At 38.9% G+C, this 840948-nt stretch overlaps 15 protein-coding genes, 5 long non-coding RNA genes and 1 other non-coding gene across 30 annotated transcripts in view; 13 read left to right on the forward strand and 8 right to left on the reverse strand.

The window, feature by feature from the left end:
- Window positions 1-3129: 3129 nt before the first annotated feature.
- LOC113219185 lies at window positions 3130-494313 on the reverse strand. The gene is made up of 5 exons (XM_026444616.1): window positions 492539-494313; window positions 313857-313938; window positions 213101-213418; window positions 19258-19330; window positions 3130-4995 (listed from the first exon to the last, which is right to left on the reverse strand). The coding sequence occupies exons 2-4, from the start codon at window positions 313870-313872 to the stop codon at window positions 19311-19313; spliced, it is 354 nt and encodes a 117-aa protein (XP_026300401.1). The 5' UTR covers window positions 313873-313938; window positions 492539-494313; the 3' UTR covers window positions 3130-4995; window positions 19258-19310.
- On the forward strand, window positions 17604-17709 carry Mir3769 (microRNA 3769). Its single transcript, NR_039463.1, is given in 1 exon segment — window positions 17604-17709. It is a non-coding gene; the product is annotated as a microRNA 3769 (primary transcript).
- LOC726545 (sialin-like) lies at window positions 340729-343213 on the forward strand. Its single transcript, XM_001122272.5, has 5 exons — window positions 340729-341139; window positions 341496-342081; window positions 342352-342484; window positions 342584-342825; window positions 342991-343213. Exons 1-5 carry the CDS (start codon window positions 340892-340894, stop codon window positions 343123-343125), a joined length of 1344 nt encoding a protein of 447 aa, XP_001122272.2. The 5' UTR covers window positions 340729-340891; the 3' UTR covers window positions 343126-343213.
- On the forward strand, window positions 344706-346971 carry LOC726560 (putative inorganic phosphate cotransporter). The gene is made up of 5 exons (XM_001122287.5): window positions 344706-344980; window positions 345289-345868; window positions 346049-346181; window positions 346297-346538; window positions 346757-346971. Exons 1-5 carry the CDS (start codon window positions 344733-344735, stop codon window positions 346889-346891), a joined length of 1338 nt encoding a protein of 445 aa, XP_001122287.2. The 5' UTR covers window positions 344706-344732; the 3' UTR covers window positions 346892-346971.
- LOC726578 (putative inorganic phosphate cotransporter) lies at window positions 372979-376796 on the forward strand. Its single transcript, XM_001122304.5, has 6 exons — window positions 372979-373303; window positions 373641-373917; window positions 374122-374707; window positions 374962-375094; window positions 375219-375460; window positions 376410-376796. The coding sequence occupies exons 1-6, from the start codon at window positions 373300-373302 to the stop codon at window positions 376545-376547; spliced, it is 1380 nt and encodes a 459-aa protein (XP_001122304.3). The 5' UTR covers window positions 372979-373299; the 3' UTR covers window positions 376548-376796.
- A 66858-nt stretch (window positions 494314-561171) lies between the features above and the next one.
- Window positions 561172-562415, forward strand: LOC726590 (3-hydroxyacyl-CoA dehydrogenase type-2). The gene is made up of 3 exons (XM_026446270.1): window positions 561172-561345; window positions 561615-562041; window positions 562219-562415. Exons 1-3 carry the CDS (start codon window positions 561172-561174, stop codon window positions 562413-562415), a joined length of 798 nt encoding a protein of 265 aa, XP_026302055.1.
- Window positions 562416-563854: 1439 nt separating this feature from the next.
- Window positions 563855-564993, reverse strand: LOC408608. Its single transcript, XM_397512.5, has 3 exons — window positions 564839-564993; window positions 564470-564572; window positions 563855-564266 (listed from the first exon to the last, which is right to left on the reverse strand). The coding sequence occupies exons 1-3, from the start codon at window positions 564902-564904 to the stop codon at window positions 563890-563892; spliced, it is 546 nt and encodes a 181-aa protein (XP_397512.1). The 5' UTR covers window positions 564905-564993; the 3' UTR covers window positions 563855-563889.
- A 122696-nt stretch (window positions 564994-687689) lies between these two features.
- On the reverse strand, window positions 687690-695662 carry LOC410736. 2 transcript variants are annotated; one of them, XM_016910982.2, is made up of 13 exons: window positions 693980-695662; window positions 693619-693807; window positions 693297-693532; window positions 692977-693188; window positions 692725-692801; window positions 692379-692575; window positions 692171-692288; window positions 691572-691717; window positions 691270-691463; window positions 691066-691195; window positions 690697-690886; window positions 690422-690564; window positions 687690-690336 (listed from the first exon to the last, which is right to left on the reverse strand). In XM_016910982.2, exons 1-13 carry the CDS (start codon window positions 695178-695180, stop codon window positions 688228-688230), a joined length of 5142 nt encoding a protein of 1713 aa, XP_016766471.2. In that variant the 5' UTR covers window positions 695181-695662; the 3' UTR covers window positions 687690-688227. The 2 variants fall into 2 exon arrangements, with proteins under 2 accessions (XP_016766471.2, XP_016766464.2); XM_016910975.2 differs by having other exon boundaries at window positions 691572-691740; window positions 692128-692288; window positions 693980-695659.
- A 4230-nt stretch (window positions 695663-699892) lies between these two features.
- LOC113218747 lies at window positions 699893-701348 on the reverse strand. Its single transcript, XR_003304596.1, has 2 exons — window positions 700111-701348; window positions 699893-700036 (listed from the first exon to the last, which is right to left on the reverse strand). It is a non-coding gene; the product is annotated as an uncharacterized LOC113218747 (long non-coding RNA).
- A 519-nt stretch (window positions 701349-701867) lies between these two features.
- Window positions 701868-706758, forward strand: LOC726646 (probable cytochrome P450 6a13). Its single transcript, XM_026440425.1, has 5 exons — window positions 701868-702320; window positions 702571-703141; window positions 704377-704598; window positions 705521-705772; window positions 706245-706758. Exons 1-5 carry the CDS (start codon window positions 701973-701975, stop codon window positions 706400-706402), a joined length of 1551 nt encoding a protein of 516 aa, XP_026296210.1. The 5' UTR covers window positions 701868-701972; the 3' UTR covers window positions 706403-706758.
- A 735-nt stretch (window positions 706759-707493) lies between these two features.
- Window positions 707494-717842, forward strand: LOC413425 (phosphatidylinositol 4-phosphate 3-kinase C2 domain-containing subunit beta). Of its 2 annotated transcripts, none has more exons than XM_396869.7 (25): window positions 707494-708050; window positions 708565-708818; window positions 708939-709145; window positions 709242-709476; window positions 709922-710183; window positions 710282-710502; window positions 710578-710683; window positions 710774-710932; window positions 711051-711280; window positions 711355-711454; window positions 711550-711969; window positions 712052-712253; window positions 712342-712515; window positions 712576-712836; window positions 712914-713102; window positions 713175-713400; window positions 713494-713640; window positions 713714-713962; window positions 714063-714499; window positions 714581-714737; window positions 715346-715581; window positions 715654-715854; window positions 716671-716867; window positions 716955-717202; window positions 717334-717842. In XM_396869.7, exons 2-25 carry the CDS (start codon window positions 708565-708567, stop codon window positions 717505-717507), a joined length of 5292 nt encoding a protein of 1763 aa, XP_396869.4. In that variant the 5' UTR covers window positions 707494-708050; the 3' UTR covers window positions 717508-717842. The 2 variants fall into 2 exon arrangements, with proteins under 2 accessions (XP_396869.4, XP_026297743.1); XM_026441958.1 differs by lacking the exon at window positions 707494-708050 and adding an exon at window positions 708106-708125.
- Window positions 715603-716401, reverse strand: LOC107964114. Its single transcript, XR_001702291.2, has 3 exons — window positions 716350-716401; window positions 716062-716281; window positions 715603-715715 (listed from the first exon to the last, which is right to left on the reverse strand). It is a non-coding gene; the product is annotated as an uncharacterized LOC107964114 (long non-coding RNA).
- A 1185-nt stretch (window positions 717843-719027) lies between the features above and the next one.
- On the forward strand, window positions 719028-720328 carry LOC102656327. 2 transcript variants are annotated; one of them, XR_003305774.1, is made up of 3 exons: window positions 719036-719530; window positions 719589-719871; window positions 720231-720328. It is a non-coding gene; the product is annotated as an uncharacterized LOC102656327 (long non-coding RNA). The 2 variants fall into 2 exon arrangements; XR_410161.2 differs by lacking the exon at window positions 720231-720328 and having other exon boundaries at window positions 719028-719530; window positions 719589-719946.
- A 4085-nt stretch (window positions 720329-724413) lies between these two features.
- On the reverse strand, window positions 724414-734345 carry cad (homeotic protein caudal). The gene is given in 3 exon segments (NM_001252430.1): window positions 724414-724686; window positions 725209-725354; window positions 733688-734345. Coding segments are annotated over 3 exon segments (1077 nt in total).
- LOC102656453 lies at window positions 725361-730579 on the forward strand. Its single transcript, XR_003305775.1, has 3 exons — window positions 725361-725521; window positions 725738-727386; window positions 728593-730579. It is a non-coding gene; the product is annotated as an uncharacterized LOC102656453 (long non-coding RNA).
- On the forward strand, window positions 731642-735052 carry LOC102656426. Its single transcript, XR_001702282.2, has 3 exons — window positions 731642-732169; window positions 733856-734349; window positions 734629-735052. It is a non-coding gene; the product is annotated as an uncharacterized LOC102656426 (long non-coding RNA).
- Window positions 735053-747692: 12640 nt separating this feature from the next.
- On the forward strand, window positions 747693-751430 carry LOC100577481 (protein arginine N-methyltransferase 9). Its single transcript, XM_006565301.3, has 7 exons — window positions 747693-748223; window positions 748287-748413; window positions 748534-748935; window positions 749049-750050; window positions 750175-750331; window positions 750803-750868; window positions 750955-751430. Exons 1-7 carry the CDS (start codon window positions 748061-748063, stop codon window positions 751294-751296), a joined length of 2259 nt encoding a protein of 752 aa, XP_006565364.1. The 5' UTR covers window positions 747693-748060; the 3' UTR covers window positions 751297-751430.
- LOC100576770 (serine hydrolase-like protein 2) lies at window positions 751319-753166 on the reverse strand. 3 transcript variants are annotated; one of them, XM_006565299.3, is made up of 2 exons: window positions 753122-753166; window positions 751319-752435 (listed from the first exon to the last, which is right to left on the reverse strand). In XM_006565299.3, the coding sequence occupies exon 2, from the start codon at window positions 752388-752390 to the stop codon at window positions 751500-751502; it is 891 nt and encodes a 296-aa protein (XP_006565362.1). In that variant the 5' UTR covers window positions 752391-752435; window positions 753122-753166; the 3' UTR covers window positions 751319-751499. The 3 variants fall into 3 exon arrangements, with proteins under 3 accessions (XP_006565362.1, XP_006565363.2, XP_003250615.1); XM_006565300.3 differs by lacking the exon at window positions 753122-753166 and adding an exon at window positions 752563-752944; XM_003250567.4 differs by lacking the exon at window positions 753122-753166 and adding an exon at window positions 752595-752940.
- A 1178-nt stretch (window positions 753167-754344) lies between these two features.
- Window positions 754345-759737, forward strand: LOC413754 (polycomb protein Sfmbt). Of its 4 annotated transcripts, none has more exons than XM_026440364.1 (11): window positions 754345-754473; window positions 754983-755160; window positions 755669-755961; window positions 756105-756339; window positions 756423-756622; window positions 756709-756903; window positions 757052-757316; window positions 757412-758148; window positions 758274-758529; window positions 758868-759217; window positions 759391-759737. In XM_026440364.1, the coding sequence occupies exons 2-11, from the start codon at window positions 755139-755141 to the stop codon at window positions 759718-759720; spliced, it is 2883 nt and encodes a 960-aa protein (XP_026296149.1). In that variant the 5' UTR covers window positions 754345-754473; window positions 754983-755138; the 3' UTR covers window positions 759721-759737. The 4 variants fall into 4 exon arrangements, with proteins under 4 accessions (XP_026296149.1, XP_026296166.1, XP_026296175.1 ...); XM_026440381.1 differs by having other exon boundaries at window positions 755693-755961; XM_026440390.1 differs by lacking the exon at window positions 754345-754473 and having other exon boundaries at window positions 755130-755309; window positions 755693-755961.
- A 4842-nt stretch (window positions 759738-764579) lies between these two features.
- Window positions 764580-840948, forward strand: part of LOC726729 (helix-loop-helix protein 11) — a 166157-nt gene continuing 89788 nt past the window's right edge. The window contains exons 1-2 of the mRNA XM_001122450.5: window positions 764580-765195; window positions 779662-779986. Of these exons, the coding sequence (XP_001122450.1) occupies window positions 765113-765195; window positions 779662-779986 (408 nt within the window). The 5' untranslated portion in view covers window positions 764580-765112. The remainder of the gene's footprint in view (window positions 765196-779661; window positions 779987-840948) is intronic.
- LOC102656747 lies at window positions 775760-776901 on the reverse strand. 2 transcript variants are annotated; one of them, XM_006565305.3, is made up of 2 exons: window positions 776229-776901; window positions 775760-776073 (listed from the first exon to the last, which is right to left on the reverse strand). In XM_006565305.3, exons 1-2 carry the CDS (start codon window positions 776551-776553, stop codon window positions 776033-776035), a joined length of 366 nt encoding a protein of 121 aa, XP_006565368.1. In that variant the 5' UTR covers window positions 776554-776901; the 3' UTR covers window positions 775760-776032. The 2 variants fall into 2 exon arrangements, with proteins under 2 accessions (XP_006565368.1, XP_026302032.1); XM_026446247.1 differs by having other exon boundaries at window positions 776160-776901.

Genomic DNA, 840948 nt, shown 5'->3' on the forward strand with positions numbered 1-840948 from the left:
TTCTTCCGTCCCTTTCCCCTCCTCCTTCTCTCACAATTCCTCTTTGTATTCGGATTTTCGCCTCCGCATCCTGGAGGATGCTGTTTCGAATCGGCGACGTTACTTTTTACTTCGTAAAAAAATTGAAAAAATTATTTCCTCGGTTCGAGATCGAAGGATGAATCTTTCCAGATTTTTAAATATTCTAGAATTTGAAAATTTTGTAATACTTGGAATTCTAGGAATTTTTGATTGGTAAGCTTCTTAACCCTTTCTACGACCACAGATCGCTCCACACAAAGTGCTGATGGCTGTATACACACGATATTTTAGACGATGATATTTTATTTCTATCATTTGCTTCGCAAGATTCCTCCAAGATAAATAAAAATCACCACGAATCTTTCCAGATATTCTAGAATTTGAAAATTTTGTAAAATTTGGAATTCTAGGAATTTTTGATTGATAAGCTTCTTAACCCTTTCTACGACCACAGATCCACAAAAAATGCTGACGGCTGTATACAACACGATATTTTAGACGATGATATTTTATTTCTATCATTTGCTTCGCAAGATTCCTCCAAGATAAATAAAAATCACCAATTCTTTTTGAGTTGAGAGAGAATTTTTCAAAAGAAATCGCGTTTCGCGGGGAAAGGGTTAACGGTGGAGGCCTCGACTTCCTCTTCCCGCGACACACAGAGAGAGATCTTATCGCCGGCCCGTATCTCACATTGTTTTCCAGCTCGGGGTTTGCGAGCGCCGGTCGTCGTCCCTTATTTCGCAACGCGCGTGTACGGCCACCAGTTCCGGCCTATCCCTTTTGCCCCTCGAGAGCTTTATGGCCTCGGCCGCGGAGGGAGAGGAGTTGCTCGGCCTCGGGAGGAAGGCAGGAAATCACGGCAAGGTTTCCTTCTCGCGTGTCTCTTTCTTTCTTGGACGGGAAAAAGGAAAATTCGAAATTTTTAAACGCTTCTTCCACGAGTTCGTTGCTTCTAATATTCTTCGCTCCTAGAATTTTGATTTGTATATCAATGCAAGTATTTTTAAATAAATTATAAATAAAAGATTTGTTGGATCATTAATGAGAAGAAAGATAAAAAAGAAAGGAAATTCTTTCGATAATGCGAATATTAAATTCTTAGATAGAATTTTGACTTGTACATCAATACAGGTGTTTTTAAAAAAATATTATAAATATTAAATGGGAGAAAAGAGGTAAAAAAAAAAAGAAATTCTTTCGATAATGCGAATATTAAATTCTTAGATAGAATTTTGACTTGTATATCAATGCAGGTGTTTTTAAATAAATTATAAATATCAAATGGTAGAAAAGAGGTAAAAAAAAAAGAAATTCTTTCGATAATGCGAATATTAAATTCTTAGATAGAATTTTGATTTATATATCAATGCAAGTATTTTTAAATAAATTATAAATATTAAATGGTAGAAAAGAGGTAAAAAAAAAAAAGAAATTCTTTCGATAATGCGAATATTAAATTCTTAGATAGAATTTTGATTTGTATATCAATGCAGATATTTTTAAATAAATTATAAATATTAAATGGTAGAAAAGAGGTAAAAAAAAAAGAAATTCTTTCGATAATGCGAATATTAAATTCTTAGAATTTTGATTTGTATATCAATGCAGGTGTTTTTAAATAAATTATAAATATCAAATGGTAGAAAAGAGGTAAAAAAAAAAGAAATTCTTTCGATAATGCGAATATTAAATTGATAGAATTTTGATTTGTATATCAATGCAGGTATTTTTAAAAAAATATTATAAATATTAAATGGTAGAAAAGAGGTAAAAAAAAAAATATAAATTCTTAGATAAATAGCCATCGATTTCTGTAATGATTTTGTAAACGAGCATCGGTTTGTTTGTTTGTTTGTTTCGTTTCGTTTCGTTTCTCGTTTTGTTAATATTAATTTTAAAGCGGAGCTAATATTGGCCGAGCGCCATAAAACTGCGCATCCTGTTGCTTTTAATAATAATACTCCCTATTATTGTTTATGGGAATAATTTCGTTACGGTAAATTAGTTGCGATTGCGTGTGCCGTTTGCCGTGTGACCCGTTCCAAAATGGTAGGAGAAATTGGGACGGCGGTATACAAACTTATGAATAATTAAATATTTTAAAGCGAATTCTATTCGCCGTATCTCTTTTCCAAGTTGCAGGATAACGCATATCCTTTTGAAAGAATATTATACTCGACTCCGTTCTTCCAAACACGATTGTAATATATTCATATTCGTGAATAATGATTAATGGCCACCAAAGGAGCTGATCAAGGATTCACGATTCTTCAGGATGGACCACCAGAGATATTAAATGACTGGTAACTAAAAACTGGCCAGACCTCCTTAGATATACCTTCTGGCGCTTCCTTTCTCACGAAAAGAAACGTCCAACTAAAAAGCCGTAAATTTATTAATCGAATCTTCAAGATGTATTTTATTTTACGCTTCATAAAAAACGAATAATTTCAATAATTACTCGTCTTTGATATTTTTATTTTATTATCTCGTCGTCGATAATACACACACAATCGTGCGAAGAGTTCGCCAAAAAAATCGCTCCCAAGCGATCAAAAGTTCGCCTCGACGATTTTATCTCCCCCAAAAATTGAAACTCGTAATCGTAAAAATCTCAATAAAACCGCGACTTACGATCCTAATAAAACATCAAGACTCTTTTAAAACAAAGTAATATATTTTTACAACTTGTAAACTTCTTACAACACCGCAGTGAAAACTTGAAAATTCATTATTCCTCATCTCTATATAATTTAAATACAGGGCGCGCATCATATATCCCCTGCGAACTACTGAAAATTACAATTTCACAATTTCGTAATTTATTTACGGCCTACTATTTAATACTTTAATTCCACGATTCCACCGTGATATATATATACGTGTGTTTTATTTTGCAATTTTATAATTTATACGTAGTCCACTATTTAATGCTTTAATTCCATAACTCGTCACGATATACATATTTCACTCTCCAATTTCATAATTTATACGTGGCCTTCTATTTAATGTTTTAATGTTATAACTCTCCATGATACATATTATCATTCACAAGTTTGTAATAAATTTAATATATCCGACGTATGATGTTTTCATCCGAATTTCTTTTTTTTTTTTTGCAGTTTAAATATTAGACTGATACATGGAAAATGTATCACGTATATGTGTAAAACGTATGTCAAAAAGTGGAGGAAGCCGTGCCATCGAAGCTCCTTTTTGTTTTATCTAAATATCTCGATCGGTTGCCGAGATACAAGGATTCAAAGTTTTTCGTAATACTTGAAATTTATGAATGGGCTCGCGACCCACTGACCTACATTTTTTCCTAGAAACGCGTACTACGTTTTTCCTGGAATCGCGTCTGTAAATTGGAGAGATTGGCATAGGTCAGTGAGACGAGGCGCGAGTAAGCGAGAGGTCCGAGTAAGCGACGAGGACGAAGATATTAAACGATTAAAAAATTACCTTTTTCTTTACACGATGATATCTTGGCAACCGGAAGTCGTATTGGGATAAGTCAAAAGGCGTTTTAAAGGGCAAGATCTTGCGTTTCTAACGATCGCTCACTCGTCGACCGGAAGTCACCATCTTCGAAGTTACGACGCTTCAAAGTTTTTCTAATTTCAATAGGATTTAAGGATCGAGGTGAATGATTAAAAATTACTCTTTTCTTTATGCGATGATATCTCGGGAACCGGAAGTCGTATCGGGATAAATCGAAAAGCGTTTCAAAGCAGAAGGTTTTGCGCTTCTAACGATCGCTCACTCGTCGACCGGAAGTCACCATCTTTAAAGTTACAGCGCTTCAAAGTTTTTTTAATTTCAATAGGATTTAAGGACCGAGGTGAACGATTAAAAAAAAATTATCCTTTTCTTTACGCGACGATATTTCAGAAACCGGAAGTCGTATCGGGATAAATCAAAAGGCGTTTCAAAGGGCAAGATCTTGCGCTTCTAACGATCGCTCATTCATCGACCGGAAGTCACTATCTTCGAAGTTACGGCGGTTCAAAATTTTTCTAATTTTAATAGAGTCTAATCACACGTGTAAAGTAAACGATCGAAAGGCAGTCTTTTCTTTACACGACGATATCTCGGGAACCGGAAGTCGTATCGGGATAAATCAAAAGGCGTTTCAAAGGGCAAGATTTGACACTCCCAATAATCTTTCGTTCGTTGTCCAGAAGTCATTACTTTCGTACATTACATCGATCCAAAGTTCTTCCAAATTTCCATACTCTTTCAATCGAGTTTTAAGCTTCAAGTTTACGCGATTCGACTGTTCGCCTTTAAGGATAGCAGCAATAATCGATAATACGCAATATATCTGTATCGCAACTCGCTCGAAACTCGAAGATTCGACGACGAGCCGACAAACAACCGGGCTGGCCGAGCAACAACAACGCGGCGCGTTAATAAATACTCGGAGAAAATCGTACGCCTCTTTACCGACTCTCGCGGTGCTGCTTCTCCTCGCATGCCAAGCGGTCGAGGCGTGCCGCGTACTAATGATAACTAACGGGCGTCCGAGAACAAAGGATTGGAATAAATTTTGGGCGGTCGACAATGCGCGGGAGGGGCGCCTCGGCTTATTTTCTGGCGTTTACCGGGCGCCGATGCTAATCTCGACGCGAGAAACCTCGTCGACGGGGGATCGGGCGGCCCTCTCAGCCGCCGGCCGGCTTCTTCTTCATAGACCGACGTCCACCTTACGCTGGAATCTCGAATCGGCCGCCCTTCAGCCTGAATTATGCTAATGCGCCCTTCACCCACGTTCGCCCGCCTCCGTCGATACGTTTCGGATCGGTCCATCGGTATTTCTTCTCTCTTCCATGCGTGTGTCAGTCTTCCACGGGTATTGAAGGTATTGTTTCGTTTTCATGTACATTTCGTGTTGTACATGGCCGAAAATCTTGAGCAACACCGTTCTTTATTATCGAATTTATCGAAGCTTTCGTCGCGGTTGGAATTCTAGGATAGAAATAATATTTGTTTATACTTTTGATTATCGTATTATGCGTTTTTAAATTATGCTTAAATCGTAAAGATTTGAAGACTTTTCGTCTGGAATCTGTGCAGTTCTTGGCACAATTTCATCTTGATGAAAGAGAGAAAGGAAGGGAAAATGGGTAGATGTATCGAAATTTTGCGGATCTCTGACAATTTCAAAACGCTCCTTTTACCGCGTCGAGATACATAAAACGGAAAGATTCCTCTACGGAATAAAACCCGTTGCCAAAAAAATTTAAATACAGAAAAGTATGGTTTCTGCCCGTTCTTCCGTTCGGATCCAATTCCACTCGCTCGGATATATTTTCGAAAGGAAATCGAAACGATTTTCAATATCAATTATCGATGCAAAACGCGATACGATGAACGATATATTCGTCGAATAAAACAAAAAAATCAAACGTAACTGGACGAACGATAATAATTAAGTAACGATATTACAACAATATACATGTTCCATATACATGTATAAAACATCGACTGATGGACAAATTCGAAATTCTACGATTTGGTATTTGAATTTGCGATATGGAAACGATATTTGCAATTTCAATGAGATAGAATTCATAATCCTCCTCCCTCTCCTATTTTTAGAAATTTAGAGAACACATAGAAATATTCGATATATACAACGATATTAATAGCAAAACAGTGCTTTTATCTAATTCCTTCTCCTCCCTCGAACAAAAACTTCCTCTCCCTTTTCAGAAGCTTCGTGATTTCGAGAAGTCGGGAAAACGCTTGGCCGACAGACAGAACGGCCGGGTCCCTTCTCTGCCCTATTTCATGCGCGAACACGTAGAGCCGAAAACGTAGAAAACGTGCAGCAGGAAACGTCCCCCTCCTCCCCCTCCGTTTCCTCCGAAAATTTCGCACGTGAGTCACGCGCCTTCTCCGGCATTATATATCATATACACGACGAATATATCCGTCCTCCTTTCCTGCTCTTTTTCCACGAGAGGGGAAAGGAGAAGAAGAGACGTTTAATACGGTGACGGCTCGGTTTCGTGATCCGCCGCGAGAAAGTATTTTCCATTGTTGCAACGGCCATTAGCGGGGAATTTCTGAATTAAAAGCGTGAATGATGATGATGATGATGATGATTATAATTATGGGAGAAGGAATTGAACGTTGAATTAGAATCAAGAAATTTTTTCGAAGATTTCGAGAAGAAGGAGTCGCCTATTTTGGGAGATTTCGAGGGATAAAAAGATATTGCTGAATTTGAAAGGAAAAACTTGGCAATTAAACTGCGAATTTATATCAAATAAGTCGTAAATTCGAACGTTTCAAGAGATCAAAGATCGTGCTCTCTTTAATCTTACTCTTTTCGATTAGGAATATTACAGGGCAAATGCTGCTTAAATAAATGTGCGCACTTTAAATGATTTATCGAGGGTATTGCTATATTACTACGTTGTTTGACTTGTTATTAGAATCGGCCAATCGTTAGAAGCATCTCTAACAGTCCAGAGGGGAGGCCGACCGTTTGAATGGAACTGAAATTGTTGTAGGGGACGATGTGCACAAACTGCAGACCATTAATCGTCTTACAGATTTTCCAGTTTCGTTTTTTCGATTCTTTCCTTTGATTCGAAGAGTTACAATTATCCCATCCTTTGGAATCAAAATTCTCTTCGACATCTTCCACCACATCATTTCTCGTTAATTAACATAAAAAGATCCAAGTAAAATTTCCAATACTGCTATTGCAAAAAATAACGCTCCTAAGAAAAACCTCAACTCCTAACCAAACAACCCTCGACAACCGATTGAAAAGCCCGATCGAGTCGAAAAAGACACGGGTCCACGTGAGCCTAAAAGTGTCGAGGGCCCGAGAACGGATCGGTGTCCGCGCAGGCGGGCAAAGAAAACGAAAACGATCCGTCCACCGATTGTCCGCCTCAAATGGGCCGTAAACTAGCCGCTGGAACAATGCCAAACCGTCCGACGGCCGATCCTCCCCTCCTCGTGCAATTGTTCCTACACCATTTCCGAGAATCGATCGTCATAACCGATAAAGAGATACTCTTTTTTATCGACAGAGATGCGAGGGCGCGAGATTCGAAATGGAGGATCCCCTCTCGCCAATCAATTCGATATGCAACACGTATCTCTTCCTCGATCATTTTTTATTTAAATCCAGAATTCGAAGATCACTTGATCAATGAAACAGTTAGAATAGTTCGAAAAGAATAGCAAATATATATTTGACCTCTTTCGAAGAAAGAATGAAGAACATACGGCGAGATAAAGAGTTAGAGAGAGAGAGAGAGAGAGAGAGAAAAGGGGGTACGCAACCCTTTTTTCGAGGGGAGCGAGGCGTGTTTGCATTGTGACGTGTGATGGCGGGCCAAGGAACGGGATCACGTTTTCCGGTGGGAGCTTGCCGCACTCGAAATTGCCAGGCTGCCACTCAAATTGGCCCGGCGCCGAACAATCGGGCTTATTACCGGCCATTTGTCAGCGGATCTCGCGTTACCTTTTTCCCTTTTTCTCTCTTCCTCCCCGCGCGCGGGGACATCCCCGGGGCAACTCGTGTTCAAGGGGTTGTTTTTCCATTTAAAAAGGCCGCGATACATTGTAGCGGATTCGAAAAGGAGCCGGGGGGCTCTCTTCTCGCCCCACCTGCTCGAGGAATTAGGGGGCTATAATATTATTTTCCGAAGGGTAAAGTAATAATCTTTTTCTTTTTCGTGCAAAAATACACAAAGTGTTTGAAACGAAGAAAATAAATATGTATTGAAGCTTTTCTAAGCTTTCTCAGAATAAAATTAAAATTGGAATTTTTATTATATTACACGTTTCCTAAAGAATTATACATTTATTCTAATGTTTGCGAAGATTTCGTTATCTTCGAGTTCTTTTGATTAATTCTTTAATTAAGAAACAATTATGAAAATTGCTTTATATCATTTATATGTCATTTGTGCGAACTCATCTTTGAGGGTAGACGAGAGAAACCGATCTTTTCGAAGCTTCATCATCAATTTTCGCGTTCGAGGCGGATCATCGCTGGGGAAAAAGACAATTTCCTGAGCCGATCGGAGAGAACCGCTTATTAACCATTGTTCCTTTGTGCGACCAGCTGTGAAATCTGTTCGAGGATATACAAGACCGATAAATAAGATCGATTTTGCGCGATGAGTTTTCGTCCAATAATATTTCTGCCCGTCTCATCTCTCTCCTTCCTTTCCCTTCTTGATTCTCCTCTTTCGAAGAGGAGAGGGTTTCAGCTTAGAAATTGGTTAATCTTTAATATATTCTTTTATACTTTTCCAGAATCTTTCCAATCTTTAAATAATAATAAATCGAGAATGTTGAAGCAAGTTGTGGAATCGTCGATGAAATTCTTCTTCTTCTATAATTTAAAGAAACTATATATATATGTTATAGAATTTAAAGTTGATTGAAATTTTATATGTGATTTTATAGTCAATCAACAATACATAAAATAATAAAATTAGATTACAAGCATTTGGAGGCGAGCCACTTTTGGAAAATAGAATGTATAATATCGGTGACGAGATTGAGAGACCTCAGCTCGGAAGAAAAAGGTCGTGACGAGTGGCGTCTGATTGCGTGGCCTTGTTAAAGGTACACGCAACATCGTTTCGAAGAAGACGTCACGTTCGAGGGAACAGCAAGAGGAACGCTTGTCCCATCTTATCTGCTCGTTCGAGGGCCCTGTGATCGCCCTTCCTTTCGAGGAGGTCTCGAAACGTACGTGGGATCATCTGGGAACCGTGTGAACCAAAAAAAAATAAGAATCCTCCGTCACTAATTTTAAATAATTTTAAACCTCGCATTTAATATCCTTTCTTAAACAAAAATTCGTAAACAAAAATTACACGTTCAATTGATTCGAGAACGATACAATTTCTAATAAATATTTCAGAAATTTACTCAGAGAGCGTAATTTTTAAATTCGCCGAAATAACGGAATCGGTTAGGATCTCTCATCGACTTCCTGCGAGAATAAATCGCGGGGAAGGGTTCCGTAAACACGCAGTTTACGGAAGAGGAGGGGGACGGCGAAAATGTTTAAATCCGCTGTCGGTGGTCCTCCAAAAGTTGGATAAATTTGTTCCTCGAAAGCCGTGGATAACTGTCTGGAAACGCTTTTAACCGGGGACACGGTTCTAATAAAAAAAAAAAAAAAGAAACCCCCTCTAATTATCGGCCAGTCTGCCCGCTTTAGTTATTTTAATCCATTTAGAGACCGCGGAGAGAGAGAAGTTGAAAAGCGACGAAGAGAGAGAGAGAAAGAGTCGGGCAAGTTGGATGAAAAAGGGACAGGGACGAACAACGTATTTTAAAACGCGTCCAGATTCGCCGGAAACGTCCAAGTTTCACGGCGAAAAAAGGAAAGAAGAAACCGGTTAAACATCCCCTTATGTTTACCTTAATTTCGTTTCGCGGTGAGTTGGAAAGGAGGGAGGGGAGGAAGAGGGACGATATATCCAGAATACAAAGATCGATGGATAGAGTGAAGAAAATTGACCAACTTATACAAACAATTAATGTACCGTCATAAATAATTGAATTTTAGAGGGAAGCACCTTTTAACTCGCATTCATAAAGTACTCTTAATTATTACTATTAGGTTGGCAACTGAGTAATTGCGGATTTTTTTTAGAAAATCAAAGACAATTTTTTCATGCAACTAAATAACTTTATTCTGTAATGTGTTGCCCATTTTGATCAATGACCTTTTGCCATCTTTCACGCAGCATCATAATCCCACGTTCATAAAACTTGTGGTTTTTATTAGCAAAAAACTGAATCAGGTACGATTTGACATCATCATCGTTATTGAAATTTTTACCATTCAAGGAGTTTTGTAAAGATCGAAACAAAAAGTAATCGGATGGTGCAAGATCAGGACTATATGGTGGATGTGGCGAAACATCCCAACCAAGCTCCAATAATTTTTGCCGAGTGACCAAAGATGCGTATGGCCTTGCATCGTCACGATGGAATACAACACCTTTTCGATTTGTCAATTCGGGCCGCTTTTCTTCAACCGCATCGTTTAATTTCGTTAGTTGTTCGATGTAGACAACAGAATTGATCGTTCGGTTGGGTGGTAAGAGTTCAAAATAGACGATTCCTTTGTAATTCCACCAAACTGATAACAAAACCTTCTTTCGACGAATACCAGCTTTTGATGTTGTTCGAGCTGGTTCACGTGGCCTGCTCCACCATCTTTTCCGCTTGATATTGTTGCAAACAACCCATTTTTCATCGCCAGTTATCACTCGTTTTAAAAATGGATCATTTTCATTACGTTTCTTCTGCAAATCGCAGCTGTTAATGCGTCGCGTTAAATGCTTTTCTTTCAGTTCGCGAGGAACCCATGTATCGAGTTTTTGAACATAGCCAAGTTGTTTCAAGTGGTTTTCAATGCATGTATGCGATACATGAAGCTTCTCTGCAATCTCACGAGTTGTACCGTGACGATCCGAATCGATTATTGCTTTGATTAGGTCGTCATCAACTTTACTTAGTTGCCAACCCAATATATACTTTTTTACACAAATGAAATTAAATTCGGAGTAAAAGATAATTCTTTCGCATCTTCTCTTATTACTGTTCCTATTAGCCTTTTTTAATTCCTCGAGAGTGGAAATTGTTACACAGATTGGGAATCGTCCTCACGAAAGGAAAGAAGAGCAAGTTTTTCGTTTCCTTCTCTGATAGTTAACCGAAGGAGGCTCCACGTCCACCACTCGCCCCGTTATTGGATCCTTATTTCATCGCAGACTTTACCCTCTCGACGACGAAATATGCCCGTATCAGCACGCACTGCTTCATATTGACCGGCCACGTCCTCCTTCTTCCCTTCTTCCCTTTCCGGGGAAGGAAGAGCGCCGCGGCCAAGCCGTGGTGGCGGCGTTTCACGAAATGAGAAAAAGCGGTAAGGTAAGGCGGCCGAGTAAGCACTTTTGCACCATGGCGCGATGACGAGATGAAAAGCGTTTTTCTTTTCCATTCTCACCATCCGAGATACGAATACGGGGCTCGACAAAGTGGCAATAAAGGAGGGGGAATCGCTCCAAGAAATCGTGTATCGTCGTAACTCGGCCGAGGAATGACCGATATAATCCTATAATACGGGGATTCTACGATTCTACGCGTTTTATTTTCATTCCTTCTCCGATTCGATCGTTCGACGATTACTAAGAATTTTGTTATTTTTCTCTCGCAACAGAGTTCTGTTGAAAAAGTAACACTAACACAACCTCTATTATTATTAGTATTTCGAACGTGATAAATTTTATCCAAGATAAACGGATTAGCTAGTAAAAAAAAGAAGAAGAAGAAATTTTAGCATATCGATGCTAAAAGGATTTCTCGGCGTATCGTTTAACGAAATGGAAGAACCGGTTGTCCGATTCGTCACGTTCCAAATTCAAGTATAAGGGATATTGTTATCGAGACTCGATTCGAGAGGATCCTCTATCGAGATTCATCGGGGAGAAGCGGAGGGACGAAGGGATGACTGTTCGACCAGGAATTTTCGAAGGGTGTCTAATTGCTTTAAAACTTGTCACGCGGCTTCGATCTCGATGGATCGCGCGGTGAATGATTAATGGAACGAAGAAGAGAGAGAGAGAGAAGGAAATATAGAAGAATTTCAACCGAGGCGTCCATTCTCAAGCTTATTTCAAATATATTTCATCTTCCAAAATTTACACGAGATTCGATGAGAAAAATAATTTTCAAATTTCCCCCAACTTTCGATCCATCCTTAAGAAAAAGAGACACCTCGTTCACCGGAAGCGTTTCTCCGATTACTTCTACGAATTCAGCACGCGTCGGTGGCCGGCAATGGAGACGGCGCGTAGAGGCTGCGTAACAGCGTGTCGCTCTCCAACGAGACACAAAGAGATGGGCCGGCCAAGTTTTAAACCGTGTGCGTGTTGTTTGAATAAGTGTCCCTTCCCCCGCGACGCCTCAAAGTCGAACACCGTTGCATCCGGCTCGCACAGGGCGTGTAACAGATGTTACCTACGAGCTCAAAGTCCGATTAGTCGCGGCGAAGCACCGCCGATTAACCGTGTAAGACGCTTCCCTTTCTCGAGGAACAAGTCTCTCCTGCGGATCCAACGCGATTAGACGGGATTAGATACACGTCGTAATTGAATTTTTCAATTTTTAAAACGAGAAACACGTATATATTATAACATATTGATAAAATTATCGAACGACAAGAATTTTATCATAAAGAATATTTACGTTACACAAGTTTGTTGCAAATTGAACTTGAAATCAGTACCATATTCTTGTACAGAAAGGAGCAGATACAAAAATTGCCACCTCGAACTCTCCTCGTTCCTTTGTTTCGAGGGATTCGCGTGCGTCCCCCTGTGGACGGAAGCTGGATCGGATTACCGCCCTTCCTCGGCAGGGGTGGCACCGATGCAAGGCATTCGTTTCGGTATTCGCGACGGGTGTTTGCGTGATTCCACGGAACGAAACAGGCGCGGCCTCCGCTATGCCGTACGCGCGGCCAACGTTTCGCACACATCTAGCACGGCCGATCGTCTGGAGATCCCTTCGAGGCGGCCCATCGTTCAAAACGTCGGGCATTAACGCACGCACGCGGCCAACTGCTCGAACGATCGTGGGGCCGGATTCCGATTAAGATTCCGGACGGTGCTCGCTTCGAAAACGCGTACATGTATGTATAGATGTACGTATGTGTAGATATTTTTCCGTTGGCAAATTCGAGAGGAAAAGGAATTGGCGCAATTGTTTGTTCGAGGATTTCTTCTATTTCCGTGGAAAAATGTAAATTCTTCGACTCTTTTGGATATATTGTAGCGGTTTCTTAGTTGTTATTTATTGGATACGAGGAGAATTTAATTTGGTTTGATATATGTTCAATGTGAATATTTGTATTACGAGGATTTCTTGTGTTTCTGTGGAAAATATCCCTCGACTCTTTTGGATATCTTATAGTCTTAGTTATAGTCTTAATTAAATATCTTATATCCTATAATTTTAGTTGTTAGTTATTTATTAGTTAGTTGTTATTTATTGGATACGAAGGGAATTTGGTTTGGTTTCATACATGTTCAGTATGAATATTTGTATTACGAGGATTTCTTGTATTTCTGTCTATCTCTGGAAAATATCCCTCGACTCTTTTGGATATCTTATAGTCTTAGTTATAGTTTTATAGTCTTATAGTTATATTTTATAGTCTTAGTTAAATATCTTATATCCTATAGTTTTAGTTGTTAGTTATTTATTAGTTAGTTGTTATTTATTGGATACGAAGGGAATTTGGTTTGGTTTGATACATGTTCAGTGTGAATATTTGTATTGCAAGGATTTCTTGTATTTCTATGGAAAAATGAAAATCCTTCAACTCTTTTGAATATCTTATAGCGTGTTTTACTTGTTATTTATTGGATAGGGGAAAAATTTATTGGAAAATGAGATTGTTTAATATATTCATTTCTTTTTAATTTCTACCCCTTTGGAAAGTACATACACTTTCATGGACAAATGAGAGAGTAAAAGTCAGGAGGAATCCCTCAATTCTTTTGGATATCTTATATCCTATAGTCTTAGTTGTTAGTTATTTATTAGTTAGTTGTTATTTATTGGATATGAAGGGAATTTAATTTGGTTTGATACATGTTCAGTGTGAATATTTGTATTACGAGGATTTCTTGTATTTCTGTGGAAAATATTCCTCGACTCTTTTGGATATCTTATAGCGTCTTAGTTATTTATTAGTTAGTTGTTATTTATTGGATACAAAGGGAATTTAATTTGGTTTGTTCAGTGTGAATATTTGTATTACTTGTTATTTATTGGAAAACGAGATTGTTTAATGTGTTCATTTCAATTTCTCTTTAATTTCTATCCTTATGGAAAATGTTGAAAGTTTGGAACTATTTTTAAAAAAATAGTAGATGTATGTATATGCAGTTTCATGGACAAATGAGAGAATAAAAGTCAGGATGAATATTGAATATTTGTATTACGAGGATTTCTTGTATTTCTATGGAAAAATGAAAATTCTTCAACTCTTTTGGATATCTTATAGCACGTTTCACTTGTTATTTATTGGAAAACGAGATTGTTTAATATGTTCATTTCTCTTTAATTTCTACCTCTTTGGAAAGTATATACAGTTTCATAGACATTTCATTTCATGATATAGTTATAATAATTATTATTATAATTTCAACATTAACTGTTTACATTATTTTACACTTATTTTTAAATAAATTCTCAAATTTATTTTTATTAAAAAATCATAACATTGAAATTATTTGAACAATTATCCCAATTATCATTTTATTAATTATTTGTTTTCCTTCATGAAAAATTTTATATATTTAATTGATGAAATTGTAAATCCTTTCTTTTCACAATTAAATCAATTGGTCATCAATGATATTGATCATATGAATATCCAGAATGAAATGAGAGAATAAAAGTCAGGAGGAATTTCCCTCGACTCTTTTTTATAAAAATCTAGTAGCATATTTTACTGGACTTGGAGAAAATTTAAGTCGAGTCAAGATTAAACAAAATACCTTTATTCGAAATCGGAATTGAATAGATTGGCCGATCATTTTGGAAGAAAGGAAATATTGAGAAATCCGAGGGAAGATTCCCGTTTCGAGTGGAAGCGAGTTTAGGGTACGAAGTGATGGATGGCAGCAACGATTGGTATCAAGGGATGATGCTGTACACTCGGGGGACGTAATGCGGCAGCGCTTGGAGAAATTGCTAATCCGATATCTGGCTTTCACACGTTCGGATGCAAGCCAGAAATTCTTCAATGAACGATCCTTTTTTATATAACAATCGAAGAATATTGTTTCGAAACTCAAAAAATTTTCAAATCACGTTCTAAGTAAAATCACGCGACATTTTCGAGAGTTAAATTATGCATAATTACATATACAATAACGTGGAATTCTTTAAAGAAGATAACTCTTCTAAGAGACTCTTCCAATTGCGATTAGACAAAAAGGAACAAGAGATAGAAAGAGAAAGAATAAAGAAGAAGCATCCTCTCGAGGTTATTATCCATGAAAAATATTCGAAACGTGGAAAATGTAGCAAAGGTCGAAACATCACTGGGAGGGATATGTTTTCTTTCACGTCGAAAAACCCAACGAATTTTCTTCTTCACACTTGTCCCAGTCACGGTTGGAATTGTCCGCGTTAGAAGAAGAAGTGTCGTTGTGTCCATCTGGATCCCTGGTTCAGGTTCCAGGTCCACAGGATGTACATACAACCCGTGTACGTGACCCACGTACAAACCGAAACGCGCGATATTCTGTCCCCTCCTCGACCCCTTTTCCTCTTTTTTAATACACTCTTTTTAACGACAGAGATTAAGATCCGTTTCGAATACACCGTTTGAAATATTTGAACAAATACTTATATATTCTCCAATATCAACCTATTATATATTTTTAAATAATTATTGTAAAAATGTTTACATTTACCGATATTTATAATTACAAATAAGATTACATGAATAAATGAATCATTAAATCAATCAACCGCGACCGAAAGACAAATTTCTTCGATTCTTTTAATATTTAAATTCATTTCACGGAGGAAATCCTTTACAATAAATATATTTTAAATAATTATTGTAAAAATGTTTACATTTACCGATATTTATAATTACAAATAAGATTATACGAATAAATGAATCATTAAATCAATCAACCGAAAGACAAATTTCTTCGATTTTTTTAATATTTAAATTCATTTCACGAAGGAAATCCTTTAGAATAAATATATTTTAAATAATTATTGTAAAAATGTTTACATTTACCGATATTTATAATTACAAATAAGATTATACGAATAAATGAATCATTAAATCAATCAACCGCGACCGAAAGACAAATTTCTTCGATTCTTTTAATATTTAAATTCATTTCACGGAGGAAATCCTTTATAATAAATATATTTTAAATAATTATTGTAAAAATGCTTACATTTACCGATATTTATAATTACAAATAAGATTACACGAATAAATGAATGATTAAATCAATCTAAAATAAACTGCGACCGAAAGACAAATTTCTTCGATTCTTTCAATATTTAAATTCATTTCACGGAGGAAATCCTTTCCTACGCGCTCAAATATTACCAGATCTCGTCATCTGGTATCCGTCTGCGATTGTTCTTCGTCACGTTCTTAGCCCCCTCCTCTCCAAAAAGCATCGGGTCATCCCATTTCGTGAAGAAGGAGTAGGAGGAGGAGGATGCCGCGATATTGGGCACATTTGGCGGTGGCGTCTGTCCCACCCAAGGCGAGCGAGCGTATTGTGCCACCCCCCGCCCCCCTCTGCGTGTATTTGCATTTAAAGGCATAAACAGTCCTGGCGCAGGACACAATGGGAGACGTCTCCGGTGGCCGCCAGACGCCGTGCCCCGCTGGGCTACCTTATCCTCCCCCTCCTTTGGAGATGGAGAGCGGAGGAAAGGTTTCTATACTAATTTCACGATACACTATTGTCGCCTTTGGAAAAAGGGAAGCTCGTTTAAAAGAAAAGGGGACCTTACTTTTAGAGAATAAATATACCGATAAACGGTTTCGTTACCTAAAGTAATATACTGAGGAGCTTATATTATAATATTGTATATATGAAGATTGGAATATTGTATCAGTCATTTCTCACGAAATTCAAAAATTGTCGTCTTTGAGAAAAGGGAAGCTCGTTTAAAAGAAAAGGGGACCTTATTTTTAGAGAATAAATATACCAATAAACGGTTTCGTTACCTGACAAAGTGACATACTGAAGAGCGTATACTATAGTATACATGAAGATTGGAATATTGTATCAGTCATTTCTTACGAGATTCAAAAATTGTCGTTTTTGAGAAAAGGGAAGCTCGTTTGAGAGTGAAAGAGGGAAAAGAGAACCTTTTAGAGAATAAATATACCGATAAACGATTTCGTTACCTAAAGTGATAAAATGATGAGCGTATACTATAGTATTGTATACATGAAGATTGGAATATTGTATCAGTCATTTCTCACGAGATTCAAAAATTGTCGCCTTTGAGAAAAGGGAAGCTCGTTTGAGAGTGAAAGAGGGAAAAGAGGATCTTACTTTTAGAGAATAAATATACCGATAAACGGTTTCGTTACCTAAAGTGATATACTGATGAGCGTAAATATATACTATAGTATTATACATGAAGATTGGAATATTGTATCAGTCATTTCTCACGAGATTCAAAAATTGTCGCCTTTGAGAAAAGGGAAATTCGTTTGAGAGTGAAAGAGAGAAAAGAGGACCTTACTTTTAGAGAATAAATATACCGATAAACGGTTTCGTTACTAAAGTGATATACTGAGGAGCATATACTATAGTATTGTATACATGAAGATTTTATTGTACACGAGATTCAAAAATCGCCAGAAAAAAGTCTAATCTTTCTCGAGTATATCTTCCTGTTATTAAATGAAAGAAAAAGATGAAATCGACTTAAACAAGCGAATTTCAGTATTTTAACAGTATTTTAAAAAGCTTCTTCGAATAGCCCTTTCTGCAGAGGATAACCTTATAGCCTGTTGGTTCGGCTTATGGAAAATTGGGAAAAAAAAGGAGATCGGAAATCGAGTCGGCCCTCGTAATTTTAGGTAGCTCAAGAGAAGGTTGACGAGAGACCACCCTGTCAGTCCTTGGAAAATAAGATTATCTTTAACGATCCTTCTTTTTTTCGCGAAGGCAACGCGATTAGCTTTTTGCGAATCTTAAAACGAAATAACCTCGAGTTTCTTTCTTCCCTTCTTTCTTCAAACCGTTGCAAACCGTTTCTTCGTTGGAAAAATTGTTTTAAAAACTGTCGCCTCGTGGACAAGACGAACGAGAGGACCGGAAAAATCGTTTTCTCTTCCACCAAGAGGCGTATCGAATAACGAGCAGGATATATTTGGCGGTCATTTTCTCCCGGTTGGCGTAAAATTGGTTGGACAAACATTCGTCTCTCTCGAGACGATCCAGGTGATCGTTGTCCGGATAAACCGTCCAGGAGGGGGGCGGCTGCGCAAACAATTCACGTGGAAATCACCGAAGACAGGTCAAAATTCTGGGCCAAGATTTAAGAGGAGATGGCTCGAAAATGTTAAAACTCGATTGCATCATCCTCGAGAAGTGGACGACTCTTCTGTTATTCTTCCTTGTTGCCCACCATCCAATGATAATAATGGAATAACACGATCTATCTGTTCGAGCCACGTGGATCAAGGAGGGAGGGAAAAGCTTCTTGGAAGGCCTTGCTGTTTTCTTCGTTTAAAATGTTTTTCCAAGATGGAGAGAAAAAAAAAGTCCATGTTTTCTCTTCCTCCTCTTTTCTTTCGATATTCGTTCGTTTCCTTTTTCTTTCCCAATGGAAGAAATTTATTTTTTCTCGAACAGAAAGAGACGATCTTTATTAATGATAATTCTTCCAAAATTGTGCGAACAACAAGCTTGGAACGATTAACAAATTGCTTCCAGGAATCACCTCGAGGAAAGGAACAATGGTGCACGCCAATTAAAAGAACATTAGAAGCCCGTGAACGTTTCTTCTTCGAGGAAGTCGAAAAAAAGGAAAGGATAGAATCGTTCCTCCTTAAAAAGGGCCGACCACATGTCGTGGGAGCGTTTTGTGAACCCGTTTATACTTTTGAAAAATCACCATCACCGGTGATTCATTCAGTATTTAGAGTCGTAAACAAACAAGCCGACCATTGCGAGGATGAGTTCTCTGGTCGCAGATGTCGAGGGCCGCCTTCCGTATGTCGGATAGAACAGAAATTTTCAGAAGAGATTATAAATTTTTCTCCAAACTTCTGGAATTTCATTTTCGTAAACAACGAATATTCGAAAAATGTATCGATCCTGACGCCCTTATCTATAATATTGGATAAAGAAGGGGGTATCGAGTTTTATTCGCCGTTCGAGCGTGAAAATGTTAAACGAGGCGGAGAAAACTTCTCATACAATATTCTTCTTCTCTCGTCGAATGTTAATAAGGTTGCGCCAAATTTTCTCTCTTCTTAAATTTCCGACAACTTTTCAGGATAAAAAAAAGAAAAATCGTTTCACAGTTGGTTAAATCGATGTCTCCCCGATTAATACGTCGAAATAACGCGCGATTAAAAAATGAGAGAAGATCAAAAGGAGGAACGTTTGAAAGGGAAAAGAGAATATTCGTACAAATTTTACTTACACGACGTCTCGTCCGTGTCTGTATTAGTGGAGCGCATCAGTGTGCATCGTATGTTAAAATCGTGTGTACGTACCTGGAACAAAGGAAAAAATTCTGTTAGACCGTTCAATTTTTTCGAATGCGTTTATAATTAAAACGATCGAAATTGTAATGGTTAACCCGTGGATCGTTTGTATATTTCGAAATTATGTTACACTACACGATTTATTATTATAACGCGGTTTAATCTGTTATTACGATTGGCACGGTTTTAACAAGTTCCAAGATGGATGAATATTTCATACACACGCGCAAATTCGTGCTCTGTAATTCCCGTTCATTTGTTTATAATTCGAATTGTCAAATCGTTAATATATTCCCCTCCCCTTCCTCTCTCGTTTCGATAGTGGCTCGTTCAACTATGTATTGTATATATATATATATACCTGGTGCGGCATAAATTACGATATTGTTAATTTTAGTAAACGCAATAACGCAAAAGCTTGTACGACACGCGCAATATCATCGTATTATTAATCGCGTAATTTCAAGCGATTATTAATTAAATTGCGAGAATCCATCTTTTCCTCTCGAACTTGTAAAAGAAGAGTTTCTTTAAAATTTTAAATCTAAAAGCCTTTTTTTCTTCCTCCTCCCCCAATCTCTTCGTCATTGCACATCTAAAAAGAAACGGTTGTTAGGCTTAAGTGTGTTTAAGAGGCAATGCGTGTTCACTCGGGAGAAACTTTAAACTTTCCCTCTCTCGAATCGATGACTGTCCCTGTCACCATCAATCTTTGGGGTTGGCGAGGGTGGCACAGGTTGCCACGATCCCATTTCGGTTCCAAGGTGTCCAGTGACTCTGACTCACGTGTTCCTGGCTAGGATTAAAACGCAACCCTTTCGGGGAAGGGAGAAATAAATCCAGATAAAAAAGGAGATTCCTTCCTTCTTCTCTGGAGCAATTGAAAAAAAGACTTAGAAAATACGAATGTCTTTTTTTCTATAGAGAAACGTATATAATTTTGTCTTTGAAAAGTGTCGAACCGTTTCGAAAATCGAGTGTACTTGTGAACCTGGCCTCCGCGGTTCCTTTGTCTTTTCGAGTTCTCGCCGCGTCTAAAGACGGTGCAGCTGCGAGCGAGCTGTTGGAAAGCATCTCGAGGGCCGATGCGGCAGGTGACCATGGCCGCGTAACATAACTTATCCCCCTTAAAGTGGTTGGCAGCAGCGTTACTCCTCCAGGATGCCTAACTAAAGGATGCCGGCCCTGGCTACGTAAATCAAAATTACTTGCCCGGTTAATTGGCTTTCGAGGCAACTCGAGGAGAACTCTTCGTTGTTGTGGGTCCGTTGAAAGAAGCGTGCTCCTTTCGCACAAAAATCGATAAAATCGAGTTGGAGGAAAAGTTGGAAGGATCAGGGAAGCTCGATTGATCTCTTCGTTATAATATCTTTCGTTGGAAGTTTAATGGATATATCGATTACGTTAAGAGAATCGTATATTTTTATTTTGAGTTTCGAAATGGATGGAGGAAGTAAGAACGTTCAAAGGTGTTTCCTTTACCACGAGCGAGTCACGATCGTGTTATTCGCAGCAACGATTGTATATCGCGTATTTAATAAAAAAAGTATTATTTTCTCATGGATACGTCGAGAGGGGGATCGATCCTCCCACGAATGGCTCGACCCTCGAGGCGAAGGCCATTTACCAACAGGTAGAATAGACGGGTATCCCCCGGACGGAATTATCATGATGATCGCGGCTTAAGAAGCTTCGCCTCTGTAACACCGTAATCTCCAAGAGTTCCCGATGACTCACGATAATTGCGGGTTGAAATTGCGTGGATGGAAGCATTCCGGCCAAATTGGTCGAATAGGAATTACGGTTTCCTTTCCCCCCGATTTTTGACACTTTTCAAAGAATGGTACGGTGAGAAGAATGGAGACAGGATGGTTTTTGACATTTGTATTTTTCAAACAGTGATTGAGAAATTGGGGAATTTATTTGGGGAATTTCAAATGTTGATCATATGAAGAATGGAGACAGGATGATTTTTGATATTCATACTTTTCAAAAAGTAATTCACAATTATTTGAAGAATTTCAAATGTTGACGATAAGTATGGAGAATGAAGATAGTGACACTCATACTTTTTAAAGAGTGATTTACAATTATTTGGGGAATTTCAAATGTTGATAGAATAATGATATTCATACTTTTTAAAGAGTGATAAATATGAAAAATGGAGATAGAATGATTTTTGATACTCATATTTTTCAAAAAATGATTCACAATTACTTGGGAAATTTCAAATGTTGATGATACGTATGAAAAATGGAAATAGAATGATTTTTGACACTTACTTTTCAAAGAGTGATTTACAATTATTTGGAGAATTTCAAGAGATAGGATGATTTTTGACACTCATACTTTTCAAAGAGTTATTGACAATTATTTGAAGAATTTCAAATGTTGATGAAGAATGGAGACAGTGACATTCACATTTTTCAAAAATGTGATATGTATGAAGAATGGAAATAGGATAATTTTTGACACTCATACTTTTTAAAGAGTGATTCACAATTATTTGGAGAATTTCAAATGTTGATAATACGTATAAAGAATGAAGATAGTGACACTCACACTTTTCAAAGAGTGATACGTATGAAGAATAAAGATAATGACACTCACACTTTTCAAAGTAATTCACAATTATTTGGAGAATTTCAAATATTGATAATATGAAGAATGGATATACTGACACTCAACACTTTTCAAACAGTGATATATATGAAGAATGAAGATAGAATGATGATTTTTGACACTCATACTTTTTAAAGAGTGATTCAATTATTTGAAGAATTTCAAATGTTGATGATACGTATAAAGAATGAAGATAGTGACACTCACACTTTTCAAAGAGTGAAACGTATGAAGAATAGAGATAGAATGATGTTTAACACTCGCACTTTTCAAAGAATGATTCACAATTATTTGGAAAATTTCAAGAGATAATATAATTTTTTATACTCATTCAAAATGTGCACGATGCAGAGAAATACTGAAATTCAGTATGAATAATGAAAAGATTGTTGCTAAATACAAAATATACATCTCAACAAATAAAATTCCTGCTCAAAATTGAACAAGCCCAATCAACTATTCCTAATTTCGACGAAACCCAAATAATCAAAGACATTCTTCCTCATCATCCCCTTCCTCCCTTTCCCCTCAAAATCTCTTCTTTTCTTCCTTCTTCGCTCTTCGAGGATATTTCCCACCCACGTAGGAATGCATATATCCAAGATCAAGCGCGAAAGCTTTTTTCTTTTTTTTTTCGCAACGGAGGCGGCGGCACGATTAATGGAAATTCGCGTCCGGCCCGGAGGAAATGGGCGATGGACGTGTATGAGAAAGACCCGGGGGCCAGGGGCCTCTGATTGATAAAGGCAGCTTTTAACCCTTAACTGCGGTGTTCCAGGCCGTAACGATGATATACGACGTGGCGGGATCACGCCCTGACCTTGATGCCTGCCTCGAACGGGGGAGGATAAACGGGGGAGGGGAGGGGGTTTACGTTTCTCATCAACATTCTCTCGCTCGTTCGACATCGATCGCTCCCTCCTCCCTCTCTCTCTCGTGCAAGAGAGGCTGTTTAATAGCCACACACCGTCGGCTGTTTGTCAGAGATCGGTATCGATATTGAAAGACAACCATTCCGCTCGATGCACGCGTTGTTGTTGTTGTTGGAAGCGAAGTAATTGTTCGATGATCCGGCAAAGGCAGGCGTTATTCAACAGGTGTCGCGATAAGAAGCGAGCTAGTTTCTTTTTTTCTTCTTATATGTATATATTTTTCTTCTTGTTTACATTTTCGTAAATAAATAATTAGATTTCCAACTCGACTTTATATTTTTCGTTTCGAGATCGTGTACATTTTTTACTACTTGGAATTAGAAATATATATATCCTTTGTTCCTTTAATTTGTAAATTAATAAATAAATATTATATAATTAAGTTAGCATAAAATTTAGGATTTAATTATATTAATTTTTAAGTTAGTAAATAATAATTTGAATTTTAATTAATCTTATATTAATCTTGATGATTATATAGTTTGCATTTTTAACTTTATTAGAACGAAAAATTATATTCAAGATCGTAAAGGGCCAAATAAAATTATATTATTTCTTCAATCTTTTAGTGATGTATTAAAATTATTATCTAAGAGAGTGATTTTTTTTAATTATTCAAATTGGTTTATTTACAGACCAATAATAATATTTTCTTTATCATCAGCAATATGAATTTTGTATCCACGATCGAGGTCGATATATTTTATAGAATTTACAGACCAATAATAATATTTTCTTTATCATCAGCAATATGAATTTTGTATCCACGATCGAGGTCGATATATTTTATAGAATTTAGAATTTTATTTATATTGTTGGCTTTAAGAGTTTATCCAATATTATTCGTTGGATGAATTTCTAATTATGCAATTTTATATGGGTCTATACGATTATTTTAATCCTCGAATTACAACTCTTCTCTATTCTACATCACCAACACATTCGAAACCGAGTCACGCCGTTCAAAGCTTGGATCGCCGAATTAAATGCGTCGAATCGTGTATTATCATCGGTCGATTCGTGGCAGCGCAACAAGTCTTATTGTCGAAACCTTTAAACCCGGTTTAAACGTGAGTCGATCCAATCCGCGGATTCCGAGGATTCGAGAGTGGCCCCCCTTTCCTTCCTCGTAATTTGCTTTAGGAGGGGGATGATTTGGACACACGAGTTGCTCAAATATTGAACCGCGTTTCGAGAGAAGGGGGTAAGTCGATACGCAAGGGGTAAGAAAGAAGGTAAACAGAGAAACACTCTAGACACTTTTCCAAAAGGGGGGATAATGTTGCTCCCCTCTCCTCCTATTGGATTATATTTTTTGAAGTTTTTTTTGAATAATCTTCCGATTAGCACTCGACAAACTATTTAGAACCTAATTCTTTTATCGATCAACGAGTATTTTTATTTGAATAAAATTTTGACAGAAAAGCTTAATGATACGTATACTCTTTTGGATATTATTATTTTAAATTTTACGCGTTGTTAACACCCTTAAATAAGTACTCTTTGATTGTAATATTCGACAGACGATTAAATTATCTCAAACTATTTAAAAAAAATAATTCCTTATCGCTTTATTGATTAATGATTATTTTTATTCGAGTATTTTGCTCGAGATATTATTATTTTAAATTTTACGCGTTGTTAACAGCCTTAAATAAATATTCTTTGATTAATATTCGACAGACAGTTAAATTATCTCAAACTATTTAAAAAAAGTAATTCCTTTATCGATCAACGAGTATTTTTATAAAGCTTAATGACACGTATACTGTTCTGGATATTATTATTTTAAATTTTACGCGTTGTTAACACCCTTAAATAAGTACTGTTACTGATCGTACTATTCGACACACGGTTGAATTATCTCAAATTATTTGAAACCAATCGCGATTAATCAAAGGCCAGGAAGAGAATTCCACTTGAAGCAATTCAACCTCCCCAATACATATATACATATATATTGTTCGTCAGTTTCAACATCGACGACTCTCCCCCTCCGATCTCTCTTTCTCGTCTCGCTCATAAATTTTTCAAGAATCGGAGTGGTCTGATCGCGGCCGGGCGCTAATCTCGCGAGCAGATGCCACGCGATGCCTCGCAAAACCGATTACATTGGAGAGAGAGAGAGAGAGAGAGAGTATCGTAAAGAGACAACACGTGGAGGATGAAAGTGACGCTTTTAAATCCATCGTCCACCGCCTATAAACCTGGATAAAGCGCCGCCGAGAGGACACTCGTACACCGTGACTAAACCGATTTCTCCTCCTCTTCCTCCTCTTCCTCCTCTTCCTCTCTCTCATTGAAACGTGCACGCGTCGAATTACGTCCAAGTCGAGTCTATCGACCCAAATATTCGGAGATATTTTCGGGATCACCTAAGATTTTTCCTCAAACGTATCCTCCTCCTCTCCAATAAAGATTCTTTTCTTATTGTCAATGAATTACGAAATTGTTCATTTAGTTTTCTAGATTATATGATGAATGTTTATTAAAAATGCTGGTGAATTTTGTCATGGTAATTTAGTATAAACTGTCTGAAATTTCTTCTCGATACGATAAATGAATAATAAGATCAATCTTGTAATATTTGTAACGTATTAAGATATGCCTACCTAATGACAGTCGTATCATCGAAACAATCTCTCCTACTACAACTTGATTCCCCTTTAATTAGAAGAAAGATCGGAAGTGATAAATAAATTCGAGCCTCCACAAATAAATTTTTGAAACGAAAAGTCTCCCCTCGAGAAGTGGTGCTAATTGCTTCGAACGATTCTCGAGCTAAGAAAAATAGTAAAAGTGGTCAAAAAAAAGAGAAGAAGCTCTGCAATCGTTACGTTACACGATTTTTCGACTCCCGAAATAAAGGGAGGAGAAGCAGGGAATTCTCGTCCCAACCCTTTCCCTCCTCTTCTTCAAGGAGAGGGGAAGGGAGAGGAAAGCCATGCTTCTTTCATCCACGAAACGAAACGAAACGAAACGAAAGGAAAGGAAAATCGTGCAACGCCCCATTTGCACCGCTGTTTCCGTAAATAGCTAATGGTTCGAGAAACTCTGTTGAACGCTCGGTGTCGTGTTTCCTCGGCCCTAAACCAACAACAGTAACCCAACCCTCTCCCCTCCTTTCCTATAATTTGTCTCTCCTCGCTCCACCCCCCTCCTTTCTTTTGTAACGACGTGACCCCCGCGTTACTCGACGCCCCGAAGAACACGCCTGCCTCGGATTCTTCAAATCGCTGCGCGTCATCCACGCGACAGAGCTCCTTCCTGGTGGTCCTCCTCCTCTCCTAGAGGCTTGCAGATTGATATTCCGTATTAATTCGTAAGATGTATATATGTTGATCTTCGTTGGAACAAATTTCGAATATAAAAATATACTTAAATATACTATCCAGATGTTTCATCTTCTATTCGAAAATAAAATTCATAATTTTTTTAATATTGGATATTAAAAGGAAAAGTTGGAGAGAATTTTTGGAAAGATGATTAGGAAAAATCGTTACTCTATTTTTATCATCCAATACGTCCCCTAGGAAACGTATTTTTCCTCGAACGATATACGTATAATATAATAGAGTTACAACGGTGTTGTCGACATAAATCCCGAAATTCTCAGGCGTCGGCGAGCGAAGAGAGGAGAGGGAAACGTAGCGAGCACATCGTGGATTGTTTGTTTTAAAGTCGTAAAGTCTAGGAGAGCCGCCTTCGAAAACCTGGACTCGTAAAAATACGCTATCCAGAGGCTCGAGGAGTGGAAGGCCATAACCTTCTCGGCCGTAAAATTCAAGCACTACTTTCCCCTTTCAACAATTTCAGAATTTGTTGTGAAAGTTGGCCGACAACTCTTCCGCCGAATTAAATAAATCAAATTAAACCGGAGAATCACGTATTCACCTTTCTCTCTCTCTCTCTTTCTCGAATGTATAATAATCCGATCCTTGCATCCTCGATCGAAAAATCAAATCCTAACACGATCGTTTAAATTTCATTCTTTTAAAATTCCATTCATTTCCTTTCTACGATTCAAATTTCTCCATCTCTCTGTGAGAATAAAGAGAAAAGGAAGATTTACTTTCTCGCGAGAAAGAAAAGGATCGATATATACCAGGCATTTAACATTCGCGAGAGACGTAAAGAAATATGGACCCTCCCCCTTTCGAACGAAGTTACGCGGCAGATGTTCGAAGAAAGAGGATAAAACAGGGAGGGGGCAGAAAGAGTCGGAAGGAACAATGTACGAATCTCGCAATAAGATGCAACCGGAGATAAGCTAGGAAGAGCCCTGCCCCCCCAAAGAGGCTTCCCTTTCCCGTGGAAGGTCGAGTTATTATTACGAATGACAGACTTTCCGTGCCAGGTGCCTGTGACAGATCAAAGGGAGAAGAAGGAGAACACTTTCCGCGATACTCTCTCTCTCTCTTCATCTAATTCTATGTTCTCGAACGAAGGTTGTTCCCTGTTGTCGACGTGTGTGTGTGCGCGCATCTCTTTTGTATCCTGGAAATTGGGACATGGTGTTCTGGCCGAGGCACGATGCGCCAATCGATAGCGACCAGTGTTACACGGCCACTTCCCTCCCCTTCTCCACCTCTGGTGGACGACACCTTTCTTCCTTCCTCTTCTTTTTCTAGTTTTTAACGAGCCAGAGGAGAACATCTCACCGCCACTTTGAGAACGTTCAACGAGAATTGCCGTTGGCAATCTCGAGTTTCTTCTTTTTCTTCTTTTTTCGAGAGGGGAATTTGAACGATTAGATTTAATAGTAGCAAAGTATAAAATTTTCCTCGATCGAATAGTTTGTTTTTGCAACAATGATCTGAACAATCTCGAGTATAACACAGTGGATATTATCGGCCAAATGGTAACTCGTTGTGTAATTGGCAGGCCATTACAATTGCATCAATCAGGCAGAATTAGAGAGAGAGAGGGAGGGAAATGATTTAGCCTCCTCCATGGAGCTGGATCTTGGACTTGGGTTTGGTTACGAGCAACATAATTATTAACCCGTTAATTAGAGAGAGATACAGAGTCTGTTATTCTCCGTTTATTTCTCTACTTTAATTATGGATCGTAAATCGGTTCTCGGAGAAGAATTGGAAGGAAAAGATCGATCGATTTTCGCGCAAATTTTCACAAAAGGTCGAGGATGTTTTTGAGGATGTTTCGTGGTCGAAAATATTTCTAAACGAAGAATGGAACGTATATCTATTATTAAAGCAAATTTCCTCGATCGAGCTTTTCAATTAAGCCTCCGAGGATTATCATCTCCCCCTGAAAGTAGATTAACGAACGGTGGATGCTCCTCCTATTAAGGATTACAGGAAGCTCTTACAACAGAAACGAATTTCATATAAAATGGAAGGAAGGAGTCGGGTGGAGATGCGTTGTTAAGGAAATTTCATTTATTTATGAAATCCGCGAGCAACGATATCGAGTTATGTGTATTCTTTCTTTTTCTTCCTTCTCTGTATTTTATTAAATTAAAGAACGATTTTTCGTCTTAAATTTAGAAATTTTACATTTAGGAGAATAGAATGTGGAAAAATATTTTTGCCACCGTGTCATTTTTTTTCTTTTTTTTTATATTTATACGAGAGGATTAACATTAGCATTTGTTACGAGAGAAAATAATAATAATAATGATAATTTACAAACTCCGCTTTTATAAAATTTCAAAATTACCGTATGAAAGTATGAAAGTAGGTTGACTAAAAATCTTGCAGAGTGGCATAAATATGAAGCTTCTCTCTCTCTTTCGTATTTTCGAAAATATACAAAATTTTAAACGTAACAAATTTTATATTAACATTTTATTTCGTGAAAAATTATATTTCGAAGAATGCATTGAAATCGATTCGATAGAATTTACGATATCTTTAGTGTAGCGATAAATAATAAATTATGGTGCAAGATTTTTCGAAAATTTCGAGAGGATGTTTAAAAATTCCTATTTCGAGTAATCGCAAAGTTGCATCAAGTGATCATCGTCCTTCTCTTCGATGAAATGATCGATGATCACATTAGTCGATGGTTATCGTTATGGCTATAGGCTAGGATAATTAATATCAAAGTTACGAGTTTCGACGCGCTCGAATATTATCCTACGGCATTCAAGATCGACTATGCTCCGAGCACTCTTCACTCTTAACGCCCCAGTTAATTAATTCCGATTTAAAACGTCGCTTCGAGGCGAAGTACATCCACCGAGTGTTTGTTCGATTCGAAGCAGTTTGCGAAAAAGTGATGAAAATTTCTTCCTTGAACGGATTATTAATTATTATCACGTGTCATATTACGCGTTTTATTTATTTATTTATTTTTAAATAAATATTTAATACGAAATTTATTTAAACGAAATTTTAAATACAGAAAGTTAAAAATATTCAATGCAATGAATGAAATGTGAAACAATATAATGTCGTTAGATATACTGCGGATTTTTATGCAATTAATAAAAAATATGTTATACGTATAACGTCATTAAAACCCACTCAGAAAGTGCAGAATGTTATCCCAATAACGCTCGTTTTTGTTTTATCCCGATATCTCAAACGGTTGCCGAGATATAAGGCTTCAAAGTTTTCGTAATATTTAAGATGGCGCGTAGTCTATAAATAGACTCGCGACACACTGACCTACTTTTTTTCCAGGAATCGCAGCTGATGTTTGGGATAGGTCAGTGAGGCGAGGCGCGAGCGAGAGGTCCGAATAAGCGACGAGGACAAAGATATTAAACGATTAAAAATTACCCTCGTCTTTACACGACGATATCTCGGCAACCGGAAGTCGTATCGGGATAAACGAAAAAGCGTTTTAAAGGGGAAGCTTCCGCGCTTCTAACGATCCTTCATTCGTTGACCGGAAGTCATTATCTTCCGAGTTATAGCGATTCAAACTTTTCCAAATTTTAATAAGGTTTAATCCGGTTAACCGCGAAACGGTTAAAAATTACCTTCTTCTTTACACGACGATATCTCGGCAACCGGAAGTCGTATCGGGACAAATCGAAGAGCGTTTCAAAGCGGAAGGTTTTGCGCTTCTAACGATCGCTCACCCGTCGACCGGAAGTCACCATCTTCGAAGTTACGGCGGCTCGAAATTTTTCTAATTTTAATAGAGTCTAATCGCACGCGTAAAGCAAACGATCGAAAAACAGTCTTTTCTTTACACGACGATATCTCGGCAACCGGAAGTCGTATCGGGACAAATCGAGAAGCGTTTCAAAGCGGAAGGTTTTGCGCTTCTAACGATCGCTCACTCGTCGACCGGAAGTCACCATCTTTAAAGTTACGGCGCTTCAAAGTTTTCCTAATTTCAATAGGATTTAAGGATCGAGGTAAACGATTAAAAATTATATTTTTCATTACACGACGATATCTCGGCAACCGGAAGTCGTATCGGGACAAATCGAAAAGCGTTTCAAAGGGAAAAGTCCTGCGCTTCTAACGGTTTCTCACTCGTTGTCCTTAAGTCATTATCTCGAGGAGTTACAACGGTTCAAACTTTTCCTGATCCCTCTTCTTCTCATCGTCGCAGAAAATTCTTTTATAACTACGAGGGGAATGAAAATTTGTCTCGGGTCAAATAAATCCTCGCACGGAGGGGTTAAAGCGAATAATTATGCATCATTTCGTTGTTCCATCCTGGAACAAGGTTTCACAACGACATATATTGTACATTTCAATAAAAACGTCGTTGCCCGGCCTCAAATTGTTATAGACCGTTGCTCGCGTCGCGCGCGTTATTCACGCGGCGGCCATATTTCCTCCGATTACATCGCGGAACGCCGCTTTTACTCTCTCCCCCCTCCCTTCGCCTTCCTTCCTTCCTTCCTTCCTTCCTTCCTTCCTTCCGCGTGTTTCACGCGTTCTTCTTGCCCTCGAGCTGACAACGCGCCCGTTTAAAATGTATCCCAGACGCTAGGCTCTCGGCGATATTACAACGAGACGAGATAACACGCGCGGGCGCGCGCCATCATCTTCCGAAACGTTGATGGCGAGAATCGGGGAGGGACCAAAAATATAATGGTTCCTCTTTCGAGAGAAAGATATACATGTATTCATGGGGGAGGAATGTTTTAATATCCTATATGGGGAACTTTTAACTGGAGTACACACTTACTTGATGAATTGAAAAAAAAAAAATTGTCTAAAACGATTGAAATTATATAATAATAATAATAATAATAAAATCGTTTTTGCAACTAAACTCTACAACAACTGTCCCCGCTCGTTTCACGCGTTCTTCTTCTCGGCTCGGTGTTAACACGCGCGCAAACAAAACTGCCCAATTAACGTAATAATTAACTGACGACTTTTTAACGAAATAAAGCTAGCGCGACGACGATGACGACGACGACGACGGGGAAATTAAACATCCTTCATCTTCTTCTTCGTTCCCCCATCTTCATTCTCCTTCCTTCCTTTCCTTCTCCCGTGATTCTCTCCTCGTCTCGCGTCTCCTCGTCAACCTCCATACTCTGCTTTGCACGGCTGCTGCCGTGGTTACAGGGAAAATATCGCAACACCCGGCTCGCAGCCGAGCAAGGATTAGATTTATAAAGCCCCTTGTTCGGTGAAAAGGTTTAAATGAAGAAGGACGACGAGCTCCTTCGCGCAGCCTCGAGATATTTTTCTTTCAAACCCTCTTCTTGCGCGTGTGTGTGTGTATGTACGTGTGTTGCGTGGGTGGGCGGCCAAAGATTTAGCGCTACTTGTTAAATGAATGCACTAATTGACGAGGCATTTCGTGTGGAGAAACTTTGATGCGATGATTTTTCCAAGAAAAAAGAGACGATCAAAGATTCTTTTTCAGTTTCGAATTTGTTATTATTATCATGTAAAAGAAATTAAACATCTCCAAGATTTTTATAATTATAATTACAATTTAAAGCAGGATCTACTACACTAATCGATGAATCGATCGCAACAAGGAAAGGAAAAAAAATATTTCGGACCAGCGTTATATCTCTTCTCAATTTACCCGCAAACGGGTCGAATATATATATAAAATACGAAGCCTGGAAAGGCTTTCGACAAAGAAGAATCGATAACAAGAAAAATACCCGAGGCCCGGAGTTTCAATCATTCTCAACATCGTCAGAACAACGATTTCCATTTGTCCCTTAATACACGTCGATTTTTCAATATTTTTCGAAAAGCTCCGCTCCTCCCCCCCCGACGAAGAACGCCCATCAGTTTGTCAGATTGATTCCGGAGAAAGCGGTCAAACGGTGTTCAATTTCGTTCAATTATCCGTCCCAAGTCCAAGTTCCGTTTGTCCATCCCTTCCCTCCCACCCCGTGGAATCGAGTTCTCTCTCTTTTTACTCTAAAATTCAAAATTCCAAAAACATAAAGAGAAAAAACGTAAAAAGAACGAGAGAGGAAGTGGAGGAGGATCGATCGTCCGCTTATGCAAATCATCCCTTCGCGTTTGTTTGCCCGCGAATCGCTTGCGCCTCCCTTTGATTATAGCAATTAAACGGCCAATTAGAGGGGTTGACCGCGTTGAAAGGGAATCCAACGCAGCGGAGGCCGCCAAGCATCAAAGTGGAAAGAGAAGAGGAGGAGGAAATTTAGGGTGACGCGTTATTTAAAGATCCGAAAGAGAGGATGTTGTGTGGATCGTCTTATGAGGAGACCACATACGTATTTCTCTCGTCATTACGAGAGAATCTGGAATTATTATTACCCAGCACCGGAAGCTGCCCATTCTTCGCGCCTTCATCTTTCGTCGCCCCGCTCGTCTCTCATCCTTCCCCTTTGATTTTTGCTAGAACGTGGAAAGCAAGTTTTGGACGAACCTCTTTTACTCTTCCTTGCGATCGAATTCTGAAAATTTCTTAGATTAATTACTCTTGAAAATTTTCTTCCAGTTCTTAAGAAAATTTACTTACAGTTGGAAGGAAAATGAGGGATAATGGAAGATAGAGACACGAAATACTGGAAATTTATCGGCACGAAAAAAAATTCCACCAGTGTTTTGTTCGAGAGTCGAGCCGCTGTCAGAGGAAATCGATCGATTATTATTAAATGGGAAGGGAAAGGGTTGCAAGAAATCGAGCGGGTTTAATTAAATTTAATTAATCGGAGGATCGCGATGACGATGCGTAACGATGATGCAAACGTTCGAGAATGAAACGTTTCCTCCGAATATAATTACAGTAATCGACGATTGGAATGGATATGTTTTAAAATCGTTTACCTTTCGTCTCGTCTTCCTGCGAATTTTCTCAATGAGAAGGAAAAAAGAAGATATCTCTATTCGCGAAATGTTTCCATTGTAACATTTTACAACAAAATCAATTCAACATGATCCAAGATATCTTTCTTTACATCTCTTTTCCAAGTAAAAAAACAAGTTCTTCGAATTCCATTTCAACAAAGTGAAAATAATAAATTAATCATCGCGCGGAATCGATCGGATCTCGAGGATATCGCACCTTTTTCCCTCGAGATGAGCCCCTCCTCCCTGCGAGGTGAAAAATAGTCGTCGCGTTTTCCGTGAACGGGACAAAAACACCGCGGGGAGGCCGGTGGTGGCTTCTTTACCGGGCGGACGAAAGACGAACGACCTTCTTAATTTCGTTGGACGCCGGCGAGGAGGAGAGAAAAAACCGCGGCGGAAGTCGTAAAACCGGATAAAGGATTACACGTGGTGCTTGTATAGACTCTCTAGCCTCGAAATTCCGCCATTTCGCAATTTTGCCGAATTTGTCGTCGTCTTCAATCTCTTTTTAAGTTTTCAAGGGATTTTCTTTGATCGATTGAAATTGAAAAATAGAATTTCTTCGATTTCTTTATAAATCGTAATTTAATCATTGATTTATATTTTCATCACACGAGGGATACTTTCATAGCTTTCTATCTTTTCGACAGTGTTCCATCAACGAGACTTTATCCCCCTCGATTGAATTTTTCCACGGTTTTATTCGGAATTTCACGCGATCCAAAATGCTACGAATTGAACGTTAAACGCATTATGCGTACATAGGATATTTATATTTTGAATTTATTTATCTCCTTGCATGTGTACACGTGTATATATGAAATTCTCTCGACGCAATAGCGAGAGCGCAGATATTGATGTTATTATTGCGAATGGGGAATATTTCGTAAAAATCCATTTCGATTTACGATTATTTCGTTACACGCAGGCCAATGTGTACATCGCTCTCTATAAACTAATAAATTTCGTATTTTTCAATGTACCACGATCGTCAATTAAAACCGACTCCTCCTACTCGCCGCCGCGTCAATACGGGACGACACAATACACGTTGCATTCCCTCGAATTTATCTCGTGTCAAATAATTCTCCCAGCAGTTTCAAATCGCACGAGATGGAATTACTCGTCTCTTATATAAATCTCTCTCTTTCTACGTAATTCTTATATATATATTTAAAGGCCAACTATTCTTCGTACACAGGAAAAGAGAAATTCTTACTTTTTTACAAATACAATCACATATCACAACTTTTACACATTTATTTCCCTTCCAGATTATGAATGAACGTAGAAAACTTGTGCAAAATACGAAAAGGAATCATTGAAAAATCTTAGCATCCACTTTATTCCCTCAACGAGAAAATCTTTCTTTTTTCTTTCTCTTTCCTTCGAACGGGGGTAACAATTTTGCAATGAAAATCGAGCGTTAAAGGGGTTGATCGTTAACATTTCCCAAGCAACCACCCCCGCTCCTTTATCTCGAGCAATTTAGTGGACAACGAGAGCGCGTTTGACCGCGAGATTTTTAGCCGGGTTCTCGACGGGGGCGGCGCACACAACCAATGGTGACAATGGCCGGGACAATGGCGTATGCACAAAAGGCCGGCAATATATCGGTAAAAAGGAAACCGAGTAAATACGGGAGGGACCTCCCATCTCGTACATGGGAATTACATTAATGAAACTAACTAATACCGGGACAATGGAGGGAAAAGAGCGACCTGCTTTCACGCTCCTCTGCTCCAACCCTATCCTTGCTTTTTTTTTTCTTTTTTATATCATTGGATCAAACGAAATGGATATATATTTTATCGACAGTTTAGTTTAGTTTTTTAGTTATGATTTTATGTGGAACGGTAATTTCATTAATGGAATCTGAAATGGTGTTTCTAAACAATTTTAAGGGATTCGTAGCGTATTTCACGATTCGATCAAAGAATGTTTGTTTTTTAATGTTGTAACAATTTTAACATTTTCTCAGTTATTATTATGAGGAAATAAGGGATTTTTTTTTACGATTGGATCTATATTTTATCTGGAAAATATTATTTTGAATGAAATTCTAACAATTTTTGAAAATTGATCGCAATGATTATTCTTGCTTTTATCATTTTATTAATGGAATCTAGTTTTCAACAATTTTAATGATTCCTCAGCTAGCTATTATTATGAAGAAATAGGGGATTCATAATTTTGTGTATCTAATTTTTCTACAATTTATACGAAAAAGATTGCAACGATTATTCCTTTTGTTTTTTAAGTTTCGTTACAATTTTAAAAATTTCGTAAATGGATCTATATTTTTCTAATCTAAAGTTCGACGAACGAGACGAAATTTTTAATATTTCCTCAGCACGTTGAACGTGCGTCTCGATAGTTTCGAAAATTTTGAGAGAAGGAAGGATATTTATCGATTATATCTGGACATTTTATTATTATTCGATGGAATAATTTAATATCTTACGATTGATTTTCGTAATCGAAAAGATAGCTTGATGACACTACGAAATTCAGACATTCAAAACGATAATTAAGGGTCCCTGTAATTGTCGACCTGTCAAAATTACCACGTGGAAGAACAAATAATCGGGCTGCACTCGATGGAGAATGGTTCTCGATCAGAGTTTGGATCGCCAAATTATTATCCCTTCACCGGCTGGACCCTCCAAGACGAGATTTGCTTCGTTGCAAAGCTATTTCTAGAAGAAATTATACTTATACAAAAAAAGAAAAAAAAATATTATAATAAAATAACACGTGTGTATATATATCAATATATATTAAGCAACGAAGAAAGAGAGATTTAAAAATATTGAAATCAAATCAATAATTTATTCCATAAATAAATAAATTCTTTTAACTTGAAAATCGAACGATCCAATTCCCATAATTAAATATTAAATTCCTACGTCTATATATAAATCTATATATAAATCGAAATATTAAAAATACATGTGTAATAATAATTACAACACGAATCTCTTCCATCCCAGAAGAAACAATTTTCAAAACAATCGTAACTTCTCCATTTTCTTCGTCGAGCAACGAGAAGGAACAGCAGAGATTCGGTTAACGGTAAACCAGGAAACGCTCGAATTTATCAAAGCGAAGGGGGGAGGAGAGGGGACGCGAAACAATACCCAATTCTGGCCCAGAATAAATGGCGAATAGGCCACAACACACGCTCGTACATTTGCATCGAAGCATTTTTTTTTTCTTCTCCAACGGGTATCGAGTTGCCTCGCATCTTTATTATACGCCCCCTCTCCTCCCCCACCAAGCATCGAGAACCACTTCTTCTCTCCTCCTCCTCTTCTTCTTCCTGAAACGCAATCGCTGCAATAAATTTCTCTATCCACAGTTTCATCTCTTCTTCTCGATACGAAGAAAGGGGTCGAGAGTCCGAGTGCCGATATATATTTGCCGTCCATGAGAAATCTTCTTTGCATCTCTCTCGTGACACGTTAGAGGGAAACGTGGAAGGAACGAGGAGGTTAAATTTTTTTTTGGCCATCTCTTATTCAATGATATTCGAATGAAAAATTCATCTTATTCCCAACGAATTTGTCCATTCAATTAAATATAGAATCTTAATTATTAATTTCATTTCCAAATTATTATGTTTCGAATTTTAGGAAACAGAAACGAAATATCTGCGCTTCACTTACAATAATTATCTAAACAACCTCATCAGCGTAATGAACAATCAAACCGAATCGAAAACGTCTCCCGTATCTCGAAATTAATTAAATTAGTTCAATAATCGAACTTTGGCGAACGAAGAAACACGCAACAACACCCATAATAATTATTACATATTAAACTTATCAAATTTAATTGTTCGAGATAAATATAATATTTAAAATTTTCAAACATCTAATTCCTCCATTTTCTTCTTCGTCCCCTCGCGAATTGCCAATCATATTTATTTAAAAATCTAGTAAAGAAACTTTACATCCATTCCAAACACCGATTTCCTTCTCTTTAAATTTATACCCTCGAATTAACAATCGCACATAGATTTATTGAAAAATCTAGGGAAATACGATTCGAAGAAGGAAAAAACCCTCGATTTATCAATCGAACTACTCCAAGGAAGGCTACTCCAAGAATATTCCAAAAATTACTCCCTCTTCCTCTTCTCAGATCGATATTCCCGCCAGAGAGGGCGTAAAAACTTGGGCCGAGACGATAACTCAACCCGTGCAGCTCCAGAAACAGGTGGAGAGAGGAGAGAATTCTGAAGAAAAATATAGCGAACAGCCATCGTCTCGATTACGCGCTTGCCATTCTGAGAATAACCGAAAGGGGACAGAGATAGAGGAAACGGCGGATAAAGAGAGAGAGAGAGAGAGAGAGACTGACTTCCTCCTCCTCCTCCTCCTTCGTCGACGGGTTCGACGATCCGCAAGAGAAGAAGAGTCGTCTCCTCTGAGGCGGAGGGAGGACTCGAGAAGGGAGGAAAATCTGATTGCCAATACATTCCATAGCCCCGCGAATTTCAAACCAATTTCCTCGGTCTATTGCCAATCACAAAGAGGCCGAAATTCCTGGCTGTCGGCCGGGAAACGAAATACTTCCCGCGATTCCTTTCACAAACCTTCCCCAAAAACTCGCGGCATCGTACCAAATCTTCTCCCGAGGGGTTACCTTATTATTCTTGGGCACCCTTCCATCTTCTAAGGATTATCCTCTCTTTCTTCCTTTATATATAATATATATTTAACGAATGTATCTACAAATCGATAGTTTCGACGAATTTCGAAACGACTTTGAAAATTTTCCACTCTCCTTTCTCGAGATTCAAGGAGGTATTGACTCGCATAGTTCTATATTTTATTACTGTATTTATATTACATTCTAAGAACTCTTTTCGTCATCTTTTTAAATATAAATACGAAAAGGGTTTTATATATAATTGGAAGAGAGAGGTTATGTCTCCCTTCGATATCGATCGAGTCACGAACGGACGGAGGAGGCGCAGCTGGACTCTATCGATCCGTCCACTTGTTTAGAATTTCTTTCTCCGAGAGAACAACGAGCGGAAGAAGCCAAGCGAAGACGGCAGGGTTTATTTTGACGTATCGAGCGCCACGTTTCCACACGGTTGACCGGGAAAATTGGATCTAAGAGATTAATAAAGATTCTTCGATTCTTTCTCTTCCATTTTCAACCCCCGACGACGAACGATTTTTTAAAGATCGGGGAAATTTTGATCAATCCTTGGAAGAATGGAAAAAGTATTCAAATTATCCACGAAGAAAGGACAACTTTCGTATCGAGAAGACAAAGGAGAGTTGGGCAATCGTGTATAAACGATTACACCTTCCCTTCCACTCTTCGTGACGTAACCGATAAGCGATCGTTGCGTGTTTCAAAAATTTTGACAAACATCCTCCATTATTCATGGCGTCCCTCTCCCCCCCCGCGCGACACGAAAGTGTCAGTTTCATCCCTCGTCTGCTTGCGTATCGAGAAAATTGATTTCGAAATCGTTCATTTCCAGACATCCTGCTACTTCAACTCGGCCAGATTTCGCAACTCCTTCCCCGCCAATTTCGTCGAACATATATTTTCTGTAATTCCATATCCTTTATTAACTTTAAGAGAGATTATGTATTAACCAATTACTTGAAACAGGTTTTCATAAATAAGAAAAGTAACTTTTTTTTGCGTCCATATCGAATTGAATCTGTTTAAAATTTTCTAAATTCCCTTCCACCCTTCAAAAGTTTACCTAATCGTTCTCTTTTCTATTATATTCTTTTTAAATCCTATCTCGAGATCTGGCCGCCAATTATTTCGAAATATTAGTTTCCCTTTATTGGAACATCATTTCTCCGGTTTCAACTCGTGGTCGATTCGCAACGAAAAAAAAAAAAAGGAAAAAAACTGGGTGACCTAGTCGATGACCCGGGGGGATAAGCGTCTGCTGTTTCGTGAGCTTCGAGCCTCTCGTGCCACGAAAATCGACGTGTACACACGTCGCGTATTACACAGCTCTACGTAATAACAACACCGGTGGTCACGAAAACGTATCGTAAAAAGCTGAACACACTTATCGCGCGTGATAACCGATCCCGGATCGCCAGAAATATAACCTTCTTCCTCTTCTTTCTTATTTCTATCATTCACATCAACGAGCTTTGTATTATCTCCGTTTTATAAAGTATTATTGTTTTATGAAGCCAAGTTTAGGCGAAATTATTATCCGAGGAGGATAGAGACATTGTTTACACTGTTATCAGAAATGCGTCAGGTGTTGTGGAGAACCAATAAAATTTTCTTGTACACGAATACGTATATATACACACGTTTGATTTTACGTTTAAACGCGTTTAAACAATTTTCGCGCTCGCGGGGACAAACAACAATTGCGTTTTGAATAAACCGATTTGAATAAACATCGTGATTTCGAACACCGCCTCGGGCCAAACAATGGAATCAATGGAATCGTTTGGGCAAGAATTTATTATACGTATATACTTTATTTGTTACGGAACTAAAAAAGAAAACTCTTTAAAAAGAAGAATAATAATAATAATAGAAAGAGTTCATTCCAAATTATTACAACTCTCTCTCGAAAAGGAAATCGATTTGTACAAACAATGCAACCAACACTCTTCGATTAAGGAAAAGATCAGAAGAAATTGCGTACAAGTAACCCTGTTTGTCGTTCGAGGAGGAGGGAAAGCAAGGAGGGCTCGATAAAAACTACCCCCCGCGGTGGGTGGCCGCCACGATGGAATGCATAAAGGCATCGAGAGGAAGCCAATTTTCCCCGGCGGGCGCGCACGGTTACGTCGCTCTCTTTCTCGGATAATAATTGGCAGCATGAATGGACGGCAGCAGTGTACCCTCGAACATTGTTACAATTGAAATTGCGCGTAGAGTACGTACCCTCCCTCCCTCCCCGTCATCTGAATTTGATTCCTGGATGCGTCTGGTCATTAGCAGCAGGCTGTAATGCCGGGTGTATGGGTGAGCAAAGCCTATTCACGCACGCGTCTCCACCGTCTCTCTCGAAAAGGGAGAGTACCGCCACCGCTACCTCGTGTCATATCCGACGGGGACACGAAAAGGGGGAAATAGGCAGCCGATAGGCAGCAGATCTGTTGAAACGTTGCGTTTACGAGGATTTGCTGTTTTTTTTTTTTTTTTTTGGAAGTTCGTAGATGCGCAAATAACTATCCTCCTCCATTTTTTTTTTTTTGTAGTTCGAATGAGCGGATTCTTTTTGTTCCTTTTTCGTGATGAGGAGAAGAGAATTTGTTAAATTATTTTATTTAATCGCGTTTAAAATATCTTCAGGGAGAGGATGATATTATGTTAAGTTGAAAGTGTTGAGAAGGATTTTATTTCAAGGTATAAATGAATTTTGCTTTTTCCTTTGCAATCCTTATATTTATTTGGTGTGTCTTTGTAGGAGGATGAAAGGGTTAAGAAGAACTGAGATGAGTGCGGAGAAGCATCGTTCACTTTTACATTTCAGCTTAGGAAATCGACTGTCGAAGCTGAATGCTGTATCTTATGGAACATGCGAAGATTCGAGAGACCGGAAATTTTAATTCTGAAGACGATCGTTCCGAGAAAGTTGATTTTCCTTTTCATTATCGATTAAAATTCTCTTGAAAGTAAACACAATTCTTTAATCCACTATAATTATGCGAATGGACGAAAAGTGTGGCGCGTACATTTTGAAAAAAATAAATACATTTCTCCCTTCTTTTCTTCGATCTCATTCTTCCTGGTTCGATTCGTTGATCGAGCAATCATCTTGACGGATGATTTTCCATCCACGCGTGTAATTGAATCTCGCTCCTCTTCCTCCTCTTCCTTTCTTTAATCCCGAAAAATGTTTCCCTTTATTAAACACGCGTGCTTATAATCACGATTGAATTAACGCTCATTCGAGGAAAATTTTCCATTCACTGCTTCTTTTATTTTCCTCCTCCTTTTTCAATTTTCAAGGAGTTTCGCTTTCGTGAATCGATGGAAAAATCCTCGAGGACCTGGTCCAATCCCGTGGATGGAAAACTACCTTTCCATTTGTATTCATGTTAACCGCCGCGCTAACGAAATTAATGGGCGGCCACGATTGGGCGAAACTGGTGATAAAATGCGGGACAATATAAAATCTCATCAAACCGCGGCGGGCAAATGCATTTTCGACGAGAGCGCGACGATGATAGCCGGGGAGAGGGTTTTTGGAGAGTTAACTTCGTTTCGAAGGTGGTTAATTAAGTCGGACGATTTTAACATTTTCGATTTCCGTTCGGATTCACGGGAATCGTCTCTCTCTGCTGATTTTTTTTTTTTTTTTGAGGGGAAAATTTTATATAATTTCGTTAAGAAGGGGAGAAATTACCTCAAACAGATCGATTTCACGAATATCGTAAAGGATTTCGTTCATTTGGAATTTAAAGAATAATAATCGAATTTGAATTCGTTTTCTTTTCTCATAAAGATTCAATGGATGATGACACCTATGAAAATTGAAATTTTAAAGAAAAGGAGAAACGAGATCCATCATCCACAAAAAACGAAAAGTGCACAAATTTCCGTTGAAATTCTCACGAAAAAAAATTTCGTCCCTGAAAACTTACGATAATCCTTTTTACCTAATCCTTCGAGATTCAACGATAAATTCTAACCTTTCACAGGGGCCTTCGTTTGTGCTCGAAGAGAGAATTATATACTCGAGTTTTAGGCTCGTGAAAGAGGGCAGTATCCGTAATATCCGCTTTGTTGTGCCAAGTTGGCGTAAGCCAACCTACTTTTGTCGTTTCGAGGGTGTCTCTTTTTCTTTCCTTCCTCCCCGATTGTCCCCAATTTTCGTCCCCGGCAAAAGAGAGACAGGTAACGTTTAATGCGCCTTTTATCGATTTCGTTTCCACGGAGAAAGAGAAGAAAAAAAGAAAAGAAAAGAAAAAATCCCGTCTCTCTTCGTTACCTTAGAGGGGAGGACACGACACGAGAAGACATTTGGTAAACGCAAATCTCGTTCGAGTTATTGAACCATTTTTGGTACCATAATGGCGCGCCACCCGGGCACACTTTCCATTGTCGATTTTACGGCGTTATTAGGGAATTAGGAAGCGGACGACGACGGATTAACCGGCGTACTGTTACGTGTTTCAATGGAGGAACAGGAGGAGGCTCCATGTCAATGGGCCTTTGGACCCTTAAGCTCCGTCTTCCGCCTTTTACTCGCCGCCCTTCCGGTTTAGCCCTCCCCCCTTTCCTTCAATCCCTCCTCTCCGTGAACTGTAACTGTAGGACACGTTGTAATTAATCAGAAGAACTCGTACTTATCTTTGCAATCAATATATATACATCTTTGAAATAATAATAAAAATGAGCTTGGATTCTTTCCTTTCTTCGATTTAATTCAGGTTATTTTTTCCTTTTTGGATTCTTAAGCGAAATTTCGTTTCGGTTGAAAGCAATGCTTTATATTATTATTCAATCGATAACGAATTAACCTCGAGCATTACGTTTGCACGATAATAACAAGCATCCTCTCCTCCATTTAATCCGAATAGATAATGGAAGAACGCGTTCGCGATAATTATTTCCAACGCTTCGAGCGTTATTTTCCCGGCAAAGAAAATTGTAAACTTGTGACACGTATTACACGAGACAATATTCTATTAGAGGAGGTTGAAAAATTCTTGCAACGAGATACGTTCGAAACGAGGAATTTTTTCTCGTATTCACAGAGAGAGAAATGACGCACTATCTACGAAATCACAGAAGTATGTATGTATATATATATATATGGGACACGCAAAAATATATATTTAATAATAATGAAGTAGAGAAGCGTAAATATAACCGCAGATTATAACTTGGAATCTCTCTATTTTCTCTGTACACACTGCCTCGTGGCTCAATTTTCAATTTCCCCCGGTTACACAATTCACCGTTTCTGCCTTGAATCCACTCGAACGTTTCTCCTCTTCTTTTTTCTTTCCTCTCTTAATAAAATCATTCTTTCGATCCTTGCGTCAATACTCAAAAAATTGTCCCCGTTATTCCGCCATCTTCTTGATTAATGATGAAATTAAAAACAAGGAAAGGAAGGCAAAAGATAATTCTCTGGAAAGAGAGGATACAAACGATGACGATCCAATTGGGGATGATATCGAGGGTTTAAAAGAAGAGAGAGTATTCCATCAATCAATTCTATGAATTAATCCGTTCTCCTCAAACGGAATTAGCATGTTTTGCGGTCAAAATTCTTTTCCACGGGGCGTGTAAGAGGCGTCGTAAAAGCTGTAATGTCTACGTCCTTTTTACAGAGCACACGACGGGTCCTTTTATTTCTCCCAACTTCAAAAGGGCTAGTATTAGCATTCGTTTTACGATCGAGCGTTCGCGCCCTTCCACATACGTGCCATCAACAGAAGAAGAGAGACCTCTGTTGAAAACAGAAAGAGAAAAAGGGAGAAAGGATCAACCAGACTGATCAACTCTCCTCTCTCCTCGATATATTTTTTACCGCCATTCCAAAAATATATCCCTTTCTCGTCCCTCCTTTGATCTCTGATCGAAGCTTCTTATTAGACCAAACATTTTCCAAAATTAATCTCCTTCTTCCTTTTACTTCAAACACGTTTATATTTTCGATAGATTTTTTTAAAATTATCCAAATTTTAATAACAAAAGAAAAGATGCTATCACAAAAACAAATTTTCTTTTATTACATCATCTCATCAAATTCTTGGAAAATAAGATCGAAATTAATATTGCTCGCGTGAAACACGAACGGTTACAAATAGATTTTAATTTCGTAATTACGCGTTCAATTATTAAACCGGATCGTATCCGGTATCGGCTCCTCCGATAGAGTTCCAATATATTCACGCTTGTTATAAAACGATATATATATACGTGAGTGTGTGTGTGTGTGTGTATATCAGTTTCCGGGGCGGCGGATTCAACGTATGCAACGCAAAGATTTTTACCAGTTCAAATATTTGACGATGGATCGAAAATATGCCGATATTTAAACGAAAAATTCAATGCGCCCGCCGATTTAACTCTCGCGTCTGCTTATACGCTTTTCAAATTGCGATGCATTACGTTATCCAATTCGACGGGGAGAGGAGAGGGGATACAAAACCGATGCAAAAGTGGTGGTTGAAATTAAAACTGCCGATTGAACACGAGCAGGAGGAAGGCAGAGAAAGAGAGACAGGAGAGGGAGATACGAAGAATATGGAACAGACACGTATTCGCGGGGGAAAAATCGATTCCTATTGCGACGCTTGAAATACCCTCTTTTCGATTATTTGTAGACCGTTTTGGAAATGCAGGATTACACAAACAAGATATCGATTTCGACATGATAAATATATAATTGTACGTTTAAGAAGATAAGTGAAATCTCTCTTTCAAAAGGAGAAGATAAAATTACAACTCTTCGAAAAAAGAATCGTTCGATTTCGAAATATTTCGTTAAGGGGGTTGAGAGGGGTGCGTCCTCGCAGGGGACTCGTTTCGATTTTCCACCACCTCCTGCTGGATATCGGCGCACGTGAATATCATTATCCAGTGTTTTATAGGATTTTGCGGACGCGTGACAAATCGATCCGGGAACCGCGACGCCGGCGTTTCGACGAATTCGCCCTGTCGAGACATTAACGATACAACCGTGTCATCTCTCCTCTCTCTCTCTCTCTCTTTCGCGTGTGCAGCGTGCGATTTTTTTTTTATTCCTTTTTTTTTTCCCCCCCGAACATCGTCGAGAGAATTGGTCATGGTTGGATCACGATGAAATTGCAGTTTTTCGCGGGAGAGAGAGGAGGAGGCTCGTCGTTGGTGATTTATCGTTCCATCGCGCGATAGTTTAAATTGGGGAGGGGATTTTGGAATTTTTTTTTTTTCTCTCTCGAGTCGAGAAGAGAAAAGAAATTTCAAGAATTTTTCGTATATTTTTATACCACGGTGAAAATCGCGTGGAAAATTGTTACGATTTTTTGTTACGATCGATCATCATCGAATCGAGTTAACTCTTCGAGAGAGATCAGAGACAAAACAAGGTTTTATTATCGTTTGTTCGACGGATACGATTCGACGATAATATTTAATCCCGTAACTTTGACGTTGACGCGATATTATTATTCTCCTTTCCTCTTCTTTATCGCGCGTTTAATTTTAAATCGTTCCCCTCCCCTGTTTGATATTTATTAAAAATGAAATTCCTCCGCTTCTTCCCCTTCTCTCTCCACCTTTTAATTCCTCCGTAGGATAACCTAGATTCAACATTATTAAGATCCAATAGCCAGGGGACAAATCGTTTCGCCGGTTCTTTAAATTTATTATATCCGTAATAAAAGGTTTCTTTCTATATTGCGTCAACAGCGTTTCTTTTTCTTCATTCCAAACCTCGATTCGTGGATTAGATTCCAAAAATTTCTCTCCTACGTATGATAACTGATGGACAAGGAGAAGATACAATGATCGTGGAAGGAGATCGAGGCGGAAACGCGGCAATAATCGGGACAACAAACTCGATTACGAAGGAAATCCTGTGTTCAAGGAGGTGTGGACGCTCGACCATTCTTCTCCTCTCCCCCTCCTCTCCCTTCCAATCTCCCCGATCGATGGGTTACAAATAACGCAGGAGGGTCCAACCCCTCCCCCGCTTACGGGGTGTAACTCGCGCAATAAGAAGAACTTAATGACGTTGCAACGGGACGGGGAATTATCTATCGTGCACGCTTTGTTGGGGAGTTCTCGAGGGGATGCACAGCCCCCCTCCTCCACTTCTCATCCCTCTGAATCCAAAGAAAATCGAACGCAACAATTCTTACGCACGTTCACAATGTTTCGAATTATTTTCTTTACGATTGAAAATACACGTCTCCTTTTCTCCAGGATAAGGAGAATTGTGAAAGAGGAAATTTTATAGAGTTTAAAAAACATAAATCTCTTTTGTCGAATTTCGTAAGTAAATATTCGATAAAATTGCATTAACCTTTCTCGACAACACTAAGACTACGAGGGAAGAAAGAGAAACTATCTCTCTCGTTCCCTTGTTTCGTGCCAACTTCGTCCTTCCTCCTCCTTCTCCTGTAATTAAGGGAGAACATAAGAATAGGCAACTTTTTCTCCAAAAGGCTGATTGGCTCTTCAAGATTCGAGGCACACGTGCTCTCCCCGCGGTACAACAGCCCCGAAAAGGGGTGGTCATTCGTATCGAGGAGACGATTCTTCGAGTTACAAGGGAAAACTTTACCCTCCTGTCGATGATGGTATCATCAAGAACTGATGAGGAAGCGAGTCGAGATGAGAAAGAGAACGAGGGGAATATATATATATATAGGGGAAGAGATATTTTCGCGCGAAAAGGGATGCACGCTGCTCGTAATTAGTGCCACTTTCGAGTATCGAGTTCCTATATAATTACATATATTAGTATAAAAATTTAACAATAAATTTAATTATTATATAAAATTATTTTTTTGTAATATATATTTTTATTTATATAAAATATTTATTAAACCATTATTTAAAAAAAATTTAAGTTAATTTTTTATACTAAATAAAATAATCATATATAAAAAAATCATATATGAATAATATGCATGATAATTAATTTTTTTCATTTAAATTCAAAATAAATTTTAATATATACATAAAAAATTAAATGAAAAAATTAGGGTTCCCCAACCTTGAAATAACGCATTGTTCTTCAATTATGATGGCCTCTTTGTGACCCAGTAATTACCAATCCTTTTCCTATAATGATTTCACGTTTGGAATTTTATTATATATATATGAATTTGTTTCTTTTAATATTCCTCCTTCTTTAATCAACTTTCAAATAAAATAATCATATATAAAAAAAACATGAATAATATGCATGATAATTAATTTTTTTCATTTAAATTTAAAATAAATTTTAGTATATATATATAAAAAATTAAATGAAAAACAAATTAGGGTTCCCCAATACCTTGAAATAATTGTTCTTCAATTATGATGGCCCCTTTGTATAATTGCCAATCCTTTTCCTATAATGATTTCACGTTTGGAATTTTATTATATAAATACATGGATTTATTTCTTTTAATATTCCTCCCTTGTTTAATCAACTTTCAAATTTACACTTATGCCAATGGTCCAACTTTCCACGAATCGAACTCGAATATAGAGATATTACGAAATGGAAAATAATAATTTTCAAGGATTCTGGAGCCTGATTAAAATAAGGATACTTTCTCCACGAGAAAGAGGGTAAAATATCCCGTGCACACGTAGCACGCTTTTCACGACGAATTTCGCTTCGAGCCCTGTGTATTAGGTCTGTATTTCTGGGTCGCGCGTATAGCTGGAAAGGTAAACCCGCGGCTTGGCAGCTGGTGTAACGATAACAATAGCCGGGGTGCTTGTACAGAAGTCTCGATGTGGGCCGCGCGTTTTCCGCGCATAATGCGAGACTTCGTATATACTGAAATCTCTGAGCTGGCCCGCGGCCGTTCCATTGCATTTATAGGATCGTTAGCAAGGAGGAGAAACCTCTGTTATTAACGAACCGGGCCTGGAAAACTGCTGTAAAAATATCCTACATCCTTTTGCGGATTCTTCTTCCCCCTTCGTTATTCTTTGCGTGTATGGGGGCGAGGATTCTTTTCCCCTTTGTGAAAATGACGACGTTAAAGGAAAATAATAAGCTTCTCGTCTTATTTTTCCAAAACGTGTAAATGTATATATCTCTCTTTCTTTCTCGTTTCGTGAGACGAATTATTATTATTATTATTATTGTAATTGAATACGCGTCTGGATATTCTTCGCTCGTGGAAGAATTCGATTTTTATTAACAAAGTTCGATTCACACTCAACATTTTTTAGATTTAATATCAATACGACGTTACTCAGATTATCCAGACTCTTATTATTGTTGAAATTCAATTTCATTAAATAGAATAATTTTTTAAGCTTATTTTCCTTTCCTTTCTTTCTCTATTTCTTCGATCTGTCGTTTTAAAATCGACGAGAAAAGTATCAGTGTTCAACCAGATGCGTGCCATCAATTCTTTTCCAATTTTTGTGTATACGCGCTATTTTATTCGCGTTCAACCCTTTGCCCTCCCTCTTGTTTATAGGATCAATGATTTCATTAAATAGAATAATTTTTTAAGCTTATTTTCCTTTCCTTTCTTTCTCTATTTCTTCGATCTGTCGTTTTAAAATCGACGAGAAAAGTATCAGTGTTCAACCAGATGCGTGCCATCAATTCTTTTCCAATTTTTGTGTATACGCGCTATTTTATTCGCGTTCAACCCTCCCTCTTGTTTCGCTCGGCGGATCAATCGATTAAGCCGTTTTATTGAAATTTTACAGGACAAATCACGCGTCTGTCCGACGCCAGTCACCGGCAATGACGTGATTAGCGAATTCATTGGGCCGAGTGTTCGGTTTAATTAAAAAGTGGAACAGGTGCTGCACGCATCACGATCATCGCTGGCCCGGAATAATTCCGTTGCCCTATCCCTGCCTCTTCTTTCCCTTCTTTTTCTTTCTTCATATTTAACGCTACGATACGCTACGAACGTGTGATCCTCCTCTTTTCCTTTCTCTTCATATATTCTTTTCATATATTCGTTATTTTTTACATTTATTCAAAAATTTTACTTCTATATATATTTAGAGAAAAAAAAGAGAAAATTGATTTTATTATTTTTGATTTTTATATTTTTTCGATAGCCAAAGAAACATGATAATTATTTTCCGTTTTAATCGACGAAGCAAACACATTCCCTTCATTTCGCATTTTATTATAGCAAATATTTAAATTAAAATTGCGTTACATACGATCCATTTTACGTTATCTATTTATTTTCACGAACCCGATATTATTAAATTTTATTTTATATTTACGCTCGATGTAGGGGAGAAAGGGCAACGAACTCGACCCGAAATTAAAGCCGATGGGGAAAGATATAAAGAAACGAAATAAAGAAGAAAAAGAGAAAAATGAGGGAAAGAATAATGCGATAATCCGGCTAGAAAAAAATACAATATCGTTTTATTAGCACGATTGACGAAAGCTTTCACCGATTCTACTTTCCATTATTTGGAACAACGACAGATAGCCGCCGTCGAATTTTTAAAAATCGTGATTTTTTGGTTTTTGTATCCTTTGCGAAAATATCTACGTGCATATCTCTCTGTGTCTAAATCGACAAATGGAAACGCAGTCGCATTATATCTGTACGCGCGTGATGAGAGAAATGAAGTTTGTTTTCATCAAAGCGTTCTAATAAAACTAAAAAAAAAAAGAAGGAAAAATGGGAGGAGGGGGAGAAATTGATGAAAAAAAAATCGCGAATTAATATTTTCCCTTCTGCTCTATAGCGTTGTCGCTTCTTTTTTTTTTTATTCGAGAGTGAATTTTTAAAATCCGTTAGTTGATAGCAATTTAAAATGAATGGGCGAATTTAAAATGTATACATAACGTATTGGTTGTCAATTTCTCTTCCTCCCTCCCCGGTCCCTCGGGAACATTTTCCAACGAGATTTAAAAATTGTGGAAGGGGAACGTTCTCGAAGAGTTGGATCCGAATTTTAAAAAAAATTTGGAAAAAGGGTTGTCGAGAATCTCGAAATTCTCAATAATAATATAAACGCGTGATGGATAAATAACGAGATAGGGAAGAATTTTAGTAAATTTTGGATCTCGAAAAAAAAAAAATAAAAATAAAAGAAAAATCTCAAAAACGAATTTTCAATAATACAGATATGATAAATAAATAAATAAATAAAAAAAAAAAAATAGGAAAAAGTTTCTACCCAATTTTCCAACGTTTTAAAAAACTCTCTTCGAAAAATTCAAAAACAAACGAATCTCCCAATAAAATAAAGAGACATATAATAAATAAATAAATAAATGAAAAAAAAAAGGAAAATAGAGAAGAATTTTTATACAATTTCGTTTATAATTTTCCAATATTTTAAATTAAAAGAGAAAGCAATATATGTATATATATTTTAACGATAACGTTTCATTTTCCTCGATTCTTCCAGTTTTCAAGGCCAGTCGCTTAATAAATGACAGGTCGACAGGAGGTCGGGGCGTTTTATGAATTATTCACCCCTCTCCAGGCGATATTATTTCGTGGCCTTGGATCTTTCTCTTCGAGGAAAGATGGAACGAAAAACAATCGGCACATCGTGATACGTAATCTCATCTGTACTCAAGAGAGAGAAAAGTAAGAAAGAGAATAGATGATAAGAATAGGTGTTCAGAATTCATCGCGTCTCATTCAGAAATGAAATTTTCCGATTGAAACGAAGTCGATTCTCGATTGATGATCGTTTCGTGTGTCAAAGATCACACACAGGGACGAGATTGATTAATCGTCGAGTTTAAAGGAGTTTAAATTTTGTCCAAATTGAAAAAAAGAAAGAAATGAAACGTGGAATGAATCATTTTATATTTAGTCCAAGTTGAAATAATTTCGATGAATATATATATAATATGAAAAATTAACGATATATTTTAATTAAATAAGAAACATTGCACATGAATTTTGAAAAATCTAAAACTAAATCTAAATTAATCGAATCTTGAAAATAAATATTGATAAAAAAAAAAGCTCTCTTTCCTACTCAAATATTTCTTAGAGGGAATTTTTTTCTTTACTGCTGATTCTACGAAAATCATTAAAATCTTAAATAAACGGAAAAATTAATTTCACGAAAAAAAAATTCCCTCGAACAATGAAATTGACGATCTCGTCGTTAATAAAAAAATCGAAATGGCCAACAATGGCTTATAATATTACATTTTTATATATATATGTATATTTTTTTTGGAAAGAACAATGTCAAGGGATTCTCCCTTCGAAATACGCAAATAATACGAACCCCTCTCCTCCCCCTCCCCGGCTTAAATTTTAATTACACGGTTTCGAAACCGCGTTTTGTTGTTACCGTTTATTAATGCGTTCAAACAAACAGCGAATGCTGCTGCGTTTCATCATTCTTCCTTTTTTTTTTTTTTTTAGCAAAAATTCGACGGTAACGAGTTGATTTCGATACGATACGAGGAAACAAGGCATGATCTGACAAAAGGTTCCGGCTCGTAGCTTCGTTTGCATATTATATCGGCGATAAATAATCCCCCGTTCATACACCGTTACACCAAACTTCTTTTTTCTCTTTTTCATACCCAATCGCCGATTACATCGATATCGTTGTCACAATTTTCGATCCACGCTCTTTTCTCCTCAACTCTTTCATCCCTCCTTAAAAATCTTGGCTTAGAAAGATGAAAAGAAATATTGGACAGAGAAATCGAGGAATCATCGTAACACACGATATATCCAAAATCATTTCGAATTCTCTTCTCCAAGAGACATATTCTAAGAGAGAAGAGAGAGTCAATTCCTCGCCCCATCGAGCGATAATCGTTGACGAGGGGAGAACGCAATCTTTCCGCCGGGCGGATTTTCGAACACGCGAGATTCAGCGGGCGGACAGCCGGCGCGCGGTTTTCAATCGGCCGGTATCCATCAATCATCCACGTTTTTCCCTCCAATTTTTTTCCCTCCGCCAATTTTTACCGTACATCTCCTCTCCCCCCTTCGCCATCTTTGAATTTTTATGCGGGAAAAAATGTATCATGCAAACGAGGCGACGCGGCTGGTGCGCCTCTCTCCTCCTCCCCCTATTATCAATTAAATCCTATCGATCGCTTCCCGAAGCGGGAGTAGGTCGTCGTCGTCGTCTTTTCAACCACGATCGTTCAACTTTATCGTAAAAATACGTAAAAAGCTTTCCAGAAAATGGAAAATTTCTTGCATCTTGTACTGCATTTATTTATATCCTCCTCCAAAAAAAGAAATAATAAGAAATGTTCGACGATTTATTATTTCACCAAAGATAATTTTTAACAAGTTTCCATTAAACTTCCGGTTAAATTCAATTTATGGAATATAAAAAAATCGGCGTGAAAAATGCGCCACGTTATATTCTCGAACGAGTATCGGCGGGCAGCAAACGAGCAGTCGATTTCTCCTTTTGTTACATTTTCTCGGCCCCATTGTTGTGCTCGCAACACAGAAATTCAGCCGCCGTTATTGGAAACGTAATTAGCGATTGTTTGGCCTCCCGTCAACAACGGGAATGATTCTCGCAGGTGAAGAAGGGAAGAATGATAAAATCATTAGCATCGAGTCGAATCGAATTTTACAATCTCGATATCCTGTTTTATATATTGGGTTGGCAACTAAGTAATTGCGGATTTTTTTTAGAAAATCAAATTTTTTCATAGAACTAAATAACTTTATTCTGTAATGTATTGCCCATTTTGATCAATGACCTTTTGCCATCTTTTAGGCAGCATCATAATCCCACGTTCATAAAACTTGTGGTTTTTATTAAGCAAAAAACTGAATCAGGTACGATTTGATATCATCGTCGTTATTGAAATTTTTACCATTCGAGAAGTTTTGTAAAGATCGAAACAAAAAGTAATCGGATGGTGCAAGGTCAGGACTATATGGTGGATGTGGCGAAACATCCCAACCAACATCCAATAATTTTTGCCGAGTGACCAAAGATGCGTGTGGCCTTGCATCGTCACGATGGAATACAACACCTTTTCGATTTGTCAATTCGGGCCGCTTTTCTTCAACTGCATCGTTTAATTTCGTTAGTTGTTCGATGTAGACAACAGAATTGTTCGTTCGGTTGGGTGGTAAGAGTTCAAAATAGACAATTCCTTTGTAATCCCACCAAACTGATAACAAAACCTTCTTTCGACGAATACCAGCTTTTGATGTTGTTCGAGCTGGTTCACGTGGCCTGCTCCACCATCTTTTCCGCTTGATATTGTTGCAAACAACCCATTTTTCAGTTATCGGTCGTTTTAAAAATGGATCATTTTCATTACGTTTCTTTAGCAAATCGCAGCTGTTAATGCGTCGCGTTAAACGCTTTTCTTTCAGTTCGCGAGGAACCCGTGTATCGAGTTTTTGAACATAGCCAAGTTGTTTTAAGTGGTTTTCAATGCATGTATGCGATACATGAAGCTTCTCTGCAATCTCACGAGTTGTACTGTGACGATCCGAATCGATTATTGCTTCGATTAGGTCGTCATCAACTTTAACTGAAATCCGCAATTACTTAGTTGCCAATCCATATATTAAACGAGGTCTTTTCTGAAGCGTTTTAACGACGACTCGAATCGATCGGTTGAACATTTTTTATTTATCGAGGAGGATTAGCGATCACTTCTTTCCTTTCCTCACTTTTGCACGCCCCGATTTCCAATATTGGATTGATCCGGTTTAATTTCGCGACCGAGTACGGGATTACAGATTACGGGAGGATAGGTTGCGATCGGTTAATTTAAAATAATGCGAAATTATAGGGTAATTTCATTTTCTATCGGTCGGACCCATGCCATGATTCACGGCCCTCCATTTATACGATATGATAATATAATAGTCCGTGTGTGTATATACATACATGCACACGCGTGATAAACGATACTGGTATGATGTATCGTTTTTGAGAGAATCAAATTTGAAAATTTATCAAATAACATATGGATCTGGCCGGCAATTCGATTAAATTAGGATACGTTTGATAATCGGTGAACACGTTGACATAGTCGACGATTGATAAATAATCGACGATATATTCGATTTTTTTTCTTTTTTAAAACTCGTATTATAGAATAATCTTTCCGCGAAGATATTCTACAAATGTATCATTCGATCGACAGTAATTTCGTCGTTCTTAATTTTCATCGCGACACACAAGCGCGTACACGAGTAATAATAATAACAATAATAATTTATAAATGTCAAATTTAATTCGAAATTAATAAATAAGTAATTGGAAATTGTTTTACGAAAGAAATATATTCTATATACGAGGAAAGAGTATGCGCGATAATAATTACGATAGAAATATCGTCGCGTATTAAATATATCGCGATTAAATGAAAACGATAAGCTCTGAAGAGAGAGAGAGAGAGAGAGAGAGAGAGAGAGAGAGAGAGAGAGAGAGAGAGAGAGAGAGAGAGAGAGAGAGAGAGAGAGAGAGAGAGTTCAATCAAGATAATTAGGTGGAAATTTATTTAGAAACAATTTTTAATATCCTTTCGATTCGAAAGTAACAACAGGTAAATAGATGTACAAATTTATTTCTTTCGCGTATAATTCAAGTATGTATTCGAATACGTGATTACGCAGCGACTTTATACGCGTTTCATTCCGATCGCGTGTAAATCAATATTGAATTACGAAGATACACGAAGAAGAATAATAAAGAATATGTATCTCTCGCGATAATATCCTCCTCCTCGAAATTTTATTTCACAAAGCTCGTTGTGATAACGCGCCTCTTGTCAAATTTCGATCAATATTATCGGGGGCAAATATGTGGCGGCAACCCACTCGTTTGATGAATTTTAATTCCCCGTTTCGACGAGCGCCCTATCCTACATTTCCCCAAACAAAATTCCTATCCACTTTAGAAACTCGGAAGGTACTTACGTCTCTCAAACTGCTTTCGCCAAAACACTTCATCTTCCCCTCCCTCCTCCCTCGAAATCCTTAACCAACCCTTCCTCGAGAACCATCGAGTTGCAACAACCACCCATCGGAGAAAATAAAACAAAAAAAAGACACTTTCGATCTAATAAAAATCCTACAAAAAATTCCACCATAGTTTCTAAACCAAAAAACCAAACATCAGAAACGTTACAACGCATCCGTTCCCTTTTCCATCTTCCCCTCCCTCTTTCGTCCGCCAAATTCCATCCATCTGACAGGACGAGAGAGGGAAGGGGATGTCCTTTCAAAAGGACCAATTCGAAAAAGAAGGAAAGAAAGGGAGAATTGCGGAGAATCGAGAGAAAGAGAGATTCGTGATCACGAATAGGGAAGGGACGAGGAGGGGGTGGAAGCGAGCGCAAGAACGAAAACATTGCACTCTCTCGGCCAACAAGCCGGGCTTCGTTGTAATTAGTTTCTGTAGAGCAAGAGTTCAGCCAGCTCAGCACACAGAGGAAAACACAGAGAGGGCCCGCCGCGCCCCCACCCCGAACGTGTATCCCGCCCCGACGAGAGAGAGGCGCGCACAACCCCCTCCGTCGTGTCACGAGCGTATATAATACTCCCTCGGTGTACAAACACACGCGCGTACGTGGTGGGTCGGATAACAGGGAATCGGGCAAGCAACGGCTATCCAACGGTGTCGTCTGGTTTGGCGCTATTGCGGCCACGGTGATGGCGGAGGAGCAAATAGGACGCAATAAACATGGCGCTACATCATCCGCGAGCAACCCCCTTTATCCGTGGAGGATCGCGCGCGATACGGGATTCCAAACTCCCCGCGGATAGTTGGTTACGCCCGTGGATGCGGGAATTACCCCCCCCCCCCCTCCTCCTCCACCGTGGCTTTCGCAGAGGGAGAGGGGGTGGCGAAAAAGGACGGGGAGAGGACGAGGATTGATTAGTTTGCTCGGATGCTCGTTAACCGGATACTATGCAAGAGAACGGAAGTTTCGTGAGTTTTCAGCGAGAAGAGTGTTTGGGTGGGGAGAGGGGGAAGAAGCTGGAAAAAGAATTGAATTATATTTTGTTATATCGTGTGGGGAGGGAGTTTGTTGGGATTGTGGAAAGAATTTGCGGGGAAAGTGGAGTGGAGAAATTGTCCAATTGGTTGGTAGTAGGGTGAATGTATATATATATGTTGAGAATTCGGGATGATTGATAGAAAAAATTGTTGGACGAATATTCTTGGGGGACAACGAGCAAAAATTGCTAACCCTACGATGACTTTAATGGATTCTTTGGACGTACAACTTGCTCCAAAAATACATACAGGATAGTTTATGCCATTTTCATTGAAAGAAAGAAAAATCCAAATTTATTTTAAACGTTACCATTCCCCCAAAAAGAATCTTGCCATCTATTCGATCAAACGAGTTTCGAGCACGATGAAAACTACATTACGTTACTGATAATTCGAGAAACGAGGATAACAAAAATTGCCAAGTGCCTTACGATGACTAATATGGATTCTTTGGACGTACAATTTGCTCCATTTTCGTCAAACATCAAAAAAATACATAGGATACATAGGAACCTTACCATCTATTCGATCAAACGAGTTTCGAGCACGATGAAAACTACATTACAACGTTACTGATAATTCGAGAAACGAGGATAGCAAAAATTGCCAAATGCCTTACGATGACTAATATGGATTCTTTGGACGTACAACTAGCTCCATTTTCGTCGAACATCAAAAAAATACATATAGGATAGTTTATGCCATTTTCATGAAAAGAAAGAAAAATCCAAATTTATTTTAAACGTTACCATTCCCCCAAAAAGAACCTTGCCGTCTATTCGATCAAACGAGTTTCGAGCACGATGAAAACTACATTACTGATAATTCGAGAAACGAGGATAGCAAAAATTGCCAAATGTCTTACGATGACTAATATGGATTCTTTGGACGTACAACTTGCTCCAAAAATACATACAGGATAGTTTATGCCATTTTCATGAAAAGAAAGAAAAATCCAAATTTATTTTAAACGTTACCATTCCCCCAAAAAGAACCTTACCATCTATTCGATCAAACGAGTTTCGAACACGATGAAAAATTCGAGAAACGAGGATAGTAAAAATTGTCAAATGTCTTACGATGACTAATATGGATTCTTTGGACGTACAACTTGCTCCATTTTCGTCGAACATCAAAAAAATACATACAGGATAGTTTATGCCATTTTCATTGAAAGAAAGAAAAATCCAAATTTATTTTAAACGTTACCATTCCCCCAAAAAAAACCTTATCATCTATTCGATCAAACGAGTTTCGAACACGATGAAAAATTCGAGAAACGAGGATAGCAAAAATTGCCAAATGCCTTACGATGACTAATATGGATTCTTTGGACGTACAACTTGCTCCATTTTCGTCGAACATCAAAAAAATACATACAGGATAGTTTATGCCATTTTCATTGAAAGAAAGAAAAATCCAAATTTATTTTAAACGTTACCATTCCCCCAAAAAGAACCTTACCATCTATTCGATCAAACGAGTTTCGAACACGATGAAAAATTCGAGAAACGAGGATAGCAAAAATTGCCAAATGCCTTACGATGACTAATATGGATTCTTTGAACGTACAACTTGCTCCATTTTCGTCAAACATCAAAAAAATACATAGGATAGTTTATGCCATTTTCATGAAAAGGAAGAAAAATCCAAATTTATTTTAAACGTTACCATTCCCCCAAAAAGAACCTTGCCATCTATTCGATCAAACGAGTTTCGAGCATGATGAAAACTACATTACTGATAATTCGAGAAATGAGGATAGCAAAAATTGCCAAATGCCTTACGATGACTTTAATGGATTCTTTGGACGTACAACTAGCTCCATTTTCGTCGAACATCAAAAAAATACATACAGGATAGTTTATGCCATTTTCATGAAAAGAAAGAAAAATCCAAATTTATTTTAAACGTTACCATTCCCCCAAAAAGAACCTTACCATCTATTCGATCAAACGAGTTTCGAACACGATGAAAAATTCGAGAAACGAGGATAGCAAAAATTGCCAAATGTCTTACGATGACTTTAATGGATTCTTTGGACGTACAACTAGCTCCATTTTCGTCAAACATCAAAAAAATATATATAGAATAGTTTATGCCATTTTCATTAAAAGAAAGAAAAATCCAAATTTACTTTAAACGTTACCATTCCCCCAAAAAGAACCTTACCATCTATTCGATCAAACTGTCTCAATAATATTCCATTCCAAACGGCGAAAAATAACAAAATTTCGCATCGATCGTTGGACACGTGGATCGCGAACATCCCTCCTCCCCTCCCTTCCAATTACCCCGGTCGCTAGTTGGCGAGATAAAGGGGCGAAAGCCGGAAAGAAAAAGCAAACAAAGGAAAACACGATCCTTTGACCGAGTCCAAGTATTACCGATAAAACGCGGGTGGGAACAAACGTAACACCGTCGAGAGAGAGATCTCCCTTTTGTTACCCTTCCCCTCTCCCCCCTCCCATCGGTGGATAAATATCGATTGGCGGCGTTGCACACACGTCGTCGCTGTCGAGCCCGATTTCGCCGCGATCGTGACGAGTGCGCTCATCGCATTCCCTCCTCCTCCTTCCTCCCTCGCCCATACTTTTGTTCGTCCGTTCCTTTTTTTCCTTTCCTCTTTTCCTTCGTCGAACGTCGAGGGAATCGATGGCTGTCGCGAAACGGGAGGAGGAGGAGGAGGAGAATCCGTCGAAAAGGAAATCGGAGCGAAAGGATTTTCTTTCGGAGGGAAGCGCGTCTCGGCTAAATCCTGGATAATGCCGCGTCTTATTTGTTCTTCTCTCTTTTTCTCTCTCTCTCTCTGATCGGCACAGTGAGTGGATATGAAAGCGCGCGGATTCACGACGATTCACGGGCTAATTATTTCGGGATAATTTGCTCTTCTTCTCCGTTAATTATTTAGAAGTCGTGAAGAGTGAAAGGGAAAAATTCCTGTTTGTTTCATTTCTCTCGCTCCTTCTTTTTCTCAAATCAATCCTTGATCTAAATCAAATTTTATAATAATACGTATATTTTATACGAAACGATTTATTTTGTATAAAGTCGAATGTTTAGCAAGTTTAATCTCTGTAAAGGGAAATTATGTAGGTAAAAATTGGAACGGAGAGAGGATTAAGATTTATATCGTTACAGTTTCTCAGTAGAAATTGATGACGATGGTAAATTCGAAACTGTTGGCTAATTACGTAAGGGAGGTAAGACGATTGAGCAAGCATTGTCGTTGACTAATTAAGAGATGAGTTCGGTTTACTGGAGCCACCTAGCAGGGATTAATTAAACTGAATTGCTCGGCGGGTGGAAGGAAGGCTGCAAGATATCTCGATCCGACTTGACTCGAGGTAAACTTTTCTCGAGGGTTCATCGCTCCAACTTGACGGTTCTTTAAAAATGGCGGCGGACGTTTGACGCGCGCCGCCACTCCGTTGATTCGCCGCAATTGCGAAATTTAACGTCGGACGCGCGAGAGATTCCTCGATGATTTCGACAAAGTCGTACGTGATTTAATTAAAACACCCTCGCGTTCTCCAATCTTCTTTTTCTTTCTTTCTTTCTTTCTTCTTCTTTTTCTTTTTTTCGAGGGATTTTCTTCTACACGACGAATTAATCGTGGAGAATTATACGGATCCGCAAACCGGATATCGTATTTAAAACGGCGAAATCTCGTAAGATTTATAGATTTACAACATTCCAACATTTAACGAGGTTAAAAAAGTATTAAGCCTCTTGCTTAGCAAAGATTTTAACAGATTTTCCGGGGATATGTAGAATATAATCTTTATGAACTAATCGTAAAGAGCAGGAATTTCTAAATTCAGAAATTTAGAAATTTACCATGAATAGTATCCACCATGCATCCAAAATCCAAAATTAATTAATGTAGTAGATAGTCTACACTGGTATTCGATTCGATTCGATAGATCGATCACGAATAATAATTCCTTGATTAAAAATTAAAAAAGATTCTCCGATATAAAATGATTTTTTAAATACGAATTCTGGTTGACTTTGACCGTTGTCCATAAATTAGCCGCGCAAGCTCCCTTCATCAATTTCTCAATGAAAAATATCTCTTCGATCTAATCGTTCCTGAAAAATAATCGCAACTTCCTTTCCTTTCCTCTCGATTCAATGCATTTCAATATATTTACGAGATATCTTGAATCACATACACGTATTTTTTTTCCTCGCTGTAATATTCTTCTTCTAATTTTTCTCGATTCATCATCTAATAATATTCTTCTTCCAATCGATTCATCATCTTCTTCACTCACTTTCGAAATAATGAAATTCAACAATATTTTTTAAAATATGTTTCGAAAGAAATAATTATTCTTCTTCCAATTTTTTTCGATTCATCATCTTCTTATAAAAAAAATCCCATCGATTTCGCGCTATTTTCTCCATTCTCCACCAAACTACGACAATATGTTTCGAAAGATCGAAGCGTAATAATATTCTTCTTCCAATTATCAAGTCATCATCTTCTTATAAAAAAAATTCCACCGATTTCGCGCCATTTTCATTCTCCATCAAACTACGAAAACATATTTCGAAGCGTAATAATTGTTCTTTTTTCCAATTTTTATCAATTCATCATCTTCTTATAAAAAAAACTCCACCGATTTCGCGCCATTTTCATTCTCCATCAAACCATGACAATATATTTCGAAAGATTGAAGCGTAATAATATTCTTCTTCCAATTATCAATTCATCATCTTCTTATAAAAAAAACTCCACCGATTTCGCGCCATCTTCAATCTCCACGAAACCATGACAATATATATTTCGAAGGAAATAATAAAATTCATCATCATCTTCTATAAAAAAAACTCCACCGATTTCGTGCCATCTTCATTCTCCACGAATATATTTCGAAGGAAATAATAAAATTCATCATCATCTTCTATAAAAAAAACTCCACCGATTTCGCGCCATCTTGATTCTCCATTAACAACATGTTTCGAGAGATGGAGGCGCAACGAGGAATAATTACACGTGCACGGAGCAGCTGCTGGACCCAACCGGCGTACAAGTCGACCACTGTGCTCGTTCCAGCCAAGCATCGCGCTTTCCTTCGCACGAGGAAGAAAGAAAGAAAGAAAGAAAGAAGAAGAAGAACGCGTACGCGATCTTCCCCCACGCACAATGGCGTCGATTGTTTATCTCGAGATCGCAGCGGGCAATATTGAAAGCTCACTCGAGATCGTGGTGGATGCGCCCGTCCAAGAGAGTGGCGCAGTGGGATCAAGCGGCGTCATTGTCTTCCCTTCCTCCCCCCGTCGCCTTGTCCCTATCCTGTCCACGTCTCGACGAGACACTCGGCACAAGAGGTCCAAACGATCGACTCGTTCTCTCTCTCCTCCCGACTCAGCCCTTGCATAGCCCGCTCGCCTCGTTATTCCGCGAGAGATTCCTTCGAGGATCGGGATCCGTCTGTCTGCGCAGAGAGATCGAGAGAGAGCCGTCTGTGATCCGTCTCCAAGACAATGGGCGAGGGGAGGAGAAGTAGAGGAGAATCGGGGGAGATTATTTCCACGGGGTGGTGCGGCGCCCGCAGTTTCTTTCTAAACTTTCTTCCCGATCGTGCGTGGGTGTACGTGTCTTTTATTCGATATTTTAATACAGATGTATATGTATATAGGAGATATTGGATATTTAAAGGAATACTTTATTTTACTTTCATCCTTTCTTTTCTCAATATTAAGAGTTATAAATGAAATCTTGAATAGTTTTGGATGCTTATTAAAACTATATATTATGTTTCTAATCTTTTCTCAAAAAGTTTCATTGGAATGTTCACTCTCTGTACTCGATGTCTTTTCTTCTATTCGAAATTGGATTTGGAAAACCATCCAGTTCGATTACAAGAAATCTTATCTTCTCATTCTTATTGTCTAAAATATACACGTTGTATTAATTTACACGGAGAAAGAAAAGAGAACGATGGCAATGTATTCGTAATGCAGCGAGAACGTTTCGCACGTTTCGTGCGGATAACATCAAACTTGATCACAGATTCGAAATGATACGAAATGGTTGCGCAATCGTTAAACCCGACGGTTCTTCGTGCCCGTTGTTATATTTCCACTGTCGATGGGGAGGGTGGTAAAGTGTGATTACTTATCAGCGATAAACGGGGGAAGCCAGCCACTTGACACGGAATGTTCGTTACAGTCATTACTGTTTCGATGAGGACACGCGAATCGATACGAGCGGCGCGAGGGAGGGTTAAACAGCCAGATAAACCGATAGAGAAATAACGCGTTAAAACGAGACGAGTTTAACCGTTGAAATAGGTCAAATGCCCACGAATTATTCCATTATTATTATTCTTCGGATGGGTGGATTTAACGAAGCGAGATTTAAAAAAAAAAAAAAAAAGAAATATATTGCAAATACGAAATGCACAGTTTTCTCGTCAAAAGGAACGAATTAGAGAATAAATTAATCGTTTCTCCTTGAAAGTATAAACATTTTCACGTAGTTTCCAATCTCTTGAAAGACTCTAAAAAGTATAAGAAAATCCTTTTTCTTTTTTCCAAAATTCAAATTTTCCTAACTTTTCATTTTTCTAAATGTGAGAAACGTTCATTTATCTCATTATTTAACCCTTCTTCCCTCCCCAAATTCCTCAATTCAACGTAACGTGTATCTTTGTACAAATATTTTCCTTCCATTCTTCATTTTATATTATTCTTAACTTTTAGATTTTTCATCTATCTATAAAACTTGTATAGGAAGGGAAGGAGAAAGGTATAATTGTTGGAAAACGGTTGAATTCAACGGAGAGGGAGGGAGGGAGGGAGGGAGAGTGAAGATGGTCCACTAATATTTCCTTAAACGAGTCCGCAATTAATTTTCGTGTCACCGCATATTTCATCGTTCATTCGGTTTTTCATCGAACGCTTCTATGGGATCCTTGCACAAGTATTTCCTCCCTCCCTTCCTCCTTCCCCTCTCTTCGCCGGGTGAAAAATGCCGGTGTATTAAACTCTTTGCCGGGGAAGCAACGATGACGTTGGAAAAGCCTCGCGATGATTAATTATCTGCTTAATGAAACGGGGGTTCGATCGGGAATATCTAAAATATATTAAACCATTAAATATTTCGCAAATATTTTCCTACCGTGAAATGATAAATTTCGCGGATACCCGATCCCCCCCTCCCCCCTCCCTGCCCCCGTGGAATATTTCAATCCCGTCACTTTAACGCGAATACAACAATGTCTTTTTCGAACAAAGAAAATTTTCGAACAATCGAAAAATTCGCAAACACATTTCGCGTTATTAATTAATATCGATATCGTATTCGAACATTCGATCTTCGAATAATTTACTCGTATAACAATAGATGTTCAAAAAAAAAAAAGTAGTAAAGTATCCATTATTGGATAATTGTGTTTGGTAAAAAATATTCTTCGATTCTTCGATCCTCCGCTTCGTAATGATGACGCCAATTTGAAAATTCTCTCTAAACTACGATTCTACATATTATAACACGTGATTATCACTAAACGTTTTCTTTTCGATCCTGCTTCCCAAAAATGGCACCTTCATTCGAAAATTCTATGTATCAACACGTTCAAATATCTTTAAAGAGGATATCATTCATGATTATTCATTTTTCAATCTTCTTTTCCAAAATTGACGCCTTCATTCGAAAATTCTACGTATCAACACATTCAAATCTTTTTAAATAATAAGATATCGTTCTCGATTATTCATTTTTCGATTCTCCTTTCCAAAAATGACACTTTCATTCGAAAATTCTATGTATTAACACGATCAAATATCTTTAAAGAAGAGGATATCGTTCGTGATTATTCATTTTTCGATCCTCCTTTCCAAAAATGGCACCTCCATTCGAAAATTCTACATACCAACACGTTCTAATATCTTTAAATAATAGAATATTGTTCGTGATTATTTATTTTTCGATCCTCTTTTCCAAAAATGGCATCTCCATTCGAAACACGTTCAAATATCTTTAAAAAGGATATCATTCATGATTATTCATTTTTCGATCCTCTTTTCCAAAAATGGCATCTCCATTCGAAAATTCTATGTATCAACACGTTCAAATATCTTTAAAAAGGATATCATTCATGATTATTCATTTTTCGATCTTCCTTTCCAAAAATGGCACTTTCATTCGAAAATTCTATGTATTAACACGATCAAATATCTTTAAAGAGGAGGATATCGTTCGTGATTATTCATTTTTCGATCTTCTTTTCCAAAAATGGCATCTCCATTCGAAACACGTTCAAATATCTTTAAAAAGGATATCATTCATGATTATTCATTTTTCGATCCTCCTTTCCAAAAATGGCGTCAATCACGTCTCCATTCGAAAATTCTACGTATCAAACACATTCAAATATCTTTAAATAATAAAATATCGTTCGTGATTATTCATTTTTCGATCCTCCTTTCCAAAAATGGCGCCTCCATTCGAAAATTCTACGTATCACACATTCAAATATATTTAAATAGTAGGATATTATTCATGATTATCACCAAACGTTCATTTTTCGATTCTCCTTCCCAAAAATGGCGTCAATCGCATCTTTATTCGAAAATTCTACATATCAACGCATTCAAATATCTTTAAATAATAGAATATCCTTCGCGATTATTCATTTTTCGATCCTCCTTCCCAAAAATCGCTCGTTAATCAAATTAATAAAATCGCGAGTTAATCCCAAAACATTGCACGTGACGAATCCAAAAAATTCATCATATCGTGTATCTATTTTTTCCTTTTTCCGGTTCGATGACGCGGAAAAAGCTGGGACTCGGGTTGATGATTAATCGTTCCTTTTCTTCTTCTTTTTTTCTTTTTTTCGACGAGAAGAATTAGGCCGGGCGGAAAGGAGAGAAAAAAAAAAGAAAGAAACACGGGGGGGGGGGAGAGGCATTTGTCCCGATGCTCGTTTCCACGCCACTCGTGAAACGTGACGAGGTATTTGCACCTTGGAGGCATGAAAGACGAGGGTGGCCCGAATGATTAACGAGCGTGGGCGGCGACGAGTTTTGATTGTGGCGGGCGCGAAGAAGGGTGGCCTCCCCCCTCTCCCCCGTCATGCAATTAGAAGATGAATCATTTGTAGGCCGAGATCGCGGCAAATCCGCGGTCGACGACGAAGGTGAAATCGAGATTTCGAAAGAGTTATGAATAATTATCGGATCCATTTTCGCTTCGACTTTTAAATATCCGTGTCCAACGGATAATTGTTTGTTTTTGAGGGTATCTATTCAGCTTCATTCCCGATGAACCTTCTTCCTTCTCTCTCTCTCTCTTTTTAAGTGCATTTTTAAAAACCACCATTTGTCCGTTCTTTTTTTTTTCAAAGCGCGTTCGCAATTATGCAAGGTGAAATTTTTATCGTCATTATCCACGCACACTCTTTTATATTTAAATTTTGCACGAACGGACGAACGAGGCGATACAAGGATTTGTTTTTTTTTTATATATCGCAGAGGAAAAGAAATTTCTGCTCTCGAATCTAAATATCAACGATATAAACATATCTTTATCTTGTTTCCAAGTCGAAAAAGAATTTAGAACAAAATTAAATTAGACTTTAAGAGAGAGAAATATATCTTCTCCTCTTCCAATAAATACACCGAATCTTGGATCTCGAAATTATTTCTAAAATATTATTGCAAATATTATTGTTCGAAACGCGGATCCACCCTCGTATTTAATACACACCGGAAATTGGTAGCTACCATCGAAACTCTCGGTAAATACGTAGGCCAACTGTGGCAATTATACCGCGGCCCGATGATATCGATTGCGGAAAGAGACGGATAGATAGATAGACGGACAGATAGAGAGAGAGAGAGAGAAGGGGGACCGATTTTAACCGATCGACTCTCTCTCCGGTTGTCTTCGAGTTCCGTATAACGAGGCATTGTCTCGCTTTCAATTTGTATCCGAGTCATCATCCAAGCAGTCTGCCGTTACGAGAACGACGTTGGTAAAAAAAGGAGAAGGGGAAGGAAAAGGGAAAGGAGGGGAAAGGTTCGAGTGTCCTTTAATCTGTCGGCGATTTATTGAAAATTCGTCGAATTTAAAGTTACACGGCTGGGACGACCGTTTCATATTCCGGAAAACCGGGTCGAATGAACGAGTTGAAACAGGAGATATCGGGGAGGGGGTGGTCGATTTGATTGCAAAAAACACGAGTATCTCTGGCTTTACCTTTGCCTCGTTTACAAGTTTGTTTTTTTTTTTTTCTTTTTTTTTTTCTCGGTCGTTTATAAATAAATGTATTGCCTGGGAAATACGCATGCACCCTCCCCCTCCCCTACTAGCCGGAAAATATACCCGATCGTCCATTAAAAATTTCTTCGTATATTTAAATGTTTTAAATTCTAACTTCTTGAATATAATCAAACGAGCTCGAACAATTTTGAGACGGTTAATAAATTTATTTTCGAGAAATACTCTTTTCTGCAAGGATATATTTCTTTTGGAAAATTTCAATTGCCGAAAGTTTCCTCGTACGTAGGAAAATATTGCGAAAATATTTGTATTAAACTAACCGTTTCGAATTTTATTTTCGCTTTTATTTAATCCATCGGCCACCACTCCGTACTTTAGCTTTAAAACGTTTTCGAAATTGCTTCGGATGGGCAACAACGATGAAAGATAAATTTAATACCGTTATTTTGCTTTTCGACGCTTTAAAACCATAATCTAAATTTTATTTTTTTAGAAAAAGCGCGGTGTCGTCCACTGCTGCTGCACGAGGAGAGAAAATAAATAAATAATAATTCGAGCGAAATGCGTTATTGTTACGAGAGTTAAAATTTTCTTCCCCCCGCGCAATTAGAGAATTATTCTTTCTAAATCGATATAACGATTCCACGAAGGAGAATTTTTCGAAAGAACGGAACGGAATTCGGGCGCAAACAAGCAAACGCGGCAGATGCACAGACAATGGAAATCGGCGAAGCGCAGCTGCATTTAACGAGTGATGGATCGCGCCGCTGCACACTTCACGAGACGCTCTTTTGCCGGTTTGCACGATTGCTCGTACTTGTACCAGATTTTCAAAACGGCAACATGACGCTGTTGTTTATCGTGAAAACTGTTCGCCGCTCGAAGATCCGCCTTTTTTTTTTTTTTCGCGGCTCGGGAATCGTGTTCCCCCTCCCCAACACGGTATATTTTCGAAACGCACGTGATACTTTGAAAAACACTTTTGCCCGACGTTCTAAGCGATGCAATTTCCTCGAAAATTCGCTTTCGAAATCCATCCTTGTCGTATATCGATAAAGAAGAAGAAGAAATACTAGTTTTTTCGAATCGAAACTCCTCCATTTTTCCCTCCATTGAGAATTATATTCGATATCTTTAAGAGAGAGAGAATATAATAGAAAGTTACTTACTCGATTCGTCGAGGATGTGATTTAGAGAGAGGATTATGCACTTAACGCGCACTTCACACACCGCGTTGAAATATTCGATTCGACCCGTTTTATCAATCATCGGACCGAACGAAACGAGAGCGTTAAAATATACGGATAAAATATTAATTTGGAACACGCGGAATAATATTCTAATGTTTCTCGAACGACGACCGCGGCGTGAATGATATCAACTCGAGAGAATTTCCTTTTGTCCTATTACGTACGCCGTTTCTGTTATTCGAGTGGGACGCGAGACGTTTGTGGAAGTGGATCTGTTTACAATTCGTACGCAATGTATGTACGCAGTAGGAGATGTCTATTTCTAAATGTAATATTTTGTATATACGATAACACAAATTCTTGGAATTTCTTGCCTACGAATTTCTTCTTTGTTTACGGGACGATTCGACGATGGGAATCGCGAAGACACGATAATTGTACGTGTTAAAATATTTTCTACGTTATTTAATTCGATTATTACTGTATTTTAAATAATTTAAATGTATTTTTATATATTTATATATGTAATTTTTTATATGATAAATTAAAAATCTAATTTTTAAATCTTTAAAATTATTATGCTATTTTCTGGATTAAAGAACATTAAACATTCGATCTTGAATTTTTTTATTATTAAATTTACGATACAATTTGTCCTATAAATTTTATACGTAAGTTAAAAAAAGGGAAAAAAATGGTATAAATTTAGCAAATTCACTTTCGAGATTAATTATTATTAAAATAATTTTAATTAACAAAAATTGATACGAAAAGGTAAAAATTAAAACTTTTACTTTTTTATGTTCAAACTTATATTCGTGATTTTTCAAATCAGGAATTTTATTAGTTTAAATAATATTAATATTCTACGATATTACGTATTATTGCAGAATCTGAAGAGATTATAAAAACGAATATTTTTAAATTTTATAAAGTATCTATTTCGATCGAAACGTTATCTTAACGTTATCGAATAAGGATCAAATTAACCCTTCCTCCTTTTCCTTTCCATCTCTAGAAGAAAATTTTGAAATTGCTCGTTTCCAAGTTTCCAATTCAAACGATCCACAAACGAAATCTTTAAAAACTTTCCTCCGATAAAAATACCGAACTCGAACTTTCAGATCACGGAGAATTTTCCCCTCGGTGATTCGAAAAAGGGGGTTGAAAGAAAACGGTACACGGTTATTCAAAAGTAACCACCTTTCGAAATTGATCTGCTGCAATTTACTGGAATTAAAAAAAAAACGAGATTTTCCTCGGATCTTCTCGTCTCTCGAAAAGGAAAGAAAAAGTTGGCAATTCGAATAAGATTTTCGGCATTTCCCCTTTTTTTAATCAACGGTTAGAAGGGCAAACAGCGTAAGTCTCGCAACCCCTAAATGGAATCATTCGGCCGTAATCAGAGCCATTACTGGCCGGCGAGCTTGTGTCGGAGTGCATTGTACACAGAGAGAGAGAAAATCGGTGGCCCAAGGCGATCGATATTTCGCGCGAAAGGTGAAAGGGGTAGGTGCGAAACGGACGACGACGACGGCCGAGAGAGCGAAGGTTTTCCACGGATTATACACAGGGGTGGCCGTATATATATATATACTTTATTCGCCGATGGGATGAGTGGAAATCAAATAACGTTGCCCTGTCACGATACTCGCCACTTTTCGACAACATCGCGCCTTAATGAACGACAACTTTGCTTAAATTAAAACACCAGCGTCGAAATTTGAGTCGAGGCCACCACCCTCCACATCTGTGAAAACGGCACGAGGTCATTTCTCTCGTTATATCCTCCCATTTTGTATGCGCGAAATTTTCCGATAGATCTCTATACGAACTATAAATATACGTGTTATGTATAAATTTGTAGTATCATTTTTTTTTTCTGTTAATATCAACTCAGGAATTATTATTATCGAGTCGCGTTTTTGTTTCGCGAAATTTTTTCCACCAGAGTTAAAATAAATAGTTTAAACGTAGATATCCTTTATTTCTCAAACATCATAATACTGTATATGTACTGTGCTTTGAATATTTTATCCTTTCCTTTTTTTTTTTCCTTCTTTTTTTTTACGTACATTTTACGTAGGTTTTCCGTACATATTCAAATTTTGCATAAATGCATAAATATCCACGGCACAGCTCGCTCGTGATATTTGAAACGAGATAAAAATTCATGGGAAATTATATGAAGGTTTAAGTAACGACGTGTTAAAAATAAAATCTTATGAATTTTTTTAATTACGATGCAAAGAATGATTGCAATATTTGAGAAAGATTTTTAAAAAAAAAAACAATCGATATTCGCGATATATCATCGAAAATTTACTTACAATTTAACCACTCACACATGTGTCAGAGAAGTTCTCTCTTAGAGGTCTCACTTACCTGTCAACAAAAAAAAAATATATTCATTAGAGTCTATTTCATTAAAATCAACAACGAAGGAAGAAATAATAACGCTCGATCACGAATATTTTATTTTAAATCTCATTTTCCGTTACCGATTCCAACGTTAAAAAAGAAAGGAAAAAATCTCAATCGAATAAAATTTCAATCGTATTTAAAAACATTCCGAGCCGACACACCCCCGCGTGGAATCACCATTCCATTCGACCGACAAATTCCACGAATCTCTATTCCAACCGCACACAGAATCTCCCCTCCCTCCAAGGATTTGACACTCAAAAGGTTCTCCTCCCCTCCCTTCGGAGGAGGCTCGGATCGAACGCTATTTTAATATCCCCTCCCCTCCCCCTCCGCTGCCGGTAATCTATGACGAAGCTATTAATTAGAGCGGAGCAGGTGATGAGACTGAGGGATCGGCGAGGGTAACGAGGGTAACCAGCGGCGGTCGAGAGGGGTTGGAAGGCAAGCAGCAGCCATCCACCAGCATCCCTTCGCGTCGCTCCCATTCCACACCCTCCCCTCCCCCATCCTTTCTCTCGGCCAATCTCCTTTCTTGATGTTCCGCGCTCGCGAGCGCGTATATTGAAATATAATTAGGGGCGGTTTAATAAGCGTCGGTCTGTGGCTTTCCGCCACGAGTCTTGAGAAGCGCAAGCTTTGCCCTGTTAACCGGTACGCTTGCTCCGCTTCCGTCTAACGAGCTTCGACCGCCCTCTTAACCCCTGCTCGTGACAGGTGGCTAAAAACCAGTATCGGATGAATGCGTGATTTTTCTGAAACGGAGAATTCCTCCACCCCTCTCCCCGTTCGAAAACAATAAGAATAATTTAATTTAAAGTCGAAAGAAAAGGAAATTTTTCAATAACCGATGGAAACGGTTTTGGTTCAACCCTTCACAGCTTTCTCAGCGAGATATAAATTTGCGAATAAAATTTTACAAAATTTTTATATGGGATTATAAGTAAGGATGGAGATTATTTTGTTTCTCGAGATATGAAATATAATTCGTATAATTTTTGAGAATGTATATTCTACTCGAATGAATGAATGATTCACGAATTGAATTAATTTGCACAATCGTTGGTTTCGCCGATTCTTTTTCACTTCTTTTTCGTTTTCCAAAAATCTAACCGAAAGCCCAGATACAGGGATGGCACGAGTTAATAAATCATGCGCGGTTGCACGAAGGTAAACGAGAAGAAAGTTTCGCAGAGGGGTTGGCGAAAGCCGCTTACTCATCCGGCAAGGAGAGAAACAAGCCACTCGTTGTAAAACCGGCTCGACTACGCAAGTGCACAGACTGTGCCGGCAATTAAAGTTTTTCAATATGTTAAGCAGAGACACCAGAGTCACCCTCCCATCCCCTGAATTTTTGGTTTGGAATCGTGACGAGAATGGAAGAAGATAGATAAACACAGGTGTAAAGATTGGAAAAGTATAAAAAAAGTACAATCCTTTGGATCTATTATTTCAAACGACGAAGTAAGAATTGTAATATATTGTAAGAAAAATTTCAGATCTTCTTCTTTATTCTTTCTAATTTATTATTAGTTATATAGCAGATTATGAATATTAATAAATTGAATGGGTATAACATTCACTAATTATTCAAAAATTTGATCTTTATTTCATAACACTATATGTAATCTTTATTTTTTAATAATAGTAATTATTATTAGACTATATTATTTTTATATTAAAATTAATTAAATTCATTTAAGAATCATAAGTTTATTCGTTATTTATATATTTCATAGTGCATTTTTCATTTTGAGGTCTTATAAATAAAAAATTACACCTAATTCTTTTTTGTGTAATTAAATTAAATACATATAATATAATGCTAATCTGGAAATTTCATCATAATATTCGTTCAAATTTTGAATCTTTTTTATCGTTAAGAATAAAATCCTTTCGAAACAAAATTCCACGATACCCAAAGATATCGAAATTGAAATTCTTTTCTTTCCTCGAAACTGCGGTTTCCACCCCTCCCTGGTCAACGCAACGTTTGTTGCCGTAGGTCGTAATCTTTCGTGTCGAGTCAAGCGGAGCGTGGACGAGAGAAGCGGCCGCTTGCGATTAATTCGCTACGAAATGAAGCCATCCCCCTCGAAATTGCACGCCCGAAGAGGTGCACAATTTTCGAGTTTATTAACCAACTCGAACAAACGTTTAATTTAAAGGGAGTGGGATTACTCCTTTTTTTCTTACCAGAGTTAGTTCGCTCTTGGATCGAAAGACAAGTATAAGGGATCCTTCGAAGCTTCTCCTCGATCGACGATGAAGATTGATCGATTTTGGAAAGAGAGAGAGAGAGACTTTTACATCATTTCAAACACGATGAAAATATATATAACGAATGATCGATATCCCTTTGCATTTGATCAAAATCACCCATACACGAATCAGCGAAACAATCACGAAGCATCCTCCTCCACATCATCTCTCGTCCATCCATCCATTTATCACCGCTCGTCGATTTAATAATACACCCTTATCCGAGGATTAATCGTTTCGAAGCCCGATTTTTCCCTCTCCGCGTCGGGAAAATTGGCGAGGGCGTGTATTGGAAGGCGTCTTTCGTCGAGCGTACACGAGGAGAGGATTTTCGATATATATATATATATATATATATATATATATATATATATATATTTTCGAGCAATTAGTGTCACGATCTTTTTCTAACTCGGGCGCGCTTAACTTTGACACGGTCTGTCACTCCGTGCCCCGGTACCCTTCAATCCCAGTTGTCTGCTATTCGGATGCGAGTAATTACGCGTCACTCATGCCTCTTACGTTCGACGAGCGTGCCGGCGAAGTTTCCTCGCCTCGAACACAAACTTCTGTCGCGCGTGCACGCCACCCTCCCCGCCATTTTCACCTCGAAATATCGGGGAAAGATTTCGCGCGCGGCGAATCGTCGCTCGAAGGAGGAGGAGGAGGAGGAGAGTCAATTAATTCCTTTCTATTCTTTCATTTCTTTACATTTGAAAGATCGTTTTGTTGAATTTGTGTGAAGAAGAAGATAGGAGAGGGAGAGAAAACGTTTCATCGTCGTTTAAGCTCCAAGATTTGAGATAGAAAAGTAAGGATACGCGTACAATAATAGAGCAATAGAGGAACAAAGGCGAATCTATATCTAGGATAAAACGTATGAAACGAGCGTGACAATGGAATAATATTCGAACGAGTTGCGCACAAACAGCTCCATTCATCGTGTATCGAGAAGTTTTTCGAAGAAACGTTCGACGACCTCCTGCTCGGTTTATCCGAAGAAACGAATGATGTCGATGTACAAAGAGCATCGCGTTTCTGGAGAACAATAAATGCTTCGTTTAATTAAAAGGAGGGGGATTCGTGCGCGATAAATATGTTTTTTAACGCGTTTAATTTAACCAGCGACTCGTTCGAACATCAACCGAACACTTTAACCGAATTCTTCGGTTAAAAAATCCTTTAAAGAAATACACCACGTGTCCTGTAAACGTGAAGGGATGAAACGAGGCTATATACGCGCGATATATAATCTCGTTTATTTCGATCTTCTGAAGAACCGCCCTTTAAATATCCGACCACCCCGTATATATCGGAGTTGGAGAGAGGCTGGACGCGTCGATGGGGCCTCGAATCAGTTTATTACGCGCATCTAGTCTGCGCAGAGGTCATCAATCGTCGATTAATCAACCGGAAATGGTCGATTTAATGCGTTACGGCCGCTGATACGAGTTAGCGTATCGGGCTGGTGTTAATTAATGTAATATAGACACGCTCGTGTAATATACATATTTTCGACGCATCTAGACGCATCGTCGTTTTGCAACTCTCTCTCTCCCTCCCTTTTTTTTTAATCCTTTCGAGGTAAATCAATTCTCCAGCTGTAACGCTTTTTCGACGACGGGGGCCCTCTCGCTTTTTTCCCTCCAATTTTTTTTTTTTATTCTATTTTTTACTCTTTTTTCGCCGATTCCGCCGGTCGATCGTTAACCGGCACGTGCGTTATATATCGGGGAAAAAAATATCGCTGTGAAAGTCCGGTCTGCACGATCCAGTTAATCTCGAACGACTACAGAGGATGGAGCGTCGCCGGATGCAGATCCGTTTCGCAACAGTTGAATTTAGTGGAACCGACGCGGCGTTCCTCCCTCCCTCTTCTTCTCCATCGAATTTTATTTGCTCGAAATAATAATTTTTGCGATATTATCATTTTCCAAATATTGAATTTTCTATATTTTATTCTGCACGAAATGTACACGCAAATCATCAATGAATATAAATTCCCTTCTTGCGAGAAATCGGTTAAGATTCAAATATAATTCAAGCTCGTTCAATTATTTATCTCGATCAAGGAGAAAGATCCATCCAGATCTTTTGGTAAAGATTCTCCATGCTTCTTAAACCGGTCGATTCACGATTCCAACTTGTTATATCGCGAATAATCTCTGCGGTCGAGAGTGCCATCAACGAACGCAAGCCACCCCCGATAAGCAGGAAACGGTCGCCCATTCATTTGCACGTTAATTAAAAATAAATTTCACTCGTACACCGGCCGAGCGTGCACGATGATCGGTATATATCGGTGCCAATCATTCCACGTGTAATTCTGTGTGCCCTTTCTTTTTCCCGGTGTATTATTCCATTTCGAGGGAAGAGAAGAAATTTAAATAATGCTTGTTGAAAATATTTTAGGCTCGCTTTAAAATTTATATCAATGAAGTGTATATACGGTGATCGTATTATTTTTGTACGGTTTTTAAAAGTATTCGAGAGAAAGATTCGGATTTGGAAATTGTGGGTCGTAATGGTTTTGTAATGCAAATCGTTATTAATAGAGGAACGAGTTAATTTTGAAGGTTTTCGTTATCTTGAAGAAGTGTAAAGGTCACGAGGGAATTGAAATAATATTCTTCGAGATAAAGATATGTATGACTATATTATCTATATTTTGCTTCAATGTCGAGCGAGGCTCGAGTCTAATAATAATTGTATCGTCATCATCGGTATTTTGAATATTATAATCTTTGCAAATTTCGTAATGTGAAATAAGATTTCAGGGTAATTGCAAGTATTAATATTATTGATGACGAAATACTACTGCTTCAACTTATTATTTTTCACCGATTTATCACCGTTCGTTTCCACAACAAATGTAACAAAGTTCCATTCCGTTTCTCCTCTCCCTCTTCCTACTGTTTCTGTACATAAAAAAATGGAAACAAAAGAAAAAGGAAGAAAAGGGAAGCGCAGAGCAAACATTCCAACTTTCTCGCGAAGAAGTTTCCACGAATCTCTCGAAACGTCGTTTCGACTCATCTCTCGGAAGAAAAAGAGTGTCCCCTTTGGAAAAAGATCTCGAGAAATTAAAAAACTATACCGTTTCCCTTCGAAAATGTATCGAAACAATCTTTTCGGTTAATTAACCGATCGAATCGGAGAATCGAGAGAAAGGAAAAATGGCGCCGGTATAGATAAAGAATCGCACTGTTCCCCGTATCTGCGAATAGAAGATGCGAGTCTCGCTCCCCACGATTTACGACGTCCTCGAAGAAGGAACATCGTACATCGTGGCGGGCTGAAGATGAAAGGGATCGGCGAGCAGAGTTAACTGGAAAAACGAAATAAAACGGTGACACACGACTAAAGCGACGTTGAGAGCGTGTCACCTATTAATAGTTCGTTAGCTGGATCCTGATTCCCAAAGTTTTCAAGGTTATCCCGCGATTTTTACCATTCGACGAATACTTGGAGACAAATTTCATTATTCGTTCTCCTTTCTTCAACGAAGAAGAATTATTCGTGTATTCAAGGATACTTAATTTCCATTATTGATTCATTAACTGGATCAAAGGATAAAATGCATAAATTTAATATAAATTTTGGAAGAATTTTCGGGATGAATCTTGAATTTCATTATTCGTTCTCCTTTCTTCAACGAAGAAGAATTATTCGTGTATTCGAGGATACTTAATTTCCATTATTGATCCATTAACTGGATCAAAGAATAAGACGCATAAATTTAATATAAATTTTGGAAGAATTTTCGGGATCTTGAATTTCATTATTCGTTCTCCTTTCTTCACTTCAAGAAGAATTATTTTATCAGAACATGTATTTGAGGATTAATTTCCATTATTAATTGGATCAAAGGATAAGACTCATTTAATTTGATGATACGAATATGGGTTTCAATAAACAAATTTTGGATTTTGGAAGAATTTTTGGGATTGAACTATTTAAATATAAGATGAATAAATTATTAATTGAAAATCCTCCTCAAATTCACAATACAATTGTATACCAATATAAGCAATTGCTGATAGAAGATTAGTAATAACTGTTGCTCCTCAATATGATATTTGTCCTCAAGGTAATACATATCCTGTAAATGCAACTGCTATAGATATTAAAAAAATAATAATTCCTCAAACTCTATGTAATGAACAATAAAATATATTTCGTCTAATGTGAATATATATAACTAAAAAGTAAAAGGATGCTCTCCATTTATATGAATTAAACGAAACAGTCAACCTGAATTTATATCTTTCATAATATCAGTAACTGATCAGAATGCAATATTAATCGTCTGTATTCTATAATTTCCGATATTTACGAATTCTATGAATAATTTATAATTATTCGGAAAAAAAGGCAAAGGTATCATTTAAAACGCCTTCGTTGAAATGAATTTCTCAAAAAAAAAAAAAAAAGATTCCTCTTCTCTCCCTTTTCCATATTCGTATTCAATGAATGCATTATGGCCGGGGGATTTGCTTTAATTTCCGGAGAATTCTCGGCCGGTCAAGTCGGGAAAGGTCGAAATCATTATACATATATATCTCTCCGCCTCTTGATTAATTCCACACATTTTTGATACGGGATTTCCGCCACGCTCTCCCTTATCCCCGACGACACTTATCGGGTTAATTATCTCTCGGCCCGATACCAGGTAATTAGACGACGGAAACTAGATCACGCGTGAGAGTGTGGTGCTGGTGGCCGGAAAGATTGACCGGAAACGTTGTTTTCCGCCTGCGATTCGCCCATCTTTTTTCCTTCTCCTTTCTGATATCCTCCTTCCTCCTCCTCCTCCTCCTTCCCAGGAAATGGGGAGTAAGTTAGTTCGCAGGTGAAAATTCTTCTCGTCTTGTATCTTCCTCGAGGAAATTCGATATAATTTCTCGATAAATGAAAAACTCGTATCTTTTAATCTTAAGATATTTATATTTAAAAATTTGGATTAATATCAGTTAGGATTTAAAAGACGAGGTATTTTGATAAACTGAATAGTGAAATTTCAAGTAGCACATTTCTTCTTCGAACGAAATTTTATTTTATTTTCCTTACAATTTCGAAACCAACGCCAATTAAAATCAATAATCCGTGTCTTTCTCTCTCTTTCTCCTTCCTCTTCCCTTCTCTCTTCCTCTGGATATTATCCACGGCCAATAGAGCTCATTATCGGGTGTCATTATTTACGTTGGCGAACAAAAAATGGATGCCATTGTGAATTCACAAAACTGGGAAAAAACACGCAAACTCTAGGAAGAGTTAGTCTGCCCTTAAAAGGTTTATAATGAAAAGGCGAAATCATGTCTCGTTCTTCCTCCATCTTCATCCCACCGAACGAGGAACAATCGAGGACGAATTGCACGCGGATCGATAATTCGAGAGGGATACGATACCTTTCTAATTTGAATTGTAACCGGTTCGTTACGAAAAATGAATATGGCGCGCTAATTGCGATACATCAATTACTTAGCCGTGGTATAATAAGATAATATTATTTATTATCCTTTATTAACACGGACCGCAATCATCGCTGGCTCGCGCAAATTGGCTCGGTGAGTTAATAACACACACTCTCTCTCTCTCTCTTTCGCTTAACGTGATTAATAATTAATGGATTAAGAGAAAAAAGGGGAGGGAAAATTCTTTCGATCCACTCAATTTTAGTTCCTACTTTAATTTTAACCAACCAATTTTTTTTTTCTTCTACATCTATATATATATATATATGTACGATTCTTGGTCGACCAAACAACGCACCAATTCATCCATTTCTCGCGACATTACGCTGGATACCGTACAAGAACGCCGGGTATTAAGATTAAACTTGGATAGATGGATGGAGGGAGGGCAGGTTGAAAAGGGGAGGGAAAGAAAGAGAGAGAGAGAGAGTTTTTATTGGAGCCCCATAATTGAACCCACATAAGTACCCTTTTCATATCATCGTTGCGAAATGATGGAAGAGGATTACGTCGATCCCGCGGGACGAAGGCCCGCCACGAAGGAGACGCGAAAAGAGCAAAAGAGAGAGAAGCAAAAGTCGTGGGTGTAGGTTCAGGCGAATTTCCAAGACGCACTCTCATCGCCTGTCCAACCTTCTCTTCTCGAGAAGAGACCATTCGAAGAATTCTAGCAACGAACGTCTTCTAGAAAAACTAAATTTATCTAAATCTCTCTGATCGTTCAGATTACGCTTTTATATTAATTCTCTTCCATTGAATAAGAGTAATAAAAATTCTTATTCTAGCTCTCTCTGTTCCTTGCCTCTGTGAATCACGGAGACGACTGCGGTTCGACGCGCAGGTCGGGCGAACGTAAGTGGTCCCGGACGATTTAAGCCGCGGGAAACGAGCTCGAAATTTAGCTTCCCTCTCCTCTCCCTCCCCCTCCAAAGAAGGCTATCGTGTTCGTGACTCGGGGTGGAATGGATGTTTCGCCTCGTTTATAGAATCGAGGCTACGAGTTAAATTGCGCATGTTCGAATCCGTTTCTTCAACCGGTTGGTTAATTTTCCTTTTTCTAAAATTCGGTATTCGAATTTTCGGAATGGAAGAGATAATTTTTATTACTGTCCAATAATTGGTAAAAAATACTAGAAGATGCTATTAACTTTTATCCTTTTACATTCACTTCATTCGACGAATTCAATCGAATAATTTTCCCTGTTTCAATAGCAAATATATTCACTTCATTCGACGAATTCAATCGTTTCCCTGTTTCAATAGCAAATAATTATCACCGTGCAAGGAGAGACTATTTTGAAGCGTGCGAGGAAAGCTCTTAGTTAAGGAAAAAGAAAAAGAAGGGAAACGGTAGGCGATAATGCGAGGATTCTCTTGGCGCGGAACGCTAAACGAGACGGAAGTCGGAAGGCGAAGTTGAGCGGCGCGTTAAGCTGTGGTAATATTTTGTTCGAGCTTGTCCGCGCATAACCCGGCTGGAAACCTCCTCTCCCTCCTCTCCCCCTCGTCTCCATCCCCTGTAGCTTTCTCTCGCCGGAAATTAAAAACTCTTTTTGTCGAATCGTGGGGCGCGCTCGTGGGGAAATCGTGGCCACGGAAAAGGAAGAAAAAGGAGAGGAGGAGGAGGAGGAGGAGGAGGAGCTTGGACTTTTTTCCTTTTGTTTCCATACTTTCACGGGAACGCATCTCGTTTCCCGTGATTGGATACCTCTAATTCCTTCCAACCAACCCTCCTCCTCCTCTTTCATCGACCCTTTGAATGAATGTGATTCGTGGACGATCAGAATCCACGATTCTTTTTTGCAACTCCTCGTGGATATTGAACGATCATTAAGAAATGACAGAATTTTTCGTGAAATTTTTCCGATCTCCAATTGATTTTGCGTAATTTCAAACACTTGCACGAATATTTATGGAATTCAAATTATACTTCGATGATGTGATTCGTGGACGATCAGAATCCACGATTTTCTTCTGCAACTCCTCGTGGATATTGAACGGATATATCATTAAGAAATGACAGAATTTTTCGTGAAATTTTTCCGATCTCCAATTGATTTTGCGTAATTTCAAACACTTGTATTGTATGAATATTTATTTAATTCAAATTATACTTCGATGATGTGATTCGTGAACGATCACAATCCACGATTTTCTCCTGCAACTCCTCGTGGATATTGAACGGATATATCATTAAGAAATGACAGAATTTTTCGTGAAATTTTTCCGATCTTCAATTGATTTTGCGTAATTTCAAACACTTGTGTTGCACGAATATTTATAGAATTATTCAGATTATACTTCAATTATTCGTCTCATCTTCATCGAATCTTATAATACGTACGAGTAATATCCTGAAATTAAAAAATTCTTTCGATGTATTACATAATCGTTTCTCTTCTAATACGTAGAATGGTTCCATGATGGACAATTTGTGCTAGGTGACACGAGGATTTCTAGAACCTCGAAGAAGCTCCCTCCAAGTTTCCTCGATCGGAAGGCGAAGATCATTGCTCGTTACGAGACGACACAGTGTTCCTCTGTTATGCGAGAAACAAGGATAAAAGCGTAGAACGTTGATTGGAACTCGCGATATCCGAGTCGACATCGAGAAAATTGATTCGTATCGATATCGCGATACCGTTTTCATTGCTCTACGCACCGCGGAAATAAAGCTTCGTTCTCATGAGCCGGGATTCTTTTTTTCTTCCTCTTCTATCTCTCTCCTATGCTATTATAGAATACATACGAACATGAAAATCTTTAATAAATCAACGAAAGTGTATAATACGTAAGAGAAGAAGCAAGAAGTTTAAGAATCTATTTACGGATCGATAAATTTTCGTGCAAATATTTCTTTGTCGATTTTTCTTTCTTTCCCTTTCACCCAAGTCTCGCCTGTTCCTGAAATTACACTTTTCAAAATACCGGTCCATATCTTTGAACCTCGTAACTGCGATTTCAACCGTTGAACCGTCCAACCTGTCTTGGTAAAAATACACCATGTAAAAACATTCCTGGCCACGAATCCCTGAAACGATCGGTTCTTCGTTAAAAAAAAAAAGAGATGGATAGATAAAAAAATAAAAAGGAGGGAGTTATTTCAAAAATTCGATTCTTCTCTGGTGGGATACCTGCGAAATTTTCCTGCGATAATGAATTTTTGAGAGATATAAACAGAGAATGACGGAACGATAATCGAGATACGAAATTCTCTCTCAAGAAGAAGAAAGAAAGACTCTGCTCCTTCACGTGGAGAGGCAAATAAAATTTCGAAGAGACTTTTTCTTCTCTTTCCTACATCTTTAAAACGTTAAAATATCCCGCGTTACGCTGTTATCGGTATCCCGTTTCGCCATCTTGCGATAATACATCCGCGACAGTGTGTACACAACGATGCGCGCGCAAAGATGAAAGCAGCTTTCACCGAAACTGTAGAATAGCGTGAGATGTCGCGACTACTACACCACGTTATCTCTACGTGGAATTAACGCGATGGAACCAAAAGTGGATGGTGTCCAGAAGAAGAGGCGTGTTCCTCGCGTGCGTCAGATTCATTTTAGTCGAGTTCAAACTCTCGGGGATTTTAATTTTAATTCCCATTCGAAAAATTTTCATAATCCGTAACCAACATAACTTATTATATTTCTTCTTTTGAAACATTCTTTGAAGAATGTTTCATCTCGATATCTTCACACTGAAAAATTATTCGTCGAAAATTTATTAACACGATGTTTGTTAAAATTGGACTGAAGTCGACGTTTCCAAACAGGAAAGGAGATCGTGTCCAAAGAAAATTGAACAAAGAGAGAGAGAGAAGCGTCGATCTCGCGCGGATAATTAGATCGTGGCCACTTTGCATGGAAGGGAAGGAGGTGTAGGTGGCGGCCGAGGTTTAATAACCTCGTGCCCGAGATTCGACGTCGACGTGGCGGAGGGGGGGGCGCCGCTTCCGGCCGTTTCCTGCATCGGCGATCGCCTTTGGGGACGGCGGACGTTCAAAAGGGCGGACGCGTAAATCGAACGTTGCATGTTTTAAAAGGCTTGGCCACCCGTGGCCGCAGAAATTTTCAACGGTGGGAAAAAAGAGCCGTGTAAATTTCCACCGGCCGTTTACATCCGTTATCCCCCGTCGGCCAAGTTTTCCTCTCCGTTTATCAGGTTTATTTTTCCTTCCTCGAATGTCGATACGATTTTCGGCAACGTTCTTTTTTCTTTTCTCAACTAAATCTTCTCGAAGCAAGATCGAAGAATCGAGGATTTGGGTGGCAAAAGCATTCAGTTACGATAAAAAGGGAGTAGATATTTTTATAATTTGTTGCAGAGATGAAACGAACAATACTAGAATATTGAACTTCTTTGTCTGGACGAATTATCGACACCTCCCTGTCGCAACAAAGAAAATATGTATGTATATATATATTTATCGTTTATTTCGAAACGAAAAACCAAACGAATTCGACGCGCACATACATGTCCCGTTCGATTTATATCCGCATATTAAATTTCTATATTAACCTGACAGAGGCGAAATAATAGGAATACGGATAATAATAGATCCGCAAACAAAACGGGGCAAACGGGAGAAGAGAAGAGAGAAGAAAGAAAGAAAAAAAAAGGAACGATATCGATATCTGTCGCTATTAAAAAAAGAAAACACTGACAAAGAAATCCTCGTGGAACAAGAAACACCATTTTTTTCGTTTATTAGCTTCTCTATTCTCTCTCTCTCCTGTCCGAGACACAGTCGCCAGTAATCAAGCATCAAACTTTTCCTCTCCCCTTCTCCTTCTTCCTTCCACCCCTCTCCACCGTCTATCTTTATCTTCATAGACAGCGGAGGCGGTAAAATAGCGGCGCCGCGTCGAATTAACCGCGTGTGTTCATTGGAAATACAAAAAGGCAAGACCTTGTACGCGGCGTGTTGGAAGAAACGTTTTCGTTCCTTTTGCCAATAAAGCTCGGCGCGTGGAACAAATAATTCTTCAGCGGCGGCCCGGTTTATATTCAACGTGGCCTGCCTGCCTGCCTGCGCCAGACTCAAACGATTCGTCGGCGAAACGTTCGTGGGGGGAAACGTGACGGTTGGGCTTTTCCTAACGGGCTCGACGCGTTAGCCCAATCAAAATGCACACCGAAACTCTGCGCACGTACGGATCGACACAAGCTTTTCTCTCTTTAAATATATATATTTATATGTGCAGTTTTTGGATTTCGAAGGGAAATGCGTATACAAGGTGGAGAAAAAAAATCCAATTGCTCGGAAACGAATTCGTGTAAATTTTTCTAAATTGTTCGTTATTATGAGAAATCATTCAAACCTTTGGAGAAAATCTGATTATAATAAGAGAGCTTATATTTTCGATAAATACAAATTCTAAAAGTAATAATATATATCGTGAAATTTGTTCAATTTTCTTTTCAATAATTACTCGGAAACAAATTCGTGTAAATTTTTCTAAATTGTTCGTTATTATGAGAAACCATTCAAACCCTTCGAGAAAATCAAGAATGCAAATCTTATTGTAATAAGAGAACTTATATTTTCGATATATACAAGTTTTTTTATCCATGAATGTGCAAACTCTAGAAAACTAAGAATATATATCGTGAAATTCGTTTGCTTGTCGATTTTCAATAAAAAAAATTCGTATAAATTTTTCTAAATTATTAATTATTATAAGAAACCCTTCAAATCCTTCGAAAAAATCGAGAATGCAAATCTAAATGTGCAAACTTTAGAAAAGTAACAATATATATCGTGAAATAGGTTTGCTTGTCGATTTTCAATAAAAAAAATCGTTTATCCAATTATTACTCGGAAACAAATTCGTATTCAATAAATTTTTCTAAATTAATTATTATAAAAAACCCTTGGAGAAAATCGAGAATACAAATCTCATTACAATAATGAGAGCTTATATTTTCGATAAATATACAAACTCTGAAAGTAACAATATATATCATCAAATTCGTTTGCTTGTCGATTTTCAATAAAAAAAATCGTTTATCCAATTATTACTCGAAAACAAATTCATATTCAATAATTCGTATTCAATAAATTTTTCTAAATTATTAATTATTATAAGAAACTCTTGGAGAAAATCGAGAATACAAATCTCATTACAATAAGAGAGCATATATTTTCGATAAATGTGCAAGTATATACATATACCAGGTAGGATATGTGTGTGTCATCGTTGGAAATCAATAGTTTCGGGACAAACCACCCTCTCTCCGTTTATTAACGGGCTCGCGTTGCCTTACGAGGAATCTCGTGGCGGGATTAGAGGCAGCCGGTACACGGATGGAGGAGGAGGAGAGGCGCCAACACTTGGCCCTTTAACTCGATTTCCCCGCAAACGCATTGATCAGATCAGCCTGTCGCAGTCATCAATGTCCCCGGTTCGAAAGTTTCCAACCCCTCCTCCTCCTCCTCCTCCTGGACACGGAATTAACGGCCATTATGACCGTGCGCAACCCTCTCCTCCTCCACAACCGGTTTATTTTACAGTTAATCAGCGCCCGCATCTGTGCTCGATATACATACGTATATATCTGTTTGCAATCTCTGTTAATGTACCCTCGAAATATTTGCGTTCGATTCTCATCGAGAGTTGGGGGGAGGGCACACGATGTATTTATTCTTTTCGCGATTCCATTCGAATCTGGAAGGATATACGTACAAGTTTTACCAGGCTTTTAACATCTCGCTCGGTCCAACGATTCTCTGTTATTTTCTCTCGCACACAGACAGAGAAGGAGGGAGGGAGAGAGAGTGCACACGGGCGAATGGAGCAGCTTCTTTGTACGGGGCGATCCTTTGATCTCGAAACAGGATACACAGACACGGAAGCGAGCGAGCGCGCTAGTGTTTATACACGTCGTCGTCGTTGGGATACACCAACGTGTAGAGATATCAGCGTATCGTGTATAATTTCATTCAAAGCTTTTAATCAATGCCGGGGCCCCGCCGTTATATAGGAATAAAATTCGACGGGACGCGCGCATCACTGTTCAACTGCTGGTCGTCGTTGATTAGGGGAAATGTACGTGTATAGGCGGCGTCTTTTCATCGATCAAACGCGTACTTTTTTTTTTTTACCTTTTGAGATTTGTCAACAGCGATCGTGCCGTTCGAATATCGAAAATATCGAAGTTATTAATCGGCGAAATTTTGAAAGGGTTCGAAATATTATTAAAAAATTTCGTAGATTTCTCACGCGTGGAAAATACAAATCAATATAGTGGAACGAGGAAATGTAGAAAATATGAAAATTCCAGGCCTGGAAAATCGAAGGCCTGACACATCTATCGATCCTTCTCTTTCGTATTGGATGCAGGAAGGGAGAAGAGAGATGGAGAGGTTCGATTCCGACCGTAACAAAAGTACTTTTCCACCGTACAAATCACTTGGAGGGGAGAGCTGATATCGCATGACTCGGCGGCAAAAGTGGGTCGACCAACGTGGGTAGTTTCTGGCAGAAAAGAAGGATCTTTTCTGGCGGAAGACGCGAAGCGCGAGCTAAAGGTATCGACCGTGGAACTCGAGCTAGAAAAAAAAAAAAAAAGAAAAAGAAAAAGAAAAAGGAAAGGATAGAGTCGAGAGTAGTACGGCTTGAAAGGAAACGAGGATGGTTACGGATCGATCATTCTCACGTACAATAGGAATGTCCACGTTCGATTTGTCTCTCCAGACCGAGTTTTTCTTTTCTCTTTTCCCGTCTACCCAAGTTTATCGAACGGAGGGGGGGAGGGAAAGCATCGAAGTGCAGGGACAAAATGAGAGTCGGAGAAACGGTTGCTGTAACGGCGCGGGCAAAGGATTTATTATTTTAAATCGAAATCTCGAGATTTGATGAAATGATGTATGTAAAAAAAAATGTGTCATATTGCCATTGAAACGTGCTCGAGAAGTAGAGGAAATCATACCGTTCAACCCGCTTTTTGTTTTATCCCGATATCTCAAACTGTTGCCGAGATATAAGCATTCAAAGTTTTCGTAATATTTAAGACGGCGCGAAGTCTATAAATAGACTCGCGACACACTGACCTACTTTTTTTCCAGGAATCGCAGCTGGTGTTTGGGATAGGTCAGTGAGACGAGGCACGAGCGAGAGGTCCGAGTAAGCAACGAGGACGAAGATATTAAACGATTAAAAATTAGCCTCGTCTTTACACGACGATATCTCGGCAACCGGAAGTCGTATCGGGATAAACGAAAAAGCGTTTTAAAGGGGAAGCTTCCGCGCTTCTAACGATCCTTCATTCGTTGACCGGAAGTCATTATCTTCCGAGTTACAGCGGTTCAAACTTTTCCAAATTTTAATAAGGTTTAATCCGGTTAACCGCGAAACGGTTAAAAATTACCCTTTTCTTTACACGACGATATCTCGGCAACCGGAAGTCGTATCGGGATAAATCGAGAAGCGTTTCAAAGCGGAAGGTTTTGCGCTTCTAACGATCGCTCACCCGTCGATCGGAAGTCACTATCTTCGAAGTTACGGCGGCTCGAAATTTTTCTAATTTTAATAGAGTCTAATCGCACGCGTAAAACAAACGATCGAAAAACAGTCTTTTCTTTACACGACAATATCTCGGCAACCGGAAGTCGTATCGGGATAAATCGAGAAGCGTTTCAAAGCGGAAGGTTTTGCGCTTCTAACGATCGCTCACTCGTCGACCGGAAGTCACCATCTTTAAAGTTACGGCGCTTCAAAGTTTTCCTAATTTCAATAGGATTTAAGGATCGAGATGAACGATTAAAAATTCTACTTTTCTTTACACGACGATAATTCGGGAACCGGAAGTCGTATCGGGATAAATCGAAAAGCGCTCTAAAGGGCAAAGTTCCGCGCTTCTATCGGTCTTTCACTCTTTAACCGGAAGTTACTATCCTCGAATTTGCTACGAGTTTTTAATTTGAGTTTTAAGATAAATTATACGATTAATACTCGCGTACAAGGATATTTTATATTTTTTTCAATCGGGGGAAAAAAAACGTTTTGCTTACGTAAAATACGAGTTGATATAAACAGATTAATAATATATTCGAAGAGAAACTGGAATCAAATCTTCAAATCGTGCGCAAGCAAGCAACGCACAAACTTGTTCGCGACTTGTAGATGGGAATATTTTTCGACGTTCGCATGCATTAATGCATTCCGTTATATTAATGCACGCGAGCAGGGAGATAACATTCGCAGCTGAACGCTTCGCAGTGAAACTCGCGCAGTAATGGTGATAGTTTCATAATGTACGCTATCTGAAGAATCTGGAACGCGTCCCCCCGTGGAAGAAACGAGTGCTACATGCTTGATTTTTCTTGAAGAAGAAAGTACAATGCGTTCTCGTAAGAACTGCATTCTTGAGAGAGAGAGAGAGAGAGAAAAAAAAAAGAAATAAAGAAAAGAAAAGAAAAGAAGCAAGAAGTGGAAGAAGAAAAAAAGGAAAAAAAAAAGAGGGAAAAATATGAAACTGTGACTGGCTGATAAAAAGTGTATTTTATCATGTCGATGTTTTCGAAAAGGATGAATTCTACAGATATCTCGTACCGCCCCAGCTTTCATCCCGCCCCATCCATCCATGTTATATATTTTAACCTATATTTTTACTTTCGTATCCGATATTTCCAACAGAATCAAATTTCACTCAACAGCCACCGTCATCCCCTATTTTATTCCTCTCCTATCTATTAAACGCATGGAACGGGACCCATAATTCCCGAATAATATTCCGCAAGAACACCGCTCTCCTCTGCTTCTGTTATCCCGAAAAAAAATTATTCGTTAATTTCACAAAATTCCATAAAATTCAACACGCAGCACTTATTTCGCCGATTCCTTCGTATGACAATAAAACCAATCAATTCGAAATTGGAATACTCAACATCCCCTCTTCTCTATCCATATCAAGATCAAATCGAACCAGTTGCTCTCCCTCACAATCCACGACGAAAATTTTTCGCGCTGAAAATTCCTTTTTCAAAAAAGTCACAATAAAGATATCCCATCTCGTATCATCATCCTATAATTCCTTCGATTATACATCTACACGTGGACTTATCGGCCTATTTAATATCGGGGCAAGGAGGACAATTGCTATTTCAAGAAAATTCGGTCGACGACTCGCTATATGTATATGTAAAAAAAAAAACCACCACCACTTGCCTCCTCCTCCTCCTCCTCGTGGATATTCACGGCGACCTCGCATTTTCCAATTGGGACGACGAGCCGCCCCGCACCTGGCGCACTATCCGTTTTAATTTGAAGTCATTTAATCAATGCGTCCAGCCGACCAGCCAGCCAGCCAGCCAGCCAGCCAGCCAGCATTGAATCAAAACGTCCGACCGTTACCATGGGCCTCCCAAACATTTCCCTCCACCACCCTTTCGACGCACGTGCGTGCGTGAATGCCACGTCTGTGCGCGCGCAATGAATTAATCAGGCAGAGTGATAAGGGGGGGAGACGAGGGGGACGCTACATACCTCGATGCGAGGAAGGGATAGTGGAATCGCGGCGATTCACGGCCGACGTCACGACGCGTCGCCGATTTTGACCGCGTAGAATCGATGATCGTGATGGATCCGTGGATTACACACACATACGCGCTGCGATGACGACGACGATGATGATGATACACACGTAACGTGGCGTGCCCCTAAATTAAAGCGTGGACGAGAGAGACTCGCGGTGGAGTTATTTCGAGAATTCCCGTTTAATCGCGTGTCCCAATTCCATCAGAATATGTATATATGTATAAATGGTATTTGGAAATTTTTATTTATTCATTCTGAATATCCTTAAATAAAAGAGAATGTGGAAAAGAGAATATATATATATATCTTTCCATTGTCCCTTTAATTTCTAACCGATGATAATTAGCTGTCAATAACGAGGCGAGGCTCTGTCGAAATCAGAAACACACGGGCTCTGTGCTTATTAAATTGCACACGGAAGCCCATTATCCCGATGAACGTGGATCGAACGGTTCGTTCCACTTCCGCTTCCCAAGTATAACGTTATATCCTCCTCCTCCTCCTCCGACAGTTTCGATTCGGGCGTATAACGCTTAAGGGCGTACTCACTTTCGGAACTATGCCTATTAATACCTTTGCCACGGGACTCTGACTGACCGCACCGGGTCAGAGGGATGATCCCGGACGAAAGCGGCGGTGGGGTTGGCGACCAAGCGTGAAGCGTCGATAGTCGAGCCGATATCGCGCTCGATCGTTCAACGCAACGCGCGCTCGCTCGTTGAATATCTGCCAGAGAGAGAGAGAGAGATAGAGATAGGGAGAATTGATCGATGGCGAAGAGAGAACGGGAGAGGATAACCGGCCGAGCAAAGAAAAGACCTCTATTCCTTCGTGAATAAAGGATAAGACGAGAAAACGAGGCAAGGAAGGATGATGGGATATGAGAAAAAGAACGGAAATAGAAAACACGGATATATATATATGTGTTTGTAAGAATAAAGAGAAGGGCTTGAATTAATTTGTGTGATCTCTGCGCGGTTAAAAAGCTGAAAGAAGAAATTATCGTAAATCGAAGTAACAAGAAGTAACATCGAATTCGAGCAAGATCTCTGCAACCCCGTATTCTCCGCCATCTTCTGCGGGGCCACCGCCGTAATGCACCTGCTCGATCAATACTGCTTACGCGGCATCGATGCACGCGCCACTCGGCACCGTTCAATCCGAAGGACATCGAATGGAATAATGTTTCGCTTAACGAAAGTCGTTCGCAGAATCTCGATACACACACACGCGCGCGCAATTCTCTCTCTCTCTGTCTCTCCTCTCTTTCGTACGTCTTCGTACTTGGAGGCGAATGTTTTACTTGGTAACCAGACGAAGGTCTTGATGGTTTTGTTGTAACGAAACTGTGCTTTCATCACAGGTTTCGAACGTGGTCTGAATAGTAAACCGTGGGGCTGTGGAATAGTAATTGAATTTGTTCGGCTCTGTTGTAGATTTTCCTATATATGAGTGAAATGCGCTTGAAAATTAAGTTACAGGTCGGCGAGGGGGAGAAGCTTGAGAGTCAAGAATTCGGATTAATTCCGTGGCGCGATTTGAAAATTGAATTCTTACAATTTTCGAAAAAAGAAAGGAACAACGATATTAATAAAACATTACAAAGTATATATATATATATATTTGCTCGCATTCTAAAGGGAATGCTTTCAATTTTCCTTCCCCTTCCTTTTTTAATTAAAAATCCAAAGATCCATTGAATTTTCCAAGCTCCAATCCAACTCGCTCCCTTTATCCCCGAGATGTGTGTGTATATACATATACACATACACGAAAAAACGAGTAATACGACGACAGAAAAACGGACGGTCGTCCCAAGGATGGCCCTCGATACCCGAGAATCGATACCCGAGATATCCGTTTTCCATGTGCATCGCTGTTACGGCCAAGAAGCTCTCGACCTCGTCGAGATAGCGCAATTCTATCTTCCCCTCCCCACTCTCGCCCGTTAGCCCATCACTCGGTCCGCCTTATCCGCCTACCCATCATTAAGACTATTAAAAATCGACAGAGAGAGAGAGAGAGACGTGGAAGACAGGCACGGGACGTGGGTCGATGAATACTTCTCCACCGATTCCGGCGGAGGTTACTTAACCCCGTTGACGTCGGCTTGCCCAAGGCATTTATACGCGCCCAACCGGTTATGCTCGAATCTGTTTCTACTCCCACGCGCCAGTATCCTCCTTCCTTTTTCAAGGAACGTAAAAAAACGAGTGTATTTGTTTACACTTTATCGAAAATCTGCAACATCGTTAATAAAAATCGAATCGAGAAGGAACTATCACTGGTCGTCCAAAGTGGAGAGACTTTTACAATTCCCTGAAGAGGAGTAGGAGTATCGCGATGCACGTGCGATTAGGTCGTGCGATGCATCCTCTTCTCATCCTTCGCAACGCACGACGTGCCCCGGGATCAGAAATTACTCTGCGCTCTGCCCGGTCAACGTGCATTGACCGGCGTGCGAGCGCAGCCAGAGGATGCAACCGAGCGTGACCCTTAAACGCGCGAGGCTAGTCGTCCATGACCCCCCCTCTCTCTCTTCTCCTTCTCCCTTCTTCCATCCACGCGAATCTCATTTCGTTCGAGCATTCTTAAATTCAGTTCCAATTTATCGAAACTCTGAATCGAATTTATTTTTGGAAATTTTTTTTCCACGATGTTAATCCTTTATTCGATTTGGGTTAGATCTAGTTTCTCAGAGGGATGAAACGGAGCGTGGTTTCGTTTCACGTCATCAGGGATGGCTGGGAAACACGGATACGCGTGTGTCCGGGCAATGGAGGGTGAAAGGAGGGGAAGATTTGTCCCACATTTTTGTCGCGTGCTCGATGGGAAATGGGAAGAGAGGAATTCGTTACGGCAAGCTCGATCGTGCGTAAAACTGAACGGAGGGAAGATTTTCATAAAATTATATATATATAAATAAGAAATAGAAAATTCAACCGATAATATAATATAATGAAATTATCCAAATTTATCCGATACACGCGAATAATCTTTACTTTTTCGAAAGATCCAAAATTCTCTTCCCTGAATTTCCCTAATCGCACATGCAACTTTATCGATCGACGCAAACGTATCCATCATCGGCTACCTAATTGCCCGCCGATTTTTTCCACGCGCCCGAGAAGAAATTGATTATCCATCCGTCCGTCCGTGGCGTAGGTCAGCCGTACCGATTCACCCCCTGCTTCGATACGTGACTTGGCCAACGGTTCGCCCGTTTCACGGCCCTCGAGATTGCGCTATTACGCTTCCCGGACAATCACAGACCCACGGCGAGACAAATGAGAGGAATACTGATTCGAGCCGTGAGACAGGGAGGGGAAAAGAGAGAGAGAGAGACGGCCGTCAAATTCTACCACGGATGGGAGAGAAAAACTCTGGCGTCGAGATTTGCATTGGAACGGGACGAAGAGAGAAATAAATTAGCCGGGCGGCGAAGAAGCGACTTTCAATTGGGGTGGACTTTTTCCTCCGGCGAAAGGGGGAAATAGAGAGATAAAAATAAAAAGGGAAAGACGCGTAGACTGAAAGGAGGACTTTTTGCTAATTGCATCCTGTCTAACGTGCCTCGTTAGCCGACATCCGTGGAAAGGGTGGAGGAATACCGCGGACGGGGAAAAACTTTGGCGGCCTCCTCCTCCTCCTCCTCCGCTTTCGGATCGCGAAAGAGGTAAGCGAGGAGGAAGAAAGTTGAAAGTGGTGCTTATCGAACAAGCTGTGATATTCGTCCGTGAACCGGTGCCCAATTAAATTCCCTCTCCTTCTCTCTCTCTCTGCCCTCGTTTGTGTATCGATATCGACGAGTGGCTCTCTCTCTCTCTTTGAGGAAAAAAATCTCAATGTTTGGTTAAAAACGTTAAATGGGAAGGAAGAAGCTCTCGAGTCGTTCGAGATTGTTATTGAAAACTTATCGCAGCTTGTGAAAAGATTAAGAAGAAATCCATTTTATATAATATATATATATATATGTATATGATTCGAAGCTGCGTAAATTTTGAAGTAGATTAAAAAAAAAATCGATAAATGGAAAACTGTTGTAAACGGAGAAAGAGGAATCACGTTTTGGATTATATTTAAATATTTAAATATTCACGAAAGCTTTCCGCTCCCGTCGAAAATAACGCGTCCTCTCTTCCACATCCCCTTCAAATATTCTCATTTCCTACAATTTTCGAGTTTCGAATTTCTTACCCCTTCGAGTAATAAAAATACATTTCGTTCTCCCTTTTGTCTGCAATCGACACAACAACTTCGATCGGCGAACAAAGTCACGAACCTCGCATCTTCGATTAACGCTTCGTTCCTTTCTCTTCTTTTTCTCGAAGTCGAAGCAAGTCAGTTTCATATCCGGCTGGAATAGCCGCGCTGCTGTCAAAGCAACCATCGACCGATTCGAAAGGAGTAGTAAGCCGACACATGCCACGTCGCGTCCCTAACACGCGAGCCTTTCCTTTCCACCATCGACCGTCTACTACCCTCTCCTCCCCTTTCATCCCTCTCACGCGAGGCCGGACCACTTTTGCAGCCTTGACAAAACGCCTCGAAAACGCCAGGGAAAAATCTCGGCTCTGACCCACCCACCCACCCCTGTGTTCCCGGACGAGGGTGCGCGCTGACCGCTCCCTCCTCTCCCTTTCCGTCGAGGCCGCCCCTTTGCCCGCCACGGGGATTCGACGGTGAATTATCAGGCCTAGGAGGAGCTGCTGCTAATGGAGCAAAAGCTGATACCACCAGGGGGGAGGGTCGGGAAAGGGGTTGGTCGATGAACTTTGACGATGAGGAAGGAATGCGGCGAGGGATCGATCGATCGAAAGGGGATGGAAAGTTTTCTCCATTCTTGGCCGAATATTATTATTTTTCGATGTGTCATCTCTTCTTCTTTCTCGATGGATAATGATTGTGAATTATCGAGTTCTTAATCTTCGACTCGAGAAGAAAAGTATCGAGGAATCTGAAGGAAAGGATTACAACACTGTTATGTGTTGTAGAATGGTTTTAGGAATATTTCGGGAATAGAATAAGCCAATTTTTCCCTTGTCCGTAAATCAACCACCGAGCAACGATAATCCAATTTAATCCGTGGCGTGGCGGGGAGAAATCTGGGCAAGAATTAGCCGAAATTGGTGGAGTTAGCGATGGCTGCGGCCACCGCAGAACGGTCTCTCCCCTTCGAAGGGACGACGATATCCCACACCCTCTGCTCGAGATCGTCTAGGAGGCGTAAGAGAGGTCTAAGAGGAGGTCTAATTTCGAATCAATTTCTGCACGATGAATATTACAGCAAGCACCGGGGAAATAAATAAAGGACGAATCGAGGGCTCGATCTTCCTCCCCTCTCTCTTTCTCTTCTCTCGAAACACGAGTGTATCGATATAATTTCTCAAGTCAACCAAAATAAACGAAGGAATAAGTTTGTATTCGATCCGAGAGAAGGATTCGTGTGAAAAAGCGTCTTATCTTTAAGATAAGAAAGGAACAATTCTTAATTATCTTTCTTTTAAAATTCGATTTTCGGTTTTCCTTCGAGTGTATAAAAGAAATGGAATCCAAGAGTAATTTGAGAAACGCTCGAAGAAAAATCTTGGATATTTATGCAACGATGGAGAAGATTTTTTTTCTCTCTCTCTCTTTAGATTAAGCGCGATAATTCTCCCTTCGTCTATGTTTTTGCAGCGACTTAATAAATGCATTCGCGATTTGTAAATGAAAAATATCCTCTTTCGTATTCACTTTGCTGCTTGCAGCTATCGTTCGACATAATAGAAATATATATATATATACGTATATATTCATTCACCCCTATCTGTCTTGAATCGGAAGCAAACAGAAATCGATAGCATCGCGACCAGTAAACCGCACTTTTATTGACAATCGCGAATGATATGACCGCATTTCGTTCACTTTACCACAGATGCCACTAATCTTTTCGCGACCGCATGGGAAATCACATCGGCTGGAAACGTTTTCGTTTCAACCGATTGTAACGTGAACATTATTATAAAGTTCAGATTCAGAGGGACTTGGACAGGATATGATTTCATGGTGGTGTTAAGAGTTTATTTGCGAGACGAGCATTAGAGAATCGATGTATAATTCCATTCAAAATTGTTGAATAGAAATTTTTCTCAAAAGTTATTATAAGGAAAACGATTGATCTTTTGCTTGAACGTTTCTTATATATTCATTATATTTCAAAGTTGATTCGAGGTGTGTAGTTATTTACGAGACGTAGCAGTTTCGAGCGGAATTAGACGCTTTGTAAATCGATTTTTTTTTTTTTAATTAAACGTGGCCAACGATAAAAGTATCTCGTCGCTTTCTTCCGCGAATGGAAATAATAACTCGACTCCTATCCGATCCATCGATGTTTAATTACGGGAAGGTTGTGATTAAACAATCCAAACTCGTTTATTGGGGGATATAATTGTCAGGCTGGATTTATTACAGGCTATTAATAGCATTGAAACAACACCTCGTTCCAACGAGGTTTTTCTTTCTTTCTTTCAGGACGAGTTAATGAATTCTAGAGATTTGGCGAGAAGCAAAGCGAGGAGAGATAAGAAAGAGTTGGATAACAGACACGCGAACGACAATCTTATAGGATAATATGCTAATTACGATTATATAAGAAAAGTCGAGATAAGAATGAAAATTTATTTTTAAAGAAATGTTGATCGTAGGAATTGAATCTTCTAAATATTTCCAAACGTGGAAAAATAGAACGAAACTTTTCACTTTTTAAAATCCGTTTCCCTTAAGCCGAGTCCACGAATAGACAGACTCCACTGACAGCGAACGTTGCGCAACGAATTGATTTAGATTAATGAACGATTCGTAACAGTTTCTAAATTCGTGTAACGTTCGTCGGTCTCTTTCGTCGATAAAACGAACCATGTACAATGAATCAATGAAACCGTATTATGAATTGTTCACCGATGAGCACCGCGGCCTTCAAGCTAAATTATTGTGGACTCTTTTCTACAAGTTCACAGCAATTATATCCATCGAAATTATCCACAATCGTGAACCGTTCTCTTATTGAACACGCGCTTTTCTATGAGTTCACAGCATTTCTTAAATTATATCCATCGAAATTATCCACCCTTCCATAATCGTGAACTGTCTTTCTTTTACTGAACACAAGCTTTTCTACGAGTTCACGGAATTTTCTAAATTATATCCACCGAAATTATTAACTCTTCCACAATCATTCTCTTATTGAACGTGTTTTTCTACGAGTTCACAGAATTTCCTGAATTATATCCATCAAAATTACAATACGCGCTTTTATACGAGTTCACAGCATTTTCTAAATTATATCCATCGAAATTATCCATTGTTCTACAATCGTGAACCGTCCCAAATTATATCCATCGAAATTATCCATTCTTTCACAATTGTGAACCGTCCTAAATTATATCCATCGAAATTATCCTCTCTTCCACAATCCTGAACCGTCCTAAATTATATCCATCGAAATTATTAATTCTTCCACAATCGTGAACTGTCTTTCTCTTATTGAACACGCTTTTCTACGAGTTCATAGCATTTCCTAAATTATATCCATCGAAATTACAATATGCACTTTTCTATGCTTTTCATAGCATTTCCTAAATTATATCCATCGAAATTATTAATTCTTCCATAATCCTGAACAGTCTTTCTTTTACTGAACATGAGCTTTTCTACGAGTTCAGGAATTTCCTAAATTATATCCATCGAAATTACAATACGCGCTTTTCTACGCTTTTCACAGAATTTTCTAAACTATATCCATCGAAATTATTAACTCTTCCGGGAACAGTTAAACATCTTGATGCATTCTCTACAGAACACGCGCCTTTAATTTAGATTCACACGAGTTGGCAATTTTTATACATTTTTTCAAACCGCTTCTGCGTCCACATTTCGCAACGATCAATTACGAATCGGTCCGCCGATGAATACTCGCCTTTCATCCGCGCGAGACACGCGCGCGTTCCTTTCCCTTCGATTTCGAGGGCCTGTTGTAATTAATCGGGTCGCTGGAGGGGGAGATAAGGAGAGGGAGGAGGGATCATCGCGAGCGTATGCAAATGAGCATCGGATGCTTTCCAGGGCTGGAAAACGGCTGGTTGCGTGCACGCTCGCGGAGATAGTTGGCCGCGATTCGGCGAATTTGCATTTTTAGCGAATTTACAATTTGATTAGGACCCGAGACGAGAGAGAGAGAGAGGTCCTTGGATCGTCGAAATACGTTATCTTATTATGGAACACCACGGATTCGCGGAACACAGATTTTGGATAATACGACTTTTAATCGAGCCCCTCTCTTCTTCTAAAAAAGATTGCGCTCTCTCTTCTCTTTTTCAACTCGCGTGACTAAAAGTTAATCATGTTTTTATGGATGAATTAAATATCAGAGACACGAACGAATTTTTATTCCCCTTTTTCTTTCTTGATAATTATAATTCCACAAAAAATTTTCCCAACGATGCAACGATTATTCGACTCGATTTCAATTTCTTCGATTCCTCTCTCGAAGGCAAAATTCGAGACGAAAACTTGTACTGGTTGGAATCGTAGAAGAACTCGAAAGAAGAGACTAAGACACTTCTTTAAAACACGGTTTCGTTCGTAAAGGATGGCATCTGTTTCAACGATGTTTCCCCGATCCACTTTATAAAAATGTTTCAACAACGGGAGGAAGAAAGGAGAGGGGAGGAAGGATGGCGGCACAATGCTCCAGTTTCGAGTGGAAACGCGAGTAAAAGGGAGTGCAAACATTCTTATCAAGGGGATTGAAAATGTCTGTTAAAGCGCGACGATTTAATCTGGTAATGCGACGTCATTGAGGAAGCTCGAAGGAATTGGAACGACGCGCCGCTTTTTATGCCCCTTCTTCCAGCTTTTATATTTACGTGCCCAAGTTTTCTCTCCTTCTTTTTCTTTCTCTCCACCCAAAGATTCTTCCAGTATCCGAGAAAAGGAACCAACGAGTTTAGAATCGTGTGGATCCCGATTTTTCATCCTCGTCACGGAAATAAGGCTGCCCAATTACCCTTCAATCAGTGAATCGACACGAAAAATAAAATCTTGGATCTCGAGCGAATGCCATCGTTCAAACATCGTATAAATTGCATTACAAATTCGAATCCACATGTTCATCGATTAAACAATAAATTTTCTCGATAAAATAAAAAGAAATACCAAAACATACTCCTTTCCTCTTTTTTATAAACAACAGAGAATTTCTATTCTCTCGATGAAGAGAAAATTCCTCGATGGATTTCAAATTTCTATCGAATAATACAAAAATCGAGAGGATACTTATTCAACAGATCGCAAGTCGAGATCACAAGTAGACAGAGAGAGAGAGAAGTCATCGATGGCGATCTATACCCCTCGAGCCGGTGGTGCTAATTTACATTACAGGTCCAAGTTGCAGCACGATAAATTGTACGGGGCGTAATTCTCGAAATTCCTGTGGGGCGCGCGTTATTAAGGCGGTGCATGCGCGCCCCGAGTGTTCTCTTGTCAAGACGGTGTTCTCGGATGCCTCGTGGCCATTAAGGTAACGCCCACGCTTTCGAAAGGACTCGAAATCCTACGCGCAACACGTGCAACAACGATACTCCGATCGTTCTTCTCCCTCGACTACGCACAAAGGATTTTTCGTACAGAATACAGGTAAGAAAGATATCCCACGGGGTGAAGAAACATGACGAAGAAACTGTCGAATCGTGAAAAAAGTGAAATAGAAAAATTAGAAAAATCATTTAAAAAATATATATAAGATTGGTCAGGATAATTTATTCTTCCATCTTCTCTTTTCTTGAGGACGAATTTTTAAATGGTTCGTTGGAGAATGTTCGAAGGGGAATGGGAGATGGAAGAAGGTAGCGAGGAACGTGTTAAGAAGGATTTATACGACGGAGGAGGAGGAAGAAATCGGGAGGAAGGATCGATGTTTCGAATTTATCACCGGTGAACCGTATCGGCGCGCGTGGCCCGTCATAATTAAACTAGCGTTCATTCATGAAATTATTATTGATCCCGTAAATGAATAATTATAATAACCGGGTTTAATCGGGTCCCTCGTTAATATTAACGCTTCACGGGTAACCCTCTTTGTTGTATCGGAAACACGATCGATCGATCCCGGTGGGGAAGCGCAGGTGCTTGCTCGCCGATCACGATTTCGTTTCCCGGATGATTTTTGATGTTTATCGAATCGATATCTTCTTCTTTTCCATCCAAATATCCCGATATTCGTAAGAGGGATTATTACGCTTGGAAAATTTTTCCCTTCGAAGAAGAAAAAAAATTAATCCGATATTTATAATAATTCGAAAGACTAAACCTTCCAATCAGAAATTTTATTAAAGAACGATAGCCAAAAAGCGGGATATCTATCTCTCAGCTCCTGGATTTTTGGATCGCGAAAGAGATGATTCTTATCAAGAACGGTCTCTTATCTCTCTCTCTGCAATCGTAGCCGTATCATCGTCCAGTTATTACGCTCTAAACGTAACAGTTTGTTACGAAAACGACCCTTCCACCCCTCTCGAGACTTAATATCGCGCGAGGCAACAAGGAATATTGCAAAAGAACGAGAAAGAGAAAAAAAGAGAGAGAGAGAGAGGAAAAACAGAAAAGAGACAGAAGGGAAGGTGGATGTTTCAGAGCAATGGATACGATTAAAGTGGCGTGGATGTCTCTAAGGCTAAGGCCAAAAAGCTTTCCGTGAGTATTCCGTGAGGTTCGTTGCACGTGAGCAAGGGAGGGGGGGTTACTTTCTCACTCCATGCTACGGATAAAGTCTCTTCTCATTTTCCAAGAAGCCCATTCACCCATCCTCCCTTTCGCGCATCTCTTCTGCTTTTCCATTCTTCCTCCTCCTTTTTCCTCTCTTTCTTTTTTCCCTTTACCACGAATGAATTTCGTCGCTCGAAACCAAAGAGAAAAACCGGTCGAACGAATTTCCTTTCTCCCTTCTTCGCCTCCCTCGAAAAATATTTACGACCGTTTCTTTCTCCTCCGTTATTTTGCAAGGAGAATTCGATCGAACCACGCCTCGTTCCAATATGATTTAATCGATCTGTTGATACTAGGCTGATGATATCGGGATCCTCGTCGTGTTTGCGTCGAAACTTTGTTAATCGACGTTCCCCTGCTTCGCGGAGGACACGTATTTATGTATTGAGTAAGTTAAATTGGACGAGGAGGGTTGAGAAGAAAATGTATAAATGATTTCTTAAAATCGTTTGTTCACGAGATTTTATACGATTCTTCTTCGGTGTAGTCGATGAATACGAAAGATAATTATTTTTGATAAGATACAAACATTTCGAGTAATTGATTTATCGTCCCAACACAGGACGATCAATTAAGCGGGAGGAAGTTTTAAGTCGATGAACTTGTTTTGAATACTTCGTTCATCGCTTAGGAAACAATCGTGGCTTTTGAGCGTAACTGCCGCCTCCTCCCTCTAATTGTTATCGTTAACGAGGCTCACTTTAAGCCAATGACGATTCAACCGGAATAAACAGTCGGCCGACAGTCGATTCATTAACAATTACGAATAAAGTACTTTTTCCAAATTTCATTCTCTCGACATTGTCCAAAGGAAGATCTCTCGAAAATTATCGAACCGATTTTTTGCCTTTCGATCTCTTGGAAAGAATCGTTGAAACTCGACGGTGGTTTCTCTCCCTCGCATTATTTCGCGGTTAGAACGGTCGCCCCCTCTATTTATCGCTGGCACCTCTCCCCCTCCCCTGTTCCATCCAACGAGAAAATTTACGGCACGAAATGTCGAAACCGCGTTGTTACGCGCTGCCGGCTCCGCTGATAAAGCGGAGCTCCCGGAAATCGGGGGCGCGCCGGAAACGGAAGCTGCGCCATCCTGCGTTCCTTAGATACCGTTGTCCGCTTTCGATCATTCATCCATTATCCCGGTTAAAAATAGACCTCGTCGCAACTCTCGTGGCCTTGTTTTTCGTCCCAACATCAACTTTTTTCAATTGGATTCAAAGGAGTCTACGTTCGATTCATTCGTAAAGAATCGGAAAGAATATTCGAAACAATTTCTTATTAAACAACGTTTAATAAAATATGTGTCTCGATAAGAGATTCGAAAGGAAGGATTGATCGAAATATATAGAATCGTCGTGCAAAACGTCGAACCACGTTCGAGCCACGTTAGAGGCTGCTCTCTAATTAAAATGCTAATTCGCCGGGGGTAAACGGAGGCCGGAATTATGGAGAACGACGCTTGAAACGACTAAACGAAGAGGGAAGGGGGAGGGATAGGGGAGCTCTATCCTAGCAAAGACGCGAATTAAATAATCCCTCGATCCCGCGCCACTTGAAATTGCACGGTCCGGCGAAAGGGCCCGGGTCCGGCCAAACGTTTTCTGCCGAGAACGGCCGGCCGCCATTTAATTACCGTGGCCGTCGAGTTATATAATCTGTCGTAAAATCTGAATAACTGCAGCCAATTTCTCAAATTTATCTAAATCTCGAGAGCGGACGAAGCAGATTTCTCGGTACACGTATTACCCTCCCTGCCCCTTCCTTCAGCTCCCAACGTTTAATCTCTCTAAAACGCGAAAGAGAAGTAATTACTTCTTTCGCCCCCACCCCCCCCCCCTCGTATATCGCCTTGGACGACTAATTTCCAGAGATTCGTCTACCAAAAACGTGGCGCACGTTTTTGATAAGATCGATTTATATAAATTATTTATATCGTATCAACTATTCACTCTAATTCAAAATTGGCTCAATGAAATTTACAAAAAGATACGCATTAATGGGATAAAATAAAATTAATCAATCAAGGGAAAAATTTTAAAAGAATGAACAATATCCTCCTCCACCCCATTTTAACCTCCCGAAAAATGTTATCACACGAACCCACCCCCTCTCGAAAAGAAATTAATCCGACTTAATCTAATCTCATTGGCCTCTCATTATCTCAATCCCCCTCCCCTTACGAGCCCGTTGACGCGCGAACGAAAGAAGGGAGGCGAAGATTTAGCATTGGCCGTGCTGGAAGGACATTGGAGGAGGGGAGGGGAGGGGGTCAAGGTAGCCCGTTACACGCGCACGATGAATATTCGCCGCGTGTCCGAGCCACATTCGTCAGCCAATACGTCGTTTCGAGAGAGAGGGTGGTGGGCCGTCTAATATACTCATCCAACCCCCTTCCTGATCTTCCCCTCCTGGTCCCCTCCTCCCTGGCCAGAGGGGCGACGATACCATCTCTCCAGTTATGGAAGGAGAGAGGGAGAAGAAGCGAGATAGCGGGGGTGATATATCTCCTTCGTTCCGACTTTTCGAGCCTCCACACATCCACCCCACATCCACCACCACCTTTCTCGCGTCGCTTCTCCGATTCCTGCTCCCGAACCCACCGTGATTTATGACAGTTCTCCCCTCCCCTCCCCCTCTTTCCACGTTATCGGGCGCACGAATCCTCGCGGCTGCATCCCGTGCATACACACTACCAGAAACGAAATCTATACTTGTGGTGGAACGAACGATTTCCATATTTTCTGCACGAGCTGCGTGTCGTAGACGCAGACGCCCGCCTCTCGAGTTGCGAAAATTTTGCGAATCGGGGATTTAGGGGGAGAGAAGGGGTTCGAGAACGTTCGTTCGTTCGATGAAATTGTTCCCGAACCGGTGACGTTGAATTTTCGAGAAGGGCGAGGTGGAAGATGAAGATGGTTATGGGGAGAACGAGATTGTTTTGAGAAGAAGAGATTAGGAGAGAATTGTCTTTGATGCAAATATGTTTATTGCTTTCAATTCGATATAATTCTTTTTAGATTTTGTAAGTATCATGAAAAAGCTTGAAAAATTGGAGAAATAAGAAAATTTTGAATCAGAAATGTTTCGAAGGAGCAACGTTCATGACGTTCAATTTTCGATCGGAGAGGTGGAAGATGAAGATGGAAGATGAAGATGGTTATGGGGAGAACGAGATTGTTTTGAGAAGAAGAGATTAGGAGAGAATTGTCTTTGATGCAAATATGTTTATTGCTTTCAATCGTGGATATAATTCTTTTTAGATTGTTGATTTTGTAAGTATCGTGGAAAAGCTTGAAAAATTGGAGAATTGAGAAAATTTTGAATCAGAAATATTGTTTCGAAGGAGCAACGTTCATGACGTTGAATTTTCGAGAGGAAGATGAAGATGGAAGATGAAGATGGTTATGGGGAGAATGAGATTGTTTCCAGAAGAAGAGATTAGGAGATACGTTTGTTGCTTTCGATCGTGAATATGATTCGTTGTGGATTGTGGATTTTGTAAGTATCATGAAAAAGTTTGAAAAATCAGAAATGTTGTTTCGAAGGAGCAACGTTCGTGACGTTGAATTTTGGAAGATGAAGATGGTTATGCGGAAGTTGTTTCGGGAAGAAAAAATTAGGAGAGAATTATCTTTGCAAATACGATCGTGGATACGATTCTTTTTGTATTGTGGATTTCGTAAGTATCGTGAAAAAGCTTGAAAAATTGGAGAATTAAGAAAATTTTGAATCAAAAATGTTTCGAAGGAGCAACGTTCGTGACGTTGAATTTTCGATCAGAGAAGTGGAAGATGAAGATGGTTACGGGAAGAACGAGGTTGTTTCCGGAAGAAAACATTAGAAGAATTAGAGAGAATTATCTTTGGTGCAAATACGATCGTGGATACGATTCTTTTTGTATTGTGGATTTTGTAAAATTGGAGAATTAAGAAAATCGGTGGAGTTTGAATAAGAAAGGTTGTTTCGAAGAAGATATGGGGGGATAATTACGATGTGAAGATTTTTCGTTCGAAAAATTGGAATCTTGAAAAATTGGTCAACCGGGGAATTAAAAATATGGGAAGCCGTGGTGAAAATCGTATCTGCTCAAATTTTCAATCAACTTGTTTATTTCCGATATACCGTAAAATCGTATGGTTTTCCAACGTTGCGAATCAATTCGTCAGTTTGCTCGCCGATACTTCTCGTTACCAAAACGCATCCTCAACCCCCCGATACCCTGAATGTATCTCGCGCACACGTACACATACACTACACATCTAGCAATTTCAACGAATCGTGTGCCAGCACAGTTTCCAATGAAATATCTTATCTTTTTTTTTTTTTTTTTTTTTTTATAGAACTGTCCATCGCCATATGGATTCGAAACTAGAATCGATACGGGAAAGTAATCACGATTTCGCGAGTGTGGAAATATATTAATTTACCCGTAATCTGTATACAGAGTATTTTTTAAATAATTCGAATCTTGACAATTTCAAATTATCGAATCAGTTGCTTGAGCGAAGAGAAAAACTAAGATATTAAACGGATATTAACAAATTTCTGACAAAGATAAATAAAATCGACGACTCGTGTTTGTAAATTCTTCCAAATTTTATCGAATTTCGACAAAATCATCTTCATCCGAAAGAAACACGAGGAATAAATTGTTAATTTATCAACTTTGCTCCACGAATCTTTCCAAAAATCTTCCCAATGAAACAAAGAGAAAAAAGACACTTCGCAAGCGATAAGAAGAAGAAGGAAATGGGCGTCCAGTCAGCCGGCTGGAGCAAGGCGCGCGCGGTTACACAGAACTCTAAACTTTGGCCGAGGAGGACCTTCTTTCCCTCGGCGGGGGAGGGCGAATCGCGATCAATTGTGTTGCGGAACTGCGGCGAACTGCCATTGTCGGCGGAAAGTTCAGAATTATACATTGGAAAGTTGGAATGGATGGAAGGAAGGAAGGAAGGAAGGAAGGAAGGAAGGAAGGAAGGAAACCTGGATTCGGCCAGATACTTTGGGGGGTTACACTCTTATTCGATCTACTTTAGCCGCCCTCCTTTCCTTCTCCCCACGCGGGGCACCCCTCCCCTTATCGGAAGTTTTCAGACGATTCCGCGCACGAATAAGAGACGAATATTTCGCGGCTTCGATTTAATTCCATGCCGATTCTTGATTCAATTAGCCCATCTCCGGATACAATAATATATATCGATACGATTTCATACGGGAAGAATTGGAGAAACGTTTCTTCTTACGAGTAACTTATCCATCCATTCCATATACGTTTCTTTGAAAATTTTTAAAACTCTCCTCTTCTATCATCGATCGGAATTCTAGCAAGCCTAACCGCGGAGAGAACGCGAAACGAAACAATCGGCCGACATCAATCGGAATTCACTGATCATTGACCAGAAGCGATTTTCGAAACGCGACGCGATAACACGTCCGAGGATGGGCCGGATGGATGGATGGATGGATGGATGGATGGATGGATGGTGTATTGGAGGGAGGGGGAAGGGTCGATGGATCGATGCTAACGATACCACCTCCCCCCCCCTCCCTCCGTTTTGTTTATGCAGGCAACCTCCTGGCACACGGATCGCGCGGCTTAATATTCGGCTCCAACGACACGTAGCGTAGTAGATAAAGCGGGCAGCGGGGGAATAAAGCGATCGGCCCATCCGATGCTGTTGCGCACACGTCCCACCGACAACGTCAGACGAATCTATCCGTTTTAATGTAAATTAATGTATTCCCAGCCGCGGTGGTGGATCATTTGCACGTTTTCCCGGACAATTTTGTTCTTTTTATTTCTCTTTTTTGTATATAGAGTTGTATATATATGTATACATAGAGAGAGAGAAATATTAGAAATGTTTTATGTTCGTCAACATCGCGTGGGAAAATGTTTTTAAACGGGAGAGATATGAAATTCATTTAACGTAATCTTTTTGTAAAAATACGAATGAAGAATGCGACGTCGAGTCGGTGTGTTCGTGCACGTTACATTGGGGGAAGGAAAAAAGGATAGGTTCCGTGTCTGTGTTGCGAAAAGGTAAACACGCGCGCGCATATACAGGGAAAAAGGGGAAATTATAGTTGGAAGAAGCTATCTCGTCGAGAACGACTGTGCGGTTTCACTGTCGGCGTTTTTTAATAGACGTATTCGACTATATTTCGTTTTGCAGCGCCGCTCTTCTTTTTTTTTTTTAAACTTTTATTATATTTTCTGATAGCGTTCGATGAATATAGAAACATAGCGGTTAGATTACGTTGGATAACTTTCGAACCCATTTCCTCTCCATCCACGGAATATCGTTAGAAAATAATAAAAAAAAAAGTAGTTTCCCAAAAAAAACGAAGTTTCCACCGATCATTTCATTCCCCAATTCACGTTACACGAAAATAAAAAAAGGGAAAAAAGATCGAATTTGACTAAAAAATTTACCCTCCTCCCTAAACGTTATAACGTTGCTCGAGAATCAACAGAAATTTCCTCGATTATCAAACTTTTCCTAGCAAATCGTCGCTTACGGGAGGAGGGAGGGGTAAAAAAGGTAAAAAAGGCGGAGAAAAAGTTGCGTCGAAGTGGCGTCGTTAATTCGAAAAAGTGAGGAGAGTCTCCTCTACCCCGAGGAAGGCCCTTACCCCCTCTCCAGAGAGAGAGAGAAAACGTGTTTCACGTATTCGTCCAAGTCCAAGGAAAGGAGAACGGGAGCGAAACGGGATAGTTTGAAGAGGAGAGGGCGGTAAAGGGACGCCTGTTACCCTCCTCTCTCCCCTGTCTGTGCACCGCACACGCTTTTGACCCAGTATTACGCCGGTGGCGCAAGTGGCCCGAGCTCGACGTGCTCAAAAAGCGTATGTAGATAACGAGGAAAACGTAATAGCCACTTTGTCCACGGCGTATTTCCATGATGTATCAACAGCGCAGTTTACCCTCCGTCCCTTCCCCGCCTCCCTCCATCGGTCGTCGTCTCGTAGCACGGTTTTATTATGCATACGACGCGGCCACACGTGCACAGGAGAGAAAGAGAGAGAGAAGGAGGCGTGGATCGGCGTTGGAAATTTTATCGAATCTTTTTACGAACGAAAGGGAGTCGAAGTGATTGATCTAAATACGGAGATTGATATACGTGTATAATGTTTGGCAAGTGACTTTTTTTGCTCGAAGAGATTGCAAAATTTGTTGAGAATTAAAGGGGAAGAGTTTTAATAGAGTTTTAGAAATATTTAAAAATAGAAACCGGTCGAATACTCTAGTTACATCTGAAAATTTGATCGATCATCGATATCCTAGAGGGACGTGTATTAAATGTATAAATGCTTGATTAAAATATCTTGCTTCCGTTCCAACACGATTTTAATCTTTCTTTAATTACATTATATCGTTATACTCTACTGTTAATCGTTAATTATACGAATGTTAAAATATTTTCTCCATTTTTCTGTAAATCTCGAACTTATTATTTTACAAATAATCCGATGGATAACTCCTAGCGCTGATAATTGAATAATAAATAAGAAAGTTTTTTCCTCGAGGAGGGCGCGCACCCTCTTAACGGAGATATCCCTTTCTCTTGCGAATAAACTCATGATTTAAGGTCTGAAAAAGGAAAAAAAAAAAGAGGATCTTTATTTCGCGTGGCGCACTTATTCCTGTAACCGGGTTGGGTTTAAGGGCTGATTAATGGGTGTTGGTTTTATTCCTTCCTCTCTGCCCGAGTTTCTGGCCCTTTATCCGGACACAGGTCCAACACAGGTCCAGGAGGAGACCGGCCACCCCCGTGGAACCTCGACCGCTGGACCGTGAAATGATATAATGAAAAAGACGATGTTGCGCCGACTCTTTATTATTATGTTCCTCCTCCTTTTCCTCCCATTTCTCCCCTCCCCCGCTCTTTTCTTTATCGTTTTCGCCCTCTTCTTCGTAGACCAACCTCGGATGAAGATACGATGAAGGAAGGGGAAGAATTCCAAAGATTTATCAACGTTTCTTGAGAATCGTTATCGAGGAAAATAGATTTTTGAATAATATATACACGTCCCCTGGGATGTCGAGTATAATTCGTATTTTTAAATATTTAAAAATCCTCCTTTAGAAAATTATTTTATTAGAATAGAAGAAGAAAACAAGTCGGGATATAAAATTACCAATCTTTGTATTCCTTTGCAAATCAAAGCAAACAAATTCCTCCACACTTTTAGAGAAAACAATCGTTTTCTCTACGTTTATAAAAGTATAATACACGCCCGTTTCATAATAGAAAAGAAAATGACAAAGAATCGATCATGAAAAAATCTGGAGCCTCGTAAAACTAATATTCATCCTCTTTTCTTCTTCCTTTTTCCTCGTCCCAAGAAGAAACATATTTTTCTTGGAATGGATCATTCCAGCAACATTATCGACAAGATCGAAGGGAAGAAATTTGAACACTTCTTGAGGGATTTCCAAGGAGGGACGACACGCACGATTTGCAGACGAAATCGAAAATCGTCGAATTTTTGCCACGGCCACCAAATATTAAAAAACATACTCGCGCCCTTTTTTCAACGTTCCACCTCCCTTCTACCCTCCGTTATTTTACATATTTCCGCGCATGAATTTAATAACCGTCCCACCACTATTATCTAGGATTCTTGCGTGCAACGAGCTCTCATTAAATTCACCGGGGGCCTTCACGAAAATTTGTCATTTTCCCGGTTTCACATTTGTTAAAAATGTTGTACATACGAATCTGTATATGCATCTCTCTCTTTCTCTCGTATTTTTAACACGGTTAATCGTAGCCTCGAAAGGAAGGACATCAAGGATAACGAGAAACGACGACATTCCTCCTCCTAGCAACGAGAGCACGTTTCGTTGCATCGAGAAGAAGTCGAGGAAAGGAGGGATCGAGGAGGAGAGGCATAAAACCGCATATCCGGATATCGAGGTGCAAATAATCAATTTTCTAAATACCGGGATCCTGGCTGGTTAAAACGATACCCGCCGGTTAACCGTGGAAACTGCGAGACCGGGCCAATTTTTAAACCGTGCGCCAACCACCGCGAAAACCAAATCCACACCGCATCTGGATCAACCTCGATTAGCCTGAATTTGACCCGCAGCCCACCCACGCTCCGATTCGCTCCGACCGGCTTCACCCTCCCTCCCTTTTTCCAAAATACGATCACGTGACCTCCTTCTCCTCCTCCTCCTTCTTTAAAGGAAGACACAAATTAATCACAATTCTTTAGTTAAAGCAAATTAACTTAACTTGATCAAGCTCGTGGAACTTTATGGATCCTCGACGAGTTTTTCTTCTTTCGTTTCTGGAAAACTTGCAACGATAGAATCTTTCGAAGGATACAGGTTTGGCCAACTTGATACTTTTTTTTTTGATTGATCAAAGATTTAAGAAGAAGCTTGATAATTTTCTTTAATTTCATATTGATTGGGCGAGAAGGGTGTTCTGTTTCTCTCGAATAACGAACGATGCAAAATTCGACAGGTGTATACACATATATATGACTTACGTTACGTTCACGGTGTAATGGATCTAATTAATTACATCCGTACAAATGCGATATTGTCGGCGACTTTTACGGGAATCAATTCGCTTCGTAATTAAATGCATCGAGAAATTAACTCGGGTTTTCTTTGCGGAGTGCAATTTTTTCGGAATTTATCGAGTACGAATATATAATTATATATCGATTCTTATCCTTTGATTGGAATTTTTTTTTTCGAAAAAAGGAAAAGAAGCGGCGCATTGATTTCATTCCTCCGTTCAAATCTTACGAGAAATATTCGAGCTATGATATAAGGGAGAATTGATAAAAAAAGAAACGATTCATGCATGCAAAACGAATACCCGAATTTTTTCGCAATCGCGTTTCCCCTTCTTCCTTCTTTTCCAAAAACCCGGACGCGCATCAACCGGGATTTAATTGATCGTGGCCCACGCCCCGTCACCCTTCCAAACATTCCTAAAACGAACGTTTGATCGATCCAACAATCCGAGAACGAGGCGTAAACCCCGACGCCAGCTACCCTCCTCCACCCCAAAAAAGAAAAAGAAGAAGAAAAGAGAAAGACAGGAGAAATGCGAGTCAAAAAATCGAAACTCTTTCTCCAAACGGAATCGATCCTTTCGAATCATCTCGAGAGTTGGCCATCCAAAATGCAGAATCGGAATGGAATCACCTTCCTCGTCGATCGACCAGGAGGATGCGTTGTAAAACGTGACATCCTTTCGGGGATAAGCCGAACAAAATTGAATTTAACGATACTCTTTGGTTGGAGAATTGATGAAATTTCGTTGTAAATCGTAATCGATGAAATGAAAGTGAATTTATTATCAGAGTTAGGTGGTTGATTTCTCGCCACTTATCGATCCATCTTCCATTGAAAGATTGGAAAGACTACAAGTAACTTAACTTTAATCGAGTGTAATAAATTCATTTCTCAAGTTAGAATAATTAGGAAAGATTAGAAATACCTTTGTGTAACTTCATCTTCAAGTAACTTAAAGCGGGGAAAGTTTTCGAGATACACTTTATTAATTTCCAACAAGTAATTATTGTTGTTCCAATTTCCACTTCCTACACACATCGAAATTGATAAATAAATCCGATTGTTGGAATTGAAATTATGCAATTCGATACTTCGTAAACTCCGAAACAAAGGGATACGCGTAATTATATACACCATAGAATCGAATTTGTTAAAAATTTTGATTCGAAAAGGAAGAAGAGCGATTTAATCGGTCTTTCGAAACTGTACTCGTAAACCGACTGAACTTTATAACACGCAGCGAGAGAGGACTGTGGCGCAACTATGGTGACACGAGTTGTAACATCGGTGTCACGCCTCTGGGACGACGCGTTGTCCATGTGTGTATGCGTGAACGAGTAAACTTTTTTTTACGGCCACGATTTTTACGATATCGCCAAAGAGGCCATTCTCCCCCCCAACTCTATCTCGGCTCCGTGTAATGCCAATTCGATTCATGGATTATTTATTATCCCCTCGAAGGGATTAATTTGTAAGAGTATTGAGAATCTTTTTCAATATTTGAAATCCATTCTCTCAAAATCTACGTTTCCTTTATTTCTTTTATATATAAAACAGAAATTTGTGAGTGAGATTCGTCGCGAGGAATTCTTACTTATTTATTTCCCCGAAGCGGATCGATTTGCGTAGGCGGCGAGTTGTTGAAAAGCCGCTTTCGATGTTCGAGGAAAGTTGGAGAAATTATCCTCCCCCGTAAAACGGTTCAATTTATGGGTCTCGCGTGTGACGCGGTTTACAGTTGTTCTCGAGCTGTTCGTGGAGAGAGCTCGAAACCTTACGAGAGGGATTGACAGTCTTTCCGAGATTATTTTCCTCGAATTCTAATTTTTCTTCCCCTTGAATGCAAAGGGGGGTTGAAAGAAGAGTTGGAACTCGAAAGTGAAGATTAAAATTAAAATCGTTTTCCAGGGGGAGGAGGGAGATTAAGGGTATTAACGATGTAGAAATGGGAATTGGACAAGAATTTTGATTAACACGATCGCATAATGGATAATTAACATCTCGATAATTGAAAATCCGTTAAATCGAGATTCCACATTATCGGCAAATTATCGGTATTTGATTTTAAAAGCAGTGTGCAACACAGGCTTTCTCTCCATGTAACCCTGGATCGAGTCGATCTTTTTCGAAACGTTTCAATAGAAATCAAATTTGATTTCTATTTCGGGGCGACACAGACGACGAGAAACAATCCCCACTCGTGGCGCAAACAATTGCGGTTACCATTAATTATTGCTTATCGCGCGTGTTTCATTGGCCAAAGTTTCAATTTCGGATCTGTAACTACGTGCTCGATTCGAAGAGAGAATTAATATCTTTCTTTACGAATCTGGATACAAAGAAAATATTGGATCGCGAATTTTTACGTTGTTCAACCATTCGAGTTTTGCTTTGCGTTCTAAATGTATCTCGATTGGCTGCTAAGATACGTAACGACTTTTTCTTTCAGTATTTCAGAAAATTTACGAATGAACTCGTGACCCGATGACCTGGTATTATATATTCTTCCCTGGAGACGCGTACTATCTCTTTCCATGAATCGCGTCTGTCTGGAGTTTCGGATAGTTTCGAGGAAAGATTCGAGCGACTAACGAAAAATCGCGATAATGAACGATTAAAAATCACTCGTTTATTTGATAAATGAAAAAGCGTTCAAAGGTTTCTCTAATAATCGGAAATTAATGTCCTCAAACCTTTCCTAATTTCAATAGATTCGAGATAAACGATCGAAAACTAATCTTTTCTTTATTTGCACGACGATGTTTCGAGAACCGGAAGTCGTATGGGGACAAATCGAAGAGCGTTTTAAAAGGTAAGACTCGAACTCGAAGTTCAAACTTTCCACTTTCCATTTATGATATTTCACTTTCAAAGACTTTCTAACTATCCAAGTATTTTCCCCAAATATTTTGACACGCTTTTAATTCCATTTCAAAATAAATTCCTCGAATCATCTTTTAAGATGAAGAACGAAGATGTTTCGATTCACGTTGAGATCTTCGAAAAATCGGAAGAGGCGTTCTCTATTCTCGATCGTAGTTGCACACACACACACACACACGTACACGATGGGTCCGCATCGTGAAAAATCGAGGCGGACTGCTGACTTCGGGGTGACCCGGTGCGGCCTCCCTCCTCTCCCTCCCCCCATAAAGGCATTATTAATGCAAGCCAATCCCGGTGCGGCGCGGAACGAATTGCCTCTATAAAATGTAATTTCGGAAGAGTTTCCGATACTAAATTTTGAATAGCGCCGCCGCCTGGATATTTCCATCTCAATGGAGAGAGAGAGGACTTTGGCCGCGAAATTTCCAAAGCGAGGATTCCTTTGTTCTCGAAAACAACTAGGAGGAAAAATCGGCCGATTTTCGGATAAAACCTCCTCACGATTCTATTTCGCGTGTATTTAACGCGATATCCATTCCGCTCCTTTAATTTCCCCGACCCGAAAGCCCGAAACCTTTATTTGGATGTAAATTTCTCCCCTCCATCCTTTGTCCCACGCGTGAGCAATGGCCTCCTCCTCTCCTTTCCAGTATTTCAACGATTAATTTCTTACCAGAGAGAGAGAAGAGGAACTTTCATTTTGTTATCTATTCTCATCTCGACGATTCTCGAGGCAGAAAATTATTAGAGATTTAATTCTTAATTTCTTCCTTCCTCCATCGAGTTTCGATCGAATATGTATCGGTGGAGATAATTGCGAGCAACAAGAATCGAGAGAGTATTCCAAAACGTGGCACACGAGGGAGAGAGGCTTCAAGAAGGATGGTGGCTCGTTCCTTCGATTCAAATTTATTTACATTTGCATCCCTTGTGCACGGGACCGCTTGCCGCGCGCTATGAACAACCCCCGACGCCGCTATTGATTTCGTCCTCGCTCACGAACCTGCACAGCACACCCCTTTCGCAGCGACTCCGCTCCACGAGTAACATCCCCAAGAGCACGCCCCCCACCCACCCCCGCGGAAATTCGTTGTTACGAAATTCATCGATTCGAGACCCTTTCTGCACCGCTTTATCGAGGTTTAATGGCCGATGTCTGAGACGATTCGTGTCGAAAGAAAAGTGCCAAGGAATTCTTTTTTTTATTATTATTTATCATTTTCGTTTCTTTAAAGTTTAATTTAAACGAAGGAGGAGAAAGGTGAATTGGGAGAGGAATAAAACGATAAGTCTTGGAAGATTTGTACGATTTTTTTCCAGAATCTTTGCGAGAAGAATTGCTTGGTTTTTGAATATTGGATTTCTTTTATTCATCCGGAATAATCGAGGAATTTCGATCTATGACTTATGCATAAGATCGGAAAAAAAAATAGTTTCGATGAAATAAAGCTGGCTCTTGGAAATTTGGAAAATTTTCGATGAATTTTTTGGTTTCGAATCGTCGGATCGAGGAAAGGAATTTTCCTTTTTCGAAATTCCACTTACCACTTAGTTCCAGGCAAGTTTGATTAAACAGCGAGAGTTTGTTCCCAGAGTTTGTTGCACGCCATGATCATTGTGTACAGAGAGATTTTTGAAGAATGGATCGTTTCTTGTTCGTACTTGAGAGAGTTGCTAGTTCAGAGAGAGAGGAACTTCTGATAGTCACTTGTTGTTCCATTGTGGGAAAAGTTTTTGTTGTCTGTAGGAATTTAGATTTGTCGTTGTTGCATATTATATCGGTGCTTTGGAACGGTATTTGGAAATGTTTACGCACAAGTAAGAAACAAGTAACAATCGTAATTCATCCCGAACAATCTGCCACCAACGAAAGCAAAATATTGTAAATATCAAAGATATCGATCATAATAATTTTAAGCCATCTCGAATTCACTTCTTCTGTAGCAATAATTAATGAAAAAAAGCTCCGTTCGTAATTTTAACCAACAAAAAAAATTCGAACTTTACGAATCATTAATTCAATTTTTAAATATGAAAAGAAGAATCCAAAAAAATCCAAGCTTTCTAAATCTAATTCGAAATGATCTAGTTTCCAAACGAAGCGAATTAAATTTCCAAACATTCCTACAGGCTTATCAATTTCAACAAATCAAGCATCAAAAGAATCCTTCCAATCTCTTGAACTCGAAAACGTTTGCTCGAAAAACAGAGATTTAACGATATGTGAAAAAACGTGTTCCTACACTCGTCAAATCGCAATTTGAATCGCGCGTCAAATATCAAAAGAAGAGGAAGAAGAAGAAGAACAAGTGGAAGAAAAAAAAAGCCTTCCAATCTAGTTGCGGCGCGCGTCCTTGACTCGAAAACGGTCTGGGGCTTGGTTTTCGAAGACGACAATCGTCGACACCGCCATTACCGGGCCGCCTCCTGTGTTCATTAATGCGCGCCACCGCCGATGAATCCGCTTTTCTTTTGATCACTCGCTCCGTCTCGCTCGCGGCCTCCACGACGCGTGCCATTACGCCGTCTCCGCCGTTTCTTTGTTCCGATCTCGTCCGATTACGACCGATTCGAGCTACCTCGGATAATCGAGAATCCAGCAGAATCGGGGTCCATCGAGGGAGGAGGAGAGGTTGGGTTCAAGGAGAGAGAGAGAGAGAACGAGGGAAGGGAATCTTCCCCTTCTATCGTTGCTCCTGCGGCAATTTCGACGACGGAGGGGGACTTTCCTGTATTTTATGGGATGAAAACGGGAGGATTTTCACGAGGACGCGTGTTACGCGGAATCTTCCACCCCTCTCTCAACACTTTTCGCTCGGATACTGTTTTGGGGGAGGATTCTCGAGAGTTCCTTTGATTCCTCAATCAAGGAGAAGAAACGATTCGTCGAGAGGATTGTTTGTCTGATTAATTTTAAGTAAACGCGGTTGTTGCGAGTAAAAAGGCCAATTAGCTTAAAGTTTATTCGAATTTAGCAGGGGGTTGTTTTGAAAAATATCTTTGAAATTTTAACGATACGTAATTCGCTCGTTGATCTTAAAAATTAGAAACGGTTAGAAACGAATCGTCTTTGTTCGAGAGAAGAAGAATCGAGGGAATTTTCTCGTCCAAAGTTTCTTTTCTTCCCCTCGCCACAGTTCCATCATTTCACGGCTCATTAATCGAATCGATCGCGTTATAAGTTGCACGCAATTTATTCATCCCTTCCTTCTCGATTGTTGCCGCTCGCATTTTTGCCTTACATTTCTTCGTTATAGGATTAACGGTGTCGACTCTATCTGCAAATTTGTCCATGATAATTCTTTTCTTCACATATTTCGACATATTTCGAAATAAAAATGCCTCGACACTTTAAAATAGAAAGAAAATATCACGGCATTAACTTGTTGTAAAAGTTGATTCGAAATTAAAAATATAATAATCTTCGATTATTATTATTACTTTTCGAATAAAATAACTTCAACTTGTTCAAATTTCCTTCATCTTCATCCTCATCCCTCGAAAGCACACGCGCGAGAGAGAACGAATTCCGCGTACTTTCTTTTGGAGAAGAAGAAAAGGCTCCATCGAGCGCACCCCTCTAATGCATATATCCGCCCTCATCCCTACTTTCAACAACAGCCCCTTCCATCCCCGTGGAAGGCGCGAGGATAATGTCAATTACTTTCGCCGAAGCTTTTCGCCTCTCTCTCCCCTCCTCTCTCTTTCTTTCCGTATCTGATTCGATGTAACAGAGATACATTTTCGCGCCCAGATTTTGATAAAGAGGGAATAGCTCGATGCAATTAAAAAATTCTCAAAATTAATTTACACCTCAGAATTAAGTAACGTTTGCTGGTGGAAGGAAACGTTTATTTTTCTTTCTGTGCGTGGATATATTTTATTATATAACAGCTTCAGCAGTTTGTTGTTAATAAATACGATCCTCTTGATAGTGATAAAATCGTGAACCGATTCCGTTCGAAGGGAAAGAAATATTTCCGATTTTATAATCTACTTTCTCTTCTAATTCGTAATAAAAACTCGAGTTAGGAGATCGAGATAGAAAGGAAAAAGAAAAAGGAGAGGAACGTTGGAAATTTTTGGGTTCGTTCGGAGACCGAATATAATTCGTGATAAATATTCTTAGCTACCGCGGTTGTTTCTCTCGAAATTGTTCGCTGCCGCTGTGGAATTGAAGGGAGGGAAGGTGGAGAGGAAAAAGAAAGAAAGAAAGAAAGGGAGGAAGGAAGGGAAAAAAAGGAGAGAGAGAAACGACGTTAAAGCGTTATTCATGAGTCGGCAAGAAAAAGCCAACCACCGTGCTTCGTACTTCGTACTTCGTTCCCGCTCTTTCACCCTCCTCCGCGTTTCCCCACACTTCCTCCCCCTCCTAGCAACGTAACAACTATCCGCTGACGCGATAATAAATTCCGCTCATTCGTCTCGAGGCTTTATTCCGCGATATTATTTCGCCCCCTCTCTCCCTTTTCGTTTTCTTTCCATCGTCGCGATCACACCCTCCCTGTCCAGCCTCCCCCTCTCTCCTTTCCTTCCTTTCTTTCTCAGTCTCGTGGTGGATAATCGATGGCGAGTGCACAGCATCGTTCCTTTTTCTTTTTAAACTTACGTTTCACGTTTGCAAATAATAATCCATTGATCGAGATAAATGATTGATATATTAACAAGGAAGGAATATTATTATTTAACAGCGTGGAATTTATTATTATACTATATCCAGAGAAGAAGAAAATTTAAATGTAGTACAGTTTGTGTAACTATTCTTAAAGTTTCGTTAGAAATTTTTTCAGGCGAGTTTTTCTATTCCATTTCCTAAATCTTCAATTAACGATGTATTGATTTGTGAATGGATCTTCCTTGGAATATTTATTCTTTTATTTATTCCTTTATCCTCTATTTATTCCTTTATTATGAGTAAGTGTCGTAAAAATCATCCGTGTATACACGAAACATTCTCGAATACCGAAACTTTTCTTCTTAAATTCAATCCCTCGATAAACGAATGGGATTCTGGGGGTCGCGTCGAATTTACTACCACTTAGCTCAGCTCTCGCGCGTATCATCTCGAGTATGGGGTTTCCATTCAGTCGGGAAAATTTTCGTCCGAACGCTTCGATTTTTCGACTCGGGAACAGGGGTGAGATTTTAAGCAGAGGTGGATAGACGTTAAGCAGGGACGTTGGGTAGGGAAAAGGCGGGACCTTGGCCGTTTAGAATGCTTCGCTCTCCCTCTCCCTCTGTTCGAGCGAAAGAGGAAGGGAAAGGCAGCCCCGGGGATCCCTCACAACCGTGGGGGCCCCTCCGCGGAACCCTCTTTTCACCATTCGCCGCCATTCGCCCCCAAGAGGAGAGGCGGCCAGAGTGGGGAGAGATAAAAAGGCGGGGAAGAAAAAGGCGTAGATGAATAATCAAACACTCGGGCTCCGACGCTCTGGGACGAGTCTGGACGACGCTCATTCATGCGCGGGCTTAATTAGACCCCGTCTGCGGGAGAAATACAATTAATGATTGTCCTCTCCGTACTGGAATTTCGCGAAATCTTTGGAGAGAGGGAGAAATAACTGCATCTATTCCTTGGAATTTCGCGAAATCGTTGGAGAGAGGGAAAAAGAACTCTATCTATTCCTTGAAATTTTGCGAAGTCTTTGGATAGAAGAAAAATAACTCTATCTATTCCTTAGAATTTCATAGAAACTTTGGATAGAAGGAAAAATAACTCTATCTATTCCTTGGAATTTCGTAAAATCTTTGGAGAAAAGAAAAAATAACTCTATCTATTTCTTAGAATTTCGCGAAGTTTTTGAAAGAAAGGAAAAAGAACTCTATCTATTCCTTGGAATTTTGTAAAATCTTTGGATAGAAGGAAAAATAATTCTATCTATTCCTTGAAATTTCGCGAAATCTTTGGAGAAAAGAAAAAAGAACTCTATCTATTCCTTGGAATTTCACGAAATTTTTTAAAAAAAGGAAAAAGAATTCGATCTATTTCGTGAAATCTTTGGAGAAAAGGAAAAATAATTCGATCTATTTGGAATTTTATGAAAATTTTCGATTCGATTCGGCCATTTTTCTTTTTTTCGTAGGGTTCTTGATCCATTCGCTTCATTCCAAATTATGTGCGATTTCGTTCGTATCATCATTTCTGCTTTGAATGCTTGCATATATACACGTGAACACGAGATCTAAAATTTGCAAAACAACAAATCTTGGCCAAAAGAGCGTGAAATATAAAACGATTCGTCCTTAGGCGAATTTACATTAAATTTTTTACAGATTTTACAGTGGCCTCTAATCTTTTAGATACTTTAATTCAGTTTTAAAACACAATAAACTGCATAATTTCCTCCTTACTCAAAAATATATATAAGCTACGTATCATGTGACCATCACATCACGATATCATTCTTCGAATTCGCAATCACGTATTACTTCTTTCAAACTTGAATAACTTGAATACAATTATATATATATATATATATATATATATATATATATATATATATATATATATATATATACATAAAATCGTTCCTAACTTCAAATATCTCAAACTCGTTTTCCGAGAACTAAAAAAAAAGAAAGAAAGAAAGAAAAAAAAGATACAAGAAAAGTCGTAAACGAGAATATCGCCGTCGGCGTGGAAGACGAATATTCATTCATCTTCCGCGGTGGATATAATCGAGTGGAGTGTGAAAACGAACGGGGGTGGTGGAGAGGGTTGGCACCGGGCCCCAGGGGGTGTCGAGATCTCTGGGTATGCTCTCCTCGACCCTCCACTCTCCTCTCCCTCTCTTTCTCTTTCCGTTATTTCGTTGGCGAGTCGTAAAGAAAAAAAAAAAGAAAAAAGAAAGAAAGAAAGGAAAAGGGAAAGGAGGAAAAAAAAAAAGAAATCACCAAACAACGAGTTGCGCGCACGAGCTCACCATCGAGCTCGCTCATCATTTATTCAGACGGGGAACCGAGCCCGGCCGGGGATGTAATTCGTCTAAGAAGACAATCGGAGAGAGAGAGAAAGGAAGAAGAAGAAAAAGGAAAAAATGAAAACACGAGTTCCCCGAGTTGCGGGAGAACACGTCAACAACGTTTTGTTGTCTCCACCACGGTTTGGGTGGAGTGAATCGAAGAACGAGAGAGAGAGAAGGAAAAACGCCACCGGGTATTTTGCTCGAGCTCGAGGCTTATCGAGAAAATGGATGGAGATGATACGGGGTGAAATGTTGCCAAAACGAAAAGGAATAATTTTCCTGCAAAAATCGTACGATATATCCGATAAATCTCTCCGTCTTCTGAATAACTATACAGAAGAACAAGCTTCCCTTCCTCCTGAAATATCAACATATTCCAATAAAATTGCTTCCCTCGTTATTCAATTTCAATTCAAAAATCTTTCCAAATCTCTATTCTCCCTCGATAACCACACCTCCCTTTTTAATCGTCGCCCAAAATCCTCCCCCTCGACCTTCCCAAAAGTTTCCCGAATTTCGCGACGCATAACCGTATAAAATATCACCCTCCCTCTTTCCCTCCCTTTTCTTCTATATTCCGTGCGCCAATTCACGGCCGAAAGTCGAGAGAAAATATTATACACTTTCTACAAGTCGTTTCCCCGAAATGATCCGGCACGCCAGCAGGCGCCATACATATATATAAAGGGTCGTCTCGTTTCCCTCTCCTGCTCGTTCACCTCTCCTTCTTTATTGCAACGATAACTCGGCTCGAGATGGTGGGCGAGATGCGGTTAATATTGAGTATCGGTGCGAGGTTAAGAAAAAAAAAAAGAAAGGAATCGTTGGAATCGTTGGAGAGGGAGGAAATAATGGAGAGGGGGCGAGTAGTTGGAACGAGGAGAGGCAACTCCCGAAGGGAGCGAAGCTCGTTGCTACGAGGGTTTGGAAGGGCCAAGTCTCGAGTACCAAAGTCTCTACCACCAACCCTCCCCCGCGCAGGCCAATCTTTACAGCCCGACCTTTTCCCTCGATTCCGCTGTTGAATTTTCACTAATTAATTCCCCAAACTTACGCGTGCCTCGATCTATATTTATTAGGAGAAGGAGGGGGGGAGTGAAACTCGAGCGAGCCTCGAAACTGGTCGGTTATTTAATGGGCCGATAAACGCGGCGATGCTCGCCGCGAAAATAACTTACCCCCTAACTCGTCGGAACACGATCTTTTATTATTCTTCGATTATAACGATTATAGATGAATCGGCACAACTTACCTGCAACAGAGGAATTTGAAATGATTTTAGTTAAATTTCAATTCTTCAAACCTTTTCTTTCGATTCAATCGTGTAAAGAAACGCGCGCGCGTGTTAGCTTGTTGGTTTCGATAATTTAATATAATCCAATCTCTCTCAAACTTCTTTCAACAAATTCTCCGATTTTTATTTAATTAATTTTAATTAATTTTATTTCTTCCGATTTTTGTTTGAAAAGAAAAAAATGAGAAAAATTTACGATTCCTCCTTCGTTCCACTTTCAGAAAGAAAGGAAGGAAGAACAACATAGGAAACGGTGTTTGGAAGGCTGGCTCGCGTCCATTATTGCTGATAAAACAATGACGTCTCCGATTTTGCACGGGGCGTGCATTAAATTCGCCGATTACATCACTTAGCGCGCGCAAACTACGGCTGGAACGCTGCAAATTACACGAGCGGGGCCCGACGAGGGAGAAGACAGAAGAGGAGGAGGAGAGAGAGGAAAGGGGGAGAAAAAAGGAAGAGGAACGCAATTAAAGCGCCGGTCATTTGAGTCGATCGAAAGCCCATTTGGCCGGTTTCAACGGAGCGTCGTCGTTGAAAATTCCATTTTTCTCCTCTCGACGTTGTGTTTCACGGCGATCACGGTACACTTTGCAGTTTTCGCGCGTTCAAAACAGAGGGAGAGAGAGAAAGAGAGGAAAGGAAGAAGAGAGTAAAAAAAAGAGTGGAAAAAATGGAGGAAATGGAAGGAGTGTGTACATTACTTGGTCGGTGGCGAAAATATACGCGCGAGCATAGGTTTCGAATTACGGTTACACGTGGATGGAATAATTGAAAGGCATCCGTGGAACAGCAAACGGCCGTGTCAAGCGCGAATTAAAAGAGAATGGGCCTTCTGTGAAATCATCCGGGGATGTCTGAAAAAAAAAAAAAGAAAAAAAGGAATGATGGCGAGGGAGGAGAGCGAACGAGATAATGCGATTGATCTCAGCTTCGATTCGACTTTCTTTCCGATCTTTGATCTTCGAAACGAGAGCAACGTCGATTGATTCGATTTCGCGAAAAATCGAATATGTTTATTATGTTATTTTTCTGATAAATTCGTGCAAAAGAAGGAATAAGCAATAAGTTACGAACAAAGGTACCCTTTTTTTATCGAGGCTCTCCTACTCCTTCCTTCCTCCCCGCGTTTTCGCGGGAAAAGAAGAATTCAAGCCAAGGTTGCGAATTCGGTGTTAAAAGATAATGGAAAGGATGAAAGTTGTCTTTCTGTTTCTGACAAGGTAATTACAGTCTCATTAGGATCCTTACGGAAAAGAAATGTCATTTACAATTATACGAGTTCGTTAATTCACCTTTTGTTACAACAACGCAACCCCCCACCCTTCTCTCTCATCCTCTCTCTCTCTCTCCCTCCTTGCCCGACAAATTCGATTCAAATGTGACGCAGTGAAACAATTCTCTTCTCTCTCGCGATTATTTCTCGAAAGCTCTTTATTTATTTCCTCGAAATAAGAGGAAGAGAGAAGAAACAAGAAAGGGCAAGAAAGACTCGTTTTCACGCGTCTGCCGCGATTTTAATAACGCATCGTTAAAAAAAAAAAAGAGAAGAAAACACTCGCTTTTCACACTCTCATCCATTAACTTTTCCACCCGCAACCTTTGTCGTTTATTCCCACCTACTTTTTTTTTCTTTTTTCATTCAACGTTGTCCCTATTTTTCCACCACGTTCGTTCGACTCGTCGTTCCTGGACATCGCGCGTTATCGTCGGTATTCTAATTAAAAAATTAACGTTAATTACAGCCACGACAGCCGGTGCACTAAGAGGAGAGGGGGAAAAAAGAAAGGAGGCGTCGAGACGAAAAATCCAACGAATGTATTTTTAATCAACGGCGTCGTCCACGTTCTCTCACCCCTTTCTCTTAACTCGCAAACTAGAAAGTATCGAACATTGAATCTCACCACGATCCTTTTTTTTTTTACACACCGTAATTTTAATGTAAGGCATTAAGTAAATATATATCCATTTTTTTTTTAAGAAAAAAAAAAAAGAAAATAAAGTAAAGGTACAATATATCAGACAACAATTTTCATGATAAATAATTATCGATATCTTGTGAAATATCAATTGTTATACATTCCATTATGGAAAATTGCATCGAGAGCGAATATAATCGTTAAAACGATTAAAGTTCGAATTTATCGTGTAATATCGATGAAAAGAAGAATATATATATATGTGTAATATTTTCATCGACGTTTTTTATATATCGTCATTAACGACATCATTAATTTTCATCCTTCAAATTCGATGAGAATCGAGGTAAAGAAAAGCCACGATAAGCTCCCTGCGAACGGAACAAGTTGGCGACGCTTAAGACTGCGATACGACGGGGGAAAAAGATTGATGTAGTATTAAATATGGGGGTAAAACTGGTTGCCAAGAGTGCAGCTATAATTTATAATAAAATACCTTTCGAAAGGTAAGTAATCGATACGTTCCCTCCCCCCCCCTCCCATTTTCGTGAATATACGCAAAATACGCGGTATCAAAAATTTGAAGAACGATACGTACGTTTTAAAGTAAAGTGGTATAGACGATGGACTAGAAAATTTTTATTATATCATCAAATATTTGACGGTGAGAGTAAAAGTGTCGGCGCGGCAAACACACCGACGGCAAACAGATTAAAATTTTAGAGCCACGCAAAAAAAAAAAAAAAAAAAAAAAAAGGAAGAAAGGAAAAAAAAATGAATTAACCGACAATAAAAATCAACAGAGCGAGATAAAACGTAGCGTAGAAAAAAATCGGTGGATATTGTGGCAAAGACGTTAAAATATCTTCCTTTAACTTTTAAACAAAATCAAACCATTTTTCAAATGATATAAAAATCAACTGTAAATTTATTCCGCGTATCTCGAAAAAGAAGAAAATCCCTTCTCTTCACACGCCAGATAAAACATTTTAACCGAAGGAGGGCGATAGAGTTCTCCTCTAAATAAAACTATTACGAAATTCACGAATACTTATGTATATATATATATACACATACACACATACCAACCACGTAAATACTCGATCAATCGAATCGAACAGGGTAACCTCGGCCTGGAATAAAAGGAGAAGTAAAGGCGCCTAGTACCATTTGTGCTACAAGGGTACACTCAACATCTTAACCTCCGGTTCTCGACACCGGTAACCCGATCTCAAGGAATATCCACAAAGAGAGAAAGAGAAAGAGAGAGAGAGAGAGGGAGGGCGAGAGAGGATCGATCCGGCGGCGGTTTAACAGGGTTAACTACCTTCGATCACCAGAGCTTTCAGCCTGGTTTCCGCTTCCCTGGCCGAGGAATCGCGCTGGGCTCAGAAAGGAGAGCTCTCTCTCTCTTGTCTCGAATTCAACACCTTCTCTCCCTTTCTTTTTATCTCCAATCCACTTTGATTTAAATACGCAACCGCCGTGGCTGGTTATCCAAGATAAATCTCTCCATCTCTCTCTCTCTCTCCGTGTCCCCAGGAGAGGCGAAAAGGCCCGGAGCTTAATCGAGTATTTCTCCATTCTCTTACTTCCCCGTTCCTTCCTCCTCGTCGCCCACCGTCCGTCGACTTGATTAATTAGATTTTAATCTTTAACCGGTCGGATGATTCCACCAGCTCGCGTTCCACCTCCGATAATAACCGCGATCCGAACTGGGCTTTTATACTGTTTCACGACACCCTCTCTTCTCCTCTCTCCGTCCCCTCCAATATTTCCAAATCCGTGGGAATGAAAAACCCTTGCAAGATTGCCTTCTCTCTCCGATTTCGACTATAAAGATTCCTGTTGAATATTATCCGATCCCTGAATTACAAAATTCACCTTTGAAATTATCCAAAGTTACCTGATAAACCTGATAAATATATATACAATACACACAGTAATTGATCCAAGGAAGAAGCGAAACACGGACAAAGCAAACAGAAGATATAACGAAAAAAAAAAAAAAGGATTCTATGGCTGCCCTATCGCGTCATCCATAGAAAAACCCTTTTCCTCCTCCCCTCTCTCTGGTTAGCAAACCCAGTGGGGCGCGCGTTTCGCGAGAAATACGGTGGGGCTCTAAACAACGACGACGGCATCAAAGGGACACGGGCATGAAAAGAAACGGTGATGGGCAGCAACGATGACGGATCGACCATCAATCTTGCTGCAAAATGTGCATCGTCGGGCTACGTGTAGTTATATACATATATACATGCCGCTTCGACGACTGTGTAAACCTTTTAACCGTCCTCTGGGCTTATTGGTAGCCGGTGGAGAGAAATTGGGGATCCGTAACCGCGCCCAAAATCATTAGGGGATCGAAAACTGATTAAGGGGGGCGAGGAGGATGATGATGAGGAGGAGGAGGAGGAGGAGAGTTAAGCCCGGATCGGCTCGTATGAAAGAGTCACGGTGGTCCCTCATTGTCGTGCTCTGCCCTATTCATTTGCCGCATTATCTGGCTCGGATCACGTGCGGTTGATACTCATCTATAATTTGCCCGACTGATATACGCATCCTACTGTCCCAACTTTTCCATACTTTTTTGTCATAAATGTAAGTTTTTAATTTCATTACACGAATATATATATATATATATATATATATATATATATATATATATGTGATAAAATTTCGTAAGCGTTAATTAATTTTTTTGTCTGATCTCGTTCCAATTTCATAGAAATTCACAATCTAATTATCGAGCAATTTAACTTGGCGTTTTAGGAATAGCAACTGTTTCTCGCTCTATTTACGTACCACCACGAAAACTTTAATTGCTCATAGCATGATAAATAAAGCCCGGTTCCGTTTGTTTTCGCCCCCTAGAAATCCAAAGATGATCCGCGAATATATTAACGCTCCCTTTCTCCCTCCCCCAGAGAGAGGAAATTGAAAGAAAATATTACCACGCCGGCGAAGTCGAATTCTTCGCACCCGCGGATAAACACTGTCTTTTGTTCGAATCGGAATTTTTTTGATAAGTGAAAAAATAAAACTCGGGAGCCAATCGCAATTTCGAGATTGAGGATGTTAGCGTGGATGGGGATCGATTTTTATGGAGATTGGCAATCATAGATTTGTGCCAATCTTTTCCCTTCGACTAACTGGATAAATAAAATTTTTGATATATAAAATTGTTAAACTCTGAATTTGGAACTCGATATCCATTCACGATTTTTCTTCAAATCTGTTCACGTAACAGGGATCTCTCCCTCCACAATTAGATACACAGACCGCGTAATCCTCCGACGGAGGCACGACAAAAAACCGTTTCCCGTTGCAGGAGGGGGTAAGACGCGTTTCGACCCCCCCGACATATGCGTATGCAACCGTACCCCCTCTTCGTCGAGTAATTGTTGCGATTTGTCAAAACGATACGAGCATATTGAGGGCGGTCAGCTGGCTTATAATCCTCGCTTAGGAAGGGAGAAAAAATAAAATTCGCCTCCGGCTGCGAACTTATCTCTTGGCGAAATTCTCTTCGCCAAAAGGGAAGATTTAATTATACAAAAATGAGACGCGACACAAAAGCAGCAGACAGAGATACTTATTTCGTCCGGAACACGTAGAAAGAACCCGTTCGCGAGAAAGAAGGGAAAATAATTTCGAATCTTTATTCGAGGAAAAACTCGATTAATTGTTCTTGGAAATTGAAAGAAAATGCACGATTCCCTATAAATTCCCACGCGCTTCAAATTTTGCTTTCCCTTCTCTGAATTCTCATCCGCTTATAATAATAAATACAAAATTCGCAATGCGAGGCTAGCGCGAAAGAGTCGTGATATTAATTCGAGGGCGGCGCCGGTTACGCGCGTAAAATCGAATCCCTTTAAACCGTGTCCTTTCCTCGATTGTCGGCCGCGCGAACGCGAGAGATTCGATTAATTCGCCTTTTAATTCGTTCTCGTTACCGAGAATTATCCGGGTCCGAAAGGGCTCTGTGGGCTGAAAAGGAAATAGAATGGGGAAGGAGAATGAAAAGAGAGAGAGAGAGAGGGAGAGAACGATGGTCAAGGGTTCGTCAAAAGCAACTCTACCCCCATGGTCATCGTTTCCTCCCTCCCTTCCTTCAACGTTCACGAACGACGATAGAAACGTACTCGAGCGTGGAACTATAGCCACCTTGGGAATAGTCGACGTATCATCCTACGATACGAGCAGGGATGAATCCCTGAAAATAAAAGGAAAATCGAGAAATAAAGCGAAGAATATAAATTTTCTCCATTGATCATCCTCTCCATTCCTTGACTTATTCAATGCTTCTCGAGAGAGAAAGAGAATCCAGAAAGACAAGGAGAGAGGAAATTTGTATTTAAAGCGGTCAAATACGAATGTTTCGATATCGGCGATTGATTGAGAGGATCTCGATGCTTTGATTCAACAACGGCCGATTAGATGGACTTTATTAATAGGCTCGCGTAAGCGATTGCATAATAACGCTAATAATCGAAGCTGCTCGTATCACGTATCACATAAAGCTGTTGCGTTACGAATATTTCCCCACCTCGAGCAAACAATTGCTACACATACATATTTATCGACGTTCCACTAAAGCCTACTCTGAAAAATGATCACGGATCTATTGGATTATTAATAATAAAAAAAAGAAGGATTTCGAGCGAGGAAACGTTTGAGAGAGCGTAGCAATAAGCGTTATACAGCCTTCGAGATTCCCTCTCCCCTCTCCTTGCACGAGGAACACTTTATGCGTAGCGAGGAGAGAGAGAGAGTATGGCGGAGGGTCGCTCGGGGCCAAGAGTTTTTTCCTAACGGGGCCATTTCTACGAGTTACCACTCGTAGGGGCGAAAGGAGCCCTCTGAAAATCTCGCTTAAGGGATTCGTCCTTAGGGGTGGTTGGTTCTTTGGGATTGTAAACGGAGGAGGATCGTTGAAGCGGAGGGACAGGGAGCCTAGGAAACGAGATCGTGGATAGATAGTAGGCGAAAGATAAAAGACAGAAGGGGCGGCTGGCTCGACCCACCCTATTTGATTTATTTAATTTCCTTCTTCTATTTGTAGGAGAAGATCGTACGATCCGATACGATAGGATTCGGATCGTTCGTGCGTCGTTTAAATTGCAATCGCCAATTTCCATTACGAATTATACACATATATATAAATTTCTAATTCTAACATGCAGAAATCTAGGGTCAGGAATATTCGGAATTTCTCTTCTCGATCGATCGAGGCCCCTAACGGGTAATCCCGACAGGGGAGGGGAGGGGGGCTCTTTCGAACAACGTGGGCTCGTCACACGGTCCCGTGGCACGCTTTTCAATCAACAACGGCAGCGCACAAGCGTTGCATTGCGAATCGAGCCGTCAATAAGCCAGTGTCGATTCCCAAGCCAGATAACAGCCGCGATAACAGCCCGCTTCTTTCTCCCTCTGTGTATACACATATATATACGTGGAACACAGACGCAAAAGGAAGGATCTTTTTCGCCGATCATCCGTGCTTTATCAAGCTGGAATTATGCCGCCCCTCCATCGCCGTATTCTCGGACGACTTGGTCCGATCGAGAATAGGGAAAGAGGCAACCCTTCGTCCCCTTTTCGAGAAAGAAAAATCTATTCCGTTAGGAAACGTTCTCGAGGAAAGCAACTTCTCCTTCTCTAAACTTTTCTCCAATTTCTTTCCCTTCTTCTTCTTCTGTCCTCGTTCTCCTTTCGGTTTCCTTCTTTCTCACTCACAGTAGCTAGTTCCCTTCTTCTCCAGTTGGAGGTTTCACTCTCTCGAAGGTATCGGCCGAGATAGGCGACGAATTCCGGGCACGTAAGCTTTTCCTATTTATTGCACCTTTTTCGGCCGGCCGGCTCGTCTAAATCATTGCGCATCCCCCTTATTGAATGGGAAAACGGGGATACACGGGGGTTTACAGCCATCCCTCCCTCTGTCTCTCCAGCCGGGGAATAAAGTTTCCAATATTCCACTCTTTCGAACACGCCGTGGAGATTGGAGAAGGCGAAAAATCTTAGATTTTTCTCACGAGGAATGGGAAAAATTTTCCCTAAGATCCTTCTCGAAAACACGCAGGGTTAAATTTTAATATTCGCGCGATAATCGAGAATCCGAATTTTATTTTACGAAAGTCCGCATTCGATAGACTTTCGATAAAAATATCCTTTCACGCTCCAATCCCTCCATCCTTCGCGTGTTTCCAGGAGGAAAGGAAAAAAAGTGATTCCACTCTCGACAATGCGAAAGGTGGCTCGAAGGCGTGCGCGTGGAACAATTAAGACCTAATTGCAATGTCGTACGACGATCGGACGTTTCAACGCCGTGGAGATATTAAATCCAGTGTGAAGAAGAAGAGGCGAGGAACCCGATCTCGGGGAGGAGGAAACGAGAAATTCCCTTTGTCCCTTGATTTTTTAAATAATTGGTGGAAATTAAGCGCGGGTTGTCGCTTTCGTTCGTCGAATCTTGGAAAAGAAAAAGTGAATCTTCATGGATGAAGAGATTTCGCTCTCGGGAAATAATATTAACAGAGGGAGGAGCTCGTGAACCCTTGTTTTCTTCGTTTTTTCAATCTCTTTGCATCGAACTCGAAACGAACGCATCGAGAGATCGCTTTTAGCTTTGGATACGTTTATTGACCTCGCCCGTTGACTTTGACGTTAATTCCACGTGTAACGACGTTACGATTCCGCTTCTCTCTGCTTCCAACACTCGAATACACGAGTTTTATTACGTTATTGTTACAGGCCTTGAGAATACGTTGAATCGTAGCCAAGTATGTATGAGAAATTTCTCAAGTATCTTTTACGATCGATCATTTTGAATTATGAAATCTCGATCGACTATATTTCCTCCGATTTTCTCGAAGTGAAATATCTCCATTATCGTAAAAGAAAAAGGAAAAAACTTGAAACGATAAGGGAATGCGTTTGGAACAGGGTGTTAACGGTTTGCCCCACCTGTTAACGCGAATTAAACGCGATTCCCCGACGTTTAAACCCGTCCCTCCACGAGCTTGGGTTACTTATAACTGGGTACTACAGCATCGAGGAATGCGATTCACATGTGAGCCGAGTAGTTTGCAGTACAAGGAACACGTGCAGAGCATAATGTGTCGTTATGTCGGCACTCCTCGTCCGGTTTCTCCCAGGATGTAAAGGCATAAAACGGGGCCTGCATCGAGTCCACCAACGATCGGACTACAAACTTTACGACCGCTGCTCGTCGTGTTGTTGTCGTTAAACGTGCCACTGTTATTAGACAATACGTCCCGATCTCGATAGCTAACACATGGACTCTCCCTACCCCCCCGCGATAATAAAATCTATCAAATTTAATAATCCTTTAGGCTCCCTTAATATTTTTGAAGGAGATAAATTTTCCAGAAGAGTTTTAAGAGAGTTTCGCGAAAAAGAAAAATTTACAATTTTGAGAGAAATATTATTAGAAATCATTTTACCGATAAAATAAGTCTCGAGAAGTGTAAAAAATTATTCTTTGACTCTCCCTTCTCTGTAAGGGCCGATCGATATCGCTTCGTTCATTAACGAAAATTATTAATAAAAAAAAAAGAAGCGTGAAATTACGCGCGTTTCGAGGAATCCAATTGGATTGGACGAACGAATATAAATCTAAATTACACGCACGCACGCACATACGAGCAAACTCCTTTCGAGGCTCGTTAGAGAGAGCCGTCTCCATTTGAAGACCGACATTCCGCAGGAATGCCCATTAAAAATGGCCCCCTTGTAGATGGTGCGTGGCAGATACGAGGAGGCCACCAGACGACAATTAACGCATTTTTCGGTAATTATTCAGCCTGGGGTCTCCGGGGTCTCTCGGGCCGGCTCTCTCTTGTTTAAATCCATCTCGGAACACTTGTAGCAAAACCGAGACCTGGCCGCCAACGATTTTCCTGGGACTCGACGCATCTATCACTTTTCGGCGGAGGGTCGGTTTTTCGAACGAAAGAAGAAGGGACAAGCGCTGTCACGGTTCGTTCGTGGCCGAGTGCTTTCTACCTTCACCGACCTCGTTATAAACCACCCTTCCTCAAATTCCCTTCTCTTAGAGCATCGTCTTATTCCTCTCCTTCGATCTCCTCTTGCGTTTCGCTGTCGCGGTTTCGCGGAACCTCGCCGTTTCTTTCGCTTCCGCGAACAACACCACTACTACTACTGTTACTTTCGGGCCCTCGAGAGTGATTTAGGGACCCGTGCACAATGGGCATACGAGCGTGGGCGAGACATTAATTTACGGAGATAAACCGAGACGCGTTCGTCGTAATTTTGCGGAATAAAGGGTTTACGAGATTCATCAAGAGGTTTTACGTAAAATTATCGAAATGATTTTTATTACCATCGGTTTAAATTCGATCTTTAAACTCTCTTAAATAAAAGAATATTTTCCAAATTGAGAATTTCTTTGGATACTTTACAAACGAATAATCCCGATTCTGCAAAATCAAGAGGAAACAATTTCGCACAACCGGTTTCTAATTGCGAAATAATACCTTTCTCATCGATAAATTGAACGCGGTTGTGTACGGTCTCGCGCATGCGCCGAATAACACGCGCGGGGAAAACCGGTCCGCGATATATAAACTGTTACGGGGCCCCGATTCGCGATAAGAAAACGCGCACGTGGCAGGAGCACGTGGCCCCCGTCGTCGAAACGAGGGAAATAGAAAAGAGCGGAGGGGGAGGGTATAGATGATGGCAAAGTGTTATCGGCCGAGATCGGCGGATGCCGCTCCAGGGACAGCCGCCGGATTATCTGGCGGGGATTTTTCCCCTGATTCGATTTACTTTGACGTGTGGATCGACTATCATCCCCCATTTATCTCGATAGACCGTATGCGATGCATAGGAAAAATCGTAACACGCGCAAGTTGCATCGAATAATTGTAAATAATTATATACGTTAATTGTTAATTTTTGGCAATCTTAAAATTAATAATAATTTTCAAAGGATAAAAAACTGATAACTGATAATCCTCCATATCCAAAGATTATTATTATTATAATAATTTTCGGCTAATGGATTGTTTTAAAATTAATTCCTAATATAACGTGTATATTTTATGCTAGAGTCTCGGCTATCTTCTATCCAAATCTTTTATTTATAATTACGAAATCTTGATCCCATCCGTTTAAGTATCATATCCACAGACGGGGGTGGTGAAAGACAAGGATTGCGGTTAACGAGCGATCATTTGCCAGGGTCAGGCAGGGAGGGGAAAAAAGAAGAGAGGAGGAGTTGGCTCCTCCGAAGGAGGCCAACCTCGACGACTGAAAAACGAGAGTGTTTATATCAGGCCACGTTTAATCTCACCTCCCTCGAGGCACTCGTGTAATTAGTGGGTCGGTCACCGTTTTCTTCCTTTCTTTTTCCTCCTTTAATTCGGCCGTATCGCCATTGTGCAACCGTCTGTTCTTTCCTTTTCCTCTTTTATTCTCACTAATTTAGATCGGGCTCCTCCTAGAAAATTTCTCCAATCTTGCATCATACGTATATATATATACAATTATGATAAAATTTTCTTCGTTTCAGAAGAATGAAGCTCGTATTTTAATTTATTTGGCGCAAACGTTGCTCGATTGTTGCATAACACGCTCCTCCAGGGATATTTGTATGAAGCGGCGTGATGGAAGTGAAACGTTGAACGGCTATTTGTTCTCCGGCAACGGAGAAAATTATCGGCCCGATATATTTAGCGGGAGAGAAATTGGAGGGGCGAGGGAAGGCGACGGGGCAATTTATTCGTCGGGGCGCTTTTTTAAATTCCCTTTCAGGCTTCGTTATTTTTCTAATTTCAATTCTTCCAAGATATTACGCAAGCCTTCTCTAGATCAAACATCATGTTTCTAAATAACGCTACCTAAGAAATTATTATTATCTCGAAGAACTCGAGAAGAACACGTTTATTTATCCAAGAATATTAATTATACATATCTTAGAGATTAAGAAGAACTCGGTATGCGAGGAGAGGAATTAAATTAATATTTTCAGATACAATAATACTGTTGCTCGTTACCATTGCGGAAAATTCAGAGGCCTCGTCGCGGCGTTTGCACGTGGCCCCACGACCAAACAATGGCCGATTCTATAATGACTTACTTTTTCAGCCGGGAATACAATCGCTAATTAAAGTTGCGAAATTCAGGGGGAGGGAATTTCGTATTCGGTTAACGAATTCAATTTGTAAATTTTAGTGGAGCACCGTGCATGATTAAACTTCAAACGGGTATATTGGAATGAACGAACGAGATTTCAGAATAGGGATGGAGAAGGTTCGTTTGGAAGAGGGGTGTTGTATTCTGGAAAATTCGTGTTTTTTTTTCTTTTTTTAAATTTTCCTGAACGGATCTCTGGTCGACTCTGGTCGAACGAAAATAAGGTAGATAGATAGTCGATAGAGTTCTAAGAAATTTTCACCCTTTTTATCCCGAGCAACGTTGCTTTATTATATTTCTTAAGAGAATAAATCCCTCTTCTTTTTATTTATGCTTCAACGAGTTCTAATTTATTCCCAACATCTTGTATTTAAATCATTATTAATTAAGGTTGTTCGATATTTTCTCGAAATAAGAGAAATGACAAAGAGAAATTTTAAAAGCCATAGCTGTTTCGCGATCAAGATTAATTCGAACGAATTAACACCGTTCGATTGGTCCCTTTCACACGCACACACGGTTAAAAATAACCGTGTCAGAGCATTTAATCCAGGAGGAACGAATGTGAACCATTGGGGACATTCTTGTGCATGGCCGAGCAGAGAGCAAGAATCGATAATGTGGAACATGGAAAAGAAAGGAGAAAGGGAGAGAGAAAAAAAGAAGAAGAAGAAGAAAGGAGCGGCGACAATACAATACGAAAATGCGTTTTCCATTATCTACTCGCGTGCAAATCGAACCGAACCGAGTATTCCATCCGACTCGTTCATGGAAATAACGTCGTAGACAAGAAGGGAAAAGAAATTCTATTTTTCCCGGAACATCCGTTTTAATCGATAATCCCGCGGGAATAGGTGTTAAATAAGAAAAAGAGATTTGAATTGGTTTTACACATTTATCGCTACGCATAGCAGCTGGTGGAAATATTAGAGGAATCAATCTAAGGAAATTCGTATAATGATATATCGATAATGTATCATCTCTCATTAATTGGATATTATATTGAGGATAATATCTCTAAGAGAAAATATTCTTAATCAACAAATGGATGGACTCTAAAAATGGATGCCACAAAGTTTATAAATACAACTTTTATAGATAAAATGATCCGAATTAAAATTAAAATTTATTTATATAAATAAAAAGAAAGAAAGAAAGAAAGTATTGGAAAGATTTAAGAATTCGCTTCATCTTCTTTCTTTTTCTTTTTTTTTGGTGATTTATAATTTTGAAATTAATGTATCTTGTTATGATTATAATAGGATATATATATTCAGAATTATAAATCTGCATAAAGGAAATGCGTGTTACGGGTTTTATTTATAGAGAGCCGGTGTAGATGACGTTAAACACCGCTCGATATAGATTACGAATAAGTTAAGGGTCATTCAGGAAAGTTGGTTTCGTTCAAAGCCAACTTCCCGTTCAAATGCATAGCGCTGCCCCCGCCGCTCCATGCAATTGACTTTTTAACTGGCGTTCGGGAAAGCAACAATCATTCCGACGAGATTCCGACCGAAAAACTGTGCCCGGTTTGAAATTCGAGAACCGCGTTCCGCGATCGATACAACTTTTCAATCGAATATCCCCGGAAATGGAAAACTACCCCGAAACTCTCCAAACTCGAACAATTAACATAACTCGTTGTATTACTATACATGTCTTCTCAAATAATATCGCAAAACTCTTCGTTGAAGGAAAAATTGATATACATTCTTAACTTAATTAAAAAAAATCTCCAGTATTTCCTCCCCTAATTCTCGTTCCAAATAATTTCGAATTACTTATAAGCCTTTGTAACAAATAACTTCGAAATTATAAATCGAGAATATTTTTTTCAGCTTACATATAGTTTGAATTACTTACAGCTCTATATATACAGCCTTCAACAAATAACAAATAAATTATAAATCGAGAATATTTTGTCCAGCTTACATATAATTTGAATTACTTACAGCTCTATATATAAAGCCTTCAACAAATAACTTCGAAATTATAAATCGAGAATATTTTTTCCAGCTTACATATAGTTCGAATTACTTACAGCTTTATATATACAGTCTTCAACAAATAACAAATAACTTCGAAATTATAAATATTGAATATTTTGTCCAACTTACATACAGTTTGAATTACTTACAGCTTTATATATATATACAGCCTTTGTAACAAATAACTTCGAAATTATAAATCGAGAATATAAATACAATTCGATTGAAATTTTCCATGAACGATTCCAAGTATCCTTTTCCCCCTCGATAACCGATATTCGGATGATTCTTTCGTTAATCGACACTGGCCCCGCCGCAAACGCGCTTATTTTCAAAACAAGCCCGGATTAGCCACAATCGGCGAGGGAAATGTGCACGCGGAGGGAGGGGTGAACGGCCAGGTGGTCGCGTCAACGAGACGCGATGACGGCCGCCGCGTCCTCCCTCTTTTTTTTCTTTTTTTTTTCTTTGTAATACGCTAATACCTGACAAGCCACAATGCCCCACTTATTTCGTTGTGCGCACTGAACGTTCAGAATGGAGCGCAAGATGAAACTTGCGCTGGGTGTGGAAAGGGAGAGATTTAAGGGACGATGTTGTAGTAGAGAGGGTGTGGCGAAGTCGAAAGAGAAATATATTCGATGCCAGTTTCGTTATTTCTTTTTCTCTCTCTCTCCTTTCTGAGTAAGTACGGTTTAATTTCAGATAGGAGGCGCGATTTAGAAAAGAAAGCAATTTTCTCCGTACGCTGAGATATACGCATATGCACCGCCGTTATTTCTGAGAGCGTTATTAGACACGAAAGGAAAGAAATAGAACGGAGAAAGGAAGAATGCAAGTTTCTAATGTACGGTGTCGCGGGTAATGGGCCTGTATCGAGAGAAATATGGCTTCTTAATGCAGAGGGGAAAGTGCATGGAAATTGAATATGTTCGAGATTGGGGCGCCCTTGGCGTCTCTTTCCGTGTCTACGCGGAAATTCTTCTCGTTGAAATTAATGGACAATTCTAAAAATACGGAATCGAGAATAGAGATTTTTCGAGAAACTTCAAACGTCGATATTTTAGAAAGAGAAAAATTATCGATCCTTCTGGCTTATCGAGAATTACGCAAAGATCGTAAAACGTGTAAAATAATCGATCAAGCGTGTTCCCCTTAAAGCGAAGTGAAAAATGACGGGAAAGGAGAAGGATGAAGGATGAAAAAAGGGCAAGTGGTCGTAAATTATCTAAATGGAAATATAACGTTACAGCCGACGAGCGATATCGCCACGAACACGACTTGGAAACGGAGTCTGTTTTATATACCACCAAGTGGCTCGATGATCTCTCTGGTCTCTGGCCTAGCTTCTTTTTTCAGACGTTCCACAGCCAGATTGTTTTAATGGGACTTTTAAGTGCCCCTGCGGCCCTTATCTGCATACAACCCCACTGGCTCGGCCCACCCACGAAATTTCCTCTTCCACGAACCGAGTGAAAGAAAGTGTTATATCCCCTGTTACAGCCCTGGTCCGTTCGATTCTCACAAAAATCGGTCGACAAGAACCACACCCCTCCTCGCCTATCGAGAAGCTTTTTATCGCTATCGAGTGAAAAAAGGGGCGCGCCCTTAACCCTTAAATTACATTATCGAATAATAACTTCGTTTCGATATTTATTTATTCTCTCGTAACGAACCACTTTCATTTCGAACACTTATTCTTACAATAATAAATTCCTTAAACTTTGGCCGGTTAATGAAAGAATATTTCGAATATTTCCCGATACGAGATAATATTGAAATAAAAACTTCCATTGTTATACATACAACAAACAAGCGAGTAGAATATTTTCCCAGTTCGATCTGGGAACTGGTTCACGTTCCATCGATAAAACCGCCGTCCAACTGGCGAGAGAATGAAAATCTTTCTAGGGGGAGGGGAGGGGGAATAAAAAAAAGCTTCGAATCAAAGCGCACGTTTACACGAAGCGGACACGCGCACCACGGATGAAGATGATATATTATACTCCGTGGACACGCGCGAGAATAACGTGAATAAAGCTTACCGATATATCCCCCCTCCCTCGTATTATCAGCGAGCCCCATCTCGAGGGCAGCGACATATTTCAAGATTTGTTATCTTTAATGCCGTGTCGTGTGCAAGAACGTGAGTCGACGCTTAGGCTTATAAGGGAAGAGGGTACCCACGGGTGACATAACCCCTGTGTATATATATATGTGTATATGTATATCGAGAGGCTTTCATTTGCATCGCGTCCGATCGAAGAGTGGAGAGAAGAAAAAAAGGAAGAAGAGGAAGGGGTCCGTGACGCGAAGATTGGATTTCTTTCAAAATTCGAGACGCACCATTATTTTATTTATTGTTATTGTTATTATTATTACGCGGATTATTTATCACGGAGGCGTTTTAGATTTACGGAGGAAGGAAAATGTACGGGAGGAAGAAAAATGGAAGTTGGCGGAGGTCACGCGTAGATAACCCAGTTTCGAGTGTACGTATTTGGGGGGGGAGAGGTTTCGAGGAAAAAGAACTATAGGAGATGTCTATAACAATGCGTGCAACGTGTCACGATGAAAGATTTTCCAACATTCATGAAATCGATATTTCTCGTACGACGTTCTATCCTTTTGTACTTATGTATATATATATATATATAGAGAGAGAGAGGAAGAAAGAGAAAATCAGAGTTTCTCTCGGAGATATAGGTTCTTTGTGAAACTTCCACTCGAACGATATTATTAGATAATATTTAAATCAATTTTTCTCCCCCTTTTTTTTTTCCTCTTTCGAGATCGAGAAGGCGCGGTTATGAGAATCAGTGAGGAGATCAAACAAGACCGACAATAAAAGAGCAGCAACGCGTGATAATTGGATATCTAATTTAATCTCTGGGCTGCTACAGCTCTGGCCAAGTTTACCGACGAAAAATACACCGGGATGTGTGTTTGAAATCGTCTCGACCGAGAAGTCCGTCCCGCGTTTCGATTCGGTGGAATGGGACGGGGAGAGGAGGAGATGGCGGAGATAAGAAAGATGCCTGTGACGAGATGTGCGTTTGTAAAACAGTTTTCCCTCGACAGGTAGTGGCTCGGTACATAGCTTCTCCCCGAGTAAACCAATCAGGTTGAATAACAATCCGTGCAAACACATCGGGCGTGTGTTTTCCACGCCGGGAGAATCTTCCCTTCCCAGTTTGCGCTCGAATTTCTCTGATCCGTGACGGAATCTATTACCGTCCTCCCCCGAGTGAAAACTCGATCCTCCATGCCGATCTCGATCGTAAAATTTATTCCAATTTGAATCTTTCTCTTTCCTTTTTTTCCAAGTCGAAAATTTTTAGTAATTGTACGATTCGTGATCGAGGAAATATTTCGAAATTTTTACTTCACTCCTCTTTGACGAATAATATCACGCGAACATCTAACGTGATATTCTAATTTGAATCTTTTTCTTTTCTTTTCTTCAGTCGAACAAAATTTTTAGTAATTGTACGATTCGTGATCGAGGAAATATTTCGAAATTTTCATCACACTCCTCTTTGACGAATAATATCACGCGAACATCTAACGTGATATTCTAATTTGAATCTTTTTCTTTTCTTTTCTTCAGTCGAACAAAATTTTTAGTAATTGTACGATTCGTGATCGAGGAAATATTTCGAAATTTTCATCACACTCCTCTTTGACGAATAATATCACGCGAACATCTAACGTGATATTCTAATTTGAATCTTTTTCTTTTCTTTTCTTCAGTCGAACAAAATTTTTAGTAATTGTACGATTCGTGATCGAGGAAATATTTCGAAATTTTCATCACACTCCTCTTTGACAAATAATATCACGCGAACATCACGTGATATTCTAATTTGAATCTTTTTCTTTTCTTTTCTTCAGTCGAACAAAATTTTTAGTAATTGTACGATTCGTGATCGAGGAAATATTTCGAAATTTTTATCACACTCCTCTTTGACGAATAATATCATGTGAACATCTAACGTGATATTCTAATTTGAATCTTTTTCTTTTCTTTTCTTCAGTCGAACAAAATTTTTAGTAATTGAACATCACGTGATATTCTAATTTGAATCTTTTTCTTTCCTTTTTTTCGAAGTCGAAAATTTTTAGTAATTGTACGATTCATGATCGAGGAAATATTTCGAAATTTTCATCACACTCCTCTTTGACGAATAATATCACGCGAACATCTAACGTGATATTCTAATTTGAATCTTTTTCTTTTCTTTTCTTCAGTCGAACAAAATTTTTAGTAATTGTACGATTCGTGATCGAGGAAATATTTCGAAATTTTCATCACACTCCTCTTTGACGAATAATATCACGCGAACATCTAACGTGATATTCTAATTTGAATCTTTTTCTTTTCTTTTCTTCAGTCGAACAAAATTTTTAGTAATTGTACGATTCGTGATCGAGGAAATATTTCGAAATTTTCATCACACTCCTCTTTGACAAATAATATCACGCGAACATCACGTGATATTCTAATTTGAATCTTTTTCTTTTCTTTTCTTCAGTCGAACAAAATTTTTAGTAATTGTACGATTCGTGATCGAGGAAATATTTCGAAATTTTTATCACACTCCTCTTTGACGAATAATATCATGTGAACATCTAACGTGATATTCTAATTTGAATCTTTTTCTTTTCTTTTCTTCAGTCGAACAAAATTTTTAGTAATTGAACATCACGTGATATTCTAATTTGAATCTTTTTCTTTCCTTTTTTTCGAAGTCGAAAATTTTTAGTAATTGTACGATTCATGATCGAGGAAATATTTCGAAATTTTTATCACACTCCTCTTTGACGAATAATATCGCGCGAACATCTAACGTGATATTCTAATTTGAATCTTTTTCTTTTCTTCTCTTCAGTCGAACAAAATTTTTAGTAATTGTACGATTCGTGATCGAGGAAATATTTCGAAATTTTCATCACACTCCTCTTTGACAAATAATATCACGCGAACATCACGTGATATTCTAATTTGAATCTTTTTCTTTTCTTTTCTTCAGTCGAACAAAATTTTTAGTAATTGTACGATTCGTGATCGAGGAAATATTTCGAAATTTTCATCACACTCCTCTTTGACGAATAATATCACGTGAACATCACGTGATATTTTCTTTCATCATCGCCTCTTTCCATTCTCGCGCTTTATCTACCCGACAGGGAAACGAAAAAGAGAAATTACAAAACGCGCAGCGTGGAGAGGAAAAATATTCGAGTCGTGAAAATTATCACGCGCGAGGGATAACGCAACCGCGCGTTCATTTAAAAATTGCGCTCACGCGGCGCGGCCGGTGCAGCGGGGTGTCGCGATCGATCCATCCCTGAAAATGCCCGATTTAAATATTTACACGCGAGAGCATTGTGAAACGGTGGACGGTGTTTCGATTCGACGATCCGTGTCGAGCTTCCTCCGGTAGAATGAAAACGTTTCCATCGATCCAGATCGAAATGTCGTCGTCGAGCCCGTCATCGCGCAAGATTTCTCTCGAGATGGCGATACAGCACGTAGAGGTGGAGGATACACGTCGCGACGTCGTGTCGCGAATTTTCCTCGTCGAGGATTTAGCATAATTCCGTTGGCTGCCTTCGGTCTCGAGAAGAGAAAGAGAGAGAGAGGCGAAGACGGGCAACGAGGGCTGATGGCGTGCCGGTAGAGATGACAGCGTCCTCCTCTCTGCTCCAAGCCAGGCATACCTCTCGACAGCGTGTGGGTCCATTTCAGTTCAGAGGGTCGCCATGGTAACCTCGGCCACCCTCTCTTTTTCTATCGTCCGCTCCTGTCCCACCCGGTCCTCTCAAACTCTCCTCTTTCCATTCCCTCCTCGTTGCACGCGTGTGTGCACGCGCTTCCGTATATCTCGTTCCTCGTCCTATCCGCTTGCCATTCCGCCGCTCGGATTCACGCCCCTTACCCCAGTTGCGCCGACCGCCAGTAGGCTAAAGGGTTAATGGCTCCTTGGACAACTGCCGAGGGCGAGAGAGGGAAAAATTGGAAAGATCTCTTACGCACAATTCTATAATACTCGAGCCAGTGTAACTTCGATCCCGAGAATATTAAAACAATTGTTCTGGTTACAAAGAAGAAGTTCGATAGAATACAGAACTACACGTTCTTTCGACAATGCGTTTACAGTTTCTGTTATCCCATGTATTATATTTCCGTCGAAAGAGAGAATTTCTGAAAGAAGGAGGAAGAGGGATGCTCTCTGGTTTCTCTGCTCGAGGAAAGTTAAACGCGGCAGCGTTCGATCATCTCGAGAGATCGATGGAAAAAAAACCTGGCTTTCTCTAATTGCGATTCGAATTCGTTTCGAATAATTTCTCGGGGGAGAGGACACACAGGCTCGTGTTCGCGAATATTCGAGAAACGCCAAAGTGCAGACTAATCAAATTCACGTGCTCGTTTCGCTTGCTCCACTTATGGCGGACGAGACCTGTTTTCCTCGGCCCTCCTCGCCCGCAGCGATGGCTTGTTTCGCGAAATTGATCGAATTTCCGCAACGGTCAGCCCGACGCGGTACAACGAACCTTTTAACCGGTATCGCGCACCGCAACTAGATTCGATCGCCGCGTGTAATTCGGCCAACTCGTTATTCCCATTTTTCCACCGGCCGTCATTTTCGAAATTTCACGATCGTTTCACGAATAAACTCCTTCGAGAGTTCGAATTATTCTGATATCCGAAAGAGCGGTCTTTCGATTTTAAAGAGTGAGGATTGGCTGTCGAAGTTACTGATTTATACGCTGCATTGAGAGAGAAATCGTTAAGAATCTGATAATCTTGTATCTCATCTATGTAATAATTTATTTGCACATCTAAAAAATGTATACTTGGATAGTTTAACTTCTTAAACGTTGATTAATCGGATAGAAGCAAGTTCAATAGAGAAACGAATATTCGAATAGAACGATGATGTAACATTATCATCAGATCAATTTTTCAAGCGTTCTTCTTTCTTTCCCCCAATGAAAGAGTTATAATCCGGAAATAAAAATACGTAAGTCGAAGCGAATCGATAGAGAAATCGACAGAAAAGGAGAGGAGAGAAGTTAAAGTGAAGCAAAGGGATCCATGGGATCCATCGTAACGAGAGTGAAAGAAGTCGATTTCGCAGAAAGAAGCGCGGTAAAGAAATGAATTCGAGAAAGGGGGTTATCCAGTGGGTGAGCCAGCCAGTATCTATACCCGTACAACCTATCGATCTGAAGCATTATTGCTGCAGGAGGTAGCGACCTCAAATTCAACCATCTGTGCCGAGAGAACACGATCATTCATATTTCATCGTCGAGGTGGTTGCACCGCCGTCCCCGTCGATGCAACCACCCTGAGATATGCACACACGGCGCGGTGGTTTCATCAACCCTTCCTCCTTCTTTGTCATCATTGGCCGGCCGTTGTTTCGCCGCTTTCTTCTCCTCGAAAATAGGTCGACCATTCTCGTTCACCATTGCGCGTATCCATCCAACGTTTATTCGAATTCGTGGAATCTTTAAAAAGAGTTTGGAAACGCATGCAACTTTCGCTTTTATCTCTATCGTATCTGAATTTTGTAAATTTGAAATATCAAAGAGAAAAGATGTCTCTTTTCAGAAATCATCCGCTTTTGCTAAAGGGTTAAGAAACGATTGCCACCACATCTTTCCCAAACTTTCCCTTCTTTAAATTCTTTAATCGCGGCACATCTCTCGATGCCTGTTAATTAATACCAGATATCGGATATCCTGAATCCGTTCAAGGGACGGGAGGAGGGGACTTAAAGTGACGTTTGATTGATCAGCTCTGGAAACGTCCGCGGGATTCTTGCCGTGGCCGGGAGGAGATCGAATTTGGCCGGGCGAAATCCGATCAGATTTCGATCGGTTGTTACGAGATTAGCCCGCCGTTTCGGGATCCAAGCTTTCTATACTCGCGGATCTAAGAGAGCCGTAGACGCTGCATTATTCATGAAAGTCGCGCGGATCGGTCATCGATGATGACAGAAACTCCTCTTTCCACCACTCCCCGAAAGACATTACACTTTCGACGATCGGCCGGAACAAATCGGCCATCTGTCGAACCGCGTCAATAATTAAACGGGATGCGTCATCGAAAACGGGGGTAATTTCAAAGAGAATCCTAGATTCGTAGCCGATCGACGAGACGACAATGTACGTTCTCTAAATTCCTAATTCATCGTGATTTGAAGAGCTCGATTCGAATTAACTCGGTCAAACACTTTTCGACGGATTCGATAATCGATCGAGCTCAGCACAGTAGTCACGAGATCGCGAAGCTACGAGAGCCGAGCCTAATTCAGCGCGGGATTTGCTAATCCGGGGTTGCGGAGTCGGGTCATTATTTGGTGTCGCGTGATCCCGGGGGGGTAAAGCGTAGCGCCGTATTCATCCCCCGTATATATCACCCAAACCCCTCTAAACACCCCGGGAAAGCCCATCCGACCGAAACTGGCCGCGTCACGGCTTCAAGTATTTAGCTCGTGAACCCCCTCTCCTAAATCGAGAACAATTTCCACGATCCCCGTCCTGGATATAAATACGACGACGATTTCTTATTTTTGTAAGAATTACGAACCTCGATCATTTTAATTCCAAATCCATCTTCCTCCAAAAGAGGAGAGTCCAAGGAGGAGAGAGAGAAAGAGCAATCCTATCGTTTTAAAACAGGGGGTGAACGATTTCTATGGGCGGGGAGGGGGGTTAAAATTGGAGAAGAGGAAAAAAAATTCCTGTCCCGAGCGAGCGGTATCTACGTACAGGCCAATAGGTATCGATCCCTGTGCGACTCTATTCAACGTGCACCGCCGATTCTCGGCGGGGATGAGTTATATACCGCAGGCCGCCGCCGCCGCCGCCACGGTAGAGTAACCTCCCTTGTACACGATTGGAAGCGTGTGCGCTTGTGAAAACACCGATATCGTTATTTATGTATCGCGCTACCGATGGTTGGTAGGCGGCAATGGTGTATCTCTCGTCTCCCTCCTCTCTATCTCTCTTTCTCTTCCTCTCTCCATCTTCCTAAACTTGGATGAGGAGGAGGAGGAGGAGGAGGAAACGTTGACCGGTAAACTTATTGCTACGAATTCTCTGGATTTTCTTTCTCTTTAACTACTTTGTTGTTAAACAATGGATCGAGGTGGAATTGGTGGATGATGAGGTACAATTTGTTTATTATTACCGATTTTAGTTGATTTTACTTGTTTCTGTTTTTTTTTTCAAATCTATCTTGAGGAGCCAAGCCTCTCATTATTGCAAAGCCACTAACGAACCACTCTCGAGACCATCCAATTTCTCTCTCCCTTCCTGGCCGTCCATCACAACCTTCTTTGACGCTTCTTCACTCAGGTTATCTCTGTTATACGTTGGTAAATCGAATCGATTCTCTTTCCAATGCTTAATAATTGCGAGCATTGGAATTAAAGTGGTGGTTGTATATTATTTTTGTAATAGATAAAATTATTTTTTTTACGGAGAAATGGATTAAAATATACTCGTTGTCGAAATGTAAAGGAAATCGAAAACGCGTACCACTTTTTCCAGCAATATTGTTCAGAAGTTTAAGATAGGTCAGTGAGAAGGAGTAAGTATTTTTGGAGTTTTATATATAGCAAGTCAGTTCAAAGTTTTTCTTTTAAAATTTTCATACCCTTTTCGATCGAAGTGAACGTTCAGAGATTTATTTTTAATCGAAAAAGCAATTGAAAAGCAATTTGTTTATCGGATAATCCGTATAAAAAATATATGGATACGCGCATCTAATTGAATAGTTGGTCGAAAAATTTTTATTCGATTTTATCGAATCGAAACTCGAATTTTATTCTTTCCTCTCTCTAATACGACAAACTGATCGATAATTATAGAAACGCCGTACATTTAAGGCAATCTCCTGTATATTATACAGGAAACTCGTAGGAGCCAAGCTTATTGACCGATGATAAAAAGAAAAAAAAAAGAAGGAGAAAGAAAAGAGAGGAGGGGAAAAGGGGCACTTCTCGAATGTTTTACTTCCATTTGCACGATAATGAGAGTTTCAGAGAGGGAAGGAAGGAGGGGGGGAGTGAACTTATTCGTCTGGAAAGAGCAAAGTTTCGGATTCGAAGGCTTTCGCAACGGGTAGGAATAATAAAGACTACCGAAGGTAAATGTTTTCGCGCGGGAGGGGAGGGGTAAGTACGTGCGCGGCCCGTGAATATGCAAATCCGCAACAAATTCTCGCAGCTTGCCAATACATCCGCGTAACACGTTTTTCTCGTTGTCTAATTAACTCCTGGTGAAAGTAAGATTACCGAGTTTTCCCTCCACTTTCCTCCACCCCCGCAAGGAGTATTAAACATAACTTTATTCCCGATTAATTTCTTGCTCTATCGTTCTCGATACCTTCTTCTCCTTTTCCTTTTTCCTTTCTCTCTCGAGCAAAACAATGCTTCCTGAAATATTACGAATATCGAAAAAGTATCCAAACTTTCGAGTTTACGAACGGTTATCAACATTTAATCTTTTCCACTACAAGTGTCAAAAGAAGAAGAAAAAAAATCGTACTAAAAACGAGTGAGAACGATTTGTCGGATTCCTCTCCTCGAGTGTTCGAGGAGCAAACTCGACACGAGTATTTTCGCGCCTTTTTCTACCCCTCGCTCTCTCCTCCACCGTTTTCTCCGATCGTCAACCACGTACAACGACGAGGCAAGGCTTGCACTCGGTCGATGGCCCACGGGTAAACCGTATATTGTTTTAGAGCTGCAATCCGAGCATCGAGGGTGGATAAATCTACGGCGGGGACGACGACTCGTTTCTTCTCCCCCGTCATTTTTCCTTCTCCCTCTTCTCTCTCTTCCCCTCTCCTTACAATAACTCCGCTCCTCCTCTCGTCACGTTCATCTTCCCTCCCCCATCTTTTCCCTCGTCTCACTCGTATTTCTTCGTTTCCTCGCCGACCCTCCCCCTCCTCTCCCCAGGTCTTCGCGCTTAACGGCGTCATTTTATGGCAACACTAAATTTCGCCAGGTGCGTGAGACGAAACGATATCAAGCACCACAGTTTTCCACGTACGTACGTGTGCAGAGACGCCAGAGGCGCGTTACGCGGAGTAAATCGAGGGAAATTCTTCCTTCCTCCTTTTTTATTTTATTTCGCCGATCGAGAAGGGTGTTAAAAAACCGGACTAATTGACACCGATGGGGAAAAATTTCGCTGTCCCAGTTACAATTGGCGTTTTCGTTTGGGAGGGGAAGAAAAGAAGGAAAGAAAGGAAAAGGAAAAAGACAGGAAACCGGATGAAAAACGGATACTTGATTTCTTTCATATTTCATTGATCTGAGAATCGACGAAAGAACGTGGAAATGAACTGCTCGATTCGCAATTATCGTCCATTTCCACGGAGGCTCGATTTCGCAAGAGAGATGGAAAATAGATAAATAAATAAATGAAATCGTGTCATCGATTTAATCGTGGCTGCGGCGCAAGATTTACACCGCTTGTCGATTCGCGGATAAACAAGTTTTTTACCATTTGTCAAACGAGCGTGCACACGTAATAGAAATAAATGTCACGGATGGCGATGTTGAACAAAAATGTGGAACAAGACGTTTCCACGCTCTGAAAAATGATTCGAATCATTTCGAAATTTGTAAATGAAAATACACTCCTCGATTGACCGACCAATCACGGAAAAAAGAAAGAAAGAAATGGAAAGAGAGGAAAATTCGAAGGAAGTAGAAGCGGAGAATGCAATTAGTTCCCTTCCCCTCCTCCTCCCTCGCAACGCTAATTGACTAGCAGCCAGCTTCGAAAATACCAGAGCTTCGTTCCCTCTCCTCCCCTCCCCCAACCCGGTGTTTTCTTTAATTTCTGTAACCAAGTTCGTTCTTCGGGCAACGGCTTGATTCCACGGAAGGAAGACCTCACCGGAAGTGACGCGTAGGAGGAGGGGGAGAGGACCTTGTTTTCCTACTCGACGCGGAACACGACGGGGATTTATTAACCGTGTCTCCCGCGGAGGGAGGAGCGGGAGGCCGGAGAATAAACAATAAATTCAGGTTTAAGAAAACGCAGGGGGACGATGGAGAGAGAGGAAAACAGAGCGAGACTGTGTGTGTGTACGGGTCGGCGAGAGCGTAATTGGAGTCGGCGCGCTGCCGCCTCCGCCACTGCCTCCGCCAACCTTAATCCTAACGTGCTTAAGGTGATTTGTGATGCCGAAGGAACGAAGGCTTTAAAGACTCACTCGTTATCTGACCGTGCCGCACTGAAAACGCACTGAATCACCCGGGATCCCACCTAGGATCCGGAAACTAACGCCACGCTCCAACGAAAATTGGAAACTTCCCCCTAACTTAAGAGGATGGGGACCCACTACCACTAGGATCGTGGTGTAGCCTGTTTCCTTCCCTTGACCACCCTGGGCGTGGACGCGATCCCAGACGGGGATATAATAAGTGTCGGGGAGGAGGGGACGACGGGGACAAAGGAAAGAAGAAGGAAAAGAGGAGAAAAAGGGAGAGGAGCGTCACCGATGCTACCGAGATAAACCTTGAAATATTAATATCGGTGCATAATGAACGGGGGTGTCTCGCGGAGAGGTCTTGGGATCCCTTCGTAAATTTTTAATTGAGCCAAGACCGTCGCCTCTCCCTCCGCTCGCCTCCCCCTCGATCGGTAAAACGGAGGGATCGCAGCGGCGCGGCCGCGACTTATCCACCCCCGATAACCTCAACGCTTTTGATAATTTAATCAGCGGTTACATTACCCCCGGCCCGAATCGCGATATCGTATATAATAAGCCGAGGTTTCAACCTGGCTCCTTGATGATATTTCATCATATTATAACGCGAGCCTCCTTTTTCGAATCCGTGCTCGGATTCAAATTAAAACTAGTTCTTCTTTCAAAATTCAAATCTTTCAAATCTGAAGACTTTTTCTTCAAAACTGAAGAATCTTTCAAAATTGAAAGACTTGTCGTATCATGACGTATCATTCTGAAGCACGATTCAAATTTGTCAAGTAAATAATAAAGCCTGCATCATTTTAATTCACGTAATAAATCTCTTTCTTTCTTGTGTAGGATATCTTAAAATCCCATAAATTTACAGGCAACGTCTGTAAACCTTGCGCCGTCGACCTTTCCACACCGAGTAGCGTACAAACACGTCACACAAGTATTTAACTCTCTCTCTCTGCACCCCCTCCCCATCTTTCCCACATTCCAGCTAAATAACGAGGGCGCGCGAAGCGTGTAGCGTAACCGACCGAGTTAATACCGGCTCTAAACTGTCTAAATCGAAAACGATTCGGTTTAATTAACGAACGATTGATTAAATCCATCGCGATAGTTCGATAACGTCCTACCGCGGGGAGAGGAGGAGGAGGAGGAGGATTTCTAGTCTCACGCTGTTCGAAACTTGGAGAGAGAGAAAAAAGAGGAAGAGATGGAAGAAAAAAGAGAGGGAGAGAGGGGGTGGAGGATGCGAGAGACAGGGGTTTGGCCAGAGGGCGTAGCACGGGTTGCACACACTAGGCTATACATTACGAGCTTTAGCAGGGTTTAGCCGTCGCTATATACCGTGTCGTGGTCACCGTCCAGGACCGACCGACCAACCCTCCCTCCAACCTCCTCTCCCCTGTACACACCCGCGCACACACCGACGAATGAACGTATACGTTTGCGTTCGAAGTGTCATCCCGAAATTAATGTACTTGCCTTTGCTCCTTTGACGGATTGACCGGTGGAGAGATGATTCGTATAAAAATAGCTGGAGAAAGGTAGAGTATTACTTCTCTCTTAATACCCTCTCTATTTCTGGTCTCTCGATGCTCGAAAGCGAAGTTTCAAGAAAAACCGATACTCCGATACTGAATCTCGTTATTGAGACGCGTTCATTAAACGGTGAATTTCCTGTTTCGAGCACGGCTAATTCCACAAAAGCCACTCGATGCGACTCGCGAGAAGACCGAGAGCTACGCGTCGTCCTCGCGCGTAATATCTACGTAAACGTGTGTGTGTGTGTGTGTGTGTGTGTGTGTGTGTGTGTGTGTGTGTGTGTGTGTGTGTGTGTGTACGCATAATCAAAAGCAGCCAGCTCGACGCGAGCTGTGCACGCTGCGTAAACCGTCGTGGCGCGGATTCGTCGATGCAACCAAAGCATGCGCGCCAACGTGTGCATGGCGCACTATGTATGTGTGCGTGCGTGTGTGTGTACGGCCCACGACTCGACGAGGTATGCACGCGGGAAGGCTTTTGCTCCCAGCCGTGTAGTCTCTCTGTGACATCCGACCTCGGTGCTCGCGATAATGTCTATCAACTTTGTCACGCCCTACAATATTATGGGCTAATTTAAGACGCGATTGAAATCGATCGATCTCAGAGAGAGACTGGAATTTCTGGGATACGTAGAGACGATCGTTTGGATCGAGAAGAGAATTTTTAGGAAGGGATTTACGGAGGGAAGAGTTATTTTTACCCTTTTTTTTATTTATACCTTTGGGAGGAATATCAAGTTATGGGAAGAAGAGGTTAGAGGAATCAGAGTTAGATATTTCTTTCAACTTTTTCCCTAGCCTATGTAATCGCTAACATAGTTCCCCTTCGGGCAAACATTGTTCACGGTTAGACTTTTATGCCACTTGAAAATATAACACAAGTTTATTTCCCCCGTTGAGAAAACTTGCCCCGCGAAAAGTTCCAACTCCCGCGAAGAAAATAATATTTCAAGATTAGCGCGGAGGAGAGACTGTACTGAAAAGTTGTACTCCACAAATGCGATTGCAACTATGAAATTCTTTCCATACTCGGATCGATTGCCATTTTGTCTCTCCTTTTATTACACTTCTTCGCCCTACATATATACCTAAACGTCACGTTGAATAAATTCCCTCTCCTCTACGTGTATTTCCTATCTATTTAGACGATTCAATGGAACCCTCCCCCACGTGTCCACTTGATTTATCCATCAACGACCCTTCTCCCAATTCCTATCTTACGAATCCATAACCAAAAATCCCGCTCGCGTGATTTCCTGCTCTCCAAATATTTCGTGCTTTTAACAAATTAAAGAGACGACACGCTGGACGTCGTTGCTCGGGGACAGGGGTAAACAGGAAGCGAGGTAAATCGGCGGAAATCAAGGCAGGGGAGGGCGAAAGGAGACGCGGAGAAATAAGAAGGGTCGAAGGAATAAAGAGAGGAATTCCTTCCCCAAGCTCGGCGCCGCCTCGCTATTATCCTGATTGCATTTTTAAACGGGACTGTCCGCCACGCGTGTCTCCCTCCTCTCTCACCTTCTCACCTTCCTTCATCTCACGCGTTGCTCATCTCGCTCCAACGCTCACCCCTCGTTTCCTTCTTCTCTCGAAGCGACTCGAGAGGGATGATATCGTCTCTTTTTTATTATTTTTGTCCGGCGGTGAAGAGAATATCCTCCCCGTTTTCTCGAGATATCCTCTCGTTCGATCGAGATGTTCAAAGGGAGGAGGAGAGAAAATATCGGTCACTGTTTCGAATCTGAGAGAAAGAGAAGATAAGCCCGATTACATTCACGATCGATGGTGTCGAGATGAATATTTACCAAGCACGTCGGGAATATCCTGGGCCAGGAGACGGGAGAATTTCGATGCTTTTTGCGTAATAGGATGCGCATTTCATTCACGCTCGCCCATCTCCAGAGACCTCCTTTGTTTATACGCTGTAATCTACGTAGATAGATACGCGAAGGGATTCCTCCAAGCGCGAAAATCCTATCGAAATATCGTTATTCATCTCCCGCGAAATAAATCAGGATCACGAGAAACGTCTGTCGATTAATTAACGTTAATAATAATGAAAAAAAGAAACGAGTAGAAGGGAGCATTAAGCCGCTTAAATGCTCCCTAACGCGATATCCTTCGAACATGCAATTCGACCAGGAACATAAGGAGGGGAGGGGGCTATAAGTTAATGACACGTTCGAGAACGATGTAATTGGCCCGGCTTCGATTAACCGTTTCATGCCCGTTGTTTGTACGTTGTTCGAGCAACGTTAATCGCGCTGTTAACTGAAATTACCGAATCTACTCCGAATCGGTTATCTCTTCGAGGGGTTGGAAACTCTCGTTACTCGAGGGAGAAGGAGGAGGAGGTGGTTGATAACGACGGTTGAGACGATGATATGGAGATAATAAAAGTCTGAGGGAGGTGTTGGAGAATCGAAGAATATGCATAAATATGCAGGCGCGCAGCGTTTGCATGTCGATGGTATCGGCGATGGCCGGGGGTAGGTCGACGACCGGCCGGTTCGTCGGTTAAGTATTTTTAATAGGCGGTCAGACCAAAGGAGAGCTTCGTTCTCGTATTCACCGCGAGTATTCCATCCATTCTATCAAGAGCAATTGATTGCCACGCAAGCTACCGAGAAGCTAATCGCGGCCATTTGTCGTTGGTCACAAACTTGCTGCCCTCCCCACCGAGCTGCCAATAGCTCTCCTCTCGATCGTCTTAAGGCTCTGTAGTATCGAATACTGTCGCGGTGAATCATCCTCCTCATCATCTGGTGGTTCGCCTTCTGCTCGGCGATCCTCGACCTTTCGCCTCCTCCGCCGCGCTTCCTCCTTCATTTATTTTGAATGTCCGCCCCGTTTATCGATATACAGGGTTAATATACGTTGCCGGCTTGCGATCGGCTTGTTGTGCATCGACTTTCCAAGGAATTAAGGGACGAGGATTTCAGAGGGGAAACATCGATCGTGATGAATGTTTAACGGAGCGTTGTCGCAAACGCGAGCGGTTTCTAACGTATCCGTGTATCCGCAGCTTGATAGAGAGGTGATTGTTTGAATACGATAAGTAATTGATTTCGTGATAGGTCGTTCAACCCGTGCAACAGTTGAACATACTTTATCTCGTTCCAATTTTCAAGGAACACGTAACGGAAACGTTCACAACGAACGATAATAATTTTAATAATTTTAATTGCCGAAAGATAGTATAACAGCTTGCCCTATTTCGAGATAATTCATCGATAAACTCATTGTATATATATATATATATATATGAATCGTATAGATCGAGAAAAAAAATTTCAACGAGGAGAGAAAATCCACGATATCGATTTACTTTCTTCGGCTAAAAGGGAGAAAATTCTTTTGTTAAGGAGCTTATCGAAACTTTCCAACTCGGCTCGATTATATATTTATAATTCTCGTCCCACGTGTAGTGTGTGTATAGTTTTCTACGTGACAGGGAGGGGGGCCAATGGCGTGCCTGGAGGCCAACACACGCCCCGCTATTATATATCCCGCTCAATTTCGCCTTTCTATCTCGCCAACGGTACAGTGTGGCGAGATGCGGATCATTATTTTTCGCGCAACTATTTTCGTAGCTGCCAACGGCACGTGTGACACGCTATCCGCACGCTACGAACGTGCTGCTATCGTTCCGAGCAGCGAAAACGCCACGCGTTTTGTTTCCATTTAAATGCCACCGATAGGTCGCCTCCTCTAATGCAACGTCCCTTCAAAAATTAATTAATTAATTCCATGAAACAATTATTTATTTATTTATTTTTTCCATTCATCTCTAATCGATTCAGTGAACGATCACGAGAATAAAAGTTGCAACAAAGAAGTATTGTTGATAAAAAGAAAATATTGAATGATAATTTTATTAATACACTGTATCGATCAATTATTATTATTATTATTATTAATTCGATAAAAAATGTACGTTACATTATATTTCCATTGGAAATTGGAAATTGCGCGTAGTTTAACGCGATTATAAACCCGCAACGACTTATTATTCATATTAATCGAGATCTACGTGTAATGTAAATAAAAAATAAGGCACGGTGCGAAGAGGTTAATGCATATTTGATCGGGCTGGCGCACGGTGCGGCGCCCTAGGATAGAGAGTGAAAGTAACGAAAGAGACTGATGCAATCAATGGGTACACACAACAGCTAGCTACGTTCCTGTTTAAAAATGATTTATATACGCCACGCGTGTCGTACAAATACGCGACGCGATACACGAACAATTTTGCTTTGTTTAATTATACTTTCTCCCTTCCCCCCTCCTCCCCCCTCCCTCCCCCTAATTTACGAGATCGTTAATCAGCTCGCGCGCAGATTCGAATCGTTAAATTGCACACCTCCGTTTATCCTCCGTGTTCGTTATCGATATATAAGCTCGATATAACGCAATTTAAATAGACAGACTTCTCGATTTATTTTATTCTGGGATAAATGGAACCGTGTATCGATGAAATTAACAAAACAACACGAGAGATAGATTTTTTTTTTTCTCGAAGTAAGATCGAACTCTGGTGTATCGAGCTGATATTTCAAAAAATAAATTCGTTCTGATACGACTTTTTAATTAATCTCGATCGAATGGAGGAAAAATCTGTAAACGTCTATCGAGCCGAAATTCATGTACTTTATAGCGAAAAATTTTTCAATAACTGTTTTCGATGTTAGTCAATGTTGAAAAAAAAGAAAAACGCTCTTGTTTTTCTCCGATACCGCGGGTAAAGGCAACGATACTCCAATCGAATCGAAACAGGACGATGATCTGTTTTGTAGAAAATAATAGTATAATTCGCCTATTATATCGAGAGAAATTCCGCTTTGATAATGATATTTAATGATATTTTATCGTTTATACCTATTATATAATCCCACGAATTATGTAATTGTATTTTACGAAAATGTAATAACCGAGTTATTCGAACACGTGGAAATTTCAAACTTTTGGAAATTTTCAAGGGCGGATCGAAGCTGTACGTTTCGAAGCACAATTCAGAAACTTATTAAATAACCTTGCTTTCGTATTGTCACGACGGCTCATTTTCCTCGACTGTATTTCATCACACCGAGACGTAGAACGATTGAAAATTTTCTTGCGAAAAAAAAAAAGAATTTGGAGAAATTATTGGAATTAAAAAATTTTAAATTTCCTATTTAACTTGTGAAAATTGTTCTACGTATCGGTGGAAATATCAATTGATAATTTGTTTGAAAATTTTATTTTCGAAACGGGGTAGAATTTTCGCTCTCTCATTTGAATTTAGAAGAGATAAAATTTTCTAAATTTGACAAGATACGAGATTCATAAGGTGGTGTATAAATTTTGATAACATGTTCGTCCCGAGCCGTGCGCCGCCACAGGCGAGGATTAAACGAGCACGTTTTCGTTATCCTCGAGCCGAGGAACGCGCTCTAATCAATCTTTTTCCCTCGGTTTTTTTAACGTTATCACGTCGTCGCGTGAGCTTCTCACGTGACGGAACAGCCGAGGTAAGAAGCTTCTACGAACTTGTTCGCTCACCGGGTCGACGTTTCTTTCTAACGCGAACCGTCAAGAATGTCGAGGGTCGCCGAACTCGCTTCTAAACGAATTTACATTATCTGGGAAACGAGCGGGGATAAGGAATTTTTGTTTCGAAGAAGACCGATTTCAAATAACGAAACGCTTTTCTAAACGAGGAAAAGTAAGACGAGTAAAATAATATTCGATGACGAGAGAAAATGTATCGAGTTCAAATAATTAGGTAATATTGGAAAAATAATATATTTTAATACGGATAAAATTCTCGTGATTAATATATTTTATGGTAATCAGAGATTTCGAAAAGCGTAATAATTCTGTATATTTGGAAAGTATAAATATACTAAACGGCCCGACAGTTAAAAATAATAAATCAAATAATACGGATGACAAAAATAATTTTTCCTATTCACTTTCGATGGTTATTCGATGAAAACTAATAAAAATTGACAAATGAAAATTGATGTTGAATTTCCACGTATTAACAATACGCGAATAAAATCTGTTTTTTCACATCGCGAGTTCGTTGATCCCAATATTAATTCATTTAACACATGTAAATGTATTCCACTTAATACGGGAAAAAAATAATACGATATATTAAGATATCGTTTCGTATAATCGAAAATATTTTTATACACACCTTTCGACGTGTAAATAATAATTTAAATAATTTTAAATAATTAATACGATATAGAGATGATAACGAGTGTTTCTACTGCGAAATAATGAAACGAAATATATGAATTTCAAATCAATCGAATGATATCATAAATGCTTCACTCGTTTACAATCTTTAACGTATCACAACCTAACTGTATCACTTATTAAATAATTTTTAAATCGTTCCAAGATGTACGTACTGAATCTACTCTTAAATAATCCGGAAATTTACAATCTCCTAACTCCACTAACTAATAAGAGGCATTGTACGGTAATTGAATCCTCTGAAAAGGAATTTCATAAATAATCGTATTAAGACGCGTTCTTCTAATCCGCCAATAATCGTCGTCCATTGAAACGTCGAAACGCGAAGAAAAAGGAATGGAGGGCGCCGACACAGCGATTTAAAAACGCTCGTCAACTTTTGGAACACGAACTTTCGGGACAACGAGCGAGCAATTGAACTGTGGGCGTGGTGGGGAGACAAGAAACACCGAAAGAGCGCGCGATTGACCGTGAATATAGAAAACATACACGCTCGAGCGAATGTAACAACGCGATAAATAACGTACGCATTATTAGTCATCCGCACAGGTGGCGAAATTCCCGATACAAAAAATCTTCAAAATAAATACAACACTCACCTAATTGGTACATTTAAGATCCTATAACATATACACCGGTTGCCCCTTTGTCATTGCACAACAGCACTTGCACGAGACACTCTTAAATCACCATCATCATGATCATCATGACCATCATCTTCGTAATAAGCACCGATAGTAATCGTCGATAGAAAGCACCAAGTCTGTCGATTTATCGGTCGATTGTGCAATGCGGTGGTAGCAGCAGCACGAATCCGTGATACGGGACCGGGGGGACGACAGCAGTGCCGAACTATATCCAGCCGGTGTATCCTGTCGTTCGAAGGCACAACACATGTACACGCCAATGTCCGACACTACCGTTTCTTCACTCAGCCGTTAATTTCGACCGAAACGACGATAAATATCGCGGGGCGAGCGAATACGTCGTAATCGTAAAAACCGTTAACCTATTAGTTAGTTCGTGAGTTGCCGCGAGATGGAGTCGACGAAACGCTCGAGTCCCCTTCGCGTATATATATATATACATACATATATATTCGCGAGTACGTAGAGAAATAAAACGGGGCACTGTGTAGCGACAACCAGTTAAAGGATAAATTCGCGATTATCGAGAAACGCGTTGCGGGTAGAACGTTCGCGATTCGAGAGCTGGCAATGCACTGACTGGCTTCCCGGTTCGACCCGAGTCCGCGGCTATTACTTCTGTGTGGCGCATGCGTGTGACAACATGGCGACATTGCGCCGTCGTCAACGCCGTCGCTGACATCGTCGCCGCCGCCGCCGCCACCGTCGTCGTCGTCGTCGTCGTCGTCGACGTTTTCGTCCTGTTCGTAGTCCTTGTCGGCATTGTTACCCCTTCGTCCCTACTTACCCACCCTTCGTTGCCCTATCCTGTTTTCCGTGTACGTATACAGGGATACCGTTCGCCTATACACGTGAATCTACTTACTTCCATGTTTCATCCCCTAAATCGGCACTCCGCGCCCCCGTATATAGTGCTCGCCATCGTTGGAAAAGACCAGAGAAGAAGAAGAGGTGTCGGCTTCTCGCGTCCAATACCCTCTCTCTTCCCTCGACCGGCTCGAGGCCGCTTGTAGGTAAATTAGGTTGAAGCCTGGCTCTGCTGTTTCGAAGCGGCGGGAAAAATGTTAAATTTAAAATTAAATTTGATTAGATTATTATCTAATTGAACGCGCAGAGTTTACATTATAGAATAAATAATACGTGTCTTTTTTCTTCTTTTTAAATTTGAAGTGATTTATAGAAAGTGTGAATAAAGAAAAATATGTGACAAATTAATCCGATCTAGTGAGTGTATTTATTTATAAATATCATCGTGGTTCTATTATTTGTCCAAACTCAATTTCGAATGAAATTTATTCAACTCGTTCAAAATTGAAACTACGTTATTGAAATTACGTTATTATAAGCTTAGACGTTTGATACTTTATCGTGTTCAAGTCACAATATGCCTGGCATACGATCTCGTTAAAGATAAAAACAGAGGTAAAACATAGACGAATGCTTCCCGTTGAAGATAAATTGTCAGATTAACGGATAAACCAAATTGATTTTAGACGCGTAAAAGCAGAATTGGTAACGACACGCCCACCTGAAATTTATTTACAAAATTTCTTGTACGTCCTTGTATTATCGTATCATAAATTCGAAATTATTTAAAAGTGATTACTTTTACTTTTAAAAACTTCTCATCGAAGTTCGCGTGTTACATATTAAATTCTTTCGATCAACGAAAAAATAAATCTCGTGCCTCTTCTTTCAGGAAGAACAACTGCCAAGTCACCGTACGTTCCCCATTTCCCCCTTTCTTGAACGTGACACGGTGAATGGACACAGTCAACTCTCGCGATTCAGGCTACACCGTCTTACGAGCAAAATCTACGGAACATCCGATCGGGAAAGTATATATTTAGCGAGTTCCAATTAAGCGCGAAAGCGGATAGGGTTAAGCAAGCGTGAAGAAGAAGCAGGGACTCCTTCTGAGGACTCGGTCTATCTCTTGATACCGTTGGCGGAGCATCGTCTACTGTAATCCTTAATTGGTTCGCGTGATTCATTCGGTCCATTCATCGTAACTAAACTGTTTTCCGAACGGAGAGAATCTCCTTCGTCCTCGCCTCGAGCGACAGAACGGAGCACGCTTCCACGTTCCCTTTCTTTTTCTTTCTCTCTCTCTCTTTGTCCTCTCTCCTCGTGCTCCGCTTCTTATCTCGCTTTCTCCATCTCCGTCCCTCCTCGCTCGAATACGCAAGAAGGTAGTAGCCGCCCCAAGGAGCCACCGGTAGCCTGTCTGTCTGTACTTATAACGTGGGATCAGATAAACAAACGCTGGCTTTAACTTCGACTGACATAATCGGTCGTTCAGGTGAGAGGGACGAGAGGGAAAGGAAAAGAAGGAATAGAGCCGGTGGAATGGAAGTGGAAAGAGAGGCGAAGGGGGAGGAGAGGGAATAAGAGGGAGATACGAGAGGGAAGATTGACGACTGAGGAGGGGAATCCTCGTATCGAAGGTGAAAAGGCAAGGGAAATGGACAAAATGCCGCGACGAGTAAAGGCTTGGGTTGGGTCATTCCTGGATGATGGCTCGAGAACGATGATTGCCTGGATCAAGGAGGGAAAAGGGAGTGGTACGTACGACCAATTTCGCGCGATCAGAGCCATCGAAGGAAAATATTTTAGGAAGAGGGATATAGAATTACGATTATTCGTGTACGATTTTTTTCCACTCGTCCGTTTTGACAGGAATAGGAATTAGGTAGAGAAAGGGTTGAATTTTTATAGCATCGTGCTCGAAATAGTCTTCTTGATACCTATGGAAATATCTCGGAACGTATAAATGACGTTTTATTCGAATGTCAGTTCACGATTCGACAAGTGCATTTCATTCATCACGTGACACGCGTGTCGTTTAGCCGTAGGTAAAAATTATTCGAAAATATTGACACGATTTAGAAACAACTATATATATGTGTGTGTGTGCGCGTGCTATCCTCGGAAGCTTTCACGGTATAAAATATCATACCGATATCGATCCTTTCTCCTCCCGGTTTGTGGTATTTCATTTGAACGTGAATGAAATTGTTTTATTACGTGAGAAAGAGCATAGAACATGCCAGCGACACTCAATATCGTTATACAGCTTAAGTAACGAGAGAGAGAGAAAGCTTTAGAAACATTTTATCGGAGATTGTTGCTGGTAACTACGTTTTAAAAGTGTTCTATCGTTTCGAATTACAGGAAGGATGTCGGTTTTTTTCTTCTCCTCTTTTTTTTCCCTTTTCTTTACTCCTTCTTTTTTACCTTTTTGTCCCAAGTAGAAAAAAAAGCAACTATGTCCTATATTTTCCAATGCTACGATATTACGCTTTAATTTCTACACCTTTGTGATCGACATTATATTATACTCGCAGATTTTCTCGTTCGTCCAATGTAACGTGAAAATCACGTGCTATTACTTTTTCGAGAAATTTTCTCTTCAATATTTTTTTCTTCTCTATTAAATATTTCTTTCCACAATTCTCCGTCCATATTAATCTTCTTGCAGATCGGACTAAAACCTCAGTGGCTTTGTCTCCTCGTCAAAATACACTTCTGATCTCTCCCTCCTCCCTTCTCCTTCGATTGAACGTACAAAGAAATTTCGCCCACCCCGGCCGATATGCGTGAACAAGGGAAGAAGGCGAAACGGAAGGAGAGCAAGAGGCGAAATGGAATCGACAGGAGGCGTACAGGCGAAACATTTCCAACGAACATCTCGAACGGAAGAGGAGGAAGAGGGAGGACGGATGGGTTCCGGGTGCGCACCTAACCGGAAATGCTCGACGAGAAAGATCTAAGATTCGCGGAGGGGGGCTCGCGGAAGGGTGAATAATAACGTTTGAAATTCGAGACGCGGAATAAAATGATGTCGCGGACGAGAGGCGCGCGTTCGAGGAAGGAGTGGAGGGCAAAGGAGACGGAGGGGGGAATATATCCTCGTGTGTAGCCAGGGCAAAGCAAAAGAAGATGCAAGAAAGGGCGTCAGGAAGGAAGGAAGGAGGGGAGGAAGGCTTCTTCTAGGCTTCTCGTTCAATAAAACGGAATATCTAATAAGGAACAAATGCAGTCGAGGAAAGAATGGAGAAATAGAGAGGAGGGACTTGGATAGTTCGTTTGGCGAAGAGAAAGAGAGAGAGGAAGGGGAAGAGCAGCAGAGGCTTTGAGACTTCTATTCCTTTCCTTTTCCCTCTTTCCTCCCTCTGAATATATCGTGTTATCGAGGAAGAATGGAGGATGATCTCTGCAAGAATGAGGAGGTGTGCCGATATTTATATGATTGTTCCTTGTATGAAAGGGAAAGCGAGCGAGTCGATGCGAAATCGGAAAAGAGCGAATCGTGAAAAAGTGTTCCTTTCCTGAAATATCGATTCGATCGATTTTTCTCTTCTTTCCTTGTCTCGTAGCATTGTAATCTTTTTTTTCTTTTTTCTTTTGTGCACGCACCTTTGTTCCGTCATTCAACGTTCCATTCGAGCGCGTCTTCCTCCCCAGCGAGGTAATTTGATTTCGATTTACATATGTAAGAACCATTATCCTATCGTGCTTTTGTATCGTGCTCAGATTTTAAGTGAAGCAATCTACGAATATGTAAATACGGAAGGGTTTTTCCTGGAACGGTGACGACTTCCATAGTCCTCCGTGCATTTCCATACATGCACATTCATTCGTGCATCGATCATCCCCTCGGAGGAGGGAGACTATTCCAATTTCTCTTATTTTCTCTATTCGAGTTAAAAGAAAAGAAAAAAAAAAATGAAAAGAAATTGAATTATTCAATGAGGAATAAGAGAGAACTTTTTCTTCGACTCTTCGAAAAAAACAATGAAAAGCGGAGAGGAACGAAAAGCGTGGAGAGAAAGAGAAAGAGAGGAGACGATCAGTGTTATCGGGAAATAAAAAAGAAAAAGAGAAAGAAAGGGAAAAAAAAGGAAAAGAGATTGGAAAGGAAGAAAATGATGTAATAAAGGGGCATTGGTGTGAACTGGAGAGGAAGATGCCGAAGATTTAAGTTGTCTCGAATGATCCTGAACGAAACGTAGAAGGAAATTTCGTATAGGGCGCGACATCCTTCTCTCACAATCAGTTGCGGAGGCTGACGTTATCGCGCAAAGGAAGATGGGCTGGAGGGTTGGAAACGTACAGAATAAAACTTCTTCAGAGGCGCGTGTATAAGATGGATGGGCACGGCTTGAGATGTGCATCGGTGTGCGCGGGACCCGAGAGTCGATGTGTTCCCCCTTTCACCCGTGTTTCGTGTGCGTATATATCTATGTGTGTGTACACCTCGTTGGATTTGAAGGATGTTAGGATGTTATCGGCAACAACGGGCCCCGTGAAGCTTCTGAAGGACGAAAGCCACGGAGCTACCACCGCCTCTTCCTTTCCTTCCTTCCTCCTCCTCTCTTTGAAATATTCGAGGCGCGGATTCGGGGAAACTTTTTCGAAAAATTGTCCCTTTTTGTCTCTCGAATTCTCTTCGAGATCGATCACTTTCAAAAAAAAAGAAAATCATCGAATTATCATTTTGTTCAACCCGGCAACAGGATTATTTTACTCGTGAATTTTACGATCGAAGAGGAAGAAAGTAATTTAATTAATTTAATTATCGATTCCGAAGAAAGAATCACGTTCGATCAGAATTGGAATCGTAATATTCGACCAAGAATATAATACCATATAATAAGTCACAGAGGATGGAAAGGTTGAATGGAATTATGATTGACGGAAGAGGTGAAGCGGTAGAAGGAAGACGTGATATATTTCGAGTATCACTTTATCATATATCAGAGCACGTCATACACGTGCCTTCTTCCCGTATCGTAATAACTTTTAATTAACGTACAGTTTCATAATAACGAAACAATTACGAAGCTTGTTAAAAATTCTTTATCGAAGCACGGGGGGCGGAATACGGCCCATAAACCTTGATTTTAAGGTTGGTGACAAATGTGAAAGTGACATTTTATACCCATTATCGCGAGCGCGGTTTCGTTACGAAAGGTTGGTAATTTCAAAGGTGGATAGGGGGGGAACTATGGCGGCGTGTCTAATTTATCTCGCAACAATATACAGTAGGCGGCAATTTAAAACCGACTGAATACGGGTATATAATTCAATTATTCACACGGGCACCCTCGTAAAGTTTTGTGCGCGCCGCAGCGAGAGGATTTATCGGCGAGTTAAAGGGTAAAATAAAGGAGACCGTTTCTTATTGCTTTCCAAATTACGTTGGCACGGGAAACGTGTTGTTTCTCGTTAGAGCTCGCCTTCTTCCGAAGGGAAATCACGTGACAAAACAACAAGGAGCCACGAGACGTTCATTAATTCAACGCCGGGGAGATTACCCCGAATAAACTGATAAAACTTTCGAACGAGTTGCCACTCTTCTTCCCCTTAATGATCCCCGAAAGTTCAGAGATTTCCACTTCTTTGCACTCTGTAGTATATATCCCTGTAAAAAACAAAGAATCTCGATCTCCCTCCTTCGAACAATGAAATTTCATCCGTCACACGAATCCGTATCTTGAAAATTTATTATTCGCCAACAACGAAACATTGATAAATTTTTATTAAATCAATCGACGATTTAATTTTCGCCTAAAAGTTGATCGAGGATATTGTCGTTCTACTCGAGTGGCAACAGACGATAGAAATCCGTGCTAAGAGGAGCCGGCACGAGGAAACGGATGGACAAAACCGTGGCCATTTACCATCAGGCGCGAAGAATACAGCAATTTCTCGGGCGGCCGCAAACCGGTGATCGAAGGGCGCCTCTCTCTCTCTTCCTCCTCCACAATCCTTTCAGAATCTTTTGATTCCTGTCTCGTGGCCGCCTTCCCCTCTTCGTAGCCGTGGCGTGTCGCGAGGAAGGACGCGACGGGGGCAATGGCCTGGAATAAAACCAGGACAATCGGGAGGGGAAGAAGGGGTAAAAAGAGAACACACAGGCGAGGGAGGAGGAAGATCGTGGGGTGGATGGGAAGTGGGATCCCGTCGGGCTCTCGACGACAAGTTTTCTGCAATCGGTTCGTTTGATGCGGATTCGCCCACCAAATCGAAGGCCCGAACTTGTGATACTTGGAGGAGGCGAAGACGAAGAGGGAAAAGAGGAAAGGAGGAAAAAGTAGAAAGGGTAGAAAGATAAAGGAAAGAAGGTGGATAGGTGGAGAGGGGGAATGACGAAAACGACTCCTCGTCTAGGAGCCGCGACCTCCGCCGCGAGGAGGACGACTTTCGCGAAAGGAAAATTGAGGAAACTCGAATGTTTACCGCGAGTTTGGTTTAAATCGAAGTCTCAAACCCGTCCTCCTGTTTGTGTTAACTCGCTAAGAAATTGCTTTAGGAATTTCACGTGAGGGGACTGCTAATTAAAAAAAGAAATACGAATGTATTCCTTGCTCCTTCGTCTTCCACGATTCGAATATTCAAATGTGAACTGTGAGGCGCACTGTCGAATCGAGTGTATAAGTTGCGATCAATTTTTCGAATAAATATATAATATAATTCTATTGACGTTGAATTAAGAGGAAAAATTTACTCGATGTGCACGAATGAAAAAATAACGATCGCTCTTGCATCAAAATTTCACGACGAACGTTTTCTGGACGAGGATTTTCGATCTCCAGAGGGTAAACGAGAGTTTAACGGGACAGGCAAGTAGTGATATTCTATTTCGCTTTATGGAAGAGGTTTCGCGGTTTCGTAGCCGTTGTCGCAAATATTTATTCGCTTTGAAGACGAAAGACACAGAGAGGGAGAGAGGATCTCTCGAACGATCGGGAAGATAGTTGACGTGCATGTGCGATGAGGAGAGGGAGGAAAAAAAAAAAAAGGAAAAGGAAAGAGAGGCCGTCGTATTCGGAATACCAAATACCCATTTTCGATTCGTTTGACCACCCTCGAATCAGACTTCGACTAGCGAAACCACCCTCTCTGAAACCGTTCTCCACTTGTCTCCAACATCCTCATTCTTCCTCTTACGGTGTACACGCTCGACCGTGTAAACGATAAACAACGAAGGGGGTGTCTTTTTTGCCTCTCGAAAACTATTGGCAAGTTCTTGTTATTATTAGATACCAGAATGGAACGGGATAATATTGTTCGATTCGAAATTTGTATTTTTATCCCGTCTTGGAATAAAAATATATCTAAAGATCTAATCTGAATGTTTGCTCGAGGTTTATATTCACTCGAATCTTGTATATTTTACAAGATATTATATTTGGGTGATGTAACCTAATTATAAAAAATATGTATCTTAAGAGCTTAAAATCTTGGATCTATTTCATTGCATTTCATCGCACTCTCTTGATATTCTTGAGACGATTTATTTCGGACGATCTTTAATTTCTGCCACTGTTTCGATAATTTTTGCTTCACAGAAATGACCGATGGATGAATAATATAAATCTGGTATATGTAAAAAAAAAAAAACAAGATCAGGCAGGACAAACATTTGCGCAAACTTTTTATCATTTTTATGCGGCGAGTTCATCTCTGAAAAGTAATACATTTTATGAAATACTCTGTGCGCTCGCGATCTTAATTTTCTTCATAGAGCAGCAGCAGCAGGCTCGCTTTAAAAGCAGCTCCACGAGAGATGGAAAGATACCGCGCCTCGTTGGGAACAAGTGAACTCGACGTGTCATCTATGGGAAAACTCGCAATAAATATCCTCCACGTGTACATCCATTTCTGTATCATTCGAGACTTTTATACTTTTCATAATAATAACGTTTCGAATTTAAAAAATCTACTCCTATCGTACGATAAACTTTGCAAAGAAAAAAAAAAAAGTTTTCTCATTCTCGAGATTGAATATAATCAATAATTCGCATAATCCTTTCAAATCATCGCGCTTCGTATTTCTCTCAAACTGATTCAAAAAGAAAGAAAGAAAGAAAGAAAAAAAAGAAATCCAATAAACTACGCAAGAAGAAGAAAAACACGTATTTACCCTCTCGAACGCGATTATCTTATTTTCCATTTGGGGAAGGGGAAAAGAAGAACAAACAAAAGAGAAAGTTGCGTTAAATCGAACATCCTAAGTAGACTAATCCCCCAGAACTTCTTGACAAGAAGTTGCCAAGGATCCGTTGGCGCATAGTTAGGATGATCCATCGATAAACTTGGGGTGGAGGGAGAGGGTTTATATCGAGGATGGCCGTAGAGTGGCTTACACTCTCTACCTCTCTCTCTCTCTCTCCCTCTCTTTGAGATACTTTATTCGTCCATCCGCGGATCGGTAGTTAGCGTGGTTTATTCTAAATGTGGCCTCCTAGGGTGGATGAGGACGCGTCTTGCGTGAGTTAGGGTTGACCGAGCTGAATAATGCATCGAGCTTGCCGCCTCTCTATCTCGCCGTATTCCCGCTACCCACGCGTGCGTGTATGATCCTCACGTGCGCACACGCCCGTGTTTACGAACACACACACACGTATTCCACCGGTGTCCGCGCCTCTTGCATTCTTGTCTCTGTTTGCTCGGCAATTTCGTACACACACGCCTCGTCCCGCGCTTTACTACACAACGACAACAACTGCCCCAACTTTATACACTACTATATTTTACGACTTCGTTAAGTCGATGAAAAACGTCGATGGCTTTCCCCCCTCTCTTTGGACTCTTGTTCCTCCTCCTCCTCCTCTTGTTCGTCGAGTATTTGTCGGCGGTATGGAAGGAGGGAGGAACGTGCCTCGTTCTTTCCTTCGATTTTGATACTCTCGTGTTGGATCGAAAATATATATATTTTTTTTAGAGTCGATAATCATTTCTAGTGTTAATTAATATTGAATTTATGTTGAGATCTTAAATTCTAAATTAGGAGGATCCTCGTAACGATTAATGAAATTATTACAAGAACTCACTTTCGTTCGATCGTCACGCGCATTCTATCTTCTTCTAAGAAGCAAGTTGCTTACTCACCTGAAACAGAGAGAAAAGAAGGTCATTTTAAATTTTCATATCGTAACTTTGTAACCGAGTTCGATCTTCCATAATACTTTCTCTTAATTAAACACGCTTCTCTAGTTGAATTCCTCGTACAAGGAAGATTATTATTTTAAGTAAAACGCGAGGGATAAATAAAAAGGGAGAAAGAGAAAAATTGTAAAAACAGTTCCTTCGCTATTCCTTTGTCTAGATATTCCCCGTTTCTTATTCCTATTCCAGGCTCCATCTGGATTATGGCTATGTACGAGACGTCAGCCACTCTCATTTTCGTTCCTCGCCGGAGTTCGAACTTGTCTCAGAGTTATGAAGGCGTATCGTCTGAAAGGCAATTTTGTCGCTTAGCACGATTCACGATCGTCTCTCCGCTGTTCCCCAAGATTTTTTTTCTTTTTCACTTCTTCTCCGGGAATAAGAATAAGACGGACAAAATATATAGACCAATATCCATCAACCCTTTCTCGCTCCTAGAATTTCTAACACGCTCGATCGTTTAAAAATAGCAGAGACAGGATTTTTTTTTCTTTTTCTTCGATGTGAACAAAATTTTATTATATATAATATAATCTCATCTCGAACCTCTCAATATTTGAAAAGAAAAAAAGACAAATATATACCTGACGAATAATTGACATAAATAAGGAGCCTAGTAGTGATCTGATACAACAAAAGTACGAAAAGGAAATGAAAGATCGAAACGAATGATTGAATATCGAATCGCGATTAATTTTTAAAAAACGCGAAGCGATTCGACGGAGAAATTCGTTCGATTAGTTAAAAACGTATTTCCGAGTACTCCGTAATTCGACGAAATTCAACGGAATAACGGCGATATTGCCTTAACTACTTTACTTTGCACTTGAGACTCTGGCTGCGCGGCGTCCAGTCGAGATTAGAGCAACTGCGGTTCAATTACTTGTTAGAGCAAGAGGGCTTATCCGTGTTCCTCTCCTCTTTGCGAAGGGGAGGCATCGACAATATCGATGCGTTTCCTCGAAACACGATTTTTTTCGACGCAATTTTCAAGATCCCTCTCGTTCGAAACGAATTACGAAGCGAACTTTGCCGCGGCTGTTTAGACGGAACGGGAGTTTAAAATGCAATTCGAACAAGCTGGAGAGAGAAACGGTTGAGAACTCGTGGTTTATCCAATTTCTTTTCGATCGAGTTAAGAAGGCTGTGGTCTTGGATTAAAGGAAAATTCAATCATTTCGATTTTCTTCGGTGAAATGATGAGAATTCGAAAAAAACTATGATACTCTTATAACTCTGAAAGCTGAGTTCTTCGAATTCGTTTCTGTCTCGAAGAAGAAATCAACGAAAGAATTATTTTCTTTTTTTTATATTCTTCTTGATGATTCGTCAAGCAGATTCGAAGGTAAAATAATCGATGACAAATTGGACCTCGTGGACGGTAAGCTAATTTCTAACCACCGAAGGAAACAACGACCCAAGGGTTGCCCCTCTTCCTCCGCGAGAAAGATGGAGAGAAAAAAGGCGGAAGAAGAAGAAGAAAGAAGAGGGAAGGATGGTTGGTCGGGATCGTTGCTCGCACAAGAAAATCCTGTTATTAATAGTCGTAAGAAGCGATAATTGCCACGGGGGTATCTCGTTTATGTTATACGAGGTTACGCAACGCCTTCACCCCCCGCTACACAGTGTTTCGCGTTAATTATCGGTAACGATCGTAATTTCTCACTGGAAAACGCGGGACGAGCCCCCCTTGTCGCTCGTTCCCGCGTGTCGTTTTACTCCGTTTACTCCGATTTCTACTCGAAGAACTCGGAAACGACGTAATATACGCACCCCTTCTTCCTCTTCTTCTTTCCTTTCTTTCCCCATTTTATCGATAATTTCGAAGATATTACCATTTCTTTCCTCCGTCCTCTTCTTCTTCTTCTTCTTCTCGTTAATGAATTACGAGCAAAACTAGGAAAAAAGTCTCTGGTTTCGACTCGAATTTGGAACGAGATTTTCCAGTAAGGGAGAGTAATTACGGAAAGTTGAAAAGTTACGATCGAAACGAAGAGATAGATAAATCCAGAGATGGCCACGTATCTGCAACAAGAATGAATTGAACGATCCGCGAGATCCGGGAATTTTTTCGCGAGGAATCCGTCATCCGTGATCCGCGTGACGGATTATATTTTTTAAACAAACGTTCCTCCACCCTTTTCGGCCCGCTCGTTTCCGATGCGGACTGCTACACATCCCTCCCTCCCTCCCTTTTTTTCCTCGCAATTATGCGAATGCTGCTGCTGCTACGTTGGAATGTACACACACACACACACATATATATATATACACACACAGGCCCAGAAGCGCATAGGCGATGTGTTTCGAGCGGATATATGAATCCTCCTCCGTACTTTGCTTCGTACCTACCTTCGCTTCAACCCTCATGCATGTGTACATAAACTCGGCGCGCGGCTCGGGCTCAGCCGTGTATATTTTAGCGTCTGTGAATAATCAGCAATCAGCAGTAGCTGCGGCAATGGCGGCGGTAACAAATTGCACGTGTACACACACAAACTAGACATGCAAATTCGGGAACCGAGTCCCCCCCCCCCCCCCCTCCCCCTCTCCCGCCGACTTTGCCCCGAATCCCAGCCTACGAGGATGTCCCTTTCGGAGGGCTAACGAGTCATGAAACCGCCGCAGAGAATCGACGTATTGCTCTTCGGGGACCGGTGGAGAAATTCGGCTGGATGAACGAGCCTACCAACCCCTCTCGAAGAGAGAGTTGATGCTCGAATTTTCGTTTCTATCTAATGGAACCGGTAATTTTTTTTCGTATTTTTTTTTTTTTTTGCTTTCTTTCTATTTTTCTTTTTTTGCTACTTTAGCAGTTACGAGAGAGAGAGAGAGAGAGAGAGAAATAAAAATTTGGATCCCAAAGGGAGTGTAAAATACATGTACATCTATATCGAAGGCACGGATTACAACGATATTTTATACGGAAGAATGTGTTATTATTCCATTTGGAAAATTACTTTTATTTCGGGTATAAAATATTCATCCCCGATAATATACAAGACTTACTTTTTTTAATAGATTTCCCGAATATCTGTCAACCGGAATCCCATCAATCACAGAGAGCGCAAACAGCGATATTTTCAACGGCGGTTGAAAATAATTATTACTTTTATGATGCTTTAACTAGAGAGGGGAAAAATGGAGGGGGGAGAAAAATAATATATATATATACACATACACACATGCACGTTTTAAAAGCTTTTCCTCTCCTCCCCCTTCCCATCGAGCCAAACGAATCTCTCTCTTTGCCCAGTTTTTTTTTTTTTTTTTTTTATATATATTCTCGTTTTAAAACGCAAACCGTATTTCAATAGAATTCGTTTATTTGACAGGAAATATTTCGCATCCATCGGAACAATTTTTCGGATTGCTAATTTTCGTGATTTTCCCAACAATCCGATGTTGGGCATCGCTCAACGAAAGGTATACGGATTACTTCGTTACACGGGCGCGCACGTGCCCGTCATAAATCATAACCCGAAATAATATTTTTTCTCTCTCTCTCTATCCCCGTTTCGTTCATAACCATGGTGAATAAAACGGTGTCCATCAATGGCGATCCAAGCCTCTCCACGATTTCTCCTCGTGGAGGAGGCTGGATAATTGACACGAGCCTCCAATCCAACCATCGGGGAATAATTGGTGGATCGTCGAAGATGTGCATCGTGCATGTACTCGAATGGAGACGAAAGGAGACGAAGACTTGTACAACACGAACTCTTACGAGGAACTCCGTGATCGTGGGCGTTGTTGCCCGGCCCGATGATTTCAATCAAGTGGACGAGGATGAAACGAACGTGGGGGAAGAGGAGGAGGTTTCTGTTTATACGCCTCGATCGTGTAAGATGAGATCTGTACGTTTGTATCTAATCTGGGGGGAAATGCAGACGTAAGAAAACTCGGTCGAGGAGAAACTTCGACTTCGTCTAACGACGTCGTTCGTGAGGAGGAGGACTCGGCTCGTGAGATCGTGTGGATTTCATTGTAACTTTTATGGCCGGGACACCTATCCCTCTCCCCCTCCCCTTACGCTCTAACTGAATTATCAGATGGTTATCTGATGGGATTACTTCGAACAACGTTTATTCGATGGTATTTTTTCGAAGGATTCTTATCGATCTCTTGGAACTGTTAAAGACGGTTCCTTGTGAAATTGGATATATATATATTTTGATTCGAAGTTTTCTCAAAATTTTTTTGAAAACGAACGAGTTGAAAATATCGTGTAAAACATGGTGTCGGATTAGAATGCGTTCTCTCATACCAGAGTATCTGAACCGGTTTCGATTCTTATCGAGAAGAAAATATCCATGTATAATCAAACGGATGAAGTTATAGTCGGTGGAGATATTGTTTCGAGATTATTTCTCGAACGAATGCATACTCTGAATAGTTTTTCTTCACATGTATAATCAATCGAGTCGAACAACAACTGCCATCTCTAAAAGCAAGTCGGTTTTTTACTTATAAATTTTATAAGAAGTTAAGAGAAACAAATTCCAGAGTTGTGCATCGTCGTTGATGCAATTATATAATACGACGTGAAATGTTAGTTCATCTCGAAAACGAAAGATTGTGTCATTTGTGTTATTTCAACAGTTGATACTTTCACAACGTGGTTACTTTCGTGGAACTAGAGATGGATATAATAAAAAAAGGGAATTCGCAATATTTTGGAAAAAGATTAAGCTCTAAAAACGATTTTCAATTTTTTATATTAGTATGAATTATTCCACGTATAAAATTTTTTATCTACATTGTTCAAAATGAAAATCTACGACGAACAACTTAATCAACTTAATCGTGTAATTCAACGAATTTTTCAAACAAGCTTTTAAATGAAAAAAATTTTGTCCCACATTTCTCTCTCTTGTCTCTTTCCACGAATGAAAAATATTAAAATTTGACTTTCTCTCTTTTGACGACGAAGAAACTTATTTCTACAATAATCTCCTTTCTCCTCGGTTAAAAAACAAATATTGTAAATAGAATAAAATAAACAAACACTTCGAAATAAATAACCGATAAAATCGATCGACTTTCCCTATCACAATTACAGATAAGATTCCGCGAACTTTCAATTTCAATGCTTCGACATTCGTTCCTCTCGATTCGAACCGTTTTTCCCTTTACCAAAACCGACATAATTTCTTCCCAGACTTAGCTTTAGATTTATCGAATCGGAGAAAGCGTCTGGCCGCAATTTTGGCAGACGACAAAGTTAACGACATGGTCCGCTTCCTTCCTTCCTTCCTTCCTTCCTTCCGGCCTGTATCCGAAGGTGATTTCGATTCGCGGAAATCCCATTCGCAAAGCCGTACAAGAAGCAACTTAATTCCCGGCCTCGCGAATTTCGTGCCAAGTCTATCGTTCCACGATTATCCTCACAGGAGAAAGGTTATTTCGGTTATTTCGAAGACGAAGTCTGCCTTTCCCCACCCACATCCTCCTCCTCCTCCTCCTCCTCTTCTTCTTCTTCGAAGCCACCGGCGGAAAGGTTGCAAAGTCTGAAGGTGGAAGTACCGTGTTATTTCGTAGGTTCGAGAGAGAGAGAATGTGTGTGTGTGTGTGTCCCTGTCCTCCTCTCAACCCCCTCTCTTTCCACGCTGTAGGCGCAGCTGTAGATATTCTCAGGATGCGGAAGACGCGGAAGAGGAGCGACACGAGGGGGACAACGAAATTGAAATGGCGAAAGCGGATCACAGAATAGGTTGGCTTAACCGGGGGAGGGGAGAGGGTGGTGGTGGTGAAGCAGGTCGCCGGACGAGGGGGCTAATCCGTACTACGGCTGCAGCCAGCCACCGTGCACAACTCTGTGGACCCTGCTCCACACCGTGCGCCCCTTTCTACGTGGCTGAAAATTAATTTAAAATTTCGACATATACATATATACATGTATATATATATATCTATACAGCTACGTCTATTAATCGATATTGGCCGAGGAAAATATTATGGCAAATTGGATTCGCGCCGATATTAAACGTTGGGAAAAAACGATCGATCCAGGTGTTTGCGCACGGTGGAAAATTAATCGTGGAAAAATTGTTGGGTTATCGCGACGATTGGCTTACAAAAAATCATTTTTAATCGTGCTACATCCACTCTCTCAATCAATCTCTCGATCTTTCATTTGGATCTTTCATCGTGGAATATCCGTAGACTATTTTCCCTTATATCCATTCGAAAGAGAAGAACACACGAAAATCATTGCTGAAAATCATTCATCGATGATTCGAGAGACAGAAGCGCGAGGAGAGAATAGGCTGAGAAAAGAGACGTCGTTCGAAGAGGAGAAGCTCTCGGGAAAAACCTGACGTTGGAAAACCTGATGGAAAAATTGTTGGGTTACCTCGTATCGCGACGATTGGCTTACAAAAAATCATTTTTAATCGTGCTACATCCACTAATCAATCTCTCGATCTTTCATTTCGTTGTTCATCGATATCTACGAATATCCGTAGACCATTTTCCTTTATATCCATTCGCAAGAGAAGAACACACGAAAATCATTGCTGGAAATCATTCATCAAGAGACAGAAGCGGGAGGAGAGAATAGGGTGGCTGAGAAAAGAGACGTTGTTCGAAGAGGAGAAGCTCTCAGGAAAAACCTGACGTTGGAAAACTTGGATTCCTTTTGTTCAACTCTCTCTCTCTTTCTTCATCCTATACATATTTCCTTTTCCTTCCTCTTCCTTTTCCATGAACACGCATACGCGCGTACGTATCTTCAAATTTACACGCATATCGACAGATATACGCGAAGCGGAGGAAGAAGCGTAGAAAGTTTCGGGTTTTAGCAGGAAGGCAAGCCTCTCTGTAGCGCAGCCTGCCAGCCGGTGCAACGACTGCATCGTATTTATTTCAGCTCCTAATGAGTTTGCAGGGCGCTTTCGCGTACGCATACCTAAATGCTTTGCGCCAAGATGAAAACGCGCGCATTTATGGGAGGCTGGCTGGCTGGCTGGCTTGCTTGGCTGGCTTGGCTGGCTTGGGTGGCTTGGTTGGTTGGTTGGTTCGCCAGGCAAGGGACGGGAGGGACGGTCTAAAGCTTTCCTCTACGCGGAAGGAATCGGTGCATACGTTGCCTTTTCGGCGTTTTCCACGGTGAAGTTTCTCTTTTTCCATGCTCCAAGTACCGTCTACACTTTCAGTTAAGGGGGTTGCCGGCCCCGACCAGACATTTCACCCCACGCCACTTTCTCCCCTTCTCTTCTCCTCTCTCCTCCCTCCAAACACCGTCTCACCTTCGCCTCACTTTCTCTCTCGTTTACTTTTCTTTTCCTGTATTTCATGCTCGCCCCCCTTCTCTCTCTCTCTATATTTCTTTTTCCTGTCCTTTCTTTCCTTCTTTTTTCTTTTTGCACTGGTTTAAACACAGGAAGAAACGAGGCTGTTAAAATGTTCCGCCATGCACAATTTATTATAGGCTGCGAATGGTAAGCGCAGCCGGCTCTCGTCTCTCAAAGTCAAGGGAAAAAGAAGAAGAAGAAAAAAAGGGAAACGCGGCTTAATATTTTCTATATACCTTGGAACCGCGAAACGTTGATGCCAAGAAACGTCTTCCAAGAAACGTCTTCTTCCTTCTTTTCTTCCTCCTTTCGACTCTTTGTTCCCTCGATCGAAGCATCGAGGACAACTAAAAATTTCACCAAGCCGCGGTGAAATATTTTCCCTCCTTTCGGCTGTGTTCTATCGAACGAGGTAACATCGTTTCCATTCTTAAGCACGAAACTCATTGCTCCTGATCGATCGAGCATTTTTACCAGATCCAGGGTATTTTTAACGTTTGAAAAATAAATATGCGCAACCCGTGGAAAGTTTTCCACTTCGATCTGTTCGAAGTTATTGTTAAGTCATTCTTCGACGTTGGAGAGAATAATAATAATAATAATAATAAAAGGACAAATACAGGAAGGGAAATATTTTCTCTAAAATGTCTTCGTCCCTCATTTTCTCTTCTCTTATTCTCTCGAATTTTACCGTTTGCGCAACTTTGAATGTTTCGTTCCAAATCGCATTTTGGATTCAGGAATCATTCGATTAAGAGAAAGATTTTTCGGCCGTTTCATCGATGAATACGTTTTCGACGAAACTCGCGCGTGTTTACAATATGTACGCAACGCCCCCGCCCCCGAACATGTTGTTGATCGACTCGGAAGGACCGAGGTCCTGTTTGCGTTTAATCAGCTTACGATTAAACCTCTTTAAGGACTTAAGCTCGGCTTTCATAGTGTGGAATTATCACGCAAGGTCAACTACCTGCTCGCTCATAGTAATTACATCAAAGAGAAGAGGCAGGGATAGTTTTCGCAAATTGCATCCCAAAAACGAAGTTCGTTCGAATCGTCTCCACAATTTTCCTCCATATTTATATAACGTTCGATGTATAATTTTTCGAGTATATCGCTCTTATTCAATCTTACAAAATTTATCTCTCCTTTTTTTCTTTTCCTTCTTTTTTTTCCAGCAGCAATCGTTTAAATATGAAACGCAAAGTGATGTATATATATATAAAACGATATCGATGAAACGTATTTCTCACAGGACCGGTATTAAACCGGCGAGGTTTATCATCGTTATTACGTAATTCCTCTGCGTTACATCCTTTATATGTCGTTATAAACATTAAAAACGAATCAGTATACATTTTCTCATTATCGCAACGAGCTTTTATAGGATTATATTTTCGAGCTTCATATCCGTACAAAGTGAAAACCGGGATTATTTATTTATACGCCTTCTCCCTCTTCCCCCCTCGCGATACAATGTCGAATAAAACGAGAATTACTCCACACTCTTTGATTTCCCTCCCCAGTCATTAGAACATTTTCATATAATGACGCATTCCATCCCTCTTTTTATCGACAATTAAAATTCCCTTCTTCTTATTAAAAAGAATTTCAACAACACCACGTGTTACACCCTTCGATATTCCAAAAATATATTTAACGATTAATCGTATTACTTGCAAAAATATATCAAATCCTCTCAGACTAAGACGCCAGACCGCTCGCATTTGACGCAGAAGAGGCAGGAATCTTTTTCGAGGCAACGAGACCGTGAAATTTCCGGCAAGTCGATCCGTCGAATTTCGAATATCAAACGAACAAGACACACAACGTTTGCTAAATGCACGAGAACCTCTCTCTCTCCTCGTGTTTACACTCGTTATCGCTCGTTAATCGAGCCCTTGACGCGGATGGCATTTCGCGCAAACAACCCCTCGATCTTTCGTCCAACAGATAGCGACGTCTCTTTCTCGATCTCGCTGCCAATGCCGAACGAAGCAGGTAGGCAAGCAAGCAAGCCTACCGCCGCGTTGCTCGTTTATGCTTCGCCCTCCTCTCCGCCCGCGAGTGGATTTAATTAAACGCGGGAGACACGCGTAGAGGGGGATCGACGGGTGCGAGAGACGAGACGATTATATTTATTCTCGTGCATCCGAGTTAAAATTAAGTTGCAGTTTCACGGGTTTTATGTGTTTTCACGAATGTGTTTTCGAAGGATGAAAGATAGGAGATACGAGATAACTGGTTTCTCGACGAACGTTCGAGGCCCAAAGTTTCGGCGACGAGTTCCTCTCCTCGAGGAGCCGAATGGGTTTCGATGATTGATCGCCTCTGAACGAAGGGATAAAGGAATCCGGGACAAAGGAGGCGAAGCGACGAATAATATTCCGCTATTTCGAAGGCGACTGTAATATCGGATAATATTTTTGAGAAAGCGTAGAATATTTTAAAATATACAACAATCTTTCGAATTGTAAATATAAAGTACAAAAATAATTTTCTCTAGAAAGAAATATAGAATTAATATATCATCATTTTTATGGACTGAGACATGGAAACTCGAGAAATCATTCACACTTTGAGCAATTTTTAGATTTATCTCTGCAAGAGATTTTTGAAGAGTACGAAAAAAAAGGAAATATCGGCAGACGAATGATTAAAATTGCAAACAGCTAGAAGCACGGCCTTAGCGCAACGCCGATTACACGGATTTTTCATCCATCTTACCCCTTCAAAAATTTCCTTCTTTTCCGGCGAGACACCCTCTCCTCTCTCTCTCGCGTCAATAATCGACGCGGTGTCTGTCAACCGGGACGAACACCGGTGGCGGCACGATGACTACGTTTAGGAAATGGCGATGATGCGGCGGCGAAGAAAAATGACGGGTTCGAAGGAAGTCACCGGAATGAAACGCATGGATTGGTTTAGCCCCGAGCGAGTGCCACGGAACTGGTATAGACAGCCGCGTGATGGATTATACCGACGCATCACCTCTCCCCCATCTTCCGTTTCCCTTTGATCTGCGCCACCACTCTGATTTCGACGGGTTCGATCCTTCCTTCTTCTTGCGTAAATACGAGATCGAGAGCCATGCGCGCTCCAGTTTCCAATAATTTCCGATTACCATCCGATATCTTCGATGAACATGGATGGATGGATGGATGGATGGGGAATGCGTGATGAAGAATGCTGGTTAATCGAGGATAATTGTTATTTATATGGTGAAGAATGGAAGAATGTGATCAAAAGAAGTTTCAGACTGAATGGAAAAATGGAACTGATATGACGTACTACTGGAAATTAATGCCCTGGATGAATGCGTAAAGAGAAACAATAAAATTGCTATTGTAATCCAAAACGAAATGCTTTTGCATTTTTATGTATATAAAAAAATATAAAGTTACGTATTTTTACGGACTAGTATAGTGATATGGATATTATATTCAAGATAGTAGATAAAACTGTAAATCTCTGTGGTTATATTCCATAGTTACAAAAAACTGTTGCTGTAAAACAATTAAAAAGAGAAATTTTGTTAATAAAATCTCGTATGTAATAATTGAAGATTGGATTCTTTCGATTTAACGTGTAGTTTTTCTACTAGAATAATAATAAATAATCGATAATAATAAATTATGCTAACTTTGCTTAGAAGAATGAATCCCCTTTTGTATGTCTCGAACGAAGCGAATAACGATTCGAATTCTCCAATTTCTTTCCAATTTTAAAACGAGATTCCAAGCGAAAAAAGGGGGGGAAATTTTTCCCAATCTCCGAAAGGGATAAGACAAACAAAATTTCACAATAAATTTCGCATCTGTGCGCAAATGCAAATGAGATTCCCAGGTCTAATTACGCGAGTAATTAACGATTTCCGTCAAACAACGAGGTCTGCGGCTCGGAGAACAATGGTTTCACCAATCAACTGTCTGACAGAAAGCGGACTCCGAAAGGGGTGCGTTTCTACTACACTGCTACATCTCTATGGAGGGGCGTAACACGGGTTTGCAGGTGTTTGCGTTAGTCGGGAATTGTGCAAAGAAAATGACGTTCGATAACGCGTCTCGATACTCGCTTGTGCTGTCTGTTCAACCACCGCGAAATAAAATCAGACGAACGAAAAATTGGGCACGAATGATTTCGTAATTAGGGGAATGCTGAGTATTTTAGGATGTAAAAAAAGAAAATCGCTTCCCTTGACGGTTACATCCGTTTCCCTTGATTTATGGGACCAACAACGGTTGTTTTGCCCGATATTTTCCGCATCATTTCGTGATTTATAAGTTTCACCATGGATCGTGAAGTCGTCCCAAACACGTATGGTTGTTCGATTCCGTGTATATATATTTTCTCTAATCTTGATGTATGTTTTTGGTAATAAAAAAAAAAAAGAAAGAAAAATAAATAAGAAAAATGTCATAGGTTTCGTGTTTTATGGTTTTTGTTAAACATGGATCGAAGTATCTCAATTTAAATCCGAGTATAAAAATATTATTTGATTAGAGATCCTTATCTTTCGATACTAAAAATAATTCTATCAATAATGATTCGATTCCTCGTATCATATCTCTTCAGAGAAAATTTATCGAGAAAGTTCTCGAATCTTTTGACCACTGTTCAAAGACCATTTAAAACGCTATTACGAACCTCTTCTTCTTCTCATCCAAATTCAAGATCGTTTGATCGAATCAAACCATTAACCATCAATTCAGCCGTATCTCCTTCCATACATTTTGATAAACTGGAATTCCATCGTCTTCCAGGGAGCGTAACGTACGCCCATAAACCGCGATCGTAAACGCGCAAATCGATTACAGACGGACAGGATAAAAACCTTTTTCATTCAGTTTCAGGCTGCTGGCCTGCGCACCAATTCCAGCTCGTAAATTCGAATATACAACCGTTACACCGTTCGTTTTGACAGTGCTCGACTAAACGTGACGCTCCTCTCCCTTCTCATACAGAGAATCTACGAAAATATGGAGTATTCACTCCTCCCCTCCTTGCAAGAAAATTCCTCCGAGAAATTCCTCCCCTCGTAAAAACCCAACGTTCGCCTTTTCATTACCAACCTCCCCAAGTTTTTTGATCGTTCTACCATTAAAACAGTTTTCCCTCTCTCTCTTTCTCTCTTCTCCCATTCGCGAGATCCGCAAGTCTTCCGTCGAGGGCGAAGCTCAAAGTGAACTCGAGGAAGCTCGATTTGAAACTTGATCCGCTCTGAAATTGGTCACTGTTTCCTTGTGTACAAGTGTATTCAATATTGAATCCATGAGGGTTAATTTTTCATCATAGAATTTATTTCGAAGTAGGTAACTAATGGAAGATATTATTTAAAGAGAGAACGAGTTCCAAAAAAAAAAAAAAAGAATCTTACGATAATTCTCTTTTCAATTCTTTTTCAAATTGCAAATTTTCATTTTCTCTTTAACCAACTCTCAATTTATAATCGCCTGGAGACACGTTTTAAATCTGTCACGCACACAGATTTCTCTTTCTTTATTCGTCTCGATGATATTGATACTCGATGGTGCGTTCACCCCTTCGAAAAAGGATTTCCGCGAGGGAAACGAAAGTTTCTTTAACGAGAGAGAGAAAGAGAGAAAGTTGACAGGCAGGTATCGTTGGTTGGCATTCACCTTTCGCAATGGTGGCGGTTCGAGCCGAATCGTTTTGATCGTTCATCCTCAAAAATAGTGGCCTCCGCACAGTGGCTATTTCAATCGGTCGCCTCTGACCGTAACCTTCTCCTCCTCCTCCTCCTCCCTCTTCCTTTGGAACACCACTTTGACGTTATCCTGCTGCTCGACCGAGCCGAGCAGGTTATCTCGTCGAAAGCGACTTTGAAGGCTTGCGTGTAAATAGGCGCCTCGAATAAATGATGACGCCGTGAGGGAGGGGCGGATAGAGAGAAGGGGTGGGTGCGTGGTTTCGAGGATATCGCTTTGCCTTTTGTGCATGGGATACCGGGGGGCCAGTTTAAGCGGATTCATCTTGTACCCGACGTCCCAAGGAGAAAAAGCGTCGCTTATCTGCGACTTTCCAATATGCTAACGAAAAACTTTATCCCGAGAGAGGGTGACTGGCTCCGAGGTAAGCGTTACCCGATACATTCTGGTCGATGGTAATTTCAGATATTTTTTGACAATAGGTCTATTATTATCGTAGAAAAATATATATATATAAGGGAGACGCTTATTTATTTTGAAATCCTTTCAATAATTCTTATAAAATTTTCGCCATGGAAACGAAATTACTGTGCATGAATATATTTAATATATATATTGAATTATCTTCAACAATATTTTTGTTCTTATTCTCTTGTAAGTCTCTCCAATAATTCTAAAATTTTCGCGATGGAAACGAAATTATTGTATGTATGAATATATATTTAATATATATTGAATTAACTTGAACGATATTTTCGCTCTTATTCTCTCGTAAGTCTCTCCAATAATTCTTATAAAATTTTCGCCATGGAAACGAAATTATTGTGTGTGAACATATATTTAATATATATTGAATTAACTTGAACGATATTTTCGCTCTTATTCTCTCGTAAGTCCCTCCAATTCTTATAAAATTTTCGCGATGGAAACAAAATTATTGTGTATGAACATATATTTAATATATATTGAATTAACTTGAACGATATTTTCGCTCTTATTCTTCGTAAGTCCCTCCAATTCTTATAAAATTTTCGTGATGGAAACGAAATTATTGTATGTATGAACATATATATATATAACATTTAATATATATTGAATTAACTTGAACAGTATTTTTGCTCTTATTCTCTCGTAAGTCCCTCCAATTTTTATAAAATTTTCGCGATGGAAATGAAATTACTGTGTATGAATATATATTTATTATATTTATTTCGCTCTTACTTTCTCGTATAATAAGTGAATTATCGGAACGTCTTCCCGATTGAATATCGACTGTATATATTTATATGTTGAGAAATCAAGAGGGAAATTTCTTCTCTCTCTGAATAATAATAATATCAACAAAATTAACGCGTATCTAGACGTAGGCAACTCGTGTCTGCCGATAAAACTAAACAATACAGGTAATTAAATGTCGGGAGAGGCGTCGAGTCGCTGTCTCCGTCGTCTAAATGAGATAAGAGAGAGAGAGAGAGATCGATGGCGGACCCACGATTCTCTCGCAAGGAGGAACTGTGTTGTTCGAATTCCGCCAATTACTAATTGACAAGTTTACTTCTCGTCGTTAAGTGAGCGAAGAAGAGAAAGAGAGAGAGAGAGAGGCAAAGTTTCTCGGGCCGCAATTACGATTGATAAGTTGCCAAACGATCTTCCTCCATCTTTTTCTCTTATACCCGTCCGGCGAACAAACTTTTCACCGGTGGAAAAGTTGTATCCGACCGACACAGCCAGGAAACTCTGTCTACGATTTCTTTGAGAAATTTTAAGGGCACGCGTGTTATATTTAAAGCCGCAACACGATCCCGATGCAACCTTGATCCGCGGGATAGAATCGCAGCTAAAATATCACGCTTCGATCGTTTCAAGGATCAATTGGATCGATTCTTCGGGAGTGGGTCGAAAAATGTAACTTTTTCTAATACTATGCAGCGAATATATACATTTTCCAATGAGAAATTAATTATTATTTTTAAGAAATCACGCCATTCTTTCCTTTCGAATTCGAAATTCGATCGAATTATCATCACGAAGTGCCACAGCACCAACTTTCGAAAGTTTCGCGGAATTTCTCTCTCCCCGTTGGCCTCCATCCTTCCCAGAAAACGAGGGGAGGTGCGAGCCCTTTCGAGCAATACGTCAGAAGGGATAAGTAGCGAGGAGAGGAGAGGAGAGGCGAGATAACGCGAAGAAACGCATAAACTCTCGCCGCAGTTGTAGCGTGTAAACGGATGTAATGAATGAACGAAGGAGTTTTCGGTGTGTTGTGTTGTGTAGGAGGAGGGAAACACCCCCTTGGAGGAAGTTGAGGAAGGGTTAACAAATAATCAGAAACGATTTGTCATGGAACAATAATTTTTTTCTCTCGAAAATCGCACGATCGAGTGAAACTAAAAGATATAAGTTATTACTCTTCGTATTTTCTTGAATTTTATGCAGCTAGGATCAAGATTTGGTACATGGAGATGATATTGGTTTATATTGGGAATTTATGTCGATGAAGGTATTGGAGAGAGACAAAAATTAGTGAAACTCGATGACGGGAATAGAAATAATAATAATTGCAAGTTTCGAGGTTCAAACGTCGTGGAATCATCAGGTTTCTTCGAATATTCTTTCCAGCCTCGTTACTGACAGAAGGAAATTCGGTCGTTCATTGCGTGCTATTGACACAACTGTCGATAAATATCGATGCAGCTGACAAGCGTAATACGTGTTGGAAAGGGAGCGTGATTTACCGCGACACTCGTACGGATATAAAGTTTCTTGGAAGGAGATATCCATGCGCGTTCCCTTTCTCGACCCGATTCAGGTGAGGTGAACTAACGGTTTTATTAAGCCGGATTACTTCCAATTTCGCGCCTATATTAGAAAATATCGTATATCCCTTTCGCAATTTTCATCCTCGAATCCACTGCCAATTTTTCCAATTCCTTTTTTAAGAAACGCGAGTAATATTTTATTTAAAAAAAACGATTTATATTATACAAAATATATATTTTCTTCTTTCTCAAGTTGATCATCAACGAGTAATAAACCGAGCTTCGAGTTAAGATTTCCGAGAAGACAGTGAATACGTCTGTTTGGGGAGGGAAAAAAGGACGGATGGTTCTTTATACAGGTGCGTGCGAATCGACTGGTTATACGCACGGCTGCAATTACGGCTGTTCAAGGCTGTTCTTGGAAAGAGTTGGAACAGATTTATTCAGAGATTTCGCGAGCAGCTGTATCCCACTTCGCTCGACAGCTGATACCGGATCGAATGATCGTAGAGCTGCTTCGTGATCGACAACATCTCTCGAAGTCGTCCTTGCCTTGCCTTGTCGCGAAATTCCTCGGGGAAGAAAAAAAAAAAAAACGTTCCCACGGCTACGATAAACTACGTTGGTTTATGAATGTGTTTCGACGAACAACGGAACAACGGGACGACGAGAAAGGGAAGCTGTTAGCGGCCATTCTCGTAGAATAAACGCGCTTCGCGTTTAGTGGTAGATGCACTGTGACAATAATGGAAAAAAGAATTCAGGAAATGCGACTGCACCGTGTACGGAGTCGATGGCAGGTATTGTTCGTTCGTGAGTAATTTTTAATGCTTGGATGATAGAAGATATTTTCACTTCTCTCTCTTTTTTTCTTTTTTTTTGGAATACGTATGTATTGCTCTTTTTTAATAGCAACCGGTTTTGGACACTCGAAGATTTGTATTGAAATTTTTATATATTTGTTATACATCGTATCGATGTTTCACAAGTGAATAATCCTAGAACACATAGACGACAAAAACTGGAAAATATATATCAGATATATTATTCAAAAGGTATTAAATAAACTTTGAATTCATTCAAAGTTGGAACGAAAGAACTTGCAATTCTTGGATAATCGCAAAATAAAGAAATAAGTGGAAATTATCTTATCGTAAATTATAAAGATATTAAATAAAAATTCGTTAGAAGAAAGAGATAATTCTTTTATTGGAGTTCGAAATCTTTTTTGCAATTACATCCTCGGCCTTGGAAAATGGAGGAACGGAAAGATTTCCAATCGCGGATAATTGTGCCTAGGCTAGGGAAGAAATAACGCGTATTTCGCGTTAATGTCTATCAAGCCAAGGTGCTGAGTTGGCTTTCTGTCGGCGTTCTCGCAGGGTCAGACGCTTCAACGAGCTGTCAAGTGCACACGTTATTCTACGAGGCTATCCCACGTTTAGGTTAACGATTCAAACTTAAGCCGCGCGTGAGCTGACGTCGCAATCTGACTTTTCGAGAATTTGCCCGGGAGTTATTATGTCTTCCTCCATCCATTTTGTCGGCGCATGGAGCCTCTCGCGAGAGGATCCGCGAACCTCGATTTCGTTTCATCATTTTTCCCCTCGAATAAACTCTAAAACACGAGAAAAAACGGGTATCGAAATAACTTAATATACCACGTGGAACATTCGTTTTCTTTTCTCTAAAATATTATTATTTAATTCTCTCTCTAAATTGTTCCTGTAAATCTCGATGAACACGCGAAATTTAATCGTTTGATAATAATCCAATTCATCTGAAACGTGATTATATCATATTATGCGTTCAAAGAAAGAAACGAAAAAAAAAATAATGGAACAAGAAATCTTCCTTTCTGTTAAATCGAACAACAAACTTTTTTAATCTTATCGAGATTATTTTATGTTCCTTTTCTTCTCATCGTCAATATTTTTACTTTATATTCTCGACAATTTGAAACACTTTCTTCATCAACTGTCTCGCGGAATAATGTAGAAACAAAGAACAAAATCGAGCAAAGTGGATCGAAGAAACACAAATCGTTACGAACGAGGCCACAATTTCACAATTTCTGGCGTCACGTTTATTACGCCTTAAGCGGAAATGCAGGCGGCGGGAAATGGAATTTTCGTTTCCACCGTTAAATACCGTACACGCCAAGCTGTCGTGCATTTCACGACACCGCGGACACTGATTCAAGGCTAAGTCGTTTCCTAAGCCCTAATCCAGCCCTTGTTACATTACGACCAACTCGTACGCTATAAAACCGCCTGCTGGCCAGAGCTGCTTTTGGGAACGACTCACTCGTGACATCTTACGTTGCGCTCGAATTGTGCATTTATTTAACCGTTAAAGGGAAAAAAGAAAGGGCGAAAGAATTCGAATCGAAGTCCTCGCTCGGTTTAAATAATTCGAGGGGGTGGAAGGAAGGTGGAGTAAGGAGTAAAAGGCACGAAAATACCGTGACATTTATCGTTACGGAGGAGTTATCACACGGGGGCGTAACTCGATATATAATTGACTTTTAATGCGGCATCAACGAAATATACGAGCGACGTCCGTCAAACGAAATACGACGACGGGGAGAGAGATTAGATCGCGTTCCACGCCACGAAATAATCGGATTACGAAAGTGAAAAAGTTTCCTATTTCGGGGCGAGTTGTGGCTCGCCTCTCATTAGTCTGGTGTTTTTCCTGATACACAGAATCGTGTGGCCATAATTTTTCGGAATGTTTATCGACGCATAAAGTTTTTTTGTGTGCGACGAATCTCGAGAAAGTTGTAACAGATGAGTGGATTATTTTTAAGAATTTCGTGTAATTGCTATACAAGATTCGGGATGATTTTCGCAGCTCGTTTCCATAGCACAAGATAGTTCCACTTGGTTAATACGCTTCTTTGTCGAGAGCGTAGACTGTACTCGAACGTAACTATTCACGGCATGCACAATTTCGTAATCACGTTGTGTCTTGTTTCAAATGCGGTCTGTGTAATCGGGCAATCCCGCGAGTTAAACTTGCATTATGCGGAATGCGGAAAATTAAATTATCAATTTGGCAGTGTAATCGTATCCTTGCTTAAACGTGTACGCGACGATTAGAAGATTTCGAAGATAATATTATAACACGTACACATTTTTCCAGAAAAGAAAAAAAGAATCGCATACAATCACACATCGAAAAAATATCTAATTAATTCTTCGTTCAACTTGAAGAAAGAAATTAATTACGAAAATAATATTCGATAAAAACAATGTTCATTCGTGAAGAATAATCGATCTTCGACCATCAACGACAAGAAAGAGGAAGAAAAAAAAATTCGATCCTCGACTTATTATATCCAATAAAAAGGAGAAAAAATAAAAAAGAGAAAGAGAGAGCAAATGTAGCGAGTGATAAACCAGCTTAGAAACACACGCATGCCGAGGCGTAAAGGCGAGGAGGGTTGGGGCGAGGAATCAAACGCTGAATATCGTTTACACGAAGCTGATATAAAACGGTAAACGAGGCGGGCACGAGGCGAGTCGCTCGCATTATATCCCGCGCCTCTCCTTCCTTTTTTCTTTTTTTTCTTTTTCATATTTCTCTCTCCTCCTTTTTCCCTTCCCGCCACTCCTTTCTAACTCTTCCACCTGCTCGTTTTTCCACCGTCTCGCCACCACCACCACCGCCTCCCTCGGAACGTGTCGGATTTTTTCGACGTCCTTTTTGTCCCGCGCGCACTCGTCAGTCTCGTTTACGATCGCTTAAGTGGCGCGACCATGAAAATTAATCGCGCCCGCCCCCGGGGTAATGAAGTCCTCGAGCCGCCTCGAACGTAGGTAAAAATGTTTCTTGCGTGTCTACCAGCCGCAGCCTTTTCCGATAATACCGCAACGTTCGAGATCCTTAACGAGCACGGATTTTAAACGAGAGAGTCGTGATATTTTTTTTTTCTTTTTTCCGTATGTTCGAAGATGATTCTGTCGATCGATTCCGATCTTCGTTGGGGAAATTTCTTTCGTAAGGTCGTCACAGTCGAAATTGAATTCCGTATTTTTAAATTAATTGGGATAAATTGGAAAATTTTTGGAAAGCAGAAAACCTCGAATCCATTTATTTCTTATCGAAATAATCGATGATAAAGGACGATCGTTGCTCTTTTGAACTTTTTCTGAAAAAGTATTACACAAAATATGCTGAATCATGCCATCAGCTGCACATCAACTACAGCTACACGCAGTTTATTATTATAGATCCATTAAATAACCTCGCGTAAAAGTTCGAAGCTTCGTAAACGTGGATGGATCCTCTCTGAGCTTTAAAGAAAGGTGGAGATAAACAAATCGACCCTCTACTCTTAAGCCTCGATTTATTACAAGATTTATTTACATCCTCCTCGATTCGACGAGTTTTTAACACGGGATTACACGGGAATGATCTTCGCGGAATCCTTAAAAAAAAAAAAAGAAAAGAGAGGATGATATAAAAAATCTCAAGAGTCGCTTCGATCCCCGATTTACCATGGTAGCTCTGAACTTTACGGGGGTTATAAAAAATGATTTCGAATCTCGCGTGTGTAGGCAGCCGATAAATTTTTCAACCCCCTTCCTACCCCTTCGAACCGCTTCCATATCTGAGGGGAGGAGGAGATGGCCTCGACGAACCCCTCGATTTTCCCTCCCCCCTTCAACTCGATATTTTCACCTCTAGAGAAATTACGAGGAGGGGGAGTGGTTGTCTGGCTGCTGCTTATCGACCCTTCCCTCCCTCCCCTCTTCCTTAATCGAATAGTTAAAGCGTAGATTCAACGTTAACACTCTTCTCCTCGTCGTCGAGTTCGAAGAGTCTTTGCGGCGAGTCGATGTTTTTCAACCCCTTCTCCATGGGTTGGAAGGATAGAGATTGCAAGAGGAAGAAGGAGGGGTGGTGGCCTGCACCAGGTGTTGCGACGGTTTACTTTTAAAGGGGTTACTTTCGAGGTTGCCTCCTCTTCCTCCGCTCTTCGTGCAGTGCAGTGGCTGGCCACTCCCTTAAGAAATTATTGCACGATGCAGTTTCGCGAGCATCCCATTTCCCAACGCTCAACGTTTTCTTAATGGTCGAAACGTGGCCGGGAAAAAATACGAGAATGGGGGAAAGAGGAGAGGGAGGGGAAACGTCGGCGATGGGATTAGAGAGAAACGCGACACTTTTCAGAGGCCCTTCTTCTTTCTCTTGGTGAAGAGAAAAAGGGAGAGAAGAAACGTTTTTGAAAATTAATATTCATTCGGGTTGGAGATAATTCAAAATTCTGTCCTTTCCTCGTAATACGCCGCCACGAATAACACTTGTACCCCGACTGCTGTCTTTTTCTATATACATATATATATATTATATATGTGTGTGTACATATATCAGTTTCAAAACTGAAGCGTGAAAGCCGGTTTTGATTAAATTCCAAACATCCAAAGCCCCGATATTTTTGATGGTACCGCGAGAGTGCACGATGTTGAAATTTTATTAAATTTTTCCAGCTTGAAAAAAAGTGTTTCGAGTTCGTTTAAAATTCATCGAACTTTCCCCCTCCTCTTCTTTTTTTCTTCTCTCTCTCTCTTTATAAAACGAATCATCCTTTTATCTCCCCCGATAATAATTATATATACACGCCACGATCATTATACACGATCAGAAATCGTTGGATAATTCGATTATTGATGGAAAGGAGAAGGAGAAATTGTAAGAAATGCTTCGAACAACAAAGTCTCTCTTCAATTCCTCCAATTTCCACAAGAACGAAAGGGGGATTAAAAAAAAAAGAAAAGAAAAGAAAGGAGAGGGGATGGTGCGTGTATGTGTGTGTGCTATTCACCGTACGGCCACTCTGAAAAATTTAGCTGCTAGGTAACGAGTGTAAGCTGAGCAGATGAGGTCGTAGCTGGCAGTTTTCCTTTTTCGTGAAGAGAGTACACCGTTATGCTATCGTTCATTCAGTTCACGATATTAATTTCGAGGGACGATCAAGGAAGGGAGATGGTTGATAAGTAAAATTACACATGTTATCACAGAGTGTAAATAACAATGTTTTCTTAATACGTATCATCTTTTTCCCCCCCCCCCCATAGAAATATTTCACGTTTCGCGAGTTACGTTCATTTTAATGGGACGCGAAGAAAATGACGGCCGACAGACAGTTCATCAAATATGAAAGAATAGGTATACTTGACCTATTCAACGAGATAGTTGAAGTACGTAGCCTTCAGCGACCTTCATTATTCATGGCCAGTATTTCGGTTGCTTCTGGGTTAATAAAGTTCTTATGTATTAATTAAGCGCGATCCTTCTCAACTACTTTAACCCTCCTTCATCGTTCCTTCGTTTCACCAACCAACCAAGTTTCAAAATTAAATTTTACCCTCCAAAATTTCACCTTGTTTCTGAATTACATTTCTTTTTATAACAATCGAAAGAATATCTTTTTTTTTTTCACACGATATACATTATCATTTTGTCTAGAAAGCAGACGATGCTTTTTCGTCGAGTTGATCTTCGTGTGTATATATACGATGATCGTGTGTAAAGCAAGGTGATCCCCGATGGAAAACCGCAGTGAAAAGCGGGAAAGGCACTTTGAGCTTCGCCTTCGAAGTCAAGCGTAGCGAAATAACGTTAAAAAAATTTCGAGACGACATCGAGGCTCGATACACCCATCCCCTCTCCTCGTTTCTCACAATTTTCACGCTCTTTGTGCACGACTTTTGTCGTACATCCATGAGAAAAGAATTTTTTTTTCGAAATTAGAGAAACGAGAAATTCGTACGAGATTATTAGGACGTCTGTTTCGATCAAATTAATCCAGCTTACACGCAAGAGTGTATCGATCATCCTCGAATAAATTTTTCTCTTCGTTCGTTCGTTCGCAGTGAGAAGGCTGGCCATAAGAACGAAACCTGATTGGTCGTTAATCCTGCAGATTCGTGTTTTTCTTTTTTTCTTCAAAGCCCGCTTTAAAGAGGATGAATTAGTCGGTAATTGGGCATAAATCATCGAGCACGCCTTCTTCTCGTAAGCAGAGGCGAGATTTCACCGTGCTTTTGTATTCGTCGCATCATTAGGAGGGACATTATATTCGCCGCCGTGGTCGACCGAAGAAAAATATATATCCCTCGTTGTTTGATACAACGTGCCCATAAATTAGACGTTTCTTTACTTTTATCCCTCTCAATAGAGAGGCAAATCTCTCCCCATTGTGCGAATTGCGATTATTATCGCGTTCTCGTGAAAATCGTTACCTCTATAAAAGAACTTTATACATCTCTTTCTCGTTCATTCATCTACGAGAAGATTTGAAATAATTTTGTAATTCATCGAGCGATTCAATTTTGGACGAAAAAATTAAATTAAAAGAAATATTTATCCGATATCGCGTTCAACGAGCCGAGAAATTGATCCGCAAATTTGACAATTCAACTTTTTTTGAAAAATACAGCCTCCTATTTTTATTTCTCGAGCGTTTCAGAAAAAATAAAAAATCGTCTACCGTGGCAAGCAACGATTAATCCTCCTTCACGGTTCCCCCCCTTTTTTCGAACGAGTCCACTTTTTATCCACCTACTACTAATGGATCTCTTTTCTCGAAACTTTTTTCGCCTTCGCTTTCGCATCGTCAGCACGAGGGAAAATAAAAACAAAAGTTGCGCCAGAATCCAGAAAAGTGTCGATTATTCGGGCGGCGATTAATGGAAATGTCGATTACCCGAAGATGCATTATCCGCGAGGACACATCAAATATATCCTAAAAATAATCCTAAATCATCGTTCAAAATTTATCCTTCCCAATTTCGATACTATAATTCCTTCTTCTTCCATTCTAAAAAAATCATTTCCCCTCAAAAAAAAAAAAAGAGAACAGAAACTCTCTCTCCTCCACTGCCCCGTAATCCCGTAATTCGAAAGTAGTTTCAAGAAAATTTCAACGTTGCTCCATACATCGAAGAAAGGATTTACAAGCAGCTTCTCACCGAAAAACAGAGATATCACGGGCAAGATACACGAATCCCATTATTATACTCTATATATATATATATATATATATATATACATACATACACCAAGGAGGAGCACGAAATTACATACATCGTGTACAGCATCCCAAGGGGAATCGCCTCGCCGGAGGAGGATTTAAATCCTCCTCCTCCTCCTCCTCCTCCTCTCGATCCGGCCGGTGTAAAAATCCGAAGCCAGGTGCATCTCTCGCGCGGTTCCATGTAAATCATGTTCGCCCCGAGGCGCGTGTCCGACCTGCCCCCTCCTTCACCCCCGACTTATCGCCCGTATTAACGCTCTCTCTCCGGGAGGAGAGAGAGAGAGAGAGATGAGAAAGCGGACGGAGGCAGAGGGTCGCGACCTTCGGCCATTAAACACCCGAAACACATATTTTCAGGTTTCGTAACAAGCCTCGGGGGACGACAGCGCCGCCCCGGCGCGCCTGTTCCTACGTCTGTTGTCATTCTTCTCGTTTCACGCGGGGATGGGGAGGGAGGGATATGCTCGACGGGGGTCCACGGGCCACACACGCGTCAAAGATCCCGATTCTGGACCCCGTGCAGCGTTCCCCCTCTCTCTCTCTTCTCCTGCTCGACAACCTCTGGTTTACCTGGTTAACTCTTGCCCCCCAGAGGGATGTTCCCTTTTGTTCTCTTTTTTCGAGAGATATTAAGAGAGAGAGCGTTTCATCGACGGGTTTAATCTTGATCGATCGGAATACATCAGAGGATCTCGTTGAGATTTGTGTTCGAATATGATGGCAATGAACTGTGAATCGTAGAGATCTGTTCGTAACAGCAGAAGCTTTCTTTCTGTTGTAAGCGAAGAGATTTCGTAATTGCGAGGGGTTGTTTCTTTGTAACAATGGGTTAAGCGAGTATAATATTCGATACTACAGAAATTTGGAGGTAGGGAATTTTTCTCTTTTTCATTACGGTTATTATACGGGGTATTTGATCCGTGTTTTGATCGAGGGTGCGTGAAACGGGAAGTGTATTAACGGGGAAATTTATCGCCGACGTGAAAAGTTGACAAATAAATAAATATTGATTATGTTTTTCGGGGTAAACATAAAGTCGGATGGGAATGGGCGCAAACGTTTATGATCGTATCCGCCAATTGAACACGAGCAAATAGCACCATTTCGTTTTGATCTACTGCGCGTAGGTAGTCACTTAATGAAGGTGATCGATGGGATCGGTCACTGTTCAATCGGTGAATGACCGTTTTATTAGCGCACGTCGATAAACACGTGTATTGCGGTATTTTGCAATTAGAGACGTTTTGCGATTGAGTCGTAATAAACGGTTTATTACGGAATTTCAACATCTTCAACATTTTTCGAGAGAATCGTCGAAACTCGCGACAGATAGTTTTTCCTTTAGAGAAGAAAGAATATCAAAATTTCGAAAAATTGTTCACAGAAAATCTCCAACAATTTCGAGACAGTTTTCCTTCATAAACCGATCATCTTTGCGAACCGCAAACGATAAAATAAATCCAAAGGGAGGCCAAATTCGAAGAAAGTCAAACAGGTTTCCTCCTCCTCAAGATTCGAAAATTCCAAAGATCTTTGGAAACTTTGAATTCTCTTGATTCGATCAATTACTCGAATCCCCTAAACTTTGGAATAACAAATTCTTTCAAAAATATCAAATTTTCGAAATTCCAGAAAAAATTCATCCCCTCTAACCTAGAATCCAAAAATTGTGCCACCCCTTCTTCTTATTATTCTAACGAGAGACACCACTGCTTGCAGGATATATGCTTTCTTTCGAAAACGCGAATGGCAACGAAGAAACCGGCGAAATTTCCCTCCCTCGTTCCCTTTCCCTCTCGCGCGCTGCTCGTGACACAATTCGTTCGTTAACCGCGTGAAATAATAATTATTATACGCGGCATAGCCTGGAGCGATCGCGCGGGCCATTCAAGCCGCGGACGGGGTTGCTATGGGGTCGAGTTGGAGGGGAGGCGAATATGATATTTTATGCAGCGGAAACAATCGCCGTGAAAATTGATAAATCGCTCGTTTCTCGTTTGTCTCGGCCGGGGAGGGGGTGGAAATCGTGGATGGGACGCGGAGTCGTCAGGATGGGGCATTGATCGTCCAACGATTTGCGAGAGGAGGAGGGAAATATTTGCGAATAAATCGAAAACTAATGACTCCTCGATAATCATAATTCCACGTATGCGTGTGTATTTATACATGTGCGATTACCTGGAGAGGAAGGGGGTGAATCTATATTCGAAGAAAGGTGGAAAAGAGAGGATGGAGGACAATGAAGAGGAATCTTGAAACGATGGTTTCGTTTCACGCGCGTATTACTGCGTTATAATTAGTTAATAACGTTGAAATAATTAATTAGTCGGAGGACCAGCGTTATTTCGGCTTTCCGCGCGGAATTCTGTCGAATTGTGATGGAAATGACTAATATCCAGCATGGCGAAGCCGTACCTGTCGATTGATTATTTTGGTGGCTGGACGCGCGCGGCTTTACAATAGGACCATTTACCGAATATAATATAATAAATGTAATTATAATGAATTATTGTATAGTGTAGTCGATAATTTAATAATTTTAAAAAGAAAAATTTTAAAAATTTCATCCCTGTTATACGCGTCTCTTCCAAGCAGAAAGTGTTTAGTCTCGATCTCGATTCTCCAACGATTCATCATCCAAGAGGAGGATAAGGAGGAGGAATGGGAAAAAAATCTTTGCGCGGAGAGGTTTATCCAACCATTTGATCTTTAATGGACGTGCTTCCAGCACGGTTATAAGGTCGTCGACTCGGATGCGCCCTCCTCAGGATGCCAAATCCCTGCCGACTTGTCGGCTCGCGATAATTCTGTCCTTGGCAAGACGCATAAGCGCGTCTTTATACACTTGGCGAATAACTGTACGAGCGAAACGATACTTGGAATCTCGTGGAATATCGATTAACTCGTACGTTCTGAGAGATAGGATGGACAATTGAAAGAATATTGACTAACTTTTATAAATAATTAGATTTATATGAACTTTGTAATACTCTCGATTTCAAACATTCGAATTATACTTGAATAATTTCTTACCTAGAAACTTTCAAACACACGAATCTATAAAAAAGTGGAATCTCAATAAATCCGAGAACACAACTTTAATCACGATTATCGTTAACATTTTCCACGGTTCGTTTCTCGAATTCGCGACAACGCCATACGCTCTCGAAGGAGACGATTCTTGGCCGATCCTCTTCCAAACCGTTATACACTCGATGCATGTACGTAAGCGGGATGTACAAGCGTTCACCCCGGATGGATAAAGATCTTTTCGAACGACGACGACGCCGCGGTTGTATGGCCCGTGTTTTTTGGCAGCCGTCCCAACTCGCCTCCTGGTCTAGACGTCTACTCGGTGCCGCGTCCTGCATTTTTGATCGATTCAATTAATTCCTCGGGGGCTGGGCGAGGCAAGGATCGAACGGATATATATACGAATCGACTCCTCGAGTTTCTAGCTCGAGGGAATAGAGCGACGGGGGGTTCGTTCGATTGGCCGATCGACTGACAATCGATTTTGTTTAAGATCGGCCTCCAACATTGGCGAATAGAAAATGGATATTGAACGAATATGATGGAAGAAAGCTGATGGTTAAAAGAGCATGGAAAATTTGTACACTTTCTTTAAATCCACGTAATCTTCTAATACATCTTCACCATAAGTTAATAAAAAACTAAAAGATTCTCCTTTCGATCTTGCATCTTTGTTATCACACACGAATCGAACGAATCAGCGCCTAAACGATTCAGAATGACTTTTGATTGGATAAACACTAAAAATTAGGAATGATATTAAATAATTTAAATTTTTAATTCTCTGATTGCGGGGGTATCCTCCCTGCAGAGTTCAGAGTTGGCCAAGGAGGCGGCGCTCGTTCGATAAACAGCCGGTTAAAGGGCGACCCGTCGCGTCATTTGGCCGCGGTAATAACAGTTGCATTGTGTTGCGCGCGAGATAGGGAGAGGAAATTGGCGGTTTCCAAGTCTGGAAAGCCCCAATTCGGAATATTATTGGAGAGGATGGGAACGAGAGGACGATCGGCACGCGTTCGCGCGCAGACACACACACACACACATCGTCGTCTCTCCTCCATTTTCGAGCCGCCTTAAACAACACTTGTTTAACGGCCACGAAAACCGCTGGCTCTGTCACCGGTTACGACGACACGAAACGCGATTGCACGTGTGCGATACACGCGCCGCAGGAAAAGTGGCACGCGCCAGAAGGGTGTCGTTTTAACCATCGCTGTCGCCACCCGTCCAATCATCCTTCGACAAATTGGTCAACATTTCCCTTACCGCACGTGCTCCCGGTTAACCCTTTTCCCCCGTGCAGTTTTATACGCAAATCGTTTCGAAAATAAATAAATAAATAAATAAAACCTTGCGATGACGATTATATAAAGTATATTAAGGTCAAGGTCGTCGGACTTTCCAATCATCACTTTCTTTTTTTAAAAGTAAGAGATAGTAAAAAAGAAAACGTTACTGCAATTCTATATTAAGGATAATATTACAGCTATAATAGATATGGACGATAACAATGCGATTCTATAATCTGCACGGACAATTGACAATTTCTATCCGCCTAATTACACGTTATGCGTCACGTATATATACCATTCATTCGTAAAACAAAACTCATTACCCTTCCCTTCCTTCCATTATTCCTCTATTCCCATAATTTCCAACAATATACACACATTTGGGATGTGATCAAAGAAATCCAATATACGATACAACTCTAAGAAATAAAATATATATTTATATCATAAATCAATTAGCATTAAAACAAATTCCAACGAGAGAGGTTGCATACAATTGGCAATTTTCCATCGGCCTAATTACCCACACACTCGCGCATATGTATTAGACACGCGTAATGTGATTACTCGTCAAACAGAAACGCCGCCGCCATTACCATCGAGACACGCCACTGAGAGAACGTCATAGAACATTACTATATATATATACATATAGAGGGTTCTCGTTGCAAGAGGCGAATTAAATTTGCTACTTTCGCAACGTGCTACGCGTAACGTTATTAATCTTATAACGCGGGGAAGGGGAGAGGGGAGTAGTCGTGCGTTAATAAGTCGGGATTTCAGTCCTTTCGAAATGCGGCTGGTGATCTGACACACGCGATATTATCCACGCTCCCCCTTTTTGCACGGTTTAAATAGCGGTGTGGCCGGTGGCTGAGTCACGGTCAAAGTCCAGATACCGGCGCGCGATAGCCGAAGGGGGAGAGAGAGAGAGAGAGAAAAAAAAAAGAACGCAAACGACGACGACGACGACAGGGGCGTCCGGTTCCGGCATTGTCGCCGGATCTCTCTTGGGGAGGGGAAGAGGAGAGGAGGGGGAAAAGTCTTCGTTAATTAACCCCGCCGTGCGTTTTCCGCTTCCACACGTTGTGTGACGAGATGACATTCAACGACTATGAATGACCAATGTTTCTTCCCTGCTTCCCTTTCAGAAATTGTATTATCATCGCGTGGAATGAAGGAGGATTTATTATATAGCCTTCGTGTATTTTTTTTTTTTTTTTTTGATTATCGTTGTCCCTGTTGTTGATACAAATTGGAAGGATTTTAAGATAGAATTAAGAGGGTATTGAAAAATATATTGTGAAGATATATTTGTTATAACGAGTTGTTAATTATTATTTGTTGCGAGGATGATTAATGATGGATGAACGAAATTATAATTTTTACAATAATCCTATTACGGGATTAGACGTTGGAAATGAATTTTTAATTAAACTCGAGTTTTGTAATTATAACTTATAAATTTGAATTTAAGCTTTTTATTAGATTGGGAAATTAATTAAATTCCCGTTTTATCACGTTTCAGGTTAAGCTTTCCGACCAAATTTTCCTGCCGAAAGTTAAACGGAATAATTCTTTTTCCTACTAACGGAGACGAAAATATTCTTGACGGATATAATTTTTCTTTTTTCTTTTCTTTCTATTTTTCGACGCGTATATATAATTTGTGAAAAATTGAGGATGGCCAAAGTTTGAAAGTCGTCGAATAAACGAACGTATCTCCGTTGTCCTTCGTTCATTCGTTCATTTTAACTTTTTAATCGTAAAAAAGTGCGTATTGAAAAAAGAAATCTGTATTAATTATTGAGGAAGAAAACGAAGGGAGGGGGAATGAAATATCTACGAGCGTGATTTGTTTCGCGACGTTATCCAAGTTTTGGAAAATTTTTGCAACAGTAAGGTTTCGAAATAGTTCACCGTGAATGATGGTATGGGCACGGTATTAACGATTTATCGGTTTAACGGCACGACTATCGGGGTTGTTAAAAGTAAAACGAATTTTATGATCGTTTTAGAGGCGCGAGCGAAGACAAAAATTCAATTTTATGGGAAAACTATTGATCCTAAAGTAACGGCTCGTAAGGGCCTCTAATACGTTTTACTGTATCTGTATGCGAAATTGAAAAAAAAAAAAGTACCTTTTCCAGTACGAATGATCGATACTTCGATCATTCACAAAAAAATACATGTTTTGTAAATATTTTGATGAATATAATAATTCCAATAATTAATAAGCAAGATGAAGAGTTATTTTTTTTTAAATTTTTCCGAAACGAGTTTATATTTTTATCGAACAATATATTGAAAAGTGAAATGGATTTTTTATTTAAAACGTGGCCTCGATATTATATATAAAATATATAATTCGAACATTAATCCCTTTGTTGTGCTCGGTTTATAAATATTTATTCCGATTTTACTCGAGTTATAGCCTCCTCTCCCTAAGCGAAGGCAAACACGAGTTTTTAGAATTCTAAATTCTTTTCTGCGTTTCCCAAACTGGTTGGACAAATAAACTTGCTTGCGTGTGGAAATCTTATTTTCGAACAAACGTATTTCACATCGGCTCGAGTATTAAGTTTCTATAAATTTGTATAACGTAACACGTTACGACGAATTCGTGATCGATAGAAGAAAAACAAACGAAAGGCACGACTCCAAATAAAATTATATCCGCGCGTGTAACGAAATAAGAAAAAAAAATACATATATTTTTACAACAATAAATCCAAGATTAATATTATTCCTTCGTGAAAAATGCCAACATTTCTCCGTTTGAAACAATCAGATTCACGGTAAATAAAACCAATAAATTATCCAAGACGTGTATCAAAAATAAACAAATAAATAGAAATAAAAAAAAATATGGAAATAAGAAGAGAGAAAATAAAACCACGTTTCCCTTTCAAGATGTTGCATCGACATCGAGAGATGCCAGATCGTTCGTTCGCGATCGAGTCTCTTAGAAATGACGCAAACGAAGATCCATCCGGCTCGACTTAACGAGGATTCATTTATCTCGACCCAGGCAAGGGCTCGATTCCCGGTGGCTGGTATTTATTCCGTACGACGAATGCCATTAACTTGGAAGCTCTTGCATTTAATCGTGGGACGAGTATGGTAATACCCGTTCCCCTTTATTTATATACCGAAAAATCGGGAGTCCACTCCGTATCGAGTCGTTTCGTAATGGCCAAGGTGAAAAATCTCGTCGTTGCGCGAGACGATTCGTCATTCTTTTAACCGTCGATTTTCCCTTTCGATTTTTCTTCGAGAATGGAATCGTTCGATTAGAACTAATATTTCTTTGAGCGAAAGTATAATCACGATTTAAATATTTGCAATTGATAACATTCCAATCCTTTTCTTCGTCCGATTATTATTACAATTTTTATCGATCTTTTTTACTTCGAATATTTAAAAGCATTTTATAAAAAAAGATATTCATGTGTCGATGGAATGTTTAAAATTCACAAAATTCGCGAAACGAGAGAAAAGGTTCGATTTATCTTTCGAAAAAATTGGAGGAAATTAGTTAATCCGTTTTAATTTCTAAATCACGGGGCAAAGATCACTGTAATTATCACCGCGCGTGATGCGGATTAAAGCGGTGGACGATGTTTAACGTTAAGTTGCACCTTTCCCCTCCCCCAACACGTATCGTGCAACGTTAGCCACCTTGTAATCTCACTTATCACGTGTTATTACACCCTTTAAGCGCGGCGTTGCCTCGATACACGGTTGCATACTTGTCTTGGAAAAAGAAGGGAGAGAGAGAAGCGGAAAAGGAAAATTGCTTCCTCTCCACCATTGCTTCTGCTCCAGACCGGAAGATGACAAACAAACGTCGGTTACTCGCTCGAGAATAGACGAAATCGGAACCGAATTTTCTTCTTTCTTTCTCGATAGAACAGCTCGAGTTTTCGAGATTCGAGTGTACGATTGAAATTAATAACAATTTCTTATCACGGATCATCGAGGGGCGGAAGAGCAACAACTTTTCGCGAATGAGTTGCAAATTGTTCGGTCTTGGGTTATTCAAAGGGTAATTTTGAAATAATTAGATACGCCTTGGGTATATACTCCCTTCTTTGACTCGTCTAGTTACCCAATAAGCAGCTATCGGGGAGAGCGAACTATCAGTAAACTATTCTCGTTACAGGTAATAATCCGTTTCTAAAGGCACGGACATCCTACGATTAATACACAGGGCGGAGAGGGTAATAGTGGATAGAAAGGGATTAGCAAGTTTCTGAAGGATCAGAGACCTGGTTAGACTTCAAGACCACATCTCTCTCTCTCTCTCTCTCGATTCTCGTTTTTTCTCTAATCCAAATATATCCATTCTTTTTCTTTATTCTGACACCGTCAACGACAGAGACAATTTTTTCTCTCTCAATTTTGCCACCAACGTGTATACATTAAGCGTGTTCGTCTTCGTGAGGGACCAGAAAGAGAGAAAGGGAGAGAGAGAGCCCGAAATTCCACCGGCTCGAAAAGGAAGGACGACCCCTTAAGGGTCGAAAAGTCGGAAAACTCGGGGCGTCGATTTCCTCCGGGACATCCCCGTTCCTTCCTCGATGAAAAGTTACGTATTTACAACCGCGCGGGGGGATGGAATCTCGGTAGCGTCGTTACTCGCGGAAATATTACCCCGTTTCGACGAGTTTCGACCAATGGGCGAGCCACGCGTCAAAGGGAATTCTTTACTATTTATTCAGACACCTGTTCATGCGTGTGTAAAACCTCCTCGAGATCGAGAAACATTCTCGTGGTATTGTTTTTAACAATTGTTGTATTTGGAATAATTGTTATAAATTATTGTTGGAGATTGTTTGGAGTTGGAAGAAGATTTTATATTATTCGCGTTAAAAAAACACGAACAAATATTATCCCATTTTAAGCGCGAAATTACACGCGTGATTCCTGGTTGAACGTGTTCGCGATTTCGAATTCTTCATTCGATGCAATTACCTTTTTCCCCTTCTTTTTTTACGCAAGGATATTCGACGTTCAGCACCCACTTTGCATTCAAATCCTTCTTCCTCCGGTATATTGGAGGTATTCACGCGCGTAAAGACCGCTTATTCCTTATTCGAATATAAACTATTCGACGATAAATAGGCACTCCAGGAATATAGGAACTACTTATTGGATCACAACGAGTGTATCGAGTATTTCATCTTCTTCTGTCTTTTCGTTTCACCTCGTTTCAATTAGCTTTGAAAAATTTGATATCTAATAAATTCCATTAGTTATGTGAATTTTATATCCTTGATTTGGATTAATATATTTTATTGAATTTAGAATTTTGTTTATATTATTAGTTTTAGGTTTAAGAGTTTATCCTGTTTTGTTTGTTGGATGAATTTCTAATTGTAATTATGCTATTTTAGGATCAATACGATTAGTATCAACAATAATTTCATTTGAAATTAATTTATTTTTTTTTAGTATTTAGATTAATAATAATAATGGTTGAAAGTTTTTCATTTAATGAGTTTTTTTTTCAGGATAATATTAAATTTGCAATTTTATTATATCCATTATATTTAATAATATTTACTAGAATATTAATTGAGTTAAATCGAACTCCATTTGATTTAATTGAGGGTGAATCTGAATTGGTATCTGGTTTTAATATTGAATATCATAGAAGAATATTTGTATTAATTTTTTTATCTGAATATATAAATATTATATTTATAAGAGTTATTTTAAGATTAATATTTTATGGATTTAAATGTTGATCGAAATGGAACGTTATTTTATCTTAGATGAGAAGAAAAATTCGTCTGAACTTGGACAAGGATAATTTAAAAAAATTGGATCGAAGTGTAGTTTCTTCGAAATTTCTCTTTGAAGAAGAAAAAGAAAACGCTGGTCGAATCCTCGCGGGTCTAAATAACGCGTCTATGCAGTCACGGCGATAGGAAGGGAAGAGGAGGGGGAGAAAGAACACTTGTAACGAGGGTTGCCTCGGAGAAAGGAGAGAAAGAAAGCGGTAAAGGGAAATGGGCGCGGGGATGGCGAAACGCGACAAGGCTCCTGGTAATTGTCACTGTTGCTCCGCCATTTTCATCAGAAGCCGAGAGCAAAGCTCCATGAAAGCTCTACAAATTGCGTACCCCTCGCGTTCTATTCGCCCGTCCCTTGGAACCATGGTTTGGGGGGGGGGAGAGAGGACCCATAAATTTTCATTATTTTATAGTCAACGCCTCGTTTATATCCGCAACAAGCGAGGAAAGAGACAGAAGGAAAGAGAGACGGTGTTCGGATGGTCGAAACAAAGAAGGGAGAATACCGGAGGAGACGCAAAGGAGGACTAATGTAAGTTGGAGGGGAAGAAAGCCTCGAAGAGAGGCTCGTGCGAGAGGCCACCTTCCTCTTTCACCTTTGTCACTTTCACTCGTTCGATCCACCTTTGCCCAACCTTACAGGCCGCCTTTTAAATCGTCCTTGTTCCCCGTCGCTCTTAATTTTCCTCCGTGGAAAACATCCCTCGTAGAAGGCAACCGAACATTTTAGATAGAATCGTCTTTCTTTTACGAAATTATCGAGATCGGTTAACGGATAAAATTAAGAAAGGAAAGAAAAAGAAGGAATACGAAATATTAACGTAGCAGTGGCGTAATCTTTAAGAAAACAATTCAAATTCAAAAGGGAGGCATTTAAAAAGAAGGAACACTTTCCAAACAACGTGAAAATGAAATGCATATACTGCTGCAAAAGAGGTTATCCTCGACCACTTGAAGAGATTTAATAAAGCGTAATTTAATTCTCCTTCCGTTCCAACATTTTTTCCTTCCTAAACACAAGATTTACAGATTCTTAAAACCGCCACTTTTCTCTTTCCAATTCTTCTCGAAAACGATCCTTTCGAAATTAATCGCTCGAGATCTCGATTTGAGAAAGTGAACACGAATTCTTCGAACAATAATTCCAAGACTAGGTAGGGCTGGTTATTAATCGACGATATATAATTGCCATGCCTCGTATGGGTCCTCGTAAGGTTGCGTGCCACCCTTCCAAGGTGGTGGCGTTAATGGGGTAGGTTTGTGCGCCGACGTCAAGATCCTTTCCTCCCTCCTCCTTTTTCCGTCTCTCATTAACGCGAATCACCGCGGAATTGGCGTTCGGTGTGCATAACACAGAATGGTAAAATCATGCAGTCGCGTGGCCGCGTCATTGGCGGGCTCGAGGGTCTTTCTCTCGGTCGAGAGTGATTGACGGAACTGAAATTGCGAGGGGTCGAATTCCTTTCCCGTATCGCGTTCCTCCCGTGTTAAGTGGAATTAAGAATTACGAGTGAATTTACTCGGGGTTGTTAGAAAGGAAAAGAAAAGAAAAGAAAAGAAAAGAAAAAGGAGAGAGGTAAATTTTAAAGCAAGGAGTGGATGAAACAGATTTTTCTTTTTTTCTGACTCTGAAATTTTATCGCGTTCTCAAAAAAATAAATAATAAATGGGAATAATTTATTATTTCCTTTCAATCGAACGTCAAAGGGTGTATCGAGAGACATTTCACGTTCCAACCTATGCTCTATCGTGCCATTTGCATTGCGATCTCCGGTTCCCGGTGACGGTGTTCATATTAATTTTTCAACGAGATCGAATAAATTGGTGCGACTTCCTCCCTCGGCGTTGTTTCTCTGCCTGCCTCGAACAAACCTCTTCCCTTCCTGGATGCAATAAAATCGTTTCCCTATCGGTGCCGTGGCCTGCAAGGATCGTGGACGGGGCGTTGGAAGGAAACGATGCACCGCGAGGCCACCCATGCACTCCGATTTATTGCTTGGACGAAAAATCCAGGGAAGAGAAGGCGAGTACATTTAGAAGAACTCTTTTTATAAATTTTATAATTCTCGTTTCCTTAATCGGTAAAATTCTTGGATAATTTTATTATTCGATTCATATTTCGAAACAGTTTAAAGAGGGTAGTAGATCCTCTCGAAAATTATGGAGCAAAGATCGATATCGATCTTGGAGGGTGAACGCGTGTGGGCGTCGAACAGGCAAGGAAGAAATGGTCGCGAACAGGGTGCACGAGGGAGAGAGGGTCTGTTGCTAATAACCTAAGGCCGAAATCGTTGTTCCTTCGGCCACGATGAAATATCGCCATCGAAGGCCCCCAAATTAAAGTAATGGGACACCCTGGGGCGGCAGCGAGGTAGAATAATGTATGGATCGAAATTCTCCAATCTTCTGTTTGCTTTCCCTTGTATTCGTGTTAGAACTCCGTTGCAACGAAAATCCATGGAACATCTTTTGGTCAATTTCGAGGAATAAAATAATACAATAGGAAAAAGTTAAGATCGTTTTACTCGAGTCTATATTTTTATTGACACGATTGGGAGTCGAAAGACTGTTTCAAGAATATTCTACGTGTTTTTTCCCTCCATAATTTTAATCACAATAGCCGAGGACTTTATAGTTTTATCCTCTCTAAGAAAAATCGCTCTCGATTCTTGGATCAACCATTAATATCTCTCGAGTCTCCTATATTCTCCGTTTCAACTTGCAGGAGGAGCCTCAACCGTGGCCCGCGGCTATCGTAGGTAATAAACGAAATTTGTTTTCTTACCTTCTTCACTCCCCTTTTCGCCCCTCGACGCTTTTCTCCCCCTATTACTATCTACCCTCTGGCCAGTGTCGTAGGAATTATGTATCTACAACGTTCTCTCTCCCTGTTTTTACACCTTCGAAACCGTATTCTCGGTTGACGCGTAAATTGAAGAAAATGATGAAAAATTCCCCTCCAAACTTAACAGATTTTTATCTATCCCGGTCGAAAATAAATTTTATTCCCTCAACACGATATATACTCCTCGTAGCACTGTTCCATCATTTAAAACGCACGATTGAAAATGTATAAAAATTAAATAAATTTTCCCTCGACGAAGAAACTCGAATATGTTCAGGATCAGAGTCTCCTCGCAAAGACTTCAACTTTCCTTCGGTTTCACCTGTTCTTTCGTTATTTCCCCGTATTCGCGACTTCTCGCTGCTTCACAAGAGAGAAAGAGAGAGAAAGAGAACGGTACGGTTTTCCGATTGGCGTGCAGGGATCGCGAACGTGCGAGGAATACCGGCGATAATGCTATTGCATTCTGAATTTAGTGGCTCGCGACCCGACCTTTGCCCTCCTCCCCTCCCTTCGGGCTTTTACGCGCTTTGCATGAACGTTTAAGAAGTTTGCAGACGCATAAAGAGCTCGGTTGAAGTATTGGAACGGCCGCGACGTTATTATCCGACCGCGTGAAATCTTGCCGCTCGACCCTCCACTTTTCAACTCGGCGAAACTCGTAAACGGACACCGGTCGACGAATTGATGCCCCTCCTAGTATGGATATAACGCGCGAAACCATCTCTCTGGATTATTATATCTGTGAATTGGAAGGATTGGAAGATTGAATTCTCGAGGCAGATTTAAGATCGATCGAACGTGACGTTGAGGGATCGTATGAAGATAGGATACGAAGAAGGAGTTATAATATCGATGAGTTGCGAAGTGGGTTTGATTTCTGCCATTTGTCTTTTTCTGCTTCGAATTTTAATTTTCTGAAACGGCGCTTAAATTAAATTTTCGAGGGTAAATCGAGGGTAATCTCTTTACGTGTTTCTTTATCAATTGGACGTTGCTTTTAGCATTTTCCAATTGGCAAATAATCGAATGGTTTGTATCAATTCGAACGATAACGTTGATGAACAAGTTTTGTTACGTAGAATCCTGCAATTTCGATCGTGAAAAAACGTGTTAAAAATATTCAGGGAATTGAGGCCATTGATTTAAAATAATGGCAACAAGTTTGTATGATATTCAACGTTCTTATACGTGGCCAGTGTGTTGCAAAAACGGAGAATGGAGAGAAAGAGAGAGAGCGTCAAGAGAGTTTTTAGAGCGTACATTTCAAAGAGCAGAGAGAGTGCATCATGGAAAGTTGTAATTAAAAAGACGCAGTTATTCTTCTCTCTGTTTATTCTGTTATCGCTATATCTTGCATCACGTAATTTTTAAAACATTCTAGGATTCTTTTTTTCTTTGAAATAGAAACAAAAATTTATCCATATCTTTAAAATAGTAATTAAAAATTTATCCGCTCCTTTCTCAGTCTTTCTTCTCATTCAAAACTTGATAAAAATTCCACGAATAATTTTTAAAACAAAATAACATCTGATTTTATCACGTAATCGTGCTTCCTCGTACAATATTACAGGAGGCGGCAATTTTTAACGAATAACATCATCGAGTACACCCCATTATTTTCACCCCTAATAATTGTACCCATCCGATTCGACAAATAAACGAGTCTCGAGAGTTCGTTTCTCAGCCGGGCCAACAAGTTTTCCGCTCGAATTCGACCCCCTTTGCAAAGTAAATCAGAAAAAGTGTCCCATAAGATTCGCGCGGGCTATCTATCTATCCACCCTCCTCCCCCTCCCGATGACTGCGAACTTTTCTAAGTTCCAGTCTCTCTGTCTCGTTATATCTATCGATCGGAAGGGAAAGGGAAATTGTGTCAAGGAGAGGGTACGTACACCCCCTCAAGAATAAAATCTTGCAATTTTGATCGAAGTTTTTCCACGATAATAATTTAATAATAATTTATTGGAAAAGTTTGGAATTTTTTAATCATGGAGGATATTTGAATTACGGAGTTATTTCGTTATGTACAATTATTGTTGTTAAATTATTATGAAAATAAAAGGATTTCAAACTACGAAAGAGAGAGATCTTCGCTTTGTAATGCATTTTGTCTTCTTTAAGAGATCTAACTTGAAGTTAAAAAAAATGTTTTTCCAAGATCGATAATCAACGAGAATCGAGAACGAAGGTAAAAATCGAGCATGGTAGGAAAGACGCCTTATTCCCGCTCGATAAAACACCCTCTCCTCGACTTGTTTTCTCTGCTGCTGGACGGTCGAGGAAGAAATCGTGGGTGGACGACGTGGCCGTGTTTGCCGGGCCGAGAGAAAGGAGGATAAATATTTGCATGGTCGCCAAAGAGGAGGGACGGAGAAGGGGAGGTCGGTCGGTCGGTCGAGCCTCGCTTCTCGAGAGATACGAAAGAAGATAGTAAGGAGGACTCCGTTATTTGTTTCAACTTTGACACAATAAAATTAAAGTTTGCGTCTCGCCGCTTTCCGGCCCGTCGAACGAAAGATTCCTAGTGATTTTAAGAGGCAAACAAAGGGCGAAAGAAGAAATTTCGAAGGTAATACCGGCGCGCGTGTGTGTCCTTAACCGGAAGGAAGGAAGGAAGGAAGGAAGGAAGGGTTCGACACGAGAGTGAAAGAGTCTCTCTCTTTTTCTCTCTCGCACGAATTGCCAGGTCCACGGACCGTTGGAATGCGTAGCTATCCTCGGAAAACATCAAAGCTACGTCTCGAACGATTGAAATTGTTTCCCCGGACTACGCCAGAAAATCCTTGGTGCTCGTTGCCCGACTGCTTTTCTTCCACGGAGAGTATCTGCACGGCCATGATCGAACGTGCTGTGTCTCCCTCCCCTTCCTCCCTCGGCCAATTCTTCGATTGTCTTTTGCAGACAACAAATTACATTCCGACACGTGTGTGTTCCGTCCGATATCCCTCCTTCCCGCAGAATCCAAGGGGATCCTCCTCCTCCTCTTTTTCTTTGTCTCGATTCTGCTAGTATTTTATGCGTTATTCCGATTTTGTGAAACTGTATTTTTTATCTTGCTTGGAGAATCTTCGCGAGATAGTTTTTCGAAAACTGAAGAGAGGATGAATATATCCAGCGACGAGTTCGAATTTTATCATAAAGGAGAGATTTCGAAAAAGAAGATTCGTGGAAATAAATAAGGAAAAGATCGGGGAAAGAGAGGAATTTTTCCGCTCCGCCGGATTTCCCTCCGCAATGCGACGGCGGCCGGTCGACGATTAAAATCTCTCCAAGTCTACATTCTACATTCAGCCGGCACACGTCGCATCGATGGGATTCTAGAAGGGAAAGAGTCGAGCCTGACACAGTTGTTTACTTTTATCTCGCCTGCAAACGGACCAAGTAGAAGAAGAAGAAGAAGAGAGAGGTATCTGATCCGTGTTTTCCAAGCAACGACCACCGATTGCCTCCCTTCTTCTCCTATAAGAAATATAGGTCGTGTCTTTTCCTCGAAAAGAGTGGTGAATGATAACGACGATGGTGAACGATGATGATGGTGGACTGTATTACCTGGTCGAGGTCGTTTCTTTTCGATAATTGGAAGAAAAGAAAAAAGAAGAAATGTTCGAACGATGGAAAATTTCTACGAGAGAACGTTATCTACGCGAAAAAGTAATTTGGTTCCATGTTAATAGGCCGCCTTACGTCCACCCCTCCCTCCTCCTTTTTTCTTTCGAAGCTGGCACACGAAACCGGCCGTCTCTCCTCTATCTCTCTTTTTCTCTGAATAATGCATAGGTTGAACTTGAGCGTGATAACGCGGGGGAAAAGAGGTCCTCGGAATAGAGCTCCTCTCTCCTCGATTATTGACGGAGAAAGGAAGAACATCATTCCCCACTTAGGCACGATATTAAAAGAGATTCGGGTCGTTCTATTTTCCGTTCGATTCCGTTGCTTGCGAATGCCAACTATATATTGGAGGGAAAAATGTTGGTTAAAATTAAGCCAGTCGAAGGACCTCGTCGAACATGCTATTCCCTCCCTCCCCCGTTCCTATTCGCGTACGACTCGAGCTTTCCCGGGTTATATTTAAAGCGTTCCTCCATCCTTTATTCCTTTATGCGTAAGAAGGTAAATTGTACTAGTATTTTAAATAAAAAAGAATTCGAGAAAGAGGAAATGTTTCGTTCGATGATGAAATATTTTCGATATTTCTTCGTGCACAAAAAAGGATCGAAGTGAAGAACCTAGGAAGAAGAAAAGAAGGAATCTCATATATTCAATGAAGGAAAACAATGGCGAAAAGTGTTGTCGTTTCTTTCTACGCAAGTTTCCACAAAGCCTGCTTGATCACAGAGAAGAGGAGGTTACGCGAGTTTCATTAGCCTTCGATCAAACTACCTTGGTCGAGATGCTGCTATGCACTCGAAAAGCGGTCTTCCCTTCCTTGAAGGCCGATGATATCGTGTTATCGTGTTATGGCGTCCGTGGATACTCTTCTTCTTTGGCTCACGATAGGCAATAATCAACTATCAAGCGGTGGCCAACTATTCTCGTTACGCGTGATATGTAATCCGTTTTCAAAGGTTTCGCCCATGTATTGGTTATTCCTCCCGCTCGTTCGATCGTTCTTCGGAGTTTCAAGATTGTTTCCATCCCCCTTTTGCGCCCTCCAATTATGTATCCAGATAACGTATCCGTCCAAGAGAATAGCGAGAAAATTTCTCAATCATCCTGTTTCGTTTTCGATTATATTATAAAAATCTGTCGAACGAATAATCCTCCCTCTAAAAACAATTATAAACAACAACAGAATTCTATTATATTATAAACAATAATGGAACAAGATTGGTGAAAAAAAATTCCAGAAGGAAGAATCTATATTTGATATCGAGTCAATCGTCTTCGAACTTCTCCGAGATTCGACGAGATATCCTGCTGTTCGCGCGAAAAAGGACGAGGAAAATGAGAGGGAGAGGGGAGGCAGATTTGCGAGTCTATCGAAAATTCGGGGGGTTGTGGAGCCCTTGAGACAACCAAGGCCGAGATTACTCTGTCTTCGAGCAGAGTCGACGAAGGGTTACCCGTATTTAATTAAACTGTTACTTCCCATTGATTGCCAAACTTGGGGCCCGGGGCCGTTGCAGCCAGAAGATTATCGAACTTCTCCGCGCTCCCACCTCGGCCATATCGAGAGGCTGCTAAGCAATCTTGCGAACTTACTTCAACCGGCGCGATAACTTGCTTCCTCGCCAACTTTGTTTTATTGTAACGCGAATGTACCGATACGTGTATAAAAAAAAAAAAAAAAGAAAAAGAAATGGAAGAAAATGGAGGGGCTAAATTTTCATCGATTTTTTTAAGTATCCATTTATCTCAATTGATTATATGGTTCGATATTCGAGTATGTAAATAAGCGTGACACGTTGAAGATGAAATTATACTTTATCACGATTCGATATAAAGGAGGATGATCGAATATCTTTGGAGGCGGCCATTGAACGCGATCATCGAGAGAGTAACGTGTAGTAGTTGGAGGATAATCTAAGTTTGTGTCATGATCTTGACAGGAATATAACAAGCAGTTTGTGTAAGCGGTTTCTCAACTGCTCTCACAGCTTTATACGTTCCGAGTGGAAAGTGGGCTAATCCGTGTGTAGGGTTAATCCTATTACCCTGATACGATTTGGTATATTGAATGTGGAACGTGGACAATCTAACGAACGAAACACGTTAACGCGAGAAAAGGAAAGAGAGAAAGGAGTAATCTGAAGATCTAGGTGGATGTCGCTCGCGTGCACCTAGTAAGTTCAAGTGAGAGCAAGTTTGTGAGAGACGGGTCGGTTAAACGATGTGACGTTTATTTGAAAATATACGGATCGCTTGGAGGAAAAAAACCGTGACTTTTATCTTTTAATCTTCGTAAGTGGACGTGAAGCCACGAAAAGGAAAAAAGGTGTGGGGAATAATTTCGGGACGCTCAAGTTGTATGCTTAAGTTCGTTAACTTTTTTCCTCCCCCTTGTCCAGCGAACAAGGATCGCGGCCCACTTTTTTCCAGAGCAAGAAGTCGAAAAGTAGCCAGGGAAAACGTTCTTCTTTTCCTTTGAGTCGAACGAAACTAGAAGCTAGAATTTCTCCAACAATTTTCCATTGAAATATATCATTATTCTAGAATGAGAAACGAAATCAACATCTAAACTTTCTCAAATAAAATATATATATGTACCAAGAAAAACTGGTTTACTATCTTCAACCTTTCAAAGATATCTTTGAACTCGAATCGACGATTCTTACAATTCTCGCATCCAAATCCGACAAAATATTCGCGGAAATAAAACGATAATACACGGATATGGGGGTGGAAGAGGAGCGAGCATTGGGTTGCGTGCACTGGGTCGAAGTTTCGAAGGATCCCTCCTTCAGTCAGGAGAAGAGAGTTGCGTGTAGGCATACGATCGTCTCGGGAGAAGAAGTTCCGCGGGCGTCCCACAGGCGAAGACGAACGAAGACGGTGGTGTATCCTGTCGATCGCGAGGCGAGACGAGGCGAGGCGAGGAAGGAGGAACCGAGCGAGAGGGAGTTTCATTTAAGTTAGAAATTGCTTCTTCCGCAGCGATGATGGGCCGCAAATTGGGCGCGAAACTGAACGCGAGAGAGAGGAGTATGGCGGATGAGTTGGGAAGGGAGGGAGGGAGGGAAGAAGATGAGGCGTTAAGCAACCGCCAACTGCGGAAACGGGACGACGAGTCGAATAATATATTGATTTTTGTTCGTTCGGGAGAAGTCGAAGATTGTTGGGAGAGGAGGATGTTTTCTTTTCCATTTAATTATTTCTTCGTTCAGGTGTAATTTCGTAATTTCGTATATCGTGTTGTTCAAATGTAAAATATTTTTTAACGAATCGAAGAGGGGAGGAAGAGGGTTAGGAACGGTTGAAACAGTAGCGATTGTTAACAAAGATTCCCAAGGGGGTGGATGCTCGTTAATTTTGAGACGAAATTCGATAGCCCTGGCCCCCCCTCTTTTAACATCACGGCCAACAAAGGTTTTTTGCCTTCTGAAACATAAATCACCGACTCCTTAGATGTAACGAACTGTACATCGCACGACAAAGGATCTTCGGATATCGGGTTAATAACCATTATCGGATATAATATGTATAATAAGAGTACACAAGGAAGATAGAGGTTGCGAGAGGAAGAGCATGGCTCATGGCCGTTTACGAAGGTGTAAATTATTCGGTATTTCTTCAAGTAATGACAAGTTTACAAATTAATAATCATGGTTGTTATTCTCCCTTTTTAAAGGTATCGTTCGATTAATGTAATAAATATCGATGCGTTCCGTAGAAAACAAACGCACAATATGTAATTCACACGGTTTATATTATTACATTTCGTTAAATATTACATAATTAACGATATAATAAACACGTCGATAAAATTCTATTCGAGGGTCTAAAGTTTCCGTATGTTTTATACGAAATTAAACACGTTATGAATAACCGATGCCAATCATCCGATTAAATGTTATTGATATCACAATTAATTAATTGTTAAAAGTCTACTTTCAAGGTTTCTATTATACGTTCCGCGTAAAATCAATCATATTTAATCAATTACGGGAATGAATATTATCGATATCGTGATTAATTAATTAACCAATTAATTAATTGGGGGGAAAAAAAGGATACGATGTAAAAATTGGATGAAGCCTATCAAAGAAGAGACGTATTATCAAATACGTTGCAATATAATTTTTTTATTTTTATCCAGAAACTTCTCGTAATAAAAATTTCAACTTCAATTTTTGATACAATTATCGCACGAATCTTTTCCATCTTTTTTATATATTCTTTGAAAACGAAAAGTGATGAAAATCGAAATTTCCCAATCAAATTGCCGATATATTCTTTTCTGGATAATTATAATTTCCAGGAATAATTAAAATCATCGTCGATAAAACTGTCTGACGTCGAAAAATATAATTCCTCTCTCCCCTGGAAAAGAAAACTCTGATCCGACACGCTTTATATAATAAATCGCAAAAGTGCAATCGCTAGTTCCTTCCAGAAAAATTCTTTTCCTCCCCCGCTTATTTTTTTTCTTTCTCCCCCTCTCTTTTTCTTACCTCTTCGCCTCGGACGGACGTTTTCAATTTAAGAGAAAACCTCTCGGCTCGCGTGCTGCGCGACTCTTTGATTTACCGGAGTGTGACAAAGTGTTACGCGTTTCAGAAATCGTCGTGAAACGAATTACGTGTACAAGTTTCGATGTGGTGGCCGGTGATTCATGACGGCCGCAACCCTTTCCAGATCGCGATACGATAATGAAAAGCGAAGTGAAAAATCGGGGGCGTGCATTTAATTCGACGAAGAAGAAAAAATTCTCGATTCTTCGATTCTCTTCCTTTCTTTCTTTTTTTTTTTTTTTTTTTCCTCGAGAAACATCGAATTATTCCGACGAGTTATTCCTTCGAAACTCCGGAATACTCCGATAGGGGTTCGTTTTTTTCTTCCTTCTTTTTCTTTTTTTTCCCTCCCCTCGAGTCGAGCCAAGTTTTGACACAAACTATTCACTAATAATAGTCTGCGATATCGACTGGTATGTAACGTACAATGGCGGCGGAGAAAAGAGAAGTTCGGTGTACCCGTGGAATTCAAGGAAGCCGAACAGAGAGGCAGAGCGGTTTGAAATGGCGGAATGTGTAGATGGCGGAGGTATAGAACGGCACCACAGTTTGTCCGTTCTTTCTTGCCAAAGGGTGGGGGACAAAGAAAAACGAGGGGGTGGAAAAAATGAATGGATATGAAGGTGTGGCTCGCTCTCCACCAGCTTGTGTACACAAATTTTTTTCCATCGAGAATTATATATATATATATAAATTTTCTCCACGAATAAAAAAAGAATCTCTTGTCCGGACGAATCGTTCGAAATTCCAATTTAATATTATTCCGTGGGAAAGGATTAGATTGATTGTCTTGCGAGGCGATGCCACTCCACTCTCGCTGTTTTCCTTCGAACGAAGCTGGAATTTCGTCGTAAATCCGTCCAGGGATCCCGCCATGACCGAGCTTTCAACCAGGATGGATGAATAGCTGAACGGCGGAGGGGAGGGGATTACTTCCGTCTCATTAGCGTGGGCGAGATCGAGGAATACGTCACGCCATATATACAGGATGCCGAAAATCCTAATTCATTCTATTCAAAAACCGATGATTAACCTTTGACGAATTTATTATACCCTTCCACCACCATTAGAGGGTGGAGGAGGCGGAAATAACCGGGATCGAGTCGCGTCGATTTTTGGCTGTTGCATAATTTATGACGCATAGACACGTGTTGTAGATGTATGAATAATGCAGGGAATAAAGTGTACAGAGGAAGAAAGTTTCGTTGATCGTTAGAAGAGAAATTGGCGGATTTGTTTGTGCATCTTTTTTCTTTTTGAGTACGAACAATCATTTCAGATATACTTAATTAATACATTTATGATCAGGATGTAATTCCTCCTCGAGGAAAGTTTTTTTCCCTCTCAACCAGTTACAACAAGATCGCTTGAAACGAAGCAACAAGTAGGTTGAATGAAACATTTAAAAAAAATCTTCCTACGATCAAAGAGATAAAAATCTCGTAAATAGTTCTACAAACTCTTTTTTTTTTAAAAGGAAAAAAAAGGAGAGCGATACCTTTAGTTTTTAAAAAGTTCAGCGTTTAGTATATAATCGTAGAATGTAACCAGGTATTAATTGAAGGTCCAGGTCGGATTGTACATCTGGTAATTTCACACCCATTGACAGCGGGGAAGAGGAAGGGGGAGAGGGTACGTAGAAATTAGATATCCATTGATAATAGTGCATGTAGTAATTATACACACGCTGATGATAGTGGGTGTAGTAATTACATACCTTACAATAACGGAACAAGCAGTAATCTACGCGGTCCTAGCAGCAATACTTGCCACGGATAACGCTTGCCACTGTAGTCTCTATTAACATTGGTAAGTAAGCATGTCGCGGAAGATCCTCCAGGCTTGTTCCACGAGATACAGGGAAACAGACAGAGTAGTCGAACGTGAAATTGAAACCTTGTCTAGCAAACTGGTGTGCTAGATTCTCCATTTTTCTCGATATCGACTAAACTTCTCGCTTGTAATACTTATACCTTCTAATTCTTTCTTTTATTTAACAATTAACTCGACTTCCAAACTTCGTTTAGGAAATAATCTTTGCCTCCAGAAGAGCACTGTATTTTCATCCTCTATAAATACAAAATTGATTGCGTGAATTGGAAGGGGAGATCGTGCACGCTTATCCCGAAAAAGGAAACATCGAACACGTTAATCAACGATTCGTCGCGCATGGCGCGAGATCGTAGAAAGGCAGCCATCCATCGCGGATGACGAACCATTTTCTACTGTGATGCTAATAATCCAACGGATATGATTGTCGATTTATGCAACGGGCAGGAGGAGGAGGAGCATTGGGCATAATGCGAAGGCACTCAACTTCCCCCAAAAAGAAAGAAATCGTGGCGCGTTTGATGGATGAGACCCCCTTCTTCTTTCTTTCCTCCACTCAGTAAATGACGTAACTCGTCGGATTTTCGTGAAACAAACTCGACCGACGGAAAATTCCAAGTTCAATACCTTCTCCTCTCCTTTCCTCGATCGTGCTCACGAGTCACAGTGTCATTGTGATTCAGCTGAAATCTTAATGGAGTATCGAGAGAACGTTGGAACATTCGACGGAGCAAACGTTCTCCATTACGAGCCCCCTCCCCTCCCATTACGGTCCCAATAAAAGGGGGAGGAATCGAGCCGCCGCCATTTTTCCTTTTCTCTTCTTTTTTTCTTCTGCGTGGGTGGGTGGATAGATGCAAGGGGAGGGAGGAGAGAGGGAGCAGCACGTTACGCGTTTGCTGACGTCATTTTTAACCAGCGCGATCCATTCTCGCCGGCGACGAGGCTGGCTGACTGAGGAAGGGAAGGGAGGGGAAACACTTCCATTTAGATGCTCATCTCGTGGAAAAGATTTTCACCGGGATATATTACGGGGGGGAGACGTTATGTCTCCTTTCGTTTTCCGAGGAAGGAGAGATGGTATCTGCGAAATAAACGATCACGGTTAAACGCTTTGCTCGCAATACGAGCCATTAACGGCGCATCCACGCTAATATCCTGCCTCCGATACCTACCCCCTCCCCTCGCCAGACAGTGGTGAGACATAAACACGGGACGAGACGTCTTTGCTTTAATAGATTTCAGACTATCCCCTCCCCTCTTCGAGTAATTCGATCCGATCTCCATCGACAATTCCTTAAAAAAAGGGATGCATGCTCGATTCGATCGAGATGAATTTGTAATTTGTCCATCCAAATGTGGATCAATAAATCGATGCTCGAAAGCTACCACTGCGAATGATATCGAACAACGAAATTTCAAAATGATCGATGTGACGAACAATTATTGGAACCACGATAAAGATGAAAATATCGTGGATAATCTGATCGTTTGAGGAAGAAGAAGAACAAGCCAGGTGTAAACGCGATGTTTTCATCGACCAGGGCTATTATCAATCTTCGTTTAAAAAGAAAGGGAAAAGCCGATATACTTATTTGTTCCGTAACACCTCGTCGAATGATAATAAAGTCGTCGTTCGTTCACCTCGTTTAAACCGGTCGATTGGCTCGTCCTCGCCAAGATGATAAATACCTTTCACGTGCAACTGGCCGGCCAAGGACGCACAAGCCTTGTCCGAATCTGAGAGAGAGGGAGAGAGTTTCCAGGTGTTTCCACGGAGCTCTCTCTCTCTCTCCGGTGGGGTAGAGGACGTGGCAGCCACGCTGCTCTCTGTACCACCTTCGAAGCGATACGTCATCCGTGACAACCCGCCGCGCCGATAACCTCCGTCGTCTCCGTGCAAACCTCCCTCACACCTCGTCGCGGCGGCCCACGGCCCATCCATCATGTTTGAGTAATGTAGGGACACGATTTCGCGTTATTGCGAATGACTGACTCCGCAGGGGGGAACAGGCCACCCGCTTGCTCCACTTGCAACACTTCCTTCGATTATTCCACGCCCAAGAAATTGACCCTTTACAGGGGATGGGCACGATTTCGGAAAGCGTTCAAGGTTAATGTTGCACAACGTGTACATGGAATAATTCGAAAGAAAGAATTATTTTCTTTATTATTGATCATCATCGTTCGAAGCACGGATTAAAAATATTATTTCGAAGGTGTTTTTCCTATCCGGACGATTTCTTTTTTAGTATTCCATCAATAATTCTTTTTCTTTTTCACTCACCGTTATGAACGAGCAGAGCAGAGTCGCGGGCAACAGTGATGAGATCACTGTCGGTGAGGGTTTCGTCGGACGCGTTACCGGAGGTCGGTGTGTCGCTAAGTCCAGCGCCAGTGCTGGGCATATGATACAAGGGATGCTGTTGTTGCTGTTGATAGGCACGTTGTTTATGCTGGCTGGCGTTGTAGTGATTTAGGTGCGATTGCGTGGTCTGGTGATTGTTTTGAGGGTAGGCAGGGGGGGCACGGCCTCGCAGGCTTGGCGAATTTTCCTCACCCTCACTGCCGCTCAAACTGTAGGCCGGGTAGAGCCGTCCCTTCCCTGAAATGATCGTCAAAATGATCGTTTTTCTTTTTTTTTTTCGTACGTGTAATCTCGATAAGGAACAGGACAAGTGTTCAATTTTTCCTTTTTCTATTAAGTAATTAATATATCCAGCTTTGCGTAAGGGGTTTCATAACAAAAATGGAACGATTAAAGCCCTCTCTCTTCTCCCGGGGTTATTGAATTCTCGCCTATGGAATTTTTATTACACTATTTTGGTATTCGACGAATACGAGTTGGTATTCGCGATATTTAAATCATAATTTCACGAATGAAAGAAATCGTTCATCGTGGACACGATACCCATCTTCATCTCTAACCTATTTATTAACAACCACGATCGATCCGATTCTATATATATAATACCTGCATTTGAGAACCTGTTGCGAGATACCATTCATACACCATTCATTTTTATTAATTTTTTCCAGAATAACCAATGCAACGTGATGCGTGAACTGATTAATAGAGATAATAAAATCCAACGAAAGAAACAATCCACGAACGATCGAGAGGGTATTCCGAATTCCGGATGGAAGCTGGGGTGTCCGTTTACACGGAACAGGAGACACCGAAGAACAGAAATACCGTGGTGGTTGCTGCTGCGTCGATAGGATAAGTTTCCACCGGTGGCAAAACAATTCCAACGTGACGCGGCGCCACTTGGACAAACAGACGAGACACGAAAACGAGACTTCCGGCTCGTAAGAGAAGGAGGGAAGAAACCGTCCGAGAGGATTGTGTTCTTTTTTTCGAGCTCGGTCATCGTGACGTCATCCCCTTTCAGCTCCACGAGGCCCAATGCCACGTGAGATTTTTTTTCCTTTTTGCCGCGAAACATAAGACGACGACCGTTGAATCCTCGACAAGAAGACTAATCGATCCCACGGGTTCGACCGCGGCCTGTCATCGTGCTACGAAAACGGAGGCGCGCGCGCGCATGTGTTGTCGGGTGACGAGAGAACAGGAAAACCTTTTTTTTTTTCTTCTTGTGCTGTAAAGATCACGAGGAAGAGAAAAAAAATAGAAGAAACGAAAAAGTCTCGCGAAGGCCAATCTTTTGGGATAAATCGGGCGAAAGCCTTATGATCGATGCCTTTGACCTTTTTCACTCTGCCCACCTTCCACAACCTATCTTCTATCGGCCACTGCATCAACGAACCGTGTTATCGAGACATCGATAACACGCCGCTCTTCCTCTCCTTCTTTACCCTTTACTTCTTCTTCTTCTTTATCGATCGAGTCGAAGCTCGGTGGAGGAGGGATATGACACGTAGGGGGTAGGAGAGGAGTAGATTTGTTGCCGCTTAAAGTCGAGGGAACGTTTCTTTTTTTTTTTCTCTCCTTCCTCCTCGAACGATGGTTTCCGTTCATCGAACGATGCTGAAAAATCTTTTGAACTACAATTACCGAGGGAGGGAAAGGACAGCGGAGCGAAGCTGAAAGGGATGTAAATTATTAATGAAGTTATGGGAAGCGAATGAAATTAGGCGTGTCCATCAGTGATGAGTTGCACGACATTTAATTATGGCCTGCGTGTAATGCATCGAGTTTGCGACTCTCCGCTTCCCGAGTTTTCAAATAATTTTTTCTCTCTCTTCTCTCTTCACTTCTTTTCTTCTTTCTTTCGCCGCAACCTCGGTATTAAAAGGAGGAGGAACGATCGTGGAATGACATCCTTTGTAACTAGGTTTAGACGCTGTTAATGGATGCGATCCATTGGTACGCGGAGTTAACTCGCCTTATAATCGAGTCAACGCTTCGGTTTTTATTTTCTTCCTTTATTCTTTCGCGTGGAGGAAAGATTTGTGACAGAGAAACACGTGGAATATTAAGATAAATTACGGAAGAAAGGAAGAGAGAAAGAGTTTTATATATCGAGCGGAGAGGTAAGAAGAGAGGTCTTATAAATTGTATTGTTGCAAGGATAAATATTCGCGATCCGTTAGTCGATTCAAAATGATTCTAAAAGGTTCTTTGTACATTTTTATGGATTCATCAAAGTTGATAAACAAGTCGAAGTAATATCATCCCATTGTCCTGTCTTATCTTGCAGGATAAGATTCAGATATGAAATAAAAGACATTAACCCCGGAACGGAAATTCTTTGAAGCAATTCTTCACAATCTCTTCTTCGAGCAAGTACACAAATATTCCCTCCATTTTCCATCCATTAAACATTCAACATATTACGAATTAAAGTTTGAATAATTTTCTTAATTAGATTCGAAAACATCCATTCACAGATTGCTTCTATCAAAGAAAGTTTAATACAGAACGTGATTAGACAAAGAGAAGATCTTTGTTTATCTAAACATAGATCGTTGTCAAAGTATACGAAAAATTTGGCGACGAATCGAAAAAGAAAGGGAGACGACGAGCGTGATCGAAGCGTTGAACCGATCTTCCACGACGTGTCGCCTCGAAGCTCGAACACTTTCTATTTTCCGGTTACGCGAGATTCTCGTCGAATTTCACGTATCCATAATACATTATCGAATTACCATGGGGGAATATTGTGGCCACCATAGAGACTCCCGCGATCATATATCCAACGTTTATGCGCGCACGTGCGTGAAGGCTTGTAAATTTCTTCCTGGCCTCGAACGTGGATTGTGTTAACCCACATAATTCCATCATCGTTCCCATGATACCGCAACAACGGGGCAGCCGTACGCGAGAATCTATAATTCCATTAACGCGTCATGGACAATAGTATTTCGTTAACGTAACGCGGAAATGATTGTTATCGATTGTGCTCGCGCAACAGCCCGTTCGACAAGTCAATCCCGATCAATCGGTTTCGATTCTCGGCCGTTCCTCCATTTTTCAACGAGGAGATTTGTCCGCGTTCAATCTCGAATCGGGAAGAAATTTTAATATCGACTCTCGCTCATCATTCGATGCAATTGGACTTTTCCTTTTTTTCTTTTTACGATCAAAAAGAATTGTGATCAATACTCGTGCAAAGATAAATCTCGATAATTTCTCGAGTTTTAAGGTTGACTGAAAATTTGTAAGAATTTTCGCAATGATTTAAGATAATATCGGATTAGGGTTAAAATATTCTGACCAAGATTTTTTAACGATCGAAATTTATCCGAGTTTGATTTTTTACAATCAAAAAAATGTAATTAGCAATCGTGCAAAAATGAATCTCGATAATTTCTCGAGTTTTAAGGTTGATATAGGGGGCATAATTAAGGCAATATCGGATTAGGTTTAAAATATTCTGATCAAGATTTTTTAACGATCGAAATTTATCCGAGTTGGATTTTTTACAATCAAAAGACTGTAATTAACAATCGTGCAAAAATAAATCTCGATAATTTGAAGTTTTACAACAAAGATTCAAACAAGGCTTAAAATAATATGTTCAATATATCCAAAGATGCGATATAAAATAAAAAATTATAATCTAAAATTGTAATATATAAAGAAGATGACTTCCAACGTTCGTAATTTCATTCTCCGCACATTATTCCACATTATTCGAAATCAATTTTAAAATATTCTAAAACGATATCTTTCCCCAATTTAGATTCCCTATCTTATTAAGGCGAAACAATTGGTCGTATTAATAAAATATATCGATTATCGATAAGGTGGCTATACATTTGCCGGGCTGCGAGAGCTCGAGCTTAAAAATATTTCAATATATTCCAACGTGCGCGCCCGATTTTTCAATGTTACGAAAGTACGACAGTTTTCGGCCCGGCAAATGAATTGCGCCTGGCGAAAAAAAAAAAAAAAAAAATTTTCCTCCAATAACAGAAACTTTTCCTTTCCGCTGATATACGACCTAACTTCGCCTATATTCACCGTGGCCACCCCGTATCTATATGCATCAAACTTATTTATTTTTCCTCTCTTCCTTCCTCCTCCTTTTTTTTTTTATTTTATTTTGCGCAGTAAAAAAAAAAAAAGGAAGAATTCATACAAAAAGATCGCTCGAGAAAAATTTCTATCAATCTTTCCAAAAATACGAGCATCTCGAGATTGAATATGTAATTGATTTATCGAGGATAATTCGATATAAATTCCATACAAATCAAGACGCGCTTGATGCGTGTATTTATATTGCTTTTTTCTTCTCGACACGTCAAAGACATGATAATTTGCGTTCTAGGGAATTTCCATGGATAGATCGATTGGATCGACGTATAAATGACAACGTCAAAGATATCTCGTTCGATATCACAGACTTTCGTCCTACGATCATTGACGTCATAACGAAGCGTACGAGATATATATATTCATTCAAGAGAGAACGAGTTTATCTTAATCACGTTTCGTTAAACCAAAAAGGAAATTGATCTGTCAAGATCTCATAAAGAATTATAATACGATAACTTATAATAAAATCATCTTCATTCGACAAAATTCGACTGAAATTCTCCATTAACTTAAATATCCAATTCATTTTTCCAATACGTAACTCTGATTCCGTCACACGAGACAATTTTTCCCCTTCTTCCTTCCAAAACAATCGCTTCTTAAGAGACTTTTTAAAGAATTATAGGCCTAAGAAACAAAAATGAACGGAAATCGATCGTAATCGATTCAGGGATCAATTTCACCGTCTTACACTTGGAGGAGGAGTCCACTCTCACTCAAGGATTAAAGATTAACGATAAACTGACGCTCTCGACGACAGAGAGCAACCTGCTTCGATATTCGTCTCCAAACATCGTTCAGCAACGACGAGAGTGTTTTCTCTTAAACTTCTCCGATTCCATCCATTTTTCCAGCTATTTCTATTCTGCTATTTGAGATCAGAACCTAGAATCAAGTTGCACGTGTCCTTACACTTGACATTTCGGTGACGGCAAATGAAATAATATTCGATAGATCACCTGATCTAATGCCGCATTTGGCCAGGAGGCGAGGGTGCAGCAGCACGGACGGGGCATCGCCGTCCATATCGATTTTCCCCGTGTCTCCTGGCGAATAGCTGCGACTTGACGGGGTTACGGGGTAAACGAGTTCCGTACACGTCCATTCCACGTCCCGGAATGGCGCGTTATCTCCAAGGATTATATCACAGGTGAAAAGATTGCTCTCCTCGGACGGAGGCAGAGGATAGACGTGTTCGCCGTTCTTCGGGGATTGGATCGGGACAGAGCTTTTAGGATCGTCGTGGAAAATGTGGGAGAGAACATTTATTGAAATGTAAGTTGTTTAGAGATTAATCGTTGAACAAAGCTCGATATTGGTTTTGATTAGAATGTTTATATCCTTTCTAGTGTTCTGGCTCGTTTAATTCCTTCTCCATGATGGACATTTTGTTATTTGTTTCTTATCTTTACCATTTCGGGTAAATGTTGGGAGAGATTCGTATTTATGGAATCGTGCTATGTGATAAAGTACGTAGATATTCAAATTTTTACGTGAAAAACGTGCGAAATCTTCCCCTACGTTATTCTCCGGTATGTCGATGCAAACTATTAGCCAATTATTTGCGCCTGACCGATGGACAAAAGAAGATACGACCCCTGCGGGACGTGTGAATCGGTCTTCATGGTAACTGACCTATAATAAAGAGAAGGAAGAAAGAAAGAAAGAAAAAAAAGAAAGATTAAAATGGATACTTGACGCCGGAGCTGTTTCAAAGGACAGTATCAGGTTAGTCAGACGACCATGTTTTAAAGTCAAATAGCTGGGCGAGAGGTCAAGCTTGTAAAATGGGAAAGTGACACCTCTTGCGTAAACTGTTTAACTTGTGAAACGAGGGAACATCGTGAAAAATTCTCAACTATGTTATAAGTTCTCCCATTAGAATTAAAAATCCCGTTAAAGTGACGGGATGACAAATTACCATAAAACATGGACGAACATTGGCAACAAGTTTCCTAACATTTTTTCCCCCCTATATAATTTAAATATAAAAATCTCTTTTACAATGTTTCATTACAAAATTGCATCGTATCTTCGATTTCATTTGTAGATGTAATTAAAAAAAAATCGCGAAACGATTATTCCACGCATTGATAATACGTATCTTAATTAAGAATCTAACGTAATAAATAAAATTCAGTACAGCAATTCTTTCGCAAAAATTATTAATCTGCGATCCTTCCTTCCTTCCTTCCTCTTCCTTCGATTCCCTGTACTTCAACATTATCATTCCAGGATCACACGTTTTCCTCCATAAACATTTCGTGAACTCTGATATTTCTTCCATAAACACTTTAGAAAAATGCTCTTAATCCTTAACGAGTACCAACATCCGAAGAGGATGTTCAAATTTTCACAAAAATGTTAAACAAATAATCGGATCGAAAGAAAACAGTACATTTAAAATTTTCTTCCTGCAATCTTTTCGTGCATTTCACAGAATTAAAAGGAATTAAAAAATTCTGTTTCGAAGATGAAAATGTACAAAGAATTTTATTTAAAAAATAAACAAAAACTCTCCAAAACTCCCCCTCTTTAAAAGAACCCCTTCTGTAATGAAAATTTTCTTTCCTCTTTTTTTTTCTTCTCGTTTCAATTACTACTAATTCTTAACGAGCCACCCTGTACATTCCCCCTCCTTCGTTCCCCCACGTTCAGCCACCCTACACTATTCCCTGGTCGTTTTCAATTTTTCTCACGAAACCGGGCTCACGCCTGGCCTGGTGGTGCACCGTTTAACGAGATCAAGAATAAATAGCGGCGTAACGTTCCAGCCAGAAATACCGGAGAGCAGGTGGTGCGAATCGATGGCACTGGCCGCAGGCCACCGGCCAATTATCCCTGCCGACTTTATGCGTCTTCGAAGGGGGCGCGCGCACGCGTGACTGCATTCATCCACCACCGGCATACACACCGTGTGTCCGGAGAGAACCGGTTTCGTCGAGAGAAAGAGGATTGGGATTATAATATATCGTTGTGAAAAAAAGATTCATTGAGAAAAGTTGGCAATTAAACGAGGGGACCCGAAAATCGAAGGTACGAATTAACGCGATTCTCTTCACCTATCTGTCGACTTTTGTGCCGCGAACTGGTAAACAGATGCGCTTGTAAAAACAAGCCTTCTCCTTCGAGGAATTTCTTATCGAATGGGAATAAATATTGTATATATAAATGTATGATGATTGTTACAGAGTGGTGTTAGAAGATAAATGGATTTAAAAAAAAAAAATGATAGATTCATCGGATCGACGTTATAACGTATGTAAAGTAGATATCTGTCCACTCTGATTTTAGAATAAGCTAATAAGCTTAATAAGATTGTCTCGCTTGTCAAAATTGATTTAATGCGACGCGAGCTGAATCTTGGATTAATTTAATTCCATCCGGAAGAAAGATGTTGCGTCCCAATTATTAATATTACGGATTAAGCTTTTTAATTGTAATAAATTTCTTCAACAAAGATTATCATACGCGATACGAAAGAGAGGACTGGAAATAATTTTTTATTCCTCCTTTTCATCAATTCAACGTCTCGAAAATATGAGCAACTCGTATTGGGAAAAACCAATTCTGAAAATAATGTGCATTTATCTATGACTCGAGCACGAAAGGCGTGACAAATCGGGGCTGACTAATCTTCCACGAAGCATCGTTTAATTCACATCATAAATACGTGAGAACACGCCGAGCCGAAACTCAAGTAAGCGAGGGGTCACGTTTTTCGACAACCACGGTTACACAACGATGACGTTTACGGAATATTTTCAACCGACCCTCCTCCTCCTACGATTCTTTCGTCTCATATCAAGTCGTTGCTTCTATGATCAAACGACACGCGAAATTTATCGTTTTAAATTTTTGTAATCGCATCCTTGGGGAATATCCAGCCGAGTATTCAAAATTTTTAATACAGTATTATAGGAGGAATAGCGACACATGTGTATTCCATTTACGAAGAAAATAAAAGCAACACGAATACACAACGCGAAAATAGGAAAGAAAAGGAAGAGATAAATATAATTTACACGATTGTATACATTCACGAGAATAACGTAATTTTACAGAGAGAGAGAGCTATGCAATTTTGTATTCCTAATTTAGTTCTCATATTACGAGAATGAATTTGTATCTCGCCTAAAAAAAAAAAAGAAGAAATCTCGTTTAAAAATTAAAAAACACATCCGTCCAGAGACAAGAGAGCATTAAAATTATTGAGGAGAGAAGAACCGTTGTTTCGTAACCGCACAATTTATTCCAAGAACGTTCGATTCGAAGAAGGGATATTTTCCAAGGGTATCAGAAGTGACAAGAAATCGAATATTCCCAGTGTTGATCGGGACCGCACTGTGTGCGGGGATAGTTAGAAACGTACTTACAAACGGGCTGACCGTTGACTTCTAGATCGATATTCGAAGCACGCCTCGAATAGCCTCGACACGCTGAATCCCCAGCGCTGAATGCCATGCACCGGGATCGCAAGAAACCTATAATTTTCTCTAAACACCCGTCAGCGGACGGACATCAAACGTTACTCCATACATGGATGTCGAAGATGTCCGACGAGGCCTGTGTTCTTTCTTTCTCGAGCCACCAGCTCTGAAATTCCTCCGCCATTCTTCTCTTCTCTCCTCTCCTCTTCACGTGTCTTTAACCTCTCTCCAACCTCTTATAAAGAGATATCCTATTCCATCCGTGTAAAGACATTCGCTTGGAAAAACTTGTATCACGAGAGACATGCAAAATATTCTACGAATCTTGATACTCGTATTTATTAAGAAACGCAATTGTTAATTTTTGAAAGCTGATCACATGGAATGTGGAAATTGATAGTTACATAAGAGGACAAATCGAAGATTTATCGATGAAAGGAAAATTTAATTATTTTTTTTATTTCTATCGACGAGATATTAAACGTATTTCAAGGTAAATAGCGCAGTCGTAATAAACCTTGCAACGGAGGAGCGTTAATACAGGGCAGTTTTTCTCATTAAATCGGAATGCTGGAACGACTGCTGAATACAAAATTTATACATAATAAATTTACAATATGCATATTTGCACGTTCTTATGCTCTTTTATTATTCGCTATTGAATTTATCATATTTTGTGTGAAATCATTATATATCCGGTAAGTAATTGCGCTGCAACATACGTAAACACATATATACATCGATACAATGATAATACATGTTATAACGAAACGAAGGACGGAAAAATTTAGAAAGATTCGTTAACAATAAACATGTTATTAAATATCGAATATTTATATGATAAACTTGACCTCGCAACAAGATCATGTCACCAGCATATTTAAGCCAATGGACACCAAAAATGGAAGGAATAAAGTATCGAAAAATTATTGAATTAATTAAGGTACATTCTTTTTTCCCTATCTTTCTATCGCACGCATCGACAAACGCGACGACGACACCTATAATATAATTCACCGATATTCACTACCCTTCTTGACTTTGAGGCAAGATATGGGCAAAATGTTTGCACGCAGGGTTAATTAGCGTAGATAACGAGCCGCTGAAAGATCGATCATTCCCCCCCTCCCCTTGTTCTTCGTGGAACTAGCGCTTACCCGGCTCGCGTAACTTTTTCTTCCCCCAACTTCGCCTAACCGGATAATTCGAATAAAACCCGCGCGGTAATAAATATGTTGCGAAGTTCTCCCTTCGTGCAACACGTTCGTGGAAAACGTTTCGTTTCAGAATCGAAAGCGAGCTCAAGAAAGATGCGCGCATTAACGCGATAGATAAAAAGGCATCGATCCGTCCCGTTTCACAATCCACGCTCGCTTTCCTGGCTCGCGATGAAATTTTTATGAGTTGCATGTCGAACACCGATGCGCGAACGTTTATTATTAGACGAAACGATCATGCTTGTGTCCCAGCTGCGCACACTTTCCAAGTTATGCAGTCTAAAAATTCCACGTTTTATTCGTCGTATTAACTTAAAGAGGCTCGACAGATCGAACCTTTCGATAACGCGAGGAATCGAGGACGGAAAATACTCGAAATACTTTCTTTCTTCCCAAATTTTTTCTTTCAAACTCGATCGAAGGAGACGTTGAATCGATTATTGAAATATATTTATATATTTGTTTCATTCGAATAATTGCTCCCTCGATTGTTCTCACTTTTCGAAACCTAAATAATAATAATAATAAGCTCATCATTCGTACAAATGAATCACTGACGCATTATTAATTCGTTAGAGAAGGAGGGGAGGAAAAATTCGACGATAATTAATCCCTCGTTAATCTCGATAGGTGTAACCTGAAGAAAAAAAAAACGGTCGATTACGGCCATCCCAAACACGGCAACAGATCACAATTAATCCACCCTATCACGGTAAATAATACTCGTAATACGCGCCCTCGACGTTATCGCGCATATAAAAAAGGAGCGAGGATCGATTGCAGCGCGAGGGGGAGGGAGGAACACGAGCTTTTCATACGAGCGAGCCAAGTCAATTACTATCATTTACCCCTTCCTTCCTTCCTCCCCTTCCACAATCCTTTTTTTCCACACGGTTATCGGCTAATCAGTCTGAACGATCATCCGTGCAATTATTGTTATTACTACTTGTCATCGCCTGGATACAATATCCTGGATGGGGACAGATCTCTACAGTGTTGTAACGTAACTTATTAACACACGACTTTAAACGCGTTGCGCATCGGATTTATCGATCGTATTGTATCGCGATGGACGCACGCACGCACACAAATCTGGGACGCGCCTGCACACCCCTCTGCTAATAGAATGTATTTAATTTTGAAATTATGCATAAGAGGATCCGGGATGATTTTGTTCCTCGTAATTAATACGAGTACAATGGAATACCGTTTTCACCATAAAATTAATTTACGAAAATTTGTTGTTTTTGGTACGCGTTGTCAGCGAAATAACGAAGAGACTCCTTTATTCCTTTACCTTTTTTTTCTTTTTTAATTTCATTCGAAATATTCTCTTTTTCGCTCCCCCATCAAAAACTAACTAACGCCACCAATGATTAAATATTTTATTTTTTTCAAAATAGAATATATAAAAGAAAAATTAATAAAGCATCTTATCATTCATACTTATCTCTCTCTTATTGTAGATTAATTTTTAACAAATCTATCATCTACAGATATTCGAAAAGAGAAGAATAATTACTTGAAATTATCTTCTCTTTGCTCGAAACTCATAGATATTAACGACGTACGCAAAATCGGTCAAAGCGAGCCGAATACTGGTAACGTTGTCTCTCTCTTTCTCTCTCTCGCGGTGACTCTTTACATACGGCCGGTTCATATTTTATGAACGGTGGAGAGCATGAACCCATGAACTGCCGGAAGGCTCGGGCCGGCTGACAAACTGCGAAACGATTTTCGCGTTGCGTCGTAAATTTCTGCTCGATCGCCGCGCGCGCTCCCCGTTTTCGAAAGCGAGCGCGTGATCGATGGCCCGTGGAGAAGCACAATGCCTCCCCCGCTCGCTTGTTTTAAACCCGCCACGAGTTTTCACAACATCCCCCTTCTCCTCGATTCGAATTAAAAAACGAGCCCCCGAAAACTCGTACTCCAACCCCTCTTTGACAAACCTATTCGTTATTACCCAGAGATTTGTATAATCGTGTTTAGAAATTTTTGAGAGATCGTATAATAAAGTTTGTACAGATTTGAGAGATCGTATAATAAGTTTGTACAGATTGAAATTGAAAAAAGGAGAGAAGAAAAGAGAAAGATGTTTCTCCTGCCAGCCAAATTTATTTATCACGAAGAACTACGAGGGAGGGATGAAATGAAACGAGAGAGGGAGAGGGAGTTTGGCAAGAGGCGGTGGGAGGATAAAGTCGTACGTTATCGGTAACGCAATTTGTGGGGCGCATAATGTTGCTTTTATGCGGTGGTGCACGCATCGGCGTGCGTGAGCGGCGTTATGCGGCCGCCGCGTGATAAAGGCGTCTGCGCAGACAGATAAACGTTTGTCCCGTCCTCCGTTAATTACCCGCTACGTTATTTATCACCGTGGCCGCGCGCGTATGATGCAAGGGGGTCGAAACGAATTTACGTGTACCGCGGCCCCGGTTCAATTGTTCGCCACGTTACTTTCGCGGCGTTCCTCATAATTGATGCGATACACCGAGCACCGATTCTCGATTAATATTAACGGGCCACGCGTATATATTGCGACAACGTTCGACGGAAAATCGAGTCAATATTTATCGAATATCTTATATTTGATCGAGCGAGGTATTGGAAATCTTGAGAGTTTTGTACGAAAGAAAGATTTGAAAAATTTGCGTAGATGGCGTCGTTGAGTTAAGTTAACGATTGAACACTTTGAGAGGAGAGTGGATAGAGAGATAGGTTCGTCGAGAAGAATCACGAACCATTGGGAATTCTTGATGCTTGGTAATTGCTTTCGTCGAATCGACGAACGATATTAATTAGAAGTGCACGTTTATTAATTAAATCTCCGATTATAAGCGTAGAGTATGTTGTTAATTGGATCTTGAAGAATCGGGAGAGAGGGGAGCTGGATATCACCCCGGTTATCGAGAAATGGAAAGGCGAGAAATTTGCTCTATCGATCTCGGATCGTTTTCTAAAATACCTACGGTCATGTACGGTCAGTAATTGTTGGGAACAACAATTACAATTTGGTCAAATGGCGGGCAGCGCAATTAGGAAACTTATTCCGGCGATAATAATTGCATGAATTTCAAGTTTCTCGTGGTTATCGATACCGAATTACCGTGAAATCCAATAATAGACTTGGACTTTCATCGACGAGGTAATAGCCGTGACGTTTCTAATTTCAAGAAATATCCATCGTCTCGATCCCAGAGAATTATTATACCTACGATTAATCGTAAAAAGAAAAGAAATTAAGGAACTATATAGAGAGTTCGTAACGTAATAATAATATCGGAGAATTGTGTAACGGTAATAGATAGGATGATAAATATTGATAATATCGATGATACAATGTTTGATACGCGTAATGAATTAATGGTATTTAACGTATCAATCAAGCTGATTAGGCTACCATTCTGACTGAAATATAGTTTAAATTTGGATCAACGATAGTTGCACCGCCAACGCAACTCGCGACAAATGCAACAATAATGATTAGCCAGAAACTTTCTCCGCGTAGAATGCATCCTGCAAATCATCTAATTATTCCAAAATGACCATGTTATCGATGATATTATCTATTTTCGATTAAGCAAATGCAAACACGAAACTGTAACCTACATATAAATTATCCCATACGATTCCAACTATTTCCCCTCATAACAACAGAGCCAGCGAACAAGAAACAATTATCTAACCGATCGATGGATCTCTTCGAAGAATACGATTTTCGAAATCTGAAGAATTTTGAAGAATAACCGTGGCACGACCATTGCACAAATCATCGAATTTGGAATTTTCAATTAACCGCCTTCGATATTCCGCCGATAGTCGAGGAATTTTGGGACGGCTTGGTCGTAAGGGCACGATCGATAAGAAGGATTAGAGGACTACCTCTAGAGAGCCCTTAACATCCGAATACGTGTTTACGTGACTTATCTGAATAGCTATTACGAAGCACGGTGAGCTATCGGCCAGATTATACAGATTTATCGAACGACGCGTTGACATTCGAATTTGCATAAATCTCGATACACTTGGTCTCGATTGGTCTAAATTGGAGGATCGAAAGCGATGATTTTCAACGCTTCTCCATTCGAATTCATCCCGCCTAATAAACATTATTTTCATCTTCGTTTGATCCAAATTTCGTAGGATTCGAAATAGAGGCGATCTTTTGATAAATCGTACGGATGATTTATCCGTGACAAAGAGAACAACCGCGGTTACTCTCACTATTTCATCCGCCGACATTTTGAAAACGAGTTCAACCAACGAGCCGGTTGACTATGGTGAATATACTTTTACCCTCGTTTCGGTCCAACAGATGGGCCCATGATCCAAATTATGACATTCTTTTTTTCTTTAAGTTCGATTTGAAAATTTTTATCGACGAGAATTCTGGATCGAATTCAGAAGACGAGATGAAAGGAGGATTTATTAAGATTCAGAGTTACAACTTGGTTTTATAACTTCCGCCCGATTTACGATTTCGTGCACGAGGCGAAGAAGAATGCGTTAAAAGCGTGCGATGAGTCAGGAACAAAAGGATGATTCGACTTTCGGGGCCCCGTCTTGCATATTCGCCCGTATTGTATTTATTAACATGCGTACGAAATGGAACCGGGACGAGGTGATGAATAATTCATCCGACCGTTCAAAATCCTCTGGTGGATTAATAGCGGCGTTGCTGTCCGAACGACAAAATTCGGCCTCTTATATGGAAAGACCGAAACAATATGACACGCTTTGCCTGTAATACAAACGACGAGTTTCCGCGCGAAAAAGTGAATTTCATTCGCATTATCGCGCCATTACTTTCCCCTCCGTATATAACGTAGAATTTAAACGTCAAATCAACGTCAAATCAATATCGAAACTGTACAACGTTGCTTATAAATAACATCCCTGATAAACAATCCCTGAAAACAAACCATTCTCTCGTCATCGAGCGTCATCTGTCCATCCGTCAACATCCACCCTTACGCGATCGAAACGAGGCGGCGAATGATAAGGGAAACGAAGACAGAGAAAAAAGAAGGAAAGAAAGGAAGGAAGGAAGCAAATAGAGAGCACAATCTCGCGCAATCTCGCATCATCCCTCGTTCCTTTTTCAGAGAAGCCACGGGGTGCGCGTTTTGCGGTGACCCCGGCCATACGTGTTTAAACTCGGTCCTTTGAACTCCGTTCGCAACCCCTCTCCCGGCTGATACATTTTATTTACCCGGCCAATATCACAATACTAAGTGCTCGGCCCGGCGCATGGGTAAATAAGGGGCCTCTCTCTCTCTCTCTCCGCTCCTGCGTGCCGCCCGCGTTTTAATGCACCTGGCGGCGCGCGTTGCTTGTTTGGACAACGTTACGCCGCGGCGCATAACAGTTTTTCCTCTTTTCCCGCGCAGTATAAAACGGGAGAGCCCATCCTCCTCCCTTCCTTGGGAAAATTACCGACCGCTTTTACCTACGGACCCCTCCTCTTCTCGACCGTAAAAAACAGAGAGATGTGTCGGCGTTTTTTCCCCCCTTTCTTCTCCTGTGTCGATTGTGCGGAAATTATCGTCCAAGTTCAAAAACCTAGCTCGGTTTACGGAAAGAAGAGACGGAATGTTCGAATATTTTCTCTTCTGGTGGATTTATAATAAGAGGCGCCTTCATCATGATTACGAACGAATAGAAAAGGACAAAAGATCATCGTAAATTCGACGATTCTCGAGGCGAGACAAACGTCGCGACGGATTCGCCAACCACGCATTTCAACCCCCCTTTGAAAATCCAGCCCGATATAATAAAATACCTCGGATGGATGGCGCTCGACGGCGCACAATTCCGGCCAAAATTCGCAAGGGATCCCCTCCTCCCGCGCGTTAGTTGTTCGAATCCGCGTAAAAGTAATTCCGTTCCTCAGAGGCGCTTATTTAATTAAGGGGAAGACCGATCGTAATGAATTTCACATCCCGATGCGATCAAGGAATTTCTGGTCTCGTTGAGCGGCACCAGGGCGGAAATTGCCGCGCTTCTATCCTCGAATTTCTCGAAAGTCGGAGGGGAGGAGGAGCGCGTATAAACGTGTCCGTGCAGGTGAATGCGAGAGCGCAAAGTCCCCCTCCCCCTCCTCCTCCTCTTCCCTCGCGTAGCCCCGATAGCACACACCAGCCATCCGGTTTTACGGTGAACGTCGTCGTATACACGGGGAGGAGGGGTGGGGAGGGATCGTTATCCTGCAAAAGCGGCGGAGAGACTTAGCGACGAATTAGCGTGTGTATCTACCGCTGAAACGTCGCCGTCCCTCCTCCCTCCCCCTTTATTCCCTCCCTCGTTAACCGCCCCGATGCTTTTCCTAGCGAATTTGCGGCTCCGCCGTTTTCCATCTTCGGATAGAAAAGAACGATCGTCAATCTCGAATGCGATAAAAATCTGAAAAAACAATTCCTCGAGATCGATATTTTTATCCAACCGATCTATCAATAGAGAGATCGTAGGATGAGCGTTCTCAAAAAAGAAAAGCGAAATCTTCCTCCCTCTATATTCCTCTTTATTTTACTTTCCTTTGCAAAGTGTACCATAGGAGTTCGGAGAGCATCTATATTCCATGTCCTATCTGCTTAACTGCTTATCTAAGGCGCATGGTGGGAGAGCCTTTGGATTTAGTGGATGGATCTGGCGGCGGAGCTGGCCATCCGTTAGTTACCCTCCGCACATAAATTTCTGTATCGGACAATGGGTAATTGTCCACCGATCCACCCACCTCGCGCGTTTACGCGACCTACCTGTCTCCACCGACAACCCCTGAGAGAAGGAGCGCGCGAGTTGCTCTTATTGTTAGATCAGATGGAGCGTGTGGATAGACAGCTACCTTCCTCCTAGCTCCATCGAACGGATCAATCCTGCCGAATTGCTTTGGACGTGTACAATGATACTGTCTCCTCCGGTTTGAAGAGTTGGCGGATGATGGATGGACAAGTTGAAAATTATTTTCGAATGTATATTTATTTATTTATTTATTTAGGAGAGATAGTTGTATACTCGAATAATAAGCTTTGAATATAAGCCAGTGATTTATTTCTGTATATAAGAGAGATAAAAATGGATAAAAATTTCAGCACGATCAAATCACACGTTCCTCGTCTAATGTAATTAATTTCTGTAAAATATATATTGCACGAAAAAAAATATCCACCCGTGTGATATATATATATTTTTTTTTTCACGATATCACGTTCCGCTTGATTGAACCGTAATGATTTCGAAACGGTGTTACGTGTATAACAAGGTGGAAAGAAAGGGAGGAAAATTGTTTCGATGGAATCGATTTGTACGTCTCGTGTATCAAAAGTGGGGCACACTGATGCATCACACAAAAATCGTAAGCCGGTTGCGCCGATGATGTACCGAAAAAAAAAAAAAAAGGAAGGGGGAGGGGGGGAAAAAAAAGGGTATTGAAATTCGACCGGTAAAGGATCACGCGTCGCGCACGAACGAATGAAGTTATTCGCGTATAGGTGGATTTTTCTCGATACGATCGTGTGTATCGTTCAATCGGAAAGCGATACAAGCCGGGGATAGGGAAGGGGAGAGGAGGGGAGGGGAGGGGGAGCCATGGATGCAGAAAGAGACAGACGGTCGCGTTTGTAACGCGTTGTATCTTTGACAGGAATTTTAGGAATGCTCGAACGATATGTGGTCCGATATTAACACGTTAACTGTTGCGCCGGATTTGGTATGTTGTAGCGTGCCTGTTCAGTGCCACAAGTATTTAATCGCCACGCTGTACAACAGGAATTTAAAATTTTACGTCTTTCAAATATCGTGAAAAAGGATATTTGGGCCTGCTTGCGGTACTTTTTCCTTGTCGTTCGTCGTTAAATAGACGATGCAACACTTTGAGGATTTTGAACACTTTCGAAGGTATTAATATTATTCTTCACTCACCATTAAATTTCTTCGAGAAGTAAAGTTTCACGTTTAATCTTGACATTTCTCCGTATCATTTTCCATTTTCATTCGTTTCCTCCCCAATAATCGGGGAGGAGAGATTTCCCTACCGATTACCTTTCCTATCGAAGATCGAATTCACGATCACAATGAATTCAAGAAATCTCCCTCCCCTCCCCAACCTCGAAGAAGAAGCTTACCTCTAAAAATTCTCTTCCCTCTCCATTATTTTCTCAACACCGATTTTGACAAAAGGAGAAGAAAGAGACGAGCAACTTTTCTCCCCAATCTCTCTGCTTGTCCTCCGGAACGGAGAATCATCGAAAGTCTTGCAATTACGCCTCTCCCCGTCGCCTGTTCCCGATTTGAATGTCAAAGGGGGCTTTTCGAGCTCGAATTTTCGAGCTTCCCTAAAATCTGCCTACCTCCTCCTCCTCCTCCTCCTGGCCGATATCACGCGCGGCGGCTTTTCCACCGGCGCGTAGAAATTCGAAAACGCGGAGGAGAACGGGGAGAAAGGGATGAAACTCTCTCTCGTCTCTCTCGCGTTATTGTCGGCTCACGGACACGGATAACTTCCGGAACGGTGAAATTGAACGGAATAACGCGCGAGCCTCGAACCGTCTCTCCCTTTGTTCCCTCCGGATTTTATCGCGTATCCGTGTGTCCAGTTCTGTCGTGTACTCTCGTTACCACCCTCCCCCTCCCCCGAATTACCATATTCCTCGAGTTGCCGCGTTTAATATCGCGTTACACTCGAGAGGTCGCTCCAGGTTGCCGCGGCGAATCATTAGGTTGGGTAACTCGGTCGGAAACGGGGCCAACAGGGACCCTGATATGACGATGGGGAGGAGAGAAGAGGAGCACACTTCACCGCGGCGTGTTACGATTTGGAAAGATTATTTCTTTACTCGCGAAGGGAAAAGATCAGTATTTTCCAACGATAGATAGGATTTCTCGAATACGTATTACGAACCTTTGATTAATTTGTTGAAAAATTGCGAAGGGGATTTGGAAATCGGTTGTAACAGATCGAGATCGAGGAAGAGTCGAATCAGAAGATGTTACATGCACGTACAGGAAGCAAGCAAATGGTAATTGCATCGATGGATGCCCGTCCGTGTCAACGACTTATCGCGGCGAGACGATTTGAAGAGGAGGCTAGTTACTTTGATGATCGCCGATCACGGCGCGCGCGCTATTTTGATTGATGCCGCTCTGAAATGTCCCTACGTTGCCGAGCTTATTTCGTTCCACCCACTGTAGGCCTTCGAGTGAATTGGTTTGTTGGGCCGTGGATTAATCGATAGGGTTAGCAGCGCTACTAGAACGCGATAGGCCAGTTTTCGAGGAGAAAATTGATTTTGTATCGATTGTAATTTTCGATTATTAATGAGAGTAGCTTTTCGTTTGGAAACTTTTCTCTAGAATAAAATTTGAATAAATCTTTCTAAATCTTTCCAACTATAAAACTATATGAAAATTGATCTTAATTTCTTTTTTTTTTAAAACTGTCAATATCTTTCGATATCTTTCGCCGATACGCACTCGACGACGATAGGAGAAATAAATTTCACGTTAAGCAAGATAATGAATTTTCTCTGTAGATTCTCGGCGGGAGGGTGTCTCATGCAAGAAATTTGCAAACTTTCCATTCCACCTGCCGGATCTTCCGCCATTACCCTCTCTCTCCCCCCTGCCGTTTCTACCTTTCATCCTTTCATTCCACTCGTCTCTTCTTTCTTTGAGTCCAGGGGTCTGCGAATTGACTCCGGCCCCGTTTTAAGGGTAGTCGTTTGAATCGATAAGCAACCTCTCTCTCTCTCTCTCTCTCTCTCTCTCTCTCTCTCTCTCTCTCTCTCTCTATTTTAGACCGCCTATCGAGAGATGAAAGCGAATTTGATTAAAGGATTCGATTAATGTTTACCGACTTCCTCCTTCCTTTTTCTTCCCTTCTCCCCTCCACTTTTTTTCTTCCTTTCTTTCTTTTTTTTTATAAACTTCAAAGAGGATTTGCGTTTCTTTATCCCATCTCCCCGACCGAGACGTTTAGACTTAGCCTTCGAATCGACGAGCCATTAGCCACGATTTCATAAACGAATCTCTCCATTTTTTCCCGATATTTTCTAGTTATTTAATATTACTAGACTCGTCAACGATACGTTAAAGAATTGTAATTCTAAAATAATTTATATATATATATTTGATGAATCAAAGTTCGAGAAATTTTATCTTATTACAAACGTGTAATAACGGTGTTCCTTTTCTCGACGACGACACACCTGCGCGTCTCGACCTGGCACTTTTTCGTAGCCAGCGCGTGCGTGTTCGCTTCGTTCCGTTTCCGTATCCGATTTCGTAATCAGACAAGCATACAGCGGAGGCAGGACAGGGGAGAAGTTCGTTAACAAGTCGAGTCCACCCTTTACAACCTCAAGACCATTGTTTCGGAGTCCGAGGACAAGAAAGTCGTGTTCGTTACGCCGGATAAAGATGATACGCGACATCGACCGCACGTAACACGACACTCGTACATCATACATATTAACCAACCTTGTTCACGATGTTGGACAAATTAGTATTGCCGTTCTTGCTGCTACTCCCCCCTCCCCATGCTCCCCCGCGTCATTCCGCCCTGGTTTTTTGTCCTTCCATTCGCTCGCATCCGCTCCGAATCCACCCAAACATCCCACGTTTCCTCTTCTCTCCCCCTTTTTTAAGATTAACGTGTTTATTTTGCTTCAGATTTATTTAAACGCGAATTGAAGCAAGAGAAACGTGTTTCTTATTCTTCTCTCAATTTCTGAATTTATTAATTTTATTTTACTACTCAAATTCTTCTGTTGTATTTTTATTGTTATATTTTCAAGGAACGAACAAGATGGATGAAAAAGTATAATCTTCGTACTTTGATTTATCGATAAACACTTTCAGAGACACGAGAGGTGAGACTATAAATGATCGAACGCGAGATGTTAAGATCCTCTGTAAGGAGAAAGGTAACGAGGATGGGAAAGAACCGGGGGCCGGGATAAGGGAAGGGAAAACGCGGTCGTGGACGACCCAGTCCTGGACGAGGAGCCTGAGAGTTGGTATCCCAGAGGAGTCGTACACGAGCTTAACGGCTCCCAAGGAAGTGGATATAGTGTTTCCAGCGTAGCCTACTACGTGTCCCGCCACTTTCACCCGTACCCTTTACAACCTGGGCGAAAGTATTATCGGCGTGGACGGCACCAACCACGGTGTCGTCCTACGTTTCCGCCAACCTTTTAGCTCCCTCTCCCTCCTCCGACAATATGGACGCGGTAAAACTACTCCCTCCTCTCCTAATCTGCCTCGAGGAATCGGCGATTTATTCTCGAAGATGCTCGAGCGCCACGTGTTTACGACGAAGGTGCCGCCATAAATGATCGACCGTTTTCCCTTCTTCCTTCATTGATTTTCCTTCCTCCATCTGCTATTCGAATCGAGAAGGAGTAGATTTTATTCGTTTAGTCGTCTCTGGAATGTCTTTTCCCCTTGGAAGAAACAGGTTTTGGATTTAGAAAAATTCATCCGAATCATTCAAAGAAAAATTTAACGAATGTACAAACAATTAATTATACGTCCACGTCGAAAATTCGGTCTAAAGATCTGAAACAATCGAGCAAAATCGATAACCGAAGGATATGGCTGCCACATCTCTTATGAAAAAATAAATAAATAAATAAATAAATAAACGAGCGTCGAATGCCAATTCCGCGGGATTCGTAAGATTCTTTTCCAATATCCCCTCCCTTTATTTCGCAGAATGATCGAGCAAGCATATTAATCAACGCGTTCTCGCGAGATTATCCATCAACGATCGAGAAGCAATCTATCATCGCAACAAGAATCGTCGGCGTTCTCTCGAGCGCGCGATAACGATACCTCTCCCTCCCTCCCTTCCCCTCTAACCCGGATCCCCCGTTCCTACAACGGATTATGAAAAGGAAATCCGATGCGCGGTCGCCCAATCCAATCAGATCTACAAATAGGAATTAACGTTAAGCCTCGTGCAAACAATGCTCTCGGCCCGATTGATTGACTTTTTGCTTTTCTCTCGCCCTCTTGATTGCAACGCGCGGCCGGTATATACACAGGCTCATAACCGTGGGCACGACGACGACGACCCCTCCCCTCCTCTTGCCACCCTAGCAGCACAGGACCACCCTCCTGGGTAGGTGCAGGGGTCGATAATCCCGAAACGAGATCCCACGAAATTTTCTTTCGCGAAATGCGCGCAAACTCCCACCCTTGCCTCCCTGAAACTTTCGATCCGCCTCGAGACGTTCTTTCTCTCTCTGCTCGTATTGAAAATAATGAAATCCGGATTAGAATTCTAGACAGTGGAAGGAATATAGTCGTGGATCGGGGTTAGAGAGTTTCGGATTGGGATACAGGGTGGATGGATCGATAGGATGGAAGGTATTTTTCTTCTCTTTTCTAGGTTGTTTGGTTTTTTCAGGAGAGAGATGTGGAAGGGAAGAAAATTTGGAAAATTGAATTATTAATGGGAAATTATTTTCAATCTTTTCGATTATATCGATAGGAATATGTATATTTTAAACGAGATCCGAATAACGATATATAATTTGTCTAATTTTGATTGTCCAATAAATCAATTTGTATAATGCGCTTGTCGCAAGACGGGGGACGTTAACTACACGACAGACTAATTAGCCATTCGTTAAATGAAATTTCTCCGCTTAACGAGATTCAGTAAAATAATCGGTTACCGGTTTTATCGCCGACACCGTTACCCTTTTTGCCGATTTCCCTGTTATTCGGGATTTTCGAATGTCACCGGCGAAATCTCCGCCCGAATTAAACAAGCTACGCGCTTGCATCGATAATTGAAGTTCTCACGGTGTGAGCCTACCGTTTAATTCGTTTATTATTACGCGGTTACGAATGTAGCGACGATCGAAAATGTTTCGAAAATTTGTTACAACGCGGAATCGGGAGCGGGAATCCGTATTGTGTAAACCTTCTTGTTCCCCGTTTCGAACAATTGATCGATCAATTATCCGTGATGATTCGAATTAAAGCGAGTACACACTGTACAGTGAATTTAAAATTATATCCCACGTTATATATATATTTATCCCGTAAAAAATAAAATCACGGAATCACGTTAATTTGTAACGTGAATTTGAATTTTTTACACGATGTTTCGGATACGATTTTACATTTTCTCGCACTCAAGAGTATAATTTATTTTCCTCTAATATTCGATTTTTTATAACAATTTAAAAACCTTCACCTTTGAATATCGTCAACTACCTCAAAAAAAAAAACCAAATTTCCAAATAAACATCATCTCCCGATCCAACTAACCCATCCGTAACTCGAACCAATCTTGTACCACGATATTTCCCAAAAAAAAAAAAAGGAGAAGGTAATCACTTTTTTTTTTTTTTAAATATTCAGCGAAACACGAACACCCCCCCTCCAACCCCTTGATGAAATAGAATTGGAGGCCGCCGATGTTGGATGGACCCGGGGGTTTTCGCCCATTATACGATAGTGTGCAGCGCGGATGGGGGAGGGGAGGGGGAGGGCGGGCAGAGGCGACAGAGAATTCGTTCACGCACGTTGACGCAATCGGACAATGGAGCGATTAACTTGCGTCGGCGGGCCCGTTGTTTATCGTACGGGCATTATTTGCCCGCCACCAATCGCACGCTTAAATTATTCGTCGCGGGACGAGCCGGGGCAGCAGACTTTACATTGCTTTAATCGTTCGCCAATAATTCGACAGCTATTGGAACTTCAACCCACCACTACCACTACTACCAACCAGCGATGGCTGTATCCCGGACACGGAACAATCCGTAGGCGCTACGCGTGTACGAGAGCTCGTATAAAGCCGCTTTTCCATCCCCCTCCCCTCTCGAATTATGCCTCAACTCGTTTCACTCGTATGATTGTCGCCGTTCCGATAATTGCCGCTCGCCGAAAGGAGAACGAGCGCGTTAGCCGGATGTGTTAATGGAGAGAGAGAGAGAGAGGGAGAATGATTTTATGGAGGCGGATTTTATTGCACTTCTCGATATTGGAACAATGTCTCTGGAGCGAGATATATCCATCGTTTCGAATGTGGAACATTTTGGAGATTTCAAGGTTTTGTTCCAGTTTCTCTTGTAATTAATTCTCTTCGATATTTTCTCGATCGCTTATAAGGGAAGATCTTCCCCCCTTCTTTTCTTTCTCTCGCGAAGGGGAATATTATTTTTATGAACGGAAGGATTTTCAAGGTTGTTTGTTCCAGTTTTTGTTGTAATTAATTTTCCTCGATATTTTTCAAGTTCTCGATCGGGATCTAGTTCGAGGGCTGCCTCTTCTTTCTCTTTTTTTTTTTTTTTTGAGGAATCGCAAATATTATTTTTATGAAAGGATTTCAAGGTTTCGTTCCAGTTTTTGTTGTAATTAATTCTCTTCGATATTTTCAAAGAAAGATCTTTCTTCTTCTTTTTTTCTCTTTCTTCGAGGAATCGAATATTATTTTTACGAACGAAAACGGAAATGGAGAGGAGAGATCCCTCGATCAAAAATACTGGCCAGCAATCAGACAAATGTTGGCGAACATTTACCAGTTTCGGCCGACTGTTTCGCGTAACAGAGGGGGCGGGGAAGGGAAAGTGCGGCGTTTTCCACGCACTGTTTGTCATCGAGGGCCGCCCCGATTTTTTTGTCCGATATGTACGAGCAATTTAGCCGACAGCGGGGCAAATTTGTCGAACCAGGTCTCTCACAGGTGGTTGCCACATTGCGATAACCTTCGCCGCCCCCGCGTTCCGGTGTTAAAACAGAAGAGAAAGGAGAAGGAATCTTCAATCATTTTTTTTCACACACAGTGTCTTAAGGATTACAGCCAAGGATAAAATAAAAGCTTCTCTTCTTAACCCAAGACTAACCGTTTAAAACAATCTTCTTTCATAAGCTCTACAATAATCGAATATATTCGAATTAATTCGAACGATCTTTGTTTGTCGAGGATACGAATCGAGAAACGACTCGACAAAAATTCGTTAAAATGGGTTATCGACAAGATTTCTCGAATGATCTGAACAAAAATTTCCAACTGAGAATATACCCTGGAACTCGAGCCAACAAGCTCGAAGGCTACGCGTGATCGAAAGAGGAGATACGCGGGCGCATGTAAACGAAGGAAACGAATTCTGTAAGCAAGAGAGCGGGCAGGCAAGTTTGGCAATTCCTACGTAACGTAGTGCCAATAATAAATTTGTAAAATAAACAGTTCCGCGGAGATAGACAGACAGAGAGAGAGATAGAGAGAGAGAGAGCATGGCTGGTTGCAACGGTGGGCTGCATAATTGGAGTCGTTCGTTTAACTTTCGAACAGTTGGCGCGCAACTCGCGAAACTTTCGCCGATGCTGTTGGCGAAAGAAAAGAGAGAAGCGGGAATGGGAAGGAGGGAGGGAAGGGAAAAAGGGAGAGACAGAGGCCTGCATCACGTAACCGTGAAGTTCCCAGGGAAAATGTAAAAGGCTCCCTTTTCCAAGCGGCCTCGTTGCCGACTGTCGCCGACTGATACGCGAATACAGGATCGATTCCTTGGAATAAAAAAAAAAAAGAGCGGAGGAGTTGTATCCAAGGTAAGATGATTTCAGAGAAGAATTGGTATCAATCGATGAGAATCTTGCATAAATTCGTAATTTCCTTCATTCTAATCATAATCGTATTGCAACACGTGTATTTAAATTATTATTATTATTATTCTTGCGATTCGAAGTTTATCTTTCTTTTCACAAGAACGAAGAAGACGAATCGATGGATCAACATTTATCATATATTAGGAATAATTATTAATCAATGTTAATTTGAAAAGTTATTTATCTTGGAATATTCTATTGATATCCTGCTACTTTTTTAAATAGATAGCTTATCAGTTCGCGTTTAATCATATACCTCGTAATATGGCCGAGTTTATTGGAGACCCTATTGGAATATTGTGCGATGTTAATCTCGATACGTGGAGGGGGAGGAGGAGGAATTATCGGTTAATTAGTTTTGTCAATGCGTAGCGAGATTCCTCTTGGGAGGGATAAAGAATGGAATATTGTTAAAAAGGACGACAATCCCATCGTAAGTAATTAACAGCAAGATAAAAGTTTATCCTTCCGTTCTTATCGATGCGATAAGATTTTTTTTCAGGTCACTGGTTCGTCGAAGTTTCTAGTTAAATTGTAATTTAATGAATTTGCTAAATACACGTTTTAAAAATAAAAAATGGTAACAATATAACGAAACAGCGTTGAAAAATAATCAAAAGTGTAGAATGAAGGAAAAGTGTCAAGCCGTGATGAATGTTGCTGCATCCAAGAAGGCGATACGGATTTCAAAGGGGTAACTCGAGTTGTACTATTATGCGCATAAATCAGCATAAATTCACGCGTGTATCAAAGCAGCTTTTCTTTGCTATTAAAACGATCGTCGAGATATTGCACTCCATTGTTTCGTTGATTATCCACTTGGAGCCTAAGAGAAATTATCGTACGTATATTCGATTATCGCCTAAATCTGCACGAACGAAAACTACGTAAACGCGATCTCGCCAAATTCTCTCGATTCGTTTTTCTCGAGGAAGGAAAAGAAGGAAGGCGCAAGAGATTCCATTCAAATCCAGTTTCAGACGGTCACGAAACACGGAGTCGCCAACCGTTATCTGCCCGTTTAATCGTCTTCGGATAGGACGCGCAGGAAATCCGGCGCGTGTCTCTCGCTATCGGTCCAAGCAGCGCCCACGCGCGTGCACGCTCGTTTTCCTGCAAACAGTCGTCGCTTCCCCGATATATCGCTTCCTTCTCTCTCTCTCTCCCCCACTTAGTTTCCATTTAAGTTCATTGTCGGTATTTGAATTCCAATCTTCCATTCTAAATCACCGGATATTTCCACGAGATAAGAGTGTATATATATATATATATTTAAAACGACGTCTAATTCCAATGATCGTCTAATTGAAATAAAACAGAAATTGGATGTTGTTTTACGGTTAGATTTTATTGATGAAGAATTAAGATTGGAAAAAAGAGAAAGATAGTTTATACACAATGTTTGATAATTTGATAAAGATGTACAATTATTTTTATGAAAAGCAAAATAACAAACGAGCAAGGAATAAATGTAAAAATAATACGAAATTTCGTTGAATAATATTAATCCTATTTTCGAGAATCGTCTCTTATAATGTACGTACTCTCACGTTTCATTAATCCCGCTCCAAACAATTAAACTTGCCCGCGAAATGCAATATCAAGTCTTAAAATTAAGAAACGTCCTCTCGTAACTTCCTCCCCCCTTCTAATTTCACTCTCCTAAAATTCCATATCTTATGTCCCCCGTTTCCAAGACACGTGCGCCACATTTCCTCGTCCACAATCCGAATATATATAACCCCTTTTCTCCCACCCTTGTCAACGATCGCGCACAAGCTCTCCATACGAAAAGTCATTTCTCTCGTTTGCTTATCTTTAATCCACGGTTAAAAAACTTGCTCTCTCTCTCTCTCTCTCTCTCTTGCATTCTCAAGGTTGTTGCTTCCTCCAAACCGAAATCCACGCATCCCTTCCCACTCGTTACCCCTCACCCTCCTAGTTTCCATTCTCATTAGTCGAGGTTGGCGCACAATGCGGCCGGCCACATTCCATCCAAGAGTGTCTTCCACTCTTCTTTCCTTCCTTTCTTCATTCCTTTTCGTCTCCTTTCGTCTCGGAAACTATTCCTTTCGGCGTGTCGCCGCTCCTTCCACACCATCTCACGTCGAATTCTTTTTCTTTCTTTCATCGTCGGCCATCCCACGTCGTTCTCAGAGAGAGAGAGAGAACGCTTCGCTTTTGCGGTTTTGTTTCGCGAATTTGAACTTACTATTCGTAAGTTTGAAAATTATTTTAGCTAAAAAGAAAATTCAATTACTCCAAGATTCCTCTTACAGGTTAAAAAAATAATGGGGTTAATTAATCAGATTATAGAGAAAGAAAAGGAAGATGGAGAATTTAATTTTATTTCTTGACTTTCTTGGTTTGCATATCCATCCAGTCTCCGTAACGTTAAGGAGGCGTAAACGTGGAGAACTTTTACTTTTTAACGGGTGGTAGTGGATACTTTGAACCCCTCTTCACAACGAGTTCCTTCCTTTTTCTCTCTCTCTCTCTCCCTCTCTTCGTTCCTCGCCGATAGATTGAATATGAAAAATTGAGTTTGCTTTGTAATCGGAGCAAAAGGAATCGAAATTAAATCGAGATAGCAGCGGAAGATAATCGAAACACGTGAAAAAAGGAGGGAGGGGAGAAAAAATATAGAACAGGAGAGAACGAAACGCATAGAAGAAATCAGAAGTGGAGAGGAGGAAGGTCGAATTCGAAAAAAGAGAAAGATAGAGATCGACCATCGGTTTTGTCTCGCATAGAGATTAATTACCAATTGCTGGTAGAGAGCAGCGAAAGAGATTCAACGAGCATATTCGTAGCACATTCGATTCATGATGAAGTCCGTTACATTCGCGGTAGAAAAGTTTCTCTCCATGAATGAAGCCAATTTATTGAATGGTTAGTTACCGCGTGCCTCTCTCTTCTTTATTTTTTTCCTTTCCCCTTTTAATCGTCATTTTCATTTTCCTTCCCTATCCCACTTTCTTCTCCTCGACTCTCGCTTCGTTTCTTCGTCCATTCTTCGTGATAATCAATAACAAAACAACAACGAAGAAGATAACATCATCAACCTGTCTTACGAGCTGAATTTCAATGGAAAAATCGAGAAGAAAAAGAAGAAAATCATCGTACAGGAGTTAAGGAAGATCGGTTATAGATTAATAAATTCGAAGGGGGGCTGGCAATTGCGACGAGGATATTCCGGAAGGGGCGCGAAAGGAGGAGGCTGCTCGTGGAGGCGGTCGCACGGAGATCTATTCCGTCGGCCGCGGAATAATCCCCGAGACCCAATTATATTTTACTGCGACTCGACTCCGACGACTTCCACCACCATCCCCGAACCGCGGATGAACGAAGACGAACGAGCGCCGTTTAGGCGATGAAATACGGATTAGCCGTTATAACTGGAAATTGCCACCCTCCGTCTCTCTCTCTCTCTCTCCTCCCCGTTCTTCTTCCCGCCAACCTCTTCCTTATTTCCTTCCTTCCCGCTCTTCTTTCCATCCTCCCTCGTTCCATCCGTCGTTTTTCCTCCTCGAAAATCCCTTTTCCCCCCCCCTCGCATCCCCTCAAGATAATTACATCGATAACTGACGAGGATAACGCGAACCGTTGTTTAAAATCTTGTGAAAGGATCCGGCCGAGGAAAGCATCGAACTCCTATCCTCTCTGCTCTCCTCTCCCTCCTCTCCCGCCGTTGATTCGATTCATCGCTCCAAGTTTGGAAGCAGCGATTCCTGTTCCTGTCCCTCTGTCGATCGAAACTCGTTAAACCGTGTAATTTTATACGTTAGAAGATTATTACGTATTGAAGGAGAAGTTGGTAGTGGTAGTAGTAGTAGTAGAAGTGAAGATCGATGTAAATTCCTTTCCACGTGCGTCTCTCGTCGAAATCGTGGAAATCATTCGCGAGAGTAGTTTAGAACAGGATTTGGATTGGAGGATGAGTATATCTTTCTCTCTCTCTCTCACCCTTCGCGTGATTACGAATCGCGGTTAAAAAAGAAGAAAATAGTTTCGAAAAATTCCTCCGCGGTCTCCTTATCGTTTACAAGAGGAATATTCATGGTTTTCCGCCTTTTTTCTTCGGGGATCCCTTGTAAGCCTTGGAAGATCTTCAAAAGAATAGAAAAATATTGGCTTAGAGAGGCTCGATGGGGTCAGGCAGATTCCTTAGGCAGTGTATTCAAGGCATACCGTGTGCTCTATTCCACGGCCGCCTTATATATCCCCGGGCTCAATTATTAAAAAATTCCCTCCTTTCCTTCTATGGTTCAATATCATGGAAATTACTTGTCTTGCCGTCCAAAAGCTTCGAAATCTCAATATCAAAGACACGATTTCTTTATTGAAACGTGACAAAGAAGTTTCGGTGCATCGGGGATCGGCCAATTAAATTCAGCATAGATTTCATTAAGTTGAAATAAATAGCTTTTCCCGGTGAATGCATGAATAGCAGCGGGGCACACGGGGCACATCTTTTTCCTTTTCTTTCTTTTTTTTTTTTTTCAACACCGACGATTTCGTTACAGTTTTTTGCGGTTTTTATTAAACGTATTGCCGTGACAAAGGTGGGCCAATGTTTTATTCAGTTACTTCGATTACACTCTTCCTTCCTTCCTTCCTTTCTTTCTTTCTTTCTTTCTTTTTTTCATATCGATCGAAACGACATCACATCTTAATAACCGGCTTTGGGTACCACAGCTTACAATTATCTTTTGACCGAGGTTAACCGATCGGATTTCTCTAAGCTCGTTTTTTAATATCTTAGTTTGAATATTTATCGCCAATTCGAGACAACTTGTTGTAAATCGATATTGGAATTCGTTCACATTCACCCTACGATACACGCAATTCTAACGAGTCTTTCTCTCTTTTTTCCTATCCAAGTTAAAAAAGGAATGGAAATAGTCCAAGGATTATTTCTTCCTTACACGATCCTTTCTTATTTTTTTCTCTCGAATAACAATCTTCTTTCGCAGTTCGTTAAGAAATCTAAATCCAAACTTCTTCTCTAAGCTCTAAGCGTTTTTTAATGTCTTAGTTTGAATATTTATCACCAATTCGAGACATTCACTCTATGATACAATTCTAACGAGTCTTTTTCTCTTTTTTCCATCCAAGTTAAAAAAGGAATGAAAATAATCCAAGGATTATTTCTTCGTTACACGATCCTTTCTTATTTTTTCTCTCGAATAACAATCTTCTTTCGCAGTTCGTTAAGAAATCCAAATCCAAAGTTCTTCTCTAAGCTCTAAGCGTTTTTTAATATCTTAGTTTGAATATTTATCACCAATTCGAGACATTCACCCTATGATACAATTCTAACGAGTCTTTTTCTCTTTTTTCCTATCCAAGTTAAAAAAGGAATGGAAATAGTCCAAGGATTATTTCTTCCTTACAAGGAAGAAATCCAAATCCAAAGTTCTTCTTCCTAAATTTAGATTCGAATTAAAAGATCTCGATTCCTTTAAAAAATCGCGTAACCCGGTGACACGAAACCTTCGAGCGAAAGAAGGTGTTTGGAGGAAGACCTGCGTGCAGGAAGAGCATCATCGCGTGCCTTCCCCATTGTCGGCCGAAACATCATCCGACTTTGAGAATCCAGTCAGCTGGGCAACAATTCGAAGGAATTCAACGACGAGGGATCAAGCTCGACGGATTTTCTCGATGAAAAATCCGTTAAAACGTTATATAGCCACGTTGCACGCGGCGTGCAACGCGGTATTACAACGAGGGTTACCCGCTGCCGGTGGTATTGATCGTTGAAGAGGCGCCGCGCGCAACGTTTCCGCTCCTCTCGGCTATCTCCGACGATCTTCGTGAGAATAACCTCACCCTAACCCTTAATGTGCCTGCTATCCACCACTCCTCGGAACACCTCGCCGCGTGCTCCTTCGTCATTTCCGTTTATCCCGTCATTTCGTTATTGGCGGCGGGGCGGTGAGAAATCGACGGACGGCAGCCGCCGATTTTTGATTTTTTCCTTTTTCTTTTTTTTCCGCGGGGAGAGAGAGAGAGAGAGGGTGAACGGGGGTGAGAAAGCTTCCGTCGCGAGGATTGTCGAGATTGGGGAATAAAAATTGAAAATGTTTATCTTTATATTTCGAGGGATCGGCGATCAATGATCTCTCGAAGGTGTTTCGTCGTTGGTGGAAAGTGGAACCGAAATAAAAAAGTGTGTTTATATTGTTTCTCGCAAGTATAAGCAGAATTATGAAATATCAATTATCGTCAATTTCTCTATATTTAAATGCATAATTTCCTTGATTCTAAAATACTGGCGAGGAAAAAGGTACAAATACGAGAAAAGGTTAATTCATCAACAAGATCCCTTTGTTCCAAAAATCTCCATAGCTTCCATATAACAAGCACCACTCCCCCTTAGAAGAAGAAAAATCTTAGCTTTGGATCGATCTTCGTTCCCGTTTTGAGAAGTCGTGAGTGGACTTAACGTTATTTTTGTCGAGCGTTAATTTCAGCGAATTTTCAACCGGTTTCAAAAGCCGGCGGGACGACGAAAGTATGGGAAACGAAACAGCCACGTCGACGAGCACGGGACGGTTCTCGAGAGTTCGACTCGAGAGAACTTAACGAGCAGAGGAGGAAGAGGAAGAAGAGAAGGAGGAGGAGGAGGAGGAGGAGGAGGAGGCTGCCTTCCTAAAGCATAACGAGTGGCCCTCCTCTCCTTCTCGTCGACGATGCTAGTGGGAGGGATGGAACTAAGAGACACCGCCTCAAATTGGATTTTAATTTGAATTAATCTTCCTTTACAGAAGCTAGCGTGTCTGGCTTTTGGGAGAGAGAGAGAGAGAGATAGAGATTAACGGTAGTTACATCGCGGATACATTGATTACAGTCTTTGTTTCTCTCCGATGTCCCCCCCCTCTTCATGTGATTTAACGCGTATTTGATATTTATTTCATTACACGGATAGCGGCAGAGTGTTATGAATAAATTCTCGAGCATAATAAAACGATAATTTGGATTATCGATGTTCCATTTCTTCTCTTCTTCTGAACACACTTTTCTCGCACGAAAATTGCTAAAATTGAAAGTTCGTTTTATGAATGAATTATGATGGAGGCGAACTCTGGTGGATTATTTCATACGACAGTTTTCGTTCGAATGTAGAGAAAAAAAAGAAAAAAGAAATTTGACACATCGATAATAGTGTTACCTGGCAACAAGAAATTGTTCCAAACAATTGTAACTATTAACACGATTATTGCAACAGCCTTCTCCCTCCTCCCCGTTGTAAAACCTCGTTGTAATTAAAATTACAACCTGTTGTAAAATTAAAACTTCATCCTTGCAACCGTGGACGCAATTTCAACGACGCGTTTTAGCCGCAGCGGGCGGCAAATTTTCTAAATTCGACGTAACAATTCGCTCAACTCGTGCACCGCCAAAAACGAAGAGAGAGAGAGAAAGCAACAAGGGATGGAAACAGGTTTTTTTTTCGACGAAGAATAGAAGGATAAGTAACTTCCTCTCATTGGGTAGAAAAGTTCTTCCCTTTTTTTTTATTTTTATTTTCTTTCCTTCCTTTCTTTCTATTCTTTTCTTTTTTCTTTTTTTTTTCATTCTTTCCCTGCCACAGATGAAGGGGAAAAAATTGGAGGTGAACGACGCAAGGAGGATCCTCTCGACCCAAATTTTTTCCCACCGAAAGAAAACGCGAATATTCCCGTCCTTGGATCGGCAATACTTTTTTTAAATTATTCTCAAATACGATGGTATTCATGATATATCACACGTACTCTGTACTCGAGCGAATTATATTAAGAGAAAGTGCAGAGAGAGAGAGAGAAAAAGAGAATGGAATGGAATTTATTAAATAATATCCCCCACGATTCGTTCGTATTTATCCATTCGTTTATAGCATACCATTATCTCGAGACACATCGAGAAGAGAATAATATTGTTATCGCAAAATTTCCCCGGCAATAAGTCGATTATAGATGCCATCGAAACACCTAAATATCCATTTATGGCAAATATTCGCTTTACTGGCTTCCAGGGATACAATTTTAATAAAAACCCTCTTATTATAACAATAACGTTCGAATGTGCTCTTGCTTTCGATTATTAACACGAGTTATCGAGAAGTTGAAGCTGTGCCGCATTAAACCAACCAGGCTGTTAATTCTATTAAAAAAAAAGAGAGAAGAAAAAAGAAAAAGAAACCAAAGGAAAGATGAAAAGATACGATTTTCGAAATGATTTTATATACACGCTCGAAAAATCCTCCTCCTTTTACGCAAGTGTAAGACGAAACAAATTACGAAATATAACGGAGGATAATAATCCTCCGTTATTCATTAATCTCTGGATTCTAGGGAGGGGTAATCCCTTATCGAAAGCCGCGAATCGTATCAGAACTGCTTAACAAACACCCTTGTTCCCCGAATGAAATTTTAATCGAGAAACCGACCGAATTACGCGGGGCGGATTTTCGGTTTTAATAATTTCTCGTTTTCCAAAATCATCCAGGAGCTGCTCCACGGTTCAATTTCACAGTTCTGTTGTCGGTTATATATCGATCCTCTCGGGAGGCCGCCAGTAAACTACTACCCCTTTCTCCCTCTTGCCGAAGCGAGCGCGCGCGCGTATACACTTTGATTTATGGCTTTTAAGAGGACTGCATAAATATAACAATATCGGGGTTGAATTTGGCGGCAACGTTTTATCAAGCCTCGCGTAATCGTCGACGCGCAATGATATCGCGTTTAATTTTTAACCACTGCTTCCGGCAATTGCTCGCATTCCGTTATTTTTTTTCACACGCGCGAAGATGCTCGTAGATTTTTCTTCCAGATGTTGATGGAAGAATAATGAAAAAAAATATTTCGAACTCTTCACTTTTCAGGATTCTTCTAAAACTCGTGATCAAAAGATTTTTTTAATTCGAATATATTGAATGCAGATTAGTCGAAAGTGGTATTTCTAGATTGGTTTAATTATAAAACTTGAGGATCAATAGAATAACAGAGGAGAGAAGTAAAAGACTTTTATCATGGAAACGATTCTAAATGGATCGCTTAAAGGATGATAATAACGTTTGTTACGCGAGAAGGCTAACCTTGTTTCTAGTTTTCCTTTCAGCCAGCTTTCGGCGGTGGCCTTTCGCCTTTCGTGGATCGAACAAGGCACGGAAACCCAGAGGCCCGGATACCCGAAGCGTTATTAGTTCGAGGCTCTAACGCTTCAACGTGAACTTAACCCAAGATTTTCTCCCTTTGTATCCTCCTCTCCTATCCTTCTTCCTTAAAATATTTCGTTTCGTTTAGTGCACGAGAAATCATTGTACTCGATAAAATATTGTTGAAAAAAACATGGCCGTCATTTACAGGGAATAAAATTTCGCTCGAGGAGATATTAGAAGGGAGGACAAAAATTAATTCTCCTATATTTTAATATATCGAGGAAATATTTGCCGTCAAGTTTGAGCAACTTTTATCCCTTCCTTGAGAATTTTGCGGTCGACGAGTAACGAGGCAAATTCCAAAGAGATTGATACATCATACGAACAACTCGCGGTTGAAACAGTGATGTGTAATTAAAGGTAGAAACACGACTGGTTGTCAGGGGAAGGGGAGAGAAGTGGAAAGGGAAGGAAGGAAGACGGAAGGAGGAGAGATGGAGAAGGTAAAGATGGAAAAGGAAACGGTAAAAGCGGGGGAAAAAGCAAACAATTTATGTTAATTAACGGGTGGCCTTTGCTCACTGCGCTGTACTCGTCAGATGGGAACGATACGTTGCTTTGCTTCTTCTAAAAAGTCGCTCGACGACGTTTTTTCGTTACGTATTTCAGAATCGTGGCGTGTCCTTTGATCACTTTTCAAGGCATGGTTCCCATTATAGACCACTTTACAGGGGTAACGAGTTTGAAAAAAAAAAAAGAAAAGAAAAGAAAGAAAGAAAGAAAGGGGAAAGAAAAAAACGAAACAAAAAAAAGAGAAAGAAATTAAAATTAAAACGAAGACTAGAAGGGTACGTAATAAAGTGAAGCGATATACCCATTCTTTTCACTCGAATTTCTACCTACGATTCGACGATTAAGAAAATAAAAACAAGAACCGATCATCTTTTTTCATCTTTCGAAGAAGAGGCGAGTGTCAAATTTTACCGTGAATTTTTTTTTTAATCTCTAACCTAAAGGATATAAAGTTTTCTTTCTCTCAAATATGATAAAATCGAATCGTGGACAGTCAGAACCCTCTCTCTCTCTCTCTCTCTCTCTCAATCGTTCCGTCCCAGGCTTAAAAAGCAGAAATTCGTGGAGAAAACGTAGATTACGGTCACACAGCGAAGCCTGACAAAAACTGGGTCCGTCATCAGGAGCCAGTAGTAATAAGATAAGGTTTTGTACCCGTTCGTTTGTTAAGGGCGATAGGGATGAACGACGGAAGTCAGCCTCGAGAGATTGCCCAGAATAGAATGGTGAAGCGTAACAGGAATGGGAGCGATATCGGCGAGCATAAAAACTACGAGCGATACGCAAGAATTCTATGAGACGCTTGTGTGTACGTACACTTATATATGTGTGTCTGTGTGTATGTATGTAATTCTTAAAACGGCGCGCGTATGGCATGCCTTATTTCACCACGCCGCATTTACACAAATTTTTCACTTATGGGAAAGATAAGAGGGACCTTATTATAAACGCGATAACGTCGGGGGCTAATAATTCATCATGCTTTCTTGCCGGACGATTAATATTCGAGCGACAAGATTAGAACGAAAGATGGAAAATGAATTGATACGGTTTCTCTCGGGTTGTAAATACGATAAAAAAGATATATATCAAGTCACAAAACACTTCGATATTACAGTGTATTCTACCAAGCGTCATAAAAGAAACGAATTATATTTAAAATAAAAAAAATTCTCTACCTTTTCTAGTTTCTAAAATAATTATATCCAATTAGCGACCACGTTTCTCTACTTTATCACACGCTCCACGCTTCCGGTCCTGGTCAATCTATCGCACACAACACGCACTCTTCTCTTTCTGGAACGAATATAGGCTCGAATTTCCATTCCTTTCGAGGGATGAAGAGAAAGAGAGGGGCCCGTATAATCCCCGCAAAAGGATGAAAGTCCTGGAACATCTCTTCCTCCCCCCCACCTTGTCTTATCACGTCACGCCTGCACCTTCCGCGATGCGAATCTCGCCTCTGAATCGTGCATAGGGGGGAGGGAGAGCTTTTAAATTGATGGGACCACCGCCCATCTCTCTTCCGCCCTTCCCCCACGAGCGAATTGCTTGATGGATGTTCTCCGCGACCTTCCACGTTTCGTCCAACGTTTCGTTTTCGCGGGGGAATCGCGGCCTGGTTTATCGATCCGAAGGGAAAGATGCGTGATCCCGGTTTTCATCGAAACAAGGAATGGGAGGAAAAGAAAAATTTTTCTCACTCGAAATTCGATCATCTCGTTGAATAATTTCTTATTTAACGTGTATGGCTCGACATCTACGTTGCTCTCATCAATCTTCCTTAAAGACACTTTAACATCTTTCCTTTAACGTCCTTCTTTCGTTCCCATGCGCTTAAAGATGACAGGAATTCTACCCGATTCAACTGTTATTCAACATGTTCGAAGGAGATGAGAGAAAATGTTCCATTCCTCTAATAATTCTACATAAAATCAATCTCCATTCGTTGAACAATTATTTAGAAACAAAATAAATAATCATCAATTTCTCTTTCCTTCAACGCTTCGTCCGTAAACGTTAATAAATCCGGAGGGTCGTAACGTTTTCTCGAATACCCCAGGAAATCCGGACAATCAGAAAGGAGATAGGAATATAGAGGGGGGAAGGATAAAATGAAATCGTTTCTCAAAAGCTTTCTCTCTCTCTCTCTCTCTTTCTCCATCCACTATCGGTTTCGTCTCGTATCTTCTGGCGTGTCACGCCGCGGCGGCGGCGGACATCTCTATTCCTCTCCCCAACTTCCTGTCGCCGCGATGGGAAGAGAACGGACGCCGGCTGCGAAAATTCCGCCACGGATAAAGAAACGAAAATGGATGCCGGAATATTGGAAGCCGGCTTCGGGGTTTTGACTCGCTGAAATATTCATTGAGCTAAAGTCCGCGTTAGCATTTCGTCGCGCCTCACCTCTCCCTCCTTTCCATTCGACCATTCTAGAGAATCTAACCGCTCGTTGCGTACACTTGGGCGCCGCCAACCCACGACAAAGTCGTCGTCGTCGAAATTCCTTGCGGTGCGAACTGGGAGACTATTGTTATTGCAGTTGTTATCCCACCGGGAATTGAAGGGAGTTTAATCGAATTTAAACACGGAATATTCGCGGTCACGAGAGTGTCCTGAAAAGATTTTTCGAAATCTTTCCCTCCAAGCTTTTTGGGTAAATATTTTTCTCTTTTTTCTTCTCTCGTTTCTGATTAGGAGCTTCGTGAGATTCGAATTTGTGTCCGTTCTTTGTGCATCCTAAATATAAAAATTCTTATGAATATATTTATGTTAAATGTATTTTATCTTATACTTGTCGAAAAATTGTTTTCTTTTTCTTTTATTTAATACTCGTCGAGTAAAAAAATTATCTTCGTCATTGTGACATTTAAAAGTTACAAAGTTTTTCATACGTTTTTCTCTCTAGCTAATAACAAGGAAGCAATATAAAAATTGTGGGAAACTTTTAACAATAAAAAAAAAAAAAATTCCTCGTAACACTCTCTGGCGGGCTTTCTATACAAGTTTTCACATTAATCCCTCAGTTTCCGTAAAAATAGCCTAACTCTGTTCTCGTCGTGTCTAAGAAGCCTTGCTAAATTTTTTAATGAATCCACCATCCAGTAGCAGGTCTCGCAACGCAACTCTCCTTCATTCTCTCAACTACTGCACTTTTCTCTCTTTCTCTAATACCCTCAATTACCAAAACACTGGCTTAATGCAATTCCTTCCGCAATTGGAAACGATTAAATTTAGCCTAACCGACTAACGAGAGACGATAAAACGAAGAATACGAATGGAAACGCATGCCCAGACTTCGTTAATTCTCTTCCTTTATTTCCCTCGCATCCTTTACACGCCATTTACAAACCTTCTTCGAGACTCTGGCAATCATCCAGAGAGAAAGGTGTCGGCCAAAGAAAAGGATAGACGAAAAATTCGACGAGTCTGATTGGTTATTTCGAATACAAATCTAATACAAAATATCGGAAGTGTTATATTTATATCTGAGATTGTCATCACACACGTAAGGATGTTTATATTCAAAATTCTGTTAATCACCTTTCTGTGAGTATATTTTAAAATTCACAAAAATTGATATAAGCAGTGAAACTTTGTTTAATTTTCCTTCATCCTTATGATATTTATGCATAAAAATATCCAATCCGCATAGAAAATTCTGATTATCTATTCTATTTATTTACAATGCTTTCCGATTCAATTCAATTTCATAAATTTATCGATAATTTCCTTTTAATAACAAGAATACAAGACGAAATGTTAATAAAACGCTTATAAGAAACGAAATAACGAAACTCATTGAGATATATATTTATGAATAAAATTAATTTGTACAATTTTTCGTCCATCAATATTGTCCATCGAGCAACAAATATCACGATACAACAGGTGAAAATATTTACGTGTTATTTCTTGGAAACGACTTGTTACACATCGATGATGCGCAAAAACGAAAAGCAAGCCTTTCCAAGAAGCAATCGAGATGTTTCCAAACAATATCAAAATTCAAGGATTAAATCAAGCAACGATGATTCGAGAACACATCGCGCTTGGTACAGCGCGCCATTTGCCTCGCGGTTCGACGCGGGTAACGCCCGTTGAATTCACTTTTGGTGGGAATTTATGTTTTCGCCAACGGCGCAAAACGGCTCGCACAGCTCGGACAGCTACACCGTGGGGGAATTCCACACGCGGCCGGCGCGAAACGCGGGGGAATCCGCGAGCGTGGGAGAAGTCGGCAAAGGTATAAAGGCTTTTGTTAAATTTCTCTCCTGTATTTTTTCTTTCCCCCCTTTTTTTCCTCCCGTTTCGTTTCGTTTCGTTTCTGTTTCGTTTCGTTTTTTTTTTATCACATCGTCGATTGCGACCGTCGAAGGGTCGTCGCTCGATTTATTTCAAGCAAGCTCTCGTTTCTCTTTTTTTCTTTTGTAATTCATCCGTCCTCAAGCATTCGCTCGATTTTAAAAGAGAATAGGAGAAATTTGGATTGATTTCTTATTGTCACGTTGCAGAGTAATTGTGTGGAGAAGGAATGTTGAGCACAGATTTTATAAGAAAGTGTAATTGAATAACGGAATTCGAGAAATTGATAGATTTGTGTGGATAAGGAGATGAAAATTTGAGAAGGAGAATTTAAGTTGGTCAAGGATTGAATTATAAATAAAAATTTATGAATGTACATATAGAGAATATGTTTCAAGTTATATTAATCTGATATAATTTTTCGCAAGTTCGTTAAAAATAAATGGTGAAAAATTGGGGAAAGAGAGAAAGAAGGAAGAGAAGAGACACGAGAAATAAAATGGCGAGAAAAATAGAAAATTGGAGGGAGAAGAAGGGTAATTTGACTCCAAGTTCATACTTTCCCACGCTAATTAACCGCACATTCTACCTATTACATAATCCGCAATGATTAAACGACCGTGATAACAAGTCTTCCCAACTTCCTTCTCTCGTTTAAACTTTCAAGCATGCGGCGCATTCGAATAGATTCAGGGTAAAATAGCATAGAAAAGCGGCTGATGCTCTCAGGGGCGACGTTCGAACCACTTTGTAACGTAACGTAAGAGTACAATCCTTGTTTAAAACGTCTTGGCTACGTTCGATTCGAGAATTTCGATCGATCGAGGCATTCGTTATCACCGGAATTTTTTATCATTTCACTCTTTCCAGGAAATAATACAAGTTAACAGATTTTAAATCCCCCGAAAACGGAACGAAACACGCCACGAATTTTACCCATGAATGTTAAAATATTTCGAATCCCCCGTTGCTCTATGAAAATTATAATAATTCTGGCGTGATAATATTATTTTTTCCTCGTATCTTTCGAGGAAGGAAAAAATTATTACGGCGCGAGGGGTTAACCAGGTCAGATTTCTTCTTTTTACGCCGTGTAATTCCGCGGTACATTCTCTACATTTTTCTTTTTTTTCCCCCATCGAAATTATCGCGTGGAAATTAAATATTTAATTCTTCTACTCTTTTTTTCCCAAAAAAAAAACAAACTCTAAGATCGAAGATACAACAAGAGATAAAAAAAAAAAAATAGTGAGGCGATCGAGAATAGAGTAGAGGTAGTTTTATCTCGACGCGCTTAATTTCTCTTTTTTCCTTTTTTTTTCCCCTTCAAATCGTTGAGCCTTTCGATTAACAAAACGATCCACCCTCTCCCTTCCTCCCCCCACCCTTCATCGGGAACCAAACGTATAAACATAAAGTCTAATTGAACGCGAACTCGAACGGGTCGTTCCCCTTTAAATCTCGAAATCGCACCCAACTGCGCGCCTATCCGCCTCTCTCTCTCCCTCTCTCTGTCCCTCTCTCCCTCTTTTTTTTTATAGACCAAGAGCCGATGGCTATCGGATTTTACGGTAAAACAAATGCATCGGCTCGGTAATCCCGAAACTGTCCTTCCGCCGGCTCAATTTATTTTATAGTTTTGTTTTTTTACCTTCGATTCCGTTGCCTCCGTCGATTCCCTCCTCCCTCCACCACCTCCCCTTACCTCCGGTATAATCGTGCTTTCGGCCGGCTTAAATTTAACCATCGGTCTCGACGTATCAATAATACCTCCGCAATACGGATATTTACGTACGCTTGTCACTCGTGTTGTTCCTTCTCTCTTTCCTTTTTTTTCTTTTTTTAGTAATTGTACTTCGATAATTGTTATTTTTCCTTTTTAAGATAGATGATAATTTTATGGAAAGATTGAATCGAGATACGAATTCTAACCTCTGTGATGAATTTGATTTGATTACACCTGTTTGAAAAGCTGTGAAAAATGTTAATAATCGTAATACCTTTCGACGATGAAAAATAATTAAACGTGCGTTGGAAAGTCAAGAGCTTGATCCTAACCTCATTCTTCCCATTTTTGCAAAGTAGAAGTATCTGCAATTTCTCTCGCGTTATTACATACATATATTCCAATATTATGCAACGAGATACGTAATCGTACTTACGATTTAACCGATAATTCGCGATTCAACGATATCTTAAATAATGCCTCCCCGTTAATCTCGCCGAGATTCTCGATGTCCTCCTCTTGGAAAGACAGCAATCCAAAGAAGTATTTGTTGAAGGAGGGGGCGCGGCAATTTGTTGAAATCGTGTGTACGAAAGACAAACGCCGGGCCAAGTAACGAGGCAGTCTTTTTCCCCGGCCTCATTTTTTGCCGTGAGTAATAACGTTAAATGGACTGGCTTATGTAATATAACCGGCACGGTATTGAATCCCTTCGAGGCTTGTGGCGAGGCTCGTGATTCGATACGGGGGGAAGGAGGTGGATAATTCACCGATGTTACGACATGTCGGATGAAAGATTCATCGAATGACCGAGAAAAATGGTCCTCGATCGGAGGGAGGAGGTTCTCTTCAACTTGGTCAAAAGTATACACACGCACACACATACAAGGCTTCACGTAAACTCGTGTCGGTTTAAAGGTATTGCCGTAAAAGTCGCATGATGGCCGATTTCGAAAAAAAAAAATCCCGACGATGGCTTATATCTTCTCTCCATTATCCAAGGGAGTTTATATCATTTATGACGTTTCGTGGAACGGGGATTATCGATACTCGAAGAGGATGGAATTGATCCTATTGAAATTTATCGAGATGAAGTAGCTCCCTTTTTTTTTTCGAATCATTATTTCAAGTTTACAATATTTCACGAGATACGAAGTTATATAAAATTCCGTTGCGAAGAAGAAGAAGAAAGGAAGAACAAAATACGCTTTCCACACACGCTTTTGATTAAAATCAGTATTTCCAACTTACTTCTCTTCATCCTGTAAAAATATCGTTACAAAGACTTTTGTAACTGAACCCTGTATAAAATGGTACAACAAATGCTCGCTCGAGGAACGAGAGAGGAGAAGAAAACACAAAGAGGCGGAACACTGGAGGGGGAAATATAACGGAAGTAGGGCAATTACAACTTGATAAACTGATAGCGTTAAGCAACGACTCCGTCCACCAATCCTCCCTTTCCCCGGTCAACGAATTACCCCCCGGGAAAAGAGAGAATACGTAGTCGAGGGAGGGGAGGCATTCGAGGATCCGTGAAAAAAAAGGGGGAGGGCAAAGACGAGCTCGTTAATTCCGTGAAAAAAAAGTTTCGTTCGGCAACGTGATCGATAGCGCGACGTATCCACGCGAATTTTTAAATTCTTCCCCGAGAAAGAGAGAGAGAGAGAGAAAACTTTCAGCCGAAAACACAAAAGGACTCGCGCGTCTATCGCGAGTTATCCGTTCTCCGGGTGGTTAGGCGTGATTACACGCACAATACACGCTCTCTTCATCCTCTTTTCCTGTGGACGCAGAGAGGATCCGCACACAACCACCCGCCTCCCAATTCGAGCCATTTCCCACCACTCTCGCTCGGCGACCTTTTAGCATAGACACCCCCGCCCAACTCTCTCTCCCCCCCCCCCGGGGGAGAGACAGATGGACAAAACCGTGCGCACCGTCAGCCCAGTCAGCGTTTCCGGACCCGGTATCCATTTTCCACTTGGATATCGCCTAATAATTTCGGGGATTTTCACCCTAATCCTTTAATGTCCTTACTCACGGGCAACGGGCAAATCGAATATCCCTGGCCGGCGGATCCCCGAACGACTCGTATCACGCATCGGTGCCACGATATCGCGCCCCCTCCCCCGCGGTACAGATTGTATTACTCCGTTCCCGTACCGGGGAGGAATGCGCCGCTGCCACGGGTAATTCACGGGTGCAGAAAAAAAAAAGAGGACGAGGTCAGGGAGATTATGGAAAAAAAGAAAAAAGAAGAGTGAAACGGAGGGGATATATTAACGTTTTGTTCTTTCTTTTTTTTTTTGTTTTATTTTGTTTTCAATTTTCTTCGAGTTTTTTAGAATATACTACGTACGCGTGGATCCTTCTTGATTGGATTATCAATTAGCGGTTGTTCTATCGAAAAAAAAAAGAGAAGGAAAGGAAAAAAAGGAGAATGGAATAAAATTTTATCGGAGAAAAATTGAAATTGAACGTGAAACTGGATTCTCGAGTGGTCGGTTTTCAAATTCGCGAAATATATTCGCCTGTTTCTCTTTCATCAAATTTGCTTAGAATTTGGAAATATCTACATCTATCTACGACTATTTCGACGTGTAATAAAAACTTGAACGACTTTTCGATCGTCTGAAATAAATCATCATCATCATCATCATCTTCCATTCCACTTCGAACGTAACAAATTTTCTTGTAAAATACAAAAAAAAGAGAGAGAAAGAAAAAGAAACGTCACCATTTCGAGGGAATTCGCTAATTATTTTTTTCCCGGAGAATTTTCGATATTTACGAGGCTCTGATCCTCTTGTTAGAAATTTTGTATCATCTCTCATTCGTATCGCGAATTTCATGATTATCCTGTACACGCGCATATAAATGGCGGATATAAGGAGAAGAGGAGATCTCTTCTCTGGAAACGGAGGCGCGATACGAAATTCAAACGGCAGGGGGAGGGGATCTTTTTATTTTCTCGCCGAAGCGAGAGAGAGGCGATCGTTAAACCGGAGTTTTCGCCGGAAGACCGTCGCGATCGGGGGATCGTTTCGATGCTTTGAAGTTTTGCTCGAGTATTTTCCCTTTTCTCTCTCTCTCTCTCTCTTTCCTTTCCATTTTATCCTTTTTTTTTCGAGAGAGAGAGAACCGATCTTTTCGAGAGTTTTCAGCACAACAGTTCCGGTTGAATTTTTAACGGTATTTCCTTTGTCCGCCGAGTTTTCGACCGGCGGGGCGAGCTTGTTACAGGTGGGAAAGTAGATAAATAGAGAACAACTTTTACCATTTTGACGTTAAAATTAGATGGATCGATGGATCGAAAACGGTTTTTTTCACCCGAAATTTCGTTACGTTTTTTTTTTTTTTTCCAACTCGAAATCGCTTATTTCGTTTCCTTTGCGAGAGAAATTGACGATGAAATTGGAAATTTGCTTAGAATTTGGAAATATCTACGACTATTTCGACGTGTAATAAAAACTTTTGAACGACTTTTCGATCGCCTGAAATAAATCATCATCATCATCATCTTCCATTCCACTTCGAACGTAACAAATTTTCTCGTAAAATACAAAAAAAAAGAGAGAGAGAAAGAAAAAGAAACGTCACCATTTCCAACAATCGAAACCACCGGTTGATCGAACACGCTCGCGTGGCGAGCAAGCCGCCGCCATCAATTCTTTTATAATTAATAAACACGGAGAAGGAGAGAGGAAGAAAGAGGGAGCGCGCCAGCAACGAGGCAATTTTTATCCTCGTTGATGCAACGGGGACCGCCTACCGTGCCCTCGCGCGTGCACCGGAACCCCACGCAAGATTTACGACCTCGTAATCATCCGTTGATCCACGAGCTCTGTGCCCCTCAACCCCATCGTCCGCGCCTCCGACCACCCATATTTTCTGTCTCGAGTATCCAATGCTCGTTGCGGGCCCGTGGAGCACGGAGGACTAGCAGGAAACACGGGCGGAAGATGGAGGAGCGAGCTGGAAAGGGTCCTCCTCCTCCTCCTCCTCCCTTGGAGAGGTATGAAGAAGGGGCTGCCACCGCCTGTGTTTAATTCGTTTCGCACCTTCTGCCACCTTCTCTCTCTCTCCGTAAATCGAGAGAGAGACAGACGGCTCGAAGTTTGCTCGCGATCCTGCATTCTGTGTTTGAGATTACGTATCATCGATAACCTTCTAATTCTAAAACGTCAAATTTACACATTTGCTCTGGAAAAAAATAATAAGCGAGGTAAATTAATTTCTAGAAGATTATGGAAGATTAATACGTGAATAGAAGATAAGATTCGTTTCTAAAAATGAAGAGGTGATGAGAATATTTCGTGACTATAAATTAGAAAAATTAAAAAAATGATCTCCGTTGGAAACGAACGAAAATTTCCATTTCCTCTTATTCTCCCCCACGGCGTAGGGAGCGACAATTAACCGAGCATGGTCGAGTAAGAAAAAATCAGGGGCCGAAAGAAGAGAGAAGCGCAAATGGTGGTTGTTTGGGTAACCGGAAGAGGGTGGAGAAAAGTAGTGGTCCGGGGTGAAAAAATTCCGTCTCTGGCAGGGTGTAAACGGAAGTTAAAAGGGAGAAATAGGTTAGACAATAGGCGATGGAGAAGTGTCGGGGGAGCAGGTAAGCTGGAAATCGCGTGTCAACCGAGAAACAGAGAAAGAGAAAGGAGGTGAACGAGGGAGAGAATCGAGAAGCCGCGAGAAAGACGTTGAGGGAGAAATCCGTTTTCACTTTTCGTCCTGAATCTCAATGCCGGATTCTTCTTCCGAGAGAAACGACGGAACAAAACGGTGGCTGGGGCCACCCGTGGCCACTGCACCTCAGCCAGCCTTGCGACTCGGCATGCAAATGCGCGCCGCCCCTTCTCCTCTCCCCCCCTATCGTGTTCCTTTCCGAGTCTTCCATCCTTTCGACATAACGACTTCTCCAACGAGCTCCAAAGTCTCGCGATACCGGAGAATATCCGCATCGGCGACTCGAAGGGGGCTTCGATTCTTCTGCTTTCTTTCCTCGAGAAAGGAAACCGCCGACAAAGAGAGAAATTCCTACCTACTAGTGGTAAAAAAAAAAATTCGAGGATAATTTAATATTAGAAATTCGAGAAATTTATTTTCGAAAAGCTTGATATTGAAAAAAAAAAAAAGGGAAATATTGAAAGTTTCGAAAACGTGCAAATCGAAGCTTTTTTCCAAAAATTCGACGCTAAAAAATCCGAAAAATTTGAAATCTCGATGCGAGAAGGGATGCATTTGGAAATTGTGAAAACCGAGAGAGAGAGAACTTGAATTTCGGATAATTTAAAGAGCTTAAATCGTTGAAAATTTCAAAGAGATAAATTTTTCCAAAAAAAAAAAAAAGATGATGAATTCGAACCGACTCCGAGTAATTAATCGTCACAGGTGTATCGCGTATTAAGGTAAAAGGATATCGTTGCGTCATCTCGAAACGATCCTTGATAGTAGCTGTCACGTGTGCGCGAAGGGGGTTAAAACCTCGTATCGTGTGCATTGTCGAGTAAATCTTTGCACAGTCCGCGAAATAGAGGGGGAGAGATAAAGCGGCCGAGGGGGGAAAAAGTCAGAAAGAAGGGAATTCGACTCGAGTGGTTGGTACATCGACCGAGTTGCAGAGTGCTCGGTTATGGCACTTATACCTCGATCTGTGTATATGCAACGCGTGTAAACGGTACAACGCTTGTTTGACGATCATCGTTTCCGTGTTCCAAGTTGGCCAGCCTTGGCTTCGAATCCTCCCCAAGCCTCTGTTGATTCTACGTCAATCCCTTTCTTCTTATTATTCAACTACGTTAAATTCCAACGATTTCATCTTTCTTATATTTCCAACTATACAATTATATGTATCGTTCAAATCGAAAATTCATACATTCTCAATTCCTGATTAATAACTCGAAAACGATCGTACAATTTTCGAATCTCGTGGAAAGAAAATTGCAATTAACGCCGCCTGCCTTGATAATGCAGCGAAACGCAATCGCTATTTACTCCACGCAGAGAAAGAGAAAGAGAGAGAGGGGGGAGAAGAGAGGGACAAATACTCGCAGTCTGATGATATCTGATAAAGATTTGTTTTAAACGAGTTTCCACCAGTTAAGATTTGTTTCAAATTAGTTTCTGTCTACTTCAACAGAGATCTACGCCGCCGCTCTGTCTACGGCCTTTTCGGTGTTTCTATGTAACTTTTCGCAATTTCCCCCGCACAATAGACGGTACAATGCATCCTGCAGTCGAACTGGGTCAGGGAAAATCTATTATGTATGTAATTACTAGTTACCGCGGTGGATACACGAATTTCGTTGTATTAATAATACGGATATGTTCGCATTAAAATGATATATTAAAAGGGTGCGTGCCGTTTCCTGCACGATATAATCTCTCGGTTTTTTCGTCGATGCTTCATTGATCGGGATTTTTCTTTAACTTCTTCTTCGATATCGAATCATATAGAAAATCAATTATTTCTACGATTATACAATAAGCGAATAATTTTTCGACGAATATATCGAAGACACGAGCGAGGAATTAATAACTCGAACTCGAACTCGAATTCCCTTTGGTCGAGATTTCCCTCCTCCTATTAGTCCCAATTTCTAATTTCCATTAATTAATTATACACCAAATCGATAAATTAGATAATATTGTACCAACTTGATTCTTAATAATCCTGTTCGTTCAACTTGACGCGAAAACTGGGTAGAAATTTCTAGAAATAAGACGACAATAAGAGGTGGAAAATGGAATGGAGGGTTCCATTGGAAATAAAAATGGCACTTTGGACGTATCGATTCCACGGGGGATACGAAGCGATGAGTCACTCGACGACGAGAATTAAGAAAGAAATGGCCCTTATTCCGTTCGAGCTATCGATCTCGCGGCCCGTCTTAATTCCTCGCCTTCCAATTAAGCCTCCTTCTTCGAAGCCGACCCGCCGCTCGGACCTCGCCGAATTATATGGGCCATTGCTCCTTGTACATAGAAGGTATGCGTCTTTATTAGCCCGTCTGCCCGTCTTATTCGATCCTTCGTGGCTCGACGATAAATAAATTGTGGATGCAATTAGCTCATACATTCTTCTATTTACGTTACCAGCCCGAAGAAATTTATCCAATCTAAACGAATGTGATTTCCACGAAACTACACCGAAAAAGAAAGAAGAAGAAGAAAGAAAGAATATAAATATTATTCCCCGTGCGGCGGAAAAACTCGATCGAGAACCGATGGATCTGGAACGTCGCGATAAACCTTAAACATTCCTTTGAAACGAGCAACGATATCGGTCGAGCCGTGCGACACGCGTCCGTCCGCGACCAGAATAAACGAGGGTTACGAGTTCGAGGAGGAGGAGGAGGGAGAGAAAGAGAGAAAGAGAGAATGCGGGCTATCCGGATCCCGTGGCAATAATTAGCTTCTTCATGCACGTTAAGTATAAATCAAGACAATGAACCGAGCATCGATTCGCCGGGTCTCGCGTGCCTCCGGAATTAGCTTCGGCGAAACCACCTTTCCGTGCCCGCGAGCCACGGAAATCAACGCTCGCAACAATTCCCCCGCATAAAATCGTGAATATTGGAGTGACTTGGGCAGGGGGAGGGGGCCGGGCGTACGCATCAACCCGTGTAATTGTATTCGTAAATACGCGAGCACGCATCGAAACGATATCCTTTCAAAGAGCAGTTTGTTTCTCGAGATATGCGCGAAAGAACTAGATTCCTTTTTCGAATATCTTTAAAAGTTGCTTTTCGAGATAATAATAATTTAAGCAAATCGTTTTACGGAAAATATATTTTATTTTATATTGGAAGATTAGGAAATAATTATACGATTTTGATTTTTTCGTTCCATCTTACAGTGCAGTATGAAATCGAGATCCTATTTTCGAATATCTTTTAAGTAGCACTCGAAGATAATTTAAGGAAATGAAATAATAGTTGTTTGGTATAATTAGAAATTATTTAAAAGTTTTTATAATATGATTTACAATTGATATAGAAAGTATATTTCATGTTAAATCTAGAAGATTAGGAAATGATTGTACGATTTTGATTTTTTCGTTCCATCTTACAGTGCAGTGTATGAAATCGAGATCCTATCTTCGAATGTCTTTTAAGTAGCACTCGAAGATAATTTAAGGAAATGAAATAATAGTTGTTTGGCATAATTATTTAAAAGCGTTTTTACAATATGATTTACAAGTGATATAGAAACTATATTTCATGTTAAATCTAGAAGATTAGGAAACGATTGTACGATTTTGATTTTTTCGTTCCACCTTGGTGTGCACACGTGTCTATCGCGATCGCATATTTATGCCGGTCCGTGCCTGCTACAACAAAGTGCATTTGCTTGGCCACATGGTATATTACATGCCGAGGGAGCCGGGGAACGGTGGTCTTTGATAATTTAATTTATACGCCATACCAGGCCTCTCTCTGTTGCGGACCCCACCGTGTCTGGCTAATTGTATAAATTATTGCCGTCAGTTCGTCGTTCGATAAGCACTGCCATTCTTGTTTGTCCGTTCGTGACGCGAAAAAAAAGTTTCAAAGGGCCCTGCTGCTGTGACAAATATCGCGAGACGTGCCCAACCGATTTTTGCCAAACCGAAAAAAGGAGAGAAAAAAAAAAAAACGTTTATCTTTGCGTTGGACATCGAGCAATTTATCTTAATACTCGATTAAAGTTGAATTAGATCATCTTAACGTAACTTTTTATACACGTAACTTTTGCTTGTATTTTGTCAACTTTTTATCATTCGATGTATCCAACTTATTTGCAATATTTCCGATTCCCATAAGGGATATTAAAAATTTCGAAGTGGGAGTTTTGTTACGAGAAAGTTATAAAACTTTATCAATCTATCTATCAAAAATACAACGGAAACTTTTTTAGAGTTGCGTCACTGTTGAATAAGCGATGTGTCTTTGTGTTCCTTGGATAATATCGAACAAACGTCGAGACGCGTCTTTTCTTTAATTCGATAGCACAGATTTTTCTTTTTTCTCCAATTTTTGGGAAGATGTTGGAGATCCTTTTCTCGTTTCCAAGCCCGTGTTCTTTCGCGATTCTCGATACGCGAGTCACGACGACGGAATTTCGAATTTCGGTTTCCGCTCGGCCGACGATCCTATCGAGAAAATTTACGAGGCGCGTTGTCGATCTCGCCTGGAAACACGTATCTTTCCCTCCAGCGGGAACAAAAGGCTACGGGACAGTAAATTAAGCGGCGGTGTGGAAAGAGTTGAGAAGGGGGTAAGAGGAGATGTATCAACGAGCGATCAGCATTGTTTGATCCTTGCAACAGTTGATGAACAGTGTTTAAGGCTTGGTGATTAATCGAAGATGATTCTTTTAGATAGCGGAATAGGATGAATATTGAATAAATTTATAATTGCAATATAAAAGGACAATTGGAGAACAAAGTACAAAGCTTCACAGTCAAAGAATAATAATTTCTGATCCCTTTTATTATTTCGAGTAAAGAACTCGCGATTCTCGATTATAATAACACTTTGATCGAACAATGTACAAATTGACAGAACTATTTTAAACATTCTTTTCTCCATTTTCTTAAAAAGAAAAAAATCCAACGAAGATCTTTTTAAGATCTTTTGAATTTTTCGATATCCTTCGCTTTATAGTTAATTCGAGTTTCGATCCAGGCTGTAAAGCGCGCGTCATGAACCGATCAAACGAAGCGGCGACGTATCGCGCGCCAGCAATTAATTTCCTCCCCATTTATTATCCCTGCCCTCTCCCCCGTTTCCACAAAAAAGGGCGGACAAAAGGAGAAACGAGCAGAGCGCGTGAATATGGACGGAAGGGTGGGAAGGAGAGCGAGAGTGGATCTCGGGGAGAGTAGTATTCGACTAACCTGTGTGGCGCGTGACGTCACTGATGACTTATGGCGGTCATAAATCAACCCATTGAATTTCACAGTGTCGATATTTCGTTGCCATCCTCCCTCTCCCTCTCTCGATGCCGATCAACAACCCTTGAGGGAGCGAAGTTGACGAGGATCATCGGTTCGACGCAAGAGGCAGGAGTCGCGTTTTCGTGCAAGGATGCGGATAATTGCACCCTCGAATGGAGAATTCTTCGCGAACAGAGATTCGTGACTTGTTAAGTAGCTTCTTTTTCTTTCTTTCTTTTACGACGCACAACGGTGTAGTTGCGTGTAGTGATTCGCATGGCGTGAAGTGAAGTTTCGTTCGGGTTTGTTTGATCGAAGCCAAGCAACGTAGCCGGCTGTGGTCATGTAAAATTAACGATGGAAGGCTTTTGATGTACGTGATATTCGTAATGGACATATTCCATGAAACGTTGAATCGTTACGAATGTCGTAAGAAATTATATTAACCCTCTGTAACTCTTAATCCCAATTGCAATTTCAAAAAATAAGAATGCTGTTATTATTTATTTCACGATCACGTTATAAAAATTCATGGATTAACGTCAGAAATCTTTTGATACAACTGACTTCCAATTTCGAGTATACACTACGTACGATGCGATACCACGAATACAAATTGTGAAAAACAAGACGAAGGGCAAAAATCGCTGTGAACTGTCGCACAATAATTCAATAACCCACGCGTAATTACCGTACAATAAAACGATCTTGGTCGCGAGAGCCTATTTATCAAAATCCACAGACGTTTATCGCGTATCCAGAATCATTGCCCCGATCAATCACTATTACCCGTTTATATCACGATCAATTCCTCCATTGACAGTTATCAAAATTCATACCCTTCTGCTTTCACCGCCTGACCTGTTCGTTCGTTCGTTCGGTTCGTCGGAATAAAAAAAAAAATAAAAAAAAGGAGAGGTGAAATTTTTCCCAACCGAATGAAGACTCATGATCGTTCGATGGAATCAACGGTCTTTTCTAGGTGGCGTAATTTTTCTCGCTTAACACGGAATGGAATGGAAATTTTACGCGTGGATTCTAAATTCTTTCGGGGGCGTTGAGAATGGAAAGTTCTTTTTTTTTTTTTCGACTTTCTAGGATATCTTTAGACAGGCGGAGGGGAGGGGGGAAGCAGGCTACTCAACAGGAGCAACTGGGCTATCGGGTTTGCGGTGTAACCGGACCTGGAAGCTACACGAGCCAGTCTTCCCTGTCTACCTCCCTCTCCCTCGCTCTCTCTCGCCCTCTCCTTCTCGTTTTCCACCCGACCCTGCCTCCTCTTATTTCGCAAGATTTCCCCAGATGCTCATTGCCCTCTTCCCTAACGCCAACTCGTTCCTAACTTCCGAGAGGCGAGTTTATCCTGCTTTTCTCTCTCTTCTTTTTTTCCCTCTCTATCTCTTCTCTCCTCGCTCGCTCGTTTTCTCACTCGCGATACTTCCTAGCCACGGGAAGTATCCATTCTCCATCTCCATGGGCCGCGAGAACGAGATTGTGCCGGTGGAATCAAGTTCGCGAATCGTGCAGGTAATTGAAACCTAACAACGTTGGAACATCGATACTTGAAGTTTTTCTTCTTCTTCTTTCCTTCGAAGCAGCGAGACTCGAAATCAGGAATCGAGATTGAATGATTTCGTCCAATTTACGATAAGGAATTTTTATCGAGATCAATGAAAATTGTGACGATTCGAAATTAAAAGAAAGAAAGAATTATATAATGAAAGGAGAAAAAAAAAGAGAGAGATGTTTCGGTGTGAAAATCCGAAAATCGCGGGAATTTCGGGATCTCGGTGAATCTCGGAGAGTTCGGGTATTCGAAGATCTATGGTGATCCCGAAGGATCTCCAAGGTTTTGGCGATTTGGCGAGTTATTGGAGTCTTGTTAGTTCTACGGATCCAGGAGGTGGTCTATAGAGAGGGTATATAACCCCCCTACTAGCCCTGTAAAGGTTTTAGTGGTTCCAGGGGTTCCAGGGATCTTGTGGATTCTGGTAGTTTGGTAGAGGGATGGTCGTGGGGGTTCCAGGAAAATTGTGTCGGTCATAACACAATTCTAATGCAATGGTCCTAAAATAACACAAGTACCGGTCCCTCTAATGAGGCTAAAATTATTTTTACACCCTTCATATTGCTCGTCTAATTTTATGAAGAAGAAAAAGTATAAAATATAAGCGTTATGTTATCGCAGGTTGTAAGTTTCTTGGAAGGAGATTAAATTTCATCTCTTTCCAAAAAATTTGAAAGAAACAAAGTGAAACGACAATATTATTTCTCTCGCGATTCTCAGCAAGTTCAATAGCTCAGGATAAGAAGAAGAAGAAGAAGACATAATATTTATGTTGCCTGTTTATACAAGCCATTCTGCTTTCTACAATATTTATATTTAATTATATCTTATTCTGTTGATACAAGGTATTTATCGATACTACTTAGTTAGTTTTCTGTCGGTTCACTAACAATAACACAATAACTGTACCTCGTTCCGTTTCACAAGGTATCGTGTATATACAATTAAATCGGGCACGAAGAATTTAGTTTCGTTACACGAAATTGTAACGAAACTAAATATAAAAGAAATTCGATATCACACGTGTGTGTATAAATATATTCACATTTTATATTTTTGTCACGACTCTTTATCTACACTCAATGAAATTAAACAAAAAAAAAAAAAGGAAAGAGAGAAATGAGCGCGATAAAATATCGAAATTAAAAAATTTCAAATAATTTGCCTTACTTTTTTTCTTTTTTTTTTATCCGACACCCGTTAATCCCACGATCCTATCAAGCGTGTGTGATAAAATTGAAATCGGGGGAAATAAACGAGGCGAGCGTCAAACGTATAAAATTTCACTTGTCCGCCAATTACGACACGCCAGAACGAAAGTTTCTCCCGTTACAGCGAGAGGAACAACGACACATCGGCACACGTGCCGATTTACGCCCGTTTAAAGCATTATTTACGCGTGGCCGTTGCGTGCTCATTATCCCATCCCGGTTAAAATTAGTACCCGTTATGGGGGGGGGGGGGGAAGGTAATGCGCCATAAGTAATTTTATAGTGTCATTACCGAGATTTCCCTATGATCCCGATTACGACCAATTTTCTGTCGTTTGTAATTCGAAGTATCGTCAACGAATGGGTTCCCGAATCGAACATCCCGTTGTTTCGTCCATAAATCTTTTCTCCTCACCCCCTTCATCCATTCATCTCTCGTTGCACACAGCGAAGGATAAAATGTGGGACAATTTTTGTTTCGAAATCCCATTAATTGTAATCCTATTTTTAAAAAAATGACCTCTCGAGATTGAAAAGAAAAATGGCAAATGGAATAAAGAAGAGAAGATCGATTGGAAATACTCGTGCATAGCGTTTAATGTGTAATGTGTTTGTAACTCGATACAGGATTTGCATCATGGTGGAGGTTGGATCTCCATCGGTACGATTATACTTGGTTGGAAGACGTTTCGAAACAGACGTCGAATCGCTGTTTCTCTAGAATTCACGTCACCCTTCTCTTTCATATTAAGCGACCTAACTGGGGCGCGCACAGCCGAACGACTTATCGGGGGATTAGCCTTGCACGTGTGTTATCCTCGTCATGTATCCCTCCCTTCCTCTTCTCCTTGACGCGTTCCCGATGTACCCTCGCCCCGACACTCCTAGAAACTTTGCTAATTCTATCATGACGTTACCCCGGCGTTTGCGGATGAATGCGAGCTGCAAATTGGTTGGCCGTTAATCCGTTACAAAGATGCGTTTGTCGCTCCGCGTTCCCTCCCTACCCTCCCGTCACGTGCACCGTTTCTTAATTGATTTTGCCGGGATGGAAAATTGGGAATAATTCTTAGTCGGCGGGAAGAGATACAATCATCGATCCTTATATTTCGACTGGAATACACGTCGCGAATCAAAAAGCGATAATAATAATAACGTCTCAATTACGGAGATATTTTTTTCATCAGATCAACGCGAATTCGTTCAACGAATATGATAAAAATTAATACGAGCTCTATGCCTCTCGATATAAGATTCCTCTCATAGAGCGGAAATGTCATTAATATTTCTCTCGTTTCATCAGATCAACGAATATAATAAAACGATATATCAAAACGAGCTCTCTATATAAGATTCCTCTGGTATAGGAATCTTAGCCACGAATTGACAGGGCGGAAGTGTCATTTGTCCCGAATATTTCTCTCGTTTCATCAGATCAACACGAATTCATTCAACGAATAAAAATCAAAGCTGCGCCTCTCGATATAAGATTCCTCTGGTATAGGAATCTTAGCCACGAATTGACAGGAAGTGTCATTAGTCCCGAATATTTTTCTCGTTTCATCAGATCAACGAATATAATAAAAATCAAAATGAGCTCTCTGCGATTCTCGATATAAGATTCCTCTGGTATAGGAATCTTAGCCACGAATTGACAGGGCGGAAATGTCATTAATCCCGAATATTTCGTCAGATCAACACGGACTCGTTCAACGAATACGATAAAAATCAAAGCTAGCTCTGCATCTCTCGATATAAGATTTCTCTGGTATAGGAATCTTAGCCACGAATTGACAGGGCGGAAGTGTCATTATTCCCGAATATTTCTCTCGTTTCATCAGATCAACGGACTCGTTCAACGAATACAATAAAAATCAAAGCTATGCCTTTCGATATAAGATTCCTCTGGTATAGGAATCTTAGCCACGAATTGACAGGAAATGTCATTAGTCCCGAATATTTTTCTCGTTTCATCAGATCAACGAATATAATAAAAATCAAAGTGAACTCTTTGCGTTTCTCGATATAAGATCTGGTATAGGAATCTTAGCCACGAATTGACAGGGCGGAAGTGTGATTAGTCTCGGATAATTGGCGGGTGTGCGACGCGTTTCCTCGAACATGGACGAAGGCGGGATCCGGGGAAATAGGGGATGGCCTAAATGCAGCTTGCGTGCAGGAATTTTCACACGCTCGAGAGGCCAGAAACAAAGAGGAAGGAGCCCCTCCAGGATTTCGGTTGCTTCGGAGGAGGGGTGGGCGCAAGAAGGGGTGACAATGTCTCGCGAGCCTTGTGCGCGCATTGTCTTCTATTCCCTTCTCCACCACCACCACCACCATCGCACTTCTGCAGACACTTGTGCAGAGGGAGGGAAGAAGAGATGCTCGGAGAGCATCCTGAAGGGAATCCACGAGTATGGATGCCAAGGACCCTCTGCCCCTCTTCCCTCTACTCGTAATCGCGCGGTCTCCGCCTTTATCTTTGACTATCTCGCGCACTCCCACCCCTCCTCCTTCCTACCCTCTTTTTCTCTCATTTAACTTAAGATTGGATTGCAGATTACACATCCTTCCCCTTCGCCCTCGCTCCCTTTCCCAACTTCCATTCGGTCTGCTTTCCCTCCTCCTCCTATCTCTCTCCTCCTCTTCCTGCTATCTTATGCACACTTTTTCCACGGTCAATTTCTTTCTTGTTATTTCCTTTCTCTCTTTTTTTTCTTTTTTAATTCAACTTTTTTACTCAGAAATTGCAGAAATTTAGAGAAATGGACAAAATTGAAATTGGAAATTTATTCCAAGTCATCAAGGAATAGATGATATCGATAGTCGTTGTTTTTCGTAATAAATGCATTAAAATTCGGAGGGGAGAATTTGCTTGCATCAAAATGGAAGGAAAAATTTTCCCGTGCGGGAACTATTTCTAGGGAATATGATCAACCTAGTAACGAAGCCGTTAACGAATGAAATAGCACTTTGAACTTGTAGTTGTACATCTAGGAGGGGATGGAAACGGTTTAAAAGGAGAGGAGGCGCAACTGTACAATCATTATCGTAACCACAACCGTTTCTGGAACAGCTTGAGAAAACAAGAAACGTGATCCACACACACACACACAACGTGGAAACGCGTTACGGGGCCTGGAAGAACAACCGTGGTGTGGCATGGATGTGGAAAAATGGCGGTTAGTGGAGGAAAGTGGAGGGCTTGGCGCGCGAAATGGAACGAAAATTTCAGCAACATTTTGCCGCGCGCGCGGCAACATCGAATCGGAATTAAAGTCATTCGTCAAAATCACGGCCCCTGTAAAATATTTACTAAAAACCGTCAACTTAGTTCGGGACAAGTTTGACGTCGAAAATGGAACGAAAATTCTGCCCGTTTCGGCTGATGGGAAAAGTTTGATTAAATTAAAGTTAACCATTGTGCTCGTTCAGGAATAAAATATTCCGAAAAAAGGAAGAGGGGAGAGAGAGAGAGAGAGAAAAAAAAAGAAAACAAGAAAAGGAAAACCGTAGAGGAATATTAGATTAATATTTCGCGCGAAAGTTTGGTAATAAATTTTCATTTACGAGTTAGGCTTTAAATATTTAATTTACACGTAACACGAATATACAAAAAACTGGTTTCAACAAGTTTCTACTAAATTCTACTTTGTTCCAAGGTAATATAACTCTCGTGTAACAACACACATATACCTCCTTCAAATTACGAAGAAGACCTTCGAAACTTAAAAAAAGACTCCTCACCTAAACCATCCAAACTCGTCAAATATTTCAAAAAAAATCCCTCAACCTTCCCCTTCCAATTTGATCCACGATCTCTTACACCACTTTCCACTCTGCCCGATTAATATCCCCTCGAGGAAGGTTAGCAACGTCGTTGGATCAGGATTCTAATTACGATTACCGCGGTCGCGTTGACAGGTTCTTCGTCCACCCGTTGTTTGCCCTTCCGTGACATCTGTCGATTCGGGGCGGTTGGCCGGTCACGCGACCCGGCGAGGAGGGGGGAACGAAAACGCGGGTAAATGAAAAGCAGTAAGCCGAGCTGCTGCAGTGCCGAGGGGTCGTGTTTGAGCGAGACACGTGACCAGGACTCTCGCGGTCCACAGCTGCGAAAAGGCTCTCCTCCTCTTCTTACTTTCCTTCCTGTTTACCCCCGCGATCATATGGGCAAATACGGGCGGCGATCGCGATTAAAGGCAATAATAACGCGACCGCTCTTGACGTGTGCATCGACACGAGAAAAATGAGGACGACGATGTCGTATTAATTGAATCCTCGTAATTTTGACGATCGGTTACGTTGACGCGTAGCAACAGTCGGCTGTTCGACAGAGTTCGGGGCTTTTATTAAATTTTACGCCGCGAGAAAGGGAAGGCGATTAAGGCACCGTGATTAAAGGGAAGCCGGCGTCTAATTTCGCGTGATTATGCGGGGGGTGGATTAAGACGGAGAGAAAGAGAGAGAGAATGCCTTTGTCGCTCGCGCGACACGTACACTTTTGCAATTTTTCTTTTTTTTGGAGAAATTTTAAAATTTTTAAAGAATATCTTGGAGGATTTCAATGAAAGTTCGAGAGAATAATACGTATATTACGCGTGATATCTCAAATTTTGAAAGGGGAGAATCGATAGAAAAGTGATTCGAAAAGTTTCGTTTATTAATTTTCGTAAAATTGGCGTGGAACAATCTCCGCGTTATAACGGAATCGACGTTTCATTCGGCGTGCCGGTAACGCGATAACGATAATAATTACACAGATATCGTATCATAATGTTATATACAATGATGCCGAAGGGATATTTAATTATTGTATGTATCGTTTAAATGAAAGAGGATAATATCCATAAATCACTCATCCACGAACATCAGGTAGGGGGCCATAAAGGTGAGTGTATCATTATACAATCATTAATTCGCACGCACGTATATACTCATACTCGGTAATTATTTCACGTGACTTTTGTTAGTGGAAATATTTGCGTGAAACATTTCGGTGAGCGGGATATTAATGCAAGATAAACACAGCGGGGGAGGGGATAAACCTGTGCCTGCAAAGTCACAACGAATTTTCCCAGAGTAGAACTTGACGATTCCTTTTCAATCTCTGTTACATCTCTTCGTATTTATAAAAAGGGGTGCCTCTTTCTTTCAGAATCTTTCAAAATTCCACGAATAATTCCAAGACACGTTTAATCCAATTACGTGGATAGACGCGCGTGAAAATGATGGAAAAGATGCGCGTATTTTTAATAATCCGTCCAAACCGACCGCAAACCTGCGAATGAAATTTAATATCGCATCTTCGTCGATGCCGTCCTCCTCAAAACGAGAGGAGGTGGTGCAAAGTAATGCAAGTAAAATTTAATCACCACGGGATTAATCCACATCCCGCGCATCACCGTAAAAGCCCAACCACTTGGAGCGATCCCGCACTTTCGACTACGAATTAAGGCGGCCCTCGTCCACCTCTGAAATTTCCTCTGACGAGCCAAAGTAAAAATTTGCATATGCGGCCGCGTTTGAAGATCTAATTCGCCGTAATTTCAGCCTAGATCCGCATGGAAACGAGGAAAATAGTGTTCATCGGCTCTGTAAACTGTAAGCCAGCTTCTCTCATCTTCTCGTATCTTTTATAAAGTCGATCAAGCTTTTGAGCGCGGTTTCCAATTTGTCCTAAAAAATTATATTTTACAATGGAGAATTGGCACAGTCCTCGAACAACTTATACAAAACGTGATCTTTTATTTAAATTCGTCCCCGTTTTCTTTTCTTCTTTAGAGAAGATTTTCAAACCCAACAGGATGATCCTTATCGTTATTCCTGTTACAATATCATAGTTGAATCGATTCTGCGAAAGAAAGACAAATGACGCGCGACTTTAATTTTGATGGGAATTTCGATGGAAGCGATATCGGGTTGAAGCGTGACGATCAAAGGATTTCGAGACTCGTCGAAATAACGCCGATATATAAATTCGCATACAACAACAACACAACAACGATACGTAAAATTCGGGTTTCGATACATATATATATATATTCGATCGAGAAAATCCAGCTGGCGGAGGGAGGAGCTATCGTTGCAATTAAAGGAAATCAAATAAAACAAAATACACGTGCGCGTATGGATTGTCGTGTGTAAATAAATATGAATATATATATATATATATTCGGCACATCGTGTAACCGCTTTACACCCGGCTTAACAGTCGATGGTTATAAGTCGCGGGTAAATATTGTGCCGGTAAACAGGGCCGGGATCCGAAAGGCCTCAGGGTTCGGTGGCAACGAGCCGAAAGGGGTTGCACGGTGGTTTGCACGTGCCACTATTTACGTAGCGAGATACGAAAAGTGTAGGGGGGCGAGGGAAGAGAGAAAGGCAGATTACGCGTATTTTCTAAAAGGTTACGGGGCCTCTTCTTTCCTTCTCTCTCGATCTGAAAGGAAAAACTTTCGAGAAATAAACCGGTGAATATTAATATCCCTTCCTTCGTGACCCGTTAATAGATTAATCAACCAATCGTCTCTTTCCTTCTTAACTTATCGATAATTGTTCAGATGACTCGAATATCATTTGAATAAGCGAATGCGAATCATGGATTTTAAACTCGGATTCCGATTCAATTTTCGAACGCAAAATACACAAAGTTCGGAGGGAAAGTTTGGCGATTAATCAGGCCCGTCTCTCGAGAAGAGGAGAGAATTCTCAAGAGGCATTTCAGAGGAGAGGGGAAGGAAGGAAGGAAGGCCGCGAATTCTCTCCTGTTGGCAATCGAACTCCTTATATCCCAGTCGCTTCCCGGGTCCACGTATCAATGTTTGTGGCGACACTAACTAGGAGAGCATATTTGCCATGCAGATCCCCGGTTATATGCAGTCCAAGTTGGCCAGACGGAGAGGAGGCACTTGCTGCGGCCGCCACCACTCCATCTCTCCGCTTCAACGGAACTATGTCATGCTTGCCAAACTGTTTGAGTAGTCGTCGAGGGTATATCGAAGGAATCCCAATCCTTGTTATAACTACTTACACCGGCTGAATTTGCTTCCACCCTTAAGCCTCGATCCACAGTTTAATTACACTCCGTAACGCGCGGCAATATAGAAAAGAATCCAATCTCGAGTTTGATTCGAAACTTGATAATATTTAATTTTTCTTACCAATTGCAGATGTATATCAAGTAACAAGATAAGAATTAATTATTCGAAATTTTGTATTTATAATTTAGAAAAAAATAGTAAATGTATGTATACGTTTGGATTCCAGTATCGTAATTGGAGTAAAAATATCGAAATTATTATTTGGCGTATCTAATTTCCTTGGGCACTTCTCGTTATCTAAAACAAGGGGTTATCGAATTTTCCCTTGGTACATATCCCGGGTGGTGGAGAAACTATTTAATCAGAGATTGCTGTTTATTCTAAACTCGACGTAATGATAACAATAATTACTCGGTTAATGTTGCTCAGTATTTATGTTTCATACGCGTGCTGTTATAATGATCCGGCCTGTAATAATTAAACGTTTATTGAGGATACATTAACATTTGGAAAGCGAGTTTGGTTAAATAATTAAGACTGTAAGCTAATTATTAAATTTACATGATGGAAATTTTTGAAACATATTATAACCACCGATTAAATATTCATGAATCTTAATCAATAATGCGTCATCATCTTCTTGATATATATGATGATAATTAAAAATATTCCTAACGAAATTGGGAATTAAATTAACGTTTATAAAATAAATAAACAATTGATAGATGCAAATTTGAATAAAATTTGTCACCTTACTCGGTATATTTCGAATTAATAAAAATATATGATATATCGATAAACAGATCAGCGGTTTACCTTCACAATTCTCAGAGAGCATAGCTTTGGGGGGAAGTTTCTTACATTCCGAGTCAAAGGTCGCGCACGCTCTGGCGCACGGTAAAGGAAAGAAACCGCAAAATCAGGAATGTCGTATCAAACGCGCATTCCAACCGGTGGTATGTAAAATCCTTTATACGCGACTATGAATTTTCTCTCCCCAGCCAGAGACAGAAAACAGAGGCGGAACTCCTCCTGACCTCGGCTGTCGAACGGACACTTAGAAGGGGATTATTCCGTACGTAATTAATCAAGCGAATTGGAGAGAAATTCTTCGTTCTTGGAGAAATTTCCTTATGTATTTTTCACGAGGAGCGATCAATCGTGGACGAATCTCTTTATCGGGGGTGGCGAATTGCAGAGAGTTAGCAGCAACGTTACAGCGTACAATTTCATGATGCATAATGACAAGAGGCTCCGTGTCAACGTGAATTACTATCAAGAATCAAATTGGATTCGCACCAGGAATTATCCGATAAGTCGGAGACCACCGACGACGTAGAAACTAAAATACGAGATCTTCCCGGCTACGGAAGCAATCTGAAACGTTTCAAAGGGGACAAATATTGGGAGATAGGATTCATCAAAATACAAAGGGGCGGATTACGGACTACGTTCAATTATTATTATACGTTCACGCGAAAAATTGTATCCTTCGATGGAATATCTAAATAACGAATTAATAAAACACCTTCTTCTAATTAATCAATAATTCTCTTCTCGAAAAAAAAAGAAACTAAAAATCCAAACACCACGCTTACTTTATTTACACGCAAGGAGAAATCCTTATCGATAATAGTGCCATCAGGCGAAAACGAACAGTCTGGTCGAAGGGAAAAAAAAGAAGGGAATAGAGGGAGGGAGAGGAGGTCGCTCTATAAATCTACTCACGCTCACGCTCCCAGCATAGCGGCGTACATATTCGCGTAGATAGGTACGATAAGATCGTAGCAGCTTCGCGAGACGTTTCGAAAAATAAATGACGGGGAAAAATATTCCCGGCGATATAGGAACCGATCAAATTCCTTCAGGAAATTGCCTGTGATATTACGAAGGTCTCACCACCACCACCACCAGCGTAGGCGTCCTTCTCCCCCCGCTCTCTTTATTCCTTCGTTCCTTCCTCGCAAGTTTCTTCCTCGCCCCTCGAAGACGATCTTACCGTCCCCAAGAGAGGCAGCCAGCCAGCCTCTAAGCCGGAGTTAGCTCCTCAGCTTCCGGCCAATCCGTGAACTGCGTTATTGTCGACGTCCTGTTACCTTCTTGTACCTTCGTACGATCGTCATCATCGCTCCCATTGCCGCCGTCTACGTCTCCTCTCAAGACGTGATCATCCTCCCCCTTCTTCTTGTCGAGGAGGGGCAGATGTCTGCTAGATACTGAATATTTTTTCTTTTGGGAGGAATGATTGAAAGACTGTTGATGGCTCAACAAATAAAAGTTGAATTTAGATAGATTCGAATTGCAAAATAAGGGAAACATCAATATTCGAATTTCGATTGTTTAAGAAAATGTGTGTACTGTGAACGATCTTATCGTGTTGTTTATATGTAAAGATTTATGTGTAATACATTTCAGATGTTCTCGTTGAAATTTTCTCGCTTCCCTTTTACGTCGTAATTACAAGACACCCGGTTATTCTTAATAAAAAAGGACGGCTGGGACGACTAGTCTAATAGAATCTGGGTCTCATGGGTTAAACGAAAGAACAGCTTGTAGGAAGTGATATTTCGAGGAGGGAGAGGGATGTTAACGAGCTTAAATGTTGACAAACGTCCACGTTGGTGGTCTGCAAGCGTGAATGTTAATCGTTTACCTGCTTCACAGACGTGTCACTGGATAAATAAGTAGGAAAAAGATGTATGGAAATCGTTTCATTTCCTGATTTTATTATAATATAGTCGGGCAAAATTCGGCGCGATAAACGATACTTTAAGATATCAGGATGCAAGGCAAGGATAAAATTTAAAAAAAAAAATTTCTAGATGACGCATTGTAATAATTCAGAATTATGGAACGGGTATCCAGGCAAGATACTACGCGAGTTTATTATGTATTTTTGGTCGCGGGGTTTGCAAACGCGCCCCCAACTTGGTGCAAAGTTTACTATAAGTCCATGAAGTACGAAGTTGACGTTATAGAGTCTCAAAAGTACCATAGTCTCAAAGTTACTCCGAAGTTGCAAGCCCCCAAACTAACTCCAAGTGACTCTAACTGATTCCATAGCTGGGAATAACTGTGGTATTCATGAGTAACGATGATTATGAGTAACTAAAACATCCTTGGCCACTTGGAATGCCCGTATAAAAGGATCTGTCGCAATTTGCAAACGTCGTGATACGTAATGTACCAAATCATTATTAATTTTCACGATTATTATTTAATCACGACAATCTAAATATCAATTCAACATTTCTTAACCCTCCTTCTTGATAAATGATACCAAGATCGATAATCGAATCAAATTATCCAACGCAGTTCTTCAATGCTTTATTTTGATATCGTTAAAAAGCTTACCAATTTCATTCGCTTTAATTATTTTTCTCTTCCACGATATCATAAACTCTCGCGTTAATTTTCCCCCCTCAGATTCCGAGAATCTACTCGAGGAACGCGTAGAAAACGCGTAGAAAACAAAACGTCCCCAATTTTCGTTACGTTGTAACAAAACTCGCAAGAAATCTCTCCCCATTAATTTCCTGCTCCAACCTCCTCCTCTCTCCGGCGCAAGAGAACCCACCCCTCCACACCTAGTTTTATTCTCGAAATTAAGAAAACAAAGCGGCCTCCTGTAGTCGACGAGGGGCGAGCGTTGGAAAGCCATAAAGCATGGTAGCCGAGTCACATCCGGTGCATAAATCTCGCGGAGGTTAGGCGCGTTGTGCGTGTGGGACGCGGTGGGGAGGGAAGGGGAGCGTGACAGCGCGGCACGCACCGAGAGAAACGACACGACAAACGTGTGCCAGCCAGCCAGCCAGCCGGTAGGTAGGTGGATGGAGGAGCGGAGGACAAGCAGTTAATGGTCATTAGCGAGTCGCGCCAGTTTTAAATCTTCTCCCCGCTCTGCAGGCAGGGGCGTGCACCCCTATCAACTCCCGAAAAGGCTTCCACCTAGCCTCCCCCCTCTTTGCAAATTACCCTCGCTCCACCCCCGTTCGGCCGGCTGGTTATTACGTAATGCGATGTTCAATGTAAGGGAGCGAGGCTGCCAATTATTCGCGTACCCGCGCGTTTCCTCGCGCACAATGCGCCGCACAGAGAAGCGATAAATTGTACACCCCCCTCTCTCTCTCTCTCTGTGTGCAAAACGCCTTTTGTATCCTTTCGATTTTACCCTGCATGCATCCCGTTTATGCGTTATCGTTCGCCGATTAATTTTCCTTCTCCCTCTCTACTTTTTCACTTCCCTTCCGACGGGGTGACAGGGAGAGGGTGACAGGGAGAGGGTGACAGGGAGAGGGTGACAGGGAGAGGGTGACAGAGAAGGAAGGTTCTTTTTTTTTCTTGAAATTTTTTAAAAAAGCTCGTTACAAAATGGAATATCTCTCGAGCATTGCTTAATTTCTCTTAATACGAGTGATAAAACTGGAGTGGAATGGCGAATATTTAATCGGCGGAATAATGAAACGATTAAAAACCGATGGTGGATAAAAAGAGAAGCGGGACGAAGCGTCGAGAGAGCGTGGAACCGTGGCGTGGTCGGGCAGTTTGTTTTTCGGTCGAAAAAATTTTTCCTCCCCCTCCCCCTCCGCGGGTCGACGGGAAGCTAATAACTATTGGGCCGCGGGCAGCGATACGCGTGTAATGTATCAACCGGTAGTAATTAAAAGCTGTTTCGTAGTGTCGTAATGGCCGGGTCCGTTACGATCATCGTCGACGCCGACCATAAATCCTGCGGTAGGTTGGATATAGGCTGCAACATCGTCGATGCTCGTTCTTTTTTCCTTTCTTTTTTTTTTTTTTTTTTGTTTACGCTTGTTTTGTTCCCGCGCGGCTGTGCCACGGCCTTCTCCCTCTCTTCGTGGTTTACGCGCGTCTCATAAATAAAAATGAAACATGTGGCTGATCGCTTGGCTGTTAATGATCGTCACCGCTGGCACAGTGGTCCGATCTTAAAGAGGGGAGGATAGTGCATTCGTTAACACGATTCCTCTTCTTTTTTGGGGTATTTTAACCGAATATTTTCGCGCCTATGCGCTCTCTCGATCCTCGTTTAAGAAGATATTAATAGATTTTGTTCGAGATTTAGAATAAAACGATTTAGTGGAAGTAAGATATACTTAAAAAAAAAATAGATTACCGAATAATTGACCTGTAATCATCGAGGCAAATTGTTAGTTTTTTTTAAATCGACCGTTAATTTTTTGGATTATATCTGGAAAGTTCGACACCGATTTTCCAAGTTCGAAAAGTTCGGCCTGTTAGACACGATGGAACTATGAAGAGTGTCTCTGAAGGAATGCGTTGAACGCGTCTTCAACGATTAATCCTTTTACCGTGCAACGAGCAGGTCCGCGCTGCGAACAACCGGCTGCTCTTAATCCGGAGACAGATTTTCGAGATCCTGGATTTCGTGGATCCTACTACGGGCAAGCGAGGGATCTTTCGAGTCATTCCGCCTTTTGTCGCTCGACGACACGGATTTCCGCCGAAATATCGAGACCAGGGTGCTGACAAAAGAAATTAACGAAATAAGAAGGAAATCTTGTTTACTTCCTAAAAAAAGAACGATTAAATTTCAGTTCGCAGTCTCTGTGAATCGATCGAAACGGGAGAAACGATTGCTCCGTAAGTGAAATTCGATATTAAATGTATATATCGACGCTCGAGATTGTAATAACGGTATATATATATATATATATATATATATATATTTCACAAGTAATATTTTCTCTTTCCCAATAAAGCGAGCGAAATCGAGAAAGAAGAAATCCCAGAACACCTATCTTCCCGAATAATTGATATCGAAAGTTCCAATTCCAATTCCTGTGACATCTAACCAGAATATCTACGACGACCAAAACGTCTTACTAAAACGTTCAATTAGTGCCGTAAAATAATTCATCCTCCATAGATTGATCCTTAATCCTCGACTTATAAATTAAAGAACGGATCAATTTGCTTAAAAAAGTGACAAACAAAGTGAAACGAAAACTAATCGAATCAAATTGGATTTTTCCTTTCGTTCTCACGCTTCATTCGTCAATTCTGAAACTCGTCTCCTTCTCTTCTTCTTCCACTAAACGTTTCTTGAGAATTAGAAATGCGGCAGTGACGCTCATCGTCAAGAACGAGGAGGGCAATTATCACGGGCCAAGGTTTTACACGAATTAAAACCCGGCTACATCTGCGATCCCACTTCCCTTCTATTTATTTTAGGCCCCGGCTCAGTTCGTTTCACACACGCTAAAGGTCGCCCTAAAGGTTCTCCTAAAGGCCGCCGGTTTCAAGTCTCGTACACAGGATGTTCTTGGCGCTTTTCGAGGTTTTACCAAGTCGGCGTTAATTGCCTCCGGTGGTGCTTCACCACTGGCACGGTAATTCAAGCATAAATACGTGAGATTACTTTCTCTTATTTAGGGGCTCGTTAAGCAGATCTACTGTTATTGCCCCCCAAGGAAACCGAAAAGTTTCCGCTCGTTGGAATATCGATCTTTTTGACGTATTCAACAATTGTGCTGAAAACGAAGCACGGTTAGCAGTATCTCGAGAATAGTTCTCAATATCGGATAAAAGAAAAAGAAAAAATGTTTCCTCCTTGGAATTTTAATCGTCGCATTCGCGCGACTTTCGTTTCGAAAAGTTGGACGATGATGGAATGAAACGAAAACGGAAGGAGCCGCCTACGCTTTGCCGAAGAGGAACGATCGATTCGGGGATAGGGGAAATGAAACATCTGGTTCCGTGTCAACGCCTCTACGATAGTATCCGATCCCAGAGTTGTATGCTCAAGTGTTTAATCTCGGTCCGCGAGGGAAGGCTTCGTATCGCGCAAGCTTCTGAAGACGTACAATACTCGGAAAAATAACAATAACACACCCGCCTTCCTCCTTTATAACCGTAATGTACGAGCTTTCTCAATTTTATCGTGACATATTTCCAAGAAGGAAATTCATATAGAATCCAAGACTCGTCATAAAGAGTGTTAGTGTGAGAGATTTTAAAAATGGAAAAATTTGATCGAAGCATTATTATGACATTTGTAATTTAGTTAAAATATCCACGATAACGATTTCAAACATCCTGTGTATTTATATATATATATATGGATTGCGGGTTTGTTATTATTATCAACGATGTAGAAATTGGATAAACCGGCCGCCATTGTAAATACACAACATCGAGGGCTAGGAAATTCGGATTTGTCGAGACGGTAATTCGACCCTTGTCCCACCCCTTGAACACGGGACACGTTCGACTAATTAATAACGATAAGTACGAATGCGTCTACACCGCAGAGGATAAACTCGTGGTCCAACAGATTACGAAAGGGGGTAAGTAACGCGGGCAGGATTTACTTGATAATACTAAAATATATTACAACCTTCGTAAAAGAATAGCTCGCAAAGAGAGAAGAGAAAATCATCAAAAAATTCCATCCTGTCGATCGATAAAGAGATACTTTCTCCCTTTTCGAAATAATAATTCAACGCAAATCCCTCGGATAATTCCAAACACAGTCAAACAAACGTTTAACATCGCTCCAAACGATACGCACGCCTCTTTCTCCTCCCTGCACCACGTCTCATTACTCGAATAACGTTTCTAACAATCCATCTCGTGCTCGTCGACGTCGTCATAATCAACGGGTGCAATTTGCCCCGTTAACATCCATCACAACATCTGTCGTTCCACCTGTGCGCGATACACCGAAAGGTACACCGAAATTCGCGCAACTTTTTCACCCCCCTCTCGCCCTCCTGTGGCACGATGTTTCGTCTCGGCAAAAAAAAGAATACACGCGTATATATACAAGAAGAGTTTACAACCGGCTCGAAAACAATTCCGACGACTTTTGATGGTGTTGGATATTAAATTTCGTTTGCGTCTCCCAGTTTTATTGGATTACGGGTAACCGGCCGGGACACGGCACGGCACTCGAGCGTGCGCCAACCCTCGCCCACCCCTCTAAGTACTCTCTCTCTCTCTGTGCATCGGCGGCTCGACTCGTCGAGTGGTCGGGGGCTGGCTGTTTGTACGAAAATTAAATTCATAACGATAAAATCCTTTGCGATCCGCGATGCGGGAGGGGATGCACGCTGATCGGGCAAAACTCGGGGAAAAAAAAGCCTTCTCCTTCAGCCAGCCGTTTGTGCCCAAGTCGAGCACCGACTGAGTAGCCGTTTAAATGCGCCATTGAATTTCCACCTCCTCAGCCTTGGCCGTGAATACGCGCGTAGAACAACACACGGATGAGAAATGAAGGTTGAAAGAGGAGAGAAGAAGACCTTTTGATACCTTAGACGTGGTATTCGAGTAACAGAAAGAAAGAAACAATTCGAAGATTCGTGGTAGCGGCGTCGATCGACGGTTTTTCGATTAAGAAAAGAATCGAATGCGTGTCGAGTCGAATTTGAGAAAGGAACGGATAAAGCGAGAGAGGTCACGTATCACGTTTTCGAATCACGTTTACGCGCGATGCATCGTTATCGATAAAAGGGGACAAAGTCGTTTCGTATCGAACAAGATTTATTCGCGCAACCGGTGTAAATCAGTGGCTCGGTATAGATTGAGTACACGAGAGAGAGAGAGAAATACGGATTCCAATGATGAAGTAACAAGTAAATAGAGGCGAGGCTCGTTTATCGAGGGAGTCGAGATCGCGCGCAGCTGTTGCACAGTCGCGTTTCTCCCACGCGCCTCGAAAATCGCGGGGGTGAAAAAAGGGGTTAAGCGGAAGAAGAAACGGGAAATTCATCGAACGACTCGATTTCTCGATCGAGAATCTCTTGCCCCGACTTTTCAGGGATGAAAGAAACGAAATAAAGAGGAGGGGGAAAAAATAAAAAAGCTTCCCTTTATTCGTAATGGAAAGCTCGTCACTTTGGACACCGATCTATCGAAAGGTTTCGAATTTCGGGAATTTCGTATCGATATATATATATATATATATCGAATTCACCGGTGAAAAAGCTTCAACTTCCCCGAAGTCATATCGCAGATGGGTTTCTGATCAATCCCCGGTATGGATGGGTCAGGTATTCAAGCTCAAAGCGAACTTTCCCTTATTGAAAGAAGGGCCGGGGGAGGGAGAAAGAGGAGGAGGATCGTCAAATTGGATCAGGCGTCGATACGAATTACGATATCTCGAAATGGAAATGTATCAATGCGGCCGTGATTCATCCTCATCAGCCTCATCCACACAGCTACGAGTATACCTATCTCTCTCTCTCTCCTTCCACGAAGAACAAAAAAAAAGCGAATCATCGCGAGGGGAGAGAGAGAGAGAGAGAATTCCGCGTTGCGGATCGAATATATAGGATATATGGAATATAAACACGAATGAATATCTTTTGGCGGATTTTGAAAACGAGGATGAAGTGGTGGATGGAGGAGCGGTTTAATTAATCAAGCGGTGGATTTTATGGTTTCCCCTCTTTTCTTCATTCGAGAGGTTTGTTTGTTTGTTGCGAAACTCGCGGAGAATTTTTCTTTTTTCTCTCTCTCTTTTTTTTTCTCTATCGTGCGTGGCGCAACGGTAAAATTCGTGCAATTAAACGCAATTAAACTGAATGATCCAGAGATAATTCGTTCGCGTATTGCGCCAACGATATCTTGCGTATACATATCCAATTTTGAAAAAACTGCTTATTCGAATTTTTATTACTTTTATTACCTTCCCATAATTCCACGAGATTATATTTTTTTCGATCTTAAAGCGACCGGTTAATTTGGACTGAAAAAAAAAAAAAAATGCATACGAATTATGACGAGCAGTAAGAATATTCTGGAGAGAAATTCTTCAAGATAAATTTGTCACAATGGAGAGGTTGGAAAGAAAAAAAGAGGGAAGGAGAACGGTGGGCCGACTTTTGGAACCGCAGGAGAGGAAATCGTATCGCAATTCGTATCGATGAAAAACGATAGCCGACCGATTGAAATGGCAAATATTTTTATTGCCCCTGTTTCCGTTCGGCTCTCGTTCGCCCTGAAAATCCTATTTCATCGACTAACAGCGCGCAGTCCTCGGATTGATTCGCCGTCGTTCCATTACAATATCATTGTCACTGTTTGTCACGGGTAGTATTCTATTAAAAAACGTAGACAATCGTCAGGAATGGATTCCATCTTGGAAAATATTATTGGCGAAAAGATGAAGGAAAAGACGAGATTTATTAACTTATTAAATATATCATTTCTAAATTTATTCTCACCGTTTCGAAGGAATGATTAACGACTTAACGTCTTATATATCATTTGTCCATCATCGCTCGGCCAAATATGCAAATTCCACCGGTCAAAGAAACGATATTGGGAAGAAACGATGGCCGATTAATTTTTATCCAATCTCCCGCTGCCGCGCCTTTATTATTTCCTGCCGGGTTAAATCCGATATCAAGTTTGGCGATCGATTCATCTGTATCTCTTTGTTTGCCAGCGTCGAGCGTCATAATTGCTCGGGTTGGTCATTTTTCACGAGGCCAGTTTTCACCGTTTCGCCTCCGACGCCAGTGGTCGAAGGAAGAAAGGTGATTGATGATGTTGTTTTTTTCATTGTTTCATAAATCCTCCGATTATCGATTGATCGGCAACGAAACGGCCGCGGCTCGATCCGCGAAATCTAATCTCCGAGGGAATAACGATCGTTCGATCAAAGAGTCTGACGTTCTCCAATTACAGGATGCTTTTTGGGGGGATTGTTTTTTTGGAGAGCGAAAACGAGAATCCTCCGTTTAACCGAAGAAATCGATTGGAGAACGTAACGATTTCGTGCTTCGGTTGTGGTTGGATATGAAAATTCGTAAAAAAACGCGTGTCACGGTGAATACCTTCGAAGAAAGCGTAGAAACGGGATACTAGATAAATTGAAATAAATATTCGACGAAGTGGCAACCCCCTCTGCAAGTGTAAATTTCAACGCGAGTTCCCCAGCTTTTCCAAGCTCTTCGCAGAGACACGGTTACAAATTCTACTTAATTTCTAGTTTAAACGATCGTCGAGAATGTTATTTCATAGATAATGCAAACGGTACGACGTTTCAAAAATATGAGCGTGTATATGTACACACTTACGTGCGTAGAATTTTAAAAATATCATACCTGGAACCATCCTGTTGAAAAATTTACATTACGGGGAGGAGGAGGAGATAAGCTAATTTATTTTTCGATAGTGAACCCACCTCGAATTTATACATCGAAAGCAATAACGATATTCGATTACGCGTTATTTTCAATAAAATTTGCGCGCGGGAATGGGGAAAAAGGGGAGGGGGGGATAAAAACGAAAGAGAGAGAAGAAGAGGGAGGGGGAAAAAAATAAATAAATAAATGAAAATATTGTCAGCGGTAATAATGAAACGAATGAAAAATTGCTTGTCAATTTATCAGCCGGTACAATGGAAGTAATTAGTGGCGGGGATACAATGGTATTAAATTAAATGGTAACAGCGACCGTTCAATGGGACGCCAGTAATTTGTTCATCGCGGCCAACGTATTCAAATGACAGCCGGTAAATTTGTGTTCGTTAAACAATTTCCTGAAATTCTCGAGGCGCCGTCGTCTCTCTCCTCTCCACAAATTGTGTAGCAGTATACCGAAAGAAACGTGATGGTCAATGGTTAATATTTTAATTTAAACAATGAGCGGTGGTGCTCTCTCCTCGATACACTCTCACACCTGCGCTTTACCGCTCCTGAAGAGGATCCAACCCCTATTAAACAAGTACTAACTGTATCTCGTCTCGAAACTCGCTTTGCATCTCTCAAAACCCTCTCAAAGCTTCCTCAAAATTACAAGAAACGCGCATACGCGGTGAACGAAGAAGATATCGTATCATCGGATGATAAATATCTTTTTTTCTATATAACAAGTTACGCAACATTTTCATTACACGCAATACGAAGCGTGATATATAATAATATTCGAAAAGATTTTTTTCGTGGAAATTTAATAATTATGCATATTTTAATAACTCCCGTCGCGATAAATTAAACGGTGACGTTTTTTCCGATTTTTCTTTATTAAATTTCACGCGATGAATTGTTTCGTTCGAATATTTTTATCACTCGCCCTGTAACAATAAAATATTTAACTTTGGAAAAAAATAATTGTCGGCGAAAAATATATACATATACGTGTGAAGTTTAATAGCCGGTAGGTTTATTCCGGCAGACACGAGTTAAACGCGGTCATTGCAGCGCTGCTAGTTTCGTTGTGTCAAGTATTAACCCCCGTGTACGTTAACCTGCTCGACTAATTTGCATATACCTCCCCTCCCTCCGTCTATTCCCGGCCACTCTCCCTCTCTCTGTCTCTCTGAACGACTTGTATGCGGGATCGCGTGGCACAGGGTTTCCAGGCTTCCACTCGCATAATGGAGCGAACCATTCGGTATCCTTTGTACGCCCATCGTTCGGCTAATTGATTAATATGACATTCCACCGCGCTTGAACACCGGCTGAAACCGGGCGGGAGGGTGTTATATGAAAACAAATCGTCCGATGGCGTCGCAAATGCGCGCGTGAATTCGTGCGACAATGAGACAACAGGGGTGCAAGTATCGTGGGTTAAAAATTTTTAACGGAGGGTTAAAGTGTAATTTGTTCGCTCGTCTTTTTTTCCTCGATGTAATTCGAATTATATTTGAACGTCGAATATCATTGACCGATTTTTGATTTTCCTTCTTGAAAACTAGTCGAACCAATTTTTGTCACGCGATAAAATATTTCAAGGATTAAGCAATTTCAAGATTCTGAAAGTATGTAGTATTTAAACGAGCGAAAATATTTGTCGATTCATCTCTTCCTCATCGAAATTTTTATGGATTTATATCTTCTTGCAAAATTGATCCCTCGAATGTTGATAATTAAGAGAAAGTGTTAAGCAACTTCTTCTCGAATCTCAAAGGGATTAGAATCGAGAGGAAATATTTGAAATTAAAATTTACGACTGTAAAAAGTATCCATAAAATTTCCGAATTTTAATATCTTCCATTTCACGGTTTATATATATATAACAAAAATGTAACAAAGCGCGGGGGAAAATTACTTGAGAAATAATTACATCCGTTGCAAATACGCGAATTGATTCGTAGCTTCGTTCAAACATTTCTCGCCGATTGTTCCCATTTTATATTGTGAAAAAGCTTTTCAGTATTTCCGTTGTTATACTATTTATATTCTCCCCTACACCCCTGGCGGCACCACGGCGCGTTTCACACGCGTTGTACGAAGAAATGTTGTATTCGAACGCATTAAATTGCTTGTGAAAATAAATTTCGATCGATTGCACAAATTGCTTCTTTGTTTCAAAATTAGTCGTCTAGAAAACAACGCGGGTGCGCGCGCTCATGTGTTTTATATGGCGTCGATATCTAGAAGGAGGGGGGGAAGAGGAGGACGGGGGAAAAAAAAGGGGGCACGAAGATTGGCACGTTTCAACGTCTGGCTGGCACACGGCTGTTTTGCGACATCGTGTACGGAGTTTTCGCGTCAAGCAGAAGTAGTTTCCGCTCTTTATACAAATTGTGTAATTTATATTCCGCAGCTCCGAGGATTCCGCGCGCCTCGTCCACTATTCCTAGCGAAAATTTTTTCCATTACACCCCCTACGTATCCGCGGAAAAGGAGAAAAATCATTCTAAAAAAAAAAAAAAAAAATAGAATTTCCACCGTCAGGGTTGCTTACCTTAATAATCCCGCAACCCAATCTCCTAAACGAAAATCGAGGCGAAGGAATCGTGGTTGATGAACTCTTTTCTTTTTTTTTTTTTCTTTTTTTTGGAAGAACATTTTTTCACGAGACGATTCGTGGGATTATATATATACTCTCGAATTTGTCGGGAATGACTGGAATTTTTTTTAAAGGTGTTCCAGTTTCGTGTAATACCAACCAACCACCCCTTCCATCCCTCCCCGTACTTTGCACGTATTTCCCGAGTTTTTCCGAGTTGTTGAAACTTCTGTATAAAATTTTAAATCGGATCGGATCGTCTAAACTTGTTAGAATATTCAACGTCTTTTAAAAAGGGATACTTAAATTTTATGCATCTGAATATTTAATTCACTTTCCAACCAGCATCTTGGATCTTCTCAATATTCATATAATATTTTAAATTTGATCCGGAAAATCTCTTAATAATTAGACGGTTTAGAGCGTTTTCCTGTCTGTTTGCGTGTAATATTTCGAAGAAACAAAGAAACAAATCGGAAGATTATTCGATTATTCGCGCGAATAAAATTTTTCTTTTAAAAGAATTTCGCACGCGATGGATTGCGAAAAAGTGCGGCGAATTATCAGAAATTTCGTGGCAGTAAGCGAAAAGAAAAAACGATAATATCAATGCGCGGAGCCTCGAAGAAGACTCGGCTGTGAATCGATTGGTTCGAAATGTTGGGAGAAAAAGGGAAGAGTTGTAACGGCAGTTCGATTCGAACGCAGTTCGCATCTTCAGTATCGCATTGGAGGCGAGTCAGGAACGGGATAGGTACAACCTCGTAAAGCGGAAACGTTTCGCGGATCTGTGTCGATGCATCTACTCCGATTTCTGGGGTCAAAATATTCTCCACAGTGTAACCACAATCTTGAATCTTTTATACGCAGGTAGATTTTTTTTTATTCCACGCTCCAACACGCGCCATTTTAAACGTCGAATCCACGGCGAATAACAAGATTGATAAATTATGATAATGTAACGAGCGAGATTTTCTATTTATAGAAAATTTTAGAAAGATCTTAAAACGATAGAGAACTTACTCGAATTGACTCGGTCAAACGGGACGATTGACGATTGAGTGAATAATAATTATACATACCTGAAACAAAAAAGAGAAAAAAAGTTATTAAATATCGCATCAGATTTTTCGTATGATTAAAATATGTTTAAATATTTAATTAATATACGCAAAACTAATACATGACAAATTGTGTCTCTACATCATTGCATAACAACGAAATTGGATTTTTTATGTAAAAAAAACCCGTGTAGAAATTAAAAATTTCGTCGTCAAAACCCATTGAGAAAATAGTGGGAAGTGTGCCAATGATATTCCTTTTTGTTTTATCCCGATATCTCGATCGGTTGCCGAGATACAAGGATTCAAAGTTTCCGTAGTATTTTACGCGAAAATTATGAATGGGTCCGCGGCCCAGTGACCTACATTTTTTTCCTGGAAACGCGTACTACGTTATTTCCAGGAATCGCGTCTGTCGCTTGTCTGGAGTTTGGGATAGGTCAGCGAGGCAAGGCGCGAGCGAGAGGTCCGAATAAACAACAAGGACGGAGATAATAAACGATTAAAAATTACCCTCTCCTTTACACGACGATATCTCCGGAACCGGAAGTCGTATCGGGATAAACGAAGAAGCGTTTTAAAGAGGAAGATCCCGCGCTTCTAACGATCCTTCATCCGTTGACCGGAAGTCACTATCTTTCGAATTACAGCGGTTCGAAATTTTCCTAATTTTAATACAATTTAATCGCGTTTACGGCGAATGATTGAAAATCACTCTTTCCTTTGGACGATGATATCTCGGCAACCGAAACTCGTATCGTAATGAACGAAAAGGCATTTTGAAGGGTAAAATACCGCGCTTCCAACGATCCTTCACTCGTAATAAAAAAGTCGCTATCTTAAGAGTTAGAGCGGTTCAAATTTCAAGATATTTTTCAGAATCGATATTCGATTGAACTTAATCCGCTCTAACGAGTCTAAATTCTAAATTCAAGCCATTCTTATTACATCGCTACGCGATGCTCGAAAGTTCAGCTCATTTCGCTCGAGAAAAACGTCCCTTCGCGAAACTTTTCTAAAGTAAGTGAAATAGAAATTCCGAAATTCGTGTAAATTACAGCACAGTGGTTCCAAGAACGATCGGCCCTCCACTATTTCATTACACTCCCTTAATATCCCTCCCCCAACCTCTCCCAGCCTCCCCAGATTCCATTTCTCCCTTTCCTTCCTCTCCCCCGTTTGTTGTCTCAAATTATTAATGAAAGCATTATTCCACCGGCACGCCGCGCCGTCTGAAAACTAGTCCCGTACTTCTCTTCCACCGCGGCCGTAATAATCCAATTTAACGTCGGCGGGAAGCAAATCGAGCGCGAGATAAGAAATTTATAGAGATCGGGGAATTTTTTAATTAGCGCCTACCCTTGTTTTATCGCCTCCTCCCCGTTAAATTTCCTTCGCGCGTCGACAAACATACGTCGTAGCTGCGAAGGTGGAACAATAAGAGAACAGAGAGAGATAGAGGAGAGACCCATCCGCCCATTTTCGGAAATGGTCGTTTTCTCCCTTCCCTTTCGCGAGTTTTAACGAAAATCAACGGAGTCTCCGCTCTCGAGTGTTCCCAACGGATCGAGAATGAATTTTATACGATATACGAATCTTCCTCTCTTTCCATTCCTCTTTCTCGAGGATCCTCTCTTTCTGTTCCTCGACAAAAATGGGATGACGTGGATGACAATGAAATAATCGAGGTATATAACAACCGCGTTCGTTTCGACGGTCACCCCGATGATGGTCGAGGGGTGGATGCGAAAAAAAAAAAGAAATCTGCATACATTACTCCCAGGACGGTCGTAGATTTTTTTTTTTCCTCCTCTGTCCGTGAAAACGATACGAGACGCCCGACTTGGATGTCAGAGCGAGGCGTAACCGTCCTCCCGGTTAAAGGTAGTCAACGAAGTTTCATCTTGGTAGTCGAGCAAGAGGCCCCTCCCCTCCCTCTCCCCCGTTTCACGACACCGGCGGCTACGGAGTCATAATGAACAATTAATATGCAAACAGCGATTACTTGATTCCAAGTTGGACGGGTAGGTTTTAATAGGCTATTCGAGAAGGGATAGGAGGAGATCGTCGGCGGAGGAGAGCCGCTCCACGTATGATGTCCTCCTCCTTTCCGAGGAATAAATGTTTCGATCTTCGCTTAATAAGGATTAATCAATTATAGAGAATAAAAATTTTTTAAATATACGTTTTCTAAAATGTACGATCCACTTTTTAGTGTCTGTAACGATATTTCCCTGATATCTAAATTCTGCCATGTTGTAGAAGCGTCAACCGAGTAGTGTTTCAATTAATTAATCGTATCCGTTTATTTTATATTTTCCACGAGTGAATTTGGAGTGAAAAGTGAAAAAAAAAACGAAAGATCGCAAAGATTATTCGAATCGAGATGTTATTTGTATCGTTGGCAAACAAAATCATATTTCATCGACGGAATTTCATTTCATTGTTTCGTTCAAATTGACCCATTTAACCATCGCGAGTATAAAAAAAAAAACGCGAGGATATAATAATACATCAAGGATCTTTCGACGAATACAAACAGAGAAACGAAAGCTGCGCTTTTATTTAGATTCCGTAACCTCGAACCCTCTTCCCGGTTCCATTTGAAACTCCGTTCTCTTCTTCGATAAAGTAAAAGAGAAAAAAAAGAAAGTAATACCCCAAGTTGTTTTTAATATAATTCCTTCTCGTTAATAAAGCGCCACGAAACGAAACCACCATCTTCGGATCGATAAATCGATGATGAACCACCACCAACCGTTCCGTCGAAACTCGGGTCCCGCTCGCTTTCTATTACCTCGGAAATTAATAAAGAAGCACAGGGAATACAGATTCTTGGTAAACGTAGTCTACATTGACAATATTCCTCATTAAAAGGCGGGGGACGGGCGGGGGAGGGGCGGCTCGTCGCTCGAAGGGTATAGTTCTATTATTGTATTCATGAAGAAGAAGCCTTCTTCTCTTCTTATCGTGCCTATCTCTCTCTCTTTCCCTCTCTGCGTCTCGATCGAATATCCAACATCGAGATACTCTCCCAGACTCTCTATTCTTTCTCCTCGTATCCTCGAGGTCTCCCCCCTCCCCTCCCCGTACAAAAACGCAATTAGACGGAGATGGGCTATCGATTAAGTATGCAAGGGTCACAGGAGGAATCGACCGTGAAATTGGCCCGATTGTTTTGAATTACGAAGGGAGCACCGACCGAGACGTTGAGCCAAGAAGAGGGTCGCTTTAATGACAATCGGGGATAAATATTTCTCTCGCATCTAATTTTTCACTCTCGATACGTCTGTTGTAGTGATCTAACTTTATCGAGATTATTTGTTTCTCTGTCGCAGAATGAAAAATTAGAATGATGATACGAACAAAGAAGCCATGATCGATACATGAAATTTTTTCATGTATTTGTTTTTTTTTTTGTTTTTTTTTTTCGTTCGAAGAATTTTATAATAATAATGGGCCAACTAATTTCAACGAATTCACGGGAACGTTGTGAAATAAATTAGACGTTGCCTTTAGACGGTAGAAAGTGATTTCGAGGCATCGTTCCGCGATATACCGGTTTCCGCGTTACATTGTTCCACAGGATAACAGATAAGAATCGCTATACAAACAGGAACGTGTAGTTGTAATGTATAGCCACCATTCACGGCAATATCTCACGAGATCAGTGCTCCAACCACGTGTTGTTTATCTCCCCTTCGAATCGTTGAAAAATTATCGTTGAAAATATGCGCGACGCGAACATTTACACAACATTTTCACTTCGTTCGTATATAAGAATTCTACAGATTCGTTCAAATTTTCATTACTTGAAATATCGTACATTCTCAACTCTTGGATCGTTATTGGAGGATAAAAATCTATGTAGAACTAATTTTAACGGAGAATTCGAATTTTTCCTTCGCTATTTTCCTTTCACTGTCTTTTAATTTTTCACATCCAAAATTGGAATCCAATCTATTTTCCACGCAAAACGATATATCGCCCCCTCTTCTCCACAATTATGCGGATATCCAGATTGAAAAGGAAGTCGATCGCGTTGTTGCAGGGGTATATCGAAATATCGCCTAGGAAAGTTTCTATCCGAGCGCTGAACGACGCTATTTAACACGCGGGGGAGGAGAGAGTAACAACGATATTAAGCCATCCATTCGCGAGCCGTAGGAGGGATCGAGAGCGAATTTTATCAACTATACGCATCGTCGTGGCGGGGGCGTAATTCAGGAAAATTGGAAACAACCCTTCTCGTCGGCAGTGAAGTTGGGGGATTTCGTGAACGGCGCGCGCGGGCTCTTGAGGCACTTCGTATGGAAGGTTTTAATAGCCAATCTGCGGGGCGCTGAAACGATCTTTTATAGCTCGACACACAGGCCAACTATCCGTGTACGTGTGCGCGCGCGCGCGCGCGCGAGTGTGTAGTTTAATTCAAGGGTGCTGCTGCTCGTCGATTCGAACGTCTCTCGACCGGCTTCACGCACACACGAATTACTCGGCGAGCGAGTGTATACACACGTCGTTTTGCGCCTTTGCCACGGTCCTGTCAAGATTAATAACAAATCGGCCGTCGAAAATGGAAGTATGCGATGGGCGTTTTAAATTATTTCGGTGCGCCGACCCCGATACACACACCGGCGGGTTCACCTCGGCGTGTAAACGGCCGCCGAGCCGGCCGCCATGAATTTTTCATCGTGTAAACAAGTTGATGAGCATTACAGCTACGCTGCCTGAAAGTATGTTATGTAAATTTGCGGAACATTTGATATGAGCACGCGATTTTTCGAGCTTCTGAACTGTGCACGTACGTATGTATGTAGGAATGAAGGACAACAAGCGGGCAAAAGACCTGTTCATTCGATATTCTCGATTAAAGGTAGCAGTTTTTCTTTTTTCAGCTGGAACGTAGATACAATATCGTTGGCGACGAAGAATTTTAACAGGATGGAAGGAAAATTTTTTCCATTGAAAGGAAAGATCTTAACCGATTTCGAAAAAAAGAAGAAAGTGACAAAGATTTTATTTCACTCACAAAGTAGCCGGTATTATTCGACCGCATGATGGGTTGTATTTTCCACTTAATTTTCCCGAGCAATATTGGCGTCGATCAACCGCGTCACCCGTCGAGGAACGGGGTGACGAAAAATGTAACGACTACTACGAGCCACGGCGAAAGCTGATTTCATCCCCTCGATTTCACCGAATTGCAGCCGCCCTCCCTCCAAGATTTCACAACCCCGTGGGCAAGATATCCCAACCTTGTATGGAGGGGGCGCGACTCGAGTGAAGGCACTCGAGACTTCGGTTACCGGCCCACCTTCGACAGATTCGCCGCGTGAACGTTGGCGACGCGTGAAATGGCGCGAGGGATGAGCGTTCAACGACAGAATCTCGAGGGTGGTAATTATTAGCCGTGCCGATTTCGGGATATTGCGTTCGTTGCCCGGGGCGATCCGAAGGAAACGCGTGGAAAGAGAGTTTCTCCTTTAGAGAGATGTGCTTCGAGCAATCGAGAATTTGAAAGGTGATGATTCGACGAGACAATAATTCGAATCGTTCGAATCATTTAACCTTCTCGACTTTCTTTATCGGTGAAAATAAAAGTTTTCGGCGAATATCGTCACGATGCTTGATATTAAACGTTGTTGAAAACGTGACGCGCGAAAATCGGGCGGAAATATTAGAGCACGGAAAAGGAGGAGGAGGAGGATAATGCAGATGATGGGGAGGGGAAGAAATTGGAGCAACGTCGATTGTAATATGGTGCAATCGTTCGTGTCAATATTGGAGAACGTATATCGGCGTTAGAAGCTCGATATCGAAAAAGAAGTCTCAGGTATTGAACTATTTTCGCTTCCGGAACTTTCGTGAACATTCATATTCCTGCCTGCTTGCATAACCCTTTCCCCTCCTCCCCAATTTCTTCCTCCTCCTCTTCTTCTTCTTACCAATCGCAAGGAGAGAGATGATGGGAGCCGTTGAACCCTCGTCTTTCTGTTCGTCGGTCATGCCCTACCTAATCCAGAGGACTTAACCGCTCGACTTTACGTATCCTATGGAATTAGAGGATAAAGATTATTAAGTGACGGGTCGAAGGGGTCTTTCGAAACGAAGGGACAGCCGGAAAATCCCTGGCTGACGTCCCGTGAGATTTCCTTTCCCCTTCAACGTTAAAGGAAACTTGGACCTCGTGATAAAATTTTCTCGTTCGAGGGGGGGGAGGGGATGGATGTATGGACGGGCCAGGGTTGATTACCTCGCTCGAAAAATCGGAACGAACGCACAGCGTTTAAATATTCCGCGAGAAGAAAGGGATATTCTTTTATTCGTGATATTTGAAACAATTTAATTCGAACATTGTGACATTTAATATTCGATTCTCTTAAAGATATCCCTTCGAAAAAAGGTACTTCAAATGAAGTATCTTTAAGAAATCGACATCCAACGATTACTACTTTTTTATATCTTAATAACGGCTCTCCTCTAGCCGAAATTAGAATTGAATTTGAAATTTGCTCGAGAGGAACAACGGCATTCGTTTAATAGCACGCGATTACCGAGGTGTGTTCCGTTCCCAGCCGCGTGAAAACGAAAAGCGGGGCGTCTGCCGCCTCTTGGGCAAAATTTCCGGCCCTGCGAATTAACCGGACATTAAACGGGGGAGAAGGGGGGGCGGGCCTTTCGTTTGACGAAATCCGTAAACGCGTTACTAACTTTCGGCGAATTACACGGTCCAGGAGAAAGTTGGTCCGCTAACTCTGCCCCCCTCCTCCCTGTATCATCCCTTGGGAAAGTTAGCCGCGCGACACGTAAGTCCCCCCGTGTCACGTGATCGTACAGTGATCATGTTAATCGGGTAACCGATAAACCAACTTGAACTTCGCTTACCACGTTGAGAGGGGTTTGATCATCCGACGTTGGTCGGCCAACGACTTCCTTTCTCTCTCTCTGAGATCTCGAGACGATTTTTAAAATTAAGATTCGAGGAGAATTGTGTGGGATAAATTTTGGAGAGGCATCGAACGTATGGTATTATATCATGGAATACGATCGAAATTCTTTTCGCGAGAGCAACGTTACACACCTTACCAACTTAGCTCTTAGCCGAGTGGATGTAATGGTTCGAACGGGGTTGAAAGTTGTCCAACGTGTGGGGGAGGGTGGAGCGAGGAGGAAGAGAGAGATAACGAATCCGTGAACGTTGAGAAGAACGAGAGAGAGAGAGATATATAGGACCGGCAAACTGATAAACTTTCAAGAAGCATAACCGTTACCATAAACCAATGACGAAGTGGCGTTTCCACTTTGGCTAAATTTGCCGCCCGTTTTCGAACGATTTTCGAACGATGCGCAAGAAGTATGTAAACTTTCCGACTAGCGTGGATATTTTTCTTCTCAAAAACTGACGATCGACGTTGCGAATTTCTCGTGGTGATCTAATAATCAAGTTTGAAAAATGGATAGCGATTTTAACGAGCAAATTATGAAACGTAAAAATGAATATATTCTTACAAATTATAAAATAAATAAATACGCCTGATTTCGGATCAATTTAAAGAACAATTTAAAACTTATAATATAAATCAATAATTTCGGATAAATCGTTGACGAAATTCTTCGAGGGTAAAAAACGAGCCGAACGTATGCGTATTCACGCTCATAATATAAACCGCTTTCGCGCGAAACGGCTCGAGCCCCCTTGATTTCCCCGATTGTCGGACTAAAGGGGCAGCCTCCTTCCTTCTTCTCTGTGACACTCGGGGAAAGGGATCCTTTTCAATTTCAAGGCTCTTTGAGCGACGGTAAAAACGAGGTGATCGTGCGAATCTCGTCCAACTGCGAACCCCAACTCCGATAACGAGCTCTCCTCTCACGTCACACGACTCAAAAATGCTCGTTGCTTGTTCCTGAGGGTTGTCGCCGTCCTGGTCGTCGTTCGAACAGATATCTCCGACGATAGAGTCGTGGAACGGGATCAAGAAGGTATACGTGACCTCCCGACAAGAAGAAGCGCATATAAAGAGAAAGAGAGAGATGAGAGGGTTTGAGAGAAAGAAGAATAGATATATATATATATCAACGAAAGCTCTGGTAGCCCAGTGAGAGTTTCGTTGACGGATAAATTGACAGATTAGCTCGCAGCTGCCTGCCCGTCCTGTGTATCGTGAAGACCTCTTTGGAAGACCCGGGGAAGACTGATGAGACTTTGTCACCGTGTATCACCAAGACGTAGCTTCCCATTTTCCACGAATGGGAAACAAAGGTTGCGCGCTATCTATCCGCGCCGAGAGATTTCATCGGCTGTGACGCTCCGCTCGTCTTCGAAGCTGATGTTCCGGGACTGCGGCGTCAAAGTTTCAGATTTCAGATAGGAAATTGAAGGATCTCTTCCTCTTTTCTTTTTTTTTTTTCTTGGAATCGGCAATCGTGATAGGAGGAATTTTATCGAATAGTTTCTTTCCACTCGATCCTCGTTGTATCATATCGATATTTGGATATTCGTTTTAATACTCGGATATCCTCTTTCTCTCGTCCACGTGTTACGAGAAAAGTGACATGCAAGTGTCGTATTCATGGCCTACTTTCCTAAAAGTAAGATACTAGGAAGGGATCTACGAACTTTCATTATTTTTCAAATTTCGAAACGAACTTTCCTTGAAAAGAGAAGATCGTTAAAGCGGGGAAGGAGATAGTTTCGCAAACGCGGTTAAACAGCGTGGGATTGTTTTAAAGATGAATATCTGGAAAAGATTCCACAGGTACAGCAACGTGAAGATGAACGAGACGACTGATCCTGTCATCGGGGAAACTGATAAATTGCCCCTCGTGCCTCCTTTCATCCGCCATGCTCTGTGCTCGCCTACCTAAACCCATAGCATTGTCATTTTTAAACAGATAACAAATGATGCTTATAATAAAGCGCATTCAGAACGCATAACCCGTTCGTGCAACAATCGCTCAACCCGTTTCGAGAGACTTTCTTCTCTTCTCTCTCTCTCTTTTTTCATTTTTTGCAAAGAAACAGTGTTCCCGGCGCGGATAAAGAGGATCCCTCCGTCTTTGTTACTCTTGCTACAGAAGAGAAACAGACGAATATATATCCCCTCGCCCTCGACAATTTATAAATGGTTGCACAACTATTGCGATGTCCATTCGAGAGAATGATTCGATCCTATCTTCGAACTTAATGTATTAAGATGATTTCCGAATTGAAGAGAGCTCGTTCTGAAAACTATTTTCATCGATATTAGAATTAACAAGTTGATCATATTCTCCATTCTCGTCTTTACAGTTACGACTATTTACATATTTATTAATAACACATAGATTGAATATTCCATACAGTGTATCGCATGGAAAAAAAGGCCGATTGTCTCGCTCAACAGTCACATCCGTTTCCCTCTTTCCCTTCGAGATCGACATGTTGGCGAGTCGTAAGCCCCCTTTCGCGCCCCTCCGTCCACTCCACGCAGATTCCTTCCTCCCTCTGCCCAAGTTTCGTTTACCTGCCCGTCTCAAGCAGTCGTCTCCTCGCATTTTCATCCCTCTCCTCCGCCAGTGTGTGCACCGGCGTCTCCGATTCAAATGGGCTCACCAGAGTATCACGATCGCGCGAGTATCAGCTTCTGTTTCCGCGACGTACGACTCCCATGAATAACGCATTTCCTGGGGAGATCGATATGCAGATTGCCGAGTGTACGGTAGATACAGTATAACTCTCTCTTTCTCCGTTTCCCTGTGCATCGTCTCTTTTTTCGCGCTGCGACCGTCTCCTCCTCTCCCTCTTTGTCATTCTCGCGGCGAGGATTTGGGTCAGTGGAGTCTCTCTCTTTTCTTTTTCCTCTGCGAATTCGAGAAAGGGACGAAACGTTGGGAGAGGAGGGAATGGCTGTCGAAATCGAATCGTCTCATTGTCGGTAAATACAAAAGCATTCGATCGCCATTTAGAATAGGAGTAACTTTTAGAAGAGATTGGATGGAATTGGATTTTTCTTGTTTTTGCAATTGTTTTGCGGAAAGTCGGGGAGAAGATCGTCGCGATTTTATCATTCGTTTCGTGTTTTTAATCCCTTAACTCGATCTCCTGTTTTTCCTTTGAAAAAAATTTGGAAAAGTTTCTGTCCAATCCTTTTTAATCTAAGCGAGTCTTCTCAAGCAGCGATATAAATAAACAATCGTCCCCTTCACGAAGATTTCATATCTCCATTGCTAGAGAAATTTTAGAGAGATTGAACTTTGAACTCGTTCGAAATTACGTCTTAATCGAATCTAGATATCAAATTTATCAATTGGATATTTGATCGATATTTTTGACAAGAGTTGTGGAATAAATTGATTCGTTAATATTTAAGATAGGGGAGAAAATATATGGAAATTTCAACACAACACCGTTCAACAATTCATTTGGAACTTTTCAGCGTCGCAATCTGTGTCAACGCGATCTTCACACGGACCCGGATCACTCGGGCTCGAAATGTAGGGATTTTCGATGCGCCGTGATCGTAATTAAACGGCAGGATCGGCAACTAAACGCAACCCAGTTTGTAATAAAGCGGGGGAGCGTGGTGCACGCGTACTCGTTCTCGGTGACAATAGCCGTACGGATCCGGGCACGAATCAATTAACTGAAGTTGACGCAGCGAAACCGAAGTGTCATTATCAGTGCAGGCTAATGCGTGTAATGCTTTCAGAGATTGATTTCGAACGGTTCGTTTCGAAAATCACGGAGGCAAATAACAAGAAGGAGGAGGGGGAGGGAGGGAAGAGGGGAGGAACGATCGATGAGTTCGATTTATCTCTCAGAATTTTTTTTAACGAGAGGAGGAGTTTCTTATTCCCTTATTTTTTTTTTTTTTATTGTTACTCGTTTCAGGAGAATTATATATATTCGTGACAATCGATGATGAACGATGAACTCCAGTTTTATCGTTGAAAATATATGTCTAAATATATTAATAATTAATATTGTTTATTAACACCGTCTCATTATACATCGAACGATTATCCATGTTAAAATCAATTTAAAAATAAATTTCATTCGTTTGTTCCATTTACCGAATAAATTCATCGAATAATTCTAATGGATTATATTTCGAAAGATCGATAGCTGAACCACTCTATTTATTCCCAATCCCAATGATAAAAAGGAAGGATTCTTATCGAGACGACCCTGTTAACGGATAATTTAGCTTTTCGAAGCGTGTAAATTGGAGATGGGGAGGGGAAAAAAGCGATTAAAAGGAAGTAGTGATGAAGAAGTGGAAGAAATTGGGTTAAAACCTGATTCCTAATGCATTTTTTATACCAACAAAAAAAGAAATCGGAGGAAGGAAAAGGAACTCTTGGAATTATTTAATTAAGAAGAAGAAGAAGAAAAAAGAAACCTGTCATCCTTTCGAAGCACCTTTTTAACCAATTTTAACCCACTAGCGGAAAATAACTTTAACTGTTCATATTAAAAATACACACGTATGTATATATAGATACACAATTAAAAAAAAAGAATCTGATAAAAAGAGAGAAATTAAACATCGTCGTGGAGAGAAGGAACACTCTTTCTCTCTCTCTCTCTCTCTTTTACACACACAACGAATCCTCTAATCATCATTGTTACCCCCGGCCAACAGACACCGTTAACGTTTCAGAAGCAACGAGATCTTCCGGATTACAGCGCTCTTCACTTTTCCCTGATTTATAATAAGACTGATCCCCTCGTCTGGGATCTCTTAAAGTTTTAATTACTCTCGCGTGGCCGCCAACGTTCCTCTTTCTTTTTCCTTTTCTTTTTTTCCAACCATCCTTGTTTTTTTCCCAGAAACGAATACGACTGTCAAATCCGTGAACCACTCGATAGAGAAGAGCGCGAATTCCTTTGAGCAATTAACGTATTTCCAAATGGAGGAGAGAGAGAGAGTTGTAAACGAAAATTTAGTTTACATGTACGTGTAGACGAGAGAAGTTCTTGCGCGGTGTCGATACAAACTCGCGTAATCCAGCGGATAGATTATGCATCGCGGTTTTACGCGTGCAACGATCCCCCTGGAAACTGGGTCACAGGATTCGACGAACTGGAGATTAGACTTGGCCTGGCTGTGCTGCGCTCAAATATATATATATATATATATATATATATATATATATATATATATATATATATATATATATACGTTTTAACATTCTTCGCTGACCCGATCCTGCACACCTCCGGCGAATAACCGAGAGGAAGCCCCCCACACGGTCCCCGTTTTCGCAGCCACGGCGCAAGCAACTCACGTTCTGAAACCGACAGGCGATTTGGTGTTACGGCGAATTTTTCCGGCCGCGGGATTTACGGGGTGATTCGGGCGGAATTGAAAATTTTTCGAAATTTATTTGAAACCACCACCCTCTCTCGTGATCCAGAGGTATATTTCCGCGAAATGTAATTATTTAAAAAAAAAAGGAAAGGAAAGAAATGGGAACTCTTTTGGAATTTGCAAGCAAGTTACAAATAATTTCACGAACATTTCGTTTGTATACAATGATATTAAAGTATCGGTGAGACGAGATTGTTAACTCGATTGCAATTCGAAGAAGACAAACAATTTTTCTTCACGGTATTGAAGGTAAAAATTAGTCTCTTGTTTCTTCTTTCTTTCATTTTCTCCTGAACAAAATTATCCTCGATATTATTTTTCCAATCTCAGCTCGGAACGATCCCAACACTTTTTATCGATCTTACGTGTATTTCTGGATAGTATCGAAATTGGTTGAAATTTCTGATCAAAGGCATCCCCCAACTATGGATCCTCGTTAAGTTACATAATAGGACATTGGGGAGAGTTTTTTCTCCTCTCTCTCTCTCACTTTGAAAGGCGGATCGAAAGCGGGAGGGAAAAAGTTGAACGGGGAAATCGACGCTCCCCTCCCCTCTTCAACTGCTGTCGCGATCTTATTCGTCGGACAGCTCGTTTATTCTGAAGAACTCGAGAGAGCACGGCCGAGTCCAATTAAAAATCACGGGGTCATTTATTTACGCTTGGGATACAATCGAGCTTGAATAAGGCTGAGGGGGGTGGTGGGTGAAGGGGATAGGTGTAAATAATGGTCAAACGGCCAGAAAGGTCGGACACTGGCGAAAGAGGGTGGCGAACAAGCGAAGAGAAATTAAGGTGAAAACCGACTGGAGGGTAATGAGCGAGGGGGAGGAAGAAAAAAAGAAAAGGAAGAAATAAAAAATAAAAATTCGAGAAGAGTGGGCGCCATAAACGAGGGAAAAAAAAAAGAAAGAAAAAAGAGAAGAATATTGCAGAGAAATCGGGGAACTAGTTCATATTTTTATGTTCGGGATATTCGGGAGGAACGATGAAGCTCGTTTCGGTTCCCAATTTTTCGTTGCTCACGATTCAATTATAGAAATCGATTTTTCCGTCGGGATGGCCGTCTTCCAGTCACGATTACTTCCATTTCGAGCGAAAATTGTTCCATCGTTAGCGAAAGAATAATATTACAGATTGGACGTATTATCGAGTGATTTCTTTTTATTGTAAAAGAGAGAGAGAGAGAAAGAAAAAAAGAAAAGAAAAAAAATAATTTAGTTTTTTTTAACGTGAATAATACCTTTCCCTTTTCCCTTTTCCCTCGTTTCAATTTATCGTTCAGATTATTTAATTAGATAATTAGTCGGATATCTCTACTCGTTTTAATTCTCCTTACTATTTTTCTTTCTTCTTTTCTCTCGATCGATAGATCGTTATTTTACAAATATTTGCGCTTCGATATCACATTTGTAAAACTCCGTTTGATCACAGCAACGCAAACAACAAACGTTGAAACATTTTGACACGAATATGTACACCCTCCTCCTCCCTCTACGCACGGTAAATATATTCGGATTAACGTATCATTACTCGAGTAATCGAAAACCATTGATAGCCAATAAATTGCACGAGAAGATCTATTTATTATCTCCGCAAACAAAACACGTTTCATCGTGTTTCACAAAGGAACGAGATACGAAAAGTTATCGACCCATCCCCTTCTCTCATCCCTTCCAAGTTCGCACGGTTTAACACGGCCGTGAAGCGTGATTAAACGCGCGAATAATTTTTTCTTTTCTCCTCTCTCTCTCTCTTTTCATCGAGGGAAACTCGATCGAGCAGCGTGCATTAATTCAACGAAGGTTGAAGGAAAAACGCACGTGACGATGAATAGGTGGAAAGGATGGATTAATCGGGGGAGCTAAGGCAGGGGCAAGCGTGCAACCCCCGCTCGATAAGAAGTCTCGTAACGTGACTTGTCGGCGCTGTTGCAATTGCCTCCTGCATACCTGCTGCTGCTGCCATTCAAATTTCATTGCATAGCATTGAGAAATCGTACGTACAACCGGTTTAATTGCGCGTAACTAGCGAGATTGTACGAGAAAAAAAGAAAAAAAAGATACGCTACGATAAGGCGATCGTGTTGCAATGACTTAATTCTGGAGTGGAAAGTTTCTTAAAATTTTTTTGTACGGCGTGATATGATCGATGAAAAAAAGGATAGCGAAGAAACGTGAGATTCTAGGATCAGAGAGTGGAAAAAAAAAGAGAATGGAAAATATAACTATTAATTAACATCGAATATTGTACGATAATTTCAAAATTGCAATCTTTTTTTTTTTTTCTTTCAATTTTACGCATTTCGAATCTATTCTACGCCGTGAAATTTTCATTCGCGAGGGACGTGAAAATCCCAGGGCCAACCACCACAGATCATTTTGAGAACGGAGGGGGTGGAGAAGGGATGTCGCAGGAGATGGGAATCTAAATTCCGGAAAGATTGTTAGCTCCGTTCCACGATAAATTAAGGAGGCCGTTCCTCTCGTATACCAGCCGTTCCACGGCCCATCCTGAAATGACGGTAATAACACTAACTTCTCGTCAACCACGGGTTGTGAACGACCCCTCTTCCCTCCCTAACCACGACATTTACTTTTTCAACGTGCCAGTTTTATAAAGGACCGAGAAGAACTTCGATGGAGCCGGTCTCGAGAGAGGCCCCTCTAACGGAACGAAAGTCGAAAGGAAAAAACGACTTCCTTCTCTCCTCGACACCCACCCACCACCATTTCTTTCCGAAACACGCACCTAATTAAACACTTTTCATCCCTGGTGATCATCCTACGCGTATCCCTCCTCGCGTCTTGAATTAAAACGCAAGACGCATCACGCTTTTCCAAGCAAGCCTCGTTCATTATCATTACTCCCATTCACCGGGGATCTCCCTCGCGAAGCGAGGAAGATACGAAATCAAGGAAACAACCTTTGTTGGAAGGAAGAAGGAGGAGGAGGAGGAGGGCAACGTTAAACTCGCGACGGCCGCGCTTATTCCCTCCAATTACATCCTGATTTCGGGGCACCGTGCATCCTCACGCTCGACTAAACTCGCAAAAAGCGGGGGAGGACTCTCTCTCTCTCTCTCCTCCTTCCTGAAACACGGAAGAACGAGTCTCCACGTCCTCGTGGAGGGTTAACGTTCACCGGAGGATGGCCAGAGAGAGCGAGCCGGAGAGGAGGCGTGCTCGAGGGCCTCTATTGAATTAACTCCATTCACCAAATTGCTCTCGCATTATGCCGGATCACGCCTGAGCTAAGTTCCAACCCTCGGGCGGTCTCGGTGGCGGCGGCGGCGGCGGTCTCTCTGTGACAAAACGGGGCCAAAGACGAAGTTCTGGCCGGCGATTGAAATTCGTGGCCCGTTTGCCGTGAGGAGAGGGTGGGACAGTGATTATGCTCGCGACGCGTATCCTTTTTTCCCCTAATTCATCAAAGAACCGCGCCAAACTACACCTAACTACGTACCCCTCCTCCCTCCTCTTCTTTCCTCGTCTCTCCAATCTTCCTTTCCAGACGAAAATTTCACTCGCTAAGGATAAGAAAGAAACGTTACGCTGAAAGGATTACGCCCGTTACGCCGCTTGTTCAAATTTAAATTGGGAGGAGGGAGGAGAGAGATCCATCTTTCCTTCTCTTCACGGATTTTTCCTCTTCTTCTTCTTCTTCCACTTTCCTTCCCTTTCTCGCGGTCATAATAAACGGGGTAACGATTGTTTGACGATGATTCTGTTAATTCATTAGCGGTGATTTTAGGTTGATTGGCCAGCTGCTCTGATTAGCGGGATTTAGCGCGGGAGGGGGGAATAATAACGCGTTAAGGGGAGAGGACTCTTTAATTCTCTTAATGAAGGGAAGGGGGGATGGATATCCCGAGAGGGTTTGATAAGAGGATAAATTTATTCCTAGTTTTTCGAAAGGGTAGAAAGAAGAATTCCTCATTCGGGAGGAAAAAGGGAGGAAAAAATTGAATATTTTCGAATTTAAATATATCTCGAAGAAGTTTTATTCTTCCATGTTCGTTCCTTCTTCGTACGTTCTTGTATCTGTCGCGCGTTATTCCCCACACACACACAAATATATAAATATATATATAAAGTCTTGGTCACCAGGAAAATACGAGGACGGAGGAAGATAGAAATCTTGAATTGTAGAGGAATAAAGCGAAAAAGAGAAGAACGAGGGAAGAAAAGCAAGAGGACACTCGCCAATTTCTCCCAAGGCTGCCCCGCGTTCTACCACTACAACTGTGAGTAAACGAACGATAAATTTGCCCTGAAAAATAAAAATAAAAGGGAGGATGGCGGTGGTCCCTGGACCGAGGAGAAACATCTCGCGCGCGATGCACAATACGAGCCTCCTCCTCCTCTTTCCCTCTCCCATTTTCTCCCATTTCCTTCACGTGGAACTGTCCACCAATCGGGAATCGTGTCGACGATCAAATTCAATTTCCGTTATCGATTCACTTTCTCCCTCTTTTCTTCTTTCTTTCTTTCTTTTTTTTTTTTTTTTACGATGTAAACAATTCGATAATGAAAATCGGGGGAGGGAAATTAACGAGGTATAATTACCACTGTAATTACCATTATGCAGGATTATGCAATTTTATTGCAAGAAGTTGTTGTACTTTGTTGATTGACAAACGATTACGTAGATGTTTTGCGAAAAGTATAAATATTGGTACAAGCAATGTGAAAAAATAAATCCAAGTTTATTTTAAATTGTTCGTATATAATTTGAAATATCATCATTTTTCGGCCAAATATCCTGTACATAATTCCTGCATAGCTTATTTTTTCTCTCCTCCCCCTAGAAAGAAAACAATTACGCGATTACGAGAATTACGATTTTTGTGCGAAGAAAAAATTTGTAAAAAGAGAGGAGAAACAATTTACAAACTATTATGCAACGTGTTTTATCTCCTTGAACGTGTAGCACGTGTAGAACGTATATAAATATATTCGTCCAAGTTACGCTGTACGTTCTTATAAGTTGAAGATATTCTTCTGCTTCAAAGTCCGCTTCGAATACGGCACCACGTATTTCCATATTGTTCCATAAAGTTGAATTTACACCGTCGTACTTTCTTCATTAAAGTTAAAAAACACGCAAACATTGTTTCAAAAACACGTATGTCTTTGAAAATTTCGAAAACTAAAAAACTTCCGGACAAAATTGTCTCGATATTCAATTTTTCCCCCTCGTCTCTCCTCCGCAAGATGCAAATATTCTTTTTTAAAAACGCGCGTTTCTCTTCTCCCAAGCTTTACAGGTTTCCCCTCCCCTGATTTCCTTCAATTTTTATTCATTACAGAAATAATACACACGTTGCTGCTGCCATATTTTCTATCACAACTAATTTTCCATTTTACTTTCAATACACTCGTATCATCCCAGAAAGTATATTCGAAATATTCATCGAAGTATCGAGGCCAATTTTATATATTCCTTTCATTACATATTTATTTAATTCGAAATCTTCATATATAATAGATATTCGAAACAATCGTGAATTCGCGCACAGCCCTTATCGTGGAATTTCCACGATACCGTGTTATATATATCTCGCTTCGTCCAGAGTTGACCCTCTTTCAACCTATGTACACGTTATATCATAACGTCAGCCCTAATTATCGATTGCACGATACACTGTGCATCGCCCGTCCCACATTTGGCGCAAGTGGTTCTCCCTGCACACAATTTCTTCCCCTTTCCTCCCCACCGTGTACAACCCCCTTTACCTCGAGCAAAGGGAGAGCGCGCGCGACGAGGTAAGCCGCGGATCCCGCGGCTCCGCTATTTACTCATGCCACTTTGATTAAAAAAGAAGGCGTGAAATTTCTTGGTAACGAGCGGACGAGAGAGAGGGAGAGGGAGAAGGAGTTGCGACGTGGCAACGCCCGAGGATTTTTTAATTAAAAACGGGAGGGAACGGTTGCGAAAACATTCAACATCGACGGCAATCGTGAGCGACGATCTTTCAGCGCGACGAGCAAAAAGAAAAGGGGGAGGGGGAAAGAGAGGAAGAAGGAGGAGGAAAAATGGGGGGAGGAAAATTCAGGTCGAAAACACGGGCGATGTTGTATTCTTTGGCCACCACCAGCCTCGGCCCCGTGGCGAAATTACGAGGCAAAACAGAAAGAACGGCGATGGAACGACGGAAATCTCGTTAAGGCAGCCAACATTATCTTGTATTTGCGGAAGAGAGGGAAGGGAGTGAGAGAGGGAGGGGGGCAGGCATTCGTATTACAACGCGTGTGCCTGGTCTCCATTCGTTTCCTTATTTCCTTTTTTCTTTTTTCTATTTTTTCTTTTTTTTTTTTTGATCCAACTACCGTGAACCTTGGCGAGGCCGTGCATTTCCTACTTTTCCTCCGGCCGGAAGATGAATGGAGTTAACCTGCTTTGTTAATGTCGTCACGGGTAATGGATTGTTCGAGCTAATGGCAGCATTGCTTTCTTGTTTGCAATCAATATCCAGTTTTTCTATTTTTTCTCTTTTTTCCTCTTTATTTTTTTTTTTTTTTAATATAGGGGCATCTGTTGGCGTCTGACTTTTTTTTTCTCTCCTCCCCCCCATCGGTTTCTTCTTTGTTTTATCGCGTGTGTCACCGTTGAAAGAGAAATATCGTTTTGATTTATTTTGAGGGGAAAGGTAATGGCGGTTGTGACGTGGATGGAGAGGAATGATTCTTGCTTTCTTTTCCGATGAGATTTAACGATAGATTCTTTTTTCCTCTCCTTTCCTTTTCTTCTCTTCTCTTTTCTTTCCTTTTCCTTCCGATTCCGAGAGATTGAGTTCTATTTTCGTATATTTCGCCCCGCGAACTGATTAACGTCGTGCTATTACAGAAATAAAGGAATCCAATATCGAAATATTATTATTATTATTATTATTATTACAAAAGCAAGATCATTTATTATCATTTTCTCCTTTTCTCCTCGTTGCAAAAGATTTTCTCGCGATACCGATAAAAATTCCTATCTGTATAACCGTATAACCCACATACAAATATTCCATCCTATAGGATCCTCCTCGAGAAGAAATCTTTAAGCGAATCCATTGAACCATTCGAAAACCATTCCGCCTTTCTTCTTCCATTCATTTCACGTCGAATCGAAGATCCGTTTCTCTGAAATGGATCTTCGTATTACAAGCGCACAAACGAAAGGGAGAGAAACGAGAAACAAAACGATCGACGCGTTCGTCACGATTTGTTAATCGACGTGCGGATCCTGCTGCACGCTGGCAGGAAGGGACGAGGAGGAGGGGAGGTTTCGCCGAATTCGCCGCTCTGTCGGCGGCAGCAGATTTTTGGTGCGAATGCGTTATGGGTCACACACAGCCCCGGTGGCGGACAGTCACGTCGACGTGAACAATCGATGTTAGCCATCAGTTGCAGTTTGCGCGCGGGGAGGGAGAGGGGGAGGGAGGGAGGAATAGCAGCTATACCCGGGACAATTGTTATTGACAAATCGTAATGCCGGTCATCAGTCATGGCGGAGACAGGATGGATGCTCGTAGCGCGGCCCGCGCACGTTTCCACGTTTCTCTCCCTTCTCCCCCTCTCACCAAGCGCGTATGCGGCCGTACAAAGACGCGTTCTCCTCCTCGAGAGAACGCGTTGTTTGATCATCCACTTGGATACTTGGATAAAGTGTCAAGACGATGTCCAAGTCGGATGAAAAATTCAACGTGACGGATAATATAAAATGTGTATATAATGTTTAAATAATTAATTAATAACGATCGAAACTGTTGATTTTATAAATGCGTGAAAATCATCGATAAGGTTTTAAGGAAGATAGAATTTCGATATTTGGTTGGCTGAGCATTTGAATCGGTAAATTGTGAAACTGTTAAATCGTTGATTAAATTGTAAACATAAAAGGGGTTATTATTAACTTTAATAATAGTAATTTTAACCGTCCGTTCAGAGAAAAGATCTAAGATCGAATTGTTCTCTAATTTAAATTTCGTTTGCATATAACTCTGTTGTATAATTCAAAAAAAAAAAAAAATCCATGAATGATTATGCGGCAATTGTCGTATTGAAATAACCCGAAGGTAATGAAATAATCTGGTATGTTATAGAGCGTCGTTAAATCCCTTGAAAGGTTGAACAGGCAACTATGCTATATGTAAGGATCTTGAAAGGTTAAAGAAGTAATTTGTGGAAGTAATACGATGAATAAAATGTAAGACGGGGAGCACTAGATCTAGGGAAAAATGGATCACTCGAAACTATGCTGCCATAACACGACGTGTATATATGTATATATACGATATAATAAATTTAATGCGAAGGAAACCGGTGATTAATTGAAACTTTCGAACGTGCAATTGCACAGTAATGTATAACGATTTACAATAACACTGTTCTTCGTGTTTTTGGAATTCTTAGATTTTCAATTTTCTTTTTTTTCACGATTTGGAGGAGTGTTTCTAAAAATATCGAGACAGGAACGATCAATTTTAAAACGTTCGAGAATCGATCCAACTATCATTCTCATCGTATACGTGACGCAACATGGACGCTTCTTTGCGATCATCAAATTCGCACCGAGAAGATCTCGCTAAACAGATTATGACTTATTCGCACCATCGTGACGATTACGAAAGAGGTTAGAACGTACACGTAGCTGATTCATAATATCTCGTTCGCCTATAAATACATTTCAAAATCAAACAACGATATTTATAATTCAAGTTCGGAATGGATAATTTTTCTACGTAGACGAGAAATTCTAATTAAATTTAACGTCGCAGCTCACAACTCGCGGCGCGCATTTATCCAGTTTTCGAAAAGCATCGTACCAATTTATCGTTCAAATATCCATTGTCTATCCACGATTGGAATCTCCACCCGTTCAACCCTGTTCCCCACCCTCGTCGTAAGTGTCCACATACCAAAACCACGAAACCAATTCCTAACTCCACTTCCACAACCCCCCCTAATACCCAACTTTCAACTCTGTTTCCCGGAAACAAAGACACGCCTTCGAAGAATATCCGCTTCGTTCGCGCGAGTTTCTGAATCTCGCGTTTCTTTCTTTCTTTTTTTTTTTTAATTAACCGTATACACGTCGAAAATAAAATCCTCGAATATCTCACCCTCCATCTAAAACGACGAGGTGTTCGTTTCGATAAGATTGAGATCACGTCGAAGAAGGGGAAGGGAAAGGGGCGAGTGAACGGACATTTAGAATCGACTGCGCGAGATCAGAGCGAGCCATCCTGCTCTAAGATGGCTTCGAAGCGAGGTGGAGGTTCGACGTGGCTTTTGGGGTCGGGATATCGCATTATTCCCGGCTGAATGGGGTAAATCAGGATCTCGTAGAGTTTCGACGTGGAATCGACGGTGCTCTCGGATCGCTGATGCTGAGAGGATGAGGATTGGTTGCCAGCGGCTGCCTTGGGAATTCAATTATAGCAACGGAACAATGGCAACCGCGCCGGTAATGAAGGGACCGTCGCCGAGAGGTCATCGGATTACATGGTATTTACAATACATAAGTCGGATGGTTGTCGAGGATCCCCCGCCACCATCCTTTCCTTTCAATTTTATCCCCCGTGTTATCCTCCCCCTTTCCGAGATGTCCGAGTTAAAAGCGTTTCTTATAGCGTAAAATAAAAAGACGAAGAGTAAACACGATCGTCTCTCTCCAACTAATTCGAATAAACTCGTTAAGAAACGCTCGTTATTTATTTGCAAACTGTTCGAACGATCGAGTTTCCATTGGAATTTCACAATTTCGATAAACGAATGAAGAGTAACGAGGAAAGTTTCGTAAAAATATTCCTAATAAAAGATCCAACATCCGATATCGTTCCAATCTTATTCATCTATTCGGAACGCGGCCAGTTTCAGCTTGAACGTGATCGAGATTTGTGGCGGAAGTGGTCATCCGAGTAAACATCGGTTTTTCACGGAGGGAGGAAAAAAATTTACAAAGAAGAAACACGACCCCTTTTTGCCACGGCCGAGGACGGGTTTCGTAATTACGTTATCGGGGTGGAGGGGAGGGGAAGCACGGCTCTCTCGGTCGGCCGGCCATGCGTTTAGAAACAGCAATGGATTCCGTCAATAACCTGTTTAAAAGAGACTAAATTCATTATTTGCCTTCTATTCGGCGCGCCCCACACCGTTTCCCTGAATTTTTTTCTTTTATACATCCCCCTAAAGGAAGGGGGCTTACTACTACTATTACTATTATTACTCTCGTGATAGGAATCTCGCGCTTCAATCCAATATTCGAAAATCGGGATGTATTATCGATATATCGACCACCATTCTTTCCCTTCGAACGAAATACAGATTCTTTAGGGGATTATAATAACGTATGTACGCAATGTGAAATTCAATTGTGGGAAAGGAGGGGAAAAAAGAACTTGGTTATGATTTGTTAACTTTTCGAAACGTTGATCTGTTCATCATACACGTGGACAATTGTAAAACGAGGGAGACACGATAATTATTCCTTCGTATTTATTTTCGGATATTGCAAATAAAAAGAATGACATTTGGAAGTTATTGTTCAAAGTTTAAGATTTAGTTTTCGAAAGTTTTTGAAGGATATAAGAAATACCTAATTTTATTTTCAATGAATTGGCTGCCTCGTAAATAATTCTTTACATGTTGACTTCTGAAACTAACTAAATTTGAATAATTTGCCAATTATCTTTATCACGAAAAATTGTTTACAATGAATTTAAAATTAAATATATACACAGAGCGTAAAAGTTGCAGTAAATTAATCTTTGAAAAGCTTACACTGAAAAGGACATAAAATAACGCGCCCTAATTAAGAGAATTTTATAACCGAGAAACAATAATAAAATCAAACTTTCACAAACGTAAAGCATCGTATTAATTTGTTTGCGATAAAAAAATTTCGGCCAACGTTATTTTCACGCGGAAAGAAGCATTATCGAAAATTCGTTCGCTCGCTTCGCGACGACAAGCCAACATAAATTTCAATTTTCCATCAATCCCTGGCACAAGGAGGAATTCAACTGTAACAGTACGATATCGGATAATAGGCTATCAAGAAAACATTCTCAACAACCGCACCTGCACAGGAACCTTCTTCCCAGGGAATCGCATTTCTCCTCGGGAACGGCCGTTTACGCATTCCACGCACATTGTCAAACGATCGACTCGATTTCCATTCCTAATCCCCCGCATTTTACTCCCCGCATTTCCACTACAAAACTATCAGGAGGGCCGCGGCGACCTGTTAAATGCACGACAACAGGGAAACGGAATTACGTTTTCGAATCCTCTTTACTATCTTCCATGCAATAGACAACCGACCACCGCCGTATTTGCATATGAATATACCTGTAAAGCCACTTGTGCACACATACACACACGTTGGCAAGAAACGTCTCCACGAAACGTGAACAAATATGAGAACAATTATGGAAGAAGAAGAAGAAGAAGAATATATCTTTGGATAACCGCACGTGTCTTTTCACCCTAGAAACGAAATCCAGCACGTGTGATGCTTTTACAATTAAAAACTCGTTCGGTTTAGACGCTTCCCGCAGACTTTTTACCAGCATAGCTGGGTCCAGGAAGGAGGGGAGGGTTAGAGATCGGGGTCTTTTACATAATGGCTTTTCGAGCGAAATTAAATTCTTCGGGCACCGGGGTCCATTCCGAATGAACATCGTGCAAATGATACTGGACGTGTTCCTTCCCCGCATAATATCGATATATATATACATATAAAAACGGGGAATACATCAAGTTTATATTACGTTTATATCGTTGGTGCGTAGCCTTGAAAGAATTGTAATAAAAAACAAAATTGAAAATTTCGACCACAAACTGCACGACGAATATCTTGTCGAATTAAAGGTTTGAAAATATATTTCTCTCTTCTCCAGAAAAACTATTACACCTACACTTGTGTGCAATCTAAAACAGAAATTCCAAATTCGTCCTAAGCATATCCCTATCGCCACTGCATTTTCAAAATTAAAAAAAGAAAAGAAGATTAATCTTTACCGAGAATTTGTGTGTACTTTGAAAGCTTTGGAGAGAAAGAAGGTTAATAGGAAAAGAAAGGAAAAAAAGAAGAAGGAGAAACGCAGACGTCTGGAAGAAAATGGGATCGAGGAATGATTACTCCGCCCGTATATTCCATCCGCGATCAAGAAGGAGTCGGACACGTCTGCGTCGAGTCGTTTCCCCTCGTTAAGGGATTCCGTATAGTGGAGGGAGAGAAAGAGGAGGAGGAGGAGGAGGAAGGTTGAACTGGCGTGCGGATTGCGGAAGCAGTCGCGAGCGTTTTCGCGCTTCGCAGCCGCAGAGCAGTTCGGAGTTGCCATTCGGAGCACGTAGATTGCTAACCTAACTTGTTTAGCGGTTTTAGCGGTATTTGATTAGTTGAGTGAATTTCCGAACTGTTTCAGACCGCCGCCCAGGTTCCCGGCTTCGAGCGAATCTCGAGATCGGACGGCGACAAACCTTCGACGAATTTTCCGCGCGTACACACATCTCTCTCTCCCTTTCCCCTGGTAATACGCGTGGAATCATCGGCGTGACGAAATCGCGTCGCGTCCCGAAACACTATTGAATTGTAAAATCGAGCTGGCCGCGCTAGATTTCAAGACGTAAAACCGCTTACCTTGAGAGTAGTTCATGTCCTTCTTTCATGTAACCAGATAGTTACTCCTTGCCGGAGTTGCACGGATACAAGCTGTGCAAACCTGTAACAATTGTTAATTGAATTAGATGAAAGCAGTAATTTATAGAAATAATGTTAATCAAGAATGGAAGAATGAAATTTGACAATTTTATTATCGAGAAGTATATAATTTTTGATGATTGTAGGATTCGCTTAATAATAATGAACACATTTATACAATTTATATTATACACTTCTATCCATCCAACACGAATGGCGATAAATATCAATAAAGCTTATCATCGATGATGTCTAATCCGGAAATGTTATCGATCAGCTGTTTCGGCCGAATTACGTTCCTCTTCGTCCGTCTTGTTCTCCAATGCCGATTGGAAAATCGAAGTATCTACGAGGGTGGTTACGTAGACCCGTTAAATCCCCCCCTTGGCGGTGGCAATATACGAGAAGGACTTATTGGGCAACTAAGCCAATACCGCAAACGACCATGTCCATCTGGCAAGCTAATTAGCAAGTTATGAAATAAATTGCTATTATAACCTTCAATAATTCGGCTGTAATTCGAAACTTGATATAGTTTACAACACAAATTTTCACAACAGTGTTATATCTGCTAAGTGATACAATATTATTAATACAAATTTTTTTATCAGATCATCTTAATAAGTAATTTTGTTGTTCGAAAGAAAAAATTATTAAATATCACACGTTTGATCGTTCGCTAATAACGATATTATCCTTATTCGTTGGAATTGCCATCATCAAGGAATACGAGGGAAAGGAAATTAGAGGAAAGTGGGCAGAGTTATCTTGGCAAACATCGCTTAGAAAGAAAACACAATCGGATCGGAGTGGTGGTCGAAGAATGGATTTGTGTCGCGAAATAATCGGATAACGTTTCCCTCCATTTCGAAAGGGAGGGAAATCGGAGAAATGAGAATGGGGGGAGGGAGAAACACTTACGATACGCTCGAGATAAATTGATACCGGATGGATTACGAAATATCGCGTAGCCACGGTTAATAACGAATCTGATTTTCATTTTGAAGGATGTAAGATTATCGAGTCTAATTTATCAAACATGGGATGTATTTTTGCTCCGCGTCTGTCAGAACAACTCTACAATCACGAAGATTCCTATGAAGCCACCGGTGGTTTCAGGCGTGTCCGATAACCGTGATTCCATGCCATTCAGATTGATGTCCTTCGAGGTTATCCGATGCACGTTCATTGACCATAGGATAAATTGTTCGAAACATCGATATATATTTTTCCAAGCTATATAACTTCTCTCGACTTTTAATTTAAGAAAATCCATCCCTTAACCCGCCTCGAAGAAAATTCAATTTTCACATATGCTCCTCCCTCGAGGAGATACTCGATGGATGGAAACATTTTGCCCTAAAAAGAAAAAAAAAAAAAGAGGGTAGTAAAGGTCATCGACGAAACGATCGACAAGCAACGGTAAACGTTCCGTGCCTCGTGTACAAAGCCCGCTCTTCGTATCCAAACCGATGTCGAAGAGCGGTTCCTACCCACCTTATACACGATATAAATTTTCTTACGCCCCGGGGCCACGAATCGATCAATTTTCATGCAGTATCCTTGGGGAAGGAAGGAAGGAAGGAAGGAAGGAAGGAAGGAAGCGCTCTCTCCCACCATCCCACGGTTCCCTTACCTACCCCACACGAAGGAGGAGGGGTATTCAAAATGAATTCACGAAAGACCTAAAGGAGTTGGTATTCTGGATGCTGTTCGCGGCAATATAGGGCGAATAAGGTCCGGCCATTTGCAGGATAAAAAGGAGTGGAGTGGAGAAAGGAGTCGGAGGGAGGGAGGAGGGGAGGAGGTATGTGTTAAGGCTGTTGGATCGGCCAAGACGGAAGCCCGGGCCCCGGAATCGGCCGCGATGGCCAACGATCGGGATCGAAAGGGGAAAAATTGAATTATCATAAAGAAATTGCGTCCGAATATTCCATCCGACGTTCTATTGAATGCCGACGAGTAGATGAGAAGGCATCGATAGGTTTTCCAATATCGCCCGCGGCTCGCGCCAGGGACTTTTGCATCGGGAATTTTAAGAATCGAGGCTATCCTAGGATCTTGGCAAGCCGGTCTTCCCTTCTCTGGGAGAAGAGGTCGGCCGCGCTCGCATGTTGGTTCTCGTTCGTGCGTAAGGGTTCCTAAGGGAGGAGGAGGAAGAGAGAGAAGAAGAATTGGCCGGGTTGCTCGCTCTTTGAACCCTTTCGGGATGCGAGTCGCTCCTTGAATCGCCTCTCTATGGGCGGGAAAATAAGGGAAGGAGCGAAAGGTGAGAGAGAGGTGAAAGCTGAAAAGGCAAACCTGCGATCCAATTGTCGCGTATCCTCGTTAAATTCTTTCCTTCCTTTTTTCCCGTCCCTCAATTTATCGCCTTGAGTGGTCAAACTCTCTCTCTGTCGAAACGAGACGCGATTACACAGTTAACGAATTTATTTCGAATCGTTATTGCTCGAAAAAAACGCGCATTGTTCGATGAATAATCGTTTCGAAAAAAGAGAAACTCTCGAAACGATCTAATTTATTCTTAAAAAAAAAAAAACATTCTCCTGTATAATACTATTTCATCGAGATAGTTACTTATTCCCCGATATACCCGAAGTATGTAACAATTTTAATCCTCTTTCCGTAATACTCACCGAGTATTTCAAGTTTTCACGTTTTACAACGCTTTGCGGTTTATAACGGTTCAAAGGCATTATTAACGGTGCCCATTTAAATTTTACGACGAAAGTGTTACGCAAGTTTTATCGTAACAATTTTAACACGGGGGGGAGAAATCCAAAAACTCCGTGATTTTGGTATGGAAAAACCATCGAACCGATTCTTCTCTTCCGTGCCGCCATCGTCGATAAATTTTCGCGCCAAACACCCGCCAGAACTCCAGAACTCGCTCAAAATTCTCTCCTCTCTCTCTCCACCTCCTCGAAAGAAATTTCCCGTTTAGAATTCGAGGCGAACCGTGGCCGTTCGAATGCGCATATCGATATATCGCTTAATTTTAACGATACACGCGCCGCTAGAGCGCGTATATATAATGTAAACTCAATACCTTGGAGCATGCATATGTCGGCATAAGCGCCATACGATCCCGATCCTGGATACCGGGCATCAAATCCCCGACATGGCCATTATACGCTCATTTCAGGTTAATACTTGGCCGATGTCGGTGCATTGACCTAACGACCGGGCGGGCCAGGACATTAAAGTTGAGCACCGCTGAGCCCCATCGCGCGGGCCGCATTGTCTACCCTTATTTGCGCAGTTGGCGAGCAAATTATCCCGAGGATTTCGCGGTGGGGAGGGAGGGGGATATCGATAATGGCGAGAGAAATCTCATGGAAAGCGGGAAGAAGAAGCGTTTGGGACAAAAGGGAGCTCGCAGAGCAACGGTTTCACAACGGTTTAACAACCCGGTTTGGAAAGGATTGTTCTTCCACTTTTTCTTTTCTCCACGATTTTGATTTGATAGTATCGTGAAATAATACTCCCTCAACTTGATTAATTATTTTCGTCTGTGAACTTGATCTTGGAATTTGATCTTCTATAAATTCGTTATCTCGCGGCTAAATTCGATGCTCCAATTTTAATGAAATGATTTTCTCAATCGACAAGAAACGAAATGAAATGTTTGTATCGAAGGATTATGAATTGAAGTGGTTTTAAATGGAAATTCGGACAGTCACGAGCGAACTATTTCCTAAAAAAAAGAAAATCTTTCGAAAGTAGCCACAAATCGCGCGTTATTTCAATCGGATAGATTCGAATTCGCTCGCGAGCTTCAACCCCTCCCCTCCCCCTATCCTCCTAGGAACTAATTAACTTTCCAATTACATCGGCACCATTTCATCCCGAAAACTTTCTCCCCCTAACGTGGAGAGGGGAGAGGGAGGGAGGCGAAAACTTTTTCGAAAATTACACGGCCATCGCCGATCGTCCGTCAAAGGGACGTACGGTTTCCTTTCACTGGCCCCGCGTGTCTTCCGCGTGGAAACGCAAAGAGTGTCGAAAGTTTCGGGCGGAAACTTTCCTGCCCCAAGTCCGAAAACGCGTCCTATCCCCCTGGCAAAATGGAAGAAGGGACGCGGTCGGCCGGCAAGCAGAAACTCGGCTGACTTTCCCCAACCTTTCTCAACGACGAAGGCGAAATTTTAACGGGTCGAAAGTTGGGAATAAAAATGAAGCTGATACCTCTCCCCCTCCCGAACAACTCACCGGTTAACCGCGGTGATTAGCATCGAATTACGCTAGAAAAATTTTATTTTAAATTACTATCCCCTTCCTTGAATAAAAAACAATCCTTTTCTAAACATCAAGCAGAAATTTTAACCAATTAACATTTTCTTTTTTCATCTCATTGGTAGACAAAAAGTTTGAATAATAGGAGTTCGACCCTTGGCAAGGAAAATCAAAAAACAGATCGTGAAATTTCGAAATTTCGTCGTTTGTAATTCGTAATTTCATTTCGCCAATTTCTGCTTCGTCTTCTGGCACACATATGCACGTCCATGACTCATTGTCGGCGCGACCGCGTCAAGTAATCGCGAGATCATGCGCGAGCGAAGCGTCGTAAACAGGCGACGGCGAGAGCGGGTGGAAGGTGCGTAGACGAAACCCCCCCTTTGCGAGCGAGGAGGGGAGGATATGTATGCGCGCATTGCGTGCGATTCGTCAGGGTTACGGTGCACGCTTTATGTCGAGCGTGTCGCGATGAGTCAGAGGAAGGCGAAGGAGATTCATCGCCGATCTGACTTGGTTGGAGAGGGATCGATCGAGTCTCTCGGATACAAAGATTCCAGGTAAATCGTTTGTTCTCGCCTGTTTCCGAGCTTAGATTAGTTATTGAAACGGATTGGAGAGTTTTTAAAATTATTAAAATTTTGTGGAATAAGATCGAGTAGTTTTTGATTATATATATATGCGTGAAATCTTTTCTCGGTTTTGTCTCGGAAGCGTGGAATTATGTGTATTTTTGTATACCTCGTCAAAGTATTTTTATTAGGAAAGTAAACTTTTTAAAATTGTTAAATTACGTTTTCCGATTAATTCCAAGAATGAGAAACGACTTGGCTAACCATGGAAATCAGGACGCGATTGCACACGATAATCGTAGAAATCGGGATTTATTTAAACGTTGAAGCACGTTTCGTATATTTCGATATATATATATATATATATATATATATATATATATTGCGTTGAGATAAGCGTTTTCCCCGCCGCATTCGCAGAAAAAGGATCTCTAATCTCGAATATGAAACGAGAATTTCATTTCCCTCCGCCGGCGAAGGAGCTGACGTAAGCGGTGGGTTCTTGACGACAGAAATTAAAAGCGCCCCGTTGATCCCATTAATCTTGAGATGATAAAACGATTAGCGATCCTAATGGAAAGAGATATTGAGGAAACGGAGGAGGAGCTCGTCGTTCGAGAGCCGAACGGATGAAAAATTCTCAAGAAGCGGCCTCCTCCCCCCCCTCCGTGGATCGTGGAATACCAGCGAAATAATAGTATTCCATCGCAAATTAAAATGGCTTCACGAACAGGGAGAAAAGGAGAGAGAGAGAGAAAAGGAGAGAGAGAGAGAGAGAGAGAGAGAGAGATCGGATATCCAATCCCGTAAGCTGGAAATATATGCGTCGCCGTTTTATAATTGTCTACATCGATCGGTTTAAAACGTGAATGTTCGCGATATATTATTACGTATAATAAAGGAGTTGATTATGCATTCTTTTGTCAGACGAATCGAGCCAGTCGTGGAAACTATTATTCATCGGTTATATATCGTTGCTCAAAATCAAATATCTCTTATTCCAAAGGTTTACACTTCTGTGCACTACAATAGCAAAATGCCTTCTCCTCCCCCCCGAATCTATTTCCATACTAAACATAATTCTACTTATACAATCTTCAGAAATTCGGATCCCGCGGCAGGAGGATTTCACAGGCATTTCACTTCTTCATCGCGTATATCCATAATATCCGCAACCAATTTTAATTTCAAATTAGTTTGTTCACGCACAGCTAAAATCAAATTTGTCAACCATCTTTTTGTTAACCTTTTTCACACCTAATCCCAATTATTCCTCCACTGTATGTCCCTTTTCGCAATGTTAAAATTCAATATCCACAAATAAAGAATTATTATTAATTACGTTTATCAAGATTAAAGTTAAATTATCAATTTGATACAACCGATATCTATATATATATACGACTTTATACGAGCATCATTATCCGCACAAAACGTATGCATGAGTTCTTCAAACGTGTATTCATGCAGTCTGATACATATTAAACTATTTAAATCAACCGGTTACTCTCGATCGACGGGCATCCATTCTTCACAATTTCCGTCCTATAATAATAATAATAATACCCTACGGTAATAATATACGTGTAACGAATTTCGAGAAAAAAAAAGGAAAAAAGGAAAAATTATTCCGCCAGATTACATTTGTATCCTCGGTGACGACATCTAAAGCCTCCCTCCCCTCCCTCCGCCTTTTACTTACATTCTTCGGGATATTATCGGGGGGCTTGCCGCGGATGCAGTTTTATTATCTCATCGCGTTAGGGTAGCTGTACAGCTGTAGCGAAAGGCGCGGCTGATTAAGAATGCACCCCAGCCACGATATCCATGACCCGTGGTTAGGGTTGGTGACATTAATAGCGACTACTATACGAGTCCAAGGATCCGACCCCCGAAGCGTCTTATATTTAATTCAACGCCACCGCTAATTCACTGCGACGCATATTCAATCATTTCGGGGTATAACGTCTTTATTCTCGCTCACGTCCGATTCGGGGAACTTGGCTGTGAGACGGCGAGAAGAGGGCACACACTTTTCCACGGAATTTCCGAGTTTAATTATAGACTTTGAGGAAAAACACGTAATCGCACGATTCTCGCGACGAAAGGGGCGAATTTCTTCGAAATTATGAATGTTAATTTTCCTAGGCGAAGATTCCGTTGGATAAATAAGGTTTGAATCGATCAATCACTTACAGCATTTGTTTGGATGTTGTTGAGATATCAGTGATTTGTAGAAGTGTTTATATTTTATATATTTCGACGGAGGATAATAATAATTTCGCGATATCAAAGACTGTGTTGAATATTGATTGGGGAATAATATTAGGCTTTTCCATTCTACGAGCCACGAAAACGAGATAGTTAACCGTGTTCTTACAACAAAATTTACCAAAGCGGTGAAATTAATGGCCAGTCATTTGATCAAATCGGAATTATCGTTCAATTAACTATCAGGCAGGACACGTATCCGACAGGGGGTACATTATTGGATCAATCGATTCGACATTGAAGTCAATAAATGGCGTAGTTTGTAATGCCAACAGCGTGCGATTAATAATTACGATTAATTAGAGAATCGCGTTGCACCGATGTAGACCATTTGTAGTAAAAGCAAAATGGGCTGTAAATCCTTATTTGACTGTTCCGTAATATACGCGTTTCGTCAAGCCAGGCGTTCCATCGATTCGTCCCCTCCCTCGCCATATTATTATTCGAAATAACAACGCGCTCAACTCGCTCGCTAAATAAAATATATATAGAGAGATTCTTGGATAACTCTACACACGGTAAGATTATAAATTATTCTCGAGTACACCTCCAAGTATCGTTAGAAATATCTTTACCTTTAAAAAACGATCGATCCTCTCCAAGATAATCTAAAGACGAGTTTATGTCCCATCTGAAACCTTTTTCCACGCTGCTGCTCCACTTCTATCCGTAATATATTAAATCTATCGCGACTTTTCGAAGCACTCTGTCATCGCTAGACGACAATGATCGCCGATATATTTCGCGAGGATTATCCCCTTTGTGGATATCTCCCCTCCTCCCCAGTCGAGACGTTCCAAAAATGATGGTTGGGCAACCGTTTCGTGGAGCGGAACGGAGTCAAAAAGAGGATTATACTTTACGTTCCCCAAGATTTCTTTGATTCTCTCCTCTCTCTCTCTCGATATTTCATCCCCTAATTCACTCATTGTCTCACTTTTACACGTCCATTGTCCCATATTCCTCTTCCTTTGTTCCCCTCCTTACGTATATTCCTATTACACAGTCGACCGACTTATCCCTCCTCGCTAATTCCAACCCATTCTTTATCCCTTTCTCATTCGCGCGAAAACTATATACTCCATCTTTCTTCCTCCTCTCCCCAAGTCGTTTCTCTCTCGCGTATATACATTCGACAATTCGTCCAACCTTCGTCGTCGCGTCCCGTCGATTTCCAGGGGCGAACTACCGGTGTTGCTCGTCAGACGGAATACTAATTCGGGATCGCAGATTTACAGGTTCTTAATTTCGTAGGCAGGTTTATAAATTGGAATACGGCGACGACGCGTTGAACGTAATGCAACGACTTGGACCTCCTCCTCCTCCAACCCCTTCAACCCTCGCCGCTTCTTTGTCCGCCCTCTCTCCATTCCACACCTCGTCTCCCGCGCGTAGCCGAGAATACTAATGACACCTCGGGACTAATAAAAATTGTAGCAACGATTTCGCGGGGGGGAGGGAGGCGCAGTCAACTTATTTGTCTTCTCCACCCTGGAAGAGAATTTCATAATTTCTTCTACAGATGTAAATTGAGATAATCTCTTTCTTCCCTTCTTTTTATTTAATTTTTAATTCTTTCCCAATTTTATCGTGTATTTTTTTTTTAATCACATCCGAGAATTCTTTCAATTCTTTTTCCTTTTATTTTATTGAAGGAAAAATTTCATTATTTTTCTCGAAATTCCGGTATTTTCAGAATCTTATTACATCTCCTTCTCCATTCGACGATTCTTTCCCCTGTGTCAATTCCTCTAGCTCCTACCAGCTCCTCTCCAAAGGTATTCGAGGGATGAAATTAGCGGGCAAGCGCGGCACGATGAATGAGCACGACGATGAAATTGATTAGATTTCATTCGTCGTTTAATCAAACGGCGCTTTTAAGTGCCATTAAATCCACGATGGAAATTACCACGCCGCGAGCTCATGGTTTAACCTTGTTACGAGTCCCTCGTTACGTTCCCCGATGCGACCCTTCTTATGCACGATGATGTATTTGTCGATGGTTTGCGACCACTTCCGCGTTAATATTCGATAAAACGCCACGTCTTACTCGAGGAGAACTTTGGCCTTTCATTCTTTTCAAACAGAGCAACCAAGATATCGTAATCGTAATCCTCTCGAGCTCTGCGAATAAATAAATTTAATTCGCAAAAATTTTATAACAAAAGAATATATATTTGTTCAAATCCGTTTAAGATATATAAAAAAATGATTCGATAACGTATTTACACGTGATATCGGGATTTTTAATCAAAAGTTAATTCAACTTTCTTTCCATTCAAGCGTCACTGTGAAAGAATATTTGAAGAATTTTTAAAATTAGTTCGTACGAAAGGTAAACCATGGTTAAAAGGGATTTTTATTCCCGGCATATCTTACTCGTATGTTTTCATTTCACTGCCGGTTGGCCGCAAAGAAAGAAGCACATAGGAAACCGCGCAAAGTCACGGCCAAACGATTTATGCATAGACGTTACTTTCCATGAAAACTTTCGCAATCTCGTTCACCCGTGTGGTATAGGTTAGTTCGGGATCGGGGTAATATCAAGTTACCTTGTTAAATTGGAAGGGTTTCCGTAGATTACTTCCTTCTACTCAGGAATTATTCCTCCGCTTGCTTGTTACCAAAAATCCTTTCGCGAGACAATCATTAATACAACTTGTTATCATTGAATATATACAATTAACCCGAATTTCGATCCCATATTGTAACCAAATAATTCTATATATTTTATAATCGAATCTCTTCTACTCTAATTTCCTGTTTCTTCATTTCCAATCATTTAACAATCATGATCAGGTTTATACAAATTTCTTAATTTAAAATTCAACCATCAATGAAAGCAAATAACGACAAGAATGAAATTAACAAACCTCGAAAACTTCTAAGAGGAATATTAATCATCTCCAAATTCCTCTTCGAACGAACTCGATCCACCTCCTCCTCCTCGTCAAATTTCACATTGCAATTCTCTCCCGGGGAGAGAAGAGAGTATCCGGGACGGGAGAAAAGTTTCTTTTCCCCGGTGGTGGAGAAACGAAGAAGTGGCGCGAAAAGTATGTATCTCAACGACGTCATTTATTATTTACGGCGGCGCGCGCTGTGCACAAATATCCTCGAAATCCTTGTTACCAGCGGCGGGGCTTAGCCGGCGGAACGATTTCTCCACCGCTTGCTCAATTATTTCAGCCCGCTCTCGCGACTACACGCGTACGTTACGGGGTGATGGATGACGCGCTCGCTCGGCAACCCTCACTTCGACCAACCCTCCCTCCCTCCTCTTTCTTTCCCTCCCTCCCTTCCTTCCTTTCCCCCGCCAATCCCCGCCGCCACCCTCTTGCGTGACTCCCCCCTTGCCACGGGAGATGCCGCTTGAATAATTACCCCCACGGTGTACTAAACTCCAGTCTGGCTACGTGAAATCCGAGCACTGAATTCGCCAGACCGCTGTGCGGTACTTTAAGGCTAGACCGTGCAGGTGCTTTAAGGGGCGAGCTTCTAATTAATACGTCGGCAGAGAGAGGGAGAGAGGGAGAGAGACGGGCTCTGGTCAGGCTGTGCAAATTTTGCTGCTGTTATAATACAAAGCGTTACCATCCTAAAAAGGTTCAACAATCAAAGGACGAAGAATTCTCTTCTCTTCGATATTCGATTGTCTCGTAAAATTTCGAGAAGAAAATGCGCGAAAGAGAGATTCTATCTATAAGAATCGATCATAAGAATCGTGCTTAATTATCGTTCGAGAGAGAAAATTCTCTTCTCTTCGATATTCGATTGTTTCGTAAAATTTCGAGAAGAAAATGCTTGAAAGAGAGATTCTATAAGAATCACGTGCTTAATTATTGCTCGAGAGAGAAAATTAATTACCACCATACTGAAAACAACGGATAAAAAAACCGGAGTCGAGCGATTTCGAAACGAGCGTGTGACGACGAGAACACGAGCCGTGTCGCAACACACCCCTCCTCCTCCCCACTCCACCCCATCCCTCGTTGACCGAGCCGAGTGACTATGATGCATCGGCAAACAGCGTAAGTCGGGAGCGTCGAACCTCTGCGGACAAACGGTTGGAGAGGCAGGGCCGGCAAGGATCAATAGCTGAAGGCCGAATTGCGTGGCGATCAGGACCAATCGGTACCCGTGACGACCGCGGCGTGTCGTCCCGTTACCAGGGGGGAGGGAGAGAGAGAGAGAGCCTCCACCAACTTGGAAATTCGATTTTGCGTGGGAGCGCCTTTTTCCTTTTTTTTTTCAATCAGCGTTATCGGCCGCTTGCCAACCCTATCGTCGGGGATGGGACGAGGTAACTAGAGAGAGAAAGGGAGGGAGGGAGGGAGGGAGAAGAGGCCGATTGCGCGTAACCGGAGGGTGTCGAGGGAACGAACGAAACGCGGGGAAACACGCGGAGAGAGAGACACGCGGAGGATCAGTCGTGAAAAAAGAAAGAAAAAAAAGAGAAAAAAAGTGAACAAGCCTGGCCCAGGTTTCCTATCCTCCTTTGGTTGCCTCTCCTTTCGAGGAGAGGCGAGCGGGGGTGGCACGAATCGAGGCGAGGCCGCCTCAAACCTTCGAGAGACTTTAAGTCTCGTCACGTCGCCGATGAATGGCCTGACGAGACTCCGCGAGACTTTGCGAGACAATCGCTGGGGAAATCTGGGGACCCCGCCGCGCTGATCCACCCTTCCTCTTCCCTCCCTCGCCACCCCTCCCTGTTTCGCCCTATTACGTTCCTCCCCTCCCTGTATATCCCTTCGGTATCTCGTCCGCGCGGCCGTGACGTTTAATCGGACGAGAATCGTCCCGCGATTAAATTTCTCCCTCCCTCGCCGCATCTTGCGGACGTCGAGAAGATAGAGACGGTTTTGGAAAAAAAATTAGGTGGGTCTCGAATGTATCATGCTCTGAGTGATATAATATACGATATACATTTCGGTTGTGAAAAGTTGGGAGGAGAAGAAAGGCGAATCGATCCGAATCGTTCTGAGAAATTTTTATGGCAATCATGAATGCCTTTTGGAAAATTATGTATATAAATAGCGGATACGTATCGTGAAGACATCTTGGGGAATTTTTTCGAAAGATATCGATTATTTCTCAATCGCCTCCCCAATTTTTCGCGTATAAATTGCAAGAACGAAAGATACCTTAATTCATCGTGAAAATTCTTTCTACGATTGTTGGGAGGGAGAAAAGTTGCACGAGATAGCATCTCCTATCTACCGTCGCGCGCATACAACCGTTCGGCGAAAACGGTCCCAACTTCTCCGCCCCCTGGGCATAAATAATTCGTTCTCCGTCGGATGAAGCGGCCGTTATGTGCGGTATACATTAGCCGGACAATTGGCGATGCGTCAACTTTGCCCGATAATCGATCGGGGACATTTCATTATTCACAAAGTTACGCAAACTCGTTCGGTCCTGACCCAGAAAGTGCTCTCTCGTTACACACATACAGAGGAAAGAGGAGGGGGGAGAGAGTTTGGCGCGTCTATGACTTTCATTGGATGGAAACGTTTCCGCGAGCCATCGCGTCTAACTTACTTTCTCGTGAACAAAACCGGGGTGAGAAGGGAAAAAAGAGCGGAGCTTGCAGAGGATACACTTCTAGGCGCGATAACGACAGCAATTAGCGAGACTAACCGTATATAAATCTCTTTCATCTGCATAGGGGATGATCGTTGCGGAAACTATAGCCGATTGTTGGGCTTCGGATGTTTGCCGACTAAATCTCGCGAACTAGGAATTGAATTTTTTTTTTTTCTCCTTTAAATCGTGATATTGGAATAATTATACGAAAAGTTGATACGTTTATCCTTTAAATTGTGATACGTTTATCGATAATACATTGGTGGGAGAAGAATATTCGTAGATTGTTAAAAAGAATTGTCTCTATTTCGCTTAATTTCTTGGCTCGATGATTCAATCACGTTCGTACAATAGAAATAAGAGAAATGTCGTGAACGAGGAAGGAGATTAGTAATTAGAAATTTTTGGAGAGATGAGATTGAAGAGTCTCGATCGATTTAAAGGAGGAGAGATCCAGGAGGAGGATGATGTCGCGTATACGTTCCGTCTAGTTCTCGGCGGTTTCGTTGGCACATACCACTTTGGCTGCCTGTCTGTCCGCCAAGAATTATAACGTGACGCTGCGGTTAGCCTGCGTGGAAACTTAACCAACAACCTTTGGTCCTCCTCCATACAGAGGTATCTTGTTTCGTCACCATAGGAGAGTACAGTGTCCTTTTTGACAGTGTATTTTCCGTGGAAAATGTTTCAACGACCAAACTTGTAAGTGTTCAAAGCTTAACTTTAAATTAGCTCGTGTGCTAAAGTGAAACTGGAAACTTTTTCCGAATATTTCCGACAAATACAAGTGGGAACAAATTTCGAGATTGATTGAACGATATGAAAAGAAGAAGAAGAAAGTATAGGAAAAATAAATGTGACTCGAGAGAAACAAAGTTTTCGAAGTTGAATGGTACAATGGATAAAATTATATATAATGTGCCAATTGTATCGAATGGTGGTGAACACGTTTTATTCTAAAACTCGTTCAAAATGTTTACTTAATCGTTCGAGTACACATTCGTGTTTAATTCATTCAAGTTCGAGCCGTTAAAAAAATTTTATACTATAAAAATTCTCTTTCTTCTTTTCAAACATTGCAATACTTTACACGCGCTGAATAAGTTTTCAGAACAGGATTTCTGTTGTAGAGGTTTGATTTTTTAATTGTTCTCTTGGTTCCTTTGCCGCCGAATTATAAAGCGAGCATTCGAAGAAAGTTAAATCGCTTCGTCAATGCATTTTAAAGTCACGTTGTAACAAAAACGTTCGTAATTATTCGACTACCATAATTGCAATGTAGATACAATGCGTCACACGATACGTGAACGATTCCATTCGAACCCCGTTTGTTCGCTTATAGAGAGAAGAATGATATCAGGTGCAAAGTATTTCGTATTTGAATTTTCTTCTTACACGAATATATATAACTTGTTCAGAAGAAAAAGTTAAATACCGCACACAGTTAGATTCTTTAAAAGTAAAACTTAAATTAAAGCGAACTCTTCTACGTACTTCGTTTCATGAATATTCCAAGTAGTCGCTTATACTTGTTCTCCGTTTTAAGAAAAACGTCGTCGATGTCATTGTCGCTAAGATTTTTCAAAAAAAAAAAAAAGGGAGAAAAAGAGAGAAAGAAATAAAAGTAAGGAACGAACGTAGGTAGGAAAAGGAAAGAGAGAGGGGAAAAAAAGGAAATAAGTTGGTGGAAAAGTTACGACACGGTGCTAAAAATGTCGTTATATGGAGAGGCGCGAGAATGGTAATAAGAACGAGGAGAAAAGAAGAAACCGAAATGATAATAATGAGCAAGAGGAAGGGAAAAAAAGGGGAGGAAGGGAAAGGAAAAAGTAATGGTACATTGTTTCTGTAACGCCGTTTCGACTCGAGACAAGAAACTTTGAATGCGTTCGCAATGTAATAAAAGTTGGTTATCAAACTTTTTAAACAACGAAAGTGGAGGAAAGGGAGGGAAATAGTTACGTTTCTTCGGTATATAAATACAAACGTAGCAAGAAAATATCCCTAATGGTGTTATTCTTTAAAGAATACTAATTCGAAAATCTGCTTTCCTTCCAATAATTCAATTTCGATTGTATACATTTATTCGACGATAGGAAAAATGAATGTAATAATAAATACGAAATAAATCCGATTAAAATATATCACGCTGGAAAATAAAGGTAAGAATAAAAGTTTTCAATAATCGGTTACAAATTTTTTTTTTAGTTTCGCCGTATCGACGGTTGGAACAACGGAAGAAATATTGTTTCCTGGAAAGGAAATCGTTTGACTCGGATAGAACGTACTTATCACCGTCTCAAAGAAGCTGCAATAGTTCAATTCCATGCAAATCTCTGGGGTATCCCCGGCACGCCAGCTTCGATACCGTTGAAACGTCTGTTATCGGGACGGGTCTATTTTACGATCAACTCGAACCGCTTCCTTGACTGGCGAACTGAAGGAAATCGGGACATGTTTAACGATCGCACACCCCGATATATATATATATATAAATAAAATGTTTGCTCGAACGTGCGTAAAATTTGAATGATTTAATAAATATCGAAAGAATACTCTTTGATTAATTTCTTCTTTCTAGATCTACTTTTAAATAATTTAATAAGAGAAGAAAGTAATCTGAAATATCGAAGAAGGCATAATTTTACTTAAAAAAAAAAAACTGATTAATCTTCTCTCGTTTCAATTTCTTCCAAAACAGGGAAGGAAATGAAATATGCAATATCCTCCCAGTTATCTACGTCCGACATTTCGATCACGATCGCAGAAAACCGTTTCATAGGAAACGAACGATTACCGATAAGAAAACCCGTGGCTGGTTTCATCATCTGGATCAACAAGATAATGTCAATGTTGTCACGCGACAGTGTGTGTTATCAAAGCGAGCGATGTATACCCCCGGTAGTAACATGTTGACCATGAATTTTGAAACTGGGCGCCGCGCAAACCGCCGCTGGTCCATTCGTCGAGCCGTTAGACCCGGCAGAAATTCGTGTCCACCGTAGTGTGGACAGGAGAAGCACGACGAAACGACCAAATTTGCATTCTTGACCGCAAATAGCGGCAGAGCGGCGGGGCGGGGCGGTGCGCAGAGATGGCGGCACACGTTGAAGCAAGGAGACTGAAGCTAAACTGGCACAAACGAGCTAATTTGCTCTCGTTAGTGTGACTGCGTACATCGTCCTCGTTATGAGCGGCGGCGTGTTAATTACACTTACACGTTGTCCGCGCAGGGAGGAGGAGATAATGCATCCGGTCATCCAAAGTATCCTACCTGGTGCCGTATGATCCTGGCCGACGAACAGGGATGGAAACGGTGGAACCGTTCCCGTGGAATGCGAACGAATGTCACCACTCCTCTCCCCGACTAAGTTAAGACCACTTTTTCACAGGTTGAAACGTACGATCCTGCGGGAAGATTGAGTGGGGCCCCGAGATAGCCCGAGCAAATTCGTGGAAATACGAGGAGGAGGATGATACGGTGGAAAACGGCGAGAGAAAATTAATTTTTCCTTTCTCTTCTATCCTCGTTAATCGGAGATCGAGAGCCAATTTTGATTTTTCTTTTTTTTTACGAATTTTCATTTACGAAAAAAAAAATTACGCTCTAACCTTTTCTAAATTCAAATTTGGATCAAGAAGAATTGAAATTGATCTCCAGATCGTCGAATGGGGAAAGGAATGCAATCGATATTTCCGATATCAAGAAACGATATCCACAACTTCCGGATGACAGAAACAACTGTTGTAACGATTCTTCACGAGGAGAATACGATAAAATCCATCCAGGAGAAACTTTGTCCTCCCTCGTAATGAAAAAAGTGTCTACGCGGAGATGAAGTCTACGTACGAAGCTGAGGGTAATAACGAGATGATAAAGTATGGGGAGAGAAACGATAAAACGAGAAGGCGATACATCGAAGGGAGAGCGCAATTCTGCGGGATGCGGAAAGAGGGCGAGGAGTTGGTGATGAGGTGGTAGCTATCCCACGGGTGGGTGGTACGATGTGGTACAGGAATAAGTGGAGACGCGCCAGATGCTGGGCTCCAGCCAATGGAAATGTAAAACTGTGGCAACTACTCCCGTGGAATAAAGTGGGTGAATAAAATACAACTAAATCCGGCGACGGTCGGTCACCATATACCACCGTGCTATACCTGCCAGCCTAAGGGTGGTTGGAAACGACGGTTGGTTGCAACCAACCCCTGGACCTGCAACCACACGCGTCGTCGTTCTTATACGAGATAAAACACACGTCGACGAAAATTTATCCACGGACGGGAAGGAATGGAACTCGCGCTGATGTCGATACAACGATTCGTTACGGAATCTCTTTTTCTTTCTCCATTCCTTTTTTTCTTTTTTGAAAAGGAATGTATCTACTGAGCGAAAGCTTTCGTGTATTATCTCGAGAAGGAGTATTATTTAAAATTTTGATCTCGACAAAAGAGTTGAAATTTTGATATTTTTCTCATCTTTGAATGCAATTCACTTTCGAGAATATTTTTTATAAATAAGAACAACAGGAATATCGTTAATGATATAGCGTGGTTAACTAGATACAAAGAAGGAAGAATTTTTCTTTTCGTTAATTCAACATTATTGTCCACTTCGTATACCGAATTTGATATCGAAAGAAAGGAACTTGAATATAAAATTATCGTTGAATCGAACGACACCACTTATTTATAGTTGAATACATTCGTGGCGCTCGCGTGTATGACTGTATCTCAGAGCTATTACTCGTAATGATTTAATTATCTTTCTACTCGAAGAAACGTAGAATTCATCCGCCCGTTTATAATTAAAAAGCAAAATACATTGTTAGAAGTTGCAGGAGGCAAAATGCAAATTATATACGCGGGAGAAAAGAGAACGCTCGACGGAGACGAGAGCAATGCTACATTTCCTTCTTCCTTCCCCCCACTTAACAGCGGGGGTGGTATCGAGCCGAGTCTCTTCCTTGTTACATTTCCCCCGCTATTTCCTTCCTTTGCCCTCAGATATTGCGGTTGCTAAATGGATTCATCAGCATTACCACGTCATTCTGAATGTGGCTCGAGCCGTGCGGGAGGAAGGGGAGAGAGAGGTGGTTCACTTTTCATCCTACTGTCAGACTTCTCCCATCTTCGTCAATATACTTCACCTAGTTTGTGGTGTGCGCATAGGATACGAGGTAATCTCTTGCGCTGCATTAACTTATTACGTATCATTCTTAACGTTTGCCTCCACGCAAACGAAAGAAGAAAAATCAACGTCGAATGGAAACTCGATGGAGCAAGTTGTGTTAAAATTATTATCCAAGGAATGATTTCTTTTTTTAATTATTCAAATTTATTTATTTATAGACCAATATATTTTTTTTATCATTAGTTATATGAATTTTGTATCCTTGATCGAGATTGATATATTTTATAGAGTTTAGAATTTTATTTGCATTATTGGTTTATCCAGTGTTATTTGTTGGACGAATTTCTAATTGTAATTATGCAATTTTAGGATCAATACGATTAGTTTCGACTATAATTTCGAAATTAATTTATTTTTTTTAGTTTTTAAGTTGATAATATTAATCGAGAGATTTTCATTTAATGAATTTATTTGTTATATCCATTATATTTAATAATATTAACTAGAATATTGATATATACAAGAAAATGTCTTGATTGGATACTTTAAAAAAAGAACAGCTTTCTTCTTCCAAAGTTTTTAACAAAATCCAATGTCGAAACTTATTATTAACCGACAACATACAATTTTACACGATATAAATTCCATCGATCCTGTCTTATAATTTTACAAACGGAAGAAATATAATATCGAGAAGAAAACGATAAGTTTACAAATATTTGCGTGAAATCGATTTAGCAACTCTGTGCGCGGTTTAAGCAAGTTCACATACATAGGTGGGAGAGTTAATAGAGAGAAGCTAGAAATACCACAATCGGAGCACTCGAAGAAACAAAGGCGGGGAAGAGGGGAGGGTACGCAAATCGGAAATCTGCAATTCACACACAAGTTCCGAATACATCGAGGAGATGGTGAACTATTGAAGAGTCAAACTACTGACACAGTGTACACAGATCCGAAGATTCAAAGGCTGACAATCGCTGGGAACTGAAGATCCACAACCCCGGAGAACAATGCTTTAACAATTCGGAAATTCAGAATATCAGACCTATTATATAGAAGGGGGACCAGAAATGCGACGATCAGCATATTTGGGTTACCTTTCATGGATATTCATGTTTGCGATCCAATGTCTACCAGTGATTAGAACCATTCGCTATAAAACTATGGATGTAATAAGTAACGCGGATACTGAAATGACGATACGATTTTCAAAATTTGTCGAAGATCACGATTCCGTAAAATTACGAAGGGAAAAGTTTGAAACTTTTCGAAATAAATCAGAATTAGAAGAGATCGGGTCGCAATTTTATTTCGACATCGAAACCTGATGGTATTATAATTTATCGTGCAATGTACATATTACATGATGCAACTCGGGTATCCTAATCCCAAAATCCGGTTCGGTTTGCATCCCTTGGCTCCAGAGAGAGATCCAATTTGGGTCTCTTGGTCTCTGGGTAGTGGAGAGCTCGTGTTCCATGTCCTCGAGGTATTCCAATTCGTGTTCGAAAGTCCTGTTCGATCGATCAAACGATAGGGTCAAATCAAGTCTTTTAATCATAGAGGGAAGACGTTGTTGGAATACGAGCTCTCTCTCCCCACGGCAAATTTTCCCAAATTACACATACCAAACGTTATTAATGAATATTCATAGATAGAAAATCAAAATTTAACGTCACAACTCTCCTTAACAACAATAAATTTTTCTCCAAATTTACATTTTTACAAATCTCTCGGTCGTCGATTAAGAATAAAAGGATCCAACGAAAGCTGTCAAGAGTCTCTTCTCCTTTTCTCAGAGGAAAGAGGAACACGCGCTTAAATATAATCGACCTGTCCAAAGAAATTTAAGGGAGGAAATTCAATTTCAGCGCAACACGGTTGTCATCCGTGTCATTTATCACAGTTTTTAACGATCTGCCGCGCGGATCATCAGCTTTGAGAAGCTCGCAAAGGAGGTGCGAAGCGGCCAGTTGTCGGCACAATGGCGCGCGTACAATTAAACGTCTCGTTAAACCAAGCCGCGCGCGCGACTTTGTCGAATAATGCGATTCGAATGCGGCCTCGTGCGCCTCGAAACGCTTCAAGAGACGGCATAAATAAAAGAAAAAGCGTTAACGCGAGCTTACTCTACGTGAAGAGAGAGAGAGAGAGAGGGAGAATCGTGTACGCGTCCCGTTCTACGTGTTGCATGCAAATTATACAGCGGACGGTAACAAGATCTCATTTCGAGCCTCGAAACTGGCCTCGTTCATGGCCGAGTTAAATTTCTTCGCGCAGGACGTGGCGCAGTTCTTAGACAGTGTGCAATTTGTTGCGTGCACGTGAGAATTGCGACACTTGCGATATTTCGTTCGCCGAGGGACACAAGCGTCGAAGTTGTATATGGAGATATTCGATGCACAAGAAACTATTCTTTCCAAATCGAGGAAAATGAAAAGCAAATAATTATTATTAATTATTCCTCTGCTGATGGAGGGAGGGAGAGATTCGAGTTTCGATATTTCAAAGGGGAGACTAATAACGAATTACCACCAGTATCTATCAGCATCCTGAAACTTTATCATCCTACGTTTTCCAAATACTAGAATCCAGAATCGAATATCTTATCAACGTTGGAGAAACCGCGATCATTACGAGCCTTTCGAGGGAACAACCCCTCGAGCGGAATCTCGGTTTTCACGTTCGTAAATTATACGAGTTGCATCGTTTCCCGGTGGAAAGCGATCTTGAAGTTTCCCTCGATCGATATACATATATATATATAACCATCTTGATTTACGTACAAGCGAGCCTCGTGCACCTCGTGGCAGGGTAGACACAGAAGGGAATCCGCATCGCTACACCGGTTAACACAGATCCGCCGTTTATCTTGGCCGTCTAATGGCCGAAGAATAAGCCCCACCCCTTGTTTTGCATTCACGTTGCAAGCACGTTAATAGCGGCGTAGGTTTCCCTTTCGCGATGCGCACGTATTTCGGTGCATAATGGAGTGATCTCGAGGAGAAGAAGCGGGAACAAAGAGAGATCCGCGAGGAGGTTTCCTTGTTACACAGGCCAGGGTCTGCCCTGTAAACGCGGGAAAAAAGAAAGAAAGAAAGAAAGAAAGGGAGAGGCGGATTCGTGCTATACTAATGGAAATTGGACCGAGTCGAATGGCTGGTGTCTTGAGTGTTAAGCAAAGCGAAGCGCATTTGAAATTGCTTCGCCAGGCCGCGATATTGCGTGGAGAGAAAGAGAGGCGGCATCGTCGAAAGCAAAGTCAACGATATATTCTAAATGTTAAATACGGGACGGGATAGTTTTCTGGAAGGGAGATAGTTTAGTATCTGTTTGCTCGTTGGAAATTCGTTAACAAGTAACGAATTGGTCGAGAGAGCAATTGAATCATTCGGAACAAATATTTGCACATGATGGATAATTAAATGTACGTTGCTGCTCGTGCACCAAGAATTAAGCTCCTTTATATCGATTTAGATCGATGATGAAGAAAAGATCTCGAAGACAATCTGAAAGTAAGAAACTAACGTTAAACGCATATCTGAACCTGGCCAAGTGAGCATCGTAATTACAGAATATTCGCGCAAACGGCGGGGTTAGATGGCCAACCATTCGTTCCTCCGCGAGGCAGAAAGGGGCATCGAACGATCGGTCGATCGAGCATTGTTAATTCCTCAATTATCCCCCTCCGGCCAAATCGAATCCCCATTTATTAATTAACGCCGCGATAGGCGCATCAGCGCCACCAAGCCTTCCGCTGCCAGCCGGCCGCCCCCTAACGACACGTATTTTCCAACGAAATTGGGCTGACGTGCCGTATGGAGGGCGCATTGGGAATCGGGAGTCACTCGATTCGACCACCGCCGATGGACGATTGCCCTGCAATACCCGGCTACGCCGTAATACGATGGCCCTGGCCATCGTCATGGGACCGGATCCGCGTTGCTCGCGCAGTTGTCGAGCCACGCTTCCCTATTTAACGTCGAGAGAGAGAGCTGGTGGGAACCGCCGCGTAAACGAGTTACATCGTTACCACCACGAGCCGGCTAATTGTAATATTTACTGGACACCGAGCGGGGAAGGTACACGCTCGATACAGCGGCGCCGTGTAATTTGATTCGGCTCGAAACATTCGGTTCGCGATTAGGAGAAGAGTTCGAGACGGTGTTCGAGGAGGAATTTTTGAAGAGTGTTTGTGGTTTCTCTCGTGCGTGGAATTATTCTAACCTGAGAACAAATATGGAATGATTTTATCAGCGATGGTAAGACTTTTTATCAGAGAGAGTTTTTATAAATTATTATTGGAGGGATAACTTTGATCTTTCGCGATTAAAATTACCTGTGAAATATTTATTCTTTTTTCAATTCAAATCACCGATTTACTTTCGCGTAATTATCGCCGTTAATTAGAATCGCAAAGTATCTCCCGCGCGTACGGAACGAAACGAATTATTTGAACGGGATATCATACGATCAAATATCGAAATTGTTCTATAACTCGAATATAATTCACCCGATGCATCGATAGCTTTAATACCGAAACATATCCCTTGGTAACGTAATATTCTAATATTTACCAATCACGTTCAATAATTGGACGCAAAGTTTGAACAAACAGATCTACCATAAAACGAATCTTCATTCGCATCAAAGAACCGGCGATTTAAATTGCTTCTATCGCGTAAACCGACCCATCCATAAATACCGTCCATGACACTCGCCAATCGAATCGAAAATCACATTTTTCCATTTTTTTCCTCTTTCCTTTTTTTTTTTTTTTTTTTTTTTTTAATTCGAAAAATCCTCGTCGAAGAATCAGCTAGGATCGTCGAAGGAATCGCATCACGCCGCTCTAACACCGGTTAATTATAATATTTATCGTATGCACGTTTAACCCGGGAGCATCTTGCTAATTATACACGCGGCGACATCAGAGCCTGGCTAATATGCCAGTATATGGCGGTCCGGTGAAATACTGGGACGACGGTGCACGGTGCGATGGTGTACGTGCACGCCAGGACACGTGTATGTGTGTGTGTGTGTGTGTGTGTGTGTGTGTGCGCGCGGGGATGGAAGAGAACACGCGCGTGTACTGCACTCGGTGCCCGATCGTTTAATATTTCAGGGTCGCTGCCAGCACCACCACCACCATCACCACCACCACCACCACCAGGTTTTAGCGATACACAATCTATCGCACGCGTTGCCGATTCCCATGAGTTTATTGAAACAGCGACGAACGTGTACTCGAAAAGCCTCGTACTCTTCCCTTGCGAATAATGCATCCCACACCGCACGATGCCGCTACGTTTCGCGAGCCTTCCTTTTCCCTCGAATTGCCCGTGAAAAATGTACACGCTATTTCCGTCCCTCCTTCGCGACGACGTAGCGTCGGCGCGAAATCATGACGATCCAAGATTTTCATGGCACGGCACGTCGTCGTCGTCGTCGTCGAGCTCGTTCCCTTACCAGCAACACGATAAATTCGCGCCCATGAAATTTCCACGATGCCTTTACGATCCGTTTTTTCGCTCGCCATCCCTTCCTTCGCAACTGGTATCTATTAGAAGATTTCCTGACCCGATTCATCTCGTTTCAAGGGATAAAATGGGATAAGATGGGTTCTCGAATTTATGAATCAGTTATGTTATTGTTAACCGGAAGTAAGAACTTACGAGAGAATGTATGGAACGAGGATGAGATAAATTTCTATTGGAATTCTTAGAGACAAGATTATAAAAATTAATTTCGAATTTGCATACTCACGTTACGAGGTTTTTATTAACTTTAACAGAGATTCCTCTTGTTCCTCTTCCATATATAAAGGCATTGATCAATTTTTCCATCCCAACATTCGTTTTTAAATCGAACTAGTTACTAGGACCTCCGCGATAAAAAAATAAGAAAAGTTGTCGAACGTCTCCTATAATTAGGAGACGCAGTCTCGAGCGATCTCGCCTCGTATCGCTTCACTTTCGCGCTAGGTGGTCCGACGAGTGGGGCACGAGGAACGCCAACAGAGCATCGCGCGCTTGTTAGAGGAGAACGGACTTCCACCGGCTAATTGGTATTCCAGCGGCGAGAAGTGTCAGCCTTTTGACTGATTCTATTCCGAGTAGGTTGCGCCCTTTTCCACCGGTTCCACGGTGTTTGCACTGCGGAGGGAATCGTAAGACGGCAAAGTGGCTTGACCAACGGCGAGGACCGCCGACAATGCGCCACATCTCGAGGGCCTCGAATCCTCTCGGACCGGTTCCATCCATCGGGGATTTTCCACCGTCTAATCGGTCACCGTGCATCGCTGTCCCCGCGCCTCGGACAGCTCTTCGCGCCCGTGAGCCGTCGTGAAACGAGTTGTCTCTTCTTACAGAACCCGTCGTCCTCTCCTCTTCGTCCCTCCTCCTCCACGATCCTCCTCTTCCCGCTCCCTCTCTCTCTCTCTCTTTCTCTCTTCGGTCTATTCTCGACCGGGCGCGATGGCGCGTTCATTTTTAACGCGTCGAGGCCTCGCGCTTTCTCGAGTGGAACTCGCGTTTCCTCGCGATTCGTCGCGTCCCGCGAACGTTCGTCCCTCGATTCGAAGGAACGAACGAAGAAGATGGTTTGCCTCGATCTTATACGGTCGCCCTTTTTCAGACCCGCGTCATCCGTCTCACGGCACGCTGTCGACGTAATCACCCCCTATCCTACCCGCCCCCGCCCCCGCGAAACATTTCGTCACGGTTGTCGTTTTGCGTCGCGACGTGAAAAGAGCCGACGTTTAAAGCGAGTCTCAGGCGGCGTATCGATCGGCCTCCGCTCGTTACAGATGCACGTTTGTCGAACGTGTGCAGAGAGACGGCCGGTATGCATGAAAGGAGCAGGTAAATTTTCCTTTCCCGGATCGATCGCGCGAAAGAATGATTTGTAAGCGCGAGCATAGGTTGGAGAATATCTGGTTTTCTGTAATATATGGTGTAATATATTAGACACGAAGGTTTAGACACGAAGCACGAGATTATGTTTTTTGTAAAAATTGTACGTTAAGCGTCACATTTTTTTTTTTTGTTATACAGTGATACGATATTTCTCGTGATAAATCATCTCGTCGAGTTATTAATTATATATGACGCGGTTTTATGATAATATGATAAGGATTATGCATAATTATAAATGTATATTTATCGTAATTAGAAAAATACTTGAGCACGAGAGATTTTGTTTAAACGATTTATCTAAATATTACATTGTATCAGATCAAACAGATAGTGTAATATGAATCGTGAAATGAGGCAAGCCTAATTTTATTCTCTTATTAAACAAATCGCAAATGGAGCGTGATAAATGTATAAACCATTATATCCAATAAGTTCCACTTGGATTAAACGTATCAAGATATCAGCGTAACTGATGTATGCGCATAATTTAATAATTTCTGAGAATCCGGTATTAATTTAGAAGATCTATTAACTTTGATTTTGGATATTTAGCATTCGTCGTTACGAATTCACTTTAAAGGAAGTGAACGTGGAAAGTGAAGGGGCGGAGAAAAAAGGGATTGGCTTTTGAATTAAAATTAAGATTTTGTGACGCGAAGAATAATTTAATATTTCTATATAACTACGTTTCAAATTTATTTTGTACTTTATATACTTTTAATTAATTAAACTAAAAATAATTTTGAAAATTTTGAAAATATTTTCACACTGATCTCCGTAAATTCGTTCGTCGATTGTAAAACATCGACACGGTTAAACACGGTTAATAAAATTCACCGTTCACAATTTCGCGTTATATTTCATCGCGAAATAAAGGAAATGTACAACGCGACGAAGAATTCTATCTACTATACTCCAAACAATTCACTGGCATACCACGAACATACCAATGAATCCGATTTGTTTCCATTCCAGAAAAGCTAATCGTTGTGCGCGACTGAAATTTTCACATGCAGGAACGCGTTTATTCGATATTTATGACGATTTAACCGTTGATAGGAATCGCTAATGTCACTAGATTCATAGAGTAAGCGGTGGAAATGTAATGTATATACAGTAGAGAAGCATTCAACAGGTTGACGTCGCACAATAAAAACTTTTAAGCGGTCGATACCTCTTTGAACATCGTCACCGTATGTTAAATAAGAACGATATCGCCACATTGGATACAAAAACGAGTGATCGAACCTTTGAAACTGTGTAATTTAAAAGTATAAAACAAAAAAAAAAATTTTGCAATAATCTACTGGATTCATGAATGACAAAAAGTATTTGCATGTCTTGAAGAACTGAACTTGCCTAATCGCATAATCGATTCGAAATCCAATGTTAATATTGAAAACAAAAGAAACTGATTCGAATGACGCCACATTCAATCTCATCAATCGAATAAGAAGAAATTCAACCATAAACATCGAAAAGTGGATGAATGCACGGAGTCGATTTTCGTGATCGAAAGGAAACTTATGTTTTCAAGAGCTGGACCATCTAGTCTTGTTTAATATTATATGGATTGATTAAAATAAAAATATATGTTATATCTATAATATATAAAAAATAATAATTAATTTAAATACATTCTACGTCAATTGATTCCATTTATTGTCTGAATGATATTTTAATTACGAATAAGACATATCGATAAAATATCAATAATCGAAAAACTACATTTCTCGTACTATCTTCAATCGATTGCATCGTTAACCATAATTCGACGAGTAATCAATCGATGGATGCATGGAGTTGACTGATTTTTGAGATTGATAAGAAAATACACAAATAACAATCGAAATTTGAATTGAAATCCGTCGAAACTGAATTAAAGAAGAGAAAGAAGATGGGTTAGCGAGAACAAATTATTTTTTAATTAACTATCCTTATCGTCCAATTAAGTAATCAAAACGAATCAATTATATAAATACTCGCAACTTTACCGTTATACCGCTTTATTTATTTGTCCAATGTGAAATTCTTTGCGAAAATTTTCAATGCATTAAATATAAATTTACGATATCCGATTCTTTTTCCTGATTCCTGATCACGCAAATCAAGGTTAACCTAACGTCCGATGCGAATAATATCGAGAAAGAGATTGAAAATTTTCGTACGAAAAATTTCTCCTCGATTCAAACGAATTCCAATATACAACTTATATTTTTCGCAACCACAGCGGGATACGTGAGATATTTCTTCGCCATAATGATCTGCGTCGCGAACATGATTGTCTACGGGTTGAAGGTCAATATAGCCGTAGCTGTCGTAGGCATGGTGAAGCATAAAGACGAAGTGTCAGACGCCTCGGACGAATGCGGTTTCCACGATGTCGAGGTTGTTGTCGACATAGAAGGTCCGTTCGATTGGACTTCGACGCAACGAGGTTTAGTTGTCAGTTCTTATTTCGTCGGTTATTTGGTAGGCATGTTTCCATGCGGATATTTCGCAGACCGGTAAGCGTAAACAATTTAAATTAATCGAGTAAATTTGAGTTTTCCAAATTGTAATGGATGATAAATTGGATATTATTTCAAAAAAAAAATTGAACAAAAATGACCCAGTTTAATTGAATACGATAAAATGGGTATACTTGAAAAATAAAACGTTCCTTTCCATTAAAAAATTATCAATATATCTTTAACACGAATCGTTCGCGATAAAAGAAAATTTCTTTACGTTCTTTCAAAATCTTAGATTTATATATATATCAATTTCGATCAATAAAAATAATTCATCGAATTCATAAAAAACTAGAAGATTATTATTATTAAAAAAACAGCTTGCAAAGTCTTACAAATATATCTTACAGTCTCAACACGAAGAACGCTCTGCTGGTCTGTATATTGGGGAACGCGATTTTGACAATGTTAGTTCCAGTAGTAGCTCCCCTGTTGTGGCTACTTTACATCACGAGATTCGTCATGGGTGTGGTGAGCGCGCCCAATCTTCCCATCGTCGCTATCCTGGTCGGTAAATGGATCGTTTACGAGGAGAAGAGTTTATGGTTCGGTATTATTTATTCCGGTCTATCGGTCGGTACCGTCATCTCTATATTGACGTCAGGAATGATACTGCACGGCCTCGGATGGGAGGCGATCTTTTACATACACGGTTTCCTTCCGTTGATCTGGTGCCTTGTATTCTACTTGTACTTCGACGATAACCCGGAAACGCAAAAGTACATAACGGAAGAGGAGAGAGAGTATATCGTGACCTCGTACGGGCACCGTGGCGTTGAATCGAAGAGGATGAAAGTACCGTGGAAATCCATTTTCACGTCGGTCCCGTTTATAGCCCTACTTTTGACCAATACATTCGGTACCTATGTTTGGTACTTCCTGCTTACGCTGCTACCCTTGTACATGAACAAGATTCTGAGATTCGATATACAATCCGTGAGTTCATTTTCTCATTTCTAAATCTAAGAATAATTTAGTATAGATTTCTTTTTTTAACCGAGATACTACAAGTTAATATTTGACCGAACAATGAAAAGAATATGGTAATGTAATAAATGAAATATATATTGTATCAGTTGAAGCAAGCGTACAAGCATGTAACACCTTCTTCTTAATTACTTATATAATCATATGTATTACTTATATAATCGATAACTTAATTGTAAGAATTGTCACTATCTTATGTATCGTTTGGTAATTACGCAGAACGCAGTTCTAAGTTGCTTGCCGTATCTCTTAAGCGCAATGGTGAATCCGATTTATGGAGAACTATTGGATTGGGGCAGACTGAGGAATTATTGGGATCAGACGATGGCGCGAAAGATGGCAATGTTCACAAGCAAGTTCTCTCTTTATATATACTCTTTCCTATTTTCTTAATTGTATTGTATAAAAATTATAAAAAAATGTTCAATATATTTCTTGATCATTTTCACAGGTTGCGTCCCACCGTGTATTTTTCTCCTCATTATCGCTTATATCGGTTGCTATCGGACAATAGTTGTCGTGTTATTGATGTTGAGCGTAATGTTTGCCGGTACCAATTTTCTCGGATTTCTTTGCAACCACAACGATTTGGCGCCAAATTACGCGGGAATTTTGATGGGTATAACGAACACGCCGGGAACACTTCCAGCCTTTATTTTGCCCGCCATAGTGGGCGCACTTACAGAAGACGGGGTAAGAGATGAAACTTTTTAAATATATCAATACTTCTATCCGATATTGTTTTTTTTTTCCCCCCATTATATCAAGACTTTCTGATAATTAATATGGTTTAATAATTAACACGAATATATAAACTATTTCTTCATCTTCATTAATCCAATATATTTATAAACGTAGCATACTATGGCACAATGGAGATACGCATTTTGGGTGCCCATTATTGCACAGATGATTGCTTTCTTTGTATTCACCATCTTTGGATCGGCAGAGATTCAAGAATGGAATTATTACGAAGAGAACGAAGAAAATTAGCAAACTGATTTGTAACATTATATTTCATAGTGAAAAATGTATTTTTACTAATAATATTATTTATTATAGATTATTATAGATTTTTCTTTCTTTGGATACGATAATAATAACTTTCAATTATTTTTAAGTATAGTAAATAATTCCAAGAATGGAATTATGAGGGATTAAATGATAATAATCAAACCTAATTTTTAACCCTATATTTTTATCTTAATTCTATTATTATATACCATTTAAATTAACGAAAAATGCATTTCTACCGATACTATTATTATATAAATTTTTCTGATTATTTTCTTTGGATACAAAAATTAATAAGTTTTATTAATAGTAATAATAAATGTGAATTTATCGAATGTCGTATCTAAGAAAAAAAAAAAAAAAATTTACAAGATTGACGAATCTGCAAAGAATAATAGCACTGAAAGTATTATTCTTTTCTATTGTAATCTTTGAAACTTTTAATTATTTTATTCACCCATTATTGTATGTACATGGAAAATAATAAATATTTATTTTAGTAAAACATTTCTTTTTTATTCAATAACATAAAATTATATAGAAACTATCTTCAGTAATTTCTAAGAATTAATATTTGATATTCGTGATCGTATCAGATTCACATATCTATTATAATCAACTACAATAAATTCAAATAAAATTTAAAAAAAAAGAACCATTATATTTCCCTTAGATTCTACTTTTCCAAAATTCCATACGTAATACTATCAAAATTGGAGAACCTTCGAAACACAAAAATAAGAATTATTATACACAATTTTGTTAAAATCATAATCTTAATATCAATTGTAATAAAATTTTATTTCTATCGCGAGATCCTTAATGAAGATCGATTAATTAAGGACCATCCAATGGATACGAAAATATTATCACAATGTGACAAATCTTATTATTATAATTAGATCGTGAATTTTGCGACAATCTGCGAAATTCTCGCACGAAGAAGAAAACAAATTCTTGAAGAATATCATCATAACGATATATCGTTACGATATCAATAAGGGTATTATCGATATTAATAATTGATAGTCGGAGATCTTTAGTACACTTCAGTCGGTTGCATCGTTAACCATAATTCGATAAACGTCGGAGGAATCGGTGCATGTATGAAAGCTGACAAGACCGATTTTTGCGATCGAAATAAGAGAGATAGACATGCAACTCTACTCTACCGGATACTATGAGAAACGTAGTGCACGTTAATGAGATAAATCAAAGAGATGGGTTAGCGAGAACAAATTTCCTTTAATCTCCCATTATTAAGTATTCAAAAACAATTAATTTTAATACATTTATCTTTATCAATAATAATAATAATAATAATAATGAAAAGATTCTTCTTTTATTGTTTAACGTAATTTTTAACGTGAAAGTTTTCAAAGAAAAGTCTCCTTTTTTTTCTTTTGAGAATGATGTACAAATTAAAGTTAACCTTAATTAAGGTATCAAAAGTAATTTTCAAGAAGATATTAAAAAACTTCTCTCAATGAATATTTCCTCTCATTGAAAACAAAATTTATCCATTATACATACAATTTATATTTCTTGCAAAACTAGTGGGATACGTGAGATATATATTCGCATTAATGATCTGCATCGCGAACATGATCATCTACGGGCTGAAAGTTAACATAACCGTAGCCGTCGTAGGCATGGTTAAATATAAAGATGATAAAAACGACGCGTCGGAGGAATGTGATTTTGAACCTATAGCCCGAATTATCGATATACAAGGTCCGTTCAAATGGACTTCGACGCAACAAAGTTTCGTTATTAGTTCCTATTTCATCGGTTATTTAATAGGCATGTTTCCGTGCGGATATTTCGCGGATCGGTAAGTGAAAGTAATTAATAATTAATTTCCTTCGAAAGGATTATTTTTCAAATTTGAATCGTAGTAGATGATCCCGGTCGAATACGATAAAATGACTATACTTGAAAAATAAAACTATTTCATTAAATGTATTCTTGTAACCTCAAAAAAATTCAATATATCTCGAAAATTTCTTTACGTTCTTTCAAAATCCTAAGATTTATATATCGATATTTCGACCAATAAAAATAATTCATTTGATAAAAAAATAGAAGATTATTATTAGTAAAAAAAAAACAATTTGCAAAATCTTACGATATATCTTGCAGTTTCAACACAAAGAACGTTCTGCTGATCTGCGTGTTGGGGAACGCGATTTTGACACTGTTAGTGCCATTGGTGGCGCCCATATTGTGGGTATTTTACTTGGTGAGATTCGTCATGGGTGTGGTGAGCGCGCCTAATCTTCCCATCGTCGCTATCCTGGTCGGCAAATGGATCGTTTACGAGGAGAAGAGTTTATGGTTCGGTATTATTTATTCCGGAATATCGATCGGCACCGTCATCTCTATATTGACGTCAGGAATGATACTGCACGCGTTCGGATGGAAGGAGATCTTTTACATACACGGTTTCCTCCCGTTAATCTGGTGCCTTGTGTTCTACTTGTTCTTCGGCGATAACCCGGAAACTCAAGTGTACATATCGAAGGAGGAGAGGGAGTACATCATGAGCTCGTACGGGCATCGTGGACTTCAATCGACGAAGGTGCCGTGGAAAGCCATTTTCACGTCGGTCCCGTTTATCGCCCTGATCTTCACCAATCTATTCGGAAATTTTGCCTGGTACTTCCTGCTCACGCAGCTACCGTTATACATGAACAAGATTCTGAGATTCGACATTCAATCCGTGAGTCTCGATCATTCGATATATCCTCGTAATTTCTTTTACGCCCCTTTTTTTCTTTCATCGAGAGACTTTAACATTTATATCAATATTAATTTAATCGCTTATGGAAATGACTTATGAATCATTTGGTTTGAATTATAAAGATTCGCCAATATCGATTTCGTTTTGATAATTACGCAGAACGCAATCCTAAGCTGCTTGCCGTATCTCTTAAGCGCAATAGTGAACCCGATTTTGGGAGAAATACTGGACTGGGGCAGACTGAGGAACTATTGGGATCAGACAATGGCGCGAAAGATCGTAATGTTTATAAGCAAGTTCTCCCTCTATTTCGTTCATACTCGATATACTTTCTTCCACTTTCTTCTTTTTCCTTTATTATAATCCAATACTTAAAATTTGTACACGTTTCTCCATCACTTTCGCAGGTTGCATCCCACCGTGCATCTTCCTCCTCATTATCGCTTATATCGGTTGCAATAGGGCAGTAGTTGTCGTACTGTTGATATCGAGCATGATGTTCACCGGTACAAGCTTCGTCGGATTTCTTTGCAACCACAACGATTTGGCGCCGAATTACGCGGGAATTTTGATGGGTATAACGAACACGCCGGGAACACTTCCAGCCTTTATTTTCCCTGCCGTAGTGAGCCTATTTACGCATGACGGGGTAAGAGATGAGAATATCAAAGAAGAAAAATATCCGAATATTAAATTTAGTACAACAAACGACAAATTATTATTGTAATAATTGATATCCCTATCTCTATATAATTTTTTTTTCATTGTATCGAGATTTTTCGATTAATTACGTATTCAATAATTATCACAAATTATGGAAATTTTTTCTTAAATCTTTCATTAATGCGGTACACGTTTATAACGCAGCATACCATGGAACGATGGAGATACGCATTTTGGCTGGCTGTTATTGGACAGATGATTGCTTTCTTTGTATTCACCATCTTTGGATCGGCAGAGATTCAAGAATGGAATTATTACGAGGAGAACGAAGAAAATTAGCAAACTGATTTGTAACATTATATTTCATAGTGAAAAATGTATTTTTACTAATAATATTATTTATTATAGATTATTATAGATTTTTCTTTCTTTGGATACGATAATAATAACTTTCAATTATTTTTAAGTATAGTAAATATTTAATAGTAATAATATTTTATAATTTTATCGTATCCAACGGAAAAGACTGATGAATCTGCGAACAGTAATGTTGGAATGATTCCAGTTTTTCAATTATACGAGATAAAATTTATAGCAATTATTTTATTTATACATTATTGTTATGTATATGTATACGTTTAAATATATTTCACGAAACAAAAATAACGAAACATTTGTTCCATTGAATAACACGATATCGACGATGAACGAAAAATTACAAAAATCATCCATCGATACGAAAATCTCCCGATGAAAAAGAAAGTGTTCATCAACTTTCTATTCTCTCGTATGTCAACGATATATGGTTAAGTGTCAATAACACATCGACAATATATTAATATATCGATAGTCGCGCATCTCTGGCAACACTTCAGCCGTGTCGTTAACGATAAACATCGACGAATCGGTGCATTTATGGAGACGACGAGACAGATTTTCGCAATCGATAAGAAAATAAATGGTGCAACGGCCGTACTGCGTGAAACGATTAATGCGATAAATCGAAGAGATGGGTTGGTGAGAACATTTTATATTTTTCATATTCGTATCGCCTATTAAGTATTCGAAACAATTAATCATTTTAATCATTTCGTAACTATTTATCTTCAGCATATAATAACGATAAGAATATATCCTTTTCCCATTCGTAATTTAATGTAATTTCTATAAGAAACTTTTTCAAAGTAAACCCATTTTTGCATCTAAGAAATGACGAGCTTAATCCGAATATAATTTCCTGAAAAACTTTTCACGATATTTCTCTCATTGAAATATGGCTAACATGGCTTATATTTATCCTAATATAATAATTGCACACGTTGGTTAAATATGAAAATGAAGAAACTAATTACTTATATTTGTTGCGCTTCGAGCAATATTTCGTAGAAAGTATTCGTGGAAAGTTTCAATCAGTTTTAACTTCTTTTTCTGTTGTTGATTATAAAAATGTATCCAACGTATTGTATTTTTTTATTCACTTTCACAGGTTTCATCAGAGTATTTCTCTCTTCCTATCAATAGTTGCAATAGTTTTGAATTTTAGCTAATACTCTTTCATGTATCAGGATATCTGCACCGACTTGGCACAAAAACTACAGGGGAATTTTAATAGGTATTACAAATATTCCAGCAACTTTTCCACCCTTTATTTTGTTATAATGGATGTACTCACGAAGATGGGATAAAAATGTGAGAGAAATTATCGAATCAAATCCTGAATAATTGAGAGATCAGAGAGGAAGTGAAATTTTTATAAAAGTTGCTCTCATACATTATATTTATAACTTTTATTTTTATCTTTTTATCTTGTATAATTATATTATTACATGGTGGAGATATTTTGGCTGTTGCATAATCGATTGCATTTCTTATATTCGCCATCTTCGAAGTTGGAATTATGGAATACGAAAATTAGTAAATTAATTTGTATTATTTGTTTTTTTGCGTGTTTATGCTATTTCATTCATATCCGATGATGAAAGAAATTTTTCATAATAAAATTGCTAGATTGACAAATCTAGACAAAATATTTGTTATTTATATTTTATATTTTTCTATTGCAATTTTATTGTTACGTATATTTAAATACGTACATTTTAGAATGAATGAATGAATTAATTGATTTACCAAATCGAAATTATTGTACAAGCTCCAATTTCTTAAAATATTTTCAATCAATTTTTAATGTAATTCATAAAAATTTGCCTAATGAATCTGTACGTTCTATTGAATAAAATCTCTGATAGACTGTCGCAATTACAACATTTACAACTTGTTAAAAAAAAATGGAAATAAATATTTCACCGATAATGAAATAATTTATCACGATCCTTGCGTCGTTAAGTAACCACGTGCATAAAAATAGATTGTTATATTCGCGTTATTATCGTAGCTTTAACGTTAATTGTTCAACGAACACGCGCCACCATCAGCGAGCGGCAATATTTTAACCTCATCTTTTGCGGTATCTGCATGTACATGCGATGCACTTAACAACATGCTAATGCACGTGTTAGTGGCATTTTAGATGGTAATAGTAGGTGGAGCAATAAATTCTCCTATGCGTGATTAATTTTCTGCTTCGAAGTAAAACGATAAAGCGTACGTATTAACTCTAAGGAATAAAGCGATGTTCAAAGCATCCAAATTTTCCTTTATTGTAAGAATAATTAACAATAACATTTCTTCGAGTATGTATATCAGAATCTTATAAAAATTCCCATTTTCTTTTTCTTTCTTTCAATCCAAGGGGACAATTTAATATCAACGAGGATATTTTATTAAAAATCCTCCACTTGCTGAACTCGCTAATAGTCCCATCTTGAGATCTCGCGCGAGCTTCGACGATTTGTCGAAGCATAGGAGAGCATCTGAAAAAAGTCTGGCAGGATATCGCGATTTCAATGTTAATCGAGCATTTCCCCGGTCCAGGCGAGCCACCCAAGTAGCGTGGCGAATGGGCAACACATGTTTCCAGTCGCGAGCAACAGACTGTTTCGCGCGTCGCGATTAATCTTACATGCGTTCCGCGAATTTCGTCTCGCACGCAATTCGAGGGATACAATTTCGGCCGGTCGAGAGAAGAAGAAACGATGAAACGTGCGAAAATTGACAATCGTCGGGATAGAAAAAAAGGAATCATTTATCGTGACAGCCTGAATTTCCCTGAAGTATATAAAAATGTGATTCCTATTCCCTCTTGGTGATAATTTTTCGATTTGTCACACACGTTTTAAACATAGAAACGAGATCGATGAAGATATACTACGAGTAATTAATTGATATAACAATTATTCAAAGCATCATGCACGAGTCATCAAAGCTCCTGCTATTCCACGTTTAAATAACACACGTTTTCGTGAAATTTATCGAAATTTACTATCGGGCGAAAAAACGAGGAACAATATTCCGTTGCCGTTTTAAAAAATCCGGTTTCAAGCTCGCGTTATCACAGGTTTTCAATTTATCTACATTAACTCCTCGCTTTAAGGAGGGCCGTTAACGACGTTTCCTCGAATTCAGACCAATTTACACAACGAAAGGATTATGGAGATTGCGTATTAATCGAGGTCAAGATAAAGCTTTCGAGAGATTTCGAGCCGGGGGACCATCCATCAATGCTACGCCTGGGCGATTAATCAAACTCATTCGATCCACCCCGTCGCTACGACTACTTTTATTCCTTATTAATTACGGCTCGGCTCTACGAGAGGCTAGACGAGGAGGGCTGTACACAACAACGTTTCAGAAAGGGGTTTTCGCGTTAAATATGGGCGTATGGGAAAAGAGGTGCGTGGTCGTTGCCGCTTCTGAATATGGAGATCGTCGCCGCCACCGGTGAAAGAGGAGGAAGAGCATAATTTGTCAAGTGTTAACGCCAACCTTCCAACTTCCCTCTACGTCATCGTATGACTCGTAAAGCTCAGCCTCCTCCCCCTCCTCCTCCTCCTCCTTCGATCGTTTCGCCATGGAACAGGCTCTTCTATTCCTTGAAAATCGCGATTAAACCGAGCATTCTGTCAGCGTAATGGAGTTTACTTCGCGTTGCTTTAACAATGAACAGTTTAAACACGCGGTGTAACCCAGAGAAAAGAGCGAAAAAGATTTTGACGTGCGTAATTTTTTTCTAATTTTTATTAATTTAAAGTGCAAATGATTTAACAATTTAAAATGGAACCAAAGATCGAAAGAACAAACCGAAATAAAATTATTTCTATTTCGAAGATTCATTTTCGAATAAATCAAGTTTGAGAATTGTTTAAATACAAAATTTTATACAATTGAATTTTTACTTTTCGAGAAAATCGATTGAATATAGAAGTACGTTGTATCGAATCAAAATTTAAAATTTAATTTTTCATATGTATATGTATTCATTAAACTTGTCCATATTTTACAAACACCGTTCAGACATTCCTTTTTCTCTCCGGTAAATTTCTCGAGCGATCGCAAGCATAAAGTATCGATTTCGAACGAACCCCACGAACCGTGAAAAAGTTAATCGATCCCCTTTTTTTTCATGTCCCATTACGTACCGTCCCCCCCACTGGCTTCTTCTTATTAAGGAAGTCTAGGCTATGAAGCTATCCCACGGAATGCGAGGAAGAATTTCGAAATTGGGATTACATTGCGAACGGTGAGATTGGGAGAAAGTAAGTTCGCGGGCGAAGGGAAGGAACGTGGAAATCGACGGTTGCGACAGTTGGCAACTGTTCTGCGGTTATTGGAACCGTATAAACAGTCCACTCGTTCCCTAGAACTCGTGACGTCTCCAACTTATTGGAGAGTATATAGCGAGGAAATGAAGCGAATGGTTGGCTAAACGATTGCCGGATAACTTGTAAAAAGTGAAGTATACGTAAGCGTGTATATATCTTTTCCTTTTCACGGTTCATAAATTTTTATGCTCCAACCTTCTTTTTCACGCACCTGACAATCGTAAAAATTGAAAATGCTCGAAAATTATTTATAACGACGAGGTTAACATCTGCATTTCTCTCATTGGATATTGGCGCAGTTTACGAAACTTTTGAAAAAGAAATTTTTAACAAACTTCGAGTGTGCTCGAACATTTCCAACGCGAATGTTTTTGTAAAAACTTTAAATTGGGTTCATTAATATATCTTAATTGACGAGTTTTAAAAGATATATATATATATATATAAAACTGGCTGACGCAACGATCGTTTCCTATTTCGCTTTCTTAAATCTAACCTCCGAAATTACAATATTAAATGTATTATTAATACTTGGTATTTTATGTTATCCATTTTCGTTGTAGAAACGTTCGTTCACGTGCAGCAATAACACTCAACTTTTGATGATAAAACACTGCACAAAACATTCTAAAACCCACAAAAACTTTCACTTAAAAACGAGGAAAAATTCAGTTACGTCCCACTGGGCTATTTGAACCGACAACTGCTTGAAGTCAGGCGCAGCTGCGCGCGCATCATGCCGTTACAGAGCGCCGCTACGTTCACCGCGGGAAGATTACATATATTTTAAATGATTATATTCTCCCGTTCAGAACTCTTTCACTTTTCTCGTGAATACTATCGAACTAAAATAAATGTGAAATGTGAAATTCTGCACAGTTTTTAAAATTATATTCATCGTATGAATTTAAAATATGTATAAGAGAGAGAGAAAAAGTTTCGAATAAAAGAACTACGTACGTTAAAATATTTCTTACATCACGATCAGAGATGGAAAATATGAGGAACATTTTGATAAAATGGCATCGATGTGCGAAGCGTTGAGCATTGATTAACGAGTCAACACTCCGAGAGTCGAGAATCTACATTTCAAGTTGGAATATCGCTTTTACAACCGATATATATATACTCGCTACAATCCTACATTATCCTTCCAAGTTCCAACTAGATACTCGATAAGTTACAGGAAGCTGAGAGAAACTGAAGCTGTAAATATATCATGTACAGAGTAGAGTGTGCGAATATGACCGAGTCAAACTGCTTGCAAGATTCACTATCCTGAAAGCGATAGTTTGTATTTGTAACTGCTATTACAACAATAGTTTATGCATAGTTTACGTTTCTATAGTACAATACGTTATAAAATTTAACATCGAATCTACAATTCAATTAAAGATACGCATAAAATTGTTATTTTTCTTTTAATTGAACAAAACAATTGTTCCGCAATAATAATTTTCAATCTTCGAAATAATGAAACAAACTCTTCGAAGGATTAAAATTTCACGTAAATTTCAAATTTGAAAGTAAAAATAACAATTAATTAAGAGGCGATTTATTATTCGCGGGAAATGATTTTAAAAATGAATTTAAAAGTAATTATTAACCAAACGTTTTTGATTGATTAGTGGAGATTAATGAAATATCAAGCAGCCAACGTAATTAACGATTAATCTTACACCAACACGTACCAACTGTAACATTCGCGCGTTTCCATGCGATAAACGTAGAAACCAGGTCAACTGCTCAACGAGCATAGTCAGCTGGCGTTGATATTCCGTCTTGCTAGATTCGATCCAAAGGGTTCGACTAATGCTTATACGAACTACGGTTATACGAACACCTTGAACGTTCTTGGGATTCAGAGTTGAGGAAACTCGTCCGGCTTCGTGATTACAGCTAAATCGTTGACGGCACCGGCTGGTTGGTAACGAAGTCGGTGCCAAATTACCAACAATGCTGAGAACCGGGGAACCGCTTTCCTGCCCAATCTAAACAAGCGGGGCATAAAGTTAGCAACTTTCCCGACACTGACTCTCTCTCTCTCTCTTTGTCACCCGACCAGGACCGGCTCGAAGTCAAGAATCTCGACCTCCCCACTGACTTGGCCAGTATAAATAAATCAACTCGACGACCACCATAGATATCGAATCCGAGGGAATGTAGCGACGATGGACAACTTGTACGAGATCGATTTCATCCTTCATCTGTGCAAAATAGCAAGGGAAAATTTCTCCACGAATTTTTTAATATTTCATGAATTTATGAATTACGAATTTTCACTTTGAGTGTTTAGGGATCGAGGGCACAAATTTTCTTATCCAACGTGTCCAATTATAACTATCATTCCTAAATTCAAAATGGATTACAATTGACAAACACGGAAATGTAAATTCTCTCTCAACTATAAAACAGAATCAGTCGCAATTATTCCATCGATGCGATGCAATTTCTAAAAATAATATTCGAGGGGTGGAATTTTCCTCGTTTCTTCCCAAGTTACGTGCGTTCACTCTATGTACCAACTTATCCACTCTCCTTCCTCGAGGAATGAACTACTTTTAGACGGACACTGCCCGCTACAATTTCCCGAATTGTATCCCACTTCCTACCTCCCTCTTTGTTTTCCTCTCCTCTCGTTCTTTATGAAAGTCCCGGGGGAAGGGGAGGGGGAGGATCGATGCGCCACGCTTCAAGATGGCCCAGTTTCAGGGGAACGGCACTCGACCATAAACCCCCAGATAACGGGGGCAAAGTTTCGCCTTGGTGAAAAAACTTGGTAACCGAGCATTTAAAATAATCTGTAAATTTTCGTAACGATTCGCGGCTAGAAGTTTCGCCTGCTCTTGGATGAATTTTTAACGAATAACCCTTCTTCCTTCCTTCCTTCCTTCCTACTCGAAAGACTCGTTCGTCATTGAAATTTGGTTTGTCGGATTCTATTTCATAGAATGATGGTTGAAATCTTTTTTATTCCAATTTTGTCGATTCCAAGAAGAAGTTTCGATGTGGTATCAAACACAGAATTCACACAGTTGTGTTTGATGAATACAAGATTCCATCGTAGTCGGTTATTGGTTGAGCACCGATTAACAGATTCGTTGTTGGAACGTAACGTAACACGTTGACTGACAGCGATATTATTAAGGGTTTCTAAGATTTCTGGGATGATGTATACGAGCCATTCCGCAATGGTTACAATGGTAATTAGTCTTATCTTCTAGGATAGGTTGGAAGGGAGGGAGGGAAAGAGAGGATGGGAGGAGAGGATCGTTTCCGAGGCTGGATTCCAACACGTTTCCCTTCAGATCCGCGTCTGCTAATATCCCAGTGTCCAAAATCTAACGTCGAATCTCGACATTCAGATGTCGGTGAGAATACCAATTTCACCCTCTCGGTGGAACTAGTTTCGGGACGAGTTTCGTTATCTTTCTGGACGGAGATGACGCCGGGCTAGAAACGAAATTCTTCCTAATAAAACGGTTTCGAATGGAAGATCGTATCACGAGACGATTGATAAAAATTCACCATCGCTTTTTCGGTTATTCACTCCTCGCCTCGATTTTTATCCCGTACACGCATTTTTACTTTCCTTTATTCCTTCGTCTTGTTTCTCCATCAACCAATCTTATTTCTCGTTTTGTAAACGAAATGATAGATGAAATAATTCGCTCCTTTATTTCTCATCCGTCATTTTTTCTATTTTTAACCAATGCTCGTAAGTTTTATTTATAATTACAGCTTCCTTATTAATGAATATATTTCACTGCACGTGCACGTAATTCCGCAATTTAATTTTCTTCGATCGAGATGTTCGTTCGTTCGTTCGTTCATTCATCTCGGCGCTTTTAAAATATTCCGCTCGGAAATGTGAAATAATTACTCAACCAATAAGATATTACCTACGTTGCCAATGGAGATTCATTTCATTCCCATCTTTATATATACACTCGTTACTAATAAGAAGTGTCTCTTCCTTTTTTTAAACTGCATTCATCGAGATATTTCAACGAAACGCGTCCTCCTCCACTTGACGTGGACAAACAAAGCGCATTATGAATCTCGTACACCCCCATTATCCGATAATCAAACTCGACGCGCAACAAATAATAGATTTAGTTGATATTTAATTTCAATAGCCGCTCTCCCGTCGAAGAACGAAGCGAAAGGGGGAGGGGAACGAAACGAAGAGAGATTTATTCGCTCGGTTCCTATATTTTCGTTGCCTCGTAACCACCACCACGCTGTGTTCCGCGCTGGGATGGAAGACTGCACGCGTGTGTCCTCTCCCCTCCTCTTCAACCTGCCGCCAGTTGAATTTTAATTAAAACTTCTCGACTGCGTTAATTGAAAAAATAATTCACGCAACCCGAACCGATTGTTGCCACCGTGTTTCGCCCATGTCCCCGCCATTCTTTTCGTTACAGACGGATTCGTAGCACCACCACCCCTTTGTATTTCGATACCAATATCCGTCAAATCCTCTTTAACATGACAATTTCAATTTTTCCACGATAATCTTTCCTTGTATCTTTTCTTCGATTGTCATCAAGCTTCCACTTGTCCTCAAATGTGAGCATCTTACGTACAACGTTATACGAATGTATATATTTGTATGTATACGTATAAAAAGGAAAGAGAAAAAAAGTAGTTACGAGTCGAGAAATTGTAACCACTCTCTCAATTCCGCATGATATTTATTCGAGCAAGTTTCTTCGTGTCAACGGACGGTTGTCAATTGCAGCAGCCCGCTGTGTTTCCATTAGCAGACACGAAATATCATGTATCTTTCGAAATTAAACTCTTTGGCCGGCGGTCGGGCCGGTAGTTTGTAGATTCAGAGGGATTCCAGGGGCAAAAAGATGGCGGAGAATTTTAAAGTGGTACGATGGTCGAAGGCATTGCCCGCCCGTGTCCTCATTTACTACTTGAAATTTCACGAGCTTGTACACATCGCGTTCTTCGAGAGGAATAAGATATTGCCACATCGGTTCGCTTGGAATTTTCGACGAACTTGTATTATATATATCCTCATCGATCCTCCACGAGGATCCAACTTTGTCGTAACGTTATTTGAAACGTGATCTCACGCGCTGTATTTTTCGATCGTGAGTACACGCACAGCTTCGTCGAAACTGGGTTAGCAATCGCTTTAGAACAGCATCTTTCAAAGATATTGGAATAAAAATGAAGTCAAAACTTTCTATCTTTTTTCCATACACTTTTTCCTTTTAGTTTCCTTGCTCATTTCGCTTATTTGCTTCCTTCGCGAAATATATAACTTATTCAAATTACGTTCATATTTCGCGAGGAAAAATTTTTTTATCCTACATACGAGTGTAAATCGTACGATATAACCGAGTAAGAAGAGCGTAAGAACAACAACTTTCCGATCGAACTCGATGCAAAGTCGGATGGTAGAAAGAAAATATTCATAGAAGGGAGGGAATGGTAAGCATTTTTTAACCGATTAAAGGCTTTACGTCGCGGAGAGAAAGGTATCGAGAGGGAGGAGGAGAAAGAAAAAAATTTCTTTTCGGGGACATTACCTTATTCAAAAGGCTCTCTCCACTTGGAGTGGTTTACTCGGGACTGATTCTTTCTTTACAGCCGGGATCATCGACTCAAAGGGCAGAAAAGTCAAATTGCCTATAGCGCAGGACTCTCCTCTTTCTTTTCTTACGACTCTCACTTACGGCTCAACTAAAGGGAGATGCTCCCTTCGTCCCTTTTTCATTGCGGCTTCCCCGCGGAGGGAATGATTTCAAAGAGAAGTCTGCTTTAAATAATTTCGTCCCGCGCAACTGTGGGATTTTATTGGGAGAGCAGACGTAAAAGCCCGCCATCTCTCTTCCTTTATATCCACTCTCTCTCTCTCTTCTCTTCTTTATTTCATTAAATTGATCATAACTCAGATACGAATACTCTTTCTCCCCCTCCTCTCTCGATGCACACATGTCGAAATATATTCACGAAATTAACTAACTCGGCACTGTTAAAATTCATCGTGAAAAGTAAATTTCCCCTTTCATTCAATCTCTTTCTTTTCTTCCAAATTATTTTCCAAAGCGGTGAATTTTTCAGATGTTCGAAATATCATCGTCGTTATTCGAAAATATTCCACTTTTTTTTTTTCGAGAATTTAAATTTTCAGAGAGGGAGTAGTTACCGAAAATTTCGACCCAAAACCCCGTCGTGTCGATGATATAGGAAGGTACGGATCGGTTCGCAAGTGATAGTAGTATTTTTATCCTCTTTATCGAAAATTGATATTGCAATATCGTTAAAATGTTTTCACCCCTCCCTCTATCCTGCGTATAGTCGATATTTTACGATAATCGCCGCTAGCAAATTCTTGTCGTGAACGAGACACGCACACACACACATATACACACAGGTTAAAGAGAGAGGAGAGGGGAAAAAAGGTTAAGCCCCCCCCCCCGAAACTTTGTTGTAATACTTGGCAGCATTAACGAAAGATAATAGGGATGCCATTAAAGCGTAACGTGTTTGAAGGAAGCTACGTTTGCGCATCCGCTTAGAACACGGCTTACGAACCTGATACAACCTAATTATCGTCCGCCATACGCGAGAGCGCGTCTAACCTATTATTTTCAACCGATAGCACGGAACTAATGTAATTATATATCCATTCCGCTTTTGATGCGGTTTTAATCCGTTTCCCCTCGCCATCACCTTTCGTCCTTACCTCGTTCCACGAATATAGCCCGCGCGATCTATCCGAAAGGGGGAAACAACCACCACCCCGGCGTATTTCCGGCGGTGCTTCTGCTGCTTCGCGTCTTTGATCGCGATCGTATCGTTCCGCATCGATAGCTCGGATCTTTAATCGATATTGTACCACGAGGATGCATTATTCGTGATATTTTAGAAATTTGATACAGAGATTTTTTTTAAGAAATATATAATATATAAGGGAAAAGTAAAACATTGATTGTTGACGTGGAGAGAAAATTGGAAGGGGAATATATACGAGAGGTATATACACGAGAGCAGCATCGGGTGAAAAATTTACTCGCTGTAAGAGAGGAACGTCTTTGGAAGATGATACGAACAGCGCATAAAGTATAAACGCGCACTAAAACATCGAGCACGAAGCGCGTGAGAGGCACAAAGAATACGCAACGAGGATAATATCGAAAAATATTTGTCTCGAAACATTGATACTTTATTCTCCCCGATTCATCGAATTCTACGATCTGGGAAAATATCGTACACAAAAAAAGAAGAAAAATAAAGGAATAACAGCCCTGTTCTATAATATAAATTTCTAAACATTCTCCTCTATCTTCGTCAATCTGATATATTCGTCATCCGTTCATTTCGTTCAACGACACGTAAAATTATTTATTATTTTCGGGGTTGCGCTCGAGATGGAGAAACACAAATTTCAAAGAAGAACTCGAAGAACAATATATTTCTCGATACACGCACGTACACAAACACACACACACAGAGAAGCGGCTGCTACTTCATTTGCTCGATTAAACCTTGAACGCGTTGAAACGCGCGTTGAAGTTTGTCGAACCGTAGCTGTCTCTCGCCTTCACGAATCCTAACACTTACTCGGCACTAATGAGTCTTCTCCCGAAGAGTGGTACGTAAGAGCGACTTCGTAATGATCGTTTATCCAAGTACTCGGACGTAAGTTTCTGCAAATTGACGTTGAAGCGGGGCACAGAGGGGGGAGGGGGAAAAAGAAGAAGGAAGGGGGAGGGAGGAGGGATAAGAGTGGAAAAAGAGGAGGAACCGAAAGGAGGGGGGGGAACGAAAGAATGCAATAATAGAAAAGGCGTGTACGTCTTTCAAATGTCAAAGCGGCCGAGCCAACGCGCTTAGCGCTCGCAATTATCCTTGGATTCTCGTTAAGATGGAGGGGGGATAGATGTTTTTTACGTTGGGAAGGCCGAGCGCCCTCTCATTAAGAGCTCTTAAAAAACACCTAACCTCGTTCAAAAGACTCTCCTCTCGTTCTTCGTTCCAACGATTATCGATGGACTCCTTCGAATTGGAGGAGAAAAGGGGTCAGAATTATCGAGGATTCGGAAGCTCGCGTTTCTTCTTCCCTTCTCCGTACTTTTTTTTTTAATGACCGGTACTTACTAACTCGGAGGAGGGAGGAGAGGGGGAGGAGAGAGCAATGCAGGGTTAAGATCGATTTTATTATAAGGAGAACGAGAAGTTTCCAAATTGGTTGTTTGGGCTCGGCAAGCGCGGTGAATTTTACGGTGATTACGCGGTTGAAAAATATAGTGGGAAAGGAAACAAGCCGCGCTATTACATCTTAATGGGCACCGGCCGTGGTCACAAATCTTTGGCTAACGAGCGTTCTGACAAGAGAGGCGGTGGATCGAATCGCTCGCCAAGGACTCGATCGACAGGTGGATTCGTAGAAATTGATCCGGGGATGATATTACCGATGTTACATTCGTGGTTTGGCAAGATGGATAGAAAGATTGGGATGGAGGAGGGGAAAAGTTTTAAAAATTAGGAATAACGGTTCGGAGAATCGGTGAATTTTTGTTGAATCGAAATAAATTTGACGTTGAAGCGAATATTTTTCCATTCATCGTGAGACAATATTCTTAATCTCCGTTTCTTTCCACGGTTTTTAAGATTTTTGCTCGTAGTTGATCTTCTTTTATCGCTTTCCTTTTTTTCCTTTTCCCTTCAATCTTTAAGTTTCGCTTCGCTTTATGCAAAGTTGTTTGCAGTGCTTGCTTTATATTTCACGACACGATAAAAGCAAATATTGTGCTAAGTATCGTGTACACGGTTACGTTGTTATTGTATTAAAAGATGATACGATGAAATGGATGTTTTCAGAATCAAACAGATTCTGATACTCCAGTTATTTATACCGAGAGATAATTCCTTTTATTTATTCATTTATTTTTTCTTTTTTTGATCAAGATGCTGTGTCGATTAAACGTATATGCAAATAAATTATTCTACAAACACTCACCCCGTAATCCTTTCATCATCAGAATAAATGGTTAATAGTGTACATACCTGAAACAAAAAAAATATTTTATCATCAGTAAAAATTCTGACGAATTAATGTTCATTTTCTTATTCTTCAAATATATTATTCTACAGAAAATAATATTCTTCGAAATATTAAATATTAAATATTGTTGTTATAAACAGTACATCAAATTCAACGATTCAAATTTCATACAATTAAACGAAATAACAATTTCACGTAGATATTAATGCTAATTTCGTATAAAACAATCAAACAATAAATCAATTTCGAAGATGAAGAAAGTTTTTGCTGAAAGAAAAAAATAATAAAAACGTCAATTTACGATCGAATATAATACTTATATTATTTTATTCTAATTATTAAGAACAGCCCGAGGTTTCTTTCTTTCTGAAATAGACACGAATTTTAATATATCATAACTCGAAACGAGATTTGACAACTTGTATGAAATTTTCTAACATTAGATTAAACAACCGAAGCTTCATCGAATTTAAAGAAGGACTCGAATAAAAAATTGCATCTATCGTTGTAATAAAAAAAAAAAAAAAGAAAGCCTCGAGAGTTAAGAACCTGACGCGACAGCTGGTGCCTTTGTGAAGCCAGTCTTGTTTAAGGACCGATTTACACAGGTATTAGCGTGTAATGGGAACTAACTAGGCCCTGGCCGTTCGTTCCTTTTATCAAGCCCAACGGCAATTTAACACGGTTTAAACTGGCTGAAATTGATGGCGGATCGTGAACAGAGAGGCCATTCTTTCTTTCCGCCTCGAAATAAAAACTCTATGATATATATACAATCGGGCTTAAGCTTTCTCCCGTTCATGCATATTTTTCATCTCGTACGTGGATACAATACATCACATTCCTCCATCCATATACATATACATGTACAAATAATCAAGACTTAAACTTTAACAACGAATTTTAAGCGAGAGTTACCATCACTTTACGCTTTGCAAAAAAACGTTTAATCAAATCGATCCTAATTTCTAAATTCACGAAGACCCACCACGATACAATTAATGCTACGAAATCAACAAAGTCTCGCCACAATTCCACTTTCTCTCGCCTCGAATTCCATGAATATTCTCCTTCATCTTTAATCCGCATAGAGATCGTTTACGTCCACGTAGGGAGAAGGAGATACTCGGTCGCATTTTTCTCTCGGCCTTTATCTGGAATCTTGGCGCCGATGGTGGAAGCGCGCGGAGAGGAGGAGAGGGGGAAGAAGCAGAGGAACCGAAGAACGGGAGGAGAGAAAAAGAGTGTCGCGACAACGATCGAGGAGAAAGAGAAGAAGCCAAGCCCCCGTTGTTCACCGGTTAAGGATTGGGGAGGAAAGGGATCCTAGAAGAAGAAATTACTCGCTCGAAAGACGAGCGACGGAGGGGGTGGCGAAGTGCGGGTGAATCGCGGCTTCTATAAAAATTACCCTCAGGCCTGTGGCGAGGCGGCCGTTGCGGATTGGATTGGACGTATCCATCTCTCCTCCTGGGAACTGTCCACCAATGTCCCCCGCCGAGCTTCTTCTTTCCCATTTAATAATAACGATTCCTTTGTTGCGAATTGCCACGATCCTCGTTCCTAGCTCCTCCTCCCCTCTGGGATATCATCGTGAAAAAGTAGGATGGAGGAAGCGTTTCGTGGATCAGGGAATGATGGGCCTCATGTCGAGTGATAAGCTAAATTGTGGAAAATTGTTATAATTGTTGTCACGCGAATTATCCATTTACGAGATTAAGAATTAAAATTCTCTAGAAAATGGGATTTTTTTGAAGATAATCATCGAGAATTGTGAGAATCATCCAGAGAAGAGAATTGGCATCGAGCGTATCAACTTGAACAGCTGTCACATCCGTCAATCTGGATTTTCGTGCAAGAAGAGAGAAGCACAAAATGGTTGGTCCTCGATGGTTGTACAGATCCACTTGGCGAGATTTAACGAGAGGGAAGCGAAACCGGCTCGAGTAAGATTCGATTCCGAGGCGATCTAGCCACGGAGGAGAGAAATGACGCGGAGATGGAACGCTTTTCTTTTTTCCCCCTCTTCTTTCCTTCTTCTTCCTTTTCGTCCTCCTGAACGTGAGTAATGAGCGGCGTGGGAGGCAGACGCGGCCCGGACGTTCCTTCGCGCGCCTCGAAAATCTTATCGGCACGAATACGCTTGATTTAAGATTTAAGAAGAGTATGAAGATTCAGGGAGATTTTTTTTTTCTTTTCTTTGTCGATCTTCTTTATCAAAGATGCTTCCCTTCGCTATTTTTAGCAGAAAATTTAAAAAAGGACATCGAGAAAGAGAGATTTATTAATTCGAGAATTCGAGATCAGTATTTAATAATGATTTAATAATCACGTCATTCAAAGAATTAAGAGCACCTGTTGTCTTCGCGATCTCACTTCACAATGTCGTTGCGCGCGGTATTGGAAGATGATCGACATTCGAATCCATTATCTATGCCGTCACGTCAAATCAAAATCATAGATTTTCTGTCACGCGGCCCACGTATTTCACGGGCCACGAATTCCGCTAAAAAGAAAAAAAAATAATAATAATAATAATGACGCGCGAAACAGGAAAGAAAAGAAAAAGCACGAATTTTTGCCCATCACACGCGTCGTTTATCGCGGTTGGTTCTCCAAAGTTGGTCCGAAAAATAATAATAATAATAATTCCTTGTTTTAACAGCCAGCAATGTTGGAATATTCTCTGAATCGGCCATCCTGATCCATAAATATAATTTGTATTAAAAAAAAAAAAGAAGGGAAAAAAAAAAGTTCCACAAGTGTCAGTGATTTAGCCTAGCGTGAAACGAATCGAATTCGTTCTCGTAATTTCGCGTTTCTGGCTCGAACGGATTGTTTTTTCTTCCGCCCTAGTTGGTGGAACGGGAAATTGTTGAAAACAACTAGGATGATATCGTGGAACGATATATCGAATAAAATATGAACCCGTGCAAAAACATACTATCGCGAACCGTTGCAAGAGGTTTCGGCCAAGTTGAAAGTTGTTCTTGCCGAGCTCGCTCGATTTCTTTTCTTCTAGAAATCATTCACGATCTACTCTGATTACGATCACTTTATCTCCACGCTCTTCTTCTTTGCCACGCGACGACTCATTTCTGCAAATAAATATAAAGTATTTTATCAAAAATTACACAGATATATCTATTTTATAACTTCGCAAAAAATAAAGATACTTTCACATTGTTTCATCAATATCTCTTTTCGAAAATAAGTCTAGGCTTCGAACTGCATTTGAAATAAGAGATCAAAATCTTGACAATTACGTCTAATGAAACTAATGAAAACGATGAAAGAAGGGCGATAGGATAAATTAAAACTGCAATTGTCGATTCCTTAAAATAAGGACTAAGGAAAATCCTATATATATATCTGGCCTATAGAAACGGAGAAAGAAATGGCTTAGAGAACCAGTTCATCGATCGTTTCACGCGATTCTACGATTACGTTGCCACATCGATCACGATACCGCGACGTTTTGAAAGGAATTGCAGCTCGGAATGGTCGATAAAAGTTCCACGATTTAATTCCAGAAACAGAGGGATTTACGTAGAGATCTCGGTTATAAATTATATTCGAGATTTCCGTTGGAAAAAAATAAAAAAAAATAAAAAGGGAAAACAAAAATCCAGCGTCGAAAGAATAGGGAAACGAGGAATGGCAAGAAAGTATTACCCCTGACCGTATCGGTGAATCTCAGGTTAGAGCCCGGAATAACCTTTACTATTCCCCCAGGTTATCGATCTTCGCGGGCTCTTCGCGGTTCCACTTTATTTTATAAACCTTATTTAGGATTAATGACGCGGGAAAGAGATACTGCGGCGAGGATCGATAGCATCCACAAACGGTTCGTTAAAGCCAGATATTTATTTCACTGGCGAACAACAGTTATCCCCCTTCCTTACTTTTGTGTACGCGATAATATCGAGTTCTCTCTCCCCCCCCCTCTCTTATTATTTTTTAATTCGTTCCGCTCGTTCCTCCTTACCTTATCCTCTCATTTATGCATTAGAGATCCGGAAGGAATCGCTCGAGATCGAAAAAAGGAAACCGATTGTTGAAAAAAGGACGAGAAATATCGGTCCGTAAATATTAATGGAAGATTTAATAGAAGGAATTTCTATTAAATTGGGAGAGATCGTTTAAAATTTTCGATTCGCAGCGGTGCATCAATTTTGATATTATCAAAGCGTAGAACAAGATCTAAGGAAAAGAAAGGAAAAAAGGAATGTCAAAGAAGAACGTTATTGTCGCAACGCGTTTAGAATCGATTATAATACACCTCCGTTCTAAAACTAATTCCTAATATAATATCCACGAATCTAAAATCGTATATGAATAGAATCGAGCCTTCTTTAAAATTAAAACAACAAACTCACCATTGAATACACAGATCTTTATTAAGCAACAGGTTCTGCTTAATTATTTTAAGAAATCGTCTACCAATTCAGATTTCCATCAATGTATGTATGTGTATATGTGTGCTAATAATTTAACCATAAAATGACCGATTCCATTGAAACGTCTCTCTCTCTCGCACTCCTCTCACAACCATCTTCCCTACCCAATGGCCGGCGTAACGAAATCAAAGACTCACGCGATATACCAGGCGCTTATATTCTTCAATCCGAGTCGTGAATCGCTGCGAGATAAGGAGCTGAGAGGGCGTATGTATAGTTTGGGGGGTAGAGGAAGGGCGATCGTTATCGGGCAAAGAGACGAGGAGAGAACCCTTTGACTTTGGAATGTTATCGCGGGAAACAAAGTTCCTTTGGAAAGCATAGTTCATTCGAGGGAGGAGGGAGGAGAGGCTGAGGTGCCTCCCTGCGGGACGCTCAACAGTTCAGATCGAGGAGATACCGGGATATTAAAAGCGACATTTTCTTCGTCCCGCCAACTATATAACTTCGATTCGCGACCGTCTCACCGATGTTCCCGTGCAGATAGAGACCGTTGATCGGAGGGATAAGGCACAGGAATCGTCTCGATATCGTGCGATTTTTCTGCGCATGTCGTGCTTCTTGCTCGTCTTATATATGCTATGTACGATGAATTTAATTTTGGAGGAGAAAATATCGACTCGAGTTTAATTCGAGTGATTCGATGAATTTGTTATCGTCCGATATCTTTGACGAAATATCGATTTTACTCCGAAATTCCGTTTCTCCGTTAAAATCCTTTAAAACTATACAATCAAACGTTGGTATTTTATTCTAAAAAAAAATCGTATCGTCGAACAATTTTGAAATGTTTCGTGTGAACGAAATTTGGAAGTGAAATTTCTGATGAATCCGAGATTAAACTCGAAAGGAAGTCACAAACCTTTCCTTTTACGAACTTGCATTTTTCTGATCAAAATTTCGTGGAGAAATTTTCGTCTACGTTGGACATACGCACTCTCGCTTTATAAATCAATCCTTTCCTGATCTTCGTGAAATAAGTTCAAAGAAACGTGTGTGCTTTCACGAATAAATCACGATACTTGTCCGATAAATTTCGATGACTACAGAATACTAAAAAAACTAATGTTTAAAAGAAACGCAGCTGGAAATAAATTTCTCGATCATGCGATATTGATTGGTCGATAACGAGACATTAACGGACGGGCAAAGGAAGGATCGATGATCAACGATTGTTCCAACCTTGGAACATCGCATTATTTCCAGTCAGAATCGTGCTCTCGTGCATGATCTCGTTGTCAGCATCAATCTCCAACGTGACCCCGTGACCGGTTCAACTTCGTGCGCGCATTCGTCACGCAATCATCCTCCTCCTCCTCCATATATATATATTTCGTAGGAATCTTCCAGGAATTCTTTCACGAACCCCTTGACATTTCCCGCGAAACGGGATCCTCTTCAACGACCCCCGCGCGCGCCGTTCGTTCGAAAAATCGTCTCGCCCACCACAAAGCAAACTCTCCCTCTCCCCTTCTCATCCTCCCTTCTTCTCGTGTTCCCTCTCAAACGAAATCCTCCCACTGATACACCCAGGGATAAAAATCTCCTCGGCCACGACGTCATTATTTTCGCAATTAAGAAATCCGAGTAGGAAACGCGCGAATTCCACGAATAATCGCGCTTTTTCGAGGCCCTCCCTTCAAAGGCAACATCCCCCTTTCTCCTAGCTGCTGCTCTCTCTAATGAGCGCTGCTTTTCGCGACAGCTTCCTCCCCTCCTTTTCTTTTTTTGATCTCTTCTGCGCCGTTTCCCTTTCTTACGTCTCATCAAACGCGCATCGAAATCCAGCAACGGGTTGGTGGGCTTTCGGTTGCATCGTCATCATCACCGTCACTCGCTATAATGAGGACACCTCTCGCGCCGCTAACAAGACGCGTGACGCGCGTCTCCTCCTCGCGCGCGGCCGTCTTTCGACGAAGCCTCGAAGCACGGGAGAGGGTAAAGAGAGGGGGAGGAGGAGATCTGGAGCGAGTTTGGGCGAATCTGCTTAGTCGACGAAACAACGAAACGTTCCCTCTGGAAACTCTGAACGATTTTCGGGTTACGCGGAGGCGGATTACGCGTACGGGGATCGTTGGCGATCAGACAGGAATCGTTTCCGTGGAAATCGGATGATTGCGGCACGTAGCGGGTCGAATAGGCGCACGGCTCGAATTAAACGGTTCGAGTTCTTGGAATACTCGATTGGGATTCGAAGGGATCCCAGCTTTCTAGTTCGTCGATAGAAAATAACACGCGTTACACTTTTTCTCGATGATTAATTATGAATTTACGAAAGTTTCTTTTATACCTGCGTCGTTCTATTTTAATAATTTAAAGAAGTAGAGAAATATCGATTGTAATACGATTACCGATGTTTAATATAAATTGTAGTTTTGCTCGATTTAAAAAGAAAATTCTGTGTTTATGCTGATCGAGAAGGAACCACGTGGAAGAGTTATCGTTTATAATAATACGATTTAAGACACGAATCGTATTTGACGGTTTGCTGAATTTCTCGTACAGAATTGCGAAAAGATTGATTTTAGCGAGGGAAGGAAGGGGGGATGGATTTTTCAGTCGATATGGAAAGTTGTCGATAAACGTTAAATTTGAAGGATAGATAGACGGAATAAAGGTAGAATACGTGAATTTTGAAACGAATGGGCAACGTAATTGGACGAGCACAAAAGAGAGCAGAAATTCCAATCATCCCACGCACTTTCTATGCACTAGAATGCTACTAGAAAATTTACTGGAAGACAACTTCTACCATCTACGACTTTCCTCTTCTTCTTTTTTTATCAAATTTTAATATCCCTCCTTCTTCCACGAAATATTCTCGAATATAAAAATATACTCTTGTTGCGTGAAACGTAACGAGGTTGACGACACAGGTTTTTAAACTTGACCTTAAATCGATTACGAAGTATCATCGAGAAGGAGAAGAGCAATTGTGCTCGACGAGACAATACGATGCTGAGAACTCGATCCCTTCGAGCGCCCTGCCTCGTGTACTTCCTCTCCATTCTTCACCCTTCTTTCCAAGACCAAAGGTTAATTGCCCCTTTAAGAAATTTATTCTCACGCGATATTATCCCCTCGTTGATCAAAAATTTTCTAATCAATAAATTTGTTCAATTGGCCAATCGTACATTTTTTCACTTGCACAGCTTCTCGTATCTTATTAAAATATTCTCGTGTAAAATATCGGCTGTAAACAACTTTCTAGTAATAAATACGCGAGTATTCATACACGTTCAATAGGAGTCAATCAATATGCACCTAAACCCACGTTCGTCGGGGCTTCCTCGTCCGGCTTAGCCGAGGGGGTGGCTCTCTCTTCCACGAGATAAGAATTAGGAGGGAATATCATAATACTCGTATAAGCCGTGGGACATATTAAGAGGATCATATCGTTCGCGTCCAAGATCCGCGTAAGACGTTTTCTGCTTGATCCGAAAGGCGAGAAGGTAGCCCCCGTGTCTCCCTGACAGAATCTTGACAGTGGGTGTATAATAAGTGGAATGACGATACGGCTCTGTCCAATCTGACGGCTCATCGGTGTTAATGCGATAAAGAGTGTCGCGCGTCTGTTTGTATCCCTTTCGCCTTCTGCGAAAGAGTCGGCCGATTAATAAAAAAGAATCTTCCTCCACGGTAGTATTTTCTACGATAATTATTTTTGGTGATAATTAATTATTTTTTCGTACAGATTAAGGGAAAGGGAATCGAAGAGAAATTTTGTTTTTGTAAAAATTAATTCGTACTTTTTCTTCCGTTCCGTAGAGCTCGAAGAAAATTTCGTATTCATGGTTCTTCTACATAATTGAAACGATGGAACGAAGGATTAGGAAAGAATTCGAGTAGAGGAAAAAAAAAAAAGGGAGGAATTCATGCATGAATTAGGTCCGTCCTAAGAAACCAGATCACCGTATTAGAACCACCAACGTTTCCCACTTGGTGTGTTTGACTTTGTTCCCTGCGCCTAATTTGAATATGGAAACGAGCGTCTTGTAAGCTTAATTACAAGGCGAAAAGGTTGTGAAACGGTTTTAAAATATCAGCGTTATTCCATGATGAGCGTGTTTGAACCGTGGTCTCGTCCGCTTCTCTTATTTTCTTTTTGACAAAGGTTTACACGAAAGAGAAGAAAAGGGAGATCTCCCGTTGTTGCCCATCCATCATCGTTAGCATTTCATTCAACGATAGTCGGCCGAGTCGGAAGTTGCCGTTGACTTTGAGAGCTGTGTAAACTGGATGAGCAAACAAACGTTTTATGGACGTCCAATAGTACACCATCGTCTTCACCGTCCTATACATAGAAATATACGCATATATTCAAGACTGCAATACCGAATGAGCTAAATAAAATTGATTCGACGCATTTCGAAGGCGCTTCTCGCTTGATCCCGTTACAAAATTATTTTCAAACGCAAGGTAAATTAAAGTCTCTGTTCCTGCCACGTAATTAATTTTTCAAACGAGCAATATCCTTTTTCCTTTTCCCAAAAACACGTGAACGTTTCTCCTCTTCTTTTCAAGCGTCAAACAGAAATTCCTTATCCTCTACCTTTATTGCTACGATAAAGAAAATACGAGAAGGACAAGAGATTAAATACGCGTAACGATCAATCCATAAATTCCTTCCTTTCCTTCCTCTCCGCTTAAATTTCAATTTCGCTACGAATCCTTTCCAAATTTCCGTGGGAAAGGATGACGACGCTCGCCAGTGTCTATTACGGGAGGGAGCATCGTGCGACTGTTTGTCATTCGAACACCGTCGATTCGTTCCCTTCGTCCTCGGTTCCTGGAGAAATTTCCACGGTCGGCTCGCTCTGCGCCACGCCACGCCACGCCACGGGCACGCGGGCGACGAGAATGGAATAGTAGATGCTCTCGATGACACGGAAGGTGAATTTGGACACCCGAGATCACGGGCCAGGAATGAAAAATAGTGGCGCGGGACGGGATCGCGGGGAAGTTGACGCATTGCGGCGGGGAAATATGGGTCGATCCCGATTATGTCGGGCGTATGTGTATTCCAGGCAATGTGGGATCCAGGCAGAAGGGGTAGGACCAACGAAGACGCAGAGAGAGCATACAGGTACATCTATATCGCATATAACCAATGCCCGCATATATATCAACGCATTTTTACACGAACCTTCGAATTTTCCATTTAATCTGCTCGCAATCGCTTGAATCTTTTATCTTGGCCCCGCGATTCGTTCTTCAAATTCATTCGAGATGGGATAATGAAGGAAAAAATCATGGAAGGAAATCGTTATCGAACGATTAGCAACATAAGACATGATAATTAAGACAATTATTATTATCTGTTTCGTTTCACTGCTCGACAGTAAAACGTACACTGCTTCTCGTCAAAATATAAATTATAATATCATGGAATAATTTAGAAAATCTCATATTTATGCGTGAATATCCTCATTCTGATTATACAGTTTTGTAATCGTTAAACGAGGTCGCAGAAAAAATGATTTCTCGTCCAAAATTAACTATCATGTAAATTTCTATTCGGCGCGAGAGAAGCTTTCGAATCCTTACGAAATTCAGCCGTGAACATCAAGATGAAAAAGAAAGATGAAAAATTGACGGAACGCCTATAATTAGGAGTGGACGACTTGGGCGCCGAGCAACGTAGGAGAGACGAGCGCTCTCGCCTCGTATCGCTTCACTTTCGCGCTAGGTGGTCCGACGAGTGGGGCACGAGGAACGCCAACAGAGCATCGCGCGCTTGTTAGAGGAGAACGGACTTCCACCGGCTAATTGGTATTCCAGCGGCGAGAAGTGTCAGCCTTTTGACTGATTCTATTCCGAGTAGGTTGCGCCCTTTTCCACCGGTTCCACGGTGTTTGCACTGCGGAGGGAATCGTAAGACGGCAAAGTGGCTGACCAACGGCGAGGACCGCCGACAATGCGCCACATCTCGAGGGCCTCGAATCCTCTCGGACCGGTTCCATCCATCGGGGATTTTCCACCGTCTAATCGGTCACCGTGCATCGCTGTCCCCGCGCCTCGGACAGCTCTTCGCGCCCGTGAGCCGTCGTGAAACGAGTTGTCTCTTCTTACAGAATCCGTCGTCCTCTCCTCTTCGTCCCTCCTCCTCCACGATCCTCCTCTTCCCGCTCCCTCTCTCTCTCTCTCTCTTTCTCTCTTCGGTCTATTCTCGACCGGGCGCGATGGCGCGTTCATTTTTAACGCGTCGAGGCCTCGCGCTTTCTCGAGTGAAACTCGCGTTTCCTCGCGATTCGTCGCGTCCCGCGAACGTTCGCCCCTCGATTCGAAGGAACGAACGAAGAAGATGGTTTGCCTCGATCTTATACGGCCGCCCTTTTTCAGACCCGCGTCATCCGTCTCACGGCACGCTGTCGACGTAATCACCCCCTATCCTACCTGCCCCCGCCCCCCGCGAAACATTTCGTCACGGTTGTCGTTTTGCGTCGCGACGTGAAAAGAGCCGACGTTTAAAGGAAGTCTCAGGCGGCGTATCGATCCGGGCTCCGTTGTCGGTCGTTACAGGTGCACGTTTGTCAAACATGTGTCAAGGTACGAGCGGTACACTTGAAATGGAGCAGGTAAAATTTCCTCGGATCGATAAAAAGCGAAAACAATGATTTCTAAGTGCACGTGTGAAAGAATATTTGTTTTTCTTTTTTCTTCTGTAATATAGTAGGGTATATAGATTTAGATGTATGACGCGAGAGAAAAATATTTTGAGCAAAAATATGCATACATAAGTAAGTATATTAAAATAGGTGTTCGATTTTGCGATGATCGCGTGATATTATTACACAATTGGTATTCAAGCATTTTTCGTTATTATTGTTAAGATATTATTTTATTTATTAACATTCGTTCGTGTGTCGATACTTATAATCGGAGGAATAATACGTAATGATTTATACATATGTATATTTTATTTAAGAGGAAATGCATTCGATTTATTCGAACATTACACTATGTTAATGCCAGATTAAACACATAATGTAATATGAATCATGAAATGCCGCGAGTCTAATTTTATTCTCCTATTAAGCAGACCGCAAATGGAGCGTGATAAATGTATAAATCACTATATCTAATAAGTTCCACCCGGATTAAATGTATTGGGACATCTGCGTAACTGATTATCCATCTAATTTGATAATTTTCTGCGAATCCGTGGATAAATTTATAAGATCTATTAACCTTAATTCTTGATATCTGACATTTTACGTTTCCATTCACCGCAATTTCAGATCGAATCTACGAAACGAGATTGTATTGGAAATAACATTCGACTTCGAATTAAGATGAAATAGGATACGATTTCGCGACACGTACGAAAGAATATTCATAATAACTCTTTCTTTCTTTCTTTAATTTAATTTAACAGATACGGCGAAATATTTGAATCTCATTTTCGTAACTGATAAGTTGCACAAATAAAATTTTAATAATCCTTAATAAAATCAATATATATTTTATACGATTTAAATTCATTTAAAACTTTACGTATTCCAATTTCGAACGTGATATTTGAATCGGAATAAATCTGATAATTTAATTTAAGTGATAATTTCTCAGATTATAAATAACAAAATCGACAGCTTAAACCGAATAAAAATCACGTTACAATTTTATCGTAAAATAAAGGAATTGTACGAATAAAAATATGCAATAAAAAATTGCGTGTATTATATATAATAATATAGTAACTGACGTATCACGAACATACAAACCGAATCAGATTGTTCTCGTCAGAAGAGCTAATAAATTTATGCAACTGAAATTTCCACGACAACGGCAAAAGCGGCGTTTATTCGATATTTATGGCGATTTATCCGTTGATAGGAATCGCTAATGTCACTAGATTCATAGAGTAAGCGGTGGAAATGTAACGTATATACATAGCAGGAGCATTCAACAGGTTGACGTTGCACAATAAAAACTTTTAAGCGGTCGATACTTCTTTAAACATCGCTACGAACGTTAAAAGAAGAATTGATATTGCCGCTAGAATGAACTGGGAAACGAGGTCAAACTATCGAATCTCTGGCGGCATATAACTTAAAAATAAAAAAAAAAGGAAAGAAAGAAAAAAGAAAGGAGAAATAAAAATTCTGCGTTTAATAACAGATTTACAGAGGGATCCGTGGAACGCTTTTAAAATAAAAAAAAATAAATAAAAAATAATATCGAAGCAAATTCCTCGACAGCATAATCGATACTCGATATTTTACATCGATACAGGAAACAAAGGAAACACGATAATTCCGATGAATGAACCATTGACGTATAATCTCATCTTGAGGAACCGATACATCCGAACAAGAAGAAACTCATACTCTCGACCATAATTCGATAAACATCGACGAGTAGAGTGTGGATGTATAGAGGTGACGAAACCGATTTTCGCGATCGATAAGGAAAATAGACACGCAACAGCTGTCTGCTGAACTGCTGTAAATGAGAAGCGTGGTGCTCGTCAACGAGTAAGCAAGAGAATTAGAATTTCTGTCGGTCGGAGGATTAAAATAAGGAAGATCGAGAAAGATGGGTAAGCAAATACGAAGAATATTTTTTTGCATCGTTCATACCCACTCCACAAACACCATTATTATCGTATTAAAATTAATATTTCTCCATCCCTATCCCACCTAAAGATAGAACGTTAACAACAATCATGCTTCTTTCTTCCGATATAACAATTTCTTCCCGCCAAACCTTTCGAAATCTTTAAGTGTTGTCCACGATACGCACGTTTGCAAGCTCTAATTATTTAATTTTCGTTTCGCTCTATATTTCCATTCTCCTTCGTTGAAACGCGCTCTCCTTCTTCCTCCTTTATACGTATACTTTTAATCACAATTTATATATTTCTTGCAACGATGCAGTGGGATACGTGAGGTATTTGTTCGCCATAATGATCTGCATCGCGAACATGATCGTCTACGGGTTGAAGGTCAACATAGCCGTGGCTGTGGTCGGAATGGTGAAGCACACGGACGAAATATCAGACGCCTCGGACGAATGTGATTTCGTTCCTATAGCAGAAGTGATCGATATAGAGGGTCCGTTCGAATGGACTTCGACGCAGCGTGGCTTGGCCATAAGTATTTATTTCGCCGGTTATCTGGTAGGAATGTTCCCATGCGGATATTTCGCGGATCGGTGAGTGGATCATAATCGAATAACCGAGCTGAACAACAAGCTTTGAATCGTCCAACAATCGATCAAGAGTCAAAATTTGTTCCAAGTTGAAAGATATCCCCTCCATATTTTCCTCGCTCGAATATTCAATATATTTTTCTCAATTTATCTCGTATTCTTTGACGAAAGAAAGCGATATAATAACACGATATCCGATATTTACAGCTTCAACTCGAGGAACGCCCTGCTGATCTGCGTGCTGGGGAACGCGATTTTGACACTGATAGTTCCAGTAGTGGCGCCCGTGTTGTGGCTACTTTACGTCACGAGATTCGTAATGGGCGTGGTGAGCGCGCCCAATCTTCCCATAGTGGCCATCATGGTTGGCAGATGGGTCGTTTACGAGGAGAAGAGTTTATGGTTCGGTATTATTTATTCCGGGACGTCGATCGGCACCGTCATCTCCATATTGACGTCAGGAATGATACTGCACGCCCTCGGATGGGAGGCAGTGTTTTACATACACGGTGCCCTCTCGTTGATCTGGTGCGTCGTCTTCCTCGTCTTCTTCCGCGAGAGCCCGGAAACGCAGTATTACATATCGGAGGAGGAGAGGCACTACATAGTGACCTCGTACGGGCATCGTGGACTTGAATCGGTTCACATGAAGGTGCCGTGGAAGGCCATCTTCACGTCGGTCCCGTTTCTGGCCCTCATTTACACCAACACGTTCGGAAACTTTGCCTGGTACTTCCTGCTCACGCAGCTGCCCATGTACATGAACAAGATTCTGAGATTCGACATTCAATCCGTGAGTCTCCATCATTTTATATTATAAATATCCCATAAATCTTCTTTTTTTATGAAAATAAAAGATCAGGATTCTACAAGTCGATTGTTTAAAATTAAAATGAAATAATTATTATTAAATGAAGCAATAAATATATATATATATATATATATATATAACCTTCTCGTTAATATCACTCGTGGGATGATCAGTTTTATTAATTAATTATAAGGCTTAAATCGCAATTGTCAAATATCGGTTTGGTAAATTACCAGAACGCAATTCTGAGCTGTTTGCCGTATCTCTTGGCCGCAATAATGAACCCGATCTTGGGAAGGTTTCTGGATTGGGGCAGAGCACGAAATTATTGGACCCAAACCGGTGGACGAAAGATCGCAGTGGGGATGAGTAAGTGAAAATCTAAAAAAAAATCCTATTCATCTTCTGCTCTTCTTCGTTCTTCGAACTCTGGTTAAACTAAAATTTTCTCCATCACTCGGTATCCGAAATAATTCTTAATCCATTTTCACAGGTTGCATCCCACCCAGTCTTTTCCTGCTTATTATCGCCTACATCGGTTGCTACCGAGTAATCGCTGTCATATTGTTGATGCTTAGCGTAATGTTAGGAGGTTCCATTTTTGTCGGCCATCTTGCCAACCACAACGACTTGGCGCCCAACTATGCTGGAATTTTAATGGGTATTACGAATACTCCGGGAACTATTTCAGCGTTTATTTTGCCAGCCATAGTGGGCGCGCTCACGGAAGCTGGGGTAAGAAGATCGAATTTAATCGAACAACTCGAAAATATCGGATCTGTTTCTGAAAATATTTTCAACAATCGATAAATCGAATCGAGGGAAATGATCGTCGAAACGGAAACTAGAAATGAAATTTTTACAGAGAAATTTTGCGTGTGTACAATTGATGGAGAATATTTAATTATGGAAATTATGGAAATCTCGATGAACGAGATTCCTTTCCTTTCCTGGTTCCGTTGTGACGGATATTCCGAGATTTCGAGAATCGTATTTTTCTTTTTCGAGGCGAATTTTCTCGAATACAATCAGTCAGAATGGAAATATTTACGAGCTACTGATCGAGTATTCGAGGAAGAAGTTCGTCTCGAGATCCGAATATTCATACGTCAGAAGATATTTTCGAGAATTCAATCTATCTTTACCAAGTATCCGAAATTTTTACATTTTTCCCGACTTCTCCGATCAAATTTATTTCTCATATATACGTCTTTGACCGCATCTTCGACTATCACGTAATATTATTTATTTTAAACTTGGTGCAATTTGAACATCGAACATTGGTTAATTAACCAATCGATTTATTTTTATACAAAAGATAGACTGTGTGAAATTAATATGTAATATGAACGATACAGGATAGATTAGGGATTTATTAACATTAAATATTAAAGTAATGAATAAAAATTGTAAATAACAATGCGGTCAATGTTTGAACACACGCGTCGTTTATAAATTATACGAAACTCGAGATTGAATTTAGCTCAACACGTGGTGGAATATAAACTGCGCTCATTTTATTCTTTCCGTCTTTAACCGTGATGCTATTATTCTTAATATTCTTGTTAGTCTTGTTATTTCCTTTTTTTCTTTTTAAATATTCGCACAAGCGAATTGCAATAATAATTATCACGCAATAAACGTATCACTTTTTATTAATCGAAACATTATATTTACAACGCAGCATACCATGGCACGATGGAGATACGTGTTCTGGATAACAATTATTGCACAAATGTCTGCATTTGTTGTATTCACCATCTTCGGTTCGGCAGAGATTCAAGAATGGAATTACTATGGGGTAGAAGCGGAAGAAAATTGAAGCAAACTGAATTTGTAACACTCTGTGTTTTATCCCCTTATTTATACCATTTTACATTTCACTTCGAGTATAAATATATATTTTTATCGATATTATTATTATATAGATTTTTTCTTTCTTTCTTTTTTACGGATATACGACAATCAATAATTTTTATTTCAACGGTGACAGTACTTGTAAATTTGTCGATTGTGTATCCCGAAAGGAGAGTGTATCCGAAAGAGAATTTGGGTTAAGAATTTGGATACATCAGAGGTGTATATTATTTATTTTTCTATCGCAATTTGTATTTGTAATAAAATTTAAAGCGATTATTTTATTTATACATATATATATATTATTATTATTAATATTATTATTATTATTATTATTATTGTTATATACGTTGTATACACGTTGTTTAAATAATTGATTTTATGAAAAATCAATAAACTTTCCATTAAAGATTAATCGAGCGATTTCATTTCTACGATTCGTCCTTTCTATCTATCTTCTCGAATCCAAGAAAAATTTCAAAGAGCAAGGAAAATAAAATAAAAATGAAAACCAGAAACCGTTTCAAACGAAATTTTCAATTTTCATATTCCAGAATCATAATCTTGCCATTACTTTTAACAAAACTTGCGATACAACTTTCTTCTTTCGACACAATCTTTCCTATTTTTATAGAAAGAAAAAACGAGAAAACAATTCCTCCTCCATTTTTCCACAAATTTCTCGCGAATCGAGCCGCAGAAAGAAGAAAAGAAAGATCGTGGAAAATCGAAATAATAATAACTACGCGAAGAAAATTGCGCGCGAAACGTTAGCATTTACGCTGGCAAAGCTGGTCGCCTTTCGTTATAAATAATTCATTCCTCCCTCCCTCCCTTCCTCTCTCTCTCTGCACCCGTGAAAATCTTTTGAGAGGCGTGTATACCCACGGCCGTATAAAGGCCGCGCGCGTACAGGCGGCTACAGTAATTAGAACCGCGAGACCACCCGTAATGATGGCCGGCCAATTAAGGGCCACCTGGCACAAAAATCCGTCTTATCCCAATTAGATCGCGACGTTTGCGACCGGCGGCCTGCGAAAGCAGCTCGGTCGAAAAAAAGAAAGAAAGAAGGAAAGAAAGAAAGAAAGAAGGGGAGAGCGAAAGAGAGGGTCGGGTCCAACTTCCAACAGGGAATATTTATGACGGCTGAAATATTACGTTTGTAATCTATTTCGGTGCTATACGTTGCCCGTTTCGACGGCCAGCCCCGTTGAAAAACGGAAGATTACAGCTAAGTCATTTCCCCTCTCGTTTGAAACCGTTTCCTGTTTCCAGATATCAAAGACTCGAGGAGAAGAGAGAGCTTCGTTCCTCGAAATTTCACGAAGATTTTGAACCGCGGAAATTCTGTCTCGTTTCTTTTTTTGAATAGTTCAAGGAATTGATCGCTCGATTATTCTTCTTTTCTCAAGATACGTTCGTCACGTGCAGAGAATCAAGTTAAAATAGAAATAAATATCGTAAGAATTTCCAATTACGAGTAACGTAATTGGTTAACGATCTTCCAACGAGCTGCCAATCCAAAACTCGAATCCTTTCAATCTCGATCGAAGAAAACTTTTATTTTCCCTGTTTACACGGGAAAGAAACTACGCGCGACACTTTAAACGACCAAAAAGAAGAAGAAGGAAAAAAGAAAACGCCTCCTCCAACTATCTCTCCACTCCATCGATCGAGGAACACTGACCCGTCTCTGACGTTTTATTTCGAAAGGCGGCGGGAACCGAAAATTAGCCCCCTCGAGCCGAAAAATTATGGTAGACCTTCGTTAAACAGGCCGTCTCTAAGCCGGCCGACAATCCGTCGAAGAAGCTATTAATCAAGCGTAATTAAGGGCCAGGCATGATCCTCCGCCAGAGGAGGATCGAGACGTCGACTCGTTTGCCCAGACTTGGCACAAGTAGAGTTGAGTTGCTCGCGCGTCGCTCCAACGCCACGGTTAATCAATCCTGAACCTTGTTACAGTCTCGAGCCAGTCTCCTTAGCTGGCCCCGAGTCAACGTCAACGCATCCGAAGCGACATCGAAACGCCAAGGATTGTTAATCTGCCGCTGCACAGCGTGTAAACGTAGCGCAAACTTAACAAAACGAACGAACGAAACGAAACGAACGATTCTTTCATAGCGCGATGATTAAAGTTTTAACATTTCCAGATGTACAACAACAATAATAATAATAATATCGCGCAGTGGAGACGATAATATTTGAAAGAAAGGGGGTTAGAAAGACGTATTGCGGCAAATGGAGGAATCCTTTTTAGAAGAAATTCTTCCAGCGCGGATGTGTTAGGAGTTAATTGCGTGGAAAGAGGTTGTCGATTGCTTTTCGAGGTGTTTGTTCTGGCCACGAATCTGGGTCAGCGCTATCAAAGGGTGAATTGGATACGTGGAACAACTGGAAAATGCAGCTGTGTAACAGTCGGACCGAGCTCCGCTCTCGTGCAGCTTTCCTACCACGAATCCCTTTTAGACCGACCTATTAAGGTCTCGACGTGTCCGCGCCTCGTGTCCCCGCTTCGTACACGCGCGATATTGCGCACCGTATTCAGGTGTAAATGCGTACGTTAATCCCACGCAATTCCCAATTGCGAAGAATTTTCCACGAGAGTCGAGATCGATAAATAAACGAATAAACGAATCCTCGGTGATTTCCAACTTGTTGCTAATTCATACTCTTTTTTTGTATTTAAATCACGTCGAGATTTTTATATTACGAAGGAAGAAATTTATCGACAAGATCGATGCTCAAGACGAGGAGGAATGAGATTAAAAATACGTAAGATGATTTTTAGTTTAATCGATAACGTATTTGTTATCGTTAAAAGTTTCCGTACCAACCAAGCTCGTTCTAAGCTCCGAAATTGATGCAAGAAATAAATTACGTGCGTGCTTGTAAAGAGAGATAATATATTGCTCCACGTTACAACAACGTAACAAATGAACAGCTGCATTATTATACTTTACATTTTCCTCGTATTTTTTCAAACAACGGTAATCTCTCTACTCTAATAAATTCATCGTCTTAGTATTCTAAAATAATTGAAATTTCACCATCAAAATCTAACCATTCGACTATATAAATTCTTCGCACGTTTATCTTAAAATTTACTCCGTGCAATATTCACGAAAAAAAGAAACGTCCGATACGAGAATTACGATCCGCGTATCTCAATTCAAACTCGCTTTATCCCCCCTCTCTTCCTCCGACACTCCATCAAACACCATCAAACAGTCTTTACAAGTCCTCCTCCTCCTCTCGAGCCGCGTTCACGTATACTTTTAACCAGCGCGAGGCTTGGAAGCAAGCGCGGTCGTTAGCCGACTGTTCACCCGTGAGCGTGAACCGGGTCACCGTCTACACCGAGAGAAAAGAGGAGAGAAAGGAGGAGTGGAGAGGAGGCGCGGAATCGGCCAAGTTATTCGGAATTATTTCCTTCCTTCCCACGGGCGGAAAAACGCGGGGTTGGGAAGGTCGATGCATTCCACGGAGTCCGGCAAAGAATCCGATATGGCTCTCGGGCCCGATGACGCGTTTGAAAGCGGCAGGAATCCCGAAACTCGGTCACCCCGTTTCCAATTGACCAAGCTTCCTCCTCCCTCCCTCGATTCCTCCGCCCGGAACCCATTATGCGAACTTCCTGCAGATTATTGATTATTTATTATTGATTCCTGTCGTCGAGTTTAATATTTTACCGGGTTGATTTTCCGACCTGGCTCTCTCGAGTCTGTGTTTAATATCGATAACTATTGCAGCTTTGGAGGGCTTGGTGTTGTTATTGTGTAATTAGATTGCAACTTCTTTTTTCGTATCGAGAAAAGCGGACACGTTCGTTTCTCTTCGAAGAAATATAGAAATACGATGATCCAAGGAAAAGGATGAGAAGAATGAAAACCTTTGCTCGAGTGATGATCGAGTGTTTGAACAAACTTGCGAACTATAATAATTCCGATCGTCAATCTTTCTATTCACTTCAAACAAAAAACTTCTCCGCGTTAATTACTCGGTTAATTTTCCATAATTTCGTTCCGTCGTCCCATTATTCCTCTTGCTCTATTTAAAAAAAAGAAAGAAAGAGAGGAATCGAAGGGAAGTTGGAGAAGGGAACTCATTGTTGCGCGTTCACGCTTTATTATTATTTCAATTACGTCCGAAACGGGGGCGCGCAGCACCCTTTCAATAGGATTGCGCCGTTTTCCTCTTCTCCGACGTAATACACCCCTTCCTCCCCGCCACCCTTGACTCCTTCCTCCCCCCTCCTCCCCCTGTCCGCATCCCGCCCCGGCACCCTTGAAAACCGTCAGCATATTGCGCATGCATAATTGAACGTGTTCAAACAAATAACAAAGTTTTCGCATGCTGATGAGAAACGCATCCGGATTTCGGCTGCCACCGACTGCCGCTGACATATTTTCATTTGACGGAGGATGAGACGACAGGCCGCCCCATCTCTCCTCCCCCCTCGGATCGAGATCCTTCCGCGAAATCGATCTTCCCTTCTTGCTAAGAATCCGATCGAAACCGGAGTCGAATTGGATCGAGAAACAGGAGAAACGATGCTCTTTGTTTTAATATCGAATTTTGATTTTTGTAAAATTAGGTGGATCTCTGAAAATATTTCTTTTCTTATTCCAAAGATATCTATGAAAGTTGTTCGTGCTGTGGATAATTAATATCGAGCGTCGTTTAAAGGGAATCGTAAACTCGCAACGAGGAGTGATCAACGCGCGAGCAATTCTTGGATCGATAAGTTTTAACGCGACGCTCGAAAACGGCAAGTTAGTTAGGAAGGAAATTACTCGTAACCCCCTGAAAGGCTTCCAACGCCGCTCAAAAGGGATTTAAATTTTACGTCTGGTCTCATCCCCACGAACGATCCAATCTAGCCGGGGCCGGGCACGCGAGAAAACTCGTGAATTTTACGAAGCATAATTACAGGGACGTGCGTATCCGGTTATTTTTTTTCCGGCCAACGGTGCTGAACTTCCGCTCGAGCGATGCGATAACCGTTCACGGGTGCTCGCGTGATCGCTCCAATCCCTTTCCCGTTCTTTTTTTTCTGCCCATCAAAAACCGTGTAAAAAAAATATGGGCAGCGTAGGTGAAGATAAAAAGATAATCGAGATTTAATTGATGACGATTTATATGAAACGGGGGGAAGGACTCGATCGATCATCCACGATGGATGAATTCGCGGATTCTTTCGATCGAAACTTTTATATTGAATTTGTTACGAGGTGTGGATTATAAAGAAATAATTCGCACGAGGAAATTGACACAGGTGTCGATGATAATTATTTCGATGCCTCGCTTCGTTTCTACAAATCTTTAAAATAACTTAAATCGATCCTATTCAAAATTGAATTGCTTTAAAATTTTATCTTAAACCGATCGATGTACGGATTGGAAAGATTCCAAGAAAGATTTTATCTATCCGTAGGTGTTTATGCATTATTATTATCGAATAGATAATCTTAAGGGCATACATTTCCGCGATACGATCAACGTTTCAACGAGAGGATTGCATTTACAGGTTTGGTTATTAACTTCTAAAGTAAATTCACTCACTTTTCACGATGGAACCAACACGTACACACACATATTGGCGCATAACGGAATTACATAATGCTCGATGAAAAGCTAAACTCCTACGTAGCTACGTATGGGAGTGCAGCGTGGTATTTGCGAGGCTGGCTGGCAATTTGCCTTCCTGCATACTGTGGTCTCACTCCAAGTATGAATAATAATGACGCTGGATATGTGAATTATGAGACGATTATCTACAGTGTTGGCCGCGTTGGTTATTGCATCGAGGTCCACCGTGCCTACGACAATCGATCCTGCGACTCCATATTATTACACTTCATGCTACTTTCAACGACCTGGATTCAATGAATGAATGCGAAAACTGCGTATCCTATCGTATTCTTGCACGACATTTTAATTAACAATGGTAATTGGATTATTATTTTCATTTAGGAATATTGAAAGCGAAATATAAGTTGTTCGCTATTTGTTCAATTTTAATTTATTCGCGTCTCGAAGATTATCGTAAAATGAAATTGAAAATTCTCGAACGATAAATTCTAATTCATAGTCGTTAAGATTTTTATTTGATATAAGTTTAAAGAATAGTTAAAATTGAATTTCATTATCGAGAGTCAACAATTTTTTGTTAAATATATATATCTGAAAATACGTCAAATATGTTGAAAGAAAAAATACACGTCTTTACTTTTCTAGGATCCTTTAGTACGAAAGTTTCCCAGTCGCGGCGCCACCTATCAGACCCTATTTGGAAATATATTGATGAAATCCTATTATTATTATTAATTTAGAAGATTTAATTTTCCAATATATATATCCACAATTTGAACATTAAATTTAACATTATATTTAAAATTGTAATAAAAAATTTTCAATAAAATTATAATATTTTTAATTATTTTGTAATGGTTTCTGTTTTAAAAAAATGTGATTAATGGATATATATATATCTCTATATATAAAAAAAAAAAAAAGAAAAAGATTTTAAAAAGCGCGTCGTATCTCTCATTCTTCACTGTAGACACGTGTTAGACGAAATTAGCAGGAATTATCGTTCCATTTGATAACATCGTTGCTCTCGTTTCACCAACCCAGCCCGCATTTTCACTTATTCTAAATTGGCTTTTTAATATTTTGCATATTAGTAGCTTATGCTACCCGCAGCAGAATCCTTGTTAGTTGTTTCAACGAGTTTAGTATGCAAATTGACATAAAGGGTATATGCGCGTGGGATGTAACTCAAGTGCGGAACACGCGGATAATGAGGGGTACGTTTTACCCTCGGGGGTAGTATGTTTTACATCCAGCCCGCTTATATATCAGACCGATTCGAAAAATCGTCCCTTCGTTCTATCCATGGAATTTTCTTTCCTTTTTCTTTTCCTTTCTTTTTTTTTTTTAAATTTTCTCCCTCTACACTCAAAAATATATATTTTTCAAAGATCTCGATGGGAATTTTATTTACATCCATTCGTATATTTTAGCTTCAAATTTTTTTTCTAGTTTCGTTAGAACATTCATTTAAATTTAATTATTCCTATTTTTCTTTTATCCAGTCCAGTTTATATATAAGTGAAAGATCGAAGTTGAATAAAACGAATCGATGACACGATTTTAAGATACGAGCTTGGGTTGGGAAAAATTAAATTCGTTTCACATCGCAGCATTTTAAATGTCATTACCAGAGAAAAAAAGTAACACGGATTCGAGCGCGTTCTCGCTTGTTTGTCAGATTTATTTGACCGCTCTGAAACACATCGGGGATTAAAGAATTCATTATCGTTATGCGTTTGTTATAAAGCATTCCCGAAATGCGTCGCGTTGGAATAGCTCTATTTATTTTAGACCGTCATAGGTTCTTCTTTTTTTTTTCCCCCCTTCTTTTTTATTGGATAATTATGCAAACTGCAGCGAAGCGCTGGCTCCACCACACCACACCAACGCGTCGACCACTATTTTTGGATTTTACGATATAACCCCCGTAAGACGTGGTTCCTTAGCAGCATGGGATAAATGTGATAAAATTTCCCCCAAGCAAGCTTGAATAATTAATCTCTCTCTCTTCTCCTGTTAAATATATTCGTTCATAAATCCAATACATAAACTTGTATCTACCTAACAAGATTTCTTGATATTTTTGAGCAGTTTTTAAAGAATTCATTGGAAAAATAAACTCTTTCTAATATATATACATATATACGTATATACCAAGAATAATTTTTCTTTCGCTAATTGAGTTTTTACAATCTATTGTCTAAAAATAAGAATGAAATTAGCGTCTAAAATATTTAAAAGTTTTCATAATTAATTAATATTCTCGAAAGAGAAAGAGGACCCGTCGAGAGTTAGAGATTTTGAAATCTTAATTTAATCTTCTTAGTTTACTCGCGAAATGAAATTTACTCTAGGACAACTCTGAAACGAAGGAGCATAGAGCAAGTAGAATAAAGCTAGAGGGGAAAAAGAAATACTATAAAAACTTAATTAATTGTATCTAATTTAATTAGATTTTCTTATTTATTATTTCATTTATTTATTTTTAATAAATAAAGAAAATATTCTTTTCCTAGAACATTTCCCATTAATATTAAAATCATTCGGTTAAAAATTTGTCAAAATATAAATTTATATAACATCGCCCTATATATATATCTATGCTTTTAGAAACTTCTTCGTTTCAGAACGTTTTTTCGAATAACGAAAACGAAAGAAAATACCTAACTTACTTTCGACCGAGGCACTCGAATGCCACGGATATTTCTTCAACTATTTCTCAATCGTCGACGGGGCGACGACGTTTTCCACGGGAGGGAAGAATTCTTCGATTCGTAGAACTAGAAAGCCACGTCTCTCGTCACAATTACTAAACCGCTGGCAGCAAATAATCTCCCTCCTCTCTTTGTCCACGCGTTGTCTCGAACCGGGCGAGATATTAATTCACCGCGATTAATCACCGGAATCCGGGAGAAACAGCTGAGAATGGCAAAGCCACGAGAGTGGAACAAACATCAGGGGGGATGTAAACGATAAAACGATCCAGCCGTAACTCGTAAGAAAAAAGAAGCGACATTATGATTCATCTCGTTGACAATTTTCCTTCCCTACCTCTTTAAAAATAAAAATTTCGAATATTTAAAAATATTTCTCGTACTCGTTAAAATTTTCCTATTCGTTTGAGTATGAATTTTATATTCATATAAAAAATAAAAAATGCATCGCGCGTTACATATGTGATTAAAACCCGTTCAGAAAGTGCAGGATGTTATGCCAATAACGCCCGTTTTTGTTTCATCCCGATATCTCAAACGGTTGCCGAGATATAAGGCTTCGAAGTTTTCGTAATATTTAAGATGGCGCGTAGTCTATAAATAGACTCGCGACACACTGACCTACTTTTTTTCCAGGAATCGCAGCTGGTGTTTGGGATAGGTCAGTGAGGCGAGGTGCGAGCGAGAGGTCCGAGTAAGCGACGAGGACGGAGATATTAAACGATTAAAAATTACCCTCGTCTTTACACGACGATATTTCGGCAACCGGAAGTCGTATCAGGATAAATGAAAAAGCGTTTTGAAGGGGAAGGATCCGCGCTTCTAACGATCTTTGATTCGTTGACCGGAAGTCATTATTTTCCGAGTTACAGCAGTTCAAACTTTTCCAAATTTTAATAAGGTTTAATCCGGTTAACCGCGAAATGGTTAAAAATTACCCTTTTCTTTACACGACGATATCTCGGGAACCGGAAGTCGTATCGGAATAAATAAAAAAGCGTTTTAAAGGGCAAGGATCCGCGCTTCTAACGGTCTTTGATTCGTTGACCGGAAGTCATTATCTTTCGAGTTACAGCGGTTCAAACTTTTCCAAATTTTAATAAGGATTAATCCGGTAAACGCGAAATGGTTAAAAATTACCCTTTTCTTTACACGACGATATCTCGGGAACCGGAAGTCGTATCGGGATAAATGAAAAAACGTTTTGAAGGGGAAGATTCCGCGATTCTAACGATCGTTCATTCGTTGACCGGAAGTCGTTATCTTCCGAGTTACACCGGTTCAAAGTTTTTCCTAATTTTAATAGCGTTTGATCGTATTCGCGGTAAGCGGTTAAAATTTATACTTTTCTTCACACGACGATATCTCGGGAACCGGAAGTCGTATTAGAACGAACGAAAGAGGATTTTAAGGGGCGAGATTCCACGCTTCTAACGATTTTTCGTTCGTTGATTTGAACTCGGTATATCCGTAGTTGTAAGAGTTCAAAGTTTTTCTAAATTTTTATCGAATTTTTAGCCTAAATCCGCAGGTTTTTCCTGTATCGCAAATTTTCAACGTTAGGAGATTTCTAAATTTCTTACGCGTAACGAGTGAAATTTTAATGTAGCACAGCTGCATTATTCAATTAACGGGAACACGTAGAATAGAACACGTTAATAAAGTAATTAGGTTTCTAATCTTGAAATTTAATCAAGTTTGAACTGAATTCCGTGCGAATGCAAATATCGCAAGGTCAAAGACAGAGGTGAACAGAGACGGTGGTATTTTAATATAAAACACGTCATCCCAATTTAGATTTGCTAAATTGTAAGGGAAATTTATAAAGACTCGATGTCGATTGGTTAATTAAACAGACAGAATTGGGACACGAGCTCGAACTGTCGTTTAATCGAGCAGAAATTCACGACAGTTTTCGCAGCTAGAAATGTCTCTGATCCGACCTAATGAGCAATTAGTAACAGAGTTGTTGTTCCGCCGTGTACGTGAAACAGCAACAAACATGGACGTCACATGCATCACGCGCCCCAGCTCCTTGCCTTCGGAGATTTACCGTCCCGTTTCACGTGAGTTTCCTGCAAATTATCTGTCGGCAAATCCCTGCACGTTTTCATTGGGCAACGATGAATCAGCTTTCGAAACAAAGCCCAACTTTCGTCACACAGTCTTTAACACGCCCGTTCCCTTCCCGTCGCAATTTTCGCGATTAATTTTACGATGTTGTTACACGCGTGCAAGTTATTATTAATTAAATCCTTAATGGAATATAATAACGCGAAAGGAATCACAGAAAATCACAGAAAACAACTCTCTCTTTGTCTTTACTTTTTCTCGAAATGTTTTTAACGAACCCACGGAACGAAAGAAATACATAGAAGAAAATTCGAATTTCTTCTGAATTTATCAACAACTCGATTCTTCGAGAGTAATCCTTGAAGAATACTTAATTCTCGGGAATATTAAACGCACAATTTCGAACGAGGGTGCTTTCGGGCTCGCTTCTCCGTAATCGTGCGAGTTAACAGCAAAAGCTTAAATAAGCTTTTTACGATCACCTCACGTGCCACGGGCGCCTTTGCGTTATTAGGTTAAACGCCAGTTAACTTATGCAGTGATTTAAGATAACGACGAGGCTCGCTGTGATTAACATATGGATTTATTGCGGGGAGGCATGCCTTCGCATTGGACGCGGCTCTTTGCGAGCTGCCTTCGCGTGATGTCTTCCTTCGAAATAGACAATTTCGACAAACTTATTTCTCCGTCCTTCGCAACCCATTCCACGGAAAGAAGAAGAAGAAGAACTGCCAGTTTTGCATAAATCGTGCTACTACTTTTCCAGATCGTTGTTGATCCGATAAACAAAGGGGAGGAGGGAAAAATTTCATCTTGTCGCATTTTTCTCCTCGAATATTGCTCGTTCCGCAACGTTTAATTACGGATTAACTCGGTATCTTAAGATGATGCAAGACTCCAGCAACAAAGTGGAGTAAAAATTCCATTTCTTTCTTTCTTTCTTTTTTTTTTTTTTCTCTTCCCCCATCCAGAGGAGATACATCAACGTAAAAGATAAACTGTTTGATGTTTTCCCTCCGGTAACCGAAAACTACATCCGTCCTTTGAACGTTTTTCGAAGTCAAAAGACGTCTTCTTTTTATCTCGATGCTTTTTATCCACGCTACCACCATACACGCGCACCCCTTTTCTTTTCGCTGCATCGGCGGAAGAAGAACCGAAGGCGATGGATGTTTCGTGCTCAATAGCGCATGGAACAATATCACTCGAAGCAACTGGTAACGTTTCATAAAACTGACGGCCGGTAATAGCCTCCTCTCCTTTTTCTCTCCCTCGGAGAAAGCCTTCGTGTCGCAGCTACCGTTACAACATTATATTTGTATACACGCCTTCTTAACAACAATTTCATTTAACAATTCCAACAAGATCGAACCTTCTGCTCTTTCCTTTCCTCCAACGCGTGTAAAAGAAATACATTTCTAAACTTGTAAAATATTATCCTCAATTTTCCTCAAGTTTCACGTACCTAATTCGATAACACGTTAATTTTCTAAATAATAATACGAAGAATCGTGCGATTAAAAAAATACGTTTTACCTATCAATTTATATATATCTCGAAAAGAAGAAAAAATACGTGTTCACGTGTCCTCATCTCCTTTCCTCCTCTCCCAACACCGTGGAGAGGACACACCAAGCGCGCGAGAATAAGGGAAAGGCGAAGATCGCGATAACATCGGATGTGCGAACCCGAGCGGAACAATAGTTTGGACTTTGTTGATTAAATGTCAACAGAAGGCAGACGCTTCTCGACCTATCCACGTGGTGGCCGAGTCCACGGCTGGGGCCTGGATGTGGCCCTCCCTGCACCTGACGTCGTCGTAAGGGGCGAGGTGTGGGAGGAGGTCGGGTTAATTGGATGTCGGAAGCGCAATCTTGCGGTCTCCATTTGTCATTCGAGGGCGCCGAGAGCCGATTCATCTTTTCCAACGCGCCTCCTTCTTCTTCTTCCCATTTCCATTTTTCTCCCACACGCTTTTCCTCCCCCCTCCTATCAAGTGCGAATTTGGTAATCCGTGGCTGTAAGCCATTATCTTATAAGTTATTCTTCCATCCAAATTCCTTCTATGAATTCAAGAATCGAAAGATTCCGTTCCTTTCCTTTCCTCCTTTCGTTTAATTTTTAATTAGAAGATATGTACGAATGAAAATCACGAAGGAACAATGGAGGATGGGATTTTCAGATTTCATTGACGATGTGTCGTCGTTTTTTCCAAACAGGTTTAATTGTATTCGCTGCGAGCAAATACGGAACGAAAAGCGAGGGATAGCGAGGATTAAGTGCAATTATGATACACGATGAACGGAATGGGGAGAGTGGAGGGGGGAATAAAAGGTGCAATCAACGGAACAAAATGAGTATAGGAGAGAGGGGAGGAGGTTTCGCGATATGACCTTTCGCGCAGGTGGAAAAGCGGGCCCGATGATAATGAGGCTGATAACAACCGAAGCGGGAACATCATCCCGGCAAAGTCCACTTGGCTAACTCTCTCCTCGAACTAATTACAGTCAGTGTTGCAGTCAGAATACGAAACGTGAACACGGCCGCTAAGCGCAATAACGAACGTCGGTTAATCTCGTTTTTGCGAAGTTAGCCTCGGCTATCGTTGAAGCGAGTTCGTAACAAAGAGCCCCGACCATCTTCGGCCGAAATACACGCACTGTGCCGAGAGTTTATCGAATCCCGATTTTTCCAGGCAGCAACTGTTCAATTATACGAGACTCGCGTGCATTTAATTCGCGAAATTCGAATTCCACGAATTTTTCAAATTTACGAGTAATTCGTTCGGTGGCTTAAAAGAAAAAAGAAATATATCGTAATTCTACAACGAATATTTAAAAATTTCTTACCATTTCGTGTACGTGCTTAAGAAGTTAGCGAACAGTGTTTTCCACTTACCTGAAACAAATGGAAAAGAGAGGAAAATTAGTTTTGATTTTTATTCACCGTCGAAGTAAATAAAGAGAATTCGATCGAATCGAATTTTGAATTTCGCGAAGAAAGATTTTATTCTCCCCCGAAAGAGTATCGGGGGACAATGGAACATAGAGAACGATGTGAATGAGCAAATTAATTTACTTGTAATTACTTTATTGAAAGCTACCATTGATTAAACTTCAAGCGTTAATAACGTAATTAATAATGTGCACGCAATTAAGTTTTAGCAATCATCGAGTTGTATACAGTCACGTGCAAAGCGATGACAAGCTTTCAAAATAGTTTGATACGCCGAGAATAGAGAGGGTTGGAATATAATAGGGGACATCCCGATTAATTTTTTATATTTTCCATTAAACGATCTCGCCCGGTGAAGGTTGAAACCGCGTCGAATGAAATTATTTTTTTTTCCATCCACTTTTACATCGTATTGATATTCAACTTTATAAACAAAATGACTTTTATGAACGAGATATTTCCACGAGAGCTTGTCGCGAAGCTTTAACGAGAAACAAAACGAAATAAATTTTTACATTCCATCTAGGAAATTAATCTTTGTATCTCTGGTATAAAAAAAAAAAAAAAAAAACTGAGAAATATAAATCAACATCGTGCATTAAGGATATTAAAATTTAATTTCTTAATTGTAATGTTAACAAAGAAGTGGACGGAGGAAGTAAACGTGTATAATCTTGAAGTAGCACAATTTTCGAAATTATAACAAAATATTGCCTTTCCACACAACGATCCTGTTTCATCCCTACTCTTAATTCGATTTACGATCATCGATGATAGATTAATCTTGCTCAACCCTTTCCAAAATAAAAATTGGTGGTCTGGCAAGTTGTACAAATAACGAGAAAGTTGCGTTTAATTGTGTACAGAGTATAAGTGGGGAAGCAACGCAACTGAAACGCGCAAGTTTCGCAATTTTGCAAAACTCGCATCGCGGATTCACAACGGACGGATAGATGTAAACAGCCGTAAAACTCTCTCACACGCTTGCTCGATAATAACTGAACAACAATATCATACAATGGAACTATATACCTATTCAAGCGAATGAGACACAAAACCATAAATTTGATACTGAAATTATTTTAATTACTTGCCACCGCAGCTTCTAATTTACAAACAATTTACGCCAATAATTTTCTCTAATTGCGAATAGAACTGATCGATGCATGGACGATTTGTGAAATGTTATTACATTATATAGAAAAACTAATTAGTTTATTTTTTGAAAATAATTATTTCCATCCCCGAATAATTACACGATATAAAACAATTACGAAGATATCGAATTCGTCAATCTCTAATTAACAACAATCTTCCCTCACCAACTCTACTTTCACGACACTGACACTAGTTTCAAGAATTTCTCTCTCAAATTCGACACACGATACCACGATCGAGAATTTTCCAAAAAGGGAAATATTCACGAAATTCTTGGAAAAGACGCGCACACTGAATGTATCGATATCGATGACAGCGAAGCCATCGCTTTATTAAGGATGGGGAAAAAATGGAGGGAAGGCACAATCGGTTAAGGACACAGACGTGACGAGGAGGAAACGCGGTAAAGACGACAGCCGACACAGATGCGCGCTAGACATCTGTCATTTCTCTCTCGGTATCGGTCGTGGAAAAGGCGAGGGGAACCGTTCCTTCCGGCGATACGAGAGAGCGTTTTCCTCCAGGCGTTCCGCGAAATCCGTCCGCGAGATTGGAAACGCGTCGATTGCCGATCGATCACCGCGATAGGGAAAACGAACGAACGAACGAACGAACGTGTCTTCCAGGTGTGAAGAAATAAGTTTCTCGGCAGAAAAGGGGATTGCAGATTGGAGATTCGAAACGGGTTTAAAGTTAGGATGGATAATTTTCCTTCTTCTTGCAGTTAACAGTGCAGCTTATGTAGATACTTTTTCAAAGTAGTCCCACATTTAAAAAAATGAAATAATGAAAATATATAATACACGAGAAAGGTGTGAAAAATTACTCGCGATTTCTTCCTTCCTTCTTTCCCAAGTTGAGTAACAATTTTTAAATTTGAAATAATCTTCTTAAACTCTCGATTCTTTTGAGAATCTTATCGGTCTTCTTCGAAATCCTCCCCCGCGCGATTAAGATACAGATATCCTCATCATCCAAGACTCGTTTAGGAGCGAATTCCATTTCCAAGGTATACGTTGCAATAACCGCTGGCATCCGATTCCGACTACACATAAAGTAATTCTTGCGGATTTAACGAAGGAAACCTCGCGGATTATCGGTAGTGGATCAAGGATCCGTGGCGCGTAACTCGAGTTTTGCGGAGATAAGGCTCGAAAGAAAATCGTCATCCTCCTCCTTCTTCGCTCGTTCCTCCTTCGTTACTTGGCCGTCGCGGTTCCTCCCCGCGTTAGTCGAAAGTCGCGCGAGAGATTAAGCTGCCAGCTGATAAAGGGGAGAGGAGCAGGTGTTGGGTCCCGAGAAAGGTTGAGGGTAGACTAAGGAGAAGTGGACTCAGAAGAATAAGAAGAAAAAGAAGAAGAGGACGAGAAATAGGAAGAAATAGGAGGAGAGAAGAAAAGGAAATAAGAAAGAGTTTCCCCTACGGGTCTAAAATCCGGAATAAGAAGTTCCGGGCTGTTCGAGGCTGCGGGCTGTTGGTAGGTGATAGTAAGCTGAAAGGGGTGGGGGAGGGTGAAAGGAGAAAGGCGGAGGGAAGAGAGAGAGAGAGAGAGAGAATAGCGAGATAAATCGAGCACCCGGGGCGACCAGATAAAAGTCACTAACAAGTAACAAAGGTTTCGCCTCTGGCCAAAGAAGGAAGGAACGAAAGGTGGTGGGCGGAAGGAGAGCAAGAGGCGAGAGAGTGGGCTACATATTGGTTCCAGCATCTTCCTTCTCGCCTATCTTCGTCCACCGACCGGCTTTTGTTCTCTCCGTACCCTCGCCTCGGACCCCACACGTCCTCTCTCCTCCCTCTTCCTATACAGAAACCTCCACCACCGGCCACCACGATGAAGCTTCAATTGTTTCTCGCCGCACCACCACCGCCCCCCTTTCCTTCTTTCCCTCCCTCCAAGACTCGAAAATCTCCGGCCAAGGTTACTCGACTGACCATCCCCGTGTGCTCTCCCTCGTGTTCGCCAACGCTGTTCCAACAATCTTTCCACCCTCTTCCATCCTCGTGAACAATTCCACAACTCTTGGGTCGAACTTTATTTTATTGCGCCGTCGCCCCGCAACACTTCCCTTCTTTGATCGCCGATGCCTCGTTTTTTTGCCAGTCGATCGACGATTTAAGTATAGATATTTCACTTTTCTCCCTATCTCTCTCTCTTCAAAAACCCGTGTTCCTATCCTAATGTCGGATTTAGAATATATTTCCAATGACGATATTCTCAAGAATAACGAACGAGATTTTATTCAATCGAAGAACAAAAAAGGAAGAACGATGGAATAGAATATCGTCTAACTACATCTTCTCGACAGTTTCTATATCCGAAAGCGCGATCAAAGCGGAAAGGAATTGTCGAATTATCGAAATTCCATAACCACGTTCGATTGTCCCCGCCTCGATCGCGTAAAATTCACTATACTCGCGCGTTTACGAAACGGGATGGAAAAGTTTTGCTGCTCCTCTCTTGAAAAAAGATTGAGAGAGAGAGAGAGAGGATCATTTGTTATGCGTGACTGGCGGCCAACTGAACTAAAATTGTGGTAGAAACAAGGGTTGTCTGGGTAGTGAAAAGAAGGTGGAGAAAGTATAAACTCGGGGAAGGAAAGAAGAAACTCGCGAGGAATAAAAAAGAAGAGAAAAACTTTAACTTATCGCGCCCCGGGCGAAATCGCGGAACTTGTATCTATGGTGGGCGCGCGACAAAACGTTACCCCGCTCGAATAATATTTTATTCTCTCCCTTTCTCGCGCTCCCCCGCCCCACCGAAAATGCGGCTTGAATACGTAACCTCGATATCGATTAGAATATCGATACACGTCCGTGCGGGAACACGTTCGAAAATGGAATGTACGATTTAATGTTTACAACGACTGATTAACCCCACCAAACGTTACAACGCGACGACTCGAAATCCGCTCGTGTAAATATTTCGCTCCGTGTTATCGTCCCGTTATTATTACTTCGATCGAACTTTACTTTTGTTTTTACATTTATAACATTGTATCACGTAATTATACGAATATTCGAACGTATAAACTATATACGCATATTATGCGATTAAAAATAACTTTTACCCGAAATAGTAATACGCGTAGTAATAATTTTTTATATGTAAAAAAATTTTTATATTATACAATATCGCACGTTGTAATCTTCCAAGGTTTAATGAAAATACACGTTCTTTTTTCAATTTGTACATCGATGCAAAAGCTATAAAGGATATAAAAATTAAATTTATCGTTTAAAAAGTAAACATCGAATTGAATATCAAGTGTCAAAACTCTATTAGAAAGTATATATATATGTTCGACGATGCTTAATAAAATATCGTCCGGATGCTCTTAAAAAAAAACCATTAATAAATTACAATTTTTCGAAATTTATCGCGCGCAACGTGTTTTCACGATATTTTCGATTTCGGCGGAATAAATGGATTTTTACAATCGGGAATCAAAGGATCGTTGTAACGATACGATATTTATCATTTTTATCCATTCATGAAAATGTTTACGGCCCATTCCACGTTACGATCGGCATCGTAACTCACCGCCGTTTCGGGTCCGGAGATTAAAAAAAGAGCTTAGAAGGCGCAAGGTCGCCGAAGCGACGACGTTACGACGAGGACGATATCAACTTATCCGTAACCTAGAGGCAAAGGTGGCCGTCGACCTTCTATGGGCCACGAAGCCGGGCTTGTGCTCTTCTCAGTCGAGCCGATATCCGACCTTGATTGAAAAGCAGATGACGTGGAATAAGGAGTTTCCCGGAGGTGGAGGAGGAGGAGGTGGTCCAGGGAAAATGTCTTCTACCCTTGGGGCTCTCCAATTTCTCAGAAACGCGGAATTTATTTCATTCCCCCCGGTTGCACGGGCCAAGGAACCGAGAAGAAGAAGAAGAAGAAGAAGAAGAAGAAAAAGAAGAGGAAGGGAAAGGAGGATAGAGACGAAAAGACAACCTTCGTGAAATGTTCGTCGACCACGTCTTTCTCTCTCGATTCGTTATGGATATGAAACCGTTTTTTCGTACGTTTGGGGATAAAAAAAATGAAAGTTCAGTCCGTTTTTGTTTCGAATCCATTCGGGAAATTAACATTTGTAACGTTTTAATATTTGCCTTCGTGTCAATACGTGCGTAGGAGTAAAGAATATATATTTGAACACACGATCAATTTGAATCGAACGAAATAAAATAGCAATTTTTTTTTTCCTCTTTCGTTTTTTGTATAACGAGTAATTTGAGGTTTGCATTTATTCGAAATAAATTTAAAATAATATTTTTGTCGGCCATTTTTCAATTTTTTTATAATTCGCGAGAATCACGATTATATATCGATTCAAAGTTATATGAAAATTTTCTTTAACTTAGAAGACAGGATTAAAAAACCAGATATTTAAAAATTATTCAAAACTCTGATAAGCCGAATCTCGAGTAGAAGAGATCTGTTCCATCGATTTATCTTACAGGGGCGGCGGATGTTACACGTGCATCGTTGTTGAGCGCGGAGAATAATATCTGGCTCGTGTGATGCGTGTACGAAGAAATTCTGGCCATGAAGAGTAAACCAAGCCGGGTCACGTACGGTCTTTATGCGAGGAGCCACTTACCGCTTCCTTTGGAATCACCTGGCCCTGTCAAAAGAGGAGACCTTCGCAATTCTATCGAAAAAGAAAGAAAAAAAAAAAAGGGCGAGATGCCTTTTCAACGGCGATGTGCTTTGCCCCGGGCTTAGAAGAATCCTCTAAAAGCCCCGCTTAACCGCCTTAAGCAGATTCGCAAAATTTTGCCCGTAATCTTGGCTTCGTGCGCATCATTCCTTACTCTTGTGTCAACTCGTACGATCGTATCTCGATCAACTCTCAACCTTCTCTGGAAAATTCTCTTCAATTTCGAACGTTTATAGCATAGAATTAACAATGAAAATTTCACAAACTCGGATAAATCAGGTCGTTCAATAATTTCTCCGCGACTCTGGTTCGACTCTCGTTATACAAGACTCGTGGCAAAGGATACTGTTCACGACAAATTTTTGACAATTAAAATTAAAACAATAATAAAATCGACTTAAAAATTCCAAAGCAACCAATCAGCTTGCCACGGTATAAAAGATATTCAGATATTCGAACTTTACTCTTCGAGCTGGCAAGCCGCTTAAGCAACTTGCTCCAACAAAAAACTGTGTCACGAGGAAAAAGTCACGAGCATTAATTAAACCATCCCCCTCTCTTATCAAGAATAACTTTGTAAAAATAAATTAGAAAAAAAAGAAAGAAAAAAAGATATCAAAGGGAAGAAGAACCTTCCTTCCGGTAGAAATGAAATCGTTTTACCTCTGTCGGTCGAATTCGAGAGGTTGGAGAAAAAGAAAGGTGGTAGAGGAGGAAGAAGGAGAGAGAGGGGGCATGCTGGACGTTTTCGCCACGATATATACGGAATATTTTAGAAAAGTATGGAAGTGGAAGTAGGTCATCAATGGCCGAGGAAAATTGTTCGGCCGTGTTACCGGAATTTAAGGTAGCTCGTTCAAAGGATCGTAGTTTTCCGGGGAGCCACGTTATACCAACCAACATGTCGTAAAAAACCTTGGAGGAATACGTTGGAAATTCATGACAAAGCGCGAATATATATATATATATATATATATATATGTGCACGAAGCAACGAGCTTGTTGGACACGATAAAATACAAACGGAATGCGGCGGGGGCAACATGGTGGGCCAAGTTGTACACCATGCGGTGTACACGCGACCGTGTACAGAAATTTGCGATGATAAACCGCGGAGAATTTGGGGGAGGGGGCGGGCTGTGCGTTAACGTCACTTCGAACCAACCTCGTTTGTTTTGCCCTCTTACTTTCAGCTCGAAATACATCGACTAATACGCGAATCATTATCTCGAGAACTTCTTTCTCGATCAGTTGATAAAACATCCTGGATGTATCATAGTTTTCTTGGCAACGGATCTATCCAACGATCCACTTACGATGTTACGAGAAAGTACACGGAAACGGGAGAAACAAGAAGAATACGTTAGCCTTCGTTTGGACGAAGGAGAAGGGATAGGATAACTCCATCGTCTAACCGCTCTATCGAGGCAAAAATGCGTCCTCCTATCGAGCAGCCACCATTTTCGCCAAGAATTTCTATATAGGATGTAAAAAGATTGCCCCTTAACGAGGCAAGATTCCTCGGAGGAGGAGGATAGGAAAAATGCAACGTCGGTCCAGTGCTGGTGAGACGCGACGGTGCTTAGAGGATCCCACGAGGTGGGCTCGTTTGGGGGCGAGGAGTGGGAAGGGGAGGCAACATCGGTGGCTCGACCGTGCGAAGGACGCGTCGTTACTCTTCATCTGGGGAATGGCCTTTAATAGCGATGACGGTAAAATATCGCGGCGGGATTTCAACCCCCCCCGTGGGGTGGCGAGTGAGGGGGTGAGGATGGAGGCCAAGAGGGAGGCGGTGCCGGCTATTATTTCGTCGGCCGCTTGACAAACGATTACGCGAGCGCCACTTTTGCGAAAACTAAGAAAACACTCTCGCTAAATCATAAGAAGCCATTACCAGTGGCGGTGCCGTCTCGAATAATGCACGGGTGCCGGTTCAAGGACCCGGCCCTTCCTTCCTTTCCTTCCTTCCTTCCTTCCTTCCTTTCTTTCTTTCTTTCTTCCTTCGAGGAAGCCGGTTCGTTTATCCTTTTTTTTCCCCCCTGCTCCTCTCCTCTTCCTCCGATTTGTCAAGTTCAAAGGATCCCAGGGTCCAGGGTGTTTATCTTCCCGTTCTAATGTTTCCCTCCTCTTCTTCCGCGGCGCTGATACCCTCCCTCGATGAATTTTTCAGGGGCGAGAGAAAAGAGATCGGAGGCGATGTACGCGGTGATGGTAGCGGCAAGTAAATGGAGTGGATTCTCCGTTCGTTTCTCCCTGATGAGCCGAGATCTCGAACACGGTAAACCACTTTTCGACTTGGACACGTTGTACCGTATATATTTGTCCATTGTTAACGAAAGAAACATCTGGACAAGCGTTGAAAAAACGAAGGGCGTAATAATAAGAGGGAGGAGCCGAATATTGGTATAGATTTCACGCCCGGAGAACCTTTCGCCGGCCTGTTTTATGCCAGTTTAACACGATTCACCGATAATAACGACAGGGTCGTGGCCTCGCCGTCCACTTGGCCGGTTTGATGCTCGTGACCGCAAACGGTCACGCGATACACCGTCACGCGAATAAATAACCAACCTTCGCTTCCTTTCTTTCCTCTCTCCCTTTTGTCGATTGTCACACGCCGTTTAATTATTGTCTCCCTTCGTCTGTGCGTTTCGTACGTGTGTTATCCCACACGTATAACGTATCGGGTGCAGGAGGAAGGAAAAGGAAAAAATTTTTTTCCCTTTAAAACACAATGGTTACGTGCGATGGTTGGAACGACGGTTGATCGTTCCGGCAGATATCCAACCACCCACGTCCAGGGCTCGCTCTATCGTTTGGGTTAAACGGGAATCTTGGGGCAACGATTGACGAAGGAAACCGCCACGGAAGCAGCCGTAATCTCGGCCGATAACATGGCGAGAGAATACGGTTGACGTGACGGGGGCCGGTTTGCTTAACAACGCAACTGTTAATCAACGCGAATCTTTTAGGGTCTTTCGTTGCACGTACCTGCCTCTTATGACTCCGCTGTTCACCCTTATGAGAAAGGTTGAATAAAGAGGACGAATGAATTATTCTTATTAATTGAGAGAAACGATGTTTCTCATTGGTTAAAAAAAAATGGACATATTCGAAGAATTTTTTACGATAAATTTTGTACAAGTATAAAATGTTCAATTCATATCACAATTCATATGCCTATAATAATTGTATTATGATATATACGCGAAATATTTTTGTTAAAATTATTAATAAAATTTAAGAGCAAGCTTTTTATTCTTGTGTGGACGTGAATATATATATACATATATGAAATGATATAACAAAACAAAGGATGAGTCTACCATTCGCGACGTATACCGAGAATGCAATTTCCCGGCAATTTATCCGCTTGTCTTTCATTTTCTTTTTCATTTTTTTTCTTTCTTCTTTTAGAAAAACGGCGAGCAGTAGGTGAAAGAATTGCTGCGTAACGTCACTCCCAACCGCTAAAACACCGGTTGTGGCCGTACGAATGTAAAACAAAGATCACTTCGCGATAGGATACGTCCCTTGCCTTGCGCGGAATGAACCATAAAAACCTCGTAAAATCGTCCAGTTTCACCCTCTGCCAGTTACTCCTCCATTTGCAACTACGTAGATTCTCTTCTCTCGGCCGTTTTTCTATAGATTCCTATTCGACTTTTTCTTCTTTTTTTCTTCATAAATTATTTGCATCGAATTTATACCCTTGCAACGAGACGAGAATATATTTAGAATATATTCAGAATTTTATTTGTCAGCCACGAGTTTTATTTTTGATCTTGTTTATTGTATTTTTCAAATCTTGTGAACTCGAAAGGAACGTGATGAAAGGTTTGGGTTTAAGATTTCTTTCGAGTAAAAATAATTCGATTCGAAAATTGAATAAGATTGGATATAACTGATCTAAATTTCCCCTCATTTCGAACAATTTATTCAGTTTATCTCCTCTTTTGCCTGTATCGTTTACGTGCACGGCATAACGAACGTGTTAATGAAATAAAGAGATTCGCTCATCTCGAGGCTTCCGAGTTTATAAAGTTTATGCAAAAGACAGGATGTCACGAGTTTGTTTGACGTCCTGTCACGTAACCTGCTGTTGTTTAAGAACAACGCCACGCCATCCTGTGTTCAGAAGCTTCGAACACGCTTGTAAATATCCCCAGATAAAGATCTCGGTATCGATGATCGGAAGCTGAAAGTCTCGTCATCGGATTACTGTAAGAAAGATCGTCACGGAATAATAATTTCCTTCGTGGATACCATTTTTCCAAAGAGTGACACGTCTTTAACGGAAAACGAAACATTTCACAACTATTCTGTAAAAATACGACAATTTTTTAAACTTGTCGAAACGAATCTGGAATCTACCTATGGAATGTAGAAATTGAATTACTATGAATCGAGTTTCCATCATTTTTTTCTGTTTGTTTTTTATTTTAAATTAAGTAGAACGGAATTTGGATATGAATATTTAAAAAACCCGGCCATTTTTAACTTTTTTTTTTTCAATCTCATGACATCGTACCGATCACTAAAATTCTACAATGTAAATATTTTTTTCTCTACAAATCTGAACAAAATCCTTCTCTACTCCGAAATAACTATTTTTTTTTTTCATCAATAATACAAAAATTTTCGAAACATCGATATTCGAAATTATCCACCGCTTTTCCTTTATATTTAAAAAAAAGAAATAAAATCGGTCGAGAATCGGTCGCTTCGATCCCATCTCGTGACCCTTTAATATCAAAATAATTCCTTTTTAAACTTTACACACCCGCGCAGCGGTGAAAAGTGAAATGAATCAGCGATTAAAATAATACAATCCTCCCCCGGTTCGATTCCACGAGCTCGAACGCATCGAACGAATAAAATTTCAATCTTCGGTTAATCAGCCATTTCGATCTTGAACTCTATCCCATTAAATTCATTTACACGGTTCGATTGGCCAATAAGTTTTTTTTTTTTTTTTCGCTCACTCGATACAAATTAACAATTAGAAATATCACGATTCTTTTTCTTTTTTTTTCCTTCTTTTCTCTCTCTTTCTCTCCCATCCACTGATAAAACGCGATCACCCGTGTTCAATTACGTTGATCGCGGCGATGCTTTTAATTTGCGGCTAATTCAAGCTCGATCGACTAAATTTAGTCGGTCACAAAGTTTCTGGATTACACACACACGCGCGCGTGCACATACATACATATATATATATATATATATACACACACACAGAGGGATGGAGCATCAAAGAGCGCATTACAGCTCCATTGATTAATTCCGAACGGTTGAATACAGAGAGAAAAGAACTCCTCGTGGAGGAGATCGTTTGATTTCTTTCCACCCTCAAAGAAACCTGTTCCACGGTAACAGTGTCATTTCTACCCTTGACTACTGATCGGGAATTCTTGAAACGAGTCGCACAAAAAAAAAAGAAAGAGAGAGAGAGAGAGGGAGAAAGAAAGAAAAATGGAAGGAGAACCGATCCGAGATGTGAAAAGAAACGGTAAAGAGGAAAAAGGTCAAGGGTTACTTTAGGCATGCGTTCCGATAGAGTAAAGGGCTCTTGAAAGGTTAGGGAGCTTGTTCTATTAGCTTCTAAAACGTCTGTGTCCATTCGAAACTGGGGTAGCTTGTTATCTAGTTTAATGACGACGATAAAAATAAGCGTTTGAAAATTCCGTTCCTGAAATTAAGTTCGTTCCTCTTCTTTTCTTTTAATTAATTGTACATTGTTTTTGAGATAATATGTTATTTGTTGTATAAAAATTAATCGTTCAAATAAGAACGCGTTGACAAATAAATTAAATCATTCTCGTTCCTTTTTTACATGATATACTTTTCTACGAAACAACGGAACGCATCGATAGATGAAAATAATAAAAACGATATGATTTAATTTAAAGAGAAATAAAAGTAGCTTTCAGTTTAAGAAAAAAGTCTGATAATCCTCGAAATTATTTCTTGAACTACTTTTATTACAACGAACACGCATGAATCGTATTTACCGATTAGAATAAAAATGTTTTTTGCGATTTAAAAGGCACATTTTTTTTCTTTTTTTTTTTTAAACATACCAAAAGCTTTTCCACTTCATTTCAGTTTCATTCAACGTAATACAAATACACAACTTTCCGTAAAATATTGCAGGCAGTGTAATAGACTTTCCCCACCCCTCCCCCCTCGTGTAACGAAGGTAAATTTAGAAGACTTAAATTGCAATTGCATTCGTTATAAAATTCATGCAACAGTTTTAATTTCAGCAATAAAAGAATCACGCAATATATATACACGGGGCAAAACGCGGGACACGGAAAACAAAGGGGACGTTAAAATCTCGCTAAAACAGTAATTATGTCCCCGACACTGCTAGCCTGAATTATAAATTATATTCGTACGTGCGAATTAATAAGAGCGATAATAAATTCATAACCGTAATTATCAATAAAGTTTGCGTATCGTTTGTAATTTTGTTCTCGATACACGTTAGAAGGAAACATGCAATTACGTTCCACGCGAAATATAACGAAAAAAAAAAAAAAAAGAAACACTTATAAATTCAAATGCAAAATATTATTACTCTATTACAACTATTTTTCTTATTCAAATTTATATATTTATATCCCCTCCTTTTTTTTTCATTTTAATGCATATATATACACGTACAAAACAAATACGAGACCAGAAGAAAAATAAATATAGGAAAAGAGAAAAGAACAAAAAATTTTATAAATCGGTATTTTTGCACACATGATGAATTACACTTTACTTTACGAGAGAGAATAAATTCTCTCGTGGACAGATTTACATTCTCGACGCATTCTCGACATCAATGATATCTTCCACAAATTTCCACCCCTTATTTTCATTATTATTTATCCCCAAAAATGTCAAAAGAGCGACTTCGAGAGAAACGTTGTTTCTCAAAGACGAATCGTAAATATGGGGAAAGAAAAAAGGGGGAAGAGAAGAACCGCGCACGATTGAATCGAAATATTTAAATATTCCCCGTCACCTCGTTAAAATGCTTTAAAATTCTCTCTTTCTCTTTCTCTCTCGTCTGGCAAGGGACAATCCTTTGTGAAATATATTTATTTTCATCCGTTTCAACGTTGTTTCCGAATCGCGCAAAAGGATATTACGGCCTCCTTTTATTTTTCCACCTCCCCTTCTCCACCCCTCGTATTAATCGGCGCGCCACTCGGGAAGGGGGATGGGGAGGGGGGTGGAAACGGAGGCAAAGGCAAGCCATTTTCCTAATTGGTCGACAAACAACTTCCGATAACCGCCTCAGCATTGTTCCAATTCTTCCTCCCGGCCGAGGAATGAACACAGCTTTTCGAGCGAGTAAGAACAAATAAAATAAAACGGAGAGGAAGAAGTAGGGAGAGGAAAACTGAGAAAGACTATAAAAATAAAAGAGAGACGGAGGGGATGGAGAAAAGGGATGGAGGACTGCTACCTTCTTCTCGTCGTCTTTCGCCTGTCCGCCTAAGGGACAAATGAGTCGCTTAGTTGACAATGAATCCTTGTCAACGAGTCGGTTCGTAAGTAAAAAAAAAAAAAGAAATGTATTACTTAAATAATACGAGAATAAATTTAATAAATTACCGTGAATCGCATCGAAAAGAGACGGAAATGCGAGCGACAAATTATTCCTCTCTTGGAGTAAGGAGAGAGAGAAAAAAAAGAATCCAAAGGAAATTTTCAAAGATTTAAACGACGAAGAAACCGTGAATTGCAGTAAAACGAAAATGGCAAAGGATAGAAAAAACCGTAACGATAAAACACACTTTTATCGCATCCTTTGTATCGAGGTTCCGGACGATAAAGCAACTGTGGCGTGGTGGTTTTACTTTTTCTTTCTTTCTTTTTTTTTTTTTTCTTTTTGTCAAAGCAATTTTCTAACTTATTTTATCAAAGGGGGATGGAACAAGTGTAGAGAGACGCCAGGGTGGATTCCTGGTTCGTTTCATCCCTCTACCCTCCGACGACGACGAGGGCCAAGTCAACTTCTCATGCATCTGCGTGTTCCCATTGCAGTTAATTCCCGTTGAATTTTCTACTGCTGCATAAACAGATCTCCGTATAATGGAAATTTCGGATAAGCTGCATTCCGATAATCGGCATTGTACCATGCAAGCACTTTACTCGAGCAAGTAACAACACAACTTTTCTATTAATATTATGGGACAGAGAGGAGGGGTGGCGTTTCGAGGATGCCTGTATCCGTTTTTCAACATTAACCAGCATGCAATCGAGAATTTTCAGTCTTTCCCTTTCCCTTTTTTTCTTTTTTTCCCCTCCCTCGTTTTTCCAAAAAAAGAAAAAAAAACTGTTTTAAAACTGCTTTTCAAATTGAACGCGGTTAATTTAATTCGCTTCAAAAACATCACGATCTTTACTTTGATGAAAGTAAGCAAGGAAATTTCGGAAGTGACTTCTAATTAATGTCCCTTTTTATCGGAACGAGAGGTGAATAAATTTAAAATGGTGGCGATAAAAATGTGCTTCCCCCGTGGCTACGATTCATCGTCGGAACTTCCTCCCTGAGAAGGGTGAAAATGTCTACGATTTTCAGTTGAAAAATCACTTTGATAAATATATCGAAATTTTCTGAATGAAGAGACACGATTTATCAGTTGATAGAAATGGTAAGAATATACGTGAAGGTTTTAAAAAAATATAAAATCGTATCAGATATTTTCGAGCAAATCAATTGGGCAATTTTAATCCCGTGTAAATTTTTAAATCAGAATAATTTAAAGAAATCTACGTATATATATAAATCTGACGGATTTAAAAGAATTTATATCGATAGAAATTATCCTCGCGAGAAACGTGTTTCGTGATAATTTATATCATAAAAATTAAATACTCGACAAACAAAAGAGTATCGGGTCTGGATTTGCAATATTTGTTTTATTTCAATGTTCTTTTTCCTACGTACTTTTTCCCAACGAACATTTATTCTACTTATTTTCTATATCCCATACGCGCTTCCAACAAAAATCACCATCAATTCCAACCACAAAACTACTATTTAAATATCCATTTATCATTTGTAATTGGCGTTCAAAATATACGAAATCTTTTTCGTAGATATTAAAATGTTTTTTTTTTTTTTTTTTTTAGCCCAAATTGATGATAATATTTATACGTTAAAAACGAAAACATCGCGATAACGATGTTGGACAATATTGTTAATCCAACAATTACACCGTTGGAATTTTATTTTATATTTTTCAGCGAACACGACGATACCCCGCGTTAAATCGTAAGAATATATTTTTCATAAATTTTATTATTATTTTTTTTTCTTCTCCTCCTCCTCCTTTTCCGTGCATCGTTTGTAACGAAACTTTTGTGACGAAAAAAAAAAAAGGAAAAGAAAAAAAGAAAAATATGTGTATTCACAAATTGCGGTTGCAAACTGGGTCGACTGGGGGCGAGCACGTTTACGTGTACACATTTTCACAGATGAAGTTCCAACTATTCTGTCAGTCTCGCGGCGTTTAAAATTGCACATTGCACGACACATAAAGCGCGGATTTATTTTTCGCAACCGCACCACTCTTACGACTCATTCGACGAAACTATAGTAGGGGCCGAGCGCTTTGCATTATGCTAGCGCTAACATTTTCTTCCTGCTCGTGTTTTTTTTTCTTTTTTTTTCGATGAAAAATCCCCGTTCCCTCGCGTAGCATTTTCTTCGAAACATTATGAACCCCCCGTTGCGCGATTAATTAAACTACGCAAATTTTTTATCGCGAGATCAAATTTTTACCAACATAATAAATTAGGGATTTATTCCTTCCTTTTTTTCCCCCTTTCTTCCTTTTACGATCATTTAATCTTTTTTTTTTTTTTTTCTTGAAAAATTTCTCGACTGCAAGGAAATTACGCGTGAAGTGAAAGTAATTTTTCGCTCGATCGCAATTCTTTTTTCGCCAATATGATAATTTAATTTTGTCGAGAAAAAAAAAGGGGGGATAATAGAATAAAGATAAAATTCAAGACAAGTATATCTCGCGTACTCAATACTTTTAATATTCATCGTTCGATATTTAATTGTTGGAAAACTTTTATCAAGAGTTATATTAAAATAGTTACTCGTTTATTATTTAATATTAATCGGCAGGATGTTCAAGAAATTTTTTTGTCATAATTTAATCTCGTTGTTTAAAATCGTGTTGAAGACACGAGTTTAATTGAAGAAAACTGTCGTGATAAACGATCTTTAAAAATTATAACAGATCATTTACCTTACGGACATTATTATTAAAATAAAACAACATTTTTAATTATTGATGCTCCAAATTTAAAAAATTGAAACCAAAGACAATTTGCCAAAAAATCTGCTTCCTTATCATTTTCCTCTCGTAGAGATATACTTCTTTTCTTCGTTAAATCCAACTCAAATTTTAATTTTAATTTTTCGATAAACGAAGCCTGCTTAATAATACACCCCTCCCCAAAATTCTCCCCGCAAGGTTCCTCTACACTTCGTCTTCCGAATCACGCCTCGCGTCCGGTCCCTTCGAAAAAAAAAAAAAAGGATCCAATTAATATGCCGCGATAGACATCGATTTCGTGGTGGTGCCACGAGCTGGAAGGTCGAAAACACGGCTCGCGCGTGGGTGGTGGGTCATTAAACCGCAGCCGGTCCGGGGACCAACGCTGCTTCCGGGACGAAAACAGCTTCGTTTCAAAGTCACAGCTCGTAGACGGAGCCGGTGGTAACCGGAGGAAGAATTAACTTTCTCGCGGCAAAATGACGCGTTTTATTCACGCGTGTTCACGAAGCGTACAGAGTTCACGGCGGCCTAGCGTGCGCGTGGGCGTGTACGTAGAGAAACGTTTCTCTTCTCATTGAACGTTGCGCACATGATAATGAAGGTGGGTGAGGCGTCTCGTTTCTCTTCGTCGCCGGATGTCACGTGATCCTTGGCCGACGCGCCCGCACGCATCGCTCTCTTCTCTTCTCTTCTCTTCTCTTCGTTGCTGGGCCGAGAAATGACCATCGCGGTCGTGTGTACACCCCTTCCCCTCCCCAAGCGTGCGTTGACTTCTCTTCTACGAATTATTTCGTAACGGTTCGTGATCACACTTTCGACGCGAGAGATTTGAACGTATAATTGGAAGATCGATGGATCTCTGGAGCGAGATGTTTTCGTTTCGCAACAATTCGTACTTTCGGATAATATAATAGAAAAAAATTGGATGATCCGTGGAGTGAAATAATTTCTGATCGATGTTGAATGGGGGAGGGGAATTGAGAATTGGAAAAATGTTTTGTACATGATTTTATATACACGATGAAATGAAACGAATGGTATCATTTTTGGACAAATTATTAGCAATTTGAAAAAGAAACAATAAACGAAACAGGAAACTATTTTTATATAAATTTTGTGAACGAGCGATGACAATTCAAAAATATGCGTCCATATTTCTGGAGATGTTGTTACGATAAAAATATCGAGGGCCAATTTCACGTACAGTCAATTTTTACACTTACACTTGCGCATACATCGTTTCCTGTTGGGTAAATCAAAGACACGCGGAGCTGCGTGTCTTCATAAAATCCCTGTCAGTCATCATTAATAAGGAACCACAACTAATATTGCGACTCTATTGTTGCCTCGTTAAGGCAATTGTTTATCATATTAGTTAAGCGGTATATACGTTTATGATTTGAGCTTATCTCTGGTGTGTCTTACCTCGAAGACGCGTTTCTTCCTTATAAGATAGAATTTAATAAAATTGGACGGACGTCTAACGTAACGAATTATGACGTTGATTAATACTTCTTAAAATATTACGGTGTATTTGATTTTATTATGTAACAGGTTGGGAAATATTAATAACGGATATTCATTATTTCTATATTAATGGCGATTCGATCCTCCGTTTGATAGAAATCGAATAATATAATTGATTTTATTTTATTTCATTTCATTTTTTTCGCTCGTGCATCGTTGTATTTCAATGTAACACAAGACTATAAAGCAAAATGAAGTTTATTACGTTGAAATCGATTGTGTTATACGACAAAATACCACGTGTCAACGATGCAGGTTGAATGGTATTTCAGTAACGAAAATGTAGCTCTCGACAAGCCTATTCAATCCTAAAATGGTGTTACATTCAAAAAGGAAGTAAGTAGTTTCTCGTCGATGAAACAATTATATAATGTACAACATGTTTTTCGCGCTTCAGCTTTTGAAAAGGATAATTTGTTTTGAAACAACGAAATAATTATTAATTCATTTATTTTAAACTTGCCACTCTCCTCCTCCGCCAATTCGAAAGTTATAAATCGTTTGGAAAAATAATAAATATACCTAATATTTTTAACATCGTTTGAATTTAAAAATCTTTTGATCTTAATTTTCAAAACGAAACTAAAACGAAAATAAAAGCAAAGAGAAAAAAATGTTTTTCGTCGTATTATTACATCGAATACAATGTATTCTTAATCCTAATTTCGTGACTATCCAAACAATACAAATTGCCACGATACTTGAGAATAATTTATTGCAAACCTATGTTCAGGGGACGAAGCCACCCTTCACAACTACATAAATTATTATACTGCTGCTCGATATCTCTTACCGCAGATTTCTAATCTCCGACCGAAGTAAATAGCTCTCGTTTGCCAAGCCAATTATTACGACTTGTTGATCGTTCCCGAAATTATGACGGTAATTAATTAACGACAAACTCGGAAAGGAATATTAATAGATATCGGGAATACGTTCAATCAATGTAACGATATACAACAACGGATTTAAATGCGGGGAGAATATTTGTTTGTTGTATTTGTATTCGTGATAAAAGAAAAGAAAAAAAAAAAAATTGAATATTTTAGCAGAGAGAAAGGGAAATTATTCTTTCAATAATTGAAATCTTTTAATAAAACAAAAGGTAAACGACGATTTTGCAATTTTTAACGAATGAAAGCAAAGTGAAACAAATTTCCTTATTTATTATATACTTGCACGTATATCGGATTTATTATTTGCATTTTTGATCATTCAATCATGTGGCCAATTGTGAATAATCTAATTATCTTGTAATTAACGATCGAGTGTGATTTATGTAAATTATAATATAACAATATTGATATAATGACGATGTTAACGTTTCTCATTTAATAAGTTTATTAAAAAAAAAAAAAAAAAAACGGTGTAATAATAAACTTCGAATCACCATAATTATATATCGAGTGCCTCGTTTTATCAGCTTGTTTTCGGAAACATTAAAATTTTTTCGAAACGATTTCAATTTTTACTCGAAAGAGATTAAAAATATATACAAAAATGTTTCGAATTCGATTCGTAATTTGAAACATTTTTTTATAAACAAACGAGATATTTATCAAAATGGTCTCGTAATTTAGCAAATTATTACAAGCATCGATCCTTTCATAATTTAAATAAAAAAAATAAAATATTCATAATTATCGCGTAATTTCTTACTCAATTCATTTGAATCGAACGAAAAATCTGTAATTTACATTTAATTCTTTCTTTTATAAATTATTACGAGTATTAATAGAACTCAATGTTATTCACCGTCGTCGAATCAAAAAGAATTAGCGAAACCCTTTTCAATTATCTTGTAGTTGGTTCACAGCCGAGATTTTCTCTTCGAATACGAAAATAAAAAAAAAAAAAAAAAAATTGGTAGGATTTAATACAATCCAAAAGAGATTCGGTCTTCCAATAAAGGTAAAAATAATTATTATATTCCGTGTCCATTAAACGGGCACAAATTGATGGGTTACGCGTCCATTGAGATGCATAAATTTTTCATATTCTCGGAAAGCTATTAACGAAATAATTATATTTTTGATGATGTGTCAAAGACATCGCCCGCTGTCGGTAACACGTTCCACTTGCCACGACATCAAAGTTATTTAAAATATGATAAAAGAATATTTTAAATGATATGCCAAAGAGGTGGTAGTAGTAACGAAAAATTGGCGGAGAAAACGTATTAAGTTTACAATACCATCAATTTGGTTCAATACACTTTCAATCGAAATTTTCCATTCTCCATTTTCCTATGTAAAAAAACGTAAAATGTAATATTCCAAATTTTTCACATTTTTTTTTTTCAATAGAATATGATAGTAGATATTTTGGGGGGGAAAACATAATTAACAAATCGAGTCTAATATCACTTTTGAAAATTGTCCACGCCAAAATCTTTTCCTTCTATTTCCTTTTAAATAAGAAACTAACTTACATTCGAGGCACGATTTTACTCTTTAAATTCTTCCTTTTCCTACAATCTAATGATTGAACGAACGAACGTAAGAAAAATAAATTGTTCCAGAATCCAAAAAACAAAGTGAAAAGTTGACACGATACAATCTATACGTATGAATAATCGATGAAACGAATATAGATCACACACAATTAATAAAATACAATTCATACGCGGAAAAATTCATTCAAAATCTTTGTATCGGACGAACATCCCTCTCTTCTTTCGTAATTATCAATCCAACGTGAAAGTTTACGATTTACCGATTTTCGAGAAGCTATTAAAATTCCCAACGGTGTGACCGTTCGTTAACTGGCGGCGGGTCTAGGTCCGTTGATAATCGTTCCTCGAATTTGTCTTCGTGACGATACCGTGACGGAAGTAAAAGTGGGGGAGGAGAGAGGAGAGGAGGGGAGGGGAAGTCAATCAATCGGTAATTAACAACCGATGGACAGGCATAACTTTATCGGCGGCCGAAACGCGCGCGACGTCCTCGCGCCATCGTCTGGGATTCGAATGGGTGCACGCGGTACACGTGCCGGCAATTAATAATCAATTCCAGCAGGAAGTGACGGTGATTGGACACGTACGATTCTGACAGTCTCTCTTTCTCTCTCTCTCTCTCTTCTCTTCTCTTTGTTCCTTCCTTATTGAGGGACCCGCAGAAATTTCTACCCGAAAATGACGAGTCTCCTCTCGTTTCCTCTCGTTTCGTGAAATAGAATATAATATTCCAGGATTTAAAATCTTGGAGAATTTCCAAATTTCTTTAACGATAACAACAATCGATGCTGATCATCATATTATTGGAAAGATTGATATTCGTCTTATTCTTCTTTCGCTTCTTCTTATATTTTCATCCGCGCGGTTAATGCGAATAAATATTATAAATATAAGTTGGTGAAAACAAGAAGGTGTTTGGCGCGCAATTTCTCACACGATCAATCGCGTTGGTAAATATATCACCATTGTTTGAAGCGCGCCAACGTCAAAATAGGTAAACTGATTAAACACAGAATAATATACCATGAATAACAACAAGCCCGTAGTAGCAATTCCAAGCGGGGGACGAGCAATTTCATGAGAAATTAAACGATCATAATAATTAACGATCCTCCCCGAATCAATTTGATCCATCCGTCTAATTAAAAAAGAAAAAAAAAAAAACCCTCTCCTCTGTTCAACTCGAAACGTTTTTTAAACGTTCGATCCATTTCTCGACAAAGAGAAAGAACCACCACGTAATCGGACCACCAGGCAACGACAATAATTTCCCCTTCCCTTCTCCTCATCCTCCTTATAGAAATCCACGTCCAACACGTCCATTGAACCGTCTATATTCGATTATCCTGCACAAATTTGTACAGGCACAATAATCTACCACGAAACTGCGTGCGTGTGGGGGGAGGCGGTGTACATACGTTATTACGCCGACTATACGCGTACAACTTACCCCCCTCCCTCGATATAATCCAACGGCGGTATTACAACGATGTGATTAGACGTAATCAAGTACGTTGGTGCCTCGAAGAGGCCGGATAGAACTGTCCAACGACACGAGCTACATCAAACGGGTAACGGAATGCCTATTAAACGTGGCGATGCATCATCCACTAATTACACACCGCTTGTAATTTCTCTCGTTCGATCGTTGACGGTCAAAGGAGGAGGAGGAGGGAGAGGGTGACGTCCGAAATGACTCCGTATGACGGCACAACTCGATCGGTCATCGTCCTCCACCAACCCTCTCTCTATCTCTATTTCATTCAAAAGCAACGAAAAAGCAATAAAAAACAAAAGGGTGTTGGTGAACACGGAGAACGAATCGAAGGTGAGGGTATTATATATAGTACGTGTGTGTATGTATGTATATATACGGTGGTTTGTATGCACAGTCGCGATGATTTACTTTCCGGTGAAGAGACGAATATTCGTTTTCCCCGCCGTGGAAATGAACGTCGGGCAAAAATGGCCGCGTAATAAACGTCCCGCGTTAAACACGCACGCCTATTTCATCCGGATGAATTATTGCGGGGGACTATGCCTCCCCTGCCTCCCTCCCTCTTTCCCTCGTGTTGTAACGTCAACTACCACCAGATACACGTATCGGACATTACCGAGTCGCAGCGTTCGTTAAGGCGGTGTTTACGACCGATCGAGGATCGAGCAACCCCTCGAAAATTCGTTTGGGATAGATCGAACTTGTTTAAGCTTCCATTAACACGAGGAGTTAAGGTTCTTTTGCTTCTTCTCCAAGTGTTGGGGGAGCATAGAATGTGGGAGAAAAATACGTTAGAGAAGTTGCGTTGTATTTGAGAAAGAAATAAAAAAGGTATGCGAGGACTCGTTTAATTATGTCTTTCTAGGGGTAGTTTTAAGAATAAGAGATTCTTCTTTTTCCGTAAACATTTCGGAAGTGATTTTTAATAAAATTAAATATCGGGATAAATTCTAGCAATTCTTTGTCAATATTCGTATGCAATTCAGAAAGTAAAGAGAAGAAAGTACCGATAACTTCGAAGTTGCAACACTTTCCCGTAGAGAACGGTCATCACGCGTGAAAAAGCGAAAGCGAATGATCGATCAAACGCAAGTTTTCGACGAGATTTCGAAAGAATGCGAAACTTCCCGGGCCCGATTGTCGCGGTATCCGCGTAATTGCAACCCTTTTCGCTTGCCACATTGCAACTTGGAAGAAACTTTTAACGACCTTTTAAGCTATAAATCTCGTCGGATTAGTGTCCCAGTAAACGCCACGAGTTTGTTCCGATATACCGAGAAGTTTATTAGCACGACGTAAACTTCCTGCAAACTACCGAACCGTTAAGGATAATCTTCAATTTATCGTAAATGATATTGTCGTGGCATAGTATATTGATTAAAGTCGAAGATCTCCATGGGAACCTGTTCTATCTGCGAACAGATAATGATTGCGTATCTCGCGTAAACAGATTACCTAATCACGCGGCGAAGAGTGTTGGTAAATCGAGCCAGGATATATATATATATTCATCTTTCGTCGATCCCGTTCTCCTTTCTTAATCCTCGATAATCACTCGAAGAAATTTGAAACGAAGATTTCCCCCGTGAGAAAATTTAAATTGTTTCCTGATATCAATAATAATAATATTCTTTGATCGAGAAAACACGATGATATCGGAGAATGATTAAATCAAGCAGATATTTAATTTTAATTTCGTTCTTACGTTCTTTTATCCGCACAATGTCTCGTATTGATATCTACATATGTAAATACTTTCTTGTATTCGATTGGTTAATCATATCGATTCAATCTAAGATAGAGAATCATGGCAAGTAAAGTGTAGGTCTAATTATTGAAGAGAAATACAGAAAATAATTAAAGATATTGAAAGTGCAACGAATAGTTGCTTACGATAAAAAATTTATGCAACTTTCCATTCCTGAATAAATAAATTCTACTATCCATATTTATAATAGTCTTCCTATTAGGATAGTTGTCTACACGAAAAATTCTCGAACTAAAAATCGACGAACGATCGATTCTTCCTTCCCCGTCTTAATCCATCCGCAGCTTGGAAAAATCGAAAGAGCGGATGGCAAAGGATAACATTCCTCCCGTTATCCGCATTCGTTTTTCCCCTCCCCCTCCTTTTACCCCGGGCCCGGCCTATTCAGCCTCTCAAACTCTCTCTCTCTCTCTCTCCGCGCGCAGCTTTGACCTCACCGAGATTCCTCCGACGTTCCGGGCTTCTCAGAGCGAAAGGGTAAACTTCAGGGACGAAACTTGCGGAAGTCGGACTAGGTAGAGTACACTGCAGGCTTCGAGCAAATGCTCCACGGCTTTATCGGGTATCCCGCGAGTTGGAGAGGGACGAACAACCGTATCGTGAGAGTATTCGACTTTCCCCCCCTTCCCCATCCTTCGCCCACCTTCGCCAACCAGCCCGGAAACGCGCTACGCTCCTCCAAACTCCTCAGACGACGACGGTTGGTCTCGATTGATTTTTGGTACCGGCCGAATTACACCAGGCCTCCTCCTCCTCCTCCTCGCCCACCAATTCATTTTGAGGACGATGAGGGGGGGGATAGATCATTGTTGATTTCCGGGTGAACCCGAGATCGAAGGGTTCGTATTCGTGAGATTCAATTCAATCTTTGATATCGGAATATTTCCAATATTTTGAAGATGATCGAAACTCGAATATCGAGTGTACACGGGAAAATTATACGCTCGGACGAATGAAAACGAAATTGTTTAAAAAAAAAAGGGGGGGGGAAAAATACAAATATCGTTAGTCATACACGGTTAAACGCACAATTCCGTCACAGTGAAAAGCAAAACGCGTCGCACGATTGTGAAAGCAATCGAGGGAAAAATCGAACGACAAGTGGCTATATATATATATATATATATATATATATCGGAACCGTGTAAGGGAACTAACTCGCGAAAAATTAGTCGAGCTATGAAACAGGCCTTGTTTATCGAGACAGGTCTCGTATAACCTCGAAGCTGGTGTTACCCGAAAATATCGGACGAGAAATCGTGATAGAATCGCCTATATACACCGCCAGAACGACGTTTGTTCCCTTTTTAATCTTCCCGATCGGCCGTCCTCTCTCTCTCTCTCTCTTTCTCTCGTTGCGTCCCGCTTCGGCCAACCTGAAAGCTGATACGATCGACTAGCGGCCAATATTGGTGGACCGGGATGTAATAAACCCTCAGGCGTCGCACAGATCATCTATCTCTCTCTCTTGGCCGCCCGTTATTGAGGCAATATTATATATGACACGGCGTGTCTCTGCATACGCAACGTGTAAAATGGAAGGCAAACGCGTTTATGGGAGAGTCTTAACGCGTGGTGGGTAGAGTTCGCCGTGTCGTTTGTTTCGACTGCCAATTGACGGACTTTATGGTCAGTCCGAGCAGAAACGCGCGCCGACTTCTAAACGGCCGCTGCGCCGGTTTAACGTTTCCCTTCACGTCCGCCACCAACCATCGCGTAATTTCTAGTACTTTCGAGGCTCGTAACCGCGGAATAATCGTGATGGAGTGCCGCAACGATTGATCAAATTGACGATTTCTCGACCCCGTGTCGAGCTATTAGAAATCGAAAAATTTAAAAATTTAAAAGTTGGGAATACTTTGAACGGTTTGCTCGTTAATTTTCGGATATCACGTTCGTTATCTTCTAGAATGGGGAGAAGAGAATTGATCTCTCAAATAAGGGAAACTAAGGTTTCCAAGTTGGAACGAATCTTCGTCGTTTCGTCAAATTTAGAGAAATTCGACGCGCTATTTTCACTCGGCGCACGAATTAGAGCGAGTGCATCAGTTATAACTTATGTGGCATGGGATTGAACGGACGAAGAGATGCAGGTTTCAGGTTTTAAGTTCACTACTTTCTAAAATTCCAAGATACTCGATATTAAATGGATAATTTTCAATAAGGAGCTATTGAAAGCGAATCGATACAAGATACAGTTAAAAGTTGGACCATTTTTATACAGCGTTCGACTTCGTGCAGGTGGAAATGAAAACAGTCATGCGATATCGAGATATATTCTCAGAAGAATATCTCGTGGTAAAAACGAGAGTTCGAACGATTAATAATTTCACAATAATTTTTCACAATAATATTTCTGCTATCAAGATTTCTGTTCATCGATATTTCATTTCAGCGATTCCGAATAAAATTTGGAAGTTTGGAAACAATTGACGATGGAAACGCAAAATTCGTGGATGTTATATTGTTGTGAAACAGGATTCCTTTAAGAAGAAATGAAATTATATGATAAATTGTATTCTCAAACACGACGAGGTTATGAATAAATAAATAGAATGAAAGAAAGAAAAGGAAAAAAAGAAAGAAAGAAAGAAAGATGGGCGGATAAATATTAATAACATTATATTAATTAACTTTGAATCACGTCGGATAAATGAGATATTAAAAACACGAGGAAATAAGGGAAAATATATTAAACGAGTTATTCTCACGTGTTGCACACTCCTTGCGCACGCGGGAACCATCTGTTTCGCACATATTACTTTTCCACACGAGAGTCGTTCCTATTTTTCCTCCGGCTTTCTTTTTTCCCTTTTTCTTTCTTTTTTTTTCTTTTCTTTTTTAAATTACTCACTCTACTCGTAAAATAAATATTAAAACATTAGCACGTTACGTACGTATTATTATTATCACGAAACTCGATGTAAATGAAAAATTGATGAAAGTTCGAGCGATATTTTAATCACGCCCTGTTTCGTTGAATTATTAATACGCTCCCCTCTCCTCTCCTCTCCTCTCCCTCCCCCCCTCCGCTCTTCTTCGTGTTTTTAAAAGAGTAAATTGCTGTGTAAACTGATTAAAAAAGAAATATTAATGGCTTTTATCCCGAGGAATTGAAAAAAAAAAAGAGAGAAAGAAAAATTAAAAATGACGCGTAAAAGCGGACGAGTTTTCTTACCTCGAAATTACTGTCACCACGATGTGGCCCCCGTCCCATTAATTGCACCAGAAAATAAAAAAAAAAAAGGACCGTCACGGCAACGTCGCGCCACGGAATGTAACGAAAGAAAAAAAAACCAAAAGCGAAAAAAAAGGAAAGGAAAAATGAAAAAAAGCTCTCGAAGAAGGAAGAGAGCTCTTTCGCGAAGCAAAAAAAAATTTCCCACCCTCGTCACTTTCTCACTCGTCTCCATCCAATAATAAATCTGTCGAATATCTTTCAAAAAAGGTCACAAGGTTCGACTCGGCCAAGATTCAGGACACATTTGTCACGGATCACTTTGCACGTTCGATCCACGCAGCACACCACCCCCGAGATTATGTATATATATATATATCCAACCGAGGGAACAGTACTTTACTATAACAACAGCCGCTAGTTTACGTATATACTATATAGAGCTCCCGAACTCTCTGCCCAGTCCCGCTAAACTTTTGTACCTTTGGAACTTGGAGAACGAGCGATCCTTCAAGGCCAAGGTTCGTGTCACGTGCCGCCAACCGTCGAAAACGTCTTCATCGGAAACATAACAAATAGATTTATTTCTCTATCGTGCTTACGTTCCACTTCTCCATAAAGATTCAACGCCGCTCCAAGTAGAACCTCGAATCCGTATCCGGCTGCTCAACGATAAGCAAAGTGGTCACGAATGTAAGAGAAATATCCCTTCTCCTCTTGGAAAATGATGAAAAACCACGCGTCGTCACCGATTAGATCGAATCGAGGAAAACAAAGAAATAACGACAACCAAAAAAATCACTTTCTCTCAAAGAAGAACTTACTCCCCCGTCCGAATCCCTCGGACAAGTTGCATCACGAACTTGTATCGCATCTTGGAACGGCGGTAAAAGTAGCGGGAGAGTAGCGAGAGTCAACGAATTGGAGGTCAACGGGCGCGGGTCGGCGAGGCATCAGGTCGTCTCGAGCGATTCGCGGAGTCCTCCGGACTCGACTGACGGCACGAGCAAGGGCCACCGAGGCGGAGAGTGGAAAGGCGGGGGGGCGATGCCACCCCCGAGATAGAGGAAGCGCGAGGGAGAACGAGGTCGCGAGCGTGGTGGAGCGAGACGGAGGCGGCCGCCGGACGCGCCGCCGCCTTGACGGCTTCTGTTTCTCTTCTGCGATATACCTCTGGATACCCCCTTCGCGATACCCGTGGCGAAGGTGGAATGCAAAGGGAGAACACGAGGCACACGAGGAAGAGGAGGAGGAGCGCAGGAGGCTGTCCAAGGAGAGAGGCGAGACAGCCCTGTCTCTCTATCCCAACTTCCCCCGAAAAGAAGTAAGTGGAAATCGTTGTAGAGGTTCCCGGCCAACGAGCATCGAGCTTGCATCGAGCTTGCATCGAAGCAAACCGATACCCCAAATTTCTTTCCCTTCGTCTATAAGCGTTAAATCGTGTATATGTGAATATATATATATATATATATAAAATGGAATCTCGATTCGAGAATTGATTCGTGAATTCGAGGAACAGTTTCAATTACAATATTATTTCGTTTCGAGAGGTTAAATTTTTCTATAGATTTGAGGTAAAGTGTACTCTGAAATTGTGAAATATGGCAAGAGGGTAAAAAGAGGAAAATTATTGAAAATGATTATACTTTTTAGTCTGTGTAAAAGGATTGTAGGATTATTTAAGTATGATAAATTTAATCCCTGATAAATATGATGTGATAAATGTACTGCATTCGGGATATTTTTCTTTTTTGCTGAAAATATATTCACTCCTTTGTGACCATAATATCCTTCTGTATTTAATATTAAATATCCATTCTTGGAGAGCTACGTTGAACTTAAGAAAAGAGTGAACTTAAAGGATCGAAAAAAGTTAAGGGGATCATTAGAATTTCACAGAGGAAGATCAGTGAAGGCAGTGATGTCAAAGACTGTTTCAACTTTGCGTCTTTCTTCCTCGTTTCTTTTTTTCTTCTTCTTCTTCTTCTTTGTTTTCCGTTTCACCAGAAAATACTTGTTTAACGTTTCGCCATTCCGCTATCTTTTATATAAATCAAATCTGTTGACTCTTCGTACGCTCATCGAATCTATATATATATATGGATAAATCGCGTACACCTGCGATGTATCGATATCATAGGCCCCCGACATGATCTATATCCAAAGCAAATATGCACAGATATTACAGACGTGTGACGACGCTTTTATGCGCCAGCGTAATGGACCGTAATCTACGATCTCCTACCGTGCCACCGTTCAAAATGTTCAATCGAATATGAACTGACTGTGACACGTATTAATTACAACATCCATCCTCGCGTCCTCCTCCTCCTCTCGTCCAAAGTTGATCATAGGAATTATTTTTTGCAAAACTGCCGAATATAAAATATATCTTTCTACACTTGTTACGCTTTATAGAAAATCAAACAAATTTTTCCATGGAAAATTATTACACTTGTTCGTCAATTTTACTTTGAAGATATCAAGAATATCCAAAATTGTAGGAAGAGATGCTGCTCGAATCGGATCCAATTATTTTCGAATTCTAATATCCAAAATTTACGATTTTCCCCCTGAACCGAGCCAAGGTGGAACGAAGCTGGGGATCGAAGCGGTGAAAGAAAGTAAGTGGGATGGAAGCGGAGCGGACAGGATAATTAATTTTATCGGCATCGAAAGAAGAATTGCAGTTTCGTCGAGGATTTAGTAGCTGGTCTAGCTGGAAGAAAGAGGAAGGCAGGGCACGGGGCGCTCGCTCGTGCAACTTCCTATCTGCTCCGTGCAGTGCTCCCTCCTCTCCCTCCCCGCGGCCACCGGCATCCCCATTAGCAGGCGCCGCGACGAAAAGGGAGAAATTAAAGCGAAAATAAAGCGGAAGGGAGACGAAAAAAAAAGAAAAAGGAAAAAAAAAAGAAAAAAGTATCACCTCGATGTTGCAGCGTTGAGTTAGATTGGGCTGCTGGTACCCAGCCGGCAGCTGCATGCATCAGACCTCTCTGCAACAGTTTCATTTACCTACCCGTAATTTCATAGTCGCTCTTCCCTCGTCCCTTAACATACCACCCCTTCGTCTTTGCATCACCCCTCCACGTTTCGCCCCTGCGCGCGCGCGCCTCTACGAGGCCACTAACGTGTCTTTTTTTCTTTTCTCTTCGTTTTTCACTTCTTCTTTCCACGCGTACGACCAGAGCAACGGTTCCAGAAAGAAGAAGACGAGAGAACAATTTTGATAAATGATGAAACGAAGTATTGAAATATCAATAGTTTACGATATTGTCTTATAATTTTAATTATACAACAAGAACAGCTAAAAAAATATATTTGTTCGAGATCGTGTCATATTGAACTCGATTATCAAGAATAAAAAATATTCCCAACCACTTTGATTCAACGAAATAAAGGAAAATTCCTTCGTACATTATTATCCGTTAAAATTTTCTATATACCTTGCACGCATATATACACATACGTACGCGGGCATAGTCGTTTTATTTATCGTTCCCTCTTTCCTCGCTGTCCCAGAGTCCATCAAACGTTCGTTTTATCGCGACCCTCCACGGCCGGAAGTGAAATTCACGGTCGAGGAGGGCGTTGGCCCTCGGTGGTCCCTCATAATTCGATTCCGTGAGACGCGGCCGCCGAGGGTCCTCGCGATTTCGTCTGAATTCAGTTAGCGCGGGATGTGCATCAACCTGATAACCAAGCACACGCGGCGGCCTATGTGATGAAATTCTTACGTGCCTTTTTTTCTTTATTTTTTTTCTCGCGATATTAAATCGAAGCAAAGTGAAGACTTCATTCCCCGTAATATTTACGATCAACGTAGATAAATAATAATCCAGTTAGATGACAATCGATTAAAATGATTCAAATAACTTTGCTTCCTTTCATATAGTTGAAAATTTCTTGCAATGTATGAAGATAATTCGCTATTATTTTTCTACGTAAAACGAATATATTTATTCCATCGACAGTAACAACCATGTCCATCCTTTAAATCAGTTATTCTTTGCTTAGAAGCATAGGCGATAATCAGAAAGGGACGGAGACGTAGAGCAGAGTTCGAGGAACATTTTGATTTGCCTCTGCGAGCGGGCGCAACTGTGCAAGGAGGACATAAATAAAAAGTTGGTAGGAGAGAGAGAGAGAGAGAGAGAGCATGTGCATCCAACAGTCGTATTTCTCGGAAGCTCTCCTAGGTACACCCAGGTATACCCTATCCGCCTCGGTTTGCGTAGGAAACGCGGGCAGAGTGGCTTGTTCGTGACAGCTGGAAAATAAATATTTGCGCGTATTTCAACGATTAGTCCGGTATAAGCGACGCGAGACGACGACGACGACGACGACGACTACCGAGACGATTTTCTCGGCTATACCATCTCCTCCTCCGCCCTTCCTCCACCACCCCTCTTCGACCAAAGCCCGGGCTCCATTCCTGACCAGTTATTCCACCCGATATTGAAAAAGCCAAGGGCATAACTCGCGGGGCTGCACAACGTGCTTCGACGTGGCTTTCTTTCTTCTTCTTTTTTAAACGTCGCTATATCTCTCATCCGAAGGCCGTTACAACGGCCGAAAGCTTTCCTGTCGTTCGACGTTCAATTTGGAGATTTATCGCGCTGATTTAGGGATATAGAGTATTGGCTTTTCCGCCCGGCTCAGTCCCCGTAATTTTCGTTTCCCCGCGACTGTTTCTTAGCAGACAACCGGCACGCGATCGTTCGCGCTCGCGTGAGCCGAGTTTTTCGGCCGAAATTTTTACGCCCCTCGCCTCGCCTCGCCTCGTGGATAATAAATTTACGGCCGTAACGCTTTTAATACCATGGAAAATTGAATTTTCTCTTGGTTTATCGTTTTTCAATCCATCCATTGAATTTCCTTCCGTATGTCGGTTCGCAAGTTGGAGAGATGTAAACAAGGAGACGGTTGTAATAATTTTTCCTTTCGTATTTCGGAGTACAATGCTCTGTTCAGCGAAGCTTTTCAAATTGACTTTTAATCGAAAAACGCGCGTGAAATAATATTTTCGAGCTCCAAAGAAAGTGAGATGACATCCTATCCTTTTGGATTAGTTTTTTACAAACTTGATTAAAATGTCATCATACCAAAAAACATATATATACACACACGTAAAAATAAATAAAACATCTGACAATAAAGTTACTCATCATCATATTCAATGATGCTCAAAACTACCGATCAATTGTGAAAAAGAAAAGAAGAAGAAGAAACGTGTCGTTGAAAAATGCAAAAATATATAACCGTGGTACACGTTCGTTTCGCCCATTCCATTTCGATTAAAAAAAGTTCGGTTAAAAGGACGAGAGAAAGGAAAAAAGAGAAGAGGTCCATTTTCACCGAAAATTCGCTCCAACGTTACAGATTTATCTCGCCCATTGTCCGTTTTCCTTGGAGGCACGGTTCACACAGCGAGGCGATACACGTTCGAATCGAACCCAAACTACCCTTTCCCCCTCTCTCTATATATATATATACACGTATATACACCTCCCCTACCCTCGTCCAGGGTCGTCGAAATCGTCACGAACGCGGGGAACGTCGCTGCGGGCCGAATTGAATCTCCACGAAATCCCGGTAGGCGTCCCGCTCGGTGTTGCAAACGTTGCTCCAGTTGACGTTTCAGATTTTCGTGGCCTGGGCATTAGCATGCGCCGTGGATCGCGTTTCGCCGATGCGTGTCACGTCCACGCCAGGGCGTTGCATTCTTGCGGGGCCGGCCTTAAAGGGCGACACGTTATGCCGTTTAGCCAGTCTCTCTGCCGGATATCCGTTAAAGAGAGAGAGAGAGAGAGAGAGAGAGAGACCTTCGACCTCCTCTCCTTCCCTCGATCTATTTTGCAAAGCTCCAGCGCTGATCCAGCCTTCGAAAGCGAAACGTCGAATCGAAACGTCGACAAAGGATAATCGACGTCGAGCCGGGATAAAGGTTTTTTTGAAAAATTGATGAAGGGAGGAGGGAAAAGGTACGTCATCCTTCCAGGATAGCTGCAGTTTTGTCGCCCGTTTGAAAAAAAAGAAGAAGGGAAAGGTGTAATTGTTAAGGGGGTGTCGTTTTGAAATAACCACGATCCTTGATACGTTTAAAAAATTTATCATTCTACGAAGTTTAAAAGTCTGGTTAAGTTTCGTTTTATCTACGAACAAGTTATTAACAATTTATTCTTCGTTTTCGATAATTCTAACAAATGTAACTTCCATAAATCCATCACGATTTATCCATCGATTTAAACACACTTTTCTTTCCATCCGATCCCATAGGATGTACGGACAAAGAACGAATTTAAAAATTGATACAAGGACGATTTACGATTTTATTCCTGTGAAATTACACGCCACGAATCCTCGTTATGCGAGGAGGAGAGGTCATCTTTTAAGTTGTTTAATCGGTTTTAATTCCGCGACCCCGTCCTTCTCCCCCCTCCGTTTTAAATATTACGAAGCAAATGCGAATCGCGACGTTGTAATAATCGAGTTTTGCGCCCGCCGTTCCAAGCACCGAATAAAACTTCTTTTTTTTTTTTCTTTTTTCTCACCCTCGCGAGTTAGGGAATCAGGTCATGGAAATTAGCGGACAATTGAGTTCCACAACTTGTACTTTTCGATACCCGCGTTAACCGAGTTTTGATTGTCGAGATTTATCGCTTTAATTATCCCGAGAAGGGAGAGTACGTTTAACCGGATGCGTTTTTGTCCGGCGAGTTAATTTTGGGAGAGAGAGAGAAAGAGAGAGAGAGAGAGAAAGGAAGTTTAAATCCAGTTCGAAAAATGGTATTCCACCATTTGATCTTCTCTACTGGAAAATATTCGACATGAGAAATTCAAAAGCTTTCATCAGAATCAAAACAACCCCTGTCCAATTTCAATCATAAAGATTATTTCACAGTTTAATCTAAAAATCAAAATTTTTACAATTTAAATGAACTTCTTTTATATATATATTTTTTGTTACAGTATTTATGCAGTAATAGTAGTGACAGTGTGTGATTTTTAAATTTAATTTTATCAGTGAAAAATTGAAGATTTTTAAATATATATATATTTTTTTTTCTCTTCTGGAAAAAGACAAAAATTGGCAAAGATTAATTTTGACGTATAATATATGATATTATTACAATGAGTTTGATCGACAAGAACATGTCCAAAATTAAAAAAAAAAAAAAATGAAAAAAGAATACTCAGCCACGAAAGAAGATAAACAACCATAAACCGTTTCAACTCTGTCGATCGCGTATTATTATGCAAACAATTCTCGAAAAGTTTCACTAGGACGAGTCAAAGGGAGGAAAATAATATCGCGTGGTAGTTAAAAAAAAGTTTAAATTCTTTTACGCGTCTCTCCGTCGCGTATTTCTCTCTCTCTCTCTGAAAAGTTGTTTGTTTGGATCGATCTCCAAAGTTTCATTTCGCACTAGACGTAAGTGTACACAGAAGCGAAAAAGCAAGAGTGTATATAGCTTTCATCGTCGAGGCTGAAAACGATCCCGTGGATATAAGCGCCACGTGAAAGCGCTATTTATAGGGGTGCAGCTTTGCGGAGGGCAAAACATCGTTTATAGCTGTTATACGTTTGTACGTGCATGGATACCAATGACCGGGGTATTATTTACTTGTGCACCTCTCCTCCTCCCTTCCTCATCCTGTGTCTCCCTCCTATCTTAAAAAGTTTTCGACCAAATGCAAAAAATACCGAAACTCGTTAAAAATATTGGAATTTTTCGAAAATATAATATTGTCGAAAGAAGTAAGCGTTATTCTTCGAAAATATATCCCAGATCTAAATCCATCTTGTCGCCATTTCATACCGAACCTTATTATACGCCTTCAACTTTGACTTTTCCTTATTTTCACAGTTACACAGATTTACCATTTACACGATTCACATTTATATAATAATAGACATAGATTCTGAAATACTCTCTTATCGGATATCTCTATTCTTTTCAAGTATTTACCACTATATCCACCGTTTTCCAGACACCCATAATCCCGGGGAATAACGGTTTTTCGGAAAGCTGCAGTATCTTGAAGCTTTTTTTCTATAATGCAGATAGGCTCGGGAACCAGTTCTGTTTGTAACATGGTCGGTGTTGCACTCTTTAAATAAGTAAATGTCTAGAGGCAGCGAGTGTATCGCCACTCATGTTAAACCGAGTTTCGTCGGAACTCTCTTTCTCCCTCCCTCCCCCTCCCCCTCCCTGTCTGTGATTTAAATATTCAGCCTAGTGAATAATGCACGCCAGAGAGGCTAAAACTCTATGAACGGATTCAGTCGGTTCGCTCCGAGTCGTAGGCGCGGAAGTGCGGAGGAATTATTCAGAATATCATTCCGGCTTGCAACGTTTTGTTCTGCATTGTTTCGTTCAAACAATGTGTCGCACGGTATCGCCTCTCCCCAATTGTAATTAACGATATTTCGGAATCTGTCCACGGGAGCCAACTGAGAGCCAAGAGATCTTCACAATTCGTCGATTCATTATTTCTATCCCGACGTAGAATTCCATCTTGATCGTTACGAATAATATCCAACCGTTGCAATATATTATTTATTGCAATCAAAAATCATTTCTCGAATCGTGTGTATGGATGATAAATATCGAGATGCAAATATGAAGAAATAAAATTATTCCTCAATAATTCGAAGATTCATAAACGTACACGTTAAATGTACATAAGTACGAATTAGATAAAAAAAAAAAAAAATATGCGAGGTGATTAAAAGTATCGTTAAAATTAATGTAACGATATAACAGATATATACAGATCGTAAGTAGTGTCACAGCAATAAACGCTAATCCGCCGTTGGAGATGACTTCAACTCTGGACCGTATACAGGGAACGTCTTTAACTCCATTATTCCCCAGGCACTAAATTCAAATCGGGCTAGGACGTATATACAAGAACACGACGAGCAAGCTAAATACCGGCGGCGTGGAACCACTCGGAGCCCACCACCCCTCCAATCGTCTGAACACGATATGAATCGTAATTGAACAACATCGCGTTAGATAACCGACCAAGTAATAATTTCCCTCTCACTTATTATTATCGCCAATCTAAATCCATTCTTTCTTGAATTAATTATCCATACCTATCGATATATACCTGGCAATATATATATATATACCTGGCAAGATTGGCATCCGCCAAGAGGCGTGCACACTCCTCCCGATAAAAAGGCTCCCTCTGGCTGGGCGAGTTTCTATATCTAGGCTCGTAACGTCACGATAAATTCCATTAGCAGAATTTACCGTGCACCTTTACGGCAACGGACAAGACCTAAATCAGCGGGAAGGAGGGGAAAGGCAGCAGTCTCTCTCTCTCCCCCCGCATCGCAGTAATTCTCGCGCATCCCTTTATACGAATCCTCCATCTTGTCCTACCTGACCATCCTCTCTTTCCATCGATCGTTGTTCGTTTGCTACGAAACTGTCGCTTCCGGAATCTCCTCTTCAAGAGATGGTAATTAATCGAGGTAAAAGAAGAAAATATGGGGAAAATATGAGGCACGATCGCGTGTGGAAAAGGGGTAGGTGGTAAATAATACGATAAAACGGTGCTTCGAGAGTGGAAGAAAATTTGTAAACGAAGTAACGGCCGATAATCTCGACAGTTTTTCCGCCTTCCAGAGACTAACGACCTCCTCGCCCCCTTATCTCCTCCACGGTCACGTACACGGAATCGTTCTCACCCTCTTCTCTCCCACCTCCTCCACTTCGCTAGTCCCCTTTTCCACCCTCTCGCGCAGCGTGCAGCAACAACAATAACAAAAGCTTCGCCTCGATCCTTCTCCTCGGCATAGGAGGAGGAGGGGGATAAGAAATAAGGTGGCGGCGTTCCTTCGGTTAATTTAGCTCGGCGGTGGGAAGGTGGCGTAAATAGGAAACGTCCAGCCGCAACTTCCGGAATAGTTCTCATACAGTCGCTTTGCACCCCCTTTTCACGAGTGTGTTCGCACGGTGACGTATATAGGATACGGTGTGGTAATCACCTGGCCGAACGATACCTCCGCATTGCGCAAGCGCCCATCCATGGAATATTCATGCGTTGCAGTTTCTGTCTTTCACCCGGATGTCCCCCCTTTATCCAGAGTCACGAAGTCCCTTACACGCCGCACAGTTTCATCGCTGCGACTGTTCCTCTCTTTTCGGAATTTCGACCGATTAAGGTCGCCTTAAGGAAGATTGGTAAGCTAGGAGGATGTTATTAAGAGGTTGCGCAGCTTTGACGACGAGTAATTATTCGTCTCCCTGAATTTCTTTCCTTCTTCTGTTGTTTCGAATAATTTTGGACTTGATGATGATCCTTATTTGTTTGTTATGAAGAGGAAATTATGAAGGTATTTTTTAAGAGCTTATTTGTTCGCTTCGTTTATATTTCGTTCGATTATTATGGAAAATTCGTGAGAAATTTAGTGCTGAGACAGGGTACACAAATCGCAATAAAGTTGATTGCATTAGCGCGACATCATCCTAAGCCTTGTATAAGATACGATCCGGTATTCGACGGTTTATAAGATAAAGGAAAATCAGGACGAAAAAACTTGAATGCGAAAAGATCGTCTCACAGAATTATCCTTTTCGCGGAATTAACGTAAAGCATTAATTTTTTTCTCTTTTTATTACAACGAAATATCATCGATTAAATATTATCATCTCCGTTCCAATTATTAACGTTTAATCTCTCGTTTCCATGTATAAATAAAACACACTTTTTTTTCCCCCATTTCCCCGTTCAACGCTTTCGTGTCAAGAGGGCGGCAATGGCCGATAATTCAACGGGTCGTTGTATTTGAAACGAAATACTGTGTACACGCGAAACTGGGCGAAGCTTCGAGAGAAACAAATGAATGAACAGATACGGATCCTCTGCGAAATGAAACAAAACGGAAAGAAAGAAAGAGAAAAAGAAAAAAAAAAGGCATCGTCTTTTAAATTAACCAAGCTCCAAGGGAAAATTGATATTTCCGATAGAGTAACGGCCCCTCCGCTTAATCGGCCGTTCATTAAATCACTTAGCTATCCGTGCCCGTTGTTCTTATTTCCGATAAATGTGCAATGTAGGCTGGAACGATTTTAGCAAACATCGGTTTGCTCGCGTTTATACCAGCTATTTACCAACCGTTCGTGCTCGAGACGAAAAGATTTCTATTAACGATCCCGATAATTAACGAATCCTTCCTCCGAATTTTCACTTCCCTCTATAACCCCGAATATCGAACTTGATCTCCGGATCTTTGTCGAAAAATTGGAGGATTGGACGAACTTGAAATATGAATGTACGTTTCTCTAATATTCTCACTCCTTCTATACACATTTTGTTCCTTTTACGCTCGTTACTTGTATCCCTCTCTCTCCTTTCCATTTATTTAAGCATCGCCGCCTCTCGTCGATACTACTCTCTTTCTCTTTCTCCTCGTCACTTTGTCACCCTCCGTTGAACGCAACGGAACAGGGGCAAACAAAGCGAGCACGAGCGCAAAAAAAAGCAAGGCCGCATCAATCATGCGAGCCACTTTGTCACGCCGGGATCAACAGCGCTTAAATTGTATTCGCGATTCGAGGAGAACAGCCCATAAATTCTCATCGCGGCGGCGACGCGCCATCCTCCTCCTTAACACGTTCTCTCGCGTACCCGTGATTCGACGGATACTCAACGCCACCTCCCCTCCATTCTTCTTTATTTCTCGCCTTTCCAAAGATTTACAGCCCTCGGAGTGCTCCTCGTTTCGGCTCGAGCCACCCGTGTAACTCTCTTTATCGCGACTCCTTTCTCCTTTTCCTTTTCTTTCTTTTCTTTTCTTTTTTCTTTTACACGCGCGACACGGATACATCAGACTTGGACGGATTCACGTTCAGGTTTGTGGCCGAGAATTCCAAATTCTGCTTCGCAAAACGGAAAGTATCAAGATGGTTGACGACAGCTTATAACGTGCTTTTCTTTCTCTTTCTAGTCCGTCTAAAGTTTTAATCGTTTTGAAACAGAAGGAAGGACAAGGGTTTATATACTCTTCTCTGTAGATTTTAAAAAAATTTTTCTTTGATATTCTTCGAGGCAAAGACAGGAGAAGAAGCGAGAAGCTTCTTGAATTTTGCATGCAACCTGGACAAACTTGTTGTATAGGATATACGGGAGCATAACTCATGCCCTCCCCCACCCTGACTTAAGAAACCAGCTTGCGATCCTACATGCTCTCTCTATTTTGAAATCTATCGTTTCCTAGGTTTATACGAATATCGTATCGAGGAGCCTTCGAGTTCCCTCCATTCCAGAATTTGGAGTTTTCGGGGAATGAATAAAATCCAGAATCAGGAATCGAGCAACGCATATGTTCATACACTTGGCGCTCCAGAAACTGACGTACATTGCCAATATTTATGACGACATATATATTTATGAGAGAAGATATACTTATAGAAGTATGATAGTTACTCGATTTTCAACTGCTATTAATATTAACGATTACCTATATTCAGATAATAGAACTATAATTATATTAGCAACACGAGTTTGAACATTTGAACGAATTTCGAAAATCTCTAAAAATTCGAACTTAGAATACTCGCGTTCAACTCGAATCGATCCGAAGAATGAAGAAATAAAGCTCAATGATAAAGTTAGATATTTCGAGTATGGATATAGAACGCGTTATATCGATAATCCCCTCTAGAAATCGTGGTACGCTTGCCAATTATTCCGCTGCCCATGAAATTTTCCATGCATCCATGGAAGGGGCATCGCATTATGACCGTTATACGACGGTTGTACGTACGGAATCGTGGAGGAGGACGCGGGCTGATATAACGCCGGCCCCGGACAATTTCTCCCAGGAAACGTTTCGAACACAACGACGAGTTGGTCGCGTAGTTAGCGTTGAAATACCTGTCGTTAACTAGAGCAATTTAGCCCCGAGCATAAGGAAAACGTATTCACGAGGGAGTCGGATATATACACGAATACGTGCGAATGTTCCTCCACGAATAAACACGCGACTATTCTATCTGGAGAGAGAGAGAGAGAGAGAGAGAGAAGAATGTTCCGTGAATCGATCTTTCGAACGATAAACACGCGTTTGATTTCGAAAGAAGGATCGATGATTAAATATAAAGTCAGTTCTTTCTTCTTCCATGAAACGTATAGTTTCGATCTTTGAGAAATTTTGAAGAAATCATTTTTCCAGATCAATTGATCGATCAATTACCGGCCAATTCCAGTATTAATATGTTAATAATGCCAAATGACGATAAACAGCAATGCAATCTCCTGTAAAGCATACCATTGCTAATAACTAAGCTTGGGCCCCCAGGGCGAGCTATTAACTCGGTACACAAAGATGGCTGGCTCCTCGATCTCTATTACAAGATTTAGACGCGCTTTATTATTCCTTTCCTCCTTTTTTTTTAAATCCATCCATATAAATTAATATAATTCTTGTCTTCGAGAAAAACTCTGCCATTTATAATTTCATAATAATTTGATAATTTGATAATTTCAATCGTTCGTCAACAAGGCGTTCACAAATTCTTAAGAACTCGTGATAACTTGTTCGCTGTGCAGAATAAATTGTGCAGAAATATCGAAGAATGGATGTATCGAAAAAGCGGTGTAGCTTTAAAAATTTTACCCATTTTTAGAAAAATCGATAGCATTAATAAAAGTCAAATTTAATTTAACACTTAGCCGGATAAACGTGTATCGCGAACAGTTACGCTCAACGTGTTTCACGATACGTGTGGCTGGATTTTAGCGTTTTAGAGGGCGCACACTCAGAAGGCACGATCGAGTTATAGCCACACGTGACTGCGGTCCGGTACTTACGCAATTAGCGAAATAGCCTTTGCAAATTGAATCTCGACCACGAGCCACGGATATAGAGACGAAGAGTGTGTGCGAGAGAAAGAGATAGAGAGAGGGGGAGGGGAAGGGAAAAAAAGGAAAAGTTAAAACGTTCACGATATTACGGGAGAGACGATCTAAAAAGAAACGGCGAAAGAGATCGTCGGCCAACCGGTATTCCCGGTAGTCTTCTCCGTTTTCAGATATCGGGGAAATTAATGTTGTCTGCAGTCAAAGAATATGAAAAGCACCTTCGTGCACGGGCCATTGATCGGTTGACGAACCGTGGAACACTTATTCAGTTATATCACGGATAATGTGACAATACGGTCAGAAATTACGATTAAACCTTAGCGATTGAAAGAATACGTTTTATAATTCTGGTTTTATATAAAGGAACAAAATATATTTATATTGCTAGAAGGAGAAGAACTCTTCGCAATAAGATAAAATTTGGAGCTTGCCATCGATTTAAAATATCGAAATAAAAAAGTCTTCTTTTATTCGTATTTCTTTTCTACGTAGATATATTAACAGTTTAAAACCAGGATATAATTGCATTGTCGCGAGATCCTCGAAGAGATTGAAAATGTGGACAATATCGGAAGAAAAAATTCAAACGAGGAAAACAACGAGCCGAATATTTATTTCGCCGTTTCGACCAAACAGCCGATCCCGAGCGACACGCTATGGAAAGCCATTACGTCTGTCAATAAAATTATTCCCGCGTCGTCGATAATCGAAATGGACGTCTTAGTCCTGGCGCGATGTTGCGGACGAATTGGCGGCGGTGAAAGTGGCCATGGAATCGTGATATTGAAACAGAAGCGACGGAATAGTTGGCCATTAATTACAGGGGGAAGGAAGTTACTTCTACTTGGACGAGCAGGCGACAAAGTTTCCATTCAAGTGTACCATTAATATTACCCACAATTCTCCCAAACAAAAGATTTCTTCCCTTCGTCTATAAATTTTGTAAAATTTATCACCCCTCCCTCTATCCATCATTCTATTAAAATAGCATCTATACAACAAAATTTTTCGAAATTATTTAAAAAACGATTTCCAAGATATATTTCTAACTCTCTATGTAGAAACTCTACTACTTCGAAAGATACAAAACACACTCTCGAGAGTAGTATCTCTCTCTCTCTCTTCTCTCAAGAGACGGAAAGAGCACGAGCTACTCTTGGAGGATTCTTGAACGAGCATCCCATATGGAAGTTAGTAAGGCGCGAATTCGTAACGGCATTAATATTGAATCACCGCGTTCGTTGGAAACTTGGCCGCCGTGCACTTTCGGAAGGAACGGTGAGTGGGAGAAAGACAGAGTCAGAGAGAGAGAAAGGTGGATGAAAGCTCGGCCGGGTAAATCCGAGCCGAGTAATTCCGGAAGGAGTTTCAAGCTTTGCCGAGGATTTGTTTTGAAGATCGTTCGTCCAACCTTTCTATATCCTCTCCCTTTATCCAGCCGACCGAGTTATACATCGGCGGCGCCGTATCAACCGATTTAATATACCCGATCGTCGTTAATTTCATTATAAAATACTCGCGTTACCGACTCATCGTCGTCAAAGATCCCCCCCCTCCCCCATCGAAGGAAACCCAGCCCCCTCCTCAGTGTATAAACCGCGTGATCCTCAATTACGCGATATTGCTCGTCCCCGTTCCACGGAGACCGATATTAACTACTAATTTAATTACACGCTTGACCTAGTACCGCGTTTCGATCCGATCTTTATTATCCCCCACGTGTACCATCCACGAACCGAGGATGCTTGGTCTTCGTCATGTTGATAACGAGTATCGAGACGATTCGTACTTCTCGGTATCGTTTTCCTTTTCCTTTTTTTTTTCGGTGATTTTATTTAAAGTTATCTCGATTGAATTTTTAAACGGTATAATATACATGAAAATTTTCATATCTTTGTTGTTTCAAAGATAAGTCCCATGTCTATGGGTATAGTGGAGGGGTGGGTAAATTGAGCAATGAAATTTTATAAGACGAAGAATGGGGTCGGTAAACCTGTTACCCTTCTCAGATATGCACCATCGATTGAAGATTCCGCTAGTTACGCTACATTTTTATAGAAATCCCTTTACGTAAGATCCTCCCTCTCTCTTCCCCCATTCTTTAATATCACTCCGTTATCGGAGAGGGAGGAATATTCCATATTGCCCTTTTTTCCTCGGGCTGTAATTCCATTGTATTCCAACTTTTTTTCTTGCACTTTTAAGTTGTCCGACCGACACGCGTCGTTTCAAATTCTGATCACAAGGAGGGGTGGAGACAATTGGAAACGGTTCGAAATTAACGAAAGTTTCGAGAGAGAGAGAGAGAGAGAGAAGTCGTTCGCATAATTCGCAGCAATTCCCGCGATCCCGAAGCCGGCGATTTTACAAAATTCCTTCGTCTAAGTAGAGGCGAACAGGTGCAAAGAACAGTAGCTCTGGGATATCCTCGAAGCCAGTTTGTCGCCAAAGTTTCGCGCGAACCACGGGGAGAACGATAGTTTTTCTCAAACTGTTCCCCGCCGAGCTTTCCCTCGTTCCATATGCACGATCGAGACACGAATTTTCGAATGATCGTCGTACGTCTTCCCCTCGTAACCGGAAATGGGATTGCAGTTTCAACAACACGAAGTATACATCTCGTACTCGTCGAACGAGGAAGGGCGAAGAGTTCATCCTCGATCGAAGGGAAAAAGAAAATCGTTGTCCCATACGTTACTCGTAGTTATTTATACTTTCGATCGATTCATCAACGATATTATTAATTAAAGTCGAGATGCCAAATCGATGGATGGGGGGGAGGAGAATTATATAGCAACAACGTTTATGTATCCGGCACGTCTGTAAGCGTGGAAATCGTATTTGAAACTGCGGGCCCCCGACATCTCTTTTTCCGTATTCGTAATTACTTAATACATTATTAATAGACGGCTGACTTTACATAAGCTCCAGGGGAAAGTCGGGAAATTTCGAGACGAGAAGTTAAGCAGATTGCCGAGACTGGACAATTTGCATACCGCCACTTCCACACCAACCGCTTCCAGCGTCTACTTATTTCTCTCCTTGGCGCCCCGCGCGCTCGCCGCGAGGAGGACAGGGACGCGTCATCGGACGAGTCTCGTGACTTTTAAGAGGCATATCTTTCGATAATGAAATCGTCCCGACGAAAACAGGGCCGCGGCCGAACTTCGCGCCTCCGGACGAATAAAAGGGACGAAGAAACGAGAACCGATATTAAAAATGGCGGCATCTTGCCGATATTAATAATTGTACAGATCGATCGAAACTACGTATGATTTTACGATTCGATCGTGGAATAAAAAACGATAAAATAAATTCATTCGTGAATGCATATACGAAATTTACTTTTTCTCGAAATGAATAAATCGAACGAAATAGAGCCAGTCCTTTATTGTTATTTAATTTTTCGATTCGTCCCAAGTCTAACTTGAAAGCTAACGCAACAGTCTCATCATAAATCAATCATCACGATTATCATCATAAATTGTTTTCCAATAATCGATCCTCTCTCCAAAAGCAAGAAGGAATAAAAGTTGGATCCGTAATCGAGGAGGGGCATAAAAATTGCAAGAGAAAAATCATCCGTAGTTTACACTACTTAGTACTAGACGATGCGGCGCTATTATTCGAGGAAAGGGAGCGGAGAGGGGGAGCAATGGATATCCAAGACTAGAGAGGAGGAGGAGGAGGAGGAGGAGGAGGACAACGAGGCACCCGATGCAACTTTAGTGGTAAATTGCAGGTAATTTGCGAGAGAGGTGGTCGACCGAGCAGTTAGCAAGCCAGCAACCGCCGTCAGAACAACAGAGTCGCTCGTCCAATGTTCTGCAGTTACCTGAACGTTAGCTCACAAAGGGTTAAAAGGAGCTTGCTCTGGACGGCGCATACTATTGCATCCATTTACATCGAACTTGCCCCCTCCCCCTCGAACTTCGCACCTCGTTTCAATTCTAATATCCGCAAGAGAGAGATACCGAAAATTTTCTTCTGGAATTTATTAATTCGATCTATTAATTTGATCCTCGATTTTTCTTTTACAATCAACGACAATGAATAATTGCGAATTTTAGTACAATTTCGTTAAATTTTAAAAAATGAAATCGAGAGTGTCTCGATTTATCAATTATCTGATCCAATCTGGTTGATCTGGACGGACACTCAGTCGTATCATATTTGCATTTTAAGGAAGACGGAACAAGATTGCTGGTAAGATGTTGGGAAGGCAACGGATTAAAATTGAAGCGGATAAGGGAGATAAAACGTGGCGTGGCTAGCGGGCAAGCTTAATATCTTCCCTCCCCTCCAAGGAAAACATCTAAAATTGGCTCCTTATATTTCCTTCGGACTCCGTAAGGAGGGGTGGATCTCTTGTTCACAGATAACACACTTTGAATTAAGAAGAGCTCTCCATCCGATTCTCGTTTGCTTTATCACGTGACTTTGTTCCTCCGCCGGCAGCGTTCTCGTTCACGTGATAAGATTCAACGTGACAAACGAGCCACGATCGTGCATCATTCCTTCGAATTAATTACTTAACTTGTTGGAGAAATCGATCTCGATTATCTCTCTTTCTCTTTCTTTCTCTCTCGTGAAACTTTTCCACCGAAAAGAAAAAAAACTCTTCCTTCAAATCTCGCCTCAATGCTCGATTATCATCCGTCGTGCAAACACTTTCCCTTCACCTTGAGTTGCGAGTGAAAATGAACATGGCGAGCAGAAGCGATAAAATAAAAAAAGGAGGAGGGAAAAAAAGCGGATAGTGTCCCCTCCTCTCCCTCCTCCCAATTATCCCGAAGGATCGTAGTGAAAAATCGCGTCAGTCTCTTCTCACGAAGAAGAACTCTCGAAGGATGAAAGCGGCTGAATACGAGAGCTTAGTTGAAAAGCTGAATCGCACTCCTGGGGCAACGCCTCGCTCGTTTTGCCGCGGAACCCTCCCTCCCTCCCTCCCTCTTTCTGACTTACGAGCAGATTAAGAAACTCCCAGCTTCTCGAAAACCAGCCTCCATCCACCCCGAACTTGCCTCGGGTCACTGCTCGCCCGTGAAAACGATATCCCAACGGAGCACGGAGGAGGACGCGATTCAACGAGATATTATTTTCAGACCTGCTCCTCCCCCACCCTCCCCATATCTCCCTCTCTCGTGTTAATTACAGACGAGCTTTATGTTATTAAACCGCCGCCGCCGCCGACCGATTCAATGCTCCCATGAAATTTTACGATCGGCCAAATTTGTCCGCTCAACGAACACGATTTCCACTTCCTCCGTTATTCTATGGTTTCTTCTCTTTTTTTTTCCAATTTGTTTCGAGGAATTATCGTATAGTTTTATAAAATTGGAGGAGGAGGGATATTTATCGTTATTATTATTTTATTATTTATTTATTTATCAAATAAAAGAGGATTAATTTTGTCGATCGTTTGTCACGGAGAGGGGGAAAAAGCTTCCGATATATTTGTATATATTGATTTTTGATGCGAGAGTTGTGAAACTTTTATACGGACATTTGGATATTTTATATTTTGATAAAATTGTCGTTCGTAGGGGGATTAAAAGTGTATGGAATTTTCAAGTTTCGCGGGGATTAATTTAACCGGGGAGGAGAGGGGAGAAGAGGGGAGGGGTGGAATGAAATTTTAAGGCGGGATCAAAATTATGCAGAACCATGCTCTCGGATTTACCCGTGTTTATAATTGATCGCACCTGTTGATTTCCTCGTGTATTAATTAATATATACCGTTCGTGTACACCGTTGTTGTCTCGAGAGAACTCTGTCCGAAGGATATTTACGATTACTCCTCGATCTTCGTTCCTTTTAAAAAAAAAATCAAGTTTCAATTCTAAACACGATCCCTTCTGATTATTTTCGAAAAATTAATAATTTTTCTCATCCAATATCGTGGCCTGTTTATTGTTGCTCCGTCATACGTTTCGAAGGAAGAGAATAAAGCAAGTTGCACGAAGTTGTAAGAAAGCTACTTGTCACGTTTGTGCTTCCAGTGAAAACGCTTTAATTACCCGCATAATGAGCAGGAAACTTCATGGAGTTTAAGAATTTGCTGTAACAGTGCCCCTCTCTTGCAACAGGGATTATTCAGGGGAAGGTCGAGAAATATTCCGCCAAGTTCCTTCCAACTTGCTGTATAATCCGCAAATAATCCTCCTTCGATTAATCCGGAATCCAGCGTGCAATTCTAACACAGCCTTCAAATTTGCCGAGGAAACCAACGATCAAGCTTCTGGAAAATTCCGTCGCGTAAAACTCGCTCGAGAATCTTTCCTTAATTCGGTCAAAGTAGCGATATAATAATTTCAAATTTAACTTCTTCCGATCTTATATTTCTCGATCGTAATCCTCGATATTTCTCTATTAAATTCGAGGAGACTCGATGGAATGAGAAGGCAAGTGAAATTTTGGATTAATATTTTCTTCTTATGAGCCACGTACAAGTTTCTAATCATCTTGAAAAGAGAAACAGGCCACGTGATATATAAATCTTCTGATTCTGTGAGAAACACGCAACGTAATCAATCGAGATACATCAGAATGAAGAAGAAGAGAAAAGACTCTCATTTCTTAACCGTATCTTCGCAAAATTAACAAATTCTTAATAATTTCTCCCCCAGCAATATTTATCCAACCAAGTTTCAGACGCCGGCAACGAAAATGTTTACACCAGCAGGCGTAAGATGCTCGCTCCCCGGCAAACAATAGGGCCAGTTCCATTTTTACGCGCCGCCAAGATTAAGGTTTTAATTGCGCGGTAGAATAATTACGAGGAAAACTTGGTCGCAATTTTCCCTCTCTTTACGGGGCGGCTGCGCGCGAGAGAAGGGGCGAGCGAGGCGAGAGGGGAGGCGCGACCTTTTCCCGTTCTCCCTCCCCTTCCGGTTGCACAGGCGGTCAAACTCGCGCGGTTCTTCTCCTCTAAGCGACCGAGGGGCAGGGAGGAATATCTACAATAAAATAATATTTGTAGATTGCGAGGCGAATGGAATGGAAAAAGATGGAGTGCGAAATGAATCTCGACCGTGTTCGAGCCTCGAAAAGCGTTAATTACTCGGGAAGAAGGAGATGGAATTTATCGTTATCTCGGCTTCTTTCTTTTTCCATCGATTCCACGACGAGAAATAATTTTCTTCGAGGCTGATGTAAACGCTTATTTCGCACACATTTCGTATGAAAGAATCTTATAAAAGTAACAATTCACGAATTCGAAAAGCGATCAATAGATGTAAAATAAAATATATCAATTTTGGGAGATGATCTCGAATTAGTGAAGTGTAAAATAAAATATATCAATTTTAGGGGATGATTTCGAATTACAAAAAGATTCGAAACTGAAAAATATCGTAACGTGAAATTGTTATCCCTCGAGTTATATTTCTAATCGTATGCTAATTAACGGTACAATAAAAGAATTTCCGTGCTAGGCGAACTTGTTAAGTAAGGAGTTGGAACCCGCGTGGAAACTTGCGAAGGCAACAACCGAGTTGGACGGCCGCGTCTGTTCCATGTACGCGGGACAACTTGAATAATAGACATTGTTGTACGAATTAGGAAAGAGGGGAGAGGGTTACGAGAAGCTCGCGCTCGGACCACGCTCGGCTTTAATTAACGGTGTCTGAACAGTCGAGGCCCCCTCCCCCTCCAGTCGAGGTATTATTAACTCGTCCCTTGTCGGGTCGGTTTCCATCCACGGTGGAAAACGTCCAGGGAATTCGGACCTAGTACTCGTCAATCGTTGGATCCCTTTTCAAACTTGGTCGCTCCTTTGCGTGCCAAGGAAGGGGAGAGGAAAAGAGGGAAAAGAGCGGCTGGACACGTTAATATCTTGTTAATGTTATTATTCGATTGGAATTCTTCCTTTCTCGTTCGATCGTGTGAGACTTTCGTTCCTTGTTTCTTCTTTTCGCAGTTCTTATCTCGAAGAGGAAAGATGCTCGTGTGCATATAACAGTAATACGAATGGTTGCTAATTAGCATAAGAAACTGTCCTGTTTCATCGAACATTTCTTGCATGGAAAGATCCTATCGGTGTTAATCGGGCATAAATAATACTCGTAGTGTTTATATATTGTAAATTAATTAAATTTGTAAACAGTTCGACGAAAAAGAGGCGAGATAATTTTTCACCTTGTTTTCGACGAAAGAAACGAAAGGAAAAACACCTTGATCCGCAATTTCGTTGTACAAGAAAATTTTGATCAAAAGGAAGGAAGAAGGGTAGTATTCCCCCCCGCCCTGAAAATTACGATCAGGATCGGCCATAAATAAGAAACCGAACGTCTCATATAATTCACTGGATTTCCATACGATGATAAAATGGATCCTCGGCCCGGATGATTTATAAGATCCCCTCCTCTCTCCTGGTCCAGGAGCCGGCCTTTTTTCGGCTGTGCTCGATTCCCTTCGAGGCTGTCGGGAATGTTTGCCTCTCCTTCCTCGCCCCCGCCGATAACGAAATATACCGCGTTGTAACTGCTACTACACTCTTCCTCCTTCCCCTCTGGACAGGCACAGGAAGGATTCGTTTCCATTAACGATTCACCTCGTCTTTTCTGCACGGCCTCGTAGTACCTACTACCAGCACCAATGGTTTCGAATGATTTGCACCAATATGTTCCGCGGGATACAGATGGCTCCCGCGAGATCGTGTTAACCGTTATGCTGAGGAATTCTGATACATTGCTTCCGCAGGGACGTAGTAGTTTTTTACCAGTATTCGTAGCGGTATTCGGTGAATAATTAATCCTTAAATGTATGGAAGCGCGTTATAATAAAGTAGCAGACTTGTAGAAGGAGAAGAAGAATGTGCGGGTCGATTGAATTAAACCAATCTCGAATGTATATTTTACGCCGCGTTAAGATAGACCGTGGGATAATTGGAAATAATTCGACGACTTTTATTTATCCAGGAGAAATCGAATAATTAGGATGGAAATTAGAATTTTTGTATTTTATACACACACGAATTTTTTCCTCTCTAATCGATCAATATAGATCGCGTAGATTAGATCTTATTTTATGTATACACTTTGGATGAAATTAAATTATGTCTTCTGTTTTTTTTTCTGTCTTTCTTTCCTTCCTTCATGCCGAATTTCGACTGGAAATTTATACGATGCGCCGACAACCGACCATTTGTCAAACGGGTTGAAAATACCGACGAGGAACTAAAAATGTCCACAGTCGCGCGTGGATTCCTTAGGCCTTCTCGAACAAAAACTTGCCTCATCAATCACGCGTTAGGGGCAAGAATCCTCGCGCTTCCTACGTGTCGAGGATTGAAAATACGCGCGCGTTAAAATTTAAAGAAGAGAGAGAAAGAAAAAAAAAGAAATCTCGCTCTCGCCTACGCTTCCGAACAAGTAGAGCAGGGCGAAATATTGTCAATATTGAGTTGGCGCAAATATTTGTTGTTTACCCGTGTGTAGATTTATATATATATATGTATTATAAACATGGATGATTATTATTTAATGACCGTGTGATTTGATCGAATATCCTACGAACATCCCCCGTATGTAAATTTAAACTTGACAATGATTCGTGGACACGAACGATTAAATCGAAATACATATCGAAATACCACTTTTTCCTACCTTTATCTAGAAACTGGAAAAAAAAAAAAGAAAATCAACAATTCTGATGAACGGCAAACGAGACACATCCTCGATCGAAATAATCGATGAATCGTGTAATACCCCGAGTTTTAATGACGACGAGTTGATTCCAAGATATCATCTTCGAAACTTTTCGGAAGAAAAACAAAAACTGAGGAAGGATAAAATCGGATAGGGACGCGTAGAGAGAAAGAAGAATCCCAAGTCGTCGAACGAGAGAGCATCTCTCCACTCGACAGAGAGTGTTTCGATGTAACTACCCTCCCCCGACGCCGATTAATTCCTATTTATCAGCGAACTCAATTACACCATCCGAATCCATTCCATCTCCCCCTCGTCGAGATCTCCAACATCTCCAAGGAAGAAAAATGATTCCACCCTATCCACCCGATGACCGGTTTACGACAAGTTTTTCCTGCCGCGCAACGTATATCTCGCCGATAACGACGACAACGAGGGGACAACGACGGAAGAAAATCCTAGGAGAGAGAGAAGTTGTGGTTGGTCGAAATTCGAAGGGGGAGGAGGGATATGTCGAGACAATCGAAGCAATTAAAGTCGATAAATAGACCGAAGCGGACGGTTTGCGGACCCACACAAGGGGTGGGAGGGATTACTCGAGTTCCGGTGGATGAAGATCGAAGTAAGAGGCGAGCGAGCGAAGAAGAGGAGGAGAAACTTGGCCGCTGAAAGATTCAAAACGTTCAATTAAAAGTTCCCATCGGCCACTTCCCTCAAAGCCGTGGCCGGCCTCCTCCTTCTTCCTCGCTCGCCCTGTTTCCTTCATTTCGACGTAAACAACGAAGATCGGGAGAGAAAGATGGAAGAGCCGAGCCATGACTTTCCGCGTGTCAGGGAATCTCACCGAGGAGGCATCCAACCTCCGATTATACCACCCATAGCCGGATCCCCAATTGACAACTGCATTCCAACAAGTTTGGCGTCAACGTCGATAACAATTATCGGCAGGATGCTTTAATTATCCCGCCGTTTCCCCCCTCGGGACCAAGTTTCGGTAATCGAACAAACGAACGAACGGACGGACGGATGGATCGAAGGGTGAGGAGAGGATGGTCCAAGACGTCGAAAGACATCCCGCGCGCTCCAATTTTCCATCCCGATCGATAATAACGGCGCGAGTTCCAAGTTTGTCGAGAAGAGGAGAAGGAGGGCGGTGTGTACCCCGCGATGTTAATTAATATCGAACAAAGCGAGCTCCAAGATCCGACTTAGCTTCTTCTTTTTTTTTTTTTGCCTCTCTCTTTCTTAGGAAGAGGAAAGAAGGGAGAAGAAGGAGGAATATTTCTGTAATTTTCCTTCGACTTCGAATCGATGAGATATTCGACAAACAACGTTTATTAAAGATCTCGAATGAATCGTCCCCTCCCTAGATCGGGATGGAAAAGATTTTTGGAGAATTTGTTACGATTGGTATCGGGGAAATGTTATTACAGATTTTTATCTTTTGTTTCATCGCTTTAAGAAGAGGGAAAGTCGAAGCAGAGACATGTTATTATTTTGGAGAAATTCGTTAGAGAAAATTTTCCGCGCGAAAGAATTTATTTACCGTCTCATCACGAGTTACGGGAAACGGACGTTTTTCAGCGGACTTTAACAGCGGAGGAAGCGATCAAGAAGTTTCACGGCTGCTTGACAAGTATTGGTGATGATAGGCGGAGGAAGGCCGCGAACGAATAAAGGGAAAGGAATGAGAGGAACAAAGAAAAAGAAAAAGAAAAAAAAAGAGGGAGAAAGATGGATAAAGCGCGGCGGGCGAGAGAAGACCTTGATGTTAATTAATATCGGGGAAACGGAGGTTTGGGCTCCTGACCAAAAACTTTTCACATTTTCCCGCCATCGTTGTGAATCGCTGACTTAAGAGTTCACGAAACTCTTTTCCTCGTTAAACTCTTAGCTGCATCTCGAATTAACACGGTTTCGTGATTACACCACGAGTTCCCCCTTCGTCTTATTATTATTAAGTTCGAAGGGAAGGAAGATCGATTAACATGTTGATGAAACGATTTGAACGAGATTTTATTTTTTTCTCCAACGATTTATCAAACCTTTCTCCGTCGTAGAGACATTTTCGTATCGTGATACGTTTCAAATTGAGACGCCAGATTAAATTAAATCAAACGTTTGATCGGAACGAGTATTTCGAATTTAATTATTGCGATGGAATAATATTCTCGAAGCAATTGTATATTTCTTCGAAACAAATACGTATATATCTTCCTTCAAAAATCCTGGAATGAACAAACCTCCTATATATCCTTCGCGTAGATATTATCGTTCGTTAGGTGGAAAAAAAATCTCGAGGTAAGAAAATCGCGGCCAACAATTTTACGATTCAACGATGATTCGATGACGTAGGTGCAAAACCGTAAAACTGTACGTCTCGATATTTATTATAGCCGGGTAACGAGATAGAGTCGGCGGGGAGACGGTGTATTACGATAACGAACCATCAAGGATTCCATCCGCTTCTGTCCGCGCGTAAACAGATCCATATGGCAACACAAATGCTCGGCCGCGCTATCATATCAACCGAAGTTAGTTTTATTGCCCGCTTCGTTTGCCCACGCATGGAAAACACAGAGGAGAGAGAGAGAGAGAACGTGCCTTCCTCTTCCTTAATTTATTTCCGTTAGTTCCACACTGTCCTGTTATTGTGCTCGGCTCAAAGTTGTAAAATCTGTGGATAAATTGTCACAGGGTGGAGATCCTCGTCCATGGATTTTAGTACATAGAGGAGGAATATAAGAGAAGAATCACGAGCCCAATCAGAAAAAGCGGAATTACGCTACAAGTTGTTTCGACGTTGATTATAATTTGAAAAACAATACCAAAAATCCAAGAATAAAAAATATACGAATTATTGTATTAATTAACAAGTTTGATTTACGATATTATGAATTCGTTCCTGAATTTAATCACGAGTTATTCCACGAGTTTTCCTTATTACTATTTCGCAAAATCGTAATCGCCACTCGTTAATAACGAATAATAAAGAAATCAACGTGAAAGGAAATACGCTGTATCTTCTTCTTTGATTAAAAAATTTTATTACATCTATGCCCTGCCCGTAATTCAACTTATTTAAATGCACAAGTTTCTGCACAAATGGAAGAAAAAGAAAAGAAGAGAGAAGAAAAAGAAGAAACGAAAAAAATTCCGCGACGGAATGCGAATTACTGGAACGTATATCCTTCTGTTTAATTAAAAGAGGGAAGTGCGCTGTTTTGCGCAATGGAGCTGTCAGAAGTTCAAATGCAAAAATTTTGTTCTGTAAATGAACACAATTCTCCTCCCTCCCCGGGTGTAATAATAAAATTCCGGCTGTTTTATTTATTTGAATCACAAACGCCGCGCTCCTCCTCCTTCTTTCTTCTCCTTTTTTTCCTTCCTCCCCCCTCCACCCCCGTTTTAATGTATAATCTTTAATTCTCGCGATTATTCGAAGGTGACGAACGAAAATTATTATAAAATTATGCGCATATATAATAGAGGTATAATAACCGGATTACAGAGGTGGATTGTCGGTGTGCGATCAGCTGCGAAATACACACACACACACACACACGCACGCACTTTGTGCGGATAATGTACAAGGTGGGTGGAACACGTACGATACAGGTTACACGGACTCGCGGCCAAACTAGGCTTTATATCAAATGCATAACAAAGCTATTACTGCACTCAATTGGTATAAGCCGCAGATTGCGGATAATCCACCCGCTGTCGCCACCCTTTATGCTCTTACCAGAAACACTTACATTTTCCCGTTATTATAACGTTAATGAACCGACAACCGCGAATGTTAATTGACATTATCGATCGAGGAAAATTGGTCGAAAGAAGGGAGGAAAAAAGAAGAACGTGGGAATTATCCGTGAGAAAGCAGAGGAGGGCAATTTGTGTGTTTTTCGAAGAGGGTGAAGGATCAACCGATATATAGGTCAATATGATCATAAATATTAATTAATGTTATCGGTCATCCAATTAACCGAGGATAATATTAAAGGATTTGCTGATAAGAGGATAATACAATTTTATTGGTTAATACGTTTGATTCAGTTTGGATACGGTTTGATAGAAAATAAAATGCAAAATCGTTCTTATTTCAATTCGCGCAAAGAATATTCGCGATTAGAATTATATTCTTATTCTAGTTGTATCTTAGACTTGAAAAAAAAAAGTTTCAAACACTTACTTATTTGAAATTCGGTCGGAAAAATAAAAATCGCTTCGAAAACGAGAGATTTTAATAAATCGGCCGTCGTTAAATCCTACTCCAACTCTTTCGAGAAACTTTCCAATCCAAGACACACCAGATTTCTGACGGACGTCAGCCGGTGGATGCACTCCTCCTCTCCTTTTCGACGGAGCAAAAGATCCGTGGGACAATTTTCTCGAAACGTCTCGATGGAGGTTCGAAGAGATGTTTGATCGCGTGCTTGAAACGAGAAACGGCGCACGGAAAACGTTTAAAACGGCGGGACGTGTCTGCCCGGTTGGGAACCGCGGAAGCGCGCGGCGCGCACCTGTCGAAACAGACGAATGCCTTTCAGCCGTGGGACGAGCGCCGACGAGGGACCCCCCTCGCTGTTATTTATATCCAAGCAATTTATCTTTTTTAACCGAGCTATTAGCCTCCCGCCACTTTGTCCCCGTTTACGTAATAAATACGTTCCTTTCGTTCCTCTTCCGACAACGAAATGACTATCTTGCGACTTTGTTTAATCTATAATCAATTTTTGCCAAATTTCTTTTTTTGAATGAATAATAAATATAGAGCATCTTAGAAAGAAGTACAAAAGGAGTAAAATTTATCCGCGACAATTTTTAATTATCCGTAATACATTCGAATTGACATCCGATTTCATTGAAATTGATTGGAAATTTCATTGGAAACGATTGATTTTCGAAAGATTTGTAAAATTTTTAACGGTAACGAAAAGAAAGCTCCATTCGAAGCTTTCGTTCCTTTTCCGACAACGAAATGACTATCTTGCGACTTTGTTTAATCTATAATCAATTTTTGCCAAATTTCTTTCTTTGAATGAAAATAATAATAATAATAAAATTCTTAGAAAAAAGTAAAATTTATCCGCGACAATTTCTAATTATCCGTAATACATTCGAATTGATATCCGATTTCATTGGAACTGATTGATTTTCGAAAGATTTGTAAAATTTTTAACGAAAAGAAAGCTCCATTCGAAGCTTTCGTTCCTTTTCCGACAAGGAAATGACTATCTTGCGACTATCTTTGTTTAATCAATTTTTGCCAAATTTCTTTTTTTGAATGAAAATAATAATAATAATAAATATGAAGCATCTTAGAAAGAAGTACAAAAAGAGTAAAATTTATCCTCGACAATTTTTAATTATTCATTCGAATTGACATCCGATTTTATTGGAACTGATTGATTTTCGAAAGATTTGTAAAATTTTTAACGAAAAGGAAGCTCCATTCGAAGCTTAAAAATAATAAACGACAAGGGAGCGGAAGAGGAAACCCGAAGGGACAAGTGGAGGACCGGCAAACATCATTTCCTTCGCTTAACGATTCTACGAAACAAATTATACAATCGTACCACTTGAACACGTAACATCGAGCACACCAGATGTCCCTTCCTTCTAATTAGACACCATCAATTTTACACAATCAATTATTCGTTCTCCAATTCGCATCGCGTATTGAAGAAAACGCACTTTCACTCTAATTTCACGTCCGATAAAAGAAGGAGAGTGAGGAGGGAGGGGGAAAAAAGAAGCCTAAATACAAAACGAAACGAAGTATAATCCAAAACCCTTGCTCCCTTTCACGTCTACTTTATAAGCCCGCCAAGTCAGCCCTATTCGTATTCCGCGTATTCCTCTGTGGCCTCTTTTTCACATCGTTTTCAATGGTAGAAAAATAGCCACGGAAGATCAAACGAAAAAACGCGGAGGAATGGAACACGTTTTTCCGTGAGGGAGAAGAAGAGATCGCAAAAGAATGGTGAAAAAAGGGGGGAAAAAATGAAAAACGAATGAAAGAAGAAGAAGAGATCAGCAGAGAACACGCTTCCCGAAAACGCGTTGAAAAATAATGAAAATATTGACATTCGTGGCAACCACGACGCATTATCTCGCCGCATTCTCCCTCTCGCCAGACGCCAATCGAAAACGTCGCACCCAGTGTTTCGAGGAGTCGCGGGGCTTTTAGCGCCCGGTTTTTCGGCCGCGTCCTAAGCAAACAGACGCCGATGTCGCGCGCGCCCACCCTCTCGACCAATTTCCTCCTTTTTTTTTCTTCCTTTCTTCCTTTTTCTTTCTCGCTTCTATTTTGGAGGAGAAAGGAAGAGGAGGGGAGGCCCCCTCCTTCCTTCTTTTCCTCTTGGCCCGCGCGTGTAACAACACGCGGCCGAGTGGACAGCAGCACAGCCAACCGATTTTTCACCCGGCGGACGATCCATCGGCAAATATTCTTATATAACTGTTCGCGCCGGCGGGACGTGGGCAAACAAAACACGGACGCGGTGCAAAGAAGTCGAAACGACGAGGGGAGGGGAAGGGGTGGGTGGCCCGAAGCGAGAGACACGTTCTTTCCACCGATTCTTGCGCGATTCTCACACGATATTTTATTTCCGTTGAGAAAAGAATATTATTATTCTTTCTTATCGATTTCACTCCTTCGAAATCCATTTATGAGGATAATAAAGAATATATTTTAATAATAATAATCGCTTCTTTTCGATTATATATTCTCGAGAATCAAAAAATTCTTTTCCCGAAGATTGTTGTAATTTACGTGAAAAAAAGGAAAAGTAATCAACGAGAAATCGATCCGAATTCAAACTTTCCCCTCAATCTTCGTTTTCCCTATCTTCTCCCGCAATTCGCGGCGCGTGAATCACCCTTATGCAAAGGACGACGGATTGTTCGGTGTTTCCCGTTGCAGATAACGCAGTTAGGGGTGCATTTGTCAAGCGTGAATCGGTAACACGAATCGGATTGCTCCCTTTCAATCTATTCCACTCACGTTGAGCAATATCGAGCACCAGTCACCGGACGGAAATAGAAAGGGAATAGGAAAGTCGGAGGAACGGGCAACGATATTTGTACTTAGATACTACAACACCGTTTCGTGCGGTGCTATGAATTTGCCGCAGATAACCGGTTAAAAAAAGAATAAGAGAGAGAGAGAGAGAAAAAATAAATAACCGCGCGCGCGATAACGAAACGAAATATAGATCGGCTGGAAATAGAAATGCTTGGATGTATAAAAGTGTAGGCTCGACTTTTTCCTTCTCGATCGGGGAACAGTCACGTAAGTGTTGAATCAGATTACGTAAATTACGCTTTTGCACTTTTGAACTTTTCATGCTCGAAGGAAAGGATGCTACGATGTTAGTAACGAGTTTACGTTATAACTACGAAATTCGATAACGATGAAATCCAATTTGTTGTGTGACTCCCGCCTCCTTCCATCATTCTTCTATTTACATTTTTACGAGGGGAGGGTCCAAGTATATCGCGCGATGAATTAATTCTCGAGTTATTTTATATATAATTGGAGTAACAATTTTTTTTTCCAACGGGACAAATTTCGATCGAATCAAGGATCAAGCGTCGTTCGAAAATATATGCACGTTTAAGAAAGAAAGAAAAAAAGATTACCACGATCCTCAACATTTTTCAAACCGAGTAATATTTCCGCGAAAAAATTCGAGCTCGACCGGATTCGCTTCAGAATCATCATCGCACAGACCGTTACTTATCAATGCGAGTGTGCATTCAACGCCGTTCTCGCTTGCTTGCACCTCTGCTCCCGGACGGAAAATAATGCATTTAAATGTAAAAATAACTTGCCGCTATACGCACGCAGTTTTACGATCCCGTATCTAAGAAGATACGTGGCTCGCGTGGAATATAAAATCCACGCAGAGAGTCGTACATTTTTCTTCCTTTAATCCCGCATTCCATGTTTTTCCCACTTCCACACGTTCCTCCCATCCATCCCTCTCTCTCCCCTTCTCCTCTTCCTCTCTCCTTTCCTTTCTTTTTCTTTTTTTTAACGAAAGATGGAAATGAACGTAATAAACGTTCCGAAACGCGAGGAAAAACAGAGAAAGCTCGGCTCACGAGTGATGCAGCAACCCGGTCGATGCGAAGAAAGATCAAAGAATATCTACGAATTTCGTCGTCACTTCGTTCCATTATTTCACTTCGCTTCTCCTTTTTTTCCTCTCGAGGCGTCGTCGAAGAAACGCCAACGCCTAATTTCCAGCCGCATTTTTCGATCCAATTACAAAACTGTCAACCGGTGGATCCCCGCGAGACGTTTTAATTTTCACCGGTCCCGGCCGTTCCATTTCGCCTGCGTGAAGCACACGCCGGCCGTTTCGTTGGGTTAATTAACGGTAATTAATTTAATCATTGATCCAGCTGGTCACGTTGTCACGTAAAGTTTCACCCTCGCCAACCTTCCGTGGATTCTGGCGGCAGGGGAGGAGGTTCGCAGGATTTACGACGCGTGATTAGCGCGCCCCGCTTCGCGATGGATGCTCGCGATTTCACCCGGGTCATCAACGGGAGAAATGAAGGTCCAGCTGGAGTGGAAACATCGATACGGATTACCCGTGAAATTATTATTATTAGAAGATAAAAATTGATAATAATCGGGTGATACTTGGAAAGACTTGGAAATATCTTTCTACGCAACACGTGATCTCTGATCTTGATTTCATTTCTCGAATATTTACACCGAAAACTGATTTCATTCTTGTGATAAAAATAACGATCGTATTTATTTCATTTGTAATTCTGGAACAGAATCCATTCACTTTATTTTTACCAAATAGACTATTCTGATTCGAATGATTAAACAACTTAGAGAGATAATTTTTTAAAAGAAAATCATCAATGTATACAATTCTTAAAACATGATCAAGTAACTTTTGGAACTAGCTGAAACATTTTTCGTTTCGTTCTTATACTGAAAACTGATTTCATTCTTCTGATAAGAATAACGATCGTATTTATTTCATTTGTAATTCTGGAACAGAATCCATTCACTTTATTTTTACCAACTACTTTTTCGACTACTCTGATTCGAATGATTAAACAAATATTAGAGATAATTTTTTAAAAGAAAATCATCAATATATACGTTTCTTAAAACATGATCAAGTAACTTTTGGAGCTAGCTGAAACATTTTTCGTTTCGTTCTTCGACAATGGTTCTCGCTGTTAAGAAGAACGTTGTTACGTGAAAAATCTTTCATCAGCAGCGATCGAGATTCTGATTCGAGGTAGCAATGCTGATGTCGCGAAACCGGCATTTCACGGGGCCAGGCTGCGCGGTTCGCATCTCTAATAATTGGGGCTTGCACAGCTTGCAAACGCTTAAATGCGCACTGAAGTGGGTTGGCGCGGAACACAGCGGTACGCAGTCTACATTACAAATTGGATATTATACAATTACTTAATGATTAAATTAGGCGCCGCTGAGTCTGTAACATCCATACTGATACTGAGAGATGGCAAAGCTGCACGAACCCCCCCCGTTCGAGCAAGCCAAGGCTTTGTGAAATGCCTTCGGTAAGTCCCTATTATGATCAATACAACCGAACGATTCGTTATACCGTTATAACTAATTGCACAATATTGCCACGCTATTGATATTTTAATCTCCCCTCCCTCTCTTTCTCTCAAGAACGTTTGAAAAATTAATTCCAAATTTTTCCCCGTAAGAGAAATGAAATTTTCAACCGCGATCGAATCTAATTCCGATTCTTTTTTTTTTTTTCTTGTAGCCCGAAGAATCTTTCCAAGATTAAAATTTTGTTTATCTCGTATATTTTCACGAACCGAGTTTTAATTTCAATTCGATGGAATTGTGCCAGATTTTTTTTAGAATTCTGATTAACGATGATACATTCTCGATTTCAATCGAGTCAAAGTTTATCCGGTACAAGTCGAACTATTATTATTATTATTATTATTATTATTATTATTATTATTATTATTATTATTATTATTATTGATGTTATTGCAATTATAAAGTGAATCGCGTCGCAAATTATAAATAATTAATCGTTCGTGATTTCTTTTCTTAAAATTATCTCGAATCAACTCGAAAATATTTACGAATCTTTCTTTTTTCTCTCAATCCCGTTATAACCAACATTTTGACGCGTTAAATTTATAAAAAGAGGCGCGCCCATCAAGGAGTGTCCCGGCTATTCTCTTCGTCTTTAAGATTCGTCATTCGACCGATTGAAAAACGAACATATCCGTTTCAAACGTTTATCGTATCTCGCATTCTTCCAGCGCGACGTCTACAGCTGCGTGACAATTTTTTTAAAGGGAAAGGAATCACGATATTTATAATCTCGTTTGAAGCGATTCTTTTTTCTTTTCACTGAATATTTATCCAATTCGATGTGTCTCTTTTAAAATCAAATATTCGATTTACAATTCAATTCATTGAAAGATGGTAAAAGGAATAATGAGGCTCGTTCCAAATTGATAAAAAAAGAGTATTTCATAAGAATATTCAGATTTCATCATGCTACAATAAATCTTTTTTGGACGCAATATTAAACGATCTATTACGAATCACCAAAGTAACCGGCTATAATTAACACGGATAGATAAATAGATAACGCGAAGACTTACATGGCACGTGCACGTGTTACGATCCTCTCGATCGATCATTCTCGATCTTAACTTTCTTGATTTGAAAAAAAAAAAGAAAGAAATTCGGATCGAATTAAGCATCCAGACGTGATGTATTTCAACCGTGGTCCGGTATCAAAGGGGCAATTCGACTCAGTTTTATTCGTCTCTCGCGATTTCCATCACCGAGGCAATTACAAAGTGCCCGGTTGGGTGGCCGATTTTCGCCGTCCATCGTCATCTTCATCGTTTTCGCGCGTCCGTTCCGTCCTCGGTCTCTCGAAATAGTTTTCACTCGGTTTCAACCCGTTATTTCTGTAACGCTACAGAAATCCTCCGAGATGCTGGTATTTCCGCTCGAACCGAGCAGGGTGGTCCGTCACGTCGCGTCGAAATTATTGACAAATCCACGTATCGAGACGTATCCTCCAATCTCGTGTTTTACGAATTTTACGAATATAATTTTTACGAATGTGGAAACGAATTAGAATTACACATGTGTGTAAAAAAAAAATAAATAAATTGCATCTTCTCTCATCGAGGAAAGAAGATTTCTTGATTTTTCTTTCGAAAGAGAGTAAATAAAAATCGAAGATGGGAAAAGATTTGTATTCGAATAAGATTCGTTGTTGACAGCGAGGCAATGTTAAACTGTAATCGCGTTTCACGTTTGTTACGTCTATTTAAACAGTTAATTAGCTAATTAAAACACGCGGCGGAAATTACGAAAATATTCTGCAAAGAAGAGGTTTAATGCGAAGTTTATGCGGGATGCATTATTTCAATTATTAAAACAGCGTGTCGTTTAAAATTAATGCGACGGTCAGAGAGAGAGAGAGAGAAAATATTGGAGAATCTTTCGTGGAAAAATTATTCCTCTCCTTCTTCTATTTTGTTTTTCCTTCAACAAAAATTTCGATATCGAATACGAGTTTTGAAAAAAAATAAAAAAAAAAGGAAAAAAAGAAAAAAGTATCGATACAATTTTTTAATTCCATCATATACAGGAATTTCTTTGTATATTATACGTATTTCACATCTCCACGCGTTGGTTAGTTGATCTGAGATCGATTTCAATGTTTCGAGAGCGGAACAAGTTTACCGTGTTATTCAAAGCCAATAATTCGATTGATTTTGAAGCACGCACGAGGTAAATAAAGTGGATACTTTTAATCTTTCGTGGCAATTTCAATGCAGCTTTTTAAAATAAACCGAAATGCGATGTACTCTCGTTCATCCGCTTTTCGTGGATATTTTCTTTTTTTTCCTTTTTTTTTCCCCCTTTTTTTTCCCCCTCCCCCGATATTCGTGGTTCAATGGATGCGGGTTCCATTTCAAATACTAACTTTTCGAAAACAATGTATACAGAACGGTTAATTCGTTTCCATTAATCCTCTTATGTGTATTTTGTTCGAACCGTGCCCCACGTAGTTTATCAAAATTTCATTTGTTTTATCAAGGATAAATCTTATTGCTTTATATATATATACAGGGAATTGTTTCTTTCCATATTTCCCTGATATTTGTCTTTTGTAAATATGTTTATCGCCCTGCCAAGATAAACACCAAAGTATCCGTCGTGTCTTCCACTTCGAAGATAATAAATATCAGCTACTTGATTAACTTCTTATGTTAATTTCAGAAATCATACTCGCAAGCATATACTCAATTTTCCTCTTTACATTCTCATCCTAATAATTTCAAAAGTATCAATCTAACCTAACCTAATCTAACCTAACCACACACCTATTATATGATCAAATCCATCCAACGTGTGACACAATTTTCCAACGATTTTCCAAAAAGTTCAACGAATTATTCAATGAATATATTTTAACGCGAAGGAAAGGAAAAGGGAGAAGAGAGATCTTTCGAAAAAGCACGATCTATCCCCTCCCCTCTGTAAAATAGAGCGGGCAGACGGCGATCAATTTTCCACGCGTCATTAAACATTGTCTTCCGTGACTTATCCAAACCTCGTTATAAAGGTTATAAATCGCGGTCACGCGAGCCCAAGCGAGCAAATCGATGCATCAGTCACGGTTGCGGAGGATGTTGACGGATCATTTCGATCGGGAATCGTGTAACGTTCTTTCCGAAGGAAAGGGTGAGAAGGCTGCGTCGAGGAGAAGCAGTGTGTACTATTCGCGCACAATGTTTTTGTATCCTTGCCACGATGGCGGGAGGAGAAAGAAAGGGGAGAGAGAGGGGGTCCTCCCCTGTTTTGTTATTTATGGTTGCATTACCGAAAGCGGCGCGAGGATGGTAAATGCGTGAGAGATGCCGCGTGCGGGAACTGAAGTATGTATAAAGTGGAGAAGCACATTTTTACGATGCCACGCTGGGCTTAATCCGCTCCCACGATCGATTTCATCCCTCTCTCTCCTCCCTTCGCCTTCTCGCGTACTTTATAATGCGTTCTTTTAACGCACAACTCGCCCCTTTCCCCCCCCTGTTGTCCCATTTCTTGCACGTCGTTCGATCGAAAATTTTTTATGGTGAAGTTAGAAAAATTATCTAGATATCGACTGACGTGGAATATAATAATAAGCGAGTAGTACTCTATTAAGATATAATTTTGTCTATATATTTCCTATAATATAGATACAAGCTATCCTCGTCGACAACTGATTTTTGATTTGCCCATGAGGATCGTTTCTGGATTTATTTCTCGATTATTAAGTACATTTCGCTTCTCTACGAGGTTACGTGAATTAAAATTGTCCCTATTATTAAGGATACGTGTTAAATCGAAGAGATAAAACCCCATTTCTTCGCGTTGAAATTTAATTAAAGTCGAAGAAGAAGCGAATCGTTCAAAAGCGAGTTCGGATTCGAGAGTTGCCAAACATCGGTGGAAACAAGTCGACGGGCGACGTTTGACGAGGAAAAACTTGACTACCACTCGGTACATAGGCGTGGCCTTTAATTAAAAGAATCTTCATTTGCGCAAGTCGAATCACTCGCGTTTTGTTTAATTACACACAGATCCCTCCCCCCTCCATTTAAAGTTCCGGGAATCGGGGAAATTTGTAGTGCACCCAGCCCTCGTTAACATTTATTTCTCAACGGATCTTACGAATCGCCAACGATCGTGAAATGATTAAACGATGGGGGGGGCCGAGTTTCGTTTCGCGCACTACAACACACTAACGAGGTATTTTTTCTCTCTTTCTCAGATGCACGTACGCGAAAGTAGATTCGAACAAGTATACGAGACCTAGATCTGCCTTATCTGCCGGTCGAGATAGGAATCATGATGTATCGGGGCAATTCGTTTCCACTCACGATCCTTTCTTCCTTTATAAATACGCCTAATTCCTTTTCCCCTTCCCCGAGAATAGAAAAAGTACGCATTAGAACACTTTTAACGAGTTCTATTATCATCTCTGTATATATCGATCAAGGATCTTAAAGAGGTTGCGTCGAAGTTAATCCTTGCTGCTATCTCACAATCATCGGTTCGATCGAAGTTCAAAGTTCTTATAAAGTTTCTCGTTTCGTTTCGTTTTTATTCACACATATCGCAACGAGAGATCGGGAGAAGATAACGGAGTGAAGGAGTGAAAATTCCGCTTTATCGCCTGTATTCGTTGTAACGATTTTGAAACACGTGAAACAACGCCACGTACGATCGAACGCGGTTCGAAAAAACGGGGAGAACGGTGTTCCACGAAATCGAGTGAAACGCGATATTATTCGCGGCGGGTTACACGAGAAGGATACGATTTCGAAGGATAGGAACCGCAATGGCTATCTTCCTCCCCGGGGATAAGGACACACGTTCTCCGGTGTTTTTGCGCTCCGTAAAGTGCGAGGGAAAAGGAGGAAGAGCGGCAAGGTGTAAGGGGTCAGTCGTTGGAATAATAAACTCGATCGTTTTCACCCTTGTTCGAGCATCCGGTCACGTGGCGCCACGTTTAACGCGGCTTTCGATACGATGCGAGTCGGTCACGTTTGAAGAGAGAAAACTTCCAAGCACGAAAATAGCCTCGCATAAATAGATACGTAATAGACTTCTTATACGATCCGAGAGCCGCGTGTATTTGTCGAGATGGGAAGAAAAGAGATACTCTTTCGCGAGAATATAATATAATTTTATTTCCAAGATACTTTCGAGGCTTGCATTATTATAAAAAAAAAAAAATAGAGATCGTAGAAAGCAATTTTATTCAACACTATCCGTTAACGATACAAGAAATTTCGAAAGGTTGTTGGAACATGTATAAAATTAATCGTCCAATGATTTTCTTCCATTTTCCAACTATTACTCTGTCCCAGAAAAATACGAAAAGGAAGGAATAATAATATTATCGATCCTTTATTCGTTTCCTTTGAAAGAAAGGAAATTATATTATCGTCGAAGGTTGTTCGACGCTCGCCTATTAAAATCGAAGAAGGGGGAAAAAAAAAAGTATCGACGACACGACCAGACACGGTTAATAATATTCATTCACCGTCCATTCACGAAGAAGGAAACTTGTGACCGGACGTGTAAGAGTGCGTCGATCGGAAGCGGAAGGGTCAAGATGGAAGAGGTGGTCTCTATGAATAATTAAAATCCGAGCGAGGAAGGCGACGGCGGAAGATAAAGGACAAACGAATCGGAGAAGGAAGAAGAGAAAGTAAATCGCGGCGAAATTCAAAGCTGTTCGTTCATTAATTTGCAGAAGGTTGTGGACCGTTAAGGAGGAACCGAGCCTCCGACAGATACAACGGCCAGATATGTTAAATGTTGGGCATTGTCGAGGCGAGGCAACGATCGCGAACGAAACAAACGACAATGTTATCGTACAGTGTATCCAGGGTAAATGGCCGGATTCGATATAAATACCGATATATATATATATACGAAACGGGTATGGCAGCCTGTTACTAATTTACTGGAAGGCCTTCATGCAGATTTCTTGCCTCGATCCTCGCCTATATACGGAGCTTTGGTTTCGATTCAGTTTTTTGCCCTCTCTCTCTCTCTCGATATGAATAACGATATTGTCCGCTATTAAGTCCGGAATGAGGAAACGCGAGACGAAAGTTATCGAAGAATTCATTTGATCCAAAAATTTTTTTAATGCAAGTTTGTGCTGTAAAAATATATACGTGCGTATACGAGATAATATTATTTAATATTACCTCGAGAAATCAAATTTCAAAGCTTCGGTATAAAAAGGATTAAAACTTGAAAATGTTGTAATTTAAAGTTTTACTCTTACTCGCGTCGTTATAAAGTTATATTTAAAAAAATTGAAAAAGCATTGAAGTAACGTTAAAGAAAAAAATTGCTGTATATTTATAAATTATTACACATTTTATGGATATTTTTATATATAAAAAATGCAAAGTTTCATGAAAAAAATTTTTATTCTTATAATAAACCGATTCGTATCCCTCACAATACAACGATATTCGATGCTTCGTTGCAAGTAATGTTCTTATACGCGTTTAAGATACAGTTTTTAATGATCCATTGCCGAGGAGGGAATAGTTGTCGAAATTGTTTTCGAAAGTTTCGTAAGTATCGTATTGTAAAAGTGAAATTTCTCTCTGGCGTATGTATAGTTTCAGAAACAGTTTTGGCTTCGGTTAGCTAGCGGGGTGCCGTTATTGCCGGGCCATTGCATTTTACGACAACGATCGATCGAAAATATATACGAATACATATATATATATGTATATAGATACATATGTATTTGAAACGCACCGCTGATTGGCATTTTAAATTTTTCAGTCCATTTGATATCTAGCTCCCAGCTAGACGAGTTTACAACGCAAAAGTGTATTTTCACCTTTACAGCTGCCTCTGCCCTATTTGCGCGAATGCCTGACTTCTCTCGAATACATCGTTAAACTAGCTCATTGAAATTTCAAATCCCTCCCTCTCACCCCTCCCTCCTCCGTTCCATTTTATTTCGTTCAACGCATTCCGATTTTATAACAATTTGGCCACCTTTGTGCAGAAATATTCGTATTCGGCACGAATTAATATTCGCGAATTAATACACAATATTATCGATAAAAACAAAAACAAATCTACGGGAATCGTAGGAATTAAATTTTCTACGCGCAAAAAAACACCCCTCTATCTTCTCGTCTATCTTCAAAATAAAACTCTCGGCGATCGATTTAATAATCGTATAAAAAACTTATCAAATACGATCTCTGAAAAAGTTATTCATCGCTTTAATTAATATCGGGGAGAAAGATTTACAGTACGGTCGTTCATTTTCACCTGGCTCCTCTCCATATCCTTACCGGACGTTAAATATTTGACCGTATTTTCATATCACGAATTAATAATACGTACGCTTTTGTGCGTAAAATCCGCTATACTATGGATATCACGAGAAAAAAAAAAAAGAAAAAGAAAAGTACAGAAAAGAAGGAAGAAAATTAATACCTTTGGCATAAATCCTCGACGGATGTTTCTTTTCTCTCTCTCTCTCCCTCCCTTGACGTCATTAATGCATCATCGTGTTCGCCCCGAATGGCCACCTCAATTTTTTTTTTGAATCCGTGTCAACTTTTCGCGAACTCAGCCTCCGTCGCCGTCGAGGGCCGAGCGTTGAAAGCGTCGTTTTCAAGATTGAAATTTCGCGAACGCAACGGCGCGAGAATTACTCCGCGGTGTGTTTACCTTTCACGGTGAGTATCGGCGCGCGAATAACGAGCGAGTTTCCTGTGCCGGGGCCGAACGTTCGCGATGCGCGGCGAACACGGACGAATTCGACGAAAACATCGATAGATCCGTCCGCCCGTGGAAAATTTCTATCTTTCCGCGCGTTATTCCCTTACGGATAGTTGCTCGGTACCATCAAGTTTGCGTTGCACGAGTGTGCGCGATCAGCGTGGACAATCCATCGAGGGAATTTTTTTTTTTCTTCCGTTTAATTTCGAGGAGGAAGGAGAAAATGTGGAACGAATCTTTCGAAAGTAGTCTCCGAGAAAATTTCGAGAGGATCGATCAAATTCGCTTTGGAAATCTTTCGAATTTAATTTTTCTTTTTTTAAAGAAACGTTATGTTTTCTTCTTCTTCGTTTGTCTGTTTGTTCCGCCCTATCCATCCGTGCATTAATTTGATTATAAAAATTATACATAAGGTGAAATTTATATCGTGAGAATGTGTTATTTAAGATATATTAATAATCGATATAGAAAGAAAAAAAATTGCAAGGATGAATATTTCGCGAACTTGGATGTCTGCCTCGTCGTGATTATATCTTAATGTTTGCGAAAAGCGAATCCCCTGAAACCTTTGCATCATCTTCCGCATCGGAAATCCATGACAGTCGCGTGTTTATGTTTTAAAACGGTTTCGCGGAATGGCTTACTACGGAACTGTGTGCAAAAAGAGGAAAAGGAAAAAGGAACGCCGTCGATTGATCTCGAGAAAAAACGAGCGGACGAGGCGAACGAAAAAAAAGAAAAAGAAGAAGATCGTTCGATATTTCGGCTCCATTAACGAGATATCAACGCCTGGTTAAGGGAGATTAAAAATTCAAATTCGTTATATTCGACGTTGTAATTGGACGTGATTTAATTTTACAAAAATATCGAGATAGGTGTCCCCTCCAATAACCATTTTCGCGCGAGTAAATGCAATTTTATTTTTTATCTAATTAAAAAGCATGTAACACACGTAAGAAGTGATGCATAACAAATTTTATGATCGAATTAGAATCATTAATTTAATTATTTGTATCAATATTCCTCTCCTCATTTAATCTATTTATTACAAAATAAATTTAAATTTCATTCTCTGACCAATCTCTCTTACTCAACTTCCGACCAATTAAAATTTACCAATAAAATCAATAAAAAAAAATAAATAAATAAATAAATATTCTTCTAGCCGTATTATTCTCCTCGTATAATATATCTAGAAGAATCTAGAATTTCAAAAAAATGATAAATCCTAAATTATAATTTAGAGAGGACTCTGTCACCCTATTCTACTACTATCTAGTTCTCGCGATCGATGCAAATTCTCCGGGAGTGGACCGATAATTCGAATCGACACACCGAAGCAGCGTTGGAGATGGGTCAAAGGGGAAGAGAGGAGGTATTGAATAAATAACGCGGCAAACGCGGCCAAGATTTTTCCTTTTTTTTTTTTAATCGCAACACGGATCGCACAATGGCGGCCGGCCGGCCAGTGCTCGATCAACGGGGGCCGCCGCCGCCGCCGTTTCACAAATTTTCGCAACGTTACGCAGCATCGTCCGATACAGAGGAATGGAATCGAGTTTGCGGGATGGCAGCCGCTACCACGTTCCGCCATCATCGTCGCCGTCATAGCCGGGCGAGGCCTGCGTGTACACACACCGCCTGTTTTCGTCTACCCGCGTTGAACAGCGGCGGCGGCCACTGTATTTACATGTTGCACACAGAGACGGCAAACAAGCGTGGCGCTGATTTAAATAATGTATCGTCAAACAGCGTCCTGGCGAGGTGCGATGTCGCCCCCCTCCCCTCCTCCCCTCTTTTATTACCGATCTACGCCTATCCTAGCCACGTTCAGGACGATCGTATCATCGTTTCCAAAAGAAAAAACAATGAATTCTTATATAATGTATAGCTAAATTTTTCTTTTTTCCCTTCGACTGGAAGAAAACTGGACAACGTTTTTTCAACACTCTCTCTATATTTATACATTTGCTATGGTAAGATTTATCACAATACTCCTATGCATCGCGAATTATTAAAATATTGGAAAAGAAGAAAATTTCTCAATCGTGAAAGAAATATTTAAATCATTGTTGTGATTGAAGATCGAAGAGAAGAAACTGTGTACACACTATTGTTTCCACGTGTAATAATTAATCTTTACCGAAAGATAATTCGAGCAGAGGGGAAAAAATTTTCAAGAAGAATCGTGCACACATACGCACAGACGAACTAGATCCTCCAGTTCCTCCGGTTCTCCACACGAGACGCGGAGGTACGCGCGCAGTATGGATAGTGGAAAATTGGCAAGCCGGGCGAGCGGAAGATGAAAGCGGGCGGTAACAATGCGGTTTCCCTTCCCGAGGAGGAGAGGGAGAGAGGGCGAGGGTGGAGAAGGACTCGAGGAGGAAAAAAGAATAAGGGGCCGGCATCGGGAGGGAAATTAATATGAAGCAGCGTCATTGTCTCCCCGGCCTCGCGTCGCCCCAATGCCGGCAACCACCGCGAGGAATTGTGGTCGAGTCCGGGGAAAGTTGGAGGGCTCCAAGATAACCGTGGATAATGACTTTTTGATTACAAGACTCGTCGGCGGCGGCGAGTCCTCCCTGGAACACGATGGACGGGGGAGGGGAGGGGAAATGTTGGTGGGATAGGTTACGGCGCATCGACAGCTAGATCATTCCCGTTTCCAACGATATAAACGTCGCGCATTTGTTTCCATCCTTTCTTCCGCACCTCTTCCCATCCTTTCGATCATTGATAGAGGTTTATCATTTCTAGAGTTTTCGTCGAATATTATTGTCGAGAATTGTGTGAAAAGCTCAATTGTATATATGTGTGTATGTATAAATGTTCTGTGTTCAAAATGGAATATATTAAAAAGTTTTGAATTAAGTATTATAAAAGAGCGGGATAGATTCACTTACCAGATCCGATAGTAATGTATTAACGGTATATATAAGTTTGAGGGTGAGTACGTACCTGAAACAGAAAATTAGAAAGATACGATTGTAGAAATGTATGTAAATATTTTTATTATATTTGTTCGAGAATTATTTCTCAGGAAACGAGAAACAACCCTGTCTCTTAAACGCGATCTATGGATTTTTAACCCGAGACGCGTAATTATATTCCGCGTTAAAGGAAAAATTAATAACGCGTTTTATTCGACGAAAAGTATTAAATAAACTTATTTAATACTAAATTTATTCTTTAATTTTCTTTACTCAGCATACTTTTTCATTCTTTTCTTTTTCTTTTTTTTTAAATACTCACTTTTCTCACGGAAATGAATATTAAGAAATAGATTGCAAGATTAAATACATAAATATTAAATTTGTATCCCGCGAAAAAAAAATCTCATAAGAATATTAAAAAATTAAATTACTCTTTTACATCACATTATATTATATATTTTTATCACCAATTATTCATTCGTTTTCACTTCACTCTTCTCCGTTTTTCAGAAAAAATTAATCCGTAAACTAATTAAAACATTTGTAATAAATTTATTTCCTTTAAAATTTGCAACATCGCGAATCATATAATCATATAGAGAGAGGAAGAAAGAAAGTATCGAATAGCGAAGGAATTTCGAAAGAAATATCGCAGATCCGATTTTTCTATACGTGTATAGAAAAAGAGACAGTGAAAATTTCGCGAAAATTTAAAAAATATACAAATTAATTTCCTGAAACGGATCGACATTCCCAAAATTTTTGTTTCACTTCGAAATCGATTCATCAATCATCCCTTTTGGAATATCTATTTTGAATGAGATTTCGAAAAATCTCTTCTCCGTTTCTCAGAAAAAATTAATCCGTAAACTAATTAAAATATTTGTAATAAATTTATTTCCTTTAAAATTTGTAACATCGTGAATCATATATGTATAGAGAGAGAGAAAGAAAGTATCGAAGGAATTTCGAAAGAAATGTCGCAGATCCGATTTTTCTACACGTGTATAGAAAAAGGGCGTGAAATTGTATCGCGCGCGAGATGATAAATAAGCCGGAACAATACGATACATCGTACGATATCGAGAGGCTATGGTGGACACGTACACAACCCATAAAGCGGGATGATCTGTTTTCTCCTATCTGCTTTTCTTAAAGCAACCTTCTCTTGGAGATCCACGGTTCGATCTGCCACGCCACGACTCGAGAAAGAGGATACCACCCGTTTCGAAATTACGTTATAACAGAGATTCCTAAATTCTCGCTCGTTCACACTCGTATTTCCCAATGACGGGGATGATATCACGATATTCGAGCCGATCGAGGTCCGAAATTGTGAACGTTGTAATGATCGTAATGAATTATCCAACAGATGTTAATGAATATTCATATGATACGATAACATACTAGAAATAATATATACGTATTCCATTTGATTTGTAATACGAGTGGTGCATTTATTTGAAATTAGCATCCCGTTATTGTATCAATTTTGATTCCCAACGAGATGTTTGCCCGTTTTCCGCGAATGTATATACGAACGAATGATATTCCAGAGATCGATTCAAGAACAAATTATATTTCTTTCTCTATTTGATCCTGTTTAAGAAACAATTGCGACAATTTTGTACTCTCGTCGATTTTCTATTCGATCATCCACGAGCAATTTTAAAATCATTTTAATACACATTAATCCATGGATCTCAAGATTTGTAATCGATTTATTTATTTAGACTTTGTACGAATAATAAGAGATTTAAATTTTACTTTTTCCTTCTAAATGAAAATATTTTTTATTCATAAAATACTACTAACAACATTGCTCGAAACTAGTTCAACGATGCAGCAATCGTTGTAAGTAATTCCGTTTTACGTCGAAGATCGTAAAATAATGAAGAAGCAAGAAGTCGAAGCAACGCGTGTCGAATATTTAAACCCTGGTTTACCAGGATGAAAGAACTCAATTTCTCGAAACAGTCGAATCACCTTATAAAAAGAACAATTAAGTATCAAACGTATCGATCATTTCGAAATACTTTGAAGAAACAACGCATTAAAAAACGAAAAAAATGTGTTCAGAAGAGGCGAGAAATTTTTCGTACGTATATTTCGCTTGTCTGTCCGAAAAAGAGAAACGAGGGGACAAAAACTTGATACGAGAAGAAACGGGAGAGAGAGAGAGAGGGAGAGAGAAGCGCACATCTCGTAAGAAAGGTAAATTGCCGGCAACAGATCATAGGGCCGGCTTCATCATGGCGTGCTCGCGGCATTTGACCAGGGCGGACGTAATAAACTTTCGTTTCGCCACCACGAGATCCAGAGATCTAATATAAAATGAAAAATAAATCAAAGCTTTTCTTATCAGCCCGCCCATTAACCTCTGTTTCTTTGTATCGCTATCGTACCTCACCCCTCCCTCCCTCCTCCCTCTCTCAGCAAAATTATTAGTCGCCGGAAAATAATTCTGTCCCGATGCGAGTAACGGAGGCGAGTATATAAGTATATACCAGCAGCCGGAGTGTTGATATATTTCTGCACGATTTCTCGTTCTCTTTTTCAGAGGAGAAAACGAAAAATTGCACGGCTTTTTACCTATCTTTCGGATTGGATAATTTAATAATAAACGTTACGAGACTGACAATTATATCTTTATTATACGTACGCATAATTTTTATCAATTGAAACAATTTTGAAACGTGTAAGCGTCACGGTATTTCCGTTAAACGTATTTTACAGAGGAATTATTTTTGACCATCGATCGAGGTTTATGCGGTTTGCGAAGTTTATTTATATCGTTTACGAGTCATACAAGCATTAGTGGATCAATCCTGAAAAAAAAAAAAATATATCAACACTCTACAAATCTATATGTAGACAGACTCGACTCGTTATTCATCGACGATTGTTAAGAAACGAAACGTTTGTGAAACGAAAAAGTTTGCAACACGATTCGTTTTTTTTAATTCGACGAAGGAACGATCGAAAATTGTTTCCAGTGAATCGCGAGAATATTAAGTGGTAATAATTCCATTATCATCGTCTAGGATTTTCTTTTCCGATCGAGGAGGATAAGGAAAGCTCGACCATCGTTAAAAAAAAAGAAAAAGAAAAGGGAGGAGAGACGAAAGTTCGAAACTCATTTCGAAGAATCTCGGAGCGTGCATCCGTAATGGCGATTAATTCCGGCCGCGTGTAAAATGTCGAGCGGTTCCGAGGCACGCGGTACAAGGCGAGCTAGCTAGGTGTTGCCCGATGAATTTTTAAGGTGTACGTATTTTCCGACTCGTGGTGGAAACGGACTCGTTGATGTCCATCGTGCCAGAAATTAAATTACCTTTCAGGTAGGCCACTACCGTGACTTAACTTTTCCTCCACCTCCCTCCTCCTCCTCCCTCCCTCCCTTCCACTCTCCCTGTGCAACGTTAATATGCACTTTGACTGACGTCTCGCTTCCACCACGCTTGACGAAGGAAAAGAAATGAATGTCGGCATAATTCCGTAAGAGGCATAACGAGGAGGGGGATGGACGGAGAGGGGAGGGGGAAAAAAATATAATAACACACACACACACACGCGCTGGCGTACGTTTAAAATGTATAAATAAGAATGAAAAGCGTCGGAACGAGCGACAGCGGGCTGAATGTTGGGGCGTCAGGTGCTTACCTCTTTTAATTCTTCGGCACACAACAAACTCTGGAGGAAAACTGCACCCGCGCGCTTCTCTCTCTCTCTCTCTCTCTCTCCTCCTTTTTCCTTTACTTAACCAACCGTCCCCTCGAAATTTACCATTAAAACTGGGCGGAATGCGCTTAAACTATGGCGTTGAAACGAAACTCTACGCGTGTAATAAACCTTTGTCCAAACCGGCGGCGGACGAAACCGCCCCGTTGAATGGGGCGTTAGGCGCATAATATTCGCTAACGACCTCCGTCCGTCCATCCATCGTTTCTTCCAGTCGAAATAAAATCGAAGCGAGACAGGTGGGTAGATCGATAAACGAGATCGTTAGTTAGATTAGATTATCGACATCGCTTTGATAACAATCTTCAAGATTCGAGCTGAGAATTCTTCTATATTCCGCGGATCGAAGATACTTCTTCTATCGCGAGATTAAGAAATTTTGAAGAGCGCGGATACGTAGAAATATTGGGAAAAATTTTATTATCGAGAAATATGAGCGTTATAATACAAGTTAATTTAACTTGATTTAATCTTTTTTAATTGTAACTTTGATGCCGTTCCACGGGCGCGTTCCAAAGGATTAATAGTATAAAAAGTTAGATGAGAAAGTTTGATCCACCCTCCCCCACGTTATTAGCATATACTTGAAAATTTATAACGAATATATAATGAGACATAAGTTTAAATAATTTCCTATTACTGGGACGCGACACCAGCATCGCGCGACGATGTTCAACAGTTTCAACATTCTCGCTGACAATTTTAAATATCGATCGATAAAAAGAGAGGGAAGAGATCAAGCGATATAACCAATTTATAAAAGTCGATAAAAATCTCTCCGTTTAATACCAATGTTCGCGATTTAAACTGCCGTGGAGTGACTCCGGATCGCGGCCGTATCTGGCGATAATTTCGACAAATTTTTGTCCCGGTGGAAAAATCGACGGGGACGATTTTTTCCATCGGCACGCCCTCACCATAAATCACCACCGTGCCACCAGAGAGCTCGGACCGGCTCTCTCTCCTCCTCCGATATCGAGTAGTCACGGCGCGGCGAGTATAAACGCGGAAACAAAAAAATGCCGGCAGGGTACCGTTTCGCGTGTATACCGCGATCGTGTATAATAAGCTCAAATGTTATATCCCCGGGCTGCAGCTGCAGATACGTTGGCGCATTTATAGAAGTACAATGGCCGGTGTATCCGGCCGATTGTCGACTATAAATATCGAGATTTATCTCGATTAACGTGCCGCCACGCGCGCACGACTGCGCAAAAATGAGCCGCCGCCTATGCTTCTTCCCTCGTTACCCCCCTCCGCGTATAATTACATCGCGGCTACGTGCCCAGCCGATTAAATCGGGATAAAATCCCGCCCCATTAGATATCATAATCACGCGTTCATAGTCGCGATTTGTCTGATTAATTGGTATACAGGATGTGAAAGAGAGATTTCACCTCTTCTTTCTTTCCGTCGACGATTTTAAATAAATTTTAAAAACGGAAAAATTGGATGGAGAAGGAGCGAAGGAAAGGTGAATATCCTTCTTTGTTTCATGCAAGATAAAAAAATAATAGAAATACGAATTTCAAGAAGATTTCGCGACGACACGAGAGAATTCGCTTTAGGAATTTGTTCTTTAAAAAAAAAAATCGGGGATATCTTTATCGTAATTCCGTACAGCACGAGGGGATGTGGCTTCAAAAATCGTGGAGGCCATTACTACGAACACCCCGTACAGGTATAAGTAAATTTGTCATCGAAACGATTTCGAGAACAAATTAAACACCAGCGGGGACACGGTGTACGTGCACAGAAGTTAAAATTTCTGGCGGGCGTCGAATATAAATCCACGACTCAAAATAAATCCATTCTAAGCGGTTCCATATTTCGATTTCATTCGTTTCGGCTTGATTCAACCGTACGCGATGCGCATCGAACCGCTAGCTGCAATTTTCAGTGTTAATATTGACAATTTAATCGCCGTTCCTTCGGGGACCGTAGGGAACATTTTTCCCCCGTTTTCAACCGGAAGAAATATAAACGATATTTTATTTTTATTTTCTTCCCTCTCTTTTTTTTATTATTTTTTTTTCCTTCTCTTTCTCTCTCCTTCCTTTCTTTTTTTCTTTATTTCATTCTATTTTATTTTATTTATTTTTTCTCTCTCTCTCGTCGAAATTCGACGACGATCAGCCGACAGTATAATTCGTACCGGTTGGAAGCATTTATTTTGCTCATCGTGCCTCCCATATATATATATATACACGTGCACACGTATCGGAGAACGTAGCCGGGATAATCCCATAAAGTCAATTATTCCGTGGGGAATATTCCATTGTAGAAATATCGACGAATCATCGACAGAAACGAGTGACTCGATTTAGGCTAGGGAACAAAGCGAAAAAGAAAATTAAATTTACCTAAAATTTCTCTGGTGATCGACGCTCGCTCGACGTGTTCGGACTCTCGACGTCGATCCGGACCAGTGGAAAAAAAAAAATAGAAAAAAAAAGAAAGAAAAAAGAAAAAAAAAGGAAGAAAGAGAGGGAAGAGGAGGAGAAGGATTCGAACGCGCACGTATTCCTATCCGGGAATGTCTAATAACTAACGACGGATGTCGTTTTTCGATAGTAATCCGTCGTTCAACGGTTCGTGCCTCCTCCTTCCCCCCTTCAAATCGAATGCAAATTCGAATTCGGCGAACGTGATTCCGTACTTTGCTTTCTGCCCGCGTTGTAGATCATTGACTTGAATTAATAGCCCCTCGTCCTGGTCTAAAATCTGATTGATTCGTCCGAGAGATTCGATTGAAATTCGGAGAAATTGGAAATTCTTTTCTTCTTCTTTTCTTGAAAATTTAAATTTATTCCCGTTGTATCTCGTCTATCTACAAATTTCGTAAGATCGTTGTTCGACGAAATTGTTGCCACATCGTTTATAAGTGTATCACACGCGAAAATGAAGTTTTTATTGATTTATTAAAAAAGAAAGAAAGAAAGGAAGGAAGGAAGGAAATATTCAGAATGTACATTTTACACGCGTCGAATGAATTTGTTTCACGTGTCTTCGCTTTCAAAATGCAAAAAAAAAAAAAAAGAAAAAAAAGAATAAACCAAACTTGTTTTGTTCGGTTCCCTTTGTTTTCAATGAAATCGTATATTTTTCTTCCCTATAAAAGCTCATTGACTGCAAAATACGAGTCAATCAATTTTCATCGATTCGGCGGTGGTTCCGAAACAATAAACAATTTTCGAGAAAAAAAAAAAAAAAAAAAGATAAAATTGAAATGGGATATTCCCTTATCCGCCACGTGTCGAAATTTATCAAAACCGCGAACTGTAAAATAATACCTGATGATATAATTGTGATTTTAAACGATAAATAAATAAAGACAATTATTCGAGAGACCAATTTGAATTATAATAATATTCATGATCTCGTTTTAGGAATCCGTATATAACAAAATTGGATTATTTTCAGAAATTGTCGCGATCGTGAAATAGTCGATTTCATAAAGTAAGGAATTTATTTGCATGAAATTAACATCGGCCAGAATAAATATAGAAATAATAGCGCGTGGATCAACGCGCGTTGGAGAGATTCATTATTCCGTTGTTTCCTTGTAGTCGTGATACAAATATATGTTCTCATTAATGCGACAATGTAAAAGGGCGTTCCAATTGTCTATCAAATTGCTCGTTATCGAATATTCAGACGTTAACTAATGATACAATTCACTAACTTCCGACGCTGATTAAAGGTTGATTAAGCACAAACAATACCAGACATTTTACTGCGTAATATGAATCAAGCTCCATTCGAAAAGCGTGTAAGCCATTGGACACCAAATTACACAAAATTTCACGTAAAAATCATCAATTTTCTTCGAATTGATATTTAAACGAAACGGTTTCACGAGCTTGAAATAATTACAAACGTCAAGTATTATTTTCGAGCATTCTGTAAATATCACCGCTGTAACGCCGTTTATTTTATTCGATATTGTAATTATTTTTCATCGATTATATACACTAAAAACAAAAAATATATATATATGCATTTCAAATTTTGAAAAAAATACAAGTTCGATTTCACGTACGCATAATTATATCGAAGGATCAAGTATTCAAGACTCGATCCAAAAACGTAAAAATATAAAAAAATACTAACTTCCCAAAATATTGAATCTACTGATACGCTATATTTCTCATCCCATCATCAAAAAAAAAAAAAAGTAAACAGAAAAGGTATATTTACGAACAACGAAACTTTTATAAAAATTATACGTGAAAGTGTATCGATAAATTATTGATTTTTTCTTCAAATTTTTCTTCAAATTTTGGAACAAAGGTAGAACAGGATTTTTATTATCGATCACGAGAATCTTTATTTTTATTTATTTATTTATTTTTTTGTTGTAGAGAGAAAATATCGATGAAGGGGAAGGAGAGGAATAGCCGAATAAAACTATTTCGATCGGGAACGTGGTTAAACAATGTATTCGAGTTGATGAATATGCACTTCCGTCGATATTTCCCACTTGCAGCCAAATACGATTGACAAAGATGTCCTTTCAATTCTATCTCTCTCCTCGAATATCCCAGATATTCGGCGGCAGACGATAAACGTCTCCGCCTCCGTATAAATTACCCGCGAAATTTCGACTGAAAAGATCCGTTCGTCGATCATCATCTCGTCGCCTGTAGCAACCTGTCGCGCGTACAACGTACGATTTATCAGTTACACGCAGCGCATTTCCATCCCCTCCCCTCCCCTTGCTCCCGTTGCGCGCTCGTTAAAAAGGGGGCCCCACCACCGTGGCCGGGGAAGACCTCGAAAAATCCATTCATACCGGTCGAAATATCTGGCTGCGGACGGGAGATTGCGAGAGGCTTTGACAATGAACGAGGAATATACGCGGGATGGAAGGCCGGCTGGATGCGTCATTTAAATGGGCACGGAACCACGGCCATCGATGGACCAGAAACTTCATCTTCCGCAGAATATTCGGTGGAGGGAGGAAGAGAGTGGAACGATTTCTCGATCCACGTTTTTCCGATCGATTTCAATCGATGAAATGCGGAATATCAAAGTAAAGTAGCTCTTCGTCGCTTTTTCTGATAATCGTTGTTGTTTCTAAATTTTATCTTCTTCCTTTATAATCCGCCACGCACGTTTCTCCCCGTCCGCGCACGGATCGTTTGCAACGCGCCGTGTGACAACACGTTCGCCCACCTCCCATTCATGAAACAACGAACGTCCAATAAATCATGCACCGGCCTCCTCTCGCGCGCATGCACGCGCGGCTCACGGAATAATTTGCCGGCCAAGATATCGGAGTCAAATTCACCGATAAATAATTCAACCCCTTTCCTTTCCGCCGTTCCCGGAATTTCGAGAATTCGTTTCGAGAATCAAAGAGACGCCGACTCTGTCGCGGTTTCGAGCCAACACAATCGCTATTGTTCGACGAATCGTAGAAGGAGGAGGAGGAGGAGGAGGGGAGAGGCATGTGCTTGAGTTTAACGATCCGGGGGATTTCACGTGGTCAGCTACGGGTCAACAGACGGATATGCTAATCACCTTGCTGGGGTTAATTAATCTTCCGAGTCAGATGTTCTCAACATCGTATCCTCCTTACTTTTAATGGATAATTCGCGGGATTCGTGACTCGTTGACTTGTTGCGGAAGGGAAACTTGTTCGATAAAGAGTAGATTTGTGGTCGTGCCGGTGGTCGTAGTGTGTAATCTCGGTTTTTTTTTTTTTTTTTAAACGAAGAGCGCTCTTGGTTATTTATTTCTCTCTCTCTCTCTCTCTCTCTCGCTTTCTTCTCGAGTTATCGTGAATGAAAAATATTTATGGCGATCGGCGATCTAGGAACGGCCTAGAACGGCCACGTAGCGTAGGTGTAAAGGAACGGTTGCAATGAATCACAAGTTGGTGCCAGTTTAGATTTTTAAAAGATAGTTTATACAATTACTCGCACTGCGCTGATAAAAATTTAATAGGAAATAATAGGAAAGGAGATAGATGGCAATAATGAAATAAACGATAAGTTTCACTTTTGTATCGATAAATAATTCCGAAGGACTTTAAAAAAAAAAGAAAAATTGATTTCATCGATATTTTCTCTCTACAACAACAACAAAAAAATAATAAAAATAAAGATTCTCGTGATCGATAATAAAAATCCTGTTCTACCTTTGTTCCAAAATTTGGAGAAAAATTTTCCTTTCCAAAGAAAATTAAATACAGAGCAGCATTTCTTGATACATGAAATATATTTATATATATATATATACGAGAATAAACGTAAGATGTATCGTGATCGAGAATGTTCATGGCAGGCCGAATGGTTAGACCGCGAACTTGGTGAATGTCGCGCGTGCTCTCGATCATATCTCGCGGAGTGCACGATAATTCACACGAGACCGAGCTATTAATAATCTCGTCTGACTTGAGTAAAAGCCGCCTGGGACAAGAATGGATGAAGAAGAGCCTACGAAGAAGAGAGGGAGAGAGAGCCAACGTTGGAAAGAGAGAGAAGCGGCGGGGCAAAAATGGCGGAGGGGAAGGCGTTGCCTTCTCACGGTGGAATCGTTGTGAATAGGTAATTAAGCGAGGTGAAGTGTGCATACTTGTGAAGATATTTCTAACGCGACAACGAGATAAATATACACGGGCGAGCAATTGAAAACGTTAAACCCGAATCTGGAAGAACGTATTACGCGCGGTTAAATTTCGAATAAGGGATGCCCCCATTGTCTAGAATGAGGAATTAAGTTGGTGGAAAAAGATTAATGCGAATTTATTTTAAATATATTTCGTCGCGCTTCGTTCGACGAATGACTGAGAGAGATTAGTGAAAATTAAACGCGGAGTTTATGAGGAAAATAGATGTGTTGAGCGAAATATAATCGAATAATCCTGCACCATCCTCTTCTACTGTTATTCTATGTTTATTTCTTCTTCTACTATGTGGAAATTTTTACCTTAAGAATAAAACGCGACGATCGTTGATCAAAAATCCTCCACTCCTCTCTTTATCCCCACACGCATCGATGCGATCGATGCAATGTTTCGCCTTCTACAAAAACTTGATCGGATTTTCTTCAAGTTTTTATCAGAGTTTTGAAAAGATTCGGGGGATTCGGTTGTGTTTGTGAAGACACTTGAAGAAACTAAATCGTGGAGATTCTTAAATATCGAAGTTAGACACCGTAACTCAACCGTTGGAGGAGAGTCGACCTCATAAACAACTCGAAAAACTTCGATTGTGAAACTTTTCGGGGAATAAGGTGGCAAGATGTTTCCAACTTGTTGAGAATCCCAATATGCGTCACACAGGGAGGGATATCCCTTTGAAAACAAACGTCACCAAACTATTAAAAATTCCGAATCCCTACAGATTGAGATCCATATATAATTTTCCGCTCGGTTACAATGTGATTTATCTGCAATTCTAATATTTCGGATATGGATAACCTGATGGTTCGTATACAGGGTATCCCATTTCAATCGATTCAGCAGAATCTACCCTGGAAACTATCGACGATATTGAAAAATATTTTGAAGAAAATTTATATATCACATTTCATTTGATCGTGAAACGATTCTTTTTCTTTTCTTTTTTTTCTTTTTTTTTTTTTCGTAGTGATCAAACCATAAAGATCGATCTATCACATCGAAAAAATTATTGATCGATTCAGGAGATTGAATTTCTCGACTCCAACTCTTCTTTCTTTAAATTCAACGAGCGGAGGATAAGAAAGATATTTATTTCGACAGTTTTGGCTTGAATTATAGATAAATTTAAATAAACAAGAACACCCTGTATATTCGACGTGGCTATAGAATTTGATTTTGTCGAATCGATTATTAGATCGAATCGGATTATGTACGTAAGTGCACGCGCAATGATTTTCTTCTTTTTCTTTCTCACGCGAGATTACATTACGAGATTTTTTATTTTTAAGTTTAATTTAAAAAAAAAAGAAAAGTATTTAAATATTTGAATATTCCTTATCGCGTTGCATATTCATCGTGTCATACATTTATGAATGATATCATCTACAATCAGGTCATTCATATACATATAAATGTAATAATAAATCAATGAAATACCACACAGTAGAATTCCATTTATATGAACCCATTGGGGACGTTTCGTGTAACTGGATCGTCCATGTAATAGAAGTCTAATTACTCCCTCTCTCTCTCTCCAATTTACGTACAGATTTTTCACGAACTTCCGAATCAAATAAATGAATTTAATCATCCAAACTCGTTCCTTGGATCATTTACCCACACGCACACTTACTACGTTCTATAAGTTATAAATATTCATACGATACATGAAAATTGCCGCCGCTAATTTAAATAATATAATAGAGGCTAAACTGTTCGATCGATTATTAACGAAAATTGCATTCCATAAATGAAATTATACTGTAAATAATACTTATAATACGATATAACATTACTAATACCTAAAATCACTGATGAAATCAATCCTCGTCCATGAATAATTAACCCAAAATTCAAACGAACTGTCCAAGTGTCGACGATCACATTTGAAAAAAAATAAAAAAAAAGAACGAAGAGTTCATTTCGTTCACGATCCCGTCCGTTCAAAATTCAGAGGGAAAAACATGGTGTTTTTTTTCTCGGTTTCGACGAGACAAGTGCAGCCGACAGGCGGTGGATCGTAATCGATGAAATACCACCATCAACCAGCGTGAGACGTCCCGGCGTGCATCTCGAATGCAGCTGAGAACGCAGATTGCAGGTGTCAGCGGCTCTAACAGCGAACTTTCGTCAGCCACTATTTCATAAAAGTCTACGTCGGCCAGCGCGAAGCTGGCTCGAGCTATATATATATATACACGCTGGGCGCAGTTTCACGCTGTTCGAGCAACAGCTAGTTTATTCAAATTTGATGTAATGCTTTCCTGCATCACCTTTCGACGCTTCTCGAAAAATCCCCCTCGGCTCGCATCCGAAGTTTTTGTCAAATCTCGAGATTATACAACATTATTACGTAACGCTACTCTAAGGTATTTTTCGGTATAATACTCGTGTTTATACTTGTGTCGTGTCTTATCACCAATAGAATATTCTCTTTGATATCCGTTTACGAAACGTAAGATATATTCACATCTTTTTTTTAAAATACTGATCAGCTTCGAGTGAAAGGAAGACGACAATCTTTCTCTTCGAATTTTTTCTCAATTTTTTTATTCTTCTCCTGCGCGATTCGATCGAAATAAAATCGTTAAACGTTTCACACGATTTTCGACCGAGAAATTCCTTTATCGACGAGATACGTTGGAGGAATCGCTCGCATTGGAAGGCGAGACAGTTCGCAGAAGACAATGGACGAGGGCGATTCGAAGGGAAGACACGGCTACCTATAAAGATACGTCATCGCGTATTCGAAGACGTCGGATTTTCCTTGTGTCCACAGGCTCGAGAGCGAGGATAAAACGTTGTTACGAACTATGCAAAACCTGTAGCTTCTTTCTCCCTCCTCTTTCCGCCTTCTTCTCTCGACCCCCGATGTAAAGAGATCGGAAACGGGTAACGGGAGACGTATTTCAACGTTGAGAAGATTTCACGTGTTGCCCGAAGCTTCTGTTATGCGTTTACTTTTTGCGCTTCTTAGCTCCGCGAGTTGAAGGAAATCCGGTATTTGCAAAAATATTAGATTCATGCCCGGGGAGGAGAGGACAGTGGTATAGTATCGTAGTATTATTCGACGAACGGTGCTTTGACGGTTCGTTAGTCAAACAGAAGAAAAGGAAAAAAATTCGCGTGGATATATGGATATGAAGATCTACGTGCACGTAAATATTTGCGTATTCCTGCGTCTTCGCCGGGTTATTCCCTCCGTTTTTTCCTTTTTCTTTTTCTTTTTTTTTGCGCGTACACGCGATATTAAGAGAGCGAATGATAAATATTCAAATGGAAACAAAAACGTTATTTTGATATATATGTCGTTTTGAATATCGTAGTAGAGATACGTTTATTAATAACTCGAAAAAAACGAAACACGTTAGATTTCGCGACGACGTTTGTCGTGGAACATTCGAATCACGTGTCCCCCCTCGATTAATTTTATCTTCGAAGTCGGGAAAAACTTTTGTTGCGAATTTTATCGTTCTTTTCCGAAACTGAAGTTCCACTAGGCTAATTTACCTAATCTAATTTTTCTAGTTCCTGGAAAATTTTCTTTTCGCGAACAACACTCGAATAATTTAACGATCGAATAATAGTAAAAGGGGGAGGAAAAAAGAGAGAGAGAAAAAAAAAAGTCTAGCTTGCGACGTCTTAATAAAACTTCTGCGCTCGCACAATGTCGCTCATTAATCATAACAAACGAAATTGAAACTTTTCTAATTCCACTTTCCCCAATTTGGCAATTCAACCAAAGGAAAGTTTGGCGACGGATGAAACTCGAGGATTTCGGGCGAAAATTTCAAAGTTCGCGGGAAGGAGGAATTTTTAGGGAAAAAAAAAAAAAAAGAATTCAAGGGGGGCGAAAGTTTATCCGATTGATTGCGACCCTCCTCTCCTCCCATAATGATAAAAAATTCAGAAGAATCGAAATGAAAGTTACTTCTCCCTTTCGAAAGATAAACGGGGGAGGAAGGATCCTGCGAGAAGGGTTATGCAAAAATCCAGAGATGATGCAGCCAGTCGAACCAATCCTTCGTCGTTTCGACCATAAAATATTCTAATAAGGCTTGCCGACCCTCGACAAAGAAGAGGATAAAGGGAATGAAGAGGCACATTCGGATACAAAGATCAAGAAGGCGGGTGCTATAAATTAGCATAGGCAAACTTTACCCGTCCGCTCTCAATTTCCACGTTCGAAATCGGCGTTATTTATTCGCCGATATATGGCCCCCAATTCTTCCTCCGAGCACGATCCTCTTTCCTCCTCCGATTTTTCTACCATGATGATCTCGATGCAAACAGAACAAGACCGATATCTTCGTATCTCTAAGATTATACTTTTCGTTCACGACTTATACATTTCTTACGTTCTAACATTCTCTAAGAAAAATTAAAGTTTTCGAATTAAATTTTAAGAATTGGACGAGAGATTGGACGTAAGAAAAGGGTACGATCTAACAATTTCATCGAATTACAATGGAAATCGAATCGTTATCCGACGAATCGTATGTACGATCCTTCAAGCGCGTCTCCATGTTAAACGTGAAATTAGAATTCATAGTGGGCCGCGGAGAGTCACGTGCAACATTTCCCGATCACTTGAAGGGGTATATATAGACTGGGTGGTATAGAAAAATCGAAATACCGAAGGGGCAACGTCCAAATCACGAATCGAGTTCAGAGACGGAGTTTATCGGGGAGTATAGCCCCCCTCTCCCGATAGAGGATAGCCAAGATACAACAAGCGAATTTCAATCTACAGTCTTTTGTTTCCCGAATCAAAGAAGCGAAAAGCCTTTCGGACTCTTACAGATAAGAAGGACGAGCCGATAGTGGATGAGAAAACCTGGCAAAGAATAGCTCGACCTCTGGAAACGGAAATAGAAAAGACCGAAATCGGAGGGCAAAGAAGAGTCCATCTCGTCCATCCCTTCTTCATTGTGCAAGAGGAAACTTTTGCCACCGATATTAATTAAATTACCAACGAAACACGTTTCTTCTTTCTTTGGCCAAGCAACACAATGGAATAGATAGATCGTTGAACTGTACAACAGAATAGATCTTCCTCTGCATCTCCGTCTTCGCAGATGCTAACTTTTCAACTATCTCTAAATTTTTTATTCGTTCAACAAATAAATATTTCGTAGAAGCACGATGATGGGAGCGATCTTTTTTCACTTGGAAAGATCGAAAGATATTGTCGCAGAATTAAAATCAAAAACCGATAAAAAAAATATATTGAGAATAAATCGTATAGAGAAAGTATAAGATTACAAAAAAAAAAAAAGCAGCGTGGTACGACGCGGTGATAAAGTGGCGTACTTCCACTTGGAAATATCGAAGGTATAAAAATCTTACGCGAACGGCGGATAGGAGAGGATAAAAACAACCCTCGTTAATCCTTGGAACAGCCACAGCCGGACTATTCGCAACACATAAAACGCCCTCGAGACAGACTTGTCGCGCCAGGCTTTAAATGCGGTTCAACATTCCATAAAACATGGCACTCGTCATGGCTAGAGCACGCTCCGAACCACCACCACCACCACCACCACCACCAAGCAGTCTGAGTACGCTACACTGTCAGAGTCATGGGATTATTTATGCGGAACCTCTTTACCCGATGCTCGTTTTCTCGCTATTTATTGGCCCTGGGAACGCTCGCCGACCAAATCCAGAATCGATTTCGAGCAAACTTTCTTAAACTCGCGCTATCGTTATACGAAAACGATATACGGAATAGCTGAACGTATATATTTTCCCGTATATTATTTTCTTATTTTATAAGAGACAAATCACTTCCATCTTATCGATCAAGAAAAATTGAACATTTCTTCCGAATTCGCTTCGAAATTTTAAAATTTCTCAAACTCGAGATTCCGAAAATCGTAAAAATAAAGAAAAATTCGAAATCTTTGATAATACGTATCTCTTTTTAATCGTTCATTTTCATTGTACGTGCGATAATTTATTCAATTAACACGGATTTATTTACGCGTTATTATTCTATCGATCTTTGTTCAAAGTTCAAAAATTTAAATATCACATCAATTATGTTCCAAATTAACAATATCAACCTCAACAACTTTCTGGCATGCAAAAAGAAATTCAATGATTATTTAGGTCTTATCTAAGTTCGCCAAGTTCTGAAAATTTCCTATTTTATAAACTGAATTGATCTGTCTTCATTATTTTAATACTGATCAAATTCTAGAAAAATTCTCACGATAAATTTTATCAAAATTGAAGTTCTCTCATTGATAAACGGCCGATATACGTGCAAAAACTATCTGTACAATGTATCATATCTACATCCTTTCATCTCGAACGAAAATTTGTCCACGTTTTCCAACGTTTTCAACGAAAGAAAGTTTTGTTGGAAATCTGCCTCCTCTTATCAAATTAGTGACGCGACGCCTCGCGGTGCTAATTTATTTGGCCGGCGAATGAATTCAAATCGAAATGATCGGCATTTCTGTTTGCAATGACGTTTCGCTCGGTGACAAGAATGTTTTAATTACGTGGCACGCTGACAGCGCAGAGGTTGAGACCCAGGTTAATGCGGTAATTCACATGCACTTTGACTGCATTCGGCAAACATCGGGAACAAACTCGACAAGCTGGCTCCGATGTCACAAACCGCCCTACCTCCTTCCTCTCTCTCTCCCTCTCTCTTTCTCGTTTGCTTGTGTATCGTTTTACCGGGGAGTGAACTATTCGATACCGATTCCGGACGTACGTAGATTTCGTTTGATCGTGGACATATTACAGATGCGGCGCTTACAGAGTAGGAAAAAAAAAAAAGAGAGAAGAAAAATATTATAAATATTTCAAACGTAACGCATCGCGTTTAAAATAGAAACGAAGAGAAAAAAGCTTCATCTTTCGTGTAAAGAAACGCGAAGAAAAAGGATTAAGAATTTTTGTTACCAAAAAATAGGAAAGGAAAAATACATTTTAATACGCGATACGTTTATTTCTGAATAAATAACAATTGCATTGCGGTCAACCGTTTCAATGGCTAGTAAAGAAAATGGGGAGATAAATCAATTAACAACAAAGTAGAAAAGAAAAAATATTATAAATATTTCAAACGTAACGCATCGCGTTTAAAATAGAAACGAAGAGAAAAGTTTCATCTTTCGTGTAAAGAAACGAGGAAGGAAGCAAAAGAATTTTTGTTACCAAAAAATAGGAAAGGAAAAGTACATTTTAATACGCGATACGTTTATTTCTGAATAAATAACAATTGCGGCCAACCGTTTCAATGGCTAGTAAAGAAAATGGGGGGATAAATCAATTCCAGTTATACGGATGGAAAGAAATAAATGTTATTCCTGTTACAACAAGTTGCTGCTGCTGCTCGTCTAGTTTATAATATAGTTGTCATGTTCAGACGATGAAACGCGTGGATTTGTACAAAGAAAGAAAATAATAATTTGATGCGGACACATTTTTAAATTCAATTCAATTTTACATACGAAATTATACGTGCATCCATATATGCGCATAACGAATAATCTCTATTGTATACCCTTTAATCTTTATTAAAGTAGTAGTATGTTTTTTTTTTTTTTTTTATAGCGTGAGAAAAAAAGGAAAAGAATTGAACGGTTGTACAAACGGTTGAAAGAGGAATAAAATTACTGTTCACTTTCGGAATAAACATGTTCTTTTATACAGGAACACCAGGGTAACTATGGTTAACACCAATGCTACGGTTACTCAGATCCCGTTTTCAAACACGATGCTGAGGAATACAATAGTGGTCCACGCGCTCCCACACATACATACACGCATGCATACACACCAGGAAGGTGCATGCACGATGCAAAACGGGAAACGAATACAAATGTTTATTAACCTCCGGTTGATACCGAATCGAATGCATTCTATATGTAAACAAAATGCGCATGAGAACATTACTTCACGTATAAAGTAGAACTTTGCTCGCGTATAAAACGTGAACTCGACAAAAATTTGCATCCAATTCATGTACCCACGTAATTCACACCAATTCACCGGGGGAGGAGGGAGAGAGATCTATTGGACGACTGTTTAAAAAATCGAATTCGAAACGCATTTTCCTCTTAACCGAAATCTATCTTGATAAATTCCACGTATAAACGAAAGTAACAGCACGCGAGAATAATAATAATAATATTCTATAGAAAGATATTCAATTTCTTAATTTCGTATCGCATTACGAATTCCCTAATAATCCTTACACGGAAGCCTTAAGCCAGAGAAAAAGCTCATGCAAACATGGACGGGATACACATTGTCGGATATACACAATGAAACAGAGTCGATTCGTACACATCCCGAGAACAATTGCTCGTGGTTCCGTGAAGCTCGAAAAATCGAGAGACATTCTCGGCAAGCGATTCACCGTTACCTCCACGGATGGACTCTGTTTGAAAACACCCTCCCCTCCCCTCCTTACAAGGTACGCCGCGAGAAAGAATACAATGGAGCGCCGTGTAGGAGACGTACAATTTGAAGGAGAAACGCACGCTAGATAGAAATGTCGCTTCAAGTCGTGATACCACAGAGTCGAGTGTGTCAAAGGTATTGTCGTGTAAACAGGTCGCGTGTAAAAAACCGCTGTTAGTCACCGAACGGACTGAATCTTTTCACCTGGCTCTATCGACCCTCTCCTCCTCCTTCCTACTTCTTTTCGTCTCTCTTTTTTTATATTTCCCTTTTCTCCTTTTCTTTACCGTGTACACTCGCACAATCTGTTCATTCATTCGATTTGCTCGAATACACTGTACTTGTTTCCTCCCCTCGTTCTTTTATCACTGCTGATCCAAGGATAATTTATCTCGTCGTAAAAAGGGGAAATTTGAATGAATATCTTTCCGACAATTCTAATTCGTCTAACGAAGATATTGGAGTAAAGTATACTTGTATATTTTTATTTGGAGAAGAATGTAATTGATAAGATTAAATAAATCGATCTCCTTTCAATTTTGTTTTTATTTAAAGAATTCTTTCTGTTATTATTTTAATAGCTTGTTTATTTTAATAGGTTATTATTTAGTTGAATTATCATTCGGATCGGTTTCAATTATCGCGCGAAAGATATTGGACTCGAAATTAAGGCGAGAGGAGAAAAATTTATTCTTGGAGTAAATCTCAATCATGTCGTCTATTAATACTAGAATTTAATATATATTTAATACCAATTTACTCGAACCATTTCAGATTTCAATATTAGGGATTGGCTACTACTACCAATCTTATCCGATCCTACTGAAAAGAGTTCAAGTCTTTAATTAAAGAATTCAGCTCTACGAATAGGAATCGAAGATGAATTTTCTATAATTAAAGCTTCGATTTATGCTAGTTAACCGATGAAAATTTATAATATTTTTTCTCTTTGAACGATAATAAAAGATTTCGAAGAAACCCGAACGAAAAATGGGGAAAAACCGTTAAATTAATTTTATAACGAGAACACGCATCCGTTTAATCATTAATGTGAAAATTTCATCAAAATCTATATAATCTAATAATTTTTCTCATCCCAATATAATTTAATACATTCCCCGATAAAAATCAAAAAAAAAAAAACCGATAATTCGGAATCTTCGAGGCTAGAATTTTCGATTTGGACCGGTTGTCGGAGTTGAACCTAAAGATCGACGAGCTCGAGCGAAAAACGAACGAAAAATGTTGGAAAGAAATGCCGAAAGCTCGAACTGCCTCGTAAAGTTTTAACGTGTGCGCCTCATGCAAGCGTTCAAGTAAAATAATACGATCGTGCGTTTCTCCAAAGTGGTCTTCCCCTTTGCCTCCCCAAGCTCCCCAATTCCCCTCCCTTCGTACCCGGCGCGAATTCGTTCTTTAACGAACAACTAGGCGGAACTTTGAATCGTAAAACTTGGCCGTGGAGAAAGCGAGAGGGAACGTCGGACCTCGACGAGAGGCCGGGACCGTTTTTCGGGGCCGTTTCAAAAGGAAGTAAATCTCGGGGATAAATCGGCCCCGTCGAAGAGCAGATCGCAATAACGCCAAAGTTGTGCGACACTGTAGGAGAGACGCACATCTGTGCCGAACAACCTTATCCCCCGTGTACGTACAGGGCGAGGGATAGAAATCGGTTGCCGGGATAGTTTTCATAGTTGGAACTAAAAAATATTTCAGGATCCTCGAATCATGGATTAAAATAAATTTTACACGAATATAATAGAATCTTATTTCTTTTTTAACGGAAGATGGAACGAAGAGGATGGTAAAAAGTTTAGATTTGAAAATCGTTTCGGATAAGGGTAAACTGGATGTACTTTAAGAATCGAGTGATGAAAATTAATCAAAGTAATTTCTTTCCGTGTTACAGGAAAACGTCGATATACAGCGATACATGATGTATCGTATATCGTTTCAATTACCAAATTTTGAAATAATTTCGTTCATTTCGTGACGTGCAGTCGATGATCGTCGATATATAATATATAACGCGTTGATGGACCGCGTTCAGCCGGGAAACAAATGAACATTAACATCGTTATGCAATCCGGCCATCAACTACTGGATTACACGTTATAAATGAATGAAACTATTTCAAAATTCTTGACAGTTCGAATGATACGCGATATCGTTACTGAATTCGCTCTTTTATTCTCTCTCTCTTTTTTTTCTCCCCCCTTATTCGATTTCATTTCATCAAATCCATCACCAGGAAGTTAACATTTAGTAGCGTCATTATACATCACGTACAAATTTTATACACGAATTCGATACGATTTTTATTACGATAGTTAAAAAAAAAAAAAAAAATACAGACGAAAAAATATTAATTTCATGAACGAGATACGTATAATAAACGTGGATGATTAGATGGACGGAACACCGCTGGTAAACTATTCGATCGGGAGATATGGGTTAAAAATAGAGAACAGCGACGTTTTCGTGAAACAAATTGTCGGAATGCAAATCCGGCAGCAGGTGAGACGCGAGGGTTTGGCCGGAGAGACTGACAAAGCGATGCAATCACGATCCACGGCGGGTAATTAGTTAGCTGCGTGTACCGACGCTTGATCGCATTCGATTTTTCTCGGCTCCGCCGGGCGTTAATTACCGTCCACGATCGATTGGCCAGGCCGCGGAGCCCCGAGATCACGCCAATGCGTGCACCTCGGTTAACCTTCCACGCCATTTCACCGACTTATTCGCACCCTCCCTCCCGCCCCTCCAATGTTCAAAAATAACTCGATCCTTTCGAACGACGAGGATGTAACCGAGGAAACGAGGCGGAAAATGAAAGTTACGAAGTCGGTATTGATCCGTATCAACAACGCGATATTACGAATCTAACTCCATTGACAATTCAAATTATTACACGAATTCGTTAATTTTATAAAATTCTAACCTAATCGAAACTACTAATTTATTAATAATATTCCATCCAATTCGAAAAGTCGTCCCGCGAGGAAATGAATAAAAATTCGACAACACCTCGAACTCGGAAAAAAAGAAAACGAGAAGAAGAAACAACGATGAATCGATGAATTTGACGAGAGAATTTATTCGACAGTTTGGCGCGCGGTCGAATCGCGGGAATTGGGTACAACGGGGGGGCGACGGAAGCAGGAGGGAGGGCTGTCGTTTCGCAGAACTCGTTGCGGCGGAAGCCGTTGGTAAAAGTAATGGAAAAGAGAATACATTTTTTAGGTTCGCCGATCCGACTACGGTTGCCGGATTAACAGGGAAAGTGGATAAGCCGGGCGTCAAGGGCCGGCCAGTGGTGAAGGGAGAGGGTGGACTACGTACTGCCAATAAAAGCCGGGGTGTCAGTATATCACGCCGGCTCTGGCTGCCCGTGTCCAACGATACAGTCCAATATATTATCCAGATAGCCATGCTAATTCAGCTCTAGCTCCCGCCGATTCCCCGCTTGGTTGCCTTTGCCTCGCATGCTCGTCCGTTTACGCTCCTCGTCCCTCTTCCTCGCCCCATCTTCCTTTCACCCCCCCGACCCGTAGTTGCGATGGCGATGGCGGTGGTGGTGGTGGTGGTGCTTCTTGCTGGTGGCCCCGAATCGCCCGTACGTGTGTGCACCACCTGTACACCCCCGCCGTTACGTACGGAGGATGCGTTTCGTCATTCCTGTGAATCCAACAATCCTCCGCAGAGCCGCCCCTACGTGGCAGGGATTTCAGATGACATTGCATCCTCGTTACGAGGCATTATACGATCCATTCTGATAAGGGAAGATTACCGGTGCCGGATCTTTGCTCCACCTAAAGCCCGATTTACAAGCCGAGTCGATCGTACCGCCGGCGCAAACGTTTATTGTTTGTTTATTGCGGCTACGAGAGTTGAACGAACGACGCTTTTCTTCCTTTTTCTTCTTTTTTATCTTCGTAGAGAAATTTCTAGCCTCGATACTCGAATACTCGTGTTTTCGGAGGAGTAAAAATTTCGAAAATCCTACGGATTTTTTTTTTTTTTTAGGAAAGGGGACGATATTTATCTCGAGCGAAATGGGAAATCTCTGTAAGATTTTCTTTCTGTTCTTTCGTTTCGTGTTCCATTTCGAGCGAAGGAAACGTAAGTTGTGTGAAGTTGGATCTTTAACTTTAACGATTTATTGTTGAAATCATTGTTTTCTCTTCCATAAATATATCCACGATTTAATAACTTTATTACAAACCGAGGATTTCATCAACTCTACTTTCGAATAATTATAAAAATGTATGGCTCGAGTCGCGGAGGATATGGGGATTCGATATGCGCGCATTCAATATGTACACATTCTAGACGAACGGCGAGTCTACCAAAAGGAACGCGCGCAGTGGCAGGATTCGAGATCTTAGATTTCTCTCGATGAAGCCAACACCGTGAATCGGGAAGAAATATTAAATCCAATCTTACGCGCGAAATTCAATATCGCATTATTCGAAAGAAATCGAAAATACAGCTCTTGATGCACGGTAATACGTTTTGTGCGCCGTATTACGGCCCCTTTTACATCTACGCCTACATCGCGCACTGTCCCCTCTCCCCTCTCACAATCGCACGAAAATATTCATAACTCGATTTTCAATTTGCGCGTTGGAATACCAGACGGTACCGGTTTATCGTACTATTTTCCATCCCCTCTCCCCTTCTCTCCCTCCCCCAACTTTTATTTCGCCGCGCTCGAATAATTAAATGTACAAAAAAATACTGGCTCTCGACTTGAGCCAGCGGGATAATAAATCGCGTTAAACACACTGAAATTGAGAATAAAATCGCGCGAAACATTTTTTTTATTAAATCAATCCTCTCTCTCTCTCTCTGTTTCGATGAAATCAGAGGAAGTGGAAAAAAAAAAAAGGAAAAAAGAAAATCGTCGTAAAAAGAGGGATAAATTGCGACCAGGCTTTCAAAGGGGGAGAGGGGCGAAATAATCAGGTGCAAGGCTAACGAGGAAGACAAGTGAAACGGCGACGAATGATTTGCAAATTACTTTTTTTTTCGCCGCGTCGACATCTTCTCCGACCCTCTTCCTCTTCCTATCTCTCTCTCTCTCTCTTCCCCTGTTTAAGATAATTAGCGCTCGTAAAGCAATGAAACAGCCTCGCGTTACACCTGTCGCTGCCCCGTAAACTGGTTCCGGCAGAGAGAGAGAGAGAGAGAGAGATACAGCCGCGTTTTGCCACAGTCTCAATTAGCTCAGCTTCACAGTTCGTTAGACCTTTTAAAACCGGTTTCCAGGACTAAATGTTTTCAGTGAGGACGCAGGCGGACGCGCGTATATAACGGGACACGGGCGATGAAAGGGTGACAACGAGAAAGGAGTCGAAGAAGGAGAGGGGGAGGATTTATTTCTCGAGCCACCATCGATTCAACGAAATTGCGTAAACGCGCAACAATCTGCCAGAGTGGACCGATGATCCCGCGCCCTTTGTTCTCGAAACGACAATCCATCACGAGATATCCTCATCGTGGAAACGTGGAAGAATAATTTTAAACATTTCTAAACACGGATGATACGTTTCATTACGAATTTTACATTCATACATATCGATATACTTCTCTGGAAATATCTATCCTTTCAAGTTATACATCGAATAACGAAAACTCGTAAAAGGATTACGAGAAGTACTTGCACATTGTATATTCATATATAACGTTCACATATTAATAATCAAGTCTCAATCAATCTCCACTCCATTTTTCTCATTTTCTTTTCAACGGATCTCGAGAGAGATCACGCAACATAAAAATCATTCGACGCGGATCCAACAAGCGCGAGACAAAGCGGAACAAATCGTCGATCACGAATCGTGACGCCGAAAAAGAATTAACGATTAAATCCGTTAACGGCTACAACATAACCGGCCCACGAGTTCTTGATTAAACAAGTTGCGTCTCGCGTTCCCTTTGATTTCTCGACGATCGAGGCCACCCTCGCCCACCCTCGCCGTGATCGCGACTCAAAGCGGCAAGAGGGTAGGTAGCCGGTGGAGGGCCAGGGGAGGGGAGAGGGGAGGTTGTCGCCTCTTTACCTTGCGCAAGTATTTTCGTGGAAAAGTTAAATCCCGCGCTCGCGCTGCGTGCTCGAGGACTACGTCGGGCGTACATTATTTCATTAACCGTACTTTTCCTCCTCGGCTACTACCGTCGCCCCATCCCCCCGTCGTCGTTCCCGCCCACCCTCGTCGTTACCACCAACGTTGCTTCCAACGAAAGAGGGAAGGAGGGGGAGAGAGAATTGGGGGCGAGGGGAAGAGTTGGTTGGCAGAGAGAAAAGGGGGTTCGAGAGGGGACCACGACACGGAGAGAGCGAAGGGGTAGAGCTCCGCGCGCTATTCTAACCGGCTTTTATATTAATTAATTTGCTCAAGAGTTTTAACGACTTATTGCACTTCAATTAACTCGTTTTAAATTGCATATAATCCGGCGACGCGGCCGTGGCCGGAAAATTCGTTCGGTAATAATAAACCTTGCGGATTAACTGGGGGAGGGCGACCATTGTCGGGACGAGATATTCGCCAAACTCTGAGAATTGCTCACGCGTTTATTCGTTTCTAGGGTTTTTCCTTTTTCTTTTGTTTATTCTGGAAACGAATTGTTCGAACAAGAGCCGAGACATTCACGATTCTTTTTGTAAGGATTAAATCGTATCGGAGGGGAACGGTTGTACTTTGATCCGAGTGGCTCTGGATTTATACGATATAAGAAAGAATTTTGTCCGGGAATGAAAGAAATATTTGTTAAATATTGGTAAAATATATATATGGTATGTGGCGATACGATTAATTAAGAGTAATTAATAGGTTTAATTCGTTTATAAGATTCGTTAAATTTGATGGCAATTTAAAGTCTTTTTTTTTTTTTTAATATATAATTATCCATGTGAAAAATTATTAAGAAAATTGTATAAATTGTGTTACAATCATTATTGAAAATTTAATTGCTATTATTATATTTTCGAAGAATTTTAAATGAAACGAAATTTGAATAAAAATTTTAAATGAAAAAAACCCATTAATCTTCTTTCGTAATACGGTATATCTCCTGCTTACGAGCAATTTATCGCTCAGAATAATCGGTTATCGATAAAACCTTGTTTATTAAATATCTGTTCCGATATTAACGAGACCATTGTAATAATTCTTTTACGAGACATTACGGACGAGTTATCACCGTGTAAACGCGTGAACATCGTATCAAAAATTGAATTTACCGTATTGCGAGTGTTGTACAGTAAGCAAAGCGGATTTAAAGTTTCAAAATACACATACACGCGTACGTATGAAGAAGTTGATGAAGAGAAAGCAGAAGAAGTACGAGGAAGAGAAGATTTGCAATTCATGAAGGAAAAAGAAACGCGTTTGTTATCTTTATGGGGTAGCAATCCTTCAGACAATAACAAAAACACATTCCGTTTTAGCCATTTTAATTCAAAATGGCGAGAAAGAGCATAAATGTCTGAATTAATCACGACACGAGTTACCCGCTAATTATTATCAAGAACTTTTTCGCCGTACCAAGCAAAATGTAACCAAGTTGAAATTATTTTTGAAGAAAATGCGGAGTAAGCTTGTGAACTTTTTGCTTATACAAAGCTCTTAGAAAAATGGCGGGTGGGTATTCTGTTTACTTCGAGGAAATTTACTGTAAATTGGAAAATTTGAGATGAATTAACAATTGCAACGCAATAATGCCAGTAATTAAATATTCTCGTTTCTCGCGGAAAATATTATATCGCATATTCTTTTCTTTTTCCTTTTTTTTTTCTTTTTTTAAATAAATATGCAAGTAAACCAGTAGAGGAGAGTACGGAGTGATGAGCGGAGAACGGAGCTTAAGCTTCTTTTTCAGTGATACATTTCATCTCGCGATTATTTTCTTACTCTTAATTAGTCTCATCCTTAGCTTCTTATCTTTTCCTCACAAAGGGCGCGCTTACACACACGTATTTTTACACAATTAAGTAAATCCCCTTTAAGCTGACTAAGTCTAAATTATAGGCCCAGTGAGACAACGCGCGCAAAATTCCGTATTTTTTCCCTCCAAGCTTATATTAATAACGCAATTTCTCTTAAATTCTTACCCCCCCATTCTGATCTACACTTACCTTCATCATTAAAATAATTTTACCCTTTTTAATTCATTCACCCTGTATCACAGGATTAATCTAAAAACAAAACTCTTCTCAAACTTTTCCAACAATTACTTTCAACGATTAAGAAGAAAAACGTTTTTCCTAAATCGAAAACATTAACATGTATACATCATCTCGCCAATTATCAATAAATCTATCTACATCTACTTCGTATATCGAGCCATCTTGATTCAAAGCCAAGCTCCCTCCCTCCCTCCCTCCCTCCCTTGTTATGCACGCGCGAAATCGTGGAAAGAAAAGCGGAAACGGTTGCCTAGGAACCTTTCCCCGGCCTAATACATATTTCCATACCAATACCAATATAATCGCAAGACGCAGAGATTTCTGTTTCAAGATCGAGCGGTTCGATTGAATGGAAAGTCGGATCCGGGGGATCGTGGGGGATACAAAAGAGCGCGACATCCAGAAAGAGGGAGGGGGAGGCGCTGCGAAGTTTCCGGAAACGGGGAGGGGAGGGAAGGTTTTCGGATAGAGCGGGTGGAACTCGTTCGTAACCGGAGTCCGATCCGGGCCGTAATTACAATTCGAACAAAGTTATGCCGGCCTGGATCGGGCGGGGATGTGTCAAGTATTTAATCAGGGCCGAGTCGAGTCTACGAGAGACAATAGATGGGCGACCGACCAACCCTTCTCCTCCTCCTCCTAGAGCCTATCCCCCTCCATTACCATCCCTCTTACCACCGTTGTCTCCTTCATCTCCTGCTCTCCTTCCTCCCTCGTTCTGCCTTCCCACTATGACTAGGGGTGCAATTATGTCGACCTCATTTCAGGACAGCTTCACTCCTTCCTTTGAATCGTACCGCAAGCTCCTCGTATCTCTCCTTCCTACCCCCTCCCATCCATCTCTCTTTCTCTCTCTTTGTGCGTTCAACGAAATCGTCCTTTGCGCGGTTACACTCCTCTTTTTCCTCCTCCTCGGTTATCCTCCCTGTCCTCTTATTCTTCCCCCGGTAATTTTCCTTGTTTCTCTTTTACTTTTCTTTTTTTCTTTTTTTAGTTTTTGCAAGAGTTCCTTATCTTTCTCCCCCTTTCTTTCTTTTTTTTCTTTTCGCGTCTTTTTATTTACGCAGCTTTTTCGAGGTATTACACTCACCTCGTTGCTTTCTTGACGAGCTTTTGTTTATTCCCCCGGATTATGTGCTCCTTATGTGCTCGAACGAATTACGATCTTTTTTATTTCTCCTCTTACTGCCTCCGCTGATGCAGCGCCGTTGTAATCGCGTTAACTCGAGGGGTAATCGCTCGGAAAGAAGATTGTTGCCGTTTTGACAAGTTGTCGTTTCCTTTCTTTCTTTTTTTTTTTTTCTTTTTCTTTTTTTTTCGAGGAGCATCATCCTCGATACTCGAGATGTGAGATCGGAAGGACGGATGGTTCGAACGGAAAATTTTTAATAAGAGTAAAAAAAGAATCTTTTCTTTCTTCACAGTTTAACGCGACACGAACGGGAACGAAGAGACGTTGAGTTCGCTCTTTATTGATCGTAATCTGAACACTTGGTTTACAAATTACGGCAATACGCGCTCTTTAAATATACAATGGATGGTATTTTGTCAGACATACAAAGGTAAAAATACCATCCCGGTATTCCGTTTGTAAGCTTCGTTATCTGATTACAGGAGGCATGCTACTCCTAAGTATTCACGATCTTGATCCGTGTCTGTGACGGCAGTTCTCCGAATCACGCGCGATTTCTACAAATTCTCGAGATACACGCGAACCGACCAACCAACCAGCGATTTTTTTCTCAAAAAGAAAAAAAAAGGAACCTTTGAATTTTACGAATAATCTTTGTACGATTAATCGTCAAAATTTTTAAATTTCCAAATAACGAACAATTTTATCTATTTTATCGCGATTAATAAATGAAACGATTCTCGAAAAGAGAATCTTTCTTGAATTTTACGAATAAAATTTACTTTTATTTTATTTAACCCTCGAAGTTACACGCAATTACATCAAAAAGTTCTTAACGCGCGTATATAACAAATTTGATGAATTATCAGCAATCGTGAAATGACAATTTCGAAAATTCTCGAAGCGTGCAATAATAATTTGTCGAATCGAACATCGTTTCAATAAGATTCGCGCACTCGGATATTTCGTATCGTTGATCAAATTACGGAACGAACGCTTCGTTATTAGTCGCATTTCGGAGGAGGGATGACAGTGGAGGGAAAAGATGACGTAAATACGAGAAACGCATTGTAAATTAGAGTTTCGGAATTGTCACGAAAACCGGTATCAAATTTATGGACAACCCGGAGCTGGAAAATCTAAATCCCTCGTGATTGTCTGTCAATTATTTATGATTGGCGGCAATTTGTCCAATGGAGTATAAGCCCCATTGGGATGGGGGGTTTACCGGCTGTCATCCAACGTTTCGGACTGTATTACCCGTTTTTACTCCTCCTCGCCCCATCCGCTAATGTAACAGCCGCTCGAGAGCAAAAAATAATTTGCGGCCGGCAATATCCACCCCCGCATGTATTTACGTGCGTGACAACCATACCGTCTCGAAAAATACTTGGAAACGTACACACATATATATATAAAACCAATCCCTTGGCTCGATTAACTATTCGAGATAAGTCGTGATAAGGAAACGTCGTGGAGAAGAAAAAGGTCGTTCGTTCGTGGTCTTCGTTATCGAAGAGAATTCTCGCGTTAATAGGGGTTGTAATGTTCTATGTAACGAGATGCCAAGTGTTGCAAAAAAAAAAAAAAGAGAAAAAAGAGAAAGAGAAAGAGAGAAAAAAACGAACACCACGCGTCGGGAATGGAATGGAAAACGAAAGATGAATCGCGGCTGGAATCCCGTGCGAATATTTTCTGGGCCATTTCAGAGGGAGGCCAAGGAATTCTTTCCATCGGCTTCATTCCAACCGGCGATAAGGGAGGACGATATACGAAATGATCCTCGCGTGATGAGGCCGCATCGATTCGCCCCTCCCTCCCCTCCCAGAGGCCTAATGTAACCCTCTCGTTTGACCGATCGTTAAATTATTTTTGGTTGTAATTTAAATTAAACCAAGTACGCGAAGGGATAAGAGTTATTGCGTGTCGCGGGTTTGATCGATAATTCGTTCGCGATTATTGCGACTAGATAGTGAGAAAGTAATAATTCTTCTCGATTTCTTCAAAGAGAAAATCGTAATCCTTTGTGGAGAATGTCGTTTTCTATAATTATATATTTATATAGAAAAGCGTCGAACCCGATTGCACGTATCTTTTTCTATTTCGATAAAGTTTGAAAATCTATTTCTTGTCTTATTGATACCGAGACAATTTTGATTCCGCGATCAAAAGATTGCGTTCGATGGCGGAGCGAGGAAATACGTCGATAAAACGGAACTTATGGAACAGATGTGAAAGAAAAAGCATTTAGAAAATATTTCAAAAGCTATTAAAACTTTTTCAGTCGAATAATCTTTCTTTCTCCCTCTTCCATGCTGCTTAGTTCAGGAAAAGAACCTTTAGGAGATAACTTAATAATTGAACGAAATTGCCTTCGATAAAGTACCACGAAGCTATTTACTCTTTAATTTCTGATTTTCTTGATTCTAACTTTATGTCGGTCTGGTTATCAATATTTACTCCTCCTTTTAATAATTCAGAAATGACAAGTTTTTGCGAAAGACAATAATCAAATATGCAATAATCATTGCCATTTTTGCACGCGTATTGACGGATATTTTAAATTCCTAAAAAAAAATTTTGCACTTAATCCTTTTGTATTATTAAATAGTAGCAGAGTGCAAAATTTTTAATGAAATTGTAATAATTATTAGAAAGTAGAAACAAACTAACGAGAATTAATCTAAATGTTAAGCTAAAATTGTAACAAAATTATATTAAGAAAAAAAAAAATTTTAAAAATTCATTCTCTACTCGATTATATTAGCTTTGTTGAATTAACGCAAGAATTTATAACTTGTTTCGTGGCCGTAAATACTTATCGATGTTCACGATTGATAATGCAATTAAATTAGACACGACTTTTCCCTACGTTACATTATTGGGATCAGCGAACCCATTGTTCCTCGAAGAAATATCTAATTTTGTTCCTCGTTTAACATCGTTACCGTTCCTCTAGCGAGTCCTAAGTTCTCCTTGTTTTATCAGTTACTTTTATCATCCTTATCACGTTCATGAATCACTCATGGATCCGTTCAACGAATTCAATTTTCGGCATTGATTTTAATTTAATTCCGTGAATGTATTTTCGATACCGATTTCTTAATCTTTCTTCGTTGTTTGTTCATCTTGTAAAAATGAAAAATATATCTAATTACCTAAGATTTACCGTATAATTCCGTACGAATGTTGTATCCAACCAATAAAGATTAAGATCATCGATATTACGCAATTTTATTTCAAATTTAATGTGAAAATCAAAATTTGTAAAAAATTAATATATAAAAAAATAAAATAAAGAAATTTAAATCTAGAGACCTAATTACCTTAATATCAAAAAGAAAATTATTTATATTATTTTCAACGCGAAATCGAAAGATTTCTCTCCTTCCTTTGTCTATTTAAATAACATTTAATTTATGAGAAATTATGTTACACATATATATATTTTTTTCTGATTAATACCAAACTCAATTTATAGAAAATACTAAACGAATACTCGAACTAACTAATAGACAATGTTTACGAATAATTCGTTTTCCGAATTAATGTATTCGAAACGAAATTTCACGCAAAAAACTCGCACGTGCCGTTTTAAAAATGTTACGAACCGATCGCGATTTAACAGATTTGATGGTCGCTCGATGTTAAAAACGTTCGATAAATCAGCAAAAAACAACGATGCTTCTTGGATATACGCGAAACGAATAAACGGTTCATTTCACGGTTCCGCACGAAAGAACATTTTTCAACGTTTTTATCCCGGGCAAAATCCGCGTCCATTGTTTTACTCAACACACGGTGATCGGGAAAAATCAACGGAAATCCTACGAATTTCATTCTCGCGTGTAAACGGGCGCGTGCGTGTGCGCTCGTGTTTACAAATTTATATCAAAGATTGTCTCCGCGGTGCAATATCAGCGGCAACACTTGTTGCTCTTTCAACGGAACTCCTTACAAAAGATTGATGTTTCCATTTCACATTCAACGGGACGCATTTTCATTCATGAATCGGTCGAAAATTGCGCCCGTCGCCGTCTCGACACCTCTCGACCAACCGAGTTACCAAACCTTACCGCCTCGCGTGCACGATAAGGACAAGGTGTTTTAATAATGAATAATAATACGGAACTCACCAGCCACGTTGATGAAATCCAAGCTACCTGCCTACCGAACCAACCACGCGTTCTTTCCAATTTCTTCACTCTTCTCCGCCTCTCCGTTTAACCTCTCCGTGTACGATCTCCTCCGTCATGTCACGTCGTAAGCGGGCTTTCGCAGTCCCAAGAGTCTCCTTACCACAGATCTCACTGCACGTCACTTGCGTCCCTTTCTTCCTTCCCTCCCCCGTCTACCTGTCCCTTCTTCTCTTTTCTCTTCTCACTCTCCCCCTATCCCGTTTCCCAAACACTTAACCTAACGCGACAGAAGTTCCACGCGGCCGTTTATTGCGACGCAAAATTGGAACAATGTTCACCAATAACCTTCTCTCTTCCTTCACACCACACGCAACGAAAACAAGGATTTCCTCGAACGCTTCTGTTTCCGGGAAACGTACACGTCATGGAAACAAAGCAAGAGCGTTCCTGGAAACGAAACCTTCTTCTCGCTACTCGGCAGCCAGGTGTATTATTTACCAAACACGCTTTCGAAAATAAGATAACGGACGAGCGAAGGTCCCGCGAGCTTATACGACAACAGCTTGTACGTCGTAATCATCGGACGACCGTTCCACGTGTACGACGCATTAAACTACGCGATACGAAGATTTCGAGGATGGAAAAATTTCTACCTTCGTTCCCCGATTCGAAGGGTTTCCCGACGAGGTACGAGCCATTCGAAGGGACAGAAGAAGTAAGTGCACCGCGAGCCTTGTCACGTGGCGGCAGACGCAGCGGCGTTCATTGATCGTGGACGACGACCTTGGTGTCTCGAGTGCACTTTCCTCCGAGAAGATCGACACCGCGTGCATGGATCGTGAGTAATATCGAAATATATCCGTTATACATATATATATCTTATATATCTAGACACGTGATCGAGGATTTTCTCGAGGCGAATCTCGGGTGGTGTACCGTCGACGATCTAAGGAGGAAGCGTTCTCTGACGAGGGCGCGCAATCTCGCCGGCCTTCTCCTCCGTTATCGTCGACCATGAAGAAACAACGTGTGCGACGACGAAGCGGACGACGACCTTTCGCATGACGCGGCCTCTACTCGCGCTGGCCACGCCACCCTAACGAGGCGGCCCACCCACACGGGAATAGTTGTCGTCTCGACTCGTTGGCCCTCTCGTCGGATCAGGTGGTCCTCCGCGTCTCGCCGTGTTTATACTTGGACGAGAGGCGTTCTCCAAGAGGCCGCAAAGAACACGTCCGTTCGCGAACTGTTCGCCAAACGCACTGACGATCCCGGCGGCTGGTTCGCCGGTGACGTTGTGCCTCCACGGGTTCGATTCCCGGATGGGCATGCGCCACGTACCACGGGTTTGGAGGGAGGCTGCTTCTATTCCTGCTACTCGCGGAGGTGCATCTATCGGCGGGAGGGTGGTTGCCAGGGGGTTCCAAGTTTCTTCCTTTTTCTCCTTTTCTTTTGTCTCTTTCCGTCTTCCTTTCCCTCCCTCTTCCTTTCCTTTCTCCCCTCCCTCCCCCCTTTTTCCCTCTAGTTACTTCACCCCTCGTTATACTTTTTCCTTTTTTTTCTTTTTTTTCTTTTTTTTACTCTTCCCAGCCCGGACATAGCGCGAGACCAACGTTCGCCAACGATCAAACACGCGCGCCAGTTTCGATCTCGACCCTATGTATCGCGCGAATTTTGGTGCAACGGGGAAACGTACTTCTTTTATTGCGTCTTCCATTGGAATGGAAGCATGGGAAGGAGAATCAAGTGGAACGAGGACTCGGTGAATAATTTCGTACGTAACGTTTATTATTATTATTTATATATCGAAAGATTAGAGAGCGATAGATCAATGATCAAAGTCGCATTGATTTGAATACGATTCTTATATGTATATATATCTATTTCACGTTTCGATGATTCTACCTATAATCGCATTTTCGAATATCCCAAAGAAAGAGGAAGAAAGGAAGATCAAATACGAAAAGATTCGATAAATTATACGTAGCGATTACTTTGTAACTTTTCGTCCATTCGAACGTATAGTGTAATGATCAATCGTCGTCGAAGCTCGCGTTAATTTCGATACGATATTTTCTTTTTTTTTTTTATTTTTTTGAAAACACGAGAGAAAAAGGAAAAAGACCGGATGAATAAGATTTCGTAGGAAGTTTTTCGTCTCGATTTGCTTTAAGTCGGTCGAAATTAAATTTACATTTGGACGAGAACGCGTCTTTGAACGTTTTCCCCCTTTTTCGGTAACAGGGCGGATTAGGAAGAGGAATTTAACGAGTTCCTTCGAATCCCCAGCGGAAGTTTGACGATTTATTTTGCTGTTTCTACAGGACGCAGATTTGTTAAACCGGGTAACGGTCTCTAAAGCGAAGTTAAGGGGTAATTACGTCTTGAGCACTTGTTGCTCTTGCTCTTGTTACATTTCTGCTTGTATTCCCCGCGTATACGTTACATGTTTAAACGCGATGATTGGTCTTGCCGATAATGATATCGCGTCAAAGATATTTAATTTAATCTTGATAAGTGTTTAACGAATGGTATCGCGTGATCTTTATAGAAATTTTTCCATTTACGGAATAATAAATCGATTAAATAAGCGACGAATGCAAAATAAATTTTAGAGATTTTATCGGAAATTTCAATCCCTTTCTCGAAAAATGTCATAAATTTTCGCGAGTTTGATTAAAATTTGGATTTTCGTTCTCCTATATATTCTTTTGTTTAAATTTTATTATTTATAATCTATTTTGGCGAATAGTCTTTTCGATCTGATTAACTAGCTATATTATTTCATTCTTGCTCAGAATCGATAAAAAAAAAAAAAAGACACGATGAGCAATCCAATCAAGATATCCGAGCAAAATAAAATAAGATAAAATTCGTCGTCGGTCGTTCCAATCAGTCAGTGCATTCACTTATACCAGACTTCGTTCATTCAACTATTCAATCTCACTGTAGATTTCGAATTTCAAAAGTCGATGTCTAACTTTTTCATCGAATCGAAAAAAAAATATCGAAATATATGTGTAAATTTTAAGACAAAGATATTTGCAAAAAAAGCAAAATAATTTTTCTAATCGATAATTGTATGCAATATTTCGAATCAAAATGCAGAAACTAAAACTCTTCGATCGATTTAAATAATACAAAAATTTACTTTCCTTCTAAATTTGATCGGTTTTTTGAATTTTATACTTTTTATATTTTTTTATAGAATTGAAATATATCGACAGTAAATTCATCTTATTATATTTATTTGTTGCTATTGCTATTATCATTAGATACGGATATTTTATAAAAAATATTTGTCAATTCTGAATACACTTACCAGAAATGAAAAATTATGTATCAAGAAGGCCATATTGATCACGTCAGAGTCGTTATGCCGCCATACTGAAATTTCTTTCTTCTGCGCAGAATGAAATATATTGCAACTTGATTTAAAAAAGATTGAAACTTTCTTCTAATAAAATTTATAAAAATTTCAAATATATTTCATTCTACGCAAAAATATTCTACACTAACGAATGTCTAATTTAATGTACGAAACGATTTTTAACGTAAAATCATCCAACTGCGTAATTGCGTCGCAATTTTTTCGAACGTCCCCAACAAAAGTACGAATATTCCCTATTCGAATAAAAATTCCTAATTAAAATATCTTTTATCAATCTCTAATATGATCCAGCAAACATTTACGAGAATTTTTTTACCGCAAATCACTTTTTCATCTTTTAATTTACACAAATTAACACAGACCGATTAACGCGAAACGTTCGATCGAACTATCGACGAAAACCGTTACATGAGCCACCTACAGGAGACAAAGAGAAATAATTACGAAAATCTACTTTTTATATTTTTCCATAGATTTGAATTATATCGTCAGTAAATTGACTTTATTATATTTATTTATTAGTAAAATGAATATTAGATACGAGTACGTTATAAATAATTTTGCTTAAATTCGTTAATAGCTATCAGCAATGAAAAATTAAGTATATAGAAGGCCATATTGGTCACGTAAGAGTCGTTTTGCCGCCATATTGAAATTTCTTTCTTCTGCGCAGAATGAAATATATTGCAACTTGAATTAATAAAAGATTGAAACTTTCGTCTAATAAAATTTATAAAGATTTCAAATATATTTCATTCTACGCAAAAATATTCTACAATAACGAATGTCTATTTTAATGTACGAAACGATTTTTAACGTAAAAACTGCGTAATTGCGTCGCAATTTTTTCGAACGTCCCCAACGAAAGTACGAATATTCCCTATTCGAATAGAAATCCCTAATTAAAATATCTCTAAACGATCTCCAATATGCTCTATCAAATATTTACGAGAAATATTTAACCACAAATCACTTTTTCACCTTTTAATTTACACAAATTAACACAGACCGATTAACGCGAAACGTTCGATCGAACTATCGACGAAAACCGTTACATGAGCCACCTACAGGAGACAAAGAGAAATAATTACGAAAATCTACTTTTTATATTTTTCCATAGATTTGAATTATATCATCAGTAAATTGACTTTATTATATTTATTTATTAATAAAGTCAATATTAAATACGGGTACTTTAAATAATTTTGCTTAAATTCGTCAATAGCTATCAGCAATGAAAAATTACGTATATAGAAGGCCATATTGGTCACGTAAGAGTCGTTTTGCCGCCATATTGAAATTTCTTTCTGCTGCGCAGAATGAAATATATTGCAACTTGAATTAATAAAAGATTGAAACTTTCGTCTAATAAAATTTATAAAGATTTCAAATATATTTCATTCTACGCAAAAATATTCTACACTAACGAATGTCTATTTTAATGTACGAAACGATTTTTAACGTAAAATCATCCAACTGCGTAATTGCGTCGCAATTTTTTCGAACGTCCCCAACGAAAGTACGAATATTCCCTATTCGAATAGAAATCCCTAATTAAAATATCTCTAAACGATCTCCAATATGCTCTATCAAATATTTACGAGAAATATTTAACCACAAATCACTTTTTCACCTTTTAATTTACACAAATTAACACAGACCGATTAACGCGTAACGTTCGATCGAACTATCGACGAAAACCGTTACATGAGCCACCTATACGAGACAAAGAGAAATAATTACGAAAGCCTACTTTTTATATTTTTTTGTAGATTTGAATTATATCGGCAGTAAATTGACTTTATTAAATTTATTTATTAATAAAGTCAATATTAGATACGGGTACTTTAAATAATTTTGCTTAAATTCGTCAATAGTCATCAGTAATGAAAAATTACGTATATAGAAGGCCATATTGGTCACGTAACAGTCGTTTTGCCGCCATATTGAAATTTCTTTCTTCTGCGCAGAATGAAATAGATTGCAACTTGAATTAATAAAAGATTGAAACTTTCGTCTAATAAAATTTATAAAGATTTCAAATATATTTCATTCTACGCAAAAATATTCTACACTAACGAATGTCTATTTTAATGTACGAAACGATTTTTAACGTAAAATCATCCAACTGCGTAATTGCGTCGCAATTTTTTCGAACGTCCCCAACGAAAGTACGAATATTCCCTATTCGAATAGAAATCCCTAATTAAAATATCTTTAAACGATCTCCAATATGCTCTATCAAATATTTACGAGAAATATTTAACCACAAATCACTTTTTCACCTTTTAATTTACACAAATTAACACAGACCGATTAACGCGTAACGTTCGATCGAACTATCGACGAAAACTGTGACATGAGCCACCTATAGGAGACAAAGAGAAATAATTACGAAAGTCTACTTTTTATATTTTTTTGTAATTTGATCTTTATATCGGCAGTAAATTGACTTTATTATATTTATTTATTAATAAAGTCAATATTAGATACGGGTACTTTAAATAATTTTGCTTAAATTCGTCAATAGTCATCAGTAATGAAAAATTACGTATATAGAAGGCCATATTGGTCACGTAACAGTCGTTTTGCCGCCATATTGAAATTTCTTTCTTCTGCGCAGAATGAAATATATTGCAACTTGATTTCGTCTATAAAAGAATGAAACTTTCTTCTAATAAAATTTATAAAGATTTCAAATACATTTCATTCTACGCAAAAATATTCTATACTAACGAATGTCTATTTTAATATACGAAACGATTTTTAACGTAAAATCATCGAATTGCGTAATTGCGTCGCAATTTTTTCGAACGTGCCCATCGAAAATACGAATATTCCCTATTCGAATAGAAATCCCTAATTAAAATATGTCTAAACGGTCTCCAATAAGCTCTATCAAATATTTACGAGAATTATTTAACCACAAATCACTTTTTCACCTTTTAATTTGCACAAATTAACACAGACCGATTAACGCGTAACGTTCGATCGAACTATCGACGAAAACTGTGACATGAGCCACCTACAGGAGACAAAGAGAAATAATTACGAAAATACTTTTTATATTTTTTCGTAGATTTGAATTATATCGACAATAAATTGACTTTATTATATTTACTTACTAGTAAAGTGAATATTAGATGCGGATAATTTTGCTTAAATTCGTCAATAGTTATCAGTAATGAAAAATTACGTATATAGAAGGCCATATTGGTCACGTAAGAGTCGTTTTGTCGCCATATTGAAATTTCTTTCTTTTGCGCAGTATGAAATATATTGCAACTTGATTTCGTCTATAAAAGAATGAAACTTTCTTCTAAATTTATAAAGACTTCACTATATTTCATTCTACGCAGGAATTTCCTTGACTAACGAATGTCTATTTTAATGTACGAAACGATTTTTAACGTAAAATCTTCGATATTCGAATTGCGTAATTGCGTCGCAATTTTTTCGAACGTTCCCCTTGAATACGAATATTGCCTGTTCGAATAGAAATCCCTAATTAAAATATCTTTTATCGATCTCTAATAGGATCTATCAAATATTTACGAGAATTATTTTACCACAAAACACTTTTTCACCTTTTAATTTACACAAATTAACACAGACCGATTAACGCGTAACGTTCGATCGAACTATCGACGAAAACTGTTACGTGAGCCTCCTACTGGAGACAAAGAGAAACAAAAATAATTATGAAAGTTTATTCTTTTTAATTTTTTTGCAGAATTGAATTATACCAGCAGTAAATTGATTCTATTATATTTATTTATATGTATTGTGATTATTAGATACGGGTACTTCATAAATAATTTTGCTTAATTTTGCTTAATTTTTTATACACTTATCAGAAATGAAGGATTATGTAAGTAGAGGCCCTTATTGTTCGCGTAAGAGAGTCGTTTTTCCGCCATATTGAAATTTCTTTCTTTTGCGCAGTATGAAATATATTGCAACTTGATTTCGTCTATAAAAGAATGAAACTTTCTTCTAATAAAATTTATAAAGATTTCAAGTATATTTCATTCTACGCAGGAATATCCTTGACTAAATGTCTATTTTAGTGTACGAAACGATTTTTAACGTAAAATCTTCGATATTCGAATTGCGTAATTGCGTCGCAATTTTTTCGAAAGTTCCCATCGAAAGTACGAATATTCCCTATTCGAAAAGAAATCCCTAATTAAAATATCTTTTATCGATCTCTAATAGGATCTATCAAATATTTACGAGAATTATTTTACCACAAAACACTTTTTCACCTTTTAATTTACACAAATTAACACAGACCGATTAACGCGTAACGTTCGATCGAACTATCGACGAAAACTGTTACGTGAGCCTCCTACTGGAGACAAAGAGAAACAAAAATAATTATGAAAGTTTATTCTTTTTAATTTTTTTGCAGAATTGAATTATACCAGCAGTAAATTGATTCTATTATATTTATTTATATGTATTGTGATTATTAGATACGGGTACTTCATATATAATTTTGCTTAATTTTGCTTAATTTTTTATACACTTATCAGAAATGAAGGATTATGTATGTAGAGGCCCTTATTGTTCGCGTAAGAGAGTCGTTTTTCCGCCATATTGAAATTTCTTTCTTTTGCGCAGTATGAAATATATTGCAACTTGATTTCGTCTATAAAAGAATGAAACTTTCTTCTAATAAAATTTATAAAGATTTCAAGTATATTTCATTCTACACAGGAATATCCTTGACTAAATGTCTATTTTAGTGTACGAAACGATTTTTAACGTAAAATCTTCGATATTCGAATTGCGTAATTGCGTCGCAATTTTTTCGAAAGTTCCCATCGAAAGTACGAATATTCCCTATTCGAAAAGAAATCCCTAATTAAAATATCTTTTATCGATCTCTAATAGGATCTATCAAATATTTACGAGAATTATTTTACCACACAACACTTTTTCACCTTTTAATTTACACAAATTAACACAGACCGATTAACGCGTAACGTTCGATCGAACTATCGACGAAAACTGTTACGTGAGCCTCCTACTGGAGACAAAGAGAAACAAAAATAATTATGAAAGTTTATTCTTTTTAATTTTTTTGCAGAATTGAATTATACCAGCAGTAAATTGATTCTATTATATTTATTTATATGTATTGTGATTATTAGATACGGGTACTTCATAAATAATTTTGCTTAATTTTGCTTAATTTTTTATACACTTATCAGAAATGAAGGATTATGTAAGTAGAGGCCCTTATTGTTCGCGTAAGAGAGTCGTTTTTCCGCCATATTGAAATTTCTTTCTTTTGCGCAGTATGAAATATATTGCAACTTGATTTCGTCTATAAAAGAATGAAACTTTCTTCTAATAAAATTTATAAAGATTTCAAGTATATTTCATTCTACGCAGGAATATCCTTGACTAAATGTCTATTTTAGTGTACGAAACGATTTTTAACGTAAAATCTTCGATATTCGAATTGCGTAATTGCGTCGCAATTCTTTCGAACGTTCCCATAGAAAATACGAATATTGCCTGTTCGAATAGAAATCACTAATTAAGATATCTTTTATCGATCTCTAATAGAATCTATCAAATATTTACGAGAATTATTTTACCACAAAACACTTTTTCACCTTTTAATTTACACAAATTAACACAGACCGATTAACGCGTAACGTTCGATCGAACTGTCGACGAAAACTGTTACGTGAGCCTCCTACTGGAGACAAAGAGAAACAAAAATAATTATGAAAGTTTATTCTTTTTATATTTTTTTGTAGAATTGAATTATTCCAGCAGTAAATTGATTCTATTATATTTATTTATATGTATTGTGATTATTAGATACGGGTACTTCATATATAATTTTGCTTAATTTTGCTTAATTTTTTATACACTTATCAGAAATGAAGGATTATGTAAGTAGAGGCCGTTATTGTTCGCGTAAGAGAGTCGTTTTTCCGCCATATTGAAATTTCTTTCTTTTGCGCAGTATGAAATATATTGCAACTTGATTTCGTCTATAAAAGAATGAAACTTTCTTCTAATAAAATTTATAAAGATTTCAAGTATATTTCATTCTACGCAGGAATATCCTTGACTAAATGTCTATTTTAGTGTACGAAACGATTTTTAACGTAAAATCTTCGATATTCGAATTGCGTAATTGCGTCGCAATTTTTTCGAACGTTCCCATTGAATACGAATATTGCCTGTTCGAATAGAAATCCCTAAATAAAATATCTTTTATCGATCTCTAATAGGATCTATCAAATATTTACGAGAATTATTTTATCACAAAACACTTTTTCACCTTTTAATTTACACAAATTAACACAGACCGATTAACGCGTAAAGTTCGATCGAATTATCGACGAAAATTGTTACGTGAGCCTCTTACTCGAGACAAAGAGAAACAAAAATAATTATGAAAGTTTATTCTTTTTAATTTTTTTGCAGAATTGAATTATACCAGCAGTAAATTGATTCTATTATATTTATTTATATGTATTGTGATTATTAGATATGGGTACTTCATAAATAATTTTGCTTAATTTTGCTTAATTTTTTATACACTTATCAGAAATGAAGGATTATGTAAGTAGAGGCCCTTATTGTTCGCGTAAGAGAGTCGTTTTTCCGCCATATTGAAATTTCTTTCTTTTGCGCAGTATGAAATATATTGCAACTTGATTTCGTCTATAAAAGAATGAAACTTTCTTCTAATAAAATTTATAAAGATTTCAAGTATATTTCATTCTACACAGGAATTTCCTTGACTAACGAATGTTTACTTTAATGTACGAAACGATTTTTAACGTAAAGTTCTCGGTATTCGAATTGCGTAATTGCGTCGCAATTTTTTCGAACCTTCGCAATGAAAATACGAATATTCCCTGTTCGAATAGAAATCTCTAATTAAAATAACTCTTATCGATCTCTAATAGGATCTATCAAGTATTTACGAGAATTATTTTACCACAAAATTTTTTCAGCTATTAATTTACACAAATTAACAGACCGATTAACGCGTAACGTTCGATCGAACTATCGACGAAAACTGTTACGTAAGCCTCCTACTGGAGACAAAGAGAAACAAAAATAATTATGAAAGTTTATTCTTTTTAATTTTTTTGCAGAATTGAATTATACCAGCAGTAAATTGATTCTATTATATTTATTTATATGTATTGTGATTATTAGATACGGGTACTTCATAAATAATTTTGCTTAATTTTTTATACACTTATCAGAAATGAAGGATTATGTAAGTAGAGGCCCTTATTGTTCGCGTAAGAGAGTCGTTTTTCCGCCATATTGAAATTTCGTCTGCGCAGTATGAAATATATATTGCATATATATTGCAACTTGATTCGTCTATAAAAGAATGAAACTTTCTTCTAAATTTATAAAGACTTCAAGTATATTTCATTCTATGCAGGAATATCCTTCACTAACGAATGTCTACTTTAATGTACGAAACGATTTTTAACGTAAAATCCTCGGTATTCGAATGGCGTAATTGCGTCGCAATTTTTTCGAACGTTCCCATTGAAAATACGAATATTGCCTGTTCGAATAGAAATCTCTAATTAAAATATCATCGATCTCTAATAGGATCTATCAAGTATTTACGAGAATTATTTTACCACAAAACACTTTTTCACCTTTTAATTTACACAAATTGACACAGACCGATTAACGCGTAAAGTTCGATCGAACTATCGACGAAAATTGTTACGTGAGCCTCTTACTGGAGACAAAGAGAAACAAAAATAATTATGAAAGTTTATTTTTTTTATATTTTTTTTCAGAGTTGAATTATACCAGCAGTAAATTGATTCTATTTTATTTATATGTATTGTGATTATTAGATACGGGTACTTCATAAATAATTTTGCTTAATTTTGTACACACTTATCAGAAATGAAGGATTATGTATGTAGAGGCCCTTATTGTTCGCGTAAGAGAGTCGTTTTTCCGCCATATTGAAATTTCTTCTGCGCAGTATGAAATATATTGCAACTTGATTTCGTCTATAAACGAATGAAACTTTCTTCTAATAAAATTTATAAAGACTTCAAGTATATTTCATTCTACGCAGGAATATCCTTGACTAACGAATGTCTATTTTAGTGTACGAAACGATTTTTAATGTAAAATCTTCGATATTCGAATTGCGTAATTGCATAGCAATTTTTTCGAACGTTTTCATCGAAAGTACGTATATTCGAATTGATATTAATATATCTCTTATCGATTTCCATGATCTATCAAATATTTACGTGAATTATTTTATCAGAAATCATTTTTTCACATTTTAATTTACAGGAATTAACGCAGACGGGAAACGTTCGATCGAACTATCGACGAAAATTGTTACATGAGCCTCCTACAGGAGACAAAGAGAAACAAAAAAATAATTACGAAAGTGACCGCAAGAGGATCTCAGTCTTTCGTCGTGAGTGCGTTTGATCCTCGCTAATTTGTGTCTCGTGAAGTGCAAAGTTGATTCTTAATTGTTTTTGAAGCGTGTATATTTTATTTTTGTGCATGTGCCTTTCACTGATTGTCATTTCTTCTTCGCTCAACTGAATTCGCTAAATATCTGCTTATGCTGCCCATATGTGGATGCTGTTTCGAGTGAGTACAATATTTGAAATAGAATTCATTTCAATATGGCGTCGATATACGTTAATATACGTCGTATCGTTTTTAAGATGAATTTTGAATAATTTCTCGTAAAGAATACGATTCTAGTATATCTTACTGTCGGAAAAATAATCGAATTTATTGATATTGTTTATATTTTATGTATTTCTATGGTTTGAATTACATCAAGATCGTTAGATTTAATCTAAATGCGTAATTGCGTAAATGCGTAAATGCGTAAAAGTTCGTAAATTACGTTCACATTTACATCGTTGTGATTTAATTTCGCTCGTATATTCGTAGAATTTCGTTTTATTTTTATTTATTACGAGATATAATAGCTAAACGGAAAGGAAACTGATCTTTCCCATTGGTCGATTGGACTTGAACGTAACGGTCGAAACTGAGACAATATGGCTGACTAGCAGCACGGTTGCAAAAGGAATGCACGTAATGGCACGGTTAGTACGATCGAGAGAAACCTAGTTAATTCGGCAGGTTGATTACGCGCGGCAGGTGTCACGCGCCAAAGTTACCAAGTCTAACCACACGAAATACCTTACGAATTACGAGCAAGAGTTCTCGATGCAGTGCTCGGTGCGCGCTTGTCCGTGCTGCAGTTAATTGCACCCGCGACTGGCGAGCACTTTCCATTCGCAAGGGAATGGAAAAGGCGGTTTGTACGCGCGCGGGTGGCCCTCGCCACCGGAAACAAGAGATGGAAGAGAGGTGTCCACCGCAACACCACTTTCTACGCACCGCAGACTACTCCCTCGAACTTCGCCGCCTTTCTAATTTCCTTGCCCACGACTTTTGATTATACCTGATGCGCGAGGGATTGCGACGAAGTAAGAAATGACGGTTAAAAGGGATCGCGAGTTGTTTGGGACGGTTTTAACCTCGGATTTCATCTCTTATATGTAGATACGAGAGAGTTTGCGTTGTCGTTGGGAGAAAAGCTTTTAAATTTATTGGATCTCGAGATTTATTTTAAATTTGGGATTTATTCTCGCGAATTGGGATTGGTAAAAATAATAAGATAATTCTTGCGATAATTTTTTTTTTATTTATAATACGATTGCTAACGGATAGCATTTGTAGGCATGAAATTATTTTTCGTATTATTATCGCGACTATATATCCATTTCGCGTCACGTAATTAATATATATCAAAGATAATCTCTTCTTTCTCCCATATTATTATTTTTATCTTGAGAAATGCAAATTTTGTTTCGATTTTTTTCACATATCTTTCATTCTCAGTCCACTTCTTTGCTCGGTTTCACAGATACACACAAATTTCGCATTAACGATAATTTCAAAGGATACAGTTCTCGCGGAATATGAATGTTTCGCTGCATTATCAAAGAAAATTCTGGGTTAAATCTGAATATCTGACAGGTTTTCTGTTTGCTCGCGATTCGCGTCGCAATAAAGAAACGTTATTTTCCTCTTTGACAGTGTGCCCGCGCATTTGTGAATTAGCTCTCGTATGAGCGCGTTATATTTTGTATAATTGCGATCAACCTGTTCCACAATTTGCGTAGATGTTTGCGCATGAATATTCATCCCGTGAACAAGTTGTCGTTGGCAGATTTCGCAAAATCGCGTATTGTGTCACGAAATAAGGAAAGGCTTCGCGAACTTTTTTGTTGAATAAAAACTAGAACATTTTTGATGACTGGAAAAAAACAGCTAAGCTGAATGAAAGTATCAATGTTGTAGTCGAGATTATCTTTGCTTAGTAGGTTATTTCGACGTATGCAAATTTTCCCATCAAAGAGATATTTTATTTTAATAATTTGTTCGTATCATCACAGACCGTGTATGATATATTAATAATCTGTAATATTTCCGTTTAATAATTCAATAGAATAATATATCGGAAAAATAAAATATATAATATCTAAATCGCCATATCGTATCAAAAAAAGAAAAAAAAATATATTTTAATCAGATAATCTCGTGCAAAGCGTTCTGAAAAAAAAAAATGGTTTCGCATATATTTTCGATTTATCAAAAGAAAAAAATCCACGAGATATTGTCAACGGATTGAATAATGTTTCCTTGTCAGTGGAAATGATCGAAATAGTTAATTCATTTCCAACACTCGATCCCAGATTGTATCTTTTTTTTTTTTCTTTTTTTTTTTTTATCCCATTCGAACAAGCTGTACCACTGCTCTCTAAAACGAATTTGGCGAGCTCAAGGTTTGATTTCATCGATAGGTAGGGTTGGCTTTTCATCGGATGCGCGTTCCAACGTAGCGAGCAATTGATTTAAAAATAGGATAGGTCATCGATTCGCCGTGGTCTTTCAATCGGGATTGGTAAATGAATCGGTGGATGAAAGGAGGTCCGACGAATTTTCCGTGACTCCGTGTATTTTCCTGTGGCATTATCGAGGCATAACATCGGTTGGTTACGTTTTCCACGATTGGAAACGACATTCGTGGTCGTTATAACTTTAGATCTTTCTTCCAAAACACGTCTCGGTCCACGTATTCCGTTCGAGGACGTGCACGAACTCTGAATTCATCGAAACTTTATAATATATATATATATTCAATTATTGTGAAATTTTTTTTCTTTAATTTATCATCGCCGTTGAACTTTAACATTGAACTAACGCGAAGTTTTCATCCTCCTATTGTGTTCAAATATATATATATGATTCACATTCACTTTCCGTTTCCCAACTTCAATTAAAATCTTCAAATACGCAAATAAATTTTTAATTATTAGTAAAAATTAAGAAAAAATGTTGAATGATGCGAAATTTTATTTGCATTCCCTGTCCCGTCGAATCAGCATTCCCCTTCAACTCGGTATCTTCAATGCGTAAGACAAAAAAGAGAGAGAGAGAGAGGATAAATTCCAGAGTCAAACGCGTTTACCAAAAATCCGATTAAATTTCACGGATCCAGATATCAAAGAACTTGTGCTAAAAGATGCGGGCTGAAGATAGCTCGAAAGACGACGATGAGAGAGAAAACGCGACGGATAAGGTTTAATCCGGAAAGATACGGCGAATGCGGATAAAGGCGTGAAAACGGGGGAGGGAGGGGTGGGCGGCGCAGCCTCTATACATCTTTATTCCCGGTGCCTTGGGTATTAATTTCACGATTATTAATTGTGGGGACATTATTAACTCGGCCCTCGACAGACTTTCATAGAAAGGGTAAGGTGAGGATATAACCTTGGGAGAGGAGGGGGGTGAGACGGTTTAAAATGCGATGAGGAATGCGCGAGGTCGGTTCGTGGGGCGAGGAGGAGACCTCGGATACGGCGAAGGTCACGAAAATACTGCGTTAATGAAAGGGAAGTTAATCACTCCCCGACCAGACGATAAAGACGATCCTGACGATGGTATGGCGTGCCTCTTTTCCGCTTCGGAGTTTAAGGGACTTTAAATATCCTTGTACAGCTGTGTTCCCGATTTCCTTCACTCCGTGTATATTCGAAATATTTTCACGTTGATCGGTCGGTGAAGATGCGAAAAATTTCACATGCAAATTCTCCGTTTCGAAACTAGATGTAGAATTACACGAGTGTATATTCGGTTTCGATGAGAATAAGAGAATTCGAGATGGAAATACATCTTACGGTATATTTTTTTTTATTTCTCAAGCTTCGAATTCAAGAATAATATTGTTTCTCTTCGATTTATTCTCGCGTGTAGAATTATTTTTTGGTTGGTTGGTTGGTTATCGCCGGTTACCAGATATCTTGCGCGTTAATTCCACGAGGGTGTCCGAGGGGCGAAATTTCGGGTATATAATATAAGAAATCGGGAAATGAAATGGTATCGTCGAGGAAGCTACCCCACGAAGATCTTTCGTAGCATTGAACCAAAGAAATAACTTATGCCCCTCCCCTCGGTATCCTTGCTTCCGGAAGAAAAATGCGTTTGCACCAGACTCGCGATTGGGGAGAGGGGAGAGGGTACAAAATGGATGATAGAGATATAATTTTAAGAATGCCGACGGAATCTTAAATCACTCCTTTTATGGTAAATTGAAGAACGCTCTTTCGTTCACGCAAAATCCCATTGAAAGTAATTTCCAAGGGGTTGAAACTTGTTTGCGAGACGAATTAAAGGATCGTCCATAAATTTGAATTCTTTCTTATTGCTACTAATTTCGAAAGGCCTCCCCCTCCTCCAGTTATTCCCCATACGCATATTTCACGATTGCACAAATCGTCGATGATTTAACTGTCTCTTGTTTAACTGACAATTTTTATTTCTCGCCAATGGAATAATCATTCCATTTCGTTTCGGCGTAAAGTATTTTTCCCATCCATCCGAACATAACATTCGAAAATATCTCATCCCCGCGTTCATAATTCAACAAATTCCGCTTGAATCTCACGTTCACGATGTGCTCTTCCGGACGCGGTTCAATATTCATTACAAAACGAGATGTTAAAAACCAAATTAGAAAGAGGGAGGCGCGCGTGTGCGTATGCGCTAATTTATCCTTTCTCTCTCCCCTTTTTTTTTACAAACTTCCCTTTATCCTTCAATTATCCACCGCTCGTTTCGAAAATAAACTATCAAGCTTAAAAAAGAGAAAAAAAGAAGAAGAAGAAGAGGCTGAAAAATACAACAACAGGCAGGAATTAAAACGGTACACGCGAGAAAATTTTTTCCCCCCAAATTCCACCCCTCCCCTTTTTCTCTCACTTGTAATTGGTCTCAATCTCGATGGTCTAAATCACGCTCCCGCTCCGCGTTTCCCTTCTTCCTTCCCTCCTTCATCTCCTCTCCCCGCTGTTCCGCGAGAGAATCTAATGAATTTAAGCCGTCAATAATACGTGACGTCGGAAGGGCGCGCGGAAACCCTCTCCCCGGGTTCGGAACCCAAAAAGCTGGTACGGGAGCTGTGTCGTCGTGCCGATATGGATTTCACTTGCACCTATACACGCACACACACGCGCGCGTGTGGAAAAGGCTTGTGCAGAACGGGGGAGGGGACGAGGAACAACTGGTCGTAGCCAGTCACTGTGAAATTAACGAATTTTTCACGATAGGCACATTAACTGCTGCCGGTTGGGTCAGCAGAAGCGTCGAACCGTTTATGACAATGATGCGACCGATCCCGCGGAATGACAGGAATACAATCGAATGGGCTTCGTGGGTGGGTTGTAACGAAAAACACGGTGGTGGTGGTGGTGAAAAAAAAAAAAAAAAAAAAAAAAGAAGAGGAAGATTACACGCGGGTACAAATTTCACGAGTCGTTCCTGCGTGATACGATACGAGGTGGGGGGAGGGAGATTGTAAAAATCGAACCGCGAATCGTGATCCATTGGGAAAACTACGTGAAAAAAAGCGGTCAACATTTATCGGGGAAAAATTCGTTTTAGAAGAACGCCGCGGCGATTTATTTAATTTCTCCATTACCGATCTCTCTCCCTCGATGATTTTTCTCGAACTCGTTTAAAGATTCATGACGCATCACACGCGAGAAGGAATCGATATATGTACGCGCGATGTCGAGTATCGACAATGATAAAAATATATTCGAATCTTGGAATATTCAATAGATATATATATATATATGGAAATTGAAAAGAACTTCACGATGTTAATATCTACTAATATCAAGTAGGAAATAACGATCGAACGTTTAACCGTGATTCTTGGCCGCTCGTTTCCAGTTTAAACTCTCCAACCCCATTGACGTAATAACAATTCATTCGCTTAGCAGATAAAATCGTATCTCCTCCTTCTTTCTCTCTTCCAAATTACATTTTAAACTGCGTAAAATCGGTCCGTCGGAGTCCACCGCCGATCCGACGCGGCGAGATTTCGCGTTCGATGGGGGGAAGGGGAGGAGGGGGGAGCCGGTGTACAGGAGTGGAGTTTAGAGAGAACGATCCAATTAAACGAATACTTTCGAAACGTATAATCGTTGCACGCTTCGAAATGAACCCTCCCCGGCCGGGACACGGGGACTCCACTATTGGTTCGAAAGTCGAGAATCTCGAAAAGTCGAGTATCGCGGGTAGGTGGGGTAGGAAGTGGGCAGAAGGGAGAGGTGGCTACCAGTAGAAAATTTCCGCCTTCCTGCACCCACGACCGTTGGGCAGGGCTAATAGGATTCGCGAAATTAATTACCTGCATTTGCATAAGCCCCCGTAAACGTTTTTCTTTTCTACCTTGCCTTCCCCTGGCCGAGCAACGGGCGGGGGAGGAGGGGTCGGCGGACGAATAATTTTCACGGAGAAATTCGTGATTACGTTAACGATATCCTCCTCTCTGTTGCTTCCGAATCCACCTCCTCCTCCTCGTTTCGCCCTCCCTCCTCGTGAAACCTCCTTCTCACCTGGATCGATCTCTCCCTCTTCCTTCCATTCGTCCTTTCACCCTCCTTTTCCTCTATTCTCCTTTTTCTTTTATTCCAACTGGAATCAACCGGCTATGTGCGTTTACGCCGTTGCGTTTCGCATCGTCAAGGACGACATTGTCCTCGTCCTAGTAGTCGTCGTCGTCGTCGTCGTCGTCGTCGTCGTCGTAGTCGACGTCGTCGGGTATGGGCATAGCGCGGCTAACGAGATTTGTCGTCCAGGATAATTAGATTATCCGCACTCTGGACGAGCGGGGGAATTCACGTAGACACGTAGACGGGAAAACGAAAGCATCCATACCGCAAGAGGCGGCGTGGTAACGAGCCGGGCATGTGTTTGATAATTCGTCGGCGGGGGAAAAGAGAAAAATCGGCCCCGTTATAAACGGATATGCGTGGCGCGCGTTAACGAGTATCGAGTCGAGACGCTCGTGATTCTCTCGGTGATTACTGGCGGCGTGGAAAAGTTTTATGAAAAACTTGCCCCTGTGTTGGTGGATGCGAATATCACCCGTAAGATATTGCGAGGGAACATTTCGCTTTTTTTTTTTATCTCGATGATATATACGCGTGCGAAACCTCGTCCACGTTTGTCGAATCGATTGCATTTCCAATTAAAAATTATTTTTCGTAAACCGCCAATTTGACAATACTCGGCGGAAAGGACAACTATTTATTCGAAGAATAAAACGTATGATTGATTAAATTGAAAGAAACGTAGGAGCGTAATATTATTTTCAATTATGAATAACTTAAATGCGTTGAAGATTATTTCTCGATTCAATTTGAATACGATTCCATTTCCATGGCGAGGCAGAAAATCGAAGTATTTGCGATCTACGTTGTGGACAAATGCGTATATATATATATATATATATCTACGATACGTGTAACAAGAGGTTGCCTTATCAACCTCAACCCGGTACCGTGTCCAATCAATTTTCAACGTGACGGCACACGCCGCTTTTGTGGTAATATCTATTATTCGTTGTCCCGGGGCCCACTGTCACGCATCACACGCGTGATCTCCCCGTGCCAATAGGCCCGCGAATGCCGCCGGTATCCCTCCGCTTTCTAGATCAAAAAGCGCGCGCGGATCGCTCGTAATTTCGGCTCAACGTCCGCTTTTCGTAGGGGGACACCGTTCCCATCCGATACGTGGCGCATTTTCTTAAAAGCCTCCGATCGAATGGAACGGAGGCTTTCGATGGACCCCGCGATAAAGAGAGGAATCGAGATTTTTTTGAGGAAAGAGAATTGCGTTCGAGTCGAGGAGACGATCCATTGAGGGAGAGAAAGAGAGAGAGAGAGAGAATAGTCGAAAAGATGAATGCGGTATTTAAGTATCGAAATCTTACGATCGTACGCCCGAGAGAAAGCAAATATTGGAATTGTGTGGATCTCCTCTGATGATTTATCGCAACTGCTTGTAAATGTAGTACGTAACTTTAAGCATTCCCGTGATAACGTGTCAAAGAAAGCAAATATTGGAATTGCGGAGAGCGGAGGAGAAGAGAATATGGTGTTGGTATTCTTGCATGTTCCGAGAAACTTCAAACTTTAAGAATTATGGTCGACGAAATGGCATAAACGACGAAAGCAAAAGTAAGAAACGCGATTACGATTCTTCGTAAATAACGTCCATTCTTGCACAATCGTCCATTAAATTTCCAACGAAAGCGATACCGTTTTTTTTTTCCCCTTTCTTTTTTAACAGGATTGTTATTACGATCGCGATACGTACGAGTGTATACGTAACGGTGAATGAATTACGGCGCACTTTCACCGCTTCGATATAAACGGATCAATCTCGGATTTAATCGAAAGTGAAAGCACGACCGCCAAATATTCTCGAGTACCGTGTCAATTTCTTGCTGGGCCAGGTGGCAGTGAATTCGCTGGAAATAATAACATCACGATTCTCTCGAAATTGATTGTTCGCGGTTATTACCGTGATTGGCGCGATCCAAGTTGAAGATGGCCGATTCGAGTCGGTGTTTTACGTAATAATATCCCGTCGTCGTACAATCGGACGAAACTTTCGCGCGGAATTATTATTTCCAACGGCATTCTACGGAGATGTGACGTTTCTTAGCCCGGGTGAAAGGAAATGATCCCCGCGTGTGTAGGTGTGTGTAGGGACACTGCTTATTGTACCCACCTTTTTCCCATTACACGAACGGAGAATAAAAATAAAGAAGGGGGGAAACGAGAAATGAGAAAGGTCCAAACGTAATAGCCTTCCAGCCTTCCATCCTTAATACAATATCGTCCAGTATATATACTCGTGTTAATGCAATAAAACCTAATATTATATTCAACAATTAATATACATACGTTCGTTACATTTTTCGATGTAATTCGAATAAACGTACACTCGAAAATCGTTTACAATTATTATTGCCCGCGTGGAGGGAGAAGTTGAATCGAGATGAAGGGAGACGCGAAGCGAAACCGGTCGGAAATCGATAGATACAATGCGCCTAATGCTCGGTGGAAACAGGAGGAGGAGGGCCCCTCTCCTTTCGTCCAGTCCCTCGCGAGCCGACACCATCCAGAGATTGAAAGTCGATTGAATGGCGACGCTCGACAGTGGCGGGCGATAGATACACATCAATTGTACCTGTGAACTTGAATTCGGGGGGAAGGGCACAATGGATCCAATGAAACGCATCATTATTGTCCGATTCCTCTCCCTTCCCGGCTTTCTCTCTCTGTATATATATCCCTCCTCGCCTCTCCCCACCCCCGCTCTCGAAAACGCGATCAGAAAGGTCTCCGAGCAGAGATCGCGGCCAGCGTTATCGATCGTGGCTCGTATCAACCGCGGGATCCGTGCTCGACACCAGAAGAGTCTGGTGTATCCGAACGATTGATCGGAAAGTTGGCGGCACGGGCTGTCGCGATAACCGATTTTCCAACCCCCCCTCAGGGGACGCACTTACGTTCCAAGTCGTTACGAATGTCGGATTGACAAGCGGATCGATAACGTCCACGTTTGCGAAACGTGTATTTATCGATGTTTTACGCCACGATGATGATGGCCCGGCGTCCGATTTTCGATCACGGTTTACGCGGATCGGCCTGGGTAATGTCGTGTTAATTGCCCTCCCGATCAATCCTTGATAAACGCGTCCCGCATCAATAATCGATGACATTATCACACGGATGGAGGAACGAACGACACCCCGCGCTCTTTATTTATATATATGTATATATATATCCGAGCTCGCAAAAATCTCGCCTATACTTCCCCAAGGGATCGGTGTTTAATATTTCTATCTAATGTTCGGACAACGCGGAGATTGATTGGACGTAAAATTCACGATTGTATGATAAGTTGAACTTGTTGGCGATGAGTTATCCGCGATTTTTTTTTACGCGCCTCCACGTTTCAGTTCAATGAAGCTTTATTCTTGTTTCTCTTTGAAAGGTGAAGAGATTAAAAGTTAAGTTTTAACCCTTTAAAGAGATACCTTTAATCCAATATCGCGTACGAACAAATCTCCTCGATCTTTCCGATCAATGAAAACGCGTTCGAATATTTTCAAAGGCTTCGCTCCCGTAGCGAATCGTTGAATCCTCGATTACGAATTACACAGGAGAGGGGAGGGAGATAAAAGGAAAGAAGGGAAGGAAAGAAAAATAGTTCGAAACTCGGAGCGATTAACCTTCGGAGCGGGCGAGGGTTAATTTCGATGATTAATAGGAAGAGAGGTTAAATCATTACGCGGCTCGCATAGAGGCTAGTAACGAGAGAGAGAGAGAGAGAGAGAGAGGAGGGGAAGTGGAAGGGCCGGACACAATACGAAGGAGGAAGAGGCAAAGGAGGATAAGGGCCATGGAGGTTCCTCTCGATGAGGGATCCTGTGCCGTGGGGCACAAAGGGAAAGAGGAAGACGGGGGAGAGGGGTGTATGGCATTGAATGCTGCAGCGCCGGCCTTCCTCTACCGGCCCCGCAGTCGAGCAGCTCCCTTTAGTTTATTTTTCCATGCGTAATGAACTCCTCCTCCTCCTCCTCCTCCTCTTCCTCCTCCCGACCATTCGTCGTTGCATCGATAGGGCCGGCCACCCTGCTACTCGCCACAGAACTAAACCCTGTTTCGGAATTCTATGCTTATTCCATCCGTCCGTTTCCCTCCATTTCCCCTCCGCCCCTTTTCATGCCTGCACGGCCAACAGGCTCGCGGATATTTTTGTCCTAAGTTCCGCTCAACTTTGTTGCCCACGAAGCATGACGGCGGGGGAGGAGAGGGCATCCGGGCGAGATGGGCGGCATAAGCGGCGGTCTCTCGATGGGTTTGGGAAAGTGGCTGCTAGGCAAGTTTGATTTAACGTAGTTGTCCATGTTAATGGTTTATCGGCGGTTCCAGTTTCCCCGACCAGTGTGTATTAAAGACGATCGATTAATCTTTGAAATCTCGGCGGCGGTTCCCTTGGCAAATCTGGAAAATTTGAAAGGATTTGTAACGAATAGGATGATCATATCGTGCTCATGGGATGTATTTTAAAGATTCGATTATTATCGAAAAGGTGGTTTTATCTTCGTCGTACTTTCGTTTGTTAAACGGATATCTATCATCAAGTGTTTTATCTTATAGAATCGATTTTCTTTAGTAACATGTATACGATAGAATATTAGAAATAATTACAATGAATCAATCGTTCCTATATTTAAATATAATATATAATAAACGTACGATGTTAATTGATTGTTCGAACGATCGATGTTCTATCCCAGTTCCTTCTTTTTTCTTTTCCATTTAAGAGATAATTTTTATTAACTTTTCTTTGCCAGATTTGTCAATAAGAATTACGACTCTCGAAAAATAAAAAAAAAAGGGATAGGAATTCCGAATAAGAACAGAGGATTCTTCACGCTCGCTCAATTCTTTCTATCCCTCATCTCGAATCCCATCGTTTTGCGTTATCGAGGCCCCTCGCCCTCCGAAGTTTGAACAGCGCGAATTAGTGGCGCGAATATAAATAATACTTTGTTTTTTTCGCGGTGGGTGGTAAATTCGCAGCACGAGCTAAAGAAGGAAGGAAGGAAGGCGTCGGCCGCGAATCCCCGAGAGAATTCTCCGTTGCGAATCCGAAGCCCTCCGCTTTATCGCGTATAACGAACGTCACTGAATTAAACCCTGTTGCAGTGGTAAGCGATGGCGCCGTCGGCTATTGCGTAATCTGCAATTTTATGCACGCCTGTCCTAAAACGCGGGGTGAGAAGGAAGTGGAGAGATTTCGTGGTCCGTGTAATTGCTCGCGCGCGAAAATAGCGCGATAATAAATACGGATACGTTAAGGGTGGGGGGTGTGCAATAACCGACAAAATGGGTATACGTATAAGCGCGGATCTTTCTAATAAAATTAATATCGCTTCTGGAAACGTGACGTGAACCGACGTGACGTTGCTCTTGCTCGAACGTGTGAGATCATTAACGTGTAAGGAGAGATTTCGATGATGCACGACCGTGAAATCAGCCTTTATGAATTTTTGATCGTGAATCGAACTTTCGAATCGATATTCTTTTCAATATACGAAGTTAAAAATATAAAATATATCAGATTATCACAATAATTAATCTGTTATATCTAACCTTCGTTAATTTAAATTCTCTCGCGAAGAATAGATTTTTCGAAATTCGTATTCGGGAAATTAATCGCATGAATCGATAAGCAATCTTAAATTATCTGATCGCTGGCTTATCGCAAGATAGGCAGAGGAGGAGGTTGTTTCAGATTGGCCGGAACAGTCGATGTTGTTGGTCCTGCCGGCCACCACTATGCGCGTGTATGTAAGTGCACGAACAGTTGTATTCGGGGAGGAACGAGAGAGAGGCGAAGGATGCGTCGTGTAGGTAAAGCACGGAGGGGGAAGGAGGGCAACAAGATACCGGTCGTCCGTATAATCTGTAGATCTGACCGCGCGTGTTCTGCCCACGTGAATCCCATGGGTGGTAACCCTCGAGGGCCTGATTTACAGGTGTAATAACGATTCGGAACAACGCAATCGAGAAAAAAAGAATTTCGCGAGTCGATCGATCGATCGATCGAGTAATTCGCGCTTCCACTTTGGACACCGATATTTGCCGAAGGGAAATAGATTAAATTTGATTTTGAAATTTATCAGGAAACGTCTACTATTTTGTCCCAATCTTTTGCAATTATCGCGATATCTGTCAAACAATTCGTTCGTTCTTTAAAATTAGACGTAAAATTAGGAACGATGTGTTTTTCTCTTTGAATTAAAAACAAAATGGAAACGCAAGTTAAGATATATATTTTATATTCGATAGAAATATTCTTGTTAAAAATAAAACTACGAAAGATATTTCGACAAAGATTCTTCCTTATCGATTATCCGGTTAACATCTTCTTCTATTGTAGAATCGGTAATTAAAAAGAAGGAGGAACTGGTTGAACGATATATACTGGTATATTGCGAACTCGCTCACGGTTGGAATCTCGTAACATTGGATTGACAGATGCAAATCCCTTCGCGCGTTCGCGACAGCTATTACGTGATTTCACGATGTACGATCGCATTACTATGCAAGATCGAAGATGCGTCTAATCGATAATCACCGGTCACGTTCACCTGATGAAAGCACTGGAGCGCGATCGGTTGAAACGTACGTGACCAATTCACGCAGAGACGTGTGCCGATATATAACGCTCTCGCTCTCTCGCCCCTCTCTCGTCGAACAAGACAAGTTTACCGTTTTCCGTTCTGTTTGTCCTCTTTAAAAGAAAAAAAAAAAAAGAAAGAAAGAAAGAAAGAAAGAAAGAAAGAAAGAAAGAAAGAAACCCGTTCCCGCGTGTAATCGTGATCCGATAACTTCCGAATTAGCCGCCACTTTGCGAGAATCTCAGGGTCGAGTACGAAAATGATTCATAATTTCGATGCAAGCGACGAACCTCTTAGCGATCTACTTTGCCCAAGTTTTCATCGGAGATACTGTGGAGCGCGGGTATCACGCTTCGATTAATCTCTCTCTCTCTCTCTTTCTCTTTCTCTCCTCAATGTATCCGCTCAAACAGGAAGAAGTTTGAAAATCGGGTTAACTTTTAGTTTACCGTGGCATTAATTATCGGTCTCGGTTTTATTTGCTTCGAGTCAGGATTATGGGCGAGGTGAAAATTTGATACGTAAAATAAGAAAAGCGAGGGGGGGATAATTTTCTTTTTCTTCTTTCTTTTCTTTATGAGGATACTTTATGATTTTGTGTATGTATGTATATATATACATATATTCGCGATTAACGAAAACGTTTAAACGATCCGTTTGATTTTCGCTCGTTTGATCCGGTTTCTCTTTAAAAAAAAGAAAAGAAACGCGAGCCACCTCAAGTATGCTCGTTACCTTTACCGTTTTCAAAACTGAAAACTTCAAAGCTAATAACTTTGAATCGCGGAACAAGTTGTTACTTCGACCCAGATTCCCGAATTCTCGATTTGATACCGCGCGACAGAAGAGTCGGTTTTATTTTTGACATTTTCTTCGCCCCTCTTTTTCCGTTCAAATATCAAACTTTTATATTTTTACGTTGTTTTCCTCGTTTTTTAGATACTTTTCATCCTCTTTCGCGATCGCGATTCGCGGTCAGGATTATTTTTATCCGATATTGAATCAGAGCAATGGGATCATCCGCTCGTTCGAGACTCGCGCTGCGTCACGATTACCGTTCGAGTTTTTACGATCCGGAATATAAGCTGTACGTGGCTATAATCAGGTGTTCGTACGAACGCAAATCGGGAACGAAAGTAACGCAGACGATGGAATCTCTGAATGTGATCTGCATCGTGGAGCGCCGAGAAAAGCAGGTGCGCGTACACCGCTTGAGAAATCGCGACAAAATCTCCTCCCGTCTTTTCGTATCCCTTTTTCTCGGCCAATTTCACGTGCTGAAATTCGAAAGAAATTATTCGTTTCAATTTTCACCATTATTAAATCGTTTGATATGAAACCGAATTTACAATCTGATGAAATAAATTTCTTAATTTTTTCATGTAAAAAAAAAAGATTTTTCGTGAATTACAATGTGATACATTCACAGGCACAAAGCAGAATATTTGTAAATTCATTAAACTAGAGTTAGTTGCTCTATTCACGAAATTGAATTTCACTGAACATGTATAAAAATAGCACCAGAAACTCGATTCGAGAAATCATTTCCATTAATTATCCAATTTATCGTTGCGTTTATTCATTATCTCTGTGCATTGTCTTGTGTAAAAGACCATCGACGGTGAATTTCCCAACTTTCTCGCGAAACCGTGACGCGTGAATCACGTTAAAATTGCCTGCTAGGCAATCCATTTCGCGAATTGTTGCGTAACGAATTGCTGGTCGAGAGGAACGCCCGTGGGTTATCGCTCGAAATTGAAGGATTTATTATATAATTAAAGTTATAACTTCCATCTCTCTCTCTCTCTCTCTCGTTCTCTCGTTCTCTCGATATATATAATCTCAACGGCGAATGGAATCGAATTTCGAAAACGAAGTCGGCTGCGTCATCAGCACCTGGACCTCGATAATCGCTAATTAAAAAATTAGCAACGAGACTCGTTCGTCGGTCGGTTGGAAGAGGAAGACAATCGCGTCGAGAATTTTTTCATAAGTGGGCCGCGACGCGCATTTTTTTCCGTTTTTTTTTTTTATTTTTTTTTTTATTTATCTTTTTTTTCTCTCTCTCCTCCCCCCTCTTTTCATTGCCCAGATGCAGTTGTTGGCCGCGCGAGTGTTCTGGCAGGTGACATCTGCGAGGTTATCGTGTTATTTTTACTGGCGTTGTCGCGCGTGCACACGCGGTGTCCCTGCAAATACACGGCCACGGAGAAACGCTTATTCTTTGGATATATATATATACATATATATGTATGTATATATATATGTGTGTACGGGGGAGGGTGAAGAAAAAACGATCCACCCGAAACGTGGCCATGTTGATCTATCTCTCGAAATCGTTATATGGAATATTTATCAAGTATATGTATATATATATATTCATTCGCGAGTATATTTTCACGAATAGGATTGTGTATCTTGGAATATAATCAAGCTTCGTGCCCGGTAACCCTTTGAGGGCGAATAATACAGCGGTTAAATTACATTTAAATGAAATTAACATGTGGAAATCTCGTTTGGTATGGAAAAATATCCTTCCATCTGTCGGGAATCAGAGTTTCTCAAACTTTCGGAAAATTATGGATAAGATTTTTGGAAATTTTATCGAGTTTTCGAGAACTCATAAACTTATAAAACTTATATAGTTGTATCGTAAAATCGAGTAACAGTAAATTTCGTTTCAAATTAAAAATTTTAAACTTGAAACTCCGCCCCTTTCCTTTCTCATTCTTTCCTTTTGTTACGACGAATCTTGTAATCTCGACTCGATCCAATTCGAAGCAATTGTCGCCGTGACAAAGAGAGGGGGTGGAAGAGGCACGTATTTTTCCTCCCACCGTCTTCTTACCGAGACAAAGATGTGTCGTGTCGTAAAGATCGCGCGATCTTCGCTTTATTTATTCCGAAAGATAATTCTTTAAATTTAGCGGGGAGATAAAGCACGGTACCCGCCACTGTACCATGGATAAAATGTTCCAGCACTCGGTGTGTCTCGAATTCGCCACTCTTCTAAAATTCATACGATGCCCCATTGTTTTGTATCTTGGTGCGAAAACCCCCTTATGAATTTTTAAACCGGCCACACCGTGACGCTCGTCGTCCACGCAAAATTTGTATCTGTTTATCCGTTGAAAAATAGTAGCTGCGTGCTGCAGTTCCCACAACTTTCGTCCCCCCACAAAGATGAATGGACAACTCGAAAACGAACGATTTTAACACGATTTCAAAATTTACAGAAACGATAATACGTCTGTCGAACGAGTCTTCATTTTGTTTAACCTATATTATATCATAGCACTTTCACTTGTGCTTCTTACATTCACAACTTGATACAAATTGATCGAATACAAGATTGAAAGAAAAATTGTATCTGTACATCTAAAAATTTTACTCGTATTTCGCCAAAACTTTTGCCTTTTTGTTTGTAACGTTGAAAAGAAACAGAAAAAGAAAGAGAGAGACGAGTTATGCGGGGAGAGGATAAATTGGCGGCTGATGATCGGTTTTGGCGCGCGTCATCCGGCAGAAATGGCCGCGATAAATGGACTATTTGGGGGGGAAAAAAATATTCCGGTCCAGGAAATTTTGCGTTCGCCGAATGTCCAAAAGAGTTTTGCAGGCCTGACATATGGGACGCGGCAAAGGGTGCAGGAGAATCGCCGCCACTTGAGCGAGAATCGAGCGTGAAACCGGTTCGTATTCGCCGCGGGATCGTACCGGGGCCAACTCTTTCGCCATTGTTCCCTTGGAAAACGGCGTGGGGCGGCCCCACGAGATCGGCTTTCGGATATCTTTCATCTTTGGGCCCCCGACCGTTTGGTAACACGCGCTCGAATACGAGGCTGGTTAAACATTATTTTGTGAAACATGGTTTCGTGTTTTGACAGGAGAATAGGTTTCGGGACGCGATAGTGTTACGGATCTTTACATATTTTAAACGTGAGAGAATGGAGGAGATCGCTTTTGAAAATGTATACGATGGGATAAAGATCGGTTATTCGTAAGTTTGGACGGTTAGATCGATTTGATTGAAATTAATGAGACTGGAATGTACGATACGATTAAATTCGATGGATTTAATATTTAATAATAGAAGAGTCGGAAATCGAACAGAGCTTTTTTCTCGAATAAGACGAAGTTTCGTCCGATTATCTTTCATTATCACGAAACTAGATGCGATTCTCTCTCAACACTCTAATTTTTTTCTCCAACTAATTCGAGCGTAATGAATCTCTCAACGAGTGAGAAAATCTGGACGGTGTGAATAGAGGAATAAATTGTTACATATGTACATACGTGGCCAGGTCCTTTTGTCGACCGATAGGGCATTGTCTCCTTTTGTCACGGAGGCCGAATCAAATTCCGAAAAGGTTTTCATTAAACGAAAAACGTGGCTCGTTCGGCATTGGCCGTGGCATTGTATGCAGGCGTTGCACCGACGAGTTATCGGCGGGTGAACTGCATTCAAAGCGTTCCCTGCAATGGAAAGATGGGGGCGAAAATACGAAGGGAGAAAAGTAGCAGGGTCTTTGACGCCGATGCATTATTTATCACCGTTGTATGACAAGCATTTTCATGTTAATAGCGGCCCTCGGGATCATTACCTCCATATAACATTGTAACCGTGCAAGGATTCGTGCCCCAGAAAGCATACAGTGAATATAAAGGGCATACGGTGAGAGTGAAACCCGTCGCTGGCAGATTGTTACGTTGACGCGATGATTAGCTTCGATTCACTGTCTCTCTGTTAGAAAATTATTTTGAGAAAAGATTCGTCTGTAATTGGAGGAATGGAATTCTTTTTTTGGAAACGAAACAAAAGAAGAATTGATGTCTGTGGAAAATCGATATTGAATTTATTTTACACGAACGCATAAACATTTGCAATTCGTAGTGAGAGGATGTATAATCTCTATCATCGTGATAGATATATATTTTTCTGATGGTTTAAGTTTTTCTTTTTTTTTTAAAAAAAGTCAGGAATAATTCATATTTTCGCGACTTTGAGCAGCGTGAGATTTTTCTATCCGCAATACGGTATCACGATGCTTCGCGCGTATATTAAAAATATTCGGTGGAAATATCGTCGAAAAAGGTTAAAATTATCGCAGACGATGCATCGTGCCAACTTATACATCTCCCCCGTTTGCAATTTTCACCTACGATATTCCGCCTGGAAATCCAGTAATTTGGCGAATCGGTCGGGGAGAGCTCCTTTTTAATTTTCCATATTAGCCGCGAACCTTTAGTCCTTCGCGTATTCTCGTATTTTTTTTTTTTTCTTTTTTTATATATATATGTGCACACGACGGTATCGCGCCACGTGTGTATGCAGTTTTCATTTGCGTAAAAGGTATCTACATATCACCCGAATCGCAAAAGCGAGAAATATCAACACCGATGAAACCTCGATCCGAAAAACGCACCTGTTTCCTTTAAAATCAGGATTTCCAATCCGAAACGAAGAGGGGACGAAATTGCATCGACACCTATGCTGCAATCTTACATAATTCCATCAACGCCACGCGTGTTTTTTTTTTTTCTTTCTTCTTAACGTCATCGATGAAATCTCGATTAATTTCAAAAGGTGAAAGGTATTACGTTAGTATGCCGTTACGTAAGATATTATTTTACAATGTGATCCGGGATTATTAATTATGTTACACGCGGCGAAGTGTATAGAAATTTAAAGGTTTATGTAATACATGTTGAATATAAATTTTGCTTGAGAAAATATTCGAAAGAAAAAAAGTATTACATTTTTATTATACGAATTATTACAAAATTTATCGATAATACTTTTTTCATTGTTTACATGGCACTTGAAAGAAAAATCGGAAGCAGCATGAAATATAAAATAGATCTTTATACTTTTGTTTGTTACGGTATATAAAGTTCAAGTCCCTATCCCTGATAAAATTTCCATCATTTGGCGCGAGCACGGGGAGACTTCGGTTTAAAAATCGTTGGAAAGCGAAACAATGACTCGAGATTTACCGAGCTTTACCCACGGCTCTTTCCTTAGGCGGGGAATAAATTACTTCTAAGACGTTTCCCATCTGCGGTTCGATCGTCAATATATCAGCGACTTATCCGCGAATTCGTAAGATGGCGAAGGAAAAAGGGTGAAGTTCGTGGAACGATCCGACGATTTTCTGCCCTGGTGAATGGGGCATCGGAAGGAAACTGTCCGCGCGAGAGGAACGCCGATTTAAAGTGCCGTTTCGAGTTTTAAACTGCCATTGATACGGGACGTGTGGCGAATAGTTAGGGAAACGGGAGAAGTATGCCGGTAAATGAAATCTTTAACTAATCCACCTCATAGAAATCTGTTTTTTCCTTTATTTATTCGCTGACATCAAAAGTTTGAAATAATGATTAATCCATAAAATTTTCTTTTGCTATGAATTAATTTAATTCTCAAAATCAGATTAATTAATTTTACTTTTGATAATATATACGATATAACGGTATCAGAAAAGATTTTATTGATACTATTGATAATAAGTATCAATCTCGAATCGACAAAATTAAATTTAAGTCTATCTGCATGAGAAATTAATCTCTATATTTAGCGTAAATAAAAGATTTGAATTTTTCGTAATAATTCGAACTGGTTTCGGGATCGTAATGCAACCCTTACTATATATATATATATATATATATATATATATATATATATATATATATATAATGCAAAGTTAATCGATGAAGAAGGAACTGATTGCGCTTTTCGACCGTCAACGAGACCCTTTACAAGGCTATCCTGCACCTCGAATGTGCGGTTCGGTCGTCACATGCATATGGATCGTTGGTGCTTTCATCGTGTACACAAGTCAGGAATAAATATGTATGAGACCGTGTGCATCGAGATTATTCGTTACTACCTCGTTTCCTTCTATACACGGATAGTCGCGATTTTCTTTTCGTACATGGCCATCGTTAAATTCTATGCAAATTTCCATGCCGATCGCGGTCGATTATTAATACCTCCGCGGTTCACGCGCAGGATTTCCTTGTTCCCGTTTTACTTTGTTCCAACGCGCCGTTGTAACGATATCGGGTTCTAATATAATTTTGACGTAAAATCGTTACGCACACACATACACACACGTATATATATAAAATCTATTATTTTATTCATTCGCTTTTTACCTCCCCAATTTCATTTACGATTTCACGCAATAAATCGTGCAATAAGTGGATCGATAAAGGATAAATTAATTATGACATTTCGTTAACGACCATTCAATTTACTTGCGACACGAGATCTAAATTCGAAATAATAAACCTTATGCTAATTAAGATATCGACAAAAATCCGATAATGTGCGTTTACCGTAGAAATGCAAATACGAAATACATTTACCAATACGAAATGAATATATGAAGCGTTTACAGATGCAGTATATGATGCATTCAGCACACTCGATACTTTGAATTAAATATATACATATATATAGGATATAAATATGTCTTAATTAAAAACGAATAAACGAAAGATCGAATGTTTCGAATTAGGCAATGTGTAGAATTGAAGTTCGTTTGATGCAAGATAGATTATTGCGTTATTTCATTTTAAAATTCTTTGCTCAAACCTCCAATTACAATATCTCAAATAGAAAAAAGTAGCGTACAATTCCATGATCGTAAAATATCCCACGATTGAAATGATATCGTAGGTTTAGATGCGGATCCACCTAATTCGAGATCTGAATTGAAAGCGTTCGATCTTGCGTTACATCCGTCCTTAATTGAGGTATCGAGAAAATTCGTATTTATAGTTTCTAACCATCAGAAATACAGGAGGAAGGGGAGATGAAATTCAAGTTCGAAGGGACTCGCAAAAGACCGAACCCCGATAATTAACACGTTGCGTAAATACGAGAGAGCGCGAGAAATCAACAGAACCCTTCCCTCCTCCTCGCTCCCCCTTTCTTTTGAAAAACCTTGCCTTTCGACGTGTACGTGTACGTGTGCTCCTCGGCATCGTTAATTAAAAATTAATAACAAAGATAAATCGTGGACGAGTCGAAAGAACCGGCGTCGATTTTGTAACGTTGAATCGAATGGGATACGAATGACGAGCATCTTTTCTTTCTTTCTTTTTTTTTTTTTTTTATATCAACGGGGTAAACACGTCTGTTCAACTGTTCGAGTCTCCTCGTCCGATCCTCGAGGGAGAGCCTTCGTACTACTACGTCCTTTGTAGCTATTAAAATCTCGTCGGGACATCGATTCGTTTTTCGACCGTGCTCCCCGTTCCTTTTCTTTCATCCCTATCTGACCAACCCATCGGGAGTTGGCTCGTGATTAAATAGAGGAATGACTAATGCGATTGGTCCGTTTCTCCATGGACCAATGATTCCTCGATTAATTTCGACCGAGTCTAAGGAAGATCGTGTCGTAATTTTCGTAACCAAAATGATTATTAACAGAAAAATAAATTGTAATGTAGAGCGTGTATTCGAAAAACGCAATGTTCTCGAATAAAGTGAGTGAAGGGGTGAGATGTAAAAAATTGGGACAAGCGATTATCCACGGTGTACTTACCAGATTACGCAGCCGGGACTTGGATACGACGAAAGTAGAAGGAAGTTGGGGGGGAAGAGGTGGCGGGAGTGTGTATAAGTAGACAGCAAGCGGTGGTGAGATAGTCTTTCAATCCAATCGGGTCTTATTTCACGCGGCACAGACTCATATTTCACCGGTCGGATGTAAAGCCAATTGAATCCCTTTATAAAATTACCTACGAGGCGTCTCGAGTCGGAGAAAAGGTGGCGTAAACGAATTTTGAATGCGATAATCCCCCGTGATTCATTCGCCTCCTCGCCTCTCTCTCTTTCTCTGTGGACTAACAGTGGCGAGCCTCCAATCTGCGAGGTTGGCTTTGGCTTCGACCGATCGATTTCAAGCCTCAAAGAGAGGAGCGTATCACTGTCCGAGGATTTTAATCCCCCCTCCCCGTAAATTCTAACAAATCGACGTCGCCTCCGTTGGATCTCGGTATAATTTTGTATTCGATATTCCGTTCGTGTAATTTTATATATTAAAATATCAAGGGATAGAATTGTTGTAACGGAGGGAGGATAGAACGATGTATATTTAAAGATATATTGGATGGAACGGATCAACTAAAAATAAACCAAAGAGGATAATACTTATTAGAAACCTTATCTTTCGATCTGTTTTTCAAACAGTTGAATTTAGACAGAAATTTTTATATTTACACAGAATGTTTTCGAAACAGATGTTTCGTACGAATTTATATATTATTTTTCACATTTCGCGCTCTTGCTCTTATGTGAATTCAATTAACGTGATGCGAATTTAATAGCAGAGGGAGCAGGAACTAAAGTGTTCGTCGAAAGCGTGATAGCTTGGTTACTTCGAGGCTCTTTTTTTCTTTTTTTTTTTTTTCTTCTTTTTTCTTTTTTCCTTTCCTACTCTCGGGGAATTATAGAGCGAACGAACAAATTCCCTGTCATAATTTATGGCCCTATCCGGCCACGACTTGTCGGATAATCCTCCGTGCCGGTCGCTTGTCGGCGCTACCCCTTGTTTTCTACTCGCCATCGCTACACAGGGGTGGCGCACACGCGCACCAACCACGAAATTCCCCCAATAGTAGATATTGTTATTAAAAAATGATCGATGAATCTTTGACGTGGTTATTATTAAAAAAAAAAAAAAAAGAAAAAAAATATCGGCGCGATTCTTGATCTTTGTCGATCCACGCTTGATGTGCAAAATTATTATTACTTTCATAATGTTGTTATTCGCGAAAGATTGTTAAATTAAGATTTATTTATCGATTTATTTATAAAACGCTGGAATCCCTTTTTCAAAGATATTTCTTTGAATGCTTTTACTTTTATTGCAGATTTACATTTTTATTGCAAGCATCATCGTTACTTTCTTCCCCTTTCATTCACTTCCCCCTCCCCCTTCACCTTTATTGCAGCTTCTTTATTGTCCCCTCTTCTCCCCCTCCTCAGAAACCGCACGCAGAAACGAATGAATTTATTTGCATTTCAGATAGCAATTTGTGAATCATTTACACAGACGTCCCCCCTCGTTTCCGCGTAGAACATTACGCGCAGTTCATCAATTACCTTCTATCTTGCTTAATGCGCGTCTTACTATCTCGTTGCTCGAATTTTCGAGAGATACAGAGATTTCGAGAGACGGTTATCGATACGTCAAGATTTTTCCTTTTCTTTTCTTCTTTTTTTTTTTTTAATCCATAACAATACAAAATCTCGTACATTTCGAAACGTTGCAAACATCTATCAGTACAATCTAATTTCGAATTACGAATATAATTGCTAATAAAAGAAAAAAGAAAGAAATAAAGAAGAAATTTTACTTCGTCATCGAAGTAACCGAAAATGAGATAGCGAACGAAACGAGGGGCGAAAAAAAAATCTTCGCAAGCGAGGCGAATTATCCTAAAACCGATATCGACGCCGATAAGTAAAACCGCCGCCAGGAGGTTGAACGCGTAAATGATGGTAATTAGCTGTAGGCGGGAAAATCGTGGAAAAGTCTCATAGGATAAGATAGCTGGGGCACGATGGGGGGGGCGGGGGATCTCGCCTGGGTATATCGGCTCTCGATCCCGTGGCGACACTCCGCTAAATCTGATAAACTCGCCTAATTTGAATATCCCGGCGCATTATCAAAATGCGATATCGGTGGCAGCCAAGTGGGTAGGTGTGCGTATCGGAACACGCTTTTAATGCATATAGATTAGATCAATTTATAATAAGCCGGTTTCGGTGTTCGAGCCTCATCCACCCTCCTCCGCGCCGCGGAGGCCATCCACCATCCACCACTTTGGTGGCGCAATATCGTGGCCGCGGCTCACTTTCGGCCAAATTTGTATTTATATTTTCCGTTTATTGCTATAACGCGGCCCGGCATTATCGCTATTTATTGGCCGTGCATATGCGCGCAACCGCGCCCATCGTGCACACAACTTTGAGCCGGCCGCGTGTGCGCGCACGTGCCGCGCCGTGCCATTGATAAAATGTTAAAAGCGGCGCTGTGTGTCGCGGCGCGAAATTCCACGGAGATAATAGAATAGCCGGGCAAACAAGCGCCGCCGCGGTGCCACGCGGTTCATTAACACATTAATCTGCGACTTTTTAACTAGCCCGCACGTTAATCCCATTAGCCGTGCACATAAATGAATCTTAATGCCGTTTTCGACTCCCACCACCGAGCGCGCGCTCCCTCCCTCCCCCCACCCAGGGATCGCTCGTTATCGCCCGAATGAAATTTCCCGATTATTTTCTCTACTACTCGTAAAGATTGTACTCTGTCCTCATTCGTTCGTGATCGTTGTCCTTTCAATTTCGAAACTGTTGAAACTCTTCGAGCCTTCGTCGAAAAATCGATGCATCGATTTCCTGTTTTGTTAGCGCGTTAGTGTGGAGAAGAAAGTTTGTATCGAATTCGCTAGAAAATTATTTAAAGTGTATTATTTAGATGTAGTATCGTTGACAGTTAGATTTTCTCATCGTCAATTTCTCTTTCCATTCTTTTTCTCGTAACAAGAATTAATTCCTCCAAGATTCTTCAAGATTTTTTCCCTCCTTATCGCTCTTTTCCTCGATTATAATCGAACCTCTCCCATAAGAATTCTGAAAGACAACAGAGAGAAGCTTTCAGCTGGAATCCGATAGCGTCGTTGGACATCTAGTGAGGCCGAGCGCTTAAGTACAATCGAGATTCCCCGGTAAATAATCGAGGGAATAAACGTGTATATACACGTAAAAGTGTTCCCTCCCCGGTTTAACCAAACAATTTCTTCCATTCTCCTCGTCAACAACACCCCGGCGTTGTATAGCCGCCGCCGCCGCCGCCTCCGCGAACAATTTTATTCCCTATCTGTTTATCTGCGCCTCTCGTAGGAGATTCCGTAGGAGATGTTCTTGGATCCCGTGGTATTCCAATTTCCAAGGGCGATGTATCTTCCCCCAGTTGGCTGCTTGCTCCCTCTCACGGGCAAGACTTGCGTCGGCTTGCCAACTGGAAGTTCATTAACGAACTAAATTACCGTATCCGTTACTTTTATCGTTGCCACCGCGGAGCCCGTAGCCGTGGCTGCGCTCTCCAACCCGCGAAATCGTTTCTGACGATATTTGGCTCTGTACACGGTTTCCCGGACTAACTGGCGCAAACAGAATTTGCGAATATCCCTTATTGAAGCGGGGCACAGTTTCGAGGAGCCGCGACGCTATAACTGTAACTCTCTTGTGCACGAGATCCCCCTCTGTTCTCTGTTCTGCCCAATCCGTGTCATCCGTGATAACGGCGTTTAATTAGGCGAGTTCTATTGGCATTATTCGTCTTCGTTTATATTGATTTAAATTTTTAATTATCGATTGTTAGTTCTTTAATAAGATCATATGGAGTGTATTTGTGATGCTTGATTTATCAGAATTTATCAGAATTTATCAGAATTTCTGAGAATTAGGTAATTGTTTCGAACTCGTGATAACAGTTTCTTTTTCCTTTTTTATTATTATTATTATTATTATAGGATGAAGAAAAGAAAGTTAGTAATAGAGTTGAATCGAACGTTACTTTTATTATCCCAGATAAATAATGTATGTACACAGTGTGCACACTTCACGAGAATTATTTACGAGAATTCATCTCTCCAATTTGAAAGATTAATATTTTTTTGTTACATTTTTTCCCTCTTTTTTTTTTTTTACTAATTAAACAAATTGATATTGGATAAAAAGATTAAATAAATTTTAATTCAACAAATTGGAAATAAAGTCATAGAATTTGATTGACAATGATCCATCAGAGTTTCCGCCGCAACAATGCGCGTGTTTTTATTTTCTTTTTTTTTTTTTGTTTTTTTTATTTTCTTTTTTGTTTTTTGTTTTTTTTTTTTTCCTACCAATTTCCCCGCGCGAGGGAAAATTCGTTATTTATCGCTGGGGATCGATGTTAATGTTTATGCACGATGTAAATTCGCGTATGAATCCGATAATAGACACCGTGTCCATAAGTTACGTTCACATGGGCGTGTCACATATGGTAGCTACAACTAAACTATTATTTTTAATTTATGTTCTCAATTTACCGACTAACGAAGCTCAACACAGGCACCGGAATAATTAATGCTAAACCGCCGCTCTCGTAAAATTATCTGCCCGATAATTTTTGTTGAAACTCGCCATTAAAGCGTGTGTACGCGGATAATCACCCCCCTGTTTACGCACACGCGTCCCTCTCATTTTCTTTATCAAGCGTAATGATGCTAATTTCCACGCGTCCCGGCCAACATTTTTTTTTCTTTCGACTCCCCCCTCCCACGCGAAATAAAATAAAATCCATTCGATCTTTTACATTTTTACGTAAAAGTCCGAAAAATTTTTTTTTTAATCAATTATTCATCCCCTTATTTGTCAATAAGGACGAGGAGGAATTGATAAAAATAAGAACGGAATAACGGAATATAAATCTCGTTGAATAGAAAGAAAAGTTGTCCGTAAAAGCTATATATATATTGAATAATAATCCTCCTTAATTTTCATCGATTCCGAGCTCCGTCACGGATAAATTTATAAACTCCTCCTCCGCAAATAATCCAGACCCACCCCTCCCTCCGTTACACACTACCCCTGAGAGACAATTTGGCTGCCGAAAGTGTACGACCATCGTTCCATCCGTATAACTCCACAGACACTTTCCTCGTGGGGACGTGGATCGCGGCCGAACTCTCGCCCCCGTTAATTGCACGCGAATCGAGAAAGTCTATTTAAATTCACGTTTGCTCACCCCGCCCCACCCCCGAATCTCGTCGGGACGACCCATAAATTACGCCTTTTCTCATTGTTCCCGTAACGAACAGAGCAATCGTTGGATTCCGCTCGCGGCTGCCCGCCAGGTGTTTCTCCTCTTCCTCCCGGATATCGACGCGGATCCGGAATGGAGAGGAGGAGAAAAAAGGCGAAAAGAAGGAAGATGGAGGAGAGAAAAGAGGCAATGAAAGAAGAAGAGGAAGGAGAAGAATCTCTCGAAACGGGTGCCTTCTCCCTCCCCCGTTTTGTTTTCTCCCTCCTCTCCCTTCTCTCGTGGCGTTCACGGCCCTGAAACAATGGGCCTATATATCGTGGGCGGCACATGCGTGCGAAATCGTATTAATTTATCGCTGGGCAATTACAAGGAGCCATATATTAGGCAGCCGGCTACACGTAGGCTTGGCTGCTCAACTCTCGTGGAGGAAGAGGAACGAAACGTAGCCGACGGAAAGGGGGAGAAAATTGGCGGGGGAAGGTGGGATCAGCCACGGTTCGAAAGAGGAGGAGGAGGAGGAGGAGGAGGAGGAGGAGCCCTCTTGCCCCCGAGATTCGAGGGCAGAGTTCATTTCGATTCGCGGGGGCGCCTGCAGCGACAACGCATCTGTCGCCTTCCTCCCCTTTTCCTCCTCCGACTGTACACCCCTCGAACTTTGATTTTTCGTTAATCGTCTTCGCTTTTACAATTCAACGTTTTTCGAATTGGTTTCGGCGCGATTCGAACGGTTTTTTCCTTCTCGAGAGAAATTTTCTTGAAAAAAAAAATTCTCACGAAAATTTGTAAAAAAGAAAAAGAAGGGTGCTTGCTTGGTTGATTGCTACTAAATCGATTTATTACAATGCTCGATTAAATTAAATATTCGGATTGGTGTTTATTTGCATTTTTCGAATGGATCGTAAAATAAATTTTATTACGCAATAAATTCGAATTGGTTAAATTTTTCACCTATTTACATATTTAGGGATTACCGATACAGTTTAAACTGTATTTTGAAACGTTTTTTGTTGCTTGTTTAACGATAATAAAAAGATGAAACGTTCGAAACCGATATATAATGACATAGTCGATAGAAGTTGGGACGCGTTGTATCGAAGTCTGCCTACGCTCGAATTCAGATAAAGTCGGACGCACATGAATGCCTGGAGATACGGCACCCATCTCAGGGGATGGGTTTAGGATTGGACTTGTAATGTGTTCACGAAAAAGAACGTGCCATTCCGTACGGGGAGATCCACCGCAGCATTTCTCGACCTGATCGTAAAATCGTTCGAATTTTAGTCGAATTCGAAAATTGAATTTACGCGGAATTGTTAATTTAAAAGTGAAGAAAAATGTAAATTTGAATTCGAGACAAGGAATTAGAGAAACAGGATTATACAGGAAGATATAGAAGAAGATTGGAAGAAGGGAAATGTTTCTCTTTTCTGATATAATATCGACCGGATTTAATCCAATCACGAAACTAAGTTTGTGAAAAGGGGGATAAGTAATGTACTGAATAATTTGATTCGGATTCGAACATAATATATTTTTCGAGAAAGTGCTTGTTGCTTAAAACGTATCAGATTTAACGTAAAAGGACCTTTTACGATCGCTTTTACCCAAGTACAAAATTGGATTGCTTCCTTCAAAGTGATACCGGTGGCGCCATCTCTCGGGGATCGAATATACCAAGAGGGTTGTCAACTCTAAATCTTGATCCGCACTACTTTCGATCACTTTATCGCTTATTCGAACTCCTTGACAGATAAAATATTCTTAAATATATATAAAAAAAAAAGATCTTGATATTTTCAATCGATCTTGACTCTATAAACACACACTTTTTTTTCGATTATCTCGTGATCCTAAATTTTGCAACCATGTCACGAACAACGTTACATAATCTCCGAATCATCATATTGCATCGTAACAACACAACGATTTTTAAAAAAAGCTACGGATCGAAAGTAAAAAATAAAAGATTCGTTTACATCTGTCGTGGATTCACACACGCGCACGCACACATATACATATCGTCGAGAGTATCTCGTCCACGAGGGGGATGAAACGAAGGGGGATAAAGGACGAAGAGAAAATGGGGATGGATACGATTGCAACTTTGATTCCCTCTCTTAGCGATGAGGAAAGAGTCGGGGCGCGCACACGAAGGAAGAAGGAAGCGGAGACAAAAGCGATCGTGGAGGAGGGGGGGAAAAAAAGGAAAAAAGAAAAGGGTTTAGCCGGAGAAAGTGTAGTAAGAAAGGAACGAGATACGGGTCTTATCCTCGCCTCTGGCCGAGGGAAAGTGTGCGAAGAAGAGGGTTGCACGGCTCCCACATCCATTTGTCTCGTTATAGTTTATCGATACGAGGAACGAGACGAAACGAAACGAGTCGAGTCGAGTCGAGTCGATGTCTCCTCCGGCCGAGAGTGTGCGCTATGACACTTTAAAACCACTTGAAACTTCGTGCCGGACTTGCACGTGAAACGAAACGACGAGCGCAAAAAGGGATCGTTCGATCCGGCCGGCTCGAAACTGTCCGCCCCTCCTAAGTGTTGAGAATTTATCGAGAAATAATGGACCGAGTTTGTTCGTGGATCATCATAGGCGTCCGATAACTCGTCGAGATGGATCCAGACTATTCCTTTTTATATATTTTATATATATATATATATATATCCTTTATACCGTACCAACCCTTTGAAGTCTAAATTGACCCTCGGTCGACGACCATTACCCAAGATCTTTTCCTCCGTCCCGCCGCTCACTCTTCATCCCCCCGTCCAGGATTTCCTATGTTCTTCATTTACCTCGATTCTCTCCTCTCCCACAACCTCCCTTTCTCCTCGAACGCGTTTCCACATTGACCACGACGATTCTCAAAGAATCATCCCCTGAAAAAATTACCGGCCACCATCTTCGGGAACCGGCGATTTTCCTTTCTTTTTTTTTTTTTAACGTGCGAAAATAAGATGCGGGGAATGTAACGATAAACGATTTTTTAACGAGAGGCTCGAAGATTCGGAAAACGTATCTCGTTATACCCCTCGTTGTAATCTTCTTTCCTTCAAGGATAAAAAAGGTTTGTTCGATCTAATTTTTTTTTTCTTCTCGATATTAATTTAAATAGAATTTTCTCGTCACAAAGGAAAGGGGATACGTTTGATCTAGAAATTTCTCCCTCCTTAACATTAATTAGAAAATAATGTATTTTACGTATCACGTGTTTCAAATCCGAATCACTTGCCATCCGTTCGGCTAATTACAAAAATTCGTTGTTTTCCCTTTACCTATTTCATTATAACGAGATTTATCCGTTATAATACGAAATATCTTTCGCTCTAACGAACAGATTCGAACAGGTTCGTTATACATTTTTCCTTTATAAGGAAATCCTTTCTCCCTTTTTTTTCCTCTTTTCATGCTCGTCCGTTTATTTATTTATTATTCTCTCTCTCTCATTTGGATCATACACAAATTTCACGCATGTCTCACACACACATATATTTTCCCGAAGAAATTCTTCGAACCGATAGATCGCAAGCGTATCGAGTTAAGAGCATTAATAACAAGCGTTTGTCTTCGAGGATTTTCGAGAGGGGAAAAATCCTTGATTAAAAATTCCTCGAAATGTTGATTTTCACGATCGATTCGTCGTGACGATTTTCTCTATCACGTATATATATATATATATATATATATATATATAAATGGACACATTTGCAAAATCACGCGATCGTAATTATAGCCAGCATCGTCATAGACAACGCAGCTGCGGTTAATTAGACAAATACAAATGAACTTTATTGACAGACCAACCAACCCCCTCTCTCGTACACTGATGGCGGGACAATCCGTCGAGTAACAATCCGAAAGTGATTACGGTTAACCTTGGACAATGGTCGGCGTTAATGGCGTTAATACCTAATGTTTTCGTTTGTTTGCTGGAAATCGTCAGGTGAATCGAAATCGATCGACGAAAAGAAAAATATTCCACGAGATTTTACGGGGGGAAAAGAAGGAAAGAAAAATCTCTCCTGATTTCAAAAATCGAAGCAAGTTAAGCTCTTCCTATATTGACGTTAATTCTCCCAATGAAGTAGGGACGATTTTGGAGGGATAAGGGTGGAATGGATCGAGGTGTCGTTCGCGAATTAGCATGGAAAAAGGATCCCCCCTCCCCCCACCTTTGGTAGGATCGCGTGCGGGTTGGTGGCGTGTTCGATTGCCGGCGGAAACACAACAGAGAGCAGCTGGCTTAATCGCGTCTTAACGAAACTTGCCGGTACACAAATCGATCCCCTTTCGGGGATGGATTGCGCCCCCCTCGGATGCGAACAAGCGTGCACCCTTCTCATCGCGCTCAGATTCCAATTTGCCGCGCGGCTCGGGACACGTACGCCCGAGGGGCCGTTATTTCTAATAGGAGATTTTCAAAAGTTGCACCCGCAACCCTCCCCCTCGTTAAGGGGTCAGTAATTGCACGCTAGAAACGTGCTAAGACGGTGGACTAGGAGGAGATCTCCTAGAGGAGAAGAGTCTAGGAGGAAGGGAGGAGAGGAACATCCACCACGGGGGATGACGAGAGGAGGAGAGAGAAAGAGGAAAGAGGAGAACGTTATCACTGGAGATCACGCTAATCTAACGCCTACTACGCGTTTCTCCCCCTTCACGAGTGTGCAACCCCTCGACTTGATCCGACTTGACTTTTTGTAACGACTTCCTTCCACCCTCCACCCTTTTTTCCACTCCACCACGCCTCCTTCAGAGGCGGTCTTTCCTCGTGTTCCACGGAGAGAGGGAGGGAGAGGGGCCCTCTCGTTCCATCCCGCGGCAGGATGAGACGATTTCATCCCCGTAATTATCCGATAAGCGGGGAGAAAACGCCCCGTTATCCGGCGGGCTGTTGATACATAGGACGATCCTCGGGACGGTTTCCAATTACAAGGAGAAGGGACGAGGGAGGAGGGCGATTCCCTTCGTTTTCACCTTCGTGTCTTCCTCTTGTTCCTTCCTTCTTTCGTTCCCGTTCGTGTTACGAGATGAACTCTCTTCTTTCGGCTCGAACGTGCGTGAACTCCATCCCGACGCGAATTAGGATCATCGAAACTTGCGATTTTTCTTCTGATTCTTGGGATCTCGTTTCATTCGAGAGGGGCACGCTTATTTTTCTCGAGTAGGTCGAGTACTTGCGATTAGATTAGATATGCGAATCGACGCTTTTTCTTTAGGGATGTAGGATCCTCGAATAACAAAGTACAAGTACGATTTATTTATATATCGGCAATCTTTGGGAATATTTAATATTTAAGAATTGGAAGCGTTTTTTAGAAAGTGTTGGACGAAATATCATGGACGCTTTCTTCTGTTACGGAAAATTTATATTTTCCAAGCTTGCATTAATAACGAGTTGACGAATGAATTATATAAAAAGTTTACCGTTCGAAATTAATAGAACAGCGATAAATTTGTATAAATGAAACTGTTGGACGTGTGTATTTTTATACGGCGGTAATTTTCATAGAATTCGAAGTTTTAATTCCACTTCCGCGCTGCATCATATTTTCATTCAGTTTTTCGAATAACAGTTATTTCCATCTCTAATTTTTTACCTTTCTTACTTTTGCTTGAAAATCTTTAATTACAGAGACGAAGAAGAGGAACGAGATAATTTCGTGAAACGTGGAAAAATTATCATTTATTATCATTTTATATTTTTACATATAAAAGTTTAAATTACTTTCTCTCCTTCATTTAATCGAGTTGTATATATTTTCCAAATTTTTTTACCGCATCAAAATCGCCTATTCTATTGATGAATCTAAATGTTCCTATAATAATAACGATACTTTGATTGATATCTCTTTGACAAAATTCCACTTCGTTAAAAAGAAAAAGAGAGAGAAAGAATCGCAATTATTAAGCCGATCACCATCATTGTTGATCATGGCAAACGGACCATGACGTTGTTTTTAAGAAGGAGGAAGAAAATTCGTTATCGCGTTATCACGGTGGATGATAGCCGTCATAGGAGAATGAATTGGCCCCGTAGCACGTAGCATAACCGGCGTTTATAGTCCACGGTGCTCCAATAATATAAATCCTGGCCGTTATCGGGCCAAATTTATTGGAGGATATTATCGAACGTCGATTATCACGATACCATCGTAACCGTACGTACAGGGCCGGTGATCTGGTTGCGTGGACCCCGCGCCCATCGCCCCCCGCTTGGCCTGCGTAATACGATTATTTATTACAAAAGCATTATTTATTGGTCGGCCGATCCTTGGAGCCGGCCGGCGATTCGTTATTGTTTCGCCGATCGAAATTTCACGGTGGTCCAAGCCCTGAAATCGTCCCCGGATTTCGGTATCGCAGGCCCGTTGTTCCCGATTTTTCAACTTTTCCTCGAAATTCCCACTCTCTTTCGTCACCACGTTGGCTAAATTCGAAAATGAACCGTGTGAACATGCGAAACAATTCAATTATGGAGTACTTGCGTAATCGAGGTGTCTTTTTTCTTTTTTCTTTTTTCTTTTATCGTTGAAGCGAAATCAGTTTTTCCGGTTGAATGGGAATTATTTGGAATTTCTAAGCTAAATATAAGCATCCTCTTCCCTCGATCGTGGCCATGATTATTTTCTCGCGAAATGGATGCGATGAAAATTAAAAATTTCCCTTATAGAGAGAGAGATAATCGTTCTCAACGATAGATATCCTATTTTGTGAAAAGTAGTAGGTTTTCCTTCACGCTTTTATCGTTTCAATATTCACAGTTTCATTTTATATATTCTCTCTTCAGAGGAAGCATATTCGTGTGCATAACACACCGGAATGAAACAGGTTAACAAGTTAATGTCGCAAGAGACTGTCCTTCTTTATTATATCGAATTATTATATCAAATTACGACGACTTTAGGAAGGAATGTTATTTGGATATATATTATATATATATGGATAAAAAAGTAAGTAATGCTTCTCTCCGAATCCGTTTAGATTTTTCGCGCGAGTTTATTAAATAAGCCACCCACTTAAATAGAAATGCCCCAAGTTGTAAAAGCGATGATAACTTGATTCGTGGACGTTTTAGTTATCGCACAACAGCTTACCAACTACATCCTCGCGTTTAAACTTTACGAACTGTCTTTATGACCGCATAAATGTTTCATGTTCATCGACTCTCCTCACAGCTTCATTCTTCCGCTTTTTTCCCTCGAATGTCGAGGAAAATGTGAAATTAATAGAGATGTTTCCGATCATATATATATATATATTGCAAATTTTGAGATAATCTCAACGATAAGTTTTAAGAATTATCTTTCAGAAAGGGATCTTCATGATAAAAAAAATTTTTAAAGAACATCTCAATGAAACACTTGCTAGAATGAAATATCGTCCATCGATTGTTAAATTTTTGTTAACTGTATAAAAATTTAAACGCTGTTCGTCGATCAATGATAAACACATCCCTGAAGGATAAATCACTCGAACTATTTTACGTAATTATTCCTAGAAGGCTCGTTTCATATTATCAGAAGGAGAGAGACACCCCCTCTCTCCCATCTTCTCGTTGCTCCACGTTCGAATCGTTTTATATCGCGACCTAAAATATCGTCATCGTCCGGGCTTAATCGCGTAATAAAACGTTTTTGTTCCCCTGTTTGTCTAGCCGGTCAACGGTCCCCCGTGGATGAAGTTTGCGCGGAGAGAGAAAAATAAATAAATCGGCGATGGCGGAACGCCAAAAACCTTCTAGCTTCTCCCATTCCCTCCTACGTTTCTTCGCCTTCGTTCCTTCGTGAATTCCTTCTCAAAATTTACGGACGGGGGAGGCCAAGGATGACACGGGGAAACTTTTCCTCTCCTCCTATTCCGACGCGACTAACGCGTCTTTTATCGACGCGAGGAAAAGGAAAAGTTCGAAACGAAACAACGACTCGAAGGACTCGTTCGATGAAATTTCACGTAGAATTCGGGGGAGGGTGGAGAGCCAACCATCCTGATTTCGAATTTTCTTGTACGATTGAATACCACACGTCTGCTCGATCTCTTTATACGCGCTCATTTCGATTCATCCGTACATCGATTTTGCAATCCTTCCACTTTCCCTTTCGATATAAATATATTAAAATCGTGCTGTATTATCCAAAGCGTTCGAAGTAAGATAGAATTAAGAGATATGCTCAACATTTATCGAAAAAGAAATAGCATCTTTTATTTTAAATTGTTTATCGACAATTTGTTCGCCACGAATCTTCACAACAATATTCTTCGTTCGAAAGATAACAATCACGAAGAGATGCTCAACATCGAATCTTGCGCTCGAAAGGCATCGTTTGAAGCCTGATACGAAGGGGTGGCAAGTAAAAACTCTTCTTCTCTCGCGAAAGGAGAGATATAAAACACGAGAGAGGGTGCGTGGCATTTAAAACCGCGGTTGGAAAGCGCTTTTAAGGGGTACTTACCGTTTTAACTTTTACGCTCTCGTTAAGCCAATGGCCATACCCCCTCCCCTCCCTCTTTCTCTCCCCGTTTCCTCGCGATCTTAGCGCGCTTGTTACATCTCCTCGTTTACATGGCCTGTGCACAATAGAAGAGTCGAACACAAGCGAGGATCGGTGCGACTCGGCTGGAGAATAAAATCGTAACATCTGTTGTGTGTAGAGAGGCGCGAAACTGCAGTAACTGCAGAAAGTGATTTTTGCCGGAGATTCGAGACGTTATCGGGTCCGACCTCCCTCCTCATTTACATTTCAAATTTTAACGATCCCGCCCCAACTTGAAAACCGTTTTGCATGGGACCGGTAACCGGTTACGTCTCGGGGGTTCAATAATGGAAGACAAGCTACTTGCCTCGAGTGGGCCACCCGCGAAAATCCTTTCAACGCCTCCTCTCCTCCTCCTCCTCCTCCTCCTCTCTGGTATGGTATTGGTATTTCCGAACGCTTTCGATCGCCGCACGATCAGCCCTCTTCCGTTCCATACAATTGCCATTTTCGCCCGTTTCGTTTTATTTAGCCGTCCTTTTCCTTCCGAAGCCTTTTCGAATATCTCTGTATACCCCTCGAATTGGGGGAGGGGGAAGGCACTTATCGTTAGCGATAAGCTGTCGTTAGGGCAATGGATGGGTGTGGAAAGATTTAAGAAATATTAGGGGAGGCTTTCTCTATATATATATATATATTAATTTATCATTTGTTGAGAAGGATTTGTTGTATCTCTTTTTATTTTAGAAATAGCGTTGACATTACGATGAAAATAATTTAGAGAGAGAGAAAATTGTATCCGTTCGATTTATGAATTCTTTTACGTTTGTCAATGTAAAAATAAATTGGTATTGCATCTGCTAATTTCTTTTTTTTTTTTTTACAGCAAATAACTTTAATTACTATCGAAAACGGTAATAACTGACCGTTTCGCGTCATTAATTCATCCTTCATCCAATTTTTCATACATACATTTTGATAAAATTCAAAACTTTCCCGTTACATTGAACTTAATCACACGCGTGTATAAAAAATATATTTCAATTTCATTCGTTTTTCGAGGAGGGGGAAAAAAAAAGAAAATAAAGATAAAAAAAAAACCATCGATCGCCACCATCGATCTCCTTTTTGACCCGTCGATCCTTTGAACCAACGGTGAATCGAGTCACGAATCATTCCCTCTCCCCCCTCATATTCCACATCCCGCCTAATTTCGTGCGGATCAAACAACGAGGCGTTACCTCGTTTCCCGCGGACGCGTTTCAAATTCACGCGAGGGGGAGGGGGAGAAGGGGAGTGAAATCGGGCTCTGGACTCTGAAAAAAGGAAGAAAGAAAAAAAATATATATATATTCGCGGTCCGAGCTTACGGTTCATCGAATACAACAAAATTGCCGGCATCGATCGAGTATGCAAACCTGTGCGCGCATCCATCCTCCTCGCCCCCGATCCGGATGAAAAATCAACCGATCGAATATTTCGATTCGAGAGGGATGGATTCTTGGCGATTTCTGGCTCGATAGGTTGGACAAAGGTCGGCCCAATCAATTTCGTATCGTTTCCCCGAAATTGATCGAAATTGAATCGATAACGGGGGGAAGGGGAGGGTGAATCGAGCGGGCTTTTCTGGTCGTCGTTCTGCGTGAGGAGTGGGGGGGTGTCGCGTACGAGAGGGGTGGCATTGAACATGAGCGGCGGGACAGAACGATGATCCTCTCTCGTTTGAAACGAATTGGGGTGAAGCGGGTGGGGAGGGGAGGAGGGAGAAAACTGTTGCAATTTATTCAATGCCGAAGTGGAATGGCCGGTGGCGCGATGGCGGGCGAGGAATTGGACTCTATCGGGCCATAACAATTATTAGCATTGCGACGCGGCTATGGAAGTGGCACAATAATATGCATAGGGAAGGCTTACAGCGTTTCCATTACATTAGCCTTCGCGCGGGCACGCGGTCGCGTCAAACGATCCGGAAATAAAGCGGAATTGCATATCGGGAGGTTGGCTCGGTTGGCGGCCGGCCAGCCAAGGACCTCCTAATTCTGCTCTTTCGAAAAATCGTCGCTTTATTCGGGGGTGGCGTTCGTAAGTTTGCTGGGGAAGGGCGGATCGACGAGAACAACCCAATCCCCGAGTTGGGGAAGGGGAGAGGAAGGGGTGAAGAAGGATCGGCTATAGGTGCCTAGGTAACGGCCGATTATTATTACCGGAATAGAGAAATCGTGGTTTCGTGATTCAATTTTATGGCCCCGTTTCTTTTTCTTTTTTTTTTTAAATCCTTTCTAGTTGGTCAAGTTTTAAAGTACTTTTCGTTTATATATCTCTCTCTCTGATTTTATCGGTTGGAATTTGGATAAGTAGATTAAATTATAAATGTTTTGGAGAGAGATTGTGTATAACTTTTTTTTTTTTTTTTGGATAATAGGAGATCGAGTAATGATAAACGATGAGATCTACTCTCTCTTTTAACTTTTAAAAAATTTGTAAAACTATAAAATCGTCAAGGCACGAAACATATTTCTCGTTCCAGGACATCAATGTGATAAAACCTCTCTGTTTCGATTCACACCGTGTTGAATTTCCATCTCGATACACGATATTTTCCAACCCCTAAACCGGACGATTGCAAAATCTAATCTCCTATTTTAAAGCAGTTCTGAACGAGTACCATTTAGAGATCTACGTAATGGTACATTGAGCAAGACCGCGTTATCGACACGAGTCATTCTGCGGTGCGTAAAATGTACAGTACGAATCGAAACGAGCCGAAATACCGTTGTTCCGATCGGCAATAATTTGTGTTATTAGAGGAACGGTAAGAGAACTTGATCTCACCCCTCCCCTCCTCCCAGAGTCCAAGAGTTATAGACTGATTAAATCGGTGACAGAGAGTATTTGCGCTTTCACCGAGGGCACGCGACTAATTACCAGTTTACGTGGAACCAATTGCGCGTTAGGTGCAGCCGATTTGTCCGTTCCATTCCTTCTAATCGCTTGCATAGATGCAATTTTATCTGTGTGCATCTACGATTCATTATTCAAACTTCAAACTGTCATCTCGTTCATTGTTACACGAGTTTTAATATAAGAGAAGGCGACGTACCTGTTAAACGAATTCAAGCAGAATTAATAGAATTTTCTCTGATTTTCATTTATCTAAAAATACGTCTAAAACCTTCGATCGTCGTTCAAATTTGGAACGGAAAATAAACAAAGTTAAAACATTTACACGCACTCGCGCCGCTTTCAAAATTCCTTCAAAAAAGAAATAATAAATTCAATCTCGGTAAAATCGAAAAGCTTGGGGTACGTTATATTTGCCCGCGACACAATTTAACATGTCGTAATGGAGATGTTGTTTGAGTTACGTGTTATTACGACGTTTCTTATTCAGCGGAAAAGATTGGAGAGCCGAACCCTTTCAAGCAAGGAAGGGGGAGGGACGTTGGGCGCGACAAGCGCGGATCGAATCGGGAACGCTGATTTCGCGAATGAATCGGGCAGAGTTATGAAAACGCTGTCGGCTACTGCCTCTACACGATGTCTTTCAAAGAAAATCCATTTACTGCAGAACCGGGTTCTGGGCCGTGTCCAAGATACTCTAATGGTAGCCATTCCTATCGGTCCAATTGCCGCTACCGCCCCTGCCACTGGCAGGACCCGATTATACCGCGAGCAGATATCGTTACGTGAAAGAGATGGCAATTGCCGATACACTTTTCAGACGTATTCATAAGCCCCTCCTCCGCCACCGATCCCTATTCCATCGAAATAACGCGATCCCCCTGATCGTGCCAATCAATTTTGTCGCTTCTCGTTTTATTGACGCCACTTGAACGAAGAAATTCCGACGGGGAAGATTTCTAATTTCTCTAATTTCATCACAATTTTTCCATTTTATATATTACGAAGTATCGGAAAAATTTTCGATTTTCGCACGATTGTTAGTCGACAGAAAAATAATCTCCCATAATTATCTCTTCGTATTAGATTTATTCTTCGAACTTACGAAGAATCTCGAAAAAAAAAAAGGAAAGAAATTTCGAACTCTTCCCATTCATTCCCTCGTCCACCACACGAATTCTTCCTCTTTTTACCGGATCCAGGTTACAATAGTTGACGACTTTATCGGGCAAATAGACGATAAAAGACACCAGTCGTAACCCAGTGAACCGGTGGAACAACCCTTCCTTCCTCCCTCTCCTCTCTGCATCCGGCGTCTTTCATAGGAAAGTTCACGCGGCGTGCGAACTCGTAGAAAGTACGTACGGTGGCCGTGTAGAGAATATAATCGGATCGCGGGCCAGTGTAATCAAACGGAGCGCATCGACTTTGTCGGCGGCGGGTTTTCTCCTGTTCCGTGATGGTCGTAATGCCAGGAAATAAGGCTGCGCTAGACACAGGGTGTTCTTGCCCGTTGCTAGCTCCGCGGTTTCCTGTGCACAGATAGAGAGAGGGAGGGAGGAAGAAGTGAACGCAAAGCAACCCGATCCAGCCACGACAGCTAGACACAATTCCATAGGAGTCAGTTCGACTAATCCTCTTCCCTATCCTTCGGCATGGACACGTTTACTTTTCCCGTCTGTCCCGTTCCATATTCAAACCCCCCTCCTTCCCTCCCTCGTAGCTACGGTAAGTCCGTAATAGAATGGACTTCCATCCTCGCCGCCATCCGCGAAGCCGAGACAACGGTATCTGTACACAAAGGTATCTCGTAATCACGCACGCTTTCACGCATTCCGCATCCATTGCAGCGGCCTCCGCCGCTGTATCCGCGCGCACGCAGATTGATGCACGAGTTTCGACATCGGCTCCGCCGGACCGTCCCGGGGAACCCGTACGAATGTCCAGAAGCCTTTTGATCCTTTGTCAGCGGGACGATTCGACAGCGGCGGTATATATTCTCCCTGATTTTGAAATGATGAATTTCCGCAGCAGTGGAGGGGAGGGGAATCCGTGCCTCTCCATTGTCGCGCTCCGTTTTTATTGTTCCCTGTTTTTGTTTTTTTTCTTTCTTTCGTTTTGCATTTCGTTTGCTGATTTGTTTATTATCGTTCTTGGGCACCGTTTTAATAAGCTTCTCGTGTAATTATAGGTGAATGATTATTCATCGAGTTCATTTCTTTTTTGAAATGTATCATCGATTGGAGAGGGATTACGATGATATAAGAGAATTGCTGAAATGTCATCATGTTTCGTTTTCCAAATATCTTGAGATTTCACGATCGATAAAATAGGGGATTCACGAGTGATCTGTTGGAGGTCTCAGGTTCGACACGTTCCAAATGTTGACGTTGCAAATGTCAGGTTTGAGTCAGGTTCCCGACCTCGCGTAATGCGCATGTTAATCGGTTCAGGTTACCGTCGTGTACCAACGGCATAATTCGCTCAATTTACAAGCCTTATCGTAACCGTTGCGTTTAATCGTCGAGAATTAGGTTGTTGTATAGGTTAACGTTGCCTCCATAATTTCATCCGTCAAAAATGAATTTTGACGAAAGCGTGAGAACAATTTGCTTCCTGAAATAATAAAATAAATAGTTAATCATCTGGTAAACGATAAAGTGAATCGAATATTTATATTGCATGTGTTTCCTTTTTCTTTTTTAATAACACGCGTGAAGATGTAAGAAATATAAATCGAATCATGCTTTGTCATTATTTAAAAATTATTACAACGTACGATTTATGACACGTAATTAATACGATTCATTTATATTTATTTTGACTGATTTTACAACAAATGTTACAAGATCGATGTGGATATAGTGTTTTCGAAAGACTGTTTATTGTTTGTTTCGAATCTTAATACTCGCATAATGTCTGTTTACCGATTACGCTTCTTTCGTTTACTTTGGATGAGTCGTGCAAATATCCCCAGGATACAGATTCCACACTATTTTTCTTCTTCTTCAGCTTAACATCTTCAGAAAACTCGCTCTTCTCTTTCTCCTGAATTATCTCCTTATTCCTGAATCATCTTGAAATACGATTTGATAATGCGCAACAACAAATGCAAAAAGATCTTCGACTATATCTCTATGTTCAACATGCATTATACACACATAGAAACCCTTACATTGATTTTCCATTTCCACGTTAACCTCTCTCTCTCTTTCTCTTTCTCTAAATTCCAAATATTCAATTGAATTAAAAGTAGCGTAAAAATAATTCACGGATACAATTATTCAGGGATGGCAAAGATTTACAGTAAATCCGAAGGAGCAATCGAATTCACGATGGGGTGGGTGGGTGGAGGGCATTGTGCGGAGGCGGCCACGGAACCAGTTTGTTTCGGATCGATGAGGATCTTTTTGAAAGTTTGCCCCGGCTCAGAGCGGCGAGACGAAAGTATTGTAGCGTCCACCCTCCCCCTTCTCCCCCCCTCGTCGCAGAGTGGCACAAAGGGGTTTACCGCCGTTGGATTCGTTTGTTTCGCACACGTAACAACCGATAACGAGAAATAACGGTTCCGGGCGTCCCGCTTACCATCCACCACCGTCCACCTCCTCCTCCTCCTCCTCTCTTATCTTTTCTACGAGTGGCCCTCTCATATTATTGTCTCATCTGTAGGTCGGTCAAAGGATAATCGGAGGTGGAAGCGACAAAGTCCATCCGGTCGGACGGCAATTGTCTCTCTGGCCCCGATACTCGTCCCTCCCCCTCCCCCTCTCCCCTCCTCCCGCGAGCCGCTGCCGCTTCGATCGTATCCGCGCGGAGAATCCCAGATGTCAAAAAGAAAGAGGGTCCACTTTTTCTCCCCGCTAACAAGAGAGGAACGCGGAATAACGAGAGAGAAACGTCTGGTGGAATCGATAAACTTGGTGGAAATAAATGGAATAAATTCGTGGGGGAGAGGAGGGGGACGGTCGATTCTCCCTTTGTTTCTTTCTCGCGGAAAAAAAAAGAGGAAAAGGAGAGGAAAAGGTAAGTGATGAAGAGTGTACACTTGCGATCGGAACGCAAGTGGAAGAGACAGGATCCGTGACGATAAAGATTCGTAGGAGTTGATTAATGTTATCGTTTCTTGCCCGCAAAGCGTGAAATTGTTCGTTCGATAATAAGATAATTCGAATCGATCGCTCGAACGAGGATTAAAATAATGGACAGAATTAAGAGTCAGCGAGTCTAGGAGGATGAATTAAAGTGGATTGGTGGTGCACTCTGTCTCTGGGGGGAAGAAACAATTTTTGCAAGGATCTTCGACGTACAATAAATAATGGGATTATTATTTGGTTCTTTAATCGAAAGATGTTGAATTTGTTTGATTCGAAAATAATTGAAAATAAAATTGTCTTCAAATAAAAAAAAGAAAATCATGCGTACTGTGATATCACTTCGAGATTCATTAGGAGGAATTTCTTTCAAATTGATCGAATTTTTTAATTTCATATATATATTAATTAAAATAAGGAATAAGTAACCTATTGGATATTTTTTTATGGTTAAGAGACGTTTAATTTCTTCTTAAATCAATAATAAGACTAATTAAGTCGAACGATCCCTCATTCGTTCCCCGAATATTCCATAAGTTCGCAAAGGAGATCCCCCACTATTCTTCTCGAAATTTCACTGCCATCCATTATCATCGTATCCCAGTAACCTAATTTTCGGATAGGAGATTAATCGTATAATTCAAGTTCGGTCGAACTAGAGACGCAGCCGATAACGGTGTACGCGAGCCAATAGCATTATACGTGGATTCGGGAAAATCGGCTTCGAACGATCCGATCATTCCATGAATGAGAGCGTAAATCAGACAGAAGAGGAAATTAGATCGCGAATACCGTTTGCCCCTCTCGCAGGAACGTGAAGTCGATTCTAATGGCCATTCCCTCCACCGATTTTTCCCTCCTTCGACCTTTCGGATAATCCATAAAATTTTCTCCGACCGATCGTCACGTACTTACTCACGTACCCCTTTATAATACAGTAAAATCGCGTGGAAAGAAAGATCGATTACGCTTCGTCATCCTCGGAAAAAAGATAACGAGTTTCTGAGAATTAAACAATTTTCGTCTTTCCTTTCTTTTTCTCGAAAATACTCGAAAATTGGGATATCTTTCCTCCAAACTTCCTTTCCTTTCTCCACGGCGAAACGTAGTTGTCGTTGGAATGCAGAGGAAAGGCGGGACGAGTGATATACGGGGAAACGACGTACGCGAGATAGAAAGAAAGAAAAATGGGGGAGAGGAGGGAGGTGTGGCGGGGGGAGTAGTAGTAGACAGTGTCCCAACGTGCGATTAGATGACTTGTCAACCTACGAGAAAATTGCGTTTTACAAACTTGTTTCGAGAAAAGAATTGGAGGGAATTGCGGATGAGGGCGGTCGGAAGGAGGCGGCAGGTAAAGCGAAAGGAGTGCGGAAGGGTGAGGTCCATTGCGGAGAGAAGGGAGAGAGAGAGAGAGAGACAGAGAGAAAGAGAAAGGGGGATGAAGATGAGAACGAACGACAGAAAGGAAGAAGAGGAGGGAGCGGCAGCAGCCCCTCTTTATATTAGGGCGAAATAGTCTAAACCGAGCTTCGAGCGATGCAAAGTCGCCGCCTCTGTAGCACCCTGTCCTCCACCCTTCTTCTTCTTCCTCCTCTTCCTTCTCCTCCTCCTCCTCCTCCTCCTCCTCCTTCTTGTCTTCCCCACCTACTCCTTACAAAGAGGGACACAAATTGCCTCAGAACTTAGTTTCACCGGATATAAAGGACTTTCCGATTACGTTAGCCGTACTCCGTGATTGATCCGAGATGACGATTGCGAAAGCAACTCGAATACGTGCGCTTTTGTGTTTCCATCCGTGTGACCTTCTTTCTTTCCTCTCTCTCTTTTTAGTTCGACGTTTACCATCGTGGATGGGCCAAAGGATCAAAAAAGATCTATCAGGGAAGAGGATTCTTTGAACGTGCGATTCGTAATTTTATATACAGGATATTATGTGAGAGACGATGGAAATTTTTCTTGTTTGAATTTTGAGATTCGTCTCGAGATTCGTTCGTTACGTTATTACATTTAAAATAATTTGTCGATCCTTTTTTTCTTTCTTATCACGCGACTTAAATCGCGTAACACGCATCGATTTCGTTCCCTTTCGATGTAAACAAAGTATAAATACATCGGTCATCAGAGCGCAAACACGGATCGAATTGGCGAAAGGACGGGAGCGAATTTCTGATGGTGGAACGCGCGTGCACATATGCCAGCCGGACACGATATTCAAACAAGAAGAGCAAACGTGATGGTAGGCGGTGGTCAGTGGCGGAGTGACAAAAAAAATAAAAGAAGCACCGAACTTATTCAAACAGGGTTAATTCGGTTGAATCGAACAATCGTAGGGAAGGGCGAATTCTGTTCCTTCGAAAAAGAAAATTTCGAAACAAACAATCCTCTGGACCAGCCTCGTTTGACCAGTCTTCGAGAGAGAGATCCTCCCCCTCGAGCAACCAAGGCTATGTTTATGAAGTTTACATTACGCGTGATCGAAAAAAAAAAGACTTCGCCCCTTTATACAGCGGATAAGCTCTCGGCTCTTTTCGCTTTCATCCTCCCTTTCTCTTTTTCCTTTTTTTCTTTTCCCGCCTAATATAACGATAAAATAAGGAAAGGCCGTGGCAACGGACTAAAAATGATTCGTGGCAAAGCTTGTGATTCTTTCGGATTTTACGGTTCACGACGACGGTTCCAGTCTCACGAGTTTCCGCATCGATTGGCGTAGAGGGACGGCTCGATGCAACCACGGATACGGAACAGTTTTATTTATATCGCGTGAACACGGAGTAAAAGGGCGGAATTATTATTTTGGCACCGTTCATTTATTCACGCGTCGAGTCGTTCAATCGTCGAATTAATCGTTACGGGATCGACTCCATTCGCTGATGGATATGTTATTTCACGTAGATTTTTATATTCCTTTTCTTATATCCCTTTATTTCTACATAATCGTATTTTTACTCGTATTGGATCTATTGGGGAAATTGCTTTACAGATTTTTTACACTCAGCCAATCAATGTTGTATTTCGAAAAGTGCGAGCAAATCTTAATCGTAATCTTTCGACAAACAAATATAAATATAAATCTTTTCTGAAAAAAATCTCTTTCACCCCCGCGCGGTACGAATCTGCTTACGCGAGAACGTAACAAGCTTGCGATTCGTGTGTTTATCGAGGCAAAAAAAAAAAAAAAAAAAAAGAGGAGGAGGAGGAGGACGGTGGTTGCACGCTCGCGCGGCTAACGACCATAGGGTGGACCAAAGGGCTGGACAAACGAGTTTTCGAATTTTCCGGCCGACCGCACCGATGCAAGGGTGAACCAGGTTAATGTTTCCCTTCTGCTCGTTTCCCTCCCTCTCCCTCCGTCGCCGTATGCATACACCGTGCCATACTGTCTTCCACACGTCCCCCCTTCCCCTAACCTGTTTTCCCCGTGCAGAAGGGGAGGGGGGACGGTTCACTCCAATTTACGTTTTCAGACGTTTTGACCCGTATTTTTCGGGGCATCGTCGTGGCCGGATGAAGGGGAATGGCGGCGAAATTCGAGGGAAAAATTCCCGAATCCCCGAATGAAATATTCCCCCCGTGGGTCGATTGTGTGAGTATGGACGTTTTCCGGGTGATCGGGCGTTGCAGCGGGGACCGACGACGTGGAAACCTCCATCCTGTTTCCGGCAGACCGCGCCGCAGCCGCGTCACTTCGTAATCTCTGACACCTACTTTCGCCCCGCCGCCTCCCCCACCCGTCACGCGTCCAAGAACAATTGATCCCGGGCGCGTGATCCCCGGAATCAACGGGGAAATTGAAATGATCGCGATTTCATCAGGCGATGGACGATGGACGCATTCTAATGAAACGCGAAATAATGTATGTTTGAAATATTTCGAATTAGAAAAGAATCGATTCCAAGTCGTATAATAATAAAATCGAATTGAAATGGTATGAATTCCGTTTAGATGTACGTGTATAAAATTATTATAAAACAGTGGTCACGAAAAAAAAAAAAGAAAATATCGAATCCTCAATTCTAAACTGAAACGCGTTTAATGGGGAGAAGGAAATTCTAAATATAAATAGTTGGAGGATTAAAATGATTGCGTGGAGGGGTTGGATTTTAGGTCGACGTTCGTCTTCTTTTTTAGCCTAGAGCGATAGCCTCGTTTATCGCTATACCGGAAATACCAGCCGGGCTTTCAGATTATTGCACTTGTGTCGGACGGTTTCGAAATTTACTTGGAAATCGTCCGTTCCATTTTATATACGTCTCCGTCCTCGGTGGACAGGGAAAAGTTGGGGAGGAAACCGGTCGGACGGTTGACCGGTCGCCGAGTTTAACGGTGGTACAATGTTACAAACTTACAATAAGGCGCATCGTTGTGGACGTAAATATCTTGTATCTCCGCTTGGTCAATACTTACTCCCCCATGTCTTTGCCCCCGGCTATTTCCATCAATGGAATCTGGACACAATTCGTACGGTATTCTTGTATACGTTCCGATTATCTTCTTTCTTCTTTCCTTTTTTTCATTCGTTTTTTCCTCTTTTAACGTTATTGCGACGCCATTGTTACGATTTGTATCGCGTATAAAAATTTTCGTCGATGAGTTTCGACGAGAGACGAAGAGATTTATTATATACTCGAACAAATTACGAATTGGAACGAATCTTTCTTCCCTCTCCTCTTTTTCGAATCGAATTTCTTAAACGGATGGATAGAAGAAATATGCGAAATTCGTCATAAAATTTCTTCCTCTGCGTTACTCCAGAATTTGTTCTGGAGTAACAATCTCCTAATTTTCCAATATATCCTCCTCCCCTCTCCCAGTCTCGTTATGACCCCCGATTTATCGAGGTGCGGCCTGCAGATTGCATCGATTCCACGACGTACTTAGAACTGTTCCCGAGCCTGATCAACCTTCTTCCCTCGAGCCAATTGAAAACACAGGTGTACGAAACAATAAGGTTTGCTCGTTGAAGAGGAGCCGGCCTCTAAAGTAGCTGTAGTAAATGTTTAGAACGATTCTGAGGGGTGGGAAAGGGGGGCGAGGTGCGGGATGATTTCACCGATTACGAAGAACGAATCTCTTCGAAGGATCCCTTTCATGCTCCCGTTTCAACGAACGAAGTCAAGTAACAATTCCGAGATTACGCCGCTTCCGAAATGAAATTTCATTCGCGAGTCCCAGAGGAGGCGGCGTTTCAAGGGGGTTCGCTGCCCCCTCCCTCCTCATCCACGTCTCTTTCTCTTATCCGCCCCGCTCGCCTCCTCCTCCTCCTCCTCCTTTTCCTCTTCCTCCTCCTCCTCCTCTTCCAATTTTCTCTTCGTTTCGTTTCGAGGAGAGGGAAAGCCTAGGCTAGGGATACGCCACCAGGGAGTTTACCGGAAAGATTTCGTCACAGGACGATATTATTCCGCCTTTTCCAACGTGCGAGGGCTGCCCCTCGCTCGCACGACGCTCTGAGAACGACTCTCTCGATATTCTCTTTTTCCCTCGATTTCGTTTCGCCATCCTCCACCCCCTTCTAGGTTCACCTTTAAATGACAGGCCCGTAATCAATGCAACCAGGGAAGGGAGAAGGAGGGAGGGGGTGACCCGTAGCATGAAATTCGGCGGCACGAACGAATCCGTCAGAACGTAACGGCGATGGTCCCTCTGTGTGCCGTCTTCGTTTGTTTGCCGACGACGTCTCTTTATTTCCTTCGTTCGGCCTGAACTGCAATTTATTTTCCTGAGGAGAGGAAACTGTGAGCGAGGAAACTGCCTCTCCTTCTCGCCTCTTCCCCTCCCCTCGTCTCTGCAACACAGATGTTGATTCGCACACAGGAGGAATCCAACTTTTCCTCCTCTCGAGGAATCGAAGATCCCCCCGAAACCTAACTTTTTTCCTCCCCCTCCCCTTCCTTCGATTCGGGAACGAAACTGTCGGGGAACGTATTAAACGGGACGGGATTCGAGCGTTCGGGCAAACGTGGAAATAGAAACGAAGATAAGCTCGAAACGGCGATCGGGCCCGTGATTTGTCCCGGGATTATTTCGACAAATCGAGATAACTAGCCGGAAACGTTGAGCGCGTATAGATGTAGCGTCGCAGTAACCCGTTGATTAGCATCCCACCGTACGTAGATAAGCGGCCTAACCGTGACGATATAGTTGGTTGTGACAGGTCTATAGGCTGTTCTATAGGCACGCGACAATTTATATTGCTATGTTTATATAACCATTCGTACGAAAATATAATAATTCGTGTTTACATTAATACGCGTCCATGAAATGGGATTAATCGAGTCGAGTTAATTCTACCAACGCAATGCGAGAGTAAATCGACGATTTTATTATACGCGGTGAACGAAAAATTTCGAAATCATTTTGTTAGAATTTATCAAAGTATCGTGACTTGGATTCTCTTCTTAATAGAATTAAAGAAAAAAGAGAACATACATATATCATTCCACGTATCCATTAATAAATAACATTAATAACACCTGGACGGAAGAATTGGAGAAATATATCTTAAACTTGAGCATCATAAATTATGATATAACGTACGTAATAACGTATATTTAAAAAGTATCGTTGAAAAGAAAAATTTAAATGACCTCATTCAATGCCAAAATGATTATCATTCACGTTCGACGAAATTATTCGAAAGTTGTAATAATTAAGTGAACGAAGCAACATCTTGACCCGCAATTTCGACGGGTGGATACAATTTTACATTCGCGACGTAAGAAATATGCGGGCTTATCGGGGCGAAGGGGAGGCGATAACCGTTATCTCCGGCGGTTCTCTGATATTAGCCCGAAAATGCTGGAACGTAAACATCGTAACGTGACAGTTTCTAGAACACAGGATAGCTTACTTCCTAATAACAGCAGGAAGTGCGGCGAGCTCTACTCAGGCTGGCGTTCGTTGTTGCTCGACGCTCCAGGCCGGCGTGACGTAGATAGGAAGCGAACAATAATTGATCGAACCCTCTAAGCTCCGGCTATAAGCTCGTGATCCTGTTATTGCAGATACGCATGGAGCCACCATACCACTGCCCACATGTCTAAACGCAGCCACGTTTTGCCGACAGATTTGTATCGTTGCTCGCCATTTACAGACAATGATTCGAAAGAAACGAATGAACTCGAGATTTGTTTAAAATTCTAGATTCGAGATCTTCCTTCCAAAGGATTAGGAAGTTATTAGGCTTGCGTCGTTTTATAATTTTTGTAATAAATATATTTCCTATCGCTTGGTTGGATAATTTTGCGGATACGTGCGCTCGAACTGAATTATTGAGCAAGGAGACTAACCGAGCGAATGTCTGAATCGGGCGACCTCTATCCATTCCTAGCGAATTAAGGAGCGTTTCAAGGAGGGATGGTAAGTTGGGAGGATTCGCAAATTGACGATTTACGGTCACCAAACAGGGCGATAAGCGAATGCCTGCAAGCTTAATGGGACCCGGGGCCATAAGCGGCGGGGTTCCGACACAAGATTTGCATGACAATGCCCTGTCATTACGCGCCCGGCCCAATCAAACGTCGAGCACACACCGTTTGCTCAGCAAGTGTTTATTACCGATGCGCCATGTAAATGCTACTACGGCTTCTGTACATGAGCGTACACATGCACCATGCACCGTGGTGGTCGCATTAGCGATTCCTCCTTTCCACCGGCAGATAGGATTCGACCAACTTCCCCCCGAACCTGTCAAATTCTCAATCTTATCGAAAATCTCGTCGTATTGAAATTGAGATTAACCATTCTTCGGGTATCGGCACGGTTAATTCGATTTATTATTGAATTTATATTAAGTTGCTTGAAGAGATTGGAAAAGAAGTATCTATTTTTCATTACGAAGATAACTTTATTAAATAATTTTCATCCTTTAGTATATAAAATAAATTAACTTGAACCAACTTCCATGACATAAATTTTTCATTGCAGATATATAAAACACTTTTAAAAATAAAAAGAATGTCGAATCAAATAATATTCTCCCCTTTCTTTTTGTCGATTGAAAATCAAAGGGAGAGGGACAAGACGCGGGAGACTGATCCAATCCACAACTTTCCCGTTGAAAATGGGTAACGGGAGTCGAACGAAATACGCCTCTCTCCTTTCATAATCGGTCGATTATCGGTAAACATTTTACAGGATGGGTCGCGAGGTGGACTTTCACGAGGGTGGACCGTCGACTTTAAATTGTTGCCACCCCCTACTCTTTCTCGTCCCCTCCTCCTCCCCCATTCCTCGGCAGGGCTGTTAGCCGGGCTCCGGGAGCGCGTCGACGCTATTGAGGAACAATAAATGATTATTGTCGAGACTATTACCGGCGGAGTGGCGAGCAGGCCCCATTGGAACTGTTCGGCGGTCAGTTTCTCCCGGTTCGTGTGGCCTTGTGTGTACAAGCGGCGCGCGTATACGTGCCACCATTATTTCTCGTATCTCGCGAGTCCATGCACAACCCACCCACCATCCACCGTTACCACTACCTATCCGCCTCTCTTCGGTCTTTCGTCCACCCCTCTCTTTCCAATCCCTCTTTCGTTCGCCCTCTTTCCACCCTTTCCATTCTCTCTCTCTGTCTCTCTTTCTATCACCCTCGCTCCACTCGCTCGCTCTTCTTTATCTCTAAAATACTGTCGATACGAGCAAATAAACTGCACTCGCTTAATTCGACGCTAGGATCTGCCGTAAGAAAGATAAAGCGATTTTCGGTGAGATTGCCGGCGAAAGAATGGACCCGGGAGTAATTACTGACAGCGAACCCTCGGGGGGTTCGTTAGGTGACTGGTCACTCGTGATAAGTAATTGTTGCAACTATTTATTTTGTCCGTTACAAAAATGATCCGTTCTTTTTTTTTCTTTCGTCGAATATTGAGGGAATACTTTGCGTAATTAAGATCATAAGATTCAATTTTCGATATCGATTTATAATTTCAATGATGGAACTTTTAAGGGTATCGTTGATTAATTAATTAATGAAAGTTTTGACAAACTATTTTGAACCGTCGGTGTGAACGATCGAGAATTCTTCTTGCACGTAACTATGCACGTTTTAATTTAATTTTCTTTGCTTAGCGGCGTAATCCCACGTGTCACGTACATCAAATGAAATTGTTACCTCATCCCTAGTGCGCGTGTTTGAAAGGGTTGCAAGGCCGTGATTGATCCTGTCGCCCCGCCATGCGTACGTTACGAAACGGACGAAAAAGACTCGTTACAAACGTTCAAATACAATTAGACAGGACGCTTCTGTTAAAGAATCTTAATGCTTCCTCGACTCGAGTAGAAAAAAAGTTAAATGGGAGGTTGGGGAATCGTTAGTGAAATCTCTGCCTAATTTTCTTATCTTCGAAAAAAATAAAAACTCTTTATATTTTTCGATATCGAAACTGTAATACCACTCGAAAAAAAAAGATATACACCAGTATACATCCATTGTCAAATTAGAATCGTGTATACTCGAAACTTATTGTACATTATTGAAAGAGGGATTGGTGAATTAGCATAGGACGAGTGGGACTCGTTTAAATGCGAACTAACAAAGGTTAAGCCGTATTTGCATGATAAAAGGGAGAAAAGTCGAATTTGCTGGGAAGGACACTTCAAAAATCTCTCGTGTGAATCGACGCAGTTGAAAAAAATGAAAATAATAATAAAAATAAAATTAGGCGTGAAATCAGGATTTCCTCTTTAATGCCGCAGATGTTTTCATACGTCACGGCATAATGGTCAAGATCGAAATACTCGAACTGTTCTCCGATCTGATACGATAATTTGCATAAGAAGCAGTATACGAGCAGATGGAATATCGTTCGAGTCGTTGGCCTAAAACGCGTCATCCATGCGGACACGGATCGAGGTATAAGCGGATGCGTTGCGATTGAAATTGTTGATTTCCCGATCGGCGCGTTTATTCGTTTATAACCGGGCCGAGTCGATGAATTTCCGGCCCTTTGTACGTATATATATATATATACATCCTCGTAATCAGCCGTTCCCAAACGCCGTTAGATAAAGCCCGTTGATACGTCTTAAAGTTGTAAAGGTCGGAATTGAAAAGGGTCGTGAAGGGTTCGTGATGTCTATCGTGGAGAACGTGCGTCTATCCGGGCGAGGGAGGAAGGCGTTTGAGAAAGAAACCGTGGCGAAGAAGGAGAATCCGTAGGAAGAAGAGGAAGAGGCGCTCGGGGTTCGAAGCTCGATTATGTGATATAAAGTTGGGTGAACGAGGGGCGGATAAGGGAGAGAGAAGAGGAGCCGAAGAGAGATGCACCCCCGTTGATTGACCCGCCACCTTCAACGTGCCGTGAACACATGTGCTGATGGCAACACTCTGATTGGAAGCCAGATGGGCTCTTCGCCCCATCTTACCTCGCCTTACCACCCTCTGCGTCCCTCCATCGATGATTCCCCCCCCACCCGATCCTTCGCCTCCTCGATCCTCCCTCTTTTTCTCCCTCGACACCTGAAACACAACCCCCTTTCGCAAAGTACCTATCCAGCCTGTATATCCCGACTGTATATATATCATCCCACGCGCGAAACGTTGGCGAACACCAATCGATCGAATCGAATCGAGACGAAGGGGGAGGATAAGGAAAGGATAAGGAAAGCCTCGGCCGATTTCGATCGACGTCGTCTTCTCGAGGCTTCCCGCGGATTTAACGCCGTATAAAATTAACATTTGCCCGGAAGCGGCGATTGGCCGCCGAGTTTCAAACGGATATCCCGTCCATCGAATCGAATCGAGTTTCGGGATGATCCGGGTCATCCCGGTTTTTCCTTGCCAGTTTTCGCGTTAAGAAGTCGAGGTTGTTACTCGAGGCGACGCTGCTGCTATTCAAATTCTTCGCGAGTTGTAACGCGTAGGTAAGAACGGCCTAGTCGAACGGGATCATTCGAGGAATTCGAGGTATTTTACATTAATAGGATTTGGAAAGTTGGCCAAATGCCACTTGCGTATTCTTTTCTCGCGGAGGCGTCGACACGGTTAGCATGTATTAACGTATTGATTTAGTTAAAACTTCACGGCGCGCACTTTGCAACTCGTTCGAGGGGGAAGGGGTTGGGGATTCATCTCACGTTTCTATTTGTATAATTTGAATGAATTTTGGAGGTACGGTGACGAGCTCGTGGAAAATAGAGAAATTCCATTTCTATTTTTGTATACAAAAGTTTGCCAATTGTGAAACTTATTACCATTAATAATTCAAAAAAAGAAAAAGAATATAAATATTGTCATTCTCTATGTAATATATATTATTTAACTCTTTATGATCTTTACTATCTTCTATGATTCGATCCAATTTCGTGAAAAATTATTATTTAACAATTACAATTACCGAATTGGAGAAGCAGCCAAGTTGTAGAGGAGAGAGAAGTTGTTGAGGCACGGCAAGCGTTTCGATGACAGGCGGATCGATCAAGAAAGGATAAGAGACTCGGTAACGAAGCGTGTGGCGTGCTGACAATTAGTCGCCACGATCGATTAACCACCACTTTATTTAACTTCGCCATTCGAAGTCGTCTGCCGGTGGCACCAATTATGAAATGGTTTCTTTTGTAACGCTAGATCCAAAAGTGGTAATTAGAGTGTCCGGTAACTAGACCCCCGTTTCCCGAGGAAACGGCAGACGGGGATTTTCTGTCTTTAACAGGAACGAGGTGATGCCTGACTTTATACTCTGTTGCGACTCGTTAAAGCCCTCCCCTCTCGCTATTGTCGTAATTGTGGCCTCGGTGAAATTCTGCTTCGTTACAATGGGGGTGGACTCGTTCTTGCAAATGTACCCAGGGATTGGGACAACGTTCGAGGTCTTTTTTTCTTTTTCCAACGAAACTCTCCACCATTTACAGATTTTAATATTTACCTCTTTCGCCGAAACACGTATTCCGTGCACATATATATCATAGTGAATATTTCTAATCCTCAATTATTTACTAATTAATTTTTTAAAAATATAACCGTTCTTTCGAAAATTTCCAAGTAAGAAAATTCCAAAAAATTTGAATAAACACCGATATACTGAAAATTGTACATAAAATTCTTGGTCGAACGCGCTTTGGACGGCAATCGTGGTCTATTTCCACCGTCTATCGTCTTCTTCGTTCGTTCGAAACGGGTCCCGAATAAATCCGTGTCCCCTACCCCGTATCGAAAAGCCAGAAGAGCGTGTTCAGACGTCTCGTCGGTGTAAAGGGCGGTGTAACGTCACCAGGTTTACAGGGTGAACGTAAACGGGCTTGTTAGGACGGGTGGGTAGGTTCGAAGGTTTTCACGGCGGGCGGGGTGGGAGACGGAAAGGAAGGAAGCAGGGGTGGGTTTCCAGCCGGGACATGAGGGACAGTTCACCGGCTTTGCCCGCGGGCAGTCCCCAGAGGTGGCAGTCCCGTTGCAAGCTGAACCTAGTCTGTGGTTGCTGGCTTGTTAGATCCAGTTTGGGGTCGGCACGGTCTGAAGAGGGGGGGTTGCTGCCCAGTGGAGGGCGCCACTCTTCAGTAGACCGCAATCGGGTATGCAATTTACGTGGTGTCCGACCTCTGCGACCTCTCGCCCGTCTCGCCGTCCACCCACTCTTCTCCTCCTCTCTCTCTCTCTCTCTCTCTCTCTCTCCAAACCCACAGGTTTCTCCAGGTTCTCTGTGTGCAGAAACGAAGGAAGAAACGAACGCCCTTGACGTTATACACGTTTCGCTCGATGGACGCAACAATGGAAAAGGTGGTGAATATTGAGGGCGAGGATTAGGATGAGGCGATGATTGTCGAGTGTAGCCAGCTTCTAACGATTAGGTTTCTTCCTAGTGGGACGTGGTGCTTCTTCTTCGACCGATTTTACTTACGAATACCGGTAATGACGGCCCCAGGAAATTGTAGGAACTAAGAAGGATTGAAATTGGACGAGCATAGCAGTGAGAAGGTGATCAAACCCGATCCTTCGTTAACGTGACTGATTCCTTCTTTATTTCTATTCTAGTCGCTCCTTCATTTCCTTCGTGATGGATGTATGTACGTCGCAACTATATCTGGAATGTTTCGACTGAACGAGATTTCGATCGAGTTTGACGATCGAATTTTAGTTGAATAAACGAGGAGTTTCAAGAGAATATATAAAAATATAATCTCGTTTATTTTGGATATCTCAAGAATTTCGTTTCATAATTTACAATCAATAAAATTGAGTAATTTGTGGCGCAAGGTGTTGTGGTAGAGGTCTCGGATTGTTCGACACGTTCCAATGCAAATGTCAGGTTGAACGTTGCATTACTCTCGCGTAATGCGCGTGTTAATCGGTTGAGGCTAACGTCGTGTACCGGTACGAACGGCATAATTCGCTCAATTTACAAGCCTTATCGCGACCGTTGCGTTTAATCGTCGAGAATTAAGTTATATCGCCGGTCTGACGTTGCCCGTGTAACGGATCGATTCGTCAAAAACGTATTTTCGAACGACGATGAAATTTGTTTTCTCGATTTAACGATTAAAAAAATATCTTCTACGATGTGATCAATAGGCGAGCAATAAAGGCGAGATAGATTAAATAAAATACGCGTTTTTTTTTTATGGAAAATAATGTTGAAATTTTATCGAAATTTGTTAATAATAATGCGAAGTTTATCTGAAGATATTCGGGAATCGAATTCGTTTCATAGCTCACTAAATTTCCTTCTTTTCGATAACATACGTGAAGAACATTGAATGTGAAACGTAGATATGACAATCGTTCATATTTGACTGTCATGTGTTTCAATTCATAAAATTTCATTGAAATTATTTGAAAATTATTGCAACGGATAGACTAATTAGGGGAAGAGTCAATGAGGAAGTAGGGAAAACGGAAAATAACTTGGTAATAACTTTCGAATTTCGATTTTGTATTCGGATTGGTTATATTTCTTTTTAATTAGTTTATAAATTATATCCATCATGGTGGTGTAGGTTTGAAAAATATTTCATGGAGGGATAAAAAGGAGGCAGAACTCGATTCATCGTATTTTCATCATTTCTTTTTCTTTTTTTTTCTCTTTTTTTTTTTTTTTAATTTTGAAATACTCACGATTCTTGTCTAAATAGGATATTTTTCTAAACTGGACGAGAAGAAGTAAGCAACGAGAAACATCTTAATTTCAATCCTTTAACAAGGAAATGTCAAAATGGGGAAATTGCAGGTAAAATACACGAATAATCTTCTTTTTGACGGATCCTCGTTAAATATTTCGATATTTTCATATTTCGGAATATCGTGGCGTGCGATGATTATAGATACAAAATAACAATAATAATAATAATAAAAATACTGTTTCATATTAAAACATAAAAATAATAATTAATTATTATTAATGAATATTCAGCATATTGTCGCTTACGTTACTGGAGGCGCGAACGGTATTGGAAAAGCATGTGCGGAGAAAATTTTTCAACAAGGTGGTAAAGTAGTGGTAGCTGATATATCTTGTAATGGAGCTAAAGTTGTCGAGAATATGGGTGACAAAGCTATATTTACGTGTACCGACGTAAGTTCAATTGCTCGTAAGACTTTTTTACTTACAATAACCTTAATCGCTATCGTCGAACAAAGATAATATAGAGTAATGATAAATATATTCTTAATTACTCTAACCAACTTTCCAAGTTATCCTTTCTTCAAGATTTCTCTTCTCGTTATACATTCATCATTTGAGGTTCTGTATCTTTAGCAAAAGCAACAAACATTCGTGTTACGAATTCGTGCGACGAACACTCGATAAAGATAATCGATCAAAAATACAAATGGTTTCGATAGGTGAGATTAGAAAAGGATGTGGTGGACAGCATAAAATGCGTGAAGGAGAAATTCGGGGGTGTAAACGTATTGATTAACTCGGCCGGTGTAATCGGATACGAGACGATAATTGATCACAAGACGAAGAAACCGCATTCCGTCGATATGTACCGATGCATCATGGACACTAACGTTTGGGGTGTGTTCAACGTGACACGTTTGTTAGCTCCTTTGATGGCGGAGAACAAGCCCGATGAAAATAAACAGAGGGGAGTGATTATAAATCTTTCGAGCATGATGGCGTACGATCCTCCAGCCGGTTTAGTTACTTATGGCGCTTCGAAAGCCGCCGTTTCTGGAATGACCATGCCTTTGGCCAGAGGGCTCGCGATGAAAGGAATACGCGTTGTTACCATATGTCCCGGTTACATAGACAGTCCCATGACAGGTAATAATATCAGGTGGCAATGCTGCGTGTTTTAATATTAATATTAATATTTATTAATATTTATTAATATTATTATTAATTATTATTATCTCTATCTTATCCGATATATAAGATATTACAATCCCGATTAAAGTAAAATTTAAAATAAAAATTCATCGAGATGTCGTATATCTACAGCTCCACAAAAGCCACCCGAAAGAGCGAAATGGATAAGAATGAAATTGACACCGAAACGTTTCGGGACTTGCGAGGAAGTTGCCCATTTAATCCAAGCTTGTATCGAAAATCCATTAATAAACGGTGAGAATATACGCATAGACATGGGCTTCAGATTCAACCAGATAGAAGATTCGGAACCATCATTCGCTTGTTAAATACTTTTTTTTTTTTTTTTTGTGACAATTAATAATCGTGAATGCATTTTACGATACATGCCAGTTATTGACAAGAGAGATGTGTATCAACAAGAATAAATTAATTTAAAGCGTTCTTATAATTTGAACCCCCTCTAGAACCATCATTGTTTTCTGTAATATTCAAATCTATATTCAAACGGAAAAAGAAAGAAAGAGAAAAAAAAACACGATTCATTTATTTCCTTTGTTCTTTTTCTTCTTCTTCTTCTTCAACGAACGTATCATCGCCATCGATTGAGTCGTGCAATCCTCCCTTCCCTCCACCTTTATTTATTTATTCGCGAGAAACCGATAAATCCTGGTCCAATATCCAAGAATATAAGAAGAATAGTGGCGGAAGAAGGAGGAAGGGGAGGAAAGAATAATGATTCTTCTAAATAAAACTGGCGAAAAAACGGAGGAGGATCAAGCAACAGATCCTCGAGCACGTCGCTCGCGCCCAGGATGCGGCGCATCATCATCAGGGGGTGCGACGTGCAACCGTGCGCCGCCACCCGACCAACCAACCACCCACCCACACTTTCTTCCCGGTATGAAATTTATGTATGGAAATATTCGCGCGAGCATTACGCATGTAGAATATCACGACCAGCAGCTGGAGGCCCTCCCGTGACGACACTTCGTAGGAAAATGTATTTTAGCGCCCGCGACGGAGGCGGCAAGGTGGAAATACGCGCTCGAACGACCCTTCCCTTTTCCCGCGCCATTCGTTTCCTCCAGGTTGCCTTCGCCCCGCGAGCCTATCGTCGAACCTAAACCTCTGGAGTCTTCATCGACAACCCTACAGGCATTCACAACTACCAACCACCTACTACCTATATACTTCCTCCCGTATTTTTCGCCCCGCGTTACACTCGCGCTCCTATCCTCCTCCTCCTCTCATCTCTTCCTCGAAACGTCTGCTCATGTTTTATGCACGCGCGATGACAATTTTACGAGGTGGGAACAGATTGTTAGGAGAACCGGGGGATGAGAATCGGTCAGCGACCGTGAAAACCGTGTTTACCTTCTTCTCTCTCTGTCTCTCGTAAAATATAGAATTTTTTTTAGAATCTTGAGAATTAAGAAATTCTTTCGATTTGAAACGAAATTTTTCTTTAAATTGTCACTTTTAATCGTATATATAGGATGGTTGGTTATGTTTTTTGGATATTATGTTTATGTATAGAGAAGAAGAAAGGTAGGAAGAAATTGTTGTTGAAAGTCGAAAAGTAAGGAACGAGGAAGGAAATATTTTCTTTCATTTGAATTCGTGTGGAAATCGAATAAAATAAGCTTAATCTTTTTTTCACATGATACCTTTTTTATTACTAATATGCATAATTTACAATTTAGTTAGACTTTCGATCGAGAAAAAATGCAATTATAATTTCCAATCGTTTCATTCGTCGTTATCATTTTCTTTCTTTCGTTCTTTCTTCTTTTGTTCTTCTTACACCTTCAAAGCTACCTTCATGGTTTCGACTATGACTTGACATATCAGAACACCGTCTTCGATTATGTTCAGACCAATGGCAATCGAATTATTTACCGCTACGTGGAAATACACGTCCTTAATCGTGTCGAAGATCTCTATCAAATTTTCGATAGGTGTTGAGGCGCGAATAGCTAATTCTACGGCATCCTTGAGAGCGCCGATCAAGTCGGATGAGCCTTCGAGCAACGCGTTTGCAACCTGTTCTCGGGCCGCGACAATCTGTGATTTGGCCTCCTTCGAATATTTCGAGAGAGTCGGCAATTTCAATCGATCTTCCACCGATTTGAGCACCTTGGTCAAATTGACAGTGCCCAAGTTACCTTTTGCTACGGCTACAAAACGAAATATTATTCGGAATACGTTCGAGAGAACAAAATAAAAGTATCGACATTATACTTTTTAATAATCATTCAATTTTAAACTTTCTAAAGATCGCATAGCTGGGTTAAATTAATGATACTTAGCCAGTGTTTGGGATAAACAAGAAAATTATATACGGGCTTTTTAAAGAAAATATATATCACGTGTATCGTACCTGCAAATCCTTTTCCAAATTGTTTTACTATGTTGTCAGCAGATTTGCCAATGTTTTTAAGTGCATCTACCGCTGTTTCCTTCGATTCGCTGGAGCTGGAGCTCTTTAAAAAAAAAAATGTCGTTTAATTTTTCCACAAATGTGAAAATTTGCGATTAACAATATTCTCGATCTTTGTGACGATATATCTAGGAAAACGAGAGAAGAGATGTTGCGAGGAAAATTTGGAAAATTATATAAGCTTTAATAGAGTATTATTGTTTCACAATATTTTTTCTTTTTTTTTTTTTTTTTAAGAATTTCGACAATTTTTGATAGAATCAAGATGAGAGAAAGAAGAATTCGAAAAATTATAATTTATTTACTTACACTGTCAGCGATAGCGTAGGAGATGGTGGCGACAAAGAGGAAGAAGAATAGTACTCTCAATTGCATTTTTGCGATTGGTTTGTAATACTTTCAGGAAGTATCCGTATCGTGTAGTACACGTTCTGGCAAGAAGACGCCGAGTATTTATACGATTCTAATCAATAGCGGTTTGTTAACAAAGAAAACGGCACACAATAGCACACAACTGCTGTAAACAATTTACAGTTATTCTTACGTCAAGATATTCAATTGTATTTTAGATGAAGGAATGTCAAAGACTGCACATATGTTGCATAATTGTGCTTAACACAATACATTTATTCTTCTCGATCTAATTTCATATAATTTCATATAATTTTGAATATCCAAAATATTCGACTTTCGTGCGGGCTAACCATATTTTCTTTCTTCTTCTCTGCAAGTAATCAACAAGTATTATAATAAAATTCGTGTAGAATTGAAAGATACCTAAAGGATATTTTTTTTTCAATACTTCATTAAAAGTAGATCCAAATTTTATATTTCCAATGTTATTATATTATAACACGTAATCGCAAAAATAAATATTGCGCATCAAGATCCTGATGATACCAGGATTGAAAAGATTAAGAAAAAGAAAAAAAAGCTCAATTCAAATATTTTTCCCAATCAATAAGGAAAAATGGAACAAAACTTCAAACTTCTCGTACGTTTCGTAAATATATGGAGACAGGAAATTAAGAAATTCTCTTTTTTCTTACGATCCTGTAAAGAAGAATTTTCAAATCTCGATCATTCGTGCCATCAATCCATCGAGAATATTAATTCCAATTTAAATTCTTTCCCGAGAAGAGACTTGACGAGGAATTTTCGAACGAGGAGGATCGAAAATCTTTGAGGGGGAATTTTCGGTTGGAGAGGAAATGAACACGCGGCATCCCGGCTTGCAAAGTTTTTCCTTTCACCGGAATCCACCGATTCGTGGAACGAAGACAACGTGCCTCTTCTTACGTGCACGTAAACAAAATCCACCGCCACTATGCGGTGCGTGTCGTGTCTAGGGGAGGAATTCCACGAAGAATCTTGACTACCCGGCGTGTTTCGTTGTTCTTCCACTTTCCGTATCCGAAACCGCCCCCAACGCGACGATTCTGTATGCTCGAAGGAGGAGGGTGGGTGATTTTCGTGTGCCTGAATGAAAACGCCGCTACTACGTCCAACTATCGAGTGGAACTCTCAACTATTCCTCAGATCTTCGTCCGCCGTTGAAAAAGGGATCACGGTCAGAGATGAAAGGGAAGTTGGCACGGGGCAAAGAAAGAATGGCCTCGTTCTGCCGACTTCGCCCTTGGAATTCAGCCATTCTCTCGCTCCTGAAGACGCCATTGCTGCTTCCTTCCTTCGAACGTTCGTTAAAAGTTCCTTCGAATTCCGTCGGTATCGATGATGGTGCAAGGATATTTTATTTTATTCCATTCTTTTTTGACGTTTCGTTCGTCAAAATATTGCTGAAGGGAATATGAATTATTATTGATTATAGAATTGTTTCAACTACATATTTCTTAAAATATGTTCCATCGAAAGAAACGTCAAGTTGAAAGAATTAATTAAATTCGTTCATATGGCGGAAAATTTCAAATCGCTTGCAATTTATTTGAATCTACTCCCGTATTAAACGTATATAGATACCGATATATCATTTTTGACAAGCGAATGTAGAAGAAGGAGTGAGAAAAAAAAAGAATTGTAAGAGTTGCTTGCGAGAGGCGAATGAATCTTCCCTTTTGTATGTCCGCGCCCCTTGCATCGAGTACAACGAGGAACAGCATTATTAACAGCTGCGTCACTTGTAACGTCCACACAATCCACGTTATTACAAACGTCCGTGATTAATCGTTACTGCATACGTCAATTTCTGAAGAATAAAATATATCCATGATATTATTCTCCTTAAAAAAAAAAGGAAAAAATTAGTCAACACTCTGATCCGTCTTTTTTCAAACAACCCTTCCAATTTTTCGAATGGAAACCTTTAAAATTATATATCATCTGGCCAAAAGTCTTCGTAGAATTCAACGAGTAGAACTGAGAATCCAAAATCCTAATCGGGACGAAACAATTTCTACAAGCTCGCGCGTATACGGAGAAATTACAGCCTCCTCCGACGAGACTGTCAGAAGCAGGCACGCCTTGCACCCTCTCCGAACCGAATAATACGCGGAGAACAAGCGGCGAGGGATGCATAATGGGGGAGGGTGAATGGAAAGAAAGGCGCGTCTCGTCGATCGAGAGAGAAGATGGTGTACCACGTGCTCCGTTCGTCCGCTTTCACCCTTCTCGTCGAAGACGACAATCGAATGCTCGTCCTGTTCGGTATTTAATACGTTCTCGTCTGTCATCGACGCGATTCGATAACGCGCATCCACGTCACCTTACCTTACGTGGAAGCGAGGAAAAAAAGGGGAGGAGGAGGAGGAGGAAGAAGAAAAAGGAGGGGAAGGGAGATGAGCCTTGACAAGAAAAGGGTTCGCGCCTTTTGATTTATGTAGTCGTGCCTGTGAAACGACGGTGAACATCAATCAATCCATGGAAGCGTGGATGGGAGAGGGGCGATGGCGAGCGAATCCTGCGACCCGAATCGACAGCTCGGATGAACGCGCGAAAAAACAGAGTCTTGATAATCCTGCGTTGCCATCATCCCTCTTGCGCAAGTTGGACGATATGTAAAAGTGACGTCGATGTTCGATTGCGTTTTATCGAATTGGAAGAATATTTTTATATTAAAATTTTCGCCTTTGATTCTTCGTCCAAAATGGAGGATCCAGACGTGTATTATTTTCAAGGTTGGACACGAAACTTTGTTAAAATATTACACAGGCTCGCCGATTATTTACGCTGCCTCTGATACCGTGTTTTACCGAAATTGGAGGGAGCTTGAATTTTTTCCTTCTCTCCTTTTTTTTTTTTTTCGGTGACCGATAGTCGGGCAAACAGTCGAGTTACCCAATGATCGCGGCGTTGACGCACGTGCGTGATTGGCAGAAATTCATTTCACGCGATTTACATGCCACGGAAATTGCGTGTCTGCGCCGCGTATATATGTATATCCCTAGACCCTTTGTTTAGATGGCAACGTTTGTCATCGCGTAGGTGAGCTGTCGTCCCGATCTCAGACGACTCTGAGCTGGCGACGACCCTTTCACGCTCGAATATTGGGCACAGATGCAAAACGTTGAGATTGGCGACGTGTCTGAGGGCTGTTCAAGATCATTCGACCCATTATCCTCGCGGACGACGACACGTTCCTCTTCGAGACCATGTCTTTGTGGAATTTAAAATTTTCCCATATATCGTTAAAAATTATAAATCTAAATATCCGTGGATAAATTTCGTAGAAAAATGTTCTGTAAGATGGAGGGGGAAAATTTTTTATTTCATTATTTCAATTCAACTCTCGCGTCCTTTCATCCCCTCAATCCTCATATCTCTCTTAACTTCATAGATATCATCCAATTGACAATATCAAAAACTGATCGTCAAAATGTTCGAATATTTGCAAAGTGACGACGTAAGTCACGAGAACGTTGAAGAAAGGAACGCATCGAGTTTTTTTTTTTTATTTTTTCTTTCTTTCTTTCTTTTTCAACGCGAAATCAAATCAGTGATCAAGGTTTACGGGATTGGCAGAGGCTGGATGTCCGCTGGATGGCGTGAAATTGTAAGATTATTCGTTTTAGCAGAACCGATTCCGCAATCAAGTGCTACAGAGGGGTTGAAACGGTTTCCTGCCTCTCCTCTCTCCCTCTCCCCTCTCTCCTCCCCCTCCTCCCCCGGTGGCGGGACCGGCCACGCGATGCAGGCAGGCCGCATGCATCGACGCTGCAATGTTTGCCGATCAAACAGACTTTATAACGAGATGAACGCGTGCAGTTTGTTGACGGAAAATATTGAACGATCGTAAGGCCCCTCCTACTCTCTCCCCCCCGCCTCGACATTGTGCTCGACAAAAGGCCGGCTGGTATATTTTCCATTGAATGAGGGGAAACGATTCTTCCACCAGCCACCAGATATATATATATATGTATATGTGTGTGTATATCCCTGATTTCTCTTCCGCTTCTACGTTAAATAAATCCAATTTTATTCAAAGGATATCGTCGTGTGCTCGTGACACCGTTTCGTGGATACGTCGATTTAATGATGGGACACGATCAATGGCCAATTTCTTTTCCAAAGTATGGAAGGCGTTCTCCAAAAAATTCGTGATATGTATCCTCGAGAGATGGTGTTCCTCCATTGTCGTGCTCGACGTTCAGGAGGGTGTTCAGTCGCCTATGGTTTTCCTATCCGGATACGTTGATAACGAGTTCTTACGCAGAGATCCATTGTGAAATCTTCTCTTCAAGAGTTGGAATATCCCGAACGAGGGTGGGATATTCGTTGGTAATTGCGTCTGACCGCATCGTGAAATCCAATTGCTTCTGTAATATTGTATAGGGGCTGTAATTGATCGTCCCCGATAATTTATTCCCTACGCCGACGTCGCTTTGGATTTAGGATCGAATTTTACAATTTTTTTTCCTCGCGAAGCAATTTTATTTATTACGCGAACGTATTATTATTTTAAAAAAAAGAAAAGAGGAATTGAAACGAATCCGAAAGATACGTTTCCAATTTCCAAAGAAATTATACATTTGGAATATTTCGTTAAGAAGGAGTTAGAAGGATTAAGAAAAATCCTCCTCCTATGGCGAAATCTCATAAATTATTAAATTGGGCGGAATACATTGACGACAATGCTCGACGAAAAGTGGAAAAAAGAAAGAGGAAGGGGAAGGAGGAGGGGGGGAGAATTCTCGATAGAAGGTTCAATCGAAGCTCGAGTTAGAAATGCAAATTAATCGGGAACGGGAGTGATCCATTTAGCGAGGTGGGGGAGAAGGGGGAGGGGCATCCTCTAACCGAGACCAAACAGTGGCCTCGTAATGAGATAGCTTGAGCCACAATACACCCTTCATCCGAGCGGAAGAGAAACAAGAGAATAGCATTAGCGGGCGAAACGTACAGGCGATCTCGACCGATCAATCGTTACCGAACCTTGTATCTCTATCATCGTCAAAAGCGACAACAACCGTAACCGCGATCGTTGTCGATTATCCCTAGCCTATAGCCTCCGAAAACGCCTAAAGTCCAATTAGCCGGAGAAGCTTATCGGTTTGTAATCCGATCGTTCGATTCTCTCTTGTTTTCGAAAAAAAAAAAAAAAGAAATAACAACGCGAAGATGAATTCGAATCGAATCGAATCTCTTTCCCTCTCCCTCCCTCGCTCAGGGCAGATCGATCGATATCGGTTCTATCTCGATAAATCAAGATCGCAACGATCGGCGGCGCTCACGTTTGCACGCGTTGCACAAGGTACTCGTGAATTTCCACGTGGCTCGATCGAGTGGACGATCCATGGTCCTCCGCCTCGGAGGAGGAATCGGAGGACGTGTGATCCTTGATGAAGTGGTCATCGAGGCCGAGGCTTGAATCACCACGAGAAAATCGAGTCCTGCGGTGCTCCGTTAGATAGGTTACGAGGCAGTTACCAGGCCGTTACCGTGTCGATGGTGCCACTTGTCTCGAGAGGCTTGCAACCAAACTGCTTCAAACTACTGCCTCGCCCTCGCCTTCGTCAATCGAGTCGATCGAGATGACTTTGACGTGGCGCCGCCGTTCGCCAATAACCGGCGAATGTAATAATATTGTTATAATAAAATAATGAAAAAAATATTTTTCAAGAAATTTGCAAGAAAATATCGATTCGTCAATCGAATTATGGATCGCGTTTTGAGAAATATCTGTCGAGATAGGTTTTCTTAGGTTAGGTTTCGAAGACGAATCGGCGGTGTATTGAGATGCAAGAAAAGCGAGTCGATCGAAGCGAGTTTATGTGCGAAGTGAACGAGAGTCGAAGGTAAGACGAAGGAGACGACTGCTGCACTTGGTAGATAAAACAAACTGGGGTCTGGGAGCAAGCTAGATGCAGTGGTTCCGAGGTCCAAGGCTTGGAGAGCTCCTTAAATCACATGTAATCGTTTCCGACCACTCGCTGTCCAGACCCTTACCGATCGGACCAGCACCAGTTCAGACCAACGTGTAAGTAAGTCTCGCCTTTTTCCTTTCCCCTTTTTCTTTTCAACCTTAGTTGAAACTATTCACACTTTGTTCCGCTTAAGAAAAAAAGAATATATATATGTATGAATCAGATCCAACGAATTTATTCATTTTACGTAAAAAGTCGTGTCGAAACTAAACTCGAAATTCTCGGATAATGGATTGATTCCATTTGCACGATTCGATCGTCGATAATCACAGCTATATACCCTCGCTCTATAAAAATCGTTATCTTCGCGTTGTTAATGGAAGAACTGTCGAACGCAGCAACAAGCAGACGCTCGTGTAACACACTGTCAATGGGATCCCGCCTCGATATAATAGAAATCGTAACCCCTCGCGGAAGATTAATCGTCGTCGATCGGGTCAAATTGCCGATGAGACGTGAAATTCGACGCAGATCCGTCTGCAAATAAAGTTTCGTCTTTCCATTCTCACCGCCGTGGCGGAGGAAGAAAATCTCGAATCGATCGATCGCAGGGGATGGAATTCGCTTTTAACCGAAATACCAATTTCGATTCGAAATTAAGACGCGGTTAAGAAGAAAGCTTTGCGATAGAGAAGGGATGGATGATCGTAGGTGTGGGTGGGAAACGAAGTTGGCCGAATCGAAGCGAAAAGCTGAGCGAGTTGCGGTAACCGGTGACAGAGTTGCGTTATAGTCGCGTGTAACGAACTAGATTAGTCAGTGTGACGGAAGACCGTAATTTCCTAGGCAAATGACACCGATCGTGGAAGCGACGCGGAGGGGCGTCGCACCTACGCCACGCGTTCCTACGGCTTTTCTAAAGCGTTCGCCATTTTTGGATACCGCGAACTTTTTTTGCAAAGATCGGGAACAGGACGATCGATAATTAATTAACATGAGATTTCTTGGAGAATGAGAAAACTACGGTAGTTAGATTGGAGTAAGAGAAGAAGGTAGACAGAGTTTCAGAATTCATTCTGCGTGTATGTAACATAAAAATATCTATGAATTGTATACTTTATATATTTTTTTAATCAAATTATTATTGACTTTTATAGGAACAAAGTATAATTACGTTAGTTCTTCTATATCGGATTAAATATCGAAAAACGACAAATGTTGTAGATAGATGTTGTAGAAGATATACGATTGTTGGTATAATTAGAAAGAATGCTAGATATGTTGGCAATAATAAAAAGAAACTTTTTCCCCCTCGCCTAGATCGCGTCGAAAGAGGAGTAACAATCTACGCGTACCGTCGCGAATGAGATTTATTTCTGGCAAGAGAGCATAAACGAGGTAGAAGTTGCGAAGGGTGTCTCGGTTCGTTGACCACAGCTGATTCAGCTTTGCACCCTTCCGATCCCAAATGCCATTTTATCATGCGTAATAGATCGCAAGGGGGTGCAAGGATGTAGCTTTCGTTATTGGGATTGTACGAAGAGTAAAAAGTCACGTGATCACTTTTCCCTTCTGTTTCAAAAACTACGTAAAATGAAAAAAAACACACACATTCGAGCGATCCATTTTCAAAGGAACAATCTTCTCTCCATTTCTTTTCTCTTACATCGAAACTTACGCACCAGTTAATCATCGATTATTAATTATCGCGATGATGATCTCTCGTATATTGTATTCTCGAAATTGCCGATCATAAATATGTCGTTAAAACTTGTTCGATCGCTTGATCAATTGCTCGGGATGGACAATTGGACGACGTTGCCCATTGTTCCCATTGAACGGCGGGGGAGAGGGACGACTTGTTGCCGATTCCAAGTTGCATACGGATCGTACGGCGTTGTATAAAGATCGGGAACGCGTTGTTCGATTAAACCGGGCGGTGGAGTGGTAGTATCTCTGGAATCAATGATCATCCCGGCTTGTCAGAACATTCATCCCGATGATTCGGCCCTTTAACATTGCATCAGCGTAATGGATTCGTCCGCAATCCCATCACGGACAGAGAGAGAGAGAGAGAGAGATCCGAGTGGTGGTAGCTTAAAATAAGCAGAAAGTTGGATCGGCCCAGACAGAAGTATTGTAATTATGCTAATAGCTTCGCCGCTTCGAGCCCTTCTGTGATGTGGTCTAGTGCCGGGACTCAGCGGCCCGGGTTTAGCTGATCAAACCAACTTTTCCTTCTACTTATTAATATTACCTTGATCTTCCGTCCCTTTTTTCCTCCCCCTTCTTCCCCATTTTTTCCCCTCCTTTCTCTTTTTCTTTACCTCTCCCCCTCCCCCATTTTTCTTCCCAACCAGAAGTTCCCTTTCGGAGCGGAAAACTCTCTCTCCGTCCGTCAAAGTAGTGGTACCAGTTTCAGAGTTATGCTGGGCTAAAGTCTTGAGGATTTCTTCATTACTTATGCTTATGCCGCGTGGAGTTTGCTGCAGCGTGGGGGGAAGGGACGGGAACGCGAAACGGCACGGTGCTTGACCAAATAGAAATTATAGGATGGGAGGGGAGGGGAAAGGTATATGTATATACCGCGAAGAAACGAAGTATTAAGATGTAACGAGGTAAAAATTTCATGCTACATACCTTTTTCTTTTTTCCTTTTTTTTTTTCCCTCTTTTTTTCAAGAGTTTCGGCCTCGCTCCCGGCGAATAAAGTGCCGCGAGTGGTTATATTTCAGTTTTTCCTCCCATTTCTTTCCCTTCCTCTGCAAATTAAACGTTTAATTTTTTAATCTAATAAACGCCCGTGTTAATCGCGATCGAGAACCGTTCGCGATGCGGTCGATAAATTGTCGTTTAAAATCGTGATAATTGTGATCATCGAAGATGAATTTTTCATTTACACGATAGGAGAAAAATTGTGAATAGTAAACGAGAATATTCGAACGAAACTATCGTATATAATATCGATAATATCGATAACAAATATTGATATGAAATTAAATATTAAGCAGAGAGGCATTATGCGAGCTCTTTTCAATTTATAGCTTGCCAAAGAGGATCAAAACGTTCGAACGAGTATAATATCAACGTCCTATTTCACAATTTATTATCACTATTAAACATCCGATACGAGTAACGCGCGATGGACGGGCGCAAACTTTCCTTCCTTCCTTCCTTCCTTCCTTCCCTTTTTTACTCACCTATTCGAAGCAAATGAACCGAGCGCGATAATAAGGCGGAAAAATCTGACGCTTTCCCGTCTTTCGTTCCCGCGAAATCCCCTTACCTTACGTTGGACGGTTCCAGATCGCCTCCTGCGCCTCGTACCTGCCTCCTCGTACCCTACCCTCCCTCCCTCTCTCCCTTCTGACATTATACACAGGTTGAACTTTCCAGGCAAAATATCGTTGCGAAAGTCGAGGCGTGCAGAGATTGGGGAGTGGTAGGATATTATCTAAAGCCGGTCCCTGCGACCCGTACGTCTATCGGCCCGTACGTCTCGTTGCTCCATCGAATCTTCCTTCTCCTCGTCGGATCTCGAGGCGGAGGAGGCAGAGAGAGAGAGAGAGAAAGAGGTAGGATGGGGAGGGATGATCGGCGCGGAGGAAAGAAGTCGGCTTCCAAAGGAATATTTATCGAGTGGATATTGAAATTGATGGTCGCTACCTCAGACATGCTAATCCGACGAGCGAGCGGATTTCTGATAACGCCCGACGACGGCCCGAGAAATAACAGAAGGGTAATTCAAATCGAAGACGCGCCCCCGGCGAGATTACTTATGAGGTTTACTTACGTGCACCCGCGTTTCCTCTCACCCCCGTCTGCCTCTCTTTCTTTCCTCTCGAATGGGGGAGGCGAAGTCATTTTGTCAAAACCGCGAGAACAAACCAAACCACCGTTCGGCAGAAAACCACCCCCGAGGCAACAGGTACAGTTGCTGTTTCTTGCTCTACAATCCCCCGGCCGTCATCGCGGTGAAACTCGAAAACTGAAGAGATAATGGGAGGAGGGGATGTGTGCGAGGAGAGATTAATTTCTGGAATCCTGTGGATCGACTTGGTATTTAGAGTTGGAGAATTAATCCGAGGTGTTGTTAATTTTTCTTTCTAAGGAACGAAGGGAAGAAGCAAGAAATTTCAAATTCCTTTCTTTTCTATTTCTTTTTCGACGTTTTTAACGAAAAGTTCTCGAACTTTATACACTTATGCCACACACGAGCCACGTCGAATTCGTTCTTTCCACGAGACAGGGGTTAATAAGGATAAAAAAATTTCAATTCTTTTCGATCTTGCTCGCGTACGATACGTATTTAACAATTTTTATTTGTCACGCGTATCTAAAAAAAAAAAAAAAAAAAAATTCCACGCCCTTCCCACGCGTGACGCGATTAAACATCCAGCTCGAAAATCCACCGACCGCCCACAAATCCGCTTTATATTCGAACGCGCCCCCGTAATTCCGCGCCGCGTAACTCTTGGAAAAGTGGAGTCGATACCGCGTTCGAACGGTAACGATAAGTTAAAATGGAAAAAAAAAAAAAAAAAAGAGGGAAAAAAAATCGCGGTTCGCGCGTTACAGCGCGATAATGATAGTGCGCCGCGCACCCCCTCGACACCCCCAGCGGCACCCATGCTATAGCTCGGTTACCTCGTTAAAAGTACACAACGGCCGTTTATTCGCGAGCAGATTGTGCATCGTCGTCGTAAATACCTGCCGGCGATTTTATCAGGGGAGATGGAGGCGACCAGAGAAGGTGGTGGAGGAGGAGGAGTACCTCGTACCTCTCTCCCGCAAAAAGGGGTAATATTTCCGTGACGCTATTACACTTAGCGGAATAGAGGGGTTGGTGTCGAGGTAACTACCCAGTTAACGCAACGCGCGGCCACGACGTCGGACGAGAGGGCCCTACAAAAGGTTATAAAAATTCAATTAACTCAGCAGTTTTAATTAATTCCGTATTTATATGACGCGATAAACAGAAACTGCCCCCTCTCCCTTCCTTCTTGGCCGTTCTCCTCCTCCTCCTCCCGTGCACGGCAGTTACGTTTAATCCACGTTGGGAGGAGGAGAAGGGAAGAAGAAGGGCACGCTCTGTCGCCAGAATGGAATCTGATTTCAACCGACGTTCCCTTCTTTTTTTCCCTAGGAATTTTCTTTTCCTCGGGATTATGTAATAACTTTTTCCTTTTCTTTTCTTTTCTTTCTTTTTTTTTTTCGAGAGAGGGGAGGGTTGGTAAGGAAGTGGAATTGTTGTTGGAAGAAGTTTAATCCTTAAAGTTGTTGTTGTTGTTGTTGTTTGTTGTTGTTGTTTGCCGTTGAGTTTTAACGGTGTTCGGGCGTCGCTCAACTCGCTTCATTTCCACCCTTATGCTCGATAAACTGGATAACATCATAGTATCCTAGACTTATTACTTGTACTCCTACTCTTTCTTAACTAGATTATTATAACTTGAGATTGATTAAATTATTATGGAGTGTTGTGTTACTAATAAAATAAATATGCGGATAATATTTTACGAGATATTGAGAAATTTTTCTTTTTCAATTTTTTTTTCTTTTTTTTTATTAACTTTAAATTTTATTTTTAATCGGAAAGCGAGTAGATTATTATATTATTTTATTATATATATTTTCCATATATTGAATATTTATTCTCGTGAATATTTATTACGCGTCTTCAATTCGTGTATTATTTCTTTGTTTTGATTTTGACGCTCAAGCCTAGATAGATAGATAATAATCCTATAATCCGTTTCGAGGAAATTGTCGGTTTACATTCGTGTTCGATACATCGTACGACTTTTCCCCACTCCAATATATATATTTCGTAAACAAAATCGTACGCGACATATTATTCCACCATCGAAAGTTGAACTAATAGGACGCTTTGCCACAAGTGCGCGATTATTTACTGCGTAGAATATTCTTTCCATTATAATTTTACTATTTTACTCATTTTACTAATAATATTAACATTTAACCGATAATTTATCAAATATTATATTTTTTCGAACAACTTCTCTTACTTTTAAGAATTTATTTTCCTTTTTTTTCTTACTCTTGTCTTTTTTTAACGTAATATTTCTTAATTTTTCTAAAGATTTGATTATTTTTTTGTGCAGGTTAAAAGTTGATTGGTGAGAAAAGAGTTTGAAGATGTGATATCGACGCCATAATCGTGGTGGTGTATTAGTGCTTCAGAAGAATAGTGCTTTAGAAGAATAGTGCTTCAGAAGAATAGTGTTTTAGAAGAATAGTGCAAATTAGTGTTTCAAGAAAAGTGGTATAGATTAAACAAATCGTATATTTATTTCGGATATGCTAAAATTATTTTTTTAATTCCAAATTGATTGAATTTATTTCTCGCTTTCGTTTTTAATTTGTAACTTCAAGAGATAACAATTTGGATTAAATATTAAATACTCGATAATCTTCCTTTCTAAAAAATTTTTCTGATCGTGTGCGGGGCGATCGATAGAATCAGTGTTTGCCAATTCGTATTTTTAATATTTTTTTGAGCACCGCTGCTCTCTAATTCAATTTAATTGTAACAATTAATTCGCGAAATTAGAATCAGTGTTTGTTCCCGAATTATAAAGTGAACGGACGCGTCTTTTATTTTTAATTTTTTTTCCTCTACAAATTTTCGCTTTCGAGCCAGTGTTTTCGTAAAGTTAGTGCTTGTTTCAAGAAAGAATCAAGGCGATCATCCATCACGAGAAGAGGTAATTATCTTTGCAATTATTTTCCACCAATATAGTTTCATCTTTCTTTCACTTTTCTTTATTAACCAATATGACGACGGGAATTCTTCGCATTTAACGGTGAATAGCATGCATTTCGATTCTTCTTGTCGCTCAATCATGTCGTGGGATAAAAGACACGGTGTATTATACGTAGAATTTTGCACGGATATTTATTATGAGTAGTAACATTCGCCTGTGTCGATTATTTCAAAGTAATTGGAAGATTTTTTTTGCCCTCAAAAATACATTCCTCGGAATATAAATAAAATTGTCGGATACGCCAATTTAAATATAATATCCCTGAATAATTGGGATAATTGTTAAAATGTTTAAATGTCTCTGAAATACACGATTATTATACAGGCGATTGTTATTAAGCTTGTTACTTTTCGATTTTCGTAAATTTCTCCACGGAGTTTCGTGCGATTTTAAAATATCGTGATAGATGATAACAACAGAATTACAACATGGAGTTACTGCTTGGTATAATCTATTTATAATTTATGACTGTGCAAAATGTCCGGTTAAATGCATTTATCTTGCTCTTCATTATATCCTCGCATTAGATTATCGTATAAATGAATTTTCGTACGTTTTACACGTTTTAAATAATTATATTTTTCATTGTATTAAATGCGTCGTGATATTTGCCATGTTTCACGATTAATTCGTTTAAACGGTCCATTATAATATAAAAGTATTTGTGCGCGCGGAGAATAAATTGAATCGATAACTCGGTAATGAAAGTAAACGTGCGAGCAGCTAGTGAATAACAAACGATCGAAATATCCGAGTAAAATTCCCACCCGTCTAATATGTAAATTTATCAATGCAGGGAAATTAATCACCGCGTCGTCGTTATCGATCAATCCGTTTTAATCCGTTCCCTGTATACCGATTTCGCGCGAGTTCGATTCGCTCGCCGTCTCGGATTTTTCGAAAAATTGCGTTGGAAAAGCTAGAAGGCGCGCGGACGCGGCCCACGCGTATATATGCAAATCCCATGCAAATGTAATTAAAAATAGTGATGGCCGCGGATTTTGTACTTGTCGTTGGCAAATCTGAGAGGGGAGAGGGAGAGGGTTGTAGGAGAAACGCACGCACGTGTATGCAAAATTGTTAATGTCACGTCGATAAAGAGCGAAGCTTTGCCAACGTTTTAAAAATCCCTCGAAATTCGTTAATTAGTTTTCCATATATGTTGAATTTTATATTCGAGATCTTGTATCGGAAAAAAAAAAAAATTTGCTCAACAACCCTTGCAGCAGTGAAAAGCGTTCGATTTCGTCGCGTTCAATATTTTTAAAAACTTCTTAAATATTAATCTGGTTCAAAGATGGAAAATTAATTAAGGAAATTTCTATTTATATTTTTTTCTTTCAATCGAAATATTACCAAATATACCGAAATCAAAAGTCAATTTTCAGGCAGCGCAAGCACTCATCCCTCTCCCTAAAATGAGAAAGAATTATAAGCCCGATTATATCGATGAAAATCCAATTACTCGAATCTTTGGCTCGAAGATATCGATGGATCCACCTCTCGTGCCGTACGTTTCACGTACCGTTTACCACGCGTGAAAGGCTCGATCCGAGAAGGAGATGATCGGCCGGCATTTAAATTCAGACACCGCAGAAAATTCTGAAAGAGGCAATCCTAGATGGGATGAGGAGGGAGGAGGGGGATTGGGGGTGGACGGGTGGGTGGTGGTGTCGGTGGCCGAGTCCGTACGGTGTGGGCGCGGGGTTTGCGGTTAGCTGCAGGATTGGCTGGTTAATTTCACACTCCCATGATTATATAGACGAGATGGAGGGCATTTATATTCGCGCGCGCCGAGGGTGTCTGATTGGGTCCGATATTTAGAGAATAAAAAACTTTGGACTTGCACACCCCGCTCCATCCCTCCGCCCCTTCGTGTTTCGATCCTTCTCTCTCTCTCTTCTCGTGTTTTTTTCTTCCATCCTTCTCCCTTCTCCCTCCCTCTGTAACCTCTGTATGCACACACGCGGGGAAAAGAGCATATGCGGCCAGAGGGAATAACGGTGGATTTCACGGGGTATTATATCCCTCTCCTCGACCATCCATCGAAATATTCGGTGCACACGCGCCGAGGATGGCCATCCACCGCCGTTCGCGTCGATCTTCGTGAACCAAGTCGAGAAGGAAGCTCGAGAGCTGTGGAGCTTCGTTCAAGATGGAATCCATTTTAATTCGATCTGTCTCGAGTGTGGAGAGATAATGGGTACTTAAAATATTACGGATTTTAGTCGAAGAAGGGGAACGAATCTTCTCAAATCGTTGGTTCTGTGAGATTTTTACGGATCGAGTGTTATTTAAGTCTTCCTCCTCTCGTTGATATAATTTTTCAATCCGCGATTGAATTCACTTTTTACACAAATCATTCATACTAAACGATAATAAACCTTAAAATAGAATCCCAATTCTCAACGGAACCTGCTCGCTCGCGAAAAATCGACGCGATCCAAAAACTCTGCCAATTTTGGAGGAAGAATCGACCTAAAAAAAAAAAAAATAAACTCACAACGCAGTGATCCGTGGCCCCGAATCCGCGTGACGAATTGCGCGCGCCCCGTTTTTTCCCACGCGTGTGCGCGGCGACGAACTTGGAAATCCATCGCGTCATCCATCAACGCGGCCTGCTTTCCACCGGCCGGCGAAGTCATCAATATTTTCGCCTCTCGGTGAAAAAACGACGTGGAAAAATTCGGAGGAAGAGCGAACTTCTGAGTCTGAACTATCGTCGCCGTCCCTCCCCCTGTAATCGCGCGAATTTGAGAAAGGGTTGAACCGTCGGCGAGGGGACGTGATGGTGGACGAGTGGCAATCCGTAGCGAAAATGCGACTCGCGCGGGGCTCGTTTCGGGGACAACGTAGCGGGACAACGCCAGCGGCTTTTAGTGTGAAATGAATGCTTGTAATTACGACGGGGGCGAAGGGGTGGTGGTGTTGGCGATGGCCTGGCGGTGGTGGTTGCAAGAACCGGCTTGGAACGTTTGATGGAGGGGGTTGGAACCGGCGAAACTGCTCGATGGGGAGGAGAGAGGGGGGAGGGACAGTATTCCGGTTGCGATAGACTCGGGTTAAAGGGTCGGGGGGGGAGATGGCTCGGTGGAGAGCCGCACGCTCTGTGCACGCAATGATAGACTGTAGCGATCCGCGTCGGTCAGCTCGTTCTCGTGTTGGTACGGTGCATGCCCATCCCACCATAATGTCCACTAATTGTAATAGCCACCCTTTGTGCGAGTCGCCGCTGTACTTTGTCGAAGGTGAAAGAGTGTCGTAGAGAGAGGAGGGGGTGGACGATGAATGGGAAAGGGAGGATTGGGAGGAGAGTATAAGTCGAGGCGGACAGGTACGTCGTTTCGATGCGTGGATGAAAGATCAAGTCGAACGTGTATATGTATGTATATATAAGAGAGTGGGAGGGTGTCACGATTGGAGAAAAAAAGCGGGAAGTCGGAATTGGCGGGCGATCGAATTAACAGGGGTGAAACGAACGGGAAGAGGGATCGAGGCGCGTTTATTTTTTTCTTTTTTTTTTTTTTTTTTCATTTGATTTCAAGTCGCCAATTCCAAGGGAGGAGGAGGAGGCCGAGTTGACGAGGAACGGCGCGGAAAGCGGCGTGATGACTCTGCTAGGACAAATTACAGGTGACCCCGTTGCTTTTGATCATTTTATCAAATTCTCCGGATTCAAAGGGGTCGCGTCGCGCTTCGGTATCCACCCGTTCATCAACCCTGCGCCCGGAATTTCGTTTAATTGCTCGTTGTAGTTATTTTCGATCCGTGAAACGGAAAGGGGGCCCCCTCTCTATTATCGATCTTAACGTGAGTTAACGAAGAAACTCTTTTCGGTGAAATCCGATTTCGCGCGGTGGTACTTACTTACCTCCTGTGTGGTAGGCGGGGAATAAAAAATTAAGTAAACGAGTAAACTTGTTAGAAAACGGCCGAGGAGAGGCGCCCGACTAATCCTAAGAGAAATTTATTTTGAAAGAGTGCAGACTTTGTTCAATTTTACACGAAACTTTGAAAAATTTAACGCTTATAGAGGGTGCTTTTTTTCTTCTTCTTCTTCTTCTTCTGTCCAAATATGATGAAATATCTTGCGAAGAAATCTCGGGAAGGAAATAAATTTTTAAAATTTTATTCAAAATTATTAATATCTTTTGCCGTGGATCAACTTGTGGAAAGATTTGTTAACGAACAATATATTTGAGAAGAAATCGATTTAAATTATAGATACTTTTCCCCGTTCTTTCTTCAAAAGATCACATCCGTGTAAACCGCTCCGATCCGTATCGATTCTTCCGTTTTTCCGCTCGATTCCATTCATAAATTTCCGCTCGATTCGCGAAATTACATCTCGTAAAATCTCGGACAAAATAAAAATAGAAATGAACGCGGCGAACCGCTTAACCTCTCGCCTGATCATTTTCCAAAGGCACAACCAACTGCCTGTTATTAATCCTTCTTCCCAACATAAGCATTCGAAATTCCCGAAACCAATCCGATCCATGCATATTCCCCTCACGCACACGCTTAACACGTAGAAAATCAATAGCTCGTGTGCCGATCGTGAACGGGGAGGGATGAAGGAAAAAAAAAAAAGAAATCCGATTCGACTGAACGTGCCTGACTTATATCGTTTTATTTCCTCTAAGTATTCAATTTATATTCGAGCAAAACTACGCCATTCACGCGATAAAGAATAAATACGCTCGGCCGATGACGAGACGAGGTCGAGTTTGGCCTATCAGGGTTGGCCTGCGTCCGCGCGCATTCACCCGGCGCGGATAAATATTTCCGCGTTTTGAATCGGCCGTTGAAGAGGCCGTAATGCAACGCGTACGCATCGCGTGTAAAGGTACGCCTCTTCGAAAAAAAAAAAAAGGAAAAATAAAGAATAAAAGAGAGAGAGAGAGAGAGAAGTCTGTGTGAAAGGTACGTACGTCGTTGGGCGCGACTGGATTTTTATTACGCGCGCGATATTCCGGCAAATCGCCTCCGCCTCGTATCAATGCAACCTCGTTATTCGCATCTCGGCCCGGATTCTTCCCTACGATAATTGTAACTCGGATCACGATGCACCACCCACGCCCACCCTCTGCTCGGCGACGTGTCCCTATTGACTCGTGTCGTGTCATCGAGGGTCGCTCGACGACGATTAAACGAACGTCGGTCCGCGTAAACTCGAATTGGGACACGTGGATGGATTCCGTTCCCGACTGTTTTTGTATGTTGCCGCGCCGACTTTTCATCACGTTGGATGAAAAATCCCGATTTTTAAGGAGAGTTTTTATTTACTTGGAGCGTAATGGATCAATGTCCCTCCCCTGCCCTTCTGAAAATTTATTCAGAAGCGGGGAATAATTGTTCGATTTATGGAGTTAAAAATGTTTAAAGTCTCGTTTTTTATCTCCACACGAAAAATCTCTCACGTGCGTTTAATTTCAATTTCTGATAACGTTTAATCACGAAAGGTACGGTGAATATTGTTACAAGAGAGTAATCTAATCTCCTTCGAGTTAATCTCTCTTTTTTTCTTTCTTCTTGCAAAAAGGAAGAAAAAGAGAGAAAAATCGCTTCGTTAAAACAAATAATGCCATCGATCCGACGTTAACCCCTCCCTCCCTTTTTTTTAACGAGGAACGATATCTCTCGTCAACGCGAATTAACTTTGATTTTTTACAGAAATAGAAACGTTCAAACCCGACGCTTTATAATGAGACGTGGAGATAATGTCAATTCCGTGAAATATATATTCCATGCCTCGCAATAAATCTCGCGTCGCGTTTTATTTTCAAGGTGAGCGCGGGGGGAGGGCGGTTGATCCGCGTGGACAAAATATTTGCGCGCGCTCAACCTGCTGGCGGCTACATTAATTCACTGATTCCGGGTAATATATTCCCGAGTTTGCCAGCCGAAACAGCTTTATGCGGCAAATTTAATTAATAATCTGGATTAAGATATATGGATCGCGTTACGGGGGAAATGTTCTTAGCTGGCAGATACGGCTTCTGCCGCAATTCTCTCCCCCCCGAGTAATTGGACCGATACAGGAAAACTTAACCCTCCTCCAACCCTGTCTAATCGGTTATCTATCGTGATCGAATTTCGCCAAAGTTCAATGCGTCCCGTAGACAATGTCTGCCCTTCTTCCATACGAGATTTCGGAGATATATACCTCGAAAATTGTTGTACTTGTTCGAGAAGAATATTTTAAAAAAGGAAATATCCTTTATCGCGAAAAAATTTCCTCGAATCTTGTCGTGAGAAAATTTTCGTATAAACTCGTGTTTATATGAAATTTTGTAAATTCTTAAAGAAGTTGATTAAGTTCAATTTTTCTTTCTTAACAGAATGTCGTATTCGTGAAAATTATTTGTACGAAGATTCTTAGGACACATCAAGAGAAAATGCTAAATCTCTTTTAATTCGAGATTTCGGAGATATATACCTGGAAAATTGTTGTACTTGTTCGAGAAGAATATTTTTAAAAAGGAAATATCTTTTATCGCGAAAAAATTTCCTCGAATACGAATCTTGTCGTGAGAAAATTTTCGTATAAACTCGTGTTTATATTTTTCTTTTTTAGCAGAATATCGTATCCGAAGTAAAAATTATTTGTACGAAGATTCTTAGATATCAAGAGAAAATGTTAAATGTCTTTTAATTGCTCGAAAAAATTTGAGATGAAGATGTTCGTTCTTCCCGTTTGCAATTTCAATTATGGTTTTCAAGTGGAGGCACAATTCGAGAGAGAGAGATATATATAATTATGGGTATCAGATTCGAAGCTAATAGTTCTGCGTCACTCGGAGCACGGTGTATTGTTGCCACCTCCCTTCCCGCCTCGAGGCTATGTAATTACCATTACCCACAAGCTGATACCCGCTATGCTTATCATATTCTACGGCAATAATGGCGTTGATACAGCGACTGTACCGTGATTGCCTTCGATTTGAGAAACAGCATCTTGATCGGAAATGCCTCGGAGACGTCTCGCCTAGAAATCTTCTATTTATCCAATTCTCGATTAAAATCGAGATTAAAATTGATGAATCATCGTTGCGCCGCTTCTGAGGATCTGGAGATACTGGGATGTCCTTTGTACATTGACACAGCGCTAGAATAATTTTTTTTTATTCTGGAGGACAAAATATATTTTTACAGAATTGGTATTTGGTTTCAACTGTTATCGTCGTGCTTATTAATATTCCATGGTTCCACGAGACAATGGAAACGCTTTACGATCGCCACGAAGTATAATACAGTTTTAAGCTATGACTTCTGAGCTCTTGAGACCAATGATAAACTGGTGACAATAATAACGGATTTATGCACGGTCAAGCTTGTTGAAGAAAATTCATCATAGAGGATTACTGCATATATGGACATATATAATATTATCTTTAGCATCGTGTTTTATAATCTTATTCTCGTCATATTCAAGAAAGAAAAAGAAAGAAATATTAAAATTACATCCTTCGATATCCTTTTTTCATTTAACTTTCAATATTTTTTCTTGTTCAACTTCCTGGAAGAAGAAAAAAGAGAAACGCTCAAAGTTAATAAGTCGAGAAACACAATCTGTTTTCTCAACATCACAAGGCGTAAATAGCAATTCTAAGAAGAAAAATTAGCTATTAACCGTGGGCGAGATTGGTTTTTTCTGAAGAAATTTGCCACCTGTCGGAAGGATCTTGAAGAAGGCCATATTTAACGAAGTCCTTTTTTTTTTTCTCGTCATGGATATCCGTTAAGACAACGGAGCGGACAAAAGAGCGAGTAAACGGTTTCCTCCCCTTCTCCCTCCTTCAAACAAGAAAAAATAAAAATTAATTACGAATATCGCAAGAGAGTTCTTGTTATAATACAACAACGAGACTCTGCCTCGATCTTTCGTTCTCGTCTCGACAATACGAGAAGAATCTTAAAAATCCAGCGTAAAATACGTAGAGATTGAAACGGGAATCTCTTCAACAAACTTCTTACAACGAATGCAATAATAACTGATTAATATTTTTGATCTTAATCTTTCTTTAATTTATTTCAAACGATAATATTATTTATACGGCATACAAGTTAAAACGTGTGATAATTTGAACGGCTGCACGAACAAAACCATCTCTTTCATTCGCATGCAAATGTACAGCCGTTCGATTACGAAATTAAATTATCGTTTCACCTTCAGTACGATATGTGCTGGTGATATATCTTCCGGGTGCGAGCAAGGTTGATACGAAAAGAAACGTCAAAGAAAACCCGTTTTTCCCGATTCGATTCGACAGAGACAGCAAAAATTTCGCGAAAATTTAAAAAATATACAAATTAATTTCCTGAAACGGATCGACATTCCCAAAATTTTTATTTCACTTGGAAATTGATTCATTAATCATCCCTTTTGGAATATCCATTTTGAATGAGATTTCGAATAAAAAACGTGGACGAAATTCGAATATCCGTAATCTCGAAATTTGCGCAATTCTCGAGGAATTTAATTTACACGAGGAATCTTATCTTCCTCCTCCCCTTTCTTTTCGATCTTGCTCGCTCTCCCGTGAAAACGGGAGCGTAGAACTCTTGTCAGAAGCACGTGTGCACGCCGCAACATAGCTCGACGGAAATGACACGGTAATTAATGGTCACGTATCAATTAGCGGCCGCCTACTATGCCGCCGGTTGCCAGTTTTAAATCGGTCCGCGCCACCGTTGCAAATCTCTCGCTCCTTTCCTCCCCCTGGGTCGGATACGCGCTCGAGCTTTCTCTCTCTCTCTCTCGCAGGTTCTCAGTTCCCTCTATTAATTACGAAGGGGTCCATCAATTTGACACATTAACGTATTGCCCGCGCAGGTGTTGCTCGAAACCGCGCCGCCATATGCGGCGAAAAATGTTCCTGCGTGCGCGCCCGTGTGACTGAATGCCTTTTCGAAAATGAACGAGAAACTAATCGTCTATCGGGCGGTATTTTCGCAACGCGGTATTTTCGTGGCTTGGAACGTCTCGCACGAATTCGAAACACGAGGAACAACGAAACGAATGCATCCCTTCTCTCTTTGTCCAAGAGGAAAAGTAACAGTTTCTTGCGATTTTGAATTAATAAATATTGAATGTATAATATAATAAATATTGAATTAAAGAAAAAAAGGAGGAGGAAGCGAGAACGGAGGAAGAGGGCTTAACGACGGCTATGTATCAAGGTGAAAAGAGTAAGAGAGGAGGAGAGGGAACGGAGAAGGCGAGGAAAGAGGAGGGAGGCGCAGAGGGCGCAGCTGGCACGGGAAGCAGAGACCACCGTGTCATTATTTATGGGGTTTACGGGGGTTCGGTCAACCGCAAGGGCAGCTGAAGGCACTGCGCCCTTGAGGACTCGCGCCTGGCAAGTCTTGTTGCCAAGTGTGAACCGGGGAAGGCGTTACTGTTTACTATCTCGCCGCCAACCTATCCTCCCGAGCATACGTTCGCGTATATTGTTGGCCCGCGGTCGCATTCCCCATCATCTCCTCCCCCGAAAACAACGGGCGCTTGAACAGTGGCCGCTTCTCAAGGGAAGTTAACGTTCACTTGTTTAAGGTAATACGAACATCAACCAACCCTAAGCTAATGAACGCTACCAGGATCCATCCTCCCCGTCCATTAATTGAGCTTCGAGTAAATGGAGTAGATGTATTTATAATTTCGTACCTTTTCTTTATTTTATTCTTTTAAATTATATTCAGAGATATTTGCAACTTTTACACTAAAATTACGATAGTTTGAAGATGAGATGGGAATCAGTATGCAGGTACGTTGAAGAAAGGGAAAGACGATGTGATGGAAGAATTGTACGTTTGACGAGTGTTTATCGAGGGAGGGAGAAAGTTGGGAAGAATTGTCTTGTAACAAGAGAACGTTCTGGACGTTTGATACAGATAAGATTTGAACGGGGTAACTATATCTTGTTATTGCTTCCTAAAGAATCGTGGAACATCGTTAGGGAGCCAGACACCGCGTAACGGACTTAACGGCCCGCGAAAGTTCCGCTTTATTTGACCAACATGTCTTCTAAGTTTCTTTTCTAAGTTTTCCTCGCTAACGATTTCCTCGCAGGGAGTTCTGAATCTTCGCCCTTCGCAAACAATCCGTTATATAGCGCCACCTTTCTTCTTCGACTTGTGCAGTTTCATTAAGGGTCTTTTTATCTCTCCCTCCCAATTATAGAAATGATTACAAACTTATATCATCGTTGTTATTTTCTTTTTTTTTTTAAATACGTTTCTTTATTGGATTTATTGTAGACATCCCCACGCGATTTATTCGTATAAATATAAATTATATTCGTGATATTTCGTGCAATTTTGAATTTGAAATTGAATTCGTAGAACGAAGAAGTTATTAAAAAAAATATCTTGGAACGAATAAATTGTAATACGTTTTTGAACGAGACTGGAAGAAATCGGATAATCAGAGAGGACGAAAAAAAAGAAGAGTCAATCGATACCATCTATGGGAATAAAGTTTTCACCGTTTCTTTCTCTTCCTCCTCTTCTTAATTCCCCTTTCTTTTTCCTTTCTCCCAACTTTCAAGAATGTTCCACAGTGTCACTCACGTGGACATCGGTCTCTTTCCTTCGAATTCCTCGAAAAAAACGAGGCCCTTTTTTTCGACGTATCTCGCTTAAGCTCGAAATCCGCTTGTTTATACAAACTAAAGTATGGAAAGGGACGAGGTAAGGGAGAGGAGATGCCGAACGAGACGAGAGAAATTCTTGCGCGGACGCGTGGCCCGTACAATTTCACCCCTAACCGGTAAACTTTTCTTTTTAGCCCGACAAGCCTCTTATTGTGAGAGACAATTCTAAGAACTGGTGCTCTTTCCTAGCCCTCCCCCACACCCTTGCACGCCTCTTTCCCACGAATTTCCCTGGATCTTCCCTCTGCGTGTGACTCGCGAGCACCACAGTTTCAGACTTTTCCATCTCGTTTCGTTTTCGGTAGGCTCGAACTCATCTTCTCCACCTCTTCTTTCTTCCCTCCTCATCTTCTTCTTTCCATCCCCTCGAAACCTGTTACATCCCCCTCCCTTTCGAAAACCCAGGCAGACTTCGACACCGACGAATTTTTCAACGTTCTTGAGATTTCGATGGAGATTGTCCCTTTTTTCCCGTGATATATATTTTTCCATTGCGTTATTTCCGTTCATCTTTTAATTAGTCGAGTAGTTTAATTGATCTTGTAACGTATTTGGATTAGAATCACAATGAGGAATACTTCGTTTCCTTCCGATTTTTGTAAATTGTATTTATCAATCTTTTCCTTCGATGCATGTAGTTTCTTTCTTACACTTTCTTCAACGCTCATCAGGCGCCACGAATTTTTTATTTACTATCGCACAAACCAGTGCATCGGATGTGGACGTCGAAAACTTCTTTCTCGACGTCCCATGATTTTTTACGTCATAGTTATTCCAACTATTCGACACACGATCGTTAATAAAGCCCAAGATCAACACGAACGGCGCATTTAAACCTCTCCGTGCATAACAAGCGCGCTACAAGCGGAGGGGGAGGAAGGAAAAAAGCGCCGCTCTCAAACACGCACGGTAATGCTAATTCCCCTCGATGACCATTTCATCGTTACACGGCGCCATCAGTGCAGGGCAAACACTACCTTTCGACAGTGATTGTCAGAATCGCATGGACGAAAACCCGATCATTAAACCCCCTCCCTCCTCCTCCCTCCTTTCCAGAACTCGAACTGACCTGGACACACACAGGTCCAGTTTGTTTTACGAGACGATTCAGAAGTGTGTAACAGGCCGATTTGCATTTATATTAGCGCCCGGCGAACCGTGAGTCTTCGACTATTGTCCGCGCCGCCCCGCCAATTTGATCGTTATACCCGTAGCACGCCGACCCCGTTTCTCTAAATCTCTCCCCTGCCCCCCTCCTCCCTTCCTCCTCCTCCTCGATGGAAACTTTAAACTCTCCAGGGGGGGAAGGAGTCTGTGTTTAATCGCACGGAATGATAGCCAGAGATATGAGTGTGCGAAATATGGCGCGCAACAGAGGTATCTGTAGGGAACTTGAGAAGTGGAAGGGTGCGAGAGAAGGGCGAGGGGGAGGAAGAGATGTAAGAGAGTGGCGTTTCTTTCTCTCTTTGATGAAAAGTTGAAAATTCAGGACAAGGAATATTTAATAAAAGCAACCCCAAAATTATATTATATATCGATTTTTAGAATTAAGTTTGGTATCCATGTATTGTAAAGAAATCGTACGAAGAATCTGTGTATTCTCATATTGAAGGGATGGAAGGATGAAGGAGGATGAGAAACGAAAAGATTGGTTAGAATTGATTTTTGTAAAGCTGCGGTTATCCGTATTTAATTGTCTCGGTTTGGGAAGGGAAGGGAAGGGGTGGCACGAGCGCGAAAACTATTATTGAACGTGGTGGTTGTAATGTAATTCGCGAACGAGCGACGTCACCGCGAGAGTTTCGTAAACCGGTTAGAATTATCAATTAATCGCGCATTCCGCGCCGCGAATATCAGGTTACGTGACGCGAATTCGCGGATAGCCTGGTAATATGCTACGCTTGGAACACACCTCTGTTTTGGTTTTGAACGTTTCTGTCGTATAACGTCGACAGCCTCGGAAATTTTAAACGTTTCCATTCGAAATATATCTTGATTCGGTGATAATGTTCCGGACAACTTCGGAAACATTCTTACTCGTTACAATATATTTTTATCTTTATTTAAAACTGGACTCTATATTTTTCTCTTCACGAATCTAAAGAAAAAGGATCGAGAATCGAAATATATTCAATCGGATACGTTTAATTCGATTCATATTTAATAAACTTAAAACAATTTTTATTATTATCATGGATAAAGGCATCCATCGTTTGTTATCATTCTCTGAATTATATCCACTCGTGTGTGATATATAACAAATATTTGATGTTATTAGGAAGGACATGGATGGATGGACGGAAAAGAAGAATTCTATTCCGCGAGATCGTTAATATCCGTTTTAATCGCGCGTAACGGAAACGCACATACGCGTGGGATGGTCCTTAAGGATATTTGTCGGATCGTAAGCAACCGAGGAATCCAGGGGGAGGAAGGGTAGTGGCGGTGGTAACCGACGGTCTATAAAGCAACGGGAGGATGTAGCTTCGCGTAATTGCGAGGAAACATCCCCTGCCTAACTTTAACTCGACCCGTCTTACCGCGCCTTAAACCAACCAACCCTTCTAACCACCTTGCGCTTCCAAGGGGGAGGATATAGTCTTTTTCGTGACTGATATATACGGAGATTTCATAAAACTTTTCTTTTTTTTTTTTCCAACCACGGAGCGCACACTCTTCGCGCGAATTTTTAATGTTCGTAAGTTAAAAAATTTAATCGAATCGAATATTTTTGTCGAGAAATTAAAGGATAGAAATGAATTTGTGGAATCGTGATTTAGGATAATTGAGAGTGTATCAGTTGCTGCAACGTTGTCGTAATATAGTCGCGATATTGTAATACGTAAATGATTCAAGTTGTAATAATTTGTGAGCGAGGCTGTACTCACGTACGTACAGGCCAAAGTATACGACTACGTGACCGAGAGAACATTACTAACGCGAGTTTGCAATGAGAATAGTTCCGTCCTGTCGTGCTTCGTGGAAACTAATATCTGGCATGTGACTCTCCGATGTGTGAACAAAATGAGTCGTCTCGAAATCACGTTTCTTTGCCGGAATTTTAATGTGCGCCCGGCCTGATTCAATTCGTTACGCTTTCACGGAGGAAGGAAATTAAATTTCTCCTTTTAATTATTGGGAGAGAGCAACGTCTATTTCGTTAATAATCTCGAGAGGATTTCTTCAGAGTGTAAAATAATGAAACAAATCGATCTTCGAATTGAATAACACGTTAAGCAACGATCGTATACTCGAATCAATGATAACAAATCATTCTTCCATCGATTCATCCCAAGAAAGAGGAGGAAGAGGAAAATTAAATTTTCTAACGAACGTGACTCGATAATTTTTCCATAAAACGCGTATCTAAACGAGAGTCATTTCTCCCCCTTGATAGCCGCATCTCGTGTGTGCACGAGTAAATAATAATCGTTACTCCCCAAGTTGAGTTAAGGGGTTGAATCGTGCGGGGAAGGCGAGAATTATCAAGTTACGTGTTGCATTTTCAACGAGTGCGCATTTACCATCTGGCGGGGGAGGAGGGGGTTTCTAGCCACGGCAGAAATAGCGAAACATTTTTCTATCCCGCCTTATCTGAACCGCGTTACCTTACCAACGACTGACGCTTGACGGGTTAATTCTACTGCCGCGGCGATTATCCGCGGCTTGTTCTTGCTAAGAAATTAAACCGATATAAGCTTGTTTTGTACGTACACGCGAGAGAACCTTTCTCTCTCTCTCTCTCTCTCTCTTTTCTTTCGTGCGAAGAAAAATCCCATTTAACTGTATATGAATATTCAAGATAAAAAAGGGAGGGAAGGGAAGAAAGATCTGAACACGCTTTTTGAATTTTTGCGCGGTAGATAAACGTAAGAAACGTGGTTTCATTTTATTGGCCGAGCTGCGATTTCCTGTTAAAAGTATTTAACAGGATTTTAATTCAGATTGATTCAGAGAGAGAGAGAGAGAAAAGAATAAAAACAATATTCGTAGCTAAATATTTAAATATTTAAGCTAGATGTTGTAACGTTCAATCATAAATTAGATTATTTTTTAGTTCCATTTTTATTTAAAAAGATAAATTTACGAATGGAACCCTCGAATCCCTTGTGACATCGTTCTATTTCGCAGTAGAAAGAAACACTATTAATTCAACATTGACACTATTTCTGCAATTCTTGGATTCATCTTCGTCCAGAAAGATTAAAACGGATCTTCTAACAACAGTTTAGAAAAGAAAAGAAACGATAACGAATTTTCGAGGCTCGAAAATCGAGAATCAGTCTCGATATCTTCATTGTCGTCTTGGACGATCGAGTGGGGGGGGGGTGAAACGCGCGACACGCCCAAAAACAAGCAGACTGCGTGGAAAATTCGAGGGGAGGAGGTGTACTAATCTAGCTGACTACACGTATATACACATAAACGATGTACACATAGGCATGGCCTACGTAATATTCAAGCCAAGTGCTCGTGACTACGTTCCGCTTTTATGTACGAGGCTAGGCAGGGTGCTAAGCTTGTCCACCGCCACCCTCTCACAGTCGCCGCAACCACTTGAATTAATCGTGGCGCGTTGCGAAAATAATTATTGCTCGTCGCTTGCCTCGCGTGCGAGCCACGATAATTAACGTTTACACGTCGCGCTCTTAAGCGTTTAAGCCGCGTTTCTTTTCTCGTGTTGCGAGGTAACCGCCGGTTACCACCTCGTCGAAGCGTGATTTCTTTCTTTCCCCTTCGCCACGTTTATTATTACTTTTTTCCCATCCTTTTCTCTCTCTCTCTCTCTGTTTCCGTTTCCCTTTCATTCGTTTGTGCGTTTCATTTTCTCCATTCCTTTTCTTTTTAATTCGTTTTTCTTTTACCCTTCTCGCGAGCCGCGACGGAATTCATTGTCGCGGGCGTAGAAAATCTTGTAACGCGGAGCTTGTCGGCTACCACCGAGCCATCGATGAATAAATAACAAGAGCGAGAAAGGGGGCGCGGGATTGAACGTCTCGTTTCGTTTTGCAAAATTAATTAAGTGCCTTTTCAAACCGGTTCAAAGTCATTGTAAGTATCGTTGTTATACGGTTTTATTGCTCGCTGTTATTTCTTGTATATTGCTTGTTTTATTCTTTATCGTTTTCTTTTTTAAAGCGGTTAATCTTTTTCTTTTCTTTTCTTTTTTTCGACGATCGAAGGAATTGAAAAACAAAGATAAATTCAAGTAAAAATAATATTATCGGATTACGTAGAGATTTGATTTGAGATAAATAGTTTAATTAATTTAGAACAATATGATAGATTCAATTAAAATTATATAAATTTTATTTATAAACAAATAAATACTTGTTAAGATGAAATTATACGGGAAATTTTCATCGTTGCGCAACCAGCAGCTTCATTCCAAGAAATATCATCATATCAAGCCGGGAAGGGCAGTAATGACTTTAAAAATTCGCGGTCCATCCTAACGAAGCACGACGTAAGTCCAATTCGCTTCAGGTGACCGATCGTGCCCGGAATCGAAAGATCTCCTCTCCTCTCCGTGTGCTTACGTACACCTGGATCTTTAACCGCCCCCAGTTGGATGGGAGGGAGGGGTGGAGGGCGGCTGGTTTCACCTTTTTCGCCTCGCCCACTCTACCATGACTAATCTAGGTTTCCGTAACGCCTGGCAAAAGACGGTAACTGTCGCAGCTCCTTTTGGCTGCCGATCACGTCTTGACCGCACCTCGTCTCATCGAATCCGAGGGGTTGCTGGCTTCAACCCTACCGGCCTGATTGTCCATATTGTCCAGTCCGGTTTGAAGTTATGGAGATTTCCAAATTGTTGGCCAAATTGTTCTTAACTTGCTCGTTGAAGGATTTTATTGTTTTTAGAAGAAACATATGTACATATGTTTTTTTAATCTGGGAAAGAGAAGAATTATAAGAGAGTTGGCTATTTTGTTGTCAAAATTGGCATAGAATGGGAAAAATAATAAACGATGTAAAAAGAATTTACATATGAGCGAGAAGAATTTTTCAATATTCAAAAATTAATACGCGAATTGTTATAAATATAAATTAGCAAATAGAAGAAGAAGGATAGAATGCTGTTTAAAGACACGATGGTTGACGTCCTTTTATCAACGATGACGGCTCGTTTGGGAACGGCGAGAACCGCATGGATGAACGAGGAGGGAGCACGCAATAAAGGGGTAGTGTCGCGAGATAATTGGAAGCTACGGTTGTCCTAGACGAACGCAAAGACGGGGAAGAGATTCTAATGCGACTCCCGACGTGTCTGCCGGCTGGCACGTTCACGGTTCCCATCGTTATTGCACACCCGATTTACGGGGCTTGCATGGGAGTCGGATCCAGACTTACGAATCGTTAATCCCCCCATTTTATTTTATTCGAACCCGCCTCGTCTCTCCGTTTCCTCGATTTAATTTAACAAGGTTTATTCCTAATTTTTACTCGCCAACAATACGACGTAATTTTTCTCACAAAGTCGCTTTGTCTAAAAATTAACGTATACGCGTTAATTTGGAAAATGTTTTTCGTTTACATCGAAATTATATTCATCGAGACTTATAATTGATGTAAACAAGTCTACACTCGGTATATCTCGACAAAGCAAAGCGTATAACATTTTGGTATTCAGTTCTTGGATGAATACTGCTTTGATCCATTACATGGTAACAAGTCGATAGAAGTCTCATTATACGTTATTACAGAGTTCATTGCACATCCACGTAACAAGTTTCTGTCATTAAGCTTGCGTAGAAAGAGTACAGTTCGCCGCTATAGGTTTCATATCGAAGGTAGCAAAAGGGCTGAAATGCAAACCTGCCTGTATTTTTTCTTTTTTTTTTTTTTCTTTCACTTTTGAATAGCTGACGGCTGCCACTCATATATCTTTTTTTTTTTTTCAATCCATATTCATACCTCGTATTACTTTTCTCTTACTCTTGTCAATCATCAATTCCAATGTAATCGTATAGCGATTATAAAAAGTCCTTTTTATTTCTGCCAACGATCATTTCGTATTGCAATTTCAATTATTTCTCAGAAATTAGCCAAAAAAAGAAACGTAGAGAATCTTTATTTATTAATTTGCCAATTTTTTCCTCTTAAAACTTCCTCCTTTCTACAGAGATGAAAGATCCGTTCCGATCGATACAATTATATCTCCAACAAGGCACTCGAAAAATTTTCCAACGATCTAATTTGCGCCTCGCGGCGTTCCACCAGAAGTGGCTCTTAAACGTAAACAGGTATGAATGCTCGCTACACGTCTCATTCATAGCTGTGCGAAGCGGCGAACTCGTCGTGGTGGAGGAGGAGGAGGAGAAGGAAGACCAAGAGTAAAGAAAACACGCGACCGGATTTACCGTCGAGAGCCTTGTCGAGTTAAATGACGTTAAGACGTGCGCCGTGTGAATGACACTGAAACCAACGACCATAAGAAGGGAGGATGTTTCTAGCCCTCGTTAGTAGCACCACCCTTCTCCCTGCTCTCGTTTACGTGAATGTTCCTCTTCCCGAGAACGTATCCATTATGCGTGCCCAACGGGACGAACAATCGTCCCGTGACTCTTCCCTGATCAATTGTCCCAAAACTTATCCTATTCTTTCGTTCGACTGTTGAAAAAAAAAATGGAGAAAAGAATAGAAGAATAGATGGAATCCTTTTTTGGAAAGATACATAGAATTTCAAACACTTTGCTTGCAAAATATCTATTCTTCTTTTCTTTTCAATCGAATTTAATTTCGATTTTAATTATCATTCGAAGATTATAGAAAGATTCGATGAGAAAGTCATGTATATATAAAAAGGAAATATAGAATTCTTCTACGCTTCTTGTATTTATACTTTATTTATGTTTCAAGTCTAGTTTATTTTATAGCAAAGGTGGCGTAATTAAAGATTCATGAAGGGAAGCCCCGTGAATTAATTAAAAGTATAGAATTCTACGCTTCCTTCGCAATTATAAGACATCTTATTCTACGCCTTATTTGTATTTTCATAATTAAATCTAGTTTTAAATTATTGTTGTTTAAAAAAGATGCTTTAATTACAGATTGTTGTTCCATCTTCCCTTCTTTCTCGTTTCTCGTTCTTTTTTTTTTTTTTTCCTTTCTTTTTCATAATTGAATCCAAGTTTTAACTCGATTGATCAATCCAACCGCCGTGAAAATATTAATCCAAACGTAGATTCGATCTCTTAATATTGGATAGATATAAAATCTGGAAACGAAAAGGGGCGAATAAAAGCGATGGATCTAACCTCTGTACCTCGATCCCAAAGCCTCTCTCTAACAATAAGTGCAGTCAATCGACCGGCAACGATGCCCATTGTGTTTTTATCGAGGCCCCGTGTTAAGGGATGCATTTACGTTTCTTCTCTTTCCCCTCCCCTCATCGTCCCTCGCGCTATTACGCTACAGATTTAGCCAGTTAAGAAAATTGCCACCCTTTTCGAGTTGTAAAAACTCGATTGGCCATTTGGCTCGTGTCAAGGATAAATGGAACACAGAGGGATCTCTCAAATTAATCGTTGATGAGTCGAATATTATAATTCCATCGCGAAAATTTTCCAAGAATCGTTTTTTGACCTCCAAAAAAAACACGGTATAAGTTTACAACGAGATTTTCACAAAAGAAAATCTAATTTTCGGGGGGAAAAACGATCGAAAATTTGTCGAAATTACATTTACATGTCCCGAAGTTGGATGTTCAAAAGTGTTTTCGAATTTTTTCTTCTTCTTCTTCTTCGGGGGAGATAAAGGAAAGGAGAGGAGAGATATGGGGAGAAGGGAGAGGAAGTATGGAAGTGTATGTTTAAAAACAAAGTTCCGAAGTACGTTGGTTGAAGTACCATTGTTTTCCCGGCCGGTTGTTCCCGGCCCGTATTAAAATACGGGGGAAGAAAAGAAGAGGAGAGTTAGGAATTGGCCATTGATAAAGTTCTCGGAAGGGAAACTCGTGGCTCGTAGCTCGGCGAGATCGGAATCGATGGAGGAAAGGTAGCTGCCTCTCTCTCTCTCCCCCTTCTTGACCCTCCCTCCGCCATCCGTGTCCGCGCCAGACCAATTTTATCGACCGACCCGTACCCAACTAGCGTTTAATCTCGCGGTAATCATTAAGCTAGGCCACTCGATGCTAAAAAATTCTCATAAAGACTTCACTTAGTTCTAAATCACGGTTCTTTTCTTCTCGAGTGTCGTTGGAACGGGGGAAGGAAGGAAAAAATACGGGTAATCGTAATAAAACTCGCTCATAATGTTCCACTAAATACCTGCGTCCGCGCCGTTAATAACCTCCTGCATTGAAAGCATTTGTGGATTGAAAACTTGGACGAGGAAAAAAAAAGGAAAGGAAAGGAAAGGAAAAGAAAATGCAACGACAGAGCTCGATAACCGTGTAAGGATTATCGAAATTTCGAGGAACAATGGAACGATTTATTGTCTGGCGATTAATGGTTAATTATTGTCCTTGATCCAGTTTGAATCCTGCGTTCGATGGATTTCCTCCTTCGTTGCATCAAATTCTTATCACGACGCGTTGGAGGAGGAAGGAGGAATCGTGGGAAGGAAGTGGAAAGGAACGTCGACGAGAGCAAACTAATGATATCCATCGATATTAAAGTCGAATGCCTTTACTTACGTTGGGTCATCTGCATTTAAATGAAATCCCATAGGTTACGATCCCCGGTCCTCGATCCTCCACCTCGATTTTCCACGTTTACTGAAACGCGTGAAATCAATCTTTCGAACGTCCTGCATCGGCTTCCCTCTGCCGGAAACCACGATCACGCGATCCGTTCGATGCCACCATTAAGTCTTCCTTGAACGGCATCGCTCGGTTTACGCCGCGAGCATAATTCGAGGAATTATTGCTTCGAGGAAATTGTTTTTTTACCTGTTCGAAATTACAATATCTATCCCCTTCTCCTCCTCTCTTTTTGTTCCAAATTATAGAAACGCTTATACATGGTAATAAGATTTTACTGCGGCATCTAGAGGCACCGCAAATCGATCAATGCATTTGGGATAAACCTCGTAACGAGGAACTGCCATTACCATGGAAGAGATCTACAGTGGAACGGCGAACAACTCGCATAATGGAATACTTTTATCAACGCGGCCACGCCGTTTAATTATTCAAGATGGATCACGTGCGTTAACCAACCGCCGTCGATTGTGTGACGATCGTATTTGGTAGTCGTGTGGGTTAAAATTCTCTGTAGACTCGGTGGTTTAAAGCGATTCATGGCTACTGAATAAAAACCCTACCCTTCCCCTACACTGCTCCCTCTCCCCGTAATTTATTCAATGCAATTTAAATATTGTAAATTTTAATCCGAAAACAACGATGACATATCAATTTAAAAACCGTGAAGATACGTAATTGAATTTGGCCCGGTTGCCGCAAATTGGAATGCATAATTGGAATCATCTGCCGGATGCTAGAAATATCGAGATCCATTATTACGAGTAAAATAATATTTCCATATAAACGAATCGCTTTCTCGTCGAAGGTTCAGCCACTTGTTCGCCCTTATTTCGAAAATATTATCCTTTTATTTTAAAAAACAGTGACAGGATTCGAAAGTTATTCTTAAGAAAAATACAATTTTTGATTTGAAGTAACTTCACAATGAAGCAGAAAGATGATATCTTTCAAAATAGGGAGGGATATTTGCTGCAACAATCGTACAATTTATTTAATCATAAATTAATAAACTATGTTTCATCTTTTCACCAAGGGCGAACGATCTAATAAATCATTCACCACGTAAATTTTCAACACTTTGCAGGATCGGGGCCCAGTGAATTTATGCTTCTACGCAACATTGTTCGGTATAGTTTCTAGCGTGGCCCCGATGTTATTTATAGGCGTAATTTATTGTATTTTCTACGTTGAATGGAAACACACGTCTCCCCTATTATATTTATATAACAGAATTTTAACGAACCAATTTATTTTTGGTATAGCAAATACCGGGGGTAGGTAGAAAAGAATGTGAAAATCCAGTGTATACCCGTGACACAGAAATTCCAATTTTAATTCATAAAACTGTCCTTTTATTCTTTCGTCCAATATCTCTTACTCGATATTAATCTTTCAACGAAATGACCAATCGACAATGACAAACATCCAATCAACTATGCCGATCGACTAAATTTACCTTCATAACGTATACGCTGTACCACATCCCCCGCGAAATTCCACTCGAATCGAAAATATTATTATTTACCAATCTCATGTTATGCACTTACACGTTTCTCGTGTCGACTCAACGTTGAACGGAACGGAACGGAACGGAACGGAACACGCTTCTTACGGAAACTACGGCCAGACGCGTCGAGGGGCCTGGCCGTATACGAATCGGAAATGCAGGCAGAACTGATGCATGGTCGAAGGAAACGTAAGCCCGCGATGCACTGGGAACACGAGAGCTCTGAACCTGACCCGATCATGCGAGCCGGATTTCAGTCTTAACCCAATTGAGGGGAAACGATACACAACATGGTTGCGAACATGGAGGTTCGTAAATAACCGCGTTTCCGCGGCTTGCAAGAACATCGGACGAGGTTGGTGGACCTCCTCCTTTTAACTCGGTGCTCGAAATTTATCGCTTCCTAGTTGAAATTATTCCACGGTTTAACATAAAGATTCAAAGGAGACTGGGCACGTGTGAACGAACGCATCCGAGAAACACGCAATTTGATTTAAGAGATATCGTAGCTACCCAATTTGCAGATCTTTGGAAAATTAGTTTTAGAAATCTCTTTGCAGATCTTATTTTTCCTATATATTTTTTATGATATAAATATTCATCGAATTAATTTCCAGGGGAATATAATAATTGGAAGGAAAGGAGAAAAATGGAATTCAAATGGAATAATCTTTTACAATAGTCATCTTGAACAGAGGCGAATCTTTCACTCGTTGATATTCTATCTTATCTTCATAATTCCTTCCTTTTTTCTTTTTTAGAAACGGTGTAATCGCGGGATACCGTAAAAATCTTAAGTCTCGAGTGAACGGCACTCGATAATTCATGGTAAGAAGGCTTAAGTCGTGCATCCACGTGCGGGAGGGAGTACGAGACGCGTTCAGACGCTGTCGTCTAACAGGTGCCGATGGATATATCATCGGAATGGTGGGGTAGTTTGCATTGGGACACCCCTTGTCGTTCCTATAGGATGGTGACGTCAGCCGGTGATAGATCGCCTGAATTTTAGCCATCCTACCAACGTCCTTACGTCCCTAGATCACCTTCCATGAATATTTTTTCCTATCGTGGAACTAGTTATACTATCCTTAGGATAAAATTAATGCGCTTACGTCACATTTCCCAACCGGTAATTTATTACATTTCGCCAAACTTAAGTAGTTGGAAACTGTATGTGTAATTTTGGATTGGATCAAGTTTGATTGTCTGTCTATTTATTCGTTCTTAATTACTCTAAATAAACTTTATACGTGTAATACATAACAATTTTAAATATCGTTAAACAAACGTGTCTTGTACATATTTTCTTTCTACCAATTTATGAATCATTGAAAGATGGAATTTTCAGTTTAACGATTTTTAAAAAAAACTACATGCATTTTATCTTCTCAATCAATCCGTTTCTAATTCTTCTTCCTTCCTCGTAAAATACAGGAACGTTGTTACACGATCGAAAGGAGGAGGAACGCGTGCCAGGCGGCGAAAATTTTTTCCCCGCTGCGGTTTTTCAATAATCCACATCCGCGCGTGGTTGCCGCCTATCGTCCCTGATGGGGACGGTAGGCAAAAAGAAGAAGAAAAAAAAAGAAAGAAAGAAAAGAAAGAAAGAAAGAAAGAAAGGGAATCGACGGAGGAAGGGGTGAATTTTCGCTGGCGAAGTCTCGAAACCAGGCGGCCGGAGACAGGAATAGCTCTTCGGGATTCTCAGACAGCCCGAATCAATGCAAACAACTGGATATTGCCGGCAATATCAGTTTCCTTAGAGCGGCGCGCCGCTCAACTGCGAAACGCGCCCAGACGACGACTACGGCGTCGAAGGTGGATCGGTTCTTGGGCGAACAAAGCGGCAAAGACGGGGGAAGGAAGAAGCGTGCACCCCATCCGAGCGAAAGTTTGTCTTACCTTCCCTTCCCTTCCCTTCCCTTCCCTTACCGCCCCCTCCTGCCAATCGATCTTCGTATACCATTCCAGAATCCTCACCTCCACCTTCCTCTCCGCCGCCGAGATGCCTAGGCCGAGATCTCTCTCCCTCCCTCTCCCTCTTTCTCTTACCTTTGACTTAGTGATTTATTCAGCCTAGATTGTCATGAGCTTGGATATTTGGATTCCGACTCTCTCTCCTGGGCCTTGTTGGTTTAACGTATTTAATCATTTGTGAGATATCGTTATTGATATTCCACGATATCTTGTTGAAAGCTTGAAGATTAAACTTTCTTTTCTCCTTCGATCGATCTAGAGCCCGTTAAAAAATTGGCAAATTAGTATATTGATGATATTAAGGAGGAGTGAGAGCGAGATGCGTCGATTAGGCATCTTGTAATTGTTTATAGGAGATGTATAAAGAGATATTGGGGAAGAATTTTAGAATTATCCAGTTCATGGGGTGTTCCGCGTTGATCCATTTAGTTAATGAACCCTGGGACCGTTTAATTGTCAGAATTGGGCGCGTAATTAATGTATGCCGGGCCAGATCTATTTAACAGGATCCTAGTGTCAAAGATCCGTTTGACTATCGGAAAGGATAACTAGAGCGTTAAATTTGACGCTTGACGGTAATTTAAAGCGGGATTCCTCTTAACAGGGATTCGAAATCTGTGCAGGATGAATCGGAACAATTTCGATTCTTACTCTTTTTCTTTTTTTCGATTTGTAATCTCAACTTCCACGTTCCATTTATTTATGTCAAGAAAGAGAAGAATATGATTATGTATTTTTGAACAAGCGTGACGAAATAATTATTTCAAACTTCCGTTTCATTTTCACGCGTAAAAAGTTACATGCGTTTGGCTTCGTAATTACGCTTCTATTTTAAATAACTGTAATTTTGGGACAAGCGTGGGAATTGAGAGCAAAAGTTGAATCGTAATTGAAGATTCTTCTGCCTGGCAGTTTGATTCCATTGAATAGAATCGATGCTCGGAGCATTGTTCCATAAGTCGATGACAGAAAGGGAGCAGGAAAGGGAATTTAAAAGGATTTAACGGGCGTCTCATGAATTTGTCAGGAAGATTTGTCTATAATCGTTGATTCGAGCCGAGATAGACTTTCCACCACTGCGTCGCATCCCCTAATATTTATTTCATGATCTAATCTCTCCTGAATTTTTCCATCCCTCCTCCTCGACTCGTTTCCTTCCTTGACGTTTCCTTGTTGTTATTTTCTTCTTTTTTGTGGTAAAATCAACAATCGATCGATTATCCCAATGTATAAATATATTATATTGCAATTTTAAAAAAAAAAAAAGAAGCTCCTCGTGCAGCCTCGCTCTAATTGCACGAGTTTAAGGTTGAGAAAAATTGAGAAATTTTCGAGGCTCGGATTAATCACTGCCAGAGTTTGAGCCGGAAGCTTTATCAAGTTACTTTGAACAAAGCAAAACAATTTATTTCGGAATCTAGACAAACGGGCTTGGATACATTACTTTTCGTTTCGCTTTAACTCTCTGGCCTATCCCAGGACTAATGCATCGTCCGCTGTCACAGGGTTAGCATAATGTGCTTAGCAACCCTAGGATCACACCACGGTCACCCACCGAACAAGTCCTGTACAAGAGCCAGCACTTAATGCTCTCCATATGGGAGGCGGGAGAGGGGGAAGGGGTTGGACATTCCCATCGAGGGATTAATTTTTTTCCCTCCCCTTCCTGGATAGATCAATTGATTCGACGATAAATATTATTTTCTGTGTAACTTTTCAGTCCAAGAATCGATCACGGGATTTTAAATCGAATTTTATTTGCCTCGATATAATTATTGAAGGTGTATTGAAAGAATTGATTTATAAAAAAATATATATATTTATACATATATATTTTTTCATAATTTTTTAGATTAAAGATTTCAGGTTGTTTAATTCGAGTTGTTTCTCATATATCCTTTCTGTTATTTACACGACCAATTAGCACGGGATATTAATGTGACAGAATTTTAATTAATAAGCAACAACAAAGACAGTTAGAAATTAATTTTATGTGCAACGTGACCGGGTAAAAAAAAAAGGAAAAATCAAATAAAATTCAGTGACACTCGCGGTTAGGAAATTATTAATGAAAAATTTAATGATGTTTAAATAAGTAATTTTTAGCGGAGAATTATTAATTAAAAAGTTGATAAAAACGCGAGAAAGATTAATGGTAAATGCCGCGTTGTTCTCCACATTCGTTCGAATAATGCTCGTAACGTTTCATTGCTCGAAAGAAAATGGGAATTGAAAAAGAAATTAACGCGCAATTACGTCATTAAAGAATTTCGTAAAAAAAAAAAAACTCTAAAATTTAAAGCACCTTTCAATTAACAAAATTGATATTCCATGATTCGTTCTTTTCTTTTTTTTTTTCTTTTCACGAAATTATTTAATTCGATAATAATTATCCATTAAGCTTTCAAGTATGGCAAACGAGAATTTAATTTGTTCGGTGAACAACCGAGGAGAAGATCTTTGGAGAGGGCCTCCTTCAATTCCCAAATTCGCAATTAACTTACATAGGAGCTGTTCAACCCTAATTAATAAGTAAGGAACTTACGCGCCACGATTCAATTTCCGATGTATCGGCAAATATTTAACGAACTTACGAATCGTCGATGCAATTACATCAATGAAATTGTATCTCGACAATTTTTTTAACATTTCTTAATTTTCGCGTATCAACATCCATCAATGTTTAAAATATATTTTATTACTAAAAGGATAAAATATTCTTCAAAAAAAATTCTTTTTATTAAAAAAATAATCGCCAAATTTAATTAATCTCCATTCTTAAAATTTCTTAACTTTCGTTACATTCGCGTACAATTATTAAATTCCTCTTTCTCTGGTGATAGATTTGTCTCCACGAATCATTATCATTTTCAAAAGCTGCGTTCCCTTGATCATCCGGCAAAACGCAATCACCGATAATAATCGTCGAGGTTTCCCCTTGAACACGCGGGTACCGAGATTTTTAGCGATGGTGAGACGACGTCAAAGCGGCACCCCTATTTGCCCTCCTCGGCCCGTCATATTCCGGTTCATCGAACCCGTTGGTTATCAGATAAGACGCGGTTCTCTTAGACGGGCCCGCAGCTCCGCCAGTAAATCAAACGCGATATTATTTGTTTCCGCATTTATTAACCGAAGCCGTCGTCTCATTGTAAATTGTATTAACAGAGATGCTCGTTATCCCTTGCCTTTCGAGGTGTATTGGCGAATTAAATATTTATCGAAGAAACTCGAAGAATCTTTTAAGATTTAAATCGGTTCCAAAGTGATTTACTTTGCAACGTTTTTTTTTTTTGAACAGAGGAGAAAGAGTTGTTTAATTAGGCAATTGTTTTATTAAATTATTTGAACGCGGAGTAGTTGAGCTTGTAATTCTATCGTTGAAAATATTGCCTTATTACGATCATTTCCATAATAATATCGAAGAAGAAGATCCCGAATTGCAGATTTTGATTGCAAAAAAAAGAAAAAAAAAAGAAAACAAGGAAGATACATCATTTTTTCAAAAGATATTGAATATGGAACGCGTGTTAAAATACCGTTGAACGAAGTAAGCGCGTATGATCGAACTGATTCCGTTGATATCGGCATGGCATTCGACGGATGAAGGCCAGACAGCGCAATAATTGGTTCGTCCACTTAACACCGGTCCACCGTCCAGTGAATGTATTCGTTGAGATTACGCGAAATGGTTGTAAATGCCAAGAGAACTCCGGTCTGCTGGGGCGACCCTTTCCTCACCCCCGACAAGGGCGGGCCACTATCTCGCAACTGCAGTTACAACTGCACAAAGGTTAATGCATGCCATTGTCGCTGCCAGACCGACAGAACTATTGCGCTTTTGGTGGACACTGGGCAGACGCATTGAAACGAGTCACTACGAGCGCACGGCTTATACATACATACATATATTATACGTATCTCGAACGTCGTGATTTGCTCGTGCAATCGACAGCAACCGACTCCTTCCTCTCCCAACAAAATTTACTCATCCAGCCTTTTTCCTACGCTGTGATGAGCTACCACAGCGAAGGAAATTCCAAAGTTTCGAAGTAAACTGGAAGAAGAAATTGAGGAAAGAAATTAATTCAATGATACCAATATAATAATTTAGAGAGCTATACGTTTTCACCTTCGCGTGGAGCTTTTACACTTATTTCAAGTGTTTACTCTATTTCAAGTTTACTACTTCTCTCTTTATTTATCTCAAGATGTAAAGAGAGAGAAAAGGAAAAAAAATTGCTCGATTTAATCGTTCGATTTAATGGAATCCTTTGCGAGGATTCTGCGTATGCTTTTAAACGTACCTTTATTTTCTTCCCGGTTGTTGTATTCCTCGTTAAAAAACACCGTAACCGCTAAAGCGGCCGGCGTAAAAAGCGTTGCCGCGAATAATAGGTGGCCGTTCCGATAGTGGAATCTCGTTGCACGATGAACGGTGATAAAGCGAAACGAGACTCATCACGCGAATGGAGGAGAGACACCGCCTGTCAGGGGAATCAAAATCAGCCTGTGCGTGGATCAAAAGCCTTGTGGAGCACGCGTAACATCGTAACGGATGAAGAGCGAATCGTAAAATGCTCGAAATTATGTGTATAAGTATACATATATATATATATATATGAAGACCGAGAGAGAGAGAATGGAGAAGACGAGGGGAAGAAGAGTGAAGAGGGTATAAGTCAATTTTAATTTAACAGGAGGATAAATTAAAAGGTATCAATCCGGGGGAGGAAAGCAGTGCAGGAGATTAACAGGAGTTGTCTGTCAAGGATCTGAAGATACAGGGGAGGAGGCCTAACCCTTCGATCAAAACTACCGACCGCACATCCGATTCCCTTCGTAATTTCCGAGGGGAGCAGCCTTCCTTCCCCCTCCCTCCCCAAGAGGGCAGACTCTAAAAAATTCGCGGACCCCACGAATTTCGAACGTTGGATCGATCAATTACCGATAATTACACTCGGCCTACGTTTGCCGAGGAAACTCTTGTTCTTCCCTCCCTTCTACTAACTGTACGATAATGGCTTTGGATCGGTCTTCCGTTCCCTGATTTTTCTAACCGGGGAAAATTAAAATGATCAGATTGAAGAAATGGAATGGACGAGAGATCGAAAAATGTTTACGATCCATCTGCATCAGCGAATCCTCTTTCATAAAATACCGATCCCTTTTAATAAAGAAATTCTCTTGGAAATCGTGCGATTTAAGATGTATAAGATCGTTAAATTTGAAGAAGTTAAATCAATTTTGAATCGTTTCATGATTATTGAAATAACTAAATTATTCCGTTAATCTAACGCGGAAGCAAGAAATTTTGGCATCTATTATTAATACATCCAAACTTTTTATAACACGATATGTATCAAGTATTATTATTATTATTATTAATATGAATTTTTCCAAGAATTTCAAAAAAAAAAAAGAAAAAGAAATTTTAATCAACCGCTAAACCGGATCGTGATAAAACTCGGACCGGTGGCAATTTTCCGGCCAGCGAAAATCCAACAGAATATTTCCAACAGAAATGTTTCGGCCTATTATCAAAATTGATCGTCCCACGGCCGGAGGATTACTCGATCGGCCATTGTAGCATGGAATGTGGCATGAGCCACGTCTCGGCTCGCCTCTCCGACGAGTGGGCAAAACGATTGGGCATCGAATCGCATTGTTCGATAATGGCGGCTTCCCATAAGCCGTGGGAAACTTACAAAAGCCTGTAAAATCGCGGCCATCTCCTCCTCGCTCCCGGCAACTTTCGTTCGCCGGCCATCTTCTCGCCAATAAAGACTAGCTTGGTGGAACCATACCGCTGATAAAACAACCACCCTCCTCGCTTTCGAAAACACTTGGAGATATTATTAGTATTGCTTGGTTATCGAATTAGCGTTGCTATAAATAGGAGTTTGGAGGGAAAAGGTTGTACGAGGCTGTGTAATAGGTATCGTTGGCGCGGCCACGAATTTCTATTGTCGATCGATCGGAGGAATTGAAGCCTGATAACCCGATTACGATTCGATCAGTGTGCGGGGATCGTATCGAGGCGAGAAGAAGAAATCGACAGCGAGTATTGTTCTTCTCTGTAATTGTGATTGATTGCTTTCTGACTCCGTGCTGCGGAATCTCGAGTTTTCGAAGGGATTTCTATTTTTTTTTTAATTATTTTTCGTTTCGCTTTCGATTTGGAATTTGTTTAATGAACAAATTCAACGAATGAAGAAATGTGATAGCGTTTTAGGATATCGTTTTTCACGCTTAATGATGAGAAATTGAATAAAATTTGTAGATAGACGAAGAAATCGTTGGATGAATGACTTCTCCTCGGGATTACAGGGAAGAGGGAAGAGGATGAAAACAGGTGGAATCTCCGAGGGGAGATTATTTAAAGAAAGTGGAAGACTCTTTGGACAACATTTTCTCTCGTTTCCAGCAATTAGCAGTCTTGACGCCAACTCATTAGCGGTTTATAAGGAAGCGAGCACATATAAAAGTTACTTACGCTTTACTTTGAGCCCTCGTTTCCACGGGGGGAAACGAGCGCCAAGGTGGAAGTCGTACAAAGAATTTAAGTGAAGCTAATTTTCAGGAAAGCTGTTACGCTTCCGGCCTATTTCAGACCGCATTATTAACTTAAGCACAGCACTGTTTTCTCCTTACATTTTCCACCACCATCTCTCCGTCCCCTCATTCCCTTTTTATTATTGCGTCTTACCGAAACACCTCCACCTTCCCATTCAACTTCGATGGCTCTTTCCTCTATCATGATTCTCACTCGCGGAAGCACGTTCTTCGTTAACTTAATAATTCAATCGAGTGGAGTTCGAAAATATTATCGATTTGAAACAAATATCGAAACATAACAATAATCAAACGAATTTCTTTCAAAATTCTTTTGACTGTTTGTCAAAGTTTTCGACAGTTGTTCCTTACTTTTATTTTATTCATTCATTTATTTTTACACGAAAGGAAAAGGAATCGATAAAACCAGATAGTTCTTCTTCTTCTTTTTCTTCGACGGGATAAACACTCGAAGCAGCAGCAACATCAACGTTTCAAAATCAACGAAATAATTATCTCGTTAAATTCCAATCGACGAGACCCAACGATCGATCAATTAATTAAGGAAAAGTTTTCGAGAACGGGGCAGATACAAAATTACCACCCGAGCGATAAAGTTTCGTGGAGGAAGAGGAGGAGGAGTAGAAAGACTTTCGTTAAAGGTGAATTTTTAATCGGCCTGTCTCGCCGATGTTTTCAAATAATTGGGCCAAGTTAAAGGGGTGTCACGGTCCGGTGTCGGACAGGTGAAGCTAGGGGAGGAAGACCGGTCGCTAATTATTTCCGAATTAACGGCACATTAGTCTTGTGTCCCCATTACGACGTAGTTCGGACAGCATCCTGAAGCTCGGATTAACGTGAATGCAGAATTACCGGGGGAGGGAGAGGGAAGGGGTGGAGGACAGAAATTAAACCCGATGTCGGGTGTTAAATAGTTTCCACTCGACCCCGCTCTCTCTCTCTCTCTCTCTCTCTCCCCCCCCCCCCCGAAAGTGACGGTAATGATCGTAAATTAGTCGACTACGCGTGCTAGCTGATCATGACATTTTCCGTCTGCGACCGAAAGTAACGGGAGACCGAAAGATTAATTTGTGCTGAAATTTTTTTAAAAGGGAGTCGGTAAAATTTCTGAGATAATTTTCAACAATCGACTGAATTTCAACAATTTTGAATTCTCGTAGAGCGAGATATTAATATTAAAAAGTTTCGAGTAGGAGAGAACAGAAATGAACGCGTCTCTTCTATATTTCTCTCGCGAGGAGGGAGTTTCTTTTCTTCTTCTTTAGAAAAAAAGACCGAGAAATTTAGGAGGAAAAAAAATTTTCGCAGATCGATCGCCGATAAATGGCGGCGGGATATCCACCCACCCCCTCCGGTCAATGGAGTATGCACAATAACGAATCCCATAAAGTAAGAGGATTAAGCGAGACAGAAGGATGGCCGAGGTCCGTCGAGTTTCCCGATGCTTTAACCGTTAATTCGACGTGGATTAATTAAAACAGTTCACAGGGGAGAAGAACCCTTCGTACCGGTTGTTGCCACCGCTCTGAGACAGACAATAACGAAAGTAATATTTCGTGAGCGACGACTAAAACCGCTGTCCCGTACACGTATATATATATACATATACACGTGCACACTTATAAACGAGTGTTAAGCTGGCTGGCAGACGTTACAAGGGCTACTCTCTCTACCCTCGTCCTGATGAAATTCTCCGCCTGGAAATTATTTCCAAGCTTGAAGGCGAATTAACGAAGCACCTCGACATCGAAAGTACCGGCAAGAGAGGGTACTTCCTCCCCTCCCCTGCCCCGCTCGCCTCTACCCGACGAGATTTTTCTTATCGACGACGCGAACGTTAAATGCGTCCTCCTCCCCGGGGAGAAACTTCTTCGCCGTATCAAAAATATAATTCCTTGCCCTCTGTACAGATCTTTCGTTCCACGATAGATAGATCTTATTTCTCTTCCCCTCTCGCCTTTCTTTTCTCTCGAGAAATCCTGTAACAGGGATTTAATAATCGATCGGTTCTCGATTAATCCTTCCTTTTTTTTTCTTTCCTTTTTAAACTTTAAGATTTATCCCTCGATCGACGCATTTATTTTATTGTTTCAGAAATTAATTAGATAACGTGGACGAGCATCAAATTATATCGGAAACAGTAGCCAATTATTTGAACATTAATTACAAATTGAAGGAAGGAGAAAGATCGAATGGATCGATACCGTTTCTCAGGATATATATATATAGATACGAAAGAGGCAATTTATCTTTCTCTCTAATAAATTTAATTCGAATAATAATAATAATCTTTTTTTTTCAAAAATATAGTTGCAACAAATTTTAAAGATTTAAGCCAGCTGTCGTCTAGGCAAATGAACGAATAATTATTACTTGAAAATTACTTCGGAACGGAGAGAAAGAGAGAGTGCGGGATACCAGTCCAAATAATTACCTTTCTTTAATAAATTGCAGAATTTAAACCGCGTCAAAACGTCGGCAAAATGCGCCGCCGTTTTATCAAAGAGCATAAACCTTACGGTTAGTGGAGCAATCCGAAAGCAACAACATACAACAACACACTTTTTTTTTTTTTGCCCCGTCTCGTTCCAGCGGAATTCCAAGCGTTATCGCGGCCGTGGCATCACCATATAGACGTGTGCTTCTTGCGTACGTGTGTGTGTGTGTGTCACAAAGCGCATCGTTTGTCGATTTCCTCTCTTCTCTCTTAGCGTGCAAACGTAAATTAAAAATGCTCCGCTCCTTCCCGGCCCCGGCATTTAATGAACGAACGACAAAAGAGCACCCGTCGAAACGTGGGTGGCGCGCGCAAAGGGACGGCGCGTAGAAACGCCGGTCCCGGCAAAAATTAATATCACCCTCTTCTCTGCCGACGCTTGTTACGCGAGCACGCGCACCACTTGCCGCAAAAAGCGTGTGCAACACGCTGTCTGAAAGGTGTGCGGATTCGTCGGTCGAACGCCCGACCCGCCGAAACGGTTTCCACCCGTTTTTCCGCCCGCAGGAAATCTTCTCGATCGCGGCGAGAGGAGGATACACAACTCCTGGAAAGTATTTAAAAGAAAGAAAAAAAGGGGGAATAAAAAAGATATTCCTTCGAAAAAGAAAGATGAGAATCGAGCCTCGTCGTTTTTTGGCACGCGATGCGGCGTTTCCGCTCGACTCGCGCGTTATTCTTCGCTCGGTTGGGGCGCGAAAATTATAGACGCGGCTCTCAAAGTTCAAAGCGTTCCCCTCTCGTTATTCGGCAAAAATTGTCCGACAACATTCACGGTTGAAACTTGTTTTTTGGTCGACCTGATAACGTTTAAACATTTGTTTTCCATTGTTACGAGCATGCAATTGTGAATTTCGATCGCAATTTCTTATTACAATTTGTAACGGATGAAAATTTTTCCAAGCGAATTAAAATGCGATGGATAATAATCACGATACACTTTTTTAAATCTTGAAAAATTTTAAAGAAAAAGAGAACGAGTAGAGGGGATCGATGATATAACGAGGTAGGAAGGAAAATGTAAAATTTATATTTTGAAATATAAATTGATGAGATACAAGATATATGAGAAAAGTATGCACGAAGTGAGCGTATATATACTCGTTATATTTTTAAAATAACGTTTCTCGAGAGAGAGGATTCCTCTTTCGAGATATTGGTATCGCAAGAAGAATTAAGACGTGACGTCATTTAGGAACGATTCATTGACATTTGCCACCGTTCCCTCGGAATCCTGAAAAGAAATTCTTTTGAAAGCTTGTGCCGCGAGCTTATAGCTTCCTGCCACGGAGGCGGTGATTGTTTGAAATCCGGCTCGCTGTTCTCCAGCGCGAGGAAGCGCACCGAAACTCATTAGGCTTTGCTATTTGATCGCTCGCGTTTCACTCCTTCATTAAGTACCGCTGAAAGGCGAACTCGTTTTTCCTGACACATCCCTCGTTCGTTGTCTGTTGCCGGGTGTCACTAGGTCAAGCCTGTTTTTACATCCTACATTTCAAAAAAAAAAAAAAAAAGAAAAAATCTAGTTTATCGAGCAAACCTGTCGTCCCATTATCTTCTTTTTCCAAGCTGAATTTCTCCGTTCCGTTTTTTTTTTTTTAAATTCGTTTTAATTAATTTCCGATAAGAAGTTTTCGTTAGAAAATTTCACACACAGCGGGATCATCCATAAAGCGAGGAATTAATTAAAAACATTCGATTATCGTTCGGATACGTTTGCGATTCGTTGTTGATACTACGATTTGATTATACATATCCTATATCTCGTTCAATAGTAGTTGAACTATGGAAGAGTACACTCGACGAATAATCCATTTATGACAAGTGAACCGATGATTTCAGTAACGAAGAATCGTCCCCGATATCAATGAAATTTCCACATCGATCAGAAGGGCATAAAAAATTCAATTTCTTTGTCCACTTTTCCAGAAAGGGACAGACAAAGGCTGGAATGATCGCCAATGAATCTCGCTCACTCTGCGAGCTCAACAGAAGGCCCGGTTTCTCTGTTTGAAGTAATTCAAAGAGTGTTCCCCCGGCCGGATCATTATACACGCAGCCTTAATTGCGACATTTAGACGGCACGGTCGAACGATCTGGCGACGCGAGAGAATTTAATTACACGCCGGCCCGAAAAAGACCGCGAAAAGGCGAAAGTGGGTTGCCGTGAGTCCATGTGTGCGGGAGCCGGAAGACGGTTGAAAACGCGGGGTTTACGGAAAAAGCACGATTAGAGCGAGTGGAATTAACCTGAGCGCGAAGCTGCGTTGCCCTCCCTTACACATGTGTACAGTTAGAGCGTAATGATCTTTCCGCAACTGCCATCGGGAAGCTCAGGAGCAAATACGGAAAGAGGAAGAAGATTCAACGCGAACATCGAAAACGCAATTTTGAACGCGACCAGGTAGATATTCTTGATCCTCCATTTGGATTCGAGTTGTTCGTGAAATTGGAATTTGTTTCGGTAAGTGGCACGCGGATATTCATGAAAATGTATATATTATGTATAAATGTAAATGTTCAAAATTACAGAATCGTTGTTCGCGGTACATTCTTCTCAGAAAAGGATACATTCGTTGTGTAGTTTATCTTAAAAGTTGGATTAAAACTTATTAAAATTAGGAAAAGTTTGAACGGTTATAACTCCGAGAATACCGACTTTCGGTCAACGAATCAAAGACCGTTAGAAGCGCGGATCCTTGCCCTTTAAAACGCTTTTTTATTTATCCCGATATGACTTCCGGTTTCCGAGATATCATCCTGTAAAGAAAAGAGTAATTTTTAACCATTTCGCGTTAACCGGATTAATCCTTATTAAAATTTGGAAAAGTTTGAACCGCTGTAACTCGGAAGATAATGACTTCCGGTCAACGAATCAAAGATCGTTAGAAGCGCGGATCCTTTCCCTTTAAAACGCTGTTTTATTTATCTCGATACGACTTCCGGTTTCCGAGATATCATCGTGTAAAGAAAAGAGTAATTTTTAACCATTTCGCGTTAACCGGATTAATCCTTATTAAAATTTGGAAAAGTTTGAACCGCTGTAACTCGGAAGATAATGACTTCCGGTCAATGAATCAAAGACCGTTAGAAGCGCGGAACCTTGCCCTTTAAAACGTTTTTTTATTTATCCCGATACGACTTCCGGTTGCCGAGATATCGTCGTGTAAAGAAAAGGGTAATTTTTAATCGTTTACTATCTCCTTCCTCGTCGCTGATCCGGATCTCTCGCTCGCGCCTCGCCTCACTGACCTATCTTAATTGCCAAACAAGTGGCCTAGGCAATTCCTAGAAAAATATATCGAGCATCGAGGAGAAAGTAGGTCAGTGTGTCACTGTGTCACTGTGTCACGGTGTCACGGACCTATCCTAATATTCGCGTCGTCTTAAATAATACGAAAACTTCGAATGCTTATATCTCGGCAACCGTTTGAGATATCGGGATAAAACAAAAAGGAATTTCAATGGCACGGTTTCCTCTATCTTCTGAGTAGGTTTTGATGAAAAAATTTTTAATTTTTTTTTCGCGTTTTTTTACATCAAAAATCGAAGTTTCATCCGTATATTTCACTTATAAATGTAATAATCGTTCTGATACGAAGTTATGTATATATATGTACATATATTTTGGCATATGTTTTATGATATATTATGAAATATTTTCGGCATATTAATTGGATATTTGAATACTTATTGTAAAAAAAAATCCGTTTGATATTGACAACCCTCTTTCTTCCCTTCCTTGTAATAATTGAAACGAATCTTTTGCAGTTATCATACAGTAGCAGTTTCGAACGATTTTCGAAAAAAAGAAAAGGAGCAATCGTCGAAAAATAAAATTACACCGAGAAAAAATAATCGGGAATAAAAGGAAAGAAATAATAAGTAGTGAGAGTAATAATTCCGAATGAAAAATAGTAAAGAAAGGGGGATAGAGGAACGAAAGCAAAACGGTATCAACGCGAGCTGATGAAAATGGCCGGGTATCGCGGCACGAATGAAATAGCGGGTGTGTTAGGGTGTGCAGCCACGCGGCTCGCGCGCAACGTCGATGAAGTAAAACGTAGCCAGGGTAATTGGCGCACCTTTCAGATGTAAATGCGGTTCGTTAGGGGGTTTCCACGAGCGATGCATCGCCGACGGCCACGCCAGGGTGTCGACAGCCACTGGACTCGTCCAGTTGGAAATACTCCCCAGTCGTCCATATACTGACACGGCTCTACTGTCCAACGTTACCATTACTTCCTACCTCCCATTGGGGAGGTATAACTCGGCTAAGGTGTTAAATGCCGTATGCACATTTTCATGGTAATGCCGGAAATGGAGTGGAATTCTTATGAATAATAGCACGAGCTACGAGATATTTATGTGTAATAATTAATTAACGAGGAATGGAGGATGAATGGAGAGAAGAATTTTGAAGAGCGATGAGAACGACAAGAGAGAAGGGTTTATAGATTGGATAGATTCCATACGTAATTTACAAATTTGTTACATTGAATTAACATCTTTCTCGTAGCTGTTACATTATGATGCAACACTTGGTTGAAAAATAGCATTGGTTGAATATGCATCGTTGTAATATTCTTTATTTCAACGCAATATTGTAGCTACTTTGTAGAGAGGTGAAAGTTTGTAATACTGAAAGTTCGAAATAGCTTATATATCGTGTTATGAATAATTTACAAGTGTAAATATTATTCGACGAATTTCGTATCGTAACATTGCAAAATATTTTTGCTTCATTTCTACCGAATTCGCTATAAAATGGCCGTGCACGAGTGTACGAGTGTGAAATTATCAAGAGGACGCATCTGTACATCTTTATCTTTGAAATATTTATCATGAAATGTTATACCGGATATTAATCGTGAAATGATAGAAGAGATAAAAATATAGAGAGAAAAAAAAAAATATACCTTCCAAATATAAAACGTTTTTAAAATAGAGATGGAATTTTTTCAACGATGAAGTAAATCGCGTATCGCTTATTCTCATAAAAAAAATATTATCTAACGTTTCGAAAATTCGAAAATTATCTAATTAATATTCACGGAACCGCGTAGAAAAATTTAAAAATAATCAAAAAATAAATAAATATTTGTGACATAAATAACAACAATTATACAAAAAAAAAGAAAATTAAAAAGCTTACGATCAATGAGAATCTTCATAACTTTTCCTTCGTATTTTCTATCCATTATCGAAACGTATCTCTCGTTTCCCTCGAAAGAAATATTTTTCAATCGTTATTTAAACTCGATCAAGAATGAAACTTGGAAAACTTGGATGTATTGTCCTCGATCGTCCGTGATAAAAGTAATAAAAGAACCCCCCCATTATTTAATAATGACAGAGTCGGCGAATAAAGGTATTCCATTCGAAAACCACTCCGCCTAAATAGTGAAATAAAACGCGTCACCGGGCTCATCTCCTTTTCACAGAGCGGTGTATCCCCACAATGGGGGAACGAATACGTTTTAGAGATCGACCCGATGGTTGGCCGATTATTGACATAGAGAAAACGCGATATCGATTAGTTACGACCGTTATCAGAACGTTGTATGCCGAGATTCGAAACACACCTCGGAGGGGCCTCGTCACGAACACGATCCCGTATAGACCAGCACGGTAATTATCTGCTCGTAATTGCTAATCGATTGCCGCCAATCTCTGATCACCCGTGAAACAGTATCAATAGAGGGAGGGAATGGAACATCGTAGCCGGCGAGATCGTAAGCACTATTGATAAATTTTCATCAACAGCCTGATTCAATGAAAGATTGGAGAGGAATTTCACGCGAATAATCGTCACACGAACGATTACGACCCGTGTTTTCCCTAAACGCGCATTTTGTAATTCATTCGAATCCCTCTTTGTCCTCCTTCCCCGGGTTCCTATCGATCGTTTATCGATCATTTACTCGCTCAAATATATGCTACTCGCTACACAGGGAGTCTCGTAAATTTAAAAAGTTAAAACTCACGATATCCAAGGCGAGAACAAAATTTCTTTCTTCATTTCGTTAAATGTAAAAGGATTGTTCACTTTTCTTTACACACATCGTGCGTAACGAGTTTGTAAGTGAAAAATTAGAATCACGATAACGGATGATTTTTGGGAAATTCAATTTGGGAAATTTCAAGATATAATTATATATTTAGGAAAATTGGAAAGTCAAGTTTAAACGTTGGACTCGTGAAACTCGATGCGCGATCCCGCTCGTTCCTAATCAAACTTCTATAACTTGGCGTTATGATACGACGGAAACTTAGTGCTTCGTGTTTTGCGGGCCGCTGATTAGCAGAAGTCAAGCTGTAGATTAATAGCATTTACCGATCAGCGTTAGTTACGGTTAGTGCGTTTCAACGCGGTACCTTGAAATTAGGCACGTACGATAATTAGACGGGGGTTGTACTACAATATTACCCTATTGGCTATTCCAGAGATCTCATCGTGATGCGAGGGATAATTCGTACCGTCAATAATACTTGCACGCTGTGACACTCGTGATCGATATGAAGTTGATAGCTGATTGCCCGCCCTCCGTATAACGCTCACCCCCTTAATCTCTCCCCCCTAAAAGGTGACTAAAACGCGTTTCGAATATTCTTGAAAATTCAATTGTACGATTAAAATCACTTAAATATAAATAATAGATCGAATAAGGGAATCCTCCTCCCTTTGATCCTCTCCCGTTTCATCTTGTTTAAGAGAGAGATTATCTCTCCAGGGGGAATTGAAGCAGGATTTCGAGACGAAATTCGACGAGTATCGGAGAGCATTGGGATAAATAGTCACGCTGATTGTAGATAATTTAATTAAAAAAAATATCGTCTCTTATATTATACTATATATCCTGTTAAAAAAAGAAAGAACATATTTTTGCTCTACTCTTTTCTTTTCTAGCAAGGATAACGAGAGACGTGATTTAATTTTTGAAGTCGCACAATTTTGCGAAAAATATTTCTTTTCTTTTCTTCACAAAACAAACTCGAAAGAATCTCGTTCTCCAAATAATTATTTACATTTCATCGCGTAGAATATAAAAATATCGATCGGGATAAAAAACTCGAACGACACCCCCAAACTTCCGGATCCGCGGATAATAATTCCCCTCCCTTCCCCCTCGTCAAGTTTTGAAACGAGGGCCAAAGGCGGAAAAGCGTCTACGTGGGTGGGTGACGATTGAGCGGGGGGCGGTCGATAGGCGCGATACGAACGATTTCGTCTAGACGTTGGGCTCGATCGGTCGGAAACCGATTTGTCCCCGAGGCGGTGCGAGGATGTTCGCCACGGGGATCTTGGTGGATGGGGGGAGGGCCGCGGAAGTCGGTAACGACCAGCTTGGAAAAAAGTTTTCAAAAGTAAATATCGTAAAAATTCATTTCCTACCGGCAATACGTTTCCATTCGTCCTCTCTTGCGTCTGTTTCCTTCGTTTTTGCCGCCCTCCCTTCTCTCTTTCTCTCTTTTTTAACTCTTTTCTACGTCTCCTCCACCCGCGCCCGAATACAATAATCCCGGCTACTCGTATTCGTAAGCGTTAGGGAGAAGGGGAGAGGGGTTAAATCGCGAGGCTAGGCTGAGGAAGAAGGGGGTGGCGGCTGGTGGTGGTGCTGTTAGGGGTGGCTGCAGGTGTTAGCATACATCGTTTAAACGAGTCGGTTCTTTATGATGAAATTAAAACAAGCGAGTACGCGCGTAGACACCGGTTTAACAGGTATTTGTCGACACGGAATCGCTGCACCGCGCCGCCGCTTTCTCACGCCAGACGTTCAATTCGTTCAAGAGGGGCGGCCCTCCGTTAATATCGATGCGTGTAATAAGCGTTCGGCTAATTGAAATCGCGATTAAAATCTCTTTTTCTTTTCTTGATTAATATCAAATGTAATATATATATGATATTGCGAGCGTGTTTTTTTTATCCCTTATTAATAATTTTTTTATTATTATTCTATCCTCGCTCGTCAAGACGATATAATATATTGAAAGCATGATTGCATGGATTGGTGAAATTTAATCTATCCATAATAATATAATTTTTCCTCGACAAATTCTATTCGCATTTCCCTGATAGTGGACTGGAATAGAGCGGATTTTTTTAAAGTTTCGAAAACAAAGGATCTGGAAAAAAACAGCTCTCTCCACCCCGTCTCTTGGACAGGCGGAATTTTTTCGATTCGCCATTGGCAATGTAAACTCGCCTCAATCGTGTATTATGCATGCCGGGAAATAGAGCGTGGAGAGAACGGTTTCCATACGATACGGGTTTTTCGAAACCGGGATGCATGTCCATGGGATCGGTGGCTGCGAATTCTGATAATCACGTTACACCGAACGAGTTGTAAAATTCATGCCTCGTAAATACGAGATCGGTATTGGCGTATTGGTTCGATCCTTCTCCCCCCACCTCTCCCCCCGTGTCACGCGCTTTCTTGCCGTTTCACAAACCGTTGAAATGGATTTATTTGCTTTTCCCTACGTAGCTTAAGTAAAAACGTTTTCGATCGTGGCCAGTTATCGATGGAATTTGATGAACCTCGACGCGGATAAAGCTCGAACAATTCCTCGTTGCGACCAAGTAAATATGCACGTGTAATCGTTGAAAATTTACCGCCGCGTTCGTGCGAAACGTGTTCAATATGCTTTCCTTTTTTTTCTTTTTTTTTTCGAATTAATTTGTAAGGATCGAAATATCGATCGATTCGTATATAATTTTATAATATTTATCGATCTTCCTTGAATAACGAATCGTATCAGATGCGTAATTAAATAAAAAAAAGTTTTACTTTTCCTTGTTTTCTATATGCACTTCTCGTTACATCATCCCTTCCAAAATCGGGTACAACAAATAATACAATTTTTTCGATTAAAGATGATCGAAGATTTCAAGCAATTTTTTTCATAATTTATCTAATCTTTGTTCAGTTTTTCAAAGAAAGAAGGAATTCGTGGACCGTGAAAGCGAAAACGTTCGATGGAATTTGAGTGGAAACGGCGACAGAGTCCCGTATCGGGTCAGAGCGGAGCCACGGGGCTCTCCGGAATCCATCGTCTTGCCCGTTCTTCTTTTCCTCGTCCACGCCTCCCCGTTTCGCCGTAGCTGGCCGAAAGTCAATAATCTAGAGTAATCTGTCTTTCCGACAAAAGCTATTTTCATTGTACTCGAGATCCAGTAGCGAGTCACGGTCGGCGTGCGTTAATCAACTAAAAGCTGGTAGTCTGAGTTTACACACCGCGTCTCAATAACTACTATCGTCTATCTCTCCATACCGATGCTGAACTTGTGCGTTCAACATTAGCCCGTGGAGAATGCAGATAGATCGAATTTCCCCTCGGGATCATTATCGAGATTATAGAATAAATACGAGAAAGTTGAATCTCGCGCTTTTATATCGGGAGAAAAGAAGAAATTTCCGAAACTTGAAATAAATCTAATAACAATTTGTCACTCGTCGATTTGATTGCTCGTTTAAAAATTATTATTCACGAAACAAGATATCCTCGACGAGATCCACATCCGATCCAAAAATCCTTCTAATAAAATTCTTACGCTCTTAACTTTACGCGCATCGACGTCTCGGCTTGGAAACCGGCGATTAACAGCGTCGTAACGTTCGGATTAATATCTGTTCTCGAAAATCGGGTCGGCGATATCATCGTCTCGAGGGGTGATAAAGAAGATAGCCGAAAGATAACCGGATTCTCGGACTCGGACGGTTTGTAGGCGAACGTGTAAATTCACAAGCTGCGATATACTGGGTGCGATACTGGGAGGAGGGGAGGAGCACGAGATATGTTCTCGAACGAATGCCGTTGTAGAAAGAGACGGCGGGAGGGTTGTATCGTGGCGGAGGATACGCGAGAGGAGAAGGAAGGGAAAACGTTGTGCACGCTACCGTAACTTGGCGTCACGGCCGGTGAGCTTCATCGATCACCGGCCAACTCAATTTGTCTCCATTGATACCAATCTGCTGAGCAAGCTCGTTCCTCCCCCTTCCATCCCTCCCCCATCCACCCTCTCTGTCTCTCGCCCAATCTCCTCTCCCCTCCCCTCTCTTTCGCAGACGAAATTCCTACCTAACGGCGTAACACACGCCGTAGACGATGTAGATCTTTATTGGCCCGGCCTTCATTTAACACCAGCCTCGCGTGTGCACCTTCACCTGTTTACCTGGGCTCGAGATGCGTATAGCAAGATGAAGCGAGGTGTCGGTCGATAGCTGTGCACTTTTTTCCTCTCTTTTCTTTTTTTTGACAGAGAGATTTTGAATCTAATCTAATAGAAACATAGATTGATTTGTTTAAATTTCTTCAGGTTCACGTTTCTAAATGGAAATCTGTATCAAGAATTATCAGACAGAATTTTTTCTCATTGAAGGAATAACAATTCATAATCATTTATATATATTTTTTAAATTTTACTGATTGAATCGGTTGAAAACTTGAAAATCATCCAAAATTCAGGGCTCGTTAACATTCTACTCGATCCGCGATTCTTTCTCTCTCATTTTGCAAAAATCGATACGTGTGCCAAGTTTCTCAACTTCCACCGATGATCGACTTAAATGCATGATAAATCGATAACCGGAAAGATCGAGTTACATGAAAACATTCTGGAAGAAAGCTAGCCGCAATCGTAAAGAAAAAGAAAAGAAAAGAAACGATGAAGAGATGGACATTCGGTAAGTGACACGTGCGTGTGGAGGCGGACGGATGGAGGAGAGGAGAGAGGCGCGAGAGGGTAAAACGAGGATGGGTGTCGAAGCGGTACAAGCGCAGTACGAAGCGGGTCTCTATCAAATTATAAGTTGTCACACGGATGACGACGCAGCAGCCGAGCTGACTCCTGGCTTAGCTTTCCCAGTTAACGCCGCCTCCAATCAGACCCACCCTTCCCCTTTCACCCTTTCGTCCTCCGTTTCCATCCAGACCAGCCTCTGTTTCTTCTTCGCCTTTCCTCCTCGGTTTCACCGTGTCAAGTGGCGTCGGTCTCTCTCCCCCTCTCCTCGATGTTTAATCGTTCTCCTCTCCATCCTCTTCCATTCTTTTCGTCTCTCTCTCTTCGTTTCCATACACCGCGCGACAGCGCTGTCTCTTCCGCTTCTTGAGCGCCCACACGGAAGGAAGCAACGAACGACTCCGCTCGTAGGCGCTTCACAGTCACCGACCTGGGGATTTGCATACGAGGAATTTATAATTGGCCACTGTTTATCTTATGCCAGGTAGAGAGAGAGGGAGAGCCGGCACTTTAACCGTTCCGTGGGCAGGAACGTTGATCCATCCAACCTTTCGTTGCCTCGTTCGTTAGCTCTTTGCTCGAGTTCACCGGTGGAATCGGAACGGTATTAAATGACGAAGACCTTGGGAAGAAATTCCTCGCACCACGGGAATCACGGGTCTTAACAAAGGAGGTTTATATACGGTATATGACGTATATTCGTAACGAGGAGGAGGAGGAGGAGGAAGAGTTGGAGAAATGAAATTTGCAGATGATTTCGTGACTGAATATTCATTCGTTCATTCGGGAATATTAACATTCGTCAATTAATTCTGATTAAATTGTGTTATATGTAATAATAGCAGGATATGATATACGTGAAATCAGTAATTGAAAATTTGTGATCAGGATAGTTTGATTAGGACGATTTCTTTCTTCGAAAACGTAATGATTTAGAAGAATAAATACAACTCTCTCGAACTTTGATAAAATATATTTTCATATTTTTTTGAGTAATTTCGATATATACATTAAACACATTTAAACAAACCGTCCTCCTTTTTTTCTATACTTATCGAGTGAATAATTTTCTGAAAGAACCAATAATCGTATCTCCAAAAGTGATGGTCCCGTAGATAATATTATTCCACTTTTGAAAAGAACGTTTCAGAAATTGTTTTCCCCCGATAACACGAAAATTTAATAAGTTATCCTCGCGTGTAATAAGAATTTTCACTGTCGAAGGGAATACGTATGCGCCGGTTTCGAGTGTATTCTTTAAAAAAAAAAAAAAAAAAAAAAAACTATTAGTTTCCGGGGATATCCTAGTTTGCCAAGGATTTTTAGGCGATGTTCCAAGCATATGAGGCTCGAAACGAGCCCTCCACGATTTGGCAGTTCTTCCATTCTGTAGACACACCCATCGGGGGTGAAAAGATATCGCGATATTATACGATGATAATGGGGCCCGTTCAATAACACCGTGAAGAATAATAGCAGCGGCATTGTGTTTAATGGCCGGGGTAGTCTACGAAGGGAATCGAACCTCTCCGGTTTATCGTGACGGGTAGACGTTAGGGTTCCCCGGTGACGAATAGCCACGTCGAATCGCTCTTGTCGGCTCTTCTCTTCTGATCTTTTCGCGATTCGAGTTTGCATTTCGGTTTTTTCTATTCTCTTCTGACGAAACATTCCTCGAGCATGAGCAAATAGAAAAATCGCTATCACAAAGTAGCAATAAATCGACTATCGATGGAGAACAAGTGGGGACCAAGATTCGACGCATTTGTATTACAGTGAAACAAATATCATCCATCGAAATGAATCCTTTTAACCGACTTTCGACAACTATTATCAATTTAGACGAGGAAATCGTCGAGTTATTTTACGAATGTGAGAATATATACTTGATTCTTCCTTCACTCGTTTCAAATCTCGTAAAAACCTGTCGAAGAAAATATCTCTGCACGATTACTTAATCGTCCTGGAACAATTTCCACTTGATCGAATCACGAATCATCTGTTCATCCTTATCACGGATAATCTGCCTGTAATCGGTTGACGATGGAACAATTTCAAGTAGGGAGATAATGTTTGCAGTTTACCCAACCACGATGGATCTTGGCGGTGCAATGCAAACTCGATGGCCGACGCGGTCCCTGAAACAGCGAGACGGACGACGAGAGAGGGAGAGAGAGAGAGGTTGTCAGTATCGTTGTCAACGTGGCAGCGAGTAGCAACCGGGTTAACAACGGCCTACGACTGCGACAAGAAGCAGCAATGGCAACTTTGAGGTCAGGGTGTGTGGCGGTGGTGGATGGTGGATGGTGTAGCGGCGGCAGCAGCACCAGCCTCTACCACCCCTCAACCAACCAGCGCCGCATCAAGTATCACTCTATTTACCCGTCAAATATTTGTGCTTTTACCGTGGAGCGCGTATCCGAGACTCCTCTCCTCGCTTCTCCTCTTAGCTATCTACTCTATCCTCTAGTGCCACTTTGTATACAGTGAACACCGTCGGCTGAATTTCCCTAACGAAAACTTGCCGAAAATTTGCAATTCGTAAAGAGGCAGGGCCGCCCTTCTTGCCAAAGGGACGGGGGTGGGGGAGGAAAGAAGAGGGAACGAGCCTTCTGGAACAGAGGAGAATCAGAAACGTTGAACGGTAACAAGAAGGGAAATGGAAGAGGTTTAAACGGTGTTTCGAAGTTCGTTTCGAGATCGATGGAGGATGGAGGGAAGTTGTCCAGCTATATAATTTTCTCTCTGTTAATATTTTGTGAAGATTGTGAGGATGTTTGTTCGTCGCTTGATTCATCATCGTAGAAAAGTTCGTCCATTGTGTCTTTGAAAATATTTCGTAACGAGTTATGTAAATATTTATGTAAATTCGAATTTTTCGAAATTCGCACAAGAAAATAACGATCCACTTTTTTTCTATTAATTAGGTATTTTCTAATCTAATAATCTTTACTCTTAATCCAAAATACTATTTTCTTTTTTTAAATTAAATTTCTACTATTTAAAGACACATTGAGACGGAATAGTTAACAGAATGATTAATAAAATTCCACGTAAACCATTTCAAGATCTAACGTTTTTTTCCACGGAATAATTGTTAATAGAATGAAATGGCAAAAAAGAGCGCGTCCCAAAAAAGATATAGATTTCTTTCGCGAGGAAATTAGATGACGAAGACCTGTGCAGCCGGGGTAGGCTGGTCACGGATGTGACGCACGAACGGGTACCACATAGCCCTTCTTCCTCCTTCTTCTTTTTTTCCTCCTTCTCCCCCTCTCTTTCTACCTTTTCGTCTTCCTTGGCCCCTTTGGCCATCCACCCCTGGGAATCCTAATATCCACGTTTGACGTCATGCCAAATACGTACCCTTACTCGTCTGGAATAAGTCACGAGCGACGCCGCAATAGAGGATGGAAGCAAAGAAGAGGTCGAGGAGGGAAGAGGAGGGCCTGTAATACAGATGTCCAGAATCTTCTTGACGACGTATTGTATCGGTACGGGGCAGTTATCGTTAAACAACCAAAATATAATAAGTACGATTTCATCTCCCCGCGTGTACACGCGTGGAATTTATAAGCGACCGATGTACGGTTGGTCGGGTTTTCCATCGGAGGAAAATTCGAAGAAAATGAACTCGATAATCTCGATAATAATTAAAAGCATAAAGTGGAAAATATATTTTAGATCGGTATTTCCTTGAGAAAGAATAAATATTCGTCTCGACGATCAATATAAATTGGAGAAAATGTTCATTTTACAAAGCAGAATTTGTTAAAAAATAAAAGAAAATTGAGAAACGGTTAATATATTCAAAGGAGGATCTTTAATGATGGATATAGAAAAACAATTTTAAAATGCAAGGGAATAGCTGTGATGACAACACTCGGTGGTGAAAGGGGAGGATGCAAAAGGAAAGGCGGAAATATGGAAAACTCTTTTTCATTCCCTCATATTTCTTGGAAAAATTCATGACGTAGACGTAGAATAGAAAAATTCTCGTGACGCATACATCATCCACGTTGAATACGTTAACGAATACCGAACGAGCGTAATATTTTTGTCAAAAAATTAACCTCGTTTCTTTGCGATCTCCTCAATTTATCAAAGACGAAAAAGAAATAATATTAATTCGAATTACGAACCTAGCTATTTTCCGTCATTAAATCAATAACCAAAAAAAAAATATATATATATATAAGAGATATCTCGATTCGAATTATCGATCTTATCGTTCGACCAGATGTCATCTTTCTCGATGAGGAGAAGGAAAAATCTCGACATAGCGAAAAAAAGTCGAACGAATTTTCTGCTCCTCGCCGATGCTCCGCGACGGATGGATGATGATTTCTCGATAGAAATCGAGAAAATTATCGCGGACGATGGAAATAGGCGCGGGTCAGGTAAGCGGAATCGTACCAACAGGCTTTCACGCGCACGAGCTGGACTCTGGCCCGATTTGAATACATAACTGGCCGGATATAAACGAGCCTATGAATAAAATTTAAATTCCAATCAACGGGCGAACAATGCGACAATACCTGCGCTTCGTACGGTAGAAATCAAGTCGTATAATGCGCGTCCGCCTGTCTAGACCTACTATATCGTTTATAATCCAGCGATTCTTTTTTCTATTTTTTTTTCCTTCTTCTTCTTATGCACAAATATATTTGTGACGATTAAACTTTCGAATGCTCGTACATTTGTTCGTAATTTAAATTTAAAATCGGTAGAATGTATTCAAAGCACGTATCATTTCAGGTATTTCCGGAATAAGGTAAATTTCTATGATATAATCTCCGTGTCTTTAATCCCGTTTAAATCTTACTTTTATATTTTTTTCATAATAACACGCGGCTCTAGATAAGCTATAATTTATATTCTAAACTCTCTTTAGAATACAAATTATCCCTATCTTTTCAGATTTTATTATTCTATTGAAAATTGTAATATCTTTATTCTTGTTAAAATTTGGCAAAGAATTACTAAGAACTGTGCGTAATCGAACTCTCTTGATTATTTTCCTTCGAAGATGGGGACGTGGAATCAATGCGGGGGGGTTCGAATTACTAACGAAACCGAGGTTATTAACGCGTTTCACGAGCCAGCGAGCAACGGCATCGACGAAAAGCAAACGTCATAATTGCCACGTAATTATGCGCATTTTAATTTGCGAATCTCCCGTCCCTCGATACAAAATCACTCCCTCCCTCTCCCTACTAACCATCCCTCCCCCGTTACTTTGTTCGCGGTGCGGTATCAACGCGGACACGTTGCGTAGCGCGTGCAATCGCAGCAAATTACAATCACGCCTGTTTGACGTGCGTGAGAGTTTGATTTATTAATCATCGGCCCGCAACGGGACAGCAGTCCCCCGAATATTTTCGCGCCGTGTTCTCCAATCCGTAATTTTCCCTCCGACCCCTGCAAATTTATTTCCCCGCGTATTATCCCTACCTGCGTCGCTCTCATTCGTCTTCTTCTTTCGTTTCTTCCGCTTTTTCTATGTAACAGACACTGGTTTCGCTCACTCGCGTTTGTTATTTATTCATTCATTTCGTGATATCTGGGATGGGATTCACGAATCCACCAGAACGGAATTCGATATTAAAAAGGTATAAATCGATGAAATGAATAAAAAAAATTGTCTTATATCGTTGGAGAATATGAATAATTGTGATAGGTTTGATAGTTTGTTTGGAATGAAAAGAAAAAATAAAATAAATATTTTACAATTATTACTTTCGAATAATTTCATGTTTGAAAGTGTATAGATCGTTTTGGTTAATTGACGTTATCTTTTCCAAGAATCGCGAAATGACACGAAGCTAAACACGCCACCGGAACGAAATTTTCAACGAGCGTAGATTCTTAAAATTCTCGCGGAGGGTGAAGAGGGGGCGTGGAACATTGGTCGAATTCCTCGCTGGATCTTTTTCATTTTCGATCGACCGGCCCGTCGATTTGACCGGCGCCGAGTTTCGTCACCCGAGTTTCGTCGGCACGTGATACGTTTCCATGGCCGCCGCGATTAAACGATTATCTGTATCAGCGAATTTTCCTCGAATTAACGGCGACCCGCGAAAACTCGGTTCCGGTCGGCCCGTCGGCCACCGCAGCGGCGGCCATCGGCGCGACGATAATCGAGGGAGGGGGAGAACCTCCCCTCCCTCCCTCCGCTTTCGATTCGCCCAACCCGACGATTTTCGATTTTTCCCGACGCGGTCGGTCGACTCGACTCGACTCGAAAATTTCACTGCTGACACCGAAACGCCTCGTTAATGTCGATGAATTCGAGAAACGCGGCGGGGGGGGGGCGACATAATGCGTCCGGGGTATGCGTATCGAATTTGTGAATGACACTAACGAGTAAATAATACGGGAGAGGGGAGGGGGCGTTGATGGTGGCAAACAAGTTGGTTCATTATGCCCGTGTTTTCGCCGATCGTCGCTACCGTTTGATTACTAATATTTGATCGATCTCGCGCGCTTCGCCTCCATCGGATTGCGCGTTGATTTTCGCGGTGGTCGTCGAAATATTTTCAATTATCGCTTTTGCATTCTCGATTTTCGCTCGTGTTTCCCCCCTCCTGTCGGACGGATTATATATATATTTCGGATTAATAATCTCGTATGCTTTGAAGCTATCTCTTTAGAAAAGAGGGGAGGGGGAATTAAAAGTTTCTAGATTTTGTTTCTAGAGCGATGGAAAGAATTGATGTTGTAGGCTAACCTCGAGTCTGGTTCTTCAGCTTTGTTATATTCTATAAATAAATTATAAATTTTAATTATGACGTTTATCCTTGTTCGAAGAGCAAACGGATCGTTCAACGGCCGACTCTTTTACGTACGTATGGATAATAGAAGTACAAATAAATTTGATGAAATAACAGGCCGATTGGCCCTCCGTTAAACCGGTATTTTATTAACGCAACGAAATCACAAACACGTTAGCGGCGTAACATTACTGCGAGTCCCGTACTTTTGGTCGGTCGGTAATGAATCGTTTCGGTCACGGTCCGATTCCCCGTTCGCGGTATCCTTTCGCGCTAGTTCACGCGATTTAGATCGAGTATAATAACTGGCGGAACGACGTCACTAACATCGACGCCGGTTAGTTCGAATTTTAGTTTAATTGAAGTTAAGTGTCCATTAGAAACTCTCCCTCCCTCCCTCTCTCTCTCTCTGTCAGAGCACACCGCCAACCGATGTTGGCGTTACAATTCAAAAGTATCCTATTCGGAGAACCGCACGATGCCCGTCATTTAAATGCGGTTACCAATATTACCGACCGCGCAGCAATACTCTAGCCCGTTCCATACTTTACGGACACCACGCTCCGCTACCCCCGCGTATTTACAAATTTAACTTTTCCGGCCTCCGTTGTGAAATGCCCTACGACGGGCATCGCCCAGTTTTTAAATCTCTCTCAACGAGATTACAATTCTCTCCTACGAAGAAACTCTTATTATTTCCCATTTACGTATCCCAAAACAAGAGGATCAAACAAGAAGATTTATAAATGCGAATCAAGATGGATTCGAATGAATATCAATAGCAATATTAATAAGATGGCGTATGTATATATTAACGAGCGATTATGAAGTATTATAATTTTTTGAAATATTAACGTGCCATTAAAATATTTACATCGGCAACGAGTGTGATTCTTCTTCGATTTTCGGATTCGAGAAGAGGATTCTTGTAAGAGGAAAAATAGCAGGTTTCGGGATTGAAACGAAGAGCGTTCACCGGGATTTCGAGGAAGTCGAGCGAGACACGAAGTTAGGAGGGTAAAAGAGGGATGGAAAACGAAACAGCAGCCGTTGAGTGGAAGTCGTATACGAGGCTACGGGCAACTTATCACTTTCCCTTAATCCGGATCAGCGGCACGACGATCCGGAACCCGGCGATGTTCAGGGCTTGCACCGTTAAATATTCAGAAGAAGTCTGGCTCGGTGTAAATCAGACGTGGCAACCAACCCGCCCTTCCAACCCGTTCTTGGAACCCGATGCATTGCTCCCACGTGGGATCCACCCGCTCGAAACACCCGTGCAACCGGCCAATGAGATTTAACTACCGACTCTTGTTATTTACACCGACTGTCCACGTGAAAAAGAGAACGGGACAGGGGAAAACAACAAAGTGCGTGCAATTCGAATAAAAGTGCCTCCATTTAATGCGGCCCGGGAGTAATTGTTTAATTCCATCGCCGGTTTTCCGGAACGATGCAGCTTTTTGGGCCCAGACAGTCGGAAAGGATATATATATATATATATATATATATATATATATATATATATATATATATATATATATATACACGAAGAGTATATATGGAAAATTGGTGATATCGATATAATTTGTTTATCGTAGAGATGAACGTAACTTTTTCTTTAACGATTATTCGTTATCTATCTCTTTTTTCTTTTCGTCGGAATACGAAAATACGATTATAATTTGAGATTTTTTTTTTAATAGATCGTAGATCCAATGGGTCCAAGAATTTCTTCGTTTTCCTCCAATCAAATTCGATAATTGGTCTAATGTGAAGCGTATGCATGGTTTCGTGTACGTATCTGGATACATATATATATATATATTTCGAGTAATGGAAGATGATAAACATCTTTTATAAGGAAAACGCGATCGAAAGGGAGAGATTGTACGCTACGTATCTACGCCGAAAGCGTAGAAATCAGCCGGGGGATAGATCAAGATGGAGGGAGTTCCTTTTGTCTCGTTGCGTTTCCTGCGGATAATAACGTAAACGGTGGTAAATCAAAATGATCGATGTCACATGGCGCACGCGAGGATTCCAAGGATGCGAGGGTGAAAGAGGGGAGGGGAGGGAGGGAGGGCGGTGAATCCTCTAAGGAACATGGAAAAGGGACTTGGAAGGTGGAGAGACAGTGGAGGATAGCTATTACTATCAATTTGCATGCCTCCGGTCACTCGACCTGCCTTTATCGTCCTTTCATCTTGACGATGCCAGGGGCTTATTTCCGCCTATATATTTCTTGGACCCCAATAAGAGACTCGCAACTACCTTCCTTCAACCCCCCCCTACCTCCTTTCCCCCTTCCATCTGTCCCTCGCCCATACCACCCTCGAGAATAGCACGAAGAAAGTTCCTCTTCCACCACCGAGAATTTCTCCGTTTCGATCATGAGCTGATAATCTTGGAATTAACGTATATAAGATATGGACCAATCTCAACCATAGATCATCACCGAGATGATAATACATGGATAATTGCATACGATACGAAAAATTAAATAGCGATATAATTGTGATAATTTTTTTCAAAGGAACTTTATTCTACTACCGATTACTGGATCGATCGAAGAGAAGAAGAAAAATTCTCTATGTGGAAAGAAGAATCGTTCCTCCTTTTTTTCTTTCTTTCTTTTTTTTTTGAGTGAAATTGCGGCGATGCATGAAAAAGATTTTGAAGCAGCGCTGTGGCCTTTTCTCCGTTGCTCCGGTCAAAGAACCTTTTCGCCAGGCTAGAAGTTGGCCGGTGGAAAATACGCCTGGTACGTAGGAACCACTCGACCCAAAAAGCGTTCGAGGAGGTCGTCGACGAAATATGAACGACCGGCATGAATATAGCCCGGGGTAGTCGGTCGGGATCGGGTTATTCATTCCTGGCCCGGCTTGTTTCACCAACCGCGCCTCCCTGCAGAAGAGTGCAAAAGTATGGCGACCTCTTCAAAATCCGCGAAGAGCATCACTCGAAACTTAAAAACTCGGGGGAACGTAGTGAAACATATGCTTCTTTGCCTCACGTATTCCATCACGCGGGGCGAGATACGCGCCGCATCCGCTTTTCTCTCTCTCTCTTTCTCTCTCCTTCTGAAGATCTCTCAGGTCTTAGTTCCCATGGAACTGCAAACTCGGCTAGGACAACTTCGGTTTTGACCCTGTTTCACGTATACACGTTTCTTTAATACGTATCGTCGAAGCAATGCTTGAACTTTGGAAAGTGTTTCATAAATATTACCATCCTCCCCGCCTCCTGGAGGAAACTTGCCAGACTTTTGATCAACCGGGTTGAAAATTGTTACAAGATTGAATTAATAGAAGTTATACTTGAATGTAACATACACGTAGTATGTGTAAATAATTACGCGTACATTTTTTCTTGCTTGACATTCGTAAATAATTTTCTGTTCTTCTGTTTCTTAAATTTAAAAAATGAACATTGTTTAATTTTGCTTGAGGTATATAAGAGAAAGCTCGTCTCTTTTAACAAAATGATTCGAATTATTCCATTTTTTTATCATCACGATTATAAAAAAAAGAATCTGAACAAAGATTCGATCCCATCCCTCTTTATATAAATATTTAAATTTTTTAAATTTTTCGCAAATGAAGGAACGTTCGCAATGTATTAACGTCTCGCGTAATACGATGCTCGTCTGGAAAAATATACGCGGGAAGGAAATAAAATAATTTCAGCTCAAAGATTACGGTCGCAAACAATCCGTGAAACCCGACGTGTCAATGGGAGGATTAAGATTCATCGTCTCTCGCCTCGGATACACGCTCACAATGTTTTACGTCACGTAGGAGAATGGTATTCTGGTTGGCTCAGTCACAGTCCCTGATGACTGTGCAAAGAGCTTCGTATCCATCAACCCACATTGTTTCCCTCGCCCTCCCTTTCATCCCTCTCTCTAGCAGCCCGCTCTCGCCACTCTATATACTCTATCACACTCTTACCACCACCGCAGCCGCTGTCGCCTGCCGTGGAACTTCTTTGTCCCCCGAAAATGGGATCGTGGAAGAGCATTGAGAGTAGCTAGATCGTTACGCATTCTTGGTGTTTAAGCGCAATTTTAGACAGTTAAATTGCCGCCATCCCGGATCATCGAAACGATAATCTAATGAAAATTTATTGCGTTTGAAAATTTTACACTGGAATTTGTGAGACGTGATCCAATTGTTTATAAATGATTATTCAAATACTTGATCTTTAAATTTTTCTTTGCGTTATTTCATTTTTGTTTTTTTAGGCTATCATCATTGTGGAAATAACAATCATCTCTTGGACAAGTAAATTTAAACTTAATACGAAGAAAAAAAAAGAAAAAGTGTATTGAAATCTTTTCCGTTTATTCGCGTTTTATTAGTTCCTTTATCGCGAAAGGCTATTGTATCACATCTGAAAGCTTGATCTCGTTAGAGTGTTCTGGAAATCAAAAGGGATTCAACGTTCTTTGGCAATTAAGATATACCGTTCCTGAAGAAACTTAAAAAAAAAAAGAAAAGAAAGAGGGGAGGGGAGGAAGAAAAGGAGGAAGGAAAAAGGAGGAGGCATAACGAATTTCCCAACGAGCTTTCAAGCTTTTCATTGAATATCCAACAAATTTCCGCAACGATCATTATGCCTGTCTACTCGGTCGTGATGAAAATCTCATACCGGATAACGAAAATCATTCAAATTGTATTTATGAATTCCAAAGTTTTTCCGACAAACCACACCAGCCATGTCCGTGTCCGTAAGAAACTTTAAATAAAATTCATTTGGGAGATTCGTGATCCGGTATTACCATAAATTTGCAAGCTACCCACCGCTGACTTGGAATTTATTTCAGCTTCGGCTAGCAGGACAATCCTGAGAGAATCTCGAAATTTTACCTCGAACGCACTTTCGAACTTCTTTCTCATCGTAATGGTACTTATAAGTTGTTGGGCGTATAAGAAAGAACGTTGTTATACGTATACGGGAATGTTGAAATATTCGAAGAGTCTTAGATATTAGAGGTGAAGACGGAAACGTCGATTTGAATTAATAATCGGTAAGAATCTCATCGAATTCGAATCTCTCGTGAACAAAATGAAAAACAAATCGAAATTTATTGATCTGTTAATCGCGGATGATTCATGTATTTAAAATTGAATCAAATCAATTTTCGTTATTTCTACATATTCTAGATTCATCATTATATCAACTGACAAAACTTGAGAAAGAGAGAATTTTTTTTACAATCTTTCCCTTCCTCTTTCTCTCGAGGACAATTCGTTTGAGAAACGAAGTTCATCGTCGATGCGCCAAGGAAAAAATCTCGCCTCGAATTCAATGATCTCGGTGTTAAACGCGGCAAGGGTCGTTCTACTCTCGTAGTTCTACTTGTCTGCCGTTCCGAGGAACTACTATATTATCCCTTGTTGCTACACCCCCCTGACCAATTGTCCCGGACGTAAATTACGGGGGGGCCAGTCCCCTCCCCCAGAAATTCCGCGCGGGATTCCTCCTCGTCGTCGTCGTCGTCGCACTTAGTCGCACGTGTGCGTGCTCTTGAACGCGTAAACATCTCCGAGGTAAGGATTATGCGCGTGAATTTGGAAGGCCGCCACTCTCCACGCCCAACCACTACGAAACGCGGTGCCAGAACCCATCTTGAAACACCTAAAATAATTTCGCGGGGGAATGAAAATGAATTTTTAATTGTATCATACAACACTATATTTCCTTCGAGTAATTTCATCCCCCTTCTCTCTCCCGCATTATCGTAGCTTTTTTTTCATCGCGAAATTAACACGAGGCAAGTGAAATTAGGCGTGTTTTAATTAAACTTCTTATTTAATTCTCGATCCATTATTGCCATATATATATATATATATTTCAAACAAAAGACCGCCATTGTTAATAACCGAACTTGGCTGTAGGATGGCGCCACCGACCCGGCGTGCCAAAATAAATTACTTTCCCCTCCTCGTTATTGTCGCACGGCAACACCGCGAAACGGAAGCAGAACTCTTTCATTCCTCGCTTCATTTTACTTCTAAATCCATACCATAGAGTTTGCCGCGTTCAATCGTGCGAAACTTTCGACTTCGAACATCGCGGGGGACGCGCCAAAATATTCGTCCTCCTCCACCGTGCTTTTCCTCTTCCTCTCTTCCTCCCTCCTCTCCAGATCTTCTTCATCCCGAGGTGGCAAATGGCGGCGCCGTTACAGTCGGAGGAAATCAAGAAGAAGGGGGAGTTAGAGGAGGAAGGGAGAGAGGGAGCAGAAACCACAGCAAGGCTTTAGGTATAATATCTTCGCAACGGCCGAGCCGCGATATTACAACCGCAATGCGTACCGCTTCCTGCGACGCATGCGCGCTTCCTTGGTTAACGGCGTGCATCCGGCCTACGGAGGTAACTCTCGAGGAGATATAACAAGAGGAGGAAGAAGAATCGGCTCCTGGCCGAAGGAGAAAGGGGGGTGGAAGGAACCTTGGCGCAATTGCCGATATATCGTTAGTACGAGAACCGGATGTTAAATGGGGAATTATACCAGGTGTGGAGGAGAGAAAAGGAAAGGGGGTTGCATAACCGTGCAAACGAGGAAACGTGCGAAGATTCCTCCGATCCGAATCGAACCGTTTTCTTTCCTCGAAAAGAACGAGGGAATGGTTTAGTTTAATTATAGGGAGAGGATATTTTCTAATTCGTACACTGTCTTGTATATTATTATTTGATTACTTCACAGAATATATGAATTTTCCTTTCCTATATCCTATTATCGTTACGAGATTTTCGAATAAATTACAATTGCTCGTCTACTATCTCCGTTGGAAAAAGAGGAAGAAATAATAAGAGAGATTCCATCTCTCCAGATACATCCACCGCTCGTCGTATCTGATTACCCCAGTCTCACCTCTCCTCCTCCTCCTCCTCCTCCTTCTCTCAATGATGGAGCAATTAACAAACGGTGAAATCTTAACCGAGCAGGGAAACGGGGGGGGCGAGAAGGTGGTATCTTCCGTTCTCAAAACTTCGCCAACCCACCCCCGAGCATTTAAACTCGCTCGATTTCTCCCCGCGCTTACCGCCGCCGATTATTGTTTCCGCCACGCCTCGGCATATATCCGGCCGCGCATTTGGCGCGGTATTAAGACGCCTATTTCCTTACGCTCCTAACAAACGACGGGCTCTTGGAAGGAGAAAAGGGGGAAAAGAGGGAGACGAAGTTGGGGGTCGTTCCGCGTTACGACCACGGCCCAACAACAACAACAACAACAGAAGCAGAAACCGAGGCCCACGCGAGAACGGGAAACGGAAACGGGAAGCGGGCGTCCGACAGCAGGCTTCTCTTCCTCGAAACGGATCGCCAGGGTTGTTGGGAGGGAGGGAGGGAGGGCTTCCAATTAACCGCCCACATTCAGCCCAGCTTCGAGTACAATAACATAGCCCGGGGATTCCTTGCATCGGTTCGAAGAAGGATACAAGAGAGGAGGAGGAGGAGGAGGATCGTCGGGGGTGGAAGAAGGGGGAGGGAGTGGAACTGAGTTGGAACGAGCAATAGGGAGAAGCCTTTCCTTCTTAATGTAGCTGCATTAATTAACCGCCGAAGTGAGACTTGCCCGGGAATATTTCTCCTGGAATCGTTTCGAGAGAGGAGAGAGAGGGGGGGGGGGAAGAATCCTGGGGATACCCCGGTGAATTTCCGGCACGAGGCTGGAAAACGTAAATTAGAGGCCTATAGGGATAATTCCCTGTTGTTGAGTGTACAACGCGTCCTAAGGGGATGCCATGGTTTTTTTCGGAATTGAAGTTAGAAAAGGGGTAAGTTATGTTGAGCGATATAGATTCGAGGAAAGTGTGAAAACGAAGACGATCCTAATCGTCTTGGATATATATTTTTTCATTAAAGTAATTACATTACTTTATGATGATATTCGAGAAGTTTGAAAGGTTCTTGGGATTGTTCATTGCGAACGAATTACGTTGCGGTAAAATGAATATATATTTTTACATTTGCATACATTCTCAAACTTCCTGGGCCCGTTATTGAATCGTAACTTTTAATTTGAATTTCTACACGAGTCCAGAAAATACGCAAACGGAATCAATAACGCGCCCTACTTCCTACGTCTGATCTTACTTTGAAAACTTCCGCAAACAAGTCCACGCAACTTGCCAAATGTATAACAGTATATAGAGAAGGTAAAGTATCTAGAAAGTTTCAATCGAACAGTCATTAGACTATGAAATTTCATTTCAATAAACCGTTTATTTTCCATAATTGTACGAAACGTCTGTTCTCCTTCTCTCATATTCTATATATAATTAAATTAAAAATACAAGCAAAATCACATCGGCTAACTAAACAAAATCTTCTGAAACATGAGATCTTAAAGAACTCTTCGACATCCTTTCCGTAATGCATACATAATAATAGAAAGAATATTTGAAAAATCGTGAAAATGTAACAATCGAGAATCTTTCAAATTTCCATCATCATAGAATTTCTCTCGATCACACGCGCTATTGGCGGAATATTTCGTTCGGTTTTCCTTGCAACTCGTTTACTTCCAGTTCCTCCAATTCTCGCTATCCGCCGTTCCCTCTCGATTTTTTCCGGAGGAGCCAAGAGGCTGCACGGCAAAAGTCTGCGTCGCCCCATCATTCCCCGGGGTAAAGGCATCCTGGACCCTTACCTCTTACGGGTCTTCACGTTGCAATAAATGGTTTCATTCTTAGCCTTGCGTCTCGCGATATAAAAATCTCTTTCCTTCCTTCTCGAATGAACAAAACCACGGATAGAGAATGAGAGAGAGAGAGAGAGAGAGAAAGGGCAAAGAGAAACTGGAGCAACGGCGTGCGACGATGAACGAATGGAATCAGAAAAATGCAGGCATCTCCGGGGAAATTAACGTAATGAGGTAGTTCGATTCTTCTTAGAAGCCGAACCTTGCTATATCCTCTTCCCTCTGCTCTCCATCCCCCGACTCGTCGTAGTCGTCCCCCCCCGATTCTTCGAATCGCTTACTTCCTTAATTCGTCTGGATCAGCCGGCGAGAGGACACCGGGTGTCTCGTTAAAGAGCAACCCATCCCCCTCATCGAAATCGTCCCACTAATTATCGACCGAATGGACCGCGTCCCCCTGTTTTCGAATTTAGATGGACGATGATTAAAGGGCTGTTTCGTAGCAGGCATGTTTCGATTCCGCCACCTCGCTTTTTAAGCTCAGAGGCGCGAAGAAGAGGTAATTGATGAGTCCGAACAATTGAATTTTTAGTTTAATCGACGCGAGATAAGAATCAACGCGTCTCGTTTGTGATAGAGATTGAGAGGATCGATTGGAATATTTTTTGGAGGATTGGATGTAATATTGCTCTCGAATATTTTTATTTCTTTGTTAAAAAAAAAGTATACTTTATAACGTGATTTTGTGCAAGTATATATAATTTTGAAGTTTCTCATACGTATATATAAAATACCTATCAAAAAACTTTGAATTGTAACGTCTGTATCAATAACGAAAAAAACAGTGATTGAGTAGAGTTTGTTGAAACGCGTATATATTTCCCGAATCGAGAGTATGAAACCGCAAAACCCTCCAAAAAACGCGGTCCCTTTCACAGTTTCGAGAGCTCGTTATTTCGCGACATATCAATAGCGGTATTGGATATTACGATCAGGTGAACAAACATATTTCACCGTCAAATAACTCTCGAAGTTGCAAACTCTCATTACCAACTCTCCCCGCGATATCGTAACATCCGTTAATTAATTCGAACGATATTTCTTTTTTTTTTCTCTCGTATTAAATCGTATATACAAACGAAACGCGCGACACGAAGAAAAAACTAGTTACTACGGATCTGTACGAGAAAAGGATCGATACGAGGGGGGAGGGAAGCGATCGACAACAAAATTCGCCCCTATCGAATTGCACGAATTACAAATTAAACTCACCTTTATTGGCCATTGAAAGTTTGCCTCCTTCGATTCGGCATACGTTAAAGGCAAATGAGATCGGCCATTGAACGCCACGGAAACTTATTTGCCAACTAACGAAAGGAGATTTCTTTTCATCGAAGTCTCCCCTCGAGTCCGAGCAATTACGCCAGAATAGCTGTTGCAAGAGTCAAGATTCTCGCATCGTTATTCGATCCTCCCCTTGCCCTCCCGGTATCCTATTCCCTCCCCTTCCCCCTTCTTCTTCTTCCCCACAGGTTCTCCACGTAATTCAAGATCGCGATGAAAGAAACGTGGATCGGAACCTTTTCAAATCCAGTTAGTTTTGTATACCTCCGTTTCCAATCAATTTCTACCACGATCATGTTTTTCACGTTGTTTCTTTTTTTTCCTTCTTTTTTTTCCTTCCAGATATTTGTCTCCAAATTTTTCACGATATCAGTAATTGATCTTCTTTCATTTATTTATATCTCCTTGTAAATGATGAAATAACAAAATGATATTTTATATAATTATTTACAGTATGACAATATGTATACATCGGACAGTTATTTCATCTCGATTCACATTCACGTTCCTTCATCCGGCTCGAGTAGTTGTTTAAGAAGAAACTTGGTCCATCCTTCTCCCTAACCTGGGCCCATCCCCCTTAAGCTGGCATTGCAGTTCAATTGTCCGGGAGAGGCGGGAGAAGGATTCTATTAAAAGTTGACGACGACGAGGACGACGACGACGACGACGACAGACCCGGACTTGCGAGTTTTAATGCACTTGTTATAATCGGCCCTCTTACCACCACCGAAATAACCGGGGGAACACACCTCTCTTTCACCGCCTCTCCCCCCACCTAATTCTCTTCCATTTGCCCCTCATAGGCATTCTCGCAAATTACGAAAATAATTTACTCTCCGCCTTAACGAACGAATCGACTCCTAGCCAGCCGCTCCCCCTTTCCTCTCCCCCTCCTCAGTTCCCTCGTCTTAGTTCTCTCCCCTTAAGAAATAAATTACCATTTACGCGGAATGATATTTCTCTATCCAACGTTGATAATTGTGTTTTTAATGTTTCAATGTGTACGATATTCTTGTTACTCCTCATATATATATATATATATATATATATATATATATATATATATATATATATATAATATGAGGAATCGAATTCAAACTATCATAATTAAGAAAGTACAGATATAATAATACAAATATAAAGACACTTTATATTTGTTATAGATAAATAAATAAAAAAAGAAAAAGAAAGGCATGATATCTCCAACCATTATAAAACCGGGAGATATTTAATTTCAGTAATAAAGTTTCCAGCATTGCGAAACTCCATAACCTTGCACTCGCTGATTCAGAAGATAAACTCTAACTTTATGAAATTGAAATCGTAAACTAAATCCTGTACACACTTTTGTAGAAACTTTTGTATCATCTCGTGATACGATACAATGTATATATATATATATAATTCAAAAAGAGAGAAAAAAAGAAAATTGCACTTAGAAATCGCTTCGTATTTCCAGAGACATCCGACGAGATTCGTGTGGAGGGGGGGATGAATTTTTAAACAGTGGAAAAGTAAGCGGGGCTGAACACCTAATCTATATAAGGAACAATAAGAGAAGGAGGGAAGGAAAAGCCAGATTAATAATACAGCCCTGGTATCATTAGCCGCGGTAATGGTGTGAACTTTTAATTAGTTGTGCAGTTTCATTCGGAAACACTTGCACGAGCGGCAAATCCATTGTGTTTTTATTCATGGGCCAAGAGATAGGCAACAGTTCTCCTATCTCCTCCTTGGAACCACACCCGACTAACCGGAAGCCCCCAGGGCCCCCGAAACTTTAACTTTCTTCTACCCTCCCACTCCTTGAGAGAAGAGTGGTCAATATATCATTTGTGCATTTGTCCGTGTATTAACACCGTTTCATCCGCGTTTAAAATTCGTCATTTTTCGGAAATCGATCGATTAATCAATTTTCGTCGATAAAGGACGAGTTATCCCGCGTCCCGTTTTATTCGGATGCAAATGTATCGCATTTTTGGAAAATTTGGAATGAAAAATTTCGAAACGTACGATGAATGGCGCTCGATTCGTGAATAGAGAAAGAGAAATCTTTTATTTATACAGGATTGTGTACAGATAAAAATTGAATAAATTAATCTCGATTAATGAGAGATGATATCTCTCTGGTTTATTAGGTTGGAATAACCTGAAAATGAAAAAAAGATATTTCTGTCAAAGCATCTGACGAATGAACATTCGCCATTTCGAATACCAAATTATCGAATCAAAATATTTTTGACGCACTGGAAATGATTAAAACAATTGAGACACATTGAGAATTATTTCCAAAAAAATCGTCTCGCGAAAGAGAATGTGTCGTATTATGTAAATATTCGCAATTAGAGATCAAACAGTTTAGTTCTGCGTGTTGGCGTCACAGAAATTGGCCATGAACGAACAGATCCCTTTTCCAGATAATGGCCTAGTCCCTTAAAAGGATTCGGTTTGCTAATCCCTTCACGATCCGCCCATAAACCCAAACACTCTTTGCCTGAAACCATCGTGGTCCATCGAATAGAACCGCGCCGCGTATAAAACGAGTTTGGATGGGTTTAATTACTCAGCTCTCGACCGGCGATGTAAATGATGGCCATTAAATCGCGGGGCTCGATGTTTACCTCGAAACCACGAAAGTGGAGAGCAATACGTACGAGGAGGAACAGTTGATGGATACCGGACAATGGAAGGGGGAGGGGAGGGAAGGGAGGAAGGGAGGGAGGGTTGATGGCGATGGTGGTGCTCGATTTTTATCGAGCGATACTCGAGCGATTTTCTCGATCCGCGAAATCAATATGAGCAACGATTTCGATTTAAATCGAGTACCTTTCCCGTTAATTTGCTTAATGGGAGAAGTGGCGGGATACGCTGGCTGGGGGAGAAGGGGAGGGGGTATGCTATTTATCACGATTTTAATTGCCCGCTTACACGAGCCCAGCATCCACTGGTAATCCGTACAAATATACGACTTAGGCTCGAAAACTGCGATGATTCTTTCGTCGAATCTCTCTGGTTCTATCTTTATCCCCCTCCCCCGCCCTTCGTTAAACAATTTAGCCGCACGATTTGATTCAATACGAAACGTTCCCTTTTTCAATCCACTTCGATTTTTCGAATTCTTTCTTGAATCGTATCTTAATCATATATAATTCGAAAATTAATAAAATGAAAAGAAGGCAAGAGTTTATTTTTTCATGAAAAATATATCATATATTCAATTATAATTCGTAATACGTATAAATCTAAACACTTCTCGCAATTGATGACCAAATACCGATAAACGATATTAAATTATTCATCGTATAAATAATTAATTTTGCAAAATTTGGAATCGTGTAATTACGGAAATAACGGACAGAGAAATGCAGAAATGGTGGAATCGGTGGATCGAAAAATTGTCGATTTATCAGAAATAGGGAGAAAAAATAGTGAATTGGGGAGGAGAGGCATCTCTCGGAATGCATAATTCGCGAGTTACAATTTTACGGGATATCTATGGGTCTCGGGACCCCCGTATTATGCGTGTATCCACTATATATCAGTCTTACAGCACTCCTGATAACAATTTCATACGAGGATTACGGGGACGTTGGCGGTGGACGGGGATGAGAAGAGACGCACGCATGAGTGCACCACTCTGCTGAAAGCGAAAGGGATAATCCCCTGAATAATGCGCATGCTGTTACTGCAATATTAATCGGTTTCGAAAGGAAAACAGAGAGAATGCTTTTGACTCTCGGCCGTTTATGCAAAAGAAGCCGCGTTTCACCCTCTTTGAAAACAAGCGAACCGTTCCACGTGCTCGGCGTCACGTGCCCCCACGATCGACAAGACGAGAGTGCAAGTGAGCCGTTAATCTTCTTCGGGATCGATGCTCGGGATCGAGGGAAATTTAAAGGGAAACTGCCACGTTTAATTTATCGATAAGGTAAATTTTAAAATTCGTAAAATTCGATTCGTATCGTATCTTTGTTGTGCAAAAATTACGGAGAAAAAATGGATAGCTTTTGCATAAATACGATTTCGATAAAAATCGGTTTTTCACTTATAGACGATACCTCTTATTGAATCAATTTGTTTGATTTTAACGCGTTACTTATATTTAAATATGTATATTATACAGAATGCAAATGGATTTAATTTCGGTATCAAATTTAATGGTTCGATTAATTGGTTGATTAGTTAAACCAGGGAAATAATAACCGGGGGAAGAATTTCATTAAGCTCCGATACCCCATAATTAGAATTATTATATTTAATTCTCGTATATATAATTCTATAATATAATAATCCAATCCGATTTCTCGATGATAATATCCTTATTAACTTATTAATCCATTCCCCTCCGTTCTGTAACGACGACTGAATTGAAAATTTTATTCAAAATTAATAATCACGAATTCACAACATCTCGAACGAAATTTTCAACGCATACGTATGTATCCGTGAAAAATCTTGAAAAATCTTTTTCCACGTCGGCTTGCAATATCGTAATCGAGGCAAATTCCAGATAGGGTGCGTGGCGAACAGGGGTCGTGAGCTTTTTCACGGTCGAGCCGGCTGTGATCGAATTCGCAAGTCGCAGGAAATGACGGGACCCCTTTATCCACAGCCCTGACTGGATGAACTCTGAAATGGTGGTGGATTACGATGTCACATGGTGGCCAGGGGAGAGGGGGCGCCAAATATATTGTCTGTCGCATGCATCGCGTACGTACAATCAGCCCTGAGGCCGGCGAGCGTAACGCTGACGCGACAGATTGGCTCGGATAAATTAATTTCATTTACCGGTGATTTAGGCGATCTACGAATACCGGGGGATTCCCTATTTGACATTCTACACGCGGGGCCCCCCCCTCGTTTCGATTCGGAGGAATCCGCGGCTCGTCATCCCCTTTGCAGCCTCGAGTGCACTAAATTTAGAACGGTTGAAAGTATATATATAATTTTAATCCGTCTGTGTTGGAAACTCTATGATTGTTTTAATTTTTATAAATTTAGGAATTTGTATTTGCAGTTTGCAGTAGTGGATTGGATGGGAAAATAACGTCGTGTTTTTGTACGATGGATACCTTTTTTTTGTATAAAATTTTTCGCAGGAAAATTTGCTTGATATGAAAGTATATCAAAGTTTACATGGTCGATAAAATTATTCGAGTTGAATGTTCTTTTTTTCTATTCTCGGGGAGAATTTTATTTTTAAACTCGCGTCTCTCAGTGATGAATAATCACTGGTAAATTGTTGATCCGATTATTGTGTGATTTACGTTTTCGCGCTTTGTGGTAATTAAAATCGGTGAATTAGAAACACCGCTTGTTTCCGCACATCATCGAATACTGAAGGAAATAGTTTGGCCAGTGGTGATCCGCAACTTTCCAGCTGCGCAACTCTGGTTTTAATACAATTACGACAAAACCTAATACCCCACGGGAATGCTGTGTTTGTGTCAAAGATGGGTTTCCAGATCGCGGTGGAAACAAAATCGATATCGCAAAAGGGAGGTATAATTCATCCCGAATATAATATAATATAATCGAACGCTATAAAATTTTTATTTTTCCGATAAAAAATATTAATTTGCATCGATAATCTGCCTTAAAATTCGAAAATCGTAAATCATTTCCCCTTAACGTAAACGTTGGAATATCGCGTGTTATCGATACGATAACACGTATTGTCGCAACACCGTAACATTATCCACTAAAAGCTTCCATATTTCTTTCACATTTACTACATCCACCCCCTCTCCCTCCCATCGTGCAACTCTCAATCGAGTCGAAGGTGGTGTGTACCCTCTCGGCAACAAGGCGTGTAAGAGAAGCGCGAAGCACTTCATATCCCAACCCCTTGTAAATAGTAAACGGTTTCCTAAATCTCCTTAGAAAGGAACACTGCTCGCGGGAGGAGGAAGAAGAAGAAAATCGCTACAAGCGAGAAATTCGTGGGTCGAACGTCGAGGAACCTCCCTGGAGACGCGTTGCATCGCCTACCGGAGGAAGATATGAATTTTTCTCCGCGAAGAAGAAAGCGAGGGAGGGAAGAGAAAAGAAGAAGAAGAGGGGAGGAAAAGTAGCCGTCCAAAGAGAGACGGGCTGTACAATAAGAGAGAAAGAGAGGGAGGAGAAGGCGATATAAAAAAACTGGAAGCGGAAACTCGAGACATTGCATAGTGTAGCAACGATATTTTAGAAGCGGTTGGATAAAATTATACGGAGGGGGGAGGCGCAATTACAAGTTCAAAAAAAGTTTTTTTCGGGGGAGGAACACCGAGTTTAAGAAGCGACATTCGTCTCGTGAAATTAACCCCGGGTCCCGGCCACGTGCTCCGCGATACGAATGGCCGCCACCTTTTCAACCCTGGTGCGAAAAGGGAAGCGTGGATGCAACATTAGGCGGTGGCACGATGAAATAGAGAAGGGGCGAGGATACGACATCCCCTCGCTCTAACCCCGTCAAGAGATTTGAACGTCCGAAAGTTTACGCGGAAATTATCTCCGTCTTTTCCCCGTGGTGATGGTGGTGGTGGTGGTACGTGTCCACCGTTATTACCACGCGCGGGATTATACAATGGGGGAAGGCGTGGAGAAAAGTTGTGGATTCGGTCGTTATGGATTCTAGGAATGGAGGATGCAAGTTTAACCACCGGTGTTACTTAACCGGTGTTATTTCGTGGCGCGTAATACGCGGTAAAGAAAGGGGGTGTAACAGGTGCGCGTTGCATAATTTAATCTCTCCGCGCTTCGTCACGTGGAGAGATCGGGCGTGGATGGGAGAAGAGATAAAATGTTACCGATCGACGCGATATTAAATTTATAATCAGAGTTTCGTGGGATAAAGGGACAATATGTACGATATGATCTTTGATTTTTAATCAGAGGATTATATTTGTTCGTTTATTTAAACGATATTTAAGGGCGGTTACGCGAAATATGTTGGAATATTGTTTTTTTTTTTTTTTCAGTACTATTTCATCGTGTAATACATTTTTTTATTAATTCGATCGACTTTTATCCCCGGGACAAAAGGGGGAGGGGAGATCAAGATAATTATAATTAAACCAGTGCGCAATGACGTAAGTTTGGAAGCTCATTTTATTCCAATTTGGAGAATTTAAGCGGTGCGACCGACTGCTAAAACGGTCGGGGTATCCCCCCAGTAGCATCGATCAGGTAGGCCAGAACGGTGTAACGTGAAATTGGTACTTTGAAATTTCATTAGTGAAGTCAGGTGGCGTCACAGATTCAATTAGCTTTTTATTGGATTTCGAACTGTGCGAACTGTCAAAGCGATAACCGCGTGCCTACTGCCGTTTCACTCCCGTTCGTTGTATATACGAGTGTACGGGTATAGATCAGACACCTTAAACGATCACTTTTTCATTTATTCTCGACCCTTGTCTCATTATTGGGGAGCGTGGGATTAGAAAAATAAAAGATTAATTTTTAATGGATGATGGTTTCGACGATGAATTATTTAGATGTTTCGAAAAATTTATCGATTCCTTGTGAAACAGACATTTTGAAATTTAGCGTGCAAATAATTGTCAAGGGTTTAAAACTTTTTCCCATGATTGGAATTTTAATTCTAGGATTATTGACGAAGAATTTTATTATGTAAAATTTATTTATTTATTATGCTCTATTATTTCTTTATTAATGCTCTAAACAAATTTTTTAATTGCATAGTTTCGCGAAGACAATTTAAAACGAAAAATTATATCCTGACAAAAGATTTCCCGTTGCGTTGTATTTTTATGAAATTTTCAGGCAGCCTTCCTACAGAATGTGGAACAATAATTTTCATTAAAGAGCTCTTCTAATCGTAACGGGGATCTTGTTTGTGTTGGATCATCCAATGTTTTACTTTCTTACCTCCCGTCTTCCGAAGGCAGTTTGTCTAGACAGGAAAAGGAAACTCCATTTCTCGTTAAGTTTCCATTGATAATGAGCGGGCTTCCCTAATTATTCACCGGCTCTAACAGAACGCCTTACAAATAAAACTACTACCAGTAAATCCGTTTCTTTCCTCCTTCCTTTTCTCCCTTCCTTTTTCACTCGTTGAACGCACGAGATGCCTTTTCATACAATCCAAATCGCAAAAAGCTTCGAAGAATTCAAACTCATTTAATGAAATAAGAAATACACCATAGTCTTGGCTTCGTGAATAGTCCGTATAGAAATGTTTGATCATAATTTCAATACCATTTTAAAATTCTATTCAACAAAATAATTAATTTTCGTCTTAATATATCCTTCCTTCATCGATCGAATGCAAGAAGAAAAAAAAAATAATATCAAAATTAACATTGTTAAAAAGAAAAAGAATTTAATAATAATTAGACGATTTTCTTCTGAAATTGAAAAAAGAAAAGTCGCTCGACATATAAATTATAATCCTCAATCCGAGAAGTATGTTCACGGGTCACGGTCGATCGAGCCCCACGTTCCGTCTTGACACAAGTCCCGTGAAAACGAAAGGGAGAAGACGACAACGACTCAACGATGGCAAAAACTGAAACTTGGCGAGGATGCTCGTGCATCATAGGTTTATGGTTTCGCGATGGCATTTATAAGGTTTGCTCGACTTGGCGGGCAAGTTCCACGAGCGAGCTCAGCCCTCCCCACCCCAAGGTTTGGGGTGGCGATGCTGCAAAGCGCGTCATTATCGTCGTGATATATATACCGGGAGTGCCGTTAATGCGTCTCGGGTTTCCTTATTGAAAAATATTGCGCTCATTCCGCATTAAAGCAACGGCTCGCCCTCGCCTATCCCATCCCCCATTTCCAACTTTTTCCTTTCCACTTCCACTTTCTATTGCTTTGTGGGTCAGCCAGTTTTCACTCGGGCTACGTTATATTTTCTCTTTTCCTTCGAATTTCAACAACAACAAGCCCATAACGATGCATCCTTCTTTTTCTCTCCTATCAATTGGAACACGTTCGTTCGTTTATACGAATTTTATTTCCAATATCATTGACTTCTGTCTGTATCTAATTCGATTTATAATTCCTTTTGTACATTACCTGTTATTTACTTTTATATTTTTCAAATATTCGAGCGAACTTGAATTACGCGCGCAATTGGTGATTAATCTCTTGATCGAGTTACGACTATAAATTAACGAAAACACCTTGCCTCTGTTTCAGGAAGAGGCAAAAGGAGAACAGGATGATACCTATAGAGCCAGAACCATCGGTAGCGTCGAAGGGTCAGAGGTTGCGATGGGCCTGGAACAACAAACATCCGGCTGACTGCGGGACGCCTCCGATAAATCACGGCGGAAACGCGTAACGCGCTCGAGCAGCAAGAAGACGAGGAAGGAAGACGATTCGTCGCGTGAGGTGGTTTTATCAAACGCTCTTATATACGTATATACATTTATATATATACATACGAGTTACCCTCCCAATGAGACACTAAATTTCACCGGCAAAAAGAATTTCCTGTTTTTATCTCGAAACGAGATGGCGTTAAGCTTAATTTTCTTTTAGCGAGCAGAGAGCGTACGCTTTGAATTTGTGTGCAAGCTTTTGGGGAAGAAATTTATTGGCAAAGAACTTTCGAAGATTAACCTTGGACGGTTTTGATATTTATCTTCTCGGCAGATTGTTCGTAACAATGCTATTTTCCTCAAGTCTTTTATATTAACGAATACATCTTTGCGAAATTTTATAAAAAAGAGATGCGCGAATATCAATACTCTTAAGAGAGGTTTGCGAATTTTTCTGAAATTAAAAATAAAATAGAATAATGTATGATCGTGAATACAGGAGCGTGTCAGAATATAAGCAATTAATTCCATCGTTAATTCCATCCGGAACCGTGAGGATATCAGAAACCGTGGGGAGATATAATCCGCACGGGGTAGAGAGAGCGAGCTAGAGAGTGTGACGTTGGATAAAAAGGGGTGAAGGGAGGGAGAAACATCTGTTGCCGTGCTCTATCCCGATTATGGGTGGCCTCCTTGCGCCTTTCGGGAGGAACGTGTTATTTGGCAGCCCTTTGCCCGCGCGAGAAGCCGCGAACGCGTTCGCATCTGAAATTATGTGCTCGTTTACTCCTCGGCCTCCGTTATCATGCGAACAGTTATGACGCCGCGAGCCACGACCCGTGCGGTAAAATTACATTTCCAATTCATGAAACGTCAGTTATACGGGGGTGGGGGAGGGCGTGGAATGACTGAACATGGCCCTTCGCAACGCCATCCCGCGAAAAGAGCACGCAAAAGCATCCCGCTCCTCTCCCCACCCCCTCTTTTCGACCACGTGTTTCGAAACAATGAGGTCGTTTAATCGGATGCCTGTCCAATTCCGCTAGACTAATGTTGCTCTTCTGAAGTTTCCAAATTAGCTGTTTGGAATAGCGGTACAAGCGAAATTGCGATGGGAGGATACGATCTCGTTCGATATGATGGGATCGTCTTTAATCTTCTATATTGTTTTCTTTTTTTTTTCTCTCGAAAAATTTGTATATAATTAAAAATTTTACACGATCGAATGCGTCATTTTCGCGATCGAAGATTAATCAAATTCGATAAATTTTAAAATATTTGGAGTAGGAGAGAAATATTTATTTGGAAATCTTTTACTTCTTCTGGAAAGGGAACGAAATCGAATCTTGGCTTGACAGGGACGGGGGAGGGGCGAAACTGGTTTTTAGAAGATAATAAATTTTTCCCTTCTTTATCTTTTACGCATGAATAAAGATAATGATCTCGAGTTATATTGGAAAACGGCGCGCCTGGAAGTGGAAGTTTTATACTCATAGCCATCGATAAGTATCTCGGGCAATATCGATAACTTTTTACGGAAAGCAAATTACTGGATGGCATTTTGGAGATTCGATCATATACCGATATTAGTAATATTTTTTTCCCCCTCCCTCTTCTTCTTCTTCTTCTTTTTCTTCTTCTTTCCCGAGTCGGGGAAGGATTCCGGCAAATCTTCTCGAGAGCTTTCTCCGTGGTATCGATAAGGTCCCAAATCTAAAGGACAGGAAAGATAAGGCCGCCTTAAGGTATGAATCTTCCAGAAGTCCATTTCAAAGGATTTCTCCTTTCCCTATCGAATCGAAAAATGTTAAAATATATCCATCATTTCTGCGTTTGTGAAATTTAAAGAAAATCTATTTATCTTTTCCGAACGAGAAAATATCTTCTCGAAAATTGTATCATTTCAAGAATTGGAGAGAGAGAGAATCGTATAATTATGAGGTGGTCCAACCTAATCAGCGCCAATTTGTCCGCATCTTGTGAGATTAAGCCTTAGGAGGAGAGCGTAGTGTCAACCGTTAGTATACACAGGGATGACGGCGTCACCCTTGCGAACCGTCGTAATCCGCAGTGCAAACAAATCCTCGGAATGTTCAACGAACATCCGGTAAATAAGCCGATATATGTAACGTCGGTTCATACGCTTAACCGGTGCTTCGTTTCCGCTTTATCCGATGTGATTACGCCTCGTACCGTCATCGACCAGCTTGCTTTATAACTTTGCCCAATTACGTCCCGTTTAAATCCTCGAGAAACTCGCCATTATCCGATTTACAGTTTGTCGTTTGTTTTTTTTTAATCGTTCGAAATAAATTGATTATTTACAAATTGTCGATTAATTTCAGTAGAAGGGAGAAAAGCAATATTGAAAAATAATTTAATCGTTTGAATAATCTTTCATCCGTTTTGGTTGCTTGAAACTAGCCTGAGTTCGCCTCGTCCCAACCAATCTTCCTCCGCTCACAAACCGCGACCAATTTCGTTTTTCTTTGCTCGCGACCCTCTTTTAAACGGGCGCCATTTAAATAAATCATATAAATACAGCTGCGTTCTCGCCTTCTTTTCGCGCCGATCCCGTGTCTCGTTTCAACGCATTCGCCGTTTTAATCTAATCTGGAGGCGCATGTAAGAATATATTAAAGAAAAACTTTGCGCAGTGCTACGACCTGCTCTTGAAAATTATACCGTCTCGAGTGGGGAGGGGGGTCGAGAAGTGGGCAAGAAGGAGGAAGAAAAGGAGAAGGAGGAAGGAGAGGAGGTGAAAAGATGGATGAAAAAGAGAAGAAGAGGGGAGGGTGAGAGAAACTAAGAAGGGATAGAATGAAAGAAGCCAAAGTGGTTTTCACATCCAGCTCCCCGCTCCTTCCATAGCTTTAGTTACCGGCGGCCAACTCCGGCCAGCCAACTATCCAGACCCATACATTTATTTACATGTAATTACGTTACACCCTCGTCGTCTTGTCGAGTCGCTACAAAACTAATAAACTAATAAACTTTCCCATAATTTATTTATGACGACGTCTGGACTGACACTGGTGAAAAGGGATGTATGTATTAAGAAATTTAATGTGTCGCATTAAATAATGGATGATACGAGCCGTTTTAACCGGCTACTGAAATTGGAAGATATTTTTTTTTCAATTCTCTACCGTTCTCTCCTCTTCTTCAACATCTCATTCCATCAACTATGTTAATTCTTGATAAAAATTATTTTAACAAAAAAAGAAACATCAAAAATCACTTAAGAGACTCTTTCAAAAATTATAATTGTAACAATTATCCAGAACGCGAAATGCAAAAAGCCACGGAGAGATACGAGAGACGAGAGATACAATGATAATAGAAAAATTGGCGGATCGAGAATTTTTTTGCCTTTAACGTCCCCGAAGGATGGAAGTATTGACACGCGAATACAAGAAGTCCAGATGATGACTATATATATATATATATATAAGCGAGGGGATAAGGCGTCGTGGAGGCGTGTAAGGCGCTCGGCACACGAACCATGCCATGCAAGCAGACTCCAGAGGGGGGTGGGGGACGTTAGTAAGCGCGACTACGTGGGTCTGGCGAGACCGGAGGAAAACGGCTGCCTTATCTCCGCGCACCGAGATTGACTTCCTTTCTATCCATTCAACCGCTCAAATGAGTTCCTTTGATAACTGTTGTGTGATCGAGTGTGCTGAATACTGAAGGGTTTCGAGCTCCGGCCCGCGAATCTGCCGGGGATGCCTCGCCCTCTGACTTCACTATCGGAACCCAGCCTTCGCGAAAAAGTTTTTCGCCGACAGTTGTCACGCCATCGTGCCCTTGAAATCTCGTCCACTAATCTTCCTGTGAAAACCTCGGCTTGTTCTTTTTCTCCTCCTCCTTCTTCTTTCTCTTCTTCCTCTTCTTTTTCGAGGTAATTATTATTTGATGAGTGATCAATGACGTTTAAATGTGAATCTTTTAATGTTAAAGGGAAAATACGTGCTTGTTGTTTTAGTTTTTGGATTTCTGAATCGAGTGAAAAGAATAAAGTGTTGTCGAGAATCGAAAAAATATTCGAATATCTGTTTTATTTATAGACTGATAGTTGATAAATTGTTTTAATATAATTTCCTTGTTTTATTATCTGATTCGAAAAATTCGAGTAATTGAAAACTAAAATTTCTTTTTTACAAATAGGAAATATCATTAAAAGTACGGTTTTAATTACGCTTGCAATATGATTGTTATGCCTTTTTTATGGTAATGATAACCGAATCGCGTATCCGGACTTCGCAACTTTAGCCATTCCAGCCTGAAATATCATGGACCATGACTACTGTCCACAACGTGGGATTTACTGACAGAGTTTATTACAGGGAATAAATCCTTTTGCCGATGCTTTAGTCACGTAGTTGAATTATTATACGTTGGAATTTGAAACGTACAAGACTTACTATGATTTCCTGACGAACAAATCAACCTAATGTTACGAATAATAGTTATTTAAAATCAAGTAAAACTTTCACAACAATCACGAAACCAAACAACTATAATGCATTAAAACTCGTTCGAATTAATCCAATTTTCTCGCGGAAAATTAAACACGTGTAATTTTCACATCCAATTTTTTCCTTTTACCATTACATCACTTTTCAACATTCGAGTATAAAAATTTCTATCCGATCTGGATCTGTAAACCAATTAGATAACAAGCTTCCAAGTTATTGTTGATAAATACTTTTTTCGTGGACGATACACCGAATTGCGCGATTGCTGTCTCCTCGCGGAAAATTGCACCCTTTCCAACCCTTAGAAGCTCTTAATTAATGGCGCCGACATGCCAACCGAGGTCTTTCGAGGAGTAAGGAGGGTTTGCGCCGTGGACTTGTAATCTCATGATGCCGTAACTTATTCTAAATGCACTAGTGGGACCTGCGAGATATCCTTGCTCTTGTCTAGGGAGGGCAAGTTTCCACCTTCTCCCTTTCCTTTGCCTCGCCACCCCGTTACTGGTCGATGGTTAAACGCACCTGACATTCCGGCGGTGCCGGCCTGGAATGCCGTTGGACACCCGTCTTACGCACTCCATTACCAATTCAACCCTCCTAATTAAAACAAACGTGTCGTTCTCTCTTTAAAAATAAAAAACAAGCGTGTCGTCTCTTAAATTTCAGATGAAGAAATTTAAAAAAAATCTCGAGATACAATATTTTTGGCCATCGATAGATTTATAATTTAAACTCAATGTTTTAATATTAGAAAACTTATTTTATGGTTAATGTGTTTTCGTAATTAATTAAGTAATTTAGAAAATGAAACTATGATGCTATCGATATATAACTGAGATAAAGAAAACGAGAGGAAAAGAATTATTGACGTTTCCAATTACAATTATTATACCCTTCTTTTCAATGGATCGTCGTTTAAATTTTGATGAAAAGAAAATTTCTTGAATGCACGCGTTTTACATTACAATGCGATTGCGATCGCATTGGGAGACACGCGAAATAGGTGCAATCCGTATACGATGTTACAAGAGCGTGTCACCCTCGAGGACACGCTCGCAAAGATTCTTGGAAGGTCACGCGAGCCCAAGGGCCATAGCGAGTAACGAAGAGGTCGAGGGGTGATAATCGCTGGGATACCATGAATTTACCCCTTGGCCCCACGAGGCCGTAGATTACCAACTCTGCCTTCCGTCTTCCCTTCCAACTCGGCCAACCCTTCTTCCCCTCCTTATTGTTGCCCGTTGCCCGGTTAAAATATACATTTGTACGGATGCCATTCTCTCGTCTTCCCCCCTCCCCCCCTTCCCTTTGATTTATCACGGTGACAATGGTGTTATTATGCCCGCGGTTAGATAACGTGACGTTATTTCGTGGACGTCGGCCTTCCTTCAACTTTCTCGCTCGGTGAAACGAATAATATAATACTTCTCCTCTCTCTCTCTCTCTTTTTCTCTCCTCCTTCGGGACATTGAATGAATCGAATATCACAAAATGCGCAGCGTAAGATGGATCGCTTTTAAGAAGACCGGGGAATCAAGAGCTATATATATATAAATACGTATATTCAATAATGAAAATTTAACTTTCTAATATGATTTTGATTTGTTCTTGGTAAAAATATATATAATTCTTTAATTTTTATTTGAGAAAATGAAAAAAATAACCGGATTCGGTTCACACGCGAAACATCAAAAACTGTAGCGTCGATAAGTCACTTGAAACGTCGCCCACCCAACACGGGCGATTAATCAACCGCGCGTTGCGTTTCTCCCTGTCGCAATTAACGTTCGTCCGTGTGTTTCACGCTCGTGTATCTTATATATACTCGGTCGTCGTCGTCGTCGTCGTCGTGGCCTCATCCTCCACCGTTCAACGATGGTCGTTTCAACGAAGACAAAGCGCTTCCTCGCAAGATCCACGACCGTTTTCCATACATTTCCACGTCCCTTCTCCTCCTCTCCCCCTTCTTTCCCGCGTGTTTCGAGTGCCACCCTCGAGTGGATCGCGAAATGAAATCCTGCGATATCGTGCCGTTGGGATGGAGACAAGTATCGAAGAAAAGAATGGACGAGGAAAGAAAGAAAGGAAAAGGGGGAGGGAAAAAGCGGCCGCTTTTCGCTTGATGCTATCATTCTCTCCCTTTCTCTCTCTCTTTCTCCGTTTCTACGGATGGATCGAAGGCATCGCGTGATTCCGCCGCGTATTGGTGGCCGGATATACCGTATGCGAGTACACGATCGAAGGAAGACGTTAGTCGCGGGAGCTAAGCGGAAGGATCGCGAGCACGCGTTCGAAATGCCGACAGCCGTATTTATGCCTCGGTAAACGTTATCACCGTTGATGCTGCACGATTTCGTATAAGATGGAATAAATCGAACCGTGGAGAGAAGAAAGTTCATTCTTTTGGGAGGGGGAGGTGTCTGTTTGGTATGGCGGATGATAAAAGTTTCTCTCTTAGGGAAGCTTGGAATAATCGATTGGAAACGATTGTTTCGTCGTAGAAAATTCGTACGTATTTTGGGAAATAAAAAAATGTTCAAACGTTCACCTTCGATTATAAATTTATTTTCTTCGAAAAACATTGAGAGGAGAAAATACATATAAGTTATAAAATCAGGTAACGATTTTTTTAAAACTCGAGGAATTCGTATATGTTGAAAATGAAACCAAAAGGGGGTGGGTTGGTTGCCGGTTCATTGAATACAAAGTGCATTTACCTCGGCGAATGGCGAGGCCGGAAACGGATCGTAACAAACTTATATCCCGCGCCTATTCCCAAAGGCCGTGCGGCTTTCGATTCGAGATTGTAAATAGTCCCGATGTCGATCGGCCGCCCGCAGGGGAGCCAAGTAATTTCCATCGAATTCGAGAGACGACGACTGTTAACGCGAGAAACGCCCGATCCCGGCGCGGAAATGAAGCTTGTCACTCAAGCCAGAAGCCAGGAATCGGGAGAAATTCCATCCGGCTCGTGAATTTCTCCGCAATTTCTTGTCACAGGGGCCCGCCGCCACGGACCTTCGCGTTCTTTAACAACGCGTGCGTGCCGATATATATATATTGTACCGTTTTGTACATCTACGTCCCGATCTGTCGACAGGGATATTAACATTTTCGCCGAACCCAGAGGCGCGACTTGGGAAATTGAAATGGTTCGTGGGGGTAGGTGATAAGATAGGGTGAATTGCGGGTGAAGGGAAACGATTGCGGGGATGTGCACGCGTGATATGAAATAGAATTCGACGGGGTTTTCTACTTGGAACAATTCGTTTCAATATTTCTTTCTTTTTTTGAGTAAAAAAAACTTACAAATTGTTAAATATCGTTGAATAAGAATCATCATTCGTCCCTATGAACGGACACGTTCTCTATTATCCATTCTTCCTGCCAATCACTTACATCCGATATAGTAGTCAATTTGAATCGATTCAATTTCTACAGCCACGTTCCTACGATATCCCTACCACTTTCTGAAACCACCCTCCACTCTACAAAAAGACGCACAATCCGGAACAGACGTTCACCCTTCACCCTTCAATCAGGCACAATCGCGTGAAAATCCAAACGCGTCCCAACCCACCGATTTCTGAACGAGCATCGGGGGGAAGAGAGGCGAAGGGGGCGGACAAACTGCCGGAACAAACCCGAAGAATTAGTAGTAGTTATTAGGGGTTTCTGGATAAAGGCTGGGTGGCGGAAGAAGGAGAAGAAGGCAAGAAGGCGCCCTATATCCATCCATGGTGGCGCTCGCTCTGTCCTTCCTTGTCCTTGGGCCGTGGCGATGGTGTGCGGACCGGATGATATAGCGCGTGAAATTTGTCGCCATTGTGCCACGGCGAGAACTACGCGAGGGTAATGCGGCGGTGGCGCTAACTAGCCCTTGTTATAACGCCGTTCGTTCGTTGTTCGTCGTTCGTCGTTTCCACCCGCCTCCTCCACGTCCTCCTCCACCGCGCCGAACACCCTTCCAACACCCTTCCTCCAACGCCGAAGCGGAGGCGCAGTGTTTCATTTTGACGGGCCAGCAGCAGCCAGTGTGGTCCTGGTGCCGAGTCGTCGAAACTATAACAGCTGTAAATGCCCTACGCTCCATGGATTTCGCCGAAATCCGGTAATTACCTCCATTCTCGTCAAGTGAGGAAGGGGCGGGGGAGGCGGCGGCGGTCGAAGAGGGTGAGGCGGAATTACTCGAGATCGGCGAAGCTTTTGCCGGCCGCGGTCCGAATTTCACTGAACGAGCAATTTTCTATCGCACCGACGCTCTTCAATGCGAGCGTACATCTATACTTTTCCCTCTCTCTCTCTCTCTCTTTCTGCGTGTGTGTGTTTTTCTCTCCCCTTTTTCCTCCATTTTTCCCCCCTTCTCTCTTCCTCTTTCTCTCGCACGCGGGTTCCATTTCTTTCTCCGCGTTTTTTTTTTTTTCCCCTCTGCGTAGATATTTCTTTTTGCTCGTTGCTCATTCGTTTTGCGCCTCCCTCCCCTCTCCTCTGTGAACGTATACGCGTGTGTCCATGCGCGAGGGGCATCGAAAGCCCGTTTACACTGTTGAGTATATCGTTGCCGCGATTCGATGGAACGTTCGATGCGTTCCTTTATGACTGGTTACCTTTTTTTTGGTTTTTTTTTTTTAGTACCCTTTTTGACTTTGGGCTCTTCTTTTTTTTTTTCTTTTCTTCTTTTCTTTTTTGTGAAGCGTCACGGTGGAAGGATGATTTTTATTAAAAGGATTATGTTGTTCGAGGTTTCAATACTTTTGAGATTAAAGGTGAAAACGATTGGGAAGAGTGAAGGAATATTTATTCGATAGTTTTCGATCCATCGTCGAAAAAATAAGATAGATATTCAAGAGTTGGATTTGATTGTTAATATCCTGTCTCGTGCGATTAAATATTTAATCGATTTATTTTATTGAAATGAAATGATCGTAAATTATTTAACGACGAATAGAAAATTGTACGTCATCGATGTACGCGTGTGACTAAGACTCGTGAAAGAAATAGAAACTCTATCGTGTGACTTAGAGATGGCGGTACAACGTTTCATATTAAATAACCAGGACCTATCAGTCCCTGTGTTACTGCAGATGTTGCCAGGAAATATTGTTCCCCGTTTTCGATATTCAGTCTTGCATAATTCTTATGTTCTATTTCACAGTCCCCTTATCCTAGCTATATAGGTAAAATATTTTGAATGTCACGCTTCTTTTCAGACTTTGGAAATATATATATTTTCGAACGATAAAAATTACAGACATATTGTACACTTCTTCAACTGTGAAAATCAAACGCGCAATTATATCTACTAAGATACCAGAAATATCATTTTGAATTTTGACTTTGTCATCCATATTTCATCCAAAGAACAACTGAATAAAGTTAGAAACGGAGTTGTTTCTACTTTCGATGAATTACGCGAATGATTTAGCAGCAAGAGTCGAATGAACGGACAGCCGCGGCAAACCGCTCGCTATTTCACTCGCCGACATTTTGAAAATGAATTCGAGTTATTCGCCTTTTCGTACTCGTGGATGGATGAATCGAATGTGCACAAAACTCAATTTCCCAAGAAATAATAATCTCCAAACAGATACACGAAACGGATGAAAAAAGAAAAAAAGAAAAAGAAAACATTTCGAAAGAATCCTGATGTTATTGCGATACTCGGATTCAACATTCAGCCCTTTGTCCACAGAAGACATACCACGAGTAAATCGGTTTCTTTGAGCGATAGGAATTCAGCATACGTCTTCCTTTTCACTACCCGTGGAATTTCAAGTACAGTGGACAGTTGTTCGGCTAAGAAATTCAAGCTTCGTGCCCTTTGTGAAACTTTAACTCGCTTGAGACAAAGTCCTCAAATAAATCAGAAGTGGGTTGGCCTCCTCCTCCTTTCGGGGGAGGGGAAGAGGAAAAAGCTCGGTGGCCGCAAAAGAAAAGCGGGAGGAGGGAAAGAGAGGGATGAAAAGAGATTCGGCCCGATTCCATTAAAAAATTCATACGGCTGCTTTACGGCCGCAAAGTTTTTTCGAAGCGGCCATTAGCACGTAAAGTACAATTTTACGGTAAGTGGTTGACTTCTGACAAGCCTCGTTATCACTGCTTTTTTCACTGCCCCGCCATCGGCCACGTGTTTACTTTCGAAACTTCCATCACGATCCGCAATCATCACTGACGACTCACGCGTACGATCTTAATCGAAACTCGTGGATCATGGAAGAGAAATATTCTAATTAGAACGTTGGAAAGTATTCACATATATATATATTTCTTTTATACGCCAACTTTTCCAAATATCTGAATTCCTCGTAGATTGAAGCAAGAACGATGGATAAATTCGTCCGAGGATTCGATTTTCGCCGATATAATTCATTGCGCAAAGAAAATTCCCCACTTCTTGACTTACACAACTCCCATATTTATAAGGAATCGTTGCTTAAAAAATATTCCGCGCGACTACTCTTGCTCCTAAATCCAGAATTATGATTAATTCAGGTCTCGTGTCAACAGGGCAGATTTGACTTAAACGACGGTAAAATAAATTATTTCCACGCCGTCGCATAGGGGAAAGGGGGGAGAGGAGAAGGGTCCACGGGGAGAGACGGCGTGAAAGGAACGACAGAGGAAGCACCATATTGCGTGGCAGCATTGCGAAAAAGCTGGATTTAATGCAGCGATATTGTAGAACTCGGAGGGGGGGCAATAAGATGTCGACAAAAAAGTGAACAACCGGTGCATGCCCTCCGTGTTACGTGGGGCCAGCACCTCCTCAAGTCCTCCTGGAAGAACAGCACGGTGACAGGACAATTTGTGCGCATAAATCACCGCCGGCCTGTTTCTTTATATCGTTTAATATGAATCTACCGGCCTGTCCCGTCCCCGTAACGTACGAGGCGTCGAGAACAACGGTTGTACCGAGATTGATTGCGAGCCGCGACTCCGCTCGACAACGCGACCAATTTGAGAAATCATCCCCTCCGTGAACACCCCCTGTTCGTTCGATTCTTCGATCGATCTGCGTCACGCGGAATCCGGACGCTTTTCATACATCACGATATTTCGAACGGTTAACAAGCGGAATTAGTAAAACGTCAATCCGACTTTTTTTTTTCTTTTTTTTTTAGCTTTTGCGCTCCTTGTATTTTTTTCGAGGCGGCACAACGGGTACGGACAATTTGTCGGGAAGATAAATTCTCTCGTCGATTTTATCCAGTTTGTCGTCGAAAATATGTTTGTTGAAAAACTTCCGATTTTATCGCGCGAGATTTCTCTATGCAGATTATGTATAAGAGGATATTTAGGATAATTATATTATTCGTCGCGTAAAATTTTAAATAAATAATTTAGAGGATGCGAAGGAAGGAATATTATATAAAAATTTCGATCTTTGGGGAAATTTATTCGCGTTACTTATCAATTAAGAAGAATGTTGTATTCTTATATCTTCGAAGAGGAATCGATCTTTCGAACTCGTTGAATCACGATTCTTCATTTTTTTCAACAAGTTGATCGACAATAAAACGAATAAATAAAAATCTTCCACGAAAGATCGAAGGTGCAAGAAAAATAATAATAAGGCACGACTCTCTGATATTTTCCGCGTGTTACGTCATAGACTTGAAGGTGGTGGCGGCGTGGCGGCAGCGCCGATTCGGATCACGTTTACATTTATCCTTTTTGCGAAATGAGTGATAATTCGTTGAAATCGAATTACCGGTCTGGCCCGGCGTGAAAAGCGCCCAAGTTAGCCGCAACGGACGGCAGAGCGGCGCGCAACGCGTTTTCGAAATTCGATTATGACGTAGTGCACGTGCAGAGAAGAAGCCTGGCGTCGTGCCGTACATAACTGATACGAATTCGCAAGGGCGCGTTCAGGCTTGGAAAAATGATCAGCCTGGAGCCAGATGCCTCCCGTTTCTTGAAGGGACAATCTTCTCTTTTTCAACAAATCTTTATTTTCATCGTAGAAATTTTCAATATATCAAATAGTATTAATGATGTGATACGATTATAATTGGTGTTTTTCGACGTGGAATTTCGTTGATTGTTGGAGAAGGAAAGAAAAATTAATTCAAGATAATTAATAATACTCGGAAGGAGAGAAGATTTGAAAAAACAATGTATTTCAAAAGTTTCGAAAATTACGCCTCCCTTCTCGTTTAATCGATTACCAATCATTCGCAACTGCGTGTCGCAAAATCTCGAGGCGAGACACGTCCCCTCCTCCCCCCCAGCCGAGCATTATCAAATAAACGAGTCGAAGACGCACGATCGACGAGTTATCGGGCAAACTCCCATAAAACGGGAGAAGAAGAGCGTAAATCGGCGGGGAGGGGTGTCCTCCTCCTTCCTCGGGGCGAACGATCGCCGGGGAAACGAATTGCCGGACGTTTTAAAGTTGTCCTCCATCCCCTTACGGGGCGCCCCCCGGGCTACGAGCGAATTCGAATTCGGCGAAATATTCACTTTGCAAGATTGACCATTCGTATAAGCCTTCCATAAAACGCGTATGCCCTGTGGATGCACGCGTGGATGCGCTCACGCCGCTCCGTGTGCACGCAGCACCCTCCTCATCCTCCTCCGTTGCTGAAGGGAGAGGATGCAAACTCTGAAAAACGGGTCTGTATATCCCCGTTCGGATCGAATCCGGCTCGGAATCCTTGAAAATTTATATCGATTTATGCCGACGATATCGGGACGAGGGCGGGGTGTAGGAGGGCGAAGGGGTTGGGACTCCGAGACGTCAGTTTGATCCACCCTAACTGCGTCCCCAAGCTCGATTTATTACAAAGACCGATCTGCTCCCGGAGACGCATTATCGATAAGGCGAGAGGAGGCCCGGCTTCGACGGCTCGAAAACGACCCGCTGATATAATTCCGCAAGCTCGATTGCTTCTTTTATTTCTTTTCGCTTCCTCTCCTCCCATCCCATCCCCCTTCTCGTCATTATTACACGAGAATTGAAATTATTCGAGGAGGGTGATACAGCGAAATTGTGCGAGGTTGTTGTTGTTGTTGTCGATGTAAGTGGTAAAAAAGGGGTGTTTCTTCGGGGGGGATGGGATGAAATTCTGTGCGAAGGCGTATATATATTTTTATACTTTTCCTTCCTCTTTTCGAAATTCGTGAATGTGGAATTCTGGAAAGCGTGTTGGCTACGATTATTTATGGTTGCCGAGTGACATAACTCCCTTAAGAGAGAATTGCTAAAGCTTAAAGTGGAATATGCTTTGTGTCGTCTCTCTCCTTTCTTCCTTTTTTTTTCTTTCCAAAATTCGTGAATGGAATTTTTATTATCGCGATATTTACGATCATCAAATCGGTTTATACTCGTCTCTTGGATATAGATAAACTTTATTATTATTTTAAAGTAACGTTTTCTCGAAACTGGTAGAAAGGTAACTAAGAATTTTTCTTTTTTTTTTGGAAAAAAATTAAAAAGGGAGCGATTCAAAAAGGGGGGAAGAAAGAAACGACCCATAACATCGAGAAGGTCGATAAATTTGCTAGAAGTTTAATTTCATTTTATAGGCGTGATACTTTAGCGAAAGCACCTTCACTTTACACTAACAGCGCGCTGCTACCCATCCGCCGCTTAGATGTTCGCCCTCCACCGTTGAGCCAGGAATTATACATTACGTCTCGCCGTCTTAAATCATAGCTCAAACGCTACTTCGTGTAATTATATCGTCGTTTTTGAAACCACTCTTAATACACTACTGTGTGCCGCACGATTCTGTAATTTCGAGTATCTCCTTTCCCCTTGACTTATTATAACTATTGTATCATTTCCTTTACAGATATATTTTTTAAAACAAATTCCTTACTCTTGCTTAAATTTGAATATCTCGGTTTGAAAGAATCGTTTCCAAAAATCTAAATCCAATCTAATTCTGATTTATCAATATATATAATTTAATGAATAATTTTTAAGGCTCCGATTGCAACCATTATTTTTGATAAATATTTTCTCTGAGGTTATTAAAACAGCGTCTATTTACGACGAAGCGTAAGATCGATGCGAGAGATGAATCCCGCGGCAAAGAGCAATGGCAGAATTTGAAAAGGGTGTCTCGAACGAGGCACCCCGGATTGCCTACGAGCGAAGACAATGAATACAAGGAAAAGCAGGCACTGATCAAACACTTGATTAAAGAAAGTTTCCGATAGGTACTCCGCGAGAAAACCGACATCGGCCATGGTGATTGGATAAGGCAAGGCACCAGAATTTTCAGCCGGCTCTCTTCCTCCTCGCGCTTCCAACCCTCCTCTCTTCCCCCCCCCCGTACTTGAAAGTTTTTCGACCGCGCCAGGAGACTACTCGGCTGTTTTCCCTTCTTGCCAATCCTTTGTTTCCACCCGCTGGAAATTCGTAGTTTCGACGGTGCTTTAATTAAATTAATCTTCGACGCCAACAAATTTTTTTTTCTCTCTTTCTTTTTTCTCTTTTCTTTTTTTTTTGGTTTTTTTTTCTTCTTCCTCCTCTTTCACTCTTTTGCCCTTTACACTTTTCACCTGAACTGCGGAACGGTCGAGGTAAAACAAGCCCACTAATGAGAAACCAATAGCACCCGGGCTAAACTTCCCTCATTTCAACCGTAATTACCGTCGAATCGATGTTATTCCTTGATTTTTATTCCTACAGATTTCAGACGATTTCTTTTTTCGAATTATTTATGTTTATTTCGGTCTGAAAGTTATATATAATAAATTAACGATAGAGTTTTTTCTTGGTTAATGAAATGAATATTCGGAGGGAAGAATGTTAATCTTTTTTTTTTTTCTTCCTTAAATCCTCTGCTGTTTAACGCAGCAATTTCTCGAAATCGTAGACATTACTTGCCTTAACTTGCTATAAACGCCATCCTCGTTTATGACGATACACTCTTTACTCTGTATACGATAGGCTTATAGGATTTCGTGGCTCTCGCGAATTAATTTTCTGCTCGATTATCGCTCTAAAGAGGTGGCCGAATTGCACGTGGAATCGAGGATTAAGTCGAGAAACGTTCGATTTAAATAGGATAATCGAACGTTTGATGTCGAAATTGCGATTCGAAGAAGCGCAAACGGTGCGTGGGGTGCCATCGTAAAAGAATAAAATATAAATATCTGAAAGATTTATCGAATACGCGAGAAAGTTGACGAGTGTCGTGTCAATATTTTCCATAATAAGCATCAATTTATTAGGGGGATTTTATGAGAATTGGAGAAGAGTAAAGTCAAGACGGCATATGTTACGGAAACACATCGATGTAAAACGTAGCAAAGTTTAGACAAACCGTAGATAAAGTTTGCGCCTGTGCAAACGACAGACCAATATCGTAATTGACTTCAGAACTGTTGGCACAGAGGTCCTCAACTTAATATCGGTATGTATACATTCGAAGATAGTAGTTCGCAACTTAATTTTATTAGATTTCCCTTCAAATATACATATAACGAGATCAACGTCTGGGAACAGGAAATGAAATATTCCATCGCCTCTTCCGGTTGCTGCATTAGAAAATTAAATCCTATCGCGCGATCCGTACCGGTGTTCGTGAAACGGATGAAAAATAAAGGAATTTCTTTTCGATGTACATTTTATCCGAAATAAATCGATCGACGTGATCGCGCCTCGTATAAATTAATTCATTGCGAGTTACAGAATAATTATTGTTTTCACATATTACGCTTTTCAAGGATTTTAAAGAAGAAAATGAATATGTAAAAATAACAACTGAAGCTTATTATTGAATTGTGAGTTAATAGCATTTTATTTCATCCAATTATATTAAATTTATAGATGTATGTAATATTTTTAACATAACAGGTAAAAATTTGTTGATACATACGGGAAATCTTCTTTTCTCAGCAAAGATGCTTCGGTAGAAGAAACGATAAATTATGTTTGCTTGGTTTTTATTTATTTTCACATGTAAATGGACTATGTAAGTGATAGAAAGAATAAGCAATTATCTACCAAATTGTACAGATATATTATAATATTATCTGCCTAATGAATAAAAAGTGATTTAAAAAAATTGCAATGGAACGAATGACATTCGCATTGTTGAACGATTGAAATTATCATAGTTTAGCGCATAGAATTTTCGAAACATCGTTCCCGGGCATACAACATTTTCGGTACGGTTTCAAGTAATCAAATTTCAAGACGGTGTTAACTGAATTTCGATATGTCAATAAATGCAATTTTCAAGCCCGGACAATCGAATTTCAAGGAAAAAAGGTACCGTAAAAAGGTTAACGATATGCAGATGCGAAAGACCGCAGTTTTTAAATGACCCACCATCCTTGAAAAAAAAAAAAACGAAGGAAAGGGAGAAAAAAAAAAAAGAAAAAAAGAAAAATAGAAATGAACCAGCACCAAGGGCGGAAGTGGGTTGGGATAGATGGGTTGGATGTGGGGGGAGGGAAGGGGAGGGGAGGGGAGCGAGACAATTCCGAACGAATGAAATGTAAATCGGGAAATAAAGGTAACGTTGCGGAAAATTAAATACCATTTGAATAACGCAAATGGTAATAGAATTATCGAGCTGATCGATTAAAGCAATAATACTGCCTATCTTCCCCGCTATACTCCCCCATTCCACTCTCAACCACCTTTCTCTCTCTCTCTCTCTCTCTCTCTCTCTCTCTCTCTCTCTCTCTCTCTCTCTCTCTCTCTCTCTCTCTCTCTCTCTCGAAATAGATCTCCAACCTTTTTCATTCGTTATCCTTCCTTCGATCCTGCCGCACGATAGAATAGATACAATTTTACATCGGTATTCCATGTCAACTTAATCGTTTTACACGCGCGTGTGTGTATGTGTGTGAACACGAACGAAAGATAGATCCCGATAATGATAATGGATATATTCCAGAAAAAGAGAATTTAATAAAGAGAAACAAGTCCGGATCCGTCCTTCTCTCCCAATTCTTCGAGAAGAATGATGAAAATCGATTTATCCTTTTATGTTTATGTTCATTCTTTACGTTGAAAGGTGTTTACGTTTCATGGAAGAAGGAGAAAAAAAAATCAGAAGAATCTAAATTAAGGAAAAAGAGAGAATACGTTGTAGCCGGTCGTTGTAAATAATCACGGTGGGGAAACAAACGTCTTGGTACTCGATGGAGGGTAACTTGACTAGAAGCCGTGAATCTTCGCTATTGCAACGAAGGATGAGGAAACCCTCTCTTACCCCCACAGGCTTTCCTTAACGAATGCCACGCAGGTACGATTGTTTAACGCAGCGAGCGTGAGGAGTGAAGCTTTTAGTCAAGACGAATGAGACGACTAGCTCAGTCTCGGCACCAACAGCAGGAAATTGCGTTTCATTGTAGCGAGACGGTGTTTGCTTCCAAGCTACGATACCTAGCAGCCACCGCTTCGTTCTACTCTAGTCTATGCCCTCCTCTCTCTCTCCTTTCCACCTTTCCTTTTACCTCCACCTCTCGTCCTTCGTCCTTCGTCGCGGCTGCTTGGAATAAGATACGAATGACAATTACACCAGAGCAGATATCAGGGCTCGGTTGGTTCGCCTAAAGCCTCGTTTGCAGGACCTTAAAATTCTCCCGGTCGCCCCGCAGAAAACTCATTTCCATTGTTTCTCCCCTCATCCCCTCCAACTTGTCTTACCAGAGCCAACCCGAACAAATCGATCCGCAATGAACAACCTTCGTTGTATCGACGCGTATTCGCAAGAGATCGCCCCTTCGTGATCTCTCCACCTACGAGACACGGTATTTGTTACGAGGGATCGAATTGGTTCGAGGGTACTCTCGAACTCGGCTTGTTGTTCCTCCCGTTTCCACTTCAACTCGTATCGATCGGGTGATTTTTATTTATTTAAGAACAAGTACAAAGAAGCCGATACTTTCAAGGTGTAAATAGCGTGAGAATGGCGGAGTAGTAATAGTCGAGTTCAAATTCGTGGAATTTTAAGTAAGAAGTCTTTTATGCTTAATACACTTGACACTGTCGTCAACTTCGTAAAAGTTCAAATAAAGAAAAAAGGATAATAACGATCGGCCTATCGATCGTTATGCGCAAAAGAAAAAAAGAAAGAAAAGGAAGCAAACAGATTGGCAAAGGAAGGATGGAAGAGAAAGCGGGCTATGCGGTCGGCTCTCAGTTATTTATATTCATATCGATGCATGGGAAAAGTTGGCAACCTTCTTGCGCGGCCACCGCCATCACTCCCCCTGCCTATCTTCAACCCCCTCTTTTTCCACCGGCCTCCCCTCGCCACATCTTCGCCAGCCATAAATACAAAAAACTCGCAGGGACGAACCGCTCCGCCACGATTTATTGCATATGAGTTCTCGGATTTGTCAATCGCGGCAACGTGCCTCTCTCCCGTAAACCGCAGACCCTCACCTTCCCTCTCGAGCCTCCTCTCTCGGTTTCGAGCTCTGCCTCTCGCGGTCGGGCGCTACTTATTTCCCCGGAACAAACGCCATGAATCACGCCTGCCTCCCCCTCCCTCCCGCTACGAGTGCTCCTCCGCAGATATCAGAAGCGGATGTAGCGTGCCGGGCCGAGACTTCTCGATATCGTGCATTTTCACCCCGTGGCTTCGATACGTTTTTCAGAACGTGTTTCTTTTGTTCGAAAAAACGATTGAATCGTATTTATTTGGAAATGGACGGATATTCGTTGCTGAGTGGAAAGAAAATTCATCGATTTCACGAAGAGACGTGTAGTTTAATCTTGGATTTAGATTGTATCTTAATTTCTATATTTAAGAGGGAAAAGTTTGCTCAGAATAGCTTCATCCTCGAACGTATTTCAAGATAATTGAAATTATTGTTCTTTTAGTTCGAGTATAAATAGCAGAATTAAATATATTGTTAATATATTTCTCTAGATATTACCAGATGTTTAATTGCAAGAGTTTCTCGAGTAAAATTGAAACGATTACCATTACTATTATCGCTTTTTCTTTTATTCTTGATCGGAAGGGAAATTCTATCGGTTTTCCTCCTCCGGAGAAAACGTTTTCACGGTTGTCTTTATTTTTTCCAACATTACGTGCACGTCGTGGGATTGCCTGTGCTGGCCGGTCGATTTATCAACCGAGACAATTTATGGTGGAAGCAGCGTGAAGCTTATCTCAAAGCAGTGAAGGTGGTAGATCGAACTTGCGGCCACCCAGAAAATGGAGTGTCCTGAAACGGGCCGAGCGTGTCGGCCAATTTATGACACGTAATTAAAAAGTCAAGCGCCCGCGGCGGCATCGTTCCTCCCAGGCACACTCTCGATCTGGCGCAAACTCGATAAGACCGATAAGTGGATAACGCCAATTACCAATATTTTGATAAGAAATAAATCAGTTATTCGACGGCCATCGCCAATTTCTTCCTATGCGTATTGTACCCCACATTTATTCTTATAAAAGATTACTTCAGTTTAATTTCGCTCTTGTAATAAGTGTGTATTATTCTTGAAATATGAAGGAATCGTTATCATTTGATTTTTTTTTGAAGATATTCTTTTTTGTTTTATGAAAACGAAAGAATGACGAAAGTTCGATGAAGAATGAAAGATGAAAGATTGTTTGAAGAATTGATTTAGTATAATATTGATTATAGAATTTATGTTATTATTAAACGTAGAAGATATTACGGCGCAGGTTTAAGTAAGAGCTGTTTGATTAAATTTCATTCGTGCATATAATGACGTTAATGTTAATATGTTCAGAGGTAGAAAAGAAGGGCTTGAGGTTGTTAAAGAGAAGAAAGAAAATAGTTTCCTCCTTTCATCATGGGCGGAACACGGTCGAATGCTAGAGTACCATTCCATTGGCAAACTTCCTTGGAAATTCAGGCTGCAAAGCAGAAACTTTTTTTAATTTCATTTACTCTAATTTGTAAAGTAACTTTTCAATAGTAATTCTCTTGCAGCCGCAACGGACGATAGGAAAAGAGAAATGTTGGTGGAAAGGGACCACCTGGAAGGAAGTGGAAAACGACAAAATCAAAGAGTTTTGTTATCCAATCTTTCTATTTTTTTCATTTTTTCACTTTTAAAGATAAATAAAGTTTAATAAATATCCCTCAAGTTTGTGCACAGTGTGAATAAAATATCGTCTTAAAACGTATCTTATTAAGACGTTTGACGTAGCAAATTGGAAGATAGCGAAAGTGGATTCTCTCTCGTTGGCAATCCCTCGAAGGAAAAACAAGAATCGAGGGAGGTAAGAGGATAGAGGTGGAAGAGGGATTTCCCGAAATCGTGCGGGATTAATCCAGAATGGCGTGCCGCAGGCGCAATTACGAGCGCAAACAATGGCGCTGTGACAGCGTCATTGTCCTGCATATGATATTAAAAAGAACAGAAAAGGAAACGGGGGGGGGTGGAAAAAAAAGAAGAAAATGTAAATGTCCCTTAGTTTATAATCACATGCTGCAGAATATCTGAGCTCGCTCGGAATTCGAGGCTGTAATTTAAAATGGCGGACAAGAGGAGCCGTTTATCGGCGTCCGATATCGCGAGTCTATAACAACGAAATAATTACCATCTTTTTTTCCTCTCTTTCTCTCTCTCTCCCTCCCTCCACTTTTAAACACTCGCCCATGCGAAATTCCACACACGTCCATGTCATTTTCAATTTAGAAATTCAATGTTATATACACAGAGCCGGCACGTTTCGAAGCGCGGAGGAAATTCCGCGTTACAAACGCGGGCGTCGCTTTAACCGCGGAATTATACATTCAGAAAAGGTCCTCGCTGAATTCTAAATTCGTTTGCATTCCACCTTTTATTCTTCCTACGTTCAATATGTAACACGGCGAGATTAAGTCGCGGGGAGAAAGTCGGCCGGGCAAATTTAATCCCTAACGTTTCTTACTCGCGGACCCTTTTACAACATCCCAGGAATTAATTAATTCGTCTTTAACTAGAAACCTTTCAACGGATGGAGAATCTCCCCCTCCCCTTCCTTTTCTTCCCCTTTCTTTCCTCCTTCCCACTTTTTGTCGGGAAAGCTTCGGCTATTGGTCGGTATTTAATTAATTGAGAATAATCCGAATTCGTCTCGATCCAAGCCAACTTACCCTCTCTCCCTCCCTGCCCCCAATCTTTGTTTCCCCTCTTTTCACTTTCTCTTTCCAATTCTACACCGCTTCTTCCAGTAGTTTCTGGCGCCCATTGTTCGGAGCAATCTTCATATCAAAAGGTATTTCATAATTGCGCCGTGTGAAAAAGTATTTTTCCATTTGTTTATACGGGAGTAAGATTATTGGTTGTACGAGATCATCGAATTTTGGAGCAATATGGATGGATCAGATTAGGTATTTGGAAGCAGATTCTAATCTGGTGTAATTATCCTGGTAATTGCGACGGTATGAATATGCGTGATCAAAGCGGAAGTACGGGGGGGGGATGTGTGTGAGGAAAGAGAGCCGTTAAACCGTTCCATTTTGGCCTGATGAAAACACTCGAGTCCAATTGAGCGAGTCACCCTGTTATTTCGAGTAATGGCGTGTGTTTATGCACGCGAAGTAACTAAACTTACTTACCTACTCCTCAAACCGAACGAACCTAACCCTAACCTCGTTCCTCGCAACGATATATCCCGTTCCTCTTCCGCTCGTTCGTTTGCAAGTTCCTCCTCCCTACTGTGAATAATAATAAGATTGGACTCGTTAGAAGTTTCATTAGAGCTTTGTTTGTTTATCGTATTTAACTCGGATAGTTTTAGAGATGAAACGAATTAGCAATTTCGAGGCACAATTAAAGAATGAGGGGTTAAATGAAAGACTATGGAGGAGGGGAAAAAAAGAAAAAGAAGAAAATATTGTCAAGAATGAGAAGATGATTTTTGATAATTTCGAACGAGCCTTTTAAATCTTTTTAAAATCGTTCGATGAAATGTAATTTTGAAATTAATTATCTTTTCTACTATTTCATGTCTTTTGCATCTTTTGATGAGTTGCATTAATTTGAATTTGATAATTTCGTACGAAAATTTATATAATTTAATAATTGTTGCTTCCTCGTTTATCCATGTGCAATGCGTAATTGCATTTTCTACTAAATCACCAGAATTAATATTTGTACTAGGAATATTTTATCTTGGATTTTCCTTATCAACTGTTACGTAATATATTATGTTCATTTATTTTGGATATAAAGATTCTCAAAAAAAAAAAGAAAAGAAATTCTACATGTTTCTTTTCCTTTCACGAACGAAGGATACGATATGAAAAGCATAAAAAATTAACTTTGACGTCGATTGCCAAAGAAGACAATGATTTATTATCCTCTTAAAGCCCTTCTCCCTTTTTTTGTCCAGAATTGCGTTTGAATTCGTTTAATTTTAGAGGAGTAATTAGAAAAAGAAGAAGAAGAAAGAGAAAAAAAGGGCGGAAGGGAGGAGAAGGGACGGGCGAAATCGGAGAAGGAGAAATTCGAGCTGGCAACATGAATATCTTTTTATCTCTCGACGGCCGTACTCGAAGCTAGGCGTAAGTGCCCATTCATACCGGCATTCAAATTGCGAGATGGAAGCACCGGAGCTCCATTATTTTTTATGGTGAATACGAAGAAAGGGAGGTGCTCGCGTTTGTACTTCTCGAAGTAATTACATCCCGCGTTGATCGCCGTGATTTTTTTAATTTCGCAATGATTCGCCCCTCGTCCCTTTGTTCCCTCGTTTTTCAAGCTGGGCAAGCATCCTCCTCCTTCCATTCCTGCTCTCCCAGTGATGTCTTATTCTTAGAAAAAATTGTTTATGATAGAGGGATGAATTTCTAGAAAAATATTTGATTCATTAATCTTTCTTCTGCTGAATAATTCAATGTATCTTAAATCTCATTCTAGACAATTATTGAGATCTTTCTTCATCGATACTTTTTAACAATCTTTTGTAATTGTAATTATTTCCTCACACTATGAATTTACAATAATAAAATTAAATAGTTAGAGACGAAAGAAATATTATTTACAGGGTATTATCTATCGTTAGTGTGCGTAAAATATGAATTTTTTTGATGGATGGGATTTTCCTGGGATAAATGAGCCCAAGAACCAAAACATCGAAATCCTTTTATGATATTTCTTCAATACGCATCGGTGTATGCGCACGCTTTGCGATAGCATTCAGAATTCGTTTCTTCGACGATAATAACGCAGCGGCAGGCAGAGAGAGAGAGGCATCAGCGCGCATGCCTTCAGGCGATATAAGTTCTTCACAATGAAACCGGAAAATTAAATTCCAGTCCTGCCAGTATTCAGCAACTTGCTTCTACGCACCTCTGCCCCACTCACGGCGGTGACGTTAGCGCGAAAATAGAAAGGAAGGAAAAGGGATCACCTACTTGTTAGAAATCTCTATTGATTCGGCCCTTTGTCAAAGTGAAAATTCATCTTGTACGCACGGCTAAACGTATTCTACGTATCAAAGCGCGGAAAATTCGATTTGGAAAAGAACGTAATTGGGCTCCTTTTGATACTCTCTGGTATCCAAATATTTTATCATTTTCCAAAATACATTTGTAACACTTGATGAAATGATTTCTCCATCGTTATAAAAATTACTAAAAAAAAGAAGAATAGAGGAAGAATTAAACTAAGTTAATAAAAAAGGAAAAACATACTTTGAAAAATTGAGTCGAAACGTGCTTCCATCCTGCCGATCCTCTCATCATAAATTAATCGCGCGGGAACGATGAAATTTTCCGTGAACGCGTAAACGTGTCAATTCGTAGAAATCGATATCGAGCCGCGGACGTGGATTTAAACTCGGATTCGAGACTACGCGGCATTTTAGGTGGGAATCGATAGAAGAATCGGTACGGTGGTAAATCGATTATAGGGGTTGCCACCTGCATCACGCCGTGGGCGTATTTCAGATAGGAGGGGAGGCACGAGAATGGAAGCTGACTTATTATCGCGACGACTGGGTAGATTGGCCCGCGGTATGAATGATAAATCTCCACTAGGCAAATACAGTAATTTAACATTCGCTAACGAGTCATCTATATGGTAAACAGAGGGGTCCGCTGGCAGCTCACGGCCGCCTATACCGCAACCACCTCTGCTGCCACAATATTAAATACCTCTCGCCCGCGCATGGATTTAACCGATGAGCTAACATTTGGGCGAGTTCCCAAATTCACTTTTACCACGATACACGCCACCGTTGCACCGGCGTGGTGGAAAGGACGTGTTATTTCGTTCCTCTCCCCTGGAATAATATCTATCGGCCTTCGGACCGAACGAAAACAGCTGGCCTTCTCACCGCCTATTTTGCCCTACAACTTTTCCATCCCTCGTGCATAGACAAAAATACGTGCAAGATGCTGCTCGGTATCGGTGCGAAAGTTTTTTGGGGGGAGATAATTTATTTTCTGAACGTGTAATGATATTTTTCTTCTAACGATAGGAAATTTAATAATTGCATTCCTTTTTTTGTAACAAGTATCCTCTCATCTATACGAGAAAAATAATTAATTTTGTAAAATATATATATTGGGAAGTGGATTGGAATATTTTAATGTATTCTCTATATAGTGTTGAATACTACAAATTAAGAAATATCAAATTGGGAAAAGAATTATTATCGCATAATTACAAACCTCGTTCTTTCAAGAGTTATTCGTGTAAGTAAGAAAGCTCTATCATCCGCAGATTCTGATGACAGTATCAATTTTCAAGGTCCAACTCTGGAAAGTCTTTTCTTCCAGGAGCGAGAGATGGCTCTTCGATAAAGCTTTATCGAACGAAAGGAAAGCCGGCTAGGTATGCCAGGGCCATTTTTCCATAGCTTGATCTATGGTATCAATTTGACCGCGGCGAATTCTTGGTTGACGTTCGAAATCGTTATTTATTACTCGCAAGTCGATGGAACACTGAGCCAACCGTGAAACGAATCCTACGGAAAGATCGAAAGTGAACGAAAGATTTCTTTTTTCGCGCACTTATAAGTTTAATATTAGCTTCCAAAAATTAATTGTTTCGATATCAGTATTGATGAAATTTTATTATAGATTTGAATAGTAGTACGAATTTATTGGAGGGGAAAAAAAAAAGAATTATTGAATTTTTTTTGAGAGATTAAAGTATAAAAAGTTTTTATTTTAACTTTGCATGAAAAGCTATTTTTAAAGGTTATCGGGATACGAATTTTTGCGAAAGATTTCAAAATGATTTCTCTTCTAGTTCCGCTCCAGATTGGACATTCTCCAAATTACTACCAATTTTAGGACAGTATGTTGGCACGATGACATCGAATGTGAAATACGCATCTATAGATCCAATTTCACTGTAATATATCCTATATCAAGATGTCTTATTCCAGAATATTTGTCAAACTCCTCTCCATTATGGCTACTATTTTTTCTAAAAACTCAATCGTGTTTGCGCATTCCATGCAAGCACAAATGTGACTAATAATTATTAAAATTAATATATATTTTACTTTAAAAAAATTCGCCGCTTTCAACATTTTTGATTATTCAACAAATACAATATTTTAAAAGATATGCGCAAAATTCGATTGATAATTAAATCTCTCTTTCAAAGTGTTAAGATTAAATCCGGAAAAATTATTCGTTTACTTACAAATATTTATGAGAAAATTATGAAAGGAAAATGGTGATTATTTTTCTTCTAATAAAAAAAAATAACACAATCTTAGAAAGAAGAAAAGAATTTCTGTCGAGACAATTCTGTCGAACTGCACTCTTAATGAGACTGACATGAAAACTTAGATGTTAGACACGGAACGAGTACGTTGTTAATTCTGCACTACAATTTTCCAGAAGCACCAAGCCTGTTTCCTAGTACTAATTGCAGTTATACTTTCATACGTTCAGGTTGTTACAGCGTTTACCCCTGCCTTCCTTTGAAGTATACTTCACGACCGAGGCACCCTCAGAGTCAAGGTGAAATTTAACGAGACCTCTGTCACGGTGAAGATACAAAAGCTAAACGCGAGACGCATCACAAACCTCATATAATTGGCCGAGAATTTAGCAGGCGGTAAACAAAGCGGATGCACCAGCCCGTGAAACCGCACTGTTTCTAGCTCGTGTGTCCGAGATTAAAGCGGTTTCCATATTCGCCAAAAATTTATTTTAGCCTAATTTGCACCCGCAAAAATATCATCCTCGTCTCGTTGTTTCCCTTCTCCACGTTTTATAATTAATATTAATATATAAGTCGCTCATCTTGAACGATAATTGAAATATCAATCGAAATATTTCTCTTTTTCTTTTTTTACTTTATAATATCTTTTTTCAAAATATCTTTGAAATCTTAAAAAAAAATTCAAACATGCAACTGTACACCCGTTTCTTTCGAAAGAACGATGATTCAAATATATACAAATTCTCATTCGAACAACTAGTTCCAAAGAACGCCTAATCAATTACAATCGAATAATAACAAGGGGCATCCACCCTCTCGCAAAATGCATAGTTTAGCGGATAGATGGAGCAACGGGTTACACCGGTTTGCCCGGGACAAAATCCAGGATGGCGGCCCTTCCCTCCAGAAGGCGGAAAACCTCAAGAAAGATTTCGAAGGTTGGGGTAAGAGCGAACCGCTGTACCATGCAATGGATCGGATTAAATATTATTATGAGGAGGAACGAGACGTGTCGTGCGCCACGGTACACCCTTCGTTCCTCCTTAAACCGCCCCTCCTGGCCGCCCCTCCCCCGCGTGTCTCCTCGCTCGAAGAAGCTGCGCCCGACCGAGCCTGGTGAAACCGAAGTCTCGAAAGTTTGGCCCCTTCCCAACGATCCCCCGCCATCAACTACACCGCGAGGAATGCATTTTTCATATCCCCGCGATATTATCGCTCCCGTTGGTTGTATTAATCGGTTTGGAAAGGGAAATAACGAAGGGAAAACTTCGCGCCGCTACGAGGTGAATTCCAAAAGAATTATGTAAACGGGGGAGGGGGATGGGCAGGGGATGGATGGATCGCGTATTAGATCGTGGTTACTCCGCTTTTTCGACGGAATCGTCGTTCGAAACAATTTCTATTCTCCGGGGAAAAAATATCATCATTTAATTTAGAATATATGGTATGAATTGTAATAATTTAATTTTATTATATTTTTTTTTTTGTTACATAATTTGAATAATCTTTGATATAGGAGAATATAAATCTATGTTGAGTGAAGAATACATTGAATTTTATGTTGAAACATTTATTAAGTCATTCCGTGAGTAATATCGTTTTAAATAATAATTTCAATTTATAACAAAATTCTTCTGGAATTTTACGTTAAAATGATCTAAAATACGATATACTAATTCATCGATACATATAATATGTTAATAAATGATGTAGAAATAATTTTTATAAATATATAATTAATATACTCGTAAAATTCAATTACAAGAAACGATTGGCACGATTAATGCGGGACTCGACTCGTCTCTGGATTCACGAACGTTGCACAAATAAAGGTCGTCGACTTCCTAATAGCACAATACAGGGGAAAAAGAGATCGGAAAGAAAGAAACCGGGCTACCGATCGACAAGTAATTAAAGCCGCTCGCGAATCAAAGAGCGGTGGAATTTAAAGATCTTTTCTTCGCCTTTGGAAACGACTTCCTTATTCATTGGCCGGGTATCCATCGTCAACGACTATGTCTGCTACCGATATTCGAGGAGCAGAGAGCTCTCCCGATTGCTCGTTAAAGGATCGGGGACGATCTTCCTCGCGGAAGCGAGGTAGCTTCATTCCAGGAACGATAGTCACCCGATAATTCCAGTGAAGAGCTCCAATAATTTTGATATGTAAATACAAGGTGGTATCCTTGCCTCGGGATATCGACCTGATTAAAATTTCCCAAGACAAGGATTATCGTGAATCCTTAGAGGTTGCCCAGACGTCTTATCCCCGCTTAGGAATTCTTTCTCCTCCTCTCCGTATTCCCCTCTCCTATCCTGATTTAAATTTCATTGTCGAATCATCGAAACTTTCCGCTGAACAGGACTATCTCCATTTACCAAAACGGATCGCGTTTTAAAAAAAAAAAAAAGAAGAATGAGAGAGAATTTAGAGACAGAAAAGAAAAAAAAAGAGAAAAATTGATCTTTCGAATCAAAAAATCGAACGATCGTCAAAAAAATATTACGGTACTCGCCATTCAAAGGTGAATCTCGAGTGAAAACACTTGTCGAGAAATAGCATCGAAATAAGCTGTCTCGAAATATGATCTTCAATTTAACACGGGCTACGCTCCAATTACGAGGGTATATATATAATACCTGCTCGGCTCGCTCTTTAAGAAAAATGTACAACGAAGTTTTTAACGTTGGCGAGCGACGATCTCGTAATCTCATTATTCCAACGACGGGCAAGTTTATCGTTTATTATTATCGTGGGAGGGACGGATCGCGAAGGATCGAGCAAGGTGGGGAAGGTGAAATCGAAAAGTAAGAAAGGAAAAGAAAAGTGGAAAAACGATGAGGCGTGCGGCCCCGATAAGGGGTGAATGAACAATTAATAGTGAAGATGGAATAAGAAGTGCGAGCGGCTCGAGTTATAATGACGAGGCATTAAATAACAACGAGAACCGTTAAGGGATGACGAGATAAAAACCTTGGTGGATCGTTAGCAGGCGTCTCGGCTATTTCTTATTCTCTCCCCGCCTCTCTCTCCCCCCTCTCTCCCTCTCCCTTCCCTAAATGGACTCCTCCGTCTCTCCCTTTCTCCCTTCCGCGTACCTCGCCGCGAGATCCTCCTCCTCCACCCACCCCCGATCTTGGCCTCTCGCTCCGCTTCGAGATTTTCTCTCTTTATCCCAGTCTTCCCGCTCAATTCTCGCGCCCCTTAAAGAAACTTTTAATGTAATTGCCGCGGGACGTGAAAACCGCTGATACCGGTACCCCTGGCCCTGGAAGAAATCCGATCCGTGAAAATAAGTCGAGATAGCGTCCCACCTAAAATCCCACCCACTTACCCTCTTACGCTTCGCCGTTTCCTTCGATCTCGTCTCTCTTCTCTCTTCTCTCTCTCTTTCTCTTTTCACACCCTTGGGAGAGGTCTTCTCCACCTTTTCACCACCCGCCTCCACCTCGGTTCATCGAAAAATTGTTTCATCCGCGATGCCTCGTTTAATTTCCAACTTTCTCCTTCGCCTGGAATAACGCTGGAATCGCCGATCGAAATATCCCTGCGTCATCGGTTTCTTCTACCTCTTTCATCTAGATAACAGTTCATCATCATTTTGATGGAAATACCATCCTTATCGTATCACTGTCTCCTTTTCATTGAACTAGTCACGAAGTTGAAAAAAAAATATATATATCCTTTCTACGTATCCTTGGTACAAATAATCACGGAAGGAATGAAAATATTCTCTGTCGCGAGATAACAATCCTCATTGACGTAGATATTATCCTCTGTCATCGCTTTCCATTGATCTCGTTCGATCTAAATCATCGCCGATGGAAATATCCTCTATCATCGTCGATCCTCGTATATACGAGAGCAACGTCCCCGTCCCACCGACGAAATTGTTCGTCGTCAGTCACTTTGTCGTCAATGACAGATTGGCGGCGCGTGGGTCGCTGCGTGGCCGCTTCAACGCGCTGGAAACAAAACACCCCTACCCCTTGTTTTTCAAACGATTTAGGCGTTGTTTGCCCGCTGCTGGACGCATCAGAGCGCGAAAAAACGGGCCGTTTATTCCCGTGGAAAATCTCGGAATTTTCGCTCCCGCCGGGAATGAGCGGAACCGAACATTTGACACGCGCCCAGGTCGAAATTGATTGCGTTACACGTATCGTTACTTCCTTCGTCGACCACGTGACGTGTCCGTCATGTTTCAACGTTACATATTCCATACGCTCTTTACTAGAATCATTTTCTTGTCTCTCTCTCCCTCCATCCTGTGATTTAACTATTTCTAAAATCTTCCTGTACGTTATTTTTTATACATCTGAATACAATAATTGATTATATAATAAATATAATCGATCTTTTGTTATTTTTCTCACCACGCTACTACTCCCGATTTAATCATAAAGTTATTTTTCATCATTACGTATCGTATCGTTCCTTACACGTCGCTGCTTGTTATTGGACACTTATCCTATCTCCCATGTTACGTAACGATAACTACAACACTAATTTCCTGCATACTCGCCACTTATTGCCCATCCACGAATCTGGATCTAACGCGCGCAACACGTAAAACACGTACACGAATATATATATCTCTCTCTCCCGGCTCTCTCGGCCCCAGAGAACTCGGCTCAGGGACGTTGAAGTAACGAAAAGAGGCCCCGGTGTTCGCAACGGCGAAATACCTCTAACGATATTATTACACGGTTCATTTAAGTTAGATAACAACAACTGTATAGCCGAGTCGGTGGCGTGGCAAGGTAACAGGCAGCGTGCTACAATATCCGCTACATCTCTCGCCTGCAGCCTAATTACTTTCCGGCCTCCGGTACCAACAACGCTCGTAGAACCAGGCCAGAGTTACAGACACCGTTACCTCCATCGACTTACCGCCGCCATTCTCGATGTAACACAGTCCACGGTGTTACGCTCCCAGACAGACGGTCCGCATTCCTCCCTTGGAAACGTTGGAAGGATGTCGAAACGGAACGTCGCGCATCGATCTTCACCCGAAAGAACGATAATCATTCTTTCTTTTATTCCGCTTCTTATGCCCCCAGTAGTTTAATTAGTTCCCTGATAAATACCTTCTATCTCTTCCCCGCGGTGGAAAGAATAGAATTATTTTTCCTCCCCTTATCGTACCTACTATCATAATACTTGGACCTCAATTCTTGGATCTCGATGTATAACTCGATAATTCGAGTTACTCCAAGATTTGATGATGAGAATAATTATGTCTCATTTTTCGCGTATAGAGTAATTCCTTGAATTTTAAATTTTTTTAAATTTCCATAACTCTCCATAATTCCAACAAATTGTTAAATTAATGAATAAGTGAGACTTTTCACGTACCAACTTCTCCTGTTCCTCGAATCGAAGATATTCTCCATGCACATGAATCACGTACCGAAGTTATTTATTTATTCAACTAAAAATTGTCGATATTCTCGAAAAATTTCCACCGATACCAAAAAACAGAGCGTTCAACGTGGATAATCGTGGAATCGAACCGGTTCGATCCGGTACAAAAAAAGGGAGGACAAATCCTGGTCTAGCCGGTGTTGAAAAAATAACGAGTATTTGGGAATCGACGGGTTGAAGGATCACCGTGGAGCGAAGCAGGTTGATGACCATAACTCGCCACGCCGCTGCCCTTCTACTCTACAAAGTTTCGTGTCGATTTTCCGGGGCAGGTTTCCAACCAGAAAACGATTCGAGCCGTTCAAGTCGTATGTTTGTTTTGGAACTTGCGCACCGTCGCTTTCCAGACCACCGGCGGCCCCCCTCCTCCTCCTCCCTCCTCCCTCCAGCCGCCATCTCGACTCTTCACCCAGGCAACCGGCAATATCTCGTGCCACCCAACCAACCCGCCCGCCCGGCCGATGGTGGCCGGGTGAAAGAGCACCCTTTTGGGGTTTGTGATGCGTGCAGATGGCCGTGCACAGGGAAATCACGCGTGGCTGCGCTCAACTGCACGGTTGCACCGAATACATGCCCGACCACCGGCCAAACGTTCGACCGACCAACACCAATTAAGCCAATGACGTTCTCCGACACCGATGATAATGGTAACGCTGCATTTTCACTACCCTGTATCCTATAACGAGACGCCAAAGAATCACTGATACGGGAGGGAGGGAGGGAGGGTGGGTGGGAAAAAGATAATAGACGAGAATTTCGGATGCGGATGGAAATTATCGTTTATCGCGATCAAACCTTTGGTTTAATCGGAATTAGAATTGCTTAGCTGATCGAATCGCTATTCCATCGATTGATCCATTGTTCATATTCGTATATTATTTCTCATCGTTATAGACGTCTTTATATTCAACGAGAGAATATTCTTTTAAAAAAGATCCATGATCAAATATAGTTTCGCATTAATATTTGAATGGATTAGATTAAATAAAATTCATCGAAGAGTAGATATCAGATAGCATTCAAGTTAAATGGAGGAATAAATAAACTGTCCAAACATATTGTATAATAAAAAATAATCTCTTTTCTCTAATGTTTATCATCGTATTGATATCTTATCTCGAGGTAATACATTTAAACTTCAAAGGTGGAAAATAATTACACAAGATCGCATTTCAATATTCGTCGATTAAACGTCTTATTGCAGATGTTTTTGAGTCTTGTACTCTCTCTAATAGACACTTCCTTGCCTTTAATCTGGATAATAGTGTTGCTAAGTAATTAAGCTCTTTGTCTTTTCCGTCTTCTCGTATTTAGTTACAAAGAAAATGTCAAGAAGCTTCGTGACTTGTTGCACGAACTGCCATATCATCCGATGAAGCGTCCTGTATAAAAGTTAAAGCATCTTATTCGTCACAAAAGGACTTCCATTCTTTGTAATAGATCACGAGACCAACCGTGGAAAACACGTTCCTTTCTACTTTTCCTTCAACTTTCTTCAACTTTTAACCATTCTCGTGAATTATTTTTTTAATAGTTGTTTCTCTCGCTTTAAAAAAAATTAATAAATTTTAATAATTTAGATTTCTTCTCCGCCTTCCTGTTTCATCGTGCATGGACGATCAATTTCGAATATTTATTTCTTATTACGTCGAGTTGCCCTAGTTAGAACTTCTGTTCACCGTATTACATAGCAATAGCTCCCAAAGGAGGGTGGTAAAGTAGGATCGCTTCCCTCTTATGCACCATTGGGAATCACGTTGTGTCAATTTGACTTCCAACATCGTAAACTACAATTCAACGATACACGTTCTTTAATCAAATTTTATCTTTTTAATCTTTCCGATCCTTTCTCGATCTCTTTATCAATTTTTGATAATGCCACAACGTTTTTTCTCGTTAATTCGATTGAGTGTATTTCAAATTTATACATTTTTTTTTCTTCAAAAATTTTTAAAATATTAAAATAATATCCCAAATTTCCACTATACTTATAATTTTCAATTTTTACAAGAACTATATAATTATATATATGTATATACACGCGTATACGATAACTAATACAGCAGTACAACAACTGATACAGCTACCCTACTAAGCAGCACGTGACTCGAATCAAATATGCATGGGCAAATCCCTTCATAAATATTTCTATAAACGAGTTAACGCAAGAGGTAACTCAATTTCGTTCCGGAGAAATAAATAACACCTTACCGTTACAAAGATTTAAACCGTTCAACGGAAAAATTAGTGGATCCCACGAGGACATCGATTCATCGAGATGGGTGAAGGGACCGATGCCTTTCAGCGGCAATGACCCGCGAAATTGCTTTACGCAATCGGCCATTATGCGTCTGAAAATTTCGCGAGGCATTCGGGATCAGCCTGCCGTTTGATGTGATACGAATATTATATATTGTTCATTGTCGGCCGCGTTTGATTGCACCGATCGCGCAATTATCGACACCCCTTTGTCCTGTAATAAAATTCAACCGCACGCATCCGCGCCAGGAGGTGGGATGCGCCAACGTATCTACGAATAAACTGTTTTCGAGCGTGTGGAGGAATGCGAGCGAGAGAAGATCGATGGAATAAGACACAGCAAGATGATGAAAGATGGATAATTAATAACAAGGTTTCCACGTTAACATTCGTACGAATTCGACGAGGATTAAAAAATAATTTCAAAATCGTGATGACTCTAGTTTAATCTGGAAATTGGATTTGCTTATGATTCAAAATTAATTTCCAGTGTTCAATAATTCTATGAATAGGATTTTAGAGGAATCGGTGACATCTTTCATTTGTGAATACCATTATTATTCGATCCTGAGATGATTATTAATATGCCTTCAGCGTTCCAGGATTTCGATTCGATTTAGTTACGAACGATCGCATTGTTCTCAAAACGAGTTTCGTCTAATTTATCGTTTCATAGACATTGCGTATATCGAGGCGAAATATCGAGGCCAGGGATCGGGAAAATCTCGTGACTTCTCACTGTTATTATATTTAAAAGCGTGCGCATCATTGCGCGCGATCCAGATTTATAGAAAGGGAGAGGGCGGATAGTGTATAACGGAGTGGTTGAATTTGGAGGGAAGAGCACCTTTTAGGAGCTTAGAGATTACACTTGGGACGAGCTAGTAGTAATGCAGAGGTGAGTCTCACAAGAGAGCAAGCCGCTCATTCCCACGAAGGATTCGGCAGAACTTATAATACCTACGATGTGGGATCGGTTGCGGCACGCTTCTACCACCTACTGTCACCCTCTTGACGCTATCGTTTCGCTTATAGACACCCTCCCTTTTCCTTGCGTCGCTACGCATTCATAATTCAATGTCAAGCACCACTTATCGGCCTCTTCGACCCTTTAACCCTTGAACGAGTTTGATTTATTCCTCTTTTCTGTTTCGGTGACAGCCTCCGTGGGAAAATGACTGTGTAAAATATAATTACCATTACCAATATATTCCATCTTGTTCGAATTTTTCATATTTGATTTCAATCATTTTTCTAGCAAGAAAATCTTCGAGGATTCTAGGATCAATGCGTCGAGGACGATAGCAATCCGATACTTAAAAATCTTTGAATTCTTACGAAATTTTAAATAAAAATAACACTTTTGGAAAAGATATTTATCGTTGAATCCGGATTCTATATTCTCTCGCATATATAAGATACTCGAGCGGGAAACGAGCATCGTTGCCTATAGAATATTAGGGGACGAGAAAAAAAAAAAAGGAAAAGAATTAAGTGTCGCATCGAACCGCAAAATCTTCTCCTCGGTTGGATATATACGGAGAACGTCATTTAACGCGAGAAATACTTTGAATAGCAATATCCATTATCGCGAAGTTACACCCGAACGAACACCTCGTTCCGTGGTAATCCGATTAGGGCTTGAAAGACAGAACGAGAGGGGCCATCGAGTTCAAGACAGATCGACGAGGACGCGTACAGGCAGGAATGGAAGGGACCAGGAGACGATAAACGGATAGAGGATGAAGATGAAAGAAAGGAGAGGAGAAGAAGCATTCTTCAAAGTAGACGAGAAGTATCGCCCTCGACAGTAACAGGAGGGGAGGGAGGGAGAGGTATTGCTTTAATCCGCCTTGGGAGAAAATCTTGTAAATAATCGAAGCAATTATCCAACCGAGGCCTTGAGCGACACGATGATAGAAGGAAAGAGGTGCGGGAAACATCCGTCCTCCCTTCTATTCGAAAATAAACGTTTTGAAATAAAAGTTTTCATCAGGCGTTGTTATCAGCGTTGTTCTATCGAATCGATTGATAATATCGGCTCGAGTAGATGAGCCTCCCCCTCCCCCATGCCGAAAGCGTCTCTCTCCTCGCAATGTTAAGGAGATGTCTCCTACGTGTTTAGCTGTCTCCGCGTTACGGGAAATTGCTGCGCCGGAAATTGGGTGGCAGACCTCCCTGCGCGAGTGTTTGACGTCGAGCGATAAATTGAAACTTACTACGACTGAGAAAGATTCACGTGGTGATATTTTATGAGCTCGGCGCGAACAATGCCCGTCATATTCTAACATATCGGTGCTTTCGATTTATAAATAAATTTTTCTATCTTTAAAATTTATCCATCGATAATCTTCGTATCGAAGAATCTGTAAAGATTGACGAGAAGAAATTCTATTGAAAGTAAATTTTTTTAATTATTAAAAATGGAAATTAAACCAAACGTTTCTGAATTGTTTTCAGATCTTTTTTTCTTTTTTTGGCGGGAAAAATTTATCAAGTCTGGAGAATAAAAGATTTAGAGTTGTGGATGGGAAAGAGGTAAATTAACAAGTTATCAATTATCATACAGTGTCAATTTTCTGAAATAATTCTGAGAATTTTATCGAGTGAAGTGACATCCAATATATATTATATACTCATAGTTTCAAATGTACTCAACGTAGCAACAACGTATCTCTACAACCTCTTCAACGTTCCCTCACTTACTTTGCGAGAACTGTTGCGTATTCGCACAACAATCCCGGATCGTGTAATGCGCCGACGAAAGCTTTCCCTGCATGAATACCCAAGTATGCAAATGCCACCACGGCATTAGACGTTTCTCTTCGCCTTCGAACATCACTCGAGGGTCCTTTTCGTTAGACATTTCTCTCCCCTTTTCCTTAGCTACCGTATTATAAGGTAAAGACTCTTTTCCCCAGATCGACTCCTTGAACAACAATATTGATACATTTTACATCTCTTTAACATTTAACTGCTGATACCGTTCACACATATTGGTTTATCAAATTAAATCAACTTACGACTTATTAGGAAAATATGGAACATTCATAAATCATAAGAAATCAAATAACAGCACCAATATTTTTCTTTCAAAGGAAATGCAAATTCTCCACTTTAAATAATTCTCCACTAAAAATAGTGGTCTCGAGAGTACAAATTCTATCTTACTTTCAAATCCTATCTTCAAATTAAAACCAATACATCTACAACGATAAAGAAGGATTCGATTTTACGGATTCGCTTGAAAGAAAAAAAAGAAAAGCTTGGATAATCGTATCGAAATAAATAGTGCCTGGAATCTTCGATAAAAATCACGTACGTAGCGAGCCGCAGTCATCTTTCGTCCACTTTAATTGTTCGTGATTGGCAAGGACCGAAACGTGTTCGACCAAAGCAAACACGTTGAGTGGCCAAGCAGGCGCCTCTTGCACCGGTCGAGATCGAGCTGTGCCGACGACCGTGCCGTGTGGCGGATAAGACAGTAAGGGTGCATCGGTATTTATTTTGGCAAGTACATCGAATACGGTCTCCAAAAGGAAAGCCTGTTGTGTGCATGCTGGAAACGCTACAGGCGCAACTGTAAAGGAACGCATTGTGGAAATCACCGATTTCCGCAGTCTGGCCACGTCGTTCGGTATGGGGGGAGAGAAGAGAGGGCTGTCTCGTGTTTGCACGATCCACCAGATGCACTGTATATGTATATGTACACGTATACGGGGTGTCTCGGGAGGACTATCGCTTCAAATGATACTTTGGGTTATATAGGTTATACGATTATAGCAATTGTAGCGTAGTACGCGAGTGGTGGAGCGTGTTTGTAATTGGAAACTGTTTTGATTAGGCTGCTGGTAATGATTTCAGTTGATAATTGTTTTGGACAAAAGTTAAATAGCCTTGAAGATTTTTGGTGATTTCATCTGTTATCTTTGTTTCGCGTGTTTCGCGCCCGTGTTTCTTTTGTTCTTGCTTGCTAGATCTCTAGCAAAGTTACGTGATGAACTTTCTCCAACTTTATCTTTCCAAAGTGAAAAATGTGTGGAGGAACTTTATGAAATAAATCCGGTCATATGAAAAAGGCGTTAACTTACAAGTTATTTTGTCTTGTTAAATTGTCGTAAAATTTAACGCGAGAAAGATAAAGAGCAAAGTGGTACTCTTCTCTTCCCGTCGTGAAATAAGTTTTCGACTTAAAATTCGAATAACTTTTAACACACACACGTAATATGTAATATATATAAATATATTTGTTTCAAAATTTAAATATAATTTTTCTTCTAGGAGAAAAAAGGCTTTCCCTTAAAAATAGACTGAAATTCGCGTAAGAAAATTATTACAGCCATGCGTGCAACATCATAACCTATCAGTTTAAACGTTATATCTCGAACGAGATATAGTTCGGGACATCATGTACACAGCTGCTGGAATCCGTGTACGTATGTGCACGTGTATCAACAAAGGCGCGTGTACACGTGGACGCGGGGCAGGAAAATCAACGACGATGATGGGGGAACACGAGGCTCGCCTAGCTCGTCGAGGAGGAAAGCGGATAAGCAGCCTACTAACGAGACGATGGACAAGAGATCGCATCCGATGGATCGTGTTTTTGACGAAACGACCGCGATTTCGACATACATGCTATCAAACGTTAAAGGGAATAAGTCTGAATAAGATTGGGAAGATCGTTCGAGGATTCGACGATAAAAGAAAAAGACATGATAGAACTAAAAGAAACGTGTTTTTTTTTCGAGAACACTTTTAAGATAGATGTGAGATACGTTACTTTTTATAGTTAAAGTGGAAACTGAATTTTTAAAAATAAATTTAATCTAAAAATAGTATAACCATATAATTGTTATGGTGAAAGCAAAAATAAAGAGAAGAATATTCGAATTTCTTTCTCTATGACGAAACGTTATAGCAATCTAGATCGGATCATCATCGATATTTCCATCTCGACCGAGGAAAAGAATTAAAAAAAAAAGGGGCTAGTGTTCTTGCACGAGTAAACAATCAAAGATTCGAAACACCTGAATCAGAACCGCGGTCGCATTCCTAGCTTATGAAGGGTCGTGCAGCTCGTGGCCCTGGATTCTAGAATCTCAAGAGTCCCGTTCCAAGCTTTCGCTCACAGCCACGGCACCGTGAACCGGTGGTAGTCCAAACTGGTGGCAAGTGATCCGTGGAAGGTCGTACCGCTCGCGTTTCGACCGTTTCGAATTCCTCGAACGTCCGTGTTCACGATGGCTATGCCATTTTGTGGTTTCATACCTGAGAACGCCTAGGGACTGGAACCACTTATCGAAGTCCTCGAGTATTCGTATATTTCGCGCCAGGATTCTGTTAGATAATTTGATATCGCATCGCCCCGATCCATAGCTCCGTTTATACGTATAAATTCCGGCTACATTCATGTCCGGCCTGCGCAGGGACAATTGGGGGTTGAAGGATCCGTCCAGATGGCTTTCATTTGCTCGATTGTTACGAATTATTGAGATGTTATTCAAATGTACCCTCGAATCTGTCATATTTCATATTGTAAAAATTAATATCCATCCCTGGATATTAAATAATAACTTGGATCGAATTAAGACTTTAATTTGCGTGTCTCGATTATTCTCCTCTTTCTTTTTCTTTTTTGGTAATTACGTTAATAAAAATAGAGAGATTTAAGAAAAAAGTCCACAGACGATTCGATGGAAGAGTCAAAATCAAAATTAGAAGAAAAAGAAGAAACGTAGGGGTTCACATTCTTTCAGAGAAGAAAGGAAGGAAAGGAACGATAATAATAGGAAAAAAGATTGAAGCATGAAATACGTATCCATGATCTTTCGATCAATTTAGCTCGCATAGGCGAATATCTGATCCATTCGTGGGATGTGTACATGGTATGAAGACATCGCTGATCCCGTGTGACAGGCGTAAACGGGCCAAGCCACGCCGATCGAGCTTGCGATGCAATGAAAAGCACTGTAAGCGGCCATCTCCTGCGGTCGCTTCCTATGCTGAACGGAAGTAATCCCTACGGCGCTATAAACGCGCGTGTACATCACCCGCCCTTGGATAACGTCCACAACGAGAATCAGCTTGCGAACAAACGGCGGCCATTATGTGCTCGTATGAGCTCTTTACGAGGCCTCCTGTCGTAAACTAACGACGAGGGAGGGTAATCTTTTCTTTTTACTCTGATTCCATTGCGTCCGGTCATATTCTTTCTTAGTGAACCAACCTCTTGAAGTAGTAGATCGTAAGTTATTGGCGAATGTGGATAAGATGAAAATTGCTTGGACACAGATGATGTTGAGTAGATTTTCTTTCAAATATTGTGAAATCTCGATTTTTCCAATAATTTAGATGCGCGTTGTGTTTGGATATCAATTATGATTTGTCTTTGCTTTTCTTATTTTATCATTCCTTTTTTCCGAAATTTATGGAGTCGAATGTAAGAAAGAAGTTAATAAAATCGCGCGTGATTGAAATTAAGAATTTTAAAACAATATATATTCACTACGAACGTATATATCTTGAAATAGAATAAAAAAATTTGAAATTAATGAACGATTAATTTTTGTATTAATATTTTCAAAAGAAAACTTCGTTACATGAAGTTTCCATTTCTTCAGAATCATTTTATTATCAATATTTTTACAATGAACACGTCTCATCAAATTTCAACAACATAATAATAATTAAGTATATAACAGGATATGGATAATGAACATTTGTTCAACGAAAAATAGTTTTTTTTTTTTTTTTTTACTTTGGTCTTGTCGTTCATCTCTCGACGTTTAAAAATTCTAACAGCTAAAGAACTATAGAGCGAGTCATTTCTCTTTTTGATACACGTAAGGATGATACACAAATTGTAAAAATATTCTATAAATCAATATGCTTTCTAAAAATCATCGATAATGCTTCTCACGAAGGAAAACAACGATTCAAATCGTCGATCACCAACTTTTCGAAGATTCATATTCTTCCTTTCAAAAACCCATCATCAACCTTTCTCCCAACCGTTCGTCGAAAAATTCGTCCATTCTTCTCTGGAGGAATCCAACCGATAACTTCCCCGCGAATAATTTATCTCGTTATAGTTACGTTTATTATCTTTTTTCTTGCTTCGATAGTCCCTCCAAATCCATCAAGTCTCTTCCCTCTCCCAGATCCATTCCGTCTCCTCCAATTTACTCCTCGGACTTGTTTTATAAACTTGCTCGTCCTCGGATGGCCAATTAGACCTCGAGGAGTCCTCCTCGACGTCCGATGATCTCAGACCAAATTTGTTGCTCTCGAAACTCTTGCTCCTCTCCGTTGACGAAGATTCCGCTCCCTCCGACCTCGAACTCCTCGTCGTGTACTCCTCCGTGTCGCTGCTTCTGCTATGCGTCAATTCCGTATCATCGTCGGGAGACGCGTCTATGCTCTCCCCGTACCGCTGCTCTCCACCGCCTCCTTCCTTTCCAACCTCTTTCGACGGAGGATCCTCGTCCCTGGATCTCGCCGTCTCCGCTTTAGATTGTTCTTTCGGTTCTTTGATCGTATACGCGGAACCATCCTCCTCGGAACGAGATTTCTGCATCTGCCAAGCCTTCTTGAACGGATGTTCCCGTTCTTGCTGAACGAGCTTCGGTCTCTCCACGACGAGATATTCCGGATCTTCCTCGCTGGCCTGGCTCTTTACGATCGACTCGCGTTTGTACAGGCCCGTGGACGAAGATCTGGGCAATCCTTCCCCGCTGTCTTGCCTCACAACGTTCCATCCAGATTCCGTCAGATCAGAGTCATCGTCCCTAGCAAGCTTCGAGAGATCCTGCAAAGACTTTTTCCTACTGTCCTTCGTCAGCACGAAGTTATAACTTGCAACGTCGCTGTCTTCCTCCATAGAAGTCACCTCGCTGCTGCTCGCGTAAGACGGCCTCCTCTCCTCCTCCTCTCCCTCTCCCTTCACCTCCTCCCTCGGTGGCGGCGCTCGCTCGCGATACTCCCTCCGCCTGTACGCGACATCCTCCTCCTCCTCCTCCTCGCTCCGCTCTTGAGACGAGCCGAGCAGGGGGGCGGCACGCGTTCCAACGCTCACCGTCCACGAGTCCATATTATCGTCCGAGCCGGGGTCCTTCAGCAGGGCTATCTTACCCTCAGCCGAGGATCTCCTTAAATCTTCCTCGTCCTCGAAACGGGGATCCCGTTCCCGGATCGCGTGCTTCTCCATAAATTGTTTCCTCCGTATCCTCAACTCGCTCTCCCAATCCTCCTCGTCGCTTATCCTCGGCTCCACGGGCGGATGCCTTTTTTCAATTTTCCTCTGTTGCGAGGATACCTCGTCCTCAGAGGAGCGAGCTCTCTTCGCCTCCCCGTATCTCGAGAGTGGCGGTCTTGTTTGTCTTTGGAGCGGAGCCTCGCGCTCCTCCGATTTTCTCGAGAGCCTTTTAGACTCCGGGCCCCTGGAGGATGAACGTTCCTTACCGACCAACTCCCAAGAACGATAATCGTCCGATTCCGTAATCACGGATCTCCCTCTGGACCTAGATCTCCTGTACCTCCTTCGATCCTCCTCCTCCTCCTCTTCCTCTTCCTCTTCCTCCGCCTCTTCCTCCTCCTCCTCCTCCTCCTCGCTGCCCCGTGTTGACAATCTTTTAGCGTCGAAACTTCTCGAGAGCGAACGCCTGCCTCGCTTAACAGCTTCCTCCCGCTCCTGTTGCATCCTGGAAAAACTACTACCGGATGCTGCGTCGTTCCCTTGCTCCCTATAATCCCTTTGAACGCTTCTCTCCCTCTTCCCTTGCTCCCTGTACTCGTCGCTGTCCCTCGACCACCTCTTGTTCGCGTTCTTTGCCCAATCCCTGGCCAAGATCTCCGAGGCCTCCGCCTCGGTTGGCTCGCGGCTGATGAACGATCTCCTTCGGCCGATCGACGCCTTCAAAATCGGCATGTGCACCTGTTCCTCGTCCTCCACGTTCTCGCCATCCCTGTACCTTCTGCTCCCACCGTCAACTATGTCCCGTTGCCAGTCCCAACCGGTCGACGCCACCTCGTCTTCCTCGAACGCTTTCCTCTCCCGCGCCTTCGCCTCGTCCGTCCGCCTCGCGGCTTTCTCGAGCTTCCTCGTCGATCCTTCCTCGCACGGGACGGCTACTTTCAGGATGTCCGTGCTCTCCATCAGCACGTTTTTGATCTCTTGCATCGGAAGATCGAACAGTAGTGTGAGAACGATCGATATCGATATCGTTGCACCCGCCTCCAACGGATCGAACTGTTAGAAAAAAAATGTGATAATCGAGATTGTTGATAATTGTTGTTGTTGTAATCGTTGGTTGAATTTTGAAAGAGGTACATACGAATCTGTAGAAATGGAATTCGTTGGAGTATCTCGCTGTTCCAACGTTGTAGAAAAATACTATGAATTGGGTCAAGTATACGGCGTACGATATCCTGCTGAAGATTATTAACCAGTGATGTGAAAGGAATCGGTTTATTATACCTGTGGAGAATTAAAAATTCTGGATTCTGGATTCATAGAAAGAGATATATTTCTATGGGATAAAGATGTAATACGTGTAATGCGACTCGATAGATTTTCATAATCGAAGTGGGATAAAAAAAAAGGGCAAACCTCCGTGATTCGTGTAGCACGCAAACACGATCCAAGACAAAGCCAAAGCTGACACAACTGGACTGATCACGATGTAATTAGTTGCTTCTACAACATCGTAAACGTAGTCCCTTCTGGCCAACTGCCAGGGTGATCCTAACGACCACGATGCCAAGGCCATTGCGATCAACCATCCCAAGATCACTAACACCTGAAATTAGTCCATCGAGTTTGCTGATGTTGGTCATGATCTTGGAATTATGGAACGAAAACTCACGACAAAGTACACGACTGTTTAGAAAAATTCGAAAAACGTTTCAAAGCTAAAATTTATTTGAATAATATCCAAATTGATGATTAATATTCTGTAAAAATAATGATTTCACATACCTTGGGTATCCTTACTTCTGGTCCAGTATAACGTAATAGCACGCCAAGCGTTACACCGAACAGATACGGCGTGATTCTGTATATAGGCACTATATAAACTAAATTGACAGTCTTATAAATGTGTTTCAATCTAAAAATAAAAGAATTGATATTCGAGATGCAAAGTGTGAATTAAAATTGAAAAATATATATATATGTACTTACGACATTCCGTGGAAAACAACGATAGAAAGATAGTTACTCATCGTTGTTATATAACGGAGCGTGGCTGATAATAAAATGAAGAAAAATATTACGAGGATCCCAATGATGGGCTTGCATTGCAAAAAGAATACCAACATGGGTGCTAATAACGATAATTGCACGTCCAAAGCCAAATGATGGGTGTGAGTTGCGCACTATCAATGAAGAAGAAAAAAATTTAATTGTACAACAATGTACGATTAAAATATTGATACAAATTTTTCTTTAATTATCTTAAATAATTAAAAAGGTGTTAAAATTACCTCCTCCTCGAAGGGTAAGAAATTTTGTATGTACAACAAATTCATCCACGCGCTGCTTTTGCAAAGATCTGCATTTCCTAATATAATGTCGTTCCATTGTGGTCCCGATCCGGTATGCTCCATTATAAATGCGTACCAAAACACCACTACGAGTAACATTGGGGTGAGTCTGAACAACAACAAGTAACAACGAGTAGAAAAATCGATATTTTTCCAAAAAAAAAAAAAAAAAAAAAAAAAAACGACTTGTACAAGCAATAAATGTTCCCTATAAATAAAAATGAAAAATACTATTGCGAATTTAGTTCGAAAATTGATATATTTTACTTTTATATATTACATTTTTAAAAAGCAGAGAAAAAAAAAAATATTGATTTTTCATCAATAATTTAATCGAACGAAAATTCAATTTACACACGGTTTAGTTTTTTCTACTATTTTTCATTGTGTATTTGAAATCATTCTCATCCTTTATTCAAGAGATTACTAAACAAAATGGCTATCTAAAAACTCGTTTAATAATAAAAAACTGTCGATTAATCGATAATCAACTTACCTGATATATCTGGCAATAAAACGGCAAAACCAGCGAATCTCACCTCGTGTTATAAACTCGTGTGCCATGTTGAAAGACGTTAAGGTACCGCTAAGTAATAAAAACGTGTCCGTGTAAAGGAGTCCACCCCTTAGAATGGTAGTTAGAGGATTGTTCGTCACCTAATTTCAACAACATCGATATGATTTACAAAAAATCATAAACGAAAGATAAAGATCGATCGAATTAATCGTTTTTTTTTTTATAGTTACCTCGGTGAACTCGATTCGATTAGAAAATGGTAACATGGAGATTGTTATAACTTGATGGGAAATGTAAAGCATAATCGTGATGAGCGATCTGATCCCATGAATGCACGGGATCCCACCTTTGCCCGATTCCTTCTTGAATAAAGATCTGACGGTTCTCCGTAAGGAAAAAGACATTATTATTCTCTCCGAATAATTTCCTGCAGAGAACCATGAAAAAATCAATCGTAACATCTCGTTTCGAACGTTATTAACTTTTTTTTTTTTTTTTAGAAATGAGTACAAGCACAGGTGAAATCTTTGTAAGCGGATTAACTTACAGAAAATATAGATAGTTATGAGAATCTACCTTTTCCTTCCGATACCACCAAATAATCTCTCACGGTTGCTACGATGGCGAGACAAACGACCATAGCATAGAAATATCTGTGAAAAAAGGAAAAAGAAAGAAAAATTCATTTCGATATATCGTTGAGAAAGATTAACAATCTTTTTTTCTTTTTTTCTTTTTAAGAAAGATTAAAACGAGTCGAAAGCGAATTTTTCTTTTTTTATATTATCTCAATTTGAATATTTGAAAGTCGTAGATACGGATACATACAAAACACAGATCGTCTCTTTTGAATAGCTTCGTGATTTTTGTTTGACATAGCACATTTTAGGATCGACATCTACTATAAATTGAATTCCTACAGTAGAATTATAGTCGTTCAACGCCTGTTCAACGATGCTTTGGGCGTCCTCCGCGGTGCACGCTGCCGGAAGACACAGTGCCCACTTCACAGTCTGGAATCTTGGAATAAAATAACCGCTCTGAAAGGTTACGACACAGATTAGGAAAAAATTTTTTAACGTTACTTTATTATATTAATCTTAACGATAAATTTGTAACGAATTTTAATTAATTTAAATCTTACTTACATCGTGCATGCTCGCTCTAATAGCGGCACGTGCTTGCATCATGTTGACAGGAAGCTTCATGTCTGGACGAGACGGAGACAAGTCTATGTAAGCCAAGCAATATTTGCCTTGAACCTTTATCGTATTTTCATCTAATTTCACGTGCGCCATTACGCCCAAACACTCGTCAAAATCTCCAAATTGATTTATATTTCCTCGCAATAGACCCGATGGAATTTTCGCGCTCGAGTCTAACACTGATTCGTGAGAGAATGAGAAAATTATTCAATCGCGTTATAATAATTTTTGAATTTTCGTAATATGAATGAAAGCGTTCACTTACTTTGCAACGCCCATAACTTGTGGCCCCTTAACTGTCGTAGAAAAATTTTGATATGCTGCTGACACTCGAGATTTTCAATGGCTGTGAAATTTGGCACGAAGGTCGGCACGCGTAATATCGCATCGTTCAATCGAGCCAAAGCGAAAGCAGCATCCACGTGCGTTTTCGTTTTTACTTTCATTTCATCTTCTATAAACAATATCATAGCCCTTTCATTTTATAGAATAAAAATTAAGAGAGAAAGAGAGAGAAAGAAAGAAAAAAAGGATCGATAATTTTTCCCTCATCTTCTTAGATAATATAATAACGCATAAATTCTGAAAATCAAAACATCGAAAAATGGATTTTTCACGATACTCACTGTCGGATCGTTTAATTCGAGCAGGTTGAGGACTCGTTGTTTCTTTTTTCGACGGTTCTCGCGTCTTCGACGCTTCCGGTTTCACCGGGATTTTCGCTCTTTCCACCGGTTTCATCTTCAATTTGGACGATTCTGATTCAGATTTCGTTATCTTAACGGGCTCGATCTTCTTCGTGGCTTGAACCGGCTTGGACAATCCCTCGACCAACTTTTTCTCATCCGGCTTCGTCGTTTCGATCTTGCTTCTTGCAATTTCCTCTGGTTTCCTCTCCAATTTTGCTTGCTTAATCTCATTGGCTTTTGCTTTTATCACGTTATCAACTTTTGACTTCTCATCATATGTAATTTCCACCGATTTAATTTTATCTTTATCCGCGTATCTAACTTTTTCTAGTTTTTTCGGCGGAGGAGTAGCAACTACCTCTTCCGATTCTTCCTCGTCTTCGTCTTCTTCTTCATCTTCCTCTTCCTCTTCCTCTTCATCCTCGTCTTGATCTTCGTCTTCCTCTTCCTCTTCATCATCTTCATCTTCCTTGCCTAGCTTCTTAGATCTAATTATCTCCTTCAATCCTTTCTCCGGACTAACTTTTTTCTTTAAATCCATCTTTCCATTTTCCTCTTCATCCTCCACAATTTTCCTCCTACCTTTCATTACTCTTTCCCGAGAATCCTCCGCATCTTTCTCTTCCTCCCTGCTTCCGTCGTAATCCTCGCCATCATCCTCGCCCTCCTTTTCATCATCATCGTCGTCGTCGTCATCGCTCGATGCGATCTCCTCCACAGTCTCTACCTCCACAATCGCCTCCTCTTCATCCTCCTCCTCCTCCTCCTCCTCCTCTTCAACACTCCGCGATGCCCCGCCATCCTTCGCGAATCCAGTCTTTTCGTGTTTCACGCCTCCCCCCTCCAACCCTCTCCCCTCGTCGAGCGACGACACAAGCTCGGCAGGTGGTTTCCGAGCGATGCTGCTGGCATGAGTCTGTGACGTGGTGTCGTGCCTCTTGGTCAACGTACCCGCGATCCTCTTCTCCTGGCATCTACCGGAGGCAGAAGCGCAAGCAGCGCGATGCGGCTGCTCGGCCGATGATGCAAAGGCCATTTGCCCCGTCGTATGATCGCGTATGCGGAAGGCATAGCAGGTGTATAGGAACAGCACCAGAGCCAAGAAACCGATACACTTGCCCAAAAGGGCGACACCCATATCACCTCAACGTTTCGTATCGAAAAGTGTCGCACCACCGGATGACGTAGTACAATGTTCACACGAGAGAAAAATTATCTCGAAAATATATAAGCGTGTGCATGTATTGTGTATTTCTTTCGACGCGTCGATCCTCTTTCTCTCTTTCTCTCTCTCTTTCTCTCTTTCTCTCTCTTTCTCTTCCCTTGCCGTCGACGAAAGTTTTTTTTTTTTCTTTTTTTTCCTCTCCTCCGCCACGAAGAACAGGTAACCCGGACAGCTTCTCCGGATACTATCGTATCATCCGCCTCCAACAATGTACCACGTCCCCGGGCTACCGACATCCACCAGCGGCCTTCGTGAAAATTAGAACGCATGGCATCGTCCCAACCAGCTAGAAGTTTTATTTAGCATCAACATCTCGGAAGCTTTAGGCAGGCTGGCTTGATGCTTGATCGTGAACACGCAGGCGCCTTCCACGGAATCGCCGCGCCATGTGGTCCCCCACGTTTCCGCCAAAGCTGATTGCGCAATGCTTGCTTCCTCCACGGGCGACCGTTCCACGCTTCAACTTACTGCCCAACTTCTCCTCCTCCTCCTCTTTCTTCTCCTCCTCCTCTTTCTTCTCCTCCTCCTCTTTCTTCTCCTCCTTCTCCTTGTCGCGAGCCGTCAACGCCGGATCGAGCGTTTTTCAGGCCCTAAGCATTTTTAGAAAGATTTTGGGAACAAGTTTCTTGTACCTAATAGAGGGGAGAAGTTTTTATCTTATAGAGAAATTTTCGATCGAGTTATTTATAAATTGTTGATGTACGAGTAAAGTGATCGAAGAATGTTTTTTTTTTTCTAATGGAAGGTTTCGAAAGGAGATTAACCGATTAATTTTGATATCAGGATGTGTTTAAAAATAAATGATAGGGATTATGAAATTTTGCTTTTTTGTAAAGGAATTTAGAAAATTTCTAAAATGGTGCCTCTTTCTCTCGATTCCTTAAGCACACGTTTTACTCGTTTTGGGTAATCCAGCATTGCGAGCCACTCCATCATTCCATGAACTTTGTAATATCGTGATATAGAAAGTGATTAATTTACAGTTAGATCAGATGCAGTTTTTTTAATTGATTCATTTGACGAACAAATCGAACGACAAAAATATATCGAATCGGTGATTTTATTGCAAGAAACTATACAACGTGAACAATTGATCTAGCAATGGATAAATCGTGGATTGATTAATATATATTTGAAAGTTGTACATGAAAATGAAATATATCAATTATTCGATAAAATAAATCGAATCAGCCAGAAAAACTGCCCTGAACATCTTATCTGGCATCTGATTTCCTTCTTTTGCAGTTACAGACATTCTTTTTTTTTATCTTTCATTTCGAAAATAATTATAAAGCATCAGGATCGTCTCTCATTGCCACTCACAGTTTTAATAATTGATGCAAAGCTTGGTATAATTCGTTCGAATAGGAGACTACATTTATGTCGTTTGCAGCTCGTACGTAAACGCGTGCTTGATACGATGCATCGTGGACGGAAGGCTTTAACAAAATAAACCAAGTGGAGGAGGAGAAACGAGGCGAATGTGGCTCGGAGCAACCAATTAAGCATCCCTAGTTCAATCTATTCCTCGACCGATCGCCGAGCTTTTCGAAAATAATGCCCGCTTGCTCGCCCACGACACCACTTACCTCCGCGAAGGTTGTCGCGATTTTCTTCTGGCATCGAGTTCTTGTTGAATTAACTCGACGCTGCGCCGTCTGGTATGCAACTCTTGGGAATCGTCCAGATAATCGAGAAAGTCTGATATTTCGATCGAGATCGATGCTTGATTTATTAGTCATTTTTCTGAAAAAATCGGAGGATTTATATTTCAACGGATTTTTTTGCTTTGTATATTTTTTTTTTTTGATCGAAACTGTTGCTCACGCTCAAATTTCTACGAGAATATCTACGAGATAGGTTTTAAGATATATATTCAATGGCGATGAATTCATGATATCATCGAACGTAACGAAATATAAAATTAAATTTGTAATGTATGTTAACAGATATATTTGGATAACATCTATTTACATATAAAATTTATTTCTTCGTTTCATTTTTTTAATTGATTATTAAATTTCTTAAATTTAATAAATAAAATTTTTTTCAATTGTTCGATCTTAAAATTTTTTAATTTTCAACTTTGCATACAAGGATCTATAAGAATTGCAACGATTTTATGTGACTTTCTATATAAAAAGTAAATTTCACAAATTAATTTTTTTTTTCATGAGAAGAATAGTGCAATTATAAAATTTTAATTATATTCTACTTAAATAATAATAAAAAAATTAATTTAGAAAGAAAATTGCATAAGATGATCGGTAAAATTGGAAATGATATTAAAATGTTACACCGAGGCCTATTCGGTAACATATATGTGAATTTTCTCTAGTAAGATAGATAAAGAGAGGAAATAATGAGAAAAGGACAGAGATAGAGTAAAAATATTGAAATCAGCGCCATCTTCAGAGTGCCGCAAATGAAACTCAAAGATAGACAAAGAGAGCGATAGTAAGAGAAGGATAGAGATAGTTAAGAATTGACTGTCAGCACCATCTTTAGATAATTCCTAAAAGTATCATGTCAAAAGTAAGGTAAGGTAGAGAATAAGTAAGAATTGACATTAAGCGCCATCTTCAGATAATTCCTAAAAGTATCTTGTCAAGAGAACAAATAAGAATTGACAATAAACGCCATCTTTTAAGAATTTCTGGAACAATAATTCCAAAGAAGTACTCTTACAATAGAAGAGATGGCGCTAGCTGTTAATTCTTATTATTTCTATCCTTTTTCCACTATTTTCTGTCCTTTCTTTATGAGTTTCATTTGCGGCACTCTGAAGATGGCGCTGATTTCAATATTTTTAATATATCTCTATCTTTCTTCAATTGTTCTCTTTCCTTGTTTATATTTGTTTCATCTGCAGCATTAAAAGATGGCGCAAGCAGTCAATTCTTATCTTCTTCTCACTTTAACAATAAGATATTTAATAAAGGAATTAATAAACAATTTTATAAAAAAAATAAATTAATTAATAATTAGATAGATAAATAAATATATAAATATATAAATCAATAAATAAATAGATAAAATAATAAATAAATGAATAAAATATATGAAACAATAGTAAATAATAATAATAAATAAAAAATAAATAATAAATAATAAATAAATTCATAAAAAAACATAAAAAATAGAAAAATAATATCACATAAATGTAAATACATTTTTATAGTTTAATATATCAATTTGTAATTGCAATAAATTGTTATAATCATTACTAACAATAAAAATATAAAAATTGTTGAATCATTATATTTATATAATATCCATATATTCGAAAAATTTATTTTAATATAAACGAATACATTCGCTTCTCGTAACGATTATTATGATTTTATATAAATATGAGGTAAGTTGCGAGAAAGTCGTCATTTACTAATTAGTTCGCTTCTCGAATAGATCAGAATTATAATACTTTGATTAAATTTTTATAATACAAAAGATAATTTCCTATCATATATTTTATATCATATTATTTATTCTAAATTAACATTTAATACTATTTTAATTATATTATATATTATTTATTAATTTTATTTTTAATTTATATTTATTTATCACTTTATTTATTTCTATTTTCATTTAAATATTCATTTAAATAAATATTTTCTTTCTTTTTTCTTTATTTATTTATAGTTTTATTTATTCATTTTCTAACTTTTATTTAATAATTTTCTTATTCTTTCAAATATTTATGATTGTTTTTTTTATTTATAAATTTATTCATTCTTTTATATTATCATTTATTTATTCTTTTAATTATTTATTTTTTTTATCAATATATTAATAATTCTCTTTTTTATTTATTTATGTATAAATATATTTCTTCGAAAGATAGTTTTAAGATAAAAATTAAAGACTATTGCCATCTTTTGAATATCAAAAATATTTTCGTCAGAAATATTCTGCTAATATTGTAATTCTTATTCTATCTTATCATATTTCTCAAAAGATACGTTTAATATTCAAGAGATGGCATTGATGATCAATTCTTAACTATCTCTGTCCTTCTTATATTATACAGTTTCCTTGTCTTATATGTTTCATCTACGGCACTCTAGAGATGGCGTTGATTTCACAATTTTTAACTATCTCCATCCTTTTCTTACTATTTGCTTTCCTTGTTCTTATTAATTCATGGATTAAAAAGATCATAGTGATTTTTTATGAAGTTTATTGTGTCAATATCCAACTTATTAATTAAAAATGTCAATAAAATCTATTTCATTTAATTTTTATATATTCTAGGTATATATATTTTATATAAATAAATTTTTGTGTTAATATATAATTTTGTATTTCTATCGCATATAATATTTTATATTTCATGGGAATAACAAAAATAGAAAAATAGAATAAAAATGCTAGAAAATTTTTATAAGTTCTCGATACAGTTATCTCTTCGTTTAATAGAACACAGTAATTGACATCACTTTTCAAAATTTTGATTTTTTTTTTTTTTTGCTTTTGTAAAATATATACAAAAATTTTTCATAAATTCTAACCTAAAATCATTTCCTTATAAAATCTCTATACATAAATATTACTATAATAATAATAATAATAATGATAATGATGATGATGAAAGAAACAAGTCACGAATAAAAAGACAGGTGTATTAGTGCCAACGAATTTTTATTTGCATTGCTTCTATTTTTCTGGTAACCTAGTCTCTCTACATCATAAGGAGATAGAAGGTAGAGAAAGGCACGCAGGAAGAAATCGAACGAGCTCCTTCATGCTCTACCATCTGTTTTCATCTAAAAGCATAAGAAGAAGAGTTCAAACTCACAGTAAAAGTAAGATCTATATTCATTTGCAGTAGATTACTGACAGATATGCGTCCAAATCGTGACGTAAACCATATTATCTATAATATATAACATAAAACTACATTCTAAAAATCTGATATGATGTGGAATTACAAATTTAATCTTTTTCTTTTAGGTTCGTATATAGAAATTTCACTCATCATTCCACTTTATTTTTAATACTTGTTATTAATCTAATTAGTTGATATCTTTTTTCAAATTGATATTATTCATAATTCATCTGATTAACCATGCAGCATAATGAATAAAAAGATACATCTGAATAGAAAGTTACGAATATTTGAAAACGAAAATTTGTGAATAAAATCAAATCAAATCAAATCAGCTAATTATCTAGAAGGAGAAAGAGAGAAGGAACGAGAAGTTAAACATAAACACACGACACTCGACCGGAACACGAGTTTGGATACGAACTGGCCGAAGCAGGAACACAAGGTCTCTATAAATGCGTGCGTGCGTGCGTTCATGATTTCCAGTCGGTGGGAGGTCAGCCTTTCGGCAAGAACGATATTCGTTGCGTATATGTGACGTTTTCTATCCCTCTATTTCTTCTCTTTCTTTCGCTCATTTTTCTTTCTATCTTTTTTTTTTTTGTTCTTAAACTTGTGCAGTGTACTTTAATAACATTACGTCCTTTATACTCGCGTGTATTCACATATGCGTTTATTCAAGAAAAGTATCGTGTGATAATATTAATAAAAACATATAGAAATAAAAACATTGAAACGAAATATTATATAAAATGAAAAAAAATTTTTAAATTAATGCAAAGTGATAATCAATCATAAACATCTATATCACAAAATTAATAAAAGATCAAGTGTTAAAAATTTATAAAATAATAATTATTGTTTTAAAACAAATTCTTTCGAATATTCTTTGTAGATTTCGAATATTCGATCAAAAAAAAAAACGTCTTAAAACAAAATTCAGAAGAATTTTTCGCTCTATAAATTTTAATTGTAAAACATTATAAAGAGTGCATGCGAAAGCATATGAAACTTTCTTAATGTAATTCTTCATAGAATAATAACTGGTTAATTATTTAAAAAGCATTGTCTTATAGTTTTCACATTCCAACGATCGTAAACGAAACGTGACATGCTCATCATCTTAATTAGACGTTGGAAAAGTATGCGCGAAATGCGCACTTGATAAAATGATTAGTAAAGCGATTAGAATTCAAATAAATAGTGTTAAATACAATCATTAACATATTGGTAACATTCGAATATTGAAATTGATGCTTGGTAATCACATGCTTAGACGAAACGTCTGCGTACGAATCGTACCAAGAAAATTCGAGCGAACATCTATCACTGACATTTCACCAGGAGAAACAAGAGAGTGCAAATACGCGCGCTCGTGAGTCAGTCTCACCGACAAGTGTACTTCCACTTTTATAAACAGCTCCAGGGATTCGATTGGAATATCGAACTGCGTAATTCGAGCCGCGATAAACATCAAGTAATCCTTTGTTTTATTATTACCACCGTTGACCTCGCATCGATAACGTTGAACCGATATCCGGTGCACTCTGACGTTCCGGTAAAACATAATGTCCTGTATATAATTTTATTTTAAAATGAAAAAGAGAAGAGAAATTTGATTGAAATGATATGTTAATAAATTATTTATATGTATAGTAGACTATTATATAAAAGAAAAAAATTTTATGGTAGTATTTATCAGAGTATTACATTATATACACATAATCTCTGCTACGATATATAATAAATTATTATTAATGTTAAAAATAAAAAAAAATACAACAATGTGCTGTGATTATAAATATCATATTCATAGAAGATAATCGTATAAATGCAATATAATAAAAAGTTCTAAAAATTCTATCGAACTCAAAATGTGGAACATAATAAGAGAATTATTGGAACAATTTCTTTTACCGGGATTATTCCTAGGCATTTTATATTGTTTTCTTACTTCCACATTTGATTTTTGGAAGAATCGCGGTGTACCCTTTCGAAAACCCACTGTATTGTTCGGAAATTTTGCTCCCATGTTATTGTTCCGGAAATCTTTACCAGAAGGTATAAAAGAAATGTACGAATGGTTCAAAGATGAAAGATACTTTGGAGCGTTCCGTGTTAGATCGCCTGTACTGATCCTACGGGACCCAGATCTTGTGAAGAATATTTGCGTAAAAAATTTTACTTCTTTCTCGAATCGTGGCATACCAGTGAACTCCCAGGTAAAAGAAAAATATTTTGCTTCATAAATGAATTTCATTAATGGTTTCAAACATCGCTGATTTTACATATTAAATATTTAAATCATAATTTTTTTATTTTATTTTACTTTTATAAATTAGTTTTGATACTAAATTTTTTTTAACTAAAAATTTTATTGTTTAGAGAAAGAATTTCTCTAAAATTCATTAAAAAATACATAATACGTAATATTAAAGTAAAGTTAATTAAATATGTTTTTTTTTTTACTAGGATCCATTATCTGCCCATCTGTTTAATTTAGAAGGAAAAAAATGGAAAAGTTTAAGATCGAAATTAACTCCAGCCTTTTCATCCGGAAAATTGAAAAGGATGTTCTATCTGCTAGCAGAATGCGGCGAAGAATTTGAAAAATTAATCGATATATCTTCCGAAACTGATCGGCCATATGAGATTCGCGAATTAGCCGCAAAATTTACAATAGATGTTATTGGTACTTGTGCCTTTGGCATACAAATAAATGCACTTACTGATGAGGAATCTGAATTTCATAGAGCTGCTAAAAAACTTTCGAAACCGAGTTACAAAGCTACCCTTTGGAGGATGCTCAGAACTGCCATGCCAAGATTATACAAATTTTTAGGGGTTCAAGTGATAGATCCTGGAGTGACCAAGTTTTTTAAAGACGTTGTATCGCAGATGATTAAACAACGTGGGGAATATGGTATTAAAAGGCATGATTTTATGGATTTATTAATTGAATTAAAAAATAAAGGTACTTTAGATGAGTTTGGAAGTGGATTGGTTTGCAATGATGAAGACGCAGAAACAGCAGATGAAATAGGTATGTTAATTTTTAAGCATGTATTCAGATAAATGATAATAGTTGAAATCGAAGAGGAAAAACACGAAAATACTTGCGAAAGCGTTGAAACTGGATAAATTCAGTGTATCGCTATGCCTGTATCATTTATATAGATTACTTTATACGAAGATAAATTGTACGTTTTACAAGAGAAATTTCGTTCGTTTTAACATATGATCTTATGTTTGATAGTGTCGTACTATTTCATCGTATAAATTTTTTTTCGACAATGCCAAATAAATTCTAATTTCTTGTATAAATAAATTTGGCATTAGAAAAATATTAATTAAAATATATCGAATAGATTGAGATTTTTTATTTTCAAATATTAAATATAATAACGAATTAAAAAAGAAAAGAGAAATTGATGTGAAAATAGTTTTAAATTCAGTATAAGAACAAAATTATTAAAAAAAATAGAAATATAGATAAATATTTGAAATGTAAAAGTATAAATTTAATTCTCATATTATATCACTTTTTTGAAATATCATGTACATACATATTAATTAATATTAAAATAGAATAAACAATAATTGCAAAATTTAAAATATGTGAAAATTATTATTGGAGATATACTGGTTTAATTTTTATACTGATTCGCACTGTTTCCTAATAATTTAATTGTATCAATGAAAGAAGAAAGTTACATAATAATTGATAAGTCTCTTCACTCAATATAAGCTGTTCATTGCACGCTTCAAACAGTTGTAACGATTAACTACAAACGATGCAATTCCCTAACAAATTAATCAAGATAAAATTGACAGTAAGTGCTTTATCTATATGTATACTTGTAACAAGATTCACATAATAGCAATAAAATTATTAAGGTAATGAATTATAATGAAATAAATGAATAATGAAAAAGTTTCATTTATAAAAGAAAAACATTATCAATTCATAATTGAAATCTGCATTTAATATTACTTAATTGCAAAATTTGAATTTTTTATACAAGAAAAATAGGATAGTTTATTAAATTATATTTAATTTAAATAATCATATTTCGATAAAATGTATTTATATGATTCTTTATAATAATCTGATTCATAATAATAAAAAATTAAAAAATTAAAAATCACTTCATTTTCTTTTTAGAAATATACTTAATATATATTGAGAATTTATCGCGTTTAATCATTAAATGAATATATTCTATAAAGAAATTTTTTGTTCATGAACTTTATCATATAAGGCGCTGTTATTTATAGAATTGGACGAGAACAGCATTGCAGCGCAAGCGTTTGTGTTTTTCGCCGCCGGCTATGAAACATCGTCGAACACTATTGCATTCTGTCTTCATGAGTTAGCGTTGAATACTGAAATTCAGGAAAAAACGAGACGGGACATACAAGATGCCATCGACAGCAGAAATGGCAATCTGACTTATGATGCTGTACAAGATATGAAGTATCTTGATATGGTCATTGCAGGTAAAAATCCATTTTCATCAATCTTCATTTATTATAAATTATATATTTTGAAATATTTATCATGAAATATTCTTATTACTAGCTATTTTTATATCTATTATACATATTAGATATACATTTTTCATTATATATTATTTCATTATACAGTTTCTTTGAATTGTTTGTTGCTTTATAAATTTCATAATAGATATAGTACGTGATATACTCATAGGTAAGTTTAAAAAAATCACTAAGATTAAAAGAGATAATCTTTTGAATATTGAAATAGCTAACAATTTTTTAATAAAAAATTATATTAATAAAAATTATTTAAAATAAAAATAAAATATAGAATACATAAAAAAAAATATTTTATATCATTGATATCTAAGTACATATATATAAATATAAATATATATATATATATATATATATATTTCATATTTCATTAAATTCTTGCTCATTAAATGAAATGTAAATAAAAATATATTTCATTTAAAAAAACAAATATTCTTGATATCTACTTAATATCTCCAGATAGAAAATGATAATTATTTCACATATTTGATAATTGAGATATAAAATAAAATAAAAAATTTTTTAAAGAATTTCTATTGGTTAAAAAAAAATTAAAATTATAAATATAATATAATACAATTTTATAAAATGATGATTTATTATAATATTAACTATAATTTAAGCATTTTCAATTAAATATTTTCTTTAAATCTAATTACGTAATTACGTACCATTTTTATTTCATCTTAATTATAAATTATACAAATATTAGACCACATTAGATTTAGATTGCTAGAAATTTCATCATCTGAAATTATCATTTAAATCTTTATCTTTCTTCATTTTTTACTGTGTAATAATATTACTATAATACATTAAAATATTGTATATCTAAAAATAATTTAATTTTTCAAATTCTTTTTAGAAACGCTTCGAAAATATCCTCCAGCTTCAATGCTATCTAGGAGATGTGAATATCAATATCAAATACCGAATAGTAAGGTCGAATTACCAGCAGGCATACGGGTAATTATACCAATTTATGGACTTCATCATGATCCAGATTATTATCCAAGTCCTGCAATATTTAATCCTGAAAGATTCACAGAAGAAAATAAACGAACCAGACATCCATATGCATATCTTCCATTTGGTGAAGGACCACGAAATTGCATAGGTAATTATCAAGTATATTTTAATTTGATTCATTATAAAAAATAATAATAAATTTTATTTTATAGATTCTTAAAGTAATAATATAATAATCTTAAAATAATAAATAATAATATAGAATTATTTATAAAAATATCTTAATTTAATATTAAAAAGTTATTAAAATATAATTTCTAAATTTTATTTTTGCTTCTAAATTATTACATAAATCATTAACAATTATGTATTCAATTGAAATCGCTTATACATATGTGTGTATATTATTTTCAATTTTTAGTATAATAACTTTTTATTGTCATGTAATATGATAATATATTATAATGTAAAAATATTTATAAATTTTTTAATCATTACATTTATTATTAATTCGATAAATCATAACTTTTTACAATTTTTACAATTATTAGCTAACATCAAATGACATTCTAGAGATTAAATTGTTATTAACTATATTTAATAGCACGTTTTTGTTCCAGGAATGCGATTTGCATTATTACAAATCAAAGTAGGAATAATCTCGTTTCTTAGAAACCATAGAGTGGAAACATGTCAGAAAACAATTACGCCGATAAAATTTAGTAGACGAAGTCTCGTAACAACTAGCGAGAAAGGATTTTGGCTTAGAATTAAATAATATTTTTAAATTTAAAAAATTTGAAAAAAATTATATAAATATAATATTTATTATGTACTTAAAATACCTCAAAAAATGATCAATATTAATAATTTTTCTGTTAGTATTCTTAATATTAGTGAGGCCAGTAAAAAATGTTAATTTTGATATTTATATTTTATTACTTTTTTTTTTATTTTTATACATTATTGAAATAATTAATTATATTATAAATACATTATATTATTTATTTAAAATAATTAATATTACTTTTCACAATAATTAAAAAATTTCAATGATATATTTTAGGTTATCATCAACAATAAATGTATATATACTTATAGTTCTAAATATAATTAATATTTTTTTGAATCGAATATAATTGTTTTATATGCAATATATTACATCTTAATGGATCGTACTTGAGAGTAATTAATATTATTGTACTATATATTTTTGGAAATGATTCTATTATAAAAATAAAACATTTATATTTTTGTAAACATTTTATACATTATTATAAATCTATATATATAATAAAATATATTTTATAATTAATCTTTTAGTATACTTTTTAAATATTTATTTTTTATTAAATATATTTTTATAGTAATATAATTTATTATAATAATTTTATTTCAGTTATTTTATTAATAATATAAGATAGGTAATATGTAAGTATATATGAAATATTATATAGTATATAATTTAAAAAGGTTATTATAGAATAACCTATTTTGATGTTCTTTTGTAACAAACTTTTGAAAGAATATCTTTAAATATTTATAGAATATTATTTATTTCAGTATAGTCTATTTCATAAAACGTCTTTTTATATTGTTTGAGTATTATTTTTATTTATCTATATGCGTATTAATAAAAATTAAAATAAAAAAAAATTTCAATATGTTTTTTTATTAAATAATTTAAACTTTTATAAATAGACTTATACGAAAAATATATAAATCAATAAATCTATTAAAAATCTATTAACATATAATAAATATTAAAAAAAAATATTCAATGCGATTTACAATTGTAACTATAAAATATAAAAAATAAAACAAATTTTTGATACGATAAAAATTTTTACATACAAAATTAAATTTATAAACTTCTTTCCATGAATAGATATATAATGCATGTTAACACAAAATTAGAATTTCTAACTCTAAACAATTCCACATTTTCATATAAGACATAGCTTTAATCAAATAAAATTTGCTGGTTAAACAAATTAACTACCCAAATAGTCGATACACCGGAAAGAGTTAATGTAACCTAACTGTATACCGTCACTTTCAATTACATCCGCACTATAGTCAGTCTTTCGTTACATCGTATCTTTGTATTGATTATAAGATGTATCATATATGTATGTATATATAATACAGTATTTCATTGCATACGCCAGCTATATTTGTTATGTCTTTTACCAATGCATTGTCTATCGGTAGCAGCAGCTTCAAGTCAGTGCACTCTTCGTAGAGCGATTTGTATATAGATATTCAAGCTGAGTGTATAGTGTATACGACAGCTAATTATACGATCGAAAATGTCATTTTCTTAATTAAGTGACAGTTCTTTTTCTTCAAACTGTATCCTTCTTCTGCTTGAAAATTTTCTGCAATATATAAGAGCGAAATACTTCGCTGAAAATAATGCCAGGGTGAGCTGTAAATCTGTTTACGTAGATGCATAACGTGTCTGTCAGCTTAGTAAATAGTATAGTTTTAACGATAAAGTATATGCCAATATTTCCTTCATTTTTCAAAACACGTGCTATGATTACAATCAATATAAATAATTTTTTTATGCAATCTTTTTATTTTTTTATTATAATTTTTATTACTTAAAAATATATAATTAATTGTAAATTAATATCTTCGATAATATTAGTAAATTAATAAATATATAAATAAATTAATATTATCTTTTATATTCATTTTATTTACAATGTATATAAATGTATTATTATTTATTTTTATACTTCAAGTATAGGTTAAAATGATCTCTTGTCCTATATTTTTAAAATATGTATCTCAAATCTTTTTTAATTAATAGTCTATTTATATTCATGTCATATTTAAATCTTAAATGTATTTATGTATACATATATATATGTTTGTAATATATCTATTATTTTATATATATGTGTTAATTAGCTTTTAATTTAATTATAGATGTCACACTATAATAGAAGTACAAATAATCAAAGATCTGCGGTGATTGATTATGAACGTCAGTTTCAAGAAGATTTAGAACGTGCTCAAGCATTAAGTTTAGAAAGTTTGGCATTAGAAAAATTTAAATTACAAAAACAACGATCAGAATTTAATAATATTCAACAACAACATATTGCACAAAGTCATGAACATGGAGGAAATAATTCTGTACATAATAGTTCATCAGACAGAGATAACATACAATTTGAAAAGTAAATAAAATTTTAATATTATTATCTTATAATTATCTTGATTTATATTATAGAAATCATATTTATTTTATTATTTATTTATTCTAGAAATTAAATTGTTTATAATAAAAAAAATGATAGATTTCAGTGTAGAAGTAGACCAAGGCCTGGTTTCTGTAATACTAATCAATCTAAAAATGCTGTGATATTAGCACCACCACCTGTTCCATCTAGAAGAAATTCAACAACAGCTACAACAAGTCAAGAACATACTGTTGATTTGATTAATTTTACAAGTCCAGTCAAAGATAATTTAAATGATTATTGTTCACCTCCATTTCCACCTCCGTAAGAATAAAATTATTTCTACTAATAAATTATAAATATTATATAAATATTTCTTAAAATTATAATATATATTATAAATTTATATTTTCATAATAGAAAAACATCTCTGGAAACAAAATGGGAAACTCATTCTTCATTGTTGAAAAAACAGGGAAGAATATCACGTAGCACTAGTTCTGCAGGTTATCATTCCAGAGATTTTCGATATCAATCTCTTTCTCCAGGCCCTAGATCTTCTACTGCACCTTGTACACCAGGAACTCCAAAAATTAGTCCTATCATGTCAAGATCTAGTAGTATTAACAGTAATGTACCTGACATAACACCACAAGTAAGTAATATGATAATATTTTTTTAAATATAATTAATGTAGAATGCATTATTATATTGTATTATTATTTTGTTATAGAAGTAATTTTATTAATAATTCTTGCAGCCTGCATGGAATCTTAATGATTTTAAATATTATTTTTTTACACAGGTATATATATACATATGCAAGAATTTTAAATTCAGTTTAACCTAATATCCTAATATTCCTAGTACGTATATTTTCTTTCCTAATATCCTTTATAATATCCTAATAATCTGAAATTTAAAAAAATATTAATTTTAGATTTATTTATAATTTTTTTCTAGCAAAATATAAAATTTATTATTTTTATTTGTATTATTATTTATTTTATTTAATAATAATAATATTTAATTTAATATTATGAAACTTATTATTTATTAAATATAAAATCAAAAATAAAGTTTCATAATTTGTTTTACAGATACCTCCACTACCTATAAATTACAGATCAAGTATTACTCCATCTATATGTGGTGTTCAAAAATCTACATTTTGTACGGATGATGAACAACTAAATGTATTAAAAGTAATAGAGAAAAAGCCAAATAATAATCTTATAGATTTGAGTTCTTTTGATCAAATAGAAGATAAAACAAATGTTCGAGTTAGCGTATTAGAAGCATTTGATCCATTACTTGTTAAGACTGAAGATCAAAATGATAATGCACAAGGGCATAAAGATGGTAATTTTTTTTAAAAATATATAATTAAAAATAATTATATAAATATTTGATAATATAATATATAATCTTATAATAACATAATTAATATGTATAAACAGAAATGCAATCACAAGTTACTGGATCGGTATATGACCCATTTGATCCTTTTGATTATATGTATAGCACAAATGAAAGTGTTAATTCAGATCCAGTATATGTTGCTGTTGAAAAATCTGCTAAATCTCCAGCAGTATCTCCAGCTGCACCACCTCCACTACCTCCTAGAAATTCATCAGCTTGGAATACTATTGAAAGAAGAAGAACTTCCTTAGATAGAAGAGTATATATACATATTTTCAATAATTTTCTAAATGAATAATTAATAATAAAAATGTTAATAATTTTAATTTTTCAGAAACGACAAACACGTTTATATGAAAATGTAACAGTAAGGAAAACTAGACCATCACTTCGTGATTGCGATCTTAGAGCTTTCTATGAAATGATAAAATCTGTACGAAGTTAGTAAAATATAAGAAATTTAATGTTTTTATATTATTTATAATTTATATTTATATACTTATATTTGTATTGACTTAAACTATGTTTAGGTGAATTTCCATTTAATAATCCTAGTACAAATATTGGACATATAATCAGTCCAATGATGGAAAATTTATATCCTGAAGGCACAAGTATAAAATTAGTAGTACATCCACAATTAATAGATTCTGACGAAAATACTCCGTCCATTTCGTTCACATGCGATGGTAAGCTTTTATATACAAAAATTTTATAATATAAAATCATTATAAATTTATAAATATTAAATAAATTTTAATAATTTAATATATAATTTAATAATATATACATATACATTGTTTTCAGTAAACTGTAGTGTTGAACATGTTATTCTTAATGTCGCTTGTTCCTTAGAAGATGAAGGTACAGTAAATATAGAAAAATATTGTTTGAGAGTATGGGGTTTAGCAGAATATTTTGCACCTAGTACAACTTTAGCGCAATACGAATATATACATCAATGTATCAAATTAGAAAAAGATATTGAATTAGCTATTCTAACTAAAGCACAAATAAAACGATCAATAGCACGAACAGTAAGTACAGTTTTGAATATAAAAATATTTAATTCAATCATTATTGATATTACATTATTCAGTTTTTTTAAAAGCTGCAAGATGATAATCGTGATCAATGTCTTAAACTAGAAGATATTCTTCCAAATGAACCAGTACAACCTATTTCGTACGATACGCTTCTTATTTTATTAGGTATGAAATCAAGACATTATTTTTATAGAATTATGCAAAAAAAATAAATTAAAATAATTATAATAATTAATATTTTTATATATAAAAAATTATAGAAACTGTAGAAAAAGAAATGGAACGGATAGAAACTGCTGCTATACAATTGGCAACTACTAATCATGGATCCAGTCTTTTACCACAATTACAACCCCGTGGTGTTGTTCAAGCAATAAAAGCAGTATGTGCATTAATGGGAAACATAGAAACATTTGAAATCACAGAAGCTGTTGATAATTTCGTAAACGCATGTTGTCAATTTTTACCTCAAGTTCATACAACAAATATAGAATGCAAAAAACCTGAAATTTTACATGAAGATGGAGATTATTCAGTAGTGACTTTAAGAACAAAATTTCCAGACGTTATTGCATCTCATTGTCGAAAAATTCGCAATGCAATTCAAGATCTTGTAGAAACTTATTGTCATGCATTTAAAGTTGATTTTGAATTAAATAGCAAGGGAGAAATTCCAACAAGTGAGAATATTAGATTTATGAAATTATATTCAAACATAATAAAAACATACAAAAAAAATTAATTCATATTATGTATTTTCAGATATATTAATCTCGTCTGAAGTATTAGATACTATTTTAGTTCGCGTTGGAGCATTGCACAGATTACCGGGATCATGGAAGCATGATGATTATATCATTGCAGCCCAAATATTTCATGGAACAAGACCTGTTGGAACTCCTGTTTTATCTGAACCTATGGCAGTCAGTTCTAATTTTTATCCGAGAATTTTATTTAATGCATGGTAATGATTTTAAACATTATTTTAAATTTATTTAAAATTATTTTTTAAATTTATGAATATATAAATTATTTTTTCATTCATATAAAAGGCTAGAATTTCGCGGAATAAGCGTATGTCAAGTACCAAGAGAAGCTAGATTAGTATTGGTTTTGTATGGTCGCACATTGCAACCTACTGAACATGAATCTAATTCTTCAGCAGAAAATATCATGCAGAAAGAAGAATTAGGATGGGGAGCAATTCAATTTTTTGATTATGAAGGGTAATTAATTATTTTTATAAAAATAAAAAAATATTTGATTATATCTTTTTTTCATTACAGAATTATGAGCCAAGGAAGCTTTTTTTTATCACTTTGGCCAGCAATTGCTGATAAAAGATTAGGTCCTGCTCCAGCACCTGGAATTCATCCTCATGGAGATACTCATGCTATTATTGGTGTGGAATTACCTGATTATGGAGGAAGAGTATTATTCCCAACAGAATTACGTGATTATGATGTAGAATCTCTTGATTTTAATTCATTGGATCAGAATACACAAGAATTATTAATAGATATCACACAACAAACTACATTTTCAAAGTATGTTTTTAAATTATAAATATTGATAACAAAGATTATTAATATATATATATTTTTTTTCTTTATTAATTAAATAGACCACTTATTGAAGAAAGAGAAATTTTATGGGAAAAACGACATTATTTACATGATAAACCTGAAGCTTTACCTAAAGTACTTTTAGCTGCTCATAGTTGGGATTGGGCATGTTTACCTGATCTTCATGCATCTCTTAGAATTTGGAATCCTTTGCCTCCTGTTCAAGCTTTACAATTATTATTACCTTGGTAATTTGATATTCTAAATATATGAATAGAAAATCATTAATAATTATATAATTAATTAAAGATATTCTATAGTTTTCCAGATATGAAAGTTAGAGAAATGGCAGTTGGATGGATTCGAGAATTGAGTAATGATGAACTTGTAGATTATTTACCACAATTATTACAAGCATTAAAGCATGAAACATATGAAACATCTCCACTTACAAAGTTTTTATTAGAACGAGCCTTACTATCTCCACGTGTAGCTCACCACATTTATTGGTTATTAACCCAAGCATTACCAGGACAAAGTCCTCAAGTATGTAATTCAAATTGAAATGATTTTTTAATTTCTATTAATTTAAAAAACTAAATAAATATTTAGTATATTTTAACATATATTTATTTTTAGAATTCTGCTGAAACTACACCAGAAGATGATAAAAATATTAGTTCAGCACGTTATCATAGAAGGTTGCAATTAATGCTACGAGCATTATTAGCTGTTATAGGAGATGCATTAAGAAATAGTTTTCTTACGCAACAATTACTTGTTAAAGTAAAATTTTATAACATATTTATATTATATTTTTTTATAAAATTGTAAATTAATACACTTTATATTATTACAGAATTTATATGAAGTAGCAGAAAATATTAAGCAGACAAAAGAATCATTACGTCTGGATACTCTTAAAGTTGGTTTACAAAATATACATTGTCAATTAATGGAAGATGATGGTACTTGTTTACCATTATCTCCTAGTAAACAAGTATTTGGTATAAATGTACAAAGTTGTTCGTATTTTCCATCACTTACTCTTCCTTTGAAAATTAATTTCATTAGTTGTGATGATGTAATTTGTTCAGCGATTTTTAAAGTAAGTTTAATAAATATATATTATAATAGTTTATTATAATTTTATTCTATATAGAATTTCTAAATTATTAATAATTTTATATCAAATTAATATATTTAAGGTTGGAGATGATTTACAACAAGATATGTTAACTCTTCAAATGGTTCGTATTATGGATAAACTTTGGTTAAAAGAAGGTCTTGATCTCAAAATGGTAACATTTGCATGTGTACCTACTGGTCATAAACGTGGAATGATAGAAATGGTTACAAATGCAGAAACGTTAAGAAAAATACAGGTTGAATTTGGCTTAACTGGATCATTTAAAGATCGTCCGATTGCTGAATGGTTGGCAAAGCATAATCCTTCAGAATTGGAATACGAACGAGCAGTTGAAAATTTCACAGCATCTTGTGCGGGTTATAGTGTTGCTACTTATATTTTAGGAATTTGTGATAGACATAATGACAATATTATGTTAAAAACATCAGGTCATTTGTTTCATATTGATTTTGGAAAATTTTTGGGTGATGCACAAATGTTTGGAAATTTTAAAAGGTATATATATATTTATATTCTCATATTCAATATCTGTAAAACTAAATATATAACTTCAATATTTTTCATATTTTTAATTAGGGATAGAACGCCATTTGTATTAACATCTGACATGGCTTATGTTATAAATGGTGGAGATAAACCATCAGCTAAATTTCATCATTTCGTGGATTTATGTTGTCAAGCATTTAATGTAGTACGAAAACATGGAAATTTACTTCTTCATCTTTTTGGATTGGTATTTATTTTTGTATTAAATTATTTATATTGAAAATTTTATATTTATAGTATAAAATTTATATTTATAGTTGTAGTATAAAAATTTTTATCATAATATTATTGAACGATAATTTATTCATTCATTATAAAAAATGATTTACTTTGTTTTGTAAAATAATTATGTTTAAAAAAACAAAAAATTATTTTTAACTTAATATCATAATTTAAATCTAATTTGTCTTTGAGAATAACAAAACCATAACGGAAGAACTTATCTAAGCCTTTTATCAGAAAGCGGTTCGCGTATCACACTAAACTATATACAATGCGTAGTTAATTAGCATTTATCGTTAATGAATCGTCTTGTAATACCAAATAATGCAACAGTGTGAATTAATTAAAAGTAAAGCAAACAAGTGAAAATTAATAGATTAATAATAAATAATTATTAATTTAATACAATTTTAAGAATTAATATTAATAAAGATGGATGGTTTATTATCTCAAAAAAATATATATAATATGACTGATTTATATAAATTGCGTATTATACAACAAAAACTTAGTGACATTGAAATTAAAGAATTAGTAAATAAATCTAAAATGAATAATTATACAAATTCACAGATGACTTCATCTGGTATTTCTGGTGTAACTGTGGATGCAGTTAGTTATGTACAAAAAGCTCTTCTTCCAGAGCAAACAAATCCTGAAGCAGCTGCAACATTTGCTCGAATGATAGAAAGTTCACTCAAAAGTTGGTTTACACAATTTAATTTCTTTCTACATAATTTAGCACAACTTAGATTTTCGAGTGATCATAATGATGGAGCATTATTATCTTTTATACCTCGTACATATACGTAAGTTTAGTAATTTGTTTCTTATAATTATATAAAAATTTGAAATTATTTATACATACGTGCTTATTATAGAATGCAACAAGAAGGACAGTTAACAAGCGTTCAAGTACATGGATATCAAAAGCGATACGATCCTGAAAAATATTATATGTATATCTTGCGTATAGAACGAAAGGGTCATGCAGATCCTACTTATTTATTTCGATCATATAAAGAATTTTGTGAATTTTATCAAAAATTATGTATACATTTTCCTCTTGCAAAACTTGCTAGGTAAGTACAAAGTATATTATTATTTTAACAATGTAAGATTTTTTATTCTTAATAATTTAAATTTTTTATTCTTAATAATTTAATTTTATATCTTTTAATTTTTTTGTAATTTTTTATAATAATAACATATATATTATAAAAATATATTATGAATGATTTTTTTATCTATTAAATAAAATATAAATATAATATCACTTAATAATTTACCTTATTTTTATATTATTAAGATGAAGATTTATTTCGTTTGATATCAACATCAGATTTCTTAAAATTATTATTTATATTTTTTTGCATAGCAGAATCAGTTTGTGATATTTTTCGATAAAATTCAAGCACAATTGATCTCTTAGATAAATTTTTTTGTACTGATATTTGAGCACGGAATGGTTTGATACCCATTTTTAATTATTTCAAATTCCTTTAAATCCTTTAAAAGTCGATATAATTAAATCTCATTTGATAATAAATTAATTAATTTGATAATAAAATACATACCTATTTTATTTTTATTTAAATACTTTAAATCAATGCTGCAATAATTGTAAATATGAAATAACAATATGTTTTATTGTTACTTTTGTTTGATTGATATTTTATATTATGATTATTAAGAATTGTGATATATTATCTTATTTCATATTATCTAATCAGATTAAAATTTATGATACATAAAACAATCTTTCTTTAAAGCTAAATTTAAATTTAAATTAATAATAAATTAAATTTATTCTTTTTTTAATATTTTAAAAAATAATTGAAAATTTTATTTAATTTATTTATAAAATAATGATATAAGTGATAATTTATTTTATGTAGTTTACCAAGTGGTATTAGCGTCGGAAGATCTAACATAAAACAAGTTGCTGATAAAAGACGAGCAGATATTGAGAAATTTCTTGTAAGTTTATTTAAAATGGCACCAGAAATTTCTCAGAGTGATTTAGTATATACTTTCTTTCATCCACTGTTAAGAGATCAACAAAATGCTGATATTCATTTAAGCAAAGTAAAAGGTACAAAATTTTCTAAAATATTGATAAAGAAATTCTATAAAATTTATCATAAATTTTTTAATTGTAATTTTTTTTCTTTTTAATTAGTTGGTAATTGGTGGGCTGAAAAACGAGTAAGAGATAACGTACAAAGCGGACAAATTAAAATGTCTCTTCATTATACACGTGGAACATTTTATGTGATGGTTTATCATGCTAGAGGTTTGCCTAAAGTAGCTAATTGTCAGGAACCAAATACATATGTTAAAGTTTATCTTAAACCGGATCCTACTAAAAAGACAAAACGAAAAACAAAGGTTGTAAAGAAAAATTGTCATCCCTCATTTATGGAAATGGTAATGAATTTAAATAAATGAATTATTCACATTTTTCAAATTTAATATAAATTAATATAATTATTAATTATAATTAAAATTTATATAAATAAACATATAATTTATAAATAATATATATTTATTTATTACAGCTAGAATATAGAATGGCTTTGGATGTTATTAAAGAAAGAACTTTAGAAGCTACAATATGGAATCACGATACTTTACAAGAAAACGAATTTCTTGGAGGAATACGTTTACCACTTAGACGTTTTGATTTAACAATTGAAACAATTGAATGGTTTTCACTTGGAAGTATTCGATGAATGAATTGTCAAATTGAAATTTAAGAAAAGATTTATTAATGTTTATGAATATTTGCTCTAAATAATACGCACAATAATACAATTTTTTTGAATTAAAATATGCACAACTATAATAGTGCAATAAGAAAAATAGAATCATTGACACGTGCTTTTAATATTTAGTGAAAATGCTTCTTAAAAAAGTTATAACATTGTACAATCTATCATATAAAATTACATTCAACTAATGAATACATAAACAAAAGAGGCATATTTCATAAAATTATTCTACCTTTGCAAGAATTGCCAAAGTATAAAAAATAAATATCTCGTGTTTAACGAATCAATAATTCGATTAATTCGATTAATATAAATGTTTTAATAAAAACTGTAAAAAATTTTAAGTTTACAGTGCAAAATCTATTAATAGGATTTTATAAAAAAATATTTCTACTATTTCTTCCGAAAGATAATCTTTAATATGTATGATATTAATAGATGTTAAAACTTTGCTATTCTATTCTATTATAGCAAAATAAATATAAGATTTCTTAAATATTTATATGAACAATATAGATCTTTTTAAGTGCATAATAGAAATTTTATTCATAAGTTACTTGCCTACAATTATCTTAAACAAAAAGAAAACTTTTTTACTTTCATATGAAAATTTAAAATTATATATAAGAATAATCAAAATATGATTCTATCTATTACGAAATAAATTAAAATAGGAAAATCTATATAAGAAAATTGCATATGTCAATATTTAATAGGAATTTTTTTATTGCATGAAAAAGGAGAATGAAATTATGTAAATATGCTTTAAAATTTACAAATGTTTTTTATAATTATTTTATATATTGTAATATTTCATAGCATTTTTCTTGATAAATAATATAAAGTATTATAATAATTCAGATATATGTTAATATATCAACAGGTGATTATTAAATTAAATTCTAACTTTATAAATAATGGCTTTTTTTTTTTCAATTTTTTTTTTCATCTTTAAAAATTTTATTATTTGACATATGTATTGCAATAGATTTTTATTATCATGATTTTATTATATCATAAAACAAATGATATTGCAAAATATAAAACAATATTATATACAATATACTTAATTTAATCTCCTGTTGTTAATATATTAATATAATTAACTTTAACTTTAATTTTTATTATAAATATATTTACAATTTAGTGAAATAATTTAATGGTACAAGTTGCATTATTTACAATTGCGTAACTTTTATATTATAATTCTAAGAAAGAAATTGCACTAATAAATAAATGCTCAAGCTTATTGCTTTTGCATTACAAATGCTTTTGCATGTGCTTTCTACACTCTTTATATTGTGATATAAAATCATGTAAATTTTAATAACTTATTTATATTTTGAATTTATTTGTGATTTTTCAATTATTTGACATAAATATAAACAAAGATAATTTAAATGTATTTTGATTTATTAGATTTTAATAATTCCTTTTTTGTTAATATTTTTCAATATTAAATATTTTTAAACTCTATATTGAAAAAAAAATATATATATATAGTAAATATTGATAACTTAAATCTTTACTGTTGTTTCATTTTTCTTTTTAAATATGTACACAATAATAATTCAAAATATGTATAAATAGTGACAATAAATAAGAATGTAATAATGTATTATTAAATAATTACTTATCTAATTACTTCACGATTGATTCGATTTAAAAAAAAAATGCACGAAAACAAATTCAATTTAATATGAAATGCATGATTAAATAAAGCTTTACCGACGAAAGAAACATTTTTGCTATGCCAACAAAAGAAATTCTATACCTGAGTCGGTAGCACGTAAAGTAAGGACGCACATTACTGTAAAAGGATTTCAGATACATACATAGAGAGAACGTTTTATTACAGTTTTCATCCGCAGATTAGCCCCTTTGGAACCATCGATACTCAATTCAGAACTTTATTGCCCTCCATAAAAGTATCTATTTGGTGTTTTCGGCTGGACCGACTGGACCGAGCAATTCGAACAAAAAGGTATCTTCCGTGCATCCCTCAGAATTTCTCAGTATACGTGAAACGTTGTACATTTCAGGGTCCAATTACGTACGGATTGCCGACCGGCATCGAACGCACACACAATTCCAAAGACGTTGCGCATCCCTTTCTTTTCCTTTTTATCTTGATTTCTATCGTTCATCGTGAAACATGCCTAAATATAATACATGTTGCTCTTAAGGTTATATTTGTATGTGTGAAAAAGCATTTTTTGACTTCGTTGTGAACTTTATTCTTGAATACGTTGAGATTTTTAGTTTATACCATTTTAGACGATTTTGTCAGTTCTACGTCGTAAATCGTAGCTAGGAGGAAAAAAGGTTGGAAATCAAATTTTTATTGTTCAGACTAGATATATGTACTATCAACTGAAAATCACTATCTTTTCCTATTTATATTGAATCTTTTTCATTATTATTAATGTATAATTAATGTTACAGCATTAATAGTAATTTTTTTATTTAATTTGATAGATTTTTGATAACAGAATTTTGTATGATGAAACTTATAATTTTAATCTTAATTTAAATATTTTTTAAATAAATTTATATTTGAATTTTATAAAATTGGTTATTAATTTTAAATTGTTGTTACTAATTTCAAAATTAATATTATACTTAATTATATATTTTAAAATTATACTAAATTAATTAATCATATTCGTTTCTTTTATTTTCAGGTTATATATCACGACCATCATGTCATAGTAATATTTTTATATTTTATAGTATATTATATTTGAAAAGAATAAAAAAAATGTTTTTTACTAAAAAAAAAAAGATATTAATGAATTTGAAATTGATTAAATTAAATATAAAATATAATTGTCAATTTTTTTAGTAATATAGAAACTAATGCAATAAATGTTTTCATATATTTAAAAAGTGTAAAAAGTCGATCAAAAACTGGCATCTAATGCGAATAGTGAAAATTCTTAATATAAATTGGAAATTCTTAATGTAATTTTAATATAATTCATTACGATTGTAAATATAATTGTAAAAATACTCAGTACAAGGTTTGTTCAACCATTTTTGATAATTTAAACATTGTATCTTTTTCATTGTTTTTTAAACAAATTACGCAATTATATTAATTTGTATTTTTTTTATTCTTTTTTTTAATTTTGTTAAACTTATTTAAGTTTTTCTTTCATTTTTAATTTTTTTTATTTTGTTTATTTTCAATTATTAATATATACGAATTTAAAGCAAGAATTTCATTTTTTTTGGATACCCTTATTCTTATTTTTGTTTGCTTTTTTCTAGCATCTGATATCAGGAACAAAATTTATAATGTTTTTATAAATATTTACAATAAAATTATGGATGATTATATGTTTAATACTTTTTCATCTATTTTTTTAGGAAAATATTCGAAATATGTCCATCTGTGATGTTTCTTATTAACCTATTATTTCTTCTAATAAAATGAATTAAATATTAAAAATAACGAAGAATTTCGATGAATTTTTATGAATTTAAGAATTAAGAATGAAACTTTAAAAATATGATGACGATTGAATATAATAGAAATAGGAACACACAAAATAATAGAGGATAATGTTTTGTCTAGAATCAAGGATCCATTAAAAAAGTTTTTTTATAAAAATATTCGTATACAATATTCATAATGGTATAAAATACAAAAGTAATTAAAAAGAATATTGATCAAAAAATATAATAACGCAACTCATAGATCACTCTTTTGATCTTGAAAATATATATAATAATCTAAATTACACACTACATAAATTTCTCGAGAAGTACAATAATTAATCAATTTTTTTAGCTAAGCATGTGTGACTGAAACGTGAAAAAGTATCTAAACATGAAAAATATTATTTTATCTATTTGACAAGTTTTACAAGTAAAGATTTGGTAGCATTTCAATTATCAAAGATGGTTAATATCCGGCATTAGGTGCCTATCCCATATGTTGCCTAGCGTTAGTGGAACTTCTGCACCGTTACATTCTAACACTATCATCTGATAAAAATAAAATTTTATAGAAAGGTAAAAAAAGATTATTTCAACTTGGTTTTTTAAATTATTTCGAAATTATTTAGAAATTTATTAGTTTAATCTAATTTAGTTAATTCGATTAAGTATGAAAATAATAAAACTATTTAAATTTTTTTATAAATCCTTATAAATACATGAAATCAGAATAAAAATATCAACACTATAAGAAGAACAGAAAAAAATTATAGGAAAGAAATCTGATAGAATAAAAAGAAATAAAAAGAAAGACCAAAAAAGAAGAGGAAAACAAATAGATATTTATAGAAAGAATGAAAAAGGAAAAATAGAAGAAAAAAATGAGAAGATCAAGAGCAGAGGAGAGGAAACTATGTAGAGAGAACTCGGTTGCGTGTAAACAGCGGAAGTTACTTTCAGGGGATAAAGAGAGACTGGGGTCGGACATCGATCTGGTAGTTAAGTTCAGGGCTCTCAAGGGACTCGTTGCTACCTTCGCAGCTTCGTCTCCTCCTCTTGCTTTATTTGCACTACTCTTTGTGTGTATTCTGCAGATACATGTTGGCATCGGTATCGTTTCCTTGCCATTCACATAAACCGCATTACACGTTTTTACATTCGTATTTATGTACGATTTAACGAGAGCCATTCGAACGGCCGTTGCGTTGCTCGAAAAATTTTCTCGGAGAAATCGCAAACAAATCGAAAGATCGTAAATGTTATTATTACTATTCTGCATTACTATTCTATAGATTTAATCGTATTTCATGATCGTATCTCAATAAATTTTAATAGAATTTTAACAGTTATTGTTTGTCGATTTTTAGTAATTATTATATATTGTTATAAATTATGGCATCATAAACTTATTTAAACATATTCTATAAATTTAATCATTAATCATATTTCACACTTGAATCTTGACAAATTTTGATTAATAGTTATTATCGATAATTTTCAATAATTGAAAATATTGTGTACAATTCTATTGAAATTGATAAAATTTGATAATATGATAAATTATATTTAATAATGTTTTTATAAAATAGGGATATTATCACTTTATACTTAAATTTTTATTTATAATAATTTTTAATAATAATTTTAACAAATCAAATTATATTACAATTCAAATTTTTAAATTATAGTATGTGTTATTATAGGATTCATATAGGATAATAAAGAGCTAAAGGATTATTATTAAATATAATACCATCTATTTTGATCACATATCAGAATAATGTTAAATTTAATGATTATGTAACATTTACACTATTATATTATTAATTTGTTACAATAATAATTTACAAATTTCAATAATATATATATATATATACAATATATTCAATCATACAAATTTACATGCACATTCAACATTTTCATTCATATATTCTTTATTCTTTCATTCTATTCATATCTTATATCTTCATCTATAATAACATTATAATTGCAGTCTGCATATGTATAATACTTAATTAATAACTACGCTTTCAAGGCACGCATAAAACATCAGCAATTTTTAAAAATTTTTTTCCGTCTTATTAACAATAATGTCGTCGTTCATTTCTTTTATTGTCGATTAAAATTCGAAATTTCCATGATTGAAGTTGTAGCAATATATACATATGTATAATAAAATATTAGCATGGAATTAAAAAAAGAAATAAAAAGAAAAATAAGTTTAAATGAGAAAATTGAAAATCATAAAATATAATCGTAATAAAAGTCGATGATTAAAATTAATAAGTCTAAAAAAGAAAATTATATAAAAACGATACGTTCTATATTTCGTGTCTTTTTTTGAGGCATATGTATATATATGTATTTATACAAAATGTTAATGTATTCGTGGGATATCTTGATGATTTTAGAAATCAAAAAACAAACACAAAAATCGATATACAAAATGAAACTTTTAGAAACAATTTAAATTCGCATTAAATAATATGAAATAAAGTAATATAACTTTATTTCCATTATATTATTGCCTAATTGTTTCTGTCATTTAATGAACTTAAATTTGTTAAATAAATAAATAAATATCAATTTTGTATATCAATTTTCGCATTTGTTTTGCCTTCTAAAATCAATTTTTTAGAATGTATATATTCTCACGAATATATTAATAATCTGTATAAATGGAATATTTATTATAAATATCTATTTAAATAAAAATTACTAATTTCATGTTTTTCTCTCAAGACGATTTCAATGACTATTTAAAAAAAAATATTGTTAATTTTTCGATAAGAAAGCATTATGACTTGTTGTAAATTTCTTCTGTTAATTTTTCAGTAAAATTTGCTAAAAAAGTTAGTATATAATTGCACAACTTTTTTTTAATTTTCTATAAATAGATAGACGTAAAAATTGATAGTATTGCAACCAGATAATACAATAAAATTACCCATCGTAAATTACAAAAATATAATTATATTTTTATAATTTATAAAGAATAATTTTATAATCGGATCCTTTAAAATAATTATCATAATATACATTATATTATTTTAGAAATAATTACATATATACATTTCGATGTTTATATCTTTAAGATATAGCTACGAATGTCTTTTTATATAACACATTCAAGTTTAATGGAGAATTGAATTAATTTTATTTAAACTTAAATTATCGATGATATAATTAAGTAATAAATTATTTAATTGTAAACTAAGAAAAAGATATAATTAGTAGGAGTAATTATAGGAAGCTATTTTCACGAGTCCTCAAATTATCGTGAGATCATATATCACAATATATATCTACTTCTACTTTTCTTTTTCTTATTCCTATCAATATCATTCTTTTTGTATTGCATATTATGACGGAAAAAAATGCTTATGGTCAGTCATGATTGGACCAAGTTATTGAATGTTCAGGTCATTGTAGATTGTTTGGCATAGATTGGGTCTGTGTGGCTTGCAGCGTAGGGGGTGCGTGATTCAAACTAAACATCTGTGAACTGTGACCCAGAGATGAGCTACCGTTGTGCATTAATCCACCTAGCATTCCTCCAAGTGAGAGACTCGCCATTGCTCCGCTCGCGCTTGTAACACTTTCTGCTGCCTTTAACTCTCTTTCTCTCTCCATCTCTTCCCGTTTCTTCATCTGTTTGCGTTCTTTTGCCCGACGATTTTGAAACCAGATTTTTACCTATAACATGATCAACAAAACATTCTCTTTATAAATAAAAATAATCAAAAATAATGGAATATGAAAAGCATGATGTATAAAATTTTAGATTTATTACAGGATTTATTATTATAATATTACAATCGTGAATCAAATGAATTTTGCACGAGAAGAATTTTTTTAAGAAGATTTTAATAAATTTTAGATGCTTTAAGTGAAAGAAGAAATAATTTGATGAATAAAATGATTTATTAATTACTTTGATAGACATCGTTCCTAAAAATTGAAAACAATGGAATCAAATGAATGTAGAAAAAAATATTATAATAAAGAAGAATATTAGATATTTTAAGAATAATAATAAAATTTTCACGATTAATTTATCGAATTATAAATATCGAAAATGAATTATCAATTACTTTGATTTTTTTCATGTATATTGCTTAAAATCTTTCTTTTTATTTATTATGCGACTTATATTTCGTATTAATAGGCATATGTTTTGTAGATTAATATTAATAAACATGTTTTCGATATACTTACTTGTCGTTCAGAGAGTGAAAGACTGAGTGCAAGCTCGGCTTTACGACGGATTGTGATATAACGACTATAATGAAATTCCTTCTCAAGCTCCAGTCTCTGATGATCTGTGTAGACTACTCTATATTTATCTTTTGTTCTGGTTTTTCCTGCAAAAAAAAAAATAAAAGAAAATAGAAAATGAAGATAACAACTGACGTTATTACACATTTAATATCTGCTTCCTTAATTCTCTTGTCAATAACGTGTTTAACAGAGATAACGCTTTTGACGATCGTACTCGTAGACACATCTCGAACAAAGAGGAATTAATAAAGTAAGTAAAACGAGATTTAAAAAATGTTCAATACATGCAACAACGTGTATAAATCCATACGAACGATAAATCATGACAAAAAAATAAATAGATACTAATCATTATGTAAATAAATGTCTATAATATCTATTGAAATATTATTAAATTAAAGAAACTAAAATATGATTATCCTAATATTAATAACTTATATCTATATTAATCGAAAATTGGTTGTAGAAACAAAAGAAAAAGAAACTTTTCTCGAGTAAAAGTTATCACGGGGAGAAAGGTGAAGAAAATAGCATGAAATATTTTTTCGCGGATTACGAACTTCGTATGGAGAAAATAGCAAAAAAGGTGCCGACAAGTTGGTGTCGATGATAGTGTGAATTCAACATGGCATTCGAAATGATTGTAATAACAGTATGAAATACAAAATGAGAAAAGGATTGAACGCAGTGAAAGAGAATAAGAGAAAGAGGCCATGGTTGGGAATGGGACGGAACGGGAGAAAGGAAAACGATTAGATAAGACCAGGCCGGCAAGATCAAAGGCGTGCACGTTAATCCACCACTCCTCGATAACAGTGCTCGAGGCCTTCGAGACATCACGAATAAGCTTCGACCTTAGACTTTTTCGATGGTATATAAGTTGAATTCAGCATGGCTGGCACAAAATCATTACAGAGATTACAGAGAATTTGTGCCAAAGAGAAATCGATTTCATTTAAAAAGGCGTCCTTGATGAATATGACAACTTTGTGTTTCGAGTTTTTCTTTTTTTATTTCTGTTTTATCATTAAGCTGTATTAAAGTAGGTATTTAACAGATATTTGACAATTGCAAGCGAACGAGATTCAGAAGATATTTATCGTGTCTGTTCAAATATATTATAATACGTCGAATTTCGAATCCTATCCAGATTATAATTATAGAACATTGAATCATTGAACATTTTCAATTCTTCGCGCTGGTGATTATGTTAAACGAAATAAATTATTGCAAATAAAATAAATTATGTCTATTCATATCGAATATAGATAAAATTTAATGAAACATTTTGCAAAATTGCGAATATAATTACGAGTTTTATGAATATTTTGCTTTTTCAACAGTAAACTTAAAATTTAAACATAAGAAATATATATCATTCTTCGAAGTAGTATCATCGAGAATTCATTCATAATATATTCGAATATCATTTCATTTTCAATATTATTCAAAATCACAAATATTTGCCATATTAAACAAGATCGTTGCTGAAAAGCGATGCATATAAACAAATATAAAACATCATTAAATCTTATCGACAGACGTTTTATCTTGGAAGATTGTCATCAGAAACAAAAAAAAAAAAATTCCAAATTCTATGCAATATTACATCTTAATTACGACAAATTTTCCTACGCACAATGTGAGTAAGTACTTGTATATACTACAAGTAAAATTTCATTCAATAAAACGTAACGTCTTGGTCAATTAAATATTATAAGAAAAATATGAAACTAAATAAATGAATAAAAGATAATATTGGAAAATAAAGAAGGTAGTAAACGAGAAGATCTGCAGAACGTAGGAATTAATCTGTATCGAATCATAAACCGATTTCTTTTCGTGGCACTCCGATTTTTCAACTGTTCAAGTTGTACCACTTGAACTTTTATATATCCGAAAAAGTCTATCGGAATCCCAACGGAGAATGTTGTTTGAAGGGGAGAATAGTCGGTTTTTCGATATAAGAAACGCGTAGTTGTGTGAGTCGGCAAGGATTACCGTCGGTCTTTTTCATCTTTCTGATATCGAAACTCGCACCTACGATTATCCGGCTCTGGTTCCTTGTCAACACTCGATCTACTAGTACTCTGAATAGCGTAATTGTTGCACCAGGTCAGTCAAGATAATATATATACATGTAAGAGAAAAATATTTTCTTTAAATTTTACATTTTAAATGATATTTATCATTATTTAATTATTTCTCGAACAGTTATTAATTCACGAAAATTATGTAACTCGTATATTAATAAGAACTCTTCTAATTCGTTCGATAAGAAAAAACAACGTAACATCCATGAATGTAAATCGTCAGCACAGTGTGTATGTACTACAAATGGAAGAATTTGAGCATTACATAGAAATATATCGTACGATATTTGTTCAGAGATTACAAAGAAACTTCTTTCGAAACGCCTGTCTTGAGCATCAAATGTATTCCATCGTTAAAAGTCAACATACTCGTAAAAGAATCCAAAAGAATCCACGCGAGATCAACCCTAATTTTTACAAGGAAAATCTTCCATAATATATTGAATCGGTGGAAAAGATATGTCGATTTTTTTTTATCTGTGCAGCAATTTCAAATATCTCGAAAAAAAATATCAAAAACACAATGTATTATATTATGTTGAATGAACTTTTATATTTGATGAATTTACTAGACTATTTCTATAAAATCATTATTAGACAACACGGTCCTTGAACTTTAATTAATCCGTACCACAATTCCGTTCTTCGAATATTTTGATAGAATAAGAGGGATGAATATTTTGCGTACGATACCGTAGAAAAGTGAGACAGAGGAGAAGGGAGTGAGGGAGCAAAGAAACAGGACTCTTGGGGCTCGTTGCCACCCCATTATAGCATTTGCTCTTCCATTTCGCATGGCGAAATGGTGAAAGCGCGTGCCCCGTTTTTCCTGCCACTCTCCACCGATATTCTCGACTACTCTCTGTCACCCTCTTAACCGCGATCCCCATACTCCTCCGCTTTAACCGATGCTTCTGGATCCGCTCGGGTACCATTCGTCAGTGGCATTACCTCTATTGTACCGTGCAACATTTGTATATTGCATATCAAATATCGGTAGTCGGACACTGCTTCCTTGATTAAACTTGTTACGTACGAGATTTTTTTTTTTTTTTTCTTAATTTAGTTAACACACTATTCTACTACGAAGGAAAGCAGTATCTATTGAAAAAATAATCGAATGATAAATTTTAACTGCTTTATTAAGCAACAACAATTATTAGCAATTAATTTTTCAACAAAATATTATATTTTACTCTTCTTTAACATTTCATATTTTCTTTTGCAGGTAATATCTTCTTCCATCGGTTGGACAGTACAAGTTAAGGAAAAGTAATTGGAAAAATAAAGATGACTTTAGATCATTTGCACGAAAGATTAAATTTTTATATCTAAATCTAAGTTTAATGATCGAGTGAAATCATGATGCAATGAAAATAATAGTTACACAATTAAAATTCCTTGACATGTTTCTGTTTTTCGCCCATTTTGAAGATCAAAATCAAAGAGTAAAACGCAATACACACAGTTTTCTGAATCGTAGAAATCGTTATCTGTAATTAAACGAAGTATGAGATATTTATCTTCGATAGCAGTCCTCACGCGTGTCACAGCGATACCATAGACGCTAACGTTTACAAAAATCTGATTCGACTGATCCCATGAATTTAATTGAATTGCAATCTCGAGTGGTTCGCAGTTATATTTCGTAGTATGCGATACAAGATCGTCCCAACATTACAACGTTTAAAAGTACGAAGATGCAAATTACAAAGTGAAGTGTAAAGATGAGTAATAAATATTGACAGCAAATCCGGAAACAATTCATATTTTCGAACCAGAAATAAGAAGATTAAAATATTATTGAGCCTCTGGACACTTTAAGTGTCAAGAAAAATCCCTACTTTGACCCTCATCCCTTATTATGATATTACCGTGCAAAGAAGTTAACAGTAAAGGTTCTTAAGTTGTGGCCAAAACCGAGCTAAATAACCGAGCTAAAGGATCAGGTAAGAGAAGAAGCGAATTATTCGTTTACAATGTTTTTCTCTTAAAAGGATTTAAGATTAAGATGAATGCCAAATGACAAATCTCTCGTCGACTTCAACTGGTGACCAATTAATCTTTACTGTTAGCAAAACAAATCGTTCGAAAATATTTTACGATATAATTATATATTGATGTTGAATAAATTTGATAATTTCTTATTTCGCGCGATAAAATTAGTCTTAATGCAATTCAAACTAATCTAATAAAATTTTTGAGCAAATGATTAAGTAATGATTAAGTAAGATTGAATAATGATTATTTGAGTTAATGATTTTTCAAATATGTTTATTATATGATATTAAATTTTTAAGATTTATATGATCTGTTTTAGAAGGAGAGCAGATGTAAAATTGTTAAAAAATTAGAGCTACTTAAATATTTTATATTTCTAATAAAATGATCATATAATTTTGTACATCGTAACTATTATCTTATTATCTTTTAAAGTGATAACTAAATCAAATTTCTTTTCATCCTTCTGTAAAGATTATTACTGTTAAAAATATTATTATCCGATCGTTCACCAATCTTCTCACGATGCAACTAAAATGGCTTCAGTAATAAAGTCCGGAGAAATCGCGAATATACCTATTTCTATCGAAGAATCGAGCAAACGCGGTCGTTTCGAAGGACTAATAATTACGAGGAAAAATCGCACATCGACAGGAATATGCGAATACCCGCCACGAAATTGTAATACGTATTCTGAATGCGAGAGTCGTCTTTATACGAGGCAACGGCTGCCTGCAATATAACCATAAAATGCAGATAATAGCCGCTAGAAGGTATTGAAGGGTCGCACGGTTGTGAAACCGTAGAAAAAAGAAAAGAACAGGATGAAATTGAGCAGCAAGAAGAAAACAGGATAGAGCTTTGATGCTCGTCGTTCTGACGTCTTCGCGATTATTCCGTATACATGCTACTACTAACTGTATTGTCTGTATTTGAATTGTTGTCAGTTGAAAATAAGGACCTTTTGTGTTTATATTTCCGTAGACAATTTGAATACGACGGTTTAAAATTAACAGTTTTATGTTTATATACGAGAAAAAGTCAGTGGATACGAAACGTTGAAAATAAACTAGAATAACTGTTGAGGATTTTTTTTTGGAATTTTTTTGAAACTTATTGTTGATACTAATAATTCAAATTAATTAATGATTCGATACGAAATTAATTAAGAAATTAAAAATTATTTCAATCGTAATATCATTTCTATCTCGTTAACATCATGCAATTACATTTGACAATATATATACATGAAAAATAATTGAAGAAATTTGAAAAATATTTGAAATATTTAGAGAAACATTCAGATATATGTATCTAATGCAAGATATATTATCGTCAATTATATTCATATTATTGATAAAATAATTTTTATGAAATGATGAATAAAATTATATAAAACATGCTCAAATTATATAAAACGAGCTTCAAAATACAAAATGATTAACTGATAATTGCTTGAACGTAATTTATAATTGTAGCATGCAAATCATAAAATATTCGAGAATGACACATATCTATATGCATACATATATATATAAACATTTATTTAAGTGAAAATAATATAAAATATTATTAAGCAAACTGATATATTATCGTACCAATAGTATCAATGATGCAGACTTCATGAACCGTTGAATCTGCATTGTTGTTTATTGTTATGTTGCATGCTGCAATGATAGAAAATATATATCACTAAGTAATTAAATATTTTTATCGCGACATAAACATTTTTGGCATCCTAATCAATAGAATATCGAAAATGGATTTATCAATTATATCGAATCAAATCGATGTCTTCTAACTAAATCATTTAACTATAAAAATTACTAAGATGTAGTATCTAAATTTTCTTTTATAAATTTCTAATAATAATTTAATTCTTTATCTATTAATTTTCTATAAACATTATATTTTCTTCAATTCGAAATTACATCGTAATTTTCTAAGCCATAAATCTTTTCTACCGCAAATATAGTACTATAATAGGAAGCTCAAACGATAGATTATACCTATACGAGAAATTAATTAAGAAAAATTTAAATAATTAAAATCTGTAATATTACAAATCAAGAAATAATTTCAATATAAAAAGTTATAATTTTAAATATAATTTTAAATTTCTCTAAAACTATATTAGCTTGACCTTTATCATTGAATATATGTATCTATATAAAACTTTTATACGTTACTTGTTTGGTAAATTTTTTTTATACAATATAGTTTGAAATTTTGAAATTCAATTCAATAAAATTCAATTATTAAAATGTTTCCACTTGAATAAATGGTAAATAAGTGGTAATGGTAAATAATGGTAAATAAGTTTTTAATGAAATCTTTTGTCGTTATATGATTCCTGAAACCACCATGACACGAAAGAGTAGCATTCCCGGTTTCGTTGGTCCGGTTGAAAATCGGGGCGACAGCAAGAGAGGACGGAGATTATCTCACAAATATTTGAGAGCAATTAGATGTTTGCTCGTCTGTTACCGTGTTTACATTGTTCTTCGTATCTAGACCGCAGACGTGTTTGTAACCGTGCACGATGTACACCAAGTTCTCCATGGATATTTCATTTAAATTTTTCTTTCATTTATTCGTATATTCGTATAATTAATCAATTTATAATATAAAATTATAAAATTTAATTAATCATTATGTCATTATTAATTATTATATTGAATTTTATTTTTTATATTATAAAATGTCTTAACGAAAAATTAAGAAAGAAAAATTCGGCTGAAGAAGAAATTCGAAACATTTTCAAAACATTAACGAAAAATATTCTACAGTATGTACATCAAACAGTAAGTAGATATACATAATATTTCGAATTTTTTATTGTAAACAAAAAAAAACATCGTATTTGTCGACATAGAAAACTAACGTCCTGTTCAAATATATTTTAAACCAAGTAAATATTTTAATAAAATACAACATAATAGCTGAAATAGAATTTATCAAGAATATTTCAATCATTTTTTCGTAGATCTATTCATCAATTTTACAAGAATGATAATATTTAAAGAATAGAATTATATACAAAGTACGTAAATGAAAAGATCTTGTGATACGATCGCGATTCCATTAATGCGGACATTTTATCGGTATTAAGAAATTTTAGTTTAATTTTGTTTTAATGTAATAATTAGAATTTCGTTTAAAGAACAAATTTTATTTTACGTGAACGAATTGTGAACAAAATAATTACGCTAAAATTTACGTTAAAATTATGTAATTTATCAATTTATTTATTTATATATTTTTCAAATCGAATAATTGTTTTCTTGTACCGTTAACGAGTTGTATAAATGTTGTATAAATAATAAACGATTAATAAATAAACGATTGATATCGAATTTGATACATTGGAAAGGTATCAAGTATTAAGATTTTAACGAACGATTTTGTAAAATTTTGTTATGTATCGTTTTCTTTTCATCGTTTTCTTTTACGTACTTATATATCAATTAGTCTGACGAATTCAACAATTCCAGATCTTTACACGAATTTTATTCGAAAAAGAAAATAGAAAAAAGAAATAATTTCGTATCTGTATTCATTTCCATTTCGATTATCTCATTATATGTGGATTAAAATTTAATCGGTAATAATTTCATAGAATATTATTTCGGATTTTTTAATTGTACTTACTTATTCAAAATAACTTAGAATTTAAATAGAATAGAATATGAATCGAATGATTTAACTATATTCTATAAGTAAATTGAAAATTATGAAAATAACACTATTTTTTACATATTTTTCGTTTATAGCTATATATTTTTCGTTTCTCTATTTGATTTACTTTTTCGAATATCTTGATATATCTTACAGATCAATATTATCAATATTATCAATTATTAGTTTTATTAATTAATATAATAATTTTTATTAATTATTACTATTATTAGTTATTAACTATTATTATTACTATTGTTAGTTATTAACTATTATTATTATTAGTTATTATTATTATTGTTGTTAGTTATTAATTATTTAAACATAAAAGAAAAAAAAAAGAAAGGAAAATTAAACTTCAATTTCCAGAACTTGAACTAGTAGAATGATTTTATAGAATATTAATTAATATATTTTGTAAATATGAAGATATCTGCTTTTTAAATTTTATTTTCTATTCTTATCGCGCTTATTAGATACTACATCATTATATCGATATCAAATTATTTATTTATTGCAATTCATGGTTTTGAATTTTTAACGAAAATTTAATCAAAATTTAATTCAAAAAACTATCATAACAAGATTACGATAATTTTTCTTACTTAATAAATATATTAATAATAAATTTTTTTCTCATTTACCTGGGTTCGGTTGACTCTGATATGATGTCTTCTTCATCCATTCGTATGGACTTCTAACCTGAGCTGGTCTCGGTGTTGTTGTGCTGTTGTTATTGTGCTGCACGTTGGTGTTAGTGTTGCTCACGCTACTATTATGTCCCATATTATTACTATTGTTTCTGTTGTTAGGTGAAATACTATTGTTGCTATTATTAGTCGGTGGAGAAGTTGGATTGCTGGAATTGCTCATTTCGCTTCCGCTGATGGTGTTTGGTGGACTTGTTTCTCCAGCTCCAACCCCCGTGTTTGCTTCATCGCCGGTCCAATCTGTCACTCCGCTTACTTGCGACTGTTGATATACCGGCTGATGATGTTGGTATTGGAGGTGTGTGTACGCGTGAGCATGATGTGACCAGCTCGGTAGAACCTCCGCAGGATCTAAGTACTGCTGTCCGGCAGCCTGGTGGTGTACTCCGTGCGGATGTCCATGGTACCCGTACCAATATTGTTGGCTACCGTCGGCAACAGATGAATTATTCGCGTGCTGTTGCGTCTGTTGCACTTGAGTTTGTTGCATCTGTTGCCCTAATGGTTGTTGGCCAACAATCTGTTGTTGCTGCCGGTACATCGCGAATGGAGTGTAGTACGGCATCATACCGAGCCCGCTGATGTCCGCCATTGAGGTAAGAGATGATATTATGCACTTGTACTATATAAATATATATATATATTTTTACGCCTATCAATAGGCTATATTAATAAATATCCAGCTTATCAATGAAGCTGTATTAATAAATATCCAGCTTATCAATGAAGCTGTCGTCAATATAAAAATATTATTAATTCGAGTTTTTCATAATAATTTAATTGTGTGTGTGTTAAAAATGTTAAAATTTTTTGAATCTATTTCCATGGAGCACTGAGAAGAATTGAGAAATATTAACACTTGAGTATATATTTAGCGAAAAGACTGTTCTCCGAAATGGACTAATGCACTCACGGAATTCTTGGGGTACACTGCACAGAACGAAAGGTAACGATCATCAGTTAGATGACCGTTGAGCACCCGCGATGTTATTGAGATGTTGGTTACGACTGCTTCCTGATTTGTGACCATCGAAGGATCCGACAACTTTACTTAAATAGCAAAGTCCGCCTACAGCGTGCTTATATCCCCACCACGCGGTCACTTTTCCGCCAATCGTCATTCGGCTCTCCACTCTCCAACCGTAATGGCCGTTCGACCATCGTCCCAACGCCCAAACATACCGCTATTCGATAAAATACGCGCAGAAGGCGGTCCTCACGCCTCCGAAAACGCGATTCCCATGTAAAAGATGCGAAATAGACAATATTTTTCCCGCTTATCGCACTTTACCAGCATTTGTCCACGTTATGAAAATATATCTTTCGTCTTTGTGTGTTTACATGACCTCTACTTCTAGTGGGAGAATTCTTTTAATTGGATGCATGCAAGAAAGTTAAAATTGTTAGATTTGACTTTCACGATATTGTTTTGATAGTGTAATGTATAATTTTTAATAATTTTTTTACACTTTGCTTTCCCCAATTATGCTTACTTATTAATTGAGAAATTTTTTAATATTTTTAATATAAATAGTTTTAATATAAATAATTTAATGTTTTTAATTTTTGAATTAGTGTTTTTAATTTTCGAGTTATTTTTTTTAATTGTACATACAAATGTATACAACAAAATTATTACCATGAAAGTTTGTTATTGTGTAGTTATATTACAGTTAGTTCTAGTCAAATATCATATAAATTAAATAACATCGTGGTTATAACTATTTTTAAGGAATCATAATTAACAATATTTTTATTCATTTTTATTGAAAATGAAAAATACAAAATTTAGAAGGAATTTATATAATCAATTCCATGCAAAAAGTAATAGAAAAAATTACATTTACAGCATTCTAAATTTTAATTTTATTTGACTTTTATGAATTGAAATATTTTAAAATTTAAATGATAAGTAATTATTTTATTACAGTAAATATTATAATTATGAACGATAATATTGTATTGTTATATTATTTTATTTAATATTACATGTAAATAAGTATATTTAGATAATTGATGTATATTTTTTGAGTTTTATATATATTGATGTATGGATGGGAATCGCGTTCATTGCACCAAGCCAACAAATTAGTATGATATTTTATTGCGTGGTCGTAACAAAATCATACATAATTAAGAATGTATAACAATTATAAATTGCAACAGCTCGGTTCATAAATCACCTTGCTGTGAAAATGATTTAAAGCTAAAAACTTGAATTTGCCATGAGTATGATTAAGATCGATCATCATCGTTTATTACGTTTACATAACTGTTAAATGAGAATTAAACATTTGCGCATAACGATTGCACGGACAATCTATATTCAAACTATTTTCAACAATAATATAGATATCCCTTGCTTATCAGTATATTCTATATTTGTTTCCAGTGACTTGAAACTCGTGTTCTTTACGTTTCATTCGTGTATAAGAATACATGTACATAATATACATATTTTTATTAAATTAATTTAAGCTATATAATTCATTTATTAAAATTTATAAGCGTAGATACGTACCATTTAAATATATTTTGAAAATTAATTTAATCGCATCATATTATATTACTTTTTTTTTATTAAAAAATTTTTTTTTATTAAAAATTTAAAAAATGATAAAAAATGATTGATAATAAAATTTGAAAACTTAAGTAAAATTTTCTTGCATGCTTTTGTAAATACATTTAAAAAATTATCTTTTATTTCTAAATCAATAATAATAATAATAATAATAGAATAATAAAAATATGTATATTACATGATTTTATATCATTTTATGACTTATAATTAAATTCAAATTATCAACTTTCTGTCAAAATATATAAACAAATGTAAATATACTTTTTTTTTAATCTAAATTCAATTAAATGTGATAATAGATTAAAAATTGATTTTTTTTCTATCTATATCGAATATACTTCCAGAAATAAGTCAGTTTCAATAAAAATATCTAAGTTACTTATTTATTTACATACATTTATGATTAAAATATCGATTTTAAAATTTTCTAAGATTTAGAAAGATAAGTAAGTAAGTATTTTATAAACTGATTATAATTTAAAAAAATTTTTTTTTTACGTTTCTAATAGTATGAATAATTTATTCTTTATTCAATTAAATTTTATCGAAAAAAATATTTTAAAGAAATGTTTCATGCTTCAGAAGCGTATTTGATATTGATCTTGTCTTGATATTCAAGGTCTTAATCATTGTATCACAGTCATAGTTTTCTTAAATAAAAATTTTCATTTTTCATGAAATTTTAATTTTCAAATAAAACAGTTATTAATCTATAACATATATGTTTTTATTCTTATCATTTTTCTATTTGACTTTCAGTTTCTGATTTAAAATAATACATATACTTACATTGTCAGATTGTTCAGATTGTTTTGTTTATTTCCTAAAATTTAATTATAAAAAGAAATCTATCGAACAATTCAAGATCAATCATCTATCCTATAATCTATTTTACAATCAAGATTAGAATCAAATCAAAAGAATAAATTATTCGCGTCTATATTCGAGATACACATATAAAAAATAATGTGTTTCGTGAATGTCAATAAAAATTGATATGAATATCAATAAGAAATCACATCTTCGTTGACGATGAGACGTAAGATGGATTATATTAGCTGTTTAGAAGGCAAAGATAATCTTTTGGTGTAATGGCAGCTAGCGTAGGCCCACCGACTGCGACGTGTGTCACAATATTGACTCGCATTGCTGCTAGCGCTTACGCGGTCCCTAAGCTCCTTTCGTCCACCAGTTGGAAATGCTCCGCCTCCGGATACCCGTTCCCTCTCTTTCGTTCTCTCTTATCCTTTTTCCTGTACTTTTCCTTTTTGTCTCTCTCCTTCTTTTTGGCCTTTGTGATCTTTCCCGTTTACCGACCGGCATTTTCGATCCCCACTTCGTTCTTGTCCTCGTTTCTTCGTTGTACAAGTAATAAATTTGCAATACTTTATAATTTTGTTTTATAAATTTTCTTTTTAAATTATAATTTTTAAATTAATAATTTTTAGAAAAAATTATAAAGAATTGAATTTTAACTAATTGTTAAAAAGTTAGATGCAGTGTTATTTCTTTTGAAATAAATTAAAATCGAGATAAAGAAACAACAATTTTCTGATCAATTTTTATAGTTTTCTTTATAGTTTTAAATATGATTATTAAAATTTTTTTATTTTTTTATATTTATTTTTTATGAATGGTGAAATTTTATGATGAAATATAGTTACTTAAATAAATATTTTTTTATGTATAATTATTGAAATTTTATTTCTTATTTTTCATATGTTTCTTTTATGGATGATAAAGTATAATTATTTAAATAGATATTTATTTATTATTATTTATTATTTATTTAATGAGATTTTAGATTATTTTATTTTAATAAAATAAAGAGATTTATTTCAATAATTCGAAGAATATGAAATGATGAACTGTGTGCTGCAAATGATTTATTTTTCCCTTTTACGGTTTTTCTTTATTTTCGTAATTTTTTTCTACAATGATCGTAATAAAGTGACAAAAGATGTTTATCATGTCAATGATTAGTGTGACTAGAATAGTTTGTCAAAATGTCATCGCAATACTTCTTGTAAGGATCCTTTTCTTAAATCCTGCTGTTCGGTACACAAGTTCATAGTAGCTGTAGTAAATTCCGTAATTATTCGGTTAGTTTATTATTTTGAAGATGCGAAAATATTTACTGACAAGTAAATACACTAAAAAATCTTATCTTTCCAAGTTACAAGTGATTTTTATCACTTTTTATCTAGTATCTAAAAATTTGTGACAAATAGAAGATATTATCAAATAAAAAAAAAAAAAAAAAAAAAAAAAGAAAATAATAAAACGAATACGAATTATATTTTCAAATTTAATTTCAAAAAATGGAATAAAAATTTTTATTAACTTTACCAACTTTTTCTCTTACTTTTCCTTCATTGAAAATTATATTGATGTTGATAAGAAAAGAAAGTTTAAGAAAGTTTCGGTTTTTAGAAAAGTTTCTAGAAAATTCAAAAGGTGCACATTTTCTTTTGTCTTTAAAAGTAGTTTATTATTGTTGTTAAATTGTATGCACCTTTTGTAGGTATATTTGAGTAAATATATTTTAGAGAATAGAAAATTTTTCAATGTCAATATTTCAGAAAATATTGGTTTCAGACAAGGGTCTGAATATTTCTGAAACGTTACTATTTCAATTAACGAAATACAAAATGGAAAACGGTACTTCAGAGGCAATTTGTCCTTTGTCTGCATTATTCATCATCCAGCTTAAAATTCAATAATAACATATTGTAACTTCTCATATTTAAAATTTTTAAACTTAACTTAAATGAAATGCTGTTTCTAATATAAATACCTGCAAGACCTTCTCTAAACAATAGTCTTAGTTCGTTTCTAACAATAAGTAAAATTTCTCTTAGTGTTATCCGTTTTTTAGGTGCAATAATAAATATTCATAAAGTAATTATTTATATATCTCTTTTATAAATTTTTATTATTTATATCAATTTCTATAAATTTATATTAATTTTCGACGAACGAATAACATGTACAAACAGACATAGAATAATTTTTTATGAAAAAATAAAATAAAATTTTTTCGTCAAATACTTCATTTTCGAGAAAATGCAATTTGAAAATTTTTCGATTAAATATAAATAAAATTAACTAATTTTTAATGAACAATTCTACAATTAAAAATAGAAATAATAAAATATAAAATTTTATTTTATTTACAAAATAAGAATTTTAAAAATTGTTGATTATACAATTTTTTGTCTGTATTCATATTTATTCATAATCTCGATTTTTTTAAAAATAAAATTTTTGAAGATATATTTTAAACTAAGAATTTTACTTAAGAATTTCACATTTATTATTATAATTATTATCATAATAAATATTTGTTATTAATGTGTAATATTAATATTAATATTTTATAATTTTATCACAATATTATAGAATTATTTATGCAATTATCATTAAACTTATATTCTAGAAAATATTTATAAAATACCTTTTTCTTATATTTTTTTTTAATACACATTAAAAATTACATAAATATTAACAATTCGTTATAATTTACAAAAAGACAGGTATTATTTTTATAAAAATTTGAAATAATAATATACAATACAACAATAGATATGTAAATATTTAGTTAGTAAGTATATCTAACTAAACGTCGTAACAAATTTTAACCATTATCTATGCCTAGAAATAAAGAAACTTACTGACCCACTCTTCGTGAATTTAATGAGGAGTAATTTCAAAGTCAAAATGTTTGCACTGCAAACAAGCAATAAACACCCTCATAAATGACCGGTAACGTGCAAGAGAAATATTTTTACCTAACTGTCCATATCTTTTTATGAGGTTAAACAGCATGTTTCGGAAACTAACTGAAAAGGATTAAAACTGCCAGAAATTAAAAATTTATCATCGTCTATAAAAATGGCGTCCCGAGGTTCGCAAACAATAAAAATTGATTTATATGTATACAAGTTGTACAACGATGTTCTCGTTTTTAGGAACTTTGAAATTCTTCTCTTGAAAATCGAAAGATATCCATTATTTAATGGAAAAATCGTGGAGAAAGAGAACAATTGAAACACGCACGTACGCGTACGAGGCGAAGGAGATAAAAGATAAACTGATACGTCACGTAGTCGTATCTCTACACGGTATTACGCATGCTTAGAAGAGTTTTCAAAACGGTGACATTTGCGTCAACCATTTCTTTACGCAGATTAAATGTAATCATTGAGAATACATGTGAATATTTGCATGCCGAAAAGTGTGCACTGCAATGACTCGACAGTTTCGTTAAAGACTAAAATTATAATGTTAATGAGTAGTATAATGTAAAAATAGAAAAAAAAACTTGTTTTATATAAGAGAGATCGTAAATTTAATGTAATGTCTCTTACTTTGCAAAAATAATGCAAGAATTTCTAAATAAATCTAAATTGTAACCATTATATAATTTCATACTTTTATAATTTGATCAAAATATGATAGAGAATGCTTTTTTCCACTCTTTTTATCGATATTCTTTTAATATTCTTTTATAGAAATAAATTTCTTCATCGCGTCGAAAGATGAAGAAATCAGCCTTTACTCGTCTTATTTTTCTTTGTTTTATTCATCTTTCATTCCTTGCGTGCATCACTCCGCCGGCGCATACGACGATCATAGAGTTACATGAACTCGTGAACATTAATTGACGAACATCTTCGTTTCTTCGCCCAGTCGACTTTAATGATCGGCACCGTAAAAGTGTTTTCTATTTTTATTTTTTTATGACGCCATAAACACGTAACTGATGAAGAGGTATGCACGCGTACGCGCTCGCGAATCCTCACGAATACTCCCTGCGCGATGCACTTTGTTTATATACGGAGTTCGTTGTATTATCCCCCGATATAGTTGAAAATCAAGCGGCATTGTAAAATACTTCATTCAATAAACGATAAATCTGTTTAAAAAAAAAAAAGAAAATCACAAAAGATTTATAACGATTACATTATTGCTTAATGGTAGTACTTGTTCATTGTCTTTCGTCAGTAAAAGAAGAGATCGTCGTGATCGAATAATGCGATAAATCAAATGATATCGCGATCGAATAACAAATCAAACGAATTCGAGAAGTTTACATATATTTATAGAGATTGTAAATTAATATAATATATCTGAATGAAAGACTTGATAAACGATATTTAATAATAGTCTTAACATTGACAATAAAATAAAATAAATAAAGTTTTTAATTTTCTTTATGAAAACATTTATACTACTATACTATACGTTTTATATTATCTGAAATGATGAATATTCTTAAATTTTATATCAATGAAATGATAGAATAAAAGAAAAAAGGAAATAAAGTTGGATGGTAGAAATAGAAGTTGACAGAATCTTTCTTCGATATCGAGATAAAAAAAATTTGTTGGCATGTTCGAATGTGTTAGTTAGCCGAAATTCCTTGCAGAACATTTAGTTATACTGCAGAGCACAGTAGCTATGAGTCGCAAACCCTTGATTATGGCACCTGCGGGAAGCATGATAGCACATCAGGGCACTGCAACGTCTCGTAACTTTACATAAAATTAGTATCTAAAAGCCCTTCGTCTTTATGGAGCTCATGAAACAAATGTGCCGAGGCTAGTTATTATACATGTATCTTTACGAAAAATTATTTTTACTTCTAATCGAAGCTAAGCTAATAAAAACAACAACGTAAACAATGATTCAATGAAAATGTTCAAATTTATATTAAACAATCGCGAAAAATATAAATTTGTTTTAAATAATCAATTTGCTTCGTGGATTTTGAATTTATTCTGAATTGATTTATCGTTTATTGAGAAAATATTATCACGATATGAATAATTTATGAAACATTGTATATAAATTTGTGATTTTGTACAAAAAGTATCATATTTTCATAAAAACAAAATTTGAAAGTAGAAACTTTTATGTTTTTAAAAAACATGAATTTCTTAACGTATATTTAAGCGTTAATATTTTCATAAATTGATATATAACATGTACCAAATTATAGAAATATGTTTTATATAAAATTCAATTACATTAACGATAAATTGACAGTAACAATTGACATAATTACAAAAGTTTGCAGAAATTAAATTTTTATTTAAAAATAATACTGTTCAAGTTAATGTCTGAATCAATATTAACTTTTGACGTTCAATCTATTTTAGATTATAAATAATAATTATGATACGCTATAAATATAGATTAGAAAAGAAAATAAAATAAAATTAGATTATACTACTTAGAAATAAAATAATTACTTAGAAAATAAAATAATTTAATCATAAAAGTTTAAATTTGCTAGATTGTTTAAAATGCTAGATTGTCTATAATATAATAAATCATAAAATTTTATAATTTGTCGTAGGTAAATAAAAGTTAAGATATTAAGAAAATTTATGAACGTGATTGAATAATATGATATAAAAGAATATGAACCATATTGTCATTTATGATCAAAATACGAAATCGAGACGGATAAAATATATATATATATACATATAAAAAGAAAGTAGGAAAAACTTTGTAATAAATCATTTTACAAATCTGTTTTCATATTTAGAGAAATTTCACGATGAATATTTCTTCTAAGCGGAAACCAGCATCACAAAGCAAGGTAGGAAAAAATAAAAGAGAAAAAAAGGAAAGAAAGGAAAAAAAAAAAGAAAAGAAAAGAAAAAAAAAAGAAAAATATTTGACAATGAAAATTAGTAAAAGCTACGTAGTTAAGGTAAAAGATTAAAACAGCTTAGTTCAGGCTTAGCGAGCCATGTTTCGTACATTTGTAGAATGTATTTGAAGAATGTCCATGGAAGTAAGTACAAGGACAGTTTCAGCTGCATTTAAATAATATTAATTTTATTGCATGGTGATTTGCAACCGTTGCCTGTATCCGTACTTTCAGTCCCTCGACATTTTCTTATTCTGCCTTGTGCAGGTAAATTTCGAAAATTTTACGACCGGGTTTGTCTAAACTCTCTGCTTCAAAGAAAAAATGTTTTATGTTGGGGAAACCTGCGCCATATTCCATAACCCGGGACCGACATCATTCAACCATCTTACCTTACCTTACTCGTGTACCTTGAAAGGTATTAAGCTGAAAACGAAGCAGCTAAATGCACTTTATTTTCGAGACAAAGCAACGAACGAGTCGCCGATAATCCTTTGCGTGAATACATCCAGCATCCCTTTGATTTCCCTTGTTTTTTAGCCTTCTGACTACAATTGTACATTTCAAACGGAATTTGTACCGCTACCGATGAATAAGTGTCGAAGGAGAAAAAGGGAAGATAAGAAAAAAAAAAAATACATAAATAGATATTTACAAAGTAACGTTTCCTGTTAGATCCTGTTTATTAAATGTTTGATGAATATTTATAAATACATTCGACATTAAAAATCAAAAGGGATGAAGTCGAATAGTGAATATGGATTTTTGATGAATACAAACTGATGATAATTTCTGATGTTAAATATATTAAAATGATATTAAATCGCATATACAGAAAGAAGATCGGATATGCGTTTTAATATTTTTTTGCATCTTTTACATTTCTTAGTAAATGTTGCGATTAACCGCTATAGCATAAGAAATTTATATGATGCGTACGTTTACCCGCATTGAATGTGTTAAAATATTCTATGTGTAATAAATTCTAAATTTAAAAATATTAAATCCATTTTGAAGATAAGAGAATTTTTCTTTTTACATGTTGTAATGATTTTAGAAATGTAACCATGATGGCTGTTCGAATGCTGCGAAAATTTCACCCTTTAAGAATTGATTCTATGCTTATTTTATTTAAACTAGTATTTTTTAAAAATGTTTAAAAAAAAAATATGTTCCAATCAAAGGAAAAGGAAAGATGTAAGATAGATATGAATTAATATCTTTCTGGTACGTCTATGAATTGATCTAAAGGCCGGAACGAAGAGATTGTTCTTATTGATTTATATCGATATATTTTAAATTTGATCGTATATTTTGAATCCACATACGCGAGTTACGATTTCACCATTTGGCTCCGCCTATAAAGACACATATATTAAAGCTTTTGATCCTTTTGAACATTCGTCTGAATGCAACATCATAGGAATTTCCATGATGGGCAGTCCTAAGCTGAAGACATACCCTGGAGCAACCGGTTCGACAACTCTGAAATGAAACCGGGACTCGTCTTTCGAGTAGTATGTATATGAAAAATTAGAAACGACAGATCCAAAAATGGTAGTCCGATCTTGAATCATTGATAGGAATTTTGATGGATTATCTTTTGAAATTTATCTATAAATTAAATATTGTTAGACGGAAATTAAATTTTCATTTATGATAAGAAGAATTTTCGTCCGGTTCCGAATCCAATAATGTTTTTCACTTATAATTTATTTTGCGATGCGAATTTTATTAATTTCAATGCAATGTCAATAGATGTAAATATTATTAATTAAATATTAATTCGTGGACTAATTCGTCCCGTGATGAAAATTAACATGTTTTAGATTATATTTTTAAAAATAAAATTTTTCCAAATTTTTGAATTTAACGTTTTTATATTGTAAAATAATATTTATAATATATGATTTTTCGAATATTTAAAAATCATTTATATACATAAATTAAAAAATTAATTAAATAATAAAATATAATAAGATATAAGTATTTACTTACATCATGGGACAATGTGTCTTGTAGACACACTCTCAATTTTGAATTATAAAAATTATTTGTATAAAAATATATTTATTTTTGTATAAAAATATGTAAAAGTAAAATAGAAAATAAAAAATTTATACTTTTTACAATAAAAGTTGAAACATATTACAATTTTAAAAGAAAAATAATGAATATTTAATTAGTATTTTGTATCTTGTCTGTAATCGCGCCCAGAGCAAGAATAAACAAGGAGAACGAATAATAAAAAAGGACAGAGATAGAGTAAAAATATTGAAATTAGCGCCATCTTCAGAGTGCCGCAAATGAAACTCAAAGATAGACAAAGAGAGCGATAGTAAGAGAAGGATAGAGATAGTTGAGAATTGACTGTCAGCACCATCTTTAGATAATTCCTAAAAGTATCATGTCAAAAGTAAGATAAGGTAGAGAATAAATAAGAATTGACATTAAGCGCCATCTTCAGATAATTCCTAAAAGTATTTCGTCAAGAGAACAAATAAGAATTGACAATAAATGCCATCTTTTAAGAATTTCTGGAACAATAATTCCAAAGAAGTACTCTTACAATAGAAGAGATGGCACTAGCTGTTAATTCTTATTATTTCTATCCTTTTTCCACTATTTTCTGTCCTTTCTTTACGAGTTTCATTTGCGGCACTCTGAAGATGGCGCTGATTTCAATATTTTTAATATATCTCTATCTTTCTTCAATCGTTCTCTTTCCTTGTTTGTATTTGTTTCATCTGCAGTATTAAAAGATGGCGCAAGCAGTCAATTCTTATCTTCTTCTCACTTTAACAATAAGATATTTAATAGAGGAATTAATAAACAATTTTATAAAAAAAATAAATTAATTAATAAAGAGATAGATAGATAAATTTAATAATTAGATAGATAAATAAATATATAAATATATAAATCAATAAATAAATAGATAAAATAATAAATAAATAAATAAAGTATATGAAACAATAGTAAATAATAATAATAAATAAAAAATAAATAATAAATAATAAATAAATTCATAAAAAAATATAAAAAATAGAAAAATAATATCACATAAATGTAAATATATTTTTATAATTTAATATATCAATTTTTAATTGCAATAAATGGTTATAATCATTATTAACAATAAAAATATAAAAATTATTGAATCGTTATATTTATATAATATCCATATATTCGAAAAATTCATTTTAATATAAATGAATACATTTCCTTCTCGTAACGATTATTATGATTTTATATAAATACGAGGTAAGTTGCGAGAAAGTCGTCATTTGCTAACCAGCTCGCTTCTCGAATAGATCAGAATTATAATACTTTGATTAAATTTTTATAATACAAAAGATAATTTCCTATCATTTATTTTTATAATATTTATTTTAAATTAATATTTAATGATAATGTATTTAATAATGTTATAATTATATTATATATTATTTATTAATTTTATTTTTTAATTTATATTTATTTATTACTATATTTACATATTCATTTATAAATATTATAAATATTTATTTTTTGATTTAAATAAAACTTATAGACAAGGAAAACAAATGAAAAAGAATAGAAAAATTCTCAATTCTTATTCTATTCCTGTTCTTAAAGAAATATTTTTGATAAAGAAATAGTATTAACAATTAAATCTTATCCAATTTTTATTTGCTTTTTTTATTTATATTTGAATTCATTTATGGCACTTTAAAAATGATAATTTTTTAGTTGATTTTAGATTTTTTAATTTGTATTCTATATCTATTTTTTTTTTTTATTATTTGCTTTTCTAATCTATGCTTGGTTTTCTATCTATTATAAAATAATATGAAGTATAATATAGACATGATATTTTATGAAACTTTGTATCATATATTCTAAATAAAACTATCATATATTCTAAAAAAAACTAGTGATCTTGAAAAAAAATAATATATCTTATTTAATAATACATAGAAATACAAAATGAGATAGAAAACCAGAATTGGACATTAATTCGTTGAAAAAATAATTAGTTAAAAATTTCAAATAAAATTACTTATTAAAATGTTTGAATAATACTTATTCGTAACTATTATAGTTGATCCATTGTTTATATAACCTCGATTATTTGGCATTACAATTATTTGCAATTATTCGATGTTTTGACCATGAAAATGATTTGTAAAATCATTGATAAAATTGATTGATAAAATTTGATGTTTTAAATAAAGTATAATATATTGAAGTAACTTTAATCTTAATTTCAATTATTTTGCCTATCCATTCGTCACATTCTACTTCTGGCTCGTACTTCATTACGAACTTAAATTGTTTATCAATTAATAAATAAATCAATATTTTTTATAGTATATTATAGTATATTAATTTTTGTATTTATTTGGCTCTTTTTTAAAATCTTCTCTAAAATCCTTCGAAAGTATTCTACAAATATATATATATGAGAATTATGAAAATAGCAAAGCAGTCAAATGACTTTTATATTCCTATGATAAGCAATATATATTATATATATTCTATATATTTCTCGTTTATGATTATGATGATATATTTTGATTGATTTTTTGTGCGGTCAGAATATTTAAGAAAATTTCATTAAGTGCTAGATCTATCTTATATCTTGTCTGTGCCATTAGAATGCAAGATAAAAATATGGAATGATAAGTCTATTCTATATTTTGTCTATGCTATAAGTAATTCTAAAACATAATACAAATTTAATTTTAATTTTAAGTAATATGAGATATTGCATGAAATTTGTGTCATATTATTCCATCGAATATGTATTTTCATATTAATTTACATTAAGTTAAAAAATATTTTAAAAATTGAAAAATTAAAATTTATTGAAAATTAATTCCATCTATTATTATTAGTAGATAGTACATCGATATCAAAATTATACAATTTTCTAAACTATTTATAAAATAATTAGATTAATTAGATTATGTATAATTGTAATTAATAAATACTTTTATTTTATTTCAAATAGTAAAAAAGGGTATGTTTCTTCATGATAAATATAAATCAAGAAAAATATTAAATATCATCAAAAATGCAGAAAGAATTAAATAATATAGTTGAAAAATCATTACAAAAAGCTTATGATCATGATAGAACTGGGAATGTAGGAAAGGCATATGCATATTATACTGTTGTAGCAGAATTATGTCCTAGGAAAAGATCAGAAATTGAAGAAGCATTTGTTGATGTTCTTTGTATGTTGTTATATATATAATTGTTTTTTTTTTTAAGAAAAATTTAAAAATATTATTTTTTAGGTCAATGGGGAATTCAATTAGCAGGAGAAAATAGATTTGCAGATGTTTTTTTATGTTACAAGCGTTCATTAGATATTTATCCAAATAATTCTCGTATGTTAAATAATTTTGCAGCTCATCTTTTAAGGTAAGTAAACTCATTGTTTATGTAAATTTATTATCAGTCAATTTAAAATTGATTTTTTGATATGACAGATATCATGACCGCTAAAATTCCTTATAATGAGGAAAAAATATATTGTTAAAGGAATAATGATCCAATAGAGGCAATAAAATTTTTAAAGAGAGCTCTGCAAGCCAATCCTAATTTTTTACCTGCTGAAAGGAACTTGCAAAATGCATTTAGCATGGCTGTAGATAGATGGCATTTTCCAATGTTAAATGATAAACATAGAAATGCTGCATTTGAATGTGTAATTCGTAAAAGAATTGCTCAAGGATATGATACTGTATTAGATGTGGGAACTGGTACAGGGTTATTAAGTCTATATGCACAAAATGCAGGTGCCAAACAAATTTATGCTTGTGAATGTTCACCAGTAATGTTAAAAATTGCAAAGAAAGTATTTGAAACAAATGATGCTGAGAACATAATATTATTACCCAAACTTTCTTCAGATCTTGTAATTCCTACAGATATTAGAGAAAGGTTAGTTTTATAATAATAAATATAATAATAAATCATTAATATAATAAACAAAATTAAGTTTATTTTATGTATAAAAAATTTTAATTTTATTCAAAATATTTTCTTTTTTTTAGAGTAAAATTAGTAGTTACAGAAACTTTTGATGCTGGTTTATTTGGAGAACATGTGATACCATCCATGATAAGCGTACATTTGAATGTTTTGGATAAAAATGGTATAGTGATACCAATGGGAGCTACACTCTATGTAGCTGCTGTTGAATGTGAATATATAAGAAACAAATCAGCTGTGATTTTTGATAAAATAAAACATTTTTGTCCTTTAAACTTTGATAATATATCTGTATTATTAGATGAGGAATACTATGATACAGAAAATTTAAAAAATGTGGATGTTACTTATATAGTAGAACCTACTGCTTTTTTTACTATTAATTTTAATGATTTATCAGATTTACAACAATTTAATATTGATGGCATAAAAAACATAATAAATATAACATGTAAATGCAATGGTACTATAGATGGTTTAATAACATGGTTTAAATTACATCTTGATGAAGAAATAACAATAGATACCTCAGAAAAGAAATCATGTTGGCAAGTTGCTATTTTTCCTACAATACCAAAATTATTGAAGAAGGATGATATAATTATAATTAAAGGAGAAATGTTAAAAGGAAAACTTAAATGTTCATATACATTGAATAATTGTCAATATGATAACTATGATTATAAATTTTTATATCGTTTACCAAAAGAAGTTGTAACATTTTTAAATGATATTGAATATATAAAATTACTTACTGAAGTTAGTAAATCATTTGTTAACAAAGAAATACACAGTATTTTAGATACTTCTCCATTTCCTATTTATGGATTAATATTATTAAAAGAAAATAAATATAGTGAAGTTTTATATTATAAAAATGAAAATATAATGTTTCAACAATTTATTAAACAAATAGCAGAGCAAAATGGTTTCAAGAATAAACTATGTGTTGTATCGAAATATAATCATATTAAACATTCTTTAGATACAATATTTATTCATGATTTTGATATTAAAGGAGAATTAAAAGATTATAATGAAGAACACAATCATGAATTTTTCAGGTAAATTTAAAAAGTATATTAATTAAATAAAACATATAATATAATTAAATAAAATATATAATTACATTTTAATTTAATTTAAAAAAGATCATAATTTAATTGAAAACATATGATATTTTTACAGATGTTTACTTAAACCAAATGGCATTTTATTACCTGAACAAATATTTTTTGTAGGCCAACTTGTATTTTCGGATGATTTGCCAAATATGGTTTATGTAGAAGACAAAAATTTACAAAATATGTCGACAATTACATTTAATACATCAAATTTTGAAAAGGTATATTTATAAAACAGATATGTTTAATTTGTTTGCTTCTATTAAATATATTAATATATCATATGATATCTAATTTAGCATACAATAATATTTTTCTAATATATTATGTAATTTCATTATATATCATATATTATTTTTATATTATTATATATATCATATATTATTTTTATACTATTATAAATTGTTTTTAAAATTATACAATATATCAAAAAATTTTTTTTTTCAATAGTGCAAGAATTTTAAAATTTATTTGATTAAAAAATTATGAGATAAAAAATTAGAGAAATAAAAATTATGTTTATTTAATATATTGTTAATAATGTTTATTTAATATATTGATTATAAAATTATATTATTATAATATAAAAAATTATGAAAATATTTGTTAAATTAAAATATATTCATAAATTATAAAAAATATTATAAAAAATAATATGTAATTATTTTATAATTATTTTTTTTTTTTTACAGGGAATTCATAATACTTTTAATAGTACAACTTCTTATGGCATTGCACAATATATTAATGAATTTAAGGTAAAGTAAAAATTATAGTTATAAATAAGTTATAAAAAAAAATAATTAACTTATGAATAATATTTATTGTATCTATGATATTACAGATAAATCAAATTTTCGATTTGAATTCAAGTTTATATTTATATGAACCTTTATCTGATGTAAATGTATTGATAGAAATGAGAGAAAATGAAGTTGCTGAACGTGTGATAAATTTTGGAAAAATTAGTGCCACTAATAATAAATTATTGCCAAATGCCTTAGTATGTTGGTATAAAGTTAGATTAACATTAAATCACAATTATGATACAAAAAGAAATGGATCATTTATGAATCATACAGCAATATTATTAGAAGATGAGTTAAAAAATTCTATTTTACAAGGTAATGAGGTATGTATAAAAGTTCAGCAAGCTGAAGGAATAATTCGAATAAAAGTTAAATAATTTAAACTACATACAAATTTATATAATTATAATATACTTAAAATGTACATTTGTTTACATACTTCAAAAATTGAAGTACAATATAAAATAAGAATACATACAATAAAATTTATATATATATAAAAAATAAAAAATTATTTATATCAATTTATCCTATATATTTCCATAATGATATCATTAATTCTACTTTTCTAAAAATAAAATTATAATTTACTTTGCAAATCATTAGTATTTAGAAATTTACATATATGAAATGCTATTCTTTCAGGATAATTATTATGTACATCATGATTTCCATTTACAGTAATTACAGAAATTTTATTTTTCTCACAAATATTACGAATTGTATTTAATAATTCTAATAAAAAATCTACTTGACTGGAATTATCTGCTACAATTACTAATGTTTTAGTTGCATATTTAATAAAAAATTTTTTTTGTTGTTCTTTTGTAAAAGATGGTTTTATCATAAATCTTAATCTTGTATCACGATTATATTTGTACAAATTGTTAACTTTAGTAACAGCACGTTTAAATACAGCTTCTGCAGCATCTAATTTTAATGTTTCTTGTCTTTTAAATTTTAAAGCATATATTATTTCATCTTTAGTATAAAGTGTTCCAGAGTCTTTAGCATAAGCATCTAGATTATATTTATCTTGAATATGAAAAACAACATTCTCAATAGGAATAGATATAAAACCATCAATTGCTATTATTTTTTCAAATCTTCCAGGATATAAAATACTGAAATATGTCCCAATATGAGCTCCAAAACTATGTCCTATATATATGCAGGTTTTCCATTTCAATGCATTTAAAACAAGCAATATTGAATATACATAATCAAAAAAATGTAATGGTGTTCCATATGATAATGGAGATGACAACCCATGTCCTGGTAAATCTATGCTTACATATTGATACTCTTGTGGAAGAAGTTGAACTAACCTATCAAATGATCCTGCATTATCTAAAATACCATGTACCATTAAAATTTTCTTTTCTTTCAAGGGACCATAAACTTTGGCTGCAATATGACCCCATGGTACTGGAAACTTTATTTCTATTGATGTTTTTTGTATTTGATCCATATTGTAATTTGAGTCAAAATAATCTTCGTTTGTTATTTTATTTTCCTGTAAAAATAAAAATTCTTTATTGAAAAAAATGAAAATATATTAATATTAATAAAATAATAATAATAATAATATTAATAAATAATATAATTTGTTTTTTAATTATAAAATAATTAATATTACAAACGTTGTAATTATATTTGAAATAAAAACACATACATTTGAAATATAAATACGCATATTAAGAATCAAAGATTTAAAGAAAAGAAATAAAAATTTTGCAAGTCATTGTTTAAAGTGAAGATAAAATGATGATAAACTATATGTGTGTGTGTGTGTGTGTGTTGTGTATGTGTATGCGCGTGTGGGTGCGTGCGTGTGATGTGTATTAATACATAAATTATTACTACTAATCTAATTTTATATATATATTATCTATATATCGATTAATAAATCGAATCTTCAGAGCTTAACAAAATAGCTTGATAGATATTGCAATTTTAATTATTGAATAACAAAATATCAATATTAAAATACAAAATATTTATAAAATATATCAATTTTTATCGACATAAATTTTACTATATATTTAACTTTCATGAAAATGACTTATATTTGTGTCAATTTATATTTATATTAAAAAACAAATAATTCCACGAAGTTTGTGAAAATGTAATTTTTCATTTTATATCTCAGAATTTTAAAAACTATCGTAATTTTTTTAAATTTTGGTTATATAATTTTACATTCGATAATTTATTGTGTTAAATAATGTATATAATAAAAAAATATAATTATATTTTTATATAAATTTATGTAGCAATATACGTATATCAATTTCTATAAAAAAAAACGATTATTTTTCAATTATATATTTCTAATATATTATGATTTTGAAAAAATTAAAATCAAACGTTATAATGTTTCTTTTCAACACTAAACTCTTATATAACTTCTTTTTAAATATTTATAGATTTTTATATGTAGAATCCGAAAATTAAAGCATTCATTGTCTAAATTTAATGATTTAAAAGTTATTTACATGTAAAGTGAATTATATAATATATTAAATTTTTTAATCAATTTGATCCATAATTTAATAAAAATCTCAGTGCACAATTAAAAAATTCCATATGATGCAATTAGTATTATAATATATAATTATTTAATCAATAAAAAATATACTATCATAAATCACAAATATACAAATACATGCAAATATATACAAATTTATTGTTAATTTAATATAAATTAAATTAAAATTTAATTCTCAATCATTGTAAAATGGTAATAGAAGAACATAATTTAATATGAATTGGTGATAATATATTTTGAATTTTTTATTTAAATGAATTTGAATTTGATATGTGACTTCTATTGTTTAATCATACAATAGATAAAATTCCAATATGAAATTATATAAATTGTAAAAGTTTTTTTACAAATATAAATAAAATTTTTACAATTTATATAATTTCATATTAGAATTTTATTTAATATATGATTAAATGGAAATTTTCAAATTTTTTACAAATAATTTTTAAATTATTGAGTTATATATTAACTTTTTTAACTATTATTTTTGAATTTTGGATATTAAAATTTATAAAAACATAAAAAAATTCAAAAATTTTTATGACTTTTTCTAAAATTTGATTAAATTATATATATAATAATAATAATAATTATAATAATAATAAATGATTTTATGTAAGATTTAATGTATTAAATAGTTTTATGAAATATTCAAAATTAAATAGCATGATAAACAAAGATACTTAAATTAATACGCAAATAAGCAAATTAAATAGAAATAAATTATATTTTGAATAATAAATTAAACTTTTTTATTTTTAATATAAAAAAACTTAGATATAATTATACATTTTTAGAAAAAGATAATATTTATATGTGTAGTATTTAATGTGACTAATTTTTTCAAAAATAAATCATATAATAATGAATAGTTTATTAACTTTTATTATAATAACAGTTATTTTTTATATCTTCTAAAGGAAGATAATATCATTTAATCGCATAAACTAAATGAATGGAATTCTGAAGAGAAAATGGAAACAAAAATTTTTAATCTGTTTTGGTATGATAAAAATTATAATAATATTATTTCTTAAAACTATTTATAAATTATAAATTGTATACATTTAAAATAATTAAGAATAAATTTGATTAGATTTATTATAAACTAATTTTATTATTATATCTTTAAATCATATTTATTTGAATTTGTTGTTTTTATAAATAATATTATAAAATGAAAAAAAAATATATTTAATTTTAGAAAACAATACAACTTTAAAACAAAATTTTTTCTTCTATTAAATGTTATATAATCATGTAAATAATAATGAAATTACAATTTAATATTAATATTAATATTATTAATATATATTATAGTAATAAAATTATTTTAATATTTTTTTCTAAAATAGAATATATACTTAAATTATTAAATTATTAGATTTTAATTTAGATTATATGATTTAATATTGATGTAAATAATTAATAATTATATTTAAATTTATTAATTTTAAATTAAATAATTGTTATATATTTGTGTGATATATTTTGGTCATATCTTTTCCTTAGATTCTTCATATTAGATTTCTGATATGAAATAATAAGAAGTGAAGAATTAAAATTTCGTTTATACCGCCCAGTTTATAATAACAATGATTCATATCAGATGGCGTTGCAATTTGTACATCACTTGAATATACAGGAGTTTTCTGACTCTGCTTTGTCATGGACATGCAAGCTTCTAATGGTTCGTACTTGTTTTCCTACGCTATGTGATATGTTCGCGCGTTAAATTACATCGTAATTTATGATCTTGGGATTGAATACTTTACACAGGATATGGTGTATCTTCAAAGAGAATCTTCTTCTTTTGAGACATGTTTCCCAGTGGAAAAGGTTGAATAAATGTTGATTTTCAAAGCTTCGGCGTCGCTTTGAGAAATAAATCATATTGAGTTTTTTTTTTTACATTTTATATTATATAGAATAGATTTTAATTACAGTATTATCAATTTAAAAAACTATTTTTGTATTATATATTGTATAGTGCATTGTCGTTAAATTTTGTATATATTAAGAATCGTCTTACCTATTAAGTATCTTAATTTCATTAAATTTATTATATTTATATAAAATAATTTGTTTCATGTTGAAATGTTATTATTTCAATTATAATAATTCGTTATTTGACATTAAAAAATATTAATGTACATAATCTATCTAAAAGTAATATTTTAATCATTATGTGAATATAGGAATGGATATTTGTATGAATTCAGTGTATGCTTCCATCCCTGGATTACCGGAATTAGGGATGGTATGGATGGGAGATATGATGGTACATGGAGAACCAACACATGAACTTATGTTGGATCCACGTCAAGCTGAAAGTCCATTCTTTTCTCATGGTTCAAATCCATATGAAGACATTAGGAATCATCAAATTGCACCTACAACTATGGTACGGTACCTACCACCCCAATTTCCTAATGAATGTTCAGAACCTGATGAAGCTATGGAAGCTGTTGATGCCCAAGAAATACAACAAGTAAATTTAATTAAATATTTTTAAAATATGATATATGTATATATATATATATATATATATATATATATATATATATATATATATATATTGAACTTATAATATATATATAATATGAAAGTTATGCCACATTTATTATTTTCTAGGAATATGATTCACAATCTGAAAGGCAAGAAATGACAGAATATTTGACATTAGAAGATTATATGGGTGATGAAGAACGGGAACAAGTTGTAAACAATGCAGCAACACAAACTACTCAAGACAATCGTAATAGAAAAATAAAACCTATAAAACATCCTGGATTGGTTTTAAAGACACCAATTGCATATCAACCACATACAGATTTAAATTTTATTCCCATTCGTAAGGATGGTATAGGTAAAATATAAATTCAATATAATACATTGTAATACATTTTAAATATAAATAGAAATTATTTATCATAAATTATTTTTTTATAGCTGTTTGTGAAAAATGTGGTGCTATTGGTGTAAAACATGCATTTTACACCAAAGAACGTCGATTTTGTAGCAGAGCATGTGCAAGATCTTCAGAACATACTGCTCCTACTGCTGATTCTACATACAGTCCATCTCATTCAATAGAAGCACCTACATCTCTAAATTCATCATCTCCAAATGAGTCTAAAGTAATGAAAAATGTAAGTTTATGTAATAAAAGTAATTTGTGTAAATTTGTAATTGTAATTTTAAAAGATTATATAATATTTTATTTTAAATTTTTTAGGCCATAGTAAAAGAAGAAACAGATATAAAAGAATCTTCTGAACTTGAAAAAGAGAAAGTTATATCTGAACTAGTAATGCCAGAGGATTTACCTGTAAGAAGAAAAAGAACTGCTGAAATGGCAGGTTCTTATGATTGGACTCCACAGTTAATTGAACCTGGATTTTGTGCTGCTCCAGTATCTTGCTTTAAACATGTTAGTGTTCTATGTAGTTCTAAATATTCTATTCAATATTAAAATTATATAAATATAATATAAATTATATATAATTTATAATTTATCTTTTATAATTCTTAATTTATATATTTTGCAATTTTTTTTAATTTAAATTTTTATATTTTAGGCACCTATATCAGAAATATGGGATAATATCACAGTTGGCATGAAAGTAGAAGTTGAAAATACTGATTGTGATGAAGTATGTGAAGCTTTTCCAGATTCTTTTTGGGTTGCTACTGTATTACGTATATCTGGATATAGAGCTTTGTTAAGGTATGAAGGTTTTGGACTTAATGCTGACAAAGATTTTTGGGTATCATTGTGCTCGAATGATATACATCCAGTAGGTTGGTGTGCAACAATCGGCAAACCTCTTATTCCACCTAATAGTAAGTAAATATCTTTTATAAAGTATATATTTTCATTAATATTTTCTTTTTTTTTCTTCTAAAATCAATAACAATAAATTAATAATTTTTTTCAGCAATTGCTAATAAGTACAAAGACTGGAAAGATTTTTTAATGAGACGATTAACAGGTGCAAGAACACTGCCAACTAATTTTTATAATAAAGTTAATGATAGTATGAAATCGCGTTTTAGATGTGGACTTCATTTAGAAGTAGTAGACAAAAATAGAATCTCGCAAGTAAAAGTAGCAACAATACAAAAAATTGTGGGTAAACGGTTACATGTACGATATTATGATTCACCACCCGAAGATAATGGTTTTTGGTGCCACGAAGATTCCCCGCTTATACATCCCGTTGGTTGGGCTAAACGTATAGGACAAACATTGGATGCATATCCTGAATATTTAGAGCGTGTGTCAAAATCAAAATTGTGTGAAGATGATGCGACTGAAGATCTCTTCTATGTGCCAAAGAACCATCATGTACATCTTGGATATACATTTCGAGAAGGAATGAAAGTAGAAGCTATTGATCCTCTTAATCTTTCTGCCATATGTGCAGCAACAGTTATGCAAGTTTTAAAAGAGGATTATATAATGATCCGCATAGATAGTTATGATGAAGATGCAAGTGGTGCTGATTGGTTTTGCTATCATTCATGTTCACCTTGTATCTTTCCAATTGGATTTTGTTCTCAACATGGATTACCACTTACACCACCAAAGGGTTATGATCCTACTACATTTACATGGGATGCATATTTAACAGAGACAAACACTATACCTGCTCCTGTGCAGTTATTTAATAGGGTAATTTTAGAAACAATTTTAATAAGATTTTTATATAAATAAATATTTGTTATAATTTGTTATATTTTTGTATTTTATATTTGTTTATAGATTTATTTTTAGATAAATAGAAATTTTTATTATAGGAAATACCTCAACATGGATTTATTGAAGGAATGAGACTTGAAGCTGCTGATCTAATGGATCCTAGATTAGTTTGTGTTGCTACTATTACTAGGGTAATTGGAAGGTTATTAAGAGTACACTTTGATGGTTGGGAGGATGAATATGATCAATGGTTAGATTGTCAGAGTCCTGACATTTATCCAGTTGGATGGTGTGACCTTGTTGATCATAAATTAGAAGGGCCCCGTGTACTCAATAAAAACACTAGTCCTACTGGTAAATATTCTTTTCATATTTTGATATTCTAATTTAGCTCAAAACTGATTTTTTATTTTGAAAATATTTTCGAAAATAGATTATTTTTTTCTATATAATAGTCATAATTATTTATGATTATAATATATGCAATTATACTTTGTGTAATTATTTTTATATGTAATATATTTTTCTATATGAATTGTAATTATATATTCCAAATAATAAACATAAATTTTAAAGAATTTTTTAATTATAATAATTGTGATAAATTATAAATTAAAATGATAAATGATTTAAATATTCAATGATGATGTTTTGATATATTTATTTTATTTATTTATTTATTTTTTTTTAAGTAAAATCACCAAGAGGCCTTAAACGTAAAGCTAAGAGAAAATTGAAGAAAAGCAACAAAGTATCTTGCGCGAAAAACATTCTACCTCGGCACAGTGAACGTATCAGCATGGCTCGCGAACGCGAACGCGAAGTTGAGCCTGCTCAAGGAATAAAAATTGAAAGAGAATGTGATTTGGAAAGTCTACCAGAACAAAGAAATAGGGAACCAGAACCAGCCGAAGAGCCAGCTGGACCTGATCAAACTTTACCTAGTCCTACTAGTGGACAAGGTCAAGCATTAAATGATACTCAAAGTGAGATACAAAGTCCTCCACCACCAAAAGAACGAACCGCAACATCATACATTAATGTGAGTATGGTTTGATTTATTTTTTATATTGCTTACATATTTAGAAATTTTTAAAAAATTATCAATAAATTTTTTTATTAAGATATCTATTAAATATAATATCAAATCTTATATAATCTTATTTAATAAATAATTTTAAATATAAAAATTTTTAAAGTAATTTTTTTTCATAGGTAACATCTGCCTCTAGCAAATACATCCCAAGGCTAGCAGATGGTGTTCAAAAAAGTTCTGAATCTGGTGACTTAGTGCCATCTGAGTGGAATGTGTTTGACGTTGCACAATTTCTTCGTGTTAACGATTGTGCAACATATTGCGATAATTTTAGTAAACGTAAAATAGATGGAAAAACTCTATTGACACTTACTAAGGACCAAATAATAGACCTTACAGGTTTTAAAGTTGGGCCTTCTTTAAAAATATATGATCTTATTCAACAATTGAAAATCAAAGTGAATCCAGCTCAGGAAAGGTTGAAATTAGGATTGAAAAAGTTATTATAACAAAGATAGTACATAGTTAATACCATGAATAAGTTCCATCATTGCATACAAATAAACATGGATTTACAGGTAAGGCATGTAGAAGCAAGTAATTAAAATTCATGTTTCATCATGGTTATATACAGTGTTTGTTATATGCTTTATTATTAATATATATATATATATATATATATATATATATATATATATATATGTATATGTATATACACATGTATATATACAGGATGTTCTAATGAAATACATAGACACATTTAAGGAATAATTTTAAAAATTGAAACGAATGCAAAAGTTGCATTGATATGCAAAAATGTCTGATAAAGTTTATTTTTTAAATTATAAGCAAATTAATTTTGCACTAGAAAAGAGATGGAAATAAAATATGATAAAAATAGAATAATTTCACTTTGCGCTTTTTTTAATACAAAATTAAATTATTTATAATTTGAAAAATAAGCTTTCTTTGATATTGATTATTAATGTTTGTATTTATTTAAACCTTTGAAATTATTTCTTAAATTTTCTATTTATTTTGTCTAAATATCTTGTATATAAGTATATGTATAAATAAATATATATACACATATGTATCAAAATTGCTAAAAATAGAGATTTTGCTCTCTCATCAATATCAATTTGAGAAGAATAACATTCATTTAAAAAAAGAAAAAGATTGATTTATTAAAAAAAAGAGGGAGAAAAAATTAATTATTTCGTTTTGAAATTATATAAATAATTTAAAAAATATTTACTTATATATTTAACATAAAGAAAGAGAAATAATTTTATTAAAAAATTTTAAAACATTTTAAAACATTTTCTCTTTTAAAAATTTACATTTTCAAGATTATCTGAAAATTAAATAGATAAATTTTCTTGAAATAACAAAAACACTGTAATATTAAATATATTATTTCTTTCTACATTAAAATAAAATACATAAATTACTTCAATATATACAACTAAACAGATGAATTCTAGAATGAAAAGATTTACATAAATTCATAATTATATACAGTTTGACTTTCTAACTTAATATTCTAACAATCTGATAGAAAAATAAAATGAAGATTCATATTTATATTTATGTAAATTGTTATCTGAAATATTAAGAGAAAATTTGTCATGTTGCATTTACATATTTTGATGTATATTAGAAGTTACTTATTCTAGCAATTTTTTATTTTTTCACGACGCCGTTATTTGTAAATCCATGCTTTCACGTTGCACTAAATTGATTGCAGATGCATGAACCACATTTAAAAAAATGCTAATATATTTAAGAATTTTTTTTAAACAAACCGAAAGTTAAAGAATGTAATTTAAAACAAAAATTTAGGAGTAAATCAACAAAAATATATTAGTGTGGGAAATAAAAATATAGTAAAATGAATCATAAAGTACAAATAACTTCTTGAATATCAATTCATTACAGTTTCAATCATATTTGCCTTAATCATATAATTCGCAATATTAAAATAGTTTTATGTATTTTAATAAATTTGTTGATTTACTCTTTATTGTAATCAAGAGCCACACACGCGTATGTACATAATTAAATAAAAAAAAATAATCAACTTCTAATCAATCTTGTAAATATAGCATTTAGCACAGTATTAGGTTTAGCTACTTTTTCTGAAAAAGAATGAAGAGATAACCACAGTATAAAAGAAGCATAATTGTTAGAAAGTGGTTGATGCATTTGTATAACAGATATTGTATCTATATGTAGCTTTATAATCATTACAGTAAATCAAACCAGTCGAGCAAAGTCTGAGACTAATTTGCCTTAGGCTCCTTATATACTATTTTTAGTATGATAGAGTAACATGGTTACTCTCTTTATTTATTCAATATTTTGGAATCTCATGAGGTACCAATTTAATTTGGTTCCAAACATTTTCTTAGCAGTTAATTGATAAAATATTAGATTCAAAACATATAAATGATCATCTAGATCTTATAGTCATGATCATACCAGAATTTGAATTGAAGTAAAGTGAAGTATTTTCTTTTGTTATGATAATGAGCGATTTTACATTAGCAATGTAAAAATTTATTAATTCGGAGAATATTATATAGATATATCTGCTGAAGAAAAAATAATGTTTTCTTAAATCATTGTGTACAAATTGGGAGGCATTATAAATAGTATTACAATTAGAAACATACGAAGTTTGGATTTTGTTTAAAATATATTAATCACACATAACTGTGAGTACAAAAGAATAAAACAATATCAATTACAAATTAAAAAACAAAAAATAACAAATTTCTATGTGTTATATCAATCATTTTTTATTTGAAAACAAAATAACGTCCAGTATAAAATTAGTATAAAAACTAATATAACAATTTTAATCTTTTCAGAGAAAAGCAATGTCTAATTTAAAAATATGAAAATATTTAAAAAAAAAAACATTTTTCTTCTTAAAAATTGTTTTATAATAATTAGATAATTTAAGATATGCAAACGCACTAATAATGGAAAATTAAATGATACGTGTATTTATGCAATTTTTTTACACGAAACATCGAGCATTTAAATAATACTACATACTAATTAAAATAAAACTGAAAAAAAGTTTAAATGTGCACTTCTCTTTCTGAACAAAAATATTTTTTACTCAGTCAAATAATACTGAGTAAATAGCTGTCTTATAATATATTAGTAAAAATGCTTCATGATTTCATACTTGCATACATGTCATTCCCCATTCACATTAAAAACAGTTAAAAATTTAAGATTAAAATAAGATTTATATTTTTAAAATTGGAAATATAAAATTTAGTTTTAAAAAAAAAATCATTTTCCGGATTAATGAATGAAACGAAATAAGAATAAGAAACGAAAAAATTGTTATTTTCATTTTACACATTTAAGGCGTATTCATAGTTATCTTTTTCTAAATTATAATGTATGCAATTTTTATTTTATATGATGTAAAATATTAATATAAATGAACATTATACATAAATAATAACTATGAATACAGCCTCTAAATATTATTTTTAGCCACTATATCAGAATATAAAAAAAATATAATTTAATCGACAGTATTTATCGATATGTTTGAAAGTGAGAATATCTTTATTTCCTCTTTTTATTTGTAAGTTCATGACTCCTATATTTTTTTTATACAATTAAAGAGAAATTGATTAAAAATAAATGTTTTTCATATATTGTAAAAAAATTTGCAAATAATGATGAAAGTACATTGTTTATATTAAATCATCTGAGTGTTTATATTTCAGTGTCGTTCCGTTATTTTTAGCATGTGCAATAATTGGCCGTTAGATGGCAGTAGCTACACGATTTTTGAGAACTTATTGATTTAAATAAGAAAAATTAATGAAATTTCTCTGAAAAAATTGTTTAAAAAATATTTTAACAAAAATTTATATGAATTTCATTATGAAAAATCAATTATAATAATTAAACTATATATTTAAACACTTTTAAAAATTATTAATTTTCAATAAATAATCAAAGCAGATAAAATTCATGAAGTATTTAAATATACGTGGTATTCTGAAAGTTTATTATTTTTATACTTATATTATTATACACTTATTTTTTTATACCTATTATTTTTTGCATATTATTAAAAAATACATTTTAAAAAATAATCAATTTATAAATGAATAAAATGTATTAAAATTATTTAAAGTCATATCACATAATATGAATAAAAATTTTAATATTATTTAATCAAAAAATATATATATATCTAATAAACATAATAAAATATATAAATTTAGATATTTAGACTCGCCATTTTAAATGAAAACAATATTAATTTAATGATAAATTATATAAGAGATAAAAATATTACTAATAAATATAATATAAAATTTTTTTTATTTATCACTTTATTTTACATATGTATTTTTCATCAATCATCTTAAAACATATTTATGTAAAAATAAACAAGACAATTTACTTAGGATATCATATATATCATATATATGAAGAAGCAACGAATTTTTATTATACTTTCGTATCATGTAACATTGCGCAGAAAACTTGATGAAGGACCAGGATAAAAGATTGTGTGCGCGCGCGTCATGGATGTACAGATGGCTTAACGTGGTATATGTGCGTTTACTTGTGAAGTGGGGGAAGTGGGGGAGACTGGCGTATTCTATGGGCGGGGCCTCTGCCAGCTGGCAGATGTTTCCCGCGCGGCCGCACCATTCCTCTAGCGTAAACCTACGCGACATGAAAGTAGTCCCTTCTATCGCGTTAAATATTTCTAACAATAGCTCGCTAAGAAGCATCTAGATATACCAGTGATCTGTTGTAAAGCAGTAGGTAGCCTGTTTACAACTACCTGCAGAAAACTGTGGAAACGCAATATGAAACCAAAGATGAGCTGGTGTGGGATTGGTCCAAAGAGAGTCATTGTCCAGGGCAGAGTACGATGTAGAGTTCACCCTAACCGCGTCCATTAAACTTTTCGCGAGTGCCTTGAAAATGGTTTTCGAGCGTTTAATACCGTGAATCTTTGTGCACGTCTGCAATTGTGTACCTGCAAATGTTACTATTGTGTTTTACCAGAATAGAAAATCAAGACAACGAACTTTATTACGCATTCGATTATATTTTCATTTATATAGTTTCACTACTACAGTGTGTGAGTGATATTTCCATCGATAAAGTATCCTGGATAATAATATTTAGTATGTGTCACGTGATGGTTTTGTCGGCATATACGTATAAAATTATCTTATAAATCGCGATGAAGTTTATAGAACGATTGATTTGAAATGTAGTACTATTTTATGAAATATTGGACATTATCAATTCATATTTTAAATCTTATAGTGAAATTTAAGTACTTTGTTAATATTCTTATTTATATATGCGTATTAATATTAATTCCATTGAACAAATATATACGATTAATTGAAGATATGTTAGAGTGCATACACGATAAAAATAAGTTGTATTAAAAATTGAATGTGTTTAACGGCACTTAAAATTTGCAAAGATTTTGTATAAATAAAGAGTGACGCATATTTATAAAAGGGAGAAAGGGGCACTGAATGGACCATAAATGGTGACGGCCCTGAAGCCGGTGGCGGAGTGATTCGTGGTACTCTGTGGGGGCCCTCAGCTGTTTCCCGCCAAAGATCGCCATTACAAAACGCGTTCGGGCGTTGTGTGTGCGCCGCGCGGAGTGGCTGTTCCGTGGACGAATCTCGGTGCGTGCCACCGTGGTTTAAAAAATTAATTAACGAGTTCCGGAGAATCCGCGTCATAGGCGTGAGGTGTGCGCGTCGTTTTTGTGGAGTGTGCGAGAAAAGCCCGTCGTCTTTTCGCTGCCGCGACGACGGTTGCTGGGACGTGGAATCGCGCGGCGGGATTCTCAGTGCTGCGGACTAACGAGATATGTCAGTGTTTGGTAGTGAGGATCGAATTCTACTTGAAGAAATTGTTGAAACCACCGAGGAACAAGAAACTAATTTGTGCGGGTAAGTTTTTCATAGATTAAACTACTTAAACTAAGCGTGAAAATTTTGAAGTAATCGGAATGTGCAAATGCACACACGGCCATGTGTCGACTCTGAAAATTCGTGTGAGTTACATACGCGTTCGCGTGTACGTCAGCATTATATAGTGTATAGAGCAGTTCAGTTTGACATGCCACGTCATTTCTGATTTTAAATACACGATATAGCGCTTTCTTTGCGAATTCAACAGCTAAGATGACATAAATTTATTGGTAAAGGAAGGCGTGCTTGTCCTCCTTATCAAATCATGCCAATTGCGACTGTAATAATGTCTATCACCTTCTCGTTCTATTCGCCATCATGTCGATACCATCGCTAACACCGTCATCACTGTCGACGTCGCGGTGTCATTGGCAAGTCTCGGTAATCGTGACACGGATAAAACGTGTACACAATACAAACAAAATCCTAGTCTCGATAGCCAGCTGTCGTGAAGCCGGCCGGCCGGCCGGCCGGCATAATAGTCTTCGTCTTCTATGTGATGCAATTAAATAAGATTATTTCATTCGATTCATAGTGAATTTTTTTTATTTTTATTTTAATTTTTCTAGTATCATATTTAGTATATATACGAAAGAATATTTATTTTTAATTATTTATATTGAAGATATGTCAAACGCATATACCATCGTTCACGCCCAAACAAGCATGGCGCGAGAATCATGTTTTAATAATTATTTTTTTAGCAATAATAAATATACAATTATTTAAATTCAATCGTAGATTTAAAAATGATTAAATTTTATTTTTTTCATTATTTTTTTTCATTATTTATAATATAATAATTTAAATAATGTTTTATAATATATTTTATTCAATTTTTTTATTATTTCCAATTTTTATTCTTGAATCTATAACTACTATATCATATTTAGTAAAAATTGTTTTAGAAATTTAATGTTAAGTGATTGTTAAAATAGATAGACATTGCTATTAATTGTTTACCGTTTTTTAAACATTTAAGATTTAAAAAGCATATATGCAGTATATATCAGAATAACATTTACATTCAGATTTTGTATAATATATACATACATACATACATACATACATATACATACATCATATATATATATGTGTGTGTGTATGTATATATGTATGTATATATTATTTTGTTTCCTTCGTGACACAATATTGCTTTTCTCTCTTTCGATCATTTTTCCGTTATGAATTCGTTAATCAACAAAAGTTGCAAAAGTAAATTCAAAAAAATTTTTATAATATACGATTCTATACAAATTTTTGTTTACATTGACGATAGAAATAGATGTGGTTTTTGGTTTTTTTTTTTTATCACCTAAGATAAATGAGAATGTTAAAATTTGAAAAAAGAAGTAATAAAGGCGGAATAAAGAAAAAAAAGACGAAAGGACGAGGAAAGCGAGTTCCTTTGTATACGGCCGAGTGACCGACAGCCGGCCAGGGTATACTACGTGCGTTACGTAAAGCCACGTTTGTTGCACAATAATGGGTCTCTATAAATAACTCGAAGCATGCCGCATCGGCGCGACTTCTTGTTTACATACGCTCATCACCGTGCTGCATTACGTTCACTCACACGGGGATGCTTCGATTTATCGTGTCTAGCTTCGTATGTAACCATTCGGCCACAATCTATCTCACGTGTAGATATGAAATTCACGAACATCGAAGCCGTTGACTACTTGTCGATATTACGTATGTAGTTGGTCTCGTATGCTTTCTTTATTCGTCTGGTTTGTTGTTTGACGTGCACGCGATAACGCGTAGGTAATACGCAAAACTATTACTCTCCGCATATATATGGTGTAAAGGAACGCTGTACAGTGTACGCCATAATTGATAGAGCTTGAATGAAGCAGTCGTTTGAGAAAGCGGTAAGAAACGCAGAAAGACATATGCGTATGATTTTACGCTATAAAATTCTCGTTGGAGGTATCAAGCGTAAATTATTACATCAATGTACGCGGCATACCTTACGTTCATGTTCGTATTATATTTATTTATTTTTTTTTTATGTTTATTAATAAGATCAATATAAAAGTTTGAGTGAATAATATATATTATGCGTATTATGTTACGTGAAATATGTTGATTTAACCTTTTTTATTTTATTGATTTCATTTTATGCTTATACCTGAGATTCGTTTATTTTATGTTTGTCAATAAAATGCATAATAATTTTAAATGATTAGTCGTATGTATAGATATATATATATATAGGATTTGTACTTTATTTTGTAAAATCTATTTACAATTTTCGGACATGTTCTTTTTTTTTACTAAAATAAATAAGAAATAAACTGAATATCTAATAATAAGATTAAGAAATAAATAAATTTCAAATATGATCTGCAATAATATAATATATATATATAGAGAAAACAATATATTTAATTTTTATTATATATGTTATGTCTTATTTTTATCAATTTTTTGAAAGCAATTCTAAATTTTTTCTGTTTTAATCCAATCCTCTTGAAATAGAAAGGATTGTTCATTTATGAGAACATCTGATATGTGTTTATTCTCTCACCACGCGACCTAGCGTATCAGCTGATTAAACGTTCTGTTATTACGTAATCAGATACAATTGATACTTCGCCGATCGTGATAAATTTTCTCTCGTGGTTATCACTACTTTGCACGGATGAAATGTTTTATGTGTACATACATATATATACATGTATATATATATATATAATGTATCATTTTAGTCATTGAAATGATGCGTCACTAATTTATAAGTAGTTGGATAATTATGATTAAATATTAACTATTTTTTATTTTTATGCTAGTATAAATATTTGGAAACAATCGATGTAAATTTATATTTACTGTATTACATTTAATAACTAGAAAACTTTTAGTAGTAAAAAAATTGAAAACTTTTTGCAATTTTGCCTTGTAAAATTGGAAAAGTAATTAATAACATGTATAGATCTATATATACATATTTCAAAGGTTTCCTTCATTTCTTTTTTATTATCTTATTATCGATTAAGTTCCTTTACTAGTTATAAACTTGCACGGAACGAATTATTATCTAATTTAAAATTTTTTATATATTTTTGGCTTATTAATTTATAGAAAAAAAATCGAACTGCGGTCCATCCGCCTAGTTTTTTTTTTTTTCTATCACGCGTTACATACAGATGAAATTACTGTCGCTCGATGCCCTATCGATTTTCTTTCGGTATTTACGTCAGCTATTCCTTTGTCGGTATGCGTATCACGCCGCGCTTAGTAATTATTATCACCACATCGTTTATCAACCGTTGGAGAATAAAATTCGCTCCGCTGATGGTACTTTTTCGTTCGCTTATTTGCACGACTTAATAAATCGGTCGAGCCAATCCTGACCACGGTCAATGTGGTTGCACCATATCGTACGTAGTTGCCTTTTTACGTATACGTATCTCGTACACATACCTACAGGTATGCATGTGTATATATCCGTAGCGAGTAGTCGGTTGGAGTAACAAAGATAACTAGTCAATGTGCACAGAAAGAAGAGAGAGGACTTGGATTGCGTATTGCATGCACTCGTATTAGGTTAATCTCTGTATTAAGTGCACTTGTACTTAATATAAGTTTAAATACGTAGTACGAAGTTATTATTATTATTTTTTTTTTAATACTTTTTTTCTTTTCTATTTTTAATTTTTGATTTATTTTTATATTTGAATTATATTATAAATATTAACGCGATATCGATCGTATTTAATATTGATAAAATTGATATTATTATACATAATTTGAAATAATTCTTGATGTTATAAAATTATAATGATAAAAAAATTATAATGATAAAAATCAAATGAAAAGGGGGGATAGAGTGATTAATGTCTTTGAAGTTATTGATCTTTTTTCCTTTTTTATTTTTATATTAATATTATTAATATTATATGAGTAAGTAATGATATATGAATATGACGATTTTAAATTTCTTTTTTAGAAATGCTATAGATATATATTAATGCTTATATATATATATATATATATATATATATAGATTGATAGATAAATAATATTTATGTATACATATTTAATTTTTTCTTATGACGTTTATATATATTTTTTTCTTATTTTTTTAAATTCATTGTCGATATAGAATAAAACGTTTTTAAGTTTGTATAATTACAAAATTAAGAAACGGAAAACTGGTATGATTTAGATTTATGATAAACATAAACCATATTGTTTACGTTTATCATAAACCCAAACTTGCGTGTACCATGATAATCCTTATCATATCTATTAGACTATAGTCTATGTTTTCTAAAATAATAAGAAACATTACATACGAAATAGAGAATATTAGTTAAGAAATATGTTGTAATTACTTTTGACATCATTCAAAGGTTAATATAAATAAAATTTATCTAAAATATTTATTCATTATGGATTTTTAATTTTTACTTGAATGAATATTCATTATAAATGAAAGAATAAGACGAATATTAAAAAATTAATTAATTTTTCCGGCTACTTATCATTGATTTTTAAAATATACAAAATAAAAAACAATATAATGAACCGAAGAAAATTTACATCGAAATCTTAAATAATTCAAAATATTTAATAAATTATTGAAATTTTAAATATCTATTTTTTATAGGAATAACTATATAGATATAAATATACAAGTGTCTGTTTATTTTTTTATTCGTTTACTTATATATTTATTGAAAGATATATACATTAATTTTCAAAATTTTATTAAATTATTATTTAAAATAAGTTTTGTAAACTATTTTTGATGGAAAAAATATTTTTATATATAAAATTTTCTTTTTAAAACGATTCATCAAATATTATTCATTTTATTAAAAAATTTTGATATTTTTAAATATACTGATTTTTGGACCATACAGCAAATATTTGATAAGAAACTGGAATTCGTACAAAAACTTTTTTGCGATCACGGTTAATTATAGAATTGGGTAAAGTGAGATAACGTGTTTTATTGAGTTGGCCCGATACGTTTTCTTACAAAATCATAGTAGAGTTAAATTTAATTGAAGAAAATGGTTCACGATCTTTTTAGAACAGATAATATTATATAATTCAAATAAAAATTTTATTGTATATTATTAAATGAATTCTTATTATATATTCATTATATATTCACTAATGTAATTAAATTCTCATTGATAAATATGATATAGTAATAAAAATAATTTTAGAATATTTATAATATTACTTCAAGACTTTAAACAATTTTTAATCAGGTATTTATTTGGAATATTTTAACAGATTTTAGAATAACATGATTAAATTAAAATAGAAAGAATAATGAAAAATTGAAATAATCGTATCAAATGAAATTTTCAATAATTTGTAATAAAAATTTAATTATATATTGCGATTCTCACCAGTAGATTTTATCCATAGATGTAATTTCTACGATGCATGTTTAGAATAAAAAAATAATTAGCCGCGTATATGATTCCAATTTTTCCGTCTGAATAAATTTTATTATAAAATAATAATAATGCTGTTCTTCTAGTTTGTAAATAAAAAAAAAAAATCACGATGACGCGTCCCGTCATTGCACTGCAAAATCTCAGCACTTGGCTGGCCTCGTCTAGGAATGGACTTAACACTTGCTGCAACTGTGCATATTTGAAAATCTCGTTATCTGTCTGTACTTGCGGCCTTAAGGGTTAAGTCGGTTGAACATGCCCTGATATTGATTCCCATATTTTTCACGTATCCCTCATGTGAAAAATCATTAAATAAAAAAAAATGCTGTTATTAAAATAGATTGACGAAAAAATATTTTTCAAATGTTCATATCTTATTTTTAAAAAATCAAAATTAATAATTAAAATGAAATTATCGTACAAGATAAATATAATATTTTTAACTTAATCGAGTTTTATGGTGTTCTCTTGCCATTACAATGATGTTCTTTTTTTTTTTTTTTTTTTTTTTTGAATCCTTTGAATTTTTATCTTACCACGGCAGACAGTTAAACTACGAAAATGGTCTGTACAATCTTGAAACGCCTTCCAGTTCTGGAGCTTGCCAGCAGACAACAATGGTTTCTCTGTTGACCTCTTACGCTCCACATACCCACTGTGCACCGCAAATTCATATTACATGCACATGTGTATGTGAGTATTACTCATGGATAAAGTCAAAGGGACCAACCTCAGACGGGAATAATGCCTCTGTCTGACGCTTTTCCTTCTTTCTTCTCTCTCTCTCTCTCTCTCTCTCTCGTATCTAATGATGTAGTTTGATAATCTCATCTTCGAGTAAAAAAAAAAAAAAATCAATTTTGTATATCTATATATAATAATTTCTTTTTATTTATGAATAATTTTATTGTGTTTCTATCCAATTCCAGTAAAATGACATAGCTGAGTACAAAAAAAGGTTTGTAAAAAGATTATAAAAACGATCATAAAACTACCAAATTTTTTCAAAGTCGATACCACCTCGGTACCATTCAAACATTCAGAGATTAGCTTTCAAGTTCATTTCCGTGTATTCAGCTGACCCATTGATCCTTTGCAAAAAAGATATTTATCCCTATAGATCGCAACTACCTGAATTTTTAACTATAGAATATGAAACGAACATTCAGTTGCTTCTTTATTCGTTGATCTTCAATGATATCTTCAATGGTACAAAATTCTTCAAAAGGAAGATTTAAACGGATCGTAATGCGTTCATTTCTCTAAAATTTATTACGGAGAAAAATATTATTTAACTTTTCTTATCCTTTAGAATCCTTTAGAATAGTTTCTGAATTTCAATAAATTTTTCATTTCACTTTTTTCGTTCGATTCAATCCTCTTCAATCCTCTTCGAATTTCGACGAATGAATGAAAAAATTTAATTTTTGCAATAAAAATTTATATTTATTTGAAAAAACACATTTCAAATCCGATATTATTTAAATTGAAAAAACAAAATAGAATATATAACGTAATATATAAAGTATAAAATATTCTTTTTTATGAAGTGATATGAAAATATCTATCAGTAATTGATAGTTGCAATCAAAATTAAACAGTTGATCGACTTGCATAGTTTCACGCATCAAGGCACTTACATTCCAATCGTCATTAATATAAATTATCATTGTTTTTGTGGCAAGTGTTACACTAGTTAATTAACGGTTTGATGTATATACATTTAAAGAAGAGTATCGATATTCTAATTAATTCGTCCGAATAATTTATATCATTTTTGAATGTTGTTTAAACATTTTTGATTCCGCATAAAAATCAACTACACATACATATGTATAGTTTTATTTTGATTAAAAGAAAAAAGTTATTGTGGAAAGTTTGATCAGAATTCTAGAATCTGTTTTGTTATATTTAACCATTATTTTATTATTTATCTTAATAATTTCTTTCAAATGTATTTATTTCTGTTTAAGAAGAATTTTTTCTACATAATTATATAATATATTTATTGATGATTATGAAAAATTTTGTCAACACAATTATGTTTTCCTCTTTTTTTTATTTTTTTATTTCTTCGTTGAAATAAATATTTTTCATTTTGCGAATACAATCCATTTTTTTTAACAAATTTAAATATAATAGATGAAAAACTATCACAAATACAATCGAATACAAATTTGTCGAGCTCACGTTTTATTTCTGACTAGTGCTATCTACGGATAATGTTGCGTCATATTACGAAATAATACAAGTATAATTAAATAATCTTCGTTTGTATTAGTCACAAATACCTGACTGTATCCGTATATACGTTGTACCAAATTGCAATTTATCATACATTTATTGCATGTTGACTTGCATAAAGTGTCGTGCCAATCAATATAACATTTAGTTATTCAATACTTTATTTTTAACAACTTTGATAAATGTAGTTTACTATTTTATTATTATTATTATTCATACATTTAAAAGAATTTTTAACTCAAACCAGTAAACTCTTTAATTTATTTTAAAACGTGTACTGGGTGTAAATTAGATGGCATCATTTTAAAACAAATATTTTTGCAAATATTCATTTGAAAAAAAAAACAGATCTTGTATTAAGAAATAATAATTTCAAACTTTCTACAAAATCAATTGCATATATTTTCTATTTATCATAATAAATTAAACAAGATATTTATTCTTATCACATTATCAAACTAAAATATATTTGCATTTATAGAATTTTAATCCAACTTCCTTAAGGATCTCATATGAGATTGATAATATAATATTATTAAAAATATTTACAATAATATTTTCAATATACTTTTACTGTGATATTTTTAATCTGTTTTCTAAGACCGCACACAGATCAATATCTATAAATATTGAAAATATTATATCATGTCAATATACATGGGTGTTGGTATATTCATAGGACTTTAGACAGTTCTATCTTCGTCGTATTACTGTTGTTTCCGTCTCGCTTCATCTAATGGAAAAAAACTTAAATTGTTTATAACTTAATAAATAAGCTTCAATCGACATTTTTACATATCATCGTTTGTGTTTGTCTTGACTTCTAAAATCGATTCTCCAAAGGGTATCTTACGAATATATTAATATCATAATATATTGTGTCATACATTTACACATCAATATATATTCAATTTCAATTTCACAGCATATATAATGTGCGAATTTCTTTATAGCTTTGTCATTTGCAAAATAAAAAAAAAGAAGTTTGTTTAACCATCGATATATTTCACCGATGAAAATTGTCCTCCTGTTTCTCCTCCCCAAATAAAAGATTAAATGATAAAAATAGAAAATCGATTTGAATCGGTACACATTTCGCGGGTATAGACAGCGATACGACGCTGCAAAGACTCGATATAAACGAAGAAGAGGAGTAGGAAGATGAGAAGAAGAGACTCATGCAGACTCAACGTGGCGCCCGTTGGCCTGTGCCTTACGTCACACAGCTAAATATATGCCTGGCCGTTCCCAATCTCATTCCCATTCTCGTTCTTCATTTCATCCCGTGTGAGCTAATACGACAGCGGGCATCCTTACTCTGGCAAAGACATTCGCGAAATTGGCCCCCATTTTTTCCCCTCTTGTTTTGTTCCTCGCACTTCTGTAACCCGATCTCTTTTCCATCTTCTCGTTTATGTAACGATATCTTCTAATTTGAGATTTTATACGTAATTATCATTTTTTATCTTCATTGATAAATTAAATTCGAAAACATTTGGAAAGGAATAATAAAGTGATATTGAAAGATAATGTATATATAATATGCAAATAAATAGTTGGATTAGAATGATTCAGAAGATTGCAATTATAAAAATGTTTGTATAATTTTATTATTAAATATTTCTTACGTAATGTTGTAATTAACAAATATTCAAATTGAAAAGTTCATTTCGAATTTAATATAATTGTAGTTAAAATTTAATTAAATGCAAATAATTAATCGTTGAAATTTAAGAACAAAACGCGGGCTTAATTAAGACTTACGATTACTGAGATATTAAAAGAAAGAAATCTAGAATAAAGAGAAGTCATGGCTTATACCAGTCCATTTCGGGGTTTGTTCTTGATCCTGTTAACATCTGTCGTCGACAGCTCCGTTTCCAGAAAAATTCTCGTATAACAGCTGCTGCTGGCAGCAATCTTTACGCTTATTTGCTCCTATTTTTTCCTCTGAAACCACTTTGCTCAAATATCTTCCTAACTAACTTATAATTGAAGCAATCGAATACAAAATGATTAATCTTTGAATTGAATTCACATTAACGCATTATGAAACTTATATAATTCATTTCATTTTCAAATATATTTTAAAAAGAAATGCATTTATTTTAATTCATATCTAAATATCAAAATTCGAATATTATATCATATCATTTATTTAATATTTCTATTATATGTTTTCTCTTTAAAATTTATTCATGTCTTCAATTTTGTATATTTTCAAGTATTATTCATATCATTGTATTAAATTTTATCTTATTACGAGACGAAAAAAAAATTGAAGACAGTTTAATCGACGGTGTAAGAGAAATAAAATAAAAGGAGAAAAAAAAAAAAAAGAAGATAGGTCTCCGCAGTGCGTCTGATAGGCTTCGTTCAGAGGGAGGTTGGGAGACAGGGAGGTTTCCGAGGTTGGGTAGTTGGCTAGGGTGTCCAAACCCCACGTAAACGAACAGACGCACATAAATGCGCAGATAGTAGGTAGAGGCACCTATACAAGTCTGTTTCACGACCATTCGAAGAACGTCGTGCAGTTCCCCTGTTCTACCTAAACTTAGCCTTGGATATGTATACCGGGTGATTTAAAAAAAATTCAAAATTTTATTATTTTTATCCTTTTATTTTACGTTTGATCGAAGAAATATATTTTTTCTTTTATTTTTTTTTCTTTTATTTATCTTTTCTTATTTTATATATTTTTTTTTATGAGTTTAATTATATATTTTATCTCTAGATTTATTTCAACATTGCATGATATACGCATAAAAAATTCTTTATTCAATTTTTTCCTCTTTTTTTTCTTTTACAAAAAACTTGTATGGATAAGGAAAAAAAAAAAGATAAGAAAAAAATATTATGATTTTATTTATGGTAATAGGATAGTTGTTGACACATACTCAAAGTAAAAAGAGAATTATATAATGTTGAAAATAAATAAAATGTTGTAGAAACGTAAACATAATATTAACGGATAGAGAACGGATTATGTATTAAAATTTGCACGACGTAAAATATTTTTAATTATAAAATCGTACATGTAAGAGTAATCTCGATCGCGTATCAAAATCCATTCTTAGCACTCGAAATACCAAAATTAATCGCGCAAGATCAGCGTACGCGTATATCGACAAACAAATGGCGTAACATCAGATCGTTGCATCCAGCAATCGTGGAACAGAGATAGATCCTAAAATAACCAAAGTACTCTATGAACCGTATTCAAAGCGATGAATGAAACGGCCAAGATTCTCAAACGGTACGAATTTACTCAACTTTTCAATGAACCTTGACCTTTTCCGTTATACGACAGAACGTTTGCGCGTCGCGTATACACGTATATACCTAAATATCTCCACTCCGGGGAATTACTCGATCGGGCATGGAATCTGAAGTGAAACGGAAGCGTGTAATCTTCTCGGCGCGTGTTTCGACTACGTGTTTCATTTATACCCGACAAGGCGATCAGGTTGGAAGGCTCGAAGGAACGCCAACGCCATCGTAGACGCCGTCGCGTAACCACGGCACTTTTTCTCTCTGGTTTTTTTATAGAGCTCGACAAGACGTCCTTTCCGGTCGTTTTCCTAGTTGCTCGCAGCTGATAGGCAGCCAGAGATAGCGAGGCTCGTGCGAAGGCACCGGTAACAACCAGCTGAGTGGCGCCAGCCATCAGCTGTTGGTGACTCACGCGAGCCGACCGAGAGCGGCGCGTCGCCGACACACAACCGCACAATCCGCATGTCTCTCTCTCTCTCTCTCTCTCGCGGCTCTCTCACCAACACACAGCCGCGCGTGCGCGAGAGCACCTAGCACCGACACACACGCGGAACGCGGACGTGGCACCAGATTCGAACATCCGTGTGCGCGTATATAGGCGCAATTCCGCGGCGTATTTAGCTGTGTTTTTTCGCGCGCGCACTCGCGCGCCCGCGTCTGCACGTATGCCGCGTGAAAACATTCGCACGCCTCCGTGCCTATGTTCTTCTCGTTTCGAACGATCAACGGGAGACTGGACGTATCTTTGATCATGTATTTCTTTTATCTTTACGCGATATTATATATATATATATATATATATATATTAATGATAGTCGAATTTGATTTTTCTACGTATTTTTTTAACGTTACGTATTTATACATATACACATACGTTGAAAATATTGAATTATTAATTCGAAGTTTTCAAAATATTAGCTCAATAATGATAATATAGTAATATTAGTCAATACGTGTATAATCTCTTATATAATAATTGCAAAACAAATTCTATCGAAATTTTTGAAATTCAATCCCATGATTTCTCACGCAAATTTTCTGCTGACATTCTTCTGACCGATCCACCATCCGCTCTACGCGAATAATCTTTCGAAAAAAGTCATTCAATTTCAACGTCGCCACTATTATCTGATACGATAACGTTTGTTCAACGAACATATATGGTACGATAAACTCGAGTTTCATAGAAAATATATCGTCAACTTGAAATCGGAGTAGCGACGTAATCTTGTTAACTTACAAAAAAAAAAAAAGAACGTCATAGATTATTTTCAGGTAGATCGTACAAGAGCGACAAACGATTCCTTCGTTCAGGGACCGACATTCTTTTCGGATGACGATAGCGACGATGGTGTTCTAAGCTTTAAGCAGCGTGGGCGATGCGGGTCTGAAATTTTCGTATCTATTAGCAACGGCTCGTTAACCGGATGAATCTTCTTTTGAAAGAACAATACACGTACATATGTACATGTGTGTATATATATACATATATATATATATATATATATGTAGATCTACGATGAAAAGGAAGGTAGCCACCTACTTAGTCGACCTACTTCTACGGGACTGATCCGAGAGAACTCAGCGGGTATCCGACGAACGAGCTGACGTCACAGCAGCCAACCATCCAGCCAGTAAGCCGTCGGCGTACCAGCTGATCTAATGTAACCACTCGATGGGAGAGTACCATGTGGAATTCCGCAGCATGGACCACGTGTTATTATTCCATATCCTGTAGGAAGTCCAATGACTTCATCAGGCGTTGATCAATAATAGCACTCGTTCATATATTCTCTCGAGCTTTACGATTCATACGCATATAAAACATTTTTTTCCATTTGTAGATTATTCTTATGCAATTCTTACATCTCGTGTAATTTATATATTCTTCAATTATTTTCGTTTCAATTATTCCGTGACAATTGTACCAATGATGTAAATGAGATATACCGAGTATCGAGATAAGATCGTGTTCTGATTTTACGAATCTTTTTTTATTTTTATAAAATTATCGTTTCGTTACGTTATGCGTATGGTATGTGCACCCACACAGTTTTCTTTATATTACACGTATATACATATGGATATATTCCACTTCTATTATCGGCACGCGCTGAACGAATGTTTCAGAGAGCAGGGCACAAGGTCACGGTCTTTCCCTGCTGACTCATCTCACATCCGCCATTCCAATCTTTTCCCTCTTTTCTCTTTCTCTCTATCGTCTCCGCCACGTCTCCGTGTAATTTTACCAGATGTTTCCTAGCGGAGGCTGCATCGCTTATTTCACTCGTCCTTCTTTTCCACCGTTCTTCTGCCACCGTTTCTTCAGAGAAACTGGCCATCTCCTTCGTTTACTATACGGCAATGGTACATCGTTTCGTTCAATTGTTATTTTTTCCCCGAATGTGTATCTCCCTTTCATTAATAATTCATGAATTTGATAAACGAAATCAAAGACATTTATTTATATCTCTTCTCATTTCAAACTTTTGTAAGAATAGAGTTGGATAAACGGAACTCTTCTAACAATTATTCCTTGTCACACTTAAGTAAATGAAAAAGATTATAATTTATTATATAAATGCAAATTATGTTTATTTTTATGCAGATATAAAAAAATTCTCAGCCAACATTGTCTCGGATATCTACAATCTCGTTTAATTATTTTTCTTGTACACCTATTGTTGGAAAAACATTGAAAAAAAAAAAGAATATTTTAATCTCGGCAAATCATTGCGAAACATGAAACGTTGACATTGAAACACACGCACACACACGCACACACGTGTGTGTATAGAAATTTTCGTAACACGTAGGCTTGTAAAAAGAATTTAAAAAAGAAAGAGATTGTGCAAGGAGACATAGGAGGAATAATTTTACGTGGCGTGGCATTGCGTGCAGGCTTAGCAGAACCTTTGAAACTGTAACCACAGAGCGACAATGACGTCTCGCTTCATTGACCGCGAATTTAACTGTCGATAAATCCGTGGCTTCTATGTAGTTGAAACAACGTGATACAAACTGGTAGACGCTTTCAATTTTCTTAAAAGCCCTTGGATCCAGACAGACAGCCGTTTTTTCTTTCTTTTTTTTTCTTTTTTTTTTTTTTTTTTTTATATATATATTTCCGTCTGCGCGTCGGTTTCTGCGCGGTGTATCTCACTTTGGTATCTACTTGGTAAATCAAATATTCAGAGCCACCACAAAACTCGGCGAAACGTCATATGGGGCGCATACAGAGAAAGATGTACACGCCGGTGTCGGTGTCAGCGTCCTCTTTGATTTTCTATCTCTTTGGTTGCCACGCCAAAACGTTTTTTTTTTTTTTTTTTTTCGACAGAGAGAGATTGCAACCGACGCTTGTTGCGCGCCATCAAACGAACGTGTTCATTACAATAGTTCGCATAGAATGACAGATTTTCCAGCCAACCTGTCGTTACCCTTTATCCCCGTATTATGTATATCAATTTCTACATATATTATATAATTAATATTTTTGCAGAAGCATCGGAACAGTGGAGGAGGGCTCGGTGGCCACGAGCGTGACGATCGCCGAGGTCGTTGATTCGCAAGAGCAACAGCAACAGCAATCGAAGAGCAACGGCGCAGTATCTCGCCGTGTTGCTGGTCAAAACGTTGCGTTGAGCAACGGAAATAGTACCAGCAACGTCGGCCGTGTGACACCGCGAAGCCACATGGAGCAGGAGAAGCGTATGCGGCGAGAAATCGCCAACAGCAATGAACGACGTCGGATGCAGAGTATTAACGCCGGTTTCCAATCGCTGAGGACGTTGCTGCCGCACCACGAGGGCGAGAAACTTTCTAAGGTAAGTGGTCGGCATTGTGTTCCCTCCCGATGTTCGATAACCTACGATTGTTCGGGGATCATCCTTGTACAAAGTTCATCATCATCTCGTTTGAAATTTGATTTGACGAATTTATGAGAAATATTTTCGCATGAGAAGCAAACGATTCCTATAAACTTTGAAATGTTCGATCAAAATCGAAATTGTCTGAACAGAATAAAAGTTAATTTAGGATATTTTTCATTCAGAAGAGTTGGAGAAGAGTGTATGATTGATTTAGTTTATGATCGGTGTAGGTTTTTCCAAACGAACGCATACATATATCATCATCATCTTTCAGTAGTTTTAGAAGCTTTTACCATCAAACGCGATCTGTTACGCTTCCTCCAATAAGTTACCTGTGCTGGAGGAAGAATTTAATCTTCGGCTTATATACATATCATCTCTTTTTGGCTTACCTCATCAAGATAACCGATTGATTCTTTGAATTCGTAATGATTATTGAATGTTTTGATCCCAATCCCTTTTTAGATAGTACTATTATAAATATATATAACATAGAATGAATTCAAAGAGTTAATTTCTCGAAAATGTAGTCATATTAGCCATCATTTGCACGTACAAAAAGGAAGAAGTTGATATTTATAAATAATTTTCTTCCTTTAATTTTTCTTTACTTTTGTTTTATGTTTTGTTTTTTTTTTCTTTTTCGTGTGAAAATTAATCATTCACAACTAACTTCCAATATAACATTTTTTCTTCCCCCCCTTATTAGAACGACTAATCCGATTGAATGCAAAATGTGCAATGCGTATAAAAAATTATTCTTATGCTGTACTTTTTGCACGTGATTAAGATTGATAATGAGCATACTACATACTGCACGAGTGATGTACGGTTTTTAAATAATACTACTATGCAACACTTCATTCATCCGATACATTCTTTCATTCGTCATTCTGAATGGTACGTGTTTGATGAGACAATGAGACGACGGAAAAAATTGTTTGTTCAATTTTTAACAATTTAATTTATTCATTCGATGCTATTGCACTCGGATCAAAAATACTTAATAATCAATAATAAAGATAAAATCATCACTGTTAATAACCAATAACGAATGAGAAATGAATAATTGATTTAGAATGAAGTTAAAACTCGATTTAGTCGATTTTGTATATGCAATATTTTTTTTTTTTTTCAGTAAGTATCTCAAGTATTTTTTTTTTCTCTCTAAAAATTATAATTCAGAAAGTATACGTACATACTTATATTTAAATCGATTATTTAAAACAGTTGTTGGGAAACTCACGTTCGTATCGTATTTTCAAGGAAACTCAAGGAAAAAAACATAGGTATAGTTTTATTGCATATATTCGAGCAATAAACGATCTCATTAGGTACCGTTAAGGCGAGAATAATTTATTTTATGGGCGTAATGTTTCGCCGCGTACGGTCACGTTAGTTGGCTGACGATGTGTCCTTAACAGGATGTCGCTCCTACTAAGGTTAACACGTGGACCGGAAACGGTAACCTGTTTCTCTTTGGTAAGGTGAATTCGCCAATAAAGCCCAATCGTTTTCGCGTGAATGTACTAGAATATTACGCAATGCCGACAACGACGGGTTAGACGACGGCTGCGGCGGTGGCGGCGGCGGCGGCGGCGGCTTTTACGAATTGTCGCGCGGCGTTGTCCGACTAATTTTAGCATGTGAAAGTCGTCGGCCGATCCCACGCCGTTAAACTAGACCCGCTCGATCCGCCTCGTATGCCTAGTCATGTCGGTGCTTTAATCGTTTGTCTCGCCCATAGTCCACACCGTGTGACACTGACCGCTTTAGTTTGCCCTTATAAGGTTGCTTCTCTATGACGTTGCAAATATCAGCTGACGCCTGTTATCGTTTAATTGGAAGATACACGATGAACTCTCTACTGGAGGCTCTTGCTCCTCTCCCTCCGTACATTCGCCTCTCTCTCTATCTCTCTTCTTTCCCTTTCGATTTAAACTTATTGGTATTATACGCAATGCATGTTACAGAAGATTTGTTTCGTTTATTTTAATTATCGCGATGAATATATATATATGTTTTTTTTTTTATATTTATTTAAGCAAAGCTTGTGATTTATGCATCTCGTTTTAAAAATTTAAATTTTTTTGTTCTCAACTTTTTTAAACTTACGACGGTTTTATCTTTTAGAAAAAGATTTTTTCGTTTTTGTACATTATTGTAATTTACTTTGATAAATTTTTAAGCGCCGGGACCGATAATTCTTTCCATCCAGCCGCATATGGTTCGTCACCTGATATTTTGGACAGATAATATAGAAACATATGTTACATGGATGACGCTTGATTGAGTTAATATCGTTCAAAGAAATAGTTTGATATCGAGTCGAAATTGAAGAATTTTAAATCGTATGGAAAATATTTTTCAAATAATTATCAACTAATTTGTTCGTATCTATTTATATATTCAAAAATCTAAAAATAATTAATATTTTAAGCTTCGTTGACGTAATTGTAAAAATGTACATTTCATGTATGCATAGATAAAAACAATTATCAATTTATTAGTGGAAAAGATACATGTATTCAAATCATTGTATCTTTTTAGTATCGTTAAAATATTTACATTTGCTTCATCTTGTGACGGGATTTGTCGAAACAATCCAACATTTGTATAAATTTTCCGTTTCTGAAAGCAATTTACCCGTTCGTTACGATATTTCAATGCAACGCGTGTATAATACTCGTATGCGGAAAATCAGCTGTTAATTCACAGCAGTAGTTACGAGTCATGCGGCACTCCGGGGTTCTTGTCCCGACTGACATACATGCGCATTGTGCGCTTACTTTTAACGCATATTGCGCCTCTAATTTATTTCTAATAATTGAAAATCGTAGAAATTTTCGCGCGCCCCAATTATGATCGCGTTTCTCGATACAATTAATTCTCTGCATTTCTTCTTTCTTTCTTTCTTTCTTTCTTTTTTTTTTTTTGATTTCTCTTTTAAATTTACACGATAAAATTGATCTTCCTTAAGCTTTTGACTCAAGTTGTGTACAAAATTCTCGTTTAAAATGAAAACTAACGGATAAATGTTCGATCGAGAACTTTCATATGCAGTTTCCCTTCAGTCTCTCGTGATATATATATATTATACGTATACGTATACGCTTAGCTTCCTTTTCTCTGTGAGTGTACACGTACTTTCGCAATGCGATATTTCGCGAACCAGTCCTCGGGCCACATGGTTCAATTCCCACGCATTTCTCTTAAGGAGATCGCTCTGTTCCTTTTGTTCTTTCACTCTTTCCTTTCCTTTTCGCCTCTGCTCTTCCTCCCTCCACCAAGTACTTCACCCTTTTTGTCCTTTTCCTTGTATCTGGCCTCGCTTCCTTCGCTCCACCGATCCTCCTCCTCCTCCCCTTCTTCTTTCTCTTTCTCCCGATACGATGAGACGAAGGCCAAGCTCGGTCAACGAATTTTGGCGAAGCCCTGGCCCACTAACAATCGCATCGCGTCTCACGTGTGTATACGCCCGCGAGCCTCGGTTCCCTTTCGCTACGTGGCGAATATTAACGAGACCGGTGTCCAAATACGAACTCATCCCAGTTTCCTTTTTTACCGGCCGAAACTTTTTGCTCGTTACACGCGGCAGCGTCGAAAAGTACCCCGGAGAACGTTTTCTTGTTAATCGGTGGTCCACACGCATCGTGCAAAAGTTTGCAGACGCGTTTTCAAAAATAAATAAATAACGATAGGGGAGGGAAAAGGAAGGGTGGTACGAGATATATAGGCGTAATGCATCCCGGTGCCACGTATACGTACGATCTCGAGTAGTGTCGCGCCTTTTGTAGCGACAGGAACAGCACCACTTTGGTAAAGAAATAAAAAGAAGGAGCGCAAATGAGCACAGACGCCTCGACCCATTTTCATTTAGCGCTCGCCAGACAAAAATAAAAATAAACCGCTCTTCTCTCTTTCTGTTCACGAGGCTTTTAACGAAACTTGGATCGTGCTTACCGCGGTTGTATTGCGCGTGTATTTGTGCCGGGGTTGTTTCGCACGCATAATCATGGCCTTTATGCCACGCGAGATCGATATCGGATGCGTAATACAGCCTTCGAACGTGTTTTCATTGAAACAGTCTGATTAATGGTAATGACAACCCGTTTTCTACTGTCACCATTTGTTTATGCTTGACAAACTTGCGAACGAGGAGAAAAATTACGTACGGATATTTAAATATCGTAGAAATTTTTTCTTTAAGGAGAAATATAGCAGACGCTCAGAGAGTCAAAGTTGAGATGAAATATGACGAATAAACAACCGGTTGACGGTTGTATTCATTTTCATGAATTTTTTAACACCGTTTCGAGATTGCCGTTCCATCCTTTCAGATCTGCTTCGAGTCTTCTTTCCTTCGCTCTTTCTCTCAGCTACAAGAAATACAAATTTACTTTACCCATCTTCCTTTTATTCTGCTACTTCCCTATTTTAAACTCCTTCGACTTTTTCGTTTCCCTTTATATCTTGTTTCATTCTCGCTTCCTCTTTTTATTCGTTTTCCACGCATTTTTCTTTCCTTCTTTCCATTTTTTTTTTTATTAAATTTATTCCTCGTATTTTTTTAACTCTCATTTGCTTTTATTATGAATTTCAAATTTCAAGGAGATGGCAAGATGTAAACACAAGTGGAATGCCGAATTATGCGAATTTCGGTTGTTCAATTATCGAATATATATTTAAACTGGCATATCTGAAAGTGTTTATATTCTCGAAAGCGCAATATCTGAAATCGATTGATTTATTTTTCTTTAATAAATTCGCTTATTCAAAATAAGAATTTGTCGAATATTTTTATTATTCGGAAAAAGAATGGGATTCAATTAAATAATATCCAATATAATATATATTAATTAAATAAGAAAGAAATCGCAGCTTCTCCGTTTTAAAAAAAAAAAAAGAGAGAGAGAGAAAGAGAAATGAAAAGGAAAATTTGTTGAAAACGAGCAAGTTTTGTTCGTTTCCCTTAGCTCTTTCTCCTTACATCTTGATCATACATATATATATATATATATATATACGTATGCGTGTTCGGTTGGGAGAGGAAAGAACGGCGGGAACCCAGACGTCACGTGCTTCACCCGTCGGCAAAGCCTTCTCCTCCTTCTCCAGCTTCTTTCGTGCCAATAGTAGTAGTACTACCGCGAAACACAGAGGAGAGTGCAATAAGTGCCTTTGCGTCGTTGCCAACGTCGCGTATCCCAACCTTTTTTCAACCTCACTCATTTCTCGCGCCGTACTTTTCCTCCTCCATTCTACACACCGTGAATGTTAAGACTTTTAACCGTCCACGTCTGAGAAAGAAACGCGTATATATAAGTAAGTACGAGCGTACTCGCGCGTTCCTCGACTTGGTTAGCCGGTTTTGCAACAGCGATTCATTCGGTTCACGAGTCATCCTTTCGTTGAAAATCTATCCTCCGTGTCGAATGGCACGGTTCGTTCCATGCTCTACGGGGTGTTTCGAAAGAATACGAAACGAAAGGAGAGAAATAAACATTTTACGATAAAAATTAATTTATGCAAAAACTTATATTTTACAGTTCTCTACAGTTTTATATTTTCAGCAGTAACGGTGTAATGGCTAAATGGTAAAAAAAAAAAAAAAAAAGAAAAAAAAAATTAATATAATACATCGTTTTTTGCAACGAATTTTTATTCTTTCCCATTCAAATCGAATAAAAAAAATATTCGAAAGCGGACCATCTCTCCGAAAGAAATCTACTAAACGTCTCTTAATTTTTTTTTTTTTTTTCGAATCGTGAACAGAAATTTATGATCCCTTTTTCGAGGAAATTCGGGAAAACGTGGCGAGCGTTTCAACACGTTGGAGGAAAAAAACTTGTTTGTATAGCAATTGGTCGGTCGCGTAAGCTGGGCCCGGGCGAACACGAGCTGAAATGTATGGGCCCAAGAGCATCTGGGTCACTTTTTCTTCGCTCCTCGGCCCCCCTCTTTCCATCGGCTCGAACCCTGTTCGTCCCTTTGTCTCGAGCTTCCCTACGGTCCCTCTTTCTGGTTAAGCCGACCGACAAAGGTCTTGGCTTCGGTATATACCTGCCGCGTCGCGTCGATACAGCCGTTGCTTTCTACAAGGTGTCCCGAGCAGACAGAAGAGAAAGTTGCACAAGATCTTGGACGGGGACCGCAATACCGCGAGCTTTGCCGATTATTTTCTTTCATCTTAAATTGAATTTTGTTTTGCAGTTTCTAATTACGCGCCGTATAAGCGGCTCGGGCGCGGATTATTATTATTATTATTATTATTATTATTGTTATTATTATTATCATTATTATTATTTTTTCTATTCTGCCCAACTATAGAGAAAAGTAGTAATACTATCTAGTAAAGAACAGTATTCTTGGCACAATCGCATAAACTTTGACATCTTCGTTTTTACGTTTAATTGATTTTATGACCTTGTTGTATGGACGGCCAATACTACGCGTATATAATATTGTCGATGTTTACATAACGCGTGAAATGTAGAGAAAGCTGAATTGGTTGAAATTCGAATCGGTCCGAAATGTGTTTATTATCATTCGGGAATCGGCCGATTATTTTATCACACGATCGGAAAACAATTTGTTGGATTATCGTCGTTATTCATCATCGTGCCCACCCACCGTAAATTTTATTCCTTATTAGAAGACACGAATCTTGCAAAAAATCCTCGATTATTGACAATCATCGAGTTCAATTTAAATTTTAAAATTTAGAAAAAGATTTCATCGAAAGATCTCGTACGAAGCAAAATTTTCGAAAATTATTTTTCATTCAATTGATCAAGATACATGTATCGAGAAAAATTGCTCCAAATCAGTTTTGAATAATCATCAAAATTGATTCGAAACTTGCAAGAATTTCCCCCTCCCCTCAAATTCGTTTGCCCGTTTATATTAAATCAAATTGAACGTTTCGAGTAAAAATGAAGCGACAACCCGCTCTTTCAAAATCGATCAAAATCGATATTTATAACGTTATTTTCCATTTTTTTTATTCCCCGTGAATAACGCTCGTTGCAACGAAAGCGTTACTGCGTATTTCTGCACCGGTCGGTGAAGTTATAACGCAGGCCGTTATACGAGACTGCGGCTTCGGATTTCCTTCTGCATTCCTAGGTGACGAAGCGCGTGCACATTCGTACCAACGACACGCTTCTAAACTACAAGGCCGGAGAGATACTCGAGAATCGTTATTATAACGCAATCACGTTAATTTATTTTCGCGGATGATTTAATTATTCATATTGTTAATGGCCCTTGTTCTGAACACGTTACGTTATCGTTATCGCCGCGCTCTTCTCGTTTTCGTAAGTAAAATCGAACTTTCTTTCGATCCTGAATTTTATCTTACGCTTTCTTGCCTCACATTTGTCCTATTTAAAATAATATTCCAGTTTTATATCGATATATCAATTATCAAATCACTTTTATAGTTAAAATTTTCGAGACGAATGAGAACAAATTTTTACTGGAATAAATGCATTGTCGAATGAATTTATTTATAAATAATCAAATTTGAATTTATTTATAATAATTTAATAATAATGATTTTTCTTAATCATTGAAAGAAAACATTGTTATTGACATCATTATCAATTTTGTTTACACGTGTCGTAAAGTTTTAATAAGCAATTTGTGGAATAAAATTCGTATAAAATTAATAATATTATTTATAATGCATGAAAGCGAGGCAATATGGTTCGCTAGCATATCCAACCTTGAGATAAAATTCTCTGCCTATTCAACTTTAGATTTGTTTTTCCATCTTTTTGCACGGTTGACGTTGACAGAATTATTTACACGATTCATGACCAGCGCAAGAAACTACGCGCATGATTAATTCCTCCGCAGACCTCGTGTAAATCACGTTTACGCGCGTTGCCTATATAGAAATCAGTCTGTCTTTGCTTTGTCACGTAATAGCGCGAAAAATAGATCGTTCCAGTTATTAAAAGCGCGTGTAAAATTGCATTTGTGCGCTATATATACTATGGGAACGAAAAAAATTAACATAGAGAATCCCGATAGAAATAATCAATGATAAATTAAAGATCGATCGTTGTAAAGAAATGTTTTCTAGAGACGTGTATATTTTTCTCATAAGATAAAATTCCAATTTCTCTATTTTCCTGGATTCAGATTTCTAAAAATTTTCTGGATAAAAAAAAGATTTATTACCTTTTTATTGTATAAAGAACGAAGAAGTTTCTATTAATTCATAAAATGGCAGTGTTTATTTTAACTGTTGTTTGTTTAAAAAAATTTTTAATATTTTTGCTTTTTTTTTCAATAAATTAATTTCAAAATATTTTCTTGCTAATTAAACGCATATATTTTATCATCGTGAAAATATTAATCATTATTATTGAAATCTCTAAGCGGCAGTTTACGATATTTCGAGTTTTTACAATAGGATAAGCCAGCTCACACCTCGATCGAAAGAAAATGGATGCAGGTCTTTCTCTCGATGACCTGTCTCCAGACACACCTTGCAGTTAGGAGTCATCGTGCGTATTTATAGAACGTGACCGGTGATCATAGTGCCATTTGTCGTTAACAAGTTACCCTTAATGACACCATTGTATATAATGACTTTGTGCACGCCCGTATTTTCACAGTCTTACGAACAATCGTACAGAACAGATTTTTTCAAAAGACTTTCTCCGTAATTTGTATATTTCTTTCGATACTTCTTTGTATTCCTCCGTACAATGCCCTTGGAAATCGATATTTTTGTATTCTAGAAAAAATTCTTCTAACATTACAAAATAATAATTTTAATTCCTCCAGTTATAAGAGTTCTATCTTCTTGTATTTTGAAATTTTTATTATTTTCCTTAGATTAGGGAGAATAAATTGAAATAATAAATTTGGATTTCGAATTTTTGAAAAGCATATTGGCCTCTCTTTATTAATCTTTGTTTAAAAAAAAAGATATAAAATTTAAAAAAAATAAAGAATAATTTTAATCAAGACAAAAAAAAAGAAGAAGAATATCCTATGACTTTTGAGAGTAGAAAGATAATGGATAGAGATCGGGTGCATATAAATATAAGCGAGTGGGAAAGAATGCAAGTTCTGCTTTAATCTAACGAGACACAAGTCGAGGGGTGAAAGAAGGAGGACAGTAAAAAGAAAACACACGAGGTAGGCGATACTCTCGATCCATTTGACCGAGTTTTTCTTACGTTGCTTGCCTTTTTGCCCGATCTCCCACTCGTAGCACGAACCCGCCTTACGAGATCGTTGACCGAATGACACGGTGAGCAGAGTACGGACTCACTCGTTCACTCGCGACGTCGTTAAAGCCAGAGGAAACAACTGACTTGGTTTTATCGGCCCACGTGGGACAACCTTATCGGATGCACATCCGCTTTGTGCACGTGCATTTATCACTCTTGTCGTTCGATAAAAACTGCGTGGATGCGTCTCGTCTAATATTTCTCAAAAGGGAAAAGGAACGAATGTGGAAAAATTCGGTGGAATTTTCATTATATCCGATACCAAATATAAATTCTATCGTTGTCGATTTCCTTATTATCGTTAATGGATGAATCGGGATCGATGTTTCATTTTGGAAATGAGTATTTTGGAATGTTTAAACAGTTGTGGTATATATATATTTTTTATTTAATTCGTTTGAACAATATTAATAAAGAAAGAAAGATATATTTTGGTAATAATTTGAATTTTTTTAAGTTGAAGATTTTTCATTGGAATTATTCTTCCGATCGATTAATTAAATTAATTTCTCTTATTCTTTTCATAGATAGTTTTATAAATAAATAAGATAATTTACGACGACGTGTAAATTTATGTTGTAATTTTTGTCGAGAATTTTTTTCCAGTTCGGTTTCGTCATTTTGTGGAAATGTGAAAGTTTAGTGGTGTAAATAATTTTAGCATCACGTTAGAAATCTTACGAGAAGGAATGTTACGCAAAAAAATTGAAAATAGTATTCTAAGAAAATGTGTTGAAATCCGCAACTACGTAAACTTAATGTGTAAACAGTAGGTGAATGAATCTTTTTACACTTTCGTAATTGAAATATTATACTGATACTTGTTACAGTATTTCAAAAGGTAGAAAGTTACAAATTAAACGAACATGCGTGTCGTACGCAATATTTTTTTCTTTTTTTTTACTTTAAATCCAACTTTCAATGTTATAGAAAAAAAAAGAAATATTCGAAATTAAAATCGATTAAAATAAAAATTAAGAAATAAATTTGCTTCGAATTCTAGATTATCAAGAATTTATTCTTCAATTTTTTTTCAACGAAAAGAACGATGTAAGATCGGTAACAACGAGTCGTTTTCTAGTTTGAGAGTTCTTCACACCGAGGAATACGCTTTTAATATCCACTGGTGAACACGTCTCGGCAAGTTTGATGATTTCTTCCGGCATTTAAGCGGACAATATGGCCTCCGTTCGGCCACGTTACCGCAGACTATTCCCCAGTCAAACGAGTGGATAATTTCGCGGGCAAAGAGGTAAACAGGCCAATAACTCGCGTCTGCGGTCGCTTTCTTTGTTTTCTGCGGCTTTTCTTTCGCCAAGTCTGGTTTTTCCTATTTTTTTACCCCCTTAAAATCTGCTTGAGATTTTCTCCCGGACGGAACGACTCTTTCTTCCATCGCTTTCGAGTTCGTGGATAAGAGATGCCGTGTGGTCAAAATCATCGAGCATAACGATTTCGAAATTGCGCCTTTTTCTTTACTTCTGTATTTTTAATAGTTCGCATCTTTCGACTTGGATAAATGCTGCGATCATTTATCGGCTACAAAATTTAGTTTAGAATGGAATATTCGTAGTTTATCGCGAATAAACAATTGTACGGCGAAATAAGCAAGGAAACGTGAAAATGTTACGTAAATAGATGTCACTGAATAATTAAAATTATAGCCGATATTAACGAACGGTAATTTTATCATTTATTAACAGCGTATCACCGATAATTACCGGTACCAGATAATATCAATTGTTTTTTTTTTCTTTTTCGCATAAAGTATGATTATTTAACGAGCGATTGAATTAATTGATCCAAGAAATTTTTCTTTCTTCGGTTTGGCAAATTGCATTAGAATATTGCATCTGAATCGAATCGCACGGAGGAATTAAATGGGGAAAAAAAGGAAAACGAGTCAGAAAAGAAATTATACAACATGACTTATATACGATGCTATTTTTATGAATAATGAACGAAGATTGTATTCGTAGAATCTTATTAATCTTTGATCACTGAATACATTATTCACCGATTTATAAAGAATGCATTGTTCGAAATAATTATTAACCTTCAAAATTGGATATTAAAAAATAATAATAATAATAAATAAATAAATAAAATACCTTTGAAAGAAAAAACAATTTATTTCAAAAAAAAAGAAAAAAAAAAGAAACTATTGGTCAATTCATAGATTCAATTATATTTTATTACAAAATTATTCATAGATTCCCGATCTATAGTTTCCTTTAAATTATCCGGTGAAACAATGACAGAACGTTTCTATTCTTTTTTTTCGCACAACTTTTACGTAAGAACGTTTTTTTCTTCTTCTTCTCTTTTTTTTTATATAACACTGCGCCAACAAAATGGCAATAAAAAAGAAGAAGAAGACGAAGAACAAGAAGGAAGGAGGAAGGAAGGAAAAAGAAGGAGAAAATGTTAAATGCAATCGATTTTAAATCATGTAATTCGTCACGTGTTAAATCGAAACCAAAACGACGAGACGCATCTATCTAACCGTGTCTATCTCGTCGGTCATCGATAATTAGAACTCAATTAGAGACGACACGGTGACACGTACATGAATGTACATGTGGAAATGTTGCGCGTTGTTCAGCCATGGTGACATGCATAAATACATGAGAATATACCTCGCATGATATAACTATACGGCACAATATAGTCGTTTCTTACGTACACGTGGCAACACGAAGGAGCAGGACTTCGACATGGCGCCAAGTCTCGTCGCGTGCGACGATAATGACACCGTATTACGTACACTCGTTTATTCGAAAGCGGAGGCATGTAAAACGACGTTCCTTTTTCTCTCTTTTTTTCTTTTCTTTTCTTTTCTTTTCTTTTCTTTTCTCCCTCTTTCTCTACTCTCCTTCTTTACCGTACGTACCACTTCAACTCCTCTATCGTTTATTCGCGCGTACGTACGCCGTGTCACGAAAGAACCACAACCCTAGAGAGGAGCGGCACTCTTCGTGACACAGTTGGGCAAACTTCCATTTCGCAAACACGTGACCGGTATGATGTAGGAATTTCTACGTAACTTTCGACAGAATTTTTATTATTATTATTATTTTTTTTTTCCTTTTTTACATAGACGGTCGAGTTCGATCCAAAGGAGATTCTAGAGATTGGTAAATCTTGATTGTTATTCATAATGGGTATGATTTGAAGAATTTCTGCATGCCGTGTGCGTATTTTTTTTTTTTTTTTTTTTTTTTTTTCCTTTAAATCTACGTCGAGGAAAAAAATTGATTCGAAGAAGCAAGGCGAACGGTGGCGAACGTCGATTACCAAGCATCATCGGTACGATTTCGAAATTCCTGCATATCATATACATATAATTTATTTCTAGACAGAGTCCTCTCACTTCCCTTCGATCCTAAGAAATAGGAAATCTTGATCGAAGAATTTGAATCAACAGAGCGAAAAATTAAAAATCGTTTTGTTCCAATTCATTTCGATTCGATAATTTTTATCCCATCCGTTTTCCACATTAGCCCGAGGAGGATTAGTTCGTGAGAGAACATTGTGCCCGTGACGTGGCCCATCGTAACACGATAAATGTCGAGGAACGGCTGCAATTTTAAATATTCATGCGTGTTACGAGCGTGGAGGTGCTCGGTTATACGAGCATTCCACCTTCGACCACCTCGAACGGGGCAGTCATAAAATACGCGTACGCGTGTAACCCCTTGAAATCCTGTTGTGAGAAAACGTGTACAAGCTTGTGCAACTCCTTTCAACGACGCCTCAAAGGAGAATCTTCACGTGCCTTCGAACCGCCCCAGCAACAATTTCAATCGCGAAATGCATTCATTAACTATGAAATATCTATGTAATAAGAGGTAAAATGGTAATTTCGTGAAAGAGAAAAAATAAACGATTGAAAGAGATGAGTTTATCGCTTATTTATACGCTTGGCCTTTAAATGGCGTAGAAGTTAATACGTATAATGGCCGAGAATCCGATTAACAGGATAATTTTTAAATTTTTCATTTACCATCCGAAATTTTTTTACAAACTGTATAATTTTTACCTTCCATCGAAAGTTTTATCTCGTATATACGTAATATGATCAATTGGAAACAACAAGATTATGTATGAAGAGTTACGAGCAACAAAAATTTTAAAAATTACTTAAAAATACGAAAGAAAAAGAAAAGAAAATGTTCCAACGAGGGAATGAAATTCCATACAAACGAATGAAATTTAATTTATGACATCGATATTATGAAATCTGTTTGAGAATCGTTATGATGGAAATCCATCTTTGAGAATCGATTGTACATTTATCATAAATCCTGTACGATCCGTACACGATTGATTATTAACATTCCTTCCTTTTCCTCAACACTTTTTATTCCATTTATTAAAAATTAAATAAAGCAATCTGAATAAATTATCCTCTCACAATATTCATCTCTCCCCTTTTTCCCGCGCGTGATTAAGCGAGCATCGTTTCGAGATGGACAGAACGAAAGAACCCGCAGCAAAGGGTTGCACCGAGCCACAAATCATTATACGACGTTGAAACGTTCAGTTGTAAGTCGTTTCGGCATCTTTATTTTCTTCTTTTCTCGTTACATTCGAGATTGTATTTATAATTTACATCAATAATGGACAGACATTCGCGACAGACGTTACTTCGGGTCTCACACGATTTCTTTGTCTACCTTCGTACGTTGATATACCTCCACGTTTCGTTCCCACAGTGATAAATAGAACCGATAACGCGAGCATTCGTACGATGGAGTTTTTTTTGATTAGTAATCGTGCACTGTTCCGTCGTATTGGATTAACGTCCAATGGAACCAAGAAAGAAGTGGGATAATAAGATTTGAGAAAATATACAATTATTTTTTCGTAAATTGCACGTATATATATATATATCCTTTTATTGATTATAGACATCGATCGAATAAAATTTACATTTAAATTTGAACACTCGAAATATATATTCCGTCAATTATAATTCTGTATTTAATATTTATGAAAAAAAAAAATACATTCGAGTATAAAAAAACTTGGATAAAAGAAAAAAAATTCAAGGATGGTTAACAAATGGCACGAAGTATGGAAGATTAATTACCATAATTGACGTTGCGACGTGTACGAGTCATCGTTGATTCATGCATTCGTCTTGCTCGTGATCTCGAACGAAGATATATTTTTCCAAAAAGAAAAGAAAAAAAAAGGAGGGGAGGGGAAAAGAAAAGAAAGAAAGAAATGAAGAAAAAATGAAAAAAGAAGAAGATTGAGTTGAACGATCGCGGACTTATTCGCTTGGCAAACGTAATGGAGGGTGTAATGAACTAGTCTGTTCGTTGTTGACAAACATTCTATTTACAAATAGCGAGATCACACGGTTCTTGTGCTCGTTTGCGGCTTGATGTACGAAAATAATTAGATTCCGTAACAGATGCCAAGGGTTATAAAGTTTCGAGGCACCGGCTACGTAAAATCAATGAACTTATCTATGGTAGTATATCTTTTTATTTCGTTTATCGTTCCTCGAGAATCGAAGATACTGGATCCTCGAGACGCCTCGTCCAATGTTACAATTTCAACCCTTATGTCGATCCAAGCATCCATGCATCTTGAAATTATTTTATTTTTCTATTAAAATACTTTTAACTTCAGACACATCTCTCTTATTCCCTCTCAATTCAAATTCCAAAGATAGAATTTCATTATCAAAAGAAGGAAATAATTAAAATCAGAGTGATCTTCAAAATTTTTTATTTTGAATATTGACACGAGATACTATTAAAACGGATATTATTCAAAGAATGTTATTTCGACAAATTATCCCTTAAGTAAATAATGATTATCGTAAGTTTTAAACCAGATTAAAAAAAATCCTCTTTATCCTTTAGAAAATGAGATTGAAGGAAATCGAAACTTAAAGTTTTTTTCTTTTCGTCGTAAAACGATTGCGCGAGAAAGACATAGGAAAGGAATAAACGAGCAAATATCGGAATCGGGAGCCTTTTTTATCGGAATGCAATTCGTTTCGAGCTCCTCGTGGGCATTGCTCGCATTGTTCCGTATGTCTCGGTGTAACGTAACGTTGTTGTAGTCGAACCGCAAGGAATTCGCGGTTCAACAGTTCGATCTATGGATCGATCATCCATTCCACGCACTCGGGGCTGCATTTACGTGCACCGAATTTCGCGGTACAGTCATGGCATGTCGCGAAACTTTATATGTATGCCGGCCAGTTCGAGGTGAACGAACCCGTTCTCCTCCTTGTTTATCGTAAAATCGACTTATAACCGATGAATATTTCTTTTATCGTCCCCCTTGATTTTCGTCCTTTAAACATCCATCTTGACAAAGAAAATATACTTTCTCGTTAATCCATACTCGAAGAATGAATTTTTTTTATCGAAATCGTAGATAGATAGTGATACAGTGAAAAAATCTTTCCTTCTTCTGGCGACAAATATTCGTTTTTCAAACGGATGTTTCGCTGAGATAAAGATGCATGATATTAATTTTTAAATTGACGTTTAAAAAAGAAAAAAATTACAGAAATATTCGGGATATTCGAAGAAGAATTAAATTGCTTGTCTTGTATTTTCTCACAGCGATTCTATTATTCGATATAATTCCTAATATCTATTTATAATCGTAAGACAGGCACGGTAATGATATTATCCTCAAACCAAATAGCCCGTTCCAACGATAAAAGTATATAATTGCAACATTTTCTCCAACTCTATCTCCCCGAAATAATTGGCCAAGACTCGATCGTTGGTATAAACAAGTGTTTACGATACACGGATAATTTTCTAGACGAGATTCCAACAGACATTCCTCACGCTACGAACCTAATTAAGAAGTAAAAAAAAAAAAAAGAAAAAGTCACACGTAACTGTTCAATAATCATTAAGGTAACGAGCGTGGATCGACTTAAAAATTTCTTTCTGCCTACTTTTCTATCTCTACTCTTTCGATGTGATCGATCGTCACATCGAAAACGTATCCAACGTTAACTCATTATCGATAAAATCCGATAACGAATGAAACGTCGATATATCTTTCCCCTGTATATAATATGTAACACGGCGCAAGCATCGTCGATATCATTTTCATCGGACGAATAATCTGTAAACATGGTACTATTTTATCTCGATATTTACACGTCGATTCGTCAATATCGTCTCTTAAGATAACTCGGCATCTCGAAGATAACGAATTAATTTGCAGTAGTCGGTCAAGTATCGGGATGAAAAAAAAAAAAAAAAAATTTCTATCGAAATCTGGGACATTATTCCAACTATACGAGCGTTTGGAATATTTGAGTATTATTATTATGTGTTTATTTTTTTTTGAAGATTTGTATATCTACGATGTGTATATCAAATTATATCTTCATGGTTTTCTTTCAATTTTCCAACGAGATATTTCGTGGAAATCGTGTTAGTTCACGCAAAAGTTCTTTGAAAAGTATCTGTCGCTAAAAAAAGAACGGTCACGTGTTGGTAGTAGCTTTTTGCATCAGTCGATAATCGATTTCCTCTGATTTATGATGATTGGTTGCTTCTTGCTGGTGGCTCGAGTATGATCAATACTTTCTCAAGTTTACGATTCGAAGGAAATGAGATACTCGATTCGTCCGCTTAACTATAAATTCTCCCATAAACGTCTTGAAATTATAAAAGAAGTTAAAACATTTTAAACACATTTTTCTTATTACAAAATTTAAGTTTCCGGAGCATGATAATAATACGAATATATTAAACGACAAGCGTCTAAATTATTTCCTCGAATTTTACGTAGAATAACGATCACAAAAATAATTTCGCTCGTCGAAATTGACAAAAGTAAAGAAAGAAAAAAAAAAGAGGCGAAGATAAAAAGATAAAATAGACGAATGAATAAATAAAGGAAAGGAGGAAAGAAACGGATTATAAGCAATTTAACGAAGACACGTGTGTATACCTATTTATTCAGCTCGTGCAAATACACCTTACCACCCTTTGCAGTAAAAAGGGTTAACCTTATATCGCGGGTTTCGCTCCGGAGAGCTAAATAGGGGAGGAGGGCAACAACTGACGCGGAGAAATTACGTAACATTATTAATTGTAATTAACGTTGCGTTACACGCTCACGCAATAACAAGTTGATTATAGACGAGAGATCGTGTTCACGCGTGCATGTTCGCGAATCCTACACGCAACATAATGCCTGTATATATATATGTACTCTTTAGACGTTAGGCGATTTTAGCGAAGTCCTCGACCAGCATTGTGAATTTCCGGATTAAAGCAGCCCCACTTTGGACCAAGTAAATTGGTGGATGCTTTGAGAAGAGAAAAGCTAACGTTCACACTTGTTCACGGTTAAAGGAAAATTAGATGTACAGCTGTACCGTAAATATCGCACCACTGGGATAAATTAATATTACCTACTCACTCTTGTTCTGAAACACTTCCTCCATTTCAGAAATCTTTGCAATCTTTTCTTCGTTAAAATTTCTATAATTCAAAGTCGTAATTTACTCGTCGTTTAATCCATGGTTATTTATTTCTTCGATTCATTGACGATTCTAAAAATATCGATCAATTCTTTTACTGCAAAGAATTTCCAGTAATCCATCCATTGAATTTTTCATCGTTCTCTTTACGTTAAAACTTCGACGAGACGAGAAAATCTTGAACGAAAAATCGTATTGTTAATTTTCAACGGTTTATCAAAGAAACGATAAGCCGAGGTATTATAAAAGAAAGCGAAACGGTGGCGAAGGAGGGAGGGAGGGAGGGGGGATTTACGTACACGTGGTACACAGGTCGACGGTGGGTTCGTAGCCATCGCTGTTCGCGATTGCATAAATTCAGCGCATAGGCATGAAGCGTAGTAAGTAATAGATATAGTAGTACGCGGAGCGTACTATGAGTGGCTACTAAATGGAAACGTGAATGAAGCTCGGTGCAACTGTTTCTGCGATTCAAAGCACGGATAATGCGCTGATTACGTGGATGGTGGAAGGAGGAAGATGGTTGGGTATTATTATGTGACATTACATGCGTGCTACGTCTTATCCTAATCTGTCGAATCGACGAGCAAGCTTTGATAACATCTCTTTTAACTCTCGTTGTATTGTGTATCCGTAATGTGTACCAACCCGTGTATTTGCGTGATTCGTCCAGTCACTAGTTGCGATGAATGAAACGCTTTCAACGTTGGCGCGACTGTTTCGCCAATAAATTCGCCTTTCTTTTTTTTCTCTCTCTCTCTCTTTCTCTCGCTCTCTCCTCCTCACTCTTCCCTCTTCTCTTTGATAGCGCTTCGTGTATTTGTGTATGTAGGCTGTATAGGCTACGATATTCCTTCAGAAAAATGAGACAAACACACAGATTTGATATTGTTTGTTTCCTTTTATGCTACTCGATAGAAGTCGATAAATTAAGAATGGGCGATTAAGAATGGAAATTTTTGTGAATGTAATAAAAAAAAAAAAAAAAATTTGCGATGAAAATATTTTCTTTTTCTTTTTCTTTTTCTTTTTTTTTTTATCCTTATTGGATTGTACATCAAAAGGAAGGATTGGATGGCTCGTATAAAATTTCCATTGAGTTAATTCGAGTCGTAGAATTGCTGATTTATGGAGAATAGCTCTTACAGACCAGTTTCGCGATGGATAATGGATAGCTTCTAATTGGAAAAGAAAGTTCGAAGCTACGGTTCTGCCATTATCGAAGAAATGTGTGCCTTAAATGACATTTAACATTGGGGTTACAAGATTGTTTCATTGATTTGTACAATTATAAAAAGATTTATCGCGAAAATTACAGTTAAACAAGCTTCTTAACCTTTTACGTCGAAACACCTTTTCCCCGAATTGAAAAATTTACAAACGATACGAGATAGATATCTTTTATAGCCAAATTTAATAACCTCACGAAATGTCCAATTTCCATTTCGCAAAAATGGAATCGCAACTCCACAAGAAAACGCTTCGAAAATATTCCATCCTTCCGTTTAATCTGTTATTAAACATCATCTGAGGAAATTATCACAATGATGAAACGTGAAAATATCTCTCTATTTTATTTCCTTTTATCTTTACACCTGTATTAAAATCTATTTATTACGTCTAGTAATAGAAACGAATATAGAAGGAACAGGATATATATAAAAGTGAAAGATGGAGTGTGGGAATAAATAGCCGTGCTCGATTGACCCGAATCTTGCGTGACGTGGTATCGATTTGTTTTTTTTTTTAAACGAACATTGACAAGAATAAAATACTCCTCGAGTATCCGTGAATTTGAAAAGTCTTGTCCGCACGATTGTTATTTTCGCACGATCGAAGGGAAAGCTAAGACGCGGCGGCTTATGTTCGATTCTTAACGAACAAACTAAAAAGTCGGTGCAACCGCGTACGTCATCGTGAGAACGTTCCTTCCATTCTCGGGTTCAAACCTGATCCGAGAGAAAGCTGGTTTGAAAATGCGATATACCAGACAGCAGCCGTAAACTGATTGAATCGATGACTCGAGGCAATATTATCGTGATCCAATATTATCGTTTTAGACGTTTATCGTGCACCACTCGAATCTCGGGCTCGGGATTGCCACTATCGATTATTTGATTTATTTGTCCCGATATTTTTTTTTTTTTTCCAACGTTACGTACGCTCCCATTCATAAGTTACGTACACCGTGAATGGAAGCGATACCGAGAGGTCATAAATTAAAACGTTAAACGGTGACACCAATTGATCTAGCTGCATTTAGAGCTGTTATGTATCTTTATTGAGGAAATTCTTTATCCTCAATTCAGATATTGTGTTCTGTACCGCCTTCGCGAGAGGAACGAGTGAGCGGAGATGGAGAAAAGTGTACATTTCTCGTTAATAACCGATATTGTATGATTTTTTGGATGCAAATTTTCAGCTTGTATTCACCTTCTTCGCGAGACTTCTCGCAAAGGCTGTACACAATATAATGTGATTAATTTGAGGATATTAAAATGAAAAGGAATTATTATTTGAGAGGGAAAAAAACTATTTTTTTGAATCGATATTACACGAATTATACGTGTTCGAGATTCTTGTCTTAAGATTTTAATATCAATCAATTACTTATTTGCTTTCTTAATTTTTATTATAAAAATTTTTGTACATGCGATATTTAAAAATTTTTTTTTAAAATAATCTTATTACAGATAAATTTACAAAATCATTCGATATAATTTATTAGACGTTTCATAGCGAATAATAATTTACGCGAACTCGCTTTTGAAAAGCTGGTTACGTATTTATGAACAGGAATGTACATACACGATACGGATAAATTTATACGATAAGAAGATATACATATATATATCATATTACAAGCTTGAACGGCACGGATTTGACAACTAAATTCAATTACACGCGACTACATTTTTTTCCTTTCCCCTTCTCCTCTTTCCCTTCCCCTCGAACACGAGCGTGTATTTTAACGCGTTCCTACGCGTTCTTAATTTGATAGATACGTTTAAAATTGCAGCAGAAGAATCCAAAGTAGGAGAGGTTACATTACAGATTGGCTCGTGATATATGCAAAACAGGGCCTTTAGATAGGTATCGGTCGACGGAACGTTTACAAAATATTCTTTGATCGAGAGCGTTGTCCACGGCTGGCGTTTCCCCCGTGTATACGACATTCCAGTGGACGTGGGCGGGTCTACAGCCGTGTATTTCGCGAATATTATACGATTACGTTCTCCCAAGCCATTAGGCTCGCCGCGAAAGAATGCAGAAGGGAACTCGTTAGCCGAGGAATGTTGGTTTATTGATTTTACAACGACCATTATCGGAATCAGATGCAGTTGTTGTTGCACGCTCGCCGTTCCACGTGTGTGCATTCTACGAATGTAGATTACAGTTCGAAATATTCTCTTCGAAGGCGACACGAATACGAATAGAAAATATCGGTATTTCTCTGTATTGAAAGGAGAAAGATGGCCGTCAAGCGTTGTACAATTGCACAGTTTACGCATGATGAGGAATAAGAAACGATTTTTTCCTTTCTTTTTTTCCTCCTTCTCCAAGAACGAACGATTCGAAAATTTGGGAAGGAAAATGAATGATTTCTTTGCTAACTCTTCGAGATGCATCCCAATCGATATCGTGTTCGATACCGATAAATAGGTACAATATTCTCATACATATAATTACACGCGAGTTAATCCTCTTTCACGCGGCGAGATAATTTCCGATTACGCGGGGCCCGTTTTACCGTGGCGGTTAAGAGACGATAAAATTGGATTATAATCTATGGAGGAGAACGGAATGTGCATTTACGGCGCGTTAAATGGTCGGCTCTGATTGTACAGTCACTCACCCTCGTTTATTGCGGTCCGTATCGACGGCCAGTCGTACAGAGTCCACGGCAATAACATCAACAACAGTAGTTATCGTGGTGAAAATAGGGTCAAGTACAAGTTTTACGAGCTAGTCCGCAGACAAGACTCGGGATTGTTTTGTATCGTACGTGCTCTCCCTCGGTTCCATTAAATAACCTTTCGAACGAATTAACGGCTCTACCGCATCGGGAACTTTAAAAATCGATTTCAAGTCCTTTCATCTCTCTCTCTCTCTCTCTCTTTCCTCCTTCCCTTAAATCTTCCATCCTCCTCCCTCTCCTCCTCCCGTTTTATTCACTTCCCTCTCGCGAAAACGAAATGTGTACCGTTTTATCGCGTTTTAGTCGGGAACCATTTAATCGAGCGGAGGGCGAGAGACTCGATTCTGTTAATTAAAAGATCAGTTATCGGGATATCGGCGATAGACGCGCGATCCAAGACCAATTTCACCCGAAAAATGCAATTTGTTTTGCTTGATTGTTTCAATACACTGTTTCGCCTCACGATGGATATGGAATATGACGAATAAGAAGATATTAAATCATGGCGCATGAAATATCCGTTTTGCCCCTTGATAATGGAAACTTGGTCCGATAGAAGTAACCATTCGTTTCGTGGAAGTATCGATATGGATTGTAAAAAAAAAAACAAAAATTGTAATACTTAAAACTTTAGTAATGCAACATTTGGATTTTGTAATTACTAAGTAGTAGTAAATGAGAATAGGATTATCTTCATTAGAAAAGAAAAGAAAAAGAAGAAGAAAAATTGATCGATCTTCGATTGATATCTTAATTCATTCGTGTTGCGTTTTAGGCGCATTGAAATTTGGATTTGGACCAAGTGTAATGATTATATACCTTCCTAAAATTTCGTCTTTTCGTTTTAAATCATCGTAATCCAAGAGGGCAACTGTACCACGAACCGCTCGAATTTTTTTATCACGTTTTCTCGAGACTTTCACAAGTGTAGCCATCTTTTTCGCGGGAACGATCGGTTGACCACAGCGTGTTGTCTAGGTTCTCGGATGTCTCGAGCTTCGTTAGCAGCGTTGCATTTCGCAACGGTGGCTGGAGGAGAGTGTGCAAGTGATTTTCTGGTTGTTTTTTTTTTCTCTCCTCCTCTTTAAATAATGCGTTTATTCTCTCGATTATAAATTGAACTGTACGACAATACGGATCGTGAAAAGAAGTTGAATTTAAATTTGATTATCATCTGTTCTTGAAGTAAATCGATTCTTGCGTTAAATGTTACGTTTCTTCCATTCATTTTTTCCAAATATACTCTGCTTCCTTGATCTTATATAAAATACATTTTACGATTCAACTTAAACCTCTTATTCGAATTTTCTTCGAATCGAAAAATTGTATCGAAGCTTGACAAGCAAGGAATTCAAAGGAATTCAAATGCACGATTGAAAATATTTTTCAAGAGAGCGAATTTCTTAAAAGTGACGCGATCACACTGTATCAGAAGAGGAAAAAAGAAAAAAAAAAGAAATTTGGATCACTGGGAAAAATTTTTTGTAAACGATCGAGATTTTTTGATCACACCTCGGTGGAAGAGGAATTTGTATTCGAATCGAGAAATTCAATCGACGATGACGGTGAGCGAACAACAACCGACAACGCGAAGCAAAGACAAAGAGTATAACGCGAGAAGAGAAAGATGGCCGCTGTTTCAGTGGTGTGTGGCGCGTATACGGTTTCAGATCGACGGATAGACGAATGAGAAAGGACGGACTGACAAACGGATAAACGGACGAACCGACTGGCGGGAGTTGGAGTACAGACGCCACATAGCCAGACAGTGAGTGCCGTGCTATTTTCAGGCTGCAGTCGTCTACCACGCTGCCAACCTAACCTTACTTAATCCTAACCTCAACCTTACCAGCCGACCCAACTCTCTTTTCTCTTTCTATACTACACGTATATATACGCCGCGCTCACAGCCCCACTCCCCCTTGCATTCTTTCTCTTTCTTCCTCTCCGCTCGGCGTTTCCTCTCTCCAACGTTGTCTCATTTTCAAGCGTTCCTCGTTCCTCCTCGCCACGACTTCTTCTTCTCCCGTCTTTCCTTTGCTTTTCAGACCGCTTAATGTTGCATGTAGTCTCTTTTCTCCCTCTGCTCCCCTGTTATTCTTATCTGTCGAACGCCCGTTTTTGTTACGGATTCTGCAAATTTTTTTGGAGATCTCTTTCTCTCTCTTTCTGTGTTTTTCCTACGATATTAATTCCTTTTCTTTTTTTTACTTTTAACTTGGAAATTTCTCGGAATCATTATATCATTAATGTACGTATGGAAAATATATACGAAATATATAGATTTGTGTAAACGGATACGCGTGACGAATATGCGTATTGAAATTCGTAGAAAGGGAAGAAGAGAAAGAATACGGAAAATATAAATCATATTTAAATCGTAACCTTTTCAATGACGTTGGTGATTTGCATCTCATCGGGCGTTTGACGCATTTCGTCGTGTGTCGTAAATAAAGTTATTGCGACTAAACGACATTCGACAGTTTTGGTCGGGCAAGATTTATTGAATCGTCGCGCATAGCCGGACCGAATTATCCTGACTGTGTCGAGCTATAATCGAGTCACGGGAGCGAGTTTTCGCGCGCGAGAAACACCGCACGAAAGAACACTGTCGAAAGAAGACGACAGACACCATGTCTCGTATCTTCTTGTTCGTTGAAAATTATCGTGATGACGATGACGACGATGATCACCACGGATGTGTGCGTTCAACCCGCGATCATCGTCGTAAAAGTAAATTGGAGTGCGGGGAATATAAAAATAAATGGGAATGATGGTTAACCTCGCCTCGAATTTTTGCATAATTACGCTTGGTCCCCCGGAAGTAACGAATAAGTACGCTCCACTGTTTTTTTGTAATATTATCTCGACTGATTGGAAACGATATTATTATGTTATATAGACGTTACATTCCATTAGCATTTTATTACATATCGTGGTATTATGTTATTATATCATTATTCTTAAATTTTTCTCTTTTTTGTACGAATTTTAAAAAGTTTCTTCGAAATTAAAGTTTTATTTATTACGTCCCGTAATTAGAAGAATTATTTAATTCTAAAAATTAGATATATATTCGATATTTACGAGGTGACAACTTTGTATCTTGTTACGTAAGCGCAGCAAGTGTTACAAATATTTTTCACCGCTATTTTTAATGCAATATATTTATTTCCTAGTCTTGTACGCTTGTTTCATAACGCCTTCTAGTTTTTAACCTCTACTCTAATTTATTAAACGCGAAATTACTATGTATATATATATATTATTTTTTCCTCGCGCATATTTGTTCAAAAAATTTTTTTCCTCGCGCTTTAACAGTGCAGTTACGTAAAAAGCTTGACGTTTATTTCCGGCAAATGTCGTCATTCTTATTCTTACTCCATAGTTAGGGACGCTTATGAATGAGTCGTTTGTTTTACAAATTCAACACGGGAGTGCTGCATCGGGTTAGCGACTCGTGGAAAGCTCTATTATTAAGGTTATCGATTATAAAGTTGATGATCGTGCCCGAGTAAATTGAGAGCGTACGGGAGAAACTATCGTCCCATTCTTAACGATAGAAAGTCCCTCGTAAAAAATTGATTACGTTCAGTTACCAAACACGGTCCATCGTTAAAGGATACTTTTAACATCTCTATATACATGACTTATCCAATCCGTTCAAAAAGAGTTTCATTTCTGCGATATAATAATCCCTTCGTATCTCCCTTTCGAAATTCAAGCATCGAACCTAATTGAGAATATATATATATATATATATATATATATATATATATATACAATTCTTATTTAATATTAATTTAAATACTTTAAATATTCATATCGACGCATACCAAAAATTGTTGCCAATATTCCCTTCTCTTATTAATTTACCTTAATATCCATCACCGGCGTTGAACAAGAGCGCACCAGCTCGTTTTCTTAAACCGTTTCACTATATCACCCCTTTAGCCGGGCGGAATTTAATAGTCGCGTTACATCGGGGAAAATGTCGGAGAAGTGGCCACCGTCGAATAAAAGAATGGCGAGGAGGGGGGGGGTGAAAGAAGAACGGGGAGAAGGTTAAAATACCAAGGAGGCGTACATGAACGAAACCGGTTGGCCGGGGTCTCTCTCTCTCTCTCTCTCTCTCTCCCCCGTGGATGTGGTCGCGGAGGGACGACGAAACCGTCGCCGGTCGTGCTCGAGTTCAGATAACGAGGTTGCCGGTGCAGTTTTGCAAAACTGGTTTTTCGTGCAAGATTTCTGGCCAATGGGCCAGCGGTTCTCCCGTTGCTGCTTTTTCGAGCTCTCCTTCGGGGCGAGGAACCCTCCTCCTCCTCCTCCTCCCCCCGAAGTTGCGTTCGATTGCTCGATTCCTCGTCGGGGGGTCGGAATGGAACAGAACCGTGAGAAGGACGGAAGAGGCGCTCTCGGGACGGTTTCTAGTTATCGTGTTATATCTGCCGGTGGGTGCCGTTGCGGTTGCATTTGCGGCGTGCCTCGGCTTTTTATACGGCCTTGAACGCGGCCGATCGGAAACCGGGACGAGAATACCCGCCTCTGATGGCCAGCTGTCTCGATCGCGCCCAGTCTCATTTCCCGGCCCCGCCGATAATTCGATACGTTCGCGTACGCGCGTTTCGAATCGGTTCCGCGATTTCTTCCACTACGGCCACGGCTATACCGGGTGGTTCCAGGATGCAACCAGCGTTTCTCCAGTTTTCGAGTCGAAATGCTTATTTTAATCGGATCGATGGCGTGGAGATTGGAAGGAGTTTTTGATTGGATCGTTTTTTAAAATTATTCTTCTTTGTAATATAGTCTTGTAATACAATAATTTTAATAATCGAATAATTTTCCGAAAAGAGAAGATTAATCGAGGTTTGTATAAAAATTGCGCAACTTTATCGTGTTGTTTGCAAAATCAAAAATGTATCGCGATAATTCAACGCATAATGTCTTAATGACTTGTAATATCTCATTTACCTGTTCTCTAAAGGTTACCGAATCGTTCCTTTCATAGAGTAACAGTTGATTTAAACAGTTCAATGTTCATTTATCGCGAGAAATTGTCCATGCATCATGGAACATGGCAGGCAATTGTCGGTTCTTTTCCAAGCTTCGAAATTCCTTGTTTAGAGACGAGCGTTCGCTTGTCCTCGGTTAAAACGTGCGCACACTCGCAATTGTTAAACACGAGATTGGGTGCGGCGAAAATGTTTAATTGCAACGATTCTATGCTTTTTTTTTAACTCGAGAATCACGAAGTCGAATACGTTTATCTGAAAAGTGTGACTCGACGGAGACTGTCGATTCACTAGAGAGAGAGAGACTTTAGAACTAGATGAAACAACGTTGTTTCTTTCAAACTTCCTTTTTCGTTTATCGAGATCCTCGTTCCTCTCTCTTTTTTTTCTTTCTTTCTTTCTTTCTTTCTTTTTTTTTTTTCCATGAACGGTAAATTATGACTCTTATCGTTTCTCTGATATGAAATGTGTATTTCGAACGGAAATTCTTGCTGATTATTTGCGACTGTTGCGAAAATATTAACGTGCGTGTATCGGCAAAACGGGAAAAAAAAAATATATTTTATGGATTTCTCTGTCTCTTCGTTTAATTATAAATTTTTATCGATCACAAAGAGGAAAGAAAGAAATATATTTAGATGGATTAATCTACCTTTAAACATATTAAAAATAGTCTAGATTTTATTCCGCAATCTCTAAAAATATTTCGTATATATATATATATATATATATATATATATATATATATGTCTTGAATAATCTGTGTATCCTAATAATGATATTCTGTTTATAAAATGATATTTAAAGCCGTGCAGATAAGGATACCCACGCTAAAAAAAGACTCGTTAAACATCGTATTCAGTAATAACAGAAGAAACGGGGAGAGCCTTTCGAGAATAGAATATGATTTTCAGAAATAAGAATTTGCGGAATGCGCATACATTTGAGAATAGTTGAATGGCCGTTGTAACATTTATAACTAAATATATATATAGATAATATTCTCAAGGAAGCCAATGAAGATAAATACGACACGATTTAAAAACTATTTCTTCGAATCATTGGAACTTAATAATCACACAAATTAAGAAAAATTATCAATGAAAAAGAGTCTCTTCTACTTGAACCAACTCCCAAACACAATGCAATGTTTCCATTAAAAATTACTGTTAATTAAAAAATTCTTAATCTTTCTTTTCACTGCCCACCAATTATGTTAATGCAACTCGGAGAAATTACTTTTTCGGCTCGACGATTCAAAATCATCGAAATTATCTCCTTTCCTGGTAACCTGGACCATTTTACCACCGCCTCTATGCAATAACCTCTTACAACCGACTTGTCGACGACCGAGTTCGATCTCGCGTCGATTGCATTACCGCATTACAATTTCGGAAAATAGATAATGATAGCGCTCGTTCGATACTGTAACGGCCCCTCGTTCGGGAAGTACGGTTGAATTTACTATGGGTTGCGCGCATCGATAGCGATCAGCCATTAGCACACAATTTCTCTCCGGCCGCATTAAAGCGGACGGGCGCGCGCGCGCGTTTACAGACAGCGAGGGAGGAGGAGGAGGTGGAGGAGGAGGAGGGTGGAAAGTGAAGAGAACGGTGGTCGAGCTAAGTTTAGAGATTGCGTATTTATGCGATATAAGGAGTTGTGTATTCGTGTAACGTTGCCAATTGGGATTCGTGGAACGGTTTAGGGAGAATGGTTTGGCGGGAAAAGCGGAAATCTCGAGGCTGGAGAATGTCTCCGCGACACCGTTAATTCGTTTCTCAGATCTGTCTCTCGAGACTTTTTGAACACGATGCTGCTGGCTTTAATATTATCAACCGGATGTTTTGGCGGGATATTTAGATTTCGGCGGGTTTCGTTGTAAACAAAACGGGTAATTGAACGCTCAATTAAAACGCAGCGAGTGTAATTATACCGTACGCCTCGACGTACGTGCAACACGTTTCACGTACGATAATTGAGTCGAATGAATCGTGGCGCGTCAGGATCGACGCGTAGTGAAACGCAAAATTATCGTTGAAAGTTGCGTGGAAATGGACTCGCGTTATCGGAAGCTCGTTACACGCGAAATATGTTAATTAACGCGGAATCGGTTTTAACAGGAGGGAGGAAAAATTAGGAGAATTTTCGTAGTGTAATTTTTTGATCTCTCTCTTTCGCTTTTTCTTCCCCCTCCTCTCTCGCGAATTCCATCTGAAAATTATACATCTGGCATGAAATTATTCCGAATTGTTACGATTTTTAATTTATATATATATACATATAGGGAATTATTCGTTCGCGTTAAATTATTCATGTTTCTGTGAAAACGAGTGTACTAGATTAAAATTAAGGATAACGTATGGTAGTAATGAAATTACTGCACTCAGGTAGAAAATTGCACGTTAATTCGCATTCGCTCTTACGAGACATATGTTAAACCCGAGTTGAACAATGCAATCTTCTCAAGCATTTCTTCCACGCGTTGTTACGTAAATACGTTAATAACATAGTTTAACAAACCAATTAAAAATCTTTTAAATTGTACAAACGCTAGGTAATCATCATTACGAACTTCTATCTTTCAAGTGCATGTCAATTAATCTTGACATGTTGTTGATAGTAAACGAGTCCATATATTTTTTTTTTTTCAAACGTCCGACAATAAATTAAAGTAAACGTATATTTTTGTCGTTAAAATATTTCGAAATTTACATTTATATATTATGCAACGATATTATATAATTTAAATGCTTCTTAAAAGAAAAGGAAAAAAAAATAACCAATCTCTATATGTATCGATATTCTCTAGAAATCATAACAACACGAATTTACACAGCAATATTTTTCTCTCTTTTTTTTTTTTACCAACAAAATTCCATTCAAAATATCCCAATAAATATCACAAATATACGATTTACAAAAATTATCCTTCTCTAAGCATTAATAAACGCAACTTATCAATTAAACCATCAGATCTCGAACGTACCCTTCATCCTTCATAATTATTAAACTCGAACGTAGTAGAAAACGTAGAAAATATTTCGTTCTCTCTGCGCGTAAGAGGAGGAGAACGATCGCGTTCGAGAAAGAATACGCGTTCTGCTCGTAAAAGGCCAGCCTGAGGCTAGCAGGGTGCGGCACACGTCTTTCTCTCTCTCTTCCTCTCCCTCTCTCTCCCCCCGTGCTCGCTTACTTTTATGAATGAATGCAGTTCGAGTGGGTGTGCGTAGTTGTGACTGCGCCTCCGCGCTTCCCGCCGCCTCGGTGTGCGTGTTCCCTGCGTGTTGTTCCTTTCGTGTGTACGAGGTGCGTACACGATGGAAGGCGACGATGATTCCGGCCCGGTTCCGTGGACGCCATCCTCGCTTTCTCTGCTCTTGCGTTGCTGTAACGCGTGACGGACAATCACGCCGAATTATATCGATATTATATTTATATTATATTTTGGGGAAAGCCTGAAAGTTGAAACGAGGAATAATATGCGATAATGAAAGAAAGAAGGAAGGAAAGGAAGAATCGCACGCTTTTTAGTTATTGGATTTAATAAACGACGGATGGAGGAACGAAAGAGAAGAGGGGAAAGCGTGTTTTATTAGCGACGAGCGGTGATTCCTTGTCCCCGCGGTGAGAGGTGTCTCCGGGAAAGGATCGCATCCTTCGCCGCCCTCGCGGCACGAGGAGAGCCGTCCACCCATCCTGTCGTAGGCTTGGAACGAGCATCGTAAATCACCGTTGGACAAGCTTAAAAAGATCCTTTTAACTCGTTGGCTCGGACGTGTGGGCCCATCTCGCGGGATCGAGATCGGTCGAGTTTTCGTGCCTCGTTGCTTTCCACCCACCAGACGCACGTGCTTCGCGCCGCGGGTATAATATAACGGTGTGGACACACACCGTTCGTGGAAACACCGTTCGAACACCGTCTGTCTTTCACCACAAATATAGCGTTGTGTACGATCGTACATTTCCACGGGTGGGAAAAATCGAGTAGGGGGGGGGGGGGGGGGGGGGGGGGGGAGAGGAAGGAAGAGTTATTAATCGGGATCGATATTCCAATGACGATGAAATTTTCAAAAATTTCCAATATCTTTAAGCTTTTTTTGAGCAAGTTTAAGAATAAAATAAAGTGATATTCTTTTCTTCTTCTTTTTTCTTTTTTTGTTTGCCAGTCGGATTAATGTTTAAGTTGATTTGATCGAATAAATATGATTCCGAATATTCTAAAGATTTTTATTCTAAATTGAATCTAAATTCAATTAGCTTCTTTTAATTTTGTTTAAAAAGCTAATATTGTTAATTTAGATTATTGCAATTCTTCGATTCTTAAAGCGTGGATTTATAATAAAAATTAAGAATGATCATTAATGTAATTGTTTGAAAAACTTTTTTCTTTTTCTCTTTCTTCTTCTTCTTTTTTTTTTTCGTATTAATTGAAAATAGTTACGAGTTGACTAAACGAATGAATAATTTATCAGGTAGGAAGATATTTTATTTCTTTAAAGTATCCGATAGCTTTGCGTAGCTCGGTCTCTCCGATTCTGATCTCGGTTAATTTCCATTCCTCTTTTACCTCGAAACGGCTGAAGGAAATCTAATCTTGGTGTAATTGAAAGTTAAGGTAACGCAAAGCAAAGCGGAGCGATTCATAATTCGATAATACGTAATAACAGTAAGTGGAACGGCGCTAAGATTCATAAGCAGTATTCAATGGATACCACGTTTCATCTCCAAGATTTAAACTTTTTAACGAAGAAATTATCGAGTAAAGCTTAACATTTTCTTAACAGAATATTCCCCTCCCTCACCATACATATATATTAACCATAATAAAAAGATTATTATTTTTATTTGTACATTTTCCATCGAATCAATCCCTCGTATAATATTTCTAAAAAAGTAATCAACAATTCCATACCCTTCACATCCGAGAAAGTGGAATTCGAAAAAGTACGCAGCATTGAATGCACGAGAGAGAATCGTCGAGAATGCACGCGGTGGACAAGATAAATAGTCGCTGATCAATTAGCGCTTCAAGGATAAATAATGTATCGATGCGCGATTAGATCACGCGTCGCGTTAATTGGGCCGCTAATTAATCGAGGTCGATTACTTACCGCGAGAGTGAAACGACATTCGTCGAATCCCTTCTCACGATGCTCTTTAAAATCAATTATAACTCGTGTAATGGGTTTCCAATTTTTTCCTTACCGGAATGGTATCGATATTTTTCTTAACGCTTCTCTCCCTCCCTGTATGGAAGATAGAAATATTCTATTGCTTCGTTTCACGATAATTTTTCATTCGTGCTTTCGTTCGTACAATCGCAGCGATGCGTTGTTATTTTTAGAGCGAACAAAAAAATCGCAATGTAAACATATATCAAAAAAGAAAAGAGGAAAAGATTTACCGTGTACGGGTTGGTATAATGAAATCAAAATGAAACTGTACAGCGGTAAAGGTATAAAAAAGAAGAGGAAGAAGATGTATTAGAAAGACGGCCGCTTCCTTGCTCATGCCAACAGCGAAATTACTGTTTCTCTTTGTTCAACGAGACGGTTAATAATGCCTTCTTGCGGCACACCACCTTCTTTTCTCTCGGCAGATTGGCTTTGCTCCTCTCTCCGTCTCCCCCCCCTATCCCTCGCTTTTTATCCTTGCCTATCATCATTGTTTTGCCCGTCTGCCTCCCGACCGCTGTCTGCCACGTATCTTCCAGTAATTTGCGGGACTCTGGAATCCAGAAATTCCGTTCCAGATCGTAGACTGGCGCGAAGAATATCGCCGCGATTCCGCGCAAATTGTCTTGTTCCCGCGCTGATTTCTTCGTCATCCCCGCGGATCATTGTTCCTTCGTTCGTTCGTGTATGTGTGTGTCTTATGTTAAAGGGATTCTTCGTTTCCTGTTTCGATGTGGAGGTACGAAAAATATGACATCTCATCGCTTGTTTCGGAAACTTCGTGCATGCGAGCAACGTTTACTCTGTCATTGAACTTGGAACACGAATATTCTATAGCGGAACAAGACTAGACGCGACATTACGTAAAGTTCGAAGTTGGAGAAAAACTTCCAAGGTAAAAGTATTTTACTTTTCTTCGGTGATGTTACTTTTATACTTATATCTTTTTTCCCGACTCTCGAATTTCGCCATTTGATTGATTCAACTTCTAAAAAGTGTAAATTGACTCTCGTTATAGCGAGTTTTAAAAATAATTATTCCGTATTCCAGAATATTAAGAAATATTCCTATCTCACCATTCTGGATCATTCTCTCATTCTTCCAACTTTATAATTTATAGAGTCGATCGCCTTCTTAGCAAATAACTTGATTAAATTTTTATCGCATTTCTTTTTGAATTCGCTCAGAGAATTCGTAATATATAATGATTCGCCATCGAGAAAAACGCGTTCCTACATTTATTATTCTGAAATAAGTTGAACAAGTTTTCAATATTTCCGTCAACTGGCTCGTTCGAGCCAAACGCCTGCTGAACAGGCGTTCAAGCCGTATAAATGTCCATCGAGCAGCGCAATGATCTAAGGAACATCGATATTGGCGAGCCAACTTCCGGGATTCTGATAGAGATACAATTCACGGGCCTTCGTGGCAGGCGTGGGCGTGGATACGCATAACTTCGTGAGAGCCTTTTGTCGGATAATCCTTTTAGTGTACGTGTGCAAACAAAGAAAGAGAGAGAGAGAGAAAGAGAGAATCGAAGCGTCGATCTTATCTGTTACATGTTGCGATTAATCCACGATCTGCACGATGCTTCCACGAATTTCTTATTATTTCTAATAACAAATCGTGTTGTCTTATCATACGAGAGGGGGGCCCCTCGTTATTGACTAGCCAATTAATTTTTGAGAAGTGGTTAAATATTGGAATAAATTTTACGTCTTTTACGTTTAGCAACGGTTTCTATTGGAAAGAGATATTTTTGAATCCCTTTTTCACGATAGAATTTAAATAAAAAAAATTTTATAATCTCTACGATGTTGTAACTTGTGAAAATGTTTCTTTAAAACTCTCTTCCAAATTTCTTTTTCTAAGAATAAATTTCAAGATTTTAAGATCGAAGGTGAAAATGTTCTTTCAAGAAAAAAAGTGGAAAATAATAAGTCGATATCGTTTAAATTTTTTTTTCCCTGAAACGCTTTCGAGGAGAAACAAGACAACAATCTGGTTTTCTCGAGGGGGAAGTTAAAAAATCCGGCAATGAGAACAGCCTCATCTCATCAAGATATCGAAGTCAAAGGGGATCTTCATCTCTACGTTTGAAGCGGACCTAACATAAAGTTGCACTCTGTCGAGCATCTCGTCCAAGTCCGGTCCAATATTCAAAGTATACTTTCCAACGACAGTTCCAAGCCGGTTACTTCAAGGCTTTCATGCTAAAAGCGGCCTCTTCTCTCCCTGTCTCCTTTATATACATATATATATATATATATATATATATTCTTGTTTTTTCTTCTACTGGCCATCGGTACACCGCGATCTCTTCTCACCCTTTGATAAAATAATGGGCGGAAGTGGTCCCACTGTCAGCCGCCTCCTTTTCATTTTGTTCCACTCGTCTTTTTCACAACGCGTCTTTCCATAAATATCACGATAATTGGTGTAAAATTTGGATTAAAAAATATATAAATCTTTTAAAAAAATTAAAGTGACGTAGAAAGAATAATATAAATGATGAAATTTTCGATAAAATTTTATATATATATATGTGTGTATGTGTGCGTACACGTTTTTAAATAATTCAACAGTTCTCGATTTGCTCGCATCTTTAACAAGGCAAAGGCTGATAAGTGTGATAAGGCTGGGCGATAAAGTCGATAGGTGAACATATGTAGAATGGTTGTTGAAAAAGCTGATATCAGATGTACGGTGAACCGCTACCAGCATACCACAAGTCATACATCCTACGTTCCACCACGTATATATCATTTTGCTTCGACACCCATTTATGTGGGATTGGCATTGCTTTCCGCATATTAACTGCGGAAAATTCTAACTCGTCGATCGAAAAATAATTTTGCGAGGAAAATATTAGTAACGGCGAAAACGTGGTTAAAACTTTTTGCAAAGTCGTTCGTTTCTCTTTTCTAAGATTTTTCCTATCTTAAACGTCATTGGAAATACGAATATAAAAAATTATTGTAAAACCGTTAGAATTAAATTAAAAGAAAAATTACATTTTCAAGCGTTTGAAAGTAATGAAAAGTTTTATCCGTTTTTTTTTCTTTCTATTCTTAACGCGCAAAGTCTTTATAGAGATACGTTTTTTTTTTATAAGATAATCGATGCCAAGCGAGACAAAAGGTTTGAAACGATTTAGTTCCTTTCTAGACAATGGTTAAATGTTTGTGATGGACTCGTGATGAGAGGTGTATGGTTAATTTATGCATTCACGAAGCGCAACACTTTTCCTATCGTTGTATCTAGGGTCTGTCGATCAACATTGAAAACTATGCAAGGTGAAACTGGAATACACGATTATAGCACGTTGCACAAGTTAAAATATATACATTTCGGCAACAGGTTTTTTACTATAATATACGACACAGTTTGAAGGAAGAATTTTTGATATTAATTTAATCAGACTGTTGGCATTGAACGAATCTCTTCTCAAGTTCACACATATCATATCATATATTTCGAGGGATTGTACAATGAAAAGAGCAATGTAGCAAGAATTCGATGCAATTTCGTGGCAAATTAATATTAATATTTTGAAAAATAGAAAATTTTGAAATTATTCCAACATGGTATCCTTTTTGCGATAATTCTTCTTTTTTTTTTTAGAATCGCGTATTTTCATATTATTCTAGAACAAAGAATAATGCATATTAATTACACGTACGTTTAATAAAGTTTAACTCTCCTCTTTTTCTTCTGCTTTACGAATTTTCTAAAGAATTCCTTTTAACAAAACGTTGAAACGTCATGATATTTCCATTCCCTTTTTTATTAACCTTTTATTCTCCGACGCGCATAACAGCCGTTTGAATAAATACAAAACCAACTGTTGGAAAATTTTGTTTCTTTTTTTATTCTGCCATCCATTGTCATCCGCGCTCGATAATATCCAATAATCTCACCGGTTTCTGACCAAACGTTGTATTACACGCTCGAACGTAACAAGTACATTATTTTCCTTTCCACGATTAATATTGATCAGATTTTTCATCGATCGAGGCCAATTTATATTTCTCTTATCTTCGAATTTTTAAAACTCGTATCAAAAATATTTTACGAACAAAGGAAAACCAATAGAAAAAAAAGAGAAAGAAAAAACGAGATCACACTCCTCGTTTTAAATATCGATGTTACGTTATACAAGCTCCTCCACAATATCACCACAATGAACTACGTTCAGGCAATCTAACGTACAACGAAGCCTCCAACTCCCCCCCGAATCAACTCTGGAAGCAATCCCTTGCTCCTTATTACACTTCCACGAACTTTGTGCAACCTCCGTAGATATATCACCACCACAACCGACTCGCACCTTCGTTATTACAATTCGGATAGCAGCGTCTAAATTCGGTCGTTCGACCTTTTCGATCGGCCGAATGCGATCGTGCATGCGACAAATAGGCAGCAGAGGCCGTGGAAGAGGTCGACCTCGTCTCGCTTCAACCCGTCATCTTCGAAGCTCTTCTGATCTTTGGTCTCGGAATGGGTCCTCCTCGTGTACACCTGTGCTGTGATCCGGAGGAAAGGGAGAAATAACGGTTCACGCGCATGGACCAAGTCGCATCTGCGTGTATCGTGTAAGGGATGATTGTATTATTAATTGGAAACGAGAAGTAGTACAAAGATATTTCGAAATTTGTTATTATCATGCTTGAATTAATACAATAGGTAGTGATAGTTTTTATATTAATATCACTTTGAGGAGGTGAAATCAACCCTTAGAGTTTTTTTTAAATGCAAGGGAAATTTCAAACTGTAAAATATTCAAATTTTAATGCTTCGATTCACTGTGTTGTGAAAAGTAGTTTTATAATAAAATGAGAAATAAGCTTGATTTTTCTCAAAGAGGTTTTTGTATGGAAAAATAAATTAGTTAACGTTATATAATCTATTATATTCTTGTATGCACAAATTTAAAAAATAGATGAATTTTCTTGTAATACAAAGGACTAACGAAGTATCTAATAATTTAATATTTTATTGTAACTTTATATATAAATTATAAATATTCCGTACGACAAGTTTTTCCATTTTTCATTGAATCGTAGGTGCCTTTTATTATTCGTCGAGAACGTTAACGAGATTCCATTTTTGAGCGAGTTCCGCGTCTTTGATGTTCGGCTTATCGAGCCGGCCCAACTATCGATTCGGTTCACGGTTTGCGTTTTGGATAGCCGCGAGTGATAGCGCAAGGTTCCAGTGTATTTTTATACGGTACGGTGATAAATCGAGAGAAGGTAATAACACGTGACAATTTGTTACAAAATTTCTTCTCTATCGCTCGTTCGATCGCAATTGAACCATAACAACGAACATAATTCCGCTCGTACGAGTAACAATTTTTTAATAACGCGGTGTAATATGGAAATAATAGAATGTCTCGTATCGCCATGCGTGAAGTCATGTTAGAGTAGAACGAGAAAATCAATACTGAATATGAATATTATACAAAATGATTTTCTTCATACCAATTTCTGAAAAGTGTAACTTTTTAACAGATTCGCGTTGAAAAAATTAAAAAACACACTTTCATTTCTCTTATTAGAAATTACTAATAGCAGTCAAAAAACGTGTCTTGTTTTACGTTGAATCGATTTTTATAATTAATAACAAGAAATAGGAAAAAGAAAAACGATAAGCAATTGAAAACAATCTTATTAATTTCCTTACAAATTCCTCGCAAAATAATCCTTGAGAGAGAAATCCAATAGTTCTTGATGAGTTGCATTGCGCGAAAAGTATGTAATTATAGGATTGGGAAAAAAGTTGTCGAAATCGGCCGATGTATCGATTCTCAACTACACCTTGCCCGCCCCGTGAAACATTGTGGCGGAGGAGGGGGGAAGGGGCGAAAGCAGTGAAAGAAATTACGAACTATTATCGGCGGCGGTTCATTGAGAAAAATTGGTTTGTATTGGGAATTGCGGGAAGGGGATCCGTATCGTGGCTCGTTAGAAGCTCCGCATTCAGGGCCGAGTTTACGGCGCATCGAGGTTTACGAACTCTCGATGCCGTGGTTTCAGAGACGAGAAACTTTTCAGTTTCTCGTCTGTGTCGGTGCATCGATGGCACCGAAACACGAACGCGGCGTTTCGTCGCCGTGTCCCTCCTGATTCTTACGACGACAAATATTTCCTAATTTTCTTCCAACTTTTCTCCCCCTCGCACGTGGACGAATTCAAAACGCGAATGGAAAAAGAGAAACGTTGCGCGGAATGATAAAAAAGAAAAGAAACTCTTGTTACTTTTTATTTTCCCTTGGATTCTCTGGATTTTCTCCAGATTATCGTGCAACGTTTCTATTTCATTCGTAAATTCCTCATCTTTGGCTAAATTATTATTTAAATCGAGCATCATTCGAACACGAACGATATCAAATAAACTTGAAGGAGAGATATACGTCGAATGAAATTTATCGCAACGCATTCGTATCCCGATCGATCGATTCAACGTACTAAAACCCATTCCCAAAACAAAGTGGAGAACCTTCCCCCAACGAAAGGGAAAAAAAGAGAATCGATCGAATACGCGCATAACCGGACAACCAACAGCAGAACTGCGAGATCAGGTGCAAAAATGGCGGAAAGCGATCGAGGTCTGTGGGCCAGGAACGGTGAGACGAAGCGTGGAAAAGTGTCGGTCGGCCGGGCGAAAATTTCGTGGACGATAGACGATAGTGTTAGAGGACGTTTAGAGGAGGGGGAGGGGGCCAACGAGCATACGGCATATCCGTGCCGTAACACGGTGGATCGAAGGATCTCGAGGAAGGCATTGGTGGCGGCCCAGAAAAGCCTCGTTGGCTGTTGTAGGAAGCGCAGACCGAGCATACCAGCCAGTCTGGCCGCCTGGCTGGCTGGCTGGCCAGCCGGTCGATCAATATTGCCATGGCTACGACGTGCAACGTGGAGGAGAAAGAAGAGAGGAGGCGAGTAGGTGGCGGCTGGCTGGCTGGCTGGCTGGCTGGCTGGCTGGCTGGTTGAGAGAGAGAGAGAGAGAGAGAGAGAGAGAATGGTGGAGAGGGATGGTTGCTCATATTCCGGTTACACACGAGAGAGGGTTGAGAACCAGGTCTGATTCCAGAGCGGCAGAACGCCGGTTCAGACTGGAGGGGGGAGGGGTGGTCGATGGATGGCGCGGTGGAGGGTGTGCACACTACTGGGCCGGGATGTACGGAGGTTACAACGTAGTAGTAGAAATACGTACTACTACGTCACGAGACCTACACCTTGCCCCACCAACCCAGCCAGCCACCACCGAACCGTTCTACTCGAGCGATTCATGACGACGTAGAAACTGCTCCGCTTCTCTCGCTCACCGGCGGCGACGCGGCCGGCTACGTTGCAAAGAAACGCTGACACGACGGCCCCGGCCTTTCTTCTGTCTCCTCGCTTCCTCGAAACCCGATCGCGGGGACACGTTTCACGAGTGGCAATTCCGCAAGCTTGTTCAAACACGCGGGGGCCGGGGGACGTGCCCTCGCGCCTCTCCCCATCGCGCTACCCTCTATTTGCCCAATTTTTCCAGAATCGTATAAAGCCCGCCTCTATGATCGCGCCAATAATCGGGAATTCTTTCGTTTCCTTGATTTTCCTTCATTTTTTCCCGTCCCTTCGAGTTTGGAGAAATTTGGAAATTCGGATTTGGATCAAAATATATTTAGAAACGTGAACATCGTTGAAAAGAGTTGTCCACGTTGAGATAATTTGAGATTGGAAGAGAAGGGAGAGGAATATTAAAGGAACGAATCGAATATGAAAATTTCTACCTTCTGCAATTTGTAACTCGTTTTTTTTAATGGTTGTACGGGTTTCAAGAGCAACTTCGTTAAATATTATTTATCGTTTCAATTTGGCCGCCGGTTGTAAATGTATCACGTTTATAGCTTTCTAGAGAGGCAAAGAAAGCGAGAAAGAGTGTATAGCGGGCACGGTGTATCGAGTTGCGCACGCGCACAACGCGATTCTTCCAGCCACGATAATATTTCGCTACTTTGCGGCGAATAAAATTGCAACAGCCTCTCCTTTATACCTTTTACGCCTTTTAAAGTTTGAGGCAACCGTAACTCGCGCGACACGTACACGCGGCTATTTTTCTTCTTTTCGCTTCCGCATAGGAGAAATGAACGAGCTGGACGTAATCTATGCGATCTACCGAGATCCGATGATTCAACAACTATCGCATGATATATCGTTGCTGCAAGCGATACACTCAAGTTAGAAACTAACCTCTTAGGTGGCGGTACCGATTCGTGCAGCACAATTATCTTCGTGCTAGCTATATCAATGCTGATAATCCAAGATTCTCAACATTGTGAATTTTTCACATAATAAAATTCTAAGCCCGATATGAATTATTTGTATCTAAAAATAAAGAATCTGTCTTTGGATTTAAAAAAATTTGTTTAAAATCTTTGAGAAATTTCTACTTCTAACTGTTACGGTTAGTGAAATTAGTTGTCTTTTATTAATACAGCTATATTCGACCAACTATGCGTATTTACATCATCGATTCGTCGGTCGAACAACAATGTTGATTGCCGCATTGTCTTCCGGTGAATGCTCGTCGAAGAGCAGGAACGAAAGGGGAGCTTTTCGAAGCTAGATTCGCACTCGTGACTGATATCCATATTGCAACAATATAAAAGGGGAGAGACCTTAGTCGCACGCGGGCTGGCGTGCAAGAAATTCCTCTTTTCCGCTCCTTGTGTTTTGTAGATACGCGTGCACGATTGCTGTATGTCATGAATATTCCTCTCAAAAAGTGGTTCGATCGATAGAACCACACATTGTCGTTCGTACAATTGATAACTTGAAAAGAAAGATTTTAAGGAATTTTCGTACATTGTATTACATTAATATCTGATCGAGTTTAAATTAGTTGAAATATCTTTGTTGGTAGCTTAAAATAACGTGAAATTACAGTACTTTGAAATACCTTTACAAGTAGCTTGAAATAACATGAATTACAGCATAGTTCCACTTTCTATTGATTGCTCTCCAATTATTCAACCGGTCGTATGTGACTGGCATTTTAAATTCGATGAATTAATGAAATGCACTTTGGAAAAATAATAATAATAATAATAATAAAGTGAAGAACAACAACAACATAACAACAACAAAACAGGTTGACGTGGTACGTCAGCTGAGACAAATTGCAAAGCCTTCGCGTGGGTTGCAAGAGGAAGAATCGATCGATCGCAAATGGTTTGCGGCACATGAGTTGCACGCTACACATTGCTACATAATCAATCGATTTCTCGCTCATCGACTCCGCCGGCCTACGTATACTTCGTGCAGCTTGTACTACAATGTTGCACGTAACTGCTTTCACGGCCCAACCAACCGTGAAACAAAGGAGTTGAAGTCCTTCTGTAGCCATAACACGGCATATGCACTTCCAGCCTGGTGTCAACATGGAATGTGTCCATCTTGAAATTATTACACAGTTACTTTGCTCATCTATGCGGTGTCTCGAAATGGAGCGTACAGTATTTCAGTATATACAGTGAAAGCTTTTATTCCTCGCTATTTTGTCTTTAAAATAAAATTTTACCGGAAAGTTATGACAAAAATAAAGAATCTCACCGCAAAATCTCGTTTATTTCTTATTCTTCAATTATTGCCAAATTCTTGCCGCGAAAGAAAAAAACCAGATAATTTTCCTTCGGTCGCCGAAATTTCGACGTTTATACTTTTTTTTTAATATCTCGCTTATTATTCAGAATATTAAAAAATGTTTCAAATAAAAGTTGATTGGTTTCGAAAGGGCTATATTATGACGCTCTCAGTTTTTTAGTAGGTTGACCAATAAGGAGCTTTTTTAGCACAACTTTGTTTTTTTTACTGATAACATGTATTTTTTAAAGCGCCAATCGATAGAGCATAAAATTTGCTATAAAAAAGTATTAACCCACTTATAGCGAAAAACCAATAGTTTAAAAGATATAGCAAAAATTAAAAATTTGTAGGAGGTCGACCTCCTGTCATATCATGTTCTCCTAATACAAAATCGAGTTTTTGGCCAAAAATTTTCCTTCGGTCGCCGAAATTTCGACGTTTATACTTTTTTTTTAATATCTCGCTTATTATTATTTATTTCAGGAATATTATAAAAAAATGTTTCAACATAAAAGTTGGATTGGTTTTCGAAAAGGGCTATATTTGTATGCACGCTCTTCTCGAGTTTTTTAGGTAGAGTTGACACAAATAAGGAGCTTTTTTTTAGCACAACTTTGTTTTTTCTACTGATAACATGTATTTTTTAAAGCGCCAATCGATAGAGCATAAAATTTGCTATAAAAAAATATTAACCCACTTATAGCGAAAGTCCTATGATTTAGAAGATATAGCAAAAATTTAAAATTTTTATCACTATTTCAATCTAAAATTGAACATCCTAGCATAATATTAAATTACAATAAACGCGAATCAAACATGAGAGCATAAAATAAATTTTTTTTTTCTTTCCAATAAAAGTATCTAATATGTTTGATAATCAATTACAAGATAACATTATTCATTACGCAAAGACTAAGTGTCTAAATCTTCTTAATTTTAAATATATTTTCGTTTATTTTCGAATTACATTCGTTTCAATTTAAAAAGAAAAAAAAAAAAGGAAAAGAAAATTAATTACTATATCTTTTTGTACATATATACTCGTATGTACACTTTATATACTCGTTGACATCTAATTAAATATATCTCGCCTGGAAATCTAATTATATATCGGCAAATTCGTAATTCCCGATATAACCCAATCTGTGCCAATGTTACCCAGTTCGGGATATATCGACGTATCGAGAAATACTGTATCGAGGTAACGTGTACGCAAACCGATCGATCGCTAATTGACAACGTTCGAGAAAACGTACACGGCGAGCAGAACTCGTGTTACGAATTCGCGGCTCGGCTTACAACTCGGTTTTACTTTTAATTAGCGATAAAACGTTAAACGTAAGACTTTATTTCTCTCTCTCTCTCTCTCTCTCTCTCTCTCTCTCTCTCTCTCTCTTTCTCTCTCTCTTTCCTCTTCCTCCCTTCTCCCACACCTCGGTGAAAAGGTGACACCGAGGGCCTACGCGCACCTGTGCAATGACACTCGACGACGTATACTTCCTCCTCGTTACGTCCGCGCTGTGTTCATACACTTTCTTCTGGTTTCGAGGTGAAACGATCGAGAGGCCATTCCACGCTTCCGCTTCTTCTCGTTTTTCACGATTCGAGTTTCACGCCGGCGCGACACGCCGGAGGGAATATATATTTGTAACCCTTCCCTTTATAATCTTCTGTTTACTTCCACTCCCCTTCCCCCCACTGTAATTTCTATTATTTGCATTCAATTGCGCGAGGATGATCGAGGAGAGAAGAATAATCGGGCGATTTTTCGATCGATCGAGTGAAAGCGTATATTGTAATATTTGCGATCGATTAACTCGTTCTCTTGAAGCCAGTTCGCGTTGCGGTTCGAGGTAATGATCTCTCGTTTAAACCACCTCCGTTCCTCTTATATATATAATATTGATCGTTGATCATCGAGTTTTAAATTGACAGTTTCTCTCCTTTTAAACATCTTTTAATCGAGATTAAAAAGTTTCCAAGTTGCAATTTAAAATTGTAATATTTCATTTAGCGATAGGAGAAACGTTCAACGTTGAATAAAATAAATGAAAATAGGATCTATATATTTAAAAAAAAAAACTTGGAAAACTCGTTTAAGAGACTCGTAAGGAGAAAGAAGAGAGAGAGAGTTAACTTGATATTTCAAACTGGTACAAGTAAAACTGTTGATCCGAAACTGATTCCGTGGACACCGTTTTTACCGTTTGTTGTAAAAATAACGACATAGTTAAAGATGGACGAAAAAACGGAATGGCGATTATTTAAACTCGATCGAGGAGGAATTATTGCGGGTCGAATCGAATCTATCTCCTCGACACACGGCCACACTGTCGAGCTGTCAATCAACTATTCTATTTGTGGAAAGTTACTGCACATTCGTGAAAGCGGACGGGCTGTCGATAAAAGGAAACCGAGACTGTGTAAACAAATGCGGGGCACGCGTGTCTCCAATGTACACGCGAAAAACGAGCACCATTATTATCTTTGGTGCACGAGCTTTTAAGCTCAATTAGGAAATTCTTTTCTCTTTTTCTTTTTTCGAATATCGATGCTTGCTTATTATATTCATCGCGGATAAATGATACGTTTCACGAAAATTTGCGAAAATATATTTCGTGAAAAAGTGTGATTAGAGTAGAAGATTTTGTTGACGTGATATCGAATCAACAGAGAGAGAATTGGTGATCCCCTGGTGGTGGATGATGAACCGTAATTTTATTTACAAATCGTGTATCACCTAAGGAAGGAAGAAAATTTTTATCTCGGCAGTTTCTCGAAGAGATCTTTTCAGACGAGAAACCTCGGAGGAGCGGAATCGTCCATTTGTCATTGTCAGATCGCACGGATGAATTTTCCATTCGTCAAACATTTTCTCAAGCAAGGGTGGTGGGTACCGCGATTCATGGGGCGCCGTCCATACGCTCATCGATCATAATTAAGAGAATAACATAAATTTATGGGCGTAATGGTTATTCTAATTATCCCGGATCGGAGATTATCCGATCAACGTAAAAATTGTCTGCTTAATAGATAAACCATTTTCTTATAAATCGTTGGTTGAAAATTAAAAAAGTATCATCGAAATTTATCATATAACAAAATTTCATCGAAATCGACGAAGGTTGATCCTTCGATTATACGAGCCACGATACGTGACATTTGTGTGCGCAAAAGAATCATTTGTCACGACCAAATTCTCTTTGATCCGCAACGGGGTTTATCGAGGTTACGTTGGTGGCCATATCCCGAAGCCTCGTCGATCGCATAACCGGTATGAATCATTCAGGTATCGAGCCACGTAAGTATCGATGGCTCGCAAGAAAAGGTTTTTCTGATCAATAATCTGTTCTCGATAAAAGTGAATTACGATTGATGTCGTCAACCCATATATATATATATATATATATACATCAGAATCAGGAATTTTTTTAAATCGTAACGAGGCCACGTTTTCGTGACGGTCGATCGTCGGATTCAAGATGTCATTAACCTAATTAATTCTGCGCTGTGGGTCGCTGGCAATTCAGGCAATCGCGTGTCGCGTATCGTTTCCTCGCCTCTCCGTGAAACGCGTATTGTTTCTTTCTTCTCCCTTCTTCTTCTTCTTTCCTTTTTTCTCAGGCACTCCACATGTTGCGTACGTATCCCACGTGCACAGTGAATTATTTAGAAATGGTACGTTGTGCTGTTCGTGCTTTCGCTCTGCGGGCTCGTTATTTACATTCGTGTAACAGTAATGCAACACCAGACTCGTAGATTTATTATTCGTTGATCTTGAAATGCCGTTTGTTAAACCGTATTCTCTTTTTTTGGGATATTTTTAAGAGAGTATATATTACACAGAAGCGAGACAGACTAACATTTAAACAAGGATTGTTTTCAAAAAGTGTATATATTTCTGTTTATCTCGACGAATTGGTGGAAAAAATAAAATATTTCAAAAGAAACGATGAAATCGTTTGAACTCGTTGAAATCGTTATTTAAAGAGAGGCAGGTTCGTTCGAGATAGAATTTTCCACCCTGACGATAATTAAACGAAACAGTTAATCGTTACTTTCAACGCTAATATCGGATGGTAAAACCGTGAAAAGTTATAAATTATCGCCACGCTTTTCCACGCGATACGGCTGTTCGCGAGCGTGTTGAAACGCGGCATTAACCTTACCGAAGCTAACTGTTAATGTTTTCACAGAAGATCCACGCGGGCACGCGATATTTTAATGGCAGGGCTTAGCCCATCTTTAAGTAAGAAGTAGCGAGCGCGGGGGTATGTTGGATACGGTTGTCTCGTAATTTTCAATTCATCGCGTGATTTTCTAATAATTATCGTTAAACGCCGTGTTATAAATCATACTTCGCGTATAATACGCACCTACCCCTCCTCGTTCTCTTTCATTCAAAACGCGCTCTTCTCCCGTCTTCTTTCCGTGTTCGTGTTAACCACGCCATACGATCTTATGTATATATACACGAATTTGTTTACTTGAAAAATAATACTTTTATAAAAAATCAGAATCTGGATAATTCATGGAAGAAAGAAGGAAAGGAAGAAAAAAGGTAATTTAACGTACACCGACAGAATATTGGATAAAATTATTTGAAGAAATGAATAGATATTTAATTTCGATATGCATACGTATGTATATGTATATATATATGCCGCATCTGATATTGCTATTTTATTACTAAATTTCAAATAATTATTATAAAATACACTGTTTCATAGCGGTCCGTAATTATAAGTGAGCCATAAGTTTCAATCGTAAATTATCGTATATTCTCCAACCTATCCCACACTCACTTTCTCATTTCATCGGCGGATTGTTATAGCGAGCGCTCGTGCCATTAGCATATTTAAATATTTACCGATATTTCGTCGACCTCATCCTCCCCCTCCCTCTCGCCATTCCCCGTGTCCCGGGGATATTCCATCGTGGAAAAGAAGATGAACAAACAGGGGAAGGGAGGGAGGGAGGTGTATATATATATTGTCCATGCAACACCGGAGGTGGTTGGGGATGGAGGGTGGAGAATACATAATAAACGCGTTTACTTTTTCTCACTCGTCAAACCAGAATTGCGAATCTTGTTGGGTTACCCTCTATAATAACCGCGACATCATTCCTCGGGCCTCAGATTTATCGTATCTCTCATTTTTATCCCTCTCTCTCTCTCTTTCCATCTCCACCTCCATTCATTCATCCCTTTTACTTACCCAGTCGCATCCCTCTCGTTTTCGTTGCATTTACCTCTTTTTTTACACCTCTTCTCTCCCCCTTTTCCAGTTATCCTTTTTCCATTTTATTGTCTTTGTCCTCCTGCTATTTAGCGAATTCTCTCTCTCTCGTCGGGTATAGTTTGTTTGAGCGATCGTGCAACCCACGAAGGCTCTCTCTCTTTCTCTCTCTTTCTCTCTCTCTCTCTAGGTGCATACGTACACGCAGAGAAAACAATTACGAGCACGTACATCCATGCCACGAGATAAGTCGGTGTCATAAATTACGGAATACAATATAAATGCAAATTTAATGTCGGCTAGCCTACTGCTATTTGTGTTTACTCTCTCTCTCTCTCTCTCTCTCTCTCCCTTTCTCTTCGTCCCTCTTTCTCCTCTTTCTTTTTTTTCTCTCTCCAAATCGAGACTCGGATACCCATCCTTTATCTTTATCGTTTCAATCCCTATATTTCTTTTTTCTTTTCTTTTTTTTTACCATCATCATGAGATCGATCCCCTTTAACCGATGATTCTTCCTACCCTTCGTTCTTTTATTCGTCTAAATAATGCAAATGCATTCGAGAAATATATATATATATATATATATATATATATATATATATATATATATCGATTCGTTCGAGTTTATCAGATCGTATCATCTTTCCAGATCCATGGACTACTTCTTTCCCTTGCGAAAAGCGAGCATCTGTTCTCGGACGATCGTTCGAGGTGACGAGGTCGAGAAATGGGGAAAAGTTGGGTTCGACACGGGAGAAACGAGGCTTAACGATCCTCCTCGGTCATCCGGGTGCCCCGTTGTTCGTCCGGTTAACGTTTTAAATACACTTTAGTATGCGGAGGCATGCGCGTGCCAGACGAATGGCGTAAACATGGACAGAACTCCGGGTTCGCGGTGCAGCTGAAGAGATGCCGTACTATGTCTCGGGGATCGGTCAACTAGGTATGCAGGCGTAGGCGTTCGCACACGTGTCAAGAGTTAACACTTTCGCGCACACCCCCACCTCTTCTCTTCCACGCCGCCCAATTCCCTTTTCTCTCTCTCTCTATCCTCTCTTTCTCTTCCCTCCCTTCCCTTTCTTCTTCTTCTTCTTCTTCTTCTTCTTTCGCTTTTTCGTTCTTTCTCGCCACTTTATCGTAATTTCCTTTGTTCCGCATAATAAGCGATGCTGATTGGTTACGTGACCTGGCAGCTTCACGCTGTGTCTACCGGCGTCGGAGACTTTGAGACAACTTCTCTTTTCTTTTCCGCTCACGACTGCTCGTTTGTCAATAGGCAGGAACCGTTAATAGCCGTGGAATAATAGTCAACTCTGGGAACAGTGATTAAAAATTGTCTTAATCGATGTACGAATTTTATTGCTATGAATAGAAGTGAGTAAATGAAATAATTAACGGGCGAACCACGGGGTGGTAATGCGTTGATCGTTGTTTCAATTTTCGTTCAACAAACGTTTGTTGGATGGAGGAAGGCGTTGCTCTAACGAATTGGGATCAATAATTGAATTATCGATTTGATGAATCGTGGAAAAAATCTACTTTCATCCTAGAATTTTTTTAAATTTTGTATATATATATATATACAATCATAGTTAATATTTTCTTGATCGATTTTCGAAATAGAGATACGCGGCGAATAATTTTACGCCAAGCGATTCTACTTGCAATATTTCCGCGAGAGTAAATGAACGTCTAATTTAATTTCAGTTGTAACAACATGTTGACTTGTAGATAACTTGAAACAACTTCTTTTTCCTTTTCCGCTCGGTGCTCGTTTGTCAATAGAAGAGAACCGTTAACGCGGAGAATAGTCAATCCTGGGAAGAATAATTAAAAATTCATTAATGTCCTCTTTTGCCAAGTGTGTGAGTTTCCTTTTTTTCAATTTGCTCTTCCTTCTTTCTTTCTTTCCTTTTCTTTTCTTTTTCTTTCGTATTCCCTCTCTTAATTAGCTAGCGGTCGTGAAGAAAAGGAAAAAATTTGGAATGTAGCAAAGCGAGTGGAATGTTAGTTGGTCTTTGGCACACAGCACACATTCAGGATAAACACGTCTTATTACAAAATGGAATGCGAAAAGGATAGGTGTACGTGTAATGGTTATTAAAATAACGAAATATTTCTCTCTGTTCGAACAAATTTTTATTGAAAGACAATAATTCCATCTTGAAAAAACAGAAAATTTTCAATATCCTGAAATTGTTACAAATCTTTTTTTAGTAGACGAACAATTTAGATATCGTAATTTTCGAAAAAGCATTCTCTTCCTTCATTTGCAAAAATAATGAATCGCTTGACCTAAAACAAGCATTTAATTTATTATTATTATTCGTAAATTAATTTTGACCAGAATGCTCTCCCTCCATTTTCATTAAACGAAAGAATCTTGCAAGAAATTGGAGAGGAGGGGAAAAAAAATCGAAGAAAATAATCAAAGAAATCCCAATCACATTCATCCTGACTATATATATATATATTCGATCAGCTTTGACTCGCGTTCTTGACCGGTTACGCGCTTCTCCCATCCCCCAAGCCCCTCTTTCTTTCCACAATTTTATGCGTCTACGTAATCTCATCGACCGTTACGGCTGGTTTATCGGCGCCTTTTATTACCTGTTCTTGACAATATCACTTGGTATTAGTTTATTCCCCGTCATGGTTATTAATCTCTCCCAATAGCGACGCGTAATTGCTTTTCCAGCGTGCAGAACGAGAGAGAGCGGGCCTCGATAGCAGCACACGATTCTGGTGGGAAGCATCGATTGTTATTCCGTTTAAACCGAGCCTTCGTGTCAGAATGCGCCCCCGTACGCTATCTATCCCGTCCACCGCAACCACCGCCAGTTTTCCACTCGGCTCTCAAACCGTTCCGATCAATTACGTACACGATTCTTGACGAGGCGAGCAAATCTCTCAATCTCTCGATCCCTCGATCTTCGTCGCGTAAAATATTATTTATCGTTGCGTGGACACGTTGACAGGAATTGGAAAATGCGGTGAATGATGACGAGTTAAAGATTTCTTGAGAGATTAAATAGATAGGAAAGGAATTGTGGAAGGAAGTATGGATTCCATTAATAGGAAAGGAATGATTTGATTTACGATTGGTCGCCGAACAACCCGCGTCGTTTATTCACGGATTGATAACTTAATTACCTAAGCTAAATGAAGCGAGGAGGAATAAAGGCGGGGTGCAGACGTTGTGTTACAAATTAATCGATCAAGCGTTCGAAGATTATCTTTTTATAACGCAATGATAATGTATGCTTAACGATAATATAAACAAATAGTTTAATATCTCGATTCTTCTTAACTTCATTTTGTAGATCGTGGTGATGATATATTTCAATCCATGCTTTGTGCAAAGGATCGTTACGTTACGTCTCGATGATTTAGAAAGAAAGAAGAGAGAAAGAAAAAATTAGTTTATGATAATCGTTTTTTTCTTAAAGAAAATTTATTAAATTTATTAAATTAAAAAGATCTTAGGAGGAAGTAACACTTTGACAAGTTCACCTGAATATCTAATAATCTAATAACATACTGACACACTATCACTAATTACAAACATCGTTCTTTCGAAATGTATTCTACATCTCGTTAAGTTGACGTTCCGTGGAATTTTGTATTCTTTATCAATAAATAAATGAAGAATCGTAGAAAGTCATCTTTCCAGTACCCTAGAATCCTCGTTTAAATACGATATCTCCTGTCGTGATTTTCTTTTGCTTTTTCGATTTTCCGTTTCGTTTAAAGCATGCAATAATATAATCCAGGGCATCGTATATGACAATTGGATCGAATATTACAATTTTATACACTCTTCAAATTTTTAGTTATTCGAGAATCTTAATTCATCGTGATAATTTACCAAACTTGTTCTCAGAATTTACATCTTCCCTCTTAGGATTTCTACTATACAAGATTTTTAAAAGAGAAAAAAAATTATGGAACTTTCGTCGTAACGTCGTTACCTGTATCTTGCAAATTGGGAGGGAAAGGGAAACAAGATCGCAGCGAGTTATCTCACAATGACTCACTCCTCGGTCCACGTGGCTCTGCGTAAGAAAGTCAATGAGTTTGTTGACTCGTCGCGCCGGCAATCATTGCCAAGAAACACCGGAGAACCCGTGTTGCTTTACGATTCTGATGCAGTGTTTACGTTCCATGTAGGATATCGTACAATTGCACGATATTTGTCAACGAAAATTTGTATCGGGAAATATCACGTAAAAATCAACAAATTGAACGATTGATCTTTCGAAAACTTGTGAAAAAAAAAATTTGAAAAATTTTAAAAAGTTTGGAAAAATTTTATTCCTAGTGCGGAAGTGTTTCTATTCTTAAAATGATTAAACAATATCGTGTCGTGTACGCGATAAACATGGAGAAGGGATCTCCTCCCATTAATTATTTTCTTTATAAATGATATTAATAAACGTGGTACACATTATTGTATCGTAGATTCGTTAGAGTCTCGAGGAAACGCGCGTTTCTTACGAGGGTTGTAACGTTAATGGCGTTAATTTACGATGCCATACTTACAGAGCCAACATTCCACGGATAGTTTCATGTTACTCTATGGGAATATGGATATGAATTTAATATGAGAATTATAACATAAAACTTGGTTACATCTTATCTCCATTATTTCGCCACTTGTGTATCTAGTATACATTTTTCAATTTATGAAAATTCCAAGAAACTATCCCATTGTTTTTAAATGGAGAATAAGATTTTAATTTCATTCCTTACCATCTATCATTATAAATTCCACGTATCTAGCGATAATAAAAGTTTCCTTTTTAAGAAAGGAAAAAAAAAAAAAAATAACGTTAATTTTGAACATCGTATTCAAAGTTTAAATCGGTTTGCTGAGAAACGAAACGGAATCGATACAACTCACGAAAGTCCTCGTTACGTTACCTTTTAATCCATCATTATATACTTTACATCGGTTATATTCCGCGAAACTTGCTGAAAGCGTTCCGCGAAATTATTAAAAAGCAGCGCCTATTAACCAAGAATTTCCTATACTTTTAAATAAAACATCCCCTGTTATTACTCTTAACCGACTGTCGCTCGTTACCCGACACGAAAGCATATGTATCCTTTAACCAATTCCTCGTTTAAAAATTCAAACCCCGTCTTAACAAACTTTCGTATCAAAGATAAACGAATCCTTGTAACAAATTTGTGAAAATTCTCATTCGAATTCGAAGGAAGAAAGAAATCAGCGGACACGTTTTCCAAAATTCAAACCCCGTCTTAATAAACTTTCGTATCAAATTTCGTATCAAAGATAAAAGAATCCTTGTAACAAATTTGTAAAAATTCTCATTCGAATTCGAAGGAAGAAAGAAATCAGCGGATACGTTTTCCAAAATTCAAACCCCGTCTTAATAAACTTTCGTATCAAATTTCGTATCAAAGATAAACGAATCCTTGTAACGCGTACAAATTTGTGAAAATTTTCATTCGAATGAAAGAAAGAAAAAAATCAGCCTTTTCCAACGCAACGAAGAAGAAAAAGAAAGTCAAACGACGCAGAGCGTGCGGTGACGTTACGATCGGCGCGGTATTCGGAGCGATAACATACTTGCAAGCGTTATTCATTGTAGCAGCAGCAGCAGTAGCAGCAGCAACAGCAGCAGGCAGGCACGGTGTGTTATGTAACGTTCGGTGAATGAATCAGAAGTTACGTTCGTGCCGCGGTTTTATCTATAAGCCGCGTGTGCTTCTTTTCCAACGTTGTTCGTCGCGCAATTTTTTTCAAACATGCACGCGTAATTCTCGTCATAGGCGCAATGACGAACCCAGGCCGGCCGCCTCTATGGACCCTAACCTACCTCTCTCTCTCTCTGCGTGTGTTCCACGAGAGAAGTGGAAATGAGTAATGGCCATTACGAGGTATCGCCGCGCTGCACGCCACGAGCAACGTAAGCTTGGCGCGTAGATTGCCTTAACGTGCGTGGCGTTTAAAAAGCTCGTGCACGGGATGGAGACGTACGGCTTGCATTTTTCACCATCATCGGGAAACGAGTTTCTTCGACTTTTGCTTTTTGAGCAAAATTCGCGTATGATTTTTTTATTCGCTCGTGAAAGATGCGATATATTTATTGTAATATTTATATATTTTTTTAGGTTTTGGAGTAGATTTTTTTTTAGATCTGTATTTTTAATTTTACGCGAAAGAATTTCAAATATCGTGCGATACGTTTTTGGAAAACGTGGGGTGACTTGTTGTTGTTGCAAAAACGTTATTTTCGCGTTCGAAGATTTGTTGTTGAACTGGCGAGAAGATTGATTTAAAATACAATGCTCTCGACGCACACATTTGTGAAGAAAAAAATATTTTGGTTGTTTCGGTCTCTCTTATTCTCGAGGAATCGATCGATCGAATTTCACACAATTCTGAATTTCCAACGAAAATTAACCGCGAAGTCAAAGTGTACGCGTTTGAATTTGGCGTATATACATAGCGGCTTCGAGCTGATAACCTGATTATTAAACAGTACGAAACAGCGTTAAACTTTCCACAAAATATTCCAGTTTCATCATTTTGTTATCTCAATACTATTTGCTCTTCCGTTCCTATCTCGTTTCGTTGCGTATCGTGGAACGAAAATTCGTATTTTTATTTTCTCGCGATTTCAAAGCTATCTGATAAAAACGTTTAAATTATAAATAATTCGAAAATAATTTACAGCTTCCAAGGTTCGAAAAAAAAAAAGAAAAAAAAATCACGAAATAAATTCGTAATATACGTTCGTTCACGCGTATAAATATACTGAAAGAAAGAGAGAGAAAGAGAGAGAGAAAGTCTCTCAACTTGCGAAAATATATATATTTCTCTGCTCGCCGAGACGAGTAGGCTGGCGTCTTTTTTCACGGCCCTGGCTTCCTGATGACAGTGCTAGTAGCCTTGAGTAGAGAGTGGAGGGACCGGGAGCAGAGCAGAGCAAAGCAAAGCAAAGCAAAGCAAAGCAAAGCAAAGCGGAGCGGAGCGGAGCAGAACAAACAGGCGTTACAACAGACGATGAAGAGGAGGCAGAGTTGCGTGGCGTGTATCTATGTTTAGACGGCCGAGTACATACGTCACATCCGGTAGTCTACGCTCCCCTTCATCGTTCGCTCACTCTTTCGCCTTCTGTTTTCCTCTCCTTGTACTTGCTCGTGTTTCTTCTCGCCAGCCTCTCTTTCTCCGCCCCGGCTGTGGCTCAACAAGTCACGTGCCGTGCAATTTATTTCGGTCAAATTTTCCGATCATTCCGAAATATTCCAATAAATATTCTCCATAAAATTCGCAGATACGAGACTCGTCTAATTTAATAATAACGAAGCAAAAAATATCGCGCATATTTCCTTCGATGATTCGAGGCCATTCGACTCCCAAGGGTCCGTCGAATCGTCGATTCGACCGATCCAAGAAACATTGAAATACCTTTCAGAAAGAAAAAAAAAAAAAGAAACATGGATCTGCCGACTAGAGAAACCTCGACAATTAATTTCTCAAACGCGAACGGCGTCCATTCATGGTATAACTTAATCCGAACATGGTGGAATCGGGGCATTAGCGGGGCCCAATTAAAAAAGACGCCCAAGATCCAATTAAAATGTCAAACAGAATGGTCGTGGCTACGTACCGTAGCCCGTAGCCTTGGCTCGTTCACGCACGTCACGTCGTAGAGCGTTGCGTTGCACACCGGAGGGAACCGGAGCAAAGTTTTCATTAACGAGAAAGTGGTCGCCGCGCGTATCGAGTCAAGCTCGGCTCGCCTCGCCTCGGCTCGCCTCGTCTCGACTCGACTCGACTCGACTCGACTCGACTCGAGTTGAATTGCGTGCACTAAGTAAGAACTCCCGCGGTCCTCGTGTGTCGTCGACGCTCCTCGTCGTCGGCGACGAGTGCCCGTAACACACGTACACGCGATAATACACACGCAACCACCAACCGAGTGCACGGCCATGTACGAGTGCACGTGAAATGTGTATATCGTGTACACCGAGAGCGGGATACGATATATCCCGCGTCCTGCCACCTTGTTTCTGCTACGGTAACCAGCCTCGAATTAGCTCGCCGTCACAGGTTACCCTTTCCTTCCTTCCTTCCTTTCTTTCTTTCTTTCTTTTATATCTCGTATCTTTTTGCTTCCTTTCTTATTCTTCTTCTTCTTGTATCGTTGTTTTCATCTCGATTCGAGTATTAAAATTAGGATTGTAACGGATTGCAAAGGTTTTTTTCTTTTTTAAGATACTATCTATCGATGGTCTCTCTCTTAGATTAGATTGTAAATGTTTTAATATCTGTATAAGAATGTTGGAATTAAAAAAATTAATTTCTTGGAAAAGTCTTAGGTTCTGTAAATGTAAATGTACATCTATTTTGCATGTAATGCATATATGTTGAATGTTGTTCGGTCGAGTCGTCGACCATTAACGTTCACGTACATGGGAATTATGACACGTGACACACGGCTTCTTAAGTAATAGAAGCGACAGAAGCGGTAGATTATCTATTGCGATTGCCATAATAAATCGTTGAAAACAAGTATATACATGTATACTATGCGTGTAATGATATAAAGAAAAAATTTGAACACGTAACATTGGAATAAGAAAGAAATAAATAAATTATTGATCGTATACAGTAAAAAAAAATTATAATAAATGATCTTTTATAACGAATGTTATACTTTGCAGAGAAAATACCAAGTTTATGGTAAGGATGAAAAAAGGATTCTTCTTTTTTTTTAAAAACGCGCTCTTTTTGAACGGAAATTCTTTGAATTCTTCCTCTGACGATTTGTCCAAACTTCTCACTATATACGTCCACGCGAAATATTCATAAATATTCAAAAAACAAGAAAAGAAAAGTAAAGATAGTATAAACTTTTTTCTTCTTCTCTCCTGTATAGATATTTTCATAGAGATATTCACGAAGATCGCGTAGAAAAATAATTTTTCTCCTCTAATTTTGTATCAAGCAACATCCCACAGAACAAGACAATTAACGATGTTCTGATGCGTCGTACGGAAACGTAGGATAGGGGACTGATTAAACTCTGTAACTCTCGAAACTGACTAAATTCGTTCGCTCGATTGCACCGGGCTCTTGAAACTATCTCGTGTTATGTATCTTCTTGTACTCGAAACTTTACAGTGCATTTCTGGAATCTATTCAAATACAAGCAGCCACTCGTACTTGTTCCATTCCAAACACTCGTTATTTGCGCTCAAGAGTCGGGAGAAAGTTTACGCGCACTTACAATACCATTTCGACAATTTTATAGACATTTCGCACGACAAAGGATGAGATAATCTTTGACGGCACGCACGTAACAATGTCCCAATTACGATTCTAATTAATAATAATTTTTTTTTCAACACCCAGTTGAAATTAATTTCGCGTCAAATTAAATTAAATTCACTTTTAATCGGGACAAACAGTATCGGTATTTTCTTTTTTTTTCTTTTTATACGTTCATTTTCCTAATCAAATTATAATGATATTATAATAGTACATGCAATTTTGAATAATTAAGGATATATATATTGAATGAAAATCGGTGAATAAACTAATACTTTATTCAAATAATGCAAAAGAAAAAGAGACCTCTTATTCGCCAATTATGCAAAGAAACATTTAAATCATTTCTTCGCTCATATTTAATTCATGTTTTCGCTTCAGTTTGTTATACGACGCGCAACTATTAATGATAATATTGACAAATATACGTGAGAAAATATGTCATGAATATTCCTCTCAAAAAGTGGTTCGATCGATAGAACCACACATTGTCGTTCGTACAATTGATAACTTGAAAAAGAAAGAATTTTAAGGAATTTTTCGTACATTGTATTTACATTAATATCGTGTCGAGTTTAAATTTAGTTGAAATAATCTTTGTTGGTAGCTTAAAATAACGTGAAATTACAGTACTTTGAAATAACCTTTACAAGTAGCTTGAAATAACATGAAATTACAGCATAGTTCCACTTTCTATTGATTGCTCTCCAATTATTCCAACCGGTCGTATCGTGACTGGCATTTTAAATTCGATGAATTAATGAAATGCACTTTGGAAAAATAATAATAATAATAATAATAATAAAAGTAGAAGAACAACAACAACAATAACAACAACAAAACAGGTTGACGTGGTACGTCAGCTGAGACAAATTGCAAAGCCTTCGCGTGGGTTGCAAGAGGAAAGAATCGATCGATCGCAAATGGTTTGCGGCACATGAGTTGCACGCTACACATTTGCTACATAATCAATCGATTTCTCGCTCATCGACTCCGCCGGCCTACGTATACTTTCGTGCAGCTTGTACTACAATGTTGCACGTAACTGCTTTCACGGCCCAACCAACCGTGAAACAAAGGAAGTTGAAGTCCTTCTGTAGCCATAACACGGCATATGCACTTCCAGCCTGGTGTACAACATGGAATGTGTCCATCTTGAAATTATTACACAGTTACTTTGCATCATCTATGCGGTGTCTCGAAATGGAGCGTACAGTATTTCAGTATAATACAGTGAAAGCTTTTATTCCTCGCTATTTTGTCTTTAAAATAAAATTTTACCGGAAAGTTATGACAAAAATAAAGAATCTCACCGCAAAATCTCGTTTATTTCTTATTCTTCAATTATTGCCAAATTCTTGCCGCGAAAGAAAAAAATAATTTTTAATAATTTTCAACTCGTTTCAGCTCGATCTAATCTAATTATCCTTATTCTTATCTTTAGTTAAATCATTACACTCGAGCAAACGATTTATTCCGCTATAATCTCGCTTAAATTTTGCTTCATCCCTTATCTTTTGCTATCTCGTCTACTTTCTTTCTTTTTTCACAGGTCGACAGACAATGCAGCAATCGTGCACGCGTATCTACAAAACACAAGGAGCGGAAAAGAGGAATTTCTTGCACGCCAGCCCGCGTGCGACTAAGGTCTCTCCCCTTTTATATTGTTGCAATATGGATATCAGTCACGAGTGCGAATCTAGCTTCGAAAAGCTCCCCTTTCGTTCCTGCTCTTCGACGAGCATTCACCGGAAGACAATGCGGCAATCAACATTGTTGTTCGACCGACGAATCGATGATGTAAATACGCATAGTTGGTCGAATATAGCTGTATTAATAAAAGACAACTAATTTCACTAACCGTAACAGTTAGAAGTAGAAATTTCTCAAAGATTTTAAACAAATTTTTTTAAATCCAAAGACAGATTCTTTATTTTTAGATACAAATAATTCATATCGGGCTTAGAATTTTATTATGTGAAAAATTCACAATGTTGAGAATCTTGGATTATCAGCATTGATATAGCTAGCACGAAGATAATTGTGCTGCACGAATCGGTACCGCCACCTAAGAGGTTAGTTTCTAACTTGAGTGTATCGCTTGCAGCAACGATATATCATGCGATAGTTGTTGAATCATCGGATCTCGGTAGATCGCATAGATTACGTCCAGCTCGTTCATTTCTCCTATGCGGAAGCGAAAAGAAGAAAAATAGCCGCGTGTACGTGTCGCGCGAGTTACGGTTGCCTCAAACTTTAAAAGGCGTAAAAGGTATAAAGGAGAGGCTGTTGCAATTTTATTCGCCGCAAAGTAGCGAAATATTATCGTGGCTGGAAGAATCGCGTTGTGCGCGTGCGCAACTCGATACACCGTGCCCGCTATACACTCTTTCTCGCTTTCTTTGCCTCTCTAGAAAGCTATAAACGTGATACATTTACAACCGGCGGCCAAATTGAAACGATAAATAATATTTAACGAAGTTGCTCTTGAAACCCGTACAACCATTAAAAAAAACGAGTTACAAATTGCAGAAGGTAGAAATTTTCATATTCGATTCGTTCCTTTAATATTCCTCTCCCTTCTCTTCCAATCTCAAATTATCTCAACGTGGACAACTCTTTTCAACGATGTTCACGTTTCTAAATATATTTTGATCCAAATCCGAATTTCCAAATTTCTCCAAACTCGAAGGGACGGGAAAAAATGAAGGAAAATCAAGGAAACGAAAGAATTCCCGATTATTGGCGCGATCATAGAGGCGGGCTTTATACGATTCTGGAAAAATTGGGCAAATAGAGGGTAGCGCGATGGGGAGAGGCGCGAGGGCACGTCCCCCGGCCCCCGCGTGTTTGAACAAGCTTGCGGAATTGCCACTCGTGAAACGTGTCCCCGCGATCGGGTTTCGAGGAAGCGAGGAGACAGAAGAAAGGCCGGGGCCGTCGTGTCAGCGTTTCTTTGCAACGTAGCCGGCCGCGTCGCCGCCGGTGAGCGAGAGAAGCGGAGCAGTTTCTACGTCGTCATGAATCGCTCGAGTAGAACGGTTCGGTGGTGGCTGGCTGGGTTGGTGGGGCAAGGTGTAGGTCTCGTGACGTAGTAGTACGTATTTCTACTACTACGTTGTAACCTCCGTACATCCCGGCCCAGTAGTGTGCACACCCTCCACCGCGCCATCCATCGACCACCCCTCCCCCCTCCAGTCTGAACCGGCGTTCTGCCGCTCTGGAATCAGACCTGGTTCTCAACCCTCTCTCGTGTGTAACCGGAATATGAGCAACCATCCCTCTCCACCATTCTCTCTCTCTCTCTCTCTCTCTCTCTCTCAACCAGCCAGCCAGCCAGCCAGCCAGCCAGCCAGCCAGCCGCCACCTACTCGCCTCCTCTCTTCTTTCTCCTCCACGTTGCACGTCGTAGCCATGGCAATATTGATCGACCGGCTGGCCAGCCAGCCAGCCAGGCGGCCAGACTGGCTGGTATGCTCGGTCTGCGCTTCCTACAACAGCCAACGAGGCTTTTCTGGGCCGCCACCAATGCCTTCCTCGAGATCCTTCGATCCACCGTGTTACGGCACGGATATGCCGTATGCTCGTTGGCCCCCTCCCCCTCCTCTAAACGTCCTCTAACACTATCGTCTATCGTCCACGAAATTTTCGCCCGGCCGACCGACACTTTTCCACGCTTCGTCTCACCGTTCCTGGCCCACAGACCTCGATCGCTTTCCGCCATTTTTGCACCTGATCTCGCAGTTCTGCTGTTGGTTGTCCGGTTATGCGCGTATTCGATCGATTCTCTTTTTTTCCCTTTCGTTGGGGGAAGGTTCTCCACTTTGTTTTGGGAATGGGTTTTAGTACGTTGAATCGATCGATCGGGATACGAATGCGTTGCGATAAATTTCATTCGACGTATATCTCTCCTTCAAGTTTATTTGATATCGTTCGTGTTCGAATGATGCTCGATTTAAATAATAATTTAGCCAAAGATGAGGAATTTACGAATGAAATAGAAACGTTGCACGATAATCTGGAGAAAATCCAGAGAATCCAAGGGAAAATAAAAAGTAACAAGAGTTTCTTTCTTTTTTATCATTCCGCGCAACGTTTCTCTTTTTCCATTCGCGTTTTGAATTCGTCCACGTGCGAGGGGGAGAAAAGTTGGAAGAAAATTAGGAAATATTTGTCGTCGTAAGAATCAGGAGGGACACGGCGACGAAACGCCGCGTTCGTGTTTCGGTGCCATCGATGCACCGACACAGACGAGAAACTGAAAAGTTTCTCGTCTCTGAAACCACGGCATCGAGAGTTCGTAAACCTCGATGCGCCGTAAACTCGGCCCTGAATGCGGAGCTTCTAACGAGCCACGATACGGATCCCCTTCCCGCAATTCCATACAAACCAATTTTTCTCAATGAACCGCCGCCGATAATAGTTCGTAATTTCTTTCACTGCTTTCGCCCTTCCCCCCTCCTCCGCCACAATGTTTCACGGGGCGGGCAAGGTGTAGTTGAGAATCGATACATCGGCCGATTTCGACAACTTTTTTCCCAATCCTATAATTACATACTTTTCGCGCAATGCAACTCATCAAGAACTATTGGATTTCTCTCTCAAGGATTATTTGCGAGGAATTTGTAAGGAAATTAATAAGATTGTTTTCAATTGCTTATCGTTTTCTTTTTCCTATTTCTTGTTATTAATTATAAAAATCGATTCAACGTAAAACAAGACACGTTTTTTGACTGCTATTAGTAATTTCTAATAAGAGAAATGAAGTGTGTTTTTTAATTTTTTCAACGCGAATCTGTTAAAAAGTTACACTTTTCAGAAATTGGTATGAAGAAAATCATTTTGTATAATATTCATATTCAGTATTGATTTTACTCTCTTT

The sequence above is a fragment of the Apis mellifera genome, linkage group LG1 (assembly GCF_003254395.2).
Source record: "Apis mellifera strain DH4 linkage group LG1, Amel_HAv3.1, whole genome shotgun sequence".
Taxonomy (NCBI): domain Eukaryota; kingdom Metazoa; phylum Arthropoda; class Insecta; order Hymenoptera; family Apidae; genus Apis; species Apis mellifera.

Bases quoted from the DNA above. Each gene is read 5' to 3' on its own strand.
- LOC113219185 (XM_026444616.1), bottom strand. The intron at 19,331-213,100 runs GTGAGTGAAAAA...CCTTTGTTCCAG, and splicing joins TGCTCTGCTCGTTCATAACG to GTACGTACACACGATTTTAA.
- LOC726646 (XM_026440425.1), top strand. From the start codon at position 701,973: ATGTGGAACATAATAAGAGAATTATTGGAACAATTTCTTTTACCGGGA. The intron at 702,321-702,570 runs GTAAAAGAAAAA...TTTTTTTACTAG, and splicing joins GCATACCAGTGAACTCCCAG to GATCCATTATCTGCCCATCT. The intron at 703,142-704,376 runs GTATGTTAATTT...TGTTATTTATAG, and splicing joins AGAAACAGCAGATGAAATAG to AATTGGACGAGAACAGCATT.
- LOC413754 (XM_026440364.1), top strand. From the start codon at position 755,139: ATGGACATGCAAGCTTCTAATG. The intron at 756,904-757,051 runs GTTAGTGTTCTA...TTTATATTTTAG, and splicing joins CAGTATCTTGCTTTAAACAT to GCACCTATATCAGAAATATG. The intron at 759,218-759,390 runs GTGAGTATGGTT...TTTTTTTCATAG, and splicing joins CCGCAACATCATACATTAAT to GTAACATCTGCCTCTAGCAA.
- LOC726545 (XM_001122272.5), top strand. From the start codon at position 340,892: ATGATCTGCGTCGCGAACATGATTGTCTACGGGTTGAAGGTCAATATA. The intron at 341,140-341,495 runs GTAAGCGTAAAC...TATATCTTACAG, and splicing joins TGCGGATATTTCGCAGACCG to TCTCAACACGAAGAACGCTC. The intron at 342,485-342,583 runs GCAAGTTCTCTC...TCATTTTCACAG, and splicing joins AAAGATGGCAATGTTCACAA to GTTGCGTCCCACCGTGTATT.
- LOC408608 (XM_397512.5), bottom strand. From the start codon at position 564,904: ATGCAATTGAGAGTACTATTCTTCTTCCTCTTTGTCGCCACCATCTCC. The intron at 564,573-564,838 runs GTAAGTAAATAA...TTTTTTTTAAAG, and splicing joins CCTACGCTATCGCTGACAGT to AGCTCCAGCTCCAGCGAATC. The intron at 564,267-564,469 runs GTACGATACACG...TTCGTTTTGTAG, and splicing joins ATTTGGAAAAGGATTTGCAG to CCGTAGCAAAAGGTAACTTG.
- LOC410736 (XM_016910975.2), bottom strand. From the start codon at position 695,180: ATGGGTGTCGCCCTTTTGGGCAAGTGTATCGGTTTCTTGGCTCTGGTG. The intron at 693,808-693,979 runs GTGAGTATCGTG...TATTGTTTATAG, and splicing joins TCGAATTAAACGATCCGACA to AAGATGAAATGAAAGTAAAA. The intron at 691,741-692,127 runs GTAAGTTGATTA...GTTGTTGTTCAG, and splicing joins TTTATTGCCAGATATATCAG to ACTCACCCCAATGTTACTCG.
- LOC413425 (XM_396869.7), top strand. From the start codon at position 708,565: ATGTCACACTATAATAGAAGTACAAATAATCAAAGATCTGCGGTGATT. The intron at 710,503-710,577 runs GTATATATACAT...TTAATTTTTCAG, and splicing joins GAACTTCCTTAGATAGAAGA to AAACGACAAACACGTTTATA. The intron at 714,738-715,345 runs GTATTTATTTTT...ACAAATTCACAG, and splicing joins TTCTTCATCTTTTTGGATTG to ATGACTTCATCTGGTATTTC.
- LOC102656747 (XM_026446247.1), bottom strand. From the start codon at position 776,553: ATGGCTGGCGCCACTCAGCTGGTTGTTACCGGTGCCTTCGCACGAGCC. The intron at 776,074-776,159 runs GTTGAGTAAATT...TGGTTATTTTAG, and splicing joins AGGTCAAGGTTCATTGAAAA to GATCTATCTCTGTTCCACGA.
- LOC100576770 (XM_006565300.3), bottom strand. From the start codon at position 752,592: ATGTGTTTTTATTTCAAATATAATTACAAC. The intron at 752,436-752,562 runs GTTTGTAATATT...TTATTTTTACAG, and splicing joins ATTTCAAATATAATTACAAC to GAAAATAAAATAACAAACGA.
- LOC726578 (XM_001122304.5), top strand. The intron at 375,095-375,218 runs GTAAGTGAAAAT...CCATTTTCACAG, and splicing joins AAAGATCGCAGTGGGGATGA to GTTGCATCCCACCCAGTCTT. The intron at 375,461-376,409 runs GTAAGAAGATCG...TTTACAACGCAG, and splicing joins GCGCGCTCACGGAAGCTGGG to CATACCATGGCACGATGGAG.
- LOC100577481 (XM_006565301.3), top strand. From the start codon at position 748,061: ATGCAGAAAGAATTAAATAATATAGTTGAAAAATCATTACAAAAAGCT. The intron at 748,224-748,286 runs GTATGTTGTTAT...ATTATTTTTTAG, and splicing joins AGCATTTGTTGATGTTCTTT to GTCAATGGGGAATTCAATTA. The intron at 750,332-750,802 runs GTATATTTATAA...TTTTTTTTACAG, and splicing joins ATACATCAAATTTTGAAAAG to GGAATTCATAATACTTTTAA.
- LOC726560 (XM_001122287.5), top strand. From the start codon at position 344,733: ATGATCTGCATCGCGAACATGATCATCTACGGGCTGAAAGTTAACATA. The intron at 345,869-346,048 runs GTGAGTCTCGAT...ATAATTACGCAG, and splicing joins TGAGATTCGACATTCAATCC to AACGCAATCCTAAGCTGCTT. The intron at 346,539-346,756 runs GTAAGAGATGAG...TTTATAACGCAG, and splicing joins GCCTATTTACGCATGACGGG to CATACCATGGAACGATGGAG.
- LOC726590 (XM_026446270.1), top strand. From the start codon at position 561,172: ATGAATATTCAGCATATTGTCGCTTACGTTACTGGAGGCGCGAACGGT. The intron at 561,346-561,614 runs GTAAGTTCAATT...TGGTTTCGATAG, and splicing joins CTATATTTACGTGTACCGAC to GTGAGATTAGAAAAGGATGT. The intron at 562,042-562,218 runs GTAATAATATCA...GTATATCTACAG, and splicing joins CATAGACAGTCCCATGACAG to CTCCACAAAAGCCACCCGAA.